The sequence below is a fragment of the Sphaerodactylus townsendi genome, linkage group LG01 (assembly GCF_021028975.2).
Source record: "Sphaerodactylus townsendi isolate TG3544 linkage group LG01, MPM_Stown_v2.3, whole genome shotgun sequence".
NCBI classification, from domain to species: domain Eukaryota; kingdom Metazoa; phylum Chordata; class Lepidosauria; order Squamata; family Sphaerodactylidae; genus Sphaerodactylus; species Sphaerodactylus townsendi.
Genome location: NC_059425.1, coordinates 111,836,053 through 112,989,485, shown reverse-complemented (window position 1 = coordinate 112,989,485; position 1,153,433 = coordinate 111,836,053). Strand labels below are relative to the sequence as shown.

General features: G+C 42.9%; 8 protein-coding genes across 38 annotated transcripts; 2 read left to right on the top strand and 6 right to left on the bottom strand.

Annotated features, from left to right (window-relative positions):
- Positions 1 to 250,392: 250,392 nt before the first annotated feature.
- On the bottom strand, positions 250,393 to 251,091 carry LOC125437700 (translation initiation factor IF-2-like). The gene has a single exon (XM_048505554.1). The coding sequence runs from the start codon at positions 251,089 to 251,091 to the stop codon at positions 250,393 to 250,395; it is 699 nt and encodes a 232-aa protein (XP_048361511.1).
- A 24-nt stretch (positions 251,092 to 251,115) lies between these two features.
- RSPO3 (R-spondin 3) lies at positions 251,116 to 307,654 on the top strand. The gene is made up of 5 exons (XM_048491223.1): positions 251,116 to 251,473; positions 274,455 to 274,646; positions 275,729 to 275,875; positions 276,361 to 276,558; positions 306,591 to 307,654. The coding sequence occupies exons 1-5, from the start codon at positions 251,374 to 251,376 to the stop codon at positions 306,785 to 306,787; spliced, it is 834 nt and encodes a 277-aa protein (XP_048347180.1). The 5' UTR covers positions 251,116 to 251,373; the 3' UTR covers positions 306,788 to 307,654.
- Positions 307,655 to 321,591: 13,937 nt separating this feature from the next.
- On the top strand, positions 321,592 to 336,583 carry RNF146 (ring finger protein 146). Of its 5 annotated transcripts, none has more exons than XM_048491151.1 (4): positions 321,626 to 321,739; positions 322,939 to 322,981; positions 331,367 to 331,527; positions 334,833 to 336,583. In XM_048491151.1, exon 4 carries the CDS (start codon positions 334,834 to 334,836, stop codon positions 335,881 to 335,883), a length of 1,050 nt encoding a protein of 349 aa, XP_048347108.1. In that variant the 5' UTR covers positions 321,626 to 321,739; positions 322,939 to 322,981; positions 331,367 to 331,527; position 334,833; the 3' UTR covers positions 335,884 to 336,583. The 5 variants fall into 5 exon arrangements, with proteins under 5 accessions (XP_048347099.1, XP_048347115.1, XP_048347108.1 ...); XM_048491174.1 differs by having other exon boundaries at positions 321,629 to 321,739; positions 331,374 to 331,527; XM_048491142.1 differs by lacking the exon at positions 322,939 to 322,981 and having other exon boundaries at positions 321,592 to 321,739.
- A 445-nt stretch (positions 336,584 to 337,028) lies between these two features.
- Positions 337,029 to 374,755, bottom strand: ECHDC1 (ethylmalonyl-CoA decarboxylase 1). Of its 3 annotated transcripts, XM_048491207.1 has the most exons (7): positions 374,448 to 374,506; positions 364,442 to 364,662; positions 362,288 to 362,509; positions 359,513 to 359,655; positions 350,737 to 350,789; positions 348,855 to 348,935; positions 337,029 to 340,106 (listed from the first exon to the last, which is right to left on the bottom strand). In XM_048491207.1, exons 3-7 carry the CDS (start codon positions 362,505 to 362,507, stop codon positions 339,707 to 339,709), a joined length of 897 nt encoding a protein of 298 aa, XP_048347164.1. In that variant the 5' UTR covers positions 362,508 to 362,509; positions 364,442 to 364,662; positions 374,448 to 374,506; the 3' UTR covers positions 337,029 to 339,706. The 3 variants fall into 3 exon arrangements, with proteins under 3 accessions (XP_048347164.1, XP_048347146.1, XP_048347155.1); XM_048491189.1 differs by lacking the exons at positions 364,442 to 364,662; positions 374,448 to 374,506 and adding an exon at positions 374,649 to 374,755; XM_048491198.1 differs by lacking the exon at positions 364,442 to 364,662 and having other exon boundaries at positions 374,448 to 374,580.
- A 64,043-nt stretch (positions 374,756 to 438,798) lies between these two features.
- KIAA0408 (KIAA0408 ortholog) lies at positions 438,799 to 456,312 on the bottom strand. The gene is made up of 5 exons (XM_048491126.1): positions 454,926 to 456,312; positions 450,792 to 451,103; positions 449,520 to 449,599; positions 446,681 to 448,025; positions 438,799 to 441,152 (listed from the first exon to the last, which is right to left on the bottom strand). The coding sequence occupies exons 1-5, from the start codon at positions 455,061 to 455,063 to the stop codon at positions 441,015 to 441,017; spliced, it is 2,013 nt and encodes a 670-aa protein (XP_048347083.1). The 5' UTR covers positions 455,064 to 456,312; the 3' UTR covers positions 438,799 to 441,014.
- Positions 456,313 to 459,339: 3,027 nt separating this feature from the next.
- On the bottom strand, positions 459,340 to 497,677 carry SOGA3 (SOGA family member 3). 8 transcript variants are annotated; one of them, XR_007244032.1, is made up of 10 exons: positions 497,573 to 497,677; positions 496,957 to 497,250; positions 492,384 to 493,415; positions 490,809 to 491,033; positions 488,549 to 488,707; positions 482,473 to 482,544; positions 480,320 to 481,495; positions 479,064 to 479,233; positions 461,853 to 462,135; positions 459,340 to 459,480 (listed from the first exon to the last, which is right to left on the bottom strand). XR_007244032.1 is itself a non-coding variant. In XM_048491108.1 (8 exons), exons 3-8 carry the CDS (start codon positions 493,332 to 493,334, stop codon positions 479,306 to 479,308), a joined length of 2,694 nt encoding a protein of 897 aa, XP_048347065.1. In that variant the 5' UTR covers positions 493,335 to 493,415; positions 496,957 to 497,250; positions 497,573 to 497,677; the 3' UTR covers positions 479,091 to 479,305. The 8 variants fall into 8 exon arrangements, 2 of the variants coding, with proteins under 2 accessions (XP_048347065.1, XP_048347073.1); XR_007244038.1 differs by having other exon boundaries at positions 480,329 to 481,495; XR_007244034.1 differs by having other exon boundaries at positions 480,320 to 481,492.
- Positions 497,678 to 607,648: 109,971 nt separating this feature from the next.
- Positions 607,649 to 638,010, bottom strand: THEMIS (thymocyte selection associated). Its single transcript, XM_048505542.1, has 5 exons — positions 637,920 to 638,010; positions 615,160 to 615,321; positions 613,922 to 614,380; positions 609,359 to 610,410; positions 607,649 to 607,663 (listed from the first exon to the last, which is right to left on the bottom strand). The coding sequence occupies exons 1-5, from the start codon at positions 638,008 to 638,010 to the stop codon at positions 607,649 to 607,651; spliced, it is 1,779 nt and encodes a 592-aa protein (XP_048361499.1).
- Positions 638,011 to 664,491: 26,481 nt separating this feature from the next.
- PTPRK (protein tyrosine phosphatase receptor type K) lies at positions 664,492 to 1,146,686 on the bottom strand. Of its 18 annotated transcripts, XM_048491075.1 has the most exons (35): positions 1,146,278 to 1,146,686; positions 1,031,374 to 1,031,496; positions 960,558 to 960,829; positions 904,019 to 904,100; positions 899,852 to 899,967; positions 871,027 to 871,201; positions 838,534 to 838,827; positions 780,494 to 780,796; positions 776,626 to 776,735; positions 772,936 to 773,137; positions 766,352 to 766,457; positions 760,771 to 761,044; positions 753,498 to 753,534; positions 718,758 to 718,896; positions 717,322 to 717,363; positions 713,607 to 713,636; positions 704,872 to 705,032; positions 698,949 to 698,984; positions 696,779 to 696,790; positions 693,661 to 693,845; positions 692,576 to 692,663; positions 688,534 to 688,610; positions 688,316 to 688,333; positions 685,234 to 685,270; positions 683,644 to 683,741; positions 681,488 to 681,604; positions 678,659 to 678,828; positions 678,056 to 678,191; positions 675,617 to 675,766; positions 674,930 to 675,103; positions 673,545 to 673,676; positions 672,088 to 672,213; positions 671,523 to 671,686; positions 669,010 to 669,145; positions 664,492 to 664,973 (listed from the first exon to the last, which is right to left on the bottom strand). In XM_048491075.1, exons 1-35 carry the CDS (start codon positions 1,146,378 to 1,146,380, stop codon positions 664,920 to 664,922), a joined length of 4,479 nt encoding a protein of 1,492 aa, XP_048347032.1. In that variant the 5' UTR covers positions 1,146,381 to 1,146,686; the 3' UTR covers positions 664,492 to 664,919. The 18 variants fall into 18 exon arrangements, with proteins under 18 accessions (XP_048347032.1, XP_048346894.1, XP_048346885.1 ...); XM_048490937.1 differs by lacking the exon at positions 717,322 to 717,363 and having other exon boundaries at positions 718,758 to 718,893; XM_048490928.1 differs by lacking the exon at positions 717,322 to 717,363 and having other exon boundaries at positions 1,146,278 to 1,146,685.
- Between the last annotated feature and the right edge of the window lie 6,747 nt (positions 1,146,687 to 1,153,433).

Here is a 1,153,433-nt window from a genome sequence, read left to right as displayed (position 1 = left end):
TGGCCACCTCAGCCTGCAGATCATGCTGCCCCACTGGAAGATCTTCCACTAACCTAAGATAGATGTAATGGTATTATGTTGGTTATCCTGTGGAAATACGCAGAAGTGGAGAATGCATCAACATTTACAGTTATATTTGTTACTGCAGGACATTATGAATGAGACCCCATCCGGAACAACCATCCAACTCCCCAAAAGAATGAAACAAAAGTATTACGTAATATTAAAAAGGGAACCTCAAAGACAGAGAGAAAGAGATGATAAATGTCAAGAAGGAGATAGATAAGTGTCATAGAGGTCTGTTTTCCTTTTGAACCTCTTTTGGGATCTGAAGCACACAATAATGCTTATTTCTGTAGATACATGTGTAAGACTGGGCTGAGTTATGTGTGCTTAGCGCCATAACCACTGGAAAGTACCTGTAATCAGGTACAGATTGCAACCCAGAGTGCTTAATTATTTTAAAAAGCACTGTCTTGCAAATTTGCATCATCTAAAGATTTAGCTTTTCTGTGTCTGAACAGGCCATGTTACCTTACTTTCAGGCTGCTTTTCACAGGAAAAGCAGAACATGACAGGAGCATATAAATGACTGAAAATGGACCAGAGATTTCAAAGCAAGCATTGACAAATCATTACAATACTGAAAGTATAACGTTCACTCATGTGAAACAAAACTATTTTCTATTAGCTGACTTTATCAGGAAGCACTATCATGTAAAGTGACTACTGAGACTGACCAGCTTTTACGAATGACTTCATGGGTGATAAGTTCTGTAGCCTAGTGCCTTTCAATCTGTGAGGTAGCTCCAGAGAAACAGATATCGTTTCTGTCTTTGAAGTTTAACTTTTGTACATGAGTTTACTGCCTTGTAATTCCTGTACCAAAAAGGGATGGGTGAGGGGGGGAGAGGAAGGGGGGGGAAGGAGGGCACAGGAATAGTCTCAACCTGCTCAATAAAATTCTCCAGAGTATGTGGAATAAACAGAACATGCAATAAACTTCAGTATGCTGGTTGAACTGTGGATAGGTTTCCCCATAAATGCAAGAAGGCACTCAACAATTTTTAAACAAACAGAAGAAAAACTGCTCTTGGGGATAAGCAGTCTCATCGCCTGCAGCCTTTAAAACCCTCCAAAATATGTAAACACAACAAGTATAAAGAAAGAGTTAGAGTAAAATAAGCAAGGGAAGATAGTGTCCCTTGAAAGGAATAAGGCAAGCTAACAGAAAATGTTGCATTTCAAGAATATTAAACACTCAAAGCAGAATGTTGTACATGGTGTACTTTATGCCTATGTGTGAATATATAGAAGGCATCTCAACCAAAGGATCTCCCTGTCACATTGCAGGCAGAAAATATGCCAGTTTTATATGCAATTTAAACTTTTGTTTGCAGAATTAGTAGAAGGCAGAGGACATGCATGTGAATTATGATAAAGAACTTTCAAGCTGTTAAATTCATTTTAGGTATCTAGTATTGCCATCAAGGCAGAATTATACCTTTCTAAGACTGTTGATGAAAATGGACAGCACCATTAGGCTGCAATCCTAAGAACATTTTTATGCAACTCAGCTCAATTGAATAAAACAGGACTTACTTCCACATAGACCTGCTAAGATTGCCCTTTTTGATCGTACATTCATTTCTAGTCACCTGGAAGTAGTCTTATTTTACAGGGAATTTCACCATGGTAACCTGGTACAGAACTTTTTCTCTGTTCAGCATGGCATGGTTTAGCTACAATTGCCACATGCATTCTAAACATCAGAGTAATGTTGCATGAGCACCATCTGTTTAGATTGTAGCTGTCCTTGAGTTAGTCTCCATGTGAGACCACTGAGCTTTGGAATGGATTGTTACCAATTGCCAATTATGCACAGTACAAACCTGGGGACATTTTTTCAAAAAGCCATCTCTTCATTTTTTGTTCAGACAGCACAGACAAAAAGGTGCCAGGGGAGAAAGAGACTTTCCCCCTCCACCCAATCATTAAAGCCTCTTGTCAGTTTTCTCTGCCGCTGGCATGGGCCATTTTGTGCTGCATGAATTCTCTGGGCATGCAACTATTTGGTGAAGGTTATCTGGGACGTTTGCTCTGCAGGCTTCAATCCTGGGTGCCTTTTCAGTCGAAAAAGTACATGACTGAGTCTGCTCATTCTGGCAATATATAGTTTTGCCTTTAAAAAATATTTTCAATGAGCAGTCTTTGAAGACATGAATATGCAATATGAAAATCAGCTGTGATTCTAAAATCGTGCATTCATGTCTTTGGAAACAGCTCATCAAAAATGAAAAAGGTAAAAAGAATCCACTATATATTGCTGTAACTAGCAAAATGAGCAGAGTATAACCATGTACCTTTTGGGCTAAAAAGGCACCCTGGATCAGAGCCTGCAGAGCAAATGTCCTGGGAAAACCTTAAGCAAAAAGCTGAAGGCATAGAGAATCCCTGCAGCACTACAAAATGTTGGGTGCTAGCAGTGGATGAAACAGTAAGAAGGCTTTAACGGTCGGGTGGGAAAAACAGGACATCTCAGTTCCTGAGCTCTGCAAGAGGAGATGACTTGGAGATGACTTGTGGCGAAAAGTCAGTAGTTTCACATCCTTAAAATAGACGGTTTGAGCAAAAATACGTGGTTGGAGGTGAGCAAACTGAAAATAAGTGGTTGAGGGCAAGCAAACTGAAAATACAGACAAGACAGGAGTGATGCTGACTGGAAAAGCAGAATGTTTGGCTGATACTGATCTACCAGACTTAGATTGTGTTAAGCTTTCCATGGCAAATTAAGTTAAAAGCTTGGAGCTCCTGGAGCTAACCTAGTTAATGGATAAACAAGTTGTTGCCTTCTTTCAATCAAATCTTGTTTGTAAGCTTGTTCCTTATGTAGAATCTGTTTGCCTAGCTATGCTACTGTAACCTCCAGATTGAACTTCTGTAATATGCTTTAGATGGGACTGCCTTTGAAGACATCTTGGAAACTTCATTTGGTACAAAATGTGGGAGCATGGCTTCTTTATGGGGTCAGCCGCTCAGAACAAATGACTCCAGTGTTGCATTACATGCACTGGCTATCTTTCTTTATGGGTTCAATTCACAGGGCTATCTATTACCTTGAAAGCCATTAATGGCCTAAAACCTTCATATTTTTCAAACTGCATCTCCCTTTTATGTTCCCCTGCCTCATTTCAGGCAGCCTTCGTCTTAAGCTGCCTTACCTTAGCACTGTCCATACAGTTATGGCGAGATCACAAGCTTTGTCTGTGGTAGGCTTAGTCTGTTGGGTCAAGAGAGCACATTCACTTCATTTAGAGGAAGGTAAGACAGGCTAATTCTAGAGATAATTTTGGTTATCTGTTTCCTCATGGCTTGGTTGCCGAATAGTTAGCAGCTTTGACTCTGAAGAGCTAAGGAAGAATGGAAATATTCTAAATTAAAAAATAATTTAAGGTACCATCTGGCAAACAGAAGAAAGCAAATGTTTTCCATTTTTCTGAAAAAAGTATTAATTCATTATAAAATGGTTTTGCTTTGTTTCCAGCTAGTTCCATGCAAGTTTTTTTGGGTGGAAAGGAGCAACACAAGCTGAGTTAGAGGTCTGTAGCAGCAAACAAGGCCATTTCACTCAGGAGCTGCATGAGAGCCTGCCTCTGACACATGCAGCAAAAGAGTGAAAAACAAATATAAGAGTTAAGTGCACATATTGCAACCCATATTGCAACCCATGCCCACATACATGCGGGCATACGGGCTGTCCGTCTTCCATTCTTGTATCAATGAATGTTATTAATGCTATTGGTGATTTGGCTGGCTATTTGATTAATTGAACACAATCTGAGTTGATCCCACTGAGAGATAATATATCACAGGTATATTTGCTAATGGACATGTTTGGTGGTGCCCAGCTGTCATTATTTATCTTAGAATATTGATTTATAGAGATGTTAGATTATGCTAAATTTCAACAAATTGATCACGGATCTATCGTTGGATTGGGACAGATGAACATTTTTAACATTTCTTCATGGGCTAGATACACTCAAAATGAACATCATACCTCTGATTGTATGCTTTACATGCAATTTATTTTTGTATACCTTGAAGGTATATTAATAAAATTAATACTTCAGAAATTTTTGTGAGATTCCTTACCACCTTGGGTTTCTTAAAAGAGGATGCAACTGCCATTTAATGAAGGAATATTTGGTGTTCCTGATCTAGCGCCCTTTCCAAATACAGGCGGAAACGAGCCTCCACCAGCATAATTTATGCCAGTGGAGGCTCGGGGACCGTTTACATGCTAGCATGTGAGCGGCCCCCACTCCCCCGGCTTCGGCCGGGAGAGGTGGCTCCGCATCGACGGCCGCCTCTCAGTCAGGCTCTCCATCTCTGTCGAGGCAGAGTCGCCTGGAGGTATTGGATCACATTGACTGCTCTCCACCTTCGTTACAGGCCTCTGGGCTGTGGGACTCGCCACACTGCCCTCCGACCTCCAGGGGTCAGAGGGCAGCGTGGGCAGGTCCTTGCAGCCCTCCAGGGCGATGCTGGACATGATGGTGAGTGGAGGTGACAGGGGAAGCAGCATCTTCCCAGCGGTGCGGTTCGCACCACGCTGATGGGAAGACACTGCTTTGCAAAAACCTCGCTTGTTTTGCGAGGTTAAAAGCGGTGGCTTCACGCTGCTTTTGGGCAGCCAAGATGGCGCTGCCCTGCAGCCTCTAGAAAACTATTGGTGGGTTAATGGCACCCACAGAGGGAATCGACCCCTCCTGCCTTTCCTCCCTCCTTGGCCTCATGTCACCAGATCCTTCCTCCTCCTCTTCCCAGATGCCTGCATTGGCATGCAAGGATTAATGACACCCCACCTACCTCACAAGGTATCTGTTGTGGGAGGAGGAAGAGAAAGGAGTCCGTCAGGAGCCTCGAGTCTCCTTACAAGAGAGAAAGGTGGGGTAGAAATCCAAACTCTTCTTTTTTTCTTTAAAGCTGTGCTCACTGGCAAATATGCCCACTTTGAAGTAAATTAAAAGTCATGCTAAAAGTGGCATCGCTTGCTGCAGAGTGAATAGAAAATTAAAGTGAGGCTCCAGGAAGCAGGTCCATACAAGAAATCTTGATGCAATGGACATCCACCCACATTACACAGCAAATACATTGTGCATAATCGGTCTATGTTTGGAATATGCTGGGCATATCAGCAGCTTTATAATAAAGGACTAAAAATGTGACAAATTGCTAACATTGTAATTCACATGATGTGTCTCTTAAGGCCTGTCCAGTTATTTGGCCTGTCCAGTTAAGGCCTGTACTCCGGGCCTGTCCAGTTATTTGGTATTTTGGGGAGGAAGTAAGAACTCATTTTAATTGTGTATTGGAATATCCATTGATAGTGAGGATGCTTATGTATTTTTAGACTATTTGCCTTGGTAAAAAAATGTACTGTTACTGAAATACTTAAATTACAGCACTAGAAAGTTAAATGCTCACCTCTAGCAATCCAATAGATTGAGGACCTTGCCATCTTCTTGTGATTTGAAAGTCTTGCACTTAAAGTACAATAGTGCATGGACATCTTTTTAGATATTTGGAACCCTTTTTCAGAGACATTTGTAGACTTGCCACCATTGTTTGATTTTGTTCTTTATTTCTGTTTTAAGGTTTGATTTATAATATTTGTTTAAAATCTTCTTGGAAAAACTGCAAGTGAAAAATGGCAGATCTAAGAATAAGCTCTGGTCAGCTCTAGGAGTTACTGGAAACTCTTGATTCCTGGAACTACCCTATGTCACTTCTGAGTAAAACCCAGTGATTATAAACATGACAAAAAAGAGAGAAAAGGCAAACAATTTAGCCCAAAATGAAGAACTTAGCCCAAACTGAATTTTTTGAACCAAAAAGGATGAGACAGTATAGAGATATGGGCTCAGAATCTATAAGTTTAATGTCTAAAGCTAAGCAAATTGTGTGTACATATCTATAGCTACATAACTATATTTCTTTTTAAAAAAATCCATATCCTGGCCTAAATGATAGCTTCACATGTGCAAAAGTACAAAAGATGATTATTGACCCTGCCCAAATGAGTTTCAGCCCATTGGCCTTCTTCAGTGGTCCAATAATATTAATAGTTCAGAAAGGCCTCAGACATTTGTCATGTCAGAAATAGACCAAGATGAAATGTAATAATAACAATATTGTGATTAAGGGCAGAGATGTAAAACAGAGGTCTCTTGCTTAGTGTCTTGCTGCCATGGTCAGGTACCCTAGATGATAAATCAGTTCTGTGCCTTTTTCTCCTGGTCAAAGGATAAAGTGATGACTGGAGCCAATATTAATGTATTCAGTGAAATTCTGATGCCATCTCAATTAATCACCTTGTTCATAATTGACAGTTGTTCATGATTGGGTGGAATTCTGCTTCCTCTCAGTTTTGTTTGCGAGTAGAATGTAGATTATATTAGTTGGTTTTCCTGCCAGAAATACATCACACTTTTATTCTGCTCTTCCTCCAGAAAGCTGAGGGCAGCTACTCATGTCCAGAGGCATAGGGCCTACAGGGAAATGGGGTCACCTATGTCCCCGGTGCATGCCTTTTAGTCATGTGGGGGGCACCAGGCACCCCACATGACCAAATGACATGAACCCCAGCCACACATCCCAAGCCCCACCCCCTGCCTCCCTGCAGGCTGGCTCAGGAGCTAGCCTGCAAAGAGACAAGGTGGGGCTTGGTGGTGTGTGGCCATGGCACCCACTTGGGCCTCCCACCTTCCCCTGACCCCTGCCCCTGGTCTTTGTGCAGGCTGGCTTTTGCCCTTCCCCACCCCTGGCCCCCAAGCCTCCATGCAGGCCAGCAGGGGCAGGGCTCGGTGCCCCTAAGTATGCAGCAGGTGAGGGGATGCCCAGAGGAGGGGTTGTCTCCAAGCCCCCTTTCTTCCTGATATGCCTTTGCTCACGTTTCCTTTTATTTGTTATTTTACCATCACATACATCCTGTGAGGTAAGTTTGGGTGAAGGAGAGTGACTGGCTCAAGATTCATTGCTGAGTGGAAATTTGAATGCAGGCATTTCCATTCCCAGTCCAAACTAGTACTACACAGTGGCTCTATTTAATAAATCCCTAGTCTTGGTTGCAGTTTTCGGCATATTGATATGGAAGCAATTTCCATTGGAAACAATGGGACTTTCTCTCAAACCATACAATTAGAATTATGGGGCCCACTGTCTGAAAATTTTACAGATTCCTTTTGTCTTTCATCTTTGAGGCTTCCCATAGTGCTAACTGCCCTCTTGTAGCTTGAGCCATTTATTAGTACAAGATGATGTGTATTCCTGTGGCTTTTTGTTCTAAACAAACAAAGGATTATTTTTTTCCATTTTATTTTATTGAATTACAAAAATAAATGAAGGAATCTTGTTTACTGCTATATATATGTATATGTATGAGAGTGTGTGAGAAAGTTCTGCCCAAATAATAGCACTGTTTTCTTGACAAGTATTGTGGGTAGTCAATTCCTTTTTGGTGAGGATTCCCACCTACTCCTCTTTACACAATGATGAATCTCAAAGTAAATATAATTCCCTTGAGAGAGTAATAAAGAAGATCAACATGAGTTGGATAACGAGAAGGTAGAGAGCTGGCCAAGAGAAAGAGGAACAATTTGTGACAGCTTTTATTCCACAGTCATCTCATAAATGCAAACCAGATCACAAACATGACCAAAGCTGTGAGTCTGGAAGAAGAGGCATATTGCTTTCCTCAAGGAAGACCGAATGTGGATATTGAGCTTTGTCTTTATGGAGGGTCAGCAAATGGCAACTGAAATCCAACTGCCATCTCTCTCTTAGGCCCTTTCCGCACTGCGGAAAGGGCGCTCCTCCACCGGCAGAATTCCTGGGGTGGGGGCCGTTTGCACGGGAGCTTGCTAGCGGCCCCCGCAGAGGCCAGCGCGGGAGAGGCGGCTCGCGATGGGAGTCCGCCTCTTCACAAGTTCCTTCTCCCATCTGAATACCTCGTCAGCCTTTCTTGTCGCTCTGTTGGACTTCTAAGAGCTCGGCCTACACGCCTGCCCCTCCCGGAAGCATCCAGGGAGCTCTGTGGAGGGACAGCGAGGGAGGGTCTCAGCAGTCCAGTAGAGTCACGAAGGTGACGAGATGAGTGGGAGAGGGATGGGGAAAACAGCGTGTTCCCCCCCGGGACGGGGTGCCAAGCCTCGGGCACCAAGGCCACCGGGAATCTGCTGTTTTCCAAAAACCTCCCTCCAGGAGGGAGGTTTTTGGAGGCGGCCTGACGCCGCCCTGGGGGTGGAGGAGGGGAGCCAGGTCGGCGCTGCTGCGTTTTAGCAGCGCCGCCTGTGTGAACGGCTCCCTGGGGACTGCGTTTTTGCTGTCCCCAGGGCGCCGTAAATGGCCCGTGTGGAAAGGGCCTTAGACTGGTGTGGAAGCAGTCATATTATAGAGTACATAGCTTGACTCTGTGTTGAGTCACACATGAGTTGCAGATTCACATGAAGTGCCTTAGTAGGATTTGGACCATGATGCACATGGAAAAGGGGCATTAGCCTTCTCCTGGGTAGCAATCCATGGAATATCTGTGGCGTGGATATGTAATATGCATGCTCTGTCAGAGCACATGTCTGATCTACAAAATCTAAATGACAGGTGTCATATGACCACCTCTGTATGACAGCCTCTTTCTGGAGCTAATTGGAAAGGTTTTCTGATTGGTTGATGGAATGCATATAATGCAGCAGTGTGCTATGTACTGAGAGACTCTTGTCTTCTGGCTGTCTGGCAAAGCACTTTGACAGAGAGAGCAACATTGCTGTGAATCTAATAAAGAAGGACCGCTTCTGGGAAGCTGATATAGCTGTGTGCGTCTCAGTTCCTGCTGTGTGTTCCAGTGTGAGTGTTGCGCAAACTCTGCTATCTGGGGTGTGAACTCCGCTTCAGTACCGCACCCCTTAACATGCTCTGCCTGAAATTACAAATGCATTTAACTGTTCTCCAGATCAAAGTGCAGATTGAAAGGGATTCTGTCAGAAACATCCAAGACCTAACAGTCTCCTTACCTTTGCATGTTACTTTCTATTTGAAATTTCACCTTGTCAGAGATGCTAATTATAAAAAAGATGTATGTAACTGTTATGTATAATCAAATCTCCAGCTCTAAAGTTGGCCCTTTGAAGGCCGTTTCCATAATACTTCTATGGGAGGGGGGAATATAACATGACATCTCCCATCTCTAAGGCAGCAGATAATGTCATTGTTAACTGCAAAGAGCACATAACAGAGATAACTTTTGATGAGTGACAAGTTTTCCCATCATGAAGTCTAATTATGTGAGCAACAGAAGAAATAACTGAAGCAGCTCTTACAAAGTAAAATATGCTAATTAATGAATATAAAGATTATTTGTGAGCCCCTGCAAAAAAGGGCTGTCCCTCTTTGACAGAAAGTCCACAAAGGACACTAGAAGTCAACTTACTGTTGTTGTTGGGAAAGGAACCTGAATCCTCAAATTGTTACACAACCTGTACTTGCTAAATCAAACAAACAGAAACAAATATTTCAGTACTAATTGGCCTTTGCTTTGTAAGCACACTACCCTAAGAACAGCTGTTATCAGTAGTTTTCAGACATTAAAAAAATTCCTATGCACTTTGGAGCTAGTCTTGGCAAACCACCATTATTTACTTTTAATATAAATCTTGACACAGTTAGTGCAAATATCTGAGCTTCAAGCCTCACTGCATAAAAAGTATCCTATGAGGAAAGTGGGGGAAATGCTTTCTGGCAACAAAGGGTCATTCTAGTCTTAAATAAGGGTCATTCTAGTTTTACAACATCAACAAACGAGCCTGGTTTACAGCAATTCTCTTTTTGTATTGTACCATTTAATATGTTGTCATCTATGTGTATGATGCATCCATGTTTTCACACATATATCCATGTAAACAGTCTTGCTGAAAAATAATTGCTTAGGGATAGGTTCCGCATACTATCAGAAACATTGGAATTTTATTTTCAGGTTACAGAATTTCCTTTTATTGTTTTGAAAAACAAGGATTTTTGTGTATATCAAAGTTGCCAAATATCCCATTTGTGATTTGCATTAAAGCAAATTTTCATATTTTGTTTTTACATTAAAGATTAGCAAACAATATTTGCATATGGTCTTGGATAACTGTAAAGATGTTGTTCCAGTTACAGTATCAGGCAGATTCACACTAGCCTGACAAGGACCTTTGATCTCCGGATAGAGCAAGGCTAAATGTTTTGAGTAAATTACACAAAGGAAGCTAGTGGCCAAACGGTGGAAGATCAGAGAGGTTGATCTACAAGGGGGACCAGGAAATGGCATTTACCTGGGAACCAAGGGGGAAGAACAAAAGAGATTCTGATCTAGGCCAGGAAGGAGAAAGCTACTCCTGATCCCAGGTCTGCAACAAAACATGTTTCAAACTGTGCTGTAGCTGAGAAATCTATGTATTAAAACTTTTTTTATTATTTTCTGTTATTCAATAAAATCTTTGAAAGGCTCAGCAGTTTTTGAGTATCTGGAAAAAAGAACCCAGGATTTACAAGACAGGCGTACATTCCCACATTCCTGGTCTTTTGACATGGTGGCAGTGGTTAATGGTTCTAGTACTCTGGTTTGAGCACGTTCCTAGTTTTGCCTGCAAGAAGGCTGATTTTTTTTTGTGGCAATCAGTGATGGCAGAGCATACTGACATGAGCCAGTCTGTCGGGACATGGCAGGGAAAAAGGCAGGTGGACTGCGGAGTTCAGGACTGGAGGTCGGTGATCATCGGGTCTGATGGTGCTTCAAATGCCAAGATGGAATACCAGGACAGTTTGAATGATTTTGCAGGAAGTGAGCTAGAATCCGGCTGGGAGGAGGCATGAGGCAAGGGCTCAAGGCATGGGTGGTGTACCTCAAAGGCTATCCCAAGCAGCCAGGATACCTGGATGGAGCTCCTGAGAAGCTTCATGCTGAATCAGCAAGCAACGCTGAACTTCTTAACAACACAATGCCAGTGCAGGGACAAAGACTTGTGGCAGAGGAAATTTTTTTCTATGATTTGAAGTTGGCACAGACGTAAGCATATTTTTAAATCTCTTTGAGGCTACATGCAGGACTTACGAGGTCCCACATGGGGAGTATCTAATGATGCTCTGGTCTCAAGTCTCTGGGGATCTTGCCAGGCTGTTGAGTGAGTTTACTCAGAAAGGCAAGAGGGACTTATGATTAAGTCCTTTCTTCTATACTCACCTAATGTATAAAGGTCCGCTTGGAGTTCTTCACAATCCTTTGTGGTTCTCACCACCTACATAATTTGGTATCTGTGGAGAAATAGCTCCCTCACTCCCTTTTCCTTTTATTTCCTCCCCTCCTCCAAGCAGGTACCATAGACTTGGGGGACTTAGAAATCCCAGAGAAACATCAGGAAATGCTACCTGACCTAGGGGGAAATGATATCTTGACCCAGCCTGACCTGGTCAAAGGAGGGTGGGGGTCTGGGATCTGATAAATTGAGGGGAAGAGAGCGGTGAGGTTTCTTTGCTCAGGTCTCTCTGAAGGAGAGCAGAGCTCTTGCCTGAACGGGGAAGGCGGCAGCCATTTTCTGAACCATATGCCAGGTAATGCGAGCTCTTTGCAAATTGCAACATTCTAAGCCTTAAGGACCTACCCTGCTTTCCACCAACTGCTAGCCAGGGTACGTACAAGTGATAGGGGAAGGGGATTTGCGTTTTATCTCCTTTGCTTTGTAAACCCTTGCTCCATCTCGTGCTGTGATAAAACATCCTGGTAATCATTTTCTTTTTAATAAATACTTTTTAAACCTGGGATGTGGAGGACAGTTCTCTGTGCCACGTATACCCCACTGTCTTGGACACGCTATTTAAACCGGAGGTAGAGGAAGGTTGAGCAGCTTTTCCTCCAGGACCTCAAATCTACCCTTTGGAACCCAGGAGAGGGGAACCAAGGGGGAAACTGAGGCAGAGGCCTCACACAGTTGGAAAGGAAGCTGGGAAATCCTGATCTTCCCCAGCGGGGAGTCCTCAAATGATCAGGTGGTGGCAGCATACCCAGAGAGAGAAAGCTAGCCCTCCCCAGGAAAAGTTGGCAACTCCTGGGGGTGTGCAGAGTGCAAAATAGGGTCGGCCAGCCAAAAGCAAGCCCATTTCGCCGCAGTATCATTTGCAAATTTGGCCACCATGCTACTCACCCTTACTTCCAGGTCATTTATGAATAGGTTAAAGAGCACTGGTCCCAAAACGGATCCTTGGGGGACACCACTCCCTATATCTCTCCATTGTGAGAACTTCCCATTTACACCCACCATTTGCTTCCTGTTTCTCAACCAGTTTTTAATCCACAAGAGGACTTCCCCTCCTATTCCTTGATTGCTGAGTTTTCTCAATAGTCTTTGGTGAGGAATATGGAGAAATATGTGTTCCACAACATAATGCGATTACATTTGCATTCATGTAAAATCCAGGTTGGCACATGTTCTAGGTAGGTTACTTTGATGGATTCAGGAGTACCCAATGCAGTATCAAAGGATAGGTCATAAAAAAGCAAGTGACACATTGCCAATGCAAGTACAGTTCACATTACTATGAAAATACTTTTAACTGAATCACTATGCTATTTCATATGAAGCCCAGGTGTTTCTTTTTGGCACAGAATTGAGCCATTGGACTCTGCTTAATATTCCTGTGATGGCAAGCTTGAGAAAGCAGAATCTGCAGAAAGAACACACGTGCACACACACTTTCAAATTATTTCATGTTATACTTCTGGTGGAAAAATACATCCTTAGTCCCACTTAATTTTCCATGTAAATTATTGTTGTTGCACATACAAGTCACATAAGGGTAAATTGCAAAACATGTATTAAAATGTATTGTCGAAGGCTTTCACGGCCGGAATCACTTGGGTGCTGTGTGGTTTCCGGGCTGTATGGCCGTGTTCTAGCAGCATTCTCTCCTGACGTTTCGCCTGCATCTGTAACTGGCATCTTCAGAAGATCATCTTCAGAGGATCAGATCCTCTGAAGATGCCAGCCACAGATGCAGGCGAAATGTCAGGAGAGAATGCTGCTAGTACATGGCCATACTGCCCGGAAACCACACAGCACCCAAATGTATTAAAATGGTTGCTTAAAAACCCTGAAATAGCACAGGAAAACAATGCACAACTCTAAACACACATGAGCAGCTCAGTATGCACTAATATTGTTGTTGATGCAGCACTGCATAAGCAGCATAGATTCTCCACTGGCTACTATGAAATGAGGAGGAAACCATCACTGTATTATTGCTATGGGTGACCAGGATTTATGGCCTGCCAGGTCCTTGTTTCACTTCTCACTGCAGCATCAGAAGCCCATCTGGGGAGATAAAACTGCCTTTCAAGACTGTTGTAAAGATTAGTGTGGTAACCACTCTAGAAAAAGATCAATGGTACGTTGTTTCCACTTGCACTATGTTTTCTAACTACCAGTTAATATAGCGACATTTAGTTCAACAAAGTTATAATTGTTCGTTCAAAAGCAGTCTAGGAGCAAACCAGGCAGTTATTTGACATTACTTTTATGCATTTCTCCTTTCTTGTTACCAACGTTATCTAGTACATTGACTAAATCAAACTTTAAAAAATAAGCCTTCATAAGGTTTCACTTGAAAGAGGAGAAGATAACTATTTCTACCATGTCTGGGGCTGATATAATTCCGGGAAATTTCTTTTCCCAAGGCACGGGCTGTTTTGAAAGCCTTTTCTTTCAGTCTACGTTGAACATGTTTAATGTAACATTCTTGTTAATGGGTCTTCAATGGGACTCAACTGGCCTACATCCAAGTACTTCAGTTTAACTGATATGTGGAATGCCGCCAATTTTATTTTAAACAAAATCTTTGTCTGACTTGTCATCAGCCTTATTCTAAAAACTTGTGCCAGTGTAACAATATTACAAAGCACTGAAACATCACACTTTGTAAAACACTACTGCTAAGTATTTAAATGTTAATGTCTCATGCCTTAGGCCTGGCACTCAGTAAGTTTTGAGGTGGTATAAGCAGCACTTTCAAGGCATGATATCCATGCATCTCCCTGTGCTGTAATTTTAAGTGCTGTCACTCGTTTGTACATTTTGAAAAAGCTTATTTTTCACTTGCATGCCTTATTCATAAGTGGGGTGTGGGTGTTTGTTAGCATGTCATAACATGTGTTATAATAGTTAACTCATCTAGTAATCAAGTTTTCACTCTAGAACATTGTCATGCCATTTTACATTCTTTTTTCATGGTTTCCCTCACATTGTTATCTAGATTTCTCTTTCAGATGCTGCACTATCATTTGTGTGATGGGAGAGCCAGGGTGGGATAGTGGTTAGAATGCTGGACTAGGATCTGGGAGACCCAGGTATGCAAACCAACTCTGCCATGGAAGGTTGCTGGAAGATCTTGGGCCCATCAAGTACTCTCAGCCTTACTTCTGTCTCAGGCCTGGAGGAGAGAAGATTGTAAGCTGCTTTGGGTCTCCATGGGCGAGAATGGTGGGGTATAAATGAAATAAATAAATATCACTCTATTTTTATATCCAATGAATGTTGGACATATAAAAAGGAAGCAGAAACATTCAAACCAGCGCAGAAGGTTTGAATTCCACATTCATAGGCAATAAACCTCAGAATAACAGGTGCCTCTGCCTCTATGCCTTCTTGTTGGTCCTGCATAGGAACAAGATGGCCACGGAATGAGACGAGTGCTGGACTAGATGGACCATTGTTAAGATCCAGCAAGGCTCTTCTTATGCTCTTAAGAAACTGATTAACATATTAATATACTTCATAGTGCCAGATTCACACCATAGTTGCCAAACATGAACGCCAGTCCACAGAACAGTAGACTTCAACACAGGGCACTGTGAGGTTTCTCAGAAGCTGATTTTTTCCTGTCTTCCTTGTCCTTCAGTTCAAGGAACCTTTTCAGATCCTTTCTTTGAGGGCTGGAAAACAGGACAGGGATTGCTGATAAACCATTGAGGGGAGAGACTTGACGTCACTATATCCTTACATGCTGGCATTTGGCTGATGCTGGTATATCCTACCAAAGTGTCATAATGTTGTTCTTCTTCCAGAGAAAGGATTTTTTGCCTACTGTACTCTGGGGGAATTTGGAATTGACTTAATTAGAGCCCTAGTGGGTTGGTTGTCTTGTCTGGCTCAGATGATATCAACATAGTGTTAAGTTCTAAGTCAGGTAAGCACTCTGAAAAATCGAAGGGTGAAAGGAATATTCAAACCAGGAACTAAAAGTTAGTGTGGTTTTCAGGGAAAGGGCAGAAATCTTCTTGAGAGTACCATTATATTTCATTCAAAGGCTTCAGGAGAAGGGATATTGAACATCTTGCTCAAATTATAGTAAAGCAGGGAGAATTCTGAAAAGTACACTGAACTGTTTATTTTCAGTGACAGGGTGATCTTCCCCAGATAATGGGGGGTGGGGAGATAACAGACAGAAGTGACTCAGTTCTTCTGCCTCTCAGCAGATACCTGCACTGGAGTTCATAAATTGCCTACTCATTATTGAAGTAAAAAAGTTTATAGTCCACAGCAGTGAGTCTATTGTGTTATTGTGTTAGCACTGGTCCATTGTGGCAGTAATGAACCATTACCTTCTTTGTGGACCAATGTTATATAAGCAATTCTCTTTGCTTATTTCATTCATGACTTTTTGCAGAGGTAATATTAATTTTTCTCTCAAAAATTTATAATACATTTCTGTAAGTCCATCCAGATACTGCTCTTTGTCTTTTTTAGTTTATTTATGGCTTGCAATATTTCTTGAATTGTAGTGATTTGATTCAATATATCCCTATGTTCAGATGTGAACTGCTCAGTATGTATTCTTTCTATAAACTCCATTCCATATTCTGTTGACAGATCTCTATTTCTACCTGCATAATTCAATCTCTCTTCTTCACTCCTGTGATTGTTCTTTCAGTTTCTTTTCTTAGACAGAGTGCTAGATATTTTCCAAGTTTATGTGCATGCTCAGAATGCCTGTTCAAAAAATCCTAATTTCTTCAATGTTAAGATTGTCTAATTGGTCCTTAATTGCTTGAGCTCATTTAGGTTTGCTTTTCAAGGCAGCATTTGTTCTGTTCCTCCAAGATTCATAATATATCCAATATTTTCTTGGTTTGTTTTTCTTGAAAGTCTAATATGGATTGAAAAAAAATATTTCATCAAATGTTTCGGTTGTGATGTTAGGACATAGAAGGTAACTAATGTGTAGATCTTCCCTTCTAGGAACCTGATCTTCAGAATCTTTCTTCTGGGTCTTTTAATTCTTCTACAAAATGTATTTGTAGATTATTCAAATAAAACGCAATTCCTTAATTTTTTTGCTGACTGAAGCCACATACCCTTTGTGCTGATAGGGGCAATTTTAGCTGGCTGTAGAACATATTTTTCTTAGCTCTCACCTCTCCAGATATTGGGGACCTTGAACTTGACAGGTGACTGGAAATGTCTGGATTTTAAACCTACTATTTCTGAAAAAATCCAGAATCAGCCATGTAATTAGCTAGTGAGTTCTTGGAAACAACTTCCCCCTTATCTTTGTTTTTTTTTCCTTATTAGTCTTTCTTTCATTTTCTTTTTATCTTCTGCTTTTTATCTTTTCTGTTACTATTGTTATCATTGTCATATTTGTTTAAGTCTACTTTTTCTTATTTTTTAAATTTCCTTTTCTTTTCTTGTAATTTTTGTTGATTAAAAAAAATTATTTGAATTTTTTTTCCCAAGGCATAGAACAATATATTTTTAAATCCTATTACAGTGAGTCCAATTAATCATTTGAATAAAAATTACAGCAAATTAATTGCTTTATTTAGCATGCAGGTTCAGTCAATACCTATAATCAAATGAAAATTTATTGATTAACTCTCTTAGTTTTCTCTATTAAATATCATTTATATCTCTCTGTCTTACCGATTACAAAATTTCAAGATTATAGTAAGCAGCTTAAATTCACAAAAGATTAATTAGTATAAAATCACTTTTTATAAAAATCTTTACAGAAACAGATAGAAGGAATAGGCTAGTTAGTAAGGAAGAAAAAACAGTAAAGCTAAAATATTGTGATTAGTATATTAATATATTAATATTATTGTAACATACAAGGATTAGTATTGTTACCTTAATAGCCAATTCAATAAAAATGAATAATAATAAATGGGAGAAGAGAAATTAAAATCCTCAGAGAAAATTTACAAAATTACCAAAGTCCTCAAAAAATTCACTGTTGTCTATATCTCACCAGTTGTTTACTGCATATTTGTAGTGCTATCGCTAACCCATCACTTATCAACAATATCAATCCAGTGTTTATCCACCAGATGGCACCCACCACCTTTCAGTTTTTCATAAACCATTGTCTGCTAGCCAAAAGTTATAATCCGGCCACTCTTAAAAAGACCAACTTTAGATCCTAGAGATCTGGCCAATTACCGCCCCATTACAAATCTTTCATTTCTGGGGAAGGTGATTGAGAGAGTAGTGTTGGAGCAGCTTTAGGGGGTTCTGGAGGACAAATTGGCTTTGGATCCCTTCCAGTCCAGCTTCCATGTTGGTCATGGGACAGAGACTGTCCTAATCGCTGTCAAAGATACACTCTGTATACAGGCTGATCAGGGCGGATCGGCGCTGCCGATATTGTTAGATTTTACTGCAGTGTTTGATATGGTCGATCACGATCTTTTGACCTGGCTGTTCCGGGGTCTGGGGCATGGCCTTCAATGGGTCACCTCGTTCCTCTGGGGCTGGTACCAGCAAGTAAGGGTTGGGGATAAGGCCTCCCAACGGCACCCACTTCAGTGTCATGTGCTACAGGGGGCTCTATTATCCCCCCATTATTTAACATCTATATACAACCCCTTGTTCAGTTGGTATGGAGTTTTGGGCTGATCTGTCATCAGTACGCTGATGACACTCAGCTCATTCTGTTGATGGAGGGATGGTCAGTTGCTGCCCCGCAGCTCTGCGGCACTGCTTGGAGGCTGTGGCTGGGTGGTTAAAGCATAGCAGGTTAAAACTGAATCCAGCTAAAACCAAGGTCTTGTCGGTAAGCCACAATGGGGGAGAGGGGTTTCAGCCACCATGGCTTCGGGGGGTCTCCTTGCTGGTGGCCTCCTCAGTCCGCAGCCTGGATTAGTCTCTATCCGTGGAGACCCACATGGCCCATATAACCCAGGTTGTGTTTTTTCATTTGCATCAGACACAGCAGTTAGCCCCTTACCTGGCCACTGTGATCCATGCTACGATCACCTCCAGACTTGATTATTGCAACTCACTCTATGCGGGCCTTCCCTTGCGACTGGTCCGGAGGTTGAAATTAGTCCAGCATGTGGCGGCATGGCTGCTCACAGGTAGTTCAATACAAGACCATATCTCTCCTGTACTACGCCGCTTGCAATGGATCCTGATGGAACACCGGATCACTTCCAAGGTGTTGGTATTAATATTTAAGGCAGCCCTCATATCTTAGGGACTGTCTGTCCCCTATGTCCCCACTCAGCCTTTATGCTCCGCAGAGACCAATTTACTGGTGGTCCTGGACCTCTCTAGGATATGGCTGGCCTCTACCTGAGCCAGGGCTTTTAGTGCCCTGACCCCTGCCTGGTGAAACTCTCTGCCACCATCTGTCTGTGCCATGTGCAACCTTGAACAGTTCCACGTGGCTTGCAAAATGGAATTATTCCACCGGGCCTTGGGGGAGGGGTTAGCCATTGAATTGCCATCCTCTATATTCCAACAAGTGGGCAAACTTGTGTAAAATCTGATGCTGCTATGCCATCATGTCTACCCTCATGATACAAATTGGATTACCATCTTGCCATCTATTTTTGTATTGTATTTATTAATATTTATTAATTTTAATTGGTTTTATGTTTGTAATGGGTTTTATACTATTGAATTTTATTTATTGTACACCTCCCAGAGCGGTATAAGAAATCCAATAAACAAATTTAAAAACCCAAATCAGATCTTCACTGCTCCTTAACAATGGTCTGTATTAAGTATTTAATTTACACGTATCAAATTGGAAAGAGAACTTAAGAAAAGAAGGAAGAGAAAATAATCTGTCTATTAAACATACTTCTTTCTTTTCTGTGGGAGTAAAAAATGGCCACCGTCATTTCTTAATCTTCCTTTTCTGTATTTCCTAAGATGCCAATATAGGTTTTTTTCAGTTTTTCAGATTTTAACTCCCCTTTTACTTATCTGGGAAACTGACCATTAAGCACAATTGATGAAAGTAGATGTTTGTATATCCCAGTCTGACAGGCAGTCCTTAGTCCTTACCCCTGGAGCTACAACTCCCCTTTTCAACTCTCAGCATGACTGTCAGTATAAAGGTGATAAAATAGCTTATTCATAATTAATATCTCTCTTTAGACTTTAAGGTCCATTTTTATTTAAGGAAAGACAGATAGAAGCAGGAAAGTAAAATGAGTAGCCTGGCCTTTTAAGCTGTACTTTGTCAGTTTGCTAGTCTCACTGTTTTTTATGAAATCAGAAGCCCACAGTCTTCTTATTCTGAGACCCATGAAACTTCATCTGTCAAAAACAGGTCTTTCATATTGGAAGGAGAACATAAATCTTCCTTCTCATCGATGTTTATATGCCCCACAGTTATATTAGTGAGGGAGCACTTCAAAAGTGCTGCTGTTTCAGACCATCACAACCCAGAAATCCTATATAAACTTTTTACTAAGATAATAGTGAAAAGGTTAAAGAAATGTATAACAAAATTAATTCATATGGATCATATAGAGTTTGTATCTGGAAGATATATAAAGGATAATGTCCATTTTATAGTTAGTTCTATTGCATTATAAAATTTTTGAAAAAAATAACAAAGCAGCATTTTTTAAGATGCTGAAAAGCCTTTGATAATATAGCATGGTCTTTGTGTGTTTTTTCACTAAAACATTGAGAAATTTAAACTGTGGTTTTAAATTTATAAACTGGACACTAAATGATTATTCAAAAATGCAAATATTTTAATAAATGGAGTCTTAGATGGATTTCCAATAAAAAAGGAACATGTCAAGGATGTCCATTATCACCACCCTCATTCATTGTTGTTCTACTAAGCTCAAACAAGATTCCAGATGTAAAAGAGTTTAAATTTAAAAGATGATGACATGGTACTAACAATTTTAAATCCACAATTGTTGATACAACATATAATGGAACAAATTGAAATAGTCAGATCCTGTCATGGACACCCAGGAGTTACTGAAGACTCCTCTATTGACGAGTTAGCAGGCAACCCTGGCTCCTGTCCACAACCAGTAGCAGAAGTGATATAGGGAGAAGCAGCTCCTGTGGCGCCAGGTGTGAACCCACATCCAGAAACCAGTGCAGTGACCCCTCAGGTCTCCAGCTCTGAGCCAACTGTGGGAAGCCAGGTGCCAGTCCACTTACCTCCCTTATCACCAGAGCCTCAGGAACAGCATAGGAGGAGAACATGCAGGCCCCTACAAGACAGTAAATGAAGTGCACTCCTGGAAGCCCAGCACACCTGGCTCTGCATGGACAGCAAGGATTATTTGCAGGATCAGGACTGAGGCAGCTGGCAGGTGCATGGCTTTACACACCCTCTGAATAGTGTTGCATTTATAAGGAAAGAGCATAGCTGCATGGAAGCAACATGACAAATTGTTTCTGACCTTGTGGCTCATGCTCTAAATTATCTGCTCTATCTTGACTTTAGCCTGAATCTCTAAACTTGAGCTTTTGGATAACCCTGGGTCTGACCACTGTGAGTTTGCAAGCATGTAGTGCTTGACTTGTGAAACTGAGCTTTGACAATGGAAATCAGACTCTGCATGTGTTTGAGCATGTACTGGGAAACCACAATAGATCCTACTAAGCTATAAAATTAATAGGAAGAGGATGAATATAATTTTTGAAAATTCTTACTGAAGCAGGAAAAATATATTACCAAGATTATAGGCTGTGGTGTGATCCTAAATCCTATTAAATATTTGGGAATAAATTTGACGTGACAAAATGATACACTACTCAAAAACAATTATTAAAAAATTGATGAAGATACAAGAGAACTTGCAAAGGTGGTTTAAACTAAGCATTTCATGGCTAGAAAGAATTTCTACTGCAAAAAGGAATGTATTGTCAAAATTATTTCTTTATTTCAAATGTTACCAATTCTTATACAAGAAAAAAACCTGAAGGAATGGGCGAGACAGATAAACAGGTTAATATGGAATGGCAAAAGGCCAAGAATTGGTTTAAAGTGATAAGGTGAGGAAAAGAGAAGAGACTAGCAATACCTAATATTAAGTTATACTATCAAGCATTTGTACAGGTTTGGAATGTGGATTGGATTAGAAACCCAGATTAGAGAATAATAATGCTAGAAATGGCAGATGTGGCAGAAGGATTAAATAACTGTTTAAGGACAGAAAATCAATTAGGAAAAAATAGTGAAAAATGGAAGCCACATAATGAGATATGGAATATTTAAAATTTGGGAAGCAATATGAAAAAGAATCATTCCGCCAATATCTCCATTAATGTCACCTATAGAAGCGTATATTACAAACGTGATAAAAATATTGATTTTATAATATATAGAGATATGATAGAGACATTAAGTCTTGGCAAAAAATAGACTGAACCAAGAAACATAACGGCTATTTTATCTTCAACTAATTTTAAGACTCACAGTGGAATCCAAATCAAATCCACTGAGGAGGTGGTGTGATCAAAGAGGGTGTTCCTAGGACAGCTTTAGTCAACTTCTGAGCTGGGAAGACCCCCATTTGCCAGCACAAACTGATGTCAGCAAAATCAGCACAGACTCAAGATAGGGCTTTTTCAGTGGTGGCCCCAAGACTGTGGAACGATCTCCCACCTGAAGTGTGCCAAGCATCTTCTTTATGTGACTGTAGATACCTGGTATAGACATACCTATTTTCCCTGGCTTTTGGCTGAAGAGATAGTCTTCCCCCCCTTTCTGGTAATATGAATAGTTAAATAGGTTTCATGAATTGTAAAACTTTTTTTAGTAAGTTTTGTTAATTTTGGTAGGTTCTACACGTTCCATGGATTTTAAATGTTTTATTGTTATAGTGTTATATATTGTAATTGTTTTTAGGTTTATCAGTATTTTATTATCATTATATTGTGTTGTAACCCACTCTGAGACCTTAGGATATAGACCAGTCTAAAAATACAAACAAACAAATAGTGCTGCATAGGCCACTTTCATGGGGAAAGGGGCTGTATTGCTTTTCACTTGCTGGCCATGACACAGCAATCCTCTGAGGAGGGGGCAGTGGCATATTTGCCTAGGGATAAGGGGTACCCTCCGTCCCTGGGCACATTAATCTGGTCATGTGGGGGGCATAAAATTGGGCCCCCTCATGACCAGGAAGTCCTGCTGCCTCGTCATCTTCGGGCATCCTCAGCCCCACCCATGTTTTCATCGACATGGGTGGGACCAAGGAAGCCCAGCTGCTGCCCCCGGCTCCTGGCTCCCAGCAGTCCCTTTTGCCCTCCCCTCTGGGGAGAGCAAAAGCAACTGCTGTCCCTCATCCTCCGAGAGCTGCTTTTATAAGTACTGAGGCCAGGAGTGGGGCTTGGGGAGGTGGTGCCATGCTCCCATGGGTGCGGTGGGGGCATGGCCATGCCCCCTGACCCTCACCCCCAGCCTCAGTACTTATAAAAGCAGCTCTCGGAGGACAGCAGTCGCTTCTGCTTTCCCCAGAGGGTAGAAGGGGCTGCTGGCTGGGAGCCAGGAGCTGGGAGCGGTGTGTGTGTATGTGTGCATGCCCAGATACAATTTGTCTCCAGGCGCCATTTCCCCCCTGATACGCCTCTGGGAGGGGGTGTGGCTGTGATGTTGCCAGCTGAACTGCAACCACCCAAAGATTGCACTGCCCAAAAGGAATGAAAACAGCAAGAGATAGAATAAGGGGACTAAGGAGAGAGTCAACATGGTGTAGTTGTAAAGAGCAGGTGGATTCTAATCTGGAGAACTGGGTTTGATTCCCCACTCCACCTGAGTGGCACAGTCTTATCTAATAAACCATATGTGTTTCTGCACTCCTACATTCCTTCTGGGAGACCTTGGGCTAGTCACAGTTCTTCAGAACTCTCACAGAACTCTCACAGAACTCCTACCTAACAAGGTGTCTGTTGTGGGGAGAAGGGAAAGGAGCTTGTAAGCTACCTTGAGTCTCCTTCAACACATCTATTTTCAGCCTTATTGTCACTGGTTCTTGTTAGCCTATTTTTTCCACACAGAATTGTTCTAGACACTATTTACTGGTATGGTTTAGTGTATTGTTTGGCTTGTTTATGTCCCAGGAAAAGTAATCATTTGTTACCAGAATAAATAGGAACCCTGAAATTGGTTTCACATATGTGTAGATAAAGCCCTGCAGGAGCTTTTGACAGTCTGGCTCTTTCATGCTCATTCACAGCAGATATATGGCTTGAGGTAATTGACACCAGTATATTAGAGGATTGCCTGTTTTTCCTGTTTAACACCTCTTAACCCTGTCTAAACAAATTATTTACCCAGGGCTTTAATGGCAAACAAGGACTCTTCCCTTCCAAATAAATGCACAAGATTGATTACAGCTGTTCACTCAGCGGTTGCTTGGGAAAGGAAGTGTGACAAGCAGACAGTCCAAGGTGACTTAGTTTTGGGAGAGAAGTCTTTTTGCCAGGGGAAAAAAATCAACAATAATCTGACTTACAAATCCAAAGAGGAATGTAACCAGGATTCAAATAATTTAACAACCGATTCCAGTGGTGGGATTCAAATAATTTAACAACTGGTTGTTTACAAGCACCATTTTAACAACCAGTTCTGCTGAAGTGGTGTGAACCTGCTGAATCCCATCACTGGATGCAACATTTCAACTGACAGGTGAAGGAATGCCATAATTGAATGTTTCCCCTTTTGGGTCCTTGGAAATATTATTTCATGGGGTAAAGTTTGGTTCCTCCTTTTTCCTTGTTGCACATAATCCTTCATAAATTTATAAAGAATTTTTTAAATAAAAGAATTCATATCTACATTCTGAAAGCGTAGCCTCTCAGAATAACTAACCCTACTCCCCTTGCCTCAAGTATGTATTAATCCAATGGTTCTCAAACTGTGCTCCAGGGAGTTCTTGGTGCTCCATGAAGCATCTCCAAGTGCTCCACAAAGAAACTGGAATAAATGTAACAAAACACCAAAATTGTGAATTTGTGCGGTGATGAACCATGTCTAGGTAAGCATTAGGTGGAAATTATTTAGCTCTGCAGCATGCTCTGAAGCAGTGTAAGATTGATTGTATTATAGATTGAAGTATATGTCATGTTTTATGTCTCATTGTACACCGCCCAGAGCGGTATTATAGATTGAAGTATATGTCATGTTTTATGTCTCATTGTACACCGCCCAGAGCCCTTCGGGGGTTGGGCGGTCTATTAAGCCGAATAAAATAATAATAATAATAATAATAATAATAATAATAATAATAATAATAATAATAATAATAATAATAATAATAATAATGTTTTAGCTCAATCAGCTTTGCCCATCTGCACGTTCTTTGCCCACAAGTTGGCATGCTTCACAAGATTTGCAGGAGGCTCTTATGTTCTTTCCCATACTTGACCAATAAAATCTTTCATGTACTCTCTCTTGTTGTGTTGATGCCCAAATGAGCAGCTATCATTGTCTCATGGGCTTGCTGTAATATCTGCAGCCTGTGCTATCTAGGAATTACCAACTGCTTTCTTTTCTCCCAGAGTGCAATACACTTTCTCCTGCTGCCTAGACACTCAGTACTGTCTCTGTTTTACAATCATAAAAGTGCAGGAATCCTCCACAGTCACTTCATCTGGAGAGTTCTCTGCTTTCTGCCATATTTCTTTCAAAGAATCATCATGCCTCTGTTCTGTTAGAAAAACTCCCAGTAAAATAGGCACTCCTATGTCATCCCAGACTTCCATTTTCCCTGGAAGTCTTTGTACTTGGGAATTTAACTTTAAATACAGGCCAGGATTAGCCTGGCAAGTACTAGTTTTTCTGTACCAGATGGGGTTAATTGGGACTTCTGCCCCAAGCCTACCAACTCTTCATCATTTATTGATACAGAGTCCATATAATCCTTGTTTAGATGATCTTTAACTTTTCAGACCTGCAAGGTTTTGGCTGGTCTCAGCTTGAACAAGTTTACTGAGTTGGTTTGTGACAGGATGGGCCTTTTTAATAAACTTGATAGATTTGGCAGTAGTTGGTGTTCGGACTTTCTTTAATTTTGGACAATGGGATTTATATGTCCCTCTTCTTGGCAGTAAAAGTGATCCGTCCCTTACTATGTGTCAGAAAATCCAGCCTGTCTGACATCACAGCAGTATGAGTCCTTAATTGATTTGACATCAGACTCTGTGATAAAAGAGAAGTTTGCAACTAAGAAGTTACTATCAGAATTTTGGTGTCAGCTAATTTAAAGTTTTGTCAGATAAAGCAAAAATCATCCTTCTTTGCAACAACTTACTTATGTGAATCAGGATTTTGCAACTGTAAAAATGGTTTTAAATACCATATCTATCTGGGTAACATACTGTAGATTTACAATACTTGCTCTGAATTTGCTCTCAAATGCGTTGCCTTCATGTTTTTTGTTTGTTTTCATTTATGTAGTTGAGTAAGTTCCTTATTTCTCTGAAACTACTGGAGACAATAACATTTCAAATGAAATAAAATTTGATGCTTATGTGACAGATTAGGCTCTTATGGGGTTAATTTGCAAAGGTGCAGTTAGCCAGAGCAAACCTAAACACAGGATTTGTATTCACCAATACTGCTGCTGCTGCAGGGAATGCAAATGTGAACCACTCCCTGTACTGAAAAAACCCACCTGCAGTACTATACTGTCAACCACACCTTTGCATCGTGAATTCCACTCAAACACTTACTGATTGGTTCCCCACCCGGGGACATGACACTATATACCCCACTAAAACATTCCCTTCTCACTGGACACAGTATGTAACAGACTTCTCTCTATGATACACCTCTGAAGATGCCAGTCACAGATGCAGGTGAAAAGTTAGGAACAAGATCCACCAGACCATGGCCACACAGCTTGGAAAACCCACCACAATCAAAACAAATAGCAATAACAAAATAGAATTTTAAAACTTTAAATTAAAATGAACAAAAATGGGGGGCCTGTTTGTGAACATACCTTCAGAGCACAGAAAGTGCAGAGTAAAAAATAAAAGTATACTGCAAGTGATGTTTTGGTTAAATTCCTTGTGTCTAGCATGAACATTTAGATTTGGGTCTGTCACAGAGTATATAAAGATTGAAGAGACAATTTTAAGTGTTTAGTGTTCTCTTTCAAATATAAAATACAGAAGCATGAGCCAACTTTTCCACTTGACCCCTTGATGTACATGTTTGTTCATCATGTGCTGGATTCAGCAGAAAGAAAGATTACAAATAAACAAGATGTATACTTAGAGGATGATGAAGACCAAAAGTGATAACAAGCACTCTTGAAAGCCAAAACGGAATATTCCAAGAACGTGGCCCAGCAGTAATTGAAACAATTTCAAAACTTCAGGGTACAACCTATCCAGTTTTCCATAAAAGTTGTACAATGAGCTGGGGTTTTTTTAACCTAAAATTTTATTTGTATCATACTTCTGAGAAATTAAGCATACCGGTAGCTGAAATTTGATTCAGTGAGTTACGCAGGTAGCATAACATATTCTAAAATTTAGTGCCTGAGCAAGTGCACATTTTGAAAATAGCAGAGGCTTACACACTTTTCCATGGGAGCTAAGCTTATTTGGAAGTTGCCAAGTGTGGAATGAGTGTATTGCTTCTGTCCAATACAATAATACTACTATCAAAACAGAAAATAGAGCAGGTAGGACTTCAAAGAAAAAGAACTCATTAGCTATGGGGACTTGAAAGTCAGTGTAGTGTAGTGGTTAAGAGCAGTGGACTCTAATCTAGAGAACTGCGTTTGATTTCCCACTTGTCCACATGAGCAGCAGAATCTAGTTCTGCAGAACTGGGTTTGGTTCTCTACTCCTTCAGGTGAGAACTGCTGGGTGACCTTGAGCTAGTCACAGTTATCTCAAAACTCTTAGTCCCACCTACCTCACAAGGTGCCAGTTCTGGGGGAGGGGAAGGCAAGGCAATTAAATGTAAGCCACTTTAAGACTCCTTATGGCAGTGACTCCTTATGCTAGGTGTACAAACTCAAGAAATAAGATGCACCTGAATAACCAGGGGCAGCCATTGCTGCCGTGGTGAGCAACGCAGCAAGATAAGGGGCATGCATGGCCTGGTGGCAAGCTGCAGAACCGGGTGCAATGATTGGCTCCCCCTGAAAAAGGCGGGAGGAGCCTGGGTATATCTAGACGCCTTCCCCGGTCCGCGCCCTTCCCGGCGGCGAGAACCAGCAAGGCGTGGTCGCGTTGGCGTCTCGCGTAAGGCCTGGAAGGAGACTGGCCTTTTCTTTCCTTTCCTTTTTAGCTGATTTTCCTTTCTTCCTCTGGCCCTCCTTGTTTCTCTCGTTTCAACCTTTTCTTCCTTTTCTTTTTCTGGGCCGGTCTCGCAGCCGCCATGGGGCCGAAAAGGGACAAGAGCAGGCAGCCTGCTGCAGAGGGCGGCGGCGCTCATCGTGGGCAGGGCGCTGCGGCTCTGCTGAACAGGGTCCGGCTTCCAGACTGGCCCGGGGACGTTGGACGACACGCCCGGTCGCGGCTACGCATGACGGAGCAGCGCCGGGCGCAGGGCGCCGCTGGCTCGGCTTGTCTCCCATCAGCAGGGGCGCCAGTCGGCATGGCGGGACAGTCTCCATTGGGAGGGGCCCTCCCCGCGCGTCCCCGGGGTGCGCTTCCCGGCATCTTTCCCCGCCTCCAACACGCCGGGCCATTATATGGGCACCGGATCCTGCCTTTGGTCCGCGAACCTGGCGGACACCCTGCTGCATCTTTCTCAAGTCCTCGGGCGGAGCCGTCCGGGCGAAGTTGGGCCCCACCTCGGGGCTCTCCGGGGCTCCGAGCCCACCGCTGGCCGGGCGGAGGCCGGGCGCCGCACCGGAGCAACGGATGTGCTGCAACTTTCGCCTTTCTGGTTAGCGCGGCCCACATCGTGAGATGCGTCCAGCGGCCCCTCGGGCGCTGGAGGGCAGGAGGAGGAAGCGGTCAGCCAGGGCGTTCCTCGTTCCTCCAGGCGATCCCCCCAGCTCTTCGGTCATCGGGTGAGTCTACTGGAGGATGATGACGCCGCAGGTTACTGGGGAATTTTGCGTAAAAGGGGAGAGGTGCCTGCTCTCCCACCACGCGGCTTGCAGTTAAGCGCAGGCGCTTCGGGGGCGGCGGTTGCGCCATCCCCCCGCCCGGCTCAGGGACGCATCAGCGGCAACTCCGCCCGGGTCCCACCTCCCCAGGAAGCTCCGGAGCCGGGCGCTGGATGGGTATTATGTGGATATCTTTAAGTTCCTGCGGCGGGAGGGGGAGTTGGGTTTGTCGGGCGGGAAGGCCGGCTTCAAAAAACGGAAGGACCAGGCAGCGGCCGAAGCCGAATTTCAACAACTGGGCTGCAGGGCTTCACCGGAATTCTGGCCCTCATCAAGCAGCTGTGATCCCCTTATGGCGCAGCCTGGCATCTCGCAGCCTCACATGGGCCCATGTGCTGGCGCAGGGCTCGGGCGCTGGCTGGGGAGATCGCGCCATCGCTACGACGGTGCCGTCCGGCAAGAACGCTTCGCGACAAGTGCCTTTTCGCTGGGGACCTCATCCACGCATTAAACCTGGATGGTCGTGGTCCAGCCCGCCATGGAGGGGGGCGGCGGATCCTCCCGCCTCCCACAAAACCCGGGCAGAGCTCTGCCCGGGGCGGTGGGGCCAAGGGGTTGTGTTGGGAATTCAACAGCGTGCTTGCCAGGGGCAAAAATGTAGATGGCGAGCACTCTTGCTCCCTTTGTTCTGGCAGCCACAGCAGGATCAGCTGTCCCAAGCCGGGCGGGACGCCCTCCCTTTCGCAGGCCCGGTCGCCTCGGCGCCGGCCCTCCCACAAAGATGCCGGTGGCCAGGGCGGTGCTCCCGCTTCCGCAAAACATTAGCCGAGGTGCTCGCTCAGCTGCAGTCTCTGGGCCCCCTTCCCCGCTCAAGTGTGTGGTGCTGCTGGAGTGGTTGCAGCCTCTACCCAGACAGGGGCTGCACGCTCTGCTGGGGAGGGTTTCTCTTCTGGTTTCCGCATTCCATACCAAGGCTCCACGGAGGGCTTTACCATGCCAGCAATCTAAAATCTGTCCGCTGATCTCCCTTGGAGCGTGTGGCTGATAAGCTCAGCAAGGAAATCCAGGCCGGCCGCATTGCCAAGGCCCTTTCTGTCACCCTCCCCTCCCCAACCTCAGGGTCTCCCCACCACTGGCCGTGGCCTAAGAAAGCCCCGGGGGAGTTTCGCTTTAATTCAACACCTCTCCTACCCCCCCGGCTAATTCGTGAATTTTTTCATTGACCCAGAGGTTTGTTCGGTCCGCTACGCTTCACCTTGGACGGGCTTCATCCTCTGCATCAGGCAGGCGGGTCCGGGGCATCCCTGGCAAAGTGTGACATTCAGTCCGCCTTCCGGCTCCCTGCCCATTTCCCCTTGGACTTCGAGCTGTTGGGCACTCACCTTCCCAAGGAAATTGGTATGTGGACAAGGCCATGCCCCATGGGCTGCTCCCTTTGCCTCATGCGCCAGCTTTTGAGACTTTCTAGCACCTTTCCCTCGAATGGGCTTTCAGGCATGCGGGTGCCCTCCGGGGTTTGGTGACTCATTACCTTGATGATTTCTTGCTTTATCAGGCAGGCAGGCAGTGCACCCGGGAGGTGATGCTGGCCCTTCAGGCTTTCCAGGTCCTGGCCACCGAGCTGGGGGTCCCCTTTGGCTCCCAACAAGATGGAGGGGCCCGCCACTGCCCTCAGCTACCTGGGTATACACCTGGACACAGTTCTAGGCACGTCGTCACTCCTGGCCGATTAAGCTACATGCCCTTTCAGCCCTGCCTCCAGTCCGTTCACCGTTTCCTCCTCCTAAAATGCAGGGTGCTCCTGGTCCCAGTCCTTACTCGCCACCTTAATTTTGCTTGCAGGGTGGTGGCTCCCGGTAGGGCTTTCTTGCTCCCGGCTGGCGCAGGTCCCTTGGTCGGGCTGCAAGTCCCCTGATCATCACATCAGGGTCTCCCTGGGCATGAAAGAAGACCTACTGGTCTGGTTGTCCTCCCTCCAAACTTCAACGCAGAATCTCTCTGTGGCAACTCAGCTTTGGAACTCTGGCTATTCTGGAGCTGCAGGTGCACCTCTGATGCCTCTGGGGCTTTTGGCCTCAAAGTGTGTTCTCTCCGGGGTCAGGTGGGCGCAGGGCCTGGCCCCCAGAGTGGCACGCCGCAGGGCATCACCAGGGGACCCTCACTTTTCTGGAGCTGTTCCCCTGATCCTGGTGGCGGTGCACATTTGGCACGACCTCTCCAGCGCAAAACAAACGGGTGTTTTTCTGGTGCGCATAACCAGGCAGTGGTGCGCAGGGTAAACAGACAGTCGAAAGCAAATCGTGCTCGAAGTCATGCGCCTTGGTTCCGTGAATTTGGTTCTTACCTGCCTCACTCATAACATCTCTTTCAAAGCTGCTTTTTTGTTCCAGGTTTGCAGAATGAGATTGCTGATGCTTTATCTCGCCAGCAGTGTGGATCGCTTTCCGGCGCCTGGCCCCCGGGGCCGAGCCGCTCCCGCGCATAGTGCCGGGCGTCTTCTCTGGAGCCTTGGGCAACGAAGACGTCATCACAGGTGTTTTGAACTTGTTGGCACCGCCACGCAGGCAATAATGCGACGGAGCCGTGCGCTGATTTCCTGAGCTTCGCTAAGGGCTCCGGGCGCCGGGTTTGGCGGTGTGGGTGGACACTGGCCTCCTCCTCGAAAGGCATTTGGTCCGGGCTCCATGGGCAGGATGCACCTCGCCAAGACTATGGGGGTGCACCTGGCGGGCGCATCGCTTTCTACCGTAAGGTTTCCGGTTTTCCTGACGCCACCTCAAGGCGCTGGTAGTTCACGCTTCTTAGTGGCTGGATGGCATGGTGGGCAATTCAGACAGTGGGGACCTCAGGCGCTCGGGTCACCAAGGGAAGTGCTGAGGGCGGCTCACTGGGGCTCTAGGGCAGGTGTGCGCTTCACGCTTATGAGCACTCTTGCTTTTCGCCGGCCGGGCCTTCCACCTGGCCTCACCACGGGCTTTCAGGCCTGGGGAACTGGTCGCCTTCTACCAGGGTTCGGGCTCTTCCAACACCGCGCTGCAATGGGAACACCTCGCCCCTGTCGTAGGGACATGGTTTTACGCCTCATTGGCTCTATTCAAAAACCGAACTCAAGAGGGCCGTGGGGCTTGGGTCACTATGCCGCCCTACCGGCGATGCCACCTGCCCCCTCCCTCCCCTTATTGATGTGGTTACGGCACAGGCCTCGGGTGGGTGGTATGCTCTTTGGTGCATGAGGATGGGTAACCCCTCACCAGGTTCCAAATGCTGGCGGTGTTCAGGGCATGCTTTGGCTCACGCCGGGCTACCGCCGCTGGAGTTCTTCCTGCACTCGCTCAGAATAGGGCTCGCCTACGGCCGCTGCAGCAGAAGGCAGGGCCCCGGAGGATATCCAAGCAGTTTGGACAGGTGGCGGTCGGGGGCCTTCCAGGCGCATATCTCGCCCACACCTGACTCTTTGTTGGATTTCCTCCTCAGTGCCTCCTCCAGGGACGCCAGCAGACCGTCTATCGGGCAGGTGTGGGTCGGGGCACAGCCTCCTCGCTAACAGAGTCGGGGACTACAATCCTGCAAGTCCTCAATGGGGCCGCATCTCGGACTCGGGGCGACGAAGAATTTCCTGGTGGGGCAGGGGGCACATGCTTTCGGCATGAGCTAGAGCCCAAGGTCATTGAATACATTTTTCAGCTGGCTACCTCCGGACCTCCTGGTCATCCACCTTGGGGAGGAAGATCTCCCCTGCCAGGTCGGCCTTGACTCTTGCGTTTAGCGGTGTAGCTTTCACGCCAGGAGCTTTGCCAGGCACCGGCCTAATATGGCGACCTTGGTTTGGTCTTGGAGATGGTGCAGCTGGCTCATTGAGCCGAGCTGCGGGATCCCTCGCCGCGGGATAGGGCCTGCAGAAAAGTTTATAAGGCAGCCGCCAAGGTGGTGTGCTTTCCCTCGGGGAGCCGTGGCAGAACACTTAAATCACTCAGGACATCATGGACCTTTTTCCAGCCGGATGGCGCCCTCGCTTCGTCCCAATGGGGCATGGACTTGTGGCTTCAGGTCAGTTCAGGCTTTAACTCTTCGGTGGTTAGATTTGAGAGACAGGCTCAGGCTTGAGGAGCTTGGGCGGTGAGCTGCAAGGGTGGGCAGCTCGCGGGCGGGTTTTGGCAACCGGTGTCGCGACATCTGGGGAGAGAACGGCCGCCTTCCGCTGGGGCTCCCAGGCTTGCTCTCTATGAGGGCCGGGGGGTGGGGCGGGCAGGCTGGTCTGGCCGTCAGGCCGGGTCGCTGCCCGACACCCCAGGGAGTGGGGCTGGGTTGGGCCGTTAGGCGCCATGGGCTTAGTCGGTGCCCTCCGGACACCCCAGCCAGCACGGGAGGAAAGACGCACAGCTGGGCGGCCTTGGGGGCTCCAGCCGGTGCCCGTCTCTTCAGGCAGGGGCGGGAAGGTGTGGAAGCATTCAGTGAGTATGATCTCTGGGCTTCCCTTCCCGCCAGTTTCCCATTCATTGGGATGTGATGATGCTGCACCCGGGGGCTTTGCCTTTCAGCTTCTGATGTATATAGTTCTTGTTATATGTTTGTTGTTTAATAAACGGGCTGGGCGCCCATTCCTTTCCAGCCTGTCGTGCTGTGGTGTGTACTGGCTATTGAGCCGGTGCAGGGAGTCTCACTCATCTACAGCAAATAAGATGCACCTGAATAACCAGGCGCGTTGCCATTGCTGCCGTGGGTGGAGCAACGCAGCAAGATAAGGGGCATGCATGGCCCGGTTGCAAGCTGCCGAACCGGTGTAATGATTGGCTCCCCTGAAAAAAGGCGGAGGAGCTCAGAGTATATCTAGACGCCTTTTCCCCGTCCGGCGCCTCTTCCGGGCGGCGAGAAATCCAGCAAGGCGTGGGCCCACCCACCCTCCCTGTAATTTAGGGGTTGGCAGAGATTTTTGGGTCCTTACTGTCGCGAGTCCTGGCGGGTTTGCAACGTGTCAGCGACATCTGGGGAGAGAGAACGGAAAGCCCCTCCGGCTGGGGCTCCCAGGCTTGCTCTATGAGGGCCGGGGGGTGGGGCGGCAGGCTGGCGGGCCGGCAGGCCGGGCCGCTGCCCTCGGCGACACCCCAGGGAGCGGTTGGCTGGGCCGTTAGGCTGCCATGGGCTTAGCCGGTGCCCGGCCACCTTCCAGCGAAGCACGGAGGAAGACGGGCTGGGGGCGGCCTTGGGGCTCAGCCGGTGCCCGTCTCCTCAGCAGGGGCGGGAAGTGTGGAAGCATTCAGGAGTATGATCTCTGGGCTTCCCTTCCCGCCAGTTTCCCATTCATTGGGATGTGATGTGCGACCCGTTTGCCGCCCAGCTCTGATGTATATAGTTCTTGTTATATGTTTGTTGTTTAATAAACGGGCTGCGGCCCATTCCTTTTCCAGCCTGTCGTTGTGGTGTACTTATTGAGCGAGGGAGTCTCACCATCTACAGCAATACTGTGCTAATCATAGGAGAGTATCATGAAACACAGTATCTTTTTACTGAATGAACCTTTCCCACTGGAAACATGGAAATGTTCAACTTCATGCAAGCATTTTTGTTTCACATTGAAAGGCCTTCAGGCCTATATTATATTCTGCAACCTTTAAAATCAGTTTTAGAATTTGAATTATATTTTGTAAAGGATTAATTCAGAAAAAAAAATCTACTCTGATTTAGACGAACCTTAACATATGTTCACAATGACGGAGACAAGAAGCAATACTGTTCATTTGGAATGAGGTGTTCAGGAGTTCATATGCCTTGCATGTGTTTTGTGTCTAGCTCCAGCTGAAGTAAAGGTCTTTCAAAGAGTTAAGACTTTAATGAGTTGCAAGTCAAACTCCTTCCACTGAAGGAGTCATATATCATGCAATACAAATCACTAACAATAAATAAACACTTTTTCACTTAGGGATAAATTTGCTACCTTGTTCTGATCTTATGAAAATAGTCCTTTCTTAAACATAGTGTCATATTGTTAGTCTCCACTGGCATATGGAGCTTAGGGTCCATTCTCCCTTAAAGAAATAAACACTGAAGTGTTATCTGAGCCTTGTGTAGTTAAAAATGTCTGCTTCTTGGCAGCAAAATTTGTTGCCTTCAGACAGTCTATCTTTGTACTAAGCAACTTTAATGTATTACTGTTTTATGGGGAAGTCCCAGTGAACTATTATGATCCACCCCAAGGTCCAGATAATGCAGAAAAGTCATTGGTTTCTTATGCAAAATGTCTCCAAACCCAAGCATTAGTCATCCCAGTGAGATTCCTCTCACTTTCTAGTTGGTGCCCAACAATTCTAAAGTGGTGGGAGAAGTGAAGCTTTCAAGTGAAGAGACAGGTAAGCATTTTCCCTGAATCACTATTTCCATGTATTGTCGAAGGCTTTCACGGCTGGATTCAACTGGTTCTGGAGGGTTTTCTGGGCTGTGTGGCTGTGGTCTGGTGGATTTTGTTCCTAATGTTTCCCCTGCATCTGTGGCTGACATCTTCAGAGGTGTATCACAAAGGGAAGTCTGTTTCACACTGTGTCTACAGCTGTTTCCGCACAGCCATGATTGGGAGGGTGCGTCGGCGTACATGATGCCGACACACACCCCTGGGACTGTTCGCACGAACGGTCCCAGTAGGGGCGGGGAAGACGGCGCGGCCTGTGCGGAGGCTGCGCTGTTTCCCGAATGCCTTCCCTTCCCTCTGACCTTCCGGCGCGTCACCCAGGCCAGGGGACATGCCCCCTGCCCTGCGCGACAGCTCTGGAGTTGCAGGTGGGGGGGGGGCCTGGATGGCCCTAATTAGCTTTCCAGATCTGATGACAGCAATGTAAGCAAAGCCATTCAGATCAGAACTCTTCTACCCTTACCACTTGCAAAACCCTTTCCACTTTCACTTTTTCCCTAGCAGGGCTCTGAAACCAGAAATGAGTCCAGCTGGGTAGATGGTGGAAGACTTTTAAAAGCTTTTTAAAGCCTGCCCTCTATTTCTTCGCTTAAAATTGCTCCTCACTTTACAGCTCATCAGCTGCAACCTCAATTGTAATGAGATGCGATTCTGGAAGTTCCTTGAGGTACGCAGCATAAGTATAAGATTTGGATTGGAATCAGATTGGGACCATAGTAAGAGGAATGGATTTAGGGGCCCCCCCTCCCCGCCCGGCCATGCCATTTTCAACACCTGAAATACTCAGTAGAATATTGGGAAACTATTGGTACTAATGCCAGTATTTGTGCATTTGTTGTCATTTTTTAGCCTCAAATTTCACTTTCCAGAATCAGTAAAGTAAGGTGTTTTAATATGTGTTACATATAGGTTTTTATTGTTTATTTTATTTTATGGTGGTTTTTTAGTATCATTTAACTCACCTCATATCTGCTTTGGAAGAAAGTTAAGATAAAAATGTCTAAATAAAACATATATAAGATAAATCTGTGAGCTTCGTAGTGATAGTGTATGGCAGGCAATCATCTCACAGCCTCACCATGGCTCAATCTAAGCGGCTGCTGAACAGCTTTGTGACTGTACAGTAGCTGTGTTGGTGGGGTTTTATTTCCTTTTCCCTTGTGTCAGCTTTAGTACCTGTGCATAAGGTAAAATTGAAGCCAATAATGCACAATATGTCTGCTGTATGATAGGAACCAATGTCAGTCACAGCAAGATTTATTGTATGGGCATATATCCTCAAGCCCTACTTTCACTTTCCATTCTCTCCATGGCAAATGAGACAACTTCTAGCATGATTTTAATTTGCTTTGCCACCAGAGTAGGACAGTTTTGCCAGTGAGCACAGCTTTGCCCTGGACATCTTCCCTCCACTTATGGCCAGCCTTCCCCCTCAACCCCCCTTTCATGTTCATTCACATGGGCTTAGCCAAAACACACCAACCTCTAATTCTCATATTGATATATCAAGATATCAATATAATAATAACAGAGAGAGCTTGACAATAACAAGTTTCTGTGGTGTTGGCAGTGGCAGCAGCAGAAAGTGTGTGTGTGCAGACAGGAGCAGTGGGGGAGAGAATATCAGCTCTAGGAAGGTCCCCTTCTTTAGCAGCCTATGATCCAGGAAACTGTTTTGCTATGTGATGGATTAGGCTCTTATGGGGTTAATTTGCAAAGATGCAAATAGCCAGAGCAAGAGCACCACAGTAACAACCAGACCGCAGCCTGATTGGCTAGCCTGTAATGGTATAGCTGGCAGCCACAGATAGGGTGCGCTGGCTGCTATAAAAGCAGGAAGAAGCCTGTCAGTGAGCAGATAGGGAATTGAGAGTCTTGAAAGCAGACTGAAAGTTGGTGTGACATAAAGAGATTCCTATCATTTCTTCAGAGTCAGTCTAGAGATCTTGTCTAATGTCAGAGAGACCAGATGGAGAGAGGAAGGCTAGGTGGCCAGATTCATCTGAGTGATCTCAGAGAGACTGAGAGGAAGGATCAGTGCACACCAGAGGCTAGAGGCCTAGTTGGTGGGAGACAAAATGGAAACTTATTACACGGAGACCCTCCTGAGCCATTGTAAAATCCCTTTGGAGATAAGGGCGGGTGTTTAAGGAGCGGGTTCTAGACCGTGTGTGGAAGGTTTACCCTAAAGTCTGTACTAAAAGCCAATTTTACTGAAACTGCTCTGGAACATCTAAGTATCTACCTAAAGTAATGCTTAAATGCCTCTCTGAACCATCATCCTGAAATGAGAAGTTTGTTAAATAAAAATCTCATTTTTGTGTTTAACCTTTCAAAAGCCTCTCTTTAAATTTCAGTTATTTGACTTCAGTTTATGGTAGCAACATTTATAACTATAGATTAGTTTGCCCTGACAAGATCCCTGTTTAAGAGGCCTGTGTGTGTGTGTGTGTGTGTGTGCATGAGTTGAGGGGAATGCCTTAGGCCAACCAAGTCAGCCATCCAAATGTCCACCCTCAGTAACAGGCTTCCCTCCCTTTTTAGGGCCTCTGTCTTCCCTCAGGGAGTGGGTGCTGTTAGACGCCTCTTGCATTTGAGGGGGGGGGATTATATTTGTAACAGTAATATTGCTGCTTAAAGTGCTAAGCCAGCAATCTTGAGATCTGTAATGAGATCTGTGCCTTAAATGATTACTTGAGTTAAGAGTTAAGGGAACCAGGCCTGGGAGAATTTTCTGCAGAAAAACTCCAAGACAGGAGTGAGTGCATAAACAGAGATATGCGAGGAGAGTCTACTACAAGCCCACTGAGCAGAGAAGAGCCCTGAGGTAAGTGTTCCATGCATAATGCGCCCAAGTCTCCTCCAGAGTCATGGATGGTTGAGTCAAGTAATTAAAGACTGTACAAAAATATGCATACTTGGAACAATGTTGATGACAGGGACTTCAATAAACTTGAAATAGTAAGATTTTTTTAAAAAAGCATTTGCATGGGGATGTTTGGAGACTCATTTCGTCAGAAAGAATACTAACACAACTTGTTGGAATAGAAATCGGCCGCAGCCCAAAATTTATTTAACACATAACCAAGAAACCTTGAAGCTGGGCGAGCATACCAGAGCACATCCTGGCCCCCAGGTAGCAAACCGCTGAACCTGGTTATAGGGCAGCCCAAGCTGACCCCTTAGGCCCTTCGGACAGAACCCCTGTCCGGCACATCCCCCGAGGGAACGGAACAGGAAGTTACTAGGTGCCACAAGGACGCAAACCCAATTTGTGACACCCCTCCCTGCCGGGCAGCGAGCTCTCAGAGCAGCCCCCAGGCTTGGCTTTCGAGAGCTCTATCGCCACCACGGACCTCATAAGGAGGCCCCTGAGGTGGGAAGGTCCGGCATGCAAGCTTCTGCCTTCCCCAAATAGGATGTGCTCTTATGCCCTACCGCCCAGTGAACTGCGACAAACATAACAATATGAACAACCCCTCAAAAAACCCCTTCCAATTGGGATGGGGAGGGAGGGCCTTAAAACGATCTGGCCTTGAAAGAGGCCCAACCCCCGCCGACGCAGCCTTTTAAGGCTGCCAGAGGCCCCTGTCACGTGCCGGCACCCGGCCACGTGACCGCCTCATCCGGCCGGCGGGAGGAGGTAGAAGCCTCCAATCGTCCCTCCCCCCTTGCAACGGCGCCTCCAGGCTGAAGCCTGGGGCGCGATTTATCATCACTGGCTGACTGTTTTGCTCACTATACATACAATCAGCTGTCAAGAACTGGGTACAGACAACAAGTCTGTTGTGGAAGAACTCGGAGTCTCATGGAGTCTGCGTGAAAACATATATGATGCCAGTTGCAGTCTACAGTACTGTTTGAATATGTAAAATGTACTCTACAAAACAAGCTCAAGCTGCCCACAAATGGGCAAATGAAAAAAAATAGCTCTGCACTTCTATCTAGCAAGCAGAATGTGAGCCAAACCAGTTGTATTTGGGCATCTCTTAAGAAGAATAAAAATGGAATCAGTTCAAAGTTGTCTTTTTGCACACTATGTTAGATTTTTCCAGTCATTTCTAAAATCCTTTCTTCTCTTTACTTTACAGATATTTATCTTCACCTCAGACTTAACTAGCAGTGTTTTGGCATTCCATTTCAAATCTTAGCTGATTAATAGCTAATGTTAGGGGTTTTTGCAGTTTAAGCATGAGGCAGGTAAGAATTAGATTTTTCTGGCAAGTATTAATGTTACGGTATTTTCTCTCAGGCTATCTGGGGACTATTTCTCCATTTGTCATGCACAACCTATTAATAAATTCCATGTTGAAAATCTTATGTGGTAATGTGGAGGTTGCCAACAAATTGTCTCAACAGACCAGTGAGTTTCAACTTTGTATTCCAAATGAGACTCTAAACAATTCTATGAATTGGTGATGTCCACACACAAAACCCCACAGAGAAGCAAAGGTCAGCCTTTTAAAAAAAAGAAAAGGAAAAAAACACCAGATTTTGAAGTACTGTTGGTAAAACTTTTGATTTCACCTGCAGCCTTAACTGTAAAAGTATCCAGGACTGCCTTCATATTTTCTGTGGGATCTGATAAATTATTAATGGACCCAGTCCAGCTGGGCTCTCATCAGGTTGATTTAGTGACCGTTAAGAGAAACCATAAAAACATTTTTTGGTAGTTGTAGTTCCAGCTGTTTCTTGCAGCATTGCCTAAATTTGTAAAACTAACTATAGATTAATGATTATGAAATGGCTTCTTCGACCATATAACTTTTCAAGTGCCCAGGTCTCTTAGAAAATATGGTTCACTGAGGAAAATTATTAAAGTGGGAAGGGAGAAATTAGGAGAAAAGGCTTAAGAGATGTATTTCACTGCAGCTAGGATTTTCCATATGCCAAGCATGGCCTCTGTTGAACATGAGTCATAATATTTTGCATGTGAGTGTTTTTCTTCATATGCATTTTCCCTTAAGTGCTGAACAGTCTTGGCTCTTTTCTGAGAACATAACTTTGTTTTCATTACCCAGCAACCACTCAAGAAACCAAAAAAAAATTATTTGAGGTTTATCAGGCACTCAGATGAATTTAATAACATGATGGATGTGTACAAAATTAAGTATATTTGTTCTGCCATGCAGTTTGTGTTGTTTGAGTGATTGGCATTCTGAAAGCAAAATGGAACTAGTAATGCTAATAAACCCTTTCATCATATGACTTCAGACTCTGAACACTTGTTTTTTACAAGCCATTCATGAGGCAAGGAAAGAAGAAGGGATGGTAGCCATTGGCCTAGAATCCTTGAATTCCAAGTCAACATCTGGTCCAAACCCAGGCTCCCTCCCAGCTCCAGTTAGGGATGCCAGCCTACAGGTGGGGCCTAGGGATCCCTCAGAATTACAGCTCATCTTCAGACTTCAAAGATAATTTCCCTGGAAAAAATGGATGCTTAGAAGGGTGGATTCTGTGGTATTGAACCCCACTGAGGTTCCTGTCCAATCCAGGCTCCACCTGTAAAGGATTCAACGGTGTTGATGAGAAGGGCAGCCGCCTGGCCTTGAGTACATTCCACAGCCCGGGCGAAGGGCCAGCTTCTCCGGCGGAGACCTTATCTCTGCGAGGGAGATGAGACCTCCGTTCCCATGGGAATCCGGGAGGGGGATGGGGATGGACAGAGTTATAACCTGTGTTTCTGGCGGGAGATCTTATTCCTGCCACTGCGTGTACTTGAGCTTTCTAAGATGTCTGAATAAACGGTCTTTTACACCAAAGAGCCTTTTATTTCTGCTTCTATGGAATTCCTTACATTGTGGCAGGAATCCCTAAATCATCTATATTCCTAGTACAGTGGACCTCTGGTGCCTCGGCATGGAGAGGTTGGATGTTTCTGGGGAAGGTGCGGTAGCCCCCAAAGAGGGCTCCGACCTGTCCCTTCTGGATCTGGAGGAACCGGCGGGAGAACGGGTCTCGCTGGTGACTCTTTCCCGTCCTCGTATCAGCACGAGTCTTCCTTTACTTCGCTGGAACGAGGGACGTGAAGACGACCATGGGGACTTACATGAGTCGTTTGGGGCGCTGTCTATGGATCGAGCGCCTGTGGATCGGATATCTACCCGTTTTCGTATGGATTACAAACCTCAGATGCAACCTGTCACGGAGGAGACGGGCCTGACCACCTTTCATGCTGCAACCCAGGAGTCCATTGAACGATTCCTGGACTCGTATTTTGGTGATGCTCCCAAAGAACCACCGTGGCACAGCACTGGGGCCCGTCCGAAGACCACCGGTGACACTGGGACTATACCAGGGATTGGGAGGGGTATCCGTACCGTCTTCCGATCGGACCCCCCTGATCCCGGACCAGCGGCTGCACCTGAGATGCCCCGTGGAGCCACCGGTGGGCACGATGCCTCGCGTCCAGACGACGAGGAGTCCGGAGAAAGCCTGCCCTCCCAGCCGGATCTGTTTCCTCTCCCATCGAAAGAGAGCTGGGATGAGGAAGTGGGCCGACTGCGAGATGCCCAAGAAGCATGGGCCCGTGAACGCCAGCTATGGGAAGAGGAACGGGAACAGCTGCAGCAAGAGCGTGAAAACCTGCAGAGAGATCGGGAGCAGCAGCGCAAAGAAGTCCAACTCGAATTGGACCGCGCCAAGGATGCGCTCCAACGGCAATATGCCCAGAATCTATCAGTCCATGATAAAGTCCTGGAACACTCCAAACTGAACTTACAGCGTCAACGTGAGAGTGTTCAGGCCTTGCGCACTCAAAGTGAACTTACTGCAGCTGTTCAACGGGACGAACTGGCTAAATTGGAACGAGAGAAAGCAGCTTTGCATGCGCACCAGGATGCATTGACTCGCAAGGAGAGGGAGCTGGCTGCCTTGGAGAGGGAACTGAGGAAGCAGCAGACCAGGGCAACCCAAGTTGGAGTTTACGCTGTCACGGGTACAGACGGCGCCCGAGGGGCGACGCTGCTGGGTCCAGCCACCTTCCAAGGACCGGCTCCCACCGGAACACCAGCGGCACCGGCGCTGATACCTCCACCGATTCCGGCCCCCCCTGCGCAACCGCTGCCTCAGCCCGCTCAACCTGCGCAACCGCCGCCCCTGCGGGCGCCAAGGGCTGTGGAAAGGGGTTACTACAGACCTCCAATACCGGCCCGTTTCGATGGGACCGCTTCCAAACTTCCCTACTTCATCTTGCAACTCGATGCCCACATGGAGGACTATGATGATTTATACCGGTCTGAGCGCGAAAAAATACGGGACATCGGCTCAGTCCTGGATGGGGCAGCAGCCGACTGGTTTGTGACTCTTTTGAACCTGCAAGATGAAGATTCTCGCACGGTGCCCGCATTCCTCCAAGCCTTGAGGGCTCGCTTCCAAGATCCAGGTGCGGAAAATGAAGCTATCCGCACCATCAAAACTATCCAGCAAGGCAACCGCTCGTTTGCAGAATTTGCCCGTGAATTTCGTGCGGCGGCTGCTCGACTCCCTCCAGAGTGGCCTGAGCGCATGAAATGCGAATACTTCTCAGATGCTGTCGACAGCAAGCTGCGTGAAACAGTGTTTTTAATTCGGGTCCCCTGTAGTAGTGCACTGCCGACCCAGCAGTGCCGTAGTAGAACGTTGGTCCCCCCCCCATCTCCGCGTCTCGTCTCGTTCTTACGCTGACCGCGTGGGTCGACTACGGTCCCCCGCACTATTGCTGATTGGATTACATTGGGATCCCAAGTGGCATCTCGCTTGGAGTACGCTCGTGCCGGAGGCCGCCCACGCCCGAAGCCGGCCACTGCGTCCACCAAGCCAAGCCCAGCCGCCCCTACCGAGACCACCTCCGAGCGCCGTCGCCGGCTGGGATTGTGTCTTTACTGCGGAGGTCCCGGTCATCTAGCCGCCAACTGCCCGAAAAAACAGAAGCCAACCACTCCGGCCGCGCGCACCCCATCTGCCAAGCCACCGCGCAAATCTGGGCCGCCCCCAACGGGCTCATCTAAAGCAGTCATCGAAGGCGACCCGGAGGAGGGGGACGCAGCAGTTTGCCTTTCTTCAGCCCCAATGGACATGGGTTCGACTCCAGACGCGGTGAGTGAAGGCAGCGCTCCCATTACAATCCAAGCGTTTCTGGCCAACCCCGCTAAGCATACTCGTATTATAGCCTCAGCCCTTGTGGATTCTGGCTGCTCCCATTGTTTAATGCGGCCCCAGGTGGCGGAGGAGCTAGGTCTAGACCAAATCCCCCTGGCTAAGCCCATACCCTTCACCCAAATGGACGGCAGTCCTCTCGGGAGCGAAGGACCGGCCCAGTTCAAAACGCAACCGGTTCTCCTCCGCTGCCCCGACCATTGGGAGAAAATTAGTTTTATTCTGGCGCCAGTGGCCAAACACTCCATAGTTCTGGGCATGCCATGGTTGTTGTTACATGAACCAAAATTCCTTTGGAAAGAAAGGATCTTGGAATTCACTGACCCTCCCTGCGGGGAACACATGAATTGGGGGGAAAACTCGACTTCTCCTGACACACCCCCCCCCCTGGCTTCATCAGCGATTGCTCCCGATTCCACCGGCATCCCACCGGCGTACCGAGATCTAGCCAGGGTATTTCAGGAGCAAGAATGCGATCAGTTGCCACCCCATAGAGACACTGACTGCAAAATCGTAATACAGCCAGGGGCGCAACTGCCCAAGGGTAGAATCTACCGTATGAGTCCCAATGAGGAGAAGGAACTTCGTGCCTTCTTAGACAAGAACCTCGCTCGCGGGTTCATACGGCGGGCTACCAAACACACACATGCTGCTCCTGTTTTGTTTGTAAAAAAAAAAGATGGGTCCTTACGGCTCTGCACAGATTACCGAGGTCTCAATGCAGTCTCCCTGTCCAATAAATACCCTTTGCCTTTGATCAAGGACCTGTTAGACGCATTGGGCAAAGGATGCATCTTTACTAAGTTGGACTTGAGAGAAGCTTACTACAGGGTCAGAATTGCTGAAGGCTATGAACACTTGACTGCATTTAACACAAAGTTTGGACAGTTTGAATACTTAATAATGCCATTCGGGTTAAGTGGGGCCCCCGGGGCTTTTATGGCCCTTATCAACGAAGTTCTCCATGATTTATTGTACAAGGGGGTAGTGGTATACTTAGATGACGTTTTAATCTATTCACAAACCATGGAGGAGCATGAAGCATTGGTTCGGGAAGTATTGAAACGCTTGCTCAACAACTCCCTCTTTGCCAAACTTTCCAAGTGCTGTTTCCACCAAACCTCTATTGACTATCTGGGTTACCGAATCTCGCCCGAGGGCCTACAAATGGATCCTGCTAAGATTGATGCGGTCCTCCAATGGCCGGCCCCCACCAACCGAAAAGAACTCCAATCTTTTCTAGGTTTTGCTAATTTCTATCGTGACTTTATACCCCAATTCGCTGAACTGACTCTCCCTCTCACAGACCTCTTACGCACTAAGGGTAAAGATCCACTGTCCGCCAAGCCCGGGGCCCCCCTTTCCTGGTCTGAAGAGTGTCAAACAGCCTTTCAGCTCTTAAAGTCTGCTTTTACCACCGAACCTATCCTAAAGCACCCTGACCCAGATCTCCCGTTTGTGGTTCACGTGGATGCCTCGGACAAAGCGCTTGGGGCAGCCCTGTTGCAGAGAAATAAAGATGATAGGCTGGTTCCGTGTGCTTATTTATCAAAGAAATTCTCCGGTGCTGAACTCAACTGGACTGTGGGGGATAAAGAGACTGCGGCCATTAAAGTAGCCCTCTCCACTTGGCGCCACTGGCTGGAGGGGGCTAAACACCCCTTTCAAGTTTGGTCGGATCACAAGAACTTGGCCGCCCTCTCCACCCCCCTCAAGATGTCCGCAAAACAACTTCGTTGGGCCGATTTTTTTTCTCGTTTCTCTTTCACGGTCCATTTTTTCCCCGGAAAAACCAATAAACTGGCTGATGCGCTCTCGCGCCTACCCGGGGAGGGGGGTGGAGCCGGCTTACGGGACATTCCACGCACTGTTCTCTCCCCCTCCCAATTGGGGCTGGCTGTCACCCGATCTCAGACATCCACTCCGCCTTCTCCGCCCATTCCCAGCCTGGTCTCTCCTTTCCTACGGGAACTTGAGGAGGCGGGGCGACGCGAGCCTCCGGCGGAGGAAGGCGACTCCCAGTTGCATTTGGAGAATGGCGTTTGGCGGCGGGGGGATTGTTGGTATGTGCCTCCCTCCCTCCGCAAGCAGGTTCTCGAGGCCTGCCACGATGCCCGCTCGGCTGGACATTTTGGCTTTCTAAAAACTCTGCATTTGGCCCGCCGTCAATTTTGGTGGCGCGCGATGCGCAAGGACATTGAGACGTATATTAAAGGTTGCTCTGTTTGTGCAGAAGCCAAGACTGTTCCGGGAAAGCCCCATGGTCTGTTGAAACCTCTCCCGGTGGCCTCCCGCCCCTGGGAAGTCATCTCCATGGATTTTATTACAGATTTGCCAGAAAGTCATGGCAACACGGTCTTGTGGGTGGTGGTGGACTTATTTTCTAAACAAGCCCATTTCATTCCATGTGCTTCCATCCCCTCCGCTCCTAAATTGGCTCGCCTGTTCATTCAGCATATTTACCGTCTACACTCCGCCCCCGTTAAGGTGGTCTCCGACCGCGGCCCTCAATTCATTTCAAAGTTCTGGAAAGCTTTTCTAGGGTTGTTAGGGGCCGCCCCGGCGGTTGCCGCCCCCTACCACGTTCAAAGTGACGGTGAGTCGGAGAGAACGAACAGAACCCTAGAGCAGTATTTACGTTGTTACACCAACTACCACCAAGACAATTGGTGCGAGCTCATTCCGTTTGCGGAGTACGCCTATAACAATGCGGTTCATAGCAGTACAAAAAAACCCCCTTTGAAATTGTGTCTGGTCGCTCCTTCCCACCGTTGCCGCAACTACCCGCGGAAGCATTGGATCCTCCAGAGTTTCAACAATGGATTTCATCCCTAGCCGAGGGGTGGAAATCGGTCCAGACTGCCTTACAACAGGCTAAGGACTCCCAAAAGCTGCAAGCGGATAAGCACCGCTCGGATTTCCCTCTGCGTGTGGGCGCTTGGGTGTATTTGTCTACCAAAAATCTCAGAGACGTGCATAAATTTTCCAAACTAGGCAAAAGATTCGTGGGACCTTTTCAGATTACTAAAGTGATTAATGATGTCACTGCCCGATTGGATTTGCCTAACTCTCTTAGTAACATTCATCCTGTCTTCCATTCCAGTTTACTCAAGGAGGCTCCCGTTTCCGATGCCTGGCACGACCCGCCGGAGAGACCCCCACCGACTATTATTGATGGCCACAAGCATTACGAAATTGACGCCATCCTGGACTCTCGCTTTAATCGCAAACGCTTGCAATATTTAGTCTCTTGGGTGGGATATTCCTCTGGGTATAATCAATGGGTTTATTCCGAAAATATTGACGCCCCCGCCCTTATTTCTGCTTTCCACCGCGCCTTTCCGCACAAACCTGGGGGGGAGGGGTCTTTTTTAAGGGAGGCAGAGTGTAAAGGATTCAACGGTGTTGATGAGAAGGGCAGCCGCCTGGCCTTGAGTACATTCCACAGCCCGGGCGAAGGGCCAGCTTCTCCGGCGGAGACCTTATCTCTGCGAGGGAGATGAGACCTCCGTTCCCATGGGAATCCGGGAGGGGGATGGGGATGGACAGAGTTATAACCTGTGTTTCTGGCGGGAGATCTTATTCCTGCCACTGCGTGTACTTGAGCTTTCTAAGATGTCTGAATAAACGGTCTTTTACACCAAAGAGCCTTTTATTTCTGCTTCTATGGAATTCCTTACACCACCCCAAATTTCCAGGAATTTCCAAACCTGGATCTGGCAATTCTACCTCCCCCAACTCTCTACAAGTGGCCAGGAAGGACCTGGTAATCCTAGTTCCAAGCCACTTAGCAAATTTTCAATTGTTTGTTATGTAGAGGATTATAAAATATAGAAGTATATAGTTCAGGTTAAAACATGCTTTGCTTGTTCAGGGACTCAGGTTCATCTTTGCACCGGATTAGAAATAGTCAGAGACCCACAGTTGTTCAGAATATATAACACTTGGCTACCTGAATGAACAGTGTAACTTGGGCCGTTTCCGCACGGCCCAAAAACGACGGCCTGGGGGCGGTAAAAACGCCGCCCCCAGGCCGCCGTTTGCACAGGCGGCGCTGCTGCGTTGCAGCAGCGCCGACCTGACTGCGCTCCCCCCCAGGGCGGCGTCAGGCCGCCCTAAACAACAACCCTTTAAAGGGTTGTTGTTGGGGGGGAAGCGTCTTCCCGGTGGCGCGGTGCGAACCGCGCCGCCGGGAAGACGCTGTCTCCCTTCTCCGCCCCACTCACGATGTCTCCGTCGTCGCCTGCTGGCCGTGGAAGCCCCGCCCACACTGTCCTCCGACCTCCAGGGGTCGGAGGGCAGCGTGGGCGGGGCTTCCACGGCCAGCAGGCGACGACGGAGACATCGTGAGTGGGGCGGAGAAGGGGGAAGAGGCGGCTCCGTGCGGAGCCGCCTCTCCTGCGGGGGCCTCTGCTTGGCCTGCTCGCACGCTTGCGTGCGAACGGGCTTGCGCCCCCACGCCGGCAGAACTCTTGGCGGCGTGGGGGCGCATGGCGGCCGTGCGGAAACAGCCTCAGTATTTATTTTAAAAGAAAATTTTCTATGCAATACCTCTCAAGAACCTGCTTTAAGCCACTAGCAAAGTAGAAAAAATAAGCAGCATAAACCTAATTAAAAATGAACAAACTGTTCAAACACAGCATTAAAAACTCAGCCTGAGCATAAAACAGGATAGAATATATAGCCACTTGCTGCCTCACTGCTTCAGGCAGGGGCACAATAAAAACCATAACTGGGAATATTTATTTATTTATTTACAAAATTTATACCTCACCTTTCTGCTTTCATGAGGGTTACCAGGGCAGCTAACCAATTTGAAACATAAAACCATATCTTAAAAGTTATTAAAACCAAAAACACATTAAAACGAAAACACGTCAACATACACATACAACACAATAAAATCCATATGACATAGAGCAGAAAGAAGGAATCATGGTGAGAAAAATCGTAACACTGGCAGAAGATGGCAACAGAAAGAAATAGGTGAGTCAGGCCAATTATGCACTGGTCTCTGCCTTGCAGCAAGGGTGAATGCAAAGTGAAACATCCCGGTTTGGCCATAACTTCCGCATGGCTTCCGGGCCTAAATCGGGCCTGTCCTGCAAGATTTCCCTTATCCCGTGGCTTTCAAAAAATGATAAAATTGGAGGTTCTTTTTTAAAGCCCGGACTGATCCCGCTCCCATGCAAACACTGCAGGAGACTGACTGGTTTATTTTTCCTGTCTCGCCAACTGCTTTCCCTGCCCCACTGCTACAGTCAATCAGAACATCAGAAAAATGGGAATGTTTGCGCATGCGCAGGAAATTACATAAATGTAAACTGCATAAACTATGTAAACGTTCATGTGGAAAATGAAAATAAACCGGGCGTTTGTGCCTAATTCATTGGAGTTCTTCCTCCTGGCCTGAACATGCTGACCGGGCAGCCGTGCAAAGGGAGAAACCGAGATACAAACAACCTGGTATGTTTGATCCCGGTTTTCCCTTGGGATATTATGTCCATGGGGAAAATGTCTAAGATTTCTCATACAGATGTATTTCTCCAAGCTCCACAGTCACTTCCCAGTTTCTCCATACCAAGCAACACAACTTAAATGCGAGTGTAATTTTCTTCACTGCCAGAGTGATGGTGATTTGCCAGTGAGCCCAGCTTTGCCCCAAAATCTTCCCTCCACCCATTGCTAGCCTATCTAGCTTGACACCCCCCCCCACTCCCTTGCACTCCCCTGTACGCCTCTCCCCTTCCCACTCCCTGTGGCCACCTCCTTCCTCCTCATTCTGCCTTGATCACTCCCCCCTCCAACTGTTTCCTGAGCCTGGCAGGTAGCATTTGAACACAGAAAAAGTATTGTTAATGCTGTCTGCTTGGGCAGATGAGAGACTAAGTGGTAGCCTGTTAGGAAAAGGGAGGATTGGGGATTAGGAGAATGTACCAAAAGATGGATCTCGCTGTTAATGGTGGTCTGACATCATGCTCCCTGTCCCTCTTGCCAGTGGGCTAAGGCTCTTTTCAGTTTTGTTATAACTTCAATATTTGTTATATATTATAGAGCAATATCGAGAATCATTGCAAAATTGCTGTCTTTTACAGCATTTGAAAACATGATGTTTGGTTCCAAACGGCGGATCAGTCATTTTCCTCGCCCTCTCATTTCCACCAGCCATTTCAGTTATTAACGGACTGGGAAAGGAATGTCTATAGTATGAATTACAAATGGTGGGCTACAGTGGGAATGTTAGATTGTGGTGATGTCCCCCCAGTGTCATGACGGAGGCTTCCCCCTCCCTCCAAACAAGCACCAACATTATTGCAAGGGAATTTCTCCTGTCACTGTCAGATAAGCACTTGCCTTGGAGTCTTCCCCCGCTGGTGAAAAGAGCACTCTCCCCTAAAATCTCAATAGCCAAATTGTGATATGAACTGTATATATCCAGCTGCATAATGTATTTGTATTATTATAGATACTGAACTACTAATATGTGGTGACTATTTTCGGGGGGGGGGAGTGTGAGGGGATATCTGACCACATCCAATGAGAACACATCCAGTTGGGCTGGGTTGTACAGTGCAGAGCTTTCAATCCAGTAAAGGTTATGCCGTTCAGCCCCGCAACAAGAAACACACCAAAACCCAGGGGAAAGGGTAATGCCCACTACACTGCAGACAGGGCAAGAAGCATGGGGAAACAGGGCAATGGGTAATAACAGCGAACATGCCCTGAAGCAAATACTGCACAGTGAGTGTTCCTTCTGGGCATGGTGACCTTCCCATCATAATGAGCCTCAGTCTTGGAAAGACCAAGAAGACCCTCTTCTGAATTGCCATCCATCTAATCTCAGAAAGCATGAGTGCTCAAAAAGGTTAGGGTTGCTTCCCTCCATCTCCCAGAATCACATCTCCCAGATTTTCCCCTCAGTGATCCCTTCATCTCCCAGAATTATAACTGCCAGACTACAGAGATCAGTTCTCCAGGAGAAAATGACTGCTTTGAAGGGCAGACTATATCACATTATACTCTACTGAGATCCCTGCCTCTCCTAAAGCTCCACCCCCAAATTTCTGGGAATTTGAGAATGTGGAGTTGGCAACCATAGCATATTCTGGGTGTAGCGTTCTGCATCAAATGAAATGTTGGAATTCTTTTTAAGGACAGTCAGACACAGAATGCATTACAGTAAGCTACTCTAAATGTAAGCAGGACGCGTACCACAGTGGCCACATCTTTTCTGCCCAGCTGGCTAATCAGCTGACCTGGTAAAAGTCTCCCCTTCCCAAACTATTAACTTGATCCTTCAAGAGAAGTATAATCCCATTTTGAATAAATACTTTAAATTGCAGGATAGACATTCTGGTCACCAGTTGCTCTTTTGTCTTATCTTGTCCAATACTGCCTCAAAGCATGAGTTCAGGTTTCTATAGAAGTGTGAGGTAAAATTAAGTGTCATCTGCATATCTGTGACTATCCAGTTTAAATCTCTGGATGACTTCATACTGTAGTTCCATGCAAATGTTGAAAAGCATAGGGGGCAAGATGAAGCCCTGTGGGACTCAAAAAGCCATGGACTAAGAAGTAGCTCCCCAGCACCACCTTATGAAACCTACCCTCCAGGTAGCATCCAAACCACTGCAAAATAGTACTTTTCAGTCTCAGCCTGGACAGACAGTCCAGAAGGATACCATGAGCGCTGTTATCTAAAGCGGCTGAGAAGTTCAGGAGAATCAAGCAGAATAGCACTCCTGTCTACCTCGCACCACAGATCAAGGCTATTTCAATTCCATAACCAGGTCTGAAACCAGATCAGAAAGGACCCCAACCATCCACTTTATCCAGGAATGCCTGAGATTGTTCAGCCACCACCCATTCATTTATCTTGTTGAGAATGGAAAATTTCAAGCTGGGTCCATAGTTATTGTAATCTGCTGGGTCCAGGGTAAGTTTATTTAGTAGTCAATGCAGTAAAGCTAAAGCCTGTTTCAAAGCTGTGTGACTACTCCTTTCTCAAGAAGGCTTAACTATCTCTCAGAAGTCTTAACTACCAGTCAGCCCCTGTTGGCAGATTTAAATAGTCAGGAAGGGCAAGGGTAGAGCTGAGGTTCTTTCTCTGCAGAGAATTACAGCAACAACAGAACTAACTTCCTTCTACAGTTTCTTGTTGATTTTCAGTCCTGGAGTTGATTAGAATGTGGTTAATCCAAGGCTGTCTGAAATACTGGTTCAGATCAAAGAATGGATTTATGCAAACAGTATGTGACAACATGAATAATGAGAGATCTTGCTTTTTGGTAGCCAGAAAAAGGGACTTTTCTGATGGTACCATGTCTTCAGAAGTCTTTCCTAAATGACATCTAGCTCTGTACAAATTCAGGCAGTACTGCTTCATCTTGTAAAATGTATATTAACTTTTTCATTAAAATTTTTGCTCATGGGTCAGATTTTCAAAAGCTGCCTTGAACTGCTGCCATTGATGGGAAAAACAGCATATATAGATTTTAAAATGAATGGGTTTTTTAAAAGTTTTTTTAAAATTTTGAATGATGCAGTTTTAGGAATTCAAAGCTATCATTGTTCTGTTCCCCAAGTAAACTAAAATCAGGTGCCTTGAACTTGGCCAGAAAAGGGTAAGACAAACAGACAAATAAGCAACATTTCAAGAACGGTTTAATAACATTGAAAGTTTAGGACTCTGACTCCTCCCATGGAATCTAACTAAATGAAGAATACTTGCAATGCTGGAAACAATTGGAGATTATCTGAAGAGCTTGCAGGTTCCAATCCTCCCTTAACTGCTTCTAAGGAAGTCTGTTGTTCTTGCTTCTTCAGAGTTCTTATAGAGTCCTCTAACTGGGCTCTATTTCCTTGCAATTCTGTTGAAACTTGACTGTTAACATACCATAGATCTTTAACACCTTAAACGTCTGAGATAGTGCTGTCTCCAGCCTTCCCCTGACACCTGAACTAAACAGACTGTAAAATAGACTGCTAACTAATAAAACAGACTGCTAACTAATAAGAATGCTATAGTGCTTTGCCTCTAGAGGGCTTCTTAAAGGGGCAGGGTCTAACTAAGGGTTCCCTCCCACAGAATACTGTACAAAAGGCAACTAAACCCATTAACTAAGGGTATAACTGGCGCTTAAATAAGGAAAATAGTGAGGGTGTCTCTGGGGACATGACAATCATTCTGATTTCCCTTTTAGCAATGGTGGGGACATGGTATATAAAAGACAAAAAACAATGCTGTGATTGAATGCTTTGTAGTTGCAGCAACCTTGACTTGCTTAAGTAAAGTGTGGAGTTGATTGTGTTAGCTTCTAGCATAGGTTAGAATCCAAACAAGTGCTGCTTTGTGGTAGTTGAGAAATGGGAACCATTCAACAGGTTCTGCTAGGCCAAAGGTTCTTTCAGGCAATATCACCGCCATGGTACACAGCATGCCTAAGGGGATCTGCCCATCACAAAAAGCTATTTGTAATGCACAGAATGTAATTTCATACATATGCACATAGGAACACTCTCAGTAGAATGCATACACACTCCATCTTTTGCACATATCCATGCATATGCCTGGGCATGTACGTGCGCTGATCTAACAGGGAATGGAATTTCAAAAGCCATATCACTACCATTCTGTGAAAATTTCTGGCAACATTTTCAATGGATGCTTATATCAGTTGTAGCTTCAGAGGGTAACCATGTTAGTCTGCAGTAGAAGAGCTAGATTCAAATCTAGTAGCACTTTAAAAACCAAGATTTTGGGGTACAAACATTTGAAAGCCATAACTTTTGGAGTACAAACATTAGAAAGCCATAGCTATTGTAGAAATGTATTATGTTTGATACCACAGCAGCCAGATGTTTAGCTGGTCGTTGGCCTTTCATTTCAATTCAAGCCTAGAGGCCTAGGTAGTTGTAATGTATCAGCATAGTATTTGTGAGGATCCCATAAGGGCTGGCTCCTGAATCTCTCAAATGTTAATTTTGTCGATTTGAATTTTTCACTTTCTTGATTTAGTGTTGTTATTTCCAATTTTTGCATTTTTTTGCCAACACCTTTCTCAAAATCTTTTATTCACTGTGCCTTCTCATTGTAATCCTTTTCATTTTCTCACAGATCTTTCCAAAACATTGTTGCATTTTTCCTGTTGTTTTTTTTTGCTTTCAACATTGATTTTTCTGTTGAGCCTTTGGAAGAAATGACTTTGATCTGATTGAAATTGCTCAATGATGTGATTAGGCCAGCTTTAGAGGAGTCTTCTCACCTCGCAGAGATGAGGGGACAATCACATGACTGGGTGAGCACGGTTCCTGAGGAGGGAAACAGGCCCCTTCCAAAAAGGTGAGAAGTATTTTCCTTAGGCCCCTTCTGCACACGCAAAATAATGCGTTTTCAAACCACTTTCACAACTGTTTGCAAGTGGATTTTGCTATTCCGCACAGCTTCAAAGAGCACTGAAAGCAGTTTGAAAGTGCATTATTCTGCACGTGCGGAATGAGCCTTAGATACAGCCAGCAAATGCTATGTCTTACGCATACACTTCTTGGAGTGAAGTGCTCTCGAAGTAGTACAAGATGATTGCTCAGCTGCCTGAGGAAAGAGTGTTGTCTCAGAACAAACCTTCCCTATCATTAATTCCCAGATGAAGCACCTCCCCATAGAAGGCTGCTTTGAGATGGGTGGCTTGATCCTGCCTCACCATAGGCAAAGAAAGGGCAGAATCCTGCCAGGAAGAAATGGCATGTCCTCTGCATGGTCTTATCTGAATGCTTATTCAGAAAAGACATTTTCATGCTACAAAAATGGCAAAACATAAAGTGTGCCATTTTATAAAGCCACAACAGCAGTCTTTCAGATACTGAACTAACTTGAAAAATAAGAGAAATGAGAAAAACCAAGCCTAAGCTGGTTTAACTGGAAAGAAATAGTACTTAGTATGAGAAAAAGTCTTATCAGAAGCAAAAACACAGCAATGAAAGTCCACGCAGTGGTGAAGAGAAAACTGGAGGGACAGTGCAACCTTCCCCCTAGTCCAGTGATGGCGAACCTTTTTGAGACCGTGCCCAAATTGTAGCCCAAACCCACTTATTTATTGCAAAATGCCAACCTGGCAATTTAACCTGAATGCTGAGGTTTTCGTTTATAAAAAAACGGTTGGCTCCCTCTTCCTCTGCCCCACCTGCTCGAGCAGGGGCCAGCCTACTCTAGCCTCCAGCAAGTCCCGCGTGTACCATTCTGTGCCTCTCTAGCATCTCTGCCTCCTCTGTGCCCCCCGCCTCGGGCAGCAGCCACCCAGAGCACAGGCACCAAGCCCGCCAGCCAAGTCCTCCCTGCGCACCAAGGTGCTCACATGTTGTGCTCAGTGGCCCAGGCCAGCCTAGATGTGTGTGTGTGTGTGTCGGGGGGGTGATTTTCTGCCCCCCACATGACAAACTCTGTGTGCGCGTGCCCACAGAGAGGGCTCCAAGTGCCACCTCTGGCACCCATGCCATCGGTTCGCCATCACTGCCCTAGTCATATGACCCTGGGTGGGAAGAGCAGCTAGCCCAGGCATGTGACTGTGGGTAGGGGAGCACCTGCTTTACAGCTAACATTCTTTTAAAGCTAACTAAAACACTTTGCACCTGGCCTGTACAAGCACAGTCCCGTGTGGGGCTGCATAGAGGTCATGACGAACTATGTTTCCAAACTTTTCTAAAACTATAAATCTTTGGCCAGTACTCAGACATTTGGAAAACTAGATATTAAAAAAACCAATAAGATTGTTGAGTATAACTATGTACAGGTAAAATACAGGTTTTTCTGGGCTCACTTACACTGTTAAAATTGTCAACTCTTGAGAGTAGAGTTAACAACAAAACTTTTAGTGTTGAGGCGAATATTATCCTTCCCTCAACCCAGGATTCTTTAGCCACTTCCTCTCAGAAACTGGGCTTTCATTCATTCAATATGTTAGCCTGCTTTATCTGACACACTCGAAGTCACCAGTCTCCAAACATTCACCGTTTTAGCCTGTTTAATATCAGTATCTCAAGATATACTTTAACACAGGATCTTTCCATTTTTATCTTTGAAGGTTCTGACTGTATCTGAGCTGAGCTGACAGTGTAACAGAATTTTCTCTCTCACTCCCCCCTCCCATTTAGTCTCTTCAGTCATGCATGGACCCTGATTGGCTGTTAGCATCTCTACAAACACATCAAACAGGCCTCCAGGGGATTGGTGGCAGGACATTGTCCATCTGTCATACCATGTGAGACAGCTGGGAGCCATTACCGTTCTGCATTACCTGTGCAGAACAAGCAGCAGCCACTGCAAGCTGCCTGTTAGGGTTACTACTTACTAGCTCTGAATTGGAAAACTGGAGTTCCTAGGGAGGGTGTGATCTGGGGAAGGCCGGAACCTCAGTGTGATATAATTCCACAGACTACACCTACTAAAGCAGCCATTTCCTTCAGCAGAACTAATTTCTTCTGGGAGATTGCCAACCACCCCCTATAGACTGGCAATCCTATCTGCTGGTCCAAGAACCATATGGAGCAAGCAGCTGCCATCACAGCCTATAGCCAGAGTCCCACATTGGGAAGGGAAGGAGAAATGCTCAATAGTTCACAGAACATAGCAGAATGCAATAAAATAAATGTTAATATTAATGAAACTAATGTGACACAATGACAACAAAGGCTTTTTAAAAGAGACCCAAGTATTGTCTTTGCTTCCTCTTTGGTTTTTAAATATCCAGTCTGGTGACAAATTCTGAAGATCTTTAAAGCTTGCCCATTGCATTATGCTATTGTCATTGGTCTATTACTATCACTTGGGGCCAACACACTAAATGACATCTATAATGATTGAGTTCTGGGTGAGATTCAAGATGTTGGTTATTACCTTTAAGACTCTTCAAGTCCTAGGCCCAGTATACCTCCTCCCATATATTACCCCACGCTTCTGCTCTTCATCAATCAGTTTATTTAGGGTACTGGGACCCTATGAAATCCATTTGTCTTCCACCAGGTCTAGAACATTTTCAGTGGAAGCTCCTTCGTGGTAAAATTCTCTGCTGGTGATGGGGTGGGGATTCTTGCCCTGTTGGATTTATCTTAAATCTGCAAGGCCTGCAAAACAGAACTCTTCCAACCAGTGTTCCTCCATATTTAGAGTGCTGGTTTGGTCTGTTACCCTCCATGTAACTGCCGGCCAATTTTCTGACTGAGTCCTGAATACTGTAATACTGGAATAAGCATTTTTAAAATTTTTATGTTGTTATGATATTCATTGTATTGTACACCATCCGGCGCTTGGGAAGGGCAGTATGGAAATCTAATAAATGAATGATATGAAATGAATTAATATCTCCGTGTGATGCTTGGACCAAAAAGCTTGGACACTCTTGCCTAGAGAGAACTGATGGAAAAGCCTGGATGACAAGACATCCAGGTTATTTATTATCTAGCATGCCAAGGGTCCACATTATCAGAATGCCAATAACAGTTCTTCCTGTTGAGTCACTGATGGGGTGTCTTGATCATGACTTAGTTGATGACTTGCAAGGTAAACAGTGTATTTATGATGCTCTTTGATAGCTCATACCTTTCACAAATTTTTCCCACATAACCGTGTTCTTGTTAGCTGATGTGTACCTGGATCAATGTGGGTTCCTTGCACTGTTATTGAGATTCATTGGATTGTATCACATTAGTTCCTGAAAGCTGATAGTCAAACATGACATCATCACATTGATATACTGAGAAGGTATTTCTCTGTAAGCAATGTGACATGTTCATATGAAGCATCTCATTTAGAAAAAAAATCAGTAATTACTATTGCTGCTGCATTATCTCAGGACATGCCACAGTGAAAAGATCAACGTTTTTTCTTTGGCCATAACAACTGCTGTAAAAGAGCTCTTGGAATGTATACTCCTGACAAGGAATGGTAGACCTGACAAGGAATGGTTTGCCTATTAGTCTCCTGGATTTACCCCCCTCCCAGTTGCAGTGACATAGGTATAGATTTTTTATGGGGTGGGTTCAGGGGGTGGGGCTCAGGGGGTGGGGTGGGATCATGCCCCCACTGCCCCTGGGGCATGGCCATGCCTCCCCAAGCTCCGCCCCCACCCCCGGGATCCGCAATCATGTGTTCCTGCATTGCAGGGGGTTGGACTTGATGGCCCTTGTGGTCTCTTCCAACTCTGTGTTTCTTTGACAAACACACTCATAGTCTGGCCTATATCACAGAGTTGTTGTGAGAGAACAGAGGAGGAGGAACAATGTTCTAAGCTGCTTTAGTCCCAACTGGGAGAAAAGTAGGATATAAATAAATGCAAATGAACCCCTTTTCAAGGCATTCACACTATCAGCGCTTCCCAGGAATCCATTAGATTTTTTTGAAAGCACTACATCAACTGGGCATTGAGACTGCTGATTAAAAATAACAATAGATCTGCCAGGCGCTATATGGCCTGCACCACATCTTCAGAAAACCTGGTCTCATCCCTAGGACATCTTCAGAAAACCTGGTCTCTTCATTTTTTGTCTGGACAGGACAAAAATAAACATCTGAGGAAACAGTGGTTTTTTTCCTCTGGTCGGATCTGCAAGCTTTTAGTTTCACTTTCTTCTGCTGGGAATGACCTTAAGCCAACCTGGGGCAAAAGATTAGTTTAGTGTGTTCAAAACACCCCACATTGAGCTAAAATATTGGTCTGGGACCGTGATAGATTATTATAAGTTCTTTCCTTTTTTAAGGTAATTGCAATGTTGTTGAAAACAAAGTTTCAGGGCTTTGTGTGTGTAATTGGTGAGAGTTCTTTTGGGGACCTTCATCATCTCAAATCCAGTACACCAAGTTTCTCTCCAGTCCCCTTTCTGGAGTGGGATTCTGCATTCTGGATCCCCAAACCTCTACCTTTATCCAGCAAGAACTCCCAATCCAGGCCACCCACAGTATTCCCTGCTGCTGTGTTTTTGCAGATGAAATCAGCCCAAGCCTTTGGTCTTCTTCACTCAGCCAAGCAGGAACCACAGTGCCCCAAGCCTCTCCAACTCCATTTCTCCAAGCAGGGACCCCAGCTCGCCAAGACTTCTCCAACCCCGCTTCTCCAAGCAGGGACCCTGGTGCACCAAGACCTCTGCAACCTTATTTCTCCAAGAGGAAAACCCCAGGGTCCTGTCTCCTCCCGAAGTCTTGGCAGTGTTCCTAGCCAGCCCCGTCCTCCTGCACCCCCCGCTCTTCCTGCAGGTACCTTTTTTGGCCCCCATGGGCGGTCGTTGTGCACCTGCCTAGCCAGTGGGAGAGCGCAAGAGGTGGCAGCTCTGGAGTTCAGCGGGGAAACAAAACCTGGTGGGGGCAAAGGTAGAAGGACACGGCTCCTTCTCTTCCTCCTGAACTGTCACAGCCTCCTCTGGATGGCCCGATCTGCTTGGCTGTTTCCAGTTTCTGGCTGAATCTGGCCCGGTGGGGTGAGCCAAATGGACATTTCCCACCTGCCTGTCAATTTGCACCTGTCTATCTGCAAGTGACGGGGAGAGACTGAGAGGCGGGACTGCACAGGCCTTGATTGGCAGTTGGTATGGGGGGGGGGAGATCTGGGATCAAAGGAGGGTTTTTTCCTTGCCATTTTGCAAAGTCTGCCTGCATGTGGGGGGGTGCGCCCAGAGACAATTTGCTTTGGGCATGTAATGGGAGGTTTGGACCCGTGAACCCCCCTTTAACTATGTCCCTGCCCAGTTGTAACTGCTAGTGGGTGGAATATATTCCTAGGACATGATGTTATGTTACAATAAATTTTGGTTCTGTTTTAAAGACCTGCTTGATTTTTCACTTTTCTATGAATTCCTGTTCAACACTTTTCATTTATCAGTTATAGTAACAGGGGCTTACACATTGTGTTTTTGCTGTTTACTGTGATACCTGGCCAAAAACCATTGCAGCTCTTGCTGTCAATTTATTCAACTCACACGAGGGCTCAGGATATAGTTGGGGAATAAATATTTGCTGTATGAGGTCTAGATGCCAAGTTTTACCCTCCAAACATTTTTTCTTATAGACCTCACACAGTACAATGCAGCAACAGAAATACGCTGAAATTAAATAGCGTCAATGTAACTATAATTGCAGCATACCATCAATTTTTGCAAGTTTCAGGATGAACCTTCAGGAGGGTTTCTTATTAAAAAAATCTTAGGGGCTTCACTTTGAAATTGCTTTTTAATCTAGGACAGCAGCTCCTAACATAGTATATATTTGGAAAGCATGGAAGAAAGATAAATATTTCACTTGGACTGAAAGAAAGAATAAACCCCACACAAAGTGGCTGTCAGCAAACTTCAGTTAACATGATAATTGTTTAAAGATTTATTTCTGAAGACTTTAACACATCTATGTGTTCTCAAATCAACGGTATATTTTAAAAGGGAGAAAGTCTGAGATTTCAAAATCACTGATTTAAAACTGATTCTGTTTTTTTTCAGAAATAAAATATAATTTTTATTTTGAAATTAATTTTTGTCTAAATTTGTGTTGGATTGGACTTGTAAAAGCTATAGCATGCTGCTGAGATCATGTATCATTGCACCTTGGAAAACTTTGAACATACATGTCACTTCAGCCAGGATTAATAAATCACAATATCAGTAGATATCCATAACACTGTTCACCAGAAATATCCCTCAGTTAGGGATGCTAGAAACTTGCCTCTGTGATATACCTCTGAAGATGCCAGCCACAGATGCAGGTGAAACGTCAGGAACAAGATTCACCAGACCACAGTCACGCAGTCCAGAAAACCCACCAGAACCATCTCTCCGTTATTTAGCAATGGTGTCATCATGTAGAATGCATAAAATATGAAACAAGTTGTGAGACTTCCTCTCTGTGTTGTGGTGTATTCATTGCCTATATTTCTTTGTGGGTTGCTGGTACTGTCTCTGCTGTAATTTCAAGAAATGGTATTATTGCTGAGGAATTGATTCAGATTTCCCTAATTCCAGAGAAAAATCCTTGGCTAGTAATGGATTACGTTTCGTGTGTAGACAGAAGATTGTTGTTTATAGAATGGAATAGTTATCCCCTCATAAGCAGCTCTGGATCTATATTTTTATTATCAAGAAGTAAATTCTATTTACTTTTTATTGTATTTACCCATAGTACCTAAAACATGCATTTCTATTTAGTCAAATATACCTTTGTAACTTGTTTTTGGACAGACTTCTGAAAACTAGGTGACTTTTTACTGCAACATTCAATATGACAAAAAAAATTTTTTTTGCATTTTTAGCTGAGATGTGAATGAAAAATATTTTTTCATTACTGATTTTGTATTGTAGACTAAGCATGGTTGGGTTAAGGACCGTTTTGGTCCCAGTTGAAGCCATAGGAATGTTCTAGGAAAGTTTTCGTTTAAACAATGATGACAGATGAGTGTCTTCAGACTTAATCCTAAAATTTGCAGTAGTTTAGCTGCTGTAATAAACCAAGTGATACAATCTGGCAATAGCAGGCAGAGGCTCATGAGATACTTCTGATCTCTGTGTTGTACCACTAATTCCCTGGGGAACTGTTTAAAACTGAACTGCTTTCTGGTATTTTTTCACACAATGTAAAAAAAGAAGATATAAGATTTTTAAAATATAGGCCCAAAAGGTCAACACAAGAAGTTTTCATATTCATACAGTTTTCATATTGATCTCAAAAAGCTTCTAAAAACTGAGCAAGTTAATATATGAAGCAAAATAGTCTTTGTGGGTAGCAAACAAATATACAGAATGGCTGAGTTGTGGTTGCAGCTTTTTAAAAATTGTAAACTCTCATCTAGTATATGAGTAATAATCATGCTGCCTCTCTTCTGGTGGGATCTTTTCTAGTAAAGATGGTATCAAAGAGAGGAGGAAACCAAGAGAGATTTACATAATGAAATCCTAAGTAGAGTTAAACTTTTCTAAACTCATTTACTTTAATGGATTTAAGAGGCTGTAACTCAGGTTGGGAGGAAGCCGTTCCCAAAATGCTTTCCCAGGAATTAGCTCTATTGCATAAAGAAGGGCTTGTTTGTTTGTCTGTTTTTCTGTATATTTATTTTTTACCCATAATCAACATTCCTGAGGGGTACAGTCATAAAAACATCATAAGAATACAAACATAAAATCACCTTAATAAAAACATCCCTTTTCCCCAGCCTAGCCCCTCCTAAAATACATTTATTTATTTATTTATTTATTTTTGGAACTTTTATACCGCCCCATCCCAATATAGAGCCCATTTCAGCATTTGGGCTGGGACTAAAACTAGGAGAGATCTGGTACAAGAATCAAAAATAAAAGGCAGCATAAAGGAGGGGGAAGAGGCACCCCCAGAAGGGGGTCACACATATTTTATTTCATTCATTCAGTCATTCATTCATTCATTCATTCATTTATTTCCCACCCTCCTTAATAGGGCTTAGTGTGGCAAACACCATAAAACAATATAAAATACATAAAACCCAATAAAAGCAATAAAAGCAATAAAACAACTCAACTCAGATGGCGACTTCCCTCCCTCCCCTCTGTACCCACAGAGGCCAGAATAACATTCAGATCAAGTCAGCTGGCCAAGTGCCTGGCGGAAAAGCTCCCTCTTACAGGCCCTGTGGAAATAATTCAGATCCTACAGGGCCCTGATCATGAATAAGAAATGCAATTTTAATAATATTAAAATGAAATAATATTATAAAAATCAACATTATGAAATGACCCAAATTGAAAACATGTTTGCAGTTTATCAAACTCTTTGTTGCATCCCATCTTAAAGAGCAACTTGGGCTGCAATCCTAATGAAGCTTTCCTATGAGTAAGCCCCTCTGAAAGACATGGGACTTACTAAACAGCTGATGAGCTTAAAGTACAATTCAAGGGGGTGGGAACTACTTACACTGGCATAAAGGGCACTCACATTGGTGCCGGGGTACTTATGCCAGTGCCTGACCGCCAGCACAGCCATGACAGCAGCACTACTTCAGCACAGAAATCTACATCAAAGCCAAAAGGAGGTGGGCCAGCTTTAGTTGGCTTCCTGAACCCTTCCAGACAGGAATACCCCCGTCTATTAGTGCAAATTACACTGCCAAAAATGGTGGTGCAGCCCATGGTGCTGCACAGGCCACTTTCATTGGGGAAGGGGGAGTGTCAATATTGGATTGCTGGCTGTGGCACAGCAAGTCTCTTAGGAGATGGCATGGCTGTGCCGTGACTGTGCTGTCCTAGACTGTGATGCAACTACCCCCACTCCTGCAATTGTACTATTGCCAGGCTTCCTCGTTTAACTAGAACTGGTCACTCTCAGGAATCCTCTGGGAGGAATCAAATATAGCATAAACACAACTTGGAATTTATTTACATGGGTCCATTTAATGTTTATGGTATATAATTGGGGTCAGCAATTGGGGTAAAACACTTCTCTGTTATTTCCACTTTTTTAATAACTCTAGTAGCAAAAGTTTAAGTATCAGATCGGAAAACATGTGTGCATTTCTTCTGTATGTTTGGAAAGCACCAGACACAGAGTAGATGCTACTGCAGTGCAAGCATTGATTGAAAACAAATGTTTTGGTCTCTGCCTAATTATATTACCAAAGGGCTATTTCTGAACGGGATTTCTTCAGATCTGAGATCAAGAAATCTGTATTCTATTATCACTCTTTTTGGCTAGCTAATCATTTCCCAGCATGAAACTTGGATGATTGTTAGCATTAAGCAGACAATGTAACAAACTTGCGAAGCCAAGTAGGGTTGCCAGAACAGGGCATCTTAAATAGTTGTGCAGAAAGAAGAATGTCAGTAGGTCCAATCTTTCCACTGCTGCAGCTTTATTTGGGCAAAAGACTGCACTATGTGCAGATGACATCCAACTCTATTTCTCCTTGTCAACAGAGTCAAGTGGATTGGTGGTGTACTGAGCACTTGTTAGCAATGAGCTGGATGAAGGTTTATAAACGAAAGCATAGTCCTTGCTCAAGAATGCAGCCAATCCGAATTAAGGAGTTAGTCAAGTGTGAACAGGACTGTATTCATCCTAAAAGAGCAAGTTCACAGACTGAGGCTGCTGTGCTACATCCGCATTTATAGGTGCTCAAGCATGTGGTATGGAACACTTTTAACTAACTTTGATTGGTGCTCAAGCACCACCCTTCTCTTGAAAAGTGAAATTTTGCCACAGTTTTGATCCTGTCCAGGTAGGGTGTTGTAATGTGCCCCAAGAGAAAATACAAGTAGAATACTCTGCAATCAATAAGCAATTCCTACTGATGTGTTGAGCTTCTAGTCTCAACCTTCCAAATGCTGCGACCCTTTGATATAGTTTTTTGCAGATAATACCAAATTATGTAGGGTGGTGAGAACCACAAAGGATTGCGAAGAGCTCCAAGTGGACCTTGATAAATTAGGTGAGTGGGCTCAGAAATGGCAAATGCAGTTCAATGTAGCAAAATGTAAAGTGAAGCACATAGGGGCAAAAAATCCAAACTTCACATACACGTTACAGGGGTCAGTGCTATCAGTCACAGACCAGGAAAGGGATTTAGGCGTCTTAGTTGATAGTTCCATGGGAATGTCAACTCAATGCATTGCAGCTGTGAAAAAGGCAAACTCTATGCTGAGGATAATTAGGAAAGGAGTTGATAATAAAACTGCAAGGAATGTCATGTCCTTATATAAAGCCGTGGTGCGACCGCACTTGGAGTACTGTGTTCAGTTCTGAATTTCGCCCACATCTCAAAGGATATTAGGGAGATAGAAAGAAGAGGTGCAGAGAAGGAACCTTAGAGGATGATTGAAGGAGTTGGAGCACCTTCCTTATGAGGGAGAGGAGGCTGCAGCGTTTGGGACTCTTTAGTTTTGGAGAGGAAGGCTGAGGGGGGATATGATTGAAGTCTATAAAATTATGCATGGGGTAAGAAAATGTTGACGAGAGAGACATTTTCTCTCTTTCTTTCTCCACAATACACTAGAACCAGGGGCATTCATTGTTACCCAGAAAATGCACAGGGGAAAGATTTAGGACTCATAAAAGGAAACATTTCTTCACCTGGCTTCGTGGTGAGTTTGGTGTTTGGAATATGCTGCCACAGGAGGTGGTGATGGTCACTAACCTGGATAGCTTTAAAAAGGGCTTGGACAGATTTATGGAGAAGAAGTCGATCTATGGCTACCAATCTTGATCTGCCTTGATCTCAGATTGCAAATGCCTTAGCAGACCAGGTGCTCAGGAGCAGCAGCAGCAGAAGGCCATTGCTTTCACCTCCTACATGTGAGCTCTCAAAGGTACCTGGTGGGCTACTGCGAGTAGCAGAGTGCTGGACTAGATGGACTCTGGTCTGATCCAGCAGGCTAGTTCTTATGTTCTTATAGTTCCTCATGTTGTGGTGACCCCCAACCCTAACATTTATCCATTTTACTGATGGAGAACACTGATGCAGAGAGTCTTAGGCGACCCCTGTGAAAGGGTTGTTTGACCCCCAAAGGAGTCCCAACCCCCAGGTTGAGAACCGCTGTTCTAGTCAATTGTTTACTAATAGCAGAGATAGCAACAAAGACTATCTTTGGTGGGGAAACAGGTTCAGGCAGAAGGATTTTCTTCTCAGTCCAGCCCCAGGATTTGATTTTTTTTTGTTAGAGTGGAATTGCTGCAAGCTGTCTTTCAGTTCTAAAAAATAAATCCAGGTGGGCTGCTCTCATCCTAGCTGCTAAGCTGGCTTCATGACATACCCTTCCGATTTGTGTCTTCTTCTACTTCTCTGATCTGCCAGTGGTGGATCTTGGGTTCTATCAAAAAAACAAGGGCCGTTTCCGCACGGCAGCGGAAACGGCTGGGTCAGCGCTTCTTGCACCGACCCGAAGACGCTGGGACCCCGTCCTTGCACGGACTGGTCAGAGGAAGAAGCGGAGCAGCCGGCACCGCGGAGTCACCCGGTGCTTTCGCTATGACCAACTTTTGTCCCTGGGCCTCCCGGCGCGTCGCCCGGGAAGGCCTGAGGACTGCCACGCCCCTATTTCCCCTGGCCCTCGGCGCCTGCTTTCGGCCCGGGGGGGAGCAGGGCAGAGAATGTCCCCGAGCTCGGCGGCGAAGCGGGTAAAATGATGCCGGAGTCGGGAGGCGCCCGGTGAAGCCGCGCTGCCGTTAAATTTCGGCAGCGGCGACTTCCGCGGCGAGCTATTCAAAGCGGCGCTTCTTAAGCGTTCACCGGAGATCTCACGCCGACTTCTGCGGGCCAGCCGAAGGCGGCGCGGGATTGTAAAGGCGGCTGCGCTCGCCTTCTCGTCGCCGAATATCAGCAACCTGGAGGCGGCCTTTTTTACTGCGTCTCCAGGCGTCATTCGCCATGCGTCTTGAAGCGAGCAAGGATAATCATGCAAACCCAAAGTTTACCCACTTCTACAACTGACTTATTAACCCCATTTAGCACTTCAAAATCAGTTATATGAACATATTGTGGTAGAGCTGAGATTGTAGCCATGACTGCCTTGCAAATCTCTTACACATGCAGCATAAGATCTGATCAGACTGAGTCCTATAAATGTGGACATAATTGAGGTCCTTGCTTTTTGCAAAATTTCCCATCATACTAAAGATACTTCATACATATTGTTGTACCCTCTGTTTAGATGTTCTTCTGGAGATTAGAGAAGGCATAGAGGGTTCAAAGCAGCTGACTTTCCTATGCCCTTTTGCCTCTCACAATTATTCTGTGTTTAGAAAAGATGACCAAAGGATCTCCTTAGCTTGCAGGAGAAATGTGTTTAAATATTTTAAATAATTTAACTAAATTGAATTAAAAGAGGACTCTTGTCTTTATCAGTAATTATTTATTTGGAAAATTCATTAGGTGAAGCTTTCAGACTACACAGACTACACAGAGAAGCAATTGAAATCCATAAGCACATGGACAATTTTAACAGGAAGGAAGAAACTATGAAAATGAACAGAACTTGGCTGCCAGTGTTGAAAAATACTAGGGTCAAGACTGTGTCAAACCAGCTCCACACAAACACAGGATGACCATAGACAAAAGAAACAAAGGCCAGGATACTTCTATTCAGATGCTCCCACCAGTGACCTTGCTATCTACAGGGTTACTCCCAGGCTATAGCCTTCATTGTTACTCATACTTCTATTCAGATGCCCTCAACTATTGACCTGGTTGCCGCCTTTGTTACTCACAGACAAGGTTTCCCCACCCACCCTGGACACTCAAACAGATATATACTCCACTTGCTTTCCCAACATCAGATCCTCTGAAGATGCCAGCCACAGATGCAGGCGAAACGTCAGGAGAGAATGCTGCTAGAACACGGCCATACAGCCCGGAAACCACACAGCACCCAAAAGTTTTTATTGCTTGTCAAACTGAGGAGGCTGTTGGATGTTCTAGAAGAGCTACACTGAAAAACAAATCCAGGGAATAGTTATGTAGAGCAATTATAGTTTTCTCTACCAACTAGCCTTTTACCCAGGAAAACACCTGCTGACTTCTGGGGTCCCCCTTACACACCCATTTATTAGGGAGTGACCTGGTGATTTGAACTGATATGAAGGAGGAGAGCATTCCTGTTAGCCTAGCCAGGAAGTTCTTTCAGTTCAGTCTGTTTATGATAGGTGGTAGATGTTATCTTATGCTCAGATAACAGTTATTATGGATTAAGCAAATAATGATAGAAGGATGACATATCTGAATGGGACAGACCCATATCAAATCTGCAGCAGCATTATTGTCCAAACTGTGCTAGCCTTGAACTCAGCCAGTTTCCAGGAGCTTCCCATCACCTTTTCCACCTTTCAGGTATCATATGTCTGTCCTGGGACTTATTTTTCTCCCCTTTTCGTTCTAGTGCTTTAGTTTCCTCATTTTATGGAAACTGAAAGACCATTTAAATTATTTTTAAATACTATTGTTCCAATTTAACTTTTATGTGTTGTTACTGGCATTTTAGGGATTTTACTGCTTTTTTATAGTGAACTGACTTGAATCCACATTGAATAAACTGGCAGCATTAAGAAGCCTTTTAAATAAATTATGTATACATATATACACACTATGGTCTGTACTGGTGATTTGATTGTAAACTGTGGCTGCTGGCAAAGAGTTATTCTTTACTTAAGCCAATGGAGCATTTTCCTAGGGCTGGCTCACACATATTTACACTGTGTCAAACATTAACACTTGGTACCTTCACGTAAACTAAGGAAATCTGATACTACAAAATGGATCTCTATCACCCAATCACTTCAAAAGCAGCATTTTTCCTGTGATATCCATTCACTCAAGCTGCCTATCATCAAATGATAAAAAATGACAGTGTAATGGCTTTAAACTGAAGGAGCTCTGCACATAATTGCACTGCAATTGATGCACATGGATGTGTGTGCGCGTGTCTATGTATATGTATCAGAGCTTCTGCTGAGTTAAAGCAATAACCGATCTTACTCATTGTCTACTGTGATTGGCAGGATCCCTGAAGGGTCTCAGGCAGAGAAAGACTTTTTTGAACACCTGCTTCCTGATATCTTTTGCTATGGAATTGACAGGGAGTCAACCTTGGACCTTAAACGCATAAGGCATGTGCCTTGGCCACACACCACTTGTGAATGATCTCCGAGCTAAATTACAGTCTGATTTATTATTTTTTAAAGAAAGTACAAATAAATTTTACCCTGTATGAGATTTTGAATTGCATGAACAACAGAAGGTGCTGCATTTGCAACTAACCCCAAAGCTTCAAAGTAGGATCTCTTTTCTATGGCACAGACTGCAAATTTCCTTTCCCACAGCAACCTTTATTAAATGTTGCCCATACAAACCCTTCTATTTATTGAGATAACAGCAACAAAAGAAAGGTCAATCATGACAATAATAGTGGTTTCAAATACAACTGCTCTCCTGACATCTGCCTGGACTAAATGAGTTGTTGAAGGATTTGAGTAGTTTTACAGAGTGTATTAAGTTACATGACTTGAATGCACAAAAATATCCATTTGGTTAGACCTAGGCAATTCAGTGCCAACAATAACTTTGGGATTTATTAAAAGCAGGCCACTGTTTTAATGGGAAATATTTTTATGCTATGAGAAGTAATGACTTTTTTATGAGCCTTATAAAGCAAACTCAAATGAGCAGGGAAGCAGCTAAGGGTGGATGGGATGGATGGGTTTAGCTCTCAAGTAGCTTGTTTTTCAAAGGACAACTTCACTTATTTCATCTATATTAGTGGATACATTTTTGTCCACCCTTTTTAGCTAAGTAGATCCTGAGCCTATCATGCCTATTTTACAGTGAACAACATGTAGCTTCAACAAAATTCTTCACATCCATGGGGTGGATGGCCAGATTTTCATAACATATATAATAATGAAATAATGAGCTCATATTTTGAACTCCTTTGTTACATCATTTTGTTCTACATGGGGCATCTTCAGAACTATACATTCTCTATATCTTACAAGCACTAGTCAGTGCTGCAAAGCTGTAGTCCTCAACACACTTCCTATGGTCTAAGTTCAATTGAATTTAATAGGATTTACTCCTGAGTGTACCTGCTTAGGATTACACTGTGATGCACTGACAGATGTTTGCCCATGAACTTTGATTCAGATTAATTTGCCTTGTACTCATGAAAGATTTCAGTGTGTTCTACTTCTTCATCCTACTGTGACTTTCAGGTCATAATGGAAAATTAATTTATTAGTTATTTATTTAGGAAATTCATATCTCCAGAGACCTGCTCCAAGGTGACTTGCAGCTAGAACATAATAATTAAAACACATGTGTCAAAAACAAACTACAACTATGAGAGACAATGACTATTAAACCACAAGCATGAAAACAAGCTAACAACATTAAAATCCAATAATTAAGTGCCAGTACCAACAAATCATGCTGATCCTTTATGGAGCTTTCTAGGCAAGAGGTGAACAAAAGTGATTTGCCATTGCTTTCCTCTAACACAACAACCCTGGTCTTCTTTGGTGGTCTCCCCTCTAAATACTAACCATGGCCAACCCTGCTTAGCTTCTAAACTCTAGGTGAGTGCAAGCCTAGCCTGGGTTATTCAGGCCACATAACCTTTAAAACAGGCCAACCCTAAAATGACAAATCTTTAAAACATCCCAGGATCATACATCCACAATTTTCATAAGTTTACAGGTGATTCTTATATTGTAATACCCAACAAGTAGATTTCCCCATGGGTACCCCTATATTTGCCCTTTCCAGAAGCCTGTATGACATGATTGTCAAAGGCTTGGAGGAAATATTCTGTTTACTATCAAGCTAACAACGATCACTCTAAGGCCCTAGGTGTAGATAGAGTTTGACCCAGGTTACTCTTGGCCTAAACTGCTACCTTGGACAGGTAATGTGATCTTTCTATCTTAGGCACACCATAAAATATATTATAAGGCACACCACAGTGTGCAGTATATGGTGCACAGCATATCGCACATTATGCCCATATTTAGAGATCTTTCTCCCCCTAAAATTTTCTCTTCTCTAAATTCACGATCTGCCAGTAAGCACTACACTTCCAAACATACCTCACTATGGTTCCTACATATTGAAATGGCACTCCAGCCTCCCCAATTTGTACCTGGGTCCACTTTCAGCACTACATATTTGACACCTAGTCCGTTGGCTCTCCTTCCAGACTCTTGGATCTTTCTTTAGGCCCCTTCTGTTCTGGAATCTTTGCCACTAGGGACTGAACTTCCCCTGACAGTCTCCCTTCACTCTGGAGCCTTTTTTCAGGTGTAGTGTAATGTCCTCTGACCCATTCCATTATTTAGCTAATTTATTTTCCCCTAAATAAATGGACAGAAAGTTGTAGTCAAGTAGGCTTTTGAAGGTTTATTGTGTGCTGCATACTGTTATTCCTTTCTAAGAGCTGTATTCCGGTTAGGAATTATAAACCTTTTATTCTGCTTCTATAAGTTGTTTTTCTGCCAAGTTAGAACCCTAGTATATGACAGACAGTTTTGGTCCAAGAGCCAAAGGGGACACTCAGAGTTTTGAAGAACCCCATTTGTGTATCCCTCTTTGGGTAACAATTGAAAAGAGGCATGTTAATTGGAAGTCACATAGATTCAGTGAAAGTTAGATTTTATTGTCAAGCTGGAGAACATTCAGAAGGTTAAGCTAGAACATTTGGTCCCCAAATTAAAATGTTCTCCACAAAATAATTATTTGTTTGTCATTAATGAGGCCCAAAATCTGTCACCTCTGGTAACTATTTCATGGTGGGTCAGTCTTGGTCACAAATCCATAAAATATCATTCTATAGTTTTTCCTAGGTGTGTTACCTTCTACTATACTCCCAAAGACATAATATAAAGGTTGTTAGGGAGGCAATAGGAATACATTCCATTGGTGTAGCTGCAGTAGTCTGTTGAACCCCAAAGAAATCATGGCTTGTTAAAAGCATATTTATTGAAGCATAACTCTTCAAGGCCTAGAGCCCATTTGATCAAGTAGATCTAAGAAAAATCTAAATTCAGTTAATATATACAATCAACAATTAAAAGCAACAGCATAAATCTGAACAAGTCCATTTCTAAACCTAACAAATGCAAAGAGGAGGGGGAGAGCATGTATGCACACAGAACTCAAACCAAGTGAACGTGAGTGAGTAGTAAGGATTTAACTTAAAGACTTGCTCGAAAGACTAGGTACCTGAAGAGCACTTATGGGGAAAGATTTCCACAATTCAGCCATCACAATTAAAGAAATCCTACCCCTCATTACAATCCACCTTACCTCTTCTGTGAGCTCCTAAAAAAAGGACCAGTTGGGAACCAATGTTTCTTCAAGTAAACTTTTCGCTAGATATTTGAAAGTTTTAAAGGTCACAACTAAGACTGGCTTAATCTTTCCGTGGTATGTCAAATCACAATTTTTACTGGAATTCCCTATTAAATATTCACTTTGAATTGAACATATAACATGCAGCACCATGCAATGACGAGACAATTGACATGGGAAGTGCATTTCCAGAGCCACCACTTCAGATATCATCTTTATCCTTGAGCTTTCTATCCCCAAGTGTTATCATTTAGCAGAACTCATCATGTAATGTGTTTGTCCACCAGTGCAGGCAACTACAGAATATAGAGAAATTTATGTCATGATGGTTTTGCTCCATGTAGAGAATCTCAGAAATCATCTGTTCAAGGAAATATAGGACTAAGGGCATTAGCTTAAATAGTGAAAAGTACTAAATGATGTGACTGACAGGAAGTAAAAGTGAGAAACTTACTAAGTGTGTAAGTTATGCCAAGATTGGCTCTAAGATATTTTAAATCAAACAAATGGTGTTTCAATTGAGTCATAATTAAAGTCATAAAAACATGCATCCAAATCACCATAGAAATTTAGAACCATGTGAAAGATAAATATTTTCTGACAGCCTTAATTGTATATTTGTTCACCTTAATATGTTTAACATACTCAATTGAACTGTTTTGAATATTCACTTACATTCTTGGATTGTGAGTAATCTAATTTGCAGTTATATTTGCTCCAATTTACTTTTGATTTCAATACAGTTTCTGTGTGGAATCATGAATACACTGGAACTTTAAATACATGTATTTGGACATTGTGACATTTTTTCATTGCTAGTAAAGAACTGTTGCCAGATTTTTAGAACCTGAACCTCAAGGGTGTGGTGTGTAAATGCTTGGCTCTTGATTTACACTTAGGCTCAGTGGAAGTTAGAACATGGAAGCCTGCACTGGAACAGTTACCAACCCGCAAAATAACTGAAGAGAAAGCAGTATTTCATTAGGAACCCTGAGTGTAGCAAGTATTTTATTGAAATTGAGCTCCAGATTCATTGAGTACTAGTTAACTTAAAAGATAATTTTCATCAACTGGCCTGACCAATGATTTATGGTGGTTATGAAGGCCAGGATAGGCATGAAAGGAGAGATCTGCAATTAGGAAGGTAATTATCAGCCTACCGTGGTGGCTTTGAGTTTGAAGACTGGTGAAGGAATGCTGGGGAAGGGTCTGTTTAACACTTTATTTCGATGCAGTATCAACAATTGCAAGTAACTTTGTGGGGAAGGCTGGAGTTCACGCAGTGTATCTGCCTTCCCTTCCCACCCCTATAGAACTTCAAGGCAGACTGATTTAAATCACTGGAGTAGTTGGGAGGAAAAAATCCAAGCCTCTTTTCCATTGACCCTTCCCTGATCTCCACAGCAGTTGAGCAAAGCTGCTAATCAGCTGTAGAAAATCCTGGGGGGATTCTAATCACTGGCAGCAAGTGGAGTTTGACCTTCAGAGTAAGAAATAAGTTCATCATTTTTCTATGTACCTATGAAGACATCAAGTTTGGGCCCCTCATACTTTTAAGGTATCCTGATAGGCTCAGAACAGAATTTGGTATGAGACCTCTTGCAGCCAAGAGAAATGCAGCAGAAGTCCAAAATGTAACACAAAAACCAGTGCACTGCAGGCTGTTCTTTTCTTGGGGGCCCTGTGAAGATAAATACATGTTCTTCCAGCTCCCTTCTTCTTTTGTAATGTCTCCCTGTCTGGTTTAATAAATGCTTTCTTCTGGCTCTTGGCATCTCCTTGAACAAGGAATGTAAACTGAAAAGGCTGTGGAGCCTAAAACTGGCACAGGAGTCCATGATGAATAATATCAGCAGGAGACACAAAGGCGAGCTCCTTCGGCCGATACTTCATAGTACAAGCAGTATTAAGGCAGACAGTGTTTAATGAATGAAGGCTATTACTCCTGGTCCCCCCTTCTGAACTCTGTCTACGTAAAACACACATCAGAAAGAAAATAGATTCCTGTGTGGGTGAATTAGTCAAATGTAATGAAAGAGAAAAAAAATACAATCATAGCTGCCAGTTCCTTCTCAGCTAGAGTACTTCAATCAAACAAAATAGTATATATCCCCTGATTTAGGAGAGGCTGAACGTCATCAGGGACATGCTAAAATGGTTTAAGTTGCCAGCTGTAGGAGTCAACCAGTGTTTTTTTAATTGTTACCTTCTTTGAATCTGTCTTGTACCATTCTCACTTTATTGCTCTGTTCTGTTACTGTACAGGGAGGGTGTTGTGATATAAAAAAGCTTTTTTTAAAAAAAAATCCTTCAAATGTAAATCCCTGTTGAGGGATCAGAACAAATACAACTGTAAAGCAACACTTTCCTGTAGGCTATGGATTTTTACATGTTTCAGGTGGCAGCTTGAAGCTTGTTGATATATTTGTCATTGAAATAAGGTGGCATTAGTAGTAGTCACACCCCTTCTCCATAAAAGGGTGTTTAAGAACACCAGAGCAGGGCATTGCCCCTCTTCTACAATATGGGTGCTCTCTGGATGGTTCCGGGATCAATTGTAGTTTACAACTTTTGAGGGGAAGGGTGACCTTTTCCAATGGCCTAAAGATGTGCTCAGCTAAATAAAGGGGCCAGCTAAAGGCTCATTTATGTTACCTCAAAGGTGATCTTATCAGCTCTCAGAGCAGAGGTTTCTTTCACCAAATCTTCATCCCTATGATGGCAAACCTTCAAGACTTCCTTCCTTTTTGGTCTGAAGATCCAGAAAAGCAATCAATCACTCCCATTAACCTCTCTGAGATCTTTCCCCTGCCATAACTTCTCATGTCACTGCAATGATCATATTAGGGTTATGGGTATAAGAACATGGCCCTATGTCCTAGATCTGCTCAGTCACTCCCACTTGCATAGGTTAGCTTTTTTTCCTCCAAAACGCTGATTGTTCCCCTTTTCAGCATTGCTCCTATTGATGTCCCCCTACAAGACTGGTCATTATCACCCATCCTTACACTTTATCCCATCTCCCTTTTTTCTCTAGTTACCTCTTGCATGCTGTAAGTGTGTATTTCACTAGATTTCACTACTGTTTTCCCATTATTTTCCTTTTTATTTTCCACTTTATTTTATATTACATTATTTTTCAATAAAACTCATCTCAACTTCCAACAACTGTCTGCATATTTGAGAGTTTCTACTTAGGACGATTCTGGTATACATAGGTTATTTGATCCCAGATGCCCATTCTTGCCCCCGTCTCCAGGTAATTCCCCCCGACTTAAGTAGAGACTGCCATTCAGGGTAACAATATTTTTTGTGTGTCAATTGCACAATTTCACAGTCACCTAGATCAATTATTGTCTGTCAGTCCTTGTAGCACAGGGTGGTTGGAAGGATAAAAAGGAGAAGTGTAGAACCATATATGCCCTGAGCTCCTGGAAGAATGGACTGAATAAAATATAATAGATGATAGAAGTAAGCTCTAACTTGGGTGTCCTAGTTTATTTAACCCCCCTTTTCATTTTCCACCTCTTTTGTCCTCTGCTTCTTTCTCCTGTTACTTTGATGGAAATATTCACTTCTTAAGAACTGTTCTCTTTCTTCCCTGTGCTTTCCTGCCTTTCACCTCACCACTTAATCTACCAGTCAGTTTCTCATTCCTGATTATGTGTTTCCTTCACACCTGCTGTTGTGAACATGGACTTCTTGGAAGAAGTCCCACTGCTATTTCTTTTGCTAAACAGAACTACTTCTCTTCTACAAATTCTCAGTCCTACAATTTCAGCTTTGTTGTTGCTGCTGATATATCAATTGCTTTGTAAACCCCTCCCCCTCCGTTTTTTTCTGGCCATGATTTTAATTCCTTTCCAAAGAAAATTGAAGGGAGAATCAGTCTGTGAACATAGTTGAAGCTAAGGACAATGCATGTATGCTGGAAATCAAAGCAAAACAAGCAGCCGGGAAAGGGAACTAAGGAGTGGCTGAACGGGATCAAAATTGCTGGCAGGATAGATAATTCTGAATGGCAGGTTCTGGAGAGATTACCATTGCAGCCCTCCTTAAGACTGTTTAGGCCTGCACTGTAACTGAATCAAGATGTGATCAAGAAAAGGGGGTGAGAAGAATAATTCAGCAACACACAAACTGTGGTTCAAGAACTTTTCAGTAAAGATGAAAATTCATCAGTAAAGACAGAAAGCAGAACAAGAATTTAAAAGGAAAGAGAAGAACTCTGTCTTTGAGTTGACCAATTTGAGCTTGTGAAAAGATATCTGAACTGAAGCTGTCATTGTGTGGTTTAGCAGGAAGGGAAAAGGCAGGAGGGAATACATGGAGTGGAGCACCATCATAAGATACAGCTAAGGCTCACCATGATCTTGGCCCTATTTTCTTGCCTTATTTCTTGATATAATCAAATTTGAAAACACATAGTATTATTTATTGAATGCTCCATTCTTCTGTCAGTTGTACTGGATGTGTAATCCATCTTGAGTCCAAGTGAGTAAGGCGGACTATAATGATGTACATAATAAAAATAAATTAAATATATGATTTATATTTCTATAAATCCTTGAAACAAGTTTTTGATGCTTCATAACACTTGTCCTATTCTATTTTCAGAGAGATAAGCAGACACTATGTTTTAACACAGCTTGATGAGACAAGTTAATTATTAATTGCATTACAGCAACTATCACCTATACAATATTATCATAAACATTTTGGAAGTTTTACATGTAAACATAAAAATACTTTCTTATAACAAGGAAAGCCATTATCATCTTATATTCCAATACTCAAATGGGCCAATTTGTGAATATTTAAATCTGTGAATCATGGCCACACTGACTAAAAACAAACTCTTCTGCTAACTCAGGGGACTTCACAAGTTTGCAGAAAAATCTGAAAATAAAAAATTAATTGGGGCTTAAATCGCCCCCCAAACAAAAGAATTATGATCAGAAAATGCACCAATTAATTCTGTCAATGGATGTTTATAGCAAATCGCAGCAGTATTACCAGCTTGAAAGCCTTGGATTCCAGCCATAAAAGGTAGGGGGAGGTGATAGGGCTCTTTCCAGAGCTGTGTTGGTCTTTGAGGGAGGACACTTTGGAACCAGATTCACCAGCAACTGCCAGGTAACTTGCTACAATGCAACTTGCATGATTAACTAAGGACCAGCTGCTTACAATCATTCAACAGCAGGCATCCTTCAAAAGCCAGTGTGGTTTAGTGCTTAGAGTTTTAGAATAGTATCTCAGGGACCGTGACACAGATCCCCATTCTGCTATGGAAGTTAACTGGTCGATTTTTGGCCAATCACACACTTTTGACTTAGCCTAACTTGCAAAGTTGTTGTAAGCATACACTAGAGGGGATAAAAATGATGTGAGCTACATTGGGTCCCCACTGTGCAGAAAGGTGGAGTATATTTGAAATAATATAACTGAAGATGGGAGGCAGCTGAGGATGGATGGGTGAGAAGGCAAGAAGGAAGCAGGGAAAGATGAGGGTTGAAAGCTACCAGAAACAGAGAAAGATGAAAGAGGATGCAGGGGGAAATGAAATGCTTGCACAAATTCTTTCACATTCCTTACCATGCAACTTGACCCACCCCTGTGACTGGCAGCACACTTTTGAAGCATAGTTTTCACAACTAGCAGCTGCCAGGGGAAGAGAAGGACAGAAAGCTGAAGAAAGGTGGGAAGAGAAAGGTTGGTTGGTAGATAGATGGAAAGAAGAGAAGGAAGTAGGGAAAGGGAAGAGAACATAGGGGCTTTCAGCAAAGGCAAAGAGAAAATAGTGGGGAGGGGAAAATGAGATGCCCCACAAGTACTCCACTTGTAGAAATTTATAGTTAAAGTGAAAGTCCATTTTTTAAAAAACTCAAAGAAGGTTGCCAACACATAAAATTGAGTCTTTGTTGTCTTCTACCTGTCAAATGTACAAGCTGTTAATCTGGTTAGTTCCAGCAAACTCTGTGCTGTCTGAATCCTTACTCTATCATTGTTTATTGTAGTGTTTTCTCCAATTTTTTTTGCTGTTAGTAATTTAACAGCTATCAATAGATCTTGGAACATATTTCTATATGAGAGCATCTATATACCAAGTATTCTAGATTTTAGTGCCAGAGATATTCCAGGTGCCTCACAACTTCAGAACAGTTATTTTTGATTCTGCCCTAGATAACCATAGTGGTGTTTTATTCATCATCACAGAGACAGTTCTTTAGTTGCTACTGTTGACTTAGCATTATTCAAGCAGCTTTGGAGGGAGACAAAGTCCAGACAAAGTTTTTTCCCCTTGTAGATACACTGAGCCAATGCCCAAAATAGGCTCCCCCATTTCGCCACTGCACTGCTAGGCAACCTGAGGGTTGGCTGAGGTGGTAGAGATGCCACTGAATTAGAAACAGTGCCCCCTTGGCCCACCATAGGTTGGTCTGATAATAGCAATAGTAAAGCTTGCATTGTTGCTGTTCTGTTTTTTACAAAGTGCAGGACAGATATAGTGCTGTTGATTCCATTTTCCAATTTTTACTATTCTTAGTGCAAAGTTATAGAAGGAAATTATTTAAGCTTTAACTAAATGTTTCTTCTAAGCCCTCCAATCACAGTCACGCTCAAGGGAAGGAGCTTAGTGTAGCTCCTGCAGGTCAATCAGTCTCCAGGTACAGAGGGGGAGGGGAAGGGGGGGTCTGTAGCAGGAGTGACCAATCAGCAAATATTGGTCTCCCCTCCTTCACAAAATCGAATCATTGCTCTGTCAGATGAATTAATGTTGAGCTGACAGAACTGCACCTTCTGCCCAAACCTATGAATGAATTATTAGATGTTTTTCTATAAATAGAATTCTGTCCCTATACACCTTGGTATAGGGCAATGCATGCAAAGAGAGAATGGAAGAGTGCGCTAGCCTCACCCCATCCTTATGTTTGATCAGTTGAATGTGGGGAATGTGCCTACCTACATACAAGATCTATGCACTTAGACTTCTTCCCTGAGAGATGGAGACATGTGCATTTTTAAAAAAGTAACCATCAGTGTGACAGACTTACAAAACTATAGTGTCAAAGGAAAATTTCAGGAAAAACAATCACAACATACAGCTGAGTTTGGACTTTTAGACAACAATCCTATTATATATTCCAAGAAGCTACTGTTACTGCACTCAACTGTTACTTAGTTCTGCATAAAGACATTTAGAATCAGGCTGCCCCAGACAACCATATCCAATTTTAATGAAAACGTTGAATTTTAAGGAACTAGAAAGCTTTTTAAGTTGGCATTGGCAGACTATATCAAACTTTAATTTATATTAAGTTGCTGCATGTGATACAATTTTTTTTAAAAAATTATCATATTAGCTAAACCTTGATTTAAATATTTATCACAACCCAATATTCTTTCCTGCCATTTGGAAATAAATACTCTGGCCCTTTCCGCACGGGCAAAAACGCCGTCCCCAGGGAGCCATTCGCACAGGGGACGCAGCTGCTTCGCAGCCCCGCCGCCTGACCGGCACGAAGCCACCATTTCCCAACCTCGCTTGGCAAGCGAGGTTTATGGGAAACGGTGGCTTGGAGCCGCTGCCGTGCGAACGGCAGCGGCTTCCAGGCACCTTCCCTCCCCCCACGACCAGGTGACTTACCTGTCCTGCAGCCCTAAGGCACGTCGCCGAGGCCTGGGGGCACGCCCCCTTTGCCCTGCGACTCTGGAGCCGTCGCGCAGGCAGGGGTGTGTGTCCCCTGGCCTCGGCGACGTGCCGGAGGGCCGCAGAACCGGTAAGTCAATCTGGACTACTCCGACCCGACCCCTTCTGCCTCCATGCGGAACGGCCTCTGTTTTTCTTGTTAAAGAGTGCTCAGTTAACTTCCAGTTTAGGAGGTCTTTCTTGCAAACTGAGGGCCTTTATAGAGCCAATCCATCTCCTTTTGGGTCTTCATCGTTTCCTGCTGCATTCAGTCTTTCCTATAATTGTTATCTTTTCCAGTGACTCTTGTCTTCTCATTATATGACCAAAGTACAACAGTCTCAGTTTAATCATTTTAGCTTCTATGGACAGTTCAAACTTGAGTAAGGGAGGCAAAAAAGGATTATGAGGAATGCATGGCTGCGAACATCAAGACCAGCAACAAACAGTTCTTCAAGTACATCAAAAGCAGGAAGCCAGCTAGGGAAGCGGTAGGCCCGTTAGATGATGAAGGAACAAAGGGTGTGCTAAAAGATGGCAGGGAGATTGCAGAGAAGCTGAATGAATTCTTTGCATCTGTCTTCACCCAAGAGGAGGTGAGGAACATTCCTGCACCTGAACCAAACTTCTTAGGAGGTGAATCCGAGGAACTAGCGAAGATAGTGGTAGACAAGGATGAAGTTCTGGCAGCCATTGATAAACTAAATGCTACCAAATCCCCTGGCCCAGATTGCATTCATCCAAGAGTTCTTAAATAGCTCAAGCATGAAATTGCTGATCTTCTCACATTAATATGCAACTTATCCCTGAAATCAGGCTCCATCCCTGAAGACTGGAAGATGGCCAATGTCACACCAATCTTTAAGAAAGGATCTAGGGGGGACCCGGGAAATTACAGGCCAGTCAGTTTGACATCTGTTCCTGGTAAATTAGTAGAATCTATCATTAAAGATAAAATTATAAAACATGTAGAAAAGCAAGACCTGCTGAGGAAGAGTCAGCATGGCTTTTGCAGAGGCAAATCCTGTCTTACAAACTTACTAGAGTTCTTTGAGGGTGTAAACAGGCATGTGGACAGGGGTGAACCGGTGGACATTGTCTACTTGGATTTCCAAAAGGCTTTTGACAAAGTTCCTCACCAGAGACTGTTGAGAAAACTCAGCAATGAAGGAATAAGAGGGGAAGTCCTCCTATGGATTAAAAACTGGTTGAGAAACAGGAAACAAAGAGTGGGTGTAAATGGGAAGTTCTCACAATGGAGAAATGTCGGGAGTGGTGTCCCCCAAGGATCCGTTTTGGGACCAGTGCTCTTTAACCTATTCATAAATGACCTGGAAGTAGGGGTGGGTAGCGTGGTGGCCAATTTTGCAGATGATACCAAATTATGTAGGGTGGTGAGAACTGCAAAGGATTCTGAAGAGCTCCAAGCGGACCTTGATAAATTAGGTGAGTGGGCTTAGAAATGGCAAATGCAGTTCAATGTAGCAAAATGTAAAGTGATGCACATAGGGGCAAAAAATCCAAACTTCACATACACGCTACAGGAGTCAGTGCTATCAGTCACAGACCAGGAAAGGGATTTAGGCGTCTTAGTTGATAGTTCCATGGGAATGTCAACTCAATGCATGGCAGCTGTGAAAAAGGTAAACTCTATGCTGGGGATAATTAAGAAAGGAATTGATAATGAAACTGCAAAAAGATTGTCATGCCCCTTATATAAAGCCCGTGGTCGCGAATCCGCACTCTGAGATGTACAATGTGTCCAGTTCTTGGTCGCAGCGCATCTCAAAAAAAAAAGGATATTTGGAGGAGATAGAAAAAAGTGCAGAGAAGGGCAAGCAAGGATGATGATTGAGGGAGTGGAAGTACCTTCCCTATGAGGAGAGGCTGCTGCAGCGCTTTGGGACTCTTTAGTTTGGAGAGTGAGGCGGCTGAGGGGGGATAGGCGATTTGAAGTCTATAAAATTATGCATGGGGTAAGAAAATAAAATGTTGTCAGAGAGAAATTTTTCTCTCTTTCTCACAATACTAGAACCAGGGGGGGGCATTCATTGAAAATGCTGGGGGGAAGAATTAGAACTAATAAAAGGAAACACTTCTTCACGCAACGTGTGATTGGTGTTTGGAATATGCTGCCACAGGAGGTGGTGATGGCCACTAACCTGGATACCTTTAAAAGGGGCTTGGACAGATTTATGGAGGAGAAGTCGAGTTTATGGCTACCAAATCTTGATCCCTCCGTGATCTGAGATTGCAAATGCCTTAACAGACCAGGTGATCGGGAGCAACAGCCGCAGAAGGCCATTGCGTTCACATCCTACATGTGAGCTCCCAAAGGCACCTGGTGGGCCACTGCGAGTAGCAGAGAGCTGGACTAGATGGACTTCGGTCTGATCCAGCTGGCTTGTTCTTATGTTCTTATGTTCTTATGAGTTGATCTAGAACCCACTTATGTTGTCTTTTTGGCAGTCCACTGTATGCATAATAGCCTTCTCCAACACCATATTCAAAGCAATCTACTTTCTTCCTGTATGCTGTTTTCATTGTTCAGCTTTCACACCCAAACAAAATAATAGAGAATACTAAGGCTTGAACCAACCAGATCTTAGTTGTCAGTGACACATCCTTACACTTAAAAATATTTTCTAGCTCCTTCATGGTTGCCCTTCCTAGTCTCAATCTCCTTCTGATTCCTTGGTTGCCAAGGAATGGAAAGCTTTCAACAATCTCAATTTTCTCACTGCATACTCTGAAGCTCAGTAATTCTCCAGCAATCATTACTTTTCTATTATTGATGGTCAGTTATAGTGCTGCTTTGGCATTTTCTTCTTTAATATCCAGCAGAAGTCATTCCAAGTGAAATTTAAATTGGCAATGAAAATCGAATTGAATTTATAGTGGCACCATAGAGATTTATCAAAACTGCAGATGATTATTATTGAACTGGTATTACTGTGTGTTGGTTTATAAATGATTTCACTGCCAGATGTATTGTTTATGTTACTTAGAATATAGTTAGCTGCTCTGAACCTGGCCTTTGGGCTGGGAAAGCGTGGGATACTAAGTCAAAGAAGTCAGATAAAGTCTTTGCTATTTTCTGCCAGTAATGTAGTATCATTGGCATATCTCAGGTTATTAATGTTCCTCCCCCCAATTTTCACTTCACTTTCATCTAAATCTAATTTAGCTTTCCTAATGATAGGTTCTGCATACAGACTGAAGAGATAGGGAGATATAATATATTATTGTCTAACATCTCTGCCAATCAGAAACCATTCCAATTCCAACCATTTATACACTTGTGGTTTCCTTCATTTCTTTTGGATTGGATTCTTTACCACTCTCCAAAAGTCACTATGCTTTCAGATTAGAGAATCTCTGTGGTTTCCAAAATCTGGTAACATGCAACTCCCCCTTCACAATCTTCAGGGAAAGCAAAAAGAATCAACATGTGTTTCACTTTCTTTGGGTTTTCTCACTCTTCCCACCTTCCTCTACCCACCCTCTACCAGTTCTTTCCCTCTTTCTAAGCCAGCATTTCAGAGAGACCCGAAGGACTTCTTTTTTAAACATTTAAATGCTTTGGGTCTTTCTCTTGAGGAATAGATCTTGAAATTGACATGAGATCTATAGTCTAGCAAAATAAAACTAGACAACAAATGGCCTTCCCCTAAAAGGAGGGAAATTGCATGGAAAGACCAAGGAAGCAGGAGGCAGGTAAAATGGCAGCTTGGCTGGGGACAGTTTGCAGCAGGAAGTATCCCACTTAAACAAACAAACAAACAAAAAGTAGGAAAAACCCCACAGCAAAACAAACAGTACAACAAACAGTACAGGAAGCAGTAAATGCACAAAAACCCTTCTGTTTCTTCATATTCTGTCCTCACAGTTGCCTCTTGTCCAGAGTACAAGTTGCGCATCAAAACAATCAGATGCTGTGGCACACCCATTTCCTTTAAAACTAGCCATAGCTTTTCATCATCCACTCAGCCAGTGGATCCCAAAATGCCAAATAATAGCTTTGTTCTTTAAAAGAAATACAGCTGCTATGCTAGACAAGAAAAGCAGAGCCAATTCTGAAACATATATTGAATTTAAATTTAACTATAGTATCACTGGTTTATTTAATTGTATTTTATCTGTCTTAATAATAAGTGTGGAAATCTTAATGGAGTACAGCTTCTTTTTTTCCCCTAGACAGTTTCAAATGTGCATCTAGTTGATAAGCCCTTGAAGGCCTCCTTGGGCAAATGAAACCCAAGTTATTATGCTCTAATGCAAATCATTTTGGCAGTGCTGGCTATTATCCAATACACCACGTGGTTGAATATAGTCACCATTTATTCTTCAGATTGCTTGTTTACATTACTGTAATGCTGTTTTGGTGCTGCTTTGCAGAACTGCTTTGGCATTTGGTGCTGCTTTGCAGAACGTATTGAAAATCAACCACATAAATATTGCAAAGAATAACTTTTGAAAAGACCATTTTTTGTATTTCAAACAAAGGCATTAAAATAATAAGGAAAAGTGGTGAAAATATTTTTTTAAGACTGACAATGTATGTATTTACTTTTTGTATCTATTCTGGGGTAAATTCTTAGCTTTCTGAAGGAAAATTTAAATATGTTTATTTGGCTGTATTTCATTTGTGTGTGTGCGTGCATGCTTATTGGCATTTACAAGTGTCTGTCACAACTCAGTTATAAAAGGGTTATAACTGTTTGTATGTAAATAAGTTGCTGAAGTCACTGTTTATGATCTGGTCTATTGATTAGCTATTGGTCAGTCAGATAGCTTTTGCTTACAGGTTTGTGAGCACGTACATCTGAAGGTATAAACTTGTTTTCTGTGTTTCAAAAGAGAAATCTACAGGAGAAGTAGGAAGGAAGAGCAATAGCTAGAAAATATTTAAGTGTATAGTTAGTACTGTAAATATGTAACAGAGCAGAACAGCATTTATTTGTTTTCTCCATATAACCCCCTGTAGTGGGATTCAAATAATTTAACAACCAGTTTCAGTGGTGGGATTCAAATACTTTAACAACTGGTTGTTTACAAGCACCATTTTAACAACTGGTTCTGCTGAAGTGGTGCAAACCTGCTGAATCCCACCACTGAACTCCACCCTTTCAAATTAGTAAACTTTTATATAAAACAACTCACAGTATCTCTGGCTCTCTTCTTTCCCACTGGATGCAGCTTCCGCATCTCTGCTAATAAGTATCTCTTTTAATCAAATAGCCTTCAGTGCTTCAGTTTGGTTTGCTTTTTTTGCTATTACAAAACCCCTAATGTCATGTCCAGATTTTTTAAGTCATTGAAACAATTCCTGTAGAATTCAATTGTGCTGGAGTCAGGATCACATCCAGCAGAAATCCAATCTTTACCATTTTATCATTCAATTGGTCAAAGCATGTATAAATATGGAAGGGGAAAATTTGTTAAACATACTAAGTTACTGTTAGTTGCTATTTGCATTTAGAGATTCCATCTATACAGGAAATTATGTGGAATCTAATGTTTTATTTGGATGTCTTAGGTAATCAGTTTTCATTTGAGAAAGCAATATTGTAGCCTTCAAAACTAGAACTGCTCAAATACGCATGGGTTTGGCTCACTGTCTGCTAGTTACAAGCAGAGAGTCAACTTTTGGTAAATAGTTGAAACCTGTTTATGATATTATTTTCAGCATATTCAGATAGTGCAGTACATTTCACACATGTGCATTTTCTTACAGCCTAATGAAAATCCTACATCCTACTCTGTCCTCCTTTAGTCCTGTAGGCACTGCACACCACTCAGCAGCCAATCACATACTCAACAGAAAGTGATTATACCCAAGCACTGTAATTTTCAAAAAGTTTTTCTGCTTGATGTTTTAGTCCATGTTACTGACATTCTACATTTGTACATTTTCTCACAGTCTTCAGGGAGGCATAGTTTTCCCCTCCCCATGTTGTTTAATTGCCTGACTCTACCCTTCTTACGTTTTTTACAGATGCAACCCCCCCTCTGCAAATCAATGAAAGGAAACTCTACCATCACAGCTCCTGCACAGCTGCAAAGCTGTTCAACAGCTGTTTGAGGCAGATGGTGGACAGGCAAATTGCTGGGCTTGTATCCAGCCATGCACAAGTGGAAACATAAATGGACTTAATGTAGTTCTGCTTGCACGAGATGTTGTGCAACATTTCTCCCTATTTGTAATAAATTCCAAGAAGTAGCTGCACAAGTAAGGATATAAGTGCAAATTAACCCTCATACATACCACAATATTTTGTGTTTTCATTTTCTCAAGAACATCGGGGCAAAAAGATTTTTTAAAAGTCTATTCAATTTGTACCCTGCCCTTCCTCAGTGAAGCTGGGCTCAGTGCGACTTCCAACATTTTACAATCCATCAGTCAATACAATTATAAAGGCATCATTTTTAGATTCATATAAAATAACTTCAATTGAAATCCTAGAATTGTGTTCATTTTTTCCATAAGAGAATGACACCCTTAATATTGTCCAAATGTGGATTACAGAAGGGCCAAAAATGAATGACTGGATCCATGAGGCTTTCCGCACAGCAGAGGTGACCTAGGTTTGACTAGTGTCTGCAGAAATCGTTATCTGAGCTTGACTCTGCTGTTACTCTGCACAGCAGCCAGGTCATCTCTCTGGAGTCGAGTTCAGAGGGTGGGATTACCTCCTCGTGTCTTTCGCTCCTCATTCCTGACTGGCTGCCATTCAATGGCAGGAAACGTGAGTGCGGGTCCCTTTTTTTGTTTTGCCACCCCTGTCAGAACATGCCACCAGAAAGGAGGGAGGGAGGGAGGGTGGCAGGGAGTGTGTTTGATTGGGCAACCCACAGAGATGTGGGATAACTGTTACAATTTCTGGACATCGCTTCGTGCACGAAAAGAGGGGTTTTTTTGAGGGTGCACTTTTCACCGCCGCGAGTGTCCTGATCTGCGCGTGGCCAAAATAGTACACTGTGATTGGCTGACCAGGAGAGTCAAGGCGAGGGAGATTCCGCACTGTGCCGGCTTTGGCTTGAGTGCAACCCGGGTTTGCCAAAAAGATGTACCTCCCAGTCGAGCTCGAAAATTTGATGGGGGGGGGGAGCAGAAACAGATGCTAGTCGAACTCTAAGGCTGTGTGGAGTACCCGGGTCGGACCTATGTCAAACTAAGGTCGAATCCTACAGTGCAGAAAGGGCCCATATTTATTTTTTTCTTTTGTTTGTGGGTCAATCAAAAAAAGGAAAAGGTGTGGGAGAAGCGAAAAAGACTGAATATGGAGAAAGGAGGAAGAGAAGGAAAGGGGGAGAGGGAAAGAGGGAAGAAAGGAAAAGGAAAAAAGGGAGGGGGCCAGCTTGTTAACTGGCCATCACTGTCCTCAGCCATAGACCTGGCAGAACATCTTCATCTTACAGTCCCTGTGGAACTGAACTATATATCATCAATATATTTAATTCTCAATGAGGTTCCAACTGTAGATACTTAAACCTGGAGACTGAGACCATGATCAGACAATTTTTACACACACCTGAGAAAAGCCCCAATATATGTAGTGCAAATGTGGGGCTTTTCTCAAGTGTGTGTAAAAATTGTCCTATCATGGTCTCAGTCTCCAGATTTAAGTATCTACAGATGGAACCTCATTGAGAATTAAATATATTGATGATTTCTCTGCTTTTGCATGCATATAAGGATATAATTAAACATTTCTCTGCCAGTCCTTTTGGTTTTTCATTGCTGTCTGGTGCTTCTAATGCTTTCCCTTTCTGTCCTTCATGTCTTTGGCCACCCTAGGATTTATTAACCCTCTCCTATTCAGATGCGTGCAACCCCTAAAATCAGAATGAAATGTATCAATTAAGTGGCTGTATAAATGCATTTAATTAAATGATAGAAATGATGAAGGAAATTTATTGTTGGGATGAACTAGAACATGGTTCTGTGCTACTACAAAGCATAGATACAACCATGCCATTACAAACTATGCTCTAAGGTTGCCTGTTTTGTGCTGTGGTGGTCAGCATATCTGGACTATCTGTATGTTGTTGTTGTTGTTATGAGAAGAAAAGAACCAGTTCACTATCATGTTCTGTTCCCATCGCTTGCAGTCTGTGATACAAGTCACGGAAACAGAATAGCATAGTGAATTAGTTCTATGCACTCCATAGATATATACAAATTTTTCTATATCCCAGTTTGGGAAAAATAGGACCACGGGTTTATGCCCGTACTAACTGAAAACTGCACTCCTAGATATACACAAATCTTTCTGTATCCCACTTTTGGAAAATTAGGGCTAAGGGTTTATGCCCATAGTAACTGAAGACAATTTATTGTTATTGCATATAGAATTTCATTTCCTCTTTGGTTTTACCAATGCCACCAAGTATGCTGCAATTTCCTATTTGACTATTGCCACATAACCCTAACAGAGAAGACAAAATTATAGTTAGTCTCCTGATGGGCAGCCTTTGTGGCGGATACCTGTGGGGATTACAAGTTTGTAGGGAATGGAACATTTCATAATTATAGGACTGCACTAGAGTGCAGCTTTCATGACTACATATATGATATTAATCTTTTTGAGGCTACAGTTAGCACTGGCATTTCTACATGGGGTCTTTGGTGCCAGTAAATCCAGACTGACAGAATGAGCTGTTCATTGTTATTGAACTGGCAGAGCACATAGCATTTTGTGACTCTAACGATATTGAAAGTATCGTAGACATGACAGATCAGCAAAATGTTTTAGATCAAATGAAACTGGTGAGATTTTTAAATAATATCTCAGGGTGAAGAGCATAACAAAGGGATTTTAGAGCTGATAACCAGGATGAAACCGACTAGGGTTACCTGGCTTGTTTGAGTATGCCAGGCCAATCCTAATGTGAGAAAAAGCTGCTTGAAAGGATTGGCTTGTGACCCCTTTGACCAATCTAACACACTCCATTGGCCACCACCACAGTAGGAAATGCTGGACAATAACCTGAGCCAATCCTGCAAGCCTTTTCCTGAAGATGGTCACTCTTAAAACTCTTCAATACGTATGATGATCAAAACTATAGCTCGGAAATCATCATGGAAAAAATATGGAGGGAGGAAGTAGATGAAGACAAATTGAAGCAAGCAAGCAAATGATCTGGTTTTTGATGTTTCCATCCTTTATTTGAATAAGAATATAACTTTTGTATTATCAAAGGCTTTCATGGCCAGAATCAACTGGCTTTTGTGAGTTTTCTGGGCTATGTGGCAGTGGTCTGGTGGTTTTAGCTCTGAACTTTTTGGATGAAACATTAGGAGATAATACCATCAGACCATGGCCACACAGCCTGAAAACCCCACAAAAGTCAATATAACTTTTAATTTTTATTTTTAATAAAAGAATAAAGTTGTATATACACATACTAGCAGGGCACCCATGCTTCGCTACACATACTTCATCACAGGCTCTCTATGAATTTTGGGGTGACATTCAACATACTTCTTTACAGCCTGATTGTGAACTTTGGGGTGACATGCAGCATATTTCCTCATAGCCTGTCTGTGGACTGATGGGCTTGTTTTCATATATTTTGCAGCAGCTTCCTGTAGTTGTCTTTTTCTAATGCAATATGTTATTGCTCTCTTTCACCTGGTGGGTTCCAAAAGATGTCATGTGGAAGCAGCCGTTGTATTTTCGGGATGCAGAAAGGAAGTGTTCTGCCATTGGATGCTGATAAGTGAGAAGGCTGTGAAGAGGTTCAGGGTAGGGTTGAAGAGCAGAGAGCTGGACTGTACCACCACTGCAGCACATTCCTGGGGACTCATCCAACCACTTCAGAGCACGACACCAAGCACAGGGTGATCGGAGGCCAAGAGCAGTAAACTTGTCTCCACAGTAATCAATCTGATGTCCATATGCAAAACCCGACAAATGTTTAGTAGTCCAAGGTGATAGTGTGGTTTGTAATCTGTTTTGATTGTATTTTGCTGTAGTGGTTTTGTTAACGTGAGGGTGGGTGGAGGAGTACTTTTTCACAGTCTGTTAACTTCATGACATTCAGCATGCTTTTTTGCAGCCTGTTTGTTGAAGCTGGTGATGTTTAACTGTCACCCTTAGCATATTCATGCAGCATGTCTGTGGACTGAGGGGCTGGTTTACCCTTAGAATGTTTGCGCAGATGGCCAGAGATGAGCAGTTAAAACAGTAAATGTGTAATAACTCAAGTAAAACTGAATATTTTGAAAAATCCCTTCTTAGTGAGCACCTAAACCACATAATGAACTGGTGTGCCAAATTTCAACTTTGTAGGTTCGGTGGTTTTTAAGTTCTTTTGATGAGTCAGTGAGTCAGTCAGTGGTATTTCGCGTTTATAGATATAGATGTAGTAAACCATCCATTTTCTTAATATTCAAAGATTTTAGAAGATATTATTTCTACTTTCCTATAAATATTGGATTAACACTGAGTAATTTCGAACATTTTTCTCACAAGTATTCTGCACATAAATGCCCTCATACAAGTATAAGGGGGAAAAATGCATTGGCAACTTTCATGAGGACACCATATGCTTCTATTGATTATTCATTTGCAATTTAAAATAAGCAGTATTTTGAACATATGTACAGGCCACAGCATTCGTCATCACAGAGACAGTTCTTTGGTTGCTCCTGTTGGCTTAGCTTAGAATTTTCTAGATTTCTGGGGCTGATGAGAATTGGTCCTCCCTGCCTTTCCTTTCACTTTGGGATGTAGCAAAAAAAGTGTACTTTAGTGTCACTGGCAGAAAGTCATGCTAAAGGAGACTAGGATACTTCATTTACAGGAAAGGGGCCGCTGGTGGCCTGGGGACAGGGATAAGGTTGCCTGCTGGACAGGGAAAAATTTCCTGTGCTGTCCAGTCCCATTAATAGAGAACTAATGAGTGGAAATGGGCAGCTGAAGCCTTTCATGGTATGCAGTTATATAATACAAGGTAAAGTTACAGGAACCAGCTCAAACACTAGCAACCCTAGACCTGTGATATGGTAGGGAGGGAGACATTTGCTTGTGGAATAGCTGCAAATGACCATCATACTTTTCAAGTGTTTGCCAAGGGTGCTTGCAAAAATGTGAGACATTTTAGGTAAAGCATTAGATTTTACTTACTACTAACTTATTTGAAATTAATGGAAAAAATTTTCAATGCACACAATGCAATGTAATGCACTCAGAGAACAGCACAAGAAGAGACACTTCTGTGTTGGGTGCCGTGCCGTCAAGCCACTTCTGACATATAGTGATCCTATTAATTAATGATGATCCCCAAAATGTCCTATAATTGACAGCCTTGAGTCTTACAAACTAAGGTCCATGGCCTTCTTTATAGAATCAAAACATCTCACACTGGCTATTCTTCTACTCTTGCTGCCTTCAACTTTTGCTAGCAGCCTTTTCCATTTACTCTTGTATTCTCATGATACAATCAAGTCTTTCAAGTTTGCCAGTTCCCCCTAAACAAATACTATTAATATTTAAAGACTAGTTGTTAATCAAATCAGAGGCCAGTTCTCACTTGTAAGAAAATGAACTCCCATGAGACAAAAACATTTCTCAGTTTTTCTATTAAAATCAGAAACAAGGTGATGTCTCAGGGTGTGTTATTCTGGTGAGCAAATGAGGCAAGCTTAACATTTTATGTGCCAATAGTATTTTAAAATTTTATTTTACAATAAAGGGCATATGAGGATTTGCTTTTGTTTTATTAGCTTCAAGAAAGCTTGGTTGGCAATTGGAGAACTAATAAATTAAAATAACCTCATAGGTTGGCTGTTGTGGGTTTTCTGGCCTGTGTGGCCATGGCCTGGTAGTTTCACCCACATCTATGGCTGGCATTTTCAGAGACATGTCACAGTGAGATGTGTTTCTCTCTGTGGCACAATCTTCAACAAAAACCTCATATGCTACTTATTGTAAACCATTGCTTAAAAAAACAAGCCTGGATTATTCAGGCTATCCCAATCTCATTAGCTCTTGGAAGTTAAGCAGGATTGGCCCTGGTTAATATTTGGATGGGAAACCACCAAATCCAGGGTCACAACACAGAGGCAGGCAATGAAAAACCATCTCTGAACATCTTTCTTCTTGAAAACCCTATGGGGATCATCATTAGTTGACTGCAACTTGACAGCACTTCCACCACTATCCTAGTTACCAATAAACCTGGCTGGCAAAACAGTAAATAAGATGTAACCAAGAAGGTACCTTTTACCACACAAGGTGCCCCTATTTTCTCATATCTGAATATCCCTTTTTAAATTATACTAAGACAAAAATCAGACATCTGGGGAAAAACTACATTTCCCAGCATTGGTATTTTCTACATTGGTATTTTCACTGCTGCAGCCCAGGTTTCAGAAGGCCAAAGCATTCTCCCACTCCTTGTCATATAGCAAATGACAGATGAAGGGGTCCTCATGGGATCAGGAGTATGATGGGAATGTATTCATAGTTGATTGGGGTAAACAAGTTGATTGGAGCAAACAAGTAGTAATTTTTTTTTCTTATCTTGGCTAAAATGAGCCTTTTAAACCCTGTCATATATAAAACCGGGGATGTTGCATGGATCCCTACTGCGTCAGAGCTCTCACCTAAGGTGTATGATCTGACACATACACAAAGCAAGTACACATTTCACAGCTGAGACTTAAAAAGATTCATAATTAAAAGTTTAGCATTTAAAAAATAATAATTTGGAGCCTAGGCGAATATTTTGACAATCAGGCAAGAGCTGTAGGAAATAAGACTTTCCTCATGCTTCTGAAACATAAAGTTGCAATTCATTTTGCATAGAGTAAAAATCAAGTTCAAGCTCTTGAAACTGGACTAATATTTTTATATATGGTTATGTTTCAGGAAGAGTACCAGAGGATCCATGGATATATTCCTCTAGAAAGGAAGTTACATTTTGGAAAGTTAGTTTTGTTAGTTTTGTCCCCCATCCCCCAGGTTAAAGTCGTCAACAGTCAAAAGAAAAAAAAATCCCTGGCCCTTTAACAGATGTCTAATGTGTGGAACTAGGCAGTTGAAGTTTTTCATGGCATCATGGTAAGTAGCATCCGCTAGTGATTTGAATGCCATTAAACCTCTATTAAGAATGCAAGGCATGTTTCTCCATGTAATTGGTAATTGTGGTCTCCAAGCTAAAATCAGGGCTGACCTTGCTTAGCTTCCAAGATGACATTAGAATAGCCTGGGACATCCCCATACATACTTGCCATATATTCTGTTCTGATTCCTACTGATATCTGTGTATCTTTTACACAGTGGCTCCTGCAGAACACCTACAATTGCTTGAGAAACCCCTCTAGATTTAGGAATTTTGAGGAAGGGGGAGAGCTCTGTGGGGATCTGATGCCATAGGATCTACCCTCCAAAGCTGCCACTTCCTCCAGGGGAATTGATCTTTATCATCTGGAGACTATAAAGAACTCAAGCCTTCCATTCCTCCAGCCCAATTCCAGGGGAACTTTAGCCCTCCACTTCTTACCTGCCACCCCTGGAGATTGATATCCTTACTTCAGAACCATTACACTAAGCAGGGTTAAAGACTTCATAATTCACTTCTTGGAGAATAATACCAGAAAGGCTCCCACACTTGTATCATTCCACAGAATATGTGAAACACTGATGGGCTGGTCGTATTCTGGCAAAAGGCTTCTGTGATTTTAGCAGCTTGTGCAGAAGCAATTTCCCCCTCTCTCTTGACTATTATGAAAGACTGCTATCACTGCAATCTTATGCAGAGTTCATCCAGGGTTAAATTGAAGTAACTCTGAACAGGATTCCATTCAAAGCGCCTTGATAATCTTGCCTAAAAGTCAGAGGACTTGAAGGGGCAATGTATGGACTACAGCATCTGATCAGTCAACACTGAGAATGTTCTTGCAGCTAAATAGCAACATAGAAATATGCGGAGAAATATTGTCTCAGTGTCCCAAACCGACAAGCCAATACGACAGATCCTCATTGTAATAATGCTGAGGCTAGTTTTACACATAAAAACAGGCTTATTTGAGTGTGGTTAGAGAAAGCATTCCAATGAGGGCTGTTTAGCCAAACCAGACTGAAACTTTTCCCTCCTTGGAGGCTTGTCCCATGAATATTTGTAATAAGATTAAACTGGACATGCATTGCAAGGCAGCTATTCTCATTTCTCCAGATGACTTTTTGGTGTGCGGCTGGGTACTACGTGTTGCAACAACTGCATTTGCCTTTTTTGAGGAGGAGAATTGTGTTACCTTTACTGTTGCCTCTGAAAACTTGATAAGATGACATACTCCCTGATCCTGTGCATGTTTACTCAGAAAGCAACCACTGCCATATGTTAGAATAATTTTGTTTAGACTTTTCAGTGTTTACAAATCATGGCACTAGAATCAACTAGGCCCGTAATTGCGACAGGGGGCAGGGCACATGGTAAGGGCTTCGGCAAAGGAGCATGCATGTCCCTGGGCTGCTGGACGGCCACGCCTTACTACCGGGCTTTAGGGTGGAGCAAGCTACCTTTATAAGACAGCACGCAGTGGCCTCGGTCTCTTTCGATGCCTTGAGGCAAACTGAAAGAAGGGATGGGATATTTTAGTTTTTCATCACAGTCCTATGGGGGGCAGTTTGTGCAGAGGAGTGCATCATTTTGGGGGAGACCGAGCTTGCATGCTGGACCACACCACCTTTGGGGGCCTCCATAAGAGACTTGGAGAGGGGTGGGCTCGGGGAGCATGCCCCTAAGGGCTTCTGCAGGCGAGCCTGACACCCCAAATGGGTGGGCCACAAAAGGATTGGATGGATGCCTCATGGCCCAGGATCTCTGTCCTCCCCAATAAAATGGGGTGAAGCCAGAATCAACCAGGGAGGCTGATCGGCTGTGAAGATGCACTCCTCTTGATCGCCCAGCTTCGCTTTTAAGAATTATGTAAATAAAAGGGGCTGCGGCCCTATTTCAATCCAAGCCATATCTGTGTTTACTTGACTAGCCTCTTCACATCTGGACGTGCCTAGATATCTTGCTTAGTAAATTTCTGGTCACGCTGCTATAAATATATGTCATTGAAATAAGTATGATTTCAAAGTGTTTAATTCATTATTTAACTAAAAATATTTATATACTGCCTTTTTACCCAATGCAATGTCCCCAAAGCGGTAAAAATTAAAACTTTAGAGCAAAACATTAATATATGAAACATTACAAGCATTGAAAATACAAATATGTATGTATGTAAGTAACTAAAGAAAACAATATAAACACAGAAAAACACATGAGCAGGGAGGAGGCTAGTGAGAGGGACAGCCCAATCCAATGGTGGAGGAAGAGAGTGGAAACTAGGGACAGCTCTGTAGGGGTGCTCCCAATTGGGGAATTGGTGGCACGAATGCTGATGGAGATAGAGAAAACACTCACCTCTCCCCAGCCCATTTCCAAAACAGACTTAAGTCATGAATTTCGTATGTGTAAGTCTGCCCAGCTGAAGGAGGGTGCTCCCAGGCTGAATGGCCACTGGAAGCCAATTAAGTTGCCGCCTCTCCTGGAAATGCCCCTAGAACACCCCCTGGATACCAGTAGAGGCCTGAATGGCATAGCATTGATGGCATCCAGCCTGATCTCTGGGTTTGGCCACCAAGCTACTACTCTGCTCCCCAGCACTGCCCTAGGTGCCTGCTCACCAGCATCTATGTTAGTTCACTTGGAAAATGGATTCTGGTGCCCACACAGGAGCCACACTGCATTCCATGCGGCATCTCCCCTTCCCTTTGAATTGCACAGTTTGTGAAGGAATGCCAACACAACAAAGAAGACTTCACCCAATGGTAGTGGAAACAATAGAGCGTGGCAGTCAAATCTTCCTGGAAAGTAATTCCAAAGTTTCAGTGACTTGTCTGAGAAGGCTGTTTCTTGGGTTGGAACCCATCTAGACTCAAATGGTGGAGGGCGCCCAAAGCAGTATGACTAGGGTAATCGAGCAGGTTGTATGGAAGTAGTCAGTCCTTGAGGTATGCTGATTCCAAGCAGAAATGGCTTTAAAGTTCAAGGTCAATAACAGCATTGTTATTAAATTGGGCCTGGAAGCAAACTGGATGCCAATAAAGATGGCACAAGACTACAGTGACATAATTCCTATGACCCACCCCAACCAACACTCTGGCTGCAGTATTCTATGCCAACTGTAGCTTCCAAACAATCTCTTTCTCTCCTTCCAACTGCAATGTAGCTGAGAAACAAATCTACATCAACACATGGAAGTTTACCTCTTTGAAATATATTTTGAAAAAAATACGTATTTATTTACTGAACATGATACCACATTTTCATAACTTTGCAACTGTGATGCACTCATGTGTATCCCCCCCTCTCCATACCCCTAATAGTCCAGTTTGTTTGTGTAAAGAGGATTTAAATTTTTTCCCCTGCTAGGGACTACTGTGGCAATGACCTGTCAATTTTGCCACATACCAGTTCTCAAATAATTACCAGTGGAAAGTAAATGTTGGGCCAACAAGAATTAAGTACCATTCTCAGAAGCCAGCCAAAATAGAACAATAGCTGATTTACAGTGCAATCTTAAATAAAACTACACTCTTCAAAGCCTACTGACAACAAGAGAAAGGTTTAACTCTACTTGGGACAGTACTGTCATTTATTTGTTGATTGCATAAATCAGCGTAGCCAATGTCCATAATTCAGTATACCTGATAACACTGCCTAAACATGGAAAATGCTGTAGAAGAGGATTTTCCTTTAAAAGTTGTGTTATTTCTGCTATTGAATGTGAGACCTGTAAGATTCCAACAGTACCATTATTGTGACATTAATTTTAATAGAGGGGAATTAAGCTGTGCAGCCAAAAGGGACAATCGTGCCCACTGGGTGCAATCCAAACCAAGTTAAATGTGCTGGGGAGCCTAATCCTATGATCCTATTACTCTGGCAGACACTACCTGACAGTTATGCCTGTGCTACATTGACATAAGGCACTTTCAGCAGCAATGCAGAAAACAAAATAATATCAGGAAAAATAAGAGAGAGCATAGCAGTTGTAGGGATGAGCTGCTGACCCAGCAGCGCCGTAAGTAGAGCTCTGGCACACCGGCGCTCCTACGGTCTTCTGGTCGCACCGCTCCCCCACTCCTCACCCCCGATGAGTCACGGGTCATGAACCACCTGGCTCACAACCACCGGGCGTCCCAGACAAAGGGACAATGGTCTTGCCCCCAGGTGAGGATTAGGCCCCAGACGCTTGATGCTCTCCCACGCTAACGCGTTGCAGCCAGGTGAGATCATGCATCACATGATGATCTCTCAGTCTCCCGCTCTCCCGCTCTCCCGGATTTCCCCATTCCGCCCTTCTACGCACCGCTTCGAGAATCATAATAATAAAAGGTGCCAGGAACCAGCACGCTGCAGAGTTGTTGCAGGAACGGACGCACACTCAAGGCCTCCTGCTGGCGCTTCACCAGATGAAACCTCCGGCGACTCGCCTCTTTCCTAGCTGACGACCCCTGCTACGACTATGACAAGCTGGTTGCCTGAAACCCGGGGAATCCTCAAAGGCCTCCACTTCGCTTTACCGCCGCTCAAAGGGTCAGCGCGGTACCTGCGACGTCCCTCACGCTGGATCCCGAGCGCATCCGTAGTGGTCCACCTCGGTTTATTCCGGCCCGCTTGGATGTCAGCGATCCAGGGACTCTCGAAGTTCTAGACACTCTCTCTCTCGCCTGGAGCGAGACTAACGTAGTGATATGGAGCTTGCAAAAGCGAGAGGGCCGCGCTGACAAGGCTTATGACAAGCACGCATTTAACCGAAAGCTAGCCAGCGAAATGCGCAGGGTCTCCATAAGAGAGGGAGCCGCGCTAAATTACAGAGGAGATTGAAGCTCAAATGTCCATGGCGACCCAGAAAGGGGGACATTGAATCTTAAGGATTTCGTAAGGGAAAACATCGGTACGCACTCTTCACACAACAGAGCCTGTGGCGCTACCGATGTCACCGCTACTGACGTGAGAGGTTGGGTAAATGTTATGGTGTCGCCATCAGCTCAGGTGGGTCTTATGGCCCCTTACTGCTGTAGATGCGCCCTCGCTTTCGACCCCTTCCCCAGCTTCAGTTTCACCTCCCCGAATTTTTTCTCTATCCCTCTAAATTGACACCCTGTCCTCCTTTTGCTGCCAAGCCCCTTTGCCTCTTCAAGTCAAATTCTCCATGGCTCGGCCGCGCCTCCCCTTCTGTTCGGCCTTCATTTTCTGGAAGCCAGCACTCCTCTGTCAAACTTCCACATAATATAAGCGCTGGTTTCGAAACTTCCCTCGCAGAACGAGAGATAGTCAATTTAATCAAGCGGAAGAAGCGTTCCACGGAAGACAATGCCGATATCCTTGCCGCGTTCCACGCACCGATACTTGAACGAGGTATTTTGGTATCATTCGGGCGAAGTTGTCGAAAATCGCCTCTAAGGTTATAACATTTCTCACCTCGAGCTCCTCCTTAAAGCGAAGGCGCATTTTATAAGAATCACCAGCCCCTAAGTGCAGGTAGGCATGCCAGCAGCGGTATGAGAACCACCTATCGGTTCGAGGCCCTGGAAACCACCTTTCGCGCATGCTTTTAAACCCCGCGACAGTATGTGATTGCTGGGAGCAAGGTACCGCCAGCAGTGCATAAGCAGGAGCAGCCTCTGGCGGCACTCTTACACGCCAGCGCAGCTTTAAATGGCTATGGGCGCTTTCACTCAACCTCAACGCGACAACAGTTCCGTCTGAGGCCACCCTTACGGTCGCTTCTGAATAGCCATAAGGCGCTGGAAAGTCCCCAGCACCGACGGCAAGCCATGGCTTTCCAAGCGCCGTCCGCAGAAGCCTCTCAGGAGCCCTATGCCACTCCAGTGAACAGGCTCCAGGAGGCCCTCAAAAGCGCAGGTTGACAACGCAGGGAGCCCAGTGGCTAACCTTTAAGCGCTTTGCCAAAGAGAACGCCCTCGGCTGAGTGCCGCGAAAAGCAGTCACAGGTCTGGTAGGAACCCCTAACTCGTCAGACATGCTAAGGCGGCTGCCAGGATATCGGGCCTTTTCACCCATCAAGCCAGCCTTCTAGTCAGCCACTCTCCGGGCTGCCATGAGAACAGCCCCGCAGGCGAGTGTGTTTTCAATTCGGGTAACAACAAGTTGGTGACACTTCCGCGGCGATTATCGGCTGCCCGGTGGGGGGCCTACAGCCCGGCACGGAAGGGGGTCTCTCCCCCAGAGGCGTAAGACCCAGGAGGGAAATCCCTAAGACCAGGTGCTCCTACCCAATGCCGGCCAGCTGGGGGGGAGGCCCGCGACTCCGGCATCTCTCAGCCCGAACCAAGGTCCCAGCACCTCAGAACCCTTTCCCCGGAGTTCTTATGAGATCTTACGCTGCTCCAGCTCATGTAGTGATCCCCATCCCCACGGGAGACCGACTGGCTATGCTTGCTAAAAGCTTCTGCCGCTGGACAGATTGTTCTACCATCCTGTGGGTCATGCGAATTCCACGCACCAGGGGAGCCATCCACATCCAGGTGGTGTGACAAGCCCATCCCGCAGGAGCACTGCTGTCTATCCAATCATCTCCGCCTTCTATGCTTTCTTCACTCGAAGCTCCGGGATCTAAGTTCAGCTAATCTAAATCTTGATTTAAGCTCTCCCTCGTCGCGCCTATACTTCCTGCTCTTGCTAGCCTCTTCTACTTCAAAAGTCACTCATGTACTCCGGCCGAAGATGCCTCAGAGTGGCGCTGCTGAGCCAAAAATCCTCTGCAAATTACGTCACTGAATTGCAACAGAAAAGAAATGCTGGCTGGACGGAAGGAAGCATTCAATATTCTAAACCATGCCCAGTCCTCGCCTCATTTAACTTCAAGAGGACTGCCGCTGGAAATTCTCTCCTCAGAATGCCCCATAGCCACCCATACAGGACAATGAGGCATGGAAAGGGGAAGGCGATGCTTTTCGCATAAATGGTCTTTAAGCCCAAAGTCCTATTCAGGGCGAAGAAGAAGCCCCTTGGCCTCCTACAGCTGTAAGTAAGGTTCAAACCAGATTCATAGCGCTTCTGGAGCCTGTGCTAGAAGCCCTAAAAGCTCTAAAAGCTTTTCTCCCAGTGGCAGCAAAATCACTGTAAGGTGATTCTAGGAGCAGGATCGGCTGCAAAGCAACGTAAGATCCAGAATCGAAGCAAGACCTCAAACCAGAGATGCAATCCCTCCTCATTACTTTATATGCTGCGCTAAAATTTATATATGTTCTGTATGTCTTGCCCCTCTCAGAGACCCCTAAAGTTTTCCCCTCATAAGAGGGATTTTCCATTTAGCTTCTAAGCCATGCTCTGTGTACCTCCAACTCAGTTTTTCTCCTTTTGATTATGTGGCAAAGCCAGTGCCCTGAAAGGTTTCACCCATTCGCTTGAGAACCCTTTTAACGGCTGTCTGAGCTCCAGACACACATTGGCGTAGGGCACCAAGTTTATATATTGGGACAGAATTATTCTCGTGAACATCCCCGAACATTTCCGCTAGGAACACCTGGCTAGTCATTAAATGCCTGGGGGGCTCTCTAGCCAATATTTTCCACCTTACGCACAGCCCGCTGTGAAGGTGGGAGGTTTAGTTCAAACCGCCCAAAGATTCTCGTTCACAGAGGGAAGGTAAAGTTCCAAAACGCTCCCAGCTTTCTTTTCTTCTAATGCACCTTTGTGGCATTGTTCCCCCTGAATTCACCTTCCTAAAGTTCCCCAGGAGCTGTTACCCTCCCTCCTTCCCTTTCCTTGTGTTTTCAACTGTGCAAGCGGGAGGGCCAACGCTTGGCGGATCGGCCTCCCTACATAATCCGACATAAATTCCAGCACCATTCCAGCGCCTCGGCGCTAACCATGAACCGCGGTAAGGTCACATTTTCCACTGCAAAGAAAGACCCTCTCCCCTTTGTGTGTGAAATTTACCCCTAATCACCAATTGCTTTGTTCCTCGATGATCATCCATCGCACCCAAAAAAGCGCATCTTTTTCAAGCCCTCTTCGGTGGTTGCAAAATTAAGCATGCACAACTCATTATTCCCCCTCAGGAGTCCGCTTAGCCCCCCTCACTCCTTTGAGGCTCGGACCTCGCTTTGCGATGCACCCTGGATATTTTCTGAAGCCAGCTTCCATCAGGATCGCCACCCTCTGCCCTTCCTGTCAAACAATTTAAAGAAAGAGGAGTAGGCGCCCCCAGTAGATTGCGGTGACAGCAACCTTCAATTTAGGCTGCAAAATAAGCCTTCTTATATGTAGAAACTCTCAACTCAAACAAAATCCTTCGATCTTTGACCTCCTCGCCATCCGGGCTCCACAGAACCGGTGCCTGGCACAGGGATCTCGCCCCTCCCATAACCTGGGGAAGGGGTATGTTTCAGTCCTTCTTCCTACAGGTCCCCGTGGATTCCCGACTTCCGCATGACTATCTGCCAGCCTATGGAATGGCGCCAGAGGAAACCAACCTTATTCCTTCGAGATGGAACAGATCTCTCTGGAGGATCCCGCCTCGCTTGGCCTCAACGGAGACGCGCGCCCGGCCGCCCGGACGTCCAAAGACCCCGGATACCCCGTATGGGGATGCCAAGGCGGCTTCACCAACCAACTTTCGAGGCTGCGACAAGCGCCAGCAAAGGTTATCCCGGTAGACACCCGTAGGGTCTCTGTGCTGCCATCTTCCGGCGATCATCACCGCCAACTCGTGATCACCATTCTCTGCTCTGCTTTGCTGCTCTGCCGCGGTATAGCAGTCAGCCAACTTCCGATGGAAGCTTTGACCAAACCAACATCTGGCAATTAAACTACCGCCTTAACGTTTTAGCCCTTCTGCCTGCTGGGCCGAAGTTATGACTCAAGAGGTTGACGCTGTGTGTAACCAGAAACTGCTCCTCATCTACAGCCCAGCGTTTCATTCTCCCTCTCTGCGCCCTGGCTGGAGTTTGAAGTTGCAGCCAGGAACACCTCTGATAGGTTAACCTTTTGAACTCTCCTCGGGCTGTTTCTGTTGGCCACCTGATTGATTATCCCGGAACATGCCTTCTCTCGCAGCCTTGCTCGCGGAGAGTCAATGAACTTGCAATGCATAAAAGGGACTTATCAGTAGCTCTCCCCTCTAATGCTTCTGAGAAACTATGGACTCTACCACCACCATCGCTTCTAAAGGCTCAATTGCGCTTCAAAACAGCCAAAGAGCCGCAGATTGGGATAAATTATGCAGCCATGGAACTGCCCTTTTTCCTGCTTCACTCCGCCCTAGCCTTTGTATTGTTTGCAGTAGCTATGTGTTTATTGTTTCCATCTGATATGATGCCCCTTTGGAGCCTAATTCTCCAAAGGGAATTGCTGAGCGTCGTAACCCAGCTGATCATGGAAGTTATTGCATTGCTTTAACATTTTAGAAGTTATGCTATTTGCTGTTTGTTGCCATCCGGCTGCGTCGAACTTTCATGCTGTCGGGCCTTTACCATCACGTCCCGCCTCCAGGCGGGCTCCACCTCGAAGCCTTCAGTTTCGCCCGTCAAGCCCCTTCCCTTCGCATTTGCTTTTCGGGCCGGGCGATCAAAGGGCGGCTATCTAGCTACATGAGTATACACTCTCTTTGTGGGGAATCCCACGGACTTATTTCCTGTAACATATCGAAGACTGACGTACGCTTCCTGGCCTGTAACGCGTCTTGCGGTCCTACCACTCCTACCTCCAACTGCCTTGATGCTGCTTGGTCTCCGAAAGCAATGTGAGCTGCCGACCTTAGATAATTAAAAGTCGCATCACGACGGTTTGCATCATTGTTGATTCATATGAAAGTACGAGTTGCCAGATACTGTACTATTGTTCACTTCTCTGCATTGGTTTTGACGGTATGCTTCATTATTGAGTTTGCCTTTGCTCGATGCATATCTACTTTTTTGCCTGTAACGTGGTACGCAAAACGAACGGCACCCTTTTACATCGCCTTATGCAATCCGTTCTAATGTTGCACAAGCAGCTCGCTACAGCTTTGGCCAAACGTATTAGGCGGAGGAGGTGAGCGTGCCCTTAAATCGCCTTCCTGCTAACGATTCGGCCTCCCTTCGAAATGTGCTGATGGAGAGCATGAGTTGCTGACCCAGCAGCCGTAGTATGAGCCGCTGGCACGACCGGGCGCTCTTACGGTCTTCTGGTCGCAGACCGCTTCCCACCTCCACTCACCCGGGTGATCGAGCGAGTCGGTCATGAACCAATTTGCCTACAAATCCACCCGAGCGTCCCTGCGACAAAGTGGACAATGGTGCTTGCCCCCCCAGGTGAGGATTAGCTCCAGAGGCAGCTGATGCTCCTCTCCGCGACGTAAGGCGTTGCCAGGTGAGATCATGCATCACATGATGATCTCTCAGTCTCCCGCTCTCCCGCTCTCCCGGATTTCCCCCCATTCCGCCCTTCTACACGCCCCGCGAATCATGGGCAATAAAGGTGCCGGTGAAAACCAGCACGCGGCAGAGTTGCTAGGAACACGGACACCCGCGCTCCCGCTGCTGGCGCTCTCCACCAGATGAAACCTCCGCGTCTCGCCTCTTCCTTAGCGACGACCCTGCGGGGATGACTACAGCAGTACTTATGGATATTCCTCTCTCTTCCCCAGTATCACAGTACTGCATCCAGGTGATGTCCCTACATTCCTCAGGCATGGGAGACAACATATCAAGTATGACAAAGTATCTTTGATCTTTTTCCTGTGTAGGGAGTCTTTGTAGCAACCTTATCCAGTGGATGTAGCTCAAGGTTAGGATCACACTGTAAATCCCATCAATTACAGTATAAGAGAGTGAAACACAATTTTCCAGTTAAATTTGGTAGAGATTAAAAATGCTGAACTTTCAATGGATTATACCCAATCGAGTAAAAAATTGGCTGATCCAGCAAACATCAACACAAATGTTTTGACTAAAAATATCTGTAAAATACTTCACAGATCCTTTGGAAAGAATTTCAAAAAGGCTCTGATGAAATTATAATACTTGAAGAAGAGTTGGAAGTGTTTGAATTTGTACCCTGCTTTTCTCAAACTTAAGGAGTTTTAGGCTCTTTCTGCACAGCCAACAACACCGTTGTGCCATCGCTATCATTGACTGTGCTGCTGGAATGGAGTGTTTGCATGGCCAGGTGCTGCGTCAACAGGTAGTGTATCCGTTAAACCACTAAACTGCGGCGCTTCGCACGGGATTGCTTTGGAAGTGGCATTCTGATTTTGCCCATTTGCGACTGCTTAGCAACGTTGCCATGTTGGTCAGCCATCACGGGTGCCCAGCGTCATGATTGGCTGTGGTCCCAGCCCTGATGTATTGGCGGCCCCACCCCCTATCTCCCTGTCAGCGTCTCTTCGTGTAGCAGTGGCCCATCCCTGCCTGTCTGGTCAGTGGCAACAGAGACCGTGGGTCAGGCTAAATCTGCAGAGATGAGCCAGGAGAGGTGCTTGAGGAGGCACTGGTTAAAGGTATGCGGCAGCAGGATGAATCGCAGGTGGTGGACAACAGCTTTATGGGCCACAGCAGGCAGCTGTTGGGCTGGCTGTTAGGGCAGCTGCCACCTGCTGAGCTGCAAGTCACCAGGTGCTCTGCATTCCTGGTCCGGAGGTCCCATAGGCGCACGATACTATGCTGGTTCGCCCTCGCATGTGACCCCTGCACACCCCGCTACTGGGTGGGTGCCCAGAGCAGGACCTGGTGGGAGGTCCTTGTGATGACAGTCTGGACTGACAAGGAGTGGATGGCCAATTTCAGGATGACAAAGGCCACAGTCATGTACCTCATACACACCCTGCAGATGCACATAGAACAACAAGACACCAACATGCGGCCTGCCATTCCTGTCAAGATGCGGGTGGGCGTGGCCTTGTGGTACATGGCAAGCACCAACAGTTACTGGGAGGTGTCCCAGCAGTTTGGAGTTGGTCTGGCCACTGTGGCAGAAAGCTACATGGTCATGGAATTTTACCTGTTTGGCAGGCTGGTCTGCTTCAGCAGACAGATGGAGGAGGTGGGTATAATTTAGGGTATGCGCAGAATGTCCATGCACCTGGCCCTGCACACACCCCGATTGGGTCATCATGAGGGGGCCCAAGATGGACCCCTGATCAACCTCTCTCTTCCTCCTTCGCCCTCCCTGTCCATGCATGTGATAGTTGGCTTCACTAGCCTCAGATTTCCGCACTTTGTTGAAGCCATGGACCAGGGGTAGGGAACCTGCGGCTCTCCAGATGTTCAGGAACTACAATTCCCATCAGCCCCTACCAGCATGGCCAATTGGCCATGCTGTCAGAGGCTGATGGGAATTGTAGTTCCTGAACATCTGGAGAGCCACAGGTTCCCTACCCCTGCCATAGACGGATGCCACATCCAGATCTGCCACCCTGGTGGGGCCCTGGGCCAGCACATCAACTGCAAAAACATCTCCTCCAACTTCAACTCGCACCTGACCCACACAAGGAATGTGGTGGAGCACGCCTTCGGCTGCCTGAAGGCAAGGGGGAGGTGCCTCCTGACCTGCCTGTGGGTCAGACCAGAGAACGTCACCTCAATCGTGGTGGCTTGCATGGTGCTACACAACCTATGTGAGAGCTGTGGCCATGCAGCTCCGGAGCTGGAGTCCCCAAGTGTGGGTGAGGCACCGGAGCCAAGTGAAAGGGAGCAGAAGGGGGTTTCAGGGGAGGTGGGGGATGCTTCACCCCCGGTCGAGTCTACAACCCCAACGATTACACCCACCACTGGGAGGGCCAGGCTGTCAGAGACGCCCTGGCAGGGTTCATGTTCCACAGTGAGGCACCAAGATGGTTCAGGGCTGTGTGCCGCCGCTGAAGGGGGCAGCTAGCAGGCAGTTACCCAGTCTGCCAAGGAACAGCCGCCGCCCCGCCATATGTGCAGATCCAGCCAGATGGCCTGGCCAGCCGCAGTGCCTCGCAGGCCAGTGCCTGCAGCTGTATGTTCCACTGTGAAATAATGTGCTTCAAATGTACTGGTGGTGTCCTATGTGTGTGCGTGCAGGAATCAGGGATGTGCCAGGACCGGAGGGTGGGGTCATTATAGCTCTGATCCAGCGCTCTGATGCAGGGCTGTGGAGTCATCTCACTGCCTGTGTAGTGGCACCTCTGCTTCCCCCAATATCCAGCAGGTCCCGGAACTCCCTGTCCCTCCAGTTGACCCCTTGCCCTGGTGGGCATTTGCAGCTGCCCTTTCTGTGGGCATTAGCAGGGTGGGAACAGAGAGCCAGAGGGCCCGCCCGCAACTGAACTGACATTGTCATCGCACACCTGTTTCACCAATGCCATGGAACTCTTGCAGGTCTGTGTGAGTCCACTTTGTCCCTTCGTCTCTCCCCCCCTCGGCCTGTACTCCCACTGCAGGGGTCTCCTCAGCTGCTGGGTATGGGGTTGACAGATTACCACCCCCGGTACTGGCAGTGGAACCACCTCCCTGGACCAGTGCACCTCCCATGCCTACATGGTGTCTCTGTCACGCGTGGAGCTTGCTCCATCCCAGGTGCTGTAGATCCACTTTTCCTTGCTGACTCAAGTGTGTGTGCCTGCATGGCAATAGCGTCTCCCACCCACAATGCCACAGAACACCTGCCCACTGCCTCAGTTGCCAGCACCGGTGGCTGCCCTCTGCAGTGGCACTGGGATGCACTGCAGCTGACCTCACCAGCATGGCTGCCACCAGTGTGGGCCGCCATTGTGAGGGCGGGGTTTGAGGCACAGGTTCCTGGTGGGCACTTCGCATGACTGCAACCTCGGAGCTCCGCTGTTGCAAAACCTCACTTGTTGAGTGACTTTCGATTACATTGTTTTGGATCCGCTTGAGCATCGCCACATCACCGCAGCGTTGGTGCTGTGGCGACACCTGTGCGAACTCTGCCTATAATGCTGCTTTTACCATCCTTTTACTGGCTTTTTTGGCTCATGAGGAAAGCCTTAAAGTGACTTACAATCACCATCCCTTCCTGCCCCATACTAGAGGCACCTTGTGAGGTGTGTGGGGCTTAGAGTGTTCAGAGAGAACTGTGACTAGCCCAAGGTCACCCAGCAGGCTTCATGTGGAGGAGTAAGGAAGTGCCAGATTAGAGTCCACAACTCATGAAACTTATTATGTGACTCATGTATCTTATTATGTCATATACAAATTTCTGCTGTCACTAATCAGAAACCTACTCATTCTAAAGATTACAGAAGATTTATCTATATGTCATGGTATTTTTCAAGCATTTCTACTTCTTGACAGTTGTTTGTATCTCCATATCATTTATATGCTATTAATCTAATCAGCAAATAATAGCTATCGCTTGGCTTGTTTTCTAATTTTTGTATCTCATAGCAGAAAACTGTCTTTTGCACTCTTTCTAAGGGCTTCATTAACCCTTGCCTTTCATTAACTCTTAAATTAAACAATGCCACTCCCCTGCCCAGTATGGCAAATGCCAACATTTTTGAAGAGGCAGTTTAAAATGTTGACTTAATGCAACACCTTTGCCAGCTGTAACATCTTAGCTGAACATTCCTGATGCAGTAATAAAGGCTAGCTGTGGCCAAAATCATGAGCATTTGGTGTGAGCTGAAGGGCAAGAGCCAAAATGTTCTTGGCCATTTGGCTCTTAGCCCACAGCTAATAGGCTCTGTCTTTGGATAAGCTCTGGTGCCGTGTTGTTTGGTTGTTTGGTTTATTTGTATGGTATTTTTTAATTGTTGCAAACTGCTTTGTGTGCCTTTAAAGAGAAAACTGGAGTACAACTATTTAAATAGATTTTTTTTTTTTAAAAAAAAGAAGCCAACCAGTTATTAATATGGTTAGGCAAATCCTAAACCCAAGGCACCCATTGAAACCTCTCAGTTAATATTTTTTCATATCATAGATACACAGCAGAAAGGTATTATGTGTAGCACAGGTATTTATAGAATGCTTTTTAGTTTTCCAGTATGAATTCTTAATCCATGAGAAAACTCAATTTGAAAATGTATATCCAGCTATATTTTTTTTTCTTGCCCTTGATTTGTCTTGGCAGGTCAGGATACATATAAGTTGCTCAGTATGGTTGCTCAGTATGGTCATTTCATTGCTCCAGGTTCTGACATGGATGCCAAGAGGCCCCAAAGAACCATTTTGGAGTGTATTGGTACCTGTGGTATTGTGAAGGCAAATGTTTCTCCTGTACCAGAATTGGAATGTTCATTGTCTTGGTACAGTGAACCTGTTTCTCAGCAGATTGGTATATAGGACTGAGCTGTTAATGACAAATCTGATATAGTTGGTGACTTCCATATGGCATTCAACAAGTGTTAGGTTCTGTTTTTGTGTGATATTTAATCTCACAAACCATAGCTCTAAGTGTCTTCCCACAAAGTCTGAGCAGGCTAACCATGAGATCCCATAAGTCAACAATTCTGACAACTTTTTCATCTTTTTTTTTAGTCCTCCAACAAGAAAGCTTTTAGTTTAGGCCTAAAATGTTTTGACTGCTACAGACTTTCTCTAGATATCTCATATCCAATTACAGTGCTTCTTGGACAAAAAAAAGCCCTCCCATACCTATTAACAGCCCCTCTAGAATCCCCTGAACGCATAGTATAGCCTCCCCTCAAAAGAGATAGGATAATGTAATTTAGTAAACTGGCCTCATTACAGAGCTACTGACAGACATATTGGTTGCTGCCAGTGGGCATACCCGCTAAAGGTGAGGGTGCAGAGGGGGTTATGGAACAAATGATGGATGGAATCTCACAAACCAATGGGTAAGAGGAGGTCAGGTCTGTTACTGAAATGCAGAGTGAGATGAGGGTGGAGAGTGACATCCATCAATCAACTTGTTCATTACTGCAAGAATGAACGTTTTGGGTTCCCAGGAGAGAGAAGGAGCTAGTCATCCTTGTATCTCACAGGTGGTATTTCTGAAAAGGCTAACCTTTCACATTTCCAGGAGCAGAAGGATGAAGGACATGTTTTTAATGAATACCCATATACACTCAATTGTTTTTGTGATGTATGCAGGATATTTTCATAAACTGAGTAACGTATGGAAGCTTAAGAACCTATATTTTTGTCTGTAGTAATATAGAGAGAAATATACCTTCTTATGCAGATCAAAAATCTTTCTGACATGGAATATGACTTTCCTTTGTATTCGTGGAACCACATACGTTTCCTCACATTAAGCATTCACTTAATTAACATCTGTTAAGTTAATTCATGGATGATTAAGCAAGCAACAAAGTGGATTCATATATGCAGAGCCATGCAGAGGTCTGTACGTTCAAGGCATTCTTACTAAGTGCATATTTTTCTTGTACAAGATATATGGGATTTTCAAGCTAATATTTGAAAGCTTGATATGTATTGAAACTTAGGACAACTTGTTTAGCACCTGTGCAGTTCCAGTTGGTCTACTCCTCCCCTACTCTGCATAGATACGGTATTTAGAAAATCTGTCACATGTGTGAAGGGGACATACCACACTGCAGGCAGATGAAATTCATCCCATGTGGGGGGTTGGACCACAGAAAGGCTGCTTCTAGTTCAGTCTCTCCCTTGCCACCAGGGTAGCACCATCTGAAACAGGATCTCGTCTTTTTTCAGAAAAATATTATTGCCCTTTGGGGATAGGGTGGTATACTAAATTTAATAAATAATAATAATAATAATTGTTTGAGTCAAGGATGCTTTGGGTTAATGGGAAAAAGAAAACAATGTGTCCTTTTGAAGGGGAGCTTTTACCTTTGTGAATATAAAATCATTTGTATTATACTTTCATACTTTGAGTTTCCCTGCATTTTGGGTGCACTTTATTGTCTACTGCTTTTATGGCCCTGGAAAACTCAAAGTGCATAGTTTAACACTGCACATTTTACTTCGTTGGAGGAGAAAAGTTGAAGATACAGGACTGCAGCTTTTGGTGGCAGTTTATAGAATAGTGTTATTTTATTTTAGAGCATTATTTTATTTATTTTATTCTATTAAATTTATATCCCACATCTCGGGACTCAAGAACAATAATGAAAACAATAATGAATACAAAAGTTAAAACCAATCCATCAATCCAATAAAATGTATAAATATCTTAATAAAAATTCTAATCAACTGTGCCTAAAAGTCACCCAACTTTCTTCACTCTTCAAGACTTGTTGTTAAAGTGATTTAAAAGTTCCTGCACTAGGTTCTAAATTCAGTCCTAAGGAGGCAAAGCAATCCTTTTTTTAAAAAAAACAAATCCTGTTTAAGTGATGGAAACTGCACAAAAGTACAGTTTTCTGATAGTGGTTGCACAATCCCCATTCATTTCTCTGATTTTTGTTTTTGGTGCTCCCGATTGTTTGCAAGATGTTTGTTTAAACTGAATGGACCTCAGAGTAACTAGCCATCCTCTGCGGCATGTCAAATGATTACCACTGAATGATGAAATGGTTAAAAGATTTGCCCAGTTGGATCATTGTGGTGAACAAGTCAGGTCAGATGATAAATTACCCAGCTCAGCAGTCATTCATCATGGAAGTGACTATGAATTAGCATGCAGGGCTACAAAAAAAAAGAGGTACTAAACGGAGCAGAGAATTGCAGAGGTTTTGGAACCACGTTAGAAGTGTGCATTTTATTGCCCATTTCCTTCCCCTAGTTTGGTTGTTTCAAAACTTTCATTCCAATCATAATTATACATCTTTGTACTTGTTCTTACTTAGTGACTGCATGTGGCCCTCTTCTTCCATTATACTTAAGTGATAGTGATGACTGCTATTGCTGCTGGCCAGTCCAGCTGTGATATTGACAGCCAGCCAAGCAAGTTGGTGGCCAACCAACAAGCCAGCAGGCAGTGGGAAATGAATATTTCCTTTCAACTGTATCTGTTTATTTGGATGTTGTTTGTTGTGTGTTTAGGGTGCTATGACATCATGCATCTTTGGAGATGTACATTTCTACATTTTCCATTATTTACCAAGGATCATGCCTCCAGCAGTTGTGGCAGTTGATGATACAACCCACCACAAACATATCCAACTAACTTAGGAAGATGGTAAGATGGCCAAGAAGTATGTGTTTTCTCTCAGTTTTTGTGAATCTTTAGTACATGGTAAGCAAATTATTACATAGAAATTAAACCAAAAATACTAATAAACATATACAGCTATCTAGCAAATGTGCCATACATCTGTTCCTTACAGCAAATACTCATGTCCTTAGTTGTTTCTAGTTTTCAGAGCCTGACATATTAAAGACAAAATAATTTCCTTTTTAAAAATCATTGATTTAGGAAAATTAGGGTGCAGGTATAAGGTCAGTGGAAATTGCTTAGGATACCACCATAACAGGAGCCGTGTTACAGTGAATGCATATACAGTCCAGTTCCAAGACTCACTGTTGTTGATCCCACCCACTCATGCACCCTTCCCTGCCACCTGTCCATGTTTCCTTCCCTGCTATTTGTTCACAAGCACTCCATCACCCTTGCCCCCAACTTCTCAGCAATAATGGGAAAGTGCATGCAGGTGGTGCAGTGGCAGCATTTCTGGTGGCCACAGCAGCAGCACTGTCATGCTTGTTGATTGCTGCAGCTGCAGGCCAGCTCCCACCCCTCCCAGGGCAGGCGCAGCCTCCAATAGAGGTGTGGGGCGAGGCCTGGAAGCGCTGGTGCCGAGCTGGGAGTGCCCAGCAGGCTGCTGGCCGGGGCCTGCTGCTGCTGCCTCCCTCCCTCTATCAGAGGCCGCGAGCAGGCGCGCACCTCCGATGGAAGCGGGGGGGGGGGCAGTTTGGAAGCACCCAGGAGGCTCTTGGCCCAGGCCAGCTGCTGCTGCCCCGCCCCCCACCTCTATCGGAGGCCATGAGCAGAGGCACCAGCCTCAGAAGGATTAGAAAAAAATAGAAGCAGATCCCTCTTCTGCCCTGTCTGGACCATTCCATGTCATCAAGGAGAAGTCCAATTACTTCCTTCCAGACCTAAGGCTCTGGCTCCTTATAAAGGGGTTGCCCTTCCCTTCATTGGTCCACTGGTGGGTTGCCTGAGCTAGGAGTGAGATCACCCTGGGACTAGCTTCTTCTCCTGTATTTTTGTTTTGCCTCCCTTCCTATCTCTCCTCCCAACCCCAGGTGCTGCCTTCCCTGAACCCTTTCCAAAATCCTCCTTTCACCTGTGTGAGTGCCACCACCAGTGAAGGTGAGAGAGTGCAGCTCAGTAAAGCAGCCTGCTGCCTTTCCCGATGGGCTAATCAGATTTCTGTAAACCAGTAGTGTCCTGGGTTCTAATTTAAAGTTAATGGAGCCAAAGCAAATGGATCTACTGCATGGCATGTTATGACTTTCTTTCTTTCTTTGGCTCATTCCGCACATGCAGAATAATGCACTTTCAAACTGCTTTCAGTGCTCTTTGAAGCTGTGTGGAATAGCAAAATCCACTTTCAAACAGTTGTGAAAGTGGTTTGAAAACGCATTATTTTGCATGTGCGGAAGGGGCCTTTCTTTCTTTCTTTCTTTCTTTCTTTCTTTCTTTCTTTCTTTCTTTCTTTCTTTCTTTCTTTCTTTCTTTCTTCAAAGATTTATAATGACAGCAAAACAACAACAAGGGGTGTGTGCAATCCAGACCTGATGTGAAAAGGAAATGTCTAACAAGGGTAAAAAATAGGTTGCACTGTACCAATTGCCTCATTTGCATTTCTTGGAAAGTGATAAAACTGCCTGCTTCTTAATTGAAGGTGAGAACACTATGCACCATGGTTCAGTTGTTATCTTTTAAAATGCAATCTGTCCTGTTAATTACATATGCAATCATATTTAACACTTCTGGAGACAACCAACTGGATAGGTGAAAGATGATCAAAGCAGCATAGTTGTACATTGTTGTGGCAATTAGTACAAATCTTGTACTTGGTCTCCAGGGGTCCTTGTAACTGGAGAGTAAGTGCTAGAGACAAAATAGCTTAATGAAAATCAGACTTTTTGATTAGCGTTATGTTGCTTCAGTTGTAAATGGTGGGGAATGGATTGACAAGGTCTTGTATCTCATCCTATTGTGTCATAAAGGGTTAGAGATGGCAAAAATCCAGTCAACTGACTCATTCCGAAGCACCTAACCATTTCCAGGATTTGATGGATACTTTCTGCATAGCCAGACAATTAACTGTCTTGAGGGATTTAATAAATACAGATGTATTTCTTATTTCAGTTTCATGTCCATTTCTGACTCGGGCTTTACTTTTATTCCATAGAGTTCTGTCTTGTAGCACATAGTTGGGAGAAATGTTGCAATTCAATGTTGGTAAAAGTCAAAATAATTCAAATTATTTCTTGTTTATCAAAATTTGTAATCCAGCCATATATGATTATTTGTGAGTTTTTAATTAGGCATTCTTATTTCCTACCTGTGGTGGACCAGGATGCTTTGGTTTCCATGTCTTTCATGCATTTCTTAGATCAAGCTTCAGCTCTCGTATTCAGCATAAGGCTTTGTTCCATGTTTCCCAGATGACATAAAGAGGAGCTGTGCTAGGTGGTTGACACAAGTATTACGGTAGTTTTGTGTGCAGGTTTTTTTCCTTATACCTGGGTTTAGAGACTTGCTTCATCCCATAACTAACACATCCATGCCACAGCAGTGTTACAAAATATAACATTATCATATGGTATTGGTATCAGAAGAAATACATCTGTGTGGAAGGAGCTGAAACTGCAGCTTGTTAAGGTAGGTGATGCTGGTAGTAAGGCTGGTAGTCTGGAAGGGATTGTGCTATTTACTTTGAGCAGATTTCATTAAAAGCAGATTGCATTAAAAGGCACTTATAAACTAGAATGCTTTCTAGACTCAGCCAGCCACACCAGTCCATCGTATAGCAACACAGAGGCTAGACCATTGTAACAACACCTAGAATATTGTAACAACAACATCAACAACATCTATTGTAACAACTTCAGTGTGGGTTGCCCTTGTTTTCAATTCTGTTGTGACCTGCTTCTGGTCTGTGCTTTTGGAAAAAAAGCAGGATTACAAATATTTTAATAAATAAAATAACGTAGAAACTGTTATGTGTATTGTATTGTCGAAGGCTTTCACGGCCGGAATCACTTGGGTGCTGTGTGGTTTCCGGGCTGTATGGCCGTGTTCTAGCAGCATTCTCTCCTGACGTTTCGCCTGCATCTGTGGCTGGCATCTTCAGAGGATCTGATGTTGGAAAAGCAAGTGGAGTATAATATACTCATATATTATACTCATATATACTCATATACTCCACTTGCTTTTCCAACATCAGATCCTCTGAAGATGCCAGCCACAGATGCAGGCATGAAAACTCTTTCTGCTAGACCACGGCCATCCGGAAACCTTACAGCAAATATAATAATATTCTAGACCAAATATTCATAGTTTGAGATGTTAAATTTTCTGTTAATTAACGTTAAGTTTCTCTTTTATATCAACTGCATAGCAGTATGTATACTTGAAATGGAACTGATTTTAAATGGCACACAAGCTGTATATGGTGATCTAGGATATTTGTTTGTTTATTTATACCCCACCTTCACCCCAATGGGAACCTGGAGCAATTTGCAACATCAATCTTGCCCCCTCTATTTTATCCTCACAACAACCCTATGAAATAGGCTAAACTGTCCAGCACGAGTAACTGACACAAGGTCACCCAATGAATTTGCATGGCAGAGTGGGGTCTTCCAGATCCCAGTTTAATACTTGAACCACTACACTATGTACATAATCCAAGCAATCCAGTAAACTGTGAGTGATTACCAACAGCAGATGTTGTGGAGGCAGGACTCAAGAGCAGTCATTGCTTGCAATGAAGTCCATGAAGTTATTGCTTCATTTTCAAATGTGTATGCAAAGACTAAAGCGTATACAGTCATGTTTGGGATCAAAGGAGCTGCTCTGTTTTTAATGCAGAAGGTCCCTGGTTTATTTTCCAGCAGTTACAGTTAACAAGAAGAGGTAGTAGGTAACGTGAAAGTACTCCACACCTGAGATACTGGAGAGCTGCTGCTAGTCAGAACAGTAAATACTGATGTTGATAGACCAATGGTATTATATGATACAGGACAGCTTCATGACCATGTACCAAGCAGTTAGGCTTCTCCACATTCCTAATGCTGTTGGATAGCTACCTGGATTAGTAATTCATAGCTAGTACTGCATGGAGAAGGTATTCTAATGAGTTGCAGAGTTTAGCCACAAAGGTAATCATTTATGAAATGGTTTATTTCCCAGGTTTTTTCTGTGTGGTTTTCAAATTTCATTCTCCAACTGTTTTTTTATGTACCTTCTGAAGATGTGTTCACAAGGCAACAAATCTTGATTTCTCTGGGAACACTACAGTGAATGTGAAAGTCTTCAGATATTTCACTCAAATTTTATTCAGATTTTGATAATGTATGCTGCCAACTTGGGACTGTGTGGAAATATCTTGAGAAGTTTACTTGTGTCTTAGCAAAACTCCTTGGGCTTCCCTCAAAATCTTTCCAATGTTTTTCCTGACAGTTCCCAAATTTATTTTGAATTTCTGTATATGTGGAATTATAAATCCCACTGAAATTCCAAGAGTACCTCTTTTGCAATAAGAGGTTCAAAGATAATTTATCTCAAAGGGAACAAGATGTTTTGTAAAAATAGTAAAACAATTGGTTCTAAATTGAGGAACAGACTCCTTGTAAAAGAACTGGGTCAATGGCCACCTGAGTCTATTTCACGGTGAACTAAAAAAATATTTCTCTGGGAGGCCAGGGTTGGTTTGCTCTCATAACTGCAGTTTATTGGTCTATTGGCTCAAAAAAGCCTAAATACCAGGGAAAGTCAATACTGTATCACAACACTCCATAGCTAACACCTGGAATATATTCTCTAGAGTGAAAACAGCAGGGACCTGACCAGAAATAACCTCGCTTATATTATTGCTTCAATTAGACCAAAACAGCTTTCCCTTTGAAAACTTAATAATAAACACTGCAGGTCATTCACTTGTTCAGAATCCCGTTGGGAGAGGAAAGCAGATGGAGCCCTTTAGTGAGAAATTTTGCTGTCATAGAGACAAGAGGCACAAATCAGGAGAGATATTGATTTTAATTGGAACCAACAGCACCTACATGCTGCCTTAATATCCATGTCATCATACAAAAAAATTCTTCCCTCCAGCCCACCCCTGCCTCAACTGTCTGCCAGCATGAATGAAATAAATACCTTTGCCACTAATAACTGTGTCTTTTCCAGGTTCATTGCTTATTCTGGCACTATCTACCAGGCAGAGGTACATTTCACAGATTCCATATGTAGCAGAAGTGGGGGGGGGGGAGCAGGGGGAGGGCTATGTAAACACTATTTGTACTGTTTCATAATAGGCAGAGTGTATGTATGGCTAGGGTTTATTTAGTGGCCCTGGAAGTTTCCCAAATGGATATGAAGAGAGCAGAGAACAAAAACTGAACTCCTTATAGGCAAAGCTGAACTCCTTACAGGCAAGTCACCTGCTATATATTTTCACTTTTTGGGTGAATTCTGTTCTTCATAAAGTCATTGGATCAGTCTCTTTTTTTCCTTGACTAAGCCAAACTGTGGTGTCATTTTCCTTTTACACAAACAAAACATTTTTCAGTTAGTTTTTCTCCATAACAGTTCTCACTAAATTAAAAGAAAAGAAAACATAAAGGATGCACTTTCATTCAGCAGTATGAGGAGGGAAAGTACTAGTCATTTTCAGCAAAGAAATACCTGCAAAATAACCTGTCAGCTTATTTGGACCTTCACAAATTTGCCCATGTTAATCTACTTCTGCTTAAAACTGCTGGTTGCGTATGTAATACCAATTTTGTATTAGCATAAGCCACCATGTTATAGAAAACCATGTGTCTGAGGCAGGAAGTTGCTTTTTACATTCCAGTGTAATTGTTAAAGACCTGAGTTTCACCATAAGACTATCATTCACAAAAGATTGTATTCTATGACGAACCTGTTCTGCTGGCGATCAAGCTTTCCACAGGCAACAAAAACATCTTCTGCTTGCAGAAATCTTTTTTCCACTGAAGAAAATCACCACTCTCGATGCAACAGAACCATAGAGTAATGTCTATGTATCTTCTTTCAAGCTGTGCTGCCCATCTGCATATACTTAAATCTGCAAATGTGGGTCACACTTCTGCCAAATAGATATTTCTTCAAACTTTGGATACCCTCCAAGTTAGCAGAAAAATCTGAAAAACAAAAAAGGGAGTTTTAAATTCCTCCCAAAAATTTTTTAAAAAATGTTTTCTGCATAAGCACAGAAAATACACTTATCTCAGACTGCCAGTAGTAGTACAGCCCAGGAGCTGCACTAGGTCCAGTGGTGGCCTTAGTGGCTCCAAGTGGGGGCTTTGGCATGGTTACCTGGACAGGTGCAGAAGAAATTAGGAGCCATTTTTGCATGGCGAAATTGAACCGTTGTTAGCACAGGGAATACCCCTGTGCAGCCGGGAATTCTGCATGGTCCCTGAAGCTGCACAGGGTCTGCCTCTGCATTGCAATGCCATTTTCTCTTTTCCCATCAACTTTCAAAAACTGCCAAATTGGAGATTTTTTTTGAAATGCCCCTGTGTGACTACGCTCGCCCCTGTGTGCTTCTGCTGCTGTGCAAAACACCATGGCAGCAAAACCAGGGCCATTTTTCCTGTCTCACCGCTCTGGCCTGCCCCACCAATCAACAGGCACTGGGTGTTTGACAGAATTGATGCCTTTCACCCCCCCCCTCCCATCTAAAATCCTTGGGTGTTTGAGAGGATTGGCGCCCTCCCGTTCGCTGTGCCTGCACACCCCACTTTTCTGTCTAAAATCCACAGTTTCTCCCACCATGTTTTTCCCCCACTGCAATGAAAGCCTCTTATCAACAGGGAAGAAGTTTTTGGGTTCAGAGTCATTTAAAAATAAACTAGAGAAAGTGAGTGGGGGGGATGGGGGGAGAATCAGCCAATCAGAATGCGGAAAATGGAGGTTGTCCATGCATGTGCGGAAGAGATTGCAGAAGAGTTCACAGTGCAAATGGAAAAGCCCTGGGCTCACATGGAAACAGTTAGGCATAACGCACCAGCCCTGCCTGGACTCCCGGGAAGAACTAGGGAGCCATGGGGAATCAGAAACAGGGGGAAAGCACAGCAGCAAGTAAGTTCCCAAATCTACCCCGGGGCATTTTGACCATGCAAAAAAGGCCAGAGAAGGAGAGGAAAGAAAGTGAGGGAGACTGCTCCAAATGATCCATCAGTAGTGGGGCTGTGGGGAGGGCTGGCTCTGTGTACCTGCCTGGACTGCTTTGGATGAACTGCTGAGAGTGGAGGTGGTAGGAGGAAGAAGCCTGCAGAGATGGGATGATGGTGAGGGAAGGAAGCAAGAGGGATTCAAAATGGGATTGCTGCCACTGCAAGTTGCTTGTGGGTGCCTACTTGTTTGTCCTTTTTTCAAAAGACATTTGAGAGGAGGGAGGAATCCCTAAATCAATCTTCAAAAAAAAAGTTGTACTATGATATAAAGTCTCTGTCTCCTATGTATGAAGTGTAGCTCACATTTCCCCAGACTAATCAGGGAATGTGAACTGGAAGAGTTCAACACTTCTTTGTTCTACTACAGAATGAACATCAATCACACTGTTAAAAATCAATTAAGGTCATTGTCACAGCTTGATTGTGCATGGAAAATTTTGTTATGTATTTCTGATTCTTTAATTAAGAATTTCAAGAACATCAGCAACAGAAGATTGTCAGTAATATACCAACATGGTTGAAAGTAAACACAGGAATGAAAACCATCTGATACCTTTTATAATGATCCACCAAACGGACCTAAAGCAATATTTTCGTCAGTTTTGTTGGTCCTAATAAAAAGTTTTTTTACATGGCTGTCTCATCCTTGATTATAGATATGCACGAAAGGATAGCTCAGAGTAATGTGCTGAACAGTTTAAAAGGGCATTTTTTCATAATAGGATTTTTTATAAAGATAATAGTGCTTCCTGTGGTTCCGGAAGGTGCTTTTATAAAGGGGATAGGGTTTGTTGGTTTGTTTATCAAATATATGTCCCTCCCTATCCCTACAGGGCTTAGTTATTGTTTGTTCAACTATATATGGGATATATTATCTGTTAATTTTATGTATTGTGTTATGTTACACCACTTTTGTAATTCTCTTTTCTGCAATGTTTGACATGCCCTAGTCCTATTGCACAGCTTATTAGATGTCGCTTGCTATTTGACTGCATTGAAATCATGAAGTGTGTCTAAAGTCTCAGTGAGAAAGGTGGGCCTTAAATCAAATCAATCAATTAATACACTGAATTATGCCTTGCCACTTCCAGTATAGGTTGCTGACTTTGTTTATTATCAGTTTTTCACATTTTCACACTGTGATTGTGAAAATCTGTTTACATTTTAGCTTTGTGTTTGCAAAGACCAGTTTTAATTTTTTAAAAAAGCAAAAGGAAGAAAATCAATGTTATGCTTTTAAAGCCAACTGTGAAACTGATGGTGAGATTAGACATTTCAGAATTAGAACATCCCATAAATGCATGATGTCCCCATCTGTATCTGCCATCTTTATCTACGAAATAAATGTTAATGGTTCTTGGTGTAGTTTAACCTGAGGTGCCTTCTGTTGTGGCCTTCAGTGTGAAAACAGTACATGCCCTTTTAATTTCAGGCATCATGGAAATAAGCTATCTGAGAATGTTCACCTCCAGAACCCAGCATTTAAGGATATGTAAGGTTTGCTAACAGCACAACTTATCAGAAATCATTTCATTGGGTAATATGTGAAGAAAACTGAAAGTCAGAGAGTGGTGTGTGAAGCTCGTAACAGGCCATTAGCAAAAGTGTGACTGAAACTAATGCGATCCTTTTCCAACATATTGCTTCTATAGGTGCCATCTTTGAGAACTTCAGACAATAACTTCAAGGCTCAGCGAAAACCGGCAATGATGAAAAAAGAGGGTTGTTGGGGTTTTTTTTTAAAAAAAGAAGCCAATCAAGCTGTGTGTTGTTTGAAGAAAGTCAGAAGCAAACCCATGGTATATCTTGGGTTCTGTCCAAGAATTAGTGAGAGGTCCTGCCCAAAAGCAAGAAATAGTATCTGAAGTATTTGCAAGGGAATAAATTCATGCCAGCAGTCATCCAGGGACATCTGAGAGGAGAGAGAATTTCACATATGATTGAGTTAGACTGGCTGCCATTATCAATTAAGCTCACTTAAGATTCTTGACTATTTAATGCATTGCCAGAAAGATGTAATTTTTCTGCAGATGTATTGCTAAAATCTGGGACTACCTTTCAAGACAAGAGCATCCACAAGGCATCTACAATGGGTTAAAAATCCAAAATTCTGTGACCTGCCTGCCAAAACATTTTTGCAAGTGAAATAAATTCTGTAAATCAGACAAAATGTTGTCAAACAAATAAAATTTCACCCTTCAATTTTGCTGTGCATTTTGATTGGGGGGTGATACCTGTTTGTTTGTTTTTGCAGGTTTTCATATAGTTGGAGCTTGAAAAGTAAGTGGACTAATAAAGGAGGGCTGAAATGTAGACCACATCAAGGCTCTGATATTTAAGCCAAATGTAATGGTCTACTCATATGAAAACCTACCAAGGCCTTTTTTCTAGCTAATTTTTGTTGAAATTCCCTTCACTGTTCATAATCATAACTGTTTGCAACATACTGTTTCAATTTGAAAAAATTTCTGTTACAGTTTCTCCCCTTTTGAGAGGAAACTGAATTTGCCCTTTCCCCGCAAGCACATTAACAAACTTTAACAGAAAAATAACTATTAAATTGTGGTGCATAATGCAAAAATGGTGTGAAAATGCTGTAAAATAATGTAAAAATGCACTAAGTCAGCAGTTTGGAAACATACGATAAAAAATGGGCAAAACAAAAAGTCACAATGATTGCATAGGAAAGCAAGCAAACAAAACAAAAGAAAGAGCATATTTGTATAGTCCAGATAGAATATGCTTCTTTCACATGAAAGCTTAGCCTGTGGAATCACTGGTTGTGTTTTAAAAACTGGTTTCTACTTTGTCAGATGTCAGCCATGCTTATTTGTCGACTCCTCACAAGAAAAAGGGCTACAAAGTAGTCAGTATCACTGAGACTGCTTTCTGTATAAAATAATCTGGAACCGTGCCCAAATCTATCAACATTTATCATTGTATGTGTCTATCCCAATGATTCATATCAGCAAATATTACTTATTATCTTTCTCTTTTTTTGGCTTTTGGCTCCCAGGACTTTAAAATTGCAGATATGTAAAACAGACTTCTCCTTAAATGGGTTATATCACAAGTTTCTGTCCAAGGTCTATATTTTTATATGGCAAACAAACAGGAAACTAAATACATTTATTGATAGTAGTTCTAGCACCTGACTATGAGGATTATGGAGTTCAGACTGAGTCAGCAGACACTGAAATTGACAAATAACCATTATTTTTCCTGATACATCTTTAACAGTATTGCAACAAATCACTGGAGTCTCAGAAAGGGTGTTCTTTGTTCAATAGAGGCACCAGCCCCTCTCAATTAAATTGTTTGTGGTACTACTGTTTGTAGAAATGGTGAGTTTATATATTCGATTGTTTTTCAAAATGCATAGTTACTGGGTGACTTCACATAATAAGTTGAAGTGCTTGAAATATGCTTGGAAGGATTCTGTAAGACCATGGTTTAAATCTACCAACAATTTACATTACTATTACATTACTATTATCCCAAAAATGTAGATAAGAAATCATCTTGCAAAATTTATACACATGCACCCTTGTATTTGGATGGCAAACTGTTGCTCCATATGAATAAGGAGCTAGATCTTCTAAGGCACATAGATCAGACCAGCTTCAAAATATTTAGGTTAGAAGTATCAGCCTGCATATGAATCACTAATAAATGTCTGATGGGACAATAATTAATCATTGAAGGTCAACAGGTAGATGTTATGGCTGGCTTGCATCCACCTTGGTTAGGCCTAGCTACGCATAGGAGGTTTGCTTTCCTGACAACTAAGCTTAGAATAGATAATGCCCTCCATGAGTGGGGAATTTAAACTTTCAGATAAGTTAAAAGAATGGGTCACTGTAAGAAGTTTAGAATAAGCAAAATAAAAAAAATAAATTCTTAAAACACATCCTCTGTGACAACATGGGGAAATGACTGAAAAGGAGGAGGAATACAAACTTTTCCCCGCATTGTCACTGGAGATCATTCTTCAACAGGTTTTTTTCCCCATTTTTCTGAACTGGATAGAATAAATAATGAAAAAATAGGATTCTTTCTTGTAATGCCAAAAAATAATCCTATTCAGTACAAAGATGTTGGGCTTTTCCACATTCTCTTTTTCTTTGGTCATTTCTGCACAGCCCCAAAACAGCGCTCTAGGGATGGTAAAAACACTGTCCCTGGGGTGCTGTTCACACAGTTGCTGCTGCTGCAGCACAGCAGTACCATGCTCTTCCCCAAAAAACGGCAAGTTCTTTGAAAGCGGCATCTTCTTGCCAGCGCCATGCAAAAGGGCATCAGCGTGAGGGAGCAGCTTTCAGGTGCTGCCTGTTTGCATTTTTTGTTTACCTTGTCTTCCCTCTGAGGCTCTGGAGAGCGAAGGGACATGCCTTTGCTGCCCTCCAACCCCCGTAGGTCAGAAGGCAATGTGGGCATGCCACTTCCTCCCTCTGGAGTCTCAGAGGGAAGACAAGGTAAACCAAACACGCAGACTGGAGCCTCTGTTGTTTGCAGCAGCTTCGGGGCCGCCTGCATGAGACCGTGTGAACAGTCCTATGGCTCCACCGTCATTAATTATGTCAGTGGACAGCTGCTTCTGCCGCCATGCATAAACAGCCTTTGTCTCCAAGTTCCTGTTTAAGTCAGTGGGCTTTTTTTTAAAGTTTGGCATGTGATTTGCTCCCTCTAGTGGACTTGTTATCACACCAATTTTATGAAGAGCAAAAACCTGCTGCTTAAATCAACAGGAAAATGAACTAGATTTAAACTTCTGCTATATCAAATCAACCATTAGAAACAGAAAAACATGCAGAACTAAAAAAAACACTGGAAAACAGGAATTTTGAGTTGAGAAAAAAGAATGCAGAAAAGGCTGTTGCCATGTAGACAAAGTCCTGAAATTGTTTTTGTACCAGAAATGCTTTTAACACCCATATATGTTTTAAGTTTCACATTAAGTTTCACATATTTCTCTACTAGTTCTCATAATAAGACAAAATGTGTGACAAACATCACATATACTATCCTAGACACATTTCAAATAAAGAGGATTACTATATTCTGATTAAGGGCAAATTAGACAAACAGCAAATTCGATTCATGTTATGCCTATATTCAGGGTTTGATTTTAAAACATACTTGGGTAAAAGAAATACAGACATTTAAATAAGGAAATTAGTTATAAGATTTTAATATGATATAATTCCTAGTATGACATTGGAAGGAATTTGAGGGTGACCACTACCCCGACTAGTTTTAATTCAAAATATGGTACTACATTTCTAGCATCACTTTTCAACTGCATTACTGCAGAGGACAAACTTCCGGAAGCTTGGACCACGAACACAACTATACCCATTTGGAAAAAGAAAGGAGACATCTGCGAATGCTCCAGATATTGACCAATCAGGCTATTTTGCCATGCCATGAAATTTTTTTGAAAGGGTACTAGATCAGAGGCTCAGAAACCATGTAATAACCACATCCAACAAATGCAGTTTTGTTAAAGGAAGTGAAACTACAGATGCCATACATGCTGCACGACTGTTAAGAAAAATACAGGAAGAAAAATAAATCATTGCACATGACATTTTTGGACCTTGAAAAAGCAATTGATCAAGTGCCACATGCACTTATATGACAAGCACTCCAGTCTCATGGTATTCCTGAAGAGTATGTTCAATGGGTACAATTACTGTACTGTAAAACTGCCAGTCAAGTTCACTGTCCAACAGGGATTTCACCACCATTCACTATAACTGTTGGTGTTCAGGACTCAGCACTTTTACCTCTGTATTCATTCTCTGCGTGGATACAGTAACAGCTGATTTACAAATGCCACATCCTTGGACATTGCTTTATGCAGATGATGTGACTTTTGCTAACCCAATCATGTGCGGCTCTTCAACAACAAACACATGAATGTAACAACAGATTACCTGATTATGGCTAAATTTACAAGAAAAACAGAATACCTCAAATGTGGTCCTCAAACATATGGAACAATTGAAATTAATGGCCAGGACTTGAAGAAGACCACTCAATTTAAATATCTCAGATCCCTGGTCACAGCTGATGGGGATACCTTACGACATGCTCGATCTAGAGCTAATGCAGCATGGATGTTGGCCCCTATGAAACAACCAATTAGAATTGTAACCAGAAAGTCACTGATAAAATAGGAGCTGGGAGTAAACTTTGCAACAATATGGATCTTCTCTTCACTTCATAGCTATAGAAATGTTCCCAAACCCCATTTCCCTGCTGAGGTTTGATAAATTTCTGGACGTTACTTGGTAGCCATGGCGAGTGCCCATCAAGGTGACTGGCCATGTGGATGGAGACCCCTGCCAATGGCCATGGCAACTAGCAGCCTATCCACAAATGTCTGGGGGACCCCCTTGGGTGGGTGGCAGGGAGGGAAGGTGCCAGGCATAGGAGGAATAGATGGAGGCTGGCATTGCCACAACCCACCAAGGGGGGACTTGCCTGCAGCCCCAACCCTTCTGTCTAGGACAGGGGTAGGGAACCTGCGGCTCTCCAGATGTTCAGGAACTACAATTCCCATCAGCCTCTGTCAGCATGGCCAATTGGCCATGCTGACAGAGGCTGATGGGAATTGTAGTTCCTGAACATCTGGAGAGCCGCAGGTTCCCTACCCCTGGTCTAGGATGCCAGACCAATTCTAGGCTACCAGCCTGTGCTGCAAGAAGGGCAATGAAGATGGCTGCTCCAACAGCAGTCTGTCACACCAGAAGGGCTGGGAGGAGTGGCATGTCAAAGAGAGTGGGAAGGCTTCCCAGGCCACATCAATGATGAGTGGCAAGAGGCTTGCACTCTGCCCTGAATGGCCTGCTTGCCATGACCCCATGTTACAGCAGTCAGCTGTGATGCAATGGGCCTGTACCCTCCAGGGCTGTTTAAGCCCCCTACTATCAGCTGTTGTGAACATTAGCATGTGGAATGGGCCAGTCTCCTCCAGATTGCAGTGGCCAGTATGGCAATCCTGGGACTAAGGAAGGCTGCCAGTCTACACACACCAGTCTGCTGGGGGCTATGGGCCACAGAACCAGTGTATGGATGGATGCTATCACCACAGGAAAGACAGCCACTTCTATCCAACCACTGTCTTATACAGGCTATGTTCTTTCTGAACAAGGACAAGGTGCAAGATCAATGGGGATGCAACGTGTCTCAGAAGCCTCCTTCCATCAATCATAGCCGGCAATGCCACGCCCCTGTGCAACTGCAACTGGGGCAATGCTCAGTCCTCCAGGCACACCCCACTTACAATGCAAAACCAGAACATTTGACATTGGTGGGAGTTCTAAGATCTGGGTGCCTTGGTCCCATTCACCTCATTGAGGACCCATGCCTCTGGTGAAAGACACACATGTACCCACTGATGGTGGAGCCCTTGGAGGGGAACCTGAGGGAGGGCATGTGTTGGATTGGTACTGGCACCAGCCAGCCTGGCCAAGGGCCAAATGGTAGTGGTGGGAGAACAGAGGTGTGAGTGCCATCTGGTAATTGCTCATGGCCAGGGAAGGAGCAATTTTGGCAATGCTGGCTGGATGTGCACAAGTGATAGGCTTGTGTCAAGCTGCCCAATGCCCAAATAATATTATGGCTCACTAGCCAGGACATGTGGGTGAGTTCATGACCCCCCCCCCCAAAAAAAACTCCTAGAAGCTCAGTGAAAAATATGCATATGGCTGCCTGCTTCAGAGGAGCTATGACCAGCATAGGAACTCTGTGGTGGCTTAGGGTGGGGGGCTTCTAGTCTCGGCACACCCAGCAGGGTGGGGTGCTATGATATTCAAAGAGGTGTCTAGTTCCATGAGGAGGATCACATAATACAAGCTGCACCCATTCCAGGGCTTGGTGTGGTCTGAGTTTGGAAAGTCCACCATCTAGAGGTGAAAGCCTGAGGCCCGCACAGACACAGGAACAGTTATCTGATCAGATATGTCATTCCCATGTTCAGTCCCCATGGCTAGTCTCTCTGAAAAAAAATCTTGTTTTGCATATAGATGACCCCCTCTGACAACAGCTGGCTGAACATTGGGAGTTGCCTACATCTCAAGCAACATGCAAGTTCTAAACTTAGAAGACATCATACCACAAAGATCCCCCCCTCCTGGATAAGGTGGCCCTTGAGGTCCTCCACCACTACTGGCTCCTCAGGCCCCTCTTCTACTGCCACACCATAAACCCTCATAGGAGTCAGGGACAATTGGGGAGGTGTTGATGCATTACAATGTTATGGAGCATGGCTCTGGCTGCAATGCCCAATAGCCACCATTATGGTAAAGGCAGCAGAAGCTGGCCAAGATGTGCTCAAGTATCATTCAGGTCTTGTGGTGTGCCTGGTTATAGCTGGCCCTGATCTCAAGCTCACCATGTTGGCTTCCATGTTCAGGGCTTTTGATCATCTTGAATATTGGTTTGCCATGCCATGAGGTATTGCCACGGAGCAGGCACAGATAGAGGAGGGCCTTGGACTGCCCATTTTGCTCTCTGCAGGCCCCTGTGGCAGCTGCATCCGCTTTTCCACGAGTGGCCCTATTGCAGCTTGTCCAGAAAGGTCACCTTCAACAGCATGGCCACCCTTGATAACTGTTGACACAGGCTGTTGCCCATGTGCATCCACAATCCCCCAGTCTTGCAGGGAACTACCTGCCAGTGGCCCACCTTCCTTGCTCCTGCTGCCCCTTTGGAGATTTGTGGGGGCAGCCCCTCCCTCAACTCTCTTTTGCCTTATCCTACCCATGACCTGGCTTTAGTGTCTGGCTTCTCCCCTATTTCTTTAACCCCTACTGTCTGTGGGCCAACCTTTCAGCCATTACCCAATTCTGCCTCCTCAACACCATCCCTTTTTCCTAGCTTGGCTTTTTTTCACTGCAGTCCTGGGGCTAGCTGTAGCAAATCTACCCCATTAGGGAGAGGCTCGGCTGTTCTGTTGCAGCACTTTCCCTGTACGCAGCATGTCCCCCCCCCCCCCTTTCTGGATTGCGCCACCTGATATGGAAAAATCGGATGCTCCCTCAGGGTACTATGATTAGCCCAAACAAAATTATTATGTTTGTATTTTAAGTCATGCATGCCCCTTGCTTATAAAAGTTTTGCAAGAGATATATCAGTCACATACAGGAGACAGAACTGTCTCATACAATATATCAAGCCATAGTAGTGGATAGGAGCCCCATATTTTTGTTTTAATTAGGTCAGTTGAAAAAAATGATATTACACTACAAAAGTTCAATACAACAAATTCCAGTTGACTTGCAGAAATGTCTTTTGTGCATCCAACTCTGTGATGGGAACAGGATCTCACTTGTGTTTAGTTATGGCAATCAAATCAATTGATTTGTAAGTATTATCCAGTTCCCTTCATTTTTTTCATAAATGTATATCACCTGTAATGAATTATGGATTTGACTACTCTTTGTAATCTCTTCATAATTTCTGCAGTAAATATTGTTGGAATCCTGATTCATTAGAGTGATGTGTTTATACTTGTAATGGTTTGGGACACTCTTCATTTGTTTTGAAAATCGCTGACTGTTTTTTTTTTTTAATATGCTAGTACTTACCTAGACGGTTGCATTGTTTTTGACCAATGTCTCCTTCAGGACTTGGGAGAGCCCACCCCATTAGTGCCAATCTGAAGTAGTTTAATAAGGAAATGTTATGTATAGGCATAAGGATGAGTCTTATTAGTAGTTTATTAGATATAGATTAGTAGTAGTATTTAGATAACAGGTAATACTCGAATAAGAATACGTTGAGTATTTCTGAATATCTTTGTTTGTCCCAATGAAAGACATGGAAACTGAACTGTGCATAAGACACATCATTAGCTGCTTCAAGACTGTATAGTTTTGAATAAAAGTGTAAAAAGTAACTTTTTAATTTCAGTTATTTTAGGGTGTGTTTTGTTATTGTGTATCAACAGCAGCAAGAAGACAAACACTTGGTTGACCAATTTGTGAACCAAGATCCTACCAGCACATACCAGTCTTTCCAATATACTTGCTTCATGCAGGTTGAAGCAAGTTTAGCTTTCTTTTTATAGCGTTTATTAATTTCATTCTTTTCTATTTCTCTCAGAAACTCAAGGACCATGGGGATGTAAGGTTTCTAAGCATCACAACCCTTTATGCTGCTCTTCCCACTTAATTACAATTTGAATTCTACTTTTATTTTTAAAACAAACACTTATTCTCCCTGGTCATATGTTTGGAAGGAAAAGAGAGCTTTCTTTGTCATTTGTGTTTTAAAAGCCAGATCTTTTAAAAGAAAGACAATAAATGTTCAAGTAGGTTTTAGAAACGCTTCCCCATGACAAAGCCAGCATCCGTTATACTAGTGTGTGATCTGATATGGGGACATTCTTTAATCACTTGTGCTGATGTGTTGGGTAAAAGAAAATTGTCTAAATGGAAGCAGTTGTTGCACACAGAGAAAACTTTCTTTTTTCTGAAATGTAATAACCTCCATGTCACCAAGACCAGCTTCCTGTCTGAAGGTTCAAGTCAGTTTTATTGGGACAGGGTTGTTCTAGGATCAGATCTAACACCTCCTTCTAATTGTTTCCAATTACTTTTGAGAAAGGCTCAGAAAATTCTGCTATGTGGTTTAATGCAAGTAAAAAACAAGAGAGTTCAGGTCTTTGAAAAGTATATTGCTCCACATCCATGTGCGTTTCCAGGAACATGTCATCCAAGTTTCACATCATCTGCCATCTTGGGAGAGTCAAATGCTCAGAATTTTGATTCCCCCCTCCCCCAGCAAGTTCAAAATGAAAACACACTCTTTGAATGTTTTTTGTAAGACTAATCAGGGTGTCAGCTTGAAGTTATTGGAAAAAACTGCTATTGACTTCAGTGGACTTTGGATCATTTCCCCCAAGTGTCTCAAATTTTATTTAATTTATCTTTTTCTGTGCTGCTAACATTTTTTGCACATGCAGCATATTCAGTTGTCTAGAGTGGCTCAATTAATAGCTCTGGGCCTCCTGACAGCCTTCATGAGTAAAATGCATGATTGTCGGAGACTTGGACAGTCACGCTAGAGGCTTATTGTTTGGATAATAAAGTTCAGAGGTACAGAGGATAATCTCATCAGAGAGACACAGTGACCAACTCTCAGTTATCACCCTTTGTACACTTCCTTTTTAGCTAATTAAACTTCTAGTTCTTAGGAAGAAGTTTCTGCAAACCCTACGATAGCTTGGCACGGTGTTACAGCACATATCTCCTCTATGTTATCTGGCAAAACCGGAAAAGTGGTGTTCCAGCATTTAGTCTCTGAACATTGTATTATCTTTCAAGGAGTGTATTCTAAGTTCTTCTTTGTCTTTTGTACGTGCAACGTCTGCTAAAAAAACAACTGTATCTTGTTAAAAGGCTTTAAAAGAAATATTGGATGTCCTCACCCGAGATGCTCCCACAAAGGCAATTAGGAAATTGCTGTTAACTCTATACATTGTAGGCACGTATCCTGTGAGTGTCAGCTCAGTGGCAACATGATGCTTCACTATTCTTAGAGTACAACTGTGCTTGAAAAGAAAATAAAGCTACCACTGAAAACTGCAGTCCTGTGGAAAGCTCCCTTATCTAAAACATATAGTACAATTTACTTTGAGTCCTGTTGTCCTTATGCTGCCCCTGTCTGCAAAAGTAAAAAAATGTGGATCAAGGATTATTACATAATATGGTATAGTAATAGGGACTGTATAAGAACATCAGGAGACTAAGGCCCTTTCTGCATGGGGCCAAAAACAGCGGCCCAGGGACGGAAAAACACCGGTTCCTGGGGAGCTGTTTGCACAGACAGCGCTGCTGCAACGCAGTAGTGCCATCCTGTGCGGCCCTGAGCGGCGTGAGGCCGCCGCTTTCCACCTCCATTCCTGAGGGAGGTTTTTGGAAAGCGCTGCCTTCCCATCAGCTGAAGCTGAAGGCGCCGCTTTCCCACCCACCCCCACTCACCTCGTCCTCCAGCATCGGTCTGGAGGGCTGCTGAGACCCCTGGAGGTCAGAGGGCAGCATGGGCGGGTCCCTGCAGCCCTCCAGACCGACGCTGGAGGACGAGGTGAGTGGGGGGGGGTGGGAAAGCGGCGCTGTGCGGAAAGGGCCAAAGTTGGAGTGTATGTTCTTGAAAAACAAAAGCTGTAGGTCTGTATTTTCAGTGGCAGTTCCATTCTAGACACTACACTTAAATACAATGACAGTTGGATGGATAGCATATTTCATAAAGAAACATAAGTAACAGCAAAGCTGTTCAAAGTTTATTGATTTAGATGCAAAGTTTTTCTGGTGCAAAAAAAAAGAACATCTCTTAAAAACTGGAAAATTAGAAAAAGCAAATAGGCCTTTGATTTTTTAAAAAACCAGGTTGCCTCTTTTATCTAAATATAAATAAAATTGACTTGAACCAGCAGCAGTTGAGCTGATCTGGGAATTTTTTAAATAGAATTAACTTCAATGTTAACATTTGGTGGAAAGGCAGATGAAAATGAGCTTTCAGTCACTTGGATTTATTAGTTAAATGGTTTAGGGAACGTCTGCTGAGGATAGATTTAGAGAACCATGAAAGCAGTTAAGATAAAATGAAACAGGCAACATAAAGCCGCTATAGACCTATTGGTACATTTTTATCCCACAGTTGCTCCAAAGAACTCAGTGCAGCATAATGTTTTTCTCCCATTTAATTCTTGCAAGAACCCAGTGAAATAGGTCCAACTGATCCATTGAGGTTCAGGGAAGAATGGATATTTGAACCTAGACGATATGGCACCCACATGGCTGCCATAGGGACACTACTGCCATTTCAAAGTGATTTTAAAATGTATTGTCGAAGGCTTTCAGGGCCAGATTCACTGGGGTGCTGTGTGGTTTCCGGGCTGTATGGCCGTGTTCTAGCAGCATTCTCTCCTGATGTTTCACCTCCATCTGTGGCTGGCATCTTCAGAGGATTTTAAAATGTTGTGAAAGGTCAGGCTGGCAGTATGGCTGGGTGAGGTATTCTTATTCCTCCCCTAAATACCCTATGAAGTGCTAAAATGGCCCCACATACCCCACTCCATAGCTGTTTTGGAAAAACAAGATCATCAAACTGTGGCATTCTAAAACCAATTAAAAATGTCTGTGACATCCTCATGGTAGCTATGAGGATGCTGTCATGTCTAGTTTGGATCCAAGTCCAATTCTCTCACCAATACACCAGACAGGCTATCAATGCAACTGTGATAGGATTTGGCAAGTGCCAGTAACACAATCCAGTAATGAAGGAGTTAATTGTTGCATGCTAATTAGTTAGTGAGGTCAGAAGTCAGTGACCAGGTAATTGATACCTATTGGTTGGGTGGGCTATATGCAGATCTGCACGTAGGCTTTAGATATATCTTCTTTGTGTTGCACTCTGCATGTGTTCAATTCAGTTCACTCTATCCATAGCTTAGTAGCCATGTAATAGTCTAAGCAGCAAGCCGGCTGTTGATGCTAGCTAGTAAGAAAGACGTTGATTGTTTTTCTTCCAAGTTTCCCTTCCCTGTAGTAAGTAAACTTTATTTAAAGTAAAGCAACTGGTCTCTGCCTCATTATTGCATTAACTCTTCTAATTAAGTATTTGTCCACATGACAAATTGTCAATAAATACAGGTTTCACTAGGATTGGTCACTAGGGACACGATTTTTTAAATATATTTTTCATGTTTAATAGTCAGGGTAATTTTTGAAAATCCCTTCAAAAAGCTGAATCCCTGTGCTGACAGTTTTCAGAAATTCAAAAATGTTGGGTCTATTAAACCCTAACCCAAAAAATTCCAGCTGCCTCTAAACTCCATGTGGGCTCAGAGACAGCAGGTAATGCAGAGTTGAATGCTGGGCTCGGCCTGGCTTTATTCAGCTTTATTCTGTGCTTCTAGATCCTCCCAAAGAGCAAATTAGTGTCCTGCTAAAGAAGACAGTAGTGATAATGGCAGGAGGGAGACATAACCGCGAAGTCTGGCACTGTTAATTCTTGCTGTGCTGAGGATCTATAATGTACTTCAGAGCCTCTGGAGGTAAATATGTAGCTAATTCATCTATGGCCCCTGCCTGCATACTTATGAATGAAATCACATATTCTCTGAGAAACCTATGAAGCCAATTCTACTTGTCATAGGTCGATTTCCCCACGGTCAAAATAACCTGGGATACTCACCCCAAAATAACCGGTTTAGTCAAGGATTCCCCACGGCTTCAGTGCTGAACTCGGCTCTGCCCCAGTCCTGGCACGCACTACTCCGCTTATCCCAGGTTTTTCCAAAATTGGCAGGGAAGTGCAGCTTTTTAAAGATTCTGGGATGAAATCGCATTGGTGGGAAGACTGCAGGAAGTGAATCGTGTCATTTTTTCCTGCCCTAGAAGAATGCACCAATCAGAACGCAGTGGGCTGGGCTCAGAGCGCTCGAGGGTTTTTTGTTTGTTTTGTGCTAGTTGTAGCTTTGTAGGTATGACCCTACAAAGAGAAGAAGAGCTGATACAACTTGTGTGTACCAGCAAAGCTGCGCTGTTTAAAAGTTTAAAAATAGCTTTCCTATGTTTCTATACAGCTCTGCAGGCAAAAAAGTTTTAAAAAATAGAGGGGAGGTGCTGCGAGGTTGCGTTACTGCCCCAACACAATAACCAATCAGAACGCTGAATGAAAGATTGTGGGCCCATGGGAAGAGTTGATTTGTTTGATCCTGGGATTAACTTTGACCCCCTCAATTGACACATGCTACAGTGGGGAGGCAGAGCCCAGGATGAAAAGGTGCCGTTTCTAATGGAACTGGTGGAAACACGGTTTATTTTCCTAGTGGGGAATCAACCATAGGGGCTTCATCTTAACCAGAGATGAACACAAGCAAAAGGACTGATCACAGTAGCTGCTGCAGAAGGGAATTTCACAAAGGCTTGTCATAAACTTTGAGAGATAGTCACCACTGGAAATGCAACTTATATGAAACAGGGAATGGGATGTACAAACTTCCAGTATTTTAGGACAAATTGACTTGAAAGGGTTTTTTTTCCTCTCGATGCCAAATTTAATACTGAAGATTTCTTTTACCGGTAATTGAAAAAGCTGCCCCTTTTTATTGGGATGTTTAATGGCAACTCAGAGTGGAATATTGGGGAAATCTAACCTTTGTTAGATCTGAGAGGAATAAGAGCAAGTTGTATTATACAGATGAATCCTATTTTCTTTCCCTAGATGCTCAAGGAAGCATATGTTAGTTTTACTCTATATGATCTTCCAAACAACCCTGTGATATAAGGCTAACAGACAGCAAATGGCCCCACCCTCTACTCAAGGTTTAGTAACTCTGTTCAGATGCTGTATTGGCTCTTATAGATGTGGACAAGTTGCTTGTACCCTCTCCCCCCGCCCCCCACCCATGATTATGATTTTTTTAAAATCCAAGTTTTGATTTTATATACTGGATGTATTCACAGAGAACATCCAACACTGATAAAAGTACATACTATTCATTCAAAGTGTTAAAATGTCCAGCTGCTTTATCCATATTATTCAATAGCCAAATTGCAATAACTCTGTGACAACACCATTACCCGACAATATAGATTTAAGGCTAAGGCTGAAAGAACAGCAGCCTTTACGTATATGTATGACTGAGAAAATATTTGGGGGCTTCCAGGATACTACCTCAGACTGTTGGCAGTTGGACCCTGCTAGCCTTCTTATGAGTTCTGAACAGGATTTCAATCACCTGATGTGAATACAATCGCTAAACCAAAGAGGAGTTTGCCTTGCAAAGGGGTTTTCAGTCTTTCCAGGCTTATGTTAATCTACAATTAAGATTGTTATTACTAAAACCATCTCCTGCTTGCTTTTTTGCTGAACACAAAAATCCCATCAGATTTTCCAGGATGCTGCAGGTGTACAAGTTGAAGGACCAGCTGTTAACATTATATATCAGACTCTTTGGTTATAGGATTGTAGGGTTATTTCATTGTGGGAATAGCCAATGCAGGGTTTTTGTGTGTGTGTGTGTGTGTGTGGCTGAAATTTTGCTAGCTTGCTTGGACAATATCTGTCCCTTGGCAGGTTATATATTTTTAAAATTAACTCTATTTCAAATATATATGCTCTTTTGTGGTGATCCAGCCAGTGGTGTTCATCAGTTGACCTCATTCCTCAGTGACATAGGAGGGGGGAAATGGCGCCTGGGGCAAAATGATGCCCAGGCCCCACTCCCCGTGCTGCCCCCACGGTGCCCCCGCCCCCACTCCCCTTGTGCCCTTGCCCTCCCCCCCACACACTTATCTTAGAAAAAGCAGCCTGGTGGGAGCTACACCTCCCAGGAGACCTTGCGAGCCCCAACTCCTGCAGAGGTCTCCCTGGGGGCAGTGGGAAGGAGGTCTTTGTTGTTTCTCCTTCTGCACTAGAGGCTGCTCTGAGCTGCCGAGCCTGGTGGGAGGGGCAAGGGGGAGGGGTATGGGGGCAATTTTCCACCCCCACGTGACCCCAATGGTGTACAACCAGGGTGCAGTGCACCCCACCCTGCCCTGTTGCAGTTATGTGACTGTCATTCCTCATGTTGGCACATGTGCAGAACTTATTGTATTGAGCTGCAGTTGCCAGTCAGTGTACCAGTCCAACTTCCAACAGCTGGATTACACAACTGTGGTTAACTTTTAAAGTGAGACATCCAAATGGAAAAGACTGGAATATGAGAGAAACAAGCTGGTAAATGTTCATTCACCCCCATTTCAGAATGACTGAGATCAAGGAAAACACCTTTTTAGTAAGTTAAATTTTGGGGCAGGTGTTTTTGATGAATGATGAAAAGGGGAAGGACAATATTAGGAAGTTCTTGGATGCACAAAACATTTGCAATACAATTTGGAACATCTGATAAAAACTATGCTGTTAAAGTGTTCAAGGGACAGCTTATAGTTAGCAATCAAATTGCAATTTAAACAGAGGAATGTTTGCCCATCACATCTTAAAAATGCTAATTTTTAGCTGGATTGTATCTTTTTTTAAAAAAAGAAAAAGCTAATTTTGTTTTTCAACTGGTTTACAAGAAGAATATCTGCATCAACTGTACACATGAAGTATGCAGAGGCATACGGCCATTACTAAATTATGTGTATGGGAGTTATAATTTGTTAAGTGCTGAAATAAAGCAATGATTCCACAGCCTGGAAAACCCACCACAACCAATTCCATTATTTGTTTCTACAGCAGAATGGACAAGAATCAGATTGTATATGGGAAGATGGGAGAGAAATAGAGAATGCTAATCTTTTAAAGATTTAATGGCAAAAGTCTTTAAAGTATATTATTGGCAGGGTTTTATTAAAAAGATTTTTTTCTATGACATTCCTAGTTAAAACTGTTTCCCAAAATCAGCTGTTATCTGGTGATGTGCTCATAACTGAAAAAGAACAAATACCACAAACCACAAGTAATGTTTAAAAAAATGTGCAATGCCAATTTGAGGTATGTTGATATGTGTAATTTGTCAGAATTTCGTAGCCTAAATACCCCATAGGAAAGGCATTTTTGTGGTATTTCAACTGGAAACAATTCAAAGATGAATACTGTGGCAGATTTTTTGTATAGTTGGAATATTGCGGGAAGACCAGACTTGCCAAATCAACCGTTCAAAACAAAGCACAATGAAAAGAATATTGTAGAATTCAAGTGATCAAACCATTTCTGTCAATTCTTTATTTCAGCTTTTAAAACCTGATATTTTAAAAATTCAGAATGTTCAGTTATCAATTTTATTGTCAGTGGCATCAAATACAATATGCAAACTCTCTCTCTCTGGAGGAGACTATGATGTGTGACACTTGTACATATCTTCCCCAGATGTTTTCTTAGATATTATAAAGCCAATAGCAGTAAAACAGTAAAACAGAGAGAACTTAGGACTCAAAAGTAAACTTGAAATCTGAAAAAAATAAACAAAACACCTGGGAGAATAAAAATACTTTTGCCTGGTCATAAAGTTCAAAACATTTGGTGCCAGGTAAACTGAGGTGTGGAGAAAATTCCACAGTTAATGTGCCATGGCAGAAAATACTTTAGTTCTGCTGTTCTCCAAGCTTATTTCATCAATATGCAAATGAAACCCAGCTGTATCTGTTGATGGACAGCTGGCAGGGTGCCATCCCAGGTATTTTGGCCAGGTGTTTGGAAGCTGTAGTTAGTGGTTAAAATACAGCCAAATGAAACTGAATCCATCAAAGATGGAGGTCCTGTGGCTGGGTCAGGAAGATCCAGCGCATGGTTGCTTAATGGTGTGCATTTGACACCATCTTCCATTGCCAAGAACCTGAGAGTGATCCTGAATGCCTCCCTTTCTTTGGAGGCACAGGTCACAAATACAGCCAGGATGGCGTTTTTTCACCTTTGCCAGGCCAGGCAGCTGAAGACGTTGTCCTACTGTCCATCATGATCTAGCCACAGTATCTATGCAATGGTCATCTCCCAACTGAACTATTGTAACTTGTGCTACACAAAGTTACCCTGTAAGTTGCTATGGAAACTTCAATTGTTCAACTATACAGTGCAGGTCCTTACAGGGACTCCTTGGAGAGTGCACATTCAATCAGTATTCCACCAGCTGTACTGGCTCCAAGGTGAAGACAGGATCAGATTCAAAGTTTTGGTGTTTAACTTTATTTATTTATTTATTTATTTATTTCTTATTTATTTATTTCTTAAATTTATATACCGCCCGATCCCCGAAGGAAGCCCTAAACAGACCATCTATCCCAGGGGTAGGGAACCTGCGGCTCTCCAGATGTTCAGGAACTACAATTCCCATCAGCCTCTGTCAGCATGGCCAATTGGCCATGCTGGTAGGGGCTGATGGGAATTGTATCACCCCCCCCCCCCCCCACCCCCCCCCCCCCCCACCCCCCCCCCCCCCCACCCCCCCCCCCCCCCACCCCCCCCCCCCCCCACCCCCCCCCCCCCCCACCCCCCCCCCCCCCCACCCCCCCCCCCCCCCACCCCCCCCCCCCCCCACCCCCCCCCCCCCCCACCCCCCCCCCCCCCCACCCCCCCCCCCCCCCACCCCCCCCCCCCCCCACCCCCCCCCCCCCCCACCCCCCCCCCCCCCCACCCCCCCCCCCCCCCACCCCCCCCCCCCCCCACCCCCCCCCCCCCCCACCCCCCCCCCCCCCCACCCCCCCCCCCCCCCACCCCCCCCCCCCCCCACCCCCCCCCCCCCCCACCCCCCCCCCCCCCCACCCCCCCCCCCCCCCACCCCCCCCCCCCCCCACCCCCCCCCCCCCCCACCCCCCCCCCCCCCCACCCCCCCCCCCCCCCACCCCCCCCCCCCCCCACCCCCCCCCCCCCCCACCCCCCCCCCCCCCCACCCCCCCCCCCCCCCACCCCCCCCCCCCCCCACCCCCCCCCCCCCCCACCCCCCCCCCCCCCCACCCCCCCCCCCCCCCACCCCCCCCCCCCCCCACCCCCCCCCCCCCCCACCCCCCCCCCCCCCCACCCCCCCCCCCCCCCACCCCCCCCCCCCCCCACCCCCCCCCCCCCCCACCCCCCCCCCCCCCCACCCCCCCCCCCCCCCACCCCCCCCCCCCCCCACCCCCCCCCCCCCCCACCCCCCCCCCCCCCCACCCCCCCCCCCCCCCACCCCCCCCCCCCCCCACCCCCCCCCCCCCCCACCCCCCCCCCCCCCCACCCCCCCCCCCCCCCACCCCCCCCCCCCCCCACCCCCCCCCCCCCCCACCCCCCCCCCCCCCCACCCCCCCCCCCCCCCACCCCCCCCCCCCCCCACCCCCCCCCCCCCCCACCCCCCCCCCCCCCCACCCCCCCCCCCCCCCACCCCCCCCCCCCCCCACCCCCCCCCCCCCCCACCCCCCCCCCCCCCCACCCCCCCCCCCCCCCACCCCCCCCCCCCCCCACCCCCCCCCCCCCCCACCCCCCCCCCCCCCCACCCCCCCCCCCCCCCACCCCCCCCCCCCCCCACCCCCCCCCCCCCCCACCCCCCCCCCCCCCCACCCCCCCCCCCCCCCACCCCCCCCCCCCCCCACCCCCCCCCCCCCCCACCCCCCCCCCCCCCCACCCCCCCCCCCCCCCACCCCCCCCCCCCCCCACCCCCCCCCCCCCCCACCCCCCCCCCCCCCCACCCCCCCCCCCCCCCACCCCCCCCCCCCCCCACCCCCCCCCCCCCCCACCCCCCCCCCCCCCCACCCCCCCCCCCCCCCACCCCCCCCCCCCCCCACCCCCCCCCCCCCCCACCCCCCCCCCCCCCCACCCCCCCCCCCCCCCACCCCCCCCCCCCCCCACCCCCCCCCCCCCCCACCCCCCCCCCCCCCCACCCCCCCCCCCCCCCACCCCCCCCCCCCCCCACCCCCCCCCCCCCCCACCCCCCCCCCCCCCCACCCCCCCCCCCCCCCACCCCCCCCCCCCCCCACCCCCCCCCCCCCCCACCCCCCCCCCCCCCCACCCCCCCCCCCCCCCACCCCCCCCCCCCCCCACCCCCCCCCCCCCCCACCCCCCCCCCCCCCCACCCCCCCCCCCCCCCACCCCCCCCCCCCCCCACCCCCCCCCCCCCCCACCCCCCCCCCCCCCCACCCCCCCCCCCCCCCACCCCCCCCCCCCCCCACCCCCCCCCCCCCCCACCCCCCCCCCCCCCCACCCCCCCCCCCCCCCACCCCCCCCCCCCCCCACCCCCCCCCCCCCCCACCCCCCCCCCCCCCCACCCCCCCCCCCCCCCACCCCCCCCCCCCCCCACCCCCCCCCCCCCCCACCCCCCCCCCCCCCCACCCCCCCCCCCCCCCACCCCCCCCCCCCCCCACCCCCCCCCCCCCCCACCCCCCCCCCCCCCCACCCCCCCCCCCCCCCACCCCCCCCCCCCCCCACCCCCCCCCCCCCCCACCCCCCCCCCCCCCCACCCCCCCCCCCCCCCACCCCCCCCCCCCCCCACCCCCCCCCCCCCCCACCCCCCCCCCCCCCCACCCCCCCCCCCCCCCACCCCCCCCCCCCCCCACCCCCCCCCCCCCCCACCCCCCCCCCCCCCCACCCCCCCCCCCCCCCACCCCCCCCCCCCCCCACCCCCCCCCCCCCCCACCCCCCCCCCCCCCCACCCCCCCCCCCCCCCACCCCCCCCCCCCCCCACCCCCCCCCCCCCCCACCCCCCCCCCCCCCCACCCCCCCCCCCCCCCACCCCCCCCCCCCCCCACCCCCCCCCCCCCCCACCCCCCCCCCCCCCCACCCCCCCCCCCCCCCACCCCCCCCCCCCCCCACCCCCCCCCCCCCCCACCCCCCCCCCCCCCCACCCCCCCCCCCCCCCACCCCCCCCCCCCCCCACCCCCCCCCCCCCCCACCCCCCCCCCCCCCCACCCCCCCCCCCCCCCACCCCCCCCCCCCCCCACCCCCCCCCCCCCCCACCCCCCCCCCCCCCCACCCCCCCCCCCCCCCACCCCCCCCCCCCCCCACCCCCCCCCCCCCCCACCCCCCCCCCCCCCCACCCCCCCCCCCCCCCACCCCCCCCCCCCCCCACCCCCCCCCCCCCCCACCCCCCCCCCCCCCCACCCCCCCCCCCCCCCACCCCCCCCCCCCCCCACCCCCCCCCCCCCCCACCCCCCCCCCCCCCCACCCCCCCCCCCCCCCACCCCCCCCCCCCCCCACCCCCCCCCCCCCCCACCCCCCCCCCCCCCCACCCCCCCCCCCCCCCACCCCCCCCCCCCCCCACCCCCCCCCCCCCCCACCCCCCCCCCCCCCCACCCCCCCCCCCCCCCACCCCCCCCCCCCCCCACCCCCCCCCCCCCCCACCCCCCCCCCCCCCCACCCCCCCCCCCCCCCACCCCCCCCCCCCCCCACCCCCCCCCCCCCCCACCCCCCCCCCCCCCCACCCCCCCCCCCCCCCACCCCCCCCCCCCCCCACCCCCCCCCCCCCCCACCCCCCCCCCCCCCCACCCCCCCCCCCCCCCACCCCCCCCCCCCCCCACCCCCCCCCCCCCCCACCCCCCCCCCCCCCCACCCCCCCCCCCCCCCACCCCCCCCCCCCCCCACCCCCCCCCCCCCCCACCCCCCCCCCCCCCCACCCCCCCCCCCCCCCACCCCCCCCCCCCCCCACCCCCCCCCCCCCCCACCCCCCCCCCCCCCCACCCCCCCCCCCCCCCACCCCCCCCCCCCCCCACCCCCCCCCCCCCCCACCCCCCCCCCCCCCCACCCCCCCCCCCCCCCACCCCCCCCCCCCCCCACCCCCCCCCCCCCCCACCCCCCCCCCCCCCCACCCCCCCCCCCCCCCACCCCCCCCCCCCCCCACCCCCCCCCCCCCCCACCCCCCCCCCCCCCCACCCCCCCCCCCCCCCACCCCCCCCCCCCCCCACCCCCCCCCCCCCCCACCCCCCCCCCCCCCCACCCCCCCCCCCCCCCACCCCCCCCCCCCCCCACCCCCCCCCCCCCCCACCCCCCCCCCCCCCCACCCCCCCCCCCCCCCACCCCCCCCCCCCCCCACCCCCCCCCCCCCCCACCCCCCCCCCCCCCCACCCCCCCCCCCCCCCACCCCCCCCCCCCCCCACCCCCCCCCCCCCCCACCCCCCCCCCCCCCCACCCCCCCCCCCCCCCACCCCCCCCCCCCCCCACCCCCCCCCCCCCCCACCCCCCCCCCCCCCCACCCCCCCCCCCCCCCACCCCCCCCCCCCCCCACCCCCCCCCCCCCCCACCCCCCCCCCCCCCCACCCCCCCCCCCCCCCACCCCCCCCCCCCCCCACCCCCCCCCCCCCCCACCCCCCCCCCCCCCCACCCCCCCCCCCCCCCACCCCCCCCCCCCCCCACCCCCCCCCCCCCCCACCCCCCCCCCCCCCCACCCCCCCCCCCCCCCACCCCCCCCCCCCCCCACCCCCCCCCCCCCCCACCCCCCCCCCCCCCCACCCCCCCCCCCCCCCACCCCCCCCCCCCCCCACCCCCCCCCCCCCCCACCCCCCCCCCCCCCCACCCCCCCCCCCCCCCACCCCCCCCCCCCCCCACCCCCCCCCCCCCCCACCCCCCCCCCCCCCCACCCCCCCCCCCCCCCACCCCCCCCCCCCCCCACCCCCCCCCCCCCCCACCCCCCCCCCCCCCCACCCCCCCCCCCCCCCACCCCCCCCCCCCCCCACCCCCCCCCCCCCCCACCCCCCCCCCCCCCCACCCCCCCCCCCCCCCACCCCCCCCCCCCCCCACCCCCCCCCCCCCCCACCCCCCCCCCCCCCCACCCCCCCCCCCCCCCACCCCCCCCCCCCCCCACCCCCCCCCCCCCCCACCCCCCCCCCCCCCCACCCCCCCCCCCCCCCACCCCCCCCCCCCCCCACCCCCCCCCCCCCCCACCCCCCCCCCCCCCCACCCCCCCCCCCCCCCACCCCCCCCCCCCCCCACCCCCCCCCCCCCCCACCCCCCCCCCCCCCCACCCCCCCCCCCCCCCACCCCCCCCCCCCCCCACCCCCCCCCCCCCCCACCCCCCCCCCCCCCCACCCCCCCCCCCCCCCACCCCCCCCCCCCCCCACCCCCCCCCCCCCCCACCCCCCCCCCCCCCCACCCCCCCCCCCCCCCACCCCCCCCCCCCCCCACCCCCCCCCCCCCCCACCCCCCCCCCCCCCCACCCCCCCCCCCCCCCACCCCCCCCCCCCCCCACCCCCCCCCCCCCCCACCCCCCCCCCCCCCCACCCCCCCCCCCCCCCACCCCCCCCCCCCCCCACCCCCCCCCCCCCCCACCCCCCCCCCCCCCCACCCCCCCCCCCCCCCACCCCCCCCCCCCCCCACCCCCCCCCCCCCCCACCCCCCCCCCCCCCCACCCCCCCCCCCCCCCACCCCCCCCCCCCCCCACCCCCCCCCCCCCCCACCCCCCCCCCCCCCCACCCCCCCCCCCCCCCACCCCCAGTCAGGAGAGAATGCTGCTAGAACACGGCCATACAGCCCGGAAACCACACAGCACCCCATAGTTCTTTTTGCTTATCATTGAGTGGCTAAATGCATGGCTAAATTGCTTGAAAGATGGACAGTAACACAAATTTTCTTGGGAGTCACCACAAAACAAGATATACTAATTGTATGGATGACAGAAATATTCCTAAAATTGTTTCCCCCTGCTTAAGGCTAATCTGGTTTTCAAACCAGTAATTGTAATAAAGTAAGTTATATCCAGGGGGAAGAGAAGAAGTGATGTAAAAGACAGTGGCCTAGATCTCTCATAATGTTTTCATGGGCAAAAGGGCATTCAATCATGGAGTGAAACTTTCTCACAATTCCTCTCCTGTGGCAGTCTTTAAACCCCTCCAAAAAATGGAAGGGGAGGCTCCTCTCTTTTAGGGATATGATGGGGGGGGGCATTTCTGACTGCAGTGGGAAAGAGGAAGGGAGCAGTTGTGCTTTGTGAGTGGATACCCTTCCATTTGTGAAAAAACCCCAAACAATCTAAACTAGTATCCACACCTAGCTGAGAAATGTTATAGATTTTCGAAAGTAACGGGGGATGCGGGGGAGGGTGTTGGTTGAAAAACTGTTAACATCAGAGATTATTTCATTTCTATAAATCAGTCATTAAAAAAAAGAAACATCTCTTGCTTGCAGAGCTGTTTTCCTCTTAAGCCAAGCACCCCCTTTGACCACATTGATGATTTGCTCACAGTTCAATTGATATGCAATTTGAATATTTTTGTGTCTGCACCATTGCTAGCTGTTGGCACAATTGCATATACACTGACTAGGGTAATCATGGGCAGATTGCTCGAAACTTAAAATCAGCTACATTCTAAATGCACATGCTGCTTTTACATCTTCATAGTCTATGGTGTTAATCATTAGAGTTCATCACTGTGCCAAATGCTCAGAATGTACTGGCTTTAGCCACAGTTCCCAGGAGGCAGATTGAGACTGCATTAAATACATAAGATTGGATGTTGTGGGTTTACCGGGTTATATGACTGTGTTCCAGTAGCATACCACCCGGAAAACCCACAACGTCCTAGTGATTCTGGCCATGAAAGCCTTTAACAATATATAAGATTGATTTAGAACTCTCCATTAACCTTCAAACAGACGAAATGAGAGGAACAGCTACAGAAAGAAGCCACAGAGTTCCCTGCCCTTCACGCGCATGCTCAAGAAAACTGCAGAAAGCGCCTCTTGTAGAAAAAAAAATTCTCTCTCAGGTGGATCAGGCAAACTAGAGAGTTCTAGCGCTGTTCTCATACAGATTGGCATGTCCCATTCTGCTGAGAGTTTTCTCAAAAATACATATTTTTTAGTGTGCTGCTTACCATTTGCAAGCAAACTGCAATGTTACTGAATTGCCCATCATGGATGACTGTCACAAACCAAATCATAAACAAGCAATGATTATCAGTAGCCATGGTAATCTGTAGCAGGGCTTAGTTTTGCCCCAAAACTTTTTTGAAAACTCAGACTCTTATTCTTTAATATAGTTGTCTTGAACCTATCTATGACTGCTCAGTAGTGAGGGAACCACTTGGACATTTCTTCCATGAAGTCAGACTCATTATTTTCAAAGTGGTTCCCAGGTTTAGCTGGGACTGAAGTTGCATATATCTCTAAGGCAGTTGTTTCCAGTATCCAGAGTAAAAACTGGCCAATGCTATAATGTGTGGGATCCAAACCTTGGGGATAGACTCAATGTGGGGGGGTGGGTGGGGGGTGCTACTGAACTTTTCAAACTTGATGATTCTATTTCATAGAATCATAGAGTTGGAAGAGACCACAAGGGTCATCAAGTCCAACCCTCTGCTATGCAAGAATACATAATCAAAGCATTCCTGACAGATAGCCAGCCTCTGTTTAAAAACCTCTGAACAAGGAGACACCACCACACTCTGAGGCAGTGTATTCCACTGCTAGAAACCCTTTACTGTTAGGAAGTTCTTCTTAGTGCTTAGGTGGAATCTTTTTTCCTGTACCTTGAATCCATTACGCCTTGTCCTAGTCTCTGGAGCAGCAAAAAAAAAACAAGCTTGCTCCATCACCAACATGACATCCCTTCAAATATTTAAATATGACTACCATGTCATCCCTTAACCTTCTCTTCTTCAGACTAAACATAGCCAGCTCCCTAAGTCTCTCCTCGTAGGGCATGGATTCCAGACCTTTTACCATTTTGGTTGCCCTCCTCTGGACCCGTTCCAGCTTTTCAATATCCTTCTTGAACTGCACTACCCGGAATTGGACACAGTATTCCAGGTGAGGTCTGACCAATGCAGAATTGAGAGGTATCATTACATCCCTAATCTAGAAACTATATTGATGCAGCCCAGAATTGCATTGGCTTTCTTGACTGCCATATCACACTGCTGACTCATATTAAGTTTGTGGTCTACTGAGACTCCCAGATCCCTTTCACATATATTGTTGTCAAGCGAAATGTACCCCAAACTATATCTGCGCATTTCATCTTTTCTAAGTGTACTATCTTACATTTATCTCTGTTCAAATTAATTTTGTTAGTTTGGCCCGGCTCTCTAATCTGTCCAGGACATTTTTAATTCTGACTCTGTCCTCTGAGGTACTCCTCCTAGCTACCCCTCCTATTTGGTGTCATCTCCAAATTTAATTATCATGCCATCTTACAAATCACTAATAAAAATATTTAATAGCACTAGGTCCAGAATAGAACCCTGTGGCACCTCACTTCTGTCCAGGATGAAGATGCGCCAATGTTGAGAACCCTTTGGGTCAGTCAACCAGTTACAAATCCATCTAACAGTAGCATTGTCAAGCCCACATTTAGCTTGCTTGCAAGAATATCATGGGGCACGCTGTCAAAATCAAGGTATACTATGTCGACATCATTCCCTTAGTCCAGGGGTCCCCAAACTTTTTAAACAGGGGGCCAGTTCACTGTCCCTCAGGCTGTTGGAGGGCTGGACTAAAAAAAACGATGAACAAATTCCTACGCACAAATTATTGTAAAATGTTTGATTTCACCTTTCAGCCTTTCTGTCATGGTCTATTTTTAGAACAGTGACCAAAGTATGTCAAGTACAGGGTGGGCTCCAAATATTGTTGGGGAGGCTGTGGAATACCTTCCCCTGTAAAAAAAAAAAAGCAGAACTTTCCCAATGAAGCATTCCATCTAACCCAGGATCAGGTATCTTCCTGGGTTGTTTCCTCCCTAATTGGCAGCCAGCTGCAGCAATTCACCTCAGCCTGGCTGAAATTGCCAATGGGAGTGAAGCCTAAGAACAGAAAGCCTGAGAGCAAAACATGGTGTAGCTGAGAGGGAAGGGGGGAGCAGGCGTTGCAACATGTAAGGTTTCCAACTCTGGGTCAGAAAATGCATGGAGATTTGGGGGTGCCATCATGTAACTGCAGCCAACAGCCGTTGGGGCCAGTTCCTCCTCTCCCTCGAACCCCCACTGCACATGAATGGAGCCATCGCTGCCATGCCTGGTGGGCCGGATAAATGCCTTCAGGGGGCCACATTTGGCCCCCGGGCCGTAGTTTGGGGACCTCTGCCTTAGTCTATCAAGTTTGTCACTCTATCAAAAAAAGAGATAAGATTAATCTGGAATGACTTGTGGTTTTTTTGAGAAATCCATGCTGACTTTTAGTGATCACAGTATTCCCTTCTAAATGCTTACAGACTATCAGTTTAATGATCCTCTCTAGAATTTTTACTGGTATTGATGTCAGGCTGGGTAGTAATTGTTTGGGTCCTCTTTTTCCCCCCTTTTAAAGATGGGGACATTAGCCCTCCTCCAGTCTTTGATCATATGGATTTTTTCTCTCTTATTTGAATCATTCTTGGGAGCCTTTATGCCTCATTCTATTTTCTTTAGCATATTTTCCTCCTACTGAATAATTTTAAATATTTTTCCTATTAACAATAAGCATTTTTAATAATTTAAAATAATTTAAAATATGCATTTTTAATACTGTTTGTGCATTAGTGCACAAGCATTACACATAATATGCCTATCCATAAATGAATTACATTCTAGGAATGCATTGTATATGAGAAACTGTCCAAAAGAAACAAGTCATCATTAACAGCAGTGAAAATAGTGAGGCCCAAACTGTTTCTAATAACGTGTGAGAGTGCTCACATGTGTTCAAGTCACAGATGACTTATGGCAACTTCATAAGGTTTTTGTGTCAAGAAACATACAGACATGGCTTGTCATTGCCTACTTCTGTGTAGTAGCCCTGGACTTCTTTGATGGCCTCCCATCTAAGTACTATGCAGGCTGATCCTGCTTAGCTAGCAAGGTCTGATTAGGTTGGGCTAGCCTGGGCTATTCAGCTCAGGGCTAGGGTCCTGCCATGTGATTTTGCTGTCAAGTCACAGCTGACTTACAGCAACCCCATAAGGTGTTCAAGACAAGAAACATTTGGAGATGGTTTGCCATTGCCTGTCTTTGCATGTTCTGAGAGAACTGTGACTGACCCAACATCACCCAGCAGGCTTCATGTGGAGGAGTGGAGAACTGTACTCGGATCTCCAGGCTAGTCTAGTGTTCCTAACCACTACACCACACTCACTCTCTATCCAGACCACATCCAGTGCAAATTATTACACTTGGTGCCTGATAACATAGAGTAAAAATAAATAAATAAGGCATGTTAGTTCAAGACTAATGTAAAATTTTAAAAGTGGAACTATGGCATAATGTGGATCCTTCCCAGTGCTTAAACATCTCAAATTTCAATCAAGACATTATTATATGGGTATCAATCAACTGCAACTGATGAAAGCGGTTGTGTGAAGAGAAAGTCTAAAGTAATGGGGGGTTGTGGCAAGATCGAATGGTTCTGCAGCTTGCAAGGCAGTGTGGACATTCAGTGACCCTGATTTCTTTGCCTCATTTCACCTGATAAATGAGCTCTGAACAGTGAGAACTGGGACGTCTCTCATGACTTCAGAAATCACTTCAGTGAATGGGATAATTGAGTGTATAGAGGGGATTTGTTTGGAGATCTTTCACATGGTTGCAGCAACTGTGGAAGGATATGGTCGCAACCACTTCCTTGGTCTGTTTATCTTCAGAAAGAGAGGAACTCAAGCATTCCATAATTCATATCATAATTGCACTGAGAACTGAGGAAACAAACTTTTTAAAATGCAGAGTAAAGTAACTTTTTAACTCAGGCTAGATTTTAATCTTTACTCTGAAAAATAATTCACACATTTTGAGTTAGCCCTCATTCAGGATACTGTCTAATCTACAGAGTGAAATGGCTGTTATTGTTCAATCATGGTATAATCACTACAAGCCAAGCATCTTCCCCTTTCATGCCCATTTTGTGTTGGGAGAGTTTTAGCCTAATTCTTGTCCACTGTCAAGTATGGGTTCATCAGACTCCATTCTTAGGACAGTTTTGGTGGTATGATACTCTGGATGTGGTAAAGAGAAGGAATAATGTGTGACTTGATCATGTTTGAGCATTCACACATGTTACTGGAAGCAGTTCAGGCCTCGCTATTCTCATTTGCTCGTCTGCTCGCTCGTGCGTGCGCAAGGCAGCAAGGCAAGTATGCGTATGCGTGCGCAGCGCAAGGCAAGGCAAGGCAAGGGCGTTTATTTATTTATTTATAGGCTGCCTCACCCCCAAAGGGCTCGAGGCGGCTCATTGCTGTTAATGATGACTTGTTTCTTTTGGACAGTTTCTCATATACAGTGCATCCCTAGAATGTAATTCATTTATGCATAGGCATATTATGTGTAATGCTTGTGGACTGAGAGAAATACATCTTTCTGTGACACGTCTCTAAAGCTGGCAGCCAGCAAGTAAAATGTTAGGAACAAAAACTACCAGACCACAACCACTCAGCCTGGAAAACCCACAACAGCCAACAGGCAGGCACAGAACACTTCAACCAGGATGTTGACTGAAGGTGTAAAGTTGTGCCAACATAAAACAGCGCAGCACATAGGCACCCACTGAGCCAAAAAAGCCACAAGTGCCCACATTGTACCAGCCACACCCATAAGACCCTAAGCAACTCAGCATGCCAACTAAGGATGAAACCAATCATCTTCCTCCCCCACTCCAAACACACCTAATAATGACCCTCAGGCCTACAAAAACCCCAGTCAGGATGCCCCACAACTCATGAGGTAGGGTTCATGGCATGACATGCTGTCTGACAGATGTGTGGAGTTAACAGCAAGCAATGAAGCTTCTTGGTGGTGGAAACAGCACAAAGAGGGCACTTAGCACCACTGGGTGAGCACTTTGTGCCAACACCCAAGAGGGAGAGCAAAGTCCACTCTCCATGCACTCCCAGTTCTTAACTTTAAAAGGTATTCTTCTCCAGGGGTGATACCCAAAGGGGTAGCAGCACACCAATATATAAGCAGGGGTCTGTTTCCCCAACCACCTTCCCTCTTCCCCCTCATCAGTAACCAGGAGCCACCCTGGAAACATTGCTTCTGGCACCAAAGTCAAGCTACATGTAATCGCATATGGCCATGTTGTAAAGCATCAAACTGCCAAGTGCTATATGGTCCATACCTTCCCATATAGTGGAGGCAATAGAACCACATCCTTAGGTTGCTGAATGCCCACTCAATGACTTTGTGTGTCTGGTGGTGGGCTTGGTTGTATGCCATGTAGTCTGGTGGGTTGTCCTCAGGATACAGTGTAAGCAAGTAAGGGAGGAGGGAGTATCCATGATCATCTAGCACAGATAGAAGGACATCTGTCCAGAGTGAAGGCTGGCCCATTCTCCCACCCTTCCCACACCACTGACCTAGGAGCCATTTTTTACCCTCAGTCTAGGTGGCCAACTGGCAGTTGAGGTCAGTTGCCACAAAGATCTGCATATCATGCACATTGCCTGGAAACTTGGCCACAATATCTGTGAGAACGCTGGCGTGATAGCAGGATGACTGAATGTTCAGGCTGTAGCAGTGATGGAAGTTTTGCTAAACCTGTGGCTCCTCCATGAGAGCAATGTGGGTGCAGTCCATAGTGACCACAATGTTGGAGAAGCCTACAACTCTTACAAACCCTGCCTGGGTGGGTGCTAGCTCTGTTTTGTCTTTGGGGAAGAGCACATGCTCCTGCAAGTTGGCAAACCGGACATCCAAGAAGCAGTGCAATGACTTGCTGAGTACTGAAACACTTCAAGGACCCCTTAGAAGAATCTGGTCACCAGGAACCTGATGGAGAGCAGGACCTTCTGTAGGGCAGGGATAGCATGGGGTTGGGAGCTTGGCCCTAGACAACACATGTCCAGGATGGTTGCCCTGGCTGAAGTGATCTAGGCAGGTGCCGACAGATGGAGTGTCTTGATGCATGCCCACTATCAGTGAACAGGGTGCCTTTTCTGCCATCCCTGCGACACCCAGACATAGAGTGTGAGCAGTAACTTAATGAGTTGCATACATAACAGTGGCAGGAGAGGCAGAAGGGGGCATCATGCCACGGCAGGTTGCCCAGGGTCTGGTGAGAGAGATGGCTACATTCAATATGGTCAAAAGGGCTTGGACCCTGGGTTCCAGCCACTTTCCTGCCTCACCTCACCCTACTTACCGCCTGTCTTCACCAAGGGCTCTCCTGTTTTTGCAGCCTACTCGTGATGCTTGGTTGGCGCCCATTGTGGGAATAGGGAGAGGATGGGTAAGATAAAGGTTCTGTGGCTTCCCATGGTATCTTACTTGCCTCTGCATTCCCTTGTGTGTGGATGGATGGTATGCCTGCATCAACATCTGGCAGCCACAATGGCCACTGGCAACTTAACCAAGGCTGAGAAGGCACTGCCACATAGGTTGGTAGTGAAGGAAGCAAGCATTTCGCTAGCAATCTCCAGGACTAGGTCTGCCACCATACACCACCATGCCTTCTGGGGCACTGCTGTAGAGTGGATCTCTGCCTTGAGACATACCACCCAAACAACTTGGCCACCCTGAAGCTCTGCAATGATTCCTTTGGACTGGCTCAGAAATGCGAGCATGCCCTGATGTGCCAGGGTGTCCCTTATAAATGGGCAGTGGTGGAAGGTTTGCCAGGAGCTGACACCAGCATGCAGGAGGTGATATGATTTTTGTGGCAGAGGACAGCCATGACATCCAACTGTTGCATGGTGAGTGTGAAGGATCCTGCAGCCCTCTGGTCCCTGTATGAGGACTCCTTCCCTTCAGGTGACACTCAAAGCGGGAATAATGTTGTGGGATCATTGGTGGAGGTGGCCAAGAAGGTATCAGGACAGTCAGGGTCACTGGTGAGCAGAGGGCACCTGTTCCCAAGACATCTCCCCCTTCTGTAAGCAGGGGTCTGGCTTGGTATGTCCATGGGGAGGGGAAATGTTGGGGCCCATGCCAATACTGGCACATGCCCAGGAATTTGTGGTGGGACTTGCATCTTTTCAGTGTATGTGTTGGAGGGGGTGTGCTATTGACAGCAAGCCAGCATCCCTGGCCATGCCTTTTTCTTCCCCTAGGTTGATAAAATGCTGGCCACATGGATGGAACAAACTTCTTCTTGTGTTCACATCAGTGGTGTAGGGGGAGAAAATGGTGCCCGGGGCAAAATGCCTGGGTGCCGCCCCCTGCCACTGCCCCATGTGCCCCCCCCACTTACCTTAGTTCAGCCTGGCTAATGGGGCAGGGCTGGGCAGGGGCATCCAGGAGCAGACTCCGCCAGGCCTGACCTGGCAAGACCGACCCAGCAGCAGCTTCTGCTGGGCCTGGCGGGGCTGAGGGAGGGATGTGGGAGTGATTTTCCACCCCAACATGACCCCAATGGCACATGCCCGGGCCGCAGAGACACACACACACACACACACACACCCGCTCCATGGTAGCTATGCTACTGGTCCACATAATCATATTTACTGGGATTCAGAGTCCATTTGTTATGTTATATTAAATTATTTTAAAGGTCTTTTTGACTAGAATTTAATTTTTACCACGGTTATCATGGCCATATTTGTAATTTAATTTTTCTGCCCTAAACATTTGGTTTGGCCCTTTGCTGGGTGACATCTGATTGGTTCTGGCTGCCCTTTCTGTTACAGTCCCACTTCCTTGCCACAACACCTGTAAGGGATGCTGCAGCATGATCGCTGGGGATACTGACATGGTTGTGGTCACTGAAATTCAGCTACTCTTTTTCTTAATAGCCACCACATAACCAAACCCTGTAGGGAATGGACTAGTGGCTTCAGAATTATGCTTCAGCCAATTACTGGGACACAGGAGCCCCACAGGATTGCTCTGCCCATGTTGTATCCATTAGTATATTATGTCACTGCATGTATTCCCACTGCCACTGGAGACAATGCTAGGATAGGTGGTGAATGGGGAAATAAAGTTCACCCTTTCTGCCCTTCCTCCTTATCATGAGTAGGTTTAATTTATCATTCAAACTGTCATCTTTCAAGTGAGCTAGGTAATTCATGTGAAAGGTCCTTACATAATAATCAGGTCCCTCTTTCCTCCCTCATTTACTGTGACCTATTTTAAAGAGATAAACATCAAATAATTCTGACGAACATAGTTTTGATAGGTACCCAACCTCTAGCCATGCTTAAATCTGAGGAATCAATATATATATATACACATTTTAACACCTGCATCCATTTCTGAAATCATATTGACATTCTGTTTCCCATACATCAAAAACCCTTTATTTGTTGCTAGACAGTATGAACAGCATTGTTCAGTCAGGTAAGACCTCAACAGATCAGCACATTTCTAACTTTCTCCCTTTTCCACACCCATCCCTTACAGACTCTCATAATCATACTGGGACCCTATATAACTGGATCTGTGTCAGTATATTTAAAAAATTGGATTAATCTCTGAAAAGACATCTGAATTTGAATTATTAAATCAACTTTGAATGTAAGTATAGAATTATTTACAATCACAAATGGATTTTTTAGAATATTACAATTCTAGGCCTATTTTGGCACTCTGTTAAAACATTACAACAATTTGGAGCAACTCCAGAGCTGTTAAGTGTAACTCCATACTTATTATGCTGGGAAGAAAATGACATGAACCCCACATTGCCTGTATTGTAATTGCTAGCCCCAGGAAACACTAACTGTTTTAGTTTCTCAAAACTAGCAACTTCAGTTTGTTTTGTGAGGCTGGGAAGCCCTGGGCCATTCAAACTCATTGTTCAGTTTAAAATCTTGAATGGCAGCTGACAAGATCATTTAGGAGTTGTTTGCATTTTAAAAAACCCAGTAAGTCTTATTTGCTTATTTGATTTCTACATCGCCCCTCCCCTTTTGTTTTACAATAGATGTTCAAAACGGTGGAACAAATCCTCAAAATTGAAAACTAAAAGAGGTTCTGGACAGTCTCAGAGCTTATCTATACATTACAAAGTCCTTTTTTGTGGAACAACATGAAGACTTTTCATCAGACATGTAATGGGAGTTTCTGGCTTCCACACACAAACCACTTCTTTTCTGTTTGAGGTCAAAGCAAGTAGAGAGAAGCAGCTTTAGCCTTTCTCCTTCTATGAAATCCATTTATGGATTATGTTTCCTATTACATTTGCACAAGAACCCTATGAGGTAGTATTGCTGAAGGCTTTTACGGCCAGATTCAACTGGTTGTTGTGGGTTTTCTGGGCTGTGTGGCCGTGGTCTGGTAGATCTTGTTCCTAATGTTTCACCTGCATCTGTGGCTGGTATCTTTTGAGGTGTATCACAGAGAGAAGTATGTTACACATTGTGTCCAGAGAGATGTTTTAGTGGGGTATATATTGTCCATGTCCCAGGATGGGGAATCAATCAGTAAGTGTTTGGGCGGAACTTGCTATGCAAAGGTGTGGTTGATAGTATTGTATTGTGGGTGGGGTTTTCAGTCCAGGGAGTGATTCACATTTGTATTCCTTGCAGCAGCAACAGTCTTAGTGAATGCAAATCCTGTGTCTGGGTAGAGTCCATAGTCCATGAATTTAGCATGCCCTTGGGCTTTGATTTTGATGATTTTAATTACTGGTAGCCAAGTTTTGTTAATTTTCAGAGTCTCTTCCTTCTTGTTGAAGTTTCTTGGTGTTTATGGATTTCAATGGCCTCCCTGTGTAGTCTAACATAGTAACCTTCCAAGTTGTCCAGAATTTCAGTGTTTTAAAATAGAATGTTATGTCCAGTTTTGTTTAGAGCATGTTCTGTTACTGCAGATTTTTCAGGATGCTTAAGCCGACAGTGTCTTTTGTGCCCCTTAATACGAGTCTGCATGCTGCGTTTTGTAGTTCCAATGTAGACCTTTCCACAGCTGCAGGGTATGCGATAGACTCCTGCAGAAGTGAGTGGGTCTCTCTTGTCCAGTAGAATCTGCTGTATTTTCCTGGTAGGTTTGAAAATTGTAGGTTATGTTTTTTTTATCAGTTTCCCTATTTGATCTGTGATTCCCTTGATGTATGGTAGAAATATTTTTCCTCTGCGGGGCTGTTTCTCCTCAGTCCTCTGGGGCTCTCTTGGTCTTAAAGCTCTTCTGATTTCTGTTGTGGAGTAGCCATTAGCCTGTGGAGCCCAGTCTAGATGATTGATTTCATCAGGGGGAGGTGAGGTTCACAAATTTGTTTTGCATGATCTGTCAAAGTTTTGATTATACCCCTTTTTTTGTTGTTGTGGGTGGTGGTTGGAGTTTTTATCTAGGTACCGATCTGGGTGTGTAGGTTTTCTGTATGCTAGGTGGCCCAATTGATGGTTGGGTTTGCGAAAGACCAAGATCTAAAAAAGGCAGTTTTCCTTCTTTTTCAGTTTTTATGGTACCTATGAGGTGATAGTGAGTTTTACAGTGTCCCTCTCCATTCCTGCAATTCCCCCCAAACCTCAGAAAGATGGTTCCTGGGAGAATGGCATCCCATTTCACAGTCTCTGAATCATGTAGATATTTCTCTTCCACAACCTCAGGAATGCTTTTTTGGAAACTGGACGGAAGAGGGGAAGGCTGGAAAAATCAGCATTTCGCATATGCAGGGTAGGATATGGACCAATAACTTGGTCAAACCAGTGAGCTTTACAGCTGGGCAGTGGTCTCCCAAGTTCAACGGTATGTTACCAGGTGCCATTACCACATCCTGCTTCTGTGCAATCATCATACAGCCTTCCTTTGTCATTTCATAGAATAATAATGAAATTACTTTATTTTCATTAATTTAAATAATGTATTCAAAATATGTGTATGCCTACTTTTCTCTATGCAAGGTTGGTAACAATCATGTAAATTTTTTAAATAAAGCAACCATTAAAAAAACCCGATATGGAAACATTAAAACATTACACCTCCCACCAAAAGATGTTTCCCCTATGCCTAGGCTCAAACTGCTCTTACAGCTTCCCAGAGGCTTTTTCAGAGACAAGCAGCTGCTACTGAAAAGGCTTGAGCCTTCTTACAGATGTGACTAGAAAGGCCATATTTACAGACTTGTGACATTGGCATGGTTTGCTGTGCTCTTGCACAGCTCCCATTTGTTTCAATAGGGGCTGAAAGTTCCTGGTAGATCACGCTAGCAATGTTTTATTACTTAGCTGGCAGAGCACTCTCATTTGAATAATGCTTCAAATCAATTCCATATGTTGACCCTATGACCAGACCTTGCAGGCGAGTTAGAAAAAACATTGGAGTTTCTCATATGATTTCCAAGTAGGAGATTCACGTTGATATAAGTCAGCATACACGTCGGCACCTGCATAAATACAACATTGTTCTTTATTGAGAGCAAAAAGAAATGACAGTTTTACCCATGCATGAAAATAATTGCACAGAGAATGAATATATGATGGCACAGCCTTAATCAAGTTACACCTACAAACACAATCTTTGTTTTTTTTAAAAAAAATACCACTGTAAATTTATTTATAGATCCTGATTCTGCCTATATTTTGGAGGTAGCAATAACATATTTTCTTTCATTTGAGAGCATTATTGTATAACTTTGTTTCCCTATTCACTGATATGTTTTTTTTTTCCCATGAACAATTTCATACATGGGCAAGTTTACCTCCTTACGAAGCAAGGGATAGTTTGTGATGGAAAGAGCAGGCAGGCCTATAAAACATTTGGTCTTCATACACATGTCCAGGCACATGTGGACTTGACCCATGAGCTCCCCTGCCCACATCTCCATTGCTTCAGTATGACTAATTTTGTACACTGTTAGTATGATATACTGTGTACATTACAAAGAGGTCTTTTCTCTCAACGTTGTTAAATTTGACTCAGAATCCAAATCCTCTGGTAGTCTCAATGCTGTGACTTTATGAAGGCTATTAGCCCATCCAAATAACAAAATGTTTTTACAAAATGTATGGTTTCTACTTTCTGCTTCTCTTTTTCACCAGTTTTCAGCCAGTAAAAATTAAGATATATATTCGCTTAGACAGCACATGGCAAAGTAGGCTATTCTCCCCAGTATTATTTGTGATTTTCTTGGAAATGAAATTAAGGCAACAATTAATATGCCATAAATATGCCAAGTAGTATCATTGGACATACTAATATTGTTGCAAGTGATGCATTTTATATTTTTAAATAAGTTCAATACGTTTATTCAGGATAAGGGAGTACCGGTAAGTATAAGTTCCTGTCACATTTTCAAGTTCCTATCAAATTTTAATTTTCCACTTCCCATAGCTTCAAAATGTCCTCAATATTTACATCACTAGGTGAGAAGGAGTAGAGTGAAGCAAATATAAGATATGCATGAAGCAAGTGCACTAATGTGCTCACACACTAGAGCGGGGGGTGGGGGGCAGAACCAGGTGAGGGCAGAGCCTCTGTCTTCAGGTGAAGGCTGGTGGGGGGTGGAGCTGAGGGGGCGGGCCTTGGGGAGGGGTGGCCATGCCCACAAGGGTAGGTGGGGGTGGCCCCACCCCCTGAGCCCCACCCCCCCAAACCCACTCCATAAAAATGTATACCTACATCACTGGTCCCAGATAAAATAACTTACAATAAGTACAACAAACTGAAGGAAAATAGAGACAGTCAATTTATTGTGGAATGTATAAAACCATTTGGTAAGCCAGATATTGGCTTTCTCCTGTCAAGTGGAGAAAAACATCTTAGCACATTTCTGTGACAAATTATCAATTGGGGAAAGCAAGAAACTGATAAAATTGTTTTTCCCATATTAAAAGGCAGTACCAGTAAGCAATGGTAAATCTAGATTTGGTAGATGGTTATTTGTGTTCTGGGGCCAAACTAAATGCCACAATATCATTGTGGTCATCAAAAGGATGCTGCCACAATTTTAAAGACAGTTAATTATTCAAGGGCCTGATCCTGGAAGGGACTGCAGAGTAGTGTTCTCCACACACACACACACACCCTGAGCTTTTTCAACAGCTGAAAGAGCTGTAGAGGATGGACAAGGGCCCCATGCTGCAAGGGGCTCTTGCAGCATTTAATTTCTTTTTAACTTCAGTGGTATCCTTGTAGAGGTTTCTAGGATGCCATTCTGTTTAGTCTGCAAAATCAGGATGTACAGTTAAAACCTTTTTTCATTTTGGCCTATTCTGTACTGCACAAATAAAATGTCTTACAGACTGTTTTGGCTTTATATGTCTGCATAGCGTGGACAAAAAAAAAAGCATTTCCAGGGAAAGTGGTTCTTTTTCCAACCTCCCCTTCCTCACTAGCTCTCACTTCCATTTTCACCATAGCTTATGCCTGCCATTTTTGCCCACTTGTGATTTGTACTGCCCACCATTTGGTGATGGTTTCCCTTGGAGGTTTCCTTTGCTTGCAGCTCATTTGCCTGCCATTTCCATGTAAAAAGCACATGAATAAAGTTGGTTTTGTCTGCTGATTCAGTGCATGTGTCGCTTTTCCTTTTCTGGGGTGTTGTTTTGAGGGAGGTGTCTTCGAAGCTACGATGACTCAAAATACGTGCAATTGGCCAAGTCTCATATAGTGTTGTTGTAGGTTCGAAGACACTTACCCCAAAACAAAAAAAAACCCCAACACATTTGCCAAATTGGCAGTCAGAACACAATTAAAGATGACTAGTACCATTAAAGAAGGGTTAAGTGGTTAATAGCTGAGTTTAACCATCTAGCCAGCTTTTCATTTTGGTCCGTAGTCATCGACAGCAGCAACATATTGAGAGGAAACTTTGGAAGCTTTAGCTCTGGGTACTCATTCGCCTCTTCTTCAAGCTATGGTAAGGCTTACAACTGTGCCCAAAATGTAATATATTCTTACATCTAAAATGTAGATATTTTATTTAAGAAGCTAGAGTGTTGGATGCAGTGGGAAATTTCTGCAGAAAGAAGGGTAACTTTTTTCCTGAATTCTGCTGTTCCCACTGCAGGCATCCTTCTCTCCCTTCATGCTATCAATAGGTTCCCCCATCCCACCAAGGAGGGCCTTTGGGGGCTGCAGTAGTAAAGGGGAACTCCACTGACAAATCTCTGCCATCAGTGGAAATATCCAGTGGACAAGATACAACTCCAGTATCATAGTACAGAAATTATTTTGCTTAACTACCTAAATGTCCTTATATCAATGGTTTTATCAGTCCCTCCCCCTAATTTTAAATGTAGATTTGCTTTCTGGCCCTCTGAGGTTAAACCATCTTTTACAGTATTTGTAGTCATAGCTCAATATGTATACAACTTAAGTGAATTTCCACTGACTATGGAAATGTGGCGCTATGACATCTGTGGTCTAGAAACAACTTCATCCAACATATATTAAAGTCTTTTTTCATTTGGCAGGACTATAGAGTTAACAGCATTTTCTTGTTTAAGTTAAATACAATCACAGGAGCTCTAGGGAGCCCACCAAGCATTGCACATGCATGTCTTGCTTTTAAAAACAGACCGCACAAGTAACCTCCAAATTCCTCTAATGTTTTAGGATCTGGAATTCATGCCATTCATATCCCCTTACGCCACCAAAGTCAACATAACCATTTGGTCTAATTTCAACATTTCTATTTCATACTTGGAGAAACACAAAGGAGGATTGTGTATTTCTCTACTGATGCAATAGAACCGCATTGTTACCATTCCATGCTAGCACCCACTCACAGATTCTAGATCTATTTGATACAGAGTGTACAATCTGTTTCAGCTTTGGTTCCATAGCTATGATACTGTGGTTCATCTTAGGGTGCATCCATCTATAACACACATGTGCACATGTGTTATGGAAATCCAATACTGTGCTGGAATTGCCCTGTTCAGTATTTATCTTCACTAATCTACAGTACTGGAACATATCCGAGTGGAGGATATGAACTTCAGAAAACCTGCTTCCCTCTGCCTTACCATGCTGTCCTCCGCAGCAACTTTTCTCTTAGCCAGGTTCCAACATCAGGCCCAGATGAAAAAAAAATACTGAAATTAACCAAACACATTGTAGTAAGATGGCAGGGAATTTGGTTTAGCTCCTCCTGCCTTCCTAGTTAATTTTTTGTAAACCGATCCCTTCTTGAGAATTGAAATAAAATTATAATAATTGACAATTTGGGATATTTGAAATCCTTTCTATAAATAGTTCAGTCTCCAAGACTGGACTATCCCCAAGAGTTTTATCCAAATTCAGAAAGGAGGTAAGTGGCTCCTAAAAGTGACGCCTACCAAAAAAATAGGTAATTCTCCTAGCTTTAAATATACTGATATTCCAAAAGTTCCAACTCCAGTTTTTCAAACCACAGAAAGCCAAATCAGAATCTGATTTTATGCCCTCTCCTAACATTCTTCATAGTTTAACATGAATACTTGATTAAAATTGCCCATATGAATTGTAATTCAAATGGAATTTGCTAATTTCCTTGCCTGGATTATTTCTTTTTCTTGGAGGATTCTTCCTACCAGGCTGCCATAACAACTTCTGATACATGCTACCCAGAAATTATGATATTAAAGAAGCACATTTCTGCCTATAGCAGCCACCTCCTAGGTAGCAAGGAACCACCAACTAATGAAACGTTTTTGGAACACTTTGCTATAAGTCTGTTCGCATTTAGCCAGAACATTTCCTGCCTTTATTAATAATTCATTTTGGAGAGGATAAAGTAATAACTGCATTTTTAATCATTCCTTTTCCTTACTGTGGCAGACAAGCTACAGAAGAGCCAAAGTGGTTATTGGCCACTGTTGAACTTCTTATGAAATAATCCCCCTTTACCATTGATGGGGATTTTTGTTGTTGTTGTTTAACCTTTCCTATCTAAGAATAAAGGAGGGGGAACAGAATTTGTTGCCAAAAGTCTGATAAAATAGCACAATAAAAAACATATGGGATTTATAATTAACCTTTTAATTAGCTTTGCAATTTTCAAACTCGTGGTTCTAAAGCCCAGTACTTTATCACTTTTGATATTATTTCTACATGGACAGTGCAATTCTAAACAGAATCACAAAGACTTTGAAACCCATTGACTTTAAAGGGGGGCAAAAGGACTTGGCATGGGCTTGCAGCAATGTGGGTGCCCACCTTACCACAAGTGGCAAATGCCATGGCAGAGGGGGCAAAGAGGGTGATGGGGGGTGCCACACAACTCAGCAGCACCTAACCTGGAAGTGAGCTGAAGCCTCAAAACTGCACTGGCCTAAACCTGGTCATCAGCACAGCTGGGGTGTGCCAGGGGCATTCCCAGGGGAGGGGCTGGCCATAGTTAACTTCCACCGGGCTTTCCACCCCAGTGTAGGTCTTGGACCTACGCCACCCAAGAAGGTGATACAATTCTGTTTTGGACTATGGGCACTTTTGAGGTGGCTGGGGTTTTCAAGATTCTCATTGCCTTGTCAATCCACCTGGAAGTCCTCAGGAGGCGGCACGGCTGCAGCATCATTCCTGGCTTCCTGATCCTATGGATTGGGCTGCAAGTGTACAATTAATTTAATTCCATACTATTAAAAGAGGGCGGGGGAGTTCTTGAGAACTTGTTCATTAACATAGCTGAACATACATTGATATAGTTGCAAACAAGAATTGTTGCCTCCAAAAAAAAGCAGGGGTGTATCTACATAAAATGGAACTTGGGGCAAGCTCTCAAACTCCTCCCCTCCCCCCACCAGCCTCTCACAGTCTGGATGCTATGCCAAGATTGCATCAGCCTTTTTTGTCACTGGATAACACTGACTGCTCACATTTAACTTATGGTCTACCAGTTCTCACATACTACTATTCAATAGTGTATCCTGCATCCAAAGAGAACGAGGGGAGAGAGAGAAAAGGGGAAAGAGTGAGAAAGGCCGAATTCACCCTGAAAATTTAATCTTGATACAACTAAGTTTCAAAAAAATCGGCACCTTTTCATTCAGGTTCTAACATCTTCACTGCAACATGTTTCTAATGAAGACATCTAGGCCTGCCCCTTGGCAGGGTGCCTGCTGTCAGGGGTGCAATTGTTAAGCTAGCAGCACCAAACATTTCAGAGTATCTTTAGGAGACCCTCATGATGAAATCACCCAGGTTTAGTGAAGTTTGGTTCATGGGGGCCAAAGTTACGGACCCTCAAATGTGTAGCCCCCATCTCCTATTAGCTCCCATTGGAGTGTTTTTTCCAAAAAAGGTGCATATACAAGCAGGTCCAGGAAAATCCCGTGATAAGGGGAGGGAGGAGCGCCAGAAAAGGGACTGATCTGTGTTCCGCAGTTCGGCTGTGAGGAAATCTCGAGGGAAACTGGATATTTCGGGTGACTAGCCCAGGATTAATCGCCAGTGAGGAAATCACCAAAGAGGGAAGAGAGAAAAATGAGGAAGGAGAAAGTTTTGGCAGCAGCCACAGCAGGCAAGGTCACCCACTCCTCCCTCCTACTGCCTCAAAAAGAATGCCTATGGTTGCTTTAAAATTAACTTATTTTCAAGCAATCAGAGGCATTTTTGTGGCAACATGGGCCATTTTCTCTCCACCCCCCACCCCCCACAGCTACTACAAAAGCCTTTGCTTTAAAATAAAGATTAAGTTACTTCCAGGGAGCAAGGCAGGGCTAGATCCATCAGTGTAGGTAGGGGCTCTTCCTGCCCCCGCCCAAGGAGCACCTGCTCCCCCTCCCAGTTAGGCATCTGTGGAAAGAGTATCAGAATTCTTGTCCACTGAACCATTTCCAGAATCTCAGTTCATTGCTAGCTTTATCCTACGAACACCTAACAAGGGGGGAAAGTAATATGTTAAAACCTGTTTTCTCAGCACTGTAGCACTGATCCATCTCTCTTGCTCACAGGTGTATCTAGTGACAATATCCAGTTCAAGAGCATTCGTGGATTTACTTGAGGTGGAATTTTATTTGGATACCAAAATGGGCATGTAAAGTTCTGTGACTTTTTCACTTCTAGTTTAATATAGATTTCACAAAAGTTGTCCATTAAGTATTTAAACTGCAAGAGAGAATAGTGTATGAAGGTCAGGCTGACCAATGCTTCCCCATGTCACCACCACTCTGGAGGCTGAGCCAATCTGCTTCTCCTACCTCTAACACTCAGCTAGGCATTCAGAAAGGGGTCCACAACTCATGCCTCCACAAAAGCTACATCTAGTAGTTTGTGGTGAGTGCCAAGACAAGTGAGTCACACTCTACCATCAAGGTGAGGGATGGACAGGGCAGTAGCAGCCTCAAGCCCTCAGGAAGGAGAGTTTGGATTTATACCCCACCTTTCTTTCCTGTAGGATCTTACAAACTCCTTTCCTTAACAAATTCTTTCTCTTCCTCTCCCCACAACAGACACCTTGTGAGGTAGGTATGGCTAAGAGAGTTTGGAAGAACTGTGACTAGTCCAAGGTCACCCAACAGGAATGTAGGAGTGGGGAAACAATACTAGTTCACCAAATAAGAGTCTCCCACTTATGTGGAGGAGTGGGGAATCAAATCCAGTTTTCCATATTAGAGTCCTCTTGCTCTTAACTGGAGAGCAGTTAAGTCTTGCTCTTATTCTACACTGGAGAGCACTATTATGGGCCAAGATGAGAAGAGAGCATTGGGCAGCAATATGAACAGCTGGAAAGAGGGAGGAGCCAAGGAAGAGAGGCCTGGGCTGCTTAATTCCAAGGATTAATTGGGAGGATTAATTGGGAGAGGTTCTCTACTGTGTCAGCAACCCAGAGACAGGAACAACAGCCAGCCAGTCCTCCTAGGAGAGGGGGACTATTTGGCCCTTGTATTCTGAGGCCTACAGGGGAGATGGGGCTCTCCTCTGCCAACCTTTGGCTGTAGAGAGTGGAGGTGTGTGTGCCAACCAGTAAGTCCAGACCTCTGCCTCATCTTTCTCACATACACTACTTATTTAGTCAAATAAAATGTTTGGTTTACTTTTTATTTATTTTTGTTTTATAAATGTGAGGTATGGGTCAGTCGTGAGCAGGACATTGTAGTGGATGGAAAGACTTGAACTAAAGAATCCTGAATTGAATTCCTCAGTCAGCCTTGAAGCCTCATTGGGTGGCCTTGGTCACATAAACATCATTTAGCCTAACCTACTCCTCAAGGATGTTATGAACATAAAATAGGGTCACCTCATGTATGCTTCTCTTGAGCTTCTCAGAAGAATAACTAATAAAACTGTCTCCAAAAAGTTTAATTGTATACATCTGCATTGACATGGCTCAAATTTATGTTTCTTATGTAAACATTATCTGAGAATCACTCTTTTACATAATGTGGGATTGCAGTGAAACTGACTCTGCTTTTAACACACACAAAAAATACTTACAGAGGCTTACTATAGAGTTTGAATAGTCAAAGGTATGGAGTGGATGACAGCTTTTAACACCCGCTATAGTCAGTTTAAGTACAAAGTTATGCCCTTTGGATTAAGTGGGGCCCCAGGGGTATTTATGAACCCTAATCCTTCCACTATGTTTGGGTGGATTAAACGTTTTGAGCACCCAGAGTCTATGAGAGCCTGAACTAAGATGCAGGTGTTAGCTGCTCAATTCATCAGATTCAGGGGAAGGATTAGGGGTCCAATTTCACCACTTACCTGAGATTTTGTGCCCTTGGTAGGGACCTGGCTGAGGGCGCTGTCTAGGCCAGGTCACTGCTGTTTCTAGCCTACTAGTTACTGGAATTGCTGTCAGCCACTTCTTCAGAGGTAGAATTGCTGCCAGCCACCTCTAGGTTCAAGCTCACTCTCCCAGTTACTTTCTTGAGTCCCGGTTTCTTCAGGATGGGTTTACAGGGAGCCCCGCAGCTGGTGCTCACCAAGGGAGGCTTCAGTCCCTCTTTCTCTGGGCAGTTGGCAACCAGATAGTGGCCTCCCTGAAATGTAGGCACAGCCTGAGACGGCGGCACCAGGCATACTGCTACTGTTCTGGCTTGTGGCATGGGCGGCTGCTGGACAGTCCTCTGCTTGGTGTTCTATGGGTTGGGGGAGACCGTTGTCTGGGACTGAATTTTCTTTTGAACTTTTGAACAGCATGTAACCGGGATTCAGCCTCCCCTGCCAATACAATCCAATACAATCCAGCCCATTAAGTTGTTTGGGTCACCAGCCACTAAAGCCCTCTGTTCCACCTCAGGATTCAGGCCCTCCTTGAATGAATGTATCAGGACACACTTGGGCGAATCTGTTGGGCGAACCCAGCTGGCAAGCTGCTGAAATTCAGCTGCATATTTGGCCGCTAGACAGTTGCCCTGCTTCAGGCATTGGATCTGCCGTTTGGCTTTTCTCCCATGAAGGGATATTCAAACCTGAGCCTAAGTGCTATCATGAATTGGTGGAATAATTGTAGATCAGGATCATAGCCCCAGAACAAGCAATGTACCATACCACCGCCTCTCCCTCCAGCAGCACCCACACGTCGTGGATCTGGTTGGTCTCTCTTTCGTAGAAGAAGAAGAAGAGTTTGGATTTATATCCCCCCTTTCTCTCCTGTAGGAGACTCAAAGGGGTTTACAATCTCCTTGCCCTTCCCCCCTCACAACAAACACCCTGTGAGGTGGGTGGGGCTGAGAGAGCTCTGAAAAGCTGTGACTAGCCCAAGGTCACCCAGCTGGCATGTATGGGAGTGCACAGGCTAATCTGAATTCCCCAGATAAGCCTCCACAGCGCAAGCAGCAGAGCTGGGAATCAAACCTGGTTCCTCCAGATCAGAGTGCATTTGCTTTTAGCCACTGCTCTTAGCCAAAGGGGCAGATTTGGCAATGAGCACAGCTTTGCCCCAGACCTCTTTCCTCTGCCCAGAATCAGTCTGCCTAGTTCTCACCCCCACTGCTGGACACCACCTGTTATATTTGTAACTGGTGACTTGAAATGCGGTATTTTAATGGGGTTAGTATTTTAATATTATAGAGCATATATTTATTTATTTATGGTTGTTTAATTACCTTATACTGTGCTCTATCTATTATATTCATGTTGTGCACCGCCCTGAGCCATCCGGGGGAGGGCGGTATATATGATTGGGCAATGATTGGGTGGGCATTTTTAAAACTACGGCTCATTCCGCACATGGCTTATTCCGCACATGGCTCATTCCGCACATGCAGAATAATGCACAGTGTTGTAAAGAAACCACATAACCCTAAGTCTATCTCTGAAGCTATCTGGAGAAATGTCTTGTCATCCTGCCAGCAACTGAGTTACATCTTGTAAGAAAAATGGGCAAGGCAGTAGATCTTGCCAGATGTCATCTTGTTTTGACACTCTGAGGGACATCTGGCCTGTGAGGTCACCCATGTGACTTGTCAGTGAGACATTGCCACTCTCCCCTTTGCAGGTTTCCACCACTTCTTTCTACTGGCAGAAGAATACCTGTTCCTACTCAAGGTATGCATTAGATCATCATCTTGGAGCGACCTTAAGCAGAAACAGGTATTTTCTGCTGGTAGAAAGATTGGTCTAGATTAGTGTTAGGGTGCCTAACAGCTAATTTGAATGTAAAATCTCCAAATCTGAGTGGGATTACTCCACCTTTTGAGAATCATGAGATGTGTTGAAGTATGAAAGGGGCTTGAGCTGTCTTCTCATGCAGAAGGTTGACTTAAGATGAAATTATGGGTCAGGTGATCATGTAAGGGAGATGGACAGATGTAACTGCATAAAATGAGAAGTCTGAGACTTCAAACTCTGCTTCTGCTTGTACAGGCTGTCCGGCTATTTCTGCTTCAGCTTTAATAAATTCATCTGTTACCTCTGGAGCTTCTGATTGATTTTTGAGTCTTCAGGGACATGATTCTGATCATAGTCAACTTATGGAGATCCAAGCAGGAGCTTTTCAAGGCAAGTGAAAAGCAGAGATGGTTTGCAATTGCCTTCCTCTGCAGAGTCTTCTTGGGTGGTCTCCCTTCCAGCCTTGCTTATCTTCTGAGATCTTATAGACCAGGCTCTACCATGCTGCCTTTCTTCCCATAACTAACATAAACCCTGCAAAATAAACCATTTAATAAAAGTAAGATCAATCAACATTCAATACATGCTTATCAAATGTATTTTAAACAGTAGGTCTTCAGTAATAAAAGTTTGTAGCAAATATACATCAACGGAGTTTAAAATATCAACATTCAACTTTCTGAAAAATAAAAAGATAATTTCAATTAAATAAGCAAGTAAGCAACATTCCAACATTCACCATCAAAGATATGAGCACAATATCATGATGCAAACTAATGAAGGCTCTTTTAAGAAGGAAACACAGGTCCTTGTCCAGAAAACACCAGTGATCTTGCAGCCAGCCTTGGCACAAGTAGATAATGCCAGAACTAATAACTTGTAAAGTTTAAGAAAAATTCTGCTAAAAAACTAAGGGATAATGGTGGATGTGGTAATGTTTTTAATGTGACAGAATTCCTCTGCTTTTGAAGAGTGGCTTAGCTTGCATTTATTTGACCTGTCATTACATCATGCTACATAAGGTCTACCATGCAATTACGAAGGTAATGGTTACCATGCTACACTGACCGAGGCATGCTGACTCTGGAATTCATTTCCTCAGGTTGTATATGACAAGTGCAGAGGCCATTTTAAGAAGCCAGTACAAGCATGTGAGATATTAGCAGAAACATTAATTGTAAAATACCATATCACTTACGACATCCAGCCTACAACAGCATATTGTTCCCTTGGTGCTTTTGTTCCAATTTGCAGTTGTTGGTTTAAACCAACTATGGACTCCAATTGAATCCTGTGTAACAGTAGTTTTCAATTGTCATTGGGACTAGGTCGTTTTTTATGTTCCCAAAATACAGGCAGTTTAAATTGTACAATTTAAACTGTATTTTGGGAACATAAAAATTGTACAATTTAAACTGCTCTGCCCTATATTCCATTTATGTGTAGAGATCAGATCCTTATAGTGCAGTGACTGGGCTGTGTACTAAGACAAGATTGCCAAGTGTAGGTCAGAATGCATTTACAGTTTCTTACTGGAGGATTGTGATGAGTAAAGGTTGTGGCTAAATCCCCTGTATCCAGCTGGAAAAAGATGAAGTAATAAGTGCTATTAAAAATCTCTGCTTCAGATCCTGGAGATCCATGTTAGACTACACTGATGGAGCAGTGGTCTGATTCAATATAAGGTAGCTTCACAGGCACTTATAATTAAGGATAGAAGATGATCCCACCTTTCACCAAATTGAGACAGGACAGATAACAAAGAATTAGAGGGATAACTTGAAAAAACTGGCCACGACTTCCTTATTATATGTATGTTACATCTTTTCAAGACTGAGTGTATGCCAATTGACACCCAAATGAGTTATCTTTGACACTCATTCCTCCTCCATTTGTACGGCATATAACACTTTATTTTTATTTGTACCCTGTAGCATATTTCCTAATTTCGATGCATACGTTACAGGTATGAGTACACTCTAGCATGTAATAGAAACTCTGCATGCTAAAACCTGCATATCTATATTTATTCCAAACTATATAAGTAAATAAAAGTGTTTCCTGTATGTATGCAGAAATATTTTAAAACTAATGGAAATGTTCATGAAATTAAAGTAGGCATGAACATTGGATGGACAGCAATGAAATATTGTTAAGTGACAGCCCTAGAAAGTTAGCCCTAGCTTGTTCTACTTTCAAGTTTTGAGTACATAATTGATATGCACACCATAAGTACAATGACTTATGTCCTCTTATTAATGAATTTTTTTATAAACATCTTTCAGACAAAGGCACCTTCCACAAATGTAGAATAATGCACTTTCAACCCACTTTAACAATTGTTTGCAAGTGGATTTTGCTATTCCACACAGCTGCAAAGTGCACTGAAAATGGATGGAAAGTGCATTATTCTGCATGTGCGGAAGGGGCCATAGTGGGAAGATAAAATCTGTAACAATTCTGTTGCGATAACCAACATTATTTTGAAGAATGAAACAACACAGGTACTTAATTTTGAGCGGGGAAATAGTCATCTAGGTTTCCAAGCACTGGTCCATTCTGCACAGCACAAAAAAGATTTCTGTGGGATGTCTTAAAAGGAGGCAGCTACCTCTTTTCACTTTGCACACCCAAAATAAGACTTCCAGGGGACATCTTAAAAAGAGGTGGCTTCCGGGTGCTTTCCAGACAGCAAAGGTGTCAGAGGAAAAGAGAGTCTGTTTCCCACCTGATTGTTTTGGTCAATTTCACCCTCAACTTGTGCCTGACACTTTGTTTGCAGCTGAAAGGATTCTCCTGGTTGTCATTTGCTAAAGGTAGCCTCAGGAACATAGGAAAAATATATATTGCCAGGTGCCCAGAACCAGAGCCTGCAGAGCAAAATTCAGCAAATGGCAGCAGGGAGAACCCCTTCAGCTGCACATAAAATGTCAGGTGCAAGCTGAGGGTGAAACTGATCAGAAAACAAAATGGTCGGTGAGAAACATAAGATGCCTCCAGCGCTCTGCATTCCACACAGCCAGGCAGGATATGTCTTGCAGGTGCTTAGGGGGAAAGGTGCACTTTGAAGCTTTTTTTTTAAAGATGTCTTAAGCAGAAATCCTAAGGATGTCTTGGGGAAAAGGCTGTGCAAAGTGCCTTCCTAGGACATTTTTTTTTGCATCCTTAGGACATCTTATTTCAGCTGCGTGGAACGGGTCATTGTTTAATTTTTCATCAAGTTTCACATTGACAGTGTGCGTTCAGTGCTAACTAGTTACCAGTGTGAATACAGAAGAAAAATGTATGTTTTTGAAATATTAATGACCTCGAATTAGAACAAATAAGTGGGAATCCACAAGGACTTATATTCCTTCCCCCATTATTTCCTCTGTTACTTCCTCTGTTACTTGTGTGTTCCCACATTGCAGGTGGTTGGACTCGATGGCCCTTGGGGTCTCGTCCAACTCAATGATTCGATGATTCTCTAAAAATCCCCAAAGCCTCCCTGCATTTCCTACTTCCTTTGCTCCTTCCCAGTAACCAACTAATTTATCTTTATCTACCTCCCCATCCTCAGATTTTCATTCTTCCCTTTCCCTGGCAGCTTTTCCCCTATTTTAAATATGTACTCAGTTACTATTTTAAATATGTACTCAGTTGGAAGAATATGTTTGAATGGTCCTGCTAATGTAAGAAACAAAAATGAATATACCGTAAGTTCAGATACTGTGTACTTGCATCTACTCTATATTTTCAGTGCTGAAGCTACTGTCTTTAAAATAAATATGATTAAATATCAAATTAGTTACGTTTGAACAGATCTTTTTCTCCTGAGACAAGTTGGCAGCCAAGGATCACTATTCAAATCAGATGTAATTTTTGATAGTTTTGTATCTGTGCTTTGGCAGCATTCACTCGGAAGATATGTGTTCTGGAGCCATGGGCAGGTCATGCTTCAACTAAATCAGCTACATTTTAACTTACGGTATATGTTAAGGTAACTTTTGTGCCTGTGCAACAGTCAGAACTTCCAAGGAAGGCATGTATTATCCAAGATCATAGCTAGACCATTTCAAGCAGAGGTAAAATAACACTTTCTCTTTGTACCTTTGCAGTTAGTGTCCATTGTTTAAGGAGCCTACATTTAATGTATGTGCTGCTTTTTGCACACTCATGTTGGCGCATTCTCTGAAGTGATTGCCTTCTAATGTATTTGCATGACCCGCTATTAATGGCAGGCCATGCAAATTTCTTCAAAGCACTCTCCAGATCAAACCCTACTAAATAATTTTAAACACTCACTTTCTAAATCCCTGCATTTTTTTCAATTGCAACCAGAAATGTGGAGACTCGGAATATATACAGAACAGTGAACAATTTGTCATGGTACACAAGGTCTTTGGCCATGAAGGAACTACAGTTCCTAGGAGGCAATGCATGGATGTGTGTGTGCAAATTATTGCTGTTCTGAATATCTCACCTACCTCACCCATTAACAATCACTGATTAAAGCATAAAATAGGCCAAGAAAACAGACATTAAGAAAACCATACAGCCAAAACAGTCTTAGGTCATGAACCTTTGTAAACAGATGGTGGATGAAGTTATAGGAAGGAGAGCCATGGGAACGATGTAGTGAGAATGTGCATGTGCAAAACATCATTTGCTCTCCAGTACATTTGAGAATGTTTAAATAAAATAAGCAACTATAGAGATTGCTGGCTGAAATTTGTGTTTGAATGGTAGTCCCAGCATTGGGTGACTGAACATCTTCAGGCATTTTCTTGCCACCTCCCTGGTGGATGAATTATAACACCAACTTTGCCATTCCATGAAATACATAGGTGAGCTTACTAGGATACCAAACCATGCCCCAATATTTCCAAATGGGCCAGAGACTATTGTCAATTAGGATCTTTAATTGCATGAGAAACAGTGTGGCTTAGAGGTTAAAATCAGTGGACTCTAATCTTGAGAACCAGGTTTGATTCCCCACTCTCCCTCCACATGAGTGACAGAGTGGTGGAGTCTTATCAGGTGAACTGGATTTGTTTCCTCACTCCTCCACAAGAAGCCTGTTAGGTGACCTCAGGCCAGTCACAGTTCTCTCAGAGGTCTCTCAGTCCCACCTACCTCACAAGGTGTCTGTTGTGGGGAGAGGAAGGCATGCAGTTTGTACAGGAAAGAATGGCAAGGTATAAATCCAAACTTCTCTTCTTTATCCCCATCTGGTGACCTCTAATGAGTCAGGCAGCCCAATCCAGAGGAGAGGAATCCCCTCTGGAGCTGACACACCCCTGCACCAGCATGGGTGCTCACTCCACCAGCAAAAGAGGCAAATGCCTTGGCAGAGGGGCAACTTCCTGGGCAGCCAAGCACCCCAGACTCAGAAACTGCTGCTTGTCCCCAGGCCTGCCAGTGAAAAGAGCTGTCCTGGCATTGCTGGGGGTGAGGTGGGGGTAGAGCTGACCTTAGTTGGCTTCCACTTAGCCTTTGCCCACTGGAACACTGGCATGGGGGGTTTGAACTTACTTCACACTTTTGGAAAGCTCTTCAGCAGTGGGGAGACCTTTTTTGTTTTCTGCCTCCCCGTGTTGCCTGAGAAGCCTTCCTGAAGGCAGCAGGGCAGTGCTGAAGCAACGCTGCAGCCTGATGCTGGGGCTTTTGGATGGGGTTGAGAGCATTTCCAACTATCTTAGTACACAGCTGACGCCTGGACATTCAATGCCAATGATTTACATTGATGTTGATAATTAAGCACTAGAGGTATTTTTCTAATCTTTTTCCATTTATGGTTTCTTTAGACAAGCACATTACCTGGGAGTAATCAAGCTGTATTATAGTCCTGCACAAAGCCAAAAATTATGGCATCACCCCAGTACAACCCCCTCCTTGCCAGTTTTTGTCTGATTCTGAAATCTCTATATAACTATGCTTTAGTTTTATCTAATTTCTCAAATTTAGGAAAAGAGCAAAATGATGGCCAAGTAATTTCATTTACTTTTGTGTTTCATTGCCTGAGCTTTTAAAATACTTTTCCCTCAAGCTAAAATTATGATCAAATATTTTCTAAGCATTTGGGACAGTTTTATGAATGAAATAATAGAATGGGTTATTAATATTTTTGCATGCCTGTAAGTGAACGGCTAGGCACTGTGCTGCTTTCCCCCTTTTAGCTGCACTTAAGATTGGATACAAATTGGCTGTGCCTCTGACTGTTGAGAGCTATTTGCCTGAATTATTTCTGCAGTAAATCTCTAGAAATGTCCACTTAAGCAGAAAGGGTCATAAATATCTCCTGTTAGTCATAGAACACAACAGAATTTTGGAAGTCATAATTTTAATGGATATAACTGTGCTATAAAAGAGAGACCTGTGGGACTTGGGCTAAAATAAAATTTATCCAAGTGAACTATGATGCTAATCCATCTGCAAGTGATAAATTATCTCTGTCCCTGGTGTGACATATTATCCAAAGGGTGCATAGTGATTAAGGACACGAAGGTATAGATATGGCTGATGCCCAAGTAACCCAAGCAATTAGTGCAGACTGGAAATTGTCAACAGTCCCCCTAAATGGTTGATCATTTCCTATGTGTTCAGGTTTGCCAAGGCACACATTCAGGAGTATCTATGGTCAATCTCAGATGTGAGCACAGATCTCAGTGACAGGGGCCCATAAAGGAAACAAAATAGCAATTAGTTGGATTCAGACTGGTTAAAATCTTCTGTTACACAAGGAACTGATCCCTCTAAAGCCAATGGCAATACTCTTCTTGCTTTGTCTGGAGAAATGTGTGAAAAGAAGGAAATTAGATTGTGTGTATGAGGTATGGCTGACGGGGAGTGGGGGAGCAAGGGGGGGAAGAGCAGCATTCTCTGTTGGTGAGTTTTAAAATGAAGCATGGTTTTGCTGTCTTGCCAACCCCTATGAAGTTAGACAACGTCATAGCCAGAGAAAGCCAAAGGTGGTCTATGCTGGTATGTCTCCTCTTTGGTCAAATTGCCAAATAAGCCTGATCTAGAGACAGTTAGGAGGTGAGGGAGAATATCATCACTGTGAACAGAGTGGCAAGATCTCAGCCACCCCCCACCCCCCAAATGGTCCCCTCATAACCACCCAGGTACAAACCAAACATCATATGAAAATAAATTGTATGATTTGCCCAGATATTTATAGAGACAGAGAGCAATTGCAACACACATTAAATGCTTTCTGCCACAAGGCTATCTTCTGCGATGAACTAATATGCACTGTACGTTTAACAGAAACTTCTTGAACCTATTGCCAAGCCTAAGTGCCTATGAACTTAGTGTTTATAAACTGTTAATGTCAAAAAAATGCAAGTTTTCAATATGGAAGTTTTTATACATTCATAACAAACAACTTCCTTGTAGAAATGGGAATGTTCTTGTAATTTCCCTCTTTAAGCCATGCTCATTCACAATATACGATAGGATTGCCTGACAGTTCTAGAGTTCCATGATAGATGTGTGTGTGCGGGGGAAGTGCCAGCACAGCAACATAATTCCCAGTAAGAAATCCATGCAGTGGGGGTGGGGGGAAATGGTGCCTCAGAAAGTGTAGTTCCACCAGGCTACTTTTTCAGCCAGCTTCTTTTTGCAGCTGGCTAAACTCAGGTAAGTGCGGGGAGCAGAGGGCATGTGGTGGTGGGTACTGTGGAGGGACGCTGCAGAGGGTCCCAAGGCCCAGCCACTTCAGGGAAGGAGAAGGGGCGTGGCTGGGCCTCGGCATGATGTGTGCACGCCGCCCAGGCACACATTGCGCCAAGGCCCAGCCATGCCCCTATTCCTTTCCGAAAATGTGAGAAGCGATTTTTCCACCCCCACGTGACTCCCACGGGGGCTCCCGAGGTGTTTGTCCCAGATGTCCCCATGGCAGCTACACCACTGACTCCATGTGAGTGACATCTTAAGAACATAAGAACATAAGAACATAAGAACAAGCCAGCTGGATCAGACCAAAGTCCATCTAGTCCAGCTCTCTGCTACTCGCAGTGGCCCACCAGGTGCCTTTGGGAGCTCACATGTAGGATGTGAACGCAATGGCCTTCTGCGGCTGTTGCTCCCGATCACCTGGTCTGTTAAGGCATTTGCAATCTCAGATCAAAGAGGATCAAGATTGGTAGCCATAAATCAACTTCTCCTCCATAAATCTGTCCAAGCCCCTTTTAAAGCTATCCAGGTTACATTACATTTTGCTACATTGAACTGCATTTGCCATTTCTGAGCCCACTCATCTAATTTATCAAGGTCCGCTTGGAGCTCTTCGCAATCCTTTGTGGTTCTCACCACCCTACATAATTTGGTATCATCTGCAAACTTGGCCACCACGCTACCCACCCCTACTTCCGGGTCATTTATGAATAGGTTAAAGAGCACTGGTCCCAAAACGGATCCTTGGGGGACACCACTCCCGACATCTCTCCATTGTAGAGAACTTCCCATTTACACCTTAATTCCACTCTTTGTTTCCTGTTTCTCAAATCCACAGTTTGTAAATCCATGGGAGGACTTCCCCTCTTATTCCTTCTTCATTGCTGAAAGGTTTTCTCAACAGTCTCTGGTGAGGAACTTTGTCAAAAGCCTTTTTGGAAATCCAAGTAGACAATGTCCACCGGTTCACCCTCTGTCCACATGCCTGTCATTTTACACCCTCAAAGAACCTCTAGTAAGTTTGTAAGACAGGATTTGCCTCTGCAAAAGCCATGCTTGACTCTTTTCTCAGCAGGTCTTGCTTTTCAAGCGTATGTTTTATAATTTTTATCTTTAATGATAGATTCTACTAATTTACTCAGGAAACAGATGTCAAACTGACTGGCCTGTAATTTCCCTGGTCCCCCTCTAGGATCCTTTTCTTAAAGATTGGTGTGACATTTGGCCATCTTCCAGTCTTCGGGGATGGAGCCTGATTTCAGGGATAAGTTACATATTAATAAAGTGAGAAGATCAGCAATTTCGGCCTTGAGCTCTTTAAGAACTCTTGGGTAGCAGAATTCTAATCTGGGCCAGGGGATTTTGGTAACATTTAGTTTATCAATGGCTGCTAGAACCTTTCTTCCTTGTCTACCACTATCTTCGCTAGTTCCTCGGATTCACCTCCTAAGAAGCTTGGATTTCAGGTGCAGTGAATGTTCCTCACCTCACTCTTGGGTGAAGACAGATGCAAAGAATTCATTCAGCTTCTCTGCAATCTCCCTGCACATCTCTTAGCACACCCTTTGTTCCTTTGTTTTCATCCTAACTGGGCCTACTTAGCTTCCCTTGCTGGTCTTTCCCTCTGCTTTTGGATGTACTTGAAGAAACTCTGCTTTGTTGTTGCCATTGGTCTTGATGTTCATAGCCATCGGGTTACTCCATAATCCTTTTTTGCCTCCCTTACAGCTAACTTGCATTTCTCTTTTTGCCACCATTTGTGTTCCTCTCATATTCTTCTATCAGCCAAACTGGGACTTCCATTTTCTAAAGACATTTTTCTTTTTCTCTGATAATTTCCTCTAACCCCTCTTGTTACTAAATCTCATGGTGGCTTCTCTTTGGACTGGGTGCTGCCTTTTCTAACCTGTGGAACACATTCCAGCTTGAGATTTTATTACTGTTTTTTGTCCCTCTCATATTCTTCATCAGCCAAACTGGACTTCCATTTTCTAAAAGACATTTTCTTTTTTCTGATAATTTCCTCAACCTCTCTTGTTAACCATGGTGGCTTTTCTTTTTTGGACTGGGTGCTGCCACTACAACTGGCAGACACATTTCCAGCTGAGATTTTTATTACTGTGTTTTAAATAACCTCCAAGCATCCTGGACAGTTTTGACTCTCTCTTTGATTTTCCCTTTCAGCTTCCCTCGCACCTATCCCTCCTCATCTTTGGAGAAATTTCCCTTTCTGAAAGCCGAATGTAACTACATTAGTAGTTGCCACCATGTCTGCATATGCTACAAGAGCATAACTGAATCTACAACAGGCATTGTGGCTCTGCTGTTCCCCTGTCGGCTCAACAACTTGCTCACTTCCTGCACCCAGATCCTGGGTCCCACATATAGAATTAGGATCTAGGATCACCTCTCCCCTGGCTTGGTTCCACAACCATCTGTCTTTCTAAGCTTGTTTCACAGTCATTTAGCATATCCTAGGGAATGTCTTCTCTCCTTATGAGCCTGAACATGCATTTTTTCCAGTTTTATATGGGGATAGTTAAAATCACCCATTACCACCAAGACATTTTTGTTTCTTGTTGGCCTCTCTAATTTCTTTCTTTCCATTCTACAGAATCCTCTTGTGCACTTTTGGTCAGGGGGACGATACACATATATTCCTAATATTAAACTGTCAGCTTTCTGCCACTCTGGTATTGATATCCACAGTGATTCTGTAGGGGAACCAAAATAGCCCCTGTATTGTCTATTTTATGTGATACACTATGCTCTCTCTTTGGATGTAAAGGGCAACTCCACCCTAATCGCTTCCCTGCATTGCCTGCTCTTATGATACTACATGCTTTTGACGCAACTCCCCACCCTATCCTTCCTATAGAGGCCTGTATAGCTCTGAGTATAACAGCATCCCCAACTGGTTTCTCCCTCTATTCCTACCTTCATGTCTCCTTTGCTGCCATGCCCAATATAAAAAAGTCCTCCTTTCCCACAAACTCTGTAACTCTAGCTCCCCCATTTTAGGGCTCGAATGCTTCTACTATTAGTAGCATAGAGACACCTGTATACCTCTGCTCTCTGTGTGTAATATCCTTAACCTGGGATTTATGTGGCTTTACCCCTCAAGTCTTTTTGTAGACACTTCATTCCCTTGTCACATGCACATTGCTATGTTTCTCAAGCTTGTGGCTGTAGTTGATTTAGGAAAAACCTCCCTCTCTGTCTTGCATCCCGTATCTCATATGGGATACTGTATTCGAACCGAAGTCACCTCAGCTCCTGTCGGCTTTCCCCCAGTGATCAGTTTAAAAGCTGTTCTGCCACCTTTTTTTGAACATTGTTGATTTGAGCCAGCAGCCTGGTTCCTCTTTGGATTTAAGATGAAGCCCGTCCCACGCTTGTGTAGCCAGGGCCACTCCTACCTTGTCCCAAAAGGTTCCCCAGTTCCTGACAAATCTGAAACCCTCTGCCTTACACCACCTTCTCATCCACGCATTGAGACCCTGTATTTATTTATTTATTTTATTTATTTATGTTTCAAATTTCTATCCCGCCCCGTCCCCGAAGTATCTCCGCTTGCCTAGCTTGCCCTGCGCGTGGAACAGGTAGCATTTCTGAGAATGCCACCTTGGAGGTCCTGGACTTCAACCTGTTTCCTAGCAGCCTAAATTTAGCTTCCAGAACCTCCCGGCTACATTTCCCAATGTCGTTGGTGCCAATGTGGACCACAACTGCTGACTCCACCCCAGCACTGCTCCGGGTAAAAGCCTATTTATCTTATAGATGAAGCGCGCTGACATCCTAAGCTAACCTTCGGGCAGATCCGTAGGCAGGGTAAGTCACACCATCGCGTGTCATTATCACGCCTCTCACAAAACCGGTAACTCTCTACATTTCTGTAATGATCGAATCACTCCACTACAAAGCGAGTTTTCTCCCCCCCACCTCCCTCGGATCCATCATCTCTCATGTTAGTACATGGTATACTCTAAGATTCATGTGAAGTTCCTTGATGACATTTGTAAAGTTCATGCTGGAAGTGACATTGTGTCATTGTGTGATACCAGTTTCCCTCCTAATTTTGTTCCCACTTTTCCATGTAGCGGCAGCAGGAACCCTGGATCCACTAACACCCAAAGGGTAATTTTCAGGTTCACTTAAACATAGGTCCTTTCTGCACGGGCTAGCAAGCAGGAGTGAACTGACATAGTTGCAGTCAATGCACCCCCCATGGCCGTTCACACACTGCTCTGCAAATGGCCCCGGTGTCCCAGCGGCCTGCGAGGCCACCTTCACACAGAGCCCACTTTTTCCCTGTTCTTACCTCCTCTCAGCTGCCATCGCTGTAGAGAGGCCAGGGGACAGGCCCCCGTAGCCATGGCAACCCCTCCAGGGACAGAGGCCAGGAGGTGAGTTCCCTGGCTTCTCTACAGTGACTGCAGCCGAGAGAAGGTAAAAGCAGAAAAAAAGTGGCGTGGGGAAAACACCCCCTTTCACCCAATGCTGTTTGCTCGGCATCAGGTGGAAGATGCTGCTTTTCAAAAAAACTTGCTCATTGAGTGAGTTTTGAAAGCAGCGTTTTCACGCCACTTGGGGGGGGCAAGCATGGTGCAGCTGTGCGAACAGTGCCCCAGGGACAGTGTTTTTACCGTCCCTAGGGCGCAGTTTTCTGCCCACGCAGAAACAGCCATAGTGAAGGCGTCACAAGAGAGTGCCATTTGAAAATCCACTAATGTAAATCTTGGATGGGCAGAATTGGATAGATCATATGGCTGAAGCTTGGAACACTGCCAATCTTTCAGGGCAACAGCCAGTTGGATGTTTTCCTATTGCAAACACAAACTCTGCAATTATAACAGAAACTATAATATATTTTAATCTACAGGGAAACCTGCAAGTAACATAGTTATGCAAGGAGTGTGTGTGTCTTTTTTCTAAAATTCACTTGTTTTGATACAACCACTGGTTCCTTTCATTCTCCTTTCTCTTTTAATTTCTCTTTGATTTCTGTTTGAAAGGGAATCAATGAACTCTTCTGTAACTTCATCTTTTCCAGCTATTTTATGTTACACAACACAGGGGGCTGCTCTCATAAGAGGACAGGAAGGTTTTGAGGAGACATTGCAAGTCTCAGAGCATATGAAGACTGAAATTCTGGCCAATTGTGCACAGTGAAATTCTCCTCTGTTGGCACGGGGAATGCCCCGATGCAATCAGGAGTTCTGCACTGCCCCTGCTGCTGTAGCGTGTCTGCCACGTTTTTGCCTTGGCACTGATCGGCGGCATTGGCTTTGCTCTGCAAATTTCCAGAACTGCAAACATTGAGTTTCTTTTGAAATGCCCCTTTGTTGCTCCGGTGGCTTCTGCAAAACTCCTTGGTGGCAGAACCAGTGCCATTTTTCCTGCCTTGCCACTCTGGCCCGCCCCAGCAATGGACAGGAGCTGAGAATCGGCGCACCCTTCCCCCCTGCAGTGGGGAAAAAAACAGAGGGAGAAACCTTGGTTTTTAGAAAGGAGGGAGAAACCTTGGACTGAAAAGTGGTGTGTGCAGGCGCCACAAACGGGAGGGCAGCAGTTTTCTCTCACACACAAGGATTTTAGATTTAGATTTTAGACTGGGAGTGTGGGATGGCGATTCCATCGCACACACAAGGATTTTAGATGGGGGGCGCAGACCAAGGGCACCGATCCTCAGTGCCTGTTTTGTGTTCAGAGTCATTTAAAACTAGAATAGTGAAAGTGAGTGTGGGGGGGAATGGGGGGAGATTCGGCCAATCAGAATGCAGGAAATGGAGGTTGTCCGTGCATGCGTGGAAGACATTGCGGAAGAGCTTGTGGTGCAAATGGAGAAGCACCGGGCTCATGAAGAAACATTTGGGGTATAACGCGCTGGCCCTGCCATGAATCCCACAAAGAACTGGGGAACAGTGCAGAGTCGGCAGCAGGGCTAAAAGCACTGTGGCAGGCATGGTCTCGGATCTACCATGGGGCATTTTGACTGTGAAAAATCAGCCTCTGAAATGTTTGCAGAACCTCCCTTTCTGCCCCTCCTCTCTTGGATTTTTTCTGATCATAATAGAACTGATTAGAAACAGACTCCCCATTCCTAAAAAGGGGGGGGGAGCAGATTGTTGTGTTTTATGGAAAAATTGGGTAAAGAGGAACGAAGAGAATTTCTCTTAATAATGGCACCTAAGAAGAGTCAGTGAATTTGCTGCCCTCATCTTGCTGTGGCTCTGAGACAGACCTGATTCTTATTATCTGGTGGGCTGGGCCTTTCAAGAGTCATGCTGCCTAAATATGTAAGAATGTACATATTTCTGGCTTTTTGGAGCAAGGTCAGTTTGCTATATCAGGTTCAGGTAATTGATCCTAATTTAGTGATGCAGAAGAAAATGTATGTTATATGGCTGATTTCTGCAACTAACCCAACACTTCTGAATTTATTTCCTGTCTTAACATAAATAATTATCCAAAGGTTATTAAAAAACACCATCAATTAATTTCCCTTGTGTTTGGTATGCAATAAATCATTTTACTTCATCCTATGTGCTTTGACATCCTCATTAGCATTTCCACTGACTCCAGATGGATAATCAGGCTTTGAGACAGCATTCACATTGGAGCAGTCATTAAAGTTGCATCAATATAAGACAGCTGCTCTTGTCATGTTTTGCATTGACTCCCTTATCAAGCTAGTCACTACAGAATTCCTTGGTTGTGCCTTGCGACTAGCTAAGAAGTTTTACAAATGGTTGCATCTCAGCCTGAGTAATAAAAATTCATCACATGCACACAGGGGCGAAGGTATAAATTTTTATGGGGGGGTTCGGGGGGGCCACACCCCCACCTGCCCCTAGGGCATGGCCACTCCTCCCCAAGCCCTGCCCCCAACCTAGCACTTATAAAAGCAGCTCTCCAAAGCCGGGGACGGCAGACTCCCCCGCCCTTCCCTCCCCTGCCCCCCACCAACTGGGCTCCCAGCCGGCAGCTGGCAGTTCCTTCTGCCCTCCCCTCTGGGCAGAAGCATAGAGGGAAAATGGAGCCCAGTGTAAAATCTGAGTTTTGCGTCCCGTTCCCTCCCCCCCCACCCCCCCGGGCAGCCGCTTTGATGCTGGAATCCACCCACAAACAGCATCACTTTAAATGGTGTTTAAACTAGAGAGCCCAAATTCTCCTTTTAAATCCACCTTAAAGGGAGAATGTGGGGTTCCCAGTTTGAATAACATTGAAAGTGATGCTGTTTCTCCCAATTGAGGGGACTGGATACAACACCATAAAAAGTTTTCATAGCAGTAATAAAACATTTTGAAAGCATTTTGAAAATGTTTTCAAAAAATTTCTGCTGTGTGGCATGGCCTATTGCTGTGTTCAGATTTGTGAGCTGGGGCATGTTCTATAATGTGATGGTGACTTTGAAACGACCTAGTGGAAAAAATCATTGCTTGGTCACGGTGGGGGAGAGCGGCTGCCCATGGGGGGTGCCAAACTCCAGTTTGCCTAGATACACCACTGGGCGTAGCTACAAGGGAGCCAGGGGGTGCGTGTTGCACTAGGCACATGCCGGGGGGGGGGGGGATGAAACTCAGGTTTTGCCCAGAGCTCCAGTTCGCCTAGTTATGCCACTGGGTACATGTTTCTTTTTTAGATGTTATAACACAGTTTTCAGAACAGACTTATTCACCCACAGATGCCTCTAGAGGGAAAACTTTCCACCCGCAGTCAAGTACCATCCTAGTGCACCCGTCGTTTATCACCAAAAGGGAATGGTCACTGACTTTAGGAGGGCCCCCACGTGAAGTTTCCCTATTCCAGAGATCCAGGCTATCTAGCCTATAACAAACACTGTTTCTCCCTGACAGTCTGAGATTAGAGGAATCTGGCTACCTAGCCTTCCTCTTCCTGTCTCTCCCGGCCTCACTGTCACTAGACACAATCTCCAGACTGAAGGAACTGTGAGCTGACACAATCTGTGTCTGACTCCTCAATCTGCGTGTCTCTCCACTCAGACTCAATTCCCACCAAGTAACACAGACAGGCTTCTTCCTGCTTTTATAGCAGACAGTGCACCCTATCTGTGGCTACTAGCTATAGCATTACAGCTTAGCCAATCAGGTTGCGCTCTGTCTGTTACTGTGGTGTTTTGCTCTGGCTAACTGCACCTTTGCAAATTAACCCCATAAGAGCCTTATCCATCACAGAAACTCTGTAGATTTCTGTAGCTTCCTAAGACTATCCTATAGTATAACATCTGATAAGGCATATAGAGAAAGAGGGACAGAGAAACTGCATTTGTCAATTCTTTTGAATCCCTTGCTTCATCTGGTGCTGTGCTGAAAGTATGCTTATAAACATTTTCTTTTTAATACTTTTTAAAATTTTGGATGCTAATAGTGGTTTTCTATACCACATAAATCTCCACTATCTTGAACCTGCTATTTTTAAAAGGGGGTGCCAGGAAGAAGGAAGGCTGGTAGTTGGCAAGTGACTATTCCTCTAACGATGCACCAGGCAAGAAATTGTACCCATGGTGCCCAGAAGTGGAGAAGTGGGAGACACCAAGGCAAGACCCCAGAGTTTGGAAGGGAAGTTTGGAGATCCTTACCGTCCCCAGTGGGCAATTTCTACAATGGCCAGGTGGTGACAGTGGCTACCCCAGAGAGGGAGAGAGAGACGGAGAGAGAGAGAGACAGAGAGAGAAAGAAAGACAGACAGAGACAGACAGAGAGACAGAGAGACAGAGAGACAGAGAGACAGAGGGGGGGGGGTTAGGGTGAAATAGGGTGTAAGGTCAGAGCAGGAAAAGTTGGGAACCCCAGAGAGGGTAGAGTGAAATAGGATGTAAGGTCAGTGCAGGCTCATTCCATCACACTTTCCTTGTATGTTCCTGCCTTTCAAGATAAGACTGTCAGCACTGATGTTCAATAATGGTGCATTCCACACATTCATAACAAGTGTAACTCAGTATTAATGAACCCCTTTTCTCCCTCTCCCCCTTCACACATGAGAAGCTTACCCATTCAGGTAGAAGCAGCAAAGACTTCAGCTCCTTCACACAGGAAGGTTTTTTTCTTCTTCCCAGGATGCACAGAGTACCCAGCCAATAAAAGGAAAAAAGGAAAAAAGGATCTTTCCCCCCACTCCCTCTGTGCTTGGGACCTTTGAATGGTGGGCAGCAAGAGATTTTCCCCACAACCAAGAATCCCCCCCCCCACAACTGAGAATTTCCCCCCATCTGAACATGATGGCCACCATTTCAGACGGATTTTGCACATTCTAAATGCTCTGTGCCATAGCTGGGGAGTGTACCTGCTGCATGGCTTCTCACCCTGCTTGTAGTTCCCCACTGCTGCCTGGCTCAGTCCTTTGTGCGAGTCAGTGCCGGTGATGGAAGCCCCAAATGGCTCTCCCACAAGCCTGGGGCTTTCCCATAAGCACTACTAGAGCACCGCAAGCTCTTCCATAGTCTCTTTCATGCATGCGTGGGCAGCCTCCATTTCCTGCGTTCGGATTGGCTGAATCTTGCCCCATTCCCCCCACTCACTTTCACTATAGTTTTACATGACTCTGAACACAAATCTGGTGCTGAGAATCACTGCCCTCCCCCCCCCCAGTCTAAACCCCTTCCATGTGTGACAGGATCGCCATCCTCCACCTCCCCTTCATCTAAAATGTAAATCTAAAATCTTTGCGTGTGCGAGAGAATTGCTACCTTCCCATTTGCAGTGCCCGCACATGCAGCTTCTCTGTCCAAGGTTTCTCCCTCCGTTTTTTTCCCACTACAAGGGGAAAGCGCCTTCTCTGTCCAAGGTTTCTCCCTCCTTTCTAAAAATCAATGTTTCTCCTTCCATTTTTTTCCCACTGCAAGAGCCTGTCCATTGATGGGGTGGGTCAGAGAAGCGAGGCAGGAAAACTGGTCCTGTTTCTGCTATGGAGGAGTTTTGCAAAGTGGTGGAAGCCTCCAAAGCAACAAAGGGGCATTTCAAAAGCACCTCAACTTTTGCAGTTCAGGAAATTTGTGGAGCAAAGCCATTGCTGCGGGGTCGCTCAGGGGCAGAAATGTGGCAGCCATGCTGCAGCTCGGGGGACTTTGCAAAACTCCCGATTGCATGATTGCATTGGGGCATTCCCGTACCAACAGAGGGGCAAATTCAGCATGCAAAATCAGCCTGACTGTCTAGACTGAGAATCGACTCAAAAGGTAAATGGAAGGGGATGAACTTGGACACTTCCTGCTGCCATAGTTTGCACAGGCAAGCAGAAAGCACTTGAAACCTGGGATTTTGCAAAAAGATCGCTAGTTTAGTGATTTTTGTGAAACCCAGGTGAAATAAATATAAAAGGTTGAGTCTGTTTTGGGGAAGAGACCTGTGTGAAGTTCTTCCCCCAAAGTAGGATATTTTCCTTCCTCAGCCCGCTATATTTGTGCTGTGCGAAATCCTCCAATGTTTGCAGCCTGGGTTCATTGAAATTATCCTCCTTCCACCTTCAGTCTTTCCCTCACTATGGACCCTTGTGTTTTGTCATTAAAATATCACTTCAGGGAGTATCATTCAGTGGCTAAATGTGCTTTTATTCATAATCTGAAAAGGCCTTTGGTGTTTGAGAATGGATAAAGACAACCTATGAATTTTAAAAGGCAGCAATAAAATCTAAGGGACAGGCGGGGGGGGGGGGCAATAAGGTTGTTATGTATAATGAAGATTTAGTACCTTGGCAATAAATTGAGCTTTACAATAAAGTGCAACAGTGTACAAGGAATTACCCTAGAGGTCCCTAGCAGAAAACTTTTTTTCCAATCCTTATTCATTTTATCTTGCTTACTTGAATGGAGGTAACCTGTGCTCTGGGATTATATATTATGGCCAGCACACAAATTACCTCTTTAACCTCCCCCCATCCTCACAACTACATTTTATGCAAATTGGTAATGCAACCTCTCCAATTTAGGAATCAATAACTTAAGTGAAACTGAACAGCCGGCAGCAGGCTAGCCTTAGGTTTTAACATTTGTAGTTAACATACAAACAAACATAAGGGGTTTAAATACGGCAGTCGTGGTTCTGTAAATTTTCTTTCATTCTCCCTTTATGGAACATATTGAAATTGTCTTCAGTCAAAACATAAGTGATGTGGCAGCCAGGAAAGCCAATGAGATTCTGGGCTGTGTTAATAGGAGTCTGATGTCTAGATCAAGGGATGTAATTGTACCTCTGTATTCTGCACTGGTTAGACCTCACCTGGAATACTGTGTACAGTTCTGGGCACCGCAATTCAAGAAGGATATTGACAAACTGGAACAAGTCCAGAAGAGGGCAACCAAAATGGTAAAATGTCTGGAATCCATGCCCTACGAGGAGAGACTTAGGGAGCTGTGTATGGTGAAGAGAAGGTTAAGAGGTGACATAATAGCCATGTTTAGATATTTGAAGGGATGTCATGTTGGTGAGGGAGCAAGCTTGTTTTCTGCTGCTCCAGAGACTAGCACCAGGAGTAATGGATTCAACGTGAAGCAAAAGAGATTCCACCTAAACATCAAGAAAAACTTACTGACAATAAGGGCTGTTCAACAGTGGAATGCACTACCTTGAAGTGTGGTGGAGTCTCCTTCTTTGGAGGTTTTTAAAGAGAGACTGGATGGCCATCTGTCAGGAGTGCTTTGATTATGTGTTCCTGCATTGCAGGAGGTTGGACTTGATGGCCCTTGGAGTCTCTTCCAACTCTATGATTCTAAGTAATGCCTGTATATGCTGAACCTATTTATGAGTCATGTTTTTCCCACCAAGGAATCCAGGACAGTGTACTTGATTCTCTCTTCACCCATTAACAACACTAAACAGAACTGCAGAACTGCAGATCTGGCAGCATGGCTTAGAACAGGTCTCCAACTTTTTCAGTACAAGGGCCATGAATACAAATATTAATGGACTGAAAAAAGTCAGTTTTATAAAATAAGTCAATGAATAAAATTTAAATGAATTAGTAAGTTCTACTTGGATCTTTATGAAATTAGCATATGACTCGGAACAAAAGAGGCATGTGACAATTACAATTAAAACTAAGCATCTTTCTTTTCCAGTGAAATAGAAATAAATACATTACAATTGTAAGAAAGAGCCAATGCAGATTAACTGTACAAATGAAACTAAGGACCAGCATCTGGAAAAATGTAAAGTTTCAATCATATCTTCAGCTGTATATGCATTCATGGAACATGAGGATTACTTAACACATCTTACTATATAACTGAGCATCATGTTCCCAACCATGAACCAGAAAAAGTAAAGGACTCTAGGCAGTGGTGGGATCCAAAAATTTTAATAACAGGTTCCGATGGTGGTGGGATTCAAACAGAGGAGCTGCCGCACACATGCACCTCCAGTCTTTATTGGGCAGGGAGGTTGCTTTAGTAACCCCTTCTCGGCACTCTGAAAAAATTAGTAACCGCTTCTAGAGAAGTGGTGAGAACTGGTTGGATCCCACCTCTGGCTCAAGGAGATGTAATCGTGGGTGCCATTTCTCATGTACAGAGGAACTGACAGGACTACAACTCCCAAACTTCTTCTCACTCAGACAGTAACACTTCTGAAAGCTCTGGGGTCCTCATAGGACTGTCCTTACCTGAGCCAACCCTTGCGTAAGTCAGCAGCAAGCCTGCCACCTACACCAGGACTAAACAGACCACCCCACCCCAGCCTGTTTGGTGGAGAAGGGGAAGGCCTCAATGCACCTGGAACGGCTCCAGCTAAGGCAGTGAGAGCAGGGCTGTGGGGGGTGGGAGAGATGCCTCTGCACACCCACCCAGAGCACTCCAGGCAAGCTACTAAGAATTGGGCTGAGGAGGAAAAGAGAAAGAGAGAGTTGGAGTAGGGTGAGAATGAGTGCTGGAAAGAGGCGGAAAGAGAATGATAGAGTTAGGGGAGGTGGCCAGAAAGAGAGAACAAAAACTGAGGTAGTGTGTCAGAAATATAGAGAATAGAGAGTTGGAGTAGGAAGAGAGAGAGTAATAAGTGGGCAGACAGAAAGAGATGGGGTAGGGGAGCAGAAAGAGAGTTGAGGTAGCAGGGTGGAAAGAGAAAGAGAGAGCTAGGGTAGCACATCAGGAAGTTTAAAACAGAGCTAGGATAGTAGGACAGAAAGAGAGAGCTGGGGTAGGGGGCCACAAAGAGACTGGGGGTAGTAGGGCAAAAATAAAGAAGATTAAGAGAAGGGATTTGGAGAGTGCAGTTTGGGGAGTGAGAGGCACAGAAGGAGTGGGAGGACAGAAGAGAAATGATTTGGTAATGTCCTCTTGAGCCTCCAGTTGTGGATTCCCATTTGCTAGAAGCCATTTTATGTTTTCACACAAGGGGTTCCCCATCTTCACAGTCATCCTGCTGGTTCCCCCCCCCCCTTTGCAAAGCTGGAGACAAGCTTTGCAAATAAGGCAGTGCCTATGGAGATGGGGAGAACACTCCCCATCTTCACAAGCTGATTCCCCACGGTCAATTAATAGCGTGATATTCACGCGAAATATCAAGGAATCAGGAAGAATTCCCCACTGCCTGATCAATGAACAAGGATTCATCCTGGTTCTGGCGCTCATTCTCCCACTTATCCCTCGTCTTTGCCGAACCTGCTTGAAAGTACTACTTTTTCAAAAAACATATCTTTGATCCAGTTTGGAGGGGAGGATCTTGGTTCAAATCTTGGTTCAAATTTCCCACCATGGAGCTTGGCGCAAATGCCTTACAACCAATCAGTGCATGCAGTGCTGTTCTCACGACAGCACGAGAGAATGATAATTAGCCAGAAACTTGGGTGAGGGAGACGTGCTGACATGCTGATGTCATAACATGAGCACGTTTTTGCGGGAGTAAAAAAAGGTCCCACCCCAACACGGCAAGACAGCCAATCAGGAGAGATCCGCCAAGCTGATCGCGTGGTAGTGGGGATTGTTACATTCCTTGAATCCGAGATAGGCCTAGATGTCTTCACCGGAAACATGTTGCAGTGGAGAGGTTAAAACCTCGATGAAAAGGTGCAGTTTATTTTCAAGCTTGGTTTGATCTACATTTCCCGGTGGGGATTCGGCCACAGTTACCCTGCTGGTTTCCCCCTTGCCTTGCAAAAAGGATCCAACTTTACAAAAAAGGGGATGCCTATGGAGATGGGGAGAATTCTCTTCATCTTCACAGGCACCCTGCTAGATCCTCCCTTCCATTGCAAAGCCAAGATCCAGCTTTGCAAATGGAGAGATGCCTATGGAGATGGGGAGAACTCTAGTTTCCCCGCTTTGCAAGGCTAGGATCCAGCTTTGCAAACAGGAAGGGTGTCTATGAAGAAGAAGAGAACTCTCCCCATCTTCACACGCACACTGCTGCCCCTCCTTGGCAAGGTTGGAATGTTTGGGAGGGGTGCAATTTCAGTGTTTGTGCTGGGAGCCATTTCCTGTAGATATGCCCCATCCATGTCTCTTGCCCTGGGGGGATTACAGCCCCATCCAAACCTGGAATGAAGCACTGCCCCACGACCTCCAATCAGGCTTTCTGGCAGCTTAGAGAGATTGGAAAAGCCCCCAAACTCCCCCAACTCCAGAAAGCCCATATAGTTCAAGGAGACACCAACAAAACAGAGCCAGTATGATGCAGTGAATAAGAGCACGTTGATTCTAATCTGGAGAACTGCATTTGATTCCCCACTCCACCTGAGTGGCGGACAGTTATCTGGTGAACCAGATGTCTTTCCACACTCCTACATTCCTGCTGGGTGACCTTGGGCTAGTCACCATTCTTCGGAAGTCTCTCAGCCCCACCTACCTCACAAGGTGTCTGTTGTGGGGAGAGGAAAGTCCTTCCACACCCTACCCTATTTTCCTGCTGATTCTAAGGAGTTAGGGGGCTGACAGGCCCATAAGCGTGTGAGGATCCTACGTCTTCAGTAGGAAACTGCATCAGCTTGTTTGTTAAGAAATTGAGCTATGACGAGAAAGATAGGAGGGTGGTCAGTGGCGTAGTGCCAACGGGACAGGGGGCGACGCCCCAGGCGTGTCCACGATGGAGGCGGGGCATGTAAACAAATAATGGTGAAAAAGCTGTGATTTTTTCTACCAGAAAGAGTGGGAGGGGTCTTGTTCTATACTACAGCCACATCTGTTCCAATCCCTGTGACAGAGGTTCTCCGCTGCAGGATCTGCAACACACATTTATGGAATTGCAATACACAAACAATGTAGTGCAGAAACAGATCAACAAACCCAGAATGATACCGATGGCTAACTTGCTCCCTTCATTAACTTCTCACCCGCAATAATGCACTTCCTAACATGAACACAGACTCTGGAACCAAGGCCTGTGATAACCCAAGATGCCAATTCTGTCTTATATTCATTTTGACAACATAATCACTGGCTCAACAACACCAGCAATACTCTTTCAGGTTTGTTGACTTGGCTCATTTTCCAATGTTATATATTCCATCAAGTGTCAATAATGCCTTTCCACTTTCTACATTGACCAAACAGGTCAGTCCCCATGGAAAAAAGAAATGGTAAATTGAACATCTAAAATCACAATGTTCAAAAAACAGTGGGAGTCTTCCAGGACATTCCATTGCTGACCTAAGAGTGGCAGTCCTCAAACAGAAAAGCTTCAAGGGAAGATTACAACATGAGATTGCTGAACTTGAGTTTGTTTAGACATTCAGAACAATAGGGTTGAACAGGGACATATGATTTTCTGCTCCAAAGCATTTATTCCCAGTTTTAACAAAGCAAATTACTTTTTGAACTGCACCTCTATATCCTGACACCTTTTTTTGCAACCTCCACCCCTTCCACTGGGATATAAAGACTCACGGATCTACATTCCTACAATATCTGATGAAGGGAATATTAACTCTTGGAAGATCATACTCCCAAATTTTATCGGTCTCTAAGGTGCTACTGGATTCAAATCTAGCTGTTCTACTGCAGAACAACATGGCTATCATCTGAAATTTTACCAGGGACTGATTTAGAACTACACTGTACACTTGTGTTTTCTTTGTTTGTGCCTATTTATTTGTTAGTTCATTAGTCTTGGTAGTCATTTTTCTGATTTTTTAAAATTTTGTTTTTCTGTATGTGTTGCTGTGAAATGCATCTGACATGGTTTACAGTTTGCTTGTAGTATGTTATGCAACAGTACCTTTCAATAATCTGTTTGATTTGTATCAGTAACACTTTGGCATTGGAGTGTTCCTACTTGAGTTGACAGCTCTGGATCAAGAAGTACATGGAAATTTGGGAAGAAGGTCCTGGTAAGGGTGGGGTTTGGAAGGAAGAAGAAGAAGAGTAGAAGAAGAGTTTGGATTTATATCCCCCCTTTCTCTCCTGCAGGAGACTCAAAGGGGCTTACAATCTCCTTGCCCTTCCCCCTTCACAACAAACACCCTGTGAGGTGGATGGGGCTGAGAGAGCTCCGAGAAGCTGTGACTAGCCCAAGGGCACCCAGCTGGCGTGTGTGAGAGTGCACAGGCTAATCTGAATTCCCCAGATCAGCCTCCACAGCTCAGGCAGCAGAGCTGGGAATCAAACCCAGTTCCTCCAGATTAGATACATGAGCTCTTAACCTCCTATGCCACTGCTGCTCCTCAGTAGAGTATGATGCCATAAAGTCCACCTTCTAAAGCAGCCATTTTCCTCAGGGGAATTGATCTCTATAATCTGGAGACCAGTTGTAATTCTGAGAGATCTCCAGCCACTACCTGGGGATTGGAAACCCTAGTTTCTACTGACAGTCACATACCTACAGGGGCAATAAGAACCCATAGAAATAGAGACTTTCTGCTTAAGACAACCAAATTAACACTCCTCACCACTAGGCTAGGTTTCTTCACTTTACAAGACATTTCTTTAAAGCAACCTGTCAAACATTAGTGGCTAAATTAGGCTACATCCTCTGCTTGTGCATTTTAACTGAGACTCACTGAGTTCTGTAGAGCTGAATCTTTGGTGTACTCTTTGGTCCATATAACTCTTTGCATGTTTTCTAATGGATAAACATGACAGGGTAAGTTGAGTGAGACCTTAGCTTACACTTGGCTTGTGTTTAATTTTATATAGCATAGGATGGCTTGTGGATGGCTAATTTTATATAGCACGGGATTGCTCATGCATTGTATTCTGTTTTTGGCACAGAAAATGCTGGTGTTAGGCTGTACAAGTTTGTGGCTTGCTTGCTTTACACATACTTTGGGGGTTGGCATGTTCTCGTAATTCATTTTCGTGGTATAAAGTCATGTAACATGGATTAGGCAGTTGGATGGTGTTTTGGAGCACACTGTAGAAAAAAAAGAAAAGGCCAGATCATCATTTATAACAGGCTGGATGCATTTTCCATTATGCTGTCAAGTATCCTATGGAAGTGCTTTTCTTACTGAATTGCAACATGACTGTTAAATGGATGGCTAACAAAAGCATGAAGATTGTAATATCAACAACACTATTCAGTTTTTATGTAGTGCTTTTGAGTATTCAAAGCTTTTTCATATACTTTTTCACTATACAGGGGGCGTATCTGCAGAAAATGGTGCCCAGGGCAAGAACTGAAATTGTCCCCCCATCTTCCCATCCTGGCAAGCATCCAACACCCATCTTTTGAATAACTGCACAATAATATTAGCTCAAAAATACAAGTCAATTTCTTTACCTTTTTAAAATGCCAACTTCTTTGCTTCCATTGATGCAAATTGGTTTTCACATTCAGGCAGGCTCAGGTGCGTAGCACACAGAGTCTGGCTCAAAACGCAGCAATGAGGGGAATACTGTGTTTGGCAGAAGTTTGACACTAAATGCTCTTCTAGGAACACTTCCCCAGGCTACAATAGCTCCATTCGAAAAACAAACAAATGGAACAAGGTACTCACAGACACAGGCTCCACCCCCTTAAGGTCCACAGATGACTCTCATGCACCAACTGCAAGGTTGTCAAATATGAAAGTGTTAGTGTTAGCTTGCTGAATGAGCCTTTGGAGAACCACATGACATTACTTGCTCCAAAACACAAATCAAACCTTGTGTTACAGATGCCCCTTCCTTGCCTTCACTGATGCCTATTGGTCTATGATGTCACCAGAGTTGGTCTTTCCAGTTCCTTCTCTCTTCATAGGATCTACCTGGATCCATTCAGGCTATCAAGTATAAAAGCTATCAGTGCCTGCAGCCAGCAAGTCCACCCTGCACCCTCCAAGGCTCCAGTGCTGCTCTTAAATCATCCCACATCTAGAACAACCAAAAACAAAATCCTCAACATATTTTACACACAAGCCTTAGCTAAAAATAGGACCACCCTGCCTAAGGAAGACTAAGTGAAAAAACCCTGACCCCAAATTAAATCCACAACATACTTATGTACAAACCATAGACAAAAACGAAACCCTAAACCTCCCCACTCCTGGCACCAGACTCCAGTGTTGCTGTGCTCTGGCCTTTGCCTTAAAAGAGCTCCCTCCCCAAGGACCAGCCCAATAATTCAGGCCTGCAGCCAGCAAGCCCACCCTGTACTCCACTCCACTCCACAAACACACACACACACACACACACCACCCTCCAGTGCTGGTATCTTTAAGCACAAGCATGAATCAGGCATCCAAACTCAGCATGCAGGCCAGCGACCTCCCTTCTTCCCCCTAAGGGGCCAAATGGTGCCCCCTAGCCCTGAAGCAACCACTAAGGGCTCCTGATTTGACATCCACAGCAACAATTCCTGCAAGACTCCACCACAAAAAAATCTGAGAACTCCAGCTATCAGCACACTATCTGCACACACACTGTGCAGCAGCAACCCAGAAAGAGCACAGCACATAGCACAGCAGCACAGTGAGCTCAGGGTCAGCAGCAAGAATGAATGGACTGTGTGAGCATGGGCAGTTTTCAACAGCAGCAGCTGTTCAGAGCTGCTCCTCATTGGTGGGGAGGTATATCACGTAGATGCCCTCTTTGCTCTTGTTCCCACCCTAGTCTCTTCCTTGCCCCTGTCTCACACTACATTAAAGCAGCTGAGGGGAGGGGGCGAGAAGAAACGAGGAAACAAGCAAGGCTAACCCTAACCTCCACTCTCCTCTAGGCCTCTTGCTTGCATAGTTAAACATAATTCAACTTAAAGGAAATTTTTGGGCCATTTCTTAGGCGGGGGGGGGGGGGGATAGCCTATGTTTCTCTCTCCCCACCTCCCCAATGCTGCCACCTAAGAAACGTCCAAAATTTCCTTAAAGTTTAATTATGTTTAACTATGCATGTGAGTGGCCAAGAGGAGACTGGGGGCTGAAACAAGGCCTGGGAAGCGGTGCCTGTTCCTTGGCATTGTCTCCGCCCCCAGTCTTTTTGAAGCCACTTGCCTGTGTTGAGGACAACCACGGCAGTCTGCAGGCTAATGCAGCAGTCGGCTGCAGCAGGGGTGGGAGAAGGGGGCGGCCAGTGCACCCCCAGGCCACTGGTGCTCAGGATAAGAGCTCTGGCTTGTCCTACCCATGTTATGCCCCTCTCACTATAACCCTGTAAGATAGCCTCAACTGTCACCATATTGCAAGTGTTACATTGTAAAGGGTGTTTGGGGAACTGTCTTCATGAAGAAGCATTTGCAGGATCCACTTGTAGTCTGAACTGTCCATTCTACCACATTACAGTTTTATCTTTTCATTGCTTGTGTCTAGTAAGCTTTACCAGTTTTTAATTTCTAAAATGTGATGAGCAGGCTGCAAATCCATCCTGAAGCAATACTAGAGGAAGCTTTTCACAATGATTCCAGTGATCATATAATACAGTCTGTAGGCAATGCCTTCTCTCCTCCATTTCTCTAAGTTCCTGCTTGTTTGCCTCAAGAGCCTTTTGAACAGGCCTTCCCTGTTTCCTTGCTCTGTTCCAAGGTATTCTTGGAACTTCGGCAATTCAATCAAAATATAATGTGCAAATGAAGAACATTTCCACATATGCGTATTAATCATGTTAAACCCAGTTATGAAAAAGTTTTCTTTGGAAGAGAATTTTATTTGAGAGGAAAGGAAGCATCAGGCACATTCTTCTTTCCCTGTTTATTCTTCCAGGGAATATAGTAGTAATTTGCTTCTCTCAGATTATTTGGGCCATAACTTACAAGTTTATGCTTATGTTGGCTTCTGCTTCCAAGAGAATATTTATGCCCCCCCCCCCATTCATACTGTGTCTTTCTTAGCTGAACTTCTCAATAAGTGTTTAATATTTGAGAGACTTGTTGCTGTGCTGTCTAGTGCCCTGTGGCATTTATGTATCCAAAGACACCAGTTCTCAAATAGTATTCACCTATCCACAGCTCTGAAGTATAGTTTAAATGCAGCCAAGGCATTGTGGTGTCAAGGCTGAAATAGCAGTGCTTTGCCAGCTCATTAATTCCCAGACATATAAGGCCTGATGTAGGTCCCTTGTGAAGACAATAGGAATCTTTCATTGACTTCCAGGGAGCTTTGGATCATTCAGGCCACCAAAGAAATCTGCTTATGAAGCAAATGCGGTCAGATTACCCTAAAGTGTGCAATATATTTGGAAAGGGCTGAAAAGCCTCAAGAACACCCACATAATGTTAGCTAATTGTATGGTTGAACTGTAAACCACAATCAGAGATGTCCTATGGAAGAATGGCATCGTGTGCTCTGACAAGGATTTTCCAGACCTGCTTAGAAATCTCACACCAACCTAGAACCTTCCTAGTCCTTCTGAGTAGTAGGCAAAGGACAAATGTAAAAAGAACTAGAATCTGAATTTGAACTTGGCCATCTACCAACTTTTTTTATCTATGGTTTGTTAGGTAAGATTTCACATCTGAGTTTGGAATAACAGCAGCAACAACAATACTGTTAAGCATCCCCCACTTCCCTGGAACAGTGCTGGGTTGTTCTGGGGCAGTGCTACTTAGTTTAATTGGCTTTGGTTGAGAAAAAGTCCAGGAAAGTTATGGTGTCTTGGTAATATTTGTTTTATTTAGAAGTATAATGGAACAAATGCTAAAAACGTTTAGCTGGTAAGCGTGTATAGAGTCCACAAAAGGAGAAAATGTGTACGAGGATGCTTTAGCAGCAGCCAGTTCCCAGCTCTCTGATCTTTCCTCTCAATTCAGACTGCAAATTTGCTTCAGTCTGTTTCTCTGTCCCCCTGGCCCTGCCACTAACTGAAGGCTATCATTCTCCAAAAATTGGGGAGAGAGATTCTGCAGGCATTGAACCATATTAACATTCTTTTGTTAAGTCCCAGACTACCAATTAAGGAAACAATTGACTGATCAACGCACTATCAGTTTAGCAAAGGATGGTCAGCCAGCATCCCTCAAGTACTTCATATACATAATCCTAGAAAACAGCTTTACAACAGCTCTGTAAAGTAGGTCAGTACAATTATCACCATATTTCAGATGGGGGTGGGGCAAGGTTAAGACAGAGAGACAGTCACATTCCTCAGGCAATCTAATAAATTTGTGGCTGAGAAGAAATCTGAAATATTCACAGCATACTGTCTGGTCCCATGCCTATTAACTTAGAAGGAACACTCAGTTTGTTCAACAGGCCTCAGCTGTTACATAAGCTTAGCTAGATTTGAAGGATGAACCTGAAATTTTCATGCATACATTTGTCTCTCTGTGCTGTTATTCTATCACTTTTTTTCTTTCATGTTTCCATTTCTGATTGTTTTCAGGTATGTGATCATTTGTAGGAAAGTAGTGCATGGGCACTGAATGAATATGTGCATCAGCAATTTGTACAACTGCAACTATATTTTTAAGAACTATCTGGTATATTCATGAACTATTTCCGTCCATGTAGTCACACATATAAGTGCATTAAATCATAGATGACATAACCAATTATAAATACTATACATCACAAACACTATTTTCTAATGTAAAAATACACATCAAAAATAAGCTAACAAGATACTATGTACCATAGGTAGGAACTAGTCTTATGATATATAATCATGTATGATTCGCCTGGATAGTCCAGGCTAGCCTGCTTTCATCAGATTTCAGGAGATCTGAAATATTCAGATATTCAGCTAAGCAGAGTCTGCCCTGGTTAGTATTTGGATGGGAAACCACCAACAATGTCCAGAGTTGCTATGTGGAGGATGACAATGGTAAACCACCTCTGATGTCACTTGCAGGGTCACCATAAGTGAACTGTGATTTAACAGCACATGGTTTGTCACAATAGACACGTTTCATCACCAAAAGTTCCATGGGGAAATGGTCGTTGAATGTGCACATTCATATAGCACATCATACCTCATTCCTGTGTCATCATATGTCTGTACTGTGCCATCAACTCACTTCTGACATGGTGACACTATGAATTAATTACCTCCAAGATGTCTTATTGTTAACAGCCTTGCTCACGTGCCTTCTTTTTTAAGTGAAGCTATCCTATGTTGGAACTTCCTGTTTTCCTACTGTTTTCAACTTCTCTTCACCTTAACGTCTTTTCCAGAGACTCTTGTCTTCTCATGATGTGACCAAAGTGTGTTGCCTCAGTTTAATCATTTTTGATATTTGTGATAATACTTTTAAGTTACTTCATGATAATCTAACAATGCTATGCTGTGGGTGGATAATGAGTACAACACTAGAACAATTTGAATGCATCATATTAATCTTGTTTTTGTATTTGGAGATAGTAACTGTATATAATTAAAACTTTGCTAGGGTCATGGCCTGTGCCTCTTTTTTTAAGTGGTTGCTTTCTTTGTTGCTCAAGGAACAACCCCGTTGTGAATGTATTGTCGAAGGCTTTCACGGCCGGAATCACTTGGGTGCTGTGTGGTTTCCGGGCTGTATGGCCGTGTTCTAGCAGCATTCTCTCCTGACGTTTCGCCTGCGTCTGTGGCTGGCATCTTCAGAGGATCTGATGTTGGGAAAGCAAGTGGAGTATATATCTGTTGGAGTGTCCAGGGTGGGTGGGGAAACCTTGTCTGTGAGTAACAAAGGCGGCAACCAGGTCAATAGTTGAGGGCATCTGAATAGAAGTATGAGTAACAATGAAGACTATAGCCTGGGAGTAACCCTGTAGATAGCAAGGTCACTGGTGGGAGCATCTGAATAGAAGTATCCTGGCCTTTGTTTCTTTTGTCCATGGTCATCCTGTGTTTGTGTGGAGCTGGTTTGACACAGTCTTGACCCTAGTATTTTTCAACACTGGCAGCCAAGTTCTGTTCATTTTCATAGTTTCTTCCTTCCTGTTAAAATTGTCCATGTGCTTATGGATTTCAATTGCTTCTCTGTGTAGTCTGACGTAGTGGCTTTCAGAGTGGTCCAGAATTTCTGTTTTTTCAAATAATATTCTATGTCCAGGTTGGTTTATCATGTGTTCTGCTATTGCTGATTTTTCTGGCTGAAATAGTCTGCAGTGCCTTTTGTGTTCTTTGATACGTGTCTGCGTGCTGCGTTTGGTGGTTCCTATGTAGACTTGTCCACAGCTGCATGGTATGCGATAGACTCCTGCAGTAGCTAAAGGATCCCTCTTATCCTTTGCTGAATGTAGCATCTGTTGAATTTTCTTAGTGGGTCTGTAGATTGTTTGTAGGTTGTGCTTCTTCATCAGTTTTCCTATGCGATCAGTGGTTCCCTTGATGTATGGTAAGAACACCTTCCCTCTAGATGGCTCTTTATCTTTGTTCATGTGGCTTGTTCTTGGTCTTGCAGCCCTTCTGATTTCTGTATTAGAGTAACCATTAGCCTGTAGAGCCCTGTTTAGGTGATTCAGTTCATCTTGTAGGAGGTGAGGTTCACAGATTCTGTTTGCGCGATGTACCAAAGTTTTTATGGTGCTCCTTTTTTGCCCTGGATGGTGATTGGAGTTTTTGTGTAGATATCTGTCTGTGTGAGTAGGTTTTCTGTATACTGTGTGTCCCAATTGCTGGTTTGGTTTGCGGATGACTAAAACATCTAAAAATGGCAGTTTTCCTTCATTTTCTTTCTCCATAGTAAATTGGATGTTTGGGTGGATCTTGTTGATATGGTCCAGGAACTTGTTTAGTTCTTCTTCTCCGTGGCTCCAAATGGTGAATGTGTCATCCACATAACGGAACCATATGGTGGGCTTCAAACAGCACCAAAAAACTGTGTCAAACCAGCTCCACACAAACACAGGATGACCATAGACAAAAGAAACAAAGGCCAGGATACTTCTATTCAGATGCTCCCACCAGTGACCTTGCTATCTACAGGGTTACTCCCAGGCTATAGTCTTCATTGTTACTCATACTTCTATTCAGATGCCCTCAACTATTGACCTGGTTGCCGCCTTTGTTACTCACAGACAAGGTTTCCCCACCCACCCTGGACACTCCAACAGATATATACTCCACTTGCTTTCCCAACATCAGATCCTCTGAAGATGCCAGCCACAGACGCAGGCGAAACGTCAGGAGAGAATGCTGCTAGAACACGGCCATACAGCCCGGAAACCACACAGCACCCGTTGTGAATCTTCACGTCCTCTTATTGTGGTATGTAACATAAAATGACTGCAAGCGCTGAAATCACAAAAGATAAATTAATTCCATTTTTAAAAAAGAAAAAATATTTTGGTCTTTTTTCTAAAATGAGCTACAATTCTAAATCTTCGATGGGTACATTAGAAATATAATGAGTATGGGACAAATTTTAACTATGGATGTTTTTCTCCCTTGCCATCAGATTATCTTCAATTTTTTTGCATTTTTCCAAGATTTTGATTTGTTGCAAATTGCAGTCGTTTTGTTTTTACTATACTTTTAAAGGCCACTTTAATTGTCTTCATGATCTGTTGTTTTGTGATATGCTCAGGAATGATCTGTTGAGAAGCAGCATAAAATAGTTCACATTTTAAAAATGAAACAGAACAATCCACAATGTCTCCATCTCCTTAATTTCCCCAAAAGTAACCCTTCATATCAAGCTCATGTCCTCTGATAGAAAATGTGGTTTGAGACTTTACTAAAATGTGTTGGGTGGCTCCTTGACTCTTCTGCCTTTCTTTTTAATGAAATGCAGACATGGGATGTCACCACTGTGATAGAGAAGAACAGAATAACTCTTAATCCTTGAATTGTTCAAAATAATTATCTAAGCTGTTTATCTCCCTATATGGGAAAAGGTATGTGGTTTCCATATTCTGTCCGCCTGCCCATGGAAACAGGCAATGAGAAAAGGCAGGAAGAAAATGGGTAATCACCCCTTCCCATTCTAATATTAGCCTTTCATGGCTGTTTTTCATTAAGGAGGAAAAAAGGTCAGGAGGAAGAATCCTTCAGTGTTTTCACATTTTTCCTTGTGTGAGCTTGGCCTGCTGACTTCTTGATGTTATCCCTAGCACCAGCAGCCATTCCAGAGGAGAAGCTAATACATGAGAGAACAGAAATCATGGGACAGTCAATATATTCCCTGAAATTCTTTTTTTGGATTCCATGTTTACAGAGTTTCAGCATGTTACATTGCGCTGAACATGAAAAACTGCTGGATGGTAGCCATAACACAATGAACAGAACTAACAAGTGTTAATGAAAGAAATTAGAAATCACCCCAATGAAATGCACCTCCCCAGAAGCAAACCTGCTGAAAACTGATAGCAACAATGTTTGTTGTAAAAGTAGCAGGAGATTGGTTTCAAAGGCTAGTAGCTAGTAGTACCCATTCTCCCCCTTCACCTCCCACCCTAAATAATGTGGAGAATGTTATGGAAGACCAAACTGCATGCTCCTGCCCTACAATGGCAGAAAAACAAGTGATAGCATTGAATTTCACTTGATAACCCCACGAACAGCTATTAAGAGCTAATCCAGTGTCATGTTTCTGCCTCGTGTTGGCAAGTGACCAGTCCAATTTGCTGGGGTGCTCTCTTGCTATGTTTCTCTTTTGTTTCAAGCCATGCAGAGACTTATCTTAATAGTGGGTCAATTCTCAGTCAAATGTGTTCCATTCACGGCCACCATGGGAGAATGGCAGGATATTGTCTTTCCAACAGCAAGTGAATTGCAGACAGCTTAAGGTGGTATCAATTTCACCATAATGCTGGTTTATGTTACAGCTCTTTTCAAACTTCTAATTGCCTTGTATGCCTGACATTTATAGACATATCCCTGTTTTAAATGAAAACACAATACTGAGGTCAGGTGGAGGTTTGGGGACAGCAGAGATCCCAGGTGAGGGGAAAGGAGGAAATTGCTTTAAAACTTCTAAATGCCAAGCATGTTTTTAAAGAGATAGGGAGGAGAGAGATGGGGAGTGTGGAAAAGCATTAATTAAAGCCCCAAAGGCATGAAGGAATATTAATGATGTTTCTACCCTAGAATTTCATGCTTTTCATATATTTATTCATCTGGCCTAGGGAATAAGCTTATGTCTCCATCAATAACAAGGAGGGTGTGTAGTATAGAGCATCCCTTTACACACTACATTTTCCCAGTAGCCTTTTTTTGAGAAGCTGCTCTCAAAGGAGCTCCAAGCTATTGGAATTTAAAAAGCAAATCAGGAGTTTGGCAGGGGGACAGATTTTACAGGGAAAACTGGAGTATAACCATATTCATGCAGTTTTTTCCCTCTAAATTGCTCTTGCACAAACAGCCCAAAGTAGGCATACTTGTTTTTGTTTTTGAATCTAATGGAGCACAGTAATTCTGCAAGAGCAGCTGCTGACAATGAAACTCTTTGGACAATTGGATAAGTCCAGAGATGTTGCATGCTCACCCACTCTTTTGTAACATGACTTTGGTGTGGTTATTAGACATTCAGTATTCACATCTCCAGCAGAGTTTAGCAACTAATCAAATGCAGGGGCAGGAGGGGGGGTATATATTTTGTAGCTTGACACTTTTTGTTATTTGCTGTAATCCAGCAGAAATAAATCATGTGTAGAAGCAGGCTGTAGTACATGAATCTCTTCATAAATTATAGACATTATGAGTAGTCAGTGCTGGTAAATATCTGCAATGTAATGCCTCACCCCACTGAACTTGATGGATGTATCCCTTGTGGTAGGTGGGTAGGTACCATCCCCACCTACAGTCAATGCTACAAGTATATTGTGTACATTACAACTAGAACTGAATTGAGGTTTGTGATTAATTTACAACACCCAAAATCCCTTTCCTCTATGGTCTTTGATGAGCTGGCTGCTGATATGGATATGCAGAGGCATATGGCCTATAGGGACATGGAGTCACCCATGGCCTTGGGTGCATGCCTTTTCATTATGCATGCCAAAATGGTGTGTGCCCCAGCTGCATGCCAGCTAGTCCCACCGGCCCTGCAGGGAGGTGGGGGCAGTGCCTGCCTGGGTCAACTGCTGCTGGCACCAAGCCCCACCTCCCCAGCCTCCATGCAGGCTGGCTTTTGCCCTCCCCAGGCCCTGGGAATGGCAGGAACTGGCCTGCAGAGAGGCGGGGGCGAGGTTCAGTCCAAGCCTCCCCACCCCCACCCCAAGCCCTGCCTCCAAGCGCAGGGGGCATGGGAGCACTCTGAGGTGGTGTTGCCCCCAGGCACCATTTTCCCTCGATACACTTCTGTGGATATGTATAGACAGCAATCACTGTGGTAATGGAGGCAGGGGACACTTGAAATCCTCCCACTGATGGCTCTCCTCCAATCAGGAGGATTGGAGGTTAATTTAGACCAATGTCTAAACTATGTCTAACATCAGTTAGTTTAGACCAATGGCAGTTGCTCTGGCTGAGAGGAGACTATGGCCATTTTTGCGCGATCAAAATATCCCAGGGTAGAACTGGGATCTTACATACTGTGGCTGATTTGTTGAGGTTTCTCCTTCTGCACGGCTCCACAGTGCTTCCAAGGAGTCGAGGCAGGATATAATGCAGATTTTTATTATGTTAAATGTTAATTTTAAATTTTACTGCAACATTTCTAAATGTGATACTCATAACTTATATCATTTAGTATCGATAATAGTTATACAACTCTGCAGCCCCTGTGATTCTGCCTCCTGATCCCTTTGGTAAGTATTGCATCCTTCTTCTCATTGAGGTGTGATCAGCAGAGATTCCTAGAATCCTCTTTGAGATCTGCCACGTGAACCGCTGCTGTTGGGGAAGGGCTCAGAAATTCTGTTCCCTTTCTCCTCCCAATGCATGATTTTATAAATCTCTCCCATGTTACCCCTTAATCATCTTTTCTTAAAATTGAAAAGCACCCCAAAGCCTTTTCTTGTAAGGAATGTGATCCAATTTCTTAATCATTTTGTTTGTCCTTTTCTCCATCTTCTACAAAACTCCAGTGTCCTTTTTGAGATATGGCAACCAAAATTGCACAAACTATTTAAAATGAAGCTGCAATATAGAGTGCAGGTGTTATGATACTTGAGAGGGAAGGCAGCATGGTATAGCCTGGTCTCATTCAATCTTGGAAGCTAAGCTGGATCAGTACTTGGACGGGAGACTGCCAAAGAAGACTTTGCAGAGGAAGGCAATGGCAAACCACCTCTGCCTCTCACTTGCTTGGAAAGCCCATTTTTAGGGTTGCTGTAATTCAACTGCAGCTTGATGGCACAACACATGCACACTCAGAAAATGTACCCCTTACACTGACCCTGCAGTTCATCTTGGAGCAACTTTGATATCTGTAAGGACTGAAATATGTACAGTGAGGAGGAAATCAGATACATTGATTCAGTGCATCAGACCCACAGGGAAGAAAATGTGGGCAAGTTCTTAGAAGGACTTCTGGCCTCCATTTTTGTCACTTTCAGTTTTTTTATTTTGCCAAAGATTTGATACACAAAGCAGAATTTCTGTCAGTGTTTTATCACCTTTTCAGCTCCAGTTTCTTGTATTACTGGTAGTTATTTAGGTTATTTTCTCTTGAATAACTTAGTATGAACTTCATTTTTCTTGGGAATTTAGACTCTTAATTCCCTTCATTCTGAAATGCCCTAGAACTAATAATGGTTTTTTTCCACAAAAAATCATGGCAAGGCTACAAAATAAATACTTTCTATATAAACAAAAGTGGAAAACAGCTGATTCCAAATGAAGTATGTCTCTGAGACTAAGCTAAAGCAACTTTAGAAACATTTAATTGGACATACAAGAATAATCTCACCATTCTGTTTATGAGACATGAATGGATCTAAAAGTTTACGACCTGCTGAATTACAGACTAATGGGCAACCACAAAATCAAAGCACCCAGTCAGCTTCACCACATATTATAAACAACATATTAAATGTGTATTGCATCTGTGCAATCATTTTGGAGTGACTGGATTTGCTTTCAAAATAAGGTTTCTTGGATACAAGAACTGCAGAGCTGAATAAAACCTCAGTTCCCTATGCAAGCCTATTTCATTTTGATAGCATACAATAAAGGAACAAAGATTATAGTTTTGTCCAGACCTACATGGCATGGGCTAGCCTGTTCTCATCTGATCTTAGAAACTGAGCAGGGTTGGCCCGGGTTAGTATTTGGACGGGAGACAACCAAGGAAGTCTACCATCCTTGGATGTTTCCAATTGTCCAAAGAGTTTCCTTGTCAGCAGTTGCTCTATTCTATGCAGAGGCAATGGCAAACCTCCTCTGAATGTCTCATCTTGAAAACCCTTTAGGGTCAACATAAGTCATTTTCCACCACAGAGTACAATAAATGTAAAATATGATAATGGAGGCAGTGCAAGTATGAAATGCTGTGTTGTTTTTTCATGATCCTGTGCTAACAGTCAACCTGATAAATGTTTTATACTTCCTATATTCCAGTTTATACTTCTGTATAGTCACCTGTATTCAAGAAACCTCTCATACTCAAATATGTCTGGAAATAATTTATTGTGCTTTGGTATCAAGCTGGCAGTGTGCATCCAGCAAGCATATTTTTAATATCTGTATAATTAAGCTATAATGTACATGAACTCTGTGAGAATTCGCCCATGACTGTTGCCCATGTTGTACCAGTTTCGTGGCCTATTCCCAGTATGAGACTGAAAACAGCATTTCATAGGATGCTTGAGCTATGATCAAAAGTTAATTGAGATTTTAGTACTTATTCATTAACCAACACGTCTGATGACAAATATAGTTGCTGCTAGGACTAAGTCCGATTCAGGAAACAATTCCCTGTTAACTCAGCAGAAGTGATAAGAATTCTTACACCATCAAAGAGATAAGGGTAACTGGTCGGCAGCCATAGTACTGTCCTGTGACAGCACACTCTTATTTGGTAACCCACCCCCTGCTCTATTGCTCTGGGAAGCCATGATTCCATTTCCATTTCCTATCTCTAGAGTAGGGGATAGGAGGAGCAAAAATAATTGTTTACCAGTAAATATGCTCAGTAGTTGAATGCTCAGAAACAGAAGTCCTTTCTTGACAGTGCAAGCTCTTGCAGACATAATATCAACTGAAGATAAATACCCCTTCCCATCCGCAGGCAGAACATTCAAGTATTTAAAAGGTCCCATTGTGAACTTTTTAAACACATTGTATATTCCTTATAGACTTAATGTAATTTTCCATAATGCAATCCCCAGCGATCCATAACGTGCTGCCCCCACTAGGGCCATAGTATCTGTCACTGTGTTTTGTGAAGTCCACTTGCATCTTCTGAAGCATCTGTTCATCAAAGCAATGAGTTAATGGTGACTTTTTTTCACGTAATCCCTTCATTCAAGTGAAGGGAAAGACCTGTCTTTGTATCTTCAAAGGGCACCCAGGTAGAAACTGCTGCCTCTATGGTAAGAGGATGCTGGCTCCTCATTTTGTGAAACAACCTAATATTTCTCATGGATTTCCTCATGGTAGATGCTGTGATTGGTTCCCTCCACCATTATTTTGTGGAACCTATTATCTATCCTCAAATTCCCTAAGTGCCAACAATTTCCACATAGTTGGGGGCCCATGCTCTGTTCTCTTCTTGTCTGCTTCACTTTGCCTGGTCTCCTACAGTGAATTCAGCACAGCTATCCCACTTGGGAAAGAGGGTTGATTTTAAAATCTGCTGTGCTGCTTCTTTTGACCTTTGTTGTTCCAGAAAACAATGATGTACTTTGAACTTCAAGAAAAGATACCAAAAGGGGAAAGTTTCTGATAGCAACCCCTGCTCACAGCTGAAGTATTCTTTTGTATCAGCATGGTAAGAACTTTCTTTGCAAGTGTTTGAGAGCTCTGAAACCGGTGTCAATCCTGTGTATTAGAGATAAAGAGGGTGGGTTTGTCGCACTGAGCAAACAACTAAAATGAAATTTTAAAAAATTGTTGAGCATGAATAGAAAATGTTGGTTGATTGTCCCTATTAATTAGATGCTGAAATGAACTTATAAATGATTCAGGCATGGGATGACACTAGCAGACTATATTCTTACCATCAAATTAAAAACAAGGGAGCATCATGAACTAGGTCTCTCACTGAATACCTATAAAGCAGTGGGGCTAGGTATTTAAGACATACAGCAGGCAGGCAGAAGAGAAGAGCCGAGCTTACTCTCTGGTCTTTTTTGAAATTATTTCAGACATTTTTGTCCTAATAAGGCTGTGTGAATGGCAGTAACCTGTGCTTAGACCAGGTGATAGGGAGATTTACTTGCAGTCCACGTACTGACAAAATTGGAGCAAGGGTCCAATCTGCACAGGGGATGTCTTTTAAAAAGTCACCTCCTAATTTTTTTGTTCAGACAGCACAGACAAAAAATGCATCAGAGGAGAAAGAGGCTTTTCCCCACCCAGCTGTTAAAGCTTCTTCAGTTTCCTTTGCTGCTGGCACATGACATTTTGTGCTGCAGGGATTCTTCGTGTGCACAGCTATTTGGTGAAGATTGCCCCAGACATTTGCTTTACAGGCTCTGATCCTGGGTGCTTTTTCAGCCCCAAAAGTACATGGTTGTTTTCTGCTTGTCCTGCTGATTCTGGTAATATAAAGTTTTCCCTTTTTAGAATTTTCAATGAGCTGTCTTTGAAGACATAGACACATGATATGGAAATCAGCTGTGATTCTAAGATCATGCCTACATGTCTTCGAAGTCAGCTCATTGAAAATTTTAAAAAGGAAAATTATATATTGCCAGAATCAGCAGGATGAGCTGAGTACTACCATGCACTTTTGGGACTGAGAAGGTGCCCAGGGATGATTTTGCATGCAGAAATTGCCCTTCTGTTGGCATGGGGAATGCCCCAATGGAATCGGGAGTTTTGTACAGCCCCCGATGCTGCAGCGTGGCTGCCACGTTTCTGCTGTGGAGCTGCTCCACAGCAATGGCTTCGCTCCAATTTCCTGAACCGCAAAGGTTGAGATCCTTTTGAAATGCTCCTTTGTTGCTCCAGAGGCTTCCACCACCGTGCAAAACTCCACCGTAGCAGAAATGAGGCCAGTTTTCTAGCGTCGCCACTCTGGCCCGCCCCACCAATGGACAGGTGCTGAGAAGTGGTGCCCCCCAGGAGAGTCAGTAAAGGGATAGGGTTAGACTCTTCTATGTTGCAGTGGCTGGAAGAAAATAGACCAAACAGTGTATCTCTCAATCTGCTAAGCAGCCAACTTAATCCTAAAACCAGGATGGAATCTGTCAAAAGACCAGGAGTGTGGGGATGCACACCTGTCTTGTAAATCCTGGGTTCTTTTTTTCCTGATACTCAAAAACCTCTGGATCTTTCAAAGATTTTATTGAAAAGCAGAAAATAAGAAAAGTTCTAATACATAGATTTCTCAGCTACAGCACAGTTCCAAACATGCTTTTCTGCAGACCTGGAATCAGGAGTTGCTTTCTGCTGCCCAGTCTAATCCAGAATTCCTTTGTTCTCTCCCCTTGGTTCTCAGCTAAACTTCATTTCCCGCCCCCCCCCCCCCCCATGGATCAACCTCTCTGGTCTACCGCCGTTTGGCCACTAGCTTCCTTTGTGTAATTTATTCATAGCATTTAGGCTTCCTATCTGGAGATCAAAGGACCTTGGCAGGCTAGTGTGAATCTGCCTGATACTGTAACTGGAACAAAATCTTCAGAGCATCACATTGCTGGCATGGCCTCAAAATGTGGTCAATAGCACAGAAAAGGCCCCCTCTCCTCAAAAAGATACCCATTGCAAGAAGCTGAGAACATGGCAATTGCTCTGGAGCCTATAGCTTCTTATAAACCTCTGGTGAAGGAGCAATATTGGATAGGCACACAAAGCATATACTTGTACATAAATGGAAATATTTTTACCAATGCCCTGCAGAAGTTAGTGTGTCAGGGTAGAAGGTAGAAGACCCAGGTTCAAGGCTCACTGGGTGATTATGGACCACTCACACACTCTGAGCCTAACCTATCTCACACGGTTGTTATCAGGATAAATGGTGTAGAAGAGAATTATATGAACTGCTTGGGGTCCCCATTGGAAAGAAAAGCTGGGTATAACTGCAGTAAATAAATAAAATAGTAAATAAACTCCCTACCTTTTAAGTTGGAATGATAGCCTGGATTGCTGAATTCTTTAAATTATTAATTAGATTTGAATTTTAATGCTCTAGTTCGTGACAATTCTTGAAGGAAGTGCTCAGTTTTTTTGAAGAGCAAACTAATTAACGCCTTGCAAAAGCTGTTTCCCAAAGCAAAGGCTTCTGCTGTCTACACTTTATTAAAACCTTCCATAAGTCATTATCTTTGCCAGTGAACATATGAGAAGGAAACTAGTGGAAGCAATATGTGCTTGTTGCCAGTGCTCTTAGCATTCAGATGTTAGTCCCTTTCCCAGTTCACCACACAGAAACAAGCCACTCCCAACCTCTCAACTTTTTGCTCTGTCCTGCCAGTTGCAACATGTCTCTTTTTAAAAGATACCATCTGTTGCTAAACAGCCCAACAGGTGCCGCTTCAGGATGCTGGGTTTCTGCACAACTCGTCTGTGAATACAAAAATTTTCACTTAGCTTTTGTACGGAAGCAGTGGCTAATTACAAAAGCTGCCCGAAAACTAATCTGTTTGTCCTTGGATGTTGTTGAGTGTCATGTGATTGGGCATGCTGGAACAATGTCAGAAAGCTTATACAGAGGACACACTATAAAAAAGAAGTTATGGAAGTAAAAATGGTGCTAGCTAGATATGCAGCCAGATAAATGCTCTGAGAGCATACTGGAAGTTTATCTGGAATGTATTTCTCATAGGGCATGTATGGCTGAGAAGCTGCCATAAAAACAACAACTTTGTTTTCTTAAAATACAAAACCACGATGGAGCATTAGGTGTCCCAGGGGCATGCGCTCAGCCCTCACAGCAAGGTTGTATTAGGAATGGACTGTCCCTTACATGAAATGAATCTGACCTCTATGACATTTTTTTCCTCTCCCAAAATAGTAGAACTCGAGGGCATCCAATAAAGCTGATGTGCAGTAGATTCATGTTAGACAAAAGGAAATATCCCTGTGATTAAAATGTGGAATTCACTGCCAGATGGCCACAGACACAGACAGATCCATGGAGGATAGGTCTGTCAGTGGCTACTAGCCATGAAGACTAAAGGAAACCTCATACTGAGAGCCAGTAAATCTCTGAATCCTACCTCCAGGAGGCAACATCAGGGGAAGGCCTCAGCCTTTATGTCCCATTGTTGGCCTTCCAGAGGAACTGGTTGGCCACTATGTGAGGTAGATGTTGGACAAGGTGGATCACTGGTCTGACCCATCAGGACTCTTCTTATATTCTTAGTATAATGTGTTGTGCTTTGGTTTGTTTGTTAAGACTATTTGGAAATTTCAGCTAGTTCAGAATGTGGCAGCCAGATTGTTTTATTCTCACAACATCCTGTAACATAATCTACATTGAGACACAGTAGTTGGTCCAAGGTTACCTGGTAAGTGTCATGGTAAACAAAGATCTAAACCTGGGTCTTCCTAGTACAATGCTGAATTTCACAGTAGCATCCTATGTGTCTGGGTACAGGGTTCCCAATCAGCTCCTTTTACTATATGAATCTGCCTGGTTTTTAGACCAGTTCAGGGTTTCTTGCCTTCAAAGAAAAACAAATCTGAAGGTACTTGTATCTGATGATCGAAGCTGTGGATGGACAAGATAGATATTTTTACAAACCTGAAAAATGCCCCAGATTTGCAGAAAAAGGTGAGATCTTTTTTAAAAAAAACAGGGGGGGGGGGTGGTTAAAAAACCCCAAAATGATAAATGAAGCTCCTGTTGCTTTAGGCAATGGATTCCTTCAGTGGCCATTGCTAGGCAACCACAGTATTCCAGGCTTGGAGTTTCAGTCACTATAAGGCAGGAGGAGGGGCCACTGTCAATATTTAAAGAAATAAATGCCTACAGTATGAAGTGGGACAATCAATTTTACTAGTGGAACATTCTGTCATGATTATAGTCTGCAGAAGAGAAGCATCCACAAAGTATTTAAAAGACAAGCTAAGCGGAATTTGTGCGAATAAGCAAATTGATTTCACCACCCAGTGAATGTTATATAGAAGAATGGATTACGAATGGGAGGAATGTAGTCTTCTGCATAAAGAGATGTTCTGGAAACTAGTTGTCACTTTAAGAAAGAAAGCTTCTAGAAAAGAAAATAAGGATTCGAAGAAGAAGGAACTAGGAACAGTCACCAGGCAGCAGTTTGTTTTTGTTTCTGAACTTAATGGGTAAGTGGCTTGGGGCAGAGGTGAAGAAACAATTGGGGCAAGACCTGAACAAGGGTGGATCATTTTGGCAATTGACTGGGGGTTGTGGACTGGCCTCGACATTAAGTGAACAAGATCTGTTGTTCGTTATGGATTTCTTTCCCTCGCCTCTTCCGCGGGCACACCAATAATGGACTGTTACATAGTTATGCCTTCTACCCCATGCGGAAATCTCCAGCGCTTGAAGCATAGCAAGCTTACCAATTCCTCCCGCCAGGCAACGGCAAACCGACTTTGGAAGAACCGTGCTTCACAAAAGCCAGTAGCACTGGTTTAAAGTACAGCACACCCCAGTTCTGGATGGCAAGGGCGATTTAATCCCTGCTCTGTTGCGTGCCGTTTCGCCAGCAGCCGGTTAGGCAGCGTGCCAAATGGTCCATGTGCCTTTGTTTATTGAAATATTTCTTTGCAGCAGGCCCTTTAACAGTGATCATGTGATTTGTAAAACGCTTCTTTGCCACAACCGCTTCATCGCATCTGGACACTGGTAAGCTACTTCAGCCATTCCAGCTCTTGCAAAAAAAAATTTTCGTACAAGACTTTTATAGCATGAAAAAATGGTGAATGGGAAAAACAAATTTGTTCTGCTGTGGCTATCATTCCCACTGAGCTGTTTCCACCTCTACATTTTCCACATATTCCATCCTTCCTCAAAAAAAAAATCAGACAATAGGGTTTTTAAATTATATCTTACTGCATTTTCCCTGTGTATATTTTATTGTTGTGTTGCAGCTGATCTGCATCAGTTTTTCAGCAACAGAATACAAGGGGGGGAAGCAGATGGACAGTTACTAACTCTCTGTATATTCTGTGATGTTTCATTGATGTTGTTTCTCTAAGGAATATGACAGTAATGGAGAAAGGAGATGGGAGAGTATAACCAAGCAAATATATGCCTACTGGGGATACTGTCACATTATGTTTACTTATATTCCCACCAAACAAACAGGACCATCCCAAGTGGCATTTTTGTCCACAGGTATCCACTTTCCACATGTCATTGCACTGACTTGGAAGGACTTGTATTTAAGCACAGCCCCTTGTCAGGAGCTGTTTAATTATCAGAGGCTGATCTGGCTACTAGAAAGGGGCAGAATTTTGCGTGTGTTGTTGACTTTTCTTACCTTCCCCTCCTCCCAGTATATCCATGCCCTCAGGTTGCCAACTTCCAGAATTACAACTGATCTCCAGACTACAGTGATCAGTTCCCCTAGAGAAAATGACTGCTTTGGCAAGTGGACTCTATGGCATTTTACCCCACAGGGGTCCCTCCCCTCCGCAAACTCCACCCCAAACTTTTCAGGAGTTTCCTAACTCAGAATTGGCTACCCTATCAAGGAGCCACTCAGGGTTGGTGGTTACTGGGGCTTTGCAGACAAAATACTATAAGACCCAAGGAACTACAGCACGGAGGGAAGAACTGGGTGCAATCCGTCCCCTCCCTCTTGTGTCAAAAGAAAGCCTGCTGCTGCATTGGTAAAAGGAAAGTTTGGGAACTTTGCAGTACTAAAGGTTCTGTGATGTGGCTGTGCTGAAGCCAAACATTCTTCTGGAATGAGGGGGAGGGGATTCCTCAGTGGCACAGCCTGGACTACATCCTTTGTGGTATATGCATGTAATATGAAATATATGAGTCTGAATAAAACTTGTCTATCTGTTTGGAACAGCATGTCTACATAGTTCTAATTTGGATCTCTCTGGGCTAGCATTTCAACAAGCCTCATATTTCAGGATCACTGTAAATTGGATCATATCTTTACTGAATTTGAAGTTTTGGTATGTGTTCTTTCCAAGGCCTGAGATGAAATTTGTTTCTCCCTCCCTGTCATTATGCCTATTTCTTTTGCCACCTATTTTGCATCAACTCCTAACAGGTGCCTATGAATTGGTTTGTGAGTTAGGAGTGGGGCTAGAGGTGGTTAAATTGTTTGTTCCTGCTATTACAAGAGCCAGAGAGCTTTCATCTCTTCTAGAACTATCTTATTTTAAAGCATGATCTAAAATGGGCTCCAACCTGAGCCTGCATCTCTCCTCCACTTAATGTACCATATCTTTGTATCCTGTCAATCACTCTCACTACCGTATGGTCGAAGGCTTTCACGGCCGGAATCACTGGGGTGCTGTGTGGTTTCCGGGCTGTATGGCCGTGTTCTAGCAGCATTCTCTCCTGATGTTTCGCCTTCAGATCCTCTGAAGATGCCGCGAAACGTCAGGAGAGAATGCTGCTAGAACACGGCCATACAGCCCAGAAACCACACAGCATTCCACTCCCATTACCCTTTGCCCCCCCCCCCATGAACTAGAAACCTTATATATATATATATCTTTTTCCTGCCCTTTCCCACCTCTTTAGCTTTTGGAGATTCATCTCTTTTGGAGATTCATCTCTTATATATATATAGTAGTTTAACAATCTATATATATAAAATCTAACAGTGTGTTTGTCCCTGATGGTGTCCCTCAGAAGCTGCTGGATGGATCGCCCCCAAATTTTCACAGGACGTCCCTCCCTGTTGCAGGCAGGTACTCGGACCTTCAAATCGCCGAAAGTCCATACCTGAGCCAGGTAAAACATCTTTTTCCTGGCGCACCAGGCCATGAAGCTGCCTCTGTTTAACTGTCACCCTTAGAATGTTTGTGAAGCCTGTCTGTCTGTGGCCTGAGGGCTTAGAATGTTCGTGCAGATGGGCAGAGATGAGCAGTGAAAACAGTAAATAGGTAATCCTGTTAGGTAATATGAGTGGAAGTGAAACACACACACACTTTGCCGTGTGAGACGTCAGGTGGGGTCCCCCCCCCCATATGCAGGTAACTTTCACTCTCTGTGCCTCACCCACTGCTACCACACAATACACATCCAGCTCATCTTCACACACCTCACTCTGCCCTCCCTCACATCCAACCACCACTTACCCACTTCCTCACCCATATTCACCACAGCTCTCTTTTACTAAAAGCGAGCTGGAGTTTGCCTTTTTCTTCTAAGAAAATCCGTCGGGTGGGGGCAAACCAACACTGCCGGCTCCACTTCTTTTGCACATGGCCCTTTAAGAACCCAGGGAGCTGGCCTCAATCTGAGCGCCTTACGACCCTGCCTCTGCTGCCTGACTGGGATAGCCTCCTTGCCCCAGTTCTGCCTTACCCAAGCCAGGACTTTGCATGTCAACCAGCCTCATGGACAGTGGGATTCGCACTCTGGACAGCTCCGTTGTGGAATGGGAAGGGTTACCTTATACTAAAAAAACAAGACAGCACCATATAACAATGTGAATTGAAAAGGGAAAGAGGGATTCCATTTTACCACCCCAAAAGGATATGCTGGGAATCATTGGACCTGTATGGACATCTGTGTGGGTGGCAGACTGTTATGAGAAGGACAATTGCCACAGCAACGCATGGCTGGGCCCGCTAGTTTCCCATAATACTGTATAAATATACAACATTGAATACTTATTTATTTTTTATTATTTATTATTTCAATTTCTATACCGCCCGATCCCCGAAGGACTCCGGGCGGTGAACAACATAATATAAAACATGAAGCATTAAACAGGAGCGAATCCAGTACAAATACATAGGCTCCATCAATAAAACGTCTGAAAACACTTAAAACCAGCGGTTAATAATACAGCCTCTCAAAGGACTGCTTCTCTTCTTTTTCCTGCCCTTTCCCACCTCTTTAGCTTTTGGAGATTCATCTCTTATATGTAGTGCTAGCATAGACAGAATGGAATTAGGGACTATAAAGCATTTAAAACTCCTTTTAAAATGCATATTTCCTGTATAGAGTTTTTGAAGGATTCTTTAAATGCAGTAGTATAAATGTTTCTACTGCAACATTTATACTCTTATAGACAGTTTGGTATATGGCATGCCTTGCATAACTTGAGGCTTCACCATGAAGTTCACTGAATGGCTTGGATTCTCTGTTAGTCAAGCCTATCTCATAGGATTATTGTGAGAGAAAAAGTGTGATAAAACACTTTTTGGGAGAAAAAGTGTGATAAAACAGTGTGATAAAAATGAGAGAGGAAGAAAGCTGCTCTGATACATTTCAAACTGTTGATAACACTGTAAAATAACAAAAATTCCTGGTATTTATTAACCAAAAGAATGATCTCATTGATTTTAGAACTACTGAAGTATAGTAAAAGACACAAATGACTATTCTGTGATACACTTACATAGCTTTAACTTTTGTAAAAAACATTTATTTCATCCCCCCCCCCCCCCGCCCAATTAATTATGTCTTGGTGTCTTCTGATCTCTTGTGACACTCTTGACGCAATGATTAAATGTTTAATTCCTGTTCCCTTGTGGAAGTGAGGTGCTCTCAAGTCCTTTTGTACTCTGCCAGCCAAAATCACAGTTCATTAAAAAAAAACAAATTATAATAGCACAATTATGAAGTCACACTTATTCAAAAATGAGCATTGCATTGGGCTGGCTACAAAAATAATCGGTGTTTAAGCTCTCCCTCTAACAAGAGATGATTAAGGTTCAACTATGTGAGATACCAGGAAGTAATGAAATGGGATGGAAGCAGAAAATATAAATTTTAAAGGGACAATAGTCCTGAAAAGCTTCAATAGTAGTTTAACAATCTACATGGGATAACCCAGTGGTGGGATCCAAAAATTTTAGTAACAGGTTCCCATGGTGGTGGGATTCAAACAGTGGTGTAGCACCAATGGGGCTGGGCGGGGCACATGGGGGTGTGGCCGGGCATTCTGGGGGTGGGGCATTAATAATTTCTCTGTTACTGTAAAAAACTCTTACTGTAAAAAAGTTCCTAATTTCCAGCTGGTATCTTTCTATCCATAATTTAAACTCATTATAGCAAGTCCTATCATCTACTGCCAACAGAAACAGCTACTTCTCCTCTAATTAACTGCCTGTCAAATACTTAAAACTTTCAAATAATTTTGTTTCTAGAAATCAAAAGAAGGATACTTTCCTTAAACAAGGAACTTTACCATATTTCTAAAACAGGTTTTTAAAACAGCCCAACAGGGAGAATTATCCCGTTTTCTACCTTTGCTAACCACATAGGAAACAACAGGACTTTATGCCAACTGTGAAATCATGAGTGTTCACTACAGTTTAGTGAAGATTCACCATCACCACTGTTTGTTAACTATATTCTGAAGGGCTAATCCATTCAATACTCTGCACAATTTGCACCCTTTAGACAAGAATAATAAATTCATTAAAAACATGGATCCCATGGACCATTCCCACTGCACAGGTACACCAAGAGCTAGACATCAAGGCCAAATGCCAGGATACACAGGTCACGACTAATTTTAAAATTGAGTAAACATTAGTAAGTTAAAATTTTAACCTTTTCACTTATACAAAATGCTTTGTAATCCTTTAGCCCCATAAATACTTAAATTGGGCTATTAATTAATTCTTTTTTATTCCTGGGTGACCTTGGGCTAGTCACAGCTTTCAGCCCCACCTACCTCACAGGGTGTTTGTTGTGAGGGAGGGAAGGGCAAGGAGATTGTAAGCCCCTTTGAGTCTCCTGCAGGAGAGAAAGGGGGGATATAAATCCAAACTCCTCTTCTTCTGTTTAAAGTAAAAAATAAACCAGAACATCATCCATTGTGAACTAGAATCCGCAATCCTTACTGTATATTGTGCAAATATTTCACATTAATTAATCCAGGATTAGAGACACAGATTAGCATAACATTCTCACATATAGGAATACAGAGCTTTTAAGTGGCCAAGCATCATGGTAAATCACAATTTATCATAAAATGAACAGACAGAGTATCAAAATAAATAGCCTTCCAAGCAAGTAAAGAGTCCCCTGGACCCAACAGAAGTTAAAGGGTCCCTCCTCTTACTAGCCGGCAAGCTCTGGGCTACGAGAAAGAAGAAGAGAGGAGGAGGCGAGGGCGTGGAGATGGAAAAGTGGACCCAATTAGTAACCCCCTCTCGGCACACACAAATAATTAGTAACCCACTCTCGGGAACTGGTGAGAACCTGCTGGATCCCACCTCTGGGGATAACCTAATCTTCACTTACAAGTTACATCCCCAATTGAGTCTGAAAAGGTCAGGAAAATAGCAGAAGAAAAACTGGAATGCAATGGGTTGACTACGTCTGTGTCCATCTACGAATTTTCTGGTATGTAGGCAGTAGGAAGTCCCTGCAGTAAAGGGAACATTCAGGTGATGTGGCTCCTATTCGCACCACTTACTCTAAAGAAACATTTTTAAATCTACTTTAAACAGGTAACTGCATGGTGACTGAGGGTGGGGTGTCCATCAGGATGCTTCCTATAGCCATCATGATGTATTGATGAAGAGTGGTGGACTCTAATCTGGAGAACTGACTTTGATTCTCAACTCCTCCACATGAATGGTGGATCCCAATCTAGTGAATCAGGTTGTTGTAGTCACAGTTCTTTCATAAGTCTCTCAGCCAAACCTACTTCACAAGGTGTCTGTTGTGGGGAACAGAAGTGAAGGAGTTTGTAAGCCACTTTGAGACTTCTTAAAGGTATAGAAAAGAGGGGAATAAATCCAAACTTCTTTTCCTCCTTCACTACAGGAGGATGGTGGAGAATGAAGGCAGGACTAAGCTCCAAGTGGTATTGGACAGCAGACCATTCCCCCTCCTTTTAACTTTTCAATAAGTTTTTAACCCTTTTCCTGATAAGTGATCTTTAATATGAAAACGTGAATCTTACAAGCAGATCCATGTCTTCATATGTGCAAAGTGGGGAGGGGGTACACAAGGGAGCCTTCTGTTGCTCTGTCCTTGTTGTATGAAAAATCAGTAATGGAAATGTCAAAATAAAATAAGACTTGCTTATTACTTCTAACGGGTGGTATTCTATATCTTCTACACAATGGGCTCTTCACAGTCAAGACTGCTTCCTATGCTATCTAACAGAACCCCAGTGGCATTTAATTAACACTATGAGTTGAATTGTTGGCTCTCCTTAGGAGAATGAGAACATAATTTACCATTTGTGACATCACTATAAATTATCTGAAGTCATGCTAATGTGTAATAAATGCCATGATTTTTAGTTCTCTTCCCTAGAGACAATTCTGATTTTCATCTGGCTGAAAATGTGGCTATTGCATTCTCTTTGCAGTATGAAACTCTCATTCTTTTGACTTACTACATTGATCCACCAAATACTGAACTTTACAAACCTGTCACTGGAGCAGAACTAAATATCATTTATCTTTCTTGGCAAGCCAATGATATTTTGGGAGGTAAATGAGGTAAGGAATGAAAGATTGCTTTGCTCTGTTTATTGTTTTAAAGATGACAGCTGTTTGAAGCTGCTCTGAAAGTTAGAATTATAGATGGATGGAAGATGGATGAAAAGTGGAAATGCATGGGAGAGAGTCAAAGATCCATACAAAAAGCCAGTTCGTCACAACTCTATTGACAGGTACTATTGCACTGGATACAGCCAAACCTCCCCCTTCAGAGCTTTCCTAGTAATCCTATTTACATATGCATTCTAATTTTATTCATTATCCAAGACAGTTTTATGTTTGGCACAATTCAAAAAAGCCTGTTGTGATTTGTTTCATGTATGCCATTTTTATGTTATTTGCCATGTTTAGTTATATTGATGTAAAAATATATGAAATTTTAATGACAATATTTCTGCTGAATGCCATTAATTTTGTTGTGAAAAAAGGATAGTGATAATGTAGAAACCATAGAAGAAAAGCAAGCTTTTAGTATTACCATGAATTTCAATAACATTCCTTTGGCTGATTATGCACAATGTGCTTGCTGCATGATGGGGGTGAGTTGCAGCAATATTTCTTGTACAGGCCTAATTTCTGGAGCTCCACTTCAACTTTCCTCTCTCTGTGGCATGTGAGACTACTTTTAGCACAACTTTTACTTTACCTCACTGCTGAGTGGGGAAATTTGCCAGCCAGCACAGCTTTGTCCTGGAGATCTTGGCTGAACCCATAGTCAGTCTTCTCTCTCCTGTACACTGCCATTTTCATCTTTCCCCTTTGCCCTCCTTCCATGTTTCTGGCTGCTTCAAGAAAAGGAAAGGTTCACTCACAGGGACTTAGCCAAAACACACCAACCTCTGCATTTCATGTTGATAGATCAATATCATGGCATAATAAGAACAAAGAGTACCTGGAAATAACAAGCCTCTTTGTCATCTGGAGAAAGTAGCAGCAGCAGGAAGGGTGGGGAGAGAATACTGGCTCTAGCACAATGTCCTCTTCTTTGGCAGCATATGGTCCAGGAAAATGCTTTGCTCTTTCATTTAGGGGGATTATTTTTGAAACAGTAATATGGATAAAAGTTCAGTTTAAAGGCTAAGCCACCAATTGTGACTACCAGGCAAAGTGAGATCTGTGCCTTTAAGAATAAGTGCCTTTAAGATCTGTGCCTAAGAATCACTTGATGGGTGGAGTTAAAGGAACAAGCCTAGAGAGTTCCCTACAGAAAAACGGTGCGCCCAGGAGGGAATGCCTCATCATGTGTAAACAGAAAAATTCAAGGAGACTCCCCCCCGCCCCCCGCAAGCCCACTGTACACTGAAGAGCCTACAGGGAGTCCCAAGGTAAGCATTCTGTGCATAATGGGTCTATGTATCTGGAGGAGGAAAATTAAGTTCCATTTCCTTGCACAGCCATTGCCCCTTCCTTTCATTTTCATTGCGAGAAGTTTCAATTGAATTATTGGAAATTTTATTGTATAAGTGGGGATTAACACTTTAGAGGAAATAATTTTTTGTGATCCACTTACTGACAAGAACAGATACCTTTATCAACATAAATTTAAATACACCATGTTCCAAACACATGCATGTAACCATGTTCACAGACTATGGATAACAGAAAACATTTTCCTTTGTCTTCCCTTCTCCATGCCCTCACTCATAGTGGATAGAAAAGATGATCAGGGTGATTCAAAGTGTTAGTTGATGAAAGGGTTATCCATGAGCTATGTATTGTAGAGACTTAGTTTATGCAAACCTGTATTGTATCTGTTTTAGTGGAGGGGTCAGTTATATGTGTATATTATTTTATATTATTTTATTCCCATGCAATCTGTTGAAATAGAGATGCATTTTTATGTGCAGTAGTTCCAAATGTATTCATATTAGGGTGCCTGTGAAATAGGGGCCACTAGGGTTGAAACATACATCAGCTTTAAACAGTAACTTTAAAAATGCTAGCCGACTGAAAGCTTGATAACTGTCAGACATTAAAAAATTGCACTCATGATTCAACTTTAATTGTCTAAAAAATAGGTATATAAAATTTACCCCAGCTTCTGTCTGATATATTGTATTTTAATATTTTTTCAGCTTCAGTTTTCTAACCATTTTATCTTTGATTTCTTCTTTTTCTACTAAAAAAAAACAGTTCCAGCATTATGATTTTGTGCAGATAGGATGATGAGATTCACATGTTCTAAATGTTTAGGCTTGTTTGGGTGCTAGTCAGCTGATCACATCTGAAGCATTCATAAACTGACTTGTGCTCTCTGATAATTTCTTTTCAACACAGCTTCTACTCAGTATCAAAAACATTACCATTTCCCTGAGAAACCAGACCCTTCAGCTTCAACAAATGATTTAGCACTATGTCCATTTGCAACACATAGTTTCAAAGTCTCTCCTGCCATTCTGAACATATGCAATACTTTCCTAGCTGCATGAGGTTCTTGCCTCCTACTAACTTAGGAGAGTAGGGGATTCAATGAATATTTATGTTCATTGTACTGAAACTTTTTATATATATACATATATATATATTTATATATATATACATATATATATATCACTTATATACATATATATAACACTTATACACACACACACACACACACACTGTACTGAAACTTATATATATATATATATACACACACATATGTATGTATGTATGTGTGTATGTGTGTATGTGTGTATAGATATATACGTATATATGTATGTGTGTATGTGTGTATGTGTGTGTATATATATACGTATGTATGTATGTATGTATGTATGTATGTATGTATGTATGTATGTATGTATGTATGTATATGTATATATATTGTCCATCTGTATTTTGTCTTGTCATGCCAATAAATGTTTTGTATTGTGTGTGTGTATGTATGTATGTATATATATAGTTTCATTGGAGTTCAGCAGACATTACTCAGTTTAATTAGACAAAAACAGGTTTTGGTTCAGAGAGAGATTTGTTATAAAAATAATTGCCATTAATTCCTTTTACATGTCCCCATATACATAATTAAAATACAAACTCCCCAAAGACTTTGGTATATTGAAGGGAATATGTGATCACACTATATTTTGTTTAGCTACTGTGACAAGATGTTATTCACAGGTGTCAAACTCGCAGCCCTCCAGATGTTATGCACTACAGTTCCCATCATCCCCTGCCAGCATGAGCAATTAGCCATTCCTGGAATCAGCTCTCTCTTGAGCAGTGTACAAGGAAAGGAGTTCTCATTGGACTCAGTGGAACCCTTCCTTTTACTGGCTGTCTGATGTGATGCTCCAGTCTCCAGTTTAAAAACAGGTGTTTAATAGAGCAAGCAGCTACGGTTTTCAGCGAGTGGTTCCCTCATGGCATCCATGTCGACCAATTCGGCTCCATTGCGCAGGAGTTGGGGAGCAGGTAGTGGTAGTGCTTGCCCAGTACTTCACAATATCTGGCATGGTAGTGCTTGCCCAGTAGAAGAAGAAGAAGAGTTTGGATTTATATCCCCCCTTTCTCTCCTGCAGGAGACTCAAAGGGGCTTACAACCTCCTTGCCCTTCCCCCCTCACAACAAACACCCTGTGAGGGGGGTGGGGCTGGGAGAGCTCTGAGAAGCTGTGACTAGCCCAAGGTCACCCAGCTGGCGTGTGTGGGAGTGTACAGGCTAATCTCAATTCCCCAGATAAGCCTCCACAACTCAAGCGGCAGAGCAGGGAATCAAACCCGGTTCCTCCAGATTAGATACACGAGCTCTTAACCTCCTAGCCACTGCTGCTCCTTCACAATATCTGATCAAATGGGGAAAGGTCCAGTGAGAAAAATATTTCATAGGAGCATATGGGAATCTCATTCACCCATGTGCAGTTCACAAGCCTTCAATACAATATGGAAGCTTCACACAACTAAATACACTGAAGTCAACAGTCTTAGATTTCTTAATTCTGTTTAGAATGGCACAGTAAATTATGTTTATTTCAAAACCTCTGGGTTAAATGTCAACTTCAGTAGGTCATTAAAAAATGGGGAATCTGGCCTTTAGTAATTGAAAACTGAGGAAGAGTTTGGGAACAGTACCCTAATGTTTGGTCATTCTTCAAATAGTCTGAGCTGGAGGGTTGGAAAGAGCACTAGGTTGGTTAGTCACACAGAAAAGGGTCCTTTCCCTCATACCACCTTCTATATGGAATTCCCTTCCTATAGAGGTCTACCTCTCACTGGGTGGCTATTTTCAGCACTAGGTAAAAACTTATTTGCTCCTGGTTCCTTTTGCTATATTTGGTTTTGATGTTACACCTGTAATATACCTAATATCTTCCTGTCTTACAGATTTTGAATTTTTACTGCATTTTTGTTGTTGTGATTAACTTGTATGGTTTCAGAGTTGCAGGGTATAAATGTATTAAATAAATATACAGCTAAGGAAGTTTTATAATGGTGCCTAGCTTATTGCTGGATTTGCCTTTAAACAGCACCCTGATGCTCTATATGTACTTGTAATACCATCCTTGTAATTCCATCCTATATCTGATTGTAGTACCATTATTGCCCCAGTAGTCCTGTTATGAGTTCATGTTTAGTACCAGTACTTGTAAATTAGTTAAAATAGCCTTGGTCGCTGTAGCTTGAGCACTTTTAAGAGTGTGTGAGCAAAATTATCTGTTGTTTACTGTAGACTGAGGAATCCGTGCTAGGCTTATTTCTTCTAGGTGTAGCCTCAAGAAACTAGATGACTGCACCTGCAGTATAAGATGCAGATGATCTTGCATAGTCTCATATGCAATAATTATACTAATGTACCCCATAGTTTATTCTTTCAAAAAAGACCATGCAATGACTATAATGTCTGATATTTGCCAACTAGTGAAATGGTTTTGAGCAGGCGTGAAGATAATTATTCAACTAGTAGAGTTATTTTGTATTTATTTTCTTTATTTTAGATATTTATACCAAGATTTTATCTCTAAAAGGGAACTGAAGCTGATTACATTGTTTCCACTCTCCTAAATTTTGTCCTAAGCCACAGCTCTGTAAAGGTATATTAGGCTGCCAGATAGTAACTGACCCAAATGTGCTTTTCCTTGCATGTTCTGCCTCTGCATCTGCCCGCCTGCATCTGCCCACCTGCCACTCTCTTCTTCTGGGCAGAGCTTGCAGAGTGGGAGTGGAACCAAGGGAATGCTCAGTAGGAGTTCTGAGGGGAGGAGGAAAAAAGGACATGATCTCAGTCCATAAGGGCTGATCACTCAGTGGGCCATTGGGAGGTAGCCCCAGTGAGCCTTGCTTGAATTCCAATCATTACTGTAAACTGATTCTGTAAAAAAAAAAGTGGGGTTGGGGAATGGCAGCTGTGGGAAAAGTGCAGAGGAATGTCCCATGTCAAGTTTCTGACACCATTGTGTAATGAATGAAGAATAAAGAATCAGTGCCATGTAGACAAAACCATAGATTGATTAGGCAAAATCTTCATGCCAAAATAGATACTACCAGCAAACCTCCTGGGGGGCGGGGGCGGTCAGCATTTTTAAACTTCAAGAACTCCTAGGGAACATGGCACATTTTTGCATACAAAAGGTAGCCAGAAAATGCCTGCAAAGTCCCTGTTAAATGAAGGTTAGACAACACAGTGCCAGGGATAGAAAATTAATTTTGCCCTCACTGCAACAGTGTTTCCCATAAAAGTTATGAGAGTGAGTGATCATCAACCACATATTTGGAAGAAAGTAAGAGAAAGCTTACTGGGATGGGGGCTGAGCTTCAGTGACGTAGGTATAGAATTTTTATGGGGGGATTTGGGGGCAAGGCCACGCCCCCACCTGCCTCTGGGGGCATGGCCACGCCTCCCCAAGCCACACCCCTGCCTAAGTGCTTATAAAAGCAGCTCTCTGAGGCAAGGGATGGCAGACTCCCGTGACCGGCCCACCCCGCCTCCCCCACCAGCTGGGCTCCCAGCTGGCAGCCGGTAGTCCCTTCTCTCTCCCCTCCAGGCAGAGGGGTAGCTAGGGAAAATGGATCTCAGTGCAAAATATGAGGTTTGCACACATACCCCCCATGGGCGACTGCTGTGATGCTGGAATCCACCCCCAAACAGCATCACTTTCAATGGTGTTTAAATTAGGGAGTCCAGATTCTCCTTTTAAATTCACCCTAAAGGGAGAATCTGAGGTCCCCAGATAAAACAATATTGAAAGTGATGCTGTTTTGGGGTGGATTATCCCCCAACCTGAAACAACATCACTTTCAATGTTTAAACTGGGGTGTAGTAATGCACTGCTGACCCAGCAGCACCGTGGTAGAACGTTGGCACACCAACGGACCTACGGCCTTCTGGTCGCACCGCACCCCCACTCCTCAACCCCGTATGAGTCACGGGTCATGAACTATCTGGCTCAGTCACCAGGCGTCCCAGACAAAGGGACAATGATCTGCCCCCAGGTGAGGATTAGGCCCAGACGCTTACGCTCTTCTCCGCACGTAGCAGCCAGGTGAGATCATGCATCACATGATGATCTCCCGACCTCCCGCTCTCCCGGAACTCCCTCCGTTCCTCCCTCCTACACGCCCCCGATAGAATGACAATAAAAGGTGCCAGGAACCAGCACGCGGGAGACTCGCTAGGGAACCACCGGACCTCCAGCGCTTCCCCGGGCTGCTGGCTTTTATCTCCACCAGATGTTATCTCAGCGTCTCGCCTCGTTCTTGTGCTGACCATTCGTAATGCACGACTTCACAAGCTGGTGCCTAAAACCCGGGAATCCTGCGAACCTCCACCCTGCTCACCGTCCGCCTGGGAAAGGGCCGGGCGATAACGAGAAGTCCGGCTGGATCGGGCGCATCCAGGGACCACCGTTTCTGTATCGGCTTCTGTCCTCTGGATCGGGCGTCCAGAGCTGCACGCTGGCCCTAGGACACTCTCTCTCGTCCGACGGAACACCGGTGAGTATGGGGAGCTTGCGTAAAAGCAGGGCTTATGACAAGCACGTTGACCGAACTGAAAGCGCAATTAGCGAGAAATGCGGCAGGAGTCCCCGTAAAGGGCTATGGCTGAGCTGCTAAATTGGTTGAGGAGATTGAAGCTCAATGTCCATGGTACCCAGAGGGGGGGACATTGAATCGTAAGGACTGGGAAAACATCGGGCGCTTGCTCTTCGCATTGCAGCCTCAGCGCGCCGATGTCACTGCTAATGGCGATGGAGACAATGTTATGTCGCCATCAGCCTGCAGACCTATGGCTCCCTTTGCTGTAGGGTCAGCCCTCCTTTCGATCTTTCACCTTCAATTTCAACCTCCGAATTTTCTCTATCCGGGCTAAATTGGACGCCTGTCCTCCTTCTGCCCACCCAACCTTGCTCCTCCGCCCATTCTTCCAAATTCTCCCGCGGCTCCAGTCAGCCCCTCCCCTGTGCTCCGCCTTCATTTTTTCCTGAAGCCACCGCGAGACTCCTCCGTCAGCATGCCATCGTAATGGCGCGGGTTTCAAAACCCGCGCAGAAGCGTATTAGCCACGATCTGCAAAAGAAAAGAAACCCTGACGGAAGACGATGCCGATATTCTCGCATTGTGCCCTGTCCATTTCACAGATACCGAGGGGGAGGATGGCATTGTTCGGCGAGGTTGTCGAGTACCGCCCCTTAAGCTATAACATCCTCTATGAGCTCCGCGAAAGCCATGCGGGACGAGTAGGAATCACTAGCCCCTACGTGAGAGGCATGCTGGAGGCAATCGCGAAGAATCACTTAATGGTTCCGGACTCGACTGGAAAACCACCTTCTCGTGATGCTCCTGAGCCCTGCACAATTTGTGATCTGGGAAAGCGAGTTCGCCAGCAGCAGTGCTTCAACAGGGCAGCCACCTCTGTGCTGCTTCTACACCGCCCAGCGCAGCTTCACGGGCTTCGATGCCTTCACCAACCCTTCTAACGATCAGATTGTCCTGCCTGGGAATACACCCTTACGGTGCGCCTCTGAGTGCGCCTACAAGGCGTTTATCAAGGTTCCCAATGCCCGGCCAGCCAACTCCTGAGTTTCTCCACCACATCGGCAAAAACCCCAAGAGCCCTATGCCGAGTTTGTGAACAGGCTCCAGGAAGCTCTCAAAAGGCAGGTTGACAACGAGGAGGCTCCAGGGCTTAACTCCTTAAGCACCTGCGGCCAAAGAGAACGCCTCCGCTGAGTGCCTTAAAGCAGTCACAGGCTTAGGTAGGAACCCTGTGAACTGGCCGACATGCTCAAAAGCTTGCCCAGGACATCGGGTCTTTCGCCCATCAAGCCAGCCTTCTAGCTACAGCCCTCTCCGGGCTGCCCTGAGACAGCCCCGAGATCGAGTGTGTTTCAATCTGGGTAAATAAGCCAGGACACCTCCGTAAGGACCATGTAGACTGCCCGGCTGGGGCCTACAGCCCGAGCGAGGGGGGTCTCCCCCCAGAGGGCGAAGACCCCTCAAGGAGGTCTAAGGACCGGGTGCTCCCCAAAGCTCTGCTGGAAAGGCCCGCACCCGGAGACTATCTCCCCAGTCCGGAACCAAGGCCCGCATCTCAAACCCTTCCCCTGGAGCTCCCCCACGAGATCTTCGCTGCTCCAGCTCAGTATAGTGATCCCATCCCCACGGAGACCATTAGGCTGGCCTTGCCAAAAGCTTCTGCCGTGGAACAGGGATTGTTCATCATCCCAGGGGTCATCGACTCCACGCGCACCAGGGAGCCATCCACATCCAGGTGTGTGGACAAACATCCCCGCAGGAACTGCCAAGTTCATCCGGATCATCCTGCCCCTCCCCATGCTTTCCACTTTCGAAGGTCTGATCTAAGTTCAGCTAATCTAAATCTCGTTGCTTAAGCTCCCCTACGTCTATACTTCCTGCTCTTGGCTAACCCCTTCTATTTCCAAAGTCACCATGCCTCCGCCAGTGCCACAGAGTGGCACGCATTTCAAAATGTCTGCAGAGTCCACAATCACTGTGAACTACAAAGCAGCTGTAAGGATCAAATCAGATCTAAAGTAGCCTCTGAGCCTGTGCAAAGCCCTAATCCTCAAAGCTCCCAGTGGCAGCATGGAAGTCAAGTCCAGTATTACTTCAGGGGAAAGCAGGATCACAGCCTGCAAAGGAATCGCCCTGCAAGATCCAGAGAGCAAAGACCTCAAATCAGAGATGCAATCCTCCTCGACTCATTACTTATATGCAGCTCTGTATGCCTATATATGCTCTGTATGTCTTACCCCCTTTCAAGAGACCCTAAAATTTTTCCCTTCCAATCAGAGGTTGTCCATTGCTTCCTAAGCTATGCTCTTATCGCTTCAATTAAAGTTTCTCTCCTTTTGGAATTATGTGTGCAATGCCTTGAAGGCTTCACCCATTACAGCATCAACCTATACCGACAGGGCCTTGGCTTCGTGCATTAGCTCCCTAGGAGGCCCGATGGGACCTGCTTCAGGCCGCCTCCATCTTAGTTCCCAAACCCTCAAAACTCTTTCTTCAAAACTCCTTTCCTTCTTTGCAGAACCTTTTCCTTCGGATCCATCTGAGCCTACACTGCCACACATTGGTGCGTGGCGCAAGTTACATATGAAGCCAAAATCATTTTCATGTCTCCCACATTCTCTGCTGAGCGGCTCCCTGGCTAGTCCACCCCAGTGCCATAAGGGGGGTCTCTCAGCCAACACCCTATCTTTACACAGCCTCCTCGCTGTGAAGGTAGGAAGCGAGCTCAAACCGGCCAAAGTCTCCTTACAGGAGGGGAAGGTAGAGAGCTGACTTCCAAACCCCTTCCCCCCCCCGCCTTCTTTTCTGCACACACCCCCCTCTCTCTCATGGGCTGTTGCGCACCCCACCTCTAGATCTGGGATCTGACAAAAGGGTTTTCTTTGGCAAACCGACCTCTCAAATTGCTCTCGTGGTGTTGATCAAACCTCAAGCCCAGGAACTGTTTCCTTTGCATCTTTCTCTAAATCTTTCCTATAAATGCTATATTACGATATGACTATAATTGTGAATTGTTTAAGTTGCCGACCTGGTTGTGACCTCTCCCTTCTCCATTTAAGCCTTACGGGCAATTCGGCTGCCTTGTGTATGCCTTGCGTGCTGCAAGTGATCGCTGTCCGGGAAATGGGCCTTTAAACTGCAATTCTAAGGAAAGCTTGGCCAAAATAAGCGAAAGAAGAAAGGGGAGTAGTTCCCCCCCCTATTGACCCAATCAAGGGTCTCTATCCAGCAGACCATATCCAAGTGCTCTTCTCTATTCTTCTATCGCGGGCTCAAAAAAATTGCCCCTTACTCAGGGCTCGGGCTTTCCATTGTCACCCTCTATAAGAACTAACTCAGGCCAACGCGCCAAAGCAAAACCCTGGGGGGGGAAAAGCTGTCAGCTTGTTTTCTCTTCCATACAGGGAGTCCAGCTTCCGGGCCATGCCAGGCCAGGCCCCATCCCGGAGATGGAGGCGGGGCTTCCCCTGGAGGCGTGATCCGACCCACGGGCCAGCCCCTGTTGAGAGAGCCCGAATCACCCCAGCCTGGGCCAAGATGGGAGGGACCTCTCTGGAGACCAGGAAGTACACCACGATTCTTCCCGCGGAGATCGCCAACCCTGGCTGCCCCCCCCCCCCCCCCAGGAATGGCAGCCTGGGCCAACTATGGCTCAGCAAGGTTGGCGCTGTGTTATTAAGCTGCTCCTCATCTACAGCCATGCCATTCTCTCTCCCTTCTCTGCCGCCCCCTGGCTGAAATCTTGGAATTTGCAGCCAGGAACATTCCTGATAGGTTAACCCTTGGAACTCTCCGGTGTTTTCAGCGGCTTGGCTAACTGTTGGAACACGCCTTCTCTCCACAACTCCGGTTGCTCGTAGAGAGGTCACTGAACCTGCAATGCTAAGAGACTATCAGTAGCTCCTCCCTACGGCTCTTGAGAAACCCATGGACTTCCTAAGCATACCATACGGCTCTGTAGCTTTGGTAGTCAAGAACAGCAAGAGCCATTGGCGCATTGGACAATTATGCAACCCACGTAACAGTTTGCCTTCGCTTCACCCATCTAGCCTATGTACTGTTTAGCTATGTTTATTGTTTTCATTTATATGATGTCGCCGCTATTCCCTACAAACATGCATATGTCTTTGTATATATTGTTGCTAGCGCATAATGTCCTGATGCTGCTTGCTCCAATGGTGCGGTCCAGCCCTCTGGAGCTTGGCTGCCGGGAGTGGATGGTTATAAGATGCTATTGTACAGCTCTGCATTGGTTTAATTGTATGCCTCTATTATCCGGGATCTTCGTTTCGATTCAATGTATGTCTAATATTGCCTGTAAATCCTATGTAAGAAGCCCCTCGACTTTCCCTTACCTCGCAGAACCAAGTTCTAATGTTACACAAAGCAGTTCTCGGCTCAGCTTGACTCAAGCGGTGCGGGAAGGGACAAAGCTGTCCTTTCAAATCGCCCCCCTAGCATTTCTCGGCCTTCCTTCTAAAAGCAGTAAAAAAAAGGAGATGTAGTAATGCACTGCTGACCCAACAGCAGCACCGTGGTAGAAACGTTGGCACACCAAGCGGACCTTCACGTGCCTTCTGGTCGCACCGCGACTCCTACTCCTCAACCCTCACGTGTATGAGGTCAGCGGGTCATGAACTATCTGGCTCTAGTCACCAGGCGTCCCAGACAAAGGGACAATGATGATCTGCCCCCAGGTGGAGGATTTCAGGCCCAGGACGCTTACGCTCTTCTCCGCCCGACGTAGGCAGTATTGCCAGGTGGAGAGATCATGCATCACATGATGATCTCCCGACCTCTCCGCTCTGCGGAACTCCCTCCGTTCCTCCCTCCCTTCTACGCCCTTCGATAGAATGACAATAAAAGGTGCCAGGAACCAGCAGCGGGGGGCGGGAGACTTCGGGCTAGGAACACGGACCTCAAGGCGCTCCAGCTGGCTGGCGATCTCCACCGGAGAATGTTATCTCCTCGTCTTCCGTCTGCGTTTCCTATGCGCTGACCACGTGGGTCGACTACACTGGGGAGCCCAGATTCTCCCTTTAAATCCATGCCAAAGCGGGTGGATTTAAAAAGAGAATCTGGAAAAATTTGGCGGGTGCCTGTTGTCAGGGGTACATTTGTTAAGCTAGCAGCACCAAACTTTCAGGGTATCTTTGGGAGGCTCTCCTGATGATACCACCCAGGTTTAGTGAAGTTTGATTCAGGGGGTCCAAAGATATGGACCCTCAAATGGGTTGGCCCATCTACTATTAGCTTCCATTGGAAACAATGGGGGATGGAGGCACCCGCTTTGCAAGTCCATAACTTTGTACCCCCTGGACCAACCTTCACCAAACTGGGGTGGGATCAGCAGCAGACTATCCTGATGATACCACCTAGGTTTAGTGAAGTTTTATTCAGGGGGTCTAAAGATATGGACCCTCAAATGGGTAGACCCATCTACTATTAGCTCCCATTGGAAACAATGGGAGATGGGGCACCCCTTTTGGGGGTCCATAACTTTGGACCCCCTGACCCAAACTTCACCAAACTTGGCTGGTATCATCAGGAGTGTCACCTGACGATAGTCTGAAATTTTGGTGCCGCTAGCCTAAAAACTGCGCCCCCTGCAGGCCAAAAACCGAAAAAACACTTTAAAAATACAAAAACCACAAACGGGGGGGGCGGAGATTTGGACATGCAATGAGGGGGGTAGAACCCAAGAAAACCCCCCCCACCTACGTCCTTGCTGAGCTTGATTCCTGAAGTCAGTGGCTTCAGCTTAAACAATCAAGCAGACTCCAAGAATGCAGCTACAACCCAGAGTAGGTTCTGTTTTTTAGTCGACACTAGAGTGTGATGTAATGTTGGGCAAATAAAATGGATTAATGGGAACTGGCTTTTATATGCATACCTCAAAATCCTGTTTCACAAGTTGAAGGTCCTCAAAGTGTCACAGAGGGGGATAAACCATTAGGAAATTCTCTGCATGCACAGCACAACAGAATGACACTGTGGAGCTCCAGCAACAGAAGAGCAGTCGACTGCTCACACAGCTGCAAACCCTGGCATTTAAGAGTTATGATGCAATTGCCTTTATAGCAGAGATAGGACAGCAGGAAACTGATCTGGTGATGCTGAATCTCAGTGATGTAATATACAAAAAAAGACCTTTTAAATCTCTCCTTCCCCATTTCCTAGGTAGGGAAGATGAGAAACTAGGTGGGAATTTCACACTGCACAGTGGACTTACAATTTCATTTGCACTTCAGCTCTTTGTAAAGTGCAGAGGCGGACCACCCATTGGGCAGAGAGGGCAGCTGCCTTGGGCGCAGGAATTGTAGGTCACATGGGGCATCACAATTCCTGAGCCGGAGCCCCGCCCACTCCCCACAGTGACCAGCCCAGCCCACACAAGCCACCCGAGCAGCCGCGCAAGTCAGACTCAGAGGAGGGGGCCATCCCGCCCATTGGCCAAAATCGGGGGCCATGCGGGGGGCATCCAGCAGGCTCCTGCCACCCGCCTGCTGGCCCCACTCATCCCCCTCATTCACCCGAGGCTGAGGCTCGGCTCCAGACTGCCGCTCCGGCAATCAGCCTGAGCCTCTATCTATGAGTTTCTTAAAAGGGCAATTCTCCAAAGATTGCTTAAAGATTGCTTTCCCCTTTAAGCAATCTTTGGGGAACTGCCCCTTTAAGAAATTCATAGAGCTGAGCTGCCTTGAGGAGAGCTGCACTCGCCCAGCCAGGAGGAGGAGGAGCGGCGCTACAGCTCATATCCAGCACAAGGCCACTACCGCAGGGCTGGCTGAGGCGGGCTGAGTGAGTGGGGGGCACTCGTGGGGTGTCCTCTTCTGGAAGGAAGCCATGGAGGAATCCCTTTGAGCTGCGCTCAGGCATCCCAGAGGAGTTTGGAGCTCTTGTGGGAGGGTAGGAGTCGTTCTGGGGAGCCGATTGGGGTCTCCAGCCATCAGCTGCTCTACTGCGCCTGGAAGCGAGCAACGGAGCAAGAGAGACAGAGGGAGGAAATCCTTCCCACTAATATCTGTAACGCCATCAGCAATGTAATTTGTGTAGAATGTTCATTTTTTATTGGTGTTCTCCCTTTGCCAAAATGTGCGCTTGATTACAGAGCTGGGGACTCTGCGCGCGCTCTCGACAAATCTAGGTGTAGCCCAGGGAAGGGGGGGAGGAGCAAAGAAGTTCAGATCAGGCCAGAGTTGGGGGGAAAGAGGTGTTCTATTTTTTTAGGAAAAGACTATATTCCCCCCAGGCTGTTTCAAACCGGCAAAGGCGTTACGCATCGCTATTAGTGTTAAATATATGGCTAATTAGCATTTAATCAAATAAATCAGCTGCACGTGTGAACTTTGCGCAGGATCACTCCCCCCGCCTTCCAGCTTCTTAGTCTCTCTCTCTCACACACACACACACATATATTCAGATTATTAGCCGGTGCCTTCTAATTTTTAAATGCCAAAAGTCACTTGGACTTCCACCCAGACAGACTTGCCCAACAGCAGCCTCTGAAATATCTTCTGCTCCCCCCCTCCACATACACACTCCCTTTGGCACCCGCAGTTGGGTAGGGCACAGGATCTCAGCCCTAAAGGGCAGGATGCTCCAGCAGAGAGGAGTCAGGCCAGGAGGTGCCTTCACAGTCCCGGGGATGTGTGTCTGTGGCTTGGTGTGGATGGTAGGAAACGCGGGGCCTGTCACTTCTCCACCCCCCAGGAGTGCCTCTAAGCATGGGAGCCTAGGCAGAGATGCTCCAGTTTAAGTATTGGATTAATTCCAGGAGGGGAGGCAGCGATGGTGTGCTGGCGGAGGTTGCTGAAACCTGGCGGCCCTTTGGCAGGCCGGTTTCCTTCCCTGGGCGTCGCAGCAGCAGCTTCCTGGGGAGAGTGTCTGGCCTGGTCCGGCCTCCCCTCCCGAGGTGCTCTGGCGAGGGGGGGGGGCTCTGCCTGCAGTCTGCGGCCTTGAGGACTTCTTCCCTCTGACTTTCCGCTCCCAGGGCGTCTTTCCTCCAATCCTTGGACCCCTCCTCACCCTTCCCGAGGCCTGCTGTGCTCCAACCGCTGGAAAGTCGGGAGAGAAAGAGAGGAGGGGACGCACTCCATCCCTCGGCCAGCCTAAGCCCTTTGCTGCCACCACAGCTCTGCCTCCCCAACCCTCGCCTTGGCCATTTCCTCCCCAATCTCCAGGAACTGAAAAAGAAAGCACAGAGAGAGAGTGCGAAAGAGAAGGGGGGAACAGAGCTCTGCGGGGGACCCCGCGCAAAGGGCATCCCCCCACCAGCCCCTGCAGCTCTCAGCCGGGCTGCCCCTATCCCCGGCTGGCTGGGGCAATCTGAGTTGTTGTTTTTTGCTGGCTTGCAAATGCATGTGGCTTGTTGCAGGGGTTTTTTTGCTTTGGGTGGCTGGGACGCAAAGACTGCTAAAAGAAAGTGCAGCGGCTTGGAGAACAGATGGGCTGACAAGTGGTGCAAAGAGAGCAGGCTTTTTGGAAATATTTTTGCGAGGTTGCTTCCAGTCCTGCAGGTAGATCCAGGGCTGGGCAGGCAGTCGGGGCAGCTGATTGGGAGAGAAGCCGGAGGAGGAGAAGGCAGAGCTGAGTATGTTATTGCACCGAGTAGCCGCTGGGACACACCTCGCAAAAGTCCTCCGAAGCCATGCTGGGGCTGCGGGACTTGGATCCGGTGCGCCTCCTGTCCTCGCGCAGGGCTCGAGTGACGGGAGGAAAGGAAGGGGGAAAAACACCCCGACTGTGCGCGCCCAGGCCCCAGGTGGGGGACGGTGGCCACCCTAGCGGGGGGCGCATCCAACTCAGGTTTTGCCCAGGGCGCCAGTTTGCCTAGGAACGCCACTGGTAAAGTGTTGGAGCTTTAGTCCTTCTTCTGTTCTTGATGGTGTGTGTGCTCTCACACAATGAATTAAGATTGGAGGAAACATTTTCTCTCTAGCCTCTATTAATTCCCTAGACAGAGCTCTTTTATCTTCAAATGGGTCAGAATCATGACCTTATCCTTATCAAGTCCTTATCCCTCCCTCCAGGAGGGTTAGGACTTCAGCAGGTCACTTTTCCTACTTTTCTTGATCTCCTGCCCCCCACTCCCCAAATCTTATAACTTAGTTGACACTCAGGGGCGCCCCTGGACCGGCAAGAATTCTGCCGGTGGAGGGGGGTGCGTTTGCACAGCAGCGTGCGAGCGGCCCCTGGTGAGGCCAGCACGGGAGAGGAGGCTCCGCACGGAGCCGCCTCTTCCCCATCCCTCTCCCACTCACCTCGTCACCTTCGTAGCCCTGCCGGACTACTAAGATCTGCCCACGCTGCCCTCCGACCTCCAGGGGTTGGAGGACAGCGAGGGAGGGTCTCAGCAGTCCTGCAGAGCGCCGAAGGCAACAAGGTGAGTGGGAGAGGACGGGGAAAACAGCGTGTTCCCGGCGGTGCCATTCGCACTGCGCCGCCGGGAATGCGCTGTTTTCCAAAAACCTCCCTCCAGGAGGGAGGTTTTTGGAGGCGGCCTGACGCCACCCTGGGGGTGGTGGAGGGGAGCCAGGTCAACGCTGCTGCGTTTTAGCAGCGCCACCTGTGCAAACGGCTCCCTTGGGACAGCGTTTTTGCCGTCCCCAGGGCGCCATAAATGGCCCGTGCGGATAGGGCCTCAGAAAGGAATGACTGTACTCAGTGCTCATTGGGCTGATATTTGGGAAGTTGGGGAGGTTTTTTCTTTTAGGATTACAAACTAATATTCTTATTACTAACTAACTAATTACTATTACTAACTAACAAACTAATAAGTCCCCTGAATTGGCAGGAAGTACTGCTTCGTCTGAGGGAGGGTCTATTTTGCTGCCCTGTAATAAACATGGGACTATTGCATTCACTATTGGGATGATCACTAATAGAAGAAAATAATGTTCAATTAGAAGAAAATATTCTGTGCTAGCAAATTTAAAATAGTTCATAGTTGTTAGCATTAGGTTTGATGACTGTGTACAAAATTTGGTGCCTATTTCAAGTATCATGTGCATCATTATGTAGGAGAATGGTTTCTTTTACTAGCCACATATTGACCTGGGGCCCCATTTAAAACAAAGCTCTCGTGTAGCTCTTACCATAGCTGTTTACTACAAGCCCAACTGTGGTGAGAAACAGCCCTTCCAACTAACTTCCTTCTCAACAGTAAACAATTATTTGAATGGCTCCCAGGACAATAGTTCTCAGGGTGCCAATCAACAAGTGACTGAGCCCAACAAGATAGTGGAATTTTCAGCACTGTTGTGTCAACCAACTGTTCTCTTTGTATTAGGCAGCTCTGTTGGCTCATAGTTAAGATAATGGCACTTAAAGTTGACTTTTAGTAATTGTTCCTTTCCCAGCAGCATGACTAAATGGCATTAATGCTCAGTCTTTTTTTTCTAAGCCATGTCACAAACTGATTTGAGGGAACTCTAGCCACCAAATAGGAAATAAAATCTTGGATCTTCAGTTTGACTGAATTTTTATATAGCACCATGCCTGGACATATTTAACTTTCAGAAATAAATTTTCCATAAGTAATCCATAAGTAAAATAGTTGTGCATCCAATGACAATGATGACAAGTAGACCAAACCATTTGGGGGGATTTTGGCTTTAAAGTTCCAAGTAGCTAAGCAACATCCCATTTTTTCTACAGTATGAGGTGCCATCAATTTAAATGGTAGATTAAATTTTGGTAACTTAATTTATCTGGAAGATTGCATTTGGATCAGGCAGTGAGAAAGTAATAAATATTACAGTTTTATCATATAGTAAGTTCATATCACATATTACATTAATATATTCATATATGTGCTACTAATTTGGTAGTAGAACAGGGGTAAATCTGTTTCCCACCAGACAGAAGGGAAGATCCTGCATGTTAAGTCTTTCAAGAAATTATATTGGATTCTAATTATGATCCAGATTTATAAAGACAGTGATATTGGCTTATCACTGGTTTGGTTCATAAACTATATTTATATAATTTCAGTTCTAATTATTTGATCACTCAAAATTTTATGAAAGCAGATACATTAGGAACTAAATCCAATAAAAGCATTGTGCTTCAGGAGGTTTATACAATTGCTCTTATCACCAAATGATGAACATGCATGTTTGAATCAGACCTACAAAAATCTAGCAATTTGTTAACAATAGATTTGTAATATGAGAGTTTCAGTTTGGCATTCTCGTACCAACTTCAAAGTCCTTGAGTTTTGCTCAATGCTCTCATGTAGTGGAAGATGACAACTCCAACAAACCTTAGCTTCTCTTTCACAGCAGGACCATAAGCTATTTCTTTTTAGGAAAGTGCCTGGGAGCCATATGGCAGACCCTCCTGTTCTCACCTCAGGCAGCAGTGCTCCCTAATATATCAGCTGCATTCATGCCTAGGATTTTTTTTTGGGGGGGGGATACCTTTCATCCTTTCTCACTCTCCTCACAGTTTGCTCTCATGAAAATAAACTCAAGTTCTTTTTAACATGCTCCACTATTGTTGTTGCTGTGAGGAACTGAGGCAATATGTAACTGGAACTCTCCTTTGCACACCAAGCTGTTCCTGGTATAGCAATAAGAGTTACAAAGCAGAGAAAATGCACCTTCACTCTGTTTATCTAGAACAGTGGTGGCGAACTTATGGCACGCGTGCCAGAGGTGGCACTCAGAGCCCTCTCTGGGGGCACGTGCACACAGAGTTCGTCATGGAGGGGCGAAAAATCACTCCCCTCAAGCACATCTAGGCTGGCCTGGGTCACTGGGCACGATGTGCATGCACTGCAGTGAGCAGGGAGGACTTAGCTGGCGGGCCTAGTGCCTGAGCTCCAGGTGGCTGCTGCCATAGCACTGTTAACCCCACTGATTTTCATGGGAAGAACTAAAGAACTATCCTTTACCTGGAAGTAAGCTCAGTTGCTGGCAATGGGGCTTGCTTCTGACCTCCTAGGGTCGTGATTCTCCCTTTCAAAGCATTGCATGGTTGTTTCACCAAGCTTACTCCCGAGTAATGCGCGCCTCAGAGCAATCCGTTTTTTTTTTCTAAACTAAAATCTCAGTATTCAGGTTAAATTGTCGTTGGCACTTTGTAATAAATAAGTGGGTTTCGGGTTGCAATTTGGGCACTCGGTCTTGAAAAGGTTCGCCATCACTGATCTAGAATGTACTGTTGCCTGCATCTCTGCCTCTGTTGACTTGTGAGCTCAGGTGAGCTAGATTCTTAGGTCTCTTCAGCTGGAGCAGGTTGGGATGCATGACGTGCTTCTGCAGGCATTTTAGACTCTGAGTCTTGATCTGCCTGTTGTTCACTCTGCAGGGGCCCTGGCTGCTCCAAGTCCAGCCCTTGTTGGTTCCCAACCTGGTCTGGGCTTACTGGGCTCTGCTCATCCCCTGAGGACTCATCACTCTCCAGGAAATGGCTCACAACAGGCATGAGCTGCAGTGACAATTAAATGAAGAGTTCTAATGAAATGAGATGGGTAAAAGAACCCTTTTGGGCAGAGGTGGGATCCAGCAGGTTCTCACAGGTTCCCGAGAGTAGGTTGCTAATTATTTGTGTGTGCTGAGAGGGGGTTACTAATTGGTGATTTTGCCATGTGATTTTTGCCTTAGTTATGCCCTCCTCTCAGCAGTAGCGCGCAGAACTTGAAGCAGTCTAGCAGGAGGTGCACCGGCGTGCATGGCAGCCTGCGCCTGCGTGCATTCGTTTCCCGCCCAAGGACCGGCGCAGCGGCTGCATCCTTGCCACATCCCCGCCCAGGAATGCCCCGCCCCCTCAATGCCCGGCCATGCCCCCATCGTGCCCCGCCCAACCCCATTGGCACTATGCCACAGTTTGAATCCCACCACCATGGGAACCTGTTACTAAATTTTTTGGATCCCACCACTGCTTTTGGGGTGAAACGCTTTATTTTCCCGCATTGTGCATAAGAAAAAATGCCAAACAGTTATTTTTAGAACATCTGCAAAACATTTTATTTGTGTTGTATGGAATGGGCCAGTGTGCAAAGAGTTTCTCTCAAGGGTCAACAACAGGGCATAGACACCAAGACTTTCCCCTGATTTTGCCTCCTGGCACTGGTATTCAAAAGTTGACTTTGGACATGGAGTGTCCCTTTAGTCACCATGGTTAGTAGCACTGATAGACCTACCCTCCATGACTATTTCTAAACTGCCTTTAAAGTTGTCTATGCCTGTGGCACAGTCCAAGATCACTACCCCTATCGTTAACTCTGTGATCAACTGTTCTTGTGCACATTTATTTATAAGGTCAAGGAGTATCATTTTTATAGCATGACTTAAGCACATTTAACCAGTGTGAGGGTAGTTGAAGTCTCCCAATATCACAGCGTTATCTGCTTCAGTCCTTTCCCTTTTTTTTCTTCTCCATCTCAAAGCTGTTTGATAGTACATCCCCATTTTTAAGTAACCCTTAAGGCCTAGCATTTCTATCTATTTCGCTTCTGTTGGGGAATTAATTCCCCTGATGTTTTACAACTTATTTGATTCCATGCCCTCTTTGATGTAAAGTGAAACACTTCCAGCAACCCATCCTTCCTTGTCCTGCTACACAACGTATACCCAGGATTGACTGTATAGATTTTCCCTATTCCACCCATAGATTTCCCCTATTCTACCATGCTTCTGAGACACCTACCATATGTAAATTGTCGTCAAGCACCAAGCACTGCAGCTCCTCCATCTTGGCTTTGAGACTTCTTGCATTAGCATATAGACACCTATAATATGTTTCCATCTCCAGCAATCCTTGCCTCCCTTGGTCCCTTCGTTGTCATACATGGCCTTCCTTCCCCATCCTACCCTTACGCCCAAGTTCTATTATAATCAATATTACCCTGAGTGTTTCCCAATCATTCCTTTGAATAATTCTTCCTATGCCTTTGCAACAAACTTTGTGAGATACATCACTGTTATTTCAATTTCATAATTACAGAAGAGAATAAACGTGTGCTGAGGTCTATTGCCAAGGTCCACTAATACAATACAGTTTTAGGAGTACTCTAAAGATTTTTTTAGTGGACTCCTGGATTATATAACATAGGAACACACTATTATCATACCAACAAAGGAGTCAGAATTGGCTACAAATCCCTGTACAATGTATGCTCTGTCACAGACTTGGGTTTTCTGCCTTGTAATGTATTGAACTGCCCACAAATAATTGCTAAAGGTGGGGTTTCAAGCTACAATCCCAATGCATTAAATCCAATATTCGAATTCTCTCTGTATTCTTGAAATAACATGCTAGTTTCTATATTAAATTTTAATTATGTAACATTTCAACAAAAGAGTTAAACAGTTTTTAAAGGACTTCTGCACATTTGCAATTTTCAACAAGAAAAAGAGAACATTATTTTTAAAAATCCATAAATTAAAATATGATTGATAGTAGCAGTTTTTGTTTGTGTGCATGGTGTGTGTATATGTGTAAAGTGCCATCAAGTCACAGCCAATTTGTGGTGAGTGTGTAGGATTTTCAAAGCAAAAAAATAGAGAAATACTAGAGGGACGTAATAGTACCCCTCTATTCTGCATTGATCAGACCTCACCTGGAATTGAAGCCACTAGAAAAACCAGACTATGAAAAAGACAAGAAGAAAAAAGACACTCCACACAGTTAGGGAACTCATCAGCCCCATTCTGGTCAAGACTCCACAACTAAGCATATCATTCTTATGTGCTAAGTCTAAATTCACCAAAATTCACCTTTTCAGTATAGAAAATGTTGTATTTATTTAAAACATTTACTAACCTCCATTCTCCCTCACAGAACTCAAGGCTTCCAATATAAACAGAATCCCAATTAAAACAATATGAATAAAGCAAAATCATAAAAACCCTGTTGCCTAAACTGCCGAGATATTCTATTAATAAAGTGTCCACTGATTTTGATCTGTTATTTAAAATAATTGTCATACCGGCAGATAAGTCACTGCTTACTAATCTTTTTAAAAATAATTATGGCTTATAGTCAACCCTACATTTAGAAATAACTGATCTTTCACATCTCTATCAAAAACCATGACTTCATGCTAGCGTTCTTTGTTGTCCAGTATGATTAGATTAGATTGTGCAGGGTCATGGTGGGGGAGTGCTTTACCTCTGCATTGAACTATTACACTTTATGTTTTGTAATTATTTACATTATAGCAAAGCAAAGTTTTTTGGTGGGAAGATACTTCCTTGTTTCAGCTCTGAAGGCAAGGCAATGATGGCAGCATTTGTATGGAAAACCATGTTTGTAAAGTCTGAAAGACATAACTGTGGGAAAAAAATGAGTTGATTTACTTCAAACAATTCTGTGAAAAAGAGTATCAGCTTTTCTTAACATTATTCTGGTCAATATTGAGTGTATGTTTGTAATTTGCAAGTAACATAATAAAATGTACAGGACTTTTTTGTGGTGGAACTCACTGTTAATACATATTATCATAACAAAGAGTACTGAGAATAATCTATAACTGAAGATAAATGGTCTTCATGTTTAAAAATCACATATAAACAATCACATTTGTAATAATCTCTTTTTATCACATATATTTATTTAGCCTAAAACACACTGCTAGAATAGTGATTAAAAATCAACCTCTTTATTAAACTCCTGGGTCAATTGAGCCTGGAACAGTTGGGCCTAGAACAGAGTAGTGTACTCACCAGGTTAGCCTCTAAGAGAAGGACACTTTACAGATGAGGTGAAATGGCTGTAAAGCCATTGCAACTTGCCTTATCTCTGAAGGTGGGACCAGGGAGAGCAGAGCTTGTAAAGAAAATCATGTTTGTAATGTCTGAAATATGTCACTTTACAAAGATGTTTATTTACTTTAACTAATTCTATTTTTTACAAAATAATCTGAGAAAGTTACCAGAGCTAGTTTCCCTGTCAGCAAGAAAAAGGCTTGAGTTGAAATGCTGATCAGACTTGCAATCTTAAATTATGTAAGTTAAAACTTAATGTTTGAAAATGTAGACTGTTGTTTCTATCCCTTTCCGTTCGTAAGGTTCACATGCACATTGGTAAGGTTTATTTGTGACAGTGTGAATATGACAATATTTAGAGGAATGTCTTTTTCTCAAATACTAATACCAATGCACATTGACCACAGCCTACAACACCCTTCTAAACTCTGCACGGCTAAATTCAACAACACTGCTAAATTCATTCAGCTGCTTGTGTGGTAGGTTTTCTGATGTGGAGCAAAGTTCACTAGGGACTAATATGACACCTCAAACTCAATTTCCCTTTATTACCCTTAAACAAGATTGAAACTAGTTTTCAGAGGTGAAGGGTTACAACATTAACTTGCTGTGCTAACCTCAGCAGGATTCTACTTATGCACAAGCTACATAATTTTTTAGTTTCACTCAGTGAATATTATTAACTATTTTATTTTATTTAAAGCATTCTTATGACACCTTCCCACCCAGTTGAAGATTCTTAAGGTGGTAGATAGCCAAAAGAATAACACACACACAAATGTGTGTGTGTGTGTGTGTGTGTGTGTGTGTGTGTGTGTGTGTGTGTGTGTGTGTGTGTAAACAAACACAAACACAGAGACATACACAGGAATAATGATCAATACATGGTATTAATCTGAAAAGTTGCCACTGAACTTCCAACTATGAAATTTTAATAGTAGCCTTGATGTTTCTGAGCTATTTTCAGATCTAGAATACATGTAGTTTGATACATTTACATAACAAATAATGAATATTTTCAAACATTTGGCAGTCATAAGAATGAGGCTAGAAATAGTTGCAGTGATTCAAGTTGTAATAATTCAGAAGTTCCAGTCATTATATAAACCATGGTGTATTGTATCTAAAAATATGATCAACATGATGATACCTCCCTCCCTTTCTTTTACAGTAGTTAATGTGACACTCCAGGACAATACACAATGGTACTTAAAACCATCTTTGCAATCCTACTATCATTCAGTATCACAGATTTATGTTGCAGGTATAGAACTGAGCCTGAGATAATGATGTTCCTAAGGCCACCCAGTGAACAGATGGGGACTGAAAACTGGGGCCACCCTGGCTCTTAAAAACAGTGGTAATTGCTACTTAGATGGGCCAAAACCACATCAGCATTTGCCAACTCAAGCATAGAAATTAGGTTTCCATAGTGGACTGGCCTTTTTTTTCTTTTTTTTAAAAAACCCACAGAGTACACGCAGACCTGATTTTTATGGTACCTGCCAGTATTAACATTGCTGCCGTTATACAAATGTATTTTTTGAGAACACTTTCAGGGTGTGGCCCCAAACATCTTGCTCTTTTGCGGAGGCATTTGCTTGATTTGTGATGAAAGAATGCTAAGCTAGGTATACCATGATATGATCCAATAAGGATTTTAGGTTTTGAGTCACTAGAAAACTTTTTCAAAGGGTATGGTATGTGGGTGTTTGATGGGCCATGAATCTCTATAATATACATAAACCAGTATGGGCAGAAAAGAAGAAAGACATATTATTTTCACAACTTGCAAAACTGATTTAAAGTCTCCATCCAAACATTTATCTTCTCAACATCCTAAAGTTGTCTAAGTACCCGAAGAGATGACCCAACTTCAAATAATATCTCCCTTCATTTATTTGGTTTACAATATGTATTTACTTTGAGCTCTTAGTTGAATAAAGTCCTGTTTAGTTAAAAATATAAACTAATTTGAAGGCTACTTAATCCTGCAATGATGGCAAAACAACTTTAAATAATGCCTCTTTGAGTGCCACTAATAATAAGTCATTTTGAACATGTACAAATATCACAAACAAAAGCTACTTATTAATAGGCAGGGATAAATTAGATAAACAGGAAACACACAGAAATTTTTTTTAGAAAGGCACAAGGGTTGAAATGCATGAAACATAAATAAACTTTCTTAGATTTGACTCCCTCTAGAGTATTTTTTGAGGAAAAGCTCATAAGGCAGTTTCATTTTCATCACAGAAACATTCCACCAAAGATTTTGTGTTTTGTTATTAATGAGTACAGTTTCTATTCTCCATAGATAAAGCAAACAATAGATAAAGCAAAAAATAAGTACCGGTAACAATAATCATAACATTAGTAAATACTGTGTTTTAAAAGGATGTTGTTGAACACTTAAACTGGTTAAGCAAAAGGGAGAGGCCATAGTTAGGTATTTTAAAGTATATTTAAGCCCAGTGAAATCAGTTAATCTAAATTCAGGGCTGATATGAGCCACAATTAAATGCACTGAGATCCCAAAGAGAGATTTGATCAGCTATGCTTATGTCTCCTAAGAACTCTTGGAGCGTTAATATTTTCTATATATGTCTCTTCAAGCAAGAGTGAAGAGTGTGGTCTTCATTATATAAAAATAATCTGACATGTCCTTAGAATACATCTATGGAAAATTTCCTGGGAGCATGAGGTACTGAATATTTGCTTATCCTGCCTTTCCTCCAAGGGGCTGGGAGCAGTGTACCTAAATCATGTCTTCTTCACTTTATCCTCACAAGAATCCCATTAGAGTGTCTTACTGACCCAGCAAATTCTTGGTAAAAGTGAGTACTTGAACCTGGGTGTTCACATTCCCACCTGTAACAATGCACCATGCTGACATAAACAGTTGGTTCCTGGTTGGATGACCCTGTGGCTGTTTCCGCATGGACCAACAACAGTGCCTCAGGGACGGTAAAAACACCATCCCTGTGCCGCTGTTCACACAGCAGCGCCGTGCTTCCCCCTCCCCAGAATGGCAGGAAAATGCTGCTTTCTTGACTCACTCAATGAGCAAGTCTTTTGGAAAGTGACGTCTTCCCGCCGGCACCATGCGAAGTGTACCAGCATGAGGGCGCTGCTTTTAGGCACTGCTGGTTTGTTTTGTTTACCTACCTTTTTGCCTTGCAAAGCTCCGGAGGGTGGGAGGGACATACCCATGCTGTCCTCGCATGGGTGTGTCCCTTCCTCTGTCCAGAGCTTCACAGAGAGAAAAGGTAGGTAAACAAAACAAACTGGAGGTGGCTCCATGTAGAGCTGCCCCTGCGGCCCGCAGTGGCTTTGGGACCACCTACACGGGATTGTGTGAGCAGTCCCAAAACTCCACCGGTCAGTGATGTAGGTATTAATTTTTTTATGAGGTGGGTTCAGGGGCGGGGCTTGGGGGGCAGGAAAAGTGTATGGGCAGGTGCATGTGTGCAGCAGAACAAGGGAAGCCACCCGCACAGGCAGTCAGCACTGCATGCTTGCAAGCTGCAAGCCAACTGCCAGCTGGCCAGGGAAAGAAAGTCCCACCTCTCAGGAAGCAGGTTTTGAGCCCGGGAGCTCTCGTGAGAGGTGAGACTTTCTTTCCTCGGTCAGCTGGCTTGCAGCTTGCAAGTGTGTGATGCTGGCTGCCTGTGTGGGTGGCTTCCCTTAGTTCTGCTGTGCGGGTGTGTGCCTGCCCCTTCCCCCCGCACACTGGCTTCTCGTTGGGAATGGGAGGGACTGACGCCTTTGCAGCACTGCTGCCGCTGCTCGGTTGCCCGGGCTGGTGGGAGGCATAGCTGGGGCAGGTGGGGTGCACAGCTGGGGCGCAGGAGCGCCTGCCTCCCACCCCCGCCAGGCATGCAATGGGGTTTTTTAAACCCATGAACCCCTCCCTTACCTATGTCCCTGCCACCGGCAAAAATTATGTCGGTGGCCAGCCGCTTCTTCTGCCCGTGCGGAAACGGCCTGTGACTGACATTTCATTGAGCTATCACCTTTTTACAAAAGTGGACTATATTAAGATAGAACTGATCCTTTTGCTGCCTTCCACATGCAGGCAATAATAACATGGTAAAATGTTCTTATTCTGTGAAAACAGTATGGCAATGATATCCAAATCACAGTGGTCAAATACTTTATGTCTCAGATCCTTCTGGGAGGTATCCAGGAAGCAGTCAATCAAGAGAGCCAGAGTGATGCTAGTTAGGGTGTCAGACTAGAATCTGAGAGACCTAGGTTCAAATTCCTACTTGGCCATGGAGCTTGCTGGGTGACTTTGTGCCACTCAACTTCACAGGATTCTTGAAACCAATGGACTTAGACTGGTGTAACTAACTCTGAAGCATTGCACTGCAAGCTCCCAAGAAGTCCCTATTTTGAATCTTACCTCACTTGTGAACTCACTATTTGGCCTTAAAAGACCACATGTTCTAAATCCTACCCCTGTCTGTAGTATGATATGTTTATTTAACTTACAAGGTGTGTATGTGAAGCACTCTGATCACTATGAAATGCTCAGCATTGTTATGTTTTAGTTTCCATGAGCATAAATGAAGTAATTAACAGTGGAATCCTAAACCAAGATTAAAAGGGTGCACCTCTGCTTAGGACAGCACTTAATAAATAAATGGAACCATAGGAATGGTAAGGATGTGTCACTGATGACCAGGATCAACATAATTCATGCCATAGTATCCTCCATTATTATGTATGGGTATGAAAGTTGGTTGATGAAGAAAGATACCAAATTCTCCCAAAAAGACAAATAAGGGAGTTCTAGATCTAATCAAGGCTGAATTCTCCCTAGAAGCTAAAATGACTAAAACTTAGGCTATCCAGATTATGAGAAGACCAGACTGACTGGAAAGGCAATAATGCTTGGAAAAGTTGAAGGCAACAGGAAAAGGAGATTCAACATGAGTAAAGGAAGTTGCAGCCCTCAGTTTGCAAGACATGAGGGAGTTTTGGAGGTCATTAAATCATGTGACAAAGGCTAGAAGAAACTAGAAGGCTAGAACACACACACACAGGAATGGTAAATGAGGAATTCCTTACTTTAATATTATATCTGTTTTGGATTTTGTATACGATAGATCAGGGATGTCCAACTCTTGACGGCCCAGTTGTTCGTGGACTATGATTCCCATTGGCCACTGCCAGCATGACCAATTGCCATGCTGGCAGGGGCCGATGGGAATCATAGTCCATGGATATCTGGGGTGGCAGATGCAAATCTGTACATACTGTGCTGTGGGTATTTGTGATCCATAATAAGAAGCTTTAACTTCTAAATAGTGTTTTCATTTCTACGAAGTTGACCAGTCCAGTCCTTGTCTCTGACTATGTCAACTACTGAATGTCAACTACTGAAAGCTATAGAAATGGACCACTGCAATTCTAGATTATTTTAAAGTATATATTTAATATTTCTAGAGTTCTGTCTTCACTCAGGCAACGGTTACTGCCCTCCAGATGGTGAGTGGAGACTTCCTGGGATTACAACTGATCACCCAGATAAAATTACTTCTTTGGAAGGTGGACTCTATTGCATTATATTCCATTGAAGTCCCTACCCTATTTAAACTCCACCCTTCTCAGATTCCACCCTCAAAATATAGGTATTTTCCAACCCAGAGCTGGCAATTCCAATTCAGTCATTAGGACAGACTCCACTGCCTGCATTTTCATAGCGCAAATCAGAGTATCTACAAACTGTAAAATGTGTTAAGTCATGTTGGATAGTACAATCCTGTTTACTCACACTAATCAGTCCTGACAACCCCTCCAATCTGCAGAGACTGGAAGCCGCTAAAAAACAAAAGCCATTTTTGTTAGGACCAACCACAATTATACCAAACACTGTGCAAGCTTGTGAGTTCTCCAAATCTATTCAGCAGGCTGGATGTTAAGAAAAGGTAGGTCAAAAACAAAAACAGATGTTCTGAGTCCTAATCATAAGGCATCCTGTATATCATATCAGGCAAATCTGAATAGATAAAGTGGTGCTGGGTATCTCAAGTTGCTTGGCTTTTCTGTTTATTTAAATGGCACTGTTGTTTGAAAGGATAGGGGGTTTCTTTCTCTTTTTGAGCCATACATTCTCTGAGTGGGATGCTTTGCTTGGCCACTCTTAGCACCTCATTAATTACCAGCTGAAGCAAAGTCAAGCTGTTTTGCAATTCTAGTGCCTTTGTCTAGCAATCCTGTGATGGAATGCTAGAGAAGATGATTATCCCACTATATGCCCTTTCTGATTCCAGAGAGCACTAGTGGCCTTTTAATCCCTGAAAATACAAATCTATCTTGAGCTTTTGCATCCTGATCAGTAAAAACAGGCCTCAAATCCACTTTTAGCTTTTGTGTGGAATTTTCACAAGTGTCCTATCCATTCCTAATAGATGGGCCCAAAGCCTTGATGATTGGTGCTTGGCCCTGGAGATATATTTGCTCTTTGGCACAGCCATACTGCAAAGTAGTGAAGGCATGGTGGAAGGAGTAATTAGGTCTCTTGCCCCAAATTAAACCACAAATATCCAGTAGCCACCTTTGCTCAGACAAGCACATTTTTATGTAATTTATTTTGTTTGACTTAGTATCCCACCCTTTCTTGGCCAAGGCCAGGCTCTGAGTGGCTAAACAACAATCAAAACAACTTATACAATACATGCAATATATAAACTCATCAGTAAAACAATATTTCAAATACAATAATAAATTCAATAATAATAATAATCTAAAATATATAACTCAGCAATCACCATTGCAATGAATTGTGCAATCTGAGAGAAGGATCAAATTCCCACAGCCCCAGAATTATTGAGCCTTGAGATATGATGTGAGCAACACACAAAAGAAAGGAGCTTCTAATATGCATTTATGGACCAATAAAACCAAGGCTGAAGAAAGGCCAGCTTGTATTAGTTTCATATGTTAGGGGATAGCAACAGCATAAGATGAAAAACAGTCTGCATCAAAACTTAACTTGCAGTGACATCTGAACACTTTGCATATTCTTTTAAGGTAAGGACTGATATTTTAGGATGTTGTTAGTATAATTTTAACATTGTATTGTAGAGGGCTTCCACAACCAGGATCAACCATGAGTAAGCCAAGTTGTACATGGGATCTTATTTGAAGATATAGAAATTATTTTAACTCTGAGGGCTACTACGTTAAACTACATAAAAAACCATTGATCATTTTTGCACAGCATATATAAAAACGTCTTAAGGACATTTTAGAAACTGTTTTAGGGTAGAGGTTTGCCTAGCTCTCTTCCCCAAAACATCTTCAGAAAATTTTATTTCTCTCAACCTGTTTTTTTTAATTGCTAAACTAGCAATATTTTCCTCCCAACCTGGGTTTAACACTTTATTTCTCCTGGACAAACTTCTTCCATTTTTTCATTCATTTTGTGTGCTGTAGCAGATTCTCTGTGAAAGTTCCCCATGGAGGTTTCCTCAGTTTGCAGTTCATCCATGCACAATTTCCATGTAAAAAGTAGATTAATAAAGTTTGTTTTGCCTGGCAATCCCACGCATGTGTCATTTTTCCTTTTTCGTTGTTTTGAGGGGGATGTCTGCGAAGCTATGACATCATGATTTTACAGAAGCTGCAATATGTATATATTTGTGTTGCCATAGCTTCATAGACATCCCCCTCAAAACAACGAAAAAAAATGAAATGTGCATGGGATCATTAGGCAAAACAGACATTTTTCTCTAATGTTGATAGTGAAATCGCACACAGAGGAGCTGCAAGCAGAGGAAACCTCTGTGGAAAACCTTCACTGAATGGCGGGGGCAGGAGAATTTCTGCAGCAGCATACAAAATGGCAGACACAACTCTAAGATTGAGCAGAGCTTTGTTAGCCAGCAGGCAGGGAAAAAGAACTGTTTTGGCTGGCGATGCTTGTGTCCGCCGCACTGTGGAAACATAGAAAGCCAAAACGGATGTTTTATTTCTGCTGTGTGGAAATCCTCATTGAAATCCACAAACAGTGGAATATTTTCAACAAAAAGGAAGAGAGTCTGAAAATCCACAGAACTTGGCTACCACTGCTAAAAGAACACCAAAGCCAAAAACCAGAGACATTCGAAGGAACTGAAAATGAACTCTACACATGCTAGTGCAATTGCAAATACAATTGCAAGTGCAGTTGCAAATGTGAATGCAAATACAAATATAGTTGTGAATGTGATTGCAAATACAACAGCAAATGCAACTGTAAATGACTCCACCTAGACATATACAAATGTGCCTCCCCTCCCCTCTGAGGTGAACAAATTATATAGAAGAACGGTATATATACCCCACTATACAATTCTGTCCCATGGAGAGAAACACATCTTGCTGTGACATACTCCTGAAGATGTCAGCCATGAATGCAGGCAAAATATTAGGAGCAAAAACTACCAGATCATGGCCACACAGCTTGGAAAAGCAACAGCAGCCAATTTTAACATTGTTTATTTTTGATGAATTTGGATCAACTAGAGCCAGGGGTCTGCAACCTGCAGCTCTCCAGATGTTCATGGACTACAATTCCCATCAGCCCGTTGAATTATAGTCCATGACCATCTGGAGAGCTGCAGGTTGCAGACCCCTGATTTACTAGACTGTGGTTTCTGAAGGACAATCTTCTCCTAAGTGTTTCTGCCCAGGAATTAAGGTCACAGGGAGAGGCCCTGCTGACGGTTCCATCAATCAAAGAAGCTCATTTTATGGCTTTATCATGGAACAATTTCCCCAAGGAATTATACCTGGCCCAATCACTTTATGTCTTTTGGAATTAAATACAATTTTGTTTAGAACTGCATTTAGTCAAATTTACTAAATGGTGCTTTTAAATTTCGATCTTTTAAAAAAAATGTGTATTTTTTTCTATATTGAAAGCTGCCTTGAGCTCTACCGGGAAGAAATGCAGCCAGTAAGTAAGTAAGTAAGCAATTTCTTGCTATGATAACTAATCTCCAGGTGACAGAGGTCACTTCAACTGGAGTAAATGTCCACTTTGGAGGATAGACTCTTTGGCCTTATACCACATTGAACTTTCTCTTCCCCAAAACCCTGCCCCCCTCAGGCTCCTCCCCTAAAATATCCAATATTTCCCAGTTCAGAGATGGCATCCCATTTCAGACCTTACATGATATCCTTTCATTTAACTATCTGTAGCACATGTATTCCGAACATTTCAGAACTGTAATTATGTAATATGCTGCCAATACTTTACTCAGAACCATTGATTTCAACGACCTGCTCCCTAGTAGTATATACAGGATTTCAACTGTACAGCTCTGAATAATAGATGTGGAGGAACAATATTTTCTTTCTTTCACTTAGAATATACTTATAAAATCTCCTGAGTGATGGACAAGAGCAGCCTTATCTAATCTTTCCCAACATGTATTCCTTTATTAATGTTAAATTATTCAATTTTTCACATATTAGAGAGCATAAGCTGTTCAGAAATGTATTCCTTTATTGATAAATTGATATTAATAAGCATTATTGATAATTCTTCTATTGTTCAGACATCCTAATGTATGCTCTTGATTAAACACTGCTTAAGTGTGGGAAAATTTGTTCTTCTGCTGTTAAACTGACAGTACGGGCTTTTCTCTGAAAACTGACTAATTTCAAGTAAGCCTGTCTTTCTCCCTTGCTGTTCTTGTACAAACAAATTCCAATAAAATCTTGCTCACTTATACTTCTGATAATTCCCTCTCTTGATCCCTTGATATTTAGAAACAAAAGGAAAGATAAGCAATTTGTTCATCACATGTGGCTAATATTGTCCAAGAAAGAAAAAAAGTAATTTTTCAGTGTTTCAGTTGTGCACATGGATGATGCCAAGGCTTCAAGGTATTGTTCCATTTCTTCAGTAATATGGGGTTTTTTCCGACAGATGGCAAGTTTAAAACCTTGAAATGAACTTTGGGATTATGAGCATTTGAATACAGTGTGAACTTTTTTCTTTCATATATTATATTCTGTCTGGTTTTGGGACATTTTTAGCCTTTCTCCCCACAACTATGTCCCTGCTGGGTGGGTAGGAAGGAAGGAACAATCATGAAAAGTAATTTGGTAATGTTTAGATTAATACAATTATTTTGTACTCTGCTTTTGATAATGTTGTGGCAATAGAAAAACTATGGGAAAAGTGGCAAAGGATGCTGCAAGGGTTTCCACATGAATGGAAGCTGGATGTTACATGTAATATAGTGAATCTGTGTAATCTGTAAAATAGCTGAAGTACTCTGAACTTAATCTGTAAAACAGCTGAACTTTCTTGTAATGTTAACACTATTCCCACAGAGTTCTCTAAGGCCGTTTCCGCACGGGCAATGAATGGCGACCTGGAGACGGTAAAAACGCCGTCTCCAGGCCGCCATTCGCATGGGGGGCGCAGCTGCAATGCAGCCGCGCCGCCCTCGCGGCCTGAAGCTGGTGTTTCCCCAGAGCGCTTCCCAGCGCTCTTTTTGGGGAAACGCCACAGTGAAGCCGCTGCCGAGCGAACGGCAGCAGCTTCACGCCGCCTCCCCCACCCGGCACTCACCTTGTCCCCGGGCCTCCGGTGCGTCACCGAGGCTGGGAACACGCCCCCCTGCCCTGCGCCGCTGGAGCTGGCGCGCAGGGCCAGGGGGCGTGTCCCCAGGCCTCGGCGACACGCCGGAGGCCCAAGGACATGCCGGGTCGGCCGGGCGCCGGCGCTCTGTGGCGCCGGCTGCCCCGCTGTTCCCAGGACCGTCCATGCAGACGGTCCCAGCGTCGTCGGGTCGGCGTTATAAACGCCGACCCGGCCATTTCCGCCTTTGTGCGGAAACGGCCTAAGTTTGTTGCAGGTAAATTTGAATGTATATATCTTTTCTCAGATATGTTTAGGAACACTATTCATTGAGCTTATACTAAATTTTCATGGGATGTGTGGGGGGGGGGGGATGCTGCCCTCTGCCCCATCTGCACATTACTGCCTTGCCAAACAATACAAACTCTCTATGTATGTATCAAGGTATCTCTACATTTAAAGAAAAATATTTTGGATTTATACTCTGCCTTTCTCACCTGCAAGGAGCCTCAAAGCAGCTTGCAAACTCATTCCCTCCCTCTCCCCACAACAAACACCATGTGAGGTAGGTGGGGCTGAGATAGTTTTGGAGAACTGTGACTAGCCCAAGGTCACCCAGCAGGCTTCATGTGTAGCAGCGGGAAAACAAATCCAGTTCACCAGATAAGACTCCGCCACTCATGTGGTGGAGTGGGGAAACAAATCTGGTTCTCCAAATTAGAATCCATTGCTCTTAACCACTACACCATGCTGGTTCTAAACTGAATAGCCCTTTTAAAGATATGCCTAATATCCCTTCCAGTTTAAATGAACTCGATTTAAAAGATTTTCTTTGGATTCCTTTTCAAAGGGAGCCTCACACAGTCTTTAAATCCATCACATTTTTATGACATAGAATTGTAACAATGCATAAAGGGGGGAAAGTAACACTCCAACAGGGTATTTCTTTATTTGGTTGTTCAGTTTATGATTTTAAAATGATAAATTTATGAATTCACAAAATGTAAAAGAGTGGGTGCCAAGGAGCAAAAGGTGAGTTGTGAAAGCACTCACATAATGGAAGTGAGCAGAGACGTTTGCTGAACAAAAAAGTGGGTTGAAATTAATCCAAACTAAATTAATTTGGAATCAAAGCACATATACACTTGAGTACAATGGATTCCTACTTCCATCTTCATGTGTATCCCCATTTGTTAACACAGCAGTTAGTTGCAGCCCATTCCATTGTCTCCAACAAACTGCAATCCTATCCATCCTTTTTTGGGCCTCAGCCTAGAGTCAGATAAAAGAGGTAAGTAACTACTTCATATACTTTGTGTTGGCCAGACTGTGATCTGGTAGACCCAGGTATGAATTGCCACTCTGCCATGGAAGCTAGCTGGGTGACTTTGGGTCAGTCATGCACTCGCAGCCAAGTCTCATAGGACTGCTATGGGGATAAAATGGAGGAGATGCTGCCCTCTGCCCCAATGCAAGCTGCTCTGAGTCCACACTGGGGAGAAAGGCAGGGTATAAATACTGTAAATAAACAAATGACTACATTGTACAGTTGTTGTTTATAAACCCAAAGCTTACATTTTCCACAGCTACCCTAAGAACACTTGCTTAGAAGTAAGCCCCACTGAATAGACTTCGGTAAGATTCAGGTCTGCTGAAACATAAATCTAAGTTTATTCTCCTTCTTCCCGGGAAAGTGTTTTTAGGACTTCAGCCTTCGATTTACAGTGTACTGTCTGGTGGTACTTTTAGTGGCCTCACACTGTGCATAAAGACAATCTGTGCAGCTTTTATCAGCCCCAAGACATTTTGCTGGAGAGAGTTTACTTGTTCAGCAACTAGTCATGTAGTTGTTAAAAGTACAAAACTTCTACAATCGGAAAAAAATGTTTTTGTATAAGTGTCCAATAATTGGATGAATCTGTTAATGCAGTCACAATAGTCTGTTGGAAAAATCCACACTGGTCTGTTTGAGATATTTTTATTGGGATCTTCTATCATAAAACTCTTCCTTAAGCATGTTTTTTTTTCAAAAGTTAAAATATTGGAAGATGCTGAGAACCTTGAAGCTTTTTGTGACTAAATTGTCAGATTGCTCCAAACCATATTGGCACAAATAAGCAATGTCTACTCTCCCTTTGATAAAATAAACATTAACAGAAATTCAAATCCATTTCTAGTTCCATAGCACCATGATTTACTTTTGTTCAGTCCTTTATAAGTGACCCAGCCAATGCCAGAATTAGAACCAAATAACTTGCCAGCATTTCTATATTCAAGAGGAAGAGGTCATTGCGTGTTTGTCCCATCATGCTATGGTGCAGTACAGATGTTTCCTTTCCCCCCCCCCACCTGGTTTTCAAACCTAGGCTGATTCCACATGGGCCAAAAACAGCAGTGTGAAAACGGTGGTGTAAAACGGTTTAAAGGGGTTTATACTGTTTTCACACCGCTGTTTTTGGCCCATGCAGAATCAGGCCTAGATTAAACCCTAGTATAGGGTCACAATTTCTGCTGCAGGGAGCAGAGATGATTGAGGGTCACAGGTGAGCACAGGAATAAGCCAGGTTTGTATAAATTCATGCCTAATGATGGTTTGTCATAATGTCTGAACGAAGGCCACAGCACACCATCTTTCATTTCATGCTGTGGCTGTGGAGCTGTATTTTGAACTGTTAACAGCACTATAGCATAGTTCAGTTTTGAGTAGTTTCTTCAACCAAAAAAACAACCTTATCCTTGGCTTTTAAAACTCCCAGCTATTGCAAAGTACGCATAAGCAGGGAAGAAGAGCTTTGGCAATGCATCATGAAGGGGTAGGGCTAGCGAGGGCCAAACTTGTGCTTATTTGATTAGCTAAAAGGTGGAAGCTGTATCTGCATCCATCGACACACACCCCTTTTTATTTCCAATTTTTTTTTTTTTTGCATTGTGGTTAAGGCAGAAGTATATGGAACTCCTAAACCAGCTCTCTGGGTTGTAGATTTCAGTTCAGCTTTAATAAAGATATCAGAACATTCTTATTATTTAGCAGAGAAGAAACGGTGGGTTCTTGAACTGCACAGAACCTCCCCGCCTCCCGCCGCCCAGACATGGGGGTCCCCCTCTTTGACACACACACACAGAGAGAGAGAGAGAGAGAGAGAGAGAGAGACTCCCCTTTTGTGGTCGCCTCTGAATAATCCTGAGCCCTGCACGAGCAATACGAAGTCATTGGCCAGGCCAGGCTCCTGGGTGCGAGCGCGCGCGCTCCCACCCACCCACCCCGGCCGCCGGGTCCCTCCTTCTCTTCACGCCAGCCGGAGCCGCCGCCAGTGGGCGATTGGAAGGTCCTCGCCCCGGTCGCGAAGCGTCCAATTGGCATTTGCTTTCCCTACTTCGTGCGGGCTCCAGAAATCCCCCTGGACTGCCGGGAGGGCGAGGGCGGAGGGAGCGGGAAGGGCCGCCTGGCTGGCTGGCTCCCTTACGGACAGAGCCCACCAGCTGCTGCCGCGCTTCTCCTCCCAGCGGAGCGTCGGCCGGAGTTTGGCAGCGGAGGGACGAGCTCTGGACTCCAGTGTGGAGGAGTAGGGCGGGGGGCAACTTTTCTAAGGGGTCCGCCCCCCTCCCGCGCGGGCTTCCGGAGTGTGCATCTGCTGCTGCCAGAGATGCTGCTGGGCTAGAGGGAGGCGGCGGGCGGAGGCGGCAGCTTCTCGAGCGAGCGAGCGAGCGCAGCGCGGGAGTCAGCCCGTTCCTGGCGCCTCCGATGGGGTCCTCTCCCGGAGCCTTCCTGCGAGGCTGAGCGGCCGAGGAAGCGGCACCTGCCCATGGAGCTGCCCAGGGGGCCCGGCGGTCTGTAGCCGGAGCGGCGCGTCGGTCGTCCCCGCCGTGCTTTTCTCGGCCCCCTCCCCGCCGCCCTGCCTGCACCATGCGACTACCTGCCTTGGCCAAGGCGAGGCCCTTCTTCGCTGCTGCTCCCGGGCTCCTTCCTTGCCTGGCCCCCCTTTTGCTGAGGCTGCCCGGAGGCGAGGGTTGGGGCCGCTCGGAAGGGCAGTCCCCGTCCCCTTAACTCGCGCTCTCGTTTTTCAAGAAGAAGACCGGGAGCCAATATCCGAGGCAGGTATTTCTGCGGCTCTCCCTTCTCCCCCCTCTCCCTCCCCACTCCTCCCCTTCCCCGAAAGGACCAGAGACGTGAACTTCTCCAGGGTTACTATGCAATTGCGACTGGTTTCTTGGCTCTTTATCATTTTGAACTTGATGGAAGACGTTGGCAGCCAGCAGCACCCTGCCAGAGTCCGGCGACAGGGAAGAAGTAAGTGTGCCTTTTTCCTCCGGCGTCTCTCCGCAGCGGTCGCGTTTTCTCCTCCGCCCTCCGCGATGCCGCCGCTCGGGGCAGGGCGCAGTGACTCGGGAAGGGGTCTCTGAAATCGAAATGGGTCCCCCCCTCCCAACTATGCAACGCGATCCCCACCATCTGAAAAGGCAATCCCAAGGAAGGAGTTTAGAATTTAGTGAAACTCACTTTCAAGCAAACTTGTGCGTCACGCCCCCCCCCCCCGCCCTTTAAACGGGAAACTGTAAGTAGCCTTCTCTCTCCCACCAAGGGCTGGAAATGTAGCCTTCATTTGGTCCCTTGCTTTCCTGCTGTCCTCAGCCCATCATTTAGGATTCAGTGACAATATCGCTGTGTGTCCCTGTAAGTTCGTTAGCGGGGTTGGGATGTCGTCATGTGATGTGAGTATCCTTGATTTTGGGTTGGCAGAGTCCAGACTCCAGCTCCAACTGAACTTGGGATTGTACCAGGTAATCCGGGTACCCAGTAGTAGTCTTACTGTAACCAGTGAAATAAAAGAACGATTTCACATGGTCCGCACTGGTCCAGAGAGAAGAGCTGGAAGGTCTTGACCCTGGCCTCATGCGATTTTTAGTCCTCCTAAAATGAAAAAAAAACCCCACTCTCTTAAAAAATCGGTGACATGTCTTGTGATTAGCAAGAGCCAACATCCAGAAAAATCTGAGCAGTGCCCACAGAATCACTTGGCAAGGATCAGCTGATGATTGTCATTTAAGTCCCTCGAATGTCAAGAGTCTGGGTTGTTCCGATTAAAGTCAGGGAGACGTTAAACGTGCTGTTATTTTGGCTGGATCTGTGCCCTTATTTTTTGTGATACCCACGCCCGGCTCTTCAAGAAATTCAGACGAGTTTCCATGTGAGTCCCAGCTGTGCTCCATCCAGGCAGAGCCTGACATATGCTCTTTGGGTTGGTGTGATCTGATGCGCAGGATAAACTGATGTGTTGTGTAAGGCAATCCCACCGGGTTAGATACATTTTTGGACTTAGGTGAGTTCACCTTTTGATGAGATCAGGCTTTGGGGGAGGGGGGGGGGATGACGACTGGAAGAACGAGAGGAGTTCTGTCCAATTCTCACCGAGTAGAACTGAGGCCGAGAGTTCTGGCTTTCTATGCGGTTGTGCTTTCAGGTTTAACACATGCACCCCACCTCGGGTTTTGGAAAACGTCAGGCTGTTCAGCCCAAACCTTCTTTTCCCCCATATTGTCTCTAAGGTGCCCTTCCGAGATAGCCTGCAGGCACACGACGATCTGTCTCTCGGCCCTCTCGGGGCTTCCTCCTGGGCTTCCTCCCGCACGTTGCATGTGAAAAAGGTCTGCTTATTTCCCTCTTGCTTAACAGCTCCGTCCTGATACGGAGCGGGAAATGTCAGAACACACGGCTGTCTGTGTTCGATCAAAAAAAGTACACTGGGTTATTTCCTAGGTTTTGCCCAGCCTTCCTTTTCCGCACCTTGGCAAGCGTGTTCCTTGAAAGCGTTCTTTGTGCCATCGGTCTCTGGAAAACAAGGGGTGATTCACCGAAGGTGCCCTGAAAATACACCTCTTGCGTGAGATACGTGTGCGAGAGGGACCTCCGGACATCCTAGCGTCCCCGTGGTGGCCGGCGAAAGAGAGCGGGAAGGACTACGACCAGCCACCAGTTTATTGCCCTTGGCGGGCGAGGGAACAGTTCGTATTTTTCAGAGCTTCCCACCTCTCGTTTCGCCTAGGTAGCAGGGGAGGCGGGCGTACTCCCCAGAGGAGGATCTTTCCTTCTTTGAAACTACCCAGCTACGGCGTCCAAATCCTAGGTGCTCGTCCAGGGCCACTGGTTAGGAAGAGGGTGCCTTCCAAGGGACCCTCCAGGGCCCTTCCTTCACTCCCGTGGACCGCCCCGGCGCAGCTGCGCCTGCCGCCCGTCTGTTTTCCGAGGCTCCCCCGGCACTAGAGCGCTGCTTTCCTCTCTCCTGTGTGTGCGAAGGCGTGTGAGATGGCTCAGAAGCAAGTCTATCACTTGACGGCTTCAGCCTCCAGGGTCGATCTGCATAGGGGAACGGGTGATGTCAGGTCTAACACAGAAGGAAGCTCTTCCAAATCTATTTTTGCAGCGGACTCAGCTTACCAGAAACGACTTTTTGTACCTGCCTGTGAGAATACCCATCCTCTCATATCTTCTGCCCCTTTGTACGACAACACCTACATCGCTATGAACAATAAGGCTCCCCCCGCCGCCCGCCCGTGATGGGGCTATGAGGAACAAAAGCAACAACTACCCCTCCTGGCGGTGTTTTCTCTGGAAGGACTGAGCCTGTATGGGGAAGTGGGATGAAAGATAGCTGTGAATGATGTTCGAAGAAGTTCGCCTTTCGCCAAGCCCCGTCTGTGCCTGCCCTGCTACCCTCTCTTTCCAGTCGCTCGCATTGACGCTGCAGGGCCTTGAGAGCTGCGCCCCCTGGCGTTCTGCCCCGAACACACGCCGGCCTCTTCTTTGCAGGTGCAGATTTCTTTCCAGGGACCGTTTGTCCCAGACGCACAGCTGTGGGAAACTGCAAGAGACACTTGCCAGCACATGGCGCGAAAGTGCATCTCTTTTCGTCCCCACCCGAAGCTTTGCCATTGACTTCAAAGGAAACAATCTCCCACCTTAAACTTGTATTTGGATAAAATAATAGGAATAATAAAAAAAGGAGGGAGAAGATCAGGTGACAAAGCACAGATGTTTGAACAATAGGGTAGAAAATCACTTCTTATCCTCCCTAGAAATAAATTGGACAATGTAAGTTGGGCAATATATTAACTTCAAAGGCAGATTTCACCAGTCACTTGACTTCGGAGAGCCGAGGTGCAATCTTAAAATGTGGCCAGGATCTTGTTGCTACATCTGCATTCTTTAGGGAACTAAATAAATAGCCATAGTGATGTCCCTACAAAGCAAACTGTGGGGATATGATAATGTATTGCTCATTATATATTATTCTGCTGGTGTTTTTCAAGCTACTCTGTCTCCTTGCCAATAATTAAATTAGTCAGTTGCAACATTGTCTTGGTCTCCTTGGAGAGTTTCCTTTCAGCTTTGCTCAAGAACTGGTGCATGACAGAATGTTGGGATCTGGGATGGGGTCAGTGGCCAGTTCACTACCCCACATAGGACATAAAGGGGCCAATATGTTTCACGGGCTCCTAACTTCATTTTAGGAGTTTTCATAGGCAAAAGACACCAGGTGTGTGAGAGAGAGCCAAGATGTGAGTACAAAATTGAAGGAGAACTGCAGCTGCATTTTTTATTCTAAGTCACTGCGTAGATGTCCCAGATTGTTACTCAGCTTTTAATAACTAGAATTCCAAAAACAATTCAGGGCATGCTGTCCCTGAGTTTTCAGAGAACTGTTTGAAAAGCAGACCCCATACCTTTATGATATGCCACAAACTGCCATTGAAACTTTTCAGTTTCAGATTTTTGTGAATCCTGACTGAAAATACTGGAACAGTCAAACCACAACCAGTAGAATAACAGGAAAACTTCACTGACCACAGGACTATGAAATGGTGATACGCATGGTCAAGATGTCCTCATCTAGTGGCAGTCAGTACACAGAAGGATCTAAGAAGAACACAGTCTGCATTCATGGTGGTTTTGAATTCCTAAAAATGAACTTCAAGCTGTCAGATTTTGATGCTGTTCCAATAGATCAGGGTAACAATAATCATCTGAGTAGCTAAAATGAATTAGCTAAAACAAAAATTAGGAAAAAGATGTTCTCTCTCTTTGCAAGGGTATTTCCCTTTGTAGGCACACCTATTCCAAAATACAGATACTGGAAAAGTACAGGTCTGTACTTTCAGAGATTAAATATATATATATATATATATCTATATCTATATATCTATATATATATATCTATATCTATATATATATATATCTATATATATCTATATCTATATATATCTATATCTATATCTATATATATATATATATATATATATATATATATATATATATATATATATATATATATATATATCTATATATATATCTATATCTATATATATATATATATATATATATATATATATATATATATATATCTATATATCTATATCTATATATATATAATTTTAACTGATTGGAAGGAAAAAAATGTGGGCATCATTCAAATTCCAGTGAGGTAGCCATAGTAGTTTGCTAAAGCCAAAACAATCAAGAATCTTGTGATCCCTTAAAATATTAGCCAAAGAGGGCACTATATTTTGTGGGCTAGAGTCCATTTTGTCATTTGTTTCATGCATCATATGAAGTGAGCTATAGCTCATGAAAGCTTATTTTTCAATACTTTTGTAAGCTTTTAAGGTGTCACAAGACTCTTTTTTTGTTTGAAACTCATTCTAAATATTTTGGAGTTAAGGCTGATAAAAATCAGTTGCTTGCAATGTCAACTGAATTACTCACCATTAGATCTTCGCTGTCTCCACTGAAATTAAGCACAGATAAGGACCTCAGTGTTTGTTTGTTTTTTAAAAAAATTGTACATAGCAGAAAGAATGACAACGTGTTTTATTATAACTTTTAAAGATTAACACACTACACTATTTAGTCTTTGCCAAAAAAAACCCCATTCACTTCCTCAGAGTGTAGACCTACAAAGATAATGTCCAAATATGGCATCTCATTGTCACAAATGTGCATCATTTAGCCCAAAAAATCCAGGGGTACTCAGTATGTGCAGATATTCTCCCACTGTGAATACACAGAAAAGATCAATATTTTGTGTGGCAAACAGCTACCATCTGAACAAAAAGTTACTGAACTTTAACAGACACCAGATACATTGTTCCTCCTTTTATGTACTTAAATTTGCAATTACTTTTTTTGGAAATTGGGATGCACATATGTGTGTGTGGTTGTGTGTGAGAGTTTTTCCTGACCTTTTGTATACACGTCAGTGTCCTGTCCACATGCATTGCTGAAACAGTCATAGGGCAATCCACATGATACAAGTGATGTCAGCATGGATTTCTTGCTTTTTCTTCTAACATTTTGGAATGCAAAAAATCTAAATGGGAGCACAATTACATTCCTATGTAGTGCATTCCAAGTTTTACATAGGTTGAAGAGCAGAAAGAAGGTAGCAAAATATTATTTCATTTGATTATAGTATATCTTAGTTTCATAAGTATGGAACAGAGACTTCAGAGAGGAAGGAAAGAAGTGATGGCTCCTTCTACTTTCCATTCAAATTGTTTCTGCCCTTACTCCCTCTCTTGCTTCATCACATTTTTTTTCTTTCATCACTCCCCTCCCCAGTTTGTTCCACTGTGGGACCCTCTACCTTTATTGCTGTTGCCACTCCTACCACCTTCTCATCCCACCCTTCTTTTTCCTTCTCATTTTGCATCTCCTCTCCTACTCATTCCATTTCTCCCCTTCCCCTGAGAAAGCCCTCTGAAAGGGCTAGTATTGGCTTAATTGTTGGATCAGAACTTGAGAGAGCCAGGTAAAAGTTCCATTCCACCTTTAATCTCACTGGCAGAGCTTCAGCGGTACACAGGATGTCTTCCCTTCATTGCAGAAAGATCAGGATAAAAATTCAATGATCAGAACCTCACACCCATCAGGTGAATGAACAGTGTGTTTGGCGATTAATTTCTTTTACATATTTTATTGAAACAACAGTATGCCCCCTTTCCTCCTCATGATGGGCTCAAAGAGGAGAAAGAGTGGAGAAGAATGATCTACTTAGAAGCAGAAGAAGAGTTTGGATTTATACCCCACCGCTTTTTCCTCTCATCTGTAAGGAGACTCAAACTTTTTACAAACGTATAAGGCTTACAAACTTTTTACCTTCCTCTCCCTACAATAGACATCTTGTGAGGTAGATAGGGCTGAGAGAGTTTCAAAGAACTGTGACTAGTCCAGGGTCACTCAGCAGGAATGTAGGTGTGGGGAAACAAATCTGATTCACCAGATAAGACTCTGCTGCTCATGTGGAGGAGTGGAGATCAAACCCATTTCTCCAGATAAGGTGTTTTCCCTGCAAACCCAGAACTACCTTTCAGATGAAGAGCATTTCTCTTCTTGACTTTTGTTTCTTTATTATACTCTAGAGCAGGGGTCTTCAAACTATGGCCCTCCAGATGTTCATGGACTACAATTCCCATCAGCCCCTGCCAGCATGGCCAAGTGGTAGGACTCATGGGAATTGTAGTCTATGAACATCTGGAGGGCCATAGTTTGAAGACCCCTGCTCTAGAGTGATACAGATACATTTACAAAGAGATAATTGGTTACAATATAAATGAGATTAATCAAGATAAGAGAATGAGGTGCACATAGTTCAATTATATTGCTAGGAGGTGTGCCCCTGGATGGAAAACTTTGTAGCAATCTGACACAGTGTGTAACAGACTTCCTTCTGTGATACACCTCTGAAGATGCCAGCCACAGATGCAGGCCAAACGTTAGGAACAAGATCCACCAGACCACGGCCACACAGCCCGGAAAACCCACAACAACCAGTTTGTAGGAATCTGTTGTTTGCTCCTAGAGCTTAATAGCAGACAGCAGGACACAAATGTGACAAATCAATAGAAAGCTGAGGAAGACACATACAAGTGTAACTGTGTAGATGCTCTCCACTGATAGCAAGAATATAGTTTTTAAGTATTTGCCACTTTTATTAATTGCAAAGATACCATGCTAGTACAATTGCACTTTAAAATACTGTAGGTAAATTGTCACCCCTAAATCAGATGAATTTGTCCTTGGATGAGATTAAATTGACCATTCTGGATTTCCCAGAGGTATAGCTAGGGCAGGGGTAGGGAACCTTTAACACTCAAAGAGCCATTTGGACCCGTTTTCCACGGGAAAAGAAAACACTTGGAGCCGCAAATAATTTTTGACATTTAAAATAAGAATAACACTATATATAGAGGGGGTTTTACCTTTTACTCCGCTCATTCTGAGAAGTGCATGGATCGCTGACCCTGCCCCATGCCTACCAGGGTGGGCAAGGATGAAGCGGTGGCTCAGGCCTCGCCCGACGCTGAAGCACCCACCTACATCCAACAGAGGCGGAGAAGCCTGCGGTAGCATGGTAGGCCCGACCGTGGGCAGTTGGTGCGCCCGCCCAGCTGCCTGCAAGGCGGGCAAGGATGGGGCTGGCTACTCGGCTTGTGGAGCCACAGTGCAAGGGCAGAAGAGCCGCATGCGGCTCTCGAGCCGCAGGTTCCCTACCCCTGAGCTAGGGAAAATGGAGCCTAGGGCAAAATCTGAGTTTTGTGCCCACTCTGATTTATGGGCAGCCACCCTCCTCCACCACGACCAAAGGCCACCCACCCCCACTATAACGAAAGAACAATTTTCTGCACCAGGTCATCTCAAAGCCACCATCACATTACATAACGTATCTCAACTCACAAATCTGTACACAGCAATGGGCCATGGCACACAGCAAAGATAAAAAATTTTGACAATATTTTCAAAATGCTTTCAAAATGTTTAACAACTGTTATAACACTTAAAATATTTTTGTTTCTTTATTATACTCTAGAGCAGGGGTCTTCAAACTACAAAGTCATACGACTTAAAATGCTTTCAAAATGTTTTATTATTGCTGTGAATAATGTTTCATTGCCCTCCACTCATTCTTTTGCATTTCTTTCAAGCATTGCCAGAAATAATAGCCAATTTGGATCAAACCTGCCCAAATAAGCCACAGTACAAACAAGCCTGAATTTCCATCTCTTCCTCTGAATGCCTATTTCACACTTGTATCTACAAGAACTCCAAGCACTGCAGATTCATCTTCTAATTGCTAAGGGTGCAGTCTAAATTATTTGTAATTCCAGGAGATCTCCAGCCACCACCTGGAGGTTGGAACAACATGACTTGCACTCCTTAGCTAACTATTATGTATCTGAAATTCATTCCACTATCTGTAGTGAAAAACCACATCATGCACTTATTTTGACAGGCACGGTATCACAAAATTATATGCCAAAAGCTATACCAAAAACAAAATAGCCACAGGGAACTAAAATAGCAAGGGGGAAGACTGGAAGGTTTAAAGATAGATCTTTTTCACGTGGAATCAAGTATGCAACACTTACATCACATACATGTATATGCATACATTTTTTAACTATATGGCTTATGCATAATATTAAAAAGCTACTAACTAAAACTTTGCAGGTTCAATTGTTCAAGTTTCATGGCTGGATGCATTCTAGCATTTATGAGCTTATTTTGTAAACTCGTCAGATTCTGAATCTCTAAAGTTCATGCTGCCTGCGTGCTGTTTGCACTATTCAGTTTTATAGTACTAAACCATTACCTATAAAGGGATTATTTTCATATTCAATGCATTAAAGATCTCGTGCATATACAATTCACAGATAACATACTGTGTTTATGCTGGAAGATAACAGGTAAAAGCCACAAACTAGCTTTTGTTTTGATTAGCCCCCTCGAGAAGCCTCTGTAAAACTGTCAGGATAAGGTTGAGACCCTGGAACATATCATGTATTCTTGTCCAAGGTATGCATTACCTAGACTTTCATTACTTGCCCCAGCACTAGGGAATGAAATAGGTTGTTTTGAGAGTATAAAGACTATACACCTGCTGAATAACAGTGACAGTGGGATAACTTGAAAAACAGCTGAATTTTTGTTAGAGGTGATCAAGACAAGATCATAAGGGAAGCTCATTCACCTCTTCATTTCCAGCCTAATGTGATTTGTCCTGGTTTCAAGTTTTCCTTTGAAAGCTGTGTAGATTTTTTTTCCTGCTCTGTTTTGTACTCTGTTTTGTACTTTGTTTTATTTCTTGCGGGTATGCCTAATAAAGGTCAGTTGAAGTTGAGTGCTGGTTCTGCCTTTGAAACTACATCTACCTACATGATTTAAGATCAAAATGGAGCCAAATCCTGTAGACAGTTGTGGATCACGCAGTTCATTTCTGGATATTCTCTGTGAGAACCCTGTTCCCACAGAGTTTGGCCCTGTTTGGACACTGCTGTGTTTAGATGGTTGGTGGCCTTGGTGATCTGGCCAATGGAAGGTAAACTGTATGTATAGAGCAGTGGTGGCAAACCTATGGCTGGGTGCCAGAGGTGGCACTCAGAGCCCTCTCTGTGGGCACACGCTAACAGAGTTCGTCATGTGGGGGGAAATTGCCCCCCCCCCCACATCTAGGCTGGCCTGGGCCGCTGTGCTCAATTATTAGCATTAAACCTAAAACCTAGTTTTGGGAAAGCAGTGTAGGTAACCCTGTTAAGCGCTGTTAAACCCCACTGATTTTCACGCAAAGAACTACAGTGCGATCTTTTACCTGGGAGTAAGCTCGGTTGCTGGCAATGGGGCTTGCTTCTGAGTAAACCCTCCTAGGGTCGTGATTCACCCATTCAAAGAGTTGTACGGTTGCTTCAAAGCAAAGCCACCAACTACCACCAAGCTTACTCCCGAGTAACGCATGCCTTGGAGCCAACTGTTTTTTCTAAACTAAAACTTTAGTATTCAGGTTAAATTGCTGTGTTGGCACTTTGCAATAAATACGTGGGCTTTGGGTTTCAATTTGGGCACTCGGTCTCGAAAAGGTTCACCATCACTGGTATAGAGAGATGGGGCTCACCTTGGACAGTTAGTTGTAATTGGTAGCTATCTGGGCCAAAAAAAAATCATATCGACTCAAATTGATTAGCACATTCACTTTCCAGTTTCTGCTGAGTAGTAGTGATATGTAGTGGGATACATGTTTTTGAATGGGTTCATCATTTGTTCATTGTCTAACCAATATAACCTGACATACCCAATATGTGAGTTTAGTCTAGCATGTGTGGGTTGAGCAGAAAGACACAGTTAACTAACTCATAAGTATGTGATCTACTTATGGTCCAATCCAGAGGTGGGCCTCCAAATTAACTCTTGGATGCGATGCAGGCCCACTCTGATAGATTTGCCCTCTTTTGGGGCACTTACCCTGGCAGAGGGGCAAAAATGCCAACGGGCAGATGCTGCGGTGCTCTAGGATGCCTGAACACAGTGCTAGGCACTTGCGGCCGGTGGCTCCATCAGTGCAGTAGGGGCAGACCAAAAGCATTCCCAGGGGTGAAGCTGAATATAGTGGGCTTCCACCTGGTTGTGGCCTGAGCCACAAAATGGTTGCATAATTCCATTCAGCCCTATGGAGGGCCTTCAGGTGGCCTTTGTTTCTTTTTTGCTGCACCCCTGCAGTGCCTGAAAGCCCTCTGGAAACGGCCTGGCAGCCAAACCATTCTTGGCTGCAGCAGCCTCTGGATTGGGCTGCCCTTTCTCCTGAGCAAAGTGACAATCCAAACTCCACCTTGTGGTAGAAGGTCTATTATTTATTAAATGTGAAAACTACTTTGAGAATATGTTGTTTAGTCAGGGATCAAGTATTTTTACTGCTCTGATATTAATCTTTTGTGACCTAGAACCTTGATACATGGCGAATGACCTCTCTCTATATCAACCCACATGCCAATTTATATCAACCTATCTGATGACGCTGACCCCGCCCTTATCACCAAGAGTCCTCCTTGTGACTATAACTTACTCATTTTCACTGATAGTCCCTAAAATATGGAAAGAGGCACATAAAATGACCTTCTTCCTTCTGCAAACGCTGCAAGAATAGACTTGGTAGCCTTTAATGTTGAATTTAGCTATTGCAATGGGCAGTTCTGAACTTTGGTTCTTCATGATGGAATCACAGTATAGCTGTTGTTGATGTTGGTTAAGCTTTTGATTCTATTTTAATTAGATGTTTAACTTTGTTATTGTTAGCCACTGGCCAAAATGAAAAGAAGGATAGAAGTTTTTTTAATAAATGCATAAAAATGTAAATAAAATTACTTAGCACTGCTGGAAACATCAGGTTTTGTTTTTCTTTGGAATGTATTTGAACTTAACCCAAATATAAATCACAGGTGCAGCTATGACACGTTGATGGAGAAACTCCTGCACTGCATCTTAGGATTTTCATGCACAAATATGAACTGCAAAACCATGGCACTTTAATGTTCTTTATAGAATTTATGTTTGTTATCAGCACATTTAATAATCCAACAGGATTTACTGAAGAGAATGTTAAGAAGATGATATTTGATTCATATCAGCTCTATGGGTCAAATGGAGAAAAACCATCCAGGTTGTCTGTGCGCGCGTGCGCACACACACACACACACTGCCATACACACACTTAGCAACAGTAAACATTTACTTGAATGCTCATCAGAGTTACAGATACCAGCATCTGCAAGTATTTTATGACTTTTAGTGCCTTTCCTTCATGGCATTGTCATTTCATTCTTCAAGTTTCGCTACATAATTGTTCAACTCAGTTGAACCAAATTCCACCTTAATACTTATAAACATATTTATTTATTTATTTATTTATTTATTTATTTATTTATTGTTGCATTTTTATACCGCCCTCCCCCGGAGGGCTCAGGACATCATAACTTGATGTCAGTAGGATGATTAGAATATAGGCAGAACAATCCCGAAGCTGAAACAGCTGGCAATTGACTTAGAAGGAGGCCTGTTTGTCACTTCCCTATGGACATTCTGCAACACACATTCCTCCACTAGGCACAAATGGCACAGTAAGTATGTTGGAGGCCATAGCAACCCTAGCAACACCCAAAATCATTCAGTGTCAGCCAATGAGGCCCCCATTAGTGCAAATAGGTGCATCCAATCAATGCTCACTGATCCAGCCCTTGCCCCTCAATACCATTCCCCTTGATGGAGAGCCAGATGACATGGAGGTAAGACCCAGCAACAGCACACCCCAACAGAGGACTACACAAACAAACAGCCCATAGGCGATGGGTACCTATGTGCCTAACAGGACACCCATCCCTTCTCTAGCAAGGATCTTCATTGGCAACAAAACTGGAGAGACAGACTGGGCTATAACTAGCAGATCATGCATCTGTGTGAGGTGGACTTGTTGGTCAGAACGCAGGATGCTCTAGGAGCCAAGATGGAGCTGGCACTAAGTAGAGTGTCAGGAACTACACTAGTTTTGTTCCCAGATATCTCTGTTGGATAACCATCTGCAAAGATGCTAAACAGAACTTGCTCAGATGAGCAAAGCTGTCATGATGGTGCATGGTAGGGGAGGTGGTCTTGCAAACATGGAGGTCCAAGGCCATGAATTACTTCACTTGTGGCAGCCAATACCTTAAATTGAGCTCAGTGACTGATGGAGAGCCAGTGGAACAACTGTAGAATGGGAGTAATATGCATGTTCCATCTCGCTCCCTATAATAGCCGAGCCATGGCATTCTGCACCAGCTGGAGTTTCTGAATTGATTTGGAGGGAACACCAATGTTTAGTGCATTACAATTGTCCAGTCTGGGTGTCACTGTGGTATGACTCCAGGTGGCCAGATCAACTGTATTAAGGTAAGGGGCCAGTCATCTCATGACTAGGCCAGTGGTGGCAAACCTTTGGCACTCCAGATGTTATGGACTACAATTCCCATCAGCCCCTGCCAGCATGGCCAATTGGCCATGCTGGCAGGGGATGATGAGAATTGTAGTCCATAAACATCTGGAGTGCCAAAGGTTCGCCATCACGGAGCTAGGCTGTGTTGCAAGAAAGCTTTTTTTGCAGGTACATTAATCTTCTTCTCCAGCAACAACACTGAGTCTTGTATAACTCCAAGACTCTTAACTAAGTCAACACAGCATCAAAAGTGGGGAGCATGATGTCCTTCAAGGGGAGCATGATGTCCTTCCCAACTAACATCTGTCCTTTCAGAGTTTGGTTTCAGTTGGTTTGTTCTGAGGCAACTTACCACAGCAGCCAGGAAGTGATTTAGGACCTCTACTGAAAATATTTTAACCTGCTTCTCCCTGGTCAGACCTGAACTTAAGTACACTGCACTGCATTGCACTGTCTTTCAGGTATAAGATATGCTACATAAAGAACAAAGACAGTTCAGACAATTTACAGTCTAACACCTCAATCTGAAACACTGTAAATCAAATCACTGTGAACCACAACTGTTTTAAGGCTGAGATGAAGAGATAGGAATAAGAAAGGGAAAAGTTTGAGAATTTGTAAAATCAAGGCAGTCTCTATGCACAATTATTGGAAGTAAAGCCACTGAACTCAATGGGACTTACATCTGAGTAAACATAGAATTACTCTCAAAAGATGAGAAAAGCCCCATCTTCATCTTCAGTCTTCCATCCTCAATGATTTGAGGAATGGGATAAAAGGTGAGAAATTGCATCAATGGTTACTCTAGGAATTTGCCCAAACTCTATGGTAAGGATTTATAGAAAATTAAAGAATTTGATAGCATTACCAGGAAGTGATGTTACATTCTCCAAATCTCCACCCAGAACTGACAGCACATCTTCCATGATACTCCAGGAATTTACGCAGTCTTATTCCCTAAAACTGCACCCACTCCAGGTACCAACCCCAAAATTTACTTATGCAGAGTTGCTTTAAAAGTATCTTAAAATATATTTTGCATTCATCGTTTATCAGTATAATAACCCTTGCTTTGGAGAAGTCTCTGGCTCTTTCCACACAGGCAGAATAGAGCACCTCAGGGATAGCAAAAACGCCGTCCCTGGGGAGGGGTTTGCACGGCCGCCGCCGCTGCATCACAGCAGCGCTGGCCTCACCACCCCCAAGTGGCACGAAGACGCTGCTTCCGAACCTCGCTCCCTGAGCGAGGTTTTTCGGAAGCAGCGTCTTCCAACTGCTGCCGTGCGAATGGCAGCAGCTGGAAGGCGCCATTCCCCCCCACCGTCCCTGAATGCCATACCTCCACTACTGGTTTCCATCGCATCATAGAGGCCAGGGGACACGCCCCCCTGGCCTGCGACTCCAGAGCCACCACTCCAGCCTGCGTGGGGGGGGGGTGTCCCCTGGCCTCTGCAACGCGCTGGAAGCCAGGAGGAGTTCAGGGACGGCGCAGCCTGTGCGAAGGCGCAGCCTGCCCCCCTGCCGGGACTGTCTGTGCGAATGGTCACGGGGGGGTGGGGGGGTGCTAACGCACCCCCGCTTGGTGCCCGTGTGGAAAGGGCCAGTCTGTGAAGCTGTGTACCGAGCCTCCTGTCTGCTGATCTCTCAAAAAGACCATAAGACCTGTTTATTCCAGAAGGTATTGATAATAGAAAACTTGAACCTCTGGTCAATAAAATCTGGTCAATTTGTCTTGGATCTCTGATTTTTATGGAAATTTATTAGGTTTCTGAACTTGTAATAATTAGGTGTTGAGTTTTTATCTTGTACATGCATATCTGTAGATTGAACATGGGCAGTTTTCAGTTTTGTAAATATTGGCCTATATTTGAACACACATGCAACTGCCATATACTGACTCAGATCATTGGATCCATCAAGCTTAATATAGTCTATGAACCTTTGTGAAGGGCAGGCTTAACAAGCAATACAACAGGCTTCAAGAGATGTGATAACACCTTGTTCCACACTCTTTGTGCAGTGTACATGATCACATTTGGTCCTTTTGAAATAACAATTCAAAGTACAAAACTACACTGGAAATTACTACTGACAGAAGAAGACTGGAGGGTTGCCCTATTTTAGGCAAATTGTTATGAAGTTCCTCTGTAAACATTTTTAAAAACCTCAAGCGGAACAACTTTATACTCTTTAGACTTCCTTCATTAGGAAGACTTTTCCTAATTTTACAATCCTAAGCAATTCTAAACAGGTCTACTGAGGATCCTACTCAAGATTTTTTAACAGGAAAATGTTCTTAGATACCAGTTAGTTGCCCTAAGATAAAATGTTTATGGCAGGTATGCAGACAATGAAAACACTGATGTATTGGAGGCAAAATCTCTTGAGGCTAGCTACTGTGAGGACTGAGGCAACAAAACCAGCATCTGCCTTGCATACACACACAATGATGCTTTTATAACTCATCAAATAATTACATTGAAAGCAATGACAGCCTCTCAGTCTTTAGCTGCATAATATTAGAACAATAACAAATTGTTTTCAATTTTATCCTTATGTGCATCAAGACACACAAAATAATTATTATCATTACTGTATAACAAGAAAAAATATCAATAATATCAGATATCCATAGAGCTGTAAATATCCATAAACTACTGAAGTACAAACTTTGTTTTGCTTTTTTGTCAAATATTTATTCTGCAGAAGTATTATGCTGCATTAGGTGATAGAATTAACATCCACCCAGCACCATTTCTATTAGTTTAAAAAGTACTAAATCCTGTGCAGTTCTGCAAAAAAAAAAATCAGCTTGATTTTAAAAAAAAGTTTAAACTATGCTTAGACTTTAAGAATATACACTTTTAGAAAGGAAGAGTGTGTTTAGCAAATTACAAGGGAATTTGTTCATTTCAAGAGGAAAGGGAATAAGTAATAATATTATCGAACTGCTTTACTGGATGTGTCACAGCATTTAGGCATCCTGAGGGACTAGAGGCCTGCTTATAGGAGGTCTCATTTTTACTGGGTTATATCCAGATGATGTTCAAGTGACAAAGGAAAGGAGGAGCAGAGATCCCACCTGATTATCTTTCTTGCTGCAGTTCCAGACTGCTTTTATCCAGCATCAGCTTTCAAGGGAGTCACAGTGTGCTGTTTGTTCTTGCAAAACCTTTGCTTTTTTATTAGCAGCTTGCTTGAGGAGAGTATTATCTGTTGAGTCCCCCTTCTTGCTGTAGACCCCCCCCCCAATATTAATGGCATATGATTGTAGAGAGTCCATGAAGTGTAGCAGAGGCTTTTTTTAAAAGGCAGAACAGATGCTGTGAGGAAGAAGAAAATAATAACCACTTCCATAAAGTTCACTCTGCTCATGGAAGCCTTTGATTCAATCCAGTGTTGTTCTGTAACTGTCTTTTGGGTTAGTCACTACTGAAACAAAATTACGTGTTGATGAATTTTTCTGTGATGATTCTGGGTTTCTATAATTTTATAATTAAATATATTTTGAATGCATTCCAAAGTATCTTTTAAAAAATTATTCCTTTTACACCTGCTTTGCTGCCCTGGGTGGGTTTTGTATATGTATATGTGATATGTGTAGGTGATAGTGTGGTGCCCAATATTTCTTTACCAAATATCATGCCAACAGAGAGAGTTCCAAGTAACTTTATTTGCAAACAGTGGGGAGCTGTCCTTACATAGGCAGACTCCTCTTGCTTGTTACGTGTACAGCATTTTTATTCCATTTGCCCAAATCCACCACACCCTCTCCGTTGTCCCATTGGCTAAGGATACCTGGAATTACAATTTTCTGATATGCCTCTTACATGCTACTCCTTGATACGTCTCTTACATGCTACTCCGTGATATGTGCCCCACATGCTCACCCGTATAGTATGTGCATTAAAATGAAGGTTGTCATCAAAGCAGGAGAAGTTAATATGCATTAGTGCATTAAGTATGCTCAGTTAACACTACTTGCATAACTTCTGCCTCGTAGCCAAAGATTTGACTCTAACTAGCTTTGGCTGGTTCTTATCTTATCCAGCCTCACAAACATCCTCATGACTCATCTCCTCACTCCTAGTAGAAAACACACTTTTCATTTAATACAATAGCATTTTAAAATACATTTTACACCTGTTTTAGTTTATTCAGAAGTCATATTGGGCATAGCCATGATGCCATACTGTGTCTAATACCCCTTTTACTGGATTTCTAAAAGGAGTTTCTCCATATCTCTGATGTGTTCTAATGATCGAAAATATTTTATTGTTAGTGAAATGTGAACAAAATGGACACTGACTACCTATACAGTATAAACTCTGGTCTTCACTCAAGTCAGCTAGCAAAACCAGCACTAGAAAAAATGGGCACAAGTCAACCAAAATAAAGTTATTTTGATTTCAGCGGGATGATTTCATTACATCTAGTAAACCCATTGAAATCAAATATTTTATCAAATATCAAAAATTTTACCTGTATTGTGCCCAAAGCCAGTAAACTATTGCTAGTAGCACTTCAGAATGAACCTGTTGAATCACTATCAAAAGTTAATCAACAGAATGACTCTACATATTCTATTTTGATCCTGAAACAAAAAAAGGAAATAATCCAAGAGCCAGAGGGAAGCAGCAGCACAGGTATCTACGATTTCCACTGATTCATGGGACTCTGCCTAACATATTTTCCTGTTTCTTTAAGTATAATCTTTTTTTTTGCCTTCTGCCATTAATAAACAGCTTGCAAACATCATAAAGTTAATACAGAATAATAAATCTTAACTACCTAATGTCAGGTCAGAAGTATAAATCTGGTATAATATGCCAGGTCAGAAGAGAAGAATACTTTCCTAGAAAAATAGCAAGCAACTTTTAGTTCAGAGCTCTTACTAATTTTCTTACCTTCCAAAGACATTCTGTTGCTAATAAGATGAACAGTATCATTTTAGAAATTCCAAAAGAAAAAACATGGTGATCAAAATTAATTTATAAAATGCTCCAAAATTTATTTTGGCAAAATATTTTTAGGCAGTAAGACTTTGCTCTCATTTGATTTCTCCAAGGCAAACATGTATATACCGGTACTTTCCCCAGCTTGTCATATAAGAGTAACAAATTGTTTAGTTAACACAAGTGGGAACCTGAAAAGGCTTGAGAGAGGTATCTCATTTCTTCCTCCCCCAGTATTTCCCTTTCCTGTAGTCCCTATAGCCTCTCCCCTTTTCATGCTTCCTTTCCTCCTTCTAGGGCACCAGTCTCCTTGTGAGGACTACAAATCTCCTGGAATCACAACAGATCTCTCAACTACAGAGATCAGTTCCCACTTAGGATTGCCAGCTCTAGGTTGGGAAATTCCTGAAGATGTGGGGTTGGAGCCTTGGGAGGGTGAGGTTTGGGGAAGGAAGCAACCTCAGAAGGGTATAATGACATGGAGTCCACCTTCAACTCAGGGAAACTCGATTTTTGGCATCTGGAAGAAATGGTTGGGTGGAATCTATGGTGTTGAGGTCCCTCCCTTCCACAAACCTCAGGCTGTATTCCCCAAATCACCAGGTAATTCCTAATCTGGAATTGACAATCCACACTTCCTTCCCACTACTGTGTATGGCTGTGAAAGTTGGACAGTGAAGAAAACTGTCAGGAAGGATGTGGTGTTGAAATGTTTTGTGGATATTGTGAACCACCAAAAAGGGGGTTGGATATCAAATTGAGTCTGAACTCTCCCTAGAAGTTAAATGATGTTGTCATTCCTTGATCACATTATGAGAAGACAAGAGTCACCAGAAAAGACAATAATGCAAGGAAATGTTGAAGGCAGCAGGAAAAGAAGATGATCCAGCATGACATGAATTGATTCAGTCAGGGAAACTACAGCCCTCAGTTTGCAAGTCCAGATCAAGGCTGTTAATGATATTTTGTAACTCATTAATACATAGGATTGCCATAAGCAGTTTGATGGCACTCACATACACAATAATGTTTATAACAGTTGAATGATATAAACCTCCATGGGCTATACTCTAATAATATGCCCCGAAGAAGTAATAATATCTCAGAACCATATGTAACAAACATCAGTGTGTGGTCATGATAAACAGTGCTATGACAAGCTATTAAACAATGCACCTATTATGTATTGGCAGATCTTTGTATTCACTTATTAAGAAGCTGCAACAAATAGTAACTCTAAGATAATAAATAAAATGAAATGTTTATCTAAAATAATGTTTTAGATAAAAGTATTTTAAATAAATGTTTTGCTAATTGTTAGAAAATAGAAACCAAAATATAAAGAATCCCACTGAAATGAAATGCACTTATATTGTAAAGATTCTTTATAGGGTTCTATAATGTACATATAATAGTTTTGCGTAACTGTTACCACATTTAAATCTGGCAAATTATGGGCAGTCCAGTCACTTATCCGGTCAAATATGAGACTGCAGATTTAACAAAAAATAAAATAAAATAAAAATTGCAAAACAATGAATCACATAGGGAAATCTTGTATGTTGGAATGAGATTTTCACAAGATATGCTCCCAGCTAGAATTAGCTGGTTAGCATAGGCTAGGAACATAAACGCTGATCTTTCTAATCCAAAAATATACTGAAAAAGCAGTATTTCCAGGTATATAGATGTATATATAGAAACATCTGAGAAGCTTTGGGGATATTCAGGAATATCTGAGGTTTGCCTTTTTGGGATCCTGGATATTTATTTTCAGTTTACAATGTTCCCAGAAATTTGGGGAGGGGGCAGAGGAGTGAAACATCTGCCCAAACATAATGATAAGTTCACAGCTTTCTGAGCATGAGTAGGTGGGAATAAAAAGCAGAACTGGCTGCAGCTTGACTCCATCTCATGGTGAGATATTGCAGAGTTGAAGACCTATGTGCCTCAAAGCCTCTCCCTGTTGCTTTCTGAGCCCTTTTTTGGAGAAGTGATGTTAGTGTGTCTGTGTCAGTTTCTTGCCAGGTCTGCCTGTGTGCCTTGGTACTGGCATCCCAGGTTGGTTAGCTGTGGATTCTCTGGTTTGATATTGGTTCTGTTGGGCTTGCAATATTGGCCCTGGATTCTGCTTGGTTTCCATAATTTGACACTGATTCTTTTGAGTTTGCAAAAGTGCCCCCTGTTTTAGTTGTTTGGGCTTTGCTTCTATGGTTTGACATTGGCTCTGGGGTCTGTTGCATTTATTGGTTCTGTTTGCATTTGGAAAGTTTTGGCCAGTGGTTGCTCTTGTGCATGTGGCTTTGTGCACTGAAGTAAGATGATTTCCCCCTCACTGGAAACCATACAGACAAGTAGGAGAGCTGGTGGCATCTTGTTCAGGGACTCATAGAACTGGAAAATTGGGGAATCTTTGGTTAACAGGAAGGACTAGGGCTCCTGCAATTTTGACATCATTTATTTGAAAGACAGCCACTCCAGCCACCCAGAAAGAGTTCCCCAGTAGAGAATAATGGACCCCAACATTTCAGATGTTAGCTCCTGGGGTTGCTGTAGATTCTCCACTAATCAGAAGTGTTCCCTTAGCAGAGGACAGGAGTGGGTTGAAGGGGGACTGTGGTAATGGAATTGTCAATCAGAACACAGGAAAAATGGGATGTTTGCGCCTGCATGTTTGCATTCTAAAAAGAAAAATAGCAGGTTCATGCAAAGGGGCAGAAAGAAAATGGATTGTTTCCTTCACAGAAAACAGGCACCCACGCGAAGAACAAAAGCAGAATAAAATAGTCCTGGATTTTAAAATAACAGATGTAACCTATTATTATTATGCTGTGCGGAATCCACCTTTCTTACTCAGATGTATCAATCAGCTCTTTATGCTGCCCTTGGGAACCCTTAATTGTCATTGACTTCCTTGGCTGATTACAATGACTTGACCCTCAAATACAACTTTTCTAATAAACACCAAAAGCAAACGCACCAAAAGGCTTTCTCCCAGAAAGAGCTGCCAGGCCTGTACAAAAAGATGCCATGTACATTAATTGAAGCCTTTTATATTTTTGAATCACCATTCCTTTAGAAATCAGTAACCAAGTAGTTTTTTCTGTATGCTGTGACTCTATGAACCCATGCCCCCCCCCCCCCCCGCCGTTATATTTGGTATAGAATTGAGCTTCATTAGAATTTCAGCTTTGATTTTTAAAAGATATGATGGGTCATTATAGTATTTTTGAATCTAAACATCTAAAAAAAAGAGGTAGGGAAGATTAAGTTTCTGATCCCCTGAGACTGATATATCACCTCTCAGCTAGGGAAAGCTGCATGTGACATTACCTGCATAGATCAACTAGCTGAATAAACATATTGGCACTGGACAATGTTGATCCTTTATTGTTACACATGAGTCTGATTTAAGGCTGTGGTTCTACTTTTGCACCCATTTTCTCTTTTGCTCCATTGCCTTTCCCTATCAATTCTTCCAAAATTGCACATCCACATAGTGTTTGCAAAATAGCCTCAATGGGGGATCTGCACCTAAAAAAAAGGTACTATTTGGATTTCAGGAATGGGCATTCTTGAACATGCAGGATTCCCATTACCATTTCAGAATGCAGATTGTGAAAGGATTTGAGAAGGGGGAGGGTTAATTCTGATTTGGATGCTTCCACCATCTGAGGCTAGATCCATGGCAACCTGAGAAAGGACTTTTTCTGTTGTGAAACTTTGGAGATATCCCTTAAAAGAGATTTCTTCATCTTCCTCTATTGTCATCCTATGCCAGTGGCTTTACCTTTTGCTAACTGAAAGCAAGATTTTTAATGATGGCAGTATTGTGATTGCATGGCAGCCTCATAATGGCCACTGCAGAGAGCATTCCTTTCTTAAATTATTTGTGGGTGAGTTAACCTCCCAATTTAAAAAAAATCAGATTCTTCTGCAAACATGGGCTTTTCTCAGGTTTGTCGGAAGATGGGTCTTATCCGTTCATGGTCCCAGACTCCAAATTTAAGAACGACAAATGGAGTCATGTTGAGAATTTGATGATGATGAGTAGTAGTGATGATGATTATTATTAGTAGTAATTAGTAGTAGTGAGTAGTAGTAGTAGTAGTAGTAGTAGTAGTGAAGTAGTAGTAGTGATGATAATTGGGCTTAGTGCGCTAACAAGATCAGGATTAGATTGGGTGTGGTGGGGTGGGTGGAGAAAGAAAATAATCTTTTCTAATGCTGATTGTAAATGTCTTGCTGGAAATGTCTATCAGTGCTCATGAAAGAAGTTTTTTTAGTGCACTGTGGATTTTCCATTTCAAAACAACCTTAAGGTACATTGACCTAAGAAAAATACCACTATCTTGTGAATTTCTATGTGCTGTTGCCCTAACTGACCTCCTATAAATGTTGGAGGAAGGATGTGCAGGGCATTGGGGGAAAAACTCTTCCTTCCATTCTTGTTTTTTTTAATCTTCTCAGTTTATTTATAAAGATTCTTGGACTGAAAGCAGTCCAGATTTGGTTGCTCTGGTTAATTCGGAGGCTACTGTGTTAATAACACTGCCAGATTGAATTAAATTCTGCACCTCTCACCCTTGTGTAACAATTTCTCAGGAAATTCAGGATTAGACTTTTCTGGCTTAATTTTAATCTCATTATCAAACTCAATGTGTCTACAGTTTTATCTTTTCATTATTTAAAATGTGTGGAATATTGTTTCATATTGAAAAATCCTTCCCAGTGTGTTTCTCTTGGCAATTTTTGATGAAGGTTTCAGCTTTGAGTACTCTCCTGTGAAGGCTATTATTAAATCAGTACATATCCATTGAACACATTGCTCTATGATTTGTAAAAAACTTTTTTTACACTGACTGTGTTGAAAGTGTGGGGTGCTATCCCATAAATATTAGGAAAATATGGATGAATTGATTTTCTCATGGATGTTATAATTATACTTTTTGTTTTTATTCACACAATGTGCATATTGGACTAGTGTATGGCATTTTCCGGACGGACAAAATATCTCGGGGGAACCGGGATCATACATACCAAGATGTTTCTATCTCAGTTTCTCCCTCCGCATGGCAGCCCGTCAGTGCGTTCAGGCCCGGAGGAAGAACTTACATAGCCCCTGGTTTAGTTTCATTTTCCTCAACGACGTTGCTGCACATGCGCAAACTGTCCCGTTTTTCCAACATTCTGATTTGCTGCAGGCGGCAAGGCGGGAAAAATAAACCAGTCCATCTCCCGCGGTGTTTGCATGGGAGCAGGATCTGTTGTTTTTTTTAAAGAACCGCCAATTTTATCATTTTTTGAAAGGCATAGATAAGGGAAATCTTGTGGGGCGGGCCCAAGTTAGACCCAGAAGCCATGTGGAAGTCATGGCTGAACTGAGATGTTTCACCTCCTTATCCCAGGATATATTGGCTGTGGGGAAAACACCTATGTTTATTTATATTTATAAAAAACAGGGTTTTTTTAAACAAAATATATTTTAAGTGACATTTTCCTTTTTTCTGATGTCTTTTCTTCTTAGTGAATCCTAATGTGAGCCAACCTTGTCCAGGAGGATGTGCAACATGTTCTGAATACAATGGATGCCTGACATGTAAACCCCGACTGTTTTTTTTCCTGGAGAGGATTGGCATGAGACAGATAGGGGTATGTCTTACTTCCTGTCCCAGTGGATATTATGGAACACGACTCCCTGAACAAACTGCATGTACAAGTAAGTTGAGGCTGAAAATCAGAACTATGTTTGCTTTGCTATGTTGTTAAATTTATATTTATTGATTTGGTATTTTAAAATTCTTGAATTTTTTGATTTACACAAAAAACTATAAAGGTTTCATGAATTTCTTCACATGTCCATTTCAGCCACACTTTATGGTAATGTTCATGTTACATATGTGCAAACTATATAACACTCTGTATCTATGATATAATCAACACACTGACAGTGAATATAGATTATCCCCTACATACTAAAGCAAAATCTGGCAGTCTGACATCACAGCAATGACCGTGCCTTAAGACTTAACAGCAGCTGGAAATAACTCATGTTTTAGATAATGTCACAAAAAGAAACTTTCAGTAAAGTAACTAGTAATGAATGTGGTTAGTGTCTATGAATGCACATTTAAAAAGGACTAATCACAGCTCTTTCCTTACAAAGCAAGGAATTTGAATGCTGTTTTGTTGTTTGTACCTTTCCCGATTTTCAAGTTAGCTGCCCGCCGTTTAAAATACTGGATGAGCAATTAATCACTGTTGCTTCATTTTTAAAAAACAAAAAATGTAAAGTCCATTTTAAAGAGCTGCAAACCATTTCAAGGGTAGGAGGTAGGTTTATTTTGTGATAAGATGCAGCCAAAAATACTGTGCGTAACTAGCTTCTGCTGCAAGCTGCCGGAATGGATTTCCCTTGGGGAATATATCAGTATACTTCCACATCAGTCCAACACATGTGAATTTACTCAAGTGTACTGTTCCAACAATGTAGATTTTCCTAAGCTTTACAGAAAAAGCATGTTGGGGAATATATGCACCATGGCAGGCCATTCCCAGTGCCAGAGAGACAAAAGGTGGCATATGAATTACATGGATAAGTTTGTTGTGTCTGAGTTTGCAATTAGGGGGACAGATAATATTTTATGGTGGGAGCACATTTGGTTGTGGCACATCCAGTTATTATTGGCTACTGTCTGTCATGACTTGCATATTATATCACATTACTCTGGCTTGGTCATATATACATATTATGTATTATGATTGATTGCATGAAGTAGTTATTTTTTCCTTGAATTTCAGAATGTAAGCCTGATTGTGAAGCCTGCTTTAACAGTAATTTCTGCACAAAGTGTAAAACTGGGTTTTACTTACATCTTGGAAAGTGCCTTGAAAACTGCCCGGAATGGCTGGAACCCAACAATTACACAATGGAGTGCAATGAAATTGGTAAGTAAACTAACAGTCTTAAGAACTATGCCCAAGTGAATTGCTTTTGGATATATCAGTTCTCCATACCGCTATAAAACTGACAGTTTAAAGTCAACAAAGAAAGCCATGCTCAGAATAAAAATATATACTTTTAAAACTGCCGATGATATTATCTTGTCCAAATGCCCCATTTCTACTCACAATTTGGTCTCCCTCATGAGACATGCAATAAGACAAATCATGCTATGGTCACAAGTAAAAATGGTGGCAGCCTGTTCTGTGTAAATCTTTTTCTCAGTTTTGCATAGGTGACCTTATAATTTGAGCCAATAACTCACAAATGAAATAAGATTCTGAGAATAAGTGTGTTTAAAGTAAAAAAAATGTTTAAATTTGTAGGACATAATTTTTTCTTAGACTTCTGGCTAATAGAATTCATATGTGAAAAGTAAGTATAGAGTTGTTTGAGGCTTACATCATGCATGTTTGTGTATATGTTGCAGTGCATTGTAAAGTTAGTGAATGGAGCCCGTGGAGCCCTTGCACAAAGAAAGGGAAAACATGCGGTTTCAAAAGAGGGAATGAAACAAGGATCAGAGAAATCCTACAACTTCCTTCTACAAAGGGGAGCTCATGCCCACATACAAGTGAGACAAGAAAATGTGTTGTACAAAGAAAAAGATGCCAGAAAGGAGAAAAAGGTACAGTTTCATCATTGTATTTAATTTTATAATTATTTTGTATAGGTGAATGTATGGATATATTCCTTATTAAGGCACATTGAAACACTAGTTTCAGTGGCATCAAACAGCTCAACAAATAGTATCAGATATGCTTCAGATGTTCTGAGATTGGATAAAAGACATTATCAACAGCATAATGCTGCAAGTTCATGCTGCCTTCTTATCCTGATCTTTTGTTTTGTTCAACCACAGTTGTTTAATTTGGTTTCTATTGCTAGAGTCTTCCTTGATTTTTAAAAATTATAATGAAAATCCCCGGCCCCTTCCACACATGCAGAATAATGCACTTTCAATCCACTTTCACAATTGTTTGCAAGTTATTCCGTTTAGAAAAAATCCAGCTGCAAAATTAGTTAGAAGTGGATTGAGGAGTGGATTACTTGAAAGTGCATTATCAATAATAATGAAGAAGGGGTTTCATAATAACTAAAAGTGTGACAAATTAGTTTGATGTGCAGTATGCAAAATGACTCTCAATAGTTCAATTTATTGATGTCATTTCCAGATGTGTGCTGGGTAGGGTATGACAAAAGTATAGCAGTATTTGCAATTTAAATTTATTGCAAAGCTTTCACCAAAGTTTTTCACTTATGCATATAAATAAACTTTATCAATCATGTCGTTTAGCCTTCTGTAAATGTTCTTTTTTCTACCTAGAAAGCAGATTTCAAATTTGTTTGAACCAAATGTTTGTGGGAAATAAATGCTAAATCACATTATCTAATTGAGCTGTTTACTTAAATCAGTGTCATACTGGGGCTAAATTGCACCTGGAACATGACCGCCTCCCTGCACCCCCCCATCAGACTTCCTGTGCCCCCCTGCGCCCCACTTATTGGAGCCAGTGAGCCAGCAGAGAGAGTGGGGGAGGGCAGGGCTTGGGGAGCAGGGCTTGGATAGGCGCTGCGATGGCAAGCTGGCTTCTGTGCTGGCCTGTGCCATGGCACCCCACCCTCTTAACCTCCCTGCAGGTCAGCTTCTACCCCCTGGGGCCTGGGGAGGGCAGGAACCAGCCTGCAGAGAGGCTGGGAGGAGGGAGGGGGTCTGCAGCATGTGCCCCATGTTCCCATCAGTGGTACGCCACTGACTTGAATGAACAACAATGATACATAATGAGATGTGCATATACATTGATGTGCATATGCATGTGCATATTCATATCTACCAGTGGGTTAGTCGTTGGAAACCTATAAAATAAATGTGTAAAAATAAAATCAACTATATTGTTAATTTTTTGTTGGTTGTTACTGCTTTATGAACTAGAAATGTTGTACACATCTAGGTCTAAAACAGGGGTCTGCAACCTATGGCTCTCCAGATGTTCATGGACTACAATTCCCATCAGGCTGATGGGATTTGTAGTCCATGAACATCTGGAGAGCCGCAGGTTGCAGACCCCTGGTCTAAAAGAAGTCCCTTTATTACAGTAGTTGGGTGGTATGCTTGGAAAAGTCTTTGCATGTGCAGAAAACTTGCATAGAGCTACTCCATTTAAATCTTTTAACACCTCTGAGAGGATATGAGGAAGCAATCTGCTGTAGTTCATTCACTGACTTTCTATGGTACATGGTTATCTACCTCTAGGCAGAAACTGCTAGGGTTTACATAGAATCTATGGCCGTTTCCGCACGGACAAAAGGAGCGACGCGATGACGTCATAAATAGCAATGCATCCGCGAAAAAGCGTTCGCACAGACAGGCGGAGCTGCGTGCGTCAGGAGCCCCGCAGAAATGTGACGGTTCGCACGGAAGCGCTGCGGAAGCGGCGTCTCGCCACGCTCCGTTGCAGCTGCGCACTCGTGAAGCAGCGCGATTGGCTGATGTGACTGCCCTGATGTCCTGCCTGTCCCCCATCTGTCATTGCCTCCCCTCCCAGCTGCTGTCAGTCCCGGATTCATATTGCCACCAGCGAGACCAGAATTGTGTATGGAGGCAGCCTACATCTGCACAGGCGACATGGATCTAGGAAAGGAATTATGACCATGCAGGGAAATCACCAGGGACAAGCATTATTGTGTGAGGGGGGGCGGTGATTAAGCTTAATATGCCTTTTGGCCGATGGTCGCCTGCATTGTTAAAGGAGCGGCTCCGTGGCGGGAGATTACGCCGCGGCTTCTGCGGCGTCGGTAAAATCACGTAATGTATGGAAAAATAGCGGCGAAGCGTTTTTTGAATCTGTGAAGCGTCTTCATTGCTGATTAAAGCGTTTTTATGCTTGCGCGACTGCGCTTTTATCCGCTATGCGTCGCGAGAGCCTTTCGCTCTAGCGTTTCTTTTTCACGTTTCCGCGGCGTCATATTTCCTGCCCGATGCGGGAAGCGGCCTATGTGCTTTTAAATAGTTTCAATCTATGTTGGGAATTTTCAAAGTCAGTAGTGAAAGTTAAGCATGCTTTAAAAATTGTGGAGTGTATAAGGAGATACAGGTTGCTTGGCAGATATTGAGAAGTATATCCCCGATGCTCACTTGAGAAGTCATAGCAACAACAAGGCCACGAGTGCTGAGGTGGTATCTTTGGTCAGGTTTGTTCTTCCTGACAGCACTATGGAAAGGAAAAGAGCGGTCCAAGCTCATAGAAGCCCTACTTTTTTTTATTTAATTAGGGTCTTTAAAGGAATTTATTTTAAACTGGTCTGCAAAATTTTGCTAGCATCATAAAGGTCAATACTGATAGAACATTGAACTCCAGATACACAAACTTTCTATATGCATCAACCCTTGTCATAAAGATTTGTGTACCAAAAAACTCTATACACTGGAATTTGTTTTAGATTTTTTCATAGGACACATGCTGAATTAATGCACCAGTCAGACCTTTTGGGTCTCACCATTGTCCCATGTGAATTTAGAATAGAGCTGTGCATTTGGATTTGCTGAACTGAAAAACAGCTGAAAAATACCTTTTCAGCACTTTCCAGCTTCTTTCTGGCTAAAAAAAATGGGTATGGACTCCATTAACAGTAGCCAAAAAATCTGAATCCAAAAAAACTGGGGAAAAAAATCAGCTTTTTTTTTTTAAAAAAAAGGATTGTTTAAAGAATGCCCACAGAAACACACAAAAGTTTTTCACTGAAGCCTAAGAAATATTTCCAGGGCACAGGGATATGTTTTTAAAGGTAGGAAGTGGGACATCAAATTTGCTGCTGGTGACTCTTGTTATAAGAAGTTTGAGTTTTGTAAAGATTGGGTCAGGGAGTCCAATTTGATTGGTCCCCATTTTTTCCTCATTTTGGACTTAATCTTTACCAAACCTGGGTTCTTTGTAAAGAGTGTCACCAGTAATTATACTGCAAATGTGGTGCCTTTACTTTAACCCCCTTTCTGAGCCCCAGAAAGATTATCTATAGCAGTGGTTCTCAACCTTCCAAATGCCGCAACCCTTTAAAACAGTTCCTCATGTTGTGGTGACCCCCAACCCTAACATTTATCCATTTTACAGATTGAGAACACTGATGCAGAGAGTCTTAGGCGACCCCTGTGAAAGGGTCGTTCGACCCCCAAAGGGGTCCCAACCCACAGGTTGAGAACCACTGATCTATAGAATATAATGGAGACAAAAAAAATTGAGATTCCCAAAAAAGCAAGAAACCTCCTGTAACAGTATGGAAATTTGGCATTTTTCAGAAATTCTGCAAATTTTCAAATCCAAATACACCTGAAATTGAAAAATACAAAAAAAAATTGTGCACATTTTTCTGATACACTAAATGCCCAACATAGTCCTAGGTCTGCCGTAGAAGTTCAGCAGTGTAGGCAGCCTTTTTTGTCTCCTGTTGCTGACCTCTCTACTGAAGAACACCAGATATACAGGACTTCCACGGAACATCAGGCCTCCCCAAAAGTATTACATCCACTGAGCTAAATGTTCTGATAATACAAGGTAGCTCCTCTATAATGTTTTACAGTTATTTCATGTGTTTGAGCCGATATGTAGATTTTTTTAAAAGAGAAAAAGGCCAACATTCTGGCCACATCTAAGTTTTATTTAGTTTTTTAAAATCAGTTCATCCATCCCTAATTAGTATGCGTCCATGTAGTGCATCCAACATATTTGTAGACCGGATTTGATAAATACGCAGTTGACTCTTGTGTATACAGAGGGAGTCCAGTCGGATGTCCTGTTGGGCTTTCAGTAGATTTCCTAAAACAGTGTTTAACTAAAATTTCCAAAGCCATTCATCAGTGTTAGGGCTACTGTGGTTTTAGTTGAAGACAATGTGATACAATGCCAGCAGGCTTAAACTATTAAGTGATTAAATTCCTTTTATTTACGCCCACTCACATACTGCACAAATGCAGCCACCAATGAAATTCAATGGGTTGCAAAGGAAAGTAGGTTGTTCATTTAGCATTTCTGTGGGAAGCATTATTGTTACTTCATCTCTAGTCACTTTTCTTTGTTTAAGAGCCCAGATTTCATTAACATTCACTGAAATAGCATAATAGGATCTAATAAAGCAATCAAAGGCTGCTATCCTATGCACTTTTGCCTAGGAGTAAGTCCTATTATTCATAGTACAATTTACTTCTGAGTAGGGTAGGACTTCATGTGGGAGAGGTAGGAGATTTGTGTCCTGCCTTGAAAATACAGTGCAGGTTGTCATACACATTTTCACAAATTTGTGTGAACATTTTTATATATAGTGTTTCAGCTTTTTGTCTATATACACTCCTTAATATTATTCCTGCAGCTCCCTGATTTCTGTCTACCAAAATTATTGTGAAGGTTTGTATGTTTCTTGTAGGTAATAAATGCCTTATCTTTTACAGGGGGCATTTTTAGCTCTTAATAGCAAGGTTTTTCACATATCTTTCCCAATAGTGCTAAGAAAAAAGGGAAAAAAGTAGAAGTTTTGGATTTGATGACTGAGGATTTAGGAATGCAAACTAAGAGTAGCTGGCTAGAAATGTTACTAGTGGTTGATCCAGATAATCTCAAGAAGGTTCAAGAATAACCTCTATATCATTGCCTTCCCCTTACACCCTCCTATCACCTTCCATCATTGTGTTGAACAGCTTATAACTGAAACACTTTTACAGGTATGTAGATTAAATATGCATACAAGGGATCAGGCCCTCTGACCAGATGGGATTTCCAGTTATGTACAGCCTGTGGATGGACAATGTATATGTTTCTTCAGTAAATGCACATGTAATGTATGCACTGTTCTTAAAGAATACTCCAAACCTTCCTCTCTCCCATACTTGTCTTTTAGACAAACTATCTACTTTGCTGCATTGCTACGTGACTGTTACTATCTACAGTCATGATCTCCAAATTTTGATTGATCCTCTTCTAGGCAGATAATGGTCATGCGACCCCAACAGGTTGACAGGAGTTGATTGAAGTTATGCATTAAATCATCCCATTTTTAGAATAGTTCCTCAGCTTAGTAATATTTGAGTGTATTTATCTCATTTATGATAAACACAACCCTGTTTGTGCATCTTGTTTTAAAAAGTAGATTTTCAGTTTCTTCTTTCTCACACTTCTCCCTTCCTCTCTTTCCCATGTATGATCAAAATTGAATAGAATCTAACATAATTCCAGATGTTAAACCTAAAAAGAATTAATGCAAAAATTTCATCATGTCAATAGAATGCATAGAAACATAAGGCTTTGTAGTTCTGATAACTGAAAAACAACACACTTATTGGATATAGCTCAAATTTCACATGCAGATAATTAATCTTTGGCAATGCTCTCAGCCAGTGAATCTTTTCCCTAGTTTACTACCTTTCTTAACTTTTACCACAGATCAATGTAATTATGAATTGTTTTTACCAATCAGGGTTACAGAATTTTAAATTTGATTGCCATGACAAAAGATGGAGCTTTATTGTAAAAGTAGAATTTACCTGACAAAGTTGAATGGCCTCTGCCCATCAAAAAACCAAATCCTATATACTTTTAAAAGACTGCTCTTTGGAGTTTCTTTTCCCATTTGGTTAATAGACCAGTGGTCTAAGCTTACATAATCTTTACCTACATAACTTGTTTACCACTAAAATCTAACTTACAAAACTTGTCTAATACTTAAAATTCTCTTATCAATATTTCACAACCCATACACAGCCTAAAACTTATTTTCATACACACTGAATTCTTATTAATTTCATAAACACCTCATTAGCCTATTGGAAGTACCACTTGGCATTACAGAAATATATAAATTATCTGAAATACAATGTGTGTGTGTGTGTGTGTGTGTGTGTGTGTGTGTGTGTGTGTGTGTGTGTGTGTGTGTGTGTGAAGTGCCATAAAGTCACAGCCCACTTATGGTGATCCTAGCAATGGGTTTTCAAGCATGCTGCTGAGACCTAGGCCGTTTCCGCACGGCCGCCATGCGCCCCCACGCCGCCAAGAGTTCTGCTGGCGTGAGGCATGAAAGCCTCGCTCGCACGCCATGGCGTGCAAGCGAATGGCCAAGCAGAGGTTCTCAAGAGGGAGAGGCGGTTCAAGATGGAGTCGCTTCGCTGACTGACGATATACTTTGCCTGCTGGCGCCTGCACTGGCTTCATCGCCGCCCTCCCACCCCTGGAGGTCGGAGGACAGTGTGGGCGGGCCTTGGCGGCAAGCAGGCGATAACGGAGACATCGTGGAGTGGGGCGGAGAAGGGAGACAGCGTCTTCCCGGTGGCGCGGTTCGCACCGCGCCGCCGGGAAGACGCTTCCCCCCCAACAACAACCCTTTAAAGGGTTGTTGTTTAGGGCGGCCTGATGCCGCCCTGGGGGGGGGAGCGCAGTCAGGTCGGTGCTGCTGCGTTGCAGCAGCGCCACCTGTGCAAACGGCGACCTGGGGGCGGCGTTTTTACCGCCCCCAGGCCGTCGTTTTTGGGCCATGCGGAAACGGCCCTAGTTATATCTGCTGATGGAGGGTTGGCCAAGAGCTGCCCCAGAGGTTTTAGCCAGTTGTTTGGAGACTGTGGTTGTATGGATGAAAGAGAGCTAGATCTCTTTCTGAAGCTGAATTTCTGAAGACAGAGGTCATGTTTCTAGATCATTGCAGGTTGGGTGGGGAGTTCCGGCTGCCGACCCTGTATGGTGTCCAGTTGACAGCCACATCAATTGTTAAGAGCCTGGACAAGCTCCTGGATGCCTCCTTAACTATGTAGGCACAAGTGGCACAAACGGCTCATTTGGTATTCTTCCATCTATGCCAGGCAAAGCACCTGGTTCCATATCTCTCCCAGCAGCTGGCCACAGTTATTCATGCAACGGTCACCTCCAGATTAGACTTCTGCAATTTGCTCTATGCATGGCTACCCTTGGACCTCTGTGGAAGCTCCAGCTGGTCCAGAATGTGGCAGTGTGGCAGGCACATATACTACCAGTACTCTGCCAGCTGCACTGGCTGCAGGTGAAGTACCGGATAAGATTCAAGGTTCTTGTATTAATGTAAATGGTCTGAGGTCTGCATACCAACGAGACCATCTGTCCTGGTACATTCCCCAAAGAGTTCTTAGATCTGCAAATAACAATCTGCTGTTGATCCCTGGACCAAAGGGAGTCTGGCTAGCCTCAACTAGGGCCAGGATTTTTTTGGCTCTGGCCCCAGTCTGTAATGCTCTGTCTAATGAGACTATGGCCCCATAGGACCTTAGGCAGTTTGGCAGGGTCTGTAAAACAGAACTGTTCCACCAGGCATATGGTTGAGACAACTATGATACCTACTGCCCCCCCCCTTCTTCTCCTTCTTCATTTTTATATTGATTTCCATCATTAATCACCTGAGGGCGTGGAATATGCTGATTGCCATCTTGTGATTATTTTAATATGTATTTATTGCTGCTGATGTTTTAATGTTTATATTTTATATGTTTATATTCTGTTGAGATGATGTGAGCCATCCCGGGCCCAAAAGGGAAGGAGTGACATAGAAATCTAATAATAAATAAATAAAAAATACTAAAGTGAATAATCAGAGGCAATTTGCCATTGCCTTCCTTTGCAGAGACTTCCTTGGTGGTCTCCCTTCCAAGTACTTACCATGATTAACTTCCAAGGTCTGACAATATCAGGTCACCTTCCTACACACAATGTAAATAGTGTAGAGAAATACACAGCAATTACTAAAATTATTAAATTAGAATTTTTATAATACTGTGGAACCTCTTAAATTTACAGTTAAATTTACAGACTGAAACAGTTTAGGGATTTAGCATCTTTCATTTGGCTTTCCCTCTGACACCAACAGGTCTAAATGGAAGGGTCATGCTCTACTCACTACAATGAAGTCCTGTTGAGGAGTCGGAAAAGGGAACCACAAAATAGAATGAGAAAAGAACCACTTCATTAAAAAAGGAAAAAGGGAGTTGCCTACAAAATGTTCAGGAAGAGGAGGAAAGAAGCCATGGAAGAAAATGGGGAAAGGGAAAGGAGATATCCTGCACTCAAGTGTTCTCAAATATCTATAGCCATCTTTGATAACAGAGGCAAACATAACACATTCAATGCTTCTTCCCATTCCATGAAATGTTAGCAGAGACTGTAAATTGCTGTGGATATCATAACTGATAATAACTTTCAGAAAACCACCATGCGTCTGATGGAACATGAGATATTTCACTCTCAGTCCTGTTTTCTTTCTCTGAAAAACACATTGCTTTGGGGAAACTTGGAACAAATCCTGAAGAGCAAACAGCTGAGAAATATCAGGATTCTCTAGTAACAACAAGTGAATGACACCAGTGTGGTTACGGTTAATGCCCTTTCTTTGTGGTTATTCCCTAGATTGCTGAGGCTTCAAAATTAACATGAAACTAATTACCGTATCTAAGCACTGACATTTTGCATACACTGCTGGGTCATCATAACTTGGATTCTGTGAGTCCAAGCTACTACTATAATCTTGTGAAGAGTTTGGTTGTTTATATTTAATGTGCTTTCTTCTGCCAGGAAATCCCCTGTTCCTTTTCTTATATGGATTTTAATGAACCTAGTATATTTCTGTTCTTTATTTAAAGTGCTGTTGACAACTAAGAACTCAGCCACAGGCTCCCAATATGACCATTTGTAGTATTTTGGCATGAGTGAAGTGGTTGCAATAATGATTTAACACCAGCAGCCGATAGGAAGAATAAAAGACAATCCTCCTCATCCTATAGGTCATCTAACGTACTATGAACAAACAAAGCCATCTTGCATTGGATTATATACTTGCCAACTTGCTCAGAATTGCCATTCAGACTGGCAGAGAATTGTCATTCAGACTGGCAGAGAATTGTCATTCAGACTGGCATATCTCAGGCAGAGATTTATTTCAGTTCTGTTTGAATAACTGAAAAGGTTTTGGGTGACAGTCTCCTATAAATCAATCCAGGAGACTTGCACACCCTCTTAATATTTTGGGTAACTGAGGACCCTTCCACATGTGCAGAATAATGCTTTCAATCCACTTTGCAGCTGGATTTTACTGTGCGGAATAGCAAAATCCACTTGCAAACAATTGTGAGAGTGGATTGTAAGTGCATTATTCTGCATGTGTGGAAGGGGCCTTGGTTATAATGATAGCAGGCATAAAAGCATTTGATTCACTTTGTGTTGAGCAAGAGAAACATTGAGATCACTGAGGCAAGAGTTGTATAAAAATAACAAAGGAAGTTTATTTATGTACAGGCTGTTGTTAAAGAACAGTTCAGCAGCACAGACCTCAAAAGTGTCACAGGATAAGCCTGTCTGAGGTACTTAAACTTCAGCTAGTTATGGCTTCAGACTGTGATTTGAATTTCTTTTAATGTTTTTATTGCTTAGCTATTAGGTCATATCCTTTCACATACATAGCACTCCATCCATATCAGCCTGTCCTTCCCAAGAGTCAGACTAAAGGGTACCAGGCCTACCAATCTCCATAGACACTCCTCACATCAGGGTACTTTGCCCTCTCCCATGTTACCTGGTAGAACCACCCTTTAAAATGGCCACAACCTTCCTGAGGCAGACCCAAACTGACTGCTATTGTTCTTCTGTCCAAAATTCTATTCCTTCTTTGAGAGATGATTGGAGCAGCATTCCCATGGGCAACAGCTAGTTGGATTTTTTTTCTCCCTTTCCCACAGCTTTCTGTCCATCAAACTAGGGACTGCCTCCATGTAAGGAATCAAAGAACTAGTGGATGAGTGGAAGACTGCCTCCATGATCTTATGCATGCAAAGAGTATATTAGAAATATAAGGCAGGTATAAATTAGATGGATTTTTAAAGATAATGGAGTTTACATATTGTGAAATCTGGGCCCCTTTACATTGCTAATACCCAAATGTTAAACTAGAATGTACAATAAGGTGCTTTGGCTTTTACAAGTGAGCTACCAATCTGATGACAACAAATGGTGGACATCCAACAGAAAGAGTTAAAGATCTTATTCACCTTTTTTTGTTGTTGAGATTTTCTAATACTTCTACTTTCTGTGTCAATTTCAGATGTGATTGTAGGCTAAAGATAAATGCTGACTACTTCCCAAGATTTCACAGCACTGACTGCTTAAGTACTCATTGTATGTGTTACCTCTTCCTCCTGCAGCTATTCTCATTGCTTCTTCATTCTTCAAACAGCTGACATGTACCTAACCGGTCACATGGCTGCCTTTAACTCCTCTTAAGCTTCTGCTAAAAATGTGCTATATATAATGCAAGTAAACAAGTCTATTAATTAGTTCATACCAGTATATCATTTTGAATCATGAAAAAGGGATGTTAAACATTCTGCTACTCTACAGCTAGTTTTTAGATTAGGAGCTAACTGTGCTATGCATACCCTTTTCTAAACCCCTAAATAAAACAAATGATCCCATTCATTATTTTACTTATTCTTAGTGATTCTTAGTCACAATCCCAGCATTATAATTCCCTTCAGCCAGTGTTGGCAAATGTTGACCAATGAGGGCCACATGAAAATAGGTCAGGAGCTGGAATCAACAAGATGTTTCAATTACTAATTTGTATAATTAGCATATAATGTTACTTTCCCCCTACAATACAGTTGTTGTGAGCCAAATAACTTTGATATGAACATGGGTCCAATTTTCATATTGCTTGTCATGGTTCCTAGTCCATCCGGGAAGCTTTTGAGTGTGTGTGTGATGTGGTTATCACATTAGCCAGTATAATTTTAAACATGTCAGAGAAACAGCTGATTTTCAGATGGGTTCACTGATGTGGGTTAAAATTATTCAAGCCTTCCAAAGCCACATGAAAAATGCTTCACACAACAGCTTCCTATAGGATTTGGAAGTACTGCTCAAATAATGTGAAAATTGACAGTGCAATCCTTAGGATAGTTAGTCCAGTCTAAGTCCACTCATTTCAATGGGCTTAGACTGGAGTAACTCTGCATAGGATTGAGTGAGTTCCTTGTTCCAGATCTATAGCCAAAATGGACCTATTCTGTCTGTACCAGGGGAATTTATCTCCTCTGTCTGCCCAACTCCCTTTGGGTCAAATCGTCCCTTCCTGGGGTATCAAGGAAGATACAAGCTAACATTTTGCCATCTCAAGGTCTCCCTTCTCTCCAGGTATCATATTCCTGCCAAGAGGTGAGATGGCCATATTATTGTCTGCTAGCTATAAGTATTTGCCTAATCAAAACTTGGGTGCCAGAGGCTGCCATCAACAGGATAAAGGATCTTAAGAGCAATTAACCATTCTCCTGTTTCCTGTCCTTCTTAAAATAAATGTGGGAGTTTCATAGCCCAAAAGTTCTTAATATTGCAATATAGCCCAAAACAGAAAGCATTCTTCCACAGCCACCATCAGAGGCCAGCATTTTTGTATAGTTGTCATGACCCTAGCATCCCAGAAAGGGATGCCACTACGCAGAGACCACTGAGGCTGCTTTTCAATGTTTTAAATGCTCACTCACCTGCCATCTGCTTGGGCCAGAAGTGATGGTGAACTGAGGTAGCACCTACTACTGCTTGCCTGTCCTCTTATTTTATTTATTTATTTTATTATTTCGATTTCTATACCGCCCCCTCCCCGAGGGGCTCCGGGCGGTGTACAACAAATTAATACAAACAAATAAGAAGGCAAACCATACAATTAAAACAACAACGACCTATAAAAGCTCCAACATTAAAATATACTAAATTACATTAAAACAGCGGTAATATCATAATAAAAGGCACCCGGTAAATCCTTTCCTTTAAAACCCTCCCCTAAGGAGCGACCGGGCTCCTCCATAGGAGGATGTAATCTTGATGTAATCGAACAGGGGCGCCATACTCAGCGGCTGGTTGCTCCAAAGGCCCGGCGGAACAACTCGGTCTTACAGGCCTTGCGGAATTCACCGAGATCCCGCAGGGCCCGGACAGCTGGAGGAAGAGTGTTCCACCAGGCCGGGGCCAGGGCCGTAAAGGCCCTGGGCCGCGTGGAGGCCAGCCACATCACAGAGGGGCCGGGGGCCACCAGTAAATTTGCCTCTGCCAGATGCAGAGGGTGAGTGGGGGCATAGGGGGTAATGCGGTCCCAAAGGTACGAGGGTCCCAGGCCGCGTAAGGCCTTAAAGGTCAAGACCCAGACCTTGAAAATGATTTGGAATTCCACCAGAAGCCAATGCAGTTGGCGCAGCACAGGCTGAATGTGATCACGAAAGGCGCTCCCTGTGAGTAGACGTGCCGCTGCATGCTGGACCAGTTTCAATTTCCGAATCAAACGCAAGGGGAGACCCACGTAGAGCAAGTTACAATAGTCTAACCTGGAGGTGACCCCTTCTATCACCCACAGTAAAGCATGGCACTTTGCTTCTCCTTACTACCATATGTTCTCTTGTTTGTCTACTTGCCAGCTGTTAGTGTGAGGAAATGAAAAACACAAGGAGGAAGAAGAGCTGGGGAAGGACCACAGGGGAAAATCACCAAATGAAAGAAAGGCCCACCAAAAACTTCTAGTTCTCAAACTTCTTAGCAGCAAATCTTCTTAGCAGCAAATGTGCAGCAGCCCTAGTGAAGACAAAAATATGACATCAGGGCACAGAAGTATAAACATCACAAATGGCTCAATTTCCTGAGAATATAGCAGCTTGCTGCGTCTTCTTGAGGACTAGCAGAGGTGAAAAAAGTTTCTCCTTCAAATGTTGCTGGGCTGGCCAACTGTAGGGATGTTGAGTATCAAACCTGCACCTTGGCCATTTCCTCACGGCCATGCTGGGGTGTGTGTCGGCATATACAACGCCAACACACACACACACCCCGGGACCATTCACACGAACGGTCCCGGTAGGGGCAGGGAAGACGGCGCAGCGCCAGTGCCAAAGTCGCTCGAGTCGAGCTTAGTACCTTCCCTGCGACCTTCGGGCCGCGTCGCCCAGGTGCCAGGGGATACTTCTGCCCTGCGCGACAGCCTGCCTGAGTCAGCAGGGCGAAGGCCGTCAATCCTTCAAAGGCCTGGGCGACGCACCGGAAGGTCGCAGGGAAGGTACGTCGATCGGGAAGGGGGGGATGGTGCCTTCCAGCCACTGCCGTTTGCACGGCAGCGGTTGGAAGCCGCTGTTTCCAGAAAACCTCGCTCGGGGAGCGAGGTTTGGAAACAGCGGCTTTGCGCCGCTGGGGGGGTAGCAAGGGCGGTGCGGCTGCGCTGCAGCTGTGCCCCCCATGTGAACAGCTCCCTAGGGACGGCATTTTTGCCATCCCTAGGGCGCTGTAAATGGCCCGTGCGGAAAGGGCCCTTGATAATAAAGTTCCAAGGCTTATTCAGAAAGCCTCAGAGCTGCAGGTTAAAATTCAGGGGCATCAGCCTCCACACTGGATGGCTTCTTTTAAAACTTCTGAGCATGTCTGCTGTGAGAACCAGTGTTAACTAGTAACAGTTACTATGCCCTGAAGTTCTCAGGAATTCCTTTAGCCAGTCACTCTTTGTTAACCTAATCTGTCTCAAAGAATAGCTATGAGAATGGAGAACTATGTCCATTTCCTCTGGGCTCCCTGGAAGAACAGCAGGATACAACTCCAGCAGTAAGTTAATTGCACATGAAAATGGGATGCAATGATACAGCACTCACATCTCAACTACATTTATCTAATAGTTAAATGTTCATGATGTGAATAATCCATCTATGTGATTATATATGTGCACCAATACCATGGTGCACATATCATGAGGTTTAATCGGAGGTGTAGTGGGGCAAAATGGTGATGAGGCAAAATAGTGCCCCCTGCACCCCACCCCATATCCTGTGGTAGCTACACCCCCTCACGCTCCGCTTACCTGAGCAGGCGGTAGTCCCGGGCAGCCTGGTGGGGCCTGGCAGGGCTGAGGGGCACTTGGCTGCAGCCTTCCCCAGGCCTGGTGGGGTGCGGCCAGGCCAAGGGGCACCCTGTGGCCGCCCCACTAGGTCATTCCTTCATCCTCCGCTGGCTGAAGGCATGGCCTGGCAAAGTCAGCTGAGGGGGGAAGTGGGAGGATGTGGGGGAAGTTTTCTGCCCCCCACATGACCAAATGGGGCCTGCCCAGGGCATTTGTCCCATCCTGTCCTATGGTAGCTACGCCACTGGGTTTAATATCTCCTGGTATATGTAGAAGAACTGCTATTCCATGTGACACCATTAGGCTCTGTCCTGTCAGGGTCTGAAAGCCTGGTAACTCTATAGCGTTGTTGGTCTCATATCTTATTGCTGCACTCAGCAACACTTTCTTTTGCATCTGCCTTTGGGGCTATGGTTCAGAATAGGGCTGTTAGAGTTTACTGGATTCAAAATAAAATCTCAACATACTTATAAGGTAGATGGGACTGAGAGAGTTCTGAATGAACTGTGACTAGCCCCTGGGCACCCAGCAGGAATGTAGGAGTGGGGAAACAAATATGGTTAACCAGATAAGACTCCACCACACATGCAGGAATCAAACTCGATTCTCCAAATTAGAGTTTACTTTCACTCAACCACTATATCACAGCTATTTGTGTGGGACCGTGCAGAAGGCTTAAAATATTGAAGGAAAGTACAGGCTATTCCCTCTTCAGGGGGAGTCCTACAACATCAATACAAATTAGACTTGGTAAAAGTTAGGTGTAGGTATATATATATTTTTTTAATTTATACTTTACATTTGTACCCCACCAATCTCCCGAGGAACTCGAGGCAGCTTTACATATCAATACATATGGACATATCAATATGGACAAATGGTTGATATTTTTCAAAAGCGGGAAGTAAAACCAATTTTTCTGCATTTGTATTTATAAGAATTCCATGAGTTCTTATTAATACAAGGGTGGTGTCTAACTGTCTGCTGGTTTTAATAGTCTTATTAGGAGAGAAGCCTTCCCCCCCTTTTTTTTTCTTTTTTGCTTCTTTGAGCAGCAGCCTTTTGTAAATCACGAAGTGTGTTTTGCCCACAGTCTACTCCTCACATATCCACCTTTATTTATCCAGACAGTCTAAGGCAGGGGTAGGGAACCTGCGGCTCTCCAGATGTTCAGGAACAACAATTCCCATCAGCCCCTACCAGCATGGCCAATTGGCCATGCTGACAGAGGCTGATGGGAATTGTAGTTCCTGAACATCTGGAGAGCCGCAGGTTCCCTACCCCTGGTCTAAGGAAACAGTGTGTCCTACACCAGTAACAAGAGGAATCCTCTCACTCTCCCTTAATCCTTTCAATTACTATTTATCTAGAGAATACTGACACATAGTGGAGAAGAAAAGAACTGGATAGATTGAATGAAGAAATGTTGCTGGTACCTTCCTTTTTTGACTCTGGAATTCTAGGATGCCAGTCCTCAAATACTAAAAATACAGTGAGTGGATTAGAAGGAAGAGACAGCAAGGTAGAGGAAGAAAACTGTTCATCATCACATCTAAATATTGTGGCCAAAGTATACATAGCATCTTGAAAATGTGGCCACAGAGGAATGAACATTTTAAACAGTAATAATGGCAAAACAGCATGGTTTAACAATTTTTCCTTGGAATAATTCCATGAATTGCAGCACTGCTCTGAGACTGTTAGCCAGAAAGCTGAGCAGCACTGACTGCTGTGTCATTAGCCAGTGGATCACCAGATCTCTAGCATTCCCTTATCTCTCAAACAATTCCAAGCTTCACTTTTACCAGAACTTTCATAAAAAGAAATCTTTGCCATACTCTCAGTTCTATTTTATTAGAAAGTGGTATAGCAAGTGTCCAAGTTAGCACTGGCACTGACAGCAGGACCAAAAGAGCATAATAAATCATCATCTAGTCTAGACTATTGCTGAACACAAACCACATTCATCATGATATTATGGCATTGCTGGCAGCTAAGAGCACATCTTTTAAAAGGCACGATTCAAAATAGAAACATAGGTTTTGCTTTTGGAACTTTCTAGTACTGAGTTAGTATGCATTCACTTCAATTTTATTAAGAGTTAAAGCTTCTTTGCGGTTTTCTTTTTCTTCTACAAGGATTGGTGGACATTCCTAGCAACAAAGGTTTTTTATTTGAAGCTGGAAAAATGCAATTTGCACATGATAGACACACTTACTAGAGTGTGAAGTTTTTTTGAGTGTACAACATTACAGCTCCTGAGTAAGATATGTGCATTAATTTGTGCAAGATATTTGTCCCAAGGCAAATGAAGTTCCACAGTTTATTGGGCGATCATTATCACACACCACAGAACTCATGTGGGTAATGTACAGTGGGGACATTAACTCCACCCTGGGAACTGAGAATCAGTCATTTCTATAATTGGAGCAGTTTTTTACTGAAAGTCCTTTTACTTAGCATTGAAATGTAGCTGCATCTCTGTATATATAGTTTTATTTAGAGTTTGCATTTCTTTGTACATCTCCACTGTAGCTTGTCAAGTTAGTTTTCTTTTGGGAAATACATTTTTTGTATAAGCACTGGCTTATTTAAAATATTTTATACCCCCATCTTCTAATCCTAGCTCTCAAAGAAATTATTACATAACATCAAGGCTGCAGTCTTATAGTTAGTTGGAAGTAAGACTGAACTCAGGGGGAAGAAAGAAGTAACAAGAAAATAAAAACACTGAGTATGCAAGTTGCAGTGTAGGCTTTGCAACTGGAATGTTACATATGCATCTGATTATCTTATTTTCAATTTTTAAAAGTAAAACTTTGTAAAATTGAAACTTTCAAGTAGAACCTGCTTTTTCAGATCTTGACCCTGGAGAGTAATAAGTTTATTGTCAATATATCTCATTCTCAACAAGACCAAATCTGTGGAATCTTAAATCCAGGGACTGGAGCCATGGACAGACAAAACAGATCTTTCTAGAAACCTGAAAAAAGCCCACGTTTGCAGAAAATTCTGAAAAAATACACTGGGTGACTTTGGGCCAGTAACACATTGGCTGATTCCACGCAGACAGCAACCCATTTCTGCTGCTTCTGCTGCCATTTGCCCAGCGGCTGCAGAGGCCAGCTGAGATTGCTGGGATCCCAGAGACAGGAGGCAGCACGGTTTGCAAGGAAACACCACGTTTCAATTCAACTGCACAGTCGAGAATCCCCCCACCCCAGAATCCCCCGACCTACCTGCATGGCATGGCAGCCACCTATTAGAGCAGTGGTTCTCAACCTGTGGGTCGCAACCCCTTTGGGGGTCGAATGACCCTTTCTCAGGGGTCACCTAAGACTCTATGCATTAGTGTTTTCCATGTGTAAAATGGATAAATGTTAGGGTTGGGGGTCACCACAACATAAGGAACTGTATTAAAGGATCACAGCATTAGGAAGGTTGAGAACTACTGTATTAGAGTATCCACTCTAATGGTGGCTACCTGGGGAATCTACTATAATGGTAGATGACAGAAGATGGAGACTGAAAGCTTCCTGCTTGCCATAGTTTGCACAGGCAAGCTGGAAACATTTGCAACCTGGGTTAGAGGGGGCAAGTTGCTAAATTCGTGATTTTCATTTAACCTGGGTTCTGGCTACTAGAACGGGCTAGTAGTGTTTTGGGGGTGAGTTGTGTGGGAACTCTTCCCCCCCCCAAATGCTTTTAAAAAGGGCTTCAACCCATTTTACTTGGCCCATGCAGAATCAGCCATTCTCAACTCAACTTACCTCACAGGGCTGCTGTGAAGATAAAATGGAGGAGAGGGGAATGATGTAAACTGCTTTGGGTCCCCACCATGGAGAAAGGTGGAATATAAATGAAGTAAATAAATACAGCTGAAGATAAGGAGGATAGGCTGTATTGTCGAATAAAGGATAGGCTGTATTGTTGAAGGCTTTCATGGCCGGAATCACTGGGGTGCTGTGTGGTTTCCGGGCTGTATGGCCGTGTTCTAGCAGCATTCTCTCCTGACGTTTTGCCTGCATCTGTGGCTGGCATCTTCAAAGGATCTGATAGTAGGAAAGCAAGTGGATTATATATACCTGTTCGGAGTATCCAGGGCAGGGGAAAGAACCATTGTCTGTTAACAAGTAATTGCACCCTTTACCACCCCAATCCTATACACTCCCTGAACAGCTCCTTTTCATCCAGGTCTCTTGTAGGGCTGTTGTTTTTGTAACAGATGCATGACTTTCTTTTTTGATTTGGAAAATATTAAACTAGGTAGTGGTTGTTTTATGGTCTCGGTGTATTGCTATGCATATAAAGGGCACTGTTGAGTAGAAAGTGGTTGTACTTGGGGACCACTGTTTAGTAATGTGCAGTGATGCCGTCCTAAAAGGACAAGGTTCTAGAGTCACAAATGTGTGGATCAAAGGAACAAACTACTGTTCAGTCAGCTGCATTGATGAAGGCAGATTTCCTCCAGGTTCAGGCACAAGTAGTTTTGCAACTAGATCTCTGATACTTGCTCTGTTACTTACAATTTGAAGTATTTATTGGTTCCTTTAATATTAATCTTCTGCACCTTAATTAAAAGTTTGTAGGGTTCCTGTAGAGAGCCAGGTGGTGCAGTAATTAGGAGTAGCAGACTAATCTGAAATACCAGGTTCCCCACTCCTACATATGAAGAAGAAGAAAAGTTGGATTTATATCCCTCCTTTCTCTCCTGTAAGGAGACTCAAAGGGACTTACAAACTTCTTTCCTTTTCCCCGCTCACAACAAACACCCTGTGAGGTAGGTGGGGCTGAGGGAGCTCTGCCGAAGTGGTGCGAACCTGCTGACTCCCACCACTGCTTCAGCACTCCTCTTAACAGAATGCTATCTGCACAAACTTTAACAAGGTCAGACTGGGAAAAATCTCAGCTGCTGTGATCTTGGTTCCTCTGAGCTAGTAATCATCTCTAATTAATATTAATGAATGGCAGATGATAGATGTTTATTGCCTAAGCAGAAGTGTGCATTACAAAACCAGAAAGATTTAGCTAAAGCTCTAAGGAATTGTCTTTATATGTTGGCTAAATGACAGCGGGGGGTGGAAGGTAGGATTTGACATTTGCAAATGGGTGATTCAGCTACTAGAAAACCAAAATATATCCAATGTCAATGTCTGCTTTCCCTTCCAACAAATAGAACATAGTCCATGAATTTACTAGAGTTTTCCAACTGGCTTACATCTGCTTTACAGTTCCAGAATTAAAGATTTTGGCAAATAGCAGTATTTTGCATTCAATTATCTGTTGTCCAGCTGAAGTACACAAATCACCACATGTTAGGTTAATGATAGAATCAAATCAATGGAATTAATTTCTGCATTTCAATGCAGTGCCTAATTTATTTAATTGCTGATGGGGGGAGGAGGTCAGGAATAAATTGAAATGTCAATCAGCTTGCACTAACCATACTATGAATTCAACATAAGTAACACCTGTAACTGACAACTGTTTGCACCAAATGGATAATATAAAAATATCCTCACTAACAGCAGAAGTTCTCAGGGAGAAAAAATATCTCTATGAGGACTTCTTTTATGACAGAGGGCCATGGAACTGTCATCATAATAGTTCTATGAACTACCAGCACAAGTCGCCCAATAAATTTAATTCTGACTTTTTAAAGTTAGTAATTTCTGCAGGAATAAAGTCATACCTTTCTCATGTAAATTTTTACTTATGTTAAGGCCTGCTGTCCAATGAAGGGAATCAACTAATCACTCTATTCTTTTCACCCAGCACATTTGACAGTAGCTGATTGTGACAGGAGCTTTACTTATTTTGCTCCTCTAGCTTCTTCTATTCTTTCTTTCAATTTGCTGTCCAAGAAATTATCTTGTTTGATTCAGTTACAAACATCTTATTTATTTGATTTTTTCCTGCCACATTTCCTCCAAGACATTCAGATCAACATTCCTTTTCCTCCTCACAATGTAAAATCTAAAGTATAAATAATATCTTTACAATAATCTTGTGAAATAGGTTAGGCTGGCCCAAGATCTCCCAGTGATCTTCATGACAGAAGGAGCATTTTAACTCTGAACTTTCAGATCATATTCTGAAACTCTAATCACTACATTACATTTTCACTCAAATGACACCCCAAACTGTTACAAACACCAGGCCTCAAAATAAGATGGTTATTCTGCTTCATGAATGGACGGGACAGTTTTTTAAATTGTAAGTGGACAGGATAGTTGGCAAGTGCAGAACCTTTCTCAAGGTTGCTTATTATGGGCTTGTCCCAACACCTACAAGCATATAAAAAACTCCCATTTATTGGGATTAGTATGGTCACAGAATATTTATATTTTCTTCACCTTTCTTCTATTTTTCCTTTATTTTTAAGCAGAGCTGGTCAAATTGTGTTGTTGACTTATACTTCTGTGTTCAGAAGAGATGAACAGTCTCGAGGTTGGCACAGGAATGAGCCTGGTTTAGGCTTCTACTGCACTTCCCCTCATGTAGGCAAAACCAATATTGGAGACGCTCTGAAGCTTTTGCTTTTTAAAAAATGTGTCTGATAATTGACTAAAGGGATTGAGAATCATTCTGTATTCCACTGTATTCTGTATTCTCCACTAAAATCAGTTCCAAGAAACTACACAGTGACATTAGGAGTACCAGTATTCCTGCCCAACACCATGTCACTGAGGACTTTTGTAAACCTGCATACATCTGGTGATGATATCTATGATTTTGGTATTTCTGGACAGGAAATATACTCATTGCTTCCATGACCTACTATTGAAAAATATTTGGGCTTGGCCCTTCTTCTTCCACTTAACTAAGTGCCTCTTGCCATGAATTTAGTATGCTCTCCCACTGGGATGCTGAAAACTTCACAGTGAACAGTTTCAGCAGGTGAAAACCCCATGTTCAACATGCATGATTGTTCATCACCCTGTCCTTGGATCTGTCCACCATCTGTCCACTGTCAGCTTTGAACAGCGTGGCTGGGATGGAGTTGTATTTCATTCTGCCTTGCAACCTACTTTTTTATTTGTACTGTAGGTGAAATTGATTTTCTCCAAGAATCATAGAGGATCAGGTTGAGTCATCAGATGACACTGGAGGAGGTAGTGTGATCCCCATAAAACCGAAGTAAAGAAAAAAAAGGTTGAAAGTAGTGGTGAAATAGCTTTTTATCACATTAATGCATGTGAGCCACACAAAATGAAGTAAGATCTTTTAGAAATGCAGTGTTTATAATCACCAGATGATTAGTTTTCATGTGGTTGGTTTTTGATTGACAGCAGAGCCGTGCTCAGCAAGGACAGGTTTGTAGGGGAAGGAAAAAAACTAGAACTCAGACTGTGTGAGAATGTGCATATGTGAAATGCTGCAAACTGCACTGTACTGTACTCCTTGAGAGTGTGAAAAGTAACTTAATTAACAGGCTCAGGCTGCTCATGTGCAGCTGAACAGTCCATTTAGAAATTGGCTCCCTGTTTCAGATCCACAAACTGAACATGAGCCGAACCTGCAGGCATTCAATTCATCCATAGTTTGATCATACTACTGAATAGTAAACAGAATGGCAGATGTGAGGTGTTAATTTGTAGTATTCCACAACCATTCTCATAGTGTTAAATAGGAACCTAAATGTCCTGGGTTTTATTTATTACTTGCTCACTTAATTACTATCCCTTTAATCAGTGCTGAAAGCTAAACTCTGTAAGTAACTGAAGTTTTCTCATAAATGTGTTCGGAAAATTCTTCATCTACCATAAAAAGTAACATCTTGATTTTGCAATTTTTTTAACCATTGCTCCAAACATCTCAAGCGCCTATTATACCTGTAAGCATTCCACTGTGTCTAGTTTGAGGGGGTGAAAAACTGCTCATTTTCCCATGGACAACCAGTACCTGCTGGCTGCTTGGATTTCTTGCAAAGAATGCTAAACAACAGAATTTGGTGTAATCCAGCCTAATGTTTTTAAGAAAGAATGAATACTGAAAAATCACTTTATATATGTGAGCCATGCCTTAACTGTCATGAGAACTGTGATACACCCTTTTATTTTACAAACTGAAAACTCCTTGGGGATTCTAGTGTTGTTGTTTTTTAAAAGGACTCATCCAGACCTTCACTCCTGCTATGTTTGGTATCCATATCCTCACTAAGTGGTGTTGATAGATTATTATTGTAAAGCACAAAGCACGATTTCTATACAGTTCTTGATTATTGTGCCTGCCTGGCAGATGAATGTGTTGAAAGTGACCATCCTAAGTGTACTGATGGTCCTGCACTGTCTGTTAGGAATATCCATTCTGGATATTGTATTCCTATGTTGTAAGGTCTGCCTCTGTTTGCTTCTGAGTGTTTTGAGATTGATCCTGTCCCAAATGCTCTATTGTGATTCTTGTGTGACTTTAGGTGGCAGTTGTGATTCTTGTTGTGACTTTAGGTGGCAGTCCAATTTGTCTGTTAGATTGCCAGTGTCTGGTGTTAGATTGCCAGTGTCTGGTGAAAGTGTTGAAAGGACATATGAAGATGCTGTCTGGGGCATTCACTTATGTGGCTTATTTATACTTGCAAATCATTGCTTGATGATGCAAACATCAAGTAATGAACATACAGGACTTCACTGAGTGTTATGTAAAGTGATGTGGAATTAAATGAATTATTTAATGAAATATTAGATGGATGTTTATAGACTCATAAGTACAAGACTGGATAATATTCAGAAAGCATACCGTTAGAATTCTACAAAGTGGAGAATGGTGCAATGACCTATGCCATTATGTGGATGAATCAGAATGTTAAGCCTTCACATTCGGCCTTTGTCTATGTATGAAAACTAGCTGCTAATTTCAGCCATGGTACAGCAAACAACCATAAACACACTGTTCCTTCTTTGGAGGATTTAAAACGAATAAACACTACATTTTATTTTTTGCAAAAGCCAAACAAGATCAAACTAACATTTCAGAAATTCATATCAAGATTCATTGGGGGTTGTGGATTTTTACCAGAGCAAACAAATGATAGTGGCTGTTGTGGGTTTTCTGGGCTGTGTTGGCTATGGTCTGGTAGTTTTTGCTTCTAACATTTTGCCTGCATTTATGGCTGGCATCTTCAGAGCATGTCACAGCAAGAGACATGTCACTATGACATGGAGAGAAACACATCTCACTATGACATGCCTCTGAAGATGCCAAACTACATAGATGTGGGTGAAACATTAGGGCCAAAGGCTATCAGACCATGGCCACAATCGCCAGTTGATTCTGGCCGTGAAAGTCTTCAAGAATACCTTAATCATAGTCTATTTTTATCGCCATGTCTATGTGTGAGAGGGGGGAGAATATCAGTTCTAATGTTGAGACTCCTCCATGTTATGAAATCTGTGCCTTTAAAACTGTTGATGGGCCGAGTTAAGAGAACTGGAAGAACAAGAGCTGATTTCAGGCTTCAGCAAGCTGCCTCCTTGTGTGTAAACAAGGAAACATGAGGAGAGCCCTCTGCAAGCCCATTCTAAACCTTTATCCACTGTTGCTCTAGCTGTCTTCCTTGTCTTCTCATTGCCCACAACCCCTCAGTAAATCAAGGGGTTACATGGGCTCTAACGTTTGAAAGAGGATGCCTAAAAGCAACTGTGTCAACTACCCATGTTTGTCATTCCAGAGGTCAGTCAGGGCATCAACAGAAACACCATCCGTATCAACCAGAAAATCCTCCAGAACCATCAGAGCCATTTGGACCATCTGGCTCTGGCAATTTATCATTTTAATAGATCCCCAACCCTGCAGAGCTGAGTACCCCTTTAGGTCTAAACACTCAAACAAATAATTATATGCCCATGACAAAGAAATCATCAGTTTCTCCACCTTCAGATCACATGTCTCTCACCCAAAACAAATAACACATTAAGAGTGTGACCTGCATAATATATAGGACCAGTTATATTACCTGAGACAGACTCACAGTGGTCACAGATGCCATGAAATGCTGAGCCTCTCCTGACAGAACAGCCTTAGCATGAATGTTGAAGGCCCCAAGGACAATCAGCCAATGGATCCTTAACATCACTCTAAGACCACTTCTGTCAGCTTAGGCAAGAAGATGTTAGGCAGTAAGGTAAGCGATACCAACAGAATCCTAATCCTGTGTTTCAATATCAACATTAGGTACACAGCTTCAGAACATAAGTGTCCTGAAGGACGCGCTGTGCTAGGACAAGTCTTTATAGACCTTTCTGCCTGCCATACCTATGCTGATGTATCCCCAAGTACCTGGGGAACACAGCTGGGAGAGGTTACCCCTTGCCCAGCCAAGTCTCTATGATACTTGACAGGTATAAGGCACCTTTATGTGTATTCAAATAACATTTGGACCCGACCAGAATGCATTTCCTGTTCAGATCTGCTTGCAGTATTTGGTACTAGAAAGTACTTTCCCCTAGGCTAGAAGGCATTTTTGCTGGGGGGTGGGCGGTATTCTCTTCTTTGCAGCATATGGCTTGGAATACTCTGTTGAGTCAGTTGGAACCATCTGCTCTGAAAGTCTCTTGCTATGGTAGGTTGTTGATTCTGTATCTCTGCACAGAATATACTGATGCCCATATTATGTTAGCAAACCTAGGGGTGAGAGAGATGGGGAATTACGCATGGTTTTGGATGTACCTTGGGTCAGCAGTGTTGGACTGTACTATTTTCTAGACTCTTACAGCACTACAGTTTTGAGAAGGTGGGACATCTTACCAGCATCAGAGAAACCTTTGACATATCAAACGATCTGAAATGTTTGGTTTGTTAAAGGCAATCTTAAGAGGGAGTTTTAAGAGAATCATCACCCATTTTCAAAGTGGCTCAAATCCATTTAATGCAAACATAAATAATTCCTTTTGGTGTTTTTTCACTGTTGTAATATTGTACTAGAAAGTGTTCAGATATCTCTTAGGTGGAAACATCTGTCTCTTATCATGTGTAACTTTTCCTGATTATTTCTCGAAAGGCAGACTAAACATGCAGTTCTGACATAATACAGCATCACATTTGTATTTCTGGTTTGCTCAACTGCCTGCACCAGCTGAATGTAGTCTTTGAAAAGAACAGCATGCATGACCTCAAGGGAGTCTAATGGGAGAGGTGGTATTGTAGAAGGCCCAAAAAAGCTTTTTCAGAGACAAATGTTTCTACTAATTTCCCTGAACTTCTTTGGGACAGAATTTTTCATGTTGTAAATAATATCTCCAACTACCAACAATTTGAAAGGAACATTTCCAGTAAATGTATGTTCCCCACACATCCCACCCCAACCAGTGAATCATTGATTACTGAATGCATATCCCAGCAGCATTTTTTTTCTTAGTACTATTCCTCATAGAACAGAACCATTACTAACTAGTTCATATACTGTATAAATGGAACAGAAAGGGAAGCAAAGTCTTATTATAAAGATACAGCATGAGGATATGCGGGAGTCTGAAGAAAAAGGCAGGAAACAAACATTTGCAAAAAGAGGCCACAAGTTTGGCTGCATCCATGATGCTGCTGATTCTTCTTCATGGACAATGGATGAGACTGTGTTGTGATATCGGTCCATTTCCACCCAAAAATGCATCTCACCAGTGAAAAGTGTTGTAGAGGCAGCTGGTTTGCCTTTCTCCTTCAGTTGTGGCGCATGGCCATTGTGTACCTTAATTATGGGAGGATGGTGTTATTCTTCAAACAAACAAAAATTGGCAAGAGTGAATATATGATCTCTTTTGCACTAGATAGGAGCTTTGGGAGAGAGGTCCTTAAAATTATGTTTTTGGCAGACATTTGCAGAGTTCAGTTTGAGTGTATTTGAAAGCTGGCCCTTCTCCAAAAAATTGGTCATGCTTCTTGGAAATGAGAAAGGAGCTAGGAATTTATGTAACATTGCATTAATGGGATATAGGTGACTTCAGGCTGACCCAGGAGAAAAGAATTCCATCAGTGGTTTTTCATAAGTTGGCTCTTTCATTGCACTTTCCCCATTAGGATTTCTTGACCAGAATTGTGTATATTTTATTTCTTTCAACATATTATATCAAATAGTTTTTACAGTAGGGTAGGCAATGCAAGTCTTATGAGTTATGTGCAACACAGCAAGACTTTCATCTGGCTTATATGACTTAAATTCTGGGTCTGTCATTTTAGGATAGTAGAAGGACTCATCTGGATAAAAGGCTTGGTCAGCTAGATACAGTTCACAGGGCTCACATAGTCCAATCTGAAGCATAGTGATAGCCTTCCAAATTTATTTAAGTCAATAGATTTAGATGGGTGTAACTCTAGTTAGGAATACATTGTATTCCCAAGCTTTAAGAGCCACCCCCACCCCAAATATTCTGATGTAACATTCGTTGAGCATAGATGAGGAGTCAGGAAAGCACAGAGTTATCAAGATAATGCCCTCCTTAGCACATGCTTGCAGTTATTATTAAGAACTTCTTATATGGAGGCACATATTCTTGGTTGAAATATGTCACTTTGCCCAGGGCATAATTTTTTCCCCATTCCTCCACCCCCTGAACCTCCAGACCGCAGACTTTTAAAAGACATCTATTGACTGCCATTCTTGCTTCTTCCTATCAGTTAAGCAGTAAGACACAATAATTTCTGTTAGAACATTTCTGCCACTGTGAATGCCATAGTCATGCATATTTCCCTCCTTAACAACCTTTCAAACAGGCCCAGGAAGCACAAACATTTTACAATGGAAAACATGCATACAGAATGTGATACAGAAGACTAAGAATAAATATAGACTATGACCAATGAAGTTACTTCACACAGTCCTTCTTGCATCAATAACAGGGCTTTCTAGTAAGTCAGAGACTCCTTTCCCCTTGCTAAAGAATCCCAACCCATTTGAGCACATTTATTTGAACAGAATACAAATGATGGGCTTGGATAGCTCAATAGTGCCCCTTTGTGGATTCTTATTGGTAGTTCACTAAAACAGTGTAATCTTCAAAGTTTAAAAAGTTTCATTTTGCCATGATTTGGCAGAAAACTGTGTATTGTAGTGATCACATTTTTTTCAATCAGAGTACATTATCCATCTTACCTGATGCATTGTAAGGGATTTCTTTAACTGTAATAATTTAACTTATGCATACTTTCCCCTTGTCAATAGATTTGACATACAAATCAATATGTAGGTGCTTCTAATAAGCACACTTCATTTTAAAATCTACTTTTCACTAGTTTGATTGCACGTACTTTCCCTATCAGAAACAACACATTTAATGCAATCATTAAGCATTTCCAGCATTTATGTATGTAATTTCATTGATCCAAATAAAGAAAATATATACTTGTGTATACAATGCTAAATCGTATATTCTTAGTGCTACAGTGCCACTTAATTTGTATCACTAATTTATTTATTTATATGTCAGGCCTGTTGACAATAACATTAATCATAACTGCACAAAGCTGTGTTGTTAAATGCCATCAATTGTTTCTGATTTATGATGCCCCTATGCATTAATGTCCTCCAAAACTTCTTATCATTGCTTAGGTCTTAGAAACTGAAGGTTGTGGCTCCCTTTGAACTCAATCCATCTCATGTTGGGTCTTCTCTTTTCCTGCTACCTTCAACTTTTCTTGTGTTATCTTTTCCAGCGATTCTTGTCTTCTCATAATGTGCCCACAGTATGATAGCTTCAGTTTCATCATTTTAGCTTCTAGGAACAGTTGAGGGTTGATCTCATCTAGAACTCGATGATTTGGCTTTTCAGAGGTCCACATTATTCATAAAACTCTCCTCCAATACCACATTTCAAATGAATAAACTTTCTTCCTGTCAGCTTTCCTCACTGTCCAACATTCATACCATACATGGTAACAGAGAATACTATGGTATGAGTCTTGGTCGCCAGCCATGTATCCTCTCATGTAAGAATCTTGTCTAGTTTCTTCATGGCTGTCCTTCCTAACCTCCCTTTGATTTTTTGGTTGCAGTCTTCATTTTGATTGATAATAGGGCCAAGGAAGCAAAAATCTTGAACAATTTCAATTTCTTTATCATCAACCTTAAACTTGAGAAATTCCCCAGTAGTCATTACTGTTGTCAATGTTCGGCTGTAATCCTACTTTGGCACTTTTTGCTTTAACCTTCAGCAGTAGTTGTTTCAAGTCTTCACCATTTTCTGACAGTAATGTGGTGCTATCAGCATATCTTAAACACTTAAAGTTCCTTCCATCAGTTTTCACTTTAAATTTATCTAAATCTAATCCAGCTTTCTTTATGATATGTTCTACATACAGACTGATGAGATAGGGAGATAAAATATAATCCTGTCTGACACCTTTGCCAATTGAAAACCATTTGGTTTCTCCATAATTTGTTCTAACAGTATCCTGTTGTCCAGAGTACAGGTTGCTCATTAAATAATCAGATGTTGTTCCATACCGATTTCTTTTAAAATCAACTATATTTTCTTATGATCCACAGAGGCAAAAACTTTGCTGTTTTTTACAGATTACAATCTGATTTTCTTCTGAAATTCTCTTGTATGCTTCTGTAATCAATAAATTTGCAATAGAATCACTAGAGCCTCTTTCTGTTCTGAACCCAGAGTGAACATCTGGCATTTCTTGTTCCATGTATGCTAACAGGCTTTGTTGAAAGATTTGGAGCATCACTTATACTCATGTGAGAAATTATTGCAATGATCTGATATCTGCTGTAGTCTTTGATATCTCTTTTTTGGGAATTGGAATGTAAATTGACCTTTTCCAGTCTGTGGACCATTGTTTTGTTTTCCATGTTTGTTGGCATATTGTTGTTGAAATTTTGATAAACTCTGTTGCTATTGCTTGGAATAACTATATTGGTAGCCCATCTGCTCCTGGTGATTTGTTTTTCTCAACTGCTCTCAGTTCACCTTTCATTTCACTTTGCAGGTTCTTCTTCAAACGTTTCTTCATGGAAGGATGTCAACCTTTCATCTCTTCTATATGGTTCTTCAGTGTATTATTCCCATCTTTTCTTTATTTTGACCTGGTCAGTTAATGCATTTCCATGTCAATCTTTTAGTATGGCTAACTATGCTTTAAATTTCCCTTTGATTTGTTGGCTCTTGAGCAACAGATCTCTTGTTATTCCTTTTTTGTTTTTCTCTTCTATTTCTTTGCATGGGCTATTAAAATAGTTCCATTTGCCTCTACATGTGAATCACTGGAATGCTGCATTTAGACATGATTCTATTTATGTCACCTTTTACGTTTACTTCTTGTCTATCTTTAGCAATTTTAAGAGTTTCATCAGTCATCCATTGAGGTTTTTCATTTATCTTGGCTACAAGAATAATCTTTGTACATTCTTTTTTGATAATATCTCTATAGTTCTTCTGGCTGACATTCACTTGAATTTAGTAATGCAAATCTGTTTTTTATATGGTCTTTATTAACTCTTTAGGAATGTTGTTCTTTTGCACATGAGCAAAGAAGTTGCAGAAGTTATAGGTTTAGTAAAATGACAGCAAGGAAATGTCTTCCAGGAAATTTTTTGAAGTGCCATTTTAAAATATTGTGCAATTGTCAAGATGAGGGTTATGTACCTTTCCAGTTGTTCTAAGTCCAAAATACCTTGTAGTTTGTGAAAGAAAGCCATGCCAGACCCCAACCCCATTTAGGAATGCAAAGTTTGAGAACATCCAGTTGAAGGGAAAAAATAGCAACATAAAGAAATAATAAAGAAATGTTAATATATCTTGGTTTTAATTTCAGGAAAGAAAAACCGAGAGGAAAGAAGAAAGAAGCCAAAGAGAGATGAAAGCAAGGAAACCAGACAAGAAAACAGAGACCGAGAATCCAGAAGGCAAAACAGAGAGCGGGAAAACAAAAGTAAAATGCAGCTGAGGAAAAAAAGAGTGCAGGATAAACAGCAGAAACTGCACACAATCACCATCAGCACTGTACACTAACAGCCTTTTACCACTGTTCAGAATTTTTGCTGCTGCTATCTCCACCAGATCCCGGAGCCGGTGTTCTTCATTTAAGTCACAAAACAACAATATTATCAGTTATACCTACATCTTAAACAACATTCCAAATAGGTTCTATTATATTCTTCAAGCTGTCACGGTTTATTCAACAGATTGACATGATCCAAGGAAGTTTAAAAAAGAAAACTTCAAGTGAGATAATTTCAAACTGTTATATTATATGCTTCCATACATCTCTAAGAGGCAATTTTAAAATTTTGTATATACTTATCAATATGGTATAAAGTATAGCAATATATTGAATATCTGGGTGGGAAAAACTGCCCTTTTTCTTTGTAAAGTATTTTTGATTTGTTGTTTATGAAACAAGAGACATCTGAATCAGTATCTCTACATGCATAATTGTTCATGTTGCATAAAATTTATGAGAAGGGGGAAACTTCTGAAAGGGCAGTGGGAATTTGTTTTATAGCCATTTCCTATCCGAACATTCTAACCAGTGGTTCCTGGGATTCATGTCTGATACTGCAGACTAATCAGCTAGATGAGTTCTGAAAGCAAGTGGTGGCAGCAGAAGTGGTGTTGGGACAAAGTGGAAGCAATGATAAACACATTGGAGGCTCTTCTTCTGAAGGACTATGGCACTAAGCTATGCAGTGATCTTATCTGCAGGACAGCACAATATTTTCAGGTTCAAACCATGATCATACAGCATGTGCTGTTCTAGGCTTTTTGTAACTCTGTGTAACTTAAATCTACATTTCCAAACTTTCCGTGACTGACAAATCATATTTGTAGGAAAACAAGCACTGAGTTAATAAAGACAGAAAAAATAGACCACAAAAATACACTGCCATTTTTCACTGATGATGTTTCTCTTTTAAACACGACCATACAACCTGCTTTGTAAACAGAGGAAATTGATGCTGTTCTTTAGAAATGTTCTATCTAATAAATGAAGGCCACTTCACCAAATATGTACATTTGTACACTGAGTACCTTATATACTCGTGTATAAGTCGACCCGAATATAAGTCGAGGCACCTAATTTTACACAAAAAACTGGGAAAACTTATTGACTTGAGTATAAGTCTAGGGTGGGAAATGCAGCAGCTACTGGTAAATTTCAAAAATAAAAATAGATATGGTCAGGCGCTATTTGGGGGCCTCTGCCACTGATCCCCCCATCTCACCAATCCCAAGGTCTCTGCCACCAACCTCTCCATCCCGCAGCTTGTCCAGGTCACCCAGGTCAACTGACGGTCACCTGCCGAGAGCCAGGGGCCTGCCGCCGCCTAGAAGAAGGCAGAGGCAGAGAAAGGGGCTGAAAGGAGGAAGGCAGAGAAGAAGGCAGAGGAGAGTGAAGCAGAGGAGGAGGCTGAGAAAGCGGCTGAAAGGGGGGAGACAGAGAAGAAGGCAGAGGAGAGCAAAGCAGAGGCAGAGAAAGCGGCTGAAAGGGGGAAGGCAGAGAAGAAGGCAGAGGAGAGTGAAGCAGAGAAGGAGGCTGAGAAAGCAGCTGAAAGGTGGGAGACAGAGAAGAAGGCAGAGGAGAGCGAAGCAGAGGCAGAGAAACCAGCTGAAAGGGGGAAGGCAGAGAAGAAGGCAGGAGAGAGCAAAGATGGGAGAGGGGGAACGCCACACAAGAATTAAGGGGGACCCTTACTTACGTAGAAGTCGAGGGGGGCTTTTTCAGCACAAAAAATGTGCAGAAAAAGTAGACTTAAACGCAAGTATATAAGGTACATAATATTAAAAGCTAAAGGATGATTTAAGGAAGAGAATTTTTGGGTGCCCCTGCAAACAGCATAAGTATGGTAATAATCTTTGTTATTATCTCTGCCAATCCAAATAGCAGATCCTGAAAAAACTGTCCTTTGGAATAGGGAGGGGAGAGTTTAGTGAAATATTTCAATTTTTGAACTAGATCTTTAACCATGTCTTGATTTGCAGCAATTAGAGCAAAGCTGCCCAAACATGGGGATGGTATCATCCCTGTTTGTGTAGGTGCTGGTGTCAATGCTAGCAGTTCTCATTCAGACCCTACTACTGCATTATTTCATACATCAAGCAGTACAAGAAAAAGTAGTTGGGGAATATATAAGTAAATATGCATACCTAAATTGCACAGCTCAGGACAGAAATATTCACAGAAACAAGCATTGCAGTCAAACTTAGTCTGATTCATTCACTTGCAATAATTCCACCAGGATCCAGCTACAGTTGGAAAAGTCCCTAGAGTAATGTCACCACAAACTGGGTAAATAAATTTTGACTTTAAGTGTCAGAGGAGAAAGGTGAACTCCTTATCTGAAATGCTTCAAGTTGTGAAAGGTAGTGCTCCTTGTTTTAATTTTTCATCAGGAGTTAAATTCAAAATGTCATAGGGTGGGCACAGACACCCTATTTTAAGAATTTAGAGTGCTATGAGGTATCTGTGGTGTTCACAATTATTTCCCCACGCCAAAGCAAGTGTTAATCTCTTGTTATCGTGAAAAGAGTAGCAAGAGCAACAAGACAGACAGTTGAGGGTGGATGGTGTCTATGGGAGCAGCTCATACAGCTGGCTGATAAGAAGCAATGACAAAGACACTGAAATCCCTACATACAGAAATCTGCAGTTGGTCATCTGATTTTCATGTAGAAAGCCATTTGTATGAGGCAGCCACCTTGTGAAATCATATTTCCCCCCTCCCCCCAAAATCATACCAAATATTTTCAGCAATACATTTCCTGCTTTTTCATATAGGACTGTTTCATACATAATGGCCCCAAGTGAAGATGAAGAGTGTGGATGTGTGCAACTGGCTCTTGGTCTTTCCAAATCATCGTTCTTCACAGGGATGAAACTTGGTGTTCAGAACTTGGTCATGCTCTCACTGATTTTTGTAATTACAGTGCATTCTATGTTGGTTTGAGATACTTTACTGTTACCATGTTGGTTTAGCACATCAATTTAATAATAGTTTTCATCAGTTTTAATGGAATACAGCTTTTCCAACCTCTGGTGGTTATCTGTGTATGCATGCATGAACTTTTCCATGCAATTAGAAAAGCTGCAAAAAACCCTGCTGTCCATCATGCAGAGGAACGTATATGTATGATAGTTATGAGTACAGCTCCTCTGGGTATACAGGCCCAGTGGTGTACGGCCCTAGGGACACGGGGTACCCCATGTCTCCGGGCGCACATTTTTTGGTCACATGGGGGGCACCAGATGCCCCCCACATGACCAAACGGAGCCACCAATGGAGCTCCCAGTTCTTCCTTCCCCGGCTGCAGAGGGAAGGACTGGGAGCCCTGGCAGCCAGCTCAGCTTCTTGCCTCCGGCCAGAGGTGCAAAGCTGAGCCGGCCACCAGGTCTCCCAGTTCTGCCTTTCCTGACTAGGGAGGGCAGGACTGGGAGACCCTGCCACGGCTCCTCCTCTCTGCCCAGAAGCCAGGGCATGAGGGAAACTCTCTTCTAGGCAGCGAAGAGGGGCTGGGGCCCAACTCGCGAGTAAGCATAGCTTACTCATGAGGAAGTGGGGCTTACTTGCGAGCAAGCCATGCCTACTAGCGAGTAAGTGGGGCTCTGCATGTGGGGGGGCACCTGAAGGGAGTTTTGTCTCCAGGCGTCATTTGGCCCCGTACACCTCTGCACAGGCCCTTTATGCATGCAATGCTTAACCTGCAGTCAGCTTCACAGTGCAGTCAGCTTCACAGCTTTTTGTTGATGTTGTTGTTTAAACAGGACTCTCCTGCTGTGAAATGACCTCAGCTGAACCTATCTCCTATTTAACCCACCTGTTCTCTCTGTGCATCCTTCAGCGGTGTGTGTGTGTGTGTGTGTGTGTGTGTGTGTGTGTGTGTGCGCGCGCTCTCTGGTGCCTTTTTCATTTGTGCCATCTCGGTTCTAACATCATTTTTCTAGACCATATACATTTCATGTAGATTCCATAGATCTACTGCTCCAGCAAAAGACCAACAGTGTTGTACTAAAAAAAAAAAAGTGAAGCAAGAAAGCGCTTCCAATTGCTCTGAATTGCTGCCCTGAATAGTGGAACTGCTGTTGGTTGGGTGCAGGGAGTGGAGAGAGTGAGAAAACCTGATGCAAACCAAATCCAAGCTATCGCCATTTGCTTTCCTTGCAAAGAGAGATGAAAAGTCCACAGAAGTTTCAAAAGCCGTGGAGATTATCTGATCTGAGGTTTGATGTGTTTGGGAGAGGGGAAAATGTGTGTTTTACAGAGAATCCAACTCGAAGGGAATGTATACTCGATCCAAAGGAGACCACAAGTGTACAAATGGCCATAGTGTTCTATAGAAGAATTTTGTGTTTTGGATGGGGAAAAGTTCCTCTTTGGTGGGGCCCGCCTTTGGTGGGAAGTTTGAATAAACACCACACTTTTGACTGGACCAAAAAGGTACTCTGCGTTTCCCAGGAACCCCTTGAACTATGAAAAAGAAAAAAGCAAGAGTTTCAGCTCTATTCATGAGGTGGGTGCCCAACTGTGTTGTCCCACCCCACTGCTTCCACAGAGGCTTCCTGGAGTTGTGGAGAGGCCTGCAAAGAGAAAATGCCTCCCTGCCACCCAGCAGCCTTTATGAGGCTTTTCTGATGTAAGCCATTGTTTTCACTGGCTTAAGTCTGAATTATCCACCAGCAGCAAATGACCTGGAGGGAACTGATTACAGTCAGCTCCTCCCCTGGCCCACCTCTGCTGTAGTGTTGGCAGCACAGGAACGCTACCACAGCGTCCTGCCCCATCTTCCTATGCCAGGGGACAGCAGGGAACTTACCATCCGCCACGGTAAGTTCCCCCAGGGAGGACAAATCCACTGGCATGGCCACTATACTGCTCCCAAGAGCGGGTTCACCACCCTCCCCTGAATGGGGCTGTTTGTCACTTTGGCATTTTTGTCAAGCTTAATAATTGCTACAGGAAAGGTGATCCTTTTGCCAAGAAGTCTGAAATCTTGTTACATTTTAAGAAAGAACTTGTCATGTTTTAAGAAAGAAATGGCCCTGATTTTTTTTGCTGTCTGTATGCTGCAGCTTCACCTTTCAGATTTCCCCATTAAGTTATGGGCACAGAATAACACCATTTTGCAATCTGTTTTTCAACTTCCAACTTTCTGAGTTATTTCCTTCAAATGCTGGTTATTGTATCCTCACTCTACCAAACTAAGGGACAAGGGGAAAAAAGAGGGAGAATGGTGTAGTGGTTAAGAGGAGGTGGACACTAATCAGGAGAACCGGGTTTGATTCCCCACTCCTCCATGTGAATTGCAGACTTACCTGGTGAACTGGATTTGTTTCCCCACTCCTAAATTCCTGCTGGTTGACCTTGGGCGAGTCACAGTTCTCTCAGAGCTCTCTCAGCCCACCTACCTCACAAGCTGTCTGTTACAGGGAGAGGAAGGGAAAGGAGTTTGTAAGCTCCTTTGAGTCTCCTTACAGACTCAAAGATGCAGGGGAGCCCAGATTGGCATGTCCTCCCCACACTTCTCCTGAGCCTTGTGAGCAGCGCCAGAGAAAGCTGCACAGTAACTTATATAAAAGAAGACGCAGTGCTTGTTTGGCTGTTCAGCATTGGTTAGACTGCTCAGCATCGGTCATCAATGGAGACTGCTTGCAGGAGCTGGTCTGATGCATGAGCCAGGTGCTCAGCATCTCTGGCTGCCAGGTGAGTACCTGGTTTAAAAGAGGTTGAGAGAAAAGCAGTGTATAGTAGCAACATCTCTTCTTCATGCCTGTACCACTGGCATTGCTGCATTCCAGATTGTGTTTGCTGTCTCCTGACTTGTGTGCTTGACATCATATAAACACAGGGGACCTGTGCTTAGAGTGAATCAGATGTATCAAAGGCTGAGATGATGCAATATTTTGTGGAAAAGTGGAAATGCTACACACACAAATGCCAATTAGGATCCATCTCTTTGCCAGAAAGGCTGGTTTACTCTTCTAGTTAGATGATGTTCCTATTAGACACATATCTGCTGAGTCACCTCACTAAACCTTCTCACTTTTCTCTGTGTTGGTAAATACAACCAGACAGCAAGGCACCAGAATAAATGCAGATCAGAGCATTTCTGAGAGATCCTGAAATACCTCTGTCCATATTTGTAGCATTTATATATAGAAACAAGCCAAAGAGACCCAATATTTACAATATGCTCAGCTTTGTTGCCATTATCTGTTCCCCACTGGGAGTGAAGTAGCTACTCCCACTCCAAGTCAAGGGGAGTTAAAACCTATTGGAATCCTGTTAAAAACAAATTAAAACAACATTTAAAACGACAAACTCACAAGTTACAGTGTATGTTATCCACAAATCAAACTCCTTTTAAAAAATCAGTCGTTTTGACCAATTTAAACCTAAAAAGACAGTGAAAGACAGCTGGGAGAACGCTCAATTCCACACGCAGGCATTAATAGGCTCTCCCTTTAAACGATAGCGCTTTAAAACATTTTAAATAGTAAAATGAGGGGGAGCTAATAGGTTATGCTAAATTATTAAAACTGAGTCTAAAACTTATCTAAAAGTTTTAAACTTATCTTAAAACTAGCGGGCCCAGCCATGCGTTGCTTTCACAATAGCAATTATGGATTTCTCATCACAGTCCATACAACCACACAGAATGTCCATGCAGGTCCCAATGATCCGCCCAGCACTTAGCCTTTTGGGGTGGTCAAATGGAAGCCCTCTTTCCCTGTTCAATGCACGTCGTTATATGGTGCTGTAGTGTTTTTTTAGTATAAGGTAGCCCTTCCCATTCCACAGCAGAACTGTCCAGAGTGCGAATCCCACTGTCCATGAGGCTGGTTGTCACGCACAGCCCTGGCTTGGGGAAGGCGGAACTGGGGCAAGCAGGCTATCCCAGTCAGGCAGCAGAGGCAGGGTGGTGAGGCGCTCAGATCGAGGCCAACTCTCTGGGTTCTTAAAGGGCCATGTGCAAAAGAAGGGGAGCAGGTAGTGTAGGTTCGCCCCCTCCCCGTGGATTTTCTTAGAAGAAAAAGGCAAACTCCAGCTCGCTTTTAGTAAAAGAGAGCTGTGGCGAATATGGGTGAGGAAGTGGGTAAGTGGTGTTTGGATGTGAGGGAGGGCAGAGTGAGGTGTGTGAGGATGAGCTGGATGTGTGTTGTGTGGTGGCAGTGGGTGAGGCACAGAGAGTGAAAGTTACCTGCGTGTGGGGGGGGGGGCCCATCTGACGTCTCACACGGCAAAGTGTGTGTGTGTTTCACTTCCACTCATATTACCTAACAGTATTACCTATTTACTGTTTTCACTGCTCATCTCTGCCCATCTGCACGGACATTCCAAGCCCTCAGGCCACAGACAGACAGGCTGCACGGACATTCTAAGGGTGACAGTTAAACAGAGGCAGCTTCATGGCCTGGTGCGGCAGGAAAAAGACGTTTTACCTGGCTCAGGTATGGACTTTCGGCGGTTTGAAGGTCCGAGTACCTGCCAGGAACAGGGAGGGATGTCATGTGAAAATTTGGGGGCGATCCATCCTGCAGCTTCTGAGGGACACCATCAGGGACAAACACACTGTTAGATTTTTATATATATAGATGGGCATGCTTCAGGTCAGGTTTTGCTCAGTAAAGTAACACTGCATTTACCTATTTATGATAGCTCAAAGGTTGTTACCTATACAATTTTACCTCAGCTGCAAAAATGACAAGAACCAAGAACACCTAGGAGTATCAAGTAAACAAAGGTACCATACATCTGAAGCACTTTTGGTGTCCAGTCATGATTACAGTAACATCCCATATTCCACATCTCCTTGATAGGTGTCTCATGTTTACACATCTCCTTGATAGGTGTCTCATGTTTACATGAGAGAGATGTAGGATTTTACAGGGACTATGCCCTTGGAACAATGGCTTAGAACTGCAATCACCATTGAACTGGCACACAAATAGTGTTGAGGACATATCAGACAAAATGACTGAACTCCCACTCCCCCCCCCCCCCGAGAACTGCCTAATTGACAGCAGTCCATTTCTGTCATTGCCAAGAATGAATTATTTATGATATATTAATTTGTCATAGTAAATGGAAACGCTAATGAAGGCTTGGTACCCCATTGTGCTCTGTATTGCATATGCACAGATGCACCCTAATTAGTCCCACTGAAGTCAATATAACAAAGATATAGAGGGCTTAAGTCCTCCCTGAAAAGAATCTCTGAAGAGGCCACAGATGTTTTTCATTTTTAATTATAACCTTATAACTGACAAAACATTATTGTCATGGTTCCTGCACTGATGCATGAGCCAGGTGTTCAGCATCTCTGGCTGCCAGGTGAGGTCAAAAGAGGTACTCTGCACTGTACCTGATTTAAAAGAGGTACTCTGCACTGTTCCTTCAAAAACAAGAGCTGCTGGAATGTTTAGAAAGTAGAATGGTCAAAACAGCCTTTGGTTCTGAAGCAGATAAAATAATCACTGAAATGGGTGATACTTAAAAAGGAAAACTTGGGCAGAACAGCTCCATCCCTGCCCGCTGCTCTACCGCCGTCCATCACCCCCTTTAGAATTGGGCTGCCTGAGCCCTAATGTTCACATAGGTGCATACCTGCCCAGCACTTGCCCCAATGTCTTCTGTATCACCAAGGGTTTCCTGCCTTTTTCCTCTCTCCTACTGGATCACTATTGTTCACCCCAACTCCAATTTTTCCTTCAATATTTACTGAATCAGTTTACTATTTGTTGGCACTTTTTCACTGGTCCTAATCCTGAATATTCAATAGCAAATGAATATATAGGATTTTCCACCGCTTAAGTGAATGCTTGTAAAAGCTTGATATTTTAAGTATCTGGGTGCTAGGCTGCTGTTAAAGGCACAAGAATCGTGCCAATAAATATTTCAGCAGTGGCTTGAGATAATGAATAATAAAATCAATTATTATCCCTGCAAGGCTTTTTGATGGATAGTCCTACTAATGGTTGGAGTAAAAAAAAACCTATACCAGCAGAAATTATATAATATAGATTAGTGAACTGCCAGAAGACCACGGGCAGTAAGCTAAGGCTGATGATCTAAACTTGACAAGCGACAGACACAAACACACAATTCCCTATGATGGTGTCTTTTAGTGATCATTCTTCAGGGTATTTATTTTCCAATATAGTTCACATGGACTATTTGTCTGCAATGTCCAGAATAACAAACTTCAAGCTGAATAAATTTGTACATGTCACATATACCTGAGAGCATCTGCTATCTGAATTGCTAATGCTTGTGAGGGAGACAAGTATAAATAAGCTGATTTTTTTGTGCACAGCAGGCTTAGTGAACAACAATCAGTTGCTAATGGACAATTTATCCTGAGAAAAGAGGAGCCAAGAACTCAGCTAGATCAACTAAAGAAGCACAGGTTTGCAGGCAAATCCTCTTCCACAATTGTAACTCTATGACCCTGCTACAGCAAGAAGATCCTGACAGGCAATCACTCATGCTTGCATATAGCACTGAGTGAAATATGAGGTATGGCATAGAAAAAAGAATTGTGTTTCTCCACTGGAACACTCACCTTATTTCAACTAAGCTCTATCAGTGGTATTAAGATACAACTGAACTACCATATGAATCATCTATTTATCTTTTTTCCACATCAATTTTCTCACATAAGGGAATGTGTACAGATCCAGTCCATAGTGGTTGGAAGCCGTTTCTACATTTATGGTTAATAAAAGACATTTCTGCAATCACAGAAATGACTGTTCTTCTCTGCACCACAGCCTAGCTTAGTTCACACAGTGTTTTTTTTTTCCCCCACCGGACAATATTAAAGTTTGAGACTCTAGGGAGCAATTTCAGAACCATTCATTCTGGAAGTTGTCCTGTTAACATAATAGGATTTTATTTGTGATTCATAATAATTATTTTAATCAAGGTACAGAATAGTAAATCAGCATTGTTTAATCTTGTACTTTTGGAACTGAAGTAATGCATACCCATAATGATATCTCTTTTGTAATGTAAGACTTGATGCATTTGGACCGGTTTTCCACGGAAAAGAAAACACTTGGAGCCGCAAATACTTTTTGACATCTAAAATGAAGATAACACTGTATATATTCTTATGCACGGAGAAATTCCCTTCTTTGGGGCCCATTTTTACCCATCAAAGCAAAAAAAGGGGGGGAGCCTGTTGTTTTGTACATGATTCAAATGATCAGCAACAGACCCCCGTTTCACACATATCTCTTTTCTTGTGTTGAAAGACACTGATTATGCTCCCAAAAAAGAACCCCCTCAAATTCCACTTGGCTGGTGGGTCAAAATTGGTGCCTTTAATGGGATTGTCAACTTCTGGGGGGGGGGGGCTGAACTTCTCACCCCCTCCCCGCCCCCCCGAGAAAATGTCTGCCATGGAGGGTGGACTCAACAGTCATATTCCTCACTGAGCATGGCCCCCGCCCCCGCTCAAAAGCCACAGCTTCTGAGAATCTACCCCCAAATGTCCTGGGATTTGCCCACCGGGAGTTGGCAACCCGTGACAACCATAGCTGAGGATGATCCCGGCCTTCCTCTCTTCCACGATCTACAAGCTTACCCTCCACTGGCTTACTCTGAAGTAAACCTTCCAAGATCCACGTGCAAGGCTTTCCCCATGCGCTCCTGCCCTCCTTGGCAATGCAGAAGCAAACAATTCCCACCCACCCCCACCTCCCCATCAAACAGCCCTGACGAGTGCAACCTAGCAGGGCTGCAGGTAATAACTCCTTTAAAACCTGACATCGTATTTCTTACCTGGACTCAGCCAGGCTGCCATCTGCCAGGAAAGCCCCTGGAGCTCAGTGGGGCTGCTGGGGGGTCTGCAACCCAAGGTGGCACTGCTGGGGTCCCCCATGTGGTCCCGTCCTCCAAGAAGGACCTGGGGGAGGGGGAAATGAGGTTACTCCAAGCAGGGTCGACCCCTGACCCCCATTCAAGGGGGACAGACTGAGGTTAGGATTGCACTGAAAATCTGCGCTCCTGCAACTCCCTCCCATTTCCCGCCCTTCGCCCCTTACCTATTTAAGAGGATCCACCAGCGGTGCTCCACCCACACCCCGCGCCATCATCACCGGCATCAGCCAACCAGGCAGTTGGGACAGGGAAGCTGGAAGTGGCTTGGGATAGCCCTCTCAAGCTGTGCCTCTCTAGGAATGGGCATTCTTTCCTATTAACCCTTAGGGCGACTCTCCGAAGGAGACTGAGAGGACCCAAGCCACATGGAGCCGCAGTGCAAGAACAAAAGAGCCACATGCGGCTCCGGAGCCACGGGTTAAAGACCCCTGGACTAGAAGAATAGAATAGAAACAGAAGAAACTGCCTATATACAATGCACATCTTTATACATTCAAGCTAGGTACGTTTCTGGCAACAGTCTCCCATAGGACCAGAGTCACAGTTGAATGCACAAATCACATTAAAGGTCAACTGTAGCTGATTGCCCCCAGACTTCCCTGCTCCTCGCCCTTGTTGCTGGGCAAACCTTTTTGCTGCCTAGAAAATGACCTTCTGTACCTTTGTTTTATACATCATGACAATATGTTCATCCAGCCTGTTTAAAAACCTCCAAAGAAGGAGACTCCACAATTCTCCAAGGCAGTGAATTTCACTGTCGAACAGCCCTGACAGTCAGGAAGTTCTTCCTAATGTTTAGGTGGAATCTCTTTTCCTGTACCTTGAATCCATTACTCCGTGTCCTAATCTCTGAGGCAGCAGAAAACAAGCTTGCTTCCTCTTCGATATGGCATCCCTTCAAATATTTAAACATAGCTGTCATGTCCCCGCTTAACCTTCGCTTCTCCAGACTAAAGATCCCCAGCTCCCTAACCCCTCTCTTCGTAGGGCATAGACTCCAGACCTTTTACCATTTTTATTGCCCTCCTCTGGACCCGTTCCTGCTTCTTAATATCCTTTCTGAATTGCAGTGCCCAGAACTGTACACAATATTCCAGGTGTGGTCTAACCAATGCAGAATAGAGAGGTACAATTACATCCCTCAATCTTGACTATTCTCTATACACTATACTCAGTGGAGGGTTTCTAAAAATCCAGTAACAGGTTCACCCCCACCCCCTGTCCCTGCCTCACGTTAGCCAGTGGAGTAGGGTGGTGGCAGTCTTGTACAGTCTGGCAGGGCGGGGCAGTGTACCTCCCCTCGGCCCAGAGCTTCAACCAGAGCAGTCTGGCGGGGCTGAGTTGAGGGGTGGTTGGGGAGCTGGCCGGGGGCTGTCCCTTGGCCTGGCCGTGTTAGGCTGCTCCAGCTGAAGGGATGAGCCGAGGAGATGGGTGGGTGCCCTGACCCTCCAGCCTTCCTTCAGGACCTGGGGAGGGCAGGAGGCAGCCTGAAGAAAGGCTAGGGGGACGGGTCCCGCTCAGCACCCAGCCCCTCAGCCTGGCCCTTCAGCTGGAGCAGCCTGACACAGCCAGGCTGAGGGGCATCCCACGGCAGGCTCCCCAGTCACCCCTCAACCCAGCTCCGCCAGGCTGCTCTAGTTGAAGAAGGGAGGAGAGCCAAATTGGGCAGCGCTGGGGTGGAGGTGAAGCAAAAAGCCCTGTCGCCCCGTCTCCCAGGGAAGGGGGAGCGAGCGAGGGGGCTTTTAACAACTGGTTCGCCTGAACTGGGCCAAACCAACTGAATACCACCACTGACTATACTGCTACTGATACAGCCCAAAATCGCATTGGCCTTCTTGGCCGCCGCATCACACTGCTGAGTCATGTTTAGTTTATGGTCTACTAAGACTCCCAGATACCTTTCGCATATAGTGCTGTCCAGCCAAGTGTCACCCATCCTATACTTGTGCATTTCGTTTTTTCTGCCTAAGTATAGCTTCTTACATTTATCTCTGTTGAAACTCATTTTGTTTGTTTTGGCCCAGCTCTCTAATCTGTCCAAGTCATTTTGAATTCTGACACTATCCTCTGGGGTATTAGGTACCCCTCTATAATTACGAAAAGTCGAAAGTTATGATTTTTGCACAATCTAGGTGTAAATGTAGCTGGAAAGTGATCAATCATGTCCTAGAGCAAGTAAGCCAGTTTAGATACCTAGGGCTCCTATTCAGCTACAATCTATCTTGGGCTCCCCACAGCAAACAAGTAGAGAACAAAGCTAAGGTGAATGCTGCAGCGATTCTCCGATTTTTCTACTCTAAAGGACACCAATTTGTCCCCGCTGCACTGAGAATCTTTAATGCAAAGATGATTCCTCAGCTACTATATGGAGCCCCAATATGGATCACCCAAATTAAATAGTCTTTAGAGTCGGTACAGGCATACTTTTTGCGAAGAATTCTGGGATCACCAAGATGTGTCTCATATGACACCCTAAGTAGAGAAACTGGACAAAATAGTATGGAACTGATAGCATGGATAAGAGCATTTAAGTACTGGACCCAAATTCATTTTGAGTCCAGACCCAATAGCTTTATACGTCAACTCTTATCAGAATCTACATCTGTGAAATGGTTGGCAGACATAGATAAGAAGCTCAGCAACATGGGTTTAACAGCTGATGAATTCCAAACTATGTCTGCCACCAGAATTCATAACGAAATTAAATCTGTTTTAATAGAACGAGAGAAACTGGAAATGTTGCAGGAGGGGAGGGGGAGTTGCTCTCCACAGACCTTGGGAATTGTCCGGTCAGATTACTGTGCTAACTATTTGTACATTCTGTGCAATCCCAAACAACACAGAACATAACTTTGGCTCGTTTTAATGCTCTGCCTAATGCTATGACTCTTGGCAGGTATAATAACACTCCATACAAGAACAGGTTATTGTCAATGTAATATGGCCTTTGTTGAGACTGTTCAACATGTACTCTTGGAATGCCCTATATACGAATCGTTACGCTCTATGTACATTTATCCATTGATAGAGAGCTCAAACGCTGTCAGGCTACCATCTGTATAAATTTTCTACTCAACGGTTTCTGTGATTTTGTATGTGAGAATGTCATGAGTTTTTTTAGGCACTATCTGGTCAGGCGCAATCATTGCCTACAAAGTAGTAACGGCTAATTTATTTTAATGTGTGCGGTTTACAAGGCTTGGTTGTGAATGTTTAATGTAGATTTTAATGTATTTTAATGTTTTAGTCAATAGACAAATGCCCTTTTTACTAATTCTGTAATTTATAATGCCAATAAAGGCTTTGGAATTGGTACCCCTCTAATTTGGTGTCATCTGAAGGGTGTAAGGCTGTTTAGATAGCACTGTTGAACTCCAGCCTTAAAATGTCTCTTGGAGGCAATGCCACCAGATTACAATGAAAAAAGCACTGGGCTTGGTCATGACTGTAAACAAAAGCCACAATCCTATTCTGCAAGGAGGGCCCATTTCAGAGATTTAGGAGAATGAGACGACAAAGCTTTGCAGTGGTACAAAGGACTGCACCACTTGAGACTGGCAGACTCCAGCTATGGAGCTTTTCAGACACACAAAATTCACGCAGGAAGAAACCTAGCACTTCAGTTAACAGCTCCTTCTCTTGGTTTACTGTGTTATCTGGAACGTTTCCCAAGGTAATCCTCCCCTTGCAGCCCGAAGTGTCAAAGTCCACGCCACCACTTTAGGCCCACGAGAATCGCAAACCAATAAAGTGGATCCGGAATGCGTAGAGATCTATTTGACCCGTCTGCAGGGCTGCTTCGGTGAAAAAAAACCGCTTATGCCGCAAGAACCAGCTGCTCTACCCACCGTTCAAGCATAGATGGCGCTGCAATTTCCCCCATCCACCCGTCCGGGAGCGAGGCTCCGCCCACGCGCAGACGCATCCTCTTTCCTGGCGTCATCAGAGCTCGCGCCTTCGCGTGGGGGGAGGGGGGACGGCGCAACATAATCGCCAGGCAGGGAGAGCGCGGACGGGGCGGTGGGGTCTCCTCGGCTCTTTCCGTTCGCGGAGGGAGCAGGCGGCGGTGAGTCGGTGATAGGTGAGTGCGTAGGAAACAGTGAATGGAGCGAGCCCGTTCTGCAGCCTGTCTTTTGGGAACGGGGCTCCCCCTCCCCTTCCTCCTGTCTGTCTGCGCAGGGGAGGTGGCGACTCTGGCCTGCCTCGCCCGCCCGCCGCCTTTTTGCCTTCCGCGCAGCCCCCTCCCACGTCTTTCCGGTCAGCGGCAAACCCTAAACAAAGGCCCCCAAGTCGTTGTCGTCGCGTGCCGCCGCGCGCCTGAAGCGGACAGCGCGAGCTCCGGGGGCCGCGCGGCGGGTCGTCAGCGATGTCCGGCCTTTCTCTCGCGAGCTCTGCTCCCCTCTCTTCTGGTGGTCTTTTGTTGGTTTTGCGCCGGCCTCGCGATGCCCTCTCGCCCTTCCCCCTCGCATCCGAAGGCTATCGGGAGGTGCGCGTGGGGTTGCTATTCGCCATGACCACCTTTGCTGTCACGAGACTCCATCTCCTGTCTTGAGGATCTCGCGTTGCCCCCTCTTTCCGTTCCCTGGAAACGGAGAAGGGGAAGATCTAAAATAGCCATGGGTCTGCCCCTTATCTGCTGCCGTCGCTGTAATAACTGCGTTGGATCCTCCTACATGACAGCACTGCTAAAGTGAGATGGCAAGTTGGTTGTCAGGCCCGGTACTGTTTACCGTTTTAATTCGAAACATTCTTTCAGGATTTTAAGTCGCTATTGGTGCAGTTTAACAACAAAGGGATTGTTTCATGTGATTTGCTACCTCTAAATGTCAATGAACCATGTGTGCAACAAATCTTGCAATGTGGATAAATAACTACTGTTAAAATTTTAAGAGAACTCAAATGTGTTGCCATCATGCTCTTAAATGGCTTTAAATGATTTGGGGAAAGAACTGCTGTATTGTCTAATTGAAGTTCTGTCGTGCGTCTTTGTCAGAATTATGTTTTGGTGCCAAATGCCCTCAGGTCAGCAATATTGCTTGGACAGTAGTCCAAATATCTGCAGCTAGGAGAAGCCACCACTCCTCTACGCCCTATTTTGGTTTGTGCAGTATAGCCACAGTCTGTGGAGTTAAAGCATTACAGCTTAGGATCAGTCATTTGAATAGATCACTTGTTTTATAGCTGTAGCTGGGGATGTACTCCCCTTGAGGCTATACAGAACATGGCCCAGCTGATTAACGTGATGCATATCACCCCATATGCCTTGTCTTGTCACTGCAGGAGAGCCATCACCCTCACCTTGATTGCAGTGTGCTTATTTCAGGTCAGTACATTGTCTTCTGATTGAGACTAGTTGTTGATTGCAGCAGTTTGTGTCATGATCCTAAATGTGTGGAATCCCAGTAAAAATAAAAAGGACCATACTTTCTTCTTAGCATAGGCTAAGTAATCTGAAACTCTGGACGAAGGGAGTTTTGACTCTTAAAAGCTTACACCTCCAAAATCCTAGTTTCTAAGGTCCTAGTGTTGTTGATGGGTGTCTATGCAGTAGATTCAGTTGGGTAGCTATATTGATGTGAAGCAACAGAAAAAAGTTTGTGGTCTGTTGCACCTTTTAAGACCAAGAAAGTTTTATTCTTGGTATAAGCTTTTGTGTGCATGTGCACTTTTTCAGATGACTTTTTTTGCCACACAGTAATTCTGGGAGAAGCATAACGTGTTGTTGACCTTAACACTGCTTTCTTTTTATTCTTCCCTTTTTTCCCTTCAAAGTTTTGTCTTTAACTTGAATTTTATATTGCGAGATACAAGGATAGAAAAGAAACCACTTAGTAGTAATTACTGGATTACAATTCAGCCTTGTGTTGGCGCAGGTGCGCACCCTATCAGCACAAGGGGCAAATGCGCTAACAGAGAGACCAGATAAGAGAGTGTCTGGGAGCCGCACAGCTCGGAGGTGCCTGATCCCGGAAGCAGTCGCCATTTCCAAGCCCCGTTGGCTAGGGTAATCCGGAAGCATAGCCAGGGGTGGGGCTGACCTTAGTCAACTTCCACCCTGGCTTTGCTCCTTGAGATGCCAACGCCCAATTACCTTTTTGGGTGGTGTAAGCCCATTGAACCCAATTGAGGAGGTTTTTTGACAGCAGGGGGGGGGTTGTGTGTTTTGCTTTTCTGCACCACTGAAAAGCCCTCTGGAGGCACCCCCCCATCCCCCAGGCTCTGCATTCTGCTGTAAATGCCCTTAAGTGAAAGCACCTCTGCTGTTCATTGCAGCAGTCAGTTTCTGCAGTGTGTTTCTCTGATATAAATAGGAGATGAAAATAGGTTTGTGGAATGAGTTTTGATAAATGAACACATGAGATTGCTTCTGTGCTGAATCTGAAACACTATTGGGAATAGTTGGTCAATGCAATTTATATTTGCAGAGCAGCAAATTGGGTAACCCGTGTCAGCAGCATGATCAAAAAATCTTGTAGTAGATTCTTGTTAGGTTGCATTATTTTACATGCATGTGCTTTGTTGTCTTTTGCAAGTTCTTAAATTTCTTTTTAAAATAATTTTTATTGTATAGTTTGAAATTTCAGTACATTTATACAATATATGCATTCTTGTTGACATATTCTAATCTAAACCATACTTTCCCCCCTTTTCCCCCTCCCCCCTCAATTTTCTGTCCCATTTATTTAAGTAAGCAGCAGTAAGTTCATTCTTTGTACTCTCTTCTCCCATATTTCTTCTTTGACTCCAATGTCTTTCATCCAGTCCATAAATTGTGTCCATATCTTCAAAATGTCTATCTTGCCAAAATTATTTCTTGCCATTATTTCAAAAATGTCCAGTTGAATTTGTTCCCATATATACTCAAACCATTTCAAAATAGTCCATTTCTTCTTATCTTTCCATCCCAATGCTATTACTGCATGTGCAGCTCTTATTCTTTTATACATTAAACCATATTTTATCTATTTTATTCTCAATTATTACTGTAAACAGCAAACCTTTGTTTAAATCTATTTTAATCTTCACAAGTTTCTCTATATACAATAATATTTTTCCCAAAAATGTTTTACCTCTTTACATTCAATCCACATATGAGTGTAATATGCCCCCAATTCTCCACAGTGCAAACATTTTGGACTAAGTCCTCTAATCATATGAGCTAGTTGTATTGGAGTTCTGTACCATTTAAGTATTATTTTTCTTTCCATTTCTGCATACTTTTCTAAGTGCTTACATTTCTCACCAGGAATAGAGCAGGCTTCCATATTTTCATTAAGATGTGTGCATATTTGATCCTTTAAAAAACTCAAATATACAGGCAAATAACTGCATTGGACAATAGACACCATTAAAAGTCTAGTAACTGCTGAAAATATCTGCACAGAACAAAAGTACATAAGAGATTTTCTGTACGTGGCGGAACAACAATGATCCAAAAACAACCAGCAACTTTCCATGGGCACAAATCACAACAAAAACAAAGCTGCTGCATCCAGGATATGCAATCAGAATTGGACATTCTAAGGATGAAAACTGTTTTTGCTGAAATGAGTGGGCAAATCACTTTAAACATAACTCTTAAATTAATTGGACTGAATACTTATAAGTATATTTGGTTTAAACAGAAGCTACAGAATGCTTCTAATAATGCCTCTAGCTACAGGAGTTCTTCCAGTTGAAGCCATTTCATCCAGTTAATAGAATATTCAAAGTAAGAGCGCAAAAGATTTTTTTAAAAGCTTTTAAATTAGAGATTGACTCTGTCAGCTGTAAATAGGAGAAAAAGTAAAGGGATGCCTACTTAAAATGACCAAATTGATTGAATATTTTTTAAAGAAAATGTTGTTTGCTTTTTGAAATGTTTACTGGTTATATCTTTACCGGTTATATCTTTACCGGTTTACCGGTTATATCTTTATCAAAAACTATAATTAGCATATACTAATTCCCCTACCCCTTTCCTTTCCCCTACCCCCCCCCCCAAAAAAAAAACTTGGATTCTCAAAGATGAGGTTAAGCGTTGAGACTGCTGAGGCTATAAAAACATAACTACAAAACCAATGGTACCCTTCAGTTAAATGCTAGGGTTTGACTAGCACATAAAGACAATTGATTTGATATGTCAGTGGAAGGTGTGTGTCTGTGTGAAGTTGCTTCTGATTTACTGCAGCCATATGAATCAATGACTTCCAAAACGTCCTGTGTTAAAAGCCATGCTCAGGTCTTGCAAATTGAGGGATGTGGCTCCCTGATCAAGTCAGCCCATCTGATGTTGAGTCTTTTCTTGCTGCCTTCAACTTTCTCTAGCATTATTGTCTTTTCATAATGTGACCAAAGTATGACAGTCTCTGTTTGGTCATTTTAGCTTCTAAGTAGAGTTCAAGCTTGATTTAATCTAGAACCCACAGATGTGCCTTTCTGGCTTTCTACAGGATCCACAAAACTCTCCTCTAACATCACTGAATCCACTTCCTTCTGGCTTGTTTTCTTAACTGTCCGTACATAGTAATGGGGAATACCATAGTATGTGCAGGTTGCAGTGAGAAAAGAGACAGGTGATATCAAAGGGAAATGATTCCACCCTCCTCACTGTAGCCTACTGACCCTACATGGCTACCTTTTTTCTGCAGGTGGTGCGAAAGCAAAAGAGCTGTGAAGAAGGATCTTAACTGGCAATCTGGATAATATGGGATGAGGCATTTGTTCAGTTACCCCAAAGGCTGTAGGGTCTGCAAGGCAAGATCTAATGCTTAGAATTATCCCTTGAAATAAACAGGCAGCCACTGCAGATTTTTCGGAATATGGTAATTCAATCCCTGTATAGAGCTGCCACCAGTATTCTACATTTTGAACCAGTTAAATCTGAGACCCAAGGCAACCCCATGTAAAGTACATTGAAGTACTCTGATTTGAATATAATTAGACTGTGGATCACCACAATCATGTCACATTTTTTTTTGAGAAATGGCCATAGCTGGAATATCAACTGAAGCAGATAAAAGGTTCACTATACTATAAAAATTTAAGCCTCCATTCTGCTGCATCTGAACTACAAACCAGCTGTTTCAAAGGAAGAACAACCTCCTGCACAAAGGAAGCCTGACTACTCAGCCTTCACTAGCTTTATCTTTAACCAGCATTAGTGTTGTCTGCATTTACATTAATTTACTGATCTGCATCCATTCTTTCCCTTTATTCAGGCATTTGTTCAGGACTGAATGTTGTCAGAAGGTGGAGCGCTGTTAAAATGACCCTTATTTTTAGCATGGGGAATGAGAGAGTTACATAATTGACTCTGGTTTCAAGCTGCTAGACCCCACTGAGGAGTGTACCTCTCCAGTTTTATCCCACACATTCCCTTTCACAAAAAGTTTTATTCTCTATTGTCACCAGCAAGCCACTGATAGAATTAGGGCCCATAGTCAGACTCTCTTGTACAGAAATCAGAATTCCATCCTTAATTCAACCAATGAACCAACATAGGAAGAAATTCCTAACTAGGCAGAGACTCCCCTTGCTTCTTATACTTAGATAAGCATGAGCGAAGCATAAGGTTTCCCTGATTTGCAAAGACTAATAACTCCAATTTTCGGGATCAGGATAAAAATTTTCAAGGAGAAAGAAGAAACTCAGATTTGAACCCCCATTCTGCCAATTAAAGCTTGCTGAATAGCCTTGGCCCACTCACACACCTTGCAAGGTGGTTATAAAAATAAAATGGAGGACAGGAGAGAGAAATGATGAAAGCCACTTTGGGTTGCTGCTAGGGAGAAAGGGAGGTATAAGTGAAGTGAACAAAAATAATCCTCTTTTCCTTAGTTCAGACTGTTCCATCTAAGGTTAACCTTTCTCCTTCTGGCTGGCCACTTGTGGCAATGCTAGTCTCCTTCAGCACCCCAAAGTCCTTTGTCTGTGTCTCAAGTATTACTGCTCATGTCTGTCCCTCTCCAAGAACTGTTCTCTCTCTCTCTCTCTTAAAATGGGATTTTTTCCCTACCCCCCCCCCCCCAACCCTCACAGTGGAGATTCACTGGGTAGGAAAGGTGGGTTACTAGAACTATTTGGTCAGGTTCCCATTGCTTCTGTGCTTCTGTGCCTCTTCCTCTTCCTCCTTCTTTTGCTGGTTCTAATGCCAACTTCTTTAATTTGGAAATGAGAAAGGGGGGAAGGAAAACAGTAGACGTCTTGCCTTCCCTGTAACCTTGCTTCTCCCCCAAGCTCTCTGAACTTATTTAATGAGAACTTTAGGGAAGGGAAAGTAGTTAATACTGAGTGAAATAGGTAGTTTTAGTAAGTCAAGCTTATATTTGGGTATGAATTTAGGGTATTGATTTTAGCAGAAATTTCAAATACATTAAAAAATATTTTAATGTAACTTTATCTACTTTGTAAAAGTATTATTTGGCCCCAGGTTATAAACTAACACATGAGCATCACAGTTGCAGCATGGATATTCAGCACTACACATTGCAGACTTCGTCTATTACTATTGCACCAACCCAAGTGGTTTTTAGTGTTAAAGAAGGAATGGATTTAATTTCAGATAGCAGTTAAGCTTCCAGATTGGAGGTAAGGAATGTCCAGAGCTGTTTTTGGTAGATGTCAGCTATAACATCAAACCACAATTGCGGAAAAAATCATACACAAAAAGGAGAGAATGTGGTGGGTCATTCCACAGCTCTTGCTGGATCTCTAAACTGTGGTTCAGTGTTAGATCTGTGCTGGTCCTTGGTGAAGCCAAAAATTTCAGATGTTCATCAGAGTTCATGAACAGCACCTTATTCTCAGCCATATATGAAACATAAGGTACTTTACCTGAACCTGGCTTCAGCTGCTGTGCATATTTTAAATGCTGAGTTTATTAATTTGCAAGTATGTAAGAACACCGATCAGAGTGGCTGTTGGAAGTGAAAGGTGAGGAAGATTATTGATTAGTAAAAAAAATGCAGACTTGCATATAAAAAGATATTTGCATTAAGGTCTTGCCCAGACCTTGGTGCAAATATTCTACGGTTAATGTGTATCTATGGAGTTACTTCAGTCTAAGCTTGAACTGAAAATCTTAGACTGGGGTATATTAATGAAAGCATTTTCTAAATGTGCTGGTAGGGCTGTGCAGCTGTCAAAAAAACTTCCTTGCTATCATTTTATAATTATACTGTGATTAGTGTCTCCTGAAGATAATTGCATGCTTTTTCATTTATGTCAGTGAAAGTATACCCCATGTTAAAATTGGAGTAAATTCAGATTAGTTCCTCTATATTTAATCGTTTATTTCTCCACTAGCCAATTGGTGCCCATTGCTTTGGGGCGTTGTTCTTTACCTATTTGTGTTCCCGGTGGGGGCAGGAATTCCATGTGCCCAGTGTTTGTCTAAATCTTGCCCAAACCCATCCAGAGTGGACATGAGAAAATGTGCTTATCACACCATATGCAAAGACATATGGTGGAGTTTATATTAGTTTTTGTTCCTTATTACAAAGAGCCAGCATAGTATTATGCTTAAGAGTGGTGGACTCTAATTTGCAGAACCAGGTTTGATTCTCCACTTGTCCACATGAAGCCTGCTGGGTGGCTTTGTGCCAGTCGCAGTCCCCTTAGAACCCTCTCAGCCCACACAGACAGTGGCAAACCACCTCCCAATGTCTCTTGCCTTGAAAACTGTACAGGGTCGCCATGAGTCAGCTGTGACTGCAATTTTCAGTGCCACAGCTTATTACAGCCAGCCCACTGTGGCACCTGAGATTCAGTTTCCTATATGGGTTACTGGAAGAATGAACACAGTGTGTACTGTTGCTGTTAAGGAGTGATGGGAGGAGTGTGTGTATGTGAAATGGCCCCCTTCTCCCAAAAAAGACTGAAATAGTAAAGTACAACTGAGTTATTAGGGTGCAGAGACAGGGGAATAATGGGACATGGAGAGAACTGTGTAGTGGTGAATGTTGTTGAAAAGTTTCTTAGCTGGTAAACAAAACTTGTGAAGGTGCAGTTAAGGAAAAGTGCTGTGCATTGTGGTAGGGGGATGAAGGGAGTAGCAACAGCATAAGTGATGGGGTACAGAGAAAAGAAAGTTTAGAGGGAATGAAGAAAGATTTAGTAGGATTTAAGAGATGCCAGTGGTTATATAGAGTAGTAAAGAAAAGAGACAAGTGGGGTCAAAGCAACTCACTAAGAATCTTCATTTAATATTTTATGCCATTACAGAGATGACCTTCTTGAGTTTATAAGAGTTACATTCACTGAGTTAAGCGGTTTGTCACCTGCTTGTGTGGCACTTAAAAAGAAATCTTTCATAAAATAATTCTGTGGCATGTAAGAGATTTCAGTATGGAGAGGCCATTATTCAACAGAGTTTTAATTAGAAGGTCACCCAAAACATCCCCAGGTTTCTTTTGAGTAATTTACATTACCATTAACCTCTTTTGAGGGCCTGTCTATTCCTTATCTTCTCAGCTGCATACTAACATACACAGTAAAATTTCACTTAAATAGATTTGCTTTGGCAATACACAGTGCTGCATGCTCAAGTTCATTACAAGTGCCTTTCAGCATAACCTCTTCTGCAGCAAATCAGATGTAATGCTTCTTAATCATAGAAGTATCTAGGCACAAAGCATTCCATTTTGTGTTTTTAAAAGCTCAGACTGTATAAGGTTGGCCAATGCTCAGGAGCAGGTTATGAATGGAATTACCAGATTGCTTTTAGAAGGTGATTCAGAATGAAGGGAATATTTGCCCTCACTAAAGTGGTTGAAATGTCACTGTTCTATAGCGAACATTCTTTATTATCTCTGGTACAGTTAGGGAATAGCATGGTAGTGTTAACCTGCCAGTAGACTGGTTCCCAGGTTTCCTAAGGGTTACAGTTCTAGGCTAGAACTGCTAGTTTCTGAGAAAAACTTTCAGGTATGCTACACTGGGATATATTATATCTATCTATATAATATCTATATGTCTAATAGTGAAGTCTGACCCCATCTGTGGATATTTAAATCTATGGATTGGGGCCACAGTGGCACTAAATAGCTTTTCCTACAAACTTGGGCTTTGCAGAAAAATCTGAAAAAACACACCGGGGGGGTTGAATCAAATAAGATTGTTGTCTTCACATAGACAAAGCACATACCACATCTTCTATGCATTCTTGGGAATGGGTAGGTGGCCAGGAGCTATGGTGGCTGCAGGATGGTCACACTGATAGGGGGAAGAAGCTGCGGCTATGCCAGTGGCAAGCCCAGGAGTTGCACCTGGTCCCGAGTTGCACTTGGGAAGGGTGGCCAGGAGCCACAGCAACCCTGGTGAATGTAGTGAAACTGGTGGAGGAAGAAGCTGCAGCAGGCCGGCAGCAAGGCTGGGGATTGGTGGGTGTCCAGGAGCTGCAGCAGTCCTAGCATCCTTGCTATTGTGTGCAGAGGTAACCAGAAGCCACATTAAGCCCTGTAGTGTTGCTGTTGGGATGAATATATGTGTGTGTGGGGGGAGAGCTAACGGAGGGGAGAGCTCCCCCCATTTCATGCATCCCCACATGTTTTAATTTAATAGCCATTTTGATAGGGCAGAAAGGTGAGGGTCTACATTTTTGGGATAAGAAAACAAATTCATGGAAGGAAAAAAGTAATATCATCACAAGCATGTGTGTTGCTGTTAACTTCCAATTAGTTTCTCTAGGGTTAGAGTAGTACTTTTATCGTCCTTATTTTTCTCTCAGCTTCCAGTGCAAGTAGACATCGCGTGCATTCAGCAAGCAAAGCACAAGAGGAATGAGCCATCAGCGGGAAACTAGTCACTCAGGTCTGACTGGATGTGTGTAACGATGACCTCTTAATTTTGCAACATGTTTCAAGAAGAGTTATAAAAAAAGAAAGGAAGGTAAGATTTTTGTTATGAAGTAGTCCCGGTATGAATGCATCAGTTCAAAATCAGTGAGTTGGATTTCACATATGCATTACAAATGACACTGTGAAATCAGTGCATTGAAACGATAACACTGGTGCAAGGGAACTCGCTGTCCTGCCTGTTGCACCTGTAGTTGGGGTAGTCTCCCCCCCCCCCTTTTTCCCACATGCATCATGGTGGAACTGTGCCACGGAAAGTTCTTTCAATCACTGTCAGCTATAAAGTAGGATCTTCTCCCACAGTGTTTTTGGGCAGCAAGACATTTTGAGTATAAAGGACAGCAGAAAAACACACCAACCAAACTTGGGTCCTTTCTGCACTGCAACGGTGCGGGGTGTGTGTGTGTGTATGTGTGTGTGTGTCAGCATATACAATGCCGACACACACCCCCGGGACCGTTCGCATGAGCAGTCCCGGGAGGCCAGCAGCCGGTGGCGAAGGCTGCGCCTTCGCTGAATGCTTACCTCATCTCCTGGCTTCCAGCTCATCGCAGAGGCCAGGGGACACGCCCCTGCAGGCTGGAGCGACAGCTCTGGAGTCGCAGGCCAGGGCGGCGTGTTTCCTGGCCTCTGCAATGAGCTGGAAGCCAGGAGACGAAGTAAGCGTTATGGGACGGTGCGGGGGGAAATGGTGCCTTCCAGCTGCTGCTGTTGGAAGACGCTGCTTCCGAAAAACCTCACTGGGGGAGTGAGGTTCGGAAGCAGCATCTTCACACTGCTTGGGGGTTGCGAGGCTGGCGCTGCTGCAATGCAGCAGCAGCGGCCGTGCGAACCCCTCCCCAGGGACGCTGTTTTTAGCGTCCCGGGGCACTCTTTACCGCCTGTGCGGAAAGGGCCTTGGTATTCAGGGGTCAGAGGGGGAGAACACTTTCCTGAGAAGCAGAATATCACTACCCTATTTCCCAAGAATGAAACCGTTCTTCACCTAAATTGGTGTTACTCCTACAGATCAAAATATCAGCCGATTTGTTAGCGAGTACAGAGAATGAGCACTCTTGGGAAGGTCTATGTACATTGTTGCTGTACAGTGAGCAGGAGGACATTTTTGGAAGAGTGGCGTGGCAATTGCAAATTTAATTATTTAAACTAAATCATGGTTAATTAGAGTTATGACAAAGACTTAATTTATTAATTAGGGTGGAGAAGTGACTTAGTTGTAGAACTTTTGCTTTGCAGGCAGAACCTGTAGAGTCATTGCCAATCATTAGACAATACTAACCCTGATATAGCTGTGGTCTGACTCAGTACAAGGCAGCTTCTGTATAAGTAGGAAACTATAAGTCATCATCGCAGCAGCATATAAAAATAGAACACAATACAATCAGGAACATCCTGGCCTTTTGAGAGTAGCATTCCCTCTCTTGAAAAGTCCATCCGCAGTTTTATTACTGGGATTTCTTGAGGATTGTCTCATTTGGTGGATGGAAGTGGAATCTACAGAACGTTGCTTACCCTAGTGACAACCAAGTCTTCTGTGCAGAGGTTCCATCAGATCTCAGTTGTTCACTTTATATCAAATTATTTTAAAAGTGAGTAAATGTTGTGCTGTTTTGAGGGAGAGATATATTTGCATATGGAGATTCTCTCACTAGATGGATAATCTTTACTGTTGAATTCGTCACATCAAAGCCTTTGAAAAGAGTCAGTGAATCCAAGGCCCGGACAGATCAACCCTCACTACAGAGAGGGAAGCTGCCTTCATTCAGGCTGGTGCACAACTAAAACCTTTGAAAAAGAGCTATTTTGGTCCAGCTCTGTCCAATCGTGCCATCAGGGGTATACTGGTGACACAAATTGCAGGTAGCTCTGCTGTGTGATTTCCCCAGACAGATAAGGCACAGAAAATGGGTGTTTATCTGTGTCAATTTAAAATCACGGTTGGCACAATTTTGATGAGTGTCCTCTTGAGCCATAGCAGCAAAGTGGAAATCCAGAAACATTTCTTCTTTGAATGTTGTTTATTCTTCATTAGAATGAGTATTGATGAGAGAAGCTAGTCTCCTCAGCCTCAGGATTGCCTTTTTCCATCTTCGCCAGGCCCGGCAGCTGGGCCCCTTCCTCTCCCAAGCGGATCTAGCCACAGTGATCCATGCAACGGTCATCTCCAGATTAGACTATTGTAACTCGCTCTACGCTGGCCTTCCCTTGCGTTTGATCCGGAGACTAAAACTGGTGCAGCATGCGGCAGCGCGTTTGCTCACAGGCAGCGCCACCTGGGAACACATCCAGCCTGTGCTGCGTCAGCTGCATTGGCTCCCAGTAGAGTTCCGGATCATCTTCAAGGTGTTGGTGTTGACCTTTAAGGCCTTACACGGCCTGGGACCATCGTATCTTCGAGACCGCATCACCCCATATGTCCCTGTACGGCCTCTTCGATCAGTTGAGGCCAACCTACTTGTGGTCCCTGGCCCCTCGGTGATGCGGCTGGCCTCCACACGGGCCAGGGCCTTCACGGCTCTGGCCCCGGCCTGGTGGAACGCTCTTCCTCCAACTGTCCGGGCCCTGCGGGACCTTGGTGAGTTCCGCAGGGCCTGTAAGACGGAGCTGTTCCGCCGGGCCTTTGGAGGAACCGGCCGCTGATGGTGCCTCCCCCTTTCATGGCCCTCTGCCTCATGGCCCTCTACATCTGGGACCTGCCATTCCTCCTTCTTGGGGAGAGGATTTCAAATATGGAGCAGCTGGATGCAATTTATATTTATTATTGTATTTTTATTGTATTATATTATTGTATTTTTATTGTATTTTATTGTATTTATAAGATTTAGCTTTTACTGTTTTATCGCAGCTTTTAAAGATTTTGCCATTTTATTATGTTTATTGTTGTACACCGCCCGGAGCCCCTCGGGGATAGGGCGGTATAAAAATTTAAAAAAAAAAACGCAGAACAGCAGTGGCAATCCTCTATTTGTGGTGGCAAAAAGAGAATGGAGGGAAAGCTCCAGAAAAGGGGCACTCCTAGACTGTTAGAAAGTTTTGGAAATCTTTCCTGGGGCTGGTTTGCACCTTGAAGATGAACTATTTGTTCAGTTTGCAAACCTTTTATAAACAAACACAAACTCAAGTATGCTATATTTCCTGGTTTAGATTCAAATTGTAGAGTTGAAAGTAACTGGCCATAAGAGGGTTTCTGAACCGATTTGAGATTCACATATCTCTAGACCACTGTGTCTTGAATGCTTATGTATTTTTAAAAACTTTACAGCTGAAGTGCTCTTGGAGTTACAAACAACTGGATTACACTGTTGTGCAAAACTAAAGGACCCTTTTGATCCTTTCTAGGATGGCCGGTTGTGGTGAAATCGATCATTCAATCAACATGCTTCCCACAAACAGAAAGACAAATGAGCCATGTTCCAGCTCAGCACCATCCCTTATGGTCCCTGAATGTGCTATCTGTCTGCAAACATGTGTCCATCCTGTGAGTCTGCCTTGTAAACATGTCTTCTGCTATCTGTGTGTGAAAGGAGCTTCCTGGCTTGGCAAGCGATGTGCACTCTGTCGGCAAGAGATCCCAGAGGACTTCCTTGATAAACCAACCTTACTATCACCTGAGGAACTCAAAGCAGCCAGTCGAGGCAATGGGGAATATGCTTGGTACTATGAAGGCAGAAATGGCTGGTGGCAATATGATGAACGTACCAGTAGGGAGCTGGAAGAAGCTTTTTCTAAAGGTAAAAAGAGTACTGAAATGTTAATTGCTGGGTTCTTGTATGTGGCAGATCTTGAGAACATGGTTCAGTATAGGAGAAATGAGCATGGACGTCGCAGGAAAATAAAACGGGACATAATAGATATTCCAAAGAAGGGAGTGGCTGGGCTTAGGTTGGACTGTGACTCTAATGCTATCAATCTAGCAAGAGAGAGCTCTGCTGATGGTGCAGACAGTACACCAGCTCTAGGGGCTGCTGCTGGGCAGCCTCTACCACCTGTTTCTGTTAGACCCCTACCGTCACTAGATGGTCAGCTGACAAGTCCTGCAACGCCATCACCTGATGCAAGCACCCTAGAGAACTCTTTTGCCAACTTACAAATAAATGGAGACAGTATGGTTGAAAGGAGCCATAGGGGAGAGGGAGAGGAAGATCATGAATCATCATCTTCTGGTAGGGTGCCAGTTGTTGACACCTCTATTGAGGAAACAGAATCGGATGCTAGCAGCGATAGTGAGGATGTGTCTGCCCAGCTTCAGCTGCCTGAATCCTCTGCTCAGCAGAGACATCTGAATGCAAATCAGCCAGCCTTGGATAGACCAGTGGCAGGGAATGGGGTGGAAAGCACCAGTGTGAGATCTAGAAGGCCTGATGGACAGTGCACAGTAACTGAAGTTTAAATCTAGAGCCATGTTTGAAAACTCAAGTCTGGTACCTGTATATTTTGTCTGTATTGACATTGCACTCCAGTCTAGCAGTGTGTTTTAAAGTGTTTGGGGGTGGGTGGCTGGGGAAAAGGAAAAACAAAGGCCTCTGACTTCAAAGGCAGTCTCTTAACATGTCTTGGCTGGAAGACTTTCAATGTTAAAAAAGAAAAGAAAAACTGGGGGTGTGTTAATGGTTTGACCGCTACTTAGCAATACCCAGTTTTGTTTTTGTAAATGTCTTTCATGTTTTATTTTGTAGTATTTTTCCCCTTTGCCACAGTGAAATCCTATCCTTTTTTGACCAATGTATATTCACTGTAAAACTTGGAGCTGTCATCATTCTCTGTTGCATTAAGTAACTTTACTATCTGCATGGATCAATGTAAGGGAGGAACATTAAAACTGGAAATGGATAAGAGTTTGGGTATGAGCAGGATTCTTCATTTTATGTGAGAAAATAGGTGTGACTTATGAAATTCAGATGTTTTACTAAGGCAAAGAGCAATCATCTTCCTGAATTAAATGTAAAAATTCTGTTGCAGAGTTTTACTTGTAAACTTCATGGTGTCTTCATTGGCTCTTCTGTCTAGTCCCTGTAGCTCGTTTGAGTCTCTTGATCTGTCTTGTTTTTGTTACAAAATTTATAATTTAATAAACTACATTTTATCAACAACCTGAGCACTGTTTCCACATACCACTGTGCCCAAGTGACCCTGAAGAGGACATTTGCAACAGAGACACTTATCATTTTTCAGATGTGATTGGTTCTACCTTTTACACTGGTTAACCAAATGCATTGAAATTTATAGTCGCCCCACCCTGAGTCTAAGATATTCAGACACCACAGTCATGTAGCCAATACTTTGTCGGAAAAGAGGTCTGATGTAGTACTTTAAAAATCATTCATGGTGCTACTTTTCTTGCCATGTCTATTCTGACAACAATCAATCTGACTTTAGTGAAAACAAAAAGCTCCCTTTGACAAATTGCGCAGCTGTAGATAAAGTATAATGGGCATGTATGCACTTGTGAAGGAACTCAGTTCTAAAATCAGAATAGCAACTGTCTTATTGTATTAACAATGAACAGATACCTACAATTAATGTTGCACTACATAATAATAGCTTAAGTAGGTTTTAATATTCAGCAGTGAATTAGACAACATTCATTTTGAGTCAAGTAGATCAGTGTAATAAAAAAAAAGCTAACACAATTCTGGGCTCTCCCAGTTGTCAGATGAGGTTTGGAAAAATACAGGTAAGTGTCACCTTCATCGTAGATACAGCTGTTAAACTAGTTCTGCTCATGTCACCAACCAGATCTAATTGCCCAAAACTGAGGGCTATGGAGGGGAGATTTAATCTATTCCCCCATTCCCACACAAGGCAAATGCAGCTAATTCAAATTTGCATCTCTTCTGTTCTCTTTTTATACTAAGTCAATTCTTGTAGACTTCAAGTATTTAATCTTATGATTATTGAAATTGGAGGAATTATACACATTTTTTAAAAATAGCTTTTGCTAAGTACACATTTTTGCTAAATACACATTTTTTAAAAATAGCTTTTGCTATCAGACACATAATTTATATCACTGTAAGCAAATTTATAAAATATAGGTCAGACTTTTAATTCAAGTACAGATTGTCCTCCAATTACCTAGAACTCAGATTCAGGTGAATACAGAATTTCTCACATGAAACTCAAACATTTAATAATTGCTGAAAATCCATAAATGGAACATGGAAAGAAACCTACCACTGGCAGACTTTCCCTTCAGTTTTAAGGGGAGTGTTTTAAGCTATGTTCACTAACATTCTGACTATCAAATGCAGGCTTCTGGCTTATACCCAGATGCAATCATCAAGGAAAGGAGCAGACTCCAAGTAGCACATTTGTACCATAATGTCTCAATAAGAATTAATTTGTTCAGAGAACCTAGTTTGCTGAGCTATAGACATTTTGGTTATCTTCTGCTCTCACACTTTCTAAAATTTGTCAGCCATGAAGAATATTTGCTGAATTTGCTAAAATGCTATATCTCACAAACTGCATGCATTCCATTATATCTTCATCAGTTGTACACCCAGTTGTCAAGATTAGCCAACCAAGAAACAAAGCTCCAATGGAAGTAGTTTGCTGCCACCACTGGCTGTGACAGGCCCTTACTTGAACCACTAGCCATAAAGAGAAAACTAACAGAACAGACAGCTCCAGAAGAGCTAACAAAAGCAGTAACTGGGAGCTGTTTTGTGTTAACAGAATCTTACACAACCCATGAATTTGAAGAAAGTTTCTGTACTTCTGCACACATCCTGTGGTATATACAAAACTACTGGTCACACTCTTGTTTACAAGGAAGTTCTGGTAGCTCTGAAAATGCTTTTTACAGCTGAAAAGAAACATTTCAGAACCTTGACGCTAGCCTATTCAAGTATGAATGGGTCTTTGATCATTTCAGCTCAGTTTAGCTGCTTAGACATGTTTTTTAAAGTTTGTCAAAACGCATGTGAGAGGCAGATATTGAGTCAGACAAACTTTTTGTACAAGTGTTTGTTCAGCTGCTAGTTCTATATGCACGTAAAAGGTGTGTGGAGAATGCTCTCCCATAGAACCTGGCTACAACAAGTAAGCACGCTGAGAACAATGGAACCTACCCACATGTAAATTTGCAGAGTTTCACTGATACTTTGGAGGATAGTTGCACAAACATTTCTTTCAAATAAGCTCTCCTTAACCTGAAATACGAGGAATAAAGATAAGGTGTTCAGTTCATACTGATGTCTCAAAAGCCAATCCACTGAAGAGTATCATGCAGATCTACTGAAGAGTATCATACAGAACTCACTAATAATTCAAGGGAAATATTTTCAAATATACTTGGTGTGTCAGGCAGCCAATTGCCTGCATGCAGGACATTTACATCTATCCCCGCCATCTGTATATCAAAACTTGTCAAAGTAGTGGTGCCTAAAATATTAGCTCATGCATCTGGTGTAAGGTTATGCTAGAATAAAATAAGTTCCTCTGAATCCTGGCATAACTAGGGGACAGCAGGAAAGAACCAAACACTAAATATCCCTAGAAAGAACTTGGATTGAGACAGCAAATTCATCTTAAAATACAGCTTGTCCCTTTTGTCTCTGGGTGCTTTTACATACCCTGAATAATGCACTTTCAATCCACTTCCAATGCATATTAACAATGGTCTGCAAGTGGATTCTGCTGTTTCACACAATAAAACCCAACTGCAAAGTGAATCACAACTGGATTGAAAGTGCATTATTCAGCACGTGTGAAATTGCCCTTAGTCTTCGTGATAATAACGTTGCGCCAAGTGGGTATCAATCACTATGTTTGAAATGGATGCCCATACTGCCAGCCCTGATGGAATCTATCTACTACATACAACAATAACAAAGCTTGAGAAAATAAGTCAGATAAATCTCTCAAATGCAACAAACACATCAACATATAGACAATTAGGAGAGCATGTGAGCTTATATGCAAGCTTCCACACACTTGACTTTTACCTGTAATATGTAACCAGTAGCTGGAGATGGAATATTTTGGTGCTTTCTGGCACTAAATTCCTTCACTGCAATTCCCAGCTCTACTGCTGTATTTTCAAGAATTTTTTAATTGTGCTTTCAAAATAGCATCTTCTTAACAAGAAACTTTGAATGTTAATACCCAAAGAACAGATAGAAAACTTAATTGCTTCCCATACATCCATTACTGGCACCAGTTTGCCTGCAAGAGATCAAACCCATTTCCTTTATATATTTCAAAATTATTCATGTGTGTTTTGTTCTCTGAGCTAAGGCCTCCAAGTTGGCAGGCCCACCCCAAACAGTTCCAAAAATCTTCATTTCTGTTCTCAAGGCAGCTTCCAACGGCAGCTCTCTTCCTGCCACAACTACTTTCTTCACAGCCTGAATCACTTCAGCTGGGCCCTTTGTGTGCAGCTTGAGCCATGTGCATGTTTCTTCTAGCGGCTCATCAGAAGAAGACAAGATGGCTTCTATCAGACCAATATGAAGGGCGTGTTCTGGCAGCACTTTCACAGCACCACTGAGCAGCTTGAGGGCGGGGCTGCTACCAACGATCTGTACAAGCCGGGCAGCTCCTCCCCATCCTGGTACTAAGCCCATCTGCTTGTGGACAAATCTAATTTCACTCTCCGGGGTCATTAACCTGTCAGTAAGAAACAAGCATTCGGTTGTTAATTTATACTGAAGCTTAGCATGAGAACCCATGCCTCCTCTGCTCTCTGCCTCATTGTCATGCAAAACACAACTCTGATGCAGTGGCTTAAGCATTTCCTAATACTAGGCAGACTAGCCAAATATCAAGCAACAGAAATAAGCAGTAGGAAAAGGACAGTCAAAGATCAAAAATGAGAATTTTCAAACTTTGTTTTTAGTTTTGAAATATATTTCTGATTCTTTTAACTCTTTCCTGTGAAACCCTATTCTCCTGACTGCCTCAGCCTATGGTCCGAGGACCAAGACGATGGACATTTTCATCCTGAATTCTCAGGGGAAGGGCAGATTACAAGTGAAACATACTACAAATCATGGATGAAATACATTCAGAGTAATTGAACTAGATAATGGTTTGGGTGCCAATCTTTGTTCATTTTATTCCCCCAACTTTGATGGACTCAAACCATTATTTTTATTTTTCAAACGTCAGCTACACAAGATGTAGTCAAAGAAGATGCAGGCATTAGATTACATATAATGAAGACATGTTTCAAAGAACAAATGTTTCAGTATGAGAATTAAAACTCATCTGCAGATGAATGATGTTTCAGGGACAGCCCAGCTAACAATGCTGATATTTGGTAAGTAGGGCAACTGACCGGATAGTTGGGGGAGGGAGGCATTCAAAATAGAATGGTTCACATAATGAGTATGCTGCAGTAAAATAAGCGATAGATCTAAAAGTACACCATCCTTTAAAAAAATGTGTAAGAGAATGAACAGAAGAGAATAAAATGTGGGCGTTTTGGCCCAAAGCAGCTTGAAGTTGCTCTAGATGGTGATTAGGAAACGACAAAGACAACTAATTTTTCACTTACTATTGTGAGAAAAAGAGAAGGTCAAAGACAGTCTTGTAATTTATACAAGATCAAGGACAGGATTTTGGAGAAGAAACCAAACAGCCTGCAGTATTTAGAATGGCAGAAGTGTGTGGGGGGAATGGGTAAGAGAAAAGAAAGGAAGTGTGGCCAGCTGTAGTAAAGCATAGCCAAGAATGAGAATGCAAGGGGCAGTATTCTGTACTACTGCAAAGTGGCAGGAAATGGTTAACTTCTGCAGTGGTCAGGATCTGCCTCCTGTCATTGCCTTTCTTTCCCTTGACCGTCTGTGTGTGAATTTTAAGCACAGCACCGTTCCCACTACTGAAGCTAAAGCCACATTGCAGGAGAAAACTAACAGTTCCCTGGGAAACTAATGACATCTTGGTAGGCTTACTGGAATATGGCCATGACCTTGAATAGGCAAGCAACACTAAATGGTTTGAGAGTGGCTTCCAGTCTTCACAGTGCAAAGTCCACTCCAATGTTACTGAGTTTGCCTAATGCCTTGGCTGGGAAAGGGCGGGATAGCAGGTCCAATAAAGTAAATAATCTTGTACTGTGTTTTGGAAATGAAGTTGGGCCACGGACATTTGAGAGGACAGTGTGAACACAGACACTAGTGCGATTTTCCCACAGTCCACAGATTGAAGGAAGACTTTTAACATGGTTTGTGCATGGCTATTCATAAGTCAACACTATTTTTTCCCATTTACTATATTTATATCCTGCCTTTGTCCCAGTGGGAATGCAAAGCTGCTTCTACAAACAAAGCCCTTTCCTCCATTTTACCCACACAACAACCCTGGGAGACTGATTAAGCTGAGTGTGCGTGACCAGCTCCAGGTCACCCAGCTAGCTTCTGTGATGGAATCAGAATTAGAATCTGGGTCTCCCAGATCCCAGTCCAATACTAACCCGGGGATCCGTGGTATGCTGTCTGTGGACATCATGGCACTCACTGACAGCTTTCCTGGTGTGTGTCAAGTATTTTTAGAAAATGGGAAGGACAAGGTAGACTTTTAAGTTTTTGATGTTTATGATATAATGCCAACAGTGGCTTTTTGTACCATACTTCACTTGTGCAAATAGCAGAGTAGTATCATAAAACAGTGTGGGACTTGCTTCTGGTGAAACACAAAATGACCACATGGCTAATATGATTTATGAACCTAACTGGAATGGCTGAGCTCATCAGAAAAAGGATAACTAGGAGAAAAATTTCCCCTCCCCTTTTCTTTTGCATAAGTGTGGTAGATACCTGCAATATGAAGACAGACACACCTGGCTGAGGATTTATTTGCTAGCTGGATATATATACTTATTTTGTGTGCACAACATAAACATTTTTTAAACAGAGCTTCTGCCTGAAATTTTGAAGACCTACTATCAGAAATAGTCTCACACCTTGACATTTCATGGTTGGCTCTGCCTCCCATGGCAGCCATTTTGTAGTTGTGCCTACCACCTGGTGTTAGAATTCCAAAGGTGCTCACAGGCTAAAAAAGTTTTGGGACCCTAATTACTACAGTACACTGGCTTCGCCAAAGCCAAGATATTTATCCACTAACCTTTCTCACATAAAAGAGTTCAAGACAAGTTACAAAGGGAAACAAAACCCAAATAGGGTACTAAAACTACAAAAAATATAATTAGATGCCATAGATACAAATGCATACAATTTCCTGTAATGGACAAAAGGTTGCAGCTAAAGAAACATGTCCAAAAATTAATCCATGTAGTACATGCTTGCAGAAGACTTTGAATGCTGCTTGCTCAAAACTTCAGTGTCTGGGGCAGGGGTAGGGAACCTGTGGCTCTCCAGATGTTCAGGAACTACAATTCCCATCAGCCTCTGTCAGCATGGCCAATTGGCCATGCTGACAGAGGCTGATGGGAATTGTAGTTCCTGAACATCTGGAGAGCCGCAGGTTCCCTACCCCTGGTCTGGGGCTTAGTTGGCCCTTTAAGGGAAGCAAATTTTCCAGCAGGTGAGCCACCACAGGAAAGGCCCTATACAGACCAGTTGCTGAGTAAGTAGGATCCTGAGCAGAGTTTACCTTAGATCCTAACTGGAGAAAGCAGAGACAAAGAGAGGCAGAGACAGAGAGAAAGATGATAACAGGGAGGGGAAAGCAGATGAAAAGACTAATGTGAACTCACAGAATATAAAAATCATCAAGTACAGCTGCCATCCAAACTATTATTTTCTGCTACTGGCCTCCACAGGAGCACCATGGTTCTTAAAAAAGTGTACTTCAGAGAAGTAAGTATGCTGCCCAAGCTGAAGATGGGATTCAAAGGTTGCCCGGAGGACAGATTACTTAACATATGCAGTACCTGCATATATTTCTTTTCAGAGATACAAAGATCTTTTTCTGGATTATTGCCACTGGTAGATATAAAGGTACCACTTTAACACACAGAAAAGAGCCAGCAGTTAAATAGACAGTAAATCAAAAGTCTGCAGTGCAAATTCAGCACTTTGGTAACAGAACAAGTCTAGTCTGGCTGATTGCACTGTCTCAGGCAGGGTGACTCTTGACCCCCATATATCTAAGTTAAATATAGCACAGGTAATTAGAAAAATAAAACCCCTTTGTTACACATGATGGTGATTATTTCAACAGCAATTGAGCTATCTAGTCAAAGGAAATAAAATTTTGTAGGGTTCAGCTCCTCAGAATTTAAGTATTTATTTTACCTGATGAAGGGAGTTTTGACTCCCAAAAACTTATTCCACCATCCACCCCAATCTTGTTGGTATATAAGGCTTTACTGGAGTTGAATCTAATTTTATCCCCTTCTTTCTCTAAGAAGTTCTGTGTGACATGCATGGCTCTCCTCACAACACCAAGCAGCATGTAAGGTTGGAAATAATTTATCCACTTTTGAATTTCACCGCAAGAAGGATCTTCCCAGTCCTAGTCTAATATTTGGACTACTACACCAGCTCTCTGATCAAAAATCTGCTGAGCTGTATGGAGGTAAAAGCGTATGATCTCTATTTTCCTAGCTAATGGGGACCCAAACGGGCTTGGTTATCTTGAGAGGGCAAATGGCCTACGGTCATCTTGCATATGGCAAAGTCGGGCTTCAAACCTGGGTTTCTCAGATAGTCCAACACTCTAACGACTGTAACACTGAGGCTTCAGATGAACTTGCATCTCCCAAACTTCTAAAACTTCATAAGGGAGCAGTAGTGGCGTAGTGGTTAAGAGCAGGTATATTCTAATCTGGAGGAACCGGGTTTGATTCCCTGCTCTGCTGCTTGAGCTGTGGAGGCTTATTTGGGAATTCAGATTAGCCTGTACACTCCCACACACGCCAGCTGGGTGACCTTGGGCTAGTCACAGCTTTTCAGAGCTCTCTTAGCTCCACCTACCTCACAGGGTGTTTGTTGTGAGGGGGGGAAGGGCAAGGAGATTGTAAGCCCCTTTGAGTCTCCTACAGGAGAGAAAGGGGGGATATAAATCCAAACTCCTCCTCCTCCTCCTCCTCCTCCTCTTCTCCTCCTCCTCCAAGATAGGCTTGAACATAGCACACAATTACAACTAACACATATCATAATAACCTGATGAACAGACCTCATGAACAAAGGAAGCACTAAATTACTGAGCCAGGGATGTGACTTCTGGGATGTCTTTCACTCCCATAAACACATTGTGCCAAACTCAGTGTTTTGTCAGCTTCCACTTCTCAGAATAACTCATGAATATGCAAACTCTCTGTGTGAAATTTAGGTATTGTATTAAAAAAAGGGACAGTTTTGAGCTTGAGGCCACTTTGATATTAATAAAAACCAATTTGTTTATCTTCTTGGCTGCTTTGAATATAAAAAGATGCAATAAAGACTATAACTATTACAAGAAGTTTGTGCGTTCTTTAATGGGAAACTTGTGTTTTTGCTAACAACTTTATAGGTTTCCTGGGAGTGAAGCAAAAGCCACGGAAGACTGAGTCAGGTCTACAACAGACATGAAGCACATGCTTCAGATTAATGGGCAGGATGATAGGAGTGGAAAAGCACCCCACAATCATATCTTAACCCATATCCCAACCTTTTTGAGCCTGCAACATCTTTGGAACTCTGATATGGCATGGTGGGCACAAAGTAGCAGCCACAGGAGGTAGACCCCGCCACAAAATGGCTGATGCAGGCCACTTTCTGTCATCCAGTAAGAAGTAATATCTTTGTGCTGTGGGGACAGCTGAAACCAAGGCAATGATTTTGAAAATTTCCACAGCCAGTGGAACCTCCAAAGGCCAAACAGAACACCTGCTTTGTAAAAGCTCCACCTGGTCACACCCACTTTCGAAAAACACTTGGTGGGCTCCAGGACAAGTTTCAGTGGGCACCATCTTGAGGACCCTGTTTTAGTGTCACAATTCCAAGAACAGCCATTCTCCTCTAGTCATCACACACAGATGGCATGTATTCTGTGGTATGAACTGCCCTTGAAATTCAGCATCAGTTTCAAGTTTCTAGAAGCCATGGAGATAGGCTTGAAAACACAGCAGCAGTATCTGTTGAAATGTCAACAGAGTCGCCTCCTAGATGTCCGCACAATTAAGCAGGCTCCTGTCTCAGGATTTTGAAAATCCTAAGCAAATCTCTCGTCTCAGTGTATGCTTAACTCCAGCCACGAGACTGAGGGTTCAGTCTGCTTAAATGATTAATCAGGAGCCAATGCACTATTATCTCAGCAACTGGTTCAAGGGTCTCACCTCTGATATGAGTTCCAGCTGAGAAGGCGAGAGTGCAAGGCCCTTGTTGAGTTCTAGCTTTCAAATTCCTTCTATCAACTAAGGTGAAATACTTGTGATCTTAGCAGGTTTGTATTATTCTTAAGGCTCCTGCATCTCCTAGTTGGCTCCCAAGAATGATGTCCCAGATCTTGGCACAACCCAACTGAGCCCCAGCCATCTAATATTAGCATTTGGGGCTGGGAAATTCACACCTAAGAACAGCCATTTCCATGCTTGGTTCAGCACTTTGTACAATGGAAGTGACTCACTCTGAATACACATTAAAATTATGCTGAACTGTTGTTCCTATGGTTGCCCTGTATACACACAGGGTTCCATATAGATGAGCATATGAATAAACAGCCTCATACATATATGAATCTTCTAAAACTGGAGATAAAGCCACTGTTCCCCATTCATGTGATGGACAGAGATGACTTAACAGCAACAAACTAAAAGGAATTCTACAGGACACTCACAAGAAGAGGACATTCACAGCATTGGGGTTTTCTCAGAAACAGAATACACTTGTATAAGAGGAGTTCAAGATGTGGAATGGTGTAGCTGGATCACATCATATCTCAGAGGCTAAGCACGGTCAGTCCTTGTATAGGGGATCACCAAGGAGCAATGGCAAACCACCTCTGCTTCTCAATTGCCTTGAAAGCCGCTTGAGGGGGACATCATTGTACAGTTGTAACTTGATGGCACATACATGCATAATAGGAACAGGAACACAGCTCCAAATTTTACTTAAACAATTGATTAACATGATTACAGAAATTCCATCCATCCAAGTTTATTTGTTTTTTTTATTAGCACTTCTTGAGAGCCATTGTGGTGTAATGGTTAAGATCAGCTGCATGAAGTTTTCAAGTGACCAAAGCTAAAGACATATATTCAGTTAGCAGAAAAGATAAAAACAGAGAACATCAAACTAGAACTTTCTACCACAGGCAAGCTTGTAATTATATGGTGCTTCATGTCTGTAATTATATAGTAATACTGTGTGGCTAAAGTATGCCCAGTTAAAATGATTTTTTGGAAGCTGAAAAATTCTAATTTTATATTGTTCAGTGCCAAATATCCTGAGAACAGGGCTTCTTGCCAGAGTTATATTATGTCAGCAGCCTAATTATACACTCACATACAAGAAACTGACTTTTTTGTTTTTTATACTCTTAAGCACCTGTCACTGCTTTTGTGTTTAACACTGCACAAAAGGAGAGATGGAGAACAAGGGTAATCCCTTTATCAGCCAAAGAAAAACAAGTAAAGTTTAACGTAAGAGATGCCCCATACTATTATAACATGGCTGACACAAACCAGTGAAATAATCCTATGTATGTTATCCAACATTGGCATTCCAAAAACAAGTAGGGGCTTAATGTAAGAGTAGAGATATTATGGAAATCCAATCTCTCTGGCCAAGATTCTCTAAACTGTCAAAAGGCTTGAGTGGGCTGATTTCTCCTTCCTCTCCCACCTCCTTTAAACAATTAAGGGACCTGTCCACTCTCAACATTCCATCCCTACTGAAGTATCTTCAGAGTGCCTCAGGCCATTGTGAAACCTACCGAGTACACAGAGGCCCCTTCCTTGTCTGTGGATGGCCACCCACTTTACTATTAGACGGACTGATATGTAGTATAAGCATGAATGTCAAAAGGGGCACTTATCCTACACGGCTAAAATATTATATACAATACAACAGTGTCAACCTACTTGGGAGTCTTCACTTGGCCTGTGAAAAAGATTCTTGATGCACCTGGTGCTCTACTCCACCCAACCACCAGATATATTGTATATTAACATTTATTATGTTCCCTACAATTGACCAAACTAATCTTAACTTTCTTCCAGTGCCACCATCTGAGACAGTGGCATTTCAAAATATATGAAAATCCGAGAAAGCTTAAGGATTTTCAGTGAAGCAATGTACTTTTTCTTGTTATTATTATTAATTTTGATAGCTCTTAATAATGCAGGCAACAGTGGAATGGAGATGCTTAATTTTATTTAAGCATATATGCACAAGCCTCTGGCTATGAATATGAAAGAATTAATGAGCAGAAAGCTTTTTAACACTTAGTAGACATACACTGAGACTCCCAAAACACTCACAATACCACCAGTCCCAATGACATAAATATGCATACTTAATATCCACTTCTTCAATATGACATATCTTGTGTATTTAGCTGAATAAATGCTGCCGTATAATCCTAAACAGAGATATGCTCTTCTAAGCCCATTAACTTCAATGGGTTTAGAAGGCTTTACTCTGCTTAGGACTGCAGTCACATACCATCCCCCCAAATACGTGTTTAAACAAGTATTGTACTTCATTGTTCTTTAGGTGGAAAAAAAAGGAGTGAAAATAGCACAGTAGAACTATATTATCCTTCTCATTCTTCTGAAGGAGTTTCTGCTAACCAAAGAGGTTCCATCAGAGCAGGAGAGAACTGGGACTGACGTCACCCAGTCTCCTCTTCACAGCAATCTCCCCACCCCGAACCCACATGGAAATGTGTTCATGGGGTTCCTCTGACATCAGGTTTTCAGAGAAGGTTGTTGGCAGCGGCAAAGTGTCTTCGGCTCCCAGTTCACAGGATCTAATCCACCATGAGAATTAACTAGATCCAGAGCGTCCCAGTTTGTTCATTTGCTTATTGGTTAAATTAAGAACATAACAACTGGCCTGCTGGATCAGACCAGAGTGCATCGAGTCCAGCACTCTGCTACTTGCAGTGGCCCACCAGATGCAGGATGTGAATGCAATGGCCTTCTGCTGCTCCTGCTCCTGAGCACCTGGTCTGCTAAGGCATTTGCAATCAGAGATCAAGGAGGATCAAGATTGGTAGCCAGAGATCGACTTCTCCTCCATAAATCTGTCCAAGCCCTTTTTAAAGCTATAATACTCGCAAAGATAATAGCCAACTGCTGGCTAAAACCAAAGCACTTGTTATCATAATAAAAACTAGCACAAATTGTTTTCTTTCTCTTCTTCTGTACCGTGATATTTTTGTCTGCCAAGCAAGGGACAACTGATCACTCACAGTCTGCTGTCAAGTCAGACCTAGTCATTTCAGCAATGCCTACAGCCTTACCTGAAGTCACATGCAGTGGTCAGTTCTGCTCCTCCCCCTAGAGCTTTTCCTTGAATTACAGCAACTGTTATCAAAGGCAACCTGCAAAGGGGAAAAAGAAAAACTGCAAAATTACAGCTCCAAGCAAGATATGATGTTGAATAATCAGAAGTTATACTATTCAAATGAAAGCTAACAATCGTCTAGAGTGTAAAATATTTGTCTATGCATAGTTTGCACTGACAGATTTATTTAGATTTCAGCTACCTTTCTGTGAAGAAACAGATGAATGATATTACTGACATAATACACAACCAGGCTCCTGAGAAAGTTTGCTGCATCTCTCTCTCTCTCTTGCATATTTCATACAGAAAACAAAGCTCACAGAAATTGTTATAGAAATAACAGATAAAGAACCTGCTAAGTGTTGTGACAAATATGTTTACATCTAGGTGATTTATCAATAGTGAGTGATACATTACTTTCATTATTCAAACTCAGTTAATTGATTGTTAATTATATGTTTCTCCTGACTTCCCACAGGGAGCTCAGGGAAATGCATATTCCATTTTATCCTCACACGTTCTCTGATCTGCTTCTCAGATGTTTACTAGTCCAGGGTCATCCAGTAAACTTTAAGCCTGCATGGGAGTTTAAAACCAAGTTCTGCTGTCCAAGTCCGGCATTCTGTTCACGAGACTGGCTTTGTTGGCAATGGAAAATGCCAGCCCTAGCTTTGCATAAACTTTATTTCCATGGGCATGGTTGAAAACATGCCTTAGCTGCCTTTTTTCTCCCTTGGAAATTCAGAAAACCATGCCTTCATCTTCATCTTTGGTCTCATTATTCTCATGCAACCTGCAATAGCTAGTATAGTTCTGTGTCTCTGACTGACTCTATGTAAACATAATGCAAGCAGTATATCTAGTGTCACTTAGAGAACATTTCCAAATAACAGGGAACTTGTTTATATGACAGACAAATAAGGCCTTATTTTTCAACCCCAAAAGTTTAGGTCAGACATTAAAATAATTATATGCAAAGGTCAGAAATAACACCTCTCTCCCTCCCCAACCCTCCATACACAGAGACGTGTGCAAAAGAGATGTGCAATTCTGATCATTCATACTGGAAAGAGGAGAAATCTACTGTGTGGAGAGAAAAACAACAGATGGTAGATTGAACTAACATTCGCCTCCTCAACAGATGTTCCAACTATGTACCTATGTAGGTTGTTCAGATAGTGCTTGCCAACCTTTCAAAAATGACTGGCCTCCATTATGATCGGGGGAAAGAGAAGTTCACATAGGCCATATTTCTAGAAGATTCCCCCCTCCCCCCAATAGTTAGATAAAGAAAATAGCTCAGATTTCGCTAACCTTTCTTCTGGAAAAATCTAACTAAATGCCAGATCTGTTTTTATAAAACCAAGTGTTCATTTTCCAAAACTATCTAGCCTTAAAGATAATTGTTTGGCTCTTACAAATGTAGATGCAGAAGGGACCAACACAAGGATTTTTCTCACTTTCCATCAAATCCTCCACTGCCCTGAAAACAGTTTGCCAAGGATTAGCAGGGAAATTGAGGAGGAGGAGGAGGAGGAGATGATGTTAGAAGGGGAAACTGGACAATGTCATCCCTCACTTTAGCAGATACTCAAGAGTTGTGTTATTAAATTCCTCCATATCAGTGTAGTCCCTATGCTGTGTGACATTTCATTCACAAAGGCTCTCCAACCTCAAGAGAGGTTTATGAGAAAACAGAGGGAGAGAATGACAAGGTCGCTTCTTTTACACGCACGTTTGTAGGACTGTGCCCATATGCCATTCAAAGTTAGATGCCACTTTTGGAAATTCTGAACAGATTTCAGTTCCTGATTTGGTATATTAAAAAAATTTTCTACCTCATAAGTCTGGTTAAGGTGTTTTGCATGAACATACACATATTCATTCCATCCTAAAAAGTAAAAGAAATACAGGTTAAATTGTCCTGAAGCACAATACTGTTCAGCTCCTTTCCACTGGATTGAAACTTGCCTAGGATATTTTCCCTGTTAAAAGTTGCCCAGATTACACGTCAAGAAAAATTCAGTTCTGCTTTTGAATTAAATGAAAAGTAGCAAATTAAGATCTACATTGGTAGATGATGTAAATTAATTCCAAGTCTGACAAGCTTGTCAAGCACATAGAAATATATATATCTTTTGCCATCATCTCATATTTGTTGAACAAGTTAGTTTATATAGACAGTTTGCCCCCCCCCCCACTTCTTCCTTTTTAAAAAAAACTGGCATTAGGAGAGTAAGCAGTATCCTGGATCAGTAAGATAACTTCTCTATTTGCCCTCCAAATAAATGTAATAAATGTAAATAAATGTAAATGTAAATAAAATCCAGTTCAAATGTTAATATTAAATATTAGGATGTTGTGGGTTTTCCGGGTTGTATGGCCGTGTTCCAGTAGTATTATCTCCTGACATTTTGCTAGAGGCGTACCAGCAGAAAATGGTGCCTGGGGGCAATACATGATTTTTCCGACTCTGCCTGGAGAAGTTGCTGCTGCCGGGAAGTGTTCCCCTGCAGTTGCTGCTGCCCCCGCCCCCCCATGGTTGTTGCTGCCTCCACGCTTGTGCAGGGCCGCATCCTGCTCAGCCCAGGCTTCTTCCTCTGCAGGGAGCCTGGTTGCCCTTGAGAGCTGGGAGAGGCCGGCCGCAAGATGTGTGGAGGGCAGCTGGGGTGCCTCTCCCTGGACTGACAGGTTGCCCAGAGTCTCACTCAGTCCCCAGATGACTGGTGGCCGCCAATGATCCATGGCCACCTCCGGCTGCACTGTATTCCTGTGGGGGAGAAGAAAGACGTGGCTCAGAAAGGCGCCCACAAGAAGAAGGGGTGAGTGTGGGGATAAGGAAGCAGGGAGTTGCCAAGCTTCCCCCTCTGGCCCTGGCGCCTTCTTGCAGTTGGCACCCAACTCAAGCCCGGCTGGGAAGGATTTCTCTCCACTCACACTGTCTGTGCTCACGCCGCACTTGCTGGCTTTGGGCCCGCTGTGGGCCAGCCAGCAGCCACGCTTATTGCTACCATGTGGGGGGGCGATTCTGCGCCCCCCCCCCACGTGACTGGAAGGCCTGCGCCCAGGAACATGTGATCACACATGTCCCTCTGGCAGGTATATGTCTGTGTTTTGCCTGCATCTGTGGCTGGCATGTTCAGAGGATCTGGTGGAAGATGCCAGCCACACATGCAGATGAAACATCAGGAGAAAATACTACTGGAACACAGCCATACAACCTGGAAAACCGACACCATCCTAGCGATTCCGGCCATGAAAGCCTTCAACAATGCATTGAATATTAAATATTATTAATAATATTATTAAAATAGTTTCTTCTTTTTCATATATTGTACACAATATTCAACAGACACTGACACTGGGGATGCAGTGTCCCCTTCTAGTCCCCTGCTTCTATAGTACTGTACAGAAAGCTTTCTCAAAAGGAAAGATGTAGATCTCAGAGTCTAAGAAAATAAAGGCATTTTCACCAAGTAAGCCAAAACAGAGGTCTGATACGTCCACAAATACAAATAAGTGTTTGTTGAAGAAAAAAAAAAGGGGGGGGGGATAAATACCCCTATACAGACAAAGTCACAAAAATTGAGGATTTGCTCTTCCCTCTGCTGGTGGAAAGAGATTTGAGTTTTCACATGAGGAATGGCAGCCCTTGACTTCTACTTCTGTCAGTTGATGTTTTGTTCAAGCAGTTGGATTAGTACATAAAGAAAGTTTTTAACTACAACAAAGGCACATGTGGATATTCCAGGCAATATTGTACATTCAATGCCTTATATGAGCTGGACCAACAGTTGCTGCTTATACAGTGTTAACACATTAGGGCAACATCAAAAAATGGTTACCAGGAATGCTAGAAGTGGTCATGTTCTAGTAACTGAGGCTCAGTTCTAGTAAGACACCAATACCCCAATCCATGGAAGGGGAGCTAAATCTGCCTAGGGAGGCTGTACTGGTCCATTTGCCCTCCCTGCGGCACTTACCCTGGTAGAGGGGCAAATCCACCAGCAGGCAGCCACTACAGCCCTCCATGATGGCTAGATGCAGAACAAACACCCCTACACTCTCAACACCTCTGTCAGAGTAGCGGTGTGTTATGTCTTAGCAATAAGTCCTCCAAGTCTTATATCCAACTTCTTTATTCAAGTTCAGCCAACAATGTAAAACACATTCCAACAGCTGCATGCACTCCCATTCCTTAGTATCCTTAAGTACCAGTCTCTTATACACACTACATCACATGGTGGCATTCCAGGGAAATGACCAGGGGTGGAGCCAACATTTATCGGCTTCAACCCAGCCTTTGCCTGCCAGAACACAGGTGCTTGGGTTTAAGGCCTACACAGCCTAATGGAGGTTTTTCAGTGGTGGGGAAGCTCTTTTGTTTTTTGCTTCCCCGCACCATGAAGAAGGCCTCTTCGAGGCAGCAGGGCAGTGCCAAAGCGGCACTGCATCCTACCGCCGGGAGCTCTGGATTGGGTTGCCAGGGTGATAACACTGCTGCTGGTCTTTCTGCCTGCCAAAAGTCCAGTTTAACCAGGTAGATGTTGTTTTTACAAAGGTTGTCTTCTAAGAGGCTTAGGCTGAAGCTTATAATTCTGGACAGTGGATGGCTGTTGTCACAGGGAAAACACAAAGCTGTAGCAGCACCAAGGATCCTTCATCCAGAGGCTGCACATGCAACTAGGAAAACACTTTCTTTTGTATAGAATACTCTGGTCAGAAATTATTTTCTGCAAAATGTCATCCTTCATGATTATCTGCTGCAAAGCATGCAGTCATGACAGAGTATCCCCAGCCCTCTTGTTAAGGTGGTCTATGAAGACTCATTGGCTCACTCTTTTGACTAACCATGGCCAACTCTGGTTTATTGTCTGACAAGAAACCATTTTACCTAATGTTTTCTTATCTTTTATTTACATTTATTATATCTTAACACATTGGAAAAGGTCGCTAATATACCATGCTGAATAACCAGTTCTTCAAATAACTTACACACCAACTAAAAAAAATGTAATAGTCTACCACCTCCTTTGTCCCTACACAAAGTTGAAAAGGAAATTTTTGCGAGTCAGTTGAAAAGAGTCTGCTGATGTCACAAGCATGCCACACCATTTGGTTTTCAAGATGGTATTCTTGCTTTAAGCCAGTTTTTAAAAAATCATAGGCCGTTTCCGCACGGCCCATTTATGACGGCCTGGGGGCGCCAAAAAAGGCTTCCAGGCCGCCGTTACATGCCGCTGCTGCAACGCGAGCAGCGGCGCATCTGACTCTTCTTCCCTCCCCAGGGCGGCGCCGAAGTCAGCCTCTAAACAACAACCCTTTAAAGGGGTGTTGTTGGGGAGGGAGCGTTTTCCCCGCGGCGCAGTGCGAATCAAGCCGCCGGAAGACGCTGTCTCGTTCGGCCTCCACGGTGTCCTCCTGTTTGCCTGCGAAGCGTCGAGTTCTCGCCGACACTGTCCTCCCCACCTCCAGGGGTCGGAGGGCAGCGTGGGCGGGCTGGCGACGCCCGCGCAGGCTTAATCACGCAGGAGGACACCGTGAGTGGGGCGGGGGAGGGCGCAGAGGCGGCTCCGTGTGGAGCCGCCTGCCGTCTGCCAGCCATGCGAACGGGCTTGCGCCCCCACGCCGCCCGCACTCTTGGCGGCGTGGGGGCGCAAGGAGGCCGTGCGGAAATGGCCATAGTATTTATTTGAGTTTTCAGATGCATCACTAAGAAGAGCATTTACAAGTGCCCAATTTCAGACAATGCTCTCAGTTTACATTCAGGGCAGACATTGTAAAAAAATTTTCTAATCTTCATTTCTGCCTAAATGCCCCTAACCATATAGAAAACTTTGCTCACTATTTTTCTAATGTCCATTATATGACAGTATATGATTTAGACTGAGCCAAGTTATTCCAACTTATTCCACAGTCCGTATAATCCATGGTGTCACATGATTTTGTGTTGTTGCTCTGGCACTAAATAATATTTGATTTGGAGCTCAAGCTGATAATTGTGTCAGAGCACTTAAGGTGGATCCTATCCGAAGCACAAAGTACTTCCTGGAAGAAGAAAAAGAAGAGTTGGTTTTTATACCCCACTTTTCTCTTCGGCCGTTTCTGCACGGTGGCAGAAGTGGCTGTCCACTGGCATAATTAATGCCGGTGGAGGCACGAGACCATTTGCACAGTCTCATGCAGGTGGAGCCAAAGCTGCTGCGCACCACAGAGGCGACTCCGCATGGAACTACCCCCGGTCTGCATGTGTTGTTTACCTTGTCTTCCCTCCGAGGCTCCAGAGGGAGGAAGTGACACTCCCACGCTGCCCTCTGACCCATGGGAGCCTCGGAGGGAAGACAAGGGAAACAGCACATGCAAACAGGCAGCACCTGGAAGCAGCACTCTCACGCTGGTGCCCTTTGCCCTATACCGGCGGGAAGACGCCGCTCATGGAGTGTGTTTGGAAAACAACATTTTCACGCCGTTTGGGGGGGAGGTGAGCATGACAGCTGTGCGAACAGCCCCCCAAGGATGGTGTTTTTACTGTCCCTAGGGTGCTGTTTTTGGGCCGTGCAGAAGCTGCCTTCCTAAGGAATTTACAATTGCCTTCCCCCTCCCCCCCCCATAACAGGCACCTTGTGAGGTAGGGGAGGCTGAGAGTGTTCTGAGAGAACTGTGACTGGCCCCAAGTCATCAGACAGGCTTTATGTGTAGGAGTGAGGAACTGAATTTGGTTCTGCAGATTAGAGTCCGCCACTCTAAAGCATTATACCACATTGGCTCTCCATTGTGATTAATGAGATTTTAAAAGTCTGTGCGGGTTGGGCCAAGGTTGTGTTTCTCTGGTCTTAATTTTTAAATCATTACTAAAATAACTGAGGAAATGTGATACAGAATTTAACAAATATAAGGCAAAAAAAGAATAAGGAAGAATCTTTTGTTGCAGAAACATTTTGTCTTAATTATGAGGAATCAGACTCTCCCACTTGTGCCTTTCAGTACCACAGGAAAACACAATATACATTAACCAAAGTGGATAAAGATCAAGTTTTTTAAAAAATTTAAAAAATCTGATTTTAAAAACTTAAATTGGATGTTTTAAATTAAATGTTTTTTGGAGAAAAATCTATCTATAGTTTTCTATTTAAGATACCTTATACTCCAAATGTTATTTATTAGGATATTTCATAAGGATTAGTTTTTAATTATGTAGCATGAGGCTGTATATTCATTCAATGTTTAAATTTTTTGGTAAATGAATTCCATGAATCCATTCACAACGGCAAAGGTTTCTGTAAGTCTTACTAATTAGTGATTTAAATTGTGATTTAAATCAAATGCATGCTGGCATCAATAAATGCATAGAACCCAGTCTGAACCCCAATTTTACAATTTACAAATTATACAATTTTATAAATCAAACCAAATGGCCACATAAATTAGACGTACAAGGAGAGCCAGCAATAAAAGTAAGACTTCCCCTGATGTAGTTGAGAGAATGGAAGAAAGGGACTGCGGGTTTCAGTCAAACATCTGCTTATTTATATCCCGCACTTCTTAAATCATAAAAAAGCCTACAGGCCTAAATAGGAGGATCCCTACCCAGGCACTGATCACAATCAGCGGACAACACTCAGGATAAATTGCTGTTTAAAGGGATGCAGAACAATTCATTGTGCACTCAAACTCTTTCAAAAATAATCTAATACTGATTTTATTGTCAATAATTTAATTGTCCTGCAGTTATTTCAGGGTCCTGAACAAGACAGTAATTGTGGGAAATAAATTTACCAATTGGTATTTTAACTATATTATTCACAGTAGTGAAAAGCAAAGCTAATAGGGGCGCCCACCATTCAGCGAAGCATTTGTAAACCTCAGGTGGTAGGGCATCCGGGCCAGGAGCCTTCCTAGATTTGAGCTGTTCAATTAGGGTTGTGATCTCATTTGCCGAGACAGGGTCCCAGCAAGGCAAGGTTGCGAGAGTTTCAGACCGGGCTAAGTCTATAGAATCCTTATCTACGGTATAAAGGTCTTGGAAGTAACTATACCAGGATCGGGGATCTACCGTTACAGCTGGAGTAGTTGCACGTGTGTGGCTAGCAACTATGGCCCAGAATCCTTTATTATCCTTCGTTTGGATAGAATGAAAAAGTTTGTCCCAGTTAGCCTTAGCAGTAGCCTCTTGTTTTTCCTGTAAGAGCTGGGTAAGGTTCCTTTTATAATCAAAGTAAATATTGGGGAGAAAGTCAATTTCACCCCTCTTGAATTTACTAAACAACTGCCTGAGTTGTCTTTTTAAAGCACTAAGTTCTCGTAGTCTGTAACTATCAGAAGTTTTGGGCTTCCAATACTCAACAATGCAAGTTTGCTTTGAAAGAGCATCGGCGATGTTCTGCATTAGTACTTCAAATAATGTAATAAGATTTTCTGTAGGAAATGCATTTAAAAATTCTGATCTAAAATCCTGAAACTGTCTGCTAAACAACAGACTCCCGGTATCTTCAAAGGAGTGATTTTTCCACACGATTTTAGGAATTGGAATCAGGAATTGGTCGTTGCCCTTATGTACATAAAATCCCAATTCCAGATACAATACTAAGGGCATATGATCGCTCCATGGTTGGAATTCTACTGAAAAAAATTTAACATCTCTAAGTTCAGGATACGGTATTAAAACATAATCAATAACACTATTACCCAAGGGGGAAACAAAGGTATAATCCCCTTTGTTGTCCAGCAAATTTAGACCATTCAAAGGCACTAGATTAAATTGCAAGCACATCTCAGACAAATTTTTTCCAGCAGCATTGGTATGACAGTCTCTTGAGCATCTTGGTAAGGAGAAATGGTCGGGTAGCATATCTGCCGCAGTTAGAGTCTTTAACATGAAAGTGATTCCTCAATTGCTCTATGGAATCCCCCTGTGGATTAATGCTTGGAGCCAAAAAGTTGAAAGGATCCAGTCAGCCTTCTTATACAAAATATTCGGAGTGCCACATTGCATTCCTTATGCTGCACTCTGTTTGGAAGCGGGACAGCATATGCTGGTTACGAAAGCTTGGCTGGCCACCCTTAAGTTCTGGGTTCGCCTGTGCTTTAATTCGGACACTGGTAGCCTTATCAATCATATCCTCCCCCAGCTCCATGGATCTAAGTGGTGGCGGGCAGTTGAAATTAAAATACTTTCCCTGGGATTCTCCTGGGAGTCTTTGCAAATGCTACCTCCTTCCGAACTCTTTTTTCAACTAAAAAGGCGACTCCTTGACCACGAGCTACAAGTTCTACAAGACCAAGCGCGAAGTAACTGTTCCCCCTTCTTTTTCAACATCAAATTCAAAACCAATGTGATGGCAGACTATCTGAGTATACTCCAAGAGCCCAAGCTGAGATGGATATACACAAGGGCTCGTTGTAATTCCTTCCCTTGTTCTATACTCCAAGGGAGGTTTCTTAAAATTGACTCGCAAGAGCGGAAATGCCCCCACTGTACTATAGTGGTGCAATCCATGGAACATATAATGCTCAACTGCCCCAAATACGAGGAAGCTAGGACCAGGCTTTTGACCTTCCTTCCTGCTAAGTTTAAGGAATACTCTGTTGCTGGGAAGGTGGCATTCCTACTAAACAACTCTTCTTCTGTGATTTTAAATTCTGTAGCTAGGTTCCTTTTAGGAACCTTGGAATAATACCTGTGGTGGTTTTATATATGGAACATCTGTCTGGATAATGCTGGTTGTTATATTCGTTTTATGCCTAATAAAGGTTTTATGTATGTATGTATGTAAATGTTTACAGTGTCAGACTAAGATCTGAGAAACCAGTTTCAAATCCCCACTCTGTTGTGGAAGCTTGTTGGATGACCTTGGGACAGTTACTCTCTCATCCTAACCAACCTTGTTGTTGCCAGAGTACAAAAGACAAAAACAAAATAATATACTGCCCTGAACTCCCTGGAGGAAATGGAAGTTTCAGTGGGATAACTTTATTTATTACTTCCCCACCAAGTTCCTTCCCAAAGTTCACCCTCTCCAGGTAGTATCCCCAAAATCTCTAGGAAAGAAATAAAAATAAATTTACCAATTGCTTCTGTGGCCAAGGATTTTGGTTCAACTGTCAACCCAATTCTGACACTTCCTGTCCAGTCCAATGTGGGTTTACTCAGAAATTAGCTGCTGCATAGAAGGTGGTTACTAGGTGTGCAGGAACAAACCAAGCAACTCTCTTTCAGCAGGAATTGCCTTCTGATCACTGTGTCTTATTAGCCAAATAGTAATTGAAGAAAAACAAACTCCCATAGTGGACTGGCAAACCCTTTATGCTAATCTTCTTATCAGTAACTCTTAACAGTCCAGAAGAAAAATATATATTAAAAAATGTAATAAGCTGAAATAAAAATATGCAACCAGGGGGTTCTGAGTAATAAATCATATACTCCACTACTATATACCCTTATAATTTACCATTTCTGAAATGCTGAAGGCATACTTAACACTCAAACACAAAATGAAACATTCTACTGTTTTCCTTTGTGTTGAAATGATTTTGAATTACCTTTCCTTGAATAAATGCTTCAGAACTTTAAAGTGTGTATCTTCTCCCAGAAAAGCAATTGCTGCCATTACTTGCCTGTGGGCTGGAAAGTAGCCTGACAGCATTAAGATCAGATCCTGAGCAAAAAGTATTTTCTGCACCATGGATAATAAGTCCTTTTCCATCCTTCCAGTTTTCTAATTCAGCAACCTTTTCCTGTAGTTCTATCATCATTGTACCTGCCAATAACAGAAGGAAAAACTACTGAGGCATTCAGCTCATAGTGGAACAGGAGAAAAATATAGATTTTTTAGTACAGCAAAGAGTGGATTCTTTAAAATAAATCTAAGGCAAAGCTGACCATGTTGCATGGTGGGAGGGATCCATATGTCTATCAACCCTCAAGTAAAACAATAGGGTGAAAAAAATTTTTTCCTAATACCAGAAACATTGTTCAATAACAGAACACAAAGTTAGTCCCATCACCTCATCATCAACTCCCATTGGGTATTAGAACTAGGCTGAGGAGGAAATGATTAAAATACCACAGAACACTGAGGAAAGACAAGCCAGGATTTCGTTCTGCTCACCTATATGCTTTATTCTTAAAAAAAAAACTTTATACATGCAAGTGTGAGGGCAGGGAAATAAAATAGAATGGATCAGTCCCTAGTCTACTTATCCAGTCTACTTTGGTCCTAGTTGACCTGTAACGGAGGAAGTAGAGTAGGTGGGCATGAGTGAGGCTGGGGAGTTCCTCTGTCATGCTGACCCTTACTTACAGCTACAGTCACTGATTATCTATATACATAAAAATCTATCAGTGTGTTTTTCTGCTGACAGGTAATCTCCCAAACTACTGGACCAATTGCTTTGAAATTTTCACACAACGTCGCATTCGCGTGCGGCCAGGTTTCCATACCGTTTCCACACCTCCTGTTGTGTACATGTCACAACTGTGCCAGTTATCGTGTACATGCCACACCTGTGACAGTTGGAACCACAGTTCTGTTCTGCAACAGCGCCATCTACTGGCCGTCAAAGCAACACCCTCTGATACAAGGGAAACAACCATGCCTTCCTTGAAAGCCACTGCCATCTGGAGTGAAAGAGATGGGGTCCGCCATCTGGACATGGCCCACCCACCCTAGCGGAGGAAGGGGAAGGTAAGGGAGGGTCCGGGACTTTGCTGGACCAAACGCTCTGAAATTTGAACACAATGTAGCTCATGCCTCCCAGCGTGTTTTAAGCTAGGTAATTTGCCTGCAATGGAAGGGAGTGAAAGAGACAGGGCCCGCCACCTGGATATGGCCCACCCACCCAAGCAGAGGAAGGGGAACGTTAGGGAGGGATGGGGCGGGGTGCCATGCAAGGGAATGGGAGAGAGGGAGGGGAGCGAGGGGCCCCTTGCCCTTCCCCTCCCTTGCAAGCATTGTGCAATGGCACATGTTCGAACTGTTCACTTCCCCTTTTCTTTCTTTTCCACTTCACCAGACTGAGACACAGCAACGCGTGGCCGGGCCTGCTAGTATTCCTATATAATGCAATCTGTATAAGACTGGCTGCCAGTCACTTTAGTACATTTGAGGAGCACATAATGAAAAATGCTCATGGCAGAATGAATCACAAATCCTATTTTACATATTTAATTAGAACAATTCTCATGGTAGGGCGACAATTCAAAGTTTAGCCAAATGCCTCTCTTTTCTTACTTGGAACAGAGAGGAACACTAATAACCACCCAAAGCATCTGTTTCTTCCAAAGGGTGCTGTCATAGTTCAGTGTCAAGAACCATTAAGAGTTAAGTGAAGAAAGCAAAATGGCTATGAATGTCTCACTCCCATGACTTATGTTGTACAAAATAAACACTGCATTCTCTATAATCCCCAGACCCAATATAAACAAAACTTCAGGCTTTCTATGATTTACAGCTAGAAGTGTTTTCACCAGTGGTGTCTAGAGAAAACAATTCTTAGCAGATTTCAGGCCCTGGGAATCTTGCAACTCAACTATTCTGGTAACACAGACTAACATCTGTTATGATGTGATATGCTTCACTGCAGTATCCCTCATTTAGAAGAGATGAAAAATGTCTGCCAAATACAGGCCACTGGGAGAATATCACTGTCTGCCAAATGCAGGACAAAGCAGAGTATCACTGCATGCCTATGATGTACTAAATTGGTACAATCCCATCACAACTGCTGCGCTAAGCCACAATTAGTCTCTTGAATCCCAGGCACAAATGCTGGGGGAATTTACAGAGGTGTTCATGACAGCTAGGAATTGTTCCTCTCTAGTAGTTCAAGCATCTTCTAGAAGCAATTTATGCCATTTTTATTTGGACAGGCATTTTATAGCAATTATACGATTACTAGCTGATCAGTATTTATGCATATTTGGTGCCTATCAAAATGCCTTCAGGACAGAATAGACTATGCAGACCAAGAAGTAAGCCAATATTTTTCCTTGGAACATGCAGGCAATCTAAAAAGAGCTGGGACGACCGACAGAGTCTCATTTACCCGTTTTGACAGATAGGTTGTCCAGGGTTGAGATACACTCAGGCTGATTCCGCATGGGCCAAAAACAGTGGTGTGAAAACAGTGTGAAAACAGTAGAAACCCTTTTACACCATTTTAAACCCTTTTACACCATTTTCACACCATTTTCACACTGCTGTTTTTGGCCCGTGCAGAATCAGCATCAGAATCCTTGTATCTCAGAATCCTTGTGAAGAATCCTTGTGAAGAACAAGACCTATTTAACACTTCTGCGACAAAGAACTAGATGGTTTCACAATAGTGTTTAAGGCATTAACTTTTTTTTGATACACTTGGAGGAATCACACACACCAACATTGTTAATACCTGTGAATGCATTCATTAGCTTTGGGTTGTTCAAGGTAAGTATCCCAATGCCATCTTCCTTCTTTGACAGGTTGATAGACCCACCGGTAAACTGCTGTAGTTTTTTCTTTATTTCTTTCTCTTCAAAACTATGGATATGGTTATACAGAGACACATTTCTTTGCCAGAGCAACCTCCCATTAGGCATTCGATGGAAACTCTTCCATAAGAAAATAACCATTTCTGGAAAATAAAACATATCAGAAGTCAGTATAGGCCTGTATCTCCAGCTTTCTGAAACCTACTGCAAGACCAAATGATTGCAACTAAAGATAATCAATTCTTTGATTTACAGATGAGATACAATCAGGAACAAACACAACACATACAAGAGAGAAGCAAAGCTCAGAGCTGCAATGGATTTGGGAAGAGCTGTAGACCCTGGTGTTTGAGAGGCAGAGAGTTTGAGATGAACTAAACATAATTCTGCTGTTTGTCTATTGTCTTTTTAACAGTGCCTTGCTTCACACATACACAACCATAGAAAGCTGCAGGCAAATACTTTATTCTGATTAGTCTTGTGACATGTATGCATTACCCATTGTATGGCTAAGACCCTTATCTGACAGCCTCCATTCTGCTAAGCTCAGGCTGGACTCAAGGCCGCTTCTCTGAGAAGGAAGGGGGCTCTTTCCTCTTTTGGCTCTTCTCCTTTCTACCATCAGCCTGTCAAATTGTTCTTTACCTGGTACTGCCTGTACTACCTTGACAGTCCTTTCTCTAGGACTGGATATCTAGATTATCTCTCCCAAGATTCCTTCCACAAGGGATGTGGCATTTAACTGTAGTACTGCTGGGAGAATGTCTGTCAGGGATATGGTGGGATCATTACCATCCATTCGATTTCCATTCTATCCATTTACAATATTATTATCCTACCCTTCCTCCAAAGACCTCAGGGCAGCATACATGGTTCTCCCTTCCCTTTTTATCCTAACAGCCTTGAGAGGTAGCATAAGCTAAGAGAGAGGCCAACATGGCCAAAAATACTTAGCAAGTGTCCATTGCAGAATAGGGGGGACGAACTTGTAAGGAGACAGATGATTAGACCACTAGTATAATTATAAAGTCACAACAGATTCAGTGTACTTACCTTGTCTAGTTTAAAAACTCTACAGAAAATATTTGTACCATTAAATCTACTTGCCAAAGCATAGACATATTAAATAAAAATACCACGGTAATTAGACAAGGTTTCTTATTTTTCATTGTACAGGAGGATTTCTACCCAAGGAAAGTGACCATCTCACTTCCTCTACATCACCCTTGCAGAAATTTCCTCCTCCAAAATATTGTTCCTGGGAGGACGTCCCTGTCCCCCAAGAGCAGCTTTTCAGGGTCATTTTGAGTTGCTGTACAGGGGGAAGCAAAAAAGCTGCACGTGCAATCAGAATACCTTCCATCTGCAGAAGCAACCCATACCTTGCCATTACATCCAAAGAAAGTGAAAGCTGGGCATCAAGCCAAGTTAGAACTATCTACTAGTACATATAGCCAAGACAGTTTACTGTTTTGTGGGGTAAGTAGGTTTCTTGCTACTCTTACAATCAGACTTTACTCAACATTTCCACGTACAATTATGACATGTAAAAAGGTTAAGCTTATTTTTTCTTATAAAGCACAAAAAAGTAACAATACACTAGAATCTCTCTCCTTGCTGTTTATATTCCTTAGGACGTTTTACATTTAAAATGCTGATTATCAACAAATATTGTGAAGTTTCTCTCTCCACCCATAGTCTCATTATTTTGACAGTGTAGATCATTCTATAAATTAATATGCACATAAACAGTATCACTATGGTTAGAATTTTTCATTCAGCAAAGGAACAAGTAGGCACAAATTGAATATTACAGCCATCTGATGATCATGAGTCATGGTGAGTGATTCACACAAGGCGTATTATCACAAATCACTTTATTATATTTATTTATTTTAAAGCTGCATATTTTGATTCAAAACCAGAAAACTGGGTCCTGGAACAGCTAACGACATATTAAAATATTTAAAATTATAAAATACAAATTCAGTTTAAAATACAAAACAGAAGAAAAAGTCTAAAGCATCAAGAACACACACTACATAAACTACACAGACACACACACAAATTTTTACTTTAATTTCCTCCTCTGCGGCTGGTAGTCCCAACCAGAATCAGCCCCTTGTGTTACTGTTAGAAGTAGTTACCCAATGGAAATACTCTATAAAATGGTGGCACGTACTGAAGGCAGTCCTGTGGATACCATTTTGTCTTGTTCAGTCCTAAAGCGGTCTGTCCTCAGTGCCACCCAACATCACATCATGAAGGGGAAGAAACCAGGGACTGTTATGAAGACCTTCATCAACAAGCATGCCAGTCATTTTACATCTTTACTTATGCAAGAAGAGTGGCTACATTTATTTTTTAACATTCTAACCTCTACAATGTTTTAACATTCTAGCCTCTATAAACAAGAAGGGCAATGCAATTCATGTTCTTTAAAACCTTTGGGAATTTTACAAAATTTCATTTTTATTTGTTGGCAGAAGCCAAACTAATAATTTCTCTCTCACACACTCTTTCTCTTTAAATATTTTCCCCATCAGGGCTCCTAATAGCATTATTGTATAATATTTTAAATGAACAAGTTAAACACATAATAATGATACTGAAAGTCAAATATAAAATGGAAGGAGAAAGAAAACAGCTAGGAGGCATAAAATCTGTATTGCTAGCCACTTATGTCAACATCTTTTCCATCCTTTGCTCCCCCTCAAAAAAAATTCTTCCCCTTCAATCAGTTGTATAGTAATACTACATACTTCATCCTCCTCTGAAACTGTAATAATCATAACCGACAAGAGTAGGGATAGATGACAACTAATTTTAAAATATATGTTCAATAAATCCAAATGAAAGTTAAAGCATTGATAACTTTTTATACCTACCCCTTGGTTCAACCCTTGTCTCAAGTCAGCAAAAATTCCGTTTGTTTCCAAAAAATGCTTGAATCTCTCTAGAAAATATGTGGCCAGTTGCTGCAATACACTAAAGTCCTGTAAATGTGGCAATGCAGCCCACTTGTGTTGGAGGGAGTTATGACCAAAGTCCACTAGGAATATGCTACTTTCTAGGTATGACTAGCTATGGCAAGCCAAGGCAAACACAATGTCTTCACGAAACAGGCATTTTAAATTACTGTTTAGGTTTACAGCAAATGGTAAAAAACGTTTTATGATCCCTGGATATGCAATGTCATACCAGCAAGTTCGGTTACAAAGATCAACTATGAAACAAAGGCACGTGCTATAGCTGTACATTTTTTAAGCTTACAGGGTCACAATGAGAGGAGATAAATGGAAATCAATATTCTCTTCAACATACCTTACGAGTAAATTTTGATTAATCAAGCCCAGATTCTACATGCTTTGGAGAACTTATAATAACCTTAATAATATTAGCCTCTAGATCAGAGCAAGGATGAAAAACATTCAGACCCCTTGCATTTTAATTTTTGTTTGATTTTGAGGCTATCCTCATGGAATCTTTCCATGTTTCTGCTTTAGAACAATATCTGAAACATCCAGAATGGTACCCAGAAATGAGAAGGTTCCCTTTTGTATGGGATGTTGAGTGTCTTCCCCTGTGTGCACCGGGCACTATCATTAAACTCAATGTACTTTCTGTCTGAACTACATCAGCCAGATGCGGAAATTTTTTAAAATACTGAAAAAGACTTTGAAAAAAGAACCTGGTTCTGCAGGTTTTCCAGTGGAAAAGGTTATCATGAAAACAAGCAGCATCTTCCTTTCCTAGCAGTGGCAATCTCCCTTAGCAAGAGCCAAGAAACAAAGTCAGGCTAAGGAAGCTAACAACTGGACACATGCCCAGCAATAGCCAGCAATTTATCTTCTTGACATATAAGAGGCCTTTCTGTTTTAATGACCTTTATATTGGCTCCTGGGAATAAAGTGAGCTAAGAACTTCTCTGTAAACTTTTCCCTGAAGAATGTCTTAGTACCCTGTTACCTGACATGTTTTAAAACTGCAAATAAATATTTTCTGAAAATCTGCAAACATGTATGTCCATGAAAATCAATTGCCCAGGCTATATGGGTATACATGCAATGTTCATGGACTGTTCCACAAAGCACAAAAAAAAGACATTTGTGGGATGGAAAAGAGGTGACTGCTTGTTTTTACTCTGCAGACCCAAAATAAGATGTCAGGGGACGTCTTGAAAAGTGGCAGTTTCTGGTTTATTTTCCAGGCAGCAAAGGCATCAGAGGGGAAAAGAGGCATTTTCCTGCCTGACCGTTTTGCTCTCTGGTCAGTTTCCCCCTCAGCTTGCACCTGACATGTTGTGTGCTGCTGAAGGGATCCTTTCTGCCTCCATTTGCTGAAGGTTGTCCCAGGACGTTTGCTCTGCAGGCTCTGATCCAGGGCATCTTTTCAGCCCCAAAAGTACACAGTTGTACTCAGCTTGTCCTACCAATTATTTGAGCAATATAGTTTTCCTAGGTTCCCCCCCCCCCCCAATAAGCTGTTCACAAAGATACCCAGACACAAATACGAAAGTCTTAACAGCTTCCATTGAAAAGAATTGGGTAGACCTGCCCTCCACAGACCATCTTGGTTTCTCTGTTCAGTAAGAAAAAAAGGGGGGGGGAGCTGTGAGGAGTTCCTCCACAAGGCACCTTTTTTGTTTTTTAGTATTCTCAGGATGTCTTATTTGTGCTGTGCAGAATGGACCCACACTGATGTCTCTAATTTTGATTATGGATATAATACAAGAAAGGTTGCTGTACTCAACGGGTGTTTTGCTTGTGAAGAAGGGAAAGAATTTGGTCTGAGTTTGTGGACATCCAGTGTTCCATTCTTGCTCAAATTTTTTTTATGGGGCATTTGGACAGGCACAGTATTTCTGTTATTGAAATTTATTTTCCTGATGTGCAAACAGTAGTATTTTCCTGCTGGAAAATGAAATGTTTGCTTTATTTAGATAGCACCACAGTTGACACCATGAGGATTTTAAAGAACACAAGTATGCAAAAAGGAGTCTCTTCTAGATATTCCTGGTGACAATATTAATGATGAATTGTACAACTGTGTGTTCACATTACAACAGTAAACAATAACATACTATGAGAAAGCCAAGTTCTGAAACCAGAGAGCCACCATAAAGCCCACGGGAACACAGTTCTGGAATGTTATACAACCTAAAGGGATATCACAACACTTCTGCCAGATCAGTCTTGTCTCTTTAAATATTCTAGTTCCACAGGGCTGTTAGTTGAGCAGATGGCAAAGAAACAGTCTGATTTGCTCTTGTAATGCCAACAGCAGGTTGATCTTGCAGTCATCAGCTGGTGAAGAATTTCACAACATCATTGCAGACATCACCAAAGTGCTTATGTTTATGCTTCCTTTCCTCCCAGGATATCAGGATAGCGCATGATTTTCCATTAATCCATTTTACCCTCACTCCAGATTAGCTTCATGACTAAATGGGATCTGAACCCAGGGATTCCCATTGTTCAGCATTCTAACCACTACACCACATTGGTTCTCATTTTCTAATAAAGCTGCTATAAAAGGCCAGTTCAACAGTAGGCAGCTCTGATGCACTAGAGTCCAGGCTTCCAAGAATTCTCCATTATTTTCATCCTCCTCTGCTGGCTTGAAAAAGAGGGGCAGATAAAAGAATAACAGAAGGAATGGGCAGGAGAAACTATAGATGCCTCATGTCTTGATGTATTAGAGCTTTTAAAGGCACTGGGAAAATATTTATGTTGCAATCTGGCAACTACAGTCATAAACCAACCAGGCAAGCTTCTGACATCAGGAAGCACTACTATAGACTTTATCCTCCAAATCCCATACATCTGCAAACCACAAAAGGAAGAAGGCAACAAAACAAAGCACAGTGAAGGAAACAAAAGGCTCACTCAGCAAATGCTAAGTCATCTCAGACAAAAGGAACTAACTAGATTGCTCTGATGCAGCCAGCCACTCTTTCAAGATCCCACAAGATTGAGGTCCTACCAATTCTTAGATTTCACTATTCTTTTCCTGTGGCACTACATACTGAAACACAAAGGCAGCACTGATACAATTCTTTATGACTAGTTTCATAGGTATCAGTGATCTTGCAAATACTGCAACCTATCAGCCAAGTCCAGCAAGAAATGGTGACAGAATAAGGAGCTGAGGATATAAAAGTGAGAGTTTAGATGGCTAGAGGGAGCTTAGTGATGTACTCATGACAAGGACTTAAGAACATCTTACAGAACCTATGAGATGGCCATGAAGGCAGCGGAAAAGGTATACTTTTCTGCCTCCATTACTTCCAGTATCTCTTGCCCAGCATAATTGTTTCAGGTGATTTGGACACTGACTTCCCTACCTGGAGAATCCCAAAATTGTAACAATTTGGCTTTGAACTGTGAGGCTTATGCAAGTTTTTTCATGGACAAAGTCTTGTCTCTCCAGCATGACTTTTCCAGCCAGTAATGATAGAGAAAATAAACTGGAGTTTTGTGGCTACCTTGGGTCCAGTTTTGGACCATTCTATCTTTGCTGACAACCGGATTGAACTTGGTCAGTGCTGCAGTATTTTACCTGATCTTTCAGCAGCATTTTATAAAGTTGATCACACCTCCACACCAACCTTGGACTTTGGAGAGTGGCCTTGCAATGGCTTTCCTCCAGGGTTGGGGACAAAGAAGTGGTGTTGGGGGGAAGGTATCATCCCATCACACCCTGCTGTGTGGGGTGCCACAAGGCTCAGTCCTCTCCCAAAGCTTTGCAATGTTTATATGCACCCTCACCCAGTTATTCAGAAGTTTTAGGTTGGGCCATCACCAATATAAGGATGACACCCAGCTCTACCTGTTCATGGATGACTAGTCGGGGTCAGTAGAAGTGGATCTGGCTAGTTGCCTAGAGGCTCGGGTAAAGTGGTTGTGACTGACAGCTAATCCATCTAAGACAGAGGTTCTGTGGTTGAGCTGGACTGGAATAGGATGGGGGCTACAGTTGATGGGACACAATTAGAGCCAAACACCATCCATCAGGAGTCTGAGTGTCATCCTGGATACGTCGCTGATCATGGAACAGCAGGTCTCAACTGTTACAGGACAGCTTTTTATCATCTTTGCCATGTTTGAAAATCAACCCCTACCTATATCATTCAGATCGCAACAGCAATCCATGCAACGATCACCTCCAGGTTGAATTACTGTAACACACTTTACATAGGGCTTTCTCTGAGACTCTTCTGGAAGCTTCAATTGGTATAGAATACATCTGTGAGGGTCCTAACAAGAACCCCTTGGAAACTTTCTGTCCAACCTATTCTCCACCAGCTGCACTTGTTGCCAATATGCTTCCAAACCTGGTTCAAGATGCTGGTTTTAACCTTTAAAGCTCTTTTAACCTTTAAAGCTGGTTTTAACTTTTAAAGCTCTGGGACCCTCATTGCGGGACTGCTTGTCCCACTATGTCCACCTAAGGATGCTTTGTTCTAGTTCTCAAAATCTTCTGGAAGTCCTTGGCCCAAAAGCAGTCCAACTGTTCTCGACCAGGGCCTTTTCATTCATGGACGCTGTCTGATACAACTCTATATCTGAGGAGACCATGGCCCTGAGGGATCTGGCCCAGTTCCATAGGGCTTTCAAGACAGAGATGTTATGTCAGGCACATGGCTGAGACCTTTGGATGCGCTATTGCATCCACCAGAGCCCCCCCTTCTATATGCTCTCCTAGGTCCCCCTCCCAACATACTTTGTCAAGGGTCTCTTATCCTTAGGAGTCCGTTCTGCTGGGAGTTTATTATTATTTGTATTCCATGGATTTTAATATATTTTTATTGTTTTATGTATATAGATTTCTTGTTACCTACCCTTAGCCCCACTGCAGTGAGGGAGTGGCATAATATAAATCTAAAATTTAAATAAATATAAATAAATAAACAATACAGTTGGAAGCTAAAAAGAAAATACAAGTCAATATCTATATTTTCTTCATAGAAATGTTTAGGAATACTGGCAAAGTAATTTGCCAGGTTACAGTGTCCCTTCCACCACAAAGTGAGTCATAACAAGCAAAAATAAAACAGCTACACCTGTTCTCCTCTAAAACCACAACAAATTCCTGAACAAAGGCATACACAAATACAGATACATATGAAATAAATACAGATACATATGAAAGCATAATCTTTATTATAATGTAATTTATATAAAAATCATGATTAAGATTTTATGTATGAAAGTAATGCTTACATCGCACAGCTCTTCTTAACAGTCCTTTGGTACACTGAACACAATGTTAATAACAGAGATGATGTTTACAAGGTTTGACTACTTTTGTACCACTTAGTATCAATGGACACACACGTGGTTTTCCAGTTGCTAAATGAATTTGAAATATCTACAAAATCTGTATCAAACAACTCCTCTTCAAAGGAGCGTAAGCTTGTATTCAAGATCCGCTGGGTGTTAGAATGAAACAGAGCAAGTTCTAGGGATAATTCTTCCAGGATGAAAGTTTTAAGTAGAGTTTTTGAAAGAACTGAACTTCAGTTTTTCTGAAAACCAGAGGTAGTCAATTTGCCCACTACTGAAAGCATCAGAAATATCTACAAGACTCAAAGCTACTACTACTTCACGAGTATTAATTAAATTTGATTACTCATCTACCTGCATATCATTTTCATGAACAAGATGACAAATTATGATGATTATGTTGGATTTATATAATATTTACAAATTACTACATTATCATAGGAAAAACTTTTGCTAGGTTTCAGAAACTATACCCATAGCTCCATGATTTGCTTCTAAACAATCACAATAGGACATGCAAGTACTTTTTTGAACTGTATCATGCTCCTTTCCAAAATTTCCATATCACTTCACAAGCTATATCTCAGAATCTAAGCCTATCTCTGGGTAAAAGACTTGGAAATCAATGTACCGTCAAGGGTTTCACAGCCAGAATCAACTGGCTGTTGTGGCTTTTCCGGACTGTGTGACAAGCTCATTATAACAGTTAAAAGGTAACTCTTATTTTTTGTACAATACGCTCTGCTTATAAACATCATTTTTTAAAATTTATGTAGCTACTGCTCTCTAACTGCATCAAAATTGTAGTTTTGCCTTAATGGATTCCCTTTCTCCCACCTATCATATAATATTTACAGCCTTGCCACCATTTCAAGCTGCAGGTGGGTGAAAATGAAGAGAGATTCACAGCATTAGACCGAATCAATGCCGTACAGATTAAACTGGTAATTGGCTTGGCAATAAAATGTAAAAATAAATGTTCCTTGCTTGACAGTGATAAAAATTCAGTGCAAATTCCACTCTCACATTTCACTGTCGAATCTTGGAACATTAAGCTTCCAGGAAATACACTTGAGTAAAATCAGTTTTTGTGCCATCCACCACAACTGTCTTCAAATGAAGCAGAAGGAAAAGAAATTAAGGTGCCATAAGCAAACAAGAGGTGAATGAATTCAGACTATGAAGCTTACTCTCCAATCCCTATGGACACTAACTTGGGGTTACATTCAAGTAAGCTCAGTGCAACTTCCAAGTAAGCACAGAGACCTTTGGGAGAAAATTAAAGCTGCCTGATATGACTTCATTTCAAACACAAAGAATGTGACAACCATGTTTGTTTGTTTTTCAAATTGTTTCTCATTACAGTACATTACATTCTGAGGAGATCCAAAGCCACTTCTTTATCAATCAGCCACAACAATGTACAACTGTTCATTACATCTGGCACCACAAATTATCTGTACTCCTCCTAAAAGCAGCAGCTGGTCTCTGACAGCATTATGAAAGCAGAAAAACTAGGCAACTGGCGGACACGTTAGTGTCTTCTACATAATGGGTGTTTACAAAGGTATTCAGGAAAGTTGGATCCTCATTGCTGCAGGGCCACTTCACCACTGTGCTCTGACACAACAACTTCACTGATCTCAGCCTTTCTACAGGTGCCCCGCTGCAAATGGGCAAAATTGCAAACTTCCCATATACATATTCTTTGTTGTGGCCTTATGAAATGGCCTGCCTGATGAGGTCAGGAAATTCCCCACTCTCTTGGCATTCTGTAAATGATACAAAACTGAATTATTCAGGAGGGCATTTTCATATAGGTAATAGGGCTATGCCATAAATGGAACTATTTGGAAAGATGCTTTAACAAAAGGAAAGGTTTGAGTTTATAAAATATGAGTTTATACTATTCTTTATAGCACATACTATCATTGCATTGTACCATGTAATTTCTGCACTTTTTAACATGTTATGTACATAATTATGCTTTGTTTCAGATTTCTGGATTCCTAACCCTGGAATACTGCATACTGAGTGTCTCATTTCATTGATCATATTGATCACACTATGTCATCTGTCAGAGGTCTCAGAGAGAAAGGCAGACTATAAATGACATGAATAAAATATGCTCTTGAGCGTTTGGCAGCATTTTACTCAGAATTGAACTAGGTGGGAGGGAAAGAATCCCTCAAAGATTATAATATCCTGAAGAAAATTTGACAGGTGGGATTTTTTCATTGTTCCTTCCCTTCCACAATTCCCTCTACTCAATACCCTAAAAGCTTTACTATCTGCCTCCAAGATATTATGAGTTGATGGATGCATGCCCTGCGTTCTTTCCCCCATCCACATCTAGAATGCTTTTAAGGACTCAGAACACTCAGAAGCTTTAAAAAAAAATCCAGGTGGGGAAAGGACTGGGAGCAGGAGAAATACTTTTTTCTATTCTAATCAATCGCACTCTTGAAAGGACAATCTAAGTACAAAGGAAAAAACCTCAAACGTTTAGTATCCTTAGAATGGGATGTTAAGGTCAAGGATGTGCAGCATGAAGTCCACTAACTATAAACCTAATTCTGCTCCCCACAGAGTTCAGAATACCCCAGATAAATATACCATCCCCTTGAAATGTACCATTCAGATTCAAGTCTAGAGGATTCAAAACAATTCACATGCACAAACAGGCTGCCGGTTCTATCCTGTTTCTATAGCCTTCATCAGTGTGTAGTATTCTACAAGACAAATAAGGTCATCAATACTCATTATAATTACACAAAAAACCTTGAACATATCAGACTACCATCATGTATTCACTCACCACGTTGGACAACACCATACTGATTGTTTCAAAGAGACCAAGGAGCTCTTGTAACAGATCTTAAAACTGAGAGTGCTGCTTGTGAATGTAAACTGTTTTGAATTACTCTGGATATAACTGCTGGACAGTTTGAATAAAATAAGGAACTATGTCTGCACTACAAGTATTTTTTAAAGACTTTAATGACAAAAACTCAGCAAAGAACGAAATACCATTCCTACAGTGCTTTCATAAGTCAGCTATCAATTGCTTTTATTACACGGAATTCCTTGCTTTGTTTCCATTATATTGTGGTTTCCCACCATTTGTGTATTATTTTCTCTAGTGAACTAATCTATGACATGTGGAGATTCTCTGTAACCCAGGAGATCTCCAGCAACCACCTGGAGGCTGGCACCCCACCACATCATCTTCCAAAGCCTGGATTTTGATCAAGAATCATTAAAATGTGGCGGGGGGGGGGGGGGGGGAGAGCGGGGAGGCACAATGGAAATAATAAAAGCACAAAAACTCAGAGATTAATTGGAGCCTGCAAGAAAGCTGCTCTGAGCATAAGCAGAACACCTTTCCCTGCCCGTTTTGATCTTCATGTGGAATTTGCAGTGTGCAATTCAACACACTGCAAGTATTCTGTGATGTACAGAGCTATGCAAAGGAAGAAGTCTGCACCCCACACGCCCAGAGCAAAAGCTTTCAGGCACCAGCACCTAGTTTCTAACATATCCCAAGATAGAACAAGGGAGGAAAGAAAGCTGAAGGCTGCTTTCCTTGGGACTATTAATAATAATGGAAAGTAACTAGTGCAAAGTAAAAGTAAACTTTTTTCCTCGGGTTTAGCTGTAGACTCTTCTTTATGGCGATTTATGAATTATGTATTGGTGAAGGTAGACTTTCAGAAGAGAAGGAAGAACTCTGAATTATTGCTTTCCTTCCAGTGAAGGCGCTTAAAGACCAGACCACGGCGAGGTTACTAACCTGCACCCCTGCAACAGCTGCAGCCGCCAATTCTGCACAGCAATCTGCAACACTCGGTGTCGCAGGAAAAAGGATCCCTCAAGAACTCGTCACCCTACACAAGAGATCCCTATCAATAAAGAAGGTAGGAAGGGCCGACTGAATGATGGAGCTTATGATCACTGTGGGGGTGGGGAAGGTTTGGGCCAGGCGCTGATAAACCTGAGAGGGTGGGGGCAGATCTTTCCATCTCCTTCGAAAAGGCGTCATTTGTTTTTCTTCTCCGCGTGAACTGTTGTCATCCAAGAACCTAATAGGCTGTGCTTTCCATGGAGCGGTGAAGAGCAACAATAACAATCGCACGCACGCCCCACTGTGGTTTCGTTGTGCACTACAAGCATACATCCACAAAGAGTCCAGCAACGCATTCTGATACTGAAAACCACTTGCAGCACCTTCAGAAAGCTTAAGGACATTCGAATGAGACGATTGTGTATTTCAGCCCTGGTTTTTTTCCGGGGGCAACTGGCATCTGACAAAGGGAGCTTTGATGCTCAAAAGCTGGAAATCTTGTTGATCATTAAGGTGCTCGAATCTTGCTCTTTTATCCAGCAACCATCACCCAAAATCTGTTTAGCTAGAGATGCAGGGCTTGACCCTGATTCTGTATGCAAACCAAGGGTCCTGTTCAAAGAAGTAACCCCCCCCCCCATTTTATTTTTAGAAGTACAACACCTTTACCTCCTGTGGCCAAGGCTGAAGCAGGATTCAAACTAGTGATGCTAACTGGCAAAGGCCAGGTTAGTGCAAAGGTTGTAGGGACTTATTAGGGCTGAGAAGTCCCAGAGTCAAATCTTGTTCTGCCATGGAAGCTCATTGGGTAACCTTGAGCCAATAATCATACCTCATAGGGGTGTTGTAAGGGGAATAGTGGAAAGGGATAATCAGTTTTTTTAATTTTACAAAATGTATGCCCCACCTTCCTACTCTTATGAATGCCATTGAGGCAGCTGATACATTAAAATATACATAATAAAATCCTTAAAACCATTAAAAAGGACATAATTAAAACAACTAAACCCAAAGCCAAAATACATACTAAATCATAAACACAATTGAAACATTGGGACAGGAAGGAGTGCAGAAATGAAACAAAAAAGTCTTCACCCACTAGTGGAAAATGGCTACAGAAGGTAACAGAAAAATATCCCTGGGGAGAGTGTTCCAGATTTTTTGTACTACCCACCTGATCCCAGAAAGTGAGGGCGCCCCAAGCAGGACCTCCAAATATAACCATACCGGCCAGGTAGGTTCATAAAGCCCATCCTTTGGGTATGATGGTCCCAAACCATGCAGGGCTTTAAGGATCAACATCAGAATCTTGAATTGTACTTGGAAACAAATTGGAAGCCGGTGTAGATGAACCAAGACTAGAAGGATTATAGTCCTTACAGCCTGTTCCACACAACTTCCTGGCAACAGCATTTTGTGCCAATTTAAGTTTCCAACACTTCTCGGGCAGTCTCACACAGAACATTGTACTCAATATCCCAATCTAGATGTAACCAGGGCATGAACCATTATGGCCAGATCTTTTCTGCAACCCTGATTCCTTGGAGAAAGAGCAGGATTAAAATTACCATCAAGTTTAGACAAATTGAGTTTAGACAACTGAGTAAGGCCTGCCCTGAATAGCCCCAGGCTAGCCTGATCTCAACAGATCACAGAAACAAAGCAGTGGTGGCCCTGGCTTGTATTTGGATGGGAAACCTCCAAGAAAAACAGGGCTGTGAAGCAGAGGCAGGCAATGGTAAACCACATCTGAATTCTCTTGCCTTGAAAACATTACCAAGGTAACCATGTCAGATATCCGCCATCAGTATGCGGATGACACGCAGCTCATTCTGTTGATGGAGGGGGGAGCGGTCACCGCCCTTGCGGCTCTACAGCATTGTTTGGAGGCGGTTGCTGGTTGGTTGTGACAGAGCAAGTTAAAACTGAATCCATCGAAGACGGAGATCCTCTGGCTTGGCCGCGAGGGAGGTGGCGGGATTTTTCAGCCACTGGTGTGGGTGGGGCTCACATTGGCGCCGACCCCCTCCGTTCGCATCCTGGGGGTCCACCTGGATTTGTCTCTTTCAATGGAGACCCAGGTGGCCCATATAACCCGGGTTGCCTTTTTCCATCTTCATCAGGCCCGGCGGCTGGCTCCCTTCCTCTCCCAAGCGGACCTAGCCACTGTGGTCCATGCAACAGTCACCTCCAGATTGGACTATTGTAACTCGCTCTACGCGGGCCTTCCCTTGCATCTGATTCAGAGACTAAAACTGATCCAACATGCGGCGGCACGATTGCTCACAGGCAGCGCCATCTGGGATCACATCCAGCCTGTGCTGCGCCAGCTGCATTGGCTCCTGGTAGAATTCCGAATCATCTTCAAGGTGTTGGTGCTGACCTTTAAGGCCTTACGTGGCCTGGGACCCTCGTACCTTCAAGACCGCATCACCCCACATGTCCCTACACGGCCTCTCCGTTCCGCTGAGGCCAATTTATTGGTGGCCCCTGGCCCCTCAATGATGCAGCTGGCCTCCACGCAGGCCAGGGCCTTTACGGCTCTGGCCCCGGCCTATTGGAACACTCTCCCACCAGCCGTCCGGGCCCTGCGGGACCTTGGGGAGTTCCACAGGGCCTGTAAGACGGAACTGTTCCGCCGGGCCTTTGGAGAGACCAGCCGCTGAAGGTGCCCCCCCCCCACTTTAGCTCTTAACATCTGGGTCCTTCTATTTAATGGGACTCGCCTCTCCCTCCCTCTTGGGGAGGATTTAAAATCAGGGTTTCTTGGACGCCTCTTATTATCTTACTGCTTTTTTAAAAGGTTTTAACTATATTTATTTGTACTGAGATTTGTGTTGTACACCGCCCAGAGCCCTTCGGGGATGGGGCGGTATAAAAGTTTAAATAATAAATAAAATAAATAAATAAATATGATGTGATGTGATGGCCAAAAAAAGCCTGACTTTAATGTGAAAAAAAAAACGAGACATTGGCAGAAAAGAAAGACTTACCTGAGCAACATTGCATACATCTAGTATTGCATTAAGATAGACATACAACCACTAACATGCAAAGTTAGCATGTCAAAGACCAGGGAAAGTGCTGCACTGCCATTTTTACACACTATAGCCTAGCTTTAAAAAGACTGGATATGCTGCAGGCATAAAGTCTTCTTGATTATCAGTATCTCTCAGCCTAAATATGCTAAGAATTTAAAATGCCATGCAAACCAAACAGTACTCAACTAGCTAAATAGGCTAAATCAGCCTAAATACGCTAAGAATTTAAAATGCCATGCAAACCAAACAGTACTCAACTAGCTTAATTAGTAAAACTCCATCTTCACATAAATAACAGTGGTTGTACTCAAGTTTTGATTCTGCTTAAGCTCCACTCCTGACCTACTAAACTGCATCCTGGTCCTCTTCCACGAGCAGATTACAGCAATCTAACACAATGGTGCAGGAAGAAATCATTCATATGTAACTCAGCCAAAGCACTATTTTTGTGGGTTTATGTGATCCAGTGTGGATCCAGTTTGGATGATAAGAAGTGGACATTGGCATTCACTTCTGATTTAGTATCATGGTTACCTCTGCATGTATGTGTACTTATCTCATGCACTGCTTTGGCAAGGGGCCTATAATGCTGTTAAGATGGCCCTGACCTTTGCCTGAGATCCTGGAGAGCTGCAATGAGTCAGTGTAGACAATACTGGCTGTGAGAGAGCAAGCATCCGATTCAGCACAAGGCAGCTTCATGTGTGCACATGCTTGCTAATACTGCAGATCAAGCTTCTTTAGACAATTCATCAACATTGGGTGGTATTATTGCTGGAGAAGCAGGTTAATGAAGCTGGAAAAAAAAATTTTCCCAATGTAGTGAGAGTAGAAGCAGAGTTTGATTCATATCCTGCTTTTCTCTACCACAAGAAGTTTCGAAGCAGCTTACAAACTCCTTTACTTCCTCTCCCCACAACAGACACCTTGTGAGGTAGGTGAGACTGAGAGACTTCTGAGAGATCTGTGACTAGCTCAAGGTCACCCAGCAGGAAAACAAATCCAGTTCACCAGATAAGAGTCTGACACTCATATGGAGGAGTGGGAAATCAAACCCAGTTGTCCAGATTAGGTGTTTGAAAGCTGAATGCTCAGGACATTAGTATACATGTTATGCTGTAATGCAAACTCCATATGAAGTCTACTTGTGAAAGTTGGACAATGAAGAAACTGTCAGGAAGAAAGCTGATTCATTTGAAACGTGGTATTGGAGGAGAGTTTTACAGATACTGTAGGCTGCCAAAAAGACAAATCAGTACATTCTAAATCAACTCAAACAGGAACTCTCCCTTGAAGAGTCTCTGGAAAATACAAAGGAAAAGTTGAAGGCAACAGGAGAAGAGAAAGACCCAACATGAGATGAATTTACTCAATCAGGAAAGCCATGGCCGTCAATTTGCAACACCTAAGCAAGACTGATAATGATAGGATCTGGAGGTCATTAATTCATATGGTCATCATAAGTCAGAATCAATTTGATGGCACTGAACGCACAGAGAGAGAGAGTGTTCCACAAAGTTTACTGAAAAGTAAAAGAAACCTGTTCACAGCCATATAATGTAAGATTTTAGCATCACTACAGTGGATAGTGAACCAAGTTGCCATGATTATGCATGTTACACACAAACCATTACAAAGTTCAAAATACAAAGAACAAAAGCTTGTATTTCCTATTGAATCATTTGCATTTATATAAAATACAAATGTACGAAACAAATCATTGCAAAGTGTATCAAGCAAGTCCCCAGTCTTCAATAATGCAACAATATACAAATTGCTCAGTCATTTTCTGATAATATCTGATTGGTTTCAATATAAATCTTCTTCAAGAGCACCATCAGATGAAAGTACAATGAAATGTAAAAAACACAGTGGTGACGGTATATCCAGTGGGTGGTGCTGTTGATTTGTTTAGCATGTTTATATCTTCAGTAGCATGTCAGTAACTAATAGTGCAATTCTACGAACACATTCCAGGGAGGAAGTCTCATGAAATAGATTTGAGAAGGATTCTGAGTAGACCTGCTTACAATGGCACTGTCCATGGGGCTAATAATACATTTTCCTCCTGCATAGGCTAGTGCAGGGGTCGGCTAGTGCAGGGGACTCAAAACAGATTACACACAAAGAGCCATTTGGACCCATTTTCCATGGCCCCGAAGATCTACCAAGCCGGAGAGGTGGCTCCACACGGAGCCACCTCTGGTTCAGCCCCTCCACTCACCTTTCCTTCCAGCACTGCTCTGGAGGGCTGGAGGGACAAGCCCACTCTTCCCTCTAACCTCCAGGCCATGCGAAGCCACAGTATAAGGCTGAAAGAGCCGCATGCGGCTCTGGAGCCGCAGGTTGCAGACCCCTGTGCTAGTGTGAAACAGTAGGTGGAGAACTGGATTTGATGCAGTTCTGAGGGAGAACAAGTGTGATGTACTACCCCTTCTCTTATGGAACTGCGGTTTTTTGGGGTGGTGGCATAATTGTCCCACTGTATATCCAATGATATGGGCTTCCCAGAAAACATGTTACTGTCACTCTCTATAACATCCTGTGGATTACTTGTTAGGTATGTCTCAGATTGGTGATTACAACATCTTTTTCCCCCACATGAGAGGAGGGATATTGGCTTTGGTTTTATTTGACCTGCACAGCTAATCAGGTGAATTTATAACTTTTTTTTTTTGTTTGGTTTATTTTATGTCCCAGCTTTCTAAGACTCAAAACAGATTGCATAATTAAAAAAAGAAAAATGCAACAAATTCATATAGCTTAAGGCATCCAGTATACCAGGGTCCTCAATTTTGTGCCTGTGGGGGCCCATTGACACCTTTCATGGCGCCCATCAAGTGTTTTTAGAAAGTGGATGTTTTGCCCAACAGGCTTCTGACTGACTATGCAGAGTCTGAAAAATGTTGCTTTGACAGCAGCTGCCACCATAAAATCTTCCCAGAGTGACTGATGATATGCTGTGGCAGTCATTTTGTGGTTACAACAATCTTATTACACTATGAGGCACACCCTTGAACTATTTTATTCTGCTATAGTTTAAGTATGTTACACACAGCCCATTAAAACTTCCTGACAGTAAGGGCTGTTTGACAGTGGAATATGCTGCCTCAAAGTGTGGTGGAGTCTCCTTCTTGGGAGGATTTTAAACAGAGGCTGGATGGCCATCTGTCTGGAGTGTTTTGATTGTATTTTCCTGCATGGCAGGGGGTTGGACTTGATGACCTTTGTGGTCTCTTCCATCTGTATGATTCTATGATAGTTTTAATTCCTTTGTAAAAATGTCCACCTGAACATTCCCATTTTGCACATTCTGCTGAATTATAGAAGTGCGGTAGCCTTCCTGATCTCCTCAGGCAAGCCATTCCACAGCCAGGGGGCATACACTGAAAATGAACCAGGGGGCATACACTGAAAATGCTGGGGGGAAGAATTAGGACTAATAAAAGGAAACACTACTTCATGCAATGTGTGATTGGTGTTTGGAATATGCTGCCACAGGAGGTGGTGATGGCCACTAACCTGGATAGCTTTAAAAGGGGCTTGAACAGATTTATGGAGGAGAAGTCGATTTATGGCTACCAATCTTGATCCTCTTTGATCTGAGATTGCAAATACCTTAACAGTCCAGGTGCTTGGGAGCAACAGCCGCAGAAGGCCATTGCTTTCACATCCTGCACGTGAGCTCCCAAAGGCACCTGGTGGGCCACTGCGAGTAGCAGAGAGCTGGACTAGATGGACTCTGGTCTGATCCAGCTGGCTTGTTCTTATGTTCTTATGTTCTTATGTTCACAAGGTGGGAGCCATCGCAGAGAATGTTTGTGACCAGGCAGTTGCCAATCTTGCTTTTAGAACACAGCATTAGAATGCTTTACTCAGAGCTTGTAATTCATTTTACAAAGCTATAGTGCAACTGAGCCAGAAAGTTATTATCTCTATTATATTTGGCACAGGATGTAGGATGCTTTGGCGGGGAGGGGGGAGGACTTCACACAGGTCCTCTTCCCAAAATGAGTTTGGCCTGTTTTATTCCCCTCAACCTGGGATTTTTGAAGAGTGCTAAACCATCAATCCTTTTGCACAATTCCAGGTTGGAGGCCTCCCGTACCAACACAACAGGCAAGAGATGCTTTATTTCCCTCCCTTCCACCTGTTCACTTTAAGTTCCATGCTGTCCACTATCAGGGAGAATCCGCCCACTCGCCATTTTGCTTGGGTTGCCCAGCAGGTTGTGGGTAGATTCTCTAAGCGCCCAGCAGTGTATACACCAAGCACATTTTTTTCCCTGTGGCAGCAAGTATGACCTAAACAATGTATCAATCTAGAGTGCAATGTGACTACCAAGTAACGGAAACGCAAAGTACTCCCTGGCCAGTAAACCTTTGAAAAGTAATCATAATAATATAGTTTCTTTCCAAACAATATCACCACAGTATTAACATGCCTTATATACACCTCTATAAATCATGTACAAGCGGATAGCTGCACAACCAGCTCATTATATTATAGCTGCACAGTTGGTTGTGCAGCTTGTTTCCTCAGAAGGAGCATTTAGCTCAAGTTTTTGTTAGCCTTTGCCCGCACCCCCACTCCCATTTGTTTCTCCTTCCGCCTTGCGTCTTGTTAGTCAAGCTGGCTTCAGCGGGAATAGGACCATGCATGGTTCACTGCTGTTAGCAAGGCAAGGGCGCTTTATAAGCCGAATTCCCCATCCCACCCTCTTGCGGGGATTTCAAGTGATGTGGATGGGGGCAGGGCTCCGGGGTTTTTTTACTTTTCGTGGGGCTTCAGTTCACAGCACGGGATGTGTGGCTATTATCTACTGGCTGGGGAGCAGTGGCTCTCGGGTTACGTTACTTGTTGGCATTGCATTGCCTGTCTCAAGGAAAGCAGTTTCGTTCTCCCCCCTCCCCTCCGACCTGGTTAGGGTGGGTTCTGGCACTGTGCTGGAAACACATAGCACTGTTCTGGCACACATAGCTGGAAACCCAGTTACTGGGGCCAGGTTGGACGGTTGGATTGGGCATTGGTTGCCTTGGTGAGAGTGACATCGTCAACTGCCATTTTTCTACAGTTCACAAATTAACACTCCTGACGCTTTGTCTTGCCCAGGTGGATTGCTTCTGGATCTGGGTCCCAGTGGGTGTGCGCCTGGTGACTTGCCTGGGGCAGCTGCAGAACCTTGTGAGCAGTCTATAGCTGAGAGATTTTGGCGATCCCTCGGTCTAGTCGCAGATGGACCATACGCAGGGGCGACTTCTTCCAGTCGGGGCTTCGGTTCTTGTGCAGTCCCGAACCCAGGACATATGCACACTGCAGGTCTCCGGACTTGCTGTTTGGGGACACTTGCTCTTATATCGAGACTCACCTGCAGGGGTCTCAGTTAGCAGGGGGTGCCTGGGAATTTTATTCTGACCCCCGATTACCTTCAGGGCACATGGAGGACTGGTGGGCAGGCGAGGTGCCAGCCTGGTTGCAGGCTTAAGGAGGGTGCAGTTATCCCCAAGTCAAGGGTCTTGACCTACCCTGGGGAAATGGGGGGAGGCTTGTTTGGACTACCCCCTCAATTTTATTAATGCCCCTCTCAATTTTCCCCCATGGCATTTGCGCACGCTGTGCTTGTTGGGGGGCTTTTGGAGCTAGGGGGTGGGTCCCCCCTTCCCTAAGCCCTTTACAGGCATCGGCAGGGCTTCCTGGACTTATGGCCTTTGCTGCTACGACTGAGACGGTGGTTTCCCGTTGGCTGGTTTATGGAGGTGAAGCAGCTTACTGCTGGTCACCTGGGTTTCCTCCCTCTTTGGGCTCATGTTGGGTGCCCGGTGGCTAGGCTTCTGGCCTATGGACTCAGGGCTTTGTAGCACAGGGCCTGACTGATGCAGCTCGGTGGTAGCCTATTGCACAACTGGGTGGCTCAGTGTGCTAGGGGCATCAGGAGACCGGGGGTTTTCTGCATGGAGCCTGGTTCATTCCCCAGGGTGGGAGTGGCCTCCTATGTGGTCAAGGACTGGCCCTCATCACACAAGGAGTCTGGTGGTGGGGATGTTGGCGCTGGTTGGTGACACAATGGATATGGGATCTCACCTGTTGTTTTACTGTTAACACAGAGCTGAAAGAAAGCCGGACCCAGATATGGATAATTGGCAGTGGTGGAATCCAAAAATTAGTGCATTTTTTAAAATTATTATTTAAAATTTTAATTGGCAGTGGTGGAATCCAAAAATTTTAATAACAGTTTCCGATGGTGGTGGGATTCAAACAGTGGTGCCACCACAAAACGCACCTCCAGTCCCTATTGGGCAGGGAGGTTGCTTTAGTAACCCCTTCTCGGCACTCAGAAAAAATTAGTAACCGGTTCTAGAGAAGTGGTGAGAACTGGTTGGAACCCACCTCTGATCATTGGGCATCGTCCACTGGGCCGGCATATACACGTGCTCAACCCCTTGGGGCGCAGATCTGGCCCGTGGCAAGGGCGTGGATGTCGTTTGACTCGGCCAACAGGGGATGCGCTGGGAGGCCTTGTTGCCAGCCATGCGGGAGGCTCTTTGGAGGTTCGGTGCACCTCAGGGGCTTGTCATTCACCTGGGCGAGAATGACTTCCCAGCTTAAAAGAGCTTGGAACTGTCCTTGCAGATGTTGGCCGGCCTCCGTGAAGTCCTGGAAGTGCTTCCGGACATTAAACTGTTCTGGTCGCGACTGCTCCCACGACTTCGCTGGAGGTACGCTTGGGAGCCAAAGAAAGCTGAATGGTCAGCTTGGTGGCACTTTGAGCAGAGGAGCGCATCTTTAGGGGGAGGCCGAGCTTACGTGCTGGTTCTCCCCGTGGTTGGGGGCGGGCTCATGGCACATGCTGCAAAGGCCTCTGCAATTCGAACCTGACACCCCAGCAGGAAGGGGGCCACAGCAGGTGGGCGCCCAGGTGGCCCAGTACCTCCTGTCTTCCCCAATATGGATTGGGGTGTGGTGCTGGGGTCAGCCAGGGGTGCTGGCCGGCCACAAAACAGATGCGCTCCTCTTGCTTGCCCAGTTTCTGCCTCAATAAAGGGCTGCAGCCCAATTTAATTCCAAGATGTGTCCTGTGGTTATTCACCAGAAGGAACCTCTGCACATCTGGGTGCAATAATAATAATAATAATAATAATAATAATAATAATAATAATAATAATAATAATAATAATAATAATAATAATAATTTAAAAAAATGCACTAACAATCGGACTTAACATAAGACAGCTTCTTATTTTCATAAAAGTTGTCTCAGTCCTGCTTTGCTAACTTCAAGCCTTTCTGTTACCCAGAAAATATATATTTCAAGAAGACTTCTTCTGTTGCAATATTGGGCACCTATCCCGTACAATCAGAATCATGTCTCTACATTTTTAGCAGATTTTTTATGCCTCATCTATATTGACTGTTCTTCATTTCCCAGTGTTGACCCTTGTCTGTGACAAAAGAGCAGTTTGGGGAGTACAGCTGCACTGTGCAGGCTGTAAAATGGAAGCACTGAGCTTTCTCTCTTAGGACAGTAATAATAACATTTGTATCACTTCACAAAGAAAAGTGCTCCTCTAGTCTTCCCATATATAGTCAGGTCAAGGAAGAACAGGAGCATGAAACATTAATTCCAATGGCAGGTTTATGTAGTGAAGGCAGAAGGTAAGTCTCAGAGCAGTAAAGAAACACAACAGAGGGCAAAGACTTCAGCACTTTAGTGGCTTGCTTGAGGCTGACAAAAAGAGACATTCAAAGCTATTCTTTTGTGATCTATTTGATATAGAATCAGCCTGGAAGTACAACAATAATACTAAATGAGCAGTGGTGCAGCAGTGTGCATTTGAAATTTAAATTCTGCATGATCTGTGCTGGACTGAATATTAATCAGGACTAAATCTCACTGAAATCATAGAAACTTGCAAATAAGTCATGAATGACTAATTTTTTCCATTTGTCTCATTGGAGCGAAAGTCACAGTCCATTCTACCTGGCCTGGCATGTGTGTCAACACAGCTGCATGCCTTCTCAGTAATGATAAAGAATCACCCTAGATTACTGTCTGAGGAAAAAGTATATGCTCAGTCAACTTTACTGAACTCAGGAAACAATAATAAAATCTAGGTGGAGGAACAATTTAAGCATATTTACCACAAAGAAACACTTTCAGATAATTAACACCTTTCTTGGGAGATAACAAAACATATCTTTCTTTTTATTATGAACTACTGAAGACTGTGTTAAATTCAATATAATAGTAAAAACAAAAGTACCTCTCCACCCCTCCAGAGCATTTGGTTGAGGGAGTCTGAGGTCACAGTAGTTTCTCCAACTACGGATTCAAGGGTACATATAAGCAGCAAGCTTCAACATTTGGGTATTTTGGGGTACATATTCTTAAGGATTAGCTGCCCCTATTGTATCTGTTTTTCCTCAGCATTATCAAGTTCATATGCTGTTATGAAGGTCACCAAAGTGTCTGTGAAAACTACTCCTGTGGCAAGTGAAATGAAATCCAAACCAAGGTCTCCAATAAAAAATCACTGCAACGTGACTCAAGAATATTCCCTTCATATTGCAAGGAGCCTGGTTCCTTTTGGGTCAGCCACCTGAAAAAAGACAGGCCTGATATAGAAGTGGTCTAATGTGAGGCTGGAGCCTGTATTAGGTCATGTGCAAACAAGGGAAGATACAAACTGGCTTTATGGTACAGATTTTGAAATCGATAAACAGAGTGTTGGGTGTTTAAACTTTATTTGGTGAAAATGTCATTCAGTCATCAAACTATGATACGAAAATCTTGTCTGTGTACAAAGTTTGTCACTTGAAGATTGACAGTGGAATCCTGAACACAATTAGTATCAATAGATTTAGAATATTAGAACTGTGCTGTCAACTGATCAGTTAGTATAGTAATTTTTACCTTTAGTAGCTAATTAAACATGCAGTTTTGTGAAATGTCTGTAAGGGAGGCAAGGCACTGTTTTTAAATTATTTTGTGAAAATAATCAGCTTGGGGTGGGGTGGGGGTGCAGATTTGGACCCAAGAAGTGGTAGGAAGGCAAAGGTAGGATTTTCAACTCTTAAACCAGTCCCTGTCTGGTTAATATCATGCTGTTTAATATCAGTTTGATCTCAAGCAAATTCCATTTGATGTTACTTGTCACACCATGAAAGGCTTTAGCTGATATTTCCACTCATTAAACCTCTATTATTAAAGGGACAGGACTTTTTCCCTGTCCAACTGGCAACCGAAGTGGGGGGGAGGGGGGTAGTTCTTTACTTAACCACTTGGGGCTTTACATCGCAAATATTCCCAAATTCAAAATGCAGAAGGAACTGTAGGGGGAAAAGAATTAATCAAGGTTGTCTTGTGTGTGTGTTTTGTGTGCCTCATACTGTCTGTAACTGTCCCTATGTAACTGTGATACCATGCTTCCTAAATGTTCTAAATGCTGTTTTTGAAACATGCATCACCAGAGGGTAGGAGGTGTTTCCCTGTAAGAGAGTGTTGTACTACAGAACCTGTAAACAGCAACACAAATGGAATGCTAGGAGTGCTGACACGCTTAATAGGAAACACTCTAATCCACCAGCTTGTGGCAACGCACATACTCAGAGAGAAGCAAGGAATTCATCCGCAAGTTGGGTGGGCTTGGGGAGAGTGGTTCACTCCTGGCTGGAGACTTCTTGGATGCCTCAAAGTCTTGACCTCTTGAATGCAGAAAACAGAACAGCACTTATGGATCAATGGGAAATTTTGCATCATCCTAATGTCTAAATACCAGGTTTCGGATTATTCCTCAAAATGGGGTCATTTGAGATTTGCCAGCATGTATTTTTTGAAATGTTTTTTTTTAAAAGACAGAATAGCCAACATATCTGGCATAGCTCACATTAAAGACCATGAGGCAGGACATCCTTGGTTTAAATCTGACAAAGACCTAAAACAACTGGCAAATTTCTTAAATTGTTAACTCTCACCTGGAATCTGATTTATGGTCTAACATAGATAGGAAGGTACACATGAATACAAACATATATATTACAATCTGTGATTGGCTTCCCTTTTAATTTAGATGCTCTGCTGACATACACCATATCATTTCTTGTTGTAAACAATCCCAGATAAAGTACAAGTTCCTAGAAACAGAACAGATAATCTGCAGATACTGCAGATATCTGAAGAAAAACTGCAAGGTTTGATTTGTATAATAGTAGTACAGTAGACACAAAGAAATGGTATTGACACAGCAATTATTTGACATGCTTTATTTCAATTTATATAAGAGGTCAGTGTTGTTATTTTGTGGTCTTTCATCAGGGAACGGCAGACGCTATAATGGGATGTTGGCCCTAAATGAAAGGACCACACATAAATAGCCTGGAGGAAAAAACATCCTATCTCTTTAATACAAGCTAGCTGAGATGTTATTTACCAGGTGATGTTATTTACCTAAATGCCATGAAAAAGTTCAGCTGTATATTACTATATATTAAGTCTGTGCTAATGGGACAAGTCACCTCTCTGTGGCTATGGGCAATCACACCAAAAATATTGCCAGAAGAACAAGAGAAACATAGAAAACAAATTAATTTGTATTCCATGGTCATCCTTAATACTGCCTTCAACCTATATTAAATATCTACATAGAGAAATCACTTAGCCTAGCATAACTTTGGTGGATTCCACACAGCATAAATAGAAAGTCTTTAGGACATTATAAAAAGATGTTTTGACATTTTGTGTTCCCACAGTGTGGGAGAACACAAGCGTTGCCAGTCAAAACAAATTTCTTTTCCTGCCTGCTGCATGGAGCTCTTGTTCAGTTCACAGTTGCACCCACCATTTTGTGTGCTGCAGCAGATTCGCCACGATTATCTGTGAAGATTCCCCACAGAGGATTCCTCTGCTTGCAGCTCAACCACACACAATTTCGCTGTAAAAAGTGGATGAATAAAGTTTTTTTGTTTGTTTTACCTAGCAATTCTGTACATGTGTCACTTTTCCTTTTTTGTTTTTAGGGAGATGTCTGTGAAGCACTGGCAACATCATTGGAGAAGCTGCAATATGTGCACATTTGTGTTGCTGTAACTTCACAGACATCCCCCTCAAAACAAAAAAAGGAAAAACAACACAGGCAAAGCAAATGTTTACTTTTACAGTAAAATAGCATGTGAACGAGCTGCAAGCAGAGGAAACCTCCATGGGGAATCTTCACGGAGAATCTGCTGCAGCACACAAAATGGAAGGTGTGAGTGGTGGAAACAAAAGAGGTTTGGGCAGGTGAAACAATGTGTTTCCTGCCTGCTTGTGATCGCTCAGCAGGCAGGGAACGTCTTCAACCTGGGTTGGGAGAAAAGATAACTAGTTTAGTGATTTTGGAAAAACCTGGGTTGAGAGGGACAAAATGGGCTGAACTCATTTTGGGGGAAAGAGATGTGTGAAGTTCTTCCTCAAAATGCGTTTTATAACATCCTAAAGATGCTGTGTGGAATCCATCTGTGGCGAACAGGACTTCCAAATATCATGAGCATTAAAATAGTGCAGATACAAAGGCAGAGACTATATGCAGGGGAGAACAGAGAGAAAAGTCATAGAGAGATGCTTAACTCTTTTATGTTAGCAAACTCTGTCCTGCAAATGCCTCTCCCAGCTGTTTTCCCCCAATCAGGCATATTTCTCATCTCAGATCTTGGCGGATTGTGGGGTAGGTGGGGAAGTTTATAATTGAAAACTACCTAATTTTGTAGAGGAGACTAAGTGGATAGGGCAAAAGGTTAATCACATTTCCTCTCCAACAATTCTGCCTTGCAAGTACCACATACCTAAGGTGACCAGACATCCCGCTTTTGGCAGGACAGTCCCGCCTTAAATCAATCTGTCTCAGTCTCCGCTGGTTTTTTTTTAACTGTCTCGGAGCTTAGTTTCATGGGGCGCTTCTCTTTTCCTCAGCCTCTGTCACAGGTGGCTGGAAACCAGGATCGGCCTCTAAAGGTTAAAGTAAGCGCTTCTATGCCATGTGCACGCGCTCCGTACTCACCTCCAAGTTTAAAAAAGGTGACAATCTGGTCACCTTACACATACCACAATCAGCCTTCAAACATAGGACTAGAAATGTGAGGGTTTGCCCTTACTGAATAAAGCATTCCCCTTTAATTTGCAACTGGAAGTAGCAGCTCTGTTCTATTCAAGTAGACAAATGTTCCACCCACATGAACTGTGGAAATTCATGGGGTCAGTTCAGAGGTATAAAAGGACTCTTAAATCACTGAAGGGGATTAAAACAAAAGGTTTTAGGTAGAAGAAGCAGCACACAAATATCCTCTAAATTCTTCCTCTGTTGCTTCTTCTTTTCCCAAGGTGATGCCTATTTTTATATATTCAACACACCAGCCCAATATCATTTTACAATACTTCACACTTCAGAGTAGGCCTTTCTGCCAAGGTCACTCTCTTTAAACAACCTAAATGTCAATGGCTGGTTGCTGTAAATACTTATATTTATACAGTACTCTCAGCAGGAACACTCCCATCTCATTGGCTCAGGAAAAGTTAGTGTAACCTTCAAAGAAGCAGACCAAACTTTAAGACCAAGCTTCTCTGTGCTCCCAGTGACTTCAAAGAAGGCTGTCAAACCTGCCTCACAGGGGTTTTGCGAGCATGAAAGTGAGGAGAGGAGAATGATGTAAGCTGCTTTGGGTCCCCACTGGGAAGAAAGTCAGAGATAAATTATCATAAACGATGATCAGTGAGTAACACTTGCTATTCTTCATGTACCACAAATAACACATCACTTCAATATGTATTATATGAGAACTACTGGAAGAAGAAGAGGAGGAGGAGGAGGAGGAGGAGGAGGAGGAGGAGTTTGGATTTATATCCCCCCTTTCTCTCCTGTAGGAGACTCAAAGGGGCTTACAATCTCCTTGCCCTTCCCCCCTCACAACAAACACCCTGTGAGGTAGGTGGGGCTGAGAGAGCTCCAAGAAGTTGTGACTAGCCCAAGGTCACCCAGCTGGCGTGAGTGGGAGTGTACAGGCTAATCTGAATTCCCCAGATAAGCCTCCACAGCTCAGGCGGCAGAGCGGAGAATCAAACTCGGTTCCTCCAGATTAGATACACGAGCTCTTAACCTCCTACGCCACTGCTGCTCCATGTTAATAGGAGGGAAGACAAATAGCTCATGTTCTTTTGTTGTTAGAAAAGACTGTCCAGTCTGAAAGTGGGTGGGCGGTCCTCTTGAAGAATAAGCCGTCACTACATCCGTTGATGGATGGCCTTTCTGTTTAATAAACTAAAGCGAATTTATTTTTTTGATCAAAAGATATTTACAAGAATCAAGCAGTTTGATTTTATCACATCATCTGATAATGTAAAAATCTGGCTCTCTTGAATATCAAATGACTTCCAGTACCTTTCTATCACAGAATACACTGCTGAAAACCAGTAGCCAAATACAGCCCCTTGTAGTTAGTTGTTTCTCATTAGGGGAGATGAAGGTGAATTATGAATGCTGGTGTAAATCCTTTTTTTTTAATCTGGCATTTTTTCCTTCAGCAAATATGTAATTTTTTAAATTTATCTGCATTTATTCCCCATCCTTTACTGGGGCCTCAAGGCTGGTTTGAATAATTAACAATAATTTACTAGTAGCATGGGAAGCTCAGTTGGGCTATGCTCAACCAGTGCACATACATTCACCCATCTTTTCCACCTGCTATTTGTTTGCTATGAGTAACTCCAGTGAAGAACTGCTCTGAGGAGCCTACACTGTCAGTAAAAGCTAAACCTCTCAAGTTGTCCATAGTAAAAAAAGGGGGGGGGGGAGGAAAGCTGCCTAGGCTGCTCTGATCCACTCAACCCTAACTTGATCTGAAGTCATCAGGATGTTGTGTCAGGCCAGAATAATAAAATTTGGTCAAGATTACCCTAATCACTAGCTAATATACCTACAGAGTGACCATTAGTAGAATTCATTTCTTATTGACAGTAGTACTAGCAGAAAGGCTCTTTCTTTACAAAGCCTTAGCTCTATGTATTGTCGAAGGCTTTCACGGCCGGAATCATTTGGGTGCTGTGTGGTTTCCGGGCTGTATGGCTGCTAGAACACGGCCATACAGCCCGGAAACCACACAGCACCTTAGCTCTATGTTATTAAATATATATATTGAATCAAAGATCTTTTCTTCTTTCATAAGGGAACAAATTCTTTAATCACTTGGTTCCTTGCTGAATTTTGTAAACAGAGATAACAAACAGGATTTACCACAGCCCTATTGTAAAATGCAAAATCATTAACAGAATGTGGGAAAAGAACTTCTTTTTCTTCAGGATAATAAGACAAAAACATTTGACTTAAAAGGCCAACATATCAAAGACATGGGTTTCCCCTTTTTCTTCTCTCAAAAGATCCTCTTCCTAGGGCAATAAAATAGCTCTCTTTGAAACCCAAGTGATTGTATCTGAGAACCGTTTTTTTGTATCCTTACATTTCATCTGTTGGTAAAATACAAATCCCAGGGATGTGTTTGATGCTATAAAGACATCTACGAAACCATGAACTAGAAACTCTGTGTTTTAGCAAGGAAATAAGTATTGCCCAGTATAATTCTGTCCTAGTTAGGTATTGTGTTAAATACTAGAGAATAGAAAAAATATATATTACCTGTCAGCTTCAAGGCAGCTAACCTTTTGGCCTTAGGGTGACAAACATTTGGCAAGGCAAAAAATCTCCCTTAGGGAAACGATGTCTTTTCCACATCAAAACCCAAAGACCCTATCTATCTAAGATGTTGTGATTGCATCATGTAAATTATCCTCTTGTGATCTATTATTTTGAAATCCTGTTTTATTGTGCACTTCTGAAGAACACAGATGTATTTTACAACAAGATTGCTCCCTTTTGATGTATTCTGTTTCCCACGAAATTTCCTATAAAAATAGAAAGTGTCCACCATATCATCGGTTCACTCAGGAGGAGCCAAACGAGGAGGTAACCTAGCCCTCCAATTAAAGCTTACTTCTTTTGACCTCTTGCCTCTGCTTCCATTATTGGCCTGGAACATTGAGATACAGAACTGATATCAAACTGGGGCATACCAAGGAAGCAAATCTTTTCATGACTTGATTCTCAGAAACTAGCTCCTAAAGCTGAAACCCAGTTAAAAACCCAAATACAAGAGCCTGTTCAAAAGCTATGATCCTAACTGAGAGCTCTCAAAACACGGCACCATTCCTTACATTGTGTTTACATGTGTGCATGTGCTAGAAAAAGCTGCTGCTATGTTAGACGACAGTGCGTGAACACAGTAGTTTATTTACAATCCACTTCTAGGCAGTCATGTTTTTATTTTTAATGTAGCTCTGTAACCTAGCTGTCTTTTTAAGCATTGCTGACATAATTAAGGAAAGACCAACAAGCTTAGCCTGGCCCACGAGGTGAGTTAATTTTAAGGCCTAATAACCTTGGCAGCACAACTATTAAATAAACAAGGTTATTTTAGAGCCAATAACATGTGTTAATTAAGAGGAACTACTGCAGCTTCGTGAAGGTCCACTTTTCTTTGACCTTCATAATCAAAGCTTTCCTTTTTTCCTGCTGTCCCACTTAAAACCTTAATTTCAGCTGTATTTCGCATCAAATGCACTCCTATTTTACTGACTAGAACCTCATCTAACAGTCAATGTGATAACTGCTGATGTCAAAAATCAACTTTAGATACCTCAAAAACTAAATAACACTTTTCTGGGCATGGCTTTTAACAGGTGCACATCAGGCAGAAAAATAACAGGTGACTTGGCTGTATTGTAGTGAGACCATTCATTCTCCTGATGAAGCATTGGGGATGAGGGCTGCCCTCCAACAGCTGATACAGCATGGAACCACTTCCTGGTCCTAGCTGAAGACATTATCAGCCAGTGCTGGGAAACAGACAAACAATACTAATCAAATTGGTGAATCGCCCAGAGCAAGCCTCTTGGAGTAGAATGTGCAATCTGGCCAGGCCAAAATCAAGTGGTAGGGAAGAGGGGAATGCAGAGTATGATTAGTCCAGAGTGGAAAGAGAAAGTGGAGCCAGGGCTGGGAAGGTTAATAAAATAAGTGATGTGCAATCAGCTGGGATTATTACACACAGAAAGGCAGTGTTTAGCTGTACTGCCCTTTGATTGCGTACCTTGTGAAAGGCAGCTGCAAGATTTTTTTAAAAGTCAGTTAATGGCCCTCACTGAGGCGGGGCATGATTGTCAGACACCGAGGATGGAGCCAACAAAGATCAATTCCCCACGGGGAAATTCTATCTAAATCAAACCAAGTTTGTAAAGAAACCTCACCTTTTAATCAGGGTTTCAACCTCCCCACCGCAGCATGTATTCAGCGAAGACATGTAGGCGTGTCCCGGATTCCAGAAATGTAGCAGTTCACACCACCATGCAATCTCCTTTGCGGGTCTTTCCTGATTGGCTGGCGTGCCATGTTGGGGCGGGACATTTTTGGGGTGGGAACCTGAGGTTTGCTCATTTGCAAGGATAAACGTTTAAGTGTTTAGGCATTTAAGTGGGTTTTCGCTCGTTTGGAAGGGTGAACGGTTAATCATGTAAGCGGTTTTTCATTATGCTAACTGAAACCCGGAAGAGGCTGTGCGCGCATCGCTCAGTGCCCACCAAGAACTGATTGGTTGCTAGACTTGCGTCACACTCCACCATGCACGTAGGTAAGGGGGGTTTCTCAGGTTTGAACCCCCCCCATTCATGTCTGAAGCTCCGCCCACCCGTTTGTGGGTTTTTAAAACGTTTTAGTGCTTTTTCGGTTTTTGGCCTGCAGGGGGCGCATTGTTTGGGCTAGCAGCACCAAACTTTCAGGAATTGTTTGGGGGACTCTCCTGATGATACTACCCGGGTTTGGTGAGGTTTGGTTCAGGGGGTCCAAAGTTATGGACTCCCAAAGGGAACTAATTGAAGATGGGGACTACACCTTTGAGGGTCCATGACTTTGGACCCCCTGAACCAAACTTCACCAAACCTGGGATGCATTATCAGGAGAGTCTCTTATTGATACCACCCAGGTTTTGTGAAGTTTGGTCCAGGGGGTCCAAAGCTATGGACTTCCAAAGGGAGTGCCCCATCCTCCATTGTTTTCAATGGGAGCTAATAGAAGATGAAGGCTACATCTTTGAGGATCCATAACTTTGGACATCCTGAACCAAACTTCACCAAACCTGGGAGGGATCATCAGGAGAGTCTCTTATTGATACCACCCAGGTTTTGTGAAGTTTGGTCCAGGGAGCCCAAAGTTATGGACTCCCAAAGGGGGTGCCCCCATCCCCCATTGCTTCCAATGGGAGCTTAGGAGATGGGGCTTCACCTTTGAGGGTCCATAACTTTGGATCCCCTGAACTAAACTTCACCAAACCTGAGTGGTATCATTAGGAGAGACTCCTAAAGATACCCTGAAAGTTTGGTGCTTCCAGCTTAACCATTGCACCCCTGACAGCAGGCACCCCCCCAAATTTCCCCAGATTCTCCTTTTAAATCCACCCCCTTTGGCATGGATTTAAAGGGAGAATCTGAGGTCCTCAGTTTAGAAGAAGAAGAAGAGTTTGGATTTATATCCCCCCTTTCTCTCCTGTAGGAGACTCAAAGGGGCTTACAATCTCCTTGCCCTTGCTCCCTCACAACAAACACCCTGTGAGGAGGGTGGGGCTGAGAGAGCTCCGAAAAGCTGTGACTAGCCCAAGGTCACCCAGCTGGCATGTGTGGGAGTGCATAGACTAATCTGAATTCCCCAGGTAAGCCTCGACAGCTCAAGTTGCAGAGAAGGGAATCTAACCTGGTTCCTCCAGATTAGAATGCACCTGCTCTTAACCACTACGCCACATTGAAAGTGATGCCATTTCAGGGTGGGGGATAATCCACCCCCAAACAGCATCACTTTCAATGTTGTTTAACTAGGGACCCCAGATTCTCCCTTTAAGGTGGATCTAGTTTAAACACCATTGAAAGTGATGCTGTTTGGGGGTGGATTCCTGCATCACAGCGGCTGCCCTGGGGGGGGCCCCCGCAAAACTCAGATTTTGCACCAGGGTCCATTTTCCCTCTATGCCTCAGCCCAGAGGGGAGGGGCAGGGCAGGGCAGGGCAGGGCAGGGCAGGGGAGTCTGCCATCCCCGACCTCGGAGAGCTGCTTTTATAAGCGCTAGGCCAGGGGCGGGGCTTGGGGAGGCGTGGCCATGCCCTGGGGCGGGTGGGGGTGTGGCCCCACCCCGAACCCCCCCCATAAAAAATCTATACCTACGTCCCTGCACTCCACAATGGGAATTTTAAACATGGATTGGATCCCCATTCCTCCCCATGAAACTAGATCAAAAGCTTAATTTTTCACAGCTTCAAGATTCTGCCAGGACACGGGATAAGGGGGAGAACGAGTGCTAGAAATGGAATGAATCCCTGTTCATTGCTCAAGCAGTGGAGAGTTCTTCCTGAAACCTGGTTATTTTGCATGAGCCTCATGCAATTAATTGGCCATGAGGAATCGACCAAACTGGCAATGTTATCCCGAAAGGCAACATTGGCTGGCTACTCAGACTCCCAGATTGGAGGGTGGGATGAATTCCAGGAGACAAGAGGCTTTCGAATTAATTAATTAATTACTTTTATTCAAACTGACAGCATTTCTAGTAGCAAAGGAAGAAGACTGAGTGACAAAGAAATCATACCCTTTTTATAAAGGAAACCCTGGGAATGGAATGTTTTTCCAATACATTGAAAACAATAAACCAAGCATACATCACAAAATGATTGGCACCTTGAGTGCTACATTTCCATCAGTAAAGTATCTCGTTGATTTGGTCATCCATACTAAAAGCGATATAACAATGGGGAATATATTGACAGACCTAGCAGTTCCCTTTGAAATACAAATGTTGACCAAGGATCCTACAATGTATCTATTCCAGTACTTTAGCTTACATCCTTCAGTTCAGTAACACAGACAGTATTCAGAATAGACAAAAGCTTATCTTTCAAGGTTTATGAAAGCAGTAGAATGCTTTATATACTTACATCCTTATATATATATGTATGTATATCTGTGTACTATTTTAATATTGTTTTAATGATTTTATATATGTATATGTATGTGTATATGTATATGTATATGTATATGTATGTATAATCATTAAAACAATACTAAAATAGTATACAGATTATAAAACTAATTTCTACTCATAAATCATGTTCAAATAAAACATAGGTTATGATCAAACAAGAGTATGCTGTTTTAAACTGATTTTCATGATTAGTTAAAGTAACATTATTTTCTTGCTGTTGACCCAGTTTTAACATTCTGGACACCAGTTTGTTGCCAGCCCTTGGCACTGCCTAGTTATCTACAAGTTGCTTGAATAATGCTACTGTGTTTCCCCAAATATAAGACAGTGTCTTGTATTAATTTTTGCTCCCAAAGATGCGCTATGTCTTATTTTCAGGGGATGTCTTATTTTTCTGTGTTCTGTTCGTCGGGCATGCTTCCAAACAAAAACTTTGCTATGTCTTACTTTCGGGGGATGCTTTATATTTCGCACTTCAGCAAAACCTCTACTATGTCTTATTTTTCGGGGATGTCTTATATTAGGGGAAACAGGGTATTTTACAAAAACAGCTACTGAGTTCCTTCCTCTGGAGGAGTTATTTGTCTGTCTGTGTAAATTAGTCCCACTCATTCCAGGTCTTTGATAACCTTGACTTTCATGCTGCATGTGTGTTTTCAGTTATTTGATCTAAACTGGAACTTTGGTCAACTAACTAAGAATTCTGGGTCTCTGGAAAAGGCTAAAAGTGTGAATCTAAGTTTGTTACTACAGCAAGACTTGAAAGGTGCCATTTTACTTCAGCATGATGTGGTACAAATATTTTTCAAGGACTAAACCGGAAAACAAATGAAAACAAAAAACCAATCTACTCTGAGTGTACTTCTAAAGAAAAACACTCTGGCCCAAGTCATCCAAGAGCAACCTACCAGGCCCAACTTAGAGAAAAAGCTCAGAAAGCTCAGCTAACACAGCCACTCCACACAGTGGCAAAAATAGATCTGGAGCAAGAGAGTATGTTCCTCCCACCAGGTCACATGATCCTGGGCAGGAAGAGCAGCTAGCCCAGGCTTGTAACTGGGGGAGAGGAGCACTCTTCAAATGACTAGAAGCTTTCAAAATGCTAACTAAAATGCTCTATGGCAGGCCTGCACAAGCACAGTCCCTCATTCTGACTGTACAAAGGCCACTATGAACAACACTGTATGCTGCAGCCTCTGCCTAAAGTGCTGGCTGCCAGCTGGGAGCAGGGGATGTGGGGGGGGGGGGGAGGAGCCCCTCCCCCAGGCACAGTGAGGGGGGGTGCCCAGAGACAATTTGTCTCCGGGTGCCATTTTACCTCAATACGCCTCTGCTAAAGTCACTCACATATTCTGAATCCCAAGTAATAATTAACAGTTGAACTTACAAATGCATTTAAAATAATTTAAAATCATCATTTCGATACACTTCTCATATGCCACAGTGCCAGAGCAAGACCAGGAACCCAAAACAGTAATAATGTGATGCTGCTGAGTAATTTGTTTCATGGACTGTAGGTCAGAAGACTGAGCTATCTATTGTCTTCATTTACCCAGGGCAACCACAATTGCCTCAGTTGAAGGACTCTGAAATGTTATGAATGTTATTAGCAGGATTACAACTCCTTGTAAACCATTAATAAAAAGTGCCAGACTACAGTAATGGAAATGGTGCTGATAAAAGTATGCTAATAGAATGAGAAAAGACATTTTCATTATACCATGAATACAAGTAACATTTTTCACAAGTTGCCCAATCTGTCCTTTTCTTCCTGACAGTAAAATCAAAGCTTTGTGGTCAACAGGAGTCCATGGCCTTAGGAGGGCATAACTGTTTAGGACTGCCTTATTAATCCAATAATTTCAGGCAGAAGTGTAGCTGGGCAGGAGTTCGCCCAGGGTGCACTCTGTGTTTCCTGCCCCCCTGTCCCCCCTCCCCCTGCAGCCCCCTGCTCCCCACATTCCCCCACTTACCTTTTCCAGCTGGCAGAAAACGGGCCAGGCTGGTGGGGCAGGGCCAGGCCTGGCGGGGCAAAACGGGGTGAGGGAAAAGAGGGCAGGTTAGGGGTGATTTTCACACCCCCCAGGCACGCACCCAATGAAACCCGCACCCCTTTCCCTTTGTAGCTCCGCCACTGATTTCAGGACATGATCCAGCCAAATTAAGGCGGTTTCTAAGTGCTATTGATTTCTGCTTGAGACAGTGTGGTGCTTAGTTTGGGCTGGCTCATGCCATGGCTTGCATCTTTGTCCTCTGACTCAACCCCCATCACTGATAATGACTTTAAATCCTGTTGTCCTCATTCCATTATGCAATGATGTAACTCCAGGTTTTACTGCAAACTGCACAATTTTAATGTAGTACTATGGGGTATTGTTGCAATCTTCACACCATAGAGAGCTGAAACAAAATGGCATTTTGCCTTCTATAATCCTTACCACTTTTACATAAAGTCCTTCCCCAAGGCCAGCAAGCAAAGAACAATCAAATAGCTTTGCTTTTGTATATAATGAAAATGGCATTGTCAAATCAATGGAACCCATCTTTTCTTTAAAAGAATTATCAGATTTAATAGAGATTCTGGAACTATGCTAAAACATAATTCACTCTATTGTGCAGTGCAATCATGTACATGTTGACTGAGAAACAAATCCATTAAGTTCAAAAGGACCCTCAAGTAAAGAAATGTAGGAGTGAGTTTTTATAATGTAATTTCCCTCCCTAACTTAGTTATATAAGTTTAACCTGTCATGTAACTGTTAGGCAACATTCTGAAGCCTATTTATTCATTCATTCATTCATTCATTCATTCATTCATTCATTCATTCATTCATTCATTCATTCATTTTTATTTCTTGAATTTGTAGACCGCCCCATTCCTGCAAAGAAGGTCACAGCAGAGGACTTGACGTGCTCTTGACCAGGGAAAGTATCACAGCTACTTTCCTGAGGGAGAATACAGCCACAGCCTTTCCTCACCCTGTGTGAAGTGCCCCTGTTTTGCAGACTGGCTGAGGATAATAAAAGAAGACAGTAGCCATGCTATCTCTCTCAGTCATACATACATGCATATGCACAAACACACAACTTTTTATGGCAGTACTCAGTAGTACTAATCACTGGCACCTTCTTGGGAGCTATCTCAAGTCATGATGGGAAAACTGGTACAACTTTATGTGTGAACCAGCACTTTTTAAAAAAATACAAAAATGCACTATATATCTTGGGGGTGGCAGGAGAGACAGAGAGAGAATGGCAGAAAGCAAGGCATCCTATGTATATTTCCTCTTTCCTGTCAACGTTCTGAGGATTGCCAAAGTTCAGATGAAATAACATAGCTCTGAAAAACACTGCTGTGCATTACTTAATCCCCCCCCCCTATATTTCAGTCAGCAGAAGTGAGAAAGATAGTTTAAGCAGTCTCTCTACTGACCCATTTGCACAACTTTTCTAATAAGTATTCTGCATGGTTGGTGTAACATCATGAAAGATTGCCCATAACAACAACTATGGCACCTTTCATTGAATGTATTTATGTGTATATGCTGTAGGATCTATCATAATAATGATCCATCTGTGGCATGCATGACATTTCAGAATATTCAAAACTCAAAATTGGCTACCTGCTTCGGGATGCCCATGGGAGTTGCAGGACATAAAGGGAATCAAAACATCCTGGCCCATGTAAACACTAGAAACTCCACCTAGAAGGCACAACTAATCACAAAATAAAGCTAGGCATATGGAAATTGGACACCCAGTTCAACATGAATGATGGGAGCCCTAGTGCTAAAAATGACAGGAATTGAGACATCCTGCCCAAATTAGCAGCAGAAAGTTGCTGATTGTATTTGAAATAGGAGCTAAGGGTGCATGCAGCAGGCATAACTCATCAGAAAATAAAACTGGGAACCTCAAAATTATCCACCAACTTCAGAATGACCAAGGGACTTTCAGGGGCAAAAATGAAGGGAACTGGAACATCCTGGCATGTGTAATTGCCTCACTCCCCCTTATTTTTTGAATGTCATTGTGGTCTATGAAAGGCACAACTCATCCATAAAGCTAGGCATATGGCATTTGGGCACCAATTCAGGATGGTAGTAGGAGTGCCAAAAATGAAGGGAATCCAGGCCTGGGTTATTGGCAGAAACCCCTCTCTCTACTACTTGCAACATATACTAAGTTGGCTACAGCAGACATGACTCATCAGAAAATAGGAGCCTCAAAATTGGACATTAGCTTCAGGGTAAGGGTAGGAGTTGCATTATCAAAACTTAAGGGAATTGTACCATCCTGGTATAGACAGTCTACCAAATATCCCCCAAGTATTTACAGTGGAGCCAAAGGTTTACTTATGAGAAGCCAGAAGGACAAGTCATCCCCTTTCTGTCAAAAAGAAAAGGTACATTTACAACTTCCCTTTCCCATCTGGGCATTTGTGGTATAGTATTTATGGTATAGTGGTTAGAATGTTAGACTGAAATAAAGGAAATCCAGGTTCAAATCCCCACTCAACTATGTCAGACCTACATTACAAGCATGTTGTGATGAAGAAATGAAGGACAGGAGGACAATGTGAGCCATGCTGTTTGCCACTGGTGGAAAAAGGCCAAGTATGACATTTGCTAAAAGTCTAATTTTGTCTGCAGACTAAAAGGAAAGAATTTCATTCTTGTTGCTTCATCTTGTTCTTTTAGAAGGAGGTATATCTGCCCATTCAACATTCCAACTATCATTAAAAAGTGCAGCTGCTGCAAGCTACAGGTTGGTTAGTGGAGTGAACTGGGATGGAGCCCCTTGTAGTAAATATACCTAATTTCCATGATATATATAGGAAGAAAAAAAGTTCTAAATGTCACTGCTGCTTTAGAAGACCTGTTTTCTATAGAAAGAGTCCAAACTAAATCCTGCCATCTCTATAGAAAGAGTCCAAACATTTCACTCAACACTGTAGAACCATAGAATCACTAGCAAGGTACCCATGCTTCGCTACACATACTTCATCACAGGCTCTCTATGAATTTCAGGGTGACATTCAGCATACTTCTTTACAGCCTGTTTGTGAACTCTGGGGTGACATGCAGCATATTTCCTCACAGCATGTCTGTGGACTGGTGGGTTTGTTTTCTGTCTTTGTCTGATGGTGTTTAACAGTCACCCTTAGAATGTTCATGCAGTATGTCTGTGGACTGAGGAATTGGTTTGCCGTTAGAATGTTCGCGCAGATGGCCAGGGATGAGCAGTGAAAACAGTAAATCGGTAATAAATCAAGTGGATGTGAATATTTTGGGAAATCCTTTCTTAGTGAGCACCTGGAGTACGTAAGGAACAGGTGTGCCAAATTTCATGTGTGTGGCTTCGGTGGTTTTTGAGTTCTGTTGATGAGTCAGTGAGTCAGTGGTATTTCGCGTTTATCTAGATCAGGGGTAGGGAACCTGCGGCTCTCCAGATGTTCAGGAACTACTGATTCCATTTTCAGATGGGCTCAGGGAGATTAGATCCTCACTTATCAGTTCTACCAGCATGGCCAATTGGCCATGCTGACAGAGGCTGATGGGAATTGTAGTTCCTGAACATCTGGAGAGCCGCAGGTTCCCTACCCCTGATCTAGATAGAGTTGGAAGAGACCACAAGGGCCATCAAGTGCAACCTGCTGCAATGCAGGAACACATAATCAAAGCATTCTTGACAGATGGCCATAAAGCCTCTCTTTAAAAACCTCCAAAGAAGGAGACTTCACCACATTCCAAGGTAGTGCATTCCACTGTCAAACATCCCTTACAGTCAGGAAGTTTTTCCTGATGTTTAGCTGGAATATCTTTTCCTTCACCTTGAACACATCACTACTGGTCCTAGTTTCTGGAGCAGGAGAAAACAAGCTTGCTCCTTCACCAACATGACATCCCTTCAAATATCTAAACATGGCTATCATGTCATCTCTTAACCTTTTCTTCACCAAACATACCCAGCTCTCTAAATCTCTCTTGGTAGGGCATGGATTCCAGACCTTTTACCATTTTTATTGCGTTCCTCTGGACCCATTCCTGCTTGTCAATATCTTTCTTGAATTGTGGTGCCCAGAACTGTACACAATATTCTAGGTGAGGTCTAACTAATGCAGAATAGAGAACACAACCATCTGTTTAATGATCTGATCCAGAATCTTCACTGGTATTGATGACAGGCTGACTGGATGGTAATTATTAGGGTTCTCCTTTTTCCCTTTTTGTAGTTTGCCCTCCTCCAGTCCACTGGGACTTCTCCTGTTCTCAAAGATTATAGCAAGTGGTTCTGAGCTTACTTCTGCCAATTCTTCTAATACCATGAGATGTAGTTCATCAGGGCCTGGAGATTTGAATTCATTAAGCCAGGTGTTCCTGCACTAACTCTGCACAAACTCTGAACATCCGCACTTAACCACTAGCAACTAATCTACCCTCTCATCAACCATGGAAAAGTTTATTTGGTTCTTGAAGTTCCCTTACTACTGATAGCAGTTAGAGCCATATTTGGATGGTGCGCTTTGAAAAAGAAATTTGAGAACCAACAACTAACCAGAGGCGTTCCTCCCATTGGGCAGAGTGGGCAGTTGCCCAGGATGCCCCCTTGTGGTGGGCACCAAAAATGCAGGTTCGTTTGTGGGATTTTTCTGTATTTTCAGCATTTTTTCCATTTTTGGCCTGCAGGGGGTGCAGGTTTTAGGCTAGCAGCACCAAAATTTCAGGGACATTTCAGGAGACTCCCCTGATGATATGACCTGGGTTTGGTGAGATTTGGCTTAGGCATTCCAAAGTTATGGACTCCCAAAGGGAGTCTGTTTGGGGGTGGATTCCAGCATCACTTGTTCAAACTAGGGAGCCCAGATTCTCCTTTTAAATCCACCTTTAAGGGAGAATCTGGGGTCCCCAGTTTAAATAACATTGAAAGTGATGCTGTTTCCCCCAATTGGGGGGATTGGATACAACACCATAAAATGTTTTCATAGAACTAATAAAACATTTTGAAAGCATTTTGAAAATGTTTTTAAAATATTTTTGCTGTGTGGCATGGCCCATTGCTGTGTTCAGATTTGTGAGTTGGGACATGTTCTATAATGTGATGGTGACTTTGAAACAACCTGGTTGAAAAAAATCATTGTTTGGTCACGGTGGGGGAGGGTGGCCCCCATGGGGGGGCATCAATCTCAGGTTTTGCCCAGGGCTCCAGTTTGCCTAGGTACGCCACTGCAACTAACTAAAGCATGTTAGGCTGGATGAAGCCTCTTTTCTACTAAGGTCTCTTGCTCTTCTCACTTGGAGAAAAAGAATAAAATCATTAAATCCAAGCCATGAACTCTGACACATTCTTACAGCTCTTCCATAAACAGGTTTTCCATCCTATTCAATCAAGTGAATGGGAAAAACTTTGCTGGGATAATGGGGAGTAGAAATCTGTATCTGCCTTGAATCTTCTTGATTCATTGCATCAAATCAAAATTATGTAGGTAAATAATCATGAGCTGTTAATGGTTTGGAGAGGTTTATAGGATGCTTATATAAATGCATAAAGGGAATCTTCTCCTAAAACTGCAACAGAACTGTCTACTCAGAATTTATTGGACAAATTGGCACGTAGTTCTTATTTTTGTCCTTATTTGGCACTGCCTCATCTGTTCCTGCCTCTATTTAATTTTCCTTCCAGTGATCCAGCACTGGAGACCACCCTTTAGCTCCATATGGGATATGTCTGGCATCTTCAGGAGACCCAATGCCAAGTGGAATATGTTTTCGGCGGCAGCAGCTGGAACTGTGTCTATGCTCTTGGCAGCCTTCCTGTATGATCTTTTTCTTATTCTACCACTGGATGTTGTGGGCTGGTGCCTGTGATGATGTGCATGGGTTATTTCATGCCCGAGAAGCTCTGGTGTCCTTCCTTCATAACAATAATTATTTCAACAACAAAGGCTGTGCTGTTAGGCAAGCAAACGATTGTCATGCAATATAAACTGAAACATCTTTTAACATTTTGACTTCCAATGGGAGCACATCTATGTTGTTAAAAGTACGTTCTATATTGTATTCCAAAAAATTTTTAATCTTCAAATGACATTCTTATGAGAAAAACTCAATGGGATTCAAAACATTCAAAATGAAAATGTAATCCTGCCTTGCTCTTTTCTGTATCCTGCAAAGAATTACGTAGTTTAAAGGTTTCTTTGGAGACTTCTGCTGCCCTTTCCTCCTGATCCAACAATTAACAACTACACTTGGCCTTATAATTTAAAAAGTAAGCAAGGAACCAAACATTTCTTCTTCAGAGTCATCTTGAGGAAAGAAAAATGCAATTCTATTTCATCATGTCACCAATTAAGAATAACATTTTCCCATATAAACTGTTTTGACTCCTCACTTGACCTGCAACAAATTTTTAAAATTATTAAGGAAATTTAATGTCTAGAAACATTATAATGCAGCATAATTGGAAACATGTGGTCTGACATCTGTCAGTGAGGCAACAAGAGCATTGCACTTCAGGGATGGACACACCACATCCACCACATTCTAACCATGATGACACTAAGGACATTGTAGGGAACAGAAAAATCATGAAGTCTGCCAAATGGCTACAGTCATTTTGATAAAACAGATGAACATTGGCATAAATAAGCAAAATATTTTTTAGGAACTGAACAGTGTGTTGTTGAAAAAAACAAAGGATGTCTGAGAGTGAAACATTTGAGCCTGGGAGTGCCAATGGCTTAAGAATGGGCCAGTTTCCGGGGTGTATCTAGGCGAGTCAGTTTGAAATATTTTGTTCTTATGTAAAAGCGACAGAATCACAGCTATCTGTTACAGTGGTGCTTACATAAGTAAGGATTTTTTGTGCATGGGAATCATTCTGGTGTTACTGAGGCCAGTTTGAGTTTCAGTCACAGTGTTACTCAAAATGGTGGGAGTCTTTTAGAATGGGGGAATTAGCAAAAGCAGACTCTTGACTTAGCAAAAGGCCAGGCAAGCTTGGAGTCTTTGTTTCCTATGTATACTAAGACCAGCTTGTGCACAAAATTCCTCAGGAGAGCAAATAAACTTTAACATGTTTATTTAGGGGTAATGGGGGTTCACAAGCACACAATGATCAAAGCAGTAGAACACACACAGTCTGAGGATATAAGAAGTGTTGAGGGGATAGGTTTGGAATAGGTGAAGGGAATTTTGGGGAGTAAGGGTTATCTGATCTTGGAACAGAATGGTCTGATAAACAGAGCTGAGCAGCCTGTGCTTGCTTAGCTGTGGTAGAAAAAACAACAACATGTTGTTGTTGATATTGTTCACAACGTATTCACAACACAATGTAATATTGTTGAACAATATCAACAGACATAGAGATGTCCAGAGATATTGAACACTGACTACTGGAAGAGGGAGCTTCTTATAGGGAATAATGGATCCTCAGGGTTATGCAGAGTGACCCTTAATTCCCCAGGACAAAGGAGAATCCTGCCTTTCCTGGAAAAAACAAGAGACAGACATCAACCTTAATAAGTTATATTATTAGTCTAATGGGTAGAGTCATTAGCTTGATGGGCCAAGCTTGAAAGTGCCTGAAAGGGGAAGGAAGTTGATTGAATCATAGACTCATAGAGTTGAAAGAGACCACAAAGGCCATCAACTCCAACCCCCTGCAATGCAGGAACACACAATCAAAGCACTCCCGACATATGTTCATCCAGGCTCTGTTTAAAAACCTCCAAAGAAGGAGACTCCACAATTCTCTGAGGCGGTGAATTCCAAACAGCCCCGACGGTCAGGAAATTGTCAAACAGCCCTGACGGTCAGGAAATTCTTCCTAATGTTTAGATGGAATCTCTTTTCCTTCACCTTGAATCCATTACTCCGTGTCCTAGTCTCTGGAGCAGCAGAATTACAGCTATAGAACAATGACAATGCATATGAGGCAGTCATTAATGAAAGGTTAGTCAGAGGAAGAAGTTCTCAGGTTAATACAATGCTGGCAGCAACACTTGGGGCAGAAACATTCACAAATCTTTTGTCCTTACAAGGTGTATAGTCCAGGGCCGGAGATGGGAATGCTCTCCAGGGCAAGGGTACTGTGTTCACTTAATCCCTTCAGGGAGGGTGTGAGAATGGCATTTTGCATGGCTGTTTTGGCGAGTGCAAGTTCATACAAGCTCTTACTGCATCCTTGTGGGTACACTAGCCACTGCAGAGAATGGGTTTTCCATTTTGGCACTGCACTGCTAAAGTTGGCAGGATGGGGAGAGGCGTCATTGTCTTAAAACAGAGTCCCCCCCACCTGCCATAGGTCAGTCTGGCAACAGCAGGATATTTTGATACCATATTGTGAGAAGATAAGATTTTCAATGGTGAGCAAAGTCTTCTGTAGCTGATCAGACTTACTGAACAGAACTAAAGTTAAAAAATGGGTATTTAACACTTGCTAACAAAAGCAGACTGGTTGGTCTAACTTGCTAGCAAGGCTGCCAACAGGCCTGGATAAATTTATCCTATTTTTTTAATAAAGGCTTAATATGGGCAAATGGGCAGCATTGGGTTGACCAGCCCTCTGCAGACCCACTTTAATTTATCTGTGAAGTATCTTAAAAGATACTGCTATGAAGAATTTATGACCCCCTCCCCTGAAAAAAAAAACCCATTCTACTAATCTCCAATATTCATTTTGGGGGCAAAGTGTTGGAGTTCATTGGCAGTACAACTCCAGGACACTATTGGCTTGGATTCAACAGAGAATTTCTGTGAGCATGACCTCTCTCTCTCTCTCTCTCTCTCTCTCTCTCTCTCTCTCTCTCTCACACACACACACACACACACACACACACACACACACACACACACACACACACACCTACCCAAGTAAATGATTCTTTGGATCTCTTTTGGTTTGGTGTTTATTTTTTATTTTTATTTTATTTCATTAGATTTATGTTTCATACCTTTCCTGGCAAAAGCCAGGCTCAGGGGAGCTTACAACTAAAATATAACAATCAAAGGCAATACAGAAGTTTCAACATAAGAACATAAGAAAGAGCCCTCAGACGTCTCCTCTCCAAACTGAAGAGTCCCAAACGCTGCAGCCTCTCCTCATAAGGAAGGCGTTCCAGTCCCTCAATCATCTTCATTGCCCTTCTCTGCATTTTTTCTATCTCTTCAATATCCTTTTTGAGATGTGGTGACCAGAACTGAAGCACCACTGCTTTATATAAGGGCATGACAATCTTTGCAGTTTTATTATCAACTCCTTTCCCCCAGCATAAACCATTCCATTAATCCAGTAACATTAAATATCTTAATAAAAAATTCTAATCAACTTTGCATAAAAGGCACCCAACTTGCTGCCCTCTTATAAGTCTTGCTGTTATACAGGTAGTTTTAAAAGGAACCATAACACTGCTGAGTAGTGTTGATTGGGGGGGAGGAGGAAATGACAACAATAAAGAGTACAGTTGCCAACCTCCAGGCAGGACCTGGAGATCTCCCAGAATTACGTCAGATCTCCCAACTAGAGAGATCAGTTACCTTGGAGAAAATGACCTTAGGGTGGACTACATTATACTCTGCTAAGGTTCCTGTCCTCCAGAAACTGTGCCATCTCCAGGCTCCACCCCCAAATATTCAGGAATTTGCCAACCCAGAGTTTGCAACCCTAACAGGGCAGATCAGAGCAGCATAGGAAATAAAAGTTATGTCTATACACTGAGCAAAGCATGTACTATTATACTGTCCCATCTCACAAAAGAAACTGTACCTGCAAATAGCTTATGTGATAGTCTTGAAAATAAGCACCAGAAAATCAATAACTTTAAAACAAAATTGCACTTGTCTTTTGCTGGCACGGTGAAGTGACATGTTTTCAGTTCTGCTCCATGGTGATTGTAGACCATATGTAGGAGATTACAACTCTGTTTTCAATGATTATCTGGATACATTATCAAAGCCCAGAAAACCCCTTTTTTGTAATAGAAAGGGTTTTGGCTGCTGAATGTGCTACTGTAACCACAGAACAAAGGCTAAATAGACTGTTTTGTAATGGTGCAGCTTTAGATCACAGGGTGCTGTTTTGGAATTGTGAAGCAGGCTCCTTCCACAAGTGGCACCCCCCCCCCCCCCCGTGGACAGTTAGTTGCCCCCACATTTTTGGGCTGCTTTGTAACACTGTTGAGTTCTTTCTGAATACAACTCATGGACTGGGTGCCTGATGATGGAAAAGCTTTTTTTGATCCAGCTCAAAAGAGAAAGGCTGTGGTGGCTGTGGGTGGAAACTGCATGAGGACAGTCCACTTGCAGCAACTTGGGGGGAGGCCAGAGGTGAGCATCAAATCCAGTATTTCTGAGCTTACTTCCACGTCCTCCCCCACAATAGCTTTTCTTTTTTGTATTCATGGCTGAACTGTGATGTCCCTTTAAGAACAGAGTTACTTAGCTGAGAAGGGGGAAAGACTGGAAGTTGCCAGTCCTTGGAAGAGAAGAAGTGATGATGCAACAGAGGGGCAGGAGTTGCAAGGGGGTGGGGACAGCAGCAAGCAGCCTAGGGAAAGGCAATGCCAAGTCACACGCAGTCCCTCATCTCCACCATACCCACTGCTACTTCCACAGCAGTGCTCACACTTCCCACCTGAGTCTCATTTTGAGTCATCCATCATACATTTAGCTCAGAAGGACCTGCTATGTGACTTCCTAGGAGACAGTTGATAGGTTGGTATGCTTTCTGCAGATTCTTAAAAGATATGTAAGCAGATACAAGCCTTTTTTCACCACAGTTCATTTGCATTTTAAAGGAATGCATACTGGAAAAGTAACTATATTTCATATCACTAAAGTAATCTGATACTGCAAGTAAAAAAAATCCTACATGAATTCATCCTTAGCACCTCTACACTTTTTAATTAACTGAACAGCTGGGATACATTGCAATCTGGCTGCTCGTCCTGTTTCAGGGACAGTACATCAAGCCATGCATGGTGTTGCTTAAAGAATATTCCCTAGTTTTCCACAGTGTTGTTTTTTGGGGGGTGGGGTGGGCTCCCTCGTTCATTTTTTCGCAGCATGGATCTTTGCCAGCATGTACCTTAGGGATATTCCCCCTCTCTCTCCTCCTCCCTCCCCTGCTGAAGCCAGGGAAAGAGGATACCCTCCCACTTCCCTAACCAATCAGAGTTGCCCTCGCCTGCTGGCCTCTCTCTGCCCTCCCTTTCTCCATCAATCAGAGGGAAAGAAGGAAATTAGAGTTGGTTCCTAGCGTGGGATCAAATTGCCACATGGTTGAATTCTAAAGATAATGAATAACTGTTATAATCTGCTTGTTACATGAACTTTAAGAACGAAATCTGAACGCTAAATGGCTTGGAAAGAGTCTCTGTAAGGAAAGCATCTTTCAGTCCTGTCAGGCTTAGTTCTGCAAGATCTGAAGGGCAGGAGCTGATGATATACTTAAGTAATGCTCACATAAGTCAAAGGTAAGGAGGCTGTAGTTAACTGCTCAATATCTGAATTCTCATTCTGTATATCTGATGCTACTTTATGTTGCCTTATTATTGACAGAGCTAATGGAACAAACACCCCCACCTCCACAATGCTTTACATTATCTCTCTTTCCAGTATACAAGCAATGGATATATTACTTTCCATGACATTCAGCCATGTCATTACTTGGCAGTCATCCCAACGACACAAGAGATATCTTCCAGTCTGTCTAGATGGTAATAAAGCAACCCGCTTTGGGCCTAATTTTGTAAGGGCACAACTAGTGATGGTGCATAATTACCCATGGTGGCAGGATTCAATCCAGATTCTTCAGGTATTCCATCAAGTGAAGGAGTGGGTGGGGAGGGGGGGATCCCCTCTCTCTTCTGTGCCTTTTTCTGCCCAGTGACCATTGCTGAACTATCGTTTCCCCTTCGGTGTGCTCTACTGCTGGTCATGGGACAAAAATGCCATTTCAGGAAAAGGAGAAAGCAGGCAGCATTTGCCAACTCAAGCAATGGAAGCTCAACATAGGAAGCAGCATGCATGCTCCATTTGAACCACTGCCACCCAGCTCCAAGGTGTCAGGCACTCCCACTGACTCCAAGGGCTGGTGCCAGCACAAGTGGCCTATTCAGGCCTCCAAGGGACAGCAGAAGGCACGACAACCTGCTTCAACCAGTCTGTGAAGCCATGACAGGAATGTCACAGCTCTAACGTCCCCATAATGTCCCCTGCTGATTTGGCACCCTGTGTAACCATTTGGGTGAACTGGCCTTGGAGCTGAGGAAGGCTAAAGTCTCATGCTACATCTTCACCTAATTTGCTACTAGGAATTCAGTGGAAGCTCAATTCCCCCTATGCATCCAGTACTCTCACCCTTAAACTGCCCAGCATTTGAATATTTCTCTTGACCAACAAATATACTTACATTACCAGCTCTGTTGGCAAGATACTTTTTTAACGTTAACACAGTAATTATGAAAAAGATGGAAAAGATTTGAAAAGAGTTAGTGAGAGAAGCAGACTAATTACATGGTTAGACTCCTGTTAGCCCAAAATAGCCATTCACGGGGACAAACTAAACAGATATCCCAAATATCTGTTCATTTTTTAAAGCATGATTACAAATGTGTCAATGTTAAACAGTTTACGGTGGCATTCCCAATTTAGATCAGAGCCAGGAAAGATAGAATTTAGCCACTGTATCCTACACAGGTTGGATAATGGAAACCACCACTACCATGCGCTATTAGTAGATACTTTAAAAGAAAAAAGATAGGTATCCATCTTTTACTAGTTTCCCTTTTAAGTCAGAGTTTCCCTACAGCATAGGGAATCCTCCAAAACTGTGTGTAGATGAAAACTATTTCCCATTTCCCACCCTTGTAGTCCTAACTTGAACTGAATCCCTGCACAGATGTAATTTCACTTACGAACATGTCAGGAAAGTCTTCCCACATATAATCTCAATACCTGAGATATCTTTATGATATTTAAAAACAGTTGTGGTTGCAATTGCTAGTCATCCCCTGAGCTTCACTGAACTGAGAGCTTCCCCATCTGTATGCTCAATGAGGGCTGCCAAATTCCTTTGATTGAGGGAAGCTTTTCCAGAATATGCTGGAAATATTTAGCATTATGAGGGAACTGTGCAACAATCCTTATGAGTGTATATTGGTTTCTCTGACTGCATGGAGCTTACAGAGCAGAACTACTGGTTCTATGGTCCAGTGTCTGCTGTTTGTTCCATTTTGATCATTTTGCTAGGGATCACCTTAGTCTTCCTCAAAAAAAATTGGCTTGGCTTGCTTCTTTACGAGAACCTGTACTTGCATGTTCATAGGCCAATTCTTATGCATTTTGTATTTTTAATACAATATATATACATATATCTATATACTTAATATATATTTATTATAGGGTATATATTGATGCACTGATCACTTAAAAAAATTGTTTCCCCCTTTAAATCTGCTTTGAGGTACTTCTTTATTGGCTTCTGTGTTTCTTGGATCGTACCTAGGCATAAGAAGAAGGCAGGGGTGGAGCATGCACCCTGCACCCCTGCACCCCTGCCCCTTTGTGCCCTGCCATCCCCTTGCACCAGTGCACGCCTGGGGCATTGCACCCTCCTGGCCCGTTGGCGCTATGCCACTGGAAGAAGGAGGGTACTTTTGCCAATCTCCCCATGTCTGTAGCAGCCCCAGATTTCTCAAAATGCTGTTCTTGATGGAAGGGAGACCCCAGAAATTTAATTTAATTTATATTCTTTATATTCCACCTTTTTCAAGGTAGATTACATAGAGTAAGTCAATACAATCAACATGATGGGAAATCCAACAGACAATGCAATAAAAATTGGGTTGTAGACATCTGGAATCAACCAGAAATCTGAAAACAGAATTGAAGCAAAACCTAAGTATTAATATAATGTGTTAAATAATGCAAAAAAATTTACTATCATACAAAGTGTCTTTTTCAACTCAGTATTGGGCTGCAGGCAATGAAGCATGTGGTGTCCAAGAAATATGAATCCCAGAAGTCAGGTTCTGACTCAAACAGATTACTAGGACAGGGTCAACATAAAGACCTAGGAAGAACCAAGGAAATCAAATGATACGTAACTGCAGCACAGGATTTTCAATCTAAGGGCAGGCCAAGAGGTAAGCCAAGGAGCCTATGTCAAGAATGCTGAGTGTTAAGAAAAATGCCTGGGGTAAGTTAAGAGCTGGCTCATGAGGCAGGAACAATGAGATGGAAAATGGTAGATTTTACTGTACTGGGTTATTGTATTGTATAGTACGTTATTGTATTTTGTAAGCCACCTTGAATATGGAGTATAAAAATGTGGGATATAAATACATAAATAATCTGTTCCAGACTTCATTCAGCTCAATCCTATGATTTATAAAAGATGAACAAAGACTTGACAGAAGGGGCCTCCAGATCAAAGAGGTGGTCTTTTCACATGGGCTTGGGTAAAATGTTCATCTTTACACAGATTCCACATCCAGAGCTCTGCTAGTTTCTCATAGGGCTCACAACTGCTTCTTTCAAAAGAGTTGTAACTATACCCTCTCTCAGAGAAGCATTTAATGTTGGATTTCATCACAAAGTGAAGCAGCTAACACACTGATTAAAATGATAAGAGGTAAATGTTTATTAGGAACTACATTTAGGATAGGAAAGAGGGAAAGGTAGCATGCTGCAATCTTGGTAGCTACAAAGAGTCCCTGTAACTAACTTATGAGAAGCAGGATATTAGACCTGAGGGTGTCAGTCTAAGGACAGACAAGAGGTGACACAAAAGGACAGAGGGGTCACTAAGCTTACGTTTCTATCTAGCTGACTATTTGCCTGCCCATTGCTACATCAAAGATTTATTACCTCCCGGATGCAGTCACCCAGCCCAGCCTGGCTTGATCCTAGCCATGAGGGATACGGCACCAGTCTGGTAGTGGTGGGCTAAGATTTTCACATATTATCCTTTTCCCCTTCATTCTGAACTTTTAAGTAGAAGGGAACTGAAAAATAGTGTGCAGATGTCTTATTGTTCAACTGACGGCTGAATGATTGATTGTTTAACTTAATATATTTAGCAGAGCGGCATTAAAGAGACCAATATGCAGTTGCTGGTTTTATATAAATGAGTTTACTAACTATTAGAAAGGGTTACATGGAAGAAAATAAAGAACAACTTTCTGTTCTAGCACTAACTTGGTTACATGGTGCCAATCCAGCAAAGGAAAAGGTTTCAACCGTGTGTGATGTGAACAAAGAAACATACTTTACTTTTATAACTTTCTGTGAACATGACTAGTCCCACATAGATAATGCCGGGGCTAGCTGACCAATAGCCTAATCAATGGACTGGCCATGAAATTCTGACCTCACTAGCTAATTAGCATGCACACAGCTGACCCCTTCATGTCTGAATTGTGACAGACACTTGCAAATACCAACATGAATCCCACTATCTTTGGGGAAAACCTGTGCTAGTAAATGTTCTTCAACTTAGATTAGAAACATTATATATATATATACCATACAATCCATTTAAATATTTATGTTACATACGCACACAATTATCTTATATACCTTTTTGAGGCTCGGGCAGAGAATTCTGCCTTTTAACACTATCCGTTAGAATTATTTGCTACTTCATGGGCTACTACAACACTTCTGGAGACCCAGGAATAAATGCCATTAATGGAAAAGCCTGAGTGATAATTATGCACCACTATCTGTGTCAATATATGCTGTTTTTCACATTAGAAGTAGTATGCTAATGCGTGTGCTAAGTGCTGTCAAGTCACTTCTGACTCATGGTGACCAGTATGGGAATAGACTTCTCTTGTTGCTAACATCTGCAGTGGTTCTTAACTCATGTAGTTAGCCTTAACAAGATGGGGGGGGGGGGGATGGAATTTTATTTATGTGAGGTCTAGTGCTTTTGAGTCAGATCTGCCTCCCAGTAGTTTCTCTGGCTCCCTGGCTGCTAATAGATCATTCCTGTATCAAAATGATCCTAGGGCAAAAGTAGCTGCTGACAAGAATATGTCTTTTTTTTTTCATTTGTTTAGGGATCATATCACCCCTTTCTGGAAACATCTGCACTGCTAGTCCATGTATTTCCAGGTGCAATTAAAGTGTTGCATTTAAGCTCCTAAAAAGTTTTGGGGCAGTGTACCTGAAAGACGGCCTCCTCCTGAACTGCCCAGCTCTCCATTTGACATCCTGCTCACTATCCCCTCTCTCTGACCTCTGCTTGTAAAACTGAGACAGATGGTGATGACAGACAGGGCTTATCAGTGGTGGCAGCTTGCCAGTGGCATGCCCTCCCCTTGAGACTTGCTTTGTGACTGCTCTTATAGAAGCCAGGTTCAATGTTTCCTGTAAGTTGTACAACCACGCAGACATCGTATTGGTACCATAGAGATCAAGCAGCTGTCCGAAGGGGGAGCTCTCGCAGAGCTCTTGTTGGTGGATCTGTGCCACTTAGTGGTAGGGAATTTCCACGCAGTTCCCTGCCACAGTTAGAGGGACTATTGGCATTTTTTTTAAAAAAAAAATCTAGTCTTTTAACTAGTGGCTTGATCCTTAAGCCTGAAGAGTGTCATAACAATAATTTAGGCTGCTAGCATTGCCATCTTAAACAAAGTAATGCCCTTCTAAGGTCACTGATATAAATGGACTTAGAATTCTGAATATAACTTGCCTTAGGGATGGAGTTGCAATAGTCTTATGCTACTGGCCTTTTATATCTTTCAAAGGTTCTATGGTTTTATATGCTTCTGTGATGCAGTTAAGAATTTTATGTTTATGATATTATGTGAGCTCTCTTGGACAGGTCTGCTAAAAATAGCATACACACAAAGTTAGTATTGTGTAATAGTTCCCATGGGAGACCTTGGTTCAAATCTCATCTCTGCTTTGGAAGCTTGCTGGGTAATCTTGGGCCACTCATACACTCTTAGCCTATCCTACCACACAGGGCTTTTATCAGGATAGAATGGAGGACAAGAGAATGATAAAAGCCACTTTGGGTCGCCATTGGGGGAAAAGATGGGACATAAATAAAGTAAAATAAAAATAAAATAAATATGTTTTAATTAGATAAAGAAATAGGTGAATAAATAAATTGTTCATATCATGAAATGAGCATAAAGCAATTCAGTTACAAGCTGTCATCTACTCTTTGCAGGACAGGTCAATCAATTTGATTAGGTAACACATAACTCCCGAATTTTCCATTGGGTTGTGAAATGGACTAAGGGGAAGTAATCAATACATGCAGATAACACAGCAAATTTATCCCTCGGCTGCTGGGGTATTTTGTACTGTTTAAAATCTTTCTATCTGAAACTGTACTGTTTAAAATCTTGTACTGTTTAAAATCTTTCTATCTGAAACAATAATAATCCAAGATGTTCATGCTCTGTTATGTATTAAAATAAATCAAATGGCGGGGTCTTGTTGCGCTTTCTTGTGGCTGACTGGAAGTGGAAATGCAGGAGGAAAACACTGAAACAAATAGTTTCAAATAGCGGATAAGTGCTTGAGGGGGGGGGGAAGGATGTTAGGTTACTAGATTCATTTTTGCTCATATATCACACAACAGAAGTGAATTGCTTCTAGCATTACATCAGCATGCTTCTCCTGGGTTTACTTGAGTGTGTCTCCTATCCAAACAGAGGAGTCAAGACCAAACAAAAACAAAAACAACCCCCCCACACACACAAAACAAAACTCCATCCATGTGCAACACCGAATCATATCTCCCCCAGAATGATAAAGCGCGGCCGCGACTAAAACGCGGCCGCCATTGCGGGAGGGCGAGGGGCCCGGCAAAGGCTCCAGGCCCGTTTGCGCATGCGCGGCCGTCCCGCGCATGCGCAGAGGGCCGGGCAGCTCGGGCTCACCCTGCACAAGCGCAGGGGGGGCCCAGCTGATTGGAGGCGTGCTCTCGCGATACGCGAGAGCACGCCTGCGGAGGGGGCGAGAGGCTGGGCCTATAAAAGGCCCTGCCTCGTGGTCGCCGGCCCCACTCCGCAGCAGGAACGCCGAGGGATTTTCGCAGCAGGAACGCCGAGGGATTTTGAAGAGAGCGAGGATCTGTTTGGGTATGGTGGGGGGAGGGAGCGAAGCCCTTAGGTCCGGGACCGGCTGCGACGCCTTAGCGGGGGCGGCGGGCGTTCTGCCCCCCCTTCCTCTTATCAGCAACACCGCGATGCCCTTGGAGGGGCGACGGGCCTCCTTGCTCCCCCCCCCATTTCTTAATGCGGGATCTCCGCAGCGGGACCTCCGCGGCGGGTGGGAACCGGAACGGCCGCGGTGCCGTGGGGGGGCGACGGGCCTTCTGCCCCCCCTTCTCACCGCAGGACCTCCGCAGCGGTCATGGAGCCTGCCGAGAACAGGCGGCCATGGCACCAGGCCTGCGTGGGGGGGGGGAACCCAGCAAGCATGGCGGCTGGGACTGCACATGGCACCCCCCCATTTTGCTCACCAACCCCCTCCCCCCCATTTAACGTTGCCGCGGGGGAGCGGTGTCTTTTATCCCTGTGCAAAGGGTTGATTCCCCACTCCTCAGGTGGGTGGCAGACTTGGTATGGGGGGGGTTTAATCATTGCCCCACCCCCCACCCCCATTGAGCAGGTGGGGTGGCTTCAGGCCGGTCACAGTCCTCTCAGAACTCTCTCTGGCCCAACCCCCTCCTCCGGTTTGTTGTTTTGATCAGGTCGGCTGGGGGAAGAGGAAAACCCCACAGTCCACGAGTTAGAGTTGGCGGGCCAAGGGCAACAGGGGTTGGCCGCACACTCTTTACAGTAATCTCAGCTACTTACTAACGTTTTTGCCTTGTTTTGGGGATCTCCATTTCCATTCCTGTCCAGCTGGCTGAGTAGCTATTCGACGCTTGGGTTGTTTCTCCCAGTGGTAGGGGGTCACCACACTATTCCCATTACAGTTCTACAGTTTTACAACTCATTACTCTCATTACTCCGCTGTTCGATTCATCATGGCACCCGCTAAGGGAGATAAAAGAAAAACCCCGAGCGAGGACCAGGGCCGAGCTAAACAAGCCCCCAAAGTGAGAGTTACAGCCTCTCGTGGGTCGGGTTCCAGCAGAGCACACCCGGGCCCCTCCCAGGGAGCTCCTAGGGAGCCCCCTGTAACTAGCAGGCCCCGGCGTGCAACGGCGGGGAAGGCGCCTGCATGGCGCGACCTAGATTCCCCAGCAGGGGCCAGGGCTGGGCAACCCAGTTCTTCATCTCATGTTGCCCGGCCCAAGCGCTCTCAAGGGGCAGCCACTAGAACTTCAGAAGCCCGGAGGCGGATGGCAACAACCCCGGTGAATAGACAGGCGGTGCAGGGAGCAGCACCAGCCCCCCCCCCCCTGGGATCCAACCTGGGGTTTCAGATCTCAGTGCCCAAATTTTCAATGACCTGGCGAACACATTTGCGAGGTTGGCCAGGGGCTCTTCAGCCAATGGGGCGGTGGCCTCTTTTGCAACTACATCGGCAGGCCCGTCTCAGCCAGCAGGGGACCAGGGGGAGGAGGCCTTTTCACAGGAAGAAGAGGAGGAGGCCGCGAGCCCATCATCGGCGGAAGAGGGCGAAGGGTCCAGCCGGGACCGCCAGCGCAGGAAGCCAAGGAAAGGGATCTACCGCCCGAGGCATGCATCTCGGTGGCGTTCTCCATCGTCTTCCTCCTGAGTGAGTACTCTCTAGGATGAGGACTCTCTCCTCGAGGAAGGAACATTTTGGGAGGATCACGGCGAAGCCATCCCATCACTTCCCCAGGCCTACCAAGCTGATGCAGGGACCGCTTAGCCTGGGCTTCCCATGAGGGAGCCCCACCCCCACCAGTCCCCTTTAGTGAGTGCCAAGCCCCACCAAAGCATCCCCAGGAAAAAACACACCTCACCCGTAAGAAAGCTGAAGGATAGGGCCCTCCTTGAGTATTATGTGGAGGATATTTTTAAATTTATCCGCCCAAGCGCGCCCTCTTCAGAGTGTCACGGGATCCTCCTCCACCGGCCCCAAGGTTAAGCGGGTGGAGAGGACCTTCTGATAATGAACTGAATTTACACTGGGTTTTGGGGAATACACTGGCATTGGACTTTGAAGCTTAACTTACCGCTAAGGGCCTGGCACCTTTCACGACCCACCAGTGTAGCGATGCTCACGGGCTTTCGCCTTATAGGGGGGGACTCTCGCGGCGGCTCTGAGGATTCTGACGAGGAGTTTTCGCCAAGATGCATCAGGATGATACAGTGATGCTTTCGATGGGACAAAGTTAAATCCAGGAAGCATATGGGGCGATGTTAAGTTCTGAGCCATTTGCCGCCCCCAAGGCCACTCGCTTTTAAGAAGCGGCCCATTAATTTCCGGAGGAGGGTTCATACGCCAGGATTTGCTGGGAGTTTAACCCAGGCAGGTGCAACAGGGCAAAATGTAAGAATTTGGGAAGCACTCCTGCGAGGTTTGCCTAGGCCCCCACTACTAAGACAACTTGCACAAGAGGCAAAAGCCGCTTTAGTGGAGCCGGCCCTCAAGTAGCCCAAACTCCCCAGAGGAGGGGCGGGCCACTCCGCCCAACCCAGCCACATCCTAGATTGGGAGTACTTGGGTCCTGGGGAACCCTGGCGTGTCCCCAGTCAAACTCCCGCTGCGCACAGTCCTGCTTCTTCGGGCTACCCCAACCGGCCGGTGGCCAAATTCCTCTGGGAAGGGTTTTTCTCAGGGCTTTCCACATCCCTTACACACTGGCCCTAGGGTGGCAACTGACTCGCGGCAGCCTTAAGTCCTGCCCGGGATATGCCCCTAGTGGTAGAAGCAAAACTTGCTTGAAAGAAGTGGCTGCTGGCCGTATGGCTGGCCCTTCCCTTCCCCCGGCTCCCAAACCTGAGGGTTTTCCCCCTTGGGTGTGGTGCCTAAAAGGCCCAAGGAGAGTTTCCGCTTAATCCACCATTCTATCCCTACGAGGGGCTCCTCAGTAAACGACCACATAGAGCAGGATCTTACTGCAAAATCCGGTCACTCTGCATCGTTTGACCATGCCCACCAATCTGATCAGGGGCCTGCGGGCGGGGGGCCCTCCTGTAGCAGAAGTCGACGTATACAGTCCAGCCTTCCGGTTACTCCCCATTCACCCAAATGACTTTTTTTTTGCCTGCTGGGCATTGTTAGAATTCCAGGGGCAGTGGTTGCGTTGATAAAGAAGCCATGCCCATGGGCTGCTCACATGCAGCCTGTGCAGCTTTTGAGGCCTTCAGTTCCTTTTTTTGGAATGGGCAGCAAAGGGGCGGTTTGCCAGTCCATTCATCACACGCACATTAGCTTAAGAGCGACTTCGCTTATAGTTGGGGAGGCCCGGGCACCCTGCAATAATGCCACCAAGGAAGGCTTCACGACTTTCAGGCATTGGCAGCGGAACTGGAGTGTACCACCACTGGCTGGCGGAGGAAAAACCCGAGGGCCCCTCGCACTTTACCTTAATTTCCTGGGGATGCACATTGAACACGCTACAGGGCACATCCAGCCTCCCACCAGATAAGTTGAAGAGTGGCCATTAAGGACTTATTACTTCAGCTGCAAAGGGAAATCCAAATGCACTCTGAGGAGATATCCAGAAGTTGTTAAGGCCCACCTGAATTTTGCATGGTGTAGCCGGGTGGTGGCGCCTGTGCTTGAACCATTTTGCGCCCGCCTGGCACACGCATACTAAGAGGGTGACCACCCCACCACCACATCACGGCTGACCAGGGGGGCATTAAGGGCGACATGGCCGTCTGGCAGGAGTTCCTTGCCCACATTTTAGCGGGGTTTCCCTACCAACTGGCGGGAGGCAGCGGGTTCACCCTGGAGGTCCACTTTACAAGTGCATTCCGATGCTTAGAGGCACAATGGGGCTTTCGAATACAGGGGTCTGGGAACTTCAGAGGAAGCAACGTAGGTGCGCCCAACGGTGGCCGTCAGAGCTGGGTGTTAGGCCGAGGGGCCTGGGAAAAGGAACCTTACCATTCCTGCAGAATTTTTTCCGATAGTGGTGGGCTTTATACCTGTGGCCAGCCCAGCTTTTGCCAACCGCAGAAGTGATCGAATCTTCTGGTAATTAGTGACAACCAAGCAGTGGTCCAAAGTGATCAATCGGCAAAATAATCATCTGGCTCTGAGCGGGTTATCGGCTTGTCCAGGAAGTTGGTGGTAGGTGTCTTTGATCAATAACATTTCCGCTTTGTGGCTCAGCACATTCCAGGCGTGGAAGCGACATAGCAGAGCGCTCATCTCCAGGTTCCAGATGGGCGATTCAGCCTGCACTAGCCCCTGGAGCATCCTCGGATCGGCACCCTTTCCATAGGAGCTCCTGGGCCCTTGGGAGAGGATACGATCATCACCGGAGATTCCCACTGAACTTCGCTGGCTCCAGCAAGCGGCAGGCCTATCAGGGAATTTTCCGCAATCCATGCTTTCTTCCCAGATTCCCGCGCTTAACAGTCTCAAAGGGGCGGGGGGCTCCTGGGTTACCGAATTGGTCTTTATACTCTCCATATGTACCTTGGTTGTTTACAAACAGCGCGGGCGGTCTCCCAAAACCATCGCGGACACACCGGTTTTGGCAGCGGTATCCTTCTACTGCAACAGGCTTCGGGGATTGCGGACCCCACGGGATCCTTCCTGGTTAGGCAGGCCATAAAGGGGGTGGAGCCGGATGGCGCCCTAAGGTCAGGGACGGGCGCCTCCCGATTTCTCTGAACTTGCTCACTCAGATAGCCGCCACATTACCCCGAGTGTGCACGTCCTCTTTTGAGACTTGCCTCTTTAAAGCAGCCTTTAGTTTGGCATTTTTGGGGGCTTTCCGAAGCGGGGAAATAGTCTCAGCGTCTAGGGAGGGTACTAGCGACAGACCTCTGTCACTCAAGGATGTCCGGATCCATGAGCGCACTATATACGTCCACCTGCGGCATTCCAAGACGGATCAGCAGGCCAGGGGCACCTGCATCTCCATGCAGGCCTCCATAGCCCCTGGCCCTTGCCCGGTGAGGGACATGGCATCTTACCTGGCAGTCCGCCCGAAGGGGGGAGCCCCTTTATTTGTCCATATTGATGGGACTCGCCTCTCACGCTACCAACTGGCAGCGGTGCTGAGGCTCTGCCTATCGGCCCTGCACCTCCCCGCGACATCCTATGGGCTCCATTCCTTTCGGATCGGAGCAGCGTCCACTCTATAGCCGGGGCTGAGGCCCCAACCCGGCAGAGTCATGGGCGTGGAAGCTGTTAGAAAAGGTCATCGGCCTACAAAAGCGCGTGCACATCAGAGCGTTTGCGCATCAATAGGGTTCCTGCGCCATGTGTGGCCCCACCTAACCTGCAATTTTGTCTCCAGCTTCTTTAGGACACCAGAGAGTCATTTTGGGTGGTTGGCCCACAGCATGCGTCTTCCTGGAGCGGCAAACCACGCCCAGCCTCTTCAGGATGGGAGTCGGGACCTGGAGCCTTACACCACCAGTCCAGGCTTCACGGTGGATCCGGAAGAAGAGGCATGCATTGGCAGGACCTTCTCCCCATCCTTCCAGACCAAGCTGCTGGAAGTTTTCAAGCCCCCCGCGCGCACTGGGTGTTGCGGCTTCGGAGAGAAGCTGACATCCCCTGCAGTGAAGAAGCGTGCAGCTGTTACAGTCGATGTTAGCGGACTTGGACTCCATTCACCACCTGCTGCCGGAAACTTCGATCTTCTGGTCTCTCACTTGTTGGGGAAGGCAGTATGGAGAGGTGCCTTGAACCCTTCACTGCAATTGAATGGAGGCCAGACCAAGGATCTGCCGGACGATGTCGCGTTTTGATTCAGGGTTTTTGGGGGGGCAGGAGGTTTCACATCGGGACATTGCGCCCTAAGGTGGAAGCACTGTACAGGCAGGATGGGGGGTTGCATTTATAAGCCTCAGAGGGCACGGAGTTTGTGGTTGCATAGCCTTAGAACAGCATTGTGTGATTGGCTGTGAAGGCATATGGGAGGCTTTTTTGGCGGGGAGGCGGGGGAAGGGATTCCCTTCGGCCCGGCTCTGTGGCGGGTTGCGCATGGGAGGTGATCCGCTGGCAGGGAAGCTGGGAGAGCTCCCCTGTTTATTACACCTCCTTAGGAGGTAAGAAGTTAGGTGTTTCTGAAGCCCACGGTTGGAATGCCCAGCGGTGACCTAAGGAGCTTAAGCGCCCCTAGTGAAGGATGGGAGATGGGGCCCGGTCATGGAGCGCCGCCCGGTCTGGAATGTCCCACTCCAATCTTCCGCTTGGCTAGATTCCTCCAGCAGGCGGGCTGTAGGAACTAGTCATCCTCTGGGGAACAGCACTCGGGCTGCCCAGATGCTTGTATCACCTCCCATGCTGCGCCAATTTGCCTTCCTGTATTTTCGGTTAATAAATTCTTTGGCTATGGCCATTTGCTTACCCACACTATATATACTGTCTTGTGTATTATTCGGTGTATCGGGTCACTGAGCATGAAGGGCCACACCTCTACACGCAATAGCTGCCTTTTAAATGGCTAACATGAAGAATTCAGTTCTGTGATGAACAGAAAACAATAACCATGTTCATTGACTTATCTCAATGATAATACTTGCCTTCTGAGGGTGGGAACCACCTGGGTGGATCCTCTCCCAAAAACCACACGAGACTCTTTGCTGGGATAAACATTTGGCCATAGCCATTTATTAACCAAACAAAACAGAAGCGTGAGGCGTAGCATGGGTCTTGATCTGGCCTGTCTGCTTCCTAGTGAAGCTCCCCCGGGCGGATGCCCTGTATTGGGCTTCGCTCTGCTGAGGGGCTCTGCCGGGCGGACGCTCCTGGCAAGAGGTGTTCCCCGTTTGCCGGTTCGGTAGGGCTGTTGCCTCTTGCCGCAGTTGGCATTTCCAGATCAATACCCATGCGCCACCGCCGATGGCTATGACAGAAAAAACATGCAGCACCGTAATAAAAGTCCAGGGAGAGGTGGGTGGGCAAATCGCCAGCCTGCCAGAGCACATGGCCGGCACAAAGAAGGGCTGACTCCTTTAAAGGTTCCGTCAGCCCTCCCCTCTGGTGATGTCAGCCCTGGCCCAACATGCCGCGGGCTTTGCTTCCACCCTTGGTTGGGCGGAAGCAGTCACCTTGGCATGCTCCACCTCCCCCACCCCAAGAGGCAACCGCAGCCGGTGGGTGATTCACAGCTGTCTTTATTGTTTTCAGTTTTCAGCCCTTTCAACATTTTTCTTTATTTCATACATTTAAAAGTCCTCACACCATTTCCCACTGAAATGGGAAAGCCTCCCATCTGGAAAAGTCACATCACCCACTGGGGGGATGGTGGGTGAAATTTTTATCTGATTATCAGTGGAATTGAAGTAGAAATGGGGAATAAGTGCTTAATAACACATGATGCCACTTCCCATCTACAATAGACAAAAAGATGAGGGGAAATGTGCACAGTAAGGATGTTTTGAGAGAGGAGAGGAGATGTATTGGTATTTATATGCCAAAAAGACCCATAAGGAAGCCATGTGGGAGCTGGTTGCCAGATGGTGTCAACAAAAATACTGGACATGCTGTTTGAGCTGGAGGAGGTGGCACTGGGCTCAGGCTTCTGCCTCTGCTCCCATGCCTCTTCACTCACTGGCCTCCTTTCCCTTGCAGCCACCATTTGAGGGAAAGGGTGGCTGGGGTATGCCCAGCCTCTCTTACAGCATTGCAGAACTTCTCCCAGCCCGGCTGTCTTCCCTTCTGGTCAGGCTAGCAGGACAGACCTATCACTGTCCAAGCCTCCTTGTAAAAATACTAGGCATTTAAATGTCCAAATTTTTATTTTTTTTCTCCAGTCAGTAAAAATACTGGGCCATCTGAGCCATTATTATTATTATTATTATTATTATTATTATTATTATTATTATTATTATTATCATCATCATCATCATCATCATCATCATCATCATCATCATCATCATCATCAACAACAACAACAACAACAACATTTTTATATTTATAGGCTTACAACAATTTGTAAATACAATGGAGCAATTAAAGCAGTTAAAAACATAATCTAAAACAGATGGTGACTAAATAATACTAACTAAAATACAATAGGGAAGTAGAGGAGGCGTGGGAAAGAGCAGGGAGGGAAGAAGATGGAAAACTGTAGCCAGTCTCAATCATATGAGTGGTGGGACATCTCTGTCTTACAGGCTCTGTGAAATTGCAATAAATCTCTCAGGACCCAAGTGGCACGAGAAAATTCCCTTCCTGGCCCTAACTGAGTTTAGCCTGACCCCTTTTGGACCATGGATCACCAACAGATTTTCATTTGCCAGCCACAACAATCTTTGGGGAACATACTGACTGAGACCTCCTTTAAATATGCAGGCCCCAGCCTGTTTAGGGCATATGACAACCTTACATGGGAAGGGCAATCCCCTCATCCACTGGCCCTTGTTTCCCCTGTCTTGCTCACCACAGCTTGCCATCATTGCCTTCTTTCCCCCCAATCTTTCTGTTGTCACCATCTATTTTTCTGACTCTGCGTTGCTGAGACCCAGCAAGTGAAATTCTATGACCATTTTGATGAAGGACCACTGGCCAAAGAAGGTCTCCAGAAGGTTGGAAATATTGAAGAGGAAAGAGAAGATACAGGTTGACTTGATAGATAGAGCAATGAAAGTTTTTGCAGACGTAGGGGCCCTTATAACAAAAGGTACGGAAATGGATGACAATACCAAACAGAATGGAGAATAAAAGGACTTGCTTTTATATTGCTGTTTTGTTCAGGGAAGAGAAGGAGAAATAAAAGAGGGGCACTAATCACAGGAGATTAAAAAATAGGATCCTTCCAGTGGCAATTTGCAACTGATCTTGTACTCTTTTTGGAGAATTGGTGCAAGACTATCAGACTCTCCTGAAGAAGCGTCTTAGTGAAACACATAGAGAATTTGAGGGATTTAAACTGAGTAATAAAAATATATTTTACCTTATTTTGTAACACCTTTCTTGGCCTTATTTTTAATCTCCTTATTCAAGGCAGAATCTGGCCACTGTGTGAGCTCTGCCTATTCTCTTTCTCCCCAGCCTTCTTCTTAATTGTAGTAAAATCATACAGTTCTTTCTACTTCTTAGTGTATAGTTACTCTTAGGGAAATGCTTTCCTACTGTCTGTTCCCTCAGTGATGATGCTCAATATCTGGATAACTCCTAAGTAATTGAACCCGAAGGAGTGATGGTATAATCTTCACATGGGATTGTTGAAACATTCCCTGGCCAAAGTTCAAGTCATTCTTCTAAAATACAAGTGTGCTGGAACAATTCAACAAAGTAAATGGGGGAAAAATTAAATGTGCGCAAAATACTGTTTTCCTTGCCTCTTTTTTTTTTAGAATGAAAGATAAGGAGAAAGAAGCACCATCTTAAGTGTCTTTTTTAGCCATTTTCTATGTACAACCTCTGGGGAATTTTCCATGCAAAATTAATTAGTTGTCCTACTTAAGGGTTCCCCCCCACCCTTTCTCTGTTTCTCATTGCTATGAAAATGGTTAATTACAACTGTGGAAAATTGCCTTGGACATGGAAATGTTAAACATATTTGGTGAAATAATCCAAGAACAAGCTATAGCCACCTATGTGTGTATAGATACTGTAGGCTCTTTGAAAGTTAAAGGTAATAACAAAATCAGGAGTCATCATAGAGGGAGTTTATGATTTTGTAAAGAATGTGGCAAAAGTTGGATCCCTCTCTCTCTCTCTCCATTATTTCAGCTTCTCTGCAGATTGCAGAAAGTTGTGATAGTCCAAAAGAAAAGGCACGTAAGTCCTTTTGTGAAGACCAACCAAACTAACATAGGGCAATATAGAAGCATTTGAGTTCTCCAGAGCTCCATGTTAGGCTAGATGTTGAAAGTATACAATTGGAGGGAGGAGTGAAAAGCGGGTGTATCAGGCCCCGAACTGAAGATTTCTTGTCTCCATCTTCTGCAGAAGACCAGGCAGATCTGAATAGATAAAATGGTGCTGGGTGGAGTTGCTATCATGCTACGCCATTGGTCTTCTAGAGTAGAAAGGGCAGTGGTGGTCTCCAAATGAAACTATAAGCCCAGTAGTATCTGTACACAGGAAGCCCAAAGGAGCAGTAAAGAACACATATGATAAGGAGTTGCCCACAGCCATTGAAATAATTCAGATTCAAGGGTTGTTTCATCTTTCAAAGCTGGGCAGAAAAGGATAGATATGACAGGTGCAGCTTGTCATCCAAGGGGAAGCAGAGTTGCATTTTCAGGAATTTCCTTTTCTACACATAAAGAATCTGGATGAGAACCCCCCCCCCCTTGCACTTGTGTGTCCAAATCACTCATGGGAGGTTCCTTTGGACTAAGAACTGGAGGGAAAAAACAGATAAGAGGATGGTTTAGGTCAGATAACTAAGACCCCCCCCCTCCCCAAAGTCAATTTGGCTGTTCAGCATCACCATTTTTTTTCATTTTGTACCTATTTTTCATTTTGTACCTATTTTCACTGAAGTGTTGGATTTTGCAAACTATGCTTACATTGAGGTATTAATGAACACAGTGCATATTGCTAGGCACTAAATTCAGAAAAAAGTATTTTGTGACAAACAGGACATCCATTTTAAAAATACAGGCTTTGTTTTACTTCTTCTGTAACACTGATTTTGTATTATTACAGCTTAGTCAAAACTTGTAGTTTGCTCTCAGTTTGCATTATTTCCATGAAACTTCCAGTACCAATTCTATGTCTGAGCATCATATGATGTTCTAACATAGTTCTGGAAGAATGGAAATTAATAAAATGACCAAAGTCTGTAACACAGAATAAATCCCTAACCTCCAAACAGATGGAAGTCCTGTTAATAAAAATGGCTCATCAATTTAAGCCACTGGCATAAACAGCTGGAAGGCAGAGGAAAAAAGTAATGTCAAACTAAATAGAATGGGGTGGACTAATGTAATAAAATGTGCACAACACACATACTAAAAATGCTAAAGTCAAATAGCAATCAAAAGCAAGCTACAGTTTCCTAGGCAAAGTCCTTCCCTTGAAATGAACAGCACTTATGCAAGAGTGCTCTTACACAGTTCCTACTCATTTCAACAAGGCTCGTGTGGGAGAATGTCCTAAAGGAATTATTGGGATACTTTTAAAATGCGAGGTGATGATAGCCATATACAAACTGAGACACAATTTGATATTTATAAATGGAACAAGAAGAAAAGAAAAAGAAAACAAGAAAAGAAAAATACCTGGCAGAACAGCTTTGTTTTATAGGCCCTGCAGAACCATGATAGATCACTCAGAGTCCTGGTCTCATTGGACAGAGCATTCTACCAGACTGAAGTCAGAGCTGCAGTCGAGAACAGCCCTGGTTGAGGGCAGCTGGACAGTCTTCATACTAAGGACCACCAAGAAGCTGTTATTTGCAGAGCATAATGTTTTCTGGAAGAGGAGGACTCACAGATATGAAGGTCCCAGACCAGGGGTAGGGAACCTGCGGCTCTCCAGATGTTCAGGAACTACAATTCCCATCAGCCTCTGTCAGCATGGCCAATTGGCCATGCTGGTAGAAAACTGATAGGAAATGGCTTTGCTGGAATTCATTTCATTAGGTTTTTAAGGTTAACACCAAAACCTTAAACCTGGTTTGATACTCCAACTGGAGACAATGTGGCTATTGGAGCACTGAACAAATAAGAGCTCTCCACAGTGTCCCAGTGAGGACCTGGGCAGCTGCATTTTGCACCAGCTGAAGTTTCTGGAGACGTCTCAATGGCAGGCCTGTGTAGAACAAGTTACAGTAGTTTAACCTGGAGATGATTGTTACATGGGTTACTGTGGATAGGTCAGGATAGGCCAGTTGTTTAACCTGGCTAGATGAAAAAACACAAGTTTAGCCACATTTGCAACTGGTGCCTCCATAGACAGGGAGGCATCCAAGATCATGACAATGCTCCTGATCATGACAATGCTCTTGGCTGGCCACTCACTAATAGATATAGTCAGTCATCATCTTTGTACTGGTGACAACACAGCTTGAAACTCTGGCCAACTGGGCAACAGGGTGAATATAGATGTTAAATAACATCATACAGAGGATCGCTCCCTGATGAACCCAATATGCCAATGGATGGTGGGGTGGTGTCCTCTCCCTCAACGCTACCCTTTGTCCTCAACTGTGGAGAAAGGAGACCAGCCATTGTAAGACTGTCTCCCATATACCAGGGTCCTCAAGGCAGTGAGCCAAAAGCTCATGACTGACTTTGCAAAACACTGTTGTCTGACCAAGAAATACCAGTAACACTGACCGACTTTGGTCAGATTCAGATTCAGAAACCTTTAATAGGCATACATAGCACAAGGACAGAAGGAAAAAGTAAAGTGTAAATCCAATAGAGAATGGTGAAAATAGTATGAACAGAAGCCAAGGGAACCTAGCTCAAACTGCGCAGCAAAAATTTGGCTACGATTTCCGTTATTTCAGTCTCGGGATTGTTGAGCAGAAGAATCATCTTTGCGTTGGTAGAGTGATCCGAGAACCTGGCTCTGCCAGTACAGGGAACACAACCAGGTTCAACACCAGTGCCAAGGTCTTCCAGAGTCAACACTGCAGTCCAAGGCATAATTGTTTCTACGATCAGTTGTTTTTGTTGCCCTGGATTTCCCAAAAAGACAGCACTGCCTGCTGGAAAACGAATGGTGCCAAAAGCTTGCGTTCTACAGAGTCAACATATTTGTGCATTGATCTTGTTCCTTTAAAGAGTTGCCATTATCCCATGGGACTGGCAATTCCATTGCAATTATACCGTTCACATAGCAGCTTCATTCAAATAGGCCCAGCAGTATAAATCTAAAATCAGTACAGCCAATGATGTTCCTATTTATCTTTAGAATTCAAATCCCTGTGGTTATCTAAATGCTGAAAGTCAGGGGAACTACAGAGATGCACATTCCTTGGCATGGGAAAAACTTACCTAACTTTGCCATTGACCAATTTAAAGATAACCACAGGAGAGTCATAATTTGGATTATATACAGCGAAGGGAGCATCAGTGGTGAGTCTTATGCTTTAGCTGTTGTTAGGCACAGTGACATTGTTCTGATTATTTTTAAGCTATCTAATCCAACTGAAAAAGCATGGCAGGAGCTAAACCGTGGCACGTTGTGGAAAAGCCCAGCCAGGCTTAGGCGCCTACTAAGGAGCAAGGTTGGTAATATGGGATCCTGTTTAGCAAACCACGGGATCCCGATTGAAGCACTCCCCTCTCTGCGATGGCGCGCGCAAAACACATCATCGCAACAGGGCAGGCTGAGCCTATAAAAGGCGTCATCGCAACAGGGCAGGCTGGGCCTACTTGAGCCCAAGATGCCAGACTGTAAGGACCTGCGAGAGTTTGGTAGGTGATCGGGGGGAGGAATGGAGGGCGTCAGGGGGTCATTAGGCGGCCACTAGGAGAAGCGTGAAGGCAGCAGCAGAAGAGGTGCCTGCCTCGGCTGGGGTTCCAGAGTTTGAGACAGAGGCGGCGGAGTGGGCAAATGGCATTGCAGACAGAGGGGGCTTGCCTCACACCGCCACCTCCCTTTCTTCTACGGCGTATCTGCAGGAGGGGGGGGTGCATCCTCCCACACAGTTTTGTTTCACTGCAAAGGTTTGAAGCCAGCCAGTGGTATGATGGTTAGGAAGTGAAGGTGGATTCCATTCTGAAGGACTGGGTTTGATCCCCTACTCCCCCACCTGAGGAGCAGAGGGTGGGTAGTTCAAGCCTTCCCCCTCACCCCATGCTTCTTCAGCAAGGCCACCGGGCGGAGCCACCGCGTAGGACAAAGGGGCCAGGGCGTGGCTCAGCTCGCGGGAGGAGTTTGAGTTCGTTCAAGGGATTGATTAGAGGGAGTGAAACAAGGGTGCCACTTTCTAATGTTGCTTTTTATCCTCTCCCATTTGTTTCCTTCACCTTGGCCTTCTCTGAGCAGTTGGTTAGAGGTTTTTCTTCACACATTGGTTCTCAGGGTACAGGATTGGCTACAGTGCAGCACTAGGGAATTTTATAGTTATCCCTAGGAATTTTTCCAAGTGTCATCTTTTACACACTAATGGCACCTCAAAGGAGCAGCAAGCGCAAAGCTCCTAGCTTGGGCAAAGTGCCAGTCACCAAGGCACCCAAAACTCGAGTGCAGTCTGTAGCACCCTCACAGGCTGACATGAACATGGCGGCGTGCCTCTAAGCTGCTGTAGGAGGCAGGTCACCAGGCAGGGATAACACACACAGGTCAGCATGTATGGATCGCCAGCACAAAGTGGGGCAAAACCCAACCTGACCTTGCTGGCCCCTCTAAGGGGGTGGTCCATGAAGCTGCAGCAGGCAGCTCCCCAATCTAGTGACACAAGGTAAGGGTACCCACTGTGACTACAAGTAGAGGTGGTACTAATCCGGTGGCTGCAATGTCGGAAATGAGTTCCCTTATTTTTCAGAACTTAGCCAAAATATTCACACAGCTGGCTAATACTTTACAACAAAACATCGCCATTTTGCTGCCTCTTACCGGCCTCTGAAGTCAGTAAGAAGAGTCAGCAGAGAATGGAAAAGGATACTTTCACACAGGTCGAAGGAAGCAGTCCTGGTGGTATCGAGGAGGAGACATGGGAAGCTGGACCCCAGCTGCGGTCAGAAAGCAGGGGAAAGAGCGCGGGAAGTCTTATGCTGGTCTTCAAGCTGCTGCTCCACCTCATCTTCGTCGTCCAGTGAGTACTCCTCAGATGACAATTCTCCTCATGGGAATGGACATTCTGGGAGGTCAGGGCAGCCATTCCTTCACTCCGTCAGGGCCTTAGCAAATGCAGGGAAGTAGCCTGGGTTTCCCTGAAGGGGATCTCCTCCCCCCTCACCTTTCATGGTAGTGAACCAGCTAAGGCCCCACCGGGTCGGCACCTATCAAAAAAGGTAAAGGAGAGGGCCCTTAATGGGTACTATATGGACGTTTTCAAAGTTATCCTTCCAGGTTCTTCCACATCATCAAGCAAGTCAAAATGGGTGGAGAGGACATTTGACAATTGGTTTGTAGGTTATGGAGAACATATGGCATTGATTTCTGTGGCTCACCCGCTCAGGGCCTGGCAGTTAGCTACCCATCAATGCAATGTGGGTAGGGCCCGCCTCATTGGGGGTGATAGTGCTGCCATAAATTACAATGAGGAATTTAGGAGATCTACATCTTGTCGCAGTGATACCCACTGGGACATTATAAATAATGAGGCCTGGACAATGTTTGTCCAGCCCTTCACCTGCCCTTGGTTTCCAGTACAAGAAAAGGGCCAATTTTCAGGGGGAAGGACCCCAATTGGAAGGGGGGAAGGACCTCAAATGTTGAGAGTACAATCAGTGTAAATGCCAGAGGTGAGATACAGAAGATTCCTTTTCGTCGATTCTTGCTAGTCCTCATGTCAGGTTTGCCTGCCCTAGGAGCTGGAAGCCACAGCCCTTTCGAGGAGCCCGACCTCTGGTCAACCCAGCTCTTAGAGGGGGAGGGTCGGACCCCTCCACAACCTCTACCTCATCATAACTCCACAGAGCCTGGTCATTGGGAGTGCCTCGCCAGCACCCCAATCAAGTTGCCCATTCTGGCTCCCCTATTGGCCTCATATCCCAACCGGACAGCAGCCAAATTCCTATGGGAGGTTTTTTACAGGGTTTCTGAGTCCCATACACTGCCCCCTGTGTGCCCACTGACTACAATAATCTCAAATCGGCTCACGTTTTGCCTGAGGTGGTGGCAGCCAAGCTGGGTAAAGAAGTTGCAGCTGGCCGCATGGCTGGCCCTTTTTCTGCCCCCCCCCTTAACCTTTGGGTCTTCCCTCTGGGGGTAGTGCCTAAGAAGGCTCCTGGGGAATTCTGCTTAATTCACCACCTATCCTATCCCAAACGGTCATCCGTGAATGATTTTATAGACGAAGGGCTTAGTTCGGTGCGCTACGCGTCCCTCGACCATGCCATTAATTTGATCCAGTCATGCGGCCCTGGGTTGCTGTTTGCCAAGTGTGACATCCAGTCTGCTTTTCATCTACTTCCCATTCACCCTGAGGACTTCTGTCTACTGGGCATCAAGTTTAGGGGACAGTGGTTCATGGATAAAGCCATGCCCATGGGCTGCTCAGTAGCAGCCTTCGAATCTTTTAGTTCATTGCTGGAATGGGCAACCAAGGGCCAGTCAGCCAGCCCCCACATCACACATTACTTGGATGATTTTCTTTTTGTGGGCCAAGCAGGTACGCAACAATGCCACCTTAGGCTTGCTGCCTTTCAGGCACTAACTTCTGAACTCAGAGTCCCATTGGCCAGTGAAAAGATGGAGGGGCCCTCCACCTCCTTGGTTTTTCTAGGGATCACTCTGGACACAGTGAGAAGCACATCCAGCCTTCCTCCTAATAAGCTCTCCAAGCCCTATGAATTGTTAGGCCACCTGGATGGGAAAATGAAATGTGTATTAAAGGGCATCCAAGTGTTATTAGTCCACCTCAGTTTTGCATGCTGTGTTGTCTCACCTCGGAGGCCCTTTTGCGCCAGGTTGGCACATGCTACCCGAGGGGTCACTGCCCCTCACCATTACATATAGCTGACAAAGGGCATAAAAGCGGATCTGCCGGTTTGGCAGAAGTTTTTCAGGCACTTCAATGGGGTCTCTCTATGGCAGACCCGCCTGACTTGGAAACCTCCCTTCAGATCCACTCTGACGCATCAGGAAGCCTGGATTTGGGGTTTACTTCAAGGGTTAATGGTACGCTGAGCGCTGGTCCCAGGGGTGGAAAACGACTGGCCTCCTCAAGGAATTTACCTTCCTAGAGTTTTTTCCTATCCTGGTAGCCCTCTACTTATAGCGACAGCAGTTTGCCAACAGCAGGGTGGTCTTCTGGTGCGACTATCAGGCTGCGGTCAGGATTATCAACTGTCAATCCTCTCGCTCTGAGCGGATGATGCGTTTAGTACAGAGGTTTGTGGTGGTATCACTGGTTAATAACATTTCTTCCGTGGCCCATCATATTCCAGGGATCAACAATGGGATAGCAGATGCCCTCTCACGTTTCCAGATGCAGAGATTTCAGGAGCTGGCACCAGAGGCTTGCCCGGAGCTGGAGCCCTTCCCACAGAAGCTGTGGGATCTTGGGAGCGAGTAATCTTGGGTGGAGTGCTGGCCTAAGTTGCCCCTGCAATGCAGCAAGCTTATCAGGGGGCCATTAGATCATTCCTAGCATTCCACAGGTCTCAAGGGAAACAAGCCAGTTACCTCACCCACCTTTGCACTCAAGGTCAAGCAGCCAAGACCATGCACCTGCACTTGGCAGCAGTATCCTTTTGTTGCAAGGCCTCTGGCCTTGCAGATCCCATAGATTTGCCCACGTGAACAGGCTGTCAAAGGGTGGGCAAGATCCCGCACCGCGTCCTCAGGACAGACGCCACCCCATTTCATGGGAACTTCTGGCCGGCTAGCTAGCACACTGCCCCAGATTTGCACTTCGCAATTTGAAACAATCTTACTCATAGCGGCCTTCAGCTTGGCCTTTTGGGGGGCATTTCACAGTAGCAAATTGGTCTCTGCCTCCTGGGCTGACCACAGCATCAGACCCCTGTCAATAAATGATGTTAACATTGTGGGCCACACCATTTACATTCGTCTGAGGCAGTCCAAGACAGGCACTGCCTCATCTGAGGCAGTCCAAGACAGACCAGAGGGTGAGGGGCACACACATTTCTATTCAGGCCTCCACACTTCCGGGTCCTTGCCCAGTAGGGGACAAGGCAGCATACCTGGCCATCCACCCAAAATTGGGGGGGCTTGTTCCTGCATGCCAATGGTACGTGCTTATCAAGGTAACTACTAGCCGCCCTCTTGCAGCTCTGCCTGTCTGCCCTGAATCTCCCGGTCTCTGCTTTTGGCCTACATTCCTTTAGGATAGGGACGGCTTCTTCCTTAGCTGCAATGGGGGTACCAGTGAACAGGGTCATGGATGTCAGATGTTGGTGTTCTACATCCTACAAGACCTAAATTAGGCCACTAATGCAGCACTGAGGGGGTAAAACGTGTTACCTCGGCTAACTTTTCTGTCAGTTTTTTCAGGTGCCAGGCGAAGTGTTTGGGTCATGGGACACAGCATTGTGCTTTGGGCAGCTAGATACGTAGCTTCATTAGGCTGGGGTCGGGACCTTGGCCTCCACCACCGGGCACAAATCTACTGGTTTGGGAAAAGAGGCATGCTCTGGCATGACCTTATTCCTCTCCTTCGAGACGAGCTGGAAGCCCACGGCCCACCTCATGCGTTAGTGTGGTTCAACTTGGGGAAAATGACATCACATCGGTGTGGAGTGTTCACCTGCTTCAGACGATCTTGGTGGACTTGGACTTTATTCACCAGCTGTTACCGGGAGCAAGGCTTTTTTGGTCGTACCTGCTGGAGAGATGCTCTTGGAGTGGTGCCACGGACCCTACTTGGGTGGATCGTAGACTTGCCGGGTGGTAACACATTTTGTACAGGACTTTTGGGGTCAAGGAGTGCCACACCATGACATTTCTTTTAGGCTGGAGGCTCTGTTTAGAACGGATGGGGTATACTTATTTCATTGGGGTATGGACCTGTGGCTGCATAGCTTGAGGGCAGAGCTGTGTGATTGGCTGGGAGATTAGGAAGCATTTGGCAGGAGCCATATGGGGGGTCCCACATGGCAGGTTGCGCATGGGGTGTGTGATCCACTGGAAAGAGGAAGCTGGGGGAGCCTCCATAAGAGGTCGGGGTGGAGCAAGCAGATGGTTAAATGCCTGGTGGGGCTAAGATGGCTTGCGCCCCTAGCAGCATTTAGAGAGGGTCACCAGACAGGGGCACATCGCCCACCTGGGATCGCCCACTCTAATATTGCCTTACGGTCAATTCATTCAGCAGGTGGGCTCAAGGAATTCGGTGGACTCTGGGGGACAGCACTCGGGCTGCCCAGAGGAGGGATCACCCCCTCCCCATGCTGCGCCATTTGCTTCCTTCTACTCTCTGTCAATAAACCTCTGGCTATGGTCAATATTTTATCCACACAAAGTTGTTATGTGTTTATTTCATCTAGGGGGGAGTGGGAGTCTTAAGAGCACCACACCTCTACCCGCAAAAGGGGTTTCCAGACAGGTCAAATGGATTGCCCCCTTCAGGCAAACAAGAGTACAGTATATGTTCCCTCTAATTCAGGTACCTCTGTCTAATGGTCAACAATTGACAATGTTTGCAATAGGATATCTGTATCCTTTAACAGTTGATTGACATGAGAACATTCAGCAGGTAAAGATATTTGAGTCACTGTCAATAACCTGATGCATTTTTGTGTGCTACACAACTGTCACAGCCTTGACAGAAAAAAATGCAACCATATCTTAACCTCATGTCAGGATACCAAAAAAAGAAAAAAGAAAAATCAGTTTTAGTATGGTTCTTATGTATGGAAATTATTGTTATAACTTTGAATATTTTGCAAAAAATATTACATATTTCCAGACTCATCTCTTATCACTTTTCAAGAACATGCATATATTTTTTCAGGCTCAATGAAAAATGTACCGGTAATACAGTGAACAGGGAATAGTCCTGAATAGTCCTGAGAAGGACACATTGTCTGCTTCTTAGCTGTGGCATTTGTTCTATGTGCAAATCCCTCTAGAACCCTACCCCACAGAATAACAGTTCTTGAAAAGCAATTTTTAAGTGCTTTACGAATCATAAATGGTAGTGATAAAGAAGGGGGAAAGCAGTGTCTGAAGAAATGGTATGGCATTGTCTTGAGGGTGAGAGTAGCAAAATGCATCTGAAAGAAGAGGGCTGTCTCCCAGATGTTGTACAGATGTTTTTAGATGCTATAATTTTCCGATAACATTTAGCATGTATCACACAAGCACATGTACATTTCACTTTCAGGTATTCTACCAGTTAACATACTTTCATTAGGAAGCAATAATAGAATAACTGGATTTATGAATGTGTTTTATACAAAAACCAACTATTGATCCATTGATTCCAGTACAGCAGCCATTTTGACTGTCAGCAGGATTGCCAGTATTCAGGTGGGACCTAGAGGTCTCCTGGAATTAAAATTGATTTTCAGACTGGTTTCAGACTGGTTTCTCTGGAGGAAATGGTTGCTATAGCATGAATTCATCCCCACTAAACTTCTTACCAAACCCCACTGTCCCTTGGCTCCATCTCCAAATTTACAGTAATTTCCCAAGCTGAATTTGGCTACCCTACCCTTTAGAGCTCCAGCGAAAAGGCTTCTCCATCCTGCAGTATGATTTCAGGGACTGAGCCTTGGATTCTTCTGCATGAACAGCATTTTTCCTGAGTAATAAACTTTGGCCCTTCTATCACTATGCTGTGTAAAATTGCAAAGGGGCGAAACCAGTGGTGGGATCCAAAATTTTTAATAACACGTTCATAAATGACCTGGAAGTAGGGGTGGGTAGCGTGGTGGCCAAGTTTGCAGATGATACCAAATTATGTAGGGTGGTGAGAACCACAAAGGATTGCGAAGAGCTCCAAGCGGACCTTGATAAATTAGGTGAATGGGCTCAGAAATGGCAAATGCAGTTCAATGTAGCAAAATGTAAAGTGATGCACATAGGGGCAAAAAATCCAAACTTCACATACACGCTACAGGGGTCAGTGCTATCAGTCACAGACCAGGAAAGGGATTTAGGCGTCTTAGTTGATAGTTCCATGGGAATGTCAACTCAATGCATGGCAGCTGTGAAAAAGGCAAACTCTATGTAGGGGATCATTAGGAAAGGAATTGATAATAAAACTGCAAGGATTGTCATGCCCTTATATAAAAGCAGTGAATGCTGACTGCACTTAGAGTACTGTGTCCAGTTCTAATTGCCGCATCTCAAAAAAGGATATTGAGGAGATAGAAGAAAAAAGTGCAGAGAAGGGCAACAAGGATGATTGAGGGACTGGAGCACCTTCCCTAGCAGGAGAGGCTGCAGCGTTTGGGACTCTTTAGTTTGGAGAGGAGGCTGGCTGAGGGGGGATATGATTGAAGTCTACAAAATTATGCATGGGGTAGAAAATGTTGACAGAGAGAAATTTTTCTCTCTTTCTCACAATACTAGAACCAAGGGGCATTCATTGAAAATGCTGGGGGGAAGAATTAGGACTAATAAAAGGAAACACTTCTTCACGCAACGTGTGATTGGTGTTTGGAATATGCTGCCACAGGAGGTGGTGATGGCCACTAACCTGGATAGCTATAAAAGGGGCTTGGACAGATTGCCCATGGAGGAGAAGTCGAGTTGTAATGGCTACCAATCTTGAGTCTCACTGATCTGAGATTGCAAATGCCTTAACAAGATGAGGTGATCGGGAGCAACAGCCGCAGAAGGCCATTGCGTTCACATCCTACATGTGAGCTCCCAAAGGCACCTGATGGGCCACTGCGAGTAGCAGAGAGCTGGACTAGATGGACTTTGGTCTGATCCAGCTGGCTTGTTCTTATGTTCTTATGGTGGGATTCAAACAGTGGCGCCGCCGCACACACGCATCTCCAGTCCCTATTGGGCAGGGAGGTTGCTTTAGTAACCCCTTCTAGGAACTCAGAAAAAATTAGTAACCACTTCTAGAGAAGTGGTGAGAACTGGTTGGATCCCACCTCTGGGCGAAATAGATCTGCAAATCATTAGAAGTGTTCAGTTACCAATAATTTTTTTTAATACAATGGCATTTTGCATAGAGGATGCTTATGAAAACCTGATGGATAATACTGGTTTTGGTGTTTCTGATACTGTAAATGCCTATAGCTGTTTTGGTTGCATTGCCACTTTCCCACTGAGTAATCAAACAGTATTTGAGAATGAAGTATAACAGAATGGAAATTGTAAAATATATTTTTGCCCAGAGCTGTAGGTATTCTGCTACTGTACTAAGTAGCATGTAGAATTGTTGTAGGATTCAACATCCTGTGATTCTTAGCTATCATGGGATGGGGGATTTTAACTTTCTGGCCCTTAAAACTGCAACAATAGCATACAGACAATGCTGGATAAAATGCGGATATATGGGGGTTAGGAATTGATACAAGGGATTCCACTCTTTGTTCCTCCCCATGACTAACAGGAGCAGAATACAATATGCAAATTGGCTTAATTTGCATTTTATACATATTGCAGAATTCAGTTTTCACAAATATGGATCACTGTGGCACAGAATTTTTATATACATATATATTAGCACACTATATACACAGACCTATTCCCTGGCTCTTTTCATCACAAGACAGGGGCAATATAATCACTACCTGAATTACCACAATCCTTTCCCCAAGTCATCTCACAAGACAACAGAATTGTAACCTCTCCCCCCTTCACCACCACCTTTTTTTTGCAAACTTATCAAATGCTCATTAAACAAGTATGTTAAAAGAGTACATTGAAAGCTTGCTTAGAATACCTGCAGACCTGTTGTCTGTTCTGAAGTGGAATGCACAGAGAGAAGCAATAATCAGATTGCCTCTTTGTTTCTTGCAAGGCAGGTAGATGGGTGAAAATTCAGAAAAAGGAAGGTGACATTTCTCAGCACACTTTAACATAGTCCGGCATGATCTACATGTCATTCAGACCGTTGAAAAGGGGAAACAAACCTGGCTATGCACATAGCACACTAAAAGCCAACAACACAGAGACAGATGATGGCACATGCGTATTTGTAATGCCATCCGTCTAGGATTTCTGGCACCACAGCAATCCTATCTTGATGCAATATTTATGTACTGTATGTCAGGCTTGTGCCAGAATGCAAGCAAACCTCATAGCTGAGAGCTGCTTGAAGCATTTATGGGAGCAGAATGTGTGATGTTGCCTTGGCCATCCAAAATGCAGTAGTAAATTAAGGAAGAGCAGATCAAGTGCAGACTCCTGTACTTCAATGGTAGCTTATTTCTTCTGCTTCCATCAAAAGCAAGACCCTAGTCCTTGTCTTTGATCTAATGATTACTATAGCAAGAATACTAGGCCAAAACTAAACAGTTCAGGCCAAGTCCTGACACTTGGCAAATTCTAATTCTAATAACTCTGTATAATTTAGCATTTTTAGAGAAAAGGAGGAAATAACATTGCTAAAGGTGGAAGTAACATTCCAAGAAATATGGAGCCTAAAAGATCACTTGATCCCATCCCCTTAAAGACATAAATTTCATTTTACCTCATATCTTGAAACCACAACACCACACATTTCTCCACCCCACTTCACTTGTAAGCTGCTGCTACATGGGAACACATTAACATCATGATGTCAGGACACAAAGTTCATTGTACTAGAAACCCTGTTCTTCTCATAATCTTTAGTTCCACATTAAAGTGTTGTGTGACTAATCTTTCCTCTCTCTATAATTCATATTTTTTGGTTAAATAAAGCAAGCAGAATTCAGTCATTGAGCTATGTCACAATGACTAGCAGACTCTAGCATTTAAAATAGATATTTTAGGAATGTTTGTGCACTGAAAAAGGGTAATGCTGTTATAAATAGTAGAGCACTTTATAACTCAGGGGAACAAATGTCCATAGTGACCTGGCATTATGAAGGTTAGACAAGTCAAGAAGGAAAAAGGTAGCATCAAGCATGGCGGAGGGACTAATCCATTGAGCTAACCTCTTTCTGATACATGTTGTACAAATGCCTGTTCACTGCTATGACAGTTACAAAAAACTTTTACTTTCTGTTTATCAAATATCAGACCTGTGAAATCTGTAAAGATAAAGGAAATACAGTCACTGCTAATACTGTATATTTTAAAATAAGCCGAGAGAGAGAGAGAGAGAGAGAGAGAGAGAGAGAGAGAGTGTAGGCATATATGTTGTAATTACACTATCAGCACTAGTATTGAGTTTGTCTTTTCTAAATACAGACAAGTATACTTTCTATTCCAACACATGCACCTACAAACACATGACTATGCAAACAGCATTTCTTCCTGCTGTGTGCTGGAAAAGTCAGAATATACAGAACTATATATTATTTAAATTTAAAAAAACTTGACAGTAAGATGAATATTGGTGGATGTCATTTAAAGGAAAAATGTAACTGTGAGATATATCTCACACATGTAAGAGGGACATTGTTACCTAATCCAATAAAAACACTGAAGACTGTTAGGATGATCTAAAAATCAAAACCATTTCTCAAGCGAGTTGAGAGATGAATTCCTATTGGCCAAAAGATGACTGTGGATCACAGAACTGGTTTCAGCCAGGAACATGGGACACGGAGTCGTAATGATGCATGGAGCTTTCGCAATATTATGACATTCTTTCTTGAGCTTAAACCACTTGAGATCATTTGAGAAAGTTCAAGAGCATTAATTCAGAGCTGTCCTTCTCACAGAAGGTGGCGCTGATGGTGACCTGGAGGCCCACCTGGAAGGTAAGCGCCTGTTTGCTGGTCGCGCTGGCCGAGAGAAACCTTTCCCAGTTGACTGTTTAAGTGGCACAGATACCTACAATACAAACAAGACTATTAAGAGGTTAGAACAGAACAAAAAGAAAAAAGAGCCAATCATGAAATGCTAAGAGAATGCTATGACGTACTCTGGACAGTCTTCCAACAGGTGGCCTCAGTTTATTAAAAGGCACAGAGAAGGTATTATTTACGATTTACATAGTAATGTAAAGATGTAATAGCAGAGGGACCGTTGCATGTGTCCAAGAAATACACAGCATACAAGAAAGGCACAAAATACTCGAGAGACCTTTTTAACAGAGTTGAGTCACATGACCAATGGCACACAGCCAGAGGTGGACTGAGTCAATAAACAGGCTGCAGAGTGTTGTTCTTTCATGGTTCCATTACTCAAGTCATTTGTCAGCATGAAAGCAGATATTACAAATTTTAAACAAATCCCATTTGTGCTGAATGCAAACCAAGTGACAAAATGATGATATACGCATCTTAAATAACAACTGATTCAGCCTACATCTGACCACATTTAGGGTGTCCAGGTCCTTTCAACTGGAGCAGGGGGAAGTTGCCAGCTCCAGGCTGGGAAACTCCCAGAAATTTGGGAATGGAGCCTTGGGAGGACAGTGACCTTAGTGGGGTACAATACCATAGAGTCTACCCTCAAAAGCATCCATTTTCTGTAGGGGAATTGATATATGTAGTGTGGAGATCAGTTGTAATTCTGGGGGGTCCTCAGGTCCCACTTGGAGGCTGGTATCTCTACAGTTAAAGATGGGTGGGCTACCCTCTATTTCTAGAGATGCCAGCATCCAGGTGGGACCTGGGTATCCCCTGGAATTACAGCTCAACTGAATATTAGAGAGAGCAGTTACCCTGAAGGAAACAGCAGCTAACCGTTCTTCCATTCCCAAATTCTGCCTTCTCCAGACACTCCCCTAGGGTGAGGGGGAGGTTCCCCCAATCCTTGCTGCCTCTTTATAGGCCAGTGGGAGAAAATTAGGGGGGAGCTCTTCCGTTCTGGAAAAACATGAGGTTACATAATTAGGATTCACCTAAAACTTTATGGTTGAACCATACAGTTTTGAGTGAATTTTACACTGCCATCCCAACACGATGATATTATCTCCATTTTTGTTCAAAAAGTGATATTCTGCATCAGTGTGACATTGAAGACATTGCTGCTGCTCGACTGCAACCAAATGCTCCCATCAGCCTGCGAGTTGTGGATAGCAACCCTACACTATCCCAAATCTCCAGAAGCTTCCCAAATCAGAGTTGGCAACCATAATCTTGGAAACTGCTGTGACCATGTCTAAGAACAGTTGAGCCTACATTTCCCAAAGCTGCTGATCTAGTAGCAGAGCTACAAGGCGGTGGGGCTATGCACATTGCACTGGGCGCGCGCCTGGGGGTGAAAAATCATCCCCCCATGGCTTATGCCCCCACTTCCCTACCCCTGCATACCTGCAAAGGGCCCTGGGTAGAGTTCCTACCACCCCAGGGTCACTCCTGAGTAGTGTAGTTCCCACCCAGGCCTCAGCCTATTCCAGACAGGCCTGAACTTTTCCAGCCTAAACTAAGGTAAGTGGGGTGGGGCGCTGGGGGCCACAGGGGGGGCATTGCCTATGGGGACTGGAAAACTTAGAATCGGCCCCGGGTGTAGTTTGGTCCAGCTACGCCTCTGGTTCCAGCCTAAACTAAGGTAAGTGGGGTGGGGCGCTGGAAGCCACAGGGGGGGGGGCATTGCCTATGGGGACTGGAAAACTTATAATCGGCCCCGGGTGTAGTTTGGTCCAGCTACATGCAGCAGCACTCAGAAACTGAAGCCTGAGGTCCTTGTAACACAGTAGTTTGCAGGAGCTCTTCTCATCAGATAGCAAGGATCCTAAGAACCTGAGTGTTTTGGATGCAGACAAGCAAGAATGTTAAATGATAAGGAGGCTATAGTGAATTTTCATTGATGCATGTTTGCCTTTTATTTAACCTCTTTTACCAATTCCCAGCTAGTTGTGCCTCATGTTGTGATATGCAGCTGACTCATATAAGGAGTGACATGAACAGGCAGACTGCCTGAGTGAGACAGTTTCTCCCCAGGCTGGTGTCTGAGTCCTTTCTTCTGCGCTCAGAACACAGCTATTAGCTATATAAAATTCTTGAACTGAAAAAAATCAGGTTTGGGTTTTTTAACCCAAATATTTTCAGTAAAGTCAAATAAAGTTGGTGGATATTTGCAAAAGAAAACAAATATAGTTTAAAATGAACACGAAAAAGATACTAGAACTATTTGCAGAAGGCCAGTAAGCCCAAGTGGTCAAACTTGTGGGCAACCCAGGTCCTGGTGGTGATATGTTAAGTCTATTCCACAATATTTTTCCTCCCCTCAGGAAGAGAAAAATCTAACAAAAGAACCAGGGCTTTATTTCATTGCCATTCATTAGATCATTTGCCTTAACCTAATTTACATGCTAGCCTGATTTTATTTCCTGTATCTCATTTTCTTCTGGGTTTCTCTGGACAAAAGAGCAAAGCGGCACTAGGGTCAAGTTTATGGCTCTCAAATAGCATTATTAAATAGAAAGCTGATGGAGGGCTTGCTAATAGCACAATTAAATTATTCCTCCCCTATATCGCAGGCCACTGGGGCCTCTTGGAATGGAATATATGTTACAGTTTAATTCTGTGATTTTTACTCATTTTTTAAAACAAAATTAGTGGGTGATGTTTTAAAGGAAAAGATCAGGTTTTAATTGCCTTCTTTACCCCCATTCTATTATTGAAAATCCAGTTTTTGGTCATTTTCCCACTTACCATCTGCTGCGTGCTACTGTCGCCAAGTAGCGTGGGGTCCCCCGGCACTCCCCACTACAGGGGCGGTGACAACACAGCCGCCCCGACGCTGCTGCTCTCGCGCCACCTCAGTGCTCGTCATTCCTGGCGCTCCTCAAAACGGCGCCTTTTGATGACCTTAGGGGGTCGTGGGGAAGCCCAGGAGCGCGCCAGAAATGATGTGCACTGAGAGTAGCGTGCAGCAAAGGGTGGTCATGGTAAGTGGGGAAACGACCTTTGGCTCTGCAGGGAAACCTCAAGTGTAAATTTTCCCCAGGGGAAAGAAAGGTAGTTTGGTAAAGATTTCAACCAGCATGTAAGGCAAGGGTGAAAAGGTTGCATAGCCCCTCTCCCTTTAAATCAAACCACTACTGGCTGTGATCAATACAAATGTTAACAAAGCAATAACAGAATTAAACATAATGTGTTATGCCATTCTCAAGAATAGCAGGTTAATGAATAGGGACTTTGATCAAAAGTAGTTGCAATTAAAAAAACAAAATTGAACAGTGAAGTTGTTGTGCTATCTAGGCTATTGACATTCAGTAAACAGACAGCGAACAACTGACTCTGATCTGCATCTTATAGTTGCTCATCATCTCCATTTACAAGGACTTCAAATGAAATAAATTGAATGACACTAGTAAAATAAGTGGGACACTTTCAGTGCATGTATCAGTGAAAGAAAACAATACACCATCAATCTGCTTGTCACACAAACTGTATATCTTGTCTCCAAGAGAAGCTCCAATTTAAGAATAAGCATGAAACCATTACCAATTACACCAGGCATTATTTGTTTTCAAAAGCGGCTAGTTTAAAGAACTGGGCAGGATCATCAGTGGCGATTTACCTTGTTACTCTATGATGCTGCTCCTTTCAATTGCCATTATTTGCAAAATATTTTCTGAATGCTGCTATACCAAGGGGTGTCCCCAATTCCGGCCAATATTGAACCTTGTTGGTTCAATAGCTTTAGTGTACACAGAGGATATACAGATACTTGCATGTCAGAGCTACTGCAGTGCCTTCAAAAGGTGAGCATCGAAATGCATGCAGGTAGTTTTGTTCTGTCCATTGACTAGGTAACATTCACTGAGCAGTATCAAGGGCTGCAGACTGGAATTTGGGCATACACTATGTTAGCTAGATTTATTATGATTCTATTTTTAGAAAAAGCTAAATTTCAAGGCTGTTTATTTAGAAATAAATCCCACTGGGTGCATTGGTGCTTACTCTGGGATAAGAATTCTACCTTTTGCAGACTTACTTTGCAATCCTACATGGAATTACACCCTTCTAAGCCCACTGGTGTCAATGGATTTAGAAGGGCATAACTCCATTTAGGATTGCAGTGCAAGTTAGGGGTAAATCAATATGTCATGCTTATGAGTACATTCACATAGGACTGAACTTCTCAACAGTTACTGCTTGTAAGGTGTCTGATTCAACCTTAGATTCTCCAGCAAAATCTATATATCTAATTTTGAACACTGACTCCTGAATACAGATTTTATATACATAGGTTTTCTATAAACCTGGAAATGGGGATGGGGTTCTTTAAATAGCAATATCTGCTTCTTTAAAAATATAATGCCACTGAGATCTCACAAGACTTTCACAGAGGGTTCCAAACCTCAGTATCATTTTGGAAATGGAGCCTGAGGGCAGGGTTTGAGGAAGGCGGGGACTTCATGGGGTGCAATGCCCCCACTAAAGAAAGGATGTTCCTGCTGCTAGAATGGGAGATTGAGAGTGAGACAATGATGTCAACCCACTTGTTATTCCTATTTTACATAACTGAGAGACAATTTAAATACTGCAGATCAACATGAAGACTGCCACAATAGCAATTTCCTAAGGCAACAATCAACAGGGAGGCCTGTTGCATGCAAAGGCTTTTAACTCATGCATCAGCAGAAACGCAGGCAGGTGACTGCTGGCATAGAAACTTTGCATGTGTTTTGCTGATGAATGGAGTAAGATGGTTTTAACCATTACACCTGCCTCATGTCATGCCATGGCAGGTCTTCCTTGATGGTATCCCATTCCAGTACCAACTGTGACCAACCCTGTTTATACATTCCAAACTCTGATGATCTTGGGCTAAGTTGATTGATTGAGTGATTGATGTATATATAGGGAAGGTAGGACATTAATAACTTACATTAGTGGTTCTCAATTTTTTGAAGTAGGATCTATTTCTGAATTTAATATACTTCTGGGGCCTACTTCTAAATTTGCAGCAGTCTTTGGGACCCTCTTGTAAAGTTACTCCAAACAGCTTTTTAATTCAACAACGTAAAATGCTGAACAAGTTTATATTTTTATTGTGTCCTCTCCCAGCTCTCCCTGTTGCCCTTCCTCTTTCCTGACCTTAAAATCAAGTCTTTGAGAAAGTTGCAACACACTTTTAGACCCTGACTCACAGTTTGAAAAGCACTGCTTGATACTATTCACTATATATTTCTTAATTATACCCCTCATTTCTCACAAGGGGACCCAAGGTGATTTACAACATTCTCCTCTTTCTCCTTTTATCCTTACAACAACATATGTCAGGTTAAGTTGGCCCGAGACTATGTGACAGGCCCAAAGTCACCCAGAAAACTTCCATGGCACAGTGGCCAATCAAACCCAGGTCTCCCAGACCCTGTTCTAAAACCCTAACTACTACACTACACTGACTCTCATCTGATTTATTAAAAAAAAATAAAGTCGTTAATTTTAAATTCTTACCTCAGGAAATTTCTGCTTCTCTCTGTCTTGTTTGGCATAAAGCCCAACATGCCTGGTTGAATTCTTCTGCAGCTCCTGCTTTCCTAGGTCTGTCTGGAGCATTTCAAAATAATGGCCCACCATCTCACAGCGGCCACCAGCAAATGTGGAGTTTGACTGTACCCACTTATCTTTGTGAAACTTTGAATTGCACAAAGAGGTTGATTTTTCATAGTTCTTCAAAAGCTTTTCAACAACACCATAGTTTGATCTTGAATCAGCTGATCGTGGGCGACCAGACAAATTACTTGGCTTCCAATCATGCTCCTGAAGCATATTTTGATAGCTACTCAGAAGTCCATTAACTTGTTTTTGTTGTCCTGTTCCTTTGGTGTTTTTGCTGAAATGGTTGGGTTTCTCTTTCATTCTCAAAGACAGTCTGGGATCCAAAGCATCTGTAACATCTTTGTTTGCTTCTGTCCTGTTCTTCAAACAGTCCTGCAGTACATCATGGGAGGTAGGATTACCAGATGGTCTTGGTAGCATTTGGCTCTTGGGTGGACACTTTTGGCCTTGATCCGTATGAAACACAGTTCTGTTAAACTCATCAATCTTTGCTTCCAGTGTTTCATTCCGTTGAGTCTTTGCAGTTCCATATCCAGAGTCACCCAGTGTGTCACACACAGGTGTGTAAAAGTCAGTGGAGTAACACCCACTGCCTTGGTATTCAGGATGTTGCTTTGAGTCCATCATATTTCCATCAGAACAACTCTTTTGGACAGAGTGTGGGGCAGAGTCATTCTTAGTGAAATTTCCAGTTTTGCTTGGTTTGCAGGTCCAGGTGTTATGACAAAATCCCACCGACAGCTTGCATTCAGTGGACAGATCTCTTTTTTCCATGGGCACCGAAGTAACCAGTGCCAGACCACAAACAGATTTCCATTCATTTGCTGGTGGCTCTGGAGCATCACATAGCTTTGAAACAGTTGGATTATTAAAAGTATTGCTATCATGATTCCGCCGGGTTTGACAATGGTTTCTGTGCTCTGGATCTTTTGCTAATGCCTCAGAAAGTTGGACAGCTGCAGAGAGAGAGCTTGTCAGATGCCGAGAAGTGCTTCTCGGGGGCACAGGAGGAGCTTCGTTCCTTTGCCATGGCAAAAAGTCTGTTTTCTCAGCACCCTCACGAGCACTGTCCTTCCGACACCTGTTGATGCCCATCAAGTTCTTCCTGTTATTTTGTTTTTCCGTTTCAAACGCAATTAAAGCAGTTTGTGGGTCACTGTTGCATACATGATTCATCTCTGGCATAACTGGTGCAGTTTCACCTTCTGCAGATTCTTCCATGGAAGGAAGAAACTTTTTTCTGCACACATAAGAAAACCATTTTAATTAATAAACCAGCATTTTATTTTTTTTAATCCACTAGATACATCAGACCTGCAAGCCTGTCAGAACTATTTCAGCTCAAAGTAAAATTTGAAATCAAGACACATTCTTTTACGGGCTCCCTAAAGCCCTCTGATTCTATTTTTAAAAAGCCACAGCGCCCAGTTTGCAAAACCTGCCCAAGGCTGTGAATGACAGCACATTTTGGAGGACTTTGATTCGTAGGGTTGTCATGAGTTGGAAGCAACATTACTGCATTTAACGCCCTTACATACAAAGCCCTCTGATACCACATGATTCCATAAGAATTATAATGACATTCCAAACAACTGTCCTTAAACCCATCCCTTTTAAACACATGTCAAGACACCTCATGAACAATTAAGAAATATTATGACATAGTTTTACATGACATTGCTCCACATGTCTTAGAAACCTTATTCTGACTATACTAGGTGTTCACCTGCATCTCTAAGGGCAGCTGCCTTACATGTACAACAGGGATTATCAACTTTTTTTTTAAATCACAGCTACTTCTGAGCAATAAAAAGCAATTCAAACTGCTTGCTACCCCAGTCATGTTTTCTGTCTTCTGTAGAAACAGAACATGGACTTGGAAGAGCATTTAAAAAATAGCCTATCAGCTAAACAGAACAGAAAAAAATCCTATGAAAAATAAATGTGTTTGTTTAGATACTAGAGTAGATATTTTTACAATCTTTTCCTGGGTCTTCTGGAGGATGCACAAGCTACTCTTGAGCAGCTGGTGAGCTACTGGTTTCCACCTGTTGTAGATCCCTGCTATATAGTATGTGATTATCTTTTTTCCTCATAAAAAATATGCCGGTGTGGGAAAACTTTTTAATCAACTACAATAATTGTTGGACTACCAAAGCACTAATAATTTGCATAAGAGCCTAATCTAGAATGCAGAATCAATGAGGTTAAAGCCCCAGTGAAATCACAACAGACTTAAGTGAGCTACAGCTGTTGTTACTGTTGATCTCTATGGTCCCTGGGCAAGAATAACTTTCTTTGGATTGGTGGCAAAGAAATAAAACCAGCGCTTCTTTCTGCTCTAGCTGTGCAGGCAATTTAAAAGTCAAAGGACTGTTCAGAAACTATGTCAGGGGGAAGCCTTTAAGAGGAATTTGCTAGAAAAAAGGACTGTGGAGTAGTTTCACTTCTATGCATAAAATGGCAGAATGCGGTTGTCTTCAGAAAAGATCCAGCTGGTCAGAACTTAGTGTGACCTGGGTATATCTATTACCAATGCCATTCCTACATAGCTGTAGCACAGCTTAAAATCTTTAGCCTTATAAAATATCAGTTAAGCACATATATGGCTCTATGTTGCAACATTGAAAAAACATCTAAGGGCTAAAGAATGTTACACATTTCTCTAAATATTCTCCAGTGTTTCTTATTAATTTGTCCTCAGTGTATTTTTGTTAAAATTTGACTATTTTACCTTCTGTGGTTGGACTTCTTGCGGATTTCCTCTTGGTAGCTGCACAAATCTTCACTTACTTTGGCAAGTTCTTTAAGAGCCTTTACAAATGCAAATTGCAATGGTTTAGCGAGACTGGTTTCTGTAGCATTTCCAGAATAACTTTACACTTCGTTGCAATACAAGTCAGAACGAATGAAAACAGGGCACACCACAAAGACATGTCTGAGATACAGGGTCAGTGCTAAAAACGACCCTTTCTGCGCAGCACAAATAAAATGTCCCAAGGATGTTAAAAGAAGTGTCTTGGGAAGGAACTCCATATAGATTTTCCCCCAAAGATGCCTTCAGGACATGTTATTTCAGCTCAACTCATCATTTTGTGAAAATGCTAAACTAGCAATCTTTTTTACCCAAGACAGCATAAATACACTTCCCCCATGCTGTGTGGAGAGCAACCCATTTTGTTTTTCCTGCCCAAGTTTAAAACTTCCACTTTCGTTTTCTCCACAGCTCATGCCAACCATCTGCTGCCACTTCAGCGATTTTCCCTGCCACCCATTTGCTGAAGGCATGATGCAAACAGAGGAAACCTCCAGGGGAAACCGTCAGCAAATGGTGAGTGACACAGAGAATTCAAGCAGCAGAAAAGGAGGGGGGGACCTGCTGTCTCCTCTAGTGCTCTATTTGTCTATGCTGTCTGGACAAAAAGTCAGCAGATGCTTTTTTTCTTAAAGACATCCCCAAGAGGTCTTAAAAAGGCTGTGCAGAAAGGACCATTGTCTTATATGCCACTGTTTACCAATCAAGACACTTGTGCCTTTCATCCATCATTCTCTTCTCACTGCTAACCATGGCTTTCATATTGCATGTGAAACAATGTAAATCTGGATTAATGAAAACCATGGTTCCATCATGAGCTCCTTTCCAAACTATAACTTGTAGGGAAGCTAGATTATATTCATTTTGATGAATGATTAAAGTTTGTCGTTTTTTTAAATGACAGAAATTAGAAGGTGATGAAGGATTAGATATATAAATATACTTGGAGGGTAAATCAAAGTGGGGTGATAATTTTCCAGATATCTGTATTTACTGTGCTTCCACACTTCAACTCAGGTCAAGCTGTCCTGATCTTGCTACTGACCAGTTGACTCACAACTGACCCACATGAGCTACATCTATTAAGACTAACCACTGAATAACCATTTATAAGAAGATGTTGATGCGACACAGGTTGCAGCCAGGAGCTACATTCATCCTCAGTGAAACACTCATTTCCAATTTACTCACAATATTAAGATCCTGAGTGTAATTCTTGGTTGTTTTCAAGCCTGAACAATCTTCAACATCCTTGTTATTTTCAAAGGTCAGATTATCCTTTACAAAAACATGATTTTTTCTCTGGTTTCTTGTGTCCTTGCTTGCTTTTTCTGCCTTAGTAAGCAAACTATCTTTGTCTTGTGAACAACAGTTGAGTCCTGGCATGTCACTCCATTCTGACGTGGAGGAATGTACAAACTGCTGCTGTGTCTTGCTATGAATGGCCTTATTATCGAAGGCATTCATGTTGCTCTCACGCCTTAATTTTACCTCCTGGTAAAGCTGGAAAGGAAACAAAAAGCCCCCTATTAGACCAAAGTGATCTTACATGGCTGATTAACAAAGGATTGTATTTATGTTCACTTTAGACTTATAGCTTTTGTCACCAGACCACTAAGTTTGGAATCACTGGTGTGGGCAGATAGGTCTGGAACTTATTTTTAGAAACAGATGTCATGTCACACATTACAACCGCTATAGGGTCATTCTTTTTACAGGATAAAAACAAAGTGCTGCAATTCAAAACATGCTGACTGTGTTTTGAATGTATAGTGTCATGTATTGGAACCAGGCCTGAAGAAGGTTTCACACAAGCCCTAACAGTGGAGCACACTAGGTCTCAAAATATGCCCAGTTGGCCTATCTCTGCAGTATCTGCAAATTATCAAGGCAAACACTTTTGGATCAGTATTTAAAACTCTCACAAATGAACTGAGTCAGAACTTTGATCTATCAAAGTCAGTATTGGCCAAGGACATAGGTAAGGGGGGTTTCCCAGGTTTAAACCCCTCCCATTACATGTCCGAAGCTCCGCCCCCGATTGTGGTTTTTTGTATTTTTAAGTGTTTTTCCAGTTTTTGACCTGCAGGGGGTGCAGTTTTTAGGCTATCAGCACTAAAATTTCAGAGATTTTTTTGGAGACTCTCCTGATGATACCACCCAAGTTTGGTGAGGTTTGGTTCAGGGAGTCCAACGTTATGCACTCCCAAAGGGGGTGCCCCCTTCCCCCATTGTTTCCAATGGGAGATAATAGGAGATGGGGGCTACACCTTTGAAGGTCCATAACTTCACCAAACCTGGGTGGTATCATCAGGAGAGTCTCCTAAAGATATTGTGAAAGTTGGTGCTGCTAGCTTAACAATTGCACCTCTGACAGCAGGCACCCTCCAAATTTCCCCAGATTCTCCTTTTAAATCCACCCCCTTCCCCAGTTTAAACATTGAAAGTGATGCTGTTTCAGGGTGTGGGATAATCCACCCCCAAACAGAATCACTTTCAATGATTCTCCCTTTAAGGTGGATTTAAAAGGAGAATCTGGGCTCCCTAGTTTAAACACCATTTACAATTATGCTGTTTGGGGGTAGATTCCAGCATCACAGCCATCACCCATGCCCCCCCCCCCAAAACTCAGATTTTGCACCAGGCTCCATTTTGCACCAGGCCCCAGAGGGCAGAAGGGACTGCCAGCTGGGAGCCCAGCCAGTGGGGGGGGGGCAAGCGAGGCATGGGAGTCTGCCGTCCCTGGCCTTGGAGAGCTGCTTTTATAAGTACTGAGGCAAGGCATAGGGCTTGGGGAGGTGTGGTCACACCCCCAGGGGTGGGTGGGGCAGGTGGGGGCATGCCCCCCCCCATAAAAATCTATACCTATGTCCCTGATACTGGCAGTACTGGAAGCAGATCTTCAGGATCCAAGGCAGTGGTCTTTCATATAACCTATGATCCAACCCTTTTCATTGGATATGCTGAGGATTGAACCTGGGACCTTCTGTAGGAGAAAGAGGTACTCTGCTATTGAGCTAAACTCTAGTCCCTGAAGCCACAGCCCCACTTCTAATATGAGCTCTCCCACAGTTTAAGATTTGCTAATCTGAAAAAGCTGCCATTTTTGAGAAAACAAAGATTAGCTAATGCCATGAATAAGATTAGTATCTGCAATGAATATGTTTTTTTACTGTCTCACAAGCATTTTACCATGTTCTCCACAAGCAGGTTCACCTGATCTCAACACTTGTTTCATTTCAGAAGCAGGTATTCTCATTCCATTACCGTCCCTTTGAAAATGAGAGCCCTTATTGCCTGAGACTGAGGTTTGGAGATTTGCCCACTGGTATTCTGATCTATTGAGGGGATTTAGTAAAACCTTCTTGATTTTAATTTATATTTTATGCTTCATAGACAAGAAGCAGAATAAAAATTCCATAAAATAAGTGAACAGAACTAACCACACCAACTAGAGTTTTGTCTAGGCTGCCATCAGTAATACTCTGTACATCATCTGCCAAAGTACACCATGGAAATGGTAATGAGAGCACCACAGACTAAAGCTGTCCCTGACTGAAACAACATTAGGATTTGCAGAGGTCAAAGCATATAAATACATTTATCATAATCCCTTTTCTACTGTCATCAAAATACCATCACCAAGCCAGTCCTTGTACCATAGGCTTCAAGCTACAAGGCATCCTTTTCAGTGTTAACCAACAAGATAGCTTGTTATTGTCTCAGAGCTAATGTGAGAGGCTAATGAGTAGAGAGGTTCAACTACACTGTGTGCTCAAGACACCTTTAGTTTTAAGAGGCATTATATAAATAAACTGCATGAATAATTTAATCAACAGCCCAGGGCAAGTTTTTGTTGACATCAGTCTCATATTAGCATTGACAACTGCACCATGTTTTCACAGCAAATGTCTCAAGTGTTCAAATTTCCCTATCCACTTTTATAAAAATCACTGTCCTGTCACAGCCCTTATCTATGCATACTGCTTATTTATTAAAAAGCTGGTAAATACTGAGTGGGGGAAAGGACAGGAAGTGGGTGAAAAAGGACAAAAGCTGAGTCCAAATATTTAACATTAGATTAGAAGGCTACCTGGTTATCAGAAGTACGAAGAACAGGACAATGAGCAATGGATTTATATTTGTAGAAATATGTTATAGCAATATGAAAAGAGAACTGTAGCAATGGAACAAGCCACCTAGGAAGGCGGTAGATATTCTTTCCTTGAAGGCTTTAAGGGACGATTGAAGAGCCATTAATCAGAAATGCTCTAAGAATAAGATAAAGGGAGGCAATGAAGCTTAGTAAATGAGCCAAAATGGACTTAGGCACTGGGTCTCTGGGGCAACTGACCTGGGTCCCACACTGGGGAAGGGGGGGGGCACTGCCCCTGAAGTCAGTTGCCTCAATAGGATGGTGACAGTCAGTCAGCCAGCCTTGAAGCTGCCCGTATAGTACAAAACACAAGGCTAGCCAGTCAAGCCCTGAAGCCACTGATTCAGGAGAGGAGGAGGTATCTAGTTAAGCCAACTCTTTCTTCCTCCCATCCTCCTTTGGGGGCTGGGGACACAGGTGGGCCTTCCCACAGTGCCTCATTCCCCAGTTCTGCCCAGGCCCCCAGAATCACTAAGACCATCTCTGGCACAGCATGTTTTCCCACACAGAATCTTTATTCTGCAGGCTTTGATTCTGGGCACCTTTTCAGCCCAAAAATGACTTTGTTGTACTCAGCTCATTCTGCCAATTCTGCCAATATATAGTCTTCCTGTTTTTTTAATTTTTCTATGCGGTATCTCTGTGGCTACACAGACATACGAATACAAGAATATGAGAATCTTAGCTGCTTGGAAGACCAATCTACCTCCCATTGAGAAGCACTGAGTATATCTGTCCTCTGCAGACCAACTTCATTCCTCTGTACAGTAAGGAAAAAAAAACTATATATTGCCAGAATCAGCAGAACAAGCTGTGTACAAATATGTATGCTTTGGGATGAAAAGGTACTCAAGATGAGAGCCTGCAGGGAAAACATCCTGAGGTAACCTTCAACAAATGGCGGCAGCTGCACACAAAATGTTGGGTGAAAGTGCCCAGAGAGCAAAATGGTCAGGTGGGAGACAGCCTCTTTTCCTCTGATGCCTTTTCTGTCCAGAAAACACACCACAAGTCACCTCTCTTTAAAACGTCCACCAGATGTCTTACTTTGGGTGTGTGAAGTGAAAAGAAGCGGTTGACTCTTTAAGACATCCCACATAGATCCTTTTTGTGCTGTGCAGAATGGACCATTGTATAGAAATGTTGACACCCAAAATAAACCAGATTACCTCTTCTATTTTCTTCTGCATGACCTTCCATTGACATTCCCACTCTTTCCTTTCATTGTCAAAACGCTCCAATAGTTCCATTTTCTCTTTATTCCAGTTCCTCTCTGTTGTGGTCTCCAGTTGTGCCTGTAGGTCCATGGCTGCAGTGGTTCGATTAAGAAATGTCTCTGCACCTCTTTTACTTGCTAACTTTCCTGGAATGTAGGGGTTATTAAGTTGGAGCAAGTCTTACCAGTTGCCTTGGGCTCCAGATACAGAAACAAGAAAGAAGAAAGGAAAACATGAGAAACTGCTAAGTGGCTTCACTGGCATTGAAGACTTCTTGCAAAAGACATCCAACTATATTCCAGGGTGTATTTTAAGAATCCAAGAAAATGAATCTATAGAAGAAAATGACAACCCGAAAACTGAACGAATTCAAAATGTTTATAAAAATTGATTTGTATGTTAGGTCCTACAATCGGAATATGGTGATTAAGGAAGGCCTTAAAAATTATTGCAATATGGCACAAATGTAGAAGTGTGATGAAAACTAACTGGACTGATGGTGGAGAGAGATAGGAAATTTGATGATAATCACTAAACTACTTTTGAAACAGTTTGGTAATGACAGCTATGATTAATTTTGTAAACAACTAGAAAGATATATATTATATTAAGATATAATTTCCATTAAAATACCCACATACTGATGAACAAACTTTTAAAATTAAATATTTGGCTTTTAAGAATTCAGTAGAAATTGTTTGATTTACTTACACATTTTCATTTACAATATTGGAATTGTTACATTTAAACGTATTTTTAAAAAATATATACATATATTTCAAAAATTACAAAAAGCTACTCAATTGATTACAACATTGCTGGGCCTAAAACAGCCAAGACATAGACTATGTCCTACTCTCTTACAGTTTGTTTACAAGACAGTTTAGGATCTAAACATAACAAGTTTGCTATATCTAATGAAGACAATTTTACACTGACATAGTCAATTTTTCCATACTCCCTCCCTCCTCCACCAATAAAAATAAACACAAACATCTCTTGTTTCACAATAGTGATAGTCTGACTTTAATCTTTCATGTTCTGCATTTTTTTTGTTAGATCATCTGTGGTCTGTCAATGTGTTTTAAATTCATGATACTAAAATACATGCATCTTTGGATTTTTCTAAACAATGAATGAATAACTGCTTTGTGTTAAGGGATCTTGACTATGCATGTTAGCCTGAGAACATGAGACTAAGAACTGCTTTACTGGATCTGCCTGGTTCAACGCTTTTTCACAAAAATCCTGGCAAGCGCAAGTATTTTGTAGCCTGATGCAAACTGGCTTATAGTATACTATATTCTGTCTCACCAAAAGATCTCACTGGAATGTGAATTAATCTGCCACCACTTCCTGGACCTTCTTCCTTTCAGAAGGCTCCCGCTGGGTCCTAGTGCCATGGTGGCGAACCTATGGCACGGGTGCCAGAGGTGGCACTCAGAGCCCTCTCTGTGGGCATGTGCAGAGTGCCCCCCCCACACATCTAGGCTGGCCTGGGCTGCTGGGCTCGATTATTAGCATTAAACCTAAGACCTAGTTGTGGAAAAGCAGTGTAGGTAACCCTTTTAAGCGCTGTTAAACCCCACTGTTCATGCAAAGAACTAAAGCGAGCTGGGAGTAAGCTCGATTGCTGGCAATGGGGCTTGCTTCTGAGTAAACCCTCCTAGGGTCGTGACTCACCTGTTGGAAGAGTTGCAAAGCAAAGCCACCGACTACCACCAAGCTTACTCCCGAGTAACGCACGCCTCGGAGCCAAACGTTTTTTCTAATCTAAAGCCTCAGTGTTCAGGTTAAATTGCCGTGTCGGCACTTTGCAATAAATAAGTGGGTTTTGGGTTGCAATTTGGGCACTCGGTCTCAAAAAGGTTCGCCATCACTGTCCTAGTGCCTAGGGTTCTACAAACCTGTCAGGGCTAATCATATAATCCAGGGAGCCAGTGTGGTGTAAGGGTTAAAGTGTCAGACTAGGGCCCTTTCTGCACGGTGGAAAGGGCACTTCTCCACCGGCAGAAATTATGCCGGTGGAGGGGAGGGGGCCGTTCGCATGGGAGCGTGCGAGCGGCCCCCGCAGAGGCCAGCACAGAAGAGGCGGCTCCGCACGGGGCGGCTGCCCTCCGACCTCCAGCCCAATGGAGGTGAGTGGGGGAGGGACAGGAAACAGCGTCTTTGGCGTGATGCTGTTCGCACTGGGCCGATGGGAAGGCAGCGCTTTCAAAAAACCTCCCTCGGTAAGAGAGGTGGAAAGCGGCGCCTTCGCACTGCTCGGGGCCGCACAGAAAGGGCCTAGGAGTTGGGAAATCAAGATTCAAATCCCCACTTGTGACATGGAAGCTTGCTGGGTGACCTTGGGCCAGTAAAAGACTCTCAGTCCAACCTATCTCATAGAGTTGTTGTGAGGATAAAACAGAGGAGGGGAGAATGATGCAAGCAGCTTTGGAGCCCCATTAGGATGCAAGGTAGGATATAAAATAAATAAATAAATAAAACAACCTCATAACTGCAAACAAGATACGGACCTAAAAAATCAGATAACGAATCCAAAGATCCCTGCTCAGTCCCAAAATGTCTGGCTAATCCCACATTGTTGCCACAGGGAACAAAGGGTGGGCGTCTTGTGCAATAAAATGTTTGCCAATCAATGATGCAGCAACTTTTAGTAGACTTCTGTTTTCAACTTTCTCATAGGCTGAATCACACAAGGAAATTTTGCCTCTCAAACTACCCACAATATCTGGTGACTCCAATTCTTTGAGGGGGACAGGTACCAAACCATTCCTGCTATTGTTTGGCAGGCTTTTTTATCTCAAAAAATGGCAGTAATATAAAGGAGCCAAAATGTGCATCTTGAAATTTTGGGAGAAATTTTCAGGCCAACTGAGCTTTGCTGCCTGCTGCCTGCTGCCGCCACCTCCAGAGTTCACATGACCTTAGAGATGGTGGCGATAAAGAGATAAATGCTGAGCCTAGCCAAGCAGAGCCCTGTGTTCAGTTCTGCAGTGCTGCTGCTGCCGCCTCTGACGTCCACATGGGCTTGGAGGTGGCAGGTGGCACATAAGCAAATGATGGGCTCGGCTTTTAAATACAAAGCTGAACCCCCCCCCCCACCCGCCCCCCAATGGTGCACAACCCTAGCGCACATTGCACCAACTCTGAAATAATTTCATGGGCTGTTCGTTTGCTACTTGGATCAAATAAGGTGCTGTTTTTACTTTCAAAGTGCCTTATAACCTGGGATCTACATATTTAGACCAACTTTCCTAGTATGAACCTGAGTGCCAGCTCAGGTCAGATGAATGTATATCTGCTGAAAGATCCACTAATTTTTTCCAATTCCATGGAGAACCCCAACTTACAAATCTGTCAAAAGGTCTATAAGATTTGTTTTTATTTTTAAAGATATATAATTTTTTACTCTGTTCTGTTTTATTATTGCATACTCTGATTTTTAAATGTGCTACATTTTAAACTGTGCTGAACATGAGGATGGGTGGGAGCATTTTAAAAAAAATAGCAGAGAAGTCCAAATACATGTTTATTACAAATGATCACTCTCATGCAATGGGTATTTTAAAGGCTGCTCTTCTGGGGTAAGAGAGCAGTAGGTTTGAGGCTATGGCAATGGGGGAGGGCAAAAGGACAAACTGCTTGAATAGTTTCCTTGAGAATTCCTGATTCTGCATTTAATAGGGGTCAGACCATATTATATGTCAGTTCCTTCCTACTCTGTTCTGCTGATTTAAATGTTCTTCATTTAAATGTTCTACTGTGCAACTACAATTATGTTTCTGCTGGTAAAACCTGTTTTCCAGTCACAGTTCAATAAAACACCTATGAACTTTTGTGTCAAGTCAAAACAGGTGAGTCTATTTCTCTATCACTGAAGGTTGTTTCAATTTGACTGACAATTCGCATGAACAGTCCATTGCATTGGAGAAGGTCTTTTAGCCATACTAATCATCTGTGATTCGTTGTTTATTGCTGTGCCTCAAACATAGTTCTCCTTATTTTTCATGGTCTATTGGGCTGACACTCATTAGCAATGACTATTTCTTCACTAGTACATTATTTCAGTCAAACAAAACTCCCCAGGGCCAAACACCACATTACCTGTGATAAGTGTCAAAGGTAATGTGTAGTTTGGCCTTAGGACAGATTATTTCTCAACAAGACTGTGCTTCATATAAAACAAAACTCCCTTTAGTACAAATGGATTCAACTAAAATGTTGCAGCTGAGGCTAATGCTGTTATTGGCTTCATTGGTATTAAGTTTGAGACCTAAGAAGGGATGAGGTTTTTAATTTCTCTGTCACTCCTCAGAATCACAGAAATGCCATTAGTTGTCTTACCTGTGAAATGCACCATTTAGTCCTTTCTCTTTCCAACTTTCATCCAGACTTGTCATTGGACTCTGAAGCTAGCTTTGTTTCTCCTCTTTGAGGTTTGCTTCCAATGTTTTCCAAAGCAGACTTTGGATCTAGCAAATTCTCTTCTGCTTATACCTGCCTGGAAAATGTTTTAAGATGGCTTTAAAACGAATTAAGATTACTGTGAGCCGCAGAGTTCTACAAAGACAACACAAGATTTTCAACAAAAAAGGCTCAGCAGGATTGATTATTTAAGCAAAGGTCTTGGCTTCATGTAGGAAGTAGTCAGCATATGAAGTTTTCACCTTTTCTAGAGCCAAAGTTTCCTCTCTGTGCCAGGGATTGCAAAGACTGTTGTTTAAAAACAACTTTTCACTGCTCTGAAAGATCTCTTTTAGACTGCTATTAAAATTAAGAAAAGCATTTGCAACTGCGTAAACATTTTTAAAGCATGTAACTATGCACAATGATTTATTTTGTTTTGGAAGAGTTCTTCCATTTACTTGCTGAATAGATTAACTCAAAACAGACATCAAAAGGAATTGTACAACCAAATTCCCCTTTTTTCATCTGCCTTGAATTGTATAAAGATTAGTCACTTTGCAAGTGTCTATGCAAATAGATGAAATAAGGAAAGGAAAAAGAACTGTGTAACATAGACATTTGCTGAGAAGCATCAAATACAGAAATATTGCAGTGAAAGCACACAAACGATAAATTCCACCACAAAGTGTATTGATTGCTCTCTTGTAATGCATACATCTACAGAACAGCTTAGTACACAAAACAAAGAGAAACACTAAAATAGTTACTTGTTTGCTTACATCAATCTTTGTAATGTCCGAGCTGTTTCTGACTAAACTGCATTTCAGAATTCACACTGGAGACAATCCAAATTCAATCAAGTTCTGGAAGAGCTTAGCAGGAATCTTTACATGACATATAATGTACAATCAAATGGCTGGAAGAGGAGGGTCACATAAATACGACAGGCTCCTCCTGACCCAAACTCTCCTAATGATTACCTCATGTCAGGGAGAGCATAGCGCTCTGCAAGCACGACATTAATGTGGCCTAGTAGGTAAAGAATGTGCTTGGATCCAGAAAACCTGGTTGCAAGGCCTTCCTTTATATGAGATTCATTGTGTAGCATGTGAAGACTGCAAAGCACTTGGCATTTTCAATACGAACGGGCTTGAACAACACATGCTATGCCCAGAAATGTATGCAGGGTAATGATGCAACTTGGAGAAATATATCCAGATGGCATCACTAACAACATCCTCTGAACGGGACTCTATCCCCTTTGAACCTTGGTTTGCTTGTGTTACTGCTTATGGTTCAGCTACATTTTCTTGCAAATTGTTAGTAGGCCAAGCATGATATTTACATACAGAGAATTGGGTCAGTGTTTAATTCTATGCCAAATACCAGCTGGTATTACAGTGGATAAATTCCTGCGTAAATTGCAGCTCCTATCTTTGTCTCTCTTTCTCTGATGATCCTTTTCCCCTGAGAAACTAAAAGTAACTTTTGTGTTATTTCTACACTTGCTGCTTGTAGAAAGAAAGAAAGAAAGAAAGAAAGAAAGAAAGAAAGAAAGAATCTGAACAGGCATACTTTAAAAAGGTTGCTTCTGCAATCATAAATTGATTTTTATTTTACAGTTATTTTATTTTGCAAACACCTAACTATCATCCACAGCAAGGCACTTTTTTCTCTCCACTGGGGATCAGAAAGGGTATCTTTCACTGTACTGACACTTTTCAATATGTCCTAGACAAGGTCAGAAGCTCAATAGAGCAATATGCTTTAGGCAAATAATCAATACCTTCTGTATCAGTTGTACATCTGTTACTCACCCTTCATCAAAACAAATATAATTCTATCATTTAAAATTTGATATAAGGTCTCTCACATTATACTCTCCTTTCATCCTACTCTCTGTCCAGAAATACACATAGTTTTAAATGAAAACCTTCTGAGGTATGAAAAGCTGCTTCTAAAAATAACACACCGAGACATAAGCCAAGGTGGTGTTATGTTTTAATAGTTCTGAACAAAAGTGATGCCCGAAGCAGCTTTGACAGGCAGAGCTCTCTTTGGCTTTCAAGCAGCAGAGTCATTGAGCAGTGCCAGAATGTGAACACGCACAACCGACAAAAGGGTGAGTGTTGACTCTTTCATAGTAACAGCAAGCTTCTGCAGTGATATGTACACACATCCAGGACTGTCTCCAAGTTAGGAAATTTAAAGGGTTGTTGGTCCCTTTCATTTATTGTGCAGGTCCCTCTGTCCTTAAGTAATCCATTTTTAACAAAAATTAAGCTGTTCATTGAGCAGCATTGAAATTGGGGGTGGGGACAGTGGGTCATTTAAATCATGTTTTGGACACCATTTCACACTCATCTAGCTGTGGATGTGATCTTGTCTTTAAATAAGGCTCAAGCAACTGTTTGAAAAGGTGGGTGGTTTTCTTAAAAGAGGGAGAAACAGACAAGATAAGCTTACCTTTTGTAGGGGAAAAATCCCATCAGAAGGATTTCAGTCCACCTGTAAACTAGCAATGAAGGCTGTGAGGTTGGGCAAAGGTTTCCAGTTCTGAGAATATCAGTCCTTAAGAGATGAGAGGGCTCAGTTTCTCGGCCAGTTAAGCCTTTAGAAGTCCAATAGATCAGCCTTGCAACTTTTTGCCAACTGAAAAACAGTTCCGTTTAGCATCATCCCAGCAGCTGGTTTCTACGTGACGTCAGCTTGTGGAGGATGGTTTCAAAGCCTCTTCCAATCCCCAGCCCTGTAACATTATATCTTCTCATATTTTGTGTAAACAACTTCACGTCCAAGACATTTTTAGGTTTTACAGTGGAGCCCAGGATTTTAACCTTGCCAAAACAGCCTGTGTAAATACTACAGCTATGACAATAGCCAGTTTTGGATTTCTTTTCAAAAAGGCAATTTTCTGTTTCTAAAGATGTATTCTTTTACTGGGTCATTTATGCAATGTTTAAAGCTCCACATTAATGCCTTTTTGTTTTGAATCCTCAGTCATATTCTGAATAACATTTTTACAACAACTTTCCTTCATATTTGTTCTTTTTTTTACTTCATGCACAGAATCAGTTAGTCACATTTTTAAAAAAACCCTGATCCCTTCTTGAACAAGGTTTCTTTGTACAGAGCAATATCATACTGTGCTAGATATATACAAAATATCATAAATTCCATCAGACAAAAAATCTGCCTGTTTAACATCTTCATTTAATGGAGGTCATAATGTTAGCCCGTTTACTGAACTCTATATGCAGCTGCCTTTGAAAACTGTTCAACAGCTGCAGCTGGTATGGAATGTAGTGACCCCACCTCACGATGGGTGGAGGGGATCACGGAGCACATAGGAATGATATTCCAGAGCTTTCATAGGCTGCCTGTGGTCTTCTGTATCTGCACAATGGTCCTGGCTGAAAAGTTATAAACCGCAATTGTACTGATTGACTGATAATTTGTATCCCATTAAACTTCTATTTTCAGATATGAGAGCTTTTTGTGAGAGTGACTTCCAACCACAAAATAAGAACTAGAAAGGGACAGAGGCATTTTCCAGTGGTTGCTTTGTGGCTCTAAAATCGCTCTTTCTTCATCATTCAGTTCTTGGTTGTTGCAGAAAATGACACAAGGAATTCTTTAAACAACGATTATGAAAGTTTTAAAGTCATACTTTCTGCCTATAGGAAACCCATTTCACATCTACACCTGGTACGGTATCCTATATGTCTGTCATGGAATCTTTGAGCATTATAGAACGTTCTGGAGCATGTTATAGAATGCACATTCAAATGAACATCGGACTTTGGCCAGATATTTCATTGCCCTGTAGTAGCAGTCTTTTAACAGTCTTTCCTGCTATTGCTGGTCTTTTCATTGAGACACCTTCCTAAAATTCCGAGCAATTCCAACATTTCCCAGAACATGTATAATAGTTGGATAGTTTGGATCTATATTTCAATACATTGAATAGCATTATGTTTTACCTGATATCGTATCATATTATCTGCTTTAGAACTAATGGTATTTTAAGAATAAATAACTTTATAAATAATTATGCATATATATAACCTGCTAAAATTGATGCTGTTCATCACTCTAGGATCCAGTAGAAACAATTTGGTCAAAATAGAAACATACTCTGTTCATTTTTGCACTATTCATGTCTCCAGCCTATTGAATTTCCAAGTGTGAGACATCAGCCTGGTGGTGCAAAATGACTCAAAGCAAATTGAAATAGATGAGGAAGAAGAAGAGGAGTTTGGATTTATATCCCACCTTTTTCTCCTGTAAGGAGTCTCAAAGAAGTTTACAAACTCAAAGAAGTTTACAAACTTCTGCTCCCCACAACAGACACCTTGTGAGGTAGAGAAAGTTCAGAGAGAACTGTGACTAGGCCAAGATCACCCAGTAGGCTTCATGTGTAGGAAAAGGGAAACAAATCCAGTTCACCAGATAAAAAGTTCTTCCTCTCATGTGGAGGAATGAGGAATCAAAGGTGGATTCCGCATGGTTTGAAAATGGTGTAATCTTTTATACAGTTTTAAACCATTTTACACTGTTTTCACACTGCTGATTTTGGCCCATGCGGAATCAACCTACAGCAGTTCTCCAGATTAGAGTCCACATGCTCTTCACCACTACACCAAGCTTGTTGTCCCCATCAAGGGAAATTATTTTGCTGAGAGTCAGAGCACGGTGTAGTGATTAAGACTGGTGAACTAAAGATTGCTAAATATTTTTTTCATTCCATGAACATTGCTTTGTCTGCATTTCATTCCATGAACATTGCTTTGCTGCATTTCATTCCATGAACATTGTTTTGTCTGTATAAAGTATCTAAAAGATCATGTAGTAAAAATAAAGGTTAATTTTCTGGACTCCTAGTGCATTTGTGAAATAATCCTAAAGGAGTAGCTATGATAGTTAACTGCAGAATAAATAAACCTGTTTTTTGCAGTTAGAATAAACTCCTAGGATTAAAAGACTTGTTAGATTTCTGTATAGCTGGCACAATTCAAGCACAGAGATGGCCCTAAAATAGTTTTATTCTAATTACTCTGGCCGTTTCTGCATGGCCCCCTCGCGCCCCCACGCCGGCAGGAGTTCCGTCGGCGTGGGGGCGGGAGCCTGCTCGCACGCAAGCGTGCGAGCAGGCAACAGGGAGGCCGGCAGAAGGCAGGGCGGCTCCACACGGAGCCACCTCTGCGCCCTCCCCCGCCCCACCCCCACCCCCCCCCCCCCCCCCCCCCCCCCCCCCCCCCCCCCCCGCCCGCCCCCCCCCCCCCCCACCCCCCCCCCCCCCCTCCCCCCCCCCCCCCCCCCCCCCCCCCCCGCCCACCCGCCCGCCCCCCACCCCCCCCCCCCCCCCCCCCCCCCCCCCACCACCCCCCCCTGCCCCAACCCCCCCCTACCCCCACCTCCCCTCCCCCCCCACACCCACCCCCACCCACCCCCCCCCCCCCCCCCCCCCCCCCCCCCCCACCCCCCCCCCCCCCCACCCCCCCCCCCCCCCACCCCCCCCCCCCCCCACCCCCCCCCCCCCCCACCCCCCCCCCCCCCCACCCCCCCCCCCCCCCACCCCCCCCCCCCCCCACCCCCCCCCCCCCCCACCCCCCCCCCCCCCCACCCCCCCCCCCCCCCACCCCCCCCCCCCCCCACCCCCCCCCCCCCCCACCCCCCCCCCCCCCCACCCCCCCCCCCCCCCACCCCCCCCCCCCCCCACCCCCCCCCCCCCCCACCCCCCCCCCCCCCCACCCCCCCCCCCCCCCACCCCCCCCCCCCCCCACCCCCCCCCCCCCCCACCCCCCCCCCCCCCCACCCCCCCCCCCCCCCACCCCCCCCCCCCCCCACCCCCCCCCCCCCCCACCCCCCCCCCCCCCCACCCCCCCCCCCCCCCACCCCCCCCCCCCCCCACCCCCCCCCCCCCCCACCCCCCCCCCCCCCCACCCCCCCCCCCCCCCACCCCCCCCCCCCCCCACCCCCCCCCCCCCCCACCCCCCCCCCCCCCCACCCCCCCCCCCCCCCACCCCCCCCCCCCCCCACCCCCCCCCCCCCCCACCCCCCCCCCCCCCCACCCCCCCCCCCCCCCACCCCCCCCCCCCCCCACCCCCCCCCCCCCCCACCCCCCCCCCCCCCCACCCCCCCCCCCCCCCACCCCCCCCCCCCCCCACCCCCCCCCCCCCCCACCCCCCCCCCCCCCCACCCCCCCCCCCCCCCACCCCCCCCCCCCCCCACCCCCCCCCCCCCCCACCCCCCCCCCCCCCCACCCCCCCCCCCCCCCACCCCCCCCCCCCCCCACCCCCCCCCCCCCCCACCCCCCCCCCCCCCCACCCCCCCCCCCCCCCACCCCCCCCCCCCCCCACCCCCCCCCCCCCCCACCCCCCCCCCCCCCCACCCCCCCCCCCCCCCACCCCCCCCCCCCCCCACCCCCCCCCCCCCCCACCCCCCCCCCCCCCCACCCCCCCCCCCCCCCACCCCCCCCCCCCCCCACCCCCCCCCCCCCCCACCCCCCCCCCCCCCCACCCCCCCCCCCCCCCACCCCCCCCCCCCCCCACCCCCCCCCCCCCCCACCCCCCCCCCCCCCCACCCCCCCCCCCCCCCACCCCCCCCCCCCCCCACCCCCCCCCCCCCCCACCCCCCCCCCCCCCCACCCCCCCCCCCCCCCACCCCCCCCCCCCCCCACCCCCCCCCCCCCCCACCCCCCCCCCCCCCCACCCCCCCCCCCCCCCACCCCCCCCCCCCCCCACCCCCCCCCCCCCCCACCCCCCCCCCCCCCCACCCCCCCCCCCCCCCACCCCCCCCCCCCCCCACCCCCCCCCCCCCCCACCCCCCCCCCCCCCCACCCCCCCCCCCCCCCACCCCCCCCCCCCCCCACCCCCCCCCCCCCCCACCCCCCCCCCCCCCCACCCCCCCCCCCCCCCACCCCCCCCCCCCCCCACCCCCCCCCCCCCCCACCCCCCCCCCCCCCCACCCCCCCCCCCCCCCACCCCCCCCCCCCCCCACCCCCCCCCCCCCCCACCCCCCCCCCCCCCCACCCCCCCCCCCCCCCACCCCCCCCCCCCCCCACCCCCCCCCCCCCCCACCCCCCCCCCCCCCCACCCCCCCCCCCCCCCACCCCCCCCCCCCCCCACCCCCCCCCCCCCCCACCCCCCCCCCCCCCCACCCCCCCCCCCCCCCACCCCCCCCCCCCCCCACCCCCCCCCCCCCCCACCCCCCCCCCCCCCCACCCCCCCCCCCCCCCACCCCCCCCCCCCCCCACCCCCCCCCCCCCCCACCCCCCCCCCCCCCCACCCCCCCCCCCCCCCACCCCCCCCCCCCCCCACCCCCCCCCCCCCCCACCCCCCCCCCCCCCCACCCCCCCCCCCCCCCACCCCCCCCCCCCCCCACCCCCCCCCCCCCCCACCCCCCCCCCCCCCCACCCCCCCCCCCCCCCACCCCCCCCCCCCCCCACCCCCCCCCCCCCCCACCCCCCCCCCCCCCCACCCCCCCCCCCCCCCACCCCCCCCCCCCCCCACCCCCCCCCCCCCCCACCCCCCCCCCCCCCCACCCCCCCCCCCCCCCACCCCCCCCCCCCCCCACCCCCCCCCCCCCCCACCCCCCCCCCCCCCCACCCCCCCCCCCCCCCACCCCCCCCCCCCCCCACCCCCCCCCCCCCCCACCCCCCCCCCCCCCCACCCCCCCCCCCCCCCACCCCCCCCCCCCCCCACCCCCCCCCCCCCCCACCCCCCCCCCCCCCCACCCCCCCCCCCCCCCACCCCCCCCCCCCCCCACCCCCCCCCCCCCCCACCCCCCCCCCCCCCCACCCCCCCCCCCCCCCACCCCCCCCCCCCCCCACCCCCCCCCCCCCCCACCCCCCCCCCCCCCCACCCCCCCCCCCCCCCACCCCCCCCCCCCCCCACCCCCCCCCCCCCCCACCCCCCCCCCCCCCCACCCCCCCCCCCCCCCACCCCCCCCCCCCCCCACCCCCCCCCCCCCCCACCCCCCCCCCCCCCCACCCCCCCCCCCCCCCACCCCCCCCCCCCCCCACCCCCCCCCCCCCCCACCCCCCCCCCCCCCCACCCCCCCCCCCCCCCACCCCCCCCCCCCCCCACCCCCCCCCCCCCCCACCCCCCCCCCCCCCCACCCCCCCCCCCCCCCACCCCCCCCCCCCCCCACCCCCCCCCCCCCCCACCCCCCCCCCCCCCCACCCCCCCCCCCCCCCACCCCCCCCCCCCCCCACCCCCCCCCCCCCCCACCCCCCCCCCCCCCCACCCCCCCCCCCCCCCACCCCCCCCCCCCCCCACCCCCCCCCCCCCCCACCCCCCCCCCCCCCCACCCCCCCCCCCCCCCACCCCCCCCCCCCCCCACCCCCCCCCCCCCCCACCCCCCCCCCCCCCCACCCCCCCCCCCCCCCACCCCCCCCCCCCCCCACCCCCCCCCCCCCCCACCCCCCCCCCCCCCCACCCCCCCCCCCCCCCACCCCCCCCCCCCCCCACCCCCCCCCCCCCCCACCCCCCCCCCCCCCCACCCCCCCCCCCCCCCACCCCCCCCCCCCCCCACCCCCCCCCCCCCCCACCCCCCCCCCCCCCCACCCCCCCCCCCCCCCACCCCCCCCCCCCCCCACCCCCCCCCCCCCCCACCCCCCCCCCCCCCCACCCCCCCCCCCCCCCACCCCCCCCCCCCCCCACCCCCCCCCCCCCCCACCCCCCCCCCCCCCCACCCCCCCCCCCCCCCACCCCCCCCCCCCCCCACCCCCCCCCCCCCCCACCCCCCCCCCCCCCCACCCCCCCCCCCCCCCACCCCCCCCCCCCCCCACCCCCCCCCCCCCCCACCCCCCCCCCCCCCCACCCCCCCCCCCCCCCACCCCCCCCCCCCCCCACCCCCCCCCCCCCCCACCCCCCCCCCCCCCCACCCCCCCCCCCCCCCACCCCCCCCCCCCCCCACCCCCCCCCCCCCCCACCCCCCCCCCCCCCCACCCCCCCCCCCCCCCACCCCCCCCCCCCCCCACCCCCCCCCCCCCCCACCCCCCCCCCCCCCCACCCCCCCCCCCCCCCACCCCCCCCCCCCCCCACCCCCCCCCCCCCCCACCCCCCCCCCCCCCCACCCCCCCCCCCCCCCACCCCCCCCCCCCCCCACCCCCCCCCCCCCCCACCCCCCCCCCCCCCCACCCCCCCCCCCCCCCACCCCCCCCCCCCCCCACCCCCCCCCCCCCCCACCCCCCCCCCCCCCCACCCCCCCCCCCCCCCACCCCCCCCCCCCCCCACCCCCCCCCCCCCCCACCCCCCCCCCCCCCCACCCCCCCCCCCCCCCACCCCCCCCCCCCCCCACCCCCCCCCCCCCCCACCCCCCCCCCCCCCCACCCCCCCCCCCCCCCACCCCCCCCCCCCCCCACCCCCCCCCCCCCCCACCCCCCCCCCCCCCCACCCCCCCCCCCCCCCACCCCCCCCCCCCCCCACCCCCCCCCCCCCCCACCCCCCCCCCCCCCCACCCCCCCCCCCCCCCACCCCCCCCCCCCCCCACCCCCCCCCCCCCCCACCCCCCCCCCCCCCCACCCCCCCCCCCCCCCACCCCCCCCCCCCCCCACCCCCCCCCCCCCCCACCCCCCCCCCCCCCCACCCCCCCCCCCCCCCACCCCCCCCCCCCCCCACCCCCCCCCCCCCCCACCCCCCCCCCCCCCCACCCCCCCCCCCCCCCACCCCCCCCCCCCCCCACCCCCCCCCCCCCCCACCCCCCCCCCCCCCCACCCCCCCCCCCCCCCACCCCCCCCCCCCCCCACCCCCCCCCCCCCCCACCCCCCCCCCCCCCCACCCCCCCCCCCCCCCACCCCCCCCCCCCCCCACCCCCCCCCCCCCCCACCCCCCCCCCCCCCCACCCCCCCCCCCCCCCACCCCCCCCCCCCCCCACCCCCCCCCCCCCCCACCCCCCCCCCCCCCCACCCCCCCCCCCCCCCACCCCCCCCCCCCCCCACCCCCCCCCCCCCCCACCCCCCCCCCCCCCCACCCCCCCCCCCCCCCACCCCCCCCCCCCCCCACCCCCCCCCCCCCCCACCCCCCCCCCCCCCCACCCCCCCCCCCCCCCACCCCCCCCCCCCCCCACCCCCCCCCCCCCCCACCCCCCCCCCCCCCCACCCCCCCCCCCCCCCACCCCCCCCCCCCCCCACCCCCCCCCCCCCCCACCCCCCCCCCCCCCCACCCCCCCCCCCCCCCACCCCCCCCCCCCCCCACCCCCCCCCCCCCCCACCCCCCCCCCCCCCCACCCCCCCCCCCCCCCACCCCCCCCCCCCCCCACCCCCCCCCCCCCCCACCCCCCCCCCCCCCCACCCCCCCCCCCCCCCACCCCCCCCCCCCCCCACCCCCCCCCCCCCCCACCCCCCCCCCCCCCCACCCCCCCCCCCCCCCACCCCCCCCCCCCCCCACCCCCCCCCCCCCCCACCCCCCCCCCCCCCCACCCCCCCCCCCCCCCACCCCCCCCCCCCCCCACCCCCCCCCCCCCCCACCCCCCCCCCCCCCCACCCCCCCCCCCCCCCACCCCCCCCCCCCCCCACCCCCCCCCCCCCCCACCCCCCCCCCCCCCCACCCCCCCCCCCCCCCACCCCCCCCCCCCCCCACCCCCCCCCCCCCCCACCCCCCCCCCCCCCCACCCCCCCCCCCCCCCACCCCCCCCCCCCCCCACCCCCCCCCCCCCCCACCCCCCCCCCCCCCCACCCCCCCCCCCCCCCACCCCCCCCCCCCCCCACCCCCCCCCCCCCCCACCCCCCCCCCCCCCCACCCCCCCCCCCCCCCACCCCCCCCCCCCCCCACCCCCCCCCCCCCCCACCCCCCCCCCCCCCCACCCCCCCCCCCCCCCACCCCCCCCCCCCCCCACCCCCCCCCCCCCCCACCCCCCCCCCCCCCCACCCCCCCCCCCCCCCACCCCCCCCCCCCCCCACCCCCCCCCCCCCCCACCCCCCCCCCCCCCCACCCCCCCCCCCCCCCACCCCCCCCCCCCCCCACCCCCCCCCCCCCCCACCCCCCCCCCCCCCCACCCCCCCCCCCCCCCACCCCCCCCCCCCCCCACCCCCCCCCCCCCCCACCCCCCCCCCCCCCCACCCCCCCCCCCCCCCACCCCCCCCCCCCCCCACCCCCCCCCCCCCCCACCCCCCCCCCCCCCCACCCCCCCCCCCCCCCACCCCCCCCCCCCCCCACCCCCCCCCCCCCCCACCCCCCCCCCCCCCCACCCCCCCCCCCCCCCACCCCCCCCCCCCCCCACCCCCCCCCCCCCCCACCCCCCCCCCCCCCCACCCCCCCCCCCCCCCACCCCCCCCCCCCCCCACCCCCCCCCCCCCCCACCCCCCCCCCCCCCCACCCCCCCCCCCCCCCACCCCCCCCCCCCCCCACCCCCCCCCCCCCCCACCCCCCCCCCCCCCCACCCCCCCCCCCCCCCACCCCCCCCCCCCCCCACCCCCCCCCCCCCCCACCCCCCCCCCCCCCCACCCCCCCCCCCCCCCACCCCCCCCCCCCCCCACCCCCCCCCCCCCCCACCCCCCCCCCCCCCCACCCCCCCCCCCCCCCACCCCCCCCCCCCCCCACCCCCCCCCCCCCCCACCCCCCCCCCCCCCCACCCCCCCCCCCCCCCACCCCCCCCCCCCCCCACCCCCCCCCCCCCCCACCCCCCCCCCCCCCCACCCCCCCCCCCCCCCACCCCCCCCCCCCCCCACCCCCCCCCCCCCCCACCCCCCCCCCCCCCCACCCCCCCCCCCCCCCACCCCCCCCCCCCCCCACCCCCCCCCCCCCCCACCCCCCCCCCCCCCCACCCCCCCCCCCCCCCACCCCCCCCCCCCCCCACCCCCCCCCCCCCCCACCCCCCCCCCCCCCCACCCCCCCCCCCCCCCACCCCCCCCCCCCCCCACCCCCCCCCCCCCCCACCCCCCCCCCCCCCCACCCCCCCCCCCCCCCACCCCCCCCCCCCCCCACCCCCCCCCCCCCCCACCCCCCCCCCCCCCCACCCCCCCCCCCCCCCACCCCCCCCCCCCCCCACCCCCCCCCCCCCCCACCCCCCCCCCCCCCCACCCCCCCCCCCCCCCACCCCCCCCCCCCCCCACCCCCCCCCCCCCCCACCCCCCCCCCCCCCCACCCCCCCCCCCCCCCACCCCCCCCCCCCCCCACCCCCCCCCCCCCCCACCCCCCCCCCCCCCCACCCCCCCCCCCCCCCACCCCCCCCCCCCCCCACCCCCCCCCCCCCCCACCCCCCCCCCCCCCCACCCCCCCCCCCCCCCACCCCCCCCCCCCCCCACCCCCCCCCCCCCCCACCCCCCCCCCCCCCCACCCCCCCCCCCCCCCACCCCCCCCCCCCCCCACCCCCCCCCCCCCCCACCCCCCCCCCCCCCCACCCCCCCCCCCCCCCACCCCCCCCCCCCCCCACCCCCCCCCCCCCCCACCCCCCCCCCCCCCCACCCCCCCCCCCCCCCACCCCCCCCCCCCCCCACCCCCCCCCCCCCCCACCCCCCCCCCCCCCCACCCCCCCCCCCCCCCACCCCCCCCCCCCCCCACCCCCCCCCCCCCCCACCCCCCCCCCCCCCCACCCCCCCCCCCCCCCACCCCCCCCCCCCCCCACCCCCCCCCCCCCCCACCCCCCCCCCCCCCCACCCCCCCCCCCCCCCACCCCCCCCCCCCCCCACCCCCCCCCCCCCCCACCCCCCCCCCCCCCCACCCCCCCCCCCCCCCACCCCCCCCCCCCCCCACCCCCCCCCCCCCCCACCCCCCCCCCCCCCCACCCCCCCCCCCCCCCACCCCCCCCCCCCCCCACCCCCCCCCCCCCCCACCCCCCCCCCCCCCCACCCCCCCCCCCCCCCACCCCCCCCCCCCCCCACCCCCCCCCCCCCCCACCCCCCCCCCCCCCCACCCCCCCCCCCCCCCACCCCCCCCCCCCCCCACCCCCCCCCCCCCCCACCCCCCCCCCCCCCCACCCCCCCCCCCCCCCACCCCCCCCCCCCCCCACCCCCCCCCCCCCCCACCCCCCCCCCCCCCCACCCCCCCCCCCCCCCACCCCCCCCCCCCCCCACCCCCCCCCCCCCCCACCCCCCCCCCCCCCCACCCCCCCCCCCCCCCACCCCCCCCCCCCCCCACCCCCCCCCCCCCCCACCCCCCCCCCCCCCCACCCCCCCCCCCCCCCACCCCCCCCCCCCCCCACCCCCCCCCCCCCCCACCCCCCCCCCCCCCCACCCCCCCCCCCCCCCACCCCCCCCCCCCCCCACCCCCCCCCCCCCCCACCCCCCCCCCCCCCCACCCCCCCCCCCCCCCACCCCCCCCCCCCCCCACCCCCCCCCCCCCCCACCCCCCCCCCCCCCCACCCCCCCCCCCCCCCACCCCCCCCCCCCCCCACCCCCCCCCCCCCCCACCCCCCCCCCCCCCCACCCCCCCCCCCCCCCACCCCCCCCCCCCCCCACCCCCCCCCCCCCCCACCCCCCCCCCCCCCCACCCCCCCCCCCCCCCACCCCCCCCCCCCCCCACCCCCCCCCCCCCCCACCCCCCCCCCCCCCCACCCCCCCCCCCCCCCACCCCCCCCCCCCCCCACCCCCCCCCCCCCCCACCCCCCCCCCCCCCCACCCCCCCCCCCCCCCACCCCCCCCCCCCCCCACCCCCCCCCCCCCCCACCCCCCCCCCCCCCCACCCCCCCCCCCCCCCACCCCCCCCCCCCCCCACCCCCCCCCCCCCCCACCCCCCCCCCCCCCCACCCCCCCCCCCCCCCACCCCCCCCCCCCCCCACCCCCCCCCCCCCCCACCCCCCCCCCCCCCCACCCCCCCCCCCCCCCACCCCCCCCCCCCCCCACCCCCCCCCCCCCCCACCCCCCCCCCCCCCCACCCCCCCCCCCCCCCACCCCCCCCCCCCCCCACCCCCCCCCCCCCCCACCCCCCCCCCCCCCCACCCCCCCCCCCCCCCACCCCCCCCCCCCCCCACCCCCCCCCCCCCCCACCCCCCCCCCCCCCCACCCCCCCCCCCCCCCACCCCCCCCCCCCCCCACCCCCCCCCCCCCCCACCCCCCCCCCCCCCCACCCCCCCCCCCCCCCACCCCCCCCCCCCCCCACCCCCCCCCCCCCCCACCCCCCCCCCCCCCCACCCCCCCCCCCCCCCACCCCCCCCCCCCCCCACCCCCCCCCCCCCCCACCCCCCCCCCCCCCCACCCCCCCCCCCCCCCACCCCCCCCCCCCCCCACCCCCCCCCCCCCCCACCCCCCCCCCCCCCCACCCCCCCCCCCCCCCACCCCCCCCCCCCCCCACCCCCCCCCCCCCCCACCCCCCCCCCCCCCCACCCCCCCCCCCCCCCACCCCCCCCCCCCCCCACCCCCCCCCCCCCCCACCCCCCCCCCCCCCCACCCCCCCCCCCCCCCACCCCCCCCCCCCCCCACCCCCCCCCCCCCCCACCCCCCCCCCCCCCCACCCCCCCCCCCCCCCACCCCCCCCCCCCCCCACCCCCCCCCCCCCCCACCCCCCCCCCCCCCCACCCCCCCCCCCCCCCACCCCCCCCCCCCCCCACCCCCCCCCCCCCCCACCCCCCCCCCCCCCCACCCCCCCCCCCCCCCACCCCCCCCCCCCCCCACCCCCCCCCCCCCCCACCCCCCCCCCCCCCCACCCCCCCCCCCCCCCACCCCCCCCCCCCCCCACCCCCCCCCCCCCCCACCCCCCCCCCCCCCCACCCCCCCCCCCCCCCACCCCCCCCCCCCCCCACCCCCCCCCCCCCCCACCCCCCCCCCCCCCCACCCCCCCCCCCCCCCACCCCCCCCCCCCCCCACCCCCCCCCCCCCCCACCCCCCCCCCCCCCCACCCCCCCCCCCCCCCACCCCCCCCCCCCCCCACCCCCCCCCCCCCCCACCCCCCCCCCCCCCCACCCCCCCCCCCCCCCACCCCCCCCCCCCCCCACCCCCCCCCCCCCCCACCCCCCCCCCCCCCCACCCCCCCCCCCCCCCACCCCCCCCCCCCCCCACCCCCCCCCCCCCCCACCCCCCCCCCCCCCCACCCCCCCCCCCCCCCACCCCCCCCCCCCCCCACCCCCCCCCCCCCCCACCCCCCCCCCCCCCCACCCCCCCCCCCCCCCACCCCCCCCCCCCCACCCACCCATCCCCCCCTCCTCCCCACCCCCCCCCCCCCCCCCCCCCCCCCACCCCCCCCTCCCCCCCCCCCCCCCCCCTCCTACGCCCCCCCCCCCCCACCCCCCCCCCCGCCCAGCCCCCCCCCCCCCCCCGCCCCCCCCCCCCCCCCCCCCCAAGCCGCTGCCGTTCGCTCGGCAGCGGCTTCACGGCGGCGTATTTTGAAAAGAACGCTTCTTAGTGTTCTCGGAATATGCCGGCTGCGGGCCAGCCGGGAGGCGCGGGGGCGGTGCAGCTGCGCTGCAGCTGCAGCTGCGCCACCCGTGCGAATGGCAGCCTGGAGACGGCGTTTTTACCGTCTCCAGGCCGTCATTTTCCGCCCGTGCGGAAAAGGCCCTGGATTGTCAGAAAAATCTGCAGAAAGGAAAAAATACATTGGCAGGAAGGGGAGGGGGGTTAGCCCATCCAAATGATAGAAGCAGTGCCTGTAGCTTTTAAAAGCAAATCCACTTAGTGACTGTTGTTAGGCACCCACACCAGTATTACCAGGCTTCAAGCTTTAGTTTCTGCCAGTAAAAGGCAGGGAGACATAGTAAGACCCTCTCCAGATGTATTTTGGGAGGTCTAAAGGCCAGGTCAACCAGCAACCACTGGGAAATGTATGACATTACTTACATGATTCACCCAGCACTGGCTGTCAGCTACAGTAAAAATAAAATACACCATGAAAACCAGTGTCGTATAATGACTAGCATGTTAGACTAGGATCTGGAAGACCCAGCTTCATTTTTTATTTTTAAATGTATTAAATTAAAATGTATTTTTAAATTTTAAATGTATTAATTAAAATGTACTAATTTTTAAAAATTAAAAATTAAATTAAAATGTATTTTAAATGTATTTTTAAATGTATTAAACACACATACAGAAGAAAATAATACAAATGAGGAGCCATTCAGGGTGGATTTGATTTAAATCACAATTTAAATCACTAGTCAGACAATATATAAGTCATGGTCTTCTACTCTGTTCTATAGCCCACTGCCATTATAGGTTTTCTCTTCCAGGGAGAGATTAATATGATGCACTTCAGCCTATAAACACAAGAATTCCAAGACTTGTGGAGTATTCTGCTCAAAATGTTTCACTTTAATTTTTACTCCTTGCCTCTCCCTCGTCATAGTCATTTCCTTGTGCAGATCTATTCTACTCCAAACAACCTCCTATTCATTGATACCTTAAACTTAAGAGATAAGGGTTGATTCTGCATACATAGAACAATGGGATTACGGTCTTTTTGGCAACTTCACATGTTTATTTTATAACATTTTTGCTGTAAAGAAGAAGCATGTTATCTCTACAGACACAAATTCACAGTTTTGAGAACTGCAAAACAAACATCTGTGATAATATCTTCTAGATAGAAAAGCTGCCCAAAATAGTCTTACAGAAGCCTCTGGAAGAGCATGACATTGTGAATAGATCAATGGAATTCATTTTTCAAAAAAAATTTAAACATTGCATTAATATACAGCCTCATGCTCCTTTGTGTTATAATGTATCTTAAATAGAAAACCATCTTTGCATAGATTTTTCCTCAAAAAGCACTATTATTTTTTTAAAAAAATCTGATTTAAATTTAAAAACTTTAAAAAATTCACTTTAAAATTTTCAAAATTCAATTTTTAATTTATAAAAATCACTGATTTTTATCCACCTGGAACCATTTAGTAACCTCACATCCAATAAAAAAGATAATTCCATCAAGTTATGGTAACCAAAAAAAACCTAAAAAGCCCACATAAAAAAGAAAAAAGAGAAAAAAGGGGAGAATCTGAGGTCCCCAAACTGACTTCACATATTCATTTATTAAAAATTATCTTTTGATGTAAACATTCAATAATACCTTATTCAAAATTTTCATGTTTGGCCCTCTAACTTAAAGAATTTTTAAAACTGAGCTATGCTTCAAATTCCATTGAATAAATTATAAAACTGTTCCAAATTATTTTAAAGCCATCATTCTTTTTCCTCCCCTGAATTAATCTAATTTTAATTGTAAAATTTTCAAGTGCCACTCTATTCCTTAGTTCATCATTCCATATATCTAAGGAAATCCCTTTAGCAATTTTCCAACACTGAGCAATAAGTGTTCTAGCTGCAACTAATAAAAAGTTTTTTTGATTTTTTTTTACAATGGGTGTTTTCACTGATAAATTGTGTATGGCTAGTTCAATAGTAGGATCTATTGAATCCTGAGTTATTTTAGCAATCTCTGCAGATATTGATCTCCAAAAGTTTGCTATAACTGAACATGATCACCACACGCGAATAAATATTCCCAATTCTCCACAGCCTCTTCAGCAATCTTTACTATTTTTTTTTATTATGTGGGCTATCCTAACTGGAGTTTGAGATGTCTTTAGTGCATGTTGTTGTAAACCTCTTGAGATCAATTTAAAAGGGAAGTGCTGGAATATTTGCTTCCAAGCCCTATAATTAAATTTGGTATTTAGTTCTATTTCCCAATTTGTGTTAATGGTCTGCACCAGAGTTTGACCCTGATTTAACAAGATCCTATGCATTTTAGTGATTAATTTCCAGACCCCGTTTCAAATCCCCAAGGATTGCTTGTTATTTTAAATTCAGTACAATTATTAAAGATAGTCATACTGAAATGACCTAAAGGGCAATTTTCCAGCCTTTACTGGAATTTATTTGAGGTTATTTACCGTAATGCATGAACCTATGGAGTCTGATAATCATCACAACTTGTCCCAGTCAAGAAGACTTTACATTGATATTGCCCAACCACTGCATAGTTCACCAGTGATACATGTGGTACACAAAGCAGTCCCATGAGATTTGCACAGGAATTTTTTCAAGGGGAAAATTTCATAATTGTGTGCGAGGAGTAATCATTCTCAACAAATTGCTTTGTGAAAAGAATACCTCCAACTAATAAATAATATATCGCCTCAAGATTGTTAGAAAACTGATGAGACATCAAGAATACATGTCAAGAGGAATTATCTAACCAATAACACAAGTGGTACAGGAAATGCATTATCACGAATATGCCTGCTTCTAAATTTCTGAACACACCTGATTAAGTATAATATGGGAAACAGTCCTTTTATATTTGAATAGAACGCTATTAATTATTCAAATTACCTGACAGCACAAATCCTGCTCTTTCTGTTCGCAGAGAGAAGAATTTATATCATTAAAAATGAAACATTTGGGATCACTTCCCAATATCATGTCTTCTTCCACACAAAAAGTTTGAGGGCTGGGTAATTAGATACATGTGACACTATTCACTGTGGAATAGGCTTGCATTTTTTGTGAGCCAAAAAGCCAAACACAGCCCACTTGGATCTGAGGTCTGCCTCAGACTGTGGAACCAAGGGTGCTGTCAAGCACCTGGCTAGTCATAACACATGGGTGGGAGTCTGTTTATGGCTTGGTAAATCACTAGTAGTATCTACTTCATGAGGAGACATACAAAGTTTAGAAACAATATCTATGACTGATGAGAAAGGCATTCATAAATTGCTCCAATCTGACCTCCAAATGTGTCATTCATTTGTTCTTCTTTTCCCCTGGTTTCAGAAGAAGAAAGACATTGCTGTGACATTTTTGGGCAGAATGAAGAACGGCTAGAGGCAGGCCAGATATGGCATCAAAGGCTTAAGAAATACAGTAAGCGAAGCATATAGTTCTATCTGATCAATGATGGCCCCAAACAGGAGGAGACTCTGGCATAGTTCTCTATCTTATTCTAGTTATGGTCCATACAGGCCACAACTACATATTAAACTGCCATTAACTGAGTCACTTTCCTCTCTAAAAGCCCAGATAAATGCTTCCAAACAGGGGGCTATACATTCACAACTCCAAAGTGTTGCTAGTAGAAGCTCTCTGTGTTTATCACTTGTCAAGATTTGAAGTGAAGCAATCTCCATGGAGATTTTCTTTTTTCACCTTCCATGTCCTGAACAACTTCACACTGGTTGCACTTGGACATCGCAACACACTTGTTTGGTCTTGAGACACTATCTCAGTTGGTTGTCATGCTCACATGCTTCCCTTCCTTCTCACCTCACGTGCCTCCAATGCAGACATCTGAGCATCCTGAAGAAACTACTCCCTTAAATGCTTAGCCCACACAAATCATGGGGAAGTTTTCTAAACAATGGCTTAACCCTGAATTATAATCCCAGTTCCTGGGGAAGAACTCTAGCCCAGGAAGCTGAATTTGGTCCGCACAGTTAACTTTCATGAAAAGCAGAAGAGTTCAAACAAACTATTGTTTCCACATGACTTGTCAATAGTGTTTTTCTCTTGAGGCATAACCATACAAAAAAAAATGTCTGTTAGTTATATAAATATAGGGACATCTATGTACAACACATACCACATTAGGTTTTAGGTAGTGAATGACCCCCACTTCAGCAGTTCTTTTGAAAAGACACATGCATTACCGTTCTTGGTTTGTTTGTTTTCCCCACTCCAGCCCTGTAAAAACCACCACTTGGACAAGATTTTCAACTATATTGATCACCAAATTACTTTTTTTTTAAAAAAAATGAAGTTATGTAAGAAAAAGAAAGATCTGCTTATCTCATGCTTACCTGGCATTTCTTAGTGAGCACAATTTGGATTCATTTAAATTAAGGAGGATTTTGCTTGCTTTTTCCAGGGTTTGGCATGTAAGATTGGGTTCTCCTTCTTGCAAACAAGTAGTCTTCAGTGTTTTTACAGCAGTGATTACTACAGAAACTATAGCTCTTGGACTTCTTATCTTGGAGGATGGACAAAATAAAACAAACTGAAAACAATACTACAATGAATGGTATAAATGAAGAAAAAAGGTCTACAGCACAAAGAACAGTGTGAAAAGGAACACAAGCTTAAATATTGTTGTGTAAGAAAGGGAGGAAAATAATACAAGAATGAGAATAAGTAAAATGATAGGCTGGAACATCTGGGAAGGTAAATACAAAGAAAAGATAAAGTTCTATTAATGACACAGCAAATGGAATCATTTCAGCAATCTGTGGCTTGGTCCAGCAAAGATTCTGTACGCCAGATCCCACTGGCTTCAAGGAAATAAGCTCTCAAAGAAGTAATGTTAACATTACATATTGTGTCTTAGCAATAGATATGAACTAGTAGCTTTCCTTACACCTAAAATGACTGCAACATCTAATAAAAGATGTCATGCTTTTGATATAACTATTATGATTTCATTCATAATCAACACCCACATGATTTTGTAAAATTAAACAGCATTATGTATGCATTATATGCAATTTACTGGTAGAAGGATATAAAAATCTACTCATTCAATACGTAACTGTGAGTGGATCACATAGCTGTCAGCTGGAAATTGCTGATATTGCTGGAATATTCACTCTTCCATTATGCATATGATGTAAACTACATTCAATTCCCAACATAGTTTTGAGAAAAAATATTGTGTAAATGAGGCACATATGCAAACACTTCTTGCTTTCTCCCACTGCTCTAGAGCACACAAGAGAATTCCACCTGATGACCATGTTTCTCTGAAATGTCAGGTTTTTAAAAACAACAACTTTCTGCTTCTGTAATCCTATTAACCCAATATCAGAATTACATTGCAAGCCACAATTGTGAATACTTTAAAACTAATACTGCCATCCTAAGCAGAGTAACACCTTTCTGAACCCATTGCCTTCAATGGGTTTAAAGAGTGTAACTCTGCTTAGGAAGACTCTGACAGTCACAGAAATTTAAGAGATATATCCATATCATATAAGAATTTGAAGGAAAAGATGCCTGAATATCTATGCCATATTTTTGGCTGAAACCTTTTACCTATATGGCTTATTAAATAAAAATCTACCTGACTCACTGACAAGGGTTCATCTGCACTTCGATCATCCGAAGACTTTGGAACTTCTAGTCTGTCAATGAAAGCCTGGAGTTCTTTTCTAAATGCCTTCATCTGGGCATTTATCCGATAAAGAAGTTCGTGCTCCCGTATCCTACTGCCATCGTCTTCATCATCCATTAGTCCAAAGAGATCTCCATTTGCCACATAAATTCTTGCCTCTGCAATGATAGTGCTCGTGTCAGAAATCAGGCGGTCTATCGTCTTGCCAAGACGCTCTGCTTCACAGCGGATATCCTTCATCTGTTGCCGGTCTGTGAAACTCTTCTGCCACCCTGATGGGGCTGGATAGAATGATCTAGTGGGGGTCAGGCAACGGATGTTGCGGACTTCCTCCGAGTCACTTTCCCCACCAATGGGCCCTTCTCTTTTGCGATGTGGGGGACGGGAGTCATCATCACTTTCTTTTTTCCCTGCATCACTTTCAGCATCACTGTCTCTGGGACTGCCCCGGATCCCTAGATGAGAAGCTAGGTCATAGCGCTGCATGTTGGACATCAAGACTCTATTTTCGTACTGAAGTTGCATGACTTTACCACTGAGTTCATTGATCTGCATGCGAGCAGCTTTGAGCTCTTCCTGCAGAGCTTCTGTCTTGGCACTATCATGGTGCCTTGAACTGTCATGAGCCCCAGACTTGTATTTGTATTTGTTTAGCTCTGTTGTGATCCGCTTATTTTGTTCTTCCACATCTGCTAAGTTTCTCCTTAGCAATTCGGTTTCATCCTCAACTAGCTGCAGATGCTGTCGTAACTCTGACAGAGATTCGCTCTGTTCCCTCATGAGAGGATTGGCTGTCCCTGAGAAGTCATCGCCTCTTAAGTCATCAAGCTCTGCTTTCAGCCCTCTGTTTTCTACTTCCAGCTCCACTATTTTTCTTCCCAGAATATTTGCTTCTTCTTCTACTAACCTCAGACGAAGCTTAAGTTCTGCTTCTCTTGTGGTAGGAGGACCTCCAGCTTCCCCTTTTGGTAAGGGGCTGTCTAGATCACCATAGAGAGATCTGTATTTTTGAAGGTCATGCTCAAATCTGTCCTTCTCTTTATCTATTTTAGCCATTTTTTTCCTCATGAGGGCAGCCTCCTCTTTGACAAACTGCAACTGGCATTTCAAATCTTCATTGTCCTCCTCATTGTAAAAAAAAACAAAACAGCAACACAATCAGTATTTATTTTACATGGGAGCAAGGCTACCAATAGCAATTCAATGCCAATTAAAAAGATACCATTGTATAGAATGCAAGTTGGGCTGAACTCAATAGTTTTCCTATCAGTCTCAACAGGGGAAAGATTATATTTTCATCTAGTTTTCAAATATTAAATGTCAGTGCAGTTGTAAGAAACCACATGCTGCCATTAAATCCACAGTAAACCCAGAACACTACTCCTCAGCTGCATTTAGCAATAAAAACAAAATCCTAAGTCATCTCCAGGGGCTTTTCCACATACCATGCCATCACAAATGTGAGCATGCTATCAGGAATACTCTCAGCCAAAGCTGCAGCCAATGATATCTTTACAAAGAGTATACTGGATTTACAAACATGTTAACCTTCTTTCCATTATCAATAGAAAGGGTATCATTTGTGGCATCTCCTCAGGAGAATATAATGGAAACACTGATTAAATTTATTATTGTAATGGACAATGGTGGTAAATACTAGGGGTTTATTAAGAATGTCTCTATACATAATCATCAAATACACATGACTAGCCATAACTAAATGTATGCACGGTATTATGAATGTCCTTAAATAAACACACTGCTGTGTTTATTGACATACATTTCAAGATCTGGATTACGGTCCCATAAATAAGTACCACAAAAACAGCCAATATTGTTTATTGTGGAAAAGTCTGAACACATATATAAGGAGACAATTCCTTGCATCAGGTCAAAATTATTGGTCCAGGTAGCTCAATATCATTTACTCTGACCGGTAACAACCCTAAAATATTCAAGCAAAGAGGACTTTTTCCAATACCCGCTACCAGAATTCCTGTAACTGGAAGTACCGTGACCCATCCCCATTTAAGGAGCACTATACTCCCCATCCAAAATGGGCACAGGATACCATGAGCTAGTCAGAATTATTTTTAGCTTACTTCAGTAGGTGTCTGCTGTGACTTTTTTTCTGATTTCTGCAAGTCTTTGCTTCCTCTTCTTTTCATGGATTGCTATGAAAGAAGGATCAGTTGTAAATATTTTTAATGTGTACAATCCAAATCCATTTTTAAATTACCAATCAAAACATCTGAATATTCCTTTTCATACCTGTAGCTCTGCAATCCAATGGAAAAATAACACTATGAAATTTACACAAAATAATATTAATTGTTAAGAACACTAACAGTGCTGTATATCCTTCTAAGTTCATGGATGTCAAAGGATTTAAAGGGGTAAATTCTTCACAAGGTGGCAATATTAATGATCAAATCATTTCCCAATCACTACACAAGGCCCCGGAAGGCTCATAATATGTTCTAAAATTGAACTTTCTCATAATTTCACAGGTAAAACATGTAATTATCTGAAGACCAAAGATAATTTTAAATTGTCATCTTAATTTTTTTACTTGATTTACCAGTTTCAATGACAATTTTTTGAAACCACAAGCGAGTGCAATTTCAACTTAAATAAACTACTTTGCAAAAGTCAAAGTTCTTATTAGGGTCTTTTGTGACTGGAACTGATATTGAAGTTAATTAATCTCTTTTTAATTGGCACTGTGGCCCTTTCTGCACTGGCCAATAACAGCGCTCTAGGGACGGCAAAAACGCCGTCCCTAGGGAGCTGCTCGCATGGGGGGGGGCAGTTGCATCGCAGCAGCGCCGCCCTCGCTCCCCACCAGCAGCACAAAGCCGCTGTTTCCCAACCTCACTCCTCGAGCGAGGTTTTCTGGAAACAGTGGCTTCCAGCCACTGCCGTGCGAACGGCAGTGGCTGGAAGGCGCCATCCCCCCCCTTCCCGAACGACATACCTTCCCTGCGACCTTCTGGCGCGTCGCCCAGGCCTGGGGACACGCCCCCTGCCCTGCGACTCCAGAGCGGTCGAGCAGGGCAGGGTGTGTGTCCCCTGGCCTGGGCGACGCGCCAGAAGGTCACAGGGAAGGTATGTCATTTGGGCGACGGCACAGCACTGCGCCGTCTTCCCTGCCCCTACCGGGCCCGTTAGTGCGAACGGTCCCGAAGGGGTGCGGCGCAGTGCTTCATAATTTGGTTAGGAAGTGACCATCCCCACTCACAAAAGACCCAAGCATTCAAAATAGGCAGAAAATTAATCCTGCAAGCAAAGCAAAAGTAACTTGGTTCATTTTATAGCAAGATATTGCATACATAACTGAATATAATTAGCAACAACTTCTGTGTCATCTTGTGATGTATATTAAGATGTAACTGATTTGTGTCTCTGGGTAGCAAAATCTCACAAGATTGCTGTAGTCACCTGATGTAGTCACCACTAAGCCCACAGAATTGTTTAAGATCAATTTCTGGAACTTGTGCTACATCTAAGGTGGATTCCGCACAGGCTAAAAACAGTAGTGTGAAAATAGTGTGAAAACTGTGTAAACCCTTTTACACCGTTTTGAACCATTTTACACTGTTTTCACGCCGCTGTTTTCAGCCCATGCGGAATCCGCCTAACCCATAAAAGATATCTCTGCATGCTCAACAGAATCTCATCTTCATTGCTAGTGTTAAATATCATGAAGAGAAGGCCACATACAAAGTGTGTAACCAAACAGTAACATTATTGTGTATGTGTAAAGTGTCCTCAAGTCACAGCCGACATATGGCAACCCCAGGAAGGGGCCTTTGAGGCAAGTGAGAAGAAGCAAAGGTGGTTTGACATTGTCTTCTTCTACAGAGTCTTTGTTCATAAGCTCCCTTCGAAGCAGGGTGGATAACAATATGATTTTTTTTCAATTTAAATCGGATTTTTTAAATGAAATACTTTTTTTGAGGAAAAATCTATCAAAAGGTAGTTTTCTATTTAAAGATACATTATACATTAAAGATACATTATACAAGTCATCCATCATGAAATAATTATGTAGTATGAGGCTATTTATTCATGCAATGTTTAAATTTTTTGGTAAATAAATTCCATTAACACATTTACAAGGTCATCCTCTTCCAGAGGTTTCTAGAAGATTGTTTTAGGCAGTTTTTCTATCTCAATGGTATATATCACCAGATGTGTGGTTTTGCATTTCTCAAAACAGTGAAGTTATGACAGCAGAGATAACATGCTTCTTCTTTACAGCAAAAATGTTATAAAATAAATATATAAATCTATGTACACAGAAGCTCAATCCCCTATCTCTTAAGTGCTACATTTTAGATCTGCACAAGAAGCTCAGTGTGTGGAGGGAAAGACAAGTAGTAAAAATGAAAGTGAAACCATTTAAGCAGAATATGCCACAAGTCTGCGATCTTTGTGTGCATAGCATGAGGTTTATCATATTAGTTTCTCCTTGGAGGAGAAAACCTATACTGGCAGCAGGCTATAAAAGAGACCCATTTGGGAAATATTTTAATGAAGTTCCTCTAGCTATGGGTAAGGTAGCCATACAGGCAAAATGCAAACACTGCAACAAACTAATAAAACAGCCTCATGAGAAGCGCTTTGATGAAGATGTCAAAAGAAAGATGTTTGAAGAGGCAGAATCTTCAGGTTGGTAAAAGTTGTGATTCCATATTTATTGAAGACTGCCCTGAGGAACTCTCACATTTGAGCAAAAATATATTTATTTTTACTGCATGTTATGAAACGTTGAAGAAATAAAGAGCTGAAAGAGAATAGTCACAGATAACTGCAAATGTATCCAAGATGAGAAGAAATTCAGAAGTGCATGAAAAGAATACAAAAGTATAACAGACAGGTTGCAGGGTTCATTTGCTGCACCTCCTAGAGAGTGTACAAGAAATATAGACATAGGGGTGTTCCAGGTTGTATGGCCATGTTCTAGTATGGCTTGTGTTCTAGTAGTGCTCATGTTCTAGTAGCATTTTATCCTGATGTTTTGCCTGCATCTGTGGCTGCCATCTTCAGAGGATCAATTTAAAGAACATATAGACATATGTTGTTTAAATTGCTAAATACTTCCATAACAATCATTTTGCAGTAGCAGCTCTGAAAGGAATGGGTGGAACCAAGCTAAAGCTTCCACAAGATGTTAGATGGAATTCTGCAGTGGACAAGAACTGCTCTATTTTGATGACAATTTGTGAACAAAATCGAGAGAAAATAGATGGCACTGTTGCGGCCAAAATAATCAACACTGGACTTAAGGGAAATACTGAAGTTATGCTGAGAATCTTGAAACCTATTTCTGAACTTTAAACAAAATATAGAAAAATAGCTGTTTACTGCTGATGCTGGTGAAAAGGAACTGAGTGAGCACTTAAAAACAGAACTGCACAATGACAGTAACGTTAAAAAATGCAAGCATTAAAAAAAGCAAATGGGACAAGCATTGTCTCCAGCTCATTTTCTTGCAAACATTGTCAATATCCAGTACCAGAGTCAAATCTTTAGTGCTGAAGAAGAGATTTAGCTATGACATTGGTATTCAAGAATCATCCATCCGGGGGGGGGGGACCTATGGTGCTCCAAATGTTCATGGACTACAATTCCTATCAGCCCCTGCCAGCATGGCCAATCACCATCCACAACAGAAAAGGGGCATAATCAAAATTCTGACAGATTGTGCAAAATGAATTTGTGAACCTCACTTCCTCCCTGATGATATCAATCATCTAGACTGGGCTCTGCAGGCTAATGGCTACTCCACAACAGTAATCAGAAGACCAAGGGAAACCCAGAGGACTGAGGAGAAATAGCCCACCACAGGAAAAAATATTTCTACCATACATCAAGGGAATCACTGATCAAAAAGGGAAATTGATGAAGAAACATAACCTACAAACCATCTTCAAACCTACCAGGAAAATACAGCAGATGCTACACTCAGCAAAGAACAAGAGAGACCCCCTCACTTCTGCAGGAGTCTATCGCATACCCTGCAGATGTGGAAAGGTCTACATAGGAACTACAAAACACAGCATTCAAACTCATATTAAGGAGCACAAAAGACACTGTCGGCTTAACCATCCTGAAAAATCTGCAGTTGCAGAACATGTCTTAAACAAAACTGAGCATAACATTTTATTTGAAAACACTGAAATTCTGGACAATTCAGAAGGTTACTTTGTCAGATTGCACTGGGAGGCCATTGAAATTCACAAACACCAAGACAATTTCAACAGGAAAGAAGAGACTTTGAAAATTAGCAAAGCTTGGCTATCAGTACTTAAAAACACCAAAAGCAAACCCTAAGGACATGCTAAGTTCATGAACAATGGACTCCACCCAAACCCAGGATTTGCATTCACCAATACTACTGCTGCTGCAGGGCATGAAAATCTGAATCACTCCCTGGACTGATAAGCCCCGCCCACAATACAATACTATCAACCACTTCTTTGCATAACAAGTTCCACCCAAACACTTACTGATTGGTTCCCCACCCTGGGACATGGACAATATATATCCCAAACATTTCCTTCTCTCTAGACACAGTGTGTAACAGACATCCCTCTGTGATATAAACCCAATAAATAATAATAATAATACACCTCTGAAGAACGCGAAACGTTAGGAACAAGATCCACCAGACCACAGCCACACAGCCCGGAAAACTCACCAGAACCACAAGAGGTGTATGTTATTTTCAACAGGTTGGAAATACTTCTCCAAGCAATTTGACCACATCCTCAATGTCATATGTCTACAGGGTGACTGAATTTAGACAAGATCCATTTAGTACCAGAGACAAGGGGAAAGCACCCCAAATTCTTTCACCAGTGGAACCAGCCACAGTACCTGACTAGGCACAGCATACTAAATTATTCACAGTAATAGTATTTGTATACATGATATTGACCCTTTCATCACCAGGATCCTCTGCAGCCATATCCCCTTTTTTTCCTCAGAGGAGGGACAGTCTTAGGACAGTAACAGAGGCCTCCTACCTTTAAAACCCAGGGTGAGATCCAATGCACTGTTGCTAATACAGACAGGAAATTCAAAACTGAATTCCCATAGAAACACAACATAGAAACAAACATGTGAACACACATGACCACTGTACTGCTCTGCAACTTCAAAATGAGTAGTAAAAGTAAAGGTAGCCCCTATACAAGTGCCAAATCATTACTGACCGATAGAGTGACATCACATCACTTTAATTACACTCCAGCACTGAATAGCACCAGGGAACAGTTGCAAGGGGGGATCAGCAATGCACCCCTCAGGAAGTGGCACCCTTGTGCCCTCCTTACTAGCAGTAAAATAAATGCAGTAAAAATAAGCAAAGGAGATGCCTTTCTGAACAAACATTAAGATAAAGAACTAGAATGACATTGGACAGCCTACACACTGGGAAACAAAAGTATGATACAATTGTTCTCCCCCTTCCCTCACATCTGGTGTAATGAGAAAAACCAAGGGGGCATATGTAGGGGTTCAGTGTATAAGAAACCTCTGTAATTAGAACTTGCACTTCTAAGTTCCAGACAAAGTTTCAAAGGCTACACTAAAAGCATGAAAAAATGCATCACAACTAACTTGTGCCACTCTGAGTCAACCATATACAAAGCCAGTTTTGTTTGTTTTCTTTGCTACCTAGGTTAGCATATGAAGTAAACTGATGGAAGTAGATGTGGCTGAACAATCTTCCCCAAAAACCAGCAAGGTGCCAATAGAAATAATAGATTCTTCTCTTATGTTGTTTTTCACTTCAGTTCATTAATTGATTTAGTTCAAAGAATCCTGCTTCAGGTCAATGACTGTGTATAGATAATTCCCCAAACCCTTTATTGACTGGCCACAATCCACAGATTCTGGTTTGGGATGTGGCAACTCAAAATTAAATATCTCCCTGAATTCAACAGGTCTTTGGCATTCAAAGAAGCCATCTGGATTTCAGTTTACAACTGTATATTTTGCCAACACTACATGGGAAAGTTGCTGGTTGGGCTGATTGCTTTATGTAGCCCCAATTGTTAGCACTCATTAAGCGCAATAATTAGTATTTCGACCATCATTAAATTCGTGGCAGAATAAAAACTGGTGATATCATTCAGATCCCAAAAGTAAATATTGAACATTATTAACCTCTTTCATCTTGTCAAGTTCATTCTGCAGAGCCTGTTTAGTAATCTCCACTTCTATCAGCTGCTGTCTTAACTTATCATTTTCATCTTCAGTAGTTGTTCGTTTTTCTTCCACATTTTCCAACTCATGATGAAGTCTTACTGAAACATCCTTTGCAACCTAAATGGGACAGTTTAGAATCATTAACTTCTTTGGAAATTCCACTATTATATAATTTTAGAAACCTCTTTTCTGCCACAAATACTAAGTGGATACATAAATTCTAAAACCAATCTCATTCTCATTATAGATTCAGCAAGTCAGAAAATTGTTTACTCAACTTAAAAGGGGAGAGATGATTAGAACCTAATGGTTGGATCCTGCCAGATGAGGTTACCTTTGATTACCCTAAAAAGACTATACTGGGGAATTATGGGACTGATATGTACAAATGTTATATGAGTTTCAGTTTGTAGTAAGGAAGAGAAATTGTTATGAAAAACTTGGCTGGATTCACCCGTAAACACAGAACAGTTCATGTTCTTTACCAATGCAGTATCATGTAATCCGTGATTATACTACTGAGTTAGCACTTATCCTTAGGACTCCCAAATCTTATATTTACTGTCTCTTATTAAAACAATGGACATAATACAACAGAAAGCCCTTCAGGGATAGGGTGGGATAAGAGATAGCTAGATAGAGTTGCACAAAAACCTATGAAACTTACATATTTTTCAATAGCAAAAGGTGGGTGTTTGCGATTAACAATATAAAATGTATCTCAACTGTTGCAGATCTGGTACCATATAGATTTATTTAAATTTGATCTACTAAATTATGGCAAAATCAGTTAAGGGGATTAATATTTGATTAATTGCAAGCTTTAATGCTTATTATGCTCCTTCCATACCAATGCAGTGCTAAACAGAGCTGCACCCTTCTAGCCTGTTAACTTTAATGAACATAAGACTATAACTGTTTAGGACTGCAATATATATGATGTTATCTGTTCTAACAAGAACAAAAAAGACATGTCATTGTAAAGTGGTAAAATCACACCTCAAATGACCAAAGGCTTCGATTATTTCTTTGTTAAAGTTTTTAAAAGCATGGTTGTAAAACATTTCAGTTCCTCCTTTGTACACACATTACTGTGTCTAGATAGAGGCAGTCATGTATTAATATAGAGTTGGAAATTCCAATAATTAAAAACCATCTATAACATTCATAACATGCATGGTTAGTTCAAACTAAACCCACTGATCTTAACAGAGTTTAATCTGACTGGTGCATAAGAACTACACTCAACATTTAGTTTTTCCAGTTACAACTCAAAGGAAAAACAGTTGGCTAGAAACAACCTGGAAAATTGTTATGTAGCAAAAAGCAACACTAGTGTGTGACTCACTCCCTAACTGGAAATTCAGTTTTTCCTGTAGTACTAATACAATGGAATAAACTATTTTTTTTTACAAAAAAGGTCAGAATCACAATCTGTCTCATGCAAACATATACCATAGATATTGGATATCTGGTTTGAAGAAATTGAAAGAAAAGAGTGAGAAGGAATATCACACATCATGTTAGAGGCCAACATTTTGTACTCCTGCACTGTGATTGTTTCATCAAATTGACATTCTCCTTGCATTCTGAAGCATGCAGCGTACTGGGAGCAATTCAGCGAAATCACTAAAAGAATGAGCTGTAATCTCAAAGGTTTCCAGACAGTTCAAAATTTACTTCTGCTACAAATTCAGAAGGCGGCCTTAGGCAAGCCCCTCATAACCCCATGTCTGCAAAATGAGGATAATAACAATAACTTACCTTACAGAGCTATTCTAAGAATCAAAAACTGAAAGTACTGCATAATTATAAAGTAGTGTTCAATGCTGGGAATGTCTCTAAATTGGAATGCAGATTTGGAATGCAGCTAAGAAAGATCAGCCAAGTGGCTAGGCTTTTGGTTCTGCTCTGGATTCCTTTGTTCATATATGCAAAGGTCAGTTTAATGGCAAAGCATGAGAATGTACAGAGATTTACCATCCAAAGATAAAAAAGAGATAAATAGTTGAATTGATATTATATAAAAATTAAAAATCTAGGTTATCAAATTCCTGCTTGCAGAACCACAGGAGAAACTAGGCCTCAAGGACCCCTGACTTTACATGAATAAATTCATGCTTTACTTGATGCCCAAAAAGACTACAGTTCTCTCAGAGCCTCCCGCACCCACCCCTCTACCCTGCAAACAACTGTCCAACTTGTAGTCATGCTGTACCTTCAAGTCCTGTTCCAAGCTACGCAGAAGTTCTCCATCTATCTCCCCAGTTTGTGCATAGCGGAGTCTCTTCCTTTCTGCCTTACGAAGACGATACTGAAGGATCCTACAGTTTTTGTTAGCCCTCTCCAACTCATGCCGCATTTCCTGAAGCTGGCAGGCATCCTCTTCAAAGAAGCTGTCTCTCATCTCATCCATCTCAGTCCTCATTTCATCTATTTCATTCTAGCATTCATTCAAAAATAACAGACAGAGGAAGGAATGCATCATACGACATGAATTCACTTCAACCTCATTGGATTAAGGGCAACCTATATGTCACTTTTTAAATAGCTGTCCATCTACAACTTTTATACCTATCTATTGGAAATGACCACATGAATACTAGGAGACTATCAATTTAAAAAAACAGGAAAGTGATAGAGAGACAGTGTGGTGTAGTGGTTATAGTATCAAACTGGGATATGGGAAACCTGAGTTCAGATCTTCACTTTGCCATGGCAGTTTGCTGAATGACCTTGGGCCAGGCACACAGGCAGCCTAAGATATCTCAAAATGTTGTTACAAAGATAAAATGGAGGAGAATGCTGTAAGCCACTTTGGGTACCTATTGGAATATAAATGAAGTAAATAAATAAATTGTCCACTGTAGTTAGAAAAGGGAGGTTCATAGGCTTTCCCCATTTGCACCTTATATGACTAGTACTACATGAGAACTTAATGTGTGTTGCACCTTCCGCTTCTCATCACTATCCAGTTAACTGAACAATGGTATGCAACTCTTGACTGTTTCTTTATTAACATTAACGCAAGTATAGACATATGGATCTAGATCACAACACCTTTCTTCCCAGGTGAAATAAAATCGAAAGTGGAAATTCTATTATATGATTATAATTTTATATTCATTATATTTATAGAATCACTTTTAAAAGATTGTAACGTGTACAAAAAATGCACAAATACATTCAGAATACAATACAAAACACCAAGATTCTAGTTATGTCATCTGAATAAAACTGTATATCATATGGATTTTAATTGAATAGTCTGTATAAATGTCATATAAAACAATTATTTTGGAGAAAACTGCAACTCGTTTTAGGCAAAGCAGATATCTGCTGCAGAAAACTCCACATAGAAGACACATTCCTTCCTGTGTGAGAATGAAAGAAGAATTCATCTTCTAAGATGGCAGCTACCCTCAAGCCTATTTTTTAAAAAAATAAGCTTAAAAATGTCTCCCAATTAATGAGGAATGACTTTTTAGACAATCCAAAGTAATCTAAGGAATATACTCCCATGTCTACAATTGTAAAGAGAATAAGGCCTCGGCCTCTCTCTCTCCCTGTCTCTGGAGCATCTTTTCATCATTGTGACAGGAGAAAAGGATGCAGGTGTTTTCCTTAAACTGGGAAGGTGAGGCGGACTAATCATCTTTTGTTTTGCTCAAGTCTTAAGAGACCAGCCTTAGCCTCTCCCCTCCTCTTCCTCTGGGAGAATATAAAGAACTGGCCAGCCCCGCCCCGGGCTGAACCCCACCACCGGGATCCTTCCCCCTCCCCTCCTCCTCACCTTGAGGGTCTCGTTCTCCTCCCGCAGCTTCTCCGCCTCCTCTTGCAGCTCCTGCTGCTGCCGAAGGTTCAAGCTGGAGGCGCCTTCGGGAGCTCCGCTGCGGCCATTGCCTTCTTCGGCCCCCACCGGCGCCATTGGAGAAGGGCCGGGGGCACCGGGGGAGGCCCGCTGGGGCTGCTCGGCCGCCGAGGCGCCGCCGTTGTTCTGGTCGCCGCCTTTGCTTTGCATCTGGGCCGCCGCCAGCCCCTTCCTGAGATGGAACTGGATGAGCTCACTTTGCAGGCATCCTTCCTTCCAGTAGCCGCCGCCGCCCCCCGCCAGGGCCCGGCCCTTTCCTGCGCCACAAGAAGATGGAGGAGCCGCCGCCGCCTCCCCCCCGCCCTTTTGCAGAGGCCTCCCCGCTTTACCCCGGCTCCAGCCCTTGGGAGGCGCAGCCGCGCCTTCCCGGTCCCCCTCGCCTGCGGGAAGAAGCGGCGGCGGCGGCTGTTCGCCGGCTCCGGAGGCCGAGTCTTTCGCGGGCGCCTCCCGTTCGTCAGCTGCGGGCCCTGCGAGCCTTTTCGGGATCCCGCCTGCCAGCGCCAAGGGCGAGGCGACTTGCGTTTCAGCACCTCCCCCGGCCTGGACAGCTCCCAGCGGCCCCGCGCTCCTGAGCGGCGGCGGCGCAACCTGCGGGGGCTGCTTGTCCCCTCCCCCTCCCCCTGCTTTGGCCCGGCTGGGTTTCTGCCCCGGCGGCGGCTGCCGGGACGAGGTTGCTTTTGACGCCCCGAGTGCAGCCGGCCCGGTGGAGCGGGGCGCGTTAGCAGCCGGGGAGGGCTGGCGGGCGGGAGAGTCCCGGGGTCTGCCTGGAGAGGATGCGCGCTGCGGTTGCTGTTGCTTGCTCCGGCTGCTGCCTTCTGGATGCAAGCGAGGCGAGGCTGCCGCAGCAGCGCCCCCGACAGGTGGCTGACTCATGGCGGATGCTACCTCCGGGGAGTCGCAGAGATGTCCAGTCCTCCCAGAATCATCGTCCTCTTACTCGTGGTTTTCTCCGATCTAGCGAGAGAGGCACACAGAGCGCTTTGAGGGAGCGGCAGCAGCATCACAAAGCAAGGCTGCTTCTCACAATGGGAACAATGAGCCCACAACAGAGAGGGCGGAGTTCGAAAACTACTCCAGGAGGGTTGTTTTTATGCCACAGCACAGGGCCCTCCAAAGGCACAGGTGTTACCTGGGAACCTGGGCTGGAATCAACGTGGGGACAAGCAAAGTGTTGCAAAAACAGGTTTTCTACCTCAAGCCAAACCCTGATCTCATTCTCCACCACCACTAAAGAAATCTGAGCTCACGCCAACTTAATTTTTGTCTCCCTATATGTTTGCCAGAAAGACCCAAATACTGGTTGTCTGGGTCTTTTTCGGAGGGCAGTTTTTCTAATGTGAATGTTCTAATTTCCAAATGCTCAAACTTCATCCTAATTAGTTCCTCAGTTCCTCTTGTCATATGTAGATCAATACTGATGGATGTATATAGCAGTTTTAACTGGGGAAATCCATGGCCCATCCATGATGTCCTCTCACACATACTGCTCTACCAGTCAGCATGTCATCCCACAGTGACGTTTACAGACCTACCCAGTAACTGCACCAATTCCCATCTAGTGCCAATGAGAGAATCTAGAAAACTACCCTGTAGACATGTCTTGGACCATTTCCATATACATTTCAGGGACTTTTCAGTCCTAAACTGTTGACCTTGGACATCTCACTCTTTCATTATATACTAGGGTCAGCTAATTAGATAATCACTATTGTAATAGGTTAAACATTAAATTTAAACCTGCATCCTCAATGTGAAGGTTTAAATAGGGGGTTGTTGTTGTTGCTGACTTTCACCCCTTGCAAACCTTGGCTCTTTCTCCCCCTCCTCTCCCTCAGTTATTTTCCATACCATCAAATGTAGATTAAAGAAGAGGTTAAGATGTTGCTTAAGATATTCTGTATAGTGCCACTAAACAACAAAAGCAGTAATAATCATTGTCAAAATGAACTGAATGTAGAGCAGTGGTTCTCAACCTGTGGGTCGGGACCCCTTTGGGGGCCGAACGACCCTTTCACAGGGGTCGCCTAAGACTCTCTGCATCAGTGTTCTCCATCTGTAAAATGGATAAATGTTAGGGTTGGGGGTCACCACAACATGAGGAACTGTATTAAGGGGTTGCGGCATTAGGAAGGTTGAGAACCACTGATGTAGAGGATGCAATTTTATTATTGAAGCCAAGGCAGTCTGGGCCTGTGAGGCAGCATATGGCATCATATCAAAGATACTCCTCAAAGCAAAGGCCACATAGGTCTAATAAATAAACAATACAGTGTTAGAGCTCAAAAGAACCTCCCACAGTGTAAGATGAAAACTTGTTCTGAACCAGAACCTAGGGGGAGTGGGGGGCTCATATAAAGATGCAAATGTTTTGCCTGTCTTGAATCAAAGAATGTGCACCCTTCCCCCACCTAATCCAAATGGTTAAAAAGTGGGATGCAGATGGATTTCCACCATCCATTTTTGCATTCAATGCAGACTTGTTAATGAATTGCAATTCTCAATATTATTTAGGGAAAATAAAGAGATGGTAGAAATTCAAGACTAAACAATCCTGTGAAAAGGGGGTATCATCTTGAGTGTAACCTAAACACTGATATTGCTCAATGAGGATTATTACTGCAAGAGAGAGGCAGGATTCAGTCCATTCCTTTCACAACATGCAATCTACCAATTTAAAATTTACACCACTGTACTAAGATTTACACCACAGTACTAAGATTGTCAACCCAATCTTGTGCATGTTCACCCATGGCTAATTTCTACTGAAACTAACAACACTCCCCTCTCACAAATGTGGAAAGGAACACTATTGAAATTCACTTTATAGTTCTGCTTTGTGTGTTTTGGCAAGAGTGTTACATGAATTTGTGCCACAAACTGTTTGCCAGGTTTTCCACCTTCTTTCTGTGCAAAAATGGGAAATGACCCCTATTTCAGGGATTCTTCATTCTTGACAAGGACCAAAACTATTTTTACACATGAGGTCAGGGGTGGTCTTAGTGATTCTGTGGTCCTGGGCAAAAAGTTCAGACATGGACCAAAATCACAACCACTCTACCACCAATGTCCCTTTTCCTTTGTGAGATGGGTGGGAGCAGCTACTGACACTAGAAGCTGGTTGCCTAAGCCCCAGAGGCACCAGATGCAAATGGTGGCAGGAATCTGCTGTTCTTCCTTTCCCCTTTCCTTGGGGGTAGGATTGGGAGCCATGGGTGGAGCCCCACTGGAGCAGCTGCCATGGTTGTCCATTGGCTTAGCCTTCCCATACATGAAGCTTAAAAACAGTGTGTGTGTAAATTAGCTTAAAGTGCAATAGTTAGAATGCAGCTTGGTGTCAGTTCCACATAAATAGCATTCATACATGGTACAAATAATATGAGGGGCCCAAATGCTTTTTAAAATTAGCATCACATGAGTATATTGCCAATCAGCTAGTGAATTTTTTCATTCTTCCTTTGAAGGCAGCTAATTTCTAGTCTATGGCTCAGTGGGGTGTCATGAAAACTCTATAGTTTGGATCCAAACAACTTTCCAAGGGCAGAATATGGGACTTCCTTGCCTCCTTCCTCCCACTAGAGCACACTGATCTCCATGAGATGCTGCTCCTGTGGGATAGAGGACCTGGGGGAGGGGGAATCTACAGTGGGAAGGGGAATCATTGGAAATTGCCAACTTTGTCAGAATCTAACCCTATATGGTTGACTCACTTCCCTGACAGCCTCTGCCAGCAACAAGGAAATGCACATCTGATGCAAACATAAGCAGTAGAATGTGTGATTAAGTTATCATCTCTATCCATCAAAAATCTATGCACAATAAACTATACACAAACAAGCTTAATTCTATAAAACCCAAAACTGAAAACCATATTAATTCTAATAATATTTTAACACATTCTTATCACTGCGTAATATTATCAATAGACAGTGAGAGATGAAGACTGCTGGAAATATAATGTGAAAATGTCAATTGTCCTAGTCTAGCAGCCTATAATGACACAAGCTACATCCCATAAAATATCAGATGGAGACTTTTTCCCACTTACATGCCAATGCTGCAGTGATTTGGTAACTGTCTTCCAAAACATTTTTTGGGGGGTAAAATAGTAAAATTGTAAACCTGCCAGCAATTACATAAGATGAACTGGGAACAGCAAACCCAAGGATCATTCTACACCACCATGGGACCAGCTGTGCTCAGCAGCAAGTCCTTCTGAGTCCAATTATTCCCAGTTAAAAGTTCAGGGGAGTACAGATCCCGTTATTAAAACTCTTCTTTATCCTTTCTGCAATCTTGACTCTGAATAAAGGGATTTTTACAGAGATCTATTTACAGAGATCTGTTTTTGCGATGACAAACATTCCATAAGACATGACAAACATTCTATAAGACAAACATTAACTGAACAAAGCACCCAGAAAATTTTAGAACTTCTTGCCAACTGTCATTTATTAGAATTGCTTTTATAGAGCCCTAGACCTTCCCGGCACATTACCTGTTTTCCTTCGGGAAGTTTCCCCGCAGCCTCGTCTGTTTCACTGAAGAACTGGCAAAGGCATCGAATGGCTCCTACCAGCGTGCCTTCCTCGCACAGGCCTATTTGGTCGCACAAACTTCAGCATCCCTTTAAAAAAACTAATACAACAAAACCAAGAATCGCTCACTCCTGTCCTTCCTTGAGCAAACTTTGCAATACAACCAGACCTTGGGGGAGGGGGTGGAGTATCCTCACAGAGCCTGCGAGAAGTGGCAGCACATTGCGTCTCTGCCGGTTTCCCTGTTTAATGAGCTGGGGTGGGGGAGAAACAAAAGAGAAATCCCGTCAGCTAACACAGAGCTAAAACAGTCTCTGCCTGCAGTGCAAAAACCGCTCTATTTCATTCTCTCTCATTCTCTCTCTCTCTCTCTCTCTCCTTTCTAGCCGGTCATCTCTTCCCAGACGGACTGCGAACTGCAAGTGGCTTGCGGACTTTCATCCAGACTGGGGGGTCCGGAAGAAAAGGAGAACGTTTCCACGCGGTTAATCTCAAGGCTCAATAACTTGTTCTATTTCCATACTGCTCAAGAGCCTTTTCTTTGCAAACAATGGCTCCGGCATGAGAAGGACTTACCCCCCACTTTGTTTCCGGCTAGCTGGTAAAATGCACCCAGGCGGACGCACGAGGTACCAAGCGGTGCCGGAGCTTGTCGGGGAAATGCAGCAATATTCATGAGCTGACCTCACCGGGCCTTGGAAAGGGAGGCGGGGGGGGGGGGGGGGGGGGCTGTACTGGGAAGGAGAAGAGTCAAAGGCAAGAACCACGCCCAGGCCGCAGGGCTCTGGAGAAGCTCTTCTTAAGAGCTCCGAGTGGAATTGGATTAGGGAGGCGAGAGGAAGCAGAACGGGCTATTTTCCTTCGAAATTCAATCCCGGGGAAACAATCGATTCCGATCAATTATTTATTCTTCTTTGAAGTCAGGACGAGGAGAAGGCGCGGGGCGGCCAGGCGCTTACTGGTGGTGGCGCAGCAGCAGCAAGATCTCCACTGGGCTCTTCTTTGTTCTAGGACTTTAGTTTGCTGTTTGAATTGCCTTTCAGTCACCAGGCCCCCAAAGGGAGACAAAGGCTTCTTTACTCACTCTGGGGAATTCACAAGCTGACCTCTTTACAACCCAAGTCCTAATGTGCTGGCCACAGGCTATTTTTATTTCTGAGGTCACGTTTTCAAAGAACCAAGCATGCGTTGCGAATGGATAGTGTTCGTTATATGTTTTATTTTATGAAATTACAGCTCCCAAGAGAATGGCAGATTTTATTCTGCAGCCATTAAGCAATAGTTTCCTCTTCTTTTCCTTCCAATTTTTGTAGTGTCTCATATTGCTAGGCCAGCAGTATGATTAGCAGTAGTATATCATGTCATAGATCAGACACAGGTAAGGCACACAGCTGCCTACCTGCTAGTCCTTCCTGTTCATCCATCTGCAAATAACCTATATGTCAGGAAGGGGCCCAATAAAGGCGAGTCTCTGCATCATTTTCTTAGGTGGATCGAATTACTAGCCATTTGCAGTGCTATCCTGAACTGAGTTAAACCCATATTACGCTACTGACTTCTATGGACTTAGAAAGTGTAACTCCATTTAGGACTGCGCTGTCAGTAGTAGCCCTTAGGTGTCTTTTGGTTTGTTTGCAGCAGATGTGTGTGGTGATTTCCTCACTGACGATTAATCCTGGGATAGTCACCCAAAATATCCAGGTTCCCTTGAGATCTCCTCACAGCCGAACCATGGAACACGGATCAGTCCAGTTTCTGGCGCTCCTCTCCCCCCCTTATCATGGTATTTTCTTGGACCTGCTTGTATATGCACCTTTTTGAAAAAACACTCCAATGGGAGCTAATAGGAGATGGGGGCTGCACATTTAAGGGTCCATAACTTTGACCCCCATGAACCAAACTTCACCAAACCTGGGTAGTATCATCAAGAGGGTCTCCTAAAGATACTCTGAAATTTTGGTGCTGCTAACTTAACAATTGCCCCCCTGACAGCAGGCACACACACACCCATACACACACACACCCAAGGGGCAGGCCTAGATGTCTTCACTGGAAACATGCTGTAGTGAGGATGTTGGAACCTGAATGAAAAGGTGCTGATTCTTGGTTGTATCTAATTTAAATTTTCAGTGGAAATTCGGCCTATGTGAAGCTGAATGAAAGTATTTCATTGTGGGTGAAAAATTTTCTTTCGTCATAAAAAATCTATCCCACTGTGCCCCTACACATGTATCACTCAACTATATTAACAATGAAGTTACTCATGTGAATTAATAAGGCTGAAATTTCATATTTAGGGAACACTGGGGTAGACGAATCCATGCTTTTTGAAACTAATAAGAAAAAAACATGTTCAAAATACATATGTGTATGTAAAATACTTGTAATAAATAAGATGACAAATATATAAATTATAAGTTATAGCTATGTATTACTATTTGTTTAGAGCTGCAATGCTGTAACCTTTACAGCACTAATCTGGGCAATACCAACAAAATACAACAAACCACAACATGTACTTAGAAATATGACATGACTGACAGTTCTCACTGATGAAATGTCCCAAAGATGTCGGAAATAAGAAATTTTTCTGGAATGCTAAACCTGAAAGATCACCACTATTCAATTAGTGTTCCTGGTTGAACTCAAGTGCATGACATTGTTGTAGTGCTTAATGCAGACCAAACACCTGAACCCACATAGTGTGTAAAGTGCTGTCAAGTCATAGCTGACTTGTGGCAACCCAGGCCAGGGGCATTCAAGGCGAGTAAGAAACAGAGTTAGTTTGCCATTGCTTTCCTCTGCAGAGCCTTCCTTGGTGATCTCCCGACCAAGTACTGGTATTGCTTAGCTTCCAAGATCTGACGAGATTGAACTACCGGTATACCATGCCACCTTTCTTCCCAACCCATATCCTAGCTGTAGTTTATACAAGATGAATGAAACAATACATGCAATACAAAAGAAAATCCCTAACTTGAAAATATGATACAAAAATAATTATATAAGGTGAACTAAAAAGAAATAATGGCTTATGCTACAATGTTACGCAAAAGTGCTTTAGTCTTCAGTGGACCTAGAGTGGAGTAATTCTGCCTAGGTTCCCTTGTGATCCACTTCAGTTCCAGACCAAAGCATGAAAGCAAGCAAAAGCTTAAAAAATGCATATAAAGTAAATAAGCTGTTATTCTTTACCAAATGATTTAGGCTTGGAGTGAGGAATCCCTGGCCCCTGAAGGAGAAATGGCAAACCTATTGCTCTCTGATATGTTCATTTTCTTTGCAAAGAGATTTTTTTCAGACATCACCCCCACTTCTGGTGTGAGATGGTCCAGGGCCACTTTTACTATATTGTCTCCTGTTCATGTCGAGTGGATGTAAGTTTGTCTTGCCCTAGAAGTCAGTGCAGTATCTATAAGACAAATATAAAGAAATACACAAGTGAGGTCAAGGCTATGGAGGTGAGACACAGTGAACTAGTATAATGGGAAACCTATTAATAATTTGTGTAAGAGGAGAGGCTATACCTCCCATAAATTGTACTTTGCCTTGAAGATTCATAACATGATGTTTAATCACACAGTCAACATCTCTTCTATTTGTTACCATTAAAGTAGAAGACAAAAGGGATGTTGTTTGTAAACTGAAAAACAACCCTGTTTCTGCATCTGAGCTGTAGATTATCCAAACTATTGATGTTAATAATGACAGCAAATACTGAAAGCTTCACAGAGAGAAATAATTTGATAAGTAGATCTCATCAGTGCAGTCTTCAAAAGAATACCTGAGTCATTTACCCAACAGCAGAGGATAGTGCAACAGAAAGAAAAAGTGCCATCAATTTTTAATATAATAAAATCTAATATTATATAGTGAGCAGGAGATTGTTATAGATAAAAGAGAGCTGAGGAAAGAATTATGAATAACAATCCATCAGCAACTAGACCCAGTGGGTGCCTTTGCTCAAGGTGGATCAATGGATTGTGGGATGACTTGCAAAAGCTCGGAGCAGATGTCAAATGAAAAGTGTAGCAAAAAATTGTAGGTCTCTGTCCGTAAGAAAAGTTGTAGCCCATACACTATATGTACAACATTGCAGGCCACTTTCTATTTCATGCTGACCATTGGAGGGCAAAGGACTTTGTTTTACTCTATCAATGCATGAACAGTCTGTATAAATACAACAGGAAAGCCAAACCATAGAATAATCCGAGTTGCCCACTATCCTCAGCATGGCAGCAGCCCATTACACCAGCAGATGCAGAGTGATAATATAGTGGTCACCATCTCTCTACCTGATTGTGACTTGCTAAGGAAGTAAGATCATAATCTAAGGCCGTTTCCGCACGGCCTCCTTGCGCCCCCACGCCGCCAAGAGTGCTGGCGGCGTGAGCGCCAGCCCGCCGCACGCTGCGTGCGAGCAGGTTGGCCGAGGCTGCCGCAGGAGAGGCGGCTCCGCGCGAACGCCTCTTAAGCCCTCCTCCGTTCTACTCGCGATGTCGCAAATTAGTCGTTGCCTGCTGGCCGTCAAGCCCGGCCCACGCTGCCCTCCGACCCTGGAGGTCGGAGGACAGTGTGGGCGGGCTCGATGCCCAGCAGGCGGCAACGGTGACATCGTGGAGTAGAACGGAGGAGGGCGATATCTTCCTGGCGGCGCGGTTCGCACCGCGCCGCCGGGAAGACGCTTCCTCCCCAACAACAACCCTTTAAAGGGTTGTTGTTTAGGGCGGCCTGATGCCGCCCTGGGGGGAGGGAAGCGGAGTCAGGTCGCCGCTGCTGCGTTGCAGCAGCGGCGCCTGTGCGAACGGCGGCCTGGGGGCGGCGTTTTTACCGCCCCCAGGCCGTCGTTTATGGGCCGTGCGGAAACGGCCTAAGATAGCATCCTTGCTGCAATTTTTGTCCATTGCTGGATTTGAGAAATAATTGTTAATTGTACAAAGTGTGTTAACACACTGAAGATCTATATTTGTAACATGCTTTCCAGTGACGTGTTAGATGAGCTGGTAAAGGACTGCCACAGTCGGCTCTCTGAAGCCATCCACAAGATTGTGCCCTGATGCCCTCTCTGTTCCCGCTACAAATTAGCTCTTTGGTGTACCTTGGAGATGAGAAGGAAAAAGCAGGAACTGAAATGGAAAACTTGTGATGAAGTGGTGAAAAATAGAACATTATGGAAGCCTTATAAGACAGAAGTGAAGACCATGAAAAGGGACTATTTGCAGCCAGCATTGCATCTGGCCATCTTCAGATCCTGTTTTGGACCACTTTGACTGGCTCTCCGAGGAAAATGTTGACAGAGACCTGGGAGCTTTGAAGCCCATCACATGCCTTTTGCATCTGTGCCCATCCTGGTTGGTGAAGGCCAGTGGGGATGTGGTGCAGACTCCTTGGGGATGTGGTGCAGACTCCTTGAGTTCAGAGACTTTCTCTGAGGCCTTTTCCGCACGGAGGCAGAAGGGCTTGGGTCGGCATTTCTGACGCCGACCCGACGACACTGGGACCGTCCGCATGGACTTCCCGCAGAAAGAACCGGGAAGACGGCACCGCTGGGCGCCGTCGCCCGGTTGACTCACCTGCTCTCTGGCCCTCCGGTGCATCGTCGGGGCCTGGGGACAAGCCTCCCCTGCCCTGCGCGCCTGCTTCCATGTCGCAGAGCAGGGGGCCGTGTCCCCAGGCCCCGGCGACACGCCGGAGGGCCGGAGAGCAGGTGAGTGAAGGCAGGGAGTGGGGGGGGGAGCGCCGGGAAGCCGCTGCCGTTCGCACAGCAGCGGCATCCAGCCGGTGTTTTCAGAAAAGTGCGCTTCCCAGCGCACTCTGAAAACGCCAGCTCGGCGCCGGGCAGGCAGTGCGAGGGCGGCGCAGCTGCGCCTTCTGTGCGAATGGCGGCCTGGGGATGGCGTTTTTGCCGTCCCCAGGCTGCCATATTCCGCCCATGAGGAAACCGCGTGAGGGATTGAAAGAGGCTGTGGTAAGACTACTATTGAAAAAGTCATCTCTGGATCCTTTCAATCCTTCCAACCACTGCCTAGTGTCTAAGTAGTTGAGAAAGTGGCAGTGGCAGCAGTTCCAGGCCTTTTTGGAGGATTGGAAGCACCTGTCTTGGATCCATTTCAAACAAGTTTCTGCACTTGCTATGGGATGGATATGGCTCTGACCAGCCTCATGGATGATATCTGGAAACACTTGAACTGACATAAGTCAGTGTTGCTGATATAGCTCAAACTAGCAGCAGTATTTGACCTGGTTGATCATGATATTTTGACCTACCCTTGCACCAACCATCATAAGTTTCAGTGTGATCCTTGATATCTCTCTACCTGTGGAAACTTGGGTTACATATGTTGCTCACCTTACTTTTTATCATCTTTACCAGGCAATACTGTTGGCACCCTATCTGTCCTAAACCAACAGAGCTACAGTGATCCATGCAATGGCCACCTCTGGACTAGACTACTGCAACTTGCTCTATACAGGGCTATCCTTGAGTCTGCTCTGGAAACTGGTGCAGAGTGCAGCAGTGTGGGTCCTTACTGGTACCTCATGGCAGATGCACACTCAACCTGTGCCGCGCCAGCTGCATTAGCTCCAGCTGGAGTACCAAATCAGGTTCAAGGTTCTGGTGTCCATCTTTAAAGCCCTAAACAACCTGGGGCCATTGTATTTGCAGGGCTGTCTCTCCCAATATGTCCCCCAAAGCAGAGGTGGGATCCAACCAGTTCTCACCACTTCTCTAGAAGTGGTTACTAATTTTTTTCTGAGTGCTGAGAGGGGGTTACTAAAGCAACCTCCCTGCCCAATAGGGACTGGAGGTGCGTGTTTGCGGCAGCGCCACTGTTTGAATCCCACCACCATCGGAACCTGTTATTAACATTTTTTGATCCCACCACTGCCCCAAAGGATGCTGCATTTAGCAAATTACAGTCTGCTGATGATTCCAGGGATGAAAGATGTCTGATTGGCCTTGGCTAGGGCCACAACATTTTTGGCTATAGCCCCAACCTGGTGGAACACTCTGTCTAGTGAGACCAGGGCCCTGCATGACCTGATGAAGTTCTGCAGGGCTTGTAAGACTGAACTTCTCTACCAGGCATGTGCTTGAGGCAGCTGCAGTTTCCATCATTCAAACAGCATATCTCTCTCTCTCTCTCTCTCTCTCTCTCTCCTACTTGCCCTTTTGGGGGGAAGGGGCAGGGTCTTCTGTACCTACAGGATGTTTTAAGGCTTAGGAGAATGGCAGGTATAAATGAAGTAAATAATAAATACAATTTAGAATACACTATTAATCAAATTACTGAATTTTTTCCAAAGTTGAACATATACTGTCTGAGAAGAATTTTGACATTTCTGCTAGATTTCTTTGAAGACAATTTTCATTATTTTCATTTGTTCTGATAATCCGATTATTGTTAATTTGTTTATTCTGATTATTTATTTTCCATAATAATCAGCCTTTTGTTGAAGAGACCTCTTATAGCTGTTGCTATGAAAATGGGGAACAACGGATCTTGTTCCCTTGAAATACCTCACAAATCAAAGCACTTAGTAATCCTATAACAAAGCAGCCACCACAAGAAGTCCAGTCTGTGATCCACACCCATCTCATTTCTGTGGATGGTGGCACAAATGTCTTTACCAGTGGTGTTACAAATATCTCTAGCACTGGGGAGCTATATATGGCAAAAGACTTAAGATACTCTGGCTGAGACTCATACAGATAAGATCATATAGGACATTATAATTAAAAATGGGGTTTTCTATACTCATGTATTTCTAGAGCTGACCTGCTGCCTAGGGCATGGTCCAGCAAGAAGTAACAATAAAGAATTGTTGAAATGAATGTGTGGCCATGATCTTTGACAGCTTCCGTTGATTTCAGTGTGATTTGAATTCCAGCTTTTATATTTGCATGACACAAACAGCATGAGAAATACTTCATTTGGCTTTTTAATGGCATGTTTATAAACAGTCTTAATGAAAGATGTTGCTTCTAAATACTTTCCAAATTGTCAGTTCTATAGAATATTTGAAGATTTCTGTTTTGTTCCAGTTCATTTCTTGAGTATTTGGTTGTGGTTGATCCAGTGGTTATACAGTCTTTCTGCATCAGAGACTGAGAATTTCTCCCCTTCCTAAAGGAATTGTCATTAGTAGTCCAATATTCCTCCCCTCCTCCAAAAAAATCCTTGATCTTGTGGGTTCAAGGATACCTAGAAATAGTGAAAAATATAGTACAGGGGTACAATGGAGAACCAACACAACTTGTAGCTATGTATAAGAGCCAGCATGGTGTAATGGTTAAGAGCAGCAGACACTAATCTGGAGAACTGAGTTCGATTCTCTACTCATCCATAAGAAGCCTGCTGGGTGACTTGGCCAGTCACAGTTCTCTCAGAACTCTCTCACCCCACACAGAAGCAGGCAATGGCAAACCACCTCTGAATGTCTCTTGCCTTGAAGTCCCTCTGGGTTGCCATAAGTCAGCTGTAACTTGATGGCACACACACACAAACACACACAGAGCTACACATACACTGTTGTGTGAGCACTTGCTCCACTTGCAGCAGAGGACATGGAAGGGTGGTTTGCTTGCTGCACAGCTGCACAGCTATCCTGAGTATCCCCAGAAATTTAGGGGTGACTTTTTGGAAGGGACTCAATTCACAGTTGGTTGGATCCAGTCCATTGATTATAAGGAAAATAATCATTCATTGTTAAAATATTCATCTTGTGGATACTTTGCCAGACCACTGTAACAAAATACCAAATATTTAATTCAACTGATACCTTTGATGGGTAGGAATGGCTCCTACTGCTTTTGTGTTATATTGATACTTATGGAGACTTGAATTGTACAGAAACTGAATAGGATCTTTACCAGCATACATGTACAATGGCTTCTATTTGGTCTGAAACACAGCGACATATTGGACTGCTTGGGAAACACTTTTATGTGAATGAAGCTGGAGTCCTAGTTTCCATGGAAACCTCTGTGGCACATTAATACATCAACTTAGTCCAACCTTTCCCTGGCCGGCTTTCATTTCTTCCATTAGTGCAGAGGAGGGAGAGAGGCTGAGAAAGGCAAAGAGGGTTTTCCCTCCTTTAAGTAGTATGATGTTTAAATGTTGGTATTCTATAGTTGTGTCTTCAAAGGAAAAAAAACACCAGACCAGAAAGATGTTCCCTTGCCTTTCATGCTTTACTTGTTCTCTGATGTATGTTGTATCCATATCCAGCTGTATTCAATTTCATTGTTGATTGTATGACAGCTTTTATGATCTTTTACTGATTTTCATTACAAGTTGCTTCATATTTGAGATGAAAAGGAAGTATGCTTTTTAATTAAGTGAACTCCCTGTGCTATACAGAATTATACTGAAGGTCAAGATAATTTGAGCAAACCCAAAGTATTGAAATAAAATGATAAAATATATATTTGAAACAGCCTGGCCCTATTTGCAAGTCATTCTCACTGATTTTAATGGTGCTTCTCCCCAGTTTGTTTTCGGATTGATAAATGAGCTTGATGAAAAGTTCCGGAGAACTCAAAATCTTGTTCCCCTTTTTGTAATATTTTTGTTCATCTTAATAAAAGGTTTTGCAGAACTGGCAGTGGAGCAAGCAGGAAGGTGGGGCTGGGTGAGGCGGTGAGGTGGCAAGGTTGCGAGCAAGAGGAAGCTGATAGGTGGGGTCACGAGGGAGAATGCATCTCCCACATGGCTGAGGCAAGTGGCACCTCGATCATGAGACCCTCCCTGCCCCCCCCCAAATATGCCCCCAAGAGTTTCCCACCTTGGATCTGGCAGCTTTACTCCCCAACCGTCACCAGTAGCCAAGGGAAACCTAGCAATCCTAATTTACAGCAGCCATTCTTAAGAATTACATGTATAGGTGCTCAGAAAGGGTTTTTTTTAAGTGTATACCAAAAACTACAGTGTGAATAATTTAGTTCCAAACAAATAAAAATTATTTCATTTGATAATAAAAAGTGATTTAAAAATGAACACAATATTTTTTTTCCTTCATTACTCTGGAACTTGGCAGTCTTAGAGCATTTGAAGATTTCCACTGTCTCAATCACCTCTCCTCTCTCACTTTAAGATCCCTGCAGCTTTGACCATTTTGCTAGGAGAGAGTTTGTGGTAGCTGCAACTAGTTAACTGATGGGCAGGTCGCTAGTTCAAAAAACAATGGTGATTTCTGTACAGCAGAAATAAGATCTCTTGGAGACTTTTTAAAAAGTGTTTTGGGGGAAGGAGTTTGCACAGCTGTCTTTCCCAAAATGTCTTCCAAACATTTTACTTCATTCAACCCGGTTTTAAAAAAAATCACTAAACTAGCGATCTTTTCCCCTCAACGTTTTCTGCCTGCTGAGTGAACAAAAACAAAGAGGAAATGCTGTATTTCTCCTGCCCAAATCCTTGCATTCATTTTCACCACTCTCGCTCGTGGTGAGATTCTCTGAAGATTCCCCATGGAGGTTTCCTCTGCTTGCAGCTCATCTGTGTGCAATTTCCATGTAAAAAGTAGATGCATAAAGTTTGTTTAGCCTGGCAATCCCATGCATGTGTCGTTTTTCTTTTTCTTTTTTTTTTTGAGGGGGGACGTCTGTAAAGATATGGCAACACAATTAGAGAAGCTGCAATATGCACATATTTGTGTCACCATAGCTTCACAAACATTCCCCTCAAAATAAAAAAAATGGAAAAACAACATTATTCATCTACTTTTTCCATAGAAATCACGTGTGGATGAGCAACAAGCAGAGGAAACCCCTGTGGAAACCCCTCACCAAATGGCGGAGGCACAGAGAATCTCTGCAGCAGCACACAAAATGATAGGTGCAACTGTGAAACTGACAAGAGCTCCATGCAGCAGGCAGGAAAAAAGATCCATTTTGACTGGCAATGTTTTTGGCAGGCTGTTTTTGGCAGGCTGTGTACAAAATAAAAAAGCTAAAACTGATCTTTTTAACATGTCTGCAGAATGTTTTATTTCTGCTGTGCGGAAGTCACCAAAATCTTTCATCCCTACCTCTTCTGGTATTCAGGGTGCACTGAGGTGCAGTACCTGGAATACATCCAAAATAGCACCCAACCACTAAGAAGACCATGGAGGAGCAGATGGATTGTCTTTCTTCCACCTAGCTGCAAGCTAGCACTGCAGCCATGGTAGAAGGGTTGTAATTGTGAAGTATTCCTGTATGTTGTATTCAGGGGTGCCATGAGCTACAACAGAAGACAACCTAACCCTAAGAACCCAAACTTTGTTTTTAACATCTAACACAGCAGCGTGTTTCCATCATACTAGTAAGTGTGGGGGAGGGACAGATTTTTCATTTGGCAGTATGGGATTCTCAGAGCCTATGAGAACATTAAATCTGAAACCCTGTCACAGGTGAGTAGGAATCAGAGGTGCCATTCAATCACTCATGAGCTGACCTCAGATTTCCTTGTCTTACCACAAACCATCTGGCTTGAGCAGCTGTCCAACCATTCTGCCTTGCAACCACTTTTGTGCCTGCACAATAGATGATAGCAATTCTTATTTGGGGTCATGGATGGCTGGGTCAGGGAATTAAATTATTGCAGGGAGGGGTTCTGCAACTCCAAGAGGTTGAGCAAAAATGCTGATGCATGAAATGACATCACTAACACAAAATCAAACATTAAGACTATCACACAAGAAGGGGTGAATGTATAGATCCAGGACAGTCACACATTATAATGGCCAGAGAACCAGTTTTTAATACCTAAAACAAGTCCTGAGGCATTTTGAGGTATTCTGGTAGGAAAGCCAGAGAACAAAGAATTGATTGCTTTTCCAAGGTTCTGACAAAGGGAAGGAGAGGCTTGATGAGTTTTTAGGTCTCAAGAGAATGGTGAGCTATTCCTTTGAATACTGATTGATTGGCAGAATGGGTGCAGATAGGTGTGAAACCTTGTTTTTTCACGTTAGTACCATGTGATTAATTGTCAGTGGGGAATCAACCATGGTCTGCTCGGAGTGTGGATTAAATCACTTAGGGTGATACAATGGGGTTTAGCTAGCTGCATTGTTAAGCTAGCTGTAAACCTTTAGGTGAGGGGAAGAGGTGAACTGTCAACCTCCTTCCTGCCCAGGTTTGAACACAATAAAATGGATGCCCAAAAATCTGAAAGGTACCTATTTTGTGGCAGCAGTGCCCTGCTCTAGTGTCAGTCTGGGGCCGTTTCTGCACGGCCCTTTTATGGCGCCCTGGGGACGCCGTTCCCAGGGAGCCATTCGCACAGGCGGCGCTGCTGCAACGCAGCAGCGCCGACCTGGCTTCGCTCCCCCTCCCCCAGGGCAGCGTCAGGCCAGCTTCTAAAAACAACCCTTTAAAGAGGGTTGTTTTGCTGGCCTTTCCCACAGTGTGTTCCCGGCGGCGCGGTGCGAACAGCACCACCGGGAACATGCTGTTTCCCTTCCCTTTCCCACTCACCTTGTCCCCGTCGTTGGCCTGCTGGCCTCCGAAACCCCTCCCTCACTGTCCTCCAACCCCTGGAGGTCGGAGGGCAGCGTGGGCGGGGCTTTGGAGGCCAGCAGGCCGACGACGGGGACAAGGTGAGTGGGACAGGGAAGGGGGCAGAGGCGGCTCCATGCAGAGCCGCCTGTCGTCCATCGGCCTCTCCTGGGGCCGCTCGCACGCTTGCGTGCGAACGGCCTCCGCCCCCACGCCGGCAGAATTCTTGCTGGCGTGGGGGCGCCTGGGGGGCCGTGCGGAAACAGCCTTAGAGACACTCTGGAGACACTCTGGCCTCCATGAAGCCCTTTAACAGGAGGAGGGGTCCTACTGTTCACAAGATGATATATTGTACCTCTTAATGTACCAAGAGGGTGCATTCACATACAAGTGTTTAAATCTTTATTTTCTATTGAGAGGGCCTTCTCTTGGCAGGACCTGGTAAAACTTTGAATCCGCACTCTTGCAGTGGAAGATTTGATTCTTAAACTTAAGCTTCTTTTACACTTTCTTGAACTTAAGTTTCTTTTTCACAATGGTTCTTTAGTTGTAGGAATGAAGAACATTAATAGATTCCTGATTTTTCTCTCAAACTGGCATGGGATCACTCCTTTTAACAGAGCTGAGCCAGTCAGTGTTTGAAAACCCCTAGTGAGAATTAACCTGCAAAAGTTATTGTGTGCTTCTAGGAATAATGCTAATGAAGGAATTAATGTCATTTGAAGCAAGCCATAGTTCCCTAGACAAGAATGAAAAGGTTGCTCTCTGTAAACAACTACAGCAAATGGTTTCTTAAAACCGATTTGTCACTTACGCAAGTACAGAAGTGTGAAGTTCATTTGACCATGTTTGTGGTCATTGTTGTGCTTTGTTTTTCTTGTATTTCCTAAGGCTAGTACACTGGTAATGCAATATGGAATAGATGTGAATAGAACAAAACACTGAATAATATGTAAGCAATACCAGAGACATACATTCAAAAATAATACTGTGAATCCTTCCAAGAAATAAAGAAGCCATTTATGGCTTCTCGTGCTTACTAGTTCACAATCTACACCCTATCTCAACACCCTATGAATGCAGGGGCTAGAGGGACATTTATGAGGAATCTCTTCCCTCTGATAATTTTCCTTATCATGCTTATTTGCTCTCTCAGAATTCCATTGGGCAGTTGCCCCCAATTGTTCTGATAAGTAGGTCTCAGGCATACAGTCTTCAACAGAATCCCCATTTACACAGTAGTGGGCAATAATGCAACTGAAACAAAACCATCAAGTGCCATCAATATTTAATACATATTAAAGTCTCTTCTTTCTATAGTATGCAGAATATTGCTATAGAAGAAAAAGAGCTGTGTGTACCAAGCCAGTTATGAATGAATGCTATTTTACTATCTCACTATTTTAGCTCAAACATCCCTATTTGATGCTTGACTTGGACACCATGTCAGACATCTGTGAAGCTACTGATGGGACAGAGGCATAATGGTCAGGCTGTGAGTGAACAAATAAGCTACATTGGTAATTTTAGCATTGCATCCATATAACTACTAGATCACAATTATTTTGATCACCAGAGAAGCATGCACACAGTTCCCAGGGTCACAGGTCATTGAAGTAGCTTACTGTGGGATGGCTGGTGACTCAGTGAAAGAGCCATCTTTTCTACCCTAATTTCAACTTCCACCCCTGGTATCTCCTGTTGAAAAGCACGAGGCAGGAGTAGATGATGTGAAAGTCTAAGAACCTGAAGGGCCACTGCCGCTCTGAATAGACAATACTGACCTTGATAGATAACTGATCTGACCATCTGTTCCAAAATGAGGCAACTTCATGCCTGTTCATGTGCATTTGTGTACACACTGAGCACAGAATTACATTCTATTGCTTTGTTTTTGTAGTGTATAAGATTATTCTCAATCATTTACAGGAAGTTGATTATTTTTGTATTTTAGTTTGATACTGCTTTTATTACTGTGTGTGTGTGTGTGTGTGCGCGAGGGCGCACGCGCGCATTTTGCCCTCTAGTCACAGCTGACTTATGGCAACTTCCTGCAGTTTTCAAGGCAAAAGACATTGGGAGTTCATTTGCCATTGGCTGCCTCCCATTACAACCCTGGTATTCTTTGGAGGTCTCCCATCCAAATGCTGGACTGGATCAAAAGAGTGTATGACTGGCCCAAGATCACCTAGCAAGCTTCCACTGCAAGAGCTTCCACTGCAAGAACAGGGATTCAAAGCTTTACCAGGTCCTAATCCAACACTTCAATCACAACACTATGCTGACTCTCTTTATTACTGCTAGTCCCACTGGAAATCTTTGTAGGTAGAAAGATTAACTAAAAATATTGTCATTAAATACATACTGAAATCCTTGAATTCAGTGGTATGGTTTTCTGGTTCTTTCTGTTCTAAGGAAATGGACAGTTTCCATCCATTGAAAATGTTTCACAAGAACCTTAGAACAACCAGTTTTTGCAATTGTGTGGCTGAATGTGAAGGAGAATAGATCTCCTGGTCTTGGCAAGTTGCACAAAAGAACAACTTTTGGGAAAGTGCTGCTTGTGATGAAAAGCTACACCTGCTTCATGGTGAAAATTCTTCTGCTCAGTAATGAAAGCTGCAGGGACTCTGACCTCTGTTGTATCTCATCACTCTGCTGATATTTTATTTATTTATTTATTTATTGTATTTGTATACCGCCCTCCCAGAACAAATGAGGCTGAGGCATAATAGAAGTCAAGAATGGAAGGAAAACATGAAGACACTCCACTCTTTAAACAACTAAAGATAGGGGAGGGGTGACATTTAAAAAAGAAGAAGCATCCAGTAAGACAAAAGCAAATAAATTGTTACAAACCTGGTGAAAAGACTTTTGCATTACATGTCCAGTTTAAATACATGTCATAATTTAGCTAAAGAACAGCATTGTCTTTCTCACCTGCCATCTCTGCTAAATTCATTAAATAGTCCAAGGTAAACACAGCTGTAGCTATGCACAGGAGCTAGTGCATTTATTGGCTACCATGGCCACGCCATACCACCAATGCCCCTTTAATGACAACCATATCTCGTGACATATCTAGTGAAATTTCCAGAAATTTCCTCTTTCCTGGTCTCCTTACCCATCTCCCAAAATTCAATCATGCTCCCTCCCCCTTTTTAAGGTAAAGTGCATAACATAACTAATTAAATGTTTATTTAGTACTAAATGTTTATTTAGTACCTTTTTGAAACAGAAACTTAAAAACATGGATGGAGTAAATTTGTGAGCCAATCTTCCCTGTACACCCAAATGGTGCCCACAGATGCCACAGGACTCACCAACACCTTTTCAGGTACATGCCCAATGCTTTTAGAAAGGGACTGGGGCCAGGTGGGGCTTGTGCCCAGTTCATGTGAAGCCAGGTTAGGTGCCTGCACAATGAAGACTGGTAATGCCAGAGGGTTTCGTACTTATTCTGCATGCATGCTTGCAACAAAATATTTTAAATAATATGTTCATTTTAAAATGCATCTTGTTCAACAGAGGTCGATTGCCCACTGACTAAACAGCACGTGATACGGGGAAAAAAGGAGGTTTGGCGCAGAACTCCCCAATGCGTTCTGGGCGATCATGGTTCTGGCGCTCCTTCTCCCACTTATCATGTGCTTTTCCCGGACCTGGATGAAACTAGACCTTTTCAAAAATGCCGTGATCAATCCGGGACAGAAGGGAGCAGTGGGGATTGGGGGGTCGAATCTCCCACCCTTGTGAGTGACATAGAGCTTCCCATCCAATCAGGGTGCAGTGGGCTGTGCGCTATGCGCATGCAGCCCTTAAAAATTTTTTTGCAGAGCTAAGATCCATGTCTATATGAAGCAATGTGGGGCCAGTTTTGAATGCTTCACTGAGTAAAGGGCTATGCAAAATAGCGCTAAACCTCACATCGACGTGGATGCGAGGGGACAAAGCAGGTGCAGGGTGAAATTATTAAGCTAGCAGCACCAAACTTTCAGGGTATCTTTAGGAGACTCTCCTGATGATACCTCCCAGGTTTGGTGAAGTTTGGTTCAGGAAGTCACTCAAGTTATGGACCCTCAAAGGTGTAGACCCCATCTTCTATTAGATCCCATTGGAAACAATGGGGGATGGGGCACCCCCTTTGGGAGTCCATAGCTTTGGACCCCCTGGACCAAACTTCACCAAACCTGGGTGACATCAGTAAGAGACTATCCTGATGATACCACCCAGGTTTGGTGAAGTTTGGTTCAAGAGGTCCAAAGTTATGGACCTTCAAAAGTTTAGCCCCATCTTCTATAAGCTCCCATTGGAAACAATGGGGGATGGAGCACCCCATTTGGGAGTCCGTAACTTTGGACCCCCTGAACCAAATCTCACTAAACCTGGGTAATATCATCAGGAGAGTCTCCCAAACAATTCCTGAAATTTTTGTGCTGCTAGCCTAAAAACTGCGCCCCCTGAAGGCCAAAAACCAAAAAACATTTAAAAATACAAAAAACCCACAGAGGGCGGAGCTTTGGACATGCAATTGGGGGGGTTGAACCCAAGAAACCCCCCCTTACCTACATCCTTGAGTCTTCCTGTATAGGTTTTTCAGCTATGCTACACAGACTCCTCCATCTGCACCATCTCCACCTACTCTTCTTGACATAAAGAAGATAAATCTTCTTGACATCTAGCTCTTGGAATATTCTGAGTTCTTGGAATAAAATATGTAAGGCAACACTTTGTCAAAATCAATAACGAAAAGTCATAATGAAAGCGGCTGAGCGACGACTCCATGTCATGGAAACGTGTGTGATTCGCTGGACACTGTGTGTCTCCCTCCTCGACCACATCACCAACAACATGGTCCGACAACAATTTGGCATTGCACCCACTGAAGCAACAATGAGAGAGAGGCACCTGCGCTGGTTTGGCCATGTCCAACGAGCAGTTTTGGACACTGTCGCCAGCATCACCCATCACACTGAGGTTACTAGCCGGCAGCCTCTCAGACAGCCAAAGAAACAATGGCAAGGTACCATCAATGAGGATCTGAAAGTTACATGCCTGCAACCAGATAACGCATTCTATCAATAAAGGTGGAGTTTAAAAATCCAAGCAGCAGACCCTGCATTAGTGGGACAACGCTAGGAAGAAGAAGATTTTGTCAGAAACAATGACAATACATGATTGCCAGTCCAAATAACTTTTTCAGTGTCAATGCAAAAGAAATAAGTACTTTCCTTTTTTTTTGTGCTGTTATCAGGAATTATTTGTGCATGTTTTCTCATGACCATGAAGACTTTATCATGCTGCATGGTTTGTTCAATTTAATTGGTGTATTACTTTGCTGTAATACAACACTTCTGTATATGTCAGATGGCGAGGGGGGGGCACAATTTGAAAATTTGCCCAGGCACCATTTAATGTAGCTATGCCCCTGAACACGTAAACAGAGCTATAAAGCCTGGAACAGTAAAATACTTTTAACTAGTGCCCAAAGATGAAGAGGTTTGCCTTCATATGAATCCTTTGGGTAAAGTGGAAGTAGTTCCACTATCTAGGTGCCTTAACAGAAAGAACTACACCTCTAGTGCTGTTCACCCATCTTATTTCTGAGGCAGTCCTCAGAAAATATCCTAGTTCTTGTACCATGTATAACTTTGTATATAATGATCTGTACTTCAGACTGGGCCTAGAAGCAACCAGTAAAGGTCCTTCAAAACTGGCAAAATACGTTCACTTAAATCATACTAGAAACCAACCTTGGTGATACATTTTGTACAACAGAAAATTCCAAAAACTCTTCAATGCAATGCAATTTCATCCCTGTAGGCAGAGCATATGATGTATCCAGTGATCAAGCTTCTCTCTTTTTACAACACGTCTGTCTCTGCCAAGAGCAAAACTGTTGTTGCTGCAGTTTTACAAAGGCTAAGACTTCTTCATTTTTGCTGATAGCTTCTTCAAAACCTTACTTTTCTTCCCTTGCACACTGAAATGGCATTGCTGCGAATAGTACCCCCTCAAAAAAAAACAACCCTTACCCGAAATCATCTAAGAATCAAGATGTGAGAAAGATTTAAAAATATTGTTATTTATTTTATTTGCTTAATGTATAGTCCTTCTTTCTCACTGGGAGTTGGCAGATTACACAATTAAAACAATTCAACAAAACATTAAAAAAATACTAGCACTGAATAATACTGAGTTACAAAGTTAGAGACCAATGTACTAAAACTGTAAACAATATAACTCAGTGCATGCAAACAGTGCAACAGAGTTAGATTTGAGAAGTGTGTAACAATGCAATAAAAAGTGTAATATATACCATGAAAAAAAACCAGTCAAGAATGCCTAAAATTTCTGATGTTGACTGTAACCTTATTCCTTATTATAAAAATCCCCTTCTGAATGACGCAAAGATATTTCTCTGGCTAAGGCCTTTGTGAAACTGTAGCAATGCAGTTCCTTCTCTGTTCCATCATTTTGCCCATTGAAGGGTTTTCCAAAACTTTAAAATCTGAAAATAATTACTCTTTTTGCCTCTCCAAATTAGATTTGTGACAGTCTCCCAAACCTTCCTTTGGGAGAGTTTTATGGCCTCGTGTGTGTCTGTGTCTGTGTGATCCTTATTTTTTCAATTAGTGTACTAAAATGAAATTCCACTCTGTTACAGCAGCAGTATTTTTGCCAGCTGACAGTTAAATACAGATAGGTTGCCTCTGTAGCACCATCAAGTGGCAAGAGAAGAAAAGCAACATTATGTGATTTCTGTATTTTCATATGGTTTGAAATTAAACACCAGGTTATCCTTATGATCCACATACTACCAGCTGAGAGCAGGAACCCGCCAAGCATCATTATAATAACAAAAATAAAAACATATAAACTGAATCCATTGGTCTGCTAGGAAGTGATGCAACTTTGTCAGGGATGCAGGGTATGGAGAATGTAGGAGGGCAATTTCCTTTACAACTGTAGACCCACCGTAAACGAGGTACAAAATGGGGCATGGACAGAATGCCTTCAGAGGAAACTATGGAACAACGCCCTGAGGGAGGTTTTAGAGATTTCGCATGGGGTAGCAAAAGAGGGGAAATTTGACAAAAATCTTATCCCCACCCCCAACCAAGGGAGCTGCATCATGCAACATGGAAAGAGAGATATGAACAACCTTAAAAACACTGAATTAGGATTGTTAACACATAAAAGGTTAGTGACATGGCACATGCATTGCTGTGAGTGGGTAGCCTTGTGGTGTCTGCCACTTCTCTTATTGTTTAATGAATATAATTCCAAAGTTCAACATTAATGTAATGGAGAGTGGAGTGTATATGTTGTCTCTGTGTGTACAACAAAAATAATCTTTTAACATGTACAGAAAGTTGTAGAGCAGCTAAATTCCACCTGCCTTCATATTCACAGTTGATTAACTAGATGGGCAGAAATGAAATGTTTACTAAAACACAATACAACAGCCTGGGAAATGCCACATCTCCACAACGGAAGGTCCATTTTGATGGACGATATCTGCATTTACTGTGTTTATATTCCACCTTTTATGGCACTCCCATGAAGTTCCCATCCAGACCCGTTATGCCTGCCAGTCATATAGAGTCATTGTTTGTTATAAAGCAACATGAAGTTATTATAAGTAAATATTGTTTGAAAATTATTTACACTGTATTAAATGCTTGCTCATTTCATCTCAGTTAATTTCTGCTTTGCTCTTTCATGTAAATTTCTATGGGCTTCATTAATTTAAATGATAATGCCCCTGCTGACAAGGGCAAATGACCTGCAAATGACCTGTAGAATTGCTCTCCAGTTGCTTAATATAGTATTCTCCAAAATAAATAATTATAGGATTTTTCCCTTGTTGTCTTTCTTATTTATCTCATTAAAAGGCTTACTAAGTTGAGCATGGGAATTTTACATGTACATACATAATTTATGAAACAAAAAAACCTACAAACTGTACATGGCTGGGTTTGCTATATTCAATTTGTTGTTGTCTCATGGTGACCCAGCCCATTTTATCACATACGCACCCAGGTGCCCTGTTAATAGAGGTCTGTCAAGGTTAACACTGATTCAGCAATTTTAAAGGAAAATTACCTCAAGAGAGAAACTGGTTACAAAAATTATCTAGTCAGTTGCAAAATGTGCTTTTTGGCAAGAGAATCCAATGGCAAATGTCCACTACTACTGAATTAGTGCTGGTTCAAAACACTGCTGCATTATAGAAAATATACCTTGTTTGGGAAGAAATCTCAAAAGGCATTTCTATTTTTCACAAAACTCTTAACTGGTTACTTATAAAAAAGATGGTGTCAAGAAACTGAATCCCTACAGTTTCTTGTTTTTTCAAACATTGGTTCAGGCTCAGTTTAGACTAAAAAAATTAAGAATGGCAATTAACTGTGATGTACTTGCAGTGTAGCATAGCCCTGACCTTTAGAAACAGAGATAAGGAGCAGGTGCTCCAGGGTCAGACATGGTTTCCATCTTAACTCCCTAGGACTATTCAAGGTCAAGAACACCACAGCCACATTCAAATTAATTAACTCATGAAATTATTGCTGTGTCACCTGTAAGAAAAAGAAAGGTTTCAGACTGCAGATAAATCCTACCTTATTATCTCACTCTGACTCTTTAGGACACCTGGCTAGCAGAAAAGTTGTGTAATTGTCTTACATCACCAGCCATGGATCTGATTGGTCATAGGGCCCTGGCCATCTCAGATCTTCTGTCCATAAAGTTTAGCCTTTTCTGTCTAGTGTTTGTGTGCTGTGGTGCCTTCATGATGGTTCCTTGATCCACCATTTGAGCACGTGTGGAGAGCATTCATGCTTCCATAGTGGTTCCTTGATACCTTTGGACTTGGTGTCTTAAGGACTGGAAATGCTGCCTTGATGCTGCTCTGTACAGAGTGGACTTTTTGAATGCTGGAGATTGAATTCCAACTGGAAAGGTAACATCCTGCCTTTTGAACCAATGGTACTTTACTGTGTAGTTAGTCCTTTTCTGGTTTAGGTTTTGTTATTTTAAATCCTCGCTATTACTGCTCTCTTTGAAAAATTCTTCACAATTTTAATAATTTTTTGTGGGGGGTTTTGTGGGGTTTTTTGTTTTCAGGAAGCTTCAATCTAATTCCATTACCTATGCTACATGGCTATACCTACCAGGTTAACTGTTTTGTGAAACTCATGCTGCACCAGTGTTAACTTGCTGGAGTAAGATGGTTGGAAGCTTGCCCCTTAACTTCTGGCAGTTTGAGTAATGAAAAGAGCTGGTGGCTGCCTGCTACCAAGACTGAGATGACAGGACACATACCCCCAGGCTTTGAAAACGTGTGTTTTGTTGACCCTAAAAGAGAATTCCCTTGGGCTTGGAGTTCACCACTCACACTCAGTTGAGGGAAGTAGCCAGGACTGACAGAATTAGAATTGAGTCATAAATGTATATAAGTAATTTAATTTTTCTACATTTGCTCACTGGTAGCTAAACCTTTAAACTGGTCCAATTGAATAGTATGTCATTTGCGGTAACATAAATATACACAGGTCTGCATTTATCATGACCCTTTGCCTAATTTTCCACTATGCGTGAGCATAGGCATACTGTCAATAGAGCTTGACAGTGCTTTTGTACTACCTAATTTGTAGTGTGCAGCAGTGATCAAAGCTGTCCTCACCCACATAGGCTACTACATTTTCATTGCTGCTGAGATTTCCCAAATCAAACTAGAAATCAACAGACATGTAGTTCTCTAGTATTTCTATTATCATTCCCACCCTATGCATCCAAATTGAGTTTGCATCTCAAAAAACCTCTTGCAATTTTGTGCACTTCAGTGGTAGCCAAGTAATTAGGCATGGAGACTGGCATACCCTTAACATACTTCAAGGTCACACCTGCTTAGCATCAGCAAGGTCATGATATAATGTGCCTTCCAATCGTACACTGGTATCTTTCATACACTCAATATTATTATTATTATTATTATTTATTTAATTTGTATACCGCCCGATCCCCGAAGGGCTCCGAAGGGCTCTATTAATACATTAATAGAGCTCTGTAATCATTAAGTAGTGCATGTGCACGCATGTTCCAGTGAATAAAAGAGTAGGATGAAGAAGTCTGAAAACTAAAGATCTGCCGTTACAGGCAGCACAATCCAGATTGGGAAACATTGTAGAGGTTGGGGACAAGGATGCAAAGGCACCACTGCACCACCTCCAAAGGGGCTTTGGGTGGTGCAGAAAGGAGAGAAAATTAAAAATCCTCCTGCCACCCAAATTGCCCCATAGCCTAAACAGGCTTATACCACACTTTTAGGTGGCATAAGCCTGTGATTGTGGAAGCTGGCATACCCAGGCTGGAATGCAGGTGGAAGCCAACTAAAGTCAGCTCCCCTCCAAGGAAAGCCCCAAGCCTGCCACACCCCCAGCCAGCATCTGCTTGAACTCCAGCATAGCTCCCCAGAGGTGCCCACTCCTGGGTTTGGCCACTGCAGAGCTGCACAGCACCTAGCGCGATTGCTATCTCTACTAATGGAGGAGGCTGATACACTGGTGGGGCCCTCCATCCTCCCAAACACCATCCCCTCACAATCTGGATTCAGCTGACAGTACTAGACAAATACAATTGACTTAAATAAGTGATATATCTTTTTTTCACCAAAGTACTCAGTGAGGTTTGCACCAACAAAAATCAATCAAAACCAAATATGGGCTTGGACCTCATGGGGTGTGTTCAATCACAGAAGGACTTCTGTCAGCAGAGACATTCTCAGTATCCCCTTCCACTGCTATCCAAAATTCCTGCCAAAATGCAGTTCCTCAGGGGCTAGCTTCTGAATACCAGTGGTAGGAAACAACATTGGGAGAGGCCTTTGTGCCCTGTTTGTTGGCCCCATAGGGCAACTGCTTAGCCACTGTGTGAAAAAAAAGATGCTGGGCTAGATGGGCCACCAGTTTGATACATCAGGATTCTTGTGCTCTTGAAGTCCATGTAATAACTGCTATTAGAACCAACCAAAATCACAAAACAGTGCACATGCTTTCCGAATTAATTATGGCAGATATGAAAAAAGAGGGGGAGAGAAAAAAGATGAAGTTAAAGCTATCCTGCCTGCATTTTCTGCAAAAGGCCCTTGGAAGCATTTTCAAAGATGATGGTTGAATGCAGGTCTTCCTGGCCTATGTTTTACTTCTTAAGACTTAGGTGAGGAGGCTCTGGCCCTCTGGAAGCATGTGAGTGGCCAGAGGCGGAGTGAGGGGAAACTGTGCCCCGTGGCATGCATGCGCCCTGTCATGGTGCCACCCGTTCCGGAACGCCCCCTCCATGCTCCAGTCATTCCTCTACCGCAGCTCCACCCAGGGCATCGTGCCACCCCAGTCCCATTGGCACTGCACCACTGTGAGTGGCTGATGGGGGAGAGGCTAATTGAAAACCAGCAAAGGGCACAAGGAAGGAGAATAGGTCTGTATGCAGAAAGCTTGGGTGGTCACAGAGAGTGGGGTCAATTGAGGGCTAGACCTGGGGAACTGGCGCTAGTAGTAGAAAGGCTTCAGTTAGAGGGGATAGGGGACTGGGTGGTAGTTGGCCACTGGAATGCAAAGTGCAAAAAAACAAGAGGGAAAGAAACTGTGGGGAAAGGGAAATTGGATGAACATTCTTTCCTGATTTTGGACACCAGAATTTACACATGAACCTCTGAAATCTTGTCAAACAACCAAATATCTTCTGAGCTATATTATTAACACCATCTTGATATTTGTATATAAGACTGCTTCTTTCCTCCCTCCCCCCCAAATTTCTCCCTACCCTTATTCTATTCCCCTGAGGATTTTAATACAATTCTAATGTTTTATGGTTGAACTTTGAAAAGCATGATAATCTCTGAGATCCCAGTGGGAAGAAAGGGGGTGGGGGGTGGGATCACCTCAGTACCTTAAACTGGTTTAGTTATACTTTTACTTTAGTGAGGTACGGGGTGGTACAATTGAATATCACCCCTCCTCCAAGGTTATCTATATCAATAAATGCGAAATACCACTTACTGACTCACTGACTGACTCATGCACAGAACTCAAAAACCACCGAATCTACAATGTTGAAATTTGGCACACAAGTTCATTATGGCCGTTTCCACACGGGCGGAATATGGCGGCCTGGGGATGGCAAAAATGCCATCCCCAGGCCGCCATTCGCACAGGGGGCGCAGCTGCTTTGCCGCCCTCGTGCTGCCCGCCCGGTGCTGAGCCGGCGTTTTTAGAGTGCGCTGGGAAGCACACTTTTCTAAAAACACCGGCTGGAAGCCGCTGCCGTGCGAACAGCAGTGGCTTCCCGGCACTTCCCCCCCCTCCCTGCCTTCACTCACCTGCTCTCCGGCCCTCTGGCGCGTCGCTGGGGCCTGGGGACATGCCCCCTGCTCTGTGACACGGAAGCAGGCGCGCAGGGCAGGGGAGGCGTGTCCCCAGGCCCCGGCGACGCGCCAGAGGGCTGGAGAGCAGGTGAGTCGACCGGGCGACGGCGCCTAGCGGCACCGTCTTCCCAGTTCTTTCTGGGACCGTCCATGTGGACGGTCCCAGCGTCGTCGGGTCGGCATCAGAAACGCTGACCCAAGCCCTTCCGCCTCCGTGCGGAAAGAGCCTATGTGGTTTAGGTGCTCACTAAGAAAGGATTTTTCAAAATATTCAGTTTTACTCGAGTTATTACACATTTACTGTTTTAACTGCTCATCTCTGGCCATCTGCATGAACATTGTAAGGGTGACAGTTAAACACCACCAGCTTCAACAAACAGGCTGCAAAAAAAAGCATGCTGAATGTCACCCCAAAGTTAACAGACAGGCTGTGAAAAAGTACTCCTCCACCCACCCTCACGTTAACAACACCGCTACAGCCAAATACAATCAAAACAGATTACAAACCACACTATCACCTTGGACTACTAAACATTTGTTGGGTTTTGCATATGGACATCAGATTGATTACTGTGCAGACAAGTTTACTGCTCTCGGCCTCCGATCACCTTGTGCTTGGTGTCATGCTCTGAAGTGGCAGGATGAGTCCCCATGGCAGTCCAGTCCAGCTCCCTGCCCTTCAACCCTACCCTGAACCTCTTCACAGCCTTCTCACTCATCAGCATCCAATGGCAGAACACTTCCTTTCTGCATCCCAAAAATACAACGGCTGCTTCCACATGACGTCTTTTGGAGCCCACCAGGTGAAAGAGAGCAATAACACATTGCATTAGAAAAAGACAACTACAGGAAGCTGCTGCAAAATATGCGAAAACAAACCCATCAGTCCACAGACAGGCTGTGATGAAATATGCTGCATGTCACCCCAAAGTTCACAAACAGGCTGTAAAGAAGTAAGTTGAATGTCACCCCGAAATTCATAGAGAGCTTGTGATGAAGTATGCGTAGCGAAGCACGGGTGCCCTGCTAGTATATAATAAAGCTGGCCAGAATGATGATCAGAAAAAGTGAATTTCAAAAGAATTAGGAAACATTCCTGTTTATGGATTATAGGGGAGTTGAGAGATACCCCAGTGTGACAGTTCTTTACAGCTGAAAATGTTTTATAACTGAAAAGTGTGAAAAAAATTTATAGCTGATTTTTAGCTGTAAGCTGAAAAAGAATATGTACCCACTTCTTGGAGCATAATCCCCACTGAAAAAAAGTGGCACTCGCTTGACATAATGGATCACTTCACATGTAAGAAGGACTTTTATTAATTAAAACTTCCCTTTATGGGAATGTTCTAGAACTGCTGAAAGAAGGAGAAATATTATCAACTGGTGAGCAAAGAGTAAATTTTTCTGCCACAACTTTGCTGAATGCATCAGAAGTCATGTCTAACTGGAACATTTTCTTCAAGATCTAATTCTAATTTCCATATCTGTATATCAGAAAACAGATTTTAATTTCAGTTAGAGGAAAGCCATTTTGTATCTGGTACATATATTCAAGTGAAATAACCAGGTTGGTTTGTTTTTTTACTAGTGTTAAAAAAATGGACTATTTTTCCTTGTTCCTTCATTTTGAAACCAACTTCACTCCATAAGAAATCCTATGGATTTACCAAATGATTGATGAACATCAATTTGTTTTTAACATTACATTTGTTCTTGTTCAAATCAAGTGTCATCAACTGAGTCTTTTGCTCATTCAGTGTAGACCAGGTACATTTGTTGAAGAACCACAGTTCTGTTGGTGTGCAATATTTCTTTACAGAATGACTCTGGATCAAAAGCTCATTACTGACATGGCACTGTTCAGACAGCACAATCTACAAGAAAACTTCAATGAATAAAGGCCATTAAGCAAATGACAAACCTATGTCTCCATGAACAGAATATGAGCACAAAACAGCCATTTCAAAACAAGCAAATACTAGGTTACTGTTCCTGATGAAGCGTCAACTTTCCTTGTTTTGTGCCGGAAAAGTGTGTGTCCCTTGAGAGGAGTGTCACTTTTGAAGACTGTACAAGGGTGTACATGAAGAGAAGTGTCACCCCCCTTCAAGCTTGCTATTTGAAACTGCAGGCTGGAACACAGAAGACTTCTGCTCAAACCTGCAGAACTGTTGCTCCCAACCCTGAACTCAGCATTGGAAAGTAAATGGTTAGAAAGCAACATGCATCACACACTTATATAGGTTTCAGATGATTTCCAATATGTTTTAAATGCAAAATACATGAAGAATTGTGTTTCACAGAAATTGGACATTTACATTAATAAACAGCTTGTTTCATAATAGTGTCAATCAATACCTATTAAATGTGTCTATTATATAGCACCATCTTGTGGCACTGATTGGAAGTTCTTCAGAACAACTCTGTAAGCTCATCTTACAAATAATAAAAAGTAGACTTTGAACTACATTGATATTCCATTGCAATGTGAGTTAAATGCCATCAAGTCACTTCTGACCTATGGTGACCCTATAAATTAATGATCTCAAAATTGTCCTATTAACAGCTTGTTTGTCCTATTAACAGGACAAAATTGTCCTATTAACAGCTTTGCTTAGGTCTTGAAAACTGAGGGCTGTGGCTTCTTTGATTGTGCCATCCCCTTTTCTTGCTGGTCTCAACATTTCCTGGCATTATTGTCTATTCCAGTGAATCTTGTCTTCTCCTAATGTGACCAAAGTATGATGGCCATTTAGTCATTTTTGCTTCTCGGGAGAGGTCAGGTTTGATTTGATTTAGAACCCATTTATTTGTCTTTTTGGAGGAATAGAAAATCTTGAATAATTTCAGTTTCTTCATTGTCAACCATAAAGCTGAGTAATTCGCTAGTAGTCATTGCTTTTGCCTTCTTGATGTTTAGCTATAATCCTGCTTTGGCGTTTTCAGCTTTTATTTTCATCAGTTGTGCTTTCAAGTCTTCACTATTTTCTGCCAGCAATGTAGTGTCCTCTGCATAGCTCAATTTGTTAATATTCCTTCTGTCAGTTTTCAGTCCACTTTCATCAAAACCAATCCAACTTTCCTCATATGTTCTACATACAGATTGCAGAGACGGGGAGATAAAGTACGTCCTTGTTTGACCCCTTTGCCAACTGGAAACCATTCTGTTTTCCATATTCTGTCCTAACAGTAGTCTCTTGTCCAAAGTTGGGGTTGCTCATTAAAACAATCTGATGTGGTAGTACACCCGTTTCATTTAAAAACCAGCCATAGCAAGGGGGAATATAGAATTAAAAACATGTAAAAAAGAGAGATTTTGTTTAGAAGAAAATGGACCAAACTGACATTTCCCTGCTTTGTAAAAGAACGTTACAACTTCCACCAGCTCAAACAAGTTTGCTATTAAGTGTGTGCTATTAAGATGACACAATCCTGTGGCATTCATCAAAATGTCCTCTCAAAACTCCTTAGCTCACATTATGTACCTGCCATAACTCCTTATATGCCTTTGAATAACAAGTGCCATCCAAATTGTTAAGTATTATTACAGTTAATGAAGTTGCCTTATGTATACTAAGCCAGTCTATCAAGGTCAACATTATCTGCTCTGACTAGATGTGGCTCTTGAGGGTCTCAAACTGAGGTCTTTCACGCTATCTACTATTGAATTCTTTTAACTGAAATTTTAGGGATTAAACAGAAGACCTTCTGTATGTAAAACTACTGCTCTACTGCTGAACCAAGGCTATGTTTATCTGTTATTCTTGTTGCACAAAACTGGCATGGGTATTACTATGAATATTATCTGAGGTGCTTTCATTTGGGTCAATGTCATTTGTGGTCACCTCCTCTACAATGCAGATAGTTCCACATAGCTGAGAAAATTCCCATCTGGATGCTGCTAATGTGTTTGCTTTTTTGAAAGTAACCAAAGAAGAAGGGTAAACAGGGAAATCAGCCAAGGGAAGCAGATTTTGTCATATAGATACAGGCTGTCCTAGGGTCATACCAAATATTCAAAACCCTTTTTATGTGAGGGAGAAGGGCTAAATGAACATCAAAGGTCTTAAAATACTTGGTCCAATACAGGCAGTATGTCCAATCATATTCTTAAACTAGCATATTCAATAGAGATTGAGAATGCTTTGCTGCCTTTGCTGTCACTTCATTGGCCTTCAAATGGGCTCTATAAAGAGTTTTTGACACTTTATCATGCACTTGTGGCCAGTGTTGCTCTAGCTGTCTTTCTTTGAATCCTACAGCTTCTGTGTATACAATGGGCTAGCGAGGTTTGAGAGCATAGAAGGCACTTGGGAACAATTCCAGGCCTCAGCTTATTGAAAGAATTGTCAGTAAGTCCATACAAATCCCTTAGAACATTCTGGAAACCAGTTGGATCCATACGTCCCTGAGGGAACACAAATAAGTTCATACTTCTGTGTTTTAAGCCATCCCAAGATCCTGTTTGGTGAGGGTTTGGGGTATAAATTAAACAAAAAACGAACACAGATAACAACTATAATAATTAGCCAAGTTGGATACTTAGTAGCATAATGTCAAAGAGATTAAGAAGGAAATGTCACTAAGGCTGCTGCTTTGGATAGGAGTTTTCAGTTTCTGAACTGGCCAGGTCATAACTAATAATTTTTACCATGTCGATCAATTGGCTGCAGTAAGACATCTTCATGTATTCTGTAACTGGGTTTCAGGACATTTCCAAGACAGCAGGAAAACGAAAGTCTGTCTAGCCTTCTGTTTTGGAGGGTCAATTTGAGTTCCATAGAAAGGGTGGAGAGAAAACAAGGCAGTCATGGCTGCTTTGCATAAGCAGTGTGGGTGTGTCCCATTCGGAGTGGTTTCTTGCTCTTAAAAAGCTCTGTCACTGCCTTCTCAGAGCCCTGCATGCACGATGGCTTTGTCAGGCAGGGAAGCTGTTGGCCTGAGACAATCTCTTTATCTACTCAGTCTTTTCCTTTTGGTTGCAACTGTGCTCTGTTCAGCAAGTGCAGAAACATGGATTCCAGAAGGTTATCATGATGCTTTCCCTCCATTGTGGCATCTTGCTCCTGGAAATCTGGAAGAATTCCCAATGCAAGGCAATAAAATGGTGATTGCTGCCTGGAACTACAAGGAAAGAATGGGGATGTATAAAATAATGTTAAACCATTCAGCTAAATATTTCGCAGCACTGGGACCTAATAACGAGGGCAATATCCTCTGGGGTTTGCCACTGCAACATGGTTGGCAGTACCAGACTGGTATGTATGCACTGAACCTTCTGAGGAAAAAAGGCTGGACATCATTGAAGCATAGTTCTCTGTTGTGCTGTTTGCACCTGTCTGACTACAGTTCTTCTCCTGGCATTACATTGATGACTTTTAGTGTCAGATAAAAATATGCTAACCTTAACTTCTCAATGCCTGACTGTGCACTTATTTTCTTCCATTATGGTATTTTTTCTTTGTTACCACTGTGCCATTCAGATGTTTTGTGTATGAGTTCTTTCTCTAATATTATAGTAGCAAAAATCAGAGAAAATTTAACCGAAGTCTCAACCATAAAAGCTAAGTTGTAACAAAGATGGCTAAATCCTCCCAAAGTTACAATTAGACTCTGTTTTAATTACATAATTAAATATATAAATATTCAGTTTCTGTATTTTAATGCTACATAATTATTCTGTTTTTCTATTTTAATGCTATATAAGTATCTCAATGTTTTGTAAAAATCCCACAACGTGTTTTAATCTCTTATGTAAACTGTTGGGAATAAGGTAATGGTTGAAGTCTTCTTTTATGCGTGTATGGCCCATAGCTAATAAATGTTAATTTTAAGAATGAAGCCACTGCTTGCTTTCTGCTTATCTATGGTGTTGTCACTCCAATTTCATACCAAGTTTGTGATGTTATAATTAAATCAGGCCATTGTGTGGCCTTTATAGATGATCCTTATACGCTGCTTCTCTTTTGATTGTATTATTTGTATTATTTTGTATTATATGTGTTACTTTAATTGACAGAAGCCATTTCTATGGCTTTTAAACTAAAGAGTATGGGCTAAAAATAAGGGAAGTATGTTGGTCCGTAGGCATTGTGGTTTCCTCTATGAATCATCATTCACGGGGGCCTCAATCGGGGAGAAGAATGTTGACAGACAGCAAGCAGTCATGCTGCCCTGAACCAGTCTCTCTACTTAAAAAAAAAAGGAGGTCATATTCTTCCCACCTCCACTACGTTCAGGGCAGCAGTGGAGAGATTGCAAGGCTGTTTGAAGTCCCAGTGAGCAACTGAATTCGCACCATTGCTTTTTGAGTGCTGGTCTGGGATCTGGAAGTTGCAGGTTTGCACCCCCGCTTAGCAATAGAAGTTGGCTGGGTGACCTGGGGATCCTCTTAGCCTCACCTACCTGACAGGGTTGTGAGGATAAAATCAGGAAGGCAAAGATGTTGCAAACCAACGAGTCCACATGGGGGGGTGGGGGGAGACAGGTTAAGTAAACAAATAAAATTATGGCAAAATGTCCCCGTTGGATAGCCACTGAGATTTGACTAGATGGCAATGTCTCTGAGGGCAAATGAAGCTTAATGCAAAGTAAACGATGTCCTTAGTGATACATTCATGTTCATATCTCAACATTTAGGTTTTTAAACTAATAATAAAAATGACATTGTAGTTCTATGGTATGGGATAAAATTACAGTTCCGTGCTTTAACAACCACCTGGAATTATCACTGGCTTATGAATATTATTTATACAATTCTTTGGTGGTTTTCAGCTGTCTGTCTGAGGAGGCCAAATGATTCGTGGTTTGCCATATAACCCTTTTACACAAATAAATGAATAACTGTTATGGTTTCAGTATTTTTTTTACCTCACCTTGGTGTATGGGGCAACTTGCTTTTCTATGACACTATGAGAATTTTGTTTCATGTTATTCCAAAATCAGTCCTGAGGTCAGTAACCCCAGCATTTACAAGAAAGGCTGCAAAGATTGATCAAATAGCATTTTTGCAAAACAAATGCTGGATTTGGATCCAGCCAGCTTTCTCACTCAGTTTCATCCAGTTCTTCTCCTTACTACAGCACCCATTTATCATAGTTTTTGTATATGTGAATCCCATGATCCCCAGAATAATTTATTTTTCAGTTTGCTGAAATAGACCCTTCACCTTTTTTCTTTTTTTCTTTTTCTTTTTTTTTGCCCACATAAAATTTAGTTGGGATTATTCCAAGTAACTTGAAACATATCTCTGCTAATAAAAATGATTTTTTTTCAATGCAAAGAGCAGTTATTCATTTTTTAGTAAAGTCCTGGGCCTTGTGTGAAAATATTTGCCATTTATATGAACACATTTTTAAAGGAAATCCTCTTTTGAATTGTCTTGCAGGAAGACTAGCAGATCCACTCGGTTTTACATCTTGTGGCCACAAAGATGGAGATAGACTGTGCATATCTGAACACAGCTGGTGGGCTTGTAAGTATACATTTTGTTCAGAAAATACTGAATGGTCTACAAAGCATTTGAGACCCCATTGTCCATTAAGTGTTGTGTAACAGCACAATTCTTCACTGTTCTTTAAAACTCCCATTCCATCACGCATATCAAAGCAATACATTGTTCCCTGACATTCTAGTACATCTGTATGTAATGTTTCAATATAGATAGATTTTAGATAAAGTACACATATTACACAAGGCTCCTTCATTCCCCCTCCCTTCCAGTGGAATAGGCCAAAGACAGACAACAGTTACCATTAGTCTGACTGTTTTTGGAAAGCCTGAAATAAATGAGCATTTGGTGGATAGGCTTCCACTGGATCTTCTTCAAGATACTGTCATAGGGATGCTCTGTGGCAAAGACTACCAGAGGGAGCTTCATGTATTATTGTCAAGAGACCAATCAGCACTTATCTCCAAAAATAAAATGGCCTTGTAGCATCATTGGTCGATTCCACACAGCATAATAATAATGGGTTACACTCATTATTTTTTAATCCAGATCTATTTTATTCCATTTTTGTTCTTCACGTGGGTGCCCATTTTCTGTGGACACAATCTGTTGTTTTTTTCTGCCCCTTCACATGAACCTTTTTCTTTCTTTTTCACAATGCAAACACGTAGGTGCAAACATCTCATTTTTCCTGCATTCTGATTGGCTGTTCCATCACCACAGCCCTCCTTCTGCCCACTCCGGCCACTGCCAAAGGAACACTTCTGATTGGTGGAAAATCTACAGCAACCCCGGGAGCTAAAGTGGGACATCCTCCTCCCATTTCTCCAGCATGGAAAAAAAGTTTAGGGCTTTGAAACCATGACACATGTAAACATGAAGTATGCAACTCCCCCACCCCCCCGCCTTAACAATGTCATATTCAAAATAATAAAATCCAACCAAAAAGGGAGCAAAGCGCAGGAGGTTAAGAGCTCGTGTATCTAATCTGGAGGAACCGGGTTTGATTCCCAGCTCTGCCGCCTGAGCTGTGGAGGCTTATCTGGGGAATTTAGATTAGCCTGTACACTCCCACACATGCCAGCTGGGTGACCTTGGGCTAGTCACAGCTTCTCGGAGCTCTCTCAGCCCCACCTACCTCACAGGGTGTTTGTTGTGAGCGGGGAAGGGCAAGGAGATTGTAAGCCCCTTTGAGTCTCCTACAGGAGAGAAAACTCCAAACTCTTCTTCTTCTGTAAGCTGACACTAGTGGTAGGTGTTCTACTTTAGTCTGGATGAAGCTCTTCTAGCCTAGGGGATCTTCTTTGAACTTCACTGGCTCTTCCACTGGAGGAAAAATCACTTGTCAGAAGAAGGTTCCTTGGACTGAAAGAAGGCTTCAGATTTTTCTCATTGGAACAATAAGATACTGTTGTCTGTTTAAAAAATGCCTATTGCTGACACACTACGGATACACATGTTCTTAATATCAGTGCTCTAGTATCTTCCTTCACTCTCCATGACATCCAATATGCCTGCAGTATTATAAAATAAAACTGCCATATTACACATACTTATATGGTATTAGATTGGCATCTGGGCATACATAGAGTGTTTTCTAGCTTAACTCTTGTCACAGCCCCCAATCCTTCAATGACCCAATCAAGGATCCAAATTTTCTAAACAAACATAGAAGTTGCCAATATCTCCCTTGTGGATTCAGCTGTTGTTTATTCTCCAATAGAAAGAGTCAAACAACATATCAGTTGTAGAACAAGTTTGAGCTGTCCTGAACTCCTTGTCAAGAAGGACAAGATAAAACTGTACTGCACAGGTAGAAATTGATGTGAAGTAGTTTCAGGACATGCAAAACTACTTCTTCATTTCAAGTGTAATTAACACATGGAATTCAGTACTACTGGCTTTAGTGAAATCCAGTGGTTTAACAGAAGATTAGACAGCTTCATGGAAAATAAGTCCATCAGTAGCTATTAGCTACAGAAAAATGAAACAGATATCCAGTAGCACCTGAAAGGCTAACAGCACTTATTCCAGTATGCTCAGAGATTAAATAATTAAGTGCATAATTTAATGTTTATAACAAATTAGATGGCTACCCCTATACAACCCCTATGATATTAGCTGTGGAGACTAACTGAAACATCTGTGTTCACAGACAATAACTCTGAATAATAGTGCTGGGAGGCAAAAACAATGGGAAGCTTTTACTGCTGGATCATTTTCTAAACTTTTCAATGGTATCTGGTTAGTCACTATGTGAAGCTGGATACTGGACTAGATGGATCATTGTTTTTACATGCAGCTAACCAGCAAGGACTTGTGGGGGAATATCATGTAGATGGGTGGTCACCTCATTTTCCCCTATATCCAGTGGTGGGATTCAGCAGGTTTACACCACTTCAGCAGAAACGGTTGTTAAAATGGTGCTTGTAAACAACCAGTTGTTAAATTATTTGAATCCCACCACTGCCTATATACCCATCCCATACTATTGTCTCTTTTCCTCCTTTTGACAACTCCTATATTCCCACCTTTCCCTGCTTCCTTGCTCCCTCTTATACATCAATTAACCTTTTATGTGCCCTCATTTACAATTATATTAATCTACTTAATTTATATCCCAATATTTCTTCACAATGGGGCCCCTAAGTGGCTTACAACATACTGCAGTCCTCCATTTTATCCTCACAATAACCCTGTAAGCTTTGTAAGACTAATAATGTATGACTGGTTCAAGGTCACCCAGCTAGCTTCAGTGTCAGAGTAATGATTTAACTCTGGGTTTCTTAGTTCCTAGTCTAAAACTCTAGCTACTACACAAAATGTTTTTTGTGGTGTGGCTGCTGTTGAACAGCCTGGGTGAGTCACTCAAGCAGGGTGGTAGCAAGTTTGCCAGTGGCTGCTGGAAAGTCTGATCACAAGGAGTCCTACCTCAATGACCAAAGTAATCATGGAGGTGTCCCTGATTCCTTTCCCTGCCTTTTACTGGCATAAATCAAGGCAGGAAGATTGGCAATACTGTTGTAGTTGCCTAGCTACAGCCATAGAGAACATTTGTTTCTTAAAGCTACAGGTGCTGCATCTTTTGGAGGGTTAAACCCTCCCCCACCCCCCCAATATATTTGTTCATTTTAAATTTCAGATTTTACTGCAAACCTGGGCTTTTTCAGGCTGTAAAAATTTCCGTGTTGTCTGTTCATGACTCCAGTTTCCAGATTTAAGTATCCAGAGATTTAGTCATATTGGAAATTAGATATATCCGCAAGTGGGGACCTACAAGGACTTACAGGAGGGGTTCATTTTCCTTTCTCACACTATGTTTTCTTTTCCTTCCCTAAAGACTCCATATTCTCTCCCATTTTCCTGCTTCCTTTTATCATTTTCCCCACCAGCTAGCCTAACTTTATCTCTCCTCCCCACCCACCCGATATTTTGCTTTCCCTCCTTCTTTTGCCATGGCAGCCTTTACCAGGAAAATGTATGGCCCAGTTGTGCAGACCAGGCCATGCCCTCTTAAGCACTGTGGAAACCAACAAGGACTTATGTCTGTGTGTATGCTGTCGAGTCACAGCTGAGTTATGGTGACCTCATAGTGTTTTCAAGGCAAGAAACGTTTAGAGATGGTTTGCCATTGGCCCTTTCTACACAAACATTTTAAAACATTTTCAGACAGGAAATAAAACAGTTCCTCCATGCAGTTCTGTGATTTTTCGCCTTTTGGTTTTGAAAATGTTTTATTTCCAGCATGAAAACATTTTATCTGAAACCTCTTTTACAATTATTCTTTTCTCTGAAACATTGGCCGTTTCCACACAGAAACGGAAGGGGTCGGAAGTCGCTAATCCGCCGCACCGACCTTCCTCTGGGACCCGCTCGCATGGACGGGTCCCAGAAATAACAGAAGCGACTCACCTGTCAATTCTGCGGGTTCTTCCAGTGTTAATATCATCGCCGACGCCAGGGGACACGCCCCCCTGCCCTGCGCGACCACTCCAGGGTCGCAGGGCAAAGGGGGTGTGTCCTCAGGCCTCGGCGACGCGCCAGAGGGCCGCAGGACAGGTGAGTCGCCCGGTCGGGGGTGGGTGGGAAGGTGCCTGGAAGCCGGCGTTTCCCAACAACCTCGCTTGCCAAGTGAGGTTGGGAAACGCCAGCTTCGCACCGGTCGGGCGGCGCGAGGGCGGCGCGGCTGCGCAGCAGCTGCGCCCCCTGTGCGAATGGCTCCCTGGGGACGGCATTTTTGCCGTCCCCAGGGTGCCATAAACCGCCCATGCGGAAAGGGCCATTTTCAAAACAATTTCTTTTGCTGGGCAGTCAAATATGCAATATTTTATTTCTCTTGCTCTGTTGTCTCCCTGTTGGATGCTTGCAGCTGTTTATTTCCTGTTTTGCTGCAGCCTGGAGAGATTTCTCCTTATTCTGAGGAAAATGCCTCTATGCTCTTTTTTTCTAAAATTTTCCTCTTACAAACAAAACAAAACCTATTTCCTTCTTATGTCTCTCGGCTTAGTTGCCATTCCACTCCTCTTCCTCCCCTTCTTCTCAGATCTAATTTTCCTGAAGGCAAAATGCAAACTCAGGTAGAATGCCTGAGGAATGCTAAAATTATGATGATTAATGGACCTGTACTCTCTCAACTTTGCCCGGTTTTTGTTTGTTTTTGGCCATCCACAAAGCAACAAAGCTATGGGTTAACAAAAAAGCCAGATGTTTGGAGGTGAGCGTGAATGAACATTGTGACATTGTCCTGCCTGCAATGGAGCCAATCTTCTTGCCAGAGCATTCTGTCTTGTGTCACCAGGAGAACTGAGAGCAGCACCTGGTGAGCTGGAGTCTGCAGCTAGAGGGAGTGGCAGCCCTTCCCACCTCAGTGGAGACACCTGCGAGGGGTGGGGCCTGGCAGCTACTTCATCTACAACAGCAGCCCAATGCAGTGGCCTTGAACAGCACCCAAAGGGTGGCAGCATAAGGGCGCTGCCCGTCGTGGGCCTGTTTGGGGCCTGTTTGGAAAGGGGTATCCTTTCTTGCTGTTGTTAGCAGGTGGATCTGGTAAAGACTGTGTGTTGCAAGTGGAGTAGGCTGAAGGGTGTGTGAGTGAGCTGCTCCAGGGACTTAAATGATACATTTTAAACATTAAGTTCTAAACAATAGTTTTTAAATCAGTATGTGCACAGGGACATGTGTAATATTGGTTTGAGCTTTGTGTATTGTTCCCCACATGGAGGGCAGGATGGAATCTGGAAACTGAGATGACTGGAGTGAGTGTAGTGGCGTACTCCCGATGAGGAATTTATATATATATATATATTTGCCACTACCATTGCCTCTGCGAGCTCACACCCAGTACAATTGTTTAGGATAATTCGGACACTTATGACCTTGAATATAGGTCCCAAATCTCAGGAATTTGAATTTAACTGTGAGACTTTTGCAAGCTTTTTTGCAGATAAAATATCGTCTCTCCACCACGACCTTCCATATTTAATGCAGTAAATGAACTACAGCCCTGTTGACAATCTTCTGGTCATTTAGACCAATTCAGACTGTTTGACCACACTGATGTCGACAGGATTCTGGCTGCTACTCAATCCACTATTTGTCCCCTTGATCCATGCCCATCCTGGCTGGTGAAGGCCAGTGAGAAAGTTCTACAGGACCCCCTGTTGAAAATTATCAACTTCTTCCTTGAGCAAGGAGTATTTCCAGGGCAGTTAAAAGAGGCAGTAGTCTGTCTGCTCTAAAAAGATCGTCTTTAGATCCTTTGGATCTGGCCAATTACTGCCTAGTTTTGAATCTATCATTCCTGGGTAAGGTAATTGAGAAAGTGGTTGTAGAACAGCTATGGATGACACAAGGTGTTGATTCCCTACCAGTCCAATTTCCATGCTGGTCACGGGATGGAGACTCTGCTACTTGCCATTGCGGATGAGCTCCAGCTCCCATTGGATCAAGGTGGGACTGCGCTGCTGGTATTATTAGATCTTACCACAGTATTTAACATAGTAGACCATGAACTTCTGGTCCACTACCTCACTGACGCCACTGTCCCTCTAAGACAGCCTTGTGCTGGATTACTTCTTTCCTCCAGGGCCAGGGACTGCAGGTGACATCTGGGGAATATATCCAACCAACACCCCATCAAGTATGGGATGCTGCAGAGAGCCATCCTTTCCCCAATGTTATTTAACATCTTCATGCGACCCCTGACCCAGTTGGTATGGAGCTATGGTTTACAGTGCCATCAGTACGCTGATGACACCAAACTCATCCTTACAATTGAGAGTTAGTCGGAGTCCGCCCCGATGCTCTCCAGCATTGTTTAGAACAGGGGTAGGGAACCTGCGGCTCTCCAGATGTTCAGGAACTACAATTCCCATCAGCCTCTGTCAGCATGGCCAATTGGCCATGCTGGTAGGGGCTGATGGGAATTGTAGTTCCTGAACATCTGGAGAGCCGCAGGTTCCCTACCCCTGGTTTAGAAGCTGTGGCTGACTGGTTGAAAACAAGTAGACTGAAATGTAATCCAGTAAAGATGGAGATCCTGTGGCTGGGTTGGGGGAGAGGCCGGGGAACTTCCAACTGCCAACCATAGATGGTGAGGCCCTACATCTGGTCTCATCAGTGAAGAGACTTGGCATTGTTACCACCAGAAAAATAAAAAAAATATTTTCCTGAGTCAGGTTACCTGACTACACTGGCTCCATGCCCGGATACGGAGACTTGTGTGGTTCTGGTGAAGTTTCCCATGGGGCGCCGCAGAGAACAGCTTTTGTTATGTATGCTTGTGCCAATGATATATGGTTTCCCTCTTGTTTATGCCATTCTAGGATGTAATAAAAAGCCCTTTAGAGTTGAATTTATGATTTTCTTACTGTTTAGGATTTTAGTTTGACTAGGTTCTCCAGTTAGTTTAAAGTTCTGTTATTGTTAGGTTTAGGAAGAAGTCTTTGCCCATAGAGGTATATGTGGGTTATCCCTTTAAGGTTTCCCTAATGTTTAAGTTTTCTTAGAAATGTTATTTTTTGAAATTTTGTGTCTGACAGCAAAAAAGCAGTAGCCTGTAAAGAAAGTTCATGCTGGTTAAGGGACAAAGAAAGTTGGACTCTTGAATGCAGTTTAGGACTAACGCCCAGCCGACTCCTTGACAAGGACAAAAGACCCTCTTTGGACTTTGTAAATCAGGCTAATCTGTTGCTAGGCACTCAAAGGTCCCCAGCCCGCTGGAAGACATTGCAGGGACCACCAATGGACAATTTGAACTTTTCTTTGTTGCAACGGCGAGGTAGGGAGGCTCAGGGTATTACTGGAAGGAAACGCTTGACCATCTGACAAAAGGAAATAGCTGAAAGGTCGCCATAGCTTAGCCCACCTGGGATTTTTTATGAATGAACCTTTTATCTGCTTTCCCTTCAGCACCATTAAGCGAGATCTTATGGAAGACGTGCTTGACAATGGGATTTGGTAATCCCATTCAGAAATTGTAACTGTATCTTGTTTGTTTTCTTATTGGTGTTTGGTGAGGGACTTGCCCCCTCACCTCCCCTTTTCCCTGCCCCTTTGCCCCTTTGAAGTTTGGGAATAAAAGTTCCTGCACGGGGTTGGCAAGCACTCCATTCTCCCTGCCTGAGCTGTGACCATCACTTCCAAATAAAATCCTTTGCTATGAAGAACGCCGGCTTCCTAAGCGCCAAGACAAGACACTGAGCTGAAATCACTTATTGTTACCCGAGCAGCAGCGGTAACAGCATGACCTTGGACTCTATCCTCTTGCTGGAGGATCAGGTATCAGGAACAGCCCAGACTGCAATTTTTCCACCTTCACTAGGTTGGCAGTTGCTTCCCTACCTCCCCCAATCCGACCTTGCTGCAGTCATTCAAGCAACAGTCACCTTCAGGCTAGATTACTGCAACTTGTTCTACACTGGCCTACCTTTGTCACTGCTCTGGAAATTAAAACTTGTCCAAAATGCAGCCACAAGGCTGCTTACAAGAGCAATCAGCAGAGACAATATAACTGTGATCCTGGAATATCTGGCTGCCTATTGAGTACCGGATCATGTTCAACGTTTCGGTGTTAACCTATAAGGCCATAAGCGGCCTTGGACCCACATACTTGCAGGACCGCATCTCCCAATATTGTCCTCAGAATTTATTAGTGGTCCCAGGCCCGAGGGATATCTGGATGGCTGTAACAAGGGCCAGGGCCTTTACAGCCCTAGCCCTGACTTGGTGGAACATGCTGCAGAGTAATATCAGGGCCCTACAGAGCCTGATGTTCTGCAGAGCCTGTAAAATGGAGCTGTTCTGCCAGGCCTTTCCATCAAGCCAGCCGGATGTTTCCCAATTAGGATATCTCCCCTGAGCCTCCCATGAGAGAATCAATATGTCTTGCCATCTGGGTTTTTTAGCTGGATTGTTTTAAATTGTTTTGATTGGTTTTATTAATTGTTATTTATAGGAATTTTATGTATGATTTTAGGCTTTATGCCACTGTAAGCCACACTGAGCCATTTGGGGCTAGGGCTGGGTATAAATACAAAAATTAATTTAATAAATTAATACAGGTTTTTTTAAAATGTTCTTGAAATGTTTTAAGCAATCCTGTAGAACAGTGCCATTGAGAAAATTACAGACTGAATCTCTGTGATCACTCCAGCATGAATGAAGGGAAGGGTGAATCAAACCTGTGCTCCTGTAGATTGGTTCACTCCATTCTCAACCACTACACCACACTTATTATGAGGCACTTAATTTTTCCTGGTATCCACTTCCCCACACTATTTCCTCTTTTCCTTCTTTTGGCAGCCCCAATCTCTTCATTTTCCCCGGCTTACTGTTCTCTTGCCTGTCCACCAACAATTCTGATTTATATCTGACGTTCATCTTCAGATGCATAAATTATTTACTTCATTTATACCATGCCTTTCTCCAAAATGGGGGTCCAAAGCAACTTACATTATTCTCCTCACCTTCATTTTATCCTCACTAGCAAGTTGGGCTGAGGTTATGTAACTGGCTCAAAGTTACCCATTGAACTTCTGTGACAGAATGTGTCTCCCAGATCCTATTCTGAAACTCTAAACACTATCATTCTGATTTTTAGGCTGTGGCTGTTATAGCAAGCAGTTGGGCATGTGAGAGGCATACAAGTCATGTGATATCAAGTTGCACAGTGGCTGTTGCACAGTGGGGCTGTCCAACCCCACTGAATCCTCCCTCAAAGGCCAAAACTCTGGAAAAGCCCTGTCCTTTTCCTGATAGAAACCAAGGCTTGGTCCAAGAAACCAAGACTTCTCTTTGCTGAGTAACAGTCAATAAGGCCATCTGTTCTTAAAACTACATGTACTCCTTTCAGGACGTAGGTATAGATTTTTTTATGGGGGTATGGCCACACCTCCCCAAGCCCCGCCCCCGGCCTCTGCTTATAAAAGCAGCTCTCTGAGGTCGGGGATTGCAGATTCCCCTGTCCCGCCCTCCCATCGTTTCCCCACCAGTTGGGCTCTCCCAGCCGGCAGCCGGCAGTCCCTTTTGCCCTCCCCTCCAGGCAGAGGCATAGCTAGGGAAAAAGGAGCCCAGTGCAAAATCTGAGTTTTGCACCCCTTTCCCCCATGGGTGGCCACTGTGATGCTGGAATCCACCCCCAAATAGCATCATTTTCAGTTGTGTTTAAACTAGGGAGCCCAGATTCTCCTTTGAAATCCACCTTAAAGGGTTGGATCTGGGGTCCCCCTAGTTAAACAACATTGAAAGTGATGCTGCTTTGGGATGGATCTCTCCCTCCCCACTTCGAATCAGCAAGCATCACTTTCAATGTTTAAATTGGGGACCTCAGATTCTCCCTTTAAATCCATGCCTAAGGGGTGGGATTTAAAAGGAGAATCTGGGAATTTGAGGGGTGCCTGCTGTTAGGGTAATTGTGTTAAGCTAGAAGCACCAAACTTTCAGGGTATCTTAGGTGACTCTCCTGATGATACCACCCAGGTTTGGTGAAGTTTGGTTCAGGGGGTCAAAAGTTATGGACCCTCAAAATTGTAGCCCCATCTATTACCGTGGTGGTGAACCTTTGGCACTCCAGATGTTATGGACTACAATTCCCATCAGCCCCTGTCAGCATGGCCAAAAGTTTGACACCACTGTCCTATTACCTCCCATTGGAAACAATGGAGGATGGGGTAATCTCTTAGAAAAAAGTTCATAATCTCTTGACCCTGGACCAAACTTCACAAAACCAGGGAGGAACCAGTAAGAGACTCTCCTTATGGTACTACCCAGGTTTGGTGAAGTTTGGTTCAGGGGGTCCAAAGTTATGGACCCTCAAAAGTGTAGCCCCCATCTTCTATTAGGCTCCTATGGGAAACAATAGGGATGGGCACCCCCCCTTTGGGAGTCCATAACTTTGGACCCCCCCCCCCCAAGCCAAACCTCACCAAACCTGGGTAGAATCATCAGGAGAGTCCCTCAACAAATACCTGAAATTTTGGTGCTGCTAGCCTAAAAACTGCTCCCCCTGCAGGCCAAAACCCCCAAAAAAACTAAAAAATTCAAAAAACCTGCAAACAGGGGGCGGAGCTTCAGATATGTAATGGGGTGGTTGAACCCAATAACCCCCCCCCCCTTACCTACGTCCTTGACTCCTTTGATCATTTGCAGGGGTTTATGTATGGTTTGATTTCAGATTTTTCATGTTTTTTAAATTTTAGAACTTTGTTCAAATCTGGGGCCTTTTCAGGTTTGAAGATCAGTCTTGTGTGTCCACAACCCCTGGAGTTAAGCATCCACAGAGGCTATAATGAGAATTAGATATATTGATTTCTCTTTACTGTTACAGGTGCAAATTATGCACTAGCAATTATCCCATTTCTGGGGGCTCTAGAAAGTGGCTTATTTGGATACTTACCATATGAGGTAGAAATGCTACCACCAGATGAGCATAAAGATCACTTTTGTCTGCCATATCCGTAGCTCACAAATCGGCCCTGCAGTTTTGGGTGGCTGGATGGAGGGACTACTTCAGTGTTTCTTCTTCCCAGAGATTATGCCAGAACAGAGTATTTTTAAAAAACTTTAATGAAAGAAAGACTTTGATACTTGCTGCATGCATTGCATTCATGTGGAGCAGTCAGATTTTCACCATCCTAAAAAAGTAAACTATTTATTCTTTATTCCCTCACTTCAAATTAGACTATTAAAAGCCTTAGGGTTTTTCTAAATGACAGATTTTAATTTTAGATCTCCCCAGTTCCCACCATGAATCAAACACACTATTTCACCTTCAGGCACTTGATGTTGGGTACATTGGTAGAAAGTGAAAGAATATCAATGCTGCTTTGTAATATTTCTGTGAAGGTGAGGGGGGGGGAGTGTGGGTAAGCAATCCATTGTTGAAGAAGGACTTTTTAGCCAATAAGGTTCATTGATTAGAATCATCCGGTTGGTAGCTTGGCCTGAAACAACTGCAGAGAGGTAGTACAGGCACTGTGAGCTAGCTGAACTTTTGCTAGTGGAGTGTACCTTGAAATATAGGGTGTCTCTCTGAGGAAATCATGTAGGCTGCCACGTAGGTGACTCTTTGCCTTCACTTATGGTATACTCTTATACTTGTAAATATGACAATTATTACCCCAAAAAAGCCATGTCTCCAGTGCTTGGTCATAACTGGAAACCAGATAGGAACCCTGCACCACTCAGGGAAGTACAATATGAGAAATCACAGAAACAGTTTTGTTTTGGATCTAGAGTTGCTGTCCTTGAAGAAGGCTTCACTTTCTGATACTTTCAATGAGGGAAGTCAGTACCTTGGAAAATAATATTTTTGCATTGCATGTCATGCTCTCTGGGCAGACAAGAAATATTGGATAGCCTTAAAATGGCTGGTCTCATTTTTTTAGGGAAGGAACAGAGGATGGCACTAGGAGAGGATATCATTTATATTTATATTTATATTTATATTTATATTTATATTTATATTTATATTTATATTTATATTTATATTTATATTTATATTTATATTTATTTATATTTATATTTCAGAGTTTTAGACCACCCTCCCCCGAAGGGCTCAGGGTGGTGAACAATACTCATAAAACACAATGAATAGCAATATAAAAACAGTATACATTATAACAGATTAATTCAGATGGTGACAGATTTCCACCCCCTTTCTGTAACCCACGGGAGGCCTAGATGTTACAGGGATCTAGCAATCAACCCGGCTGGCCAAACACCTGGTGGACCAGGTCCATTTTACAGGCTCTGTAAACTTTGTCGATCCCACAAGGCCTGTTCCACCAGATAGGGGCCAGGGCCATAAAAGACCTGGTCCTCGTAGAGGCCAGCCAGATGTCTTTTGGGCCAGAGATCTCCAGTAGGTTCTCCTCCAAGGAGCGGAGGGACCTGATGGAGTAGTACGAGGAGATGTGGTGTCTCAGATATGTAGGTCCAAGGCCACTAATGGCCTTGAAGGTTAAAACCAACACCTTGAACATGACCTGGAACTCGATGGGCAGTCTGTGAAGTTGCTACAGGATCGTTGTTTTCTGGTCCCGACTAGATGTACCTGAAAGGAGCCTGGCTGCTGCATGCTGTATGAGTTTAAATTTCCGGATCACAGCCAAAGGCAGGCCAGCATAAAGTGCATTACAATAATCGAGCCTGGAGGTGACCATTGCATGGATCATCACCGTGACCAGGTCAGAGCAGGAGAGATATGGGGCCAGTTGCCACACCTGTTGCAGGTGGTAAAACGCTGTCCAAGCTGTCCGAGTGACCTGAATCTCCTGCAATAATGGGCTCCCAGGTCCCGTGTCACTACCTGGCTTCCGACAGACGAGGCCAAATGTAGAGCCTCACCATCTAGCGAAGACAGGCAAAAGTCCACTGGTCACTCTCCCCAGCCACAGGTCCTTTGTCTTCATAGGATTTAACCCCAGCTGACTTGCTCTCAACTAACCAGTGATGGCTTCCAAACAACGCTGGAAAGCTCCAGGAGCCGATGATGGGCTGCCTTCCATCGTGAACATGAGCTGGGTCAATGTTATTGGTGACACCGCGAGCCCGCAATTCTGTACCAAAGCTGCTAAGGGTTCATGTAGATGTTGAAATCATCAGGAGAGGATCACTCTGTGGCACCCCACAACCAATGGGTTGGCTTCTGGAGTTCTCTCCCCCCGATGCCACCTGCAATCCCTCGTCTCAGAAAAACAAGGTTAGCCAGCTCAGGGCTGATTCCTGAACTCCGATATCGGCGAAGTGGTGGACCAAAAGGTCATGATCTACTATAATGAACACTGCAGTGAGGTCTAACAACACCAGCAGTGCCGAATCTCCTCTATCCAAGTAAAGCTGGAGTTTGTCCACAACAGCAACCAGAACCGTCTTGGTTCCATGGCCAGCACGGAAGCCGGACTGCAAGGGATCCAATACGTGCACTTCATCCAGGAACCGCTGGAGCTGATCTGCCACCGCTCGCTCAACTACCTTGCCCAGGAATGGCAAAGGCAAAACCAGGTAATTTGGGTGCTGTGTGGTTTCCGGTTGTATGTTGCATATGTTCTAGCAGCATTCTCTCCTGACGTTTCGCCTGCATCTGTGGCTGGCATCTTCAGAGGATCTGATGTTGGAAAAGCAAGTGGAGTATATATCTGTCCAGGGTGTGTGGGGAGTGTCCAGGGTGGGTGGGGAAACCTTGTCTGTGAGTAACAAGGGCGGCAACCAGGTCAATAGTTGAGGGCATCTGAATAGAAGTATGAGTAACAATGAAGACTATAGCCTGGGAGTAACCCTGTAGATAGCAAGGTCACTGGTGGGAGCATCTGAATAGAAGTATCCTGGCCTTTGTTTCTTTTGTCTATGGTCATCCTGTGTTTGTGTGGAGCTGGTTTGACACAGTCTTGACCCTAGTATTTTTCAACACTAGCCAAGTTCTGTTCATTTTCATAGTTTCTTCCTTCCTGTTAAAATTGTCCATGTGCTTATGGATTTCAATTGCTTCTCTGTGTAAGAGAAGCAATTGAAATCCCACCAGTGACCTTGCTATCTACAGGGTTACTCCCAGGCTATAGTCTTCATTGTTACTCATACTTCTATTCAGATGCCCTCAACTATTGACCTGGTTGCCGCCCTTGTTACTCACAGACAAGGTTTCCCCACCCACCCTGAACACTCCCCATACACCCTGGACAGATATATACTCCACTTGCTTTTCCAACATCAGATCCTCTGAAGATGCCAGCCACAGATGCAGGCGAAACGTCAGGAGAGAATGCTGCTAGAACACGGCCATACAGCCCGGAAACCACACAGCACCCAAGTGATTCCGGCCGTGAAAGCCTTCGACAATACAGGTGGTAATTGGCTGGATCCCTAGATCTAATTGTGATCTTTTCAGAAGTGGGCAGACCACTGCCTCTTTAAGCTGATCTGGGGAAACTCCTTGTTCAAGGGAGCTATTTATGATTTCCAAGAGGTGGCTCCAAAGCTCCTCCCTGCAGGCTTTCACCAACCAGGGAGAGCACGGGTCAAAAGAACAAGTGGTGGATCATACAGCTGCCAGCGTCCTGTCCACATCTGTCAGGCCAAGTAAGCTGAAGTGGTCCAAACATGGACCTGAAGGCAGCCAAGGGGCCTCCAATTCATATATTGTGTCGATCATCACGGGTAGGGATTGGTGGAGGGTCAGGACTTTGTGAAGTAGCTCGCAAATGCCTCACAGCTCAGTGCCCATTCTTTCCATTTCAAACCCATCACAGAGGTCGTAAGTGACCAAATTACTTTGAACAGTTGTGCCAGGGGTGAGCTAGCAGCCACGATAGAGGAAGAAAATATATCCGCTTCACTTCCTTCACAGCTCCTTTGTAGGATCTCATAAAAAAGCAGCAACCGAATCAACGGGTGCAGCCATTGCTGCTGGGGTGAGCTAAGGAGGCAAAATAAGCTTGCAAAGCATAGCCGGGCGGCATGCTGCAAAAGGGGTGCATTGATTTGCTCCAGGCCGGTAAATGCGGGAGGAGCCTGAGTATATAAAGGGCACCACACCCAGAGCTCGCCCTTCCTGGCGGCGAGACTCAGAAAGGCGTGGTGTGCAGAACTGAGTTGAGCGTAAGGCCTGGAAGGAGCCTGGTTACAGCCATCTTTTTCTCCCTGCTTGACCCAACTCTTACTCTGTCTTGACCAACCTTCCCTTCCAACTCAATTCTTACCTATTTCTTAACTCTCGCTTTCTCCCCCTGGACAAACCCCCTTCCCCTCCCCTTTCCTTCTCCGGCTGCTAGCCAGAAAAAAGAGGTTTGGGGTGCGATGCCTCCAAAATGCGCTAATAGCAAGAAGCCCCCTCGGGGGGGAGCAAGCACCTTTGGGTAGGGCACGGGCCCTTCTTAACAGGGTTCGAGTCCAGACGGGGCCCGGGGCCGGTGGGGAAGGCCCTGTAGTCAGGCGCATCAGCGCAGCCGCTCGGGCGGCTGCGGCCGCGACCCTGGGCTTATCCCCGATAGGCAGGGGCCGAGCAGCAGGCACCGCGGGGCAACCCTCCTTAACAAAGGAGGCGTCTGTGGCGGCGGGGCACCCCCAGGGCCCAGGCCCATCTTCCGTGGGCACTGCACCTTCGGGGGATCAGGCGCCCGATTCCAGCCTGGTGAAGAGCCTGGCGGACACACTGCTCCACCTCTCCCAAGCCCTCGGCGGGTCATCCGGGAGCCTCAGGGGCCTCGTCGAATCCGGGGACCCGGCACCGTCTACAGCAGTGGCCGCCGGCGCGGTGGGAGCTGCTCCACTGGAGCAACCGGTGCAGGAATTCCAGCTTTCCCCGCCCGGGAGCGCTTCGACATCAGTCGACGCATCCGTGGGCCCGTCCGAACGGGAGGGTCAGAGGAGAAAGCGTTTGTCACGGCATTTCCGATCATCCAGGCGGTCTCCCAGCTCATCTTCATCGGGTGAGTCGACCGAGGACTATGAAATGCAGGCTAGCGGGGAGTACTGGTATCAAGGGGAGAAGGTGCTTGCTCTCACCTCCTGGTTAGCCAAGCGCAGGCGCCTTCGGGGACCAGAGGTGCCATCTACTGGCTTAGCCCCTGATGACAATGGGAACCCTCCTGGGTCCCATCTGCCCAGAAAGCTGCGGGAGCGGGCTTTAGACGGGTACTATACGGACATATTTAAATGCCTGCGGTGGGAGGGTGAACAAGGTCTGTCTGGGGGCAAGGCAGACAAGAAGAAGAAGGATCCCCTGGCGTCAGAGCGCAATTTTGATAACTGGTTGCAAGGCTTCAGTGAGTACTTAGCATTAATAGCGACCGCCTACCTGCTACGGGCCTGGCACCTGATAACTCACATGTCGCACGTGTTGCGGGCCCGATCCTTAGCCGGGGAGGTTGCAGCGATAGCCTATGACGAAGCAATCCGTAAGAATGCTTCCCATAAAAGCCGCTTCCGCTGGGACCTTATCCATGATCAAACGTGGATGGTGGTAGTTTAGCCAGCCATGAGAGGGGTTCATGACCTCGCTGTCAATGACAGGCCCCCTAGAGGCCCCCCACTGGGAAAAGGGATGGCAAAAGGGACATGCTGGGAGTTTAACAGGGGCTCTTGCCAATGACCCAAGTGTAGGTATGAGCACGTTTGCTCGAACTGCTCAGCAGATCACAGCAGGGTGAACTGCCCAAAGCCAGCAGGTCGCCCTCCCTTTCGGCAGGCCTGGTTCCCTGGCGCCAGGCACCCACAAAAAGACGCCGGCAGCCAGGGCGGTGGGGCCGCTTCCCAGAAGCACTGACATTCCAGCCACATTGAGGACGCTGGCCCCCACCGCAGTTCGGCTCCGGGTACTGAGGGACTGGCTTCGGCTCTACCCTGACAGATCCATGGCGGACCTCCTGGAAAGGGGTTTCTCTTCTGGTTTTAGGATCCCTTACCAGGGGCGCAGGAAGGCCTACTATGCAGACAATTTGAAGTCCGTCCTGGAGCACCCGGGCGTGGTGGCTGACAAGCTCCACAAAGAAGTGGGGGCGGGCAGAATGGCGGGCCCCTTCAGCCAGCCGCCCATAGCCAATCTGAGGGTGTCTCCCATTGGAGTAGTACCTAAGAAGGCCCCAGGGGAATTTCGCCTCATACAACATCTCTCCCACCCCTGGGGCGATTCTGTAAACGATTTTATTGACCCAGAGGCATGCTCCGTGAGGTATGCCACCCTGGATGAGGCCGTCAGCCTGATTAGGCAGGCCGGCCCAGGCGCATTGCTGGCAAAATGCGACATCCAGTCTGCCTTCCGGCTCCTGCCCATCTCTCCTTTAGATTTCGAGCTACTGGGCATCCACTTCCAAGGGCGTTGGTACATAGACAAAGCCATGCCCATGGGTTGCTCCATAGCCTGTGCTGCATTCGAGGCCTTCAGCACATTCTTGGAATGGGCCTTTACACGAAGGGTTCCCTCTAGGTTAGTCACGCACTACCTGGATGATTTCCTCTTCGTGGGTAAGCAGGAAACCGGGGAGTGCAAAACCACGCTGGGAGCTTTTCAAGCCTTGGCAGCGAAGTTAGGGGTCCCCCTGGCCCCCAACAAAACCGAGGGCCCGACTTCCTCCCTCAATTACCTGGGCATACAGCTGGACACGGTTCAAGGCACCTCCTCACTTCCGCAAGACAAACTGCTCGCATTAGCTGACCTGATTCATCCAGTCATGTCGTTGAGGAAGTGCAGAGTGCGGGTGGTGCAGTCCTTACTGGGTCACCTTAATTTTGCCTGCAGGGTGGTGGCACCCGGCAGGGCCTTTTGCTCCCGGCTGGCAAGGTCATTGTCCGGCTGCAGGTCTCCTCAGCACCATGTCAGAGTCACCGGAGGCCTGAAAGAAGACCTGAAGGTTTGGCAAACCTTTCTCACCGGTTTCAATGGCATCTCTCTATGGCAATCATCACTGGAGCCTGGCCTAGAACTGCAGGTGCCTCAGGGGCTCACGGCTTTGATGTTTACTTTCAAGGGCAATGGTCTTGGGGCCTATGGCCCGTGGCATGGCATGCAATGGGAATCACTAGGGACCTCACCTTCCTCGAATTATTCCCCATCTTGGTGGCGGTGCACATCTGGCACGATCGCTGGTGGGATAAGAGGGTGCTTTTCTGGTGCAATAACCAAGCAGTGGTGCGGGTAGTGAACCAGCAAACTTGTAAATCTGCATGGGTAATGAGGCTGGTGTGTAACCTCGTTCTCACTTGCTTAACTCACAACATTTCTTTTAAAGCTGCCTTCGTTCCAGGTTTGAATAACGAAATCGCTGACGCCTTATCTCGCCAGCAGGTGGATCGCTTCATGCACCTGGCCCCTGGGGCAGAGCTGTTCGCGGCGACCGTGCCGGCAGCCTTGTGGAACCTTGGCAGCGGACCGTCATCACAGGTGTTTTGAATTCATTAGCCCTGGCTACATGTAGACAATACGACAGGGCTGTACGCAACTTCCAGAACTATGCGGCGGCAGCAGGGTGCACGGTCCGCAGCGGGGTGGACACAGGACTGCTACTTGAATACCTGGTCCACCTCCATGGTCAGGGGATGCACCCCCAGTCCATGGGGGTCCAGCTAGCGGGGATAGCATTTTATTGCAAGCTTTCGGGTTTCCCAGACGTCACCAAAGCGTTCGTGGTCCGCCGGCTCCTGGCCGGCTGGCGTCAGTCATGCCCCAGTCAGAGGGATTTAAGGCGCCCCATTACGAGGGAGGTGCTCCAGGCAGTCATGGGGGCCCTGCGACAGGTCTGCGCTTCACGCTATGAGCGTTTGCTCTTCACATCCGCCTTCCACCTGGCACATCATGGGGCTTTCAGGCCGGGGGAGCTGGTAGATCCCACCAGGGAGTGGCTATTGGGCACGGTGCTGCAGATCCAGCACCTGGTGCTGTCAGGGGATGGGGTTTATGCATGGCTGACCCATTCCAAGACTGATCAGGAGGGCCACGGTGCCTGGGTCACGATACCGGTCTTACCGGGTGACGCAACTTGCCCCCTTGCCTTGCTAACCGCTTGGCTCCGCCACAGGCCTCGGCAGGGCGGGATACTCCTGGTACATGAGGACGGTTTCCCCCTCACCAGGTTCCAGATGCTGGCAGTGCTGAGGGCTTGCTTGGCACTGGCTGGTTTACCAGCCACAGAGTTTGGCCTTCACTCCTTCTGGATAGGGGCCTCCACGACTGCGGCACAGGAAGGCAGGGCCCACAGTGAGATACGTACCTTAGGTAGGTGGCGCTCGGATGCCTTCCAGGCTTATATTCGCCCTCACCTATCTGGTTGATTCTCTTTGCAGTGCCTCCAGGGACACCGCAGACTGTTATCCGACAGGTGTGGGTCGTGGGGCACAGCATCGTCAACCAGGCTGGAGATCACGCCTGCTCCTCCGAGTGGGGCCGGCACCTTGGACTGGAAGCGTATGTGCACATTACCTGGATGGGCCAGGGCAGCATGAGGTGGGATGAGCTGGAATGCACCATAATTAACTATGTTTTTCACCCGACTGCTCCGGACATCCTGGTCATCCACTTGGGGGAAGATGACCTCCCGGCAAGGTTGGGCCTTGAATTGAGGTGGGCAGTCGCTGCCACATTGAGGAGCCTGCGGAAGCACCGGCCGGCTATGGTCCTCGTGTGGTCAGAGCTCCTGCAAAGGGTTCTGTGGAGTGGGGCAGAGCAGCCCCACCGAGTGGACAGGGCTTGCCGAAAAGTGAATAAGGCGGCTGCCAAACTGGTGCTCTCCCTGGGGGAAGCAGTGGCAGATCACTTGGAGATCTCCCAAGACATCCAAGACCTGTATGAACCGGACGGTGTCCACCTGTCCGATTGGGGGTTGGACCTGTGGCTACAGTCCATCCGGCATACCCTTCTCCAGGTGGTGTGGAGGTAGACAGGCTCAGGCTTGAGAAGCTTGGGTGGGAGCTGCAAGAGGGGCAGCTCGTGGCGGGTTGGCAACGGGAGTCGCAACATCTGGGGAGAAAACGAGCCATCCGGCAGGTTCTCCCAGGCTTGTGCCCTGCGGAAGGGCCGGGGGTGGGGCGGGCAGGCTGGCAGGCCAGTAGGCTGGGCCACTGCCCGACACCCCAGGGAGTGGGGAGGGTCGGGCTGGTAGGCAGCCATGGGCTTAGCCGGTGCCCGACACCCCAGCAAGCATGGAGAGGATGGCGGGCCGGTAGGCGGCCATGGGCTTAGCCGGTGCCCGCCTCCTCAGCAGGAGCAGGAAGGGTGGAAGCCGGAGTGTTACCTCAGGGGCTCCCCTTCCCGCTAGTTGCCCCAATGGAGATTGGGGAATGTTGATGTTGCGACCCGTTTGCTGCCCTAGCTTCTCTGTATATAGTTTGATATTAATCATGTTTATATATTAATAAATTGGGCTGCGGCCCAATCCATTTTCCAGCCTGTCGTAGTTGTGTCATTATTTTGGTGGAGAAGGGTCTCACCATCTGCATGCAATGCCCGATACCAATGTCTTGTATGCTCGTCATCATCATCAACCTTTTTATTGGCATAAGTTTAAAATACAACAGGGAGGTTGAGGAGAATCAAGTTAAAATAAGTAGGTTCGAACATTTCCAGCGGTTAAAACAATAAATAAATAAATAAACTAAAATCTGTGATCTTTTAATTCATAGCTGTGCCAGCTTTCAGAAATTTGGCAACGCTCTAGGATCTCTGAGGAGACTGGATCACAAAGCAGAAAAGAAGGATTTAACCCTTGTCTGGTGAGCTGGCACAGTTCTTGGCAAGTGTATGGGTCGATATATCGTCTTATAGATGAAGTATATTGTTCTTAATCTAGGAGGATGTGCTCGATTGCTTCGATGGCTTTTGTGAGCAGGGACACGCTCTTTGTTGGTATGGGATCTTGGAGAAATCTGGACATTTCAGGACTGGGCTGAAGGTAGGGCATTTAGTAGGGCCAGCATTAGGGTACGCCGGAGATATGGTGAAGATATATTGTAAAAGTACCTTTGGTAGCCCTTTACTGAAGGGAAGAGGGTGGGAGCCCTCCGGTAAAATGCCCTTCATGTATTGGGGAGTGGTGAAAGCAATTGATTTTCAAATGTCAAGTAGCCTTAGCGACAGAAGTTTTGACTTATTTTAAGGCTCGGCCATTCATGTTCATGGCGAAGAAGTCTAAAAGCTTGCTTCTTAACGAATTAATTTTTTCCTTGATCAGAAGACTCCAAGTGGAGAGGTAGGAATCCGAAGCATTCGCCATGTTAGGCTGTCCTGTTCTGATCGGAAATGGAGGCGCAGCCAGTATCGGGTTGGGTTGGAGAGCCACATATCATCGCGGTTTCGAGAAGATTTAGACCTAATTCCAAACATAAAGAGAGAGATGACACGCTGTTCGGAACAAATTCCAAGTAGGTTGCGAAAGAAGCTAGATTGGATAGACTCAAGAGGCTTTAGATTATGATTTTAGCCAGATTGGAGCGCCATACAAGGTTTTTGGGATCAGTTTGCTCCTTCAAAGGCTCTTTCACTGCTGCTGGGACGATTGACCCCCTTGGGAGTAGAAGAACTGTCTAATTCGCTGCCGCCAAGACTGATTGGTGGAGAGGGAGATGTGCTTGTACTGCCTCGGTCCAATTCAGGTTATATTGGAAACGGATTCCCAAGTAGTTGAAATCCTTTTGACTTGGTCAATTCTGGTTCCCACTCGATAGACCATGCTGCTGGTTTCCACGCTTTTGAGAATGTCACGCATTTTAGTCTTCTCATAGCTTTGTTGTGTTGATTACGCTTCGCAGTAGTCTGCGATGGCTGCTGGAGTAGACGCCTTGTGGCCTATCTTGGTATCACAGAGTAATACCGTGTCATCGGCATATAGAAGGGTGGTCAAGGGAGCGCTGCTAAGCCAAGGATGGGAGGGTGAGCTCGAGCGGTTGGAAGGGAATTTGGAAGGTCCTGTAGAAACAGGTTGAAGAGTAGAGGGGCAAGGACACAGCCTTGCTTGACACCCTTATTAGAAATTATTTCGGGGGTGCATGGGCCGGTAGGATTGTAACGTATGCTGCAAGTGGTGGCAGTATAAAGTCTTTGGATGAGGAGAAGTAAGCGCTTCTCTATCCCCAGAGCACTTAGTTTGTTCCAGAGGAGTTGCCTGGGGATTGAGTCAAAGGCACTCCTCAGGTCGAGGAACGCAGCATATAGTCCAGAGTTCTTGGTTTTTCCATTGTATGCTCGTCAAGAGCCCACTACCACACGTGCTCTAGTTGTCTCAGTTCTCGCTTCATCCGTCACAGCTCCTCGGTATACCAAGGTGCTGGTCTGGTTCGGAAGTGGAGAGGATGCCTTGGAGCAATAGCCTCAATGGCTTCAGAGAGTCTGGTATCTCAGCTCTCTACCAACTCATCAAAAGTGGCGCCAGTGGGTGGGGTCTCCCACAGAGCATCCTGGAACCACTCTGGTTCCATTAGTCTCTGCGGGCAGGCAAAATATGCTCATTGCCTAGACAGGTGTGTGTGGCAGCTTCTATCTGAGCCTTAAAGTTGTAGTGGTCAGACCATGGCACTCTATCAATAGAGGTTAAGCCCACATATACACCTGCTGTAAAGATGAGGTCCAGAGTGTGGCCGTGCTGGATATCCATTGGTGTGTGGCATCCTGCAAAAGACAATCCTCTTTATGATGGGGTTGAACATCTGTATGGACCCCTTTGCCCAGCTGGTCCAGAGTTTCAGGCTGGGTTGTCACCAGTATGTGAATGACATCCAGTTGTATCTGCTGATGGGTGACTGATGGCACACACCTTGGATCTTTTTGTTGCCTGGAGGCCAAGGTGAAGTGGTTGAAACAGAGTTGGCTGAAATTAAATCCATCTAAGATGAAGGCCCTGTAGCTGGACCAGGTTGTTTTGGGAAGAGATGACCACCTTCTAACACTTGACAGGATGAAGTTAACACTTTTGCCAACTGTCAAGAGTTTGGGTGTGATACTCAATGCCACCTTATTTATGGAGACTCAGGTCACAAATGTGGCTAAACTAGTACTTTACCATCTTCACCTGACCAGGTTACTGGCCCCCTACTTGTTGCATCATGACCTAGTTTCAGTGATCCATGCAATGGTCAACTCCAGACTAGACTATTGTAATTCTCTCTACTCAAGACTGCCCTTGAGACTGATCTAGAAACTTCAACTTGATGGTTCCTTACAAAGATGCTGTGGCAAGCACATATCCATACCAGTGCTCGGCCAGCTGCATTGGCTTCCAAAGAAGTATCGAATCAGGTTCAAGGTTTTGGAACTAACTTTCAGAGACCTAAGTGGTCTCAGACCTTTATACCTGTGAGCCTACCTCTCCAGATACACCACCAAGAGAGTACTTTACTCTATGGATAACAATTTGTTGGTGGTCCCTGGCCTGAAAAATATCTGGCTGTCCTCAATCAGGATCAGAATTTTTTTGACTCTGGTCCTAACCTGGTGGAATGGTTTATCTTATGAGACCCAAGCCCTGTGGAACCTATCACAGCTCTGCAGGACTTGTAAGATAGAGATGTTCAGGCCTACAGTTGAGGGCAGCAACAGCATCCAACATAGCTGGCCTCCCTTTTCCCTTCCTTTAATTATTCCCCTTAGTTAGACACTGATTCATTTTGCACTATTGCACAATATATTGTGGTATTGATTGTTCAATTTTAATCATAAACCTGCTGTTGTAAGCCATCCTGAGCCCATTTACAGGGAAGGGTAGCCAATAAGTAGAATTATAAATAAATAAAAGATGAGCATCCTTTTCAAACTTGCCAGTCATATTGGAAAACTAGTACACTTATCTGGTAGTAAATAAGTCAGAACAAGTTACTGAACACCCTAACACAGCTTCATATATATTTATATGTATATATTTCTCATTTAGTATCTCTCATCTACTGAACTGAATCCTGAAGTATCTTCCTTCTCAAAAGATGAAGCATTGAAATATATGTGGAAAGCTCATATTCACTCCCTCACTTACGCGCTTCAAAGGTGTCAAAATCGGTAAGACAAAAAATCCAAAGCACATTCTTTACCATGTGTATTGCTGAATCAACTATAAGGATACCATCTCACTATACAGTATGTTGGACTATATATAATGATATTTTAATCTTTAAAATGTCATTGAGCTCCGCTCTTATTTTGTTTTTCTGTGCAACCCTTTGTGTTCACGCACCACCACATTAGGCCAGAAGCCTAATTGTGCAACCAGTCTCCTGTTGGCAGAAGATAAATTATCTTGAAGCAGATTCTATGACCTTTCATTTTATCCTTCATATTTTTGCAGACTAAAATTCCTCAGTGGCCCTGAAAGTACTTTTGGAGAAGATTGGGGTAATGCAGTGGACTTCATTGCTGCCACCCGTTATTCTACAGACCTGATGTCTACAAATCGTTTGCAAACTGGATTGCCTCCACGACAACTCCGAGAAGGAGACAAGTTACCAATCACTGACTTCACCCCAACTCAGAACAAAGTGTTGCTTATGCTTTCCTTTCTTCGCAAGACAAATGAGAACATGGGTATGGGTTTAGCCAACTTCAAAGGCCATATTTACTGTATAATATTAATTCAGGGTACATTTAAATGTAACACTAGAATAAGAGTTGAAACTGAAGTAGTAACTGGTTCATTGATATAAAAGACTGTGCCAAACAGTTTGAGGTACACTGATGATGACCTTGACGTGGAGAGAATTGGGACACTGTAACCCCGTTGATTTTTCTGTGTCTTTTGGCAACTTCGGTGACCATTGACCATAGTATCCATTGGGACCAGTGACTGTTTTAGGTGCACCAGTAGTTTCATTCCTGTCTTGCTGACCAGTACAAGTAGACGATACTGGAATGCAGCACTTTTGCTGTAGGGGCCCACAGGGTTCTGTTCTGTACCCTGTACTCTTTAATGTACATGAACCTGCTGGGAAAGATGGTTACAGAGACGTGTGCTGATGAAACACAACTGTATTATCCCTTTTAAATTGAAAAGTGAGATAGTGAATATTCTGAACAAGTGCCTGGAGGCAGTAATGGGTAAAATGAAAGTAAAGTGAAGCTCACGCCAGAAAATACTGGGTGTTACTTGTTGATGGTATAATTAATAAGAGATTGAAATTGCTTGGGATGATGCTATGTTTCTTTGAAGGATGTGGTTTACAGTTTAAGTTTGCTGATTTAGACTCTCTGTAGCACCTTTAGTCAACTTCATTAAGTTTTCCTGCTGGAGATCTTTGGAGAAAAAACTATTAAGCCACAATTAGACTACTCTGAGGCTACTGACTGTCCATGTATTACTCACAAGAAATAAACAACCTTTACTGCTGTTGATTCATTTATGGCACAATTCAAAAAGTTAGTTATTACTTTACAATGGAAGCCTGTGCAAAGTTGTTCCAGTCTAAGTATATTCAAACTCAAAATTCTGCATAGGATTACAATATTGAAGATCTACAGAATGGGTGCAGAGCAATTTCTTGCTCAAATCCAAACTTGCAACTACTAAGCTAAAAAAAAGAATGATTAAAATTCAATTAACCCAGGTTAATATAGGGATGTCTTAAATAGTCACTTCTCCTGTGCAGCATGCTGGATATTCTTAATTTCTTTCAGTGTTGCATGAAAAGACAGGTTGTAGAGAGGTAATTTTGTAGGTTTGCTTTCCTCTGTTCCAGAGTTGAAGTCCAGCTGTTTTGTTCTCTACAATGATATTCTAACATAATGCAGTGCTATAGCACATGGTAAAGGCAACAGGTGGATTCTGCACAATAAAAATATAACGGGCTGAAGAAGGGAAATATCATGTTTTGGGGAAGTACTGTGCACAGGTCCCTTTCCCAAAATGGGACTGGCCCATTACATATCCCTCAACTTGGGGTTTTTCAAAAATCACTAAACGTACAATCTTTTTACCCAAACCCAGGTTGAGCCCACTCTCGAGCAAACAGCATGGCCCCAAAAAGCTTTATTTTTCTCTCCTGCTGCCTGTTTTCCCACCTTACATCATTTCTGTTTTGTTTCTGCTGAACTGTCAGTCAGTCAGTCCACCATTTCCCAAACATCCCCCAAGTACGTTTTTCTCCCCATGGCAGCAATTGTGAGCACCATTTCACCCACATTTGTATAGCAATGCATTCACAACAAATGGGAGCATTCCAAGCAATGGCTGTTTCTTTTTTTAAAAAAAAGTAATCAAAATACATAGCTACACATATGCACACCTTTGGATATGGATGAGACATATTGATTTGCTCCCTTTTGGGATGAATTTTACTATTTTGCATATCACAATGTTAAGGAGGGAAGTTGCATACTTCATGTTTACATGTGTCATGGTTTCAAACCCTAAACATTTTTTCCATGTTGGAGAAATGGGAGGGGTAGGTCCCACTTTGGATCCCAGGGTTGCTGTAGATTTTCCACCAATCAGAAGTGTTCCCTTAGCAGGGGCCAGGAGTGGGCAGAAGGGGAACTGTGTTGATGGAACAGCCAATCAGAATGCAGGAAAAATGGGATGTTTGCGCCTACATGTTTGCATTGTGAAAAGAAAAATAACAGGTGTGGGCGAAGGGGCAGGAAAAAACAGTTTCTGTAGATTCTCCACCAATTAGAAGTGTTCCCTTAGCAGAGTATGGGAACAGGCAGAGGGGGGGCTGTACTGATTCAAACTGCAGCCAAACAGAAAAAGTCAGTCACAACTCAGGAAAAATAGGTTGTTTGCAGCTCCATAGCTACATATGCATTGTAAAAAAATTTTTTTTTTAAAGCAGGTTTTTGCAAAGGGGCAGAAGGAAAATGGATTATTTTCCCCAACCTCAACTTGATTTCTTCATGGAAACCAGGCACCCATGCAAAAGAAAAAAATTGACCTGGATTCAAAAATAATGGTCCCAACCCATTATTATTATGCTGGGTGGAATCCACCAGGAAGCTGAAATGGTTGCAGTGCCAGAACAAGGAAGTCGGCTCTAGACATTTCTACTGCACTTCCTGCAAGGCCTTGCAGGGTGTGTGTGTGTGGATACTAAATATAATTTTAACACAAGTAATAACTGTGTTTAAAATTGATTATTATTTCCTATGTTTATTTTATTTTTAATTTTATTTCTTCCACAACATTTGTTCAAAGCATCTCAAAAATATTTGAAAATTATACAATTGTATCAATAAACTATGAAAAACAGCAAAATAAAAATAGCATCACAAAAAGCACAAAAAACACTTCAACAGAACAAATTACCTAGTAGCAGAATATCTGAGCAAACAGATTTTCATGTGATAGCTAAACCCTTAAGGACTAGGACACTCAGCTAATAACCTAAGCCAGTTTACTCAGAAATAAGTCTCATATTATTCAGTAGAGAATAATTCTAGAAAAGTGTCCTTAGGATTGCAATCTGAATGCAGGTGAATTATGTAGCTGAGTTATTGAACAAAAGAATCCCCTCCGCCATGATTTTAAAAAATGTGTAAAGTGCCATGTATACATAATCAGAGAGTCTCAGGAAATTATAAGTATAATTTCTAATTCTAGCAACTTTTCTGAGCATATCAATTACACACCATCCTTTCTTTCTTCAGTAACTGATTTTAAGGAAAGATGCCATCCCCAGATCTTGCATGAGGTGAATTCTATTTCAACTCTAATAATTGGAGTGAGACTGTACTTGCTTGAAATGTATTCTTTTTCAACTGTAATATTTGGAGGTAGATTGTACTTTCTCTATGGAAAGAAGCTGAGGTAAATGAATGCAGGGGCACTGTCTTCTTCGTATTACTTTACATAGTTGGTTTCAGGCACAAGCTCTAGAATTCAATCTTAAATGAAATCTGCTTGGTGTTTGTTTTTTTTACTGATAACCACTCCATTATTTGTTTTCTAGGAGGAAATTTGTTGGTGTTATGGAAAGTGGCAATGTCTACAGAAGCTGGAAGGAAATCAGCACGTGACTTTCTTGAAAGTTTGGTTCAGAGTACTAGTCTCTGAAAAAGCTCAGTTCTACATAAGCTTGGTTATCTTAATTCACCACGCAATAGTTTGTTGGTGTTTGGTTAAAGTCATCATGTCTCCATCTATATTTGTTTAACCTTCTCTTCTAATCCTGAGGTGACTCATTTCTTTATTATTGTACGCTGATTCAAGTTCTAAACTGCTGTTAGTTAACATCATTGGGTGGAAACTCAGTGGGAAATAACTGAAGGTACGGGTGTGGTGGCGCCTTCTGTGGTGGCGCCTTCTGTCATCTCCAGAAGAATACATGTGTGTGCAGTATGGACATACTTCATAAAGCAAAAAATACAAATTGGAATTCCAAGGCAAAAATGTGCAACATTTATAGAAATGGCTTTGTGAGAAATGTTGATGAAGATCTGCCATAGATTCAAGAACAATTTCTAAGAAAAACAGAGCAGAAATAAAAGTGTTCTTGCTGTGCCCAGCTCTCCTTAACGAGTCAACTGTCTGCTGAAAATAAATTGTTCGATCCACACAGTGGGAAAAGGTTGTCATTTTATATATTGATGAGAGTCTGCTAGTTCACACAATGTTTATCCAGTTATTATCCAAGTAGTTTCTAATGAATACCATGATTTAAATCTGTTTGTGGGAATGTTGATCTTTGGATTTCTGATTTGATTTTCGCACTGCTTCTGATACTTTTTACAAGTAGAAATGCATTGTTAAGCAAAATAAGAATAAAGTGCTGTTTGTCTCATTACACCTTCCCCTACTTCATTTGGAGGAGGGGGAGGGAGATTGGAACCATAACTCAACCAAAAGATGAAAACTGGAAGAAGAGGCGTTCCATTATATCTTTTTCCTGCTGCATCTTGGGGAACTCCTAAAATTCTTCTCCTGGGATCAAGGAGCCCTCAGGAGAAAGTTGGGGACAATAAACAAAAATCACCATCCTTTCCTCAATCGATGTAACTGCCACTATACCAGTGGAACAGCACTTTTTGGATCGCACCTGTATTTTCTTATTTTCTTTATATTGCAGCATTATTCTATGTAGCACCTTACACAGAGTTCTGGCGTAGTCAAAAAAAGATCCTGTTGCCCAAGGGACCTTCCCTTTAAAACAGGAGGGACCTTCCCTTTAAAACTCCCACCTTTCCCAGCAAATTCACAGAGTCATGTAAATGCATACAATCCTATGTTTCATTTCCCTACTGTTCTTTTTAATATAGGGCATTTCACAAGTTATGACATTCACACTCTATGTATGCCACTGCTTCCAGCACTGGAAGCAAGTTCTGTAAAATGGAGGGACAGCACAGTGAATGACGCCACTTCACACGTTACATTGTATGATGTTGTGAAAGGTGGAAAAAGAATCATGGTCTCTTTCCATACCCAGTTCTGCCCTTAGGCAATTCAAATCAATTGTCTTCCTGTTTCTCATAAAGAAATCAAATGCTTTCCCCAAGAACCTGTCTGAACCTGTGCTGCCTCCAGTCCCAGTAATTAAAACCATCCATTTGATGCTGTAACCTAGCTGAGATCAAAGGAAACTTGTAGGCATTAAGGTACTAATTAGGTTTGGTAGTCATTATGCCAATACTTTCATTGCTCCATGCAAACAAGCTGAAAAAAAGGCAATAAGTAACATTTTGACCTTTCATAGTTAACTTCTGGTTTGAAGTTTCATTTTCACGGTCATTGCTGATACCTGCATTGGAAGTTTAAGATGCATCAGAACACTGAATACAGAAGTGCTATTCTGTCCTTTATTGTCCCAGGACAAGGGTTCCCAATTATTCAGCATCTCTTTATGAGTAAACTTTTAATGTACCCTCGTTATCTAGCAATTTTCAACTGAAATAAGTTAATGAGGTCTAAGAAAATGTGGGAGTTTTTACCCTAATTACCTGGTTCATAGATCAGACTAATTATATTTTCAACAGATTTTCATGTATAATCTAAAAGTAATTACTGCAGCTGCCAGCTGTTAAAATATTAAGTTAATTGTACTCAAGAAAAGTTGGAAAACAAATTTTTGACCTTTTCTGTGTTTAATTTAGATTATATCTCACAGAGACTCTGAGGAAAACCCAAATGCTGACAAAACAAATTACCAAGCTCATCAATGAAGGACACAGGTGTTTTTCCTCCCTTTAAAAAGATAAATGGAAGTACCAGACATTATGAATGCACTTTTAAGAATCTTGAGATGTTGTTTGGCTAATTCAGTTCATTTATTATGTTATGCCTACTTTTATACCATCCTTAACTTTTCACATCTGCTTTGTAAAAAAAATGATGAATGAAATAATTGGGATTATCTTCATTATAATCCTGGGTCTTTTCATTTTCTGTTGCAAGTCCCCCTTTACTAGCATTGATTAACTTCATCAGCAGTTAGGGTCACCACTTACCTAATTCTGGTGGGCAACCTTCTGTCAAAGCCCCCAGAGCAGGGGGGGGGGTTATAAATGTGAGTATAAGTGGGAGTATAAGTGGGAGCATAGAAGGAAGGAAGGAAGGAAGGAAGGAAGGAAGGAAGGAAGGAAGGAAGGAAGGAAGGAAGGAAGGAAGGAAGGAAGGAAGGAAGGAAGGAAGGAAGGAAGGAAGGAAGTGGGGAAATGAAAGGGAGAAGTCTCCATGGTGCTCTACAGTGGTAAGGTACAAATGCTGTACTTTTTCTTTATTTAGCAATCTAATGTCCAAGCAGACTTAGAGAAAATATCCTGTATTTCCATCCTTGCATAGAAGCCATAGCTGCCCAAAATTTAGCCACAGTCAAAGTAATATCAAGATCAGGATCAGTTAGCAGGGAAGGACTGGAAACAAGGGAAATCTTAGAAACTATCAGTGCCTGTATCCACAGATTTCTAAACTGGGACTATACCGGTTAATACAAATATAAATTTTCTATTCTTAATATGTGCATTTTCACACAAAAAAAACCAGAACTTTTTTTTCAAGTGTACAGTGTATAATGGCTTGGGCTACAGTGTATAATGGCTTGGGTTCAATTTAAAATACTCATATAAGGAATTCTGATTGCAGGACTGTGAATGCCCCTATCCCCCTCCCATGACAGAAAGAAATCACCCAACAGACAGATGCCACATTTGTCACTTGGAAAGCCTTATTCAGCATTTGGAATGTGTAACCACAGTTCCATCATGTCATTGCATCAATGAGCTATTTGGGAAGTTGAACAGGACATTTGGATTAGTCTTCTTGCACTCTCTTCTTCTTGACAAACACATGTCATTATAAAAACTATTTCAGGAGCTAGTCTTTCACTTTGAAAGCCTAGTCTCTGAAATTGTTGGGATCATTCAATAGCCAAATATCAATTCTAGGCTACAATATTATGCCCACATTATGGGCAGGCTATGAATTTCAGTGCCAGTCATGCTGCTTCAAAACAGGACAGACCCGGAACTGCTCGTCTAGACAGTGTCTTGAGGATATTGATGTTCACATATTCAGTTGGAAGACAATAAGATTTACCTGTTGTTGAGGTTGTTACTCAAGGACTTACCTGACTCTTCCATCCATTTCATCTTTCTATCAGTCAGAAAAGTTATGGATAAGTGACCCATCTGAACTTTTACTTACTTTGGTCATTAAAGGTCAGATTATGTTGGAATGGAATTCCTTATGAAGTGGTCAGTTAAGATAGTATGTAATATTGTACCTGGTGTGTCAGTGTCACAAGGGCATAGCCTTTCCTGGAATTGAGTGTGTCAGAATCTGTCTGTGGTCACTAATGATGAGAAGGCATTGATGAGGGGAAGGCCTTGTTCATGGAAATGCTCTTCATTGTAGCTGAAGTCGGCCCGCAGGGGTCACAAGGAAGAGGCGAGACGCGGTGATATCATCCGGTGGAGAGAGCCAGCAGCAGGAAGCGCGATCCGTGGATCTAGCAACTCTGCTGTGTGCTAGTCCCTGGCACCTTTTATTAGGGTTTACAATAGGGGCGTGTATGGGAGGCGGGAGAGCGGGAGAATATCATATGATACATGACATCATGGGGTTGCCTATGTGCAGGAGGAAACGCTCGCGTCTGGGTCTAATCCATACCTGGGGGGCAGGAGCCCCTTTGTCCCTTTGTCTGGGGACACCCACCGATGACCGTGAAGTCGGAGAGTAGTTCACTTGACCTGTGACTCCACGAGGGGTCTGGGGGATGGAGTGAGGCTGCGTTAATGCTAGAAGGACACAGATGGCACAGGCATTCCATGTGCTCTTTCTGAGGCTCTGCTGGGTTCGCGGGCGTAGCAGTATGGTTAGCAAGTCAGATAATTTGCTCTTGAGCCATATTTTACTGGTATGCCATGTGTGGCAACATCATCTGCCTTTTTGTGATTGAGAAGTCTTTGTTTGTTCACTTATAAGACATAAGATTCACTACTGATTGCCAGATTGTTCAAAGCTATTCCCAACCTGCCTATTTTACTGCAAATTGTTATGGGCCATCGGGTAAATTTTGGATCTTCTAACATGTATAAGGTTGTCTTCATTGGTCCTATAGTGAATTTTCATCCAGTACCTTATTATTGCGATCCATGCTTTTGACTCCAATAATTGTTGGCTGGATTCCGCACAAAGGGCCATGTAGCTGACACATTTAGGAATGCTCATAATTCAACTTTACTCACCAAGACTGGTAGCCTCTAATGGAACTATCTTCCACGGATCTGTCTAATGTCACCTATATTCATAAGTTGTACTTCCATTGAAAATAAGGCTTATAGTTTGGGAATGTTATTAGATTTGCTTATAACTGGAGCATCATCTGTGATACATCACACCTTTGGCCTTCTTTGACTATCATCTGTGTCTATTTGTCATTTGATTACAGTTATCCATGTTCTAATATTTTAATTAGAATACCACATTGCATACTAGATGCAGCTCCTTTTGAAGATAGTTCAGCAGCTTCAACTTTAGTTCAAACTAACTTGATCTTGTCAGATCTCAGAAGCTTAGCAGGGCCATATTTCTGGTTAGCATTTGGAGACTGCCAAGGAACACCAGGATCACTATGCAGAGGCAGGCAATGGCAAACAGCATCTGAACATCTCTTGCTATGAAAATCCTACTGGATCACCTTAAATCAGTTGTAACTTGATGGCCAAAAAAATTGCAGAGGATATAATTTCACCTGTGCTAAAGTATTCATGCAAGTTCAAATAATGACAATTCCTGTCATTTTCAGTATTAAGGTAGGCACTTACACAGTATTACTGGTCAGGTGGTAGGTGGCAATAACTAAATAAAAGAGCGATGAGGAGGGGGGGAGTTAGAGAGCAGAAAGTTAACAAATAACTACATTACAGGAAAGGAATTTTAAAAGGTATTCCAAATACAGCGAAGAGGCAGGGATAAGAAAACATTGAAAAGCATGTCAGTGAGAATACAGTTGAACTACTGTAACCTAGGTGAGAAATGGACACCACTCAATTGTATCCCAGCTCAGAATCTCTGTTTAGGCAAATCTGCAACTAATTTTTTGATCATGCACAACTAGAACTGATGTTTTAGAGACACTATTAGTAATGCAGACCAAAATATTTTCAGAACAAGATCCCTAGTAATAACAATACTAAGTAGATGCCAGTAAAAAGGGGGGGGAAACAATGAAATGGTTAACCCTTTGATGCAGGAATTACATCAAGAAGTGTAAATATTGGTTAGCATTGGAGGCTGAAGAGTTGCAGACTATCCTTTTTGTTTAATTTAAAGTTAATTACAAGGCATTCACATTTTTCTTCTTTTGTGGATCTACTGTATTACTTCCTTTGCGGCTCTTCCTTTGTCGTTCTACTATATTACTAAGTTGGGTTCCTTGAGTTACTTTTGTAATTATTTCAATCACATTTTTTGTCTTTATTATCACAGTCATGACCTGCTTTGGCTCATTTCCAGCCCTGCACTGCACAAGCATATTTCTTGCTGAATCTAAAAGGAAAGCAGGAAACTGAGCTAACTGCTGTGCAAGAATTCCATCCTTACTGGCCTTCAGATTATTTATACAGGTCACAATTGTGAGAAACAATCACTAAATCTGTGGACAAATTAGCAATTCTGACTTGTTTTTTGCTCAGACAACAGCTTTTCATTCCACAAGACAGGTCACTTTTGAAACTGAGCATGCGATGTACAACTTGGGACTGCTGTTGAAAGAGAATCCCACTGCGTATACCTGCTGTACCATGTCAATCTATTGAGTATACTGAACTTGACATTTTCTGTGGCTATTAATTTCAGCACACTTTGACAGAGCTTAAATCACCTTGCAGCCCAGAAATCAAATGTTACTTGATGGCATGCACTGTGTGCCTGACAGCCCCACAAGGATAAGTAAAAAATGTGTTTTATAGTATAATTTTGCAATTTCAGACAAGCACTCTAGAGCATGGCATGTTGTATGAATTCACAGCCAGGTGCTTTCTTTGGCTTCTTGCCCCTAAGTACTATAATGGTGAATTACTACCTCCACGCTGCCATCTTTGTTGGGAAGGAAAGAAGACTTGACTGCCTACTTATTTATGAATAAACATCTCAACAGACTTTCTTGACAATCCTGGGGAAGATTAAGTATGCGAATGACCAGTAGTTTTTATGTATGCTACCTTGGGGACCTTAATCAGGTAGAAAGGTGGCATAAAAATGTTTTAAAATAAAAGAGTATTCTCTAGCTGCGAATTAACAATCAAGTCCAAGCCAAACTACTTGCTCTCAGATTTACCATGTCATATTGAAATCAGCTGCAGGAACACTTGGTGAGGGTCATCAATCTTAAATTAGGGCCTAGAGTTATCCTGAAATCACAAGTGATCTCCACCCTACAGAGTGTGGTTACCCTGGAAAAAGTGGCATCTTCCCAAAGAGGAAATGAAAGTCCTACACTGATATCACATCCATGCTGTACTCATTCACCTCCCCAAACTCGCCTCTCCTCAGATACTATCCCAAAATCAACTGGCTTTTCCTTAACACTTATCTTCAAGTTTATCTGGACAGTGATGAATATCCACAACATTTGCCTCAGGTTGGTAAATCACTTTGCTGTCTAACACCTGTAACAGACCCATCTCTCCACATTACTAATGACTGGGTTTCCCACTACTGAGACATTGTTAGCAGTCATATTAGTCCCAAAATAAACCCTACTCCTATTCCTCCACCCAAGAAAACAGCCTATATTAGGAACAACCTAATAAAACACAAGAGTGCATGAATTTTCAAGCTCTCCATAGTTTTATTTCAGGCTGGATGTTGCTATTTTAAAAAATAAAGGAAAATGCTTTAGGACAAGGGTTCAGGCCTTGTCCAGTCTGCATAGATATTAAATACAGAACTGCTTCAAATGTTGCTGGTAACCCATTTTAATACTTACTAGTGCAGAACAACATTAGAAGTTTGTGTTAGAATTTGTGTTTTCTGGTGATTGTAACTATTTAAGTGCAACTTGCTCAAAGAAGCCAGGTGTAACTCTGCATTGAAAATCCAACACAAACTGGACTAAAACTTAACTCCATGTCCTGAAGCATTGTCCTTCCCTTCTCCCCCACCCCTTTTTTGGGTAACATCCAACCTGAAAAAGACTTTTGGAGAACTCAAAGGCTCACACTGTTATATATCATTTGGTTGTGTTGGATACATATTGTCCAAAAGTCTTCTACTCTGCGTATATATATATGCATAGTAGAACAGAAGAGACAGATTCTCCGTTGCTTTTTATATACAGTATGAGTTTACGAATTATAAAGGGAGGGTTATATGGAGATAAAATAAGAAATCCTTTCTTTCCTGTTACATATCTATATTACTGTAGGGATTTTTTTGTGCTCAGTGAGTATGAAGATTTTTAAATTTTATTTTGATTGTGGATGAGGATAGATTGCTCTAAAACAATAAAAAAAGGGATCATCAGGTAATATATTTCCTTCATATCTCCTCGACTAGTCAATATTGTAGTACTGGCCTGAATTCTTAAAAAAAGCTTTATTTTGATAAACAATAAAACAAACAACTTAATTTCATTACAATTACAAAGTAATTTAAGGTTGAAACTTCTCCATCACAAAGCCTATAATCAGTCCTCTATAATATAGACAATAATAGGAAAGAAAATACAACTGAAAAAAACTTTAAATTCCATTGTTAACTTTCCAACCTCTCTCAAGGGATATTCGTTATCTTAAAATTAATCATATTTATCTAATTTACAATTAATTTCCCATTATTAGAGACTATTTCATTCGGTCCAAGTTGATTAAATACTCTGTCAGTGGTTTCCAAGTATTTTTGTAAGAGTCTGGATTGTCTTTTTTCAAATATATTGTTAGTTTATCAGATGTCCTGAATTCTTGTATTTTTATAATCCATTGTTCAGTTGTTGGAATTTCTTCCAGTCTCCAACTCCTAGCCAGGACAATCCTTGCTGTGATCAAGCAATATATAAAAGTCTTATATTTCTGCAAAATCTTATCACCCTTATCCCAAATACCTAACAGGTAAGTTTCTGGTTTTTTTTACAAATGTATGTTTTAATATTTTTTTCAATAGAGTTATGTATTTTATTCCAATATTTTCCAATTTGTTTACAGGTCCACCAACAATGATAAAAAGAACCCTCTTTTACTCCGCATTTCCAGCACAGAGGGGAACAGGATTTATTCATTTTTGAGATAATAAGCAGTTATATACCACCTGTAAAACATTTTTATATTATTTTCTTTAACCGAAATTGCTGATGTTAATTTTTTATTATTCTGCCAGCTTCTTCCCCAAGAATCTAAATTGATATTTCTACTGATATTCTGTGCCCATTCGATTATGTTGTTATTAATTTGTTCAGGTTCAGTTTTAAGTTCAATTAGCATTTTGTATAGCTTACTAATCAACTTTTTATTATCAGCAAACTTTATCTGGTCTACTGATGTTTTTTAATCCAAGAATCCCCATTTCTTATATTTTTCAAAGTAATTTTTAAGCTGTAAATACGTAAACCAATTACACTTACTGTTATTTATAAGTATATCCTCATTTTTTTTTAAAAAAAAACTTTGATTCTCCTTGTAAATTGTCTCATTATAGATTAGCCAAACTTTATTTTCATTTCTATATTTTACTTTTAGTGTTTCCATCCTGGATATCCATCTGGGTAATTAGGAATATATTATCTTCTTATTTTCCTTCCAAATTTTGTATTGTCCTTTTCTCATTGGGTGACTAATTATCATCTGTTTTTTAATGGATGTGCTGGGCCACAAAAAGTTGTACCAACCACTATGAAGATCAAAGCCTTCCAATTGTAATAAAGGTGGATCTTTCAAAGTGACCCCTTCCCTTTTCCATAATAAGGGACAAGTTTCATAATGCAAGTCCAAATCTGGGCAATCTAGCCCACCCCTTTTATTCTCACCTATTACGTGTAGATATTTAATTATAGAGGGTTTTTTTGCAATCCATATAAAATTTGCTATTTTCTTTCTCCATCTATCATGGTGGGTTTTTTTTTACTAATTTCTATTGGTAAGTTTTGGCCATATTATAATTTTAATCAAAGATATTTTACCATCAAAAAAAGTTTAATTTTCCTCCACGTGTATAAATCTTGTTTTATCTTATGCTATGTATTTTCATAATTATCTTTACATAATAGATTGCTATTATTTCTTAAATTAATTCCCAAATACTTAATTATCTTTTCTACTTTAAATTTAGATATTTGTTCTAATTCTAACTTTGCCTTCTGGGATAAATTCCTTGTTATCATTTTTGTTTTTGTAAGGATCTCAGTCGTTCTTGTTTCCCTTACAGCCTAACCTGACCTTGACGGAGATTCTTTTGGCCGGGCGTCCGGCCAGGACCTGCACCAACCTTGTGAGAATGCTTATCTCACTGTTGCATAGTAGAATTCCGTTCTCATGAGAACGGGGCAGGGGGGATGGGTTAGTCAGTATTGTAACCCTTAGTGTTGTTTAAAAGCTGTGAGGCTGCTCGGTATATCCTGCCATGTCGTATTATTGTAAGTGCTTTCCAGGATGTCTGAATAAACGGACTTATAATCAAAAGCCTTTTTATTTCTGCTCTTTGGAATTCCTTACAGTTTTGTTGTTATTTATTTTAAATTCTGATTTTTTAAAAAATTACTGTAAGTTTGGTTACATCTTGGTACCTATCTGCTGTCTCGTGCTGGTGGTGCTGGTGGTGCTGGTGGTGCTGGTGTTGTTTCTGCTCAAACAAAGAAACAGAGTTAACTTTATAACTTCAGATGTACATCCTCATAACATGTAAACAATGGCTATCTCACTGGCTAATCAATAGATCAGGTCATAAACAGTGATTTCAGAAACTTGTTTACATACAACAGGTTAACCCTTTTATAACTGAGTTGTGAGAGACACTTGCAAAATCCCAACAGGTTGGTCCCAATAAATGATATTATGTGGGTTGTGCTCCAGTTTTTTGGCCACTACTTCAAGCCATTTCCTTCTCAGTCCTAGAACATGAGAGAAACCACAGGAAAGCCTAACAATGTCTCAGTACAAGAGGATGTTCATTTATCATCTGGGGGAAAGGTTGCTTTAGAAAGATCATTTACTTCCTATTCAGCCTGACACCCTCTTACCTCTTCATTCTTTCTGACAGTAGAGGGGCTTTGACTGTATAAGCAGAACACTTCTAGCCAGTTTCAGAAACACTACAAATATTTCTGCCTCTCTTCATTTCTCCAGATCAGAAATCTTAGGCCCCTTACGCACAGGCTAACCACTGTATAAAGCCTGTGTGTGGGGTTGACAGATCCCGCTCCAAACGCTAGTCCACTTCGTGTTTCCCTCCCAACCTGTGTTTCCCCCCCTCCCCAACCCAGGTTTTTTAAGAATCACACTATTAGCGATTCTTTAGTTTTAATGCGGATTGCAGCCGCAGCTGAGTGAACAGCTGCCTCAGGAAGTGTGTTACTTGGCCATGCTTCCCTTTTTTTTCAATCCCTGACTCTCTGCTGCATAGCTACAGAGCGGCACTGGAACAGCAGCAAGGCTGTGGAGGTCCATGCCTGCCTGCCTTGGTAGATACGCAGCAGAGAGAGGAGAGTGAAAAAACCTGCACCTCCATGTGAAGGCATGATGGCAACATGCATTGCCTCTGTGGGGACCATCCGCAGCCTACATGGAGACATGCGAACACCCCGACTGCAACCCACTGAACTTTGCCCACATGGAAGGGGCCTTAGCCTCAAGGGTATAAACTCATTTCTTCAGTCAGAAACTCATAGCACCTAGCACACACATGCAACTTCTGCCTTGCAGGCAAGCAGGCATATATGCTGTGCATTATGCAATACACTGTACAGGCTCCATTACCATCTGGCTTTCTTTTTATGGGTAGTTTTGACTTTTAATACCTTACAACTGAAGCTAAGGAGGTTATCTGTAACTATGCATAGCAAGAAGGAAAGTGTCTGTTACCCAGTATTCCTCATTCTGTTGATAAACACACCTCTTAGCCCTTTTGGGTGTTTTGTTGTACCCTTCAATTGTTTAGAAGGTTTTTTGCCACCTTGTAGAGTCCTGCTCAAGGTAGCTTGGCATTAAGACAATAAATTATCCACATAAAAACAAACAAGCCACAAAAGCAAGCACAGGAACATAAAAATAGCACAAAAGTATTCATAAAACAAACCCCAGATCAAAAACCAGCTACAAAACAGCTAGAAATATAAAACCTCTAATTAAAAGCTTTGGTAAAAAAAGAGAAATGTTTCTGCCTAGTGCCTAAAAAGGCAGTAAGGTTGTCTCAACAATATGATGTTTAAATATGCTTCAAATGTTTCTTTTTACTCAGCTACACAGAGCTGGCAATTTTTGTTTGTTATGACAGGCACAAACTGGACAAAGATTGAGAACTGAATTTTGAAAACTAAACTGCTATAATCCACAATCATTGCGAAGACTTGTTCTCACAGCTCTCAGATCAGGAGTTCTGTTGCCCCATGTGGTGAACAACCAACCCAAATAATCCAAAACAATGTATTGTAGAAGGCAGAATTAACTGGCCATGGGTTTTGTAGTTTTCCAGTTTGTGGGTTTTCCAGGCTGTGTGGCCATGGTCTGGTAGTTTTAGCTCCTAACATTTTGCCTGCAAACAGAGAAGCAATTGAAATCCATGCACACTGAGACAGTTTCAACAAAAAGGAAGAGAGCCTGAAAATCAACAAAACCTGCCTAATGGTACTAAAAAATACTAAGACCAAAAACCAGGGGACTTTCAAACACCATTCAATAACCCTACAATTACTATAAACTTTGTCCCTTCCCCCACCCCACCTAACCTCACTCTAGTTTATGCAACAAGTCACACACATTCAATCCAGTAGGACACATATAAATGCCACAACAAATGAATTCCACCCAGATACATGCAAACGCATTTTCTCCCCCTCCCCACCCAAATTCACAGAACATTCCACACTGTGCCACAGAGAGAAACACATCTTACTGTGACATACCTCTGAAAATGCAAGCCATAGATGCAGGAGAAACATAAGGAAGTAAAACTACCCGACTATAGCCACACAGCCCAGAAAACCCACAACAGTCATGTATCCAAAACATTTGCTGAATATCAAGCACTGATCAGAATTTGAATTGCAATGTACCATGTCTGTGGATGTGTATACATACATACATACATACATACATACATACATACATACATACATACATACATACATACATACAAGGTTATAACTGCAAAATTCAACTGACCTCTTATCACATCACCATCTGCAAATGAAGTTGTCTCAGCAATGTCATCCTTGCACTTGAAATCACTTAACCAACTAAACTGCAGTCCTGAAACAGCAGCAGTTGGATTTAATAGCCATTCTGCATTAGCTTCTACATGAGGATTCTGAAATTACATAGGACAACAGGATTTATTTATGATTAAATTGTAATCCAAAACGTGATGCTGCTCAACAACAAGACAAAGAAGGACAGTTAATACATTTTACATCAACTTACTGAGACATGGACAGGGTCACTTACATATCACTTACATATTTTCAGCCTAAATACCTCACAGGGTTGTTTTGCGGATAAGAAGGAAAAGAGACTAATACAAGCTGCTTCAGTTCCCACTGTGGAAAAATATTATAATTTTCCAAGATAGAGGCTGTAGGTGGGAGGAGATGGAAAACTTAAGATAAATGGGCAGGAAAATGTAGGTTGGCTGTTGGGTGGGGACGAAATAGGGTGCCAACTGTGGCTGGGAAATTCCTAGAGATGTGAGGGGAGCCTGGGGACGGTGGGGTTTGAGGAGAAGAGGGCCTTCTGAAAGGTATGATGCCCTAGACATCACCTTCAAAGCACCCATTTCCTCCTGAGAAATTTACCAACTTCTAGGTGAGGGCTGGAGATGAAAGATCAGTTTCCCTCACAAAAATGATTGCTTTGGAAAGGGAGGTCTGTGGCATTATACCCTGCAGAGGTTGCTTCCCTCCCCAAACCTCACCCTGCCAAGGTTCCACCCTCAAATCTCCAGGATCTCCAAACTTGTAGCTGGCAACCCAAAGGAGAACTAATCTCTGTAGCTGGGAAATCCAAAGAATTGCTGCTACCACTGCTGGTGTGGGGGTGTGGGGGGAGGGGGAGAAGCAGGTGGGCAGCTGGGAATGCTGTTGCCACCTCTGCTGCTACGGGAAGGGAGAAAGGAAGCAGGAGAGTGATGGAAAACAGAACGAGACAGAAAGAATTGGGGCAGAAAGAATGAGAAACAGTGATGGGGCAGAGAGAGAAAATGACAGGCAAGAAGGAGAGTAAGAAAAGAGGTGGCAGGAGGAAGAAGGAGCAAGTTACTGAGTGAAGTGGCAGAAAAAGGAGGAAGCAAAGATGAGGAAAATGGGATAGCAGCTTCTGCAAGTTTCTTGGGGGTCCCAACTTGACTATTATTTTTGTTCATCATTTATTATAGTGATGTCATGCAACCTGATCCTCAAATGAAATACTATTGTGGTTTTGTTTCCTTGTCACCCACAGTATGACATTCCACCCATCAATTCTCAAAATCAGCTTAATCACAGTACTACATTACTAGGAATAATGGCAACAATGAAACCTCCAGAACGGCCTCTGTCCTCTCCTAAATGGATTTTTTTCTTTCATTTTAAACTGCTGCTCTTCAAATACAAATAAAGCAATGCAGCATGAGGCATAATCCTTACTCTGAATTGTGGTCAAATAACTTTGAAAGAAAGACATTATTTTAATAAAGATACCAGCTGGGGAATTTTTTGTGTATAAAGACTGTGATAATATTATCAAAGCAGCCAATCATTTCATTCTTTTACACTATGTTTCATAAACCATTTCCCAGAGGCATTTTGCAAATTGAGATTTACAGCACTTCCATATTTAACAGTAAGTCACATTTCAAAAATTAGATTTCCAATTCAGTTTAAAGCATAATCAGATGTCCTCCCAGCATACCCACTGCATGGCAATATGCATAGTTAGTAGACTGCAGTACACCTTTAAAATGCTAAAAACTTAGACCACAGCACAACAAAAATGCGTAAGCCCAATGATTCAACTGAACATGGGATGGGTTGTGGCCTATAAACCCACTTTATAATTCAATATTTTCTTAGAATTATTAGATGTGACCTACATACAGGAAACGTCTGCAGAACATTGGAAAATATTGGCTTGGATCCATCAGCAATTTCCATTAACAGAAGGGAGTTCAGTTAGCAAAGTCAGACTTCTTCAGTTTCCCTCTCCCACTGGGACCCCAAATGATCCCTGAAATGCTGCTCTTGAGAGAAAAGTGTTAACCAGTAACAGTACTGGGGGAGTGCAGCTATAGCAGGATGGGAATCAGCAAAAAAATGCTGTGGTGAGATCTAGCAGCACCAGCAGCACCGAGTCACCTCTGTCCAAATGGAGCCGCAGTTCGTCCACCAATTCTATGCAATCAATTCTATCTCAGCCTCATGGTAAGTGCGGAAACTGGACTGGAAGGGATCCAGCACTTTAGCATCATCCAGGATCCTCTGGAGCTGATCCACCATCATTCGCTCAATTACCTTACGAAACAAAAAGTTCAAAACTGGGCGGTAATTGGCCAGATCCAATGGATTTAATTGAGGTCTTTTCAGGAGCGGGTGAATTACTGCCTTTTTAAGTTGACCTGGAAAAACTCCTTGCTCAAGGAAGCTATTGATGATATTCAACAGGTGGTCCCGAAGTTCCTCCCTGCCAGGAAAGGCACAGATCAAAAGAACAAGTGATAGATCATACAGCTGCCAGGGTCCTGTCCACATCAGTCAGGTCAAGTGGGTTGAAGTGGTCCAAAGAAGGACCAAAAGACTGCCAAGGGGCCTCCAGTTCCCTTATTGTATCAATCGTGGCATGAAGGGCCTGGCAGAGGGACAAGACTTTATCTGCAAAATGGTTCACAAAAGCCTCACAGCTAAATGCCAAATTTCTGTAATTTATGATCCATAGAAGAGGTCGTAAGCATCCGAATAACCCTAAACAATTGCGCGGGGCGCGAACTTGCAGTGGCAATGGAGGAAGCAAAGTAAACCCTCTTCGCCTCCTTCACAGCTCTCTTGTAGGATCTCATAAGCGTCCTATACGAGCATCTTGAACCCGCCACCACGCTCACACTTGCTCTAGCTGTCTCAGCTCCTGCTTCATCCTTCTCATCTCCCCAGTATATCAAGGTGCTGGTCTAGCACGGAGAGGGCAACTTGGAGCGACAGCTTCAATGGCTTCAAAGAGCCTGGTATTCCAGCTCTCTATCAGCACATCAAGAGTGTCGCCAGTGGGTGGAGTCTCCTGCAGGATGTCCTGGAACCGCTCTGGGTCCTTTAATTTCTGCAAGGGGGCCAAAATATGCTTGTCACCTAGACAGGCAGCACAGCAGCAGCAATCCAAGCCTTGAGGACGTAGTGGTCACATCACGACACTCTATCAATGGAGGATAAGCCCACATACACACCGGCCACAAAGATCAGGTTCAGAGTGTGGCCCTGCTGATTGGTGGGACCCCGTATGTTTACAAGAGAGAGGCCTAGCATTGCCATGGATGACACTAGATCTGCAGCTACTGAAGAAGCCACAGAAATGTTTGTGGTGGTGCCCTTTTTCACTTTCTGTGGTGCCCTCTTTCCACTTGGTGCCCTAAGCACATGCTTAATGTTTTTAATAGTTAACCTAGGGCTGAAGGTATATACAAATCAATATACAAAAGAATAACTCTCTGTTGAAATGAATGGGGTTCTTTGTAGGCATCTCAAAGTCATTGTAATTGCAGAGACAGAATCTCACACATAAGAACTTTAGAAGAACCCGCTTAGATCAGACTAGTAGTCTATCACCGTGGTGGCGAACCTTTGGCACTCCAGATGTTATGGACTACAATTCCCATCAGCCCCTTCCAGCATGGCCAATTGGCCATGCTGGCAGTGGCTGATGAGAATTGTAGTCCATAACATCTGGAGTGCCAAAGGTTCGCCACCACTGGTCTATCACATTCTCTTTCACAGAGGGCCAACAAACAGATACAGAAGCTGAAGACCCAAATGCATCCTGTTTTCTTTTAGAAATGGAAATGCTGAATTTGTATTGCATACAGCGTGTGTTCTCTTGAGTATGGAAAAGAATGGAACAACTTTGAAGTGTAAGTTTATATATGTACACACATCAGAACAGCTGACTCAGTAGCAAGTACATTTATTGCACACTGAGACATAGGAATAATACCTGCCATTTTTTCCAGAGATGAAAATAGAAATGAAAATAGTCTATAAAAAGATTTTGCCAGGAAAAGGCAAGAATTTCATGCCTGTGAATCTGTGGTTGTATATCCTACAGGACTGAAGTGCATTAAAGAGCAAGGAATCCAAAATCAAATCAAGCTAAATAATTGAATCAAAACAGCTTTACCTTCATAATGCCATCATTTATTTTATAATCCTTGTACCATTACTAAATCTGAAGATATAACCGTGAAAACAAAGCATAAAGCTGTAAAGATATGGCTGCTTTAGATGGTATAGAACTTTAGGAAGTCAATGGTGATACATTAAACAGAACATTTTCTTGGATTCTGAGGAAAGAATCAGTCATTGGGGACACCTAAGATTGAGTAAATACAGAAGCTGCAATTATCCATAAAAATCTGACCCACACAGCACCTCTATTTAAAGAACAGCTAGATTTGAGTCCTTACCTTAGAAACCTACAAAGTTTTCAGGGTATGAGCTTTCTGGAGTCAAACCTCCCATCTCTTATTGACCTCTGAGGTGCTATTGGGCTCAGATCTAGCTATTCTACCACAGACTAACCCAGCTACTCCCTGAATTTAAAAAGAGTCACTGTGATGTAGTGGGGGTCAGTCTACCAGAGGCGTAGCTGCGCAAAGCTGCACCCAGGACAGCCTCCATGTTTTCCACTCCCCCCATGGCCCCCGCACTGCCCCCGCATCACCACTTACTTTATCCTGTATGATGGTGATTGGGGGTGGCTGTGGCACACATGGGGGTGCAGAAACGTGGAGGCCACCATCCATCCCCCCCTCTGCCCCCTGGGACACCATGCTCTGGTGGGGCAGAGGGGGATTTCCCTGCTAAGGGCTGCCGGCTCCCACAAGGTAAGAGCCGGAGGCACAAAGTGGGGCAACACTTCCACTCCCCCCTCTGCCCTACGGAGGAGGTGGCTGCATCCTCCGTGGTGCAGAGGGGAGTTCCTGCTTGGCACCGTTGGTAGACCAAGTGAGGTGCCATTTCCACTTCCCTCTCTGCCCTACGGAGGAGGTGGCCGCCTCCTCCATGGTGCAGAGGGGGGTTCCCTGCTTGGCGCCTCCGGCTCCCATGGCGTGAGAGCCGGCGGCATCAAGCAGGGCGCCATTTCCACTCCCCCCCTCTGTCCTACGGATAAGGCGGCTGCCTCCTCCATGGTGCAGAGGGGGTTCACTGTTGGGCGCCCCCAGCTCCCATGGCGTGAGAGCCGGTGGCACCAAACAGGGCGCCAGTTCTTTTTCCCCTCTGCCCTACAGAGCCTGCTTCTTGGGACAGAAGGGTTTCCCTGCCCGTGCGTGGGGAGCATTTTTACACACACCCCCCACGTGACCTGGCAGGGGCACACCCGGGACATGCCGCCCCGAATGTCCTCATTGGCGCTTTGCCAGTGCAGTCTACTGGTTGGGTATGCAGAATTCAAATCTCTACTTAACCGTGAGGTCACTGGGCAGTCCCAGGCTAGTCATTCTATCTCAGTTTAACCTATTCCACAGGGTTGCTATGAGGCTAAATGGAAGCATGGGGAACCATGTAAACTGTCCCTAAATCCTTGGAAGAGGGGTTGGATACAAATGTGCTAGACACAAACAATATATCTATTAATGAAGCAGTGGCCACATTTCATGGTGCACCAGAAGGACCACATTTTTTTGTCTTCCCTTTCCATCTAACCACTCAAAAGTGCATATGTGCAAAATGCCTATTCAATCGAGGAATAGATGAACAATATCCACATTATACTTGTTCATCCAAGACCATCAGTAAACCTTCAAGCATTTGCTTTTGCTTGTAAATATTTCTGAACTGTTAGTACACACCATCTCACACATTTTTCTCATGGGAAAACTGAAATGATGGTTTATTCCTACACTGTAAATCAGTAACTCATGTAGATGCAACATGATTGTTTTTCATCTGAAATCCCCAATGAGATCCCAGATTTCTTTTATTTATGTTTGGCTTCCAATTCTTATTTATTAATTTCCCTTAAGGCTTTTCATGGATGCAAACTATAGTTACATCACTACTATTACATCAGGATGTGTCCCATAAGAATGGCCATAAAATTAAAGCTCCCCTGAATGAAATTGCCTTATAAATTATTGAAGGCTCTCATCTTTACTAGGCTCCAGAGTTGAGACAGTTCCTCAGAGAATGAATGGTTGCACCGATACATATTAAGTTGTGTAAACAGCCTCACAGCTCCTGCACAGACATCCCAATGTATTGCTTATGTGATTCTGCACAGCCAATGTTTCACGTTGAAGATCTACTGAAAGGACAACTGTGGCAATGCAAGGAACTGGAAAGCAAGAAAAAGATATACAGCAGTAGTTTCTGCCTCCCTTCCATGATCTGAAATACTACCTTCAGTTTATAAAGAATCTACTGCAACTCTCATAAATGTTATTGCAGCTGACAAATCACGTAGTTAACTATTTGACAAAATGTCACTTTGGCTCTTAAAAGTAACAGTGTGATTCATGCTATTTGGATTTTAATTTTAAAAAATCAGGAATGATAAAAAAAGACTTATTAAAACAAGATAAATGGCTATAACATTTTATGAACTGTAGAAACGAATATTTTGCATAGCAATATCTGTACCCTATTGTGCTAAACATGCAATTAGATATACGGTAATAAATGTAACCTAAATTTGCTTTAAACACAATGACACATATATGCACACCAGAAAAAGAAAAAAACAAGGCAAGAGAGGAAAAGACAACTTAGATGAAGCTGAGTCTTGATGGACATTGCTATATAGTTGTGAAATACTGTTGGGGAAAGAACGGCCCATTTCTTGGAGCACTGAACATCATACTGCAACTCTGGAGCACACTTACGATGAGTTATTTGGGCTACAAAATACAGATCATAAATTTTTAAATGCAATTGATAAAGAGATCCTGGAGGGGCACTGTCATCATGATATCTTTAGAAATTCTAGGCAAAAACTAGAGAGAATTTAGGTATCATTAAAATGGCTTGTTGCTATAGATAACCTTTTCTGTAGAAAATACATTTAGGAAATCAATGCTCATTAGTGGCATGGGATTGACACTCTGATAATCACCTCCACCAACAAATAGCATCAGTATTAATTCTTGCTTGTAAAATATCATAGAAATCTTTTTGTGGGGGCAGGGGGAAGACAAAAGACAAAACAGACCATAAATTTTAGGATAACTTTGAACATGAGTTTTCTCTTTTTGTTTCTTAAAGAAACAAGTGTCTTCATAACATTTGACACATAGCTGTGACAGAACCCCTTAACTTGGATCCACAAGAGGTCCGTCTATGAGACATTAATTATGAAGATGAAGCTATCCAGCATTTCACTTTGGAAGGAATGTGATCATCAAATAGGAAGGGTTTTACTCTTCCTCCATTCATAGTAGAGGTGCATTTATAATTCACCATTCATCTTCACATCTTTATAACATAGGAATTCATGGAACTAGTACTATCATAGCAGCAAGTCAAGCATTCCACACTTGAAAATATAATTATCTTCTGATAGTTACTCATTTTATGCCACAATAGCCTTTCTGCCTGAGTTACACTGCATATCAGAATAATCTCTTGCAAGGGTGCTCATTACATAACTACAGGGGACATGGTTTTGAAGCTGGAAATTTTAAACTAATTCCCCCAATGAACAGATTCCAACTTAGGATATCAGGCCTTCATTTTCTAGTCTACTGGGCAGCGTGAACAAGAAGTTATTGGTAGCGAATACTCTACAAAAAGGCCAGGGACAATAAAAGTAATCTTCCTGCAGCCTTATTAACATACAAGACAGCAGTAGCATTTCAGATTTTTTATTTTCCTACAGGCCCTGGAAGGTACAATAAAATGTACATGAATATTTTCAGTATCAAGTATGTATTAGTCATGCCTAAAGAAAGGGTTCAACTAGAGTTCAAGGTGATAATTTGAGACAACGTAACCATGTCATTATGACAATGCTTCAGTCCTATTAGCAGTGGTGGGATTCAGCAGGTTCGCACCACTTTGGCAGAGCCGGTTGTTAAAATGGTGCTTGTAATCAATTTGAATTCCACCACTGCCTATTAATCTAAATTGTAAGTGACATGACGTGGCATACTTCATATCTTTTCATTTGTGAATACTTTAGTAAACACAATCTGAAAGTGGGGTGGGGATATTTTGATCTTGGTTGCTGAAATGCATATGTAATGTTCCAACTATCTACCATTGGATGGCTAGAAGTGGTGTTTTGAAGGAGACAATCAATAATGGAGAAGCAGGCATTTCTAATAAACTTTTCCTTTGAGATTAAAAACCTACTAACAGCCAGTATGCTGTAGCAGTTAATGTCAAAATAGAAATGGAAACCCCAGGTTTAAATCCCCATTCAGCCATGATGCTCTCTGGAACACTGAATATAAAACGAAGGCGGAAACAACCAAATATGATAGACAGACAAATAGATGTACATTCCGTTGGTTTAATATTTATCATGCCTACATTTATTTTCATTTATTCATTTATTTTTTAAATAATTACATGTATACAGTGGTGGGATCCAAAAATTTTAATAACAGGTTCCAATGGCGCACACGCACCTCCAGTCCCTACTGGGCAGGGAGGTTGCTTTAGTAACTCCTTCTTGGCACTCAGAAAAAATTAGTAACCACTTCTAGAGACTTGGTGAGAACTGGTTGGATCCCACCTCTGCATGTATGCCTTTTCCTGGGCACCTCAGGCCCCTACATTAAACACACATCAAATAACTTAGTCTCAAACAGGGATGGATTGGCCATTAAGACCACCAGGGGCTGACTACCTGAGGCCACCAGGGCTGTTATGCCCCAGGATTAGACCATTCAAGGTAGGTGCGAGCAGTGATGGGATTCAAACAATTTAACAACCGGTTCCAGTGGTGGGATTCAAAATAATTTAACAACTGGTTGTTTATAAGCACCATTTTAACAACCGGTTCTGCCGAAGTGGTGTGAACCTGCTAAATCCCACCACTGGGTGTGAGCCATTGAGAGCCAGTGGCCTGCCACAAACAAGGAGAGAAGGAAGAGCCACTGGAACCTCTTTGCAAGTCAGAGATCTTCACCTCATGGAAGGCAGACATGAGCTGCTGCAGCAGTTCTTCCTTCCCTCTCCTACTTTGTCAGGTGAATGAGTGGGACAGGTGGAGCCCTTTCCAGGGCCATTTTGGCCTCCCAATCCACCCTTGTTCTCAAATCAGTCCTTCCATTGTACTTCAATGTACTTATTATATAATCAGATCCCCCTTTTTTAAAAAAAAAAATGAATAAACTAATTCCTTATAACAGAAAAAATTTAATCATATGGAGGCATTGTTAAAATGAACCTACAAAGCACGTGTGCCCACACATGGCATGGAGGCCTCTGCAGCCGAGCACTTGCAGCAGGGGTGCCCCGGATCTCTCCCTGAGCAATTAGCCGCAGCCAGTCCCCCTCTGCAAAGGGAGAAGGCAGCCACGCCTCAGACAGAAGAGGAATGGTGGCTGGCGACAACTTCGAGACACTCAGCTCTCGAGGGTGGGGGGGGCAGTGAGTCTGTAGCAGGGAACTCCCTCTGCCCGAGGGAGAAGGTGCTTGCCTTCTCCCTCAGGCAGAGGGGGAATGGCAGCAGTGTTTCCCTGCTTGGGGCTGCCTGCTCTCCCGTTGCGGGAGCAGGCGGCCTCGAGCGGGGAACCCCCCTCTGCCCGAGAGAGAAGGTGGCTGCCTTCTTCCTCGGGTAGAGGAGGAATGGCAGCAGCGACCTGCTCAGGGCCCCCTGCTCCCACAGAGCAGGGGCAGGCGGCGCTGAGCAGGGAACCCCATCTGCCCCAGGGAGATGGTGGCTGCTTTCTCCCTCGGGCAGAAGGGGAAACGGCGGCGGCGACCTGTTCGGTGGCCTCCAGAACTCCAGCCTGGGTATTTTTTTAAGCCAAGAAAGGGACTCTTTCTCCGCATAAAAAAACCCCAAACAAATGCAGAGGCTGGAGTTCCCCTCTCTCTCTGAGAAGAAAAGCTGGAGCCCACTTTTCTCTGAGAGGCTACCTCTCAGAGAGAGAGAGTGGCGCTCCAGACTCATTTGATCCATCCACCCCACACCCCCATCAAGCTTTCTCTGCCCATGGATCACAGGGTCCATGGGCAGTGACAGCTTTCCCATCCACCACCCCCATCACCACCCCCCAATCCCCATCAAGCTTTCATGGATCACAGCGTCCATGGCCTGCATCTGTATGCAGCATCTTCAGAGTGCATCTCACAGAGGGGAAGTCACAGAGTGTATCACAGTGTGTAACAGACTTCCCTCTGTGATACACTTCTGAAGGTGCCAGACACAGATGCAGGTGAAATGTTAGATCCACCAGACCATGGCCACACAGCCTGGAAAACCCACCAGAACCTTTAAAACCTCAGTATTCAGGTTAAATTGCGGTATTGGCACTTCGCGATAAATAAGTGGGTTTTGAGTTGCAGTTTGGGCACTCGGTCTCGAAAAGGTTCGCCATCACTGATATAGAGTGACTTCCTGTCAGGAAATGTTTGTGCAAATCCTGGTAGCCAGGGAAGCTATATGTAAGAATAGAAAATTCCTTGCCTATATAACTGATCTGGATAAGGGTGCTTAGAGAATTACGGGTTTTACAGAAGCTTATTTGATTATTACTGTTAATCTGAGGTATAGGAACAATGTCAATGCAGTTTTCCAGAGATAAATTCTTACCTACCTTAGCAACACAAATCAGGTTGGAGAGGTCTAGGTGCTTTTGTATCATAATTCAGTCACAGTTAACTATGTATTAAACCTCCTCCTAATGAAAATATGAGTTTTTTAAAGCTAAAAATTAAAAATCTACACTTTACATACCTCTACAGACTTATTCATATTTATCTATAAGAACACATATATTCCTGCTGTGTAGCAATAGTTGCACCAACACTTTTCTTCTCCGGATATATGGATTAAGAAGCAGATGGAAGGATAGCCTCTCTGATAAATGTCAAGGAGTCAGAACAAAAACACATGCCCATCAAACACAAACATGGATCTGTACATTCTAAAATGCAAGTTGGGGACTAGCAGTCTGATAAAATGTTCCCTTTGGATTTTCCAAGCAGAAATTAATCATCACTGAACTCAAATGCAAAATGCAGCATTCAGACTCGTATAAAGGAGCTCAAAAGACACTGTCGGATTAACCATCCCAAAAAATCTGCAGTAGCAGAACATGCTCTAAACAAAACTGGACATAACATTTTATATGAAAACACTGACATTCTGGACAACTTGGATGGTTACTATGACTATGTCAGACTACACAGGGAGGCCACTGAAATCAACCAATACCAAGACAACTTCAATAAGAAAGAAGAGACTCTGAGAATTAACAAAACTTGGCTACCAGTACTTAAAAATACCAGAATCAAAGGCAAAGGGCATGCTATGTTCATGGACAATGGACTCTACCCAGACAAAGGATTTGCATTCACTAATACTGTTGCTGCTGCAGGGAATGCAAATGCGAATACAAATGTAAATGGACTGAAAACCTCTCCCAAAATACAATGCAGCCAACCACATCTTTGGATACCAAGTTCCACCCAAACACTTACTGATTGGTTCACCACCCTGGGACATGGACAATATATACCCCATTAAACATTCCCTTCTCACTGGACACAATGTATAACAGACTTCTTTCTGTGATACACCTCTGAAGATGCCAGCCACAGATGCAGGTGAAGGGTTAGAAACAAGATCTACCAGACCACAGCCACAGCCCAGAAAACCCATAACAACCCGTTGAATCTGGCCATGAAAGCCTTCAACAATACACTATGCAGGTTTATTTGTTTGTTGTTGTTGTTTTGAGGGAGTAGCTGGGTGGCTTAAAATGCAACATCAAGTCTTGAAAAGGTAGAATACTGTGTTACCATGGAAACACCACCTCATATTATCCTGTTGGGTCAATATAGAAGAAAAAAATGCCCCATAACTACCTCTGCACTGATGAAACTAAAATGTGATCCTTCACTGGATCCGATGTGCAGTGGAAAGCCTGGTTCACCAACTTAGAAAAAACAAAATAAAAACAAAGAAAAGGAACCAATTTTTATAGCACTTTGGGTGGGAGTGTAGAGGCCACAGAGAAAATACAGAACAAGTATTTAGCGTGGATGTAGGTGTTGCCATGTGCATAGGTAAATAATTAGAAAGATAAGCTACTGGCTTGTTCTTTCCATACCAAGAGACACCTTGAGAATTACGTTATGGAAACCACTAGATGTCGCCCTTTCCTGTTGTATGCAACACATTTGAAAAACTGTACAGTTAAGATTTTCCATTTTAAACTCCTCATTTCAAGGGTCCATAACTCAGAATAAGAATTCACCGCAGGCAAAGAACACCATAAAAAGATCTAATCTAGGAGAGGAATTTATTTTCTTCTCCTCCTCCTCTGCACACTTGAAAATATAGAGATCTGCATAACAGCAGTTCTGTTAACTACTTTTAAGTAGTTTGTCTCTGGGCATTGGTTCATGAAATAGCACACAAATAATATGAAAAGGCTAATCCTGTTTGAGGGGATAATATAAAGAAAGGGACAGAGAAAGAATCACAACAACAACTTTGGTGAAACAGTAATATTGACTATTTATACATGCATTGTTTGCCCTGTGGCTGGTCACTTCCTGTGGGGTTTTTTTGTTTGCCTAGGGATTCTTCTCCTACAAAGTGTCCCTAGCTGAGTCAATCCACCATTTTATCCACCTGCCATTTCCTTTCTAAGCAACCTTCATTTGGGGAGGTTGCCTGCTGCCTTTTTCTTTTCTTTTTTCCCCCTGTCTTTGATCTAGTGTTACTTCATTAGACCTGGTTGATTTCATGTCAGTTTTACTGGGTCTACTGTCATAGTGATAGATCTTCAGCATTAAAACAACAAAAAGAAAGCCCTTCTGAAATGGTGGCCTGAAGAATGGGAGGAACTGCTGTGGAGAGGGCAGGAGAAGGGGGGAAGGGGCAAGAAACCCTGAAGAAAACCTAACACATATGGATCTCCTTTGTTTACCATGCACTCTTTGAGAGCTTTTGGAAATCATGGGGATTCTCTGATCGAAGAGTGGGGTGAGTTCCAAAGAGGAGAAAATGTGTGTGTAACCAATAATCCAATCTGAAGGGATTGTATGCTTATGCGAAGGAGACCAAAAGTATTTAACTTCCAGAATGAGCACAGCTAAATATCTCTTTTGTTTTTTTTCTCAAGGTGGGGCTGTCACGAGGTGGGAACAAAGGGAGAAAAGGTGGGGGTCCTGGTCACTCTGGAGGCCCTTCATGGAGCCAGGAAAGCCATGGTGATTGGGTTTTATATGATAATTACATTATGGTGTGGATGGTATGTGGATGGTATGAGAGATGGTATGTAGGATTAGGGTTAGAGGGTTAAGTGGGAAAAATAAACTGGTCCTGCTCCCGATTGGTGTTCGAACTGTAGCAGGCTTTAGCAGGCCTGGGATTTTTTAAAAAAGAACCTTCAGTTTGGTGGTTTTTTAATACCCTGGAATGAGGGGAATATTGTGCGGTACACCCACTTTAGGACCAGGAACTGTGCAGAATTGTTGTATGGAATGGAGCATTTCTCTTGCTCAACCCAGGATATTTTGACTGTAGGGAAACAGCCAACATCCCCCTGACACATGTATAAGGACAAAATTGCTTAAAACAATAAATGAATTAATCTTTCAAAATTAATAATGCTCTTTGAGCAGGGCAAGAATTTGGTTGTTGATAATTACTATCTGATACAATTTAATATCAGATGAGTTTTATCTCGATAATTCCTGCACCCACTCCACCCCCATTTTAGTTATTTTGGTGTCATCTGAGAATCCTAATTTCTTGTTTCTAGAAAATGTTTCCCCAGCAATGGAGTGCCAACTCTGTGGTATCAAAAGGGATCCAAATATTATAGATCAAAAGGGATCCAAACAGGTAAAAAGTTCTGATTAGTCCAACACTTGACCCATTGCAAAGGTCTGTGTTATGATCGCATAAAGACACTGAATGTTCATAATGCCTTCTCTTTATTGCAGCTATCAGGTGGAAGCTGATTGCCCTCTCCTCTCCTCAGAAATGATGGGAAGGTATGGATACTTGCACTTAAATGAGATTAATAATTTCTCATGTACCCTTACAGATTCAGGAAGACACTTTTTAATTTCTTTTTACCTCTGGATCCAAGTGAATCGATGGCTAACTCTAAAGCACTTAAAGTAACTAACAATAAATCGATGGCTACCTATAAAACAATCAATCATTTTTTGGGTTTTCAGCAGCACAAGTAAAAAAAAACAGGCTGTCTGATAAGCATTAATGAGTACATTAACATATCTCCATTCATGTGTGTTTCTTTTGCTCCACAGGTATCAGAAGCAAATGCTAAGCACAGCCAAGCAACTCAAGTATCTATGTTTTGATAATGAGAAGAATGTTTTATACCATTTTATTTTATATTTTTATGGCTGACTGATACTTAAACGGCACCATCTTTTAAATTTTTTATAACCATTTTGCCAGAATGTTACTTATAAACAGAAACAGCACTGGTAAACTGGAATGAATAATCAAATGTCTGACACACTTCATTTTAATGGAAACATCCCTTAGTTGTCTTTCATGAAATGTCTATTTCTATTAATTACAAAACCTCCTACACTTTACCACGCTAGTGAGTTCAGCTAGGTTCATCATGCTGATTATGCTGCACGTTGCAGTGGATACAGATAATGGCTCATGAATCTGAACACATGAAACTGCCTTATACTGAATAGAAACATCAGTAAATCAAGGTCAGCACTGTCTACTCAGGCTGGCAGAGTCTCTCCAGGGTTTCAGAAGGAGATCTTTCACATCAACATCAGCCTGTCCTTTAAACTGTCCTGAGACATTCTGCATGCCAGAGGCTCTTCCACTGAGCCACAGCCCTTGGAATCAGCCCCTGGAAATAGATTTTGAAAGGAACAATTTGTAGCTCCAAAGCAGTGCTAGATGATTTAAGGAATGGATATGATTTTTGAAAAATTTCCCACTCTTTGTGGTTCAAATACTGCCTCTGCCTGCTATTCTCCCTCTCCCTTCTCACCCCCCCCCCCAAAAGACTCTGATCAGGAGTATTGTTGTCCCAGCCTCTTAGAGATCATAGTTAATATTTAGAAATGCCTCCCACAGATATTCAAGCTGAAGTCAGAAAAGGAAGATGCACTAGAGATCATTATCACAAATCTCTGGTTACTGAAGCACACAAGTGAATTTCAAAAGAAAATTTGTGCTTATGTTTTATAAATTGCAGCAAAGCTTTAAACTGTGTGGATCAAGAAAAACTATAGACGGTTTTTAAATAAATGGGTGTACCACAACATTGGTCTGCCCACTCCTGAAAAAACCATCTTTAGATCCTAGCAATCTGGCCAATTACCACCCCATCTTGAATCTTTCATCCATCTTTAGATCCTAGTGATCTGGCCAATTACCATCCCGTCTCGAATCTTTCGTTTCTGGGGAAGGTAATTGACAGAGTGGTGTTGGATCAGCTTCAGGACTTCCTGGAGGACACATTAGCACTCGATCCCTTCCAGTCCGGCTTCCATGCTGGGCATGGGACAGAGACCATCCTCGTCGCCATCACAGGCACACTCCACATGCAGTTTGACCGAGGCAGTTCAGCGCTGCTGGCATTATTGGATCTTATCGCAGCGTTTTATATGGTCGATCACGATCTTTTGACCCACCGCCTGGCTGCTGCCAGGGTGCAGGGCACTGTCCTCCAATGGTTTGCCTCTTTTCTCCGGGAGCGGAGTCAGCAAATGTGGTGTGGGGATCAGGTCTCCCAATAGTGTCAGCTTCTTTGTGGTGTGCCTCAGGGAGCGCTGTTGTCCCTGCTTTTGTTTAACATCTATATGTGCCCCCTTGCTCAGCTGGTGCGGAGTTTTGGGCTGATCTGTCACCAATACGCTGATGACACTCAGCTCATTTTGTTGATGGAGGGGGGGCGGCCACCACCCCTGCGGCTCTACAGCATTGTTTGGAGGCGGTTGCTGGGTGGTTGAAGCAGAGCAGGTTAAAACTTAATCCAATGAAAACGGAGGTCCTTTGGCTGGGCCATGAAGGGGGGGGTTGGGGGATTTTCAGCCACCGGTGTGGGAAGGGGTCTCTTTGGCACTGACCCTTTCAGCTCGCAACCAGGGTGTCCACCTGGATTCGTCTCTTTCAATGGAGACCCAGGTGGCATATGTAACCCGGGTTGCTTTCTTCCATCTCCTCCAAGCCTGGTGACTGGTCCCATACCTCTCTCAGGCTGACCTGGCCACTGTGATCCATGCAACGGTCACCTCCAGGTTGGACTATTGTAACTCGTTCTACGTGGGCCTTCCTTTGCGGCTGATCTGGAAATTGAAAGTGGTCCAGAATGCGGCAGCCCGTCTTCTTGCGGGTGTTTCAGTTAGGGACCATATCACCCCTGTGCTGTGCCATTTGCACTGGCTCCCAGTGGAGTTCCGGATCGTCTTCAAGGTGTTGGTATTGACCTTTAAGGCCCTTTACAGCCTGGAGTCCTCATACCTCCAAGACCGCCTCACCCCATATGGCCCGACCCGGCCTCTCCATTTGGCTGAGGCAAACTTATTGGTGGTTCCCCGCCCCTCTATGATGCGGCTGGCTTCTACCCGGGCCACGACTTTTACGGCCCTGGCCCTGGTCCCGGCCCCAGCCTGGTGGAACACTCTTCCTCCAGCTGTTAGGGTCCTGTGGGTCCTTGGTGAATTCCGCAGGGCCTGCAAAACTGAGCTGTTCCACAGGGTTTGGGGGGAGCTGGCCACTGAGTAGCTGCCCCTTCTCGCTGCTCATGTACCATCTGCTGCTCCCCTCCCAGGGTTGGGACCGGGTGCCATCTACCTGGTAAATGGGTCATGCTGCTACTACTGAGGAATTACACAATTTTAAGGTTAATGAGGAAATTGAAATTGTTTCTGGTGGGTTTTCTGGGCTGTGTGGCCATGGTCTGGTGGATCTTGTTCCTAACATTTCGCCTGCATCTGTGGCTGGCATCTTCAGAGGTGTATCACAGAGGGAAGTCTGTTACACACTGTGTGACAGTGTGACATATGGATGTGAAAGTTCAACAACAAAGAACACTGTCAGGAAGAAAGCTGATTCATTTGAAATGTGAAACAGAGGAGAGTTTTACAGATACTGTAAATCACCAGAAAGACAAATAAGTCAAATCAAGCCTGAATTCTCTCTATAGCTACATTGATTAAACTTAGGCTATTGTACTTTGGTCACATCATAAGAACATAAGAACATAAGAACAAGCCAGCTGGATCAGACCAAAGTCCATCTAGTCCAGCTCTCTGCTACTCGCAGTGGCCCACCAGGTGCCTTTGGGAGCTCACATGTAGGATGTGAACGCAATGGCCTTCTGCGGCTGTTGCTCCCGATCACCTGGTCTGTTAAGGCATTTGCAATCTCAGATCAAAGAGGATCAAGATTGGTAGCCATAAATCAACTTCTCCTCCATAAATCTGTCCAAGCCCCTTTTAAAGCTATCCAGGTTAGTGGCCATCACCACCTCCTGTGTGCAGCATATTCCAAACACCAATCACACGTTGCTTGAAGAAGTGTTTCCTTTTATTAGTCCTAATTCTTCCCCCCAGCATTTTCAATGAATGTCCCCTGGTTCTAGTATTGTGAGAAAGAGAGAAAAATGTCTCTCTGTCAACATTTTCTACCCCATGCATAATTTTGTAGACTTCAATCATATCCCCCCTCAGCCGCCTCCTTTCCAAATTAAAGAGTCCCAAACGCTGCAGCCTCTCCTCATAGGGAAGGTGCTCCAGTCCCTCAATCATCCTTGTTGCCCTTCTCTGCACTTTTTCTATCTCCTCAATATCCTTTTTGAGATGCGGCGACCAGAACTGGACACAGTACTCCAAGTGCGGTCGCACCACTGCTTTATATAAGGGCATGACAATCTTTGCAGTTTTATTATCAATTCCTTTTCTAATGATCCCCAGCATAGAGTTTGCCTTTTTCACAGCTGCCATGCATTGAGTTGACATTCCCATGGAACTATCAACTAAGACGCCTAAATCCCTTTCCTGGTCTGTGACTGATAGCACTGACCCCTGTAGCGTGTATGTGAAGTTTGGATTTTTTGCCCCTATGTACATCACTTTACATTTTGCTACATTGAACTGCATTTGCCATTTCTGAGCCCACTCATCTAATTTATCAAGGTCCGCTTGGAGCTCTTCGCAATCCTTTGTGGTTCTCACCACCCTACATAATTTGGTATCATCTGCAAACTTGGCCACCACGCTACCCACCCCTACTTCCAGGTCATTTATGAATAGGTTAAAGAGCACTGGTCCCAAAACGGATCCTTGGGGGACACCACTCCCGACATCTCTCCATTGTGAGAACTTCCCATTTACACCCACTCTTTGTTTCCTGTTTCTCAACCAGTTTTTAATCCATAGGAGGACTTCCCCTCTTATTCCTTCATTGCTGAGTTTTCTCAACAGTCTCTGGTGAGGAACTTTGTCAAAAGCCTTTTGGAAATCCAAGTAGACAATGTCCACCGGTTCACCCCTGTCCACATGCCTGTTTACACCCTCAAAGAACTCCAGTAAGTTTGTAAGACAGGATTTGCCTCTGCAAAAGCCATGCTGACTCTTTCTCAGCAGGTCTTGCTTTTCTACATGTTTTATAATTTTATCTTTAATGATAGATTCTACTAATTTACCAGGAACAGATGTTAAACTGACTGGCCTGTAATTTCCCGGGTCCCCCCTAGATCCTTTCTTAAAGATTGGTGTGACATTGGCCATCTTCCAGTCTTCAGGGATGGAGCCTGATTTCAGGGATAAGTTGCATATTAAAGTGAGAAGATCAGCAATTTCATGCTTGAGCTCTTTAAGAACTCTTGGGTGAATGCAATCTGGGCCAGGGGATTTGGTAACATTTAGTTTATCAATGGCTGCCAGAACTTCTTCCTTGTCTACCACTATCTTCGCTAGTTCCTCGGATTCGCCTCCTAAGAAGCTTGGTTCAGGTGCAGGAATGTTCCTCACCTCCTCTTGGGTGAAGACAGATGCAAAGAATTCATTCAGCTTCTCTGCAATCTCCCTGCCATCTTTTAGCACACCCTTTGTTCCTTTGTCATCTAACGGGCCTACCGCTTCCCTTGCTGGCTTCCTGCTTTTGATGTACTTGAAGAACTGTTTTTTTATTACTGTGTTTTTAAATAACCTCCAAGCATCCTGGACAGTTTTGACTCTCTTGATTTTCCCTTTCAGCTTCCTGCGCACTATCCCCCTCATCTTTGAGAAATTTCCCTTTCTGAAGGCGAATGTAACTACATTAGTAGTTGCCACTTGTTCGCATGCTGAGATACTGAATCTGACAGCATTGTGGTCGCTGTTCCCTATCGGCTCAACAACACTGACTTCCTGCACCAGGTCCTGGGTCCCACATAGAATTAGATCTAGGATCACCTCTCCCCTGGTTGGTTCCACAACCATCTGCTCTAAGCCACAGTCATTTAGCATATCCAGGAATGCTCTCTCCTTACTATGACCTGAACATGCATTTTTCCAGTTTATATGGGGATAGTTAAAATCACCCATTACCACTACATTTTTGTTTTTGTTGGCCTCTCTAATTTCTTTTTCCATCTCAGAATCCTCTTGTGCACTTTGGTCAGGGGGACGATAATATATTCCTAATATTAAACTGTCCTTCACACCTGGTATTGATATCCACAGTGATTCTGTAGGGGAACCAGCTCCCCTTGCATTGTCTATTTTATGTGATACTATGCTCTCTTTGATGTAAAGGGCAACTCCACCCCCAATGCGCCCTGTCCTATCCTTCCTATAGAGCCTGTAGCCTGGTATAACAGCATCCCACTGGTTCTCCTCATTCCACCATGTCTCTGTAATGCCCACTATATCAAAGTCCTCCTTCAAAACTCTGTACTCTAGCTCCCCCATTTTAGGTCGAATGCTTCTACTATTAGCACAGAGACACCTGTATACCCTGTCTCTGTCCTTAACCTGGGATTTATGTGCTTTACCCTCAAGTCTTTTGTAGACACTATCCCTTGTCACATGCACATTGCTATGTTCCTCGCTTGTATGTGGTTGATTTAGAAAAACCTCCCTCTCTGTCTGCATCCCCATAGATACTGTATTCCGAACCGAAGTCACCTCAGCTCCTGTCGGCTTTCCCCCAGTGATCAGTTTAAAAGCTGTTCTGCCACCTTTTTAATGTTGAGCGCCAGCAGCCTGGTTCCTCTTTGGTTAAGATGAAGCCCGTCCCGTTTGTACAGGCCTACCTTGTCCCAAAAGGTTCCCCAGTTCCTGACAAATCTGAAACCCTCTGCCTTACACCACCTTCTCATCCACGCATTGAGACCCTGTATCTCTGCTTGCCTAGCTCGCCCTGCGCGTGGAACGGGTAGCATTTCTGAGAATGCCACCTTGGAGGTCCTGGACTTCAACCTGTTTCCTAACATCACTGGAAAAGAAAATGATGCTAGGAAAAGTTGAAGGCCCAACTTGAGATGGATTACCTCAATAAAGAAAGTCATGCCCTTCAGTTAGTGACCGAGCATTTTGGAGGTCATTAATTATATTTGAAATTTCTTACAATCCCTAGTCATAGGCATGTTTTTATGCTGGCCAGATTGAATGTCTTGCTGACAGCAGAACTGAGAGGACAATTTCATAAGACTCCATATTCATTGGGTGCAGTAGAAACTACAGATCACTTTTTGTTATTGTCTGATCAATGGACTGCCTCCAGGGCTCTTTCGATTATTTCTATTTTATTTAGGTATTGGCTTCCTGTTGAATCCTGGGTGGTATCTCCATTACTAGCAGATTTTGATCCAGAAATAACCAGATCTGTCACAATATATCTGGCCAGCAAAATAAGCTGGTAGAAGGATGCCCAAAGCAGCGTTATAGGCAGAGTGTTTGCACGGTCATTGCTGCAGCGCTGATGCTACGGCGACGCGGAAACGCGGAAACGGCTTAATCAAAATTCGCTTAACAAGTGAGGTTTACAAACAATGGCGCTCCAAGGGCACATTCATGCAAAGCACCAGCCAGGAATCGGTGCCGCAAACCCCGCCCCATGGCAGCCCAGACTGGCAACAGCCATGTTTGGGAGAGAGAATGATAATGGCGGACATGCTGGTGAGGTCAGCCATGAGGATGTCCACCGGGCCAGGGAGCTGAGGGGGCCATCAGGGGTACATGGTGTCATAGGTAGCTGATGCCAGTGCCGCGAAGGTGCACACACCTGAGCCACCAGAACAACACTTGCGTCCAGCACCAGGGAAGGAGCTGGCTCCTCATGGGACGGGGACCCCGAGCAGCCATGGGAGGGGCACTGGTTGAAGGAAGAGGCTCCAATGCCAGTTCTAGGGCTGGTCATTTGCGAACCACACCACACACACCCCAGTGAGGAATCCTGTGCAAGTGGGAGGAACGGCCAAGGGGGAAGGAGAAAGGGACGAGGTAAATCATTCAGAGTTCCGTGGTGGTGGGTAAGGAGATGTGCAAAGAGCGTGTCAGGTCAGTTTAAGGGGTCGGTGCTGGTTGGACAAGCAGGGATAGGGCACAGCTGCACGGAGTGATACTGACAGGGAGATGGGGCAGGGCCACCACTGCATTGGAGCGAGACCCACAGCCAATCCCACCACCAATCAGCCATGAGGTCAGACCACCGTGGCAAGGGTGCTGTGCAGCCACAAATGGAGAAATGCAGAACGCCGCTCCAACAACGCTCCCGTGCAAAGAGCTGCGGTTCAGCAGCGACACTTGTTCCCAATGGAATGGCTGCCCATATGAATGCTCCATTTCAGCTGCACAGCACATAACACCACATCACAATGCAGTTTTTGGCTGTGCAGAAACCGCTTCTGATAATGGTGGTCTCTTTAAAGTCTGGTTAAAATTAGTTTTATTTTGTTACTTGTAAAAGTTGTATAGGTTCATTTTTTATGATCTAGTTTTAGTAGCTATGTGTTTCATTTCTCTGTATTTTTGATGTTTTAATGCTGTTTATTCTTTTATCCTTTTATGTACTGGATCATGTCTAAAAAAATTTATAATGTAACATTTTATCCCTTTAAGCACTAGTTTATGCTTAAGACCTTTGGTCATATGAGCTTAATAAAAAATGAAAGGAAAGGAGGTCATTGATTCATAGGGACACCATAAGTCAAAAGCGACTTGATGACACATAACTTATGGACACCTTCCCCATGAACTGCATTTACAATTCAAGGAGCTCAGAGTTGGATGTGTTTGTCAGCTGCTCTGAATGGAGGAGGTAGCAGCAGCTCGCAGCTGCTCTCATCTTTACCATAGGGTCCACAAGGAGCCTTTGGAGACACTTTCAAGTTACGAAGAGCTTCTGGCCCAGGGCAGTAGTTTTACTACCAGGGTTTTAGAGGACGTAATTGGAGGTCTGAAGTACTGTGGCTGAAATACAACATATTAATTTTGAATGCAACATATTTATTACTGTCTAGTCCACTGAAATAGAAACTGTTACTTTTTAGAATGTGAACTGTACTCTCTCTGATAACTGCAAGGATAATCCAGTCCTCCACTGATCCAGAGAGTTTCCTTTATATAGGCTAGAATGATAGATGGAAAGATCACCCCAGTCACATGATCTATTTACTAGCATTGTAAAGGGCCACTCTGATACATCCTTTTGTAGTTTTATTGATATTATTTGCACAGAACTCATAGAATCTTTCTGTCTAATGATCAGAAAAAATCCATGCAGATATCATGCAGATATCCATGCAGATATCCATGCAGAAACAAACCTCCATTTTTATCTTAACCACATCAGGCCATGGAAGGTTCCCATATGCTGTACCTTCCAAGTTTTCAAATACAGCAAACAATTTTGATCACAAATTATAGTACAGGTCTCCTGCATGTGTCCCCCAGTTGTCTCTATCTATTTTTTCTTCCACTATCATTCTTATTCTCTTTAAAACCCTGAATGAACAAGTGAATAAACACAAAAAGATGATGGTGTCTCCATTAGTTCTGAGCTATTTGTCCTTCACACAGCTAGTAAAGTCTTGCCACTTTGGAATAGCAAAATGGGTATTCTCCCTGTGGCATGCTTCAACAGGTTTTTTGTTGGTATATGACCCCAGATGGTGATTAAAAATCATGGAACTGTAGACCTTGACCTTCAGTCACAAGACTTCATTATGGAAAACATAATGCTGCAAAAACCTGATATTATCTGTATACCAGTCACAATTCAGTAGAGATATTCCGTAGCAGAACAAACAACCAATAAAGGTTCTCTTTTACCTCAGAGGAAAAAACATAACACATCTTCCCCTTTTGCTCTTTGCAGTTACACCCTGCAAGTTCAATCATTTTCCAGTTGAATGCACAATCCCTTTCCAGTACTAGGAAACGCACCTTCACTCTTTGTTTAAATACCTCCCTTGTGCATTTCTGACAGGCAGAACCCTTTTATCCAAAAGGTGGACTGTAGTAGAGTCTTTTATATCTAGTTTTAAAGGAACATCCAAACTGCCAATTTATACATCTGTGCAATCCCTTGCTGTTTCAAAAAGGATCTTCTGACTCTTAAGCCAGGAACTATTTTATTGCTTGAAAAGAGTCTGTTGGATAAGCTAGAGCATAATGTTCATTCTATTTCAAAATTTTATATAACCTGATATACACCATCTAAAACATTCAGAAGCAGTACTATTGAACACACCCTGAGCCCTACAACTGATTGCTAGTGGAGACAAAGAGGCCATCTGCAATAAAAACCTCCTTAAAATAACTGGCAAAAAAGATCTCTTATTTTAGCAATGTTGAGGTACAGCCTTATCCTAGGATGGTGCTCTCTATCTGAAACCCACTCACTTATGTTCTATTTACAGGGAAACATGCTTGACTTGTAAGAGAGCATCTGGAGAGGAACTTGACTTTTTCAGAAAAGTACTTTGGTATAAAATTGGAAGTAAGGAGTTCATTTGCTGAGGGGAAAAAACAAAGAATGATGTGGGAAAATGTGAAGACATCTCATATGAAGTTAAGTGAACAGTGGTGTTTTCCGCATGGTCCAAATATCATAGGATGGGGAGGTGAAATATTCTGGTCTGCGCATGATTTTCACCCGACTTCCAGTCCTTAATCGGGCCCACCTCATGAGATTTCCTTTATCCCATGGTTTTCAAAAATCGCGAAATTGGCGGTTCTTTTAAAATATTCCACGCTGATCCCACTGCCATACAAACACCATGGAAGAAGGATCAGTTTATTTTTCCCGTCTTGCTGCCTGCTCTCTCCACCCCTGTGCCTGTCCTGGGTCTCACCACTGCCATGCCCTTCTCTTCCGCTGCCACCACCCCCGTTCACACTGTTCAGTGAACACCAAGTGGGCATTGTCTTGCTGGAGGGACAGGATAGCTCCTTCCTGCTCCTCCTCCTCTCCCTCCTGCACTTGGATAAGTGATAGTTGCGGGATGGGGAGAGATGAAGCAGATAGCCAGGTGGCGGCAGCAGCGAAGGGAGCACCCAGTGGGTAAGCCCCCACCCATTTGCATTATAAATACAATATAAATACAAAGCTTGCTGGATGACCTTGGGCCAGTAACACATGAGGTATAGTCACGATGATAGATAGACAGGCAGGCAGGCAGGCAGGCAGGCAGGCAGGCAGGCAGGCAGGCAGGCAGGCAGGCAGGCAGGCAGGCAGGCAGGCAGGCAGGCAGGCAGGCAGGCAGGCAGGCAGGCAGGCAGGCAGGCAGGCAGGCAGACAGACAGACAGACAGACAGACAGACAGACAGACAGACAGACAGACAGACAGATAGATAGATAGATAGATAGATAGATAGATAGATAGATAGATAGATAGATAGATCGATCGATCGATCGATCGATCGATCGATCGATCGATTGATCGATCATGTATATTTTAATTGTGAGATAGTTGGCGTAACAAAATTCAGGACAAGATATTTTTGATTTATTGTAAACAGACTAATATGCCAAGCTGCTAAGTTTTGGGGAGCAGAAACTGTCTTATTAGTATCAAAAGTGTGTATCGGCAGAAAATTCAGTTTAATTATGATTTAGCAGAACTTATTTCCATTTGTTTCTGTGATTCATCTAAAAATGATCCATGGAATATAAATACTAATGAATGGCTTAATGTTGATCTATTTGTAACATTACATCATCCATATAGAGACTTTAGTCAATTACTGTGTGATAAGAGATACACATCTTGGATCTCCATGCTTTCTCTGAACATTTTTGATAGTAGCTGGTTGTGGTGAACTGCTTTGCTATGTAAATATTATGACCACAGGGTTAGTCACGCTTGAAGGCTATTTCTGGTTGCCTGAACAGCCTCAAACATTTTGTAGTTAGACAGAACATTCAAATGTTGTGAAAAAATTAGTAAACGAAATAATTGCTACCAAAATCTGCCACCTAAAGTGAACTACCTCTAGCTAGCCCTGACGCAGTGGTCTTGAACATGAAGAACATAATACAGGGGCCCGAAAGTTTAATTACCAGTCACAGTATTAGTTTAATACATATCTAATAAATGGCACCAACTCAAACATCACAACTGCACAAAGTGCCTCTTGGCACTAAAAATAGCTTCACAAACTCATGAGGGAAAATCAGCAGAAATATTCATGAAGTTCACCAGAACTGTGCTTTAAATGCTGTACAGCAGAGGCAGGATGGCATTGAGCTGCCAGGCATAAGAAAACTGCTAGCATAAAATTAAAGAGATACACGTTTTCTGTAGGGAATTAATAACAGATGTAAAAAGAGCTGATAATAGAATGAATGTGACTCAGGCAGACTTAAATGAACGTTTAGATAATGTTAACTGATGCAGCTATGTGTCTTGAGACATTTGACAGCCTGGAGTTAATTTGAATAGCAAAATTAAAAGGATGCCCAGAAGGGATACAAAATGAGTACTACTGAAAAATATCAAAAATACTTAGAAAAAGCACTTGAGGAAGCAGCAGCAAATGTCTGTAGAGAACTTAGGCATGTGGCTCACTATGTCAAAAGATAGCTGAGCAATGTCGGCCTGCAATGTGAGTGTCAGGGCAATGAGGATTTAATGAGGGTTACAGAAGAACAAGCAGGGGATATTTAAAGATCAGAGCACATGAAGTATAAAAGACAAAGAGACAGGCAAAATATTCCATCTTTCAGAATTACAGGAAATGCCTCCTTGGCTACAAATCCTAGTGTTTAACCTTTATTTCAAGTAAGTCTGTAGAGGTTATCGATCCCAAACACAACTGACTTCATTCTTTCCAGCAGACCCTAGGCATGGGCATGAAACATCTGCCACTCATCTTAGTCCTTCTCTTCAGTTAAAACATGGGGATAATGGAGGTCTAGATAGCACTATGTGTAGGGAGGGAAAGTGAAGGAGCAAGATGTTAGAAGATATGTATATATCCTGGTCATTTTTACTCACTTAAGGATCTTGCTTCTACACTTAATTATCTTGAAAACAGATTAAGATGTGCTGAAAGCCCTAAACTGTATCAATTTTAAGGGGCCCTATGGTATTAAAAATGGTAATGAAATAATTTTAGAGGTCCCTCAGAATCTTTTGCATTTAAAAGCCTCTCAAAATGAAAGTGTAAACTGTTGCTTGCATAGCATAAATCCAGCTCTGCTTGAAATGATGACCCCCTCCCCAACTTCATTCCTTGAAAGTGCAGAAAATCAGTGCTTTTGTGTCCTCATATATAAGGTTGCCACAATTTACAACAATTCCTCCCTTAGGACTTGGGAGAACACCCCCTCCCAAAAAGTGCTGATAATGAGTACCATCATAGAAAAGGCCCCACAGAAAAATTGTCCCTGGAAACACACCAACAGTAATGTAAGAAGCTACTTATGTCAAGGTTCCTGAGGTAGCACCTGCTCCTTGAATCTTGAACCCAGCCCTGCAGTGTTCTATGAAAAGATTTGTACACTGTGAAAGGGATGAGTCGACTGAAATCAGTGGGCATTTGGGTTCTGGCAGGATCAGGCGGTTAGTGAATTAAAGTTACGCACAGTCTAATATTATTATTGAGCTGCCCTCAAACAATAAATAACACAAATATTTCTGCTTGTCAGTAATTGTGCCTGCACAAGATATTCCTGAAGTTAAGATCTTGAGATTCCTATAACCAGTGAGTGCTGGATGCAGAAAGGGCCCAGTGTGGGATTGGAAAGATTTGGGGGCCTTTCAAGTAAGAAGAATGGAATCACTTACAAGGAACAATGCTTACTGGAAATCCTGACCTTCACAACTTCTGTTTTGGGAGCAGCTGGAATGATGCCAAACAAGACAATTGGAGGAGGAGGGAGCAGTACAAAAGAAACACATCAGCTATCTTAACCGTAGAAATAAGATCAAACTTTTCACTAGCAGACAGTTCAGAGACATCTCCCATTTTGTGGTCACCAGAAAAGATTTCCTGTGAAAGCATTTTCTAATCTTCTAAATGGATCGGGGGAAAGAGAACGCTGCAAGGTTATGAACAATTCAAACTGCCGAAGAATAACACTCAGAATCTGTGACAGAAGAAAATGACAAAGTGTTATGTGAGAAACCTTATTAATCATACATATGCCTGTTAATTTATAACTAGCACTCATTATAATTGTATCTGATTTCGGAGGAAGGAATTGTCAGCCTGAATGTAACACATGCAATGCATGCTTAAGGATACCTGCCTTCAGATGTGATCTGGGGGCAAGGGCGTAGATGCAATGGGGACTTGTGGGAACATTTGCCCTGGGCAGGCCCCTGTTGCATCACATAGGGTGGAAAATCACACCCTACACTTCATGCCCATGCAGAGGCGTACCCTGGGCAAAACCTGAGATTGATGCCCCCCATGGGTGGCTGCCCTCCCCCACCGTGACCAAACAATGATTTTTTACACCAGGTCATTTCAAAGTCACCATCACATTATAGAACATCCCTCAACTCACAAATCTGAACACAGCAATGGGCCATGCCACACAGCAGAAATAATTTTTGGAAAACATTTTCAAAATGCTTTCAAAATGTTTTATTACTGCTATGAAAACACTTTATGGTGTTGTATCCAGTCCCCCCAATTGAGGGATACAGCATCACTTTCAATGTTATTTAAACTGGGAACCCCAGATTCTCCCTTTAAGGTAGATTTAAAAGGAGAATCTGGGCTCCCTAGTTTAAACAAGTGATGCTGGAATCCACCGCCAAACAGCATCATTTTCAATGGTGTTTAAACTAGGGAGCCCAGATTCTCCTTTTAAATCCACCCTAAAGGGAGAATCTGGGGTCCCCAGTTAAAACAACATTGAAAGTGATGGTATTTTGGGGTGGATTCTCCCCCACCCTGAAACAACATCCCTTTCAATGTTAAAACTGGGGACCTCAGATTCTCCCTTTAAATCCATGCCGAAGGGGGTGGATTTAATAATAATAATAGTAGTAATAACCTTTATTAGGCATTGGGAGAAGAAAAGAAGAAAAGAAAACAAGCATTGGCAGGAAGGGAGTGGATTTAAAAAGAGAATCTGGGGAAATTTAAGGGGTGCCTATTGTTAGGAGTACAATTATTAAGATAGCAGCACCAAAATTTCAGAGTCTCTTCGTGAGACCCTACTGATGATACCACCCAGGTTTGGTGAAGTTTGGTTCAGGGGGTCCAAAATTATGGACCCTCAAAGGTGTAACCCCCACCTCCTATTAGCTCCCATTGGAAACAATGGGGGATGGGGCACTCCCTTTGGGAGTCCATAACTTTGGACTGCTTATGCCAAATCTCACCAAACCCAGGTCATATCATCAGGGGAGTCTCCCAAAAAATCTGTGAAATTTTGGTGCTACTAGTTTAAAATCTGCACCCCCTGCAGGCCAAAAACAGAAAAACACTGAAAATACAAAATCTCCCACAAACGAACCTGCATTTTTGTCGCCCACCACAAGGTGGCGCCCTGGGAAACTGCCCACTTTGCCCAATGGGAGGAATACCTCTGCGCCCATGGCCCACCAGGCTGGCTGATGAGCCAAGGCCTGCCCAGGTGGCGTGTGCACTTTGCACCAAGGCCCAGCAGGGTGGGGCTGGGCCTTCTGTTGGGCTTTTCCCCTCTCCCTGCCAGGCCCAGCAGAGGCCCCAGCCATGCCTTGCTGGGCCTGGACACCAAGTGCGCACACTCCCTGGGCAGACCTCGACACATTGGCAGTGGGGTGTGGCTGGGGCCTCTGCCGGCCCTGGTGGGGCAAGAGGGGAAGGACAAGGGGCATGTCCTCCTTCCCCCTTGCCCCACCAGCCCTGGCAGAGGCCGCTGTGCATGCCCCACTGTGCCTGGGTGCGTTGCCCCAGCCTCCTCCAGGGGCAGTGGGCTGGCCTGGCACACCAAGGAGGAGGCTGGGGTGGCATGTCCCTGGGCCATGCCAAGAGAGGGACGTGCCACCCCAGCTTCCTCCTTGGTGAACCGGGCCAGCCCCGCTCCTTCTAGAGAGGGACGCACCAAGAGAGGATCATACCGCCCCAGCCTCCTCCTTGGTGCGCCGCTCAGTGAGTAACCCTCCCCACCCCGCCAGGTAAGTGGGGTGCGGGGGGTAGGGGTGGAGTGTGGGGGCTTATGGGGGGCATAAAACAGGGAGTCCACCCCGGGCACAGTTTTCCCCAACTACGGCTCTGCCTGGGGATCACCTGTGGAATCACCACTCATCTCCAGAGTACAGAGATCAGTTCCACTGGAGAAAATGGATGCTTTGGAGGGTGGACTATATGACATTGTACCCCACTGAGATTCCCAGGATCCCCGGGCACCATCCCCATATCCCCAATCTGGATCTGGTAATTCTACCCTCCCCCCATTTCCCACTAGTGGGCAGGGGGGCCTGGAAACCCTATGGATGCTTGAAAATATACAACATGAAAGACTATCCAACTTTTGAGCTGTTGTCTTCAATCTGACAAATAGATTGCAGGACTCCCAGTACAACAGTGTAATAATATAAAGTAATGCTTGGTGAGGATCTTTTCTCAGCTGGTTTAACATCTCCGATTAAGCATAGAGTGTAAGCTACATGAGACAGAAACACACCTTCTAATCAAAACCAATACAGTTCTCCTGATGCACCCATTATTATTATTATTATTATTATTATTATTATTATTATTATTATTATTATTATTATTATACAAAACAGTTATACACAGCAAGCAAGATCAATATGCTGGATTTTGTATTACATCACACGTCGGACACTTCCCAAGCATCTAGGACTGTGTGATGTATCGACGAATAATGCGTGCAGAGCCGAGTAGGGTGGCCTTTTGCAGCTGACATATGGTGATTTTGGTCAGCGCACCACTCATTGTTTTTAAGTGCTCGCTCAAGATCTTTAGGCACTGCACCCAGTGTGCCGATCACCACTGGGACCACCTTTACTGGTTTGTGCCAGAGTTAACGTAGTTCCTAATCCTTTTAGAATCGTTATCGTGTAAGTTTTTCCAGTTGCTTCTCATCAACTCCTTCTGTCACCAGGAATTGCAAACATCAACTATCCACATGTTCTTTTTTTCCACAATCGCGGAGGTCAGAAGTATTGTGTTTCCAGAAACTTTGTCAGTCTGAATTCGGAAGTCCCAGAGTAGTTTTACGTGTTCATTTTCCATTGACCTTTTCAGGTTTGTGATTCCACCCAAAGTTCTTTTCACAGGAGCAGATGGTAGTTGTGGCACAAGTTCCAGTGAATCATCTGGAGCAACAGTATTATCGCGTTCTCTGCTTGTGGATCCGTCTGGCGCCGATCTTCCTTTGCAGCAGCTAAGGTAATGTGATCTATTGTTTCGGTCTGTGCTTCCTTGGCAGAGTCTGCACTTGGGATCTGGTAGTTGACTTTTTTCAATTCTGGCTTTGATGGCGTTTGTTCGAATCTAACGTTTGTTCTTGGGCTGCAAGAATCAGCTTCCTCAGTCTCCTTTTTCAAGAGTTCCAATTTTGTGTGAGCCACAACCAGGTTTTTTCCTTGTCAATTTTGGTGGTCCTCAATTTTTCTAGGAACTGTCCATGGAGAGCCTTCTTTTGCCAGTTTTCTCTTCTGCTTTTACCAGTGTATTATTTACAGTATTCACTCTTTTGTCTTTTTGCGCAACTTTGAGCAGTTTTCTGCTGTTGACTTCCATCAATGTTGGTTCTTCACTGTTTTTCCACATAATCTGCCAGTGCATGCTTTCTCTTCTTCCACCGTTTGTTTCACTTGCAGAAGCCCTCTACCTCCTGATTTTCTGGGTGGAGGTAAAGTCTTGTCAACATCACCCTAACGCAGGTGTAAATGAGTAGTGGATTGTCATCAGTTTTCTTGTTTTTTCTTCTTCTGTCCAGATCATCCAGCTCTGCTTAAGGTCCAGTTCACAATTCAACAGTGTGTATCTTTTGATGACGGGTATGGCTTCCAGGTAAGTTGATAGCCTTGATCGTGATTCCCGCCGTTTAATTTTGTTTCTCTTCAAAATTTTTCTGACCCTTTGGACATATTCTCTGCTGACCACATTTTTTCACATGTCCATGCTTGATGTTGTCCAGCTGTAGGTATTCCCAGGTATTTATAGGATTCAGGTTGATTGCACTTTATGGTTTTCCATTAGGCATCTCTATGCCCTTACTGTCAGTAATTTTCCCTTTCTTCAATGCCACTGTGGCGCGATTTGGTCCAAGCCGAACTCCAGCACTAATGTCATTGCTGAAGATTCTTGACTGTGTGTTGGTCAGGGGTGACTGGAATTTCAGTTTCTGATTTTCCATAAAGCTTTAAAGATCATCCATGTACAGCAAGTGGGAGATTTTTGGTGAATTTCTTGCAGTTTGATAGCCCAGGTTTGTTTTTTGTAGAATTGTTGACAGTGGGATCATTGCAATGATGAACAACAATGGTGACAGTGAGTCACCCTGGAAAATTCCTCTCTTGATGTTGACAGTTCCGTAGCTTTGGTTGCCCACGAACAACTCAGTTTTCCAGTGTTTCATTGCATTTTGAGTAAACTTGCTAATATTTTCACAAACCCCAATGACATCCAGACATTTGATGATCCAACTGTGTGGCAGTGAGTCGAATGCTTTTTTGTAAAAGGAGTGCTTTTTTGTAAAAGGAATGCTTTTTTGTAAAATATTATTATTATTGTTATTATTATTATTATTATTATTATTATTATTATTATTATTATTATTATTATTATTATTATTATTATTATTATACAGTTATACACAGCAAACAAGATCAGTATGCTGGATTTTGTATTACATCACACGTCGGACACTTCCCAAGCATCTAGGACTGTGTGATGTATCGGCGAATAATGCGTGCAGAGCCGAGTAGGGTGGCCTTTTGCAGCTGGCATATGGTGATTTTGTCAGCGCCGATTGTTTTTAAGTGCCGTTCAAGATCTTTAGGCACTGCACCCAGTGTGCCGATCACCACTGGGACCACCAACTTACTGGTTTGTGCCAGAGTCTTTTGTAGTTCAATCCTTAAAATCCCTCGTGATCGCGGTAATGCTTTTTTCCAGTTGCTTCTCATCAATCCTTCTGTCACCAGGAATTGCAACATCAACTATCCACACGTTCTTTTTTTCCACAATCGTGAGGTCAGGAGTATTGTGTTCCAAAACTTTGTCAGTCTGAATTCGGAAGTCCCAGAGTAGTTTTACGTGCTCATTTTCAGTGACCTTTTCAGGTTTGTGATTCCACCAGTTCTTTTTCACAGGCAGATGGTAGTTGTGGCACAAGTTCCAGTGAATCATCTGAGCAACAGTATTATGCCTCTGCTTGTAGTCCGTTGCTCAGATGATTCACTGGAACTTGTGCCACTATTATGATTTACTGGAACTTGTGCCATTATTATTATTATTATTATTATTATTATTATTATTATTATTATAACACATCATCATGAAGTGTTTTGAAAAACTGGTCCATAGGCATATTAGTTCTTGCCTTCCAGATACATTTGATAAACATCAGTTCGCATATCGGACTAATAGATCTACGGAGGACGCCATTGCCATTAGCCTCCACACTGCTTTGACGCATCTGGAAAATCAGGGGAATTATGTGTGAATGCTCTTTGGGGACTTTAGTTCCGCATTTAATACAATCTACGCCACAAAGACTGGTGGATCGAAACTTGTGGATCTTGGACTCTCACATTCAATCTGTGTGTTTATTAGGGACTTCTTGTATGGACGTTCCCAGGGGGTGAGACTGGGAAATCGGGGTTTCCCTCAGTTCTTACTTTCTAAATAATGGGAGGCACGCACAGGGCTGTGTGTTGAGTCCTTTACTGTTACCCTTTATACATATGACTGTACTCCTGTCTATCATAGTAACACCATTATCAAATTCTGCTGATGACACAAAGGTGGTGGGGCTCATCTCTGGAGGGATGAGTCTGCCTATCGAATGAAGTGGACCGACTGCTCTCATGGTGCAGGGAAAATAACCTGGTTCTTAACACTAACAAGACAAAGGAGCTCATAAGTGGACTATAGAAGGAATTAAGCTCAGAAATTCAGCCCTTGACTATAAATGGAGATCAAAGTGGAGCAGGTGGCTAGTTTTAAATTTCATGGGCGCTTATGATTAAAAGAGGACTTGACCTGGGGCGCATACAGACTGCCATCGGTGGTTAAGAAAGCCCAGCAAAGACTGTACTTTCTGAGACTTTTAAAGCGAAGCTTAACAACTAGATGGAAAACTTCTGGTGTCGCTTTTACCGCTGTTAGCATATAGAGAGTGTCCTAACCTACTGCATCTGTATGGTTCTCCAGTTGCACAGTGGCCTGAATAGGAAGGCGCCTCCAAAGTGGGTGATCACTACTGCACAAAGGATTATCCGCTGCCCCCTCTTCCCTCCTTGGAAGAAATCTATAATTCCCGAAGCCTAAATAAAGCCCAAAATTTTTTGAGGGTCCCGCCTCATCCAGCACACTCTCTTTTTCAAACTGTTACCATCTGGCCTTGACGAGTATACAAGGGCCCCTCAGAATCCAGTAGGGACAAAGGAGGCTTAGAGACAGCTTCTTACTCTAGAGCTGTGGCTATGCTAAACCTCAGCTACTTCATATTGATGTATTTGGGGCTTATTGTAGGGATGGGTGGAGGAAGGGGAAAGTGAGGATGATGTATGAGTCTGAAATTGTGTGCATCGAGGAATGCTGCTGTAAATTTCGTTGTGCGTGCACAATGACAATAAAAATGCTTATGCTTATGCTTATGCTTATGCTTATGCTTATGCTTATGCTTATGCTTATGCTTATGCTTATGCTTATGCTTATTATTATTATTATTATTATTATTATTATTATTATTATTATTATTATTATTATTATTATTATTATTATTATAGATTTCACAGCTGGTTGTTGGCCTTCATTACAATTTGAGCCTCACCCAGAGGCCTAGGAAGTTGTAATGTATCGGCGTAGCATTCGTGCGGATCCCAGCAGGGCTGCCTTCTGAATTTGACAGATGTTAATTTTGTCAATTCGAAGATGTTTCAAGTGCTGCCCTAGTGTTTTTGGGATGGCGTCTAGCGTGCGTCGCATTGGTTTACCACTAAAGGACGACCTCAGCTGGTTTGTGCCATAGACGCTGAAGCTCGATTTTCAAATCGCAGTATCTAGTGACCTTCTCGTGTTCTTTTTCAATGACCCTGCTGTCACCGGGAACTGCTATGTCGATGATCGTCACTTTCTTGTCCTCGATCACGGTGATGTCTGGTGTATTGTGTTTCAACATTTTGTCCGTTTGGATTTGAAAGTCCCACATGATCTTGACCTTCTCATTTTCCATTACTTTCTCTGGACAATGTTCCCACCAGTTCTTAGCTGTTCTTATGTTGTAATTCTTGCCACTGAGTTGTGTCTCTATACTCAGTCTGGGCAATCTTTTTGCAGCAGCTGAGGACATGATCTACAGTTTCATCAGCTTCTTTGCACAATCTGCATTTTGCATCATCTGAGGATTTTTCGATTTTGGCCTTGATCGAATTTGTTTTAATGGCTTGCTCTTGGGCGGCTAAAATCAGGGATTCAGTTTCCTTTTTCAGAGTTCCAGTTGTTAACCACAGCCAGGTCTTTTAGTTATCCACATTGTCTTTGATTTTCTCCAGAAATTGGCCATGCAGTGCTTTGTTGTGCCAGCTTTCAGTCCTCATTTTAATCACATTTTTTCTGTATTCTTGTTTGGTTTTCTGGGTTTGCAGCAAATGTCTGTTCTTCACTTCAATCAATTCACTTCAGCAAATGTCCGTAGCACATCTTCACTTCAAAAATGTTTGTTCTTTACTTCAATCACTTCACATAATCACTTCACATAATCGGCCAGTGCATGCTTCTCCTCTTCCACTGTTTGCTGTACTTGCAGTAAGCCCCTGCCTCCAGATCTCCGGGGAAGGTATAATCTATTATTATTATTATTATTATTATTATTATTATTATTATTATTATTATTATTATTATTATTATTATTATTATTATTATTATTATTATTACTGTCGTTGTCGTTGTCGTTGTCGTTGTCGTTGACGTTGTCGTTATTATTGTTGTTATCGTTATTGTCGTTATTGTCATTGTTGTTGTTTGTTTGTTTGTTTGTTTGTTTAATAGACCACTGTGTCCCCGAAGGGCATTTAGCCATGATGACTAAAAACTCTGCATTGGGGATTCATTTTAGGAGCAACCAGATCTTTTTTCCCAATTCCACAGCATTTTCCTTTGTCCTGATCAGCCTTTATTTTACTGTGCCTCATTTTAGCAATGATAATTATTTGGGTGAGTCATTATGTACTTGTAATTTCAGTGGAAGGTCACAGTTCCCATTCAACCCCCTTCATTCACTGGGATTTACGCCTAAAAAAGTATGGATAGGATTACAGTTTCAAAATGACCCTATATAGCAGTTTTTGCGATAAGATAGAAATGAAATAATTGATTCAACCATATCTGTCCAGATTCCCTTTAGTTTAAAATGTGAATACGGCACCCCTAATGGGAGGTGGTTTGCCATCACCTCCCTCTGCGTCACTATCCTCGTGTTCCTTGGAGTTGGCCATCCAAATACTCACCAAAGCCAATCCTACTTAGTTTCTGACATCTGATGAGATCAGGATAGCCTAGGGCTATCCAGGTCATAATATGAATATAGTTAGAGACACTGACATCTAGGATGTACCTGAATGATCAGCACGCAGCGTAGCAATGAATCATTTCATGGTTGAAAAATAACTGTTTGAAAAATAAACACTGTGTCTAGATCCTTTTGTTTGTTCCATTTTCAATACCTTCTTGCACAGATGCAAGTTTATTGTCATTTTATTGTCATTTTATTGTCATTAACAGAAACTACTACGAATGTCTGGTATGTGCTTCAGCAAGTACTATTCCACTTGCTTGTAAGAAATTAAAATTTGTCACATCGTAAGTTAAAAAAATACTTTCCTATTTCAGTGGTAGCTTTTTGGTAGCTTTCATTGGCTGAATTCTGTCAGTGACAATTTGTTCACCCTTATTTCACATACCAGCTGTGATTTAGCCAGTTTATACAAGCTCGTTGAAATTAAATTTAGCTGTGTGAAGACTGTTGCCATAAGGCACTGGCACTACTTAATTCCCACTTAGGCTTTCAAAATAACTCATAGGGGAATCTGTTCTCCCTTCTTTGTGCAAGTTAAACTCTTGCTATGGCTCAAGGATGGTGGATATATGCTTTCAAGTAAGAATAATATGCCCTTCACTGCAAAGACTTGTGACACCTCTGAATAAATCCACTGACAATCCAATCTCTTTTAAGATTAAAAAAGGGGAGAGAGGGAGAGAGATAATCTGGCTTTGCTGAATTCTTTGGTGCTCTCACTATTCAGCAGAATGATGGAACGGTACTCTGCAAGCTATCGCATCTGTTAAGAAAAGCCTCCTTTTCAGCTATCAGTTTGCTATTATAGTTTCTCGTACAGGGGGAAAAGGATAACGATGAGAGGGCACTAGGGGCTTTTTGAGAAGGTGTCAGCAAGATTCCACAGAAGGACAATTTTATCTTCTGTTTATGTTTACTTAAAGTCAGGCAATATTTTCTTAACAAATTAATAGTCGTATCCTATTCCTAGTTTTAGTTGCCAGCAGGGCTTTATCCTGAACTTTAACATTTATAGTGTAAGCACAGTCAAATAGAGAAGAGTTGTAGAACTTTATGTTTCTCCAGAATAGGCTAATATCTTCTTTGGCCAATGGCATTAAAATCAGCTACTAGGAGAAATGGGTCAACCACAATGGATTAGAAGTACAATATGAAATCAGTAACAGCCCTGCCCTCCACACAACCTCTTCTTTCTTCTCCCCTTGGAAAAAATGTCTTGACCTTCCACATGGAGATCTCCTTCAACCAAATAGCACCTGGATACAAGAAAAAGGGCAAACAAGCAGGTAGGGAAGCTGGTAGAGAGTAGAACAAGAGTTTTCAACCTTGTTGAAACTGTGAGCACTGTTGGGATTTTGAGAAAGGTTCATGAGTGCCTTTAGTGGTGGCCAGGGGGACAATGTCGAAATGCTCATACATTCCAAGACTGGTATCCTCCTATGATGGAGACAGTGGCTTACAAATCTGTGTCTCCTGCAGACACAAAGGTGATACCTATTAGGGTCTTCTAACTATCTTTTCCTATAATAACATGGAGGAAAATCCAGTACTGGGAGAAAACCCAGGATTTAGGAGAAAGATATTTGTGGAATAAAATTAGTAGGACGTAGGTATCACATTGGTGGGTACCATAATGCCTTATCAGAGATCCCTAAGTAGAAGGTAGACTAAGAAACAGAGACAATTGCAGCAAGACTAGCCACAACAAGAAGACGACTATGGATTTATACCCTGCTTTTCTCTCTCCTGTAAGGAGTCTCAAAAGCTGCTTGCAAAGTCCTTTCCTTCCTCTCCACACAAAAACACCTTGTAAGCAAGCTGGGTTTAAAGAGAATTGTGACTAGTCCAAGGTCACCCAGCAGGCTTCATGTGCAGGAGTGGAGAAAAAACCCAGTTATCCAGTTTAGATTCCACCACTCAACCACTATACTATGCTGGCCAGTGAATCTGACTGTCAAAAAAACCCCAACAACAATAATAATCAGGTAAGCCAATTGTGGAGTGGTGAAGACCCATCCTAACATCTGGGAATGTGATATTTTTCAGCACTGTGTGGCCTCCTAAGTTACTTCAGTGCAGACTGCTTAAAGTCCCAGTCAACTGAGGCAGAGGCAGCTCCTATAATAGGGAGTATAATAGAGCTCCTATATATAATAATAGCTCCTATAATAGAGAGTAGAAGAGAAAATAGAAAGTAGAAGAGAAAATAGAAAGTAGAAGAGAAAGAGGGTTCCCTGTGCAAAGGCACCAAAAGACTAGTGCCCCATTTTGACCTCTGTGTCACAAAAGAGCATAGTGTCAAGCTATTTGGGAGATTGCCCCCCAACAGGAATGCATGATGGGAATTCCCCAACAAATGTAAGATCCAACTTTACACAGTATAACTTCAAAAGCATGTAATGTGTAAGGATGCAAATTTATGCTCAAAACATTTGATAGAAACATTTGATAGAAACTAGTCTTTCTTAGTTTAGAGAAAACGTGTAAACTAATTAGTGATGAATGAAACTGAAGCATGATCTGAAAGCATGATTTCCTTGGAATAAATTTGACTGGTTTTAGTTCTCCTATAAGGAACTCTCAGAGTTTATCTATATGTTCAGAAGAATTACATGATACAGCTTTTTTGAGACTCTATAACCACAGAAAGTAAGAGGAGGGGTAAATAAGAGAAGCAAGTGAATGATTCCATATCTCTGGTTCCTACATATATTAGAGTTATGCTTACACTGAGGTAAGCAGCCGTGGGGTAAACAAACAACTTAAAAGCACATAATTATTATTATTATACCGTGGGGTAAACAAACAACTTAAAAGCACATAAATCCTTGACAGCTCTTACCACATGTACACACACACCACCCGCAAGATCATTTAGCAGTTTAAGCACACAAAACAAATAATAAATTGAGAAATTTATGAGTGCATCAAGGCCACAAAGTTCTTCCTACCTTTATAGGTCTTGGTGTATCCCAAGAATTTTGTGCTGGTATAGCAGAAAAAGATGTCTTTGATTCTTCTATTATAGGAGCTTTAGGAGGTCTGGGTGGTGGATTTTTTGTTTCCATTTCATATTTTCTTACCATGTAATATTGTTCTTCTGTAATCTCTTCCACGATACTATTTCCTGGGAAAAGCACAATATCTTCAGCATCTTCACTGAGCAACTGGGCAACCATATTGACACGATGCACAGGGACTTCCCAGATTTCTGTGGGGTTATTAAAGTTGCTAATTAACAAGTAAGTATCTGTGATCTCTTCTTCAAGCTGCAGATTCTGTATACCAGCCAAAATGTCCTCTTGGTTAGAAAGATCCCTTATGGAGACTCTGACATTGAATGGCATGCACAAATCTTTGCAAATCTCCCAAAGTTCATATTGTTTCCTATCATGGACAATTTCAACAAAGCTACCTTCCATGCACATTGGAAGAAACACTTCCTTGTATGTTTTATTTGGCAACAAGATTTGTTCACAGGCCAAAGAATTCGCCACTTTTTTCCTTTTCTGATCAACTTCACTTGTCTGGCACCGTGGGACTAAAAACTGGTCTCCAATAGAGACAGAACACTGTTCTTCATGAGGAAACTCAAAAGCTTTGGTTGCTATAACATGGAGTTCCTCCTTTTTACTCCTTGCAATTTCTAGGTCATAGGCAGTTGGAAATTCCCGGGGTTTTCTTTTGAACTTCCCTTTGTAGTTGGTAGGAATCAAAAAGTGTCTTTTTTGGAAACGACTCTTTATCTCAGAAGCTAAGATTCTTTTTGCCTGATGCTTTTTGTAAATGACTATTTCTCTGCTGGGACACAATAAACTAAATGGTTGCTTGTTTCCCCTGGGACCTTCAATTACTGCAACAACAATAGGGAAATCATTGTCTGTCCTTTTTAATATATCTTTCATTGATAGTGGCTGAAGAAAACTGTTAATATTGTAACAGTCTGTTACATCCTTGACTTCAACGTCTAAATCAGAAAGGAAGCAAACAATTTCTTTTTGAACTGAAAATAAAAAGAAAAGTTCAGTTGACAATAATGTAGAAGATCATGCTGAAATTATATCGGAATTTTAGTTTAAAATACAAACAATTTCTATATTATTAGCAACCAAACAGAAAACTGCTCAAACTGTTCTCTCTTGGAAAACTATATTAGTTAAAATTCAAGGACTTTTCACAAATTTAAATACTAAATTAAATAAGCTAGAGTTTACTATCATTTATCCAAGATAAATAACAATATTTAATTTGCTGCATGTGCAGTTTTGTGGGGGAAGGGTGATGCACTAACTGCAGTTTATGCTTTGACAACAATAATTATCAGAGAGAAAGCAGCTCTCCTAAATAATTTCATATATTATATATTTATATTGAATACTATGTACATCAAAATGACAACATGAATTTTAATGAATACATCATAAGCATGATTGTTGAGACTTACAAGGTTTAACAATATTATAGCCAAATTGCCAATACAAAATTCTTAATATGTGGAACTTTTAGCTACATGGGTGCTTATGATAGCAATCCCCATTCAGAAATATGTATGGCTCCCAGACCCCCCACCAGGTGTGCAGGGGCCCCTGATTTGGGACTCCACCCCCAGCACCAGTCAGCTGGCTGGTAGGGCTACTTACCAGCAACAAACTGAGGCTTAATCCTCTGTTAACTGTATTGGGGCAACATCACTTCTTGTGTGCACAAGAAATAATGTCACTGTGTCACCAGCAATGGAGACCAGTTTGCTGTTGGTAAATTTACTCTCTCTCTCTCAGTCACACACACACACACACACACACACACACACACACACACACACACACACACACACACACACACACACACACACACACACACACACACACACACACACACACACACACACACACACACACCAGTTTCCAGACCACTCATAGAAATATACCATGACTAGGGCTGCAAACTCCAGGTTGGGAAATTCTTGAAGATTTTGGGGAAGGGGAGGACCTCAATAGGATATAAAGCTAGAGTCTACTTTGAAAAACAGTCATTTTCTCCATGGGAACAGGGCTTTGTTATCTCACTATCAGTTGTAATTCTGGGAGAACTCCAGGCTCCACCTGCAGGTTAGCAAATCTAGCCATGCCTATTGTTGAATTCCCAGCTTTTTCCTATTCTTTTATTTTTCCTTCCTTTTCTTTTCCTTTTTTGAAAAAAAGGAAGTTTTTAACCACTTTTGTGCAAGCATTTTTTTCTGTATTGTCTGAGATGCAAAGGGGAGGGGAAGCTACAAGATGGTTGAGATTAAGAGTTAATTTCTTCCTGATCAAATTCATTCTCATTTGCTCTGTTTTACAACCTTTTCGATCTGTGCCCTTTGCTTCTTTCTTGTTTGCTTTTCTCATCTTTAATCCCCACAGCGATGTAAAAACATTAGTCAGAAACTACAATATAAGGAGCAATCCTAAGCAAGTTATTTAGAAGTAAGTCTAATTTTATTCACTGGAGTGTACTTCCAGGAAAGTGTTCTTAGAGTTGTTTAGATATGCATATAGTACCAAGTCTTTTCAGATTTTTAGAACATCTAATATTCCAAATATCTCCTTTTTTGTACATCTGTTCCCTATGTCCTTACAATTTCTCAAATAAAGACAAGCTCTTGTTTTTGAAAACTATAGCAGATGATGGAGAGGCTAAAAAACATTCCACAAAAATAATAACAATGTCATAAAAAATGTCATAAAAAATGTCATAAAAACTCTTCAAACGGGTGAATCACAACCCTAGGAGGGTTTACTCAGAAGCAAGACCCATTGCCAGCAACCGAGCTTACTCCCAGGTAAAGGATCACGCTTTAGTTCTTTGCATGAAAATCAGTGGGGTTTAACAGCGCTTAACAGGGTTGCCTACACTGCTTCCCCAAAACTAGGTCTTAGGTTTAATGCTAATAATCAAGCCCAGCGGCCCAAGCCAGCCAAGATGTGTGTATGTGGGGGGGGGATGATTTCCCCCCCCCACATGATGAACTCTGTGCGTGCCCACAGAGAGGGATCTGAGTGCCATAGGTTCCGTGCCATAGATTCGCCATCACTGCTTTAGAGGTTACACTCTATGGCGGATTCTGCACGGGCCAAATTCACCAGTGTCGGCCCAGTAAAAACACAGTTTTGGGGGGAAACTTCCCATGGCTGACTCCTCCAAATTGAGGCAACACTGCTCTTTTCCCCCTTGCAATGGTGTTTTGTTGCCTTGGTCAAATGAAAAACAGCAGCGTCCACCCGGTGCCAAGTAAACAGCATTGAGTGGATGCCACTGTTTTCTGGCGCACCACTTAAAAAAACCCTTACCTCTGTGTCCCTGCGTAGCTCCGTCAGGACGAGGGAACACACCACCTGCCCTCTGACCACCCACCCGGGGCCATTGCCTGGGCTCTGGGGGGAGGGGGTGTCCTCTCATCCTGACAGAGATACACAGAGATACAGAGGTGAGTTTTTTTTAAAGCAGTGTGTCTCATGAAGAAGCGCTGCCATGAGCCGCAGCAGCTTCTGGGCTGTGTGTGAACATCCCAAGGGCTACACCGATGTCTTTTACGCTGGTGTCCCACCGCTCCCTGGGCCCATGCGTAATACTCCTATGGCATTGTACCCCACTGAGGTCCCTGTCCCCCAACCCAGGCACCATCTCTAATCTCCAAGAGTTTCCCAACCAGGATCTAGCAATCCTACCCTCCACCCCCTGCAGGAGGCGAGGCAACCTGGCAATCTTAGGTTCTCTCCATGTCATCTGGAAATAGAAGAAGAGAAGAAGAGTTTGAATTTATACCCCAGCTTTGTCTCCAGTATGAATACTCAAAGGGGCTTACAAACTCTCCCCACAACAGACACCTTGTGAAGTGGATGGAGCTGAGAGAGTTCTAAATAACTGTGGTCACCCAGCAGGTTTTGTGTGTAGGAGTGGGGTGGGGGAATCCAGTTCACCAGATAAGAGTCTGCCACTCAGGTGGAGGAGTGAGGAATCAAACCAGATTCTCCAAATTAGAGTCCACCTGCTCATAATCACTACACCATGCTGGAAAATTAAGGATCATGAAGATTCTATCCAGATCTTAAAGTCAACCCACAGCAATGGGGTGCAGGGACAGCACTTTTCATTTTGTAAATTGTTTCAAGCTATGGAGAACTGAGGCATAAATAATAAATAGTCATAGTAATGATAAATTGTACATAAAGACATTTCCAACTCAGTACTTTGTATAGTTCATTTACATTCCAGTTGCTCCATAAATGGAGGTCCAGATCTGCTCACAGTGTTTCGCTTTCTTCCATTTTTCTCACAATCCTGACAAACACTCTCAGCCTAACCTACTTCAAATTGAGAATGAATGTGGAGTAAGAATGAAATAAATAAATAAATAAATAAATAAATATGGAACACTTCTCATAACTGCTCAGTCCAAACATCATTTGCAGCAGGCACACCATTGTCTTTGTACTGGTTCTGAATGAAATCTTAAGATACTGAAATCTACTTACATTTCATCACTGCATGTACTTCATATATTGGTGATAGAACAACACAGCCATCAAAATCCACTGGGAATTTATTGGTATGTTTTTGAATACAGCAAATATTAGTAAATACCACATGTCTGCATCTGCTCTTTGAGATTTTCCATTCAGCAACTTCTTTCAGGGAATAAATCTTGTTATCTTCTGACTCATAGAAGTCACCTTCTTGTGAGATAGGTAGAAGAAAGGCATGCCATCGGTTATTCCTGTCTACTCTGCAGCTGACAGTCAATGTCCCATTGTTGTCTTCCACGGAACTGAATATGATCTTCTCACCCTGGTGGATGCTGAGATTTTCTACTTCAAGATCCACAGAACTATAGAAGCAAGGATCTTGTAGTTGTGTTGGTCCAATGGAAACTTTTCTCACAATTTCTTCAACATTAACATAGGGAGTTTTATCCGCCACTAACCTGCAAAAACCTTCAAGGGAGATGTTTGATTCAGAAAAGATATTTTCTAATTCAGCTAGCACTGAAAGGCAAAAGTATATAGACTATATTCATTTGTTATTAATTTGATTTCCTTTGTCATCAACTTGAATTTACAAGCTTGGGGCCTGGTCACAATTTAAAAAAAAATCAGGAAAATATGTGTCTAATATCACATTAAAACTGCTAATCTCTAACATATACAGATATACGCATCAATTAGTAGGTGACATGATAGATCTCATCCCAAAACTCTTGGCAGTTGCTGCCAGTTTGAATTGACAAAAGTAAACTTGATGGACCAGATTCATGTGTTCATGGGCGGACATAAACAGTTTAGGAGAAAGGAAACAATGCCATAGGAGAATAGAAAACTTTGAATCTTTTCCTTCACCTCTATGAGATTTCAAGGAAAGTCCTCAGGAGAAGGGTGAAAAATAAGTGCCTGATAGGTAAATAAATATTTCAAAAATACCCTAAATCCGGTACTCTCTTTCATTAGAAGAATACCATAACCCAGTAGCTCTGCACTTGGAGATGCTCACTGCCTGAGGAATAGGGCAAGTCCATAAAATATTTTGAGAATAGACTTGTTATGCTTTAGGGTGCTTCAGGAACAGTCACTTTACTCCTATCTGCTCATATCAGACACAAGGATGAATGTTACATACCAAATGAAAACTCCAAATAATCTCTACTGAACTATATAACCATGGAGAATTTTTTGACTTCTAAGGTAGCATATTTAAGCAGAAAATGTTCACACAATACCTGGAAAATCTAGAGGTAGGTCAACTGAAGCAGGAGAGCATAGGCTGCCATCTTCACATTCACATTTACCCGCACTGAGTTTTTTTACTTTTAAGTCAACAACTTTAATCACATCTCCAGTAGACAAGCAGCTTTCATGGCCAAACGTCTCAGAAACTGAGCCTGAAGGAGAAAACATGTATAAAGAAAGTTGTTTTGTAGATTCCAAGTGGTAGTTTAAAAGGATCCGTTATCTATATATATAAAAAGCTAACCATTCGTTTGTTGCCCTAACACCGAAATAGCTGGACGGATCGCCCCCGAATTTTCACATGTCATCCCTCCCTGTTGCGGGCAGGTAATCAGACCTTCAAATTGCCAAAAGTCCATACCTGAGCCAGGTAAAACGTCTTTTTCCTGCCGCACCAGGCCATGAAGCTGGCTCTGTTTAACTGTCACCCTTAGAATGTTCGTGCAGCCTGTCTGTCTGTGGCCTGAGGGCTTGGTATGAGGGCTTAGAATGTTCGCAGAGATGGCCAGAGATGAGCAGTGAAAACAGTAAATAGGTAATACTGGTAGGTAATACGAGTGGAAGTGAAACACACACACACTTTGCCATGTGAGACGTCAGGTGGGGTTCCTGCCTACACACGCATGCAGGTAACTTTCATTCTCTGTGCCTCACCCAATATTACCACACAACACACATGCTCTCATACACATCCACTTCATCCTCACACACCTCACTCTGCCCTCCCTCACATCCAACCACCACTTACCCACTTCCTCACCCATATTCGCCACAGCTCTCTTTTACTAAAAGCAAGCTGGAATTTGCCTTTTTCTTCTAAGACAATCTGCGAGGTGGGGGCAAACCAACACTACTGGCTCCGCTTCTTTTATACATGGTCCTTTAAAAACCCAGGGAGCTGGCCTCAATCTGAGCGCCTCACCACCCTGCCTCTGCTGCCTGACTGGGATAGCCTCCTTGCCCCAGTTCTACCTTACCCAAGCCAGGACTGTGCATGTCAACCAGCCTCATGGACAGCGGAATTCGCACTCTGTACAGTTCCGTTGTGGAATGGAATGGGTTACCTTATACTAAAAACCAAGACAGCACCATATAATAATGTGAATTGAAAAGGGAAAGAGGGATTCCATTTGACCACCGAAGAAGAAGAAGAAGAAGAAGAAGAAGAAGAAGAAGAAGAAGAAGAAGAAGAAGAAGAAGAAGAAGTAGTAGTAGTAGTAGTAATAGTAGTAGTAGTAGTAGTTTGGATTTATATCCCCCCTTTCTCTCCTGTAGGAGACTCAACGGGCCTTACAACCTCCTTGCCCTTCACCCCTCATAACAAACACCCTGTGAGATGGGTGGGGCTGAGAGAGCTCCGAAAAGCTGTGATTAGCCCAAGGTCACACAGCTAGTGTGTGTGGGAGTGCACAAGATAATCTAAATTCCCCAGATAAGCCTCCACAACTCAAGCTGCAGAGCTGGGAATCAAACCCAGTTCCTCCAGATCAGAGTGCACCTGCTCATAGCCACTACGCCACTGCTGCTCCCAAAAGGCTATGCTGGGGATCATTGGACCTGCATGGGCACCTGTGTGGGTTGCGAACTGTGATGAGAGGGACAATTGCCACAGCAACGCGTGGCTGGGCCCCGCTAGTTCTTAATAGAACTCATTCTCTTTTCTTTGAACTCATTTTCTTCAAGCATCTTGGTTTGCTTCTTTCAGTTACTGCAATATTAAGGCAAGTCTTAATACAGAAACAATATTTTGAACAGATTGCAAGGCACTGAACATGCATAAGCACATCAATAGTAGCAGGTAAAAAATTCAAATAGTCTACATGTGGTGCAACACTGTTTGACAACTGTTACAGCTAAACTTTCTAGGTCTCAAAAGTGTTCCAGAGTGAAGTCTGAAAGACTCACTTTAACTTTGAGCTTGATTCAGCCTGATGAACTATACTTGAATTTTTGTGAAACAGATATCTGTGTAGTGTTTGTCAGGATGCCCTTGACAAAACAACTTCGTGCTCTTGGAGAGGGAGAGGGAGTGCCTAAAATGATGCCAGAGAGAATGATGTGACTAAAGTATGCTTCTTCATGTTTGCTTGTAATCTTGCCATTTTTTGTTCAGTCTTTAAAATAAAACACATTACTTTGATCCCTCTTTATTCTTCTGATGGGAAAATATTATGATCCAAGGAAACTGGCCAAAAAAAACCCTGGCCAGCTTTTGTAACTAGGCAACTACTGACATACAGTTGCTCTAAGCTGAGAATTGCCAGTTCTCCCAAAAAGGACACCTCTGACGCAACTACTCTTTTATGAGTGACCTCTTTGGACAGTGGTTGGAGGTACAAAAATTCCTCTGTGAATGTCAGCAAGTAAATCCTTAGTTACCTCCATTTTCACCTTCCCTTTATGTTACATCACGTTTATACAAAGTACTATGAGTCTGGAGTGCTGGTTGTAATTATCCTCACTTCCTGACTCTTGCCACTTTATTTGGAGGTCAAAAGAAAAGTACTGGAATGTCATTTGCTCAAAAAGTCCCACTGAGGTCCCAGTCCTTTCTGTACAATGCCAATAAAATGTTTTCATCAGAAAATAAAATGTTTCCTCCATGGAGTTCCTTTACATTTTTAGTCCAAAATGTTTTATTTCCAGACTGAAAATGTCTTATTTTGCTGTTCCCTAGCAATTGTTGTGTAATAATGTTTTGAAAATGTTTTCACTTACTGTGTGATCTCTTTGAGATATTTCCCATTCCTCCTCCTGGCCTTCCTCATCAGCACTGTTTTTGTGCTCGCACAGGCCATTTGGTATTGTAGTTTCATCAGTTTTTTAATTTAAAAAAATTATTTTAGCAAAGAAGACATGACCCCTAGAGAATCTTAGCATGAGGCTTTGAAGCTTCATAGCATCAGTTCCATGGCATTTTTAAAAAGAAACAGAACAACCACAAAGTGGCAGCCAGGAATTGTTTTGGGGTGAGTGTGGACAAATGGGGGGAGGGGTTTGAAAACGTTTTGAAAATGCTTGCAAAACTTTCTCAGGGGCTTGTGCGGAATGGACCAATGTCTTTTCTGCCAGGAGCAGTTCTCTCCTACCCCATTTGTTCCTCAATACTCCCTTGTATTAATTGAAGCATCTTGACACTATGCTTTGAACATGTGAAGAAGAAAACTATGTTTGCTCTAAAAGATATTTGGCATTAGTTGATTTGGGAAATTGTAAGTTTTAGATTCTCTCATATAAAATAAATTCTTTGCACTGCTCTCAGCCTGAATTTCCTGATATACCAGTTATTGCTCATGCATCTGCTGAAGGGTTTTTAAGTGATTTACATATTTTGTGCAAAGAACAGCTTATTCCAGTTTATCACTTTGCTTGAACCCATCATTACTTACGGTTTTAACCTATCATTACTTATATCCTATCTCAGCTATGGGAACATATGTTTGTATATCTTCCCATACCATGCCATCTCATACCACTTTTCAGTTTACAATCAAAACACAGGGTTAAATACAAAGGATCAGAAGCAGAGTAGGTCTTTACCACCTAATCCTACTACAGTGTGCTCCCTGAAAAGTGAAAAGGTAAAAAAGACCTCCTCAGGAGTATAGCATGGTGTGCCATATGGGTGCCTGCAGTGGGAAGAGGTACTCATCAAAAACCTTCCCTCCCATTTAGACCAACTGAAGATGAACTTCATTTTCATCTAAGTGGATGCAAAAGTGGGGTCAAAAGTGGGTAGTTGAGCACCCTATATTTGGACTGCCCAGACTGTTGTCTCATAATAAACCACAATGTATTTACGTATGTTTAAAGAAGTTGTAGCAGTTTGCTTATTTCTATATACATACATTGACTCCTGAAGTTTTTTGTAAATGTCTGCCTCATTATCCACAGGAAAGCATCAAGCACTTTTCCCACTTCTCAGTGTTCATTAATACTAGCCCAGACAATACCCTCTGGATAACTTATGCATCCTAAAGTTAACTTACTCCATTGTTCTTCAGTGCAATCTATCATTTAAAAAATAAAAAATAGCACAATAAGTGGGTGGAGAGTTAGGAGAGCAGCAGCAATAATAGTAATCTGGGCTGGGAGCACAGGTGTACCTCCCACAGGGACATGTGGTGTCAAATGTCCCCGGATGCATGCCATCTAGTCACATGGGGAGGCACCAAGTGCTGACCAGGTCCTTGCACCTGTCCTGTCCTGTCCTGAGGGAACCACGCCACAGAAGATGCCAGGCACAAAGACCCAGCCAGAGCCCTACAGATCCTTCCATGCCAGGGCCATGCTTGCTGGCTTTGGGCCTCCATGCTGGGGCACGCCCGGCCTCTCCTGTGGCACAGTTCCTGGAGGGCCCAAAACCAGTGAGTGTGGCCCTGGCATGGAGGGAGCTGCTGGACATCGCAGGAGAGGCAAGGCACAAGGACCCGGCCGGCACCTGGCAGCTCCATCCATGCCAGGGCCATGCTGTATAGTAGCTGCAAAGATGAGGCAGAGGCAGCACTAATTTTTGTGGAGGGAGGAAGCAATGACAACTAGGAGATACAGAAGAGGAAGGGGAGAAAAGGGATTTCCCCCACCCATGATTTGTCATGGTCAACTCTTCTGTCATGTGCAGATGATAAAAAGTGCACAATGAGGCCATTTTCCAGGTAAGACAAGGATCTTTGCCCACTTAGGAGTCTTCCCAGGTAATGCATAAAAATATGGTTTTGTGAATTGCTGAAAGAACAAAAATATTCATATGCAGTCTGATGTTGTGCTTCAGGAAATTTGTATCTGCCTGAGCAGCTGAGTAAGTACAAGGGAGAAAAGATATGACAATTAGCTTGCTGAAATGCCCCAAAATTCAGAGAAATCTGAAGGGATGATTGAGATTTAGGAAGATCTTCCAACCATTCATCTCCTTCCTGCAATTCTTTCTGGGCCTCCAGCTCATAAAAGATAAACTGTCCCCCCCCCAAAAAAAAAACCCTCTAGAGATGCCTGCTCTGGACTGCCATGCCAGAGAGACACACCAGCTTGACAAACATCAATTTATTAAGATTTCTAGTGTTTGAGATCATAGGAAACAGCTGCAATAAAGACAAAGGATTACAAAGTGCTACCTTTTAAATATGTTGCAGTACACAAATTTCCCATCTTGATCAGACACTCTAAGCTTTCACAGGGGGCGATTCAGCACACGAGTAAAATAGGTTCGACCCAGTTCCCTGAGTACTAACCTAGGTCGAAGCCATTGTTGTTCCCCACTGCAAACAGCTTGATCCCAGCTTGGAGGGCAGAATCATCCTGTGCCTCTTCGCCGCTCCGTTCCGATTGGCTACTGTTCTACGGCCATGTTCCGTCTATACCCACACATGTTATAAAAAAACTGCCACAGGAATGGAGGGACAAAGGTGGCATTTTTTGATTGGCCAGCTGTACACATGCCCAAAACACTCAGCTGTGATTGGCTGAATGGGGGACTCCTGGCACCAGAGATTCTGCACTTTACTGGAATCGAGCTGAGTTCGAGCGTGGTTCCCTGAAAAACTAGTAGTTCCCAACTGGAGTTGGAAATTTGACCGTTACATGGGGCGAAGCTGGTACAAAACCACAGCGATCCCAGTGGTTGTGCAGAGCACTTAGGTCGAACGCAGCTCGAACTTAGGTAACGCAAGTGCGGAATCGACCAGAGATGTCTTAAAGAAAAAGCTGGAACAGGTTGATCTTCTCTCTTCCCCCTCTTTCTCTTTGTCTCTGTGGCCGTTTCCGCATGGCCAAATAACAGAGCCCTAGGGACAGAAAAAACGCCGTCCCTAGGGTGCTGTTTGCACAGGAGGCGCTGCTGCATTGCAGCAGCGCTGTCCTGGCCACCCCAAGCAGCGCGAAGGCACCGCTTTCAAACCTCGCTCAACGAACAAGGTTTTTGAAAAGCGACGTCTTCCCACCGGCGTGGTGCAAACAGCATCGGTGGGAAGATGCCGCTTTTCCCATCCCCTCCACTCACCTTCCTGTCCAGCACTGCTCTGGAGGACTAGAGGGACACCCCCACTGCCCTCTGACCCCTGGGGGTCAGAGGGCAGCATGAGCGTGTCCCTCCAGCCCTCCAGAGCAGCGCTGGATAGGAAGGTGAGTGGAGGGGGCTGAACCAGCGGCGGCTCCATGCAAAGCCACCTCTCCGACTGGGGAGAAAGTTGGAGCCGCTCGCACGATAGTGTGCAAATGGTCCCCAAGACTCCACTGGCATTATGCCAGTGGAGCTGTGTTTCCACCACCGTGCGGAAATGGCCTGTGTCTTTGTCTCTAGAGCTCATGTGCAATAGAACTGATCTCAGCTTTGCCAGTTACAAAAAGGAGCACCCAATGACTAGCCCTTTCTGCGCATGCAGAATAATGCACTTTCAATCCACTTTCAATGCACTTTGCAGCTGTGCGGAACACCAAAATCCACTTGCAAACAATTGTGAAAGTGGATTGAAAGTGCATTATTCTGCATGTGCAGAAGGGGCCTCTGTTGTACAAACTGCTTGCTAGTTTTTGTGCATTCAAAAGTGAGTGCTGGAGTTTTCCAATCTGAAGGTCATGGTGGGGGAGGGCAGCCGCCATGCGGCAGCGGGGAGGGGGCAGCGGAAAACTCAGGTTTTGCCCTGAGCTCCATTTTACCCAGATATGCCTCTGGCTAGGAGAGAAGGCTGGCTCCTCTTCTGTCTCCTCTTCAATGTAGCGAACATGTAGAAGGGGGAGAGAGCTGCCAAAGGAAATCCTTCAAGTCTGCTTCATTTTCTTCTTTCTACCTTGCGACCACCACCATCTAAATTCACACCACTATCCCAACAACAGACAAATTAGGGGGAGAAGGAAAGGGAGTCGGTGAAGTGAATGAAGGGAGGAGGCCAATGGCAGGACTGTAGAGGGAAAGGGGCTTTTGTTTACCAAAGGGGGCTTGTTCCTTCTGTGCTGTCACCGACCTTGTTTGTGCTAGGTGAGACAGTACCAGGATGGAGAAGGAATAAAAGGGAGGTGGAAAGAAGAAGAAAGGAGGGAAAGAGTAGAGAGAAAAGGGAGGGAAGGCTGCATGAATGTTGTATGTCACTCTTGCTCCCTCACAGAGCAAAACCAAAAACAAGAGTGTGAACAAGTTTGTGGCACTGAAAGCTGGCTCTGAAACAGATTTTGAAATATAGTGGTTAAAGTGCTCGAAGAAAACATGGAGAAAAAGAAGAGTAAACACTTCCAAAATTAAACAGAGGAAAGCATACTGAAATTTAAAAAAATAATTGGATACATTTGACAGCATGAAATGATCTAAACCACTTGTGCGGAAAAGGTTATGCTGTGGATTGAAAATTCCCATATATTACATAATATATGCATAGAAAAAGGCACTACTCTTTGTTAGGCAAATTGTCTGTTTTTCTCCAAAAGGAAGCACAAAGTTCATCGAAGACATAACCACAATTAAGCATAAGAACAGATTCTTCCTTTCAGCAAGAGAAAGATGTTGCATACTCATCTGGAGGAAATATGAGTGTTTACTAGATCAAACAATATCCCTGAAGGCTAGAAACAAAGAACTAGATGCCTTTGAAACCACCTTTTTGAGACTGTGATTTTGTTCAATAAAACTCCATTTATGACTCTTTTTAATCTCTTCTCTGGTTTTACAAATTCACATTAGCAATGTCTGTGATCACATCAAAGCAGCCAAACAATTGGTTCAACAGCGTCTTCTTGATTCTTCTAAGATGTTAAATATGGAGTTCAGAGACTGTTCTTCAGTTTTTAACATGTGATTTAATATTTTATTTTACCTTAAAGAGAACACTGTAAATTACAGATACCGTGTGTGTATGAGAGGAAACAATTTATACTTCTCATCATGCCCTGGTAGATGGTATATACCAGGAGATGGACAGGAGATGGCTTTTGATACCAGTAGCTTTGGATACCATCAATTATGATATCCTTCTATTCTGTTTTTCTCCAAAAGGAAGCACAAAGGAACCACTATTCTGTAATGGTTCCAGTCCAACCTCAATGACAGGTTCAGGTTGCTGGGGGACTGCTGGTATGCCCCTTGGCCTTTGGCTTATGGGGTTCCCCAAGCTTCCATCTTGTCCCAATGATTTGCAACATTCATGTGAAACTGCTAAGAGAGGTCATCCAGAGATTTGGGCTGAGCTGCCACCAATGTGTGGATGACATTCAGCTGTAACTTACATTACCAGCAGATCCCAGGGAGGCTGTGGAAACTGTGAAAAGAGGTCTAAAGACAGTTTCGGAATGGATGAAGGCCAACAAGCTAAAACCTAATTCTGAGAAAATAGAGGTGATACTGGTGGAAGAAAGGTTTGACATGGGGAATAGGCAATCCCCTGTTCTGAATAAGGTTGTACTTCCAATGAAAAAGCATGTTCTTAGATGGACCCAGACCTCACTGGATAAACAGATGGTTGTGGTGTCTTTCACCAGATTCAGCTAGTGAGCCAGCTGCAACTCTTTTTGTGCAGAAAAGATTTCACCACTCTGGTGCATGCTCTGGTATCATCTAGATTAGATTACTATGATTTCCTTTTCATGGGACTGCCATGGAAGACTGTCCAGAAACTACAGTTGTACAGAATACAGGGTCAGAAGGTTGACTGGAGTGGGTTGCAGGGGTCATATCACTCCACTTTTGCACCACCTACACTGGCTTCCAGTTTGGTTCCAGAATTAATTCAAGGTACTCATATTTACCTTTAAAGCCTTGTACAGTCTGGAATCAACATTCCTTAAGAACAACTTTCTCCCATACAAATGTACCCATTCACTCCGGTCATCCTTGGAGGCCCTGCTTCACTTGTCCCTGCTATCTGAGGATAGTCGGGTGGCAACTTAAGAAAGGGTCTTCTCTGTCATGGCACCAAAACTTTGGAACTCCCTCCCTAAGGGGATTCATCTGGCTCCCTCTATCCATGTCTTTTGCCAGGAAGTGAAGACCATTTTTCATGTGGGAAACTTCCCAACAATGGTATTGTCCCTCTTTCTAGTGCTGTGTGTTTATATGTTTTTAAATGAATTTTATAACATTAACTGTATTTTTGTTTAAGCATTTTAATGTTGTTATGTTCCCCACCTGTGGGTGGAAAGACTGCATAAAAAGGATTTAAATAAATAAAATAAATGAAGAAATAACCACTGGATTATGACAGAATGATTATGATCACTATTCTATAATAAGTGGATGTCAAGTTAATGGTCTAATGCTGTTTTTACCTTTTAGAGAGCTTCAAAGAGGTCCCTTTTATTTTAAAAAGGGGAAAGAGAGCACCAAGCAGTTCTAGAACTGCACTGATACGTCAAAATTTAATTATCAATTAATTAATTTGTTTAAGGGAACCAAATTTGGGCATACTTAAGCACATCGAATTAATTAGGTTTAAGCATGCCACTGAACTGGACAGTGGCTAAGGGTTATACTAGAATAATTTCTACTCTGCCTGATTAATCAAGCAATTTCATTTATTCCAATCTCATAAAAATTCCGCAGTGAAGATTATAAAGCTCTTAGGATGTAAACAGCTCTTCCTGTTCAGTAGCTGTCCCCCCCCCCCCCAATGGTTTAGTTCTACTTGCTAATTTGCACTGCTATACTATTAGAGGATGGAGAGCTTTGGAGACTTTTGACTTTGTAGTCTAGATTATTATTTTCTGCCAGTGCTAACAAGACTTCCATCAGTATGAGCTGAATTGCTGCCAGCACCTGTATTTTTCTCCTGCTGGTGCTCTCCTAACAACAGTGTTCTGGGGGTTCCTTTGTAAATCTCCAGCAGCCTGAAAACTGCTCAGTACTCCTCCAGCATAACTTTTTTTAAGTAAGCAAAAATCAAAGAAACCCATACCAGCTAAACAAAAACACGCAATAAGTTTCGTGTACCCCAGAAGTAAGTATACTTTTTACTAAGCTACTTCTGCTTTTCTGTCTTCTACATTTTAGCCCTCCATTTTTCCAAGAAGCTTCAGATGGCACACACAGTCTTTCTTCTACTGTTTCATCCTCAAAACAACCCTAAAAGGAAGGTTAGACTGAGGGGGATTCCGCTCAGCATATTTATAACGAGTTGTAATAGTTGTAAATGAATTTGTTTTCCATTTATTACAGGGGGAAATCGGTTCACTTATAACAATTGCAACTCGTTATAAATATGCTGTGCAGAATTCGCTTGAGCAAGGCTGGGTTAGGCTGATCCAAGGTTTCCTGCGACTGTCATGAAAGAGCGCCCACGAATCACCGGGGGCATCCATTGCTGGCCGGGAAAGGGCACAGCTAAGAGGCCCCATTGTGCCTGCCCTTAGAAGGGTGGAGGGCAGGTGGTGGCCATGCCCACTATGGGCAGCAGTATCATGATGTCAGCGTGTCATCATGATGGCAACAAGCTGGGTGGTCAGGAGCCTTATAAAGCTTTGACTTGGCCCTTTGCCCCTCCTCCAGAGCCGAGCGACAGCGAGTTTCCCACCCACTTCTCCCCTTTGGACAATATTAATGAATGTGTGTGCTGTCATAGCCAAGTCGGTGGTTGGCGCATGGGAACTGATCTGATGGTGAGGGGAGCTGCGGAGCTAACCCTCTTGGCAGAACCTCCTGAAGAGGTTTGGGGTGGAATAAGCCATAGGTCAGGACACCCAGCCGGGGGCGACTGAGGCTTGTGCCCCTTAGCGGTAAAATGGTTCCTCAGCATGGGGCCTTCCGCTCAGCTGAGTTGCACTATGGCTGCACTGTGCAAAATGGATCTCCAGAGTGGGGAGTTCTGCCTGGCTGGGTTCCACGGTTGCTGCACAAGGTTAACGGTTTCCTCCAACAGGCGGGTTGGAGGAAGTTCTCACTGGGAGACAGCACTCAGGCTGCCCAGTGTTCAGATCAGATCCCATGCTGTGCCTCACACTTATTTTCATCTGCTGTCAAATAAAACGGTTTGGCTATGGCCAAAATTTTACCCCACAGACAAGAGTGCTGTGTCATTAATTTTGGTTGGGGAGCAGTACCAGTCCTGCCTTTGGGTGGCAAAGAGTTTCAATTTGCACTTAGTTCTCTGTCATCCTAATCCAATATTCTTCACTACATTATACTGGCTCTCCTTTAGAATTCACAAAATAATCTGTGTTATGAATCCTGTGTTGTCGTTGTTGTTGTTATTCAGTCATGGAGATATCCTTTATATACTTGGGAAATTTGTCTCCTTACATCTAATTGAGGTGGTATGGGAAACAACTCAGATCAGCCCCAGAAGCAGATTACCTGACTCAGTGGAGAGAAATTCCAAGCAAATCAGGATTCAGCAATCAAACACTTGAATTTGACTTAAGTTAAGAAGATAAGAAAGAGCCTGCTGGATCCGACCAGAGTCCATCTAGTCCAGCACTCTACCACTCACAGTGGCCCAACAGATGCCTTTGGGAGCTCACATGCAGGATGTGAAAGCAATGGCCTTCTGCTGCTGCTGCTGCTCCCGAGCACCTGATCTGCTAAGGCATTTGCAACCTCAGATCAAGGAGGATCAAGATTGGTAGTCATACATCAACTTCTCCTCCATAAATCTGTCCAAGCCCCTTTTAAAGCTATCCAGGTTAGTGGCCATCACCACCTTCTGTGGCAGCATATTCCAAACACCAATCACACGTTGTGTGAAGAAATGTTTCCTTTTATTAGTCCCAATTCTTTCCCCCAGCATTTTCAATGAATGCCCCCTAGTTCTAGTATTGTGAGAAAAAGAGAAAATTTTCTCTCTGTCAACATTTTCTACCCCATGCATAATTTTAGAGACTTCAATCATATCCCCCCTCAGACATCTCCTCTCCAAATGAAAGAGTCCCAAACACTGCAGCCTCTCCTCATAAGGATGGTGCTCCAATCCCTCAATCATCCTCGTTGCCCTTCTCTGCAATTTTTTTTAATCTCCAATCAGGTTGCGCTCTGGTTAACACTTTGGTGCTCCTGCTCTGGCTAAACTGCACCTTTGACAATTAACCATTAAAAAGCCTAATCCATCACAGATTGCAATTTAGTAATAGATATACAGCAATTACATTTTTAAAGGTCAGGCATGAAAGTTTATATAAGGTGAGAAAATTTATAAGGGACAGGATATGTGTGAGTGGGAGCCATCCATATGGAAGGGATGGGGGAAAACTGAGTCAATGCAGCACATTGTAGAACTGAGATGCAAAGAAAAGGAGGGCTTGGGTGTGTAATGTGGGAGATGCATGGTAGGGAACAGGAGAATGAAGGGGAAATGTTTCAGGGAAATATTATCTCTCTCTTACTGTGTGATGATTAAAGCACAAGCAATTTTGAAAATAACAATAATAATGATTAAAAGGATGTTCTTGCAAAATTTTCTCTGCATTTATTAACAGGACCCTTATCTTACAGAGCAAATTTTGCAAGTGTCAAGGACAACCTATCAACTATTATTAGTCTCAATTTGCTTGGTACTAGTAATAGAAGTGCAGCGTTCTCTTGAAACATCATTTATCCCTCATTCTCCCGTTTCCTGCCATCTTTCCCCCCTACCAACTTGATTGATTCTTTCATCAGTGTTCTAAAATGTGCTGTTTTGACCCGTTCTTTGCCCATCTCTCCACCTGCCATATCCACTCTCACACTTATTTGGGCTGTCCTTTCTACTTTTGCAAGTATTAAAAAAGAAATACCTCCAGCTTCTTCTTTTTTTAAAAAAAACCCCCACATATCCTGAGTCAAAGTTTTCCCTGTTCAAATGACCCTCGTAGGCCTGCCATCTGCCTGATTTGACAAATATGTATTTATTTTAAAATGCTCCTAGCTCTTTTTTTCCCCTGCCAAGCAAGACCCAAAATAGCTTACAATTTATCACACTTAATGGTGCTATTCAGTGGAAACAACAATTAAAAATCTCTCAGATATGCTATTGAAGATCACAATCCTTTCTCCAGGCAGAGGTTCGTCAATAGTTCCATAGATATAGGGAAGACAGGAATGGGAATCTGGTCTTTTCAGCCCTGATTGAAAACAATATATCCCCTGAAATCAGGTCTCAAAGTATTTAAAAGACAAAAAAGATAAGCTTTTCATAAACAAAATGTCCACAGGCTCATCTGGTTTGACCCTGATGCTGAAATGAGGATGTCAAGTAGCAATGTACAATCTACAATGTACAATGAAATTAGATCCCAAAGTCCTGATTTTGTTTTGACTTGGGGATATCTGAAAAGACATAAAAAAGACTCCTGGAAGTCTGGGAGTAATGAAAATTTATCTTCTGGAGTTTCAGGAGTGTTTTGGGTTCCAGGCTGGCAACAAGAGCAGTGTTGAGGCAAGGACCACACCCCTGTTGATGCATGGAATATTAGTTCCTTTAAATATTGATTTCCATAGGTAGTGGACCTAGCTTCCAGAGGCACAGGCTGAATCCCCACTGAAAATTAAATACAGGTATAACCAGTGGCAGGATTCAGAAGTTTCGCACCACTTCGGCAGAATCAGTTGTTAAAATGGTGCTTGTAAACAACTAGTTGTTAAATTATTTGAATCCCACCACTGGATATAACCAGGTTTCAAAATAAACTGCATCTTTTCATTGAGGTTTCAACCTCCCCACTGCAGCATGTTTCTAGAGAAGGCATCTATGCCTATCTCAGTTTCAAAGAATGTGACAATCCCCATTTACACGCAATCATCTTGGAGAGTTTATCCTGATTGGCTGTCGTGCTGTGTAGGGGCGGAAACTTTTTTTGTTGTGACAGTACGTGGTAGCGTGAGCATGTAAATGTGTATGCACAATATCCCCACCTATGCAGCTTTTTTTCTGATTGGCCCCTTTGTGCCCACGTTTCAGCGGTTCACATTCTCTCATGCCCACAGAACAGTTCTCGTTCCCTCATGCACACGTTTCAGTGATAGCCTCAGCCAAGCGAAACAAAAAAAAAGGCTGTGCATGCATTGCACACAGCCCTCCGCGCTCTGATTGGCTGGAAGGCCAATCTCTCTACAACAGGAAATCTCTACAACAGGAAATCTGAAACCACATTAGACCCCTAAATCTCCCCACCAATCTGGATTGGAGACGTGTTTTTTAAAAAGGCTCACATTCATGCAGGTTCGGGAAAAACACATGATGGGGGAGAGTGCCAGAACCACGATGAATCTGTGTTCGGCGGTTCAGCTATGGGGAGTTCTTCATGAAACCTGGATATTTCAGGTAAGTATCCTGGGATCAAATGGCAGTGGGGATATTGCCACAGTGTACCATACTAGATCTTAAATGTAATGGGGTCAGATGGCCACTTGAATGCCACAGGCCAACTGGGAAGCATGTTTTCTCTCTTTCTCCTCCTCCTTCACTCCTCCTGCTGTCTATATTTCCAACACCAACACCACCCACACCTCCAAAATATATTTCTGGAAAGATATTGGCATTCCCAAATCTGCAGGATAAAGTAAATGATTCCTTTCCCAAAATGAAATTAAAACAAACATTTTGGAAGCGTACACCCCTAATGTCACTGCACACATGTCATGGTGTCATCAGAAATCCAGACAGTGGGACAAGTTACAATGCAACTCTAAGTAGAATTATACCCTTCAAAATCGATCAAATTCAATGGGCTCAGCAGGCTGTAAATCTATTTAAGATTATACTATAAAACATGTATTGTTGCACATGGTAATTAACGTCATGTCTTCAGTCATCTTGTGATCTTGTTTCCTGCTAACAATATACGTATGCAAGTTTCTTTCCCCCCTCCCCCTCACTTGCAATTTTCCCTTCTCTTGATCAAACTTTGCCTCATGAAAAATCTAATATTCAAATCAGGCTTATCTAGCCATACTGAATATATCAAGGAAGGCATCCATCAAGTAGCAGCTTTGTTTTTTTGATGCAGGTGACCACTGACTGCTTGAAAGGCCTAAATGAGTAATTAAAAACTGACTGGCAGATATAGGAATAGCAGATGATGGGTACCTACATTTCCCTGCTACTGAATGTTTAGCTTACTGAAATATTCTAGGACAGAAGCTCATCAAACCAATTTCTAGGGGGATTTCAATTTCTTTTAATCATACTGTGTTGGATTCTGTCGTGCATCAGCAGGAAGCATTGAAGGTCATAGATCTTTCCTTTATTCTCCTCATTACAGAAATCCTTTGCAAACTTGGAAAAATTTACTCCTGGGGTCACTGGACCTGCTTGGTCTAATAACTACCTAGATTGAAAGACTGCACTGGGGAGGGGGAGGGGACAAAATCACCTTGTCTTTTCTACCAGGGCAAGTCCAGTGATGGAGATGGGCTCAAACCCAGTATCTCTTGGCTGCACTAATTGAAGAAACCCTACTAAGGTTTCCAGTCTGCAGGTGGAGTCTGGATTCTTTAGGAACTACAGCAGACCTCCAGGTTACAGAGATCACTTGCTCAGGAGGAAACAGCAGCTTTGGAGGGTGGAATCTATGACATCACATCCGTAGTGAGCTCTCTTCCCAAAGTCACCCATGTCTGCCCCACATCTCCAGCAATGTCCCAAACCAGAGTTTGCAATTCTAACCACTGAAACTTCCTGACCTGTGTGATCCTTAGACGACACAACTCCCACAAGTCTGGGAATAAAGTTCCTAGGTTTAGAGAGGACAGCTACAAGAGGAGTATACAGAAAAGATCAATGATTCTTGTGTCTGTGGATCATGGGATCAAACCCTATACTTCTTAGACCATGGATCCAGCCCCATCAGGCACACACCTTCCCTCCCACTGCCCCTACTTACACCCCCACCTTCCTCTCCCTCTGCCCCTACTTACACCCCCACACCTTCCTCTCCCACTGCCTTTGCTTGCCCCCTCCCCCTCCTAGCGCCCTTGCTTGCCACCCCCCCACAACAATCACGCATCCCGTGCTCTGTGGCACAGCAGTGGCACAACAATGTGGTAAAAAGAACAGATCCTCATGGATCCTCCTGATTTTTCCACTTGGTCACCCCAAAGTCACCATCACATCACAGTTCATGCCCCTGGTCACTTGTCTAAACATAACAATCATGCATCCCATGCTCCGTGGCACTGCAGTGGCACAAAAACCTGCTTAAAAACATGGATTTTGGGGGGTGTTCGTAGAATGCTCAATTTTTCAAGGTAAAGGCACAAAACTTTCAGGGTGGCTCCAGGAGACCCTTCTGGCAAAAGCACCCAGGTTTGGTGAACTTTGCTTCAGAGGGCAGTGGGAGATGAACCCTACCCTTTTGGGGGTCCATAAAATTGAACCCCCAGAAGCAAAGGTCACCAAACCTGGGTGGTGTCATCAAGAGAGTCTCCCAAAGATACCCTGAAAGTTTTTGTACCTCTACCTTGAAAAATGTGCACCCTGCTTACACACCCAGAAATTCCCCATTGACTGCAATGGAACCAGAGCAGTTCAGAGCAGAGAATCTGGGGAAATTTCTTGGGGTGCCTGTCAGGGACACATTTTTAAAGATAATGGCACTAAAATTTCAGGGCATCTTCCAGCCACTCTCCTGTTGATACCACCCAAGTTTGGTGATGTTTGGATCAGGAGGTCCAAAGTTATGGATCCTCAAAGGGGTAGCCCCATCTCCGTTAGCTCCCACTGGAAACACCGAAAATACAAAAAAAAATCAGGCAGACTCGAATGATTTGGGATACCCAAATATATTCGGGTGTATTGAATATGATATTCATCTTATTTGGGTATACAAATAATTTTGTGCCTGAATAAACCCGAATCCGATTTTTACCGAATATTTTCAGTATTGCTCAACCCAACCCAAGACTAGAGAAAAGGACAGTGGATCTGTTGGCTGTTCATTTATCAATGGTGGCACAGGTTTTTTTTGTCACCGGAGACAGTGATAGCAGTAGCTGCCACTGCCACCTCCATCCTTCCACACACACATCACCACTGTTTCCATCCTCTCAACCCCAACCATTAGAAGAGATAAATCCAGATCTTTTCAAATGAACCTGCATAAGCACAAGTGGTACAACCACAGCACTAATAATCTGTTCATTTTTTCTGCTTGTATTTTAATACATTTCCTGTGTTGCTGAACATAAAATTGTATTGAATGCACTAGGTAAAATAACCACAAAACCACAGTGAAATAAATGAAAGACCTCAGAAAAGATAACAGGGATGACTCTTTCATAGTATATTTTCTCACACTCTCTAGTAGTAGCCCTACAGGAATAAGGGCTGGACTTAAGTGTGGTGTGTGTGTGTGTGTGGGGGGGCGCTAAATGATTAAAGTACAGTAGTTTCCAATGACTAAAGTATAGTAATTTCAGTTTAGTCATTTTAGCATCTAGCAGAAATAATTACTGGATAAAGCTTGTCTTGGGCTGTACTTTATCAGGCTTCAAAGCAGTGTGAGGTGTTTTTGGTGTTTTCCACATCAAAGTTATTTATGCTATATATATTTTTAATGCCCAGGAAAAGGCTTAACTAAAAACTTTCTCCGTGGGTTGGGTTTTTGTGAGTGCAGAGGAGTTGAGATAATATCGAGACATTATAGACAGATACAATACTGTAAAAGTGTAATTATTCATTAACAGTTCTTAGAGGTCAACATCATTTCTATTGTTTAAAAGAACTGTTGATTAAGTATGTTGTTCATATACAAATATACAAAGACAAAATATGAATACAATATATTGGTCATCATGTCTGCCTCCCTTCAAAACTTTTTTGGCCCCGTTCAAAAAAAAAATGACAGGAAGCCTGCACTACTATACCAGATGTTTTGGGGTAGAGCCAAAGGCTTTGTGCCTTCTGGCACTCATTTTACTACAACAAAGCCCCTGGAGGAATAGCAAGGGGCAGGGAGATTCTCTCTCCTGCCACAACGTGGCCTGAACCCACACTGCATGGATGATCCCCTGCTCCTCCTCCCTGGCTGCTCTCCTGTTTGCTGTTTAAAACCCTCTCTGGGAGTGAGCCATCCCCAGACTCTTCCAGTCTCTTTCTCACCAAGCCTGAATTTCCAGTTTACATTTTTTTTTAAAAAAAAATTAACCCTTTAGCACCTTTTCTTGCAGAAATGTGAGAAGAAAAGGATCTTTCTTCAACAGCAAAAAAAGAACTAAAATCTTATTCTTTAAAAAAGCTGGGAATTAACAAAGCCTGGAACACATTTGTGTGTGTGTGTGCGTGTGCGTGCGTGCGTGCGTGCGTGCGTGCGTGTGTAATGGAAAAATCCTAGTGGTGTGATTGGGGTTGAGGGACTGAAGAAGGAAAACTATGAGGAAAGCTGCCATGTGCTTTATCTGCAGCTGCATCAGCAATGGGGAAACTACATATGCCTGTCTTTACATCAAGAATATCACAATGTTAACCATGCTATGAACTCACACACGCACACGCACATGCACACACATAAATGGCTTTGGGAAAAAACTGGCATCCTTTTATAAGGCACTGGAATAAAATTAAACCCAAAAAATATTAGAGTAAAGATTCTAAACTTTTTCATTATTTTGTAGTTTAAAAGGGTAACCATGTTGGTCTGCAGTAGAACTGCTAGATTTGAGTCCCGTAGCACCTTAGAGACCAACAAGACTTACGAGGTATAAGCTTTCAAGAGCCAGAGTTTCCTTCATTAAATATGGTATCTGACATCTCTAAAGAAGGGGGGAGGAGGGTTTGAGTTGGAAAGATCTGTGGGAAAATGAGAAGGATTACAACTGGAAGGCACAGTGGATAAAAGATTTTGAGAAAGATGTTGGCCAAAAACAAATGCAAGAGCTGGAAATAACAACTGATATAATAACAAATCCAAGCAAGAAAGTGAAAAACTGGACGGCACCAGGACATGATCAATTGCATGGCTTCTTGCTCAAATACCTAACCAGTTTGCATCCAATAATGGCCAAGCAGTTCAATGAAGCCATGCAAAATGGTGAAATGGATGAATGGGTAACAACTGGGAAGACATACTAGATCCAGAAAGATCCACCCAAAGGAACAACACCTGGAAACTACAGGCCAATAACAAGTTTACCCACAATGATCAAACTGCTCATCGGCATAATAGCAGATAACATCATGGAGTATTTGGGAGCAAATAGTACCCTGCCAGTGGAGCAAAAACGGAACAAAAGAAGGAGCAGGGGTACAAAAGATCAACTGCTGATAGACAAAATGATAATGGAGAACTTCAAGAATCGAAGAACGAATTTGCATATGGTCTGGATCAATTACAAGAAGGCTTTTGACTCACTGCCCCATAGTTGGATCATGAAATGCTTGGAAACAATTGGCATCAGCAAAAACATTCGAGTATTCACTGAAAAAGCGATGAGACAGTGAAAAACTGAACTGACAGTCGGAAATGAAAACTTCGGAACAGTCAACATTAAATGAGGAATTTTCCAAGGTGATTCACTATCACCTTTACTGTTTATCATTGCCATGATCCCACTAACAGTAATTTTAAAGAAAACAAAGTTGAGCAATCAAATGGCCAAAGACTTGGAAAAAAATCTCACATTTCTGTACATGGATTATTTGAAGCTGTATGGGAAATCAGACACAGAAATCCAGTCACTATTGAACACAGTCCGAATATTCAGCAAAGATATTTCAATGGAGTTTGGCCTGGAAAAGTGCGCTACTGTGGCAATAAAGAGGGGCAAGATCACTGAGTGATGGCACAGAAATGCCTGATGGCCAACTCATCAAGTGCAACCAGGAGACAGCTTATAAATACCTGGGCATTTTGCAGCTAGATAACATCAAGCACTGGCAAGTGAAGACTGTCATCAGCAGAAAATACACCCAGAGGGTCAGGAAAATTTTGAAATCTAAATTAAATTGTGGGAATACCATCAAGGTCATCAATACCTGGACCATGCCCGTCATCAGGTATACTGCGGGAATCATCAACTGGATGCAGGCTGAGTTGGATGCATTGGATAGAAAAACTCAGAAGTTTATGACAGTGCACCATGCCTTACACCCACGAAGTGATACTGATAGATTATACCTTCCCCGGAGATCTGGAGGCAAGGGCTTACTGCAAGTACAGCAAACAGTGGAAGAGGAGAAGCATGCACTGTCTGATTATGTGAGTGCCGTCAATCCCTGAGAGCAGTGAAAGGAAACATTTTTTCCCTAACCCCTCTCCAGACTTGATGGTAAGGTTTCCCCTTAAAATGCAAAAGCCATGAAAGCAGCTTCCACAATATTGATACCAGCAGTGTCAATATTGTCTATAAAGGGTAATATCAATCTTTCCCTTTCCCTTGATTTTCCCTTTGAGCAATGTGGGAGCAGGTGATAGTGAGCTGTGTGGCCCACAGTGGGGCAGCTCCTTGCATTGAAACAGAGAAATACAAGGAGACACCATTGCAGAAGGACTACATGGCTAGGAGCCCTGCAGAAAGCACTTCATGCATAAAGGTAAAGGTGAAGTTTCCCCTTCAGTCGTATCCAACCCTGGCGTACCATTGCGAGCCGTGGTTTTATAGGCAAGCCGTTAGTTGGGTAGTTTGCCATTGTTTTCCCCAGCTGTTCTTTTCCCCCTAGCTAGGTGCTAGGTACTCATTTACTGACCAAGAAATGGATGGATGGCTGACCATGGGCCAGCTGCCAGGATATCTGACCGGCAGTGGGATTGAACTCCTGGCAGCGCAAGCACTTAGCCACTACACCACATGGCTCCTTTCATGCATAATGGACCAAAATTGCCAAGAGAGCGGGTGAAGTACAGCAGTTGAGAAAATGAGCTAAGAAAACAGCCTGAACTGAAACACCCTGAATTTAACGTCTCAACTCATTCATTAACTGTAAAATTATCTTAATCAAGGCATCATCTCCCACCTTTTCTCACCGTCTGGAATGTGGGATAATGGAGATAATAATGCATGGGTGTTCTGATGATTGCCAAGCTAACATATGTGAACCACTTGGTAAACTTCTAGTCACCTTTCTTCCTGAGATCCGAGGTAGAATGGTAGTGGAAAGTGCTTACAGGCTGAAGCTGATGTAGAGTGACCATATAGAACTTGCAAGACAAAAGATGGTTTGCCATTACTTGCCACTGAGTAGCAACCTTGGACTTTCTTAGTGGTTTCCCATATAAGTACTAACCAAGGCCAATGCTGCTTAGCTTCCAAGACTTGATGAGGTTGAGCTAGCCGGAGCCATCCAGGTCAGGGCATCAAACAATCAAAATTACCTTTTAAAAAATATTCTGATAGCTTGTCATTCTTAGCTAAAATGCTGAAGTTAATGAATGCATCCCTTTACTTGATTGATTTATGTAGTTTGGAAAGGGGGAATGGAATTCTATGCTGGATAACATTGCTGCTTAACACTTGAGATGAAATCAAATCCATTTAACATGCTTACTATAACCCCTGCCCTCCCAGAATGACCTCATGAAGTACTTAAATATTATCAATTTCTATGGATGTACTCACAAAGCTGTTTCCAAGCTCTTATAGTTTAGTAATATAAGACAAGATGCCAGAGCAGCAGAAGAAGAAACAAAGAATTCAAATAATCAAGGTGCTACAAATTGCTACCTGCGGCACCAATTTCTGTGGGTAATCAGTTTCTAGGTCAACCTCTGATGCACATATTTATTTATTTATTATATGTTTTAAATATTTCTTTTCTACCTCTTAACATAAGGCTTTTGGGCAGGAAGAGTACACTACAGAACCCCAGACAAATGCACACATTTGCAATAATTTCTTTTAGAATGTTTACATATGTTACCCATGTATTAAAGCTAAAATCGTTGAAATCAGATCAATGAAATTCCAAATTTTCATCTCACCTGAATAAAGCTCAACTTTGATAATTGGACTATGACTTCCAAATAGGAACTTTACTATCAGACTAACATCAGAGTCCAGCAGCCAGATTTTGAAATATTATCACACTTCATTTTCAATAAAAGAAGTCCCAGAGCTACAACAGTATTTCTGAAATATGTATGCAATACTCTGGTTATTTCTTTGACCTGAGTTTCTCGAGACAGTGGGAGATAGATAAGCAGAATCTTGCCTCTGTGTCTGCTGTGGATTGGGTAAAAAAGTTTTAAGACTGACAGCCCCATTCAAAGGGGTGGGGAAGGAGTTGTGGGAGCAGCACACCCTTGTACCGATGTATTTGTTCTCCCTAGGGCATTTACCCCGGTGGAGTGGTGAAACTGCTAATATGTGGCCACCGCTAATCTTCCCCAGCAAGGATGGTCTGGGGACAAAGTCAGGTGAGGACCTGACATTAGTCGGCTTCCTCCTGGCCAATTGCCGGGTTACACCACCAGCAGCAAATTTTTATGTGAACCTTTTGATCTATTCAGCCCCATAGTGCCTTCTTGGTGATGGGGAGGCTGCTTTGTTTTGCAAGCCTCCCGGTGCTGCCAGGAAGCCTGTCTGGGAGTGCCTGGGTGGTGTGGTTATAGCATCCTGGCCACTCGCTTCATCGCTTGGATGGGGCTGGCCATATTTAATATTAATGGAATACTTGTGTATGGAGGTTACATATCTCAAAACCTTCCTTGTATTATGCTCGCTCCTTCTGGCCATGTTCGTACCAGTCATTCCCCTACAAAAATGCCCTCTTCATTCTAAACAGCTCACTGGCATCTTCTTCCATTTTGATGACATGCTGCTATTCTCACCATATTTAGCTCTCAGTCACAAGTCTTCATCCCACACAGAAATCAGAATTTCCAGTTCCTCTTCATACACTGAGATTATTCTAAAACTATATCAACCACTCACCTTCATCATAAAAACCAGACTGGATCTGCAGAATCCTAGGAAGAGATTTTGGATCCAAGGAATGAATGAATGTCTTCAGACTAGAAGTCATGGTGTTAGGAGTAGCAGGAAGACAGTGAGTTTAACAAAAATACCTCATAAGATGCTCTCTATTACCTCCTGCACTAACAAAAAAAGCTTGTGAGATATGAAAGAGCCTTTCCTTTAAAAATATAAAAAATTCTAATCTTTTCATGTAGGAGGCCTCTTCCACTGTCTTTACTTTTTTGTTGGTGGGAGGGAAGGTCGAAGCCAGGCATAAGAATGGAAGAAAGCTACACTGAACACCTGGGTACATACAACTTTGCGCTTTGAGCTACAGGAAATCCAGCCCATTTTTGTTTGCATCAGTGCCAAGAGGAGGAGGAAGAGGAGGAGAGGTGAGGCAGATAGTTGACTAGGGTGTGGTTTGAAGCTACACCATACACACAGAAAGATCTTGTCTTAAGCTTTCATGACTTCAAAAGCACTGCTGTTTTCCTTCTTTTTAAAGAAGCCACAATGGTCTTTGAAAAGATGAAATTAAACTGGCTCAGGTTTTCCAGCTGTTGTTCTGCAGAATGCAAAATGCAGAAAAAGAAGAGGGGCCAGTTAAAAGCACTAACATCAACTGAATTAGAATATTCGTGTACACATCAGAGAAAAGTGAGGATGGAGTAGTTATTTTTGGTATTATCCTTCGAATGGAAAAAAAATGACTTGGTAACAGTAGTCTTCGAAGTGTAGAAATTACTGTTGATGCTACTTCTAACACTACAAGGTTACAATATGATTGACAGGAATTCATAAAGCGGGATGAGACAATGGTTTATAAAATTATGCAAGACATAGACAAAGTAGTGTAACTCTTCTTTCATCCTTTCCCAAAATACTATAAGTTGGGAGCCAAGTTAAAATGTATTTTTTTTAAAAAAAGTACTTCTTCACACAATGACAGAATTAATTTGTTCAGAGACAGTCTAGATGGCTTTAAAAAGCGATGAAACACATTCTTGGAGGATGGCTCATCAGTGACATCAAAGTATAACTCTATGTTCAGATGCCATGTATCTCCAACTACCAGTTTTTTGAGCCAATAACAGGGGAGGCTTTGGCCTTTATGCTCTGGAAGGCCACTGTGCATACTGGACCATTTTTTTCTTATCCAGTTGTTCTCTTATTATTTTAGTAGTGACATCATCTTGTCATAAGTCAGCTATTCCATAGAACTTGGAACACAAACCCCAAGTTGCGACAGATTGTGGGGAGTTCCATATGATTGACTTCCAAGCCTCTTGGTTTTTGTCCACCATAGTTCATATTGGGATATAGTCCCAGTTTTCTGAGACACAGGCAAGTTTATAAATATCAGTGAATGTATTATTTTTATTTAGAACAAGTGCAGAAGATTGAATTATTGATGATGGTTAGGATATTTTCCTAGAAGGCAAGCATGCTGCAGCTAAGCAGTAAAAATGCCCAAAGGTCTAAAAGATTGATCAATTCTTAACAGTGTGAAGAGACTTAGTCACAAGCCTGCTTCTAGCTTGGGTCTATTGACTCGATGAAATGCATATGCCTTGCCTGCATCCACATGCAATTTTGCCTGTTGAATTAGGGTGATTGAACATGGTGCATTTGCTTGGGGAAGTTTCAGGATTTCTTTTCTAGACAAAAAGCAAAATGGTACCAACATTTTTGAGTGAATTGAAAAAGGCAGCACTAGTTTCAGTCTTCGATTTTGGGTATGTGCTGCTATTTGCTTTCTCCAAAGAAACAGTTGGCATTTAAAGCTTATTGCATGTGATTATAAATTTATGATAGCTGAGTAGGGAACAGAAGGCGAAGGAAAAAGATGCATAGATAACACAGACACAACCTGAACTCATACTACTCTCCAACTGTCATGCCTATGTGCCAAAGGATATTCCTTTGTCCCTGCTTAGCAGGTGTGCAAAGAGGTGGGACCCAACCAGTTCTCACCACTTCTCTAGAAGTGGTTACTAATTTTTTCTGAGTGCCGAGAAGGGGTTACTAAAGCAACCTCCCTGCCCAATAGGGACTGGAGGTGCGTGTGTGCGGCGGCGCCACTGTTTGAATCCCACCACCATCGGAACCTGTTATTAAAATTTTTGGATCCCACCACTGGGCATGCAGCTTCAGCTAACAACATTGCTCATGAATCTGGGACTTACGATTATATAACATCAGTGTTTCCTAAGCCAGTGAGATGGTACAGTGATTGGCAGGAGAAATGTACATTTGAGTAAAACCAAGTTGAAAATATCCCCTCCATAGGAAATGATGGAGGATGGCTGGGAATATTGTACCCCTTGGCCAAATGTCTGGGGATGTTGGACCCCTTGGTCCAACCTTCGAGAAATTTGGGGGTTATTTCAAAGAACAGACACCAGTAGCTGTGTTGCAATTTTGGTACCATCACAGCCAGAACGTTTCCCCACAGGGAATAATGAGCTCCAAAAATTCAGAGTATCTTCTGTCCCCACTACTGAATCCATATATTGTACTAGTATTTGGTATTCAGGAATATTGGGAATACTGGGGGTTTTAGGTCCAATACACTCGAATCCAAAAAAACAAGGATTTTTCTGGACACCCCTAATTGGCGGAAAGGAATTGCTGAGTATGAAAACACCAACCAGACAATTGTATTTAGCCAGGCATGGTTCATTATGCATGCACATCACTTTCTCCTTGGTGCTGCCCCAGCCTCTGTCCTGCTCAGATCAACACATCTTTCAGAAGTCTTGCCACTAAGTAAATCAGAGTTTTCTGAGGGCAAATAAGTTTAAGTTCCTAATCCACTGAGATCAGTGCGGGCTCTCTTGATCTGAGGAACATGGTAGATCAACCAGTCATTGTAGGGTATAGCAGTTTACTGGACAGTTCAGACACCAAAATGGTCACTGTCTTCATGCACAATTCAGTAGTTCTATACAAAATTTAGAATAATTTGAGTTGGGCATTTGAAGGTTTGTAGTGAGATCCACATTACCTCAAGTGCCTCAGGTATGGTCTGGAAGTAGTTGAAGTCATCTGTTCAAAATCACTGCAGGACCACAACCTTCAGCAGTGGCGTAGTGGCTAAGAGCAGGTGCACTCTGATCTGGAAGAACCGGGTTTGATTCCCAGCTCTGCAGCTTGAGTTGTGGAGGCTTATCTGGGGAATTCAGATTAGCTTGTGCACTCCCACATACGCCAGCTGGGTGACCTTGGGCTAGTCACAGCTTTCCGGAGCTCTCTCAGCCCCACCTACCTCACAGGGTTTTTGTTGTGAGGGGGGAAGGGCAAGGAGATTGTAAGCCCCTTTGAGTCTCCTACAGGAGAGAAAGGGGGATATAAATCCAAACTCTTCTTCTTCTTCATGCGAATGTGTTCTTACTCAGATCTTGAAGTCTCAGTTGGGGTTTGCCCTGCTTCCTCAAGTCCTGTTCATTTTGATGATGTATTTAGGAAAAGCTGCATTCTGTTCAGTTTTTTCCCCAAAGGATTATTGAAGCATTAAACTCTAAATATATGTAGTGCTTTTTATGTCCAGATACTAATTTCCATTGAAGGTGAACAAAGCACTTGGAAATCCTTTATCAGACATGTTATTAGTCTTTATGCTGACTAAGGTCCTTTCTGTACAAATCTTTTAAAACATTTTGAGGCAGGAAATAAAATGTTTCCTCCACATTGTTTTCACCCCCAAATGTTTTATTTACAGCCTGAACATATTTTAAACGAATCTCCTTTTAAAACAATTCTCTGGCCAAAACATTTTGAAAATGTCTTCAGTTGCTCTATGTGTTCTACCTACTGTGTTCCCCACACTTCTCTGGTTCACTGAACTTCTTCCTTGGCGCCATTTTCTGACTCACTCATTTCCTTCTTATCTGCTTCTTTGCAGCATTTCTGTTTGTTCTTTTATTTCGGGGCCAATTTTTGAAGCATTGAATATACAAGGAGTATAGATTTGCAACATAAGGCTGTGAAGAACTGAAGCATAGATTCAACACCAAAGTTTAAAAGGGGGGAGGGGAGAAATCACATAATGAAAGCCATGAATTATTTTGAGGGGGTGAGTGCAAACATACATTGTTGTAAGAGGGAGGATTGAAAATGTTTTAGAAACATTTCAGGGCCTAAATCTCTAGAATTTTCTTCCCAGGGAAATTTGTATGCCCCCTTCTGCTGCCATCTTCCGCCAGTAGGGGAAGACTTTTTTATTTAATTTGGCACACCCTCCACCATCCCTCCTTCTCCTAACCAATGTTTTGGTTATGTGTCGTATGTATTTCAACTGTTTTGCATATATTTTACTCTGTTTTTAACTCTTTTAAAATTGGTTTAATGATGTATATTTGAAAGTTGAGTTGATTTTAATAGTTTTATATCATAATTTCATCTTGCACATTTTAAATTGTTAGCTGCTTTGGGTGCCCTTGTAAGGACAGAAAGGTGGGATACAGATTTTGTAAATGAATAACTCATGCTGGTTGTTAGACAGAATATTCTCTGCATTTTAAAAGAGAAAAGTGAAAAATTCTTATCTGGGCTTTTAATCTGCTATAAGGGAACTATTTGACATTCCTGCTGAGTTCAAGACTTGGCTTATGATTTCATGGAAGCATCATCCAGGGAAGAAGAGATAGCAAAACTTGTTAAAGATTTCTAGGTGGTATTTAATGTTGATATTTCCAGGAACTAAATGTTGTTTACCTCGTTGAGATAATCTGGAGTTGTTAAAAGTCTGTCATAAAATAAATATTTTCACTTGTCAAAGAGCTTGGGGGATGGGGAGAGAAGTTGTCAGTGAAAAAATATTGCAGGTCCAGTGAACATTTACTGCTGTAGTAAAATGACTGAAGATCTTCAAATTAAAAGAAAGGTGTTTTGAAATACGTCTGGCATATCTTCAGTAAACATGGCAGCGGGAGACACACAGGAGACTCTTCCTGAATTAATTTTACAGATTAGTCTTCCTGTGTATCTGATGTTGCACATTGTAATTCATGTTTTTAAAGGCCACAGTGATTCTAGAGTGTCATGAAAGAAATCCCCAGAAGTATTACCCCTAACTTTTTCCTCAAAGAAAAGCACAGTGAATTCATTTGAATACATTTGTGTGAGATTGATCTTCCCTGTGGAATCTGCACAATCATTTCCTCTAATTATTCCTGAAGTTTTGCCTATCAACTTGCCTATCAAGTTGACAGTCCTCTACACCTGGGAAAGCAAAACAGCTTGATGTTTCCCGACAGCCAAGTGCTTTGCCATTGTTGTACAGGGAAGAAAACCTGTCTTGCTATTTTTCTTGTCTTTCCTAATATCTAAGGACCAATTCTGATATGTTGGCTTAAATGCTAAAGAGGTGTTCCCTGTTTGGGCTACAGTGCACAGCCGCCATACCAGTTTTAGTCACCACCAGGAATGTACATTGGCATGTAAAATGAAAACTGTGAGTTTATTTTAAACTTTTTAACTATTTAGAACATTTATATCTTGCCTTATCTCCTCAGACTCAATGCAAACATATAGAACCTGAAAATGATAAGTGATAGGAATTATGTACAACATGAGAGTCTGACTCACAGAGGTTCAGTGGGAACTTAGGCTTGTGCACATAGAGTGCTAGATGAAAATATATTTTCTTAGGTACAGCTTTTTGATGGTATGTTGTGGTTTCACTGAGATTATTTCACCAAAAAAATTATCTGTAGTCTTTGCTCCCTATGATTGGCCTGGCCTCTCATTCAAAACTTGCCAGGGTTGACCCTGCTTATATTCTGAAATCTGACAAGATCCATTTATTCATACGATTAATTGAATTTCTACATAAAGATAGTGTAAAGGGGGGAAAACAAGTCAGGACCAAGGAATGAGCTCTGAGGATACCAGCAGAAAGAGAGAAGAAAGGAAAAGAACCAACAAGATACTGTACAAGATCAGCTGGAAAGATAAGAATAGGACCAGCTGAAAATAAAATCACCAAATTTAGAGAAAGGACCATTTGTTGACAGGAAGATGGTTCACTATGTCAGAAACTGCGGAATGAGAGATAACAGGGCTCTTTTGTTTAATAATCACAAGGTCAATGATTATTTTTGACAAGAGCGGGGAGAAGGAGGGGAAAATGAGAGAAGAAGATCTATGAGGCAATTTGGGGAGGAAGATTTATGGCAGTTACTAGCAAGGAGTCAAGTGACAACTTTTGTGGAGCAGGTAAAAACATTCCTGTTTCTGGGGTGCTGTGTGGTTTCCGGGCTGTATGGCCATGTTCTAGCAGCATTCTCTCCTGACGTTTCGCCTGCATCTCTGGCTGGCATCTGAAGATCCTCTGAAGATGCCAGCCACAGATGCAGGCGAAACATCAGGAGAGAATGCTGCTAGAACACGGCCATACAGCCCGCAAACCAGACAGCACCCCAGTGATTCCGGCCGTGAAAGCCTTTGATAATACATTCCTGTTTCTGCTCTCGTAGCAGCTGTTTATACATAACCTCTGAAACTGGGTGAAAGCTTGATTCTGAATCCTACAGCTATATACTAAATGTCAATCTGCAAACAGTTTAATAGCATTATCATTTCTATAGCTGAAATCCATATTAATCTAATGAAGAATATTCCTTAAAAATTAAGTTGGCATCAGTTTGTTCATTGATTTAATTAATTGTAGCAATTTATTTAAAACATTTAACAACCTTCTGTTCAACATTGGTATTGCATTTCTCTGCCCCACCCCCACCACAATAAATTATTTAAGCAATATGTCTGCTTAAGAGTAGGATTATCATTTACCACTCGTTTAAAGAGAAGACTGTGTCTAAATGTTCAAAAATCAGTACTAGCAATCAAATGCTTTGTTGGAGTAATAAGAATGGATAAAAAAGCTTGAATGATATAGAATGGTTGTGATACAGAAATGGTTTCAACAAATGTGTAGACAGACCTTGTTGGGTCAAGAGAATATGGTGGGAGGAAAAGATAGATTTGTGAAGACGGCCTCTAAATGTACCATTACTTACCACAGAGTGGTAGAATTAAATCAGTCCAGAACTTCTGAATATCAGTCTCAAACATTCATAACAACTCCCAATATGTACAGGAATCCATGGTATGGCTGGAAAGACACCCTTGATACTGAGTTATGGCTAGAGGCCTTACTGAAAAGAAGTAGGGATGGGCCTGGTCTACAGTTGTCAGCTCTGGTTGGAAATATCTGGAAATTTTGAGAGTGGAGCCTGGGGTTTAAGAAGGAAAGGGGCTTCAGTGGGGTATAATGCCACAGAGTTTACCTTAGGAAGCAGTCATTTTATCCAGGTGAACTGATCTCTGTCACCAGGAGATCAGTTGTAATCCAGGAGATCTCCAGCCACCACCTGAGGGTTGGCAACCCAAGTCTGGTCATTGCCTGAGAAGGAGGCATCTGTGTGCACCAGCCTGCAGTTACTCATTGACGGTGATGTTTGATCTTCTGTGCACTTTCACTTGCTTAGCAGTATTTTCTGCTTGCTTGGCTTATGTCTATATTTGTGATCCAATAATAAAGATCTCACTTGTACTAGGAACACAAAGATAGGGCCATGTTCAAATATTTAGTTTTGTTATAGGACCCTCTGGCATGTTTAACATGCACGCATAGGCAGAAAGACAGTATGGAACAAGATCTAGTAATGTTTGGACTTAAATTGGTTAACAATGCAAAGGATGTCTGGCCAGGGATGCACCAACTGTGTCAGTGGCTTTTTGTGGATCCTGGGTATTTTGATATCCAAGTAGATCTGTTTGAAGCCCCGAAAATATGCCAGCTGAAGCAACTTTTTCTTTTCCTTGTATTTTCAGTGAGACTTGACCCATCTATTTTGCTTTTGCTGAATCACACACTGAAAACCAAGGTTTTCCCTTTTTTTTGTTTTAAAGGGAATTAATATGATATCATTTAAGATATCATTTAAGATCTACTTTTTTCATTTCATGTACACCTACTTTTCTGGGGACCACAACTGACTGTGTTAAATGACTATGATAAACCTACTCGGGTGCTGTGTGCAGTTTCCTGTGTGTGCGTGTTCTAACAATTTCCTGTTGAAATATAAAATGTGCTTTTGCTTTTCATTTTTTGCTGCTACTTTTTTATGCTGGGTAGTTAGGTCCAGTGATCTGGCAAATGTTCTCTGCTAAAAGAGTGCTGTGTCCCAGCCCCACAGACTTCACCTTCAGATGAATAGCAGCCCTTAAAAGAACACTTTAAAAAAAGGAAAGGAGAGGTGTCATTTTGTGTTCAGGTTGTTAAAAACTGGTTGTAAAAGACAGGCTATGATTTAATTAATTCTTGTTTTTAATTCAAAATGACATGCGGTTTGCATTTGAAAACATATCCTAAGGCAAATACAACAGATATTAATGGTTTGGGCCTAACATACCGAAAGGGAAGAAATCAGCATTTCTTTATGCATGCAAATTAGTTCCTTTCTACCTTAGCCAAGTTTTCTGTCTAGCAAAAGCATATGGGTGACTGATTCATATATTATGAAGATTGCTTAAAATGTGGACTTTACCTTCTTTTGGGGAAAAATGGTAATTACTTTTTCAAATAGATCTCTCCGGTTAGGTGTTGTTTTGATGTCTTTCACCCGTTGGACATTATTCCATATTTCCTGCCTACCCAACACATTTTTACAAAGCTTGGCCAGTAGAGCTAGATTAGTGGCTTGCTGAAACAACTACCATAATAATGATGTCTCAGCAGAAAACATCTTATGTCAGGGCCCTGGTCCAAAGACTTCCATCTCTTTTTCCCCTTCTTCTGGCAACTCCATTTAAATCATGTTAGGATTGAGACAGTTTCATCTGGACATACCTTAGGGCTGTATCTTCAGAGCTTCTGAAGACCTTCTGCTGACTCTTCATATTCCTTACAGTTTGGTACAGCTGCATTGCTTTGACATTTGAGAACATTTATGACCCCGAGGCAGGTCTCTCTGTGTGTGCTTAGCTCACATCCTTATACATTGTCATAGTGGGATGTGCCTCCATTTCCCTAACCAAAAGAGTCACAAGCATTGTTCCAGAATATGTGGGCATTTCTTTTGGCATGTTGCTCAGTATTCCTTTCGAAATGAAACTATCTGTGCTGAGCATGTAGCTGAATTTATTCCTTTATCAAAAGCTGGCTAAAAGTCAGGGGGAAGGTGGCAGTGAAAGAAACCCACTGTATCTCTTTGAGGCAAGTATTTAGTATAAGCTTGATTTTGTACACAGACGCCTTGTCAACAAGTAGATCCCACAGCACTGCTGGAGGTTAAACTTTCAAATGGAGCATATGGTTGTATGTTCACAGATGCCAAATTGATTACAATATATGTTTATTCTTTTCAGACTGCACAGCCATAAATGGAGGCCTCTCTTTGTGGCAGACTGCCTTTTTGATATGTTCACCATGTATTTACACTTTCCAAAATTCAGAAAATGTAAAAAGTAAGAAGGAAAAGAAAAATATAATCATGTGTTGAAATTTCAGGAACTATAATGTGGAGATCTTGTCGCACAAGTTCTTTATTGCATGCAGTAGTTCCTGCAAAGTTGCATTTCAAATAGTTACTGACAAAACTGCTTGCATGAAAATGAGGCTACTGTTGAGTTTTTCTTGGATGAAGGTTCTGAAATCCATTTCTCCTTCCACACCACATAGCAAAGTATTCAGCCACAGATAGTCCAACAGAGAGCCCGCCTGTAAGGGATAGCATAGATGGTGATTGCAAGAAAGGAGAGGGAGAAAACACAGGGTTGTTGCTGGTGAGAAGATTGGATGGAGAGTCTGAAGGTCTTCTGAGCAGGGATGTAATGCCCATTGGGCAAAGTGGGCAGTTGCCCAGGGTGGGCGCCAAAAATACAGGGTTTGTTTGTGGGTTTTTTGGTATTTTCGTGGGTTTTCCGTTTTTGACATGGTTTTTAGGCAAGCAACACCAAAATTTCAGTGATGTTTCGGGAGACTCTCCTGATGCTATCACCCAGGTTTGGTGAGGTTTGGTTCAGGGAGTCCAAAGTTATGGACTCCCAAAGGGGGTGCCCCATCCCCCATTGTTTCTAATGGGAGCTAATAGGAGATGGGGGCTACACCTTTGAGGGTCCAAAACTTTGGACCCCCTGAACCAAACTTCACCAAACCTGAGAGGTATCATCAGGAGAGTCTCTTACTGATACCACCCAGGCTTTGTGAAGTTTAGTCCAGGGGGTCCAAAGCTATGGACTCCCAAAGGGGGTGCCCCAATCACCCATTGTTTCCAATGGGAGCCAATAGAAGATGGGGGCTACACCAAAAATGCAGGGTTTGTTTGGGTGGTATCATTAGGAGAGTCTCCTAAAGATACCCTGAAAGTTTGGTGCTTCTAGCTTAACAATTGCACCCCCGACAGCAGGCACCCCCCAAATTTCCCCAGATTTTTCTTTTAAATCCCCCTCCTTTGGCATGGAGTTAAAGGGAGAATCTGAGGTCCCCAGTGTGAACATTGAAAGGGATGCTGTTTCAGGGTGGGGGGAGAATCAACTTTCAGTGTTGCTTAGCATCACTTTCAATGTTGTTTAAATTGAGAACCCCAGATTCTCCCTTTAAAATGGATTTAAAAGGAGAATCTGGGCTCCCTAGTTTAAACACCATTGAAAATGATGCTGTTTGGCGGTGGATTCCAGCATCACTTGTTTAAAAGAGGGAGCCCAGATTCTCCTTTTAAATCCACCTTAAAGGGAGAATCTGAGGGTTCCCAGTTTAAATAACATTGAAAGTGATGCTGTTTCCCCCAATTGGGGAGACTCAATACAACACCATAAAATGTTTTCATAGCAGTAATAAAACATTTTGAAATCATTTTGAAAATGTTTTCAAAAAAATTATTTCTGCTGTGTGGCATGGCCTATTGCTGTGTTCAGATTTGTGAGTTGGGGCATGTTCTATCATGTGATGGTGACTTTGAAACGATCTGGTGTAAAAAATCATTGTTTGGTCATGGTGGGGGAGGACAGCTGCCCATGGGGGGCGGCAAACTCCAGTTTGCCTAGATACACCACTGGGCGTAGCTACAAGAGGACGGGGGTGCGCATTGCACCGGGCACGCACCTGAGGGGCATCAATCTCAGGTTTTGCCCAGGGCTCCAGTTTGCCTAGTTATGCCACTGCTGCTGAGAAAGATTCAGGGAGGAAAGACCTATCAGAATGGAGGAGTTGGGAAACTAGGACTGCATGAGGCAGACTGGAGATGGAAGAGAGTGATAGCTGAGATAGCTGAGAATAGGTTAAAGGACTCAGGAGTGAAGAAAAAGATGCACGTATTGTCGAAGGCTTTCATGGCCGGAATCACTGTGGTGTTGTGCGGTTTCTAGACTGTATGGCCTTGTTCTAGTTAGTAGCATTTTCTCCTGACGTTTTGCCTGCATCTGTGGCTGGCATCCCATTCATATATTGCTTGATCCTGCAGTGCAAGCATGGTCCTTGAGTCCAAATCTGGTAATCCAGGCAGAAAGATGTCTTCTCCAGTTATAGAGGTGGAGGGGCAGCCTGAGGGTATGACAAGACCTCCAGATGAATATTCAAGAGGCCAAGTGACACAGAGCTCTGGGATTTGAAGGAGCATGGTTCTCAGCAAAGATGGGTTAATAATGCTTTTCAAGTTTTTCACAATATGTGAAGAGAATAAATCAGCCCTTTTTCCGATTGGCAAAAAAATTGTTTTGTAGAATATGAACTGATGTGGCAGGTGTAATGTAAGGACTGAAATATGCCCTGCACATTCTAACAGGGTTGGAAACTTTAGTGATGACAGCTTGTGAAAATTCTTCTTACTATGTAGTAAACATCCTTAAGCATAATGCATTTTTCCCTTCCACTTTCATTCTTTGGTCCAGTTCTTTCAGGCGGCTTTGTCCAGGTACAACACCTCATTAATACAGATTCTTAACTATCTCCTAACAAATTCTTACATGCCTCTGAATACTTCCGAACTCGTTATCCCCTCCAGTGAGAGGTTCTCACCTGGGCCCTTTCCCCACTTACCTTAAGCCCCGCGCTACTCTCCGCAAGTAGCGCGGGGTCCCACTGCACTCCTCACGTCAGGGGTGGCAACAGCGCAGCCGCCCCGATGCTGCCACTCTAGCGCCCCCTCAGCGCGCGGCATCCCTGGCGTGGTGAAAACAGCGCCTTAGGATGACCCCGCGCAGAGCGCGGGGTCGTGGGGATGACCGGACCCGCGGCAGGGATGCCGCGCGCTCAGAGCAGCGCGCAGTGACGGCGGCAGCAGGAAAAGTGAGGAAAGGCCCCTGGTCTGTACAATTAAAAAGAGTGATGTGGTAGAATATCAGATTAATAGAAATAGACTGTGCCAGTTCAGATTATCAGTGGAATATGTCTTTTTTGTATGTTTTATATGCAATTGGATGTTTTATATGAAATTAGTACTGCTAGTATGCCAGTATTTATATATATTCAATGGACTTAGAAAGGCTTACCATTGCTCAGTATGGCACCATGTAAGAGATTCTAGTCGAGTCCTTTTTCTTACTACTTTTCTAATCAAAACATTTTTTAAAGAGAGGGAGGTATTCAAATATGACCAGCACACTTGAGGTGTGAAGTGATATAGACCATTTCATTAGGTCACAATGTCACCTCATTCCCATGTTACTCTACTTCAGCCCTATGCTGCATGCATTCTTGGCAGTGTTGGGGGTGGGGTGTCTGCCCTCTGTTCTGATTTCTTCCCAAGGATTTATTTAAATTCTAAGTTCCAAATGTCCATCTCTGCTGATGCCAGAATAAAGAACATTATAGCATTCCATCAATCAGGACTTTAGTGATTGGTTTGGTGCAGTATTGATTGTGTATAATAATGTTAGCTGTCACTGATAAAGCAGGCTTTATATATCCTTATTTAGTCATCAAACTTCCATTTGCCAAGAATTTTTATGTTGATGGAAAAGCTGGAACATTAACTCTCTATCTAACTTATTTACATTAAAACATTTAAAGCAGCTCTTAAATTTTGCTAATGTTACTTTCAGATTGCATATCCGTGGGCAGAAAGACAGCATTCAAGTGACATAATCTATCTTTTATCTGTCTGTAGCTGCTGCCAATGAACATTAAGAAAAATGTCTTTGCCATTTATTCCATAAACCACTTTGCATTCTTTCAGGAACAATAGGAAGTGTATGTGTACTACAAAGTGTGTTTTAAATCTGTTTAACTTTATTTCACTCAAAGAATTCTTGTCAGCAGAGGGTACTGAAAATTCTGTTTCAGATCTCCAACCCTTTTCACAGTGCTGTTTGTTTTCACATTCTATGATGATTTCAATGAATAAAATGTTTTTAAAAAACTCCAACTAAACACATAAAAACACCAGCAACGTCAATATAAGAACAAGAAGTTATTAATAGTTTGAAAAACTTTTGCTGGGTGAAAATTTTTAAGGCAGGTAGCCTCACAAGTTTCTTGACAGAAGGAGTTTCACTGAATGAGTGCCAAACCAGAAAAGGTCATGCTCCTTTTCAAATTTCAACCAGCTTGAAGAGTCAAGGTTGAAGCCTTTCAACTTAAAGAATGGTGCTGTTGTTGTTTTCTTTGGGGCCTGGTGATACAGACAACAACTGAAAAGCAGTGGTGTTCAGAAACCTTACAGACAGCAACTGAAAGGGTGCCAGGTTGGCCAGAGAAGTAATATGCCTTTCCAGCTTGCTAATTCAATAGTAGCTGCTTTCTCAAGCATTGAACTGGAGATTCCAAAGCAGTATATAAGCTTGGTAGTTTTCTGAAAGTTAAAGGAGAAAATGCCAGAGCAGGATTACAGCTGAACATCAAGAAGACAAAAGTAATGACTTCTGGAGAATTACTCAGCTTTAGGGTGGACAATGAGGAAATTGAAATTTTTGAAGACTTTCTATTCTTTGGCTCCTTCATCAGTCAAAAACCAAATAAATGGGTTATTGATCATATCAAGCCTGAAGTGTCCTTAGAAGCTAAAATTATTAAATGGAGGCTGTTGTATTTTGGTCACATAATTAGGAGACAAGAACGGGAAAAGACAATAACGCTAGGAAAGGCTGAAGGCAGCAGGAAAAGAGCAAGATCCAATATGAGATGGATTGGCCATTTACACACTTATAGTCTCCTTATTGAGCTTACATTCCCTTTGGGTTTGATTCTCAGTTACCCACACATTTCTATCTCTTTGGCAGTTATCCGGTCTTCAGATCAGAGAATCCCCACAGTTTCTGAAAGATCTGAAACTGCGATTTTTCCTTTCCCTTCGCAAGGAAAGCAAAAGAGATCAGTGTACATTTAGCCTTCTTTGGGTTTTCTTCCCCAGCCTACACCACAGCAGTTCCTCTCAATCTTTGGGTCACCATATTGGAAAGTTCAGAAGGACTTCCTTCCTTTTTTTATTTTCATGCAATAGACCCAGTGAAATTGACATGGTCTAGCAAAGTATCCCTAGACCAAAGACAGCAACCAAAACAAAACAAAAGGGCAGCAGGCATCCTCCCATAATGGAGGAACAAGGAAGCTGGGGTGGGGGATGGCAGCTTGGCCTAGCTAGGGATACATCACAATGGAAGAATTCCTCTGTAAAGAAAAAACTGTGAGAAAAACCCACCGCAGAGCAAACAGCTGTGGATTAAGATGTGCATGCTTAAAGGGCCATTGCAAGGCTGTTCTCATAGGGTCACTGTGAGTCGGAAGTTAACTTGAGGGCACTCCTCACACAGTTTTCTGGTGTGACAACTAGGCCACCCATGTTGGAAAGAAGACCAGAAGGGAGGTAGGCATACAGTTGTCTGGATTCCCTCCTTTTATTCCAGAAAATCCAGTGCCTGACAGCATACTTTCTCCTACTACTATTTACACTTGGGGGGGGGGGGGGGAATAGCACCCAAAGATATTTTTTCAGGTGTAAATATAGTGGGGTGAAGTGGTATTTAAGCAGCAACTCCCCCTCCCCCGAAACTATGATTGTAACAGGGAAGTTGCTATTACAGTGGGACAAGTGATGATTCAAGGCACCATTCAGACATTTTGGCACAAGGGTCCATATCTTTCACACAGATTTGACCTAAGCTTAGATGTATATTTGCTTCTGTATGGTCAGAAGTAAGGTATTTGATAGTTCAAGAAGGGAGAGCACTACTTCCTCTTCACAATTTCCAGCATTTCTTAAGCTTCTGAAACATAATTCGTTCCTCAAGTAAAAATTATGCAAAATTCAAAAAAGATCAGTTTGAATTTATGAACACTAGCTGCAATTTGAGTATTTGATTATGCATTCTCAAAATGCCACAGAATACCATTAATTTCAAAAAAATAATTGGAATATTTTAACTATAGCTTTATGTAAATGATTCAAGACAAAATACAGAGTCATAGCTTTAGTTTATATGAGATGGAAACTTGGAGCTTTTTACCAGTAATAGAAATGTGTCTGTGTTATCATATAGTCCAGAGGCATTCTAGGTTTGTCAGGTGCTATTTGGTGCATGTGACCAAAAACATGCTATTTCAAAGCCTGAGGAAAATGATTTCAAATAGGTGAATAATTAATAAGAAGCAATGAAGTGCTCCTCATAATAAGCAATCTTAAAACATCCTTATTTTTGTGGAAAAACTCAAGGTGAAAATGTTCTGGTACACCTAGTGACAAGTGAATTTTTTTCTACCTGTGTTTTATGGGGGTTTTTTCCTGAAGCAAATGGAAGCAAAATAATTCTTGAAATGCCTCTGAAAGCTTTTGATCCTGATCTTTGAAGAGAAAGTAATGCATTAGAGCTTCTATTAGAAGTACCTTGTGTATTTAGGAATTAATACATCTCTCTGTGGACAATACAACTATTGGTAAAATAATTCCTGTTAATGATGTAGGCAGTGTAATCTGGGAAGTGGGTAGTTACATTGTGGCCGGGGACAGCACCATCTCACCACCTTTTAAGAGGTTTTCTTTGCTGCAGCCAGCAAGCCAAAAGTGATGTTGACCCTTCCCCTGTAGGCATATTGCCTACACAGCACAATAGGCTCTGCCAGTGATTTAGTTGGCATAAGGCTATGTTGCCAAATGGGGGCATTTCCAGCCCCCAAAAAGCTCAGGAAGCTGACTACAGCTGGCTCTGCTCCTGGGAATGCATGCTTCAATGCTGGTGTAAGCTCCTGTGCCAGAGGAGTACTGGCGCAGCAGCTATGATAGTGCTCAGGCATGGCACTCCTATGCATCTCCACAGTACTGCTGTAGTTGCCTCTGCATCAGAATAAATACTCTGTGTGTGTGTGTGTGTGTGTGTGTGTGTGTGTGTGTGTGTGCCATCAAGTCGCAGCTGAATGCTACTTTACACTAGCATCTGGGTCACACCACTTCCTCAGTGGTTCCCCCACCCCCAGCCAGGATTGCTCTTGAACTGAATCTTTGTGTGAGTCAGAAATATCTTGCCATTTCAACTAAAGGTGCAAGTTTGGAGGCTCTTGCCAAAGCAAAATATCTAAGAGAAGGAAAAAAGGTTAATGAGTGAGTACAAGTAGCAACATTTTTCAGACAGATTCTGGACGTTCCCTGATTACACAAAGCATTTCCTTTTTTTTTTAATGAAATTTATTATTTACACAAAGCATTTCCAATGAAAGCTAATGATAAGGCTAATTTTTTTTGTTAGTTTCATACATTCCAGGCCAGTGCCAGGCAATGACTAGTCAAGAAATATAGAAAGCAGGTTATTTCTCCAACAAAAAAGTCATTGTTCCCTGAGACTATGGGTTGGGACAGATTGTCCGGACTGCTTCCCCTGACCAGTTAAAGATGGAATTAATGTTACAAACAAATGCTATTTCAAGGCGAAGCCTTTTTTTAGCCAACTTGTACCATTTAGTTTGAAAGGGTCTTGTGAAGACCCACTTTTGGTTACAGGTAGAAAATATGTGGATTTTAGGTAAATTAGACTGGACCAGTGCTCTGGGGAATCAGGATGTGATGAAACAGAATAATCTCCTGGAGCTCAGGATACTATCATGGTACCACTCAGTTCATGAGAGTGATAGTAATAACTCCTTTTGACGGCCATTCCTCTAGCAATGATTAGCCTAATCTGCTACCAGATTTCTGTTCCTTTCTCCTTCTTTGTCTTTTTAATCCACTTCTTCATTTCCCCACACAAATCCACTCCCTCATTCTGTCAAGTTTCCTCTAGCCCCTTTCAACCCAATCTTCCTTTTATTTTCCTGCTCAAGTATTTGGGGCAAGAAGAGGCATGGGAATGGCTTGGCCTGCCCATATAAGGCTGTGACCCCATTTCCGCCGGCCATATCACCTGCTTGCGCTGGCAACTGAACACCCCTGCCCATGCTGGGTTGGATGCCTATGCCGAGCTCGCCCCTGCCCTACTCCCAGGCAGCAATGGTGGCCAAGGTAAGTCTCAGCTACATTTTCTCAGGGACAGCTGTTGCATTGTTTCTTTTACCAGAAACAAAACACTTTCTTTCCCCTTGTGTTCTCTCCCCCCCACCCCAAATAAATGAAATTGCTTCATTCTTTCTAGGCATTACATCAGCCAGACTTGTTTATGTATAAACCGAAAGAACCTATGTCTGAACCAGGGGCATAAAACACTTGATCCTTTCTAATGTTGATAGAGCTCCACAAGCCCACACATCTTTTTCTGCTGACATCCTTGCATGAATGCTTCTCTGAGGAATGACAATTTTGAGCTCTCAATGTCCCTCCCATGGTCCTGTTGACTATTCCATAGTAGATTATTTGCCTAAAAGGACTTCTTTTTCCCCCCAATATAAAGTTATTACTACCCAATCATTTCAGTTTGACATTAAGATGACACTTTATGTAAAAACCAGTGTTTTACAAAGTACATTTTATTGTAGTTTAACACAAAAGGGTCCAGCAGACAAGCCAAGATCATCAGGGCATGATAAGCATCAAGGGTGAAGTCCTGATTGTTCAATAGGAGGAAAAATTATGTACAGGTTTTTTCCTTCACCAAATTACTCTACCACAGTTTTCTTTCAATTGGAGTAGAACTTTTGATATTTTATCACGTGGCATAAGATAAGACTAATGTACAAGACACTTTCTCATTTACTTTGGATTACCTGGCAGTTTTGGAAAGGGAAAAGGAGACAACTGCAAAAGGTGTTTGTGTTCCTTGTCAGTTTAGGTAAGCGTGGTTCTCCACATGAGTCGGTGACAAATGAGTCTCTCAGATTATTCCCTTCTTGCTAGTTAGCATTGCCATTCATTAGGGACAGCTGAAAGGCTAAGTCAAAGTCTTTATCCATTATTGAAGCTACATAAAGGGTGTTCTTTTTTTTATAACTGTTGTTTTTTTTTTAGAATACCTTCTGTAACACAAACTGGATAGATTTTTGAATGCCATTTACGCTCTCAGGTTTTACTGAAAACCCTTTTGTTTGCTTACACAGAGCTTTGGGTTAAATGAGGACACACCATTAGCCAATACTGTTATCTGAATGTTCTTTCTAATATAATAAATGTGGGGACAGGCTGGTGTTTCCTACCAAATGTTGAAGGGATAAATTGAACTCTTTGGCAGTCCATTATAAGAAAATTGGACAACAAATTCTTGTTCTTAAATTTGTGTTGAGAGACGTATTATGGTCAAACTTTTCTTCCCAGTTTCTAGAGCAGAAAGTTATTTTGTGGGCTACAGCTCCAGAGCTCCAGTATTTATTTCCTTTCTACTTCCCTATGTGGAATTTCAATCTCAGTGTAATTGCAAAATGCATTATTAAAAACAGCTCAATGTACTGTATATTCCTACCATATGTGTTTTATGATTCCCTTGATTATTTTGCCTTTAAATCAACTTTCCCTTAATTATGGCACAAGAAAAAACTGCTCCAAAGAGACTTGGTATGCAATCAGCTGGTGTCCCATAGTCACAGAATACTGTCACAAGGTGGGAAGTTTGAAAAAAAAGTGTATATATGTGAATGTACCCACATGTGTGTGCATGCATGCATGTATACTTGTAACTGATTTATGGCAACCCTGCAGGGTTTTCAAGGCAAAAGACATTCAGAGATGGTTTGTCATTGCCTTTCTCCACATCATACCTCACTATTCCCATCCAAATACTTGCCAGGGTTGAGGCTGAGGGCGTGTGACTGGCCCAAGGTCACCCAGCATGTTTCCATGGCACAAGTAGGGATTCAGACCAGGGTTTCCCAGATCCTAGTGCAACACTTTAATCACTGCAGCATTTAGTAATTAACAATTTTGTTGTTATAGATGCAAAGTGGTTTAATACAAAGTTGATTGAAAAAATGGAGAAAGTGAATTCTGGTGGTATTAGGAGATTATGTCTTAGTTCAGATGACATGCAAAGTCAAGATTTAATTAAATAATTGTTAGTTGACCATCTGAATCCAGGCCATCCCACCATCTACTTTAAATCAGGACTCCTCAAACTTGGATCTGAAGGTTTACCAACCACAGAATCTTGGCTTTGCTGGGAAAGGGAAGGGTATAAATTGGATTAAACAAACAATGGTTTCACATGGCCTACAAATATGGGCATCTTGGTTTAACCCTGATTTGTGCCCTGATTACACAATCAGGGCATGATTTCCACATTCCCTACTACAGGGATAACTGGTAGCCAATAGGTTCCCTGTGTACAACAAGCAAACAACTAGTGAACTGAGCCAGTGAATGTTATTCCTACTTAAAATTCTGGGAACACCAACATTTCCCTTCCTTATATGGTATAGGAAAAATAAAGCAGTGCCAGAGAAAGCTTTGCATGTTTAACCATGCATACACATGATCACACAAAACTACCTTATACTACCTTATACTGAATCAGACACTGGTTCATCCAAGTCAGCCTGGCAGCAACTTTCCAACCTTTCACACAGAGGTCTTTCACATTACCTAAAACATGACCCTCTAACTGAAGATGCTGGGGACTGAACCTGGGACCCTCTGCATTCCAAGCAGGTGCTCTACCACTGAGTCACATCCCCTCCCCACACTCTTGCAACAAAGATACTTACACAAGTGCTCTGTTTAAACTTGATCTTTATACTTCACTTTTTAGGACTTGCATGTGAAAATACTCCTGGTATGTGATTGTCAGGGGGTGCTTACAGAGAATGAAAAAGCTGTGAGCTATGAGACATGCTGGGTAGGAAAGTGTGCATGTTAGGTATTCAGGCAAAGAGCAGAGGCAGGATATTTGGGTGCAAGAAAACTGCTAATTGTATAATGAAACTTGAGGGGAAAGGATGGCTCTGTTGGGTCTCTAGGTAAATGTGTGTGCACATGGGTACACACGATACAGAGAAATCAAGCTACAGAGGATTGACATCCTCAGATTTCTCAGGAAGAAAGAATGTGAAAAAGCCATGCAGCATGTTTTGCAAACACCTGGGAAGAGGTTGGAGCTGATTGCCAGTGGTAAACCAACTGGGAATGTAGTGCGTCTTTGCTCTTAGGCAACCCAATGATGCATGGTCCAAGCCAGTGGTTCTCAACCTGTGGGTCGTGACCCCTCTGGGGGTCGAACAACGCTTTCACAGAGGTCACCTAAGACTCTCTGCATCAGTGTTCTCCATCTGTAAAATGGATAAATGTTAGGGTTGGAGGTCACCACAGCATGAGGAACTGTATTAAAGGGAAGGTTGAGAACCACTGGTCCAAGCCAAGTCAAGATGAGACAGGGAAAGAATGAAAGTGCTGAAACCTGGGTTTGTTTAGGAAAACTATGTCTAAGTGATTGTTTGCAAACCGAATATTTGACAACAAAACCAATTTTGAGCCCTAATTTGTCAAGAGAAATGTGGGCTTATATATATTTGAAAGAAAATGCAGCTAATTTTGCTGCTCAGTCATTATATGTGTGAGCAGAACATTTCAATTTGTATAAGATCATAGTATGATTTCAAATTTCTATAATTTCCAAAGATCTTTTCTCTCTCAAAATAGGGAAGAAGGGGTCTCCCTAAAAATGGTAGGTAATGGGAACTTGGGTTTTGTCATCAATGTCTACAATTTGTAACACAGAGGAATAAGTTTGGTTGAAATTAGGCTTGGTTATTCAGTAAATCCAAATCACAGAAAACCCCAAAAAGGGACTTTTATCGATTAAAAAACCCAGTAGTATCCAAAAAGTCCCAATACACCAAGTGCTGGTCCTTCTGAATAGCTTCACATGCATCCTCACACACATCCCCACACAGAAGGGACAGGTCCTTTTCAGGACTCTCGTCTGTCAAATAACCAATCTGGGCTTTGGGTTCTGAAGCCCAAAAAGATTGCCATGCCCTGCTTGGCCAATCAAAAGGTATTAATGTTTCAAAGAGATGTCATGTTTTCACTCCAGACTAAAATCAAGTTTTCCTAGCCTGAATGACTCTTCAGTGCTGATCCATAATCAGAAATGCCATGTCCTATTTGCTCCTCAATCACCACAGCCTCAACTGTGCCAAATTGTTGTTTTAACTTTAGTCATCACATTTATTGAGTCTCTGACTGAGTAACGGCAAACGTACTCTCAGCAGAGCCACAGACTGAACAACAAAACCTAAAAGAAAGGTGTAATCATACAATTACTCCACATATTACTCTATAGATGCCTTGACCTTATTCTAAGGCAGACTCTTTAACTTAGAAGTGTTCTAAAATTTTTCTCTGTTCCAGACAGACAACATTCACATGGCAATGGTGGTCATCCACAGGAACCCAGCCATAAGACCTCCTTTTCTTTCAGTGAAATCAGCCAAAAAGAGCTTTTTCCTCCATGCTAAGGAGTTTTATTATCCTTGTTTTACCACTCCTCCCATCGATCAAAGAAGCCTGCCATGCCCCCAGAGACACACTCACTATTTTCCTTATTCAGGCTTCAAATGTACCCTTAGTCAGAATGGGTTTAGTTGCCTTTTGTATAGTTTTCTATGGGAGGGAAACTTAGTTAGACCCTGTCCCTTTAAGAAGTCCTCTAGAGGCAAAGCACTATAGCATTCTTATTAGTTAGCAGTTCCTGCTTTACAGTTTTGCCTTTAGTTCAGGTGTCTGGAGAAGGCTAAGGAGACAGCAATATGTGTAAAGTGTAAAAGATCCACAATATTTTAAGTAATCCGGTTTCAACAGAGTTGCAAGAAAACAGAGTCCAAGCACAGGACACTGGGAGATCTCAGAAGCAATACAAGCACCACAGACTTCCTTAGAAGCAGTTAAGAATTGATGACTGCAAATTTTTCAAACCATCTCCAAACGTTTCCAGCATTGCAAGTATTCTTTATTTAGATAGACTTCATGGGATGAGTCAAAGTCCTGGGCTTTTAATATTATTAAACCAGTTTTGAACTGTTACTTGTCTGTGAGTCTTACACTCTGTTCTGGCCAAGTGCAAGGCACCTGAATTTTAGTTTGCTTGGAGAACAGAACAAAGTCCTTCCCAAAGTCTCCAGGAAGAGACTTCCTAGCATTGTATTGTCGAAGGCTTTCACGGCCAGAATCACTGAGGTACTTTGTGGTTTCCAGGCTGTATGGCCGTGTTCTAGCGGCATTCTCTCCCGACGTTTCGCCTACATCTGTGGCTGGCATCTTCAGAGGATCTGATAGTAGGAAAGGAAAGCAAGTAGAATATATACACCTGTGAGTAACAACTAAGATAGCAAGGTCAATAAGTGAGGGCACATGAATAGAAGTAGCCTGGCGTTTGTCCCCTTTGATTGTATAATGTCTATAGTCATCCTGTGTTTGTGTGGAGCTGGTTAGTCACTGTCTTGACTCTAGTGTTTTTCAACACTGGCAGCCAAGTTCTGTTCATTTTCATGGTTTCTTCTTTTCTGTTAAAATTGTCCATGTGCCTGTGGATTTCAATGGCTTCTCTGTGTAGTCTGACATAGTGGTTGTCAGAGTGGTCCAGAATTTCTGTGTTTTCAAATAATATTCTGTGTCCGGGTTGGTTTATCATATGTTTGGCTATTGCTGATTTTTCTGGCTGAAATAGTCTGCAGTGCCTTTCATGTTCTTTGATTCGTGTCTGAATGCTGCGTTCGGTGGTTCCTATTTAGACTAACAGTCTACATCCCAGTGACCAAGAGGATGCTGGAGGAGCTAGAACAGGGGTCTGCAACCTGCGGCTCTCCAGATGTTCAAGGACTACAATTCCCATCAGTCCCTGCCAGCGTGGCCAATTGGCAGGGGCTGATGAGATTTGTAGTCCATGAACATCTGGAGAGCCGCAGGTTGCAGACCCCTGAGCTAGAAGAAGGGCTGCATGCACCAGTTCCTTCTTTGAATCCTCCAGATTCTGAGTGGAGGCAGGAGGAGAGGCCACATGGCACAAAAGGAAGAGATGATGGGCACCCAGAGGTGTTGCCATCTTAACCCCTTCAACTATCTCTTTCTGTGTCCCCTAGACCCAGAATGACTGCCCCAAGCTTCTTACAGGAGTAAACTCCAGTGGTGCCTGAAGCTACTGGTCAGTATGGGTGCCTCCTCACACCCTCAGTCTGGAAGCACTTCCAGGTGATGGAAGATCCATGGCTTGCACAGTGCCAACTGGATAGGACTTGTATCAGACAAGGGAAAGACAAGCATCATCTCTTGACTTCCAGACCATCTAATAAAGCACCATTGGCTCTGCTTCTTTAGGGAGAGAAAGAGACTGGTGAGATGGCAAAGCACCTGCTAGCCAGCCAAGAGGTGAGTCAACCTGTCACTTCACCTCATGCTCTCCCTGTTGAACGCAGTGTCCTGTCTCCAGTAGACAAGAGATGGCAAGCCTCTCTGATGGACATGCTTAGGGAGGGTGGCAGTGGAGTGCCAAAAGGTGGGAAGCAGATGGCAGAGAGAAGGGTCATTGGTCTCATTGGTGAGATGATCACTATTGATGGGCAGCACTTCAGAACAGTAGAAGAGGTCAGGTTCTGCATGCTTCTGAAAGATGCCTACCCAGGTACATGACTTCTTCTTGCACCACAATGAAGAGAATGTCCTCATTATACACTGTTGGGAGGGACCACATGAAGGCACAGTATTCCTATGCTCGGGGTAGAAGTATGCACTTTATATTCAACATCTGGATCTGCCCTCAGGTGGTATGGGAAGAGAGCCAGCTCACTGAGTGGCTATCTCAGAATGTGGAAAAATGCTGAAAATACCATTTAACAGCGTGGGTATTGAGCTTTTTTCAGCTTTTCCCAAAAAAAATTGGTCTAATAAACCCAAATCTGAAAAATACTGAAAAAATGGTACACAACTCTAGTTGGCACAGTCCAAACCTCTAATGTAAAATTAATTTCTCCACATAGTGCACTGCTTTTTTTTCCTGCCCTTATATTTTTGATAGTAACCACCAGGTAGTAGGCAAGTATCTAAGATCATTAAGCATGATTGATTGGGACAGAGATAAAATGACAACATACCTTATGGTGCTGTGATGTATGAGTATTGATGTTTTGCTGTTTACACTGTTGTTGTTTGAGCTCTACGGGGGAGGGCGGGATATAAATCGAAAAATAAAATAAATGTTCTTGTTTGCTTGTTTTCATATTGGCTATAGAAACTGCCAAAAGTAAATATTAGCTTTTGAGATTTTTGAAGCCTACCAACAACATTTTTTTTTGCTGTGGAGCCACTGCCTGTGTATTAAGGAATACTGAACTCTAAGTTGCATATCACGTAACCAGGATGAAGTTCTATTTTTCTAATTATCCAGATCAGTCCCAAATGCAGTAAAATTATGTCGATGTACAATGATTATAGTTTAGATTTTATTTGCAAACAGCATTCTACAATATTGTTGGTGTGTGCAAGTTTGTCGTATAAATATAGAAATGGGACAGTAAAATATATATTTTTTTACACATTTGGCCAACCATCCATGTAATGAAAAAAGGAATCTTGCTATTATTTGGACAAAAATAGGACTGTATAGAGCAGCAACCCCCCCCCCCTCCAATTCAGATATGTTTGAGTGAAATGACTTGCTGGGCACAGATGGGTAGGAAGCAGTATAGAGAGTTGTGGTGACACAAGTATTTTAAAATCTTTCTCTTCAAAAAGGTGAATGAACCTAATACAAAGGATGCTCACCTGTACTGAATACCTGCTATAATACATAATACTTTGAGGATGATTTTGGATATATTCAATAAGATTAGTTAATGCTCCTTTCCTAAATTCTAACTTCATCAACATGCACAAATATATTTTGACAAATTCAGTGAACAGTGTTCTCAAGATCACTGGACCTGAAGTGGAGGACACACTAACTGGAAGGAAACTGATGAAAACTTCTATTCCTATGTGACCATCAGTTTACTGGACCATGCTTTCAATTATAGTGAGCTTGATTCAAACAAAAACAATAGACATGAACATTTTATAAAAAAACTTCTTTAATTCACTCTTACTTTACATGAGTATTTATAAGCACCTTGTCTTTTACTCTTGATCATAAAAATCAATAGGATAGAGGAATGGTTTTCATTAGCAAAATAGATTCAGGTGTATGAATGAGAATATGGACTAAAAACATATACCTACAGCTTGACTCTGGCACTTACCCATTCAATTGTTGCTTTTTCAGAAGGCAATATTCTCATCACTTCAATCCTAAACTACCCTTTTGTAGGTAGAAAGGAAGTTCGTACGCAGCTGGAGATTTCAGGAAGTTTTTACTGCAGCTGAACAATCTTCAAATAGCAAAGGGTCTTGCCTGTTGAAACATGTGATCAACTGGAGTAAAACTTTTAAAATATCTCCAAACACAGGCATGGGAGAAGGTTGCACACACTCTTCTGTGGCACCAATACTAGGACTGCAGACAAAGTCCATCACTGGTAAAAGAAACCTTCATTATTTTTCTCACAAAAAAAAATCTCTTGCTTTGAAAGGCAGTATGTCCCCTTTTTTGTCCTCTTTTTAAAGCATTCATCGTTGAATCATTTGTTCCCTTAAAATTATAATGAAATTACTTCCCACACTGTGCAAGTCATAAACAAGGCCATAAGCAAGGCGGTTTCCATTTGATCTATATTAAAAACTATACATTTGAGAAAGAGATTTTGATCCTATATAGATCTTGAGTATCCAAGCTGTTGACATGAATATCACTCACAAACATGTATGTACACACAAAAAACACTATACTAACGTTTCCTGGTTTATCCATAAAAAGTCTTTTTCTCCTTACACAAAAACATACAAAAAATAATCTACAAAAATCGTTTACACTTGATTTCAGCCAAAAAAAAAAAGAAAAGAAAAAAAAGCTTTCCAAGAGGGAAAAATGTTTTTGTTCAGCCATCATAGAAGGAATGTCGGTAAATAAATACAATGTGCTTTCTTTTTCATATAGACATATTTACACTTGAGTCTTTGGCTTATGTTTAGATTTCTTTATAAAGAATTTTATGATCAGACCATCATTGCACATTAAAAACAAAATAAGCCAGTTATCATACATCTCTCTCTCTCTCTCCCTACATATATATATATATATATATATATATATATATATATATATATATATATATATAAAGAGACTATCAATCTGCACAGTTTTGTTTTGCTTTTAACAGTTCATCAAATTAAGAACAGAGAGAAATAAAATGTTGTCTTGAAATAGAGACATGCAACAAATGGTGACTCTAGCATAACTGAGAGACAGCTGAATATACAAACACTGGAAAGCCCTACTTAGAGCAGTAACAGCCCTGTTCTGCCTCAGTTTCGCTTTATTTATGTGGCACTAAATCTTCACGCTGCACACAGGCAGGGAAACAAACAGTCCTCTTTTTAATTAAGGTAAACCATTCATTAAGAAAAATATTTCTGCATTTAAAAATTAAGTCTTCCCTTCACTAAAATCTTTCTTCACAGGTTCAAACAGCTGATGCCAAAATACAGTTTATGAAGTTTCATATTATTTGGTTCACATAATTGCATCTCTCCTTTCACACTAAGAGGATTCAAGGTATTCCAAAGCGACATCATAGCAGAAACGATATTGCTCCTAGAAGTTAAAAAAAAGTCATTATATTTTAATACATATCCTCCCCCTTTAAAATGGGTCACCAGTAAAATTGCATAATAATTTAGTTCTCTGCTGTCTTGTTTTATTTTCATGAGGTTTTTGGTAATTCTTAGGAATTTACTGCTAGTTGTGGCATGAGATCTAATCATACAGTAAGACAGCTAGCCAGGGAGATAATAAGTATATTGGCTTGCTTATGATTTGTTGTTCTATTGCACAAGTTTCAAAACACAGCTTTTACTATCAGTGAAGAATTTATCCTCTAGAACAGGGGTAGGGAACCTGCGGCTCAAGAGCCGCATGCGGCTCTTCTTCCCTTGCACTGCGGCGGGTTCCACGGTATCGCAGCCGCCGCCTTCATCTCTTGCCTCGGCCTCTGCAGGCAGCAGGGCAGGTGCACCAATTGCCCATGGCCAGCTGGGCCGCACCGCGGGCTTCCCCTCTCGCCTGCCCAATTTGAGTGGGGCGGGCGCTTCCTGGTGGCCGGCGAGGCTGAGCTACTGGCCTCATCCTTGCCCGCCCTGCAGCCAGCAGGGCGGACTCATCCATGCGCTTCTCAGAATGAGTGGAGTAAAAGGTAAAAACCCCCAATATATACAGTGTTATCTTTATTTTAAATGTCAAAAATTATTTGCAGCTCCAAGTGTTTTCTTTTCCCGTGGAAAACGGGTCCAAATGGCTCTTTGAGTGTTAAAGGTTCCCTACCCCTGCTCTAGAAAAAGACAACATATATTTTACACAGTGATATTCAGCACTTAGCACCAACATCTTAATAGTAAGGTGCTAATCTGAATGGAACTTACAACCAGCTTTTGGCAATTGTGATAAAACTCTTTACTGTCAAAGAGAGAGAAATCTGAATTTCAATGAGATGGTAAACAGGGATGTACAGCTTTGCAGTTTGATTGTGCAAAGATATAAATTCTAAAAGGCTTACAGTTTGAGAGGAAAAGATAACCAGATCCTTTGTAAGATGAGTGATAAGACACTGTTTCTCTAATTCTCTTTACCCTGAAAAAAGGATAAAATCCCCTCTCCCTCATAATAATAGCCTAGAAGCCATTAACTTTTAGGAGGAAGTGGGGAAAATGTTGTCAAAGGTTTCACTGTTCAGTTCAGTCTGGTTATCTGATCATCTTGCTTAATGTAGGGCAGGTGACCAATGCTTCACTGGTTTTCTTGGCTTCCTTCCTTACACAGCTGAACAGCTGCTGTGTATGAGATCAAGTCACAACACCCACATAATACATGACACTGAAAGTGTCTAATTCCATTCAGCAACTGCAGATTAAAATTGCAATGGGATAACTATACCCCTCTCCCACACGGTCCCTTAATGTTGGAAACCCCTATAGTTGCCAGGGATTTTTAAGGTAAAAGAATAATTGCTTAATAATACCATATAAGTTCTAAATCTCCAAAGTGAATATTGGTACAGACTGTAGGTTACTTACAGGTAGCTTTAATTAGCTCTGGAGATGCCAAAGACCTGGGTATAAGTTTCAGCAGCCGTAACAATAACCAGTAACACAAGACAAACATTACAGTCCTCCTTCCCAATTCTTCTCTGGAATGAATTCTACATGGTAGAAATATAACAACGAAGGAAAATATCCCAGTTTGGGGAAGTACTTCGCATGGGTCTCTTCCCCAAAGCGGGATTGGCTTGTTACAGTTCCCTGAACCTGGGTTTTTCAGAAAATGCCACAGCCGCAATGTTTTTTTTAAATCCTGGGTTGAACCTGCTACCGAGAGACCAACCACTTTATTTTTCCTGTCTCGTTGCCCATTCTCCCACCTTACATCATGTCAGTTTCGTTTCTACAGAGCTGCCGACCGTTGTAATAGTCTGCCATTTCAGAATTTTTTCCCCCTTGGCAGTGACTGTGAGTGCCATTTCACACAAATGTGTACAGCAATGGATTCCTTTTCAATTTTTGGGTGATCAGAGCATGTAGCTAAGCAGATGCGCACCTTTGGATGAGGATGGGACATATTGCTTTGCTCTCTTTTTGGACTGATTTTATTATTTTGTATATCACATCATTGGAAGGGGGTGTGTTGCATGCTTCATGTTTACATGTGGTGTGGTCTAAATGCCCTTAATCCTTTTTTCCGCACTGGAGAAATGGGAGGGGGGTCCTGCGTGGGTTCCTAGAGTTGCTGTAGATTCTCCACCAATCGGAAGCGTTTTTTTTAGCAGAGGACAGGAGTGGGTGGAAAGGGGATGTGGTGCTGGAAGAGCCAATTGGAACACAGGAAAAATGGGATGTTTGTGCCTGCATGTTTGCATTGTAAAAATAATAATAGAGGGTTTGTGTGAAGGGGCAGAAAGAAAATGGATTGTTTCCTTCATGGAAAACAGGCACCCATGCGAGGAACAAAAACGGAATAAAATAGACCTGGATTCAAAAATAACGTTATCATTATGCTGTGGGAATCCACCTGTGTCACAATCCACTTACACATTCCTATTTGATTATTTCCAATTCAGGTAATATCTAGAGGTTTATATTTGCATCTCTTACCATCTTTCCGCATCTACTAACACCCCAAAATCATCTTTTTGCTCTTCCAAAGTCTTCATAGTAGACATCAGGAAGAAAACACTGTCAGAAAGACTTGAATTGTACAATCCCCATAGCTTCTGGGAAAGGCACAATCACTTAGAAGGAAGTCACTCTGCTCTTTGCTTCTGTGCTCTCATTAGTTTGATTCCACACAGCATAACAATAATGGATTGCATCATTATTTTTAAATCTGGGTCTATATTATTTTGTTTTTGTCCTTCACACAGCTTCCCGTTTTTCGTGAAGGAAATGAACTGAAGTCGGGGGGGGGGGGGATCCATTTTCTTTCAGGCCCTTCACACTGTTTTTGTTTTTTACAGTGCAAACGAACAGGTGCAAACATCCTGTTTTTCCTGCATTGTGATTGGTTATTCCATCACCACAGCCCCCCTTTGGCCTGTTCCTGCCCTCTGCTAAGGAAAAGCTTCTGATTGGTGGAGAATCTATAGCAACTCCAGGAGCCCAAATAGGACCTCCCCCTTCCATTTCTCCAGTGTGGAAAAAAGTTTAGGGCATCGAAACCATGACACATGTAATCACGAAGCATGCAACCCCTCCCATTAATATCGTATTAAACAAAATAATAACATCTATTCAAAAAGGGAGCAAAGCAATATGTGCCATCCACAACCAAAGATGTGCATCTGCCTAGCTCCGTGCTTTGAGTATCCAAAAAAAATAAAAATAAAAGGAAATGGTTGCAAATCCATTGCTGTACATACTTGTGTGAAATGGAACTCACGATCCCTGCCATAGGGAGAAAATGTGCTTGGGGGGCGTTTTGGAAATGATAGGTTATCACATCAGTTGGCAGCTCAGCAGAAATGAAATTGACATGACGTAAGGTGGGAAAATGAGCAGGAAAAATAAAGTGGTTGGGTGTTTAAAAAAACACATTGTGATTTTGGCATTTTTTAAAAAAACCCAGGTTGAGGGAACTATAACAGGCCAATCCTGCTTTGGGGGAGGGACCTGCGTGAAGTACTTCCCCAAACTGGGATATTTTCCTTCGTCAACCCATTATATTTCTACCACACAGAATTAGAGTGCCCTATCAATTCTTCTTCTTAATATTTTTCAGACATCTCCTTTTCCCACTAATTATGTCTATGGATCACTAAAAGTAACCTCTTGATAGCATCTGTCATGCAAATGCAGTAGGAAACAGGAAGAGACTGTTTCAATGGGTGTTTGAAATTTACATAAGCTAACCATGAAAGATATAGTATTTCTTAAGAAATTTGTGGGATGGGAGAAAGTAAGGGGTTACTTAGATTAACACCACAGTAAAATTTAACAATTATTTTATTGGTCTTTTTACAATTGATGTTAGCTGCAATTATGGAAGAACGTTTCCAGATGGTTTACTTTTATTCATAAGGTAATTATTTTTAACACTTCATTGGTTGCCCACTCAAAACAGCATTCCAAATCCATGAACTTACCGGTGTTTCTACCATGTTTGGCTTACTGTTCCTTAAAGTTTTTACTGCATGGAAAACGTCAACAACATTCTGTCTTTTAAGCATTTCCACTACAATGCCTATGGCACAGAACATTCCACTTCGTCCACCACCATTCCTAAGCATACAGAAAACAATATGTTGCAAAAAAACCCTCCTGTTAATTTGATGTACAACATATGACAGAACATGAAACATGACAGACCTCAAGAAAAGGAGGTCCAAGTTAAGTATTAGAACAGGAAACATACTGATCACATGAAACTTATTGGCTTGGATCCCACCTAGAATTTCTATGGACACAAAAAGGAGGTAATGTTTGCTGATTGCTCCATTGCCACCTGAAATGCCCACAAAATGCTGATCCTGGGGGATGGGGGAACCCCCCAGGAATACCTTCAGGGGAAATCAGAGGTCTCCCCACTCAAGGAGAGAACTGAGAGAAATCACCCCCTTTACACCTGCTAAAATTCAAGGTAGAATCCAAGCTAATAACTAAATACGTAATTTAAACATATGCATAAAAATATAACTACAGTTGAAATTCTGATAAAATCTAATAAACTCCAACTTTCCAACTGAACAGTATACAAAAGTTTCCATTCCAATGTGATGTTAGCAGTCCTACAGGATGTTGTTAGCCTTACTATAAAAACACAGATTTCATTTTTAAAAAGTGGAACAGTAATAGCTAGAAAATGTTATAAGTGTCTCATGAGGCAGATGGGTCTTTCAAAGTATTAGTGCTGTGGATTCATTTTGCCCCAGCACCTTCTTTCAAAGGAGGCACAAGACAGCATTGCTTAGGGCTGGAGAGTCTCCAGCCAATGGGAAAGGTTTGGCATGTTGCTGTTTAGAGGCCCTCCCCCACCCTCCTTTCATGCAGGATATGCTGAGGAGTGGAGATGGCAAGGCTGAGGAGTAGAGAGAAACTGTGCCTGCTGGATTGATTGCCTCTAAACTTTCTTGTGGTTGATTACATACCCAAGGGTGTTGAAGGGAGTATTGGTGTAGTGTGTGTGTGCATGCATGGCATGAGTGGGCTAATGTGTTTATTTCAGGAGGGTTCTGTTGGGGTTTACCCTACTCCTTTGGACCAGCCCCTTTTATATGCCTCTCTTTTTCTGCCCGCCTCTTATATCCATATAAGGAAGTCTTCAGGCAACAACAGGTGCTTTTGGTGCCAGCTTTCCACCCAGGGCACCATTTGAAGCTGTTGTGAAGGTAACACTGAGAAGTGGTGATGTTCTCTGGCAGCCCCCCCCCCCCTTTCAGCTAGCTAATCAGCTCTACCTTTGTCTGGTTTCAGTTTCAGATGGCAGCCATTACTTGCAGGAATTTTGCTTTATAGCATGTAGTAAGTAATGGACTGAGTCTCATTCTTGTTGGGCAGAGAGGCAGCTCCCAGCACTAATGGTGGTGTTTTGGTGGGAGTCACTTCACAATAGCCTGTAGGCCTTTGGAGTTAAAGGCAGCTGGCTGCGGCGAGAACAAGAGGAGTCACAATATGCCTGTTGCAGATGTCTGGGATTGTGCCAACACTGTGGGAAGGCAGGACATTTGATGGCCAACTGCCCTAAGAAGCGAGACCTGAAGCCTCCCCTGGGAAGCTCCAACCGAGGGGCCATCCGAAAAGCTACACCCAAGAGGCTGGGTCCCAAGAAAACCTTGGGGGCCACAGGTCTGAACCTGGAGCAGATTAGTAGTGATTTCACCTTTGAGGAACTGACTGACAGTGACTCTAGTGAGGAGATGGCGGGAAACCACAATGACCTTGCTTAGATGGCACCCACGGCCAGGTCCCTCCCCAGTGTGCGAAATCCCGGGTGAGTGGTGACATGGGACCCTTAGCACTTCCCTTAACCTTCATGAATCAAGCAGCTGGAACCCGTATTTTGGTCCACTCTCTTATAGACCCTGGGTGCTCACAGTGCTTGATACAACCACATATAGCAGATGGATTGGGTCTGAAACGCATATAACAGATGGATTGGGTCTGAAACGCATGGTAAAGTCATGGGGGCCCACCCTGCCACACATAAGACTGAAAAAGTTTTGGTGCGCTGCGGTACGCATTAGGAAAAACGCAGCTTCATTGTAGTTAACATGGCCAAATACCCAGTAGTATTGGGGATGCCTTGGCTGGTGGGTCATGATCTGGATATAAAATGGTCCTCACGTTCAATTCACTGACCCACGTTGCGGATTCCATACCAATTCACACCCTGATGTAATGGATAAAGATAACCACAGCTCTTCAGTGCGGCTGCCCAAGAGAGCAATGGCATGTGGGGTGCAAGATGATCTAGCTATTCCCCCTTCCTACTGGGACTTGCAAAGGGTTTTTAAAGAGGGGGAAAGTGATAAACTACCGCCGCACTGAAAAACATTTGAATCTAGGTCTTCAGCTGTACTTAGAATTTGATCTTGATGAAGTCTAACTCCCAGTACAAAGAAGATTAAGAATAAGACAGAAAATGCTAAATCATACTTACAGGCAATGAATAATAGTTCTACCTTCCCCTTCTTCACATTCCTCTTGCCACTTTTCAACCTGAAGAATTAACTTCAAGAATGACCGTTTGGAACTTGGCACATCCCTGTGAGATGCCCATCCCAGATACTGGAACTGCTGTACCATCAAATAACCTTCTTGAGGCTGATGAAAATAAATAAGTTCTTATTAGTTTCTTCTCGTTTCAGAAAACCACGTATATTAAAAAAAAAAAAAGGATATATGAACTAAACAAAAAAATTCCTTGTCAGAAACTAACAAGGAAAGATAATGTAACTTCCACAAATGGAACCAGAAATCTCCTTTGTTCCTTAAAAAGCTGCTCTAGAGTGCCAGGGAACCCACCTGAACAAAATGCACAAAACTGGGAGATCACGGGGGACCTGGAGCACACTGCATTTCAGATCTATTTCAAAGTATTCCAACATGTTATGATATCTATATTTAGTTTCAGAAAACCATGTTTTGGTTACTATTACTTACATTATACCTCTTTAACAAGCCAGTGGCAGGGTTTTTCTGCTGGTCAGAAATATATTCCTTACCCTTGTTAAATTGCATATCCTGAAAATTCTGTTTATTACATCACAATCCATTGAACAAGACATGCATTCCACTTGAATAGGACCATATCTTAACATTCCTTCTTCTGGCCAATACTGGGGACAGCCCTGAAAAACATATCATTTAAGTGCATTGAAACTGTAACAGATATTACAAATTACATTGTTCTATTTATTGTCATTAATGATAATGAATTAATGTAACAGGTACACTGTACTACATATTTGAAGTCAGGCAATAATCAAAATCATGATAGCTTGATTGTTTTGATTCTCGAAAATGCTACAGGATAGGAAATTATTGTGCTGGTTCATGTTTGTCAGAGCAAAGCTGGTCAAGTTATTTCATGCCTTTGCTAAAGTGCTGAAAGCACTGGAAAATTTTAGGTACAAAAGTTTGATATTATAATTAATAAATTCATTGCACTCTAACCCAGGTCATATTTGAGGTTAGAATAAGTGATTAAGTCAATTGGATTACTGGCAAAATAGCCATTTTGACCCACTACCTTGTTATAAAGCAAGTGCCATTATATGTGCTTCAGAATGGGTTCCAAGTAGGTTGCCAACTTCCAGGTAGGGCTTCGACAGCTCCTAAAATTACAACTGACCTCCAGACAACAGAAGTCCTCTGAAGAAAGTGGAATTATGCCCTGTTAAGGTCCTTTCTCCTCCTCAAACTCTGCCGCCCCTAGGCTCCCACCCTCTAATCTTCTGGAATCTCTAAACCTAGTTGGCAATCCTACCACTAAGTTTCAAAGTCATCGCAAAGGATCTCAAAGAACAGTTCCCAAGGTGATACTCATGAGAGCTCTGGTGATCTCTGATGTATTTCCTGGTGCCTGTTTGTTTTTCAGTTTTAAGGATAAAGTCCCAATGGTCTTGAGTAGAACAGAAAAAGCACGGCCCTTCAGATTGCTCACTACTACCTAATAAAGGGCTGAACTGTCCACAGGAAGAAAACTCTATCCTCTCTTTGGAAAGTGAAACCAAGCTCAGCAAAGAACTAATCCCACCTGCCTACTTTAGCAACTATTTTGTGATTTGGCCTATCCTTCACAGAAGCCATTTTGTTCTCTATCTTTTTTTGAGAATTCTCAACCTACCTGTATGCTTCACAGATCTGACAACCTTGCTGTAAATACAACAGATTCCACATTTTTCTGTTGAAACTGCTTCCAGATTACTATTCCATACTATATGTACCTGAACTTTTCGCACAAAAAAACCTTCTACACAGAAAGACTGTGTTAGCGAGAAGGGTTCATACCCTTCAGTCTTCCTGTCAAGGCAGTCTTTGATCTGTAGGCTTTTTTTCACTATGCAGCACCCAGCCAAGCCCTTCATCTTCTGAAGTAGTATGAAACAATTTTACCATTGTGTCTCTCTAGTCAAACTGTGATTTTAATGCAAAATCCCTGTAAACATTCATAACTGACCTGTGTTAAATCAGCTTCATTTAACATCACAAGTGAAGTACAGCCATAGTCATAAACTAATCTCCAGAAGTCCTTCACAGTGTTTGGCAGAGGGTGCTGTGTGACAATGAACGCTGCAGGCTGTCGGTAGCTCTGTATTTTTTTAAAAAAAATGATTGGAAACAAAAAAGTATTCTCTGAGAACACTCAAAGCAGTTCAGAAACAAGGGCTGGGCATATCAGAAAATTTCTGTTATGGAGGGCAATATTCAGCGCTTCCCCCACCTCCTGCAGACCACCAATACGTCCCTCATGCTGTTCTTGGGGATCCCTGTTCCCAAGAAATGGGATTTTGGGTTGCAAAGGGAGGGAGAAGACTTTTCAAGCCAAAGTACATAAAACAAATATAAAAACCAGAAGTGATGACCACCCATAAAGCGATATATGTCTCAAAAGCATTTGCCCCTACATGTGATTAAAGGCATAAAACAGACTCCATTTGACATCCAAACAATGTTTATGTAGGCACTAGACCAATCTGCATAACCAAGAAGACCTTATGAAAAAACACCTGTCCCAGACAAACCAGAAATTGCAACTAATTATTACTATGGGCTAGTTGGTGGGAGCATCTTTCCTACGACTACTACACTGGCTATCAGTATGTTTATGAGTTCTGTTCAGGTGTTTGTTATGACCATTGAAGTCCTACACAACCACATAACTAAAGGACTATTTCTTCTTGTATGACCCCATGAATCAACTATGATGCTCAGGATACCACTGACTGGCTGTCATCCTACTCAAGGTACTGCACATGGAATCATCCAGAACCTATTCCTTTTATACTATAGTTTTCACTGTGTAGAAGATGCTCCCTGAGGAGCATGGCTCCTCACCATGGCTAGAAAACTTCGGGTTTTGCTAGCAAAACATTTGATTTGCCAGAGCTCTTAATAGTGCATCCACTGTGAGTTACAAATACAGCCCCCTCTCCACCAGTATAGCTGGCAGCATCTGTGCCATATTCTTTTTATCATAACATTATTTCTTCACTGTTCTATTCACTAATCAACCATTTCTCCTGGAAATTTCTCCTGCCCTCAATAGTGAAAATCAACTAACTAAAACTGGCTTTAAATTAACATATGAATCATAAAACCGCTGCTAGCATCTCTGTCATGAATTTTCAGTTCCAGCAAACATCTTGACACACTGGTTCAACAATGTCAAAAAAATCTCAGTAAACAATTTTACTAACTTATCATCAAATTGTTTGTCTTTAACAATAATTTTATTGAATGCTACAGGAGAAGCAACTTGCATTTTCTTTAATCAGCAAGTGCTCCTGCATAGGACACATTTTTGGGGGGCATTTTACTTGAACACAGGACATAGTTTCTTACATCCATAAGAGCAGCATTGATGTAGTTGCTGCTCTCGCCATCAATAGTAATTAAGAAAGGCAGACATCTGTCAGGTGGCAGCATATCCATAAAGCGGTTCTTGTCGTGGTTCCTTGGCAAGCATGCTATACTGCAGTCTTCAGCTTGCAGACGAGGCGTCACAGAATTCAGAGTCTAAAGGACAGAGGACATCTCTGTTATGAGGAAGCGGCTCTTAGACTTGGACAGATTTGGGTATCAAATCACTTTGCATGGAAGAGGTGTTAAAAAGCAAGACGCCCGCCAACTTAGGTTGCCTTTGTAGTTCAGTCTTGATAAAAGGTGAAAACAGATATTCTGTGTACACTGAATTTGTTCTCAGCCTGCATCCCACACTAACCTATGCCCTACCCCCACCCCAGGAAAAACTGTGGAAAATCCATGCATGCTCTTTATTTAACATGCAAGATCTCCCCTGACTGACCAAAGGTCACAACCATTCAGGCAGACAATGGTAATTACAATCAAATAATGGTAGTCCACATTTACAGAAGACTTTGCAATATACAGTGTGGAAGAACTGGGTGAGATATGAGGCTTACCATACGGAGGAGGCCAAAGGTTAGGCATCTGACATAAAAACAGTTCTCTTTGGAAGAAATTATATACAGTGAAACTGGTATAATATAAAAGAACTGCTGAAAATACCTGAAATTCATCTTTGAGATGTGAAGAGTTCGTCTGAGAGTCTATTCTAATCATATCAAAATATGCAGCTTTGAATTCACAGACAGGGATGGCAGTTTCTCCACACAAGCAAGCTTCCAAAATGGCATCATGAATAAAGATATACTGCTCCTGCCAGAGAGGAACCAGAAGAATATTTTAGCTTTTTTTTTGGCAAAAAAAGGGGGGGGACCTCTTTTCTAACTATTCTTACCACTTAATTACTACTCAAGGTAACTTAACTCAATCCACTTTTATACTGTTTAAGTGCCTTAAACATACTCAGTTACTTGAGATTCATTTAATCAGGGTGATTTCCTGAGAATGGCTAATTTAAGAAAGACTAAGGATGCATAATGGCACAGGTAATCATTTGCTTGTAGTGGAGATTTAATTTGGGGGTGGAAGAGGTGTTTCCATTTCAATGTTTATCTTTCAGTGCAATTTGCTTCTTTATTTGCAATATCTTTTATTCATTAAATCAGAAAGTAGTAAAAAAAATAGCTAAATGCTTTGGACAGTGGCCCTGAATACTCCCTGTAGAAGTAAATTTCTATTCCTCATGATTAATTACAGTAGAAAGTCTGAACATGTAATGACAAAAAATAATTTTGAGTTTCTTAATCTATGTAAGCATCTTTGTTTGCTGTATATCTATATACAGTGGTCTGTGAATTTCTATGCAAGATTATTCATAATTGAGTCCCATCATGTCCAATGGGATTTGACACCTAGCAAATGTGCTTGGGAATGTAGATGTAGACAACCAAGGCAAGTTGCTTTCACAGTATGACACTGCAGTACAGAGTGACTGTATAAGTGACTGGGGAAATTGGCCTCAAGTCCCCACTTGGCTTTAAATTCGAATTACTACTGCTCATTTCAGCTACTGTGTTGGGACTATAACCTGGGAGATGAGGGGCCATGTATGGCACCTTGTGCTCTTAATAAATAAACCAGATTCTCAGAAGTTGGATTATTAGACTTTTGTGTTAAACTGTTCTGCAAAGTGAAATAACCATCATTTGCTCTAGAATAGTGCTGATGGAAATGTTTACGCTGCTACAGTGAACAGTTTATTTTGCTGTTAAATGTGAAGCAGCTTCTAGCTCAACTGACTGCTGAGGTTGCTTTTTCAGCCATAAATTTTGAACTCGTCAGTTGGCCTGTTGCCTAGATAGCCTCTTATGACCATTATTATATTGCACCTGCAAAATAATGGCTGCTTTATAAAGTCACTGCCAGTCAAATAATCTGTGACCTGTTTAAAAGCAGATGTTAAGAGCTAATACAGAGCACATGGGATGGGAAAGTCAGGTGAAACAAAGTGTACTTTTAGATGCTATATTTACCAGATGGCACTGGCACCCATCAAGTTGTAAATGAGATGCCTGCATAGGGGGCCTGTTCCTGTTTTACCTACAAAAAGCAAATGAGTCCTTCCCAGTTTATTCTGTTCTTTAACAGCCACTAATAGCATGGCACAGTCAAACCGATATATTTACTATATACCTGACTTCTAGGTTAGTAAATTGATACATTAAGATACGTTGCCACTCCCAGTCTAATATGTCACCTACAATATTCCAAATTTGCAATATTAGTTTTTTATACAGTTTCCAATATTAGCATTTAAAGACATCCGAAACAGAAATGGATAACATCTGTGAAGAGATTAGCTTACTAAGCAGGATATATGAGAGTTTTGTGTGTGGAGGTGGTATATAACATATTAGAACATTTTTGGAAAATTCTTATTAAATGAGATAGTGACAGAAAGGTATTTTAGTGCCTTGTTCAGAAGCTGTATTTTGTTTACAAACTTCTTTGAAACAACTGAGCTGAGTAAAAAATGTACATCCTTTTGGTTCTGGTGGGTTTTTCAGGCTGTATGGCCGTGGTCTGGTGGATTTTGTTCCTTGAACAAGATCCACCAGACCACGGCCACACAGCCTGGAAAACCCACCAGAACCAATTGAATCCGGCCATGAAAGCCTTTGACAATACATTGTACATCCTTTGCCAGTGCCTAAGAATCACATTTTGTGAAAAGTCCCCAAGATTATGTTGACAGTTTGAATCTAGAGACCAAATGCCTTTGTGTGATTTAGGATTCTTATTTACATAATGGATAGGACAGGAGCCTTCGAAGTCCATATCTGGAACTGAAGAACAGAGTATTGGGCCAACTAGTCCAATATCTACTTTTCAGCAATAGCCAGATCAATTTTCTTTTGAAAGTTGCATTCAAGACATGAAGGCAATAGCTCTTCCGCACTTGTGTTAACAGCTCATTTTTTTTTCACCTCAATGGATTCTCACCATGAAGCAAGAATCTGTGGTTTGAAGTGCTCTGGCTAAATGCCTCAAGTAGAACCCTGAATTGCTGACAATTAAATGCAGATAATGAAGAATTAATACCTCTGTCTGTACCATATTGATACGGCGTGAACGCAGTGCTTTGACACAATTGTAGATGTCCACAACACCTTCTCTTTCTGCCATGTCAAGCATGATGTCAATTACAATGTAACAGCCAGTTCGTCCAGCTCCAGCACTTAAAGGAATTAGAAAATGATTTACAGAGTCTTCTTTTCAATACAATTCTGCACCTTAAGCCACTAACTCTCCTTGTTCTTTAAAGTAAAGCTATGCACTGCATATATAATAAATAGAAGTGTAATTTAGAATTAATTAAGAGACAAATATTAGCATAATGCACACTAATAACCAGGGATTCATTAGGTCAGATCCTATTTCTACTAAGCTACATATGCAGAAACACACCTGAACCAGCCTTAATCCTTAACATGATTGAAGCACATCAGAACACATAAAAGTGAAATACTTGAGTCATGTCTTTTGAATAGCACACCCAGAAAAGATGCACTATTACTGTCTGATGATCAAAAACTAATTCAAGATACTGATCAACAAATAAAAAAAAGCACAGTCACATTACAATTACACCACAAGAGACTACAGGCCATGCCCACATTGAGAAGTTATAGAAAATGCATCTACCTCTTCTCTACACACCTGCAATGCACAACAATCGGCCCAGCACTAGGAGGGTTGGAGAGTTTCACGCGGCGTATAAATGAAAGAAGGCCTGTTGCGTTGTATGGTACTCCATGATCTGGCCATCCAGTAAAGTGGAATTGTTTAACTTCACGGATTTCATTGTATGCTCGCTGTCAAAATAAGGGGGGGGGGGGGAGATACCAACATAATGGTTTTCATAATTTGATAAGTTATGGACAAAAATATTAAAGTTAAACATTTAATTCTGAAGCAATCATAGCAATTGCCAGAATCAATATATTCTTGCTTTGTCTTGTTGAAGCTCTAAGCCAAAAATATGACACTTATGTCTTAAAATAGGAGTGCTACAGCTGAATTTATGTTTGGCTTTAAATTCAAAATGTCACTGAATACTGGCTTCTTTCATAACCCAAATATAACACTGAATAGGATCCTATTTTCTCATCATATACTGAAAACTGAGCTTTTACACGACCAAGGCATATATTATACAATTATAATAGAGGAAAGCAGTTTTTCTATGAACCCCATAATGTGAAATATATACTCACATGTAGGAACAGAGGGTAGTGTGAATTAACTTCTAAGGAAATCAGCCCCAGGAGTTATGGGCTACATAAGGCCCTTTTCATATGGGCTATTTGTCCTAGATTTGATGCTTTGGGGAAGTAGATTTTTTCCCTGCTTCTGCACAGCCATGAGGCACATTTGTGCACCTCTAAGGATTTCCTTGGCTTTCTGCTGATCTTTCCCAAACCTGGTTTGCTCTGAACTTTTGAGAAAGATCCCAGCAAAGCCTCACTCACATAGCCATTTGTCCCCAAAGTGGCCATTTTGTCTCTTTGCTATGGCAGCAATTCTTTTTAATGACCAACTAAGTATTAAATAATTATAGTGTTATATCAATATGTGTACCTGTCAAAAAGCCTCTTCTGTCAACGAGTCTTTATACTGCCCCCCCCCCCCCATTAGTATGATATTGTATGTATTGGTGGTTGGTTGGGAGGATTTTGTGAACTATTTTCAGAGTAAGCGGTTTCTTGTTTCTTCTGAATAACAAAAGGCTAATACAGCAATGGGAAGATGGCTTTTCATAACTATACTCTCAATTGCCAGCAGGTGAGAAGAATATGAGAGTTGGCCACTTACTCCCTTTTTGGGTTGGCACTTGGTCATATAAGATAAATCAGTGTGTCATTCTGGTAGAGGGAGGAGGTGACCCATCTGGCTGGAGAAGACATTCTAACTTCTTCCTAGTCATGGGAGAGGGGGCATTTGGAAGGTAATGCCACCAACAACTTCACCTAGATTGGGCAAGTGACACGATTGGTCCAAGGTTTCACCCCATGCTGTGCTCTGTGAGGGCTTACAACAGGATCCAGAGTTAGTAGGATTCCTCTTGAAAAGAGGATCAGGATTGCTCCAGGTCTGGAAGGCTAGGTCGCATGCTGGATGAAGCTAGCCAAAGGAGCTCCAGAGGAACTGAAGAGTAACTATTGAGAAATAGCCTTGCCAATGTTGTCGGTATGTATGTTACACAGTCTCATGTTCTGAGACGAGCTATGTTCTTTGGTTTCTTGCTGTTTAAAACACATTCTGTCTAGATACTTGCACTCTACTTATCACTAGTATTCTTGTACTTTTTTGTGGTTTCAGTACAAATTCAACAGACGGTTTGAGACCATACTACTGAGAGCTAACTGAACCTACCTTACAGGGTTGGTTGCTGGGTTTGTACCCAACTTTGGGGCAGAACTGGAGTTCTTTGAACTGATAGAAAGGTACGTATCTACAATGAAAGGGGCTAGAGACTCACTAAAAAATCTGGGAATGTAAAAAAACTTGTTACATATATTGTTATAATTTATATATGAATATTAAATTGGCAATTAAATATTTTTAAAGCCCTGGTGGCTCATGGTGTGGAAGATGGGGGGGAGGGGGGAGGGAGAAGAGAAAGACAACTGCCAAGGAACTGGAAAAACCTGCCATGGAAAAGCACTTGATTGGATCTTGCCCCCATCCTATCAACCAGCTGAGCAAATTTTGTGTATGCATGTATTAATTAAAATATATATAGGTGAGCTTCACTGTTGAGGCATCCTAATAATTAGGTGGGGGCCACTGTTGAACTATCCTAAACTTCACATAAACTAGCAGACACTATGGAGGTAGAGAAGTAAAAGCGCTTCGCTGCTTTCACCGCCACCTCATAGGTCTTCAACTGGGTTCTATGAAATGCTCCTGCCCCTTCATCACGAGTACATCTCCAGCTTTACTCATCTGAGGGCCCTCTTCAGACTCCTCAATTTCTTGGTATACCAAATCTGCAAAAGGCACCAGGAAGCAAGACCATCAATGGTCAATCAGAGAGAATTATACCACTCTGTAACTAGTTCATCAAGGAAACTGCTAGCAGAACCAGAGAAATCCCACAAATCATTCTGAATCCCAACTGGGCCTACCAGTCTCAACAGGCAAGTACAAAATTGCTCACCACCCCACACTGAGGAAATGATCCGACCATGGCATCAGTCTTATTGCAACCAAAATTGAGACAAGCCCTGTGCAGAAGATAAAATCTAGAATTTGACCTATTTCATAAGGGGGGATTGAGACAACCAGGGAGAAATCCCATGTTGATCAACAAGAAATAAAAAAAATCTGGGTGCAACATGCTGTTTTGCATTCTGACATACTGTTAATGTTAATGTGGATAACAACTTTATTAGATGTTCAGCATACGCAGATGGAAGAAGCGGTGTCACAAATATGGAATATATACTAGGTACTTCTAAAAATACGTACTCTTTCAAGGGTGAATGTCCTGACTACATACTCTGCAAGTGGTTCCACTTCCACACAAGTAACTTTGAAGTCCCCATACACTTCAGTGTCATCAGGCCAATACTTGTAACACTTGACCTATAGTAACATCCAAGGAATACAAAGGCATGAAAGAGTGTAGAAAAGTCCAACATATTAATAATTCTGTCTAGACATTCAATGATCCAGTTGTTAATTCACAAATGAAACAGCAAGTGAAGATTGTATCTATATATATAAAAATCTAAACGTGTGTTTGTCCCTGATGGTCTCCCTCAGAAGCTGCTGGACGGATCGCCCCCAAATTTTCACAGGACGTTCCTCCCTGTTTCGGGCAGGTAATCGGAACTTCAAATCGCCGAAAGTCCATACCTGAGCCAGGTAAAACGTCTTTTTCCTGGCACACCAGACCATGAAAGTGGTTGTGTTTAACTGTCACCCTTAGAATGTTCGTACAGCGTGTCTGTGGCCTGAGGGGTTGGTATGCCCTTAGAATGTTCATGCAGATGGCCAGAGATGAGCAGTGAAAACAGTAAATAGGGAATACTGGTAGGTAATACGAGTGGAAGTGTGGAACGTGTGGGACGAGTGGAACACATACACACTTTGCCGTGTGAGACGTCAGGTGGGGTTCCCCCCTACACACACACGCAGGTAACTTTCACTCTCTGTGCCTCACCCGCTGCTACCACACAACACACATACTCTCATACACATCCAGCTCATCCTCACACACCTCACTCTGCCCTCCCTCACATCCAACCACCACTTACCCACTTCCTCACCCATATTCGCCACAGCTCTCTTTTACTAAAAGCGAGCTGGAGTTTGCCTTTTTCTTCTAAGACAATCCACGGGGTGGGGGCAAACCAACACTACTGGCTCCGCTTCTTTTGCACGTGGCCCTTTACGAACCCAGGGAGCTGGCCTCGATCTGAGCGCCTCACCACCCTGCCTCTGCTGCCTGACTGGGATAGCCTGCTTGCCCCAGTTCTGCCTTACCCAAGCCAGGACTGTGCGTGTCAACCAGCCTCATGGACAGCGGGATTTACACTCTGGACAGTTCCGTTATGGAATGGGAAGGGTTATCTTATACTAAAAAAACAAGACAGCACCATATAACGATGTGCATTGAAAAGGGAAAGAGGGATTCTATTTGACCACCCCAAAAGGCTATGCTGGGGATCATTGGACCTGGATGGACATCTGTGTGGGTTATGGACTGTGATGAGAAGGACAATTGCCACAGCAACACGTGGCCGGGCCCGCTAGTATATATATAATTTATTTATTTATTTATTTATTTATTTATTGCATTTGTATACCGCCCTCCCCGAAGGCTCATATGACATATGTAATTGAATATTATTCTCAGTGATATTATATATTTGTTTTCCTATGTCCTTAGTTTTAGAATGGGCCAATAGTGACTTGCACCATATTTCAGATTATCTAATCATCTTAAACTTCAGAATTAAAAGGGGGGAAACCATCAGCACATTCCAAGTATTTATCTGTAACTGACAACAAGCAAAAAGAGAACAAGCTTTCTGGGACCTTCGGGAAAAGGATGAGTACAATGATATAATCACAAAGGGATTAGTAAATGAGAAAATCATGTCATACACTGAACTGAACTGAACTGGCTTCATTACAAAAAAATTGCCTTCCTCGGTATGCGTTAAATGCTCTATGATAGCTGTTGCATGTTGGGATGATTTGTATTATTTCCCCACTGTACAGTGATAAACACAGTGGTTTATACATCTCACTTCTGAGCCCTCCAAGCATTCATGTACCAACAAAATACACATCTAACCAATGTGCATAAAATCCAGTTTGTACGGACCTGAATTGTGTATCTGTTATCCCACATACAATCCAGAAACTGATAAAATAATTTGGGATTATTAATAATGGAATTTAAGCAAATGGGCTCCATTCACATTTCCATCTAAAAACTGGCAGTTGTTCCACAATCTCACTGTCACTACATGAAAGGAAAAGATCACCTAAACAGCCCGTTTATGTTTCAGAGAATTCTGCTCCCTTTATTTCATAAGATTTTTAATACTTATCAGCAAAAGAAATGACATAACCTTTTCGAAGATTTTAATATTTGCTATAGTTTCACTTACCCGTCCCACCTCAACTAAATTTGTAACCATGACAACACAAGCTGATTGTTCCTGCCATATCATTCTCCAGAAATCATATACTGTTTCATGGACTGGGCCTGAAACAAATAACATTCTGAAATAAATGTAAAGTACTACAGATCTGCTAATATTCAAAGTATCTTTCAGTTCTTTCTTAAATAACAAGGACGTTCGTCTCCCTGAAATCAGATTAAGGTGTAAAAACATTAAAGAAGGTATCAGACTCTTCAACATATCAGTACTAAAACCAGTCAGTACCTATGAACCAAAACTGTCTGGCTAAATCATTAGTACCGTATATACTCATGTATAAGTTGAGTTTTTCAGCACATTTTTTGTGCTGAAAAAGCCCCCCTCAACTTATACACGAGTGAGGTGTATTTTAAAAAATATTTTAGGGTTTTTATTTTGTCGGCTGCCAGGGGGCACAGTTTTTAGGCTACTGGCACCAAAATTTCAGGGTATCATCAGATGACACTCCTGATGATACCAACCAAGTTTGGTAAAGTTTGGTTCAGGGGGTCCAAAGTTAAGGACCCCCAAAGGGGGTGCCCCATCCCCCATTGTTTCCAATGGGAGATAATAGTAGATGGGGCTACATTTTGAGGGACCATAACTTTGGACCACTTGAACCAAACTTTGCTAAACCTGGGTGGTATCATCAGGATAATCTCTTGCTGATACCAGCAGCATTTTAGGACACATTTTCAGCTGCAACAGGAAGGAAATCTGTTCTGGTGGTAGAAACTCCTTCTGACAGCAAAAACATTCAATAAGATTCAAGTCATATTTTTTTCCTTTTATAAAAAAAATTAAAACAACACTTTGTCCTAGGCTAAACACAGGACTGCCTGTGTTTATTGCAGGGGCTTGGACAGATTTATGGAGGAGAAGTCGATTTATGGCTACCCATCTTGATCCTCCTTGATCTGAGATTGCAAATACCTTAGCAGACCAGGTGATTGGGAGCAACAGCCGCAGAAGGCCATTGCTTTCACATCCTGCATGTGAGCTCCCAAAGGCACCTGGTGGGCCACTGCGAGTAGCAGAGAGCTGGACTAGATGGACTTTGGTCTGATCCAGCTGGCTTGTTCTTATGTTCTTATGTTCTTAACACTTCCACACAAGTAACTTTGAAGTCCCCATACACTTCAGTGGCATCAGGCCAATACTTGTAACATGCAGACATCTCAAAGGAGCCACACTGCAGGAGCGATGTACTGCATGTATTATTTCTTGATACATACACTTGTCCTCAAATAGGGAAATGCTTGCAGGCAGGTTAGATGTAAGGGATGGCTTGATTGGAGTATCTATTAAGGGACAATTTGGATCAGGCACTGGATATCCTATTAAAAAAAAGCTGTAGCAAAAATGGGAAAACAGCAGCAATCATTAAACACTGCTGTATCATCCTAAATAGAGTTATACCCGTCTAAGCCTTGGAGTTCAATTTATAATTATGCACAATATTGTGCTTCTTTATTATATTTTGTACATTAATAGAGAGAACAACTGCTATGGGATGGTTTATTCACCAAACTATACTAGGTTCTGGCAAATTCTTACCTTGGGTTGCAATATAGTGACTTGGTCTCTGGTATCCCTGAAATAAAAGAAAACAAAAATAAACTGTATTGTCGAAGGCTTTCACAGCTGGATTCAACTGGTTGTTGTGGGTCTTCCGGGCTTTGTGGCTGTGGTCTGGTAGCTCTTGTTCCTAACGTTTCGCCTGCATCTGTGGCTGGCATCTTCAGAGGTGTATCACAGAGAGAAGAGTATCACAGAGAGGAACACAGTGTATAACAGACTTCTCTCTGTGATACACCTCTGAAGATGCCAGCCACAGATGCAGGTGAAACGTTAGGAACAAGATCTACCAGACCACGGCCTCACAGCCCGGAAAACCCACAACAACCAAAAATAAACTGATTTCTACAAAGGACCATCAATTTGATTAAATAGTAGAAATGAAAACATATGTAACAAAACTTGTCAGTAGAAGCCCATTAAAAATATGCTAGTGGTAGTTGTAAAGCCTAATTAGTAAGACGTATTCAGCTATCTTCTACTTGGAATTCAGTCTCTTTGATTTCAATAGACTTTGTTCCAGAAAATATTTTTAGGTCTGGGCCAAAAATTCTGTATCACCTGATGTAATGGGTACTTTAAGGAACAGCAAAAGATCAATTCTTACTAATATGTATGTGAAATCCACAAGTAACTTAACATATATTTAACAATACATTATGAAAGGAGCTGGTTCAGTGAAACTACAATTTAGCCTTCAGTTATCATAATTCAAATTGCCACATTTGCTAGCTCAATTAATAAATTACGAAACAACCGGACTTCTTTAGCAAAAATTTTCACTATGAATGCATAATAAATATTAGAGTCATAAATAATAAGCAGAATAGCTGAATGTTAGAGCTGGACAATGTGTACATGTGTGTAGATTCAAAATCTAGAAGCTATGCAATTGCACAAAATAGATTCCAGAGAACAAATGGTGTGTGTGTGTGTGTGTGTGTGTGTGTGTGTGTGTGTGTGTGTGTACACACACACACACACACACATATATCTACATAGCACTTAGGGTAAAGATATGTATATACACGCACACGTATATATGTGTGCTATCAAAATTTCCCTGCAATACCGTTTTGAAATACAACTCTACTGTTTTAAGTGAACACTAATAACTCTTCTGTTTTAAGTGAACACTAATAACTTGATTTTAATTGAATACAGACTACAGCAACTAACTAGTTCCCATGTGAAATTATTTAATTAAAAATAGCCTAATTTTTTGCTCGCAAATGTTGCTTGTGTTAAATGCTATGAAGCTGTTTCTGACGCAAGGCAATCCTATGAATTAATGTCCTCCAAAATGTCATATTATTAACAGCCTTGCTCAAGTCTTGCCAACTGTAGAGTCAATCCATCTCATATTGAGTCTTCCTTTTTCCTGTTGCTTTCAACTTTTCCTAGTATTATTGGCTTTTCCAGTGACTCTTGTCTTCTCATAATATGACCAAAGTACAGTGGCTTCAGGTTAGTCATTTTAGCTTCTAGGAAGAGTTCAGGCTTGATTTGATTTGATCTAGAACCCACTGATTTTTTTTTGGCAGTCCATGGTATCCATAGCAGCCTCTTCCAACTGTACATTTCAAAGGAATCTACCTTCTTCCTTTCTTCACTGTCCAACTTGCATACCCGTATATAATAATAGGGAATTCTCTGGGTTGAATTAACTTGATTGCAATATGTTACAGGAATATAAAACAGAACATAATTGGGTTGTACTAGTTTGTATTTCCTTTTGTGCACAAATTTGATATATCACCTCCATAAGAAAGACTAAAGCTCTGGTAAACTGCTCTGATTCAATAATGTTCACAGTTACAGGTTAGCTCAGTTCTTACAGGGTGTCTGGAAGAAGCAGGGGTTTATTGGTTTCCTTCTCTTACATGTCAGATTTTACCTCATAAATTGACTAAGAAAATAATTACTATAAAAATGAACACCCAACATGAATGTCACAGTAACCTATTACTGAGAAACAGCAAAATTAATTTGTGGCCTTGTTGATAATAATACTAAAAATCTTATCTAAGTGATTTATCACTTGCAACTTAGTTCAGATTTCAAGGAACTTTGTATGAAATCATCTTGTTAAAATGGTCAGTGAATCTATCTTGTATGCTGAGGGGCATCATTATGCATATGTAATAGAAACTTCATAAACTAGATCTTCCTGAAAAAAATTACTATACAAGCTTAGGCATAAAGGCACTGACCAGTGTACTTTCACAGCTAAAAGTTGCACATTAAAATCAGTCATTAAAAATGATGTCCTTTGACTATAAAGTATTCTATCAAATCACATCACCTTTATAGGCTTAATTTATTTTAAACCAAACTCCCACCTCTTTTATCATAGTTTCAGTAAAATTATTTTCAGCTGATTACTTTTATTCACATGCTTCCTTCAATTACTTCTGACAATATTCTATTAAATCAAAGGTGGAAATCAGGAAACATGAATGATGTATCTCTCTATATATGTTTGTGTATATATGTTTGTGTATATACAATATAATGTTTGATAGATAGTGTATATACAATATAATGATAGATAGATATTTCAGCAATAAATATGAAAGTAAACTGTTCAGCCTATTTAGCAAGTTCACATGGGCTTACACCTTTTAAAAATAACGAAGGTGCTAAAATTACCCCGTAGCCCTTCTAGCTCATCAGCAGGACATTCTGATGTTTCTTTCAAGAACAACACTATACATCATACTATCCAGCTTCTCACATGAAAATGGAATGCAAAATAAAAGCTACTAACCAAAGCAATCAAAAGTAATAGTCAAGCAAAATGGAATTTTTCTCAAAAAGACAAATTTAGCTGGTTTAGCTAATGGTTTTTATGACTACACTAAAGGACCAAGCTATCTTTAAAAAACAGTTACGAACATAAAATATTAGCACAAAGAAACATTAAAAATATATAAATGAGATTAAATGAGGCATGCATATATATCTAATAATCAAAATTAGAAGAGAAATGCAACGGAGAATGTTCGCTATATTAAATAGTCATAACAGGATGCTGTTATTCACATATAGTGGTACTTACATCCCTGTACAGCCAAATCTACAGCCCAAATCAAAGTCAGATGTGAAAGAAAGCACAACAATGTCAGTGAGTACTAGGACGGAGAACAAGGAAAAGTGTACATTTTGTTCTTAATTGAAAAAAAACTGTTGTTCAAATTTGTAGGCATTACATGCAAAAAACGATTTCACAGAGAGAAGCTGGAAAGATAGGCAACGTGGTTATATAAAGCTACTTACATCAATGTAATTAGCGTTAATGTAGTCTGAAGAAGGATCATCTTCAACAGGTTGCAGTATCACCCTGGAGTGGTCATCTGTAAACACAATGGCTTAGGTCAAATTCAGCATTTAAAATAATATGCAATATGGGATAGGAGGGTATATATTGAAATGCTAGGCTATGGCCCCTTCCGCACATGCACAATAATGCACTTTCAATCCACTTTCACAATTGTTTGCAAGTTTGATTTTTGCACAGTAAAATCCAGCAGCAAAAGTGGATTGAAAGTGCAGCATTCTGCATGCGTGAAAAGGGCCTATGAGGAACTAATCTAGCAGTCAGTCATCACAGTTTCTACAGAGTGTGTGGGTGACACAAGTGTCACAGTGAGCCACTTAAGAGACAAGGGCTTGGATCTGTGATAAGCAAACAAAAACACAAATGGATTTAGCACAATTCCACTTGCACAAGATCCAGTGCAATATGTAGTATGTTCCTCCCTATATATTATGGCACTTAGAAATTAGTTGAACAAGATTTTGCATGAACAGAAAACCAGGAGGCAATAAATAAACCTGAGTTAGTGCAAGTCTACTGTGACCCTTTTCTTGTGCTTCTGCTTGCACAAAAGCTCTAGGATAAGTGGAAACTTTGGGCTAGGTGCAAAAAAAAAAAATCCTGTTTCCACTTATGAGCTATGTGGAGAAACAGTACTGGACCTGCTGCCATCTCAGACCAGGCTCAGGAAGGAAGAGAAGCTGGGGTTAGCAGGCATGATAACTGAGCCATGCTAAATAGACAGCAGTGAGAGGCAGCTACATTGTTTGTTTTTCAGAATTCTTCAAATCCTTTTAAACCCTTCCCTTTGGTGTTTTCCGGATGGACATAATATTCCAGGGGAAAACCAGGATCATACATACCGGGGTGTTTGTATCTCAGTTTCTCCCTCTGTGCGGCAGCCCTTTAGTGTGTTCAGGTCAGGAGGAAGAACTCCAGGTGATTATGCACGGCCCCGGTTTAGTTTCAATTTCCTCACCAACACATGGGACAGGATGTGTGAACTGTCCCATTTTTCCTACGTTATGATTGGCTGCAGGCAGCGAGGTGGGAGAAATAAACCAGTCTGTCTCCCGCAACATTTGCATGGGAGTGGGAGCGGCATATCTTTTCTTTTCTTTAAAAGAATTTTTTAAAAATTATCTTTTTTGGAAACCCTGGGATAAGGAAAATCTTGCGGGGCAGGCCAGAGTTAGACCCGGAAGCCATGTGGAAGTCATGGCCGAACCAGGATCTTTATCCCAGGATATATGGTCCATGCGGAAAACGCCTTTGTGTCTCTCAAATCCACTTTTCTATTCCTTTCTTCCAAAAATTCTTCTCCTTTCCTCTCTTTCAAAATTCTTCCTCTTCAAAAATATAATTTTATGGCAATTAAAAATAAAAACAAAACAAAAATACTTTTAATACACTACAAGGCCTGCTGTGCTAGTTACAGATGGGAGGATGTTAAAAAGTGCCCCCAAAGGTACAGATTTATGTATATGTGCAGTTTCAAAGCTTTTCAACTTCTACCTCCTTTGTCTTGTTGAAGGATTTCACAGCTGGAATCAACTGGCTGTTGTGTGTGCTTTGAGCTGTACGGCTATGGTCACATAGTTTTTGCTCTCAACATTTTGCCCACATCTATGACTGGAATCTTCAGAGGCATTTCATGGTAAAATGTGTTCCTTCTCTTCTGTCACACTGTGCCATGGAGTCACATCTTACTGTGACATGCTTCTGAAGATGTCAGTCACAGATGCAGGCAAAACATTAAGAGCAAACTACCAGACCATGGCCACACAGCCCGGAAAACCCACAACAGTCACTTCTACCTCCTTCACCTGTGATTCCTTATGGGTTTCCCCAAGTACAAAAGATAAAGCAATGGAATATTTTTAATCTATTAAGGGAGCAATTCTACATTAACGAAAGTAAAGTACTTCAGTACTAGATTAGGAATAAACATCCCACAGATAGAGGAATAAGCATCTCTTAGTAAAAGAAATATTCCATTAAACCAGCACATTCCGGGTTTCAATCCTTTGGAAGAGTTCACACAAACCAGTGCTGCGTAATGATAACTTTAAATAGAACCATACAGATGCTGCTTTGTCATGGTGAGCTGTTTGTCTAAATAACTCACTATATACAAACTCTTCCTTTAATTGCCACAATTAGGTGAAGTGGAAGTTGTCAGGCAACACTACACTTTTATATGCAGCAATTCACTCCAATTCACTCCTTTTTCACTGGAATGATTCCTTCACCACTTAACTATGAAAGGTCAAGTGCTCTTTTGGAGCCTCAATCACTTTTAAAGTAAAGGTAAGCATTGGACTTTGAAGAGTTAGGAATGTGGCCCACAAAAATGCTTAGCTCATGAAAAAAGCTACAAAACCAGTCCAATCTAGACTGGGAGGGTGCGGACAGTACCACTCTGGTGCCATCCTGCCCTCTCCAAGGAGGTTCGTCACAGCACAGGAAGCCCTCCCCAAAACAAACTGGCGGTGAGAATTCTCCACAGGGGATAACAGAGATATGTCACCAAGCTGGCTCTGCTGGCACACAGGGGCTGGGTGGCCAGTGGAAGTTGACTAAGGTCAGCTCCACCCTCTTGGTCCACCTCAGAATGCCCCTGGCCACACCAGTGCAGTTTTCTGCACTGGAAGGCCTAGGCACGGGTGACAGCTTCTGGTTTGGGTGCCGTGGGTGCCTCTCCACTGGCACATTTGCACATTGTGCTGGCACCCATGGGTTGGTCCAACTACTTCTCTGGATTGGGCTTATTATTACTCTTATTATTCCATGCATTCTATTCATATGATTGGCAGCTAACTCCAGAGTTGTCGGCTGTTTTCCCAACGGCACCATAATTGCAGTTTCTATTATTGTTTAAAAATTGCAATCAAATTTAATTGTGCTCAGGTCTCAACTATTAAAAACTTTACTGGTGCAAATGGCAGGCTTCTCAGATTCTAATCATTGATGTAAATTCCTGTTAGCCCACTAAAAATCTGGCATAAAGTAGGATAGAATGAAAGTAAATTTTAAAAAAAATAATTGGAGACTATAGTTTAGAAACTACTGGACTACAAGTTTTGTTTATTTATTTATTTATTTTATGTATTAATTAATTAATTAATTAATCAATTAGTTAGTTAGTTAGTTAGTTAATTAATTAATGGGTTTTGTATCCCGCCCTACCCCCAAAGGGCTCTGGGCGGTGAACAACATAAATCACATATATACAATAACCCTTAAATACATTAAAACAATTTAAAGCGCAGCGATCAGTAACAAACAATGTCCGCAATAACCCTCATTAAAACCCTTCCAAAAGGGGAAAGAAAACGGGTCCCATAGATGGTAAGAGACCCAGAAAGATGAAGAAGAGGAAGAGGAGGGGGCATAGAGTGGATCTTTTCCAACTCTCCCTTCTCTCTGCAGTAGCCCAAAGGCTGCTTCTGAGCATTTGTGATAGAGTCAAGGAGTGGTGGAATGCAGCTTGAGAAGAAATCCTCATCTCTCCTTTGACTGAACTCTTGTATAAATGCAGCGAAGGCTTATAAAAAGTGATTCCCTCCCCCCTTCTTTTTGCTGCAGCCCCTTGAAACACATTCCTCTTGACTGAGTAAAATTTTGGGAGGCTTCAGGAAGTTATTGGTGGAGAGTGGTGGTGTAGGGAAAGAGATTTGTTCTGTGAACATGAACTATTCACAGTTCACTGCATCAGGCCTGAGTTAACCTTATAGTAGCTAAATCATGAGCAACTTTCAGAGAGCGTTCCTTGGAGGACTGTTGTGTTCCATCCATTAGGCAAAAGTAGTACAATAAAAATAACAAAAGCTGGAAACTTTGAACTGATGAAATAGATTAAGAAAGAAATTATACACAGTATTATTTACACATGTTATAGAAGGGGGGAAGTGGACATATTTACATATATTATGCAAACTCATTATATACACACCCACAATATTTATCAACATGATTAAATATCCACAACTATAAACTTACATGCTATAATGTTTCCATATCTATTCTTTGTTCTGTTTTGATCCTTTTTTGCCACATCCCAAGAAGCGGACTGACCCTCAAAGAAGCTCTTTTAAAAAAAGAGAAACACACATCACTTAAGCAAAATTCCTTTCTTGAACTCCTATTTTTTTCAAGAGAAGTACATTTAAGGTAAGACTGTAAAATTAAAACAAACTAGTGAAGTGTGCATAAAATATACCTCAGTAAACATTATTTTTATGATACTATGAAAAAACAAACTTTTTTTAAAAAATGAAAGTCGATAGGTACTCATTAATTGGCAATGGTGATGTTTCTGGAAATGCTTTTCTGAGTGAGCTCTCACACACAAAAACTTTCCACAGAACAATTGGTGGGACATTTCATGACTTGAGAAAGAGTGAAAAATAGATGTTTACATGTATTGTTATGGAACCCTTTCCCTACTTTGATCACTAATGAACGCTGACAGACAGTGATTATTCCTGTAAGCTGCCTCTGCCAAGGGTACCAACTTAACAAAGGTAATTCAGTTGTGTACAAATGAGGAGAAGAAATCATGGGCCATACAGCTGGAATGTAAATAACAGTTTAACAAGGAACTTTCCACATTTGGTAACAGCCACAAAATTAGACGAAATAAAAGAAAACTGGATGATTTTCACCACAATTTCAAATCGATTAAAGGAGGCTCTTATTAATGCAGATGCCAACTGACTGTTTCATAGGTTTAATTGAGCAGTTTGTCCCAGAGATGGGGGTGGGATGCGGGGGTTCAAGCTCCTGAAATGGTTCCCTGTAAACTAACTGCACTTAGCAGGCAGGTGCAACTACAGTATGAAATGGCCTCTTCTGACTTTTTGCTTTTCATTATGCACCCTGAAGCAATGGAACTCATTGGTTCGCTTTGGGATTATTTCATTAATTAATGTCTTAGTGAGAAGTGATCCTTTTAAAATTTAATCCCATTAAACATTCATTTTAATCTTCTTGTAATTAAGAACCCTCAATGCAAACAAGAATATCTACTCTCAAAAGACCTCTCCATCTTAAGTCACTTACAAAGCAACTACTGACATTTTTACCTCATATTCTTCTTTAAAACCATAGCTGTCAGATGTTTTCATGAGGTTAATATGCTGCAGCAAATCAGCCACTCTGATAGCAGGATGCAGTTGGCCTGTTTGGTAAGGGGACTCAGTTCCTTCACAGAGGTAGCGAGGCACATCTAACAGGCGACTTGACTCTGCTGTTGCACTGTGGTTTTCATCTGTGGTTATAAAATCCCAGAGAACAGAGCAAAGTTCAATAATAGTGAAACTGCTGTAAGCAGTTTTAAATTAGCTCATTGCAGAACTTTGCAAAGGTTGCAAAGAAACATGTAGACAACAATTTACAAGCACTCTATAAGTAGATTCAAGTGTATCAATCTACAGCACACAGTTGAAAACTCCTAAATCACAGTCTGAGCTGGCCTCCTTAGTCAAAATGAGTAGATTGAAAAGGCTCATACTTCAACCCAATTCTGAACATACCTTGATTGGATCTGAAGGTTGTATTGTATTATTACAGTGTTCATAGGATCTACTATTTTTATATGTAATAGCTTTCCATTATTTCTGGGCTTTGGGGCCAATTGGCTGGTTCAGTATCTTTAAAATATTCTATAGGATCACTTAGCTACATATGAATATGAAATGTTTCCAGCAAGCTATCACTTTGTTTGGGTCTAGAACCACCTTATATATTACAGCTGTCACATCAATTTATGTACCATTGGAAATATGTAGTAGAAATTACTTGATCATCTGGTGAACCATTTCCTACAAATAGCTCACCCTGAGTGGCGACATGGACTGATTTAAACTGGTCTTAGCATGGAATGACCCTAATTTGATAATATGAAAACACTAGAAATATATATTCTGTTCATAGGCACATGCACAATAATAAAGAATGGAGGATTTCAAGAGTCAGATGACATTCATCACAGTCATGCCCTGACTGTAGACTTCTAAAGGCATCTCACTGTCCACTGTTGGTGATGTGTGGAATATAAGTTGTGTAAAATTTATTAGTAGGGAAATGTAAAATGTTAACCAAAAATTAATGTGACTGATATACTACAGCTGTCTACAATGCAGTATGATCATATCAACTCTATTATATTAGCACCTTTGTTTCACTGTTCAAGCATCACTACAAGTGGAAAGTGCCATCAAGTTGCAGACAACTTACGGCTACCCCATATTTTCAAGGCAAGAGGAGAAGAGAGGTGGTTTGCTATTGCCTGATTTTGTAGCAACAATGAGCTTCCTTGGTGGTCTCCTATACAACTATTAACCAGGGCTGACCCTGCTTAGCTTTTGAGACTTGACAAGATCAGGCTAGCATGGACCACCAAGCCCAACTACTGATTTTCTATGAAGGAAAGTCCTGCTATGTTTAGACAAACACATGTTTCAAAACACATGTTTCAAAACAAGATTGATGTTGTCAGGATGAATACTAGAATAAACCTTGCTAGCAGGATGGAGCTAAAATCCAGTTGCTTTCTGGCACAAGCTACCCTGACTAACACTATCTAATGAGAGTAAAAATGAAGAGAAAAATACAAATATTTCTATTGCACACGACAATACTTTGAAAGCAAAAATGCAGTGGCATAGTGCCCATGGGGCAGGAGAGGGTGTGGAGAGGGTGTGGAGAGGGTGTGGCCAGGCGAAGCCACGGCAGAGGTGTGGCCAGGCAGTGGAGAGGGTGTGATGGAGCATTCCGGGGTGAGGCGGGCAGCGCTGTGGCAGGGGCACAGGGTGCGTGCAGAGGCGTAGGTACCAGGAGGCTGGGGGCGCATTGCACTGGGTGCACACCTGGGAGGGGGCACAAAGATTCAGGTTTGTTTGAGATTTTTTTTTGTATTTTTAGGTTTTTTTTCAAATTTTGGCCTGCAGGGGGTGCAGTTTTTAGGCTAGCAGCACCAGAATTTCAGGGATCTTTCGGGAGACTCTCCTGATGATACTCCCAAGTTAGGTGAGATTTGGTTTAGGGAGTCCAAAGTTATGGACTCCCAAAAGGGGTGCCCCACCCCCCCATTGTTTCCAATGGGAGCTAATAGGAGATGTTGGCTACACTTTTGAGGGTCCATAACTTTGGACCCCCTCAACCAAAGTTCACCAAAACTGGGTGGTATCATCAGGAGAGTCTTCTAAAGATACCCTGAAAGTTTGGTGCTGCTAGCATAACAATTGCACCCCTGACAGCAGGCACCCCCCAATTTTTCCCAGATTCTCCTTTTGAATCCACTCCCTTCGGCAAGGATTTAAAGGGAGAATCTGAGGCCCCCAGTTTAAACATTGGAAGTGATGCTGTTTCAGAGTGGGCGATAATCCACCCCAAAACAGCATCACTTTCAATGCTGTTTTAACTGGGGACCCCAGATTCTCTCTTTAAGGTGGATTTGAAAGGAGAATCTGGGCTCCCTAGTTTAAACACCATTGAAAGTGATGCTGTTTGGGGTGAATTCCAGCATCACAGCAGCCACCCACGGGGGTGGGGGTGGGGGGACGACTCAGATTTTGCACCGGGCTCCATTTTTCCTAGCTACACCTCTGGGTGTGCGTGTGCCCTGGGCGCAGTTTCCCCTCACTCCACATCTGCAAAAACGTCTATATACTAATGTCCCTAAGTTCCTACTACAATGTGACAGTCATTTAACACTAATATTATAACGTGCGGAAGACAACATAGAAATATTATCTGTAACTAGAAGATTTTCATTCTAAACTATGGTTTCAAAAACCTACTCATTCCAACCTGATCTGTTCCCACTAACAAAACAGAATCGTACTTGACTGCACTAACCTATGAAAGTATCTGATGCCAAACATGGAACACGAGCATCAAAGTTAAATTAATATGCTGGAAGGGCACTAATATTCTTACAATAAAGTAAACAAGCCAGCTCCTTAAACTATCACACAAGGTTTCAGCTGCAGCAATGTGTGCCTCTTTAAACTAAGTAACAGTATGAACATGTCAAAGTCACTTTAAATATCATTCTTTCTTCATTCAGATTCTCTTAGAGATCCTGTTAATAGGCAGGGTATACATGGAAAAAGTAAAAATAAATAAAATAAATACATATACACTGCAACAAAAATAGTTTCACTAGCAGCCTGACACAGTTTCTTCTCAAATACTTACCAGTAATAGGGACTGTAATCATTGCCGCATAAAAAAATAAAATGAAACAAACATTTATGAAGTACTCCTTATATTATAAAATTGTTGAATTAAAAATTGCAGAAGCTTTAGAGCAGTAGTGACTGAAAAAGCTTCTACAATTTTAGGGCTACCCAGAAATTACCATGTGATTTTTAAACACCACACAAAAACACACACATTTCAAATGATATACATAAAGTACTTTTTAAATGCAAACTTATGAAAACTTTGATATTAGAGACTGCAATGGAGGGAAAAACCAGATATATATATTAAAATAAAAATGACAAATGAGCAATATTATGTGTCTAATACATCTATAGCTACAGTGAACTCCAGCCCTGCTAGAACCTGTACTTCTTTTTTCTCACATAAATAATATTTGTCAATGAGAACAAAACAGATAACTATACTGTGATGTGAATGCATACAGAAACTGTCAGGCTGTCTTTCAGTTTTACCCTGGGGCTGCTCTCCACAGCTGCTGTCTCACTGAAGTTCTAACAGATTAACCTTTGGATGTCAAAAGATTTGTTTCACCTAACCAAGTTGGAGGGTTTGATAGCTCTAATGTCACATCAAATAGGCTTGCTTAGAGACTATATGACAGGGCCTCTTGATGGAAAACACTAGGAGACAGAACCCCCTCCCCCCAGAAAGCTTGGTTTTATAAATTACATAAAGATGGGTATTATCATCTAAGATTGTAAACACTTTTTAAATTAAATAACCGGAGCTAGAGTATTTTGATAAGAGGATTGATTTTGAACACATATACACAAAGCCCATGGAAGACCTTTGGACGGTCACTAGGTCTATGGAGATCCAGGGCTCTGGACTTGTCTTTCTCAAACACAGCCATACCACATGGCACGTTATTCCAGAGATTGTGATATGTTTAAACAGGAAAAAAAAATGGTTTGGATCTTGCTGATCTGTTTCAGCCCCTGACTCTTCTCTTTGGAAGCACCTCCAGTATCTAATCTGCACCTACTGCTGAGAGAAAAACCCCCAGCTCATTCAGTGGAACAGATTAGCAGTATCTAACCCCATTCATCTCACTGAGTGTGCTATAAGCTTCAAGTACCCTAATTCTTTAGTTCCAGGACAAAATCTCTCCACCTGACTTCAAAATCTATCACTATCTATAAAGGATATATGAAATTTGCACATGCATACACATTAATAATATATTTTTATTCTAATTCCCATAGATTTATTATTTAAAGTCCCTGAATTATTCTAAAATACCTGTCACATTTGAACAGTAATGTAGGCAAGTTCAGTTGGCAAAGGACGTAAATGAATTCATGCAATTTAAATTGAATGTAGATAAGATTTGAATAGTTCAGTTGGCTGTTGTAGGTTTTCCAGGCTGTGTGGCCATGTTCTGGTAGTTTTTGCTCCTAATGTTTCACCCACATCTATGGCTGGCATCTTCAGAGGTAGGTCACAGTGACATGCCACTGAAGTTGCCAGCCATAGGAAGGCAAAGCATTAGCAGCAAAAACGACCAGACCACGGCCACACAGCCCAGAAAACCCGTAACAGCCAGTTGATTCTGGCTGTGAAAGCCTTTGACAACACATTAAATAGTTCAATGATTGTACTGTTTCTATTCTGCAGTATAAATGAGACAGCAAACTACACGGCTAAGCCAAACACAGGAATTGTTTTTGGGCAAAGAACCATTCCATTTCTGGTGACCTCTGAGAGGGCAAATGCAAAAAGGGGTGAAATTTGTTAGGAGCCTTCCATTCTCTTTTACTTGGCAGTACTAAAACTACTCATAGTCCCTGCTGCTTTGACAGCTTTTAAACAGTCAAATCAGTTACAAATTGTCATTATCCTTGGGCAGAGAATGATATAACTGAAAACAAAAAAGGCATTGAAGTAAGAAACAAACTGAGGCTGAAAAGAACACAAAACACAAAATACTTTGGAAGGGAACGTCTTCCATGAACTGTGCCGAAATAATTGACTATTTGGTGCAGCCCTAGGAAGACAGTGCTGCACATACTTGAATATTCAGCAGGTCTATCTTTCTGATTGGAAACAAGCCCCTCCAATAAAATATTTTTGTTGATAAGAGTTATGAATCATGCAAGGAAGTGAAATCCATAAAGATGAAGAAGGACTAGGTCCTCACCTAACACAGCAGTCGGCACAAGTGGATCATTTGGCACTGCGGGAAAACAAAGCTCATGAAGAAATATATTACCTTCAATTGGTGTGTATATATATTAGAATACAGAGAATTATTTTTCAGAAATCACATAATATCTATTCATCTTGTTAATGTAAACAAAAATTATACAGCCTTCTTTACTGGAAACAATAATACACAATTTTTTAAGCAATAGCCTAATTGCATCAATTTGGACATCTGAAAGCATTTCCTGTTTTACAGCCACAGAGTAAATCTTAAGGTAGATTTGACAGTGCAGCTGCCAAAGTCTAATTGGAACAGTTAGAAAGCAATTGCTGCTGCTTTCAGAAACTTAGTACTATGCCAAATGCACACTGAATTTTTCACAGCTAAAAAAGATTGATTTGAAAGCATACAGATAGGATAAAGTGGAGTTCTATTAACTGAGATGCTAATCAGCAAGTTTCTTAGATGGAAGTAAAACATCAACAAGCATTTAACAATTGAGATTCTCAGTCTTCAGCTGCTTAATAAATTGCATGTTAGCGAATGACTAATTTTATGCATCATTTCTATCTGTGCAGTTGTTTCAAGTCAGACATTACGTCCACTCCATGGTTGCTTTGTGTGGACAAGTAACTAAATTAAGAGTATCAGAATTACCTGAACTGGGCCTAAACATATCCTTAGAACAATCCACTATTTGGAGTAACCAAAGCACAGAGAAAGTTACAATCGCTAAATTGCATATCTTGGTCTATATACACATAAGAACACAAGCTATGCAGAATCAGACCAAAGGCCCATCTAAGTCCAGCATTCTGTTCAAACAGTGGCTGACCTCTAGAATGGCTGAAACAGCATCCAGCATCCTCTGCTCTGAGGCAACTGATATAAAGAGTCATATTGCCTTTGGACCTGAAGGAACTAGATATCCATCATGACTAGCAGCCATTGATATTTTTATTTAGAATACATTCACTATACTTGCTATACATACGGCAAATACTATAGTAATCGTTTTGTAACTGACCAAAATAACCATACTGGGCAAACAAAAATCAGAAACCCAGAATCTGCAGATTCCATACATTCACTCTGAGAAGGACTGTAAAGAGCAGCACATGGCAGCCAACAAGTCAGGAACATCTAAGACAGTGGGCCATTGATGGCAATGATGCATTTGTTTGGGGACTCCTATCTTGGTAGAGGTGTTATATTTTACAATATTATTAAATTAACAGCTGTCCTACAGTAATAAAAACCAAGATAAACAGGGCATGAAATGCTAAGGTATAAGCGTTATAATGTATTGTCCTTATTATTAGAACATTTTCTCTTACTTTCTGAGTGGTAATATATGGCAGCAAATAAATCTACTGTTGGCACTCCCTAATGATGGAATAACAGGGTGAAAAAAACAAGTTGATTTGCCATTTGTGAGATTATTGTTTTTTTAGGGATTTATAAGTTTTTATGGGTTGATGTTTTTAATTAAATGTAATCCAGTAATGTACTGATCTGTATAGTGTATTTAAGTATATAATGTAGTTATCCATCTGTATTTATTCCTGGTCAATGACCATATTATAATACATCTGATTTGAATTTGATTTGCCATTCATGAGACCCTGAGGGGGTTCAGCTGAGAAAGTCTGCTAACAGGCTGTTGGTCCCAGCTATGTGGGTTGGAAAAGAGGGGAACTTTATGACATATATGTCTGTCATGATACTATATACCCATTGGTCTTCAGAAATGTCCTACCCAAGTGAGTTTGTGACGGATCAGTTCCACTGTTGGCTGATTTGCTAGGTATGGGCTGTAGTTGCCAAAAGCCCTGCTTCACAGTTTGGTGGGGTTTGGTGCTGAGATCTGGCTTTGCCCCTTGGAATAGAGAACTTTGTCCTTTGTGGAGCAGATGGCTGATTGGCAGGCATGTAGGGAGGCCTGTTTGAATATAAAGGGTGAGATATCAGATGACCTCTTTCTTTAAATATAGAGTAGTATGATCTTTAGATAGCCTAGGTTTAGGAGTGGAAGGCACTGAGAGGATCACCCCTAAAGGTTTAGTTGTAAGTTTATCCTTTCTCATTTTTTAAGCACCTCACTGATGTTGATACTGAAAAGATTCATACCTTCAAATGATAGGTCTGATTCTGTCATGAGTTTATTTGGTAAGCATAACGGATGTCAGCCGGGAGTGCCAGTGTAGTGCAGTTTGCACAGTAAGCTTAGTGCTTTGTCAAAGATATTTGATGTTTGGACAGCTTTGCCACCTCTAAGTCCAGGAATTTTGCCACTTTGCGTTTGTCATCTGGGAACATTTCCAGGTAAGGTGCAATGCCACCCAGGAGGAAGAGCTGATAGGAGATCATAATTCACTGATTACCGGGAATGTTGAAACCAAGAGCAGAGGAGTAATGGTCCACTACTAAGGAGCTAGCTGTGAGGTGTTGAAAAAGGAAAAGAGCATCCTTCCAGTTTGGTTCTGTACTGATCCTCAATATGCTGAGCAGAGGGCAACAGTAAATGCAGGCCACAAACAAGGTACAGTTGTGACTTCCAGTAAGCCATCCATTACAGAAAAAGTGACTGTTCCTATGCTCCATGGATACATAATTCTAAATACCAGACCTGTGGTCTTTGGAGGTGTATAAAACGTATTGATTTTGAGGGATCAAGCCATTTGGATGAATTTTTCATTATATAGGTGGACATCTTTGCTCAGGGAGTGCATAGATGATTCTGGCACAGCATTACTGGGTGAGGGTAAAGCAGCATAATTTGGCTCTCTAATTGACTGCAGGTTGCAGTCAAGCCAGATGACACAGAGATTGTGGTTCCTCATGTGGATCCAGGAGAGCATCAGGGTTGTGTAGAGAATAATGGCCTGCTTCTGCTTGGTTGGAATCAAAGTAAACATATAGACTCTACCCTAGTCGTTAGTCTCGCTGGAGGCCTTGATATGATCATTGGGGTAACATCAAATAAAAATCTGCTGGATTGAACTGGGATGGTGGATCTGAACAGCAGTTGAGGGGTGGAGTTGACAACCAGGGATAGGAGGTTCTGAGTTTTGTACTTCACCTTCTGAGGTGGAAGGGGCAACTACAGGGAGCAGCCAGATGCAGAGGGTATTCTTTAACAGAGACTGTGTCCTGGATCTGTTCCAAACATGTTTGTGAGGAGCCAAGTCTTTAGGATGACAACGGGCAAGAGTGGACAATGACTTCTCTGGGTGTTTGTGTTCATGCTGAACCTTTTAGGCAATGGTTCTAAGGATCAATACTCTGGAGATACAAGGGCAGAAACCATCACTTTTCCAGTAATTTTTGCCAGGCCTGAAGTGGTTAAGTTTGGTCTTGGAAACGTTGAAACTGAAGATGCTCAGGTCTGTCAGTTGGTATTTGAGGATGATGTTGTGCTTGGATCTTTTTTCCTGAGCTGTATAAATAAAGCTTTTTCTCAGACTGCAATTTTTGGGCAAAGCATTACTTGATGGACAAAGATGCCACAAGAAAAGCGAAAGTGGGAAGGGAAGTGCTGTAGACTCTGTTCAACTAAGATCTCACACCCATCTTCTTAAGACTCACTACTCTTCCATGAAGGACTGCACAGATACCACAATGATGAAAACAGGGTTGCACTCACCTGTAACAGTTGTTCATTGAGTGGTCACCTGTGCAGTTACACACCCAGACAAAACAATGGTAATGCTGGTTGGGTAGGCATATATTCTAGAGCAGGGGTAGGGAACCTGCGGCTCTCCAGATGTTCAGGAACTACAATTCCCATCAGCCCCTACCAGCATGGCCAATTGGCCATGCTGACAGAGGCTGATGGGAATTGTAGTTCCTGAACATCTGGAGAGCCGCAGGTTCCCTACCCCTGTTCTAGAGGGACTGAATCCACTTGTCCTAGATGAAACAGCATTGGCTTTTTAGAGCAAATTAAGAGCTTGGGGTACTTATGAACCATGCTTGGCAGTTTGAAAGGCAAAGTGGCAAGGAGTACCTTTTATCAGTTGCATCTGATTTGCCAGCTGTCTAATTTCCTAGACTCAGCTGATCTGGCTGTGCTGATCCAAGCTTCTGTTCTTTTACGGCTGGATTATTGCAACATGCTCTACAAGGGACTGCCCTTGAAGACAGCCTGGAAATTGCAACTGATCCATAATTCATCAGCCTGACTGTCTAGCCACCACAAACATTTTAAAACAGTTTCACTGGTTCCCAGTCTGTTTCCAAGTACAATTTAAGGTGCTCGTTGTGACCTTCAAAGCCCTTCATGCCCTGGGAACCACACACTTGAAGAACCATCTCTTTTTATATGTTCCTGTGTGCTAATTACGGCTATCCCATCACTTAGGGCAGCTCATTTGGCATCGATTAGATCCTGTTTTTTTCCATGGCTGCAGCTCTGTGGCATGGGCCCCTGAAGAAGTGAAAGGGGCCCAGGCCTTGGAGAACTTCAGGAGGTGCTGCAAGGCCTGCCTGTTAGCCAGGGCTCATTCCGCACACGCAAAATAATGCACTTTCAAGCTGCTTTCACAACTGTTTTTGCCATTCCGCACAGCTTCAAAGAGCCCTGAAAGCAGCTTGAAAGTGCATTATTCTGTGTGTGCGGAATGAGCCCAGGTCATTTGAAGGGGTTTCAACAGCAGGCATCTTTTAAGAGGGGAGGGAAGGGGAAGGATTTGGGGCTTGTTATTTTATCCTTGGTTTTAGTTGGGGATGTTTTGATTATTACTATAAGTCATCTTGAACCAAGAGGAAAGGCAGGATTTAAATGTCTTAATTAGTAAATAAATCCTCCCTCCTGCTCCACTGTGAGCTGCTTACTAAATCTGACAACTATAGCTCACTCCAGCAGAAGCAGTAGAGAGAAACAGAGGGAAGGACCCCTCCTTATCATACTGGAAAAGGTGGGAAACAGCATGGCAGAGCGGGTTGGAGAACCATTGGACATTTTTTGAACTTCAAAAACCTCTCAGCAGCAGGCCTGTGCAGTACGTATGTTGGTTTCTACAGGTACATGAACTGAATCCAACCACCCTGTTCAGCTTATAGTGGTGTATGTCACCAGGCTAAGATGCATCTTTGGATGGGACGAGCCTTGCACCAACAGAATGCATCTCACACTAACCGAATATGGCACCTTGAGCAGAAGAACTTGCTGTATTTAAACATTATCCCATTAAATCATCATTATATAGTTGCTGAAATTAACCAACAAAGAGAACTGTCTAACAAGTATTGGGTTTCTAAGTTCTATATGCCTAAATGAGCAGGTTTTTGTGTTAGTGATGAATATAGATATTTCTTGGAACCTATATACATGTGAGTGATAATATCACTCCATTCACAAAGTATTTAATTTTGAAATAATTAATATGCATTTTCTGTTCTATACACACCAATTAAGAAGAAATGAACCTGACCCTACTTTTCCAAGACAAAAATTGCTGCTAGGGAAAGTTTCTGGTTTTTCATGGCAAACCTTTTAAAAATTTGACTACAACTATCCTACAGAGCTATAACCTCTTCTAATGGCTTATTTTAAGTTTCATAACAGCTTATGAACATACTTTAAAAAATATTCTTACATGTTTTGTTTTTGAGTCTAGTAAACATCAGACAAAGGCAGGCAATTTGAAGAAAGAAATTAAAGGCCAGTCAGTACACAGAAACTCTGAGAGGAAAAGTAAGCTTTTGCAATAAGAGTCCAACAAGAAATGTTTGCACTTTTCATGCGCTTTGATTGACATCTACCCCAACTTTCACTTACAAGAGTGCAACCTATGGGACAAACTCTTTACAATTCAATCTGTTTTTAAAGCGCTAGGTGAACAGAAATTATGGCGAGAATAACAGCTTTTGTCCACAAAACAAACAACAATAACTCTGCCACTAGAGCACTTACATCTGGGGCTGAAATTATGGGAGTCCATAAAGGTGACCGAGAGGGGATCCTCAGCATGAAGGGTGCTCTGATCAGCATAACTCCTGTCCATTGCATTCACCATGTGGGTCATTTCTTGCCTGGTGTTTCCCATGGCATCTTTGCGTTTCTTAGCAAGTTTGCTGCCCAACCAAAAACACAAAGAACCAAAGAAAGGAATCAGAAATCATCAGACATCATAAGTTACGTAGTGAACAGTAACAAAACAACTAAAGAATGGTAACAGAATGGATTAGTCACACTTAGAGACATTACAGTATCCAAAGTAATGTAAATGTGCAAATAACTTGTACTGCCAACAGATTTGGTGTTGCTGTGATGTTCACAGAGGTAAAAATGTTAAGATTTGGACAAATATGTAGCATGAACAGGTCATAGGACCTGGCTCTAGCCACAGTTCTGCCAAACCCACAATAATTTCAGGAAGAGTCATGTTAAAGTAAGTGAGGTTGTGACTGCTGTACTTGTAGCACACTATGATGTCTCTGGTGCCTGCCCATGTTGTAATATCCAAAGCTGCTCTTAATGATTGCCAGTACAGATTTGTTAATATCACTGAGTTAAACTTGCGCTTGTTTCATCATTTTTATCCGCTGTTGTATATATTCTACAGAAATATTTTCATTTGCAAGTTTCTATTCTTCTCTCCAATATTGTTTTCCTGTCCTGTTGTTTTCATGTCCCATACTCAAATTAGTTGAGAAAACCCTGCATTTTTAATAAAACGAAACACCTGCACATGTAATCATACTGTCCATTCCAAGCTGCATCTATATATTTTAATTTGACATCAGCTAATTAATTTCTCTAATCCTCTTGGCAGTGAGGAAATCTATCATTTTCTACATGTTATACTGCCAAACCTATAGAAACAACAGCAACAAAAGGAATATAGTACTCTGCATATTAAGGTCATTTTTCACACTCACTGATCATACATCAATTTTTTGTAGCATACATGTTAAATGGTAAAAAGAAAGTGGAATTCTCACATCTGTGCTACTACTGTTTTTTATATACCAAAAAATTCTGTGCTGTTTTGAAAACAAAGCCATAATGGAAAACCATGCTTTAACACTATGTAAACAAGCCCTGGTTCCCATGATCCTTCCTCTTCATCTTTCTGAAGTTGCAGTTAATTAAGAACTTCCATTTTAGCACGTCAATTTGACTGGTTGATCAGAAAACAACAATTCAACAAATTGGGTAACTTTTTCAGTAACTGACTATTCCAAAGTAAAACAATCAATTGTTATTATGTGAAAGGAAGAACCAAAGATTGCATTCACATAGACCTACAACATGGCTTGGCATCACGTCTGAATGATTCCAATCCATGAATCTATCAAACTCTTTCAAGTAAAGTAACAGCGCTGTAAAGTAAAGGCGCTGATCTCATGGTAAATGCCAAACTGTACACAATGGCTGGCATTTAGTGGAACTGGGAATGCATAATGCTACCTGAAGGTGAATGACAGGTCATGCCCTACCCTAAAATAATTTCTTTATGCTGTCCTTTGTGTAGCCAAATACTGGTAAAACACATCAGTAGGATTTTCTATATAAGAAAGCAATTAAGAATGCCACCTCAACTACATTGTTATTAAAGAGAGTATACAATAGTATCACTTTGATACAAATGTTGCAGATCAAGAGTATATTTCTACTACATGAAATATATTGTGTCGTTATAATTTATCACAATGTCTTGTGTAACAATTACAGGTTTGTATACTAATATATTAATAAAGCACACATGAAGTAAATATTCTTAACAACAGCTGGCCCACTGGTATACCTTGGCACTAAGGAGGAAAAAGTGGAGGCTTAGATGGCTGGAGTGAGTTTGATGGAGAATCCTGATGAAGTAGAAAGAACATTTTATAGGACATTTATGGGATCCTATTAAATGGTGGTAAGGCCCACAAAAAAGAATATTACATAACCTCCATCGCATCTGCTAGCCACCATCCAGCACAATTGTTTAGGGTGATCAGATCCTTGGCTGCCCTCACTGAGGGATCTCCAAATGTTAGGAATTTGGCAATTAGCTGTAAGGCAAGATTCTTCCTTGTTGCTCTGCCATGACCCTCCCACCAGTGTTGATACAATTAGAGAACTGGAGGACTCATCTCTCCCAGTCTGATGTTAACATGATCCTGGCGGCAGGGAAGCCTATCGCCTGCCCCTTAGACCCATGTCCAACATGGCTAGTGGAAGCCAGTGGTGATGGTGTTCAGGCCCCCTGAGGAACATTATCAGTCTATCCCTGGGGTCTTTTCAGGAGGGTTGAAAGAGGTGGTGGTAAGGCTGCTCTTGAAAAAGCCATCACTGGATCCTCTCTATCCATCCAACTACCCAGCGTCACATCTTCTGTTCCTCAGCAAGATAGTAGGGAAAGGAGCCAAAGAACAACTCCAGATATTTGTAGAGGACACATCAACCCTAGACCCATTGCAATTGGGCTTCCATCCTGACATATGGGATGGAGATGGCTCCAGTCGCCCTCACAGACAATCTCTGGAATATCTGAACTAGGACAGGTCAGTGCTGCTGTTATGACTTAATCTGAGAGCAGTGTTTAACACAGCTGATTACAATCTTTTGACTCACTGCCTAATGGAAATGGTATATATGGGACAGCCTTGCAGTGACTGCTCTCATTTCCCAAGGATCAGGGACAAAGGCTTGCACAAGGAAAGAGGACAGTGCCATGTCACCCAGGGGTGAGTGGCGTCCCAGAATTGGCAATCCTCTCCCTGACGCTATTCAATATCTACATACTCCCCTTGCCCAGCTGATCCAGAGTTTTTGGGCTGGGTTGTCATTAGTACGCTAATGACACCCAGTTGTACCTGTTGATGAGTGGCTAGCCAGATGCTGCCCTGAATATATTTGCCAATTGTCTAGAGACCATGGTGAAATGGCTGAAACAGAGTCTGCTGAAATTAAATCCATCAAAGACGGAAGTTCTGTGACTGGGGGGTGGGGGTGGGGATGACAAAGGAATGGGATGCAAGCTCCCAGCAATAAACAGTGTGCAAGTGACACCTATGCTGGCCATCAAGAGTCTGGGTGTGATCCTGGATGCCTCCCTTTCCATGGAGGCACAGGTCACAAATTGTAACCAAATGGGCATTTTTTCATTTTCACCAGGCTAAGCAACTGGCATCATACCTGCCCCGCCCCATCCTGGCCAGAAATACATCGAGCTGTCACCTCCAGACTATACTATTGTAAATTGCTCTATGCCCTTGACTCTGCTCTGGAAACTCCAGCTGGTTCAGAATGCAGCTGCACACTGTGGAGAGAACCTATCAAACCATTGCTACATAAGCTGCACTGGCTCAAGCAGGAAAACAGGATCAGGTTAATGGTTCAGGTACTTGGTATTAACTTTTAAAGCCCTAAATGGTCTGAGACCTTTACATCTGCGAGACTGCCTCTCCCAATACACCTCGCACTTCCCAAAGAGCATTGCACTCTGTGTATAACAACTTACTGGTGTTCCCAAGCTTGACAAATGTCCGGCTGTCCTCAACCAGCTCTGCCCCTGGCCTAATGGAACACTCTTTTAAATTATACTCAGGCCCTGTGGTATTTGGTTCAATTCTGCAGGGTGCTGTTCCACCACATCTAGGGTTGAGAGCAGCAACAGTGTCCAGTTTAGTTGGCCTCCCCTTTGACCCATGTCCTTCCTATCCCCTTTTGATCTGTTCCCTCCCTCTGACTGATTTTATTCCTATTAATTCGGATGCTGAGAATTTGAAATTGATATTAAAATGTGATTTGTTTTATTATTGTGATATTGCTTGTTGTGAGCCATTCTGACTCTGCTGAAGAGAAGGGCGGCCTACAAATCTAATAAACAAAGGAACACGTAATCGATACTGTACAGTTGAAAAAATGGACACATGTTGACTTTGTAAGTGTACTAAGGTATCCATATTATCCTGTTTCACCTATACAGAAAAGGAACTGTGTCTTGATGTTGACCAGAAGACATGATGTGACCTAAATCCTTAAATGCATGTCTGTTGACTGTGACACAAGTATGTCCCACATCTAACTAGAATATTTCTCCTGCTAGCTTTTGTCTATGAAAACCTAGACACAGCTACCAAGATACAGGAGCACTGTGGTCCCAGAACTAAGACCTGCTCAAGCCAAATAGTGTATTAACCTTGTGGTTATTCAAAGTCATTTGGTCTACAATTCAAAGCACTTTTATTGGAAAGGCCTACTGAATTCCATGGATGTACTCCTGAATACACAGGCTCAAGCCTGCACAGCAACGTAATATAAACCTAGTGACCAGATTAAAAACAGCCTTTAAAATAAATTAATTTTATTGCACATTTTCTGACTATTCTTGCAGTAGATGAACAGTGGTGTCTATAAAAGGCAGGTACTGCATAGTAGAATTAGGTATGGACAAGATTATTTTCAATTTGTTAGTAATATGGAGCTTTCGAATTTTTGTTTAGAGTTCAGAGCATATGAAATTAAATGTTTAGAACACGAGAAAGCTAATCTATTGTTACACTAGCTGTAATGACAATTGGTACTGGAAACTATTGTTTGCAGTTGGCAATGTAGGCTAGAAAGGTTGACAAAAGGAAGACAACCGAGATGTTTATTATCCCTAGGAGAAGAATAGAATAAATAAAGTAATGACCAAGTAAGGATGGATAGGAGTTAATGTTTGTTTCAGATACTTGTAAGTCATACCCATCATCTTGCTATGCATTTAGGAACATGGCATGAAGTAAATTCTGTGGTGGTACCTTTCAGTGTTCAAGGATTCGTAGATCGTAAATCAGGGGTTCCAAACCTTTCAAAGCCTGTGAGCATCTTTGGAATTATAACATAAGGTAGTTGGTGTAACCAAAAAATGGCTGCCACAGGAAGACGAAGCCCTGCTGGACATCAGCTCCACATGACTCCACTTTCTACAAACACCTGGTAGGCACTAAGTAGAATCTGGCAACCACTGGAAACCCAGGGAGTGATGGCTACTGGAACTAGAGTAACATCACTTCTGAAAAAACACAGAGGTGATGCTACACCTCTTTAGGAAACCAGTTTGTCACTCTTCTTTCCTTTTCCTGTTTCTTCTTTCAGCTTTGCCCCAGAAAAAAAGAGAAAGAAGACCGGGCAAGCCAGGTGAAGAAGTAGCCCTGTGGAAGTCCAATTCCAACAAAGTAATCTGCCCCCCCACGAGTGAGGGCCCAGTCGACTTAAGTGGCTGGTCAGGCACTGCCCAGTGCTTAAACTCATCTAACTTGTTGCTTCACTCTCAGCCTCTCCTGTGAGTTGGAGGGGGCAGAAAAGCAACCGGCTGCCACTGCAACCCTGCAAAACCCAAAAGGGTTTTGTCAGGATGTGGGGCGGCCCAATGGCATCCCCCATGTGATGCCTTAAAGTGGCGCCTGGGTTAACTGCCCCCTCCCCCCGATCTGCTACTGAGAGCTGTAGAGAAGAACTTTTAAAAAGTATATTAAATGGAATAGTAATAACTTAAAATACAAATTTATTACTGCTTTTTAACCCTGGCACAGTGTGCAAGGCATTTATAGTGCTGATGATCCCCCCCCCCCATTGATAGATTATTTATTGATAGATTATTTTAGCATTTTCTATATGCTACATCTCTCATTTATTTTGCTTCCAAACTTAAAGGGAAGGAAAGAGAGGAAAGAACCAAGGTATAATAAACTAACTAGTGCTCTATATTCCACTATATTCCACATCTCTATATTCCACTAAGCTCTCTTTTGAAGCGCAACTTTTGCTTTACTTCATAAAAATTATCCAGAATTTTAAGAGGAGTTCTGGTATTCAGAGTAAAGTTTGTAACCAGGTTTCTATGTAAGACATGCAAAAAAAAAAGTCAACAGAACTTTAAACCTTACAAATTATTAAAGTAGCACAGTAGCTACTTGACTGTGAAGGTTAATCTCCTCGAAAAGGGCTTGTTGTGGTATTGTAATCTACAGAAAGCAGACCTTAAGGAACACTCCCACACATAACTTAAATGAGTAAGGATAGCTAAAAAACTAAAAGTGCAACAGGGAATGCATTATTAGATGGGTACTTCCTTGTTGGAGTTTAATTTATCAGCATTGTTTCAATGAAACAGTACCTCTCTCCCTTTCAATCTGGGTAGTTTAGCACCATTAGTTCCTCTTAGCTTTGAAACTCTAATTCAGCATATTCAATCTGTTTTTAGGCAAGGTATGCAATTTGTATTAGACGGTGACAAGTATAGATGATCATCATTATCCATCAAAGGCTTCACCTGCATAAGCGAATGCAGTTGGCTCTTCAGGGAAGCATTTGGGTGAGGTGGAGAGAGGAATGAGGAGAGATGTTATGCCCATTTATGAACCAGCTTGCTTTAATTACTTCAGGCTGCACTAATTGTTGCTTAACAAGAGAATTGTAATTCATCATAAACCAAGTCAGTTTACAATAGCTTTGTTCTACATGAAAAGGTAAAAGACAAAAAATCTTGTCTAGATGATCATTACTAATCTCTGACATGGACTACCCAGGCCAGTCCAGTTTCCTCAGACCTTGGAAACAAAGCAAAGTCATCAATAATTAATACATGGAGGGGAGACTTCCAGGGAAGTCTAGGGTTGCTACACAGAGGCAGGCAATGGCAAACCACCTATGTTGGTCTCTTGCCTTGAAAACCCTATGGGGTAGCTATAAGCCAGCTGTGACTTGTTGGCACTTTCTACCAACAATCGTTACTGATTCAGTTCTGCTGAAGTGAAACTCAACTCAGGACAACACATGCATTATGTTACAATTTGTTTTGATTATGCTGCGTACGCACTAGAATGTTATTATCACTGGTTTGAATTGTTCATGTTCCACGTACACACAAACTATATTTTCAGACAGCTGAAGAGCTATCTGGATGTCCTCACAACTACCACCAATTTTGTCCTCAACAAGAGACAGGAAGTTGTCAAAGGATTTCGTGGCCGGAATCACTGGGGTGCTGTGTGGTTTCCGGGCTGTATGGCCGTGTTCTAGCAGCATTCTCTCCTGACGTTTCGCCTGCATCTGTGGCTGACATCTTCAGAGGATCTGATAGTAGGAAAAAAAACAAGTGGAGTATATATACCTGTGAGTAAAGGTGAGGGCATCTGAATAGGAGTGGCCTGGCAAGTGAGTAACAATGAAGTGTAACATTGTTACTCACATGCTACACTTCATTGTTACTCACTTGCCAGGCCACTCCAGATACCCTCACCTATTGACCTTTACTCACAGGTATATATACTCCACTTGCTTTCCTTTCCTACTATCAGATCCTCTAAAGATGCCAGCCACAGATGCAGGCAAAAAAATCAGGAGAGAATGCAGCTAGAACACAGCCATACAGCCCGGAAACCACACAGCACCCCAGAGACAGGAAGGTTTAATGTCCAAGCATCTGAAGAAAGAAGCTGAAGAAAAAAGCATCTGAAGAAAAAAGCTGATGCCAGGACCCCCTTAATGTGGCCACAGAACAGCAGAAAGAAACCCTACATTCATGCTCCAGAGAAACATGCCAGATGGTACTGGGCTGCTGGCATGGCTGTACTTGGGTGTTCCTCCCATTTTCTCTGTCTCACTGGTAGATTTGAGATGAAGATGCCAAGCTTCAACTTTTGATAGTGAGCAAACCCAATCACACTTTAATTTGCACAGAAAGGCTCAAGTTCTATTGCAGAGCTCAGAAACATGCCACATTAAGACTGCATGAGACCAATATATTTGTTGCTGAAGGGTAAGGCTCAAGGAATTTCTAGGAGGAGCACATTCATTCACGGACATGTAATGCTGTACACAGAGACTGGCAATTTACTGTGATACATAAATAACTATCTGAATCTATGTGTCAGGTAGGACCTTATTTTAAAAACAAATCCGCATTTAATAACAGTTTTCTATAAGGCTAGGTCACGCCTTTCTACTACAAGGCAAGAAACCTATATGGCACTGTTGTCTTTCTCTTGGTATTGAGGGACAGATACAGCGTGTTGCAGACACAGGAAGTTTAAGAGGCAGTTTTTTTCCTCCCCAGGAGCAGAGCGCACAGAATTTTAACATGCTGACCTCTGAGACATCCAAGGGAGAAGGGCAGTCTTATTACTGCACACAGGGCTCCTGAGAAAAGCTAAGCAATAAGTGCTGCTTCCATTTTACCCAAGGCAGAAACCCAGACACACCATGTTATTTTCAACATGGAGGATTCTGCCAGAAGAGGGTGGAGCCTTATCCTGTCACCAAAACCAACCAAACCAAGCCAACCAAAAACTCTTTCAATTTAACTGCTACATCCAATTCACTGTCCGAGGGGGTTGGCCTCCACCCTGTCGTGTGTTAGGACTGAGACTTTTTTCTTTATTACTAAAATGGGCTAACTGCTTCAGTGCATGCCTTTTTAAAATGAAAGCTAGACTTGATTTTAGAATGCAAATTAAAATGGGGTGATATCAAAAGAAACAAAATATATGTTTAAAAAAATTCAATTAGAATACAATATCCCTTTAAAAATAAAAGCAAAAGCCACAATAGAATGTTAAGCTCCCTAAAAAATGTCAGCAAAATACTTTTTATTCATTCTTTTTTTTTGAAAAGGGATACTGCATCTTCAAAACATGTAAAGTAGTAAGTCACCCATTTCTACTTACAGATAGTAGGAGTAAGAATAGTAGCTCCTCCTGGCAAGCAAATCACAGACGGTGGAAAAAGAGAAGCAATGGTGAATGAAAAGCGTGACTCTGTCACATTCAGTAAAGCAGAGAAATGTGCGTTTAAAAAAATTAAAAACTCATGTTAGGATTACAACTTGCTCATGCACTGATTAGCCTTACGGTGCCATGCAATTAAAAAAATACACTATCACAGAAAAAATGATTTCAGTATTAGAAGGCGATCACGAAAAAAATAACATGCTAACACTTTATTTGTTGAAAAAAAAGGAAATTAAATGAACTATGAATTTTTAACATGCAAGTCAGCATAAATGTAATGACGGAGAACTACCTAAATGTCATGACATAAATAACAGCTGTGTGGAGGTCTTGTGCTCTCCATCTGTTTTTTAAATATTTGAACTACAAACTGCAAAGTTTGCTATGGTAGAACTTGGTTATTAAACAGCAAGAGTTACTACTTACAGGTATACAGGTGTAAGCATGACTGGCAACATCCTGTACACACATCATATCAAATCTTGTACTCTGTTCTCTATGAAGCAGGTGTGTGTGTATATTGCACCTACGTTTACACGCACAGCTGCTGAATCCAAACCTAATTTTCTCTTTTTAAATCTTCCAAGTGGAAATGCTGATATATGCATGCTTAACATTAAAAATATGGAAAGCAAACAAATGGAAGGAAATGATGTACACTTAGAAATATTTCAATAATGGGAGAAAAATAAAAACAGCATTTGCTATTCAAGAGATGCAGTATCCCTTTTCTTATGCAGTTCAATTACTTTGTAAAACTCTATAACAGCTAATAGAGTTTCATCCACTTCAGCTTTAAATCAGTTTGTACAAAATGATCAGGCAACACATAGGACACTTCTTATTTGTAAAACCACACAAAACTCCTAACATGCTAATCCCACCCCCAAATCAAATTTGGAAATCTGTGTCAATGCATAAGAATCATTAAACACATGTGAAATTAGCAAATGGTTTTCTGATCTTTATAGAAATGTTGTCAAGGCTTGAGAGTATCAAAAGGGATACCACATGATGGAACCATCAATATGTATGTATAGAAATGATTGCCAATAGTTATTTATATAGCACCTAGAAGTATACTAAGCATTTAAGATTCAAACTTCAATTTCCAATGTAATTCAATTAGGGAAGCATGGGAATGCTGAGGGAAGCATAGGAAAAACATTCCTCATGTAAGACAAAAGGACATATTCCCCTGATTCACAGGCAGATAGATTAATTTAGAGCCCTAACCCCAACTAAGGCCACAGATGTACAGTGTAATAAATTCTGTCCCACCAAATTTGCCATTAGGCAGTGGTCAGTTGATGAATGCTGAGAGGCAGGGTACGTATTACCATATGAGAACAGCCTGGATCTGCCTGAAAGGAATTTTGCAGATTCTCACGCTGAGAGAGGGAAAAAGCTATGAAGGACTGTAGTCAGACAGTCAGTGAAGGAAAAGGTTGCTAGGTGATTCATTCTCTATCTACATTTGCTATTTGCCCATCACAGTTCTGTTCACAAGTTACAATGGACACATGTACAATTCACCACTCTTAGAGCTGCCAAGTTTCAAGTGGGGCCTGGAGATCTCCCAGAACAACAACTGATCTCCAGAGACCAAAGTCCAACTCAGTGGCTGTTTTGGAGGGTGGACTCGGACATTGTACCCCATTGAGATTCCTCCCTTCCCCATAGCCTGCCCTTACCTGGCTCCACCCCCAATGTCCAGTAATTTCCCAACCTGGAGTTGGCAACCCTAACACACATAGAGCTAACTAGGTGATTTACACTCCACATTAATCCAGGAACTAGTCTGTGGTTTCACTTATAAAGTGACTACCAGTTGGCTCTCTTTTTACAAACAGGTTTATACATGTGCATGCAGGTTGCATGTGTGTCCACTGCAGCATATGAACAGGGCTCTACCGTAGGGAGGGGTAAGGCCAGGAAAGGAAATAAAAAAACTAAAGATAAGTAATGGATAGGTCAGTGGTTTCTCCTTCCCTGAATGTTTCACTGTTATCCCTTCTAGGATTCTCTGCTTTCGGATAAGATAATCCGAAGAATTTTTAACAGGCAGATCCAACAGGCAAACATGCAAGTGTCATGTAGCATGTGTCATATCAGCCTGTTTTGTACACATTTTAACTCAACTATTTCAACATAGTTGTGCATTTGGCTCTTGCATTTGCTATTCTAAATGACTTTATCCAAAGGCTAATTTATAAAATGGTCCACATTTGGTGTGTGTGTGTGTGTGTGGGGGGGGGTCTAAAATATGTGAAAAAATGAAACATTAAATATTATAATAGATAACCAATTAAGCTATTATAATTAAAATACTAATAATTAAAGTTTCAACAGGATTAAGTTTAACATAATGTGAATTAGGGCTAAATTACATCTTTTGCTACTTGGCGTTTCAGGCTGGGGGTTTCATGCTTTGGTATAAGAGGTTTTATATTGATGTGGCTAGTCTATCAAGCAACTGAAAAGATGTATTTCTTAACAAATCAGAGGAAGGAATGCTATGGATTCAATGCAAGATAAATCTGAATTCATTTCAGTGAATTTGGAGATGGAAAATTTGCATGGAACTCTTTCTTCAGTTTCCTAGAGACAATTTCAGGAAAGGATGGGAATGACTTAGTAAATTTAATATTTAGGTGAGATATATCTGTTGCCTTTTTAGCTAAACTAGAATTGTACAATAAATTTTTTTGTCTACATTCTATGCATGGCTTAATACATTCAAGACAGAAAGTACAGAGACATGGAACTCATTCATGAGGTGACAAACGAGGTGAGAAGGCACATAGTTCTGAAAATATACAAGTATGGTTAAATATGTAATGCTGATCTGCAACTAGTCTAAATTATAGTACCCTTTTGCTACAATACTCTTATTCTGCAACTATTGTCCTCAAACATGGACACCTTGAGCATTCATAAAGGGGTGATGGAAGCTGGAGACAGGAAATTACTGTCACCAGTAAACTCGATTTTGGTCAAGTAGGGCTCTGTATCACACATTTAAGGTTTCTCATAATAAACGTTCAATGGATAACTGATGAAATTCTCCAGAATTTAGACATAACATCTGATAGATCTTGTAAGCATAGCCCATTCTGTATATAAAAGCCTGTAAAATCTGTGAACTGCTGGTTCGTATGTTAATATTTCATCTTCCCCTATTTGTTATATAAATAACCATTCCCTCAATGCATGTTTCCAAAGTATGAGGGGAGGAGGTTGTTCAGGAGAAGGAAAAGAAGAATCTAGGGACTGTGCATGTAGCCATAGGCACGTTACTATGCACACAGATGGTAATGGGAGACCCCATCCTTTCCAATATATGATAGCAAAGCGGCTAAGTGTCAAAAACCAGGAGACTGTATACTAAATGATAATATACACAAACTTCAGGACATTTCCCAATGAAGTATCCTAATGATTTATTATGTTTAGATGGAAAGTGATCCATCTGGAAAGTCTGTTCTGCACCTCAGCTTGCTTACATTTCTAATTTTTCCTTTTATTTCAACAAGAATTAGCCTATGCATGTGTGTTTATTCTTAAGCACAGAGGTACACAAACAGGAAAAAAAAATGAAAACACTTGGGAAAAATCACATATGCATCTAACTAACACAGAATAAGCATACCTAATATTTCTAATGCAGACGCTTCTTCTCCAAGTTATATATCTCCAGGGGGTAATTGTAAAGAGGCAATAAATTAAAAAAAGTTCTAATGGAAATCATTAAGACAGAGATATGATTTTCAGGCATAACGGTAATGTGTTTCTAACTTCGCAAAATGGCAAGAAAAATTATTTCATTTTAACAAAAGACAATTACAAACATATCCTTCTTTTCTAGATTTCTTTTTAAAAATCCCTGCAATGCACACAACTTTGAAGACAACAGCTCAGTAGTAGAGAATGTACTTGAGAATGTACTTGGATGCATGTGCAGGGCTTCAAATTTATTCCCTGGCATTTCCAATTGAAAGAGCATGACTGGCAGGGCATGAAAAGATCTCTAACCGAGATCCTGAAGAACTACTGCTGATTAGAGCAGACAGTACACGGGTAAAGGGACTCACGCTGTATAAGCAGCTTCATATGTCCAAGCACTCCTAAAAGCAACTAAATTTGTACATCAGAAGGGATCGAAGGACCGAAGGGAAAAACACAGGGAAATCTGAAAGGCTTGTTTTAATTAGTTGATTGACTCTCAGTTTTTAAATGCTGATTATGAAAGTTTATGTCAAATTAACAGTGACATTTGTAAGTTAAATGTTATTAAAACAACAATTAAGTAGTTCAACACGAGCATTCAAAATTATTCTCCACTATTCCAGAAGATGGCGCTATTGATTTATGTCAAACTTGTAGAAATGCCAAAGAAAAAAATGACTATTCAGGTATCAGTTAATAGGTTGTTGCAACATGTTAGATTTCCATACTTATAACTCAGTGGAACATTTATGGTGATGTAATGTGATTTTAAGTATTACTTTCCAACATTATCAAAGATGTAGGCGAAGGTAACAAAATCCATAATATATTATTCCAGACACTATGGCTACAGCTCATTAAGGCTGTTTAAAGAGAAAGATTGTCCTAAGCCTTACAGTAGAACAGATGGGATAGTAAATTAATATTAATTACATAAATGTATTGTCCATGTCTGTTTACTTTTCATAACATTATACTTGAGCAAAAACCAGGATTATACTGGTTCCAACATTTAGGGTTGCCAGCTCTGGATTGAGATTTCTAGAGATTTGGAAGACAACGCTGGGAAGGATGGAGTTCAAAGTGAGGAGGGAACTCAGCAGGGATTTGATGCTGTAGAGTTGGCCCTCCAAAGCTGCCATTTTCTCCAGGGAAACTGATCTTTAGAAATCTGGAGTTCACTCATAGGAGAATCCACCAGGATATTGGTAACAGTATCTACAATATAACTTACTTGCCATAGGCGCCATAATTCAGAATAAGAATGATCACCCCTGACATGAAATGATCTGCGAAATAATTTTTTTAGATTACTTGACAAGATTGAAAAATGTTAAGTGTCAAATCTAAAATACCTACCTTTTTTTGACAATCAATATGACAAGGAGGAGGAGAAGAATAAAAACTAGAATTCCAGCACTTATTCCTGCTATTTTTACAACACGGTCTGTTTGCTTGGCTGGGTCTGGAATGACTTCTGGTTCTTCTGTTGCTGCTGCTGAAAGAAACAAAAGTAACTTATACCAAGCGTCTTGGTCAGAACAGATCACTGTCCCAAACAAAAGGAATGTATGAAGAACAGCCAGGTCTGCACACAGAACCCTTTGAACAGGGATGAACATTAAATAGATTCACTGTTTGGCAAAGGAAAGAACCTGAGAGACTAGGCAGGTCATCCATAGCCCGAGGTGGCCAGGGATGGTCCCACTGCTGCACTGCCCCACCACATCCAGAGGACTTTCTGGCAGTATGGGGAGGCAGGAAAAACACAGAAATCCCTGCTGCAAGAAAGCCCTCCAGGGTTAAATGGAGTTACTGCTACTCTTTCGGGTGGTGTACCTCTAAGCTTCAGGCTGCGGCATATCTGGCTGCAAAGTCCGTGTAGAAGCTAACTAACATTGGCTTTACCCTGGAAATGCACCAGCGTGCTCCCACCTGCACTGGTGCCTGATTGGACATCAGTGTAACACCACAGTGGTGATAATTTCCACCTTTTGTTGTCAAAGAACTGTGGAACAGCTGGACATCAAAATCCTTGCCCTGTTTGTCAGCGGGGGGCACCCCTTACACTGATGGAACAGGCAAAGATGCCAGCACAAGGCCACGCTGCATCTGAGTGGTGATTCAGGCTCCCTCCTTTGGATGTGGGCAGTAACTCCAGGAGTATCTCTTCAAAAGCAGATTTGTAGTACATCACTGTTTTAAATTTGAACTAACAGGTGTTGAAAAATTATCTTCTTGACTGGTTAACCCTTTGCTTGAAAGAACAGTACAAACTATGCCTAATATGAATTCTGTATAAATAATGTAAATTAACAAAGGGATGAAATTTGTAAATACCAGGGGCAGTATAGTAAGGTGATTCTTTAAAAAAAAGTGGTGGAGGAAAGTTAACTGAACTGTGAGAGAGAGAGAGTTAATTTACTGCCTATGAAGAGGGAACAAACTAGAATAACAGTAATATCCCCCACCCCCGCAGGACACCCACATTAAACTGAAAACCAGTCAGCAATAAAACAAAAGGAGCAGGAAGGGATCTGTCAATGATCTCTTGTTCCTAATCAATGTTTTTAAACTCTTGTTTTAATGATGTGTGCTTGAGAGAGGGGTTGATTCCAATGGTTTTAAAATGTAATTTTGTTATGTATTTTTTATATTGTTAGCTGCCTTGGTGGCCCCTGTAAGAGCAAAAGGCAGGATACAAAATTAGTAAATTTGGAGAAAAAAAAGCAAAATGCCATGAAGATTCTTGGGGGCAGAGGGAACTTCACTTTTCCTCCAGCATTAGCTGCGGTTTCCCTTTCACACCTGATGTGAACTGAAGTTCGCATCCTCTGTGATCTCCCATCACCCTTAGGATTTCATCTACCCCGCATAGGAATAATGTAATCTTTTTTTTAAAAAAAACCCTTCACATGTTTACAAAATTGTCTCTGGATGATCCCTTAATGATCCGCCCCACCTCCATTTAAGAGGCAGATTAAGGTGAAGGAAATTCTTTTCTGGTTTTTTTTTAAACAAATCTCCACAGCCATAAATGACATTGCATAAGAGTAATGCAATGTCTTTTTAAAAGCTTTTTGAAAACATCCCCCAACCATTTGCAGGAGCACTTTTCCTCCTCTATCACTAAAAGGCAGTTTGAGGTGCAGACAGTTCTTTTGTATTATGATAACTTCTGCAATTGCAACCTTGCAGTTATTAACAATGAAAAGAATAATTGACTAACAATTCACCAAAGTCCTGCAATTGTGCAAAATTGACAACATCCTGTCAGGACCCTCCCCTTTTTACAGGTTTAAAATAAAGCAGGGTTTTCTCTGGAAGGAAAAGGCTGTTAATGGTTTGCACAGGAATAATGACACCATGAGGGGAGAAATACATGAGTCAAGTGGTTGAAATGTGAAAAATACTCGGTTTGAATGCTGCATCCTCGCACTGATACAAAAACAGTTTATGATTTCTAGATGTGGACATTGCCTTGAGTCACCATAGCTCATAGTCATGGATGGATCTTTTCTCCCTGAATATATCTAATATATCTCTAGCACTACATGCACGTTCAGCAAATTACACAATGTAATTAACAAGGAGCTTCTACAAGCCCTTTCTTGCTTTCAGACTGGAATTCAGCCCTTGGTTTGTGAGGAACCAGAGATTATGTCACATGAATTATACTGTCTCTGGGTATATCTACCAGAACAGCTACAAACTAGAGTTATGAAGTGTTCTATGGTTTTAAAGACAGGAACATGTATGGTAAATTGTGTATCCCATTTTAATCTATTGTGCGGCTCTGAAGATTGCCAGAATATGTGTAGTCCTATCTGCTAATGTCCAGCAGCTATTGTTTTTATTGACAGGGTGGGAGGCTTGGGAGTTCCTATTTTAATGTTTTAGAGGATTGGCCAATATATGTAGTTGCCTTTGGGCCTGACAATGCTGTGCAGTTTTTTTTAGCCATACTCAAGTTAGCTGTATTTCATTAGGACAGGACTGCTTTATCCAGGGCAGCATGTTTGCTTACTCTTTTTTTTTTTTTGATGGATAGTAGACCAGTGAACAGATTTTGAAATCCCTTTGGAATTTCTCAGGAAAGCCCAAAAGGTGAGAATGTTACCTTATATACTCGTGTATAAGTTGACCCACATATAAGTCGAGGCAGCTAATTTTACCACAAAAATCTGGGAAAACTTATTGACTCACATATAAGTCGAGGGTGGGAAATGCAGCAGCTACTGGTAAATTTCAAAAATAAAAATAGATACCAATAAAATTACATTAATTGAGGCATCAGTAGGTTAAATGTTTTTGAATATTTATTTCAAAGAAAAACAGTAAACTAGCTCTGTAAGTGGAAAAGGGAGTCAACAAAAACAATATGGTCTCAACAATAACTTTAAAAGTACAAAAACCTTAGCTCAACCAGCTACCAAGCTAAAACACAAGAGTTAAAATCATTCAAAACTGGATTTTTGGTCAGTGGAGGAATGTTTATTTTAGCAGTACCAACATTTCACAGTATCTTTAGGATACCCTCCTGATGATACCACCGAGGTTTGGTGAAGTTTGGTTCAAGGAGTCCAAAGTTATGGACCCTCAAAATGTAGTCCCATCTACTATTAGCTCCAATTGGAAAGAATGGGGGATGGAGGCACCCTCTTTGGGGGTCCATAACTTTGGAGCCCTTGAACCAAACTTTACCACATTTGGGTGGTATCATCAGGAGTGTCACCTGATGATATCTTGAAATTTTGGTGTTGCTAGCCTAAAAACTGCGCCCCCTGGCGGCCGACAAAGTAAAAACCCTAAAATATTTTTTAAAAATACAGCTGACTCATGTATAAGTCGAGGGGGGCTTTTTCAGCACAAAAATGTGCTGAAAAACTCGACTTATACACGAGTTTATATGGTACTTTTATGTGGATAGTGCGCAGAGGAGAATTCTGAGGAAATCTGCCAGTATGAGATCTGTGTATACCACTATAATGTCTTCACTAGTCATCTTTTTTTACTAAACTGAAAAGTTCCAGGCCCTTCACCCTATTCTCAGAGAAAAGGTGTTCCGACCCCTTAATCAGCTTTTATTCCATTTTATTACCTTCTTCATCCGTTAAATACTTATTTGAAGTACGAATCCTTCAGCGAAGTGACTGTAGGATCAGCCCAGCTTGTTGGTGAAACATTTTTGGGGGGGGGTGGGTAGTTTTGGCTTAAATTATATTTTCATGTCTGTTAGTTGCTTTGAGTCTCCAGAGGAGAAAACAGTGGGACAAAAATGAATAAATTTAATATCAATATACCTATTTTTCAAAGTGGTCCGAACTGTGGATATTTAAACCCAGAAACTGGAACCATGAACAGAGCACAGCTTTTTCTATAAACAGGAGAAAAACCTTAAGGTTGCAAAGGATCTGAAATCTTAAAAAAAGAAATGGGCAGAGATTAACTCCCCTCAAAAATTAGAAGTAGCACCTGTACCTTAAAAAAGGAGCAATCTCAATGGACATTGTGGGGGTTGCTAGGCAATCACAACATTGTCAGCCTTCAAATCTTTGCTTCTGTCAGGAAAAAGCATGAGCAGGTCTCTTTTCAAAAATGTTTTGGCCTCCCAGTCAACCTCTTATTTGTTTCCTTCTGCCTTGGAGAGATGACTTATGGGGGCCAGTCACTGGAAAACATGTTCCCACAAAATTTGCACAACTCACCCAGGTGTAGCAGTGGCTACAACTTGGTGCCATAAAACCTATCTGGACACGGCAGCACCTTCCAGAAAAAAGGCAGACATTTATGCAAGTAACAGAGACAAATTGTAACTGAACAAATGATCACTGGTGGGCTGGAGAAAGACATCCAGCTACACTGCATGCTATACTTTAAGCATTTCCTTTGGAAATTAGGGTTATCCAATAGATATTTCTGCTGCTTCGGAAGAAAACCTAGTGTCACATCACCTTGTTTTTGTGAAGAACTGAGTATAACTTGGATGGCAAACTTCATTTCAAGACTTCAGTGACTCCGCTGGAGTTATCTAGGAGGATAATCACTATAAACCCTTTCATGCTTGTCAGGCATGATGTTTATGTAGTTACAGCAATCATGTTCTTTTCATAAAAGCTTGGCTTTGTAATCTCACTTTTCTATCTCTTTTTCTGTTGCTGCTTCTAATATAAATTTCAGTTACACTACCAAGAATAATGTGCTCCTTTTGTTCACCTGCAGTTGAGAACTCCAACAATGAAATAATAGCGTTTCTTAATTATATCTCAAAAATTACAGAAGCTGTATCATCATTAGTTTAACCTCTGAATAAAAAGTCCAGTGTTCACAGAGAGTATATACATCTGGTACATCTACAGAATGATGAGGCTGAAATAATATGCACAATGGAAAATTGTTTAAATGATAGAAGGATGAATTAAGAGAAAACCTGTGACAGCTTGATACCCTAAGTTTTGAAAAATTCAGAAGATTCTCTGTTCAGAAAATTTTGTCTGATTAAAATCAATGCAAATTTCATGACTCCAAAATCCCATTCATAGTCTAAGATTTCAATAATTCCGCTTAATCCATAAAATCACTAGCCAATATGGAATATATTGAATTATAAAGAACTCTTTCTCCTATGTACAAATGTATACTATACCAAGTTCAGAAAGCCAAACTTAAGAAAAAGAAGTAAAGTACTCTAGACTAAATAGATCAACGTGTATTCCCCAGCCCCTCTCCCAATAACAGCACTTTTGTTGGGTTCTTCAGTACTGCTGGAACACTATCCAAAGTTGCTTGTTTGGGTGGGGATTTAAAGGTTGCAAAAGAGGTGGAACTCAAAAAGGATACATGCCTTCCCAAGATTTCACCCTTGAGAAATCTGAGATCTCCGCACCACAAGCATCTCCACCCTTGGCCTGCCTTAACTGACTCTCAACCACTATCAGCCTTTCTCCAAAGAGGTCAAAGCAGGTCACATACGGCAATAGTCATCCATGAAGTTTACAGGGAAGAGCTTTCCTTGCAAAACTGTATCATGTGCCTTTAAGACCCTATTCTGGGTACATTGCATAAGTTTAGTTTAATGGTGGACTAAATCGAAGACATGCACAAATATTGGCATAGGAGCATATATTGAGATAATAAAGAGGGAATTCATACATTGTCCAGATTGTCACACTTGAGTGAGAAGTACTTTACAAAGTAAAATTATGTGTTTATATGCAGTAGCCCATAAACAAAATAATACAGTCACCTGATCACAATATAATCCCTTATGTCCCGCATAGACCGCTACGTTTGGCAGTGGCGGAACTGCTGGAAACCCCTAGCCCTGCGACGATGCGGCTGGCCTCGACCCGGGCCAGGTCCTTTACGGCTCTGGCCCCTGCCTGGTGGAATGCTCTCCCTCCAGCTGTCCGGGCCCTGTGGGACCTTGGTGAGTTCCGCAGGGTCTGTAAGACTGAGCTGTTCCACCGGGCCTTTGGTGAGGCTGGCCGCGGATCTACCGCCCCCCACTGAGGCTGCCAGTTTTCCATCTTGGCAAGGCCTTGATTCCATCTTGGGCCCTGCCTTTCCCCTCCCAGCCTTTTTGATCAGGCACCTGTCTTTAAATTTTGCTTGCTCTTAACTTTGTTATTTAAATTTTAAGTAACTGCTGCTATGGAAATTTGTTTTAATGGGGTTAAGTTTTAGTTATGCATTTTATGTGCTGTTATTGGAACAGCTGTACTCTGAGCCACCTTGAGCCCTTTGGGGGTGAGGCGGCCTATAAATCTAATAAATAATAATAATAATAATAATAATAATAATAATAATAATAATAATAATAATTATTATTATTATTATATTTAATTAATATACATGTCACTAATTATGCAATCCAAAGGGGGGGGATGAAGCCACTTTGGAAGTGGCATGTCTTTTGCACTGCTGTCATTGCCATTTGCACCACCCAAATGGCCAGGATGTCAATGAAGGGCTAGGTATGTCAGCAGCAGGGTTCTGCAACAGCCAAAGGCACAAGTTTGCCCCTGTACTGCTAGTCTTCCACCACAGGAGGCCTTGAAGGCATTGGTGGGGGGCAGGGGTAACTTTAGTCAGCTTTCAGAGCATAGGAACAGGACCTTTTTTTTGTGTAGACTTGTGCCACCAAAAAGGATGGTGTAAGCTGTTGCTTTGAATAGGACTTTTCACAGCCAACAGCAGTTTTTCTTTTTTTTTCCTGGTGGCCGTGCTCCCAAAGCCTTTTTGGAGGAGGCAAGACTGTTGTCTGTGCCCTCTCGTCAACCCTCCCCCCTTCCCTCACTCACGGTTTGGATTAGGCTGTAAGTGAGTCAAGGTTACCTTGTGTTCACCAGAATATTTAGTAGATTCTATAGGAGTGCTGAAGGAAAAGTTTGGTTTCAAAACTATAGATGTCATTTGTATACAGTAGTAAACTGTATCTAGCAGTATCAGCTCCAAGTTCTAATAGTTTCTTTTGAAGGTCACATAAAGCTTGTATTAAATAGAAACTGTAAAATAATTCACAGATTAGTTTCCAAGTGAAGCAGATTATTTAAAAATGCTTTTTATGTTTTAAATCTAGATTTAAGAATTCTTGTGATCTGATTAAAATGAGAGAACAACATGCTCTCATTGATAGCATGAAAGTAGGCAGACATCCTGTGAATGAGCATTATCTTCTAAAATGCAGAATCTAAAAATACAAAATAAGAGCAAAATAGTTCCCATAAAGTTCAAATAAAGTTCCTATTCTTAAGCACTCATCCCACACTACATCCATATTGTTTGAAACTCACAAGCAAATTTACAATTGGGGACTAACATATCCCTTTACAAGAGGTTTTTTTTCTTCAAATTTATCAGATCCCTGTTGCTATGCATGTAAAGCCCCTCTCCCCCAATATTTAATAAATACAAAAGTCATGCCTTGAATTGATATTGATTTGTATGGTTACTCAGCCAATCAATGTTGGATTATTATTGTTGCTGTGACAAAAATAAATACTACATTATAACAGAATACAAGTAATGTTTACCATAAAATAGAAACATTCAGTGCCTTAACCTGTACTCCTAAAACCACTTAAGCTTAGGGCTAAACCAGACGTTATATTTTTCAAAGACTCTCTCAGCAGTCTCACAGCAGCTCACAGAAGACTGAATGTGGAACAAACTCACTCCCCAATACCATTTCTGGTTGAGAAAACAGAGAAGAGAAGTGTGGTGCTGGCTGCTGGATCCATTTGCATGGTGGGAAACCTGCAAGGAGTTGTAGAGGATACCTTACTTTCCTGTGTATCCCCTCTCCATACTATTGCCTCTTTTTCTCCTCCAGGCAACTCCCATATCCTTCCCTTTTCCTATGTGTTTCTTTTGTTCCCACCCACTAACCAACCTACGTTTTTTATCTCCCCCCCACATCTTCAGCTATGTTTATTATTAATTTGTTATTATTTGTTTATACTTTTCCTTTCTTCACAATGACGAGCCAAAATAATGAACATCATTTTCTTCCCTTCTATTTTATCCTCACAGAAGCCCTGTCAGATGGGTTAGGATGAAAGTGTGAGTCTGGTCCAAAGTCACCCAGTGAGCTTCCACAGTAGGTTGGGGAACCTAGAACCCAGAACCTAATCTAGACACTAATCACTCCACTACACTGGCTTTCATGGAAAGGGTTCTGTTCAACAGTAGCAAGAAGCCAGGCCTAGGTGGATCATGAAAGTCATGCAGTAATAAGACACCATAGTTCTAGGTAAGTGCAACCTGTTTTTATTGCTGTGGTCCCTGTGAGTCCCAAATGGAAGATTAGCTAACTGATTTACTACTCATGAGAGCTCTAAGTTGAACAGACATTGCAGGGCTGTTCTTCCCACTACTGCATCTCTTGTAGCATCCATTTCCATCACATAGTAGTCTGATACATATGACTATCCATTTCCAGACAGATTAGGCTGACAGGTCCTTGCCCTTGCTTAAGCCTACTGAAGAGATGAAAAAGTTCTCATGTTTTTGAAAGGATTTTGTACTATTTAAACAGAAGAGGAGAACTTTTCTAACGAATGTTCGGCTCATTCTCTTTTGTCTGTAGCTCAGGATATAATACTGGCAGGGTAAAGCTTCTGGTGAGGATTTACAGAGGGCTGACACCTTTGCATACTGAAGAGAATTTCGGTGGCTAGATCACTGGCTGGGAGATGTAAATCACCAGCTGAGTAATCACTCTGGATCAAAGTGTGCTTGGGAGATAACTCACTTTGCTTCAAGAAGTTCTCCTCTGGAGTAAACGATGAAAATTGAGGTTTTTATGGCTTGCCACAGAGTAAAGCTGGAAAGAAGGATGGTGAACATTGATTATAATCAGACTTGAAGCACCACCAGCCCCCACTACTTCTTTGCTACTGGAGGATAATTAATCTTAAAGATAAAGAGAGATTTTTGTCTATGCTGAAGACAAGCAGCCTCTTGGTGAGACAAATTTTTCTCTGGGAAACTATAAATCAGAATGGAATTTTTAAAAAGAACTTAAAATAATTTGGCAAAAAATGGAAGAAAGCAAGAAGAGATACTAGCTCCTGAATGTCTCCCTTTCAAGGAAAATGATTAGCATACAAATTGGGAAAGGAAAAAGAAAAGAAAATTATACTGATTTTAAGAAAGGGACAACATCTTAAAGGACAGTGTCATTTCAAAATACATGTTATAATTACTATACAAACATGCAGAGCACACAAGATTTCATTGATTAAAATTTCATTGATAGTAGTCTGATACATATGACTATCCATTTCCAGACAGATTAGGCTGACAGGTCCTTGCCCTTGCTTAAGCCTACTGAAGAGATGATCAGGAAGCAAAATCTACATACGATTACAGAAGAACAGAGGTGTATCATGATAACAGTAGGAAAAGTGGTTCAGGCTATTAAAAAAAAGGAAGTCAGGAAAGTTCCCTGGTCCAGATGATTATTATCAGTATTTTAAAGATGAAATTTTACAACCTTTACAGAATGCAATGAACTCCACCTTGCAAGGAGGAAAGATGCCAGAGTCATGAAAAGGGCCAAAAATATAACATTAATACCTAAAGAAGGGCAAGACTCAACTTTGACAAGAAATTATAGATCAAAAATCATTAATGAGTAATGACTAAGTTGTTTACAAGAAGAAGAAGAGTTTGGATTTATACTTCCTTTTTCTCCTGGGAGAAGATTTAAATGGGCTTACAAACTACTTTTCTCTCCTCTTCCCCCAACAGACACCTTGTGAGGTAAGTGGGGCTGAGAGAGTTCTGAACGAACTGTGACTAGTTCAAGGTTACACAGCAGGAAAGGTGAAACAAATCTGGTTCACCAGATGAAACTTGGCTGCTCATGTGGAGAAGTGGAGTATCAAGCCTGGTTCTCCAGATTAAAGTCCACCTGCTCTTAATCTGCTCTTAATCACAACCTGCTCTTAATCACAACACTCCATTGGCTCTCAATTTTAGCTGACAGACTGAAAACAATGCTACAAGAGTTTATCCATGAAGATCAATATGGATTTTTACCTTAAAAACAATGCTAGAACAGTACTGGATGTCTTGGAATATTTAGAGAGACATAAGGAAAAACAAGCTGCTCTGATCTTTCTAGATGCAGAGAAAGTATTTGATTATATGAATTGATCATTGTTGTTCAAAATACTGGAAAATAGGAATTTTTGAGATAATTTTATAAAGTAAGTGAAATTGATTTATGTCACAGTCAGCTTATAATATTAAAAAAACTAGCAGTAAAACCCGCTGTGCTAAACAATATAATGGGTAATAGACTGCTATTGGTGGCAGGTGCACCAATAAGGCAGGATCTGCGGGCCTTGGGAAGTGAGACGCAAGGGGAGTGCTGGGTGCTGGATAGTTTTCTGGTTTTTTTAGTTTTGTTTTAGAGGAAGTGTCTTCGAAACTTCACAGACTCGATTTGAGAATCCATGCTGAAAGGGCTGGGACAGGAGAGGCGGGAGTGGGGATCTTGTTCCACCTCTGCTGTCCCAGCCCAAAAGACTGAGACAGGAGAGGCAGGGGAATGATCTTCCCCCACCTCTGCTGTCCCAGCCTGAAAGGACTTAGGCACGAAAGGTGGGAGGGGGAATCTTGCCTGCCGTGCCTGCTGCCCCCCAGCCTCTCCTGTTCCAGATGGAATGTGTGGCAATTGGTTGGAAGTGAGTCGTCACCACGCGTTCTATACTTAGGCAATTATACTTCAAGATTGTTAATGGAGATTTGGCAAAACCATCTGAAATACAGAAAGGACCAAGACAAAGCTGTCCATTATAGCAGTACAACATCCTCTCCCTGAAGAGAAACAGAGGCCCAGCAGGGAAGGAAGTGTGTGCTTACCTCCTGTTGGCTGCTGTCGCTCTACAGAGACCAGGGACACCCTCCTGTAACCATGGCGACGCCTCCGGGGACAAGTGGATTCAAGGGTGTGCAGTCTACCACCTCATCATCCAATTTAACTGCTAGGGTGGCTGCCACCCACCCCATAAAGGCAAATGTGGAGGAGTAGAATCCATAGGACACCTGCCACCCACCCCGTGGGTCAAACATTTCCGCCACAGCAACAAACTCTATGTCAATGGTCCTTGAGTCCTGATCATAAGGGGGGTGGGATGCCTGACTGGTCAATGCTGGCACAGGTTCTCTCACCCTGCCACAGGACCATTGCTGCTGCTGCCAGTGTAAAACTGCTCCCTGGAGAAATCTCACTGCTGCTGCCGAAACCAGCTCAAACGATCTCACCATTGTTGCTGCTTTTGTCACCTGTGCTGCAAATTGCAGTTGGTTCATAATACCAGCACTGCTTCCTGCACCAAGCTTGTATTTGCCGCTCTTGTGAAGAAGCGGGTGCAGCATCTTTTCGTAGGATCAGCAGTCATTGAAACATTATGGAGTGGTAAGCTGTAACGGTTTGCATTGTTGTAGCAGATACAAAACAGTAGCTGACAACCAACTCTAAGCTACCTCTAACTAATTCTAACTCTAACCCTCTTGAATTCTCTGAATCTCAAGTTGATTCTTGATCCCCAGAGTAGTCCTGTTGTCTGAACCTGCGGTTTTCCCTAGAGCAGTTCGTGCACTTCCAGCTTCAGATAATTATCATGGACTACAATTCCCAATTGGCCATGGTGGCAGGGGCTGATGGGAATTGTAGTCCATGAACATCTGGAGAGGCGCAGGTTGAAGATCCCTGCTCTAGGGGATCACTATAAGTCAGCTGCGACTTAACAATTAAAAAAAATCAAATCAAGTCTGAAATCTTCCTAAAACCTAAAATGACTAAATTGAGACTATTGTACTTTGGTCATATTATGAAAAGACAAGGCACTGGAAAAGATAATTGCATTAGGAAAAATTGAAGGCAACAGGCAAAGAGGACAACCCAACGTGAGATGGATTGAAGAGATGGTCCTCACTTTGCCAGCTCTAAGCAACTCTAGTAGGATGTTTTGGAAGTCATTGATTCACAGGGTTTCCACAAGTCAGAAGGACTTGATGGCACTTAAGGCACATATGCAGTCATCATGCATATACCTATTCCCACGCTAATTAAAGTTCTCTTTTGACAGAAATCTGGTCATCAGTTTCTCCTGCTATATGATTAAGGACATTCTGCCACAACTACTGCTGTACATAAATTCTACTGCTTTTGCAGTTTATGTACTTTCATCTGGGAGTTTAACACATTTCACATATGAACCATATCGTAGTGAACTAATCACCAAATATTAGAGTTGGGAATAAATCTTATCCTTGCTTTTCAATCTGCAGCACAAGAAAAGTGGTACCATAGATGGGGTGCTGTGTGGTTTCTGGGCTGTATGGCCGTGTTCTAGCAGCATTCTCTCCTGACGCTGCTAGAACACAGCCATACAGCCCAGAAACCACACAACACCCCAGTGATTCCGTCTGTGAAAGCCTTTGATAATACATGGTACCACAGATGTTTGACACTTGAAGAAGCATTTCTGTACTTCATAAATCAGTGATTAGCATCTAGATTTTGAATATCTGAGCCAAGTCCATTATAGAAAAAACATTTTATGACTACTGGATAAGAAATTTTTTTTTGTCTACTCAGCAGCAGTTCACAGAAACTCCCAGTATAGCAAGTAATTGCTGTTCACATATAATCCACTTCTTGGACCACTAAAAATGGAGATGAAGGTGAAGAATAGAAGCACATGGCTAGAAGGAAGAGTATATCCACAGAATGCCAATAATTAAACGATAAGGACTACAATAGTAAAATAAACACAGGCCATGTCAGTAGCCCAAAAGCAATAATTGGGAGCTTCTTTGTTGTTCTTGTTGATGGAGATAGAGGTGGCACAAGGAAGGAGGAAAGTTTTCAGACAAGGCTAATAAACTTATACAGTGAAACTGCTTGGGGCAATGTAAGTCAGAAGGTATGTCGTGTAAAGGAGGAAGCATGCTGCAAAGGAAAAAGCAAATGGTGGTATAAAAAATTCTGGTTTGCTGGCCAGAATAACAGTCTAATCACAATATAATGGGGGGAAATGAAGGGCTAGAGTATTGCCTGCTGGGCAGACAGTTGAAAAGCAGCAACTAGTAGCAATAAGTTGGGAAAAATGGTAACGATGTGGATATTCAAGAACGTTTCACAGTAGAAGACAAGAAGGCAGGTGGATGAATACAGATGGCTAATCTGATTAGATTTACATGAAGCAATTGGGAAGTCATCCATTAGTTTTTCCACAGAAGATTGATTTGTTGCAGAGGGGATTCAGTCCATTCCACAGGACAGTGGAGAGCCTGAATGTTATAGGTAAGAAAATTTAATTTTCAACCTATTTACTAGAGCTAGTGCAGGGAGAAAATAGCTTGTTCACAGAGGGAACTAATGAAGTGTGATAAATTATGTGAAAATGAAAGATTAAATTAAGAAGGAAAATAGAAAAATGGGGGAACATGAAGAAAACAAATGGAACCATTACTTCAGGCTCTGCAAAATATTTTCACAACAAAAATTTAGTTACTGCACATCTAACATCCACTGTATAAATAACAGAGAATGTTCCCTTGGAGAGTAATGCAAACGCCAAAAACAGCTAATATTTTCTTCATACTTCCAAACTTTACCAGTTCTTACTTCAGGTAATCAAGACAAATCATTATTATTCAAAAGTCTTCACAACAAGATAGATGTTTAGATGTGCAATAATGAATATACTACTGTCAATAGTTCAATTTTAACTTAAACCAGCTTCTGATAGGTCCAGACCCACTGGTATATGTTCAAGATTGACCTCTTGATCTCATATGAGTATTTTTGGGTGCATTCTTAAGAATGTTAAAAAAAAGAATGTGACAAACAGGTTTGTGAATATGGACAATGCACACAGAAAGCCTGGATTTTGCTAATAAACCTGTCTATAGCAAATAAGCTAGTAGCAATAATTATTACACGTGCAGAAAAACAAGCTTTGAGGAAGAATCAGCATAACTTCTGCGAAGCAAAGAACTGCCTGCCTAATCTTTTCAATTTATTTGAGTGACATCAAGCTTACATACATGGTTAACACAGTAGGCATATATTTTTCTGTATGTAGGGATTATATATTTCCAAAAGGCTTTTGATACAATCCTGCATTAAAGGCTCCTGAACAAACTTATGGTACAAGAAGTGGTATAACAGAACAAGTCATCTTATGAATTAATAACAATTTAAATAAAAGATGGTAGGACTGAATGGATAATCCTTGCAATGGAGGAAATAATGAAGGGGGAACACAAGGATTTGTAAGATGAGATCCACTGCAATTTAATTTGTTCCCAAATGATCTGGAAGATGAATGTTTAGGTGGCCACATTTGTTGATGGCAGTCATTTATTTAGAATGTCGAAGGGATCTGCAAAGAGCTACTGAATTATCTCTCCACACTGGAAGAACAGACAATGAACGGGCAATGGGGAAAAAATGCCACGAAATCTTGTACGTGTTGTTTGCAGAATCCAAATGTTTCCATGTTAAATCTTTTTTAAACAGAAGTCAATAAAAGAGGATAGAGTAATAAAAGTTTCAGTTGCATTAAATATTGTCAGAACTACCAGTCCACACATGCCACCCTGCTAAATTTATGAAGCACAAAGGCAGGCTTGATGTGTTAGGCTAGTAGACAGATTGGTTATAACAGCTAAGTATACACAAGAATCTTAATGGATACTCAAGATTGCCAATCAATGGCAGAATGAATTACTGACATTTGTTCCTGGCTGCACTGTTGAGCTATATATTTCTTGCATTTAAAAAGGTACTTTTGAATGAATTTAACATAACTTTACAATGAACATTAAGATGTATATTTTAAAAGAGGGAGTACTAACAGCTTTTTGAGCGGAAGCTTCTGGATAAGGATAATATATTGAAGAAATGAGGACACTGTGGTGGTGCTAAATGACTTCCAGTTGTCCATATGCCCAGAAGCATAAATCTAAGAAAAAGCTTTGCTGATTGCAGCACATAAGGAGAGCACTTGGGGCAAAAGCACAGATGCCACAGTTACACTTTCAATTTAGGAGCCTGAAGGAGGGAGAGAAGGAAGCGGTTGGTAAAATGATTTAAGATACCCAGATATAATTGGATGAGCAAGAGAAGCCAACATTTGTTATTTTAGAGGTTAGGAGCATTAGGATTGTGATTGACAAATCTTTAGCCGCTACAACGGTTTAGGACTGCATTCAGCTTCCTGAGCCTATTAGTACAGTCTTGATTCCCAGTTTTGCAGATTTCTGAGGATTTCCACACAGCATATGGGTAGCATTAAGAGCATTAAAGATTTATGCATTTTATCATCACTATAAACCCCCCCCCCCCCCCACATACACACACAAAGAAATGAAATCTATATAAGGTTGTGTATAATCCACATGATGCTCAGGTCTGAATTAAACCAAAAACCCATTTGGAATCTAATAATATTAAACAGAAATCAGAAAAAGAAATATTACTCAACTTTAATCTTACAAACTTCAGTTGTTTCTAAAACAGCTCAAGGCTTTCCAACACATGGTTTAGATGCACTATAGGTCTGTACTTACAAATACACCCTGCTCATACATACACAAAATTCAACTTTTTTTTTTTTTAAAAAAAGGTTTTAATCATGATTTATTTCACTGAGTTGTTTTAAATATTTTTAGTATGTTATTCTCTGGTGAGCATGTCAAGGCAGCTGGCAATGATAATTACAAAAAAAATTGCTGATGACAACAGTTTTTAAAATATTAAGTTATCACTATTTAAGCAACAACAATCACAACAATAGAGCAGCTTTGTGGATGGATGCAAAAAATGAGATCAGGTTCTTTTTAGCTTGTCTAAGGGATGGCTGCAATTGTGGCATGTCAGTAACCTTAACAATTCTCATTTTGTTGGAAGGATTGGTACATGATAACAAAATCTCTAAAATGCATCCTTAGCACAAATACAGTTGTCAGTAAGGTACTGGAGCACCTGCCTTTTGGGGTCACATCCTGCTCACCAGTCACAAGCAGGAAGCACAGTATTCCACAGACTGCTCAGGTTTTGCAAACAGCCAGCTTATTTTCCATGCATATGCATTGTCCATTAACCCATTGCTACTGCTATCCTGATGTGTTCCACCAAAAGTTTGATGAAAGAGAAACACTGTATTGTTGAGGGCTTAAGGAGCAAAAACTGGTAGAATCAAAGGCCAAGGGCATGCTAAATTCATGGACAATAGAGTCCACCCAGACACAGGATTTGCATTCACCAATACTGCTGCTGCTGCAGGGAATGAAAATGCAACTACAAATGTAAATGAACTGATAACCCCCACCCACAATACAATGCACTCAATCACATCTTTGCATAGCAAGTTCCACCCAAACACTTACTGATTAGTTCCCCATCCTGGGACATGGACAATATATACCCCACTAAACATTCCCTTCCCACTAGACACAGTGTGTAACAGACTTCTCTCTGTGATACACCTCTGAAGATGCCAGCCATAGATGCAGGTGAAACGTTAGGAACAAGATCTATCAGACCACGGCCACACAGCCTGAAAAACCCACCACAACCAGTTGAATCGGGCCGTGAAAGCCTTTGACAATACATTTTAGGCTGAAAAATGCCCCCCTCAGCTTATACGCAGGTCACTCCCTCCCCACTGCGCAGATCCACAGCGCTTACTTATGAGTGGCGAAGTTCGTCCCCCTCGATTTATCTCATCGCTTTTCTTAGAGGATCAAAGCTTAGCAGGTTTGTTTCAGGGAAGCTGCAGGTTTTCTGTTCAGCCAGTCTTTGTGCCCACAGGAAAGCTGCCTCTCTAGGCAGCCTGTCTATGGTTTTCTTAAAAGGGCAGTGCTGCAGCATTACCTTTTCAAGGAAACCATAGACAGGCTGCCTCGAGTGGCAGCTTCCCTGTAGACTTAGAGCCGGCAAGAAAGAAAGCCGGCAGCTTCCCTGAAACAATGCCTTAAACTTTGAGCCTGCAAGAAAGAAAGCGTGAGTTAGTGAGGGGGAGGAGGTATTCTCTGCTTCGCTTTCTCCTGCTTTCAGCAACTTTCCCTCTCCCCAGACCCGTGCGCGCTGCCTCGCCCCTCCTTAAAAAGTCTCCCAAAGGCTTCTGGGGCGCTCCTTTCCTCCAGCTGTGGCTCCTCTGCCGGTTCAGCACCCTGCCCCCTGATGGATCTTTCCCACCCTTGGCTTATACGTGAGTCAATAAAATTTCCCAGTTTTTTGAGGTAGAATTGGGTGCCTTGGCTTATATGCGAGTATATATGGTAATATAAAAATAGAAAAGTATGCGGAGATGGAAAGAAAAATAATACTTAAATGGTATGGAACTCCAATACAACTAGCCTATCTGATTAGGGGACTTAGTCCAAAATGTTGACACTGTGGAGAACTGGGGGCATATTACACTCATATGTGGATTAAATGTAAAGAGCTAAAAAAAATTGGGAAAAAATATTATTGTATATAGAGAAACTTGTGAAGACTAAAATAGATTTAAACAAAGGTTTACTGTTCACAGGAATAATTGAGGAGAACAAAGTGGATAAAAGATATGAATTAATGTATAAAAGGATGATAAGAGCTGCACATGCAGTAATAGCATTGGGATGGAAGAATAAGAAGAAATGGACTATTTCGAAATGGCTTGAGTATAAATGGGAACAAATTCAACTGGATATTTTTGAAATAATGGCAAGAAATAATTTATGGCAAGATAGACATTTTGAAGATATGGACACAATTTGTGGTCTGGATGAAAGAAATTGGAGTCAAAGAAGAAATATGGGAGAAGAGAGTACAAAGAATGAGCTTACTGCTGTTTACTTAAATAAATGGGATAGAAAACTGGTGGGGAGAGGGAAAAAAGGGGGGAAGTATGGTTGTTAACAAAATGCATATATTGTATATATGTAATGAAATTTCAAACCATACAATAAAAATTATTTTTTAAAAAAAGCATTTGAGAGCCAGATACCTGACAAAGGAAGCTGTTAATATCAAAAGCTTATACCCCCCAAATGTTGTTGGTCTCTAAGTTTCTATTGAACTCCAATCTAGCCAACATGGCTACCCTCTGAAACAAGGTTGATGTGATGCTCAACTCGTGAGTGATCATGGTCATAAAAAAACAACACATTCATTGCAAAGTTCTCAGCATACATAATTGTCATAAGATTGTTATGCTTGGCTCTTCAGTAATTTCAATGAAGGAAGTTAATCATTCATCTGAGACGAACGAGGAAGACATTCCTGGCAGGGTATATCATGTGCTATAAAGGCACTTTGACACCTGCTCCATATCCCTTAGTGTGTGATCTCAGTTGTACTTCTGATCCAGTCAATACTGTGAAATTTTTTACATTAAATTCAGGACTATCTAAACATCTAACTGTGAAAAAGACAAATGGAATACACAATGAAAGCAAGACTTTCTATTTGTTTATTTTTAGTAAACAACTCCCACTAGGCAGCCTAAAAACAAATTTGGTTTCAAGTAGATGCTATTTGAATAAAAACAAACCAATACGGAATGCAATACTGCTGGGAAATACACTTCGAAGGCATGTCACAACATACATAAAAGTATGCATTAATATTTTATATATCCTGTGAGAAAACAGTCACTAGCCTTCAAAGATTCTTAACAGCATGGAAAATAAGTAACGAACTGTGCACATCATAACCTAATGTCTAACGTACCAGGTATATTGACAGAAATCTTATTTCATTTCTCTAATGTTTCTTTTACTCGGTGTACTGAGAAGAATGAACTTATACAGTCAATCAACAGATAATAAAGACTATTTCATTTCAGGACTTGTGCTAACCTCCCAAGAAATGTTTGATTAATAGGAACCAGAACCTTATTGGAAACATTGCCATTATGTTTATTTTTCAAGAAAATGATAAAGTTTAAAATATTATATAAATATAAAATACTAAATTGCAGGGAACAATGTCTTAGAGAATTTTATTTTAATGGCAAGGCAAAATGTTTTTAATAGAGACTACAAAAGTGAACAAGGATCTTCATGATGCTTTTGTAACAGGACACTGGTGTTCATCAGAGAATGACCCAGAGTTCACATTGAGTCTTGAGAAAAGAAAATGTAACACAAATATTCACAATCTTAAGGTGGAGCACTCCACATCAGTAACTAAATCAGTGTTTCCCAGCCTGTGGGTTGGAACCTAAAAGTGGGTCATGAAGCCTCTGAAAATGGGTTGCAGGCCAGGCCTCCCTAATGGCCACTCTTTAAAAAAAAGTCATTCTCTTTTCAAAAAATCATTTCAATACACAAAATACATAAATGTTTCAATGCGCATTATACAAAATGTTACACATGCACATAAATTACAGACATTCATGTTCATACAATTTGTATGGAGCTTACTATCTAAATTTCTTTTTCTTTTTTGGAATTACATTACTCTATCTTTTCAATATATCTTCATATCTAATAACATACTTGTGAACCATATATTGCCTATGCAGCACTGGCGTAGTGGTTAGGAGCACGTGTACTCTAATCTGGAGGAATTTTGTTTGATTCCCCGTTCTGCCGCTTGAGCTGTGGAGGCTTATCTGGGGAATTCAGATTAGCCTGTGAACTCCAACACATGCCAGCTGGGTGAACTTGGGCTAGTCACAGTTCTTCTGAGCTCTCAAAGCCCCACCTACCTCACAAGGTGTTTGTTGTGGATGGGGGGAGGGAAAGGAGATTGTCAGCCCCTTTGAGTCTACTTAGAGGAGAGAATGGGAGGATATAAATCTAACTCTTCTTCTTCTTCTTCTTCTTCTTCTTCTTCTTCTTCTTCTTCTTCTTCTTCTTCTTCATCATCTTTCTTCTGTTTTGGTCTAACCTGTTTTTACTTTATTCTTAATTTTCAACTATATAATTAAAGAACATTCAATTTTTTCTTGAAATTCTGAAATTGATCTATTATGTATAAAGGATGTTATTTTTGCCATAACAGCATATACAATTAATTTACTCACACCTTCATTCAAATCTGGGTATTTCTTTGCCTTCCATTTTGCTGCATATTTCTCTGGCTTCTGTTTTTACAATATATGGTTATTCTTGTTGTTATTCTTGTTATTATTATTTATTTGATTTCAGTATCCCGCCCCATCCCCAGAGGGCTCTGGGCGGTGTACAACATTGTCATCTTAAAATACAAGTAACAAGAGGGGCAAGGAAACAGCAACCAATAAATAATGGATTAAACCCCATAGACTATAAAATACTAATTTAAAACAGCGATTAATACATAAAAACAGTGTTGGTGCCGCTAGCCTAAAAACTGCTTTTTAAAATACACCTCACTTGCCTATAAGTCGAGGGGGGCTTTTTCAGCACAAAAAATGTGCTGAAAAATTCAACTTATATGCGAGTATATACAGTAATTTGAAGCAAGGCTTTGACCTTATTTTGGAAACTAAGACCTGACCCTATAGTCATAGGTAATTTTTTCATTACATATGCATGTTGATTTATAAAGAATCAAATAAAATGTGTCCTGAAAGTTACTAGAGCAAGTTTCTTAAAATCTTATGGCTTATAAGGGAGAAGAAGGTGGTTAAATGTCAGAATGCAATCTCTATATGCAACCTCTTTAGAATGCCACTTGCTTGGGGATCATATTGAGGGCAGCTGCATCCTTCATGTTATGTTCTCTATTTCACAAAACCATCTGGTTGACCACTGTGGAAAAAGGGATGCTAGACTATATAGGCACCAAGGACATAGATTACCTCAAGTGACAAAAACCCTTGGGCTGGCCCTGGATGAATCATCATATTAGGTTAATTTGGATTATGGGTCACCATACCAAAAAGGTTAGGAACAGCTGCATTCAATTATGATATGGAGGTAGCAAAGGTTTCATTGTTACAAGTAACTATGGTGACAATTCTTAAACTGTAATTGATGGTGTGCATCCTAGTAGCCTGGGAAATTGCAATTATAATGATACTGGACACTGCTGGAGGTATTTTCTAGCCCTTAACTTTACACACCAGACAGTCATTAACTTTACATGCCATGGAACCTGTTCCTTTAAAATATTATGTTAATGAACTTGGAAACAAATTAACTACATTGAAATAATCACAATTAAAAATGGTAATTTTTCTGTACTCTATACGATTCCCAAGAGGGAAAGTATGTTTATTGTTTGTATTATTTGTATAACTGTGACTGGACACTAATGGAAAAGGGACATTGGTCTCTCTCTGTTAGAGTGATTTTGTTTGTGTTTATTTTATTTTTTTCCGCCTTTGTTGTTATGTTTTGTTGTTGTCATTTGAAAACTAATAAAAACCAATTTTAAACAGGAAAAAAATAACTCCTTTCTGTCACTCTTCACTACAAGGGTAATCAAACCATATCTCATAAATAGACTATGGTATCTACAGGTACAGGCCATTCATTTTCAATTACTGCTTATTCTTGTATCTCAGTTGAAATCACTGGAATACTAGCAGGTATACTATAGCAGGTATACTAGCTGTCAAGAGCTTAGTCAGAGCACAGAGCACAGAAAGACAGCAAATAGGAAAGGTAAATGCATGGACTATGTCATGGACATTTGAATTACGGCAATTATAAAACAGAAATGAGGAACAAAAAGATTCTGGGGTGGAATCCGAATGTCCTTCAAGAACCTTTCCTGCACCCCAAGGAGCCACACTCCAATTTTCTCCAGTGAAGCACTTAAATTGGAGGAAGTTTCCTTAGACTGTTAAAAATCTGGTCTTTCAAAAACTATATCCACATTCAAAATAAGGTGACTATAGTTACATGCCTCCAACAGGTAAGTTTGCAAATTCTTTTAAAATTATTTCTAATTAAAGTTTCTATCAAAAGTAATGCTAACCAGTCAAAATAAAACCTGCCTTATGAAAAAAGCTAAAAATGTTGAACTTGGCATAAATAAGAGCAAATAAAATCCTTGGGGAAGGGCCCAAAAACATAACATTATTTCTGTATTTGTATATGTAACCACCCTTAATTGTAATGCAATGGGAGCTATCTAGAAGCATCAAGGGGCTCAACTTTGGCTGACAGGCTTATAAATTGTATTAGAGAATAGAACAAGGCTTTTGCAGAGTTAGGTACGGTTGCCAAAATTATTGCTTGTGATTATGTGATATGTTTATCAGAATAAATTGATTTCATATTTTCCATACTGGGCAATGCTCCAAATCTCAAAGGTATTAAGCAATTTAAAATTTGCAGTACATATTCAAGGAAGGGGACTCAGAATTGCCAAGTGGCACACTGCCTTACCAGCATCCGACAAGATTAAATATATGCCACATAGTCCTTCCAAAATCAACTGCAATAGATAACAATACACAAGAAATCTTTACATTTCCACTTCCATGTATGTCACAGGTAATAATTATGAACCTATATATGTATTAAGTGCCATCAAGTTGCTTCTGACTCATCGTGACCCAATGAATCAGTATCTTCCAAAACATTCTATCGTTAGCAGCCTTCCTCAAATCTTGCAAACTGAGGGCCGTGGCTTCCTTCATATAGTCAATTAATCTCATGTTAGGTCTTTTTCTTTTCTGATGGCACTGGGTAAGTCTTGCTTGTTTTGGGCAACCCCCAAGGAGTAAGGAAAAGAGGTGGCATTACCAAGCAAAGTCTTGGATTGGCTACGGAGTTCTACAACCTCCCAGGGACCCGAAAGAAGCTTGCGAGTCTGTCCCTTTGCACCGGTCATAAGATCAGTTCATAGTCATAGCTCAGAGCCCTGCACTAAATGAGTGTTCTCAACCTTCCTAATGCCACGACCCTTTAATACAGTTCCTCATGTTGTGGTGACCCCCAACCATAAAATTGGTATATATAAAATATAAAAAGACCGTTTTCTGATGGTTTTAGGCGACCCCTGTGAAAGGGTCATTCGACCCCCAAAGGGGTCACGACCCCCAGGTTGAGAACCACTGATGATATCTCTGTATACTCCTATCTCATATTTCTTCATAGTTCCATGTTCATCTAATATGTTTACCCAGTTACTATGATAGAGGTTCTACATTGTTCTTGGTATGGGTACGTTACCCTTTCTCCCAGATGACAATAAAGTTAAAGAAGACTAAAAGGAGTGGAACCTCCATGAGCAAATAGGATTATTGGACAAATAGGATTATTAATAGACAAGTTTTTATTCTCAAACCTTTTTGGGGGACCTTATATGAACAACAATACAGTCCAGCTTCCAACTTGGTCATGGGTTGGAGACAGCTTTGGTCATTCTCACAGACAATCTCTGCAGGCAGATGGACAGGTGGGTCAGCACTGCTGGTTCTTTGGATTTGGCGGCAGCATTTGACATAGTTGACTATGACCTCCTGGCTCGCTGACTTGCTGACACTAGGATACAAGGGACAACCTTACAGAGGCTGTGGTCCTTTCTCGAGATTTGGGCACTGAGGGTAGCATTAGAGAAGATATCTTCTCTACAACACCCTTTGATGTGTGGTGTCCCACAAGGGGAAATCTGGGTGTGATTATTGATGACTTGCTCAGTATGGAGGCTCAGGTCACACATAATGTCAGACTGGCATTTGTCCATCTATCCCAAGATAGGCAATTAGTACTCTACCTGCCCTGTCCCAACCTTGCCATGATGATCCATACAACTAGACTTCTATAACGCCCTCTGCTCACAGCTACCTTTGGGACTGATCCAGATGCTCCAACTGGTTAAAAATACAGCTGCATGAATCCTTACAGGGATACTGTGGAGAGCCCATATCTAGTTCATATCGGCTCCATCAGCTTTACTGGCTCCAGGTGGAGTACTGAATCAAGTTCAAGGTGTTGGTATTAACCTTTAAAGCCCTAAACAGTCCAGGACTGACTTATATGCAGGACTGTTTCTCCCAAATATACCCTTTGGAGAGTATTATGCCCAGCAAATAACAACCTTTTGGAGATTCTTGGCCCCCAAACTGTCCAGCTGTTCTCAATCAAGGCCAATCTGTCCAATCAGACCAGGGCCCCATAGAATCTATCACAATTCTGCAGGGCCTGCAAGTTAAAATTGTTCTGCTAGGCTTATGGTTCAGGGCAGAATGGTATTCCAACTTATTGTAATGTCGAAGGCTTTCACGGCCGGAATCACTTGGGTGCTGTGTGGTTTCCGGGCTGTATGGCCGTGTTCTAGCAGCATTCTCTCCTGACGTTTTGCCTGCATCTGTGGCTGGCATCTAGATCCTCTGAAGATGCCAGCCACAGATGCAGGCGAACCGTCAGGAGAGAATGCTGCTAGAACACGGCCATGCAGCCCGGAAACCACACAGCACCCAAATTCCAACTTATTGCTTGGTGTTCCAATTCATGGTATTCCAACTCATGCTTATTGCTCCTGTCCCAGACCTCACTGGTGTGTATATGGATGGGTGCCATCATATGGGAATGTAGGTTGTTTTATTTATTTTAAATATATGACATTGATATTCCACATTCTTAGTCTGACAGGGAGAGAAGTCAACAAGTCAAGTCAAGTGAATATCAATAGTCCGCATTTCTTCTTCTTTATATGTAATATAAAGAGTTTAAAGAAGGAAATTGTATCAGTTTTCTTTCCCAGTTTAATTACATAGGTCCATCAATAACACACACCTGAGGATTACAGAATTTATGGAAATGATGCCGGATATGGCATAGGAGTTCCAGCTGGAGCAGAAAATTGCCATCACTCCTCTTCCCACTTCATTTTTCCACAAGCTCTTGTTCCAATGCAAGGGCTCACAGAAGAGGCAATTTCTGATTGTTTCACCTTACTGTTGCAGCAGCTTTAACAGCAAACTAGAAGAGACAGGGAAGAGAAACTCTGCTTCTGTTCAACATTATGTAATCTAAGCAATAATTTTTATACCACATAACTAAATTAATTGATGGCATTTTGTTTTACCTTCAGAATTGAGAATATACTATTCTACATATTTAGCCTGTGTCAAACAGAAGGAATGCTTTTGAACCCAGTGCTATATTGTGTTTGAATATTCTGTTAAGTACCTTTGTTATGTTTCTCCAGTACTTATACATCAATCTATCAATTAGAACATAACATGTCCAAAATTTATATGTATACTAAACATTTTTTAAAAGAAAGACTGTTTAATACTTACTGCACATTTTTAAATTTGACTGACAAGAGTCGCATGCACCCTCACAAGAAATTGTGTTTTCTTTTTCATGGTTATATCACTCGCTTTATGCCCAAAATAAAAATGTCCATCTTTCACCAATCCATTAAATCTGAGTTTCTAGGCTAATAATGTGATATTTATCCCTTGCCTGAATTTCTGCCGCCGAACTGATCATTTCTGTACACTGTAAATTTTACCCAATCGTTGTTCTAACCAGTCTATATTTTATCTCGCTGCTGTGTGAAATCTAAAATAGTGTGCCTGTTTTTCTCTGTAGACAGGAATGTCATTGCTAGCATGAACAGGTCAAGGATTGACTTTTTAAAAATAATACAGGGGCTTAGGGGCTCAGTTATTTCTTGCAATTAACACATCACATTTCCTTAGAAATCCAATTTTGGCAGTAAGTTTCCTTCTGCTATTATATCTATTGATTTTTGTCAATACTTTATTTTCAGCATGTATTCATTTGGTATTTGGATGAAAAAGTTATTGTTTTCCATTCCCTTTGTTATGGGATCTTATGCGCAAAAATATGGGAAGGTAGGTAGCACATTAATGTAAACAATAATGCTGCAGAGCTTTTAGAATTGTGCTTTATTCTTTATGCTATACAGCTAATACTCATAAGGCATAGTCTCCATTGTTACCCAAATCCTTAGTAAACCTGCAGCCCTGGTAGCTAGCAAAAGTGTCTTTCTGCTAAAAAGGAGAGAATGCATGTATTATAGGGTATTAATTACTGAGATCTTATCCCTGTGTATCAGTGGCGCTCTTACCTAGGGACAGGGGGTACCCTCTGTCCCTGGGTGCCCCCCATTTGGTCACGTTGGGGGGGGGGCGCCAATATTTCAGGGTCATTTGTGCGTTTTTAAATTTTTAAAGTGTTTTTTCACGTTCCTGCCTGGAGGGGGCACATTTTTAAGGCTAGCGGCACCACAATTTCAGGGTACCACCCAGAGACTGTCCTGATGATACCACCCAAATTTGGTGATGTTTGGTTCAGGGGAAGCAAAGTTATGGACCCCCAAAGGGGGTGCCCCATCCCCATTGCTTTCAATGGGAGCTAACCTGAGATGGGGGCTACCCATTTGAGGGACCATAACTTTAGTCCCCCTGAACATAACTTCACCAAACTTGGGTGGCATCATAAGAATAGTTAACAGATGATACCCTGAAATTCCTTGGTGTGTCACTCAGCTTTAAAAATACCCCCTTCCAGGCACCCCAGGGGAAATTTGCCCAAGATTCCCTATGTTTTTTTTTGCAGTGATTCTTTGCTACATTGTAGCCAAATGGGGAATTTCTGAGTGTGTGTAGGCAGGCTGCACATTTTTTTTTGAAGATAGAGGCACTCAGGACTTTCAAGGTGGCTCCAGGAGGGCATCCTGGTAATAAGCATCCAGGTTTGGAGACTTTTGCTTCTGGGGGTTCCAATTTTATGGGCCTCCAAAGGAGCTTATTTTGTTTCCCTCAGGCCTCCTGCAATACATGAGAAGCCTGTGGGCTGAAGTTCCTCTCAGAACTCTCTCAACTCCCCCCCCCCCATTCTTCCAGAAGCAAAGCTCACCAAGCTTGGGATGCTATTACTTCGAGAGTCTCTTGGAGGCCACCTTGAAAGTCTAGAGCGCCTCTCTATCTTCTCAAAAAATGTGCAGCCAGCGCTTAATATCACACTCAGGGAAATTCCCCAGAATTTGCCAGGGCTCTTCAGCAGAGTTTCTGTGGGTGGGAAAAATTACTTTCCCCACCACTTAGATTCTCTCAATGGGAGCTATCTGTTATGCCCAGATGGCTCCTGTGGTAGAGGAGTTTCAACAGGGAGGCAACTGTAGGTGAGGGATGTTGTTCTGGGTGGGGGCATTTCCTGTAGGGCTGCTGGTGTGAGTCTCCTGAAAGGAACCAGCCAAATTTGCTAAAATGTGTGTGGAAGAGGAAAATGCTGTGGCCACCAAGTTGAAGGTGAACCTGATGCCCACAGCATTCGGCCATCACAGGCAAACTTTAGCAAAGTTGGCTGGTTCCTTTCAGGAGACTCACACCAGCAGCCCTGCAGGAAATAAGTGCCCCCGCCCAGAGAAAGACCACTACCACAGTGCCTCCTGTTGAAACCTCTACCACAGAGCCAGCTAGGCATAACAGAAAGCCCCATTGAATTCTATGGTGGGAAAAATAATTTTTCCCATCACAGAACATGCACATCATGTAGGCTTGATACCTGGCAGATTCTGGGGAATGTCTGAGTGTGTAAGCAGTGACCACACATTTTTGAAGATAGAGGCGCCAGACTTTCAAGGTGGCTCCAAGAGGCCTTGAGTAATAGCATCCAAGCTTGGTGAGCTTTGCTTTTGGAGGTGGGTGAGGGCGCTGAGAAGTTCTGAGAGAACTCACCCAGCAGGCTTCATGTGCAGGAGCAGGGAAACAAAATAAGCCTTTGGGGGGCCCATAAAATTGGATAGAAGCAAAGGTCTCTAAGCCTGGATGCTATTACCAGGAGGGCTTCCTGGAGCCACCTTGAAAGTCTGGTGCCTCTATCTTCAAAAATAAATGTGCAAGCCTGCCTCAGAAATTCCTCATTAGCTGCACAATGGAGCAAAGTCACTCGCAAAACAAAAGAATCTTGGGCGACTCTTTCTTGGGGTTGCCTGGAAGGGATGTATTTTTACAGCTAAAGTGCGACACCCAAAATTTCAGGGTATCATCTGTTAACTATTCTTATGATGCCACTCCAGAGTTTGAATTGGGAAGTTATGTTCAGGAGGACCAAAGTTATGGTCCCTCAAATGGGCAACCCCATCTCAGGTTAGTCTCCCATTGAAAAAAACAATGGGGATGGGGGCATTCCATTTGGGCGTCCATAACTTTGCTGCCCTGAACCAAACATTAAGCCAAACTCGGGTCGGTATAATCAGGGCAGCCTGCTGGATGATGCCCTGAAATCCACTTGGTGCCGCCTAGCTTTAAAAAAATGCACTCCCTGCAGGCCGAAAAAACACCAAAAATACCCCCCCCCCAAAACCCAAATACCTTGCATCTCAAGCATTTGTTCATGTTTGGGCAGGACATCAATCAGGGACAGCACTTTTGTCTGAATGTCTAGCCCAAATTTACCCAGATTCCGCAGCCGAATCTGCTATTTGTTTCATCTGGAATCTCCAACCCTCAAAAGTGATGCTGTTTCAGGGTGGGGGAGAATCCACCTTCAAACAGATATCACTTTCTAATTTTGTTTTAACCGGGGACCCCAGATTCTCCCTTTAAAAGGGTAGATTTAAAAAAGAAGCAAATCTGAGTCTCCCTAGCTTCTAAACTTATCATTGAAGGTGATGCTGTTTGGGGGTGGATTCCACTGGAGGTGTTTTGTGAGAGATGATGCTGACATTTGTTTGGTAAATGTTTTGCTGGGGGTGATTTGAGAGATTTACATGCTTAATACCCACTTGCACTGGCTTGGAGTTGTTTCTCAGACTAACAATTAGGAAATTAGGAAAAGAGTTGGTGGGGAGAGAGCCATATATGTTTTGATGGGAGTGGGAGGTGTTTTGTGGTACAAAAAATCATTGTTTGGTCATGGTGGGGGAGGGTGGCCACCCATACACTGTACAGGGGGGCTTAAACTCTCAGGTTTTGTCCCCGGGCGCCAGTTTGCCTAGGTACGCCCCTGCTGTGTATACTGGGATCAAGATACACATCAACACTTGAAACAAATGAAGGGAAATAAGCTGCTTAAACAAGAAATTTATTGAATTTACAGAAAGAGAACCAAAGTAAATCAGGAAAATAAAAATAGAAGTGCTACAGAAAGAAAATAAATGTGTATGTGAAGTACAAACCCTTCCCCTAACAAACTACATACTAGTAATAGAGGAAATAAAAGGGGACACTCAGAGAACCTGCTCCTTGAAGACAGCAGGGCAGCTCCAGAAAGGGAAACTGACCGAATTGGAGAAGCAGAGCAGACTGGGGTGGAGAAGTAGTTACAAGTTGGATGGACTGAGGAAAAACTTTCTATGCAATCTTGCTAAGACTGAGGAGGGGGAAAGGTATTGGAATATGGGAGTGTTGAAAAGTTTTGTGTATGTGTCTGTGTGTGCATTGTTGAAGGGAGTTCTATTTATTTATGAGATTTTTTAGTTGCCATTCATCCAATGGCAACTTAAAACCTTAAAATAGTATAAATGAGTTTAAAACAAAAACATTGATAGTACAAATAAATTTAGAACAACATAAAATCAGCTGACAAATATGAAATATTAACATTAAACTATTAAAGTACTAAATACATTACTTGGCCCATAAATTAATGCATCAAAACACTTTAGTTTATCTTTAAGTCTGCAGGAAAACATGTTCCAGCATTAACTTTTATGTTGATTAAAATAATGGCCATTTTATACAGATCAAATCATCCCTGTGACAGTTATTCAGTGAAGGATAATCTATCTGCCAGTGTTATTTGTGTCTTCTCAGTAAAACCTTAAATTCAGGAAGAGATGGATGTTTCCATATCATTTATGCTCCTAGACAGTTCTTCAGCAAAGTGGTCTTCTTTGTAAGATTGACCCCAAACTCAATCACAATACACTACTTTCTCTTCCATGAAAAAGGTGATTTTGACCACAAATGCTTCATACTAGTGTTGCCAACACTTTCAGGTGGGGTCTACAGTTCTCACACAATTGCAACTGACCTCCACACTACCAATATCAGTTCCCTTAGAGCAGGGGTCTGAAACCTATGGCTTTCCAGATGTTCATGGACTACAATTCCCATCAGCCCCTGCCAGCCCCTGCCAATTGGAGCTTTGGAGGGCAGCTTAGTTGAGCTCCTTCCCCCTTCTAAACTCCACCCTCTCTCAGAACCCTCCCAAATGTCCAAGAATTCCTCAAGCCAGAGTTGGCTACCCTACTGTATATAGATACAAATAAAATTAACAATTAGCATTTTGTGTAATACAGTGGGCTTTTGTTTTGAAATTTCTTTGTTCAAAACTTATTTCAGTCATGGCTACCTTTCCACAACAGGGAGTAAACCATTTTAAAGAGTTGTTGCAAACAGTACTGCTATAATCACTCACACAAAGAAGTTTGATCCCATAACACTGAAGTTTATAGCGAACTAAAAAATTAAATTGGAAAGGAAACTGCATACTGATTGAATATGAAGTTTGCTTTTTGGAAATCACTTATTCTACAAACCCTAATATGGAATGGTTTTTAGGAAACATGCCGATGGTACTAGGTTTTTCTATCTGAGCTAGTATCCTGGAAAAGTCCATAAATACTCGCAATGGGCATAGTCCAATATTTGACAAGTATTGTTTGATTATTTATTATGCTTTTCCTTGTTTATTCTGCATGAATCTACTTCTCATTCTAACAGTGTAAATTGAATTTGGCAAACTGACACTGAAAGCTCAAAGTTCTTGTCTGCAGATGCAACTTTTTAAATTAAGCAACTTTATGGGAGAACTATAATTTAATGAGTCATCTATTTATTCTCCTTGCTGACACTCACACAAACTGAAATGCAACATGCAACCCTTTCTGAAATAAATCTGATTGATGGTTATTCATGTTTTATTTACAGTTCAATCCTAAATAGAGTTACACCATTCTAAATCCACATGGTACAGAGTGGTAAGCTGCATTATTGCAGTCAAAGCTCTGCTTACAACCTGAGTTTGATCCTGACAGAAGTCAACTTCTGGAATCCTGAACAGCCGTCTACCCTTCTGAGGTGGTAAAATGAGTACCCAGCTTGCTGGGGGGAAAGTGTAGACCACTGCGGAATCCAATGACAAACTACCCCATAAAACACAGTCAACCAATAAACGTTGAGATGTGACATTACCCCATGAGTCAGTAATGACTCAGTGCTTGAACAGGGCACTGCCTTTATCTTTAGATATATGAACTGGAGTATTGCACTGTTAATTTTCCAAATTCTAAGTTTTAAGCAAAAGATTCAAAGAGGACAGGGTTTCACTCAACTGTAACTGATGTTCATCGAGGTCTTCTGTGCAGGCACACATTGGGGACAACAACTGATGCAATAATGGAGTATCAAGATGACAACACTAGAGAGCACCATTGGCCTCAAGAATGTTCCCTCTAGAAACATCCACTTCCCAATGGTTGAAAGTTCTCTCCCCAGTTCCGCTGAGCCACTCCATAATTTTCGCCATGTAGAACTTATAGTGAGGCAGATGGGACCTGCACAAAGGATCTTGATGAACATTAGTTACAGGTAGGTGAAACCCTGTCTTCATCATTGGTCTTCTGTGCATTCCCACATTGGGATTCTAATAAGCTTAATCTTACTCAGAGGTGGGTAGAGTTCGTTTGAACACAGATTGTAGAACAGCCTTTCTCACTATTGCTTTTCTTCTGTCCTGCAGGTCCAAACATAATGTCTCACAAAAGTATCCCTGATGCCTACGTGGCAGTTTGACAAACACCCTGGATGGGCACTCCTCTCCTGAAGGCAGCTGAAGATGCATGCACCTTAGTCAAATGCACATGAACCATTAGTGGACATGACACCTTTGCCAACTTTGCCATTCCTATCCAATGTGATAAGAGTTTGCATATGTAACAAACAAACTTTGTCCTTTCTAAATTGTTTTGTTCCATTCAAATAAAACAACAAGGTATGCAGCCTTCTTTCCACTTCTAAACTAGGCTTTGGAAAAAACACAGGTAAAACTATGTCTTGATAGATGAAATGCAGAAATTGTAGATGAAGTCTTAATACTACCTTCCCCTTAAATATTTTTCAAAAGAATGACTCAATGATAACAGCAGCCAGTTCACTGATTCTCCTTGCTGATGTTATTGTGACCAGGAAACAAACCTTAATTGACGGGTAAGCCAATGAGGTTGGTGAAGATTCAAATGGTTTTCCCATTAAATGAGTCAAGAAAAAGGACAACAGTTACTGTTGGATCACACCTGACACTGGTGGGTAAACATTACACAGCTTGGGTGCTGTGTGGTTTCCGGGCTGTATGGCTGTGTTCTAGCAGCATTCTCTCCTGACGTTTCGCCTGCATCTGTGGCTGGCATCTTCAGAGGATCCTCTGAAAATGCCAGCCACAGACGCAGGCGAAACGTCAGGAGAGAATGCTGCTAGAACACGGCCATACAGCCTGGAAACCACACAGCACCCAAGTGATTCCGGCTGTGAAAGCCTTCGACAATACATTACACAGCTTGCTTAAGAATTTCTTTGTCAGGTCATGTGCAAAACCAGATTTTACGTGAAACCTTTTATGACAGGAATATATTGCAGCTAAATGCATTTTTATTGATGAAAAAGAAAGTCCTTCTTTTCTTTTAGACGGTACTCTAAAATCATGTACTCATTCGTAACCCTTTTCATCTCCAACCATTTTTGAAAGAATACCCACTTATTAGTGTGCAACTACCTTGGAGAATATTCTGTACTTGTATCAACCATTGCCTGCCCTGAGATAAATCCTCCAGGTTGTTAAATACAAATAGTACAAATTTTGCGCCAATGCATTGGTCACCAAAATCTTGCCTAGATCTTCTGGCAATCTCTTGTCCTGCCATCTTCAACAACTTTGGGAACCAAATTTGTCTTAGTCAATCAAATGCAATCAAATCAACTTTGCCTTTCCTTGCTCGGCCTTTGTCAACACCTAGCCACCAGTGGGAGAGGAAGAAAACAGGTTGCCCACTCATTTGATTTGAAACACATCCCCCAATGAATTTGGGTACAACCTCACCATTGAACAAAACTGTGATACCTTTGTATTTTGACTTGTGGCAAAACTGATCTACCTGTGGATACCCACATCTTTGGAATATGTTGTCTATCTACTGCCACTTTAGTTCCCATCTGTAATTCTGTGGTGAACACTCAACTTAACTTAGCTGATCTGCTTTGATGTTTGTACTCCTTGATATATGTACACCCTGAACTTGAACCCTTTGGCAAGCAGATGGCCAAATTGCTGCATCTTCTAACAACAGTGCCGGGAAGCCTGTCCCCTCTGCCCTGTTTGTTTAGATGGACCACTGCTACTGTACTGCATGTCTGAATGTGCACCACTCTCTCTTCCAGATATCTATAGATGAGTTAAGTTCATACCTGGTAACTCTTAGTTCTAATACATTAATATGCAACTTCAACTCTGTATGTTACCAGGAACTGTTCTTGAATTGTGTAAACTTCACAGTAACCCCCCAATCTTGTAATGAGGCATCTGAGGTAACTTTCACCTTATGCAACCTCATCCAAAATTCAACACCCCCAAATAAATGCTCAGGATGAAAAGCCCACTTCAGCAAAGTCTTACACAGTCTCCTGGGTATTCTTAGCTTCCAGAAACCAGTCTTCTCTTACCCCCCTCTGTTCTTTCTCTATGCTTCTTCTTGTCCATTATCTTCTTTGGCAGTTCTGAACTATTTCTCAGAACATGTGAGTGGGGTCTGCATCTCTGCACCTCTGGATTCGACCCTGACCTGGATCTTGCCAATGGTGATTGAGCAGGTGATGCCCCTGAAGCTCCCATTGGAACAGCTACTGCTGATAGGGATTCCTACCACAAAGCTGCCTTCAACTTCATGACTTTATCTCCTTAAGCCTCTGAAGAAAAAAATTGGCATATCTTACAAACAGCCTTGTTGTGTCTCTCTCCTAAACATAGGAAATACAGCAAATGGTAATCTGTGTGAGTCATCTTTGCTCCGTACCAGCGTTTCTTAAACAAGCTCTGCTGAGTCATCCCCTAGCTCTGCAATCATGGCCTCAACCAGAGGAGTAATGAGAGAAAGGGAAACCAACTTTTCCTTTTCAATACTATAGAACACAGCTCAATCACTCCTTCTCCCATTGCGGTGAAAGAGGAACTAGAGGGAAGGCTTTCGGTCATTGGAGAGTGGACGATTGAGAGGGAACATTCATGAGGCTAACAGCTGGTGGGACAACTTCTAGTGCTGACAACGTGATACTTCACCATTGAGGGCCTGCATCAGATGCAGTTCCCAATATGGGAATGCACAGAAGACTGATGATAAATTTTCTATTCTAGAGACTGTACTACTTAGCTCTCCTTCAATCAACAAGACCCTGCCAATCTGCAGAAAGTGAAAGTTTTCTCACAAGCCTGCTTACAAATCAATAGTTATCTTCTTGCTAATAAGTTGGGGGACCCTTGATACCCCCAAAACAGAACACAGACAGTTGCAACCCTGACACATTTTACACAAAAGGGAAAGCCACACATTTTACTGGCACTTTAACAGAATTCTAAATTCAAATACAAAGCAACAGAAATGCCACATTTAATTAGCTCTGAAAGCAAGCGCTAAAATACACCTATATAGAGAGGGCAAGCTCTTACCTTTGGTAGCTATTCGAACACACTGAGTTTTGGTTTCCTATTAAGAAAGGAAATAGAAAAAAAAACAATTAGTTTGCTTCTGAAGTAGTATAATCAGCAGTTCACATCACCTCGGGAAGAGCTTAGAAAAGTCAACAAAAGCTACTGTAGTTTAATTCAATCTGTGAATACAAATGCATTATGCACAATAGGTATTAAATTTAAGGGCCAAACACATTGCAAGATATGCATGGCTGTCACTGAAAACAGCTGTCATACTGCTTTTGTCTGGTAACATGAAATCACTGGATCTAGCTTCCTTGCTGGCTCCCACTCTACAGTAAACTGGAGGAGAAATTCTGAGCACAGTGATGTCATGTTGGAAGACTCCAATAACTATACACTCACAGGGAGATGTTGCCGGGGGGGGGGGGGCTGGGAGACTGGGGGAAAGGAACGTAGGGGGTGCTGTCACATCTACAGAATGATGGGCAAATCAAGATGTCACTCGAGAATTCAGAAAGAACTCTATGGTTTTACATCATGCTATTGACAAGATAGCTATTTTTTTATCTGTTTCCCTACTGTGGTTGCTTGCTGGTAGATCTCCTGGAAGAAGGAGACTTGGCAAATCTACTTGCAAACCTACTCTCCTACCTTGTACTTTAGGCCTAAAAGTAAAGAAAACAGTTAGGCGGATTCTGCATGGCCCAAAAACAGTATGAAAATAGTGTAAAATGGTTTAAAACAATGTGAATGGGTTTACACTGTTTTCACACTGCTGTTTTTGGCCCATGCAGAATTCGCCTTAGATAGGAATCTGTGAAGTAATTAAGTGAGGGTGAACAAAAGAAATGGAACAATTTAAAAACAGTAGTCAAAATGGATACTTGTTTTTATTTACAAAGTGTATTAAATAAAAATTCACTGTAAAAATGCACATAAACAACAAGCTATGTTGTTTCCAAAGTTTTTCACTGTATTAGTATGATGAAAAGGACTGTACACTGGATTGCTTCCTGGTATACTAGTGTTCACTTCTTCCTGGGGACTCACTGTATGGGCTGTGTAAAATGGGCACAATAGTGCCCTGCATTAGATGATCATCATGAAAGAAAAGAATGAAAGCATAGGAATCAGCCAAAAAGTGGAAATGGTATTTCGTAATTCTAGCAGTTAATTCATATCTAAAACTTGGAAAATAAACATTAAACAGTAAATTTTTGATCACTCAATTGTGATCAGAAGAGTACAGGGTCAAATCCTCCGCAATCTGACAATAATTTCATAGATAACTATATGCACTTTAACCACATTGACACCAAACACAACCATGTTTATGACTAATCAGAATTTGCAAATAACTAGGAATTTAAACAAGGATTTGCATCTGGCTTGTAAATGAGAAAAAACAATGTTGCACTTACCAGTAACTGTTGTTCATTGAATCGTCCTCAGTCAGTGCATACCATGCGTGCATAAGCTGGACATGGAGACTTTCAACTAGGTTTTTTTTTTACAAGCAATATCTGAAAAATGAGTGCTCCCCTACCCCCAGTCATATGCTTGGGCTAATGTTTTTTCCTGCTTAAGGACATATGGCGGAGAGATAGGGGGCACTCTCCTTCCAGTACTCCCTTCGCCGCTGCAGGGAGCCACCATGTGTAATAGGTGCAGTCCACAGCAGGGAAAGGTAGGAGGGATGTGTGCCTGCACAGAGGATCACTTGATCATCAACAATTACTGGTAAGTACAACATTGTTTTTCATCATTGTGGCCTCTGTGCAGACCCACAAGGAAGAATAGCAAATTCTTAAGCTGTAGAGGTGGGTATGGAGCTGTCAACAAAATGAAGATTGCAAAACAGCTTTAGCCTCAGCAGTCTCTGCCCTGGCATAGATGTCCACAATGTAATACTTGATGAAAGTCATAGGAGATGACCATGTTGCCACCTTACAGACATCAACCAGGTCTACATTTGCTTAAAGGCCGCTGAAGCAGCCTGAGACCTAGAAGAATGCGACTTAACTCCAAGCGGACAGGGCACTTTGGCCTGTTAATAAGAAATTTTAATTGTTGAAGTGACCCATCTGGGAGGTTACCCCATGACACTTTCTGTGGCTTCAGAAGCAGATAAAAAGATTTCTGTCCCTCCTGAATAAAATAGTTTATATAGACTAGAAGTGCCCTTTGTACATCCAGGATGCACCAAGTCCTGTTGGCTTGAGATTGAGGTCTTTAAAAAATAGCGGCAGGGCCACATTCTGGGAAAAGTGGAACTATGATACCATTTTAGGCAAATATTCCAGACTGGGCCAAAGGACCATTTTGGGAAGAACCATGTAAATGGTGGGTCATAATGCAGAGCCTGTAAATCACGAAGTCTGCGAGCTGATGTAATAGACACCAGATGTCATGATCCTCTAACATTTTAGCCAGGATCCTGTCATATTTCTTTCTACTTAATGCTACTTAATTTCTTTCTAAGCTTAATGCTGAAGCAGCCTTGAAATTGTTTTGCTTTCCAGTTCTCCCTGTACCAGTCTGTCCTTATCTAGTTCTGTAACTGCAGTGTGTGCGTGTGTGGGGGAAGGGATTGGGAGTGAGTGTCTTCATTTCAGTTCTCACCATCTGAGGAATGCGTGTGTGAGAGAAAGTGTGTGAGAGTATTTTCCCACCTCAGGGAAAGTAAGGGGGTGGGTTGTGGGTCTGACGTATCTATGCTGGGGGATATAATGTTTTGCCTGTTCTAATGTACTTAGTTCTGACAATACAAGTCAACAGCTTTTCTATGTTTGCAATCAATAAATAAGAATTCTGCTTTCAAAGTACTGGTTCATTTATTGGACAAGTCTGGGGTTGTGATACCAGAAAGGTCATTTCAAATGACAGTGGCATTAGAGACCGAGAGGTCAATAGTTCGAAAAGTGTACTAGTAAGATGAGATAGAACCAGTGTGAGGCTCCACTGTTCAACCGGGAATTTACTGGAGAGGAACAAATTATTCAAACCTTTCAGGAAACGTTTGGAAAGTGCAAGTGAAAATTCCATTCCAAGAATCCATTCCATTGTGAAATGACTGCCAAATGTACCTTAAGAGTGGAATTGGCCAGTCCAGCACTATTAAGTGAAAGAAGATACATGAACACTGTGTCAACAGGACAGGAACATGGGTCCACCCCTACAGATGCCACTGATGTAGAAAAATTAGACCACTTGGCAGCATAAGACCTCTGGGTCAGAAATGGTCCATTCCCATATTTTGCATGCTTCCTTGCACAGGGAGAGGGAGTCTGTGCCACCCTGTTTGTTGAAAAATTCCAAGAAATAACTTGTGTTTTTATTAACAACAAAACCCCAAGCATCAGTGCAAATTAACCTTTGATTGTCAAAAAACTGAACCAACTGGTTGCCAAACTGAATAGCAGTACAAACATTAGAAATAGTCAGTCATATATTTTGTTTCTTCAGAGCAAAGAAGGCTTGTCAGAGGAGCTATTCTTGCTCTTCTCATCGTCCAGAGAGTAGCACATAACAGCACTCTATCTTCAAGGCTATGACCATGCATATCAGCTGATTCACATACTTTCAATTGTCTTTGAAAATAGGGACCAGTTGCTGGACATCCCCCAAGGAGTCATCATGGCCGATAAGCAATTCTGCATCAGACTCTCCATCACAGTCAGCACATTCCAAGTCAGAAGCTTAAGGGAGAGATGTCAGAGTAGACCATTGGGAAGACAGCTGGAGCGGATCCTATCCAACTTCTAAGCCTCTGAAAATGGTTTGGATTGCTTCTGCTGCTTCTGAAACATCTGGCCCACCTGTTCCCACAAGGGCCAAGGAGGCATAGAGGCCTACAGAAAAGGCATCAGCACACCCCGCACAAGAAATTGAGGAAATGTATGCACACCAATAGTCTGTTGGGGCAACAGAGCAGGCCCACCACCTCCATGATATCCTCATCAGATGAAGAGAACTCTATGTCCCCAACGATGGGGACAGGTTGCATGGGTTCTGTTTCTTTCCTCTTCAAAGAAGAGGTAGCATGGGCCAACGTCAAAGAAAAATGTTGGAGGAAGCATTCTAGGCAGCATCCCCTCTGATTTTTGTGAGGATCCCCCTTTACAGAAGTCAATGAGCTCTAGGGAAAAGAGGACTTTGGACACCTCAGAGGCATGAGCACTGTCTGCATACCAGAGCATATACCCAGGCAAAGGTGGCCCTTTCAGAGGAGAATGAATTTCCTTCAGCATAGGAGATGTTGTATCCTTTGGAGGAGCATTCAAATGCTTAGTCTTTCTCTTAGCCTTCTTGGGAGGAGGCTTGGAGACTGCGGTAGAAGCTGCCTGGGCACCTCAGCAGGCAAAGAAGAGTCATGAACAAAGTCTGCCAAGGGCTAGAACTCCTTCCCGCCTTCTGCCAAATCAGGCTGGAGCAACTTTTCATAAATGGCTGCTTTTGGTTGGAGGCCTTTTCCTGCCTCACCTTGGGGGTAAAGAGTGTGGAGGCCCTACAAGCAGAAACAATATGTCCGTCAACCAGGCAAATGAGGCAATCATTGTGCTTCTCAAGCTGGGACATCTTTGAATTACAAAAACAGCACTTCTTGAAGAGCACCATTTTGAGAACACACAGTTGGGATAATTAGCAACCATCCAGGTACACGAAAAACTAACTCAAGAACTAAAACTCTAACTCTAAACTAACCAGAATTTGAGAACAATAACTAACCACTAACTACTCAAGATTAACTTTTTAGAAGTTTGGCAAAACAGCGAGAGCGTTCCTTCACGGGGACTTGCTCCTTCGCTAACTCACATCCAGCTTCCATGGTGAAGAGAAGACTGAAGAGAGGACTGAAGAGTGCACCCCATCCCTCCATCACATGTTCTTGGACAGGAAAAACCATTATCTCAGGGGCATAACTGGGGAAGTGGAGCACTCATTTCTCAGCTATCATCCTAAATAATCTAGTAAAAAGTATCAGGGTCTGGCTTGACCATGCGCAGTCCCATGTGAGACTGCACAAAGCCCATGATAATGAATGGCTATACCTCAGTCATGAAACATTCTATTATCAGTGCCAATGAAAGAGTAATGCACAGTTAAGGACAACTAGAGAAACAAAGAGGAGACAGGACAAGAGGCAGGCAATATGTTCCCAATTCTTTTGACCCAGTTAAGGGACTAGGAATATTACATCTACACAGGCCCAATGAGTCTTTGTCCTCCACCTTCAATGTCTGCATAAATTCAACAGTCATGCATTAAAAAATACTAAAAAATCATCAGGAAAACCATCCAGCTCCACAGTCAATCTGGCATGAAGTTTCACTAGCTATGACATTTTCCTTATTTTGCTACAATGAACAGCTAATTTTTTTATAATTATAGACATTAAACAAGACTTCATTCTAAAGAATGAGTGGCAAAGCTATTGATAGCTGTGATCTCTTCATAACTAGCTGCAGCAGAAATCCAAATGGCAGGGTAGAAATGGCTTTGGTTTCTTTTGAAAGCAGATTAACCTTCCTGGAGCCTATCAATCTAGTAGCAATCTCCCCTAAATCCCCCCTCTCCCCCTTTCTTGCCCCAACCAGCTGCTACTGGGACACAATAACCAGAAAACAGAGATTTCATGTAAGACTATACTTAATTCCTAAATGGAAGTTTTAAATATCTCAGCTACTGTTCTGAATACCATTTTCCTCTCTTTCCCATCACATATATTTCCATTTGCAAAAGAAAATGATTCAGTGGCAGCAGCATGGGGTTCATCAAATCTTGTTGCTTTTCACACCTAGAGCTGCCTGCAGTATTTAACTTCCTGTTGCTTTGTTCTCCATCAGTATGCATACCAAAATAGAAAGGATATACAACAACGTCAAAATATCAAACCGTGAGGAAATAGCAATGGCGGTCTGCATCCATACCTTTAGTACTTTCACAGCAGTCAAGCAATTTTGAAGCAAACTTGTGTACTGAGACTTTTCACAAACATGCCATGAGCGGGGGAAGGGGGTCCCTTTACAATCAAGGTCTGATTTAGAAAACTTTTTTATTTGAGGTTTGGTGTACAAGGCCCTGAAAAGTTGGTAATGTTTTATTAACCTGCAGAGCAACCTGGACTTTGTTTATCCTGCTGCAATTTAATCTTCTAAATTGTGTGAGCAATGAGAGCAACAGGATGGCTATTTTCCTGGAAATGCAGAACCACAGATGGTTTAATAGTTTCACTGTAACTATTCGAAAGATTTATTAAAATTTCAAGCTGTAATAGTTTTGATTACTCACTAACTATGTGGAATATGAATTATATAGAACTCAGCTGTATGAAAATAAATGCAAAGAAAAGGATTCATGTAGTATCAAACGCAACAATTTAAGCAGAAATCCAGAGAGTCACATAAGGTACCAGCCAAAATATTGAGTCAAGACAGCATGCCTCAGGTGGGAAATTCTGAAATAGCATTAAAGCAAATTACCATAATAGAAATTATTATATTTTTGCCACAAGAGATGTGGACATGTGGCTTGTCTGCTCTGCAATGTCTTCAGACATGTCTGGCCATGATGCAAGCAACACAATTATGATACAGTTTTTTATCTTATCTGCAGCCTAATATGCAACTTTCCTCAGACAGTAGGACTACAATGCTGCTTGATAAACCTCTTTCAAAATGAGGCGGTTGTCAAAAGCTGCTTGTCATGTATCAGCTGGAAAAGGGTAGGATATGAGCTACAATTTAAAAGTTCAGTGATTCATATGTGGAAGTGATGACTAAGGAATTTGGAAAATAATACGTGGGGTGAAGCAAACTGGTAGAAACAATTGTTTCTTTTTACCAGGAAATAATACAACTCAGGAAAATTCAGTGAACTTTATGAGAGGTAAATTCAGGGCAGACAAAAACCACGCCATGTCATCTCTCAGGAAGTAATTACGTTATTTCAAGATCAGTGATAACCACTAGCTTAGAGTACTTTAAAACAAAATGGAAAACCCCATGATTATTGCCTATGATATCTGAATAAAACTTTCAGGCTCAGAGGCAGCATTCTCCAGTGGGCAACCTCAGGGGAAGCCATGGCTGGTGACCTGTTTGTGGATCTTTCAAGGACCTTTCATTGGTAACTGAGTGAAAAGGTATCCTGGAGACCATGACTCTGGTCCACCATGGCAGTACTTGCATTCTTTTCAAGGTGTTCTCTCTAAAGATCAGAGCATGAGCGGATAGTCCAAATTTTCACTATCAATACCTTTGTCTTGATTCAGAAGAAAGCCACTCACCTTCTCAACACTGCTCATGGCTTGAAAATAGATGTTATACCCTTTACGGGGAGTCAAAGGTGGATTCCAGAAGCCTTGATATGTTCTGTTATCACCAACTGTGAAAGGGGCTGGTTCAGGAAGATTACTAGGTGACAGTTCTGCAGCAAAATAATATGGGGAGCCACCACTCAAAGCATTATGATATGTGACAGGTATCTGGTAGCAGTCCATTGCTCCAGTTTCTCGTTTGGTTCGATGAGGATGCAGCTCTTCAACAACAATCTGGTAGGCACTATTCAAACCAACACAAAAACATTACTTATAAGAGCATGTCAAAACTATAGCATACGAAGATATATATTACACTAAATGATACTGCATTCAGTTCAAGCAAATTAGAAGATGAACATGTTTGAAAACTATAGTTTCTGCCTCTTCATAGTTATCTTTGACATGACTATTGCATGGTTGATTTCATTTTTTAGCATTTTTTAAATTCACCCATACTTAGTCCCTCAGAATACCCAGAATACCCAAAATCCTTCTGAACACTGAAGTAAATTTTGAAGCATTACATTATTAAGCAGCCTAAGATGAGTCTGATGTTGCACACAAACATTTATAATCGATTAAGCTTTTTTGCTTGATAATGGGCAACATTATGTGCAACAAGTGAGCACTGGCTTTTAGAGTATTATAGAAAGTTCAGCTTCAAGACTGCCTCTAAGCAGTGCCCAAACCCCCAAACTGCAGTTGTCATATTATTAAGAGACAGAAAGAGTTGACAAGCATTTCCACCTTTTGACCTTGCTGTGCCATCTAGCTCAGCTCTCAGCTATGCAGATCCAAAGTATAAGCGTCATTCAGTAATACAATCACAGATGGATAGAAATCTGTCCACTCCCTCCAAATAGTTTGCCTCCTTTCCTGATAGTTGCCACTGACAAAAACATTGCAAATTGCTGAAGCAGATGGCGTTCAGTCTATTTAAAAAAAACAATCACCAACTTCAACCTCAACTTGCCAATACCTTCCTTGCAATGACAGCTTTTGGTCATTTCTCATAAAAATCTCATTTTAGCAGAGAGTGTAATTATAATTCTTCTTTTCCCTACAGGGAACAGAGGCAAACAGCTGAAACATTAGAGTAATTGGTAATCAGCACTTGGATGTTCTGATAGAAGGTGCCATAAAGGACAAAAGCAAATTTAACTCTTAAAATAGGTAACAGCCGAGTAAGTATTTCAAGTATTTTTTAATCCTCCCTTGCCTTTAGCTCCCAACATGTGTGGGAGCTATATATCAAACACTGGTTGAAAAAACAAGCAAACATTCAATGTAACATGAAAACACTTAAAAGTAGGCAGGCAACTCGCTGGCCTAAGTACAAATAAGTCATATTCTCAGCTATTTTTTATTTGTGATCACAAACACTCCCTGCTATAAAGCTCCAAACAACTTACTTTCACTTCCCACAAAACAAAGTCAATCTCTAGTGGTTAAAAGACCAAACTGCAGATTATCTCCTACTTACATTTCTGCAAAAATTACCTCTTTCTTCCCTTCTCAGATCACTGTCAGCATTACAGCCAGTTTCAAAGACCAACTGCATAAACTCTTCTTCCATTAACACAGAATAAAATCAGTCGGCTTCTAATTTGGGGAAATTCTATAATACTGCAGAACTTTATTAACAGGCACTTACTGTAACCGTACAGTGATACTGTAGGGTGTACAACCATGGAACATAACCGGGATTAGATGGTCCCAAGTGTTGTACTAGGTCTGACTAGCTGCCTTGGTAATGAATTGCTGAGTTGTTTGACTTGGATTATCTGTTTTGACATTGGTTAGGCTGGACATGCCATATTGTGTTGTGGTTCTTCTGGGATTTTCTGGTTTAACATTGATTCTGTTGGGCACGTTGGATGCATTTGGAGGCTTTCAGCCAGTAGCTGCTTGCTCTTATATGTTACACTATTGACTTCTTTGCCCCCAAGAGAAAGCATGGGTGGCTGGGGGCACCTTGTTCAGGGACTCATAGAACTGTTGGTCCAATTTGCTTAAAACCAGGAGGGGAGGGGCTATTAAACAGGCAGCAGTGGGCTCCCATTTTGGTATTATTGGTTTGAAAAACAACCACTCTATCCCATCCAAAAAAATCCCCATAGGAAATAAAGGAACCCTAATTCTGGGGGCCCTTCCCTTCAAATCCTGATTCGAAAACAATATCAAAAGATCTGAGTACTCCCAAATAACAGTATTTATACCCTTCCCAAAATCCAAATCTCAAAAGTTCTGTTGTTTTTCAGGTGCACATCCCCAGTCATGACTGTTTTGCTGAGTTTTTGTGTGTTGGGATTTTGCTTTGGATCAACATGGCTAGTTGGAACTGTCTGTACAAATAATATGTTTGCTTTATTTCCTATCTTATGGATCAAAACAATAATGATAGTTCAGGATTTACGTTTTGTACAAGCAACTGGATTACCATTTTGGGAACCAGACATTTTATGCTTGCCTCTGCAGACACTCTTGCAGTATTCTTGCAAGCTGCCAAGATAAAATAATTGACAAGATTGCTGCTTTCCAAAGCACCAGAAGATCAGTAAATATGTCAGTTTCAATATCTAGCCAGTTTAGAAGAATAAGGACTGGGAGACAGAGGAAGCAAAGAGAAATGTCTATGATAGGGGAAAAAGAATCACTATTTAATGTTTTATTTATTTATCATTCAGTTCAGAATAGCTTTATAGCTTGAGTTTTTTCCCCTTTTTATTATTATTTCAAGGCAGCTAAAGTTTAACAGACAAAAATCATCTTGTACAGGGCCACTCCATGCTGCAGGGAGAATGCATGATTAATGAAGATTCACTGCACTTACAAAAGTAGCATATCAGAGCAATGGCTGGGATAGAATTATTTTCTAGATTTCCATGTAAAGTGAACTTTTTATACGGCCCTCCTCCACCAATTTAAAGCGATGCAGTTTAAGGAAGTTTTACCTCGCCTGTTGTTTATGGGAAGTAGTGAGGCAGGACTAAGATGACGAGAATTTACCAGCTCCTTGTTATTTATGCTTGAAAACAAACCAGCATAGTTTTCAGCTGAAATGCCCCCTGCACACATATACGGATGAATATAATGAACCGATATCCATCATAACTCATTAGCAATATTGTGACATATTCATAAATCATGCTGGCACAGTTCAGTACTGAGGCTTAACCAGTATGTGCTGCCTGTGATAAGCAAATCACTTTTTACATGGCTCACTGACAAAGTAAATGCTTATTCCTTTACTGGCTGAGCAGAGAACCTCTGGCTCAGCAGAAGTAAGTGTAATATCGGATTCTAAATACTGATTCATCTGGTCTCCTTTGTATTTCATGTCTGCCGTTCGGCTTACATCTTCAGGAGGTCGTAAAGAATCCTGGAGATTATGAGATAGCACTTGGCAGGCAAGACATGATTATGTCATGATTAGAACTGTGACTACCCACAGCATGTTGCAATTTAAAGAATGACTGACAGCACCCGAAGACTGGCATTGGATTATAGAACATCTGTTTCAGTAGGCACGTTCATGGAACAGGCAAGGAATATAAGGTAGCATTTATATAAGAAAAGCTAATTTCTAAATTATTACTGAAGACACATTTAAGACAGGTAACTATGCAGCACCCACATTTTTCTAAGAATGCAAACATGTGTGTGTATGTGTGTGAGAGATAAAGATCTGAACTGTAAAACCTGGGGTTAAGCCAAACCAGCAGATTTAAATGATCTTCAAATCTTTCACGTGGTTTGCTTGTAAGATGTTGTTCCATGCCCCCAAGAATTCCTGTTGTTAGTAATTCACTATTACAATTTTTAGAGACAGCCTGAGAAACAATAAATGGTTTACAGATAAATGATAGCAAAAAAGACATGGAGCTGGCATCTAGAGCAGTGGTTCTCAACCTTCCTAATGCCGCAACCCTTTAATACAGTTCTTCATGTTGTGGTGACCCCCAACCATAAAATTATTTGTGTGTCGGTTCCTAAGACCATTGGAAATATGTGTCTTCCAATGGTCTTAGGTGACCCCTGTGAAAGGATCGTTCATCCCCCAAAGGGGTTGTGACTCACAGGTTGAGAACTGCTGATTTAGAGCATTGCACCACATGAACTCTCATTAATGGTTGTCAACTACCAGGTTAGGTCTGGAGAGTCCCTGGAATTACAAATGATCTACAGATGACAGAGATTAGTTCTCCTGAACAAAATGGCTGATTTGGAGAATAGATTCTATGGCATTACACCCTGCTGAGGTCCCTCCCCAAACCCTGCATTTCTTTGGCACCAGCCCTCAATCTCCAAGAATTTCCCAACCCAGAGTTGGTAACCCTAACTCTCATCTTTGAAGATCCACAACAGGAAAGTAAAATAGAAATAATGAAGCAAAGCATTAATTAAATGAGTGAGTTTTGGGATTAATCTGGTACTGAACAAAACATCTGAAAAACAATTGGATTATCCAATACATGTATCATCCTCTGAAGATGCCAGCCACAGATGCAGGTGAAACGTCAGGAGAAAATACTACCGGAATACAGCCATACAACCCGGAAAACCCACAACATCCTTTTTACCGTACATCAAGGGAATCAATGATTGAATAGGGAGACTGACGGGGAAACATAACCTCCAAACAATCTTCAGACCCACCAAGAAAATTCAACAAATGCTACATTCAGCTAAGTCAAGAGGGATCCTCTAACTTCTGCAGGAGTTTACTGTATATCTTGCAGCTGTGGACAAGTCTACATAAGGACCATGAAACACAGCATCTAGACATGAATCAAAGAACATGAAAGGCATTGCAGAAAAATCAGCCAGAAAAATCAGCAGTAGCAGAACATGTTATAAACCAAGCTGGACACCGAATGTTATTTGAAAACACAGAAATTCTGGACCACTCTGACAGCCACTATGTCAATCTACGCCATTGAAATCCACAAGCCATTGAAATCCACAAGCAAATGGACAATTTCAACAGGAAGGAAGTAAGAAACTATGAAAATGAACAAAATTTGGCTACCAGTACTTAAAAACACTAGAATCAAAACTATTGTTAGTTAACACCATCCAGATTCAGGATGTCTCTCTGCAGGAAGCAATAAAATGGATTGTAAATGGGTACTTAAATGCACTGGCAAACTGCTATGCAAATACCCTTACTAATTGATTATGCAACCTCAGTGTTATATACTAATGCGAAAATGGAGGAATTCCACCTAACACATGCAAATCACACTTGCAAACTGCACCTTTAACACTTTAAACAATGGCAAATGGTTCTTTCTCTCACCCTGGGTATTTCACAGGTATATATACTCCACTTGCTTTACTGCTACCAGGTCCTCTGACAATGCCAGCCACAAATGCAGGCAAAAAGTCAGGAAAAAATACTACTGGAACACGGCCATACAACCTGGAAAAACCACAACATCCTAGTGATTCTGGCCATGAAAGCCTTTGACAATACAGTTTTATATATATAAAGAATATATATATATATTCTTCAAATGGATAGTACCCCCCCCCTTTTATTTACCTGATAGGAGCACCTTTGGCCTGTGCTGGTCTCAATAGTACAGTTATAGTTGTGGCAGTTTCATTAAGAATGAATTCAAATCCTTCATAGTCAGGTAACGTGGGTGCTGGTAGGAGAAAATCAAAATTGAATAGTAAATTAAAATTTTATATTCATATACACAGCTTCCTACAATTTGCATAATATTATCACATTTCTGATGTTAGTACAAATATATTTCTAAATGGCAATTGCCACATCTAGTCATAACTCTAGCAGCTGTAACACTGATCACATAAAAGACAAATACACACAACACCAGCAACATCGATGTAAAAGGAGAATTTATCAAATCATTCATACTTCTTATAGCCCTCTTTAGAGGTTACACCCACATAAACTGCAGCCCACTGGCCACATCTATTGGGAGTTCACTGTCCCTATGAAACACATCAATATGTGTGGTCACCGTTTCACTTGAATTAAACGACCTGTGAATTCTGGGTTCTGGTTTACATGCATGGAAGCTGTACGGGCATGGAAAATCCACACACTGCCTGATTCCACAAAACTTCCACAAAACTTCACCCATAAGAAATAGAGTCTTTGAGATCGAATCAGAGATCCATCTAACCCAGCATACTGTCCCACACTGTGTTCAACAAGTTGCCCTGGAGGGCCAACAAGGCACAAAGGCTGAGACCCTTCCCTGATGTTGCCTCCCAGCACTGGTATTCAGATGTTTGCTGTCACTGGATATGGAAGCTCCCTTGAGTCACCTTGGCTAGTAGTCATGCACCCTAGATGCATTCCAAGAACGAAGAACTCTGTTTACATGTGGTTGGTTTGACTTAACACCTGTTGAGGTGTACAGTGTCAATAAGACTGCTGAATAAGAATTCATTGCCTTGCCAACGGGCCTTATGCTAAGATTGTAAATCAGTCCACATAGAAGTCCTGATCATTTTTGTGACATTTCAGAAAACCCGCATCCACTATCCATATGTCATATCTCCATTCTCTTTTCCAACAGAACTGGTTCCCAAAGCAGGCTACAATGAAATTCAACTGAAAGTACAATTGTAAAACATTCAAATTTTAAAACCATCTCAAGATCTCAAAGCTGATCCTAATAAAAACATTCAAAATCACCACAACATCTGTTAACTGTTAAAAACTTTTTTTAAAGGATGCTTTGATCACTTTTTAATGTTGAGAGCAAACTAAACAAACCACCTTCCTCTGGTAGGATATTCCACTGGAAGGAAGCTAGAGGAACTTCTCAGAAGACACATCTCAAAACAGAAACAGGCATGCTTGCACAGTTGCCAGAGATGATGTTCTTCTATCCCAGGGGTCTGCAACCTGCGGCTCTCCATATGTTTATGGACTACAAATCCCATCAGCCCCTGCCAGCATGGCTATCATGGCCAGCAATTGGCCATGCTGTAAGGGGCTGATGGGAATTGTAGTCCATGAACATATGGAGAGCCGCAGGTTGCAGACCCCTGTTTGATCCCATTTCCTCCCAAAGCACTTTGGTGGGTCTACCATTGGCAAAGGCTCATTGCCTATGAAATTAGTTGGGTAAGAACAAACTAGTAGTAGTAGCAAAACCAGCTGCTTCTCCTTGCAGCAAAACCAGCTGCTTCTCCTTACCCAACTGACCCCACTGAAATAGCTGATGGACCTCCTACCAGTTGAAGGCAAAGACAAGCCAAGAGAGGCAGCAGATGAAATACCTGTCTTTGTTGTGGCATCACCACTGTTGGCTTACTCATGCCTGCATAATCTCATTGCTGGATCTGTGTGCAGCACAACCTGTATCGACCCAACAGTAATTTCTCAAGTGGCCACAATAGTCAGTCTACTTCTGCCATTTCCTGAACATTGCAATCTAGACTATGTGGCACTTCTAAGCATTTTTCAAAGGCAGTGCAACATAGAGTGCCATGAAACAGTTCAATCTAGTTATCTCCAAATCATGCATTATTATTTTTAAAAATATACTCCGCCCTTCCAATAGCTATGGAGAGCTTACAATAATCAATAAAACCATGTTGGCAAGGAAAATTAGCAATCATGTCAGTCAATGCTGAACAATAAAATGAAAAAAAAATCTGACTGGAAAAATACAATCACCCATGCCCAAGCCTGCAATGAAATGTGTCCTCCTTAAGGGCAGAGAAAAGAATGTTTCTTTGTTAACAGGGATTAACAGTGATGAATAATAGGAATTGAAGAGAAACAGAATAACTACATAATTGAATCTTCCCACTAGAGGAGGAAAGAGAAACTGAAGGTTACTCTTTGAAGTAGCTAGCACTCATGCATTATCATTTGGTGCGTGTACTTGATTTAATATAAGAAAAGCACACATGATGATGATCAACATGAATGCTCCTGGACAAAATCCCAAACATATTACTGACCACATCCATTTTCCTGCACAGAAATAGATTTCTGGAAAGATGCACACACATACACCTGCAGCATACAAAGTTCTCTTGACTACACATTGAGTCTTTTAAATCAAATTGCTAGTATTTCAAGTCTGCATTTGAACAACAATATGGCTTGGTAGATTAATAACAGCATTTTATTGTATTGTGCATACTATAAGGGTCTTATTTCCACATATCTAAATGCAACCTCTTGCTATACCTTCAATTGTTTTAGCTCTGGAGTGATGGAAAAAATAATAGAATCATGAGACAATCAATGGGCAGAAAATCAAACAAGCTGTTCAAAAGATGAACACTGGTTGTATTATAGAAAACATGAGAATATGTGGATCTAAATTTTTTGCTATGAAACTGCAATGCTGTAAGACCTATTTTTAAATGATGTGGGTGGAAACCCTATCAGGGTTCCTCAGTTTGAAGATAGGGCTCCTTCTGCACATGCAGACTAATGCACTTTCAATCCACTTTTAATGCACTTTGCAGCTGGATTTTACTGTGTGGAATGGCAAAATCCACTTGCAAACAATTGTGAAAGTGGATTGAAAGTGCATTATTCTGCATGTGCGGATGGGGCCCAAGCCATGTCAAATAACTCCAAAATACACTCCGGAAGCTTCTATAGGTGCTCCAGAACAGATGAGCCAAGGCTTGTTGTGCTGGTCGACTAATTGATGCGCAAGGACTCCCTGGGGGTAACATACTTGAAAAAGAAAAAACACCCTCTTCCTAAACATTCAAGAATGTTCATTTTCCTGTAACAAACAAATTTCCACAGCCTTGGTTGCGCATAAACTGCTCTACTTTGCAGGATCAAGGTCATAGTGTTTCAGACATTTATTTCAAAAAGAAAAGAATAGTTCAATTTCTGATTATCAGAAATCTCATGCATTAAGGAATCTGACAAAGAAGGTCACCAAGTAATTAAATAACTTCTTTTTTGTCAGTAAACAAACATGAAAAGTGCATTATCCATTTGAATGGATTAGAATTAATTAGGGGCTTCATTTCAAGTCTGTTTTCATGGAAGTAATTTGATATCTAGTAAAATCTGCAAACACTGCACACACGACATTGTACACAAAACAGACTTATAATCTCAAGAGAAAGGAAAAGAAAATAGGAAAACATTGCTTAGGAAGATCATCAAATATTTTGTTCTTAACAGGAAGTTCCTGAGACACTCTATATTAGCTAGAAGTTGCATTTCAAGCCCACCATTTCATTCATTCATTCATTCATTCATTCATTCATTCATTCATTCATTCATTCATTCATTCATTCATTCATTCATTCATCCCCTGCCCTACTACCTCCAAAGGGCTCAGGGTGGCTTACAATGGCATAAAGTCTAAAATCATACATAAACATTGATATAAAATCTTTAAATAACAATCAATGAAAATAAATAAAACCATTTAAAACAATCCAGCTAAACACCCCAGATGGCAAGACATATTGTTTCTCCCACGGAAGGCTCAGGGGAGATATCGTAATCAGGAAAAATCCAGGACCAGTGTTATATGGTCTCTGCTGGCTGCTCCTGTAAGCAGACCCGCAGCTGATTTTTGGACGAGTTTTAATTTCCGGATCAGCGACAAAAGTAGGCCAGCAGAGAGTGAGTTGCAGTAATCTAGCCTGGAGGTGACTGTCACATGGATGACTGTAGCAAGGTTGGATAGGGAGAGGTAGGGGGCTAACTGCCCAGCCTGGCGAAGGTGGAAAAACACAGTCTGGGCTGTTCTCGTGACCTGGTCCTCCAATGAAAGGGTAGAATCCAAGATCATGCCCAGACTCTTCACTGATGAGACCTCACCATCTAAGGCTGGAAGTTGGAAGTTCCAGGGCTTCTCACCTGACCCAGCCACAGGATCTCCGTCTTTGCTGGATTAAGTTCCAGCCTGCTTGTTTTCAACCAGCCAGCCACAGCTTCTAAACAATGCTGGAGTGCATCAGGGGCGGACTCCGGCTGTCCCTCCATTAATAGGATGAGTTGGGTGTCATCAGCATACTGATGGCACTGTAAACCGTAGCTCCGTACCAACTGGGCCAGGGGTTGCATTAAGTTATTAAATAACATAGGGGAAAGGATGGCTCCCTGCTGCACCCCACACCTGATCAGGTATCACTTGGATACATCTCCCCCACCAAATATCACCTGCAGTCCACAGCCCTGGAGGAAAGAGGACATCCAGCACAAGGATGTCCCTCTAATTGTGGTGTCGGCGAGGCGGTGCATCCAGAAATTCATGGTCTACTGGTACTACATGAAATGCTGTGGTAAGATCTAATAATACCAGCAGCACAGTCCCACCTCGATCCAGTTGGAGCTGGAGCTCATCCACAATGGCGAGTGGCCTGATCTCCATCCCATGACCAGCAAGGAAACTGGACTAGTAGGAATCCAAAATCTTTGCAACTGATCTCTCAATTACCTTACCCAGGAATGATAAATTTGAAACTGGGCAGTAATTGGCCAGATCCAAAGGATCTAAAGATGGTCTTTTTAAGAGTGGGTGGACTACTTCCTCTTTTAACTGCCCTGGAAATACTCCTTGCTCAAAGGAGTATTTGACAATTTTCAATGTGCGGTCCCGTAGCACTTCCTCACTGGCTTTCACCAGCCACAACGGGCACGAGTCAAGGGGACAAGTAGTGGATCGAGTAGAAGTCAGAATCCTGACAACATTAGCATGGTCAAGCAGTCTGAATTGGTCTAAACAAGGACCGGAAGACAGGCAAGGAGCCTCTAGTTCATTTACTGTATTAAATGTGGCGGGAAGGTCGCGGTGGAGAAACAAGATTTTATCTACAAAAAGCTCACAAAAACCTCACAGCTAAATGCCAATTCCTGAGATTTGGGACCTGAATTCAAGGTCTTAACTGTCTGAATTACCCTAAACAATTGTGCTGGGCGTGAGCTCTCAGTGGCAACGATGGTGGCCAAAAAAAGGTTTTTTTGCCTTCTTTACTGCACTCTTGAAGGCTTTCATAAGCATCCTAAATGAATGTCTCAATTTCTCGTTGTGAGTACACCGCAACATTCGCTCCAGTCATCTTGGTTCCTGTTTAGTCCTCCTCAGCTCCTCAGTATACCAAGGGGCCAATGGGCATGGAGAGGATGCCGTGGTGCAACAATCTCAATCGCTTCAGAGAGCTGAGTTTCCCAGTTCCCTATCAGTTCTTTGAGAGAGTCACCAGCAGGTGGTAACTCCTGCAAAATGTTCTGAAACCCAATGGGGTCCATAAGTCTCCATAGGCAGGCCCAAATATGCCCATTGGCTAAACGGGCCGGGGGGGGGGAGGGATAGCGATTTCAATCTGGACCTTCTGAGCGAAGTGGTACTCTATAGAGCCGTGGTGGCGAATTGGCCATGCTGGAAGGGGCTGACGGGAATTGTAGTCCATAACATCTGGAGTGCCAAAGGTTCGCCACCACTGCTATAGAGGATAGGACCTCATCCACACCTGCCCCCAAGATCAAATCTAGAGTGTGACCTCTTTGATGAGCCCTGATGTTCATAAGGGAGAAACCTAACGTTGCCATGGATGACAGTACATTCATGGCCGCTGAAGATGAGGTCAAGTCGACATGGACATTGAAGTACCCCAACACAATAAGTTTGGGAAACCTCAATGTCCACTCCTATACAACCTCCAGGAGTCATGGCAGGCTGTCAGTTGGTGTTCTAGGTGACTGGTACACCAGCAAGACAGTCAGTCTCTCCTCTGAGTCCCAATGGAGACCTAAATGCCCTATATAAGTGATTGGTGGGACAGGAGTCGCTCAAAAGGGGATGGAATCATGAGGGATATGCCACAGGCAATAAATAAATCTAGAGTTGCCAGCTCTAGATTGAGACATTCCTGGAGACTTTAGGTGCAGAATCTGTGCAGGGCATAGTTTGGGGAGGGAACTCAGCTGGGTATAATGCCATAGAGTCCACCTTCCTAACAGCCATCTTCTCGAGGGGAACTGATCTCTGTAATCTGGAGAACAGTTGTTATAGCAGGAGATCTTCAGTCATCACCAGAAGGTTGACAGCCCTAAATTAACCCAAAATTAACCCAAAGCAAATACCACTAGAAATGTAACAGAAACTAAAATTGCCTCCTTTTATATGCTTTATTGTTTGCCATTACCTGATATGTTGGTGGTGACGTTAATTGCAGTAGCTGGTCCAAACCCTTTAACTGTGCTAGCCCTTATGTAAAACTGGTAGGTAGTCCCAGGGTGTAGATGAGAAAATACATGATGTGTACTATTCCAGAGCTTTGCCACAGTTTGAACAGGCCCAGCCACAAGAACTGCTGGATCAAATGATCTTATACTGCTGTAACTGACCTGCAGAAATAATTTCAGAGATTTAGTAGAATTCTTGGAGGTGGCTAATTAGTGAGTTGAATGTTGACACAGATTTCAAATCCTAGTTTAGTGTGTTGATTGGTAGGGGGCGCCCCACAATCTTTGATATATTTATTGGTCCTGTATGCTGCCCTTCCCAATGAGCATCATTTCAATGACACATTACCAAAATCATTAAAAACATAACCAGTATAAATGCATTTAAAAACAGTATAAATACGTTTTAAAACATTGAGATCATTTAAAACATTTAAAAATGTTAAAATCATCTAATTTTATGGTACCAAGAAAGTAGTGTAAAGGGGAGGGGGGAGGCCAGGCTGATAGAAAAACTGCAGCCTCCTCAACCATACACCTGATGGAACAGCTCTGTCTTACAGGCCCCATGGAACTGCATCAAGTCCCGCAGGGGCCTGGTCTCAATGGACAGAGTTTATTCTTAGCTTATTTCCTATAATATCAGTAACTTTTTTTTTACACTGAACTGTTCTGAGATGAATAGAAAGGATTCCTCTTAATTGATAAAATACACAGTTCTCTGGGGACTACACAATGGGTGATCCACAAATCTGAATGTAGCAAACCAGCAATGTATTGTGGGGTTTCTTCCTGGGGTGTGTGTGAAGGATCACAGCTGTATATTTATTACAGTCCTAGGAAGGAAGCGTAACAGGAGATTATGGGCCTATATCACCATTCAGAGCTGGTATGCTTGTACTCAGATGTGTGAGTCACAAATTGTGCAGGTTTGCTCTGATCTCTCTGCAGCACCAGATGTCTACTCACCATGTGAAGGTACCAAGAATCTTGCTTCATTAACAGCAAGAGAATTTATTGTGTGTTTTCTTATTTCCCCTATTTCAGCTAGAACTATTCAGTTTATATAAGAGGGTAAAATATTTATGAATGTTCAAGCCCACCTTGATAAATTAAGCTTTTCCATTACTATAGTATAGTCCATATCTATTGGAAACGATAGCCTTTAAACTACTAATAGGATAAGCATAAGTCAGTATATGCTAAGGCATGTACACATGATGATTAAAGCATTTAAGTGACTCCCTTAGGCATTTAATTTCTTTTTTAAGCAGAAAAGTAGTATTGTCAAGGTTTCTCAGTTCTGAATAATGATAGATGCACAGGAAATTGGGTGAAAAATTATTGTTTTTCCTTTCTTCCCTAAGGGCTCATGCATCAAGCCAATGCGTTTTTTATTAAAACCCCAGAATTTGCATTCATAGTTTTTTGAAAGGAAAAAGAAAGTGTTACCTTGAAGCCTAGAAATGTCAGATTTCTATTAATAAAACTTTCATATATCACCTGTAGCCTTCACTGCATAGAAATCCATTAAATCATGATATTGGGAGACAATATATTAATGATACAAGATTTAAATCAGAACTGCACATTTGGGCCTTGGATTTCATCACTTATTAAAAGAGTATAGTAGCACTGTTTAGCAAGACTCAAATATACTGAATTCTTAATTACTAATTCTATCACTCAATGATTTCATGTTAATTAGAAGAGTACATCCACGCAAAGTTTAGTGGCACAGACCAGGTTCATGTGCAAAGAGTAACCATTGGATGGGAATGAGCTCATGACTGTTTGAAAATCAATAGTGTAGTTCCATACAGATCGTTACATAGTGCATTTTATAGATCAGATAGAACTTTTTTTTAGCGTTACATTTAACATTTGAAGGTCAACACAAGGTATGATTACTGCAACTATAAAAACTCTCTACTCTACTACTCTGTTTCTACATCAGGGTACCATATCATTGGGTCCCGCCGTCCTCCCTCTCTCTCTTTTTTTCTGTTCTGAGGGGAGAGTTTGATATTAGGTTTATTGGGCGCCTTTTATTTTATTGTATGACCGTTGTTTTAAATGGGATTTTATTCCTTATTTCAGTAATCTAAATTGTTGGAGCCATGTAAACTGTTCTTATCGTTTGCTCCTCGTTAAATAGTGTGCTGGATTTCATATTGTAAACCGCCAGAGCCCCTCGAGGATGGGGCGGTATAAAAACCTAAGAAATAAATAAATAAATAGTGGGAGACTGAATAAACCATGAAACGGGCACAGAAAACTGAGCTCCCATCAGAAATATCAGCTGGATTCATGTTTCATGTAATTTGTTGACAGTAATAGTTTTATGAGATCCTTGTTTGTATGTCTACTCACAAGTACATTTCCTGTGTTCACGAAGTTGATATGTTAAACTCACTGTATATGAGGTTCTACCCTGTTTCCCCTAATATAAGACATCCCCGAAAAATAAGACATAGTAGAGGTTTTGCTGAAGTGTGAAATATAAGGCATCCCTCGAAAGTAAGACATAGCAAAGTTTTTTGTTTGGAAGCATGCCCGACGAACAGAACACAGAAAAATAAGACATTGCCTGAAAATAAGACATAGCGCATCTTTGGGAGGAAAAATTAATATAAGACACTGTCTTATATTCGGGGAAACACGGTATTATCTTTGTATCATTTGTATCTTTGGCTTTGTACATGATTAAAACTGCATATTCTGTACTACTGTGATCACAAATTGTTAGTATATTGTGTAGCCAGTTATAGTGTTTTTTTAAATATTAGGTTGACATTTGTTTACTACAACTGAACTTTTTTGATGCTGTTCCATAATATAGAACCAATTCTAGGATCCCCTCCTTTTCGGCTCTGCACATGATACAGCCCAGCATCCACCAGGCCCAGAGGGACTGCAGATGTACCTAGTAAAGATTCTCATACCAGTCAGCTGGTCAATGGTGAATGGCTCTTTAACAGTCAGGCAGCCACTGACAATTGGCTCACTGACTGTCAGGTGTTGGGAAGCTCCACCCAGGGGAGAGCAATTGGGTAGAAATAGCTCAGAAGACACTATTGGTCTCTCACACTCCCACAGGGCTTCTGCTTAGGGGGAGGCTACTGGGCATGCCCCAGGCTTGGCTAGGGCATTCAAAGGGCTGAAGGAAAAAGGAAACTGAGGACAGAACAACTCTGGCTCCCAACTTAGAAGAAGACCTAGAGGACAGGAGATAGAGCAGGATTCACTTAATCCTTGCTGTTCTGTCTGAGACCAAGAAAAGACACTTCAGTAAAACTGGGAGATGGTGCATGATGGCTGGGGCATGATGGCTGGGGCTTAGGATCCTACAGGTGACCATAAATTTTAAGGCCTAATTTTAGTAGAGTCTTGTATAATTTGTACTGGGAACATCCAGACTATGGTGGTGCTTCAGGAACAAGTAGAAAAGACAACATTTGCCAGTTAAGACTGAAGAAAGACAAAAACTTCAGGGTAGCTGTCCAAAATGTAGTCTATTCCCCAAATACCAGTGAGCTGTCCATATAAACACTTAACACGATACTGAAGATCAAAATGCCATCAACAAAGTCTTCAATCAAACGTGAGGAAATCATGACACTCTATTTGCTCAATTGTTCCTTCAATACCTCATATTGTGTGATAATACCATTTGGATCCATGGGTTCTTTCCAGTTCAGGAAGATCTTGTCTTCAAAAGGAGTTCCCTTTAATGATTTTGCTGGCACAGGACCAGGAACTGCAATGAACAAGTTTATTTATGTAAGACAACAACCAACAGCCAAAAATCAATACCACCAATCACCACCAGAGTGCATATTGTTTGAAATATACAAAAGGAAAAAGAATATATAAAAGGAAAAAGAATAAACACATGCCAACTTGTGGCCTTCCAGAAGTTGTGGACTACAGTTCCCATAATCCTTCACCAACATGATGCTGGCAGGGGATGATGGGAACTGTAGTCCATAACATCTGGAGGGCACGAGTTTGACACCTATGCACTTAGTACTTCTGTGCAAAGGACTATCTCTGTGTGTGTATTGTCATGTCATGCTCACGTATGGTAACCCAGCAGAGCTTTCAAGGCAAGAGACTAGCAGAAGTGGGTTGCCACTGCCTTCCTCTGCAGAGTAACTCTGATATTTCTTGGGGGTCTCCCATCGAAGTACTAATCAGTGCCAGCCTTGCTTCGCTTCTGAGATCTAATGAGACCAGGCTAGCCTGCGCCACCCAGATCAGGGCATAAAGGTCTCTAGACAAGCCAAAAACATTTGCCACAAAGAGAACCCTTCACTCTCACTCATGAAAACATGGACTACTTGAAAGGAACTTAGTATTACAAATTTGCATCTTTTTCATGTTTGTGGTTAAAGATTTATACAGGGGAAGAAAAGTAGCTCAAGTAAACTAGACGTCCCTCTCTCTATTTTGTCAGTGGACAGCTATTTTTTTTTCTTTTCAGAACTAGTAAGAGCATTGTGGGGGTAGTTTTGATAGGCAAATCCTATTCAGAGATGGAAAGATTAGACTATCTCCCTACAAGTCCCTAATCCAAACTATGTCTAACTGCTAATTTAAAAAAGACTCTTAGAGGTCCATAATCTCATCTCAACCTTAAACAGATTAAAAAGCAAGAAATTAAGAAACATCTAACAAACAAGTTACATCTATTTAAGTACTGAAACTTGTATTTGCCTAGCCTTTTAAATTAGTTTTTTCCCCACACTTCAAGGCAACATGAACTGAGTCTCACGTATGACATTTTCTGAAGATTTATTTTGAAAACATATTGCAGTTCCATAATGGACAGAAATAAATTAAAAACACTGCATCAAAGGGAACAACATACACGGCACTAGTGGCATTAGGAAGGAGCAAGATTTATTTTAGACTGTACCAAACCATAAATAATAAGCAGCCCCTGGGAAAAATAACTTAATTTGATGAATTACAATAAATTCATAACGTAAAAAGTATACAGATACACAGATGAGATTCAGAGTTTCAATTTTCATACAATCATATCCATTCAGTATTCAGCTAAAGGCTGCCATTCTTTCTCTCACAATACTGACAGATATTCTAGAGCAGATTGAGGCTGATGTGCCTTGACATCTCTTGCACTGGTTGGTGGTGCTTGTTATGTGCTATAGGCATCATTATGTTTTCTATGGGAACACTCTGGTTTCTTTTGTCTAAAGCGTATACAAAGAGTACACTGCACAGACTATAACCCAGGAGACAGACTTCCTTTGGCAGATGAATGAGCACATGATGAAACATGTCTATTGAGTGACAATGGCTATGTCACCATGCAGATTATACACCCTCCACCATTTTAAGGCTGTTAGCTTAAAGAGCTTTGGAGCCAGATACAGGACTCTTGGGTTGGACAGCCTTTATAGGCTAATGGAACTTGAATATTAGAAATAGAATTGGTTGGATAGTCCAGGCTATTACATGAAATTCAGCCATGCTACTATCATTTGTTCACTTTTGCAAATCTGACAATTTCCAAAATTCTGTCAAGATCTAGCAGTTCTATTCTCCAATTAGTTTTCTTCCTACACAGCCCCTTCTGCATCTAGGCACTGTCCCTTCACCCATTGGCTACTTCTTTCTTCATCTTCTATCTCACTAGCTATCAGGCCCAGGCTTTTGTTTAATTTCTCTCTCCCTCTTACCTACACTGTATCGTTACTCCTGAGTTGTAAGAGTTCCCACTCTGATGAATTCTTTTTGGCATTAATTCTGTTTTTGTTCCTAATCAACACTTCTTTCAGATTTCTTTTTGCAACTTCCTCCAGTTTACTTATAAGCCTGACAAGTATTTATCCAGCTGCTGCTTAAACCATGCCAGTAAGGAGGACCTCATTACTTCCCTACCTAGTTGATTCCACCATTGAACAACTCTTACTGTAATTTTTCCCTAATATCCAGCCAGTACCCTTCTGCACATAATTTACATCCATTATTGCAGCCCACTTTCCTCTGCTGCCATCAGAAATAGCTCTCTGCCCTCCTCTAAGTGACGGGTCTTTAAATACTTAAAGAGAGCAATAATATCCCCCTTCAACCTCCTCTTCTCCAGACTAATCATTTCCCAAGTCCCTCCTGCAGGAAAAACTTTTCACTTCCCCTTTATGCTTCTTCAGGGCGCTCCCATTTAACAGGGGCAGTATTTCTTTGCACTTCTGTGCAATGAAATTTTAGGTGTGATCCAACCCACAGGAGTAAATTTGAGATTATGAGCTTTTTAGAAACGATTGTGATCAGCTTTGCTCTTTAGTCTCGTTTTCTTTTTTTGTTTTATTCTTTTATTTACATGTACACCGCTCTGAGCCCTTCAGGGGTAGAGCGGTTAAGAAATCAAATTAATAATAACAACAACAATAACAATGATAACAAAAACAACAACAGCAACAGCAACAACAACACCTAAATTATGGGAAGTCTTTAATTCTGATGTTTATTTTGACATAGTTTAAGAGGCAACAATCTGTTTTATTAGATGAAGTGCACTCAGAAGAAAGGCAGCTAAATATAAAATTAGGATTTTTCAAATTAATGAAGTAGGAGCTAACAGCAAAATACACTGTGCCAGGTAAAGTTACAATAAAATGCAAAGTCAATATCAACACACATGCCTTTTAAAAAGAAATCCATTGCCCAGACCTCACAAAATGAGGGCAGAACATCAACACTAACAATACTGACCCTGCTCACAAGTGAATACACATACAATATATGTACAGTAGACACTTGCCTTTAAAATACAGGTATTAAGTAATACTCATCATATATTCAACACATGAACATGTGATGCAAATTACACATTTATCCAGATACCGGTCCCCGGTTTCAACCACAAGGTGAACGTACATTGGCTTTCTTACAAATGTACATATGTATATACGTGCAAAATGTAGATGTGTTCACTGCAGCAGCTCCAGATCAGCAGCAAATTCAATACTTTGGTTCCTGTTGCCCTGTTTACCAGCTAAACTCAAGTATTTGATATACTGGGGGGGGGGTCCTCAGAAGTTCACTAATTCGGGGTCCAAAATCCCTCCCCCTAAATAAGTATCAACTTTTCTTATCAGCATCACTTCCATCTCATAGTCTGAGGGTGGGGAGAGATTTTTCTTTCAAAAGGACTGGTTGTTGCAGTCCTCAGATCTCCTTTCCATTGCCTCGCTTACAATGCAAAAAAAGCTTCCCCACCACAGGGAAGCCCCATGGGGTGATCAAAAGAGTGATACTCCTTGAAGCCCTTTTTGTGTGCCCCCCCCTCCAATTTGGATGGAGCTGATACTTTGATGTGTTGCCATTTCTTTTTAAGCACTTCAGGATGCCGAATATTTTTAAAAGTACAGTCATTCACAGACTAGACTATGCACCAAACTGAAATAATTGTCAATCAGAAAGAAGCTCACACAATCACTCTTTACCACCTAAGCAATAAATGTACAGTTAAGAAGAGCTTGAACTTACCATCTTCGTCTGTTTGGATAATTGTCTCTTCACTTTCTTTTCTTCCTTCAGGGTTAGTTAGGATCATTTTAAGGCTTACATTTGTGTAAGGAGGCAGATGATTAACAACATGCTGGGGTGCTTTGGGGTCCATATCCAAACAGTCTGCCTTGCTTTCATTGTGACCCCGGAAATAATGGTAGCAAATTGTGACATTAAACGTATGGCAGCGAGTGATGTTGTAACCCAAGGACTCCCAATCCACAGCAATACGTCGGGCCTGGATCTCAGCAATCTTCAATGTTTTTGGTGTTCTCATGGGCTCTAAAAAATAACATGATCACATTCTCAATGGTGATTCAATCAGAAACATTCTAGTACAAAAAAAGTCACACATAAGTTGTACACATGTCACAAGACATTGGATCTAGAACACCCACAAGGTTCCTTGCTTTAGCCTGTATCCCAAAAGACACTTATATTTCTTACTGTTATCACTATTGTGTATGTTCAAAAAACACATTTACAAATACTGAAGCAAAATGTTAATTAATTGACAGTTTTGACTAATTCAACATATTTCAGAATGCAAACAGCACGTGCAATGTAAGCAACCTAAGACCACCACAGCTGTTGCTATGCTTTCCTCTTTTAGTAGTTGCCTTGTACGCACATTAAATTCAAGAAAATTGGATAATATATCACCCTGGTGAGGAGTCAATGTACTCTGCACTGTGATTTATCATGCCACCAAGCAATGCTGTTTACTAATTACACTAATTGCTCTACTAAACTAGCAGTAACCAAAATGATACAGATATTAATTAAAATTTATTATTTGAGTAATGAAGTTATTCATCTGCAACAGAAAGCCAAGAAATATTACACAATAAGTTTGAAATATCTAACCATCATGTTGTTATCTTGAGCCTCAAATAAACCATTTTAGATACCTTAGCTGGCAAAGGAGTGCATTCTCATCCAAGCTTATCTGATAACATGGGCTCAGATCTCCACTTGAGTGGAAAACACCAGTGTAACTTGTTTTACTCTCAGGACAGGCATCAATCTATCACTTGTCTCCCCAGTGCATTCATTCCTCATGCAAGACTAACTTTACAGTCTGACTTAATTAAACTGATTGCACAATGAAAGTCATGACCATGACCACATATACTGGAAATTCCCTAGAAATATCCCCAAGGCAAGTTTTCTATACTTTCTTCTGTTTATTTATCACATCAGGTTACGGGTTATGTACTTTAAAATAACCTTCAGATTTGATATGTTGATGCATGATCAAATAAGATAAATGCTTCTTTACATTCATCAGGTTTAATTTTCTTGACAACATTCTTTTCCCAAGCTAAAAATGTTAACTACACAAATAACACAAGGCACAGATGGCACCACCAAATGGGAACTCTATTAAATGTGCTCAAGCATACAGTTTATAAGATAATGCAAACATTGAACTATCCCCCCATACTTAATCCGTGCAATACATTTATAGACTGTCAAATACAAGTGTTCTTCTGAATTAGAGTGCTATCCAGGGGTTAATGTTCTTACTGTTTATAATGACCAGTTTTTCATGCATATCTTTTATTTTGTTACCTATCATCTTCTCAATTAAATTTAGACAGTTTTTATATCTTGTAGGAATCCTTCTGTTAAGGGATGGTGAAACATTGCACTCAGAAGCATTAAACACGTTTTAATGAGCATGGAAGAACCTCTGCGAACATTTGCTTTCAGAATGAAGCAGACATAGACAAGATCTGGTATAAAGCAAAATCCTAAGGGTCCAGGTTAGTTTTGGGAGAGTAAGGAAGGTTAAGAAGTGTAGTCCACCGGGTGCTTTGTGACTCATTGTTGTTATCAGTAGAAGGAACGAATGGGGTCTCTTGCCTCAGGTCACGTACGTGATATTTTTGTTGCACTTATTCAAGAATCTACAAAATGGTTTTGTCCTAAAAAAATCTCCACAGCAATTGTGCCTGAAAGAACTGTTGTGACTTTAAAATGTCTTGGGAAGAAGAACTGACAAGCAAGGGGCAAATAAGAAATCACTGAAGGATTACTAATTTGGAAATTGGAAATTCAACTCCCTCTATTCGCTGTTGTCAATATGCAGAGACTCCTTGCTATGTGGGGTGGCCTCCTTGTCCTGCTCATGTAATTAGAGTTGCCAACCTCCATGAGAGGCCTGACAATATCCCAGAAGAGATTAAAGAAATAAGTTCCCCTGGGGGAAAAGGCTGCTTTGGACGGTAGATTCTATGGCATTATACCCTGCAGAGATCCTTTGCAGCCCGAAACCTTCTCTGCTCAGAAACTTCCCAACCCAGAGTTGGAAACACTGTTTATAATTGTCACACTCTGCCAGTGGCAGAGCTACAAGGGGGAGGGGAAGGGGGCGTTGCACTGGGCGCTCGCCTGGGGGCGTGGAAATCACACCCGGCCCCTTGCCCTGCCCCAACCCCACCAGCCTGGCCCAGTTTCAACTGGCAGAAAGTTGTTTTCTGTTGGCAGAAAGCTATTTTCTGCCAGCTGGAAAAGTTAAATGGGGGGCAAGGCGGGGGGGCAAGGGGGGACAGAAAACATGGAGTGTGCCTTGGTCTCCCACCAATGCATTCCAAGCACCTTTAGTGTCTGGCCTCTCAGTCCACTGTGAGGCCTCAGTCTGTTGTCCATCCACCCTCCTCAAAAGGAGCTAAATGCTGGGGCAGGAGGAACTTGATTCCTAGAGAGTGATCAACACAGGTGCTAATCAGTTCACTTTTAGTTACGGTGGTGAAGGTTCTTGGATTGCTCTATCTAAAAACATTATTAGTTATCTCCAAGGCAGAACATTATTATGCATGTTACTTGTGCTAAAAGGCCACTGTTGAATCATAGGGAAAGACTGCTTACTAGTTCCTCGGAATATTGCACTGCGGCAATGGAAGGCACATGAAAGGCATTCTTTAGGCACCTGACAGAAATTGGAGAAAAGGTCAAGATTTCTCCCTACAGTGCTCACCACTGGTAGAGATTAACCAATTTCTATGAAGACCGAGATGGTAATTAAAGTCTGCAGTGCTTTTCAACAGCTTTGGTAAACGCTGCCAACTGTCCCACTGCTGCTGGAACCAACACTTTAAAATGCAATTTTGTTCTCTTCTCAGAGCAACATTCATAACAGTGTCTCCAGAGATCAGGTTCAATTGTTTCAAACTACTGCACCACAAAGACTCCATCTGTAAAGACTCAGTAGAAAGTAATCTAATAATTATGTTTCCAGATAAGAGGTTGCTAGATTGTTTAGTACATTCCAAAAACTTAATTGCATTGCATTAAGAATAGTGAAAACTAACATGCCCCAGTTATTACTCATCAGGGCTTCACTGCCCCGTGGAAACACTGGCTGAACTCTCTAGTGCCTCAATTCCAACTGAGGGGTTCTCCTGGATCCACACTGTACTTCCAAAGTGCATCAATGTATTATTTTTTTATTTTATTTTCATCCTCCTAGGAACTTTAATTTCCCTCCTCTCCAAACTAAATTTTCTAATTAAATTTAAAGAATGTTTCATCATCTGTGAACAAGGAACTAAAAAAAGAAGCCAGTTCATTATCATCTTAGAAATTGTCTATACATTGGTGCGCTGCAGTTTATAAAGCCTAAGGGTTTACACAGTAATCCAGCACGATTCATAACTTCCGTAGATTGCAAGTGATTTTACTACTTGAAAATATGTTATACATTTAGGACTATGCCCTGATTCTTAATCCATTGATAAGAAGAAAGCAAGCCTGTAGCCAAAAAAAATTATAGAGAAGGATCATGAATATAATGGGCTGAGGATTGTCAAATCCCATTTTTCTAAACCCCATTTTTCTAAACCCCAAGTCTCAGTGGGGAGGAAATGAGATTATGGGATAGGGCCTAATGATAATATTCAAATATTACTTGTTATGTACTATATGGTGTCTTTGTATAGAGCCTGCAAGGCTCTTATGTTCTTACCTTCTACCTTTGCAAGCTACTTTCTGCATTATGGTATTCTCATGCCTTTGTTTTCTAGTTATATGGGGGGAGGGGGTTGTTGTTTGAGTTATACCAACAGCTCTTGCTGTTGGAACAATTACAAAAATGTTAACTTGTCATGAGTGCCAGAAAGAAAGGTGGGATATAAATGAATTAAATCAAATAATAAAATAAATTATTAAAAGGGAAGTTTCTTGTTACATAGGCTTCCAACTCACTTCTTCTAATCTGGAAATTCATCCCCCTAATACAGAGGTGTGTGGTTACTGTTTAGAGAAAAATTCTTGGCATGTATGCAAAGACTTGGCAATCTCAGTAATCAGAATGTATTATTGTTGGCACACATTCATTTAAATTCCAAAGATTTTTTTTTCCTCTAGAGAAAAACTATGGAGCTTAAGAATGCCTAGCATTATGTCCTCTCAGTCCTTTGGCTTTCTCTAGGAAAATAAGACTGTTCTGTTGTGAAAAGTTCTAAAGTTTAAATCCTGCCTGAGCGTGATGCTTTGCCAATCCTTTAGTCTTAATTCCACAGTGGTTTTTCTAATTTTTTTTAATATTAGGAAAAATTAGGACAGAAACTTGATTATATTCATTAATAAGTAAAAGGTAAAGGTAGTCTCCTATGCAAGTATGGAGTCATCACTGATCCATGGAGTAACATCACACCATGAAGTTTACTAGGCAGACTATATTTATAGGGTGGTTTGCCATTGCCATCCCAGTGGTCTAAATGCCCACCCACCCCCCAGTAAGCTGGATACTTATTTTACTGATCTTGGAAAGATAGAAGGCTGAGTCAATCTTGAGCCAGATACCTGAAACTGGCTATTGTTGGGAACGAACTCAGGTTGGGAACAGAGATTGGACTGCAGTACTGCAGCTTACCACTTTTCGCCCCCACTGAAAACAGCAAAATGTATATGCTTCTTCTCTAGAGACTTGCTTGAGGTAGCTAACAGCTACTGAAAAAGCACTCCTGTTGCCATCCATTTCAGCTCTCTCTGATATCTCTTCTTCAGGATCAGTCTAGCCCTCTCTAATTCACTTAAGTTGGTCTGAAGTGTGGGAACCACTATTAGGGTGCCATTATACATTATTTAATTATTCAGCTATTATTATAAATATTAATTAATTATGTGCTATTATGCTCACATTTTAATAAATGTGGTATTATTAAGCTGGCCCTGATTAAGGAAAGGGTGGAATAGAAAATAAGCATAATAGAAAATAATAAATAAAGGTGGCAGGACAGAAAGCACAGATTGAGAAGATATTAACTGGTGGTCTCGGCAGTACAGGATAGTTTTTATAGTATTCAGGCCCCAAACAGCCTAATCCAGACTGGGCTGGTGGATAAGGACAGCACAGCTCCGGCCTGCCCTACCCCCTTCAAAGGGCTTTTCCGTGGCATGGGGAGCCCAGTTTTTTTAGATCCTTCCAAGAATCCCCCATAGGCAAAAACAGAGATATGCCACAGTTTCTGTGGAGTATCTCTAAGGCTAGCTCCGCAGGCACACAGGGACTCGGTGGCCAGTGGAAAATGACTAAGGTAGACTACATCCCCTGGCCCACACCTGGGACACTCCTGAGATCCTCAGCTCCTGAGGAGGAGGATCTGCCTCCCCACTGGATTGGGCTGTTAGGCCCTTAATTGAACTAGCAATCTGAGTAGTGCCCACAAACAGATGGGTATGGGCATCCAGAGGATATCTTTAGCACAGAGGTAATATAATCATCAGGAAGGGGAACTGAATGAAGTTGGCTTCCAACTTGGAAAAAGTATTTTTAATTTGCTTTTTCATTTATTTATATACATTTCTATCCCACCCCATACCCAAAGTTCTCTGGGCAGGTTACAATATAAAACATAAAAATCACCTAAAAACAGTTATAAACTGTGCATAAGAAAACCAGTTCAAAATGAAAGCCTTTTAAAATCCCTAAAATCCTATTAGAATCCCTAAAAACTTATTTATCCAAAGTCCCCCCCCCCCCGCTCTTCCTGCAAGTATCTATAGCCTAAGTATGGCTGTGAGACAAAGTCTAAGTCATTGGATCTCAACCTGTGGGTTGGGACCCCATTGTGGGTCGAACAACCCTTTCACAGGGGTCGCCTAAGACTCTCTGCATCAGTGTTCTCCATCTGTAAAATGGATAAATGTTAGGGTTGGGAGTCACCACAACATGAGGAACTGTATTAAAGGGTCGCGGTATTAGGAAGGTTGAGAACCACTGGTCTAAGTGTTTTTGGCATGTGGCAGACCATAGATTACAGCTAGATTAACCTGGTGGACACCAACCCAAGATGTCTTGCATACTTTTTGCTTTGTCTGATTTTTTGTACTATTAAAAGTATATTGTTCAATGCAACTAGAATCCTTATTAGGGAGAAAAGTGGGAAAATGATATTAAATAAGAATAAATCAGCTTAAAGAAGAATAAATCAGAATAATCCTATCCAAGTAATAATGGAACTATCATCTGGTACAAAGTGTTATGCTTCAGGAGAAAACCTGAGCCTCTAAGCCAAATCCTATGATGTGATCCAACAGCACTCTTCAGAAAACACTGATTCAGTCTTTGAGTGGCTTTTTTCATAGACTAACTATACCTCAGATCGTCTGGACTAGCTTATTGGCTTTCATTTATTCCATTACCTTCTCTACAGCCCTGTTTAGAACTTCAATCAACAGAGCACCTCACTACACACCCTCAGACAATCTCAGCAATTTCCTCTAGACATATTTGTAAAACTTAATGCTGGGAGTTCAGAATTGGGCACAATATACTTCTGGGGAGAACTGACTCCAAGTTCCAGATCAGCAACTAGCGTCCTGGAGAAAGTTCCATTGCCTTCATCACTACCACCTCGTAAGCAAGCATACAAGATACCTTAACCTATGCACACATCTGATCAACCTAGACGATAAGATACAATTTTGGTGAGCATTCTACCATACATTCTTTAAGTTGCTTCACCTTGGCACGGATTCAGTTGAATGTTTCTGTGGTGGAAAGCTATCTACACAAGGAGTGCAATTTTTCCTCCTCCCATGACAGCCCCAAACGCCTCCTAAAATAATGGGGCATAGAAAGCTCAGGAACAGCAAAAAGTGGGCATTTTTCGGCAACAGCATAAAAAAAGATGTTACAAAATCACACTCTATGGGTGAAAAATCCTTCACTTGTAGGAACATTTGGTTTCATCCTTTGTTCACACATGCCATATTATCACTAAGATCAAGTTCAAGCAAAACTGATCTTTTTTATTTGGGACTTTAAATAAGAGGAAGGTCAAATCAGAAGGGTAAGGTATAACTATTTTAATGAATAAACTTTAACAAACTGGCTGTAAATTAACTGAGGTTTGAAACGTCGCATACTCTTGAGTTTTCAATAAATAAATTCATTCAATTTTCCCTGGCAGCAGTTTTCAGCTCTTCAGAAACTGTGATTTTATTTGTTTATTGTATGTACTAAGCAAATATTACATCAGATGAACTTGTGAGCAGAGCACTGAAACATAAAAAGGCATTCAAGCTTGCCTGAAGCATGGTGGGAGGAGCAAGTCAAACACTCAGTGGATACTGAATTAGCTGGTAAGTGCACCTGTCAAAAGAATTGCAAAGGTGTAGTAAAGCCAGGTTCTTTCCATAGGAGGAAAAACTCACAAAACAGTCTTCCTTTTATCTCCTTTTTATTCACCTAAAACTAGTCATCATTCATCTACCATCTTCATAAACAAATTAAAGAAGATAAACTATTTATTTTTCTGCCTGTTCTGGTCCACATTTGGCCCAATATGGTACAATGGCCAAAATTCAGAATGGGAGATGAGATGTATCCATGCCTCCTACATACTTTTCTTGCGAATGATCTTCGTAGTGCGGGCCCAGACCATGATTTATCTGAAGCTCTGTGGCTTAGAAGTTGATGGATAGATGGATGTGTAAGAGACATGAACAGGTCTCCCTTACTGCGTAACATGGACAGTGTGTTTCAGCCAAGGAGAAAGAAAGGGGGGAAATGGTGAATTGAACCCCATCTAATTTACCACTAATTAATAATGTATATATTTATTTTAACAAATGACACTGACAATTTATTTCATATCAAATTTTAGCATTCATATCAAAAACTAAACTGGCACATTTTCAGAAATATTACATTAAAAAAGAGAAAAAAAATTCCACTGGGTTCCAGTTCACACTAAACAGCATGCATGCATAGCATGCTTGCTTACAGCATTATGGATCAAAAAGACTGGATACAGCTTTATATGATAAAAAGAATTACGGCTTCAGTAATTCTCCAAAGGTTAATGATGGAGGGGTAGATAGAAAAAGGACATCGTACCTTTTGACCTGTCAGTCACCTTTCAACAGCAGAAAGATTTAATAAGTTGCTTGAGATAATGGCTAAAATGAAATTCAATTTCTTTAGCACTTGATAAGCAACACATGATATGACAGGTCAATATCAGTGCCTCTCTGTACAGATTATCTCCATTTATTCAGAGCTTGTTTTAAAAACAAAGCCTTCACAGTTAGGAAGGAAACAAGGCGAGAAACATGCATCTCCTCAGAGCCAATTTTAATGATAACACATTACTCGCTGTCAATCAAAGAGAAATAGAACATGTCCCAAAGCCTGGGACAAAAAGGCTATTTTTCAAAGATGTGCACAAGGATAGGACACTCAGGCATGACAAGTGTTTTACTGTTGCTGCTTTCCAAAGAAAAGCTTGTAAGTTGATCAGAATGCACAATTTCAATTCCATTTATCTAAAATAAAAGGAAGCAGCTTTTCTGGTCCACAGATAACACACACATTTGTCAGTGTGAAATTGAAAAACAATGAGACAAATTTCATAGCAAAGCCAAAAGCCTATGATAAAAAGAACAGTGACAAAGTATCTGATGCCTTCAGCAGGTTTTTCTTTCCTTGTTCCCTGGTTGCCAGGTATAAGCAGAAGCCAGCCTTGAGAATCCAGAACCAATCTGTCAGGATGGAGCATGGCCTCAGTGTTCAGCCAAAATTACTTAGTACACATGGTATAGCATGCATTAATTTCTTTAAAAAATCTTCTCTGTTGCATGGTGGCTAAAACCATGACCTGAAGGATAGCAAGTTCTTACTCTGAATCCTACTTCAGTTCATCAACTTATGCAAAGCAGTCCTCCCTTTAATACAGGGATTATAATACTAGCCCTTTTTTGCCATTAAATCACATTGTGGTGACTTATGGTGACTCCTGGTGGGGCTTTTAAGACAAGCGACATTTAGAGATGGTTTACCATTGTCTGCCTCTGTCTCATGACCCCAGTAGTCCTTTAATGCCTCCCATCCAAATACTTCCCAGGCTCGATCTTGCTTAACTTCTGAGATCTGACAAAATCAGACTAACCTGGATCAGTGCAATATTGGCCTACCATATAAACTATGAAGTATTATCATTACTACAAAGTCTCATCAGAGTACTAGGAAGCCAATTTCTTCTCTCTTGTCCTCAGACTTATCTTTACTCCAGACTACACAGAGATGGTCATAGAATCATTTTTGAATACTAGCTTATTGTTATAGAAAACTTTTCCTGCAAAAAGAAAATAAGGGCCACATTCTCTTGCTGAATAAGTTATCTGCACAGACTCTATTACCCACTGTCTGAATTGCAACCATTATACTAACTCTTGACTCACTTCACTTCTGCATACATGAAGACCTTAGATACATAAATGAAGAGTTGAAAAGCAGCTGCCACTCAGTCTGAGCTTTCTTGGGCTGGGTCAGAACTGGCAGGATTGGCTGCCCATCTGTCAGGCTTGCCCAGTAACTGTGGACCAGCAGTCCAAAGGAAATCCAAGTTGAGCCCCACAGATAACAGCTAAGCAGCTTGCTGCAATAGTGATATGTATTGTGGGATAATACAATAAATCCCATTTAAATCAGGAATTCACTACATTTGCTATGTAGAAATCTCCAGAATTAATCACCACATGGCAGGCAGTGCAATCCACAGCCTGAGGTGGCCAGGGATGGCATCACTGCCGCGCTGTCCCACCATCTCCAGAAGCCTCTTTAAGCCTTTGTTCTCCAGGAATATAGATCAGGGACACTGAGACCCACAAAGTGTAAGAGAAATTCACATAACTGGTTCTATACATGATGTGGTAAGAACTGAAAACCAAAGGTTAGAATACAAACTGATGCCCCTTGATGATCTGCTCATTAATGAAATGATCTGTTCAATGTTATAATATGAGGTACTGAACTATTGATTAAGAGTGATGGATTCTAATCTGGAGAACCAGATTTGATTCCCCACTCCTCCACATGAGCAGCAGATTCTAATCTGGTGAACTGGGCTTGTTTCCCCACTCCTCCCCTTGAAGTCTGCTTGGTAACCTTGGGCTAGTCACAGTTGTCTCTGTTGTCTGAGCCCCACCAATTCTCCAAGGTATGTCTCGTGGGGAGGGGAAAAGAAGGCAATTGTAAGTCACTTTGAGGATCCTTATAGGTAGAGAAAAGTGAGGTGTAGAAATCAATTATTTTTCTTCTTCTACATAGGCAAGAATCCTAAGTCTATATGCATATAGATTCTGATCACATTAAATTGGGTATAAAACAGACAGAATTGTGTATGTATAATGGCTCCATTCCTTTATTTTTTGTCAAGTGAAAGTTGGAATTTGTGTTTGTAACAGGTCCCCCCCCCCCCCACAGAGTCTGGGTACACATTTGTTAGCGACTATTTACTAGAAGGAGATGAAGAAAACATCTAAATTATTACACAATCAGCAGTACTACAGTTGCTTCAATAACAACCAAGGGATCATCAATATATTTTCGTATACATCTTTACGCATGCAAACTGTCCCTGTCCCTGTCCCTGCTGCAGAGGCATAGTGAAGAGACAAAGATATAACTACACTGTTTGCAATTACTCCTCAGCTTATCTGATGGCAATGTTTATTCTGCTGCCTCCATGCATGATTAACAGTTTGTGAATCCTTCACCTGTAATCAATAACTGTGAAGTCTTGTATTAGCTGTAAAGATTAGACATCCCTTGATAATAAATTCCATTGATTTCTGCTGCTTAGCTGGAGTAATCCCAGAACGTTTTTCAGCATTTAAATTAAAAAGAAGTATATAGCATTCAAGAAGTGGAAATCCTAGCATGATTATAAAATGTGACCCCTTTAAACTCATTCCTCCAGATGAATAAAATCCATCTGGTATAATAAAATTTGAATGGACATGTCAACAAACATGAAAGTGAAGCAGGCAAGACAGATAAAATGCACACTCCAGCTCTAAAGAAGATTTGCCAGGACTGTAAATAATGTAGATGCATTTAAAGAGACTGTTTCTCTAAATTCGTTTATTTGTTTTCAAATACATGACAACTTCCTAGGCCTCTGGGTGAGGCTTGTAATAAAAGGCCAACAACCAGCTAAAGAACTGGCAGCTGTGAAATCAACCAATAATAATCATAACAATCCCCTCATGGGCACCCCTTGTGGTGGGGAAGGGGCTTGTGTGCTTCGATGATGTTGAGAGGTATGCTGGAGGTATTCTACCAGAAGGGGCTCCCAAGACAGGAGGTTTCAACCGAGAAACCAGACTAAGAGTGTCACATCAACCCATACAATATGGTGATACAAATGAAAAATAATCCCATACCACATCAGTCGTTGCGTGGGTTAGTAAGGGCCGGATCGCATGCTGGGGTCCCTGGGCATACATCTACAAGTGGGCTACAAGTGGACCAACCATCCAAAAGAGAGAAGTATAGTGTGCAAGAAAATCATGCCATCATGGCTTGTTACTACAACTCAGAGCCAGAAAAAAGAGGATACTTGAAGCGAATGTATTAACTTTCGAAACAACAATATCCAGATTCAAATATCACTGAGCAAAGACTGGCAGATCAAAGAAGATTCATCTGTAAAGGGTTTACAGAGATAGAATTGGAATAAATCCAGAAAAATTGTGAAAAGAAATCAACTGTAACACCAGAAGAAAGAACAGTACATACTCCAGAAACATCAGGAGAAATAACTGTTGAACAGCCAGATGAAAACACCAGCACAGGAAAGGGAATAATAGTGCAACCACCAGAGAAAATCCCCATGGAAAAAAACTTGATGGACTGACAGAAAGGAAAAAAAGAACTAAGAGAAAAAATCATCCAGTATACACAGTCAAATGAGGAAAGATTCATTGCCAGCATTGAAAATGGTGCCCAAAAAAGACCTGGCACCCATAATGAGGGATGTAAACACAGCACTGATAACAACTGAAACAACTTCCATTAAACAAACCAACTGTCCCAGCTTACTGCCAGGCAGAGATCTCAGAGAGCTGAGTCCAGTCCCAGAATCAGGTTTCAGTGTCAGAAGTCCATTCCAAGGGTCAAAATACACAGAATCAACAAGTCAAAGGAAACGTTGTAGAAGTCATGTGCTTTGTTGAGTCCAGACCGGGAAATTCTGTGAACCTGCTTGATATAGGCTCTTCCAGCATGTCAGTCTTCATCATGTGAAGACTCTGTCTCTCCCTGCTGCAAAAGGTGCCATCTCTGAGCTAGCAGTCATGTACTTCTTTGTTTAACACGCAACAAATCCCTCTTATCTGCCTTAGTTGACATGTGGACTCAGGTGAGCTAGGTGCTTGAGTCTCTGCAGCTGGAGCAGGGCTGAATACATGGCCTGCTTCTGCAGGCACTTCTGGCTCTGAGTTTTGGCCTGGCTGTTGTTCACCCTATAAAGCCTCCAGGGCCCTGGTTGCTACAAGTCTAGCCCTTGTTGGTTTCCAACCTGGTCTGGGCTTACTGGGCTCTGCTCATCCCCAGAGGATATTTGGTCATTGACTGTAAATAAAGCCTTCTTGTTCTTCTTCTTCTCATCCCCAGAGGACTCACTGCTCTCCAGGGGATGGCCCATGACACCAATGAGCTCATGTACAGTACGGATGTAGTGGTCACAGGAGCACTGGGCATTGAAATACCTAAATCCAAGATAAATCAACCATCAGAATCAAAGTGGAAAATTCGACTGGAACAGAAGATCAAAAAACTAAGATCAGATGGCAGTAACCTAAAGAATATGAAGGAACAAAGATTAAAGAATGGCAAGATCATGAAAGAACTAATTAGAAGGCACTGTGGCTACACACTAGAACAATTGAAGAAGCACTGGAGATCACCAAAGAACAATTAGCAGCCACAGCAAGAAAAATTGAAAGATATGAAGCAAGAAACATCCAGTACAGACAAAATCAGCAATTTTGTTCAGACCAAAGGCGTTTCTATCAAAGCCTCAACACAAAAATCAATGTTGAAAGCAAAAAGAACAGAAAAAATGCAACACTTCAGTTTTGGAAAGATCTGTGGGAAAACAAGAAGGATGACAACAGGAAGGTGAAGTGGATGAAATATTTTGAGAAAGATATTGGCCAAAAACAAATGCAAGAGCTGGAAATAATATATGATATGATAAAACATTGAATCAAGAAAGTGAAAAACAGGACATGATCAATCGCACAGCTTCTGGCTCAAATACCTAACCAGTCTGCACTCGACAATGGCCGAGCAGTTCAATGAAACCACGCAAAATGGTGAAATTGATGAATGGCTAACATTCAAGACATACTTGATTCAGAAAGATCCAGTCAAAGGAACAATGCATGAAAATTACAGGCCAATAACTTGTTTGTCCACATTGCTCAAACTGCTCACTGGTGTAATAGCAGATAACATCATGGACTACTTGGAAGCAAATAGCATCCTGCCAGTGGAGCAAAAAGGGAACAAAAGAAGAAGCAGGGGTACAAAAGATCAACTCCTGACAGATAAAATGATAATGGAGAACTGCAAGAATCGAAGAACGGATTTGCATATGGTCTGGATCGATTACAAAAAGGCATTCGATTCACTGCCCGATAGTTGGATCATGAAATCTTTGGAAACTATTGGTATCAGCAAAAACATTTGAGTATTCACTGAAAAAGCAATGAGACAGTGGAAAACTGAACTGACAGTCAAAAATGAAAACTATGGAACAGTCAACATTAAGCGAGGAATGTTCCAAGGTGATTCACTATTGCCCTTACTGTTTATCATAGCCATGATTCCACTAACAGTAATTTTAAAGAAAACAAAGTTGGGATATCAAATGGCAGATTGTACAATCAGCTCTGGCACCTCCCCCAAACACCTGACATCTATCTTTTAGTTTTCAGGAAGCAAGTGGGGCTGGATAGGGCTTTTCCCCAGCAAGGTTTCTGATTGAATTTACTTCACAGAATCATCATGGGCTAGAAATACCAGTTCCACAAATACTGGGGCATGATACTCCTCCCCTGGTGAAAAGGCAACCAAAGAAGAAAGTTAGGGAATAATGAGTGACATCAACTATCTCATACTAAATAGATCAATGCATGTACAGACAGAAATTTCTAGATGCTACAAATGACTGTGCCTTGAAAGAGAGTAAAGGGAGTAAAATTTCTCCTGAGACTTGAAAATAATTTTAACTGCAATAACAGAAACTCAGATTAAAGGTATTCAATAGAAAACAGAAAGTGTAAGAAAATGCAGGAATGGTCATGAGAAAAACTGAAGCCACAGAAAACAAAAGTTCCTTTGAGAAGGCTTACCTGTCTCAGGGGAACAAAAAGGAACACATTTCATAGCCTAATTGTGCCAATAAAATTATTGTGGTTCCTCTTTGAAAGGATACCATAAGGAATCCATTCTGTATCAAGTATCATAGTTTACAGATGTATCCCATATTGGAAAATTGTTCAGCAAGGGATAGCAAAGGGTTCAAATGGAAAACTAGATTATTTCAGTTTGTTTATTTTAAAAGCATTTATCCTGCCATTTTCCCTAGAGGATGGAAGGAGAATTCCAAGTCAACAACTCCCAGTTTCAAATTTTAAAAGCACATCTTGATCAAATCCAGCTGTGGCTTTATTTTCTTATCACCCTTGACTTTACCACCAAAATACATTTTTAAAATCAGGTCGCTCATTTAGTTCTTTGATAGCCTGGTGAGCAAAGGCAGGTTCTACATTTTCTAAAATGCAAAATCTAAACCCCGCAATTGTATGTCAAGCAGGGCCTTTGGACATAAAAGTACCAGAAGCTGAACACGTGCAGTGTGCCTTTCTATTTCCACCAGTAAGTAACCACAGCCTGTTGAATGTTGTAGAAGCCAAGAAGTGCCTCACCTTTCAGATGTTCCATCCCTTTCATGTGTGTGCCCCCCACCACAATGTGGGTGTTTAGTTGTGCCTGATGGCCCCTAGGAAGCCCCTGGCCAGCTCTTGGAGTTGTGGCATCTCTTGAGGCCAGGTAACAAGGGGTTGGACTGGGAGGATGTTGTAGAGTTTACAAAGCGCGACTCAGCAAGTGACAGCAGCAACGGCTGCTCTGCTGGGTGTTTGGTAGAAAGCTGGGCTCTGCTGCACCTAGGCTGTCTGCAGGGTTCCTTGATGGCACTCATCTCCCCACCTCCTCCAGGCCTGTCCCTACACTAGGAGCAACTGCAACTAATTAATGTTCCCCATGGGTACAATGGGCAACGGCCTCCATCACTGGCCTCCCCTGCCTCACTGCCTATTTGCTGAGGCTGGGGTCGGTGGCAGAAAGCCAGACAGACTCCTTACCTCTCAACCACGCTGCACCAAATGGCATGGTGCTGGAGGACACACACACTTTAAACTGCTTGCTAGCTCAGGAATCCTTGTGCCACCTCCCCCTACTGTCCAAAATTACTCTGCCACCCCCCAACTGCGCCAAAATTTCTAACTGTCCCCCTTGATGTCTCCAGCACCCTCAAGAAGTGGTACCACCTACTTTGGAAATCCAAGGGCGAGACAGAAAAAAAATTAAAATGGAGAGGGGGAAAGCAGATTTTCCAGGTAAAGACCTTAAGACTAGTCTTGTCAGCCTTTGGCGTTAGCTGCTAATAGACTCACCATAAGAACATAAGAACATAAGAACATAAGAACAAGCCAGCTGGATCAGACCAGAGTCCATCTAGTCCAGCTCTCTGCTACTCGCAGTGGCCCACCAGGTGCCTTTGGGAGTTCACATGTAGGATGTGAAAGCAATGGCCTTCTGTGGCTGTTGCTCCCGAGCACCTGGACTGTTAAGGCATTTGCAATCTCAGATCAAAGAGGATCAAGATTGGTAGCCATAAATCGACTTCTCCTCCATAAATCTGTCCAAGCCCCTTTTAAAGCTATCCAGGTTAGTGGCCATCACCACCTCCTGTGGCAGCATATTCCAAACACCAATCACACGTTGCGTGAAGAAGTGTTTCCTTTTATTAGTTCTAATTCTTCCCCCCAGCATTTTCAATGAATGCCCCCTGGTTCTAGTATTGGTGGAGAAAGAGAGAAAAATTTCTCTCTGTCCAACATTTTCTACCCCATGCATAATTTTATAGACTTCAATCCATATCCCCCCTCAGGGGCGTCTCCTCTCCAAACTAAAAAAAAGGGGAGTCCCAAACGCTGCAGCTCCTTTCCTCCTTAAGGGAAGGGTTGCTGCAGTCCCTCAATCATCCTCGTCAGCACTTCTCTGCACTTCCTCTTTTCTATCTCTTTCCAATATCATCCTTTTTTTGAGGATGTGGCGACCAGAACTCGAAATCACAGTACTCCCAAAGTGGCTCTGATTACAGCACCACAGCTTTTATATGCATAAGTAGGGCATGACAATCTTTGCAGTTTTATTCTCAATTCCTTTCCTAATTATCCCCAGCATAGAGTTTGCCTTTTTCACAGCTGCCATACATTGAGTTGACATTCCCATGGAACTATCAACTAAGACGCCCAAATCCCTTTCCTGGTCTGTGACTGATAGCACTGACCCCTGTAGCATATGCTAAATGACACAGTCATTTAGCATATCCAGGAATGTTCTCTCCTTACTATGACCTGAACATGCATTTTTCCAGTTTATATGGGGATAGTTAAAATCGCCCATTACCACGACATTTTTGCTTTTGTTGGCCTCTCTAATTTCTTTTTCCATCTCAGATTGAAAATCAATCAACCATATGATTGTTGTCTAGGTTAGAAGTTAGCCCTTGTATTCTGGGATTAAGCAGCTGACCATTTCATTTGCAATACAAAACAAACAAACAAACAAACAAACAACAACAGTCCAGCAAAGTTCATATTTATTTTTTTACTTCATGTATATTCTTTCTCCCCAATGAAGAACAAAAGCAGCTTACATTGTTTTTCTCTCTTCCATGTTACCCCCACAAGTACCCTGTGAAGTAGTTAGGTTGAAAACATGTGACTAGGCCAAGGTACCCAGGAAGCTTCCAAGGCAGAGTAGCGCCCCCCCCCCCCAATCCTAGCCCAACATTCTAATCCAGGGCTGTCCACTCTGTCCCTCCAGATGCTCATGGACTATGATTTCCATCAGCCCCTGCCAGCTTGGACACTGCTGCTTTAACCACTCTACCACACTCAAAATACCATGCAAAAACCATGGTTCTCTTGCCAGGCTGACAACTGATGGAAGTATTTGATAGTCTGCATTTCAACAATGAGATAAACTGACAATGGCTCATATCAAATTGGTGTTAAACTTGGATATGATTACCTTGTGTAAGCAAACCTTCCCCAGTTAAATCCCATCCTGTTGACAAATCTCTCTCTGCTGAAATCAGGTATTCATAAAGTAGGAAAAAAGTTTGTGACCAGTGGTAATGGCCAATGGAATATGGCTGTTCCCAACTCCTTCATCATATCAGCTCTATATGTTGATATAGTTAGATTGGTTCAAGGTATCACGTGAATCAGATGCAAGTCATCTTGATACAAAACTTTGTCTAATATTGGAATACTTTTTACAAAAAGAAGAAGAAACCCTGCATATTTTCTGTTCTAGAAGGTAGATTACATTACCACTACAGTGAGAAAGTGGGTCATACTGTCTTCCAACATAAACTCAACAGAACACAGTCATGCTTCAATGCAAAACACCAATTGTTCTTTTTTCTTTCTTTTTTGCTTGACAACTGGCATCTTTCAGTGAGAAACATAAACCTCCTCAGGGACAATTCAAATTAGAGTCACAGGGCAAACATAAAGACATGTCTGTGAAACCTGATACATTTGCTCATTTAACATGCTTCTGTGATTTCTGGTGGAAAAAAATGACACAAAGATTTTGCTAGCAGCTTTTTTTGTTGTTGTTTCTCTTGTTTTTCAAAGTCTGGAATCTCAAATACCAGGGGGGAAAAGGATTCAATTAATGTAGTTAAAACAAGCAGCAGTAGATTCAGGTCAAGTTAATTTCCTTCTTTTAGCAACTCCAGCATTGCTTTCAACTGCTTTCCTTTTTCATTAAGCATTTCCAAATATACTTGCATATTTTTTTTTGCTCAGCAACTGCTTAGATGAGAAAACTAGAAGAAACTGAACTGAGCTGAATCATAGGATGGCATTTTTCTCCAAGTATTGAGCCAAGGTAGGCTTTCTATTATGACATCAGTTGGAATGCATAAAAGCCAGGATCCTAGAACCTTCATGCTGCTATCAACTCACAGTTAAATATCACATTGCATTCGCTGAACTGACACTACAAAATGAAAATGAACAATAATGTGATATTGTCGAAGGCTTTCACGGGCGGAATCACTTGGGTGCTATGTGGTTTCCGGGCTGTATGGCCGTGTTCTAGCAGCATTCTCTCCTGACGTTTCGCCTGCATCTGTGGCTGGCATCTTTAGAGGATCTTCAGGGCGTCAGGAGACATAGGGTACCCCATGTTTCCTAGGTAAATACGCCACTGCTTGTGAGGTAGGTGGGATGAAAGTTCAGGGAGAACTGTGACCAGCCAAAGGTCACCCAGCTGCCTTCATGTGTATGAGTAGGGAAACCAATAGAGTTCAGCAGGTAAGAGTCCAGCGCTCATGTGAAGGAGTGGGGAATCAAACCCAGTTCTCCAGGATTGAGTCTACCACTCTTAACCACAACACCATGCTGGTATTCTTTCCCCTGCTCCCAGCCATTCTTGCTGTCTACCCCATGTTCCAGTCGCCAGTTTTGCAGTTCACCCCCATCTCTTCTCCCATTCTAGGGGCCTGGCTCCCGAGACCTCTTTTCTAGCAGCAAAATACAACCCTCATTCCTTCAGTCCCCACATGCTAACCAAGAAAACAAGCCTTCCTGTTCATCTTTTTCCAGTCACCACCATGTCAATCCATAAACCACTTATCATACCTGCCACTATTCACTATTCAGTAACAAATCCAACTATGAGTATCTTACAATGAATGGGAGCTTTGCTCAGTTGCCAGTTTGGAAATTATTTAAACGTGTTTCTTATTTTATTTTATTATATTAGATTGGGAAGTCTGACATCAGCCTTTAGCTTTGCACGAAAAGGACAGCCGTGAACAGATATTATTTGCAAATCAATGCAATTGTATTTCCCAAGAACCTACAGTGCTATAGATATACTCAGTTTCTTAATAGGAAGGCAGATAACACCTGTAAAATAATTTTATCTACCAAATGTTGTTGGCCAAAAACATGAATTCATTATTGTCCCTGCCATCTGTTAATTATGCTATTTGAATCACTTACTTAATCATACACATGAGTTCTATAAACTTTTAAGCAGCTTCCACAACTTGAGTATTAATTCTTTGGCAGAAACAAGACTGCTGAAAGAAAAGTACACAATTCCACAGGAGAACAAGCAGTTCCCTAGTTTTAAAAGCTGGTTAGTACATCCTAAATTCCCTGGTTCTGGACACTCTGCAGAAGATCAATAAAGATAAATGAGAATGAACCATCTTCAGAAACAACATCATTTGTCAAAGTCATGGACAGCTGGCATATAAATATGATGAGAAGTGAAGCAGATTGTCAGGCTAGATATTGCATTCAAGTCTTCTAATTGAGGTAGATACTTAAACAGCAGGGAATTAAATGATATTCAAAACATAGATTAGTAAATGCTTATTATGAGAAACTGTGGTCTAGAAACTCAAGTGAATATATATGGTGGATGTCCCAAATGAATTTTGAGAAACAAAATGAAAAGTGCAAACGTGGATCCAATAGCTATTTTTTACCATCAGAAAGAAACTTCCATACTGTGTGATTTTGACTAAGGTGCTCTCCCACTGAAGGGCACAATATTTTGCCTGGTGCTGTTCTTAGAGGTCCTGAATGTGGGGGAGGGGTATAAAATATACTTTACCAGGCAGGAAAAAAAACTGTCCTTGAATTCTTCTCTGCTAGTAGTTCTCATTGGGTGTTAAGTCAGGGTAGTTTCCCATGTGTGCAACTGAAAAAGCTTGTGCAGTTGTTATAACCTGTACACTATGCTTTTGGGGGAACAAGATTGTACCTGCTACCTCCAATCCTGCCTATACACATACAAAGTATACAAGACTATGATCTGTATGAAGGAACTCTGAATTGCTGATCACATGTACAGTGCCAATGAGCATATTATTATTTATTAGATTTCTTTACTGCCCCTCTCCTTCCATGTTCAGGATGATTCACAACAATGAAATATAATATATAAATCTTAAAAACAGTAACAGTTTAAAATCTATACTACAGTTAACTCAGATGGCAACCCTATCACTGAGGTTAACATTACCACAAAGATGAGGACAGAAGAAATCCTCCTAATAGAGGGAGTGGCAGGACAGCGGTGGCCAGTAGATGGCAAGGGGGGAGGCCATCATAGACAACAGTTGCTACCTCAACTGTATGCCTGATGGAACAGTTCTGATTTCAGGCCTGGTGGAACTGCATCAAATCCTGCAGAGGCCTGGTCTCACCATACAGAATGCTCCACCAGACCAAGATCAGAGCCAAAAAAGCCCTGGCCCTGGTTAAGGGCAGCCAGACCTCCTTTGGAGCAGGAAGCACAAGTGAGTTATTGCTCAATAACCAAAGCATTCATTGGGATACACTGTGGGAGAGACAGTCTTGAGGGTAGGCTGGTCCCAGATCATTTTGTATGTCAGTACCAGCACCTTAAACTTGATCTGCTATTCCATCTAGGGGCAGTGCAGCTGCAGGAGTACAGGTTGAATATGTGTGCACCATGTGGTCCAGTTAGGACTCTCACTGCCTGCATTCTGGACCAGCTAGAGTTTCCAGAGCAAGCTCAAGAATAGCCCTGTGAAAAGTGAATTGCAGTAATCCAGCCTGCAGGTGACTGTTGTGAGGATAACAGTGGCTAGATCAGTCTGAGAAAGGTAGGGTGCGAGTTGTCTCGCCTGGCAAAAATGATAAAATGCAGTACAAGGAACATTATTCACCTTGATCTCCATTGATAAAGAGGTGTCTAGGTGAATGTCTAAACTCTTGATGGATGATGCAGCAATAAGCTGCACCCTGTCAAGGGCTGGCAGCTGGCAACTCCCCCTCACCTCCAACTCAGGACCTCCATCTTTGCTGGATTTAATTTCAGCCAGCTTTCTTTCATCCACTCCATCAGTTTCCAGACAGTCACCCAAAATGGCAAAGGCAATATCAGAATGACCATCAACCATCAGATATAACTGGGTGTCATCAACATGCTGATGACAACCCAAACCGAACCTCCAGATTAACCGGATAAAGGGTGCATGTAGATGTTGAACAGTAATGTCTAGAGAACAGCCTCTGCCAGACTCCAAACACCAGTTCACGGTCCATGAAGGTTCTCTTACCAATTGCAATCCTCCATTGTTGGTCATGGAGAAATTAGCAGAGCCAGTTCCAAATATCCCCACATCGACGAAGCAGCTGGTCAGAATGTCATGATCCAACAAGTAGAACATAGCAGTAAGATCTGATAATACCAGCAGAGCCAACCTGCCTCGGTCCAGATGATGCCAAACATCATCTGTGAGGGGGTCAGAGCTGCCTCCACTCCATATGGTGGGTGGGAACATAGAAAAGAACAGTACACAATGTAATAGAAAACATCTTCAATCTGATTGAGACCACAGGGGCAAAGACATTGCTCCACAGATATTTTATGCAATGTGCTCTGTAAGAACTCAATAACACAATAAAAACAACTATTATAAACCTCATAGAAGTCTGTGTTTAAAATATCCAATTAGGCTAAAATAAGTTATTTGTAATTGTGTACTTTATTGCCTAAAAAGAAAAAAATTGTCTTAAAAAAACCCTTTCACATCAGAAAGATATGTAAGCTTCATTTCTAGTATTACAGTTGCACCATTATAGAATATATGGAGAAGCAGAATATAGATGACTACAAGTTTTCTTACACCCTTCATGGTGGCACCTGTGCTTCTCCCTCCTTATTGCATCCCCATAAAAACTCAGGTTAAGACAGAGTCACTGGTCCAATGGGTCACTCACCCTAATGAGTTTCATGTCGATGACATTCAAGCGATTGGTGTATTGTCGGAGGCTGTCATGGTCAGAATCGACTGGCTGTTTCCAGTCCACACTAATACAGCCTGGAAAACCCACAACAGCCAATCAAGTGTATTAGCCTTGTATTGTGCAAAATGCTCAAGAAAATCAAAGCAACATTTCCCATAGTCTTCTATATTGGTACGTTTGAGTGTTATCAATGTTACTTGACAGTGCAGTTCTGGTGGGCAGCAAGGGTGGGGGGAAGGTAAGTTGCACTACAGCTAGGGATGGTGCAAGCTGAAAGTGACGCTGCCTCTTATCCCGTGAAAGAGTCCTATACAATCAATAGTCTGTGCCACTGATTTTGCCAATGTAAATGACAATGTGCTGGCAAAGAAGGAATTTCCAGGGCGAAAGACCTCATGAAACTACTTAAAGTCAACGCCCTCTTCAGTGCTGGTGTGTGCTCCATCACCAATGGAGCATTGGCACATGGTGGCACTGATGCCTGGGTTTCATGCTGCTGCACCGCTCCCTGGAGCTGGCATAAATACCTCTGCACTGCCCTAAATGCCCCTTGTGCCGGTGCAAGCGGCATTCCCACTGGAACTGAGATCACACCGCCTCTTGAACAGTTTTGGCCCCTCTCTAGTCAGGATTGCACTGTGAGACAAACATCATCTTGTCAGTCCTTAGCATACAGGGCAGCTATGAGAACCTAGCAAGAAATGTTAACAAGCAGAGTTGTATTACATTTTTCCAACTATGAGTCATTTTTCAGTATCAACAAAATTGAAATTAAATTGCTACTTAGGTTAAAAGCTGGAAGATAGTTTCATGGCAGAATACTACATCTTAATTCTGCTGGATCTAATTTTATCAACTCAAGTACCTGGCTTTCTCCTGCCCCCCCCCCCCCCCCCGTTCCCCAAATTAAACATTTTTTTGCTTTGTATTACTGGGAATAGCCTTAGATTGATACTCTGATCAAAAGTTACAGATACTTAATTTTCTCAACTTAATTGATCAGGCTATAAAAAATCTTCCAATAAATACATACAAGTAAAGCACGCACAAGTTAGAATATTTTTACAATTTTCTCAGAAGTAGCTTGAGGACACGATAAACTATGTATATAACACGTCATTTATTAGATGATTTAAGGTTCACATTGCAAAATAAAGCTATCATAAGTTACTGTGGTTTCTAACTGTAAGCCACCTTCAGCAGGACTCTGAAGAGGGATCATAGACATTTTCTAAATAAATAAAATAAGGATACAACAATACACCCCACTAAACTTTCCCTTCTCACTAGATACAGTGTGAAACAGACTTTTCTCTGTGATACACCTCTGAAGATGCCAGCCACAGATGCTGGCGAAACATTAGGGAAAAGGTTGCCTTGCTGGGCAGAGACCAGGGTTGACAGCAAAAGCTTTCCTGATCTTCTGGGAGAGGAATAAACAAGGTTTGTAAGTCCATTCCCTCACAGTTCTAATTTTTTACTTGATTGTTAGAAGTCTGTTCAGCATCTCTGATACTCTCAGGCTTGACTTCTCTCATCTCTTTAGAGTAATGGAAAACCCTTCCCAGAGAGGTGTAGAGGGCTCCTATGCTAAACCACCCATGATAAGAAATATAACTTGGTTCTTTTTAGGATTTGTATTTGTCAGTTAGGAAAAAAACTTGTTTACCACATCCTGTTTTAAGGGGAAATTCTGTATTGAGGTTTCATGTATTTTTTTTTAAAAAAACTGTATGTTACTTGAGGATCAAGTTTTATTTTAAGCCACTATGTTGGTGAGAAAGTGTATACATATTTCAATAGATATAAAATTGGGGACATTCAATGACTATACTGCATTCTTTGAGGTTGATAGCAGGTTAAAGGTTAAGAGATGCAGGGTAACATTACCTCTATATGTCTCTAAGGTTGTCAAAGTGCCCAAGACATCTTAGCCTAAAACCAGATGGAAAATGATCTGGACAATTAATCTTATCTAGGAGTACCTGAAACTTGGGTGCTGTGTGGTTTCCGGGCTGTATGGCCGTGTTCTAGCAGCATTCTCTCCTGACGTTTCGCCTGCATTTGTGGCTGGCATCTTCAGAGGATCCTCTGAAGATGCCAGCCACAGATGCAGGCGAAACGTCAGGAGAGAATGCTGCTAGAACACGGCCATACAGCCCGGAAACCACACAGCACCCAAGTGATTCCGGCCATGAAAGCCTTCGACAGTACCTGAAACTGCTTAGCCAGGGTGCACTCAGTTATTTGGCCTAACAGAAGGATATTGTTGCTGAAATTCACTGTCAATTCACCCATCTTCAGAACATGGAGGATTGCCTTGCCTGTACATGGAGAAGGGTGGGTTACTGTATCAAGCAGTAATAGTAGTTTTAAACAGAATTCACATCAAGTAATCCAAAATATGCTTCTTGTAATAGTAAGCAAGTGCTTAATTATCAGGATTAGTCATTAGCGTGTTCTCATTCTCTCCCTTTCCTGTCCACAAGAGAGAAAATATCTTACTTTTAAATGGAGGAAACTGGCACATAAAGCTGCTTTATACTGGAACAGACACTGTCAAAGCGTACTGAAGACTAGATTTTTGCTCTGTTAAGGATGGTACAAAATTCTGTCACACTCAATGTCCACGTGTTTTTCTTGGTGATTAAACATGAAACACTGGGATGAGGTTCATGGTATAAACCAGATTCATTAAAGACCAACAGGAAAGTATAGTGGATTATGGAATATTGGTATGAATTTTTTGTCTGCATCTTATATTGTGGGATCATTCAAATGCATACAATAAATGGAACTTGATAGAACCTACAAGCTACCTTTGACTAAGTTAACACAATTTATGTATCTAGTTCAGTACTGTCTCATCCATCTACTGCTCTCCAAGGTCTTAAATTGAGTTTTCTCAGTTCCGCAATCCATAATTGTTTTATCTGCAGAGGCCAAGGATGGAACCTGGGAGGTTACACATAGAAGGCATCATCATCTAAGAGTCCCCATTTGCATTTCTGACTCTAACAAAATGGTATTCTCTTCAGTTCTACAAGAAACTCCATAGTCTCATCTGTTTTCCTTCTCAGGAACTGGAAATGTGGCAGGAGTGTTACATAATAGAATACCTTGAGCACATACATAGTATAAAGTGTTTATTTCAGAAGGAAAATAAATCTACATTAAAGCTTTGGGAGTCTAATTTTTCCTCCCAGTTAAAAAAATTAAGTACAATTAACCATTTAAACATGACAAAGAATTCTCTTTACCTAAATTTAATAATGCCAAATTAGAGCCCACTAATGCTGTGATAATGATTTATAATGGAATTCTGAAGCTGCAAGCTGTGTCATTAGCTGTTCTCTTTCATTCCAATCTTTTCCCTAAAGTAAAATATTATCCTGCTTAATAGTTTGTGTATAAAATATTTAAATAAATTAGTGCCATTTATGCATAGGCATTCTATCCTTAAAGGTCATGGCAGTTTTGCAGCCAAATAATTACAAAGCACGACACACAGTAAAAACTTATTTTAGTAATTTAAGAGAAAGCACTAAAAAGCTTACCCAGGAAGCTATACTATTAAAGGGCAAGGTTAACAGTGTTTGTCAAACTTAAATGAATAAGTTCTGTGCTGTAGTTCATCCCTATGAGTTCCATTAGTTTCAACTGTACTTTAAATGTTGAATATCCCCTATTACAGCTGCTCTGCTGCTCAATAGACACTTCATCCTGCAGATTAGCATTAAGGAAGACTGGAGTTAGGTGTAAATGTCTATGTGTGTAGGGGGTAAAGGAGTGAATAGAGCACATGTGTGAAAATGTCTTATGTTTCATAAGTATCTATATTTTTAGCCAGCATGCCACTTGTACAGGACAAATGGATAAAAGGAACCCCCTCCACTCCTGAAGTATTAAATGGCATCTCTGAGACTTCCGTTGCGAGAAAGCCTTTCCATTTTACATACCTATTAAAAAAAAAACCCTATGTGAACTGCTTACACCCTTCACTTCAAGCCTTTTTCTAACAGCTTTTAGATTTTTATCTCCAGTGAAGCAAGCAATCAGAAGCAAAATGAATCCTACATATTGAAGGTAGGGTTGCCAGAAACTGGCAGGGGTTGGAAGGGGGGACTTACTGGCAGCGAACAGAGGCCTAGGACTTTGTCATTGGCAATATATTGATGTCACTTCTGGAGAACACTGGAAGTGCTGTCATCACATTGTTTGTGCTGTGGTGGACATTCTGGTATGTAGGCAAAAACTGTTATGGTAGAAGCCATTTTACCTTGGAATTTTTGCCCAAATACCAGTGCATGTCTCTTCCAGTAAACGCTGGAAGTGACATACACAAGTCACGGGCAACAGAAGCCTAGGCCTCAGTTTGATGCTAAGTGACCTTGCCAACTGACTGAATAGCACTGGGGGAAGGATCCCAAAGCAGAGGATCACCTGCCCCTGGCAGGGGTCTGTCAATCCTGAGAACCAGTCCACACGTTGCAGACTCCACATGGAAGCAGCTTGCAACTTGATGCTTAGAGGGCTAACCATATGAATCCCAGAAATCCCCTGAAAGATTCTGTGCACAGAAATAGAAACTGGTTTTACTATCCCAGCCACCACATGTGGCAAAAGTAAGTAGTAGTTGCTCTTAGTGACCAATCTGCCTCCCATATGCTGTTGGGGCAATAGACATATATTATTCTATTGAGTAACTTAAATGATTACACAGAACATCCTATGATTAGGAAATAATTGATTAAATGGGTAGCCCAGCAAGAAAGCAGGATGTCCCCTTTTAGAATCTTGGGGGGAGAAAGAGGAAACAGTTGATAAACAATAGCTGATGATGGGAAAGCAGAAAAAAAACCCATGTGGAATGTATGGCATCAGAGATACAGGCAATAACCTAAGGCCATTTTCCTGGTAGTAATCCCCAATGAATAATATTGACTTACTTCTGAGCAGACCTGGTTATGCTTGCCCCCATAGAAATTATAAATTATAGCATTCTTAATGGCAGTAATTGTAATTAAGAGTTAAGACCATGTTTTATTTTATTTTATTTTATTTCCTTAGCTGGCTTTATAATTTGAAATCTGCAAAATTATGTAAAACAAAAAAAATGCTGATGCAATCCCTATGCTAATGCTGTCCCATTAACACAAAATGAAACAAATTCTGAAATATTTTTGTAGGTGCTCTGGGTAAATTAAGTAAAAGCATAGTGGTGGCAATTCCTGTTGACAGATTGCTTGTCACAGACAGACTACATACGTCTTGCTATCAGTGTGAACATTGAAATTAAGCCAATGAACCAAAAATATACTACCACCACCATGAAGTTCTCTGTTACTAGGTCCATCTGTACAATCTAGGTCTTCTCCTTCTTTACACCTCCTTTAGCTGGCAGTTTAATGTGGAAGTTTGGGTCCACAGCTATACAGTCCTCATCTATATGGGTCCTCAGCTATATGCAAACTATACAGTGACACCTCCCCCCATATGGTTTTTTAAAAACAGTAGAATAGGAGAGGTTTCCAAAATAGTTGGAAATCGCTTGTTCCAGGTTCAAGCTCTAGAGTTCAATCTATTACTTATTTACTACATTTACAGCCATCTTTCTACTAAGACACCAAGTGGATTTTACAGCATTAAGTCAGTAACATTCCATATGAAGAGACAGCTAGTAAGTGCAGTGTATGCAAATACAATCAATATGAGGAAACAAATAATGAACAATGTATTAGAGCTACTGAAATCTGAATGAGAATAGCATATTAGGCATGATACAGAATGTGGGTATGATGGAGAAAAATAGCCAACTAATAATTTTTTTACATTGCCAATAAAAGGTATTTGGATTGGAGAAAAATGGCATGAATAGAAAGAGTAATACATGCAGCAAACTGATAATATGTCCTATACATAGTGGTAAAATGCAGTCATTTTCCCTTCTTGAACTATTCTATTACAGTTTAACTTTAACAACTCCATTTGACATAGTTTGCAGAATGACCGGAGTGTGAACCCTCCTGAACTCCTCAAGCAGGCTATTCTGTTAGGTGGGGGCAACAACAAAGAAAGAAAGCATACCTGTTTTCCCTCCCCATATACCACTGACATCTCATTACAAAAAGAAGAGCGGTGGTGTATATATTTTTATGGTTAGTGTCAAGACCCGCACACCACCACAGTCAAAAGTTGTTAAGAATAAAAACAGCTGTTTACTTGCATAATATTGTTTCTAAAGGGAGAATATTGTCAACCAGAAGATTTCAAGATATATTCCTACCACTGTTTTTCAAATCCTTTCATTAAAATGGATTAAAAAGATTGAGTGTAACTGGCAATCAAAATGGAATCTAGAGTTCTTCAGCCATAGTAAACAACAGTCGACAAGCTTGCTCTCCATTCTTGAGTCATCACACCAATAGGAGAGGAATTTTGAACATGAACCCAAAAAGTGCAACACAAATTCATTTATTTCCAGTTTTAAAATTCAAATTGAGCAGCCTGCAGAGAAGCTGATAAGCTCTCTAGTAGAGTATAAAGTCTACACTGGCCTTAAGATCTAGCACAGGTGGATTATGTATAATGAAGTAAAAGGAATAAATATTGTCTAGGTTGAACAAATCCATCACTACTCTCACCTAAATAAGTGAAACAAAGCTAAAAGTGTAGAGTTATGAATACAAATTGCTCAAAACTATTCATAAATATTACATTTTCCACAAATAAAGTTCCTCAAATCCAGATATGTGAATATTGGGAAATGTAACACTATATAAAGAAGCCAAGTTTGGCTGCGGTTTGTTTCCAAAGGGGGTTAGGAGGTCACACACTCTCCTCACTTTACCTCCTTCATGCTAAAGTCTTCCTTACTCCCTTCACTTAAAAACAACAGTGCTGAATAAACAAAGCTGAACACAAGATCCTGAAATGTTACCCATCCTTTGTTTCAAGGTTCCAGTTAATTTAGGAAACTCTTTTTGACAAATGATCTTCAGACTTTTTATATTCATTCTCCTTTTTTAAAAAGCAAGACTAAAGCATTAAAAAAATCCAGCTGTTGTGTCTGCCAATTCTTGGCGGCTTTTGAAATCTGCATACAACTTTGGTATTTTTTTGTCCCACCTTTATAATTCCACATTCAGTTGCAGTTCTTTATGTAACAGTGCATTTGTGGAAGCATGGGATGGAATAGGATTTGGGCTATAGAAAAGGTATTTATCTTCTGTCATGAGATGGTTGGGGAATTGTGAAATTCAGGGTGGTGGGTGGTAGTTAAGGATGCTAGAACTATCAAGCATTTTCAGTACAAAATATATTTCTGCCTTCCTCTGCCCATGCTCTCTCTCCCATATTTTTAAGAAGTGTGAATAAAGAGAAAAAAATTCACTCTCGGACAGTTTCACCATATATTTGGTGCTTTGGTATGAAAAAGGTACCAGGTCAAAAATAAATACTAGCAATTACAGTGTTCACATTACAGCATACTTCGAATCTTTCTTAGTCATGGAAAATCCACACAAGTGCTTCCTGATCATCAAATTCAGTATCAAATATTAAAAACGCATGAGAAGTTTCATTGAAATTTTACCATTTAAGGAAAATATCACATTACCGGTAAGTATGTTTTCTTGCTCACTTGAACAGATGCTAGAGATTCAAACTTGAAGTGAAAAATTATGACCTGAGCATGCATACTAGCTTTCATTCCAGTATTCCACTCTTCAAGTCAGATATCGCATTATAAAGTATATTTAATGGACATACACTGAAGAATTAACCTAGAAGCTTCACAGGAATCAGCCATTGATTATTTATTCTATGTATGACATACTGCTATTCTCTGTATTACTGCCTAGGTACACACAAATGTGTATCACTTGTGAAAGCAGTAAATTGTAATCAGTAAGATTCTTTGAGCTACTTTCAGAAAAAAATAGCCAAAATATACATAGAATTCATTCAAATTATATTTTTTGTTCCGTCTTACCTTTTTCACATAATTTTTTTTAACCTGGATGAGTAAACTAAGCCAAAGAACCCTACACTGACATGAAAATGAAGTATTCACATATAATTTAAAATTACAATAATACATTGATAAAGTATTCCATTTACTTAACACAAACATCTTCAGAGTCAACAATTTTTAAACATTAATTACAACAGGGATAAAATAGCTTTCACAAAGGACAACAAATATAACACACCTAGAGGAAATGGCACAAACAGGAAGCTAATTTTGATATCGTCACAGAGCTTCTAACATGCCAAACTGGCACAAACTCTTACCTAGTATTTAAATGCTGTTTGACAATAAAAAGAGAAGCATATGAGAATATGAGATTATTTATGTCATAGGAGACAGCTGCACTTAAACTACTGCCTTCCCAATAATCCTACTGTACTGTCAACAAAATAAAAAATCATTGCTCTGAAGCATATGATCATTGCAGGAATAACAACAACAGTTCTCTTTACCAATGTGAACAGTGGTTAGTATTGGACTAGATTAGAATCTTGGACACTCAGGTTCAAAGCTCCATTCTGTCATGGACGCTTTTGGCCAGTCATACATTCTCAATTTAAACTCCTTCTGTCAAAGATGGGGGTTTCTGATTTCCTTACAGGAAATATTTGATTCCCTTGCCCTTAGACCAGGGACCCTCAAATAAATCCCCTTCTGCTAGTTTGACTGAAAATGGGTTTGGATTTTCACGCATGTAGTAGAACACACCAATAAAAGCAATAGGCTTTACTGAAAAAGATTAAAGAATAGGTTCAGGCTTAAGCATAAAGCAGGAATAAGCAGGTGCAAAGAAAACAGCAAAATCATCAATACACAACGGTCCCAAAGTACTAGCTTTCTAAATTTCTTCTTATAGAAAATACTTTGCATCATATTCTTGTCTGCTGATAAATTCTACACATTTCTATCTGCAGAGAATGAGGGCAAGTGTGCAAAACCCACAGCTTGAACAAATCTTTCAGGGGAAAAAATCAGTAACAAGTAACAAGTTGTCTTCCAAGCACCTGGTTTATACTGGTCAGCTCTTGAGAAGGTACCCCAAGGGATCCTAGGAGTTTCTGAATGAACTTTGGAAACACTGGCCTAAGACAGAAATAATGATTAATTGCTCAATTACTATAAAAGGTGATGCAAAGGTGATGCAAACCGCATGATGGAGCTTAGAAGATAAGTATTTTTATTACTTTCTTCTAATCATATTTTCATTATTTTTATTTTCAAATAATTATTTATTACTTTCTTCTAATAATAATAATAATTTCATAAGGCTCGTGTAATTTGTAAGGCAGAGGTTAAGATCTAAACCAGGGATTTCCTAATTTGTAGTTCAGCCTCTTCATTTCTATACTACACGAGCCCACATGCATGTTTCAGTTATTTATAGTTGCATATACTTACAAGAAATAACCTGTCATTCTCAAGTTATAGACACCAAATTTTAGTTGGTGGACATCTTGTAAAATATATTTCCATAATATTCTGATTTGTATTTTTTTGCTAAAAAGTGATAATTTTGTCAACTTTTGAAAAAACAACAACCAGATCCTGTGGTGTAGTAGCTAGAGTGCCAGATTAAGAGCTGGGAGATGCAGCCTCAAAGACACTCTGAAATGGAAGGTTGCTGATGATCTTGGACAACTTCACACTCTTGGCCTAACCTATCTCACAAAGTTGCTGTGAGAATAAAAATGGAGCAGAGAACAATGGAAGCTACTTTAATCCCCTTTGGAGAGAACGGTGGGTTATAAATAAAGCAAACAAAAAAAAATAAATATCCATGAATAAAGCAAGTTCAGCAGGGATATATTTTCCTACTCCCAATTGGCCATGCTGGCAGGAGCTGATGGGAATTGTAGTCCATAACATCTGGAGTGCCAAAGGTTCGCCACCACTGGCCTACTCCATCCCCTTATAGCCCTTGAAAATGTGCTCATGAAGGTCACATGACTTAGGAACAGAAAAAGGGACTTCAACTTAAGACGTGATCTGCAGAAAACATGGATCCCCCTTGCAGAATCTAAAGTCCCTTCAACTTTTGCCCCTTGGATCCAAACCATATGGGTTGAAATCAACCTACTTCAAGACTCATTTGAATTTCTTTCTTCCTCACTTTCCCATTTGGGATATTCAGAAAATCTCATTTCAATTTCTATCCAATTGTAATTTTCCAACCTTGTGGGGATAGCAAATACTGTCAAAGTTTCATAAATTAGTTTTTGTTATAATCTTTACTTTAATTAAGAGAATATGGAAAAAAACAGTACAGAATTGCCAATGAACTACATAATATATTTCTAAGTGTCTGCAAAGATCTTGACAATATTTGGCAGCAGTGACATTTCATTTTGAAGCTTCTTAATCAAGTTTTCAAATCAATTTATTCTTGACTTTGAAGTAAAATGTTTTTAAACTATTCTAAACAGAATATGATAAATTGATCATTTATACCCTTATGCCAAAAATCTGCACTAAGGTAATTGCCACCAACAGGCAATATACTGTCATACTTCATGACTTGCCTTGACAGTACAGATGGCATACTCAATTTTAGGTAGCTGTGCCGACATTGCAGCCATTAACTGTATAACTGTATACAGAGAGCAAAATCTCTTTTCACGTCAGCTGTTTTCTTTTTTCGTGTAACAATTTTTTATATGTACATAAAAGCAAACATTGACCAGATTATAAAGTTATTTCACAGCAACTTCCAGTTTCTTCTGTACCAAATATTAACACTTAACTTACGACACTAGCCCATTAAACATAAAAATAAAATTAAATCTTTAGCATTGTTATTAATAAAAAGTCTCACTTCTCTATTGGATCTTATTTTAACAGTCCTTAACCTTCAAAACCACTAGCCATCATTTTAATCAATTTTTCTAGATATTCTATTAAGAGTTTCTCAGATCTCTCTGATTTCAACAGCAAAGAACTGAAGCAAGTGTAAAATTTGCTGGCCCCCATATCTTGATCGCCTAATCAGTTTGATTTTGTCAGATTTCAGAAGATAAATAAAATTGGTCCTAGTTAGGAATTGGCTAGGCCACCAAGCAAGTCCAGGGTTGCTATACAGAGACAAGTAATTGCAACCCACCTCTCCTGCCTTGAAATCAATATGGGGTCAGCTGCAACTTTATGGCATTTTACACACGCACGCGCGCGCACACACACACACACACAGAGGTTGCTTAATTTTAGCTGCCTGTTAAATTTACCTTTGCAGAAAGGAAGAAGGAATATTTTTTACCATAATATACTGCAGAGGACTTGCAGCCCCAGACCTCAGCTCCAGCTCCACCATTTCAGCTCCAAATGTTACCATAGCACAGGATACAATAGCACAAGGTAACTGGGTGCGTCCAATCAGCTTCTCTTTTGATGAAACCCCTCCAAAGTGTGGTGTGGACAAAAGCTATGTGATGAGAATTGGGTGAAATTGGGTGGAAAAGACATTTTGATCCACTCATTAGGAGTAAAAGCAACAAGAGTCCAACTCCCTGTGTCATCTGTGTCATCTTTGTGTTGCCTTCTGGTGTTTTGTGGATCTGTGGCAAATGGACCGGTACAGTATTACTCAGAGTTTGGAATGGAATATGTAATATAGGGATGATAGGGGCGACTGGACTCAAATTCTACCCAAAGGAGCAGCCCCTCTCAGCTTGGGACCACCAGTTTGGGTGGAATAGGATGAAGAGGGAATATGATAGTGAGCTGGGGTATGATCCTGATTGTACATACTTAACTGAAGCTGAATTATTTGGGGCCATATTGTTGCCTGCAGTGGGCGTTGGTCTTAATATCTGCCAGTTGTGTACAATATCCGCCCAGTTAGAGATTTTAGCAAACATCTCAGCCAAGGGATTGCAGGCTATACAAATTGAGGTGGATTCTTTGGCTCAACAGATGGCGCAGCATAAAATTGCATTAGACTATCTTTAAGTAGAGAAGAGAGACAGTGTTTTTGGCTAAATACCACCTGTTGCCACTACATAAACAAGTCAGGGGAAATAGAAGAGGATATTAACAAGTTACACCAAGTGGCTGAACAGGTGAGAAGGACATATCAGAAAGAAGGTAATTGGTAGGAATGGTGTATGGATTGGATTCCTTGGCCTTGGGTAAATAACGTATTTGTGTGCATTGTGATATTAATAATAATAATAATAGGGATTTTCATATGTGTATGTTTAACCTGTTTACCCCTGTTTAAGAATTGCTTTTGCCATTTCAGTGATAACCACCATGGAAAAGTATCACTTCATGCTTTGGAAATGAAACAAATTGAAGCTGAAGCTAAAAATCAATATGCTGCAACCTTGATGCCTTGAAACCAGGGTATGAAATAAAAGGGGAGGAGTTGATAATAATGAGGTGTGCTTCAAGACAGAAGAAGTAATTTAGGATGACCTTTGTTTATTCATTCGTTTTTGCACACAGCCTGTTAGTTTTTGCACTCAGTGTTAAGTACCATACATGGCAGTTTTTTTTAAAATGTAACCCTGCAACAGGATAGGTTGTGAGCCCTGATGATCCGACCAAGGGTTATAGGGACAGGGATAAGGAGGGGGGGGGGCGTATAAAAGGGTTCTGTCAAACGTTAACAGTTTTGAGCCAGCTTCTTTCACTCCTGCGTGAGTGTTGGCTTCCAATTGCTGCAGATGTCAAATAAAGTCTTTACCGGTTAAGAAGGAATCTACAACTTTGGGTCAGCATTTGGGACCCTAGACACATACCTAACATAACGTCTCTACTTACAAAGCCAGCCACGCTAATGTCTTCATTTGCATAAAGTCTTGCTTGTTAAGGCCCCAAAAACTTCATCAGTGCCAAAATGTAGCATTTTTTCTCACTGGCCACACATCTTACACCTTCCCACATTTTCCATCTTTCATATTTTAAAGGGCAACAGGATTTCCCTCTCTCTACACTTTCAAAAAAGACTTTTTCCATGGTAGAGTAAACCATCTGTTTTCATGGAGAATAGAACATTTAGAAGGCACGACAAGTCTGATGGTCCTCTTGTGCAAATTTAACTTACATGTAGTGTTCCAGCTGGTCAGGGAAGATTTGTTTATGTCCAGCAGCAAGAAAAATAGAAAACACTCTCAAACAATACCAAATGCATTTCCTGATAAGGAAGCTGCCAGCAGTTTAAACGGCACCAACTGTTTCCAGTGGCGTATTTACCCAGAGACAAAGGGATACCCTCTGTCCCCAGGCACCACTAACCTGGTCACGTGGGGGGGGGTGCAAAATCGGCCCTCCATGTGACCAGGAAGAAGATGGCAAGGCAGCAGAAAGTCCTGCTGCCTCATCATCTTCCGGTGCCATCTACCCCGCCCATGTTGTCATCGACATGGGCAGGGTCAAGGGCACCCCCCTGCTGCCCCCTTGCTCTCAGCTCCCAGGGAGACGGCAGCCAGCAGTCCCTCCTGCCTTCCTCTGCGGGGAGGCAGAAAAGACTGCCATCTATTGGCCCCCGATGCTTGCTTTTATAGCACTGAGGCCTGGGGCGGGGCTTATGGGGATGTGGCCATGCCACAAGGGTTCCTACTATAGTATTTATTGGTAAACTGTGTATGGGGTTTTAATAATATTCTACATTATTACATTATGTTATTGTATTTTATGTTGTTCACTGCCCTGAGCCCTTGGGGGAGGACAGTCAAAAAATCCTAAGTATGTATGTATGTATGTATGTATGTATGTATGTGTGTATGTGTGTATGTGTGTATGTATGTATGTATATATGTATGTGTGTGTATGTGTATGTATGTATGTGTGTGTGTGTGTGTATGTGTGTATGTATGTGTGTATGTGTGTATGTGTATGTGTGTGCGCGCGTGCGTGCGTGCAAATAAATAAATAATAAATAAATAAATAACGCTGATTAATCACTGATAAAAATTATCTGGTCCCTAGACACTTATGATATGTCCGATGCTGTCTTGTAAAAGCTGTGGAATTTTGTTCAAAACAGAACCTTCTACCTATTCTTTGGGGAAGATCAATTTCAAACTATTCTTTGGGGAAGATAAATTTCAAACTACACACAATTTCTACATCGCCTTTCCCATGTTTACAATAAAAAGTTCCATTTAAAGGTAATTTAAATACAGCATAATCTATTAACTACCACTTGGTTCTCACTAATGTGTGTCATGGATCCAGCTGCAGAATAATTAATATTTCAAGACCTATCCTCTTAGGGAAAAAAAGTCTAATGTAGTATTGCTGGTGATGTGTCATCCTTCATATTAAATTTGAAATACTGATCCATAGCAACTAGACCATTTCATATTATATTGTTACCTTTCACAGTACATCAGAAACAGGATCTCTTAAGTGTACTGAATGATAATTGGTAACTTGAATCTAACCAAGCACAAAGTGATTTTGAGTCATGTAAAAACCAGGCTAAAGTGATCAGTTAAAACACAACGTAATACTCAATTAGCTAAATCCAGTTTTGACTGTCTGAAAAGTCCAGTGTTTCCTAGGAAAACACACAAAGATTAAAGATTTTAATTCTGTCTTTTATTATGTTTTCTTGCTGTGCTTGAGGGAAAAAACACAGCACTGCAGTAACAGCAAAATTACAAGCTTTATTAAATGTTTCAGGATTACTGAATAACCCATTTCAGGATTACTGAATAACCCAAATGACTATGGTCATTTATATATGCACTTCTTACCCCATGGCTGATCACATCATGTCTGGGGTTGTGGACTCACCCAGCAGACGCCCCAGGGCAGAACAGCACTCACACCGGGAGGTGGGAAATGCTGGAGGCAACAAGGATTAATCAGCTACAAAGGAGTGGGGCTCAGAAGGAGGAATGACTAAGAGGAGCCCAGACAGGGAGGGGGGCTGGCACAGCGGGAGACTCCAAGAGACAGCCGCGGAAGCAGCAGGCAGGCAGTGGGGCTGGCAGAGCTTAGAGGTGGCCATGGCAAATGGCCCCTCCCCAACAGCGGGGGCATCCTCGGAGGCCACCCTGAGCCAAGGAGAGTGGGGCAGGCTACAGAGCAGCCCAGCAGCCCTCAATTTGCCAACGAGCCCCAGCCTGGGCTCACTAGCTAGAAAATGGTGCTGGAGTGGGACTGGCAGGAAAGAGGCCAAAGTCCTGACTGGCCAGGCTTGAAGTGCTTGGAGGGGACAGGGCGGCAGATGGAGGGAGGGGCTAGATCAAGCCCATAAGAGGATGAAAGAGGATATATGTGGGGAGGAGAAACAAGCAGAGGTGGCGTGAGTCCTTAGGGTGAGTCCTCTCCTGTGCCAAGCGGTGCGTTAAAAAACTGCTACCCACAGAACGCGCCCCAGAAACCAGGAGCCAGGATGGATCAAACACCATCCATGGTAGGGACAAAGGTTTGGCACAGGCCCCACCAACGGGGGCGAGGGGGCAGCTCGTCACATATCACAGTGGGGTTTTGCCACAGTTTTTTATTTGCAGAGATTCTTCTATTGTGAAGTGTCCATAACCAAGCAGATTCACCATTTTGTTCACCAGCTGCTTCCTAGTTATTTCTGTGCAACCTCCATTTGCTGCTTTTTTCAGGGGGGGGGGTGAGTTTCAGTGAAGAGTTACTTTGCTAAACCATATTAATTTCATCGGGTCTACTGCAGCATCAATACACTTCAGCTTTTAAAAAAACCCTACTTATTCTTTTGAAATAGTGGTTATAGGATGAGTGGAAAGGGAGGGGTAAGGTAGGGAGGAGTGAAAGCCTAATGCATATGGATCTCCTTTGCTTTTGCTGTGATGGGAGAGAAAAAGTTGCACTTTGAGAGCTTTCAGAAACTGAAGGAATTCTGATCTTAGAGCACATTGAGTTATGAAGAGGGGAAAACGTATGCATAACCAAGAATCCAACCTGAAATAAATGTACGATCAAAGCAAGGGAGACCACAAACGTGTAAATGGCCTACTACTCACATTCAGTGGTATAGGCCTTTATGCTTATGTGGAATGAGGTTCGCTAGCAGTCTGAATTCTGGTGATATCAGGGGCCATACATCAGCGGTACATGCAAACAGTTCAGTTACTGGCATCTTCAGTTAAAAAAGCATATCACACAGCAAGTCTTGAAAGACTTCCCCCTGAGACCCTGGAGAGCTGGTACCAGGGCAATAGCTATTAAGGCAACTTTATACACAGTGTGACTATAGATTTGCATACCTCCAGAATCTCTTCTGAATTATCAACAAACTGATGTCTAAATAATCAGGAAGTCAAGTGAGATTGTAATGTTACTAATGACAGACGATGATTGGATAAGCAATGAGATCATTACAGGAAAGCTCAAAGCGGACCTAAGGAAGTTCAGTGGTGAGAACCAAAAAAATTCCAAAGTCAAAAAATTTTTTTTACAAGGGCAAATCTTTATTCAAATAAATATAATTGAATATGACTAACAGAAAATGACAGGATCCATTGTCAGTAGGAGACAAAGCTTCATAATTTAAAGTATCTGGATTAACTCAGTGAATTCTTTAAAATGCACTCAGGGTGGTTTGCTCCATGAGTTTTCTAACATAAAACCTTGACTAATCTGTTTGTGTGAGTCGGAGTATTAGGAGCTCTATATAAACTGCCAAGTGTATTACACTTCTAGTATCTCATTATGATTTATTTTCATCAGTGAGAAGCTGAAACTACCAGTTTCCAATTACTTTGCTTCCTATATTGGAGGGTGGGGAGTGGGGAATGTTACTCATACCACAGAGAATGAATAATAATGCTTGAAGTAAAGAAAGTAATCTACTGCCTCTGACATTCGCTGCCTGAAAGTCATTCACATTAACACATTCTAAATTAATTAGTACAAAACAACCGCTTCTATGTCTTTCTTATTGATAAAAGAAATTACTAAAACTAGTTGCCCAAATCAGATACTTAGAAATCTACTATGTCCTGCAACAAATCATATCGCTATTGTTGTTAGGCAGTCAAGGGCTGATATGTTATCATCAAATCTTAACTAAGACTCTCAACAGATCACATAAAATAATGCAAAGGTGGATAATGTGTTTATTGCTCTGAGAAAAACTGCCTGAACTGTTTAATTTTTTAAAAAGCAACACAGCTAATTCAGCATTTAAGATTGTGCTCTGATACACATGAGCATTTTTCCTACAGCTGTTAATAGTTATGATATAGTACATAAATATTTTTATTATTATTTAGGATTGGAAAATAAATTTGCACTCACAGGGACCAACGAGAAACATGGGGGAACTACTATCCTTTTCCTCCTTGGTCACTTTTCTTCAGTTCTACCACCTATGTGGCTCAGGTTCCTGTTCCTCTCTTCACAGGCAAACTGACGGGGAGAGAATCTTGCTTCCTTGACCCCCTTCCATACTCTGTCTGCTCCTCTCTGGCCAATTATGCACAATGTGCTTGCCGCACGATGACGGTGAATGTCTGTTGCAGCAAGATTTCTTGTATGGACTTGTTTTCTCAAGCCTCACTTTCAGTTTCCATTCTTTTTGCGGCAAGTGAGACCACTTTTAGCAGGACTTTTAATTTGCTTCACCAGTAGAACAGGGAAATTTGTTAGTGAGCACAGCTTTGCCCCGGAGATCTTCCCTCCACCCACAGCCAGCCTTCCGTCTCCCTTGCACCACTTTGCATGCCTTCCTCCTCATTTCCCTTCCATGTTACCAGCTGCTTCAAGTAATGTAGCAGGGAATTGAGCCTGAACCCAGCAGATACCATCCAGAAGGAGGCGCCAGGCATCTTGATTACCACAGCTCACGGTGCCTACGCTCCCCAGCCCCGCTCCCTGAGTCAAGGTCGCCGGAACTGCCCTGGCTACGGCCTTCCAACCAGGTGTCCCATACAAAGGGACAAAGGGCTCCCTGCCCTCAGGTGAAAGATTAGACCCAGGCCAGCGGATGCTTCACTCCGCCAATGCTTGGCCGATGAGATCATGCATCATGATGATCTCCCGCTCTCTCGACCTCACTTCTCCGCTACCCGGTATACCGCCCCATTAGAAACCCTAATAAAAGGTGAAGCTGGCGCCTGAAGTTACTGAGATTCACGGGATCCCGCACTTCCTGCTGCTGGCCCTCTCCACCAGATGAAATCTCCGCGTCTCGTCTCTTTATTGGGACCTCGTGGGTACGACTACAAAGTAACAGAAAAAAAGCTCACTCATTCAACAATGACCTCTAATTCTCTTGATATTTTGAGATATCAATATAAAGAGTTTGGAAATAACAAGCCTCTGACCTCCAGCAACAGCAGTAGCATCTGCAGCAGGAAGTGTTGTGTGGAGTGAAGTGAAGTGAAGTGAAAAGGAGGGTGAGCAATCTGCTCTAGGATGGTCCCCTTCTTTAGAAGCCTGTGGTCCAGGGAACTGCTTTGCCTCTTTCATTGGGGGAGGGGACAGGATTACTTTTGGAACAGTAATATCAATATAAGTGCAGTTTAAAGAGCAAAACCAGCAATCTTGATTACCAGGTATAATGAGATCTGTGTCTTTAAGAATCACTTGATGGGTGGAGCTAAGAGAACCAGGGCTAAAGAACTCTCTGCAAAAAAACTCTGGGGAAAGAAAGGAGAGCCCTCCGCAAGCCCACTGTGCAGAGAAGAGTCTCAAGGTAACTGTTCCAAAGGGAATGGGCCACGATTTCCCCCATCTATCCCCTTCCCAAAGCCATGCCTGCTCCCCTTCCCCTCCCTACTGTTCTACTCACCATTTATTTGTTCTCCCTGGTGCTCTGAGGGGCCACTATGCTCCCCAGCAAACTCTGATTCACAGATGGGGTCATGGTAAGAATTAAATACACTGATGATGCTTTACAGTATAACAATAGTCAGGCCCCTCCCTTAAATTATAGAAGTGGAGGAAAAAGAGTCACTAGAGAAAATAAAGCAGTAAAAGTAACAAAGTATCCTTGCAGATTTGGTTCTGTGAAAGAAGGATTATAAATAGAATAAACAAACCAGGATTGTTCTGCTACAATGTTTAGACAATTGATTACAAAGGCAAGTTCAATTAACTAGGAATCAGGTAAGTATTGACGAATCCATGGGTGGGAAGCACTGACTTAGGCCCTTTCCGCATGGGCAGGTGAGCGGAGGTGCACCAGCGTAGTTAACTGTATGTAGTGAATGCCAGTGCATCCCCCGGGGGCTGTTTACATGAACAGCCCCACTGGCCCAGCAGCCAGCGGCATGGCCTTTGCATGGGCTGCTCCGCTCCCAGTCCCATCTTACCATGTCCCAGTTACCAGCGCTCTGTGGAGGCCAGAGAACACGCCCCCTTGGCTATGGCGCTGCCTCCATGGTCAGAGGCCAGGAGGCATGTCCCCTGGCCTCCGCAGAGTGCCAGCAGCCAGGACTAGGTAAGACGGAACTGAGAGCGCTGCGGGGAAAACGCTGGCTTCCCTCTGGTGCAGTTTGCTCGACACCAGGTGGAAGCTGGCGTTTTCCAAAAGACTCACTCAACGAGCGAGTACCAACAAGTCATTGTGGGGGGAATGCACCTCTGCCGCAGTGCTCCAGCAGTGGCCGCGGTACGAACACCTCCCACACAACTGTTTACTGACCCCACACCACTCTACATAGCCCGTGTGTAAGGGGCCTTAGAGAAAAGACATTCCTTCTCTCTTACACACATTTTATCCTCACAGCGACCCTGCAAAGTACAATGTCTTAACAAACAAATAACAAATAAATGTATACCACAGGTTGGCAGCTGAAGATATGGTTGGTTAGCTGTATGTAGAAATCTCTGTTTTGAACACAGACATAAAAACACACTATATGTTTGGCCTCCCAGCCTTCTTCATTCTGTTTCTATAAACCCTAGTGTTTCTTTCTGTTCACTAACACCCATGCAATTTAGTCGCCAGGTTCTTTTTCCACTACTACTTGCAACACCCCAATTCCTCCAATCCATCTGTATACCAGTCCTTTCTACTCAATCCACAATCTGTCTCTCCTTCCCCAAATTCTGGCTGTCGGAAACTTATCTTGTCTATTCTGGCCCTTATTCCCTTTCTGTATTCAAGCCATCAGTCCTACTTTGCTTTTGCCTTTTTTTTAGTAATACACATAGTCTTCATTTCTATTTAAATCAAATATGATCGCATTAAGGCAAGACAATAGAAAGATAATCAAACTGATTAGGCTAGAAATGAAAGCATACGAAGCACATATTATTCCTAGCCAGATGAAAAACAGTGCAAATAAAATAGTGGTTAACATAAATTCTCCAGTAACTGACACAACTATTCAATAACTGATATAACTATTTTTATATTTTTATGTGTTGTAGCTCTGGCTTAGTTTTTCAAACAATATGCATTTTTGTTGGTTTTAATGGTTTTTAAGATGTGATTTTATATTTTGTTAGATGCCTTGCTGCTTTAACAAGGACAGAATGGCAGGAAATAAATTTTGTTAAATAAAAATGCAATAGATGCGCATATGGCAGCATGCAAGTGAGTCCAATTATTACATTATACATTTCTGCATAGCTCTTTTAGCCCAGGGTATACAATATTATTAGCAAATATGCAAACATAACTTTTCAACTTCTGCAACACAATTTAAATACTACATAGGCATGAAATTTAACATTTCCTAATTATGCAAAACTATTATACAAAACTGATTTCAAGTTTTTGGTATTACTTTTAGCATAAGTCATTTCTGCATTGCTACTGCTACCTTGAATTAAATTTTCATGAATTTGTTTTCCTGGAAAAATAATTACATTAATTATAATCAATGCAAAAATGTTATCCTGCATATCTATTTTTCAAACATAATATGAAACACAATAAGTTTGCAAGCCTCAGTAAGAGGTTACAATTCATTGTAGAATGCTAAACAGACTTAAGGACTGTAGGTAAGTGGTGATTTAAAAAATAACAATGAACAAACACATGTCCAAATCCACATAGCTATGAATAAAGGGATGAAATATCAAAACAATACTAAGTCAATCTCCAGCTTCACTGCTTTTGTGACAGCTATCTGAATTAATTTATCTTGTGCACATTGGCATTACATACAATATATTATGGTCTAAGAAAATCAATACTGCTGCATAAGCTTTGAGGTTAAGAACTAGCAGTGAGTTCATTCAGCCTTTTTTAATGTAATGATTGTAGCCACCTGGTGATTTGATTATCTATTTTGTACCTCACTCTGTGAAGGCTTTTTCGGTAAATAAAGTGAGGAAGAAACCTTTGATTCAAAAGAAACCAGTAAGCTTAACTTCATTGATGAGTCCATCCCATAATTATTTTTCCAGCTCTGATTGTTATTGGGGCCTAAGTCTCTCCCCTTGGGAACCAGAAGTCTGCTTTTACTTCTCTCTGTGCAACCTCCAACTAACTTTTAATAAACAGGCATAAGGACCTAAAGACCGAGCAACAGATTCCCAATCGCAACCTTTATCACAATATTCTCTATGAAATTATTTTGAGCGTACACAAAATGTTAACACCCTTCCCTCAGTTATTCTCATGCATAAAGTATACACATTTTATACTGGCTCAGTGCTAGTTTTTATGTTTCAGACCACAGTTGTAGGGCTATCTTATGCTATTCAAGGGGATAAGCAGAAATAGTATAAGTTGTACATGAATTAGAAATTATGACCCAACTGCAGTGGCATAGCGCCAATGGGGCTGGTGGGGTGGTGCAACACTCCAAGCTGGTTGGGGGGGGTCGGGTTGCGAAGGGGGCATGGAGGGGGACAGGGGTGGGTGGCGCTGTGGCAGGGGCACAGGGCACATGTGTGCTCCAGGCGCAGTTTCCCATTGCTCTGCCCCTGCCCCACTTTACCTGGATTCTGACATTGGAGTTATTCTCCCCATGTGATTCCCTTAATTTTTTTAGCGGGGGGGAGGGGGCAGGGTACCAGCCTCTGTTTTAATGCCTTTAACCACAGCTTCATCAGGGGATAATATATTCCCAGGCTGTCAGACATTTCACCTCTTAAGCAGGCTTTTAAAGTCATGTTAGGCTTTCTCGTGGTCAATTGCCAGTTCCATAGCCATCTTTTCAGGTATCTTTTTCAGCACTACAGGTTTGCCACTCTAAGACTGACTACTGAGCATTAGCTCTCCCCCTCCCCCTTAGATATAAAAGAGTGATACATAAAAGTCCCAACAGGTATTTGATTTGCAAAAGTTAGCATCCTGTGGACTAAGACTGCAGTTTACAGCTCATATATTCTAGGACAGTCCCACTAAGATCAAGGAAATGGTCCACTCAGAGGGCTGAGGTTTTTGACCTAAGGATAATTATGTACCTTTTAACATCAGCACACTAGGGAGACTGTGGGGAGGAATGTATTAGTCTCTCAGGTCAATTAGGTTTGGCTTTGAAGTTAATGGTGATGACGACCCTAAATTGCACCAAGAGAACCATTACAGTACTGACAGAAAGACAAAGTACATAGTGAAAGTACTGATACTGAATTATTAACAGGTCACATTACAGAAAGCAGAAAAGGCTAGAAACTCAGCAATTTTCTCTTTTGATGTGCCATTAGAAGCAAGACTGACTATCTTTAAGTACCAGATTTGTTTTTACCAGAAAATAATATTGCCTGCTTTTTGTATAACTGCTAGCATTGCATACTATTGATAAGAAAAGTTTTAATCAGCTTGCAGTTGAAGCAACTAGCAGTTGGTGGGGCCAGCCTTATAAACGTAAAGTAGAAATACAGCACAAACAGCATTTTACCAGTATGTACATATAGGCTAACAATAGATTTTTTTTTCTAACAACATTTTCATAAACCATCTTTTCTTAACATAGGCGATTGCAAAACATTTTTTCCAATGTGGAAAATAACAAATATATAAAATTCTGATGTCAAACACAAAGCATCCATTGCTGGAAAAAGGAGAAAGAAAAGAGTATATCCCTCTCCATGAAATGGAAAGTGCCAGAAAACACATTCTGTGAAGTCCAACAGGAAAATGGGCTCCAGAGTGAGAGGCCTGCTACAGCAGTGAAAAGCCTAGTACGTTTATATACTTAGAGCACCCTGCCATCAAGACACAAAATAAATGAAAATTCTCTCCTGGTAGCCCTTTCTCGGGTGTCATTGTAACTTACTTCACAGGCTAAGGCAATTATTCTCGCATTTCTGCCAGTATGTAAAAGACCATTCAACATATATTAGTTGAGCTTCAACTACAACACAAAAAAACCTCTTTGAAAAGCCAGAAGTTGAAGCAATGCATGTCAAAGAGAGTGACTGACTGACTCTCACTTTCATATTAACAGAGAAGATGTCAGTAAATGATTATTGCTTGGAGTCTGTGGTTCTCTGGGGGATAATGTTAGCCCTTAACACTGGATGGAAATGGAAAACACCTGTCTTCTTCTTCAACATTCACTGGTGATATATCTTGTTACGCTGCCAGGTCATTTCTCTCTTCTTTAAATATCACCTGTCTTACTTAAGAGTGCATTTGTAAAGCAATGGCATGATTTACCAACTGTCTAGATAAATGGCCCAAAGTTTTGGAAGTTACTGAGCTACCAGCACAGAGACAATCAGCCACAGGCAAAGTGTTGGGCTTTGACTGCAATTAAAATCCATTTATGCTCTGTGGCCAGTGCTAATGTTCAGCCTCTGCTGTAATGCCACCTACCACACAGAAAGTATGTGACACAGCCCTATTTCAAAATAGCAGATAACGGTAATATAAAACTTGGGTGTGAGCAGCAGCATGATCCAAAGGACTCTTACCCTGTGGATTGGAGACAGTACCTCTGGATGAACCAGCAACTGATCCATGAAAGTCATGTTGTTGTTTTTGTATTTGATTTATCTCTATTTTGCAGATGCTGAAACCTATGTTGGGTTCCCTCAGGCAGAAAGGAGGAATATAAATACTGCAGTAAATAAATGACTGCGAATGCCTAGGACGGCATTCCTTATCCTTGGGGACTACCATCTCCTATTGGAGGAGAAGATGGCGCCAGCTTGAAAAGGATGGCACCTACAGAAAAGAATGATTTCCCAAACTACACTAGAAAATAGCAGGAACAATTGCACCACTTGTACAACAGTGCCAGAAAACAAGTTAACCAACATATCATGAAAAAAATCAAGGTGAAGACAGGATCAAAAATCAACCACAGGAGTCCCTTCCTACTACCCCATTTGTAAAAATAACAAAGCCATATTACCTCTGCATACAGTGGAAGGTTAAATGCCCTCCTGCCCCTCCTGAGAACAGAAATTAACTGTAACAAATTGTGCTTTCCCCAGCAGTTGCATGAGAGTATTTCTGATTCTTAAGGATAAAGTTATGCACTAAAACTCAGAAAGGCATTATGGTGGCCCGAAATCTTCAGGACTCTCCACATGACGCTTTATCAAAGATTGCATCAGCTGAAGAGAACTTACTCAACTAGATGCTAAATTAGACATGATTGTGCCCTGTGTCCACAGGAACACCTCTACCATTTCAGGGATAAATTTCCCTCTGCTTATAAACAACATGGTGCCCCAACCATGATTGGGACTGTGTGGGGGTGGGAGGAGGGAAGAGGGGAACTGCTGTTTCTCCTGCCTGTGTTCCAATTCTGAGGGCTTGTGGTTTTGAAAATGGAGCAGAGGGAAGGCACCAACAGCTTCTCCTCCCATGCCTTGGTCCCAATCAGGAGCAGGCCCCATGGTGTTTACAAATGGAGGGAATTTCATCCCTAAAATGGCTGAGGCGCCCCTATGGTAGAAGCAGAATTTGGATCTAATAGTGCCAAAAGAACACAGAAATGCTCCAGCTGCTGCCCTTCAGATTTTGCCCATAGTGACCCTTCTCAATGACCTAGACAATAAGAGCAACTGAAGGTGGGTGCTCCACGTGCCTTTTCACTGCTGAGGCCAATAAGCCTGTGGTTCAGCTCTGCACACTGGTGCGCAATCCCATGCACAATGCTGGGCTGAGCAGGAGAATTGTCCCTCACCCAGAACTTCTGTGTTGCTAGTGGGGGAGTCTACCCTCCTAAAGGCTGCTCTGGTAGCTCCTGCTGCAGAGTGGTGGTAGTTAGCTCTATGAGGGAAAAACTCCCTGTCAGCCATTTTGCAGGCCTTTTTGGCGGGTCGGAAGGTCGCTAGTGAATGTCCCTAGAAGAGAGAGCACACAACAATACAAAAATTCTAACAGCCTAGATACAAGTAGGAGGGGAAAAAAGCACAAGAAGAGACACAGAGAAAAGACAAAGACAGGAGGACAGATCAGGCACCAAATGCTGTGAAAACAAGAATCAAGTGCAGGAGACTGAAGAATACTGGCTAAAATGGAGCCGGAGCCTGAGCCTTGACAGGAAGTGACGGAATTCTTTTTCCTGCCTCCCTGAGATGGGGTGGAAATCACCCACCAAGATGTCCTCTGCCTCCAAGAAAATACTTGTTTCCTGTGTTTTCTCTGAATTTATCCACTGTTAGCCTTAGTTTTTTTTCCCTTTTGCTCACTTTATGTCCATTCTTATGAGGACTTGAACCTGCTGCTCAAGCACCTAGTTGTTGAATAGACAATCAATGCCAGTTTCTGAAATATTAATCAGCTGTTTCATCATACTTTACACTTGTATGAAATGGAGGTGAAGCTGATTTATATTTAAGTCATAGGCCGTTTCCGCACGGGCGAAATATGACGTCGTGGAAACGGTAAAAGAACCGCCATATGAGAGCTGCTTCAGACGCCAAGAAGCGGCATGGAGGTATGCGCATTCGCTACCGGAAACGCTTAAACCGGCGCTAAGACGCCGTGATTCAGAAAACGCTTTAAACCACTCTCTTTTTTTTCCCAGACGCATCGACGCCGCGACTCGTGCTTAACAGTCGCAGCGGGAGCCGCCTTCAAAATGGCGACCGCCAGACGGCCAAGTTGGGTCAAATTCTTTTCCCCAATAATAATAATAATATCGCCATCCCTGGTGCTTTCCCTGCATGGCCAAGCACCTTTCCCAGACCCATGCACTGGGACTGACAGTAGCTGGGAGGGGAGGCACTGACAGATGGGGACCGGGCAGGACATCAGGGCAGTCATCAGTTGTCCATCGTGACTGCTGCGTTTACGACGTCTGGCCTGCACGGTTTCGCAGGCGCGCAGGGCGCAACGTCACGAGACGCCGCTTCCGCGAGCGCTTCAGTGCGAACCGTCAGATTTCTGCTGGCCATGGACGCAGCTCTGCCTGTCTGTGTGAACGCTTTTTGTCGTATGCGTCGCAATTTGCGACGTCATCGCGTCGCTGCTTTTGGCCGTGCGGAAACGGCCATAGAGAAGAAAGTCATAGAGAAAAAATTCAGACAATTCAGTGGTAATGACAATTACCTCTGCCCCCCCAGAACTGTTGTCTGTCAGTCTGCAGTAAAGGGATCAGCCAGAATATTTCCACCCATGAGCAGTAGAAGTCATTGTCCCACAAAAAGTCAAAACTTGGTACAGCAGACTGGCAACAAAGGATGTTAATGTTTTGTTTTGTTTTTGCTCATGAAAATACAGTGAGGCCACCAATAGGCCCGAGTCCTATCTTATTGAAGGCAGTGATACTGTCTTGGAGGAGGAAGGGTATTTCATGGTGCTTAGATGAGAGGGCAATACCACATGATTATCATTGTGATTGCAGTATATGACCAAAGGTAATAAATGATGGGGGACAGTATGATCCAGCTGCCAAGAGAACAGGATGCACACAAGCTTGATGTGTGCTCCATGGTTGTTCACATCATTACTGGCCCAGCTATTGGGAAAAACTCAGGTAAGAAGAAAGAGCAAAAGAGCTATGCTTGGTGCATACTACATCCAGATGTAGAGGCAGAGGAGTCCACTTAATTCCTTACTCATTAGCCTGATTGTCAGGAATAGATGCCTTAGAGTGGGGTTGGATACCATGCCTTTCAGTGGCGCCAAATGGTAGCCACTACTGCTTACTCCTGGTCAAGCCACAAGGAAAAGGCAGAGTGGGGAGATGCAAAAAAGAAGACAAAGAAGCTTTATCACCCTTCTAGTGAGGGATCCACTAGAAGGAGAGTGACAGTAAAGGAAGGAGGGTGGAGGAATCAAGTGATAAGCAGAAAACAAGATTTTAAGGGACAAAAATCTGTTCTGGGCCCTTACATTGGAAGAAGTTCAACTGCTTTGCAGCTTCTGTGTCACATAGTAGGACCACTTAGGGAAGAAGGAACCCTTTGCACTAAGACACACACATTATGATACATATATGATGTGGAGAAAGCTCTATTTCCTGCTAAAAGTCTCCAATGGAACAGCAAGTTATTTTACCAAATTCGTCCTCTGCTGATAAAACAATTCTAAATCTGAACCAGATTGAACAACTGAACCAGACTGTGGGTTGAGTTCTCAGCTATGGTTAGTACAACACTTAGTTTGCCCTTATATCTGAACTGAACTTGAAAAAAATGCATTTATTAATCTGAGCAAAAAAGTATCTTTATGCAAAACTTTATGCTCTTTTGGAAAAGGAGTAGGAACTCAGAGGCATGTGATTTATGTGAAATTCACCTAGGGTAAAAACTGTACTGAAAAGCAGAAGAGTTAGCTTAGGGCAGCACTTTCCCCTTTCATAATGAAGAGATGGAGATCTCACTCCAAGCAAATCTGGTTAATTGGTAGGATAGTCTGAACTGTCTGAAAATGATCTATAAAGGTCTTTACATTCTGCATATGAATAGCATTATAATGTCTTGTTAGAAAAGAGCAGAAACGAGTAAAAGCTATTTATTTTGCTTTGTTCCGAATTAGAAATGTTCAAAACCCTCCTGAGAAAAGATGCTAATCTTATCGAACTATTTTAGTTTCTTTTGAGATTTTCAGAATTGTTTTCTATGGACAGGAGGACTCTCCACATTTGCTCCAGGCAAAATTTGGTGACAATACTTAGGCAAAAAGAAGTCAGAATGGCCTAAAATATAATAAAGCAAAACTGCTCTAGATTATATCAAGTTCAGGATAAGCGAACAGGCTATACACATAGAAAAAAAAATCACCAAAATATTTATTCCATAAGCACTGCCAGTTTGTTCTTCACTGAATATTACCTCTATTTTTTTAAATTATTTGGTCATTAACCACATATACTCTGCCTCAGGGAAAGATGTCAGGAGATGTGTGAATTAATCCTGCCACATCTCCCTGAATTTTCTTTGTGTTTCAGTGTTCCACAGGTCCTAGTGACTGCCTCCCTGTCCTTCTGATTCTTTTTTAGTGTTAGAGAATCTTATTTAAGTGTTGCTTTCATTAAAAAAAAACATTATTACCTGTACTGTTAAATATCGAACTTTGAAAAAAGAGTATTTATACTGCCCTGGATGGCTATTAGGAAGACTTGCCTTTTTGTAAAGTTGCACCTGCCACTTTGTTTCCCATAGCAGGAACAGGAAAGAAAATGTGGGTGTCTTCCAGGGCAATCTAAATGCTCTTTTTTCAAAGTTCAATGTTTAACAGTGCAGGCAATAATGGTTTTGACAAAAGTGGTGCTTAAATAAGATTCTCCAATGCCAAAAGAAAATCTGCACTATTTTCTCCAGTGGAAACAGGATCCTTTCACTTCCACTGCACAACACACAACTGCACTGTCAGGAGAAGCCACCTGACTGGGTGTGGCATCCTGCACTCTGATTGTCCTAATGGCTGTGATGCAGGGGGGAGGGGGACAGAACTATTTGAGAGGCTTTTGGACTTGAGAGTTCCTGGTATTAAGAGCAATCTGCCTTAACTGTGTTTAAAACAAAACATCTCTGAGAGGAGTAGTTCAATCAAAGTGTTTGATTGGTTCTACAAATATCAGCCTGTGAGCTAGGTGAAAGCATTAACATATACAGACTGGGAGACCTGGTTTATTGAGGGGCCAAGCTAAAGACCCATAAATATAAACCAGTGAGGAATTTCTTCAAGTGAGGAAAGAATTCCTGAGTAACAATTAGTCTGGGATATTGGCTTTTGCTTTGTATTCCTCAGTAGAGTGTTTTATGTTTAATTGATGAAGGTTTTCTAACTGTGAGGACTGAGTGAGGGTACTGAGTATATTTACCAAGTCTGTTAGGACATTCAGTGTAAACAAGCCATTAGAATATCTGAAGTAAAAGGAACTGTACCATATATGAAACAACTATATAACATCTAAGCTGAACTGAAACTGAGAACTAAAACTGAAATCTTATTAAGTCTCTGCTTGAAAAACTAAATAGTGAAATCTCTGTGCCAAGCTCTAGTGTGTATATATTTCTTCTGCCTTGTTTGCCTCATTTCTCCAAATTATTTTTCTCCCTTTCCCATCTCCTCTCTGTTAATATACCTTTTATTCTGTTTAAGTTTAAAATTTGCCTCAGTACTTATTTTGTGTGCCTTATTAAGGGTTTGCTTAGTAAGGTTTAAATCAGCAGGCATTCTTCACCTTCTGGGGATAGTAACAGGGCTGAGAGAAGGAGTTTTTCTTACACTTTATGCTATTATTTCTTAAGTACCTTTGATCCTGAAAGGAAAAAGGTGGGAAAAATTTGACAAGACGATTCAGTGAGTGGATTCCATGTCTGAAGAAGTTAAGAAGGCGTGGGGAACTATCTCAGAAATGTTCAGAATAATATATCAATTTACTAATAACAAATTAAACACATTTATAATATTCTGTTCTATTATCCTTTGAGGTACCGTATATACTCGTGTATAAGTCAACCCGCATATAAGTCGAGGCACCTAATTTTACCACAAAAAACTGGGAAAACTTATTGACTCACGTATAAGTCGAGGGTGGGAAAAGCAGCAGCCACTGGTAAATTCCAAAAATAAAAATAAGATACCAAAAAAATTACATTGATTGAGGCATCAGTAGGTTAAATGTTTTTGAATATTTATTTCAGAGAAAAACAGTAAATTAGCTCTGTAAGTGGAAAAGAGGATCAAGAAAAACAATATGGTCTCAACAATAACTTTAAAAGTACAAAAACCTTAGCTCAATCAGCAACCAAGCTAAAACACAAGAGTTAAAATCCTTCAAAACTGGATTTTTGGTCAGGGGAGGAATGTTTATGTTAGCAGTACCAACATTACAGAGTATCTTTAGGAGACCCTCCTGATGATACCAGCCAGGTTTGGTGAAGCTTTTTTCAAGGGGTCCAAAGTTATGGACCCTCAAAATGTAGCCCCATCTACTACTAGCTCCCATTGGAAACAATGGGGGATGGGGCACCCCCTTTGGGGGTCCATAACTTTGGACCCCCTGAACCAAACTGTACCAAACTTGGATGGTATCATCAGGAGAGTCTCTTGAAACATCCCTGAAATTTTGGTGCCACTAGCCTAAAAACTGTGCCCCTGGAAGCCAACAAAGTAAAAACTCTAAAAAAATTAAATATACCTCGCTCATGTATAAGTCGAGGGGGGCTTTTTCAGCATAAAAAATGTGCTGAAAAATTCAACTTATATGCGAGTATATATAGTAATCACTTTGTATGGAATACCTGGGAGCATGTGATAATGAAGAACAAAACATAATTTTATAGGACAAAATATTGCTTCAACAAAACAGAAAAAATATTATTTCACTGGATCAGTCCCCTGCTCTGTTGCACATTTCATTAATGGTAGCAAAAGGAGACTTGTTGCCCAAGATTGGCCTTCAGCCATTAAACACACACTGAAGTTCAATGCTAATGATTCTCTCCTGTATCCTGCCAGGGCAGCTAAGTTAAAGACCAAAATTTTCTGCTGAATGATGCAAGGTTGTGGTCAGTGGATCCTACAAATGGTTAATAAATATCACGTTGATTCCATTTCTGCTGTGTAAATAGAAGGAGAATTCTTCAGCCTGGAAGGAGAAATCATTGGCACTGCTTCAACCCCAAAGTCTGCATTGCAAACTGGTTTCCTGATATCAATCCTGAAGTTACTAGTTATGCCACCCCTTCTCATTACTAGACAAGCATAACATGCTTTCTTTCCTTCTTAAATAGAAAAAAAAATAGTTTGGATTTATCCCCTGTTTTTCTCAACCATAAGGAGTTGCAAAGTGACTTATAAACTCCTTCCCTTTCTCTCCCCACAATAGACACCTTGTGAGTAGGTAGAGCAGAGAGCGTTCTGAGAACTGTGACTAGCCCAAGGTCACCCAGCAGACTTCATATGTAGGAGTGAAGAAACAAATCCAGTTCACCAGAATAGAATCTGCCATTCCTCACAAGCCAACAGTGCTGTGAAAATGGGGGATGGGAGAGTCTAATGTAGTAATCAAAATCCTTTAAAATTGTTTCATATTATTTTTGTCATAATAAAACCAACTAAAAGCAATTTGATGAAATGGGAAACTTAAAAATGAAAACACTCCATATCCCCTAACCTTACATATAATAAAATACATATAAGCAGCATCACAACCTTATTTCATGTCCTAATCCAGATTAGAGAATCACTTTTAGTCTCAACATAACAAGTTCTGAAATGCAAAATGGTAAAATTGGAAGTCTGCAGATGCACTACTAAGATTATAATTAGGACCTGAACCTCATAGCAGGAGCTTTCCTCTAAGCTGTTCTGACGTAGTATTTGATGAATTGTCATCTGTGCCCTTTCTTTTACTGCTGGAAGAGATGCTTTGGATTAATGTGCTCAATACATTTTCTTGCCACATAAACTACTGCTCTTCTCGGAATTTAATCTATTGACTAGATATATGTCACAGAGGTAAAAATGCAGCTGGTGTATATGTAGAAGAAATAGTGACAGCTATCTCACTTGCACTATAAATGGCTTTCCAATAGTGCGCAGTGTCGATTAGTTCATTTTTATCTATCTGTTGAAGTCCATCCATTGTTCTTTCCCTACAACCCTTTCATCGATGTCTTAAAGAAAGCTTTGGCTGCTTCTAACCACCTCTGGAGTTTAGCTAACAAGTAAAAGTGCATACACTGTGGAAAAGTCTTCTCTCTTGAGGTATTTGCTAGCTACTTTTTGATTTTGAATTTACAAGGGTTTTATTTGAAAGATGCTTTGATATTAGATAGTTTGGTAGAGTTGTCAATCCCCAAGTTGGGCCTGCCAATCTCCAAAGTGGAGAAAATGGCTGAGAAGGAATCTTCCCATGCTGCCCCTCCCCGTATCTCCAGGAACTAACCTGAAGTGACTACCCTCTAGTTTTGTGATTATTCCACTTGGTGGTGGGATTATAATAATTTAACAACTGGTTCAACCCCGCCCCCCCCCCGCTGTGCTTCCCCTGGCACCCACTTACTTCCTGTGGAGGAACTTCCTGTGGGAGTGGAGGGGGACAATAGGGCCTTGCCGCAGCCTCTCAGAAAGCCCCTTGCTTCCCTAGGAGAGGGGGCGATGGGGATTTTAGCGCCTTGGAGCAGTCAGGTGGCAAGGCAACCAGCTGCTTTGGGACTCTGAAAGACTCCCTTATCCCCTGGGAGAGGTGGTGATGGGGCTTTTAGCGCCTCAGAGCAGCTGGGCGGCAAGGCATCCAGCTGCTCTGGGGCTCTGAAAGCTTCCTCGCTCCCCTTCCTCTGAGAGAGGGGTTGATGGGGATTTTTGCACCTCGGGCAGCAAGGCATGTGGCTGCTCCGAGGCTCTGAAAGCCACTTTTAACAACTGGTTCCCCAAACTCAACAAAAAATTAGGTATCGGTTCTACTGAACTAGTACAAACTGGCTAAATCGCACCACTGATTCCACTGCTGCATTTCCAAAATTTTGTTGCTCTTTTATTTTTTTATTTTATTTGTTCTATATTTTAAATATATTTATATTACATAGAGTCATACTGTCTCCTTGCAACTTTCATTAAACAAATAAAACTGTTTAGCAAAATTGAAACTTCAGGGCTAGATCTATATAACTTCAGTTTTAAAAGATGAAAAAATTGCAAAATTTACTGATTTGTAACAAACATAGCATGAGTTTAAACTACAAATATCATACTTTGTAAAAAATTAGGTAGCCAACTTTTATAAAAAAATTACTAAATTGTAGAGATCAACAACTTAGTTCATATAACCCCTTTTAGCAAAGCCGTGGCTGTTCTATGTTCTGCACAGACCAAACAACATTGCTGGCATTAAATAAATGTGAAAGAAGACGGGGAGGAATGCTACCCACTCAGAATGAGTAACAAGCTTCAATTTTATGTTGCAAATTTTATCTAGCAAAAACAGCACTGATAAATCAGAACAGCAAAGAGCAGGTTGCCTGGCAACCCTTTCATTTATTTGATTGTAACAGGCAGGTCTTTTTTGTGGTTGTAGTCAGTGGTAGTGTTCTTGGTAGAGTACAGTGCAACCTTATAAATAAGTAGTGGTTCATAAAACAAACAACCAGCAACAACTGGTAACAACCACTATCCCAAAGATGGTAATGATATGAAAATCATAACATTCCAGTTATAAATGATGAAAACTTTGCCCTTGATGGCCAGTGACTACTGCTACTTCTACTACTATCAGTTACACAGGGTTCAAATGAACTTAGGTGAAATAATGAGCTCATTTACAATATTGTTGAATGCTGTGTGTGTGTTTGTGCGTGCGCAATTTATCACTGGGAATTAAATGGGGAAAAGTACTAAACATGAACAATGTAGAACATGCAATCTTACAGGAACTGAAGATTAATACAATATTTTCTTGTACTTTTCCCACCTTATAAATACTACTATGTAGAATTTTAAAGGACTAATTAAAATTATTTTATTCTGAGTACATATATATGGGGAAATATCCATGTAGTGACAGAAGGCATGGTACTACAAAAGGACCCTATTTGAGAAAGGCATCTCCAGTAGTTCTAGGAAGCAAACATGTCCCAGCCTCTGCAGAGTATGAGATGAAAAATAAATAAGTCCTTTTTGACCTATTTCTGGAGTCAGTTCTACATCAACTGCACTTAGTTTTGTTATTCCAATAATTACTTTAAGCACCCCATTCATCATTAATACATCTTAATTCTAAAATTACAAGAACTTTACCCTTCTAACTGGCTAGGTCAATCCTTCTACATGAAGTAGCTTCCTTCTGTCACATACTTCAGCATTCATTTTAGAAAAGATGAGAGGGAAAAGATATGTCCATTGTAGCTGTAACTGTTATAATCAAAGAAGTTGCTTCCAGTTGCCCCTTATTTTTGCATTGATGTATACAATGTCCAAGGGACCTGAGAACACTAACTGAGGCTGGATTTCAATGAGTGTTACACAATCCAAGAATGACATATGAATACCTTCACTTGAAGCCTGGGAGTAACATTATTTTAGAATAGATGTTATTTTGGGAACGGTTCATAGCTTATTGTCTGGCATACTGAATAGACAGAATAAAGACATGGCGAATTTTAAAAAATATTCTATTTTAGTTCCAAAACAACGAAACATTGCTCGTTTTACTGAAAATTAAGCAAAGGTCAGTAATGCATGGAACAATTGCCATCTGACTTATAAGGACCCTTTGTCAAAATGAACAGGTCTAAGGGAGCATTCAGTAAAATAAGAGATTTACAGAGTTTTGTATTACTTCTGATTTTGTGGCTATTAGAAGCATAAGAATCTGTTGCTCCTGATTCCCTGCAATTATAGTAACATTTGAAATTAAGGCTGTAGTGACATAGGAAAGCTTCAGGGCAACATTAAGTCATGCACATCTCTGCAAATTTAACCATTAAAGCAATGCGTGAATAGGATCTGACTTCCATGACACTGCTGCTCTTAGATTTCAGCTACTGCACAGTGGACAAAAGTGCAGCTTCTATTATTCAGTGACATATGAGACACCTCTGGCATTGGATCATTACACTTCCACAGCTACTCGAGACCTGCAGTGGCACTCTTCATTCCTGAACCACAGCATGAGAAATTCTGTGTAAGATGAAAAGGTCAAAGCTGCAACTTTTCACCATGCCAATGTTCACCCAGTTCCCTAAGTGCTAATGCTGGCATGGAAGGAGTCATAGCCTGGATGATCCTCCTAACTTTCTATACTATTCCATGTATGAAAATAAGTTCTCCTAACTTTCTATACTATTCCATGTATGAAAGAGCACTATGGTGGCTGTCATAGGGCAACATAAGAGCTAAGATTAAAATTATCCAGTTTCTCAGGATTTGGAACATAGGTGAAAATGATAAGGAAGAAAAAAAATAACTCAGAAAAAAAGTTTTCCAAAATACGTCGCAAATGTGAAAATAAATTTTGATAATGCATCCGTGTGTCTCATCCTACTTCCAAAATATACACACATATGCACACAGAAGAAATTATTTTTGCCATCCAGATATGTCAGTGAGTTTTACAAGAACCCTATACGGCAAGTCAGTATTATAGTTTCATTGTACAGATGAACTGTTGAGGACAAGGATAATATCCAACTAGTTCCTAAAACAGTTAAAATTTGAAGTGGGTTTCATAGATGTACTTGCGCACAACCACATAACCGAAAGGAAATATCTTGACACAGATTTCCAATGCTGCCCTAAATTATGAGAAATTGTAACCATGACTTATGGACATTAAATTAACAGTGCATATACCCACTAAACATTCCAGTGTAAGAACATTCCAGTGTAAATGGCAAATCATACCTGCGCATTTGGTTCGGGTGATAAGTGGTGGGCCCGGCTGACCAGTGCCACCTTCTCCAGGTCTAGTCAGAAGAACACGAATCTCATATTCTGTATCTGGGTCCAAATGCCAAAGCTTGTATGTCGGTGCATTAACAGCATGGGTTTCTGTCCAAGTACCAGTTGTCATGTGATATTCCACCTCTTTCAAGATAATAGGCCCATCTCCAATAATGGAATTAGCGTTCAACTGAATCAGCAAATAAGTTGGTCCAACTCCAAGCAGCTGCGGGGGTGCAATTGGTCGAGGTGGCTCTGTATGATACAAGGTAAGACTGAAATCAGAATCATCATAATATAGTCTGCAAACATAATTCAAGGTTTTAAAGATCTCTAAAAGCAATTTAAGACTCAGTTATTTAACCAAATAACTCACAAAGAATATAAACAAATAATAAAATGAAAAATGACCAAATATATTTTAATACCTCTGCAAAATTGAATTTAGCACTAGGGGACTGAAACCAAGGACAGAATATATCTACAGAGTTTCTGCGTACATTACCTAGAAGTGATTTATTTTAGGAAGCAATTACAGTAACGCATACTTCCCCAAATAAAATGAATCCACTAATAAACACAGAGGCTTCATTTTCATTCCAGATGGCCCATATTTTGGCTAATTTGTTTCAGCTAATTAGGCAACAATGCTAAATTCTAGGCACACAGGGGTTTCACACCAGCAGAAATGCAACTCAGCAAGTTCAAAAGGCAGATAGAATACCAGAAAATATTTAACCAGACAGGCTTTCAGAATTTGCTGTACTTAAAAGCTGGACTTCATGTTTTGGGAGAAAACAATATGAAAACAAGAACACCACAGTTCTTTAACCCACTTTTCTCTAATCTGAAGATTTGTGGACTGTAAGTAGTTTGCAATATCAACAACCACCACCAATAACAGAAATACCAAAATTATTTAAACCAACAGTAACTTACCTATAAATAAAATTTCCAATAGCAGATCAATTCACAGGGTGGGGAGCAGGACGCAGTGGACAGGAACAGCTTTGGTGTTCCAGGAGGCAGCTTCTTTTTAAGCTAGGATGCTGGTAAGCTCCCCCTCACTGGCAGTCTTCAAGCAGCAACTGAATGAACATTTGTCAGAAATGTTCTAGGGCCTAGCTAGGCTAATATTGTATTGAGCTGGGGATTGGACTAAATAGCCTGTATGGCCTCTTCCAACTCTATTGTTCTTAGTGGCTAAAGGAGAAGGAAGAAACAACAGCTTCTTCCCACATACTATTCAAAAATACTTGTGAAACTAGTCAATGAAAAGTAATATGGTCTTTCTAGATTGGTTTCAAAGTTTACCTACATCAAAGTGAAGCCTGGAATTAGTTCTCAGTTTTCTCTAGGATTTCCCTAACAACCTGACTACCTCCTAGTTTACTATCCAGAGGTCAAGCTTACCTGGGGTGGCTACTTCATCAGAGAACAAACAAATCCTATCAGCTATGGATCAGCAGAGAACAAACAAATCCTATTTGCATTAAAAAATCAAACGCAAGCCACAACTTATTTGTAATGTTAAGTTTGAAATCCTTGGTTTTATGTACTGCTTCTTCTGCCATGATCAAAGACCCCCTAAGTTAGAAAGTCCTTTATCTAAATCCAATTTGTTGGGGGATTAACCAATGAATTTTTATTAGAAGTGTTCAAATCAAAGACTTAATGGAAGATTGATCACCTCTTCCTTACCAACCTTATGTGCTTTGTCCAGTTTAATGTCTTGTTTTAACACCCGCTCTGTCCTGTACATTGTTTTATTTTAACTGATATGCCTAATGAAGGTCTGTTGAAGTTGTTGGGGCACCTTAATAAAATGGAATATGTGGTCTACAATGCTGTTACCAGCAAAGAAACAATATTTTTCAATACAATCAAAATTGTTAATGATACTACTATAATTAGCATTCTTTATTTTGGTGAGATCTTCAGTTGTTTGCCATTTTAATTTGAGCAGCTGTTCATATTAAATTGACTTTTCTGTGAGAGCAGTATAACAGTTGCTGATTTCACCTACATTTTTAAAAGGTTAGAAATCTAGCCAGAAGAAAGGAATCCCAGTGTATGCTCTTCCTTCTGATGCAAAATCTAGTGTTGTGAAAGCAATGTGGAAAAAAAAGGAACCTAATGTTGTCTTGACCTTGTAAGTTAACAGTATTTCATCTCTCAAGTGCTCCATCCAACCTCTGAACAATAAGGTTTTTTTATCTCATGATTTCACTATAATTGCAAAGGACAGCATTTTTTACATAAGCTTAGTTACTGGTTATTTTTTAAAGAGACACAACATGACAGGAATTGTTTCAAAGTACTTATAGTTCTGGGCTCTAAATATGTAGTGTTTTGGAAGTTCTCAAAACCTTTCATATATATGCTTTGAAAAACATCAACTCCCAAATTGCCATCTCCATGGTAACTACATCTAGACCCTATATCTAGCTCTTCTTCAGCTTGTTCTCACATCCCCACAGAACTCAAGCCTCTTGCGCATTCTTGACCATTCCCAACGTTCTCTACTTTGCTTTCACCCCTTCCACAGGCAGACAACACCAGGTACTTTTTAGTGCCCCAATTAATCTTTGGCTAACTCACCTTTCGCCCCATCCAAAGACACAATGTATCTATTGTTCGTTTTTTACACACAAATGTTTCTGTGGACTGTATATTTCCAACATTCAAGGCCATGTGAAAACACTGGTGTGTTGGATTTCTGAAGATGCAAACCTCCTGGTTTTCACAATACTTCTTTTTTGTTTCAACATGTACAGTAGTACATAAATGCATTCTGTGTCAGCTTTGGAACATCCATTTTTGCATTTCCTGCACCGAGACACCATTCTTGCTGTCATTATCCCTTGGCTGCTGCATCTATGTACACCCTACTACCTACTGAAGACATTTGTTTTGTTCTGCAGAAATCCTTTTATCTAGTGTGATTTCTAGACAACCATACATGGTCCAGAGCAGATTGCTGGGTAACAATTTACTGCTTGTGATTCTAATGTAATTCTAGTGTGTTTTCACTGATTTTATTAACATGTTTAACTTTTCAGTACAAGCACAATCTGTCCAACACCACCATGATTTGCATATTTTCATCAATAGGCCATTATAGGACTTCAGGCAAAACAAATAAGACACTGGACATATATAATAGGGAAGTTGACAATGAGAAATAGAGATGGGCACAGAGGACCAAATGAACCTATGTTGTTCTGGTGAGATTGAGGAAGGAGAGAGAGTTAAAATGTCATATAACCATGGGAGAAATTATGGCAAGGGTAGAAAACACAGTTTTTGACATTCATCAACACACAATAGCAAATTTCTTTTTTGAAGAGTAGCACACAGCCTGTTTCTCCCTTGGTAATCAGAAAGTCTGCAACAAACACATACACACACAACACATGTAGTTTGCTGAGGACTGGATCATCAACTCCTAGAATCTCTCCTAGTAATGTTTGCAAAATGTTGGCAGGTACCATATACTTTTTGGCCAGTCACTTTCTAGAAGTTCCTTCCCTGAAATAAATACTGATCCCTCATTTCCACTGGTTGCATAATTATGACGATGTCATAACTAGCATTACAGGGCTGTTCTACTGAAATACTGTAGTCAAAGTGGGATCCTTTTGCTTTTTTTTAAGGGGCGAATCCCCACTTGAAATTGCAAGCGGATCCAAACCTGTTCCTTGTGAATCCGTGTTCTCCTCATCGCAGTTTCTCCCTCCCCACCACAGCGAGCACACAGCAGACACTCCCGGGTGCAGGCATCGTTGCAATCCCCACAGCCATGTGATCACGCTTCATTGCCCTAATCTGATTGGTCGGTGTTCAGTTGGGTGGGACCTGTTAGCCACTTCAGAAACACTACCCATTTTTACCCATTAAAAAACCTGTGCGAACGCTTCGAAGTGAAAGAGCCACTATGAATATCACTTGTCATTTACAGTAAAGGCAACGCTATTTTCTGAAAAGTTTTACCGTTAAACCGGGTTACCAGGCGACCGCTTACTTTGTATTGCATACATTGCCTCCAGAAATGTGATCGCTCTATCAACCCGGAAGTATGGAGCCTGGCCAAGCGAAGGGTCAAAATCCCAACCTGATTGGTTGCGCGAAAAGAATGCACGCCAGCAGCTCTACGGGAACAACTCCAGGTTCCAAACCTTTGATTTCCTTCCCTCGGAACAGCCGTGAACTGTGATAACGTGGGCCTGGAACCACTCTGCATCCAGGTTCTGCCAGAATCTCTTTGCGGATTAACAGGGCTTAACGAAGCCGCCAGAAAGCGGGTTGCTGCCACAGAAGTCATGGGGAGGACGTCGATGAAACCGTGTTAGTAAGTGGCCCGAAACCGTGCTAAGGAGGCAGTGGGAATTCGCCCAAGGTAAAGATTGTTGATAACTGCAAAAATGATCCAATAGCACAAGAGAAAATATATAATGCAACAGCAAAAGAGAAGTACAGAGGAACACGAGCCTGGTGAAGAGTTTAAATAGTGGAACTCCTCAGAGACTTTATGCTTTTGAAAAAGTATGGGGAGGTCCTGTTTTTGAAAAGTATTCAGTTTGACTGTGTACAAATCTTTCAGAATAACACTGAAATTTCAACTTCTGTATCTTTGTAAATAAAGTATTTCCTTTAGTACAGAAGTTGGGACGAGACTAATTTGTTGAATGTTCATTCCATCTTTCACTTCCAAAGTATGTGATTCACATTACCATCTAAAAGGGAAGGGTACAAGACCTTTAAAGTCCCAAATTACCCAAGCATACTACTGGCAGAACACCGTATCTTCAATGTTCCTAATGCCTCAAAGAGGATGCTATATTTAGAAATATATACTTTGAATAATTGCATGATTATTATGAATAAAACTGTATTCATAAGGCTAATGTATCACTACATGTTACATTATTCTTATATTGGAAGGAAAACAAATTCTTATATTAGCATATAAGTTTTGTTTTCAGGTCCTTGAAGACAAAGAGAGTTATAAAGTCTGTTCATGTTGCAGCAAATTATGCATGAATTTTAATCAGTTATTTAATGAACCAGTATTTGTTCAGCAGCATTATTAGTATTCTTCAGAACACAACATTCTATCAGAGCCACAGTAGTGGCACCACCAAAAATCCCAAATGTACACTAAGTTACAACTGAAGCATGTAGTCCCTATATGGGGGGTGACATTACCTAATTAACTTTCTTCTTAATGGATCTCATTCCTTATTCCGCCATTTCAGTTATCACAAATTTCCCTATTATAAATTCAACATTACGGAGTTTATTTTCATACTGGAAGTAATCTGAAAGCTTTTGTATCTTTAAACATAATTTAATGGGGGGAAAGTTGGGTTTACGTTACACAGTTTTCATACATAATAAAATTTGAATCCAGTAGCACTTTAGAGACTAACAAAATTTGACATTGGTGTATCAAAGTTCACTTTGTCAGATATAAGTGAAACCGACAATCCCTCAGCCATTTCAACCAGGTCAGAAGGTGGGACAGAAGCACAATAAGCTTCATAAGAGCAAGGACATATGGAGAGAGGTGAGACATGCAGAAAATCAACATTTGTAGTAAGAAAAGAATCAAAGAGGAGGAGAACAGTGAAAAATATGAAGAATTAAAAGAGAAATAAAAATGGCTAAATCAGTTCATGAAGATAGCCAAAGAGAATTAGAGATTTTAAGGTTAACAGCTCAGTCCGGGGGAAGGGGGATCAGCTCCTGGAGCAGGCACAGGAATGCGCTGCCACCGGCATAAGTGGCACTTATTTCAGCAAGGAGGGCAAACTGGGAGGCAACCCATAAAAGCCTGTGCTCCACAGAGCCCCCACCAGCCTGCTGGGGGCATTCCAAGGGTGTTTCCAGGAGTGGAGGTGGTTTTAGTCAGTTTTCACAAGGCTTTCGCACTGGGAACAACCCCAGCACAACCCACAGATGAAATCAGTGGCATAAGTCTGTTTCTCCTATGTGGCTTTTGGGGTTGCAGGAGGGATTTTGAATTTTTCTTCTAGTTATGCTACACGGAGCCCCTTTGGAAGCAGAATGCCACCACCTTTGCTGCACTGTCTCTATATGAAGTGCACACTCCTCCCGCAATTTGGATTGCACTGTAAAAGAGAGATTGTGAATTGAGCGACAGAAAAAAGACAGTTGGAATTTACTCACTTGGAAAGCGACAGACAGCAAATAGAGGAAGAGTGTCCACATTGAAAATGAGGAACCTTTCTGGACTCTCTTTTTAACTGAAATATGAAAATGTGTAAATCTATGGTTGCAAACAAAACCCGAGGTCCCAAGAGAGGAATAATATCAATTAATGAAGCCATATCAAATTTCTTTGCAGAAACAAACTGGTTTAGCTGATAAACTTGCCCCTGACTTCTTTCCTATGAGGAAATAAGGTGAAAAAGAGTTTGTACTTGCAATTGTAGCAAGGGTGGAGGAGTAAGAACATAAGAAAGAGCCTGCTAGAACAGACCAGAGTTCATCTAGTCCAGCACTCTGCTACTTGCAGTGGCCCACCAGATGTCTTTGGGAGCTCACATGCAGGATGTGAAAGCAATGGCCTTTTGCTGCTGCTGCTCCCAAGCACCTGGCCTGCTAAGGCATTTGCAATCTCAGATCAAGGAGGATCAAGATTGGTAGCCAGTTATGCTCCTTTCAAGATGCTTTTGCACATCACACGTTTCAGGCACAAAACCCTTTCGCTGCACACCTTAGGGTTGAACTCCTAGATACAGTGCATCTTGAAGTGTTATGACCGTCCCCAAGGCTAAGAAGAAGAGTTTGGGTTTATACCCCCATTCTCTCTTGTAAGCAGACTCAAAGGGGCTTACAAACTCCTTACCCTTCCTCTATCCACAACAGACACCTTGTGAGGTAGATGGGGCTGAAAGAGTTCTGAAGAATTGTGACTAGCCTAAGGTCACCCAGCAGGAATGTATGAGTGGGAAATAAGTCTGGTTCACTAGATAAGACTCCCCCACACATTTGAAGGAGTGGGGAATCAAACCTAGTTCACCAGATTAGAGTTCACCTGCTCTTAACCACTACACCACAGTGACTCTCTGAGCAGGCAGAGGTCATGGCTAGTCTTCTGCACCATCAGTGGGAACATTTTGTTCAAGAAGGCATACGGTAAGTTTAAAGTTGGAGACTGAGAAGTCTTTTACAAATAGAGATCTTGTTGTCTTTTGCTGGAGAGACAGAGTCAGCAGCATAGAAGAAAGAAATGGGGGAGGGAGGCACTCTCTCCCCTTCTATGTAAGTGTCATTTACAAGAACCACATTAAAGAATGGGAGAATTCCTCATAATTTTAGGAACTTTTGGACCATTCAAGGCAGCCCTGCACATGTGTAGTTCCCACATGGGAATGCACAGAAGACACAATGATGGAGGAATCACTGATACTAAACTTCCAACCTTTCCACGTGAATTCTTGCAACCGAGTTATTTATTTATTTATTATTAGTATTAGTATTATTATTATACAAAATACACGGCAGCCAGGTATCACTGTTGGTGTTGGGTTGTTGTTGTTGTTGTTGTTGTTGTTGTTATTATAATACACATAACAGCACAGCACAAGTGTCTGGAATTCATCTCTGAATATCGAGTCCTTCCCAAGGACCTAGGATATTAGAGGTATTTGCATAGAATATGTGCAGTTCCTAGAAGTGCTGCTTTCTGCAGCATGTGGACTGATGTTCTGTCCAAGTTTAGGCTTTCCAGATGTTTTTCAAGATTTCTTGGGATTCCTCCTAGAGCACCGACTACTAGTGGGATTACTGTTGTTCTTTTTTGCCACAATCGTTCAACTTCAATTTGTAGGTCCTTGTATTTTGTGATCTTTTCCAGCTCTTTGTCCTCTACCCTGCTGTCAACTGGCACAGCAACATCTATGATCCAAACATGTTTTTTCTCTATCACTGTTATGTCTGGGGTGTTGTGTGCCAGGTGTCTGTCTGTCTGTATTCTAAAGTCCCAGAGTATTTTTTGCTTCTTCATTTTCTGTGGTCTTCTCTGGCTTGTGCTCGTACCAGGTGTTGCTACAGGGCAGGCCGTACTTTTTGCAAAGGTTCCAGTGCACCATTGCTGCTAGCCTATTGTGACATTCAAGATAGTCAGTTTGGGCTATTTTCTTACAACAGCAGATGATGTGCTCCACGGTTTCATCACCCTCTTTGCAGAGACGGCACTTTGGGTCATTGTAAGACTTTTCGATTCGTGTCTTTATTGCATTTGTCCGTAATGCTTGCTCCTGGGCAGCAAAAATCAGGCCTTCAGTTTCCTTCTTTAGAGTTCCCCTTCTGAGCCGCTCCCATGTTTTCTTGCTGTCAACCTTCCCTTCAATGTTCTTAAAGTACTGCCCATGGAGTGGCTTGTTTAGCCACTGCTCCTTTCGTGTTTTAAACTGTTGGACTCTATACTCTTTTGATTCTTTGGCTTTCAGCATCTCAGCCTTGTGGACTTCTTTCAATGCTGGCTCTTGACTTGGATGTATTCTTTCAGGCCTCTTTTCTCTTCCTCTACTGATTGCTTGATGTGGAGCAGTCCTCTTCCTCCTTCTGACCTTGCTAGGTAGAGTCTGTCTACATCACTTCTTGGATGCAGTGCTCGATTGAAGGTCATAATTTTCCTTGTTTTTCTGTCCAGGATGTCCAATTCGGCTTGTGTCCAGTTAATTATGCCAGCAGTGTAGCGTACTACAGGCACCGCCCAAGTATTAATTGCCTTTATTGTATTTCCTCCATTTAACTTTGATTTCAAAAATTTTCTTACCCTTCTAAGATATTCCTTCCTAATTGCGCCTTTGACTTCTCCATGCTTGATGTTCTCTGCTTGCAGTATCCCCAAGTATTTGTAGCTTTCATTCACTGGTAAGCTCTTTATTTCTATGTCATTTGGCATATTCACACCTTCGCATGTTGCAAGTTTACCTTTACTGAGTTCCAAAGTTGCACACTTGTCAAGTCCAAAATCCATTGCAATGTCAGTGCTAAAGACTCTCACTGTGTTCAGTAGTGACTCAATCTCTGCTTTTGATTTTCCATAGAGCTTTAGGTCATCCATGTATAGAAGGTGTGAAATTTTTGGTGAGTTTCTTGCTGTCTGATATCCTTGACCTGTTTTCTTCAGAATTATAGAGAGCGGAATCGTAGCAATGATGAAGAGTAGTGGGGACAGGGAGTCTCCTTGGAATATTCCCCTTCGGATGTTGATTTCCCCTATTCCTGCTCCATTGACTATTAATTCTGTTTTCCAAGTGTGCATTGCATTCTTGACCAATTTCTTGATGTTTTCATGCTTTCCTGTAATCAATCCAAGCTACATGCAAGTTGGTTTTCCTTCTTTTGCAATTCTCAAGGATCATTTTATCTATGAGCAGTTGATCTTTTGTTCCCCTACTATTTCGTTTGTTTCCTTTGTGTTCTGGGGGCAGCAAGTTCTTTCCTTCCAGGTGGTCTTGTATTGCATCAGCTAATATGCCAGTAAAAAGCTTAAAGGTTGTTGGTAGGCAAGTGATTGGCCTGTAATTGCTAGGGATTGCTCCCTTTTCTTGGTCTTTTATTATCAGAAACGTTTTCCCTGTTGTCATCCATTCTTCAATTTGGCCTGTTTGCAGCACCTGATTCAACTGTTGGGCAATTCTGTCATGCAAGTTGGTCAGTTTCTTCAGCCAGAATCCATGTAGTTCATCACTGCCTGGGGCAGTCCAGTTCTTCACCTTTTTTGCTCGTTTTCCAACCATTTTAGTTGTTATTACCAGGTTGTCCATGTTGTTGCTGCTCAGTTCAGCCTCCACATCTTTGGCCCAACTTGCATTTTGGTTGTAGTTCTTTGGGCTGTCCCAAATGTTTCTCCAGAACTCAATCGTTTGTTCTCTGGCTGGCTCTCCTGTGTTTCGTTTCACATCTCCACTTACATTCTGGTAGAATCGTTTCTGGTTGGAGTATAAAAGTTGATTCTGCTTGAATTGAGCAACCCTTGCTTCGAATCTTGCAATCTTCTTTGAAACTGCCACCATCTGTTGTTTGACTACCTCTATTGCCTCACTGAGTTTCCTCTTGTCCAGGTGGTACCTCTTAACTAGGTCTGCTTTGATTTTGTCATTTTTCAGCTTCTTCTCCTTCATGCTTTTCAGTTTGCAGGCATCCGATCGTAGTTTGCTGATTTTTCTTCCCAGTCTGATTTTCCACTTTGCAGTACCTATTTTCGGCCTTCTTTCTGGGTGTTGAATTTTTACCCCTAGCTCTTTAGTAATCACTACTGCAGTGCTGTGCATAAGCTGGTTTGTTTCATGCAGTGACATTGTTTGGATTCCAGCAATGACCTTGTTTGCATCCTTCAGTGAATTGAGCAGATCCTTCCTTGGAACAATCTTCAATGGTGGCAATCTTGTAAGTTTGTTTGTATTGCTCATGTGTTCTAGGATCTTTTGCATCAGTTCTTCTTGCTTTTTTTGTCAATTGGGAACTTTGGGTTGTTTGGGTTGGCTCCTTTGGAGGTGTGATGATTGTTGTTTCTTCCTCCTCTTCCTCCTCTGTCTCTTGCAGTCCTTGAATTGTTGCCAATTTTGTTGAATTTCTTTGAGTGTTCCTTGGTATGTTTTCAATACCATTGTCTTGTGCTTTCTGCTGGATTTCTGCTAGCTCTAGTGCACTAAAAACTTTGTTCCTTTTATTATTATTATTATTGTTGTTGTTGTTGTTGTTGTTGTAGATTTCACAGCTCCCAGATCTTTAGCTGGTTGTTGGCCTTCATTACAATTCGAGCCTCACCCAGAGGCCTAGGAAGTTGTAATGTATCGGCGCAGTATTCGTGCGGATCCCAGCAGGGCTGCCTTTTGAATTTGACAGATGTTAATTTTGTCAATTCGAAGATGTTTCAAGTGCTGCCCTAGTGTTTTTGGGATGGTGCCCAGCGTGCCAATTACCACTGGGATGACCTCAGCTGGTTTGTACCATAGACGCTGAAGCTTGATTTTCAAATCACGGTATCTAGTGACCTTCTCGTGTTCTTTTTCAATGACCCTGCTGTCACCGGAGACTGCTATGTTGATGATGGTCACTTTCTTGTCCTCAATCATGGTGATGTCTGGTGTACTCTGTTTCAACACTTTGTCCGTTTGGATTCGAAAGTCCCACAGGATCTTGACCTTTTCATCATCATCATCATCATCATCATCATCATCATCATCATCATCATCATCATCATCATCATCATCATCATCATCATCATCATTTAAATTTAGTATATTGCCCCATTCCCAAAGGGCTCTGGGCAGTTTACAACAAATTAAACAAAGACAATATAATAAAACCAATACATAATTTAAATAAATACATTAAAATCTCATCCAGATAAACCCCAATTATAGGTGGCACCCAAGATCTTCTTTGTTTCCCACCATAAGGGCCAACATAGTTATAACAATTGGCTGAATGGTATATGGGGATATTATAGCAGGGAAAACGGAATTAATTTCTGACTACTCTTGTTTCCTATAGGATCCCATGCTATTACAAAGGTCTTGAGAATAGCTTTTTCAGGCTATTGTGGGAAAGTGAATCAGCAAAGATAATTTTCACTCAGTCCACTTGGAACTGGAAATAACCATAAACTGAATATAGGAACGCAAGGCATTACTTTCCCCAGCAGGGTCTGACTTGGTTACAATCAATGGAACTCTGTTTTAAACAGTAGTGTGCAGATTTCTTCAATAAATTACTTGTATACATACACAACACAGTCTTTATGATCAGACTCAAGCTATATCCTCAAGAGAAAACCAGTAGAATTTTGTTTCACTAAGGAGCACTATGGGTGCAATTACAGTAGTCAAACATACATACGTTGAAATGGCTGCTTTCTGATTACCTCAACATTCCCTTAGACCTGTACAAGTAGATCACATTATGTATTACCGTAATGCTAGAACTGTACACTAATGACCACAATGAAGTCTGTTAATCAACAGTCAGTTCTACCAATTTTCAAATCACCAAGCAATTTCAAGATCCTAGTAGCTCAGCAGAAAATAAAACACAGGAACAATTTGGATTTTTGCCTTTAGCTTTTTTCCCCCTAGAGAGCAGGACTGGATAATCCCCTCCACAAATCATCCGAACTTTTGTTTCACACATTATCACACTCCCTGAAATGGGAAGCTTAAAACATTGCCTTTCACAGTAACTTGGGGAATGAGAAATGCTCTCAATCTTAATGGCAACCAAGGGTCTTCTTCAAGGCATGAGGCTGCTGCTCTTTTTGCCTTTGCAGATATTATTCAGAGAAGAGATTCATTAATCTTATTCATCTGTTGTTCAGATTTTCCTGAACTTTTGAAAAAGAACCAAGGAGTCACTGTGAAGCTATTACGATTTAACAGGTTTTCATTATACAGCAGACCTATGCCAAAGGTGAGCTATTCCAACTGCTGAGAGCAACATAATGCAGCTCACCATCTGGTGTACAATATGGAACTGAAAAATGTAATACCTGCTGTGGCACACATGTAGAACATTTAGACTAAAGGCAGATGCAATAGTCTCAGTGTATCTCTCAGGCACCTTCAAACCTCTTCTTGAAAATGTCAACAAAAAGTTGGGTTGTTTTTTGAAATGTGGCAGACTTGCAAAAGAGTCAAAAAGTACTTGTAAGACGTACATATGCACATGCAAACAATTTTGAAGATCAATTTTCTATTTGCTGCAAACACAATGCTACTAGGTATCCTTCCTGAAAATTTTTCAAAGAAACTTTAAAAACTATGTTTGTATTTGTTAACAACAGGCACTGTAACAATGGCAACAAATTAGAAAGCCAGAGGATGTCCTAAAGCAGACATTTGGGAGGAAAAAGTAAGAGAGTATGCTACAATGGCTAAATTAACACATCTTGCAAATTGTCGAAACAGGAGTTTGATGAGAAGTGGGAATTGTATTTTTATGTTGCTGAATCAATTACTTAAACAAAAAATAATAACAATACAAATGGGTACTAAATTAGAATTAGAGGAATTAATATGTTAGTAGTTAATGTTGTAAGTAAACTGATATATTCTGATGGGCATATTTGAATAGTATTTGAATAGTAGAATATTTGGCGAAAAAAGAAAGATGGAAGGTTCTCTCTGAAATTTGTATCATAGGTCAGAGACTCATGACAGTGCAGTCATGAAAAGGACTTGCAGAAACGGTATATTTTCAGTGACAACTTCAGGAAAGACAGGACCCCTGAAGCTGGCTGGCTGGCAGAGATTTTCTGGAACCAAGCCAGGGAGTATGACAAATACGTGGACTCAAAAAGCGAAGAAACAAAATCTCTCCTTCAACATATAGCAGTTCTTTAGTTCAGAGCAGGAGTTAAGTCATTCATTTTTTTACCTTAACTTTTTGGCTTACAGATAAAACTGATTTGATTCTACATCTGAGTCATAAAATTCCCGCCACATGCAAGATCTACTTATGCACATGCATTTCAAAGGTAAAAAGCAAAGTTGGTTACTTAAGGTCTATTACCCACCAATGGAAAAACAAACCCAGTCCAATTCATTTAGATGATGTCAAGCTACAAAGTGAAAATCAAAGCTGAGCCCCTTTACTGTTTCCTGCAGTTGCAATGCATTAAATTAAGCCAAGCATTTTGCTTTGTTACATTTTGACTCCACCTTTCAGTTTCTCTGGTGCTCAGAGCAGATATTAATAAAAACAGTATTAGCATGCTTGCTTACAATATAAAGCATCAGTAATAGTAGTACTAAACATTCACTTAAGTACCACCTTTAAAGTTTTACTTTTTATATACCCTTCAAGAAAAGGAAGGAGTTAACCAACATCCTAAAAACCTGTGGAGAGTCTCATGGCATTTCTCAGGAACTCCTGTAAGTAAAGGGCAGGAGGAAAAGGCTAGGCCCATTATAGACTACAAGCATGAGATGGGCCCTTTCCACATGGGTCAATAAACCTGGGATAACAACGGTAAAAAACCCATTGTGGGCAGGAACTTCGCACAGATCCTGCCTTTAAAGCAAGTCTGTCCCAAGTTATTTCCCCCAAAACGTGGTATTCAACAATCACACTATCCACGATTCTTTTTTTAAAATCCTGGTTTGAAGCCGCTTCAGAATGAACGAGTGGGTAGGGAGGTGCTTTTTTCTACCTCACATTCCTTCCCCCCCACTCACTGCTGGCACCCCTCTGCATAGCCATGCAGGCACAAAGGGTCATGACGCCAGACAGCTTGGCTGTGGGGGTTCACTCGTGCATGCCTGTGTAGATACGCATCGCTGTGAAGTTTTTAAAAAGTGACTTTGTGTGAATGCACGCGCCCTGGCCAATTCGCTCGCTGACTGCGGGACAGTCAGCCATGAGAACGGCCTGGAGCTATATCGGGTTCATTTATCCTGGCTTGCAACCTGCATTACATTTGCTATGCAGAAAGGGCCAGGGTGTGAGAGGGACAGCAGGTAGAAATTCCCCTTAGAGAAAAGATGTAGTGCCACCCAGTTAGCTAAGGCTGGCCAGGAATGCTGACAGAAGGGAGAGGATGGTTAATCCATGTGACAGCCATCAAGGCAGAAGAAATACTCCTGAAGTTAAGGGGAACCAGGGGGTAGTCCAAGCACCCGGAGCTAAGATACAGCGACATTTACTGGGGAAGAAAATCAGACTGGTGGAAGAGAGGTGTTGGAAGGCAGGACAGGATTGAAAAGCTTGGCATGTGGCTGACATAGGATGAAGGAATATTCTGGAGTTGGGATGGTCACGGAGGATGGTGTGAGTGAAAGAACTTTGTTTGGAGGACTGGCAACTATGTAACCTCTGAGCAGGCTGAGAAATACTCCCAGTTTGTGAACATTTGGCTCATGCGATAAGTTAACATGGGAAGGTCATAGCCTCATAATGATTAACGTTTTCCTTCCTCCTAGCCTCATCAAGGAGATAAGGGAATTACAGTGGCATAAAATCACTGAATATCTAGAGAATTTACAACTCTTTAATATATGTGATAAATGGTTGGTAGCAGGAGACTTTAATGCCAGGGCGGATAAGGATGAAAGTTGCCTCCAGAATTTAGCAGGGCTGGACATAGGTAACTGTCCTTACCCAGAAAATCAAAAGATCTTTTGACTAACCCGGCAGGGGTGGACTTTGTGAAATTTTGCTCTCAGTTTGGCTTAATTCATTTAAACCCAACTTGCAACTTTAGGTAAATATACCTACTTCTCTATGCATGGTAACAGTATTAGAGATTATATATTAGTCTCTCAAGCAAGTTTAGGACAGGTTTAGAGCTTTCAAGTGGCTTGTCAGGTTTGGAGCGATCACATGCCACTTGTGCTCCTTATGAAAAAGGCAACTCTGAATAACAGTTTTCCTAGCTTATGCTTAATCAGAGCCCCAAGAATTATCTGGAACAAGGTCACTGAAATAAAACTCAGAGAGTTTCTTTCCTCTTCCCTGTTAACTGAAGCAAGGCTAGACTTGATAGCAACAACATCACCTACTCCATTTCTAGAACAGTATGAGGCACTCATGGGAATAATTACAGATAAAGTTGCAAGACATTCAGGTCCCAATGAAACTCCCTCAGATGAATTTTGAGCAAGGAATTTAATAAGGAATGTAAAGAGATGAAAAATCAGATCAGAAAAATTTCTAACACTTTTAAAAACAGCAAAGCAGCAACATTACTTTGAGAATATTTTTCTCTCAGATCCCAGCTAATGCAATTGCTCCATGAAAATAAACTAAAGAGCATTAAATCCTTAAGGGACTCTCTAATAAAAGCAACAAGAAGTCACAATACAAGAGAGTTCTGGTCATTAGTTGCAGAAGGCATGTGTACTTCAACCTTTTTAATGTCAAATATCAGTCCCCAGAATTGGTTTATTTATTTTCAAAATATATTTGAAGGAGACTGAGAAATAAAGGGTTGTTCTTCTGAATCAAGACCCATTGCGTTACTTCATGGAGAAGAGAAGGGATGGAATCCCATCCTACTTCCAGCTTGCTGAATAGCACAACCGCTATGTGACAAAGTAGATAGAAATAAATTTCACGGCATATTGAGAATTTCCAGTAGGTCACCAAGTAATAAATTCAGGTTTCTGAATCTCTGTAATAATTATATGTCATATTTCAGAGCAGTCGCAGGTTTGACATGGAAGTGACCTCATAATGTATCAACATTACAATATATACATTATATTTAAACATTACAATTAAACATTACAATATATACAAGACTGTACAGATGTGTTTATTCTTAACCCTTCGTAAGAACAAATAACATAATCTAGGAAACTGTTGGTGGGTTAGCAGTGCCCAATGAGGAGCCAACCCCTCCTGCCTTTCCTCCCCCCTTGGCTCCACATCACCAGCTTCTGCCTTGACCTCCTCCTCTTCTCGGACACTTGAATCAACATGCAAGGGTTAATGGAGGCCACTGAGAGGAGCAACCCATCCTGTTGCTCCTTTCCCCTTGGTGACCGGCTGGAAGTGAATGGCATTGGGCAATTGGCTGGAAGTGAGTTGTCACTGTGACTAGCCTTTTATATAATAGGATAACTCAATACCCATCAAATGGCTTTGGTATTGCTAACTACTTCATACTGAATTTTACAACCTGTGCATCATCGTGGCATTTTATTCACTTCAATTTGAAACACCACTGCAATCATTTTACAAACTGCCCTTAAATAATAAGGAAAAGTATTTTAGCTGTAGCACCGTCAGCAGAAGCTACAACAGGGTTCATTTTAGGTTCATTGTGTACGTGACCTTTTTAGCTTTTAAATCAAGTATTCACACGCTTCATCCCATAACATTCCTTACTTCCATTCTGTGAATTAATCTTAAACCTTTTATTGACAAAATTATTGATATAACAACTAACTAAGCATTTCTGTAGCAGCTTGCAAAATGTAATTACCTACTACAGTGGATGTAATACAGTTCTAGCCATGATGTCTCCAAACCATGCACACATATTTAAGAAGTGAGAAATCTGCTGGAATCAACTACAAAAAAAGGTCTAAGATTGTCTCTGTACTATACTCTGCAAACCTATCTGCTGTATGAACACATACAGCAGACATACCAATGTTCCCATGGACCAACCATGGCAAGACATGTATAACAAAGGCGTTGCAACATCTACACTTTAAAGCACTGTCCATTGTATCAAGAATTATTATCCACTCACACCAATCTGCACATCTCTAGAACTGGGTAAGGTTCAAATCTATGCAGTATGGTTGGATGGGGAATGAAGGAAAGCAGCAATAGCTCATGAATGCCAAGGGTTACCTTTGAGTGTTCCTGTTCCCTCCACTGAACGACCCTGAATAACCCAGACAAAAGCAACTACAATAGCACAAAGTGTTATGTCTTTTTGCAGTCTCTACCTTGCTTATATATCACCTGCTTCAAACCTTCCAGCAGCTAAATGATACTCCCAAGAATTCTGAAGGAAGCAGGCAAAACAGCACACATCCCAGCTGTGAATACTTTACGAGAGTTGGTCCCTTTGCATTGGTCCCAACATGACAGAATCCATGAACACAAAAGTGACATAAAAATCACAGCTTTCAGAAATAGCATTTTAATCTTCCTAGACTTAGTGCTGCACATCTGAAAGTCATTATTTTACCAGAAATAAAGAAAACCTTCAAAAAGAATTAATGTGGTATAGCAAAATCTTGCCAGCTCTGGAAAGCTAACCAGGGCTGGTACTTGGATGAGAGACCACTACAGTGGAAGGCAATGGCAAGCCACCTCTGCTTCTCAACTGCCTTTAAGCCCTTCGCTAGGGTCACCATGAGTCAGCTGCAACTTGATGGTTCATACATATGCCAAAGGGAACACGGAATGTTGACTGGAGCAGGAGTTGCCCGAGTACAAGGCATTCCCTCAAAGTTAAATGTTTATAGGGGTATAAACTGGCCAGCTCACATCTTTAGGGTAATCTTTTATTGCATTTATAAGGGGGTCGTCCTTTGACAAAACGAGGAGCAATATCACATTTGAAATAATGCGAGATGTTTTTCCTGAGCACCGGGGGTCTCTGATTTTTCTTACAGACTTGTGGATCTGATAATGATCAGCTGTCTTGCAAAAGATGTTTCCCTCCTACAAACTGCTTCAGCTTTGTGATCAAGAAATTTCCAACTTTGGGGGGAACAAATGTCCTTGCCTTTCTGTTTACATGGGTACCTGGAATCCAAAAATTTGCATTTTGTAGAAGTCTGGGGGATTAGATATGTAAGGAAGAAAATTGAGCAGGTTCAACTTGTTAGAAGAGTAGGATTAAAAACTCAGTTTGGCCTTGAGTCATTCTAAACACGACCAACCATTCCCTTAGGAGGCTTATAATGGTGTTGCTTTTGGTTAACCTAGTCGTATTTACCCAGAGTATTTGAGGCACAGTTTATTAAGAAGTCAGTATTTGTATGAAAATCCCAACATTAGAAAACCACCCTTGTTCTTTCTTTCATTCCATGAAGGAACTAAGTTACTGAAGCATTTATCCTCAGGTTTCCATCCCTTAACAGACTGCTGCTGCGGGGTCTGGGCCTGGGGAAAACCAAACTCCTTTTAAGGGAGTTGCCTGAATTTGTACATCTACTGATAATCAAAGAGCTTGGGTATATGAAATAACTATATAGCACACTACCTTCTAACTAAACCTTCAAAGAGAACCTTCCAGTCCCTGGAGCTGTTGCTTTTAAAGTCAACCTCAGTGAAATTTTCCCTCAAGCCCCTCGAACTGGGGAGGCCAAGAAGGTTAACATCAGGGCCCAGCAAAACAGTGGATCAGGTCAGATGCTCTGGAATCCCTTCTTTTCTCATGGGCATGGCCACACAGACAAAATAATGTCTGGGCCAACACAGTAGAGTTGATATAATTTCTTCACCGTGCCTAATATGAGCATGAAAGTAGTCTACTTGCTCCCTCCATTTGCCATCTTAAAGCAGTCCTGGTTCTTGTGGTCAAATTCAGTAGTTCAAAGATTGCTTCCACAGGGCCAGGCTACAGACAGGTTTTAGAAAGCCTGTAGAAAGCAGCTAAGTGGTGTCTACCTGAGTGCTTCATTGTGGTTGGCAAAATTAGTGCTATGGTACAAAATGCTTTACAGGTGCATTCTGAAATCTGGATAGGAAGGGGTGGGGTGCTCTAAGAAAGTATCTACACAAGAATTTACTATCATTCGAGCATTTCAAATCTTAAATATGGGCAGAAAATGAATTAGAAAATGAAGGCCACTGAATGCATGAAAAACCTGGGCTATGATGCTGCATTAACTAACATTTGCAGATTGTGATTGCAGTGAATGAGGGAGGGATGGGCAACAGCTACTGTGGAGATGGAATGATGAGGTTGCATCCCAGAGACTGGCACAGTATGAGAAAAACGCACTTCACTGGATGGAGTGGGTAATTTACAACCAAGAAAGAAAACATGTTAGTTCTTTGATGTGTTAACATCTCATGATTGGAGATATGGTGAAGCGGCAAGCTTGAACCAAAGAATCTGGCACCCAGACTGGCTAAGGCCCTAAGAGGAGTCTAGAACGGGGAGTTGTTCTTTTGCTTGGGGGGGGGTGCAGACAGTGATAGATGGAGATATTTACATGTGTTGATAGAGTGATACTGGAGGATACTTGTGGGCATGATCTGGAGGGGGGTGTACTATGCAACCAATGGCCAGCCTTCCTCCAAGGATGGACTACATGTTCAAGGATGGTAAACTTTGCCAGTGACCTTTATTTATGTTCTTTTTATTTTGCTAAGTTGTATCTAGATCTGATTTTTTTAGTTACTATGAGTAGTGCCCTGCAGTACTAAAGTTGTGCAATTAAATATTCTGCACACTCCCTCACTGACTGCCTTGATATAGCATGCTAATGTAAGATTTCCCTTAGGTGTCAAGTCCCCTGGGCATCAATAAGTGAGAGAGGGGGTAGTTTTCTAGGGTGGTAGCATGCCTCCAAAGGGGCAAGAGTGGCAAGAAACACCTTACTGCCTCAGCTGATAGGGAAGAAAGTCTGGGAAGAAAGCACTCTCTTCTTCAAAGAACAGCAAAGCAGTTATGCTACAGTGATCATTTTGTATGCTCACTAATTGTCAGAGTACTCACATGATCTCTAGACAAAACAGGCAGTGCTGTGCTTGTGCAGTCAGAATCTTCCAGCATCTTGTATCATACTGCAACTTAGATGCAGCAGCTACTGTAACTTCAGGCCTGCACCAGAGTTCATAATGCATTAGAAAATTCAGCTATGCTTGGAAATTCATGATTAGCCTTTTCTTGCGAATTATTAAATAATCAAATATTTGAAGTTGTTAGACAAGGACTTAGGTGAACTATTCTGTGTGAGCCTTGTGTCACTGCTTTAAAATTACTCTCAAACAATACAGGAGCCAAGATGATTAAAGGCCACTGATACATAGCAAAGCACCTTATTTGAAAACCAAGGGAAAAATTAATTAAAATAGCAAAAAAAAAACCCTATTCCAGATGCATTTAGACATATAGCATCCAATTATCCTTTTCATTTTCATTTACACTTCATGGGCGAGATCATTTATGATGTTTCAAGATAATGACCAGAAGGCACACAGAGAAAGATTTTTAGAAGTAACAAATTACCTACCATATTAGCATAAGCTTACAAGATCCCATCAACAAGTATTATGCATAAATATGAGGTAATTACATTTACAACAAGCGAGAATGTTTGATATGCTACCTTCTTCATTAGCAGCTGCCAAAAAACTTGGATTCCTAATTAAACAACCTGGTTGGCTTGCTTAAGTAGAGTAATTTAGAACCTCATAACAAACCAGGAATCATTGTGTTGCTAGAGCACCAACCAGTAGATTGCGCGTAAGCAACCCGGGATCTGCAGATGAATCTTTCATCGTCAAGTATTATTGCTTCTTACCACCAAACCATCCATCATGTTGCTGCGACAGCTTGGAATGATAGTGCTGGACCCTCACATTACTGCTCCTTGAACTCTGTCTCATCCATCTTTTGCATCACGCCTGATTTGCAGCTAAGTATCATCTCCCTGCTGCAAAACCAAGTGTGAACCCCATAATGCCTCTAACCCAGAGTGCCACTCTAATAGTAATTGATTTCTTTTTATTGCTATGCTCAGGGATTAGAAAGCCCATCTACGGTAACTGAGAGAGACGATCAAAAATGTCACTGCTCTACAGAATTCAGATATTGTTACTGGGAGGGGGAGTTGGGTTTCTTTCTATGGCATACTTAAAACATATATAATAATTCCAAGTTACAAACATAGTGCACAGACAGTATAATTTAAAGAAAATAGCTTTAGTTACCATACATAATACATAATATTTTAGGATTCCTCTGATGTAAGCAATTCATTTTGTCACTAGATGCTTAAATAGATACTTATATTGTTAAGAATAGATGTGCACATATCTTGCACATAGAAAAAAGGAACTTCTTATTAACCCTAGATTTATCTTCATTCAAACAGTCTCTGTTTCAAAACCTCAGTAGACCATAAACTAGGCCAGATTAAGTATTGTAATTCAGCTTCACCTGAATACTGCTATAAAAGTTTAATAAATCAAAATGATCAAAATGCCCCCAGTGGAAGGTAGGGATTTTGTTTTCAATTCAAACTCTATATAATTTATGGCTCCTCTGACATCTTGCATTTCCTAGCATCATAGCTGAATTCCAAACTGCTTCCCTTTTCATCTTTACTGTGCATTGGTCAACCAATCCAGCCATCAGATCAGCTCTCAACAATCCGGCACAACACAGAGATGTCAAACCATTTGTGTTCATCAGTGAGTGGCAAATAACAGTAACTTAAATAATCATTTTGAAACCGTCTGTGATGAACTAGCTAGTCAGAATGACTTTTATCATGCTTTTTCAAGATTTCATTTTCTAAACAAACACAACAGTAGAAAGAAATATTTTTTTTTAAAGGAACAAAATTTGTATTGCCGAAGGCTTTCACAGCAGAAATCCACTGGATGTTCTGGGTTTTCTGGGCTGTTTGGCCATGGTCTGGCAACCTCCATAGATGTAGAGGAGTAGCAAGGGGGGAAAACGCCCAGCGCACTGGTGCGTCCTCTGCTCCGGAACGCCCCGTCCCAGAACGCCCCTGCCACACCCCCACAGGGGCGCGTGCCCAGTGTGTTGTGCACCCCCCGTCCCCTTGGAGCTACGCTTCTGCATAGATGTGGGTAAAACGTTAGGAACAAAAATGACCAGACCACAGTCACACAATACGGAAAACCCACAACAGTCCAAGCAAAGTTTTCATGAAGTAAAACAGGTAGACCTGGAATTTAATATTAGTTCAGTGCCTTTATAAAATTCCTTAATTTCTCAGCAGATACTTCCAATCTTGGCAAGACTTACATGAATGGATACAAATTTCTAACCAACAGTCAGATTTCAGTTGAAATAAATGGCTTTAAATATATAATTTGCATCAAATCTGAATAGTTTTAGGAAACCTTCTTGATAGCTTTAGTGTCTCATTGAATCTGATCTGTTTTTTGAGGCATGGAGGTAACCATCTTCCTGCACAGCTTTCAGCATTAATTTTATCATATTAAAGTCTAAGGGACTTGGCAAAAAAGTAGTAGAGGTTGTCAAAACAGTTGAACACAAGTCTGAAAGACAACACTTGCAGACAATGTTTCCTGTAAGCTGTGCAGATGCATAGCCACCATATTGGTGCCATGTTGATAAGGGGCCAACCAGCAGGAGAAACTCTCCCAGATGGCTCAGTTCCACACAGAATCTGGGAAGTTCCACGCAGCACTGGGGAACAATTAGAGCAGTGATGGCAAACCTTTTCGAGACGGGCCCTTTCCGCATGGGCCAATAACAGTGCCCTAGGGACGGCAAAAACACCGTCCCTAGGGAGCTGTTCGCATGGGAGGTGCAGCTGCATCGCAGCTGCGCCGCCCACGCTCCCTCCCAGCGGCGCAAAGCTACTGTTTCCCAACCTCACTCCCTGAGCGAGGTTTTTGGGAAACAGCGGCTTCCAACCACTGCCGTGCAAACATGTGCACGTGTGCCCACAGAAAGGGCTCTGAGTGCCACCTCTGGCACCCATGCCATAGGTTCGCCATCACTGAATTAGAGGGACTATTGCTTGCAGACCAGTCTAAGCTCTTATCAGGTTCAACACAGCCATTCTAAAATTACAGACATTGTAATATAATGGCGTCTCAGGTCTTCACCCTTTCCTACCATTTCACCAAAGTGAATATAAAGCAACATCAGAACTGGCTGATTTCCCTCTATCAGAAAAAGAGGGAAATCAGCAGAGGTTCATAAATTATGTAAGGTCAGATGGTCAATGTCTTTTTACATGCTTCAGTCCACTGATCTCACACACAAACAATCAAATTTCTGCATAAGGACCATACCTCCCCCCAAAAAAAGAATATGAGTGTAAGGTAAGAATTCTTCAAACACACTAGTCCTGTGTCAAAGTCTCTTTATTCTCACCTTTGCTCATATTAAAGACTGAATCCAGTGAAACTCTACTGATGGACTCCCACACCTTCCTAATTTGTTCAGGCAGGGAAACCACTGTCTCAGAATTTTCCCTTCTTTTCCCTTCAGGAACTGAGGTGCTTTAGATATGGTAGTGTGTGGTGACATAAAAGCACTTTTCCTCAGCCCTCCAACTGACCCAGAAGGTGAAGGATGCCTGTTGTATTAACCTTCCTAGGTAAACCCCCTAGAAAGGCACATATAATAATGAGGCAAATCTAAACTTAAACTGAATCTAAGATTTATTTAACAGAGATGAGATGGGAAAGGGAGATAAATAGCTTGGATTGAAGAAATGGAGGCAGGCAGGGGAGATATATACACACTCACATACACATACAAAAGATCTTTGGCAGCAAATATGTACTACTTGGTTTTTTACTGGAACAGACTTAGTACATTTCAGTTTCAGTTAGCTTAGATGTTATTTATATCTCTCTATATAAAAAGCTAACAGTGTTTTTGTTCATGATAGTATAACTCAGTAACTGCTGGGCCAATTCCTCTGAAAATTCCCAGCCACTATAGTCAGCCAGGTGAGAGTGTTTTTAGATGTTCACATACCTGAAATTTCACACCTGGCCCAGGTAAAACGCCTTTTTCCTGGCACTCCATGGTGAAGGACATGCAGCTGCCTGTGTGTAACTGTCACCCTTAGAATGTTCGTGCTGCTTAGAATGTTCACTCAGATGGCCAGATATGAGCAGTGAAAACAGTACATAGGTAGTAACTCGAGTGGAAGTGAAACACACACACACACACACACACACACACGAGGGAGAGGGAAGGGAGGGAGAGGGAGGGGTGGCATGCAAGGGAAGAGAGGGAGGGAGAAGAAAGGGATGGAGGGGGAGGCATGCAAGGGAAGAGACGTGAGAGAGGGGAGAGAGTGAGGGGTGGCATGCAAGGGAGGGGAGGCAGGGGGCCTAGCATCTTGATATGACCCACCCACCCTAGCGTAGGGAAAGGGAAGGGAGGGGAGGGGTGGCATGAAAGGGAAGAGAAGTGAGGGAGGGAGGGAAGAGAGTGAGGGGCGACATGCAAGGGACGGGAGGGAGGGCCCAGGCACCCTACATTCCCTGAATACTACGGTTACAGTTAAGAAAACCAGGCACGCATTATTCAGGAGTAAGCTCGGTACAGCAACCATGACATACTTTAAATGGCTGCGTCGCACCCCTCAGAGGGTTTCCTCAGAAGCGACACCCATTGCCACCAACCAAACTTACTCCCAGGTAAAGGATCATGGCCAGCCAGCCTAGATGTGTGGGAGGAGTGCCTTTCCATCCCCCCCAAGGACAGCGGGCCCACACATCAATGACATCGCACAGTATCAGGCTGCGTGTTTGCATGAGTACGTACTGCTGGCCCCTGCAATTGATTTGCTGCTACTGTTCCTTTCCCATCTCACCACAATAAGCACAGCAACGCGTGGCTGGGACCCGCTAGTTGCTTATATGTTTCTAGATGGTACAGTTACTTATATTTAAGATGGTACTGGCTAATGGACAGTACACCCTCAGGATCTAACACAGGCTGGCACCATACTCAGTAGCCTCACAAGCATCCCCCTGGTAGAACCCCCCAAATAAACACCAAACACTCTCCTGAAAGGAAAATAAAGCAAAACCCAATACTACAGACTAACTGGTACTCAGACATTTTTCTTTCCTCTTCCTGGAAGAAATATCCCTCCCTGGTTTATATGGTCCTTGTAGAAATACACTCTTCCATCTTCAGCTTAGCCCTCAATACCCGCCCCCCATTTGTTCTCTCTGAGTTTGTTATTGCTTTCACACAGCTCACAGGCTGATATCAGTAGAACCAATGACACACCTTGACTGAATTACTCTCTACAGAGATGTTATGGTTTTAAACACAGTTAAGGCAGATAGCTGTTAACTCCAGGAACTCAAGGTCTAAAAGCCTCTCAAATTGTTCTTTTCAGGGAGTTAACCTCCTCCCTCTGTGCATCATCAAGCTATTAGGACAATAAAAGTGCAGGATACTACAGCCAATCAGGGGGCTTCTCTTGTTCCTAAGGTTTATTTCTCACTCTGAAAGATAAACAATAATGGCTGCAGACAATAATGATAAACAATAATGGCCTGCACTTTATAATCACCTTTTCCTCTGCAGTCCATCACACCCTGTCTGCTTCTCTGAAATGATGACTCATTCCCACAACATGATGTAATGCTCTGTGTGATGCATCTCTCCAACCACTGATTCATATTTTTATTTACTTCATTTATACCCTTCCTTTTGATGGAATGGTATCCAAAGCAACTGATATCAGCATTCTAAGCAACCCATTCCAGGACCTTCTCCTCCAAGGAGAGAAAGTTTGTGTTCCATATTTTTTATTCATAATGTTGTGTCCATTTCTTCTGCTGCTCATGTGTATGTGTGCACATGTAGGCACATGTATGTGAAGAATGATAAAGAACCAAACAACTTTGCTCTTAACCATTATAAAGTATAACTATCATTTTCAAAGGTCACTCAGACGGATTACGCATGGACCAAAAACAGCAGTGTGAAAACAGTGTAAACCTTTTTACACTGTTTTAAACCATTTTACACCGGTTTCACACCATTGTTTTTGGCCCATGCAAAATCTGCCTCAGTCTCTGGCTCCCTGTTGCAAGAAATTAAGGTACATTTAAGGTACAATGAATTAAGGTACATCTAGTACATTTTAATATTACCTCTTCTTCAAGGAGTGCATAAAATATGGTAAAAGGTAAGGTTACCACTCACTTTTTGTGAATGCTGATGGTATATTTCGCTAGTCAATGCTTGCTGGCAGCGCTAAGTGACCCACAGGTTTGACTCAGCATAGCGAATTCTGCTTTCACAACATTCACTGTTTTGTACTGCTTTACTAAATGGACTGCAGTCAGAGAAGGGGTTGGATTCTGATGCAGATCCCCTTGCATCATTTCTCAGGGTCCTCATCCTCCAAGAACACCAAGTGGTAGAGATCATTGGGTTGCAGTAGGTGGGGGAGTCAGTAAAGTTCCATTGTCATTGTAAAATTTAGTCTGGATGCAGTCCAAGATATAGAGTGCACTGAGGGTAAAAAAAATGCATTCAAAATTTTCCTACCTCTCATAAGTTTGCTAAGGGTATATTGTGTAACTCTGCATCTGATCTGAGATTTCAAACTACTTCCAAAGTGGATGGAATAAAATAAACACTACTTGCTCCATTCTATCATTATAGTTTCCATACTTTCCTAACGATGCTGGTATTGATTTCATTACAAAACAGGACTAAGGCAGATTCCACATGAGCAAAAAGTAGTGGTGTGAAAACGGTGTGAAAACGGTGTAAAAGGATTTAAAAACGTGTAAAAGGGTTTGCACCATTTTCACACTGTTTTTACACCGCTGTTTTTGGCCCAGGCAGAATCCGTCTAAGAGCCAATGTGAGGTTGTGATTAGTGTTGAACTAGGAGGCCCAGGTTTAAATTCCCACTCTGCCATAAAGCTCACTGTAACCATGGGCCAGTCTAACGTTCTCACTCTAGCTTATCTGACAGGATTGTTGTGAGAATAAAAAAACATAATCACGCAAGCTGTCCTGAACTCTTTGGAAGAAAAGGGGAATAAAATGTGATTGATTGAGAGATACCGTATCACTTTTCTTTTAAGGATCTTGGCAATACTACATAACATTAGCAGAACTCGGCCAATAATGTCTGTCATACATCTCAAAAACTGAAGGAATATTGAAGTGATTTTTCAGTTAGATTTTTTTATCTGAATCTACACAGAGCTAATCATATTGTTCAGGAAGCAAGGATGGGGTCAGGCACTATTTACCCAAATACCTAAGAGTGACAGCTGCACCATGGAAACCAATTTAAATCAATACTGCTCAGCCCAAGCCACAGGCTTCCTGCACAGCATTACTGAGATCACTATTTCCCCTGTAAACATACATATGAATGCTGTATAGGATCTTCTGTCTTGTGAAGGGAACAGGGGGAGATTCCTGATGTAGATAACTAATGCAATAACATTAAGAAACCTTACATCCGATCAAAATCTAGATATCCCCTAACAACAATCAAAACGTTCTCTGAAGCTTTTCATTCAAGTCACAAAGAAATATGCAACAATAAAAAAACTTATCTGAACAGCGCAATATTTTCATTTAAAAATTTCTAGGCTTCCTTCTTGCCATCCTCAGGGAGATTGACCAATTATAACTGTTAACTGTATGGCTTCCACAGGCAATCAAATATCGCTAGTTTTAATACTTTTCAGTAGCAGCTGCTGTTATTCATCTCTCATTCAATAATTACCAATGTTGTCAAAATTTGTCTCCTACAAGCTGAAGATAGTCTCATTACTCAAAACGATATGGAAAAAATAGTCAAGATATGACAAAGTAGATTTCGTTTCACTGTAACTTTTTTCATATTCCTGCGGGTGTGGGAACACACAGATCGATATTCTTCAGCATGAGCACTCCACACTGAAATTTTCATTTGTTCCAAACAGCAACAAAAAGACCTTAAGCATGCCATGTCACTTTCGGTTTAGAAGGAAATGCACTAATAAACTCTTACCCCTGGGTCATCTTTGACAATGGGCGATACTATGCCAGCTCTTATTAAAGGCAATTCATATCAGTGGCCCAAAAATTTCCTTTAAAATTACCATCTTTTGTATCCATGTAGCAGGATGTCAGCTTTAAAGTGCCACTGAGATATAGGACCTGTCACTATAGTTAATTTTCAGTACAGTTTTAACACCAGGGTAGCTCATCCCCCAGGGTACCTTTTTGACTAACGAGGTTTATTTGGTGGGTATCCAGACAAACAAGAAAACATTAGTATTGCTTTTCAAACAGAACAAGGAGCAGTGAACTCTATGCATGCAAGCTTTAAACTGATATCCAAAGTACTAGATAGGAATTCGGCACATCAGGGGAAAGTATCAGATTGGGGGGAATGGGGGACCAGATATCTTTGGAAGGAATTCACTGCCAGAAACTATTTTTCCTCCCCCACAACTTATATTCCCCCTCCCCCACAAAAAAGTAAAAGAACATAAGAACTAGCCTGCTGGATCAGACCAGAGTCCATCTAGCCCAGCACTCTGCTACTCGCAGTGGCCCACCAGGTGCCTTTGGGAGCTCACATGCAGGAGGTGAAAGCAATGGCCTTCTGCTGCTGCTGCTCCTGAGCACCTGGTCTGCTAAGGCATTTGCAATCTGAGATCAAGGAGGATCAAGATTGGTAGCCACAGATTGACTTCTCCTCCATAAATCTGTCCAAGCCCTTTTTAAAGCTATCCAGGTTAGTGGTCATCACCTCCTCCTGTGGCAGCATATTCCAAACACCAATCACACGTTGCGTGAAGAAGTGTTTCCTTTTATTAGTCCTAATTCTTCCCCCCCTGCATTTTCAATGAATGCCCCCTGGTTCTAGTATCGTGAGAAAGAGAGAAAAATGTCTCTCTGTCAACATTTTCTACCCCATGCATAATTTTATAGACTTCAATCATATCCCCTGTCAGACGTCTCCTCTCCAAACTAAAGAGTCCCAAATGCTGCAGCCTCTCCTCATAAGGAAGGTGCTCCAATCCTTCAATCATCCTCGTTGCCCTTCTCTGCACTTTTTCTATCTCTTCGATATCCTTTTTGAGATGTGGCGACCAGAACTGAACACAGTACTCCAAGTGCGGTCGCACCACAGCTTTAAATAAGGGCATGACAATCCTTGCAGTTTTATTATCAACTCCTTTCCTAATTATCCCCAGCATAGAGTTTGCTACTGACTACAATCATGACTCATGGAAGCACAGATGCAAGGATCAAACTTTCATCTCAATCAAGAATTTTAATGTTGTATGTTTAAACATTACTAGAGCATTATTCATTTTAGGCAGATTTTGACAGAGTTGGAAGCTAAGCAGAGTCCATTAATGGGAGACCATTAAGGAAGCTTGTGGTGACTTATGCAGAGGGGGCCAATGGCAAATCAGAACACCTCTGCTTGCCTTGAAAACTTCCTGGTCCTGGGGTTGACATTGTTGTTGTTACATTTCTCTTCAGTGTGTGGATGCACACAGATGCACAACAATCAGAAATAATAGCAATAAACAGGTGGCTTAATCCTTGTAAAAATTATTGATACCTTTAAATCCCTTCTACTAAACTGGTACTAGGATTGTATGGGAGATTAGAAAGCTGCTTGACAAGAACAATGAAGGTTTTTAAGGGAGGTTCCCTTTGAGGTCTCACTGAATTTCTCCACGAATGCTAGACAGCTAAATAGTTTAATACTTTTAATTTAACTCTGATGTATTTCAGAAACTTTTTTCAAAGTAACAAAGGAACATTTCAAAGGAAAACATAGAAGTTAATAACTTATTTTAAAAGTAAACTAACATTCTAGTAAGATTTTCATTTATATTAACTTAAAGGTAAATGAAAATGCAACAAGATATTTAATTATTATTTACAGTGCACTCCAAAGGGGGGGGGGTGAAAGTGCTGTGGAGGCAGTGTTAACCCACCACCACCATCCCCACATTGCCGTTTCTCACCACACCACACCACAGTGCCATCTTTATTGTCCTTTGCCAGTGTAAATGCTCCTTTTGCCGGGGAAAGTGACGTCGCCTTCCTTATACAGGGGCGACCGCATCGGCAGATCACAGGTAGACAAGGTCCAGTAGGGATAGCAACCCCTTCATCAGTGACAGCAATGGACACAGTCATGTTCCTCAGGGGACCACACCCCAGCCAACCAGTAGAGCCGAGCCATTGAGTTGCCTGGTGGCAGCATCGTAAAAGATCCTATATCTGCTCCCTGGCAAGATGGCACTGGAGGTCCTGCAATGCGACCAGTTCCTTGGGCCCCTCCTCCACCTTCTCACCACTGCCCCATGGATCCTCCCGGGGCCAGGGAAAAAGGGGAAGGCACTAAAGCACCATAATTTTATGAAATATTGAACACAAGGCAAACTATTTCAACACCAGCTCTGATTGCTATCCCCAATGGCTGCCAGTGTTGTGGAGGCAACTCAAATGCCTCTTGAGTTGTTCAAAAGCATATCCAATGATAATTCAGGTCTTGCCATAGGCCTGATTGTGGATAGCTCTATTCTTGGGCTAGTTACAGCTGTAGGGGGTGGACAGGTATGGCGTGAGCGGGTAACCACCTTCAGCTGTTGAGTGTGGGTGTGGAAGCATGTCAGTTGGGGTCCCAGGAATTTCCCCCAAACTCTAGCCCCCAACTCACCTAGGAGCTACATCTTGTCCTCTGGCCACTGCAGCAGAAACAGTCTGAGGCCAGAGGCAGTGACTATTTGTGCATTGTGAACACTTCCAGGGAATTTCATCATGAACTCAGAGAAAATGCCATGGCAGTCATAGGATACCTACGCACTGATGCTGGAGAAATGGTGCTGATCTTGGTACACCTTGAAATTCTTGTGAGAGGCTGTCAGGACGCTATGGGTACAGTGCACAGTGCCAACCACATTTTGGAAGTGACAGTGAATTCTTTCTATATTGAGGCCAGCTCATCCTCCTCCACTGATAAGCAGACATGATCACGGATGTTTCTGTGAAGACCTGGGCTGTCCCCAGAGCTGTTTCTGCTAATACGCCCAGATGGAATCAGAGTGTCACAGCTGTGGTTTTTGATGCCTTGATGGTTAGATCCTAGCACGCAGGAATGGGGGGGGGGGGGAGGTTGTTGATGGTTCTGAGGTCTCAGCAGGGTGCGTTATGATGTTCCATCCCTTTGGCAGATATGGCTCCCATTTCCCAGGAGTTCAAACCTGCTGTCATTGAACACCTGTGCACACTTTCCCTCAGCTGAACGAAGCACCATACCCAAGATTGTTGTTCTGCAGTCGCTCAGCATCACCGGGTTGCATAAGTCTACTGGTGTATTCATCACAGATTCCACATTATCAGATAGTGGCACCATCAACAGCATTGGCCCCTGGCCTGGGTCATGAGCACAAGGCTTGTACTCCACCCATCCTCAGATGCTGTTATCTATTTGGTAGCCATCAAGCAGGAGTGCCTGCAGGAGCACCGTGAGTGGCTGGAGCCCACTCATGGGCAGATCGCTGAATGGTCTGTGGTCTGCTGACCACTTTATCAAGGCCTCTGGCCACCTTGAGTCTTTTTTCTCCATGGTACGGGTATTGCTGAAAGGCAGGCATGGATGGAGGGGTTCCTGGACGACTTGTCCTACTCCCTGTGGTCCCCTGCAGCAGGGCTGGCTTCATCAGCGTGACTACCCCCAAGTGGCAGGGACACTGCTGGCCCTCTGCCACTGACCCAATACTTTGCCCCCAGCTTCCCCTTTGGGAATGTATGGGTTGTCCCTCCTTCAGCCCACTTTTGTTTGATCCTGACTCTGGCCTGGCTTTTGCATTTTGCTCTTCCCCCCTTCCTCTGACTCTGCTAGCTTTCAGCCAACCTTTCAGTCACAGCCCCAGCCTCAGCTCCAACTTTACCCCCTCCATGTCAGCACTCCTGTACCACCAACCCTTTTTTCCAGCTTGTCTTTTTTCACTGCCATCTCAAGAATGGCTCTTATGGAGTGGATCAGTGGCACTGTTGGGGGACTGTCCCTGTATGTGGCACTGCTGCTCCCACCCCCAAAAAGCACTGTTAAAGAGTCAACTTTTGTAGAAATCAGCCATACATTTTCATCTTTTTAAGGATTTCTGTCCTTGCATGGTGGATTCATCCTCGTTTTATATCATTTTTGATTCAGCATGTAGTAAAATACACTGAAGTCATGGTTAGGTATTAATCTCACAAATGTGGTTTTCGGAAGGAAAAAAATATTATAGTATTACCTCGAACAATAAGTTGAGCAAAGTTAGAGACTCCAGATCCTCTCTCAGACTGAGTAACACAGCGATACAGATCTTGATCCATTTTTGTCACTTCTTTAAGTTTAAAAGTAGCAGCAAATCGCCTATGGTTTATATTTTTAGTTTGAGCCACTGGAATATCTTCTCCATTTCGTCTCTGGAAAGAAAGGAACCCAAACCAATGATTTAAAAACGTATTTCTGGTCATATAACAATTTCAGCAAGTTATCAATATTAAATGAACAGCACTGACCCCTCCATATTCTCCATCCCCCAACAGCATTTATAGATCACCACCCCGCTCCAAAAAACAAACAAACTGATTTTGAAGATCATAAGGCTTTCATGAACAGAAGCCATGACAGTCAGGGATGACAGTGAGAAGGGGGATTCAGCTGAAATCACTTCTTCCTCACAGAGCCCTGAAAGTACCATAAGGACAGCAGGAAGATGCAGGCAGCTTGTGCCTTCTCATGGTAAAAGTGACTTTTTGTCCACTCTCATTGCACAAACTCTAGCACCAGCTTTTGGGAGTTTAAAAAGATTTCTATGTGAAGGACAGCAGCAGCATATTGCACTGGCAGGTGCATTTCAGCCTACATTCAGATCTCTCAGAGTACTCAGTTTGCTGCTGTGCTCAGACACACTCCCTCTCCTTATGCATGGAGAGCAACTGAAGGCTTCTTGGTTTGGGGAGTTTGGGGATCAAAAACCAATTTGCCTTTGTGTCATGATGCAGGTACCTGGGTAAACTGAAGTTCCTTCCTTCCCATAAACAGGATTTTAAATTGGAATCAATCTTCATTCAAATGTCACCTAATACAACTCTTCTCTTGATAAAGAACCATATTCCTTATTTTTTCCAGAACTTTCCCCAAAAGATACAGAAGTACTAGTAAGGCACTAGTTGTAAGGAATTCCATAGAAGCAGAAATAAAAGGCTTTTTGGGTGTAAAAGACCGTTTATTAAGACATCTTAGAAAGCTCACGTACACGCAGTGGCAGGAATGGCATTTCCCGCCAGAAGCACAGGTTATAACTCTATCCATCCCATCCCCCACCCGGCTTCCCATGGGAACGGAGGTCTCATCTCCTCGCAGAGATAAGGTCTCCGGGCCAGATACCCGTCACCGGCTGTGGAATGTAGTCAAGGCCAAGCAGCCAATTCGCCATCAACACCACTGATCCTCTTTACACTCTGCCTCTTAAAAGACTCGGGTTTGTGCGGAAAGGCTGATGGAAAGCAGAAATGAGGGCTGGGCCAATATTTTCTCGAATAGACCCATTGATTATACCCAGAGAATACCCACCCACTTAGACCAACATTGTAAGCCGCTATGATTAAAGCGAGAGTCCGGTGGATGGCATCAATTTCGTGAATGCTTGTGGCCACTAATACCAGTGGGCTCCTCCGCTGGTCGCCAGGCATCGGAAACGGGAGCCTATAAACTGGAATGGAAGACAGGATGGATGTTACTAAGATGAATTAGGCAAGTCCAATCGGCAGTGACATCATCATTAATTACTTTGGTAATCTGAAAAGGTCCACAAATCTTTTGCCCAATTTGAAAATTTATGCACGCCTCTGAGATTCTTAGACAAATACACCTGTGCTCTACACGAGGGAAACTGAAGCGGTGCTTATCTGCTTTGAAGCTTTGGGAGTCCTTGGCCTGCTGTAAAGCAGTCTGACCATTTTTTCCCACCCTCGGCCAGATGAAACCATTGCTGAAACTCCGTATCCACGTTCCGCGAGGTAGTTGCGTAACGGAGTGGGAAGGAGCCACTAGACACAATTTCGGCAGTTTTTTTTGTACTGCTGTGAACCGTATTGTTATAGGCGATTCTGCAAACGTGGATCAGCTCGCACCAGCGAATTGTCTGCGGTAATTGGTGTAACAACGTGAAATACTGCTCCAGGGTTCTTTGTTCGCTCTCTGACTCACCGCTACTTCAGACGTAGGGCGGCACCGGGCGCCCTCAATAACCCTAGAAAACTTTCCAGAACTTAGAAATGAATTGGGGCTCATGGGTCGGAGACCACCTTAACGTAGCGGAGGTAGACGATAAACATGCTGGAATGAATAGACGCGCTAACTTAGGAGCGGAGGGGATGGAAGTACAAAGTGATGAAATGGCTCGTTTTGTGAAAATAAGTCCACTACTCACCTGACAAGACCGCGGTTAAGGCGACTTCTGGCAAATCTGTAATAAAATCCATGGAGATGACTTCCCAAGGGCGGAGGCCACCGAGAGGTTTCAATAGGCCATGGGTTTTCCTCTGAACGCTTGGCTTCCGCCAGACAAACAGAGCAACCTTTAATATATGTCTCTTACCGTCTCATGATTACCACCAAAGTCTTCGCCAAATGTAGAGTTTTGAGAAAGCCAAAATGTCCAGCTGAGCGGCACGCGACAGGCCTCGGTGAACCTGCTTACGGAGGGAGGCATCGCACTAACATTCCCCGCCGCCAAAACACCATTCTCCAAACGCACTGGGAGTCACCTTCTCCGCCGTGGCTCAGGCAGCCCCACCTCCTCGAAGCTCCTCCGTGAGGGAAAGGGAGAGACCAGGCTGGGAATGCATGGAGGAGGAGGGGTGGACGCCTGAGATCGGGTGACAGCTAGCCCTAATTGGGAGGGGGGAGAGAATAGTGCGGAATGTCCTGCAGAAGGCAGCTCCACCTCCTCCTCGGCAGGCTACGCATCAGCCAGTTTATTGGTGTTTCCGGGGAAAAATGTACCGGAAAGAGAAACGAAAAGAAATCGCCCAACGGTTGCTTCACGACAGCCTCGAGGGGTGGAGAGGGCTGCCAGTTCTTGTGATCCGACCAAACTTGAAAGGGGTGTTTAGCCTCTTCCAGCCAGTGCATGCCGCGGAGAGTGCTACTTTGATGGCCGCGCAGTCTCTTTATCCCCTCATAGTCCAGTTGAGCTCAGCACTGAGAATTTCTTTGATAACAAGCACGAAATCAGCCTCTACCATCTTTATTTTTTCTGCAACAGGGCTGCCCTGCTTTGTCCCAGGCATCCACGCGGAACTACAAATGGGAGATCCGGATCAGGGTGCTTCAGATAGGTTCGGGTGGTAAAAGCTGATTTTAGCTGAAAGGTCTGACATTCTTTAATTCAGGAAAGGGGCCCCGGTTTGGCAGTCAATGGATCTTTACCCTAGTGTAAGAGGTCTGTAGAGTGGGAGAGTCAGTTCAGCTTAATTGGGGTAGCAAGTCACCATAGAAATTAGCAAAAAACCCAGAAAGATTGGAGCTCCTTCGTTGGTAGGGCAGGCCACCGGAGGACTGCATCAATCTTAGCAGGATCCATTCATGGAGGCCCTCGGGCGATCCGTAACCCAAATAGTCAATAGAGGTTTGGGTGGAAACAGCATTTCGAAGTTTGGCAAAGAGGGAGTTGTTGAGCAATGTCAATACTTCCAACCACGTTTACATGCTCTTCCATGGTTTCCAGGAATAAATCAAAACGCCATCTAAGTACACCACTACTCCTTGTAATAATAATAAATCATGGAGAACTTCGTTGATAAGGCCATAAAGTTCAAATTTTACCAACTAATGGCATTATTGGCATTCAAACTGTCCAAACTTTGTGTTAAATGCAGTCACGTTCATAGCCTTCAGCAATTCTGACCCCGTAGTAGTTTCAAGTCCAACTTAGTAAAGATGCCCTTTGCCCAATGCGCCTAAAAAAAGGTCCTTGATCAAAGGCAAAGGGTATTTACTGGACAGGAGACTGCATTGAGATCTCGCCGTAATCTGTGCAGAGCCAGAAAGACCCATCTTTTTTTTTTTTACAAACAATACAGGAGCAGCATGTGTGTGCGTTTGGTAGCTCACGACAACCACGAAGCCAGGTTCTTGTCTAAGAAGGCACGCAAGTTCCTTCTCCTCATTGGGACTCATAATGTGATTCTACCCTTGGGCAGTTGCCTCTGGCTGTATTACTGATTCGTCAGGTTCCCATGGGGTGGCAACTGATCGCATTCCTTGCTCCTGAAATACTCTTGGCTAGATCTTGGTACGTGGATGCCGGTAGAATCGAGCAATCGCTGATGAAGCCAGGGTGTGTCAGGAGAAGTCGAGTTTTCCCCTAATTCATGTGTTCCCCGCAGGGAGGGTCAGTGAATTCCAAGATCCTTTCTTTCCAAAGGAATTTTGGTTCATGTAACAACAACCATGGCATGCCCAGAACTATGATGCGTTTCCATTACCGGCGCTCGAATAAACTAATTTTCCCAATGGTCGGGCGAGCGGAGGAGAACCGGTTATGCTTTGAACTGGCCGTCCTTCGCTTCCCCGAGTGACCGTCAGCCCATTTGGGTGAATAGTATGGGCTTCAGCCAGAATTTGGTCTAGACCCAGTTCCTCCGCCACCCAACGAGATTACAAATGGGAGCAGCCAGAATCTACAAGGGCTGAGGCAAGCTATAATACTATATACGCATGGGGTTGGCTAGAAACTAGATTTGTGATGGGGCCGCCTTCACTCACCGCCGCCTGAGCTTCCAACCCGTCCATGGGGCTGAAGAAAGGCACACAGCCGTTTCCCACCCTGGGTCGCCTTCAATAACTGCCTTGAACGGTTAAAGTGCCCGATTTGGCGTAGGCTGGGTGACGGGGTGCTGCTGCGAGTCGGAGCGGTTATTTCTGCTTTTTCGGCAGTTACGGCTAGATGACCTGGTCCTCCCAGGTAAAGACACAATCCCAGCCGGCGCATCGGCCGGAGGTGGTCTCGTAGGGCGAAGCAGTTTGGCTTGGTGGTCGAGTAGTGGTCAGTGGGCGGTTTTGGGCGCATGCCCGCACGGGCTACGTGATCTCCCAAACGACGCCATTTGGGATCCCAATTGACCAATCAGCAATAGCGGGGATCCGAATTAAAACACCGCTTCACGCAACTTGCCGCCGACAGCATCCGAGAAGTATTCGGTGATTATACCAGGCCACTCAGGGAGGGAGTCGAAAGCAGCCACGCGACGCAAATTCACGGGCAAATTCTGCAAACGAAGCCGTTGCCTTGCTGGATGATTTGATGGTGCGGATAGCTTCATTTTCAGCACCCGGATCTTGAAGCAGCCCTTGAGAATGGGCACCGTATGCAGCATCCTCATCTTGCAGGTTCAAAAGAGTCACAAACCAGTCGGGCTGCCCCATCCAGGACTGGAGCCGATGTCCCGACATTTTCGCCAGACCGTATAAATCGTCATAGTCCTCCATGTGGGCATCGAAAGGTAAGATGAAGTGCAGGGAAGTTTGAAGCGGTCCCATCAAACGGGCAGGTATTGAGGCCTGTGGTATCCCTTCCATCGCTCCCCTTACCAAGTATGTGGTTGCGCAGGTTGAGGCAGCTGCTGGCGCAGGGGCTGGAATCGGTGGAGGTGGAGGCGGCTCAACGCCGGTATCATTGGCGCTCTGGTGGAGCCGGTCCTGAAGGTAGGACCCAGCAGCTGCCGCCTCTGGCCGCTGTACCAGTGACAGCGACTCCAACTGTCCTGTTCTGCTGCTTCTTCAGTTCCTCTCCAAGGCAGCCAGCCTCTCCCGGCGCAGTCAATGCATCCCCGTCTCTTTGCAGGCCAAATACTTTGCTGCAGCTGTTCCTGCTCTCTTCCATAGCTGCCGCTCACGGGCCCATGCTTCTTGGGCATCTCTCAGTCGGCTCACTTCCTCATCCCAGCCTCTCTTCGGGATGGGAGAGGGAATAGATCCGAAGGGAGTGCAGGCTCTCCGACTCCTCTTCCTCTGAACGCAGGGACGCCGCGTCTACCGGCAGCCTACGGCATCTCAGACCCAGCCGCTAATCCGGGATCTGGGGCCACGGTGATTCTTGGAGCATCACCAAAAATACGCAGTCCAGGAATCGCTCAATGGACTCCCGCGCTGCCGCATGAGCGTGGTCAGACCCGCCTCCTCGGTGACAGGCTGCACCTGAGGTTTGTAATCCACATGGAAACGGCAGATATCCCATCCACAGGCCGATCCATAGACAGCTTCCAAACGCACTCATGTAAGTCCACGCGGATCGGCCTCGGCCCCGCGCCAACGGAGGCGCGAAGACTCGCTGGATACGATCGAAAGAGTCACCAGCGACCTGTTCCCTCCGCCGTTCCTCCAGGATCCAGCGGCGCGATCTGGAGCCCCTTTGGGGCTACCGCGACTCCTCTCCCCCCCCCCCTTGGTGAAACATCCAACTCCTCTCCCATGCCGTGAGGCACCCAGGAGGTCCACTCGCACTAGGAATATAGGATGAATTAGGTTTCTGCCACAATGTAAGGAATTTATGAAGCAGAAATAAAAGGCTTTGGGTGTAAAGACCGCTTTTATTAAGACATCTTAGAAAAGCTCAATGCACACGCAGTGGCAGGAATGGCATTTCCCGCCAGAAGCACAGGTTATAACTCTATCCATCCCATCCCCCACCCGGCTTCCCACATGGGAACGGAGGTCTCATCTCCCTCGCAGAGATAAGGTCTCCGCCGTAGGAGCTGGCCCGTCGCCCGGGCTGTGGAATGTAGTCAAGGCCAAGCAGCCGACCCGCTCATCAACACCACTGAATCCTTTACACTAGTAAGGCATCATCACACAAGTAGATTGTATGAGGAAGAAAGAGGCTGTAAAATGAATGTATCCCTGGAGGGACTACAAATTATCTCTGTGCACAGAAATGAGTTTCTCCTTTGTTAGAGCCCGGGACACACTGCCAGAAGCAGAAGATAGTCATGAATTGTTCACATGTTGCCTGAAACCTACAATTACAAAATGTTTTAAACAAGAAGGCACTGAAGAAAAATTCACACAAGGGTAAATTGAGATTTTTTTAAAAAAATATTCAAATCAAAGAGGAATTCCAGCTTTTAATAATATGTTAAATTCCATTTTCAAAGTAGAATAAGACTTCTATAGAACTGTGGCCGATTCTCAAGATCTATTATGTTATATGTATTGGGGGGGGGGGGTTGTCTCTTTTATGCTGATATGCCAATAAAGGTTGACTTGACTTGAAGTTCCATTTTGTATAGCCATGGCATTTCCTGATATCCAACTCTTAATGTCAAAGCTTGATATTATAGAGAAGTGTGACTGCAGTCAAAATCAACAGTCCTGAATTTCCTCTCTTACCCCTACAATTTGTATTATACCAAGGTATGCAGTATAACAATCACCGCACTGTAAGTTTTCCCTGCCTTTGCATTAATCCCCCCCTCCCGACCAATGGAACTTGCAAAACAATTATGTGATACTTTTTATGGTTGAGAAAAGGAAGAGACACCGAGCTGCCAAAAAGAAAAGACCTATACAATCTGGAACAAAATTGCCATTTTTCACTATTGTCTGACAGTTTTCATCAAGAAAAATAAATGTAGTGACTCTGCTGAATATTAGCTAGATTCAAGTCCAGTAGCACCTGAGAGACCAACAAGATTTTCAGGGCATACATTATCGAGAGTCAAAGCTCCTTTTGTCAGAGCTTTAACTCTTGAAAGCTTATATCCAGCAAATCCTAAGTGCTACTGTATTCATATGTAGCTGGTCTACTGTAGACCAACACTGCTACCTCTAAAACATGCTGAAAATTTGTAACACACCTTACATGCAAGCTCCACCAGCAGTGCAATTCATAAAGGAGGAGGGCAAAAGGACAACGTTACCCTGATGCCAGTGTGAATGCCTCTTGTAAGGGGCATTTACGTCAGGGTACTTATGCCAGTGTTGGGGATCCACCTGGCAGTGTGATGTCCAGGTTCCAGGGCAGCTGTACTGCTTGTCTAGTGCAGGAGCTTGCTCTGGCACTGAAGGGAGTGTTCCCAGGGTAGGGCTGGCATTAGTAAGCTTCCTGAGCTTTTCGTCCCAGGAAATCACCCATTTGCCAGCACAAACATAATACCAGCAAAAACAGTGGTTTGGGGGCTTTGGACTTTCATGGAGGTAGGCGGAACGTCAGGTTGCTGGCTGAGGGCAGCGAGTCTCTTAGGAGGCAATGCAGCTGTACCATCCCTAGACCCCATTGCACATACCCCTTATCATCTGTTTCCATTTAAAACGTTGTTACACAGTCACAACTGGATTCCATTAATATGCCTTACCCCAATGCAGAAACAGAAGAACCTCCTGTAACTGAAAATATGTCTTGAACTGGAAACTGGTTTTACCATTAGTGGAACAGATCCATGGAATCCAATCTTTAAATATTCTAGCTATCATAATAAAACCCAGGAATATCACAGGATGAAACAACTTTTAGCATTTGGGACTAGTTAGCTTCCAGTTATGACATTATTTTTGGAAGATAATTACTTCAAAACTGGGAGGAAAATGCTTCCTTAAATTTTTGCACACAAATGGATCAACAGCTTCTCTGGACACCAATGCACATTTCACCCGTCATTCTGTTTTGATGTTTCAACTCTCTCTCCCATTTTCATACATCTCCACATTGTCAACCCTAGGCAAGTTCCTCAACATCATTGCATGGATAATTCTAAATGAATGTTTCTGTTGGAACAAAATATGTAAGCTCCTATGGCAATTTTGATTTTTCACCCATTTTTCTATTTGTGTATATCATTTTGGTAAGCAAATATGATAACATTTTAAAATATTCATTTAAAGTCCTTCAGGCACACTCATATAACAGATTATTTTAAAAAGAAAATGTTTATCTCGTTATCCTATTAGCATGACTGAAGCAATGCAATAGGGGAAAGTGAAGGAGGGGGTCCCAAGAGGAACTTTTTCAGTGAACCATACCATTTATTTGATTCGGCTAATTGATACAGGTCTAGAATAATAAAACAATGCAGGAAGCAATTAACATGCCAGTGAACAGAGAAACTGAAATTGCTTTAACAGTCATGGAAAAACAGCAGTCACTACAGTTAATACAAAACTACAAACAGACAAAAAATGGAATCATAACACATTACACATGGTCAGTGATATGACCTACAGCCTTGTGAAGACTGAATAATCTGACTATAAAAGTCTCCACAGAGGAGTGCAATATCACAATGTCAGTAGGAGTTGGGTATCCCTAGAGAGAATACACAGATAACAGTCACCAAGGCTACAGAATGAAGCTTTTGTGACTCTTGGCTAATGTCCACAGGAAGACTTAGTTAACCGAGGCAGAATGAAATTCAAACCAGGAAGAACTTCTCCTGTGTTTCTGTATAAGGTAGCACAACAACAAATTGCAAACGAAGGAGCTGCGGGAAATGATCTCATTTGAGAAGGAAAAGCTCTCTAAAATGACAGAGATGGTTTCAAAGACTGAATGTAGAGTGACAAGAAAGATTTGATGCACAGAGACAACTGGAGATCCCATGAAATTATGATCAGAAAATAAGATTGTATGCCCAGTGATGTTACATAGTAGTGCTGTTATATATCAGAGTTTCTGAAACATTCTTAGCATGGCATAGGCCCATCAGGGATTTCTTAATCACAGAAAACAGTAGGAATGCACCGTTGGACAAGGTTGGAGAAGAATAGGAAACAAGTGCATATACATAGTTAAAACTATTTTAAACCAATTAGAATAAAACAAGTGGGAACCCGCATGGACTCACAAGAGGCATCTCCATCTCTTCCTCTCCCATTATTTCCTCTTTCCGTTTCCTAAAAACCACCATAGCCTTTACTTTTCCTGCTTTCTTCTCTACTTCTAAGGCTGCCACACTTCAGATAGGGCCTGGAGATTTCTTGGAATCTCAACAGCTCTTCCAACTATAGAGACCAGTTTTCCATTAGAGCTGCCAGCTCCAGGTTGAGACATTTCTGGAGATTTGGGGTTGGAGCCTTGGCAGAGGTGTCAAAGATTGGTGAAACCTGGAGCCCGGAAACCCTGGTTCCCCTAGAAAAAATGGCTGCTTTGGAGGAATGTCAATGGCATTATACCTCTGTGAGGTCCCTCTCCTTTTCAAGCTCCATCTTCCCCAGGCTTTAGCACTCAAATCTTCAGGAATTGGCAACCTTATCTCCTTCCCACCCGACAGTCAACCTACATTTATTTGCCTCTCCAACTTCAAATTTGTCTCCCCTACAAAAACTGTTGCCCTGTTGTGTTGTGCCAGCTACTGGACCTGCCCACTTGCATCACAGGGAACCCACAATGACTTTTGGGATGCCACCTAACTTTACCCTTCCCAAGCTATTTCCTCTTTCTGCCCTCCTGGCAACTGCTATATCCTCTCCCCTTCCCCTGATTCATTATTTCCTTTTCAGCCATTCACCAACCTATACTTTACCTGCCTCCCATCTTCAGCTATATGTATTATTTATTTACCTCATTTATAGACAATCCTTCTCCACATTATGAACCAAGGCAACCTACATTATTATCTTCTCTTCCTTTTTATCTGCACAACAAACCTGAGGAAGGAGGTTAGGCTGAAAGTAGGTGGCTGGTGCAAAATCACCCAGTGAGCTTCTACAAGAAGATGGGTGTCTGAACCTGGGTCTCCCAGACCCTTCTCTGAAGCTGTAACTACTATAACACTCTGGCTTTCACAGGGTGGTTGCTGTTGAACTACTACTGTTGAACTACTGTTGAACTACTGTTGCTGTTGCTGTTGAACTACTACTGTTGAACTACTGTTGAACTACTGTTGCTGTTGAACTACTGTTGAATAGCAAGCAGTCATGCCTAGTAGATTCATGCAAGTCGAGTGGTATCAAGTCACCCAGAAACTGCTTGCCTGGTGTAACGGGGTGGTGAGGCACTCAGATTGAGGCCAGCTCTCTGGGTTCTTAAAGGGCCATGTGCAAAAGAAGTGGAGCCAGCAGTGTTGGTTCGCCCCCACCCCACGGATTTTCTTAGAAGAAAAAGGCAAACTCCAGCTCGCTTTTAGTAAAAGAGAGCTGTGGTGAATATGGGTGAGGAAGTGGGTAAGTGGTGGTTGGATGTGAGGGAGGGCAGAGTGAGGTGTGTGAGGATGAGCTGGATGTGTATGAAAGTATGTTATGTGGTAGCAGAGGGTGAGGCACAGAGAGTAAAAGTTACCTGCGTGTGAGGGGGGGAAACCCCACCTGGTGTCTCACACGGCAAAGTGTGTATGTGTTTCACTTCCACTCGTATTACCTAACAGTGTTACCTATTTACTGTTTTTATTGCTCATCTCTGCCCATCCGCACGAACATTCTAAGCCCTCAGGCCACAGACATGCTGCACGAACATTCTAAGGGTGACAGTTAAACACAGCCAGCTTCATGGCCTGGTGCGCCAGGAAAAAGATGTTTTACCTGGCTCAGGTATGGACTTTCAGCGATTTGACGGTCCGATTGCCTGCCTGCAACAGGGAGGAACATCATGTGAAAATTTGGGGGCGATCTGTCCAGCCGTTTCGGTGTTAGGGAGTGACTAACAAAGTCACTGTTAGCTTTTTATAGATATAGATATAGATTAGGGTCTGTATTTCAGATACCTGGGGGCACTTTCATGTTGTTTGTAGTTTGGGACAGGTACGATACTTATAACAGGATATTATTTGAAAGCAGACAGCAATTGCTGCAAGCCTTCTTTAGTGTAATTTCTAATGAGTTGTGCTAGGATTGTCCTGACCCGGAAAACTTCCAGAATTATAGTTGAACTCCAGATGACAGAGGTCTTTTTTTCCTGGAGAAAATGACTGCTTGTGAGCGTGGACTCCATGGCATTATATCTTCTGAAGCCTCTCCCATCCCCAAATCCTGCCCTTCTCAGACTACACCACAAAATCTCCAAGAATTTCCCAATCTGGAGTTGGCAACCCTAGCTAGGCCTAGCCCCAAAGTGCCTTCCCTCAAAGGCCAAAACAGACCTGAAAAAGGCTCTGCCTCCTCTCCCCTGCTTTTACGAACAGAACCAAGGCTTGAAATCTGCAGTAACATTTGTGCTACTTAAAGCTACAGGTGCTCTTTTTATCATTTGGGGTTTTTAAAAAGCTTTTTCTGCAAATCCTGTAGAAAAATCTGTTTTGACTGTTCACAACTCCATTCATCAGATTTATGCATCCAAAGATCTGGCTGACATAACTATTAGAATGTAAGATATTAGGGATAACCCATAATAATAAACAATGACGGGCAAAGAATATCCACCATGAAACCCCCAGCTTATTTTATATAACCGATTACCTCACCAAGATGTCTTGTTTCAAACGTCAAGCAAGTACATACAAGCTTCAAGCAAGTACATATTGATACCCAATGTACCATTATTAGTGAAGCATTATTCTTCCTTTATCAAGAATACCAGACAATATGCTACGCAGAATGCTGTATTACCCAGAAATTGTTCCGAGGAAAACATCAGCAATTTCAACAGTTATTTCTATGGCATCTATCAACATGTGCTCTTGTGTTACAGCGGTGCCTTAAATTAATGGAAGCTGTAGTTCATCCATTCAACTCAATGGCAAGTCATTAGAGTGCACACAGTTAATTATCAACACCATCATTCACATTTATTGAAAACAAGTCTGTATTTTATAGGGAAGTTTATGTTGCTTTGCATGACCCCCATTTGGCTCTGCGCTTGCTGAGAAATATTTATATATACTCTTAACACCTGGGAGGCAATCAAGCACAGAGCAAAGCTGCTTGAATCGATTTGACTGGAACAGACCAACTGTAGGCAGTATTGCATCTACTATTACAAGTTATAGATTTATGGGGTTTTTGCTTACTTTATTCAAATTAGATGTAATTAAAAGTGGAAATATTAACATGGGAAAGGAAATATTATTACATGGCTTCTCTTAAACATGCTATCTTAAAAAATACAATATTACTATTTCATGACTCATGACTCGTTTACTATTACTATCTCATGACTCTAAAAATGATGACTCTACAACCTTAATCATATAAAAAGCAAACAAAACCTTTTTAAATTTTGTATTACTATTCTTTCTGGTCAGTCCAATTCTGGCAGTTCCATTAGAATAAAAGAGATACATTTGATGGGTAATGTGAGAGTTCACCAATACATACCCCAAATAGGCAATTTTCATGATCTAAGAATTGCAACTGAACTCAACCTAAGATGCTCTCATGCCCATACCTAAGTGGTGCAACCTTTTTTATTTTTAAGATTCAGAAAAAATGAGATCACACAACAGTAGAAAATAACAGGGAGGAAAGGCAGACAGATAAAAGACAGTCACTGTTGATGGCAAATGGAGATGTATCATTAAAAAATTAAGAATGCTGTAATTGAGGGATGACTAAAATATTGCAGCCTAGTTACCTAATATATAAAATTCTCTTACTACAAGTTTCGCTATCACAGAAGTATAGAAACAAAAAACAGTGAATCTGCTCGATGTACCCCAACAACAGTATTCTTCAAAGGAAAAGAAGGAGGATGAGTTTGCTAGATGAAGCGATGTTTACAAGCATTATCATGGACTCAACCTACTTCTAAAATGTTCTAAAATAAACAGATTGAAATGTACAAGAGAACTGCAAGATCTCCTATTTAAGATCAGAGGGAACATACTGAGCACACTGAAATAAGAAAAAACAGCAGACTCCTGTTGGTTGTGATCAAAGAAAGAAAAAGCTATTTTTTACAGAACTGTATCAAGAGCCGCTGGAAAGGCACTTCCCTAGCAAGACGTGTAATAAAGAAAGACACCTCCTGAACAATGATATAAGGCTGGATGTGCTGTAAGCTTGAGCTAATTTGTAGAATTGGAGTCTGGAGGGACTGAACCCGCAGCAATGCTCTGAATCTTGTGTCACCACTGTTGCAGCATAGTAATGAGACAGAACAAGATGAGGCATAAAGTGCTTATAAGACAGTGGCAGTAGAAGGGAAAAGAAACCCAAGGAGATATTTATGAATTAGCTTTATAGTAAAGAGGAAAAGTAAACAAGTCTGAAGAAAGAAATCTTTAAAAGTAATGTTGTCTAACAGCAGTTCACAGGAGGATCCAGAAAGGATTGATTCAGAAGGTAGTAGCTTAGAGTCTAAGCAAACATGTACACAACAACAGCTTCTTCAACGGCTGGGAAGGAGAGCAAGTTTCAGGCATCGGAAGAACTCAGTATTTCAGATCTGCCGTCTCTTCCATTTCAATGTCCACCTAGAATTCCAATGAAACTGTTTCTAAGCATGCATGGTATTTAAAATGAAAATGGTGCATAAACAAATCATAGGCTGATTCCGAATGGGCCAAAAACAGTGGTGTGAAAAGGGTATGAAGATGGTGTAAAAGGGTTTAAAACAGTGTAAAAGGGTTTATGCCGTTTTCAGACTGTTTTCACACCGCTGCTTTTGGCCCATGCGGAATCAGCCATAGTGGCACACAAAGGTCTGGATCCTACTGACCATCTTCACTGGCAGAGAAGGATTTCTGTGAGCACAGAATGACTTAGTTATCTCTTGCAGCCTTTGCAACCCAAAATGCCCCCATGCTGCTCCTGGGAAACTGGCTCCCCTCCCCTCTGAAACATCATGCAAAGGAGAGTCTGTAAAAATTATGTGCAGGAACTAAGCTCACATGTACATGAGGTATGAAACTATAGTCAATCCCAGTTCTCCAGAACATTTACCTTCAACATACAGAAAAAGGAGAATCCCTGCTTGTGGAATGCACACATCACAACTGTGTGTGTACACATGTAGCTAATAAAACATTTCTAAAAGGGTGTCTATATTCCACCTTTCAAAAAAAAGAAAAAGATTGCTGCAAATAAAGAAAGTAATCACAAATAATTAGCATGGAATTATTACTATCAATGTGTATGTTTTTGATTATTTTCTAACTATTAGCAGGGTTTGTCTCAGTCAAGCATCACTTGGGAGAGTTTCAAAGGCCATGCTGACACAAGGTTTTTTTTTTCTTCAGGCTAACCCTCATGAGTTTTATTTCATGTACAAAGGCTGCTTTCACACAGCAAATGCATATTGGGTTGCAGTCGGGATACAATAACCCACTTCCATGTTTTCGCGTTCACATGCATCTGTAAAGGCAGCGACTGGAGCCCATGGAAACAATCTGGCTTACTGTCATGCCTTTATCCAGAGGTGCATCTATTTTTGTATTATTATTACTTACCACACATCCATAGCTATGCAGGCATGAATGAACCCCCACAGCCATGCCAATGTTCCACGATACGACCATACAAGAAGCAAAGTTTTTTAAAAAAGGAAAATGGAGGCAAATTGCTTCCTGCCCTGCTGTTCACTCATGAGCAGTTGCAACCTGGGATGGGATTTTTTTAAACAGCGCAATTCTCAAAAAACCCAGTGTGAGGAAAATAATACAGGGCAGACTTGTTTTAGGGGCGGGATCTGTGTGAAGTCCCCCCCCCTTTTTTTTACCATCCTACACCCATGTTTTAATGGCATGTGTGGAACAGGCCAAACAGAACAAGTCAAGCCTCACACACTGATAAACATGGATGAGAGTAAACTATATAACAGAAGACAGAGCTACACGTTGGCCTTATTAGTAGTTAAATGACAGACAGACAAACAGACAGACAGACAGTCAGTCAGTTTTGGTGATAATGCCATCTAGACCATCTCTCTGGGCCTATCTAGACAAGAGTATGTCTTCAGGTTTGCTCCAGGTACATGCTTCCATTTTGTAGAGTCAGAATACCTTTTAAGAGTGCCACAGGGGCCTGATTCCAGCCAGGGTTACCATCAAGTGGTGGAGGAGCTCCTGTGTGCCTTCCTCTGGCCTGAAATAGTGTCTTCCTCTGGCCTGAAATAATACTTCCTCTGACCTGAAATAGTACTGGGAGGGATGTGCTGGCAAATAATGCCCCCCCCCCGGCATCATTACAAGTTTGAAAAATGGCATGGGGGTTGGAAGGAACCTCTCCTACCCCCACACCATGTTGGTTCCTATCAGAGCTGGACCCCGACAATGCTCATAGAAGGGGTTCCAGGACTATAAAATGGAGAAGCATCCCCATGGTGAACTCAGAGATGTTGTCTTATCCAGCCCCCCCCCTTAAGAATTCTATCTATCAAGCAAATATATACCTTATTTTGTAAACTTTGAAATTACTCTAATTTCAGAATATTTTCTAACTTTTTGCTCCTACAAACTACATTTTTGTAAGTTATCATTTTAGAGGACCCATTTTCCAACTTTAGTATTTTTCTTTTCTAACATGAAATGCTGTAAATTTCCTGTGCTATAACTTGTTTATTCTTTCTCTGCAGGTAATATTATAGACATGTCTCACAATTTCCTTAGCAGAACCCCAAAGAACTAGCAGATTGAATATGGCTGTTTTTAAACATTCTTATTAAGATTGCAAGATGTTCCTCAGCTTTATAATATTTTTATTATCAATACCCTACATTCCACTCTTTATTTTTATTATTTGTGTACTGTTTTGGTAATTCTGGAAGCATATGGTGCTCCTGCCATAGCTTTCCACTCATTTACTCATCCACATTTTTTTAAATTTTGCTGATAAAGCTGCATATGACCATTTCTATAATGCTCTCACTTGAGCTATACTCTTTTTAAAGGAATTTTAATGTATTCATATGAAGATACAAAGAGAGTTTAAAATACGAACATTAAACTTTCCCAACCCCCGTGGCATGGTTTTCAAAGCCCCCTTCAAAAGGTCATAATGTACTAGTTCAGTAACTGATGAATGTATAAAGGAAGCAGTCTAGAAAACCTTAAACTAATTAGAAGGTCCTGAAAGAACTAAGAGTGCAAACATAATTGCATGGTCACTGGAAAGTGATTTATACTGCAGTTCTATATAAAGTTATTCCAGTGAAATCAGTGAGATTGGAGTAACTCATCTCAAGACTGCATTGTTATTTAGCAGTATAGATAATCTAGAACTGTATCTATCAGAAAGAGATTAAAAAGAGGTTTACAGCGTCCTAAATCCCAGCTGTGTAAAAGCATGAAAGACCAGTAAGTCCATTTTTAAATCTAAACATTAGCAAATTGTAGAAATCACTAAGAAGAAGAAGAGTTTGGATTTATATCCTCCCTTTCTCTCCTGTAAGGAGATTCAAAGGGGCTTAAAAGCTTTTTTCCCTTCACCCCGCCCCCCACAACAAACACCCTGTGTTTGGGGCTGAGAGAGAACTGTGAATAGCCCAAGGTCACCCAGTTGGGGTGAGTTGGAGTGCACAGGCTAACATAATTCCCCAGATAGCCTTCACAGCTCAAGTGGCAGAACTGGGCAATGCAAAGACCGGGGGGGGGAGGAGGAGCCACATTAGAAGTGGAGGAAGGGTTGCATCAACACTCATGCCATCAGAACTGTGCAAAGTGGCACGGACACTGGCACTGAGGGACTTACCCTGGCAGTGGAGTGCTGCAGTGCAGGAACCAGAAAGTGTTCCTCATTCCTGAACCACAGGAGGCTGCACCATCATTCTGGAAGGCATTCCGGGGGCTATTCGCAGGGGCAGGACTAATTTTTATCATCTCCAAAAGGACTTTCAGCCCAGGAATGCCCCCTGTCCCGGCAAGTGACTTATAACACCAAAATGTGTGGTGTTAAGTCGGCCTTCCCAATGGGATATTTAAGGCAGCCTAACCCCCCCCCCCTTTCTCACACCGTTTGAAATCTATTGGAGGTGGCGTAGGAATGCTGCTGCAGTGCCATACCTGGCCATTGCTCTACCACCACCACCACCCCTTTGGATTGGGCTATAAGATACATCACACAACAAAATTAATTTTAAAGTTACAGGGCAGAAGAAATACTAACACATTTTTACCCTGGAAAATGTGTCATCCTAAATTCCTTGAATGAAAAGATGTAATGTAATGGACAAATGTAATGGACAAATAAGGATACGCGACAGAGAGAAATCTGCTGCATTTTTGACAGGGTCATTTCTCAGATGTTTGATTAACGTTTGAACCCTTTGAATATTAATTATTAAATCAGTGGCCACTAAAGAATAACAATAACAGAGGACCCATTTTATAGCAGTATTAAGAAAGTACAGCTTGTATTACTGGCATATTTTCAATAAGGTTATAACATGCAGTTGGCTTGATGAAGTTTAGCAGATCAACAGCACAGCCAGCTAATGAACTGAAAACTGCTGGTGTGCCTGAAAGCCTTTCCACCTGACCAGTCAAAGAATACCCAAACCACAGTGCAGCCTTTGACATCTATTTCTGCAAGTTATTTGCAATGCCAGTTCCCTAATACTTTATCTACACATACAAGTATGGGGAGAGCCTATTTCTATTTTCTGTTTACACCCCTATTTTAAAAAAATCTGCTTCAGCACATGAGCACTGTTCAGCCTCATATTTGTTTTCCATGGAAAGGAAGGAGGTTTTCTGCTGGTTCCTTTTTACCCAGACTGATCATGCTGCAAATATATAATAGATATCCATAGTATTTCAAAGATTTCAAAAAATAAATCACCTGAATGCAGGGAAGGAAATATGATGTTTCCCAAGAAAATATATGCAGATTAGACCCTGCACAGCAAAAGAAAAATGAATTGCAGCCAACTGCATAAATAAATCCTGATATTGTGGAGTTGTTTTTTCCAGCAAATTACACTCAAGTTTTACATTCTAGTTTCTATCTGTCCTCCAATTATTATTTTCAGGCAATTGTTTTAATTATCTGCATCTCCATAAGGAATTCCATTTTCATGTGGCTGGGAGAAGAAAGGCATCACGCTGCATTAATGCTGATGAGACTCTCCAAGGGTGAAACTATGGCACCTTCTTCCAGCTTTGGCAGGCCAACTGAGGAGGCATTTAGCCAGCACCCGAGGCAATCACTGACACATTGGCCCACTTGCATTGTTGCTTTGATTGCAATTGGCATTGGGTTGCCAGTCACACTTTAGGCTTTTTAAGTGCAAGAGAAAGCCTTTCTAATTTCAGATTCACCAAAACAAACAGCGGTACCAAGGCCTGTGTGGCCAAGTACAAACTGAATTGTAAAGTAAGGTGAAGTCTCTGTGCAGAAGCCAAATGATGTGTTAATGCCAAGGCGCATCAGTGACGGATAGCCTCATTAGTGTTTTCAGTTATCAGTAGCTAAACCTGAAGCCAAGCCGTATGGTTTAGCAGATGTTCCATGCAAAAAGACTTTATGAAATGGCCATGTAGGTGTCTTCTCATACTGGACACTGATAAGAAAGCCAAACCTTGTGGGACCTCTGAGACTTTCACAGCAGATGAATACCATCATATTTGGAAAAGCTAGGAGAGAAAAAGTTATGGAGGTATTCACTCTGGACCAGCAGAAACATCAATGATTGCGTGGTCATAATTATAAACATGTAGTGGGCCTATGCTCACCAGAATATAATAGGAAACGAAACAGACTTAATTGTTTAAATGGATCTATTTACACCTTCAAACTCATCACATTTGAGGGCATGCACAATTTTGGGAGAATAGAACATACATGAACTTCTTAAATATGTCAGCTTTCTGGATTAAGGAAGGCCACTATTCCATTCAACTCAGTAAGACTTATTTCTAAATAATTATTCTTATTTACTTCATCTGTATGCTACTCTTCTCTCTACTACATTTTATCCTCACCCCTGTGAGGTAGGTTAGACTGAGAGTCTATGATTGGACCAAGGTCACCCAGCAAGCTTCCATGACAGAGTGGGTATTTGAACAAGTTTCTTGCAAGACCCTACTTGTCTATATGATAATAATGATGTTAAGGATAGGTAAGGCTGGTGACTAGAGCAGATAATAAGCCTTAGGTTTGCAGAAAAATCTGAAATAAAATAGTGGGATTTTTTAAAAAAATGATAAAAGGAACTCTTGTTTGGTTTTCCTCAGTAAATGGAAGGAAGATGAAGCAGCGCCCTTTTCCAGGGTTGTTTTGGCCTATGAGGGAGAACTCAATGGGGCGAGGTCTGGCTAGAGTTGCCAGCTGGGAAATTCTTGGAGATTTTGTGGTGGAGTCTGAGGAGGACAAAGTTTGGGGAGAGGAGAGACCTCTACCAGATATAATGCCATGGAGTCCACCCTACAAAGCAGACATTAATGCCATTGATTGTATGTTCCTGCATGGCAGGGGTTTGAACTTGATGGCCCTTGTGGTCTCTTCCAACTCTATGATTCATGATTTTCTCCAGGGAGACAGAACTCTATCATCTGAAGGTCACAAAAATCATAGAATCGGAATTGAAAGGGCCATGCAGGCCTAAAGCATTCTTGACAAGCGTTCATTTAACTGCTCTTGAAGACTGCCAGTGGGGGGCAACTTACCACTTCCTTAGGCGGTCAATTAGACTGTTGAACAAAATTATAATTCCAGGAGATTACAGGGACCTGGAAGTTGGCAACTGTAGCCCTAGCAGCATCCCTAGGTGACTTGATACCATGTGACTTGCATGACTCAACAGGGTTTGGTTACTTGCTAATGTTCAACAGCAGCCACTTTATGAAAGTGTGGTGCAGCAGCTAGAGATTTTGAGTAGGGTCTGGGAGACCCAGGTTCAGATCCCTATATTCCTGTGGAAGCTCACTAAGTGATTTTGAATGAGTCATATATTTTCAACCTCATTAGGGGAAGAAAAAAGTAGATTGTGTCAGCCAGGGACGGAGGGAGCGGAAACTGAGCCCGGGGCCTGATCTGTCTGCGTGTGCCCTGCACCCCGATCTGCCCCCATTCCACCACGGGAGGGGTCTGTGGGGCAATTTTTCTGCCCCTATGTGATGCCAATGGCGAGTGACCGGGGCGAAGCCTCCACCGCGTTGCAGCTTCACCACAGGTGTCGGGAGGGGCATATTATTCTTTTACATTATTTCTTTATATATATATATATATATATAGAGAGAGAGAGAGAGAGAGAGAGAGAGATAAAAACACCCTAATTTTCAGCCAGATTGGCTCCTAAAATCATTTTATAAATAATTCGAATTAACAGTTTTCACTGAGTTTAAACATGCTGCTCATAACTCAGCAGTTGAAGCTGCTCAAAACTCAGCGGTCACCAGCCTTTTAATTACAGGGACCCACAAGTTCACATTCACTTGGTATGGAGAGTCACTTGAAAAAGCAGAGCAGACGCACAGGTTGGGAAACACTGCCTATGCCAGTTACACACATGAATAGTTGCCTTTTGTCCAAAGGATGCTTCTCCTTCCAAATGCATAAACTTTAGGTCCTTGTTAACTTTAATGGAAAGGGGTGGGGGTTGGAATTACACACCTGAAAATAATTTTCTTTTTTAAATAGCAGAAGTCTGATATCAATTTTTGCAAAGTTAATCAGAAAATTGGAGAAAGCAGAGTATCATAGGGAGATGGTTTTGGGAGATTATATAGAAATAGCAACAAAAAACCCAATTAAGTAACAGCTATAACAGAAAATTAAAAGCAAGATCAGCATACTATCACTAGTAAAGAACATGCTATGAATTCAGTTGCTCCTTAAAGATCAGTTTCTTAAAGATCTTTCTTTGGAGAGGCTAATGAAAGGAAATGCTGTTAGTCTTTAAAGTGTCAGTGGATTGGAATATAGCTCTTCTACTGTAATCTAACACAGTACCTATACACAACTAATAAAGACCATATATTTCATACAACATACCCAAGCAGTTTAGCAAATAGTTACATGGAAAGTTGTCATTGCATAAAAAGCGAAGACTTTTATGCTGCAGCCTGTCTAAATGTTCAGTGGCACTTTTAAGAAATTAGTTTAAACAGCTGATATTTTCTACCAGGCATTCGAGGAACTACTGATGTAGATGCTGTTCTTTTGCTGGACAGTTTTTTGGCTGATGTTGAGACACATGTTTGGTAAAGAGAGGTTTGCCTAAATTAACCCTTATGGCCAACCCAGTACTGAGGGGGATTAAAGAGTGAACTCTTAGGGTAGGACAATACCATTTTGTGTAGTGGTTACAGTGTTGCACTATGTGTTGCACTATGATCCTTGACAACTATGTTTGAATCCCCACTCAGCCATGGAAGTTCATTCTCAGTCTAACTTAAGAAGAAGAAGAAGAAGAAGAAGAAGAAGAAGAAGAAGAAGAAGAAGAAGAAGAAGAGGAGGAGGAGGAGGAGGAGGAGGAGGAGGAGGAGGAGGAGGAGTTTGGATTTATATCCCCCCTTTCTCTCCTGCAGGAGACTCAAAGGGGCTTACAATCTCTTTGCCCTTGCCCCCTCACAACAAACACCCTGTGAGGTAGGTGGGGCTGAGAGAGCTCCGAGAAGCTGTGACTAGCCCAAGGTCACCCAGCTGGCATGTGTGGGAGTGTACAGGCTAATCTGAATTCCCCAGATAAGCCTCCACAGCTCAGGCGGCAGAGCTGGGAATCAAACCCGGTTCCTCCAGATTAGATACATGAGCTCTTAACCTCCTATGCCACTGCTGCTCCTTCACAGGGCTGCTGTTGTGAGCATTAATTCACAGGGCTGTTGTTGTGAGCATAAAATGCAGAAGAGGAGAGTTATATAAGCCACCTTCACTCTCCAATGGGGGGAATAGTGGGATATAAATGAAGTGAATAAACAACAATGATCGCTAAGGCTGTAGGCTGTAGGATCTGGGGGTAGGCATACTGTTTAGGCGACAAACCTCTTGGTATGTAGATTGACGGACAGCTGGGAAAGGCATGGAGCTAACTTGGTTCAATCGGAGCCGGGTACAAAGTCACAGGAGAACTATCTCTACAACTACAGCTATAGGAGGTGTACACTGATAATGTATATTCAAAGAAGAGGAGTCTGGATTTATACTACTCTGTCCTCTCCTGTCAGGAGTCTTAAAGAGCCTTTCAAACTCCTTTCCTTCCTCTCCCCACAACTGACACCTTGTGATGTAGGTGGGGCTGACATAGTTCTGAAGTAATGGGCTTAGCCTAAGGCCATCCAGCAGGCTTCATGTGTAGGAACAGGGAAATAATTCCAGTTCGCAGGATAAGACTCTGCCGGTCATGTGGTGGACAGAAGAATGAAGACCAATTCTCCAGATTGGAGACCACCGCTCTTAACCACTATACCATGCTGGCTCTCAGTTAGATAGGTTACACTGCTGCAGATCAGCTGTTAATCATGTAACCCCCAGTTTAATCTACAGTTATATCTCATGCCTTCATGTTGGGCTACATAAGGAAAAAAAAAGCATTTATTTTCAGTCATTTAAAAGACTGCTGAGTTAGCTGTTGCTCTTGTAATTAACTACTTTTTGGTCAATTTTTAAAACATAAATATATTTATGAGGCATTTTTTCCTCAATCACTTAATTCCTTTATTCCAATTGTTCATGTTTACTGCTTTATATAAATTGTTAGATTTTATTTTAGAACTTTAAAAACATCTATGACTATCAGACAGGTTTTTTTGGTGGGTGGGGGGGGGAACTGTGTTCACTTTGGCACTCTTGCTCTATTTTTTTTTTTACGAGAGTTTCCCCCCATCTCTTCTCAAGTTTTTAAACATGCTCTCTTTTTGAAATATTTATGATAGTAGTAATCCCTGGTAATTTGGCATCTGACATAAGAACATAAGAACAAGCCAGCTGGATCAGACCAAGTGCTTCTGGGACACTGCGCTAGTGGTGACCCCCAATAGACGGTTAACAACGGATAAAATGACAAGGTTGGCAGCGGAGTTATCAGAGGAGGGGCTGGCCCTCCTGTGCTGAACTTTTACATCGCCATTTTGTTGTCCCTCCTTAAGTGTAGCTGCTATTATCAGTACAGGATATTAGGTATTGTTAGTGAATTAGTTAGTGTTCTTAGTTAGGGACTGTAGTCTCCTTCTTATGTTAGTAAATGTAGTGTAGGCATTAAGTAATTCAGTAAGGTCATTCCTTGCAGCAGCTAGAGGGTAGTCTAGTTTAGGGTAGTTAGTTTGGAAATGTTTATTCAGTCTGTTCCTGGCTATTTGTTGATTTTGATTATGTATTATCATTAAGTTTATACTGTTTAGTCTATATTGGTGCACTGTTAACAATATTGAGCTGTATTCATGCAATTCTATTAGCTGTGTATTGCTACACTGATACTGTTTGTGGCATCTTCCCTGGCCGCCCGTCCCCCTCAGTCGAGTGTGCCGTCCCACCTTCCCTGACCTGGGGGTTGTCCTCCTCAGACGATGTTCTGAACAGTCTCGCCCACAGGGTGCCTAGATTCGGACACGCTCAGGCACCCTTCCCCAAATCCTGTCTTCTCCCCTCGCCCAGTTGCTTCACTGAGCGGGGGTCTGTCCTCCTCTTAGGATCTCCATTACTCCCCCTTCCCTGTTGTACCCTCACAGGGATAGGGCTCTGTACAGGTTCCCCAGCTTCTTTCACAGCAAGGCTAGTCTGCAGGACCCTTCCTCTCCCTTCCCTCTTTGCACAAACACTCTCCTTTCCCTGCCTCTTTCCAGCTCTCCCTTCCACCCTCTTCTCCCAGCCAACGCCCCTGAGATTCCTTTCCCACCCACCCCCTATCCTTTTCCCCCTCTCAATTCCCTGCCACGACCCAGCTGTCGTCCTCCTTGATCCTCTTCATTCTGTTCAGCTGGGGCTGGGCGAGCCCAGCCAGGCTCAGGGCCCCGCCCCCTTCCTCCCTTGGCGTTGCACGAGGGTTGACGGGATGGAGGATAGGCAGCCCGTCCGGATCCAAGTCGCTGAGTCACCGGATCGAGGAGGCAGCGTCCCTGATCTGCCCTGAGCCCTTCGGGGTAGCGCAGGGTACAAATATAATTGAAATAAATAAATAAATAATTCCTGAATTGAGTTATATTAAATGTCTAGTAGGGTATATAACCAACATATATACATATTATAAATGGAAAGACTTGACTTTTTTTTCCAGTTCTAGAAGCCAGTCCATAATGTTAGGCACTAAACTTGTTTTTTAGCTTTCAGGGTTTTATAACTTAAAGATAACATTTTCTCACTACGGCTACTACCAAAGGTAAAGGTAGTTTCCTGTGCAAGCACCAGGTCATTATTGGGGTGATATCACAACATTTACTAGGCAGTAAACTATATATATGGAGTGATTTTAATTGCTTTTCCAAGTCATCTATACTTTATCCCCAGCAGGCTGGGTTCTCATTTTATCTACCATGGAAGGATAGAAGTCTAAGGCCCCTTCCGCACACACAGAATAATGCGTTTTCAAACCACTCTCACAACTGTTTGCAAGTAGATTTTGCCATTCCGCACAGCTTCAAAGAGCACTGAAAGCAGTTTGAAAGTGCATTATTCTGCATGTGCGGAATGAGCCTAAGTCAACTTTGAGCCAGCTACCTGAAATCAACTTCCATCGGGATCAAACTCAGAGTTTTGACTACAGTACTGCAGCTTACCATTCTGCTTCATAGGGCTCCTTTCTCAACGAAGGCAATCCATAGATCTTGAAGGGCAGCATTAAGAATTTGGGGGAATTAGGCATACCCCCTCCCCACCCCACCCCGGACACACTTGCAATTGCTTTCAAAAGTCAGGGGAAGAGAGATGTTCTATGTTAATCACTCCAACTTGAGGATAAACTCCCAGATCCTACATTTCCTCCTCAGGCCCTTAAAATACTGGCACAAAAACGGTTTCAGCATAATACTCCCTTCCCACTACAAAAATAAGACCACATTGTGTAATATCCTGGTAAATCTTTCAGGGAAGACAGTGACATCTGTGCCTGGCAATCCATGCCACTACATGAAATCTGAAATAACAAAGACTCTGGATTACATGGCACCATAGTTGTAATTTTCATCAAGAATTACACAGCTGACAGCTACTGCTCCTTACTTTGCAAGGACACAGTTTTATTTGGATCTATGAAGTCTAAAGGGCGTTTTAGAAAGTTTTCAAATCTAATTTGTTTTCTGAAAGGTCACATTTACATGTTGCATACCATGCCCTTGGGGATCACATCAAATTCCCAGCCACAGTGATTGTCTGAATAATGATTCAGGAGCCATGGTACTGTTCTATAAATTACATACTAATTTTTAAAAAAAGTTCAAGTCAATTTTAGGAATCAACAAGTAAGTACCACACAAAACCCATCTTTTAAAACACCAGAAACACAGACTGCAAGGGCATAAAACTGGCACATTAACTCATAATGTTCTTAATTTATGATACAGGACTATAGTGCAGGGCCAATGGGATTTGCCTGGTAATCCATTCAAAGTGTTATGAGCCAGGTAAACATCCAGCCCATTATTTTCTGACTTTGTCGGTATCTCTACTAAACTTGTAATATGAGATTTTATGCAATGACAATGACAGTGATAGGCAGTAGATTTAAGGCAAATAAAAGGATCATTTTTTCCACAGTGCACAATTAACTTTTTGAACTCACAGCCACAGCATGTTGTGATAGTAATGAGTGCAAGTGTCTTTTTAAAGAAAAAAAGTGAATATGGCTATCATTGTTAATACTGATGGTGCTACAATTGAAACTCCACAATTAGAAGTAATACCCTTCTGACTACCTGTTCCTGGGGGCCAACAACAGAGGCTGTACCCGTGTCTTTTTGGAACATTTAGACACAACAATAGGAAATATGACTGGTCTGACCCAACAGAATTTCCTGTAAATTCTTACATATATCTAGGTTAAAAGTCAAACATTTCTTTACTTTGTGTAGGAAAACTGACAGCCCAAGAATTCACCCCAATGTGAGCACTCTCTGTCCCTGGACAAAAGTCTTGTTACAGAATGACAGCTGAGGAAAAGGAGGGGGTTCAATTGAAGAATGGTGGATGAAAGCACTAGAGTTGGCCGAGATGGCCAAGTTAACTTTGCTACTAAAAGAAAATAACTTAATTAAATTCATGGACAATTGGAAACCCTTGATAGACTATCTAGATACAACAGGAAAAAAAAATAAGATGAGTAGTAGTTTTGAACGATAAGGATTGTTAAATTAAGTTCTAACAGACAAAAGTGAGACTGTTTATTAATAATTATGCTAAAGATTCAATTTCGTTTTGATGCTTAATGGCCAAGTGCTGAAAGTATAGAGTTTAAGGTTTAATATTCAATATTGAAGAAGTTGGAAGTCTATATGAAATAACTACGTTATAATTTAATGAATTTCTGTATTTAAGTATGTTTTCAATTTTGATTTTGAAGTACAATAAAAACTTTAAATCTGGGATTGGAGATGGTAGCTGTCAAACTCCCACAAAGAGGTGTAAAAGACGGATGACTACAGTGACAGTACGAAAATTCTTCCTTTGGGACAGGTAGGCAATCCCAAAGGGTGGGAGTGGGCAGAGAAGGAGAAGCTAAAAAAATTCTGGACCTTAGAAATCTCTTCTATTTTGGTAAGCTCTTCAGATGCACACAAGACAAGACGAACAGAGCCTTCACCTAGGGATTCTATCTTGTCACAAGGCAGGGTTCAAAGCAGAGAGTCCTAACCTGGGGATCTAAGGTAATGATAAACTCTAATTTCCTGCAATTTCAAATAAAGTTTACACATCCTAAAATTCAATTTCTTTGAGAAAGTACTTAGTGTAAAGTCAGAATAATGTTTCATCTCTTCCTTGTTCAGTTGCTAAGTCCCAGTTGCTTGAGCAGATCATGTGCATTCTCTTACTTATTAAACTTTCTCTGGAAAAATGCCTTGCAATGTGAAATGTGGGACTGTTTGGCCTTGCAATGTGAAATGCGGGACTACGAAGGGGCAGAAGGTCTCCTTCCTGAATAATGATAGCACAAATGTGCAAATGTGTGACTGCCCCCATACTTGTTTGTAGAAAGGCACTGGGAGGAACAACAACTAGGCAGGGCCTAGTTTTCTTTTACTGAGCTGATAAAGTGGGAGATATGGCTCCTTCAACTGTTGCCTCCAGTTTAAGTCCTTCCTTCCCACTCCCACCTAACAGCAGCAGCAGGATGCAGGTCCCCACTTTTGTTCTATCACTGCTGAGGTAAGAAAGGTAGATTAATAGATTTCTGAAGGAGTTAGCACATTAAGTTTTTGTTTTCTGGAATGCCATATCTTAGTTGAAAATAATAATAATAATAATAATAATAATTATTATTATTATTATTATTATTATTATTATTATTATTATTATTATTATTATTATTATTATTATATTGATACAAAACAGTTATACACAGCAAACAAGATCAATATGCTGGATTTTGTATTACATCACACGTCGGACACTTCCCAAGCATCTAGGACTGTGTGATGTATCGACGAATAATGCGTGCAGAACCAAGCAGGGTGGCCTTTTGCAGCTGACATATGGTGATTTTGTCAGCGCCAATTGTTTTTAAGTGCCGTTCAAGATCTTTAGGCACTGCATCCAGTGTGCCGATCACCACTGGGACCACCTTTACTGGTTTGTGCCAGAGTCTTTGTAGTTCAATCCTTAAATCCTCGTATCGTGTAAGTTTTTCCAGTTGCTTCTCATCAATCCTGCTGTCACCAGGAATTGCAACATCAACTATCCACACTTTCTTTTTTTCCACAATCGTGAGGTCAGGAGTATTGTGTTCCAAAACTTTGTCAGTCTGAATTCGGAAGTCCCAGAGTAGTTTTACGTGTTCATTTTCAGTGACCTTTTCAGGTTTGTGATTCCACCAGTTCTTTGTCACAGGCAGATGGTAGTTGTGGCACAAGTTCCAGTGAATCATCTGAGCAACAGTATTATGCCTCTGCTTGTAGTCCGTCTGCACGATCTTCTTGCACGCAGATGGACTACAAGCAGAGGCATAATACAGATTATTATTATTATTATTATTATTATTATTATTTATTAATTTATTTTTATTATTATTATTATTATTATTATTATTTTAGCAAGATGTTTTGCCATGATAAACAGAGAAGCAGCAGGATATTTTGCTTTTACAAGATATATATCCACAAACCAGAACAAGTGAGCCTTACCTGCAGCCATAACTTGTTATTCACAGCATCCCTCCCTGTAGCAATGCACTGAAATGTAGCATTCTGGCCTGCATTGACCTCCACATCCCCAAGCCTCAAGAAATGAGGAGATTTATCTGTGTGGGAGAGGGAGAAATGTTACAAGAAATGCTCACAGCCAAATCCCAAATATTTCACCCACAAGATATACGTTACTGCAAAACTAACTTTTACGTTAAAACTAATTTTACACAAAAGAAAACCATTGTTTCAACCCATCTGAATCTTTTTTCTTTCCATGCAAACAGTTCTAAAGTTTGTCACATGAATTGAAAGAGTTGTTTATAAGTGATATAAAACACAAAAAGATCTAAACACTCTGACTTGTCATTACATTCCAGCTAATTCAAAAGAAGGCACAGCATGAATATAGTCAGATTTAATTAGTTGTATATAGTACTATCCAGTATAAATTAGAAGGCCCTGTCAGTAATTATTGCATGTACCACTAAATACCATAACAGTCAACCCACTGACAAACCTATTTCATATTACCACAATGCCTCAAGGAAAGCACATCAGAAAGGCAATGGGAGCAACTGAGGGACATGTTATGCTACATAGCACTCAAACATTATTGAAATGACTTGGGAATAGATTAAGGGAATGTTCAGGTTTATAACAGAGAGGTTTTGAAGAGCAAAACTGCCAGAGGGCATTCAATACCTTTCCCCCATATTGTGTCCCACCATTTCCAGTGTCGTAAATAGGGTGTGGAGCACCCTTCCCTCAACTTCTCTTTGCCATCACCAGAGTGAGGTACAGTTGTCAGACTTAATTCACAGCTCACAGAAGGCAAAAAGGAAGGATGTCTAACGGCACAGTTGATCACTCAATAAACAAGTTACAGGTAAGTGCAACCCTGTTTTCACCATGATACCTGTGCAGTCCCACATGGGACAGCAGTGAACTGACTTAGGAAGGCAGATGTGAGCTGTCAGTGGAATAGAGATGGCTGGGCTGTTCTACTCACTCCTGCATCTCTCATTGCATTTTGTCCATAGAGTAATACTTTGCAAAGGTCCATGGCAAAGACCACATTGGAATCTTGGAGAAAAGAGTCAATGAAGAAACCACAGCAAAATGAAACTGAGGCAGACTGTACTTGGGTAGAGGGAGCATAAAGCTACAGGGGCCAGTCAGTTCAGGTGAGTATCCCTTTGCAAATGAATTGAGCCAACAGTTTCTTGCCCATGTTGGGGCCTAGGAAGGATATGAAATAGATGTCCTCTTTTCTGGGGAGTTTTGTTGGTGTTCATTGACCCTTCCAGCTGACATGATGACAATCAGAAATACTGTTTTCATGATAATAAGACACAGGAAAGGGGAGGAGCAGTACATAAATCAAATAAATAAAATGAACAGGATGCAGGGGACCATGGGTTCAAATAGTTTGGCCAGGAGTTTTAAAAGCACAAGTGACAGATGTCACTGAGGGACCAGAAGTTGAACTCAGGCAAATGGATTTAGTAACCCTAAATCCTAAATAGATTGGATTTCCCCTGGCCAACAAAGATCACCTCCCAATACAGATGGGATACCACACTATAGTAGCTAGGTGTACAGAGGCAGAAAAGAGTCCTCCCTGGACCAGATTTAGAGCTTCCAGTAAGACACATGATAAATGCTAAGTTTGGATCCTTAGCCCATGTGCAGAAATGCTTTTCTTTGGTGGAATAAGGGTGACAGGTGCCTGGTTTTCTACTTCAAAGCAACCTCTTTTATGGGTTCAAAGAACTGATGGCTGATGATTGAATAAGTCATGCTGCTAAATGCAGGTTGCCAATGTTTGGGTGCAGGAAAGAGCCCTATAGAAGAAGGTTGCATTCCTGGGGGTGGGGGTGGGGGTGGGGATAATGTACTTGGTGAGTGACAAGTCTAGAAGTCAGGAACTAATTTTTCAAATTTTCTTTATATTTGGTGCCAGAAACCATGTTTTCTTGGCTAAAAGGGGGCTATTAGGATGGCCAGTGTGGGCTCCTGCCTTATTTTGTAATAGACACTGGAGATTAGGGCAGAAGGGAAATGAGTATAGCAGGCCTCCCATCCACTGGATCTGGAATGCATCGCCCAGGAAATTCAGGTCCCATGCATCTTAAGAACAAAATAACTGGCAATCTTTATTACGTCATGTTGCTCTTCAACAATAGAATACTAGTTAATTCGTCATTTGTGAGGTGCTAAGAGAGTGTGGCTGAATAAATTTGTTTACTGATTGTTGGCCCCAGCTACGTGAATGGCCTGAATGTGGGTACTGGTGAGAATGGCCCATTCTCATATTAGTGTGGAAAGATGGCACAGCATGAGTGAAAAAGTGCCACTTTGGTTGTTTAGGAAAAACATGGTTGTGAGATAGTCTGTGGGTATTTGGATGTTTTTGACCAACGCTTGGGTATCCAGGGCTAACAAACTGTTGAATTCTTGGATGGATCATACCTTATTGACTGAATCTTGTTCAGTCTGGATGTCCCAACTTCAATAGGGGGTGTTCATGATACATATGACTTCCAGTAGAGGGAGCTGAAGGGAATCCCTATTAGACAGCTGGCAACTACAGTCCACCAGTGGATGGAGCATACCACCTTTCTTGAGATATCTAACCTTTTTGATTGGTGGTGACAAAAGGTGTGAAAATCCTGACAAATCATAACTTTTAGATAGTCATGCATAGCCTTCCATTGGGTGCCACTGACATCATGGAGATTATTAATTCTAGCAGTTTTTGGATTAATATGGCTGGCTGAAACCAAAATTTCAATGCAGTTGTTAGCCCTGTGCCTGTCAGTTGATGGGTGGCGGGCACTGCAAAGGGGAATGGTTTTGCTTTGTACTCTGCAGGTGCCCAGTGCTCCCTCCTCCCTTCCACAGACAGCCTTGGCAGCCCTGGAAGACCTGATCTTATCATGTGGGAAGTGTGAGATGTTCCCAGGCTTGTAGTGCTTTGTTATGGGAATCGTAGGAGCCATTTGGCTAAGGGGGGTGGGGAGCTTTGGGGAATATAGGCAGATTCGTCTTTGCTTCATGTTGTCCTTTTGTATCAAAGTAAAGACTTTAGAACAAATCTACAGTTTCTATTATTTCCAGACCCGAGATCTGACAGCAATGGAGTATGTTTAGCCTGACTGCCAGGACTCCTTTTAGCTAGAATGGAACTGACCATGGCCGCTATGAATGACACCCTCTGCATGAGTTCTAAGTTGCATTTCTTTGCATTGATCTTTATGTGCAAAGCCTCAAGTGTCCTTATTTTAACTTGCAAATCTTCTTGGGGCTTTGGCTTAGTATTGGATCTGATCAACCAGGTCAAGGTACAAGTATATTTTTCACTCCAGCCTTCACAGGTAGGCCACTACCACTGCTAGTACGTTTGTAAATACTGTGGATGCCACAGATAACCTGAAGAGAAGGACCATATATTGTAAATGGCAGCAACTGCATTGGAAGCAGAGTTCTGATGACCTAGTCTTATCTTTAGATAAAAATACACAACTGATAGACTATAAACCTGGGTGTAACAGAGGATGGATTACATTCTGAACATCTTAAATAACATAAACTGGTACAGACTTCTCAGGTCTTAGATAGTTCTCCCCTTTTCTTTTTGATTAGAAAGTATCTGCAGTAGAATTCCAAGTGCTGATCTTTTGCCTGCACTGTCACAATTGCTTTTATGCAGATGATGGTGCCAAACTCTCAGAGGAGTTCTCTTAACTCATGTGCCAAAAATGGGCTATGGTTGTCAAAAGCCCTGACTCACAGGTTGGTTAAATTGCAGTATAGCTACACTCCTTATAGAATGTAGATTCTGAAGTTACATGTTCTGAACTTGAGCAATGAGATGCTCAATGGCCAGTAAAGATGTAGAGATCGCTGTTTAACTATGAAGTAAAAGTCTATGAACTTAAAGGACAATGAGTTAAGGTAACATTTCCTTTAAAAACAGCCAAGCTTAACTTGATCAGCACTATTTCCCTTTTGCAACACAATGTAAAAACCCACAGAAAGGTAAATGGAACAGGAGATGGGGGAGTAAAGGCATCAATAGCCTGATGATGAAAACAGCAGTCAGACAATATCGAGCCAGACGTGAAAAGACAGGGAAAAATGTGATTCTTAATCAGTACTCACCGCAAGGGTAACTCAAAACCTGAATGTCATCAATGGCAATGTAGCCATTTCTCCCATCTGAGACTTCAGCCTCAAATATTACCTGTCAAGAGGAAAGAAAAAATATTTACAAGACTCTCTGAAACTGAATTCCCATCTGTGCAGTGTGCAGATAAAAGACTGTATTCTTTCATGAAAACTGAACTTTCTGCTAGATTTCATTACTGGATTTCAAAATGCCCACAGTTCTCTATTTCTGGAAAGATCAGCTCTTAATTAATGCCATTTTATTTTTCATGTGCTCTGCTCTTGGGGCCATTATATAAGAATATTTGTTTGTCTGTTTGGGGGGACGCTATTATTCTCAAATGAGCTGGTGTCTTCTAGATAAAGAGTACCAACAATTTTTTAGTGTTTCATGTTCCTATCCTGAAGATATATCTTCATATTTCATATGAAGAGAGAAGGGCTGTAGTCTACAACAGCTGATGCCACAATAAATCTGCTAGTCTTTAACATGCCAAAAGATTCTTTATTGCTTTGCAACAATTTATCAGTGTGACATGATATTGCTTGGGTGACATGAGCCCCGCATTTTCTGCCTCAGCAATTCAGATGAACACCACCTTGATAGTGAAGCTGGAAGTGAAAGATTAAATTTCTTATGGGTTTCTTCCTTACCTGTTTCTGTTAAGCAAGAGATTTTTAAAAAACCTCTCAAGGATTATGAAATATATGCTGATATACCCTTCTATCATTTCAACAAATAAGGAGACCACTAAACATTAATTACATGCTATGGACCCCAACAGCAAATGAATAATCTGTTCCTACTAATGAATACAGCTAAGTGTGAACTGGATTGTAAGGCTGACATAAGGGATAGGTAACCTCCAGCACGTGTGCTAAACTATCACTTGCCAGATCATTTATTTCAGAGCACAAGGCTAGTTTAAGGTGAGCCCCTGAAGTGTAGCTAGTGCCACTGGGTCTTAGCTTGCTCCCAGTGTACTAGCCCACAGACAATTCTTGTTTTTCACAATACACATACCAGTGTACCAGCACACCAGAACCTTCACAAGTAGAATGATTCCTAGGTTCCTCACTACTGGAAAATTTCACTCATAGTTCTGTGCAAACAGGCCAATTAGCACTGTTTTTATTTGGAAAGTTATTAAACAATCACTTAAGCCACTAAAAACATTCTGGAGAACAGAGGTTTATACAGTATAACAAATCAGTATTTCAAGTCTATCCTCTCTGCTTCAATTTTCATAGGTCTATATATTTATTTTGTATGTACTTTGCCTGTCCTAATTTGTGTTTTGAAAAGATTCTAAAAATTGTAGTTGCCCTTCACAGAAATGTCCTAAAAAGTAGAACATGTCACTTTTGATTCCAGAAGTTTCCTTCTGAACTTCCCAGCTAAGACAAAAAGTACACAAGGAGATACACGCTTATAAACTCTAAATTTTCTCTTCTATAACATTCTGGAGAATATGAATTTGAATGGGAAAAAGCAAGATTGCTATGGCTAGCTCTATCCCCATCCTATATACATTTAGTTGAAGGCATACACAGGTCATACATGCAACTTCACATGAGATCCATCTTGGCACAAATGAAAATTTGCAAACTTCCCATTGTAAATATATAAATTGAATAAATAAATATGTAGAGCCTGGAGATTTCCTAGAATTACAATGGATCAGTTCCCCTAAAGAAAATGAATTCTTAGGTGTGTGGACTCTATGGCATTATATTCCACCGAGCTCCCTTTCTTGTCCCCCACAAAGTCCACCATCCCCAGGCTCCAACCCTGGTATCTCCAGGAACATCCTAACCCTGAGCTGGCAACCCCAGTATGCATACCTCTAAATGAAAGCAAGCACGTCACAGGAACAGTTTGCCTTTGAAATACAAAATTACTCTCAACTACTTTGCTTGAAAAACTACACATGTATCTTCTATCATGAGAATCACTTCTTACTGACCAAAACACATATCTTCACATAGTAAAGTGCAAATCAGCACTACTTTTTAAATATTTCAGCATGTACTTCACTGGACTTTTGTTATATGAAGAAGTGGGGAGAAGTAGGACAAACACTCTGGTCCCCAGATCAGAGTGCACTTTGCAATCATTTCAGGCACTCTGCCCAAACAGTCAATGCAACTCTTTATTTTGTTTTTAATCCTGTGATGACACAGGATTGTCTATGTGGCTTCTTGCTTTTAAAGATGGGGGAAAGAAGCATTTGAAAGGAACTAGAAAGTAAAGATGATTCATGGTGAGACTTTTTGGAAAGGCAGGTCTTTATATAAAAGCACTGCTATTACAGAAGAAAATGGTTCTGAGATTCACTAATCTCAGAAAATGGAAAAGAATGTGCTAATGCTAAATAGCACTAATTGATTAACTGGTTAGGAATTTCATTTTATGCAGTTAAAAATTTTATGCAGGTCAGGTCATTATGGAGCAATTATAATATATAAAGCTTTCTTGGGACACAGTATTTCAGAGTTCTTTATTCTCCCCAACAAGGCTCCCTACAGTGAAATTATATTGATTCTTTTTTTAAATCTAGCTTTTGTCTAAGAAACTTGCCCCTTTAAAGCTGCACCTTGGTTAGATTTCATTAAAAGGCAACAAGGGACATCATGTTTTCCGGGTGTCTCAGATTCAGCATAAAATGTCAAAGGAAGAACTCATACTTCTTCAACACTCTTGTTATTTTGCATGCCTTCACATATTAGCATGGTATCAGGAAGAGACCGTGTGCTTTTCTAGATTACAATTTGTGTATATTTTTAGATACACTCAGTAAACAGGATGACATCCTAACAGAACTGATAGAATGTGATTGATAGAAGGAGACTGTTTTATGTGCACAGTTAGGAAACCTTATATATAATGTTTCCTAATTGCCTAAGGGATGGAATGTCTGACTGGTAACAAGCCCCCAGCCAATGGGTGTACAGGACTCACAATGTTCCATCCCATCCCCACCCACCTTCCCCCACCAGGAGCCTCCCCCGCCCCAAACAATATGGGCTGCTCGCCTGGAAAGAAAAGGGAGGAGAAGGAAAGGGGGGGGGGTCACCCCTCCCCCCTTTTTGGGTCCATTTTATTTTAATTTAAAATGGGCTTTAGTGCTAGTTTCTAATAAGTGTAATTGTGGTGACTAGATAACTGGTAATTGGTTATATGGTCTAACAGGATTTGCACTGAATTGGCAAGGGAAATATGAATTCTAGAAGAAACATGCATGACGGCAGTGGCGTAGCTATCATGGTGTTAAATGCCAAGGCAGGCATTCAGTCATGTAAAGGGTGGAAAATTGCCCCTCACACCCTTCCTCCTACCCCCTTGACCGGGCCCTGGCCAGGCCACTCCTTCAGCCAGTGGAGGCTGAATGAACAGACTAGTGGGGCCACCACAGGGCACCCCCAGCCCCACCCCACCTGGTGGAGGTTGTAGTCAAGCACCCCTCAGCCCCACCCCACTGAGGTTGCAGCCGAGCGCTCCTCAGCCCTGCCCCACCAGGTCCGGTGGAGGCCAAAGCCAGGTGCCCCTCCGCCCCGCCAGGCCCAGTGAGGTTGCAGCTGAGCACCCCTTGGCCCCGCCCCACCCAGCGGAGGCCACCCCCAGGCACCCATTGGCCCTGCCCTGCTAGGCCCCGCCAGGCTGCTGGCTCAGGTACATGGGGTGCGGGGGGCACCATTTTGCCCTGGGTGCCGTTTTTCCCCTCTATGCATCTGCATGATGGACTGCCCAGTAAAATGAAGGATTAAAAGTACAAGTCAGTCAGTGAAACAAGTTGCTATCAGAACAGACTAAGGAGAAAAAAACTTCCTAGGAACATGAAAGCACCCTGATTGGGTAAGCTGACTTGCTTTCTAATTGGGAGAGAAACCAGCTGACTCAGAGAGGGAGGGTGTACCTCTGTGAGAGAAAAGTTTGGGGGACTTTTAGATTTGGATTCCTGCGAGTTAACATTAAGTCCCTTAACTGTGTGTTAAACATCTCCTCTGAGGAGATGGATCTGACATAAAATATACTGAGTGTCAGTATGCACTGGAAACAGAAAATATTCAGACAAGAAAACTGGCAAGGCCGCAGGTGGGAAAGTACTCAGTCTTTACACACGTGACCAAAAATTAAAGGAAAGGAATTAATGTTCTGAGTATAGAAGAGTTCCTAAGCCAGTTACATTGGGAATTATACACATGGGTGAATTTCCAGTCTGGTGTATTAATGTTCTGCTGAAATTACCTCAGGAGTGAGATTTATATGAAGTGGGTAGCTAACAGTGTCACGCCTATATGTGTACTGTGTAAAAGGACACTAGCCTGTTAGAACCCAAAGTCATTACGAATTCATTAGTCAGAAACATAGAATCATAGAGTTGGAAGAGACACCCAAGAGCCATTAAGCTCAACCCACTGCAATGCAGAAACACACGCCGCCCTGAGTCCCTTTTGGGATGGGCAGCACAGAAATTTTAAAATAAATAATCAAAGCACTTAAAGAACCTCTCATAATATCTAAGCAACTGAAGAAACTTACAAAGTTTGAATTAAAAACTATGCCCGTGCTAAAACTGATGTTTGTATATAGTTAATGCCTGCCTGTTTTCCATCCATTGGAATAACTCCTGATCCCACTGAAATATCCCTTTCCATTTTAAAACTTACATAGAAATTGATTTTAGAACTAACTTATGTAATCAGATATTGTAGTATTTTACCCCTGTTTGTAAGCTGCCCTGGGCTTGACTTCGGATGGGAATTGGGCAGGGTATAAATCTAATGAAATATTAAAAACAACTTTGTTCAATAAATTTTACTTTTGCTTGTTGAACCTGCCTCAGTTCTCATTGGTGCCTTGAAAAGAGGGAATTCCCATAGGGAAAAAAAGGCTGAGAAAACAACCATAAACCAGTTCAAACGCTACCATCAAAACAGCTCAGTCATACAAAAGGCAGGAAAACCCACCTCGGCTGCCTAAGCCTGCCACAAATAGGAGGGTGAAGGGTTGGTGACAGCATGGGAAAGTGGTGTAGCACAAAGCAGAATTATGGGCTACAAGATGCCACCATCACTTTGCATTAAGAAGAATGTAAGAAACTATCCTCTTAAGGGCTCTAACTGGAATATTTTGCTGTCTCTTTTCTTGGACTTTATTCTCCCCTGCTAGGCATTGGTATATATCATTAAAATGACCAGAGTGGCAGATTCTACAACTGGTCAAGATCTAATTGTCCTTATCATGTCAGGAGCGCATTCAACTGGCAAATCTTTTATCTCTGTCTACAGAAGAAGATGGATGCTTGTGAGTTTAATTATCCAAAACCTGAGCTGAAATGCAGGTCAGTTCTAATGCTTGGTGTCAAGAATTCTGTTAAGGGACTAGACACAGTAGTACCATAGTCAAGACCACATAAAAGCTAATGTGAGCTTCAGCTTTGGAATGAAACAGATTTTGCCCTTCATGCTGTTTTCTCTCCAATTCATGCACTTTAAAGCCTGACCTATTCTCATATAATTATTTCAGGACTATTTCTAGGTTACTGGTTGAACTACTAAGTGTTGTACATGTACACACACACACACACACACACACACACACACACACACACTGAATAGAACTAAGATGACAGATCTGCTTAAATCTATGCACACAAAAATTAAAGTGTTTTAGAAAGTAGATAGGCCCACATGAGGCTGTCTGAGTTCTTGATATCTATATATCTAATTTTGAAGTGTGTTCCTTGCCTGTGGATGCATAAATCCACACATTGAAGGCACACTCACCCCAACAGGGGACCACTTGGGTGTGCAGAAAAGCCTGAAATTAAAAAACCAGGGGATTTAAATCCTGCCCACCCCCCAATTTAAAAAAAAGAATTTTGTCTGCACATGAACAAACAGTGGCCTTTGGCCACTTCCGACAGCTGGGCCTGGCTATGTCAGCGGCAGATCCCAGGAGTGTGTCTTGGGCTGCGCCATGACAGTTTTTCAGGTTACAGAGAAGCACAGCTTGGTATTGTGATTTTAAAACACCAGTAAGAAGCTTTCCCATCAATCTAGAGATAGGGGCTACTCAGGGTTCTTGATTCAAAGAGCCAAGGGAAAAGCAATAAATAAATATTGTTAGATAAAAAGAAAATGTCTGAGGATAGACTTACTGAATATTCACTATTGTTGTCCTGAATTCAAAAAGTGGTTCATAGACACTGGCACATACCGTAGTAAACTCTATTGAAGGATGCCAGCAACCACTTTTTCTTTCCTTTTTTTCTCTTTTCTTTTTTTGGTTTCAGATGTTCTAAATTCTTGGATGATATACTCATGAGAATAGCTGCTCTTACCCTGAAAGAATGCAGCGCAGCTATAACAGGCCATTTCAGATGTGGGGGTGCTCCGTATGTCAAGTTGGACATTATGTTTATACTGGACACACAGAACAAGATATGAGTTTTCGTGTGTCTAATTAACAGATTGATTAGTTCCCCTATGCATTTAAGTATTTGGTACTAAGAGGTGGGATATTTGAGTAGACTATTATTATGATGATTTTGTTTGACATGTTAACGCAGGCGTGAAGGGGAGGCAGGGAAGGGCCCTCAGAGCTGCTCTGCGGTCTTGGCCTTGCTCATGGGAGGGAGGCCGTGCCGAGGGGAGGAGGGGTGTGGCCGTGGGGGTGATTTTCCAACCCCCACGTGACCAAAGAGGGGCCTGTCCGGCAGTGACGTAGGTATAGATTTTATGGGGTGGTTTAGGGCTGGGGCCATGCCCTCATCAACCCCTGGGGGCGTGGCCCCACCCCACCTCCAGCCCCAGTACTTATAAAAGCAGCACTCCAAGGCGGGGGACGGCAGAGTCCTCTGCTCCGCTCGCCCCCCTCCCCACTGGCTGGGCTCCCAGGCGGCAGTCCCTTCTGCCCTCCCCTCCAGGCAGAGGCGTAGCTAAGGAAAAGGGATAACGCTGCAAAATCTGAGTTTTGTGCCCCCCCCCCCCATGGCTTCCCACTGAGATGCTGGAATCCACCCCCAAACAGCATCACTTTCAATAGTGTTAACTAGGGAGCCCAGATTCTCCTTTTAAATCCACCTTAAAGGGAGAATCTGGGGTCCCCAGTTAAAACAACATTGAAAGTGATGCTGTTTTAGGGTGGATTATCCCCTACCCTGAAACAGCATCACTTTCAATGTTTAAACTGGGGACCTCAGATTTTCCCTTTAAATCCATGCTGAAGGGGGTGGATTTAAAAGGAGAATCTGGGGAAATTTGGGGGGTGCCTGGTGTCAGGGGTGCAATTGTTATGCTAGCAGCACCAAACTTTCAGGGTATCTTTAGGAGACTCTCCTGATGCTCCTGCTCAGGTTTGGTGAAGTTTGGTTCAGGGGGTCCAAAGTTATGGATCCTCAAAGGTGTAGCCCCCATCTCCTATTAACTCCCATTGGAAACAATGGGGGATGGGGCACCCCCTTTGGGAGCCCATAGCTTTAGACCCCCTGAACCAAACCTCACCAAACCTGGGTGGTACCATCAGGAGAGTCTCCTACAGATACCCTGAAATTCTGGTGCTGCTAGCCTGAAAACTGTGCCCCTGCAGGACCAAAACTGGAAAAAAATTTAAAAATAAAAACACACCACAAACAGGGGCAGAGCTTCAGACGTGTAATGAGAGGGTTTAAACCCAGGAACCCCCCCCCCCCCATGTCCTTGCCGCCCAGAGCATTTGTCCCCACCCCACCCCACCCCATAGAAGCTATGCCTATGCCCGTATGACATGGTTACTTGAGAACTCTGAACTACTTCAAACTCAATTTTTGGGACGGTTCTTGTACAGACATCTATTTCTGAGTCCTATTTCCATTAAGCTGATTGTACCTTATCAAACTTTATTTGTGAGAGTTATGTTCTGAAAAAAAAGTATTTGTGCAAATCCATGCATTGTTTTGGTCAGGAGTTTTTCACTCTGTTTTTATGTGAGTTGGATAAGAAAGTTTTCCTACAATATATACATGACTGCTTGCTTTATGACCTTGTACATTTTGACAATCTGTAGCATAACTGAGTAAAATGTAATCAGAGTTTTTAATGGCTGAGACATCATGTGAGCTTTGGAATCTTGGAGTTTAAAGAGACAGTAACACTATTATACAGTATACACACCAATATCTCCATATAGATATGTCATGATGGGGCTGTTGGGGGGGGGGATTCGCTTTAACTTTTGCAGGTGCTATTTTATCACTTCTAGCTGTGGCCTTGGAGTTCTGCGACTGAGATGAGACTCCAGGCTGGACAATGTGCCCTTTGGGGGTTGGGCGGTATATAAGTTCGAAAAATAAATAAAAATAAATAAATGTGAAATGTTTGCTTCTCACATGGGGGTGCACTCATATTATCAAGAGTTTGGCGTGGTTTTCGTCAGAACACTCTTTCTATGTTCCCGACATGTCTTCAATAAAAGTCTTGAACCAATCAAGTGAATTACTGTCTGAACGGGGAATCTGACAAGATGCTTATAGATAATACATACATCACACATAGCAGTCAAGATTATCTCCATTATCCATTTAGCTGAATTGTGGTTAATTTTGCTTTTTACTTACACTATAATGCTGGAAGTAGTTTTATACAAAGTACTTTACTTGTGCAAATAGCAGAGTACTATTATACAAATATAGTAAGACTTGATTCTGACTAAATACAGATGGGTTGCATGGCTAAAATGCTTCATGCCCCTAACTGGAATTTCTACTGAAGTCATCAGATCTTCCCAATTTGAATGTACTTTTGTAATTTAAGTGACTGTTCAGAATATCACCACATAAAATTCTGCCCAAATAATTCAAAACAAATTCACGTTCTTGACAAAATCTGCCCAGAATCTCTTTCATGATGTACACAAGTGCAAGGAGCTCTCACTGACACTGTTATAAGTAACAATGCAGGCTGAAAATGGCTGGTCTCATGACAGAAGGGCTCATATAAAAGAAATAAGCAGATGCATTTTTACTTTTTCTTTTGTATAAGTGTGTCAGATGCTTGTAGAAAGAAACCAGATACATCCAGATGAGGATTTATCAGCTAGCTCAACATCTATGCTCTGGCTAACTGCTGTCCTGATTTGTCAAGCTATCCATCATCATACTTCCAGTAAGTTTGCCTATTTATTGGTCTTGCCCATCAATTTGTCGTTTCATTGACATTCACAATTAGGTTTACTTTATGTTTTCTCTTTATCTGAAGTATAAGGATATTGATACAGTCTTACTTTACAAAGGATTATGATGATAAGGCGTGTGAAGCATTTTGAGCACTCAAGGTCAGCGGAGCTCTACAATTCGTGACAGTCCTGTTGCTGGTATTGCACGATAAACACTGAATGGGAAGTGCAGATGTTCATCTCTAAATGCTGAAGGATTATATGGCAGGAAGGTTCCATCAACCAACACCCATCCTACCCAACAGCATTTGGGAAGATGAACCAATCTCTTCTGTTTTGCATTTAATATGGATAAACTGCTGAAGTTGCTGTAAACACCATCACTGTCTGAAATGTGAAGCAGCTCTAACATAGAGTTAGAAAACATCCACATTCATTATTTTAGTAATCCTTAGAACCTATGTGGCTTGTTCGTTGGCTATCTATCCAGGCCCACTGCTTGGATGTAGTATAAAACAGGATGTTGGACTAGAATGGGCCACTGGTCTAGTCTTATAATATCTTCAAAGCATTTACTATTTGCAACAGCCAGAAAATCACAGAAAATCGCAGGGGAAATTAGGAGGCACAGACAGCATGACTTAATTTTATAAAGTCTTAATAAAATGAAGAAATTTGTCACTCCAGTCCAAATGCTGACAAGCACCAAATGAATGATAGCTTGTTCTCTGTCTCCCCAAATGCACATACAAAATTTGGAGGACTCTACAGGCAGAAAATGAACACACATTTTTTTTTAAAAAAGTACAATGCTATTTTCTCCTTGAGACAGAAAGATGGGGTGGATGTCTCAATGTAAACTTTTACCTAAGCCACACAAATATGTTTACATACTAAAATGAATCTCCCTTGTAACAAATTTTGCTGAGCTAATTTAGAAACCATGAAAACATAATTACTTCCATTTGAATGCTTAAGTAATGCTGTGAGGCAAAGTTTTTCTGCTGACAAAGCCCCAGAGAACTCTTTTTTTAACACAGTAAATCAAACACTTGGGTACAAAATTTGTGATTCAGCCTCCTAAGGATTTTCTAGTTATGGTACAGATATCCTTCTCCTAATATTTGAGAATCGAGATAAGAAGAAGAATTTGGATTTATACCACCCTCCTGTAAGGAGACTCAAGGGGGCTAGAAACTCTTTTCCTTTCCCTCCCCACAACGAACACCTTGTGAGGTAGGTGGGGCTGAGAGAGTTCTGAATTAATTGTGCCTAGACCAAGGTAATCCAGCAGTAATGTAGGAGTGGGGAAACAAATCTGGTTCACCAGATAAGACCCTGCTGCTCATGCGAAGGAGTGGGGAATCAAACCCAGTTCTCCAGATTAGAGTCCACCTGCTTTTAACCACTACACTCTATGTAGCCTGGCTCTATGTAGCCATCTTATTGTTTTTAAACAAGTATTGTTGTTAATAGTGTTGATCAGCACAGGTTCCCAAATAAATAATCAATCTGGGGAGCCTGCTATTTTTCAATAGGGGCTTAAATCTGACAATTGACTCTATAATGCTTTACTGTGCTTCATCTCAGTCCATGGATTCTTTTGGGAGATGACAGGCTGATGCTGATAATTCTCCTGAATATTTGGAAAGTGATTGTGACAAGAAACACAACATAATAAAGTTAAAGTAGGTGTATTTATTTTCCTAAGCAAGTTGCAAGGACATAAGAACCAAGGGTAAATAAACAAATCAGAACAATGCACAAAACTGCTATCTTTCTATCCTCTCAATCTCAGCCTTGTCTGACCACCTTGCTGGCTCCTGATCTCCCTCATGTTACACATCTCTTTTACCTATCTAGCTCAGTTTCTCCGCCTTGTCCTTTTTGTCCACCTAGCCAGATGCTCACCCTGAAACCATGCAACATCTTCTATCTTTTCTGGGCTCATGTTTCCCCTCCATGGGGACATTGGACAGGCACTCAAATGCTGTTCTTTCTGGATTTTGTCATGGATGGTTAAATCTAGTTAACCCGTAACTGTTCATTTGCAGTTGCTTTACCTAGTTACACTGTGTCCTGAATTTGTTATGTAACAGTCATTTCATTACACTGGATGGTGGAATTTGCCTCACTGCCTTGTTGTTTAGTCTATTAGTGTGAAGGCCTTACACATATACCACCACCACCACCCTCTGCATTTTCTAGCAAACTGAATGGCATAGACTTGCTATACCGTCCCACCAAAAGATATAAGTAGAATTGTGAATTCATCTGTCTCCACTTACTCATGCTCCAACCTTCCCTCCCCTCAACACCAAGCCGGGCCTGATGGAGCAGTGGCTGCAAGTCTGCTGCCCCGCTGGGCCCGGCACCAGCTCTCTTAAGCTCCCTCCAACCCTCCCCATGCCCCAAACACCAAGGGACTATTTTGTACTGTGGAAGCATAGTACTCTCTTTTCTGCAAAACACTGCTGACTGCACTTAGATCTTTCACTGGGAAAGGTTTTCCTGCAATTGCTATTTATCTCTGGAGTTTTCCTGCAATTGCTATTTATCTTTAGATGACGATCAGTTCTCCTGGAGGAAAGAGTAGTTTTGGAGGAAAGACTTTATGTCATCACATTTCTACTGAGCTTGCTCCCCTATACAAGCGCCACCCTCAAGTCTCCAGGAATTTACCAAGCCAAAGTAGGCAACCTTAGCAGCCTTCAAGAACTTAAGCACCAAGATGATTAGGGCCTTAAAGGTAACAACCAGAACTCTGATCTGTGTTTGAAAATGGCCCCATTGAAAACGCATCGTGAAGGGTCCTTCTCCCAGGGGGATGGAGGCCATCTTGTATGGATGGTTCTCTACCCCTTCTCTGATCTGATTACTGGAAGTAATTCATGTCTGCACAGTTTTTGTGATCTAGTGGAATACTTGTAACCAAAAGTCACAGTCGCGTCATAACAATGTTAACGGTAAGACTGCCTCTCCCTGCATCCTAGTAAGTAAATGTTAAGGCAAAATAATTTGCTGTGCTGTGACTTTAAGAGCTACACAACAGGAGACTTGATGTTGAGTTTTATTGCCATTTTCAGTCAACTTATTCCGTGTCTCATACCTAGTTTTCTTCAACTATCTTTTAAGGTTCCTTTCTAATGCTGATATTACTGACATTTGCTACTGATTTGTACTAAAATCCTTTATCAAGCCCAGTCAGGGTATTTGATTGATCTTCAATTTGATTATATGCCTATTTACTAAGAAACTACTTCATTTTAAGTTCTACTGCATTTTAAACGGGCTTCTATGCAGATAGTGTGCTTAGCATCGTAGATTTGAACATATGAAAGTACCCTGCACTGAGTCAGTAGAACCCAGAACTGACTGTCAAATTTCAGGAGTTCAATTACAGACCTCACCAGCCATGCAACCGGGGATTCTTTTGCCTTAATGAGCAGATTCTGAACTTGGGGGATCTGTATGCACACTCTTCAGGCTAAGCAATGGCTCCTCTGTTCCTAAAAAAAAGTCAACTCATAATATGAATTCTTGCCACCAAACTATGCTAAACCTTTCAGTGGCCACAGAGCTCACTAGTCTTGGAAAAGCTATCAGTCCTCGTTTCTAATTTTTAAAAAACTTGAATTAACTAAGCACTGTACTAGGGGTTTTTTTAACAGTGAATACACAGTACTTGTAAGAAGCTCAGTCAAGATACTGAATGCACATTTTTGTGTCAGACACAACTTTCCAAACAAAAAAGTATAGACTGTCCCAAGTTTATTAACATTTTGTAAAAGATAGCAGGTATCAGAAAATGTACATTGTACAGTATTTAAGCTAGTTGTAAAAACCATGTATTTGCAGACTTCAGTATTAAAATCTGAAAAATGCAAAGAAGACAAAACAAAATTGAATATAGTATGATTAAATAGGGAATATCAATTATTTACATTTTTAAATATCTTCCTCCGTAACGTAAGATCCAACAAGGCTGCAAGTTATTACTACACATAATATTGTGGTGGAATTGAATTCTATAGCTGGCTACCAAGCCTAGTCACAATCTATGGACTCTTGGTCACGAGATGACATGTAAGGAAGCTACCTGAACAATAACAACCCAATCAATTACAATGAAAACAAACCTATACTTTTAAAGCTGTGCACCAATGAGATGGAATTTTTTTGGCAGGGGAGAGAGCAGTATTCCCCTCCCTGAAACTATTATATCCATGTTACTGAATTCTTCCTTTAAGCAATTGAGTAGTGTACAGGACAGAGGGATTCAGTTTGCAAACAGATGCCACTGACCAAGCATGTACATATGTGTAATACAATCTGGTGAACCAATCCAAACTGTTCTAACAGTTAGCTCCATGATCTCCTCATACAATCATGTCATGAACTGGAGATTGCTTGAGCATTTTTTATGCTCATCAAGGAGTCCAGGTTAACACTTTGAGATATACAGTTATTGTACAACCTGATCTCTCTCTGGATTTTGATAAGACAGAGCAGAACATCTTCCTATTTATTTATAGGACAATCTAGGATGATTTTTAACACATAAAATTTAGGGCAAAATAAAATATCCACAAAATGAATACTGATAGTGCCTAGATATGCCTATTTTGTTAGGTTTTCTTGCAGGACGTTGGCAGGCAAGCTGCCATCTCCTTAGCAGTTTCATAAGCATGACCACCATTACTATATTCATAATGGGTGACATTTTTTTCTAAAGCTTTAACTTCAGGAAACCCAAGGCTGCATGACAATCTGGCCTCTCTTTTAGTGAATAAAGAGTAATCTTGAAAATGTGACCCAAGTGAACATTAAATGGCAAGATAAAGAAAGCAAATAAAAATCCCACCAAACTTAAGAGTGTAAAACATATTAAAATTGGCTTGGGGACTTTCCTAAAGCTTTTGGATAATTGTATGCATGGCTCACATGAAGCCACATTAACACAGGGCTTAAATTCGGTCTAATCAACATCTGTCAATATTCTAAATTTAGACTTTGGGGTAACTATGAGTACATTCAGGGGTTTGCACGTGCTTCATTTTTGTCAGGTCTGATTCATCAGATTTAACTGCTTGGAGGAAGAAATATTAAAATGTGGACTTGGAAAAATATTAACATTCCCAAAGGTAGCAATTATATTTTATTTGGGCAAAGCAAGGCTTTCATCCCCCCACAATGAAGTCTTCTGGGTGTTTTGTGTGATTCTTCCACTCTATCGTTGCTTTACTTTTAGTAGGCAAATCAGGGTTCGATGTATCAGCAGACTGGAGAAAAATTGGACACAGAACTGGGAAGAGAAGGGTTTTATGTAAAGATGCATAAAACTTAACAGCAACATCCAGTGCTCACGGCATAGCAAAACCTGACTGTGTTCTAAAAATATGAACAAATGTGACTTAAAATACATACAGAGACAACATAACTCACAGGGCAGACTCCCAGCCAGCTAGAAATCAACTTCTGCCTCTCCATTTAAATGTCCTGCTCCACCATAACATTGATGTAGCAAAGTTGGTAGAGGGAGAAATCAGAAGTCAATGCCTAGGTGAGCCTCCCCATCAGCTCAGACTTGGTTTCTGATCCTCATGCAACCCCGGCCCCCCTCCCTGCCACACACACCCCCAAAAAAGTTCCCTTCAAAACTGGAATGCTGGGTGTTCATGCCAAACAAGCATGAACATGATATGAACTGGCAGATTACTTAATTTGTTAGGAAATTTCAAGCAGAGTTTCACAAGGATTCATGCTCTTGAATATTTTCAGCCATGGGGAAAGGAGTATTTAATGGACAATTGTAGGTACACAGAATATTTAGTAGAGATTGGAATACTTTTGTTTCTCTTTCTTAAACCATTGGCTTTTTACCCATATTTGTATTTGTTTCTCGCACATCATCATCATAAAACCAGAGACCTGGACATGCAGTTTCAAAGTAAAGTGTCACCTAGACTGAACAGAAGCTTGATTTTCCATGATATGTCATTGTGAAATATTCATGCCTTACTTATCTCCTACTCAGTGGGGCTCAAAGCAGCTTTACATTACCTGAACCTCAATTTCAGCAGCAAATATGGCTCTATGGTTTTCAGGATTGTTTTATACAGTGATGTTTTCATTGTTGCTTTTAATTTTTGTAAGACACACTGAGTTTGGTATAAATTCCATAAATGAATAAATAACTATAAAATACAAAAAGCAGCCTCTTTTGGAACCACCTAACCTTAACTGGCCCTTTGTCAAAGACCATTAACAGCATGCTTGGACATCTCAGCATAGCAAAGTTTCCATAACTACTGAAGAATAGGTACCTTTTTCACCTCTTCAGAGATGCCTAAACTAAAACCAGGGGGCAAACATTGAAAATGCTGGGGGGAAGAATTAGGACTAATAAAAGGAAATATTTCTTCACACAACGCGTGATTGGTGTTTGGAATATGCTGCCACAGGAGGTGGTGATGGCCACTAACCTGGATAGCTTTAAAAGGGGCTTGGACAGATTTATGGAGGAGAAGTTGATCTATGGCTACCAATCTTGATCCTCCTTGATCTGAGATTGCAAATGCCTTAGCAGACCAGCTGCTCGGGAGCAGCAGCAGCAGAAGGCCATTGCTTTCACATCCTGCATGTGAGTTCCCAAAGGCATCTGATGGGCCACTGCAAGTAGCAGAGTGCTGGACTAGATGGACTCTGGTCTGATCCAGCAGGCTCTTTCTTATGCCTGCTCCAAAACACAGCAGAGGCTATGAAATAATTTTCACTGCACAACATGATGGTAGGGGGAGGGGTCGGAAGGGGGACAGGATGAGAGCTGATTCCAAGCTAATCAAAGTGATGAGCAAAGTTTCTCCATGGGTGGAGAAATCACGAGTAGATTCTCAACTGACCCCTCAGTAAGCTGAGAGTTGTTTCCTGACCTCCTGCTTAGGAAACAAAGATACAAAAACAAAACAGCAGTGCGGTTGCTGCTGCAGCTGTATGGTGCTCACGGAAACAGATCTGAAGTTTGACTCATCTCTGATTGTGACAGTTGAAAATAATGAGCTTGGCTGCCAAACATGGTTGTAGCATTCCTACAGCAAACTCTTTATTCACAATGGCTACTTTCTACACAGACAAAAAGGACCAAACTCCCTTGCAACACATGTAATACCAATAGCCTATCCAGCAGAACTGTATGGCCCACTGTACCAAAAAAAATCTAAAAAATCTAATAAGCACAGCTTATGATGATCATTGTTCCTGGAAAACCACAAAAATCAATCACCTCCAATACTGCAGAATGTGATCATTAATTGTTCCCGTTTCAGAAAACTGTTCTGGTAACTGAATCCATCATACACATGATAAAAGACAGTAGTGCAAAACAGCTTTCCAGCAACACCTGGCAAGTTTCAAGGCACTACAATGTTAAGAGTTCATTTAACAAAAAGAAGAATGTATATTATTGAATCTCAATAGGAAGGATATCAAGTAGCATAAAAACTACAGAGTGAAAACATCACTGTCTCCACCTTTTGAGCTTTAGCCAAATTGTAATCCACGAGAATAACTGGAAGATGTTCTCTCTCAGACACACCATGCACAAATACATACACACCTTAGCTCGCTCAGCAAACGCATTCCAGAACTTATATATTTATGTTTTTTATGTTTTTCTATTTGTATGCTGCCCTCCCCACAAGAGCTCAGAGTGGCAGTAAATAACATATAAAATTTGATTAAACAGTCAACAATTAAAACCATTAAAAGTTATAATAATTAAAATCCAACCTAGTCTAATTAAAATACATTCAAATTACAATTGACTAAAAGCTTACTTTCACATCAGAGTTAAAATAAGACTGGTAACAGATGATATTTAAAGCAGATAGGGAATTAGGATTTGGGCAGGCAACAAGCAGAGGTGTAGCAAGGGGGGGAAACACCCAGTGCTCCGGTGCGTCCTCTGCCCCGTCCCGTCCTGGAACGGCCCATCCCACCCTGGAACACCCCTGGAACGCCCCCGCCATGCCCTCACCACACACACCCCACGCACACACACACACAGGGGCGCACGTCTGGTGGGTCGCGCGCCCCCTCCCCCTTAGAGCTACACCTCTGGCAACAAATGCAGTTAATAGTAGATAATTTCAATTGCAGTTTCCAGTTTTTCAGACCTCAATCAAAAGCCTGGTGGAACAGCTCTGCCTTAGAGACCCTGCAGAATTGAATCAAATCCTGCAGGACCCAAATGTTAGGTGGTAGAGCTTTCCACCAGGGCCAAAAATGCTCTGGTACTGGTTGAGGCCAATTTGACAATAGCAGAACCAGGGACCACCAGGAGGTTCGCAGTTCTGACCTCAAGCTTTCTTGGGGGACATATGGGGTAATGTGGTTTCGAAGGTATGCAGGTCCCAGACCGCTCATAGTCTTAAAGGTCAAAAACAATACCTTAAACCTGATCTGGAAATCTACCAGTAACCAATGCAGTCCGTGGAGAATAGGGGGTGATGTGCTCCCTCATTTGTGTCCCATTTGGGAACCTTGAGGCCACTTTTTACACCAGCTTCAATTTCCAAATCAGATTTAAGGGCAGGCTAGCAGAGAGCAAATTACAGTAATCTAGCCTGGAGGTGACTGTTGCATGGATCACAGTGGCTAGATCAGATTGAGAGAGAAATGAAGCCAGCCGCCATGTTTGGCATAGATGGAAAAACATCTTACGCACAGTGTGGGTTATCTGGGCCTCCACAGAAAGGGAGGCATCCATAAACACCCAAGGCTGCGGGCAACAGGGACAGGTTGTAAAATCGTTCCCTCTAGCAATGGCAGCTGAAAACACTCCGGTCTCCCATTGCGACCCACCAGAAGACATCTATCTTAGATGGATTTAGATTCAGCCTGCTCTGTTTTAACCAACCAGCAATGGCCTCCAAACAACACTTCAGAGCTTCAGGGGCAATCGCTGGACAGCCTTCCATCAACAGAAGGAGCTGGGTGTCATCAGCATATTGGTGACAACCCACCCTAAAACTCTGAACCAACTGGGGGAGGGGACACATGTAGATATTAAACAGCAATGGTGACAAAAGCACCCCCTGTGGCACTCTGCAACTAATCAGGTGACGCTGGGAGAGCCTGTCACCATGTGCAACATGCTGTTCCCAACCCTAGAGAAGAGACCCAGCTTAAGGCTGAGCTTTGAACTCCAGTGGCTGAGATGCAGTGGATCAAAAGATTGAAATCGACCACATCAAAAGGTGTGGTGAGGTCTAACAGTACCAGCAGCGCTGTTCCTCCTCAGTCCAGTTGTAAGTGGAGTTCATCTGTGATGACAGCTAGCACAGTCTCTGTCCCATGACCAGTGTGGAAGTCAGACTGGAAGGGATCCCACACTGATGCCTCATCCAGGAATATCTACAGCTGCTCCATCACCACCCTCCACCACCATTACCTCACCCAGAAACAGGAGTTTCAATACCTCTCCCTTTCACTGCCCATGAGAACTCAAAGTAGCTTACATCATTCCCTTCTCCACCATGTTATCTTCACAACAACCCTTTGAGGTATTATAAATCTACTAAACAGAATAAAATACTCCACAGGTAAGAAACATCTGGAGATGCAGACTATTGAGGAAAAAGTTCTGAAAATCAGGGTGACAAGGTTTAATCAATTCAAATCAGTATATTAGTATTAATCAAACAGACTTTAATTTCAGGTTACCACACACCCTTATCCATTAATTAGTAGACTAACATTAAAACTCATCTTGCCTCATTTATTGTGCAGATGGCACCAACTCCTTCTGCTTCATATAAAAAATGATGGCAAAAATGTGATGATAGTTTTCTTTTTCAGTTAATGTGGGCAGTCATAACCAGCTTAAATAATACAGGAAGATATTAAATATCTTGCATCATATAGCAAAGCCTTTCCACCACAACATGCAAAAATGGAAGGCAGCACTATTCAGCTAAACCAACTCTGGCAGCAGGATGAGGATTTTCTTTCCCATAGTACCCTGCAAGAGTCCCATTAGCAATGGTAGGGAACTGCATGGAAGTTTCCTACCACTGAGTGGCACAGAGCCACCTGCGAGAGCTCTCCCTGCTGGCAGTCACCCAATCTGCGTAGCAACAATATAGTGTTTATGCAACTGCACCGCTTACAGGGAATGCTGATACCCTACACTGTGGAGGAATTGCCTCACTCTAGAAAAATATGTCCTGTGACACAGGGGACTACATCAAGAAGAGAACTGGTTAATATCACCACTGGACTCATAGTTTCGAAAATTGCTTTAGATTTCAGTAGTGACTTGGGAAGAAGCACAGGAAGCTGCTGGAAGAATGGAAAGGTTATAAAAATTATTCTGCTGACTTACTCTGGTCACAGAAGTTTGCATCCAACCCCCATTTCAATACATCATCTGAACATTTCTTCCACAGTACTGATTGCATTTAAATCTGGACATTTTTAAAGGCCTTTTGATGTGTTGCTAAACTAAGAAATACTCAAAAATACCAAGCTGTCAAACTGAGATTTTTTTAAAAAAAAAAGCCACACCACCTTGCTTTTAGCAATGAATTGAATTTTTACAAGTTGTCACACTTAAAAGAGAAATTAGTCTGGAAAAGATAGCCACAGTTAGATGCTAGCAATATGAAATTTTATTTCTTTTTTATGACAGATGAACACTGAAAAAGCTCAGTTGACATCCTTTAAACAAATGTTTTATATTTCAATGCTATCAAAGCCAGCATGATGTAATTGTCAGTGTGTTGGATTAGGATACGGCTGACCAAGTCTAAATACGCACTCTGCCATGGAAGCTCATGCAAAAACTCAGTCAACTCCCACAGCCTATCATAATTAATTTTCTATTTAAGCTGAAAATTTTCTCTCCGAAGTCCATAGTAAAAAGGTAAATGTAGTCCTCTGTGCAAACACGGGACCATTACTGACCCATGGGGTGACGTCACATCATGTCATTTATTGGGAAGACTATGTTTACCATTTACCCTAATTGTACTGACTTTGGAAGAATTGAAGGCTTAGTCAACCTTGAGCCGGCAACCTGAAACTGACTTCTGTCGAACTCAAACTGAGGTTGTGAGCAAAGCCTCTGCACCAAATCCAGAGTTGCTGAGATATTCTTTCAGGAGAATTCCCTTGCATCTTTTTGGTGACAACTGGTGCCTAGAATGCAGGACACATGACTTTTATGAATTTACAGCACATGGAATGTATAGCGTCTGAAAATACATCAAGTTACACTAAAAAGTGAGCCAACTTTGTGTTGTCCTTAAGCTAACAGCAACACCACAAAACAGAATAACTCTTTTGACATTTTTCAAATCAGCATGTCAGCAGAGAATTAACACAAAGAGAAACAGTACTTAAAAGAGGGAGCATGTGAAACTTGGTGAGGGGAATCCCATCTTGGTTTCTCCATAGCAGCTCCAAGTCTCCTCCTCCTCCTTCTTACTGGCTCACCCAGTATGGTATTGCCAGGCTTTCTTTTTCCCCATGCATGAACAGGCCCACCCTTTTAAAAATCAGGGGGACTTAACCCTCCACCCGGTTTGTTTGTTTGTTTGTTTGTTTGTTCAGATCCAAGGGACTCGTGAGTCTGCAGAAAAATCTGTTAGAGTGAGTATGCCCCCTCTCTGTGGATTTAAGTACCTGCAGACAAGAGACACATTCAAGAATTAAATATATGGATATGAAGTAGTCAAGCATTTGAGACGAAGCAGAAGAGAAAGGCACTGCATATGGCAAGCTATTTCTTTATTCGTACTCTATCATGCTTCCCAAGAGGGACCCAAAATGGAGTAATTGATGATTCCCTATGATGCAAAAGTTACCATATGTGGGCAGCTAAGTAGGATTGCAGGAATTGTAGGCACAAGCACAGTACTGAAACATGGCCACTTGCATAGAATTCTTTTGACATGCAAGACCTAGAGGAATAGTTTGTGAGCCTTTTGAAATCATAACGAGCCTATTCAGTCATTGTCAGTAGCTGGTGGCAAGAACTGTGAGCCAACTCATTTTTTACGGGTTTCCAACCAGGAAATTTCAGTTCAGAAAATTATGATTACAAAATACTCAATACTATCCAGTTAGGGAAAGTGTCTGTGGAAGTATAATATGCTTGTTTCTCAAAGAAGAAATTACAATTAGCAAGAGAGCTATAATTCTATTAGAATTTGAATACCCCTATGTCCAAGGCTGAATTTACCAAAAGCCTAACATTTAATTGCAAACAGCATTTTGAAAGTCTATGGTTTTACAGATTTGTCAAAATATAGTTTTCCACCCCAATTTCTTTATGGTAATTTCCTTTAACCATACTACCCACTGTTTTGTTAGTGCCAATGAGCACAGTTAAGACATTTGACAGACTATTCACTGATGTTCAAACAGTTCAGATGCCTTTTGTTGTACTAAAGAACCAATTGCCCAATCACATGCTTTCCCCCAAGCCTTCCCTAGATCTGTTACCTCATGGACTCACCACAAGTCAGTTCACTAGTAGGGTTAAAAAAACACCTTCCATGCTTTTGAAGAAGTCAGTTACACTTGTTTCCACTCATTTTCCTTGCAGCCACAGAGAGAGACCAAGACCAACTAGGTTGAGAATAACACCATGGTGGGGGTGGGGGTGGGGGTGGGGGTGGGGGGAGGGGGGGAAGGGCTGCTCCATCCATCAATTCCCTTGCACCACTCTGAGCACATTTGGGATCTTTCTTTTTTTCAGCAGGAGTATGGGGAAAAAAGTATAAACAAGTGTAAAAATGTAATGTTCAGCTGACCCCGAGAAACTTACAGATGTGAGTCCTTTATGGCTCTCTAACTAGTATTAATTATTGGCAACAGGAAGCAAACTGGCTGGAAGAGTATGTATTTGTGCACGGACAGTTTCACACCACTACAGTTATTTTTCAGAAAAGGACTTATTCTTCCCTAGGCAATTATGTAACTCTTGTACTGCATCATGACAAACAGCAGCTCTGATTGGCTGTTTTCACACATTCAGGACCCTGCAAGCATATGAAGAAACTTAGCCTGGAAGCATACAGAAACAGCTATTATGCAGGCATAAGCTGCTTAACTTGGCATGTAATCTGAACTTTAAACATAATTGTCCAAGTGATCCAGTGAGGGGGGTCAACTAAAGTCAAAACTAACAATTCAATTATATTAAGTCCAAATGTTGATCATATTTGTTTAAAGGATCTCAGCATCTTTAGCTTTTACAATGTCACTTGAAGGCAGAAGAATATTTCATAGCAAGAAAGCTCCAGCAAGTCAAAAGGTCAGGGATTTGCTGGGACTCCAAGACTGACAATGAGGCCACAGACTGCTGCAATCTTATTTTGAACAGACAAGCTCAGAACCTGTAAGAAAACATAGAGCTTCCTATCTCCCAACATGCCCCTCTTAACATCCACTGAAGGTGCTTTGACTGAAGGTCCCCAAACCCTAGAAGCAATACTGAGCAAGTTAAATAAAGTAAGTTAAATAAAAAAGGAAAACCTGCTTTGCAAACTATTCTAATATTCTGCCTTAACTGGCATAGAAGGCTTATTAAGCTTAAAATATTGCAGTAGACATTCTCAAAATTGTCTAGAAGTTATCTTAATTATGTATTCATTCTCATTAGTATTTTGGCTCCAAACAGGAAAAGGACAGTAGTATTTCATAATTTATTCTATATAAAGTTCCTTACATATATTATTGCTTTTATTGACTTAAATTTATTTCTGCATGACTGTAAATGTATATAAGACTTTTATATTGATCACATGAAACATTATCAGAGCATAAGCAGCAAATTGATCTCTCTCCTCTGACCAACAATAGAGAAGAAGCACAGAGTAGCCCACTGGGACAGACTGACAATTAGGATTATGAAAATGAAATTTGAGTGTCCTTGATGTGCAGAACAGTCAGCTGAGCATACTAGAGATGCTAACATAATTCTTACAGGTGCCCAACCCTTCCACTAACAAAGTTTGCCTAAGAGATTATTACCACCATCCTTCTTCCATTAAAGTCCCATATTAAAAAAATCACTTTTCACAATCAAGGAACCCTAAGATACAGTATAGGATATGGTGAAGGGTTGTATCAAGGGGGAGGAATTGGGGAAAAATGCCTTTTCTTTCATGACTTTTTGTTCCACTAGTGTCCAGGGCCAGAACTGCTAGCTGGCCCAGATTCCATCATCTGGCTATGTTCATGTTCATACATCTGATAACAAAGGACAAACTACAGTGAATAAAGAAAATCCAAACCAAGGTTTAAAATCCTGCTTTGAGGATAATAAATAATAAGAACATAAGAACATAAGAACAAGCCAGCTGGATCAGACCAGAGTCCATCTAGTCCAGCTCTCTGCTACTCGCAGTGGCCCACCAGGTGCCTTTGGGAGTTCACATGTAGGATGTGAAAGCAATGGCCTTCTGCGGCTGTTGCTCCCGAGCACCTGGACTGTTAAGGCATTTGCAATCTCAGATCAAAGAGGGATCCAAGATTGGTAGCCATAAATTGACTCTCCTCCTCCATAAATCTGTCCAAGCTCCCCTTTAAAGCTATCCAGGTTAGTGGCCATCACTCACCTCCTGTAAGTAAGCATATTCCAAAACACCAATCACACGTTCATTGAAGAAGTGTTTCCTTTTATTAGGTTCTAATTCTTTCCCCAGCATTTTCCAATGAGATGCCCCCCCCCCTGGTTCTAGTATTGTGAGAAAGAGAGAAAAATGTTCTTCTCTGTCCAAGCTTGTGCATTTTCTACCCCATGCATAATTCTTATAGGACTTCAATCATATCCCCCTCTCAGGCGTCTCCTCTCCAAACTAAAGGAGTCCCAAACGCTGCAGCCTTTCCTCATAAAGGAAGAGGTGCTCCAGTCCCTCAATCATCCCTCGTTGCCCTTCTGCCACTTTTTTCTATCTCTTCAATATCCTTTTTTGAGATGTGGTGACCAGAACTGAACACAATTACTCCAAGGTGTGAATTACGCACCACGTGCTTTTATATAAGGGCATGACAATCTTTACAGTTTTATTATCAATTCCTTTCCTGATTATCCCCAGCATAGAGTTTGCCTTTTTCACAGCTGCCATACATTGAGTTGACATTCCCATGGAACTATCCACTAAGACGCCCAAATCCCTTTCCTGGTCTGTGACAGATAGCACTGACCCCTGTAGCGTGTATGTGAAGTTTGGATTTTTTGCCCCTATTTGCATCACTTTGCATTTTGCTACATTGAACTGCATTTTGCCATTTCTTAGCCCACTCACCTAATTTATCAAGGTCCGCTTGGAGCTCCCTACGCAATCCTTTGTGGTTCTCACCACCCTACATAATTTGGTATCATCCTGCAAACTTGGCCACTGCGCTACCCACCCCTACTTCCAGGTCATTTATGAATAGGTTAAGAAGAGCACTGGTCCCAATACGGATCCTTGGGGGACACCACTCCCCACATCTCTCTCCGTTGTGAGAATTTCCCGTTTACACTCACTCTTTGCTTTCTGTTTTCTCAACCAGTTTTTAATCCATGGGAGGGACTTCCCCTCTTATTCCTTCATTGCTGAGTTTTCTCAATAGTCTCTGGTGAGGAACTTTGTCAAAAGCCTTTTGGAAATCCAAGTAGACAATGTCCACTGGTTCCCCCTTATCCACATGCCTATTTACATCCTCAAAGAACTCTAGTAAGTTTGTAAGACAGGATTTGCGTCTGCAAAAGCCATGCTGACTCTTTCTCAGCAGGTTTTGCTTTTGTACATGTTTTATAATTTTATCTTTAATGACAGATTCTACTAATTTACCAGGAACAGATGTCAAACTGACTGGCCTGTAATTTCCCGGGTCCCCCCTAGATCCTTTCTTAAAGATTGGTGTGACATTGGCCATCTTCCAGTCTTCAGGGATGGAGCCTGATTTCAAGGATAAGTTGCATATTAAAGTGAGAACATCAGCAATTTCATGCTTGAGCTCTTTAAGAACTCTTGGGTGAATGCAATCTGGGCCAGGGGATTTGGTAGCATTTAGTTTATCAATGGCTGCCAGAACTTCTTCCTTGTCTACCACTATCTTCGTTAGTTCCTCGGATTCGCCTCCTAAGAAGCTTGGTTTAAATTGTAGTTGGCAGAGTAGCCTGAATTCAGATGATCACACCAACCATATTGGTTTAATTAAACTACAGCTTTGTATCTTGTTTAGAGTGAAGCTCAGGCTGTCAGATGAGGGCCAACTTAACAGCCCACAGGAATGAAACAACAGATCTGTTGAGTCATGTCATTTTACCAATGCTTCTGTCAATGGAACTCCTGTAGCAGATAGATCTAGATACATATAGTCTCTCTGTCATTCATTCATTCATTCATTCATTCATTCATTCATTCATTCATTCATTCATATTCCATATATTCTCTTGATTCAAAGTGGTTTACAATAATAGATAAAACATCTCCAGCTGAAACCAAAGACATAACGACAAGCCCCAAATCCCTCCCCTCTTAAAAGATGCCTGCTATTCAAATGCCCTTTTGCACACAATCATTTATGGAGGCCAAAACAATTCAATCAGATGATATTTAAATTAATAGATAGAATGTTTCTAAAAGCAAACCAAGTGCCAAAACAAAAATGGATTCTTATAGTGTTTTCATATTTTCTGTGCATTATATGCAACCTCAAATGGTCAGCCATTAAATTTACAGAGAAGCCACAGGAAAGTCTATCTCTTTGCCTTACTTGTAATGTGGGCATAACAATAGTGGAATATCTCACAACATTTAAGTAAGGATTCCTAAAATAATGTACTTGATGAGGACTCTCAGAAATCACTGTGTAGATATGACATCAAGCAATGCCCTGCCATCAATTTCCTGTTCTCCTGGCTTCAGCTTCTGAGCATGTCAAAATTCAAATGATCCAGGATAAATCCGGGATAAAGACTCACAAAAAAGTGGGATGACTCCTTTTACGTATATGGCAGCAACTCTTCTTTCCTCCTTTTCCTTATGGTACTGATCTCAAAATAGTGAAGATGAAAACAGACAAAAATGCTGGGAAACCTTAAACTGGATGTTCCCAAAGATTTTTAAAAAGCTCCATTACAATTGCATAGAGGACTCATTCAAATCAATCTCTGGAGGAAAGAGGAGGTTTGATCTCTGGAGGAGAGAGGGGTTTTGATCTTAACCTAGATTTCCTGATCAAAAACTGGCCTTCCATCCCATTATATTCCCTCGAAGAACAAAAGAAAAGAATTAAACAGGCAAAACACAAGTATTCATCTTTCTCCCCTTTTCTATATCTATAGCTGGAATTGCTACATAGTATAACTCCAGAACCAGTACTGGAGAAGAGGCAGTTACTTGGGCCTTGCGTTTCATTAGTTAAATATTTATTTGTTATTTATTTGCTTATTTGATTTACATACATTATCCCCAAGGCTCCAGGTGAACAATAAAAGCATATACTCAAGCTAAATATATAAGAGTTCAAATTTTCATTCTAAAACAGTATCCCACAGAACCCATATGCAACCCTCCCAAAGTGATGGGATTCTGATTGATGTTTAGGAGACCCTATACAGCAGGGGAGGATGAAAACCAGAGACACCCTCAATGACTGTGGTCTCTCGAAGGCCAGTTGGAACAATTGGGTCTTGCAGGCCCTACGGAACTCTCAAGGTCCCATAGGTGAACAACTAGTGGTAGAGAGTGTTTCCCTAGGCAGGGGAGCCCAGAGCCATTAAAGGCCCTGGCAGTGGAGATAGCCGCTGTCATTGAGAGACCAGGGATCTCCGAGCCAAGTGGCCTCTGCTAGGCATGAGGGAATTGACTTCGAGACATATGGGGTATGCGATTCGAAGATGCAGAGGGGTCCCAGACGTAAAGACCTTAAAGGAGTCCAACATAACACCTTGAAGATGATTGGAACTCCACTGGGAGCCAATGCAGCTGGTGCAACACAGGCTGGATATGATCCCAGAAAATGGCACTGTGAGCAGGCGTGCAGCTGCATTTTTTAGACCAGTTGCTTCAGATCAGGCCTTGAGAGAGGTACACGTGAAGCGAGTTACAATGGTCACAGACCTGGCGGTGACAGTTGCATGGATCACAGTGGCTAGGTCAGCGTTGGAGGAAGGGAGCCAACCCGTCGGGCCTGCCCGAGAAGATGGAAAAAAAAAGCATAGCCGGGTTTGTATGGGCCCACCTGGGTCTCCGGCCCAGAAGGGCGAATCAGGTGGACCCCCAGGCTCTTGAGAGCGGAGGTCGGCCAAATGTGACCCCCTCCCACACCCGGTGACTGGAATTCCCAATCTCTCCCCGGCCAAGCCAGGGGATCTCCGTCTTGATGGATTAAGTTTTAACCTGCTCTGGTGTAACCAACCAGCGACGCCTCCAAACAGTGCTGGCCAGAGCTGCAGGGCAGTGACAGCTCCCGCCTCCATCGACAGAATGAGCTGAGTGTCATCAGCATACTGATGGCAGACCAGCCCAAAGCTCTGTACCAACTGAGCAAGGGTGTATATAGATGTTAAATAACAGTGGGGACAACAATGCTAGGGCACACCACAATGGCCGGGCACCTCTGGGAAGCTTTGTCCCCACACCACTTGCTGACTCCGCCCAGATGAGACAATCCATTGAAGGGACAGTGCCCGGTTGAGGCCAGGCGGTGGGCCAAAGGTCATAATTGACCACATCAAAACTGCAGTGAGATCCCCAACAACACCAGCAGCGCCCGATCCGCCCACAGTCCAAGGTGCATACAGGAGGCTGATATAGCTGACAGCGGCAGAACCGTCTCCGTCCCATGCAGCCGCGGAAGCGGACTGGAAGGGGTGTGATGTTTACATCCAGGAAACCCTGAAGCTGCTCAACACCACTCTCTCAATTACCTTCCCCAGAAACGAAGATTTGGAGGCAGGCGGTGGTGGCCGAATCTCAGGATCTAGCGATGGTCTTTTCAAGGTGGAAGGACCACTGCCTCCTTCCACCCCTCTGGAAGAACTCCTTGCTCAAGAGAGTCATTGATGATTTTCAACAGGTGGGGTGTGCTCCTCCCGGCAAGTTTTGAGTAGCCAGGAAGACACGGATCAGAAGGGACAGGTAGTAGGTCTAACAGCAGCCAAGATCTGTCCAACAGCAGCTTAGGAGGGCTTAGCAGAGAAACCAGCGGGCCAAACAAAGGGCCAGAGAAGGCAAGGGAGCCTCAGTTCACTAATTGTAGTTAAGGTGGCAGAAGGTCCTGGCGGGCGGTATAACTTTGTCTGCAAAAAAAAGCTCATAGAATGCCTCACAGCTGTAGTAATTCACGATTTGTAGAACCCTCTGATAAGGGTCAAAGATGAATTATCCGAAACAATTGAGCGAGTGAGAGCTAGCAGATCTTGAGAGAGGGAAGAGAAAGCCCTCTTAGCCTCCTTAATTACCATACATCTCATGAGCTCATAAGCGTCCTATGGGATGTTAGCAACTTCGTCCGCGAGCTTTCCTCCACACTTTCGCTCTAGGCGTCTGAGCACCCACGTTTCATCTGGTACACCTCCTCTGGCATACCATGGAGCCTGCCGTGAGAGTATGAGGGGCCTTGAGAACAACAGTCTCGATGGCATCAGAGGCGAGAATTCAATCCCTCCCACTTGCTCATCCGGAGTGCCGGCCGGGTTCAAGGGTCCCGCAGAGCATTCAGGAAACCAATTGGATCCATAGAAGTCTCTGTGGAAGTGAGGGCATAAATCAGCCATTAAGCCCTGGAACAGAAATGGCATGTCAAACCGCAGCTTCAGGGCATAGTGGTGGGACCATGGCACTCTATCCAATAGGGGATACGACCAGATTAACCCCGACCCAAAGAGACCAAATCCAGCGTGTACCCACGACCTCATGGGTGGGGCCAGAATTTATTAAGGAGGGCCTGAAATTAGCCATGGATGACACTAGGTCCATGGCCACTCCTTCCTTGAGGCCGGTGTCGACATGGACATTGAAGTCACCTTGGGATAATGAAGCCTGGGAAACCTCAGCGTAGTCGGCCACCACCTCTAACAGCCGCGAAGGCCGTCCCGGTCGCTAGGCTGACCGGTACACCGAAGGACCGCCAACCTCTCCATGGCCAACCACTCCAGGCCGACCCTGCTCCATGCCGGTGATCTCCGGGTGGGGCTACCCTGAAGGGAATGGAATTTAGCAGTGAACATTGCTACACACCACCACCCGGCCCTGGGTTGAGACTGGTGGAGACACCACGAAACCTGGAAGTGACCCGCCCTAAGACCTACGGATGCAAGCCCTCCGTACCCAGGTTTCGTTGACACAAACCAAGGTCCATTTACCCAGATCTCGAAAATCCGGTGCCTGCGGTCTTGTGTTTATGGACCTGGCATTAATCGGCACCAGAGGCCGAAGCGAAAGGTATCCTGAACCAACCATCCCTGCGTTCCTAGGGATGGAGTCCGGAGGTCGAAAGCAAGCCGAGCACATCTACTTACCGTCCGCTGTCTATCCTTATGGCGTAGCCCTGCAGCTATGCCCACCCGTCCATTGGTACTGGGATCCTCAGCCCCAACCATGGTGCTAATTCCTCCCCATCTTCTTCCGTTTCCTAATCTAAACCTACTAGACTCCTCCCGCTATAGTGGACTCGAAGGGTCCTATTCTAATCTAACCAAATTAAATCAGTTACTATTTTGCAATATGTGGCTCGAGCAAGCTCTCAATACCCAACACAATATACTAACATTAGCCACCCTAATACAACCCCCCTGAAACGGCAATCACAAATAACAATTACAATGGCAATTATGGGCGGTGGTTAAAGCAATTAGAGGAGCATACATAATGTCAGGGTTTACTATGTGATATAATTGCCCAAAGCTCTCGCAGTGGGCTATAGATAGTTCATGAGATGTAAATGCCGAAGCTCTCACCAATTGGGCCATGGATGGTATATGTATATAGTGTCCATGTAGCGGAATGGTTAGTGCTCTACGGGCTGCTGCAGGCATCCCGCGATAGAGAACCAGGTAGATCATATTAAGCACGGATGAGAACTGCTACCACCAGTTCAGAACCTCTAATGCAAACAATGGGGTGGGGTGGTATATGGGCTGTAATAGCCGTTAGGAAACTCCACCTGCCGATAGTTAGTCCCTGGCAGGTTTAGTCCAAATATTCAACCAAGAGAAATGTGTCTCCTGGAACCGCGGTCTGCTTAGCTCTCGCCTTTAGGCGTGAGACTCCCGGCTCAACCACTGCAGCTCCAAGCAGTTCGGGTTAAACCAAGGGATGGGGGGGGGAATCTCTGCCACCGATCCCAACCCCCAACCCCGTTGAAATGTCCCAGGTTTCTCATGGGTTGAGCAAGAGAAATATCCCGGTTTGGCCAAGAAGTTTACATGGTTCCCAATTCTAAAACGGGGTTGTCCTGCGATATTTCTCTCATCCCGCGTTTTTCAAAAACTACTAAAATGTTGATCTTTTTTTCCCAAAATCCCATGTTGAATTGCTTCCTTGTGAAGGCCACAGGAGCAAAACCAATTTATTTTTCCCATCCGTCTGCCTGATCTCCCTGCTCACCCTGTTCCAGCTCACTCTCACCAAGAGCCACTCACTAGCCAAGCTGCAGCCAGCCCAGCCCTGCAGCTCCAGGGTCACATTCCCAATGAGATCCTGGGAGGGGAGGGGTGGGGAAGTGCCTGCCTGGCAAGGTACTCTCATTCCCTGACAGCCCAAGTCAAATGTTACTTGGTATTGGGGGGGGAGGAATGTTACATACATTTAATAGTTGATAGGCAAATCATGCTCTCAGCAAGAATTATTGTGAACAAAATTTGCACATGACTAATAATGCTGGTCTCTCTCCTCCCTATCCGAGTTAAAGTGCCTCCAGTTATTATTAATTAATAACACAACAAAATGTACAAAATAAGACAATATATGTTACTAAATAATGACAATCTTGGTTCACAGAAAAGCACATCGTTGGCTTTCACTTAGTTTTTCAGTTCTTCCTGCACTCAAAAACCTGTGTCAACAATCATTGTGCTGACAAAAGTAGATGATGAACAAAGGCAATGTAAACAGAAAGCAAGAAAAATTTCACAAGCCATCTTATGTGGTAAAACAACCCTTTGGATGGATGTGTAAAAATGCATGGCTTCTTGTTAAACAATAAATTTAGTCTATGTCAGAATATCCAAGCAACTCAGGTGTAATTCATCTTTGCACTACAAAGCTATGTAGAGCAATTCTTTACTAACAGCCATATTTTTTTCTCTCCTTCCCGTTTATCTTCTACTTATTGCCTTACACAGTGGTAGAAAACCTCTGCATCTAAATCCAACAGTCCCTATTGGGGAGGGTGGATAAAGTCAGCAACATATTTTGTCCGTGCAACAACGGTTTCATCTCTCTGATCTACACAACAGAAATAATTAGGGTGCTATATCATATACTTAGCTGCAATTTATGTTCTCAAGTATCAATTCAAAGATATATTGGAATTTCAGAGGATAGAATGATAATTATTGGAAGTTCAGAAGTAATAAAGGAGGCAGTGAAACTGTATTACAGTTCAGGCTTCCCCTTTCTCTATCCAAGTACATGACTATCACTAAATATTAAGTAGGTAGAGGACTGCACATTATTACCTTAATCTCCAAGTTGTTACTTCCATTAGGCCCCAACCTGAACCCGAGGAATGTTTTCTGCTCTTTTTCATGCAGTATCTCGAAAAGTCTTTCAAGTTGATCAGGATGGCAATCAACCATCTACTGCTAACTCAATTTGTTTCAGCCAGCCTCAGTCAGCGAAGTCCTTCCCTGCAGTCCTATAGCAGGCTTTTGCTCCTCCTTCTCTCTGCCCCCGCCCCCCACAATTCAGCAATTCATTGGTATTTTGCCAGAGGCTATTTTGCTTGAAGGCAAAGGATTTAAATGGATTTGGGTAGTCAAAGGAGAACACTGGGCAAGCTACCTAGGCAACACAAATGTACTTTAATAACCAAAAAAAAACCCCACAAGTTTACAAAAGAGTCACTTAGTCACTAGGGGGACTTCCTACATTACTCTGAGACTGATTCTATAGCACCTCAATGCCTCTGGTGGAGCCCCACCTACTACTGCTTTCTCTTTTATTCTATTTAGACAATTAGATGCAGTCTCTCGATACTAGTAACACCTAGCAATCATGCAGACTAAAACCTACTTGGAGTTAATGCTTGCACCTGGAACTACTGCAGCAATTTATGGGTATGGAACCAGTTGCCAATTTGCTTGAAGCTAAAATAAGATTACCTGACCAAGCCATTCCCTAATCCTCCTAGGGAGTTCCTCTGCATTAGTATTACAACTACTAGAACTAATGCTATTCCTGTAATAATAGATATATCGCATGCAACCATGTACCTGTAGGACAGTGTAAAATGGATAGTGACCCTCAAAGCAGCCATTAATGTTGCACTTTTTACATGAAATACAAAGTCACAAGTACAAAGTACATTGCAGGGTAAGAATAATGCAAACATTTTAAAATGGCTGCTTTTACTAACGTAATGTGTTGAAACATTGGCAACAGTTGGTAACTACAATTTGAGATTTTCCTGAAGATTTGGAAGCCTGGGTAGGAAAGGTGTAATGTCAGCAAGATATAATACCATAGAGTTCAGCCTCCAAAGCAGTCTTTTCTCTAGGGGAACTGATCTCTGTCATCTGGGGATCAGATGTAATTCCAGGATATCTTCAGGGCTCATCGGGAGGTTGGCAACCCAGCAGGCACAGGAAAAAAGCACTATTAAAATTGTATTGTCGAAGGCTTTCACGGCCGGAATCACTTGGGTGCTGTGTGGTTTCCAGGCTGTATGGCCGTGTTCTAGCAACATTCTCTCCTGACGTTTCGCCTGCATCTGTGGCTGGCATCTTCAGAGGATCATCTTCAGAGAGATCCTCTGAAGATGCCAGCCACAGATGCAGGCGAAATATTACTAGAGAATGTTCTGCATCTGCCATACAATGACTCCACAACATAAACTATTAAAATTGCTCACATGTCATTCTCAACTGATACAAGGCATAGTACAAAGTGTGGATTTAAAAGCAGCTCTCAGGGTCAAACCACATGGTGGTGTTTATTTTCATGTAGTTTGCATCCAACTTTCTTACAAAGATACAGCTGCAAGAGAGGCAAATAAAAGTAGAAGACCCACAGATGACTTCATCATGTACATTCCACCACCCCATACACTAAAAATTCTTCTACAGATGATTACTGGTAAGGAAATAACTCCCTCCTGTTCTTCCACACCATTTTAAACTTATCCTTACAAATGCCATAAATGGATCTAGTAAAACAAAAATATACTATGGACAAAATTATCTGCATATAGCTTAGCTCTATCATACTGATCACTTACTAGACATTACTTTTTAAAATAAAATTTACTAATTTTTCACAGAACATTATAACAACAACAAAGTAAGATACAAGAAAGAAGTTAATAAGTGTATAAATATACAACAGATCTGCACTGATTATAAGTTATACTAAAGGAAAACCTGGTTGCTTACCATAACTAATGTTCAATTAGGTCTTCAGTGCAGACACACATGTGGGTACTGTGCCTGTTCAGGCTTGCTAAAATGGCAGAATTCTCTAGCTCCTAGCAACAACAGGGGGCACCTGCCTCATCAATATATATAAAAAGCTAACAGTGTTTTTGTTGATGATAGTATAACTCAGTAACTGCTGGGCCAATTCCTCTGAAAATTCCCAGCCACTATAGTCAGCCAGGTGAGGGTGTTTTTAGATGTTCACATAACTGAAATTTCACACCTGGCCCAGGTAAAATGCCTTTTTCCTGGCGCTCCATGGTGAAGGACATGCAGCTGCCAGTGTGTAACTGTCACCCTTAGAATGTTCGTGCAGCTTAGACTGTTCACTCAGATGGCCAGATATGAGCAGTACATAGGCAGTAACTCCAGTGGAAGTGAAACACATACACACACATGAGGGAGAGGGAAGGGAGGGAGAGGGAGGGAGGGAGGGGTGGCATGCAAGGGAAGAGAGGGAGGGAGAGGAAAGGAAAGGAACAGAGGGGGAGGCATACAAGGGAAGAGAAGTGTGAGAGGGGAGACAGTGAGGGGTGGCATGCAAGGGAGGGGAGGCAGGGGGGCCAGCATCTTGATATGACCCACCCACCCTAGCGGAGGGAAAGGGAAGGGAGGGAAGAGAGTGAGGGGCGACATGCAAGGGACGGGAGGGAGGGGCCTGGCACCCTAGATTCCCTGAATACTGCTGTTAAGTTAAGAAAACCAGGAATGCATTACTCAGGAGTAAGCTCGGTACAGCAACCATGATATACTTTGAATGGCTGCATCGTGCCTCTCAGAGGGTTTCCTCAGAAGCGACACCCATTGCCACCAACCAAACTTACTCCCAGGTAAAGGATCATGACCAGCCAGCCTAGATGTGTGGGAGGGGTGCTTTTCCATCCCTCCCCCCAAGGAATGAGGGCACACACATCAATGACATCGCACAGTATCAGGCTGCGTGTTTGCATGAGCACGTACTGCTGGCCTCTGCAATTGATTTGCTGCTACTGTTCCTTTCCCATTTCACCACAATAAGCCACAGCAACGCGTGGCCGGGCCCTGCTAGTAAGAACTAAGGATGGTTCTTTTCCACCCACCCAGTCATGTGACTAGGGAGGCGCCCCTTCCATCCCTCCAGTTCCTACTTGCCACCAAAAGCTCAAGGATAGCACACCTTAAAAAAGAAAAAATCCAGTAGGGGGGAGGGATGTGTGTCTGCACTGAAGACCTAGACCAGTTATAGTAAGCAACCAGGTTTTCATCAGCAGTCTCAATGGAGCCCCACATGTGGGAATTTTTATTAGCTACTTACCATCAGGTGGTTGGTGGATACTCCTATTGGAACAGACTGTAACAATGCTCTCCCGACATCCACCTCCTTTCTTGACCTCAGGTTGATCACATAACTAGTGGACCATCTGCAGATGTTAAACATCTGCTAATCTGCAGATGTTAAACAAAGGGGTCCTCCTGGCTCTCATCAAATGTGCCTTAACCTGCAAAGGATGCTTCCTGCCAGGGCCCCAGTAACATACCCTGATAATTTCAGTAATCCCTGTGGCTGTTTGTGAAGATGACGCTCTCTCTTTCTTAGGGCCAAAGTAGCACACAAAAAGGGCCTTAGATCGCAGTTCTCCTACTTGTCTCATGGATATAATGGAGACAGGGGAGGCCACCTTCCTGAGCAGGTTTCCAAAGGAGCAGGCAGCTAACAGTTCAAAGGGGGACTAAATCAAGCCAGTAAGTACCAGAGAAAATGGCCACTGAGGCATAAGAACAGGTAACAGTGGAAACAGTGTGAAAGAGGCCTCTCAGCAAATGTTTGACAAATTCTGTGAAAATAAGGTCATCCCTGAAACCAAATCATGAAATGCAGAAACAGCAGCCATGTGAATCTTAACTGAAGGCACTGTTCACCCACCCTCTGCCAGAGACGAGAAGTGCTCCAATACCTGGGGAAGGGGGCAGAAAAATGGACAAAGATTGTGTGTCAACGCCCAATTCTCAAACCTGGACCATATATGTTCATAAGCAGAGCACCTTCTTGCCTGCATCAGAAGGTGTCTCACTCTATCAGAGAGTCTGGTTCCTGTTGTCTTGCCTCACACCAAGAGATCGTTTTGAACAGAGATCAGGATCGGAATGCCCTGTGCTCTGGACAGAAGTTCTGTGAACCAGTTCTGTCACAGCCATAATGGGGCAATTAGGATGCAGGCCACATTGTCTTGCTTGTCCTCTTCTGAATCTGACTCTGGCAATGATGAAGGAAAATATGGTGAGAGAATCCTAGAATCAGGTTGAGGTAGCACAGGCCAGTAGTAGCTGATGAACCTGGGCCTCAAAGAAGAGCGGCCCCTGAGTCAGCAGAGGAGGGGGGCAATGGGCCCACCATGGGTTGCTGCTAGCTGAAAGCCCCAAACGAAGGTCATGTTGGGAACAGGGGGGTAATGTGTTGTTTCTGAATCATATTTAAGTAATATTTTATAGACTCCCCCCATTAGATGTTGTTTCTGCAGATCAGTTTCTTTTTCAAATTCTGACATTTCTCTCAGGACACCACCTATTATTTGTAAATTTCTCTTTAGTCTTGAAGCAGTTTGGAAATATATCATCCATTGAAAATTTTTCCTTTTTCCATTAATTTCTTGTCAAGAATTAATTTTTCTTGTATATTAATATTTTATTTATATTATTTTGGGTGGCCACATTGTAATAAGCTTCTGAAGGAGACATCAAAGGTGAAGTTGAAATGCTTAAAGATTTGTGTGTCTTTTTCTAAATTCCATATAAGTCTCTTCTTATTACAAGCTTTTTTCTGGTATTTTTTCTCAAATGTGATAGCTTTTTTGGCAATAATTATGCATACCAGTTTTTAGATTTTGTGTCTCTAATTTAATTATTCTTGGTCTTGGTTTTTTAAATACAATCTGTAATTCAAACCAAGGCAGTTGCCTGATAATAAAGCTTGACAGGAGCAATAGCAAGGCCTCCTTTTCATTTTGTAGGATTGATTCAAGGCTTTTTATGAGATTTTCGAAATTGTATAGGAAATATAAGTTTCTCAAGATTTCTCACATTCACTGCAATACACATGAGATACAAGTTCTTATTTCTAAATCTGCTTCTACTTTGCCAATTGAAGGAGCAGATTATTAAATAAAAATTACACTATTATTAGCAGAGTTTGCAACATGAGATTAGTTCCCTTCTAGCAAATCTATTCAGACTATATCTCAAAAATAAAGCTAGTATTGTGGTTTAGGGAATGTGAAACTTTGTTGGCAATCTCCCATCTTTAATCAAACACAACAGCCGTGTCTACAATTACTTCTGTTTGTATCCAAGTAGTTACAAGGGAAAAAATGAAAATACAAAGGGAATTATTAAGCAATGTCAGATGGATTTCATACACCAATAAATAAACTGACAGTACAATTTCCTCAACTTGCAAAATTTAATTAACACAAGCATTTGCCAGTTTGAAGGAACCAATTAATTACTGCACATACAGCAAAATTCTACATACAGTTTAGAGATGAACTCCCTGAAAGTTAATCTATATATATATTAAGCAGAAAAGGGTCAGAAGTGGACAATATCTTTGTAAAAAAGTCACATTCTTTGTGCTTTTGTCTACATTTGTCTTATCAAAACTTAAGTTTATAAATATTCTGTGAGCTGAACAGTTGTTAATGTTTTGACTTCTACCTACGACACCATCTCAAGGCAACGTCAGTAAGCTTTCTTTTTCTTTGTTTAAAACATTTTAATCCTATCTTTCCACTTAGCATATGGTCCCCAAGACAGCGAACAATAAAAAAACATTAAAACAAGCAGTTAAAATACAGAGTATAACACAGGTGTAGCTGGGGAAAATGGAACCCGGGGCAAAATCTGAGCTTTGCACTCCACTCCCTATGGGCAGCCACCCTCCCCCACTACAACCAAAGAACGATTTTTTGCACCAGGTCAACTCAAAGTCACTATCACATTAGAGAACATGCCCTAGCTCACAAATCTGAACACAGCAATGGTCCATGCCACACAGCATAGATGATGTATGTGGAGACTGCCCACGAATTTGATGTTACACCATACCCTGTTGCTGAATTTCTACCTGGCCAGGTAATTCAGGTCTAATGGGTCCAATTTGGGGGTTGGGTGGATAAAAAATACCAATAATATATTTTGCTGAGTTTTTTTCAGTTAAATGTTGCCAAATGCCCACCCCTAGTTCTAAAGTGTGGAATTTAGTGCCAGTAAATGTAGCAATAAGTATAGATGACTTTTAAAAGGAGGTTACACAGATTCATGAAGGAAGATCCATCAAGGGCTATTAATTTGCACAAGTTGTTCCCCAATTTATCAGACATTCATGGACAAGAGACTCTTATGGGATTTTGGCTACTTTAATCACAGATTTCTTAGCCTCTTATTCTTGCCTTATCAGAGAGCATTCCAGTAACTGAATCTGTCCAGTTTAACCACAGGGGGACCTTCTCAGCCTTTAGGCCTCCTTCTTCCTTTTCCATATCTGCAACCTCGCAGTTTCATAGAAAAATTCTGACTTGGGACTGAGTCAACTGAGCACCTAAATTCTCAGGTCCTCTCTTCACAATTATGAACATACTGTATATACTCGCATATAAGCTGAAATTTTCAGCACATTTTTTGTGCTGAAAAAGCCCCCCTCAACTTATATGCGAGTGAGGTGTATTTTAAAAAATATTTTAGGGTTTTTAATTTGTTGGCCACCAGGGGGTGCAGTTTTTAGGCTAGCGGCACCAAAATTTCAGGGTATCATCAGGTGACACTCCTGATGATATCAGCCAGGTTTGGTGAAGTTTGGTTTAGGGAGTCCAAAGTTATGGACCCCCAAATGGAGTGCCCCCATCCCCCATATGGCTACCTATATGGGATGGTAGGATCAATTGTCCCCAGATGTCTCCGTGGGCCGTATGTCACTGGAGTATGACAAAACATATAGACAGTTAAAATATCATATACACAAAGGACACTCAATAAGAGAATGATGGCTGATGAAACAGGTAAGTCTTTATTGGCAGCTTGAAGACAAGAAAAAGCCAGATGCATTTCCCTGAGGAGGAAATTCTATAATTTTGGTATCAGAAATGAGAAGGCCTTTCTCAAGTGTCCACTCATCTAGCCTCAGATGGTGGAAGCACCCAAAGAAGGGCCCCAGAGATAACCACAGAAAGCAATCCTTAAAATATGTTGGGGCAAAGCTGTAAAAGGCTTTGAAGATCAATAGCTGGACTTTTAATTGGTCCTGGAAGCAGGATGGCAGTTAGTGTAGGTAGAAAAGGCTGGAGTGATGTGGTCCCCACAACCCACTGTTGCAGTATTCTGTACGGAACTTCCAAATGTTCTTCAAGGCTACCTCATGTACAGCACCCTGCAATAGTCTAATTTTTCAAAGTGCTTTTTTTTAGTTCATAACCAAGCGGGCTCATAAGTAATATAACAAAAACACTTGCCTGTTCATAGATACGCTTCGCATTACTTGTATATTTAGCAACTGATTGTGCATACTGAATAGTTAAAGTGATGGGATGGGGAAAAGGACTATGTGATTTAGCACTTGACTGTGCATACTGAATATTTGAAGTAATGAGGAGAAGGACTATACAACTTCTGGTTTTGCTATCTGCTTCATTAAAGATGAAGGCTAGACTTATATGCCCATTCTTTGCTCTAGTGTTTATTCATAACATGACATCTGCCATATTTTTGAATGCAGGTTATGTATATAATCAGGCAGCAAGAGTTGCAATTCTGCAACTGCACCTCTAGATAGTGTAAGTGGCCTTTGCAGCAAGATGCCCATAAAATGGCCATCCATTGTTTTTGTGTTGAATTATTGCTAAGGTGATCTCAGCTGCTTACACAAGACAAAATCGCTGTATAAATGTTTTCAGGCTGTTCAGAAAAGCCATTCCAAAGTGGCTGCAATTTGGTTACTGGAGTATACCACATTACTTTTTGGAAAATTGAACTGCATTATCGAAAAGGACATTTACAAGTCACTGTAATATTCAGGAGCCCCCTGGGGGAGGGCGGTATAAAAGTGAAACAAATAAATAAATAAATAAATAAGTTGGCAAATCTGGCTCATGTAGCTAACTGTGCATAGGTCAGATACAGTGGCAACTTATCTGAATTAGGATGAGCTGTTATTTTTTACATAACATTATGGCTGCCAGCCACCAGGTGACGCCTAGAGATCCTTTAGGATTGTAATTGATCTCCAGGCTACAGAGACAAGTCCCCTGAAAGAAAATGGCTGTTGCTGAAGTCTCCTACCTCCTCAAATTATGGTCCTTTCCGCACAGGCAACACCAACAGGTTAAATGAACCTGTGTTGCCATTCGCGCAGCAGGTGCATGGGCCATCCAGAATTGCTGGGAGCCCGGCAACAGGTTGGGGGTGGTTTCACACAGGAATCACTTTGTTTCCCAAGGGCAGGGAACAGAATGCTTCCTGCTTGCCATAGTTCGCACAGGCAAGCAGGAAGCGTGTGAAACCTGGGTTAAATGCAAGTCACTGAATTAGCAAAATAAAACATGTTAGAAGTATTGTCAAAGGCTTTCATGGCCGGAATCACTGGGGTGCTGTGTGGTTTCTGGGCTGTATGGCCGTGTTCTAGCAGCATTCTCTCCTGATGTTTCACCTGCATCTGTGGCTGGCATCTTCAGAGGATCTGATAGCAGGAAAGGAAAGCAAGTGAAGTATATATACCTGTGAGTAAAGGCCAATAGGCGAGGGCATCTGAATAGGAGTGGCCTGGCAAGTGAGTAACAATGAAGTGTAGCATGTGAGTAACAATGGATATAGCAAGGTCAATAGGTGAGGGCATCTGAATAGAAGTAGTCTGGCCTTTGTTCCCTTTGATTGTCCATAATCATCCTGTCACTGTCTTGACTCAACTGGCAGCCAAATTCTGTTCATTTTCATGGTTTCTTCCTTTCTGTTGAAATTGTCCATGTGCTTATGGATTTCAATGGCTTCTCTGCGTAGTCTGATGTAGTGGTTGTCAGAATGGTCCAGAATTTCTGTGTTTTCAAATAATATTCTGTGTTCAGGTTGGTTTATTATGTGTTCTGCTATTGCTGATTTCTCTGGTTGAAATAGTCTGCAGTGCCTTTCGTGTTCTTTGATTCGTGTCCGAGCGCTACGTTTGGTGGTTCCTATGTAGACTTGTCCACAGCTACATGGTATGCGGTAGACATGTTAGAAGTGTTAGGGAGACAAGTTCTGCTTAAAGAAATTGTTATTTGTTCACCAACAGCTAGATTCAAGCCTCATATCCCCATTCACTAACAAAACTGCTTTCAAATAGGATGAAACACAAAATACATTGCTTAGCCAGGGAATGAGAGCAGATACTCCTTGAAGGATCCCATGAGCAAGAAGACGCTGAAGCTGTCTTCCAACCCAGAAGATAACATCTTAATAGATTGTCAAAACATTGGCTAATATGCATGCTGGCCCAAACTGTACATTTTTCCATGTCACGGATGTTAACAAAGCCCATACCTGAAGCACCCTTATTACATGTTACTTTTTTACCATGCCCCCTTCACCACATAGAGAGAATCACTAGCCATGTGTTGTGACCCAATGAAGACATAAAAACTTACAGGAAATGTCAAACAAGGATGTACATTTACAAGTCACTGTAATATTCAGGAGTTACAATTTTTTACTGCTAAGATTTGAGTCTCTGTGTTACTTGCCTACACTAAACATGTATCCACTCCATTTATAAATGTTTTATTTCATGTATTTTAGTTATATGAATTTTTTTAAAAATCAATAATTGTTTAGAAAGTCACTGTAATGTCTGTATGAAATATATGTTTCTAATGTACCTTTAACCCAAGCAACAATATTCACTACCAGCAAGCATTTGTATTATGACAACACATTTCCCAAAGGCAATATTATTTGTTTGCTTTAAAACTCCTTTTTTCTTAATATATACTCCTTAGGACATCTGCTCCTTAATACAATGACAGAAGTGGCAAGGTATATATTTTAAAGAATCCTAAGTTTGCTTAGTTAATAATTCAAAATAAAACAGAAGGAGCATAACAATAACTGGAAATTCCTGATAAGGCCTCAGATGAAGACCTCAAAGTTTTTGGGCTCTGGTTCATCCTCCAGAGTCTTCATAACTAATTGCTGTCAAATTGATTTTAAGAAAACCGAAATAAAATCTACATTGCTATAACTTGAAAAGCTATTATCACTTAAGAATTTGCCCAACCCAGCCAAGCTTGACGGCAGGTCACAGTGCTGTTGCAGTGCTAACCTGCCACTTCCACAGAGGCTTCTCAGCAGCACGGGGAGACTCGCAAAGCAAAAAAAGCCTCTTCACCACCAAGAAGCCCCCATGGGCCTCAACAGACTTATGTCACTTTTTGGTGGCTTACGTGTGAAACCCAGATGCTGGCATAAGGCAGCAAATGGCTGTGAAGAAGCTGTTTAACACTGGCTCATCCCCTGGCCATGGTGGCAGCAGGGGGTCTGGGACACAAGGGAGGGGAAAATCTGCCAGCATGGACACATGCTGTTCCCACGGGTGGATTTCCTCCCCCCAATTTGGATGTGGCTGATAGTCATCTTTGGAGATTCTTCTTCAAGTGCCCTGGGCTTCTGGGATTAGGTAAGTGACAATCCAGGAGTGAGCCTTCTCAGTCATAGCACCAAAGCTTTGTAATTCCCTCCTCAGGGAGATTTACTAGACCCCTTCTGTTACCATTCCACTAGCAGATAAAGACCATTTTTGGTTCATTTGGCATTTTCTTAATGATCCCACCTTCCTAATCAGTGTTTTTATGGTTGATAGATGTTTTTGTTTTTAATTGTTTAATGATATGGGGTTCATTTTAATAGTTTTCAAATATAATTGTATCATGTATATGTTAAATCATTAACAACCTCAGTGGCCCTCGAAAGTAGGTTGCCAACCTCCATATTCTGTTACAACTGACTCCAGGCGACAGAGATAAGTTCACCTGAAGAAAATAGTCGCTTTGGAAGGTGGACTATAACAGTATACCCCCAAACACCACCCTCCTCAGGTTCCACATCCATACTGTCCAGTTATTTCGCAACCCACAACTGACAACCCTACTCGTGATGGTGGAAAGGCAAGATATGAATTCTATAAATTAAAAATTAAAAATATATTATTAAGGAGGATTTCTTGGTCTTCTTCCTGTAAAAATGATCTGAAAGGATACAACAAAGAATGTAATTCTGGGATAAGCATAAATGCCAAAATCCTGCCGTATCTACCTGTGAAAAAGTGTGCTGCCACACAAAATGGGAGAAGACAATGTATATGAAAGGAAGGTAAACTCCACCTGTGTTGCCACACCCTTCAGGATTTACATCAGTGCCCACATGCTAAGCAAAATGATCTGGGCATGCCACTGCTCAGAACAGCTGCTGGGGTGCTCAGTCCTGGTATAATTATCTAAATGAGGAAACATGGTTATTCTTGAAAGGCAAAAGGACTTTTTTTTTCTATTTAAGGCAAAATCTACCCAAACTGTAGCAAATTCTAATTTATTTTTCTACTCCATCTATGAGACCACAGAAATGCAAAAGCCGTTTGCCATATTTTGAGAGTTAGGAGGGTTTCAACATTGCCAATTTCAACATTACTGCTAATTTTAAAAGCCAAAAAAGATCAGCTTTCAATACATTGGTCAAGTCATTGTCATCTCTTTTGAATTTGAATGTAACTCATGAGGTCTGACCAAACATTTGTATTCCAGAAGCAATTAGCAATCCTTGTTAACTCCATTTACTCCACTGAACACTCAGAGCTTTATTGCATACTGGGATTGTGCACTGGTAGTGGGGGTGGGAAATTAGTATTTTTCAGATCTGGATTTCATAATTATTGGCATTCCAGATTACTTGAGTCTCCAATACCAATTCAGTAGTAGAATTCGGGTTTTGGCTTGGGGGCAGGGGTGGTTCTGACATTATTTAAGGCAATTCTTTGGGGGGGGGATGTTTCTGGGGACATGGAGGAACAGTTTTTTTCTTCAACCAAATGACATCAGAACTGCAGCACAACTAGTGCTGCCTGTCCACTAATGAATAACCACACTTCAAGTGAATGGGCCATGAGGTCCAATTCTTTGGGCCCCTAAACAAGGTTTAGCCATCCTCCATTGTTCTCCTATAATGAAAAAAACATTAATGCTTTCTCCAGGGCAAAGGATAGCCAAACAAGAGAAGGCAATCACTAGACAAAAGCCTCCCAGAGGAAACAGAATCAACAGAACCATAGAAGCCAAGCGGAACCCAGAGCAATGTGGCAGAACAAATCCAACAGAACCACACACTTTTCAAGATCCCATTTGCTTGAGTGAGCTATCTCCCTCCCCTTCCCAACTGTTGCCCAGAAAACTGCAAAAAGCAAACAAATAGATACAAACACTATGTTTGCTACTTTAAAATGCTGTCCCAGGATATTCCCAAATATTCCCAGGAATATGTAGGATCATGGCACTGGTTCTGTATTGTGTACCCTGATCTGAAATTTGCCTTAAAAATTCCATTAAGGTGTTTTCAGGTATATTTTCAGATCAGATATATCCAAGAACTCATCCCTAATTCATACACACTTAAATAGTGTGGAGAAGTGACTTCCACAAAGCTACAGAAGTGCAATCATGATCTCCGATTAAGATGCCCTGGCTTTTCTTTTTGGACTCACTGACTAAACACATCTATGCTTTTAAAATTAAAATAAGCATCAGTGAAATAGGCAAGTGTGCTCCACGTGTATCTGGTGAGATTATAGCTAAATGTGACTTCTCGAATGGAATAGTAACCAGCTCAGCTTGTGCCTGACCTGTTAAGACTGTTTGATCTCAAGGCACAGCTGCAGGTAATTAGTTGGCCTGTAAGGTCTAATCAAATAAACGAGGACACCGGTGGAGAAACCCAGAGGCTGTTCACATCTGAGCAGCAGGCTAATTAGTTACACAGTTAGGGACAATCCTAAAGATATTTAATGGGCCAGACAACTCCTGTCATGCCATAATGGCTTCATAAATCCCTTGACAATATTCTTCAAGGACAAGCAGAAAAAGATTATAATGGATCTCATGTTGTCTCGGTTTCATAGTACAGAAGCAAGTGTGATGATGCATAAGTGTGCAACCTGAGCATATGAATAAGATACTTTCTCTGTTCAATACTGTCACATGCTCTATGTCTACATCCTAGGTGAACACCAGCTGACAAGTAGTGGCCAGTTCCAAGACCACTGCATTCAGTGTACTAAGTCATGTAAGGGTATTCAACTGTTGAACTCACCCTTATATCCAACTGATTCTGAGAAATGGGCAGCAAGATCAAATATATTATAACTGGACAAACTGAAAGGCAAGTGTCCCTAGGTATAAACACCTAATCAGCCTGGGATAATGGATATTCCCAAACAAAGTAGGTCCGTTTATCAGCATATCTAAAGGCCATAGGCCTATCCTCCGTGTATCTGTCTAGTCTCCTTTCAAGGTCTATAAAATTGAACCTCTTTGTCCACTCTGGAAGGACGACTTTTACTCAGAATTGCTAATTGTTATTTTAAAAAAAAAAACCAATGCCACTCCAGAAAACTGGCAGCCATTTCTGCACTTTTGTCTCTATGTTAAGAGAACAACGTGAACACCATATTTGATGGTTTTTGAAATTTGAACTCTTTGTCCAATTAACTTGAAATCTGGGGAGTTTTCAGAAGAGCAGGGAAGACTAGGGTTTTTGGTGTTTTGATACTATTCGGTAAAATACATTCTCAGGAAAATCTAACATCTTCCTTGCATGGAAAACAATGCGCAGATGTCCCATCAAATCTTAATGAAAACAGAAAAGGAACCCAATGAGTCTTCACAATACAAAAGCACCATTTCCAAAAACTCGTTAAAACTGGTACCACATTTGGTTTTTGAGGTCACTAAAGCAATGTCACATTAACTACCTATAAAGGTTTCAGTTTCCATTGTTGGCAATCACTTGATTTGTATATTCCAAGTACAGAACAGACCATTTTCATTGCAGATTTTCTTTGAATCATTAGGGTTTATAGTATAACAATATCTTAAAATTGGAAGTCCCTTTTAAAGGTCACTAAATAAAATGAATGCAAGCTATAATAAGCTTCATATGGATAAGAGATTGACATGATTGCTTTCAAATATGTTATATACATACTAAAAAGAGCAAGCACAATCCAACAGCAAATAATCTAGTGAACTGTGCAAATAAAAGTTTCTGTTTCATTCTGTATGCCAAACATCCAAGCAAATGTGCAATCCTTCTTTGGACATCCTCAGTTGCAATACAAATAGTTTTCTTGCTACCATTTAACATAATCACATCCTTTCAAGTGTTCTGTTGAAAGAAGTATTTAAATGCTGTCCACAAGAAGCAATTATTAGTATATTCTATGCCATCTATGCCATATTTTCTGTTTTCTCTGCCCAACTTTTTTTCTGTATGCAGCCCCAGAAGCAGTATGTATAATCACACAAACAAGTGCTGACTATACAAAGTAACTAAACCAGACATGTCAGCTATCAAAGGCAGTATATAACTCCATAAAAAACAAATTACGAATGGTTTTGATACATGTTTCCATTTTGCAGCATGACTTAGAGTAGCAGTTCCCCAACAGTGCTCCAAAGAGCACTTGGTGCTCAACAAAGCCTCTCCACATTCTCCGTAAAGAGATTGGAATAAATGTGACAACATCTTAAAATTGTGCATTTGTGCGGCCATGAACTGTATAAGTATGCTTAACATGGCCAAATGCTTAAAAATACCTTCTATAGTCAATATTGTTGCCATTTGGTTCAGTACCTTTGTAGATGCTAGGTGAAAATATTGTTGCCCTCACACCAAAGACATTTATATGCAAAATTGATGTTTTGAGAAAATAATATTTAACGTTCCAATTTTCAATGACTTTCAATGGAAAAAAATAAAATTTAAGCTGTTTAGAATTTTAAAATATATTGTGCTTTGAGACAGACAGACAGACAGACAGACAGACGCACGCACGCACGCACGCACGCATAATAAAAGACTAACAACTTGAAAAATACAGTTACAGAAAAACACCCAAGAATGCAAATATGCACCTTTAACATATGGGTGATGATAGTGCTCCATGACAAATTTCTCTCTTGAAAAGTGCTCTGCAGCTCAAAACATTTGGGAATATCTAACTTAAGAGTTATAACAGAACTAAGTTCTCTTAAGTATTTAATTACAAAATCATCACAAACTGGATTGAAGTGGTCACACAAAAATTATGTGTAATCAGTAACTGACCTTGATTATGAGTATAAAAGCCATAACTGCATATGAACAAAAGGAAAAGAAAAAAAGAGATGTCTGTGCAGCTGGTTAAATCACTGAACACACAAATTTATCACAAGTTAATATGACTAAATTCCCATCCACGAAGTATAAATAACATCATGAATTTAAGTTCAATTACAAAATTCTTTTTCATCAAGGCAATATTTGCATGTGCTACAAGAATGACTAGTAATACAATAGCGATTCCCAAATTATGAGTTATTACCTGAATCATCAAATCTTGCCAGAAAAGATAATAATCTGCCAAAACCTGGGAGGGGAAAGCATTAACAGTATAAAGACCTGTCATAGTGTGCTACTAATACCCATAAATAGGACCCACATCAGATTTTTCAGTGACTCTGTTGAGTGGTGGAAGAAGTCCATGCAGGGTCCTTTCCAGTCTATTTTGGGCTTTGAAGAAGGACACACTGGGACCAAGCTTGGATAGGGTTGTCCGCCCTTAGGTGGAAAATTCATGGAGATTTTGTGATGGAATCTGAGGAGGGCAGGAGCTTCAGCCAAATTTTATGCTATACAGTTCACCCTCCAAAGCAGCCATTTTCTCCAGAGAAGACAGAATTGTATCATCAGGAGTTCAATCATAATTCTGGGAGATTTTCAGGTTCACCTGGAGGTTGGCTGCCCCAGGCATGGAAGCAATTTATGGGTGACTAGATACCACGCAACTTGCATAACTTAACTTGGCCTGGCTGCTTGCTGCAGTCAACTTATGAAAACCAATGTGATGTAGTACTTTGAGCTTCAGAGTAGACTCTAAGACCCAAAAATGCAGTCCCTAGGAGACCGTTTGCACAGGTCACATTGCTGTTGCGCAGCAGTGCTGTCCTGGCTTTCCCCAGGCGGCATGAAGTCGCCCCTGAAAACCTCGCTCAATGAGCAAGGTTTTCGAAAAACAGCATGTTCCTGCCGGCACGGTGCAAACTGCACCGCCGGGAAAATGCTGCTTTCCCCGTAGGCTCCACTCACCTTCTTGTGCAGCGTCCCTCTGGAGGGCTGCAGAGACCTGCCCACGCTGCCCTCCGACCTCTGGAGGTTGCAGGGCAGCATGGGCGGGTCCCTGCAGTTCTCCAGAGGGACGCTGTACAAGGTGGTGAGTGGAGGGGGACCACCGAGAGGCTGCAGGGAAAGTCAGGGCCACTCACACGCTAGCGTGCGAACGGTCCCCGAGTCTCCACCGGCATAAATTATGCCAGTGGAGGCTCAATTCCGCGCATGTGTGGAAAGGGCCTAAGATACCCAGGTTTAAATCGCTGGTTTGCTATGGAAATTCATAGGGAGATTATTAAATGATCAGATATTTTCAATCTAACCTACCTCACATGGTTTTTGTGAATAAAAAGGAGAGAAGAATAATGTAAGCTGCTTTGGTCCCCACTGTTGAAGAAGCTGAGGTATGAATGATGTGAATATATAATACATACTGCTGAAGATGGGAGACAGATAAAAGGTGGTTTGGTATATATCTGAGAAAGAGAGAATGAGGCAGGAAATTGGAAGAAGATACAGAGGTTGCTGGGGGAGGAAAAAATAAAATAGTGTGGATATAGGAGAAAGTGATGTGCCACTCCATGAAACCTTTAGAGTTCCCTATCATGCAAATGGACAAGACCTAATGTCTGCCGCCACAAAATTTAGCCACAGTTTTCCTAGGCAGAGGCTATAGGAAGGGGGACAGAGGAAACTCTAAAGATAGGAGAGATAAAAATAGGTTATTGTTGTTGTTAATTGAGGTTATTGTCAGAGAGTTTGTGTCATTGCAGCTTCACATATATTTTATTGTGATCCTTACTACAATCCTGTAAGCTGAAGTCATCAATTAGCCTAGCTAAATTCCTGCCCTATCAAAAGCTGCCAGAGGAAGAGTGGTTAATTGAGAGTAGGAAGTGCCTGTTTGATGGATATGGTGATCTCTACAGTCTTGAAGGAGATGGCAGTAAACCATTCCTAAGAAACTCACAGTTGACATAAAAGCTAAGAAATATCAATCAGCTGCTTGCACCCCCAAATTTGGGCAAAATGTTGTGAGCACATGGTTCATTACAGATACCTGAATCTGCATTATTTTCAAAATGGCTTTGCACCTGATTTTGGAACTGCTTTGATCACTCTCGACTACGATGCAAGCAAGGAGGTGGGTAAGGGAATGTATCTATTAATTCTCCTAATCTTCTCAGTAGCTTTGAATTACACTGACTGAGGTTGATCCTTTCTAGAGAGCAGATCCATAGAGTAGCATTGGTGGTCCACTCTATGCCCATTGGCCTCTGTGCTATTTTAAGGTCCATCTTTTCTCCCTTGCTGTTTCACATCTCTATAAAGCTTGTAGACAGGGGCAGCTGCCGATTGAGTGTATGAAGATATCTATCTACCGTATATACTCGTGTATAAGTTGACTTTTTCAGCACATTTTTATGATGAAAAAGCCCCCCTCAGCTTATATTCGGGTCTTATACTCAAGTATATATGGTATTTATATACAACTGTATGTGCTATAGTTGAAGCTCTGTTTGTGTAACCCAGGGTCCATTACGGAGAGCTAAAGACCTCAGATTTTCCATATAAGGAAGAAAAGGCTCCATTTCAGAATTGTTAAGAGACCTGTAGCCAGTCAACTTCACAGAGTTCAGTTAAGAGGCCTGGAGCCAGACAACTTCACAGAGTTCAGTTGTTATGAACTGTATTTGCATATTTCAGGTATGAGAATGTTTGTATTGATTGTTGAGAAGGGGATATTGTGTTTATATTAATTGACTATTAGTCTGTATTTTGGTTTCCTGTTATAAAATGTTATAATGGGTGCTATATAAATTTTATTTTCCTCAGAATTGTTAAGAGGCCTGTAGCTGGAGCCAGTCAATTTCACAGAATTCAGTTGTTATGAACTGTTTTTGCATAGTACAGGGCTACCCTTGAAGGCTTGACAATAAGGAGAGAGGGTTCAGCAAAGAACAGCAAAGCTGCAAGTCCATCAACAGTGCCACAGGACACAACTAGCGAGAACTGTAAAGGCCTGAGACCCTGCTAGACTGTTTTGCATAGCAAGCCAGAACTATTATATGTTGATTATTGTTTCTGTATTGGTTTGCCATATTTCATTGTTATACTGCACACTATTGTTTATGAAACAGAAAACAGATTTATTTATTGATTGATTGATTGATTGATTGATTGTATTTGTATACTGCCCTCCCCAAAGGCTCAGGGCGGTTTCCAACAAAATAAAAGGTTAAAACATCATATATATAAATTAATTAAAATACATAAAATATTAGACTAAAGATGGCTTTTATGAACCCCTTTTATGGACCCACGGGAGGCAAGATGTTTGCTTTTTGTTGCAGTTGTTATCATCCCGGCTGGCCAAATGCCTGGCGGAACAGGTCCGTTTTACAGGCCCTGCGGAAACTTTGTAAATCCCGCAGGGCCCTGATCTCACCTGGAAGCCTGTTCCACCAGGTAGGGGGCCAAGAAGCCATTAAAAAACCCTGGCCCATGTAGAGGCCAGCCGGATGCATGGGGCCAAGGAGGATCACCAGTAGGTCTGCCTCCAGATGAGCGAGGAGGGGCCTAGAAGAAGGCGATATAGGGAGAAGGCGGTCTCTTAGATATGCAAGGGCCAAGGAGCCCATGCGAATGGCTTTAAAGGTCAAAACCAAAACTTTAAAACATGACCCGGTGCTCGATGCGGCAGCCAGTGCAGTTGGTATAGGACGGGTAATCGGTCCCTTGCTGTTGCTCCGGAAAGGAGTCTGGCTGCCGCATTCTGTCACGAGTTTCAGTTTCAGGATCATGGCCAAAGGTAAGCCCGCGTAGGGCCCGAGAGTTACAGTAGTCTAATCTAGAGGTGACGTGGCATGGATCACAGTGGCCAGAATCAGAATGGGAGAATCACGAGGGCCAGTTGCCGTTGCCTGCCGCATGAATGGTAAAAAGCTGCCCTGGGCTGTCTGGGTGACCCTGGACCACCAATGATAAAGGAATGGATCCAGAGTCACCCCCCAGGCTCTTGGCGGACAAAGAGATTAATTTTAACGTCTGCGCCAAGAAGGGTAAAACAGAAACGAGCCAAAGGCCACGGACCTCCCGGCCCAGCCACAGGACCTCCCGTCTTAGTGGGATTCCAACTTCAGCCGACTTGCACTCCAACCAACCAGCCACAGCATCAAGACAGCAGCTGGAGAGCATCCAGGGGGCGAGGTCAGGCTGCCCTCCATTGTGAACAAGAGGCTGGGTGTCATCAGCGTATTGATGACACACGCAGCCCAAAACTCCGAACTAGACTCTCCAGGGGGTGCATGTAGATATTAAAAAGCATCGGGGAGAGTATCGCTCCTTGCGGCACCCCACACATAATGGGAAGCGGCTGACGCGGAGATCTCACCCCCCCGATGACACCTGCTGTCCCCGATCTCGGAGGAACGAGCTCAGCCAATTTAAGCGCTGAATCTAGGACCCCGATTACCAGCGAAGGCCCGGTGGACCAAAGGTAGAAGTGATCCTACCATATCGAGCAGCTCGCGGTGAGATCTAGCAACAACACCAACAGCGCCGAACCGCCTCTGTCCAAGTGTAGTCGGAGGTCGTCCACAACAGTGACCAGCACCGTCTCGGTCCCATGACCAGCGCGGAAGCCAGACTGGAAGGGATCCAGTACGTTTGTGTCATCCAGGAATCGCTGGAGCTGAGCCGCCACCGCTCGCTCAATTACCTTGCCCAAAAGTTTCTTTTGTTGTAAGTCTGGTGAATGTTAAGGGTCACAAGGTGAGATCACACTGTCAAAGACTTGAACTCCTTTTCCATTTCTGATAATGTTTCCATTTCTGATAATGTTCCTAAGTTGGGTTACATTTGGACATACAGATTATCAGGAGGAATTCAGTTTTGAAGGATTTTAACTCTTGTGTTTTAGTTTGGTTGCTGATTGAGCTAAGGTTTTTGTACTTATTGTTTTTGTTGACTCTCTTTTCCACTTACAGAGCTAGTTTACTGTTTTTCTTTGAAATAAATATTCAAAAACATTTAACCTACTGATGCCTCAATTAATGTAATTTTATTGGTATCTATTTTTATTTTTGAAATTTACCATAGCTGCTGCATTTCCCACCCTAGACTTATACTCGAGTCAATAAGTTTTCCCAGTTTTTTGTGGTAAAATCGTCTTATACTCAAGTAAATATAGTATTTTTCATTCTGAATCTAGAGAAACACTGTATGTTTCTAAACTAATATTCTGACAAAAATTGGATGAGTTTGAAGAAGCCAAAGCATAACCCAGACAAGATGGAGTACTATTGGCTGGGAATGCAACTGACCATGGGTTGAGTGTTAAGCTCATTGTATCACCACTAATGGTGCAAGTTGATAGCATGAGAATGATATTTCATTCACATCTGCATTTGGATATCTAGTTGGTGACATTTTCTGAAAATGTTTTTAAGCACTTTGGCTGGTCTACTAATGGCAATCTTGCCCTTACATGAGTGGTCACAGTTATTTATGCTCTTGGTGACTTCTACAGTGGACTATTGTGATAGCCTTTGAAAACTCTCTGGAAACTACACCTGGTCTAAAGATATAGTATTGGAGACACATCTTCACTGATGACATCCAAACTATAGTTGGCCCTCACAAATAAGTCTTGAATAGTTTCTTCCCTATTAATTTGCAGGAGACAAGTTTGTAAGGCTTTTTCTCCTGACTTTGGGTTGAGAATGGCTCGGTTGCCCTAATTTATGACATTCACCAATGGAATGAAAGGGGGGTGTATCTCTGCTGATTCGACTGGAACACTCAGTGGCTTTCAGCAACATTAGCGATAGTACCCTTCTAGAGAGGCTGACGACTAAGAGTGGGGGGCACCATGCTTCAGTTATTCTGCTCCCATTTGACCAACTGATGCTGAATGACTGCTGCTGAGCCTCACAGCATTGATGATCTGATATCCTGCAGGGTAACTTGTTGACTCACACCCTATTTTACATAAATTAAATATCAGGAGAGACCAAGAGGATTTGGAGAAAGGTGACAGCAGAACTATTTCACACAATATCCAACTCACAAAAGCGCATGTGGAAATAAATGTTGTTAAGTTTTTTAGGAGCCTCTAGACTTCTGTTTTGTCTTAATATTATTGCCAGAAAAATCTTTCATCTACCCTTTTACTCATTAATTTTTGTAACAACCAGCCTCATTAACAGTTCTGGTGAGTTCAAAAGCTTACACAATCTGTGTCTGTGTTGGTTTTAATGAAATTATTATGTGGATTTCATTTTTGTTGTCAAAGGAAGTAAGTCCAGTGGTGGGATTCAGCAGGTTCACACCACTTCAGCAGAATCAGTTATTAAAATGGTGCTTGTAAACAACCAGATGTTAAATTATTTGAATCCCACCACCAGAACTGGTTGTTAAATTATTTGAATCCCACCACTGGAAGTAACCATCTGAATACCAGTGACTGGAGAGCAACAAAAAGCAACTCTGGCTTCTGTGCTCTGCTTGCAGGATTTCTAGTTGGCCACTGTGTGGATCAAAATTCTGGTCTAGATCAGTGATGGCGAACCTTTTTGAGACCGAGTGCCCAAATTGCAACCCAAACCCCACTTATTTATCGCAAAGTACCAAACCGGCAATGTAACTTGAATGCTGTGGTTTTAGTTTACAAAAAAAGGTTTGCTCCCTCTTCCTCCGCCCCACCTGCTCGAGCAGGGGCCAGCCTGCTCTGACCTCCAGCAAGTCCCGCGTGCACTGCTCTGTGCCTCTCTAGCATTTCTGCCTCCTCTGCGCCACCCCCCCCCCTTGGACAGCAGCCACCCGGAGCACAGGCACCAGGCCTGCCAGCCAAGTCCTCCCTGCTTACCGCGGTGCGCGCACATCGTGCTCAGTGGCCCAGGCCAGCCTAGATGTGTGTCTGGGGGGGGGTGTGATTTTCCACCCCCCACATGATGAACTCTGTGTGCGCGTGCCCACAGAGAGGGCTCCAAGTGCCACCTCTGGCACCCGTGCCATAGGTTCACCATCACTGGTCTAGATAAACCATTGGTCTAAATGCAAGACAGTTCTTATGTTGCACTGATGGAAGAGCTTCCATGTAAATGTATGAACAATAACAAAATCTAAATAAAACTGACTGAGTAAAATATGCTTTGAAACAATGGGATCTGCTTTGAAACAATGGGATCTCTTCACACACTCTCTAATGCTGAAAATACATTGAGCTAAAAGTCAACCAAGATAAAATCAAGCTCGGCTGCTCTTCCTTCAACTCCTCACTGGCTGCCATCTCACACCAAGACTGGCGTTCCAAGCTCAGTTACACTCAAGTGGAGCAACAAATTCCTAGAACTTACTTCAATCTTTCGCAGCAGGTTCACTGTCTATTAAGTGACAATGATGACAGCAAGCACTGCCAGACAATTACAAGCAATTCACATGTGTCAGTTTTGAGGTAAATTATTTACAAGCAAAACATTCTTCCCTCAACTTTTCCTGGCACCTACGTACCAACTGCAAATTAAACATTCTATTATTTAAGTTAAATGACATTATAACCTTGGTATCACATATGTAAAATATCAAAAACACAGATGATTATCATACAAGTCTGGCTTAGCTATGTAGCTCTTGCAGATGTAGCTGAGAAAGCAAGCATGGAAGTGTGCAAGTTTCCCTTGCACTAAAATCCTTTGTAATATGGAACGTGTTATGGTTGTGAATAATGTTTCATTTCACAATTTAGCTCTTAAAAGCAAACCCACAGCTGTCAATCCTGCCTGAAATGCATTCCTCTAGTGTTTGCTAAACTCTCTACAGGCTAATACACAATCCGCAAAGTTGGTGAACTGGAGTGCTGTCACAAAGAACTGCAGCTGTAACAAAGGCAACATTCATACTGTGTTCTGTAGTGTAACACAACATTAAAAGAAGCATTTTAAAGAAACAACAACACCCCTCACCCAATCAGTACTTTTTAAGCAGCTGTGTTGACCTCATGCTCTTAAAGGAAGTGCTCACAAAAGGATACAAAAAAGTCACATTGTTAAGAGAAAAAGGAAAACAAGTCACACAGAAAGGCTCTGTTCCCTCATGAGATTGTACAAGATTATATAACTTCCAGTAGTACATTATGTAGTATTTAAGGGTTGGTATATTTCACTATAATAGAAAACTTATGTAAATATACACTTAGGGCCTACTTCTCATTTGACACAGAAAACTAGAAGATCTTTCATTTTCTCGCAGGATTCCTTTTAACATCCTCTTAATCAAATCATTAAATTACAAGGGATGCCAAAGGTAATGTTCTTCTGTACAGTTGCATTTTTAAATAATATTAATAAAATAATATTGGGCACAAACCAAAGCTTTGTCGATAAATATATCATTTTATGCCTCTCCACAGTCTGTTTCCTACACTTATACACAGCAGTATAAATATAATCGCTAGATGTTAAAACAAACCACATGGTAAGCAACAAAATAAGAAGCGAAGACATTCAGTTATACAGCTAAAGCATTTTGCAGAAGGAAATCTTGCTGAGGAGAGACAAAAGTGGATAGGAAAAGTACTAAGAACCATCCCCTCCTAACAAATGATGCACGTTTCCTATCCCTAGGAAACTCAAAAAACTATCAAGCGGTCATTACATTCATTTGTGTAACACGTACTTTGATCCCCAGTCCTTCAGAAACCACTACCATGAGTAGCACATAACAGAGTAAGTTGACCAGATAAGGGAGAAGGAAGTTCCAGGCACAGCCTTCTTGGATGACAGGTCCTAAAATGGGAGGGGAAGAATGAAACTGATGTGGCTACACAAAATCAGCTGTGCTCATTGAGATTACAAAGACAAAGCAAAGTAAGAGAAGCAAAGCAAGAGAAGAAATAGTCAAGGCAAAGTAATGCACAGCCTTACACCTGCAAAAGATAATGCTTAAGAATTAGAGATTCCAAAGTTCAGGTTCGTGGGACTGTAGCCTGTCAGGGAGGCAGGTAAAGAATGTTTATTTCCTTTGCCTCCAACAATATCCCCAGTAGATTAATTTAGGAAGATGGAAAGGAAACGATACATTTTGAAGCATCCTTCCTCTTTCCAAAGTTAGTTTTCAGAGAGGGATGCATGCTGTGTTCCTGAAATGTATTACCCGATCCTTCCACAAGTCCTTTGTTCTCCTAGAGCCCAGGGTGGTGGCCAAAAAACAATGTCCTACAAGTCCTGATCACTGAAAATTCACAGTAGGATCCCCATGCCCCAGCAATCCTTTCAGAAATTACATTGCCAACAAGTGAAGGAATGATCAATAAATTCCTGGCATACCTGGTATTCGTTTGGCCAAAAGGTGCTTACAGCCAACTCTGCTCGCAGCCAGTCTTTGCCAGTGGAGCCTGTCACGTTCCAAATGGGATTAGCCAGAGGTCCCTTGTTTACTCTGACCAAGATGTTCAGAGTGCCAGGGCTTGCTCCTTTCTTACTATACAAAAGGTAGCTGAAATCAATACAGTGAGTATCATTTTCTTTCATTGTAGGGAGCTGGAGTCGAGCCTTTTCCCCATGGCTGTGGTGTGAAGACTCCACTATCATGTATGACCCTGACAAAAGATAAAAAAGTAAATGTAGAGGTGCAACATTCAGGAAAATGTTTTGCCAGAATTCATAATACAATAATACAACTAAATGCTAGGAAAAAATTCTATGAGCAACTATAAATAACATCCAAGGAATAACATTTACTTTCTAAATAACATTTACCTCACAAATTCAGAAAAAGCTACCCAGACTTTAAAAAGTAATTTATTATCATTCATTTCAAATAAATCAAGACAACTACAGGAATCTTTAAATAATACAAGCAGAAGGTATTGAGTCCCAGATCTAATAGTAAAGGAAACTCATGTTGGAAAGGCCTTTCTCTAGCTAAGACTCTGGACAGATGATGCCAGACAGAACCAACAGTACAGATGTACTGTCGAAGGCTTTCACAGCTGGACTGAACTGATTGTTGTGGGCTTTCCGGGCTGTGTGGCCATGGTCTGGTAGGAGCAAGATCTACCAGACCATGGCACACAGCCCACAACAATCAAACAGAGCTAGCCAGTACAATGATCTGATTTAGTATGTGTCAGCTTTAGATACGTTCACATCAGAACTACAGCACAATGTAATGATACTTAAAATTACAGCTGGGTTTGGCCTTGCATATTGAATCCCTCTCTTGGTTTTGGGAAAAGTCAGAGCTAGCTCCTCATCCTTAAAACCATCTTCCCAAATAACACAAATCAACTTTCCAAATAACACAAATCATTTTCCATACTTGTGAGAATTTCAATGCTAGCCCATGAATGGACTTCTATATGCCTGATTATGTGAGAAAGTAATGGTTGTATATTATGTTACTGGAGAAACTGGACCTCATATATCTGACACAACACTGTAAAAGGAATACCACATGATTTTATACTCAAAAACGCGAATTAAATAAAATGCTCTATAATATATTATAGAAATTTAAACTTCCAAAACAGTTTCTCTGAATTTAAATGCAATGAGGCTACTCAACATGCCAGCCAGCATTCTGGAGAGGTTTATTATCTCCTCTTCACATTATACTTGAGGTAATGCAAGATAGATTATTGAGAGGTTATTGCTTAATGAAAATAAAAAATAGGTCAGTAAGAGACAAAGTCAACATTTATTTTGTTTGTTTACAAACCTTTTAATTGCCTTCCAAGCAATTCAGCACTGCTAAGGTAATAGAACAGATAGCAATAGCTCACTGCTTCAAAACACCTTTCAAAGGTTTTATTATTGACATGCAATTATCTTTTATTTGTGCAGCTATGAGCAATTTAAAAAACACAACTGTGGAAGTTCAAGAGCCAGGTTTACATACACATTTGATTAACCAGACAGTACCCACCAAAGTGATGAAGTGAAAGAAAACAGCAAAACTATATTATCTACTTGCCAACTTTATTTTTATAGCTTGTTTCTGAAACCTGAAAATGAACTGGCACTAAGATATTCAAGTTCAAAATTAATGGCAGTTGTTCCAAGTGATGGGTCACAACTGGCTCAATTTGGTGCATTAAGCAGTTCCTAAATTAATTGTTTCATAGAATGCTACAATCATTTTGCTTGAGTGCCCTGTACTAAAAGGCTTTGAAGCCCAATTCTGTCATCAGACCAATTTCTTGTTCCCTAACTGTAAACAGAGAGAATCTGTAATTATTTGATTATGTGTCTCTTTTAACCTAGATATTGAAATTAATACTACAGTCCAAGTCTGCCAAGTATGCCATTACTGTATTGTCGAAGGCTTTCACGGCCGGAATCACTTGGATGCTGTGTGGTTTCCGGGCTGTATGGCCGTGTTCTAGCAGCATTCTCTCCTGACCTTTCGCCTGCATCTGTGGCTGGCATCTTCAGAGGATCTGATGTTGGGAAAGCAAGTGGAGTATATATATCTGTTGGAGTGTCCAGGGTGGGTGGAGACACCTTGTCTGTGAGTAACAAAGAAGGCAACCAGGTCAATAGTTGAGGGCATCTGAATAGAAGTATGAGTAACAATGAAGACTATAGCATGGGCGTAACACTGGAGATAGCAAGGTCACTGGTAGGAGCATCTGAATAGAAGCAATTGAAATCCATAAGCACATGGACAATTTTAACAGGAAGGAAGAAACTATGAAAATGAACAGAACTTGGCTGCCAGTGTTGAAAAATACTAGAGTCAAGACAGTGTCTAACCAGCTCCACACAAACACAGGATGACCATAGACAAAAGAAACAAAGGCCAGGATACTTCTATTCAGATGCTCCTACCAATGACCTTGCTATCTCCAGTGTTACGCCCATGCTATAGTCTTCATTGTTACTCATACTTCTATTCAAGATGCACCCTCAACCTTATGTGACCTGGTTGCCAGCTAACATGTTACTCACAGACAAGGTGTCTCCACCCACCCTGGACACTCCAACAGATATATATACTCCACTTGCTTTCCCAACATCAGATCCTCTGAAGATGCCAGCCACAGACGCAGGCGAAACGTCAGGAGAGAATGCTGCTAGAACACGGCCATACAGCCCGGAAACCACACAGCACCCAAAATATGCCATTACTGCTACCATGCACTTAGTGAAAGTTCTGGGGACTGTGGGAACTGTGTACTCAAAGGCCTGACGGCCACAGCGAAATCTTAAGTATTTGTGGCTGTCTTCATGTATGGCAGTATGGAAGCACATGTCCCTCACGTCCACCTCTGCGAACCAGGATTAGGCGAGAGGAGGGATGTGACGTCCACCAGAGTCAACATATGGAACCTCAGAGACCTGAGATGTTTGCTAAGGGAAAGAACAGGTATCTTATCACCACACTTTTTGTCAATTTAAAAATATCTAGAATTAAGACCATCCTATAGGTCTACCAAATCTCATCTAACAGCCCCTTTACTTAGAAGTGTTTGCACCTCCTGAAACAGAAGAGGGGAATGAGTGGACATGAATTGTGACTCAGAGAAAATAAGCAAGGATGAAAACTCTAATTGATATCCAAATTTTATTATTTCCAGAACCCAATTGTAATGATTTTAATATGTGTGTGTGAAAGAGATTTGAGTTGGAGAGAGAAAGGGAAGTGAGGGGGGTTTGAGATTGGTTGATTCTAGACTGTGCATGTGGGAGGACTGTGCTGGACTGGCAGAAGGTGTCAGAGAGGGCAGAGGGTGATAGGATTTCAGAGTAAATAGACTGAGAGAGTCAAAACTCTAGTCAGATAGTGTTAAAACCTTGTGGGAGCATAGCAGAATGCATTAGGGCTTCTGAATGCAAAAATGTTGAGAGAATTAGTCAGAAAGTCAGAGTATATACAGAGAGACTCAATAAACTGTTAGACAAAATAAAGACAGACACTAAGGGAACTATGAGAGAGAAACTGTCAGACAGTATCAGAGAGCCTTTGAGTTAAGTCCTCAACGTTTTTGTTGCCTCAGGGTTTTTTTTTGTAAATATATTCCTTGAAATCTTGAACTTGCCTATCAGTTATAAGTAAAATCTTACTTTGCTTGAAGAAACACTGGAATCCCACCCTATTTTCCTTAGGACCACATCAGACATTCACTGTACCGTATAACCTCGTACATACTACCACAAGGGGATAAAAACGTTGGGGGGGGGGGGGAATTTATATTCCTTCTGGCATCTACCATATGGATAAGAATTAAGGGAACAAATATTAGTTAGCGCTTACCATATATTTATTTGTAACTAGCGGTACCCCGCCACGCATTGCTGTGGGTTATTGTGGTGAAATGGGAAGGAACAGGAGCAGCAAATCAATTGCAGAGGCCAGAAGTACGTGCTCATGGAAACGCACAGCCTGATACTGTGCGATGTCATTGATGTGTGTGAAAGGAATTGAGAATAAAACTGCAAAGATTGTCATGCCCTTATATAAAACAGTGGTGCGACCGCACTTGGAGTACTGTGTCCAGTTCTGGTCGCCGCATCTCAAAAAGGATATTGAGGAGATAGAAAAAGTGCAGAGAAGGGCAACAAGGATGATTGAGGGACTGGAGCACCTTCCCTATGAGGGAGGCTGCAGCGTTTGGGACTCTTTAGTTTGGAGAGGAGGCGGCTGAGGGGGGGATATGATTGAAGTCTATAAAATTATGCATGGGGGAGAAAATGTTGACAGAGGGGCGGTTTTTATCTCTTTCTCACAATACTACTAGAACCAGGGGGCATTCATTGAAAATGCTGGGGGGAAGAATTAGGACTAATAAAAGGAAACACTTCTTCACGCAACGTGTGATTGGTGTTTGGAATATGCTGCCACAGGAGGTGGTGATGGCCACTAACCTGGATAGCTTTAAAAGGGGCTTGGACAGATTTATGGAGGAGAAGTCGATTTATAGCTACCAATCTTGATCCTCTTTGATCTGAGATTGCAAATGCCTTAACAGACCAGGTGCTCGGGAGCAACAGCCGCAGAAGGCCATTGCTTTCAACTCCTGCATGTGAGCTCCCAAAGGCACCTGGTGGGCCACTGCGAGTAGCAGAGAGCTGGACTAGATGGACTCTGGTCTGATCCAGCTGGCTTGTTCTTATGTTCTATGTTCTTAATAAAAGGACTAATTCTGTCCCATATGTGAATATGATACCAGGACATTAATGCCACTAAACTGGCTACTCTCATCTCCAACGCACTCAGGGAATACTGCTTGCAGGTTCAACTTACCTTATATACTCACGTATAAGTCTACTTTTCCAGCACATTTTTTGTGCTGGAAAAATCCCCCCTCGACTTATACATGCGTGAACAGGTGGCGAGCAGGTGGGGGGAACAGGTGGCGAGCGAAAAAAGGCTGGGAGCTGAGGGTGTTTTTCTGCACCTGCCCCCTGCTATGTGGACACAAATGCAGCTCCCAGGTAAGCCTTGGGCTGTTGCTTCGCTGCACTACAGGTGGCCAGTAGCTTCATTCACAGTGAATATTCAGTGAATACGTGTGAATATTAAATTTATATGTTACAGAATTTTTGTTCAGGCCAGGAAGCTCCATGAATGCTAGGGAGCCTTACTCATTGGGAAATCCACACCATTGGAGCCCATGGTGGCAGGAATCCCCACACACACAGCCAGCACCTTTCTCGGCCCCCACCCAGTGTTTTTGGAAAGCAGGTGGGACTTCTGTCCAGCTGAGCTTGCAGACCCAGAAAAAAACTTGCTTTGGGGCAGCGGCTGCCCATGCAAGCATCTTCACTGTGTAATGATAAGCTATCCGTGTGGAAGGAGAACCTGTAGGGACTTTTTAAAAGGGGGATCTTGTTGAGCATCTTCCCTATGAAACTCTGAAGAGATACTATCTGTGAGACAGGACATTCCACTTCAGAACTTTTAAAGTTATTGTTGATACCATACTGATTTTCTTTGAAATAATTATTCAAAAACATTTTTATTGGTATCTATTTTTATTTTTGGAATTTAGCTGCTGCATTTCCCAGCCTAGTCTTATACTTGAGTCAATAAGTTTTCCCAGTTTTTTTGTGGTAAAATTAGGTGCCTCGACTTATATTCGGGGCGATTTATAGGCGAGTATATACGGTACTCCTTATTCTGGGGGGAAAGATTTAGAAGTCCTCTATTTCTACAAAGAACAGCTTCCACTATCATGATTAAACAAAAAATCACATTGAGTGACTTGGCCAAATGGATCAACTGCTTGGCAAACAGCCAAAGATCGTTGCTGGTTAACACTGCAGAGGGTTGCCCAATTATGTTCTTAGGGCAGGAAGGCATCGAATCTAACTCCTCATCAGATAGTAAGTTGTCCCAACTTATAGGTTTTTAATCTCTTTTCCTCTCAATGCTCCCTGCCTCCACCAGAAGTTATATCAGTGTTGGTGTGGTGTTGGCACGCAAAGCCCACCCTCAAATTTTCCAGGGATGCCAGCTTCAGTTGGATCCCTTGCCTATTTTGTTGTTGTTGTTTTACCAGTGTTTTGCCACAAAAGTTCCCTCCCTCCAGGGGAAGATTGTTCTTTTGGAAACTCCTCTCCTCCAATTGCCGTCTTTTCTCTGAAAGAAACACTGCACAAAAATTATAAAAAGTATTGGCTTCTTTCTGATGTACTATAAAATAAGAACAACTCCAGCCAAGTGTTCATGAAACAATACTTTGACAGTGCTTTACAATGTACTCAAAATAAATTAGAAGATGACTGATGCACAAAACTTTAAATCCCAGCAGATGACACTGCATTTCACAAGAAGAAAAATGAGAACCACAAATATACCAATGCTAGATGTATTTACAACATCCCAAGTTGCCAGATGCAAGAATTAACTTGTAGCAAAAGTTCAACTAGTCTAAAATTCCAGTACTGTGAATGCTAGCGGGAATATCTGAAGGAGATGAATATATTTGTATCCGTTACACAATCCCATTTTAACATAGCACTGAGTTATGTTAGTATGCTGAAAAGTTTGCTGAAAAACAACCTTAGTTTGCTGAAAAACAACCACATGCTCTGCTAGTTTGGGGAAGAGTTTCCAATCTCCACGTGGTAGCCTAGAAATCTTCCAGAATTATAACTGATCTATAGATAACAGAAATCAGTTATCCTGGAGAAAAATGGCTGTTTTGTAGGATGGACTCTTGAATTTCCTACTTGCATGACGGTTGATGATCCAAATGTTTTCAAAAATGAGAAAACTGAATCACACTTCGTTTGCAAATCAGGCAGCAAAAGAATGGGATTTGAGAGGCGCGGATCTGAAAGCCAGTATGCCACTAGAGGATCTTGGTGGTCAGAGGCGATTGCTTCCTCCCCTATAATAACTAACCAGGGGGATTGTTTTCTTAAGTGTTTGGCTGTGTTGCAAAGGGCCAAGGCCAACTTAGTTGGTGACTTTTGATCTCCAGGGGGCTGAGAGGACTTGCCCAAAACTACACATCTTGTGCGTGCGTGTTGGAGGGAAAGCTCCGTTCAAACTGGTTTCTGCATTCAGGATCATGCTGCGTCACTTCCAAACTTGGAAAACCGATTTAGAAACAAACCAAATGACCTATTTCCAAGTGAGTTGTTGTTATGGTTTTCAGGATTGCACTAAGCATGCTTAACCTAGGGGTGCTTAACCACAATTTCACTTAGTTTATTTATTTAACTTAAGGGTGCTTACTTTCACCCTCCACCCTACCCAAACACCAAGCAGCACTCCCCCAAGCCCTCTCCAATTCTCCCTCTCCCCAAACACCAAGGCCAAACATCAAACACCCTTCCCAAACCCAGCCACTACACTCCCGTTCACTGTACAGTAAGCTTTTCCTCCATTCACTAGCACTAGGACCCAGTGGAGCTACAAAGAAGGTCTGTAAGGAAGTGCCGGCATATTGATTCACAGTCCCCTTGGATCTTTATGCTGAATGGAGTACTGCAACCTTTGTTTGGGGTTATACTGTACTAGTTCATGGAAAACAGCATAGCAACAAAAACTATCCTTAAACCAAACAAAAAAAAGTCAGTGATTTAATTTCTCACATAGTATATTCAAATATTTTCCCCTGACACTACCACTCTAAAACAACAATCATGATTACCTGCAGTATTTTCCTTCTTACAGACAACATAAACAACATAATGCTATGTAAATTCTTCTTGGTTTTAAATATTAATATACCTTCTCCCCAACTAAATATCACACACTTTTCCCCTCATAGAGGGGGAATTATCAGAAACAAGGGTCAGGGCAGCTCCTCAGTTTATATCGAGTGTGTTCTTTTGTGAAATGTGGTATTTAGTTTGCTTCACAGGTACAATGACTAGGACAAAGGATACTCAAATCTAAACTTCCACTTTGCTATTGAAGCTCACTGGATGAGCTCTGGCCAGTCATTCTCTGCATAACTGATCCTGAGGGAAAAAACCATGCCTCAGCTCTTTGGGAGAAGATAAACTATTCAAAATGGAACAAAAGGGGGAAAACAAGTATCAGAGACATAACAATACTAGCTAAGTTGCAGGTAATGAAAGGAACGAGGGAGTTAGCTAATCACATATTTCACGACTGTCCCCAGAAGGTTTATATGTCCCAGAAATTCACTGGAGATACAAGCAAATGTTCCACAGTATACACATTGCAGTACCAACCAGAAATCCAGTAGTGGCTGTGCTGTTTGTTACATCCCCTGGGTGCATGTTACTTATTAACATAAGAGAAGGGAGTTACCGTGTTTCCCTCAAAATAAGTCAGGGTCTTATATTAATGTTTACTCTAAAATATGTGTTAGGGCTTATTTTCAGGGGATGTCTTATTTTTTGCACCCCAGAGGGTGGGGGCATTCCAGGCCATGGGCAAAATGGCAGGGCAAAATGGTAACCAGGCCTATCTGCCATGCCTCTGGGTTGCCACCCCCCTGCCAGGCCAGGCACAAGTGCCTCAGATGCCCAGGCTACACACAGGCCTGCTGGCTCTGTGCATTTAAAAAGGTTGTCTTTTATCAGGCATGGTCCTGCCTTTGGGCTATCTTTTTGCATATTTAACAAAGGCTCATGGATATGCTGTTAAAAAAATATTCATTTTTATTTTTAGCTTCACATCCTGCCCGTCCCAGAAGGGCTCAGGGTGGCAACAACATGTTAAACCTAAACTATAGTTAAAAATCATAATTTTAAAAATGCTCGCCATTTTTAAACATGGCCCAAAAGCAGGACCATGCCTGCTAAAAGACAACCTTTCTAAATGCACAGAGCCAGCAGGCTTGTGTGTAGCCTGGGTGCCTGAGGCACTTGTGCCTGGCCTGGCAAGGGGGTGTGGACTTGCAGTGGGGCCATTTTGTACCTCCCCCATGTGACCTACATTGGTGGTGCCTGGGACTCTGTAACTTGGGCTTATTTTTTGGAGTAGGGCTATTTCAAGCATCTTCCAACAATATTGAAAAATCGGGTATTATAATAACACATAGAAAGGAGAAGATGTTTAAATATAATTATGAAGCAAGGTGGAAAAATATTCAAACAAATAAAATAATGGGATAAGAAGACCTTATCAATCAGAGGAAAAATCAAAGCATTAAAAATGTGTATAATGCCGAAAATGTTTTATTTATTTCGAACTCTTCCGTTGAAAATTAAGAAGAAACAATTTGAGGAATGGGATAGAAAGCTGAAAGCTTGGGTGTTTAATAATAAAAAAAACGAGAATCATGAATAACAACAACACAAGCCTTTATTGGCATATAAAATCAAGAATAAGATTATATATATGACAAAAAATTCTTTAGGTTGGGAGATCCCAAAAATGCAACAATATTATGAAGCATTCCAGATTAAGAGTCTGATGACTATAAACGAGGATAATGTCGAAAAATGGGTTAAGTTTGAAAATGAAATAAACGAAGGAGTTGGTGCACATGGTATCTTCAATAAAGAGTTGAAGAAAGGAAATCAAAAAGCAATAGGACCAAGAAAGGTCTTGCTAGATATATGGGAAAAATGGAGAGGTAAAAGAATGCCTTGCACCCTGGATATGGCACCTTTGGGAAGCGTGGCTGGCAAAGAAGGAAAAAAAGTGATAAAAATAGTGGAAGGAAAAGGAATTCAAACTGTGGCAAATTTGATTCGGGAAGGAGGAGAAATTATGACATTACAAAATTTTATAGAGATAGGAGGAAACGAGAACTGGTTGGTTTTGAGAGGCATTTGGGAAAGGATAAAGGTTTCACGGATAAAAGGAGAATGTATAATGTCGAAATGTCTGGAACTATACAGAAAATGCAAGGGGAAAATTTTAGGGCATTTATACATATATATGGTAGTTGATAGGGAATTCATGATAAGAATATTGAAACAAAAATGGGAGAAGGAAGGATTTCTAGACATTGGTAATACTGAAAAATTAATAGACAGTTGGAAAAATATAAAGATCGAGAAATATATGGAGTTAGAAAGAAAAGTGATATTGAAATGGTATAGAACACCAAAACAACTAGCATACATGATAAAAGGACTTAGTTCTAAATGCTGGCACTGTGGAGACCAAGAGGCATATTATAGCCATATGTGGATAGAATGTGCAGAAGTAAAAAAAATTTGGACAACTGTATTGTTATATATCGAGAAACTGGTGAAGATAAATATTGATTTAAATAATGACTTAATGTTCATGAGTGTAATGGAAGACAGAAGGGTGGATAAACAATATAGTTATATGTATAAAATAATGATTAAAGCAGCCCATGCAACAATAGCCTTGGGCTGGAAAGAAAAGAAAAAATGGACACTTCAGAAATGGTTATAATATATCTGGGAACAAGTGACACCTGATATTTTCGATATATTAGCCAAAAATAAGACGTAGCAAGATAAACAGAATGAAATTTTGAAGATATGGATAATATACATGGCCTGGATGAAAGAAGCTCGAGTCAATGAAGAAATATGGGAGAAGAGGCTACAGAGAATGAACTTTCTGCTGTTTGTGTGACAAAACTATGAAGAAGTAGTAATGGGGGGAGGGAGAAAAGGGGGGAAAGTATTGTTTGAAAATGTATGAAGAAGGAAACTATTATAAACTATAAAATTCAAATGATACAATAAAAAATTAATTTAAAAAATAAAAAACAATACTGAACAATCATGCTAGGGCTTATTTTCGGTGTAGGTCTTATTTTCTTGGAAACACTGGTATGTGTCATGAGTGCAACAGCATTTTTTGTGCCTATATGTGATATCTGGACCACTTGCCACAGTTTTCTGCTCTTTGTGAATTTCAGTTCTACCCCACAGGTTCTCTGATTGTCCAGAAATAGCCTCAGTATGCCCTCACATATTATATGGCAAATGAGTTCTAAAGTAGCTCCAAAATGTTTGATTACTTAATAAAATGCTGCACTTGTATATGAACAAGTAGATTCATTTCTTTATGTTCTCTTTTACATACACCTTTAAAGATTCCCCGGCCCCCCAGTTCCAATTGGTAGTTGCATCTATTTACTATACAAAAGGCATGTAGAAGACTCACTACAATTGATAGAAACAGAATTTTCTGAAGGTCAGTTCCCCAAATTTGGTTCTGACCCATTGGACTTTCTTAACTAGTATAACAATATTCTCTGTATTTAAAAATAAAGCATAAACCATGTAAACAAATAAGCCTGGTTTGTTCTGCGGTTCACATGCTCTGTACCCACTGTACAGAGAAGAGACTAAAACTCTAAGAAGTGTTTGCTCTAACCTCCATTTGCTGCAGAGTCTAGATTTGGGTGCTATCACATATTGGGATTTGTCACTTGTCCATAAATGGGAATTTTGAATCACAGATGGATTCTAGCTTATATTCTGGTTTATGAGTAAGAAATGCTATGTGAAGGAGTTATCATCCATTTATACCCTGCTTTTCTCCCCAATGGAGACTCATAGTTTTTGACATTGCTCTCTCCATCTCCACTTCACAGAACATCCATTACTATGATGATTTGAAATTTTGTGAATTGATGGAACAGAGATCAACTATAACAAGTGGTTGAATGCAAAGTAAAATCATTAAACCTGTAAGATGTGAGTTTCCGTAAGGTGGAAGGAAGCTGAATTCCATGAAAAAGAGTGTTTGGTAGATTCTATGCCTCTGCAGTAATGTATTGATTTGACTTAGATGGTTCCTCTTCACAGATTATTCCCGAGAAATCCACATTGCAATGTAATGCATTTCAGAAATAATTTCAAATGTCATCATATTCAGAAAATTATGGCATATAACAAGAAACCGTAAATTGCTGCAAGGGACAGATCCTCTGTGTGTGTCCACATACACAAACATATAGTGTGACAGGTTGCTTGTTGATTAATATGAAGCCCCACTTTTGCAATCTCCAGTTAAAAGCGGGGAGGATTTGCACTACCCAAATATTTTGTTCAACAGCAGTGTTATTATGTTCAAGCTCAGGCCTGAAAATGGCATTCTGTGGTTGCTGATGTAATCTCTTTCTCAGTTGTCTTATACTGAATAGCACAAACCTCACCAGCTAATAGTCCCCAGTAATCTCAGATGTTCTCATTATCGTATCAAATATAAATTAATAAACACCACCAGAATTACAGCAGCCCAGTGGAACAGCTAGGCTGCAGAGTTTGTGATTATACAACTTTGCCCGACCAGCGGAATGCACCTTGAGATGCTAAAATATATCATAGCTAATATATTTGGTAGCAATTACATCTTTCAAGTGTGAATTCATAAAAAAAATCTGGTGTGAAATAAAAGTAGTACAGTTACAGTAAAGGTTTATGTTAGGTCTGTGCAGCAACGAAGGACTCTTTATTTTACTTTGATGCAGAGCTGCATATAGATACAGAAACAAAGCTCACTTTCCATCCCAATTTCCATCCTGCATATTTGTGCATTTTCACATTTACCCCCACTTTGGAAACACAGAATTGGATTAAGCCGAAACGAGGGACAACGAGGCTTGGGATCCTAGGATTCCTATTCGGTTGACAATTTATGCATTTTAGAATTTCTTGGGTAATAATTTATATTTATTTGAATCTCAATGTTCTTTACTTTTATGTTGGCCACCCAAAGCCCAGCTCCGGCCAGAAAGGGCAGGGTATTAATATAATAAAATAAATAAATAAAATAAGTAATGATGCAAACAAACACATATTTAGTGACTTCATACATGAAACAAGGGGAGGAAATAAAAGCAGATAATAAACAAATCGCCATCTGGGTTTCATGGATTATTTATAGTTTTATGTTCAAGCCTCTGAATTTCAATTAATAACCCAAGTGGTATACAGCCTCCTAGAATTCACTGGCTTCTTTAAAATATGGAGTTTGTACAAGTAAAACCCAATGAAAATAAACAAGACTGTTTTAATGTCCCTTCAAAATCAATAGATTAAGACTGTACAAATTGGTGGGTCTACAGATCTACACTAATTGCTTTATCAGATTAGTTATGCACTAGCAATTGCCTAAATAATTGTTCTATTAATTGATCAAGACAATGGGAACATGTTTGCACTTTTCTTCTTTGTTCAATGAAAGCAAGAGCAAAGTACACCTGAGATCACAGAACTACACAGAAAAAGCTATTCCCCTACTTCCTACATTTAACTTACAGGGAGGCCAGACTCTCACTTCTCAGAGTCACCAGACTGCTTAGCTCAGGACCATTTCTTATTTCATACAGTAGCAAATCGGGATTTATTTATTTTATTAAACCTTTGTGCCTCTCTTCCCCTTGCAGGCTGAGGCCAGCTCACAACATATGAAATTTACAGTATAAAATATGGGGCCAAAAGGCCACATACACTTCAACATAAAACTATAAATAATTCATGAAACCCAGATGGCGATTTGTTTATTATCTGCTTTTATTCCATACTTTCCCAGATAAAAACCCCAGTGAGGGAAACAGAGAAGAGGTAGTCCTTATAGATGGTATTCCATAGCTGCCTCAACCATATTCCTGGTGGAACAGCTCCTTTTTCAGGCCCTGAAGAACTGAGTCCACAGCTAATCCCAGCTGGGCCATGATAGTCAGGCAGGGGCGTAGGGAGGGGGGAATGGTGCCTGGAATAAAATGGCCCCTGGACCCTGCCCAACGTGTGCCCCCCCCACTTACCTTAGAGCAGCTGGCTGAAAAAGCAACCTGGCTGGGCCACCAGCTGAACTAAGGTAAGTGGGGAAGGACAGGGGTGGGAGGCATGGGGTCCCCCGCAAAGAGCAGCCAGCTGAAAAGAAGCCTGGCAGGGCCAGGCAGGGGCATCTAGCAGCAGCCTCTGCCGGTCCTGGTGAGGCAGGGCAAGGGGTAAAGGGTGCAATTTTTTACCCCTCCATGTGACCCCAAGGGCGCACACCCGGCATGCAGTGCCCTCCCCTGCCCTGTTGTAGTTACGCGATTGCAGTCAGGGGACATACTGGGAGAGGTAATCCTGCAAATACAATGGCCCCAGACCATTTAAGGCTTTAAAGAAAAGCACCAAAACCTTAACTCTGATTTGGTACTCCAACTGAAGCCAATGCACTGGCAAAGCATTGGTTATATATGTGCTTGCCATGAGGACCCTAGCTGCAGCATTTCACGTGGGATGGAAGACCCAAGGGTAGCCCTGCATAGAGCAAGTTGCAGTAGTCTAGTATGGAGGTGACTGTTGCATAGATCGCTGTAGCTAGCTTGGGACAAGTAAGGAGCCAATGACCACACCTGGCAAAGATGGCAAAAGGCCTGGTGGATCATGTTTGCAACTGAGCCTTCAAAGGTAGGGAGGCATCAAGCATATTGCTTGTATATTCAAAGGAGAATGAAAGTGTAGTTTGCTGACAAGTACTGTGTACTTGTACAATACGTGTATTTGCAAATGTGTTCATGGAAAGTACATATTATATTTCTAGGCACAGTCAATCATTAAGAATATATTCTAGCCCCCAGACACACAAAGACAAAATGACAGCTAGGAACAAGCATTCATGAACCCTATCTCAATTTCTAACCACAAATACATGACTTTTTGAAAGTGAAAATGAGCTAAGATCAGACTTAATGAAGTAAACAAAGTAAAAAAGGAACTTGTATTTCAGCGTAATTATACTACTGTAACAGCAGGTCTGATTCCTAGTCAATTCAGCCCTGTTACTTGCTCCTGGTCTTAGCTGTACTATCAACTATACAACACTGATGAATTAGTCACTTTAAGAAATGGTGCCTTACAAGACATGGCTCACAGTCTAGACAGTAATATGAGGTCTTGAATTGTGACTATGTGCTTGTAGTCAAGCCCTCTTTTAATCATTGACTGCACTGCTTGTTCTTAATTCATGATCCACTATATTTATTACAGCGATCGAATGCTAAGTGACTAATTACTTGATGTATGTTCTTGACAAGCTCCACTAATTAAAGAGAAAACCAAAGCCATCTTTAAGAAACTTAATGATCTTGGCATAAGTGTATTTGCAATCAAGCATATTATGGGTTGAACTGATGTCCAACACCACTGAAGCAAATCACTGGACACCGTTACTGAATGGTAGCACAAAGAAAAAAAACCCTCACTTTGTTCTGCATTATCAGGTAAGCTCCACGCTCATCTTACGTTTCTAACAAGGGTGCAACCTCTTAAATCTAAATTGTCTTATTCTGTGATTCTTCCAATTCTGCAATGTCCTTTTTTGAAATATAGGGATCAGAGCTGCACACATTATTTCATAGGATTTCTTTCCATCTCAAACTCAACCAGTTCAGACTGCAGCCAACAGAGCATTTTTTTTGTTCCAGTAAGCATAATCTAACACTTCCTTACACTGATGTTCACTTGCTATGTTACTGACCATTCAAACAATGGGCAGTCCACCCATCTCTACAGTCTATCTTGGTTTTCATCATCCTGAATAATTTAGTGTTATTTGCAAATTTTTCTATTACACTATTCACCCCAAATCACAGGTAATTTATGAATGAATTACATAGCACTAGCTTCAATACCAATCCGCAGAGAATCCCACTAAGCTAAGCCTTCTCATGAACCTTTGGTTAAAGGCGGCAATGGCTGTGATTATGGAGGTTTGTGGACACGGGGAAGGGATGTGGACGCACTGTTGCTGGGTCTGTTGAAGTTGAGTGCAGGCCTGTTGCAGAGGTTCCCCACCCACTGTGGGTTGGGCTCGTCTGAGCGGAGAAACCGCCCTTGATATGGCAACGAAAGCCTGTCAATGCAGGGAGGGGATGAGGACTCGTTGAAGTTGCTAGGCCCGCTGATGTTGAGTGGGAGCTGGTGGCGGAGGTCCCCCACCAACCAACCAACATGTGCAAAGCCCATCCACCATCCATGGGAGCAGAAGGTCCCTGCCAGCGTAAGAGGAGAAGCGGGATGTGCTTACTCATGCCTATAACATCGGCAGTGCCTGGAAACAACAACCCAGCAGAGGGGACCGGTGGCAATGGTCTTCCTATTACAACTATTGGCTGGGATCAGTTTAGGACTGTGGGGTTGGTGGCAGCAACCCCAAACAGCGCCTGCCTGGGCAATCTTGGGCAGCTGAGTCTGGAGACATTATATAACAGTGGTGGCGAACCTTTGGCACTCCAGATATTATGGACTACATGCTGGCCATGCTGGCAGGGGCTGATGGGAATTGTAGTCCATAACATCTGGAGTGCCAAAGGTTCGCCACCACGGTTATAGAACAACAGGAGCCCTGGCACATTGGCAGTGAGAGGGCCAATAGGTTTTGAGGCAATTGACTACTGGAGTGGAGCATTTTTTTTTTTGCCTGAAATACTCCACTCCAGCAGTGGAGGCATTCTGTCATTAAAAGTCTGTCTTGGCTCTTAACTAGTTTAGCTAGTTAGTGGTGTTAGTGCTAAGTGTTAAGTTCGTAGTCTCCTCCTGGTAGTTTAGCTGAGTTAGAGTTTTAGTGGGCATTGTTGTATTAGTGGGTATTGGATTACTGCTTAGCTTAGGTAGTAAATTAGTGGGTATTGGATTACTAGCTTAGTTTAGGTAGTAAATTAATTTATTTTAGTGGTTAGGCTAGTTTGGATTTTTACTTGTACTAGAACCATTAGTGGTTAGATTAGTCCTGGGTTTTGTTCCATGTTTTCTTCCTTACCAAAACTGACTTATTGTTAATGTGAGGATGTATTTTACAGTTGCCATCTGTATAGTACTATATTTTTTGTATTTTGCTTAATCTGTTCTATTTATTGGTGTTTTGAAGTGTTTGCATTGTAAAAATTAATTTGCTATTCATTGCTGCTGTTGCTGATGTTATGATTATTATCACTGTTATTGTTATTTATATTGTACTAGCAGGGCACCCGTGCTTCGCTATGCAAACTTCATCACAGGCTCTCTATGAATTTTGGGGTGACATTCAACATACTTCTTTACAGCCTGTCTGTGAACTTTGGGGTGAAATACAGCATATTTCCTCACAGCCTGTCTGTGGAGTGATGGGTTTGTTTCTGCATATTTTGCAGCAGCTTCCTGTAGTTGTCTTTTTCTAATGCAATGTGTTATTGCTCTCTTTCATCTGGTGGGCTCCAAAAGATGTCATGTGGAAACAGCCGTTGTATTTTCGGGATGCAGAAAGGAAGTGTTCTGCCATTGGATGCTGATGAGTGAGAAGGCTGTGGAGAGGTTCAGGGTAGGGTTGAAGGGCAAGGAGCTGGACTGTACTGCCACTGCAGCACATTCCTGGGGACTCATCCCGCCACTTCAGAGAACGACACCAAGCACAGGGTGATCGGAGGCCAAGAGCAGTAAACTTGTCTGCACAGTAATCAATCTGATATCCTTATGCAAAACCCGACAAATGTTTAGTAGTCCAAGGTGATAGTGTGGTTTGTAATCTATTTTGATTGTATTTGGCTGTAGCGGTGTTGTTAACATGAGGGTGGGTGGAGGAGTACTTTTTCACAGCCTGTTAACTTCGGGGTGACATTCAGCATGCTTTTTTGAAGCCTGTTTGTTGAAGCTGGTGGGGTTTAACTGTCACCCTTAGAATGTTTGCGCAGATGGCCAGAGATGAGCAGTTAAAACAGTAAATGTGTAATAACTCGAGTAAAACTGAATATTTTGAAAAATCCTTTCTTAGTGAGCACCTAAACCACATAATGAACCAGTGTGCCAAATGTCAACATTGTAGGTTCGGTGGTTTTTGAGTTCTGTGCATGAGTCAGTCAGTGAGTCAGTGAGTGGTATTTCGCGTTTATAGATATAGATTATTATATTGTTGTGCATCGCCCTGAGCCCTTCGGGGGAGGGCGGTATAGAAATTAAACATTACATTATATTACATTACATTACCCTGTCAAAAGCCCTTTGGAAGTCCAAATACATATAACACCTATGGCATCACTCTTATCTATGTGCTTTTTAATTTTCTCAAACAACTTCAAAAGATTGATGAGGCAAAACTTTTCTTTACAGAGGCCAAGCTGATTTTCCATCAACAGGCTTTGTTCTTGAAGAAGAAGAAGAAGAAGAAAAGAAGAAGAAGAAGAAGAAGAAGAAGAAGAAGAAGAAGAAGAAGAAGAAGAAGAAGAAGAAGAAGAAGAAGAAGAAGAAGAAGAAGAAGAAGAAGAAGAAGAAGAAGAAGAAGAGGAGGAGGAGGAGGAAGAGGAGGAGGAGGAGGAGGAGTTTGGATTTATATCCCCCCCCTTTCTCTCCTGCAGGAGACTCAAAGGGGCTTACAATCTCCTTGCCCGTCCGCCGTCACAACAAACACCCCATGAGGTAGGTGGGACTGAGAGAGCTCAGAGAAGCTGTGAGTAGTCCAAGGTCACGCAGCTGGCATGTGTGGGAGTGTACAGGCTAATCTGAATTCCCCAGATAAGCCTCCACAGCTCAGGTGGCAGAGCTGGGAATCAAACCCAGTTCCTCCAGATTAGATACATGAGCTCTTAACCTCCTATGCCACTGCTGCTCCTTAATAAACCTGTCTTTAATAACCATTTCTACTAATTTATCTGGGATAGCTGTTAGGCTGCCTGAACACCAATTGCCTGGTTTCCTTCAGGACAGCTTTTTTTCAAAAATCAGTGTAACATGTGCTACTCACCAGGCATCTGGTCAAATGCCAAAGCCAATTTTTCCTTCCCTTTCTAATTTAAACTTTAACTCATGAACCAACTGATCAAGTTCAAATTTGAAACCACTGTTGGAAAATTAATAAATTTCACTACGAATAATTAATACCAATGGCATCAGCCTTTACCCAATTCAATTTCTGTGATATGTGTGTGTAAAATGCTGTCAATTCACAGTCGGCATAGAAACCCAGTAGGGTTTTCAAGGCAAAATAGTAGCAGAGGTGATTTGCCATCGCCTTCTTCTGCATAGAAGCCTTAATATTCCTAGGTGTACTCCCATCCTACAGTAGTACTAATCTACGGTAGTACTAACTAACCAGGATCAACCATGCTTAGCTTCTGAGATCTGACAAGATCAGGTTAGCCTGTGCTCTCCTCTTTCAGGATAAAGATGACACTAGATTTGAGAATTCATCTGCCATTTCCTGAACCATCTTTGTTCTAGAATGCTCCTTTTGGCTGCTGGTACCTGGGGACAGAACCAGATAGTAACCTGGGCCCAAACGGAACATTTCTAGAACAAAGACATTCCAGGAAATGGTGGGTGAATTCTCACATTTGGTGTTATCTTTATCCTGAAAAGGTATCATCAGGGACATAACATAAATTAAAGAAAAACTCATTTTCCACCTTTTTATAAGGTTCATGCAGAGGTGGGATCCAGCAGGTTCTCACCAGTTCCCGAGAGTGGGTTACTAATTATTTGTGTGTGCCGAGAGGGGGTTACTGGGTCTGCTTTGTGTGTGCCGAGAGGGGGTTACTGGGTCTGCTTTTCAATTAGAAATTCCATTAGGTCCAAAAATCATAAAGTCCTGTTGTCTCCTATGTGGCTGGTTAGCGAAGGTAGAAAACGGGATAATTCTCCCTGTTGGGCTGTTTTAAAAACATGTTTTAGTAATATGGTAAAGTTCCCTGTTTAAGGAAAGTATCCTTCTTTTTATTTCTAGAAGCAAAATTAAGTATTTGAAAGTATTAAGTATTTGACAGGCAGTCAATTAGAGGAGAAGTAGTTGTTTCTGTTGGCACTAGACGATAAGACTTGCTATAATGAGTTTAAATTATGGACAGAAAGATACCAGCTGGAAATTAGGAACTTTTTTTTTTACAGTAAGAGTTTTTTACAGTAACAAAGAAAGTATTGCCCCACCCCCAGAATGCCCGGTCACGCCCCCGTCGTGCCCCACCCCACCCAGCCCCATTGGCGCTACGCCACTGTTTCAATCCCACCACTATGGGAACCTGTTACTAAAATTTTTGGATCCCACCACTGGGTTCATGGCACATGTGCTTTACTTAATTCAGATAACTTAAAGCATATTAAACAATCATAGCTTATTCTTTTGCCTTTCTCAGGAGACAAAACATGAAGAAATTCATTTTGATATGTGGCAGTTAAGTACATGAGTAGATCCACATTTAATGTGATCTTTATCCCACGTAAATGGACAATAGGTAACTCTGTTACTGCGAAGAAACACCTTTTAGCTTTTTGGGTTCAGCAACTGTTCAAAATGCATACGTTTTACTTACATTATCATCATTTCACGAATGCAATAAACTTTTTGCATTCATAAGGAAAGTACTGTTCAATAGGCTTCAAGTGAAGTATATAACTGCTCTGACCTCCAAATTGACTGCATCCATGAACTCTTAGGATGCAAGCTCTGTCAGAAATTCAGCCAAGAAAAATATTCATTGCGCACCAAAAAAAAGAGTTTCCTGGAACACAGCACATACTCCCCTAGTGACAAAGGAAAACTGTTTCTGAATCCTGACAGTATGTCAGTGTCTGAACTTGCAGAAGAAAATCACATTCTGAAAAATGAGTTACTACATTTGAAATCTGCACTTGTTGACAATGTAGTCCTAGCTGCATTACAATCCATAATTAGAAGTTCTCTGAGCCCTGGAATCTAAAACTTTAGAAGGTGATTATGAGGATTACAACATCTATTAACAAATTTTTGTACAGAATACCTACGAGAACAAAGGGATGGGTAACAGACCTAGAAACGTCTGCAGGCTTGTCTCTTCCTTGGTCAAAACCTGATATATGTTGTTAAGGAAGCCAAAGCTCCCCAAACATATACTACTTACTTTTGCAGTAAAGACTCTAACAGAAAACGCAAAACTGATTAAGATCTTCAACAAAGTTGGTTACAGCATTTCATATTCCCAAAGCTAAGAGACTGGTACAACTTTCTGTATTCAAAAGCTTGCACTGCTGAAAGATGTTGTGCTTACAGCTAATATTTACACTAGGACTTCACAATGTATTGATGTAGTATTTGCGCGGATCCAAGCAGGGCTGACTTATGAATCTAACAGATGTTGATTTTGTTGATTTGAAGATGTTTCAAGTGCCACCTTAGTGTTTTTAGAATGACACCCAGGGTGCCAATTACCACTTTGATGACCTCAAGTGGTTTGTGCCATAGTCGCTGCATGATGGCATGATTTTCTTGCACACTATACTTCTTTCTTTTTGATAGTTGGTCCACTTGTAGGCCAATCGTTGACGCATGCCCAGGGGTGTCTGCATGCGACACAGCCCTTGTCAACCCAGATGATGACAGATGAAGTACGGAATTATTTTTTATTTGTTTCACCATATTGTATGGGTTGGTGTGTATTCTTAGTCTGGTTTCTAGGTTGAGACCTGTCCGGCTTGGGAGACCTTCTGGTAGTATCATTATTATTTAATTTTGTTTAACATCATAGCTGCCAGTTCTTTAGCTGGTTGTTGGTCTTTTATTACAATTACAGCGTCACCCAGAGGCCTAGGATGTTGTAATAATATTCGTGTAGATCCCAGCAAGACTGCCTTCTAAATCTGACAGATGTTGATTTTGTCCATTTGAGGATGTTTCAGATGCCCCCCCCCCCCCTAGTATTTTCGGAATGGCACCCAAGGTGCCTATTACCACTGGGATAACCTCAGCTGGCTTGTGTCATAGTTGCTGAATTTCAATTTCAAATTGTGGTGTTTAATGACTTTCTCATGTACTTTTTCAACAACCCTGCTGTCACAAAGTACTGCTATGTCGACAATTGACACTGTCTCGATCACTGTGATGTCTGGTGTATTATATGCTAATATTTTGTCTGTTTGGATTCAAAAGTCCCACACGATCCTAACCTTCTCATTTCCGTGATTACCACGGGGATGACCTCAGTTGGTTTGTACCATAGTCACTTTATCACAATTTTCAAAGTGTGATTTATTGTAGATTTCACAGCGGCCAGATCTTTACCTGATTGTTGGCCATTCATTACAATTCCAGTCTATTATTATTACCATTATTATTATGGTAGATTTCACAACTGCCAGATCTTTAGCTGGTTGTTGGCCATTCATTACAATTTAAGCCTCACCCAGAGGCCTAGGAGGTTGTAATGTATCAGCATAGTATTTGAGCGGACCCCAGCGGAGCTGCCTTCTGAATTTGACTGATGTTAATTTTGTCAATTTGAAGATGTTTCAAGTGCTCTCCTAGTGTTTTCGGGATGGCGCCCAGCATGCCGATTACCACTGGGATGACCTCAGCTGGCTTGTGCCATAGATGCTGAAGCTCGATTTTCAAATTGTGGTTTCTAGTGACCTTCTCATGTCCTTTTTCAGTGACCCTGCTGTCACCGGGTACTGCTGTGTCGATGATGGTCACTTTCTTGTCCTCAATCACAGCGATGTCTGGTGTATTATGTTTCAATACTTTGTCAATTTGGATTCGAAAGTACCACAGGATCTTGACCTTCTCATTTTCCATTACTTCCCCTGGACAATGTTTCCACCAGTTCTTAGCTGACCTTATGTTGTAATTCTTGCATAAATTCCAGTGGATCATCTTGTGCCTCTGTTTGTACTCAGGCTGGGCAAATTTTTTTGCAGCAGCTCAGGACATGATCTACAGTTTCATCAGCTTCTTTGCACAATCTGCACTTTGCACTCAGAGGATTTTTCGATTCTTGCCTTGATCAAATTTGTTCTAATGGCTTCCTCTTGAGCGGCTAAAATCAGGGATTCAGTTTCCTTTTTAAGATTTCCAGTTGTTAACCACAGCCAGGCCTTTCATTATCCACCTTGTCCTTGATCTTCTCCAGAAATTGGTCGTGCAGTGCTTTGATGTGACAGCTTTCAGTCCTCATTTTAATCATATTTTTTCTGTATTCTTGTTTGGTTTTCTGGGTCTTCAGCAAATGCTGCTGCTGCTGCTGCTGCTGCTGCTGCTGCTGCATCATCATCATCATCATCATCATCATCATCATCATCATCATCATCATCATCATCATCATTATTAATCACAGCTGCCAGATCTTCAGCGAGTGTTGGCCTTCATATGCATTGGGTTATTTCCATGAACCTAGGATGTTGCAATGAATCAGCATAATATATGTGTGGATCCAAGCAGTGTGGCCTTTTGTAATTGATAGATGGAAATTTTATCAACATTTAGATCAGGGGTAGGGAACCTGCGGCTCTCCAGATGTTCAGGAACTACAATTCCCATCAGCCTCTGTCAGCATGGCCAATTGGCCATGCTGGCAGGGGCTGATGGGAATTGTAGTCCATAACATCTGGAGTGCCAAAGGTTCGCCACCACGGATTTAGATGGTTCAAGTGCCATCCAAGGTGATTAGTAGTAGTAGTAGTAGTAGTAGTAGTAGTAGTAGCAGCAGCAGCAGCAGCAGCAGCAGCAGCAGCAGCAGTAGTAGTAGTATAGCAACAACAAAGGAAAAGCTGGGCAAAAAATAGGTGTTTAATGAGATAAGCACCAGAAAGCAGGGTGTTCAGATTTGCATCACATTTTTTCTCTTTAATATAATCAATGAAGGCAAAATGCTCTTATCTTGTCAAAGATTTTCTGATTTCATTCACCATTCTCTGTCCCCATCAATTTCCAAACATAAAAAGGTTTGAAAGGTCTCTTAGCAAGGAACCATTTTTGAAGCTGATACTTTCAAGGAGAATCTCAAGCATTTTTTCCCATTTGCACACAATTCACTGTTAGATGCTAAGGTTTATTTGCTGACAAGCTATTGTGTTTTCAAGAACAATTCAGAAGTTAAAAAAAGTGCAAGCATTGCATATTAAAATAGTGGTTTAAACAGAATACAGAATGTGCTGCAACCAAGACTGCTGAGCTGTTCGGTGCTGCACCGTTGTACACTGTCTCATGGATCATAACGCCTCTTAAATGAATAATATCAGATACACTACAAAGGGTTTTAAGGCATGTTTTGAGGGCACTGGAGGTTCTGACTCTAGAGGGTCCAAGCATAAAGCCTGATTTTCTAGGTTATGTCAGTGGGACTGACTGTCTAGCTTATGACTACTCTTTGAACTGTTCAGAGGCCTACTTGTGACTAGGTAGGATGTAATATAATTATTATGAATTATTCAGTTTGTGATTTTTACTTCAAGCTATAGGGGATAAAATTCTGCCCTCCTTCACCTCCTTTCTCTAACGATGCTGCCTGTGTTTTCTTAACCCATGAAAAGCAAATCATATTTGTTGTATATGATTATTTTTTAAATGTCTTGCATTTCTCTAAGAAGCAGCAGTATATAAAGAAAGATTCATTTTAAAGTATTCTACTTGCATTTTAAAATAATTGTATTAGCCAACCTTCTCAGTTTAATCTGAAGTATACTGATGTACCATTCTAATGCACATCCAGAAGATCTGAAAGACATCTTACTATTCTTGGGGTGATTCTTCCACAATTCTATAGCATAACGGATGCCAACAATAGCAAATACTAATCTCTTTGTATAATTTATTTTTGTTTGTTTGGGTTTTTTTGACAAATTGACAAATATCTAGATAACAAGGTGTTCAAGGGCAGTTTTCCTAATCTGATAAGTGATGTGAATTTTTCAGAAAATTACAACTGGAAATTTTTCTGGAGAATCATCTGACTCTCTAAATTATGCCTCTTCCTTTCCAGAAAAAAAAATGTAATCGTCAAAATTCCCATACCTTGCTGCTTGGATTTTACAGCTGCAAGATGCAAAGGAATGCCATAACCCAGAATTATACAAACAAGCATATATATATATTTTAGTAACAGGCTGTAACACAAATCTGAACAAAATTTACTAGACATTTGACATAAGTGTTTCTAGCTTCAATTATTCCCCCTCTGATAACTACCATTTTGTAAATAACTATTGCAAACCATTATACATATATATTTGAATTTTTGAATGTACAAATTTATGAAGATTAAGGCAATTAATAAAGGACAAGCTGAAAACACACTATTGATCACATTTGACAGAAAAATTACTGCAATTGAGATGTCCAAGTATCTAAGAAAGTTTGCCATTCCATCTGATTATTTGAATGACATTTCTAAAAGTTTTCTAAAATCATGTAATGCAACAAAAAATAATCAATGAACTAGCAGAAGAATCCATTTTTGCAGTGGGGACCCAAAATGACTTATATCCTCGGTGACTTCCAGTTCAAGATGGTGCAGAGATAAATGTGTCAACTGCAACTCTACATGCTAAATTTATTTCAGTCTTCTAATTTGACTTTTGACTGTAACTAGCAGCTGTTTTCTTTTAATAAGAGGACATAGATTCAATTGTCAAATACAAATAAATCAGGATGAACCATAAGGAGATGATGGTATGATTGAGAAAGCATCAGTCTGATGTTATTTCATTCTAAGGGTGTATCTATACTACAGATACATTGATTGGGTGGCCGAGGTCGGGCATGTCCAAGTGGGAACAGCACCCTCCGAAAGGCAGCAACATCAACAGCAGTCCACTGGTAGTGAGAGCGCCGGCAGGCTAATGGCAAGAGGGCCAATTCAGTCAGGAGCAGAAGCCTCTGAACAGTGTCAGCAGTGGCGGTCTGCTGGTAGTGAGAGCAATGGCGGGCTGGTAGTGAGGGGGCCGGCGATTCAGTCAGGAGCAGAGGCCTTTGAACGGTGATGACAGTGGCGGCCCACTGGTGGTGAGAGCACCGGTGGGCTGGTGGCAAGGAACTGCCCAGGAGCTACTGACGTAAAACATCAGTGGTGGATGCTGCCGACGGTGAGAGAGTCTGGTGGCGGACATCTGCAAAGGACACTCACAGCGGACACTTGCAGAGGAGCTTGCAGCCCTATTTTTGGAGTCTCCCAATACCTTTTAGTTAGTTTTAGCGAAATTCAGATGTTGAGATAATGAGAGGTTACTATAGAACTTTGATCCCCATTGTGATATTTAGTAAATAGATAGTATTTTAGGTAGGGTTAATAAGTAGGTTATATTTCTAGGTTGTGTTTAGTATTTTAGGTAATGAATTGTAATACAGCTAGTAGTCTGTAGCTAACATTAGGTATAGTTGGAGCAAATGATATGTTGGATTTAGATTAGTACCAGAAAATCTGAGGCCAGCCAAGCCTAAGAAGCATGGACTGTATATATAGTAACACAAGGCAATGAACTAATTGGTATATGCAATTAATTCGAGTATAAAGTCAATAGATAAGTCATACACCATTCATAAAGATATAGTGTGATTATATTATAAGTAATATGCAACTGGATATAAATGTAATAACAAAACTTACAATGAGGGCACTTAGGGAACCTAAAAAGCGTAATGGGACAGTACTTAGTAACAAATTCTCATAAACATTGTATAAGATCTCATAAACATTGTACATAATGATTTAGATTAGTTACAGGCTTTAGTTCGTTATAGTTCATTATACCAACACTGCATTGACAAATGTTTATTCTTAGGTCATATGTGTAGCTTAGCCATAGAAAGTCACCATCTATATTTGCTGTTATGTTTTGATTACTGATGTTCTGTTATTTGATATCTGGGATTTCTGGTGTTGCTTATTGTTTGAAATGTTATAACGTTATATCAATTATACTTTGATTGTTTTGATCTGATATTATGATTATTGCCTTTGTTATACTATGTTTGATGTATATTATGTTGTACATACCCCTGAGTCTTTCGGGGGGGGGGGCAGTATACAAATTAAAGTACCAATACCAAAAAAAAAAATCTCTGGAAAAAGCTTGAGCTGGGTGTTGGCACACTGCCATCACAAAACAGAAATGATAAAAATGGCCTCCCTTTTATGAGTTAAAATTTCTGCTGAATCCAACCCAGATTACATGAAAAACCCTTACCTAACTACTGCACAATTTCCAAGATTATAAAGCATCTCCATGGTTGTAAACCATCCCAAGCATAAATACCTAATAAAATAAAAAGATTCCACTTCACATTTTTCAACAAATAACAATTTCTACAAATTTCTACAAATTATTCAGTTTTTTTTCTAATTCTGTTAGAGAACTCAAGTGTTTATACTACCAATTATAAGCTTCATATAAGATTCCAGAGAGTACCAAATGCAGAAAAAATCTGTCCTTGTGATTCAGGAACTATTGAAACAGTACAACATCTTTTATTCTTCTGCTCATTCTATGCTAAGATTCAGGCCACGTTCTTAACCCTATTCTTGCACTGAGAGTTGACTCTTCTGTTCCAGTTTTGATCTCTTTTTTGTTAAATAGCCCTCCCACAGGCCTGTGTAAGAGTGTAGCTAGTTTCCTACGGGGCACTATAAACCTTTGCATTGTTAGCAATGAGTGTTAATTTTAGGTATTGTAAATATACAATATGGGTATTTTTATAATCTTGTTTTCTATTCTGTTTTCTATTACTTTTTAATGTTAATCAACTGTGTCTCCTTTTAATTATTATAATGGATTATATTTTTTATGCCATTAGAGGCCTATGTATGTATGTATGTATGTATGTATGTATGTATGTATGTATGTATGTATGTATGTATGTATGTATGTATGTATGTAGGGGAGCAGCAGTGGCGTAGGAGGTTAAGAGCTCGTGTATCTAATCTGGAGGAATCAGGTTTGATTCTCCGCTCTGCCGCCTGAGCTGTGGAGGCTTATCTGGGGAATTCAGATTAGCCTGTACACTGCCACACACACCAGATGGGTGACCCTGGACTAGTCACAGCTTCTCGGAACTATCTCAGCCCCACCTACCTCACAGGGTGTTTGTTGTGAGGGGGGAAGGGCAAGGAGATTGTAAGCCCCTTTGAGTTTCCTACAGGAGAGAAAGGGGGGATATAAATCCAAACTCCTCCTCCTCCTCCTCCTCCTCTTCTTCTATGTGTGTGTGTGTGTGTGTGTGTGCGTGCGTGCGTGCGTGCGTGCATGAGCTTCAGAAAATAATGCAGTGTGAATTGACATTATGTTGATAGACAACATACTTTTTCCCCTTTAAAATCACTGTGTTGTTTTTAAATAAGCAAATATATGTTATTTTATGTACTACAAAATTAGTCAAATTAATTCCCGAAACTATTTATTTTCTGATGTTATTTAAATATGCATTCAACTCTTAATCTAGTGTCACTTTTGTCAAATTTGATTTTCATTCTTTGGAAGCAAGGCAGCTGCATTTATCATTTGACTAAAATAAAGGCACTAAGTATTTGATATCCACTTGACTGACAGCCACTAGGCCCAATAAGAAAAAAGCAAAAATTGTATTCTTCGGCACAGGTTCTAAGGCAAGGAGAGAAGACACATGGTAAAGCAAGAAGTCATACTTATATTCATTATTTAGCACCACAGTGATTGATCTGCAGAAGTAACATTCTGATAAAGCCAAGAGATCATGTCCTACTTAAAAGACAGCTTTAGAAAAAAAGAATCAGGGCTTTGCTGTAAAACTAACAAAATTCTGCAAAGCTCCTTCTTTCCCACAAGTTCAGATAGAACTATAATTGGTTTTAGTATCTCTATTAAATGAACAGTAGTCTTTCTCCCAGTAGGGGCTGCCATCGTAATGATAGAACACTGTACTTAACAGCAGGAGGCCAAGTCTCATGAGGTAGACTGAGGCCTGAGAACATTATAGTCCCATTATCAGCCATTAAAAAGAAATCAGGCAGTGAGTGTCAAAACAGAGTTAAGATAAATTCAGTTTCAAACCATCAGACATGTATATGGAATTCTCAGAACAGTGACAGGTACTTTAAGAAGTATATCTTGGATTTGACATGCCCTATTCTTGATGTAAAACTGTCACTAGTAGAGAGAGGATGAACAAAATCTCAGGTACTACCATAAGAGAGCCTGCATCTACTTGAAGAACAGGGTGTTAAAAACTGCCAGTTTATGTAATGCCCTATTTACTGGGGCAAGCTTTCTTTGGTCAAGAAACATAGTATGCCACACACACAGGGACAGACTTCTGTCTGATTACTGTTTTACCTATTCCATTTTAAATGAAAAGCTCAGCAAAATATATAACCATTTTTCCCACTTGCGCAAATATGTGATTTCAGTTCTCTCTCCTTGCTGCAGCCCTCTCTGCCTCTAGCATATTGTTCTGGGAGTTCCTTGGACCCGCAGCAGTGGCTGTGGAGGAGGGCAGAAGTAACTATCAAAAGGAGCCAAGAATGATCTGCTTGCATTTATGGGATCTTGGGAAGGAGAACTAGAGGTAATCACTTGGTGGACACTGGTGACATTGTTGTAAAATACTATCCTCAAACTGCCTATTGCTGAGGGAAATTGAAAAATTTAAAAAGTATTATACTAGTACAAGATTCATTTCCACAAACTCATGGTAATCCAATCTAATTTGTTGTCCTATCATACTGTTGGAAACAAAATGAACAGCAGAGTTTTTGCCATTTTTCTATAGTCAGTACAGAGTTGCACTGAAGCTATCATCTACAAATAAAATTATCCCTGAAGTTAACCATTCCTAGCTCACTGACAATCCTAGCAACCTTCCATGACACTATAGGAAAGGTCCCTAACCAAATACAAATACATTCATAAGCTTAAGAGAGTAAACACTGAATGATGTTATGTTTAACCTGTCCTGTACTGAAAGTATTTTCTAGCCAAGAAAACCCAGAGGAAGAAAAGGATGGAGAAAGGCTCTGCTTACTGAGCATATGGACATTCAAGTTACATTAAAATATTGTTATTCAGCTATAAAACACATTCTGTGTTACAAAGAGATAATTAAAAAGAAACCTGGATGACAGTTTTATCTTTAACAACAGAACGTTTTAATGGGGTGCTGTGTGGTTTCCGGGTTGTATGGCCGTGCTCTACCAGCATTCTAGCAGCTGGCATCTTCAGAGGATCTGATAGTAGGAAAGGAAAGCAAGTGGAAGTCATCAGTACATCCCGATCACCAATCCTGCAGATGTTTGATTAGCGTCACATTCTCCAACAGGATTAAAAATGAAACAAGTTGGTGAAATGTCAAGTATTAGGGGTGTGAGTTAGGCAGTGCCTTGCTCAAATCCCACCTCACCCACATGCTCACTGTCTCAGGAAAACCTCTGTTTTTCAGCTTTGCCCATACAAACAGGAGTCGGCAACACTGGGATTATAACCACAGGGCAGAATAAATGTGAAGAAAGGGAAGGTCTCATTTAGTATTGACAACTCCAGCTTAAGACATTCCTGGAGATTTGAGGGTAGAGTTTGTGGATGGGAGGGTTTGGGGAGGGGAGGGAACTCAGCAGAGATGTGATACCAGAGAGTCCAACCTCCAAAGCAGCCATTTTCTCCAGTGGAACTGATCTTGGTTGCCTGGAAATCAATTGTAATAATGGGAGATCTCCAAGATCAACTTGGAGGTTTGCAAACCTACCAGGGAGGACTTGTGCTCTGCTGATGCAAAATCCTTTTTCCATGGATATTTTCAATGGGATCCAAACCAATAAGCAAACACTTTGACTCTCACTTTGACTCCATTTTCTGCCCTGCCCATGCACTACTTTAGGATTTTCCCAGGACTTTCTCATGGGTACCCCTCCCTGATATACATTAGGTCTACCATGGTCCAAGCATGTTCTTTATTGGCCATGATACTTGTTATTGGACACAACCTTCTAGAACAGTGGTTCTCAACCTTCCTAATGCCGCGACCCTTTAATACAGTTCCTCATGCTGTGGTGACCCTCAACCCTAACATATATCCATTTTACAGATGGAGAACACTGATGCAGAGAGTCTTAGGCAACCCCTGTGAAAGGGTTGTTCGACCCCCTAAAGGGTCCCGACCCCCATGTTGAGAACCACTATTCTAGAGGGGGAAAGGGACACCCTCCCGCAATGTTTTGAAGGCAGACCACAGCCACACAGACCACAGCCACACAGACTGGAAAACACACAACAGCCAGCCATGTAAAAACTTTATCTTCCAAGAAGCTTTTGAAGGTAATGAAACTGACATTTGTAAAGCTGTGTATATAAGGCCAAGGTGTCTTAGGGCTGTTTTCTATTTTTTATTGTTATTTTATAGGATTTCTATCCCACCCATTCCCAACTGGAGTAGGGCTCAGGGTGGCTGTCATTTATGTATGTATGTATGTATTTATTTATTTATTTGTTAGTTAGTTAGTTAGTTAGTTAATTAATTAATTAGTTAGTTAGTTAGTTAGTTAGTATACTTACAATTACGCCCTCCCCAGTAGGCTCAGGTACATCATGGATTAAAACATACAATAAAATATAAAACAGTAGTTCTATCTGTAATTTAAAACAATCAATTGGCAACAGTTCCCTCCCCCCAACCCCATCCATAGGGGGCCTGGATGACATGAGATTTTGATCTTTGTATTCATAGTGCTTTAATAGGTAAAGGGTAGCCAGGTCTTCTCTGGTCACCGTTGCAGGATTGGGGGTCCCAGATACAGGTTGGAAAACTCCTGACTGGGTTGCCAACTTCCAGGCAGAGCCTGGAGATCCCCTGGAATTACAAGTGATCTCCAGACTACAGAGTTCAGCTCCTTTGGAGAAAATGGCTGCTTTGGAGGGTGTATTCCATTGACAGTATAGCCCACTGTTGTCCCCACCGCCTTCCTGTCCCTCCCCGCTCCCCTCAGGGTGGGTGGGCCATGACCAGATGAAAGCCCATCTTCCCTCCCCTCCCTTTTCCCCAGGGTAGTGGGCCATGACATGAAGCCTGTTGGGTGTCCTTGAGCCAGCCCCAGTTCTCTCAGCACTCTCTCAGTCCCACCTACCTTGTGAAGTGTTGTTGTGAGAGAAACCCACAACAGGCCCCACCAAAACACCTAGGAATTTCTACAACCTGGAGTTGGTTGGCAACCTTAGGTTGCCATCTACCTCCTGGAAACAGACAGCAGAGCTTTTGAGGAGGACCTTAACTGACAGACTGGACAGTGTGGGAGAAGCCATCAACTGTTTATGTTGCATGTTCACACCTGTATTTCCATAAACTACTTTGGGCACCTTTTGATGGAGTGAAAGGTGAGCCATTATAATATACATAAATAAAAAAGCAATCGACCCTTCAGCTCCCTATACTTTAGGCACAAGGAAGAAAGACATGTGTAGAAGAAGAGACATGTAATTCTCAGTCATGTCCATCATGGTCCCACAATCCTGACTTACCTTACAAGGTTGCTGTTGGACAGTGTGTGTGAAATGGAACATATGAAATATAACATGACTACAAAGCCTGGACTTTCAGACTCATGGGCTTCTGTTCTACTGCTCCACTTAGCACAGTTTGGAGTCTTCCTCCAGCATAGGGCCTCCTCTGACTAGAGGAGCAGCGATGTGATAGAGGAGGTTAAAGAGCTTGTGTATCTAATCTGGAGGAACGGGTTTGATTCCCAGCTCTGCCACCTGAACAATGGAGGTTTATCTGGGAATTCAGATTAGCCTGTGCACTCCACACCGCCAGCTGGAGTGACCTTGTCACAGCTTCTCAGACTCTCAGCCCCACCTACCTCACAGGGTGTTTGTTGTGAGGGAAGGGCAAAGAGATTGTAAGCCCATTGGAGTCTCCTACAGGAGGAAGGGATATAAATCTCCTCCTCCTCCTCCTCCTCCCTCCTCTTCTTCTTCTTCTTCTTCTTCTTCTTCTTCCTCCTCCTCCTCGGCTGGAGGACAATGCTGATATTAGATTTAGTTTAGAGCCATAGATCACCTTGTGAGTGTGTGTGAAGGTGCAGTTTATAGAAACTTCCCAAAGAGAGATAAATGTAAAAGGTAAAAAAACTTACATTTATTCAAAGCATCTCCAGTTCACAGCTTTGTTCAGGAAAAAGGTAGATGGAAGAAACCCTAGTCTAAAGAGATTACTTTCCCTATGACAAGTGGGCACAGCTAGCGCCATCCGTGTGTGTGGGTAGGAGAATGCTGCAGTGGGAAGCCCACTGTGGCAGGCTGCCAGTGACCATGTAGCTCAGGTCAAAGGCTAGAACAAGCCCGAAGGAAACCAGCATGGGAAGAAAGAGGAAGTTAGTGGTAGGTCTCTTGGCCCGAGACAAGGAGGGCAAACAAGAGAGGCAACATCACAGTTAGAGTAGAGATACACAGCTTTAGTGTCCAGGCATGCAGAAATCGCTTATTCTAACAAATACTACATTTTGCTGAATGGAGTAGAGATGCAAACCATGGAATGAAAGAAAAGAGGCGGCCTGGCTGATTGCACTGACTCCTTTCTCCGCTGGCCCTTAACAAAGGCCCAGAACATAGGATGATGAAGTTTTTCTATCAAGAAAAAAGTACGTGTTGACATTCTAGACTGCTATTATGGGCTCACGAGCCGGGCAAAAATTGATTCACAAAACACAGCACTGGGTACTCGTCCGATTAGCTCTTTGTTCCAATGCTTTTCTCTCATGATAGGATGGCCCCCTTCCTGATTGAGATAAAAAAAAAAGGTTCAGATCTCCATTCCTATTCATGTCCAAGGAACAGAGCTTTAACTCTCGAAAGCTGATCCCTGAAAATCTTGTGGGCCTCCAAAGCCCCTGGACTTGAATCTAACTGTAGGCTTGTAAACAATCGCTCAGCTGTCTGCCCGAGGCAGAAAAAAGGAATTGCCTCCAGCAGAGGTCCTTTCGAAATAGGCCACTCCTTTGGAGGCTTCAAATGACTAACAGAAGTATGTGTGAACAGACAAGTCAATAACTTTTGTGGATTTAATTACAAGCTTGGGATATTCTGTACTTACATACCTTTTGCTGGATGTCTGCCCTGCCTTTGTCTGAAAAGCTTCCACTGAGGAACTAACTCCTGCCGTGAACTTCTCTTATAGTTGAGAAATTCTTCCCAATGTTTAACCTAGAAGAAACCAAAGTAAAACAGAAATCCAGCAGCACCTTTAACACTGGCCCTTTCCACACAAACCTTTTAAAGCAGCCATTCTCAACCAGGGTTTCCTGGTACCCTGGGGTGCCGTGAGCATGTCCCAGAGTGCTCAGCGGCTTAACACTACGCCCCACTCATTTTTGTGGTGTCTCCCATTTAAGCCAGCAAGGAGCATGGAGCTAGCCCATGGGGGCAGGGCCTGCACCACAAGTCAGCAGCCACCCCACCCCCAGTTCTTCCCTTCACCCTGGGAGGAAGGTGGGGGGGGTAATGGCAAGCATGGGAGGGAAGGTGGAGGTGGCGGCAGGGGAGTGCAAATGAGATATGAAGAGTGAGGTCAAGGGTACCCAGACCTCGAAAAGGTTGGGAAACACTGTTTTAAAGTGTTTTGAGGCTGGAAATAAAATGTTTCCTCCATGAAGGTCTGCATCGTTTTTACCCCCTTTGATTCCCAAGGTGTTTTATTTGCAGCTTCAAAACATTTTAAATGAATGCCCTTTTAAAACAATTCTTTAGTTTAAACGTTTTCAAAACAACTTCGTTTGTCTGTGCAGTCTCTCTAAGACGTTTCCCAATGCTCTGCCTTCCCTGAACTTCTTTGTTGGCGCCATTTTCTGAGCTCCTTTCTTGCCCCTTGCCTGTTTTTCCAGCACCATCTCTGTGAATTTCTTTAGTTTTGGGTGGCTAATCTTTGAAGGATGGAGTACAGAAGACGCAGAGAATCAGAGAGATAGGTCCTTTTCCCTCACCGTTATGATTCCCCATCCATGTCTTTGCCCTAGTCTGGATGACCCAAGATAGCCCAATCTCAGAGATTTCAGAAGCTAAGCATGGCCAGCCTGGTTAATATTTGGATGGGATTCTATCAAGGAATTCCAGGGGCACTATATGGACAAAGGCAGTGGCAAACCACATCTGAATGTACCATGTCTTGGAAACCTTATGGGGTCACAATAAGTCAGCTGTGTCTTGATAGCACTTTAAACGCACACATTCATGTCTTTTTTCTGTCTAGCTGTCTGTCTGTCCAGATGATCCATACACCATAGCTTTCCTTCCTTCCTTCCTTCCTTCCTTCCTTCCTTCCTTCCTTCCTTCCTTCCTTCCTTCCTTCCTTCCTTCCTTCCTTCCTTCCTTCCTTCCCCTTCCTTCCTTCCTTCCTTCCTTCCTTCCTTCCTTCCTTCCTTCCTTCCTTCCTTCCTTCTCTCTGGCCGTTTCTGCCGTACAATTGAGTTAGTCATTATGCAAAGCATGAGTAATAGGCTGGGTCTGCAGACAGTCCCAAAACAACCCGGAAGACGGTGCTGCGGGCGCCGTCGCCCGGCCCGACTTCTCTATTTCTGTAGCGTCCGACGCGTCGCCCATGGGCCTGGGGACACCACCTCCCTGACCTGTCGCGAGTCGCGGCGGCTGAACAGCCACGAACCGCGGTAGGTGGAGGCGAAAGGGGAGGCGGCTAAGCCACTGCGTTCGCCGCGACGGCGGCTTAAAAAAACGCGAACCTGAAAACCTCACTGGGAAGCAAGGTCAGAGCGAAGCGGCTTTAGCTCGCGAGGCCGAGGCGAGTAGCGGCTGCAAACAGCTGTGCCTCCTGTCTGACGGCTCCTGAGTTTTGCCGTCCCAGAGGCGCCGATATATAGCCACGTCTTGAAGGGCCTCTGTCTCTCTGCCCATCCCTAATCAAGAAATACTATACTTTACAAAATGATTTAATATCACTCTATAGCCCCTGAAATTTAATTTAATATAAATGGAAGTGTTAAGAGAGAATATAATAGAAGTGGGATGTTACAGAAGACTCCCGAATGACAAAAGAATTGCCTGTTCGTTTTGGAATATGACTAAATTCCACATCTTAAAACCCCAAGTCAGCACGGCTTTGCGGAAGATTAATTTTATCATTTTTTATAAAAACCAAAACTACTTCAATCTTTACACGGTGCAATATTGTTTCTTTTTAAAAAGGAAGCTAATCAAAGTTCTACCTCTGCATCGTTCCCTTGTAAATTTTGATTGCTTTGCGCACATAGAACTATAGGGAATTATTGTCTGGCCTCAAACCCTTTGTTTTATAATATAATAAAGATTTTCTTTGTTCCCAGCCAGAAAGTGAATAAAATATAAAAGAAGTAATCTGGTATTATTTTAGTGGATATTAACTGCTGTAAGTGGCAGGGAGTGGGGGTGTCACAATCCTTATGTTTCTTGTCAGCATACCAAGCAATAATAAACCAGGATGAGACACAAAGGTTAGCAGAACAGCTAGTCTGATGAGAGCTTATGATAGAAGGAGGCAGACTGGGGTGATAAAATGGCCCTAAGGCTAAGCAAAGTGGAAGGGCCCTAAATTCTCAATGGGTACCACCCATGAACATGGTCTCACCTATTGCCTTTTGCAAACTGTTGGCCAGTATAAGAGAATGCAACTAGTAGCACTGGTGTATTTAAGAGTGGGGCAAACCAAGATTTGTGACCCCAGGCAATGCTGCCTAGGGATTCCCCAGACTGCCTTGCAAAGCAGGAAGCCCTTCACCCTGCCAGCATCGCTGGTACCATTTGGAAAAATTTGGTTCCCGGCAAGGCCAGGTCTACCAGTTCTTCTAACAACAGACCAGCACTCTGGAGAGCTGGTCTACAGGAAGATGGGGATCAGCGGGTTCTCACAGGTTCAGGTAGGTTACTAATTATTTGTGTGTGCGAGAGGGGTTACTAATTGGTGATTTGCCATGTGATTTTTTGCCTTAGTTGTACCCCTCCTCTCAGCATTGTACATGAGAACTTGAAACAGTCTAACCCAGGAGGTGCACGGTGCATGGCAGCCTGTGCCCTGCGTGCATTGTTTCCATGGAATGCCCTGCCCTGGGATGCTTATGCATTGTCGTGCCCCACCCAGCCCCCATTGGCACTATGTGCAGGTTTGAATCTACACCACCATGGGAACCTGTTACTAAAATTTTGGATCCCACCATTGCTGGTCTACCCACATGGTTGAAAGAGGAATAGAGGCCCGTACCGCAGTTCTTAACACTGGGTAAACCCGTTGTCCAGAGAGTTGATTTACCCATGGTTGAAAGGAGTTTGTAGACCCTGGCCACCAGTGAGCAGTCTTCAAGATGGGGAAGACAGTTGGATTTAAGGAGGGCTCAATTTCTGTACTTTCCCTAGGTGTCATTATCCATTTTCCCTAACTACCTTGTTTCCCCAAACATAAGACATCCCCTGAAAATAAAGACATAGTAGAGGTTTTGCTGAAGTGCGAAATCTAAAGGCATCCCTAGAAGAAAGTAAAGACCTTATAGAAAGTTTTTTGTTTGGAAGCATGCCCGGCAGGCGGAACACAGACAAATAGAACTATTCCCTGAAAATAAGACATTGGGAGCAAAAATTAATATAAGACACTATCTTATTTTAGGAAATACGATAGTAAACTGACATTGATTGTAATTGCATTCAGGAGTCTCTGAGGGGCACTGGCACCATTCGAGCCAATTGGGCAATCCTTCTGACCACCCTTTGATCCACCAAGAAATGTATCTATCAGTTCAATGGCCAATTGACCATTAGCTTATAAAATGGCCCACATAGCCATATACATCACTAACTTTTTCTCCGTTTCGTTGTATTTCCGCCTCACTTTTAACCTGGCTCCCAACTGAATTGTAGTGCCAGAATGAAGTTAGCAAAAAGAACATTTCAAGAATCTCTGGAGGAAACTTAACTCCCAACCTCTCACCTGCCTCCCTTAAGCGATTCTGAGCCCATTTTTTAAAAGGAAAAAATGAGAGAAACAAGAGGAAGCTTTCAATCGCTCAGGCCCATTTTCTCTTTTCTGCATTTCCTCCGCTTTTCTTTTTGAGCCTGTGTGCAGACATTTGGCTCTAAGCTATGTTTTCATAGGTAAGATGTCAGTGCCTGAAAGAGGAAGGGGAAAAAAGGAACCCTTTTCTGTTGCCAAAACTACCTAAAAGCATGTAGGCTGGCAAAGAGCCATCCCACACAGAGAGTAATTAGCACACTAGACAAATTTGGCCTTCCTTCAGTGCTTAAATGGACCAATTTGTTTAGCTAGACATGCGGTATGGATGAACAAGCCAACAGAGAATATATGTTTGCTTACAGAACCTCTTTGGAGCTCTGTGGAAGATAGAGGCGCTGTTTCACGTTACGAGTTTTGAAACCCACTCTTCACTTGATAGGGTTGATTCTCTGCCGCCCCCCCCAAAAAAAACCTTCAGCAACTGTTTTTCCTTCCGATTCTATGCAAGGGGTTTTATTTTGCTGTCTGCTATTTTTGTCTGAGCTCTTACAACAGCTTGCTATTTTTATCCAAGGTCTTGCAATGAGAGATTGTGGGAAAGGACAGAGCGTGCTGGGAATCTCTCTTTTGCACTGATGCTAATCAAGCATAGCCCCAAGATATCACCATGAAAGTTTGCTTTCAAAAAAAAAGTGGCAGAAAGAGAAATTGGGAGATTGTGGTTTTAAAAGACATCTTTTACGGTTTGAATCCTGTTAGGCTTTTACTTCCAAGACCCTGCTAACTTAGCTGTACTAAACCTTGCTTGACTGTGTGCAAATCTCCACAATGGACTGCAGAAAATGCACTGTGGAGCTGCCCTTGAAGGTAAACTGGGAAACATCAAGTTGTGCTGAATTCAGCAGCCTGGCTTTTAACTGGCATGGGGCAGCAATATAACAGGAATGTCCCGACTATTGTGATGGTTGTCTCTGTGCTATTGGGTATAACCCAAGGTTTTAACCTTTGACGTTCTTTATAATCTCAGGTCATATATGCCCTTGTGGTTTGTTTTGCAGTGAGCGTACATTACCTTTTGGTCTGATTTTTGGTTGCACACATACTTTTCCTTCCTCCCAAATTCCCCGTGCCACAGATCAAAAAAGGCCCATGGTTTGCTAAAGCAGACAAAGTGCAGGTCAGTCTGCATTTGGCTTCCTCTGTTCCTCCCTGCCTTCCCTCACCCATGCAGGAGCACTTCTCTGCCAGCATTTTCAAAAGATCGCTAGATCTTTTTAAAATGATGCTTTCAATCTATTGCAGGAACAACAGATCATTAAAACAGCTCAAAAAGAGAAAAGAAAAAGTGGCAAACCACCTCTCATCCCAGAAGCAGAGGGCAGGCAAAATGGGCGTTTCCATGTGTGTTAAACTGAAAAATGTGGGGAGAGCCCATGGTGAGCAAACAGTCTTGGGGTAAGTACAGCATGTATTAAGGGCCAGCATATTTGAAAGACTTTACTTTACTTTGAAAGGCTTACTTTATAAGCCACAAATGGGATTCAGATTGACCTTGTTACAAAATAATAATAAATGCAGTGAAGCGGATCTGAGGGGCCAGAATTGTGTGTTGTGTGCTGAAACAGCCTGGGGCATGGAAGGTGTCCCAGCCCCTCTCCTTTCCCCACACCCCCCTGCCTTACCCCACCCCCGCGGCACCCCGGCACACACACGCCCCCCTTCCACACTTACCTCGTTCCTTTTCTTTTTTTAGTACTTTTTTGAGACTGAAAAAAAGCGGCCTATTACAGTTCAGGCTAAAAACTGCCTGAGGAACTACAGTTCCCAAAAGAGACCTTGCAACTCCTAGGGCCTCTAGAGGTATATACAAATCGAGGCAGTTTTAGCTGCTTTTTTCAGCCTCCAAAGTACTAAATAGAAAAGGAACATGGAAATAAGGTAATGGGAAAGATGTGTGTCTTAATGAACAGCAGTGGAGCCATGAGGGGGGACAGAAAAAACACACTGCTTACTTGAGCAGTTTAGCTAACTATGCCTCTGAATAAATGTAATGGGCTATTATGAGTTTTTCAGGCTGTGTGGCAGTGGTCTGGTAGTTTTTGCTCTTAGCATTTCTGTGGCTGGCATCTTCAGAGGTATGTCACGGTAAGATGTCTGGAGTAATTGTGTGGTGTGGTAATTGTTTTCTTAGTGACCTTAGACTAACATAGGTTAATCTGTGGGAATCCTAAAATTACATCCCATGGCACAGGTACATAAAATCGTAGAATCATAGAGTTGGAAAAGACTGAGGCCATCAGTCCAACCCCCCCCCTGCCATGCAGGAACACACAATCAAAGCACTCCCGAAATATGTTCAGCCAGCCTCTGTTTAAAAACCTCCAAAGAAGGAGACTCCACCACACTCCGGGGCAGTGAATTCCACTGTCGAACAGCCCTTACTGTCAGAAAGTTCTTCCTAATGTTTAGGCGGAATCTCTTTTCCTTTGGCGATCTGATCTATGATCTAATCAAAGGAAACAAGATATCTTCAAGATGGATACCCTCTTCACAGCCCCGAGTTCTTCAGTAACTAAAAAGGAACCATCAGTGCAAAGGAACACAAAATGATGGGGAAAATAAAGCATTACATGTTCTCAAACAGATGAGAAAAATTTGAAATGGGATTTTGAGGTTGAAAGAGTGAGGATTTATTATTATGAAATGCCACCAAGTTGCAACTGACTTATGACACCCCTGCCCCTCACCCGAACGTAAGTGGGCCACAACTCATTAGGTGAAGACTTGGAGACTTGAAGCGACTCAGCTGCAAAGAATAGAGCTGTTCTATCAAGGCAGCCTGTTACCTCCTTAGGTGATTCGCACATGAGTAAAATAAATTCGACCCAGTTCCCTGAAGGGTACTAACCTGGAGTCGAAGCCATTGTTGTTCCCCACTGCAACTAGCTTGATCCCAGCTGGAGGGGTGGAATCATCCTGTGCCTCTTAAGCGCTTGGTTCGATTGGCTACTGTTGTTCTACAGCCGTATTTCCGTCTATCCCCACACCGTTATTAAAAAACTGCCACAGGAATGGAGAGGGCCCGAAGGTGAAGCGTTTTGATTAGCCAGCTATACGCATGCAGGAAACAATCAGCTGTGATTGGCTGAATGATGGGGGACTCCTGGCACCAAATTCCGCACTTTACTGGAATGCGAGGCTGAGTTGAGTGGTTCCCTGAAAAGTAGTAGTTCCCAACTGGAGTGTTGACCATTACATGAAGGCGAAGCTGGTACAAAACCGCCGATCCAGTGATTCCATGCGGAGCACTTAGGTGGTACAGCTCGAACCCAGGTCGATAGCATGAAGTGAATCGACATAGTTGAGCTGTCTCACTATAGATGTTAATAGCAGCAACAACACTGATTGTTTTCTTGAGCAGAGGTTTGTTGTGTTATTGGATGCATCCCACTTGTAAGGATTGTTTTAGGTCTACTACACTGAATGTTAGATAGGGTATTGTTTCAATTTATATCTAGTCCATTGTATGTTGTTGACCCTTGACTCAACTTGGAGTGATTGCAAGTTTTGGCAGAATACCCAGGGCCTGAAGAGGAATTAGCGATTAGTGGTTGATTAAGTGGGCTTGTGGTCCAGTTGGTTAATTGGGTAAAGTTACTGGAAGCCGTGAATTTTTTTGTATTTTTTATCTTGTAGTAGTAAATTGGGAGACTTATTAGGAGGGTAGGTATTCTAGTGGAGTGGGTCATTAAAGATACATGTGAAAAAAAGTGGGGAACTGAGAGCCCATAACAAGGTCCACAATCCGAAAAGCCAAGTCAAAGAGTTCAGAGTTGGCACCAGGGTATCAGTACACCCTGAAGAGTTAGCTATACAAGTTCAGAGTTCAAGGAGCTAAGATCCAGGGGTCAGAGTCAGCAGAGTTCAGCGTGAGAGGATGTGATGCAACATGGAGTCATCCTAAATATGTCCAAACTGGGGTATTTGCAAACCTCCTGTTATAGGTCCTCTAGGAGCCTAGAACTCATCCTGGGAATCTGATTCCTCCTGTTGAAGAGGTGCATTCCCTGAGAGTCAGCAGCTACACACTTTGTCTTTCAACTTTGGCAGTTCTCTACCACAAGCTGTCTCGATGATGAACAAAATGTAAAGTGATGCACATAGGGGCAAAAAAAAATCCAAACACACATACAGCTACAGGGTCAGTGCTATCCAGTCACAGACCAGGAAAGGGATTTAAGCGTCTTAGTTGATAGTTCCGTAGAATGTCAACTCAATGCATAACAGCTGTGAAAAAAGGCAAACTCTATGCTGGGGATCATTAGGAAAGGAATTGATAATAAAACTGCAAAGATTGTCATGCCCATATATAAAGCAGTGAATGCTGACCGCTGCTTAAGGTACTGTGTCCAGTTCTGGTGCATCTCAAAAGAATATTGAGGGAGATAGAAAAAGTGCAGAAGACAGCAAAAGGATGATTGAGGGACTGGAGCACCTTCCCTATGAGGAGAGCTTGCAGCGTTTGGACTCTTTAGTTTGGAGAGGAGAAACAGGGGATATGATTGAAGTCACAAAATTATGCATGGGTAGAAAATGTTGACAGAGAGAAATTTTCTCTCTTTTCTCACAATACTAGAACCAGGGGCATTCATTGTAGAAAATGCTGGGGGGAAGAATTAGGACTAATAGAAACACTTCTTCAACGCAATGTGATTGGTGTTTGGAATATGCTGCCACAGGGGTGGTGATGGCCACTAACCTGGATAGCTTTAAAGGGCTTGGACAGATTTATGGAGGAGAAGTCGATTTATGGCTACCAATCTTGATCCTCCTTGATCTCAGATTGCAAATGCCTTAACAGACCAGGTGATGGGAGCAACAGCCGCGAAGGCCATTAGTTCACATCCTGCATGTGAGCTCCCAAAGGCACCTGGTGGGCCACTGCGAGTAGCAGAGAGCTGGACTAGATGGACTTTGGTCTGATCCAGATGGCTTGTTCTTATGTTCTTATGTTCTAACAGGCTCAGGCGAGCTACTTGCCTGAGACACATCAGAGGAGGCAGTGTAACCTCTATCTGTGGGTTCTGTGGGGCAGAACTTGGAAGGAGTTGCAAAGAACTAAATTTAAAACAAAATGAATTACTTCGCTTAATGAATAACACTTTTAGCAGTAACATTTAACATTAACAATTTACAGTCCTTTTAGGTGGCATTTCAAGTCCTTATATTTACAATCTACTGATACTGCCAAGTCCAATTCTTCCTGCTGGTGGTTGGCTTATGAAGACTTCAGAGGCTTGGTGAATGGGATCCAAGATGGTGAAGGTCCCCAAACGAACTCCCATCAACTACATACATAGCAAGCCCTGAAACAAGGTGTTAAGAGCTTATAAAGAATTAAATCAAGGTCCCAGCCTGGTAGCCCCCAACTTCACCAGTTTTTGCAGCCTTCTGCTGCTTTGAGTCTCCACCCCTTTCTGGGTCAACCTATTCTGAGCATGGGGGTCACAGCAGCACTGGGTGAATAGGTGGCTTCTGTAGGCACTTCAGGCTGTGAGGCCTGGCTGGTCTGCTGTTCATCCTGCAGGGGCTCTGGCTGCTCTCGGTTCATCTCTTGCATTCACCTTCTTCCCTGGGTTGTCAGCCTGGCCTGAGCTGTCCTGGCCCTGCTCTTCTCTGGTGGGCCACTGGGAGTAGCAGAGTGCTGGACTAAATGGACTCTGGTCCGATCCAGTAGGCTCTTTCTTATGTTCTTATGTTCTCCTGAGGACTCCTCATTCCCCAAGCGACGGCCCTGTTAGATTTCGTTTAGAGTCATGGATATGCCCAGTAGTGTGTGTGAATGCAGTCCATAGAAACTTCTCCAGAGACATAAATGTAAAAGGTAAAACTTACATTTATTCAACCATCTTCAGTTCACAACTTTGTTCCAAGAAAAGTAAAATAGAAAGAACCCTAGACTAAAGAGATTACTTTCCCTATGACAAGTGGAAGGCACAACTAGCATGCATCCGTGTGTGGAGGTGAGAAGAATGCTGCAGTGGCAAAGGCCCACTGAGCAGGCTGCCCATTGACCATCTTCGGTTCAAGGCTAGAGCAGAAGTGAGGCTAGCATGGGGAAGAAAGGAAGTTAGTGGGCAGTCTCCTGGCCCAGACAAGGAGGAGCAAACAAGAGGCAACATCACAGTTAGAGTGATGCTGGCACCCACAGTGTCAGGCATGCAGAAGTGGCTTATTCCAACCTCCTCCTGAGCACTGCATGCTTTCCAGATTGCTCACAATGTTCAGTTTGTGCACTTGAGCTTTGGAACTTGTCTCTTGGCAGTGGTTTGGTCAAGATGTCTGCTGTCATCATATCAGTGGGACAGTAGCGAGGAACACGGATTCCTTCTTCCTGTAAGAGTCTTACATAATGATCCTTAATAATTCCAATGTGTTTAGTACGTGCACTGTTCTTTCACGAAGAGAAAAGAGCTATACAACTCCTGGTTATCTTCTAGCATTTGTACAGGTAGGGTTCATCAATACCAAGAATCTTCTAACAACATTAAAAGCCATTGTAATTCTCTACATGCCTCAGGAAACTGATACTAATTCTGATTCAGTAGATGGGTGAGCAACCACACTTGTTCTGACTTGCCCAACTTACGCTTACTTTCCCCATAGAAAAACACGCATAGCCACTGGTAGATCTTAGATCCGTTCTTTCTCAGCCCAATCACCATCAGCATATCCCAATGAGTGATGTGGGATCTTTAGTTGCTAAGCAGTTTCAGTTTGAAGTCTAAAAAGTACCTCTTAAGAATTGCCTCACCACTCGTTTTAACAGCAGTCAGTCTCTTGTGGTGGGTGTGTGCTAACCCTTCTGGACAATATACTCCCGCGGCTGTAGCAATGTCAGGTCTAGTTGTCATTGCTAAGTACAACTTGCCTATTGCGAATCCTGTAATCATTGTTGTCAGGTAGCAAGTCATCAGGTAGTACTTGTCTGTAGAAATCAGAACTCATTGGGGTAGGCATTGGATTGCCACCTTCAGGTTCACAGGAGCTGTAGCAGTTCAATATTTTTTCTGCTTCTGGCTAAGAAGATAGCTTCCATCTGGTTCACGTTCGATTTGGATCACAGAGTAGAGCTGGCATCTCCCAGGTGTGACTTCTACTTCCTTGTTGAGTTGGGATATAATCTCAGCACAGTCAGTTTCATTTTCATGGCAAATAATCAAGTCATCAACATATGTCAGGATAAATGTCCATCTCCCATTCTGTGCCTGCTGCTATAAAGGCAGAAGTCTGCATTGCCTTTTGAAGTCCTGACTTGAAGTAGCATCTTGGCTAGCTTATCTGACCAAGCTTTAGCTGCTTGTTTCAATCCATGAAGTCCTTTCTGAAGTTTACAGACTTCAATGTTTATTCTTTTCATCTATGAACCCTGGTAGTTGCTTCATATAAAGCTCCTGTTCGAATTGCATGCAAAAGCGGTTTTAGCGTCCATATGCTCAGTTTTCATGTTTCGTGCAGCAATGCTTAAAGGCATTTCTAATTGTAGAATATTTTACAACAGAGTGCAAAATTCTGATCATAATCTGTTCCATAGATCTGAGAGAGAATCCTTTAGCAGCAAGTCTGGCCTGTCTCTCAATCTGACCTTCTGCATCTTGTTTAGCTTTAAAAACCCATTTACAACCGATGCGCGTTTTTTATCCTTAGGTAGTTCTGTGAGAGTCCATGTTTGGTTCTTATGTAGTGCAGCGATTTCTTCTTATTCTGCCTCTTTCCACTTCTTGCTTCTGGTTCAGGCATCAGCTGTAACTCAGCCCATGAAGCTGGTTCGGCATGCAATATTAAGCCCCTTGCAAAGGTAGAGTAAGTTTCGGCTGGAGACTCCTTGTTAGGCTGCGATGGCCCTGAGGAGCCAAGGTCTGTCTGCCTCCCGCAGTAGTCTGTGACTCCCTCTGCCTCACCTGTCAGGTCTGGGATTTCCACGGCTGCTCCCTCTTCAGGTTGAGCATTTGCTGGCATCTGCGGTGATGTCATCCTGGGACTCTGGGCGATGTAGGATCCAGCTGGTATTATAGCCATCTCCCTCTGAATGGTCATCCATCACAGCAGGCTTGCCATCTCTGAATTAAGCTCGTCAAACTGCACAACTCTGCGCGCATAGTAATTTGGTTAGTTTCTGGATCAAAAATCCTGTATCCTTTACTTTCTGGAGAATAACCCATATACCTGCTTGCATAGTAGGGTCTAGCTTGGATCTCTTTTCTTTTTTGGTATGTAGAGGCATAAGCTTTACATCCAAAGACTCTGATGTGTTCTACGATTTGGTTTCCTGCCATGCCATAACTCATATGGAGTTGCTTCTGTGGCTTTGGTTGGCAATCTATTTTGTAAGGTAAACTGCAGTCATTGCTGCCTCTCCCAGTGCTTGCGGGAAGGCCTGAATCAATGAGCATGCGAATCATGTCCATTATATAGCGATTTCTTCTTTTCGGAATTCCATTTTGTTCTGGCCCGAATGGGCTACAGTAAGTCTGTGTTGGATCCCATGTTCCCTCAAAGAATTGTTTATAGATATGGAGATTGTATTCTCCTCCTCATCTGTTTGAAAACACTTGGGTTCTATTAAACATTAGATACCATAGCAACATGATCTCTTAGTTTCTGTTCAGTCTGAGACTTTTTCTTTTTAGCAAAATAACACACAGTGTATCTCGGTAGTCATCAATAAAGAGACAACAGATAGGTGTTATTACCAGTTGATGCTGGTTTGATTGGTCCACATAGATCAGAGTGAATTAGATCAAGAGGCTGCTTTAAGAGCATCTTTGGCTTTAGCTGGGAATGAAGGCCTGGATTCCCTTTCCTCTTAAACAACAATCACACAATTGGTTATCATTGGGACAGTCTTTTATGCAAATACCTGTTACCAAGTCCTTGCTTTTCAGCTTCAGGATGGCCTCTTTATCACGATTGGGCAAACCTCTATGCCAGAGCCAAGACTGCTGGGTAGAAGTTATCTTGGCTGTGCAGGCTTGTGGTTCCTCACAGTCAGTTCAAAGACTCCATTTGTAGGGTACCTGTGGAATGTAGCTCACCATCCGCGAGATAGTGCAGACATTATTCTCAAAGTGAACCTTGATCAGCACTTTCTGGTGGTGGCGGGGCTGATCAGATTAGCGTAGTCTGGAATATACAGGACATTTTTCTGCCTGAAAATCTCAATTCCCGTATCATTCAGTTGGCATTGTAAAGTAGCTTTGCCCTTTCCATTCACTGGAATCTGTTTTCCATTGGATAAATACACATTGCATCCAGCATCTCTATCTAATTCATTGAACAAAGCAACATCTGAAGCCATGTACCGGCACCACTATCAATAATCCAAGGCTTATATTTTTCATTAGTTTATATCATGGGTTGTGCAAAAGTTGAGGCGAATTTTTGGGAGTAAAATCCAGCACTGTCTGTGTGAATGGCGGTAGGGTGGCTTGCTGCCAGTCTCAGCATTCTTATTGCATCGACACTTCCCTCTGGAGGTGACGGGTTTAATGCACTTGCAGAAACAGATGGGTGAGCTCCTCCTTTCCCTGTGGGATTGGATTTCTGTATCCAAATGATTTAGTTCCGCCCTGCCTCTGGCTTCTTGGGCTTGTAACTTGAGCCATTCTTCCCTCTCTGCTCTCGGATACTCTTGCTGCTTGCGAGAAATTCAGACCCTAGTTAGTCCTAGAATTTCCTCAAATGTGCAGTCTTGCCATTTACAGTAGACACAAAAGTTATGAATATTTCTCCAGGCAATGAGCCCAAAGCAGTCCAATTTTTCAGTTCTTCCTCAGAACTGTGCCAGTGGTTGCTAACTTATCAATCAGATTCAGCAATTTCTCTATATGGCAATCAGCATCTCCATTTTCTTGTAATTTGATTGAAAATAGTTGTTTAAATAAACTCACTTTGCTATTTCTGTCTTGCTCCAAAGACCCTTTTAATGCTTCTAGCATGTCTTTGGCAGAATCTTGTCCTTTAACATACACCAGTTGTGAGTTTGTGAGTACTAACAGACTACATTCATGGCCTTTTTCATCTGCTCTTTGCCATCTAGTCTCTTCATTCCACTGTTTGGTTTTGATGTAGTTAAAACAAAACCTATGCCCTCTTCCTTTATTTGGGATTGAATTCTGGCAAATTACATGAGTTAAAATTCAGGCTTGTAAGCTTCTCAAAGTGCCTTCACAGCTGAGCCATTTTAATGCAAAGAAACTCTCTGAAATCTCAATGAGTCACACACACACAAGAAGAGGAAGCAAGCCTTCGGGCTGTCTGGCCTTTGTTACTCACTGGCCTGTTAGAGCCAGGTGAGCAAGAAAAACACAAGAAGCAAGGCAGTGGCTGCTAAGCCATGCAAGAGAGAAAAAATTGCTCCAGCACACAAAATATCTGGGCTTCAAAATAACCATCAATCTCTGCTGCCATGTTGATTTCGTTTAGAGTGTGGATATGCCCAGTAGTGTGTGTGAATGCAGTCCATGAAACTTCTCCAGAGACATAAATGTAAAGGTAAAACTTACATTTATTCAGCCATCTTCAGTTCACAACTTTTGTTCCAAGAAAGAAGTAAAATAGAAAGAACCCTAGACTAAAGAGATTACTTTCCCTATGACAAGAGTGGGCACCTTCTTAGCCATCCGCGTGTGTGGAGGGTGAGAGAATGCTGCAGTGTAAAGGCCCCACTGAGCAGGCTGCCATTGACCATCTTGCTTTCGGTTCAAAGGCTTCATAGAGCAAGTGAGGCTAGCATGGGGAAGAAAGGAAGTTAGTGGGGCGGTCTCTGGCCCAGACCGGAGGGCAAACAAGAGAGCAACATCACAGTTAAGTGATGTCACAGCAACCCCCAGTGTCCAGGCATGCAGAAATTAAACTATTCCAACAGGCCCATGACCATGCCCTAAAGAAAATAGATGCTTTGCATAAGCGTAAGCATAAACATAAGCATTGTCATTGTGCACTTTGGCATTTACAGCAGCATTCCTCGTCTGCACACAATTTCAGACTCATACCCATCCTCACTTTCCTTCCTCCACCCATCCCTACACCCCCCCCCCAAATACATCAACATGAAGCCCGCGGAGTTCATAATACCCTGTTTCCCTGAATATAAGACATCCCCTAAAATAAGACATAGTCGAGTTTTGCTGAAGTCGCGAGAAATATAAGGCATCCCGAAAGTAAGACATAGCAAAGTTTTTTGTTTGGAAGCATGCCCGACAGACAGAACACAGAAAAAATAAGACATCCTGAAAATAAGACATATTAGCATCTTAAGGGAGCAAAATTAATATAAGACTTTATCTTATGATAGAGAGCTCTGATAGCCACAGCTCTAGAGTAGAAGCTGTCTCTAAGCCTCTTTGTCCCTGGATTTTGATAGACCTGTATGCGTCTGCGGATGGTAACAGTTCAAAGAGAATTAGTAACGGATGAGGCGGATCTCTCCGAATATTTTACTTGGGCTTTCTTTGGAAGCTTGAGGGAATTATAAAGAGAGTTCTTCCAAGGAGGAGAGGGCAGCCGATAATCCTCTGTGCAGTGATCACCCTTTGGGCCTTCCTATCTGCCACTGTGCAGCTGGGGAGCCATACACAGATGCAGTAGGTGAACATACTCTATAGCACAGGCGGTAAAAGGACACCAGGAGGGTGAACTTCGACTCTGTGGCATTGTACCTCATTGTACCCCCATTCCCAGGCTCCCACACAGATCTCAGGAGTTTCTCAACCTGGACTTAGCAATCCCTACCACCCCCCACCAGTCTCCTGCTGGTAGGCAGGGGCCGGACACAGGGTTAGCATTTTCTCCAAAAGCCAGCAGTTTCAGCTTCAAAGTATCAACCAGCAGAGCTTTTCACCAAGCAGAGAAATGTCTGCAGATCCAAAGGAGGAGGAAATGTTAAGAGCAGCCGATTCAACTGGTTGAGGCCCTGCTACAGCTTGTCTGCGATCCATTCCTCATTCAAGGAGCTTCCAGGCAGTGCGTTCTCCCTCGTTCTGTTTACTGTGCGCTTCCTGCCAAGCTGGCCGCCAGGCTCGCCCACAACAATAAATTATCTAGAACAAGAGGCTGGATTAAATGTCATCTCTCAGAAGATGACCTTTTTACAGTTCAGAAGTGTCAAAGGATTATGGGTGTCGAGTCCTCCGTGAATCATCTGTTTTCGATCATCGACCCAGAAACTTAAATTGCTAGTAAATCCAGTTGGCCTTTGAAACCATGAAACATTTGTCGCCTTAGCCTCTTGATTCAAGCGAGGCATGGTTGGCTGGGCTGGAAATCTTCAACCTGCAGGAAAGGTTGGTTAGTGTTCCTTTACATTGGATGAATCAGCGCCAGAAATGCCATTTTACCTGCATTGCTGACTCACTCGCCTTTTCAAGAGTTGCCACCCTCCCCAGAGAAGAGGGAAACCTTCCTTCTGGCAAAGTCTGGAGGTTTGAGGGTGGTTCTCTGCGAATGTGGCTGCTATGCATACGTAGTTTCTTCATCACTTGCTGGAGCCGTTGCTGTCTACTACCACAACTCATCTTAATATTTTGATTCATTGAATATTGGAATACTGACTCTTTCAACTGACTGGAACACAATGACTATTGCAGGTTTAATTGCCTCATGGACAATATTTATGACATGCTCTCATTATATGTTTGTTTATTACCTTTATATCAGTTAAATGAAAATCACAATATATCTTTATGAATAATCTTTATGAGCGGTTTATAGAGTATCTATTGAAATTATGCTCAAACTAACTGCTTATGCCTCATTGCCTTGTATCCCTATATATATACAGTCCTTGTTTTAGGCTTGAAGTTGGCCTCAAATCTTTCAGTATTATTGGTTTGAGGTGGTATCGGTTTGGGAAAAACTGGGGAGGGATTTCAACTTGAATTGACAGTATTCCATAGAGTTTGCTTTCTAAAGTTGCCATTTTCTACGGAAATGATCTCTGCCATCTGGAGATCAGTTATAATTCAGAGTGCTCAGACCTCACCTGGAGGTTAGCAACCCTACCTTTGTATCTACACTGTTCCTTTTCTGCCATCCGCAGCGAAAACTACGGATATGTCTGGAGTCGCGTTAAAGTTCTCTGGGCAACAGCAGTTTGATCTTGTAGAGTGCAGTTTCCTATCAGTTATACGTAATAATTGTACGTAGAGAGCCAGTGTGGTGATTAAGAGCAGCAAACTCTAACCTGGGTTTGATTCCTACACCGCAGGCAATGGGCCAGCTAATCCTGGAGAACTGCATTTGACTCCCTTATCCCTTGAGCAGCAGACTCTAATCTAGAGAACCTGGTTTGATTCCCCCACTCCTCCACATAAGCAGCAGACTCTAATATGGTGAAATGGGTTTGTTCTCCACTCTTCCACGTGAAGCCTGCTGGGTGACCTTGGGCCAGCCACAGTTCTCTCGAACTCTCAGCCCCATCATCTCACAAGGTGTCTGTTCTTGGGGAAAAGGACGGGAAGTTGATTGTAAGCCCTTTTGAGTCTCATTATTAAAGGTGAAAAAAAGCAATGTATAAAACCAGCTTCGTCTTGATGTTTTTTAGGTTGTTGGAAACAACGAAATGTGTTTGATAGAAAACTAAGCATTGCATATGTTTTAATTCCCCCCCCCTCCCCAATTACGCTTTATCCACAATGGCTTGGAAATTTCTGGAAATTTTACATATCTACTTCATCTTAGAAGACTTTCTCTATTTTGTTGACTCTTCCCCTGAAGACCCACTAAGCTGGAAGACATTTCCATAGGCTGGGAAAGAATCATATGAATGGTTGCGAAATTTCATTAACTCTGATCTCAGTCTTTTTTTTGGGGCCAGGACTTCATCTCTCCACTTGTGTAATGCCTCTGACCCAACATCATTAATGCCTTTCAAGATGTGTGTTTGCCTCAAACCTAAAGAGTAGTGTTGGAAAGTGCTATAAAGTTGCTGCTTAATTACAGCAACCTGAAAGGAGTTCAGGGTGGTTTGCCATTGTCCTCTGCATCACGACTCTGGAATTCCTCGAGTGATCTCAAGTAGGTGTAACCTCCATGCTCCAAGAATGGGTTGACCCAGAAGGGTGGGGCTCCAGCAGCCAGGAAGGCGGGACTCATGTAGTTGAGGAGGAGACAAGGCTACCAGATTTCGGACCTTGATTTCTATAAGCCCTTAACATCTTGTTAAAGGTAACTGCATGTTGCTGGGAACTACTGGGAAGTAGTTGTTTATTTTTGCTTTATGTTGTAAATATTTGTAGTTTATTGTTTCAAGGGGTTTTGTGTGGTTGTAATGGGTGAGGAGTTCTCCTGGAAACCTTCATCCTGTTGAACCCTGTTCATCAAAGCCCTTGGAGTCTTCAAGGGTAAGCCCACTTGCAAAGAAGAATTGGACTTAGCAGTATCAGTAGACTGTCCAATATAAAGGACTTAATGCAACCTGGTAGGACCTTGAAGTGTGATGTTAAATGTTGAGGTTATATGTTAAGAAAGTAAACCATTTTGTTTTTAAAATTTATTGTTGCGCACTCATTCCAAGGTCTGCACCACAGAACCCACAGGATACAGAGCTACATAGGCACATGCAAAAATGGCCTTTATTCTTCACCCTGGTGATTCAGTCCCATTTTCAATCTTGTTCACGGTGCAAATTATTTGCTCCGCATTTTCAGTATCTGAGGTCTTAGCAGTCACAGCCAAAGGTGTTTGCTTACAGGCAGAGTTATTGGAACAATTTAATTCCTATTGGCCCTGGGTATGTTTAATTTTGGCGAGTTCTCTGCATGGAATAGTATAGGACTGTGCAAAGGAGTTATTTCTTCTCCAACCAGCTTTTGACTCATTCTCTAATAATTACAGTCGCGGTCCTCTCTATATAACAGCCATCAGAGTGTGTGTCTCCAAAATATCGTTCCTGAAGTTGACCCGGCCTTGAATGATCTCATAGGGCACGGCTGCGCTACCTTCACCTGATTGCAGCAGAGGCCTGGCATCATAACAGCTCATTTACTCACCTACGATGGGCAAAACATTGACAGCCAAAGGGAAAGACATCCGAGTGAGTCATCGCGTGGAAGACTGACTGTGGCAATCTCCTCGGGCTGGGCCTTCTCTTGCCTAGTTCTTTTTTGAGGAGAAAGGCGGAAGTCAAGCTGAGTTAATCTCCCCTTGCAAATGAAAGGGTGCAGGGTGGTATTTAAGAGAACATCTGGTAATCCGTGGTGGATGGGGAGCTTCTCTCTTGAATGGCAACTGCAATTTTGTCTTCTGGTCCCAGATGTGGAAGGTGAGTGAGGAGGCTGACTAAAGGTCTTTGTTAATATGTCATTTTCCCCACAGGTAAAATTACAAGGTTCAAGAGAGAACATGCTTACTAGGGTTGACAAAAAAAACTGCTTTTTTTCTTCATGGGACAAGCCTAGACTTGGCTGCAGAGATGGGAAGAGGCAAGCCTCTGCAACATCTGGATTTCAGCTCTGGGTTGGTAAATATCTGGAATTTTAAGGGTAAAGCCTGTGAGGAGGAAGGGTCTTGAGGAGGAGGGACTTCAAAAGGTATTGAAGAAGCGAAAGGACAGACTTCAATGATAGGATAGAATGCAATACAGTCCTCCTTTGAAAGTGGCCATTTTTCTCAGATGATAGTCTATGCCTATAGAGCTATTATGAAACCCCAAAGATCTCAGGCTTACGCGGAGTTGGCAACCCCATATTGCCCCAGGATAAATAACAAACCTCAGTTGAACCTTAAACTCCATGTTGAACAGCTTTCTATTAATCTGGTCCATGTGGCTTTCGGGTGGCCCCACGTTAAGCCTTCATCTTTGAACAAAGGAATTCAGATCTTGACTTTGTGGTTTTCGTAGAAACAGACTTGGCGCATTTGCAGTAGTCCTTTCTGCACAGCATAAATAAAACATCTTGCAGATGTTTTAAAAGAACTATTTTGGCCTCTTTTTTGTCAGCATAACAGACCCCCCCCCCCCCCCCAAAAAAAAAGCATTGCCAGAACATGGTTCTTTTCGCCTCCCCACCCTTAGCTCTCACTTCTGTTTTCCCGGCAGCTCGGCCTGGCCTTTTGTCTTGCTTGTGATTCTCTCATGCCTTCGCCATTTGGTGAAGGTTCCCTCAGAGAATTCCTCTGCCTACCCAGCTCATCTGCTACGGTTTGCTGCATAAATTATATGAATAAAGTTAATTTAGACTGAGTGATCCCGCACATATTAATGCGTTTTTCTTTTTTTTTGTTTTGTTTTTTTTTTTTTTTTTTTTCAATAGAGACATCTTTGAAACTATGATGACTCAAAATGTGCACATATTGCAGAGTGCATCACGAAGTCATTATAGCTAAAAGATGTCTCCTGAAAATAAAAAAAATGGAAAAAACGTAGGATCACCGTCCAAACTTATTCATATACACTGCCTACTATCGAAGTGTCAATTCACAATTGCTTCAGATGTTTGTGGACCACAATTCCCATCAGTGTGGGCTGATAGAATTATAGTCCCACAAACATCTGAAGTGCCAGAATTGGACACCCTGAGTATAAGGTATATGAATAAGGCAGATGAGCTTCAACCAGAGGGAAACCTCGAGGAAACCTTCAGCAAATGGTGGGCAGCAGGAAGAGATCACAAGCAGGAGAATGTCAGGTGTGACCTGTGGGGAAAGTGTAGTCCATGAGATATCTGAAGTGCCAGATTTGGACCTCCTGCCTTATAAGTGAAATCTCAGGCAGATGAGCTTCAGCCAGAGGAAACCTCGAGGGAAACCTTCAGCAATGGTGGGCAGCAGGAAGAATCACAAGCAGGAGAAAATGTCAGGTGTGAGCTGTGGGGAAAATGAAAGTAAGTACTGTTAGAAGTTGGGCTGGAAAAAAACAAGATGGTGACTGCACTGCTCTCCGCACAATAAGCGAAACATCTGCGACCCGTCATGGAGAAACAAGTTCATAGTTTAACATTTTCTAAAAAAACCCAGGTTGAGCAGAAATAAAACATCGAAGACATCTTGGGGAAGCTGTGTAGAGTTCTTTCCCAAAATGCTTATTTGAACATCCTCAATACATTTAATTTGTGGTGTGCGAAAGGATCTGTGGCACAGAAGACAATGTTTTCCCTTCCATTGAAAATGTGTAACTGCAAGTCATTGTAAACACAAGACAAGACAACCTGTGTCTTTAATCTTGCTTGCTTTTAACTTTGTTATTTAAATTTTAGAAACTGCTGCTGTATTTGTTTTAATGTGGTTAGTTTTAGTTATGTTTTTTATGTGCTGTTATTGGAACAGCTGTATTGTGAGCATACTCGAGGAGCCCTTTGGGGGTAGTGACCTATCATCAAACAACAACAACAACAACAACAATAATAATAGTTAAAATTATGATTACATTGAATTTGATGCTCAGCCCATTGAAATCTCTGTTAAGTATTCATCATAGTCTTTACTTAGCACAGTTAGCTAGATTGGAGATAACCACTGACATTGTAATCTTTAGGAAGTACTTCTGTAACACTGAAGAAAGTGTTCATGCAGAGGCAACCACTACAAAATGGATTTTTTGCAGCCTCACTCAGAGTACCACTCATATTTGGCCCTGCTGCGATATTATACTATATGAGGAGAAGAAGTGTGGATTGATAAACTTTTGTTTTATTTTGAGCTTTAGGAGAATCTGTGGACGATGTGAAGGACCCCCCACAAGCTGCCAAGGTAACAGGCTCTAATGACTGTATCCACTGAATAAGGTGGCTCTGTTGTAGGTTACCAGCGGTTAATGAAATTCCTGGAGTTTAAAGGGCAGATCCTAATAGGGTGTGAGGGTTTGTGGAGGACAGAAGGGACCTCAAGCTATTCTGCCATAGAGAGCTTCCCTCGAGAGAGCCATAATTTCCTTGAGAGGAATGATTTCTGTCATCTGAAGACCAGTTGTAAATCAGGAGATCTCTAGCCACGCCTGGAGTTTTTTATACCAATCAATCCTCTACACCCAAGACTAACTCTCTTGTTACAAAAAACAAAGTATGTTTCTTTAAATTTCTGATACTGTGTAAAACTCCTAGCCTAACCCTAACTCCTGCCCATTGTTAATTCCATGTAGTGGGTGCCAGCATGCTCACATCTTGATTAGCACCCAGAGGAGAGTCTGGGCTACCTGCGATGTAATGTGTTACCATCAGCCCTTTTGGATGGGAGATCACAAAATGTGGAATGTTCTAAAGGAGTTTGTTCTTGTGATTTGGTTACTGTGAAACCTTGACCATTCTACTCTGTTTGTATGCCCCAAATATGATGAGATTCACCGGATGAAATATATGAACTCTATTTTTTTTTTGCATTCCCAATGGCAAGAATGTTATAACATTCCATATCTCGAATGGTTCTGTTGATGCACTTTTGGGTGAGAATGTTGCAAATTTCATTCTTGAGATCAGTAATTTCTAATCATGTTTTTTTTTCTCACTTGTAATTTTTTTTTCTTTATTCACGCACATCTGTTTTGCAATTTTTTTTGCTTTTTTTATTGTGCCCGATAAAGGCCATTGTTGTTACTCCTAAATATACAATAGCACCATTTTATCATGTCATTGAGCTCACCCCTTGCCTATTTAATGCCTCATTTGTTTGTTTGTTTGTTTGTTTTAATTGGTTGGGGTTCAATCTTCAAAGAATTGAATATACCAGGTGTAGAGAACTGCAACATGACACCATGAAGCATTGATTCAACAACTAACTCAAAAAGAGGAAACACGTCTTTTCTCTGTGATACACCTCTGAAGATGCCAGCTACAGATGCAGGTGAAACGTTAGGAACAAAATCCACCAGACCACGGCCACACAGCCCGGAAAACCCACCAGAACCAGGTTTTAATATGATTGAAAAAGTAGCTTAGTCAGCCCTGGAGATTTATTTTGATTGAGAGAGTCTATTTCTTCTACTAACAAGGCACTTAGTATCACAACTACACAACAATGCACAACTACAGAACAACTACAGAACAAATAAAGCACAAGATGATACAATCCGTTATCCTGACTTTTTAAAAGATACACTACCAAATTAAAAAAACCAGCAAGTTTGGGTGTTTAGTACATCTCAAAGCTCTGAAAAACCAAAGTAATGGGGCAGAAGAAGGGCAAATTTTCCCGTCCATACAGGAATTCCATCCATACATTGAACAGCCATGGTTGCTTATAAGATGTTGTAAATTAAAATGAGCTTTTGTGAATGAGTATAGCTTGTTAAAAAATCATTCAAACACAACCCCTATCCAGATCTTATGTCTTATGAAATGAAGCAACTTCCATATAATAGCTTCAATACTGAGAACCAACCAACAGGATGTACACTGGAATATTCAATGCTCCCATTCTGCTACCATCACCTCTCTACTTCCCACAAGTATTACAAAGTAGCAAAAGAGCAGGCATACAAATGTGTTCATGTGCAAGCAGCAAGGATAGTAAACTGTTAAAGGGAACCCATACCCATCACGCAATGTTGCAGTTTCAGAAAGAATACTGTGTTACAAGAATTCACACACTGTTAATGGATGGGAGGTAAGTTTCCAGAATCTTACTGACTTGCTTGTCATGTGTCCGTGAACAAATGGCTAACTGCTGGCTGCTGAACTAGATGAATATTTGTCCTGATCTAACAAGCTCCTTCAATTAAGAAGAAACCAGTTCTGAAGATAACTATTAAACAGTCTGGAATTTCAATTACTAACGCATCCTAAGGTGCCTCCATGTGACAGACCATACCTTAAAATAGTGGGTGGAGACAAGGTAAACAACACATGCAAATAGGCAGCACCTGAAAGCGGTGCTCTCATGCTGGTGACCTTTGCACCATGCCAGCGGGAAGACGCCGCTTTTCAAAAAACATGCTCATGGAGCATGTTTTGTAAACAGCGTTTTTGCACCATTTGGGGGATGAGAACGACACTGCTGCGCTGCAGCAGCTGTGCGAACAGCGTCCCAGGTACTGTGTTTTTATCATCCCTAGGGCGCTGTTTTGGGGCCATGAAGAGCGGCCATAGACACGCACATCAAAATGAACAGCAGCATGCCAATTTTATCAAATATTTGCAACCACAAAGCTAATCTCAACATCTAGTAAGATCACTTAGCAATGAATACCCAGGACTAGAGAGAAATTTACTCGATGCATAATGCTTTATGCTAGAAAACTATAAAGTTAGCAAAGAACTACAGACTTTGAATATTTCTCATTATCATCAGTAGACTTAAACAATAAGTTTGTGGGAAGTTATAGTCATGAAAGTACAAAACATTGTCTCCTGCACCAACAGCTATTAAACAGATCAATGTTTCAAAAGTTTTAACTGAGGTTTTAGGATTTTAAATTCAACCATTCCACTGTATTTTACTGTGGTACTACCTTCTAGTGAAATATGCAACTCAACTTAAGAGAACCAGGACTTTTACTTATAATATCAGAGTTCCCAAAAAACCAATTGTTTTTTTACACATAACCATTTAGCCACATATTCTACCACAAATATGTGGTAAAGTCTTCCTCACCAATTGGTCTAATAATATAACCAGGTTTATCCAAACAAGTACACTTCTAAATTTCATGGCCTCTTATTATATTAGCCATCTCATTTTCTACTAGCATGTGCTTAAAGTAACATTAATTTGGTAAAAATAAAAAAGTTAAGAAAACCTAGCAGTTTTATGATATATATGGGTTTATTTTTTTGTATAGAATCTTAGGTACTGCTTACAAACTGCTTGAGCAGAGAGATCAAAACTGTCCTAACCTTAAATATGTATCATGGCTTTAACCTAGGTTTCCTATCAAGCATATTTTCAATTAGTCAGGCTTGAGCAGAAAATTAACTCTGCAGAGACAGAGAATGAACTGAGCAACTACTGCTAAAAAGGACAAAGATAGCCTCTGCAATTTAAAATGTCTTGTAGAAGACAAGAGCGTGTTTTTTTTTGAGGAAAAACTTACATCACTCTCACCCTTATCTTATAACCCCTTCAGGCAGAACTGCATCCTCCTGTCTTCTATGGAAGTCACTGCAAGGCAGCAAGTAAGATACCTGAAACAGATATGGTGCAGCAGAACAATGAAGGGCATGCAAAGAGAAGCTCCAAGTCAAAGAGCACATGAAAAATAAGAGAATTAAACTTAAATAAGTCTGTGAGGATGGGCACAATGTTTTCTTCATAAATTTTATTTTATTTACGACTCAGGCACAATGTGGACCTGTGTTTCAAAATATCAAATCTTTAAAAGCTTGCAACATTTGGATTCAAAAGTCCCACAAGATCTTGACCTTCTCATTTTCTGTGACTTTCTCTGGACAATGTGCCCACCAGTTTTTGGCTGTCCTAATGTTGTAATTCTTGCATAAATTATTATTATTATTTAATTTGTCTAATATCACAACTGCCAGTTCTTTAGCTGGTTGTTGGCCTTTCATGACCATTTGAGCCTCACCCAGAGGCCTAGGACATTGTAATGTTTCGGCATAGTATTCGTACAGATAGATCTCAGCAAGGCTGCCTTCTGAATCTGACCAATGTTGATTTTGGTGATTTGAAGATGTTTCAAGTGCTGCCCTAGGGTTTTCAGAATGGCGCCCAGGTTGCCAATTATAACTCGGATTAACTCAACTGGTGCCATACTTGCTGTATGTCAGTTTGAAGATTGAGGTATTTAGTGATCTTCTCATGTTCTTTTTCAATGACACTGTTGTCACCAGGTACTGCTATGTCAATGATGTTCACTTTCTTGTCCTCAATCACTGTGATGTCTGGTGTATTATGTGCCAATACTTTGTTTGGATGCTGAAGTCCCACAGGATCTTGACCTTCTCACTTTGACTTTCTCAGGACAATGTGCCCACCAGTTTTTAGCTGTCCTAATGTTGTCCTAAGTGGATCATCTTGGCCATTGAGTTGTGCCTCTGTATTCAGCCTGGGTGATCTTTTTGCAGCAGTTGAGTACATGATCTACAGTTTCTTCATCTTCCTTGCACAATCTTCACTTTGCATCATCCAAGAATTTTTCAATTATGGCCTTGATTGGATTTGTTCTCGTGGCTTGCTCTTGAGCAGCTAACATCAGGAATTCAGTTTCCTTTTTCAGATGTTAACCACAGCCAGGTCTTTTCATTGTCCACCTTGTCCTTGATCATCTCCATGGCTGTGCAATGCTTTGTTGTGCCAGTTTTCAGTCCTCGTGTTAACCACATTTCAGTAAATGTCTGTTCTTCACTGCAATCAATGCCTATTCATGACTTTCATTCACTTAATTGCCCAGTGCATTTTTCTCCACTCCCACTACTTGCTTTTCTTGCAGTAACCCTCTGCCACCTGATCTCCGGGGAAGGTATAATCTATCCATATCACTACGTGGGTGTAAGGCATGGTGCAGTGTCATAAGCGTCCAAGTTTTTCTATCCAATGCATCCAAATTAGCCTGTGTCCAGTTTATGATTCTGGTGGTGTACCTGATGCTGGGTATGGCCCAGGTGTTGATGGCCTTAATAGTATTCCCGACATTTAATTTGGAGTTCAACATTTTCCTAACCCTCCGGGTGTATTCTCTGCTGACCACAGTCTTCACTTGCCTGTGCTTGATGATATCCAGCTGCAAAATGCCCAGGTATTTAGAAGCTTCCTTTTGATTCACTTGATTAGTTGGCCATCAGGCATTTATATGCTGTCACTCTCAGTGATCTTGCCCTTCTTTACTGCCACAGTACATCCTAGACCTCTGGGTGAGACTCAAATTGTAATGAAAAGCCAACAACCAAATAAAGAACTGGCAGCTGTGACATTAAAAAAAAATAATTTTGTAGCAGCCCTTTTGTGGCTGTGCCTACCATGCTATGTCAAAATTCTTAAAGATGCCCACAGGCTCAACAAGGTTATGAACCCCTCACCTAGATCAAAGTGCCATGATCTAGGTGTTATTACAAATATTGCAAATTCTGAAGGGATTATGTCTATCTTACTAGCAGCTATCATTTCCCTTAACATTGCAAAGCATCTATGAATTAGGCCTTGTTTTCAACACAATCAGCGAAAACACTGAAGAAATTTAACAGATAGTCTGAATTATTCTACATTCTACTTTCAACTTCAGGGTATGTGGCAGGAAACAGGATAGTAAATTTCTAAGGAAGTTTCTCAGATGAACAGTGGTGGCTATAAAACAAAAAGATCAATGAGACTAGGGATGTAACAGCCCAGGAAAAAAAAGTCCTAATCCTGCAGTAAGTTTTTTTAGGACCTTTTTTTTTACAATAAAAACAGGAAATTTGGGGGAGCACTCAAATTCCCATGAACTATTCTCCCGTTCAGAATGAACAAAATGCTTCTTAACGGAAGGTTTCTCTTTAAAAATGCAGCATGAAAAGGCTTTTCACCCTCCTTTCAGAATGAATGAAATGAAAGTACTTATTCAAATTATCTATATATATAAAAATCTAACAGTGTGTTTGTCCCTGATGGTGTCCCTCAAAAGCTGCTGGACGGATCGCCCCCAAATTTTCACAGGACGTCTCTCCCTGTTGCTGGCAGGTACTCGGACGTTCAAACCGCCGAAAGTCCATACCTGAGCCAGGTAAAACATCTTTTTCCTGGCACACCAGGCCATGAAGCTGCCTCTGTTTAACTGTTACCCTTAGAATGTTCATGCAGCCTGTCTGTCTGTGGCCTGAGGACTTAGAATGTTCGTGCAGATGGGCAGAGATGAGCAATAAAAACAGTAAATAGGTAATACTGTCAGGTAATACGAGTAGAAGTGGGACACATACACACTTTGCCCCCCTCATATGCAGGTAACTTTCACTCTCTGTGCCTCACCCACTGCTACCACACAATACACATCCAGCTCATCCTCACACACCTCACTCTGCCCTCCCTCACATCCAAACACCACTTACCCACTTCCTCACCCATATTCACCACAGCTCTCTTTTACTAAAAGCGAGCTGGAGTTTGCCGTTTTCTTCTAAGAAAATCCGCCGGGTGGGGGCAAAACTACACTACCAGCTCCGCTTCTTTTGCACATGGCTTTTTAAGAACCCAGGGAGCTGGCCTCGATCTCAGCACCTCACCACCCTGCCTCTGCTGCCTGACTGGGATTGCCTGCTTGCCCCAGTTCTGCCTTACCCAAGCCAGGACTGTGTGTGTCAACCACCCCCATGGACAGCGGGATTTGCACTCTGGACAGTTCCATTGTGGAATGGGAAGGGTTACCTTATACTAAAAAAAACAATACAGCATCATATAACAATGTGCATTGAAAAGGGAAAGAGGGATTCCATTTGACCATCCCAAAAGGCTATGCTGGGAATCATTGGACCTGCATGGACATCTGTGTGGGTTGCAGACTGTGATGAGAAGGACAATTGCCACAGCAACGCGTGGCTGGGCCCGCTAGTGTAGTATGAATTTTTTATGATAATCAACAGTATCAGATAATATTTGTATGTATACTATAGGCATATATAAAATTTTCAACAAAATTTTCTTTGTTTAAATTAAATTAAATATTTTGGCAATAATTAATATAGTATGTGTTTAATGACAATACATTACCAAGGAAACCAGCTTTGTCAATGATATACACAAACTAAGGTAGCATAGGATGCAGCAGTTTACAACTCTCAAACATTGTGCATACACACAATTTTACTTCTGAAAACAAAAATGTTTTCAGGTACCCAATATATATCATTTTCCCCGCAAATTTGTTTATTGTTTTCTGTTTACTATGCAGTGTTTGTATGAACAGAAATGTTGGTAATAGTGGTTGTAGTAGAACACTAGGCTGAACTTTTATTCAAATTAGCTATCCAACTTTCCTGGACTTTGCATTAATTTCCTAATAAATGTTTTCTATATTTTAAAAAAATGATACTCAATAGTAAAAACACTGTTCCCATGACATTCCATATAATCTATTTTTCTTTAACTGCTTGATCACGTGACCCATTTTAACTAAAATACTGCGAACTGTGAGAACATCCATGTAATACATTTCATAAGGACCAACCCAGTGATACAAAATATTCAAGCTCTTAATTTCCCCAGAACTCTTCATCAGGTCAGACTACGAAATAAAAAAGAGGAATCAATTAGATTTCTCAGAGTATGATAAACTTTCTTCCACAATGGTTTCACTCTTTCCTGCCTGACCTGACACGAAGAGACTGTCCAGAACTTTGGTATTGGGTGTCAGCAAAATGCAGATGACACCAAGCTCTATATTTCACATGGATGAAGCAGCAACAGTTAAGCAGATCAACCGGCCTCCCTTATCTTTGGTTTCAGCTGAAGATGTTCCAAATGTTATTGTTTCTTCTTTTCAGGTAGGCTCAAAAAACCTCTGAGTCTGAAGACTTCAGTCTCACTGCATGCACAAATTCTTAGTATGTACTGAATTATAATCCAACCCAGGACTCCAGTTGTACCTAATTAATGAGCAAATAAAGTCCAACTAACTTAAAATTTCAGTTTTATGAGTTGGCTTAGAGAGTGTACTAAATTTTGAAATTCTTGAAAGGGAATTTTGATGTTGCACAACAGTTAAAAACATGCTCAATATTTTATGACTAAATAGAATGTGTGTTTTCTGCACTATAAGTAAAAGGTCTCTTTATGACATAATAAATCCCTTGCCTGTTTACCTTTAAATGAGGACAGTTATTTTCCTTTGTTAAATTTGGGTGCTGGGTGTGGAAAAAATTCAGGCAGCTTGCAAGGGATATTGAATGCTAAAAATGTTATTGGTTAACAAGGAAAGTACACTGTAGCATTCAATCATTATCAACTGTAGTGATGTAATTGTGCAAACATAGTTGCTAATTACAAAAAAATCAGAATGCACCCACTTTAAAAATTATTTATGGAAAATAGATGAAAAAGTAAAAGAGATTGTGAGCAGGCTAGTCTTATTTTAAAGTAAAAAGATCTTTTTTCTCCCCTCAAAACAGACACAGGTTGATCAGACATACAAATAAAGTAGCTTCAAACTTATTTCCTCTTTTGGCATGATTAATTATTCAATACTCTATTAATTGAAATATGTTCTTGAATTTCAGAAGAATTCATTTCACTTGGCAGATAATTCTGACTAGAAAGCACCGATTAAGCTGTTCATCAAAGGTGAACAGGCAAGGTCATCTACACTGTACTTCTTCAGTTATTCATTATCTTGTCCACAGTAGTAATTAACAATGGAAACGTTTCCATAAATCAGAACCCTTCTGATATTCCCAGCTGATGGAAAGACCGAAGATACTTTATTTTACTAGTAACTCATACACTGCATGGTGGAATTTCAGCCTTTTCTTTTAACCAGGAAACCATTTCAGCTGAATCTTATTTTTAAACCCAACTGCTTAAAAAGGAACTACTGAAGAACAGATGTATTGATGTACAAGAACATAAATATTTATTCAAATATTTTGTATTACCAAACGCTGACCTCTTTTGGAATCTCTTGTTGGTTGCTCAAATGAGAGATCTGTTGTTCCTATTTTAATATTTAAAAGTGATGGCATATGTAGATAGTTTGAATAACTGTACTTAATATTTCGCATGTATAGTCTGGATCTATTATTACACATAAGTTATTAGCTTATTTTGCTACTTAACTCACAGCTATAACTCAACATATACAAATCATCAACTAAAGGAGTATGGAAAGGAGTGGTGGAAAAAACATGCTAGCAAACGAACTAAATGGGGTACAACGGGAAGATAAATAATTTGTATGCTGTCCTCATTCATCACTTATTCTTAGATTAAATGAATTTGTTCCTATTAACACATTTTAAAAAATTAAATAATTCTGTGTATTTTGAAAATACAATATGTATTCACTAGGAATATTAGAAAACTAATTACTACTTATACTAGAATAAGATAGCACACAATTGCACTTAAAAGCATAACTAAAATTTCATTATTTTTGCTCCCTCACTCTAAAATACGAGAATTTAGGTCAAGCCATCAATCCAAAGAAAAGTTGCTCAACTTCCTTTTGATTCAATCAAGTTTGTTCACAGGATTCCTGGTGGCACAATTATATCTGACTGAAAGTTAACAGATCAAGGAAAATCACATAACTGGTTTTTCCTGTATGTTCAAAGGACCCATTAACATTTTTGAAACATGCAATCTTACAGCTTCATTTGCACTGTACTTTGTATTTTATTTTTAAAGTATTTTAACCTATTATTCTGGCTGGCAGAAGAGTTGTGAGGGTAGCTGTCAAACAATCTCTTCTGTAAGTACTGTACTTCATCATTCAAGTTACCCAATCAGCATACAGAGTCAGCATGCCAGCACTGAACAGCCCAAACGGAACTGAAACTGAAATGCCAACTCAACACACATAATGATTAATGGCAAAAGAATCTAAGGATCATAAGAAGAAGAGTTTGGATTTATACACACCTGTGATGGAATAGTACTGTAAAACTAGCAAAATCACACATGACTGTGAAAAGCATCTTTGCCTTTTGATCTCCTGGAGGGAGGACAGGAAACTATGCAGAGGTGCTAGGATGCAACTTCAAAGGCCTAAGTTACCTCATGGCCTAAACAGAGTTTTCCTGGGAAGGGGAAAACAAAGGTTTTGGAATTCCATCTTGAGACGTGGTCAGAGAAACATCTCTGGGCCATGGGTTCCCAGAACGGGGACAAAGAACCAAAAGGGACATAACCAGCTAAGCAGTCCCTTAACTGCAATCATGTTTTATTTCTTTGTTTTCTGTTTTTCAATAAAAATCGTTGAGACCTCAGCTGGTTGGAGTTATTGGAGAAAAGAACCCAGGTTTTAATGAAACAAGCGTGGCTCTCCCAGGCTTGCTTTCATGATAACACCCCTTTCTGTAAGGAGACTCAAAGGGGCAGAGGCGTATCTAGGCAAACTGGAGCCTGGGGACAAAACCTGAGTTTGGCGCCCCCCCCCGATATGGGCAGCCACCCTCCCCCACCATGACCAAACAATACACCAGCTCACAAAACACCTCCCATCCCCAGCAAAACATACATAGCTCTCTCCCCACCAACTCTTTCCTAATTTTGTCTTCACACCAACCCTATGAGGTACGTTGTTAGCCTGAGAAACAGCTTCAAGACAGTGCAAGTGGGTATTAAGCATGTAAATCTCTCACAAATCACCCCCAGCAAAACATTTACCAAACAACATAAGAACATAAGAAAGAGCCAGCTGGATCAGACCAGAGTCCATCTAGTCCAGCACTCTACTACTCACAGTGGCCCACCAAATGCCTTGGGGAGCTCACAAGCACAATGTGAAAGAAATGGCCTTTTGCTGCTGCTGCTGCTGCTCCCGAGCACCTGGTCTGCTAAGGCATTTGCAATCTCAGATCAAGGAGGATCAAGATTGGTAGCCATAGATCGACTTCTCCTCCATAAATCTGTCCAAGCTCTTTTTAAAGCTATCCAGGTTAGTGGCCATCACCACCTCCTGTGGCAGCATATTCCAAACACCAATCACACGTTGCATGAAGAAGTGTTTCCTTTTATTAGTCCTAATTCTTCCCCCCTGCATTTTCAATGTATGCCCCCTAGTTTTAGTATTGTGAGAGAGAAAAATTTATCTCTGTCAACATTTTCTAACCCATGCATTCTTTTATACACTTAAATCATATCCCCCCTCAGACGTCTCCTCTCCAAACTAAAGAGTCCCAAACGCTGCAGCCTCTCCTCATAAGGAAGGTGCTCCAATCCCTCAATCATCCTCATTGCCCTTCTCTGGACTTTTTCTATCTCTTCGATATCCTTTTGAGATGTGGCAGCCAGAACTGAACACAGTACTCCAAGTGCCGTCGCACCACTGCTTTATATAAGGGCATGACAATCTTTGCAGTTTTATTCTCAATTCCTTTCCTAATTATCCCCGGCATAGAGTTTGCCTTTTTCACAGCTGCCGTGCATTGAGTCGACATTCCCATGGAACTATCAACTAGGATGCTTAAATCCCTTTCCTGGTCTGTGACTGATAGCACTGACCCCTGTAGCGTGTATGTGAAGTTTGGATTTTTTTGCCCCTATGTGCATCACTTTACATTTTGCTACGTTGAACTGCATTTGCCATTTCTTAGCCCGCTCACCTAATTTATAAAGGTCCACTCAGACTCTTCACAATCCTTTGTGGTTCTCACCACCCTACATAATTTGGTAATTAGGAAACAGAGTTGGTGGGGAGAGAGCCATGTATGTTTTGCTGGGGGTGGGGAGTGATTTGTCAGTATAATATCTCACAAATCACCCTCCACCCCCAGAAAAACATACATGGCTCTCTCCCCACCAACTATCTTTCCTAATTTTGACCTCACACCAACCCTATGAGGCATGTTGTTAGCCTGAGAAACAGCTCCAAGCCAGTGAAAGTGGGTATTAATCATGTAAATCTCTCACAAATCACCCCCAGCAAAACATTTACCAAATAAATGTCAGCATCATCTCTCACAAAACACCTCAAGTGGAATCCACCCCACACAGCATCACTTTCAATGGTGTTTAAACTAAGGAGCCCAGGTTCTTCTTTTAAATCCACCTTAAAGGGAGAATCTGGGGTCCCCAGTTAAAACAACATTGAAAGTGATGATGTTTTGGAGTAGATTCTCCCCAACCTGGAAACAACATCACTTTCCATGTTTAAACTGGGGACCTCAGATTCTGCCTTTAAACTCATGCTGAAGGGGGTGGATTTAAAAGGAGAATCTGGAGAAATTTGAGGGGTACCTGCTGTCAGAGGTGTAATTGTTAAGCTAGCAGCACCAAAATTTCAGGGTATTTTTAGGAGGCTCTCCTGATGATACCACCCACGTTTGGTGAAGTTTGGTTCAGGGAACCCAAAGTTATGGACCCTCAAAGATGTAGCCCAAATCTCCTATTAGCTCCCACTGGAAACAATGGGGTATGGGGCACCCCTTTTGGGAGACCATAGTTTTGGACCCCATGGACCAAACTTCACAAAACCTGGATGATATCAGTAAGAGACTCTCCTGATGATACCACCCAGGTTTGGTGATGTTTGGTTCAGGAGGTCCAAAGGTATGGACTCCCAAAGGTGTAGCCCCCATCTTCTATTAGCTCCCATTGGTAGTCTGTCAAAGAATCCCTGAACTTCTGGTGCTGCTAGCCAAAACCCAGCACCCCCTGCAGGCAAAACACTGAAAAAACACTACAAAATTCAAAATACACACAAACGAGCCTGCAATGTTTGCGCCCCCCACAAAAGGGCGCCCGGGGACATTTGACCCCCTTATCCCTAGGCAGATACGCCACTGCAAAGGGGCTTACAATCTCCTTTCCCTCCCCCACCACAATACCCTATGAGGTGAGTGGGGCTGAGAGAGCTCCAAAAAGCTGTGACTAGCCCAAGGTCACCCAGCTAGCATGTGTTGGAAGTGCACAGGCTAATCTAGTTCCCCAAAAAAGCCTCTACAGCTCAAGTGGCAGAATGGGGAATCACACCCGGTTCTTCCAGATTAGAGCGCACCTGCTTTTAACCACTACACCACTGATGCTGTACACATACGAATAATAATGAGGAGGAGGAGTGGAAGCCCCAAACTGCCACTCCCGTGGGTCATGCGGGGGCACATTCGGCTGGTCACCATCTCCCACCCAGAAGAAAGGGGAGGAGCTGGGCCTGACACCAGAAGGTCAAAGTTTACCCTGGATTAGGAAGTGAAAGCAGCAGAGCACCCCTGAGTGGCTGGACATGCCATCCCTTTGCAAAGTGGCTGACAACCAAAAGCACAGGGGTTGGCCAGGAGGTCTAAGGCCCAGGCAGAGAGAGCCCCAGGTAGGGAGGGAGTCCCATGGGTGTGGAAGGCCAGGAGTGCCCTCAGCAGCCACCCCTCCAGCTCTTACCTCCTCTCTCCTGGCAGGTACCCCCAGCCCCTTGCCTAACTCGCAGGCTGAGGTGCACAGAAAGATACTACTTTGGTCTGGTAAGCCAGGGGGAAAGACTACATCACTTTTTGCACATCACTGGTGTGATCCAGAGGCTCTCTGAGTGTGTGCAAACTGTAGAATTGTGTGTCCCCAGGAAGCACAGGGGAGGTGGGAAACAACTTGAGGCACCTCTCAATTTCATAAGGTTCCCCTTTATTTACTTTAATATTTCAGCAAGCCTTTATTGGCATAACAACAGTACAACAACCCTTTATTTACTTAATTTACTTAATTTATATCCAACCTTTCTTTCCAGTCCAGTGGGTGCCCAAGGCCCTCTATTTTATCAAATAAGTTAGGCTGAGAATGCGCAACTGATCCAAGATCACTCAGTGAGCTTCTTTGGGGGAGGCTTTACAGGGGTTTCCAAAACAGTTGTTAGTGGGGCATTTTTTAAAAGCCCCAATCAGAAAAGAGGAAGAAATAGATGATAAAACTTCACATTGTAACCAACTATTAATAAGATCTCAGGTGGTCTGTAAAAAAAAATCTGTAATGCCTAAAGTCTTTATAAATGGGAAAGAAAACAGGAACATCTTGCAATCCTTAATGTTTATAAAGTTTGTAAAGAAATCTATAGAAAAGAATCATCTTGTGAACCAGGTTGCTATGGTATACTGTTTAATGTTGTCCACATAACTTGAATCTTCATAGCCTGCTTTACAGTGTGTCATATTCAGCTGAATTGTATTTTATATGGCAAAAATTTGATATCCCAAAGAAGAGAAAATGTTCCCTTGTCATTTTAATATTAAAAAATTGTTAGGCATTTCCAGTTCTTACATCAGTGACAAATATTCTCTACAAATGAGCAAAACCATTGGTTTCTAAAAGTAAATAAATAAATAATAGTGTGTATATTTTACATTGCATTTGGAAAATGATTTCCACCTAGTCTTTACCTAAAAGAAAAACAACTGATGTATAATTGTAGCCTTCGACAATAAATTGATGTAGAATTTTTAGTGTTTTTCTGTGATGTTTCAAGGTCATAGTTACTTTTGTGTAACTACTTTGAACTGGATTTTAGGAGACAGAAAGGGTATTTGTGGTTAGCAACCAATATTTATTTTTAAAAGAATTTAGCTGACAGTGAGAATGGTATAAATGTTTGCAAATCGCACCAATTGATCTTTATAACACTGAAAATGAGGATTAATGAGCACAAAACTATTGGAATGCTTTCAAAGTAATTCTAAATTTGCATGTTATTCTTGTACAAGTCCACTCTAGTCATATGCATGCTTGCTTGGGAATGTGGCACTAAGGCAGAATCTCACTGTGCAGTTGTGTGATCATCTAGCATACATACACTCTAATCTCATCCATGTTTACTCAGAAATAAGTCCTGCTGATTTCAGTTGAATTTACTCCCAAGTAACAAAGCAACCTTAGAGTTGTACTATTAATCCAAGGGCAAATGTGTGCATGACCAAGAACACTTTCCTGAGAGTTACCCCCATTAAGTAGATTTCTGGGCAGCACAGTCTGGGTGAAGGGGAGAACAATTTCAGTGCTAGCCCTGGGTGCCATTTTCTGAAGCTATACCGCTGGTGTACATTAAAAACTTACATAGGCAAGCCCTTATCAGTGTCAGCATCAAGTTTAATTTGAATCCAGCACCTTGTCTACTTAATCTCAGGTTTCGTTTGGCTTTTGAGAGCATGAGGATCTTAATATTTTATTGTATTTTAAAATGGAGAATAGAAGAATATTTTAAACAGATCTAAAAACTCATTAGGAACACAGGTGGAGTATAAATGGAGAAAACACTCATCATCATCATCATCATATTAATTTATGTTGATTTGGTACAAAAATCATAGAACTTCATATTGATTATGTATGCAACGTTAGACATTTTTAAGCAAGTGTTTACTTTGCTCCAGTTAACACAGATAGAATATGCACTTGCCCCAAAACTTGCTTACTCCTTGACAGCAGACTGCAGTTGAACAACAGCAATCTATGGCTCAACAGACTGCATCCCTCAAGTTTAAAAAAAGTCCCTCAAGTTTAAAAAAAGTAAGCCATCCTCCTTCCCAGGAAATAATGTTACTCTGATTGTTCAGCTATTTCAGCAACTCTTACCTGGAGGCATCTCAGGTGGCAAGTAGTGGGGCTCTTGAGCACTTATATGAACCCAGTCAAAATCATCATATGGGTCTTGATGGTAATCACAGGGCCCTGGGCCATCCTCAAAAGTGCAACCACCTAATAGAAGAAAAAAAACTTTTGTAATGGTCTTAAAATTTGAGGCTGCATTAAGGAAAATCAAAAAAGTATTTACTTTTCACCCACATTTTTTTCTTAATATCATGGCAGTCATGCACACAGTCCATGAGTTCCAGTACTAGGGGGTCTTTCCCTTGCTACCCTTCATTTCTTTTTCTATCTGAATAAACTCATTTATCACTATTTGCTTACTGTTTGTCTGCTACATACAAATTCCCTCAACAGGGCATTCTATCAGATTCAGAATTTACAGGCCAAGCAACTCAATCCCAAGCAGAATGCAGCCTGGTATTTACTTAAAGGAACGTATCAGAGCAAACTGAATTAAGGCTAAATTCCAAACATTCCTAACACCAACTTATATTCTGATTTAACAAACTCAAAACAGTGAAACATATTATTGCTTTCTGCACCAAAGTCTACATCTGCTGCTGTTGATTTATTAATCCAACACACAAAGCATCTCCAAATCCAGCAAAAATGGTGACAATAACAAGAAACAATGGAGACAAAGATTGTCAGATGGTTATTTCTGATCAACAGGTAAAAAATGTAATTGTTAAACAGAATGGGAGTTACAAGAAATGCAGCATTCAAGTACTATTTTAAGCATTAGTATCTCAGCAGTGTGCCCTGACCTTGGTAGCCCAGGCTAGACTGATCTTGTAAGATCTCAGAAGCTAACCAGGATTGATCCTGGGAAATATTTGGATGGCAGACCTCCAAGGAATACCAGGGATGTGATGCAGAGGCAGGCAATGGCAAACGACCTCCAAACATACCTTGTATTGAAAACCTTATGGGGTTGCTGTTAATTAGCAGTGACTTGACAGCAGAAAAAAAATCTCAGTGGTACTTTACGTAAAGACAGAGTAAACTTGTGTTTAAACTATGAATAAATTACAGCTGTTCTTCATGCATTCCCGATGATCATAAGCATAATTAATAAGTGTACTAACTGTAAGTTTTATTTTTTCACCACATTATTTTTAAATAACCTTTTTGAAAATGACATCCAGGTGGGTGTTAAAAAAATCTAATCATTAACAGCAGTGATATTACAGTTATGACAATTGTTACTACCACACAAAATTAGGAGGAACTCTCACCCAGCCTCCATTAAGCTGGTCAAAAATACACACATGATTAAACTCCACTGGTAAAAAAATAACCACAAATAGGCAGGAAATTAAAGGCTTATTTGTGAAAAGATGACAATGTTTTGTATACAGAAATATACAAAACATTTTAGAAAAATTTTGATATATTGTGACCTATGTTTCCAAGTTCCTTGAAGGCCTATTTATGTTGTTTATTTTACTCTACATATTTTGCCTTAGTTACTCATGTTTGGATGCATCCTGGTTAGATTACTGAAATATACTCTTCACAGGGCTACCTTTGAAAACCGTTTGAAAGCTCCAATTGACACAGGACACAGCAGTCAATTTGGTGACTGTCATAAGCTATAAAGAACATTTTCTGCCTTTCTTTAAAAAGCTACACTGGCTTCAGAATCACCGTTGAGCACAACCTTAACAGCTGGTTATTTCCTTTAAAGCCCCTGAACAATCTGAGAGAAGGATTTTTTTTCTCTTCAGTATGAGCCTGCCCAATAATTAACATCTACTGCAGAGGCCATTTTCTGTGTGGCCCCACTGGGACAGAGTCTGCTCTGTTACATTGCCTTGGCTATGGAACGCCCTTCGTGCAGTCAGGAGCCTGAAGGTTTCTTTTCTTCTGAATTTGATTCAAACTCAGTGGCCTCTCTCTCTCTCTCTCTCTCTCTCTCTCTCTCCCATGCGTGTGTTACAAAACAACATAAAAAGATTCACCAAAACCAATTAGCAATTATTACCTGTATAATATAAAAAGTAGTAATCTAATTTAAAAAATGTAGAGGAAAATGGAAAGAAATGTGGAAGGACTGATATCTTAACCATAATAAAAGGCTAAAGGATGGAATGTCACGATATTCCATCCCCTTCCCAGAGTAGTATCATGGCTCCCCGGGCCTGCAGACACCCTCCTGGCTCCCCACAACCCAACACCCCACCCCCAGCCAGTGCAGCAGTGATACCTTGTTGCCCACTACTCTCAAGGCCTGAAGAAGCCTTCCAACGTCCCCTCCACCCCAAAGGCCACCTGTGGAGCAGCGGAGCCTCGCTGGCTGTTGCTCCTGGATCCACAGAAACCCTCTCACTTCCCTCCAACTGGGCACCTCTGGGTCATGAAGCAGTGATACTTCAGTACTTGCTACTCCTCGACTTGACAGAAGACCTCCCACTCCCCCCCACCTCAACAGGGCACCCAGGTCTGCAGAGCAGCAGCACATTGCCACCCACACTCCCCAGTCTGGCAGAAGGCCTCCAACCTGCCCCCACCCCAACAGCTTGCCCCAGCCCTCACTTTCTGCCCACAAAAGCCCTCCTGCCTCCCCCATCCTAACACGGTACCTCCCCAGCTGTGGAGCAGCAGCACCCGGGCACCTACTTCTCCCTGACCCACCTCCCTCCCACCTAAATAGCCCTGGCCACCAGAGAAGTGGCACCTGAGCACCTGCTGCTCCTTGGGCTGAGAAGACTCCTCCTGCCTCCTCCCCCACATCTCAACCATCCCCATTCCCCTTACCTCACCTCAAGCCTCTCCTTTCCACCCTTTCCACCTCAGTACTCACCTTCAAACTCTCCACCCAAGCCACATCTTCTAACAATCCCCCACCCCAAGACTACCCATTCCACCCTTCCACCACCCCAGGCCTTCCCTTGCCATCCTTGCCCCACCACAGGCCTCACATTTTTACTCTCCCCCCACCCAAGTTTCTCCTACCTACCCTCTCCCCACCCAAGCCTCTCCATTCCACGCTCCCCCGTGCTAAGCCTCAGTCTGGCTCCCTCCTCTTACCCCACACCTCACCAACCTCCCCCACCCACACTTCCACCCTCCCCCAATCTTCACCTTCCGACCCCAAGCCAAACATTTCCAAACTCGACCATTCCCAGGCACAGACCCAGGACCATGTACTTGTGTTGGAAGCAGGGGGCCACTACACCCCCAGTAAAGCCCTTTATGTGTGGGAGAGTCCATCTAAGTCAAGATGGGGCCCAGAGCAGTTTTTCGATCTGGAAACTCTACGAGCAACCAGCTATGTGTGCCATTTGTATTTGCACTGAGGAGTAGCTGACGGGAGGAGCAGCACCCCAAAGCTGCTCTTGCTGTACCAGTGGATGGGGGCAGTGGCAGAGACCCCCATGGGGCATCGAGTGAAGGGGAACGCTCCATGAGTGACTGTGAGGGCAGTGGCCATGGGAGTTGCTGAGAATATCTGGGAAAGACTGGTGATGCCATGCTGGGCTGAGGGCCAGAGGTCAGTGGCAGTGGCCTCTGTGCAACAGCAGATGATGCCCAGAGGCACCAAGCAGTGCAGACATCTGGATGCGCCAAGCAGACACCCAAAGGCACCGAGGCAAACACCGAAGGTTGAACTGAACAGAGCCCTATCAGGCAGTGGAAGCCAGTAGCAGAGGCCTCTGTGGGACAGCAGGAGAAGGCGCCATAAGTGAGAGAGGAAGCGCCGACAGAGGGGTCTGAAAGGGGGTCAACTTCTGCTGAGCTTTGTCGAGCCCTCCTGGACTACACCATGCTCTTTCAGATTGGGCCACGGAGGCCAGTGGCAGGGGCCTCTGTGATGTTACTTGTACAGTTCGGGGCACCAGAATTTAAGAAGGATATTGACAAGCTGTACCGTGTCCAGAGGAGGGCAACCAAAATGGTAAAGTTCTGGAATCCATGCCCTATGAAGAGAGACTTAGGGAGCTGGGGATGTTTAGTCTGGAGAAGTGAAGGTTAAGGGGGGACATGATAGCTATGTTTAGATATTTGAAGGGATGTCATGTTGAAGAGGAAGCAAGTTTGTTTTCTGCTGCCTCAGAGACTAGGACACAGAGTAATGGATTCAAGGTGCAGGAACAGAGATTCCACCTAAACATTAGGAAGAACTTCCTGACTGTCAGGGCTGTTCAAAAGTGGAATTCCCTGCCTCAGGCTGGATGAACATTTGTCAGGAGTGCTTTGATCGTGTATTCCTGGATGGCAGGAGGTTGGACTTGATGGCCTTGTGGTCTCTTCCAACTCTATGATTCTATGATTCTATTCTGCCTTACAGGATAACTGTGGGGATAAGTATTCTTGCTGCCCTGACCTCCTCAGAGTAAGTTGCACAATAGAAATACAATGAAGAGTTGGGTAACAGGAACAGGCAACTTTAAGAGAACAGATGAACAACGGCAAACAAAAGTAGTAATTTAGGAAAAATGAACAGCAGAGCAAGAATGGATGCAATATCCTTTTTATAAAGCCAATGATGACCCTAACAAAAAAAAGTTATAATATTACATATGGAACAGATCTTTTCTAAAGAGAGCAACAGATATTAATCATATTACAAACTTAGTGACAGCTGTTTTCTCAGACTATATTTGGATTTAGAAATCCTTGAATGTATTGCTTAGCTTTGAAAATGAAAAGCAAGATCAGAATGATCATCTGTGATTATTGCTAAGACAATAATGTCTATCTATAAACTTGGTATATGACCATCTAAATAAAATGAATAGCATAAGTATGAACACAAGACAATCACCACTGTATAGGACAAGAGAAAAAATCTGCCTAGATAAAAATATTAACCCACTAATATAGAAAGGCTGCCTTTTCACAGTTTGAAAAGAGAACTACTTTGCTTGCTGTTCATTGAATTGCTACAACCAGTTTGTCAAAACCTGCTCTCTCAAAGGTCCTTTCCACATGGCAAAAGTAAACGAGCCCAGTGCAGCCCTGGGACGTTCGCGCGCCTCCGTGCAGGCGGCCCCAGAGCCAACGTGGCTGGGTGATGCACCTTTGTACAGAAGCACGCCTGCTGTGTTGCAACATAGCTGACCACAGACTACCCCTGCAGTCATACCGACGTCTCTGGATGTCAGTGCTCTCCTGCATGGCTATGCAGGAGAGGGCCTGGGGGTAGGAAACAATAGAACCGCGTCCGAGTAATGTGCCTCCCAAGCGGAGCTGTTTGCTTGGCAGCAGCTCCAACCCGGGCTTCCTAAAAAGAATCACAGATAACACGGTTCTTGTTTAAACCAGGTTGGAGCAGATAATGCAGGGCAGGCCCGATGCAGGGTGGGAACCGTGTGAAGTTCACACACACACACACCAGTTTAAACCCGTGTTTATTGGCCTGTGCAGAAAGGTCCAAAGTCCCACAAGCATACCATAAACATGAAAAGGGCAATGTGCGTGGGAAGGAGCAGGACAGAACATTTCTCCCCCTCCCTGCAATCACTGTTCCCACAAGGTAAGCACAGAGACTATAATTTTATGTCAAATATACAGGCTTACTATATCATCCTTCTGAGGTCAGTAAAATGAGAACCCAGCTTGCTGGGGGCAAAGTGTAGATGACTGGGGAAGGCAATGGCAAGCCACCACATATATATAGTCTGCTTAGTAAACGTAATGATGTGACCTCACCCTTCAGGTCAATAACAGCTCAGTGCTTGCTCAGGAGGACTACCTTTGACTTTACTGTACTGGTGATAGAAATGCAATTGCTGGATTTCATGATTATTTTTCACCACAAATATTTTTAAAGCACTACAAAGAATTTTAAGAGCAGGGTACTGACATTTAGTACAACAAAATGAAAAGAACATACCCAGGGTATACTAATGTTCTATCTAGTAGAGTTTACAATCCAAATTTGAAGGGAAGAAAATAATAATTTGTAGTTTTGATAAAATGACAACCAAGTATCTTGTAGAAACATGTAATGATCACGGTGTGGATCAACTGGATGAAAGATGTTGGCAAAATGGATTTCTCCTGCCTTCCCCTTCCTGCAACAACTTGCCGTTTACCCTGAAACATGTCTCTGAGGTCCAGCAGAGCCCTGCAAGCGAAATGCACCAAAGGGCAAGGAACAACAGCAACAGGGAATCAAATGAAATTTCTCCTGTTTTCTACAGGACGCCAGTATCTGTCGGACGCCATTGCGTGTTAGTTTTAATCTTTCTACTAGTTTTTATTTTATTTTACTGCTGCTTTTAATGGTTTTAGTTATTTTACTTGTATACGTGCATTTTTATCTGTATATGTGCATTGTATTGTACACCGCCCAGAGCCCTACAGGGATGGGGCGGTATAATAAATCGAAAAAAATAAATAAATAAAAATAAATAAATACAGATGCCAGGTTACAAACAGAAAAGGGGGATATGGGTGATTTTACTGTATTCCCCCTTGACTGCAACTCATTTTGCTTAAAAAGCTCTTCTAATCCTCAGAGAGGAGCTTCAGAACAAATGAAAGGCTGATCAGGGAAGAAAACATCCCAGCTTGTCAGCCTGTTTTTTGTGAAGTTTTTAAGTGCGCAAAAGGAGTAGAAGGGTGTATGCAAGCCAGCAGATTGTCTAAGCTCATCAGGTAACAGTTTGCTATTATAGCTGAACCATGTCAGTGATAACAGTAACTGCATTCAACACGGTGAACAAGCATCATGGTTGATTTGGATATTTTATTATGCATCAGAGTTTTATTTGTTTGTTTGTTTGTTTGTTTATAGTTAGCATTTACTCACAGTGTGTGGGTGGACAGGGAACCTAAAATGTTCTGGAGGAATGAGGAGAGAAAATAATTCATATAGGAATGAGTGGAGGAATTTCAAAAACAACCAGATGTTATTGCCAATGCTAGCCTGCTTTTCTAATAGCTACATCCAAAGTCAGGGGCAAATCCACCGCTGGAGGTGGCTCAGGGCACTTGCCCCGGCAGAGGTCAGATCTGCAAGTAGACAGCCACTGTGGCTTTGCAGATTGCTGCGCCAGCAACTTTCACTACCACTGTCACTGCCGGTGTAGTGGAGACATTCCACGGGCATGGCTGGGTGGCTTCATGGAGGCTTTGTTGTGTTTTTTGCCTCCCCGTGCCACTGGAAATCCCCCTTGGAAATGGCAGCTTAGCTGCATTACCACACCCAGGCACCCAGCCGTGTGGATGGGGCTGAAAAGTGCCTGAAATCAGTTCTGTGTTCACCTGTGTAAGGTTCTTTTCCATAGAAAGCATTGCTGTGACAAACTAAACAAAACAGCAATATGTTAGATTTTCTACTGAGCAGCTTTTAGTATTAGATTAACTGCCAATGATAGCAGATTGTGGGGAGGGGGGAATTGAGAAACATTCAGCCTTTGAAAGATGCAATGATGTTGTTACCAAAGGGCCTCTTTAATCTACATCTGTCATGAGAAATTTTAATACTCAAAATCTTGACATCTTTCAGATTAGAATAATACTATAATCACTCTACAGCAAAGCCGTCCATTTCTGTTGACACTAAAACAATAAATGAATAACTTTTTGTTTTAAGTTATTATCACTGTCTACGGACAAGCTTTTAGAGCAGCCGCTGTTTGCATGTAAAGTACTGTCATGTTGCAGCCAAGATCCCCAGTAGAGTTTTCAAGGCAAGAGACATTCAGACCTTTTGCCATTGTTTTCCTCTGCATAATGACCCTGGAATCCCTTTGTGGTCTCCATCCAAATAAATATGGCCAACCCTATTTAGCAACTGAGATCTAATGAGATTGGACTAGACTGGGTCATCCTGGTCTTGGCTGGGCAGCCATTACGTTTTTCAAGGCCCTAAATACCCTCAAGTATCTAAATATAAAGTACCAATTGGTGTCCTGTTGAGTCGTTTGGAATATGACTGATAACCACTGGTGTTCTTCAAAGCCCCATTAATAATTATTTTGATCAGCTCTAACTAGTGGTTATATTCGCACAAATAAATTCAGACAGTTATTGTACCTTGTCTTTGAAAAACCAGCATAGACAGAAGGGGGGCATTTACACTATACTCAGTAAATTGGATCTGCTTTACTACCCATTTCCATATGCTCTTTTTTTCCATCTTCCATTTAATTGGGTTCTTCTTCCCCAGTACCATAGCTCAGTGAATTAAGTGTTTAAAAAAGGTGATAGGTTATGCATATGTCTAGTCTGAAGTTACAATTGGAAACCCAATCAGTTTCTACCATTACCACCAAATAAAACTTTATAGGTAATTACGCTATAAACATTTAAATAAATTACAAGAAAGAAAGTGAAACAGATAGGTGGCAACCTTATTCCATGAACCAAATGGGTTTAATAAACCCAGAGAACAATTTATTGCATTGAAGAGTGAGACTGTTGAAAGAAAAGTGATATTCAGGACATTCTTTGAACGTGCCCATGCAACAGTGACCTCAGTCATATAGAACAAAACTAGGTGAAATAATAATTTAGGACATGTCATCTTTTCCAAAACAAATCTATCTTATATAGTACATTCATTTGGACAGAACTTATATAAATTGATTGGACTGTTATGTGTGATTCTCTTTCACAAAAAATGATAGTTAACAATAAGCAGGATTTGGTTTTGTTCTGTTGAGTAGAATAAAGTACAAGATGACTTAATTTTTATGAAGTTCTGTGCGAGTCATGAGATCATTATATACTGAGTTTACGCTGCATAGTAAAACCTAGAAAAAAGGAAAAGAGAGAACTCACTCGGGAAAAACTGAATGTGGTTGAACAATACTGCCAGCAGCCATAGAACTCCACTACTAGTTCCACTTGCCCAAGGGGGCTTTGTTCTTTTAAAGGCAGAATATATGCAGATGCACATCCACATCCCTACATGAAACTGCTTCCTGAAGAGACACAAGTCTCTCAAAGCAGTCTCCAAGATATCTCTGTTGTTCAGAGAAATAAGATATTTAAAAATCGCACTGTCCAAGTGCAAGCCCTCGGGCATACCTTAAGCCACTGGATCCCAGCCAATAACGGTTTCTATTTCCTTTTAAGAAAGGTTTGTGCAGAAATATAATGGCACAACTTATTCAAAGGAATATGATGAAATCAACAGAAAGAGAACTTTCTGTTCTCTATTATCTGTCTCATTCAAGATAGTTACACAGGTTCTTTGCTCCTTCAAGTAGTTCCTTTGCTTTTGAATTAATGCTCAACCCTCACAGAAACGTGAATGAAAAATAGCATGATATAAACATGAAATGTTGATCAGATGAGTCCACTGACCATTGATGACCCAATATATTAGTCATGTGTGCCCAAGAGCCTAAGGTTATCGATATCAGGGTGGATTTAAATCAAATCACAATTTAAATCACTAGTTAGTAAGACTAGATTTAAATCATGGTATTCTGCGTAATGATTCATTCTTGGTGGTGCAATCTTGATATTTACAACTAGATGAAGGTTTCATTTTTAGAATAATTGGATTAGTATTAGACAACTTTTTGGATTAGTTTTACTGATACTGGTTAAATTATCAGAAATATATAATCTAGTTCACCTCACAATGATTTAATAATTATCTACCTCCAGTTTTGTTCAGGCTCCAAGGCCTTGCATTTCTTTATTGCAGTGTTTGCATTTTGCATGAATGTCAGTCTTACCTATAGGTAGAGGAACTTCATTAAAATACTCCCAAACTTTTACAGACTGCTGTGATCATAGATTTTCTCCTCCAGGGAGAAAATAATATAATAAACCTCAGGCTATCCACAATGCCTGTGGAGTAGTCTTCTGTCAAAGACCTAACCTGGCCTTTAGTGTGGCAGCAACACCAAGTCATGGGCTCTGAACTAGAACTCAAGACACCAAAATATAGTTTTAAAGAAATTTATTTTAGAAAGGTAGTAAAACATGGGATTAAAAAATAACAGTGAAACACAAATCAGAGAACAATTTAGTTAAACCAAAAAAACAACAACAAGGCTATACATACCATAAAGAAATACTTGCAGCCAAAAAGGTACTAGATGTTTTTAGTACATGTGCAAAGTTGCAAAAGAATTTCAGGTAGAGTGGAGGTAAAAGCATAGAACAAAGAAGAAAGTAGTTGCTAACAATGATTAAACTAATTTATGGTTTAGGCTGGTCAAAATAGGTGATCATTGGTTAAGCAATCAGCATATTTCATATTTCATAGCATATTTCAATCAGAATATTCTAGATTATGAGCGAGCCTACCCCTCCTCTCTAAATTGAAACCTTTTCAAACACTCTCCAACTAGCCATTCCCAGCTTGTTGAAATTAATGAAGATGACTTTATCTCTCTAACAAGCACAGTGACCTTGAAGAGAATGAACTCTCATTCCCAACTAACAGCACCTGCTTTTTGGGCTTTCTTAGCTCATGAGAAAGGCAAAAGGATTTTATTAGGCCTTTAGCAAACAAAACAGATTGTCTCTTAACATCTGCTTAAAAGGTTTCACTTTCATTTTTATGACTTTCACCTGCCTCCTCACACTTAGCTCCTTGTGCAGCTCTATCCACTCCAAAGAGTCTTCTATTTTTCCAACTTCTTGAAACTTAGAGGTAAAGGGTTGATTCTGTGCACTCGAATTTGCAAAGGAAAAAGGAAATTAAGATCTATATGTTTATTTTATAACATTTTCCCTTGAGTAAGAAACATGTTATCTCTGGAGACACAAATTCACCTCTGGAAAAGCATAACATTGTGAATGGATTAATGGAACTCATTTATCAAAACATTTGGTACATAATTAAAAACTAACCCTTATTTCATGATGAATAACCTTGAGACTGTAATGGAGTATAATATATATTAAATATAAAACTATTCAAGCAATATTTACATAGATTTTCCCCCTCAAAAAGCATTTTTTGTTTTTTTTAAAAATCAGATTTATTTTTTAAAAATCTGATTTTTCACTATTTTAATTGAGTTTTACCCACCCTTATCCATAGGATTGTCAGCTCTGGGTTGGAAAATACCTGGAGATTTTGGGAGTGAAGCTTGAAGAGGGTGGTGTTTGAAGAGAAGAGGAACTTCAATGGGATATAATGCCACAGAATCCACTTTCCATTTTCTGCAGGTGAACTTATCTCTATTGCCGGGAGATCAGTTGGCAATAGCAGGATATCCACAGCTATCACCTAGAGCAGGGGTAGGGAACCTGCAGCTCGCCAGATGTTCAGGAACTACAATTCCCATCAGCCTCTGTCAGCATGGCCAATTGGCCATGCTGGTAGGGGCTGATGGGAATTGTAGTTCCTGAACATCTGGAGAGCCGCAGGTTCCCTACCCCTGACCTAGAGTTTGGAAATTCTAGCTATCAAGCATGAATTGCTCAACCAGATCACCACCTACTTATTCAAAACATGTTTTTGATTTTGCTTAAATTCTGCATTCCAAAAAGCTTAAATTTTGAATTTTAAAATGTTAAAAAATATGCATATATGAATGCTTTTCTTCTTTAAAAAAGTGTGATACAATATATGCAGCATTAGATCTGGACTAGAAACACCTATTTTGATCATTCCAACCCTTAATCTCAGAATGAAACTTCACTAAGCAAATCACAATGTATGACACCTAATTACTTCATAGGAGTAGTTGACAATTTCAGCCTCAGAATATCTTCTCAGAGAAAGTATAGGATACAAATGTGTGTTTTTTCACACATACACACTTGTGAAATAATTGACCAAATTCAATTGATTTAAGTAATTGACCAAGATCAAATAATTGACCAAGATCAATACATTCAATAATTGACCAAATTTCATTTGGCAATCTCACGAAATGTAAAGGTACATTTTAAAAGATATTTATTTAAATGTTACCATATTAGATTACCCCACCCCCCACCCCCAATCTTTCTCAAAGCACTTCATGAGATAGGAAGGCTATGGAAAAGTGACTTGATCAATGCTTCAATAGGGGTTTCCCACATCTAATCCCAATATTCCAACAGCTCAAATAACAGATGCCCTCTCAAATTTAACAGCAATTCACATGATCCCAAGTAAATAAAGATAAGGCAGCAATCAAAGAGTAAGACAGATTTCCAGCTCAGAAACATTAAATGTTACATCTTGTTTCTTCAAAGAGGTACTAAAAATCACCCAGCTCATAAAACAATACTAACTGCAACAAACAGCACTGAAAGCAACACGAGAAAAAAACGACCTACAGATTACTTTGTCTCTTAACTTTTCATTTGGTCTCTTCACGAGTTCTTCTGAGAGAATTCTTATTCTTTAGTGACCATTACTGAAATAAGCAACTCATGTGAAAATCTGGGCAGAATGCCAGCTAATCAGAAATTAATATGACAAATTATCTATGACATGGCATATCTGATGCATATTTTATTTCAAGCCAGATCCATGCCTTCAATCCATAGCTGAGGTTAAAAATAACCCTGCAATTTATGAAAAGTTGATGAAAGCACTGATAGAAATGGGAGGTGCAGAGATTTTATATAACACTCCGCACAAAGTAAACCTAAAGTTATTTTCATTTGCATACAATTTCCAATAGTGAAAGACACTCACATGATACACTGTTTTTTCAACATGTTGAATATTCCCAAAAGATGGGGAAACAGTGTAACATGTATCAAACAACAGCAAATACACACCTCAGTTTACTGATTCACAATGTATGGATACTTTTACATTTACCAAAGGCTAACCTGTGTCTTCCTCGTATCTAGTAATTCTCTCATTCACTAAAGACAAACATCACACATAATGAACTGATTTCACATTCAAGCAATATCTTCATTAGTCTAGTGCAGGGGTCTGCAACCTGCGGCTCTCCAGATGTTCATGAACTACAATTCCCATCAGCCCCTGTTAGCATGGCCATGGAAATTGTAGTTCATGAACATCTGGAGAGCCGCAGGTTGCAGACCCCTGGTCTAGTGTACCGTTGTACCAATGTACCGTTGAAGGATGTCAAAAGCATTTTAGACAAGTTTGGCCAAACTTCTTACTGTGGAAAAATTTGCTCATATCCTGATTAGCGATGGCAGAAAAGAAACTAGAAATTGACTCTTTTAGTGTATTGTTTGTTTGCAAGTCACATCTTCATCAGCACTGCACTGAGGATGAAAGGGATTAATATTTTGCTCAACATAAGTATGCAACAGGATCTCAGCTTTACTGCACAGTTTGCAAAGCCCATTTAATCTATGTCTGCTTGTTTCTGTTTCAAGATGATCAGTGGAGAATGTCAAATAGTCTTATCGGAAACTGATTACATTGGTGCCAACATTAATTCGCATTTTCTGATCAAAACCTAGCTACTCCTCACAAGCAATTTCAAACTAGCCTTAAAAATCTGTAGCAATGAATTATCCTGTGTGTCACACTTCAATGAGAGGGTCAGTCACAATCCCCTTCAGTAGAATTGTCTTTTTATAAGCAGGTTGCTTTGTTAGTCTCAGTGTGATTAAATAATAATTTCCTTTAAGATTTTTTAAAAATGAAATTATATTGTCTGAGATCTAACAAATCACATAAACAATTTTCTCATACATTTATATGACCATGTGAGGTAGATTAGGCTGAGAGACCTGGCAAGTTTCCATGGCAGAGTGAAGTCCTAGCCTGACACTCTAACCACTGCTCCACACTGACACTTAGATTGCCCTGGGATGCAGTTTTATTAGAGAATGTGGGAGGCTGAAGTTGGGAAAGCATAAACATTTCCTTTTTGTTTATGTCACAATACTGCATGTTCCCTGGGATTCCAGCCATGAAGAAAATGCTATTAATTTCAAATGTGGTTAAAAGTTTAGTTGAATCATATCTGTGCACATCCATAACAATAAAATGTTCACTGCAGGAGGAACAATTCCCACCATTTGTTTATTTGTGTGTTTGCTTTATTAGATTTAATATGCAAGGAATTCAGGACAGTATTTGTCTACTTTATCCTCACAACACTACCTCTGAGGTAGATTAAGCTGACAGAAAGTGACAACAATCTTCATGGCTGAGTGAAGGATTTAAACTTGGATCTTCCACATTCTAGTTCAGCAAACTACTATGCCACACAAGCTCACTTTTACTGGCGCATTGGTTTAAGTGGAAAAGCAGAAATAACCTAGAGACTCATCAGCATAGTAATGACATTTTCCCAAGACATATCATGTAGCTGAAAGGTTAGAAAAGAACCCTCTGGAACTCTCAAGAACTCCTGCAAGTAGAGCTCAGTTTTCCTACCACCTCCTTCTGGATCTTAAGAGCAAAACCACGAGGAGGAGGGAGGAGGAGGAGGAGGAGGAGGAGGAAGTTGGATTTATATCCCCCCTTTCTCTCCTGCAAGGAGACTCAAAGGGGCTTACAAACTCCTTTCCCTTCTCCCCTCACAACAAACACCCTGTGAGGTAGGTTAGGCTTGTAGACAAATCACAGTGGATTCAGGCAACCCATCCCATTCAACATCAGCTGCAGATTATTTTAATTTTTGCAACAACAAATAGGGGTAATTGAAAAGCAACTCAGTTTACTAAGTTAGTACAAAAAACCCTCTTGGGGAAAGAATGAAAAAGAAGCTTTTCAGTTTACATTCATCAAGACAAAAATGCAAATTATTTCAGTGGTCAGCATGGGTCCTGGAGCTTGTATTCCCTGTCACTACACATATACAAAAATACTTCAGTTTGCAATTGCAGACAGCCTCAGATATACAACACTAAGCTATTTTCTTAGTTTTACTAAACTCAACAGCAGAGTGACGAATCAAACTGATGAAATAGAAAGAAATATAAAGAAAATGCTTCATAAACTGCAATAACCCCCAAACAATAAAACCTGTTTAAGACTGTATAAAAATCAATATTTAATAAACTGCTACATCATGCATTGGAAATATGGCACAGAAGAGAATGTTTAAAAAAAGGATTAAATCCATACTTTGGCTTTCAAAGCTCACTATTTGTTACATTAAATGTTCCCTGTTAACCAAAGTCTATTAAAAATATAAACCATGAACTCAAGACACCTATCTCTTGCCTATGCACATTTTCCTAAGTATGAGCACAGCAATCCAGATGTACACAAATTCTAGGAGAAATGTACACAGGAGGGTACAGGTACAACATGCTCAGTTGAAAGTCAGGCAGTGCTCCCAGTATGCTTAGAGTTGCCATCTAATCAAGTTGGCTGGCCGCAACATATGTTGCCTATACAGCACTGATAAAAAAAAAATTATGTTGACAGTTGCACTAAACTTCACTAATACCTATCTGTCAAACACATTTATCTATTTTTAAGTAAATTTATGTTTCAGCCAAAAAAACCCAACCACTTGCGGGAGGGAGATATCTGAACTGGGATTTCCAGTTCATTCTCTTACTTCTCTCAAAACTTTATTAGTTAATATTTGGGAAATTAAAACTTTTAAACATTAATTTATATTTAGGCCATCTCAATATGACATAGTCTGTGGTAAAGTGCTGGACATGCAGGCCACACTTCTCAAACCTGTCATTATAACTAGATACAACATTTTCATACATCTGTATCATAAATATGCCCATTTTCTTCATTCAAATGTCAGCTGTAAGTAGGAATTACCCTGTCCATAATAAGTAGGGAAAATAAATACTTTTCATGGTATCTGGGCTTGCTGCTAAGTAGCCTCTCTCTTGTTGGTTTATATTGTAAAAGTTGATTCCACAAAAAGCAAAGACATGTCATAACTGGAAGTGTTAGAAATTAAAATCCCCTATACCTAACCTCTAGGCTCAAAATTACCCATACATGCTTCGCATGCTGCCTCTGAGTTACTATCTTGCTGGTGACACAGTGATATCACAGACACATTTCCTGACACAAAGGTTTGTTCACAATTGAATCTCCTCGGCATTTCTGATATTTCTTAAAGCTGAGTTTCTGGATCCATTAATCCCCAAATGTAAAAAGAAAAAAATAGTTTTAATACTAAAAGAACACAAAGGAGCCTGGCTAGGGATTAGAATTAGAACACCCACCCACCCCCCGCCGCTTGCTTGATAGTTAAACTTCATGTATTCTGTCTGTCACTATACTTTTCTGGTTAATGATACCAATCCATGAACAATATTTCTATTCTCAGGTAGACCAGTAGAATCAAATCAGATTAATTAATGGACATGTCATTGCTACTCCATTCCTGGTACTTAAATGATCACTTCATATTTGGATTATTCCATTCAACAGTGCTATAACGGATAGCAAAATGGAGAGGGTGAAGAAAAAAAGAACACACTCTTTGTACCTGAAACAGAAGGCATTTCATGTAATGCTGATGACAGACTGAAAAATATTGATAGGTAGAATCAGTCACTTGGATCACAAGTTCTGATAAAGGATAGTTACATATATCACACATTCACATGGAAAGCTGTGAAGTCACATATTAGCAGAAGTTTAGGAAAGAGAATTTGAGAAGTCCTGAGGTCCATTGCTCTAGGTTAGATTAGCATATTTCATAGTTTATCCACAAGCATGAATATAAAAGCTTGCTGCCAACTCCAACCCGCACCACAATGACACACACTGGCACTGTAAAATAACAGATATAAGCATCTCTCACCAGCAGTCTCCAGTGATTAGCTGAGGAAAAAAAGTGTCATTCCAATTTTGGAAACAATGTCTCTTGGCCTCAGGGTTAAAACTATCAAGGAGCTGCTGAAGTACAGAATACTAAAAAGTAAAATGTCAGCTAAAATGCAATGAGTAAAAAGTCAAGGGACCCAACTCAGACAACCTCATAGACTTACCTCTGCCTGGGGCAGTTATAGCATTTTGACATTCATCTCTGGTAAAAAGGAATGAAGATGACACAAATTTAAAAGGTGCTTGCTGCTATGAGCTAGACTTATTTAAAGTTGAGTTGTGAGAAAATGCTTTAATGACTGAAAAGGCTATTTTAAAAAAATGTTGTTGGATGTTGGCATAGAAAGGAAGGGATCTCCTCATACAAATAGGTACTGATTGCCAGAGAGAGAACCATACGAGTATTTGCAGCACGAGAAGGGGAGGAAGCAGTCCGAGGGTGCAGAAGGAGACACAGAAAACCCCACTGAGTGAATAAAATTTGGCCACAGCCAGATGGAAAGGTCGTGTGCCTAAATGGACAGGGCAATGCTGAGGGGGAACCCCTAAGGACCCCCATGGTCCCACACAGGTACTGGTCTGTCTTGGACTGGTGAAGTCATATGCTCGTCCCCTTCTTGTTGACACATGAGCTGTGGCATGCCAGATAGGGGCTGGCCCAGGCATACTGACTTGGCCATTTGGCCTGCCACCTGCCCTGTTGCTAGGGGGCCCAAAGTCCACCCGCCAGTGGGTGATTGGGGTGGGGCCTGTTGCTCCAGTTCCCCCCAGATGCTGCTGGAAAGGCCCTCAACTTAACTTGGTTGCTGTGGGCCACCCCCGTAACTGGACACCAGGCACCTGGGGCCCAAGCATCTTGGAGCTGGCTGATGGTTGCCAACTGATCCCATCCCCCAAGATCTCTAACTGGTGGCCACTCACAGGGACGCCACTGGGCCCAGAGGCCCTGGAAACCTTGGCTGGTGCTGCTCCTCCTCCGCCCCCCCCCCCGACTAAGGGAGGCCCTCTTCTTCCCGCTGGGGGATCATACCACAGGGACCTGTGCAGAGCGACCCTTGGGCTTTGAGCTGGGCAGGCTCCCCCATCCCCACTAGATGGTAGAGGGCCCCTCGAGAATGTGTGTAGTGCAGCCCATGCTGGGTCAGTTGTGCTTCTTCCACCCTTGGTGCCGCTGCTAGCCCCTGCTCTTACGATGCCTGGTGCTGCCTGTGGCCTAGGGGGTACTTGCGTGGGCTGCCCCTACTGCCCATGCTACGCAGCGCTCCTTCCCCCGCTGCAGTTTCTTTGCTCTTTTCCCTTGAATCTCCTGCTCAAGCTCCAAAAAGAAAAGGGAGGGATCCTTGTTACCACTGGGCCTAATGCAGCAGGCCCCTTGTCGTCCTCCCTTGTGTGCCGCTCAAGATTGTACTGGACCCAATCCACCAATTCCCAATCACTTGCTGCTGAAAGTCTGCTGCTGCTATCTTGTTCAATTCAGGCCTCCTTCCATTGCCTAGAGGAACTAAGCTAAAAAGTTGTTTTTTTCTGCTCCATGTGGCCTGATAAACAGCTGCCAGGTGACATGAGGGAGACAGAAGAAAAGCCATCGGAGCTCGGATGAGAAGAGGCACAGGATGGCCCAGCCTGCCATCACAGCCCCACCTCCTCCAGGCACATCATTCACTTGAGCCGGCAGCTGGGCAGCCCAGCCCCACGCTGGGCTGGATGCCGGTGCTGAGCTTATCCCTCTTCCTGCCCCACCCCTGGACAGCAACGGCAGCCAAGGTAAATCTTAGCCGCTCTTTGTCAGTGATCCCATATTAATCTATCAGACTGTCACACGTAGCCATGTACATTAAGTATCAAGAGATCTGTATTTAATGCTTCCTTCCTCAAATGACCCAACCTTATTGTTTATCAACAATGTAATCACTCAGACAAATGCAAACATTCCCAAACAAGAAATTCCATCCAATTTTGTAGTCATAAAAGGCCAAGAGCAGAATGTGAAGGTTCCAAGAGAGAAAGAACACCTTCAACAATGGAGTCATAGATCGCTCTCTTTTTTCTCCCCATAATGTAGAGAACTGAATTGTAACTGCTATACAATACTAGGATCTTAATAACATCCAGAGAAAGTGGCAACTAAGCAAATTTTAAATTCATCTCTCTTTCCTTGCAACAAAGTGACCCACTTTAAAAAAACAGAAAAAGGAAGAAACCTTAACAAAGTGATAGTTACTATCTGTGCTCACTGTTTTAATATAAACAACATAGTTCTCACATTATGGGTTGGATCATACAAGGCATGAACAGAAGGATCATGTGGATCCTCCTTGAATACTCCTCCCTTATGCCAGCACCTTTTTCATCACAAAAAGCTGGTTCCAGAAAAAAATAACGAAAAGCAGTAGCATTTCACAGGAGCAGAAAAGCACCAACACAGACTCAGAGAAAAGAACCATCTTAAATTCCTTTCAAGAACTGGTCACTTGGTAGATGACAAAGGTTTCCTGTGCTGGAACAACTTTAATCTTTGAAACAGGCATTTTTGCAAGAGATACCATGAGGTGCCTTACCAGTTACCTATGCTATCCGGAACACACACTATTTTCAGCCACCCAGAAAGAGGAGACATGTCTCAATTTGTGCGTGTGCGTCATGACATGTTTGCAAAAATCCAAGATCTGTCCATGCACTTCGTATGGCATGAAAGGGTTACATGCAAACCTGCTAATAAGTCCATCACCATCCACAGTTTTAGTCTGGGGACTGATTTGCAGGAGTATGACTTCAGATTTGGTATACAGAAAGATTGTGAAGTACCAGAAAACATTAAACCACAGCTGGACTTCAAAAGAAAATATGTACAATGGTCATCTGGAGAGACTTGCAACTTGACAAAGAAATAAAACTAACTCCAAACCCGCATTTATGCAACATGCCCTCTCCCTGCACAGAATATTAAGCAGTCTGGATCCAATTACTCTTCTGACAGGCTTGTAAAAACACCCTACCCATATAAGTTAATAGATCATAATTCATAGTGATAGCTCTGTGCAAACAATAGACATGTATGTTGCTTAGCAATGCTCAAGAGTTTAACCACCTTAAATCACTAAGTCTGTGAATGAAAAACAAATGGGTCTGTTTTATAGCCAGATCTGCAGTTTCAAATTTAAAAGTAGAACATTTACTAGAAACATTAGTAGTAAATGAAGGTTTTAATCTTACAGTGCTGACACTTTCAGTCCAAGTAACGAACCAAGGAAACTACTCAGACATATGCATTTCTGATTTGGTACAGAGCATTTAATCTTTTTAAATGTACACATGGTTTCTACTGGCCAAGAGAAATGCTTTTGCTAGGAGCATAAAATGGACCTAATCTAATTCAAGCTGTATTCTTTTGAAGCTCTTATTCAGAAAAACATACAAAAACAGCTACATAAACAGGAAAGGTTGTGCTATTTTACAGAAATTTTGCATTCTAAGGCAAATTTTGTACATTATTCAAGTTATGCCTAAAGACCCACAAAACTGATCTTTGCTCATGGCAAAGATCCATGCTCTCTTCCCAGTTAATACTGTAGCCCCTTCCAAAAACCACTATTGAGGGCCAGGGAACCATCACAAAACTAGATATTCATACAAACCACCAATTTTAAAAATTTCCCCTTACTACAGGAGCAATTCGTATCAGGGCAGATACAACATTAAGAAAAAGAAGACAGGGCCTCACCAACTTCAGTTCCTTGCTTCCTTAACAGTAACAATAGGGCAGAAGGAAATGGCCATCCCAGACTTACTATCAGCAGTAGTGTAGCACCAAGGGGATGGGGGGGGGGGTTCACGACACACCAGACATGCAGGGATGTGGCAAGGGCATTCTGGAGGCATGGCAGGGGCATTCCACGGCGGGGACAGACGGGGCATGGCAGGATGCACATGTGCCCCGGGTGCAGTTCCCCCTTGTTCCGCCCCTGACTATTAGCCAAAACTTGCAGGCTGTCACCTCCCTCCTTAAACAATCCTAGTCTTCCTGGACCTTAGCTAAGTTCCTTCCTACACTCATAGCTAGAGGACTTTTCCACCACATTTCTCTTAAAGATTCAGAACCTTTTTCCAGGGCACATCCTGTGGCTGCTCTTGGAAAAATCTAGAAAAACAGAGTGAGGTATATTGCAAATATGAAAAGGTTTGCATTGGCCAATTAACTCTTGTGGAAATAACTGACCAGAGACTCACACAGGAAACAGAACTTGATACCCAGCTTCTAATGGTAGTAGTATCTGATGGAGGGTCTGATATGACTTTTATGCTATAGATGAAGGTAAGGGTCGCTGACTTGATCTATTATTTGATGCAGGCTTTTGGGTAGGTTCACGTAAAGTGATCCCATGATGATCTAAGCAGAGCTGACTTTTTACTGTGCTTTTCCTGCTAAAGCAAGAATACTTTATCTAGAAATATGGCAGCAATTTTTTTTTGCTTTTTTGTTCTGGTGCAATAAGGATGTGTATGCATGTGTCCAACCATATAGGCCAGTGGTGGCAAACCTATGGCACTCCAGATGTTCGTGGACTACAATTCCCATCAGCCCCTGCCAGGGGCTGATGGGAATTGTAGTTCATGAACATCTGGAGTGCCATAGGTTCGCCACCATGGATATAGTCTGTTTCTCTATATATATAGTGTACAAATACTGAAGTCCTAAGCGCATTCACTAATAAGATCCATTGAGCTCAACTGGATTTACTTTTTAGTCAACAACCTACTTAGAATTACACTGTGAATATTTCATCCTTCCACCATTAGATAGTATGAGGAATCTTCCTCCTCAATTTTTCTTCTGTAAAAAACCACATACATTTATGGTAATCTAGCAATAACAGTTTATCATCTGCCTATACAAGAGGGTAAGACTGAATGGTATGATCAAATAGTTCATGTCTTGAGTGGAAGAAGGTTTTTTTCCCCAAAAGTGATGTCACACTGTCACTGGCAGCTGTCTGCCATGCCTTCCCAATCTTTCATTGTTTGCCAGACAGGGACTTTAAAAAAAATTCACAAACAGAAAAAAACCCCAAACTCTAAGGTGTTTGGAACTGGCAGTGGAGGCCATACCCCCCTCCCTTTAAGAGAACTGAGTACGGTACAAGCATACTGAACCAAGGACAGAGACTCCTCTTAAGCACATTTAAATGACAGCTGTTAAGAAACTAATTATTGCACTAGAGTGCTCTTAGTGTTGAAAGGGATAAGGATAGAGCAAAAGATCAGAGATTGTTTGATCCTGATCAACCCTAACCCACCTGGTCCCCAGCCCTCTGCCCTATCAGCCCCACTGGGCACCAGCCACCACTTACTAGTATGCAGAGTATGGGTTTTTATAACTGATTTTGCTTACTGGAAAACAAGGAATGCTTCAACCATTTTCACACATGAATTTAACAAAGAGACAGTGTGAAACAATACTTAAACTGCTGGACAATGCCTAGATTGGGGTTCCGTTCAAATTCACTCAGAGTTCACTGGCTTTTCACTCAACTACAAAGTACACTGCAGCACTCTGCCCAAACTGCTGTCCTTCAGCCAAATCTGTAATGTAAATGCAGAATGTTATTCTTGAAGCACTTTGTAGAGTAAAATACAAAAATAGCACATTCTTGAAATGATGCATGTAAAAGCCACAAAGGTGAGAATGTACATTCTGTTTCATGGTGAGAAATAGGACATCCATACACAACACAAAAGAACCCCTCCCCCAAAGAACATTAATAGACTTTAGCTGAATTTAGATCATACTTAAGCATGGAATTAAGGAAAAATGTGTAACTCCTTTGCTTATTTTTGGTCTCAGATGTGCATTGGCCTCCTGCCCGTGCCCTAATCAGGCTTTAAATTCCAATTACTTGAAGGGAGGGGATCCTGCCTAACTTGTAAACAGAAACTCATAAGACATGGATAAAATTTTAACCAAGATGTAAGAAAGGAGAGCACCATTATTTTGTGCATTATTGAAGATGGCACTTTGATACAAGAGCATTTATGTATTTTTGTATTTGTAAAAAAATGTATTTTTACTTCCAACTTTTCAAACAGTTAAGGAGATCAGGGCCAGAAGCACTAGGCCCAGGGGGGACATTCCATAACAAAGAAGGTCAAGCTTGCTTTGTTCTAGGGTGGAGGGATACACAATCTACTAACACCTTTATGTAAAACAGAGTATAGCCTTCAACAAGAAAAAAAAAGATTTGTTCAGTGGTCACAGAAGTCTTGAGTAATAAATTCATAACAACCCTTCCACAGGAAAGGTCTGTAATTTTCCATTTTGCAAAGGAATAGCTAGAGAAAGAGATATAGACTTGACTGAACAAAGCTGCATAAATAGTAGTGGTGGGGACAAGGAATAAAGAACTATGATAAAAGTTTCAAACAGGCATCTGATGATTTTCAGATTATACACTTAGTCAATTCAAATTAATTGTGAGGCATTCTTGGCCAGCAATAATCTTTCCCAAGGCTCCTGCTTCCTCTCCCCGTGGTCGAGGCTGGGATGAGAGGGGCTCACCTCAGAATGGGCAGGAGAAAAGATTCTTGCCCAACTCTCTCTGTCCCTGGCAGGAAGATCACCCAGTTTCATAGGTTTCCATTGCCTGCTTCATCCCTGGCTTGACCTCTCCCTCTTTATGGAGATTTCTCACCCCTTTTTTCCTCCACAGCCAACCCTATCCCTGTGGTCACCTCTGAACCCTACCTTCAGGGCTCTGATAGGATTCCAGCCTTGACTCTCCCTGATGTGTCCCACCTTCTGCACCAACCCCCTTCTGCCCCACCCTGACACTGTCCTTAGATGCCAAATCCTGTGGGTGTCCTGGCAAGAGCCACTTGTTTCCTGGCCCCACAGCCCCACTGGGCCTTGTCCTCAGTGCAAGAACTCTGGATGAATGTGTGTAGCTGCTGCAGCATTGTCCACTTACCTGCTGCCAGCTTGTCTCCTATCTCCATCTTCGTGCAGCCACCTTCCTTGGACGCTGCTCTTTGGTTTGGTTTTCCCCATAGCTGTCTATAGCCCTGACAAATTAGGTTGGGGGCACCAGACTGGAGGGGTCCAGAAGTGCTTGGGGGGTCAGTAGGGGTTAGAGGCTCTGTGCCGGGGGCAGCACAGGACAGTAATGGAGGAGTAAATTTTAGACCTAGAGAGAGATCATTGCATTTATCACCTATTTTGGTTTTTCTTTGCTCTGTAACTGTTATAAACTTTTTGCTCAACTATTCACTCCCTTGCTTTTTTGTAAACTGTTGTGGCATTTATACCAGGGCAAAAAAAAAGCAGAGAGACTTTTATATCCAAGATATTCAAAATTAGATACTCAGAAAAAAGCTGAGGGTTCTTAATTTGGAAAACACACAAAAATAGAGTTGAATTTCCAGAAAATTATCTCTATAAAAGCATTTGCAGGTTGCAAATATTAAAGAGAAGAATCTTAATTCTTTTTGGGAAGGTGCTGGATCAAAACAACATCATAATCATAATCTTTGATCTTAGATTGCAAATGCCTTAGCAGATCAGGTGCTTGGGAGCAGCAGCAGCAGAAGGCCATTGCTTTCACATCCTGCATGTGAGCTCCCAAAGGCATCTGGTGGGCCACTGCGAGTAGCAGAGTGCTGGATTAGATGGACTCTGGTCTGATCCAGCAGGCTTATTCTTATGTTCTTAAGGCTCTATCATCACTGACTCTCTGGGGAAAGAAAGATTGTCCAGGTATTATCCATGTCTTTTCTATTGGCTGGTCAAAGTGCTAAATTCTGCAACTTATTGCAAAGTCTTTCCTATTTGATGGGACTGCTACAAATGGTGACAAATGAACCAACTCCTATTTTAACTGACTTTTTTAACAGGTAGAGACATTACTGATGAGTTCATATGACTATTTCTAAGCCAAAATAAAAAGTGGAGTAGAAGAATGGGAAAAGAAAAACAAGGTCAATCAAACTTGATATCAAGATGTAATTTAAAAATCTTCTGAAACCAGTGAAAGTGCAAGCCCTATACATAAAGGCAGTACCCACATTAATTCAGCAGAATATCCTGAATTTGGACAGGCCTTGATAGTTCATTGGCTGCCTTCCTTTTTCTAAACTGAATGGTAGAGACAAATCATAAATTCTGGTTGTTGTGGGATTTCTGGGCTGTGGTCTAGTGTTTTTTGCATCTAATGTTTCCATGTACCAGGTTGATAAAATGAGTATCTAGCTTGCTGAGGATAAACTGTAGATGATTGGAGAAAGAAATGGGAAGCTATTTATAAACAAAGTTTGACTAGTAAATGTTATGATGTGACATCACCCCATGGGTCAATAACAATCCACTGCTTATACAGAGGCAGGAGTTCAATGGTGGGGCCAGCACTCCACAGGGAGTTCACAACGGTCCATTGGACACTTACCGTGAAGGGCCCTTCTCCTGGTGGGCTAGGAGTCCATCTCCGCTGGGTGTTTCTCAACCTTCTGTTAGGGAGGCAGGCCTAAATTTTTAATTTCCTGTCCCTGGCTCCTCCTCCGCTTAGGCTCCAGTACGACTGTCAAAGCAGTGTTTAAGAATAGCGAAAAAAGAATTAGGAACAGGAATAACGAATATAAACAGTACTCCGGTAACTGGAGTGTACTTAGGTGACAGAAAAAGTGGAACTGTAACTGTAACTGTGTCTCTAAGTGCAAATTTATGAACAAGTGTGATAGGGCTAGAATTCTGAGATAGCGTTATCTGGTATTCAGAGAAATAGAAATTTTGGAACACATCCAATTGAATAGGCGGTAGGAAAGGGTCGAGATGGACTCCTAGCCCACCAGGAGAAGGGCCCTTCACGGTAAGTGTCCAATGGACCGTTCTCCTGGGGGCGGAGTCCATCTCCGCTGGGACCTTCCAGAGCAGTGTCCCTGATGCGGGTGGGACTGTCATTCTCCTATGATGTGTTCCAAGATTCTCTGTCCAAATGCCTTTTGGGCTGCAGACCAGGAGTGAAGTCTGTAGTGTCTGGTAAATGTAGATGGTGAGGACCAGATCGCCACTCTGCAGATGTCTTCTACTGAGACCTGGTGCAGTAGGGCAGCATTGGTTGCAGTGCATCAAATGGAATGTGCCGTGATTCCTGTAGGCACTGGTGAGTTCAGAGCTCTGTGGGCTTCTGCCATGCAGTTTTTAAGGGTCGAACTGATAGCGGCCGAGGACATCTGGTGACCTATGTTTGGAGCTGTCACATTGATGAAGAGGCTTTCAGTTTTGCGAATGTTCTCTGTTCTAATTATGAAGGCCTTCAAGGAGCGCCTTACATCCAGATTGTGCCACAGATGTTCCTGTGGGTGTTTGGGGTTGGCGCAGAAGTTTGGAATTACGATTTCCTGTTTTAGGTGAAATCGAGATGCTGCCTTCGGTAAGAAGGCTGGGTCTGTGCGAAGTATGACTTTGTCTGAGTGAAAGATGCAGAGGTTTTTGTTTACCGATAAGGATCTTATTTCTGAGACCCGTCTGGCCGATGTTAATGCGATGAGGAACAGAGTTTTCATGCCTAGCCACTTGATAGGGATAGATTGTACCGGTTCAAATGGTGCTTTGGTGAGAGCGGTTAGAACAGAGTGTAGGCGCCAGGATGGAAATCTGTGGGTTGTTGGAGGCTGTAGTTGTTGAACTCCCTTTAGAAATCTGAGTAGGTCTGGGTGTCGGGATGCCGGGATTCCCCCGAATAGTGGCCATACTGTAGTGAGCGCGGCCACCTGTCTACGTAGTGTGGAGCTTTTAAGGCCTGAATCCACACCATCTTGAAGAAACTCTAAGATGTTGTTTATAGATGGGTGTTGTGGATTGACTTTCTTACGTCTAGACCATCTGTGGAAGGCCTTCCAGGTGTAGTTATATATTCTGTTGGCAGAGGGGCGACGTAATGCCAATAGGGTGTTAGTTATTTTGTTGGAATAGCCTTTGTTCCTTAGGTTGTTTCGTTCAATGTCCAGGCAGTTAGTTGAAACCAGCCGAGGTCTGGGTGCACTATCGGGCCCTGGTGAAGTAGTTCTGGTATCGATGGGAGTCTCAGTGGAGGTCTGCTGGACATCTCGGTTATGGTCGAAAACCAGGGCCTCCTGGGCCAGTGTGGCGCAATGAGTATTACTCTTGCTTTTTCTAGATAGACTCTCCTGAGGAATCTGGGGAGGAGTGGGAGTGGTGGGAAGGCGTACAAGAGTGTGTGTGGCCATGGAGCTGTCATTGCATCCACTGCTATTGCTCTTGGGTGAAAGTATCTTGTCATGAAAGATGGGAGCTGTGCATTGTCCGCTGTAGCGAACAGGTCGACTTCTGGTATTCCGTAGTATTGGGATACGAGAAGGAAGGTTTCTCTGTTGATTGACCATTCCACCTCTTGGATTGTGGATCTGCTCAGCCAGTCCGCTGAGATGTTTAGTTTTCCTTGTATGTGGTCTGCTTGCATGGATTTTAGGTTTTTCTCTGACCATGTGAGGATCTTTGCTGACTCTCGATATAGGCTTGAGGATCTGGATCCTCCCTGATTGTTTAAGTATACTTTGGCCGCGACATTGTCCGTTCTTATGAGGACGTGTTGATTTTTTATCTGTGGGTGAAACTGTATGAGAGCGAGGAGAATGGCTCGAGTTTCTAAGATGTTGATTGGAAGTGCAGATTCTGTGCTGTTCCAGGTCCCTTGTACGAAGTTGTTGTTCAGTGTTGCTCCCCAGCCCCTGAGGCTGGCGTCCGAAAATATTTATGGACGTTTGGGGAATAGGAAGGTCTTCCCTTGTGATAGGTTGTTTTGAATGGTCCACCATCGAAGGCTGGACTTCAGTGATGGTTTCAGGGTCAGTGAGCGGTCTCTCTTTCTCATGATGTCTAATTGGAATGGGCGAAGAAAGATTTGTAGCTGACGTGCATGAAATCTTGCCCATTGCACCATGTCCATTGCTGCTATGAACTGGCCTAAGAGGCTTGTGAGACAAAGTAGAGAGGATTGTCTGGCTAGGATAATTGCTGTCGTTTTCTTTTGAATCGATGCAATCTTGAATGGGGGAAGGAAAAGTTGATTTTTTGTTGTTGAAATGATGGCGCCTAAGTGCTCCATTTCTTGTGATGGTGTCAAACAGCTTTTGGCTATGTTTACCAAGAACCCGTGTTGTCTCAAGGTGAGGAGCACTATCTGGATGTCCTTGAGCACCTGTTCCCTGGAGGGAGATCGGACCAGGATATCGTCCAGATAGGGGTGTGCATGAATTCCCTGTTTGCATAGGAGTGTTATGGGACCTAGTAGGACCTTTGAGAATATTCTGGGTGCGGTGGAGAGGCCGAACGGCAAAGCACGAAACTGATAGTGTTGGTTGTTTGAGACGAACCTTAGGTATTGTCGGTGTGATGGGTGGATCATTATGTGAAGATAAGCTTCCGTTAGATCCAGGGATGTGAGGAATTCCCCTGGGCAAAGCGCCTCCGTGATAGTGCAGAGGGATTCCATACGGAAATGACGGAGTTTGATGTGCCTGTTGATGTATTTTAGGTCTAGAATGGCTCTCCAGTCCCCGGTCTTTTTGGGGACTGTGAAAAAATGTGAGTATATGCCTAATGATTTCTCCTGTGAGGGGACCTTTTCTATTGCTCTTATCTCTAGTAGGTGTTGAACTGCTAGTTGGTTGCGGGACAGTGTGGGAGGGTTCTTGGAATTTGAGGTTTGGAAGAAGCGTGGTTTTGGAATGTGAGCAAATTCTATGAGGTAGCCTGAGGAAATGATTTCCTGTGCCCAATTGTCTGTGTGTTCCCCTCTCCATTGTTTGGAGAAGTGGGAGAGTCTCCCTCCCACTGGTATGGTGTCGGCGTCATTGTTTACCTGATTTGTCAAACTTTCCGAATTTGTCTGCTCTGGTTTGTGTGGACTGGTAGTGGTGGGCTCGAAAGGAGCCACGGCCACGAAAGGAGTTGGGGGGTCTCCAGTTCTGTCGGGGGAGGTCTCTTGGAGCTCTTGGCAATGTGCGGTGTGATCTAAATGTATTTCTCTGAAATTGAAGCCGGTCGGCTCTCACAAATTTGGGCATGATTTTCTTTTTGTCTCTTGTTTCTGTGAGCACTTGGTCCAACTCTTTGCCAAAGAGCATTTCCCCTTGGAAGGAGTAGTTTGCCACCAGTACCCTAGAGTGGGGGTCTGCCTGCCAAGCCCTGAGCCAGCTGTTGCGTCTGGCTACTATGGATGCTGCCATGGATCTGGCCAAGAGGAGGAGGGCATCCAGGTTTGAGTCGGCTAGAAAGGAGACTCCGCAAAGAATTCTTTGGATGCCCTCCCTGAGTGCCGTGCTTTCGGGTGGTATCATTGCCATGACTCTGTTTGACCAAACTAAGAGAGCGCGTGCGACTACTGCTGATGGGGCTAACGCCTTCATTGCGGTGGCTGTCCATTCGTGGGCCCTTCTTAGTGAAGCATCTGAGCGCTTATCCATGGCATCCCTAATGGAGCCGTCTCCGTCTTTGGAGACCAGACCTCCTGATTGCAGTGCTGCTACCGGTGCGTCCACTAGGGGCACTTTTAGCATGGAATTAATGTATTCTGGCACCAAGTATAATTTTTTGATGGTGGAGGGTAAGCCTCTCGCTGCCCCTGGTTGTTGCCACTCCTTTCTAATTTTTCTTTCTAAATATTCCGGAATGGGAAAATAGTTGGAGGCTGAGTCCTGGTGAGGGAAATTTTTTTTGTTTCCTTTAGGTTTCCCTTTAACGGGTTTGGTGGAGGTGGATGGGGCAGATGCGTCTTGGGCTCCCTCCTCATCCTGTAATTCCAGGGCTGAGATGGTTTTATTTATAAGCATGGGCAGGTCTTCTAATTTGAAAAATCTGGTGAAATGATCTGGTGTTTCAGGGGCAGATTCCTCCTGATCTGAGAAGTGCTCTGGTTCCTCCAGAGTCTCTTCTCCGCTAAATGTTTCCTCCCCTGGGAAGGCTAGAGGGTTCCCTTCTTGATCTGGGGAAGTGTGTTTTCTATTGGAGCTTGTGCTACTCTTATGAAGAGAGCGCCGTGTTGTGGGGGCATTAATAGATTGCATCTGCTCTGCTACTGCCGCCTTGAGTATTTGGGAAAATTGTGCAGCGGTCATATTTTGGAGGTTGAAGGGTTCGTCCCCAGAATCCTCCCTCGGTTCTATTTCCATCCCGCTCCCTCCTTCGTCGTTAATATCTTGCCTGAAGTTGTCTTCAGAGTCTTGTTCCGAGAAGGCTCGTGGGGAGGGAGGAGCAGCAGCCGATGCCTCGCTCTGGGAGCGTTGAAGCTCGTGAGGGGCCGGCGCTTCCATCTGCTCGGTGCGTCGTTTCTTTGCCTCCGCGTTTGAAACGGGAGTGGCAAGGGATGCGCCGGAGGTTTCCTCGTCCGGCTTACGTTTTTCTCTGGATTTTCCCTTCGTGGGTGGTTTCTTTCCTCCTGTTAGGTCGAGGGACCTTGAGGTGGAGGATCTGGTGGCCTCCGCTGTGGACTTAGCGAATTGGGGCCTGGGAGGTGAAAATGAGCCGTCCGCCATTTTGTTTTTAGTTTTGGCGGGAAAGGTGGGGGGGGAGGTTGTTTAAGGGAAAGAACCCTACCTACCACAGTGAAGTAGAATTCAGATTGAAGGTAAGTTGAAGGAATAAAGAGTAAGAGAAAAGTCCAGGTAGGAGTGAGTAAAATAGCGGAGCCAAACGCTATAGGTGCTCTCCCTAGCTAGGCAGGAAAGTATCTGGAGCCTAAGCGGAGGAGGAGCCAGGGACAGGAAATTAAAAGTTTAGGCCTGCCTCCCTAATAGAAGGTTGAGAAACACCCAGCGGAGATGGACTCCACCCCCAGGAGAAGAGGGCCAGTTAGGGGGTAGCCCTGCAATGCATACTGAAGAAGCAGTGTCTGGGGTTCAACCCCCCTCTCCAACTGTACCGGGGACTACATTTACTTTAGGAGAGTCCTGTGGCACGGAGTGGTAAACTGCAGTGCTACAGTTAATGCTCCACTCATGACTTGAGTTCAATCCTGATGGAAGTCTGTTCCAGGTAGCCAGTTCAAGGTTGACTCAGTATTCCAACATTCCAAGATCAGGGCACAGTGTAAATGACTGGGAAAGGCAATGCCAAACCACCCTGTAAATATAATCTGCCTAGTAAATGTTGTGATGTGACATGGGTCAGGGAACTACCTTTACCATTTAAAAAAAATAAATTAAAGATAGCACTGCCATTCCAGAACAAAGGTCAAAGAAAAGTACTGTTTGGTGAGATGTTCACATTCATGAAGACAGAGAAGCATCTTGGAAAGACATCTTAATCATGAGTTAAGAAATGGAGAAGCCTTCTAAATCTGAACAACAAAAACATGTCATTCTTGATGCAGAAAGATGCTCTACAATGGTAAGCAAAGGAAGCAAAGGCAAGAAGTTTGTAACAGTTGTCCACTCAGTTGTACACAGAGCCCTCAGATACTTACAATATAACAAGGTTGGCATTCAGGCTTAAAACAAATTTAGCAGAGGAGGAAAGGGATTTGAAGTTTCATCAGATGAATCTTTAAGAACAAAACCTTTTAAGAGAACACACATTTTCATAGGTGCTTATTAGTAAAAGAAAGAAATATATACAGCCAGTTGGACCATCAGTTAGTGTGTCTAAGAAGGTGCATTTCAGTCCTGTTCAAAACTTCTGGAAAGGAGTGTCTTGTTTCTCTAGTCTAATTATATGGATTAATCTGTACAGAAAAAAAGTTAAGTATGGGGTTTAGATTTATTTGGAGGATCCTGCCTTTGGGCAGAGGAATGGATTGTATGTTGGGCTCCTTTCCAAAGATGTAATTCTGTGTAGTACAGAAAAAAAAAACTAAACTAGACAAATTTTAGACAACATTGGATCACTTCTCCTGCATTTTTAAAATCTTCAAAATGCTTTACAGTAAAATTTAAAATAGTAAATGACCGCTCTTCTGAAAAGTGAATTCAATTAGAAGATTAATGATGCTCACTGGTCATCTGTATATAGGAAAGTGACAAACATATAATTTTTAGACTAGCTGCCTTCTGCTGCAATTTCGTAAGTACTGGGTCTAGGGCTTCTTTACTTAAAAATGGTTATTAAAGTCTTGGAGCTGACACTACACAATTTTGTCCAGAGTACTAGTCTGTGAAGCATGCTTAATTCCATTAAGCAGTTAAGCGAAAGTCTGGGAAATGGTGGAACACAATAAGGATTTTTATTGTGGTGTGTTTCAAGATTGTTATTTTTAAATGGAAACCTGATGGACATTATACTGATGCATATATTACACCAACAATGCCCTTTGTTCTGCCATTCCAAATAACTCATACATACTTATGGACAGATCTTCTTCACTCAAAAATCTGTACTTTATTCTTCAATATATTGTTCTAAATTCTAGAACGGTTGCCATGTTAGCTTGCTGAAGAAAACACAAGCATCTTAAAAATGAATACAACTAATCTATTGTGACCTGAGCTTTCATGGGCCAAAGCCCACTTAACCAGATGCATGAACCTGAAATACTTGGAAACACAGGCTCTGACTAATTAAACTTTATATCACAATGCACTGCTAGTCTTTCTACTGCAGAAAATCCCTTTGCTTTTACAAATGATTCAGGTATTTTGTTCCTAAAGCCGAAATAAACATTTATTCTGTGCACTAAAGAGCTTTCTGCCAACTTCTCTGAACTAAAATTCACCTCCGGACATTGTAAGCAGTTTTAGAAACCATCATTTTTAAACTAAGTTCCTTTAATACTACACTAAGAAAAAGATCAGATCAGAAATCTGAAATGTCTAGAACTGTTGACACCACTGGGGGGGGGGGGACACTTCAGATTTGTTTATTTTCTAGAAGAAATTGAAATGTTGGAGATATTAAAATCTCCAATATGAAAAATCTTTCATATGATATATTAAAAAGTTATTTTCCTACCAAACTATTTTGCTGCTTTATCATAATGAAAAGCATAATGTATAATTTAGTTAGAATACAGAATTTAATTAATTGTCAGATTTACAGAATTTAAAATTATAAATGCCTTTGTTTTCCACAAAAGTGCAAATACACCCCCAAAATGAAGTAAGAACTATAAAATGCACCCTTTCCTCATTTCCCTCATTGCAAAAAGAAAATATACATTTCATAGGAGTTTCTCAGTATCCCTAAAAGTTCCTGGTTATTAAATTGGTAAAGTAGAAAAAAGTTATTGGGTAAAAATAATTAAAGGTATTTTTCCAGTTTTTCTGCTGATAATGTCTTGTTTAGTCTTATGTATTGTGAGCCCTTCCCATATGAATAAAGTAGAACATTACAAAGTACTGTAACACAACACACAATTATATCAGATATTAAGAAATATGTTCATGAAAGAAAATCAAAAACATCCAGTCACCGATTTATCCACCCCGCATACCTATTCTATTACCACTTTCCCCTTTATAGATGCAGTCTAGCAGGAATTTCAAGTACTTGAAATAAAACAATGGAGAGAGGTTAAAAAAAGGGCAACAATGAGTGCCAGCATAGGGAACAAATTTCTATCCAAGGAAAGACACAAATGGCTGTTTTCATAAAGGAACACATTCAGCGTGGATCCCTTTAGAGGCTTTATTTAAACTAACACTCTGGAACACATCTTTAAAAAGCAACCATATTCCAGCTTCACTATTTTATGATCCTCCAGGACATGTTACTAAAACAAAGACACCTTTTCCACTGAAAAAAAGGAATGCATGTTTGTGTGGGAGATATTTCAGTTAACTCTCTAGCTCCTAATCTGGGACTCCTCTACCCCGCAAGTGGAGACTTATTGACCCCCTGCTGGAGATTGTTAAGAAAGGGACTCGATTCTCTAGAGCTGACTCAGGAGACGTCCACCAGCTGCCATTCTGAACCAGAAGTCCACAGATTTTATCTTTAATCAAAACATGGAATCATTCTTTGGATTAAAGGCAAAAAAAATACCATTCCACAATGAAACAGACAGGATAACGTGAAAAATTTTCACACATCTCATCAAGAGCTTGTTTTCCAACTCAATGGGAGCCTTTCCCCATATCTAGGCCCAAGTGAACAGCCAATGTTTGCAGAATAAACCCAACATTTCAATCCTATCATGAATGTTCCTTACAACACAAATTTTATCCACAAAGATTTATAAAATTATGGACAGATTGGAGAAAGTGGATAGAGAGAGCTTTTTCTCCTGTCCCAACAATATTAAAACTTGGGTGCATCCAATGAAATTGTTGGGATACAGATTCATAATAGTCACAAGGAAATAGATTCTTACTCAGCAAGTAAACAGTGGAATTCACTGCCAGGAAAAGCGGTGATAACCAGAAACAAAGATAGCTTTAAAAGAGGACTAGACAGATTCATAGACGAGAGGTCCATCAATGGCTACTAGCCATGGTAACCAAATGGAACTTCTATATCCAGAGGCAGTTAACCTCTGAATATGAGCACTGGGATGAATCAGTAGGGGAGGGTCTTGGCCTCTATGCTGTGTTTGCCCCTACAGGGCAACTGGTTGGCCATTGTGTGAAACAGGATGCTGGACTAGAAATCAGGGGTCTGCAACCTGTGGCTCTCCAGATGTTCATGAACAATTCCCATCAGCTCCTGTCAGCATGGCCAGTTGGCCATGCTGGCAGGGGCTGATGGGAATTGTAGTTCATGAACATCTGGAGAGCCACAGGTTGCAGACCCCCGGACTAGGTGAACTGCTTGTCTGATCCAACAGGGTTAACTTATGTTCTAACATTATAACCTCTTCTGTTGCCCAAGAGGCACCCTTTCAAAGTAAGTACATTAAAAATCTGGTTCCTGTAAAATGTCAGAAAAGGATGCAAATTTTAAGTATGTCAGAACCCCCTTTCAGCTGGCACTTAGATTCAGTTCTGCCTAGAAGCTGCCATTCCACCACAACAAAGCAAACCTTTCTCCCAAAGTACAATCTTTCTCCAAACAACTTCACTATCACAGTGCTATACTTTACTCATGCTACAGAAATCAGGCAATTAAGGATATTTCTCTTCCACAGTTCCTCAGACTTTCTGTTTTATTTTTTCATCTCCCTCCCCTCCCTTGCCCACCCCCAGCTTGGCGCTCCTGTCCTCATCTCAGTGCTTCCACCACTTTCCCTTGATTTACTCAGAATCGTGATCCAGGGATCCTCTCCCCACAAGCTCCTGGGCTCCACACTGCTCTAGCCTTAATCTTCTAAGCCCCAAAAAGCTGTCCTGCAAGTTTTCATCTTTCCTCTTATTGTTTTGTTAACCCTGATTACCTCCTCCCTCACAATACTGCTATTCCTTGCCCTTTTTCATTTCTCTCTTGGGGCAGATTCTACACAAATGGACTTGATGTGGGTGGATATATCTAGTTTAGCAGGACAGCATCCACTAGGACTGATTTAATTACTTGCTGTCTGGTTACTCCCTGATTGATGGGATTTACTTGCTTATTCCCCATCTGCCTAATTTACTAGGTTTTACTACAGTCTCCAATATGTACATTTTATTGAATTGTCTTTCAGTCTGTTTTCCTTTCTCACTTTTCCTCCTGTTTATGTTCAATACATCTAGTTCAATACATCTAGTTCAATTCAGGGTTGTCTTCTTCCACCCAGCAACACTTCCTCCAGAATTATCACCTTCAAGATTACACCTGCATATATATAGATTTTAAATCTCACATCAAGGTTAGGAGGCACATATGTATCCCCACTGATTCTGTTGGCAACAGCCTATAATGCACAGCACAAACTAAATCTCAGTTTAAGACACAGTAACAGGCATTACACTCCACACAAATGCTTATGGACTGCAGTGCAACTCATGGATGTATATGAAAGATTATGGTGTTTTCCCAAAGTCATTCCAATTACTATTTGCAATACAATGACTAAGCAGGGTAGCAATTATTGGTATTTTTGTGGTGAAGTTCAGGTTCAGTTTCTTCAAACCTACCCCAAAAGCATGGAATTCAATAGGATCATTTACAAAATAACACAACCCACATTTCCTTTCACTTTTTAAAACTACAGTTGCGTTTACATAAATGTGATACATTCCACGCAAGCATTTTAACAGAGGTCTTAACAGTCGGAGGTGCACATGAGACCAGCAAATAGTGTGCCAAAGTTTTTTCCTTAGGAGAGAGGACTGAGCTCAGTGGTGTATCAACACACTGAAACTGCTGAGCAGATTACTAAGAGGGAAACATGGGGCGGGGGGATGGAGAGAAGTGCAAGATCCAATAACTCTAATGCACTGACTGTCACATTTGCAGGACACCAATTTTTAGTAATTAGGGAGAGAAGTCCATCATTATCACATCCATTAAATAACAATCAGTAACCTTAATGACTAATTGGGGAGAAAAAAATTATTGCGCAAAGCATAGAAATTCAAGTCACAGTCAGCTAATGAGTAGAATATGTTGGCTTGTAATACATTTTAACTAGAGGAACAATCAGAATCCCTTCACCACAATAATACCAACAATTATTACCCTCCCTAGTCACCATACCACAAACAATAACTGGAATGAGTTTGGGAAATTTTTTCTCACAGTTCCATGAGTTGCACCAAAGTCCAAGAGCAGTTGTGAGGAGTACTCTGCCTCTACAAGCATGCATATGATTAAAAAAAATACATTCTAGAGTACGTCATATTTTATTCAAAATGTTGCCTACTGAAAGAATTAACTCCCAATCATATATTGCTGAGAAAGATACAGACAAAACAAGACCTTCACTTCTCACAGGTGAAAGGTGTCCTATAATTATTGGAATAATTTTCCCAGTAAGTTTCCATATCCTAAAAATAGGACATCTGCCTCCCTTTAAAGCTACATGTCCAAGCCTTCTTCATATGTCCATGTCCCCTTATGCAGCTCAGACATCAAAAAAATTAACAATATCTGTTCACACAAAATGCAACTACAATAATACTAGGAAACAGAAATTAACAATACCCTATACACAGCCCTCATTAATAGAGATACGTAACCTGGATAATGGATTTGTTTTCAAAAAATGTCTTCATTAATGGAAAAAGGAAATGAATACCTCTTTAGCTACTACATAACACAAGGATCATGCTGAGACTAGTATTCTCAGCTTTCCCCTTTGCCACATAACTGATATTTCATGGAGGTGGGGCACAATGATCTTCTCAACATAATCACAAGATTTTAAGGGTCACAGGATTTTGTTTCCACGAACTCCATGCTGTGAGCAAGATCCAACCCAGCACAATTATTTCAAATTTTGAGAATCAAAAAACATACTACAGACAGACAAAACAGAACTAAACCAGGCACCACAAGAAGAGTAATGAAAAAAAGTATGTTAACTACCTAACTACTACACCACTGCTGCTCAAAGGCAGGAAAAACCCTCGGATATATAGTATCTCAACCTGAGCTCCTCAGTTACCCAAAACCACCCAGATCTTCTGGTCTGTGTATATGTGCTTTAACTATAGCAGTGCTATCACAACAGTAGGGTCAGACACAATCTCACACTGAATGCCATTACTTTCCTCAGAGAGGTAATGTTTTGTCACAGCAAGGACCAAAGGCATGCCAGGGATAAATGGCGCCCTGAGACAAATTGTCTCCAGGATGCCCCCAGGCTCCACCCCCCACTGCCCTTGACCCCGCCCACGTCACCATGGACATGGGCAAGGTCTAGGGTGCCCACCTCCCCCCCCCAGACTCCCCCTGCTGGCTGGGCTCCCAGCCAGCAGCCTGCAGTCTCTTCTGATCTCCCCTCCTGGCAGGCCAGAAGAGACTGCAGTCCCGGCCTGGGAGATGTTCTTTTAGAAGCACTGAGGCCGGGGGTGGGGCTTGGGGAGCAGTAAGTCCCACCCCTTCCTGCTCCCCATGCCCCACCCCCCTGGCCTCAATGCTTACAAAAGAAGGTCTCCGAGGCCAGGACTACAGTCTCTTCTGGCCTGCCCGGAGGGGAGGTCAGAAGATACTGCAGGCTGCCGGCTGGGAGCCCAGCGGAGGGGGGAGGGAGGGGATGTCCAGGGTGGGGTTGAGGGTGCTTGGAGGCAGCAGGAAGTCCTGCTGTCTCCTCGTTTTTGCATGCCTCCGGACGGGGTCGAAGCACGCGAAAACGACGAGACAGCAGGACTTCCAGGTCACCTGGGAGGCCGATTTTGCGCCCTCACGTGACCAGAAGTGTGGCGCCCGGGGACAAGGGGTACTGGCAAGGACAGATAGATGTTCATGTCAGGAACTCAAAATACCAAAAGCCTCTCAGCTCGTTGTAACTCAGCTTGTTGTATCTCCAATGCTCCTCCCTATTGTGCATTATGCAGTTACTTGCCCAATCAGAGTACAGGGGCCACAGGCAATCAGGTGGCTTCTCCTGTTCTTAGGTCTTTCTGCCTCACCAGGTAAACAATATCTTACTAAGAACTGCATTTTAAAAATTATATTTTTCAGGCAATCCTTCAAATCGTTTTACCCTTCCACCATTTTTTTAAAAAACTGCTGTAATGAAGCCTTGTTATTGAATTAGCATGTGATTATGTTCTTTTCCACAAAAATATGACAAGTAAGTTTGTATATTAATCTGCCAGTTCCTGGACCTTCTTTGAAGCAGAATACTCCACAGGGGTCCTGGTGCTTACCTAGTTCTACGTAGGAACTAGAACCCCTGCAGAGCAGTCTACTACAAAGAAGATCCAAGAAATGGCCAATTAATATACAAATTTACTGTCATCCTTTTGTAGAAGAGAGTATAGAAATGTGTCACGGGAACTGAAGAGACTCCAAAAGGCAGGGATGGCAAACAGGAAAGGTCTGTCCTGATTACTAGATAAAAGTTGATAATGTGCACAGAATGACTAGAGTGCTGAATGTGTGAATCTGAGTTCAGCTCCCCAGACACAGACATTAATGGATGATTTTAGCCAGTCACACACTCTACATCAAAGAGCAGTTATCAGTCAAAAATGAATGAAACTCATGAATGCCACCCTGAGGTCCTTGGAAGAAGAGCTGAATATGAATGTGATAGATGCACATACAGTCCTCAATAACAGAGATCCATCATGGAACTTGGATAGTGGAATTGTTTTTCAAAACTTTTCTTCATTCATGGTACAGCTTTCAACAGTATTACCTATAGTCTTCCCACCACCAGAAAACTCAAAGGCTGAAGTGTCCAGACATTAAAAGGTGACATCCATGGGATGGATAATGAAACTGGAAGTTTATCTAAATGAAACCACGTTAACCTTGCGAGATCTGGAATTAGCAATGCTTCAGTAACTCAAGGCTACCATTTCCAATGTACAACATCATACTGTAGATGGGAATCCTTCACACAAAAATGTCTTGCAGCACACTGCAAGAGAAATTTAGTATAGTACTTTCATATGCAATGGTTTCTTTCTATGTATTCACATTATATATAATTCCTCATCTAAATTTTAACATGCAGTCCAAGAGAACTGTACAGTAGGATTCTGTAGGGTAGATAGATTGCTAAACAACAACATTCTCTCAGCTCTTCATAATCTCAAAGCCAATCATATTAATCCCCCCATGGTCTGCCAAGACATCCTTCAGTCATTAGTGCTGAGAGTTCTATATCAACTATAACCTCAGAGATTGTTCCAGACCTATACTGACATGGCTTACTAACAGCCCAATCCAGATGAGGGGGGCATAAATGGGCTTTAGGAGCAGTGGAGCACTGTATTGAAGTGTTTGCCCCCTCTGCTGACATAATGGGCACCCACAGCAACAGGGAGAGCAAAGATGCTGGTATCCAGCCACCCCACAGGTCTGCAATGGGCATACTTGGAAGTGGATACCACAAGGAGCTACACTGGCATCTGAGAAGATGCTGGTGCAGGGGGTGGGGTATTCCCATGGGTGGAGCAGGGGGCAGGCCAGGACATTCCTAGGAGTGTGGTGTAAGCCTGTTTTGGCTATGGGGAGAATTTAGGCAATAGGTGAATTTACACATTTTCCTCCTTTCCACACCACCCAAACCTCCCCCCCCCAAAAAAACCCCTGTAATGCGCTATGACTATACTTAGTGAGAGTACATTATTTATTTACAGCATTTTTAGAATTGCTTCAGTTGCTGAAATCCAAGCCGCCAGAAAGTTTTATCACACACACACTAGGACAGCTAGCTTTCTATATGGTAAATTAACAATGCCACAAGGAATTTAATGAGGACTTCCCCTTGTTGGAATAAATTGGCTCATATCCCCATTAATTTAAATAGTGAAATATTTCATCGCGGGCTGTATAGCAACTATAAGGAAGCTACATGGGCTCTACTGTTCAGGGGCAAGCTGTTAGTTTGAATTCAAGTTTGAATTCATATCCCATATAATTAATGATTCTTTTAAACCAAAGTATCCAGATATACGGTATCTATTTTTATTTTTGAAATTTACCAGTAGCTGCTACATTTCTCACCCTCGACTTATACGCAAGTCAATTAAGTTTTCCCAGCTTTTTGTGGTAAAATTAGGTGCCTCGACTTATATGCGGGTCAACTTATACACAAGTAAATACGTACTCTTGGAAAACTGTGGGCTTCATCTGTAATTAATGGTTTTTATTCAGCTTTGTTTGTTACAACAGCAAGTTGAGCAGCAAATAGAAACAGATTAGAGGCATTTGGGGGCAAGTTCTGTGGGAACTCTACCCAGAATGCTTTTTTAAAGGCCTCAACAGTTATCCATGCTGCAAGAACTGTCTTTCTTCCTCATCTCCACTCACTTTAGCATTGCATTCCATGTTTCTGTAACCTCAAGGCTACAATATTGCAATATACTCTTCATGGATTTCTTGTATAACATTTCTTTAAACTTGTTCGGAAATCAGAAACCTTTAATGGCATTCAAAAACAAATGCAGATCTAATTGGTCCTCATTACATATAGCGATATCAAGATATAAAATATACAAAACAATAATTACTCTGAAAGGCATTGTCCAAAAGACCATACCAGGTAGTTAAGCTCTTATAGAGAGACCCAAGTCATGCATATTACTTTTAGATAGACCAAAATTATGCCTAAAGGACAGGAAAAAAATTTTCTTCCATGACACTGAGAATAAAGCCCTTTTAAAAAATACAACACTAGCACTGAGCTAGATGTGAATATTTAGAGGTTACAAGAGCAAGGAAATCTGAGGCCTATTTCAAGCTCCCGTAAAGATGATATTTTAATTTCTGACTAAAATAACGAGAACTCAAATTGCTGCATAGACAATAAAAGTATTTCTCAACTTTGGGGAAGGGGTATTTGTGTAATGGACAAAATGTTAATTCTTGTGTATCAGATGCCCCCAAAAGTTTCTCTTTTAGGTTATCTAGATGACAATTTGCCAACTTAAGCAGAACTGCTGATTAATTATTGTCATAAAATTAATCATAGTCATACATTGGCAAGGAACATTAAGTTTTCACTGGATGAATAACTTTAGCAGATGTAATAACGAGAGAAAAAATTAAACTGATATTATATGAAGATGAACTTTACACAGGGATGGCCATTGTGAACTTGTGTCTTGCATCATAGCATGTGCATCTGGCACTGAACTGCTCTTTATGTGCATTTGGCATGGAAGAGAGAAAGAATATTTTATAGAAAAGTGCTTATACAGAGTGCTTATATAAAGTGCTTATACAGAGAGGCAATTGATGCCTCTGCCAAGTTAAAAGATTGTACAAGCTACATGCTAATAGTACATACTTCAAAGTTATTTTTGTAACTGTACTCTAAAATACATTTGCCTACCTGATTTATATGCATCTCTTAAAATTAATTTCGACACTAAATTAACTTTTGACTTTAGTTTTAATACAGTGCTCCTATGTGTGTATCACTCAAGAATCAAAAAGGCTGAAATAAACCTGTATGGGCCTTCAACTGCACCAAAAGATTCCCCCAATCATTCAGATCCAATCCAGACATCTTATATGCAGCAAAGAGCTCCTTTATTGCTACCAATGCAGCCACTGCATACATTTTATTGGTTAACTCTGTGTTTATCAAAGTACCAACCTAGTAAAGAAAAACCATATTCAACAAAACAAAGCAAGAAGATTTGGGAGGGAAATTAATTCTTTATGGAGATAGTGTATGTATTGATTCACTTAGTATATATTCCCACTTTCAGGTCTTTGCCCAACTATAGAAAGATCAGATCACGTAAGATTTCCAGCTTCCTCAGGGACAATCCTTTTTAGGATCTAGTCCAACCTTCATCAAACATCAATAGTCCTCGACTTGAACTGATTGAGTGGATCCAACGACTGCCCAGAAGCCTTTCTCTAAAGAAAGCACAAAGGCTATTTAACTTTGCTCTATGAAATGGCAAAATCCATCCCAGTGTGCACCTGTGACTCCTATTCATCTCAGTAGTAATCAGTGCAATTATCTGCATAAGGAAATGTAGCCAAATTTCATGAAAATTCCCTCTTGGTTATAAGGTGCGCAATACCACAAACCATTTATGTAAAGGGTATCTACTTGGTGTTGGGAGTCTGAAACAAGCTGGGAATTTAGCAGGTATATTTCACATCTACTTCGTAAGAGATTTTTAAATGAGTGCGCAGAAGGAACCTTGGGTTTGGTGAAGAAATTGAAACACTAGCTTCAAATCCTGGGAGATTCCAAACTCCTCTTTCTCGTGCACCACTCTGCAGTGAATTTACACATACACTGTATAGTTCACTGATGAATTCCTTTAGGTTCTAACTTTTATTTGCTGGTAGGTATGAATTAAATTTGGTTCTTAGAATTGCATATCAGGCTTCCTGTGAAAATTGCCAACATTTGTATTTTCTCATAGATTCAGAGTTTCCCAGTCAAAGTGAACCAGACCTACCATTCACTGTCAAAATGAGATGTTAATAATTGGTTTCATGCCCAGAAAAATCCCAGGAAGAATATAAGCTGCTCGCTACCCACTGGGCCCGGCACCAGCCCTCCCAAGCCCTCTCCAACCCTCCCCCACCCCAAACACCAAGCCAGGCTCAGTGTGGCATGGCAGCAAGCTACTGCTCCCCCACCAGGCCCAGCAGCAGCCCTCCCAAGTCTCCTCCAACATTATCCCACCCTAAACATCAGGGGATTGTTTTTAACGGTGGAAGCATACTACTCTCTCTCTTCTGCTGAAGAATTACTGACCACAATTAGATCTTTCAATGGGAAAAGGTATAGTGTTACATCTTACAACCAGTTTGCAGTTTTCTTCCACAACTTAAGGATGTACCCAACTAGATATCATTCCAATAGGGCATAGTAACCTGCTCAACAGAAATAGAAATTGAAGAGGAAGAGGAGAAAGAGGAGGAAGAGAAAGAAGAGAAGGAGGAGGAGGAGGAGGAGGAAGGAGGAGGAGGTGGTCAAAGAGGAGGTCAAAGAGGAGGAGAAAGAGTTTGGATTCATACCCCACCTTTCTCTCCTGTAAGGAGACCCTGGAGCTTTTTAAATCCCAGTTTCTCCCTTTGCACGTCTCCCCGCTTCTGCCCAGGAGCAGAGTAGGAAATGCTCCAGTTTGCTCTGCACGAGCCAGACTTCTGAATTTACATGTCTGAGCATGCCCAGTGTCTGTGTTCTGATTGGTTGTTGTTTTTGAATGGCAGCTACAAGCACCTGTGAGCTTGCCTGGCGTCCTGCGTTCTGGTTGGCTGTTGTTTTTGAGTGGCAGCTTGAATGAAGATCGGGTGGGTGGGTGGGAAAAATAAACTTTGTCTCTTCCGATTTGTGTTTTTTGTGGATGTACTGTGGGAATGGAAGAAATTGATCTGTGTTTTTAATGGTTTAAAGTAAGATTTTGCTGTTAGAGGGAGAAAACTAGTGAATGGGTCTGCCAACTGATTTAAAATAAAGCTTGTACTGAGGAAAATATACCAAGTGATTGTTCTGATTGGCTGTTGCTTTTGAGTGGCAGCTGCAAGCACCTGTGAGCTTGCCCGGCGTCCCACCTTCTGATTGGCTGTTGTTTTTTAGTAGCTTGAATGAACATCAGGCACAGAGATCAGGCAGCTGGGCAGGAAAAATAAACTAGTTCTGCTCCTAATTGGTTTTTGCATGGCACAGGCAGGGTCACACTGGAATTTTTAAAACCAATCTCCAAACTGGCGATTTTTGAAAACCCCTGGCTAAGGTAGATATCGCGGGGCGACATCGGGGCAGACCCTGTGCAGCTTTGGGAATTGTGCAGAATTACCTGCTGCACAGGGATATTTTCCATGGTCACCTCAGGATATTCTGACACTGCAAAAACAGCTAAGGTGGCTTACAAACTCCTCTCCTTTTCTTTCCCCACAACAGACACCTTCTGAGGTAGGTGAGGCTGAGAGAGTTCCGAAGAACTTTGACTAGCCCAAGGTCACCCAGCAGGAATGTATGAGTGTGGGAACACATCTGAGTAGTTGAAAAATTGTTCAGCAATTATACTGTTTAAATATTGATGCTATTGTAACTCATTGTTTTGGATAAACACTGCACTTGGAGAAAAAAATCTAATCGTATGGTACAACTCAAGCATTTAGAACAATTTTCATAATGAGCATTTCACTTTGTCTCTGACCAGGATCACTTGTGACTAATCACTGTTTATTTGCATGAAACAATGCCTTCTTTTAATGGTATAAGCATCAAAATGCATTTGCTTTGTTTCTGTCCAACACTGCTAATCCCCAAATATACTGCCTTTTACAGACACACACACACACAGCATCTCCCTTTGTTCTAAACAGCTAGGCTTTTGAAGTGCGTGTCACAGACTTCACATTATTAGCGTAAAGCAGACACTCAATGATCTACTGCTGTGATTGTGAAAACTGTGAGACGACAGAAAGTAGACCAACGTATTTTTAAGAAAAGCAGCCTATCACTTTAGAAAATTTGCCCACATTTTTAACCATGGAACTGCGGAAGCCCAATTTAGTTTCATGGTAAAAATATTCACTTTATTAGACTGCCCATCAGTTATCAAACTCAATTCAAACTACAAGCTATCATGTAAAAAGCCCTTCATGGGATTGGACTCTCATATCTGTAGGAACATCTCTTTCTCTACTCCCCATCATAACAGCTTCTCTCATCTAGCCAGAGATTTCTTTAGTTACCTGCAAAGGGATGAGATCAACAAATGCCCATATACATTGATTCCCTGTTGTGGCCCCCATTAAGGGATGGCCTGTGTTAGAAGATCTGGAGGGCCCCATACTTCAGGCATTCCATAAGCTATGTAAAACATATTTTTATAAAGGCAATAGGACTATATTATGATGCGGTAATTCAAGAAGGTACTTAGAATGGACTACACTAATGTGCATACTACACTAATGTGCATAGTGTTAGCATGGCCTTTATCCCCTGCCTTATGAAATATTGGATTTTCATTTTATTCCTTACACTGTATGCTGCAAAATGATCCCTTCCTGATTCACTCAAGCCTCAGCCAAATTTGAATACTTAAGGCAGAGACTTTAGGAAGCACCTCTGCATAAACCATTCAAGGTTTCACTGATATAATCTAGGACCAATTGACCCCATTGTCCCAGGGAGTAGAGATAATAGATAGAGCTGCTAATTAGCTATCCCCGCAAGTCCAGCAAGGAAACCCCAAGCAGTTGCAAAGAAACAAAACCTAAGTTTGAATTTCCCGCCTTACCTGCGCAAAGGGGTATAAAAGTTCTGCTCACCTCAGCCTCAATGCTCATTTCTAACCTGAACATCCCTTGGTCAAGTTGGTGTGAGACATGATATATCGTCCTTCCCTTGGGTTGCTATGCTGCATAGAGATCCTTGCCTTCTTATGGAACTTCTCTGCAGGTTTTCAGTAACGTATAAGTCCCCTGCTTCCCCAACTCCCATTCTATCATCCAACCTATCTTTTCCTCCCTGTTTATATACTTAGGAACTGTGTATGTGCCTTGACGTCTCACTGTGTGATTGTTTGCAACCAAAACTTATATAAAAATGTTTAAACTGCAATTTGGTCTTTTGTGAATTCTCTGTGGATATGTTTCAAGCTGTTTCTGAGAAGGATCCACTCAGCAGCGGTCGTGGTAACAGCAGAAGCAGTTGAGGAAAAGAAAACACAGGAACCCAGGCGTTGTTCACTTCAAAGAACAGAAGGGTTTTATTCCTTGTTTCTAAAGTCACAAAACAGTCTGACAGAGTGCAGCGCAGCAACTGTATAACCAAAGCTCGCATAGACCAAACTGTTCTGTGCATATACATATAGAGACATTCAACCAATCAGGGAGCAGTGATGCAATCACACTAGATGTGCTTAGTCACGGTTGCATCACCCACTGAAACTAGGTGAAAGGTAGAGTATTGCATCAGCCAAGCTGTCAAGTAGATTTTGGTGATCTAACTGTCAAGTCCTAACACCCCTTCCCAAAACTACTATGACAGCACCTTTATTACTTTCAGCTGTTCTAACATTGTCTGATGCTTATTCTGTGACACAGCTTTAGTAAAAACATCAGCAACATTTCGCTCTGTCTCAACATAGGCAAGTTGAATAGTTCCATTCTGTACTAGCTCTCTAACATTCTGGTACTTTACTCCTATGTACTTAGTTCTTGTCTTCATGTTTGCAGTCTCTGCTAATGCGATGCAGGTCTGTGAATCATCAAACACGGTTATAGGCTTCTTTATGGATTCACCTAACTCAGTTAGCAGTGTCTCAACCCAAAGTAGTTCTGAACACGTTTCGGACAATGCGCAGAACTCAGCCTCAGAAGTGGACAGGCTGATTGTGGTCTGTTTTCTAGAACACCAGGTGATAGCTACATCACCATACTGAATGACAAAACCAGTACAGGACCTGTCACCACAGTCTGCAAATGAACTATCTGCAATAGCATGCAACTCTGTGCTTTGCGTGGACTGGATCAGTAAACCATGATCAGCAGTTCCTTTTAAGTACCTAACCACACGTTTAACACCCTCCCAATCATGTTTGCTGGGCTTGCTAGCTTTTCTGCTTAGTGCACTAACAGCAAACGCTATATCTGGGCGTGTCCAGTTAGATATATGTAGGAGACTACCTACAACAGATTTATACAGTTCAGGATTGTTGAACTCCTCACTTTCACTAACTTTCTGAAAGTCTAGGGACATTAGTGTTGTGGCAACCCTTGCCTTTGACAATCTAGTCTTGCGCACCAACTCATTTATTTTGTTCTTCTGACTCAGGAGATAACCTTGCTTTGGTGTAGATATGACATCAATACCCAAGTAATGTTTGATAAAACCTAAGTCCTTTAGAACATACATGTCACTGAGTTGTTTATACAATTTGTCAAATTGTTGTGTAGATCTTGCACACACACATATGTCATCAACATAAAGAAGAATGACCTCTTGATTCTTTTAGTTCCCTGATACATAAACATGCATCAGAAACAGACTTCTTAACCCCCCGTTTAAGCCATGTACTGTTCAGTTCATCATACCAGTTAGCACCAGCTTGTTTTAAACCATACAAAGAACGATGCAAAAGATACACACTATTTGGGTCTCCTTCTTCATACCCTGGTGCAGGCTTCAGATAAATTGCTTCCTTCAATTTAGCATTTAAAAAAAACACACTGAAAGTCATAATGCTTCACCATAAAGCCTTTCTTACTAGCTAATGCAAGCATAGCTCTCTCAAAGACTCAAGGTCGTGCCGTGGGAGAATAGGTCTGGTCATTATTCAGCAAACGGTCTTGTACAAACCCCTGGGCGACAAGCCTTGCTTTATACCTTTGAGTACCATTTGGCAACTCTTTCCTCCGAAACACCCACTTTGACCCAATTGCCTCCTCTCCTTCTGGCAAAACAGTCTTGGTAAACACCTGTTATTGCACTAAGGTATTATACTCCTCAGCCATAGCTTCACGCCAGAGCTCTATTTCAGCTGGCGGTAGCTTTAACATCTCTTTATAGGAGCTTGGCTCTGATACCTGTGCTTGACAAACATAGACGTTTTGAGAAAACCCATACCTGTCAGGGAGGTATCCCTTTTGTAGACCTATCAGAGATACGAGGCACCTTAATTTGTTTCTCATCTTCTTCACTACTGCTAGTGTCACTGTCTTGCAGCCCTTCCCCCTTCTCAGCTTTCTTCCTTGGACGTTTGCCACTACTGGAAGCAGTTGGTTGACCTTGAGCTGCTGCAGGCTGCTGCCTGGCAGTTCTGTTAACCCCTTCATGCTGAGTGAAAGGTAGCAAAACCTCTGTGTTAGCATGGATAGTTTCCCATCCTGCATGCTTTTCAAAGTTTGCACTTCGAGAGATCACAACCTTTCCATAGGAATGTGCAAAACGAAAACCTTTTGTCTCAGATTCATAACCAAGAAACCTCAATCTCACCCACCTCTGATCCCCCTTCCGCCTTTACGCCAAGGTACCAGCACATTGGCATAACTGCCAAAGATATGCAAATGATCCAGAGATGGATCTTTCTGGTACAGCAAAAAATAAGGAGTCTGGTTCACACTAGAAGACCATACCCTGTTGGTCAAGTATGTGGCAGTGTTCACAGCCTCAGCCCAGAAATGTTCAGGCATGTTGGCATCCAGAAGCAAACAGCGTTTTATAGTATGTAGAACCCCAAATTTCCTCTCAGCAACCCCGTTTTCAAAAGGAGAGAAAGGGTTGGTCTTTCTGTGACGTATGCCTTTCTTTCTCAACCAGTTCTGGAACCCAGAACCCAGGAACTCACCTCCTCTGTCCGTTTGGAGGCAAGCCACTTTTAAACCTTGGGTAAGCCTCAGCTTGGGTAAGCCTCAGCTTTGGATTTCAGGAAAAGACTATAGGTGAACCTGCTATAGTCATCCACCAAAACCATGTGGTACTTTGCATGCCCCTGACTGGGTTGAAATGGTCCAGAAAGGTCTGCATGAATTAAACCAAATGGCCTATCTGACTGTCTGGTGCTTTTCCTTGTAGAAGGAAATGCCTTTACTTTGGCCTTACTGCACACAGTACAATCAAGATAATTAGGACAGGACTTGGCTTTCAAACCACACAACCTGGACATGTTTCCTAGCACTTTGAAACTGGCATGTCCTAGCACACGGTGCATATAATGAATACAGTCATCATGCATAGGTTTGTTAACTGCATTAGCCATACTTTGTCCTACAGCATTGTTATTTAGCTGATAAAGGTTATTCTGCAGTATACCCGTGGCACAGACTCTCCCTTGTTTCTTAATAGAACAGGTCTGCCCACTAAATTCCACCACATAACCCTCAGCTGTCAATCTTACAACGCTTAACAAACAAAATTCAAATGAAGGCACAAAATATACATTACTCAGAGAGCCATTTAGAGCAGGAACAAATGTTGATCCTTGTAGTTGCACCTTTGCTGCGGTGCCATCAGCTAAACAAACATGGTCAATAACAGGTTGGCGCACGTGGTCAGTAAGGAGACTTTCCTTATTTACTATATGCTCAGAACAAGCAGAGTCAATGAGCCATAGTGAGTTGGAGTCCTTCTCCTTGCTTGTTACCAGGAAAGTAGATGCTTGTGATTCCTGTCTGTTAGCCCTCGCTTTCCAAGGTGGCTTGTTCTTCCTCTGCGCCACTTTTGCATTTTAGCCACAGGCCCGCAAGCCAAAATGGCCAGGATTCCCACAACGAAAACATTTTTTCACAGCACAGGAAGTAGGGACGGCAGAATCAGCAGGAAAATCCCTCTGCGATGATTTCTCAGCCGTGCTCTCAAGCTGGTAGTCCCTCTGCTTCTGGTGGTCTAGCAGCTTGGCAGTGACGTAATCCAAAGTCAGCGTAGACTCCGCAACGCTCTGGAAACTGCATACCAACTGGTCCCAGCTGCTATCCAACGGCAAGCAACAGATAAACTTTGTGGGAGTCTTCAAACTGTAAACCTCGATCAGCGAGCTGTGCAAACAGTTCACGCATCTGCTTCAGATGCTCAAACACAGATCCTCCTGGCCTCAGTTTGAGATTGTACAGTTGTCTTGTGAGGAGGACCTTTGCCCCAGCCGACTCACGCTGATAGATGCCTTTCAAAGCCGCCCACGCCTTGGCTGCAGTCTCAGCTTCTCGCAGATAAACCAACTGTGAGTTTTCCACTGCTAGCACAATAGACGCACGTGCTTTTTCATCTGCACGTCGCTCAGCAACTGTAGGGGCCGCTGGAGGGGTAGAGATAACATTCCACAGGTCCTCACGAATGAGATAGCTCTGCATCTTCTGGCTGCAAGCCACATAGTTATGCTCATTCAGCCTCTCAAACAGCAAGCCGGACATAGTGGAAGCCATGGCAATAGCTGAGTCACACAGCACGCAGTACACTCACTGTTACTCACGAGTAGCACGTAGGAGCTGGGCCCATAACCTGAGAAGGATCCACTCAGCAGCGGTCGTGGTAACAGCAGAAGCAGTTGAGGAAAAGAAAACACAGGAACCCAGGCGTTGTTCACTTCAAAGAACAGAAGGGTTTTATTTCTTGTTTCTAAACAGTCTGACAGAGTGCAGCGCAGCAACTGTATAACCAAAGCTCGCATAGACCAAACTGTTCTGTGCATATACATATAGAGACATTCAACCAATCAGGGAGCAGTGATGCAATCACACTAGATGTGCTTAGTCACGGTTGCATCACCCACTGAAACTAGGTGAAAGGTAGAGTATTGCATCAGCCAAGCTGTCAAGTAGATTTTGGTGATCTAACTGTCAAGTCCTAACAGTTTCTGGTATAGTTGTCTAAAATATCCCCTCCCAGCCTACCTCTTGCATTCCCAAGCCGAGTAATTCCCCATTGCTCTATAAAAATAAGTTTGTACACTGTTAAGCTAGGTAATAATAGTATATATTATCTGTTTGCCATATGTACTATCTTACTCTCAATGCATTGTTATCTACCTATGCAATTGCACATTTTGGCACTGCTGTGACAATAGTACTCCTATTAAATACTAACATAGCTTCACTCCAGCATAAGTTTCCAGGAACTATAGCCCATTTCCTCAGACGCCATGCAATCATTTTATGCTGAGTTTGAAATAAAACAAGTAGCAGGGTGAAGGGGCCACAAAATATTATATATCACAGAAATCTAATCATGAAAAAACAGAGGAACCATTAAATAATAATGCTAAGCTTGTTAATATCTGTAATGGGTAGGGAGTCCCCAATTATGAAAATTAGAATAAAATAAAATTCCTAGGTCCCAGTTTAACTGAGGTGGGGACCATGGTGTTAAACTTCTACATAACACCCAGCCCACCTATCTCTTGCTGAAAAAAATAGCTCTGCAGGAAACAGAGCTTACCAGTAAGAAATGGAACATCTCAAAAAAATGACAAGTTTTCTCACTGGTTTCTTGACTATTAATGTCAGATCTTTATCTAATCTTACTTAATATGAAAGAAATTCAACATAAGTCTATTGCAAAAGCCACTGATTTGAGCCACTTTGATTATATTGTCAGTAATTGTGGATTCCCCCCTGCCTCTTCTGGATGATAGCATAGTTGAGCCACTGTAGAAATTAGCCCATTTGCCAAACAGATTGGATAATGTGTGCCTACTTTGTGTAATCTTTCTGATGTATCTTTGGCAATAATTTAAGCAAGTCACAAAGCCGTAACAAGGGGAAACTGTGCCCAAGGCACGTGTGAGCCCAGCAATCCTGCCATGACCCCATCAGTGGCATTCAAGACAAGACACACATCCCCCGCGCGCTACACCACTCGCAAGTTATTTAAGAAGTTCAGCTTAGCTAGTAAGCTGACTAGATATAGGTAATTAAATCTGGATACATGTACTTCACCTGAGAGTAAGAACAGATTTTGTACTGATACAGTGGATCATTGTTTTAGGTGTCCACAGGCATGTACATCTGGTTTATCCCAGTTTTTCTCACTGGTTTACAAAGTAAAATGCACATAAACAATACACATTTAACTGAAAATATACAAATATAAAATTCCCAAATATACAGCACCCCCCCCCCATCCAAATTCACAACAGGTAATGAGCCACAGCAATGTCCTGGGCTGGTGGTAGTTGGCCCACCTCAACCTGGCACTGGTCTGGACAAGTTCAGGTTTTAAATTACCTGCAAAAGGGTAGGGGCAGACATTCACCCCAGGTCATTGGCTAGGATGTTCGCAGTTTCCAAGGTATGCAGAAATCAGTGGCTCAGTTCATATATGAAACCGTGATTTATTTTAGCTATATTTTAAACATGGTTAGCTTGTGAAACCAGAAATCAACTTCTGGACAATCATTCAAATCCTGAGTGGCCCTGAAAAATGTTGGTTTAATTGTCATTTCTGTAACCTAGGAGGACTTCATCAGAGAACAAGCCATGATTAACTCAGGATATCTGTGCTAGACCTCGCAGAAAACCATAATTAAGACAAACTGTAGTTTGATAGAACCCAGCTGCAGTTAGTGGAGGGGCATGAATTCAGAGAATCACACTAACTGTACTTATATCATGATTTCATGTTATTTTTCTGCCTTCAGTAGCAAAGCTTGAAGCAGTCTTAGTAGCTTGGTCCAGGCTCCCAGATGGCACTAAGGGAAGCTAACCATACAAATTGGTTGAACCAGCAATCCTAATGTTTAACTCAGGCTAAATTATCCTGAGAACAAGAGGACCAACTGTTCCTGGCCTTCACTGAGCCCTGATTCTACAAAGCACTGTGTGCACTTAGGCAGCGATCTGGCTCAATAGTTGGAATATGAGTTGTCATCCTGGTGCTTCTAAATTGCCCTTTTGTGGGTCTGTCATCTCTGTTGCTCCTGCTATATGGGGAGAGATATTTGAGTACTTGCAGTCCATGGCATGAGGTTGGCTACCCTGAAGTCTGGCGTGTTGACAGCATGGCCTGAACCTAAGCCTTCATGGGCAGGTCCTTTGACTGAAGTCTATGGAATTTGAGTCTGGAGAGGAGGGTCCAGGGGTGTCCCATGAAACTCCTAGTCTCCTCCGGGGGTGGTCTCTGTGTCATCCTGGTCATCTCCTGGGAATCTATTCCTGGGACTCTATCAGTGGTAAGCCACAGGCTCTAAGCACTATGAAATCATGCGTAGGAGTGTTGTATGTTACTAAAAACACTCTGGAGCTACATTGATTCCAGCAAGATTGAGGTATCTTAATGGCAAAATGGCAGGATTTTGCAACCATTCCATATAAAAAGTAGATAAAGAGAAAATGGAAAAGTAAATTATGCTGATGCACAGGCCTGTATGTCTTCCTTCAGAAAAGGAAATTCAATTGAAAATTTAAAAAATGTATTGAAAATGTCAGACCAAATGTTCTCATATACTTTTTCCTGAATGGATTTTCTCCACCCTTTCCATTGTTGATCGGCGAGTTTGTGTTTGTATTTATTTATTTATTTATTTATTTATTTATTTATTTATTTATTTATTTTCTTAAACTTTTATACCGCCCCATCCCCGGGGGGCTCTGGGCGGTGTACAACATAGGGGAAACAATATAAAATAAACATTTAAAAACAGTGATAACCATAAAAACTATTTCTAACAATATATAGTAAATTTCAATAAACTAAATAGCGTACAACAGTCTGTATATAAGTTTCCATCCCCTCCCCTAAAAGGGAGGAATGGCGTCCAGTATTCTAGCTTTAAAATTCCCTCCCCTTCCAAAAGGGAGGAATGGCGAGTCTCATTGGATGGCAGTGGGCCCAGATGTCAAGGGCCCGATAAGGGCCTATAAGGGGGGAGCACCATCAGCGGCCGGTTCCTCCAAAGGCCCGGTGGAACAGCTCCGTCTTGCAGGCCCTGCAGAACTCACCAAGGTCCCGCAGGGCCCGGACAGCTGGAGGAAGAGCGTTCCACCAGGCCGGGGCCAGAGCCGTGAAGGCCCTGGCCCGTGTGGAGGCCAGCCGCATCGCTGAGGGGCCAGGGACCACCAGTAGATTGGCCTCAACTGAACAAAGAGGCCGCACAGGGACATATGGGGTGATGCGGTCGCGAAGATACGATGGTCCCAGGCCGCGTAAGGCCTTAAAGGTCAACACCAGCACCTTGAAGATGATCCGGAACTCCACTGGAAGCCAGTGCAGCTGACGCAGTATAGGTTGGATATGTGCCCAGGTGGCGCTACCTGCAAGCAAACGCGCCGCTGCATGCTGAACCAGTTTCAGTCTCCGGATCAAACGCAAGGGAAGGCCCGCGTAGAAGCGAGTTACAATAGTCCAATCTGGAGATGACCGTTGCATGGATCACGGTGGCTAGGTCCGCTTGGGAGAGGAAGGGAGCCAGCCGTCGGGCCTGACGAAGATGGAAGAAAGCAGCCCGGGTTGTATGGGCCACCTGGGTCTCCATTGAAAGAGACAAATCCAGGTGGACCCCCAGGCTGCGAACGGAGGGGGTCGGCGCCAATGTGACCCCCTCCCACACCGGCGGCTGGAAGGATCCACCCCCGCCCTCGCGACCAAGCCAGAGGATCTCCGTCTTCGATGGATTCAGTTTTAACCTGCTCTGCCGCAACCAACCAGCAACAGCCTCCAAACAGTGCTGTAGAGCCACAGGGGCGGCGGCTGCTCCCCCCTCCATCAACAGAATGAGCTGTGTGTCATCCGCATACTGATGACAAATCAGCCCAAAACTCCGTACCAGCTGAGCAAGGGGTCGCATATAGATGTTAAATAACAGCGGGGATAATAATGCCCCCTGGGGTACACCGCATTGAAGCGGGCACTTCTGGGAGGCTTGATCCCCGGACCTCACTTGCTGGGTCTGACCCCGGAGGAACGAGACAATCCATTGAAGGACAGTGCCCCGCACTCCAGAGGCGGCCAGGCGGTGGGTCAAAAGGTCATGATCGACCACATCAAATGCTGCGGTGAGATCTACCAACACCAGCAGCGCCGATCCGCCTCGGTCAAGCTGAATACGGAGCGTATCTGTGACGGCGACGAGAACAGTCTCCGTCCCATGCCCAGCACGGAAGCCGGACTGGAAGGGGTCAAAAGCCGATGCGTCATCCAGGAAGCCTTGAAGCTGCTCCAGCACCACTCTCTCAATTACCTTCCCCAGAAACGAAAGGTTCGAGACGGGGCGGTAATTGGCCAGATCTCTCGGATCTAACGATGACAGATATGGACTGAAAAATATGGTGGCATTGAGGATTTCTGCTTTTCTGAAGGTGGAACGTGGCACCAAGTTGCAACTGGCTTATGGTGACCCCACAGGGTTGTCAAGGGAAGGAAATGGACTCACGGGTGGACCACTGCCTCCTTCAACCCATCCGGGAAGGCTCCTTGCTCAAGGGAGCCATTGATTATACCCAACAGATGGGGTTGTAGCTCCGCCCAGCAGGTTTTCACAAGCCAGGACGGGCACGGATCCAGAGGACAGGTAGTAGGTCTAACAGCAGCTAAGGCTCTGTCGACAGTGGCTTCAGAGAGCAGGGAAAACTGGGCCAAACAAGGGCCTGAAGACGGCAAGGGAGTCTCCAGTTCACTAATTGTAGTCAACGTGGAGGGAAGGTCATGGCGGAGCGACGCGACCTTATCCGCAAAAAAGCTCATGAATGCCTCTAGCAGTTGCTAGAGGAAGCTAATAAAACCTGTTCCCCGATCTCTCTGGGAATACCTATGGATAGACTAATTGCAGCCCAGTACCTTTATCTCCTGGTTGAGGCCCGGTGGCGTAGAGCAATCACCTTAGCTAGGTGTAATGCCCTGCCTTCTTCCTTTAGCCTTGGACGCCACCTTGGAATCCCACATAAAGAAAGGAAATGCCCGTGTGGCATGGGTTCTGTGGAAACAGTATCTCATATGCTGTTGGATTGTCCCTTTTATGAGATAGGTAGGAAGAAGCACATAATCCCCTTCCTGCATGGAAGTGAAGGCATTACAGATAAACAGAAGGTTATATATCTTTTAAACAGCCACAACTACGAGCTGTTGGAAGCGGTGGCTAAATTTTTAAATGGTGTTATTTTAACTCGTCAGAAATTGTAAAGTTGTAAAGGCTGTTATTATCTTGCTAAGCTAATCTTAAACAATCTATATGCCATTAAAGGTATTCGAAATCGATCGATCATGAATGCCTCACAGCTAATATTCAATTGAGGATTTGAAGACCTCTCCGATAAGGAGGTCAATGACCGAATTATACGGAACAATTGTGCTGGGCGAGAGCTAGCGGATGCGAGGGAGGAGGAGAAGAAGGCCCTCTTCGCTTCCTTCGTCGCCATCTCATAGGCTTTCATAAACGTCCTATAAGATGTTCGCACGGCTTCGTCGCGGGATTTCCTCCACACTCACTCTAGCCGTCTAAGCACCCGTTTCATACGGCGCAACTCCTCCGTATACCATGGAGCGCGTCGAGAACGGGGGTGTAGAGGACGCCGGGGAGCAACAGCATCGATGGCATCGGAGAGCCAGGAGTTCCAGTCCTCCACCTGCTCATCGAGCATGCCGGCGGGTTCAGGGTCCCGCAGAGCATTCAGGAAACCAGATGGATCCATAAGTCTCCGCAGGCGTGCGTAAATCAGCCCGTCACCTAGTCGGGGGTGATGCGGCAAGTCCACCCGGACCTTCAGGGTATAGTGGTCGGACCATGGCACTCTGTCGGTAGAGGATACGACCAGGTTTATCCCCGACCCGAAGACCAAGTCCAGCGTGTGCCCGGCCTCATGAGTGGGGCCAGAATTTATTAAGGAGAGGCCTAGCGTCGCCATGGATGACACTAGGTCCGCGGCTGCCATACATGAGGCGGCATCAACATGGACGTTGAAGTCCCCCAAGACGATGAGTCTGGGAAACCGCAACGCCCAGTCCGACACCACCTCCAGCAGCCGCGGCAGGCCGCTTCCCGGTGCGCTAGGCGACCGGTACACCAGGAGAACGGCCAACCTCTCCGGGGCCAGCCACTCCAGGCCGACACATTCCATGCCGGTGACCTCCGGGACGGGGACTGCCCTAAAGGGAATGGACTCACGGATGAACAGTGCCACCCCACCCCCCCGGCCCTGTGTTCGCGGTTGGTGAAGGCACGCGAAACCCGGGGGCGCGACTTCACCCAAGGCGACGGTCTCACCTTCGCGCACCCAGGTTTCGGTGACACATGCCAGGTCCACCTGCTGGGCTCCAAGAAAGTCTCGGAGCACCATGGTCTTATTATTGATGGACCTGGCATTAATTAGCACCAAGGACGAAGCAGGGTATCCCTGATCCCAACCACCATCGTCTCTCGGGATAGGTCGGAGGTCAGAAAGCAGACGAGCAGAATTATATCTCGTGTGTCTTCTATCATATGGCCGCCGCCTACCGCAGTATCTACCCCGTCCCATCATCACAGGGATCCCCAGCCCCACAATTGGTGCCCCCATGACTCTGCCAACCTCCCTCTTGTCTAAAAAGCCTGACTAATACCCTACAAAACAAAAATGTCCAACACAATTAGTTAAACTAGTCCTACCCTATCAAACCTTAATCTAAGAGATGGGCCGGGCTGAGCCAACTATAAATACCAATTCTAGTAGGCTACCCACAATTTATACCAACAGTCTAAGCTACAATGATCAATTGATGTATTCGAGTACACTTTTTTCCTTTGGATTTAACAACAGGACTTCGTATTCTGTGCTTGGATGCACACAGTTTGATGCACCCTTACTTCAATTCCTTGTTGCTTTATTTCCTGTGTATGTTACCAGTGTGCTCAAGCTGTTGCACATGTTGATGAAACAAAGTGCATAAAGCAAAAATGAAACACAGGAAATCCTCATGTCCAACACTGAATAAAGTTTAGTTTCTGCACTTACACACACACACACATGTTTTTGTGCACTGTTGCCCTGGACAAATATGTGATTGATTAAAGCAACTGAAAGGTGTGACAGTCTTTCATAGTTTTATCTTATTCCTCCAAGAAATAAACTTCAAGCCACAGATATAATCTCATTGAGCTCTTTTTCCAACTATATAGGTATGCAGTCAGTGTAGACTGAAAGGGGCTGGGGAAATACTTTGGCTATGCTCTTCTCTGCGAGATGAGCCTTTGAGGATTGTGGTTGTATTTGTGAATGGTATTAAAACCCAATGATGTTCTATCTTGGGAAAACTGCCAACATCTGGCTTGCTAAAAACTATCACTACAAGAGTCCGGTAGTTATGCTAGATCCCTGCTGTTGGAAGATTTGTTACAAATGCTTCTCCCCCTCCCCATATTAGGAGAAAAATGGTTATTACAATACAGTCATTGCTCTTTATCTATACAGGAACAAGTTGTTGGCTAACAGTATTTTTCCATCAGCTGCAATAAAGTTCTCTCTCTGGGCCAAATACTTCATTTGCTACCTTAAAAGTACTGAAGGGTATTGAGACTTGCTTTTACTCTGTGATGCTAAATGTGTCCCCTGTAGCATACACCTGTTCTTACTGGCCTTTCCCAAGTACTGAGGTTGTGCCAACCCATATCTAAAGTCATTTTGAGGCGTGGCCATATTATAGCTACACACACACTGGGCTTGTGTGCAGCACTAAATAACTAATAATGTTTACTAGGTAACACTGACAACATGTACTGAGGCTTCATTCATTTAGTAATTCTCCACTGGTAGTTAAATTGATTTAATATGTTATGCAAACTAATCCCTTATTTCATTTTTAAATTAGAATTTCATTAGTAGTTTAAAATGTTGGCGCAAAGAAAGACAGTAATTAGAAAATGTGAATACAAGGTGGTTAATAAAAATGGCAGGTTTTATATCCTCCGATGTGTAGGGAACATCTAGTCTTAACTTGGTAAATGTTTAAATTACACAGAAAGAGCAAAACAAATGTTTAGGAGGGCATTTTTTTAAACAGATCAGAATTGCAGTGTAAGTGAACAGTCCAGGAAGATGCTTTTGTAAGGGAATGGGATTATCTGTTTCTGTGTCCCGTCTTGCCCTTGTAAGTCACTCCCTGAATTGATTATGTGATAGTCAGCCGACAGATGGGATCTGGAGATCCCAGAACTATAATTCATCATCATTGATCAGTTCCCTATAGAAAAAGCCTTGTCTGGAGGGTAGATTCTGTGGTGATGATGATGATTTTATTTATTTATTTATTTATTTATTTATTTATTTATTTATTTATTTATTTATTTATTTTCAGACTTCTAGACCGCCCCATCCCCTAGGGGCTCTGGGCGGTGCACAACATAATGACCATCAGGTACAGTTAAAAACAACTAAAACTTTTAAAAGCAGCGGTAAAATAGAAACTAACTATAATAGATAAATTAATGTATAAGATGGCATCCGCAATCCCAATTTCAAACCCTCTTATGGGAGGGAAGAGCAGCAAATTCCAAGATGACAGGCGCAGATGTACGGCCATGGGAGGGGGGGGGGCACCAACAACGGCTGGTACCTCCAAAGGCCCGGCGGAACAGCTCCGTCTTACAGGCCCTGCGGAACTCTGTCAGGTCCCGCAGGGCCCGGACAGCTGGTGGTAGAGCGTTCCACCAGGCTGGGGCCAGGGCTGTAAAGGCCCTGGCCCGTGTGGAGGCCAGCCATATCATCGAGGGGCCAGGGACCACCAGTAAGTTGGCCTCTGCTGAACGAAGAGGCCGTATTGGGACATGTGGGGTGATGCGGTCCCGAAGATACGAAGGTCCCAGGCCGCGTAAGGCCTTAAAGGTCAACACCAACACCTTGAAAATGATTCGGAACTCTACTGGGAGCCAGTGATGATGATGATGATGATGAGGATGAGGAGGAGGAGGAGTTTGAATTTATTCCCACCCCCCCTTTCTCTCCTGTAAGGAGACTCAAAGGGGCTTACAATCTCCTTTCCCTCCCCCCACAACAACAAACACCCTGTGAGCTGGGTAGGGCTGTGACTAGCCCAAAGTCACCCAGGTGGTGTGTGCTGGACTGCACAAGCTAATCTATTTCCCCAGATAAGCCTCCACAGCTCAAGTGGCAGAGCAGGGAATAAAACCCGGTTCTCCAGATTAGAGTGCACCTGCTCTTAACCATACACCACTGCTGCTCCATTATAGCTAGCTGAGCTTCCACCCCTCTCTTCCCAGGATCTACCTCCATATCTCTAGAAATTTTCTAACTTGGAGTTAGCAATCCTAAATCAATATGTCATGCATTAGAAAGTTTTCTGTTCACATTGTTTCCTGACTTCTGTAATCCTAGGCCTATTGCATTGTAATCTGATGTCTTGTGCTGTCTGAATTATTTTCTATATTTTGTAATGATCCTTAAGTATCAGTGAGAAAGGTGAGCTATAAATGAAGCAAATAATACTGAAGATTTGTAACAGCACACTGGGGAAAACCAGAGTATCTGTATGCCTCAGTTTATTTACAGATAAAATTCTGGAATATCAGTCTTGAATTATATGTCTTATGTTGTTGATTTTTTTTGTCACTTTCTTCTCCCTAAAAGCCTGTATTTCAAAGAATGTTTTAAACACATACATATACATTGTGTTGGCTTTTTTATTTTTGTCTATGTGTGTTCTCACAAGGACAGCATAATCAGGTGTGACTAAAATTCTCCTTCTCTGTTCAGCTCACTGAATCCTTCCTATTCAATTTCATTTTCAAATTAGCTGCTGTGGTATTAGAAAGATTTGTCTTCAAGTGTAGAGTGGAATGGGCCTGTGCATTCTCTGATAACTTGCTTCTTTCTTTTGATAATCTGTGTCGCTTTCAGAGGGCGAAAAAGAAGCTAAAAGGTTTTTGTTCACTGTGTGAAACTTATAATTAAGTCCTATTGGAAACCAGAGATGCTCAATTTATAGAATGTATTTCTCTAACATTTTCTAAAAATAAAGTGAGACAATTTTAAAATAAAACTAATACTGTCCACTTTTGTTTTTTGGTTGAAATTACAGTGGTGAACTTACAGAAATTACAGCAATGTTTCCTGGACAACAGCAGATATTTAGACCAAGAGGGGAAGAGGTCGTCTTCACTACCTGAAAATGTTGTTTAAAAATGAATGGTTTTAACTCACCAATAAAATTTATGCAAACCTGAAGATTTATTGAGTAATACTTAGTAATCCAGTATTGTCTGAAAGGCACAAATCGTAAGAATCAGTTACATATATAGATGTTTCATTTTCACAGATCAAGCAGAAAGCTGGACAAGAAAGGATTTGTGCTAATGCATGTTTCACATGATGGTTCCAGTAATGCCACCTTACTCTGAAGGTTTCATCATGCATGCATATCTTGTTTGTAGTAAGCTTTTTAAAAAGCTGAAAACATTAACCCTCAATGGACTGTTGAAAGGAAGAGTGCATAGAAGCCATAGGGATTGGAGGACATGCCAGATAGATAGGGAAGAAGGGGGGCAGAGTGGTAAGTAGACAGGGGCTTTTTTAAATATTAGGATGTAGATGATATAATGGTTGAATGAGGGAGGTACTCTTCCATAAAATTTCAGAGATGTTGGGCTAAATTGTATTAAGGTGTGCATGTGAATATGCAATGGGAACCTCCAAGAATAAAAAGTAAGGCACTACCTTTGTAGACATATGTGTCTAAATCCTGGCTCATCAGTCATTAGGCTTTTATGAACATACACTTTGAAATGTGTTTCAGGCATTGTACTACTCCACACATTGTGCCTGGAACAGCCTACTTCATCTGACAGGCTGAATTTCATAGATTTGCTCAATACGAGGTGAGTGTGCTTGTGTGTGTGAGGAGGGGACAAGAGACTGATATTTTTAATTGCTGATCCTGACAACTGGCAACCACAGAACTGGGGTGAGGTGGAGGAAAATTGTCAGATTGTTCAAATCCCTGTGGAGACTTGGCACCGCAACTGTACTGAAGAAAGCAAGGAACACAAAAAATGGGAAGGTCTGAGTTCCGCTGCTATCCCCTTACTGTGTCCTTGACAGTCTGGAGCAGTACGAGGGCAACCCAAGACAGCTCCATTTGGAAATGTTAAGGAGTTAATGTGCTATGTCTTTGCATTGCAGTTTGGTGGCGAGCAGATGGTGTAATTAGCCTACAGCAGTGAAGCACTGTTTCTCTGCTAGGGTAAAGGGAAGAAGCAGTGGGTGGTGGACAAGGGCTTCAAAACTGATTGATCCTAAATGTGTTTATAAAAGCATGTTAAACATATGCCTACAATAGTTTGCTGTCAACCTCAGTGCTACTTTACTATTGTTTTTGTTTAAAAAACACACAGGTATCCAAGAGTAACCTGTAAAGGCAGATACACTGCTGTTTGTTTTAAGTCAGCCTTAAGTAAATAAATGAAGCAAATGCAGGAATAAAGCTTTTTTAAACCACTCCCCCCACCCGGAGGTATAGCAATTCCAATTACTTGGAATGGAATATTTGGAAGGACAGAAGCCTCAGTATAGCTGACTGTTCTCATTGCATCAGAGCAGATATAAAACTATTGTTGAATTTCATCCATTCTAAGCAGGCTATGTGAGCATACAATCTTTTATGTACTTATTTGTATATTTTTAACCTATTTAAAGTTCACCTTTCTCACTGAGACTCAATGCCAATCACACAGTTTGACTCTATATGATCAACAAGGTATAATAGTCAGCAAATATTGTCATAGGATTTTAATTGCAGAAATCCGAAAAAAAATCACACATGCATGATGCATTAAATAATGCAGAAATTACATAGCTTCAGCATACTTAAAGCAAAAGACAGTACAAACTGTATGCAGTAGTATAGTCCACAGTCTCTACCCCCTTTGCCAAAGCATGTTTCTGGACCATTTCTGGGCCATTTCATTACAGTTGAGTCCTGTTAGGTGTGTAAAAAAAGCTCTCCTAAATACTTCAGTTGTGCCTTGCTTGCAGAAAACTAGAATGGTGGGAGCCTTTCTGGCCTCATCAGGCAGGCCATTCAATAATGTGAGGACTGCAAAACAGAAGGTATGTGTACAAGCAATTATTGATTTTCCCCATTTGCAGGGTGGCGCAAAACTGTTGTGGTGAACTTAAGGAAAAGGTTGGTCCTACAAACAATGTCTTGCAGATGGCAGCCAGTACTTTGAACTGAGAAACTGATGGGATGGCAGTGTGGAATGGCCTGATGGGCTGCAGAATGCAAGTAATATACATGCTGTATCTATTACCTGCTAATAACCTAATCATGGTTTCTGTATCTACTGGAGTCTACTTTATATACTGGATGTGACTTTGAGTGGAGACCTATGTAAAGTGGATTACAGTAATCTAGTCTTTATATTATTATAGCACATATCCAGGCAAAACGGGGGCGAGGGCTTTTTTTTTACTGGGCTGAGTTGTAAGAAAAGGATCCATTGGATACTCACCGTGAAGGGTCTTTCTACTGTAGGTTAGTGGGGCATCTTGTATGGGTGTCTTCTCCACCAGTTGCAGAGAGACAGGAAATGACAAATTAATTATCCTTGTGCTTCCTGTGCAATCTCCGGGGTCGCTTTCCCTCAGTTCCCCCGCCTGGCACAGTAGTATTGAACATGTAAACACAAACATATAACAGTAACATGGAGACAACAACGGCTGAACAATAACCCTAAACTGTTGTCCGTCTGAGGCCTTCCCTGAAAGAATTTTAAACAAATTTCTGTAGAGAGCATGATCGGGCACTAATAGAAACTAGGGAGGGCCAAGATGCCCCACTAACCTACAGTAGAAAGACCCTTCACGGTGAGTATCCAATGGATCCTTCTACTGTAGGTGTGGGGCATCTTGTATGGGACCTCCCAGAGCAGTGTCCCAAATTCGGGTGGGTTTCATCAGTCCCCGATAATGCTCTCCAAAACCCTTCTGCCAAAGGCTGACTCTGCCGAGGCCAGGGACTGAATTTTGTAATGTCGAACGAAGGTGGAAATAGACGACCAGGTCGCCGCTTTACAGATGTCTTCCACCAATGTGTGATTTCTAAAGGCCGCGTTGGCAGCTGCATTACGGACTGAGTGGGCGGTGATTCCCAAGGGAATGTTGAGACCAGAAGCTTTGTATGCTTCGCATATACATGCTTTCAAGGTGTTGCTAATAGCTGCTTTGGACATTAGTTCCCCCGACTTGGGAGGGTGAAGGTTTGTGAACATACTTTCCGACTTCCGAATGTTTTCCGTTCTGATAATGTATGCTTTTAGGGCGCGGCGCGCATCCAGTGTGTGCCATAATTTTTCTTTTGGATGAGTGGGATTTGGCATAAAATTTGGAACGACGATCTCCTGGCGAGCGTGAAACTGTGAGTTCACTTTTGGAATAAATGTGGGGTCCGTACGGAGACACACCCTGTCTTTATGAAAGACACAAGACTTATTGTTTACTGATAGAGCTCGCAGTTCAGAGACTCTTCTTGCTGACGTTATGGCGGTCAGAAATAAGGTCTTCATCCTTACCCATTTGATATGTACCGTTTGGATGGGTTCAAACGGGGGCTTTGTGAATGCCGATAGGATTGAATGTAGACGCCAGGAGGGAAACCTGTGGATCACTGCTGGTTGAGATAATTTGACTCCCCTCAAGAAATTCATGATATCTGGATGTTTGGTGATTGGATTGTTGTCTGTGAGGGGGAGGACTGTAGCAATTGCTGCCAATTGTCTGCGTAAGGTGGAACATTTGAGACCTATGGAGTAACCATGTTGCAGGAACTCCAACACGACTGTGGTTGCCGGTTCTATAGGGTCGTGTTGTTTACGTTGGCACCACCTGACGTACGCCTTCCATGAGGAGTTGTAGATTCTGACCGTGGAGTTACGTCTGGCCGCTAAAATTGTGGCTGTAACTTGCTCCGAGTACCCTTTTCTTCTTAGGCTTGTCCGTTCAAGTTCCACACGGTCAGCTTTAGCCATGTGGGATCTGGATGTACAATAGGGCCCTGAGTCAGGAACTCGGTCGTGATTGGTAGGGTCAGTAGCTCTGAGACTGATAGTTCCAGGATCGTGGAGAACCATGGTCTCCTGGGCCATCTTGGAGCTACTAATATCACTGATGCGCCTTCCGCTATTATCCTGCGCAGAAGTCGAGGGATTAGCGGAAACGGAGGAAACGCGTAGAGGAGAGTTGTCGGCCACACTGCGTTTAGAGCATCTGAAGCTGTTGCTTGTGGATGGTAATTCCGAGTCATGAAGTTCAGGAGTTGTGAGTTCTGCTGTGATGCAAACAGGTCGATCTCCGGATGCCCGAAGGTTTTGCATATGAGGTCGAAGACAGATGGGTCGAGTCGCCATTCGTGTTCGCATATTTTCTGCCTGCTTAGCCAATCTGCCGTGAGGTTCTGAGACCCTTTGATGTGTAGTGCTTCCAGGGATGCTACGTTTGTCTCTGCCCAGTGGAGGATTTTCGTCGCTTCCCTGTGAAGCTTGGCTGATTTGGAGCCGCCCTGGTTGTTGATATGCATTTTGGCGGCTACGTTGTCTGTTCGAATGATGACATGTTGATGATGAATTTGGGGCAGAAAATGCTGAAGAGCTAGGAGGATTGTTCGAGTCTCCAGTACGTTGATGTGCAACTTGGATTCCTCCTGAGACCAGATGCCTTGGACATATTGTTGGTTGAGTGCGGCCCCCCCCCAGCCCTGGAGGCTGGCGTCTGTAAATATTTGTTGACGATGAGGATGTAGATATCGTTTCCCTTGTCTCAGGTTGGACCGAAACGTCCACCATCGCAGACTTTGACGAACTTCTGAAGATAGTGTTAGAAGCTTGTCTTTCTTGTTGATGATGTCCAGTTGGTATGCCCGAAGGAAGTGTTGTAGTGGTCTCGCATGTAGTCGTGCCCACTGAGTCAGATCGATTACCGATATGAAAAGTCCCAGCAAGCTTGCGAGTTTCAGCAAGGAGTTGCGTTTGGCAGACATGATTTCCAATGTTGTCTGGCGGATTTTTGTGATCTTTTCTTCTGGAATAAAGAGCATGTCTTGAGCTGTGTCCAACACGGCGCCCAGGTGTTCCAAACGAGTAGAGGGAGTTAAGGAACTTTTTTCTTTGTTTATGATAAAACCGTGTTGAGACAAGACTTTTTGTACTACGTTGGTATCTTCGATGGCCTTGGAGATAGAACGTGAGCGTATCAGCAGATCGTCGAGGTAAGGGTAAACGTGTACCCCTTGTTCTCTTAGTAGAATGATTGGGGCCAGAAGCACTTTCGAGAAAGTCCGAGGAGCCGCGGCCAGCCCGAACGGTAAAGTCTTGAATTGGTAGTGATGATCCTGGACCGCGAACCTTAGGTATTTCCTGTGGGATTTGTGAATTGGAATGTGTAAATATGCTTTGGTCAGATCCAGTGATGTCAGCAGGTCTTGATGACGAAGCGAAGCTGTAATCGACCTGAGAGTTTCCATTCTGAATTTTGGGACCCGAATAAATTTGTTGAGACGTTTCAAATTCAGAATTGCTCTCCAGTCCCCATTCCATTTGGGGACTGTAAAGAAATGTGAATAAGTCCCTAAGAACAGTTCCACTGTAGGTACAGGCTCGATCGCGTGAATTTTTGATAGGTGAGAGATTGCTTCCAAAGTTCTGTTGGCTTTGATCGGGTCGTTTGAATGTGGTGAAATCATCACATGATGGCGTGGGATGATATTGAATTCTATCACGTAGCCTGTGGAAATGACTTCCCATGTCCACCTGTCCACGTGATTTCCTTGCCAACTGTGCTGGAAAAATTGGCGGCCTCCCACTGGAATGGCTTGGTAGCATTTGCTTGTTTTTGTTGGAGTTGAAGGTTCTTCCTTGTTTGTTGAACTGCTTAGGTGGTTGTTTGTAGTTCCAAAAGGACTGCTGGTTTTGCCAATTTGTTCTTTGTCCATCGCGTTGAGACCTAGGGAGGGTCTTGTGCGATCTGAAAGTAACTTTGTTAGTGTTTGACGATCTGTCAGGTCCGCGGACAGATTTTGGCATTGTCTTTTTGTTATCTTTTGTTTGGACAAGTACTTGGTCCAACTCTTTACCGAATCATGCTTCTCCATAGTAAGAGTATCCAGCCACTACGTGCTTAGATTGAATGTCAGCTTGCCACGGTCTGATCAATGCGTTGCGTCTAGCAATCATGTTGGAAGCCATGGATCTTGCCACTAAAGCCATGGCATCGAAGGTGGCGTCTGCTATGAAGGAGTTTGCTGATAGAATTCTTTCTATACCCTCCCTGACACCTTTAGCCTCGACTGGGATCATTTCCAGGAGTCTTTTCAGCCACACCATTGTGGCTCTGGCCACTGTGGAGGAGGGGGTCAAAGTTTTGATGGCTGCTGCCAACCATTCATGAGACCTGCGTAATGCCGCCTCTGATCTCCTATCCAGAGGGTCTTTGATGTTCCCTTCCCCTTCTTTGGCTACCAAGGCTCCAGAATGCAAAACCGTCACAGGGGCATCCACGGGAGGGTTTTGGAAGAGAACGTGGAATTGCTGAGGCATCAAATATTTTTTCTTAAAGTTGTTGGGCAAGCCTTTATGAGAGGTGGGATTCATCCATTCCCTTTGAATCCTTTTTAAAAAGCATTCAGGAACTGGGAAAAACTTTCCTCCTTCACTATCCTTGGGTAAATAATCAGACTTCCCTTTAGGGAACCCTTTAATTGGTTTCCTGGGGGCAGGTGCCGAGGCTTGAGATAGGAGTTCTTCTGCGTCTTCTGGATCGTGGAGATCCAGGGCAGAAATAGTTTTGGAAATTAAGGCTTGTATTTCCTCTAGATTGAAAAACTGAGTGGATTGTTCAGGGATTGTTTCAGTGGTCTCCTCTGAGTCAGAGAATTTTTCCCCATCAACAGTTTCATCAAGGCTAGATAGCCCTTCTTCTTCCTCCTCTGGGAGGGCTAAGGGGTCCCTTCTGTGAAAAACGGAGTCCTCTCTGCGGGGACTGCGTGATCTAAAGGATAGAGGCTGGGGTTGGCCGGCAGCAAGCCTTTGATCTCTAGCATCCAATGCTTTGTCAATCTCCCTCCTGAGGAGTTCTGCAAAGGCTGCAGGGGGCACATTCATCCAGCTTGAAGCTGGAGTCATTTGTCCTGGAGCTGAGTTCCCCTGCTCTGGATTTTGCGGGTCTTGCCTGAGTGACACACAGGGAAGAACCGCGCGATCGTCTATGCCAGCCTCAGAGAGGCACGACTGCTCCGTAACCCTGGGAAGGCTGGAGGAGTCGGCCGTGGAGTTTCCCTCAAGGGGCGCGCCCTGGGAAGGCGCGAAACTCCCGTCCGTTTGCAGACGTCTCTTCTTGGAAGGAGGCGATGGGCAAGCAGCGTGCTCCTGGGCCCGTTCTCTCCAGCCCGACGTTTTGGCGGTTGTTTTTGCCAAGGTGGACTTTGCTCCCCCTGACTTTTTCTTGGCTTTCCCGGGGTTTGCAGAGCGAGTGCGCTCAGCAGCGGAGGTTGCAAAAGTCTCCCGCTCTGGGGAAAAAGACCTAGCTTCCTTTTTGGCTTGGGAGGGGCTCTCAGAGCGAGGGGTTGCCCTGGGGCGTTTTTGAGAGTTAATCCCCTATTGAGAGTTAATTGTTTTGAGAGTTAATCCTGGAGCACTTCCCTAAACCGGAACGCAGCACTCACCCGGTTGTGAGACGAACAGAAAACAGAGGGTTTTTTGCCAGAGTCTCCAAAAAACACGTCTGCTCTCTGCAGAGACAGGAAAATACTGGGGGAAAGCGACTCCGGAGATTGCACAGGAAGCACAAGGATAATTAATTTGTCATTTCCTGTCTCTCTGCAACTGGTGGAGAAGACACCCATACAAGATGCCCCACACCTACAGTAGAATGTTTTATTGCAGCCTCATTAACCTGTTTTTCCAGCAGCAGTGATAGATCCAGTATAACCCTTAGGATCTCAATTGAGTCAGCAACTGTCAGCTGAACCTCACTGAAAGTGGGAGCCACAATGACCTTCAAGACCTGCACTGTCCCAACCAGAATCATTCAGAGATAGAAATTAGTGTAATTAGCATATTATTATATCCAAATTCTAAATCAATGAATGATTTATCCTAAAGGCTTTATATAGAGGTTGAATGGGGAATGACAGCCACCTGTGGAACTCAACGAGACACATCCCACAATTAAAATAGCTGGTCTCCAGTGACAAACCTTTGAATCTGATTTATGAAGAACAGTTCAAACTCAGTCCACGTTTTACCCTCTAATACTTACTTCTGCCTCCCGATGACTCAGCAAGATGAACTGCAAAGGCTGCAGATAGACCCAAAGAAGCAGCAAACATTTGCATGGAGGTCATCAACCAAAGCCACTGCCAACTCTGTCCCATAGCCTGACCTCAAAGCTGACTGAAAAGGGTCCAGAGTAGATTTGTTATCCCAGAAGACCTGGGATTGGTCTTCTACAGTTCATTCAATCACTTTGCCTGAAAAGGGGAGATTAGAGACTGAATGATAATTGGCTGCATTGTTTTTCATCAGGATAGTTTTTAAAGTAGTGGATAGTTGCCTCTTTGTGCCACCAAGGGAAGGTGCCCTGACTTAAAGACTGTTTTATGATAAACATCAAGAACTCAGTAATGTGGTCTTTACATGATGTTAGCAGCCAGGATGAGTTAGGGTCCAGTACACAAGTGTTGGGCTTCACAGATGCAGGATCCTATCAACATCCATCATGCTAAGTCCATAAGCAGGCCAAATAGTGTATTAAACATTTTTTTCTTATCAGTTTACATTACAGCCGGCAGTCAAATCAGAGTGTATTCATGTTATTTTAGAAGCAAAAAACACTGTGACGGTATCACAAGTGTTTGTTCCTGAGAGAGACAATGTTCAGATTTAGGAGTCAGCAGATGTGAAAGTATCTTGAACGACTGGGATGGTTACATAGCTGATGAAATGGCTGTAGAGAAATGAAGTCTCTTTGCCACTATCCCTGCTGATTCATAGATCTTCCAGTGGACTTCACAGCATGGTACATCAGATTCAGTGTGAGTTTTTATGCATCAGTCTTCTAGACAACTTCTAGTCTTCTTTAGACCACCCAGCTCCATGGTAAACTACAGAGCTGGCTTATGCCCAAACTGCAGGAGAGGTGGAAGAGAAGCAATCTTGTCAACAGGTTTGAGGAGTTTCAGGTTGCACGGTCCCACCACAGCCTCAACAAAGTACATGTATAGAATCCTAAAATCCCCCAAAGAATTATGGAATCCAGAAAGCTTTAAGAACCTATGTGAGTGGACACATTGCAGGGCAATGGTGTCAGCTGTGAGGCCATGTATTCATCTCCTTGCTCCATATCCATCCTGGCTGGTTAAGATGGGGTGGGGGGGGGGAAGTGTTTACGGGATTGAGCTTTCTTGGAAGATATTCTCAATTTACCCCTGAAGAATCCTCCCAGGAAAACTGAAGGAGGCAGTAGAAAGCCAATGTTAAAGAAACCATCTCTAGGTCCTTTGAATCTAGTCAGCTACCACCCAGTTTCAATTCAGTCATCACTGGGCAAGGTGCTTGACTGAGCAGGAGCAGAGCAGCTTCATGCCTTCCTAGAAGAAGCATCGATCCTAGACCTATTACAGTATTCTGGTCATGGGATGGGGGCTGTGCTTATCACCCTCAAGGACAATCTCTGTAGACAGCTGGATCAGGATAGGTTTGTGCTGCTGCTGTTGTCAGATCTCTCAGCAGTGTTTGACATAGTTGACCATGATCTGTTGACCCACCGCCTTGCTGATGCTGGAGTGCATGGGACAGGCCTTTGATGGATGATCTCATTTCTCCAGGATCGGGGACGGGGGGCAGCACTTGAGGAAAGGGTCTTGTCATGACATACTCTGCTGTGTGGTGTCCTGCAGAGGACAAGTCTCTTCCCCAATGCTTTTAAATATCATATGTTCCTCCTTGCCCACCTGGTCAGGAGTTTTGGGCTTGCTTTAATGTTGCTGTTATTTACACTGGTGTTGGAAGCTGCCTTGCCCTGAGACTTTCACAGGGTCAAAGAACACCTTAAACATGAACCAGATTTATTTCAGCATAAATCTTTGTGACTTCAAATGAGTGAAACATGCAACCATAGGGCCTGATTTTAACTAGAGTGGTTGAGATGTATATGTTACAAAGGTCAGCGTAAAACAAGAATGTGTGTGTGTGCGCGCGCGCGTGTGTGTGTGTCATTTTAAAATATTTTATGTCATTTGTCTGCAATCCATCTGCCATTATTTCCTTCGGCATGTAGAATTGTAGAAATTCATGGATTGATTTTTGTGTATGTTCAAACTGCTGGGTTTGGCTCTAGAGAATGTAGTGCCTTTCCTGAATTTCCAGATCAGCCTGTTTCCCCAGCGCCTTATATTGTCTTTCATAGACCTCCAGAATTGATCTAGTGGGTCTTCAGACCTCCCATTAATTTGAATTTAGCTGCAGGTGGTTAGGAATAGGAATCTGTAAAAGAGTGTAGAGCAGAAAATTAGCCAAAAGACATAGGTTTGTTTTAATAGGCCATAGAGATGGGAGTCATAGACATGTGATGAGATAGCAACTCCAGCAACACAAGTCCTCATTGATTAATCATAGGCATGTTTCTGATGATGTATGTGAGTTATGGCTGTACGGTAAAATCTGTCTTTTATTAAATTATTGGAGTGGACGTTTGAATCCTGAACATTATTCCTTAGAAGACTATGTTTAACTATAGCCTACAATGTGAAATGAACACACACTAGTATGTGGAAGCAAAAACGAACAAACAAATGTTTGACTCATCTGAAAATACAATTGTAGATAACTCAGTTATCCTGGACTTAATTTTGATTTTGTAAATTATGATCATGTAACACCATTAAACAGCTGGTCAGGTCTGCAGTCAGAGAAGTTTTAATTTTTTATTAGATAAAAATGACTTCCAATTCCTTAGAGCTCATTGTTTACATTATTAATTGTATTGATTAATGTATGTACTTCATTTATAATCTTTCCTGAGCCATTGTGGCTTCTTGTCTAGCTGCACCAAGCACTTCTCCCACTTCTTCTAGGTCACATAGTACGTTTAACCAACAATGCCATATTTCTCAGTCTGAATTTTTCATTAGATACCTGCGGTCTACTATAGCAGATAACACAATGAATGTTGCAGAGGATAAAATTCTTTTGCTCATAGGGTCCCCGTGTGTAGGGTAGGAGAAGACTAGTGATTTCTACTGGCATACTTTTTTAATTTGTGGAAGAGCATTAAAAATGTAGCTCCTTGTTTGAACCCTCAAGTTGTACTGTCTAAGAAAATATTTGCCAGTTAAAGCTGCTGATAGTATAAGCTTTTCCACAGCTCTGTAAACAAAAGGCCTAAAAAATTACTTTTCAAAACATATACTCACTGCTCTAGCAATGCTTTACAATCACTAATAAATAGGCTGCACATATGAAAGCTGAACATATTTTGCACAGGACACAAAAAAATGCTACTTAGGTTCCTTTCTATCACATGTGGTATACTACTTACGACTTCTGTAGTACCTTCAGATAGTTCTTAGTGAGTCACAGTTGACCAGGGAAATGGTTCTTAATTAGCCAAGGAGGATCATTCAGGGATCATTTTTAATGGCTGCCTTTCAGATAAGATTTTTTAAGCTGGGGTGCAACTTCAAATAAATATTCAAACCCTGTTTTGAAATTGCAGCCTTTGACTTACACTCTTTTTTAAAACTTTCTTATGCCTTTGGTCAGTTTAGTCACTTCTGCCTGTGTCCACTGATTTTTAACAGTAAGAATTAAATTTCTCAGACCATTAAGAAAGGTATTAACTTCTAGTAAGATGCTGAATTCCAGAATGTATACAACATTTTAATTAAGCTTAACATAAAATAAAAGAATTTTCCCTGAAATATTAACGGCAGCCACTCACACTTGAATTTACATTTTCATTTCATGACAAAAATATGTTCTGGAGTCCCATGAACGATATGTAGTGATATTAGGACAGAGAAATATCTGTAAACTGAATGCCTGGGCAAAAGCGTCTGGAAAACTTCATTTTGAAATGTTTGGAGGTTAATAAATCTAAAACAGGCAAGCATGTGTCTGACCGTCATAGTTGAATAAACGTCTTGAAATATGTTTTCCTGGACAACTTGAGTTGGAAGATTAATAACATTACAGTGAACTGTACAACTCCCTCCTCATTTTTTTCAGGTACTTAGATAAAATATTGAGCTTTTACTGTATCTTCTAAAAATAAGAATCAATTGAACAATTATACCTTTCCACCTTTTCCCATAATCACACCGAAACACTTGTTAATATGCTTTAAAACAGGGTCCTGGAGTAGATGGCAGCTAAATAGGAAGTGATTTAACCCATTTTTTTTGTGGCTTGCTAGTTTTTCTACTTATATAAAGTGCACATACCAATCAAGAAAATGGCTGGAGATATCTGTATGGTAACATAAGTTCAAGTGACAAATTCCAAAGTGGTAGCCCATTTTAATCTACTGTAGCAGCAGTGACCACTTTTATCTCTTCAGATGATAGGTTAATTCATTCTGGCATATTTTTTCTGCACCTCTTGCCCATAAAAACTTGTGCCACAATAAGTTTGTTCCAAAAATATACAATGTGCTTTCATCCTATATATAAAACATATTATTGTCTTGGTGGCATGTGTATAGCACCTGCTTGCCAAGTCATTCAAAGAGGTCTACAATTTGAAATTCAAAAAGACAAAACAAATGGCAGAAATGGGCCCAGCCCATTGGTTTACTCACTTATTTTTATAAAATTCTATCCTATCTTTCTACTTTGCAAATTCAGAGTCCTGCAGTGAAAAAAACAACCCAAAATCAATTTTTTCAATAATAGCTACAAAAAAACCCCCCACCTAGTTAAGCAGTGTAGATTGCCTCTGTGATACAGAAAAGGTTTCTGGCAGTGATCAGAAAGATGCCTACCATACCAATTCTAGAAAACGTCAAGAGAAAATTTAGAACTTATCATTGGGGGGGAAAAACCCTAAGAGTCTTTTTTACAGCTTCACAGGCAGAAAAATATAAGAGTCTGTTCAAGTGAACAGAATTTGAATGGGGAGAGGTGAGACCTTCTCATATGAGGGTGCTAGGCTGTAAAATGCTTTAAAGGCTACAGCCAACACCATGAAGTGAATGCGGAAACAGATATATAACCATTGCAAATATTTGGCAATTGCTATACCATGTGTAAAGTCCTGTCAGCAATTGGAGCACCCTCCCTAATCCAGGTCTTGGTCATGCATACCAGGTCCATATGTTGGGCTACAAAATAATTTTGTAGCATGCTGGTCTTAATATTAATTGACCTGGCGCTGCACAACACCAGTGTCGGAGAAAGGGATTTACTCCCAGATCCTCTACCATCATGTCTCAGGATGGGACAAAGGTCAGAAGGTGGACAAGCTTTACTGTTCTCAGCCGCCTTCTCTCATATGGCCTTTTCTGCTATATCTCCTCCGCCCAATGACCATTGGGATGCACAGCTCTATATTGGCTCCCTCAGATGGAATAATGGCTTTTCCTTCTCTCTAGAATACAATTATTTACTAAAACGAAATATAAATACAACCAATACAATTCCCGTCCCCTTACAGACCTTCCCCAGGTTTCAGATATTCTAAACCTAAAGTAGAGTCTTAGTGAGCCACTGCTGGTAGCCGATTGGTCTTACAGCAGATAGCCACCAACTAGGCTTTTATAGCTTCCTTCTCTCCAGCCCCATCCCTGAGCCCTCCCCTTTGGATGGGCCTTCCTGGACCTCTGCCTTGAAAGCTCTGCTGACTCTTCCTCTGCTCTTTGGCTTCTAAGAGGAAAGGGCTGTTGCTGAACCTGCTTCCTGCAGGGCAGGGCTCTGAAACATACCCTGCCTTTGCTGGCCCTGGTCTGAAATAGCTCCTGCCTGGCTCTCCCACCTCCTTGGGCTGCTGCAGCTTGCCAAGTCCTGCAGGTAAGTGACTTGGTGCGGGGTTGCTGGGGCGGCTTGGTAAGTCCATAGGCCTGTGCCCTGGACATCATTTACTACACTGTTTAACATATTTTCCCTATCATTTCTTTTAGCTGCTGTAAGCCTATTACATTGCTTATTAGACTGTTGGCTGGTTGTGAACCCCAATTGTATCAGTTTGGTCACTGCAGCAAGCTTCTGTTGTGGCACAAATCTGTTGCGCAAATCTGTCTCTTCTATGGGGTGGTGAAGATATAGAAATGAGTGCAAGACTTTAGGAGGGGAGGGAGGGGTGGCATGCATGGGAAGGGGAGGGAGGGGGAGGGGGCCCACATCTGGACATGGCCCACCCACCCTAGCAGAGGGAGGGGAGGGGTGGCATGCAAGGGAAGGGGAAGGAGGGGGAGGGGGCCCAGCATCTGGACATGACCCACCCACCCTAGTGAAGGGAGAGGGAAGGGAGTGAGGGGAAGGGATGGCATGTAAGGGAAGAGGAGGAAGAGGAGGGAGGGAGGGGTGGCATGCAAGGGAAGGGAAGGGAGCAGGAGGGGTCCCGGCATCTGAACAATCTGTCTTAGGTCTCAGTGAAAAAAACAGACAATAAATAAAATAAAGTAATTAATTTTAAAAAATGAGCCCCCTTGGAACAGCCCCCCCCCCCCGCTAAACAGAGATTTTGAGGACAAAATGGGAAAAAAGAAGAGATTATGTATCCCACTGTGAAGTTGTCAGAGAAAGGGCAAGATAAAAATATGCTACAGGGGACTAAGTCATTTTTGTAATGGCTGAAGCTCTGTTCAATAGCAAGATATTTTGAGGTATTTACCATTTTCAGTAACAAGTTTTTTTAAAAATAGAACATATAGTAATTTTGATGTGCAGCTGAACATGGCTTCTTCCACACACCTCTTGCACAGAATTCAAAGCTTGTTCACCCACAACCACCTTTAATTTTCTTTTCATTTTCTGCCTTCTAACAGTGGGATAAGTGTAAGTTATGGCATAAAACAAGTTATGGCATAAAACTACACAAATTCTTAGTGTGAATGACTGTAGTTTACTGGAGAGGAAAAAAGAACATGGGTTACATAGGCTACAAATGGAAAAGATTAAATCCAATTTGCTGCTTCCCTCTCCTAAGTTAGGTTTTTACACTAAAACTTTCCTCCAAGCCTTTGCTACAGGCAGAAATAACATGCTCATTTTTTTAAAAAAAATTAAAGCTACTGAAAGCAAACATGACCTTTACCCAAAGGAATCACATTAAATATGATATGCACACATACACAACTTCAACAGGCTCCCATCCCCTTTCACCCACCACAAAACCCTTTGATAGCTAGGATCTATTAGTAGTGTTTCTTAGCTGGGAAAGGGCAAAGCAAATGGTTCAAATTCAATAAACAGCCTTTAACTACAGCTTTGAAAAATCAGGTGTTTGGCAAAGGAAACTGACAGCCATTCTCAGAGGCAAAAGAACAGCAAATACTGTTGAAAACAAAAGGAAAACCAAAACAATTCTCAGAAAGCATATTGTAGCCATTATTAGACCATCTATAATCCCAAATCATAGTCTATTAGTTTTGAGATGTTTATAAACAATCAATTCAAAGCTCATAATTATAGTATCACAGCTAAATTAAATTTGGACTCCCAAACTTTAAGATACCTCGCATACTTGAGATTAATTATGAAAATTGTTTTCCTAGCCATCTGTTACCAAATAGTCAATCCAGCCATGTCATATAACAACAGGACAGCTGAAAATATCAAATAAAACACATAGTGCTCTATTACAGAAATCAAAAAAGAAACCAAGGCTTGAAAGCTGACAATACTTTTGGGGTTGCCTGGGAACCTCCACAATAGCTATGAGAGACAGCATTTGTTTCCTAAAGCTTCAAGCGTAGTTTCTATTACCAGGTTAAACAGACAATGCATTTTGTTTTTGTTTAAAAACTCAGATTTTTCTGCATACCTGGGGCTTTTTCAGATTAGTGAAAAGATCCGCCTTGTCTGTTCAGGGCTCTGGTCTCCAGCTTGAGATGTTCACACATTTGGCCATGTCAAGAATCAGAAGTTTTACCGTACATGCTCATGTATAAGTTGACTTTTTCAGTACATTTTTAATGCTGAAAAAGCCTCTCTCGACTTATATGCGAGTCTTATACTGTACTAGCAGGGCCCAGCCACGCATTGCTGTGGCTTACTGTGGTGAAATGGGAAAGGAACAGTAGCAGCAAATCAATTGCAGAGGCCAGCAGGACGTGCTCATGCAAACATGCAGCCTGATACTGTGCGATGTCATTGATGTGTGTGCGCGCATTCCTGGGGGGGGGGAGAATGGAAAGGCCCCCCTCCCACACATCTAGGCTGGCTGGTCATGATCCTTTACCTGGGATTAAGTTTGGTTGGTGGCAATGGGTGTCGCTTCTGAGGAAACCCTCTGAGGGGCACGATGCAGCCATTCAAAGTATGTCACAGTTGCTGTACCGAGCTTACTCCTGAGTAATGCGTGCCTGGTTTTCTTAACTGTAACCGCAGTATTCAGGGAATCTAGGGTGCCTGGCCCCTCCCTCCCATCCCTTGCATGTGGCCCCTCACTCTCTCCCCTCTCTCACTTCTCTTCCCTTGCATGCCTCCCCCTCCGTCCATTTCCTCTCCCTCCCTCTCTTCCCTTGCATGCCACCCCTCCCTCTCCCTTCCCTCTCCCTCGTGTGTATGTGTGTGTATGTGTTTCACTTACACTCAAGTTACTGCCTATGTACTGTTTCCACTGCTCATATCTGGCCATCTGAGTGAACATTCTAAGCAGCACGAACATTCTAAGGGTGACAGTTGCACACAGGCAGCTGCATGCCCTTCACCATGGCGCAAAAGGGAAAAGGCGTTTTACCTGGGCCAGGTGTGAAATTTCAGGTATGTGAACATCTAAAAACACTTTCACCTGGCTGACTATAGTGGCTTGGAATTTTCAGAGGAATTGGCCCAGCAGTTACTGAGTTATACTATCATCAACAAAAACACTGTTCGCTTTTTATAGAGAGAGATTATACGGTATTTGCTGTATGTGCCATTAGGGGGAGCTAAAGAGCTCAGATTTTCTTCATAAGGAAGAAAATGCTCCATTTTCTCAACTAAGAACTGCTATTTAAGAACATAAGAACAAGCCAGCTGGATCAGACCAGAGTCCATCTAGTCCAGCTCTCTGCTACTCGCAGTGGCCCACCAGGTGCCTTTGGGAGCTCACATGCAGGATGTGAAAGCAATGGCCTTCTGCGGCTGTTGCTCCCGAGCACCTGGACTGTTAAGGCATTTGCAATCTCAAATCAAAGAGGATCAAGATTGGTAGCCATAAATCGACTTCTCCTCCATAAATCTGTCCAAGCCCCTTTTAAAGCTATCCAGGTTAGTGGCCATCACCACCTCCTGTGGCAGCATATTCCAAACACCAATCACACGTTGCGTGAAGAAGTGTTTCCTTTTATTAGTCCTAATTCTTCCCCCCAGCATTTTCATTGAATGCCCCCTGGTTCTAGTATTGTGAGAAAGAGAGAAAAATTTCTCTCTGTCAACATTTTCTACCCCATGCATAATTTTATAGACTTCAATCATATCCCCCCTCAGCCTCCTCTCCAAACTAAAGAGTCCCAAACGCTGCAGCCTCTCCTCATAGGGAAGGTGCTCCAGTCCCTCAATCATCCTTGTTGCCCTCCTCTGCACTTTTTCTATCTCCTCAATATCCTTTTTGAGATGTGGCGACCAGAACTGGACACAGTACTCCAAGTGCGGTCGCACCACTGCTTTATATAAGGGCATGACAAGCTTTGCAGTTTTATTCTCAATTCCTTTCCTAATTATCCCCAGCATAGAGTTTGCCTTTTTTACAGCTGCCATGCATTGAGTTGACATTCCCATGGAACTATCAACTAAGACGCCCAAATCCCTTTCCTGGTCTGTGACTGATAGCACTGACCCTTGTAGCTTGTATGTGGAGTTTGGATTTTTTGCCCCTATATGCATCACTTTGCACTTTGCTACATTGAACTGCATTTGCCATTTCTTAGCCCACTCACTTAATTTATCAAGGTCCGCTTGGAGCTCTTCGCAATCCTTTGTGGTTCTCACTACACTACATAATTTGGTATCATCTGCAAACTTGGCCACCACGCTACCCATCCCTACTTCCAGGTCATTTATGAATAGGTTAAAGAGCACTGGTCCCAAAAGGGATCCCTAGGGGACACCACTCCCTACATCTCTCCATTGTGAGAACTTCCCATTTACACCCACTCTTTGCTTCCTGTTTCTCAACCAGTTTTTAATCCAGTTTTTAACTTCCCCTCTTATTCCTTGATTGCTGAGTTTTCTCAATAGTCTCTGGTGAGGAACTTTGTCAAAAGCCTTTTGGAAATCCAAGTAGACAATGTCCACTGGTTCCCCCTTATCCACATGCCTGTTTACACCCTCAAATAACTCTAGTAAGTTTGTAAGACAGGATTTGCCGCTGCAAAAGCCATGCTGACTCTTTCTCAGCAGGTCTTGCTTTTCTACATGTTTAATAATTTTATCTTTAATGATAGATTCTATTTCAGGTATGACAAGGTATTAATTGTTGAGAAGGGGATATTGTGTTTATATTGATTGACTGTTAGTTTGTATTTTGGTTTCCTGTTATAAAATGTTATAATGGGTGCTGCCTGTAGCTGGAGCTTATACTGCATTATATGATATTTGCTGTATGTGCCATTAGGGGGAGCTAAAGAGCTCAGATTTTCCTCATAAGGAAGAAAAGGCTCCATTTTCTCAACTAAAAACTGCTATTTCAGGTATGATAATGTTTGTATTAATTGTTGAGAAGGGGATATTGTGTTTATATTGATTGACTATTAGTTTGTATTTTGGTTTCCTGTTATAAAATGTTAAAATTGGTGCTGCCTGTAGCTGGAGCCAGTCAACTTCACAGAGTTCAGAAGAGACCTGGTAAAGGACTGAGACCCTGCTAGTCTGTTTTGCATAGCAGGCCAGAACTATTATATGTTGATTATTGTTTCTGTATTGGTTTGCCATATTTCATTGTTATATTGCACACTATTGTTTATGAAACAGAAAACAGATTTAAAGTTTCTTTTGTTGTTAGTCTGGTGAATGTTAAGGGTGGGATCACACTGGCAAAGACTTGAACTCCTTTTTTCATTTCTGATAATATCCCTCTTAAAATCTGAGTTGGGTTACATTTGGACATACAGATAATGATGAGGAATCCAATTCTGAAGGATTTTAACTCTTGTGTTTTAGCTTGGTTGCTCATTGAGCTAAGGTTTTTGTACTTTTAAAGTTATTGTTAATACCATATTGTTTTGTTGACCCTCTTTTCCACTTATAGAGCTAGTTTACTGGTTTTCTTTGAAATAAATAGTCAAAAACATTTAACCTACTGATGCCTCAAGTAATGTAATTTTTTGGTATCAATTTTTATTTTTGAAATTTACCAGTAGCTGCTGCATTTCCTATCCTAGACTTATACACGAGTCAGTAAGTTTTCCCATTTTTTGTGGTAAAATTAGGTGCCTCGACTTATATGCGGGTCGACTTATACACAAGTATATATGGTAATGTAATGAGGGGAACTGCTGGATTCTTATTATGATCAGTAACAGGGTAGATTTGATTTAAATCGTGACAGTCAATAAAACTCGTTGGTATTACTGTAATATTTACAACCAGATGAAGGTTTCATTTTTAGAAACTTTTCTGATTAATTTTACAGTTATATCAAAAATAACTGGTTTGGTTATACTATCAAAATAGATAATTATGAAATCACCATTTGGCCCCCACGTTGTTTAATCTGTTTCTAAATGATTTGGCTCCAACTTTAACAGCAATAAACACATGTTGTCCAGTCCTAGGTAACATCCCAACTCCCATCCTGCTTTATGCAGATGATGCAATTCTACTCTCAAGAACTAGAGCTGGTCTCAACCTTCTTATGTCAAAATGTGCGGAGTACTGCACAACTAACAGCTTAAATATAAATACCGCAAAAACCAAAATCATGGTCTTAACTCCTTTACGGGGTTCCGATCTGGATTACCGTTTGGTCCAATGCTGTTGAAAAGGTACAATCAGCATTTCTCTACAAAATATTTGGAGTCCCACATTGTGTGCCTTATGGGGTGCTATGCTTAGAAGCGGGCATGCACCTATTAACTACCAGGGCTTGGCTACTTACCTTTAAGTTTTGGATAAAGATATGCTTTCAGCTACAACATGGAAGCCTACTGCATAGGGCCTTAGTTGAGGTCCAAAGCTTAGAGTGGTGGAATATAATCAATGGTAAACTCAATTCATTGGGTTTCTCATTAGAGGTGTTGGTATTGAAGGACCCCCAACAAATATATAGCCTAATTAAACTTAGACTATATGATCAGGAGTATCAACATCTAATCAATCATGCAACAACAACATGCTCCCCATTGTACTTTGGTATAAACCCTGAGCCTGACACGATGGCCAAATACTTATTACAAATCCCAGATTCTAAACAACGCTGGGTACTGACTCGAGCCAGATGCAACGTTTTTTCCCCTGCCCTTTTGCAAGGCCGGATTGAGAAGCGGCCTCTATCACATAGACTATGCCCTTTCTGTCCCACCATGGTGGAAACATTGGACCACATTTTATGTTGTTGCCCAAAATATAATCCCCAGAGAGAAGCTTTAGTACTACCAATAATGGGAAATGTGCCCCCCCAAATATCAATCCCAAAATTGTTAAACAGTAATAATCCTTCCATACTTGGGAGAATAGCCAATTATTTGCTACAAGTCATGTCCTTAAGAGGTATGTAAAATAGGCAAGTACAAAACTATTTAAATGTGAAATACTCCATACCTCTGATACTCCTGGGGTATTTTAGAAGGTGTTTATAAGGAACTCACTGTTATTTATTGCATTTTATGGATATTTAATTAATTTATAGTATTAATTAGTATATACAATTTATAGATCTTGGGGAAGGCTATACCTTTTTCGTAAATAGGCTATGAATAACGAATATCTTAATCCTGTCTTTTAAGTGTAGTTTTACTATACCTGTTCACAATCCCGTGTACAATGGAATTGACAAAAATTTTTAATCTACGTTATTTTTATAAATGAAGTGTGATTTTAGAATGTAAAACTACTCATAGACGCCATGTACAACTCTTTTAAATTTAGTGATGGTCTATACTCACGCTTTTGTATCTTATGCCAATAAAGGTCTATTGTATTGTATTGTATTATGAAATCACCAGACCTTGCATTCTATTTTGCAACATTTGTATTTTGTATACATGTCTGCCTTACTCATAGAAGAACTTCATTAAAACATTCCTACACCAGGTCTCCTGTATAGCCTGTTGCCATTATAGATTTTCTCAGAGAGAATATAATAAATCAAACACCGAAAAGGGGGAAAGAAGAACTCAACCAAAACAATACAGAGAACCACAAAGGTCAAACTGAAATTATAAATTCTATACCAAAATAAACATATTATACAGTATACACAATGAAATTAGTTAAAAACACAAGGCCAGATTTAAAAATCTGTGGAAATTATTCTACATATTCCAAAAACCATTGTTGATACAATTACGTCAGTGACCAACAAAGGACCATGTGAATTTTGGCTTATTTAGCCTTTCTCAGCGGCTACTCAGCGGTGATGTCACGCATATGTAAACACTGGTAATTATATACCAGATTGTGTGCCAATCTTAATAGTGCAAAATCCATGATTTCGGTTGCAATATCTAGGCAAACAGAACATAAGGTGTTCCATTTACATACAAGAGTTTATAGACAATAGTATCTATAAAATCAATTTTGGGCTGTATTATTTTTATACTAATGTTTCCATGTATGAACCCTGAGGAATACTTTTAAACTATTTTTTTCCTCAAAAAACATTCTATTTAAAAATGCAATTTAAATTTAAAAATTCTTTTTAATTTTTTTTTAAAAAAATGTCTTACATTCTCCCTGTTTAGTAATCTGGGTCAATTGTACTCAGACTATGAGTCTGTTCACATTATCACCCTGACTGTTGTCAACCCCAATTTTCATCTACCCACACTGATTATTTGCAATGCTGAGGTGGTCATATGTCTGCTGTCTGATTTTATAAGCCTACAAAAGTTTGCCTCACACAGTATCAGTGACCAACCAAAACAACACAGAACTGCAATAAGCTCTATTGTCTGTCAGCTGTCATACAATGTCCTCAACTAATTAAATCATATTAACACTGGAAGCCACCACAGTTGGTCATGTGAATGAGCCTTTGGAAGATGGCCTCAGATGTTTATGAGCCAAGAAAATGCAGTAAACTCAGAGCGCAGCAAGACTGCCTGCATGAACAGAAGTTACTGCTCACTGAACCAGAAACACCACAGATAATATACACCATTTTTCTTTCAATAATTTTCATGCAAAACATGCCTTCTCAGAATTACTCAGTTTACTTATTTAACAAGAAAAGTGTTGTACCTTCTCATGAAGCCTTATGGGATACATACTATATTAGAGAGAAATCTGAATTATTTATGTGAATCAGTGCAGCAAAGGGAAGAATTGTACATTTTAAAATTTTCAAAATTCGAACATAGACAACATGAAAACTATGGTCAAGGAATGAGAACCCAGTTGTGTGTGATTTCTACTGCCATCTGCTGGTCATAGTCATATCCTTAAAACATCAGACACTACATGATAAAGTCTCTTTTATTGCATTCAAGACAGAAAGATGCAAGATGATGAGATGCCATGAAAAATAAACCTTTGGAAACAAAAAGGGACAAATCAAACATACAAATTATGTGATGTTTACTGCTTAATGCAGGAGATCTGTAGCTTGTACACAGGGTGTACTAGTATACATATGCCAAGGCTGAAGATCATAGCATAGCCCATGTTAAGAATGTAAGAACACAGGAAATTGGCTATCAAGGAGAACAGAGTTCTCCTGTTCTTTAAACACCTTAAACCTGTCAACCTCTGCTTTGAATCACATAATTCTCCTTCTTATAAACCTCACCCAAAAGCCCTTAAAAACTCAGCTAGTTTTTGTTAAGTCAGAGTGAAACAGTTTGGGACTAGGAACTTCAAGGACTTCTTTCCAGAGGCATACCTACAGTTCACAGTGGCCAGGGCAAGCAGTGGCATGGCTGTGGTGCCCCCTCATTTAACTCATTCTCTTATAACTTCATAACTTATAACTTCATTGATCCTATAAGGATATAAAACTGAGTAACCCTAGAAATGACAATCAGACCCAAGAGCCTATTATATTAACTGAATTCTAAAAATCAATGTTTGTCATCTGTTCAGTGACAAGAGAGAGTGAAGAAACAAGGCATGGGCGCGGCCGGGTCTGACCCCACAGGGCAAAGCAGGCAGCAAGCACAAGCATGGTCAGGTCACAGTCCAATAGGTCAAGGAGAACTGAGGAGCAGGCTAGGAATCAATGCAGAACCAGACACACAGCGGTGACAGGTAACACACTTCTTGTACCCAGGCAGAAGCAAGCTCACAGCAAGGCTTATATAGAAAGCCTTGTTCAGGGGGCTGAGATTCTGCAAGGAGCTAATCCTCATCAGATGTAGAGACTTCCAATCTCCCATACTTTGCTGCCAAACAAGCACTCCTCCTGCTGTTCTGCAGCAGCTGCCTCTGCTTCTGCCTTCTGCACACAGCTCACTCGTCACTGGATTCCCTAGGAGAATTGGCAGGCTCCTTCACCTGTATGTCATCAGGCAGAGAAGGGCTGGGCGTTGGCTCTTCTGCCTGGTCTTCCCCAGGATCAGCCAACTCTGGCTGCACTGTGTCCTCAGATTCTGCCTCGGAATCCTCGGTGTCCTGGTGAGTACCCAGGGGCTGGCTCATGACACACACACTCAGAGACACAGAGTGATTAATGAAGTCGAGCTCTCCTGTTAGAGGCAGGGACTATACTGGTGACCGAGAGGAAGGGGAATCAATGAAAGAGGAAGTGATAGAAAAAACAGGGAAGTTCCTGCCTCCTGATTAAAGGAAGAGAACTACCCAGTGAGATGTCCTCCGCCTCGAAGAGAAAATACATCCCATCCTGCAAAAGTGTTCATGTCTATCATTCTGCTGAAGGTATAAAGGCTGAAAGAAAAAAGTCTTCTACAGATCTGGTCTACCTGAACAAACTATCTCTTTCTCACACAAGAATGCCCAAAATTTACAGTTTGTGGCTGGGTCGATTGAGGCAGATATCAAGGTCCATGAATAAACTACATATAATCTTCCTCCATCCCACCTTCCTTGCTCAGAATCCATGGCAGAACTGGTGACATGTACCCCTCTTCTCCTCATCATCTCAGTGCATGGGGGCCTGGGAGACTGCACTTGAGCCACAATAGTTCTCCCTGCAAGATCTGGTGCCATGTGAGGCCTCATCATCATGCTGGTGATGCAGCAGTAAGTCATGCATGCCATGCCAACCAGAAGCTGGGCATCTAGTACACAGCCCAGACAGGGTGCAGGTGGGGAGCATAGCAGCAGGGCAGGCAGCCACACCCACAGCCTCTTGCCTGGCTGCTGCAGTGGCTTCCTCCTCTGCCTGTGATCAGGGCAGCTCTGCCCCTTGATCCGGCACATATTAAGTCTTAACTCCTCCTAGAAGTGAACATGACCAAACTGAGGATATTGTACATCACCATTTGACAAAACAAGACTCACTGAAAAACTACTAGGAAAAGTTGAAGGCAGCAAGAAAACAGAAAGGGTTAACACAAAATGGATGGAATCAATAAAGGAAGCTATGGCCCTCAGTAGCAAGACTTTAAACAATAGTATATTTTGGAGGTCATTAGCTCAAAGGGTAGCCATAAATCAGAAGTGACTTGACAGCTCTCTCTTCTATTTCCACTTCTGAGAAAAGAGGCATCTGTACTAAACAGTTTATTATAAAGTGTCTAAATTACTGTTCAAAAAATTGAAAATGTTTTCCTTTTATTAACATTGTTCTGAACTATCATTTCTGATTTCTAAACCGGTTTCAAATTTATCAATGAGCAGTATTGTGACATGACTGAACTTTATTCATTTACATTATTCATAGTCCACCTTTCCCTTTCCTCTTAATCATATGAGTGTTTTTAATCACGCTGAAGTAAAAAGGTGTGCTGTAAATCATGAATAAATGAAATCTTATATCTTTAGGTGGAGGAAGTACTATGAAAGAGAATAGGCTAGAAGAAATAATGTGACATTTGCTGACCAGTCGAAATATTATCTTAAAATAAACGCAAACTGTTTGAATACAAAGCAGTTGCAAAAAGCCAGCCAGTTTCTCCATGAAATAATGCCCTCTTACAAGTTCATTTTATTTTGCTTTATTATTAACAATCATCAACCAATAATCATTTTCAAAATAATACAATCAAATTACAGAACATGGGTGGATCACTGAATTACACTTGTATTCTGCACCAAAATAATACGGGGTTGGAAATTTCCCCATTTTACCGGCTGTATATACACAGAATACTCCCACACGGAACAACAAAAACAGAGGAAGCAACTCCTCCTAGCACCATTCCAGTGCAGAAAAACAGCATCAAGGAGGCAGGAGATCCTTCTCCTTCCACTGTGGCATTGTGTGGGTCTAGCCTTCTTGCCCCCCCCCCCTTGGAATCCCTGTCTTACCTCCAAGTGGCTCCTAGCCAAGTTAAAGGCCTCTGAGATGAAGCCAGGTAGAGGAAACAGCCAAAAGAGACAGTCAGCCCTACAGATGGTTCCCATAGCCATCACCTTGGCTTCATCCATTCTGGAACAACTGTGGCTGGCATGGCCATCTCCAGCTTGGATCACCCCTCCCCTGGCTTTGCCAGTGATCCAACCAGATGGAAGGAGTGGGGTCTACTGAGAGTCATGCATGCCAGTCCTCTCACCCTGAGGTTTAAAGCCAGGGGCGGACTGGGGGCACAGGAGCCCAATCAGGTGCCTGACAAGGCCCAATGGAGAGTCCCTGGGCCAAGGTGGGCTTGGAGGAAGTTCTTGCCCCAGCTGGACCTATTTGGAAGTGTGGCAAGGCTTGGGGGAGGGGTTATTAGGAAAGGGAATAAAAAAGAGGTGAAAGGGGAGCACAGAGTGGTGAAATAGAGGAGGATGCCAGAGAGAGTGAAGTGAGAGGAAAAGTGAGAGGAAAAGTGAGAGGAGAGAGTGAGAGGAAAAGTGAAGGAGAATAGGAAACAGCGAGAGAGGAGAATCAATTAGAGAGACTGCAATTCCAGGGTGACAGAAACCAGGAGCACCAGGGAACAGCTGGGCCAGAGATTGCCCAAGAGAAAGGAAGGAGGGACAGCAGAAGGGCACAACCCAACCCCAATCCAGAGGGTGCTCCACAGGCATTCTCATCCTAATCCAGCTTTTCTTTATTTTTAAACTGATGTTCTCCAAGTTGTTGCATGGCTGCAAGGAGACTGAGTAGGGTCCATGGAACCCAGGCTCAAATCTTGAAAAACTCTCACATCTCGTTTTGCCCTCAGGATGTACAAGGAGCACTTCTAGCGGAGTTCAGATCTCAGCCTCCTCAAACACAATGGTCTCAATGGGACTTCAGTAAAGCTATACTTGATATAAATTAAAATTCTTCTGTCCTAATGACCAATAGCTTGACAATATAAATGTTATCTCAAAAAGCAAGACACTAAAGTTATTGTGAAACCCATTTTCTCTGATCAAGTCCATTCTCTGAACAATTACTCTTCAAAATTTCAGACGCACTATAACATTTAAATGTGCTGAAGTGTATTATTCAGTGTGGACTTACTAGGCCCTATGTAGTAACCAATGTAGACATAATTTCGTTCAGAAATATACTGTTCAACTAATATTAAACTATTAAAAACACACATATTGTAAGGGTTTTGTTTTGTACTTTAGATGCTTTTATCTCTAAGAAAATGTTTTTGATGTGCCACCTTTACATCGCTGGTCTTGATGAATACCATTGGATTAAGGCCAATAGTTTCAGATTAATCAATCCCACATGCACTGTATGTGCCTGCTCATGGGCCTTCACATTATAATAAATCCTTGAGCCATTAAGTCTCACTTTCTCATTTCCTGTCATAAGTTACCTGTAAAATGTGCACTCACATCATGGGTAAAAGTTTGCTTGCTTTCACTGGCAAGATAATAAAATATATGAACACAGAACTTTCAATCCTAAAAATATATAGACATCTTAGGAACAGGAAGACAAGAAACAGGCTGTCTTCCTGAACTCAGAGCTAAGTTTTCTGTGGTTTTTTTAATGCACTAACAAGGTTTTTACTTTACTACGCTAATTAGTGATTTAAGGGCACATATGTTGGGAGGTTAGGAATCTCCAGTGCATTCCTATAAAACAGACTTCAAGTTATTTATTTTTATTTACTTCATTTATATTCTGCCTTTCTCCTCACTAGGGTCCCCAAAGCAGCTTATGACTTTTGCCTCTCCACCATTCCTCTCAGTATCTGTAGTCCTCTAAGAAACTGTAAGCAACTGATTTCAGCCAAAATACCCTGGAATTTCTTGACAATGCAGACAAGGATTGTTTTGTCAGGTTGACAGCCCTGAAATAACACACTCTGAACTCTCAGATACTGTAAGCAGAACATTTTGGAGAGTTTCCAAAACTCGTAGCATTCCAAAGAAATTGGCCAATGTTATCATGAAATCATGACACTACATTCTAAAACTTCGACACCACGGGAATGTCTTCAGTTTACAGTCATACTTTGTCACCAAATGAGATTTACAAAAGGCAATTCTTAGCTTAAGCTTTAAGAAAACAGTAAGAAACAGAGACATACACTTTTAAAAGTTGGTATAGCTTCAGTAGGCATTAGTATAATTGAAACTAATACAATCAAGCCAGCACAAAAGGAAATGCAGTTTCTTTATCATAAAGACAGAATACTTTTGAATTTTAGAAGCAAAAATGAACTACAACAAAATTAAAGCAAAAATGAACTACAACAAAACTACAACAAAAAACTCAAAAAGTTTTATTCTCATATTTATCCAGTCTTAACTAACTGAATCAAAATTTTACTTCAGCTAAATGTTAAGCAGAATGGAATGCAACGATATACCATGGTACAGATGTTTGGAACGGGCATGGGTAGTGTTCTGACTGGAACCTAGGATACCTAGGCGGATTCCGCATGGGCCAAAAACAGCCATGTGAAAACAGTGTAAATCCTTTTACACCGTTTCAAACCATTTTACACCGTTTTCGCACTGCTGTTTTTGGCCCATGCGGAATCTGCCCTAGATTTAAATCCCAGCTCTTCCATGAAAGCTCACCAAATGATCTAGGGCCTCTTACAGTCTCCCAGTCTAACATACCCCATAAGGTGGTGGTTTTGAGGATAATGTGGAAGAAGGGAGAATAATGTGATAAGCCTTTTTAGGCCACAATTGGGAAGGAAAACAGATATAAATAGAAATAAAATCTAACATATACCACCAATTTGTATTTTGGATATAAAAAGAATAGATCCACAAACTATTTTTTTAAAGCATATTTAACCATACAGTATACAGAGCTTGACCAACCAGTTAAGAAAAGATGCCGAAAAGATAAGAAGGATTGGCTGGAATAGAAAGGTGAAGAAGCACAAAAAGCAGCTGACTGAAATGATCCCAAAACCCTCTACCACATCATCAATGAACTGACTGGAACCAGGAACAGCTCTAACGTACCAATTAGGGACAAGAATGGAAGGCTCCTAACCACCCAAGATGAGCAGAACAAAAGGTGGATTGAACACTTTCGAGAAGTGTTCCCTCTCAACCAATCAGGCCCAACCACCACATATGACTTCAATTCAGAAGATGCTCTAGAGGAGCTCCAAATGAACATTGGCGAGATTACCTTCAAAAAAGTAAAGATCGCAATCAAGAATCTCAAGAACGATAAGGCAGTTGGGTTGGATGAAATACCCACAGAGATCCGCAGAGATCCATGGTAGGAGGGCAATGACAGAAGCACTGATGTCACTGTTCAACAACTGCTGTCCCAGAAGATCGGTGAAGAGGTGCCATAGTCAAGTTCCCCAAGAAGGGCAATATCTCCAAATGTACCATTTCTCAGGGTATAACACTCCTCTTAGTCCCTGGGAAAGCATTCTGCATGATCCTACTCCGGTGATTGCAGAGTCCCCTTGACAGGTACTGTAGTGAACAAACCTTCATCCTCCGAAACATCATAGTGCAATTCATTGAATATCAACACCCACTGGCCATCAACTTCATCAACTTCAAGAAAGCTTTTGACAGCATTCATCAAGAGTCCCTCTGGCAGATTCTGTGTTTAAAGAGTACCATCTTCAAAGACTTGTACCTACATTCCAGATGTTGTATCAAGACAGATAATGGTTGCACAGACTTCCTTGAAATCACCACTGGGGTCAGACAAGGCTACATTCTGTCTCCACTTCTCTTCCTTGTTGCCCTTGACTACATCTTGTGGTGAACTGGAACACACTCTGGCAATGGCATACACTGGCCTGACCAAGGCTGCCTTGGTGACTTGAATTTTGCTGATGACATCACTCTGCTCTAGGAAGATGAGACTCTGGCCCCTTCCGCACACTCAAAATAATGCGTTTTCAAACCACTTTCACAATTGTTTGCAAGTTGATTTTGCATTGTACGCCATTACTTTCTTCCCTGCCCATTTTCTTTTAGACTGACATACCGGTAGTCTAAAAATGTTTCTTTTTCTCAAAATTCAATCTGGAAATTTGATAATCATTTTTCTTGCCTTTGTACTACTAGGCTGTACATTTTTCATTAATTTTCAAATACCGGTATTCAAAATTTCTTAGATTTTTTAAGTGCAATAAACCTAGAATGCAAAACATTATAAAAGCATTTCCAAGAAGCACACTTTACTTTATCACAAAAATATCTGTAAATCATGAACTGGGATGTGCAAGTATACCCCACAAACAATATGAACAATAACAAAAAGACTGCATACTTTAAGAGATTAAGTTGTTACTGAGTGCCAGCATGGTGTAGATGTTAAGAGCGAGGGCTCTAATCAGGACAACCGTGTTTGATTCCCCACTCCTCCACATGAGCAGCAGACTGTTATCTGGTGAACTGTCTTCCAGCTCCTACACACTGAGCCTGTTGCATGACAGTTCTTCAGCACTCTCTCAGCCCTACATACCTCACAACTTATTGGTTGTTGATAGAGAAAGGAAAGGAGTTTGTAAGGCACATTGAGACTCCTTACAGGAGAGGAAGGCAGGATATAACTTCAAACTCCTCCTCTTCTACTTTCCCAGACTCATCAGATCAGCAATCATTTTCTGCTATATATTTACCATAAGCAGATTATAAAGAAGAGTTTGGATTTATATTCCCCCTTTCTCTCCTGCAAGGAGACTCAAAGGGGCTTACAATCTCCATTCTCCCACCCCCCAACAACAAACACCCTGTGAGGTGGGTGGGGCTGAGACACCTCCGTAGAACTGTGACTAGCCCAAGGTCACCCAGCTGGCATGTGCTGGGGTACACAAGCTAATCTAGTTCCCCAGATAAGCCTTCACAGCAGGGAATCAAACCCGGTTCTCCAGATTAGAGCTCTTAACCACTACACCACACTGGCTCTTTAACAGGTGATAAAATGCACTTTCTAGAAAGATCTACAGTTTCAGTCTGTTTCTTAGTAATAAACATAATCATAAATGTAAAGTACTCACTAAAATTGCTTCTTAAAGTGATTTGCTTTTTCATTCAACTGTTGGTTATTCTGTAAAAGTGCCACTTTGTGCACATTAACAGCCTTTTAAGACACTGCCTGAAACAAAATGTCTTCACACTTTCCAATTCTTTATTTCATATTCTGCTAACAGTCTGTAATGCACATAATGCTAAATACAGAACTGTGAATTCCAAGGACAACTTGACAATGAAGAAAACCCTAAGGCTTTTGATTACTATACGAAGCCAAACTCCACTCATTTGGCTCCAGGAATGTAAATACTGGCATCATATTGCAACATGCCATACACTTAAAAAACATAAATCTACTCCTCTGGGTCATTTTCCCTCCTCCCAATCTTGCTCTGCCAGTAGCATTAATCAGCTCATTCAAGCAACCTGTGCAGCTGTTCTTCCAAGTCATGTGAGGGGAGGAGCACAGCAAACCACTAAATAAAATGAGTCTGAGACACAATTTAAATCAAGTTCTGAGATAGTTTCAAATCTTTTACACAAAAGCTTGTATTGATATGTTTGCAGCCAAGAATGGAAGAGATTTCCTGGGGAATGCAGAGTGATGTTTTAACAAGGAACCACAAAATATACTTCTAGCCACTAGGCAAAGAATTTTATTTAAAATGTGCTAGACTAAGCATGGAAGGGAAATGTTAAATAAAGCAAAAGCATTTATTCTTCACTTCAACAACACTGGATGTTAGATCAATCTGGTGTCAGTTTTAAGTATGATTATTAGAGGTTGCAACAGATTCTGTGTTAGACAGCGTGACACTGTATATTCTTTCTTGCATATGAAGGCACAGAATAAAGGTGGAAACCTCTTCATTGTAATTGACAGGATACTCACAGATGTTACATTGATTCACACTGAGCCTCACCAAAAACCCTTCCCCATCTACCCTTTCATAACAGGGCCAGTCTCTTAACCAAAACATATCTGGTTCAGTCTTAAATTTTCAGCAATAATAGTGAGCATGGAAACAGCCAGGGACCCCTGCAAGAGGACAGAGTGCAATGGACTTCCAGCATTTCAAAAGTAGGAAGGGAGATGTGAGCAGTCAAAAGAAAACAGAAAATTCTTTGCACCACACCTCAACACAATATAGTTCTAAATGACTCTCACAATGAAGACCAATTCAAAATTTTTGAAAGAAAGAAGGAAACAAACAAACAAACTTGGGAGGAGGGGAAAAAATCCCAAGGAGCGAATTTCCATTTTTAAAATGTATGGCAAGTTGCAATATGATGCTTTTTGGAAAGATGCTGAACACGTCTATATTTTATCAAAGGTCTTGCTGCTGTAATGGACCCTGTGTATTCCACTTTTTATGTTCTCTAGTTCACAGCAATTACAGTCTTCTTTTGAGATGAAATGCAAAGCAGATAATGAGGTAATGATGATGGTTTGATGTAGCAAAAATAAACACAAATCTTTTCATATCTTAATACAGGGCTACCCAACCTTTTTGCAGAGGTGTAGCTAGGGAAAATGGAGCCCGGAGTTTTGCCCCCCCCCCCCCCCGTATGGACAGCCTCCCCATGACCAAAGGCCGCCCTCCCCCACTACAACCAAAGAACAATTTTCGCACCATGTCATCTCAAAGTCACAATCACATTATAGAGCCGTGGTGGCGAACCTCTGGCACTCTAGATGTTCATGGACTACAATTCCCATCAATCCCTGCCATAATGGCCAATTGGCCATGCTGGCAGGGGCTGATGGCAATTGTAGTCCATGAACATCTGGAGTGCCAGAGGTTTGCCACCACTGTTACAGAACATGCCCCAACTCACAAATCTGGGCTCCCTAGTTGAAACAACATTGAAAGTGATGCTGTTTGGCGAGGTGGGGGAATCTGCTCTGAAACAGCATCACTTTTAATGTTGTTTAGACTAGAGAGCCCAGATTCTTCTTTTAAATCCACCTTTTAAAGGGAGAATCTGGGCTCTCTAGTTTAAACAACATTGAAAATGATGCTGTTTGAGGGTAGTTCCCCCCCCCCCGCCCAAAAAAACAGCATCACTTTCATTGTTGGTTGTTGTGTGTTTTCCAGGCTCTTTGCATTGACCGTGTGCGTGATCTTGTTCCTTCATGTTTCACCTGCATCTGTAAATGCTTGTTTCAGGAGGGATTCCCCAAGCAAGGTCCTTTCAATATTGTTTTAGACGAGGGCCCAGATTCTCCTTTTAAATCCCACCCCTAGGAGATCACCAAAGACCACCCTAAAAGCTCAAGCTCATTAGAAAATCAATCCACTCAATTTTTTAGGAATGAATTTTCCTCCACCCCAAAAAAAACCAGCATCACTTTCAGTATTTGGTTTGTTGTTTTCAAGGAGCTCTTTGTGACCGCGGGTCTGGTAAGGATCTTGTTCCTAATGTTTTCACCTGCATCCTGTGGCTGGAAGCATCCTTCTAGGAGTGATTCCCCAAACAACAGAAATCACTTTCAATATTGTTTATCAAGGGATTCAGATTCTCCTTTTTTAAATCCACCCTAAAGGGAGAATCTGGGCTCCCTAGTTTAAACAACATTGAAAATGATGCTGTTTCAGGGTAGTTTCTCCAAAACCAGCATCACTTTCAATGTTGGTTGTTGTGTGTTTTCCAGGCTGCGTGACCATGGTCTGGTAGATCTTGTTCCTAATGTTTCATTCTGTCGGAAAGTTGGTATTTGTATCCACAGAGGAGAAAATCCTGTGATTATACTGTGCCCCAAGACTTCCTCTTTCCCATAACAGGAACTTCCTCCTCCTGTGATCCCACCACCTCTGAAGATGCCAGCCACGGTGGGCACCAACCATCCATTTGCAGCAGTCGGGAGGTCCCCACCTTAAAGCCTAACAATATTCCTGTATAAGTTTTTATGAACTAAGGAAAGCATCCTCAGATGCATGTGAAGAAACACTCTTATACAGTGGTGGGATCCAAAAATTTTAATAACAGGTTCCAATGGTGGTGGGATTCAAACAGTGGCGGCGCCGCACACACGCACCTCCAGTCCCTATTGGGCAGGGAGGTTTCTTTAGTAACCCCTTCTCGGCACTCAGAAAAAAATTGAAGTAAAATTCACTTCCTAAGAAGAAGAGAAGTGGTGTAGGGAAACCCTGGTTGAACGGATCCCACCTCTGCTCTTATATTGGAACATGTTTTGTTCATTTTAAGACATTTCAAGACTCCTGTTTAATTTTTCTATCCTAAAGTTACTTTAATCTAATATAATGGATATGAAGGGATTTAGGCAGGCAGTGACTATACATAGGACATATTATTTATATTTTTTATTTTTAAATTTATACCCCGCCCATCCCCAAAGAGCTCAGGGCAGCAACAAGATAAAACCAATACAATAAAATAGAATAAATATTTAAAATACAGCTGTATAACAAATCAACATTTCAATGGGTTTAAAATAAATAAATAAAATATTGGGGGAAAAAACATTTCAATGGTGATACACCAACAGTCCTGTCAGAACAATCATGACTTTTTCAGCTTCAGAATTACCCAGGGATGCTAAATTTTGGAATTTTGGAATTTTATAAGTTTAAATACATATTCTGAAACAGAAAGACCAGAATGCAATAGAATCCTTTTTTGGTTCATAAATTCTGAAGATAATTGTAGAAATCTATGTATATTAATCTATGGAAGCAAGAAGAAAAGACACTCTAGACTAGATTATAGGCTAACCGCTTCACCATAGCACAAGTTCCTTGAGCAAGAGTAGAAATTTAGACAATTTAAGCATCTGCCAAACTTTGCCCTAGAATTACGACTATATACAGGAATGTTGCCAGACCAGGCTGAAGAGAAAAACCTGCATAGTTGCATGTGGAATAAGCTGTATCAGACCTGCCCACCCTATGTCTGCTTGACCAGATGGAAATTGGAAGTCCTGAAGTTCACCAGTGAGAAATGCCAAAAATTTGGCCTGTTTGTATGAACACCTACTCTGCAGTGCCCCACAGGAAGCAGTAGCTTCCTAATCTTTTGAAGGTAATTTCCAAAAAATAAAGGTTCTACTCTGTCTCAATTAATCAGTGTGTCTTTCCCTTCAAGGCTGTGATTTAATCATAAGTGATTCACATTTCTTCAACCAGTGTATGTTTTCTCTCAACACCTGCATGGTTTCTAAATCTGAAGACCCACACTTCTTTACACATTCAGTCTTTACCATTTTTGGTATTTCTTTCCTTTACTGAAGGAAACTGGTATTGAAGAAACTGGCAGGGAATGATGAAGAGGGGAAAAGGAACTTTATGTAGTTGGAAATGTCACATATAACGACAAAGCTTCGAGAGCTGAACTGTCACTTGCCTGCACATAAGCATCATATGTAACTATCCTAAAATGACAAAAGCTCACCCATTTTCTTTCATTTATGAACATGCCCCTTAAAGGCATGTAAATAGGAAATGAAAGAGTTAAAGGAGCTTCTCTGAGCCTAGAGCATTAGGTAATCACACATTACTGAATGTGTGCTTCTAATTTGTAAGCATCAATCAACTATTACAGTACACATTTTCCCTATCATCACAATTTCTACCAATCAAATTACAATCGGCAACTTTATATGTCTAAACAGCTTCAAAAACAGCTTTTCACCTCCAAAAACTGCTTTTCAAGAAGTTTTGCTATGCAGTAACAGATGAAATAGTAAAGAAATGAAGATTTACTTATCTCACATCATTTGGTGTATTTTGCCACTTTTCAGACTCAGCCTTGCAACCCCAAAGGCTAAAACAAATTCTAAACATGAAAAGATGACCTAACAATTAACCTGCCGGGCTAGTCCAACCACTGATGAATCTGACGAAGACCTGACCTGGTTCTTGGGTGGTGGCAATGCTGAGCCCTGGGCCCTGAACCAGTACTCCAAACAATGAAACTAAATTTATATCTATGTACATTAAAACCAACCCTATTAAAATGCAGCTTCCAATTACCAATATAGTAGATTGCGACCTACTATCAGATCCCCTAAAAGAGGGGAAGAGGGGGCGGCAGGTTCCACCGATGTTATTTGGGGGGGGGGCATCAGCGACCGGCCTCTCCAAAGGCCCGGTGGAACAGCTCGGTCTTGCAGAGCCTGCGGAACTCATTAAGATCCCGCAGGGCCCGCACAGCTGGAGGGAGAGCGTTCCACCAGGCGGGAGCCAGAGCTGTAAAAGCTCTGGTCCGAGTGGAGGCCAGTCGCATTATTGAGGGGCTAGGGATCACCAGTAAATTGGCCTCTGCTGAACGCAGAGACCGATTAGGGACATATGGGGCAAGATGGTCCCGCAGGTTCGGAGGCCCCAGGCCGCGTAAGGCCTTAAAGGTTAACACCAACACCTTGAAAATGATTCAGAATTCAACCGGTAACCAGTGCAGACGGCGCAGCACAGGTGAGATGTGGTCATGGGCAGCACCTCCTGTGAGCAGGCGAGCCGCCGCATTCTGGACCAGCTTTAATTTCCGAATCAGATACAAGGGAAGGCCCGCGTAGAGCGAGTTGCAACAGTCTAGCCTGGAGGTGACCGTTGCGTGGATCACAGTAGCCAGGTCTGCTTGGGAGAGGAACGGGGCCGGCCGCCGAGCCTGATGGAGATGGAAAAACGCAACCCGGGTTACATGGGCCACCTGGGTCTCCATTGAAAGAGACAAATCCAGGTGGACCCCCAGGCTGCGGACGGAGGAGGCCACTGCCAATATAGCCCCCTTCCACACCGGCGGCTGAAAATCCCTATTTTTATTAAAATAGAGGTTGTAAAAAGGTTTTAAAAGATATACAGGGAACATAAAACCATAAGATGCGTTTCAGGAACCCAACAACGCAACAAAACTCAAAATTACTTATTAGAAAATGTACTTGCAAGGAAAATACAACAGAAATCCTCAGGGCATAAGCAAAGTTCTTCAAGCAAAGTAGAGGCAAACATAGACAAAGACAAAGGAAATATTATTACTAACTCTAATATGATTAATTTATGGCATAGGCTGGCCAAACGAAATGATTACCAACTAACCAATCATATGCCAAGTTGGTGAGAACACTCTAGTCTAGAAGGTGAGCTAGTTCCCTTCTGAAACTAAACTAGGGGTTTAGCTGATGGAGTGTATCGAGCTGAAAATAACTGAAGATAATTTCATGCCCATAAGGAGGAATCTGACCTTGGTGGGTAGTACACCTATCTCTAACTGCAGACATCTGTTTCTAAGCTATGTGAAAAACAAGAAAGAAAACATGATTTTTAGAAGGCCTTTCAGCACTCAAAATGGAGTCTCTTAAAGCATAGCAAATGCACAAGCAAAATGGTTACTTTCTTTACAGAAATCCAACAGCAATAAACAGCACAGGAGACAGAAGTCAAAGGCCAGCAGTCTGGCTAGCATTTGTCACTTGCAGGATCATAAGGTCAGCAATGAATGCACTCAGACCTTGCCTCAGAGCTGGATGAAAGCCAACTTAAGACCATGCATGTAAGTAGCACACACTTTTTTAAATACTAGAAATTATGAATATTTTCTGTAAAATATAAGATCCACCAGTGTTTTCATTTGTTTCCATTTCTGGTCCAAATCATCTCACACTTCATGAGACACTTTAATGACCCTTATCTTCCTAGGAGACACTAAACTAAACATCTGACTGGTAAAATTGAATTTTCAAGTATGCCTCAATCATGTTCCCAATTTGGAATTACATCCATACAAATATGATGCTCAGTTTAAATATGGAGAGAATTTTATTTGACGACTCACTAATCTTTGCTACACTGATTCTACAGGTTGACAACTATATCTTCTTTCAAGGCTATTTTCCCAGTGGAAGGGTTAGCACTATTAGTTAGGTTGACAACTATATGCTTTAATATAAAAATGTTTCTGAATACTGACACTAATATGGGCTATGTACACAACAGTGTATAACAGATATGTCTGAGCAGGCTTTGGTTTTAGCAAAGTACATAAAGCAATCTTTAAGATAATTTCTTAAATCATGGAGGGTAACTTTAAAAAAAATCCTACATGTATGTATGTATCACAAAGAACATTCTTCAGTAATCCAGAATTACCTACAAATCATGATTCTGCAGTTTGTTAGCACAAAACTAGAAATCTGTGATAATTCACTCTTTTCCACACTAATTCTACAGGTCTACAACCACTGGCGTACCGCTAATGGGAACATGGGGTGTCCCATGTCCCTAGGCGCACACCATCTCGTCACATGGTGGGGCACGAGGTAGCAGCCAGGCCCCTTACCCGGCCTCTCCCACTGCGCAGTGCCCCAGCCAGTGCCTAGTGGCTCCCCCCCTTGCCAGGAGACCACTTGCTGGCTGAGTTGTTCACCGCAGCCATAGGTCAGCTCCCGCACTTTCCCAGGAAGGCCAGGGACGGCAGGAGCTGGCTTACCACCATAGCGCTTGGCTGAGCCCCGCTTCCGCCCTTCCTGCAGGCCAGCTGGGGGGGAAGGCGGGGAGCAACCCAGGCGGGCCACAGCGGCAGACCAGTCCAGGAGCCGGTCTGCTGCCACAGCGCCATCCAAGCTCCACCCCCGAGTCACATCCTCCCCCAGCTGGCTCCTGTAAGTGGGGTGCGGGGAGCCGGGCAAAGGGAGGCATAGGGAGGCTGTCCTCTGAAGTTGACTGACTTACAAAAGATTGTCCTGGAATAAATGTTACATCTTTTAGGTGCTGATGGACTTCTATTTTAAATTAAAAAGATATCCTAAATGGGAATCACATTGATTACACTGATGTAAACAAATGGTATGCATGTGCATCTGTCCCTAATCATATTAGAGTGGAGAAGTTAATCAGTGAAAACAGCCTTCCGGATATTCACAGCTTCATCAAAGTACAATGGTATGGTGAACCCATGGCTGCACAGGTTGTCACATATAAATCAGATGTATGCTCAGATACACACCTTCCCTTGAAAATACATGTCAAAAGATCATATATACGTCATTATGCACATGTCCTATTTATTTATACTTTAAGGTGCATATGCACATGTGGAAGATGCAAGGAGATACAATCCATCAGCCATTTCAGTATACTGCATTTGATAAAATGTATTAATGTTTAAAAAGAACCAATGTTTAAAAAGAACCAATTTTTAAAAATTGATATTTTATACAAAGAGCTAAAACTTCACAGCATTATGAATTTCGCAGTTTGTTTCTTTATACAGGTATGCTTTAGGAGGTAAGAAACAACCTTCAGCAGGCTTGCCAGAATATGCTTTACACTTGTTGTGGATTTGCCTGTTAATCTGGCTAATGTGAATCACCTTCCTAAATCAGATTTTTCCTATTCTATGCAATATTAATATCCCTGAGGCTTCTGTGAAACTGCTATGGCTCTTCTTTCTCTTCTGGATAACTCATTTTCAGATCAGACAGTTTGTGAAATTAATCTCTACAGAACTGGACATTTCTATAGGTGTTACAGTTCAACCCCCTTTCCTTTCAGGTCAGTTTTGACAATCTGCTGTGTTATGTGGAAATTATTTTAATGCTTGAGGCTTTTATGTGAGTTTCTGCAATCCTTAACATATTAAAATCTGCTTCTGACTGAAGTGATAAACATATTCACAGGCTTTATCTCTTAAGACTTGGGGGGAGGGGCATACTTTTAAATGCTTTTCTATATAAAGAATTTAGTTCAACCATAGGGAAAATGTGACTTATCATGGGCATTTAGATAGGATATGAGTGGTGCAGAAAGGTCTCCATTGCTCTATACTAGTGATGGCGAACCTCTTCGAGACCGAATGCCCAAACTGCAACCCAAAACCCACTTATTTATCGCAAAGTGCCAACGCGGCAATTTAACCTGAATTCTGAGGTTTTAGTTTAGAAAAAACGGTTGGCTCTGAGGCACATGTTACTCAGGAATAAGCTTGGTGAAGCAACCGTGCAACGCTTCGAATAGGTGAATCACGACCCTAGGAGGGTTTACTCAGAAGCAAGCCCCATTGCCAGAAACCGAGCTTACTCTCAGGTAAAGGATCGTGCCCAGGCTAGCCTAGATGTGTGGGGGTGTGATTCCCCCACCCATGATGAACTATGTGCACATGTGCCCACAGAAAGGGCTCTGAGTGCCACCTCTGGCACCCGTGCCATAGGTTTGCCACCGCTGCTCTATACTGACCTGATGTGATGCCTGCAGGTGCATGCTACAAAGTGCGGACAGTGGATAAGGATAAGGCTCTGTTGGACCCTACAGGATTGCTGTATGTATGGCTTGGGCCTTTGTTTTTCTACATTCGGGAAATTTTATTACATGCCTTGCCTCCTTTACTACTTCAGTTAATATCAGGTAGAATGCCAAGCAGGAAGTCCATGAGAAATTTGCATAAAATTGGCGTGATTACCAATTTTATGAAAATTGCTCATTGACTTCAAGAAGCCAAAATAGAGAAAAGAAGGTTTTCACATACCTAAACACCCACCAAATTTAAGCAACCACACCACAGATCGATAAAGAGGCATGTTAACAGTGACCATTTTATTTTTAATCCTTTTCCAAATAATCCTTAACATAGAATTTGCCCTTTTCACTAATATATCACACTGGGTTGACACTTTTATTGAACTATCTACTATGATCCCAAGATCTTTTCCTCTCTTAATCTTAGACCCCATTAGCCTATACTTGGAAGTTGGGAAAACGCTGCTTTCTTTTTTCTGTACAGGTCACAGATAAGAATCTTAAATGTTTTAGTTCATTCTTAAAATTCAATGTAGGCAGGAATGTCGTGTATGTGTATATAATTTTAACTGCCTTCATCCATGCTTGTTCTCTTCTGTGTTTCAACAGTAATATTTGTCTAGTATCTAGAATTATTAAATTATTTTTATTAAAGTTTTTAACTAATAAACCGAGTAATGACTGACTTGTAAATACAAGATCTTCACACTGAAGTTGGAAACACCGCCCAAAAAAACCCTTCTGATGTACCCTTAATTCATATGGATAGGTCTTGTGAAAAATTAATATCAGTTGAACTATCCATTTTCCATACAGTGCCTTGATTATAAGTGATTAGTATGTTGCTTTAATTCAGCCATGTGGTTGTTTTATGGTACTGCTTTCTCACCAGTGGGACTACTAGATTATTTCAAATGAGATTTGCCTTATTCAAAAAACACACATAAAATGGATGTTTTTTAAAGTTATAAAACTGCTAGGAGGAGAGGAGAGTCACACCAGCAGCAGTCCCACTAAAGGAACACTATGATCAGCTAGCTTCTACTGCAAACAGACATAATTGGTTTTCCACAGCTTGAACCAAAAGATAAACACTATTTGTGCAAACAAAGCAGAGAGTGTAACTACCTTCATTGGTCTACTACTTAGACTACCCACAGTATATCTCAGATCACAGTAACAAAATCTCTGGAGAATTTATGGTGGCTATCAAATCATAGCAACCATAAGAACTAGAAAGACATCTGCCAATGTTTCCCTTGAAGGCTCCCAAGAAAAGAGACTCCAAAGAGCCTGTTGTGCTGTACTATTGATATGATTGAAGTTTAGGGTTTGGGAGAGTGGTTTGTTTTAGTGTTTGACTTAAATTCACATTTAGGTAGGGGTGCCAACAAACCTCTAAATTGGTTAGTTAGTAGTTCTACCGCCTGAAAAGAAAAAAGGGTATTTCCTTCCTAGATACAAGTTCCAAAAGATGACTGAAGTACATTAAGTGTATTGCCACAGAATTGAATGGCGACATCAAAGATCATTTAACCTGATCTCTTTGCTCGGCAGAATCATACAAAACTAAGCAACTTTAACAGCTTGGTGAACATTATCCAGAATATAACATGACAAAAACCCCACAGGTGAGAGTGTCAGTGGCTTTTTCTCATAGATTAAACATGGATTAAGCCAGAAGCCTTCATTTTTTTTACACTTACATACCTTACAGCAAGCCAGTCAAAACTATAAAGAGGATGAAAGGGGAACTGATTTAGCCTTGTTTAGGTCCCAGAACTCATTCATTGAACAACAGCCCATTGGTTTTATATATATTGGCCAGATTAAATGCTCTGAAATCCAATGTCTTCACTTAGACAACTTTAGCTTCATTGATACGGTTCTCTGAGCCTGCCTCTATATTGACCTTCCTACATCCCTTCCCTGTCAACAGATAGCTCTGATCCCTAGATAGCGACCAGCTCTGTTTGTGAGGGCACATTCCACATGATGCACTGAAACTCCCAAGTATAATCTTGCAGATATTTCTGAACCTGTTTTTACTGCCCACTGTGCTGATACTACTACAGATAAACTCTTTTTTGACATTGTAAACACCAATAAATGAAAAAATACACTATAGTAATTGTGTCACATTTCTCTGTATATGAACCCCACTGAAATTAAGGATATTTACAAATGCTACAGCCTGCTAGCGAACAAGAAGAGGAAGAAGAGGAAGAAGAAAAAGAAGAGGAGGGGGAGTTTGGATTCATATCCTTTCTTGCTCTCCTATAAGAAGACTTAAAGGGGCTTACAATATTCTTTCCCTCCCACCCCCCACAACAAACACCCTGTGAGCTGGGTGGGGCTAAGAGAGCTACAAGAACTGTGACTAGCCCAAGGTCACCTAGCTGGCATGTGTTGGAGTGCACAAGCTAATCTGGTTCACCAGATAAGCCTCCACAGTGCAAGTGGCAGAGCAGGGAATCAAACCTGGTTCTCCAGATTAGAGTGCACCTACTCTTAACCACACTGGTTCACCATGCTGGATTTCAGAGCATTTAATTCTAGGCCAATATATACAAAAGAAGAGTAATGTCAACTTGTCTTATGAGCAAGTTCCTGCTGTGGTCTTAACTGAACAAGGAGTGGTTGATATAATCTTAAAAATAATTTCTAAAGGTTTTATAGAACACTTCAAAAGAGCTCTGAAAAGCAATTTTGTTTCATGTTGCCATCATAATTCTTAGCACAGGGAGGATAATCTCAAACCACAACCATGAATTAGAGACCAATTATGAAATCAGCACCAGGTTTCGAATAAGGTCTCAAAAGTATCAGAAGATATTTTTCTGGAAGAACTGGCTAAACGTTTACCAACTCTGATCTCATATTAGTGTAATGTCCAGGGACAGTCTTGTGCAGAGGCTAATTAAATGGAAGCATTTCTGTGGCACTTTCTTGAATTCTTGACTGCTTACTGGATTCTCCATCTTGCAGACTAAGGCCAACCTTCTTATTCAGACTGCTTTACAAACGGCATGGAATGCATTATCTCATTTTACAGACTGCATTCATTTTTGCTTCAATCTTTTTTCTGGATCTCTTCAAACCAGTAGCACTGTCTCAAGGAAATGGTTAAGAAAGTGACAGATCATAATGAAATTTGCCATCCTGAAAAACTTTCTGGAACATTAATAACACTTTTGCTTCTACTCTCAGAAAGTCAAGGATGAGTTGTTTATATTTAGCATCTGGATGCGATTATCATACACAGACATATATCTCATTATTTTGCAGTATATCCAAGGTCTGCAAATGCCATTAATAATTACATATGATACGCCTCCAAATCTGCAGGATCACTCTGTAGATTATAAAGTCATAGTCTAAAGTTTTTAAAGCAAATAGTCAATTTAGGAGAAGTAACTCTACAACCACCTGAATGCTCTGACACACATCTGTGCTCTCACTCTGTTTTAGCCCTAAAATAGATTGTGAAGTCCAACTCATTCAACATTCTGCCATAAAAGACACTGCGCACCTTGTTCAGGATCTGCCCCAAAATTCACACTAGACATTGATTCTAAGAAAAGGGTTGAGAGAAAATTGTTTGCTTTGAGGACTGAGGTAAACTACTTCTAATATCTTGGACAGGATTGCTTTCTTCAAAGAGCCTCCGTTTACAGAGGAAATACAGGACAAGAGAGACTAGCAACCAGATATCACATGACAGGCTGAAGGATAGATTACTATTGTGCCACAGCTCCCTGATCAAGCCCAAGTTAATATTCACTGGCTGTTCATATAACATTTCCAACCAAACAGCATGATACGCCAGGATCTTAGACATTTACATAATGCACAGAAACGAACTTGTGTTTGTAACCAAACACATAATCAGAGGCTTTCATTAAGCCCAGCTTTTTTAATCAGCATGTTTAGTAAGTGTTCCCAGACACCTACATCATTTATACATTGTATGCTCAACATACACTTTGATGTATATTCAAAGGTATGTAAACCAGGGAAATTAAAAATTGATGATTTTTTTTAATCTAAGAAATTAGATTTTTAAAATTTTAAATAGGATTTTTTAATAAAATGCTTTTTGAAGAAAAATCTATATAAAGGTAGTTTAAATAATTTTCCATTTAAGATACATTATGGTCCAAAGATTATTCATCATGAGATAATTATGTAGCATGAGACTATATATTCATGCAATGTTTACATTTTTTGATAAATGAATTCCATTAATCCATTCTAAAGATTTTTGTAAGATTATTTTGTGCAGTTTTTCCCTCTAGAAGATATTATCACAGATGCTTGATTTTGCAGTTCTCAAAACTGCGAATTTGTGTCTGCAGAGATAACATGCCTCTTCTTCACAGTAGCAATTTTATAAAATAAACAGAGTTGCCAAAAGTACCTTTATCCCATTGTTCCTTGGCAAACCAATGTACACAGAATCAATACCTCACCACTTAAGGGTGAAATTTAAAGAAGTTCAATGAGTAGAAAATTGTTTGGAGTGGAACAGATATGCACAAGAAGCTAAGTGTGAAAAGGGAGGGAGAAGTAGTAAAAATGAAAGCGAAACCTTTTGCACAGAATAATCCACGAGTCTCGGGATCTTTGAGTGTATAGCTCCTCCTTCCTGGATGAAAAAAAATATAATGGCTGCAAGTCATAAAAGAGACCCAGTTTGGGAATATTTTGTAAAGTTCTTTTACGAATGGGTAATGCAGGCAGGCAAAATGCAAACACTGCAGCAACAACAACAAATGCAAGGCCTGGTGGTCCAAATGAAACTGGATATAGTTCATCTTGCAATAACTTCATAATTATCTATGCATATCTAATGCATCTCTAATATTATAAGTTGTATCAATAACTCTAATATACCTGTAAAACTAATCCAAAAAAGTTATTATTCTAAAAATGAAACCTTCATCTGGTTGTAAATATTAAAATTACACCAGAAAGAATTAGTCTTTATGAAGAAAACCATGATTTAAATTATTGACTAGTGAATAAAGTCAAATTCACCTGATGTGAACAGACCCAAATTCAGTTTTCCCATTTCTTAACACAGAGGTTTTGTGTCACATAAAAAACATGCAGCACAAAATGCAGTCTTTTACCAATTCTGAGCAACCCTAGGTATGTGAACAGAGCTGTGGATAAGAAATATTCACGTTGACACCTCTTCTGTTATAAGCAAGACAAAGAAAAAGTAATTGCTTGCACATATTAATTGAAAAAAATCACTGTGCAGTAGGTATTAAACATCTAGCTGCTGAAAAAATGAGGAGACCCTGTACTTTTTAAAAACTTTAAATGTGAAAATATCTAGTATTCTTCTACACTGTAATAACAGTTCCATAGCGCAATGAAACAGAGCATGTGGAACAACTAACTATACTCTTACTGGAATGTGGTCATCCATACGAGTACCAAAAATATGGAAAACCAAAAAAGCATGAAGAACAGTATATGAATCAGCATAAATGGAGTATGAGAACATTCTAAACAGCTGGAGGGCTACAAGAATTTGATGGGCACATCTCATTTTTCCTGTATCTTCGGGGGGGGGGGGAGGGAGCAGGGATGAGGCGTTGGATTCTTTTAAGTCTCCATCTATTCCTATTATAAACCATTAATCTACTGTTTTAGAATATTGTAGGCATTTTTATAGTTTTAATGTGTAATGTTGTATTTAAATGTTTTACTGTGTTTTTAACAGTTGTAACTCACCCTGAGCCCTTTGGATAGGGTGAAGTAAAATATGATTAAATAAATAAATAAATTTCCTCTTCCCTTTTCCTGCTTTCATCTCCCTTCCCCCTTCAACCAACCTACCTTTACATGCCCACCTATCTTAAGCTTTCCTCAACCTGGCAGCCCAACCCTGGAAAAGATATGCAGAGGCCACCCACACTAGTTCAAGTGGCATGGACAGGGGTTGCCTCCAAGTCTGTCCGCGGCAATTTCTCCTGCACTGGGGAAAGGGCCCTTTTCAGGTTTTTGGCCTTCCAAGTCTATCCCACCTGCACCGCCACTTTGGGGGTGGGGGCTCTGGGCTGCCTGGCACCCTCCTCAAGCAGTGCTCATGGCATGAGCCAAGGCTTGCCCCACCCAAGTTACGCCCATGGTGGCACATACTTTGAAGAATAATGTGTAGTACAAAAGATGCAAATTAGTTCAAAACATATAAACAAAATTATACAGACAAGAAAGCTGTCTCTTTCAAAAACACAGAGATCAAGATTCCTTTCTAATACAAATGCTTTAATTGGTTATTAAGAGAGCAGTCTAACTAGTAAGGCTGCAAACTTCACCACTAATTATATCTGCTGAAATATGATTAGCATAGTGGACCCAAGCACTTTAATGGGCACAAATAACCACCAGGAGCTTATGACTTCCAACCGTTTTGATAAATGGTTATGATCTGCATTACTCTCAAGCTTAACCAGTGATCATGCAGAAAATTCACTCTCTCTCTCAAGTTTCTAGACACAGTTCAAGGTATGTATTTAATGAGATTAAGCAATATTCAATTAAGAAAAAAAGACATCTGATTTGTTCATCAAATGTACTTCAGCGACCATTTCCATAAATGAGTCATAGTTTTAATTTTGTTTGAATAGTTTCTTAACAGTTTAAAAATAAGTCACAAATAAGTCACAGCATTTATCTTTCAATAGCAATGGAAAGTGCCATCAAGAACACAGTCGATTTATGGCAGCTCCATAGGGTTTTCAATACAAGAGACATTTGTCATTGCCAGCCTCCGCATGGACTGAAAGAGTTCTGAGAGAAATGTTACTGGCCCAGGGTGACCTAGCAGGCTTCATGTGGTGGAGTGGGAAATCAAACCCAGTTTTCCAGATTAGAATCTGCCATTCTTAACCACTACTCCACACTGGATCTTACAATGGCAATTTTTAAAAGTATGCTGAGTAAATGCAGTTGTGTTTACCAACATGGGGCAACAAGACAGCACGATCCCATTGGGGATCACTAAATATAAATCAAAAGAAGTTGAAGAACAGATTTTGAGGTCATCTGGCAACCATTTACCATTTAACAACTTACCATTGTGTGTATATGTATTTGATGTTTAAGTTGGTTTGCTGAATCAGTCTGTCAAGGACAAAAATTTTACCACACAATGGTTCTAAAGGAAATTGTTATTTTTTTTCCTTTGCTATTTAACATTTCCAAAGTAGGAACACTTAGTATGAATTAGAGGGCAATGGGTCTACAAGAATACTGACATGGCCAGAAGAACTATATTGATAAATTTTCCATTCTTTATCAAGTCGGATATATACCAACTTAATTCTTCTTTGTTGGTAATACAGAAGCTTAAAAGCATAAGAATCCACCTTCTATTTCCTTAATGCCAAGTCAAACATTGTTTCACTACAGCTTTCGACCTACGTTATAGTAAAATATCTTTGACTTAATGAGAAATGTTTAAAATATTGGCCTGAAGGCCTCATATTATTGACTGTTTCTATAAGCCTTTTCATATAATGGACTAATTTCGATATTGGATGGTCTATTAACTAAATTATATTAAACACGGTAGTCCCGTAACACAGTTTTACCAATAAAGTAGGGAATTTGTTCATGGCTCACTGATATTATATTTGAACTTCTTCAGGTAAAGACTAATGAATGAATTGCTTACTCTCACAAAGACAGAATTATCCAGGAAAGGTCATTTTGCTGGAGTCTTTAAAAAAAAGATTAATTTCTCACCATCAAAGACTGCCTTTGCTCCCGTTTAGAAATTAGCAACAAATAATTTTTTTAGAACTTTGAGAAATCTACACATTTTTGAAAGTATCATCATGAGTCTAACACATCAAATCAAATGTAGATACATTGCTAAATTTTGAAATTTCGAAAAACATTCCTCAAAAGGTAGAGCCACGTTGGAATACATGGACCCGGGAACACATGGCTTTAAATTCCTACTCTGCCATTAAACTCTCTGGGTGACTTTAAGCTAGCTATTTTTTTTTTCAAACTCACCTTACCTCAGAATGTCACAGTGACGACGGAACAGGCTTGGGAGGAAAAATATATATATAGCATGTATGCTAACATGTCACTGGTACCGTGTTTCTTCGAAAATAAGACAGTGCCTTATATTAATTTTTGCTCCCAAAGATGCGCTATGTCTTATTTTCAGGGGATGTCTTATTTTTCCGCTCCACAGCTGCATGCTCTGGTGTTCTGTTTGACGGGCATGCTTCCAAACAAAAACTTTGCTACGTCTTACTTTTGGGGGATGTTTTATAATTAGAACTTCAGCAAAACCTCTACTACGTCTTATTCTCAGGGGATGTCTTATTTTCGGAGAAACAGGGTAACATGAATTCAAGGCAAAACATAAGATGTGTTTTTTAATGTGGCTTCTAAAGACATTTTTAAACATTTCCTGAAGAATTTGTGAATGCTGTCCCTTAGGTTACTATCCTCCAAGAGGAGTCTGGAGTTCTTCCAAAATCAACACTGGTTTCCAGGCTATAGATCCACTAGAAGAAACAGCAGCTTCAATGAGTGGATTCCATGGTACCACATCCTCATTGAGTTCTCTCCCCAATCTTCATCCTTCCTACACACCACTCCAAAATCTCTTTGAATTTTCTGAGCTGGGGTTGGCAACCCAATACTCCTATTACTGTCATGTAATATAACAAGTGTTTCCGTTGTCAAATGACAAACTGTTTACTACTGTCCGAAACTCTCAACATCCGAGGTTGTGGCAGTTACTACTAAAGTGAAAGTGTCAGTCCCACTCACAGAAAATGCAGAAAGGCATTTGGTTTTCTTCCATGCTGTATTTCACTCCTACAATAGTGTGTATATAGGATTTTTTTCCCCTGAGGTAACAGCAAAGCTACCTTTTGGCATTCCGATAAGCATCTGGCAAATGAGACAAGTGGGGCCCTAATTACAGTATTCTCTAATGCTGTCCTCCAACAACTCTTTTTCAATGATGGTACATTTTAATTGTGGTGCCTGGCTAAATGACAGTTCAATTAAGTATGTAATTCCTTTAAGTAGTAAAGCTTAACATGACTCCTGACATTAAAAGTACAAAAGCCAACAGTTCGCTTTTTTGTTGAGCGATCAAGTGAAATTTCCAAAACAAACGCTATCTCATTCTGTGGCTAGTAAAGCCAGAAATATTAAATAATGTGGGAAAGTATCCTGCTTTTTCCTCAATTCACAGAAGAACCCAGTTGGTTTCAAAAGATTAGTCTTCTATGCAAAACTGGTGATAGCAAGAAGGGGAGGTGTTTCAAAGATATCTGCATAATGACCATATAGTTATAGCCCTAGCCTCTCAATGGTTGCCATCTTCCCTCCTAAGTACCACCTTCTTACGGATGATAACTGGGTCAGTTTAACAACACCTGTTTCAGCATCATTCCTTGTTTTCATCTTTTCACATAGTATTCATTAGATCAATCATTCCATTGCAAGGATTCTGACTTAGTCACATAACCTCCTTACAATTGCCATTATATTCTGGAATGTATATAAAAGAAGAGCCATTAGGAGAATTAATTTTTTAGTCACATTACCTCCTTACAATTGCAATCATGTTCCTGGCTGGCCCATGAAATATATATAAAAGATTAGTTAGGAGAGAGTTATCAGCTGAATGCAAGATTCTTCAACTGAGGCAAGTGAACCTAGTGATAGTAGACATGCTATCAAATCAGAGACAAGATTAAGAATGGGAAGAGTTAAGAGTCACAATGCAGGAATAAGGGATGAGGTTAAGAAGCCCTTCCCCCAATTCAGAGCTGTGCTGCTTTACTCATTCAAAGAACCACTACTCATGCAGACCAGCTGTGCTCACCCAAGTCTTCAAGACCATTACTTAAAATGAATTATCTGAGGCTTCCATTTTTTGTCACAGAGGAATCAGTTTCACAATTAACAACAATTATTTCTTGCTTTAGAAACCTATGCCACAACCTAAGCCACAAACAAAAAGTTATTGGTTTACCAAGCTGGTTAATATCATTTCAAAAGAAATTAACAGGGGGATTTTTTCCATGATAACTGTTAAGTTCAGTCTAAATTCAATCAGATTTGCTGACTTGAAAAATAACATACCCTTGGGTTTGAAAGATATTCTTTGCTAGTACAGCAAAAAAGTGAAATTATTGGTAAAAACAATAATTGTAAAAAATAGTCCAGAAGTTTCTATTTGCAACTTTTTTGATATTATTAGCCATTTCACAAATATTAAATTCTAACATTTAAACAACATTGTTGGAAAAAACTCTAGAAAGACAATATTACTCTAAGTCTTTCCAAAGAAATCAAGTATGTGTCTGAGAATAAAACCTAACAGAGTATGTTGACCCCATCTCTGTTCAGAACATTTACATTTATATAAAAATTCTTATTCGTTCGGACTGTGAAATATCCTATGAATATCCTCTGGCGATTTTATCTCCCTGAAGTGGTGCAACCAGACATAATAAAGAGGGAAGGCATTCCAGTGAAGTACCTTTGGCTTCAACTCATGAAAAGATTGACTTGTTACCTCCTATCCTTTGATTCCCACATACTTTGGCACACATATCCTGGGGAATCTGCAAGCCTATCACCAAAAGTAAAATTCATATACAATATAAACTAAAGGGCCATGTGATTTACATTTCATGTAAAAGATAACAGTAAATAGGAAAAGAAACAACAGAAGTACTAAGTTAGCTGTTCAGAAGCACAGAAAGTCAAGAATGAATCCTTCCCATCTCTGTAACTATATCTGCATACAAAAATTTAAAAAGATACCTAGCAATTTCCAGCTATAAACAGAGAGTGGAAGCTACTTGTAAAAAATCAGGAATGTCTTTGTTTTTTGCCCCATATATCACCATTTTCAGCTCTCCAGACATTAGTTTAACTTATTCTGTATCCAGCCCCTTTTAGTTCCCTGTAGTGCTTTAATCTGAACATTTGAGAGAAGAAATGAAGGCATCAGAAAGCCGCCTGGAGTAGAGCCATTTTCACTCAGGTTTGTGAATCATATTTTGACCAGATGTTAATATAGCACACAGGATAATAAGATACATAAGAAATCAGCACTGGTTATCTTATACCTAACAGAACTTCCCATATTGAAAACTGACAGCCAATTCAAGACATAATCTAAAGATTATATACAATTTCAATTAATGTGCTGATGATGTCCATCAATAAGATACTGAAATCACAGATAGTAAGCCAAGTTTATTAAATATGTTAATGAAATGATGATTAGGACAGTCAACATTTAGAGCGGATCTGATAACTTTAACACAGAACACTAGACAAGAATTACAATGAACTTCATATAATAAGTGGAAGAGAGAGATACAGAAACCAATTAGGGTTACCAATGTATGCAATTTCATGTTATACAAACACAAGGACATGTGCACACACAGCCATGCACTTACACAAAGTGATACATAGCATTAGTACAAGTAAAGCTAATTTGGGCTTGGCAATCTTTTTGTGTTTACCAGTCCAGAAATACCAATTTGTTATATTCTAAATCTCTCTTGAGCCCTTCAACAGAGAAAGCAATGTAAACATGAGGAAGAGAAGGAACAACAAAGATTACCCAAAGTTACTAGGGATTTCTGTAAACAAATATTTGAGTATCACGCAGCTGTACTAGAAAATGGGAAATTTTCCATTCCCTTACAAATTAAAATATGAGCAAGTAAGCACCCAATCAATGGAATACCCATTTCCTTGTCATATAATAATTAAAACATGGAGAATAAAACATTATGTCACGCATCCTAGAAAATAGTTCAAACTATCTCAAGAGATGACCTTCCAAATAACAGTGGAAAAAATAAAAAACCTTTGAGAACTTTAATGCAGGAGGTCTGAAAGATAACCTGCTACAAGACATAGTTGGTTTGTTTTTGTTTTGCTCCAGCAACACATCTAGTACTGGTTTGTTCTTGCAATCTCTTGCAACAGGCAACTGCTCTACATTCTAAGTCATGAAGCACCATTGAAGTTTAATATACAAAGGCATTACTTTCTTGCTTTGGGGGATGGAGGAAATAGTCCTAGTAAGCAGCATTTGAATGAAAAAGCCATACAAAGAGACCACTGGCTTAGCAGCATTTTAACTGTTACAACGAAGTCACACATTTATATTTGTCTGATGCATACAGAAACAAATGACGTACTTAATACTGTGCATGGCACAGGAAATATGTGGAATACACCTACTACATCTCCCCCTTCTACTTTGCCATATTATAAAAAATATGTTTGGAGATGTCAAGTTTTGCATCTTTTGATCAGTAAGGAAAATAGCTGTGCTCCTGCAGTCAATCATTCTATATTTATTTAACTTTACATTCTTGCAATGTATTGATTTATTTTAACTGATTCTGTACACCCATCTTAAACTTTAGAAAGGCAATACACCCATTTTAAAATAAATATGTTCAAGAAAAATATAGGCCACATACACCTACTGCCGTTTCTGTTTTTTTAAATATACCACCTAAAATTAAACAAGTGATATTGCCTGGAAATTAGGGGCAATCCTAATCATAGCAGTGATCAAATTCAAGTATGAATTTATAGGGATATACTGCTAAAATGGAAAAAATTGTGTCTTTCAAAGTTAAGCTTGTGAATACTGCTTAATACCCTTTGGTCTTGGAAAGGAAACAATCCATACAGTCTGCATGGCGGTGTTACTGTACAGTTAAAATGGTATGCAATACGGTTAGAAAGCAGCGCTTCAAGTTTCATCTGATCTGGAGAAGGTCCAACAATGCCAGTCTATTGAGATCAGTCCATGACCAGCAGGGGTGCAAACCTGCTAAACTTGAGGGTGGTATTTAGCTTTTGCATGAGTGAACTCAGCTACTAGATCAACCCAGGCTGTATGAAATGCTTACATCCAACCCTTTTATCTGGGATTTGCGTGCACAGCCCTTGAACTGGGTAAGTAGGTTTGTTGGGAGTTTCCGCGTTTCGTTTTGTTGCTGTCAACATCCTTTTTTTTCAACCAGCCCTGCTAAAACCTTCAGATGACTTCCCTGTGCTTTCCTTAATCACTACCCTCCCAAAAGCAAAGCCTAAACCGAAAGGAGGGCAAAGGCAGCTTCCAAAGAAAGAGGCGGTCGGTCCCAAACTCAAAAAGTTCTTCCCGTCCCGGCAGCGGAGCCTGCGCGTCCTCGGCAGCTCCGCCCTCCTGCTCAGCCAGGTAAAGTCGCTGCCTCCGAGGTTAGCCAGCCGAGTTCAGTCCCTCTGCCAAAAGTCAGCCCAACACAAAGTCAACAGAAGAAAGCAGGAATCGGCCTCTCGCTCCTGGGCGCAGCCTGTTTGCTTTAGAAAACCCACATCATGGCTCCGTTCGTTAACTCCTTCGCGACTGCATCCCCTTTTTGGAAGAGGCTTCTAAACTTGCTGGGACGGGGGGGGGGGGGGGGAGAAAAGGGCCGGTTGCAATTCAAGGGCATCTCTCTCTCCCATTCCCAATCCCTGATTCTGATCATGTGAGACCTGTAGCTTTACTCGCAAGTCGGCCGACCCCTGACCCCTAAGCAATAGCAACGGAGTCCTCTGTGGAGTAAACTCGATCTTTTTCAAAACTGGCCTTCTGTGTTCCGTTATCGTCCCACCTCAACCCGAGATGGGGGTACTTCACCCAACAAAAGCGAAACACAAGCAGGACTTCCACCATGGAAGCGGCGAAGGCTACCTGGGAAGCTGATCAGAAGAGAGGCCGGGGACCCTGCTGCAAAGCGTGCTGCAGCTGGCAAGTCTGTTTAAAATCTTTCCCTTCAGAAGGGTCCAAACCACCAGATTGTGTTTTCCTCCCCTTTTAACATTAACGGCCTCCACCCCTTCTTCTCCCACCACCTATCGCAAAAACGAGCGGAGAGCCCAGGATTGGGAGGAGGAAGTAATTTCGAACGATCCGCTTCCCTCCTCCGCCCCACCTTTCCACACTCCAAAAGATCCGCGATCCCGAAACCTCGCCACCCGTGTCCCAGCGTCCGGGGCGGGGGGGAGGGCGGGGGAGCCGAGCTCTCGGGCAGCTCGGGGCTGCTGGAAAAGGCGATTCGCCCTCCCAGGGCGTCTCGAGCATGGAGCAAAGGGGACGCCCGGGCTAAGCCAGGTTATGCACGAAAGAGGCTCCCTCCCGCATCTGAAGTTGCGAGCCCGGCGTGGGACTCTGAGAGAAGCCCGCGCTCCCTCCCAGCCTTTCCCCCTTCCAGAGGGGAGATCTCGAAGCCCCCCACCCCCCGTCCAAAAGGGGAGGGGGAAAACCTGCGCACACCGGCGAGGGCAGCAGAAAGGAGACCCCCTCCCGCCAAGGCGCCGCTTACCTGCGGAGAACTGGCCCCGAGCCGCTCCAAGAAGGGCAGCCGAGGGCGAGACGAAAGAGGCCAGCGCCGCCAGCAAGCCGACCGCTCCAGCCCCCGGCACCATGGTGGCGACTTTAGAGAACTTTTGCAAGGAGTCTCCGCCACAGCCGCGAAGGGCGGCCGGCCTCGCTGGCTGCTGCAATAGCTGCCCTGAGAACCCCCGTCGAAATGGTTCCCTCGTCGCCGTCCTCCTCTCTGGCGGCGGCGGCGCTGGAGGGCGTCCCCGAGGGGCAAATGCTGTGCGGAGCCCGCCGCTCCCGTGCTCGGTGCTCCTCTCGCTCTGGAGTTAAGTTTGCTAATCGGCGAGTGGCGGAGGGAGGAGCCGAGCGCGCGCGTCAAGCCCTCCGGAGCTCAGCAGAGGCAATGAGGGACTCCTTTCGGCCGGGTGGCCGAGACCGGGCAGAGCTGTGCCCGCTAGCGCCTCCTGCTGCTCGAGCGCGGAAAGGCGGGCCGGTGCCGGGGTGGCTGACTGCCTGAACCGCCGAAACCGAGCCTCTCCCTGGCTCTCTTGGCGAGAGTCCTCGGCCGCAGATAGAGGAGCGGGTCGTTTGTAGCCTTGGAAGGAGGAAGGAAAGCAGCTGGAACGCGGGTGGTGGTGGGGGAATTAAAGGTTACATTTTTACTCATGGAGACCGACTGGGAGAGGAAAGGAAAGCCCACAGGCACTTTAAAAAAGGAAACTCGTAGAGATGGAGCATTTGCGTTACATCGGTTCCTTCCTTGTGATTTTTGCGAAGTGTTTTCACGACAGAGTAAGAACCGCTTACAAAAAAAATTCCCAGAGGGGGACAGGTTCTGGATCCTAGCACGTCCTAATAGTACAGCTCAACCTTACACAAGTTTACTCAGGAGCAAGTCCCGCCTGTTCACAGAGACCGCATCCTAAGTGGTTTCCTCCCAAGGAAGTGTGTACACTCCTACACGCCGTGACAGTCCTGTTTCGAGACATTTGCAGGTTGACTTGTACGATGACCTCTCGAGCCTGTAAGAGGCGATCCAAAAAATCCTTGCCCTTTTCACATTTCCTTTCCGGACCGAGCTCTGTAGATTGCTTTGAGAGGCTGCTGCAACCTAGGCAGCCACGCGGCCACTGCTTCGTCTCTCGCGTGGCAAAGGTGCACCTGTTGAATTGCTGCCTCTCGTGTGCCTGGGGAAAGCAGCTGTCTCAAGGATGCAGGTAATTAGGCGCACCAGTCAGGTCTTCGAGTTCGAGTGGCCGTGTGAGCCCTGGCTCAGGAGGGCTAGTCAATCTCCGAGCGCGGCTGAAGGCATGCATCTTGTCAGATTTCTTTCAAGGCTAAAATCCGCAAAAGCGCTGGTAATCTGTAGGGTTGCTGCATTTTAAGAGGTTTACAGACTTGGAAGGACAAGGCTTAAACAGAGAGACGGAGAAAACGGGACAGGTGTATTCAAGGAGGTGTTAGTGGTAGAAAATCTTATCTCATCCTATAAATAGAAGAAGACTATTCATCTTCTTACAATAGAAGCATACTGGCTACTTATTTCAGATTGCTAAACCTATAGACTGCTCTTACACTTGTTTACTCAAGTACATCCCACTGAGTTCACTGGATTTACTGCCTAGCTTAGGACTGTAGACATGCATGCAGCCCAGTGCTATTGATGCTTTTTTAAATTTGTGTGCCCTGCTGCTATGGTTGAACTATGTAGTCAATATGCCACATTTTTGGATGTAATTTCAGTGGTATTCCCACACAGGATTGTAAACCCCCCCCCCCTGCATATTTATCCAAAAGTAAAAAAACCCTGCATTTACAGGGACTTATTCCCAAACAAGTGTGCTTTGGAATGCAGCTGTGGACTTCTGACATACTTCAAGGGATCCTAATTGACAGATGTTGCACAGTAGCTAGATTACTGGGTATAGAATGTCCAGTCAAGCCGAAAAGAAATGTTGACTCTTCTATTGTATTTGAAGCCAAATACAATATGAATCATGTGATTCATATGAAAAGAAATATTATATACATTAATGGGAATTTTTGTAACTGGAACTGATAATATCAGTATGTTCAGAATATAGCTTTTGCCACCGCCCCACATAACTGTCTTTGGAAAGACAGTTATGAATGCTCACTTCAAGTACTAATCCATAAAATAAATGAAGCCGGATTCTGGAAAATATGGTTAGACCCCTTATGAGTCAATAAGCTGTGCATAAAGGCTGAAATCAGTGGTGGGATTCAGCAGATTCGCACCACTTTGGCAGAACTGGTTGTTAAAATAGTGCTTGTAAACAACCAGTTGTTAAATTATTTGAATCCCACCACTGGCTGAAATCCTATATACATAATAGTAAGTCTCTTTGAACGCAGTGAGACTGTTGCTTAATAAACATGTTAAGAATGTACCTTACAGCTGCAGTCCCAAATGTGCTTCTTAGGAATCAAGTCCCATGGAACACAGTAGGGTTTCATTCTGAGTAAACATGCGTATACTGCACTGCATCACCCCAATGCTGAAAACAATTTCCACATGGAAATGTCCTGTTTATCACTGTCCTATTAGATTCACTTCATTTGCATATTACCTAGTTGGTGTTCCACCATTTTCCATGACTTTAATATGCCATAAAGTGTGAACTCTTCATGAAATTGCTTAGTGGCTGCCTTGTCACTTACTCTAATGGGGCTAGGTGCAGCCCTTAAAATGATGCATAAAAGGAACAAACGTGGGCATCTGATCTACAAATTAATGCAATTCTATTGTGCCCCTTAATAGAATATTCTCCCCTCCGAATAGCTGCTTAGATGAAGCTCTATAAGTAATTGGAGGGGGGAGGGGCTCCTTAAAGCTTTTCCTATGCTTTCATGTGATAAATTTTGTCTTTTCTTCTTCACCCTTACAAAGAAAAGTGTGAGTTCTTGAACAGATCTTCCCAGTGTCTTTGTATTAATTGCCCATGGAATACGGAGCAAATTAGCTTTTAGTAAGCAGTTGGATAGAACTGGCATTTTTATACTTCAGCAATATGGCTACAAGCGTAATTTTTAAATCAGTCCTGAAAACAGGGAAGGGACTAGAACATCTCTTAGAAGGCAGACCCCAGATGGCCACAGCCCTTAAAATAAGTGTTTCAGATCTGGGGAGAGACTAGATTATCTAGAAGCAAGCGCAGGTCTTCTAACTAAGGTCTGTGAGGCTATAGAACTACAATACTGTGCTGAAGAGACATTATTGGGGGGCTTTGGTGATGATCAGACAGTGGCATTCTGTTGTTTTCCTTATTAGCCTGATCCTGTAGCATAGGGGTCCCTGAGGAGCATGTTGGGAATTTGAAAAGATAGTAGTAGTTGTTCCCATGAAATAGCAGCAATGAGAGGGAAGCCAATATTATACTGTCAGGAGGTTCCAAGCCAACTAAACGTGCCCTGCAGATGCTCAAGAGCCCTTCTAAAGGACCTCCTACCAAAGGCAAAGAAAAGCTAGGCACTTCACTTTGAGGGAGAGCCACTGCTTGAATTCAGTTTTCAAAGAAAGCAAGAGTTGCATGTGGCTTAAATATCGAAGACTTACTGGTTCCTGAGAAAGTATAGTTTTTGTAACAGCCAAATGGGCTTGAATGACAAAGCATGGTGTGTTCTCTCACCCACAAACCAAGATTCCAGGTTTGTCGAAAGAAGGCAAACCACAGTCAGTTGTTTTACCTGATTTAGTGAGAAGAAGGAGCACATGAGTCCATGACTGATTTGTTACCTCTACACTGAGCCGTTGTCAGTTTGCTTCTGTGCTTCACTGGATCACAAGTGCTGTACTGCTTAAAATGATTGATGTTAATCCTTCCAGTGTTTGTCCCAATCCAAAGAGCTAGAGCAACAAAGGTTATAATACAAACCTTCACTGTAGACAGTGAATCATGGGTAGTTCTGCAAGACTAAAGGTTTCCAGTATAAGTTTGTGTTTATATGTCCAGTTCATATGTCGTGTGCTCAGAAAATTGTTTTAGCAAAAGAAAATTTTAGATTTCAGCCTGCAGCTGCTGAATTGGAATTCATTTGCAGATTTGATGCTGTCAGAAAGACTAAATACAAAATGGCAATGAACAGCTTGCTATAGAAACTCCCTGTTCTTCTTTAGGCATTTATGCACTCTTTTCATCTTGATTTGACAATTTATTACAATTTGAAGCTGGTCAAACCACCTGTATTGGATCTTTTTCAGCTTTTGCTTGCAGAGATGTACAGAGCAGCACTGAGATGGTTCTGCTCCACAGTGGCCAGCCATGGCACAACTATGGTGCCACTTGTCTGGTCTCTGTAACATTCAGTTACATGGTTACCAGCAGGAAAATAGTGGGGTTTATTTGCTGGCTGCAACTCCTGGGTGAAATCACATTAGCATCCCCAGCAACCATGCTACTGTATTCCATAGAGGTGTGGCAAGGTGGCGGGTCTCTGATAATACAGGGCAACTAGAACCAATCAGAGATCACGAGGCATAGGGGCCAAGGCAAGCACCCATTACAACTCAGCATCAGAGGGGTGTGTGGCCAGGGATATGTGCTTGCTGGTGGTGGCACACTTTCCCACCCCCTTAAAAAGCCCATGTTCTATCTCAGGACCCTGGGCACCTGACAGTATTGCAGGGATCCCAGCATTACCCCCCCCCCCACACACACACACACAGATACCGAAAGATGACCCCCTGCACATTGAGTGTGAATGCTAAAAGAACACATCTGGTGCACCCTGTAACCAATGGTGGGATTCAGCCAGTTTGTACCTGTTTCAGTAGCTAATCCCACCATTGCACCCCTCCGGCCCCTCTGCCCCGATACCCCACTTGAGCTTGGGGTATATCAGCATGGAGGACGCAGTAGCCGGCGGGCCCGCAGCTTGCAGCCGGCTGCTGCCACCCCCGGCTCAAAATCCATCAGTGGTGGCCCAGCAGTGGCATAGGAGGTTAAGAGCTCATGTATCTAATCTGGAGGAGCCGGGTTTGATTCCCAGCTCTGCCGCCTGAGCTGTGGAGGCTTATCTGGGGAATTCAGATTAGCCTGTGCACTCCCACACACGCCAGCTGGGTGACCTTGGGCTAGTCACAGCTCCTCGGAGCTCTCTCAGCCCCACCCACTTCACAGGGTGTTTGTTGTGAGGGGGGAAGGGCAAGGAGATTGTAAGCCCCTTTGAGTCTCCTGCAGGAGAGAAAGGGGGGATATAAATCCAAACTCTTCTTCTTCTTCTTCTTTTGAGGCAGCAGGACCACCACCAATGGAGCTTGAGCTGGGGGGTGGCAACAGCTGGCAGCAAGCCATGGCCCCTCCTCCCTCTCAATCTCCATTGGTGGTGCTTGAGCCAGTGGTGGCAGTAGCCGACGGCAAGCCGCACCCCCGCGCTGCTGTGGCCCTGCTTTCCGCTCAATCTCCATTGCTGGTGGAGGTTGAGCGGCGGGGGGGGGGGGCGGCGGCGGCAGCAGCTGGTTCTGGTTGAGAGTGGTGTGGCAGAAGCTGACAGGTCATCTGGTTTGCTGCCGGCTGCTGCCACCGCCCCCCCCCCCCCCCGCCGCTCAACCGGAACCAGTTGTTAGATTATTTGAATCTCAGCACTGCCTGTAACCCAGGATGCCATTTGGGGTCCTGCACAAATGGGCACCCCGAGTGGGGGGATGACTTGACAGATGCAAAGCAATTGTGATTCCATTGTTGCGGTTCTCCATTGTCCTGACACTGCACTACCCCCCCCCCTCTCATCCCAAGTGCCGCAATTATTGAGAACATTTACTGCCAGCAGAGCAAAGAGATCACAGGGATCTCCCTCATCAATGTCCTCTCAGCTTGCCATCCACACAGCCTGGCTGCAGGCGCAGGAGCCTGGGTGGAAAAAAGATACAAGCTGCTGCACTGTCCACTGCAGCTGCAAGCCCCTGCACATGCATATGTCAACCTGAGCCACCCAACACAGGGCCCTCGATGCAATAGATCCTAGCACACCACCTGCAGCAAGCAAATTTTTTGTTATGGCAAGGGCATCAACCAGCATGGCACTAATTATTTTTGCAAGCAATCCCTTATGAAGGCTGAACTCCACAGTTTTCTTTCACTTTCCTTTCACTAACATACCCAGATGGGGCTGAGATTCCTGGGATCCACTCAGCACTTCTTGGCCTCTGTAGTTCTAGACCCCCACCTCCCAAAAAATTGAACAGTGTTGCTTTCCAGTTCCAAAAGACAGGTGCTTCTAGTGGTCTATTCCACCTGTTTTACCCCTACACAAAAAGCACATGGAAGGAAGGCAATATCCAACTATGTTTCATGGACCCATTAAGCCCTTTTCAAGTGACTCCCAACCAATTGGAAATGTCAGCAAAACCTGGTCCTGAGCTGACCTATTCCTCTGCAATTCACACACCCCCTCCCTCAGGACTACTCCATACCCTGCAGGTCTTCTACACATGGTGTGTGGTTTTGGCTGGGGGCACATAGTTCAGGAGCTGAAAGCATAGCACTTAAGTCTACCATGCAAATGTATGTTAGTTACTAGCACCGTCTGCTTTGCCAGCAGATTGCAGCATCAGAAGTGCAAATCTGTCTCACCACCCTCCCTTTAATGAGACACACTCGCACACAAAGTTGTGGCCAATGAAGACACTTTATTGGAGAGTTTCAGAGACAACAGAGCTGAGAGAATTCCCCCCAGTGTAATCTCTGGGGAAATGGGTGTGACTCTCCTTCAGCAGCTTTCAAATGGGGCAGAAGAGCAAATTGTGCGGAGGGACAACAGGCTTCAAGCAATTGATGTTCCTGTGTCTCCTACTGGCTGTTGGGCTTGGCTATGGAAAGCAGTGTTGCTGGGACACTTCTTGAGGAGAAGGAGATTGGGGTGTGTGATCCCCTGCTTACCTGTAAGTGCACAACCATCCTTTTGGGTCTGGCAGAGGAGATGGGGTACCTGGTAGAGTTCAGAACTGAGAGGTCAGTCACAGAGTGTGGAATTGGCTCACCTCTAAATGCCCTCTCTGTGCTTTTTCTGCCACCAAAGTACTTCCTCCAAGTTCACACAACAGAAAGCTGTCAGACAGTATTCCCTGCCACGCACCCTTCCTAATTTGTCGTGAGGTATCCTGGGTGGGATTGTTGTAGGGCTGGGGATGCATGACT

Coding starts and splice junctions, on each gene's coding strand:
- RNF146 (XM_048491142.1), top strand. CDS start 334,834: ATGGCCGGTTGTGGTGAAATCGATCATTCAATCAACATGCTTCCCACA.
- THEMIS (XM_048505542.1), bottom strand. CDS start 638,010: ATGACTTCTAGTCTGAAGACATTCATTCATTCCTTGGATCCAAAATCT. Junction 615,322..637,919: donor GTCTGGTTTTTATGATGAAG/GTGAGTGGTTGA, acceptor TTTCTCCTTCAG/GCTCAGTTTCTGAGACGTTT. Junction 610,411..613,921: donor AGTACATGCAGTGATGAAAT/GTAAGTAGATTT, acceptor TTTTATTTTCAG/TTCAAAAAGAAATTGTTTGC.
- SOGA3 (XM_048491108.1), bottom strand. CDS start 493,334: ATGAGTCAGCCACCTGTCGGGGGCGCTGCTGCGGCAGCCTCGCCTCGC. Junction 491,034..492,383: donor AGGAGAACGAGACCCTCAAG/GTGAGGAGGAGG, acceptor AATGAATGCTAG/AATGAAATAGATGAAATGAG. Junction 488,708..490,808: donor GCTTGGAACAGGACTTGAAG/GTACAGCATGAC, acceptor TGTCCCATTTAG/GTTGCAAAGGATGTTTCAGT.
- ECHDC1 (XM_048491189.1), bottom strand. CDS start 374,676: ATGGAAAGATCTGCCCCCACCCTCTCAG. Junction 359,656..362,287: donor GCTAATGAATGCATTCACAG/GTATTAACAATG, acceptor TGTTATTGGCAG/GTACAATGATGATAGAACTA. Junction 348,936..350,736: donor ACCTTAACCAGACTTATGAG/GTAGAAAATTTT, acceptor TCCCCTTTGCAG/GTTGCCTTTGATAACAGTTG.
- RSPO3 (XM_048491223.1), top strand. CDS start 251,374: ATGCAATTGCGACTGGTTTCTTGGCTCTTTATCATTTTGAACTTGATG. Junction 274,647..275,728: donor TGAACAAACTGCATGTACAA/GTAAGTTGAGGC, acceptor CTTGAATTTCAG/AATGTAAGCCTGATTGTGAA. Junction 276,559..306,590: donor ATGCCAGAAAGGAGAAAAAG/GTACAGTTTCAT, acceptor TTTTAATTTCAG/GAAAGAAAAACCGAGAGGAA.
- LOC125437700 (XM_048505554.1), bottom strand. CDS start 251,091: ATGGTGCAGGCAGGGCGGCGGGGAGGGGGCCGAGAAAAGCACGGCGGG.
- PTPRK (XM_048491075.1), bottom strand. CDS start 1,146,380: ATGGTGCCGGGGGCTGGAGCGGTCGGCTTGCTGGCGGCGCTGGCCTCT. Junction 698,985..704,871: donor CCATAATTTCAGCCCCAGAT/GTAAGTGCTCTA, acceptor GTTTTCCCGCAG/TGCCAAATGATCCACTTGTG. Junction 675,104..675,616: donor ATCTCAAAGATGAATTTCAG/GTATTTTCAGCA, acceptor TCTGTCCTTTAG/ACTCTGAATTCTGTGACGCC.
- KIAA0408 (XM_048491126.1), bottom strand. CDS start 455,063: ATGGACCTACAGGCACAACTGGAGACCACAACAGAGAGGAACTGGAAT. Junction 451,104..454,925: donor TGCAGAAGAAAATAGAAGAG/GTAATCTGGTTT, acceptor TTTCCTTTCCAG/CTTTACCAGGAGGTAAAATT. Junction 448,026..449,519: donor AAGAAGTCCAACCACAGAAG/GTAAAATAGTCA, acceptor TTATGTGTGCAG/AAAAAAGTTTCTTCCTTCCA.